Consider the following 1,102,066-nt stretch of genomic DNA (forward strand, 5'->3'; position numbering starts at 1 on the left):
AAATTTTAGAATATAAAACCTACTTTTTATATTATTTACGATTTATTTGCCTCATATTGTATATTCAGATGTACGTGCTTTTATTTCACAAAAATTACAAAACAACCAATCTCGATTAAATTTATTTTGAAAAAAGAATGCACATTTTCGTGCTCCACTTTATCCATCAGCAAAGTACGTTTGAGGTTTAAAAATTGAGTTTTAACAATATTTTTTTTATAAAACAATCGAATTACCACCAAAAAAGAATAATTTTATACAATAGGTAGTATTAAAACCGTTATAAATTAGCACGAGCCATAGAGAAGACAATCAAGCCTAATTTGCCTAATATAAAAAATATGAAAAGAAACACGTTGCATTTTCTGCAGAGTATTCCTTGTAGACAATTTATGTATAATTTTGTGATCATTAGTCATCACGGTTATCATTCGATTATTTTTACAATGCAGACACCTAAATCATTATTTGTTAATCATAAATTATGTCTAGAACTACTCCTTGAATAATTTGTGGGTATATTTTACGTAAGAAATTCATCAACAAATATTTTGGTTTTATTTTTTTAGTTTTTTATGCAGTAGCAACAAGTACCAGCAGTACATTCAACAATAGATTTTGTTTGTTTACAAGCCATTTGAAGTTGATCAATATGTGTTTGGGTGGAATAGTGAGAATTAATCAATAATTTTATTTTTTACCATCTTGTTAATGATTCCTTATTTGCCAATTGGTTTATTTGTCTTTTTTTATGTTTTTCTTAGATTTTAGTTGTTTTGAATAATATATTTGCATAGATTTCAACTCCTTTATAAAGACTGAACGGATTGGTTTTGATTAGTATTATTCCAGGTTTTATTGTAATCGTTTGCTTTTAAAAATTTTGGAAAATTATTTAATCATGAAATATTTTGTGTTCTTGTGTCTTATTAGTTTTTGTGCTGCTAGACAATTGCGTAAGTACTTTGTACCATATCATTTTCACTTGTATAATTTGTTGTATTTTGTGGCGAAGAGAACTTAATTGAAGCAAGTGTAGTTTCACATTTTTTTAATATCATCTCAACACATTCATATTAGTTGATAATTTGATTCACGATACTTAAAATTAAAACTAATCCTGATCAATTTTAAGTTTCCTCGTTCTAAAATTGCTTAATGAAATTGACGTAATTTCATATAACAATATAAATTTAATAAGCCTTTTTTCCCATTTTTTTATGACTGACATTGTCTTTTTTGTTCTATTTTAAATTTTGGCTATTATCACAGTTATTAGAATTTTTAATACAGCTGCATGAAGTAGTCGACTGCAATTGCAACCAAACTGTTCTCTTAAGTTTCCACAATAGTTTCTATTATTATAATTTACAGAATCTAATGGGTTATTGTAAGACCTAATAGTTAATAGTAATTTTCCTTCTTTATTCATTGTTCCGAGTACTTCAGCGTTTCAGTAATATTTCTCATTGTCTATGATACTTAAGTTCTATGATAGATGATACATTAGGATACAATGAACAAACATTTTATTAGTTTTACTTTGGTTTTAAATTAAGGTTCGATTTCACCATAAAGATGCTCACCATTAATTTGGTAAACTTTAGGCCATATTTTTTACTAATTAATAATATATTGTTTATTAATCTTTCTAGCCTTTGAGATTTTCTTCATATCTGATGTTGTTAATTGGTAATCCAGTTACTTTTGTGCCAATTTGTTCATTTAAAAGCTCTTTATTAATTGTGAGTTCTTAGTTCAAATTAAATAGAGCTCGTGACATTATATCGAATCGTACTGTTCATTTTTGATTATAGTAAAAGTTTCGTATCTCTGCATAACCTTAATTTTATCTTTAAGAAATTGTATAAGTTGTTCATGTATCATCTTATGAAAAACTTTAATGCTCACCAGTGCTTTAATTTCAAGACCAGATTTTCCCATTTTTTCCTTCGTCCAGTAGTATTAAGTTTTTTTAGGTTCTGCCTTGAGGATTCCAATCTAGCGCTGTCCTTGCAATTTCATCTGGGGGTCTACGGAGTGTATGGCCCAGCCATCTCCATTTTCTTCGTATTCTTAATTTTATGACATTTTTTGGTAGGTTTGGCTCCATAAATTTTCATTCGAGATTTGATGAGGCGAAAATATACGAAAGTTTTTTTGGTAACGTTCTATTTATAAAAGCTTAAAATTGGTGTACTATGGGTGCTGATATCTTCCACGTTTTACAGCCATATAGCAATACAGCTTTTACATTTGTGTCTAAGACTCTTCATTTCCTTTTAGTTGGGTTCGTGTATCCCTTTGGCTCAGATTTAGAAGGTTTACGGTTTACAGGTCGCTTAAGCGCCCCTAGCGTGACTTAACAACTACTTACGTAGTCAGGACCGATGGCTTTATGGGCTCTCCGATGCACGGTGGTAGCTCAATTACATTAGAAATTAAAAAAATTGTGGTGTCAGAACCGAGAATCAAACGCGGACCCTCCTAGTTGTTAAGCGAGTACCGTTGAGCTGCTCTCTCTCCAATTTCGTTACAGCCTAAATGAAGCCTTGGCCTCCTCCAAACTATGCCACCAACCTTGACGGTTTCGTGCCGATCTTCTCCACGTTATTACATCTAGCAAATTTTGGATTTGGTATAGATTTGTTTTTTTAAGGTTGGCTCTTCCTATTTTCAATTGTCTTTTCATATATTCGAGAGTCATGTTCAATAGTGTCACTGTCCCGTCTCCTTGCTTTAATCCTTTGACCATTGAAAAGTTCTCAGTGAGCTCATTTTATATTCTGACAGTTGCTGTATAGCTGGTCACTTTCAATGTTTTCAGTTAATTGTTGGAGTCGTTTGTTTAGAATTTGAGTAGAAACTTTGTAAGCTGTGCACAGGAGGGTTATGCGCAATAATTTTTTTCATTTCAGGTTATCCCCTTTTATATAGATTGGGTATACAATCCCAATTTTTCCATTACTAGGGATCTTTTTATCATTCCAAAACTTGTTTATAAGCATACGCATTTGTCCTACTAGGTATTCGCCACCTAATTTATATAGCTCAGATGGGACGTTGTCAATACCTGGGACCTTGTTATTCTTTTGTTCTCGTATTGCTTGTTTCACTTTTTCTTCTGAGATGCATATCCATGTGCTCTTTATTTTGTTGTCTCCCTCAAAGTGTTTGGAAATAGGTTTTCCAGACTGATTTTATTTCTTTTGGATGGCTGTTTATTTGCACTTCTTGATTTCTGCATAGATTCGTTCAGGGTTTGTATCGTTCTCCTAAATTGCATAGATATTTATAAGCTTCTCTTATATCCTTGCCTTAAAAAGTTTCGTCATGGAACCATTCCCTTGTTTATTTCTTTTCTTTTCCTATGATCTTCCTTGTTGCGTCAATTACCTTGGTTTTGATTTCTTCGAAATGTTCTTCAGTGACTAAACTGCCTGTATTTGTCAGTGTTTGTAATACTTATGTCTTAATGTTCTGTTTGATATAGTCTTGTCTCAACTTTTGTATATCTAATTGTTATGTTGTTTGTTCCAGTTTGTCCCTCCTGTTTCTCTATTTTGAATTATGCATCTATATTTTATTTGTACTAAGAGATGGTCAGATCCGCAGCATGCTCTTCTTCGGCTCTTAACATCCTGTATGCTTATTGCGGCTCTTTTATCTATTAAGACATGAACAATTTGGTTGGCGGTTGTTCCACCAGGTATATTCCATGTCGCTTTATGTATATTGCGGTGTACAAAAAAAGTCAAGCTTATGATCATTTTTTTCTACTGGCACAGTTGATTAGTAATTTTACATTTTTACTGATGTTTTGATGACATAAATGTTTACCACTGGTTCCTAAGAAAAGTTTTTCTTTGCCTATTTGAACATTCATACCTCCTAGTACGATCTTGATGTCATTTCTCAGTGAGCTATCGTATACTTTCACTAGATGTTCGTAGAACTCTTCTTTTATTTCCATACTATGTTCTTCTGTTATGCAAGGTATGTTCAATACTACAATAAATATGTTACTATATATACATAAGGTCCGGGTATATAGTGTCATGTGCCTTCCGATTCCCAGGTTCTATTCACGTCTATCGAGCCAATCTCCTGGTCGTAGATCTCTCTGACATTGCCTTTTGGACTCCATTAAGCCATGTTGTTTTTGGTCTTCCTCGTTTTTTTCGCTCAGGTGACTGTCAATCTAATATTATCTTTGGTAGACGATTGTCTGTCATTCTCTGTACATGTGCGTACCAAATACAAATTTCTTCGATTATGGTGGGTGGTTGTTCTGTCCATGATCTTACTCTTTCATTTGTTAGGTACATCAGGAGTTTTTGTTACATACTCTTAGTGAGTTTCCAGGTTTCACATCCATAAAGCACAACGCTTTTAAAAATGCTGTTATATAGCTATATTTTTTTCTTTTTAGAGATATTTTTTGAATAGAGTAGTGAGTTTAGTGCGCCTATTATTTGTTTTCCTTTGGTGATTCGTCCCTCGATTTCTGTTTGTAGTATATGTAATGTATTGTATATTAAAGGTATTTCATTTTTCTTAAGTTGACATTTAGTCCCCATCGCATCGCTCATATTTCTGTATTAATTACTTTGTCATGAATTGTATATCTTCCTAGTCTTGTACGATGACTACTTGATCGTCCGCGAAATAAGTTTCTTCAGTACCTCACTCAGGTAGATTTTGTAGAGTGTTGGCGATAGACTGCACCCTTGCCTTGGTACTTTATTTACCCTAAAATTCTCGGAGAACTGGTTGTTAATCTTTACTTTCCAGTACTTACCATAGTCTACATAGAGGTATTGTATAATAAGCTTTTTTTAAAGTCCACAAATAATAGATGAGGTGGTCTATCACTAGCCATTCTTGCTAAATATGTTCTAAATATGTTACTAACCTGGTTATAAAATAGGTTTAATCACAGACTGGTACTGGTATTGTCAGCTTTGGTCTCCCGACAGTACATTTGATATACTGTGATATTATCTTTTGAACTTATTTTGCAAATAACTTCCTTTTTTTCCGTACAAATCTTGACAGTTTCTTAGAATAATTAATCATTTATAGTCAAATCTAAATATATCACAAGTTCATTAATTAACATTTTTTTTTATTTTAGCTAAATATTTTAATGTTTGCAAACCGAAGGAAACGGATATTTCAAAATGTATTAAGGAAAATATTGAAGAAATTAGGCCCAAACTAGATGACGGCATTCCAGAGATAGGAATTCCTAGCATTAATCCCTTAAAAATTCCATTTGCAGAAGTAAGTTTTATCATTATCACATTTTTCCCTGTTTTAACCACATCTCAATCCCACACAATTTCTCAATAAAATGACACAGTTGACATAGGTGTCATCTACTCTAACGGTCATAAACGAAAAAAAAATATAATTTATTGTTTTGTGTCTTTCTGCAAAATAAATATTCTCAGACATATTATGTATGAAAAAAGTTAAATCAATTTAATGCTTTCAATAAACAATATTTTCCATTGATTCAACTTCCGAAATCAACTTCGAGGTTAATTAATGTTACGCCGCTTAGTGACAACAACTGATCCTACTTTTAATTGGAAATTGTTAGGTGAGAGTCCAGGCAATTGCAATGAATTCAAAAACTATGTGGATAGTTGACTCCATCATCCTGATTTTTGAATGTATCAACTGATTTGAAAACAACTTTCCTGGAAGAAAATTCAGAATGGTTGTATGCAGATCACCGACATCTGTATTTTTTGCTGACAATATATCTCATCCAATTATAGTTTTTAAACTGGTGAACTATGCCAGGAAAAACACGCCGAATAACCTTGGACTAGCAAATTTACCTTACAAAGATATTCAGCTCAAACAAGATGGAAGTGAAGAAAGAGTATATTTGACTTAAGTAGTGTGACTAAGTATATCATTTTCAATTTTACGTAATTGAACAGAAGTTTTAATTCAACTTACATATTCCATATATTTGCTTTTTAAATAAATAATTAAATATTAAATAATAAATATTTACATTTTGAATTTTACTTACATAGTCCTTATTTGATTGGTGTAGTGAACCTCAGATTAATTACTATGGTTTATTCTCTTAAATCCTTTGTGTTTCATGTCAGCACTAATTGTGTCCTTACTGGATGTTGTTATGCTATTATCAATATTAATGATAGAGGTGGACGAAACCTTGGAGATTTCATTGATGTAATTAGCTCACACAAATTCCCATGGAATTAAAACGTTCAGTTCTCATCATTCATGAGTTAAACTTTTGCACACTTTCATCTTTTTTGAGCTGCATATCTTTGTAAAGTAAATCTTTTTGCAATTTTCTTTATAGATGTATGCCCATTTAACTAACTTGGTGATTTTAAATCCTAATTTTTTTGCTTACTAGAATTTTTAACGTACGTGTGAGTCCGATTTTCGAGGTGATGTTTCCGGTTCTAGAATACGAACTGTTTTCTTCAGATACGAATCTTACCACACTCGTCCTTTATCCTATGAGACTGGCAACATGAACGTTGAGCTACTGAATCCATCCAACGGATTATGCAACTCAAATCAATGTTTCTTTCATTCTTATTAAGTCTAACTCGAAGGGCGTTTACATAAATACGACATTACTACCATTCATTCTTACAACTTCTACAAATCTTTCTTTTGTTTGTTTATGAGCAATTAGAACAACTCCAACAATTATAACAACTCTTAATACTTTCAGTATTAGATATTGTTTACTATATATTTTATACCACAATTTGTATACATCACTTGGTTTTTCGTCCTTTGTTAATTCCATTTCGTCTCTTAAATTTACCCAATTTAGTTCCGATATTCCAAAACCTGATCCTGTCTTAACTAATATTTAATGGTATCTCAAAGTACATGTATATGTACTTATCTATATAAAATATAGATTAATGTATCTATAAACTTTTTTAGCTGAATATTGGAAAGGAATTTAAATCATCAATGAAGGATATCAACATCTATGGTATAAATACATTCATTGTAAAAGATTTAAAAGTCGATTTGGACAGTAATTATATAGTAATCAAAGTAAATATACCCCATATTCATGCCGAAGGAGAATACAATGTTAAAGGAAAATTATTAATTTTGACTCTAGATGGAAGTGGACCTGGTCAGATCAATATCAGTAAGTTTTATTTAAAAATACTAATTATAGTAAATATGTTTATTTCGTAATATAATGATATATTTTCTTGTGTTAAAAGGTTCTAAAACTGTTTTCTTGTGGCATGTCTAAGTTAGATACTATGTTTATACTGGATTAAGCCATAATTTATTGTAATGAAAATTATCTTTTTAGCTAACTAATGTTTGACGTTTCGATTTCCACTCCAGAAAACGTTTTCAAAAACAGATTATTTTATAAAATTCTGCAAAAATGTATAAACAACAAGTTGTTGTTAGTAGGTTATGTTTTTCAAAATTGATGGTTGACTTACTTGGCGTTGATCTTGTAGGCAATAGCATGCTTATAGTTGAAAAATTGCGAGAGTAGTGTTTTTATCTTATATTATCGCAATATCAAATTCTGACTGTGTTTGTATTCTGTGTGTGTGTAAAATGTGTGTTTAAGTAAAATATATGTTTGTGTATTGTGTGTTGCATATGTATTGTGTATAAATTCTAGGTGATATGTCTCCGACTTCCTATTAATCCGCTAATGTTAGTATATTTTTGTTATTAACTTCTTTTTTTAGTATTGGTAACCAAAGCCAGCTAAATGCTGTTTTGTTGTTAAATTGTTTGTCAAGACCTTTGTTAGCAAGTTGCCTTCTTTCTTAAAGGTGTTTTGATTAGAATCTGCTTTAGTCTGTATCATATAATGATTTGATGATTCCTTTTTTTTTATGCATACGTTTTGGCTGAAGTGGTAATTTAAATACCTGTTGGTGTGGGTTGGTTTTCTGTAAACTTTGCTTGCATATCGTGTGGCTTCTTTTGTGATAAAAAAAACCTCTAACAAGACATCAAGCCAATACCATGGTCATGGTCACAAAAGGCTTTTTCTTTGGCCTATATAGAGAAAAGAAGAAGTTTTTAGTTTTTAAAGGTTATTTCCTTCAAGCGCCAATAAACTGAACGAGTGGTTAAGACTATTCATAGTCATTAAATAAAATGTTAATTCAACACAGAGGAAAATAGTCCATGCTATTAAAATAGCAATTATTTATGTTTGTTTTTGTACCATTTTTCAATGTTTTATGTTTGTTTGTAATTTTTAAAATGATGATCAGCTTTCAATATGGTATTATCCTCGTATTGGAAGTATGATCATATTAAAAGACTGTGATTTCTCGTGTAACTAAATTGTAGCATTTCCTGATGATAATGACCAACGAAATATTGGAATTAAAAAATAAAAAGTACACGTAGCCTATATTCTTTCACACGTATATAAGTTTAGCAGATGAACAACAGGGCTTTCGTAGTAGAAGATCGTGTACAGATGCAATATTCGTTACAAAGAAAATTACTGAGAAATCACTAGAGTATAGTAGACCAGCATTTCTGTGTCTGATTGGCCTAAAGAAATCGTTTGGCAGAGTAAGACTTAAAGATGTAATCCATTTTCTGTATAATAGAGAAGTTCCTCTAAATATTATAAAAACTATCGAAAACATCTACCAAAACAACAAAATGGAAGTCAGAATAGATAGACAACTTACAGAACCTATAGAAATATGCAGCGGAATAAGACAAGGGAGCTCATTGAGCGCCATCCTTTTTAATTTAACTATGGATGAAATCGTGAAAAGCGTTAACAAAGGAAGAGAATACAGAATGGGAAACAAAAAAATAAAAATACTCTGTTACGCAGACGACGCAATATTGATAGCCGAAGATGAAGATAGTCTGCAAAGACTGGTCCACAGAAAACTAAAGCAAAAGTGGTCAGTAAAGAACCAACCAGATGTAAAATAGAAATTAGTGGCATCAGTATTAAACAAGCAATGGAAATAAAATACCTGGGAATTACACTGTCCAGCTACAGAGACCTGGACAAAGAAGTGAGAAATCAAGTACAAAAGCAAATAGACTGGCAGGATGCCTTAATAACACTAGTACTGAGAAGAATTACAGGAAATACGCTGAGAGATCGAAAGAGAAGTGAAGACATTAGAAGAAAATGTAGCGTACAGTGTATAAATGAATGGGCACAAAATAGAAAAAAGAATAATCGCATAAGCAGAATGGAGGAGACTTCGTGTCGTCAAAATAGCAAGAGATAAGTCACCAATCGGCAGAAGAAGTATCGGACGATCTACGATTTTACTTTTTTCTTCATCTAGCTATTCTGCGAGTCACATTTATTTTAATTGTTTCTGGTTTTTGATATTTCTGTCTAGTTTCTGCATTTTATGTCATAAAAGATCTTTAAGCTGTCTTGTAGATTCTTGATTTGGTCTCTTCATTAATGTTGTTTACATTAAATTTGTTTTGTCATATTTTAGGTATAGTTGGAAATATTATCATTTTTGCTGCCCCAATTATTTATTATAATTATATTATTTCTATATGTTTAAATATAAATAAATGTTTAATATTAATTTCATGTTTGGCAATTACTTAATTTGAGCATAATCTTTGACGTTGTCTTTGACTTTACTCTAATCATCCTGTCGAAAGATTTGACTGTAATATTAAATGGGAGGAAAGCCGTTGGAGATCGTTTTTATCATAAGCTACGACTACTGCATCGTCTGTATAGCATAATAATGTAGATCCCGTTTCCTTCTATTTTATATCTTTGCATTTTACGTAATGTTCTTGTACCTGGAGTATCCCATTTCCAACTGATATTGGTGGAGTAAGTTCCTCGTTCCTTTAATTCGTAATATTTTATTTTAAAAAATACTAAGTATTTGAAATCGTTGGTTAATTATTTTTCTGTTTTTAGCAAACCTGGAAGTAACCCTAATTGGCCACGGAGTAAGAGAAATTAAACACGGAAAAACTTTCCTCAAAATCTCATCAATAGATATTACACCAAACATAGGAAAAGTAAATCTAAGACTCGACAATTTATTTAAAAATAATCCAGAACTTACTGAAACTTCGAACAAAGTCCTTAATGAAAATCAAGAAGTCCTGGTAGAACAATTCGCTCCTCCCATTGTACAAATTGTAGAAGTGTTCATGTCACAAACTATAAGCAACGTATTTAGAAAATATTCAAAAGATGTTTTGTTTCCAGATAACTGAATGAACTGTATAGAAAATATTGTATAGTTTTTTGTGTAAAGTATTATTATTAGTTGAATTTTATGAAATTGATATTATTTTGATTATTAATTTTTGTAAATAAAGTAATAAGTTTCATATTTTATCTGTTAGTTTTAATTACCTTTATAGGGAATCCGAAAAGGAACAGAAAACACGGTAAAAGTTTAGACCTACTACAAGTAAGATTTCCGTAATATAAACAAAGATAATACACTAAAAGCAAAATATTAATAAAATGTATAAGTGCTAAAAATCAACTGTGATCTGCCTAGCATGCCTATCATTTCGATTTATAAATTGGTAGTATATCGCTTTATTTACACAGGTCGACAAAATTTGACCAATATTCGGACTCAGAGATCAGAATATACTTTTCAGAATGTTTTTTTGTGTGCTGAAATACAAATCTAAGCTGAGAAGTAAAAGCTCTCACCAATTTGTGGTAATGGTTTTTTGTATAAGTGGAGCAAGTATACATGCCCCACATTTGTTCTAAACCTTATGTAGTTGTTTGTGACAGCCAAGTTTTAAAAGTGTCCAGGGATATTAATACAATTTGTAAAATAGCCTTAAAATAATGCAATGTAAGTCTTTAATGCGTTTTATATGTCTACAATTGTTATCTTATTGTTATTTTATTTATTTATATCTTTAAAAAGTAATAGTTGAAAGAAACTGAGAGCATCACCTTAAAATGTGTATTTTTTTTAGAATCTGACTGTTATTCGGAATATTACGATCCAGAAGGGGACAAAAACTATAGTCCAATAGAAGATAGTAGTAGCGATAGTAATCATAATCTAGAAAACATTGCAGATGTTGATTTAAACGTGTCATTAAAGAAAAAAGGGCAAAAAACGTTTGAGATAAAGCGATTTAGATACGAGGCAAGTAAGAAAACAAAAAGGGAATGCAGGTGAAGAATACGTAGGCTATAAAAACAGTGTGTCAAAAATTCACCGATGAATAAAGACAGGAAATATTTAACCAATTCTGGGGTCTAGGAAATTGGAATCTGCAGAATGTATTCATTACGTCTTGTACAGAGATCACTTTGCCCAAACGACGATGTACAGAAGCTGTTTTTAATGAAGGAAAGAGCGTTACTATCAAATTTAAAAATACGAGGGTTTGCAAAATATTTTTCTTTAACACCTTGGATATCAGTAATGGACGTTATTCGAGAATTTTAAATGGGATATCTGACGTTGGGATCACCGCTGTTGATAAAAAAGGAAGAGCCGCATGTCCTAATAAACTATCACACGAGATAATTAATAAGGTAAAACGACATATTGATATGTTTTAAAAATATACCAACCATTACACCAGATATTACAATCCCCCTAGACGGTACCTTCCTTTATTTTTGACCAAAAAAAAATGTATAAGTGTTACCTAAAGCACTTTTAAGAAAATAACGAAGCTCCTGTCAAAAATGGTGTTACAGGAGAGTGTTTAATACTTGTTTAATACTTGTCCGATACTTGTAATAGGTGGGATAAGTTTGAAAGATCAATAAAATCGTGCACAAATGAGTCAAATAAAAAGAAGATAATGTGCGAGAGAGAGCTTCATCACCGAAAAGCCAAATCGGGAATACAAGCCTAAAAAGAGGCAAAGATAGTGGCTGAAATTTCAAGGAATGAAGAAGTGGTATCAGTTTGTTTCGATCTGCAAAAAACTGTACCTACACCATTTACAACCAACAAAGAAAATAAGAAAAAAACATTGTGAAATTTTTTATGTATTTGGTTAAAGAAACTCAGCTAGAAATAATAGACCACAAATTCCCTGAACCAGGACATACCTTCATGTAATGCGATGAAGATTTCGGAGAGATTGAAAAGTACAAATAGCAAGTACCGTATATTTTTTTACCAAGTGAGTGGATGAATGCTGTGGGAAACAATTCTTAGAAGTTTAAATGTGAAGAAATGAAGATGGAGCACTTCATTTCACTCGAAAACTTCAACGAGTACGTGCAGGAAAATATTAAAAAGGATGATGAGAATAATCAGATAAAATGGAGAGAAATAAAATGTATTCGTTTAGAGAAGAACGACCCATTTATTATAAAATTTAAGTACACTCATAATGAAGAGACTAAATTTATAATTGTTAACTGTATGAAGAGGATGCGTGGAAGAACACCTTAAAATATTAGTCGTAGCCAACTGTACAGTTCACCCATGACTCTGAAGTACGAGAAATGAAAGAAGTTACAAGACTTACTATGTTTTGTGTCACCAATTTACCATCAATTTTACAACCAGCTCAATCATACTGTGAAAAAGGGAAAACAAGGTCAGAAAAAGAAGCCAATTCAACCTGAAGAAAACAAAGAGAAGGACAATGAAGATAAGTAGAGCTAGACGACAATGACAAAATACTTTTGAGTGACTATGATAATGAATATCTGAGATATATATCTAAGATATATATATGTAGCTCAGTTTCTAGGAAGTTTATATAATATCATTTCGTTGTTATTTTTTATGCATTTTTTGTTCATGTATTTTTACGCAATATAAATTTTGTTTTCGTATCTAATGTAGCTTCTTACATAAATGTTCAAAAAATTACGTGTATTTCTTTTATAAAAGATATTATTTATTTATTTACTGGTACTAATATTTACTTGTACCATTTTTCCTCTAAACAACTGAAAATATATATGATTGTAAAAGTGCTGAGAAGGCGGGCCTCTGTCATACAATCAGCTACAGCCCAACAACAACAAGAACAACCACAAGCGAGCCAAACAATACCAAGAGCTCGACTTGCTGAAAGTGCTGCGCTAAAACATCAGCCGACGCTTACCCAAGCGGGACGACCGAGGCAGCGTATGAAATGTTCTGCGTCCATAAATGAAAATATTTTGCGCTTCTATTACCAGGTGACAAACCTCGGTCAAGAAACGATCGGGTATCGACAAAATATTTATGCCGAATTTTGCAGGGAGTACCCAGAAATTCAAGTAACTGAACAACGAGTTGCTGATCAATACCGGGTAATTATAAGAAATAATGTTATCCCAGAGACTAGACGCAATACCATCAGAAGCGAAGTCGAACGAAATTAATCACCAAGAGGTAAATGTGGATCAAGTCCCTAATGAAATACATGAGCAGATTCTTGAGCTTGCCATACAAAAAACTCAACCTGATAATACACAACAGGACAACAACGAGTTACGCGATACGCTGGTAAGCGAAATAACACATGCTGTACAAGAATTTAATGAAACAAATCCACTTAGCAGACCACCGCTACCAAAAATAAACTCTTCTAATAAACTAGGTGCTCTGTTACAAATTATTAATACTGAAGTCCTACTCAATTACGTCGTAGAAGCCCATACGCTGGAATATTTGCACATACTTATTTACTGTGCAGCAACAGCAACAGCTAATGTAATGAGAATTAAGATCAGAACATGACGGGATACCAACGTCGAAAGGACAAATAACAGAATTGCACTCTGGGAAAACGGCTTTTAAACAAGATTGAATTATTGCATAGGGATATTGGTCAAATGACAGAATATGTACGAGGAACAACAAATAGAAAAGTCGTTAAAAGAGCTGATCAAATAATGCTAAGCCCTGCAAGATACTCGCAATATGATCCAGAAAAGAACACAGCCCAACAGTGCCCTGATACATTAAAATAAAAACTCTCCGTTTATTCAGGACGACTAAGGTGGTACAAAGTTAGTAACAGCCAGAAATGTGACAATGCGCTTTTTAAGCATGCCGAGAATGCGTTCTATCGGAAACTTAATTCCACCGTCGAAAGTGCCAATAAATCATACCCAAGCCAAGAAGAAATTCAGGAGTTTTGGAGAAATCAACTTTCCACAGCAGCTGATCTTATCACCAATGCTGAATGGATAGAAGATACGATACACAGCTGTCAACACTACCGTACAACTGTGTATGAACACTTCACCACAGAAGAAGTCTCTAATATCATCAAAGAGCTTCATAACTGGAAATCTACTGGACCAGACGGACTTCAAAACTGCTGGCTTAAGAAGTTTTGGAGTGCTTATGAGTGCTTGTCAACATTAATTAATCGTGTTATTTCTAATCCTCAGGAAATACCATCATTCCTAACTCAGGGAGCAACTTATTTAATACCGAAGGATGAAAATAATTCCCAAGATCCAACCAAGTACCGCCCAATTACTTGACTTCCAACTCTGTATAAATTGGTCACATCCTGTGTAGTCCAGCGTATCTACCAACACTGCGCTCTAAACAATATATAACCTCAACAGAAAGGATGCGCTAAGGGTTCCATGGGTTGCAAAGAACAACTTATTATCGACTCAGTCATTTCTAACTAGGCATACACCAAAAAAAGGAACCTCTTCACTGCTTTTATTGACTATAAGAAAGCCTTTGACTCAGTGCCTCATGAATGGCTGGTGGATATATTAGGAATATATAAAGTCGATGATAATATAGTGACCTTCTTAAGACATATAATGACAGATTGGAAGACTAAAATTCACATCTAAATACCTGGTGAAAACAATATCGAAACAGAAAATATCGCAATTAACCGAGGCTTATTCCAACGAGACTCGCTGAGTCCATTGTGGTTCTGTCTAGCGATGAATCCACTTTCCCAGCTATTGAACTCCAATGACTTAGGTTTTAGCATTAAAAACAACAACACTGTAGTGGCGAAGTTTAATCATCTGTTGTATATGGATGATTTGAAACTAGTGGCTTCCAATCGAAATCACTTAGATCAAATGCTAAAAACTGTAGAAACTTTTTCAAATGATATCAGTATGCACTTTGGGTTAGATAAGTGCCGTGTACTAAATATAGTCATAGAAAAGGTTCAGCCCGGATATGGAAATTGGCCAAAACATCAAGACTATGGTCGAAAATGACATGTATAAATATCTAGGCGTAAAGCAAGCGCGGAAAATTGACCATAAATAAATGAAAATCGAATTAACATTAGAGTTCATTAGAAGGGTAAAACAGTTATTCTGTTCACATCTTAATAGTAAAAATTTGTTTAAGGCATTAACCACCTACGCATTTTCTGCGCTTAGCTACTTATTTGGAATTATTAGGTGGACTTAAACGGATATAGAAACTCTTCAGCGAAAAGTACGAACACACCTTACAAAGGCACAAAAACACCATCCTCGAAGTGCAGTAGAAAGAATGACATTACCATGGTATTTAGGAGGACGAGGACTTACGGATATAAGCGAGCAATTAGAAACACAGATTACTAATTTAAGAACTTATTTTTAGGTGCAGGCGGAGACATCTATTCTTCATCGCGCGATTTGTGCCGTAGATGATACAACACCATTCAAACTGAGGGAATAAGAAATGCGCATAAACCATCTTAATAAGAACGAAAAAATGCGCATCTGGGTGGGTAAACCTCTGCACGGGCGACATCCGAATGAAGTCAGTCAAGACTATTGGTTGACATCAGGAAAGATGTTCCCTGAAACAGAAGGCTCATTAGTTGCCATTCAGGATCAGGTTATACCAACCAAAAATTACCTGAAATATATCGTCAAAGATCCTCAGGTTCAAAATGACAAATACCGATATGGATGTCAAGCCCACGAAACCATCCAACATCTTACTTGGGGCTGCCAGGCATTTGCTACAACTGAATATAAGGAACGGCATGACTCAGTAGGGAGGATCCTCCATCAAGAGATAGCTTTTAAAGTGGGACTTCTACAAACAAACCATCTCCCATATTATCAATACGTTCCTGAGAGTATGCTTGAGAATGACAACTACAAGCTATACTGGGATCGCCAGTGCTCACAGACCAAACTGTAGCACATAATAAGCCAGATTTCATGCTAATTAATAAAATAACGATACAAACAAGGATTTCCACAGTTTTCACTGTATTCCTTCACTCAACCGTTTTCTCCAATTTTTCCTCTTTAGCCAGTCCCCTTCCTGTAGGTTTCTTCTACTCATTGCTTCGTCCACCTCATCTCTGAAAGATCTTCGGGGTCTGCCTCTCTTTCTTCTTCCTATCGGGCTCCACTCTGTTATTCTATTTATCTACCGATTTTGGTCTGCTCTTCTGACATGTCCGTACCAGGTTAACAACAATAATCTGCGTGTTAAGTACAACGAAAAGATCGCCAAGTACAGAGATCTGGAAATACAAATAAGGAAACAATGGAACCTTTTAAAAAACATAAAAACGCTGGCTCTAAATGAACATCTATATAAAACCATGCAAAAAGCTGTGCTACTTTCGACGTCCAGATGCGTTCGAAAATTTTTGGGAGATACACCGATGTACCAAGTCACCTAGGACTCGATAACATGGAAAGAGTCCCACCAGAGCTCAATCCTTTTGATACCGTGGGTATCTGGGATGAGTGAATTTTTCCCTTAGAGGGAGTGTGAGCCGTATGGCTAAATCTGGATAACTTGATTAGATTTTAAAGTTTTGTTTGGTCTTTTTGTGCCATTACTTACACTTTAACTCTCATTTTCTTAAAACTATCTAAATATCACTTGTACCACTTTTTCTCTAAGCCCCTCAATTATAAAATTGGCAAGGAGAATGGGTTAAAATTTAATTATTATTTAATCAACTTTTAGCACTAAAGCTCTTGATATTCCATCCAATATCAGTTCCAATTTTTTCTGTTTTACAGATGATTTCTTTTTATCAAGGCAGTGGCGGCTGGTGTGGTAAAATTTTGGGTAGGCCAAGCCAGCAAATTACATATAGCTATGTGTAATCAGTGACGGATCCAGAGGGAGGGGTCACGGGGTCATGACTAACTAATTTTTTAATGATTTCTCTGTTCATTTTAACTTCTGCGTTGTATCTAATTTTTGCGATTTTTGATTTTTCATCTAGCAAATCCCGAACAGAAAACGCCCTCTTCTGTACATCCTTAAAGGACAGGAAATTACTTGAATGTTCCTTGCAACTGGAATGTTTTTTTAAGGAGGCAGACATATTTTTTAAATCAAAGTATCCTTCACAATTCCATACACATTTCTTATTAGAAAATAATAAACACGGTCAACAATATAGTCTGTTTTTCGTAATACTTCCAGACAACCATTTGTAGACATCATACCAAGAGAAATTAAAAGTATGCACCTTTTTCCCATTTTTTTGGTCAATGCGCAATGTTGGAGTAGGCCTTTCAGTCATAATAATTTTTTTTCTATCAATTTCAGTCATTTTTATGTATCAGTTATAAAATAATCTCACAATATATAAGTTGCATACAATCAGGCGATATAGAAATCACGCAAATGTGATTTTTTTTCTTCGAATTTTACGAATTTTTTTAAATTTATTTGGGCAACCGTGCATTTGTTTGCAATTGTGTTGTTTGTTTAAAAATATGTTACAATTATATATTATGTTGCATATTTTTTTATCATAATTTAAAAGAAAATTTATATTACAATTTGATAATTACGTTACAAGTGACAACGATGGTCACATAAACACGACAATAATAATCGCTGTCCGGCAAGCTGCATAACTTCACACGCTTTTTGTACGGGGATCTTACGTGAGCTGGGTTGGCCAGTTCCGATCGGGCCTATTAATGATATTTAAAATGCCTTAATACGATTCGATGCTTTCTGTGGTAATATAATAACATAATTGTTTTAACTGAAGCTAATGTATTGAGTGATTTAGTACATTTAAAAGTTATTTACATGCATTAACATAATTTTTGAATATATGTTTTTCAATTTTGAAGCTCTCAAAATTATTGGGTAGGCCCAGCCTATCCTGCCTACCCCCAAAAGCCGTCACTGTATCAAGGTAGTCTATTTTAATCGTGCTGCAGAATTTATGTCTACCTAAAGTATTTCCTTAAAAATATTAATGTTGTTCGTTATGTAACTTATTTTATTATTAAGACTGGCTTAAAAATCTTTAGAGTCGTTTTTTTTGTTCATTTTGGTTATGCTAATTAACATTTTATTATTTCTTATATACCTAAATTCATGTTTATTGTTGATTAGTGAGAAAAATAAAATCTTTACAAAAATCGGTAATTTATTTACTCACTGTAACATCGTTAATAAAATTTAAATGGTAATTTAGATCGTAATTAATTATAAACAATAATCTTACACGGTACTAAAACGATAAAAAAAGTTGTCTAGCCTTGCATATTTTATACGGGCTAACCTGGTATTTATACAAGACGAAGGTATACTGGTTATCAAGGTAGTAAATATTCTCTTTTTAGACTAAATTGAAAAAAATGTTTATTTTATGATTTTACAGGACTAAACTCGTATACCTTTTTTTAAGCAAATTGACCATTGTTGAGTAGAGCGAACCTATTTTTCCTAAACTATTATTTCAAACTATAAAAAATACTAGTTTGAGTACAAAGAGAAGAACATAAGAATGCAAAAAATAAGAAAATAAGGAAAAAATGGATGACGGAAGACATTTTGGAACTCATGAAAGAGAGAAGAAAACAGAAAAACAAGTAACATATATATATATATATATATATATATATATATATATATATATATATATATATATATATATATATATATATATATATATAAAGAAATCCGAAAAACCATGTATTTAAAAATGAAGCAAAGGAAAAGTGAATAATGAAATGTGTGTAGGAAAAAAAATTAAAAGAAACCAAAAACAAAAAGAAACATAAAAAAAGAAGCGAACAAATGCAAATATGGAAGGAATTTATAGGAAAATCCTTCGTGAATAACAGATCTGAATTGCAACAGACGTCGACGTGGGAAAGGAAGGACACATTATCCTAGATATAGAAGTAAATCATGCAATACAATGTGCAAAGAATTCAAAAGCCTTTGGACCGGATGAAATAGAAATAGATGTACCTAATCAAACTAATAGATGATAACAACACAAAACTACTATCACATCTCTTTAACAAGATCTATGCATGTGGCGTATTGCCAAAGGAATCACTTAAATCGGAATTTAGATTTAAGTGATTCGAAGTCAGGACAGAAGGACGAGGCGACGCGAAAGGTATGAAGAGCGCCATAATAAATGTCGAAGAAGACGCTGCTGAAAAAGTCCTTAATATGAAAAGGATACGAGTGGACTTTACATCTTATCGGTTCGTTGAAACAAGAGCAAAGATACCCAGATGCAGGAGATATCTAATGGTGAAAAACCTAGGATGAATCATGAAAGAAGCTATAGAAGGCAGTAGAATATGTAGGTCGTCGAAAGGTAAGTAGGATGCCGTACTGGTGGAGTGCGGACATCGAAGAGCTCAGAGATGAATGCATAGTCATGATAAAATCGAAATAGAATACCGCGTACAAAAAAAAAGAACTCTACACAAAGATTCGTACGGAACAAAGAAGGAACTGGCGAGAATTGTGTGACAAGCTCGATGAGGACATCTTTGGTCAGATATATAGAATCGCAATGAAAAAAACTTGAGATAACAAGAGAGCCTTTTCAGTCCGGCAGATAGCATGGAGTGTGGACCCTTTACCATGCGGATAATAATTAAACTATGCCAGTAATCTAAATTAAAACGATGTAATATGTGACGTCAGAGTGGGAGGAGATTGCAATGCTATTGAGATACAAAATTTTCCCATGCTCAAGTGCTCCATACTCTGCATGACAGTAATGTAGATTGCTTTGATGCAATATGTGACGTCAGAGTGGAAGGAGATTGCAATGCTATTGAGATACAAAATTTTCCCATGCTCAAGTGCTCCATACTCTGCATGACAGTAATGTAGATTGCTTTGATGCAATACGTGACGTCAGAGTGGAAGGAGCTTGCAATGCTATTGAGATACAAAATTTTCCCATGCCTAAGTGCCCCACACTCTGCTCAGACAGCACTGACATTTCCTGAGATTTGGAGAACATCAAGCTTGGTACTGCTTCCCAAAACTGGGAAGAAGTATCACCCTATATGCTTCCTCTGATGTATTGGGAGATCAGGAGACCTATCTCTGGGGCAGTTTAAATTCTGCAAGGAGACGAGCACAATTGACGCAATTCTCTCTCACAGGACTCCATGTGATTTAGGACGTATCTTCATAGGTTCAGAAAGGCAGATACAGATAAATACCTATACTGAGAATACTCAGACACTGTTACTTACAAAATGCTGGAGTGTAATAGAGGGACAGTGTAGAGAAACACAATATATAAGCAGTTATTAAGAAAAAAAAGAAGAGAAACAGCAGCAGGGCTAACGATAGAGATAAGATCTAGGTAAGTGAAGGTAGTGCTCCGAAAGTGTCATCAACCTTTAGAAGTATGGTACTGCGCACAATTAGAAGAGGGTGGTTTTAGTTGGTAGACAAAATAACAGGAAGACATCCATTTGCACTCCTTATAAGGCGAAAATAGGCTCAGATGTACTTTTCTATCCAATACACGCCAGCCATATCTAGGGATGGGTTTACCTGGTACGATTTTTAGAAAATTTCCATCCGCAGAAGAAAAAAAGGCTCATTAGCTTAATAACCCACTTACTAAAAATAATCTTAAATATCATACAGAATCGGATTATCTCAGTTTAGATTTAGAAAGGCCTTTAATTAAGAAAACATAAATTAAGAAATTACTCGATCACCAGAAAAAAAGTACAGCTCTGCTTCATTCACTAGCAGAAGATAATTAAAGTAGATTAATTAAAATTATATTTTGAAAACTTTTTTATATCTGGAACCGTCGCTTTAAATAAGGAATTTATTTAGCAATTTCAGAACTATGCAAATGACGCAGATAAACCAGTATTTCGCATCAATCTATGATGTCAAATATTCACAGTTAAGTAAATAAATTAAAATAATTTTCTTGTTTTTAAAACACATACTTGAAAATATTCAATGGCAACTTAATAGCTAAAATGTTAAAAGCAGTTTAATATAATTAATTACAAATTATTTAAGCAACAAATTGATTTTAAAAAAGTTGTTATTTCATCCAAAAGCATGAATAATAAATATCAGTCTTACGTCAATCCTGGTTATAATTTGCAAAAAAACTTAAAAATGGTCTTAAATGATATCCAAGTTAGACTGGTACTTACTCTAAAAAACTCAACAGGTGAAAATACCAGCAGATGTCGAAAAGAACACAAATCTAAGAACATATATTAATCAAATCAAAGAAGAGAAAGGCGTGGACAACAATTATAAAAGGAATACTTGCCAAGCTATACAAAAGAGAATAACACTCCACAATAAATACAATACCAATTTAAAACGAAAGTGAAGAACATAGAACTCAGAACTACAACATCTTCAATATTAATTCAGATAAAAGAATCGTAAATCAGATAGAGTTTAATTAAATAATATATTTAAACCATATTTAGGTTAGGTTAGGTTCAATATGAAGGGTCAGCCCCTCCTTCACTCGATCTAAGAGGTCTATTGTAGCTCATACCCATGTTTAAGTTGCCCTTTCAGCTCAGGTTTTTTAACAAAGTTTTTCATGGTGTTTGGTGACACATTTGAACCTTATCCTGTTCAACTCTGGGCATTTACATAGAATGTGTTTCGCCGTCTCTTCTATCATCATCATCATTCTGGCTTTACAACTCTGCATGGGTCCTAGCCTCCTCAAGAATTTCTCTCCAGTCGTCCATAGCCATCGCCTTTCTCCGCCAAGTACGTATTCCCTTATTTCTCATGTCTTCACCGATGTTATCAAGCAACCTTGTTCTTCTCTGACCAATGGGTCAATCAAGAAGCGTTTTCTAGCTAGGTCATTTTGTTTCATCCGCATTACATATTCTATCCACCTCAGACGTCCTATCTTAATATGTTTTACGATATCAGGTTCCTGGTATAATATATAAAGTTCGAAGTTATGTAGTCTTCTCCACACTCACTACTCCATAGATTCGCCTTAGTATTTTTTTTCGAAACATCCTGACATGTTTTCATTAGAGTCCAGGTATCTGAACCATATGTTAGGAATAGGCGTGTTATTGTTTTGTAGAGTTGTATTTTTGTATTTCTCGATATAATTGTAGATTTAGGGAGGAGATTGAGCTCAAAATAGCATCTTTTGGCCGTGCAAATTCTGCGGTTTATCTCTGCAGTAGTATTATTTTCAGTATTAAGGAGCGGTTCCAGGTATACAAATTCGTTCACTGCTTCGATGACGTCGTTTTCTATAACAAGTGGTCGTAGGAATTGTGCTTTCGTGCTTATTTTCATATATTTCGTTTTGTTGGTGTTTATTAATAAACCCACTTTTGTAGCTGATTCTTTTAATGCTACATACGCCTCTGGTACAGCGTTTTCTGTTCTACCAAAAATATTGATATCATCAGCATAGTCCAGGATTTGCACTGATTTATTACATATTGAACCAGTGATTGTAATTTGTGACATACGTATTACTTTTTTCAGAACCAGATTGAATAGTACACAGGAGAGATGGTCTCCTTGGCGCAGCCCGTTATTTGTTTTAAAAGGTTCAGACAGTTCCCCCTGAATTCGTATTCTACATTCAACTTTTTCAAGAGTTAGTTTTGTTAAATATACCAACATTTCTCTTCTATTCACAGAGTCGTAGGCTGCTTTGTAGTCTATAAATATGTGATGAGTATCAATACCATATTCCAGTGTTTTTTCCAAAATTTGTTTCAGGGTTTCAATCTGAATAATTGTCGATTTACCACCTCTGAAACCAGCCTGGTATTTTTCTACTATCCGTTCTGCATATGGTGCCATACGATGACATACTGACATAGCGGACGTTTTATAACTACCAAAAATTAAGAAGAATAACGTAAATGTAATGTATCTAAGTAAATAGCACAGTTATTGACATCGTAAAAATGTATTGCTAACCAGGAAGTTTTGAACTGAAAAACTGTTATTTAACCATTTCGATAAACTTAGTTGTATTATCATTAGATTATACAGAATACCTGGAGGTCATCCACTAATTTAAAAAAAAATACAAAATCTACATTAACATCGTAGTTATTAATATATTCCATAAAAAATATAACAACTATACTTTCAAGGATGCAGTCTCACCAAATTTAATATTTACAGAACTGATTCGATCCTAACACATCAAAGCATTGTTGCTGTTGTTGTAAAACCATTAAGATGAAGTGGCTTTTTATTTTATCGTGTATTGTGTTTGTTGAAAGTGCAAAAAACTTACGTAAGTGTTTTATGTATATACTTTTGTTGGCTTTGGTAGAAAAAAAAACAATGACTATTCCAAAAAGAAAAATATCGAAGAAAACATTGAGTAAAAAAATAAACAAAGGTTATTTAAATTAGCTAAGAAGATACGTGGAACAAATAGCTTTTTAATATAGTGCCATCGAAAAAAAAACGTGTTTAAGGATCCCATAAGATCGCTTATTTCTACGGGTCGTTGGTAGCATAATCAGCATGCTGAATTGCATGATATAAGTATACATCCACATTATTAGCATATCCTGAATGTCATGGTTAGCCCTTTGAACGCTTTCTTGGACTGACTATGCCGAGGCTTTCCATGAACAATTTTTAAATCCGGCCACATATTTTTCAGTTCATTTATTACCGTGTTAACGAACTCATGGCCATTATCCGATTGGATTATTGAAGGTGCTCCAAAAATGAAGAAAATGTCTACCGAATGTGCAGCTACTTCATCTGCCTTCTTTGAAGTTAAAGATCTTAATTACACGAATTTTGTAAGGAGATCCTGATATACAAAGATGAAACGAGGTCCATCAGCTTCGGATTGAATGTCGATCAAATCAACTTGACACCGACTATTCATAAAAAAAAATCATAGGTTTTACAACAAGGCCTTTTCATTTTGAACTGAGTTTTTGCTGACAGGGTATACAAAATTTAAAAAAAAGTGTTACTACTTCTTGTGTTATATTTTCGTACTTATCATTTAAAAAATTTAACATTGTTGTTCTACCTCCATGGACAATACTTATATATAAATATCAAATAATTCCTCTTTTTTACGTAATAATAAAATGTCTCCTTATCTTTTTACAAAGGAACAACAAGTTTGAAATCATTTCCCAAATTTACTACATCGTATTTGGCCACACGTCGATATGACAACGCTGTTTTCTTAGCTTGTCGTTTTGCTTCTTTCACTTGATTAGAAATTAATTTTAATTTCAATTAATTGATTACAAATAAATTAAATCATATTTTTCACGAGATAAATGAGCACTGTAAAACAATATGGACTTTAATAAGACACTTGTGTTAATGTCCAGATTAGCCGGTGAATGTCCTATTGAAGGCTGAAGATCGTTTATCTTCGGATATTAACCAACTAGACTGGTAATATTGAGATTAACCTGATTTCGAACGTGAACCGTAACATATACATAGACTTCAACAAAACGAGTTAAATCAAAATTCTCAACGAATTCTATATTATCGAACTTGACGTCAAATGTAATTAAGGACTTCTTTTATACCTTTGTAATTAAGAATTGGTGGCAGCACACATCTAACTCTGCTCAACAGCGACAAACAAAAAACTGTTTTTACTTTTAGCACTATGATGGAAAAATATCACTTCAAAGTCGTTGTCGTTTACTTCAATAATTTTTGCTACATAAAAAACTAATATTTTATGACAAAATTTCACCAGCACATAAGAATTAATCTCAAACAAATCCTATTAACGACCAAACTCCAAATCTGTGAATAATTCGGCATTTGAGGAATCAGACACAAATTAAACAGTGTCAGTGTCACTAGAGGATGATAGTGCAACAGCTGAAATACTCTCTATTAGCTTTCTCTTGAAGCTTTTAGAGAGAGCAATTGCTTCCTTTCTTTTTTTCTCACGATGTGTTTCCTAGATTTCTAACTTCTCGGGCGTATAACTTACAATTTTGCTTCATCCTGTTCTCATTTTAGGATTTTTTCGAAGGATTTGTTTCACCCTCCTCTAATATTTTATTCCTATCGGTTACGTTACTCATCAAACCGTCACTCTCATCGAAGATGTATTGATTAAAAGGCACTATTCTTAGGCACTTATACAGTCTCCACTGTATTATTCGCTATGTCCATCTGTTATCCGACATTCTAGCTATGTGCCCCGCCCAGTTCCACTTAAGGGTCATAATTCTTTCTATGGCATCTGTCATTTCTGTTCTCCGTCTTATTTCCTTGTTCGTGATCCGATCCCTACGAGAAATGCCTAAGATCGATCGTTCCATGGCTCTTTGGGTAACACAAATTTTATTTCTTACTTTTTTGGTTAGTGTTAATGTCTCTGCACCATATGTAAGTACTGGCAACACGCACTGATTAAAGACTTTTCTTTTAAGACACACAGGCAGTTCTGATTTAAGAACATAGCTTAGCTTGCCGAATGCCACCCAAGTGAGTCCTATGCGGCGGCTCAGTTCGCACGTTTGATTATCTCCTCCTATGCGTATCTCATGTCCTAAGTACTTATATGAGGTGGTTTTTTCAATATGCATGCCATTTACTGAAATCTTTTCGCTTAACACAAGATTTGTCATGATTTGTGTTTTTGTGCGGTTGATTTTTAATCCTACTTGTAGGGAGGCTAGGTATAGTTTCTCCAGTTGCGATACTGCATCATCGATTCTGTCAGCAAAAAGGACAATATCGTCAGCAAACCTCAAATGACTAAGCATTTCTCCATTGACATTAATTCCGTTTTCACTCAGATTTACGTTCTTAAACGTATGCTCTAATAATGTTGTAAACAATTTTGGCGAAATTGTGTCTCCCTGTCGCACTCCCCGTTTTATTTTAAATACGTTGGTCTTTTTATCTGCCAGTTTCACACTTGCTGTCCCATTTTGATAGATGTATTTTATCATGTTTATATAGCGATGATCTATACGGCACTCTCTTAAGGCTTTTAACATCTTTTGATGACTTATTGTGTCGAAAGCTTTTTCGTAGTCAACAAATATCATGACTAATGGCTTGTTATATTCAACACTCTTTTCTATTAAGTTCTTAATTACTTGTAAATGATCATTCGTGCCATGCCCTGCTCTAAAACCTGCTTGCTCTCTTGGCTGATAGAAATCCAACTTACTTCCTAGCCTGTTGGTAATAACTCTTGTAAATAGCTTATATACTTGTGACAACAAGCTAATGGGGCGGTAGTTTCTAAGGTCGCTGATATCTCCCTTCTTATGAAGTAAGATGATTTCCGCGTTGTTCCACTGCGTCGGTGTTATCGCTTCGCACAGACATTTATTGAACAGTTTAGCAAGTGTCAGTAAGAGCTTATTTCCTCCTAGTTTTAGGCTTTCGGTCATTACCCTGTCTTCACCTGGGGATTTATTGTTCTTCATCACCCGAAGTGCATTTTTAATTTCGTCAACAGTTATGTTCGGCATTAATTCTGAGCCTTGATTCTCTATCTTTGGTAAGGGGCGTCTTTCATCAGATTCACTTGTTTCATAGAGTTGTCTGTAGAAGTCTTCCACTGTTTTTACTATTTCTTCCTTATCAGTCACAATGTTTTTTTTTATTTCTTAACTTATGTATGTTCTTTTTTCCTGTGGACATGTTGTGTCTTAGAACTTTCAGACTTCTATTTTTCTCTATCACCCTTGACATAGATTTATCAAACGCATATCCGACACATTCGGCGATTTGAAAAATTATTATTGACTTTCCTGGATTTCTCATCATCCATGAGTCTATAGCACTGTTATATTATGTTTTAAAAGGAGCATAAATATCTACATTTAGTAGCTGCAATTTGTTGGAACAATGTGGCGGTAAAGTGAGCATGGTAACTACTTTGTGTTTTTCTAAATTTAGTGTCTCAATGGACAAGTGGCTTTTATGATTATCCAAGATCAGTAATGTTGGATTTTTTTTTAATTTAAATAATAAATAATAAGTGTTGTATAAAATGCCGCATAACAGCTACAAATAATTCAAAGTTTGTCTATTCTGAAGGATTTGTAAGTCCTAATGTAGCATTTGGTTTTCCGTTTAATATAGGATGCTTAAAATTAACACTTGGGAAGATCATGACAGAGGGTAGTGCACTTCCTGAAATGTTAGGAACAAAGTTAAGAATTGTAGCAAGTCATACTTTTGTAAAATTTACAAACCTATTGAACTTATAATACAGCACGTTGTAACCAATGTTACCTTGTTAGCCGCTTGTAATTTTATTGATTTGTTTTACTCCCCTTGGTGCAAGAATCTTTGATGACTTTTGTAGATGTATTTTGCTACTAGTACTAATTGTGTACTTGTAGTAAATGTTTCACCTAAATTAAAAATACGTATGTTTTCAGAAAATCCATCAAAACAATTAAATGATGAAGCCCTGGATAAGAGCAACCTTCCGGTTGGCAGATACTTAGTTCGGGATGTCTCGTTCTGAAACCATGAAGCCGGTTAAGTCCAGCAGACTTCATTTTTTTCCATTTCACAGGCATATGAATTTTGTTATACAGACAGAATTCGTAAGGCAATTACCTCACGTCTTTTATAGACTTTCCGTAACACATTTTGCTGCATTGTGTTACATAATTTTTAAGCAATATTTCTTACACTTCGAGCATCGTAGTGAGGTTTATACAATAATACGTCGTTGGGAGCTGCTGTAGCTGTACGTATCGCACTAATGTTTAATGTTTAATACCATTTCTCTCAGCTGCTATTCTGAGGCTAAGTTATGTTTTAATACATTATTTGCAGCAAATTTTATAGCTACTTTGCTAAACAATCCTTTGTTAGGTTTTCTTTTTCGACCGCGAAAAATCTGTAACAAAAAATCGTAATTGCAGATTAGGTTACATTATGGGCCACCTAAAGTCGTTAATATTGTAAAACATCGTGCAAAAACAAAACCTAGAATCACAGCAGAAAATTTCTCCTTGGTCAATTAAAATAATAACATTTTAAACATATCACATCTGGAATATACTAACTGCTTAAAGTATTTAGTATAAAAAACTTACCTCTTTCAAAAACAAACAACATGTGTAAAAAAACTCTCGGAATGCGTGCGAGGGTGCGTCTAAAGGTGGCCCTATCTCCCCTACAAATTTCAATAATTTTGACCCGACGCGCAGATATTTTCAAGGTCATAGCCGTTTAAAAAATTCAGAAGCTCTAAGCACATGTATATTCTCTTCGTTTAACAACTTTAATGCAGGCATGTTTATCACGCATCTCTTTGTGTTACTAATTTTGGAATCTCCCATTTTCTCCAATTCTACATTACATTTTATATTTAAAAATGTTTTCTACTGTGATTAGATTAGATTTCCAAACTGAATGATTAGAAAGTTAGAAAGTTATAACAATTTTTATCCGATAGGTGAGTAGCGCGCAACCTCATTTATTAATGTTATTTGATTATATTTAATTAATATTTTAATATTTTTGACAATTTTTCGTCAATAACATATCTGATAAGAATGTTAGTAATAAAATTTTATCTTCTGCAAAGAATACTCCAGTCGTCAGAGACAAAAATGCCACTGAACCTGTAAAAATCATACGAACAAGCTGAATTTTGTCGAAAATGTCAATTTTAGAACGCTAAAAAAGATGCGAAAAAGATTTGTCACTTTTACCCCAGGGCTTTCCCCTAAAGTCCCCCACATAGAAGGGGGAAAACGATTTACCAAGAATCTGTACGCAATAGAAAAGAATGCTTCAAACAAAAAATAGTAGCTAAGACAATGTTAAACAAAAATGTTTAATAACATTTTTGTGTAGAATAAACCGTTCTTTCAGAAACAAAAATTGAAACGATCGGCAAGTTTGAATGTCAGTTACTCGCGCGAAATCAATGTTCAATAAAATGTGTATCAGGTCAACGATAAAAATTCAATATTTTTTTATCCGAGTGTGCTATTGACAAAAATCAAGATGCATTTTAAAGGTAAAGAGTACAGTGTCGTATGTATTTTTTGTATTTTGCAGCAAATTAAATCAGTTTTAAAAGGTGTTAAATCAATAAACGTGGCGCGATTTTTGCCATTTTTTATAATTCTCATGAGATCAATACAATGTTTCCTTTCATTGACCGGCCACTATAAAGTTTCCAAAACTAGAACTTAATCTTTAAAACCTATAGCAGGAAATTTTAGTTTTGAGTTTTGGCAACAAATGTGGAACATTTGAAAGATGCTTTAAAAACGCTAAATTTAAACTTTCACATTACAAACGATCTACAACGTTTAAAACTGCACTTTGTTAATTATACTTATGTTTTTCAAAAGTACTTAACTTCTGCTATAAATTACACCCAAAATCGTCTTCTTGGTGGCATTTCCCGTGACGTGCGATTATTTGTAATGTAAAAGTATAAATTTTGAGTTTTTAGTCATATTTCAAATGCCTCATATTTCTTGAAAAAAAAAATCGAATTTTCATGTTATATGTTTTGATAACTGGTCTACACCAATGGAAATTTCACTACGACCGGTCAATAAAAGCAATAAATTTTATTAATCCCACGAGAATCGTTAAAGATGGCAAAAATCGCGCATGCAAAGTTTATTTATTGAACAGCTTTATAGAAACTGACTTGATTTGCGGCAAAATACAAAAATTGCATGCAAAATCTGCAATCTTAACCTTTAAAACGCATCTTTGATCATTGATCTTCTTCTTCTAATGGCGCTACAACCCTTTGTGAGTCTTGGCCTGCTTAACAATGTTCTTCCATTCTGTCCTATCGGATACTTTCCTTCGCCACTGCCTGATGTTCATGGCTTTAAGATCCCTCTCACGTCGTCTATCCATCTTTTACAGGACCTTTCTCTTGTTGTGTTTCCTTGGGGCTTCCATCTCTGGACTACTTTTACAGCTCGATTATCTGGTATTCTTTCTAGGTGACTAAGCCAGTCTAGTCTTTGTGCTCATGGTTCATTTTAATTCTCCACGAACCATCGCTGCATTGGGTTGGTCCAAATATCTTCCTTAGTAGTTTGCGCTCAAATATTCTCAGTTGATTACCGTCGAGTTGATACAAATTTGATTTAAAATGGATTTTGCGCGCGGAACTGACATTCAAAATTGCTGGTCCCTTCAAGCGTTGTTTCTGAGAGAACGGTTTATTCTACACAAAAAGTGCATTTTACTTGGTAAATCCATTTTTGGCGTTTTTGTTTTTCCTACGAGGGGGGTTTTAGGTTAAAGGTCGGAGGTTAAAGTGGTAAACTTTTTTACATTTTTTACAAGTGGAATGCAATTTTAGATTCCCTTGCCGAGTAATTCATCCAGCTGTTTGTTTCGCAAATTTTAGGAAACACAGTGGTTAAGATTTGAATTCGGTTTCGCTAAGTAGAAATCGTTTGATTTCTCTTTTTGTTTTTAGATGGCGTAGTTACGTCCGTATATAGTTATTTTAATAACTATTGTCTAGGACGGGAAAGATTTTTGTTTTGGTTCAGAGCAGTGACTATACCGTTCTGAAGAGACTTAAGGAGGTCGAAATACGTATCAACGGTTGTTGCTGCACTGTATCAAAACAAAAATCTAATACCGTCATTCTGTTTTGTTATTTACTTCGTTGGAAGTACGAGAAACTGAATTCACTACGAATTTTGACTAGGATGAACGGCTTGTGGAATGCAATTTTAGATTCCCTTGCCGAGTAATTCATCCAGCTGTTTGTTTCACAAATTTTAGGAAACACAGTGGTTAAGATTTGAATTCGGTTTCGCTAAGTAGAAATCGTTTGATTTCTCTCTTTGTTTTTTTTTTTTTTTTTTTTTTAGATAATAGTTTGTCTTTATTGTTAAAATAACATATTAACAATAAAACAAAATAATTAAAACAAAATACATCATAATACTTAAAAAAGCAATATTAGACTATAAAGTCATCTAAAAATTCATGCTCTGGAAAATACATTACCAATGGATATCAAAGACATGACTTTTATTGCAACATGGTTCAGAGCATGTACATATATTTTATATCGTAGGAGTCTAATTCAGAATCGATGCATAGACAAATATTACTTGTGCAGGATTTCTTTCTTTTACATGACAATGTACAAAAATACTTTTGAAAATGTACTCCATCGCCGTATTTCGTTCGAAGCAATTCGGAAATAACTTATCGTCTTATTTTAAGGGCAAATGTGTGAGAATCACAAAATTTTCTAATTAACCGTCACTCATTTTGTTTAACAATAAATATGCTTTTTCATTCCAATTAAAAAAAAATGGATATACATAGTGTCATATCTACTTACAGCGTGTAAAGACAGAAGTGAGTGAATAATACTTAAACACTTAAACTAAAGTTCATCAATAAGGGATTTCAACCCCTTATTTATTACTTTGAAGTAGCATTCATAAGTGATTAAGTTGCCGAAATTACATCATATTTAAAGTTGCTGGGAAATGCACCCTCTAACCTCACGTATCATCCTAACCTAACCTAACCTTACCTCTTGAGCTCAAAAGTTGATTTTTATGTGTAATATTAACGGTTTTAATAACAATTTTAATATGTTTTGCAAATTAATCCTTAAATTTTTTATTGTGCTTAAAAAAAATTAACCTAATTTAAATTAAAATAAGCTTAAGGTCTTTATGGAATGCCTCTATGTTTGATTTTTCTTTGTTATTGTAATCTAGTAGATAAATCTTGTAATATAATACTTCACACGTCACGATTGGCCCGATAGTAGTAAAGATATGTGTCCAAAGCACCTTTATCATGCGGTCATGTTTAATTTTTTTTTGTCATCTTGTATCATCATGTCATCATTTGTAAGGTCTTTTTTAGAATTTATCCTTTGACCTTAAGCCTTTAATATACACTTCTTGGGTTACCCTCTTTCCAATGATGCCTCATACATTACGATCCAACCAGCCGTTCTCGAGCTGAACGACGTCAGAGTGGAAGTGAAGTAGCATAGCCCAACCGCCGCAAACACTACTAAAATTAAGCTAACTGCACTTCTATTGATCGTAGAAAACTTTTTTTAATATTTGTATTAATTTCAGCTGTAAGAGGCTATAAGTTAAAAAGGTGTATAATGTATAGGGAGCGCTGCAGTTTAATTAATTTATAAAAAGTCGCCCCTATCTCAGAGCCATAAATAGGAATAGAAAAATTTTTTGAGAAAATATTTGGATTCTTATATAAAAATATAATCCCAAGAAGAAAATCCGTTTAGAATTAAATCTCTATCTTTTATTATTTTAAAAAACAGTTCAAAGTATCTCGAAAAGAAATTAACAGATCGGCTCTTACAAAGTCTCATTTGATTTGTAAGTAAAAGAGCTACAATATAATGTTTTTGCGTAAAAAGAAAGAAACTTTACAAAACTTATTTCAAAAAATACAATTATGAAAAATTAACATTTTTGGACCTTTAATCATTGATTTTGAATAAACTATTGGGTCAAATTTAATGTAGAATAGCTCAAATTTAATCTTTTTTTATATACTATACCAATTTTGTACTTATTTTACCTTAAAATATTGATTTAATGCAATAAAAATAAAAGTAATCAAAAAACACTGTTCTTTGTACCTTAAAAATGCCTTTAAAAAATTATAACCAACGGTTTGGAGTTGCACTCACTTGAAGGTTACTCCAGGCATTGTCCTTCATAACTCTGTGCTGCTTTCAAAAGTTTGCTAATAATGCACGTTTTTTTTTCACAAGTCATTTTGCAATTTAATGTTTATTATTTTTGTTTATGGCTATTCTAATATACAATGACTTTTTTAGATTATAAAGATATTGATGACGATAACTAAATACAAATTTGTAACCAAAATTTTACTAACCTTTTTTAGCTTCCTTTGTCGAAGTATGTCCCCGTGATAATAAGGAGGCAGCAGAATGCTTACAACGAAACATAAAAAGCCTAATACCAAGGCTTGCTAAGGGAATACCTGAACTATTTGTACCTCCACTAGGGCCCCTTGTCTTACCATCAGCTGAAATAGCATCGAGTAAAAGTTTTTCGTAAGTAAAATAAATTTAAGAAGTAAACATTAATTTTTAATTATTATCTTCTCTATTTGTAGACCGTATCCTTTTATGCTTAACACCATATTCTTTTTTAGTTAGAGTTTTTGAACATTTATTTTCCATTCTCTATAGTCAAAAAGCTCTAATAAATATATATCCTATGTCGACCTTATCATTAAAACTTTAAGACCTTAAAAATAATAAAGCACCTGGTAAAGACAGTATCATCCATGATCTACATAAACTAAGAGATAATGAACTATCGAAACAGCTATTGAATGGAAATTACCAAATGTTTGGGACATTGTGATTATATTCTTCCTCTATCTTTTCTCCTTCGTAAGGATGTAGTGGCGTCATGTAATTTGTTTGACTATATGTCCAAAATCTCTGAGTATATTTTGGTTGATAGTTGTGATGAGTCTAGTTTTTATGTTAAGTTCTGCTAGAATTGAGTTATTTGTGCGATGAGCGGTCCATAGTATGCGCAACATTCTACGGTAGACCCACATTTCAAATGCCATTGTACGCTTTAAATCGGCTTTTTTTATTGTCCAAGTTTCTGAAGCATAGGTGGCGATAGGAAATAACAATGCTCGAACAAGGCGTAATTTTGTATTTTTTGTGACGTCAGTGTTCTTATCAGTGTCAGTTGTCACTTATTTCTGCTTGGTTGTTGATCATCACTTTGGTTTTCTGCATATTTATTTTCAAACTATATTCCTTACTCACCCTGCCTAGCCTATTCATAATTTGTTCTTCTGGTGATGATATCAATATAACAGTGTCATCAACATAACGTAGGTTACTAATTTTTCTTCCTCCTATCGTTGCTCCACCTTGCCATTCCTCGAAAACTTGACGCATAATATGTTCAGTATATATATATTGAATAGAATAGGGGATATTATGCATTCCTGTCGAACTCCAGATTTATATTTGAAGTTTTTTGAAACCACATTATTAACTCTTACTAATATGGCAAATTTCTCTCTATTCTGAGCTTGATGAATTAATTCATTTCCTTTATTAGCAGTATTATTTACATATAGTTTTTATAACAAATAGATTAGATGTTCTGGCGTACCCATTTCTCTAAGTATATGCCACATTTTATCCCATTTTACGGTATCGAATGCCTCGGAATAGTCAACACAACATGACATGACAACAACAACATATGTTTCTATGTTAAACTCTCGAGATTTTTCGATAATTTGACGAATATTAAGAATATGTTCTCTTGTTCCTCTACCTGGGACGAATCTGCATTGTTCTTGGGGAATTTGTGGTAAGAGAATTGATTTTAGTTGTTCATTGATGATAGTTAGATTTACTTTGCTCGCGTGTGATATCAATGCTATTATACGGATTACTGCAATCTGTCGGTGAACCTTTTTTATATAACGTGAGTTTACCCCAGTCATTTGGCCACTTTTCGGTATTTCAGATCTCATTACAAGTTCTAAGCATTACTTCTGTCCCTAATTCTCCCATTTCTTTGAGTGTTTCAGCTGTTATTCCATCTTCTTCTTCTGCTTGTCTGAATTTTAGCATTTTAATTGCCGGTTCAATTTCAATATTTGTGGTTCTTTTTTATAACTTCTTTTCTTGTCTGGCTCGTTGTTAAAGAATAGTATTTCGCAATATTGTTTCCACACCTCTGCGTTACCGTCTGGGTTTGTTATGGTATTTTCACTATGATCTTTGATGATCTGTGTCTACAGTTTGAATTCCCTCGCTAGATACTCGACTTTTGAGAAAACTTATCTATAATAGATTCTTGGCGGTCAGCATGTTCCTCTAGTTGTACACATATGTTTTTAATATATTTATTTTTGTTCCTTCTGCACAAGTATTTTATAGTTGTATTTATGGTGCATATCTCTATTTTTTTTTGTTTTGAATTTGATGTGCCGTTTCTAAGTTTTCGTCTTTCTTCTACAAGATTAAGGGTGGCCGCACACAGAAAGAGCAAAACTGTTTTAGTCAAAAACGTTTTTGACTAAACGAGTCTGATACTGATGTTTCCATATAAATGAAATGAGCTGACACACACTGATTAGTAGTGTGTCTAAAGCATGTATTTTTGATGACTTCAGTGATCCATTTCTTTGTGTATTCCCACGTTTTGTCAGGGTCTCCGGTAGTCACTGGTAGTTCAGCTTCTTCTAATGCTTCTCTAAACTTTTCCGAGTGTGTTGGAATCAATTTTTGTCTTTTATTTGTTATTGTTTTACTGTGTTTAATGCGAAATTCTGCTTGTAATATTTTGTGATCGGAACCACAGTCTGCAGCTGGTTTTGTCTTCACGTTGATTATTGAGCTCCTCCATCGTTTAGTGACGAGAATATAATCAATTTGGTTCTTGTATCGTCCTCCAAGCGAAGACCATGTTGATAATCTCCGCGGATGATATACACAAGAAAAAGAAATATTAGTAATCTAAATAACTGTAAACATCGAACAACCCATCACTATGAAATCACAGTTAAATTGTTAAAGCATATTTAAATGTTTATTGATTTGTTGTAGGAGTACTTTAAAAGATGTTAAACTCTACCATTTAGACAACGTTATAATTCATGATTTGTTTCTGAATTTCGACACCAAATCATTTGGCGTAGATGCAAGTTTTCCGTCGTTAGGAGTTGAGGGTGATTACAAAATGAACGGAAAACTACTCGTACTTGAATTAAACAGCGAAGGAAAGACTCGGGGAAATATGAGTAAGTTTAAAAGTAAGAGTAAAAATAAGTTATAGTATAATAACGACTGCTTGTGCTAATCTACATTTCGTGGTATAGTCACTGTAATATATACTGTAGAACGCTTTAAATAGGCGACGTTTGTTCTCTTCTCTTTAACAACCGACCGGATACCTGTGCGAAGCGGTTTAGTTGGGAAGCAGTTCGTTAATAGAGTGTAGAGTGTTTTTGCGTCAAGCAGTTGTGGAAAGCCTAAGAATAATCAAAAGACGTAATATATACCTAGAACAAATTATTGAATAAAAGTAAGCGAATCTACTATTTAGACGAAACTTGGTATGATATTCACGATACAGTTAATAAAGAATGGACAAATAAAGAAAAAACAGTTAAGATTTGATTTCACGTACAGTGCATCTGTGTATCCGCTTATACGTATTTCACCCTAATAGTGATCATCAGAGACGGCTATTCACAGTCACTCTGAAAGTGAAAATAAATATTTTCTGTCTTAGGAAGCAACTCTAACACCTGATATTAAATCATCTGACATCTGATATTAAAATCGGTAAACTAATTTTCGAAATTAAATTCAGATTTTTGATTTAATCTGTGCATTCTAAGAATTGCAAGGCAAGACAGACGATGTTAAAAGATGTAAGGAAGATATGGATAATCTAAAAGTTGCATAAAGAAGCTCTAAACGTAAAAACAAATCTTTTCCGTCAAATACAGATAGTTCAAACATGTGCATATCAATGGGAAGTGAGGAATGGGTTTAGAATGTTTTAAAAATTATCTGGAAATAAAATAGAGGAATGTTGACTACTACAAGAGGATGTAATCTGATATTTTTGAAGATTGGTTTGAAAACTCACTGATTCCAATCTTGTAATAGTGCTTGACAACGCTCCCTATCATTCCCTACTGCTTACTAAGATACAAAGCACATCTTTAACGAAAGCTGAACCATTTTGTATTTCGAATATTTAAATACAAAAAACAGCTTATTAAAGTTCTACACACAAATCTGAGTGTTTTACTATATTTCTTACCGCAACTATACTAAAGGTGCCCATGGATGCGTCAAATGCAACAAATGTATAATTCTGATGATGGTTGAACGCATGTGTCATAAAGAAATTAAAAGTTCTTCTTCTTCTTCTTCCTTCTTGTGTGTAGGCTTTAAAGCCTGTTTTTTCTTCAATATTAGCCTCCTAAATTGTTTAAATTGTCGCACCATCTTTTTCTTGGTCTGCCAATACTTCTTCGTCCATTTGGTGACTTATCTCGTGCTATTCGTATTATCTTATCCTCTGTCATTCTACTAATGGGTTTCCGGCTACTAATGTTTCCGTTTTGTCATCCATCCATTTATGTCTTCTATATTGCATGCTCTTCTTATGTTTTCGCTTCTCTTCCTATCCAACAGACTTTTCCCTGATATTCTTCGGAGTATTTTTATCTCTGTTGTTTCTAGTAGTCGTGTTTTAGATGTGTAAGGTCTTGTCTCCGCCGTGTATGTTAATATAGGTCTAATTTCTGCTTTATAGATTGTTGTTTTTGTGTTTTATCTTAGGTGTTTGTTCATTCAGATTGTGTCATTAAGAGATCCTGTCGCTTTACTTGCTTTTAAGCTTTGTTGTCGTACTTCTTCTTCAACAACTCCGTAACTAGTTATATCTATTTCCAGATATCTAAACCTTGCTTCCTGCTTTACTATTTTACCATCAATTTCGATTTTACATCGTAGTGGGTATTTAGATGTTGTCATACATTTGGTTTTTTCTGCTAATATTATCAGATTTTATTTCTTGGCTGTTGTATTGAAGATGTGTGTTAATCCTTGGAGTTCGTCTTCTGTCTCGGCGATTCAGATAATAGAACATGTGATGGAGTTTAAAGATCTAGGCATCACATTATCTAGCTATGATGAAAAGCTCGAAAGAGAAGTGGAAGATCAAGTAAATAGAGCAAACAAAGCCGCAGGTTGCCTGAATGAAACAATATGGAGAAATAAAAATATCGGGAAAGAAATGAAAGTTAGAATTGACAAAATAGTCATCAGACCAATAATGACATACGCGGCAGAAACACGACCTGACACAGGGAGGACAAAACGGTTGTTAGAAACAGCGAGATGAAAACACATAAAAATATTGATGGTAAAACACTATGGAACAGAGCTAGAATTACAGATATACGACGTAGACTCAAGGTAAAGAACATCAAGCTCTGGGTAAGAAATAGAAAAGAAGAATGGAACGAACATATAAGCCGAATGACAACAAATAGAGTAGTAAAGACGACAAGAGACGGTTCCTTAATAGGAAGACAATCAGTAGGAAGACCACGAAAACGATGTAATGACAACTTACTGGAAGCACATTGAAAAACAGTCATGATTACATAAAAAAAAAGAAAGAGAATAAGAGGCTATTTTAATCATTGCCTAACATAACTATTAATGACAAGAACTTCGATGCTTCTAAGTAGTAAAAGAGTTTAAATATCTGGGAACGGTAGTCATAGATGACAATTACATAAAAAAAGAGGTCTTAGCAAGTATAGCTGCATGGAATAGAGCATTATACTATTTATCACTATTATTAAGATCTATGCTGCTAAAAAAACTAAATTAATGATGTACAAGTCAATTATTCATCCAGTTATTACATATGGCAGTGAAACATGGACTCTACATCAGCGGAAAATAAATAAGCTGCTGCTATTTGAAAGGAAGATTCTCAGAATGATATTTGGATCTTAAAGAGATGTAAATGGGTAAGTCATGTGGTAAGATCAGAGGAAGACAGAATTCTAAAGACAGTATTTTTGAGAGACCAGATGGTAAAAAATCAGTAGTTCGTCCCAGAAAAAGATGTAAGGATGTTATTTAAGGCGATTTATCTATGATTGGGATACAAAAATGGGAAATGAAAGTGTAAGATCGTAGAAGACGGAGGGCTATATTGCATGCGACGAAGACTCACCCCGAGGTTTAAAGCCAGTCAAGAAGAAGTTGATATTTTGAATGCGTGATTTCATCTTTGAGACGACTGAAATTGCTATCCCCACCACTGCTCCTTGTCGATTTTTTGTATTTTTAAAGTTTTAAATCAACATTTTATTCAAGTTGCACAAACGAAAAAAGATGAAAATTTATATCTACTAAGTAGTTGACACAAAAAAGGTATTTGTTTGAGAAACAGACCTCAAACGTCATACTATTGTTGCAAATACCGATTAACTTTGATTGACCATAAGTTTGGAACTAATTGACCAATTTTGTTGTAATGTTTTTTTTTATTGTATAATGGCTTTGGCATAGCGAATTAGCCATACTATTTGTGGTAATTACAATTTTTGTTTTTATTACCTAAGCCTATTTATAATATAAATTTACAAGAAGTAATATGTTGGTATACACATTCAATTTTTGACATATTTACAATTTTTGATTTGAATACCTAAAACTACTTATAATTTAAATTTACAGGATGTTATGTATTCGTAGATACATTTTAATATCTGCTTATTATTTGAAAAAATAATTGTATTTAAATTGACAGGCAATGAACAATTTAGCTCAATTAGTTTTTCATACATCATTTTGATACTTTGTTTGTACTGTCCACACTCCAATATAAAGTGCTGCAGATCTCCCACTTTATCACAGGAGAAATATGGGTTATCAGTAATACCTATGCTGTGTTTGTATGCAGGAGTGAGTGCGTGGTTTGATCTTATTCTGTTTATTGTTTTTATAAATAACCTATTTGTCTCATATTTGAACCATCTCTCATTGGGTATTAGTGGTTGGCAAGCTCTAAAGTTTATTCCAGTTGTACTTTGGTTGTATAAACGTTGCCATCTTTGTTTGCAGTTGTTTCTACTGATATTATCTATGTCTGCTACTGGAAGAAGTATGTTGTTTATATTATGTTTGGTTAAAGCTGCAGATTTAGCTAATTTGTCGACTTCTTCATTTCCTAATATTCCAGAGTGTCCTTTTACCTAACAAATAATAATCGAGATACCTGCGGAAATAATATCATAATGTAACTTCTTTATTTGTATCTCAATATGGTTTAGGTTTTTTGTGGTTTTGATAGAAGTGAGTTTGTTCATAATGCTTCTACAATCAGTCAGAATGATATAATTATTCATACCAATAGAGGCTATATATTTTAACGCAAGAAATAAAGCTGATAGTTCGGCAGTATTTATTGAAGCTTCATTGGGCAATCGACATGATTCTTTGTAATCAGAATTCCAATGATATATTGCACAACCCGTTTTATTTTGAATTTTAGAGCCGTCAGTAAAAATATATTGAAATGCAGGCCACTTATCTTTAATTATTTTGTTGATCATACTTCCTGGAAGATTTGAATCCATATAATATGTTTCTATTATCTTAGAGAAAAGAGTCTTAGGAGGTTGTGTATAAATTAGTGGTATTTTATTTTGATACAATTGTTCTTCAAATATTGTTAGTTTCCTATAACTTTCAACGTATATGGGAGTTTTTTTGTTACGCCAATATTTATGGTTTAAGTCTAATATATTCAAGTTACGAATATTTTTTAAATAGCTAGAGTTTTTTGATATAGCTCTAGCTACAAACTTATCTGTACCAAACTGTCTGCGTAGTGTAAGGGGTGGCTCTTTAGCTTCAATTTCAATAATACTAATAGGAGTAGATTTTAAGTAACCAAGACATAGCCTCAAACATTTATTCTTTTGGGTTTCAATTTTATTAAGATGTTCTGTTGACGCAGACCCATATAAATGACAACTATAATCGAAAATTGGTCGAATCATTGAGCGATAAAATAGCAATGCAATATTCGGGTCAGCTCCCCAATTGGTTTTACAACATGCTCTAAGGATATTCATGGAGTTTTCCGATTTTTTATAATAGAGTGATTTTGATCCTTCCATAACAGTTTACGATCCAAATATGGGCCTAGATATTTTACACAATTTTTGATTGGAAATTCTATTTTTCCTATTTTAAAGTTACCTTGGGGAGTTTGGCGTTTTTTGGAAAAAAAACAAATTTCAGTCTTTGTAGTTGATATTGATAAGCCTAGAGAATGGTAATAACTTTTTACACAATCTAGTGATGTTTTGTTGTACTTGTTTATTTTTTTAATTTTTTAAATACGTGTCTTTCGCTGAACTTTCGATATAAGTTTAGAACAAAAATATTAATTGAAAATTGAAACAGTTATTCTATTTGTTTATTAGATTAAAATTGTACAGTTGTTTCAAAGATTCTCTTGGCTCTTGTATTCAACGGATTTCAATGAGTCGATTTTATTTGAAAGCTTGAATGTGTAAACTTTTATATCTAAAAAAAATCAAGTATTTAAAAATTGTTTAAATTAATATTATTTAAAAAAATTTAGATTGCAAATGTATATTGCAAATACTACTTGATCGATTCTGCGGAAATTTTATGTAGTGTTTTTATGGTAAAAAGATTTTTTGGAAAAATTTTGAAGGTTCTATGTGTCTTTTAAATATCTGAAAATTATTATTGAAAAGTATTGATTTTTGACCCTTTTTTAATGGTTTTTGCTAATTTTGCAATGATACCTAATTATTATTTTTTAATTTGAAATTAATTCTATCTTATAGGAAATTTAATTGCAAAACTTTTTGTGGTATATAATATCATAAGAGAGAAAATTTTGCCGGCAATATTTTGAACTGGTATGAAAGTTTGTTGCCTAGGAATGATATTTGACAAGACTATTTCACGAGACAATTAATGCACCATATCAACGAAACATAATCTTTATTTATTTGTTAACAATATTAAAAGTACAATTATTATAAGCTATATTAGTTTGCACACTCTTTTCTACCAAAGCATGATTTTGTGTATTATTGATCTGTAGCATTTGGGAACTCGAAGGTCCAGCTTCATTTGTTTTTCTGAGATTTTCGATCAACTGGTGGTTACTGGAATCCAGCAGCAGATATGGTCATTTTTGTCCACTTAGATACGGTGTTGATTCTAGAGATCTATCCTTCCAGTTGGGGTGAACGGTAAGAAAAAGTCTGTCTGATAAAATCTTTGGTACCATTTTTTCCATTAATTTTAAAAATGATCTAACTGGGCATAAATTTTCGTTTGATTAATTTCTTACCAGCCATTTGCTGCTTGCCAAAATTTTTGGAACCGCCTTAATTTGTTTTGGAAAAACGCTGTTGTATTCAATTTGGCCTGTAAATTCTCCCATAACATCAAATTCCTTCTGTAAAAAGTGAATCTTGCAGTTTACGGCCTCATTGCCTCTCCAATCAAGTTCAAATGTGCAAAGGTGAAAAAACTTTTTTTGTGCTCCATAGGGGGTTTCCTCGTCGTAGCTTTGGATGATTTTTAATAGTTCTTCGGTGGATAATGCTTTTTAAATTGAGTTTTCTTTTTTCTTGAACACTTTGAAGCTGCCTCGGCTTGGTACCTCTGGCCAATCTTGCACATTTGAAAGATATATCTGTGAAAGGGTCGATTTTTATGCCGTACTCCGTAAAATATTTTTCTTGTACCATTTTTGCTGTAGTATTCCACATTGACTTTACTGACGACTCTTTATAGTCATCGCCATTGCATTTTTTCATGCTAAAGGCATAATCCTCGAGAATTTTTGTTAGTTCCGTTATGGTAGTACATATTCAAGCGTAAAATTTCTCATCCGTAGGAACTCCGAAAATTGGGTCCAAATAGAGCTTCTGGACCTCTGCGTGTTCAATGGGACATTTTCGGAAACCAATTTTTTAATTTCTTCACCTGACTGATATCCAACTCCTGATTTTTCGTCTGGATTCATTATATCTGTCCAAAATTGATTACGCCTCAATGACGTTTGTCAAATTCACAACGATAGAATTACCAGAACACCTTCGTGACGGATCTGGCATAATTTTGTCGCTGAGCGGGCATGAAGGAGTTTTGTCAGTAGGAAACGTTGCGTTGCTATGACGTTTTATCAGTTAAAAATAGTCTAGTGAAATAGTCTTAATAAATATTTTCTAAAGTGCATAGCTGCCGAGATATGGCAACAAAAAGGAGAAAAAAAATTGAATTTTTCTAATTTTTTTTTACAAATTACTTAAGAAAAAATTAAAATTGGAAAAAAAAGAACACATACATGTTCTATAAATATGTATAGGTAAATATATTAGCAGAAACTTAAGTTTTTTTTATTTTTAGCTAATCTCAGGGCAAATCTAACTGTTTTCTTCGACGTAGTTACATTGAACGGCAAAGAACATCTTCATATTACAGGCACAAAGGAAAAACTGGATATAGAAAAAGCTAATTTTGTATTCGATGATCTATTTAAGGGCAATGAAGAGCTTACCGAACGTGCAACTAAAATTTTAAATGAAAATTACAGAGTGCTTTTAGATGAGTTTACGCCAGTATTTGAAAAAATATTATCTGCTCTGACCGTTAATATCGTAGAACAAATTTACAAAAGATATCCTTTTGATGTAATATTTCCAAAGAAAAATTAACCAAAATAAGTTTTGAATATGTAAATAAACAAAATCAGTTTTGTACGGGCCAATCAATAAAGAGTGATATTTTTTATAAAAAAATAAATATTTCAATAATGAGTTTGTGTTTTATTCTTCCTGTTAGTAATATGTTGGTCTGTAAATTTCTAGGCTATAGCATAGGTTGAAAATTGGGCTATTTACGTAAGCTCCTTAACACGGGGAGGAAGATATCCAGAAGATATCATCTCTTCAGTCTTCACTTTGATGAGGGCTCGGTACGCTCTATGCATGATTGGCCAATTTTCGTTGTGCTCCACTAGCACCACCAGGTCATCTGCATACGCCTGTACACCAATGCCCAGGTCGGCCTCCACAATCTCGTTGTATAGAACACTCCAAAGCAATGGCCCCAGGACGAAGCCCAGCGGGTCTCTTGCCTTGGTCTTCATAGGGTTACCCCTCGCAATATTGATGCACCTATCTGTGAAGTAGTTCCTGACCAAGCTCTTTAGATAAAGAGATCCCCAAGTCGCCCTAGCTACCATCCATCTGCTCCTACATATGGATATCTCCCTCTCGATCCTGCTTATGGCGTCTACCGCAGATTTTTCTTTTCTGAACACATACTCGGATATGCCACCTTTCTCCATTATCTCCCTCTTCAGTCTTGTCTTTATAAGAATTTTAAAGACCTTGTCTAAGGTATTTAACAGGCATATAGATCTCTACTCCACAGAAAATAATACCTACTAAGGTCCATTTAGAAATAGGTATGAGATCTAGTGATAGAATACTGTGGTTTGAGCAGCTTGGACACTTTACGGCAAATATAATTAGGTTAATAATTACAAACGAGTTTATTATAAAATATAGATATTTATTTTATAAGTTTTGTTTTATTTCCGACAAAGTATTTGACAAAACCTGAAAAACCAAAAGTTACGTTTCAGGGTAATACAATTGACGTATTAACACTAACAGCCTTACCTGTGATTATGACAAATATTTATAATTAAGAGCGTTAATTAAAATAAACCAGTATTTCTGATATATTTAAAGACAACTTAATAACCAAATGTTAGATATAATGATGTATACGTCATTAATTACAAAGTATAACTCATTAAGTATTTAAACTACCAATTACGAGATTTTAAATTTACTAATTAATTCCAAATATATGAATAATTAAATATCAGTATAAGAATGGTATAAGTATAAAGAAAGTTATTCCCGCATATAATTCAAAAAAGATTATAAGAAAAAAAAATATATATATATTTTTAAAAATATATATATATATATATATATATATAAATATATATATATATATATATATAAATATATATATATATATATATATATATATATATATATATATGTGTGTGTTAAACTTAGACAGATAATATTAATATTATTACAAGAATTAATATTAAACTCAACAGTGTTCCGGGTTAAACCGCGTCGATTATCGTTGCGCCGAGCTTTCGACATCCTCTTTGATGTCTTCTTCAGAGTTTCCAAGGTTTTAGTCTGCCGAGCTCCCAGACACTACTTCACTACTACACTGATCACTAACCAATGCATTACTACAGTACTTATGTACTTGAAAAAAACATTACGCTTGTAGGCACACTAAAATTATTTCATAATAAAAGTAGACCCATAAACTCGTCTGTGTTTGGCGTTTACCAAAGAGACAATGTTAGTATCTTATTCTGTAAAAAAACAAGGCCTTATTTTTACTTTTCACTATACATTCTGACGATATTCAAGTGGAAGTGGATTAAAAAACTCAAAAGCCAGAAAGCGTGGTGTTTTACAACTCCCCCAAAAGAGGAGTCGATACTGTCGACCAGATGTGCAGTAACTACTCAGTAAAAAAAATATACCAAACGTTTGCCTTTGGTAATTTTTTACCAATTACTTAATATTGACGGCATAAAGTCAAATATGATTTTTAATGCAACCCATACAAATGGTGAGAATCGAAAATTTTTTCTTTAAAAATTATCTATGAGTCTCATGAAGCCACATCTGTGTATGAGAGCCAAAATCCCAAATTTATCTTCGGACATAGTTTGAACAGTTTCTTCGGCCATATAGACCCCATGAGCCAATAGAAATAAATTATAATAAAACGAGAGGAAAATGTATTCAGTGTGGAAGAAAAAAAATACAATCATCTGTCAAAGTTGCAATCAACCAGCATGTAAGGATCTTGTAGCGACGGCCTATTTTGTTTGTGATAAGTACATATTTATAATTTTCTAATTTTTTTGATAAACAATAGATTAATATTTTGAAATACTAAGTATTCCATATTTCTTTTAAGGGAAAAAATCAGCACCGATTATGAAGGCATTCTTATTTGAGTAGCGTACAAAATACGCCGAGCGACCAGATATGTAAAATAAAATGGTGCGACCACTTAAGGGTTAATACCCGATTTATATTTTATTTTGGCTTTATTTTTATTTAGTGTACTGCTTTTGATCAATTTTAATTTTTTGTATTATTTAAATTAACGTGAATGTACAAAATTTAATGACCAATAAAGTTGAAATACTTTTACCGCCAGCTTATGAATTAGTACATAATTGTACAAATACAGCATATACAAGAAATATATGTATATGCATTTCTTCAGTAGTTAAATGTTGCTCATTTTGCAAATGTAACAAAAAATAACATGCAAAAACATTTACAATGCAAATGATGATAATGAAGAAGAAAACTATGATGTTAATATTAAATGATAAATAAATGAAATAATAAATTATTATTCTAGAAAAAATTTAAGCGCTTTTTGGCTTTTTCCCACTTTGCCCAACTGTGTGTCGGCGCAATGCTGGAGTTGATTATTTCGGTGCAGAGAAATAAAGCGTCCATGACAGTTCATTGGACTCCCCAACTTGTTTCAGATAGTTTGGGTATTATATTATTTCTCGACTGGTACTTATGAATTTGTGTCGTGACGATGACCTTTGACCTTTGAAAGATAAGGAGTTATCCAATTTTACTCTCAGTTATTTTCAAATAAATCAGTTCAAATTAAATATCGAGGAGCTTTTCCCTCTCAAAATTATGTTGAACTTTATTTTTGTTTGCGTATTGCTAATTACTACTTATAGAGATTTACGCCATAATTTCGGTATGCTCAAGATTGTAACGCATACATACATTAATAATACAAAAGAGCGAGGAAAATGTGGTTCGCCCGAAAGTTTTTATCTTTCTAGTAACCTTATCATATAAGGCAGCTGCTTTGCCATTTTAAACTTTTCAAAACTGGATAGATGTTTGGAGATAGTTTGTTTCATATTCAATATCTGCGAATACTTTAGAATTTTTCTTCTTCCCCTGAATTTTCTCAGTGGATAAATGATGGTGAGCGATCTGATCGCGTACTTTTGTCAAATCTTGATGTTTGTATTTCTTGTTTTTGTGAACTGTTGCTTTGTCTTTATGCGTCCTCTGCTTCTATGAATTATGTTCTCATAGTAACTTTCTCATTATTTATTCTGAATGTTTCCTAGTGTAATTGTTGTAGAGTTCTCTTGTTGATTGTTCTTGACTAGCTCTATGTTGTATTATTTTTCTGTTATAGTGTTCTGTAAATTTTTGGTAGAAGTAGCTTTGTTATAATACTTTAGTTTTTCCATATATGCTGTCAATGTAAAATAGTTTAATCCATATTCTGCCCATTTTGCCCGCTTTTGATAAATAAATGATGTCTGTATACTCCGTTTGAAAATAATTAATACCACAGTCTTTATATCACAGCTGATAACCCCCAACGTAATGTCATAATTCTAAGAATTTCGAAATTGTTTGAAAATTTGTATGTTTCAAATGTTGCAGTAATTTTAATAAATGAGTACATAGTCTGTCCTGATCATCGAGCAAAAAGACAAAAGAGGGAATGTAAAGGTAGTGGGGGCAAAAATATTGTGAGACAGGAAGTGCCATCTTGAGAGGCCACATTAACAAGGAAAGAGAGACTCTTTCCTTGTTTAAGAAATCAAATTTAGTTGGGTTATGTTATTGCTGATGTTATTGTTTGTCCCAACTGCCACATGAAAGTTTATTTGTATTTGTATTGAAGTTTTTTAACAATTGTTTCCCACTTTAGACTATTATTGTTATTATTTAATTAAAACTTTATTGTGTTCTAGTGTTAAAAAAAGTATTTTAAGTGTATTATGTATTAATATTATGTAATATTAATATTATGTAATATAACAAATAAATAGATAAATTAAAACCCCTACACCACTGTATGATTATTGTGAAGTATCATGAAATTTAAATTTGGCGCATTCGCATTTCCGGATATGTCCGCCATTAGAGGCCACTTTTTTGGTCTCCTTTTCATAACGATTAGATTCCCTCTTTTGTCTTTTTGCTCGATGGTCCTGATATAAACTATTGTTACGCCAAGCCTTTGCTACACCCCTGATCGAACATACCACCCGCTCGATCGACAATTCACGCTACAGTTGTTCTAACGCCGCCGAGATAATTCCACTCGGTTCTGGAAGCGTTTCGAAGAAGGATGGGACGATATATGTAAGCGAAATTGGAATTTATAAGGTTAGTCTAAAATGTAAATTAGTACAGTTAAATCAATAAATGTGTTAGACTTAAAATAAATTAAAATTAAATTCAAAACGGTCTTCGGAACATCAAAAATAATCTTATTTTAAACTTAAATTGTGGCTTATACCTAAGAAAAATAGTAATTGCATTAAGATGCTACAAGAAAATAGCTTCAGAACACAATCAGAAAAAGCTTACAGAACAACATTTTCCTTATTCTCAATTCCTAACTTCGAAATAGACATTTTCAAGTAAGGTATCAATATTCATATTAACCTACCTTACTCCATATTATCTACACAGCAGATCTTCCCACTAGTAAAAATATAACCATCGCAATATATGCAGATGATACTGCTCCTTGCTTCTTAAATCTTACATACCCTAAAAACCTGGCGGATTAAAGCAAATGAAATTAAATATAACCATGTCACCTACACCCTATGAAGAGATACCTGTCCAACTGTGGCAATAAATGGCCAGTTCTTGCAACAAAAAGAAGATACAAAATATCTGGGAAACCATCTGGACCGACCATTAACTTGGAGATCACATTTGCTAAAAGAAAACAACTGTGCTTAAAACTTGTACTGAATATTAGGTCGTAAATCACAATTAACAGTCACCAACAAATATTTAATTTACAAAGTCGTCCTAAAACCGATATGGAGCTATGGAATTCAATTGTGGAGAACATCAACCCACTCAAATATCGAAATCCTACAAAGATTCCAAAGTCCAAAGTACTTAGGATTATCGTAAACGCTCCATGGTGCGTAACTAACAGTGTTATTGCTAATGATCTTAAAATGAAATCTGTCAAAGAAGAAATATGCTACTTCGCCCAGAAGTATGACAAACACATATAAAATCACCCGAATGCATTGGCTCAACCCCTAATGAGACGTCCTGTGCTGCGAAGAATAATCCATTCCATGTGATCTGCCTGTCAGGTTTTTCGAACCATCTTATTACTGTTCTTTAGTGTAGTGTTGTCTAGTAGTTTATTTTCCCAAACAGTTAACTAATTGTTTTGTTACTGTCATTAACATTTACCTATCGTAAAATTTTACAAATTGCAAATTTAGTGGGATGTTTATTAAAAAAAAATTAGAATTTTTTTATTTTCTTTGAGGCATGCAATTCTGGTTCCCTAAATGCTCTGCCTAGATGCTTATTTGCATTTTATGTTGTATTGTAATGAAGTTTTTCGAGATGGTAAAATATATTTTTATAAATTCTTGTACAAATTTGAGACAAAAAATACCTCATTCATCTGCCATAAACAACGTGCTAGCATTCATTTCCAAATCTAGTATAATTAAATAAACCATTTATGGTATTTTCATATAAAATATTTTTTTAAATGGAAAATGAACTGAAAAACTGTTATTAAAGTTGTTCGGTGAGTTTATTTGTGCTAATAAGGACAAAAGTCTTCATTAACATCCTGTTTATCAAAATATTCCATAAAAAACATAACTACAGTTTCAAGGACCCAGTGTCAGCAAACTTAACATTTTCAGAATTGATTCGCAACGAATCAAATCATTATTGTTGGTACTAAGATCGTCAAGATGAAGTTGCTTTTTGTTTTGTCTTGTGTTGTGTTTGTTGAAAGTGCAAGAAAATTACGTAAGTATTTTATGTATATATTTTTTATTTGTTCTGGTAATATAGCAAATAATTATTCAAAAATAAATCTATGAGTGAAGAAAACATTTATTAAGAAACAAAGAAAACAAATAAAACATAATAGAACTGTCAAAATATTTATTGGGAGAAGTTTCAATATTTTTAATTCCGAATACAAAGTGTTTTGTCACTAAAAGTGAAATTAAAATATTTTTCCAACTAGAACAGTATTTCCCACAGGTGTTATGCCCCTTAACATTTTAAAAAAAATTTTTCCATAGCTAATGTTAGTGTTGCTATAACAACTGTTTTGAGTAGATAAAGTATCACTTTAACCGCAAGGGTAGGTAAAGTGACACTTTAACAGCAAGAGTAGATAAAATGTTTTAACTTTTTTTATTCAATAAAATTTACAACTTATTTTATTAACACGTTAAGGATTAAAAACAACTGAAATTTTACAATTAACATTATTAGAAATATCTATTTTTGGAGCATCACAACTTGTACTCGTTTGCTTAAACACTTGATTCAAGGTACTGGATTGATTTTCTGGTCCGCCAAGTATACACTTGGATCAATCGTATTGCTTATTGACTCTTCAATGTAAGATTCTGCAACAGATTTGATATTCTTGATATTCTTAATGCTTTTCCACTTTTTAAAAGACTGCTATTCTGTCTCATACATCATCCTTGATTTTTGTGGCAACAATAAACTTTCTGCTTCCAACGCTGCATTTTCTACATCTGATGGCAGGTTTTCCTTTTCTTGTGTCAATTCTTTTTCGTCCATTTCGTATTTATTCATTTTGTACACAAAACGCAACAATATTCTCCGCAAAAACCAAAACGTAACATTTGTTTGACATTTGTTGACAGAGTAATTCATATCCCTAGCAACGGAGCAACACAATTGCGATTTTTGTGCTAAAAATTACAATTTTCTTTGAAATTCTATTTTTTACCTGCACTTGAAGTCTTGCTATAGAAAAAAATGTTGTATTGCACACGACGATAAAATCGCATTATCTTCTCGAGCATAATTAGCGTCTCGACTGACGTCTCGACGCTAAAAAACGCTCTCGAAGATAAAGTACAATTTTATCGTCTTGTACAATAAATAACTATTATGCCCCTCTATGTAACATGCATATTTTTTAATATTAAAAAATTGAATTGTTCACTTAAGAAACTTAAATGACTTTAGGAGATTTTAGGAGTAAATTTTCAAAACATAAAATAAAAAACTGAAATTAAAATTCCAAATAATTTTAATATAGTAATTTACGTAACAAGTTCCGAAAGTAATCACTTCCATCACTTCCAAATACACCTTCAATTTTTTTAATATACAAATAATCTAGGAAACGGTGTGTTTGCTTGACGTAATGACAAATATTTTCTGTATAAAGAAATGTTATTTTCTCCAATAACCAGAAAGATTCTTTCCATGTTCGTTTTAGAATTAGGAATTTTAATCACTAACATGGTTATCTTATCTTCTATATCATCTAAACTCATTTTACAAAGCTCCTCACGACGACAAGCTCCTGCCAAACCAATTATTTATTAATGCAACCTAAAATTTACAAAAAAAAATAATAAAAAAAGGAGAAATTAGATTTAATTATATAACCTTTGATATTAAGTAGAGCTTATCTTTAACAGCATTAGATATGCGGACGACACTGTGATCTTAGCCGAAAATATTGAAGATCTTCAGAGACTGAAAAGTTTACACTTTTGCGCAATTTTATAACAAACTAAGAATGAAGCTTCAGTTACAGCCTTAGACTCTTTATTCGGCTTACAGAACATATTTTCATGGGGAGTCAAAAGAGGTTTTAATGCTTGAAGTTTATTCTTTCTCACTTCACTGTTAGGTGGAAACTCTGATTGGTATGTACCGTGCATTGTGTTGAAGTGACGCTCTAAATTCCCTTTTTTCGGTATTGCTACTGATGTATTGCAGATTAAGCAGCAACAATTTTCTTTTACCATAGCAAAGAAATATTCCACTTCACAATTTTCTAATCAAACGAGAATTTAAAGTCCGAGTAATAATAATAGTCTCCCGTTTTATACCGCTTGCGGCTTTTGGATAAGTCTATAATAATATATATTATATAAGTCCGAGTAAATAGTATTAAATCGAGCACAAAACACCAAGTAAATGGAATTCAACAAGGATCTCTTATCAGTGCAATACTTCATCTGATTTAAATAAACAAAATAGAACATCTAACACAACTCGTGAAAACAAGACTATATGCTGATGATTTAGTCTTATATTCAAAAGGTAAAAAAATACATTTCATACAAAAAAAAACTAAAATGTGCACTAAATCATCTAGAAAATTGGTCGAAATCTATGGGAATACAATTCTCTACAATCAAGACAAAGTGTGTATTATTCTCAAAATATGAGCATGATCCAAATCCAGATCTACGAATATATGGAAGAGAATATATCCATATAAAATTGTTTGGAATGTTTTTTGATAAAAAACTATCTTGGAAAATGCACGTTATGCGCATTTAGAAATCTTACCAAACTAGACTTAATTTACTGCGAACTTTATGTAATAACAATTGTGGATTGGATTTTAAAAGCCTTATTCTCATTTACAACTCAATTATAAGATCAAGACTTAATTATGGATTAATTATTCATTATCATCATTGGGTTTATAACCTATAGTGAGTATTGGCCTGTTCTAGGATCAGCTTCTATTCCTTTCTATCCTTCGCCTTGATTTCGTAATCTTAACCCTCGTAAGTCGTCTTCCACCTGGTCTTTTTAACACTTCTTTATGAAGTACAAGTTTCACTGACACTATTATCACTCGTTCTTACTGTTTAGTTGGGTTCTTGAATAAAAACTATTACTTGAGAATAAGTTATCTTTATTCTAGCTTTTGTTTAAATTTTTATAACTACCTCGCGGTCATGCCCGGATAACACTTAACCTAACTTTCTTGACTTATATATACCTAATCTATGCCTAACTTATTCCTAACCCTCAATCTCTATCTACATGCCATCTATATAGGCAACCAAAGATACCCTAACAGAACACTTACAACTTCTACTACTTAACGGCAGTACAAGAATTATACTAACCAAATTTTTAACCTAAATATTTTGTATTTTAGCTTCTTTTGTGGAAGTATGTCCTCGAGATAATAAGGAGGCATCAGAATGTCTAACACGAAACGTGAAGAATCTAACACCGATGCTTGGTAAGGGAATACCTGAACTTTTTATACCTCCACTAGCACCACTTGTCTTACAGTCAGCTGAAATAGCAACGAGTCCAAGTTTTACGTAAGTAAAGAAGTCGAGAAATAAATTTCTTACTATTATTATTATCAAATCAGATTTATATCTGCACACAACTTAATATAATGCTTTTTCTGTTCTACACCTCTGCATCTTAACATACTTTTTACTTCATCACACCAAATATCTTTACTTCATCACTTCTCTGATTTCAGTTTCTTCTTGGTCTTGCTGCTACCAAATGTTTAGTACGTATATTTATAATCATTCTGTGATACTCAATTTTCATGTTTCTCATATTTTCATAAAAATTATTATTTTTTTATTTTGAAGTTATACTTCTATACGCGCGCTCCACGTTGGAAATTTGTATGGGAGTGAATCTGTGAAATCTTTACATATGTAAGATAATGAGTAAGAGAGAGACAGAAGATATATTTTCTCTCTCTTCCTCTCTAGAATATAAAAATGTTCCTTTTGTATATATAATTTAATATTATATATATATATATATATATATATATATATATATATATATATATATATATACACATTATATAAAGATATATATATATATATATATATATATATATATATATACATATAATTTATTAAATGTTCATAATTGTATTAGTCTTTTGTATTTCAAAATAATAATCTCAATAAATCACTGTATGATCCAGAACTGTCAATTTTGAAATACGTTTGTGTCATGTCCTCGGTAGTATAGTAGTCAGTATCCCCGCCGGTCACGCGGGAGACCGGGGTTCGATTCCCAGTCGGGGAAGGCTTTTTTATTAATATTATTACATGGTAAATTAAACATATATGCGTAAGTAGAAAAGTTATGTATATTATTGTCATTTTTTAATACTTATGAATATTGCGTTTTAATTTGTATTGTATTATTATATTGAATTATGTTGCACTGTATTGTAGTGTATTTTTTTTATGTATATTATTGTCATTTTTAAATATTTATGAATATTGCATTTTATTGCAATGTTGCAGGAGGCGTATGAGTATGGTTAAGTATTAAGTACTAACTTAATAAAAAACGGGTGTGGCAGTCCAGAGTGGGACTGCCGGTGGAAGTTACACTTCTATACACGCATTCGCCGTTACAAATTTATTTGGGAGTCATTCTGCACAATCATTACATATGTAATTCTATAGGTAAGACATAGCAGAAAGAGAAACAGAATTAATAACAACTTACTAACAATGAAGGATTGAATCAATATTTTGATGAAAATGTATATTTTTATTTTCATATATGTATGAAAGGAGTTGAATGCAAAAATTTTTTTACACATACTCTGCAGTAAAATTCATTGTTTATTTTGTTATATACATACATACATACATATATAATAATACAATACAAATTAAACTGCAATATTCATAAGTATTTAAAAATGACAATAATATACATATAAAAATACACTACAATACAGAAACAGAATTAATAACAACTTACTAACAATGAAGGATATGTTAGTTGCAATATAAGGCAACTGAGTTGCTTCCATAAAGTCCTCGTAGACACACCGTCTCAGGACTAGCAACTTCAACGTGGAGTCATATATCGCCATGTTACCTAATCCAACGGTAACTTTAACATCCTAATAATTTATAAGAAATACTGTCAAACAAATGTAACTAATTATTTGTTAACGGGTTTTTACCCATATATTTAGTGGCTACATTCATGTACTCCTAGACACTGATGATGGAATGATGGATTCCGAAAACGTTTTGTCTAACACAGCCCGCTTGGGTTTTTAAATATATACCTTTTACAAAGGGTTTTAATTGATTTTTTTAATATATGGTATGCAGCCAACTACAGGAACGTAGATTCCTTGTGGATTTTTGTATTCAGTTGGGTTTGGTTTGTGCTTTCGTCCCTCATTCATTCGGTATATAATTTATTGCGCTTGTCTTCTTTTAACTTAGTTATTTTTATTTTAAAGCATTTCTCCTTCATTTTGTAGTGGCTTCGTTAGTCTTTCTATTTCTTTTCCGATTTTGTGATTGAACTATTTCTGTCTTTCGATTTTCACAAGTCTTTTCAAATTGTGAATTGTCTGCACCGGGGTAGGTTTTTATGAATTTTATATCCTTCTTAAGTTTCATATCGAGTATAGAGACAGAATAAAGTAGTTTATCTTAGATTTAATTAACATTTTTCTTTTCAAATTTGTTAAAATTTGTATTTTTTATTTTTTTTTTTTTTAGATGTAGTATAAAGAACGCTAAGGTCTACCATTTGGATAACTGGATAATTGGTAATATCTTCATAAATTTTGACACCAAATCGTGGGGTGCAGACGTAACATTTCCAGTATTAGAAGTTGAAAGTGATTACAAAATGAACGGAAAAATCCTTGTACTTGAATTAAACAGCGAAGGAAAGAGTCGAGGAAATATGAGTAGGTCTTTTAAATATAAACCATAGTACCTATCGATATTATTAGTGTCCCACTGCGTTATTATAAATGTAACACATCTTTTATGTACCTCACCTCATATGTAGCAACCTTACCTTATAAACTATTATTACTAGACTTCAGACAACTTATTGTTTTCATTGACATTTCTACCTTTTAGTTTCCTTCGCTCTTCTATCATCTGCAATATCTTATCTGTCATCCAATCTGGCCTCTTTTGTTTTTTTTTTATTTATTTTCTTAAAAATTATTCGAGTCGTATGTTTTTTTTTCTTGAAAAATGGCTCTGGCAGAGTCGCATGTTGATATTTACAAATAACAATTATGATCCAAGAAGACATCTGCTTTTGGATATGTTTTTGCTGAGGTGACAGAATTTCGAATTGTTTATGTTGATAAAATCATTTGGGTTTCTTATGATTTTCCCTGAAGTTACACCGGTAACCCCAGGGGGGTTACCGGTGTAACATTACAGCGTAATTGACTTCAAGGATATTAATCACACATTGAAAGACGTTCTCTGAGGCACCGGACCAAGAGTACGATAAGTGTCTAAAAAATAATGTCATAATAATAGTAAGTAGGAGACTTTAATGCCAAAATTGGACGAGAGAATATCTTTTCTCCCACCATCGGTAAAGAGGGCCTATAGAAAAACTCAAGTGACAACGGAATGACACTCATAAATTTCATCCATTCTTATAGTCGTCGATGCAAGATACTGTTCCAACCTATTAGATGTTAGGTCTTTCAGAGAAGCAAACATAAATAGTGATCACTATTTGGTTAAGGCACGGTTTAAAGAAAGAATAACAAAAAAGATAAGGTCGGAAAAAGGAGAGATAAAATTAATATTTACAAATGTTATTTTGTTGCTTTATTGATGCAAATGTTGGTGCTTTATCACCCGATTTTGTTTGGGACTTCTATTTCACAAAAGATCCACCGACAAAACCTGCTTTATTCCCTGCACCCATAATGAACAAACGTAGGCCCTTGGAAACGTGTTTTTTAAGCTCACTGTTTGTTCCATCCAATACTACCGCAGAGATAAACCGAAGAATTTGCACAACCAACAGATGCTATTTTGAGCTCAATCTCCTTCTTAAATCCTCAATTATATCGAGAAATACAAAATTAAAACTCTACAAAATAATAATCCGCCCGATACTAACATATGGTTCAGTGACCTGGACTCTAACAAAAAGTAATTAAAACAGGATGTTTCGAAAGAAATTAAGGTGAATATATGGAGCGGTGAATGACAATGGAGTGTCAAGAAGACGATACAACTTTGAACTTGATAGAAGATACCACGGACCAGATATCGTAAAACATATTAAGATAGGACATCTTAGGTGGATAGGGGATGTAATGAGGATGGAACAAAATTACCCTGCTAGAAAAACGCTCCTTGATAGACCCATCGGTCAGAGAAGAATAGGAAGTCCTAGAACAAGATTCCTTGATAACATATATGAAGATATGAGAAATATGGGAATACCTATTTGGTGGAGGAAGTCGATGAATAGGAACGACTGGAGATAAATTCTTAAGGAGGATGGGACCCACACAGACTTGCAAAGCTAGAATGATGATGTTGAATGTACTTTAACAATTTTTTAATTGTAATATATATTTACAAACATATTTAAAAAAAAAACTAAAGGTATTTGTTTATTTTTAGCTGAAGTCAAAACGAATATATTTGTTTCATTTGACGTAGTTACAAGATATGGTAAAGAACATCTTCATATTACAGGCACAAAGATAAAAATGGACATAGGAAAATGCGCTTTCGAATTCGATGATCTATTTAAGGGTAACGAAGACCTTACTCAACGTGCCAATCAAATTTTAAATGAAAATTACCAAGTGCTTTTGGAAGAATTTTCACCCGTTTTTGAAAAAATAATAGCCACTCTGACCGAGAATGTCGTAGAAAGTATATATAAGAAATATCCTTTTGATATATTATATCCAAAAAAGAATTAACACAAATCAATAATTTATAATGAGAAGAATAAAGAAAATTCATTTTATGCGGGTTATCTAATGTTTAATTTTTTTATTGGGAAATAAATATTTTAACATTATGTTTTTCTTTTTTTATTCTTGTTGGCGATCTATCGTTCTGTAAACTTCAAGATTGCTGTATATTTTACGAATCTTATTATTCTTTATAGACGATGTTCATTTATAGGTCAGGGAAATAAGCAAAATAATACCCTGTTTGTGACACTGAACCGGCCAAGCAAACGACAGTTGGTTTGACCACTACAAGAACAGACATTCTGTGTAATATGAAGATTCTAGTGATGGGAAGACCTGGTTCGTTTCGTGACCCGAGTCTTTTAGGTCATTCATTAAAATGATCCGTTCATAAAGATCCGTTCATATGAACGACTAATTAAATTTGTTGTGTAAAGGTCAAGTGTGTAGCGATTAATATTGATATTTTTATGGATCTTTCTGAGAGTATATGAATTAATGATAATGCAGGACCCGTTCATAGAGATTCGTTCATTAGAACGACTTTAATTATATTGTTGTTTACGTGTAGAATTCGATATTTTTACTATAAATTTAGGAATGATATATAGTTTAAGGCTGACATTAAGATTTGTATTTCTCAAATCATCTTTAGAAATCAATTAAGTACTTGAAAAAGTTAAGTAGATAAAATTACAAATTTCTTATTGTTATGTTCATGATTGAATGATAATGCAACAATTAAAATGGATTTTATTTTCTACAAATTTCTATACAGAACAGACTACAGGACTATTGACTCGACAACTCGAATGTATATAATTTTACAGTTTTGCAGCGTAAGGGTTTCGCCGTTCTTGGAAAGGGAAACTGAAATCAGCGTTTGAACGATCCTTTGCGGTTCGCGGTTCATGCATTAATTTTACCGAGCAACGTGTCGCAATCACACAGTTCGTTTCGTAAGCACTAGACAGCGTCATTCATAAGCATGATTCATAGGGTCATTCGAACGATAGGGTCACAGAATGTGTTTGTACGGGTCTTCGAAACGATCAGATTTTTGTGAACGGACCGTTCGTGACCTTCTCATCACTAGAAGATTCTAGGTTTATTTTTATAAGTTATTAACATTTATAAAAACCAAAATTTTTTACTTATTTTGGAACTTTCTAAGCAACAAATAAGTCTAGAAACATTTAAAAAAAAAACTCCATTTTTAAAATTTTTATATGGCTTATAAGTTTATTGGTCTTTTGTTTCAAATGCTTCACTTTTTGCTGATAGACAAAAACAGTGAAAATTTACCTTTTTTGACCTTAATTTGTTAATAACTAAGTCTAAAAAATCGACTGCGGGAAACATATAGGTTCTTGTTCTGTTCTCAATGCAGAGGTCCATATTATTCAAAACAACTGTCGTTGACCTGGCCGGTTCAGTGTCACGAAAAAAAATCCATATTTCCCTGGTCTACTAATGTTCTTAAATTATATAGATAATTGAAAATGTCATTTTCTTTCCTAGCTTCTTTACGCGGCTAAGTTCTTTTATTTTAAGTTTTGCAATGATTTCTGACTCACTTACCTTTAACGAAATTAGATTTCAGCGGACCATGTTTGTAAGATGAGTTCAGGGCCGCCGCTAAGGTATTGGCCGCCCGTGTGCAACTTAATATTTGCCGCCCACCTTCCAATACTTTAGACATACATATACTATTATTTAAAGAAATGTGTAGAAGATGCATAATATAACAATAATAATTTGTAAATAGATAAATACTTACTTGAACATTTAGACTAATCTCTATGATCCAACGTCCATATATTATCCTAATATATATCCTAATATCCTAGTATCCCATCCTAATATCCTAATTTAAACGTCCATTATCCTAATTTAATAACCATGATCCAACGTCCAGAATATGTATATCCTAATATCCTAATTTAAACGTCCATTTAATTAAAATAAACCGTGAATACAAACATAAACACATAAAAAAACTAAAAACGCACTTTTCGGGCTTTCGTCTTGGAAAACTTTTTGACAATATCTTTAATGTCCAATGTCGCACACACTTCATATTCTATAGATAACATTGCAGAAAGCAGAAACACATCTTACTACAATTGTTATTTGTTCTACATGCGCCCCAATGTTTTTTCTCCATTTCATATAATTTTTGAAGAGCAGAGTCAACTGTTAATCCTTTCTTTAATGTTGTAGATAGTTTAAACAGTTTTTAAGAATATTTTATATGAGCTGCACCGGATTCATGTCTTTTTAAAATAATAGCTAAATGTTGCCAGTCACTTACCCCATTAATTCCACTAAGTAATTGTCGGCGGCTTTCATCACAACAAAACAGTTTACAAGGTGCACAAAAAACATTATTTAGTGATAATGAGTAAAGTAACCACGGGCGATGAATTTGATCTTGATTAGGTAATGTGCGATAATAATAAGTTTCTGAAAATTTCCTATTATTTGTATCTCTGGGGAAGTTAATTTTTGTAATTTGCTGAGGAAAATTTTTAACAACAAATTAAACTTCACTTGGATTCATATTTTCAGGCCATTTTCCGGGATCATCTGAAACCAAGTATATGCTGGAGCTTCCTACACTGCAATCCAGATTAACTGGTTCTGGTCTTGGTTGGTGGTTTCAGGTTCAGGCGTTTCAGCATCAGCACTCGCACTATCGCTATTATTGTCATCAAATCATCCGTCTCTATTCGCAGGAATATTCAATTGTTTGGTACATACTTTTTTCTATGATTTGGACTTCGCTTGAAGTTGAAGGTCCTAAATTTATATCCGAGTCTTCTATATTTTCATGTATGTTTTTCATCAAAAATGATTCCAGTGCACCGCTAAGTTTTTTTTCTCCTCAGTTTTTGCCTCATTTATTTTTCTATATTAGAAACCTGAAAGTCGTTTTCTTTTTCTTTCGGACATTTTGAAATTATCACTTAAGAACGAAGCCGGACGAATTTAACAAAATAAATCCAAAAACACTGTAGATAAGTTGTCCAAATAATGTTTCTCCAAATAATATGTAGCCGTAACGCGTATACGAATAAAATTGCTCTGATCCCGACGTTACTTCGAAATACAGTACCTACTGTGCAAAAGAAACGGGTACACTACTATATTTTACAAACACAATCTTTTATCAAAAGGGTGTCTAAATTCATCGAATTCTCAACTAAGACTGAACATAAGACATAATAACCCATCTATAAACATAACCATAGAAACAATATTATAACAGAAACTTTACAACCACTTGCATAAATTCTTGTAAAGTATCTACGTGTGAAATCTCAATTAACTGTAACAAGTCCGAAAGCCGCCAGCCGCTTTGAATTAAAAAGTATTCCCGAAAAATATTATCACGTACTGAAGAATTATTATTGTTTGGAATATTAGAGTTCACAGAATTATCTGAATCATGACTATTTAATTATTTTCGTTTTAAAAAAGAATTATCATCAGTGGACTGCTTTTGGCCGCCCCTATTGTTGGCCGCCCGTGTGCGATGCACACTTGGCACACATGGTAGCGGCGGCCCTGGATGAGTTTTCCTATTTATAATTTCTCGTTCATTGCTTTGTACGTTATTTCAAAATTGAATACATATCTGATTTATTTTACTTGGTTTTTTGTATGAAGATCTTTTTACCCTAGAGAGATAGCTAACGTCCTCTGCGCCCTTCTCCTTTGTTACGTAGTACATATATAAATGGTGCCATAGTTTTAAAATAAAGCCAGGACCTTTCCAAGTGTACACCCGTTGTCAGTTTATCCCATCAATTTCTTAAACATCCTCATTCACACCATCTAATTTATTATTGTTTTCTAGCTTCCTGTTTGAAGTTCCTGATATTTTAGTTATCTAGTCATCCCAAGGTAAACTTCCTTGCTAGAACTATCCTCTGTGATTTCCGTGTGATTCTTTGATTTCTTCTGTGATAGAATTCTCATTGGTTACAAAGGAGCTAAATACATAAATTGATCTACTATATCAAAGCTAGAATTGTAAACGGTGAGTTGTGAGCAATATTGTGGTCTCAGTTTTTGTGTGTTAGTAGTGTTTACAGTCGATTTTTCCTCATCCTGTCCGAAACCCGTGTAAATTCTTTTGACCCTGACTTTGGACGGTATTGTTTTATATCTGAATTATTAATGGCAGAAGCACAGTTTAATGCTAAAAGAAATACTGTGACCGAAGTAGGTATGACTATAAAAAGAGCAAAATATTTTTCTATTTCGTTTTAGAAAATTAGTTTACTGTTATTTAAAATTTAAATAATTTCTTGCTGACCATTAATGTAGTGGAACTATGAATAGGTACGTCCACTTTAGGTTTATGAAAATAAATAGTAAACTTAAAAACCTATTAAAATCTGTAAAAATACGATTCCTTTAATTTTTTACCAATGTACACCAATGCTTTTTGTTTACATCCATGATATCGCTATCGCATATTTATTCACCGCAAATATACAGGTTAAAACAGGATAGAATCACAAACAAGATATCAAAGTAAATAGAGGTTATGTTAAGTTGACCTTTTAAATTAATATAAAATTTATCTTATATTACGTTGTTATTATAGATTTTTAAGGGTTACTTTTGATTTAAAAATGTCCTACCGAGATTCTGCTTTCTCTGAAGAACATCCAAGAAATTTGATTCCTGAATTATGTCGGCAATTCTATGATTTAGGTTGGGTTACAGGAACAGGTAAGATGTAGTATTTTGGTAGTATTAAGTCTTAATATATTATTAAAGAGCCTTTCATTCCATTAATAAGAGAAGTATTTAAAAATGCAAAAGCATTCTTAAGTACTTCTTTTATTAACTTTTTATGGTAACCCTGCTACCCTCCAAAAAGATGAAGACAAGTGCTAGTTATATTTTTGCGAATAAATACCAATATATATTTAAATTTCGTGACATTGCTTTGGGTTAAAATATAGCATGCGGCATATTCAGTTTCAGGGTTTTTTAAATGATCTGAGAGCTAGTCATGTTGGAAATCTTAAGTTAAAACTGGTCACACTTCAGCCTACTGACTTACTGTGGATCTTCCACTTATTCATGATTCCCAGTTCAGAATTATGGAACCTTGAATCAGCTTGTATAGATTTAGTAGATGGGTACCATATGTTTAGATTTAGAGACACTCGGAAATCTTTGAGTTTCTCTCAGTAAATGCATTTAATAAGTATTTTAGGTGCCCATAATACAAGAAGAATGGAAGAAATTGATTCCTATTAATATAATTACTAAAGAATTATGGTATAATGCTTATAACCATAGTCAATACAAATAATGAATTCATTATAGTTGATGTCAATGAGAGAAAGCATGGTATTGGAAAAAGAAATCATTGTTCTAGTTGCATAAAATCAGAAACTGAATAGGATTGAGATTTAAAGAAGTTATCAGAACACCAGCAGACAAAAATTTGTCATTTGAATAATAGAGGCAGCACATGAAGAAGAACAGTGGATGTTGATTCAAATGGAGGAATGCTAGAAACAAAATTTTGAAAATTATTTGGGAATAATCAGTTGCAGCAGATTCCAGATTGATTGCTCTTGATACTTGATGGGCAATCACTCACCCTGTAATAATTTTGGCAATCCCCTTTTTATTCTCGTATTAAGTGAATAGAGTCATCAAAAAAACCTGATTAGAATAGATTGGCCAATAAAAAGAATAAAATAAAGTAACAGTTAACTTGTTTAAAATATCCTTAACAAAATTTTGAACAATCTATTTTTATTATGTACTCACATTTATTTAAAACTTTTGAAAGTTATAAATGTGCTGAATTACCAGTCAGCATAATTTAAATATAAATTCCACAACTTACTCCAACTAAATAGTTCTTTATAACTGGATATTAATACATTTGTGTTATAGGTGGTGGTATTAGTATAAAACATGAGGACAAAATTTATATTGCTCCATCTGCAGTGCAAAAGGAGAGAATTAAACCAGAGGATATGTTTGTTCAGACCATAGACAACAAAGATTTAGAACTCCCTCCTCCAGAGAAAAAGCTTAAAAAGAGCCAGTGCACACCTTTATTCATGTGTGCATATACAATGAGGAATGCAGGAGCTGTCATCCATACACATTCCAAAGCTGCAGTGCTAGCAACAATGCTCTTTCCAGGCAAAGAATTTAAATGCACACATTTGGAAATGATAAAGGGGATAAGAAACCAAAAAACTGGTGTTAATTTTAGGTAATTAAAATCCTTTTGATAAAACTTATGTAGAAATTGATTGGCAATTATATGAGGGCAGTTATTTAAATTTTTAATCACATAAAACCATAATTTTTTTCAAACCATTCAAACCACCGAGTACTTCATTTTTAAAGGATCCTCAGATATACTACAAAATTCTCCAACTACTGCATTTACTACATTAAATCTCTAGCCAATAATTTTTTAATCACAGGCAATAAGAAATAATCTTTTTACATTTTTGATGATGACCTTCGCAGTTTCTTCTTATTTAAAGTTATAGATAAATATTACTTCAAAATAATTGCATTTCTATTTGACCTTATATATAACTAGTAAAATATAAAATAATAATAAATAATTCATAACTTTTAAGAGAATAATGTGGTCCCGATCCAATAATGTTACATATTTAATGAATTTGTAAGCAGTGTTTAGTTTTGTTTATCAGTTTAACCTTTCCTTATTATATTTCTGTTGAATCACAGTGGATTAAGCCAAATAGTCTATATAACATTGATTCTGGCTGCATGTTCCAGCTCTAGCTATATTGTAATAACAACACATGAATGGTGTAGAACACTTGGAAAAAATCAAACACCCTGAAGGTTGTAGTATCAGGATGATGGTGATTCACAAACATGACTTCATTTCATGACTTATTATGATAATGTCCATACATTGAAATGTAATAAAATACCTTTAAATATAAATCTTACTTGTTTTAAATTTCACATATTTTTTTGTATTCCACTGATTTATGTTATATCTTCTTAGATATGATGAAGAGCTAATAGTGCCCATTATTGAAAACACTCCATTTGAAGAAGATTTGAGAGACATGTTAGCAGAGACTATAAAAAAATATCCCCATACTTGTGCAGTGCTTGTTCGCAGACATGGGGTATGTATGGCATCATATTTGATGCTGATGTGTCAGCATAACATAACAGCATTGTCGGGATGGTAGACAATAATGACTAATTATGAATGATGTATATATAAAGTTATTTACAATTTACTGAGTTGTTTAAGCATTTTATTAGTAGAAATACAATAAACAATCGATATTCACAATGTTTTAGGTTTTTTTATAGTAACCAGAACTATGTGATATTGATAAAAATACATGTATGCACCTTAAATGTAAAATTAACTGGTTTATTATTTCAATGATATTTAATGTTTTTTGTTTTGTTTAATTTATTGTTGTTTGATTACTAAACTTAAATTCTTTTCTACAGATTTTGTTGTATTGATAATATGAGGTATATAAGTTACAATAATTAAAATAAAACTATCGTTAGTTATACTGATGTAAATGGTGTATAAATATCATTCACTACAATGGAGTTCTATAAATAAATAATGTGTACTTAGTCCAGAGATTCACATTATAGTTGCAATTAATTGTGGAGTATTATTTTTAAATCATATTTATGATCATTTGATTTTTGATTTGATATTTACATCCCATAATAGGCTAATCATGGCTAAGGAAGGTTCTCTAAGTGAAACTAATAGATACTAGATATAATACAAAAGTGGTAGAAAGTATATGGCAGATTTTTAATTTCATAACAATCATTTTTTAGGTATATGTTTGGGGAGATTCATGGCAACATGCCAAAACCATGACTGAATGCTATGACTATTTATTTGATGTAGTGGTGCAGATGAAGCAACTTGGACTTGACCCTTCACTAACCCCAGAGCAGTACGAATTAAAAATTCAGAAATCTCAGAATAAGAGTTGATGGAAAATAATTACAAGTTATTAAAAATCTCAGAACAAGAGTTGATGGAAAAGAAAAGTTATTAACTAAGAATTGTAAATAAATGGAATTTCTTGTATTTTGTTATATTAAATATTTTTTGCTCATTATTTTATAGTTATAATAAAAAAACTAAAAACTCCAGTAATCAGCAACCGCCTGGAAAACAACCATTGCTTCATTACCTTTTAGGCGGAATTTCGGAACAAGGCTAATAAGCCCGAAAACACGGTATAATTACGAAACACCGGAATAACTTATCGTTAAATAAATTACCTAATTATTTTTCTAACTCTATTTTAATTCCTTGAGATACGCCCTTAAACTATAAGCAGCAATTATATTGACCAGTAACAGTTTGAATTAGTTATGTATTTATTTACATATATATATATATATATATATATATATATATATATATATATATATATATATATATATATATATTAAACTCGACAGGCTTCCGAGTTGAACTGCGTCGATTATCACTACGCCGTGCTTTCGACAATCTCTCTTATATATTCTTCAGGCCTTCTTAAATATGTCACCCAAGCCCCATACACTACTACACTTATCACCAATCAATGCACTACTGCTACTGGGAACAGCGGACGGTTCATTTATACTGTCGATGGTGACGTGGTTTGGGTGGGAGTTGGCGCGAACATTTCTGACGGCGGGATTTTGATTGGAGGGTGAAGCGAACGATATTTTTTCTATGAGAAGTCTCCATGTCGAGGTAACCGGATGTCGCATCTCTTTTATTGAGACAATTTGGCCTTTTTTCAATTTCTATGGCTTCTCGGATAATGCTTGGTTTATAGAAGCGGATGAGGGCTATGGTTCCGGATTTTTCAAAATTAATTTTGTGACCTGTATGAAGATGATGTTGACCTACAGCTGAAATTGAATCGGACTTTCGAACATAAATGATCCTATTTTCGATTTTATGATTTGTTTGGCCTATAAGATCGGGATCAGTCTACACAAGGAATTTCATAAAGTCCGTATTGTTCATCTGGAATGTTGTCTTTGATTGTCAAACAAGAGATGAAAGTTTTTATTGATGGGTAAGTATTGTCTTTATTCCTCTTGATTTAGAATTTTGTCAGTGACACCTTTGATTCACAAACCCGATATTCCTCTACGTCACATTGTCAGTGCATACAATTGTCCTACACCGTTGGCCAAAACTCTACAACCTCTCGCCTAAAATGCTTCATCTTTCGTCAAAAATTGTTTTCATTTTATTGAACTTTCTTAAACAATACCCTATCTCACCGTCAGACATTCTAGTTAGTTTCGATATCGTTTCACTCTTTAAAAACATTCCTATAGACGAAACTAAACATTCTAAAAACAAATTACAGTATTCAGCAAGACCACTTATCTCTCATTAAACATTGTATGTCCAACACTTATTTCATCTTCCAAAATCAATTCTACAGACAAATAATTGGTGCCCTAATGGGCTCCCCACTATCTCCAGCAATTGCCAATATCTTCATGGAAGAATTCGAGGTCCGAGCACTATTCACATCAATTCTCAAACCCACATGTTGGCTACGATATATTGACGATACATTCGTCATTTAGTCCCACGGCAGAGACACTTTGGTATTTTCAAACCCCTCTGAATGGTATACATCCTAGTATCCAGTTCACGGTAGAAGTGGAAACTGGATTCATCCCTACCGTTTCTCAGATTAATCATAAAGTAAAACCAATGTCAAGGTTTTCATCACTCTGTTTATCGAAAGCCCACCCATACCAATCGTTTTGCATGCCAACTCTCATCATCCACCTTCACAAATTAATTCAGCCAATAATATACTCGTCTCCAGATCAATAAGTCATCCTTTACGATGATGCAAGTAGTCCGGCTGAGCTCTTTAGTTTAAAACAAGCCCTCATCCAAAACGGTTACCGCGAAAATCACATCAATGAGCATCCGCAGACATCAATCTCAATCCAAAGACTCAGACCCTCATCACACGAAAGCTTTTCTTCCTTACATCAAAGGTGTCACTGAAAAAATCGACAAAGTTCTTAAATCAAGAGGAATAAAGCCAATATTTACCCCCCAAAAAACTTTCATCTTTTGTCCGATCAATTAAAGAAAAGATTCCAAAGGAACAACACGGAGTTCATGAAATTCCTTGTGCAGACTGTCCCTGATCTTATATAGGCCAAACAAATCGAAGAATCCAAAATAGTATTTATGAACATTCCATTTCTGTTGGCAATTCCCGTTCAATTTCAGCTCTAGGTCAACACCATCTTAATAAAAGTAACAAAGTTGATTGTGAAAACTTCAGAACCATATGGGAGAATGAGGACACCAGAAATCTCCTTGGCAGTCGATCGTGGAGGGGAATGGCTACAAACCGTAATGAATGGAGTGGCTTGATGAGGGCAGCAAGTGCTCGAATTGAGCCATAGGATGGGGTGGTAATGGATAATAAAAATGGCAATAGTAATCACAAATATTTATTAAGGTAACTTAAAATCTGCTTTAAAGTGTTCAGATCAATTCAAGTAAAAATAAAACTTCCAAATATTAAGTAATCACATTTGTTGACATACTAAGCAACATTACAAACAATATTTACTTAAACCCTATTTAAACTTTTTATATCTTAAGAAATCCTAACATTTTGAAACAAATATAATAACAGCAAATTATTTAAAAGTTATAATTAGATTTTTGGAATAAGAACGTCAATTTGAGATGTCTACAAATAATACAAAAAAAAGGAATCAACATATTTTGAATGAATATTGTATGTATACTTATAAGAAACTTCTTAAAACTAAGTAATCTTGTAACGATTTGTTTCCCAATATGAAAACCAATCGTTAAGGTAAAAAAGAATAAATTTCCATAGGAAAATGAGTTAATGGCAGAGAAAAGGATATAAAAAGAAAATTTAATAAAATTTGAAAATGTAAATGTATCTCATTCTTCATTTTAAATATGACATTATGGTCAATTACTAATTATGTAAAATAGTTGAGTTTACCGAAAGTATAAGCTGATTATAGCCGCAAATGTCAAACATGGAACAAAAAATTTCGGTTTAGCAGTGTTGGCATGTTTTTATAACGTATATATGCTGTTTGCTTCAAATATAAAGAGATAAAGCTTTAGAAAAGTTCATTTTGATTATATTATGTTATGAATTCTGCAATTTTTGATTTATATAAAACAAGAATGAGTAAATATTTGTTTCTTTGGAGATTAATCGCAGTTAATTATTAGAAATATTTTTGGCAATTGCCCTTCGATAGATTTGGCAATCGGCAAATCAGCAGTTGCCAGATTGCAACAGATGTTTGCAATTATTAATCTCAACAGAGACAAATATTTACTCGTTATTGTTTCACATAAATTAAAAATTGCAGAATTCATAAAATATGATAATCAAAATGTACTATTTAAATGCTTTCTCTCTTTATATTTGAAGCATACAACATATGCATTATAAAAACATCCCAACACTGCCAAACCGAAATATTTTATTTCATGGTTGACATTTGGGGCTATATTCAGTTTGTATTTTCGGTAAATCAACCTGTAAAATATAATTTTACAACCATCTGCTCTACTGGTATTCATTTAGTTGAATCTAGTTAAATGAAGAGAAAAGAAGACATTTAGTTAGTTAGTTACAGCCAATCTATGGCAGCAATTTTAAGAAATTAAACAGAAAGAGACGTTATGGCACGCCGAATATCTGAAATTTGTTTTGAATGTATTGAAGTTTGAAAAGCATTCCACAATTTGTTTCTGTCTTCGAATCGCCTAGCTACCGCCATTCCTTCCGAGATGAGTTTGTTATCGAGACCAGCAAGTCTAGCTGCGTTAAATCCATATGATTTAGGACACCTGCCTTTCGCCATTTTATACAAAAATGTAACGTGTTCAACAGAAATTTCCTCTTCGTTATCTTCATTCTCAATCATACAGGCCTGAAATAAAAAATTCGTTGTTATTAAAATGTTTACATTTTATTCTCAGAATTGTTAAGCTTAAAATATACTTATAATATGGCAACTATAAATATATCAACAATAGTGTTAATTGGGCAAGAAAAAAAAAGTCTAAAATGGAGAGTTCAGAAGCCAGTCAGTTTAAGTCAACAAATAATATTGTTGAGTTCAATGAGTTCAATAATGAGTTCAATAGAGCTAGAAGTACAGAGATACGATGTAGATGCAAGGTGGAGAACATCAAGAACTGGGTATGAAATAGAAGAGTAGAATGGAACGATTATATAAGCCGAATGACATCAAAGACGGTTCCCCAATAGGACGACGATCAGTAGGGAGACCATGTAAACGATGAAACGACAACTTACTGGAAGTACATTGAAAAACAGACATTCATGTCTACATAAAAAGAAAAAGAGTTCAATAGAAACTTTAGGCTTTTTGTATAAAAATATCATCAATTATAATACGAGGGCGGTCTGATAAGTACTTAGAATACAAAAGAAAAACGTAAATTTTGGAAAAGTGACGATTTATTTCTCAACATAGTTTCCTTTTAGTTCGATACACTTGATCCCGCGATGCTCCTACCTCTTTAACCAATCTGAAAAATATATTTTCCCGAGGTGTGTGAAGTAGGCATCCGTAGTGGCGATGGCCTCCTCATTCGACTCAAATTTTTGCCCGTCGAGTAACTTTTTCAAGTTTAGAAACACAAAAGTCGAAGGGGCCAAATCCAGAGAATCTGGTGGATGGGACAGCAGTAGCGGTAGCCCAATTTGGGCGTGGTGACGGCAGAGGTGTGAGCCAGTGCGTTGTCGAGGTGGAAGAGCATTTTTTCTTCGTTAAATGGGGCCGTTTTTTGGCAATTCGGCGACGAATCAATCCAATAATTCGGTATAGTAAAGCCTATGACCTTTTTGCCCTTGCTCATGGTTGCGCTTGTTGTCCGAAGTGAGCAAATGCGGCACCCATTGCATCGACAGCTTTCTCATGCCTAAGATTTCATGAAAGATATGAACATATTTTCAATCTTACTTACTGTTGACTATGTTATGGCTCTTTGTCACCACAACTAATCAACATAAGTATTTCAATTATCTGCTTTACCTTAAATTCATTTTTCTAATTAACATAAAGCGATAAAATAAATTATTCAGCGGACAATGCAAAACTATCGGTACTATTTAACTACTACTGAATTTCAAACATGACAACGACAGTTTTGTTTTGAAAATATTACTTTAGAAAATGTTGAATTCATCCCATACTTTACGGACACAGTATATATACCAAAGTAATGATGGTGTAACTTAAAAATACTTACCATATGCCCTAACTGTACTTCAGGACTATCCGTGAAATGGTCGACTAGTGAATGATAGTGAGTAGAAAACGTCGTTCGGCATTTAAACTCTGTCAACTTCTTAACATAACTGGTTGCTATAGCATTTCCATCGTGTGTTGAAGTTCCTCGACCTAACTCATCGATGATAACGAGTGAATGTTTCGTAGCATACTGAAGAATACAGGATGCTTCTGAAAGTTCTACATAAAACGTAGACTGAGCTTTAGTAAGATCATCTTGAGCACCAAGACGGGTGAAGATACGATCTAGAAGAGTAAGCTCACACTTTGATGCAGGAACGTAGCTTCCCTAAAAATAATATAAACTACAAATAACACATTTTGAAAAAAAATCTATATCTCGGGAAAATGAATCAATTCTACCTTCAAAAGGTATTGACAAATTAATGATTAATAAAAGATACAAACTATAGCGAATACTGTTTATAAACAGTATACTGAACGTCAATAATGTTAATACTCAATACAAAGATTAAAATTGAATATTATTTAAGACCAGAAATCAATCATACGAATTTTACAGGAAATGGAAAGACATTAAAATAGCTAAGTCACACAAAACTATCAACAGCAATATGATCAAAACGTTTATACACGTAGTGATTCCTATACTACTGATAAATAGAAAGACCCGAACAAGTCGATATACACAAAAATTGAAGCATTGGAAATGCGGATGTGTAAAATAATTATGCGAATCACCAGGATAAGTTTAATATAAGTTAAAATAATCTTACCATCTGGGCCATAACGCAGATTACAGCTATCTGTCGCATAAGCGTTGATTTACCACCCATATTTGGTCCAGTTATGACAATCAGGGAAGGAAATCCTTCGACACCCATCATAGTATCGTTTGGAACAAAACTGTCCAGGTTTTGAGCACACGGATGACGTCCATCTTCAATTATTAATTTAGGCTACAAATACACATATTTGTAAAATCGGTACTAAATAACAATATAAAATCATTTACCTCGTCACTAAATGGTAGTACGTTCGGTAAGCATATGTCGTAGGAATAGTTTTTTGCGTATTCAGCTAAAGAGCAAATTACATCGAGAACTGTCAAACATTGAATCACCCTATCAAATTGATCTTGTCTAAAAATATATAGTTCAGAATTATTATATTTACGAAATAAATTTTTTATTTAATTTAATAATGAAAAAGTTTCGACAGAAACATATTAAAAAAACATTCACATAACAGACTGTAACAGTAAACAAATGATTGTATGTTGTAGTATAGGTCGTAAGGCTGTGCCTCTGGCTTCATTTTCTTTCTTTGCAGAGTCACTTATTATATTCGAACCACGTACAACGATTAGCGTTGTAGTTTCCAGAGGCGGTAAAAGTGATGTAAATCCTCTTATTGGTAATTGATTGGTATGCATTATGGCTAGAGACAACTTTTGTTCAACATTTAGGGAATTGACTACATATTACAATCTTAACTACATCAGTTTATCTTCTTTTAACGTTCTGGTAACTATTAGTATTATACTGTTTCGCCAGTCATTTCTATTTATTGCCAACCTTCTTCTTCTTGCAGTACCGTTTCCTATCGGAGGTTGGCTACCATCACAGCAATCTTTACTTTGTTGGCTGCAGCTCTGAACAACTGTATTGAACTGCACCCATACCACTCCCTTACATTTCGCAACCAGGAAATCCTCCTACGTCCCACATTTCTCTTTCCCGAGATTTTTCCTTGGATTATGAGTCTAAGCAGAGAGTACTTTTCTCCTGTCATTATGTGGCCCAAATATTCCAGTTTTTTCGTTTGTATGGTTTTTATGACTTCGCATTCCTTCCCCATCTTCAGCAGAACATCTTGATTTGTTACTCTTTCTGTCCATGGTATTGTCAACCGTTGCCAATTTACTATTTCGTACTTCTATGTACCCACTTCTATTTCCCACAGATATCGATAAGAGGTTCATTTGAGAGGTAGTTTTCATTTGCTCCTGACAGGTGCCCTGTTCTTTTTCATTTACCTATTTTAATGAGGGATATTGGGGCTAAGGAATTGATTTTTAAGCATCTTATTTTAAGTCGTTCTGAATATAAACACATGAAAAGCTTCAAAGTTCATTTTCATTTACGTTTGATTTTTAAAGAAAAAAGATAAAAATCTTACTTGCTACTAAATTTCTCGAAAATTTTTCGACTTATATCGAGGATGACTTTGGCCCTAATTCCTTCTGCTTCGATCATTTCAGCTAACAACTCCTAAAAATGAAATTACAGTAGAGTTAAATGTAGAAAAATATTAAAAAGATCTTTTTACAGGTTTTAACATTAACAAGTAAAAATTTGAGTAGTGCTTAGTTTCATTAGACTTATAACTAGTGCCGTTAGGTTATACGCTCTCCCTCTCTCTCCATCCCCACTACCCCCTCCCTTCCCCACTCTCTCTCTATCTCCCTCTCTCTTAATCTCTTTCTCTCTCTCTCTCACTCTCTTGTGTTTTCTGTATCCCTATCTATCTGTATCTCTCTGTCTGTCACCCACATAAATGATTAACACCGTAAAGAACAGAAAATTGGCTTACTTTGGCCACATTATGCGACTTATACAGTTGGCAAGATTGAGGGCAAGAAAGGCCCTGGATGTAGACGTATTTCCTGGCTGGCCAATCTTAGGAATTGGACTGGTCTAACGTCAACTGATATTTCGAGAAGAAGATTTAGAAGAAGATTCCCTAATGTGTAGGCCTCTCCCAGATGCTTCCATCTTTCTCAGTTCTGCGCCAATCTTATCCACTGTTTGTCCGCCACTGCTCTAATGCCATCTACCCATCCCATTTGAGATCTCTCTGTGTTTCTTTTCGTCTCTCTTGATCCCCACTCCAGAGTTGTCCGTCTGCACCTGTTATCATCATGTCTGGGTATGTGGACGGCCCATCGCCAACCTCTTTCACGATGTCACTGACTTTTGTTCCCCCAGTCTTATTCCCCTCCAAGCATATCCATTACTCTTTGTATTGCTTTTAATTTTTTAATCGATTTCATGGTAAGAGACGTGAAGTAAGGGATAATTTACCGAAAACGGCTCATGTTAATTATATTCTGTTTATTTTAGCATTTTGTTTTGGTTTTCCTAGCTTGTTAAAATGATCCAAATATACATAATGCTCAAAGTCCCACTTTCCATGACGATTCTTCTTTTTTCAATTAAGAAAGTTTGAAACAGTAAGTTTATTTGGGCTCTTTCCGACAATAAATCTATTAAAATATTCCCAAGCTGAGCGAATGAACTACACCTTGTAATATACTACTAAATTGGCCACAATAAAAAATAGGTGTGATAAAAAAGTTTACAAATGTATTGTTTATTTATATCTGTAAATCTATAAGAAAAATCATTTTTAAATACTCAAATAATAAAGAAATAAATGAAAATATTTACCCGTGTAGTATCAGTTGTAAATTTCTTTGAAGAACCCTTCTTACTACCTTCTAGTCGATATTTTTCTGTGGCTTTGTGACTCTTGTTGTCAGGAACCTCTAACTGAAATCTTTTTCTATCCGTTCCTACATATTTTACAGAACAACCAAAGAATTTGGATTGTTCCTTCAGATAATCGTTTAGCTTCTTATTAATGGAATCTATCGTATCCTCGACTTCATCGAATTCCTCCACTACACCTTTTCTGGGAATGATTTTTCCTTCTTTTTCAGCTTCTTGTTGGTCAAAAGCATTCTAAAAGGTAAAAAAACTGATAGTTAAATGATTATAAAATAAAATATAATTTTTTATATAAAAATATCGAAACAGTCTACACTGACGTAAATCTGAGTTGTGAGTCTCCATCGGCCAACCCCTTCAGAGGGCTTGTTTTCTATAGGAAAGCTCTAGATATCTTAAAGTCAGCGAAGTATCTATGAGTAATCCCGGATTCTAAACTATCGTGGAAGGAACATCTAAACTCAAAAGGTAAAGGAGGCCGCTGCAGTTATCTGGGTAAGCTAGACTTTTAGGACCAATAAGACTAATTCAAGAGCCATGAGAACTCACCTCCCCCCATAGCGGCCCTTAAGGTCCCGTTAGGTCAAGTTTAGAATTAGAACGATTATGACCGTTATAGATGTTACGATTATACATCTTATTGTAGAGCACGAAGCCATGAAGACCGCCAATTGGCCCAACTGCTCTGGTTTACTAGGCATTGTTACATTGATAAGCAGGACAAGTAATGTCCTGTGTTTTCCACGGTTCAGGACAGCATGGTCCCTTACTTGAGTCCATACCCTCTTCATTGTGATGAATGTTTAGAAGTAGAACCAGCATTACTTCGTGAGAGTGAGCTCGTCAACGTGAGGCGCTGGTTTTCATATGCGTGGGATCGGAATAACTCGAGCAATGCTCTCAGTTTCTCTATATCAGTGTATCTAAGATATTCGCGATCTTAAATTTGTGCTCAGCATATACTTGACAGGGCTTGTCTGGACATGACCATCTCTATCTGCTCTGACATTCCGTCAGCTCGAAAGGCCTTAAGAGCACCCAGAGTAGCTCTAAGCTGAGTTTGGAATGCAAAAGGGTCCTAGCCACCGCTGAATTAACAAACAAGGTCAACTTAACATGGGTACCGGGATTTCAGATAGAGAACAGAACGAAAGGTCAAACGTGCTTGCAAGACGGGCTTTGTCCATTCTGCCTCTGGAACCCGAACCTTTAGTACTGGCCGAAATAGTGGTATGGCGCTTTTCTAGCGGACTAGAAAGACTTGGGCTAGTGGTGGATGTATGAAACTAGGCTAGGCTAGGGTAGGCTTCATGTAGCGGGGCCTTCCAAGAATCTCACATCTAAGGTCCTATTTAACCATAAATGTTTTGTAAATATTATACTTATTGGATAGTGTAGACTTAGACGGTACCTACATCTACCTGGAGTAGATAACTCAATGAAAACTTTATCATGCCATGTCCTTTATTAGTGTACAGCAGTCTATAAAAGCGAATAAAGCTTAGGAGGCTCGAAACAGCTGGATCTCCAGATGTTTCGAAGTCTGGGTCATCACAGGCCCAGTCCGGATTATGCGGAGTGATGTAATGAACCCACCCTAAGAGTTCTAAGTATCTAAAGGGCCCAGAAATGGGCCATATCCAAGTTAACTATTACTATTACCATGAGTTTATCGTTGGTCATGTGTTCTAACATTCTTCGTTATGGTTATTGTACTGTGATTTAAACTGAACCAGATTCAACCTTTTCAAAATTTATAAATAAACTAGCATTTGGTAGTAACATTACCACTACAATTTCATAGCCGCACTTAATACACGTCATAAATTAAGTTTCATCAAAAACCTGTATTTTCCATCATCTTGAGATCGCTCATGAGCATTTTCTCTGATTTTATTCATTTGGTCCTTTGAGTCAGATATAAACCAACGTTTTTATTTTCTTCCTCCATGCGTTTTTTAGTTAGTGGTATGTTCTAATACTTATATTATCTACTGTCTTGATTCAACTTACCTCAAAATATCTTAAAGTTTCAGACAAATCCTCAAATCCTCCTTTTGGTTTCACTTGTGTTAATTTTCTCAGAAGTCGGTCTTCACAACCTAAAAATATATTAATTTATATTTAAATGGGAATAAGCCACAATTAAAGGTTAAAATACGTTTATTGGCGTTTCAATTTCCACTTCGGAAATCGTTCTCCGAAGTGGAAATTGAAACGTCAATAAACGTATTTTAACCTTTAATTGTGGCTTATTCCCATTTAAATATAAATTAATTTAAAATGCCACAAGAAAATAGCTTCAGAACAATACTAAAAATATATGCTTAGTTCATCCGATTTTATAATCTAGTGGTGGTGATTTTTAAATCGCGCCGTGATCAGTGACCGTGACCTATTTAAATATAGTGTAAAACTTTCCTGACAATTCTTGACTTTCTCTTTAAATTAAACTAAAAATCAACTCTAGAATTTTCAATTAAATTGTTTTTGTAAGCTTTTAAGAAATGTTTTATGAAAAAAATAATTTATTATTTTAGGAAGAGAAATATCAATAGATAATATCATAAAATACCTATGGAAATTCGTTTAGTAAAAAACAGTTTACTTATTGTTCAACTCAGAACCTTGTAATTATCAGTTACGCAACCAGTACTACTTACTATACCGTACCTAAAATTCTCCGTTGTTAAATCACCAGATGTTAGTCACCGTTCCAGAGTCACGTTCACCGAGACACACGTTTTGTGAGACTGGCCGTAAAATTGATATCTGATAGATCTGGCCACTGGCCACGGTTATCGAAGTTAACAAGGAACGGTAGTTACCGGTGACTTCTAAATCATCGTGAATGATTCACCGGTAATGAAATCACGTCCAGTTGATTGACTGGCGCCCACGAGAAGACAAACGCAGCAGAGGACGACCACCAACACACTGGATGGACGATATTAGACGAATATCCAAGAAATGGCAACAAGAAGCACAGAACCGTGAAGAGTGGCGAAAAATGGGAGAGACCTATGTCCAGCAGTGGACAGAAGAGGTTACATGATGATGATGATGAATGAAATCACGTTCCATCACTAATCTAATATATCTAGCTGTTGATGGCTTTTCATAAAAAAGACAATAAAACGATATGTCTAGCTGTTGGTAGCTTTTGATAAAAAAAGACAATAAAACGATGATGAGTGTCTCAATAAAACCATAATTAAAAATTTGATAGAAGGATGTATTATTAAATAGTTATGCAAAGATAAATTAGAATTAATTCATAATACTTAAAGCTGCCTCTTCAAATACAATGAATGTATGTAAAAAAATATGAAGTATTATCCATTTTTAAATTACCTTTAAACAAATGAGTAATTTCACAGGCTTTTTCAAATCCCTTTAAAGTTTTCAAAAAATCTCTAATTTTGTTTTTCGAATAAGTCTTGTTATCGTATAATATTGCTTTTCCATCTGGATGCTCAGTTGTAAGTGATTTGCTACCATATGTATGTATTCTAAAACAAAACATTACATTCAAATTCAAATATCACACAATATATTTTTTTAACTTTCCTATTGTAATACAGGCAAATTTTAATACTATATTAATATAATAAGAACAATATCGTACTTCATTAACAAACGTTCTAGATCGGGTGTCTCTTTAAGAATATTTTGGACGTCCTGTAACAAACTGGTATCATTCACTAAATGCTTGATTGCATTCTGTCTCTCTTTAATTTTTACTGGATCACATAATGGTCTGCAAATCCACCTTGCCAATAACCTAAAACCGAAAACCAGAATAGTAGTAAGTAAATATTACACATAGTTTAAAAAGTTATGCATCACCCAAAATTTTCGCTATTATTAACTATTTTCAGAAACTACTATCATAATTAATTTATAAAAAATATACTGTTGACAGATATTATTGTTTTAAAAGAGATGATTTTTTTTTCGAGCTGTAATACTGCTAACAAACCAATCAATCATTTCCTGATGCAGATTCTTCTCTTTAGGCAATTGTAAGTTCATGATGGGTTCTAGGAGGATTTCTTCGTGCATGAATAGCTCTGGAGAGCTATTCATTCCATGCATTTTCAATGGGATTCATGTCTAGAGACATGAATATAAGACAACGGCGAATACCTCTGCCTCAAAAGTGTCATTAACCGGTAGAGTCCTATGTGGGCGGGTGTTATCATCCATAAATACAAAATTTTCACCCACCGCTCTTTGCAACAATCTCACAAGGTTCTAAATCCGTGTGATGTACATTTATCCTGTTAGAGTCCCGTCAATAACCACCAATTCCGTGGGTCCACCTGTCATAATACCTGCCAAAACAAAACGCTGCCACCAGCGAAAGGAAGTATGAAACAGACATTTGCTAGTTGTACAGCTCTTGTTGGCTCTCGCCAAATACGAATTCGCTGCCTATCACTATTTAAACAGATTCTGGTCTCGTCTGAAAAAAAGCACACAATTCCAAAACTGTTGGAAGGAACTGTAGGTGTTCTTGAGCTCACTGGAGGCGGCGCAAAACATATTTAAGTTGTAGCTAACTCTTATTGTAACATAATGTTGGGATTGTAATCTATGTCTGCTAGTTTTGTAAAATGTTGTGAGTTTCTTGTGTACTATAGGATGTATTATATCCTGGTTGCTGCAAGGACAACCCATGCTGCTGCAAATTTGTCTAAGAGATAAAATTTTATAGTAACTTAAAAAGTTCTAAGTAATGTAACAAATATTGACTTACCTTTTTCCAAATGATGTTTTACAATGGTCCAAAACGCTTTTCAATGTATTTGAAAAACCAAGCAACTCCAAATTATGGATAGTGGCTGAGTCAAGTACTAAATGATCTTGCTTGCGCTTATCTTTTAGGGTAAAATCTAACGGGTCATACCATTTGAATTTTTTCATGGATAATACTTGAATGTCAACTTTACAATCTTTGAGGTACCACATACAGGCACCTAAAGACCTTATCACTAACTCATATTCTGGTTTAGGCATACCTAAAATTAAAATAAATAAAATCATTAAAATTATTATAATCATTAGTAGTGATTAAAAGTATTTTAACTTAAACTTTAAAGTTGTTTGCCGATGATACTGTGATATATGCAATAGGGGATAAGGTAGATGAAATAATCGATATAATAAATGAAGAGATATGTAATATATTAAAATGGCTCGATAATAATTCCTTAAGTCTTAATGTAAATAAAACAAAAATGATGCTTATAAAGAATAAAAATTTTAAATTAAATAACATAATAAAAGATGTAAAAATTAATAATATTGCTTTGGAGAGAGTGGTTCAGTATAAGTATTTGGGATGTATTATAGATGAAAATTTAAGTTTTGTTGAACATTTTAAGTTTGTTACAAACAAAATAGCAAAAAAAATCTATGCATTGGGAAGAATGTCAAAAAATTTAAGTTGCTGGTCTAGGTTGACCATATATAAATCGATTATTGCTCCCCATCTCTATTTTTGCTCTACATTGCTGTTTTTAATGAATGCTTCTCAAATGAATGTACTGCAGAAAAAACAAAATAAAGCCTTAAGGATAATATTAGGATGTAGTGTATACACTAGTAGAACCGACATGCTAACAATGGCAAATGTTTTAAGTGTAAGACAGACAATTGTATGTAATAGTATGATTTTTGTTTATAAAATGTTAAATGGTCTGATACCTGTGCATTTGTGTAATAATTGTACCTTTGTTCGAGATGTACATGAACACAACACACGTTCTAGAAATAACTTTTATCTGAATAGGATCAACACTAATTTTGGTCAGAACAATCTTTTTTATAGGGGATTAAAGCAATACAATGAATTACCGGAAAACATTAAGGCTTCTGGAAACTTAGCTCAATTTAAAAATTTATGTAAGATATATGTTAAGCAAAGCATTGTGATTTAATTTTAAGGGTATAAATTGATGTATTTATATGTATATTTTTCTAGCCATGTGCTATTAATAAAGATTATTATTATTAAGTAATTCAACTTTATAAACTTTCCCAACATACAAGAAATTATCTAATTCTTTATTAATTTATCGTAAAATGCATACATATAATGTTTGTACAACTGATCATTGGGTGAATGTAATTAACAAAATACAACTTACAATCATCAGCTACTGTCTTGAAAAATTCAGGCCAGGCAAAATTTCCTTCACTGTCTCTGAAGTAACATGCTGAAGAAAGTTTTTCTAACGTATCATAAGCTGTATAAAACTGAGACTTCGTTACTAACGAATCTTGTTTGATATCCTTGAAATGGGTTTGTAACAATTCAGAAAGTTCTTTGCTCACCGTACCTTTTTCTGTCAGAATCTAAAACCAGTAAAAAATGCTTTACAGTAATCGGCGACGTTTTACGTGTCTAGAAAGGCATTCATATGTCCTATAAAGTAATAGCTGTTCCTCTATCAAATTTATGTACTATTATTTATTTGACAAAATAACATAAATATATAAGTTTATAGTTAAATATTATGTTCATATGGAATTAAGCGACAATTGATTAGATTTATAATTTGTATTTTGATGTTTCAATTTCCACTCCGGAAATTGTTTCTAAAAAATATTTTAAATAGTGAGCTGTTATTATAACTGATATTTGTTTGAGGGTTGCTGTTTTCCAAATTGACGGGCGACTTACTTAGCCTCGATCTTCTAGGCAAATAGCCATGCTTATAGTTGAAAATTCTGAGGGTGGTGGTGGTTGTTTTCTAATGTCCTTGTAATCCTTTTTAATATTTCTGATAACCCCTTAACATATGGTATTGTCATCTTTAAATCCTTTCTTGTGAGCGTTTCTGGATTAGTTATGGTATTCTGTAATGTTTTTCTGAAATGCATTTTCATTAGAACATGTGTTTTGAGCTCTATCATATAATAATTTGATAATTCCCTTTTTGATATTTATATTGTGGTTTAGATGGTAATTTAAATATTTATTGGTGTGGCTTGGTTTTCTGTAAACTTCGGTTGTATATCCCATATCCTCTTTTGTGATTAATACATATAGAAAAGGAAGTGAGTTGTCTTCTTTTTTTCATGGTGAATTTGATTGATTCTTCTTTACTGTTGATTGATGTACAATGTTTTGTTTGAATTCCTTCATGAAAATATCTGCTAATAATGGTTGGAAATCAATAACCGCCAAATAACTATTGGTTGTACTAACAGCTATAATAACAATAACTGAAGGAATGGAGAAAGTTCGTTAAGAGCTAGGACACCTCAGAAGACTGTAAAATATTCTAATTTAATTAATTGAATTATAAACGGCCCAACACCATTAAAGGTACAAATGGGTCTACTGATTAAGTAAAGTAAAGTATAATAACAGCTCCTATTTAAAAATCTTTTTTTTTTAACGATCTCCGGAGAGGAAATCGAAACGTCAAATATCATCATCATCATCAGTGGTGCTACATCACTAGTTGAGCCTCGACCTTCCCCAGTCTATTTTGCCATTCGTTTCTGTTCATCGCCTACCGTTGCCAATTTGTTGCGCAGATCTTTCTGGCGTCCTCATCCACACTATCCTTTCATCTCAGTCTTGGTCTACCTCTACTCCTATTCCCTACTGGTGTCGCTAATGGGGTTCGTCTGGATGGGCAATTTTTATTTGCTTTTGACACTTTTCGTCAAATAACAATAATTATAAAATGTAATTTGCATTACAATTAATTGTCGCTTATAATATTTAACTTAAACATAATATTTAACTTAAAAATACCACAAGAAAAAAGTTTCATAACCTTTTTCGAAAGTTTATAATTTTTAAATTCTATTAAAAATAGTGCAAACACTCCTGACCATGGAGCTGCGCGAAGGTGGAGTCAAAATTCACGTAAAGGCAAAAAGGTTCTATTGTAAACCAAATTTCGTCTACTGCGCCGTGGTCAGGAGTGTTTGCACCATCTCTGCATATTTCTTTTTCCTCGCAGTGGCTAAAGTAACACCGAAAATAAAAATAATGAAGTCAACTGTTTAAAATTTATCTATCTGCATCTAATAACCGTTTTAATATATTAGATTTTATAATTCATTTGCGGTACTTCAGATAACTCTGTACCTGATAATTCTATATCTAATTAATTATTTTTTGTGTAACTTGGTTCGAAAAAGAAACGAAAATATAATTGCCTTTTTAAGAATGGGAGAAGAGTTTATACAAATCGATTAGATAGCAGTGAAAATAAATTTAAATGTGTGACAGATTGTTAATAAATGGTCCAGATGCAGGTAAGTTTACTCAAACCTCTGAAATTTCAGGGGCCACAACTCATAGTTGTTCTGATTTGAACTAATTTGCATTAAAGATCAGGTACGAACAGAACTTTTATACTTTTCTCAAAAAATATTTTTGTTAGGCGTGTCCATATTCAGATTTTGGCCGTCATCATATTTACAAAACAATTTGTTGACAGTTTACAAATTCCTGAAACCTTTCTCTATTGGCAGCTGCGCGAAATAATTCTTCTAGTTTGGAACCACATCATTGCCTAATATGCAGCCATGAAAGTTTCTTTTGACCAATCCATCTCTTTCCATCCACTTTTCCTTGTATTATAAGACGAAGTGTTTAGATCCTCTAATTATATGGCTAAAATAGTCTGTTTTTCTCTTTATGATGTTTACGTGCAGACGTTCTGAATTACTATTTTAAGAGTCTTCATTGGTAGTGTACGAAACCCACAATATTTTTATGATCCATAGATATCACCACAATTCGTATGCTTCTATTTTGTTTAACATTGTAGTTTTTAATGTCGATGATTCCAACTACTCATCTGGTATTATTCCTTCGTTGTAAATTTTGTTAAAGAAGGTAGATAGTTAAGTAGGTAATGTTTTCCTCGTCCCTCATTTAAGTAGCTCAGCAGGGATTTGATCAGGTTGAGGTGCTTTATTATATTTGGCTTGCTGTATTACTTTTCTGTCTTCTGATTTTAGTATACTGGGATCTTTGTGTAACTGTTTGTCACAGATAGTATGTATATGTGTAGCATTTTCTCGAGAAGGATCGTCCAAAAGGTCACTGATGTATCTCTCTCATTGTTTGCACTATTCTTCGTGATCAGAAATTTTTTCGTCTGCGTTTTTCAGTTTCCTAAGTTTCTTGTAGAGATTGAAGGCGTGAATAAAAAAATATTTTTTAAGATCTTCTATTTCTTTACATCAGTTCTGCAGCCAAAATTCTTTGGCTTGCTTAATTTTTCTTTTTAGGAGTTTGTTGAGTTCGCGGTATTTGTTACTATTTCCATTTTTATATTTCCGTCGAACTTCAGATCTAGGATTTCCTGTGTCATTTACTTATTTCTTGTCAATATTGTAGGTGGTTTCAGAGACTCATTTATTTCCTCTAAAATCAAGTTTTGCTCCCAGCGGGTATATTCATTATTTTGTGTAATTTTCTATTCATCTGATGTGATATGTGTTTACGTGATTGCAGGGGTTTCTAAGGAGATCGACATATGTCTAAAAAAATATTACTTACCAATACAGGTGGAAATTCTGTGAAAAGTGCAAGCAGTCTAGAAAAATGTTTATCATCATCAAATTCGGACAGATGGAAAAATCCCATTGAGGTCTCAACAAGACAAACTCCAATCCTGGCAGTTCCATAAGCACCATCCTGAAAACACAATTGTTAATTAATATTAGCTATCAACTGGATAGCTAATGGTATCCTGTAGATTGCGGATTCAAATCCGGCCAGGCACAAGATTTTTTCTATTAAATATTAAAAAGGGAAATCGTGACCGAGATATATGCCACAGTAGTTCAGATGTAATAAGCAACTTTTTTTAAAAACAATGAGACCGAATTTACTTAGTATCAAATAATTTACTCTAAACACACACTACAGAAAAACAAAAGACTTATTAACAAAAGATCTCAATGGACTGTAATACAAAGAAACTTCTACATAGTCTTACGACCCTATAATAAAATCTAAAAAAGGCCAGAACATATTAAATCATTACAAGACATACCCTTTGAAGTGTATTTACACACAAAAATTTGCCTACAGACATGATGAAGTAGTTTGCAATAATATCTTTTATCCTTAACTTGTATTTTATTATTTCTTGTTGATGTTATTACATTGAAGATACTTTAAACTAAAACTTACTTTCGTGCATATAGCAATCATAAAACGAGGTTTTTCATTCTGCCAATCTTCCATCTGAGCAGTATATACACAAATGGCATCTGATGTAATTTGGCAAAGTTCTCTCTTGACGACTTTATCAAATTTAGTAGTTGATTTACCCCTGCATCTTTCAGCCATCATTTCCGGAGTTTCAGTTTGTTCAACTCTTGCCACTTTATATCCTTGTTCCAGCAATATAGGCAACATTTTTCCATATGCACTCTCCGGAAATCCTGAATGTGCAAACTCTCCCTAAAACATATGGATTTATTAATATACAGGGACTTTCGCAACAAAGGTATAAATAGTATATGGTACTAATGTACAGGATATGTTTAAAGAAAAATAGTAAGTTTAAATAATGAAATAAAGAATTTGTATTCACTTCTAAAGGTTTAATTAAAAAATAAATTATGCATATCCATATTTATGAAAATTGCAGACCTATTGCCACCCTCCGTTTCTATAAATCAAGAATTATCGGAGAAGCCATTGATATTGAAAAGCGTCCTAATTGTCTTAATATGGCAACCTGTCCTCAATAAAAAACAAAAAGGTGCGTCCATCAATCTAGCTCCTGTTGCCAAGAATCTTCACAACTACCACCAAAACGCCCGCCACGAACAGTGTACTTGTGAAGTGATCTGAGGGCTCAGGAGACTATCATTTACGGAAGGTCACAAATTTGATTGTTTCTGCCTGTTTTTATCTCATAGCCCTAGTATATGTATTTGTTTACTGTATCTATATGCGTGTTATCTAGTTTCAGTGATTCTCTCTACTAAATTTATTGTCAGTTTTTCAATCGTTTATTTCTAAGACTACTTATTCAGTTACTTGTATTCCTACAGCATTTCCAAGCTCCTTTTTGGTTGTCAGTTAATAAAATTGTCATCTGTAAATCACAGATGATTCAGCTGTTCCCCCACCAATTTTCAAACATTTAGTTTTGCATTCATACCTCAGAAATGCATTTTCTCAGTCCATTCTTTGCAATATCTTAATAAACAATATAGAAACCTTTTTGAAAGCAGACAAATATTAGGGCTAGGAGCAGGTTGTATTCAGTGAGTTTTCAATTAGTGACTTTATACATGTTAGAGGGTCAATCTCTTTGTTGGTATTATTCTATTTGATTTTCTACTCTAGCAGTGAGTATTCGAGCAAATAATTTGTATAGATGGTTTAAAAGACTGATTAACCTACTGTTTTCAAGGTAAATTTGATCTGATTGTTGCTGCATAAGGATTGTGACAGCATTATGTCTAGCTACTATAGCTTGGTGTTTTCGGAAGATATTTAAGAGATTGTGTATGGCACAGATTAGAGCAGGTCCTCTAATTTTTATCTGTCCTCACATGGGGCTCTATTTTCCATTTCCTTCAAAGTTTAATACATTTTGGTCATTTGTATATTAGGAATGTCCTCCCAGCCTTCTTCCCTGTTAATTATTGTATGATTAACAAACTTCTTTAGTTTGTTAATTTCTTTGCTGCCACTTATCAATTGCCCTCCCAATACCATAATACTACTGCTTTGTTTAACAGTCTGTGAAATTGTTTTATTGCAGTTTTTTGCTGGGGAGTAAATAAAGTAGGAAATCGTCTTAAATAGCTTCTCCTGTCCAAATGGCAACCTCACCAGCACATGCATTGATCATCTAAGAGTGGTAAGACTGACCAATAATGTTCCAGGCCGCCAAAGAAAAAACAAAATTAGCATACAAGCGATGTGTTATAACTGCAAAGGATAAAATTCAGATATAGAAAGATATTGTACAATTTTGTTGAATACACAATACTATTTCTTCAAAAGAATAGCTATATTGGAAAAAAATTACTGTAAGTAATAGCTGCAGTGAAAAATTAAAGATTCACAATTTATATACTTACTTACTTCATGCTATATAAAACAAAACCCTAAGAATATAAATTTAAAGCCTCGAAAAATGTCCTAAATATAAAATATTTACTTGTTTAAATTATTACCTTCATATATGAAAATCCAAGTTCAATGACACCCACAACTGCATCCATGTGGTAAAGTTCATAAAATTTTCCAACTTTGAAAAACAAAACTGTATCCATGTGTCGACTCTTTAACTCCCACCACTGTTTCATAACGGGTGTTAAGGTAGCTAAATACTTCTCAGGGACATACAAAGTTCTAGAATCATACTCTGGATGATCCGGTTTTCTTTTATTAATGTCTCTAATATTTTCCGGCTTCAAAAAGTCTAGAGTGTTATGTAACCAACTGGTGTGCATATCAGTAGCTTCATTATTTGTTGATGACTCTTGACTGGGAGATTCATTTGACACTGGTTTGGTAAATACAGCTTTTACAGGCTTTTTAGGACTTACACTTTCCTCATCAGAATCTTCCTTATTCTTTTTATTTTTGATGCTGACTTTCTTTGATTTATTTGGAGATGAGTTTTCTGATTCTGAGCTACTACTTGATCTGACATCTCTTTTAGAAGTTTTCTTTTTGTTCCCTTCATTATCGCTATCTGAAGAGTCATCAAGTACTTGTCTATGACGTTTCTTGGTTATAATTATTTCTTCCTCATCATCACTTTTAGCAGTTTCTGAAAAATAAAACTCATTATTTTTTATCTATTATATTTCTATAAAAAAAGTTGAAGTAAATCAGCTAGCACCCTCCTGAGTCCTAAAACAGTTTGAACACGACAACACTTTTATACCTGTTTGAATTGATGGATAGTGTAAAGTGCGGAACGTTTTACTTTATGATTATCAGTCACTGCATTTAGGTAGTAAATGTACATTTAAGGAGAATGGATCTGTCTGTTGGCTTCGTACATGTATTATCAGACTAATTACGAGACGATATTCAATAAATTCGTGGCACAGCATCCTAACAAGCATGTTCTTACAAAGTAAATAATATAGTGACAGTATCAAAACACTTGTCCACAAAAAAAACCAATGTATAAGATATTGCTGGCGACAAATGCTGCAGACCAGAAAGAATACCTTAGGGCCAGACGATAGGTAAAAAAGCAACAGATAAAGCAAAAAATCATATGTGGTAAAAGAGATACCTTAAGATAAATAACTGTAAGGAATACACTCAAGCATGTAAAGCATGAAATCTATTAAAAGACCTTGAAACAGACAATAAGGAAAATGGAAGTATTTCATTAATAGGAGGAGATAAATGGAAGAAATATTATAAGTCTTTGCTAACAGAGGACAGGGACAATTTTTTGGCAGACGACAAACCAACAATTGTAATTGATGAATTGACAGATGATGACATATCCCCTGCAGAAGTTTAAAAGGCTGCCCAAAAAATGAAAAACAGAAAGGCACCTTAGAAAAAGACTAATCTTATATTAAAAATTAATCTAAAAGAACATTAGAAAAAACTAAACATTAATATTAAATTTAGATCAGTAAATTAGGCATCAAACAAATATGTTAATTGTTATTATTAAAAGCATTTTCAGTTTTTCAGTCAAAAGTTTTCCCTATTTCTTACAACATTTAAAAGCTCAACCTAGCAACAAAATGTGTATCAGCTAACAAAGATCCAAAAATGACAAAAAAAACCAAAAATTGCTTGTGATTCGTCTAGTGAAATTGATAAAACTATCCTGAGGTTACCAAATAATGATTTTATATCTGCTGATTCTGCATTAAATGATAACCAAAATAAAGGATTCATTTTTTCTAATTGCTCAATTATTGGTTTTGTTGCTATTTTCTTACAGCTAATTACACAAAAGTGAACTGGGCTGGGATCACTTTTGTTACAAAAAGCTCATATAAAAATGATATAAACTGCTTCCCAGTAACTAGTAGTTTTGGCATTAAATACATTTAAGTAGTATATAATATAGAAAAAATAATGATTATATATAGAAATAAAGAAACCATAGTTGACTTTCATTTTTGGATGTTGTTCAATGCTATTCAAACTACTCCCGCAGATAGAGAAACGTTTGTTATTACTCTTTCGGGGGATATAAAAGAAATGATTTGCAAGCTAGGAGCTTAATAAAATATAATTATATGGTAATGCTATGGGTAAAAGGGGACGGTAAATATAAGCTGATAGTTGAAATATTTGTTATGTACGGCTTCCTACTCTCTTTTATAATTTGATACATATTAGGTTAGTGTATTGTAAAAACGAATACTGGATACCTTTCTTTGTAACTTCTTTCTTGGGAACTTTTGGACTCGAAAAATAATTAAACAATGTACTTTGTCGTTTTGCCATATTACTACAACAAGAGTATTTAATTTCTAATATTTTAACAACAACTTTACCGCCAAATCGGTAGAAAAGCTATTGTTTTGAAATAACCTTTCTTTTTCTTTTTGGACGATGGTCTCTACTATTTAAATTATCAGCCAGCATAATTAGTTTTTCATATAATCAAAGAATATAGTATTGATAGAATTTTAATTAACACTGGTTTGAAACATTGTAATAAAAGCAGATTTAAAAATGTTTCATTTCAGTTCTCATATTTATATATTGGGCTTGCTCTTTGTAGTGCCACAATGAGTTCCTTGGAGTAATAAAATATCCCATTTTTGTTTATCGCGTAGGTATATTCTATAAGCGACATAAGAACCCAAACACCCGTTATAAATTATTTTATTTTTAATAAAATTTCGTGTATTTCTTGTTTTTTAAGTCTTTTAAAATGCCTATAGTACAAAAACACGCAAATTTCCGTCAACTGTGCGAGTTTTATAGGGCGCGGTAGTTGGCCGGAAAGAAGTCGGAGTTTCTGTTAGGAAAATTGTGAGTAGGGTGGATTTATAGTCGAATTTGCAGTTTTGGCCTTTTTTCATTTTGGCTACACTGGGTGCTACCTCTTACCCCTGAACATCGACGTAATCGTTTTGAATGGTTCAGACAACTATTAAGTCGGAACCAAGAATGGGATGGGGTTGTCCATGGGCACCGGCAGCGAGGTGCAATTGCACACCCCTGTCCGGAAAGGGGACATTGACAAGGGGACAATATTTTACATTGGTTAATAGTGTGTATAGATGCAAATGCACCCCCCGAAAATAATCCTGGCGGAATCCATGGGATTGTCTTAAGTAATAAATCTGGATTGCATTTAGGGGTGCATGATGGCCGAACCAGGTCCAGAAGACGACGTGGTGAAAAGCGAAATCCACAGTTTTTTATCGAACAGCACGTGCAGCGTACCTACTGTTGAACCTCACCTCAGCAGACCTTCTTACACTCCAATATCCAATTTTTATTAAATAAATACTGTTAAAAAGCGTAGGATTATATGAATGTAAAGCAGAGGATAAAAGGGAATAACTTGTTACATAATAAAATTAAAAAGCGTTTTAAAACAATATGTGTTTCCGATTTTATTTAAATCCACAACATACAATAATAATTGTTATATCTAGTAAATTTAAACATACAAAATATATAATAGAATCGTAGTTAAGGAAAGATCACATCTAGAGAATTTGATATTATGTCCACATATAGTGTTATTATTGACTTCTATTAAGATATAAACGTACAATTGCAGCTTAATCATGACAATAAAGTTTTATAGTCGGCAAATTTTGAATAATTTGAGTATTTGATAATTTTATTATCTAACAGCGAATAATTTTGTTTCCGTACTACTGATTGCATTAAATAACATGAATAAAAAATGTTTAATTTTTGGAATATTAAAGAAATTAATGCAGAAATTATTAAATACGTAGTACTAGTTGTATGTTGAACACAATGAAAACGATACAGAGCTTATACCTCATCGAGCGCTTGGTAGTTTTCATGGAAATTTCAAACCAGAAAACCTCAATGGACTATGGCATGTTATTGAAGGGATCAAAGATTCTTACTCCATGCAACATTTAATTTTATCCTTAGAGCTCTTTGATTCGCTTATCGCAATAAATCACAACACATTCTTTTTGTTTATTATCAAAGTTTGTTGTATGACTTGGCTTTCGTTACAATTTTCTTCCTCTCATTTCGATCTGTGCATCTTCTTCTTAAAGTGCCTATCCGTTCCGGATGTTGGCGATCATCACGGCTATCTTTACTTTATTTATTGCAGCGCGGAACAGTTCAGTGGTATAGATACCCACAGATCTGTGCATAGGTCCTTCAATTTTCTCAATTTCAGGATTGTATTGCCTCTCATGACCTGGTCCTTCCATCTTTCTCTTAGTCTTTCAGTTTCTGGCTTCTATCTGGTGACCCCCTCAATCATTAAGTCGCTTGTCCTTCTATCTATGTGTCCCAGCCATATCCAGTCTGCGCTTTAATCTTAAGCCAAAAACTCACGTAATTCACCTGATATTGATATAATTTTGCCTTTTTTCCAGTCCTCGATTTCTTCTGCTTCTTATATTCTAACTATTAGCTTTTAGATGCTCGTTAATAATTTTTCCCCTCCTTTTTTAATCAGTTAGTTGAGAATTTCATCTGGGCCAGGTGTTCTTTTATGTTTCATTTTTAATGATACGTAAATATTTATCATTTGTGGGTATCCTTCTTTCATGCTTTCTGTTGCGCATTGTGCCTCTTCAGGACTTTCTTTGCATCCACATAGTTCTGTGAAATCTATTTCGCATGATTTATTATCAATTTTAACCATTGGTCTTCATTTTCTTTGTTCAGCCTTTAAGTACCTGAATAGTTTAGCGCTGTCTTTACTGTTCTCTTCTAGGTCCTTTAACAACTCTTCCATCGACAGCCTTTTCTTGTTTTTGTAACATTGGTCTGCTCCTTTATTTTTTCTTTGTACTCATTTCGATGATGTTCTTCTTTAGTCGATATTTATTTTCCATTTATTTCTTACTCCGTTTTTCTTTCTTTCGCATTCTGTATCGAACCATTCTTTCCTTCTATTCTACCACCACTTTTGAGCTCTTATCGTGACTCAGTACGTATCTGACTTACGAAATGAAAAATAAATGACAGAGATCCCAAATGTGGTGGAGCGGCGATGTCAAAAGTACTATCGGATTAATATGGAATTAACTTGCACAAGAGAGAGACTGGTGAAGAAAACTGTGAGAAGTTCACAGTTCGGCTTCGAGCCAAGGAAGAGGAAAAGTCCCCAAAAAAATGAGAATTGTAACCGTGAAGATTTTGAATTGCTAAAAGATGCCAGTAATTTCCAGGGAACTCTCGATGTCTCAGTATAGAAAACTACTATCATTATAGAAAAATATACTGTTATTAGTACCACCGATTCGTTACTGAATGTTAACGACCATCATTGTCATTCTTACTTTTATCCATTAATTCTGCAATTTCTCTAATCATCCTGTTGAAATTATAGATATTTTATTATTTCCATTTTTTTATATTAAAAATATATTTCAAAAAATTAAGTTTACTAAAATTGAAATAGAAATAACAACTAAACCGTATTGTGTCCTGAAACAGCAGTTTGTACGTTATATATTAATGCCATTTTGCAATAACTACAGTATGAGGACTCATTTAAACATGCAACAAAATACAAAAATACGTTCGAAATTTCTTGATGTAAAATATAAATTTTATTTTCTCTTAAAATTATGGAAACTATTTTAGTTCTTTCTTAATAGTATGGGAACCACAGTTTGAGTATTAATTTAGTTAGTATGTATAGTATACTCCATAAATATCAATTTCCATACTAGTAACAATTTATTACATTTAATTCATAGAAACATTCATTTATACTATATCTGATTTATGATAATTCGGCGGTAATATAATTTGTTATCAATAGAATTCACCAACAACTTTTTTAATGCACTTAATGCACAAATTATTCAATAGTATTATTAGCTTTGTTTTATTAATTAAATAGAAGTAAAAATTTGGTTTGGTGCAGTGCTTCTACCTTTCTGTCCGTCAAGGGATTAGTGAAGTAAGAAATTCAACAAAAAACTGAGGACGGATTCAGATTTAGCATTAAAAGTTATGTGGAGGGAGAGAAAAAATTACGAAGCTGGAGGATTTTACTTCCATTTCCAACGACAAAACTAGAAAAAAATAGATCTGTCTGTTAGACATATTATAGTCTAGCTTGGACTGAACTATTTAAAAAAAATTCCAAGGATTATCGCATTGAAAAAAACCAAAGGTTCTTATTTAAAGAATATATTTTTGATAAATAAGTAGATATTTAATGTAAAACATTCTCCGAAAAACCAGCGTACAAATTACTGTGGGCTGTATTAACCCGAAGAGGTCCCCTTCTGGTTTAATTTCGGAGAATGTTTCATATTAAGTCTTACTTTATTTATCAAAAATGTATTCTTTAAATCAGAACCTTTGGTTTTTATAAGTGCAATAATCCTTGGATTTTTTTAAAATAGTTCAGTCCAAGCTAGACTCTCTCATTTCTAACAGAGAATTTCTATCTAATTTGTATTGAATTTTCACCCAACGTTGAGTTAACTTCCCACCATAGAACTTTACTTTACCTGTCCAAGGTAAACTTTCTGTTTTCCATGCTTTTTATATGGGTGTCCAGGATCCTATATTATTATTTTAGTCACCGTAATAATTATAAGGGATGCGCGTATGTTTCAATCCGCGGCGGATTTTAATCGTCGTAATACCTGTATGCGCGTGCGCGTACGGTTCAAGCAGCGGAGGTCAAAAGTCAAAGTGGACCAAAGTGACTTCCTATCTACTTGTGTTTTTTAAGACAAGAAATTTAAGACTTTAATTTCATTTTCTTATTACTTAACCATAAAAATTCTTCGTGCGTATAATATTGACACCTTCGAATAAGTTCCCACCTGACGTCACGCATTTACGGCTGCATGCGCAAGAGCATACTCTTACTGCTGTTTATCGTGACCGCCGTTTTATCATAAATAAGTATTGTATTAGAAATCATACAGAGAGATATAGCTAATTCATATTTCACAGGACACAAATATGCAGAAAATCATTTCAGATTTATATAAATAGAGCTGTGTAAAATTATGATACTTCTATAACATCTTGCACCTTGCATCTTAAAGAAATAAATTTTGACATTATTTATAAATAATGCTAGATTCACAATTTATTAAGGCTTCAAATGTTTTAAATTTTTGATATATCAGGATGAACGAACACTGTGGATCGAAGTAACACAGTGTAATAAGAGAATTATTTATATATATACCCGGTATTTAGGCGGCACACGCCCTTCCGGTAGGGATCTATGGAGGAGTATCACCAAGCCGCAAGCCCTTATCTCTTGCCGTACTGCTCCACCATAGACCGATCAGATACCAGCCTATTCTAGACTAAGCCGCAGATTCATTTAGAATTTTAAACTGCTGCGTTAGCCTTTTTGTTTTCTGTACACCGAGCTGGGGATTGAACTGACATCTCTCGCAGTGAAGCGAAGGAGAAGCCAGCCGCCCAGCCCGCTTGGCTATCCGATAGAGAATTACTTAAAATTTATAATTAGGATGTATCATAATATTATATACCAAGTTTTCAAAAGATAGAAGCCGAGGCTTTCCAAGAGGAGATTATTGTTATGATTTTAAGACCGAAACAAACATTTACAGATTTTCCCTTGTCAAACAATGCAAATTCTATACTATGAAAGGATCTATAACTACTCTATATAAGAACCGTCCAGTAAATGATGTGTGTGGCTCAATCAAGCCAATCAACTATCAAAAGCAGTAGGTACTTCTCAATGCTTCGGCAGAGAACAAAATTAGCTAAAATTCTCTTAATGTTTTTCCAGGAAGAAGTCATGTAATACAGCAAATTCCACTATTTAACATGATATACAATGAACAGAAACGAAATCCGACATAAATATAGACTTCCTAGAGGTTCCTCCAAAAAACCTGTTTTTTTTTTTAAATAAATTTTATTTATAGTACAAAAGATATTTAAAAATCAAACTTCTTACAGGTGAAAGTACATATACATTACAAGGTACTTGAAAAATTTTTTTTTTCAAAATGGCCGTTCTGAAATTGGCTGCCCAAAACTCGTCCAATTTGTTGGTGAGTGTCATCATTTCTTGGAAACGAATCATCCGAAAGCAAAAAACAAAATGGTTTCATATTCTGTATCCAATTGGGTGTGGTCGGTATTACAATGAAAAAATTTCACAAAAACAAAAAAAAAATGCCGGACTTTTGAATTTTTCAACTTTTGTTAAATAACAATGAATATTTTTGGTTGTAGTACCGACCATCCACTGAGGTAGATAGGGCATGTAATGCTGATGGAACAAAATGACCCAGCTAGAAAAACGCTCCTTGATAGACCCTTTGGTCAGAGAAGAAGAAGATGACCCAGAACAAGGTTCCTTGATAACATTGATGAAGACATGAGAAATATGGGAATACGTGCTTGGCGGGGAAAGGCGATGGATAGGGACGACTGGAGAGAAATTCTTGAGGAAGCTAGGACCTGCGCAGGGTTGTTAAAGCCAGAATGATGATAATAATGAGTACCGACCTTAGAGAGACATCTAAAGAGTAAAATGCCGTTTGGTACTTAGTTGAAAAAACTTGGTTTCGAGAAAAGCCCATTTAAGTAAACAGCTCCGGTCTGTACATATATATATATATATATATATATATATATATATATATATATATATATATATATATGTTCGGAACGATTTGTAGTAGTGAACTAGTGAGTGAACTAGAAGTGACTAGTGAGTGTAGTAGTGTCTGGGGGCTCGGGAGACTGAGACCTCGGAAGCCCTGAAGAAGACATCAGAGAGGATGTCGAAAGCTCGGCAAAATGGATATCGACGCGGTTCAACCCGGAAGACTGGTGAGTTAAATATTAATTTTTATAATAATATTAATCTTAGCTCTAAGTTTATATATATATATATATATATATATATATATATATATATATATATATATATATATATATATATATATATATATATATATATATATATATATATATATATTGTGACAATTGGGGTTTATAGAAAATAATTTATAAGTTATATACTACATAATATTAGATATAAGTAAAAAGTATTTGATTATTTTAAATAAGTTATATACTAGAGAATTTAATAAAAATTATTTATGTGAGGGTATTTTTAAGAAATTATCATATAATAATTGTAAAAAGTTGTATTTTAATGTTGTAAATATATTTAAGTGAGCCATGTGCATAGGCAACCAAAAATACTCTCGAAGTGACAGATAGAAATTAAGAATTATAGGGAATATAAAGTGGGGTTATAATAATATATTGTTTGAAATGTGTATTTTATTAAATTAGAGTGTTAGTTACTAATTTGAATGTTTATTCTGATCTGAAAAGCCTAAATGTCAACAAAATTATCAATGGAACATTAACGAATTCTCCAGAGTGCAGAGTGTGACCATTGTTTACGGTCGAACATTCTGGAATAATGATTATGTCGGTGGATGGAACAGATATTTTTTCGAGAACATCCATATCGAAGAAATAGAACGAAATCGAACATGATTTCTTACCAGATGATTCTAGAATATCCAAAAAGATATAAATACCCGTGATTTGGATTCAAGATGGAGTTTTTAGTCAGAAGTCAGGCCAGTTCATTATGAAAGTTAGTAGACACATTTAGTGAAGTAAATTGTTCAGAATTTTCAAGAAGTCAGTCAGAAAAGTTTAGGAAGAAATATGAAAGTTAGTTGGAGTCAGTGAATCAAGTACAAATAGTCCAATTGTTTAATATAGTGAGTTAAATGAAGATTAAAAATTATGCATATATTTAATGCACATTTATAATTATACACAAATAATTATTGAAGATTATAAAAGTATATTAGAAGAATATTGGATGGACATTGGAAGGAATTAAAATTATATTATGATTGGAGATTAGTATAAATCAACTTATAATAATTGGATATTGGTATATTGAAAAGAAGAATAAATATAAATGGTGTTTGCTGGTGGTGTATAAATGCTGGTGAAGAAAACTATATCTTAAATTGGTAGAAGCTGATAATTGGAAAAAGTAATTTCACAAAAACAAGGATAACCGAAGTACGAAGACATTCAGTGGTGATTAGAATCTATATAGTGGAAAACAGTTCATTTAGGCATTCAGTGAAAGAAAGGTACAAAATTTTGTTAATATAATTTAGTTAATGTCATAACAATTTCAATTTTGAAAATAGTTTGTTTAAATTTTACATTGTCTATAGAATTTAATTATTTTTATAAGAGTATCAATTTAAAGATAGTTTATTTTAAATTTACATTGGCTAGGTTAGATATATATGTGTGTTCCATAATAGTTATAATAAAGATAATTTAAAAAAGTACTTACAAACTAATTCTTTGAGAACCGCGATAAAAACCCTATATTATTAAAAATACTCATTGCTCATCATTCAAACAAACAACACATCATAACAATATATATATATATATATATATATATATATATATATATATATATATATATATATATATATATTAAACCTAGAGCTAAGATTAATACTGTTACAAGAATTAATATTACACTCAATAGTTTTCCAAGTTGAACCGCGCTGATTATAATTGCGCCGAGCTTTCGACATCCTATTTGATGTCTTCTTCAGGGCCCATCAGGACTGATCACTAATCAAATGCATTACTGCTACTGGGAGTAGAGGACGGTTCATTTATGCCGTCGATGGTGACGTGGTTTGGGTGGAGGTTGGCGTGGGGGTTAGCGCATAGATTGCGCGAACATTTCTAACGAGTATAGACTTCATGTACATTACTAATTTGCCTCTAGTTACCTAATTTATTTATAATCTCTATATTATATGTTGCCTATGAATTTTTGTTTTTCTTTTGTTGTGCACATCCAGGTACAGAGTATGGAAGAAAGAAATTAGAAATATATGCGGAATAAACAGCATAGTTATATAGGGCACAAAACGATGACATTATTGTAATTGCTGCGTAAAAAGAATAGAGTGATATAGATTGGTACAACTAGTGTTCGACAACAAACGTGTTGACGTCATAGGAAGGCATGCTTATAAGAATGTGCAATAAAAAATTCGCCATCCTAAATTCAAACGATTTGATTACACTCGAAAACATCAAATATATGTATTTCAGGATATATTTGAAATAAACGCACAACTTTTTTATTAAAAATGATTATCAAGGCCTTATTTGTTTATTTCTTGACTTACTCGGTAGTAGATCTAATAATTATGCCAACAATTTGGAAGTCCACATTGTCTCAAACTATGTACAATAATACAATTCAAAGTTTTAACTCCATGTAGATCTTAATAAGCGGAAATGTTTGCAGTTTCGATATTTGATAGGTACGTATTTTCAGATAGCTTTTGCTGCTTTTCCTATGTATTTATATAAGTATCAAAAATATTCTTATAAACATTAGAAAATAAATTAGAACCGACTGATTCGTTGCTTAGTATTTTTACATCCTGTAATATCTGTCTGTTAAAAGTTGTAATAAAATTTATAATAACCCTGTATGTACAACTTGTACTTAGTGAGTCTTATGTTGCTTAGTCGATATATTGAAGGGCCGGATTAGTGAGATTCTACTGTACAGTACCTGGCCAAATTATTAGGCCAAGCATTAAAAATTTGCATTTTTTAAAATTAATAATTTTTATCAACAGGAATGTTATTATTTTTTCACATAGCAACATTTAATATAGTATGTTAACATTATTGTACTATTTTAACGTTGGCAACACCGCCCTATCCGCCATTTCTAGACAGCATTGCGTCCTGTCAACTAGTGTGCATTTTATAACATCAAATACTGTCTGTGAATATTTGAATTCTAAACGGTTTTGACCTGAAATTTTATTGCAGATGTGAGTGATTTATCCTTTTTTTATTATTTTTTAGATTATAAATATATGCAGTGAAGTTATTGGAATAATTAAGGGTATTATACATTTTTAGATGGGGAAAAACGCTGATCTGTCACCAAAACGAGTAGGCCAGAGATTTGGACTCCTAAGGCTGGACAAATGTCTCAAAATGAAATAGCAGCAATGGTAGGAGTATCAAGAAGTTCTGTAAGGAATATAAAACAGAAAATTGCGTCTGGAGTCAGTTTGGACCCAAAGCGTAAGGGTCACAGTGGAAGACATCGTAAGACTACTCCTAGGACTGATCGCAAAATAAGAGATATTTGCCTAGTAAACAGAAAGAAACCACTGCGAATGCTTACCCAGATAGGAGATTAAGATAAGAGATGAAGGAATTTGTGTTTCAGAAAGAACAGTTCATCGGAGACTTGTCGAAAACAAACTGGTAGCTAGGAGGCCAGCTCGAAAGCCAAGGCTTACTCCGGCTATGATAAAGAAACGTTTCGAATGGGCACAAAAATACAATCACTAGATAGTAGAAGACTGGAAAAAGGTATATTTGTGTTGTTTTGCTTGAATATCAATATTAAAAACTAAAAAAACATGAGCATTTCTAAAAATTTTGTTGATTTTAGATCCGATTCTCGGACGAATCCGTTTTTCAAGTTTTGACAGAAAAAACGAAGTCCACCATCACTCATGGGCTGGACTGTGGTATCCGGCAAAGGTATAGGCCTCTACGTGGTGGGAAACACGATGAGACAAGATCAGTACCGGAAAGAACTCGAGACGAGACTTTTGCTACAACTGCAGGAATGGTTTTCTGGAGAAGAGGAGCCCATATTTATGCACGATGTTGCCACAAGGCTAAGAATTTTTCAACTTATTTAAAACAAAAAAAATTACAGTTCTTGACTGGCCAGGCAACTCGCCTGATATGAACGCTGTTGAGAATGGGTAGGAACTACTGAAAAGGGAGATTGCGAAAAAAAAAAAAATTACTAATAAAAGGGAGTTACTTGAAACGGTCATATATGAGTGGAATGATAATCCTCACCTCCAGGAAACTATTCCAGCCTGTATCGAGACTATGCCTCGACGTGTTCAAGCTCTTGTAGCAGCCAAAGCGGACATACAAAATATTAAGTTTATCCCTACTTTGTAAAAATTATTCTTTTTTAATAAATAAAAGTTTTTTGTTAACTTTTTTAGTACAGTTTAACCTAAGAGTTAATATTCACAAAAAAGAACAAAACAGTAACTTTTTTCAAATATATTCATAATTAAGAGAGAAATAACTTCATATAGTAGCCTTGCTTGGCCTAATATTTTGGCCAGGTACTGTATACATTAGCGAGAAAACTCGTCAAATACCTGGCTATTGCGATGTCCTGAGAAACCTATTTCGCTTGACTTAATTATCGAAATTCTGAATATAACCGTTAAGTTCTCTATATAAAAGGAAATCAGATTTTACTGCTTCAACACAATTTTAAAATAAATAAAGTATATAATTTTATGCCGTTTATTGTGAAAAATATTTACAAGAAACTTATGATTTTAAAAAACGATTTACTCAAATGCAACATTAGGCGTTTACCTTACACAGAAGGCAACTAACACTGTCCTAGGTAACCTCGCTGAGCACGAGATTTTTATTAGAAGAAATTCTCATATCCTTTCGGTTGGTACTCGCTCGAGGAGCCACAACAGTTCGGATATAATGAGCAATTATTTGTGAAGACATAGCTGCAAACTAAGTAAACTGTATGTAACTGCAAAGCATTTATTCAAGACATATATTACAAAAATCCGATGCCCAAAAATAGAAGAGAAGAAAAAAGGAAGGGAAGAGATAAAATAGAGGAAGAGTATTTAAAATATAGTTAACGCATCATCGTAAAAATTACGTGCCTTAATAAATGTGGTGTTTAAATTCGAGTATAGTAAATTAGTTAATTCGTTTTAATGAGCGCATTATTGTACGCATTATTTAGGCAATACCTACATGTCTAGTAGCTCCACATCGATAGAATCAACAATACAAGATCTCATTCTTTAATTTTTGTGTATACAATTGTAGAAATGTACAGAATTTTAGAATTTGTTCTTGTATTAAGAGAGCTGAATGTAAATCAAAGATGGTTTCTATAAATTTTATCAAAACTTAATGATTATATCGAAATCGAAAATAACAAAAATAATAAGTCTTATCATTAACATCAACATATGAAAATTAAATCGTACGAACATAAATATTAAATGCAAAACTATCTTATGGTAGAAGGCAATGCTAAAACGTTCCAAATAAATAGCCCAGTTTTTGAAAGGTCTAAGATACAACTTTCGGCATCCCTATACCATATTAATATTCTAAAAATGCTAAACATCACATGATTTTTGGTTTAAGTTAAAACACGCTGCCCATTGTAGAGGATTTTTCATAAAAAAGCATATAAGCAGTACTCTGCAGTACTTCATCAACTGATACTTCTCTTATTTCAACATCCGATGTATAGTACCACCTGCAACAAATATGGATTGAAATAATAAAAAACAGAATGCAAAAAGAGGTTTTTTGAAATAACATTAATATTCCTTTCATGTTATCTACATTCCTGAACGTGCCTTCCCCTGTCACAGGTTGAAAATAATTATGATAATTCTTACTTTATTAGCTAATGTTCTAAAGTGATTCACTCGAGCCTATATTAAACTAATCTCGATGGTTCGACCAAAAAACACAAAATACAGTTTTAAAAAGTAAAAATGTCATATTGACGGCTTATGTGAGGAGTTTAAGAGCGTAGGCGCAAAATTTCGGGCCAATGCTTTTTAAATGCATTCATTTTTTTCGAATCCTAAAAAAACTAATAAGTATTTTTGAAAAATTTAAACGCAGAATGAAAGAATACATTATTACTGAGAGCCGAAAGTCCCTGAAAACTTCTATAATGTTTATTTTAATAAGTTACAGGGGTGAAAAAAAGAGAAAATTTATTGTGATTTTTAATTTCAAATATCTCATTCAAAAAAACTTTTTGTTTATTCTAAGGAACTTTCGGCCCTCGGTAATAATGTAATCTTTCATTCTGCGTTTAAATTTTTCAAAAATATTTGTTAGTTTTCTCAGGATTCGAAAAAAATGAATGCATTGAAAAAGCATTTTCCCGAAATTTTGCACCTACGCTCTTAATGAGTTCATGCTCATTCATTAATTATTTTCAGAAGGTGTAGTGTACCTTGACGTTACAATTCCGGAATATACATACAAAATTGTCAAAATTAGACTCCAGAATTAAAAGTTCATGAGGTATAATTTGTGTCGAATCCCGGATTTTAGAAAAATTAAAAAAGAGCAATATCGGTAGGTAACTCGACTATTGTTTTTGAAAGGGGAATCGAGCAGCGAAATAAAAGAGCGCTGTATACGGTGATTCGATGGCGACCGACAAAAACTAGTTTAACGAGTTTCAACGAGATTGAACGTCGGTTTGTGATCAGCATGCCCAGATGTGCCTAAAACGGCTACCACCAAAGATAACGTGAAAAAATCCACGATATCTCGTATTCAGTGGGCATTGACAGTGGGCATTTCAAAATTTCAAAAGACGGATTGGGTCATCTTCTGCATGAAATTTTGGAAATTAGAAAGTTTTTGGTGCGATGGTTGCCACTTGCTCTTTCCGGACAAGCGCAACCATTAGACCACTTCAGGTTGGTACTTGACGCTGTTTAAACGCAATCCGAAGAAGTTTCTTAGTCGTTTCGAAACATGGATCCACTGGTATATACCAGAGACCAACGAACAGTTGATTCACAAAGTCGACTACCTGGAGAAGGGCAAAACAATCATAGGACTTTACTATGCCGAATAATTAAGTTGATTCGGTGTCGAATTGCAAAAACCCCATTTGGCGAAGAAAAAGTGCTCGTTTACTATGACAATGCACCGGCTCACACCTCCGCTGCCGCTACTGCCAAATTGGTGGAACTGGGTTATGAACTGCTGATCCATCCATCGTATTCTCCATATTTGGCCCCGTGCGACTTCTTTTTGTTTCCAAACTTGAAAAAGTTCCTAGCCGACCAGAAATTTCAGCTGGATGTGGAGATCATCGCGGCCAAGAAGACCTACCTTGCAGAGTAAAGACTAAAGGAGGAAACTAAGTTAAGAAATAAATCAGCACTTTTCTAAAATTTTCGTTTTTTTTTGTAGGCGACTCGCCTACTAATGGACCGCCCTCGTATAGAGTCAGAATTATATTTCCAAAAAACACAAAAGTCTATTTCGATACCTATGTACGGTATCGAAATGACGGTCATTTTTAGGTTACGAGCGAAGCAGTAACATCTCCAGAAGATGCCAACCCCTAGTGTTGGCGAAACGTCGAGAACTAATCTCAGAAGACAACGGCCTAACAGCCCGAACAAACAGTTTAACAAGTTAGACGACCACCGTGAAAGCCTAACGCAGTTTATCAAAGTAGCTGAAATTAGTAAGAAATATGTCCTAAAAATTAAAACCAAAAAAAAGTTATAATTAGTAAAGCAAGAATTGGAGAAGTACAATTAAGAATGTCAACATACACATATGTGAGTACAGTATTAAATGAGCACTGCAGCCGCAAATAAAATTATCATTGCCAGAATGATTACCACCACTCAATAACTGATAGGGACTAGAAGCAGAAAAATTTTAGTAAAATAAAATATATATTAACCTGCTATTCTGATGACCCCTTCTGTATGTTATAAAATGTCCTGAATGTGCATCACCTGCGTGTACAACAACCGCGGCCAACTGATACACATTTCTAAATTCGTTGGCCATATCACTTAGAGAAGATCCAGTCCAACATATCGGGGTGCTACTAGATAGGGGACTCCCTCCTTCACTTGTGCTTGTGTATGTCTGAAAATAATAATAGTAATCACATTTAATCGATAAATACGTTTGGAATGAAAAAAAAAGTACAAGTTAGTACTTTTTATGAAGAGACGAACTATCGTTACTATTGACACAATTGTTTTCAGAAATTCCCAAGATTGATACTTTATAACTTATGTTACTGATAACTTTTCAAACAACCAAGTACTTGGTAACACAATATAGCAATATATGATTATAACATATTGTTAAGAGAGTTTCGTGGGATTTATTCCATATAGAAAAAGTCCCTTGAGGAAAAAGAAGGGGTATTAAAGAAATATAGAATGATATAGACGCTATCGGAAAATCCAGAAATGTCTAGTAAAGTCTGGAATGGGGTTCGAATAAGAGTAGTATTTGAGTTTTTGAAGTTGATAGTTGTCATGGAGTTTAAGTATTGTAATATTGTTGGTGTTTGAATAAAGTTATTTTAAAGAAAAGTAACAATATTTTCTACTTACAGAATTATCAAATTTTCGCTTATAATGAATTTGAATAAAAGTATACGCAGACATGGAAAGCCTCATTGGAAACTGTACATAATCTTGTCTCTTAGATACTCCACTACTCTGCCATGTATTTCTTGATATATGAAGACAAAGACATATTGGTAACTAAAAACGAAATAAAATAAAAATTAATTTAAAAATCAAAAACAAGAAAAATATAATTAGATTCTTTAGCATGAACTGAGTTATTTCTCAGGGATTTTTAAGGTTTGGAGATAGGTCTTCCTATCGGAGATTGGAAATCATCAAGGCTATCCTGACCTGAAGTTTTAGTAGATTTCACAGCATTACGGTACCTTTTTGTCACCATTATGTAATCTATTTGGTTTCTGATTACTTTTTTTTAAATGTGTTGAGGTGACGTCTACGTATACAGTCGCCTTGCGGGTAATTTACAGAATGTATTAGTTATTATTAAATCTTCACTTTGACAAAACTAAACTAAACGGTCACCCCTTTCATTTCTGTTACCTAAGCCATATTCTCCGACATTTTCTCCAACTTTACTCTGACCTACCTTAGCGTTCAGATCGCCCATTACTATGTTAATGTGTTGTTTTTTTTTTTGTTCTCATCACCTCGTTTAAAGTATAATAGAATTGTTCTATTTCCTCTTCGTCTTTTTCTGCTGTAGGAGCGTACACTTGTATGATGTTATTATGTTCTTCTTATCTTTCAATTGTATTAACATTACACGCTCTGAGAATGGAGTAAAGTTTACTACAGCATCTTTCCATTTTTTTGAGATGATGACTCCAACTCCGTATCGATGGGTTGTGGTGTCACTTCCGGCATAATAAAACATGCCATGATTATTTGTGGGACATTTGCCATTTCCTGGCCATTGTGTATCACTCATGCCTAATATGTCTATACCCAAACGATTCATTTCCAACACGGCGTTATCTAATTTTCCCGAAGAGAATAAGCTCCTTACATTTTTTTTTTTTTTATTAGAAAAAGATGTCGCATCCACCAAAAGGTTATTAGCGACGGAACAAAATATAAATAACAAAGTTAAACATCTACAGATTATACAAAATGTTTATGGATCTGAGATAATTCACTATATTGTCACAGGAACAGTTTTGACCTAGAGCCTCTGGTAGAGCGTTTGGGATCTTGTAGCGCTGTCTTTCTTGGTCATATTTACTACAAATTGTTAAAAAGTGTTCGACTGTTAATCGAACGTTACACTGATCACATATAGGTGGATTTTTCTTTGTGAAGAGGTAGGAGTGCGTTAATCTGATATGTCCTAGACGTAAACGCGCAACCGCAATTTGTTCTCGTCTATTGCGCGACGATGGAAACCACTGAGACACATTATTTTTTATTTTATTTAAATTGGAATTAGTTTGAGACCACTCATTTCGCCACAAACACAACACTTTATTTTTAAAATAAGCTTTTAAGTCACTGGAAATACACTTGTCTATCGGCTCCGACAAATCACTTAAAATTGCCTCTCGTGCAATCCTGTCAGCTTCTTCATTTCCTGTTATTCCGACGTGTGAGGAAACCCATAAAAACTGGACGCTTCTTCCATGTTCATGAGCTTGGGAAAGCTGGTATTTTAGCAACTTTTCAAAAGGATATTTCGGGAAAATGTGTTTTAACGAATGTAGAGAGACGTGGCAGTTGCTCTAATAACCTGCAAAGGCTATCAGAACTTACTTGTTTGTCACAAGGAAGGTAAACATTGCAAATAGATACTAAACTGGTAGATATGATTCTGATAGCAACGGCCTCCAAATCACTGACTATTGGAATTTGTATCGCCTCGATGGATTTGTTTACTAGTATTGCTACACCACCGCTTGCACGACTTGCATCTGTACGGTCTTTGCGGAAACAAGTAAAAATTTTTGAATTGTACAACTGCTCCTTACATTCCATGTAGCAATTTTTATGGTTGTCTTTTTCTTATTACAAGAGTTTCGCAGGTTTACGACCGAGAAGCCTTGTATTTATCTATTTGTCTTCCCCTGTCGGATCTTGTTATCCGATGTCCATGATCAGTACTTCTCCTTTGCATATCTGCCATGATGATTGTTACTAGGGGTACTCTATGAATCTTTAATGCAGTGGTTCCCCGTTGCCTTCTGCATCCTTATGCCGTTGACCATTCTGTAGGGTTCATCCGCCTTCGAGACCGATTTCTCAGTCTCAGGACAAAAGAGTGCCCTAAACATTTACTAACTCATCCGCCCGAAGCCGTTGGTCAGTAAGTGGGGGGACTGCCTATACCGTACTAAAAATAGCACACTTATAGTATTTCGATTAAGCGGGACGTACTGATTCCAAAAAATGTACATATACTTATGAGAAAATGCACCGTTTGGCCGCAAAATGTAAAAAGGTGGAAATTTTTCATTTCGATTTTTCATTTTTCCCGCCAAACTGTGGGTGGGGGATAGAAAAAAAAACGTTTGGAATAAGCTAGATCGAGTGCATCTACCAACGTCAAAAAAAATTGACCGTAATAAAGGAGGTATTTAATGTAAACGTTAATTAAAGTAATACTGAACCGTAGAATAATCTCTTATCTTATTCTCATATTAGATTAATAATGAATTAGATTAATGATAATAACGTAAATTAAAATTAATGAATACCTGTTTACCTACCTTACCAAAATTGAGAATCTTGACTTGTTTTGACAAAATTGCCGGCCTGGCAGGATCCCTACCCCTGTTACATCCATCACATTGTACATCATTTACAACCTCTGGAGTAACAAAATTATTCAGCAGCTGATGCAACTTATGGCGGCCCCACCCGAGATCTCCAGCACTGTTTGGCAATGCTAATGATAAACTTTCAAATTTATCATATCTAACCGCAGACTATAAACAAAATATAACCATTATGAGAAACAAAACAAAATCTGATACTTAAAAATAATGTTATTAGCATTTAATTCACAAGAAAAATGAAATTACTGTAGTTGGCTGTATACAATGAATCACAAAAATTTTGATTTAAAAAAATCCTTTATAAAAGGTATATATTAGTAAGTAATATATTAGTAAAGGTATATACGATGTAGGTAAAAGTTTATGGTCAGTATAGTAGAATTTAACAGAATATCTAACACAGATATAAAATCATATTTTCAGCGAATAGATAAAGATAACAATCATATTTCCCCTTGGTCTCCCTTCCACATTCCTCATGCACGCCCATTAGTGAACGCCAGACGATTATTTCCGATCCAGCTTATACGTAAGAAACGGCGGCAAGGTTGCCTTATTACATATTTAAATTAAAACATTGAACTGATTCAAAAAATTGGCGATCAGTGGCGCGATTATATTGCCATTTAAAACTGGATGATGATATTAAAAATGAAACACTAATTGACACAAATACTGGTACACAATTTTTTAAAACTATGAGAAATTTACAAATTCGCATTTTTATTTGACAAAATTGTAACCTAATTCCCAATAAAACAAGATAATTTTGGCAACATAAACATTCGTCCGTTCTCTTCAATGGTAAACTGTATACGAGACAGGCCGAACGCTATGCTATGTATTTCTGTGCAGACTGTTTATACAACAGAAGAACAGGTACAATTATTAAAAAGGTACCTTCTGGGCAATCCAGTACAAGAAACTATTAATTTATTTTTTATTTCTTTTGAAAATAGGCCAATACCTAAAAAAACTGTATTGGCCATTATTCATAAATTTGAAAAGTTTGGCTGTACTAATGGCAGATGTAAAAATGCTGCCCATCAGATCAACCTCGCGAAAAGAAAATTTCTCAATAACGAGAAATTAGAGAAATTCAAGTTTGTGCATTAGCTGAAGCGACGCCGTGTTCAAGTAAACAAATTGCCGATGAAGTTGATTTGAATACAAAGACAGTGAGGTATATTTTGAAAAGAAACAATTACCATTTTTATAAAGTGCAGACAACTCAAGAAATATTTCCTGATGATCAATTTAAACGGATGCAATTTTGTGAAATTATGATGCGAGAGATGCCATCCAAATAATAATTTTTTGAAAAATATTTTGTTTACAGATGAGTTCTTCTTCACAATTCACAAGAAACATAATCCATCCGTTGTAAGTTATTGGTCTCAGGAGAATAAGCAGTTGAGTGTGTCTGTGCGTACGCAGTATCCATAAAAGTTGAATGTTTGGACTGGAATTTTGGGAGACTATATTATTGGTCCTTTTTTCATTGATTTAAAATATATCCAATTACTGCAAAATCAAATTATTCCTGCACTTCAACGTCTTCAAATTAACTTCAACTAAATTTGGTTTCAACAAGACGGCTATCCTGTACATAATGCAAAAGCCGTTAGAGACTATTTAGCGTTAATTTTTGCTGAACGTGTCATTAGTACAGACGGTACAATAAAATGGCCGCCTCGGTCACCCGACACAGCTCCTCTAGATTTTTATTTTTGGGGGATGCTTAAAACGAAATTGTACAGGCATGAATTCGAGCGAGCCACCAACTTGGACGAACTAAAGGAAAAGATAATCCAGCTTGGCCAAAACATATCGGCAGATGAACTCAACGCCATGAGAAATGCGTTGTATAATAGATTTGGTTACTGTTCGTTACAATTTGGTGGTCTGTTTAAACATTTAATTACCTAAGAATTTTATTTGGTTTAGAATTTCTAATTTTTTTTTTAATTATTTTTAATTTAAACAGTAGTGTTGGAATTATTTTTTATTTGATTTCATTTTTATAGAGTAAATTTTATACTTTTACACTAATTTTATCTTTTTTGTTTCATTTTTATAGAACTAGTTTTTATTTTCACACCTACTACCTCCAAAAAATCTAAACGAAAATATGGTTTCAAAGATATTATTTGGAAAATACCAAATATCTTATTTTTAATTAAAAGACGTAATTTTTCGTCCTGTTTAAATTTAATATAATACACCTACTCCTTCCTAATGCTTTACTAGTACTGTCTTTATTTATCAGGCTTTATGAAAGACCCACCCACGAACCCATGCAATATGCATGGCATACCAAACTAATTCTGTTCTGCTCGTTACTACAGAATTAAAATCAAAGTGTCGTTACTTTGACGACGCGTTGCCAAATAATTTTGTATGAAGCTTTTTTATTGTGGAGTCATATGCAGTTTATTATTTTTATTGGGAATAAGGCACAATGTGACTTTAAAATAAGCTTATTTTAATGTTTAGATTTCCAATTAGGAAATCGTACTTAAAATAAGAAACATTAATAAATTTTATTTATATAAAACGATTTCCGAAGTGGAAATCAAAATGTTAAAGTAAAATTGTGGCATCAGTAAGCTGCCATTTAAATCAATTCGCCCAAATTTAATTATCTTAGAAAATTGTTCAAATGCTAAAAATACAACAGTTCAAATAAAACCAATAGGTTTGGCAACATTGAACTTCCCCTTTTCTGTTGAATTTATTATTTCCACTAATGCATTTTCGACGATATAAAGGTCGGACCTAATATACCTCTCTGTTTAAACAGGTGTTTCTCATTCCATCTCACGTAAGGTCCATACTGATGAGACATTATTACCCAGGTTGTATATTATAACTAGTTGCTGCCTATAGTTCATAGAGAGACATTTACGTAGGGGTCAGCAACCCCTAAGAGTCCTGCGTTGTAATGCAGTAAATATGCTTAAAACTGCAACATTTGAATTTATCAACAAATAGTATTTTATCTTTCCATTTCTTCTTTATTTTCCATCCATTTCTTTACTTCCTGCAGTTCTCTTTTGCTTTATTTTACTTTTGGTTTAAATGTTGATTATATGTTATATTCTTCTATTCCTTGTCTATCCACGACTGGATATAGGCATCTTTCTGACTTTTTTATAATTCTGTCTTTTGTGACATTGTCCAGTTTTTTCCAGCTATTTTTCAAATATCATCCACTCATCTTGCAGATGGCCTTTCGACATTTTTCTTTATCAGATGTGGCCTTCCTTTTATCACCCTGCATTACATCTGTGACTTTTATTCTACTTCTAGTACCTGAATTCTTTATTACTGCATCCATTACAATTAAATATAGTAGTAGATTCCAGCTATCGCTTTGTTTTATTCCTTTGTTCATTATAATTTCATTTAACTGCTGCCACAAATTCGTAGTCTGCCTCTTACTGTCGATCATATGTATTATACTTTCTAATAATTTTTATCTCTCTAATGAGTTATAACCTTTTTTATCTATTATTTTTTAGGCTGAATATAATATCATTTGTTTAGTTTTTTTCTAAACACAGCTTGTTCTAGTATTTATTTTGGTTTTTCCTATATTTCAGAACTTTTTCCCATTCCGTGATTCTTTAATTTAATTATTATCCAATATTTAATTAATTATATTAAATTATCAATTTCCCTGATCGATAGAAAAAAAAAATTAAAACTATAGAGTAATATCTATCAAAAAAATGTAAATAATACCTTAAATCCACACACAGTGCACCTTAACTGACTCGTAAGTGTTCCTGCAAATGGATGACTGAGAGGTTGCTGCGGAGGCCCTGTCATTTGTAGAGCTCTACAAGATCTAGATATCCACCTATTTCGTCTAATAGCACCTCCACGCCAACCTGCACTCATTGGTCTACATAATTCATTTAGAGACATGACACTACCCAATGAATCAAAATCTCTAGGTTCTTCGTGATTATCTTCAATTTGTAAGTCATTCATACCTAGTGCATCTGATAAACAACCAGCCTAAAATGTTAAATATATCCTAATTATATAATTGTCTTCTAATAAAAATATAGAGCAATCAATTATTGTTTTAATAAGAATATATGGTAGCTATAATTATGTTTTAAAATGCTATGAAAAGACAGATTATCTTATATACTAAAACGCTAAGCCCTTTTCTTCTCCACCACTTTACTCAAAAACCATATTAGATAATTAAAATATTTTTTCGGAATATTATTAGTATTACATATGAGATTGTCAAGATATACTTTTGGTACAAAAATTCACTTCCAGTTTTGAGATGACCGGAAGTTAAAATTTACTTTAAGTTTTAGACCCCACAATGTATATATGGATCGAAAGGTCTCGTCGAGACGAATCTAAATATGTACTTCCGGTTGCGATCCGACACCGGAAGTGACCCGAAACGCGCATAAAATGTCAAGATAGAGCAAATCTGACACCGGATTCGTGATCAGCATACAAAATTAACTGCTAAATGATAACAAAAAACATTGTTTTCGATGAAATATTTCGTGATATTTAATACACTTTTTACTTGCATTATTATTGATGAATGTTATGTATATTCTTGCTTATATTGTTTGTATTGATCACTTAATTTTTCTCGCAAAATAAAAATTTCATTTAAAAAACTTGATGTCGAGTTGGTCCGCTAGTATCATACTAATAAGTAAGCACAGTATATAATTCGTAACAGAAAAAACATAGTAGGCCAGTGGAAGATATGCTAAATAAATAAATTACATTAAAAAGAAAGAAAATAATGATAGAATCATCATCATACCTCTACCTATATAAAAGTCAAATTATTAAGCAGTGAGATATGATTGCAGTGTGTTGATGGTATAATTAAAATAAATTTACAAATAATCTATAGTACACAGAATGAAACATGACTGGTGGGAGATCAGCACACTGTGCCTCTGTATTTGAAGTATTTGGAAAGAGAGAGAAAGTATTTGGAAAAATGAAATGCAAACTCTTCCAGTGGGCCTGTGAGGAAAAAAGCCTACCTCACTACAAGCATGAGCAATGATGAATAGTTGATTAATATTGACTGTTTTCAGTTTAAATGTTAATATTTATATATCTACCTGGATACTAAGCTAGATATAAAAAAGTATTATCTCTTTTTGGAAAATTATCTAGATTTTGAAGTGAAATACACTTATTATTACAATGTGTTTGGGGAGCATTTTAATATCCTATATAAAATCCAAAATTAGGAAGTAGGGAGTGGTGGTATAATAGCAGCTACAATGCTGTAGGGTAGGGCTTGGATTGGCTATACTTTAAAAAAGAATGTGATACATTTTTAGTTAAAACTACCTTGATGTTGCCATCTTAAATTTAAGGAAAAACTACTATTTCTCATAAAATATATCTCAGAAGATTATTTAATAGCCACATAAATAAAAAAATTAAAACCTATAAATAAAAAATCTAAATCCAACTGCTTAGAGGATTAAGAATACATTTTGAATAAAATTTGTAGTAACTTCTAGAAATAATTTTTTGTTGCTGTGTGTATGTACATACAGTATACATATGGTACTTACCTTTCTTCCAATCTTCTGTGTTTCTTCATCTAATGTAGTCAAAATTACATTCAGTAATTCATGGGCATCCTGTTCACCTGCAGGGATAACCCATCCCAACCTTTTCAGTGCATTAATAACTGCAGCAGGTGCATATGTTTCTTGTACAGCTTTATTTGTGCCATTTACCACTAAAACATTTTTATTAATATCTCTTAAAATCACAGTTACTTTGAATAAAGTTTTTTAATAGATCCAAATTAGTCCCTCTATTTTTCACTTTTTCTTTATAATATTGTATGCAATCATGATCTATAAATATCATAACAAAATATGTACAGCTTAGAAGAATACAAGAAGGTAAGAAGATTATAACAAACAGAAAAATACCATAGGTTACACGGTAATGGAATAAATGTAACAATCATGTAAATGTAAAAGCTATCTACTAGAGTAGATATAAAAACAATAAAAACTATTAATAACTTTTTCAACTACTAATAATTTGCAACACAATAACCCATTATGACCTACTGTTACTTTTATGTAATGCTTACAGAGGTACTTAGTCAGCTTTACATGAAATTTCAGTTTGGCTACAATTACATTGATGGCAGTGTAAGGCATTCAAAACAAACATAAGGAACCCTCCCGTGCAAAGCCAGACTGATAGTTGTTTTAGTTAATGAGTAACTACAGTCTGAACTAAATGTAATTTAGCAAGTATCATAAAATAACATTCATTTTGAGTAAGTGCTGCAAAAACCTTATTTTTAGAGTAAAACACATGATAGTTTTACAACTATGCTGTTAAATAGTGCTTTTTTGTTGTTGTCTGTGAAAATAGTTAGTTACTTTGTGTATGTTTAATAAAAACAGCTTTCTTAATTGTAGATTTACATATATGTAACACTAGGCTCTTTGGAGTATGTGTCATTTTCAATGTTCAACCTTAAGAAAAGTATTAATACTCTTTATTTCTTTCTAGAGAAGGCTTAACTCTATAAGTAGCAATAGAATTGGCATATATAGATGATTTGGATGAAATCTTCATTGAGCCTCCAGGTGTCAGTGAATTAACAAATGAAGATTCTAAAAATGAGGGTGAGGGAGGCACTTTAAACAATCTAACTGAATAGACAACTACATTTTGAATTTTACCAAGGTAAACAAAAAGATACATATCTAAATATTGAATTGGAATCTGTTCAAAGAAGTGGTGGTGGTGTATCTTCACATGGCTCATTGATGAAAGTATCAGTAATAGCTGGATGCTCTACAACCACTACTACCCCAAGATTTCCCAATTAGAAGCAGAAGTTTAGCAAATGTGATGTCAGCATTAGTATTGACTGCAATTATACTTTTCATATGAAGACATTCTAGTTGTAATATAAATGTCATTGTGTTTCTTAAGAATTAATTTTATGTTAGTTACAGTACTGTAATGATCATTTATATAACACATTTTTTTGTTAGTTAATAGGTTTTTGGATTAAAAAATTGTTAATTTGTCTATTATTATACATTTTTAATAAAAATATATTATCCACAAGGAAACGTAAGTTCCTGTAGCTGGCTGTATACCATGTATCACAAAAAATTTATTTAAAAATCCTTTATAAAAGGTATATAATTAAAATACCCAATTGAGCTACATCACAAAAGGTTTTCGGAATCCATATTCCATCATCAGTGTGTCTAGGTGTACATTAGTCTAAAAACACTAATGTTTGTATTTTGAGAACGATTTCCGAAGTGGAAATTGAAACGTCAATAAACATACTTTAACCTTTAATTGTGGCTTATTCCCATTTAAATAGTAATTAGGTGTACATGTTTTGAGCCACTAAATATTTGGGTAAAAACCAGTTAAATGTTATTAATTTGAATTTAGGTTACATTATTAGATCTCATGTTATGATGTTAAAGTTACAATTGGAATTGATAACATGGCAACGTAAGACTCTACAGGAGGTTGCTGGTCCTGAGACAAAGTGTCTATGAGCACTTGTTGATAGCAACTTGCTGAATGATAAGAAATCAACAAAAAAGAAAAGACCACAAATCCATCACAAATATTAGGCAATACAGAGCTGTGTAAACAATTGTTGTTGAAAAACTTAATACACCATGATCTGAAAGTACACAATAACCTCCAAGAAAAAAAAAACAGGAAGAACAACTTTGAAAATGGATTGAAACAATGATAACATTCTTTAGTACCCCGTTTAACCTTGTGTCCAAAGGCATAGCAATAAACACAAAAGTAAATAAAAACAATCGTACAATCAAACAATCAAACAAACAAGATAGAGTACAATCTTATAACCAGATATCCACTCAGAAATTAGAAATAACACTTCTATGAGTAGATTCTATGAGATTCTATGAGTAGATTTTATCAAGTAAAAAAGCATTTAGAAAAAGTCAAAAATACTGCTTAAAAAAATGTTAAAACACTAATTAGACCAATTCATTAGACCTCATAATCAAAGTAAACAACAATACTTACTGACATAAAAGGTGAAGAAAATTTATGTAGATACAATGAAAATATCGACGAAAATTCTTAAACAAAAATGAACTAATTAAGGAGAGCAGACAAAACAAAACCAATTAAAAATTTTAAAAAATTGGGAGATTATATATAACAAACCACATCTTAGACAATTAATTTGGGTAAGATATATAATTAGAGCATCTACAGAGAAGATAAATGTCACCAAAGTGGATCAATTTTGAGACTAAAAAAACAGAGACAGTAAGAAATAAAAGAGATTGTCTTGTATTTACTATAATACAACAACATTGGACTACAATAATGTTGATAATATTTACCATTAAGTTTTCTAATATAACTACAAACTATATTTTCATACAAAATAATAGTTACCAATTGTTAACATTTAGTTGTAAAAGTATAGTTTTAATTTTGGACAAGACTTATCTCATTGATTTCCATTAGTCACTTTTTATGTATCCAAATAATTACATTTTATTTTATATCAACTAATAACTTGTTAGCATTCATTAACTACAGATTTATTCAAAAAATAGCTACCTGAAATTACTGTTGCTAATGTACTACGAAGACTAGTTTCTTTTACATATTTATCCTTTTCTAGCCAAGTAATGAAACTGGGGCAAGCAGCTAAAGCATGAAGTATGGCATTCAAAAAACAAGTCTTGCCAAGATTTACCAAGCCAGCTAGTCTACCTCGGCCGCCACCAGAAGTAGGAGAAGGGCCCCAAAAGACAAATGCTCCTACTACTGCAGCTGCTGTAAGTCCTGCAGCTACTAATATTCTATCAGATTCCATGATTGATAAAATATTACATAATCGTTCCAACGTTCATAAAAATATATACCATAATTATTTAGAACGTTGATACCATATCACATTTTGTACAATTTATTTTTAAGTAGTAGTTATAGAAATATTACAATTCAAAAGCTATCAAAATCAAATATTTGACAGGGGAAACAGTTCGGTAATATGACATTGACATTTGTCATTTACCAGATGATGTTTGAAGAAGGTTTGAAGGTCTTGACTTATATATACCCAATTTATATTTAAATGGGAGTAAGCCACAATTAAAGGTTAAAATACGTTTATTGACGTTTCAATTTCCACTTCGGAAATCAAAGAAATTGAAACGTCAACAAACGTATTTTAACCTTTAATTGTGGCTTATTCCCATTTAAATATAAATTAATTTAAAATGCCACAAGAAAATAGCTTCAGAACAATATTATATATACCTAATCTATTGTTTGAAGCGTTTGAATTTGAAACATATATAATTTGATATAATCTGTGTCAAAATCGTCATCATGTCAGAATATAAAAAAGAAAAACAATTACAGTTGTATTTTATAAAACGTATTTGGTCTAATAAATTTAAATTTAGAAACTATATAAGTTTCAAATATTATTTAAATCTGGAGGAAACTTAGACAAGGAAAGGAGGAAACATGTCTAAAAATTGTCTATTCTAAAATCACTGTCAATGTCAGATGTCATGGTCTGCCACAAAAATAATAAAAAAAAGATAAGAAATGATATGATTCATATTTTTGTTTGTTGATGCATAGTAGACTTCATACCTAAAAAGAAATTGTGTATGTCTAATCTCGATCAAAGTGAGAGTGACTTTGAAGCCGTCTCCGAAACAACAAGACTTATGGACGGTCATGTTGCTACACATAGCGGTAATTCATCGTCAGATTTAAATCATGGACAAGATGTACCAAGGAAAAGGAGTAGGCGTTCTGAAAATTTTGAACAAAGGCCTGAGAGTACTAATCGAGGCGAAGGAGGGCATGGAGATTATGTTATTCCATCTTCAGCAGGTGCCATGAGTTTAGATGATGAAGAAGAGTTAAAATATGGAGCAAAACATGTCATCAAATTATTTGCTCCAGTATCACTTTGCATGGTAGTGGTAGTAGCTACCATCAGTGCAGTGAATTTTTATTCTGTTAAGGATATGTACTTGTAAGCAGTGTTAATGCAAGTTGGTTAGCAGTAACAAAAATAAATTCATATCTTACTCCATCCAAACACTATCTTTAACTTCAGTTAGTCACACTTTTGTTACTCCTCTTTATCTTCTCATTAGCTCCCATATTATCAAGAACCTAATAAATACTGTAAATCAGAATTTAAGAGAACTCTAAACTTCTTTTAGCTATCCCTAAAAATGTTACATATTCCACAGGTTTCTCTAAGTATTGAGAAAATTAAGTTTATTTTATATCACAATTCAATTTAAAAAAAATGATATTACATTATGTGATTCCTAATAAAAGTCAAGCTTTTTTAGTGATTGGACCCATTTTTTTTTATTTTTCTTTGAATTTGAATAATTCAGTTGATTGTAGTATAAGTTAGCTGTTGTTTGTAGTTATCATAATATTTGTATTTCTATTTCTAAAATGCTGTTGTTCTTTGTAAATTTAACAGTTGTCAACATTCTCATATACTTATTTCATATAGGGGAAATAATAGTATTACATTTTTTTCTTGTATATGTTACAAAATTGTATTGTTTTACACTTTATTTACATAGGATCCATATAATAATAATTATTGTAGGAGTAAATATACTATTTCATTCTAATAAAGAATTTTTTGGATAGAGATAAACTGAAGAATTTATTTTTGTAACTCTGCAAAGGTGTAAACTTTTTTAAAAAATAAACAATTTTAGGGTGTATACTCCTTTTCATGAAGAAAGTTCAGAACTGGGTACCAAGGCTTGGAATGCTGCAGCCAATGCCATGATTTTAATGGCAGTAATAGTGCTAATGACTGTACTGCTTATAGTTTTATACAAATATAGATGCTACAAGACTATACATGCTTGGCTCATTGTATCTTCATTAATGCTCCTTTCTATTTTTTCATATTTATATTTAGAGTAAGTATATCACTTTCTTCTATATATCTTAAATGTATTTCTAAAAAGCAACTTGCTGTAACAGTATAAATGAACGTCTAAAGGCAAATAGAGAATATATATTGGTTTTTGGCCATGTAGGCCCAGATCTAGAATTATTTGTTCCTAACTTGTGAAACTTTGGAAATAAACAAGATGTAGTGCCCTTCCAAAGCTGGTTGCTACCAATAGTCTTAAACTACTATTATACCTACTTACAATATTTTTAGAAATATAGACAATTTAGAAACTGACTGAATTTTCCATTTTTATAATTTTTCATATTATTTTTAAAGTTTTCTTTTACTTTTACAATCTTTCTTTAGGTATATTAAGAGATAGTTTGTGATGTCTAATTTTCACATAGCTGCTATTTTTTTAGAAATTTTTTACATATTTTTTATTTTTATTTACTCAAATACAATATTGTAATATTTTTTAGAGAAATTTTAAGAGCTTACAATATCCCAATGGATTATCCTACTTTAGCGTTTCTAATGTGGAATTTTGGAGTGATGGGAATGATAGTGATACATTGGTTAGGTCCATTAAAATTACAACAAGCTTACCTGATATTTGTTGCTGCCCTCATGGCCTTAGTATTTATTAAGTATTTGCCAGAATGGACAACATGGACAGTTTTGGCAGTTATATCAGTATGGGGTGAGTTAAGTTTAAACAGTTTATTATTTTTTATTCTTTAAGCTTTAGAAGCCTAAGGTAATGTTTTAGCTAGGTACAGATAAAGTATTCATTTTCATTTATTAATTCATATTTATAATACAACTTTATAGAAATTTCTAAATCATAAAACAAAATGTCTCTGCTGGTAACTCTTGTTCACACATCATAGTAAACTAGACAAACTGTGTAAATATAAAGGGTGTTAGACCATGGCTTATGTGGATGGACAATGCATTGCAAGAGGCAAGGAAGAGCAATGTACTTAGTTAAAAAATTCAACACCAAACTCAAGATGCCAGAAAATTTGGAAAAGTTGAGACTCTTGTGGATGTTAACACTAAGATTATAAGATATTATTACAAATTTATGTAGATTAATTTAAGAAGTTGGAAATAATTTTCAAAATCTTAGCTTTTTGTAGGTATGTACATATAATTCTGTGATATTTCTTTAGATCTGTTACTCTTTGTACATAAGTTTTTAGTTTATAAAATGTTAAAATAAAAAAATAATAAGAGATGTTATATTTCCTTTATTTCAAACAAATTAAATCTTAAACTGTGTACATATTAGTTTAAAATCATTAAAATAATAAAAACATTAAAACAGATTACAATTTTTCAATACATTTTTAGTCCTGTTAGACCATCATCAGTGAAAACTTACCAAGTGTATTTGCTTAACAGCCCTTCACAAAACAGTATAACATTGTTGAATGAAAATATTAAGCTACACAATGTCGATATTAGATTTAACTAAAAGGGAACAAATCGCCCTTACTCGAAACACTGCCCACATATGGGTCTAACAGTACTTAGCAACCAACTGAATTGAAGAAACAGGAAGTAAAATATAACTAGATAAAAATTTATCTATCATAAGATTTAACACTTAATATTATGTCCATCAGTGTTTGAAGTATTCCTATTATATTCTTCTAATAATGCATTGAAAAAAGCTATAATAAAATTTTAATAGTTTAATTAATTAACTGTTTTTTTTTTGTTTTATATTATAAAATTACATTTTAGTGTATGTAATTAGTAGTCATCATCATCAAGGCCTTTCATTCCTGATGAAATGTTTGCTGCTCTTACTTAGGGCTCTCCGATTTGCATATTGTGGTGAATCACTCCACATTCTTATATATTGTTAAAGTTCGTTGTATGACTTTACTTGCACTTGTTTTGATATGTGCATAATTCACTCCACTTTCTCACTTTCAGGATTTTTATAGCGCTCATGACCTGGTCCTCCCACCTCTTTAGAGGTCTTCCCCTTGTCTTTCAGTTTCTGACTTCTATCTGGTGACCTTCTTAATCAGTAGGTCATTTTTCCTTCTCTATCCTTCATTGTTTTTTATTTCATGGTTCACTCTTCTTCTCATTTCTCTGGTTTCTATTCTTATCAGGTCCATAATTCTTCTGAGGATTTTCTTTTCGAATATTCTTAATCTTTCTTCATCTTTATCTGTGGCACACATTGTCTCAGATGCATGTGTAACTACTGGTCTGATTGCAACTCTATATAAATATGTTCAGTTTTGTATTTCTGGACAAGTTTGCTTGTTCTTCATTACCAAATGATATCTAGTATTCGCTCTGTTACTTCTTCACTTCTCTTATTTTTGCCATTCATAATTGCCATTCAAAATATTTAAATTTTTGAACCCTTTTAAAATTGTAGTTTTTTATCTTGATTTCTCTTGTCTTATTATCTTCTCTTCTACAGCAGATTGGATATTTTGTTTTTCCTTTGTGTTAATTTCTAGACACCTTTTCTGTACTTCATTTGCTAGGATTGTTAATGCTTCTTTTAATCTTACCTTGTGTCTTCCCTTTAGAACTGCCATATGCATATGCTACTATTTGTGTTGAGCAGTGGGCTACAGTTTCTTTAATTCCGCTGGCATTGACTCTTACTTCTACTGCTATGTTGAATAGGGTGGTAATTAGTGGTCATATTTTAGTCATATTTAAAACAAATTGTAATCATACATGAGAATCACCAGAAGCCATACAGTTGCAGACTCTGTCTCTGTATGTCTACTGTCTGTCTCTGTACTGTAAATATATAATTTAATGTTATATATTTTAAAAATGAAATGCCAACTAAATACAGTAGAATGCGGTTATAATGATGGCCAAGGGACCAGTGACTTTGCGTCATACTAACCGGAAGTCTTTCTAAAGGGAATGACAATTTTTTTTACTACATAATTTTTGCATATTAATGTTTACAAGACACATCACAGAAAAAAAGACATTCAAATCAAAATATTTATTTATTTCACATTACCTAATAGGAATGAACAGAAATGAAAAAATAGTTTCATATAAACTTTGCCAAATACAGTCTAATAGTGAAAAAAGTCTGTAATTTTTTATTGTTTTTAATTTTTATAGTAACAAGTAGGTACAGACTGCATTATGTAAACGAGACATAAGACTTTTCATATTGTCATCAATAAAATTAGAATGCACAAACACATTCACCACGTTTGCAGCTTTGAGAGCTTCATGTACACTCAGAGAGGTACAATTTTCTTCCAGGCAGTCATCTGTATTATCGTCGCTATCTTGGCTGTTGATAATATTTTGTAGAATATTTTCGTCAGTAGGCTCTTCACGTGTTGCTAGATCATTATCAATAGCAGAATATTATTCAAGTTTTTCATTTGCTATAGGTAGTCTTTTATTCAGAGCTCTCGCCCTGAGAGATAGCAGAACCTGATCATCATCATCGTTGTCGGCAGCCACTGGGACACTGGGACCATTTCGAACAAATCCAGCATGTTTATAACAGTTGGAAATCGTCGCGGCCGTAAGCTTGTTCCAGGCATCATAAATCATTAGAATGGTAACCAGTATTGTGAGCCTCGGAAACTTGGCACTTGTGTCTTCATTTGCATCAAGACTGAGGACAATCTTCAGAACCAGATTTTTACGAAAGTTTGATTTTAATGCTCGAATTATTCCTTGGTCCATAGGTTGCAACACAGATGTTGTGTTAGGAGGCAGGAAAGTGAGAATTCTGCTTTTCAAGTCATTGATTGTGGGATGAGCTGGACAATTGTCAACCAGAAGCACGATTTTTTTCTTATTTTTAGTCAGTTCACGGTCCCAATCGCATACCCATTTGATAAAAATATCAGATGTCATCCAGGCCTTGCGATTGCTCTCATGATTTACCGGCAGAGATTGTACATTTTAATAATTAACAACTTCTTTTTTATCCTACCACTCATGTTAGCTGCAACCATCACAGTTATTCTCTCTTTCGAAAGTTTTCCTCCCGAGCATTTTTCCCCTCTAAATTTTAATGTTTTATCTGGCGTTAGTTTATAGCATAATCAAGTTTCGTCTGCGTTAAATATTTCGTCGTCACTAAATTTTTCGCGCAACTTACGCCAAACAAATGTTTAGCTCTTTAGCAAAAAAAATTGCCTTTTGTTGAAGCATAGGCCCGTTTACAGGTATTCCTCCTAGAACCATTCTAAAAGTGCACAGTCCACTTGTTTTTGAGACGACTTTCTCACACGTTTCGGTTTTAAAACATTCGCATTGAATAAAGGTTCTATATTGTGTTTATTTTTCTTAATTGTCGATATTGTGAAATAATTAACACCGAATTCCTTTGCAATAGTTACGTTTGACTCACCAGCTTATAACGTTGTATTTTAACACTTTTTTCTTCAATGGAGAAACATTTTCGTTTTCTAGCCATTTTTGTATTCATAATCACTAATCGTCTGCCAATTCTGAAAAATAATAATCAGTCGGATTCCAATCAGCGACGTTGAGGAAAAGGAGGTGCGCGGGGCGGAAACAGCTTCTTATCTATGATTTTTTATGTGTCGTGTCAACGGTCATCGTCGCTGTAACCGGACTCGGAACCGGACAATATTGTTTAATTGGCAAAATTGTCAAATTGATTGTTTAGTTATGAAAAGAATTATTAGCGGAATTAATACTACCTGATGGATACTTTTGTTTTTACCTTTGTGTTCTAACTCCGTCAAATTATGCTAAATATGATTTTGATAATTGAAGGATTGTAAACATTGGATAAAATTTGTTATAACCAGGAGTCACTCAAAATGATCATTTTTTGGACTTAGACCCTGAAAAATGGAATAAAGGGAAATTTTTTTAGCTAAAAATTTTTAACAACAATTTAAAAAAGCTCATAATTTGTAGTAAATCGAAACTTAGTATCAGGAAACTATTAACAAAATACGAAATAGGTTTAGTTATATGAAATCTAATAAACCAATTGAACACTGATATTTTTTTTGCTGTTAAATCGTGCAAAATACACAGTATTGTAAAAAGCCAAAATTCATTCAACTGTATATAAGAAATCCCAACCGTATGTGCACTAAATATTCTGCACCTGTACAATATTGCCACAGGTACACTATTTTTATGGAGTAAATATGTTATTTACTGCAGGCAAATACTACTTACCCTAATATGCTGTTGGATATAATTTAGCGAGAGCAAGAAAATAATGATGCATTCGTTAGGTGTGGCTGTAAAATTTTTAAATTAAAAATCCCAAATAATGGCACTCGTTAATTAATAATATAATAAAACCCTTAACTATCCCAATCCAATCAAATCTAATATAATTTCGTGACCAATGAAATACAAAATATTTACCAGTTTGACGACAATTGCTCAGACAGGAAATTCAAATGTTAAGAGAATTCGTATTTTCACAACAAACAATATTTATTAAAACTGACAACATTAATTAAAAAAAGTATGCAATAGATATAGGCACATCCTTAACAATAGCTATCATGAAGGAAGAGGTTTAAAATTGATGTCAAAATTCAAAATATCAGTTTTTTGGATGAGAAATATAGAAAAACTAGAGTAATTCGTAGAAAAATATGCATTAAGTGAATAGTAAGTAAACCACAAACTACAATTTAAATTTCAGATTAATCCGACAATTCTTACCTGAGTTTATGAAGTTTTATCTAAAATTGTAACCTCAACAAAGAAGGTTTATTCCCAAATGTAGTACTTTATCAGGTTAGGAGCCGTCTATTTTAAATTTAGACTAAACATGGAACAGTCAACTCAAGTTACTACAAAAGTTTAATCACTTATAATGATTATAATATAATATATTAAAGTAATTTTCTACTTTAATGTTTGCTGTTGTCTTGTTTGGTATCACTCATTCCTAATCGTGTTGTTTATGCAGAGGTATATATTACCACCGTTAAATTTGATAAAGTAGTAAAGTAAATTTAATATATAAAGCATTCTATTTTCTAAGAAATTTTAACTCTGTTGTGTAATAACATAACAGCGTTAATTCCACTGCATTTCAAATGTATGAAAATTTCAGAAGTCAAAAGTTATAATAGCGCACGTGGATGTCAAAAAATTACATAACTGCATTTGATGCGTAAATAAGCTATAAATACTACAGCATAGTAAATGGCGCATTTACATAATTTGTCGAGAATTGTCTTGCAAAATTAATTAACATTAACAGAATTTAAACATATCAACTTAAAATTAAGTCTGCCGTCCAAGTAACAATAGAATGAGAGAAGAAATGTATTTGTAATTTTTTCGTGTTGTTATAGGTTCGACTGTATGTGGATATGTACAAAATGTGGAAGTATACATAAAACAAAAAGGACTCTGAATTCATGAATAAAATAAGTTCATTAGTTTGAGAAAGAACAAGAGATACTTTACTAATTTGTTTACTATTTATTACTTAAATTTACTTTCTTATTACTTGATTGAATGTTATTATTGACGTAATGAAAAATTTAATAGATTCAATTGTTAAACTCCATTCGCTTAGCTCGGGCATATTTTGACAGATTTATTGTCGGAAACCTACAACACAACAATTCCTACTTCTCAGTATTAATAGTTAAAGTATCCTACTATTGCATAATACTTTGTTTAAAAAAAGAAGAATTATTCTAAATAGTGGAAGTGTATACTAAACACATCAAATTTTGGGTAGTATATATTTAAAAAATATATTTTAGTTGTTATAATTTAACATAAATATTTATTATATGGTGCAGATAAATAAATATTTATTGTCGGTAATTCGCAAAGTTCTATTTTATTTACTATTTAGTTTGTTTACTATTAATATTGGCTATGAGTACGTGTGCTTGGTTGTATAGTAATTTCCAGCCACTTTTAGTCTGTTAAAAAGTAACTAACTTCGCAAAAAAATAATTACTAAATTCACTAGACAGTTCGGACTGGGAATAGCGAACCGAGTATATCTAATATATTACAATATTATTTCATACTTATATACTAAAATTGCAATTCTTTATTTTAGATTTAGTTGCAGTATTATTACCTAAGGGACCCTTGAGGATATTGGTAGAAACAGCGCAAGAAAGAAATGAACAAATATTTCCAGCTTTGATTTATTCGTGTAAGTCTTACCTTTTTTTAACAATCATCAACTACTTTCAGTCAAGTCAAGTCGTTAATGAAAATTTCAAATGTATGTTGTCACAGACTCATTTTCGCCTAGTTCTGCGAGAGATAACGAAATATAAATACTAAGCAATTATATTATTGTCGTTTTTCATAGTTTCACTAAAAGGTAATTTAAAAAGAATGGCCAAGTTCGAATTTACAATTAATTTTATAGAGTAGGGTTGTCCAACGCATGGATGGATACTTTGCGTTTAGAAAATATGAACGCATGAATCCGGAATATATGTAAGTCTATGTTATAAAAAAATAAACACAGTAGGCAGAAAAATATCACTCGTTAAAGAATTTTTACTTTAACTGGCAACGCTGTATATTAACTGAAGAGATTCGCTGGTTAAGCGCCGGAAACTGTTTGCAACGTTTCTACGCAAGGAAATTATCTTTTTCCTAATAAATGAAATGAAGTCCAACACTGCGGAATTCGAAAATCAAATAGAAGAAGCAAACTTCTTGTCAGACCTGGCATTTCTAACCGACATAACTTCCCATCTGAAAGAATTAAACTTGAAGCTTCAAGGAAAACAACAGAATATTACCAACTTGTATGCTCATATAATATAAGGATTTAAAAATAAAATTAGCTCTTCAAGTCTAGATAAGAGAAGCAAGATTTCACATTCTTTCTGAACTGTAAAAAGCATTTTGAAGAAATGAAGGACTTTGATGAAATTTCATTTTCAAGCCATTTGAATTGGATTGAAACACTTATAGAAGAATTTGACAATCGATTTGTTGACTTCAGGCAAATTGAAGAAGATATTTCACCAGGGAAGATTTCACTTTTTGCCACGGAAGACCTGAAAGAGGATTGGACTTTTTCAAATTACAGCTAGAGGAACGTTAATCCGATTTAAGAAAATTTGGCTTTAGAATGGGTTCCATGTTTGGAAGCACATATCTTTGTGAAAGCAGTTTTTCAAACATGAAATTTATAAAAATCCAAATACAGATGTTCGCTCTCTGATAAATCACTTTCTCATTAGTTTCGTTAGTCAACAAAAAATATTGAAATTAATATTAATACTCTTGTTGGTGAAAATCAGCATCGACAAACTTCTCACTAAATTTAGGAATATATATGTTTTTTATACACTGTGTGTCAGCCAAATGGAATAAATTAGCTAATAAATAAATGAGGGAGTAGTTCGAAAAAAACCCTCGAACACGTTGATTAGTATTTATAGTTGCGCATTTTTATCCATAATAACTTTTTAAACGGGGTGTATCAGATAACGGTGGCCAATACCAACTTGCTTATTTTAAATAGAACACCATGAAAATAAATAATTTTTAGATTCCTCATATCATTTTTAAATACAATGTCCTATACCTATCTTTGACTGTTTCGGAAATATTAAGTAAAATACAAAAATTCACATTTAGAAAAGAAAATTATTTATTTGTTAAAAGTCGCTACAACATATTCAAAAACTTCTAAATAATACAAATCTTAACAATAATGTCAATGTAGGAGATGTTCAAAATGCTCCCCACGAACGTCTTGGCAACACCCTAACCGCAAATAGAAATTTCTTCTAACGTTACTCAACATCTCAGATGTGATCGATCTAATCTCCAGCGTTATTCGTCTTTGTAAGTTAGCTAACTCGGTGGGTTTAGTTTTGTATACAATACTTTTCACATATCCCCATAAGAAAAAGTCTAATGGCGTCAAATCGGGGGATCGTGGTGGCCATTCCATCGATCCTTGCCCCCTATCCACCGATTTGGAAATATTCTGTTGAGGTACTCAACATTGCACCTCATTGCACGTACACTCTTTAAGATTTATTTGGAGGGGGTTTTGGATATTTGGAAAAGAAAATTGTGAACCTATGGGTATTAAAATTGGAGACCATACACTGTACAGATTGCATTTTGCTGATGACCAAGTAATACTTGCAGAAGATCAAGATGATATCCACTACATGTTACGAAAAATAGATGAAGAATATACTAAGTGGGGCTTATCAATTAATCCATCAAAAACAGAGTATGTAGTAGTGGGAGGTGAAGGAAAGCACTTAGAACTAGGAAGCAAACAAATTCAAAATACTGATAGCTATAAATATCTCGGTGTAAACATTACAAACAATGGTCGGAATACAAAAGAAATAGCTAATAGAATTGACCAAGGAAATTCAGCAATACGTCAACTGAATAGTATACTTTGGAACAACCACATCACCCGAAACACAAAAATTAGGATATACAAAAGTATCTTAGAAAGCATTGCTACATATGGTTCAGAGCTTTGGGTAATAAATAAAAATGACGCATCCAAAATAAAACCAATGGAAATGAATTATTGGAGAAGATGTTACCAACTCACTAGAAGAGATAGAGTAAGGAATACTGAAATCAGAGAGCGTATGGGCATAGCCATTGACGTCCTGGAAACTATAGAATGCAAAAGGCTGAAATGGTATGGCCATGTAGAAAGGATGAATGATCAACGATGGCCAAAGAGAATGTTATAGTGGATCCCCACCAATCGCAGGAAAAAGGGAAGACCAAGAAGATCGTGGAGACAAGAAGTAAAAGGTGCAATGGAAGATAGGGGTCTACAAGTAGATGACTGGAACGATCGCAAGCGTTGGAAGATAGGTTGCGAGAAACGGCAGCAGCTGTAATAAACTCGTTATATATATATATATATATATATATATATATATATATATATATATATATATATATATATATATATATATACATATAAAATATATATATACTATATACGAGTATATTATATATACTCGTTATATATATATTATTTTTAGATTCCTCAGATCATTTTAGACATTTTTTGAATACAATGTCCTATACCTATCTTATATATATATATATATATATATATATATATATATATATATATATATATATATATATATATATATATATATATATATATATATATATATATATAGATAGGTATATGACATTGTATTCAAAAAATGTCTAAAATGATCTGAGGAATCTAAAAATAATGAATATAGGGTGTTCTATTTAAAATAAGCAACTTGGTATTGGCCACCGTTATCTGATACAACCCGTATAAAAAGCTTTTATGGAAAAAATGCGCAATTATAAATATCAATCAACGTGTTCGACCATTTTTTCGAATACTCCCTCATTTATTTATTAGCTAATTTATTAAATTTGGCTGACACACAGTTTATGTGCAATTAACCTTGTAATGTAACTTAGCTTATTGGATAAAAAAGATGTATATCCAAATATACACATGTTTTATTCATTATAAATCATTTACCAAGTCGCATATGAAGCGGCCCTCACATTTTATTTTCTTATATGGAGGTGACCCCCAAACTACTTGAAGTTGGACTATTATAGAGCGTGTATTGCGTGTTTTCAATTTTATTTATTTAGTATGTACTTAGATTTTCATTAGGTTTCTCAGATACTTTCAACTAATCAAATTAACCCAATTCGACTAACCACTCCAAAGATAGAACATTTTTCATATTTTGTCGCAATTTTTGGCGGCCTTTATCTCGCGCCATAAATATTTTTGAGTAAAACATGCCTGAATTAATTACACACTACACATTTTACTAGGTATTTATTGCGAAAAAATATGAGCAGTGAATATTTACTTTAATATTACAATATTAAAAAGACATTGCTGGCACAATATCTTGTTGTAAAGTAGAGGGAGTCAAAATTTAGAGAGCTGTAAATCTGAAAGCAATTAATTTGTAAGATACTGGTGATTTTCTACTTTAATAAATACTCACTAAAGTCACTTTATTAAACAAGATTCAAATAAACCATTTTCACTTCTCAAGCAGTGCCTGCAGTTTGTAGGTACACATCATCATATATCTACACTGAAGAATTACAAAACAAATGTTACAGTAAGCAGTGAAAATATAATTTCAATAACATTATTTAAATGCTTTAAATTTTTAAATTATTTATTATTCTAAAAGTGCAATTTTTCCTGAATATTTTATTATTAATTGAGTCTGACTGTTAACTACACATTTACATTTTTTTTTATTCAATGTTATCTCAATTTCAACACGTTACAAACTACATATCACATAATGAGATTTGTTTTAATTTGAAAATTCACATCTACTTACTAACATATCCTTTTTATACAATTTATATCGAAAACTGCGTTGGTTCTGCGCAAATTGTAGAGAAGATGAATATCTAATTATTCCATATATCTTCAGTGCAAAAACATCTTTGAATTTAAAACATTCTAATGGAAATATAGGACCAAGAATATTAACAGTAAATCAGTATAAGTGACTATTATTACGAAGCTTGTTACACTAACTACACCCTTCATTTCGTGTCTATTATAAATAAAGGAAAAACCATTGCACAATATATTGAAAGTAATTATAAAATATTTAATGTTTTTTTTTATGAGCGTAAATAAGATGAATCATTAGCAACTTTCGCATGAAAATAAATAATCACTTCAAAATATATTTACGACCAGTGCGTACGAGCACTTAGCCTTAGGTTACAATAAAACTTACCTTTAAGGATTGTATATAAAATATTACTAGCTGATCCGGCGAACTTAGTACCGCTTTAGATAAATGTTCTCATAAATTATTAGTTGAGTTATATTAACTTTTTATGTTAAGATAAAATTAATTAAGCTCCATAAAGGTTTAAAAAGGAGCTAGTTCATGTGGCAACAAAGTAACCATTTGCTGAATGGCTACTTGCGAAATGAATTGACACTTGTGTCGATTATTTTCATTTATAGGCCCGTAAATTAACATGGAATACTGCGATACCCTATAATTTTCCGTGTCACGACCGAATTACATGAAAATTTGGTTTAGGTTCTACTTACGCTCCACTTCACTTTTGGACTTGTGCCATTGGTTGCTTTTTATTTTTTATGGGTGAAAACTATATTAGAAAAACATCATATGATTGTAAATTCAAGCAATTTGGAATTGTTTAATTATACTGTGAATAGAACGTACAATTTCCCAGCTCGAAAAAGGGAACAATGGGAAGTCCTGAGAGGTAACAACTAACTGACTCAGTGCATACGACTCAGACTCAGTGCATACCTGTCAGGACATACGAACTTCTCTTTCTCTTCTCATTTTACTATCTGTTTCTTTTTTGATGTTTCACCTAAATAAAAATGATAAATATGCATTCACAAGGTATTTTATAAATACAATTATTTATACTTTTTTTTTCATTGTTAGGTTTAGTTTTAGATAAAATAGATCTCGATGTGTTTGTTGTTTTGAGTTTTGTTAAAATATTGAATTTATTTCCTATCGTTTTAAATTTTCCGATAATCCTTTTTATGTATGGTATTGTTATTTTCCTCGTATTATACCTTGTGAATGCTGTAGGATCCCATTCTTAGTTGTACCATTCGGCATATTCTGGAAATTTCCTTATTTATAAACCACAAAGGATAATCATTATTTAATAAAACAGATGTTAACAAATGTTTCCTCTCTAGGAAAGAATTTTCGTTGGAACGAATAATTTTGTCTCTATCGTATAAAAATTTAATGATTCCACTTTTAATTGTACTAAGATAATTGAAAAGAGTAATTGCATTAAGATGCTACAAGAAAATAGCTTGAGAACAGTACTGGTCATAGAAGTTTCGATTGTGGTCTATTTTCGTTGGAACGAATAATTTTGTCTCTATCGTATAAAAATTTAATGATTTCACTTTTAATTGTACTAAGATAATTGAAAAGAGTAATTGCATTAAGATGCTACAAGAAAATAGCTTGAGAACAGTACTGGTCATAGAAGTTTCGATTGTGGTCTACAATCAGCTTGCGCCGCAAGTAGTTTCTGTAAGATATTTCCAGCGATTTTTTTATAAATAAGTTTCTCTTAAGTTTATAGTCAAAGCTCAGTAAGGATGTAGGTGCGAAGTTATCTGGTTTGTCAGATTTTAAAATGGCGATTATTCCGTGGAAAAATTACCACTATGAAAAAAATATGAAAACAGGTTACACAACCACTGCTTTGTTTTGCGTCCCATATTAATTAAAAAAGTATTATGTACTATTAAAAGAGTGCTGTTCCATCAGTATATCACACTTGCCACAATTCTGGCATTAGATTGGATGCGACTCGTAATTGGGCTTTGAATTAGTTTTGTCATTTGTCCTATTTTCGACATTTGACATTCAGTAATTATTATGCTTTCGTATCTAAAAAATAACTCGGCGGAAAGAGTTTTTTTTGTATAATTTCAAGGTAACAGTTACTCTAAAATATTATGTTCAACGACCAGAAGACTATAAAATGGGTTTTGTCTTAAAAATCTCTGTAAAGTCACATATGGACTTTATAGTCATTTATTGGAAATTCACATTCAGTAATGAATAATAACAAAATAATACACAACTTAGTTTTTAATTTTCACAGCATGGAGTAAGTGAAGCATGTCAAGTTTACTATGTTCTGTGGAAATTAAAACAGTTTTGTTTTGTTATATAATGAAAGTACTTTTTAGCTACATTTATGTATACCTATACAAGCATGGCTACAGGAGATGTTCCAAATGTTCCAAGGTCAGACAGCGAGGATCATGGATTTACACAAGACTGGGTAGCTAATCGCGCCAATAGAGTGGCACAAAGACGGTTAGACGTAGATAGTGAACCAAGTAGAGTGGCACAAAGACAGTTAGAAGTACATAGTGACCCAAGTGGTCAACCTCGCACACAAATTCATCAAGATCCGGAAGAACGTAAGTACCAACAAAATCAGCAACAAAAATCCCAATCTTAATTTTAACAGCCATCGAATGTCCCCAAAATTTTCTATTTCCCATAGATAATGTATGTTTACTATTTCTTCCCGCAGTTCTTTGTAGTGTCCACAAAAATTTGATTCGAGCGCCCTATTCTCAGCTTGACACTGTACCTCCCCCTTTTTTTTTATCATACTCTCAATCACACTAGAACATCTATCTCTCCATTCCCATTCACACCTACCCTTAATATCCAATTCATCTCATCTAATCTTTCCACCAACCACACCTTGTTCTCATCATTTCTTTCAAAAGAAATTTTGGCAACCTATCATTAGAATATCCTAGAATTCTTTCAAAATATTTTTTATGTAAATTCATTGTATATATAGGCTGAATCTAGCAATACATGTCTCCAAGTCTAACATAGGACAATGCCTTGGATAAGAATTTTTTTAGGCTGATTGTTTCCCCAAATCGAACACTAAACTACTCACAAGCCGTGTGGATAGCCACTTTGGCCAGACTCTGGCGCTTTTTCAGATAATACCTCGATAACTTTCTGCACTTTACATGTTTTCCATCTTATAAAAGGGAAAAATGATTCCATCCTAAAAACCCTGAGGAATGACTGGTTTGACGAAAAAAAATATTAGCAAGCCCAAGTACAAGCTCTTTTACGTTTTCTAGAAGATACTTGTAGAATTCAGCAGTAATTCTATCAACTCCTGGTGTTTTATTTGGTTTTAAACAATCCAATGTTATTTGAAATTCTTCCACACTAAATGGCCGGTCTAACTCCAAACTTCCAAACTTATACGGCCCAATAGCCTCCGAAAATTCTTTTGAATCTTTTGTATTCATAAATGACAAGGTTTTGTTAATGTCAGTTAGTTTTGAATTTTCTCTTAGTTAAATTCACCAAGTGGAATGCTGTGTTCTGAAATAGAGTGTAGGAAATATCATGTGTTTTAGCGAATCTCGCATTCTGATTATAAAAATAGATGAATGCAGCATGCCTTTGGCTGTCGGTATAAATAGAAAGAGGCAAGTTGCAAAGAACGTCCGTCCCTTGCCTCTTGAATAGCCACTTGAAGTGTTTTAAACTATTTTTGATTACTTTTTTGAAAAAGAAATACAACGTTTTGATTTTCACCAGGCCATATGATGTACACTTTACATTCCAATCAGTTTTAAATATATATTTGTTTTGCAGGTGGAGTTAAATTAGGTTTGGGCGATTTTATATTCTACAGTGTACTTGTTGGAAAAGCGTCCTCATATGGAGACTGGAATACAACATTAGCATGTTTTGTAGCCATTTTAATTGTAAGTATACAATACATATACCAGTATCTTTTAAATTCATTTTATGACTGAATAGTCGTTTTGATTTCTATAAGAATGCTCTATAGTAGAAACCACAGTGAGAATGCAGTGCAGGTAAAATAGGCAATGTATTTCTAACGGGAGAACGGCCGAAATGTGAGGTGTGAGTGTTCACAAAATTTGCACAAGAAAAACAGGAAGAAGGATAATGTAAACCTTGTTTATACTGATGAGTCTTGGACTAACGTCGGTGCATCAGTCAAAAAGGAATAGAGGGACACAACGATCAAGAATCCACAAGATGCCTTCATAAAATGGCTCTTTACTGGACTGAAAGCTCCAACTCAAAGAGGTCCTGAGTCTGTTCTTCTTCATGCTGGAAGCGAAACTGGTTTTGTGGCATGGGCCGAATTAACTTTCTTGGCCAAGAAGGGAACTATATGAAGAATGGTTTGAGAAGGCGTTAATTCCAAACTTGCTGAAAGACAAAGAAAACGTTGTCGTTTTGGATACCACTCCCGCAAATTTGATTTCCCGAAAAAATTGTGGGACAAAAGACAAATCAAGGATTGGCTAATCGAAAAGAACATTTTCTTCTAGGAAGATTACCTAAAAAGTGAATTACTGGATACTGCGGCCGCATTTAGAGACGAGTACGACAAGTACAAAATTGCAAAAATTGCGGAAAATATGGCGTTAAGATTTTGAGACTACCGCCTTACCATTGCGAGCTGAACCCGATTCAGATGGTGTGGAGTCAAGTGAAAAGGTATGTGGCTTCAAACACCGTCGATTCTAAAGAAGAAACGGTTGATAAAAGAAGCTTACCGACGCGTATCTAAAGAGCAGTGGCATAATTATGTGAACCACGTCAAGTAAGTATAAGAAAAAATGTTTTGCGGTGGACAATTTGCAGGAAGATATTGAACCGGTGATAATTAATATAGAAGATGATTCAGAGAATGAGGTCGATTTAGATATGGATTGCGATTAGTATTAATAAACGAGAAATATCTCAGATTTAATGCTCATTTGTTTTTACATTTCAGTTATGATCTTGTGTATATTTTATGTAATATATATATATATATATATATATATATATATATATATATATATATATATATATATATATATATATATTTATCGTGTCGTATTGCATTTTTTTATATATATGTATACAAGTATTTACGAGGTAGTAGATATTTTATGTATACAGGCATTTTTTATATAATGAATTTGTTTTTTTTTGTTTATTCTTTTATTTAACTCAGAGTAAAGATTTTTGAAACGGAGCGTGTACGGTCCTGATTTCTCAGTCTATCGCCAAACTACCACACACCTACCACTGTGCCGACATGAGCGGCATCGCTGCATTCTCTAACTGTAGGTTTTACTATAGTATATTTAGTTATTTATAATATGCTACACAAAAGCAGATCTCTTTGTCTCTTAAGATAATCAAAATTAAAATTATTTGATTAAAGAATCAGGTAATTTTATTTTATTTCCTCATTGATTTGACTTCATTATTGATTTTTCACTAATTAATTAGAGCTTACTGATCGATCTTCAGAGACTGTGGGATGAAGTAAGAAAAATCACTAAAAAATATTAACATTAATCTAAAAAAAAAATAGCAATATTTACACAAATAACCAACAATCAACTACACAAAAATAGAAGGTCGATTGAACAAGTTTTATAAATATCCTGGCATCCTAATGAACGGAAATCTTTAACACAAGGCAAGAAGTCATGTTTGATTTATACAACAAGTTGTATTCACAATTCAGTTTTTATAAAAATGAATAAACTGCTATTATCATCAGAAGTATACCTTGCTCTGAGATTTAGACTGGTGCATTATTCCTGTTCTCCACTACAGACTAAAAGCTTGAATCTTGAATAAAAAGCAACAAAATCGCTACCGAACTGCAAACCAAAAGGTACTAGAGTGAATGGAAGAAGAAATGGTGATTATATTTAACCTTAGACAAGGAAAGAAAGAGGACAGGTAACGCTTATTTAATAAACCTTCCAAAAGTGAAACCAGTTTTGATGTGACCGCTATGCTTTGGTGCCTGTACGTTGCCCATTACTATCTCTCGGCAGGGTTACCAGGTCTACTGATTTTTCAGTAGATCTACTGATTTCAACTTCCAATTTACTAATTTACTGAAACATTATATCGATTTACTAAAAAATATGTAATAATAAAATCATGTTCAAAAAGTGATCATTATGTCAGTGTTTAATTATAAATTTTGACAAAAATCTATTTATTGATATTATATCCATTATTCTCAATCTACTGAAGAATTAAAATATGACCTGGCAACCTTTCTGGTGCCGGTTTAGACTTCAGTCAATTCCATACGATTACGCGCCTCTCTTGTCTCAGTAAGTATTTAACCTTATAAGGGGGGTATGTTGTTATATCCTCTTTAAATACCGAACATTTGATTAAGAGTACTTAGATAAAAAAATACATGAGACGTTATCACCTCTTAAGTCAATAATAATAATCCCAGTATGCCCTTTGTCTCCAGTAGGGCGCATGGCATAATATCCGGTTTAAGCAGTGGCCTAAATATGGTTTAGGCAACATACACACAATCACATTGCAACACGGGTTGCATACACGTAGGAGATTTGTTCTCGAGAAAATAAATTTTGAAGATTTTGAGAAAAGAGATTTGCCTGTTTAAGGTAGCACTAAACTGTCTGTTGATCGGCAACCTAAAGCAGAAGTTGCGCTTAAGAATAAAAAGATAGTAAAATTAATTACCAAACAATTTTCAGAACGAAGTCCGTATCCTTTATTAATCTTAGTGTTGTGTTGTGTGACATAAAAAATATTTATTGTAGATTCTCAATATCTATTGTCTTTTTTTTTAGGGGTTATGTTTGACGCTGCTACTGCTAGCCATATTCAAGAAAGCTCTGCCGGCACTGCCAATTTCCATTACTTTTGGTCTGATTTTTTACTTCGCCACCAAAGAAATCGTTAGCCCATTTACGGATAGTTTATCTAACGAGCAGATATTTATATAAACGTTACATTCCAAAGTTCACATGTAACTTAAGCTTTAAAACTTTTCCAAATATTTTTACAATGTTTGTTCCTAGTTTTTTTAGTAATCCATAAAACTGGTTGACTTATTTTGTGATAATCATAAAACTATTAACAATCGAGATAAAAATACTTTTTTTAACAATCAAGATAAGGAATAGTATTAAGAAACCTCTATACTGATATTCACCAAATCAATTAAAAATTTTTTTAGAGAATTAATTGTTTGGTTATTGTTAATTGTATAAATAAGTAACAAATTTTTAAAATGGTAAAAATTTTAGATTACTGCCATAAAATGGGTCTCGAAAATCACAAATTTATTAATTGTAACAAAAATGTATTTTTTTTTTTATTTAACATCAAACAGTAAAAGATTTTCATAATAACCAATAATTTAAAATAACTTTCATTTTTGTATTTTTAAAGGCTTCTGAATCCATTTCTGGTGTTTCTATATTAACACCAAGAGGTTTTATTTTCAATGTGATTATTTATTATACTGGTTTGACTTGAGGTGTAATAATTCACAAGAGGACTTTTATCTTATCGTAAAGTATGATATTGTGCCGGTCAAGGTATAATGTTTTCATTGTTTTGACTTTTAAATCTAATTTTTCCAATTATAACCTTTTTGAATGGTAGGCGTTAATCTCGACACGTCTTTCCTTTGTATAAATCTTGCTGAATCAATGGGCATGTTGAGAATAAGAACGCGAAGCATTGAAGGTTGATTATAGTTTTAAAAATATATCAAAGCTCATAGAAACACTATTACCTCTACCTGGGCTGTAAATTATAAGAAAAAGTTGCATAACGTCACCAAGATGTGAAGAAATCGTTTCCTACAATTAATTAACGTGTAATTAAATTATGTAAAAGAAATCAAACTTAAATATTCAAATGAATTTAATGTGCATAATTTTCTTTAATTTTACTCTTGAGATTTGTGATTGATATTAAAATAACTTTTATATATAAAATATGTAAAATAGCTCCAACATCTTAAGGTAACATACTGTATCATTTTGTCGAAAAGTACACTCAAATTGTTGAAGTAGGAATATTCACAGTTTGTACAAAAGAAAATCTAATAAATCCCTTTTACCTTTTTTTGTTTTTTATTTCATCACTAGTTTAGAAATCAAAATAATGATGGGCGACTAGAATGCCAAAACAGTAAGTTATGAGGAGTACATTTCGAAGTTCGGATATAGAACAAAATATGGTAGTGAGTAAAATCTTATTCAAGCTGACAAATAGGAAGATTATGTACGTGGAAAGCGCCATGAGATAAGAATGATCGAATATTCCAAAATCAAATTGCATTCCATTCTTATCAGTAAGTAGTTTAGAAATGGGATAAAATCACATAAGGACTTACCCAGATGGCGATGTTGCATTCGGTCACAATCATGTGATCATGGACATGAATATACGGCTAAGAAAAAACGGTGACAACGTAATTACACCACGGTTGATATTAAAAAATTACAAGAACCAGATACTCAGACAATTAATCCTAAAAAATTTTCGTGATCTCAAAGAAGAAAATTCACAACGGATGCCAACCAAGATATATGCGCTTCATTGACTATACTGAAGTCTTTGACAATGTTACGCACGAGAAGCTACTGGAAATCTTGCAAAAACTAAACATTCATTATCAAGATATTCAAATAATATCAAGATTATACTGGGGCCAAACGACAAGAATAAAACTAGAATTCTCCCTATCGGAGAAAATAAGTATTCAGAAACGTTAAATATTCTCTCGCCAATGCTATTTCATGTATACTCTGAATAAATTTTCCGTGAAGCATTGGAAGATGAGCCAGTTGAATAGCGACAAATGGAGTTCTTGTCAACATACTGACGATACAGTTATAATATCCAACAATTTGGGATCTTTCCAGAGACTCTTTGATATGACAAAGTATCTATGGTTAATATGTCGTACGGTTTACATATGAATATCAGGAAAACCAAAATGATGGTCATTTCAAAAAGTTAACAGCTGTGGGCAATTAATTTTTAATGGACAGGTCATTGAGAGAGTTTTTCGCTACAAATATCTCCGAACTATTGTCAATGGCACACATTGAATAAGCACGAGCTGCATTCGTCAAAAGGAGAAATCTATTGGTACTACAACTATTGAGATATTAAATAAAGAACTCCTTAAAAATATATAGGCCTCTGAAATGTGGATCTACAACGTGTTCTCAGAGTGTCCTGGACGAATAGTCACAAATCATTCAGTCCTGGAAAGACTGAATCTTGAACCTGAAATTATATTTACAGTAAAGAAAAGAAAACTTAAGTTTCTTAGCCAAGTCTCTAGAGGCACAATATGAGTTCTTACAACTTATATATGGATGCCTCAGAAGCCAATCGATGTAAGTCAATAAATCTTTAAAATGAGATATTAAGATGTTTGTGAAAGTAGTTGCAGAAAAATAAGAAGTTATTAGAAATAAATAAACTGTCTTTATTTGTCATAATATATATAAGTATTATATTAATAAATACAAACAAGGAAATTAAACAATTCATTCTTTTTGAAAAATAACTTTTCACCAAAAATATTGACTTATGTCAAATGTCAACCGTAAATAAAAAACAATTAAATATTCTCATGACTTAACTTAAACAGCCACACAAAATAGAACAACATAGCTGAGTATATTCATCTTAAAACAAAGATATCTATTATATCCGTGGTTATTAACTATTTAAACATTTCTGGTAATTTGCAATAACAGTTGTATCCTGGTAACTAAAGGGATAAAATACACACAAATTTAAATTTAGTTACCACGGAAACCTAACTATTTACAATACAAACACACATAGATAAATAATATAATATTAGAAACAAACACACTTTCATTATGTCAGACGGAACATTTTTGGTTTGTTTAACAGGTCAAATCGAATGGATAGATATATTAGCAACAAGCGGTACTTCATGGCATTGTAAATATGAGTTTTCATCAGGTCCAGACTGGAAAGTATCAGGAGGATTAGAATCGGGTCTCTCGCAGGTTGCGAATATTGTGAACAATGGTGATAAAATCGTACTAAATCTACCGATAGAAATTCAGTTCAAATCTACAAACCCTTACGGCTGGCCCCAAATTGTTTTAAGTGTTTATAAAAATTCAACACTTGCCGGATATGGAAGGTGTCACATGCCCATAAAACCAGGTATTTATAAGTTAGAAGTGTTTTTGTCGAAACCTCAAGCTTCGTCGATGTTAGGATATTTAGCATCGTTTTTTGGATATCAGCCAGAATTATTACAACCAAAAATGTTAGCAACTACAGCAGGAAATAATCTGCTGCTTATGGAAACCACAGGACACGCTTTAATTTCAATTAACGTTATTACACAAGGATTCCAAAATTTGGGATATGATAGAGGAGCAGTAAAAGATTGATAAAACTATTACAATTTTAAAAAGATAAATATTTTATATTTTTGTACTCTTTACTGTAATAATTTATTATATTTGTAACAATAAAAGATAACAAATAGCTAATTAAAGCACAATAATATCCATATTTCTGAACTCCATTTATTTATTCTCAATAGGAACCTTGGAATATGGCGAAATGTTTAACTGCAACTAATATTATTAATAGATCCCTCCACTATGATTTAATGAGTATTAATGACACAACTTTTCACAAGCTCTATATTTCTCCAGTCAGAGAGTGATAAGGGAAGGAGAAAGGGAAGAAACGGAAGATACATTATACAGAGTTGGGATAAAATATGGAAGTAAATATCTTTGAAACAAAAAGACGATATTCATGAAAATTTGTATGCAGGTACAGTGGACACATAACGCATTTAATACCATATTTTTTGTTGCTACTCTACTTCAGGTTTTACCAACCAGAGATAGAAATGACAGGGACGATCGGGATGATAGGCTAGCCTGCCAGCAAAATGAAATGGAAGCCTCAAAGTGTCAAAACATACCCGGTAACTGATATAAATTCAGATCAAAATCCTGTAGTAGTCAAGGTAGGAATCAAACTAGAAGCTCAGAAGAAAATAGTCTGTAAAATAAAACCATTCATGAACAAGACCGTTTACAAGACCCACAGACGAAGGAAGTGGTAACCGAAAAAATAAACACTCAATTATTTGCTACAGAAGAACTAACTACCATTCGTAATTACTGAAAAAACATTGAAGAAATTTAGTTACAAACGAAAATATTCAACCAGCACAAAAAACAGGAAAAAAGAAATGGATTACTGATAATATATTACAAAAGATGGAGAAAAGCAGGCTACTGAAAGGTTGAAATATCAGCCAAAAGATTTACAGGGAAATAAAAAAAGCCTAAGAAAGTCTATTTAACGATAAATGCAACGAAATGGAAGAACTAGATCAAAAACATTACTCGTTTCGTGTTTCTACATCGTAAGATTAAAGAATTTACTTTTAAGAAACATATTGCACAATCCATCGTGAACTCAAAGAGTAGACTTGTTTCAGAAAAGATCAAAAGAGGTGTGTCTTATCCCCACTAGTCTTCAATATTTACTCCGAGAAAATATTTAAAAAATCCTTGAATCTTGCCAGTAGCATAGATGAATTGCAATCAATAATGAAAAGGGTTAATGCAGTCAGTGAGAAATACTGCCTGAGGCTCAACAAGAAGACAAAATGGATGCTGATAAGCAAAATGCAACAAAATGCTCGATAGTCACGGATAAACAACGTACTAATTGACCATGTATAACCTTAAGTATACCTTGGCACCAACGTAAATGGGAACAGGCCACAGAAATTAATGTGAGAATAAGACAAGCATTTAACAATATCAAAAAGATCTTCATAAGCAATTATTTGTCCCTTCTTCTAAAATTACAGCTAGTTAAATGCTATATTTTCCTGATCTTGGTAATATATCGCGGTAAATTACAAAGTAGATACGGTTGCAACGTTCATCAAAAAATATTTAAATGCAGCAGTAGATACTGGATCATTGGTGCAAACAAAAGAAAAAGGAGCCTCAGGATCTTTTAACTTATCATCTACTTCATCGTCGTCGCTTGGATATGCAAAACCTAGTTCAGGAGAAAAATGAAAGCTGGAGCAATAACTACACCGAAAAAACTGCCGCCGCTGCCAAACGTTTTACTATTGGCGAAAACGCAAAATCTGTAAAGAAAATTACTAAGGCTACAAAAGCCGCATCAAAGACAGAAAAAAAGCCGGCCAGGGTGAAGAAAGTTGAAAAGAAGTCAGCACCTAAGACTGTGTCATCTTTATCCGCAGAGGCCAAAGTAAAAACACCAACCAAAGCGAAGAAATCAAATAAAGGCAATCAGTGCTACGAAAAAACCAAAGGCACCTAAGCCAAAGACCGTCAAGCCTGTCGCAAGTTCACCAAAAAAAAAAAGAGCAGCAGCATAGAAAGCTGCTGCTCCTAAGAAGAAGAAGCAATCGGACTAATATTTTTAAAACAAGTTGGATTGGGCACGATATAAGCTCTTTTTACATTACAAATATGTTTATATATGTTAAACTGCTTAAAATATCAAGCATCAGATATGAAGATGACAGACTCAGATATAGGGCTTCAACAGAATTTAACATGAAAATAAACATTGGTAAAACCAAAGTGGTGATCTTTTTTCGATCTCAGAATGTTCCAATACCTATCACATCAAATAGTTAAATCTTGGAACAAGTAAATAAAATGAAGTGCGTAGGTTGCTAAATAATCAAACAACTGGTCCTGAATCTCGCGATTAAATGCAAAATTGATGAAGCAAAAGGGCATTATACAAATAAAAGGACTTATACTTAAATGCTATGTTTGGCTAAGTATACTATATAAAACAGAATCATGGACGCTCACAACTCCAACCATGAACAAGAGAGAGGCATTTGAGATGTGGACTTAAAGAAGAATATTGTATATTGTTGGGAGTTTGGAGGAAAATACTCTCTTGGATCCGAAATACACGACATTGGATAGGTTTCAATGAAGAACTAACAATAACAGCAATAGAGAAAAATTTGCCGAGGTATTTGTGTTGAATACGTACGTAGATTTTTCAGCTAGAAAACCCTTGGCCTTTCTGGTCTTTGCTTTCCTTCTACTTTTCTCTGTAAAATTAGTTGCAGCAATCCATAGCTTTCGCTGTTCCTCATGATGTGACCGAGGTAGTCGATTTTGGCTGTTTTATTGTGGTTAACAGCTCTTTTTCTTTTTGTATTCTTATTAAAACGTTCTGATTAGTAATGTGCTCGGTATAGGATATCTTTAGGATTCGGGGATAAAGCCAAATTTCGAAAGCTTCAATTTTCTTGTAGGTAAATCAACATTTCAAACCATTTTATTGCATGGGGCAAGAAAAAGATCTCTATCAGTACTTAAAAACAGTATGACAATAAGATAGGTATTGTTGAAAAATATTAAATTTATATCGTTATCACTTTCATAGTAGTTGTCAAACTGTTTCTCAAGAACCGATATTATGTATATAAATAATTTATTTAACAGAACTAGATGTACAATTAAGAGATTCTGTAAAATAATAGTTAATATCCAGCATCTCAAGTAACTGAAGTAAATGTGGCTGGTAACCAGATTTTGCAATTTTTCGAATAACCTTGAACATATACAATACAAACTCTTGAAAATTCTTAAATATACTTTCTAGCTTATGAAAATTCGGATGAACATAACTACCTTCTTCGCAAGTCCAACTTCTAGAACGGAGATAATCGAAGAATTTTAAAATTACCATAAATGTTTTATGGATAATGTTTTTTACGATTGTCATTTTTTGGGACAGAAGACACCTGAAAAAGTAATTTGTAAATTGAGCAAAATCAAACTATAGTGTAACTAACGAACGGTAATGTTTCTCTATGACCGTGACAAAAACGTACACTTTTTTCAGACCCATTTTCCAGACAGATTTCAGATGAACGGTACAATTTATTGTTTTGTTGATTATTTGGAGATATAAAGATAACCTCGGTTCGTTATATATCTGCCTAACAGAGACAATATCATGAAATCGAATCATAAGACGATAGCTCAGTTCGCGTACTTACTGCAAATGTACCTTTGAGTGAGACAGTAATGTTTGCTGATAATACTGTGATAAAACTATATATTTTTCTTAGTTATGACAAACACCAATTATGACCTCGAGTCACCGGAGTTTTCCCATCGACTAAACAATTGGAAGTTCGGAATTCACTCAGTATCATATCTCCGAAAGAGTTTTATTGTCTATCCAGGTAGCCTGCGACCACCACAGTTTGAGTGCCATGATTTACTTAACCTATGCTTCTAAAAGTTGTTTTTTAAAACCTGAGTGATAATCTTCACCATAATTGAGATTTTCTATATTAAATATATTAAAATGTTATTATATTAGAATAAATCAACTATGATGGTATGGTTTTTTGGCAGAGAATGAGGGAAGATCGTTTACCTAAACAGATACTACATTGGACACAACGATGTAAAAGGAAGAAACAAAGACTAAGTTGGAGAGAAGGCATTGATAGAGAGATAAAAAAGAAAGAGACGTCAACTTATGGAAAGACAAATAGGAATGGAAACTAGAAATCGGAAAGCGTCGGAGAACGTTTTAATCCGATTTATATATATATATATATATATATATATATATATATATATATATATATATATATATATATATCCTATTACAAGCAGACGATTCAAAAGTCAAAGCTGCAAAATTAATCGCTGATTTAGAAGTCTAAAATCTCTTGGACTAAAATAGATGTAGAGGGCATAGATTAAAGACCTTCCTGATCATAGTATAGAAGATATACAAAGTCAACCAACTCTTTTGAAATTTACACAAGTAAAATAAAAGATCCAATACATGGAAGTATGGATATAATTTGCATATTTACATAAATCCTGATTGATCTATAGAAACCCTTAAAAAGATTCTTAATTTTCTGATTAAGAATTTCAACAACTTCTCCCTTTAGTTAAAAATGAGGATCTCCCGTTTGACATCATAATACGGATACTCTCACAAACGTCTATCACAGGTACAGAAAAAGCAGATAGACGTAACCTGATTCTGGATCTGAATAGAACAAATCCAGTTGCATAAAAGATTGCAAAGAGTTATTGCAGTTAAACAAATGTATGCAAGAACCTCTTAATAAGTTCCCCAATCCAGTCCATTGTTTATATGCAGCACTTTACGAACACAAAAGTCATAATATTCATATTAGAGCGCTGTCGACTCACTATTTACGACCTGACACAACTTTCTGTTTTACCATTATTGTCACACTCAACATAATAAATATCACTAGTCAATGGCAGATCCACGTAATTAGTCAATATCGACATACACCTAATGAATATTTTTATGAAATGTAGAAAAAATTATACTTACATAAACAAAATATTTTTTATATACAAAGTATGTGTTTCGTATAGCTCGTCTAAATTAGTAACAACTGCCAAGTTCTTTTCAAAAACAGCAAAGTTAGATTGTAATACTTCACCGACGACGTAATTTTGCAAAGTTTGTACAAATTGCGTCATTATGTGGCGGCACTGGTGCAATTTTCTATATTGCGGTGAAGCCATAAGGTAAATTTCCTTCTTGCCTGTTTCCCTAGCAAGAACTTTCAATTCCTGGAAGAAATTTTACATTATAAATAAATATGACTTTAATTACATTAGTTTTATTCAAAGTAATCTAAATAATATGAAATGTTCAGCAGCCCCCTTCTTCTTCTTCTTAGCCTTCTGTCGTCCATGTTTGGACATAGGCCTCTTCCAACTCCTTCCATCGGTCTCTATCCTGAGCAACATATTTCCAATTTCTTCCAGAACAACCATTTCCATTTCCGTCAATTTCGAGGATATATTTCTTATCGTACTATTATTCCTATATTATACAGTCTATCCCAATTATTTTCTAAATCATAAAACTTGAATTAACACCTTCATCGTCAAGCTTATCCTTAAACACCACGAATTTTCGATGATTTTTTTAATATATTGAGTTTTTAAACTATTTTATACAAAATTTAACGATTTTCTGACTGTAAATATTTTTACATACAGGGTGGTCCTTAAGTAATTATACAAAAAGCAACAGTAGATTCTACACTTGAAAATATTACGATTTAAGCCAAATTGCTTTCATAAAATGTTGATATTAAGAAAGATACAGGGTGTTAAAGTGCAAAATTAAAATTTTATTTTTCGCTATAACTTTCATGTTTGTAAACATTTATGTATAAAAAGTTACAACTGGGTACTTTTAAATATGAGAAATTATAATTTGATGCACACTTTGATGTAACTGGTAGAGGGCGCCACTTATGCCAGATATGTGGTATAAATTTGCACTTAACTTTTTTGCTCTTTAAATTACCTATATTTGGGATAAAAAATATTAAAGATACATTATTTTAACCAAAAAAAGGTATACTTGTTAATAACTTCAAAACTTAACAGTTTTCGAGATAATCGCATTTTAAAAATCAGCTGCATAATTCTGATCTAAGACAATTACTCCAGGCAACGAAGAAAAAATAGACAAAAACATTAATACTTCTGAATTTTGGTATAAAATACCTTTAAGTAAAGTTAATAGTTAACGAAATATTAAATAAAATAAATATATCAGCAGGATAATTAATAATAGGATTTGACAAAATAACAGAATAATAGGATTTTACATCAAACATTTTACGTTTTATGTTAAATTAAAATCATAATCAAAACATTTTGTTTGCAAACCAAATTAAGAAATAGTTAAATTAAATAGCACAACTTTTTGTCAAAGTAAGTGTTGGATATGTCCACCATTTTCTTTAATTCATTTGTCAATATATTCCATAAAAGATCGTCTCATATTAAATAGCATCATTGGTTCTAAAGAAACCTTTATTTTTTCCCATAGTTGGTTGCGAATGTTTATGGGATTCTTATAGACACATTGTTTTAATGCGCTCCATATACCAAAATCAAGCGGATTAAATTCGGGGCTACGTGGTGGCTATAATGTATAATGGATGAATATATCGATGACATTACTTATTTATATGATTACGTTACAGCTTACGAGTAAATATAATTACATCTCAAACAAATGGACTATTATGATTTACTAACGAACTAATATGCTGAACTAATTTGCCTGTGTGTTGACTATATTTATAACAATATCGGTTATTAGGACAACGATGATGTTTTTGTAAAAATGCTGAGTCTTTCAGGTTAGATTTGTAGCAAAAGTATTATGAAACAGGACACATATGTGTTATTCAATACCTGTGCTCTAGTTTCTATTTGTCCTAATAAAAATGGGTAAACAATTTACCTAATGAACAATAAGTATTCTTTTCGGATTTTTTATGAATTAAATAATTATATCAATATCTCACCACATTGACAAGGAATATGACTACCACGACGAATCCAACGTTCAGAAAAGTTGAATTTAAGTATGTTCTTACTGCCTTCTCTCTAGAATGTGGTTGTGTACCATCTTGCATAAACCACATATTTTGGGTTTTTAGCATTTTACAATAGATAAAAAGTAATACAACGCCATTATAGAAACTTAAAAAGCGATAGTAAAGGGAAATTGTAAACATGATGACGGCCAACGTCTGAATACGGACACGGCACCTAAAGAAGAAGATGAAATATATTTTCTTCAATAAGACATTTAGCACATATAACAAAGCATTTTGTAATGTTACATTGTCATCTTTGAGTTATTTTAATAAGAATAAACTATGAATTATGCTTATTTACAGGTATTCAGTGCTTTACCGCACAAATATCAAACTAAGAATTATTGTGCAGCTGACTTATAAAATGCATTTATCTCGAAAACGGTTGAATTTTCAGGTTACTAACAAGTATACCTTTTCTTTGTAAAAATAATGTATCTTTAATATTTTTTAACACAAATAGAGTTAACTTAAAGAGCAAAAAAGTTAAGCGCAAATTTATGCTACGCATGTGGCATATGTGGCGCCCTCTATTAGTTACATTAAAGTAAGTATAAAATTATAATTTATCCTACTCAAAACCATCCAACGGTAAATTTTTGTCCAAAAATATTCAGAAACGTAAAAGTTATAGCGAAAAATAAAATTTAAAATTTCCACTTTAACACTCTGTACCTTTCTTAATATCAACATTTTATTAAAGCAAGTTGGCTTAAATCGTAATATTTGAAATTGCAGAATCTACGGTTTCTGTTTGTACATGTACTTAAGGACCACCCTGTATAGTATCTTTTTTGATACACGGATTTGATACGGAATAGTTTTTAAAAGTTATATATTTCGCAAGCCATTTGTTTCTAAGATGATATACGAACCCTAACAACTATAATGGAACAAATTAAAATACATGCAATTTATTGTATTGGCAACTAAATATTGAGACACAACAGATATTTATTTTTAAATCGGAGTAGCATCGTTGTAAGACCTTATGGCCGCTCGAATTTGGTTGGGCATTTACTCGACCAATAATCTGCACTGTTCAGAGGTAAATTCATTGCAAATCTGTGAAAAATATAATTCCCATCATTTAATTTCACAATACTCGGTGGTACTATTCTATTTTGAGGAATTTGTTGATATTTCGCAGTATTTACGGTATCCTCAATAAATTAAAAACATTCCAACCCTGACACCGCCGTACAACCCCAACTGATTTAGGCCCCAATTTTGCGGTCCGTTCCAAACAGTCTTTGATAGAAGCCTCATGCTTAGTGCGAATAACTTTTTTTTAGTAAAACAAAAAACATATTTTATATAATAGAAAACAACAGAGGGTTAACATAAAAGTCGTGCCGATCTTCTGTCGGTACATATCTCTTTCCTGAAATCAATCAAAAAGTCATAAATTCTAGTAACTCCTAAATTTATAAGTAGCTGCTATTATACTTACCAAAAATATTTTCTTTAGCACCCATGATACTCTATTTAATTTCATTAAAAATTTGAAAACTTCGTCATATTTTGCTATGGTATCCGTTGGTAGCAAAATATTTAATGGCCAATTGATCTGAAGAAAAAATACAAAAAATATTTTATACTCTGAATATCTGCAGAAAAATGTATAATTAACAGGCTGATCAATAAGTTTTGAGGTTAGATAGTATGAAATTTCGGTATTGAGTTTTTTAGGCATTTGAAATATGCTACATAACTTCAGCTACAAATTAAACTCAATACCGTCTTCATGGAGGCATTTCCGTGAAGTGCGATCGTTTGTAATGTGAAAGTTTAAATTCAGCGTTTTTTAGGCATATTTAAAATGCCTTATATTTGTTGAAGATTAAACTCTAACAATGGAAATTTCACTACGACCTGTCAATAGAAGTGATAAACTTTATTGATCTTATTGAACTTTATTCGTGAGAATCATAAAAAATGGCAAAATCGCGCAACGTTTATTTATTTACCAGATTTATAGAAATTGCACATACATTATACAATTTGCTGTCAAATACAAAAATTTCATACGAAAGCTGCTCTCTTCAATTTTAACATGCATTTTGATTTTTTTCGATAAAACACTCTGATCAAAAGATATCGAATTTTTACCGTCGAGTTGATACAAATTTTATTTAAATAAAATGGATTTCGCGCGCATAACTGACATTCAAAATCGCCGGTCGCTTCAAGCGTTGCTTCTGAGAAAACGGTTCATTCTACACTAAAAAGTGCTAATAATTTTTTTTCCTAATTATCTCAGCTACATGTTTTATTTGAAACATTTTTTTCTACTGTGTACAGATTCTTAGTAAATCGATTTTTTCGTTCCCTCTCCACTAAGAGCAGGGATTTTAGGGGGAAGCCGGGGTGTAGAAGTCGTAAACTTTGTTGCTTATTTTTTGGAGTCCCAAAATTGACATTCTCAGCAAAATTCAGCTTATTCTTATGATTTTTAGAGGTCAAATCTCTGATGATTTGATTATACCTAATTATTTTATTTGAAACCCCCATTTGAATTCCTTGAGATACGCTGAGGGACAGCCATTAATTTATTTTATTTCAGGCGCATGTGTTTCCCCCATTTAATGGATGAATAGCAAGTGATTTTTTTTATTTCCTTTGGTTTTTTTTTGTTAATGAATTTTTGCTTGTTTTTTTTTGTAAAAGATTCTTTCACGTTTTAATTTTCTGCTAATGAACAAAAATTTATTTTTGCTTCACGACTGTTATTTCTTGTATGCGACTTACTAAATCGACAGAAATAAGTTAGTTAAATATTTGGACTTCTTATTTTGATTTGTTGCTTAACAAATAAAAGGTTAATACTAGGTTTGTTCGCGGAGACAATCCATGACTGGTTTCTGACTGATTCTCATGTGCAGTTGCGTTTTCAGCGTTCGCTTAAAATCAGGGACTTTGACACAATGTTTGATATTCGAGGAGTTTTTCTAACTGGTTCACGATCAATCACAAACAGGTTCATTGGGTTTATGGATTACAGTGCGGATTTTTAGTGCATCTATAGAAACTGTAAATTGTCAGGTTTTTTGTTTGTCTTCGTCTCTCAGACCATAATCTTGATTTTTTGAATATTTTATATGTAGTTGCCTTTTTTTAATTTCTAATTTTTTTACCCATACAGTTACTGTGTTTTTTGAGGTTAGAAACGGTAAGAAATGACCCCGGTAATCTTTAGAAATTACTCACCTACATATCCTTTATAATCAACTCCCCTGTCTCCATCGGTTTACAAACAATTATATTTTTACAGTATATCCTACTAAGTTAGTAATTTATTGTTAAAACAGATAAATAACTAACCTTATACGTTAAAGAAAGACAATCCAATACATCGGGATTGCCCAGATCGAAACACTTTGGTAAACTATTAATCTTGAATGATATATTGCTGGCAAGTCTTTGGTTTTTATTGGACATGTCGAGAGCTCCGAAAATTAACTCCTGCAGCGTTCGGCAGTTTATAAGTTGAGCGGGAGAATCCGCTTCGTACAGTTTGGTGAATAAATTATCGGTTATATTTCTTCCAAACTCACCGTCTTGAAGAAAAAAGTAATCTCTTAAACTTGATATATGTTTTAAATATTCAAGATCTTCGATAAAATACCTAAAAATATAAAGTAGATAAGTAAATAAATTAGAATGTATAATAAACAGTAAATATTTGGAAACAGAAAAATTCAAGGTGTTAAACTTTCATATAACTAGTCTCGCTGTTGACTAAAGACTAAACAAAGTCAGCGAAGAAATTAAAAGAAAAATAGTTTTTGTCAATAGTGTTACTATGGCTTGAGAAGACAGATGGCCTCAAAACTACTCAGAAAATTAAAGTGACCGTCTATAAAACATAAATTAGACCAGTGCTAAAATATGGGACAGAAACTCTAATGTCACTTACACAGAAGGACCAAGAACTACTTAAATGCTTCGATCTAAAAATCATGAAAAGAATACGAGTATATGGAGAAACACAAGGGAAAAGTTTTTGGCGCAGGCGTTGCAAGTTTGAGTGTATGGAAGTTTTGGGAAACCTGGCGTTGTAAAATTCATTGGTAGCAAGCCTTAAATGGATAAGATATGTAATCAGGCGAGAGGAGGGTGGAACAGTCAGAAAAGTTTTTGACCGAAGAGGGCCGATGGAACAATGAGCCAGAGAAAAACCAAGACTTAGGTATCAAGATAACCTAGAGGACGACTTGAAGTCTATTTAAAGTTAGAGCATGGAGAAAAGTTGCCAGAGACAGAGGTGAATAGAAGATTGTTCTGAAGAAGGCTTTGGCTCATAACGGGCTGTGATACCACTAATGATAATGATGAAGCACAAAAATTTAGATAGTATACATTAGTTATTGGGTGATTCATGAAATGTGAGTCTCTTGATATATAATTTGAAGTGACTGGATCCTTTTGTGATTACTTTCTTTTATCGATATTTTAGCAAATAGTTCTTGAAAAGTAAATCAGAGTTTTCATGGGCTATATAAGTATGTATGTGGAACATATAAATTCTCCAGAAACTTTAGCGGTTTAAAAACAATAATTCATTTTAATTAATTGTTACCCCAAATAAGTCGTTTTGAGCTAATTGAACTGACTTTTGATTGAACTGACATTATAATTAAATTCTTTACCTTAACAATTCATCATTGATTAATTTCGTTTGGGTAACGAGAGGTATTTGAACGCTTTCGTGTAAAAATAACTTTAAAGAGTTTGTGAACACGCCTGCGGTTTGTTTTCTATTAACTCTTTTCGAAAACACATTCTTCTGTAAACTATGATCACTTCTGTTGAGGTAAATCGGCACGACGGGTTTCTCCTTATCACTTTTTTGGGAAAAGTTAAAGTCTTTGTCTAACTGTCTAACTTCCGCAGTATTAGGATGACTATCCGTGAGAAGAGTATCACAACTTAAAAATGCTGTAGTACTTGGAGTCACTAGAGGACTATGGATTAAATCACTCATAGGAGTCGAATCTACAGACATTGGAATCTGACGGTCTGATTCATATTTGCCTACTTTGGGGACTGTCTGAAAATATAGTTTGATTTTACAAAATTGTATATAAAAATAAAATAAAAATTTCTTAAATTATTATTTCCGATTGTGATTCGACCGAGTTACCGTTAACCATTTTAAATACCTAGGATGTTGGATAAACGAGACACTAAATCCGGATAAAGAAATTAAAACTCGTATAGAAATTGCAAGAGGAGAATTTATGAAACTTAGATCTATTCTGAGCAATTCTCAGCTGAACTTACACAATTAAGTTCCTAAAATTTTATGTGTATCCTGTATTACTGTATGGATGTGAAACCTGGATTATGAAGGTTAACACGATGAACAAATTAGAAGCCTTCGAGATGTGGTTATATCGTAAAATGCTCAGAATATCATGGGTTCAACACATTTCAAACAGAGAAGTCTTGAACAGAGTAGGTCAAGGCGAAGGCTCCTTAATAAAGATGATAAAAAGAGAAAACTCGAATATCTGGGGCATATAATAAGAGGAAGCAGATACAGGATAATGCAGTTGATACTCAACGGAAAGATCGACGGAAAAAGAGGAATTGGTAGGAAAAAATACTCATGGCTCCGAAACCTTCATCAATGGACTGTTATATACGCCTATAGAACGATCTCGACGGTAGCCCTACAAGTCATAGCTAGGGTAGCACCAATGCACCTGCAGGTTAAAGAGAAAGCCAAAACATACCAAAAGAGTAATCAAGAGAAGACAGAAGAAAGAACAGAAACTATCACAAAATGGCAGGAAGAGTGGGTAAACGACCGGAGGGCTGCGTGGACAAGAACTCTCAATTCCGGTAGTGGAAGAGTGAATGGAGAATATAAAAGAACGAACTACTTCTTCAGGCAATTCCTTACGGGACACGGGTTATTAAGAGCATACCTTGAGAGGATAAGCAATATGTGGACTGCGGAATAAGCGATACAGCAGAACACTGTGTGTTCGAATGTAGTAAGTTCAATGACGAAAGAGCGGGGCTATATGCAAGAGTAGGCATCTTAGCGTTTGATCGTATGATCGTAAACGATCAAACGATCAAACGCATAAAATTGCAATATCTGGGACACGTTATGAGAAATCAGCACCGTTACTCCCTGCTGCAGTCTATATTGCAAGGTAAAGTCAAAGGTAAGCGAGGACCCGGTAGAAGGAAAATATCATGGCTGCGGAATTTAAGAACATGGTTTAAGAAAACCTCAACGGAGCTGTTTCGAGCCGCAGCGAGCAAGGTCATGATTGCCAATATGATTTCCAACATCCGAAACGGATAGGAACCAGAAGAAGAAGAAGAAGGCATCTTAGCAGCACATAATTTTAAGACCGTAGTGGGAAGGGGGAAAATGAATTTAAATAAGTACTGAAGACTGTGAAAAAAATCGTTAAAAGAAAAGAGATTTTAGAAAGAGGGTGAGAACAGGGGTAAAAGGGTAGCTGGAACGTACCAAGGCTTAAACCGAAGTTGGTTTTAGTTAGTAGGCATTGTACCATGTATGCATTGAGGAGCAAGACGTTCGGAAATACGTTCGGATCTACTGCGTTTACTCTGAATCCAACACACGCCAGGGACGATTCACCTGGTAAGGTCATTAGAAAATTTCCACGGAAGACAATAACGGCCTCTAAATGCAAATACATTTTGCTGAATTTCAAATCAGTTTCAGTTTCAGCTGAGTTTCATCAGTAGGTAGTGTGCGATCCTTCGAAGTAAGCGGACGTTTCAACCAATGCACAGTGAAGAAATCCCAGGACCAACGCTGTTTGAACCTCAGGAACACACTGTGAGAATCCCAGGACCAACTCAGTGAGAGAAGGCAATTCCCTTCATTTGCGATTAAGATGCGTACGTCACGATATGGGCGCCCAATGTTCTATGGCGTGATTCTCATTAGTAATCCCGGCCCTCCCGAGGTCGGGATTACTAATGAGCGTGTGCGAATTTTAAATCAAAATTCTATTCTTTTTCTATCATACGTTGATTTATTTTTTTTCCTTCTAAGAATTTTTTCAGTTCTTTAAAGGTTTATTTATAATTAAAATGTGTGCAATGTAAATACTTTAAAAAATTGGAAATATTTTACAAACATTATAAAGTGTAAATAGTGATTATTAAAAATAATCTGTCTTAATAATAGGTTTTGTCACAAATTATTTAAAATTTAAATATAATCATATTTTATTACAAACTAGTTTTATTTAATAATACCTTCTCTAATGCAGAATTCGAACGTAAAATTTTGCAGTTGATGTGAGTTGGACTTTACACTATGTGCAGATCCGACTCTGTAGTTCAATTCGGTATGAAAATGGTCAATGTTTTTAGGATTCATTTTTCCAAGGTTCATGAGGTTTTGCACCAAGTCAACATACCATGATGAACCAACAACTACTGATAGACTCACTGATGTTAAAATTATTAACTTAGTTCATGAAAATGAAGAGAATGATGACTACCTATCAGATTCTGACTGGGTAGTATGGAATAAACAGGACAAAGAAGCTATGACTTGTTCATTCAAGCTATGAAATTCGAATTCTAGAGATTGCGTTGTATTATTAGAACATCATTAAAACTTCAAATCGATGCGACAAATCTAAAACATATTTTTGTTACCTAAATGATAAAAATACACTCACCTTACTTAAGTCTAATGATAACGACTTAGATTTTTTAATAGTACTATTGGCGTTATTATCATCTGCTTTAACATCACTTGCGTTTTTTAAGTTTCTATTTAACAAATTATTTTCATTGTCCAATTTATAATCGAAACAATCGCTAATACCCATCACCTTATTTCTATTAATAATTGCCGTTGTTAGTACTTTAGTTTTGAAAACTTCAGGAGGTACTGATATCCCGAATTCAGAAGATAGTACTCTTAGTTTGTTTCTTTGTGCTTGAGACATGTAAATGGTAGGAGGGTTGTCTACCGATTGAATTGTTTTTTGTTTTAAACCCATTCCTAGAAATAATCACATCAAATACATAATAAACGTATAATATACTAAATTATAGAAATAGCTATGCTGTTAAGATACATCTACAGAAGAGTTCTGCAGACCATGTTGCATTTTTTCATTACATTACTTTTCAGAAACTAATAAATTAAACATTAAATGAGGAATTTACGAATCAAGTGAGAAGAATTCACCACTCGCTTTAAGAATTAAGCAACTTAGATCTCCGGGTTGATGAGATCCAATGCATCCACATCTAAATTATCTTGTTCCTTAAGCTCGCTTAAGTAGGGTGTTTGCAATTCGTTGCGGCCAAAAGTCGCCCCACGTGGTCAAGTATAAAGTTATATACATTATATTGTTGCTGATGCACAAGTAAGTTTACTTGTGTAAATTTGTTATATTATTATACGATTATTCGTTGTAAGTTTACAATAATTAAAATCCGTAAACTAATTTTCGAAAACGTTGTTGTTTCAACGTCTGTTTGCCTTGCAATTCTTAGAAGGCACAGATTAAAGCAAAAATCTGAATTTGGTTTCGAAAATTAGTTTACGGATTTTAATATCACATGTTGCTATTTGCGTCTATACGAAGCCATGTTAGAGTTGCTTCCTAAGACAGAAAAGATTTATTTTCACTTTCAGAACGACTGTGAATATCCGTCTCTGATGATCCCTATTAGGGTGAAATACGTATAAGCGGATACACAGACATGAAATCAAATCTTAACTGTCTTTTCCTTTTACGGTTTTCCTTCTAAGGTTTATTCATTTAATTATAGATTGGGCTTTTATTGATAATTTACTTTATTATTATGTGTTCAGATATTTTCGCCTTAGTATCACGTTCACTAGGTTAATTACATACTGCTTATAGGACGTTTGTCTTTTTAGTTTTACATATAGCCGCTGAGAGGGCGCCACCAATAAAACCTTCCAATACAAATGTAACCTCAATCTTTTGTTGACATAAATCGAGAGTTTCATTGCGATACAACAAGGCGTGTAGACACAGTGAATTTTTGAAATTAGCAAGTCGGTCGAAAAATGGATCTTAGCCGAGAATATTTTCGAGTAATAATTTTTTACAATTTTGCGGAGAGGGTTATCCCAACAGCAATGTCTCGTTGAAATAGTTTCTGTATTTGGGAATGAAGTATCACACCAATTAACTATTTCCCGCTGGTACTGCAAATTTCCAGTCTCCGCGACGAATCCAGGCCAGGTCTACCCAAAACAGCAGTCTCACAGCAAAAAATTGATGCATTTTATCATCTAATTACGAATGACCGCCGTGTAACATACCGGGAGATATAGGCATCTTTGGGAATTTAAAAGACCTCGATCCAAAAGATCCTGCATGAAGAACTGGATGTTATAAAGTTGGTTTCCCGTTGGATCCCTCATTTGTCCACAGTAGAGCAAAAAGCGGTTCGCGTCAATTGGTGTCGAAAAACATTGGAAAGGATAAAAAAGGAATCGGAAAATACACGCCTATCTGCTGTGTGGGTGTTTCACGATGAAGAAAAACCAACAAAAGTGATTGATTTTCGAAGTGTGTCAAAGAAAATGGTTGCAACTTTTGTGCCAAAATCTGGTCATGTGGCAACATATGCTTCAGAAGACTACTTCTAACTAGAACGGTTACTTCTAATTGGTATATAACCCTTTGTTTACCAGAAGTTATCGCGAAACTCCAACAAAGCAACACACGAATCATCCTACATCAGGACATTGCAAGTGCTCACACTGCCTAAAAGATAAAAGAGTTTTTGGAGCTTAAAAACATCGAATTGTTAAACCATCCACCCTATAGCCCTGACCTAAATCCCAACGACTTCTTCACGTTCACAAAGATCAAAAATTCAATGCGTGGACAGCGATTCCAGTTGCCAGAAGAAGCCATAGATGGAATAACTGTTTTACCAATTGGTTTGAACCTATACAAAACTGTTACGATCTTGATGGGACATATTTTGAAAAGCAATAAAGTACTTTAAGTCCATACATTTTTTGTCTTTATGGCTATATACAAAACTAAAATGACAACCCTCGTATTATTGCTTTATGCCGTTAGTTTATGTAACAGTCAACTATAAAGCGCATTCTTAATTTTTATTGTCATTAATGTGTTTGTTAACTACTACAATTTCCAGATCATAGTATAAATTAGACACGAAAGAATAGGATCACGAATAAAATAATTGTGACGTTGCCAAAACGCGCTAAAAGTCTTGAAAATATTTCGAATATAAAATAAATAAATATAAAGAGATTACAAATTCTCCGAAGGCCTTCCGCGTGGCTATTACAGATAATAGAAAATGATTCCACCGATGATGGATAAAAAATTTGGAGTGAAAACAGCGAATAGAAAGAGTACAGAAAAGTAGGGAAACACAAACTCCTATCAAACAAAGGATGATAAATTAGATCACATGTTGGAATTAATAGGAAATGTGCACTTAAAATGGAAAAAATTACAATAATATATAATGAAAATAAAAGGGATCGGAAAGAGTTAAAGCAAATAAATCTTTCAAAAAACTAAAAAGTCTGAGAAAAGCAAAAGAATATGTGTATATGGAATAGCAGTAGAAACTATTTGCTTTAGTAAAAAAACAGACAGTGGTTCATAGAATGATTGAAAACATTTTGAGGAATAATCTAATCGAAGAACATTTCAATACACAAAAATATAAAGGATGAACGTGTTTTCACAAAAGCAAAAATTTAAGTATTCAGACTTACCTAGCTCTTCTGTCATGACTTTTCGTTTGTTTTCCCTTGCTTTGGCGAAATTATCTATAGCCTGCTGTATAGTTGGTGATACCGATTCCACATTTGCATTATCATCGGCAGTTTCAGAATTAGCATTAATAACATCCAAATTTTTGTCCCCAACTAAAGTATCTTTATCTTCGATATCGTTGAGATTGTCGGATGTAATAGCTTCGAGTTCATCTTTCGTTTTGTTAATATCGTCAGGTATTGAGTAAAAGCTTTCAGTGGAACTATTCGTTAAGCGCTCGGGAGATTTGTAAGTTTCTTTTTCCTTGTTTAGACTATTATCAAAACTTTCGTGGTGTGCGTTATAATCTATGTGAATATTTTTAACAGCGTTTATGTGTTTATCGATTTTCACTTTCTTTTCATCAGCTATTTCGAACAGTTTGGAATAGTAATCGATAATGTCCATTCTGAAAAGAATATTATTGTAACAAAAAAATATTAAAAAGAACGACCAATAAAAAAAGTACTTGGGCAAGTTTTAATAAAAAATTGTGCTCGATATCTGCCCTTTATTTGTAAAATTCAAACCGAATTTGTTTTGAAACAAACGTTTTTCCATAAGATAAAGTAAATAATTATTTAACAAAACAAATAATTCTACAAAGGATAGTTTGTAAACTATCTAAACAATGTAAAAGTTAGAAGCAAATAACTACCGCATCGTTCATTTTAGTGCCTTAAAAAGTTATTACTTTTTGAACTAAAATGAACAGAAAATTAAGAAAATATAAAATAATTTAAATTCAGTTGAATAATATTGATAATAATTTTGAGTGATAAAATAATTGTTTTGCTAAAGTGGCGTAAATAATACTAGGGAAAATAAAATACATATCTTATATAAATGAAGACTCTTTCCAGATCTACTACTCCAAATATTTCGTCATTTGATAGTCAAACATTGCATTTATAAAATCTTAAACATAATTTTAACAATAAAAAACTTACGCTTCTTCCTTAACCAGCTTCTGTCTTTTGAGTTCCGTCTCAATATCATCTTGGAGGTAATTAATTTCCTCTTTAATTTCTCTTGCGATCTTCAACTGCTTTTGTTCCATTGCAGCGACATATTGTTCTCGCAAAGTAGACATTTCTTCCATTTTCTTTTCATTTTGTTCCAAAATCAGCTTGTCTCGTTCTACTAAAATTGAAAACAATTTTATATACTATCGAACACACAAACAAGAAACTCGTATGAATGTTGAACGTGAACCGAAAACGTGCCTAGTGAGAGAGTTCACATTTTAACATTTTATTAAAGGAATTATTCTTTTTAAGGTGCCTTCTACATTCATGAATTTTGCGCTGTTTTTAATAACGAATGGGTATCCACGCCTATCCACTCTCGTAGATTCTTTAAACACGAACATTTTCTTCCCCCGGATAATTTCCATTATTTAAATATATTTATTTATTAAATGCAAATGCTCAAATACTATATAAGGTCCTTATTGCTATCTCCTTCTGTAAGTACAATCTCCATTGCGGAGATTGACAATCATCGTAGCCACTCTAATCTTCCAAGCAACTGCTCTAAAGAGTTGTATTGAGCTACAACCATACCATTCTCTTAGATTCTTGAGCCAAGATATTCGTCTTCTTCCGACACTACTACTGCCGTCTATTTTGTCTTGAATTATAAGCCGCAAGATACCGTATTTTTCTCCACTCATATGTTCGAAATATTGCATTTTTCTTTTTATCGCATTTTTCTTTATTTTATTGCTCTTTTAATTTATTTTTCCTTCTTCGTTCTTCTTAACACTTCAACTTTCGTAACATGATCCAACCATGAGCTTTTCAGAATTCTTCTATATGTCTCAAAGGAATCAGTCTTGTTATCACTTCAATTATCCACGATTTGACTCCCTAGTACAGGATACTGTATACATAACATTAGAGAATCATATTTTTTGAGCTAATGTCAAATCTCTACTGCAAAGAACCTTTTTTATTTTTATAATGTTGGCCCATGCTTTAGTTAATCAATTAATCATAAAGAAAATTAATGTTACTGTAGTGTAAACGTTTGAAAAGTCCTAATCATCATGGGAATCTTACAGATAATAGCACTTCTAGTATTGCTAAACAATGTAAATTAGAGTATTTTGAATACCAAAATCAATCACGCAAATGTACTTACATTCCAATCTTTTTAACGTGGCAGCTCGCTTTTTCGAAATCAAACCTAAAATCACGGTGTCTTCTTGACGTGATTTCATCAGTATTTCTTTCATACTAAATCTTGGACCACACTCTTCGTAAACATCCAAATAGTAGCTTGTCGTATTGTGTCTTAAAGCAACTAATTGATCTAGAGTTACGCAACAAGAAAAAATGGATGGTTTTGTACCCATAAGGTACAAGCGAAGCTTGCTCTGAAAATTAAAAATAATAGTATCAGATACTTTCTTAAAAAATTTGAGCATCGCATTTTTTAACTAACAACTTTACTTTTGTATTTTTTTGTAGCTAACCTAACCTAAATATTCTACTATATTTAATGTGAATAAATTTAATGTGGTATTTTTGAGCGGGGGTCGGAAATATTAGTCGACTGACGTTAATTTCTTGTGAGTAGTAGAGTTGCTAGGGAGAAGAGGAAGAGAATATGGGAAGGTGTAGGTTAATTTGTTAGCTGCTCAGAACAGGACCTTTGCAGTGTTACCAGATATACAAGATTTGGGAACGGCGCTTAGATTCAGAATTTTTGGCTTTGCAGTTCATTATCTGCGATATTTTAGAGGAACAGCTTCTAGGACGTTATAGTATTCATCAAAAAGTTGAGCTCAAAAAGCTGAGAAGCTTGGCTGGCAGGAATGGAACTTTTTGATCTTGGGAAATCTGGTGAGTACTTGAACTCGGCGGTGGGAGAGGGTTTTAATTAACTTTTTTGTTCTGGTGTTATAGTTCTCTATAGTTCTTAGCACATATCTCTTGCTGGGAGAGAGAGAGAGGGAGAGAGAGAGAGAGCTATTGGCAAGTTGATGGATATATGCTGACGGGATGTGTGAATCTTTGTTCAGGATTATCCTCAGGATTTTACTTTCAGAGCCATTAAAGTGTTCATTTGGAGTTTGTTGAGGACCGGATCTGTATTCGACTATTGGTTTTATAGATGTGCAGAAGAATGCTTGGGTGTCTGTTACCTAGTTTCCACATAGGGCCGATAGAAGATTATCCTATTTAGGGTGTTGTTAATGTCAGTGTAGCAGCTAAGCCTTTTTGTAAATTCCACGCCCAGGTAGGACACCGTCGGTATGAAGATAAGCCTTTCTCTATAGAGCAATATCTGATTCTCATTCTCTTCGTTTCCAGATGAGGCAAGGTATCTAAACAAGATTAGCTGGTTTTTTATCGGTGTTAAGTATTACTCTCCACTTGTTACACCATTTACCATTTTGTAAAATTGAGTTTGGGCCGTATCTAATACAGACCAACCTCCCACGGTACTGTGGAGGAAAGTGCAATGTCGTGAGCATATAGAAGAATGGATTCGGATCTATTGATGGGAAGGGGAAGGTCGATATTGTACATTATGTATAAAATTGGTGCTAGAATTGAGGAAATTCCACAAAAAATTGTTTCAATAACATATTAACCTAACTTAATTATTATATTGCTTATATTTTACGATTTCGGGTAGTCAAAAATTACTAGTAATTCAAAAACTAATAATATTAAAAAAACGAAACTATACTTACTGTATGTGCACAACATTTCAATAAACTCATAGATTTCCCACACAAAAGAATATCCGATCGTAGATCCACAAGAAAATCTGGTATAATATCCTCTTTAAATGAATAGCTTCGCGTCCAGTAAGTTCTACCTCTAGATGTATTGTACTTTGAGTTAACTTTTACAAAAAATTCGCCATAGGGATCATTTAATGTGCCTTCAGTAATCCACTGTTTTAGAAACCGTCTGAAAGTAAATCATACATATCATTAGGTAAATCTGTTTAAAAATAAGTATTTTAACTGTGTCTATTTCTCCTAGTCTCTTGTCTTTTTTTTTTGTCTTTCGAATATTTATTTCTAGCCCGGTCTCTTTAGCCCCTATTTTTAATTGTGATTATATTTCGAAATGTGGTGTTATAGGCGCATCTTACGTATATCCTGGGTTGACAGAGTTACTAATGTGGAGGTCCTGCGTAGAATGGGGAAAGAATGTGAAATTCTCATGACCGTCAAAACTAAAAAGTTGGAATATCTAGGACATGTAATGAGAAATCAAGAACGTTACGGCCTTCTCCAGCTGATTCTCCAAGGGAAGGTGAATGGTAAGAGAGGATCGGGAAGAAGACGCATCTCCTGGCTTCAAAATTTATGAAAGTGGTATAACACGACTACCACTGAACTGTTCCGCGCTGCAATAAACAAAGTAAAGATAGCCGTGATGATCGCCAACATCCGGAACGGATAGGCACTTTAAGAAGAAGATTATATTTCTGCCGCCTCTTTCGTTCTGCGAGACATAATGCTGATGTCATCGGCATAAGCGGCAATCCATATTGATTTATTTGTTACGATATTAGCTCTTCCTATACTCAACTGTCCCATCACATATTCAAGGGACAGGTTGAACAATATCCGATGCCAGCCTGCCTTTTTTTATATTCTGACAGTTGCTGCTGACAAGTGCATTGTTGCTTTTACTAGTCAGATGTACTTTTGGGAGATGTTAAAGCTATGCAATATTGAATGTAACTTGTGCCTATTAATTGAGTCGTAGGCTTGTTTAAAATTTATGAATATGTTGTGGAGGTCAATTTCGTATTCCCCAGATTTGTTTAGAATTTGTTTCACTGTGAATAGTTTGTCAATTGTAGATCTTCATTTTCGAAAACTGGTTTGATATTTGAACATTTATTGTGTCTTTATTATTGCCGTCTGTTCTTGTAAATGCTCCTATACACAATTTTTTTGGATTTAAAATTCGATTAGAAGCTGTATTAGAAGTAATTAAATTCATTCTCCATTCTCGGGTGATGCTTCGTCACTGAAATTCTCGATTCTCGAAGTAGTTTCTTATTTTAGTTCATTTTGCAGGATTTCCATATGCTTCAAAATATGCTTTGAAGATACTTATAAAAAAATAGAACACATTCAGTCAAAGAGGTTTGAATTTCAACGACCTCGTTTATCAATTTAACTCTACTAGTTATGATACAAAAGTAACCAAAAGAAGTTTAAACGTGTTTTAGACTATTTTGTCTTTTATAAATTTGTGTTTAACCCTGCATCACTCACATTATGAGCATTTCTTTCACGCTTCCGTTAAGTATACACATTCTACAAACGGCAGACATTTGCGCTGCTGCCCCCACTTCTAGCTGACTTTTACAGCTAAATAGATTTGGGCTACCAAAAGTCCTCACAGATAATTCGTCTAAGGATTAACAACCTCCAGTTGAGTCTTATCTTGCCATGTAATCTATTCATTTTTACCCATATATTTAGTAGCTTCAAACATGTACATCCAGATAGCACTGATGATGGAATATTAATTCCGAAAACGTTCTGTGATATAGCCCGATAGGGTTTTTATTATTATACCTTTTATAAAGGAATTTTTTTAAATAATTTTTTTTGAAAACTACATATTACACCAAACAAAAGTTTAAAGGGATCCTAGTATGAGAGAAACTCTCACACGCGAGTGCTCGCATAACTTTTTAGGGCGCGAGTGATCCAGGGTTAAAGAAATCAGGTTATTGTATATACAAGTTAGGTTATATTTATATTTGTTTTGATTTCGAAGGGTTAGTCTAATACTTGCTCTAATTATTATTCTTTTCGATGCATTTGTATTATAAATAACGTTAGATTTAAGTCAACTATCTCGGATGTCTTGTTCAAAAATTACTGTTTTTAATGAAAATAAAGTTACTTACATGAAATAGACTTGACAGCAGGGATATAAGATAGAATATAACACGTATATGACATTTTGGTCCGTTAAACTTAGCACCTTATGATATAAATAATTTAGCAACGCCACACCATTCTCCGTGTCTTCAGAAACTATATAAGGTCCAACCTTGCACACCGACGCTAATGTGTTTACCTGTAGCCGAAGTTGATAAGTTTTCTCATGGAATTGTAGAAAAGTGGTAGAATTCGGTATGTTGAATATGGCAGTTTGATAAAATTTTAAATATCTTCTAACACTTTCACAAAATTCCTAAAAAATTAAGCAATCCATACAAACATGACATATAAATGTTAATAAATTTTTTAAGTTGAAGCTACATTATGTTAAGTCTAAATAAATATAAATATACAGGGTGTTTCATTAAGAATTGTCCATACAGTAACTGGAGAAACTGTAACACATAATAGGAAGATTAACCTAAAACACTTAAATAAAATATTCCTTCTTACCGAGATACAGAGTGTTTTATTACAAATATTCTAAAATTATTTTAGCCCATTGTTTTAACACCTTCCAATATTTTTTGTTCAAACTTAACAGTTTACACATTTTAGAATGCTTTAACTATAGTAAAATTCCACTATTTGGAAGAGTGATTTCATCGTTTAAACGCCGAATGTCCTTAAATTTAAATGTACTCAGCGGCCCCCGAAAACTACCCGTTTAATTTGCGTTAATGTATAATTAGTACATTTATTTGTGCTTCTCTATAGCAGACGTAACCACAAGATGCCGTACAGTGTAGCCGATTCTTGTTCACAAGTAGCAGTTATGGTCATACAAACCTGAATTCTTCGACGCAGCGATTATTACCAACATAAAAAATCCAAAAAAGTGAGTTTTTTCAATAGTAAAAATTGAGCACAAAATTGTATTGAAATAAATTTTATTTACATGTTCAGTTTTATTACATATTTAAGTTTATAAAATAAAAATTGATATGTTACATTTTTCATTCCCATTCCGTTTCAAAAACTTGGCAACTTGGGAATTTGTAAAGCATCGTAGCGGTAATATCACCTGCCGAAGCAAGAAACGTTCATTTACATAGGCGGTGCTGGCGGGAGTGCTTCTGTTGCCTTTTGTGATTATATTTTTTGCGGTTGAAGTTTGTGGTGATAATCCTAGTGTTATTGGAGTTTGTCGTTTTATAGTAAATTTTTAATTATATTCTGTGATTATTAAAATATAATGGAAGAACAACCGAGTTGTTCCAAGAGAAGACAGCAAAATGTTAACGTCAGAAGAGAAGGTAGTGACACGATATTGTTACGTAAAAATATGAGTCATAATTTTAACCTGTAAACAAGTTTTTAATCACTAATATGTTGTAGATTATACGAGACCTTTCGACCAGCTGGTATAAACAAGTAATAAAAAACTGGTTCCATTCGAATCTTCCGGAATTAGACCTGTCCATTCGAGGCGAAACCAGGTCAATTGAGGTCAACATCCATGTGATTCTAGAGCAGCTGTTTTCGTATAAATATGAGGGAACTTTTATTTTGAAAACAGTTAGTTAATTCTCAAGACCCGCGCTCGCGAATTTGTTACGTACGGATATTAATAAATTATTGTCAGATAAGTTAATATAAATAAAGAAATAAATTAAATCCGTAAGTGTTATAAATATTGAACCCTTTTAATAATTTCACAACAAATGGTGTCAGAAGTGGGATCGAACATAAATTAGACTTATAATAATAATACAAGTGAATACGGAAAATAAATTGTGAAAATGGCTACGATTTATGAGCTCACAGTGACGAATTTAAGAAGACATCTCGAAGACAGAGAATTAGCTTCTACCGGAAAAAAGGCTGAGTTAGTCCAAAGACTAAAGAACGCTTTGCTAGAAGAAGGTCTAGATCCAGAGACTTATATATTTGAAGATGCTGTCCTCTCGTCGATTTCGAAAGTTTCTGGTGACATCGCATCATTAGAGAACAAAGTTTCTGGCGATATTTCGAAAGTTTCTGGTGACATCGCATCATTAGAGAACAAAGTTTCCGGTGACATCGCATCATTAGAGAACAAAGTTTCTGGCGATATTTCGAAAGTTTCCGGCGACATCGCCTCATTAGAAAACAAAGTTTCTAAAGAGATTTCTTCTCTGGAAAGTAAAGTTTCTGCTAACATCTCTAAAGTCACTTCTGAGATGTCTGCTCTTGACGATAGAGTGTCTTCATTAAAAAACCAAGTTGCTGCCGATATGTCGGCCTTCGAAGAAAAGATTAAAGAGATAGAAAGGAAGATGGACGAAACCGGGACAGCAGAGAGAGGAAACAATCCAATTACAGTGGAGACAAAAGAAGACGAGACGAAATGTAAGTTGGAAATACGGCCGAAATTTGAAGGAAGTGGAGGTTCTGTCCATGTGAAAGTCCCAACTTTCGACGGAAAATCGTCATGGAATAACTACATGAAACAGTTCGAATCAGCCGCAAGAGCAAATGGATGGTCTGAAAAAGAAAAGGCTGTAAACCTGACTATCGCTCTTCGAGGAGATGCCTTAGATGTGCTTCAGACCATAGCCGTAGAGGAGACCGATGATTTCGAACAACTGAAGAAGAGGTTAAATATGCGATATGGCCACGAACATTTGGAGCATGTATATCAGTCACAGCTTAAAAATCGTAGACAGAAGAAAGATGAGGCTCTTCAAGAATATGAGGTAGATATTGCCAGATTAGTACGATATGCTTATCCAACAGCTCCCGAAGACATGATGGAAAAATTGGCCGTTCAAACGTTTATTGATGGTCTTCGTGATCATGAAATGCAGAGAACACTACGATTAGCTCGTCACAAGACGCTGGTTGATGTCTTATCCGCCGCCCTCGAATACGAGTCAGCTACGCAGGCCTCTGGCGGGTACAGTAAAGTTAGGACTGTAAAAGAGGAAGGAGATGAAGATAAACTTGACCAGCTCTTTAATTTGATGAAAAGCATGACATGCAAGAAAAAGAAGACCATAAAATCAAGAAACTCACCATCAGGAAAACCAGAACGAGTCAACCTTAGGGGGGCAGCTTCGACCCGGAACTCTTCCAAAGACCCTCTTATACTAATAGCTTCTTTGAAATGTCGTGAAGATAGTGTATATGTAGATGGAGACATAAATGGTAAAAAGCATACGTTGTTGGTGGATACCGGAGCGACCAGAACCATTATACGCCCGACAGTTATAAACAGCCGAAAGAAACTGTTACCAACGAGGTTGCGACTTCGGACCGCTACAGGTGAAAATGCCAACATTCATGGAGAAATCCAGGTACAATTGGGAATTGGGGCAGAAAAGTTTGTCCATACTGTTATAGTTGCTGACATCGAAGAGGATGTTATATTAGGAATGGACGTAATGAATATGCATGGATTCCAATTGGATTTTAAGAATAAGGTAATCAAAGTTGGCAACGAGGAGGTATTTCTCCATCCACATAATGACAACACTGTGCAAGCAGCCATTACAGAAGATACAGTCGTGCCTGCGAGAAGCGAAACGATCATAGTAGCGCGGCTACAGGGATTTGTGGACGAAGGGAGACCTGTTATGATGGAGCCTTGGAACCACGACGATGAGGTTGGCCGTGGAATCATAATTGGAAAGGAATTGGTGACTTCGGCTAAGGAAATTCCTGTGAGACTTATCAATGTCAACGACTACCCAGTGACCATAAAGAAAGAGACAAAAGTAGGAACTTGTGTACCTGTGACATCCATAATCCGTCAGGTGACAACATCTGATAATTCCAACGACAAATTCGACCAAATGGTTGCAGTTGCAGGACAGTCTCTAAATCAGATGGAGAAAAGGAAATTAAGGGAATTTCTTCGGCAGTATCGTGATATTTTCGTACCGAAAGGAGGAAAGACGGGAAGAACTACCGTTGTTAAGCATAAAATTGATACTGGTAATGCTAAGCCAATTCGTCAAACAGCTCGACGATTACCACAGGCAAAAAGAGAGGAAGCTGAAACGATTGTTCAGGAAATGAAGAAAGACGGGGTGATAGAACCTTCTACGAGCCCATGGGTCTCTCCGGTGGTCCTGGTTAAGAAGAAAGACGGAACGACGAGGTTCTGTGTGGATTACCGTTTGCTGAACAACGTTACCAAGAAAGATAGTTATCCTCTGCCTCGGATCGATGACACATTGGACACATTGGCTGGAAGTAAATTGTTTTCTACTTTGGATTTGAAGTCTGGATACTGGCAGGTAGAAATGGACCCAGTCGATAAAGAAAAGACAGCCTTCACCACAGGATCTGGATTGTGGCAATTCAACGTTATGCCATTTGGACTTTGTAATGCTCCTGCGACATTTGAGAGGCTTATGGAAAATGTGTTGAGAGGGTTATCTTGGAAAACATGCCTGGTTTATTTAGATGACATAATCGTCTTGGGGGAGACATTCGAAGATCATTTGAGGAATTTAGAAAACGTTTTTAATCGACTTAAAGCTGCCCAATTGATGCTAAACCCCAAGAAGTGCCAGCTATTTCAAGGTAAAGTCAATTATCTGGGTCATATAGTCAGTAAAGAAGGAGTGGCCGTGGATAAGGGAAAAATCGATTCCATTAAGGAATGGCCAAAACCAACTGACAAACATCAAGTGAGAAGTTTTCTTGGACTATGTACTTACTACCGGAGGTTTATTAAGAAGTTTGCAGATATCGCTAAGCCATTAACGCGACTTACAGAGGAAGCAAGAGAATACCGCTGGGATATAGACTGCCAAAATGCCTTTGAAACGTTGAAAAAGCATTTAATAACAGCACCAATTTTAGGGTATCCACTGCCAGAAGGAGAGTTCATCTTAGATACGGATGCAAGTAATGTGGGAATTGGAGGAGTGCTGTCTCAGATTCAAGGAGGACAGGAACGAGTCCTCGGATATTTTAGTAAAGTTCTTTCAAAACCTGAGCGGAATTATTGCGTCACGAGAAGAGAACTTCTGGCAGTAGTGAAATCAGTAGAGCACTTCTATCAATACCTCTATGGAAGGAAGTTTTTAATCCGAACCGACCATGCCGCCCTTAAGTGGTTGATGCAGTTTAAGAATCCAGAGGGTCAGATAGCCAGGTGGATCGAACGACTCCAAGAATACGATTTTAAGATTGAGCACCGAGCCGGAGTTAGCCACAGAAACGCTGATTCTCTTTCCAGACGGCCATGCCCAGCAGAGTGTCCCCACTGCAACAAAACGGAATCCAAGGAAGCAGCAGTGCTAAGAACGACGATTGTCAACGACGACTGGACGCCTACTAAGATAAGGGAAGAACAAGAGAGAGATCCAGTTATACAGAAAATCCGAAAATGGAAAGAGGAAAACCGTCGACCACCTTGGCAGGAAATATCAAACCTATGCTCAGTAGTTAAGACGTATTGGGCCCAGTGGGACTCATTTATCATCGAAGATGGCTTGCTCAAACGAGTCCTGGAAAATGATGACGGTTCAGAGAAAAGAAGACAGTTGGCGATCCCAAAGAGCAGAATAGCCGAAGTACTTCGTCAGTTACACGACAGTCCATCGGGAGGGCATTTTGGTGTAAGGAAAACCCTTCAGCGAATTCGGGAACGGTTTTATTGGATGAACAGTTCCGACGACGTAAAAGACTGGTGTAAGAAATGTACTATTTGTGCTACGAGTAACGGGCCTCACCGGAAAAGGAGAGCTCCTATGAGACAATATAATGTTGGAAGCCCGTTTGAAAGAATAGCTTTGGACATTGCAGGGCCATTTCCAGAAAGTGAAAATGGGGGCAAGTACATGTTGGTAGTAATGGATTACTTCACTAAGTGGGTCGAGATTTACGCACTTCCAGACCAGAAGGCCGCCACCGTTGCAGATAAGTTGATCCAAGAATATATCAGCCGATTTGGAGTGCCTTTGGAGATCCATAGTGACCAAGGCAGGAACTTCGAAAGCGATCTATTCCAAGGAATATGTGATAGACTAGGCATGAAGAAAACAAGAACTACCGCGTATCATCCGCAATCGGATGGTATGGTAGAACGAATGAATAGGACAGTTGGCAAGTATTTGACAAAGATGGTGTCCGATCATCAGCGAGACTGGGACCAATACCTTCCGTTCTTCACAATGGCCTACAGATCTGCTGTTAACGAATCAACGGGCCAGACACCAGCCAGAGTCCTATTCGGACGCGAAATGCGACTACCTTGTGATCTAGAATTTGGGTGTCGACCTGGAGAAGATGTAGCAGGTGAAGATTATGTGATCGAATTACGAAGAAGAATGGACGATGTACATGAGTTGGTCCGTTCCCACCTTCAGATCGCTAGCGACCGAATGAAGAAACGGTACGATACACAAGCCGAAAAGGGTTGCTTTAAGAAGAACGACAAAGTATGGCTGTATAATCCCAAGAAGCGAAAAGGTTGTTCTCCCAAATTGCAGCAGTTTTGGGAAGGTCCATACCTCATCATGGAGAAGATCAACGATGTCATCTACCGAATAAGCAAGATTCCGAGGGGAAAGCCGATGATAGTACACCATAACCGGTTGGCATCTTTCGAAGGTGACCACGACGTAGATGAAGAAGTGGAAGTAAACCAAGTCCAAGATGTGTCTGACCTCACGTTTGAGGAATTCATGGGTGCCTATGGAGGTACCGGTAAAGCGAGACATGGTGTTACCACTGAAGAAAAGCAAGATCTACTCGCGCTCCCCGATGACTACTCGCTGGCCCTTACCATCCCGGCCAGTATCAAAGACGCACCAGGGTTGGCATCCGTCTTTCGAAGGAAGTTTGGTCGAGTTGCAGAACTTCAATGCCAAGTGCCAGCTCCCGGTAAAACCTTGAAACTCCAAGATGCATCACGTTACCTTTTCTACCTGGTAACAAAAGACACTGCCCGTGACCAACCTACCTACCGAGATGTATGGGAAGCCTTACTTCAATTGAGAGGGCACGTACTAGAGTCCGACGTGCAAAAGTTAGCCATGCCAAAGTTGGAGTGCCGCCAATTAGATTGGAGGGTTATCCGAAATATGGTGGAGGAGATCTTTAAAGACACCGAAGTCCAGGTGTTAGTCTGTTGCAATCCGCATAGTTACTGGTGCGGAGAGAAAACCGTCCCTTGTCATTTTTATACAACTGGAAGTTGTAAAAGAGGGTCCAGTTGCCGATACCAGCATACCGTTCCAGTTCTAGTCCCGACAAGGTTCCAGGAGGAACCATCTTTTGAGAGGGGGGCAATGTTACGTAAAAATATGAGTCATAATTTTAACCTGTAAACAAGTTTTTAATCACTAATATGTTGTAGATTATACGAGACCTTTCGACCAGCTGGTATAAACTCCAAGTAATAAAAAACTGGTTCCATTCGAATCTTCCGGAATTAGACCTGTCCATTCGAGGCGAAACCAGGTCAATTGAGGTCAACATCCATGTGATTCTAGAGCAGCTGTTTTCGTATAAATATGAGGGAACTTTTATTTTGAAAACAGTTAGTTAATTCTCAAGACCCGCGCTCGCGAATTTGTTACGTACGGATATTAATAAATTATTGTCAGATAAGTTAATATAAATAAAGAAATAAATTAAATCCGTAAGTGTTATAAATATTGAACCCTTTTAATAATTTCACAACAATATGAAGGAATCGAATTGCGTGATGCAGAAAAATGGCATCAAATATTAGCTAAGCGGTCGATATTTGTAGCAGTTTAACAAAAGTATCAATTAGCTGTATTTATCATGTGCCTAAAAATACATCGGAAAATAAAAAGCAAGTAAAACGTAAAACTAGAGGTAGAAAAAACATTGTTTTGGATGACGAGACAAGACATTTTATTTTCGGAGTAAAATTCCAACATAGAAAAATTTCTCAAGGGCTCGAAAACAATTACTTTTTACCCAAGATATATCGTAGAGTATTAATCAGAACTATTCGCGAAATGAACTTTCGATATGTAAAAACAGAAAAAGTGTGTTATTGTGTGGAGAAGAAAATATTTTAAAGAAATACGCACACTTTGCAGCATTGAACGGAAAACATATTATTTGGATGAAACCTGGATTAACGAAGGTCATACAGTTGGAAAAGATTGGCAAGATTTAAATGTCAAAGGTAAACGGAAAAGCATTTATAGAAGGCTGCTTTACAGGATTAAAAGCTCCATCAGGAAAGGGACGACGTTTAATCATTATCCATATAGGAAGTGATACAGGGTTCCTTGATGATGGTTTGCTTCAATATGAGTCAAGAAAAACAGAAGATTATCATGAAGAAATGACTTCCGAAGTATTTGAGCGCTGGTTTAAGAGAATCTTAACAAAATTAGAACCTGGTCAGGTCACGTCAATAGACGTTTTAGCGTAACTTCCGAGGCAGCCCGGTAGCATCAATAAGTTTTCTGCATATTTATTTGTTTTTTATAGCTTTTTGTAACAATAAAACACTGAAAACTTAGTTTTCGAAACTTCCACAAAATGTATTACAAAATCTTATCACTACAGCAGTTTCGGCAGAGTACCTTTCTCAAGTGATCTATTTTTGGTATATGCATTTACACATTATAGTTAAAGACTATAAAGTGTAAATGCATACCAAAAATAGAACACTTGAGAAAGGCACTCTGCCGAAACAGCTGTAGTGATAAGATTTTATAACAAATTTTGTGGAAGTTTCGAAAACAAAGTTTTCAGTGTTTTATTGTTACATAAAATGAATTTCCATCAAGTAACGGTCGAATCCATCAATTCTAGCTTTTCGCTTATGGCATTCTGTATTTTTAGGAGAATGTAGGGAATAAGCCACAAAATATATTCAAATGTTTAAGTTATTGACGTTTCGATCTCTATAAAGAGACCGTTTTCAAATATATAAATGATAGATATATTTATTTTTTATAGCTTTTTGCTTGTGGAATTCTATATTTTTAGGGAGAATTTTGAAAATAAGCCACAATATATCTATTTACATTGTTAATTTACTGACGTTTCGATCTCTATTCCAGAGACCGTTTTTAAAGTTAAGAAAAAAAAAAGAAAATAAATAATATAATATTATATAAATAATATTATATAAGTATATAATAATAAACAAATAAAATAAATGTAACTATCGTGTATATCTTTGAAAACGGTCTTCGGATATAGAGTTCGAAACGTCAGTAAAAACCTGTAAATAAATTTATATTGTGGCCTATGTCGAACAAATAATATTTAAAAAATATAATATAATTAACATTGAAATAAAAGTGAGTGTAAGTATGCCACTGGATTTTCATACATCTTTCCCCACTTCTCTGCCTTCAAACGATGAAATCACTCTTCCAAATAGTGGAATTGGAGTATAGTGTTAAAAGATAGTTTTCCTTTTTCCTCCTTACAATTTTTAAACCTTTGGCCTATTTGAAAGACTTTCTGTATGCGGACCATTCGTGATGAATCCATTGTTGGTTTTACTAATTGGATATATTTCGACTAGTCATTAAAACTTTTTAGGATGTTATATAATTGACTTCTCTTTATTGAGTCATAGGCCTGTTTTAAATCAATGAACATATTATTATGAACATAAATAATGTGTTCCCAAGATGTACTTAAAATATATTTGATATTCACTGATTTTTTACTTAACAGTTAAAGTCGCTTAGTGATCGAATAATCCCAATTTTCCAATCACTATGAATTTTATCTTCTTTCCACACCTTGTTGTTTCTTGTAGTAAATTAATGTCCGAAATCAAATAAACTTGTTAATAGATGTATGATACGATATATATACAGAAATTATTCATAAAGAATGGCTAAAATCAACATCTATCACAATATCAAAATGAAATGCAAAATATAATACAAAGGGATGTCATCCACTGGAAGATCAGGCTAATAATCAACATACTTAAAATAGTAATAAAAGTGATGTATTCAAGAATTCTCAAAAAAACTGGAATAAGATATTACTGAACCACACATTGGATTTATGAATGCTATGAATAGGTACATTAGATGCATTATTTGGATTTAATGTATAAAATATTCTAGATTACATTCTAAGGATTATTCTAGCTATTTTTCAATTTAAGACTCATAATATTTACTTCGAGATTTATCGATTTCATTTTTAATATCCTTTTAATATTAACTAAATGTCTTTTTTATTCTCTAAAAATTTATGTCTTCTAAAACAACCAAAAAAGCTTTAACTTACTGTAAATACATATCCTTGATACTTATATTGACCTGTTTCCAAGTCTGGAGTACTTAGTTTGTCTAAAGCTTTCGCACAAGTTCCTGTGAACATAATATCGTTGCAGTATCTTAATAGAGCATCTGGAGTTATAGCCTCAACATTTATTCCAGGAACCAAATAAAAAACACCTTGGTCATCAAAAGTAAATGAATCAGATGCCATTCCCACTAAAAAAGGAAATTAATGATAAGAAAATATTGGACAATTAGGAGAGGTAGAGCAAGGAAAAGATGGCTGCAGGATATGCAGAAGGACTTGGGAGCGATCAGTTGGTGGAGAAGAAATCAGAGGACTGAAGGTGTACATTGGAAAGGGCCAAAACCTACCATAGCACTGAGGATGAAAATAAAGGCATACTTTTTGTCATTTGTATCTTATTTATCTACTTACCATTAAGTATATTGAAATATTAATTTTTTAATTGTAATGTTTACTTAAGTGTAGTTAAAAATTACCAGATAAGCTATCTGAATTCCTACTTAGCAACCTTAAATATAGTATAACTTCGTTTACATTTAATGAATAATTCCCTAATAAAGATGATGTTAAAACCTATAGGACCCAATCAAGACAGTAGCTAATTGTAAGATATTACAAAAATTTATAAGACTCCTTTATAAAAGGTATATTTATGTAAACGAACACTTAAGGGCTAAATTACAGATTGTTTTTGGACTGATTAGTCCATCTCCAGTGCTGCTACTAGGTACACATGTTTATAGACACCACATATGAGTGAAAACCCTTTAAATGTTATTTAATTGGTAATAAAAGGATTCTTGCTAGGATCTGCACCCCTCATCGCGACTTATGTTGCCTTGAAGTGAATCTACTTAAAATTTTAACATCCTACATAAATATCAGCAAAATGTAATCTATTACCAATGAAATAACATTTAATGGGTTTTTATCCATATATTTGATGGCTATATAAACATGTATACCTACTAGCAGCACTGATGATGGACTATCAGTCCGAAAACATTATGTGATTTAGCCTGTAAGGGTTCATTTAAATAAATAAATACCTTTCATAAAGGATCAATCAATTAAAATTTTTGTGATATGTGGTATATAGATGACTACAGAAAATAAGCTTTTTCCTTTTGAATAGTAAGATATTAGGTCTTGTTTGTAACCAGCTGAATAGGACATGCAGTACTGTTTGATAAAGCTGTGATGAACCCTATAGAGCGTTTCACGTTAAGAAAATAACATTGCGGAGATAGGGCTATGTATTTCTTATGGACGATAGAAGCGCAGCGATGCCACGATTCAGGGTTGTACAATTTGTATTTTCGTTTTCACAGACATGAATTAAATTAATGTTTTTTAACGTAATTGACCAAAAATGCCCATTCGAAACAAGAGATGAAAAGTAGGGAAAATGATTTTAATTAAATAAATAGTATTTACAAAAGATAATTTTATTTTATCTTATTTTAATTATAGTAACGACATTGTTGTTTTTAGGTAAGAATATCATATACCATGAATCATAGAAATCAGTAGAAAATGTTGCTTAGTTAAATCATGCACTTTGCCGGCTATTAAAGTTTTTAAAGCAATAAACGGACCGCTTGGAATGCATATATCTAATTACTAATTGCAACTTATAATAATACGGTGTGTGTATGTCAGCGATTTTATGTCATTATCTGAGACTACATAATGATAATAAGGCTTTGGGGTTCTTCAGTTGTTATTCTGACTTTGCAGTTAAATGTTAATTGAAAATGGAAATTCGAAAAATATATCGACAATCTAGTAAACCGCATTCCTGAGAGTTTTGGCAACACTGATCTCCATAAGCCTAATGTTATTTTCTTAACGTGGAACGCTGTATAGTAGCTATATTTAAAAAAGATTTCATTGAAATGCAATGAGACAGTTGGATTTTAATATGCTAGTGCTTCCATTAAGTACTTCTAACACATAAGTAGAAAGAAAAGGAAAGTAACTTTAAGTGCCTTTAAAAGTATCAGAGCTTGTATTAAAAAATATAAAAATACCTAGTAAATATTTCAAATCTTGAATAAAATCTTTCCTGGACACCATCCTGGAGTTATACACTGTACCATCTTTAAACAACTTAAACATATATAGAGATTCTAAATTTTCAACCCACAATGAAGATAGTGGACCAAGTTCAGATAAAAATGGCAACTCTTTATCAGGTTCAGGATATCCAAAGTTCTCCCATGTTTTTCTTCTATTGTATTTTAATTTTGAAGCAAGTTCCCAAATGTTCTCTGGACTTTTAGGAGGAGAATCATAACCTTCATCTTTGAAAATCTCACTAAATTTAGTGTTTGGTATCAAGGTGTTATCTTTAGAGATTTCATTGAGGGTGATGTTTTGGTAGGACTGTATGGTTTTCAAGTTTTCCTCTGCATTAAAAACTTCTTTAAAAGAATCAGGCAACTGGAATAATTTGTTGAAATTTTCAAATTCTTTAATAGGTGGCAAGGTTGATAGATCCTAAAATACACACAAGAGTACTAGTTATATGGCCTTTACACTACATGATTTATAATGTGATTTGTCATATGATTTGGTCATAAGTGAAATTTACATGTTTATACTGTATGATTTGTCATAAGCGGTCTCATGTAGCTTGTCATAGGAGAATAGGATGGTACCTATTCCGCATGATAAAATCATATGATTTTCGGTAATAACACCAACATATTTAAATATCGCGCCTTATTTTTGTGTCAATTCAGCAACATTTCCTTACCCAGAGACAATCTTTATTTATTTATTTTTTGTTTGTTGCTTTGATATTGAACCTATTATCTAATGTATGCTATTGTGTCGTATTTTTCTTTTATTATTTATTTAGTTTATTTTATTCTATTTAGTTTATTGTTTTATAGTCTTCTTAGTCATAATTTTAGTTTAGTTTCTTTATTAATTATTTTTAATTTGGTATAACATCAACACTAAATTTGATATACACTGTCCACGATTTCTTCGTAAGAGTCACCTGCAAGCCCAAAGGCGTCTGATCGTTTTCTTCTTACTGCTGTACGCTGTACGCAGTTGTTGCCGGCGTATTATTATTAAAAGTCGGGAAGCCAATGCAATCGAAGATTTATTTTCCATTATAATAGTTTAAAAATCTAGTAGTCCATAAACAAAAAGAAAAATCAATAAGAATAAAACCTCACTCGCATTGTCACTCATATCATAAGTCATAACTTATCATGCAGTGTAAACACGATTTTTTAAAGCATCATAGAAACGAGGAATCATAACAAATCTCACATGATATTGTCATATGATAAAATCATGTAGTGTAAAGTCTACTTTATTATTTACTTTAAACATAAACAAAAACAATACATATGTACACTGTAAAATTTTTAAGTAAATCTGCCTATTTAAATACAGTGAGAAATTATAACCCTTATTAAACTAGGTAAAATGACTATAAGGCCGTCCGCACATGAAGCTACTAAAAAGAAACCAGTTGGTAACTTAAGTTACCAATCAGTTGCTTATTAGTTACTGTCCATGTATTTTAATGAGTATCCGCACACAGCGCTACTAGTTAGTAACTGGTCTCTAATGCATCAGTGATCAGTCGACAGCAGACTGGACATGCAGGTCACTTGGGGACTAGTTTCTAGTTTGTTGTGATATTTTTAAAGTTTTCATGCGAAATTGGTACAACAGTCGTTTAATATAAAATTAGTGCAAGAAGTGGAAAAACATCCCTGCCTATACAACTATACATTAAATGAATATTCGCATAAAGATATTACCGAAAAATGATATATTATATGGTATTCCTTCCTGTTTTCATACATACTTATGTAGAACACAAACAGATTGTGTTATCTTAATAATTTTTTCGAGTGAGTAACATTGTTAACGCCATAATAACACTCAATAATATAATATAAAGGTTAAAATTTAAACACCCTATAACAAAGCTACTCGTACATGCAAGAAGTGACTCGATTCTATTAATTTTCAGTAGGGTAGTGTGCGACACACAGTTAGTAAACAGTTGGTAATTCTAGTTACCAACTAGTTTAGTTTCTTTTTAGTAGCTTCATGTGCGGACGGCCTAAAAAAACTACAAATAAACTACTGAAATATAATATTACTGTTGAGATCAGTAAATTTAACCTAATGATATTGTATGCATTTACTCATTGATATTTTCCTCATAACTTTGCCAAAAATCAGTAAATTGACCTCCTGGCAACTACAAAATAGCCTTTTAAGTTTGTAAAATTACCAGTGCTAAAATTTCATTTAAATTACAGTAGTGCCAATAAAATTGCCCACACCAATATTCTTTTACAAATTTAATTTAAGTATAGTAGAGCAGTACTATGAAATTTTGTAAAGGTAATAAATTTAGCATCATTGTGAAACTAAAAGATAATTATGCAATAAATAAAACTAAGGAAAACACAAAAACAGTTGTTAATGTGTTCAATCTATAACATGTACATATATAAGTATTCATAAAAATTGAATGTCAAAAAATGTTTGTGATAGTACCTAAATTGTAGTTGAGAATCATTATGCTATGATTATGTATAAGAAATTGTAATTGAAAATTATATATTATGACTATATAATGACTGAGAAAGCATTACCTATATAATAGAATACAGTATGAAAATAATAAAAAAAACTTAAATGGTTCTATTAAAATGTATATATTCTATTTATAATATGATATTGGATGAACTCAATATATAGCCTAAATAAAGATTATTGGTATATTTACCAATATATCTTCATTCTTTGTAGGAATGTTTTTTAATTCCATAAGAAATGTAAGTATTCTATCAAAATACTCTTGATCTCCTTTTAAAGACTGATGTAAATTTTCTACACATGATTTTAATTCATGTGCATGATTTTTCATATTAAACTCATGTGTTAGCTTAAACTCCCAGGATAAGAAGTTGCAATAGGGGTCTCTTACACTGGTATCGTCACTGCAATCTAGAAAAATATATAACCATGATGCAAAAGTACTTAAATTGTTTATTTTACTACCTTTCTTACTATTTGTGATACATTTCTTCAATAAAATTTCATAGCATTTGGTTCTAGCCGATTTTATATCATTTTGATTAGTATAAAATTGTTCACAAAGATTTGTTATTAAAGTAAAAACACCCTCTTCACTTTCTTCATCAGTTTCCATTATTGTTAATTTAAAAAAATGTATATAAACAATTAAGTTAAATTTTGTTGTGACATTACGTTCGGTGACATTGTGACATTACTCACTGACTTTTTAATCATTTGACTTTGACTTTGATATTCTGTATTTGCAGTCACAGAACAAATAAAAATTGATTTATGTTCTGTGGTGCAGTTGTCATTCTCTTCTTTAAAAAAATTATTTTGATCTCAGAGATCATAGCATATAGATCGTCAAGCATATATGACATCAATATACAAGAAAGGAAATAGAAAAAACTGCGAAAACTATCGGGGAATCAGCATTATATCGTCTATAGGCAGACTGTATGGAAAGACCATAAAGGAAAAATTAGAAATATATGTACAAGATAAAATCGGAGAAGACCAGGCAGGTTTCACAGCGGGGAAAGCATGCTTAGATCACATTTACACGGTCGAACAACTAATAGAAAAAAGAATGGCCAAAAATAGATCCGTCCATCTGGCTTTTGTTGATCTTAAGAAGGCATATGATTCAATACCTAGAACCAAGCTGTGGGAAGCAATGGAAAACATCGAAGTTCCACGAAGATTAATAAACGCGGTAAAAGCACTCTACAAGAATAACGAAGTAGCTATCAAAACGGGCAATAGAATATGCAGTCCATTTAAGACGACAAAGGGACTACTACAGGGTTGCTCCACATCCCCCACCCTGTTCAAAATATTCCTGGAAAAAACCCTGAAACCATGGAAAAGAAAGTGCGAAGGAATGGGTATACCAGTAAGGAACGAATATCTATATACGCTAAGTTTTGCCGACGACCAAATAGTCATCGCACAAGACTGCAGGAATATACAAAGAATGGGATGGAAATAAACCTAAAGAAAACTGAATACCTAACAACGGAGAATACAGAAATAAAACAGCTGGAAATAGACGAAGGTAAACAAGTCAAAGGAACAGACAAGTATAAGTATTTAGGTTTCATAATATCAAACAAAGGAACAACGGAGGAAGATATAAAAAATAGACTAGGACAAACAAGAGACTGCATACGAAAATTGAACCCGGTACTATGGGATAAGAACATCAGCATGAAAACAAAGAAAAAAATATATAATACCATGACAAGAAGTATCCTCACTTATGGGTGTGAAAATTGGACAATAAATAAGAAAACCAAAAACAAAATAAGAGCAACAGAGATGAAAATTTCTAAGGAGAAGCTGCAGAGTAACAAGAAGAGATAGGATAAATAACATGGAGATTAAGAGGAGAATGGGCATGAACTCCGACATAATAGACTACATCGAACAGAAGAGGTTAACCTGGTACGGACATGTCAGAAGTGCAGACCAAAATCGGTGGATAAATAGAATAACAGAGTGGAGCCCGATAGGAAGAAGAAAGAGAGGCAGACCCCGAAGATCTTTTAGAGATGAGGTGGACGAAGCAATGAGTAGAAGAAACCTACAGGAAGGGGACTGGCTAAACAGGAAAAATTGGAGAAAACGGTTGAGTGAAGGAATACAGTGACAACTGTGGAAATCCTTGTATATATATATATAGATATGTATATTATCTCTGTTTGATCTTGACAACGACACAGAATCACAGAATAATAAACAATCAGACATGTCAAGATAAGTATACTTCATCTAATTTACTTACCGTTGTACGTCATCCGCGTCATAACCCATGAGGTCACATGATACCATCACGAAATATTTAGGCGGTGCCGGTAGGTGTGTTCTTTTTTAGAATCACTTTGCTGAGTACACTGACATTACAGCCACTAGAAATATTTTATTATATACGCGTAGAAATAATATTTAAAGATTTCTTTTAATGGTAACTTAAAGAAATACACAATAATTTGTTTCATTTAATTTGTATAAATGCATTATAAAGCGTTTTTATGAAGAAAATTTGTTCGGAACACACTGTAACACTTATTTGATAGTTGTGGTCTTGACTAACGTTAATAAGTAATGAAAATAGTGTTGTTTTTGTTTAAGTATTCCATTTTACATCTTTATACGACGCATACAAGCGGCTCAAATTATTTTTAACAAGATTATTTTTTAACTCTTGTTTTGTTTCTATTTATTTACATTAAATATTAATTTGTTTTGTTGTATAATCCACTTTTGCAATAATTATGTGGCCTATTTGATTTAAAATGGATTCAGGATTTTTTGATACTTTGGCAACTATGTCAACTTCGATCTCTGTCAATGATAATGACGTGCAACAGTAAGTAAATTAGATGGACTGTACGTGCATCTCGTTCGCGCAGACGGAATTAGCCATGTTTTAGTCGGAACCAGTGCTGTTCAATGACATTTTATCTTCTGTGCATAGAAAAATTATCCAGGTTTAATTTGTTTACGGCAACTATAGAAATAATATGCACTATTTTATTCGTACTTTGAAGTTGAAGAATAGATTAAATTATTTCAAATGTATTAAATTATAAATCTCTAAAAATTTAAATTACAGTTCTGTCGTAACTTGTCACAAATTTCTCAATTCAAGTCTTCTTCTTCTTCTTCCTTTATTGGGTAATAAACTCAATTCAAGTCTATGTTTCCGTTTAAATTATGGCGATCGCGTGCTGACAAACTTCAAAGGCGGCATCTGAGAGTGGACATTCTGATTGTTATTTATTCTGTGTTATAGTTCTGTCATAGTTTGTGTAAAATTTCTCAATTCGAGTCTATGTTTCCGTTTAAAATATGGCGAACGCGTGCTGACACACTTCAAAGGCGGTATCTGAGAGTGGGCATTCTGATCGTTATTTATTCTGTGGCGAGGGAAGAAAAGCAAAAAGGGGTAAAATTGTTTTTTATTCTGTGCCATAAGTTTCTTGTATCGTTCCTTTATCTGTCATACTTCACTGCTGTACGTGATACTTATACTTTTAATAATTGTTTTATATATCCTACGTTTGTTACTATTTAATATTGATTAGTCTTAAGGTATATTGTTTAGAAGGGACATTGCTTTTCTTCCCTCGCCACAGAATAAATAATAATCAGAATGCCTACTTTCAGATGCCGCCTTTGAAGTTTGTTAGCACGCGATCACCATATTTTAAACGGAAACATAGACTCGAATTGAGAAATTTGTGACAAGCTACGACAGAACTGTAATTTAAATTTTTAGAGATTAATAATTTAGTACATTTGAAATAATTTACTCTATTCTTCAACTAGAAGTACGAATAAAATAGCGCATATTATGTCTATAGTTGCCGTAAATAAATTAAACCGGGTTAATTTTTCTATGCACACCAAATAAAATGTCACTGAACAGCACTGGTTTCGTTTAAAACATGGCTGATTCCGTCTGCGCGAAGGAGACACGCGTACTTATTTTTTCAAGAAGAGTGGGCATTCTGCTTGTTTAATATTCTGTGCCCTCGCTTTATCCATTTTTATCTTAAAGTCGACTTTACACTACATGATTTTATCATATGAGATTTGTTATGATTCATGTAAAGTCGACTTTACACTAAAGACTGTTTCAAGTTAAGAATTCACAACTGAACAGATAGGCCAGTGCATTTCTTACGGGCGTATGTTGCCAATAGTTCACGGGACTATGCAGGGCCGGCCGAAATAACCCATTCTTTATTTATATTCAAATTTTTATTTATATTTTCCAATGTTAATCAAATTTATTTTAAAAAGATAGGTACGTATCTATTTAATAAGCTTAACGACTACAATTACTTATAAATATGGTTACATTTTCAGGGAAGTGATTTTAAAGATTATTAGAAAAATGTCTTTATTAGTGGTTAAAATATTAGGTTTTACGCAATTGGTTAATTATTATGGCACAGGTAATTCTGACAGCTTAGGTGTCAACTCTCAAAATTATTTATAAAATATTACTTTCACAATAGTTAATAAATAGAAAGCAATAATAATTAAGATATTGTGCTTAAACTTCCATTATCGGGCAAGCCGGGCTAACAGGCCCTAACAGTAAACAATATTGATTACTTTATAATTGACTATTAATAGTTTTCTAATTCTCTTTATGTACTTAGTCATTCCAAACAATAGTGTCATTTGGAAAGCACATTTGGAAAGCAGACAGATTTATGAGTTATAGATAAATGAGCGGTATGTTTTTCAAAATAGTGTAATTAGGTGAAGTGGAGATTATATGTTTGTCTGTATACATAAGCCCAAACTGCCCGATTACGTTTTTAAATTCTTCTGCCCGGACAAGGGTTAAGGCATAACCATCGCGCACTCAAATCTCAAGTGTAAAAAATTATATTGTTAAAATGGATCCAGTTTTGCCGTTTAAAAGTGGTCAAATTTTACATCTGAGTGCTAAAAAAGTGATCTTAAACGTAGTGAGATACCACATTAATTTGCTTCGAGATGAAAGTCAACGTATTGTATTCGACAAAGTATCCGCGATGACAGGAGTGTCAGTTCGTACGATTCAAAAAATCGTACAGGAAGACAAAGAAGGTGAGCTTTCTGAGGTAAAAACAAACAGAAAAAGAACCCGTTGCCGAAACAACTCCAGAGACTATACTTACGATGAAGGTGTTCGTATCGGCGTTCGTCGAACAGTGCATAGTTTTTTTTTTGAAAACATTCCTCCTACTTTGAATCGTCTTCTGCCAAAAGTGAACCAAGACGAAAACTTGCCAAATTTTACCCGCAGTACAATGTACAGGTTGTTAAAAGACATGAACTTTGTTTATGCAAAACGTGATAAAAGTGCCGTGCTAATAGAACGTCCTGATATAATTGCATGGAGGCATGGATATTTAAGGGCCATTAAACAATATCGGGCTGAGGGCTATGACATTGTGTATTTGGATGAGTCATGGGTCAATGTGGGGCACTCGGTTTCCAGAGAATGGAAAGACAAAACCGTCACCTCGGCAAGAGATGCGTTCATAAAAGGGCTAAGTACTGGACTAAAGCATCCCACTCAGCGTGGACCACGTTTCATCCTTGTCCATGCCGGAAGTGAAAATGGTTTTGTAAACGGTGCTGAAATGTTTTTCCTTGCAAAAAAAAACAGCGCTGATTATCACGACGAAATGGACGGTCCGTGTTTTGAGAACTGGTTTGAAAACAAACTGTTGCCCAACTTAGTTCGAAAAACGGTTATTGTTATGGACAATGCTCCATATCATAGTGTAAAAACCGAGTTGTTGCCTAACCAATCGTGGAATAAGAATAACATTATGGACTGGTTAAGACAAAAAGACATATTTTTTGAAGAAAATTATCTGAAGTGCGAGCTTTTGGAGGTAGTCGCGCAATTTAAACAAAATTTTGATAATTACAAAATTGAAGAACTTTGTAAACAACAAAATAATGTCAAAGTGCTTCGTTTGCCTCCATACCATTGCGAATTAAATCCAATTGAAATGGTATGGAGCCAAGTAAAAAGGCATGTGGCCGTAAATAACAGCACCTTCAAAGCGAAGGATATGGAGGACCTCATAAAAAAAGCGTTTTCAAATGTTACGTCTGATAACTGGAAAAACTATATTCAACATGTAATGACTCTGGAGAAAAAATTTTGGGAAGTGGACGGTCTAATGGAAGACGTAACTCCCATAGTTATAGATTTATATGATAGTAGTGACAATTCCGATTTGGATATGGACGAAGAATGTACATAGTTTTTGATAATTGTAATATTGTAAATATATAAATGTCAAACTAAAAAACCAAATAATTTGTTACATTTCTATGGTTCTGTTGTATTTTTTTTAAAATATACAGAAGTTTTTATTGTTTTTTTATGTTTTTTACTGACACTAATAATATCTACCACAATACTCACTCAATTTGTTCATTAAACAATTAAGAATATTTTTAAGAGTCTGATGATGACCTAAGCCGAAATTTAATAAATAACTGTTGTGAGAAAAAGACATGTCTTTAATTTTTATTTTTCAAAAAAACAAAAAAAATTTAAAGTTACCTAAGTGAAAAAACGTCTAATGTGCAATATAACATGCAGTTCGGCCCTGCTTTTTCGCTGCAACTCCACTACTCTCGCCTATCTCAGTCTATCGGTAGTTCTGGCATCACCGCTTCCCATAAGGCTCCTTTATGAATTCTTAACTTGACACAGACAGTAGATGATTTATCATGTGATTTGTCATATGATTTGTTCATGGAGTGAAATTTACATGTTTACACTATGTGATTTGTCATAAGCACTGTCATGCGGCTCGTCATAGCTTGTCATAGAAAAATAGGACGGTAATACACACTTTACACTACATGATTTATCATGTGATTTGTCATATGATTTGGTCATAAAGTGAAATTTACATGTTTACACTGTGTGATTTGTCATATGATTTTATCATAAGCACTGTCATGCGGCTCGTCATAACTTGTCACAGGAGAATAGGACGGTGCCTATTCCGCATGATAAAATCATATGATTTTCGGTAATAATACGGGTAACATCAACATATTTAAATATCGCGCCTTATTCTTATGTCAATTCAGCGACATTCCCTTACCGAGAGACAAAATCCTTTATTTATTTATTTATTTTTTGTTTGTTGGATGGATATTGAGCCTATTGTCTAATGTGTGCTATTGTGTCGTATTTTTCTTTTATTATTGATTTAGTTTATTTTATTCTTAGTTTAGTGTTTTATAATCTTCTAAGTCATAATTATAGTTTGGTTCCTTTATTAATTATTTTTAATTTGGTATAATATAAACACTAAATTTGATATGCCCCGTCCACTATTTCTTCGTAAGAGCCACCTGCGAGCCCAAAGGTGTCTGATCTTTTTCTTCTTACTATTAGCTGTACGCAGTTGTTGCCAGCGTATTATTATTAAAAGTCGGGAAGCCAATGCAAGCAAAGATTTATTTTCCAACCTAATAGTTATTACTTATACTGTGTTAGTGCCAGATTAACGGATGATAGATGGACCAAAAAGATTCTGGAATAGCGACCAAGGCAAGAGGCATATCGAAGCAGAGGACGACCACCGACTAGATGGACGGATGATATCAAGCGCATCGCCACAAACTGGATGCAAGAAGCTCAAGATAGAAATAGGTAGAAGATTTTACAAGAGGCCTACGTTCAGCAGTGGACAAATATAGACTAATTGATGATACTGTGTCACACTGTGTCTTATATCTCTATGACCATAAACAAAAAGAAAAATCAATAAAACCTCGTTGTCACTCATATCATAAGTCATAACTTATCATTCAGTATAAACACTATTGTTTAAAACATCATAGAAACGAGGAATCATAACAAATTTCATATGATATTGTCATATGATAAAATTATACACACTTTACACTACATGATTTATCATGTGATTTGTCATATGATTTGGCCATGAAGTGAAATTTACATGTTTACACTGTATGATTTGTCATATGATTTTGTCATAAGCACTGTCATGCGGCTCGTCATAGCTTGTCACAGGAGAATAGGACGGTACCTATTCCGCATGATAAAATCATATGATTTTCGGTAATAATACGAGTAACACCAACATATTTAAATATCGCGCCTTATTCTCATGTCAATTTAGCAACATTCCCTTACCAAAAGACAACATTCATTTATTTAATTGATTGTTTGTTGCATTTATATTGAACCTATTATCTAATGTATGCTATTGTGTCGTATTTTTCTTTTATTATTGATTTAGTTTGTTTTATTCTTAGTTTAGTGCTTTATAGTCTTCTTAATCATAATTTTAGTTTAGTTTCTTTATTAATTATTTTTAATTTGGTATAATATCAACACTAAATTTGATATACCCTGTCCACGATTTCTTCGTAAGAGCCACCTGTAAGCCCAAAGGCGTCTGATCTTTTTCTTCTTACTGCTGTACGCTGTTGTTGCAGGCGTATTATTATTAAAATTCGGGAAGCCAATGCAATCAAAGGTATAATATCAACACTAAATTTGATATACCCTGTCCACGATTTCTTCGTAAGAGCCACCTGTAAGCCCAAAGGCGTCTGATCTTTTTCTTCTTACTGCTGTACGCTGTTGTTGCAGGCGTATTATTATTAAAATTCGGGAAGCCAATGCAATCAAAGATTTATTTTCCATTATAATGGTCTCAAAATCTAATAGTTGTTACTTATACTGTGTCTAATATCTCTATGACCATAAACAAAAAGAAAAATCAATAAAACCTCACTCATTGTCACTCATATCATAAGTCATAACTTATCATGCAGTGTAAACACGATTTTTTAAAACATCATAGAAACGAGGAATCATAACAAATCTCGTATGATATTGTCATGTGATAAAATCATGTAGTGTAAAGTCTACATTAGAGAGTTTTTGTGCAAGCAAATACGTATACGTAACGTATCTTTTTGACATATAAGCATGCGCATTAATGGTTGAACTAACGTATCTAGATACGTATTACCTAACGTACCGGCTGGTACGTTACGTTCATACGCATCCCTATCGAGCCGAAGGTAACCGAATGCGCAAGGGAATCTTACCCGATTACCAAAATTTCAACATCCACTCCACACTCCCATGATACAAATACAAACTATCCTAGTATCATGCCACACTCCACAATTCCACATTTCATAAGCACACCACACGTGGTACGTGTATTTTTACATTTGTGGTTAGGAAATTTTGTTTTGATTATTATAAATAATGGAAAGCAGTAGAAAACGACTTCACTTCAGCAATGAAGATGATTTGTTCTTGTTGAAGGAAGTTGTAGGCAAGAACCCTTACGACCATCCAGAAAGGTGGAATTTAATTCCAAAGCGAAAAATATTTTTAATTGTATCAAAATTAAAGCGGCCGTATAGTCGTGCAAGATGTGGAGAAGAAGGGCATCTTCTATGTATTCGTCTTCTTCATCATCAATAAAGGCACCTACATTTAATATCGCGTCCATGTCAAAAATTATAAAAAATATTTATTTATTTTGTTAGTTATTTATTTTGAATATCAAAAATAGGGTTAAATGACAAGGACAAGACTGGCACTGACAATTTATTAGTTAATCACTAATTCGGTGAGGGCAACACCATCGTTACGTTACGTGCAGAACAAAAACTATCAATTTAACGTTCATCTTCTTCGATACGTTAGTTCTTTACGTATAGGGAGATACGTTACGTTAGGTACTTACAAAAACTATGTAGTATAAAGTCGACTTTAGTATTTGTCCACCCCCTGTAACGTTATACCGGACACCGTCACTGAGCTCAAGTTGTGATAGGATAGCATGCGCAGAACGCAGATTTCAATATCACAGAACAAATAATAACGTTGTTATAAATAAAATTGATTTCCGTTCTGTGTCAAAATGCTGATGGTGTAAGTAAAGGTAAAGCAAATTGTTTCTTATTCTGTGGCACAGATGTCTGTTGAAGTTGTATCATAGAAAAACCGAACACATGTGTTGGGTTGTTCTCTGGTTGTATCAAAATTAAAACAACTGACATTTGTAAATAAAGTCAAATTTAATAAATATAATATAATAAATATGGAAATAAAACAAGAAGCTAGTGAGACAACTTGTAAAATAGCTAATGAAGTGTATGTTGGTCCTTTGGATGCCTTTAAAATTGAAATTAAGGAAGAACCTAAGAGAGAAAATGCATATGACACATTTGTTTCTTCAGACTCAAATCTGTTCTCGGTAAATACTAAAGTAGAACAAGATGGATATAAATTTAAACTATTTGAAAAAAAGCGAATTACAAATGAAGAAGGTAAGTAAATAATATTGATGATAGGTAGACCCTGAAACATGTGTAAGAGAATGGTAAGGGACTGGAGTTAGTCCAAACGCAACCGTTTATATATATTTATTTCAACAAATTAATTATTATGTTGAGGATGTTCATTATCAACTGAAAAATTAGAGTGTGCATATAGTCTCTTAAGGATATATATTTTTTGATGAATTTCTGAAAGGCTATTTTCTGTCTTAAACCAATGTAATGGATGTTGCACTTGATAATTCATACATATTATATGCATACAATGTGTAGAATATTGCAAATAAACCAGTACAACTATAAGATTTTCAAAGAAGTATTGCTAAGGTCCATTCGCTCAACTCGGGCGGGGCATATTTTGACAGATTCATAGCTGGAAACCTACAACACAAAAGTTCCTAGCTCACAGTATTAACAGCTTAAATAAACTTTATTGCAGACTTCTTTCATTGAGAAAAGAAGAATTATTATAAATAGTGGAAGAAGAAGAAGTTTATTGATTCAAAAATAGGGAAAACCCTAATACATACAAAATTAATCAATTTATAACATTCATATATGATAAAAATAACAATTACACTTAGTGTGTAATGTATAGTGTGAAGTATATACTAAACCCATAAAATTTAGTGTAGTATCACAGTATAGACAACAACATACTGAACATACTGTGGTAGTATATATTTAAAAAATATATTTCAGTTGTTATAATTTAACATAACTATTTATTATATGGTGCAAATAAATAAATATTGATTGTCGGTAATTCGTAAAGTTATATTTTATTTACTATTTAGTTTGTTTACTATTAATATTGGCTATGAGTACATGGGCTTGGTTGTATAGTAATTTCCAGCCACTTCTAGTCTGTCAAAAAGTAAATAACTTCGCAAAAAAATAGTTACTAATTCACTAGACAGTTCGGACTGGGAATAGCGAACTGACTATAGAACATCAACAAGTCTATTTTCAATCCAAAGAAGTTGACAAGGCCTCCTATACCTGATATATTCAATAATTACACCTGAATTAGATTTCATCTACCAGAATGGTACTAGTGTAGGAAAACGGAATAATGTCTACAGGGATGGAATTTATAATAATGAATTTCTGCTTCACTTACTTAAAATGATTTTTATTCTCTGGAAAACATTCTCTTTTATGTCATTTCCATTTAAAATGTCCTATTCCTTTATGAAACAATTTTATTGATTTTTTGTTGTTGATATGCTTATTTTGAATGCATTGAGGTACTTATTAAAAGACAATCAAGCTGACTATGACACATATAGAATAGAGAAATACAGACTTTTATAACATATTTCGTTATGTTGAGTGCTCTAAACTAATCATTGCCCCATATGTCTATCATTTACTACACTTCTGCTGTATTAAATCTTATTATGCTTTTATTTTAGTTTGATTATTGGATTTCTTTGTTTTTACATTTAAGTAATTTCCCTATTCTTAAATATTTATTTTATAGTTGGATTGTATTTTAGGTTATCTCCAAGAGGAAAACAAAATGGGAATTATGGAGACAGTACTTGAACATTCATCTTATAAGGGAAATGATATCAGTTTACATGCTGAAGCAAAATCATTAAATAAAAATGTGAAAGTTGTGACTGAAAAAAGATCTTACAAGTGTGAAATTTGTTTTAAGCGGTGTAGTGGAGAAATTCATTTGAAAACACATTTAAAAGTGCACACTGGGGAAAAACCTTACAAGTGTGAGATTTGCTTTCAACAGTTTTCTCATAAACGTTCTATGAAAACCCATTTAAGAAGGCACACTGGAGAAACACCTTACAAGTGTGAAACTTGTTTAAAACAGTTTAATAATGCAAGTCAATTGAAAACACATTTGAGAGTACATACTGGAGAAAAGCCTTATAAGTGTGAAATTTGTTTTAAACAGTTTAGTGAAACAGGTAATTTAAAAAGACATTTGATAGTGCACACCGGAGAAAAACTTTACAAGTGTGAAATTTGTTTTAAACAGTTTAGTGAAACAGGTAATTTAAAAAGACATTTGATAGTGCACACTGGAGCAAAACTTTACAAGTGTGAAATTTGTTTAAAGCAGTTTACTACAACAAGATATTTAAAAGAACACTTGGTAACACACAGTGGAAAAAATCCTTACAAGTGCGAAATTTGTTTTAAGCAGTGTAGTGGAGAAAATCATTTCAAAGCACATTTGAAAGAGCACACTGGGGAAAAACCTTACAAGTGTGAGATTTGCTTTCAACAGTTTTCTCATAAATGTTCTATGAAAACCCATTTAAGAAGGCACACTGGAGAAACACCTTACAAGTGTGAAACTTGTTTAAAACAGTTTATTAATACAAGTGAATTGAAAAAACATTTGAGAATGCACACAGGAGAAAAACCCTACAAGTGTGAAATTTGTTCAAAGCAGTTTACTACAAAATTTCATTTGAAAATACATTTGGAAATACACAATGGAGAAAAGCCTTACAAGTGTGAAATTTGTTTTAAGCCATTCAGTCAAGCAAATGGTTTGAAAAAACACTTGAGAGTACACACTGGATTAAAACCTTACAAGTGTGAAATTTGTTTTAAACAGTTTAGTGAAGTAGGTAATTTGAAAAGACATTTGAGAGTGCACACTGGAGAAAAACCTTACAAGTGTGAAACTTGTTTGAAGCATTTTACTACTACAGGTCAATTGAAAAGACATTTGGAAATGCACAATGGAGAAAAGTCTTACAAGTGTGAAATTTGTTTTAAGCAGTTTAGTCAAGCATGTCATTGGAAAACACATTTGAGATTGCACACTGGTTAAAAATCTTACAACTGTGAAATTTGTTTTAAGCAATTTAATCAAACAAGTAATTTGAAACAACATATAAAATCGCACACTGGAGAAAAACCTTACAAGTGTGAAATTTGTTTTAAACAGTTTAGTGAAGCAGGTAATTTAAAAAGACATTTGAGAGTGCACACTGGAGGAAAATCTTAAAGGCGCAATTCCATTGAGGCAACACTGAACGACATGATAAGATATATGTATACACTCATCGCCTTCTTCAAGGTTTGAGACTTTAAACCACTAAATTTTGAAAGGTCACATGCATCTAGGTGTAATTTCATTCAGGCAACTTCAGTTTAGTATGCTATGTCTTTGCAAGCAATCGTGACAGCAGCATATTTAGTCATTGCTTTAAAAGGTTAAAAGAAAAGAAGGAAACTACAGTGGTGGAGAAGATATGTTGGTAGACCCCGAATAATTTCTATATAAAATTGATGGCAGACGATCAAGCGTTATTTAAAAATTTCACATGAATGAGTAAAGACGATTTTGAATACTTACTTGAGAAAGTGTCACCAAAAATAAAAAAAGATGATACCAACTTTTACAAATCAATACCACCGCTTGTGAGGATGTTAGATACTTGAGATATCTGGCTACAGGTGATAGCTACCAGTCACTTATGTACAATATTTGTTTAGGATATGGTGAAATAAGCATCTCTCGAATTATTCCTGAAGTACATAGAGCTTTGATCAACATTCTATGTGATTTTGTTATGGTAAGTAAAAATATGATGTTGATTTGTATATAATACTTCTATTAATTACAAAAACTTTTTTTTCAAATTACATTGCAAATTACAAAACATTTCTTGCAAATAATAACATAATTACATATGACTTGGTCTGAGAGTCAGTAGATAGGAACTCAGAAAGTACTGGAAAAGTGAAAATGTTGATTGAACTTTGATGATTTGCTTCTGCTTCCTGCAATTAACAAATAATCAAAAATATACATCATACTTACAATTACAAATCAAAATATACTAATAATTTAAAAATACATATTTATTTACGTTTTTTTTTTTGTAGATTGCACATACTGAAGATTAAGACAGATAGCATGAGATTTTGAAGTTTCTTGGAATTTTCCTCATTGCATTGGAGCTTGTGATGGAAAACATGTGGATATGCAAAACCCAAATAACAATGGCTATGTTTTTCAACTACAAAGGGAGTTTCAGCATTGTTTTGATGGCCATTGTTGATGCTAATTATAATTTCGTTTACACAAATATTGGATATCAAGGCAGGATTTCTGACGGCGGTGTGTTTGGAGAGACATCATTTTAAAGTAAATTGACTAAAGGATTGCTAAATTTACCTCACCAGAACCATTATCTGGAAGTGAGAAGTTATCACTTTATGTAATATTGACTGATGAAGCATTCCCTCTTCAGGAACACATCATGAAACCATTTCCATAAAGGCAGTACAATCAAAGACATTCATGCACTCATAGAGTAGTGGAAAATACTTTTGGGCTGCTAGCATCTGTGTTTGGTGTATTTAGAAAACTGCTAATGGTTAATGTAGAAAATGCTGAAATTGTCACAAAAACATGGATTCCCAACAGGAAAATAAAATGGATGTTTTGATAAAAAGCTAAATCAAGTATTTAATTACAAAACTTAAGTTCATAACATTTCAAAATATTAAAAAAATTTGATTTTGTGATTTTGAATTCAGTGGTAAACTAAGGTCAGTGCCCACGAAGGAACTGTTTTAAAACAACAGTTGAAAACCAGTTTGATCTACAAGTGGTGTACTACCAGTCTACAACCTAAATAAAACCTGTGTCCGCCCACGAAGCGACTGGTCTTGGATCAGTTGTGTTATAATACAATGTTATCAGCTTATAATACAATGTTAAATGGGGCAAAATGGTGGGTATAAGAAAGACCAATAAAAAAAGTAGTCTTTAAAATAGTTATTCAGTTTTTCTAAACCAAAAAGAAAAGAATGCTTTTGCTCATTAATATACTTCTCTGCTACCATAGATATTTGAACAAATGACATTATATTCAGACTTTTCATTAATTTACAAGTGAAACCTTACAAGTGTGAAATTTGTTTTAAACAGTTTAGTGAAGCAGGTAATTTGAAAAGACATTTGAGAGTGCATACTGGAGAAAAACTATAGAAATGTGAAATTTGTTTTAAGGTGTTTTCTCACAAAAATATTTTGAAAATACATTTGAGGGTGCACAAAGAAAAAGATATGTGACATTTGTTTTTAGCAGTTTTTGTAAGATTTAATATAAAACTTCATATGAGATTGCACAATGGAGAAATTTCTAAATAACTTGACAGAGCCTATAATTGAACATACAAGAAGGCAAAGCTGCCTTAAATTCTTTTTGCTCATTTCTTAATTCTTGCAGCGCACAATTTACTTAATTCATACCTTTTTCATTTTTGGCCATTGCTAGTAACCTTTCTAACTGATCCTCACTTCTTAATTTGATTGAAGTTCTAGACATCTTACTTTTCAGAAAAAAATCCACTTTAACTTTAACTCTGTTTATGCTTCTCTTACTACTGTCATCGCTGATTGCATCACTTTACATTTTACTTGTTGGCTCTACTTTTAAGTCAGCCAATATGTATCATTCTATACCTTGCCACCATGAAAAGAAGTCAACTTGTTGAAAATCTGCTTATTTCAATGCCCCAGTGTTAATTGAATCTATGTATTTCAATTTTGTTACTTCATACATGTTTCCTTAACTTTTTTTTGAGATATGACAATGTCGCAATATGACTGATCAGAATCCTTCTCTCGGTGACCTTGTTTGGATTTACTGATAATATAGCTATTATCAGTCCAATTATTATTTTTAACAGAAGCAGTGTTGGTTTTGTTCGGTGTTCATTAAGTTTAAGATATCCTCATTGAGAAATACAACAGATTCTCATTCATTGGGTGCTCTTTGAAGCTATTTCATCCAAGTGCTACAGGGAAAATCATTGATAATCAGTTCTTATTATATTTTTATTTAATAAAAGTGCAAAAAGCTTCCACCAAAAAAAGGCTGTTAATAAGCGATCATTAATAGTAAAGCCATTCAAATTTTTGTGTAAAGTGTCCACGATGTCAATTAATCAAGTATAAAAACCAAATTTGACTCAGAGTATCGGCGCCTTTTGTAAAACATAGGCGGCGCAATAGAAAATAAATATTAAACTTTTATTTATAAATTAAGGTCTAATATTTATTAAACAGTAATAAGTTGTTAATTATTCACCTTTCTTTTTGAAATTAACACCAAATGTTCCAGTTCACAATTAGATATCGAAGTTTGTAACAAAGAAAGAAAATGTGCAATGATTAAGTATATTAAAAATAAACAACAACAGTGATTAAGATGAAAGAAAATAGGTGGAAGAGACTGACATTTCTTCACAGAATATATAACATGGGTGTGTAGTGTGCATAGATAATTACATATAACCCAAATTGGTATAACAGAGATACCTAACTGCTAAAAGTTAGAGACATAAGGTAATTCCAAACTAATCAAAGAAAGATGTTAGCCCATACTAACTGAAGATGAACATTATAGCCAAAAAATTTTTATTGGTCACAGTGATGATTGCTATAACAAAATTTCATTAATTGCGATATGCAATGGTTGGACTGTGCAATCTCGCGTCAACAAATCTCGCATATACGGGACATTCTGTATAAACATACTTTATAGCTATTAAAATTTAAAATTGGTGATTAAAACTACATAATACAAATGCAATTTAATGTGCTTATAAATTTGAGAACTCAAGAAATGAGGCTACAATTTTAATATAAAAATAAAATAATTACTTACATGAAAACGACCAATTCGTCTTCCAGTCGAATTGTCTTTTAGTTCATAGACTACTTTACTACTGTACATGGGACATATTTTTGACAAGTTGACATACCACGTTTGCGGAAATATTCACACCATCACTATCCATGTGTTCAGAACTTGAGTCCTCATTTGTGTTTATAAATACTGGTGCAATTGGTGGTAAAGTAAGAAATTCTTTTACTTGAACATGAACTACACATTTTGTCCAAATGTCAGTTTGCTCAGTTTTTTGATTACTTTTCTTATATTTTGTACATCACTTACTTGGGGAGATTTATTCATTTTCCGCAATTTCTCTTTTACATCTGCCCATATCATTTCAATTGGGTTGAAAACACAATGATATGGAGGGAACCGTATGCCCGTGGCGTTTAAACAGTTTATCAATGGCATATTCTTTTTAAAAATTTCATTGCCAAAATAATTCTAACATTTTTTTTTGTAAATTTACCAAGTATTGCTTTGTTCTCCATAAATTCTATAATATCTCCCTTCTTGGAGCTAGTATTTGGAATTTTGGTGTCGAGTCCAGAATGGTATCACGGATTGTCCATTACTCTCACGGAATTTGTTTTAATATTCGGTAAAAGCTGTTCCGTTGCCCATTTTTCAAAGAGTTCAGCCGTCATATCCTCATGATAATCAGCTGAGGGCTGTTTAATGTTTTTGGACGATAACAACAAATCTTAGTTCCAGCATTCTTAGTTCTTTGATTTTCATCATAAAGATATCATGGTACACTAAAACTAAGATGAATTCATTGGTGACTAATAAGGCATTATAACGGTGTATCACTTTTTAAAATTCAATCAAAATTGATGTCTATATGAGGAAAAAAACTTTGTTTCTTATGAATGTGATGTGCGATAAAAAAAAACTTACGACATTTTTGGTGTTTATTTAGAGATAGCCATGCTTTGGGGTATATTTCCAAAGCTTGGAGAAGAGCGTGGGTGGCGTTTATTCGGCGAAATCAGGAAAAACAGAATACACCTTAGCAAAATCATAGAGGCCAATAAGACTGACTTGATTCATCTTAAAAATCATGGAAAAAATCTTGAATGAATTCACAAAGAAAAACAATCTTATTAAAATTCCACTGCACCCGCGGCAATGGACTTACCAAGTAGATACTCAGGTGAAGCCGGCTTGCACAACCAATATATACTTGAGGAATCCATCATTCAAAGGAACTCAGATATGATGGCACCAAAACTAATCTTCACTGAGAAGATTAACAGAATACATCAGAGAACAAAAAGTCCTAAACAATAATGGGGATGGAATATGGTTCATTGATGGATCTAAAAGTGTTCATGGTACTGGATCAGGACAAACATGCAATTAATATACAACTGTATTCCAGGCTAAAGTTTTTGCTTTGGTGGCCTGCATTGATGAAATCCTGAATGGAGATCCTAAAGCTAACAGAATCGACATTTATACAGATAGCCAAACGGCTATCCTGACCATAAATAATCCACTCATCAAATAAAAACTGGTGAGGAACGGTAAAGATCTCTTCAACAATCTAGTAAATGACAATAAATTGCCTTTAATATTAGTGACGGGTCATGAAGGGGTGCATGGGAATGAACAGGCAGATTTGTTAGCAAAACAAGACGAGAAAAACCTTTGTAGGCCCAGAACCGTTGTGTTGAATCATCAAAGACAATTTTATGAACCTAAGTAAAACCAAAGAATAAATCGATGAATGGACACACCTAAGGGAGGATTACGTCTGACGATGGATGGAATAGCTGTTGATGGTGAAAATAATGGTCTTATTCAATTTGATAAGAATAGTTTAAAATGTACAAAGGATTTGAGTTGGAAAATGGAGGGAGGTAAGGCGATACTGGAATTGAACGAGATTGCAAATGATAGTAAGATTGCAGAAACAATAAATAATAAACTTGTACAATATTAAATCTACGTTTATTATGTAAGTAAAAAATAAATATACATTATTTCTCTATTAATAACAATAATCGATTCCTTACTAAAGACTTTTGCCTTTTCAGGATATTTAATATACTGCAAAATTGAATTACACATAAAATATCACCACAAAATATATAAACATCCCAAAAAAGTTAAAACATTTCATTAAAATAATCAACTATAATACACATGATAATCATTGTATAAATTAATATAATCACGATACTATTTGTATTAGAAAAATTTGCTGTATGATCAGTCAAACGATTTATCTAAATATTGTTCTGAAGCTATTTTCTTGTGGCATTTTAGATTAATTACTATTTAACTGGGAATAAGCCACAATTAAAGGTTAAAATACGTTTATTGGCGTTTCAATTTCCACTTCGGAAATCGTTCTCAAAATACAAACATTAGTGAAATTGAAAATTATTAAAAATTAACTTTTTAATAATATTTTTTCAGTTTATGTACAAAATAAATGTGGTATTAAACACTAATGTTTGTATTGTGAGAACGATTTCCGAAGTGGAAATTGAAACGTCAATAAACGTATTTTAACCTTTAATTGTGGCTTATTCCCATTTAAATAGTAATTGATTTATCTAAAAACTTTAAAGCAGAAAAATTGTAAAATGTTATCAATCTTACTTTTCTACCACATATAATATTGACATTTATAACTCATAATATTGATGTTTAGCCACCTAATAACACATGCATAAATGCTTCAACTGCACAAATGCTTCTAAGAGCCATATATATGTTGGATGTGCTGTGACTTCAAATATTCGCGCTCCGTGCGTGACTGACGCGACACCTACCGCCTTCATCTGACAGTTTTGGACCTACCAATTTTCAGGTTAAACATATGACATATGTTTGACATTGTTAAATACATGCGAAATTGACAATTATTAAAAATTAACTTTTTAATTATATTTTTTCAGTTTATGTACAAAATAAACGTAGTATTAAAAACTGGGTTTTTCAAAATTCATCATAATATATCTTTTCAACCATAAACGGAAAAATCTAGTACTGGCAAATCAAGTTTTTCACGTGAAAGAGCATATATTTAAAAACAGTAATAGTAAAAGTTATGATATTTTTAAGCTAAAGTCATCGGGCACTTTGCAGTTAACCTGAAGCCTTATAAAATATCATTTAAGGTAAATTATTTAAATTTTTTCTATTTCAATTGCATAAAAATAAAGTTATGTGATATTTACTTTTTCATATTAATAGGACGGATCCATCTTTTTCTTTTCTCTAATTTATATGTAATCTTTGGGAACCTATAAAAACTACACTTACTTTTTTTGCTATTATTAGCACAATTAAATACGCAATATGTATTTGCACACATTTTTGATAAAATTTATGCGTAAAAAGGTAGGTCCAATTTTGTCATATTTCGCCGCTACGCACGCTGGCATCGTTTCAAAGTAGATAGAAGCGAATAGATCTAATCAAATTTCTTCTCTAATATATATATATATATATATATATATATATATATATATATATATATATTCTATGCTGGTGTTTTATTACTTTTTTTCCTATAGTAAAATGCTGAGGCGAACGTCACGGAACTAGAGCCACAAGATGGCGTCCTTACGGGTAGTGTCATATAATAGCGGTTCTTCACATCGATTCACTCCTCTCGATCAATTCGTTTCGAGTCATATATTTCTTCTAAACAAGTTTAAATTAAAAACTTCATGAAAAATAACAAAATACAAACATTAAATGAAAAGTAAAAAATTAAATAAATATTTGTCAATAAAAGATTCCATTCGCAACGATTGTCAAGTTAAAAGTCATAAATGTCATCCGATTAATAACAATATTGAATTATATTTAAATTTTTAACAAACTTCTAGTTTTAAAATAAAATTATTATTTTTAAACATATTTAGTTTATGTAATAATTAAATTTACTATCAAAAGATATTTATTTATATTTTATTATAATTTTATATGTCGTTTTAAATTTGACAGGGCAGTAAACAACGTATGTTTTGTTAATACGTCAACAGGTGGCGTTAGGAGCAAACATTCATTCATTGAATTATTTGAATATAATATAATTTGTTTAAAATATGTCAATTTTTTTATTTTTTGGCATTAAGAGTGGATTCATACAGCCAAGAACACTATTACCAATATTGATTAGGCTGAATATTTGTAGTGTTTAGTTAAGGCTGTTTTAGCAGTTCAAGTACACTGCGATTTGAAATGGGCGTATCACTTACTTTTCTACACTGCTTACGCGAGACCATCTTTACTCAGTGCCGCCGGCTGACGGGTAGTTTAATGACAACAAATACATTATTCTCCATTCAAATTACTTTTAACACGAACTAATTGACCGTACGTTCATGAGATTTGACGTCACGAAGGCGATAACGATGAAACTAAGCGCCGATGATGAGTAACACGTTTCACTATTAGATTTCAGTATTTTTTAGCAATTTTCTTTAAAATTGGAACACGCTTTTCTCGATTATTACTGGACACAGAAAGGTGAAACAAAAATCAACGATTACAGAAAAAAAAACTCTTTCGAGTGATGGGCGTAAAAAGTTTGGTTATAATAGAACGTTAAACAGTATATTCCAATTTTTCAACAGAAGTTTCAAAAAAATAAAACCATCAGTTTAAAGGCAACATAATTTCAAATAACGTGTCCAAATTTTGAGACATTTTGTCAGTAAATAACAGAGAAAACACTGTCCCTAGGTTTTGGTGCACCGATAAAACAGCCTTAACAATGTTCGACATAATTGTCTACTCAGGATTAATGTTTTCCGTACTAATAATTATAATGAACGATTGACTGATTCAGTCAGACTGAAGCTGGGAGCTGGGTGCCTTTCCAGACTTAATTTCTGATATTGCTGAAATAATTTCTCCTCGAGTAAACTCGTCAGAGTATTTAGATGTAGGTGGGCATGCAGACTTTAGTATTTTGACGTGACAACGTCTTAAATTAGGTTGTGGCTCGGAGTCACTCATGAAAAAGTGTAACGCCCGCTCACGTCTGTTACGATGAGTCACCGAACGAGAGAGAGGCCCGCCGGACCGGCGAATGCCTTGCGTCTCTCTCCCACTCAAACATGATCGGTCCGCTGGTGCGATGCTATTTCTCCTATCATCGTCCTATCCTCAACAAAATCACTCAAATAGAAATTAGTTAAGTTTAAGTTTACATGTACAATGTTTTAGTAAACAAAATATATTTCTATAGTTAAAATTTGTGCAATTTTTATTTTCATTCAATTCCTTGTTCCTATTGTGCAATTTAATAATATTCATATCAATAAATATTCTACCGAGAAAAAGACGTTGTCACGTAAAATCTTCGCCCGTAAAACCGACTTTACAGGCAACCGATTTTTTAGTTCTTGTTTTACTTTGGTGGTGTAGTCAGGATCTCTAGGTGCTCTTGAGGTTGCTACAATGTGGGAGGCCACTCTGTTGGGAGATATTGGTACTTTGTCTCTAGCTATTGGCTACAAATTATAAAGTATACTTCCATATGTTGGGAGAGATTGCCATATTGCAAATCCTAACCTCTTTTAAATATCATCAATATTAATGGACTTGCAAATCCATTAAAAAAGACATTGCAACCAGTTTAAGTCATCGCCCAATATAACTGTCATCTGCGTATCTGATGGTAATTCTTAGTTTTCCATTAATTTTTACAACATATTCCAAGTTGTGCAAAGTACGTTTAAAGATTCTATCTGAATATATTAAACAACAGTACAAACTCGGCCTGACTTCATTTAGAATCTTACACTCTTCTGTCGACTTCGCATTAATATGAATAGTCGCTGTTTGAAGCCAATATAATTTTTCAATGATCCTGACGTCGCTACTCAACTCCTTTATCTCTTAATATTTTATTTAACTTAACTTGCCATGGTGTGCTGTATCGAACGCCTTTTCATAATCAAAAAGAACGGCCAAGACATCTTTACGTTGATCTTGACATTTCTGTAGAAAAACATTTAGTGCAAAAAGTGCTTCTCTAGTTCCCAATTCATCTCTAAATCCGAATTGCGCTTCATCTTGATCTTCGAATTTATTCCTTATTCCAGTGTGGATGATATGTAGTAATAACTTCAAAGTGTAATTCATAAGACATGATAAGTCTGTAGTCGCTACAGTGTTTCGGACGTTGTTTTATTGGTTAAGTTATAAAGAATTCAACCAGTTCTCTGGAATTTTACCAGTTAAATTTATTTTAAGCCTAGTAAAAACAAGAAAAAGTCTTAGGAAATATGATATTTTTTCTCTCATAGATTTGCACTAAAAACTTACTGGACATTTTTGAACTGAACATAATGGGTGTTCCGTAAATCTATTTTGTTTGTATAAATTAAGAACATACCATACAGTCATGTTTATATTGTTTTCTCGCCCGTATGTATTTTAAAACTTATAGGTTAGTTTTATTATATTTTATTAATAGTAACACGGAGTTTCCTCTTTTATTATTAATTAAGTTTATAAAATAAAAACTCTTATTTTATCTCTTACATATCGTAGGTCTCAATAATTAATTATTTGCACAATTTTTAATGTGACAGCCGTTCACTATTTGGCTAGATATGCGTTTATCGAAGAATAATTTAACCAATTTAAAAAGAAAATCATCGGCAACGTTCAAAAACTTAATAACCGATTAAATCAACAAATTTTTCTAATGGAAAATTACAAAAAAGTGGCTATTAATTAAAAGAATCTCCGACTGTTATAGATATAAAGTATAAAATTGAAAGAAAAGGTTTGACAGCCTTAAAAATTAAATAACTTATTTACAAATAGTTCAGTCGGTTGGTTGATTGGTTGTACTGAGTCGGATCTTATGATTTTTGTGGATATGTCTCTGGAAAGTTGTTTATAATGATAATTTGAATATGCTCCTGCTGGAAACATTTTTGAAATTTGCTTATGGTAAATCGGAGAACTCTTTACAGTCGCTGAAGATTTGATACGTAAAATTCGGCAACCAAAGATATACACATATGTCCAAAAGTTTGGAATATTGGAATATTTCATCTTTTTATTGATTTTTATATATAAAATCATCTGAATAGTTAAACATCATTTTGTTTCAATGATCAACAATACTGAATAAATCTCAAAACCAGATAAACGATATGCAAAAAAAATATTTATTTTCTTGGAGTGAAAAACTTACAATGTACAACTTACATTTAAAAATAAATTAGTATAGAAAAAAATAATTTTTAATAAAACTAATAATAAGTATTTCCTCCATTGGCCTGTATGCAAGCCTGTAGGCGATTTGGCATGCTGCCGATTAACTGGTTGAGCTGGGCTTGCGGAATTCTCTTCCATTCTTCACGAGCAGCATCTTTAAGTTCTCAAAGTGTAATAGGGGGATTGTTTCGCTTCTTGATGCGTGTTTTGAGAATGTCCCAAGCATGTTCAATAATGTTCATGTCGGGGGAATTCGAGGGCCACTGTAATGTAGATATTCCTTCTTCTTCAAGAAAATTTTGTACTGCTGATGTTCGATGAGGAGGTGCGTTGTCATGCATAAACACAAATTCATCACCTACTGCCCCTCGGAATAGACGTACGACAGTATTTAAAACTTCCTTGATGTATACAGCACCAGTGACTCTTCTCTCCAGAACCAGCAGTGACGTCCGTGTACCACTCATAATACCACCCCAAACCATAATACTGCCACCTTCAAATGGGACACGCGGTTTAGCTGTTTCTAGCGGGGCTTGTCATCCTGGGGCCCTCCAAACCAGTGTTCTTCGCGAATCAGATACCAAGTCAATTTTTGACTCATCAGAGAACATCACGTTATTCCAGTTAGGATCATGATGCGCCATTTCTCTAGCCCATTGCAACCTTGCTATTTTGTGTTGGTAGGTTAGTTTAGGAACACGTAGCGGTCTTCTACGATACAAATTTACCGCATTTAGTCTGCGTGTTATTGTTTGTCGTGAAATATTCAGTCCTTCAAGCCTAGAAATTTCTCTGGATATACCACTTGTAGATGCCAGACGATTTCTACGAGCTATAAATGTTATTTGCCGGTCTTGTGCTGCTGTTGTACATCGATTTCTACCACTTCTGAGACGATCCTTGACTTCATTTTTATCTTGGAATTTTTATTTTTATTTTCGATACGTCACTCTGAGTAGCATCAGCAATATTCACGATATGACTTTGACTAAAGTCCTGTTGTAACAAAGCAATTATTCTGGATCTGTCAAAATGAGATATCACGTTTCTAGACATTTTTAAACGGCTCAATTAAAATTTAAACAAAGACGGAAATAATGTGTAAATACGCTAATCAGTTGAATGTGACTAAAATCATACAAAAACGATTCAAATTTTTTATCATTTTCATTTAAAACCCCTCTAGAATGAATATCAACAACAGTTTTAAAACCACCATAGGCGTAGATATATTATTTCTACATATTCCAAACTTTTGGACATGTGTGTATATTGTAAAAATGTGCTTTTTAAATAAAATTTGTAATTATTGTAATAAACGTCTTACAAAATAAATATTGTGCGGTATTTGCAACCTAAAATTTTTACCATGAAAGTTACTCAAGAAGAGTTTGTGTTATTGTGGTTAAGTTGGTCAAATATCCAGCATGAAAGTGGGGTTATGGATAAACAAAGTAAATCCAAGCATTCTAAAGAAATTTCTAGTAGCGAGATTTTTAGCATGTTCCGGTAACTCAAAACCGGTTTTATGTCTGACAAATTTGGTGAAAATCTAATGAAAAACACACAACAAAGTAAGTTTAGAAGAACGCATAAACGCAATAGAAAAAGTGAAATATCACGTTGAATTGAAATTTCAGGTGATACTATTAGTGACCCATACCACTGAAAATTAGTTTAACCGAAATCACAATTTTTGCAATATAAATTATTACTATCAATACACAATGGATTGTGTGAAGAAATATGTTTGAAAAGGAAATGTTAAAGTATATATCAAGAAAAAAGATGATCTTCCTATTTATTTATCCAGTAAAGATTCACTTTGATTTTAATGCGTACTGCTCAACTTTAAGAAAATTTCTGGCAAATATAATCGAAGGAACTTCTCTATTCTCATTGTAAATGCACAATCAATAGCTAACATGGTGGCAAGTGTAGAAATTTTGCTGAACTATGTCAAGCCTGATACCCTGGTTATAGTGGAAACATGGCTTCAATCTTATGAGGAGCAGATTTTAAATGAGAGCACAAAACCAATAATTTAAGGGAGCAGTTAATGATGTTGAAACAGAAACAAACCACTTGGCAGGCATTGGAAAATATTGTGTGTGTGGAGAGAGAGAGAGAGAGAGAGAGAGAGAGAGAGAGAGAGAGACAAAGAATCTTTTTGCCACAGAAAATTGTTGTAAGGATGTTTAAACTTTTATCTTAGAATCGTTTATAAACTTAATAAGAATATTATATATAAATTTGTCAGAATATGATAATAGATTGCTGATGCTCAGTGGTAGGTTAATGTTGAGATCGATTAAACCTAAGTATAGGCTTCAAGTCTGTTCCCTATGATTAAGACAATCGACAAATAAGTGGTTCTCCAATAGATTTATTATTACACGGAGAGAAGGGAGTTTCATATATTCCAATCCTATGCAGATGCTCTGGAAAGAGGTTATGGTTAAGTTTTAGCCGGGTTATCAACGAGGAATTTACTTTATTATAGTTAAAATTAAAATGGGAATATTTTTTGGTAAGCATTGATGAATACAAAAGTAACGGTTTCTTGAAGTCTTCTGAACCTCTTTATATTTTGACATCTATCTATTGTATTAAACGATGTATATATTATTAGACTTTTGTTGGCTAACATTTGCCTACGTATGTGTAAAGGTGGTTCTTGGGCTTCTGCTAGAACTGCTTGGTTTGGTGAAGAGATAATTTTTCCTAGACAATTTTTTATTGATTTAAATTGTATTCTGTCTAGAGTTAATAGATTTGTTTTGCATGTTGAACCGTAAAGAATACAATCATAATCCAAAATGGATCGTATGTAGGGTCTATAAAACATTAATTCCACTCAAGCACTTTTGTTTTACATACTTTATATGGCTAGATCACGAGAGTTTTTTATCTAGGTTATCTATCTGGCATTTGCCTGTGACTTTTTGTCTACGTCTACTGAAATATACAATCGAAGATTTTTCTTGTGATATACTAAAACCCATTTGTTTTACCCACTTATCTATGTTACTAAAGTAAGTTTTAGACTCGACAAACAATCTTTATAGGATTTATGGCTGGTACGCTGGTATGTATTTGTCATGCATCAAACCATGTAGATCTGCAGTATAAACATTAAATAATAAAGGACTTAGAATTGAGCCTTGTAGGAGACCGTTAAATAATATTCTTGGACCGTGTAATACATTTCTATGGTCCCGTAAGTATATTTTTCTGTTCACATACAAATTTATTATATCTACATATAATCTTTTATTAATACCACACGCCACCATTTTTGAATATAATATATCCAAATAAACCACGTCATATGCAACCTTTAAATCTAGAAACAATTTGGTACCTCGATCTCTACGAAATCCATACTGTGAGTGGGGAAAAACTGAACTACTTGCAATAAAATGTTCTAATCTAAATTTTATTAGCTTTTCAAAGGATTTTGTCACACGTGATAATAAAGAAATGGGTCTAAAAGATGATGGAAGTTCTGGGTAAGTTAAATTTGGGTAAAGGGCATATGATAATATTTTTTAAAATAGCAATATTCTTATTTCAACCACCAACTATTTGTAAGAGAACGTCTTTGGCATTTGGAAAATATTAAACCAATACTTTGAACCACCGAAAATAACAGAAAAAAACCATGGATGACCGATAATATATTACAGAATATGGACAGAAGACAAAAACGAAATACATGGTTATAAGAAAAATTAGGATAACATCGGGACAATTATTAATTAACCAAAAACTGGTATCACAAATCAATGACTTACTATTTAGGTGCGAATTTAAACCAACAGTGAGCGAGGACACTCGAAGGAAATTAAAATAAGGATCAAGAAGGCTAGATCAGCTTTTATCAAAATGAAAAAATCTTCAAGTCTCGACATTTGGAAATACAAGTTCGTTTACTCAAATGCTACGTAGTCTCGATTCTTCTATATGAAATGGAGTCATGGACCTTAACTGAAGCGTCACTTAAGAGACCCAAGCATTTGAAATGTGGGACTGTAGACGCATGTTGAGATAGAACAAAGTCATGACCATAAAACGTCGCAAACTGAAATACTTCTGTCATATAATGCGTAATGAACAACGATACGACCTACTTCGGACCACACTTCAAGGTAAGGTGCATGGAAAAAGAGGTCCAGGAAGAAGAGAATATCCTGGTTGGATAGCTACGAAAATGGTTTAACTTGACCACTACCGGACTTTTTAGGGCAGTAAAAGACTCAAAAAAGTACTTAATTCTATTATGACCACAAAACATAAAGACAACACTAAGATAACTCAACTTCAACAGGATATTGGAATCCAATTAAATAATTGCTTTACTATAAGGTAATAATATATAATAATAAATAATATAGGTCCAAACTTAACTCAACGCTGCCCACAGTAACCTTCACTGGCTACACAGTGTCAATAATTTCCAGTTTAAACCCACAACAGCTAAGGAAATAAATTATATAACCAAAATTGTGAGGACTGGTAAAAGTCGTGAAAGAGATAAAACACCCACACACATTCTAAAAGAATTCAGTCCAGATCATTTCAAATTATTAGTGTTCGTATTAATCTTGCAATAAGTTATTTCCAGCCATTTTACTTACGTCCATTTTTGTCGTAAATATATTTTCAGTGGAATACAGGATTAAAGGTTAAAAATTAGAGGACTTTAACGTTGATTTTTCTTTTTTTTTCATCTGAGGCATATTCTAGTTATAAACAACAGCCCGGAGATATTTCTATAAAAATCAAAGGTCCGGCTCACTAGTTGCAACCGTAAACAGATTCTGACTGGACTAAAACTCCCTTTCTAGAAAATATTTAGTTGCTTTTTATAGAAAGGATTAATGGGAGTGGAATTAGCCGTAGGTTTTAACAGCGGTTTGGAAGGTTTCCTAGAAGCATCATAAGGTATAGCGGGAGAGCTTTTTACATTTGCAATATGTTCATACACTTCTTGTGATTTGTTCAGGTTAGTATTAATTTTTACTTTTTTAGCACTGCCCGTTTTTGCGAACGGATTACTGACTAATCGAGAATCTAAACTTAACCTAGATTTTCCCCTAATTTTCTCTAACGTGGTGTTAATGAGTTCGTGCACGGTTTGATCCTTAAATTTCTTCTGCTTCTTCAGTTTGCCGACGTACTTTTTCGAAGGAATGCATATTTCGTATTCGCCCTCTTGTAATGGTTCGTCCCATTCGGTTTTCGGAAAAAGTTCCTTTTTTTCTGGAGTTGATTCGAAGAGTCTCACTGGAGTCAATCCTGCGGGAATATAGGAATGGGGCGGTACATTAAAAAAGTTTATAAAACCCACATGAAATAATAAAGGCATTCAAGTAATAATGCAATAATTCTTCAGATATATTATACATATGTTATGAATTAAAGTAGTGCAGATTAAGAAATCAGTACAGATTATTTTTGTAATAGTTATATTAAGCCTTGATAACTGAAGTTTTTTTTACTAAATCTGAGTTTTCGGGTTCATTTTAATCTGTTATAAAAGACATAAGATATTTATTATACTAATGCTCATTAAATAAAACTACTATGTCAACCTCGCCGTCCAGAGCATCGTGATATAATAAGAAAACGTATGCAGACAAAAAATCACAAATAAGGAAAACTACATTTTTGTCCTAAGCTATTACCACAGAATAAATAACAATCAGAATGCCCACTCTCAGATGCCGCCTTTAAAGTTTGTCAGCACGCGATCGCCATATTTTAAACGGAAACATAGACTCAAATTGAGAAATTTGTGACAAGCTACGACAGAACCGTAATTTAAATTTTTAGAGATTAATAATTTAGTACATTTGAAATAATTTAATCTATTCTTCAACTAAAAGTACGAATAAAATAGTGCATATTATGTCTATAGTTGTCGTAAATAAATTAAACCGGGTTAATTTTTCTATGCACACCAGATAAAATGTCACTGAACAGCACTGGTTCCGTTTAAAACATGGCTGATTCTCCGCCTGCGCGGAAGAGATGCGCGTACTTATTTTTTAAGCAGAGTGGGCATTCTGATTGAGGTATTTGTACGGCTAATAGATGCTACTTTGGGCTTAATCTCCTTTTGAAATCTACAGTTATATCAAGAAATACAAAAGTAAAACTCTACAAAACAATAATACGCCCAGTCCTAACATATGGTTCAGAAACCTGGACTTTAACAAAAAGCAATGAAAACATGTTAGCATGTTTTGAAAGAAAAATACTAAGGCGAATCTATGGAGCGGTAAATGAAAATGGTGTCTGGAGAAGACGATACAACTTCGAACTCTATAGAATATACCAGGAACCAGATATCGTAAAACACATTAAGATAGGACGGCTGAGGTGGGTAGGCAATGTAATGCGGATGGAGCAAACCGACCCAGCTAGAAAAACGCTCCTTGATAGACCTATTGGTCAAAGAAGAAGAGGAAGACCCAGAACAAGATTCCTAAATAACATAGATCAAGATATGAGAAATATGGAAATACGTGCTTGGCGGAGGAAGGCGATGGATAGGGACGACTGGAAAAAAATTTTTGGGGAGGCTAGGACCCACACAGGGTTGTAAAGCCAAAATGATAATGATGGTGTACATTCTGATTGTTTAATGTTCTGTGCTACTACTAACAGCGCGCGTTGTATCTGTGTGTGTCTGTCTATCTACCTGTGCGTATGTTCTGTCTGTCTGCCTGTCTGTGTATATGTCTGTATTTCTGTCCTGTCTGTTTGTGTGTCTTGTCCTGTCTGTTTGTCTCTCTTGTCCTGTCTGTCTGTCGTGTCCTGTCATGTCTGACTTGTCCTGTTTGTCTTTTCCTGTCTGTTTGTGGGTGTGGTGTGTGTGTATTTTTTTGTTTTCTGAAATAGTGATTTCTGTACTTTGTAATTTTTGTTTTGCATTTTTAATCTGGTTAATTTTAATTTCTTATCCTAATACTACTAAGTTTGTATTTTTATTACTTATGAGATAACATCAATTAATTCAATGCAATTAGCATTGAATATGGAGACAAGAATACTTAGATATTAGAAAACGAATTATGAGTCAAGTGACGTAATTGGGAACATATAAAAATATATCAAAGAACGTAACCCTTTCACGATCGGTGTTTGTATAAATCCGAAAACTCAAATTTGTTCGTTTTACCATGGTCTACAAAATTTAAATTGTCAACATATCGATTTGATAAAAACTAACATACTTAATAAAAAAAAATTGAAAACTAACCCAATTTTGATGATTCTATTATTCCTTGTTCCGGCTCTGTAGCGATGGATCCGGGCGATTTTTTAGGACTAAATTTTTCTTCGCGTGATATATTGATACTTAGTCCGTTCTTTTTGACATTTTTTGGTGAATTAGAAACTGCCAAAATTTCTGGTTTTACGGGTGACTGCCGTTTTCCTTTAAAAGACGAATTTATTATAAAACCTATCTGTTCAACTGAGTAGATTTTAATAGAAAAAGCACACACGAGTTTAACATACTCCCTTTATGAGTTTTGTATAGTCCGGATAGTGTAGAACGTTGGATTATTTATTTAGTTTGGTTAAAGAATAGAGTAAAAGAGTAAATCAGTATAAAACACTCTAAATCGATTGAAGGATAATATATTTAATAAATAGATTCAAAAGAAAAATTTTTAAACTCCGATATTTAAGTGGATAATACCATTACAATAACAAACTAATAGAAAACAAAGTTTAGCCTTATACTCTGTATAAATCTAAGAATAAACTAAACTTAAAAAAAAATATATTCTAGAAAAAAACAATCTTTATACATAATTCCTGTTACAGATATTGCGGTTCTAGATATATACAATTTATTTATTACTTTATGCCTTTTCCATTTCTAATGGAATCTATATAAATTTATTATTGCTAAACCAATTTATTCCGATTAAAAACATTAACATATGTATTTAGTAATGAAAAAAAATTCAAAACTAACCGGATTTTGATGCTTCTACTATCCCTTGTTGTTGCTCTTTAGGACTGGACGCTGGTGACTTTTTAGGACCATTTTTTTCTTTAGCTAAGTTATTAATGTGCAACTGATCCTTTTTAACATGTTTTGCTGAAGTAGAAACTGGCACACCTACTGATTTTCCTGATGACTGCTGTGCTCCTTTAAATAAAAAGTTCCTTTAGATCTATAATATATCTATATCTATCTACATATCTATATACAGTATACTCCCTCTATAACGAACACGGTTATTACGAGGTTTCGCTTATAACGACGTACATTAGATGTCCCGTGAAATTTCTATTAAACTATAGCCCTCTATAGCGAGGAAAATTTGGTTATAACGAGAGAAAATAAGATCGAAAAACGTGTTTTTTTACGTTTTTGGCACGGCCGTAGCTATAAATAAATACCCTTTTTAACTGCCGCCCGCAATAAACTTCTTCGGAAATTTACAATTTATGATTCACAAGTGTCATTGTAAGGGGTTGACCATTCGCACCTAATAATAAGAAGCTCCTAATAGACAAGATGTGGAAAGTGCTTTAAACGTTGTAAGAAACTTTATCCAAATACAAAACGCAGATGAAGAAGCATACAACTGTTTCACATCTTTAGATAATATGATAGATAGAATGTCAGACAGGGAAAAGTGAATGGATGACCCTTCCCATATTCTATGCCACTGGCGGAATTACTATTTTATCGCAATTTCTCGATTCTCCAATACTTTTTATGTAAATAACATACACTTTATTAGTAACGGTAAAGTCGATATATGAAGTTAAGTCGATATATATCTCTTTCAAGATATTAAGTTAAAAATGAAGCGGCATAGTAGATTTCGTTATAATCGCTATTAACAAAAACACAATGTTATTTATCGAAATTTCTTGAAATTCTTGATTGGTGGTGTATTGGATACATCGTTTAGGCCATGATAGTGATGAAAAATCACCCCAAAAACTTTCCTATAAAAATGAAAAGACCTTCAATGTAATTAAAATTATTCTGAAAAGATGGCATCTCTTGGGGTAAAATGTTCCAGAAGTAAACTGAGCCTCAGTTCGGATTTCTGGATGGGGACTGTTGGGAGAACACCATCACAGGTTAGAAAAATTAGCATAGGGTCTTGGAATCTTGAAAGTCGTACAGGTAAGAGTGTGGAATTATCAGATACACGATTAAAAGAAGAAGAGTACAAATTGACAGACTATTAAAAAGCTAGTATGTTTACTTACCAGGTTTTAAAGAGCTTTCAACTTCGTACACTACCCAAGTACCAGAACTTCTCTCAATTATACATTCTATATTAGAACCCAATTTTCCATTCAATTTCTTGTTTAATTTATTATTTTTCTTATTTTTCAGCTTATCCTTTGCTTTGACTATACTACTAGAACTAAGTTGTTTATTTTCAATTACATCTAATGATTTTTTATTTTTCTTTGTTTTAGGAACTGCTGTTGAAATTGATATAATTTCGGATTTATTTTTTTCCGACTTTGATTTATTCTCTTTACTATTGTGACTTTTATTCTCAACAACTTTTTTCGAAGTATTTTCATTCCCTGTTCTATTGTTCTTTGTAGATTCTTGTAAATGTTTTTCTTTATTTTTCTTCTTTAATTTCTTCGCAACTGGATTTTCCCCATTTGCGAGCTCTTGATTTTTTCCAGGTTTGGTTTTGTTCTTTTCAGGTTTGATACTTTCTTTTTGTTGATTTTCTAACTTTATCCGTTTCTTTTCGACACCATGTTTTTCATTATTTTCTTTATCACGTTTTCGCTTCCTATCTTTTCCTAATAGTTTCTGTTCAAATTTAATTAGTTTATTAGCAGATTTTCGAATGTTTATGGCTTCATTTTTATCTTTCACGTCTATTTTATGAATTCCAAGTGGATACACTCCGTTTGATAGTTTGTTGAATCTAAAAAATGTTTGTTATTTAGCATATTCTGACAAAAAATCAACATCACTCAACTGACAAAATAATTAAGTAATAAGCGCCTGATAACTTTTAAGTCAGTTGTAGATAATGACACACTGGTTTCTAGAATTATAAGACATAGCTTGGAATTATTTAGGACTATATGGCAATGGTCTAAGTTTTTTCCGGACTGCGGTTGATTGTGGATTATGCATACTGTGTAGTTTGTGGTGCGTAAATATACACCAATGACAGATTGATTAAGGTTGAAATGTCAGTTGATAGTTCAGATTTCTTTCCTAGGTGGCGCTAGGAGTTATCGTCCAGGACAAACTTGTGACGTATCGTCCTAGCCTTTTATTAGAATAGATTAGTTGCTTAAAATAACTTCCCAAAAATTTAAAAGAGCATTTGCAAAATAGATAAAAGATAATCTAATTTGTGTGAATTAAATTAAAACGACAGCGTCATTTAGTATGTACTATATGTCTGTGTTAAAAATGTTTCATTAACAATGTTGATAGTACTCATAATAAATTTATGGTTATTCATGGAGAAAATAATTGAAGATGAAGGTAGATGAACAAACTGACAATTTTCTGTAATTCTTTATTCTAGTTTTAGCATTCAAATTTATTTTTTATTACTACTTACTGTTGAATCAATGCCGATATTGCTTGTCTCGAATTCGTTGAACTCTTTTTGTCAAATTTGCATTCCGATAATGCGTTTGCCACATCTTTAGCGCGAAATCGAAGCTGAGGAATTTCAACATCTACTCGTCCAGCTCTTGGGTCCATAGGTTTTACTTTTCTATTTTTTGTCTTCTCTTTAACTTCATCATCTCCGGAACTTTCATCCTCGTCATCTTCGTCTACTTTAACTTTTTGCATTGAATTAATACTACCCGGAAAACCTTGCTGGAATATTAAAATTACGTTAAAATATACATAGCAATGAATTTATCAAGTACTGGTTAAAATGTCATCTCTTAAAACATTATGTATTAATATATAGACGAAATCAAAATGAAGGGGGGGAGAAAGGAAATGAAGAACTACGTGATGCAAGCCAGCAACAGAAAACTTTTAGAAAATCAAAAATGAATGTAATGTATTCAACACGCTAATAATGTAACACTATTCATGTTAAATGTTCAATACAATTCATTGCTTTTCCAGATTCAAATCGTTATGATTGAATTTACCTTGCAGATGTTTAGAGTGCAAGTGGCTTAAGTCAATCTAGCCAATTTTTTGTATTATATATGAAAGTTGTAGAATTCATATTTCTAGTTTAGATTTACCACATAAACATAAACATTTTTCAATTATTTGTATTTCAAAGACATGCCTTAAATTTACTTATGTCACTTTCATTTTCACCGGTTCAATTATGGAGTATTACTTAAACATTGCTCTCAATAGACTGATACATCTATAATTTTTGTAATTGTTGTGCTTTCGAAATTAATGAATGCATAGCATTTATTAACGCTATAAAAAATGTTACCTGTTTCCAAGCCTCATATTTTTCTTGATAGTCCATACCGACATCCGACTGTCTCATCAAATAATTAAAAATGAATTTTTTTATATATCCTATTTCTCTTCCATCGTCAGATTTTACCAAACGTTGAATGAACGGTTGTAAAAAGGTAACAACACTTTTGGATTGGATTTTTCCTTCTGATACCTAAACAAAAGAAACTTATACAAGCATACTATATAATTTATAAAGTATAAAACCAATGATTACTACCAAAAAAGAACAAACATCAAAATTATCACATTTATCACAGAAAACATCACAAATGTAATGATTGTCATATAGTTGAGCAATATTAAAATATTCAAGATTAGCATTTTAAAAGTTATTTCACTTTTTTTTGTACATATTGATTGTTTTATATTGTACCCATAAATTACTGTACACACAATATTTTCTGACTAAGGCTATTGCAAAAAAATCTTTAGAATAAATAAATTAATTAATTTTTAAACTAATTGATGCATCAATTTATGATTTTAAGGGTTTGTTAAGTATCACAAAACCAAGCTTTGGATGCAGTATTAAAGGTTCAGGATTTTATAAGACATAAATAATTAACAATCTTGACTTATTTTGTAGTTTTCAGATCAATAAATTAATACTACAACTTTTAGAATACCTACATAATTTTGTTTTCTAATGAAGGTTTTTTAAATGTTTTAAAAGACAAAATTTTGGAATTTTATTTCAAATACTTACCTTTTTAATGATAGATAAAAATTCAAATAAAATTTCATTTTTTACACTTAATTTTTAATAAGTAAAAAACTTGCTAGGTAACTAGATTATTTAAAAATCCCAAGAAAAACTTCGATATTGATAAAAAATATTGGGGAAAATTAGATCAGAATGCGACAGTAATTTGTTTTTTATACAGTTTTTTAATGCATTAAAAGCCTTTTGTTAAATGTATTGCTCGAAATAAACCACAATTTTCCAGATAGAAAGCTATGTTTTAAGTATAATTTTTACAATATATTAAAAAGATAAGATAATCTATAATTATGATTGCTGAGACTATTTAATGAGATTTAATAATAGAGGAAAATTACTAATACACTAAAGAGTGATGATAAAACACTATAAAAATGTTAAGAAGCTTGTGTTTTACAGCACATCTTTAAATAAATGCCAGTGAGTGCCCAAATTTGTTACAGTTAGAATTTATAAAACATATTTGGTCTAGTAGTGTTCAAAAAATTGGAAGTTGAATCATGAAAATCTAACACATAAAATACAGAATGTCCTAGTGTTTAGAAATGAAAGTCTTTTAGATTGTAATGGGAAGAAAGAATATTGTACTAATCTCATATTTATTATTATTCTTATTCATATTAAATAGCATAGCTACAGTGCTTCTGGTAGATACTATTTTTAACACCAGAACACAGTTAGTATTCTTACCTTGGCCAACTCCTCTAAAAATATTTCATTAAAATGCATAAAAAGACCTACTGGAGTTTTAATTTCTTTGTTTAATACAGTTTCTGAGATCGCTTCATTAAAACTTTTAATGTTGTTTTCTACAAAAGAATATTTCTTGAGCACTTGAAAAGCTTCTCTTAATAACCTTCTTATAAGCTGCAAAAGTCAATGTTTCATTATTATATAAATTATATATTGGTAGGTTATTAACAAAATATTGATAAAACAAAAATAACAATTAACAATAATAAGCATGAACCCCTATACTTAATACAAAAAAGGAGATATTCTCTTTCTCATAAAATGAATTCCCTTCACCTTCAGAAACATCTTGTTTAACACCAAGTCTTCTTTGGTCTGCATGTGGTACCAGATAATTTATTTTTCAGTTTCACTGAAATCTTTGTGTCATCAAATGTACCACATAGTTTCTTTCATCTCCTTCCCTCTTGCCTAACTCTATTACAGGATTTTCATCAATTTATTATACCAATCACGGAGATATAAAACAATTACTTTATACATATCGTCGCCTTAAAGTGTTAACCTGTTAAGTCCACATTTTAGGCAAAATGAGTTATTACCATCTTCATAATAGTATTAATTTAGTCTATCGATTAGTTAAACATTCTTGTCCCATTTTTATCTAAAACCTAAAATATTGTATGATGTGAATACCAGCTAACTCCGATTGCTCTGATTTTCCCGTGTAAATACAGCTAAGTCCTTGACAGCCATGTATTTGCATAGTAAAACGTACACGCTTTGCACCGGTGTTAGTTTTCCTACTGTTTATAATTATTTGAGCGATTTGAACGAATGTGAAGGGGGTCTTGGTTCTGAAGAATTTGCCAGTATTTGGATGTATTTAATAGAACAGGAGAATTTTACCCAGTGTCCCTCATTGTGTTAGAAAGGACTGATGAAAGAAGCACCATTATAATGTATTTAGATGGTTGTGGGTACTAAAATAGAAACGCTGTTATGGCCAATGTTCTGTTGAATCTAGCAATTACTCATAATGTAATAATAAAGCAAAAATATCTTGAACCTGGCCATACGCAGATGGAAGTTGATTCGGTTCATGCAACCATCGAACAAAAACTCAAAGATAAAGTCATTAACCTACCAGCGGATTACGTACCTATCTGTCTAAAAACAAAAAAAAAGCCCTACCAAGTAAAATATTTAACACATGATTTTTTCAAAAATCTTGATTTAATTCAGCGCTATAAAACAATTAGACCAGAAAGAGGTAAAGGTGATTTAAAAGTTACAGATATTCGTGCTTTGAGGTATACCAGAAGGTGAAATTTTTTGTAAAGCCAGCTTTGATGATCAATAGAAACCAATTCCTCGACGTAAGAACAACAAAATTAATTCACATTCTTGGGACCAATTGAAGTGACTATACCTAGACGTAAAATAACCGCCAAAAACTATGAAGACCTTCAGGCAATCAAGAAGACATTGTCGGTAGACTACCACAAATTTTATGAAGATCTTCCCTATGAATAGCGTTATTATATCCTTTTTGGGCTTAGAATAAAGTTTCGTTGCGTATAGAATACGCGTGTTTGATTGCATTAAACTGTCAAGTCCATTATTAGCGCAATTTGAAAAACTGGTAACCAGCTATCTCCCAAAAAATACTAAAAACGAAAATTATCAGTATAATTTTTTATAATTTCAATGACACAACAATTATTATACTAATTTTAAGCAATATTTTATTGTTTGCCATTCATTTTTATAAAAAGAAATGGTGCGAAATCGTTTTTTGCCTCTCCTGTAAAATTGGGTAAAATGGATTTAGCAGATTAACACTTTAAGGCGACGATATGTCACACTTTTCACAACTCTTATCTTATTCTTCACACTTATCAGAACTCCTCACTTATTTATTGACTGACGCAGAACCTGTCAAGATAGTATTTCTTGCATTGTATGTTACTCTAAACTAACTTGTTCCTGTTTGCCTTAAGATTTCTAAACTTCTCTAAGAATGTTATCTGATCCAACATTTTTGCATATCTTTATTTTTGTAACATTTAATCAAATTCTGTAGTGCTTCAGCAATTCTCTAATTTGTTATTTTTTCACCATGGCTATTATTATTATCTGTTGATGTTACTAGTTTTTTGCCAAACTCTATATTTAATAAACTAACAAAGTATTTATTATAGTACATTTTACATAAATTCTACATGCTACATTTTACATTCATCATGTATATTTGTATACACTTCTGCTTAGTTTTTGATATAATAATTTTGCTTCTTTTTTTCTCTTTTGCCAATTTTGAAATTTTGAACCAGTACATGTGAAAAATTGCCCAGTACATGTTTGTACTGAAAGCACTTCCTTTTTTACCTACGAAAAATTTGATATTTTGGTTTCGTTTTACATTTTACTTCAATTTCTTTAATTTTAGATTGAATTGTAGATACAACAATAAGATGGGTTATTAATTTTACACAACTGTTCATATTTATCAGTAATATCTAATTCTAATAATTGTAATTTGGTTTTGCCAGTTATTAAATAAATGCATAAATAGATTCTTATAATCTGTTTTATTATTACAACATTATTCTTCATGTGGTTGCTATTACTACTTATCTCTGGCATATTGAGATTTCAGGAAAGAAATACAACATCCTACTGGCCTAAATAAGTAGGAAATTTGATATGCTTGGATATACATTCAGTACTAAAAACCACACAGCAATTTGCAGGAATGACAGCCAACCCGCCAGTACAGGTTTACTGTCCCCAAAGTAACAGACAGGGTACCTAAAGAAGAATGGCACATATCAAATATTTACACATTACATATTGGTAGAGCTGGGGTTCTTTTTTCAGCAACTAATGAAACACAAACTTTTTAGAGATACATCTCTGTTCACTGAAAATCATGAAAGCTGATTGCACAGAGTGTGCCTGGTTGGAAGTGTGAGCTAAATTCATTCCTCGAGTCATTCCAGGTTTTGGCAGCTTTCCATGGCTTTTAAGAGCCTTATCTCCTGCATTAAGGTTGTTTCCTGCTAATATTCGAGCTAATTTTACATGTCATGCGATTATACTTTTAGGTCTTGTTGTATATCAGGTTTCATAATTATTTGTGTTTATTTTTTTATTTTTAATGTGTATCTCAAAACTTTGGATCTCAATACCTTAGGCAATTAGAGTTGAGTATCAACATTTACACAAAATGTTACAGTATAATAATGTGGTCTATTAGATATAATAAAACAAAAATTGTATACCTGTGCAGGTTAACTTAATAACTTACCATAAGAAATTTATCTAATCTCAACTGATCTATTCCAGTCCATTCTTGGCTAACTATAAAGAGTCCAGCCTTAAAGAATAAGAGAGATGTAGAAAAATCAGCAAAATGGACTAACTTTGATATTCTCTCTGCACACTCTTCCTATAACAAAATAAAAACCGTATTATGTACATTAAATTAATACTATTCAAATGTATACTCTTATTTTCTATTTATATGCATTAGTAAACCAACCTGAACCAATGGTTTGTCCGACATCCACATGCAGTAAAATAGTCCTTTCCAAATTCTTTGAAAATCTTCCTCCGTGAAGGCTAAAATCAAAACAGTTACAAATCTTGCATAACATATAATAATTGTAACATCAAAGGGCAAATAAGAAAAATGTGGTCTACTAACGCATTGTATCTGCTCTTTTTTGAAGAAGTTTACCGAGGCTTTTAAGAGCCTTATCCCTAGCCTTCGGGTCATTTCCTGCTAATATTCGAGCTAATTCTACCTCTCGTGCGATTAAAAATACTTTTGGGTCTTGTTTTCTGTCAGGTTTCATAATTTTTGTGTTCAACTTTTAACTTCTACCTAAACCATGTATATTGTTAAATTAGTTGTTTGTTCGTTAGGCTATGTCGTACGTTCTTTTGAGAGATGTTTTGACAGATTTACAAACGTTCATATGATATTTGATCACATTAAGTTGATCGGATCAAAATTGATTGGATGAGTTTTGTATAACGAACGACTAAATTATACTTCTATAAAGGTTATGTTTCCACATTTTCTTCTTTTTTCGGAGCTTTAAGGATATTTTCTTAATTATTTTCAATTTGTTAAAATTTGATTCACTGAATTTTAAATAAATTTAAAAATGGAAGTATAAAGTCAAAACTTCTATAGGCAGGAATGGGAAAAATTCAGACATTTTTAAATAAAAAAAGTAAACTTGGGCTCAATATGATATCAGGTAAAGAAATGAAAGTTGCGTACATTTGGCGCAAAGCACTGAAAATTTGATTACAAAATGAATACCTTTTTTATTTATTTATTTACCTGCTTGGTTTTCTATAAATAATTAAGTTGCATTACTAACAAATTTGAGTAACTAAATTATTAACCATTTAAAAAAATAGTTACAATTATAATTTAAGTTATCTTAAAATAAACCGAATTAAATAAATATTAATACTGAAAATAAGACATCATAAAAATAGAACTATATATTTTAAGATTCAGTGGAATTAAATATTTTTCTCAATGAAAAAGATATTGTCCAAGCCCATCTATAAAAGTTATCACTTCTATTGGTGCTCACATGTTCACATTTTGTATAAAATATTAGTTTACTTATTGTTAAATCCTATTATAATGTAATAATCTTTAATAAAAATTAACACATATGATTTAACCTTTGGATTTAAATGTTAGTCTTTAGTATTATATTTTCTATTCATTTTTAAAATGATATACTGATTAAGAGAAAAGCTGCGTTTTCCGCAGCTTATGCTGAGGAAAATATTCCCAATTATTATTGAGAAAAAATTGTGATAAGTATATGCATCTTTAAAATTTTTGTAATTATTTGATATATGCTCTATAAATACATGCTTGAAGTACTAAGCTTATTTTTGATTAGAAATATAAAATATATATAGACCTAACTACATATTATTACACTTTGAAATACGGTCACATAAGTTCCTTATATTTATAAAGAATGAGAGTGAGGAAAATTTAAATATTATATTTTACTTTTATGTGACCCTTATTTACAATATAACACGATTCATTTATAAAGTTAAAAATACAGAATAGATTCTAATCAAATTCCTAATAAAAGAGTTATGGATATTTATGACATTACTTTTTAAATAAAGACGTTATTATTTGATACATAATATAATTCCTCACAGTAATAGATATTGAACTGAAAAAATCCACACAGGTGTGTTTTATTCTAATAATTATTTAAACAAAAAATTCAATTTTAAATTTTTAATACAATCTCAATTATATCTATTGTAGAACGGAAGTCAACAAATCTACACAATTAATGAAGTTATATAATTAGACGATTTTACCTAAAGTTTATATAATTCCTAAATTTTTCAAGGTTCTTTGCATGATTTAAAAATTATGGCCCATTTTTGTGTAAAATTTTCTCAAGGTCACGCACATGATGAGTAATGTAAATATGACGTCACGGTCATTCCAAAATGGCTGAATGTTAGTATTCGAGGTTGTAGCAAGTTGTAGGATGGCATTTTTTATACTTTTTTAATAAGAATCTAAATTAAAATACTACCGTCTGGTAACAAACAAAAATTAAGAGCAGGTGAGTCACATTGATTTGTTTTCTATTAAGTGACAGTTGTCGATAATTTGTCGCAAAATTATATCAATCAAAAATTAATTGGGAGTCTATTTTTAATTTTATCCAATAAATAGTTAAGTAGGAAGTTTATTTTTTATGTGTATGATCACATTATTCTATCTAGCAACCAAAAATAACAATTGCACATAAAAAATAAGTCTGCTTCTAGACTGCTTTCTAAAAATAACACAAACTTTTCTCTTTTTACTCTGTGACATATTTCAGAAAATAAGCTATTTTTACTCTGTAGACTGTGTATTCTTCCAATAAAATTCACGTTTTTATTCCTAACAATAATATTGAATTTCACTTATGATTTAACAGCTCAAACTTTATTTTGAGACACCCTACAAGGTATATTCTTGGTCTACAGTTAATTTCTGCCTGCAATACTAACAATAGATTCTTGTTAAGTTTTGATTAATTGGTGCAACAAATAGAATAATCCTTAGAAGAAGATCAAAGTGAATAGTAATTTTTGCCTATTTGTTATGAATAGTGAGTGGTTTCTGTGACAAATTAAAAATCGGCCTCATATTTTTGGGATATCAATTTGTTGAATGGTAAGTTTTTTCAGATTTGAATTAATTTATAACCTGACACTTGGAAAGGCAAAATGAATTAAGAAAGCCAAGTAAAAGAAGATAAAATAGTTAATAATTTATTGATAATAAATAATATATAAAATCTATCCAAACCATTCTGGTTACTTGTCCAGTCAAATATTTTGAAATGGAAGAAGAAATTATAACATACAACATTTGTAACTATCTTTTAGTGACTTTTTTTTAAATTCAGGTTTATAGATTTTATTTCTCCCAATTTCATTACCTTTAATATATAGGTATGGAAAACAATTTTCAGACTATTGACATTAAGATGCAACAAACTGAGAAAAAATATTATATAGACTTGTATGTCTGAGAGAATAACATGTAACTGCTTGTCTGTGTAGACCCACTAGAAGCTAAAACACTATGGGCAGTCTTGTCTGTACATTGTTGCTGAAAGAAAGTTTATTTTTTAGACAGTATGGGGAAATATTTCAATGATGTGATTACAAGATTTAAAAGCCGGTTCATATCTTAGATTAAATTAACAATTTCTTAAATCTCAATTCATAAAAAATAACATAATAAATTTTTAACGGCATAAATTAAACCATTTTTTGACATAATTCATCTAAATTTCTGACACATTCATGCTCATGTCATTAAATTTGTTGTTTCACATAGCCCCATACGAAAAAGTCCAAAGGTGCAAGATCAGGAGAGCGAGGTAGCATTTTGATGGTACCTTTTGTACTAATAATTCTATCTGGAAACTTAATGTTTAAAAAAGTTAACACCTCCCGTGCATTGTGAGCTGGACAGCCATCTTGCTGGCAACCAAATTTTATCCATATTAATAGGTAATGCTTGAACTTCTGGAATTATGTGATTTTTCAGGAAATCTAGGTATTTACAACAACACAAAGTGTCTGCAATAAAAAAAGGGCCAATTGTGTTGTCACCTAAAATACCAGCCCAGACGTTGACTTTTTGATGGTATTGTGTTTTGTAAGGAACACTTATGTGCCTATTTTCTGTAGAGTATCTTACATTAACAGATGGATTGTGATAGTCAGTTAAAGAAAACGAAGACTCATCTGTAAACAAGATTTTTTTCATGAAATCTTTGTCACAATTAGTGTGTTCCGTCCATCCACAAAACACCATCCATAGTTCATAATCAGCAGGGAAAATTTCCTGAATTTTTTGCAATTTGTAGCTAGGGTACTCAAAATCAGAAATTTGATCAAGAACGAGCAATCAAGAGCAGTATTTTTGACAATGATTAAATGTCTGAGTAACCAAAGACTTAATCTGCAAATCCGATATCAGATGGTAAAATGTTATATCTGCTTCTTTATGGTGCTGAATCTTGACTGTTAATGTTGACTTGTTAATGTTAATGTTGACGAAATAGTTTTGCATAGAATGGGAAGAGACAGAGAAATTTTGACCACCATTAAAAGGAGAAAGACAGCATATTTGGGGCACATACTTAGAATTAAGAAGTATGGGTTGTTGCAGCTGATTATGAAGGATAAAATTAAAGGAAAAAGAGGTCCTTGTAGACGACAAATATCCTGGCTGAAAAACATTTGTGACTGGATGGGGTTGAACACAGACGCTTTAAAAAAAAGCAGCAGATAGAGACGAATTTGCAATGGTTATAGCCAACCTTCATTAGTGGAGTCGGCATTCGAAGAAAAAGAAGGTCCTTTTTTTTAATATTTCATGTAAGGAAAATTGATTTCAGCTAGACTACATACTGCAGTTTCACGCTGATTAATTACATGAGCTGGTTGATTATGATCTTCATCGCTATTCATTTTCTACAATTCTTGACACAACCAGTTTTTTCAAATTTAGAAATAATGTAAATTGTAGGTTTTGTTAGTAAAGGGTCTTCAAATGAAAACGAAAACCTACCGATTATATCTTCGGTACTACTTCCAGAATAATGCCATTTAATAATTTGAATTTCATGTTCAGTGGTTACGGTTACAATTTTCCTAATTTGAAATATCAATTTCTTTATTCTGTTTTTTTTTGCGAATAAATCCAGACTTCTGAATGAATCCAGAATAATTCAAAACTGAATGTCACTTTAACAAAATTAGAATTCAATCTAAAAATCTGTCTGGGTGTTAAAAACAAGCTCGTATGTCAGTACCTATTTTCTTACTATATTCTGTCTCTGTTACCAGAACAACCTCATACTATTCCTTTGGCACTAATTATGTGTGCTATATGCAGTTTTCAGATTGCCACAACTGTATAATGAGAGATTATAATGATATGAGTAAATGTGATGAACCCTCTTATTCTTTAATCTTAAAATATATTTAAGTAGTTTTTGGGTTGTCTTAAATACTTCATAGTATATGAACTAAAATACTTAAACCTAATTTCATAATTATTCTTAACCCTATCACCTTCAAAGTTTTCTATTCTCATGTTTAAATTTTTTATTGCTATCATAACTAATAGATAAAGCAATTAAGGGGTCCTCTCTACTAAAAAAAGAGATAATTATGATAATGATGATTTATTTCTATTCAGAACTAATTGATTAGTTTATGGGAAAATTCATTTGATGTTAATTTCTCTTTTATTAGTTATTAAATTTAAATTATTTATGTTGGTCTTTAGTTTAAAATACATACAATAGTTTGAACTTTTTTGTAATGACTCACAGAAAAACATACATAGATATGACACCTATTAGATGGGATGACACATATCAAATATTCAAAATAATTATTAAATAATTTTTAAAATATTCATATGCATGTCCATTCAAATCACTAAAAATGTACACAAATATCCTTGTGACATACTGTATTGCAGTCAGTTTGTGTATAGATTTAATGAGAAAATGATACATTTTTTTTGTTTTTGCGTTCTTTTTTACATAGTTTTAACTCTTCATTTGATCCAACAATGTTTAAGTGGCGTTGTGCCAATTTAAAAGTGATTTCGAAAAGGTGTTCATCCATTTCTTTGTAGCTATTAACTACCACATACTTTACCAAGGCGGCATATAAGAGAATGTATAGTTGGGGAATTAATCCTCTTTTAAATACTATCAAACTTACTACTTTTTTGAGGAGCTACGAATTTTAATAGACATATCGATGGTTAAAAGTCAAAACCTCATAAGTCAAAATTTTAAATTTTTTAGGAGAGCAAAAAAACTTCGATGTTTAGTACATATTATTTGTTTCTTAGTAATTATTTAGTTATTACTTGACAATATATAGTTTTCATGAATCTAGAGTTTTACCAGAACATTTGGAACAATATTTTCAATCTAAACCCTCATAAATCCAAACAAGGCCAATTTTTGGCCTATGAGGTTTCAACATTTAAACATTGATATATTATAGGTCTTGCCTTATTATGCATTAAGAAAAAATCAAGATTTTTATCATATACAACAGGCACCACATATTCTTTTAGGATGTTATCAACATAAGTTTGAGCATCTAAACTGATTTTTGTCCAAACCGTTGTAGATACTCCAACAAATACATTGACTTCTGGAGTATCATATATTCGAGAGTTATATCGACCAAATGAAAAATCTGTAAAAAAGAAATTGTAGGAAATCGCATTTACAGTAATTTCAGTCCTTACTCTTTTTAGTCGAAAAGTTGAAAATGACGGAGATATTGAGAAAAAATGGTCCCTTTTTTTCATTTTCAAGTTTAAGATGGCGGTTAACCAAAGGTTAGAATAATAAAATTTGGGGCAGTTCGCCATGCAAGGTTTGGCCTTTTTTTTCTGAATATTAACACCCCCAGAGTCATACACTCATAAATTGTGTAAAGTGGACTGTCTAGTTGTGCTTTTTATTTTTTTAAATTACAATTTATCATCATGTTTGTGTTGTTTAAATAATTTGTCATCAATGTTTTTGTAAATAAAAACCGGATTTTATTCAAATGGAATTTCACAGCTTACATAATACAGACAAAGTAGGTGTTTATTTACCATTTAAAAACAGATTTTTGTGGTACTGGGAAGACGGACCGCGATGGAATCAGAATAAACGAAAGAATAAATGAAGTCAGATTAGGTTAGAGAAGTGTGTTGGATGGTCTTATTTTAAATCACGTTTATCTTGAACTAGATATTAGTTGTGATAAAAAAATATGGTTATTTGGATCATTTTTAATCTGGAATATTCATGTCTAACCAAACTAAGCTACCCTTTCGAAGAAGGAGCACTCATTAATAAAGTAAATGTATAGATTGTCTCAATGTGACTAGTCTGTACAGGGTAAATGCACAACATCGATGCCATACTTCTTTGCAAACTTGTATTAAAATCTTAGCTTAATCCATCTTTTGTGTTGAGGGTAGCTTAAGTACTAATGCCCACTAACGACCCTGCCTGACTTCTTTCTCTCAGTGGTTCTCAAACATAAATAATATTTGCTACAACATACTTGGGTTAAATTAAAATAAAATAGAAATTAAGAAATGCCTTTTATTTATGTCACACAAGCAGTTTGTTTTTAATTCTACAGTATGTGCTAGCGATACAAACCATTTATTTATAGATTTAAATAAAATCGAATAAAATAAAACTAAAATATAAAGAAACTTTTTATTTATGTATTGTTCCGTTCAAAAGTTAAGGGGGGAAGGACTTTTAAAAACCGCACTGTATGTGTTGGCAGTAACAAAACGTAGAAATATCCGAAAATAAAACTAATAAATAAGTTGAAAATAAAAGAAGTCATTGTATTTAATTTCGTGTGTAAGTAATCGTAATTGTACACCATTATATTTAGTTCCTTTTTCTGTCAATCGCTGTCACATTTAGTTTGTGCTTTACTATCATTATCATCATTATTATCGTCACTGTCATCACTATCTCCGTTATTTATATTTTTAATAATTGGTTCGATATCATCCAACAAATTGTCAATTTCCCACATTTCTTTTCTGTTTCTATTACGTGGTTTACGTAGTTTTTCCATTTATCTGGCGTAATGACCTGGTACGTCGCTGTAATTAAATTTCGCATTTCAGCTTCTTTAAAATTCGCATTGCGTCCAGCTATATACCGTTTCACTTCACTCTAAACCATTTCGATGGGATTGAGTTTACAGTGATAGGGCGACAGAAGCCATTCTTGAATATCTTTTTTTAGCGTTGAACTGTTGGGAATTTGTTCTGACTTTCTGCTGTGATAGGAGGCATTGTCAATTACCACAACAGTTTTTTCTGGCAAATTTAGCATTAAATTATTTTTGAACCAATCTTCGAAGGTAGGTCCATCCATTTCGTCGTGGTAGTCTTGAGTATTTTTCTTTGCCAAAAACGTGAGCTCTGCTCCATCAACAAATCCACTGGTAGATCCTGCGTGCAATAAAACGAACCGTGCACCACGAGCTGTTGGAGCTTTTAATCCTGTTGTCCGACCACGAACAAAAGCATCTCGATGAGATGTAATTGTTTTATCAACCCATTCTTTTTTCACACTGTGCCCGATATTTACCCATGATTCATCTAAATACACTATGTTGTATTCTTCTACACGGTATTTACGAATTGCGCGTAAATAACGAGGACACCACAAGATGATTTCTGGTTTTTCAATCAAAATTGAATTTCTGCCACGTTTTATAAACACAAAATCCATATCACTCAGCAAGCGATGTAGCGTGGCCCGTGAAAAGTTGGGCAAAGTTTTTTCGACATTCAGAACAGTTAATATGGTGTTTATTGTTGGTGGTATGTTGTCACGAAAAAATTGATGAACTATTCTACGAATTTGGCCCCTGACACCTTCATCGTACTTTTTGTTACGAGAATTAATAACCTTTCGCTTCTTGGGCCTGCTCTTTGGAGATTGTAATCCAGGTGATGAATATTCCTGTCGTATGCGAAACAGAGTCTTTTCGCAAACACCACTCATTTCTGACACTTTCCTAATTACACTTGATACAGAATCGTTGTTATCCTCAATAAGATGATAATTAATAATATTCATTAGTATCTGCTTCTCTGAAAGTTTCAGAGCTTTTTCACGTTTCCATTGAAGAATTTCCTCCATTTTGCGGTAAAAATTCGGCGTCAAATATAACAATAGCCAACAACAGAAAATAACAATAATTGCCAACAGCAAATCACTACAATAGCCACCAACAAATAATAACAATAACAAAAGAGTAACAGTACATCCGAGATGGTACAAATAATCGTAACTCGAATATGTTTACGCGCTCCGAAGAACAAATAAAGACTAATTAAGGCCCTGGATGTATCAAGCTTTTAAACATTCTGTACAAGAATTACTCTTATTGCTTCTTAATTACTGAATAACTTAGAAAAAAGTATTTGCAGTTGATATCAACCAAAATTACAAATTCCTTGCACATTATGGCAGTAATTAGCACAGCAGGGACATAAATAACATTTTAAATTTGGCAGTTAGTAGAAATTACCGAAATTATTTTAAACTTCGAAACACATGTTTATTTAATGCACAAGATAAAAGTTGATAAGTTACTATTAGAAACAAATAATGTATAGTATTATGTAAAATTATTAGCAAACTATATTTGTAAATTACATAAAATTGTACGTGAGAACTTGTTGAGAACTTCTGGTTTATTCCGTTTATTTTGAAAGAAAATACAATAGAGAACGCCATCGCTCACTGCATAAAACTGGCAACGTCTTGGCGAAATTCCCATAAGGTTAGCATTGCATATCTTACCCTGTACAGACTAGTCACTTTGAGACGATGTATAGTAAAATAAGTTCAGAATTGTATTATTTTTGTTTCGTCTCGGAAATAGTTTCTTATTGTCTTTAACATTGTAAAAAACTTTTATTTTGCTCATCAGATTTTTAACATTTTTCGAAATACGTTTCGCAAGTTTCCAGTTGTTATGGTTATAGATGGAAGTTCATGTTTCAATTCTTTAAAGTACTTGATTTGTAATAAATATACTTTTTACGAACCAATATTGAACATCCAACAATAAGGTGAAGTTCGCGAGGAAGTTGTTCCATTTTTTGAAAGGTTGATCTTGCGTTTAATATTTACGCTCATGAAGCTCGTATTCAAGATCGAGCGTTATCCAGCAACCATTGTATTAAAACTTGGGCACTAACTACATTTGCTTGCTGTATACTGTGTATGCTGTGTGTGGTAATTGATATTAGTACTTTTGCTTCCTTTTTTATTTTTAATCGTGATATCAGTAAATATTTATTTATGACTTAATTAAAGTACGTAGCGAATGAAAAAGGGAGGACATCACAAGCAGTCGGCGATAAACGAACTTACTTCATATGACATCAAACTATGATTCCTAAAATGCCTAGTAACATGATCTCTTTTTAGAATGCATTCTAGATAGATACGTTCAACAGACGACTTTCTTGAAAATACTTTCTCTTTAAAATGAGATTTTCTAAATTAAAAAATGTTTATAAACAAAAAAGTTATCGCAAATTAAACTTGAAATTAAGCATGTGGTTCAATTGTTTATAATTATTAAAATAAACAATAAAATAATTTAAAACAATTATATTTGTTTATCAATTTTTACAAATTTTCATGTTTGTTAAAAACTATAATAATTTTTAATTGTTTATTTACAAATAATTGATGCAGAATGGAGTATTACCATTACCATTATATTGTCAATTTCCGTATCTTATGCCGCCCAATATATATTTTAATTTGTCCCATTATGTAGTTGTTAGGAAGCGTATATGAATATGTTTTTTTTAAAAATTATAACAAGTTTTAATTGTTTACATACAAAAATTTGATGCAGAATGAAGTACCATTACCATTATATTGGCAATATCCCTAACTTATACGGCGCAGTTATATTTAAATCTAGAGCTAAATATATATATATATATATATATATATATATATATATATATATATATATACTCCGCGTCATAGAAAACGGGACACCCCAGATATTTAACATATTTTCGAAATTATTATTTATTGCTACAAGATTAAGTATTTATTTTATTGTATATTTTGTATATTTTTTGTACAACTTGTTTAGCATAAAATTTCATCATTATCATAAGAAATCAATCGAAAATAATAAATTTAAGAAAAAATAAAGAATTTATTGAAAACATCAACTTACAGTTTTTAAAACAACAATGAACTGTATATTCCAAAAAAGGCTGAGATCCGTTTTCAGTAATGGATATTAAGACCTCGATTCTGGATAACACTCCTCATTCGATTTGGCATGGAATTAATAACCGTTTGGATACCTCTTTGGAAAAAAGTGGTCCATTCTTCAATGGGTGGCATCTGAAGGTCTCCAGGTGTTGTTGGAGCAGGTATACGACGCCAAAAAAGACAAAACGACTTTTTAGCAGGCTCCATACATGAGCCTTGAGCAGGCCAGTTTTGAAATACCAATCTCTTCAAGGTACTCCGTTACAATCTTTGCCGTATGTGGTCTCGCATTATCCTGCATTAGCAGGAATTCGTTGCCAATAAATGCAGTCTATGGCATCACATGATGTTCTAAGATTTCTGTTATGTACGTTACTGCTGGTAACGCACTTCTGCCGATCACCACGAGATCCTTATGCACATCAAAAGAAATCCCTGCCCAAAACATTGCGGAATCACCACAAAAAGCAACCCGTGGTACCCGAGTGCAACCAGCGAAACGTTCTCCAGCCCGTCTATACACCTTACTACGTTTGTCTTATCAATAAATGGACATTCTACCCTCCTCCGTAAACAATACTTTTTCCCAATCGTCTCCTGTCCAATTGATGTGTTCACGGGCAAACTCGAGTCTTCGTCTTTTGTAAGCTGAGGAAAGTAATGACTCCGTTGCTGGACTGCAAGCTGTCAAATTTTGTTCCCTTAATCTTCGCCGAACAGTAGAAAGGCTGATTGCTGGTCCGTGAGCTTGCTGTAAATGGTCTTGTAATATTCTAGCGGTTTGGCTCAGATTCCGTAATGCAGCAAGAATGACGATGCGATCTTCCCTAGCGGTTGTTTTCCTTTTTGGGCCCGTACCAGGTCGTCGTTGGTGAGATTGTGTCACAATAAATCGTTGCTGGGTCCTTTGTACAGTCGAACGACTAGCATTCAATTATCTTGCAACTTGTTTTTGACTTAATCTACTTCCCAGTAACGTTACAATTTCAACCGATTTTTGAAAATTCTCCATCGATATTAACTCAAAACTATTTCATACTAAGTCGGATACTGCATTACTGAGATACGTTTGAACTTGTTAGAACCCTTTACAATATCACTCATTTCTCAAAACAATCGATTTCTTGAAAATTGATCAGGTTGTAAGCAACCAATAAAAATAAAATAATATTAATTCAATATACTAAAGGGTATAATAACTTCTTATCAAAAACATAGACATTAATATTGTTTTTACCCAAAGTACACACATGTAAAGGCATGCAAGTGCATAACTTTTTAGAAAAAAAGATTTGTTTATATTTTAATTTGTTTGTACGATATTGTGATTTATTTTATTGAGAATTATTTTGATGTCCCAATGTCACGAATATTTTTAAGGGTCATCAAACAGTAATTGATAGTAGAAATTGTAATCGTTCATTAAGCAATCTATTTTTATATATTTAGTCATTTGTGGGTTGATGCTAGTAATGTCGAATTGTATTAGTTCATCGTTTATCCAAAACATAAGTTTCCTAATCGTTGTTCAAAAACAAAACAAATATAATGTGTAATCGTAAGATATGATTTACCAATAATTAGATGTATTGAAATAAAAATATGGTTATTTTCAAAAATTTGAAAACAGGTGAGTATCTCAGGCAAATACGTAAGATTAGTGTGATGTCATTCAATCACATTTTTAGTTTATCTTATTACTAAACAAACCGAAAACTAAAATATACTCTAAACGTACCGTATCTCAAATTCGTTAGTTTAAATATTACCCCAGTTTAGAAAAAAATAGGTGAAAAAAAAAATTATTACAGGTATGTGATCGTTTTAAGTCATAGAAGGGGCATAGTTAAGGAAAAATACGTTTCCAGGTACTGTAGTTTTTTACCTGTAGCATTTTTTTATTATATTCATCATCATAAGTGGCTCGACAATCCGTTGTGGATCTTGGCCTGCTCACAAAGAAGTCGCCACTTCTGTCGATTCCTAGCAACTTCCCTACATCTTCTGACCCTTAGAATCTGTAGGACTTCTTCTACATCATCAATCTATCTCCTTCATGGTCGTCCTCTACTTCTTGGGCCCTCTGGTTTTAAAAATGTTAATCTCTTCGTGTATTCGTGATCTGATATCCTAGCAATGTGCCCTATATGTATAACTGATATAGTTCAAAGTTCTTCGACGCCATAGCCCATTTTCATTTACGGCCCAAAAATCTTTCTAAGAATTTTTCTCTCAAAAACACCAAGCATTCTTTCATCATTTTGAGATAAGGTCCACGTTTCAGCCCCATATATTAATACTGGTCTTATTAAGGTCTTGTATATATGTGTTGAGCTTTACTGCACGTTTTATTTTTTTATTTTTTAAATGTTTCTGGAGACCGTGAACAATTCTGTTTGCTATTGCTATGCGTCTTTTTATTTCATCGCTTGTCGTGTTTATTGCGTTTACTAGCGATCCAGGATATGTAAATTCTTTGATTGGCTTAAAGGTATGGTTATTAATTTGAATTCTCTGTTGTATATTTCGGGGGTTTTTAGAAACCAACATATATTTGGTTTTTTCCTCGTTTACCACAAGTCCTAATTCACTTGCCGCGTAAAACTCTGCACCATGTTACTCACACTTCTGCCCACTATAACTATATCGTCAGCGAATGCGGTCTGTTAAAAATAGTTCCATTCATTCTAATATTTAATTGTCTGATTGCCTTTTTCAAGGCAGTATTAAAGAGGAGGCACGTCAGCGTGTCTTCCTGTCTTAGACCATTATTAATGTCAAAGAACGTAGAGTTTTCTCCCTCAATTCTAACGCTTGAGCTTACGTTTTGCATTGTTAGTTGTGTCAACTTAATTAACTTACGTGGAATCCCAAAGCCTACCATTGCATTATATAATGCAGTTCGTTTCACACTGTCATAGGCTGCGTTGAAGTCGACGAGGAGATGGTGTGTATCTATGTTATATTCTAGTGACTTTTCTAGAATCTGCCTATATTCTTGAATTTGATGCATAGTTGACTTTCCAGCAGTAAATCCGCATTAATATTGACCAACAATATCCTTTGTAAAATGTTTAATTCTCAAACAATACATTGCCGAAGATTTTATACGCAGTTGCTAACAGAGTAATGCCTCTATAGTTGTTACACTCCAGTTGATCACCCTTTTTATGCAATGGACATATTATTCCCTTTAGCCACTCTTCTGGTACCAATTCATTCTGCCATATAAGTACTATTAGTTTATGGATTGCTGCAACAAGTTGATCACCACCTTTTTTATACGTTTCCGAACATATTTCATGGATTCCTGGGGCTTTATTTTCTTTGAGTTTTAGGATGGCATTTGACACTTCTGCTCTTGTTGGGCCTTCACTGTATAGTTGACGTTGTAGATTTTGTTGATTGTCTATGTTGTAATCTCCTTCAATATTGTTTATATTTAGATGTTCGCTGAAATGTTGTGCCCATCTGTTAAGAACTGAGTTTTTATCATGTATAATTTGACCGTTAGTGTTTTTACAAATTTTTGATATTGGTTTAAATTCTCGACGGCTATTATTTAAGGATTTGTAGTATTTCCTCGTTTCATTTTTATCGAATAAATATTATCTCATTGAGAGAGTGTTCTGGTCGTATTCTCTCTTCTTACGCCGATGGATACGTTTTTCTTCTCTTCTAAGACGTCTATACTCTTTTTTCTCTGTGTACAACCTTTGTCGATGGTGTTTTATATGCTGCGTTTTTTCTATTTGTGGCCATTTCGCACTCATCATTAGACCAACGATTTCTTTTTTCTGACTTGGTTTTGCCCAATATTTCAACCGTTTTGTGTAACACAGTATCTCGTATATTTGGCCATAGTTGGTTAATGTCTTCTTTTAAGTTTTCTGTCCTTATTTGATCTTCTATTTGCTGACTGTATAAAGCAAATTTTTGATTATATTAGGAGTAAGTTTTGTATTGTGAAACTATTGTATTTTAAAAATACAAGTTCAACTCTATCAAAAATTTGCCGAGATAATTGCATAAATACATTATTTTTGCACTATTTTTATTTTTATGTTTAATTGTGGGGTTCTCTATCAGGTTAGACTTTCTGATGTTTGGACTCCAATTCAGTCAGTAGTGAAATTAGCCAAATTTGTTGCAGTTACAATTCTAGTAGGCGGCTAGTCGTCCTGTTTTAGGTGGAGCGATGTCGCTCAGAACTGGAAACCATTGGGTTGGTGTGGACTTTATAGTTCCCGGTATATTATATACCTCATTGTTTAATTTAATTGAATACCTATGAGTTTTGTGTGTTGACTGTTTAGCCAGATAGGGATGTAATATTCTGCAGTAGAATATACTAAGGACAACGCGCTCGTTCTGATTACCTCTGCATTAGACCCTAATGATGTCTTTAGCGTTACGCCGAGGTATTTGGAATTTGGGTAGTGCTTTAGAATAGTTCCTTCGCATTCTATATTTAGTCTGTAATTTGTCTTGCGGTTATTAAGGTGAAAAGTCGTGACTGTGTTTAGATCTGTTTCTATGTTGGTTTTGGCATTTTTATGTCTTCTTGAACTCCCAGGGCCATGTCATCGGTATAAGTAAATTTACGTGAGATAGTAGTCGGTTCATCTGATGTATAAATATTAAAAAGAAGGGTAGAGATAACTGACCTTGTGGTAGGCTGTTTTGCAGGTTTCTGAAATCACTAGTTTTCCCATTGAGGTGAATTTGGAAGTCGGTCACTTAACACTTGGTTTATCAGATTATTGAATATGACAAGACTGTTTCACTTTGCAAAGCTAAATATTTCTCAAAAACAAGCTGGATTCATGCCAGGAAGAATTTGTGTCTAACAATTCCTCTTCCTAACAACTTTTATTGAGAATGGATTTCAAAAGAAACTTATTAGTATCTTTGATAGATCTGACCTGCACCTACGACACAGTGTCTTTTCTTTGTAATATACCAGATGGTACCACGTCGTTTATTCAATAATCTAATAATGACAGTAACAGGCCGGTCTGTTAATTAATGAGTTATTGTTAAATGTTTATTCCAGATATCAAAAATTTAAACACTTTTGCTATATATTGTATGCTTCTACAGTTATTTAACAAAGAGAGATGGATTCTTGAATATTAATACTGCAAAGAAAAGTGAAAAAAACAAATTATTTTTCCAAAAAAAAATCTTTAAAAATGCTCTTATAAAACTGAGGTTTTTTTGATAATAAACAAATAGAATAACATTGTAATTTTTTATTGTATATCTTTCTAATTGGATGGACCGAAAAACTGGTTAAAGACACACACATCTAATAGAAAAAAAGAAACTTCTATGACAAATATGACTTCAATGACTACCTATATTTTGTGATGCAATTGATAAGTATGCAATTTATGTAATTTGAAATAAGTAGTAGCTCTTTAAAGTGACGGTTCTCACGAAGACTCTACCAATGGTGAGTGGTGAGGGAAGCAGTTTGGATTGGAACCAAATTGGAGGGTGCTGAAAAATTTGCAATATCTCCGGTTCTAAAAATTTCAAACATTTTTTTTAACTCGACAAAATATTAACAACAGTATAATTTTCATTTCCCTGAAAAATCAGAAAATGTAAAAAATTACAATTTCTTTTTTTTTTATTTTTGATTTAGGAATATTTTTGATGGAAAATATTTCTAAATCCTTGGTGGGCATTCCTAATGTCCTTATTCGTTATATAAATCGTTCGTCCTCGTCGAAATTTCTATCTGGCTTCTCTGACTGTGAATTTGATCTTTTGATCCCGTCTTTTTTGTGGGATATTCAAATTATTATAGTTTTTATTACATTTATTATTATTTCGGCTGTAATATTTCTAAAAAAAATTATCAAACTTCTATCAGTTTATCAAAATTATCAGCCACTTATACTCGATTATTTATGAAGTTTATCAGTCACTTATACTCGATTATACTCTCAAAATATTTTTGAAATCTATCAAACTCTTAGTTGCATATATTTAGCGAAAATTTATTGCTGGTACAATAGTTATTCTGGAACAATCTTTGTTTATTACTAGATTTACTGTACAATTTTAATTATTTTATTTATTAATAAAAGTTGTTTTTAATTTCAGTGAAATGCAATAGATAACAATACTGAAAAACGTACTAAGAAAATATAGAATAATGCCTGTCCTAAGCCCCCATCGTAGTTCATCTTCCGGTCTGAGTGGTTCATACAGATCCACTTTCAGTTCATCAGCACTAGATAGACCATTTTATTCATCGACATCCTACAGTCCAAGATTCAACACCTACAGCGAGAGATATACAAGTAGGACCTTCACAGATTCCGATGGCCGCAGAATATACACGAGGTAAGAAAACAAATATAATGGTACATAATACTGGCTATATAACATATATTGTTATTTAATTATCCCGCGGTTTTAATAATTACTCGTTTATTTTTCTTTTTCTTGTTCATATTTTTCTAGATAAATTATCGTTTTACAATAAATCTAGAATAATTTTTTAAAACAACAAAACTGTTTAAATTCAGATGATTTCCCTATAACTTGTTTCAGTATTAACTGATCTTCTATTTCATTGCTCCTTATTTTATCCATTCCAGCTTCTAAATTTCTTTCTTATTTATGGCTTTCTTTACCGTTTATAGTAACATAATAAATTAATAGACAAATAATTGTTAATTAGTAAATAATAATAATAATAATTTGGAAACATTGTTAACCACTTAATAATTTGTAAATTGAAAATAACCGTTCTACATCAACAGATGTAATTTCGGGAGTATATTTCGGGTAATGTAATTTTCAACAGGAGTATATTTCGGGACGGATAATAAATCTGGATCAATTTGTAATTCCTCGGAAGATGTCCAATTCAAAACTTTGGAAACATCAGATAAAAAGAAAAAATCTTCATTCTTGTCAAAAACATATTTAATTTTTAAAAAACTGAATTGACCATTGCTTCCAGGTGCCCCTTTAATTTTTGACTTTAAATTATCTACTAATTTTACTGACTCACATAAATTTGCCTCTTGTCTTTCTAATATGTTAATTGTGGTAACTATTCATTTATAATTCTTATTGATCTATGCGAGTTGCTGTTTAAATTTCGGGTTTTTTAATATTTTTCTTTTCTTCTCGAATGGCTTCGGAAACATCATCATCAAATTTTGACATTAATAATTCTATTTCATAGCAGTGTGTAAAGTAAAAAATGCTTCGAGACATGTTCCCCACCTTGTAATTACTGGTTTAGGTGTCAAAGGGACACCGGGAAGTCGTTCTTTATATATCTACCCTCTACGGAGCCTTTAGGAAAACTTTTTTCATAAAATTTATAAAATCATTCTTTACAACAACCAACGGAAGCAGATGTCTTATTTTTTCTGTAATTATATTTACCCCGTAGGGTACACAAATGCAATGAATTAACTTAGGAGAAAAATCTTTTGATTAACATTATATGCCGCTGCATTTAAACGAAAATAAGGTTTTTTTGCAAAGTTTTCGTTCAAAATTCCAATCATCAAATAAGCTATATACCTGCCGCATACATATATGTCGCTTCATCCACGAAAATTGATAAGAATTTGCCCTCTAACTCTAACCATCTGACCGTTATCTAAGAATAAAACACTGAAAACTATGTTTTCTATCTTCTTCTTCTTCTTAGTCGTTAACCTGATGCAGGTATCGTGATATCATGAAGCTATTAGCTAAATTTCCCAATGTTCCTCCACGTTTTTCTATCTTCTGCCATTCTAGCACATTCTGACAATGGAGCGCCAATGGTAGCAACAATATGGTTCGTGTATCGTGTGGGAGATCTACCTCTACTTCTTTTGCCTTCTACTTTTCCCTGGATGGTAAGTTTTTCAAGACCATTTCTTCGAAGGACATGTCCAAAATGTTTTCTATACTTTATTACAATTTATTTTCTTTTCTAATGAAGATACTTAAGGCCTTTATTTTGAATATGGAAAATTTGAAATTGGTCATTAAAAGAATGATTATGATCTAGAAGGTGAAGTGCGTATGTAGAATCTGTTTTTCTATTATTGAAAGCGTATTATTTTTTCGACAGCGTATGTTGTTTTTGGTCTACGACGTATTTCTTCGTTTGGGATTCGGTCTCTCAGAGAGACACCCAACATCTGGCGCTCCATAGCCATCTGAGTCACGCGAATCTTATTAACTACCTTTTTTGTGAGTGTTAATGTTTCCGCTCCAAGTGAGTACAGGTAAGACATTGGTCAAAGATCTTCCTTTTGAGGCATATGGGTGGATCCGATTTAAATACATAGTTTAATTTGCAAACGCTGCCCAGGCTAATCCTATGCGACATGGGAGCTCACATGTCTGATTATCTCTGCCCAACCGAATTCCAGCTCCTAGGTACTTATACGATGTAGTCTGCACAATATCCCTTCCATCAACAGCAATATTTCGATTTAGCACCTGATTAGTCATTGTTTGCGTCTTGTTCATATTAATCTTTAGTCCGACCTCCAAGGAAGCGTGATATAATTTTTCAAACATTATTATTGCATCATCCATACGATCGGCTATAAGAACGATGTTATCGGCAAAGTAAAGCAATTTGAAAATTCAGGATATTCTAGGCACATTTTCTTTCTTGCTTTTCTCTGAAAACAATGTTCTACATTGGTTATTGCTTGTAATTGACCTATGGCATGAACTTTCGACGTATATCTAAATTTTTGTAGAATATTTTGGATATTGACCCGTTAGCAATAAGCCAGTCTACATTTAGTGCTAACATACCGTAAATAAAACTTAAAAATACATACGCACAGCTGTGGAATAGTTCAATAACTTTTAAAAAGTTTATTTATTTTTAGTTAACTTGGACGTTTTCAATATTTGATAACAAAAGTCTAGCCAATTAAAAAAACTTGATCGATTGTTTTAAAATAATGTAAAGCCTTAATTTAAAATATAAAACAATGATTGAGGTGTTTACGTTAGCGAACCGTAAAGAAATATTTCGCTTTTGAAAACTTTCCAGTTCTATAAAAATCTGCAAAACATGACGACATAAGTGAATGAGCATTTTTCTCGGAATGTGTAAAATTCATTTGATGGCGGCATGTGTAGCAGAAATGAATACGAATATGGATCATTCGAATTATTTTACAATAATCGTTAGGAGTGTGTAATATTCTTTTAATATACCGTGACAAATTAAATGCATCCTAAAAATAATTTTGGTTACTATTATTAGATAAAAATAAACTTCATGAAACTCAATAAATTCATAAACTAGTTTACTTTGTTATCGTAGGGCTGAAAACTCAATAAATAAATAAATAGGTAGGCTTATGTATAATTATAAATTCGATAAATATACAGTTTTTGTATTTTAAACGAGTTAATCATAAATATACAACATATCCCGAAGTAAATAGCATAAAACATTCATTTTTCAATTCCTAATATCGTTGGCGTTAAACATATACACAAAATGTATCTCTCTATCTCTCTTTAATGGCGCTATAGCCCAAATGGAGTCTTGGCTCCTCCAAACTATGCCTCCGACCTTGCCGGTCCCGCGCCGATCTTCTCCAGGTTCTCGCGTCTAGCAAATTTTGCGCGTCCGTTGTCACTTCATCCTCCCATCTTTTCCGTGGCCTTCCTTTTGGTCTTACGCTCTGCATTCTACTATCTAGTGCTCTTTTTGGCAATCTTTCAGACTCCATTCTCACTACATGACCAGCCCATCGAAGTCTCTGAAGTTTAACGAGTTCTGAGATCGGTGCTTCTTTGAACAGTTGGTAAAGTTCATGGTTGTACCTGGATCTCCATACTCCGTTTTCGTTAATAGGTCCAAATATCTTTCTTAGAACTTTTCTTTCTTTTCTTTCAAAGTCTTCCAGCTTTCGTTTTGTCTCTTCTGTCATCATCCATGTCTCACATCCATAACATACTATTGGTCCGATAATAGTTTTGTAGACCCTGATTTTCGATTTCCAGTGTGTGTTTTGGAGCGGAACACATGGGCAAGTGAAAAGTAAGTTTTGTTTCCCTTTACTATATATATTTCTGCCGAAATTCTTCTGTTCTACGAGACATAATGCTAATGTCCTTGGTATAGGCGACAATCTGTATTGATTTATTTGTTTAATTACCTGTTCGTATATTCAGCTGTCTTATCACATATTCAAGAATCATATTGAATAGTGTCGGTACATAATAATCTTCACCGTGAAGAAACGGAAGCTTGAGTACTTCGGACATGTCATGAGGCATACAAGTACCGGCTGCTACAGTTAATAGTCCAAGGAAGAATCGACAGTAGGAGGGGACCGGGCAGAAGACGACACTCATGGATGCATAACCTGCGACAATGGTTCGGACTAACATCGACCGAACTGTTCAGAGGTGCCGTAAACAAAGTCAAAATAGGCTTGTTAATAGCCAACGTCCGAAACGGATAGGGCAAAGGAAGAAGAAGAAGAAGTGTCGGTACCAGCCCGTCTCCTTGTTTTAATCCTTTGACTAATCCTAATTTTTGTCTATTAATTGGGTCGTAGTCTTTTTACACTCGTCATTGAACCATTCTCTTTTTGTTTGTTTCTTTTTTTTTGCCTATAATCTTTCTTGTTGCGTCAATTACATTTCTTCCCAATTTTCTTCTGCCTGTACTTGTCAACGTTTGTGCTATTTCTGTCTTATAGTTCTGTTGTTTGTTCCTGATAGTCCCTCCTGTTTGTTTGAATTCTGCATCTGTATTTTATCTCTACTAGGAGATGGTCAGATCCGCAGCATGCTCCTTTTGCATCTTGTATGCTTGTTGCGGTCGCCGCCACAAACTGTATCTGCAAGAAGCAAAACTACACTGACCCGCAAAAGTAACCGGACATTTGAAGTAAACTACATCGTTTAAACGACACCGTTTATTTGAAGTAAACTAAAAAGTATTAGAAAAACTTCAACTTCAAGAAATTATGTTTATTGTATGTTCCATAAAAAACCATAAAATAAAAAACAAATTACAAAATATTGACTAATGTAACAAAAAATAAAAATTTACATTTTTTTTATTTCCAAGAAATTATTTCTCAAATCAAAAACATATAATTATTCTAAATTATGGGTACTAAAATCGAGTATTTCCTCCTCGAGCTCGAATAACCGCTCTCATCCTTTCTAGCATAGACTGGATCAAAACACAAATCTCGTTTTGTTCCCACTCCTTTATTAGCGCCTGTTCTAACGTTACCGCAGTTTCAAACTGGTCATAATTTTGCCTAACTACCCCTCTCAAGTTGTCCCACATATGCTCTATCGGGTTAAGGTCTGGATTTCTAGGAGGCCTTTTCCTCCTATTCAATGAATACGATGGTACTACACGTCAAGATTGGGGAGCGCAGTGATTTACTGGTATAGATGTGCATGCGTCGATGTGCATTTTGTGTTTGGGCGCACGTTTTTTTATGAGTGGTCTGTGTGACGCTTAATCAACAAATCTCCCCTTAATGGCATAGCTGTTGCTCATATGTCATGTTTTCTGTTGATCCGCGAGTGTTTATTTGGATCTACCATTTGATGCCATGCTGGCGAGCTCGAATTCACAGTCCTAAACCGTTACGAATATATATGTCTTTATGAATAAGTCTTTTACATACGAGGGAGCAATAGGACAAAATGTGACGGTCAACACCTTCAATTTTGAAAGAGTACAACGTTTTAAGTATCTGGGGGCCGTAATCACAGCTGACAACGATGTTACTAAAGAAATAAGACAGAATCCAATCTGCAAACCGTTGTCTATTCGCACTGGATAAGCTCATAACATCAAAAAATCTTACAAGAAGTTCAAAAATCAAATTCTATAAATCCATCGTCAGACCTGTAATAACATACGGATGCGAAACATGGACCATGACCAAAGCAAACGAAGAAAAGACTTCGCCATGACATCACCACAAACCAGTATAAGATCAGAACCAATATTGAATTAAAAGCGCTATACAATGACGCCGATATTGCCCAAGAAATTAAATCACAGCGACTAAGATGGGCAGGCCACGTGCACAGACTGTATAACGATAGACTTGTAAAACTGGTATGGGAAGAGATTCCCACAGGCAAAAGACCACTCGGACGTCCCAGAATGCGATGGAGAGATAACATCCAAGCAGATCTCCGGAAAATGAACATTCCATTTGACCCTAGGTTGATGGAAGACCGAACAAATTGGAAAAAAGTTGTACAGTCAGCCAAGACCCACCCAGGGTTGTAGCGCTACGTGATGATGATGATGATGATGATACCAGGGAGCAACACCACTCTTTTTTCAGTATTCTATTTGCACCCCTTTGAATCATATAGTTATTTTTCAGTTTATTATTCGACCAAGATTGTTAATAAGTAAAGTCGGCTTCATTGTCCTTACAAAGAGTACATTATTCTTTTTACAAAGCATTGTCGCTTATTTCGTTCACGCCCAAACTACTGCAGTATTATACCGCGGGAGAGTTTTAACACAAAATTACCATACCCTACTAGATTCTAAACGATCTACTACTGCGTTTTCACACTCGGTAAGTTTATACCTTGACCACTGCGTTGCCGAGACCTTATCAGCGTTGTACTAGGACCAACAAACTAAAAGACTCATTATTATTGATAGAAACAGTAAACTGATTATATATATTGCTCCTGGACATCTATAATTTCAAAAAAATTACGTATTTAGCCCAAAACAATTAAGATATCGCTACAATGAGATTTTTAACATTTCGGAAATTTTATAATATTCTAATTGACGGATAAAATTACTAATTTACACTGAGTAATTGGTAATTAACACTAATTGTCTTATCAACAATGAGCAACAATGAATCTCTTAAATGGTTAAATGTAAATACTTGTTTTCTGATCCTAATCTTGGCTCAGGATGTCAACATATGTAAGGGATTATCAACCTTTAAAATTGAAGACGTTTTAAAGTCGGAATAACGTTATTTTTTATAAGTGAGCTATGAATTTTCTGTTGAGAATCCGATTTATGGACAATCGGTAGATAATGCCATGATTAAGAGTAGGATCATCCTTTGTTCTAGACAAATGAATGGAGTTAAAAACCGTAGTGCCGAATACAACGAAGGGGACTGTAAATATAAAATTCGACGTCGTATTCAGATCGTTGTAACAGTTGTAGCCAACATACCACAATGTGGAAAAACACGAATATAAAACAAATACTAAGTATGAACCCTAATTGTCTCAATATTTATATAACAGTAGATTTTTGAGCACCCATGCTGACAATGCGGAGAGGCTAATGGTCCAGGATCACGGGAAAGAAAAGTAAACGAGGATCAGCAACAAATGGACTGTCACAGTTGTGCGGATCCTTCTTCCAATCTCACACACGTAAGATGGGTTGAAATGTTTTTCTTCGATTGGGACAACTGCTACCAAATTAATAAGCACCATAGATAAAATGCAAAATTAATTTGACTTATTAAAACAAGCGATTTACTACTACGCTATGATACAATAACAATACTAAACTCAGCTCAGCAACTCAGGAAAATAGAGACGTTTTCTTTATGTGTAAAAATGAGAGAGTAATTTTGGAAGTTATTTTGTGTGTATACTGTACGGCGGTCAGTGAGTAAATGAATTATCAAAGTATACTTCTTTCTAATTAATATGAACCTTTTACAAAGAAGGTCTGTCTTTATAATTATCGCGACGTCTAGATATCACGCCAGTTTACTATGCGCTTTTAGCACAACGGCGTTTATTGTACATTGTTCATTGTTTCAAACAAGTATATATCGTTTGATAGCGTAACGCTTTTGTCATCGAAATTTTGACTAATTACGAGCGAAAATTGACTTAGAACAAGCGTCATATATAGAGAACCGTAAAAAGTAGAAAATTAAAATTAATTACTGATATTTTTTACAGATCTGGCTCTATTACCGAAGATGGGGTAACAACAAGATTCCGGGAGGAATCTCGGGAACCTAGCCTCAAACGTGATTCCATTTCCCGGGATTCGGGAATAAGTTCGATCAGAGAAAATTCGATTTCCGATTATCCACGAAGAGAGAGTTCCTTAACTCGAAGTGACCGATTGTCGCACGTCAACGTCATCGATTCTGTGGCCGAACTAAGAAATAAGTACTCACCAGCCAATTACGTGCCTGCTTGCATGAGAAAAAATGAAAATTTATCAAGGTCTAAGTCTAACAATGATATAGGTGAGTACCATTGCGACTCGTTTAAACAAATACCGAAATTTACTATAGTACATTCAACCAATTTACCAACCTCTAAACGATTAATGGAATTCGCAGAAAACCTTTCGTTGTAGTAAAAGGCACGGTAAACTGCACTGGTGTTCTCGATAATCTTTTTAATTACTTATTTTGTTTAGAATATTTTTGCCTGTAATATCAGTTACGATTTAATTTGTATAAAATGAGCAAAAATTCAAATGGAATTTTAAATATTATTGTTTATTTGGCTAATAATGAATGTATAAATATGATGGTTAACCTGCTGTACAATTATTTTGTATATCTATGTAAATCTATAATCACTGGATTAATTTCACTAATTTTATTTTTCCGGATCTACCACTCTTCTATTAATTTTTCACATTTATTTAAAGTTTTGGTCCATATTTCTGGAGTTGCAGTTTTAAGAGCTTCTTGCCACATTTCCCTGCATCTGCATCGTCACTGTATCCACTGCGTCCAACGTGATTATCATAATACGTTTTCCATATACCCCAGATGTGTTCGATGGGACTAAACTGGCAGTGATACGGCGGTAACCGTAGTACTTGATGTCCATAACTTGATACAATTTGGTCAACCATATAAATCGTTGGTTTTTCATTACGTTTCGAAATTTCCAGTAACTCTGATTTGAAGGCGTATTCCGAAATTATTTTTAACTAACCAATTTTTTATGCTTGGTACGTTCCACGACTGTTTTGGCTGTTTCTCCAAAATTTCCGAATGGTAAGGTGCATTATCTAAAACTATAACTGATGGTTCACTCAGACTAGGTAACAGTTTCTCCTCAAGCCATTTAACAAACATATATGCATTCATGTTTTCATGGTAATCAGCAGATTTTGATTTTGAAGAAAAAATTTAATCTGCATTTTCTATAAAGGCTTCTTTCCCTCCTGCCTGAAGAATGATGTGTCTTTTGCCTTCGGTATATGTGTGTTTTATTGATTTTATGCTGTCGTCTTGTCAAATTCTTTTAATTTCACCCTTTGTAAATATCCATGTCTATCTTAGTATTGGAACGTTCCATTTTCAGATTTAAGTCTAGTATATTCTCTCATAAAGTTAATTCTTTTGTGAACCACACTACTCCTTTCACATAAAAGTAACCTATTATTTTCTTTCTTGAATTTAAAAACTAAATCTAACACTTTCCAAAGGCTAGTCCTCTTAATTTCAGAAACTTGTATTTCTCTTATTTTGGCCAGTAAAGTATCTAAACTGACATGTTGATTGTTTTCACGCATTCGATACAAAATATTGCGAATTTCAAATTTTTCTCCATCAGGTAAGTCAATGCTCATAGAATGTTTACGAGTTGTTTTCTTGTCTTCGAGATACTCACTCACAGTAAAAGCTTGTTGAGAATCTCTGACAGTTTTTATCTTATTTTCACTTATCCCGAGTGCGTCACAAACGCGTTGATTTATACATAATAATGACTTTATAGGTCCACTATTGTCTCTTTCCACGGTAAAGTATTTATGCACATTTGCAATTAATTCATCAATATCCAACTTACGTCTAGGCATGATGGTCACTTGAAGCTACACGTTTGAATTACAATATACTGAGTTTAGATCAATATGACAGAAACTTTCAAACTGTTGTGATTGAAAGGTAAAATGTAATATATCCGCTTACAAAGATCCTAAACACATTAAGCAAATTAGCTTAATGATCATTAGGAATGCCGATTGTAATTTAATTATGTTTCTAAAAAGTTTAGAAATGGTTGGAAACCGTACATAAACAAATTAAAATGTTTCCCACAATTATTTTATTTTTAGTACAAGTATTTTCATTTGAAAATAAAAACTTAAATATATTTACCAAAACCTTAACTTTAACCCGTAATCGCAGACTTCTCAAAAAAGGTACACTCTAAGAGGCATATGGTCAATCTAACCACCACTATTTAAATTGACAAAATATTGTAGTTTACTTTTTTTAACAAAAGTATTTTTTAACAGAAATTAAAAGTGATATTTTAGTACTTTTTATATCTACTTTGAATATAAATTATCCTTAGCAAGGTAGTATTTGTTTCAGTAAAAAAAATAATAAACAAGTAGGTGAAAGAAATTTACGTTAAATAACATTATGCAAGAGTACTATTTAAAAAAAAATAACAAAATATGCAAAACTGCAAACCACGGGTTAATGACACATATATTTATTTTATACCTAAAATTTAGCAAAGTATTAAACATTATGGAGAACACCAGTGCAGTTTACCGTGCCTTTTACTACAACGAACGGTTTTCTGCGAATTCCGTTAATCGTTTAGAGGTGTAAGTTGGTTGAATGTACTGTATTCATGAAACAGTTAATAATCAGTGACGATGAAACTGAACTAATTTGTAATCATTTATGTGCTTTTTTTTTTATTTTTTTTCTTGGTTTATAATTAGTTTTATCTTTATTTTGCCGGCAGTTGTTTTAAATTCATTCTGGGTACCCTTATACTCTATACTATACGAATAATTTATGGGTCTTAAAGCTATTTTAATCTCCAACAAATAACTATTGTACGCAACATTCGATAAAATAAGATATTTCCATAAAATATTTACCCACCAGCTATATTTAATAAACTACGGGCTAAATTTTCATCGATTGGAAAACAAACTTTAGATAGATTCTCGGTTCGAAACTTACAAAGCGGATCGTTACGGGAAATGTTCTGTGTAAATAAGTGAAACAATAATTACTAGGTTATTATGTCATTGGTATTCTGAAATTATAGTTCCAATAATATATCAATTTAATATAACGTTTACGACTGAAACTATGTATTCAAATGGTTTCGTTTGGTGATTTGTTCATTATCACTCTCTTTACCGTTATACCTATCAGTTTCCTTATCGCATTTCTCCATAAACTTCACAGGCATGTCTTGTGTAAGCGTCTTTCACCAAGTCTTCTTTGGTATTATTGTCCTACTATTTTACTCACTCTGCTACTATTAGAACCACACGTAGACTACTCCTATTACAATACAGTAATACCTCGACTTACGCTACCTCGACTGACGCGAACGCAGAGTTACACGATTTTAAAATCTCGTCGATTCGTCTTCTGTTTTTGAGCGTCACACAATTTGTCGATTATCGATTATAGACTTACTGCCCCCACACCATTGCACATCTAATGTACAGTTGGTTCCTAAAAAAACTGATACGACTCTTAAAGCGTATTTTGTAGAAAATTGAGCAGTGTATTTTGAAGGATAAATACTTATTATTGAAGCAACGCTTGAAGCGACCTTGTAACGAAATTATTTTGCCTACCTCAGGGTAAGAATATAGGGTAGAAATAGGGGACAGAAACTATGGGGGCGAAGATAGGGCAAGCAAAACAATCGTTACTGATGCGAACGGCACTCAGGGGGTTGTTGGAGAGCTGGGGTCGTGGATAAGTGAATGGCAAGGGGGTTAAGATTGGGGTAACTATCAAAATATGAAAACAAGGGGTTACTTGCATAAATCTCCTGGGCAAATGGGCAAAAAAAGACAAGAAGAAATACCTCTAGCTATTTAAAAGGGACGCCGCTTCGAGAAAACTTCCTGCTGGAGGAAAGAAAGTTTCTTCCTTCCTAAAAAGTAAACATACAAAAAGGTTAGGAGATTTTCTAAAATAAAAACAAAAATGGATCAGAGAAACAAATCAAAACGTTTATTTTTGTCTCATACAAACAGTTATCAACACATAAATGGCATAAAAAATATACTATATAAATAGTTGCCAAATACAGAATAAAAAAAAACTTACATGTGTCCGTCTACAAACTCCGTTTACAAAGGGGTTGGAGATACTACAAAAACTTACAAATGTTAGCGCACAGAGATTAACCTTTTTTTAAAACAAACAAAACAAATTAATATCGAAACAAATAGAGCTAGCTGTCATATGTTAACATTAAATTAAAAAAAAAACAATTAAAATGACAGCTAAGTTAAACCATAACATTTACAATTTATTAATTATTACAATTCCTTTAAATTTTAATGAAAGCAATTATTAATAATTATCAAAAAAAGTCTGTCTTTACTTTAAAATTTAAAATGTTAATTGTTACCTTAATTTCACTTGTTTCACTTAACTTTGCTACTTTCTCTGGGATTGAAGCTGCAAAGGACAAAACTCTCAACTCGAACAAAAGGAAACCATTTCCATACTTAGGCAGGAACGATTGAAACAGGAACTTGGTGGAGGAAATTAAGCTGACGACGGGGACATCCTATATACTCATTTTACAAAATTTCTTCAGTGCCGGTGCACAAATCTTATAGTGATTACTCTGTTTTAAACTGCCATATTGCAAAGAGTATTATCACCTTAACCGGTCTTAAAACATAACACAAAGAAATTGAATCGACTCGCGATTCCTAATTACTCAAACATCTTTTCTGTCTCAGATCTATCGCTTGACTCCCTTCGTTAGATTTTACAAATTCGACCAAAATAAATTTCCCTTTACGTCTCACAGCTTGTTTTTGCCGACAAACTTAAAACAAACATATACCCTCGACAATCGTTCGTCGACAACCTTGAAATATCCCAGTTTTACTACGTCTTAGAAAAAACGTAGCAATTGACTTGCAATATTATATTAGGGGACTCGAATGTAAACAAATCGTTGTTCAGCGACAAAAAAATTTGAAATATTATAGTTAGAAATAACACGTACGAAATGGGGAATTTTGTATGTAAATAAAAAAAAACACTTGAAAGCTGGATACAAAACTTGTTATATTATCGACCGTTTTTACATTCCCTTTTAGAAGACAAACGCAGATTTCCTGGTAGTTTTTATGCGTACTGACGAGATAAATGAACAGGGACGTATTATAAAATTTAAAACGCTACAACCTTCGATTTTGAATGTCAGTTATGCGCGCGAAATCAATGTTAAATAAAATTTGTATCAACTCGACGGTAAAAAATCGATATCTTGATAAGAGTGTCCTATCGACAAAAATCAAAATGCGTTTGAATGCTTGTGTATACAATTTTTGTATAATGCCGCAAATGAAGTTAGTTTCTTTAAAACTGTTCAATAAATAAACTTTATACGATTTTTTATGATTCTCATGAGATCAATAAAATTTGTTATTTTCATTAACTGGTCGTAGTGAAATTTCCATCGTTGGAGACCAGTCTTCAAAATCTTTAACAAGAAGTAATTACTATTTAAATGGGAATAAGCCACAATTAAACGTCAATAAACTTACTTTAACCTTTAATTGTGGCTTATTCCTATTTAAATAGTAATTACCGTAACATGCCACAAAAAAATAGCTTCAGAACTATAACAGGAAAATATGATTTTGATCTTTGGATTTTTTGATTACGGAAAATGTCTCCAAGAACACGGTTTTGGGTGTAGTTTATAACAGAAGTTAAGTACTTTTGAAAAACGTACGAGTGTAATTAAAAAAGAGTAGTTTTAAATGTTTTAGATCGTTAGAAATGTGAAAGTTTAAATTCAGCATATTTCCACTACCTCAAATTTGTTGCCAAAACTCAAAACTAAGATGTCATGCTATAGGTTTTTAGGATTAGGTTCTACGGTATAATTTCACTATTTGGGAGAGTGATTCATCGTTTAAATGCGCAGAAATGCGGAAAGACGTATGAAAGTCCAGTGACGTACACTCACTTTTATTTTAACGTTAATTATATTTTATTTTTCAAATATTAATGTTCGAAATAGGCCACAATATATGTATTTACAAATTTTTACTGACGTTTCGATCTCTATATCCAAGGACCGCTTTCAAAAATATAAATGATAGTTATATTTATTTTATTTGTTTGTATGTTTGAAAACGGTCTCTTTATAGAGATCGGAACGTCCGTAAATTAAACATTTGAATAAATATATTATGGCTTATTCCCAACATTATTTCTAAAAATACAGAACGACAAGCAAAAAGCCATAAAAAATAAATATTACTATTATTTGTATAATTGAAAACGGTCTCTGGATATAGAGATCGAAACGTCAGTAAATAAACATGAATAAATATTTTGTGGCTCATTCCCTACATTCCCCTAAAAATACAGAATGCCACAAACAAAAAGCTATAAAAAACAAGTAATTTTGCAGAAAGCTTATTGATACCACCCGGCTTTCGCGGAAATTACGCTAAAACGTCTTTTGACCTTAAAAAGTTACACAATGAAATTTTTTTAAAACAAATTTTAAGACAGTTTCCACACCATCCCAGAGGTATGTCTTGTGGCGCGTTACTTTTTTTAAACGGGTGTTCGCCAAGAGTATTAAATAAAATGAACAAAACACTTAAACAGTATAAAACAAAACAAAATAAAATCCTATAAAACAAAATAAAATTATATAAAAACAAAATAAAAATAATGTTTGATGTAACAAAACATTGTACTATTCTATTTAAACACAAACACTATACACACTTACTATGTTCTTCTCGTTTTTTTTGTTTCTGTTTTTTTTTGTTTTTGGTTTTTTTATGCTGATGTTCTTATTAAACTATTAGAAAATATTATTCGCTGTCTAAATCTGAAGATGCAGTGCTGCTATCCCTGTCATTATCTTCACCACCTGGTGTAATTATAATTGGCTCTAGTAAAACTTCGATTGTCAAGTTCCCACATACGATGTTCTTCTTTAATTATGTGGCCTATACATTTAGCCCATTTCTCTGGAGTTACATGGAGGATTGCTTAAATCAAAAGTTCCTTAACTTCGTTTAATTTGAACGTTTTGTTATTGCGTGCTACTTCTTCTTTCACTTGCGCCCAGATAAGTTCAATGGGATTAAGTTCGCAATGATAAGGTGGTAGACGCAGAACTTTGACACCATAATCTTTTGCAGTTTCATCTACAGCATATTTAATATATTCACTTTTCCTTAACCGTGCAATGTCCAGTAGCTAAATTTTGAGCATTGATTCTTCGTATGCAATCCCCTTTTCTGTAAGCCATTCTTGAATCCTCCCTTTCAATTTCATTCATAATCACCTGTTTTTTTCGACTCAAATTGAAGAAAACCTTCATCAAGGAACCCTGTATCACTTCCTATATGGGTGATGATTAAATGCCGTCCCTTTCCTGATGAAGCTTTTAATCCTGTAGACCAGCCTTCTATAAATGCTCCTGATGAAGCTTTTAATCCTGTAGACCAGCCTTCTATAAATGCTTCGCGTTTACTTTTGACATTTAAATCTTGCCAAACTTTTCCAACTGTATGACCTTCGTTAATCCAGGTTTCATCCAAATAACATATTTTGCGTCCAGTGCTGCGAATTTTGCGTATTTTTTCTAAATATTTTCTTCTCCACACAATAATTTTATTTTTTTCTAATAGCATACTTTTTGTGTTGAGTTTTACATATCGAAAGTTCATTTCGCGCATGGTCCTGATTAGGACTCTACGAGATATCTTGGGTAAGGAGTCATCGTTTTCGAGCTCGTGAGAAATATTTTTCAGTGTTGGAATTTCACTCTGAAAATAAAATGAATGCATTTTTCGACGTATAATATTCCTTGTCTCGTCATCCAAAACAATGCTTTTCCTATCTCTAGTTTTACCTTTTTCTTGCTTTTTATTTTCCGATGTATTTTTAAGTACACGATAAGTACAGCTAACGGATACTTTTGTTAAACTGCTACAAATGTCGACCGCTTGGCTACTATTTAATGCCATTTTTCTGCCGACAATTCCTTCATAAACGTTTCGTATCATTACCTTCTCTTCGGACGTTAACATTTTCCGTCTCTTTTGCGGCTTTTGGGAAACACCTGGAAGAATACAGGTTTTGTATGACTATAATTACTACCTGTGAACAAGAATTGGCTACACTGTACGACAACTCCTGGTCAATTTTTCTATAGAGAAGCACAAATAAATATACTACTTATGTATTGTGTAATTTCTTATGAGAAAACGCAAATTGCAATTGAGAAAATGGGTAGTTTTCGAGGGCCGCTGTGTACATTTAAATTTGAGGATATTCATAGTTATGGAAACTCCGTTGTGGCCGGTCAATGAAAGTGATACATTGTATTGATCTCATGAAAATCATAAAAAATGGCAAAAATCGCGCCACGTTTATTTATACACTTTTATAAAAACTGAATTAATTTTCAGCAAAATACAAAAAATTGCGTAGGTACGAAAGCTGCACCTTTTACGTTTAAAACGCATCTTGATTTTTGTCGATAGGACACCCGGATCAAAAGATATTTCAAATATTAATTTGGCACGCGTATGATATTCAAAATTGTCGATTACTTCAATCGTTGTTTCTAAGAGAACGGTTCATTCTACGCAAAAAATGCTTATAAACGTTTTTCTTAAAAATTATCTCAGCGACATTGAAATATTTTTTTCTACGGCCTACAGATTCTTGGTAAATCGATTTTTTTGCGTTTTCCCCTCTCTACGTGGGGGTTTTAGAGGTAAGCCCAGGGGTAAAAGTGGTAAACTTTTTTGCATATTTTTTAGCGTCCTAAAATTGACATTTTTGGCAAAATTCAGCTTGTTCGTATGATTTTTAGAGGTTCAGTGGCATTTTCGTCTCTGACCACTGGAGTATTCTAAAAATATTGGGGATCAATATTATAGTCGATGCGTATTTGATCTACTTCATGAAGTTTTAATTCTACCATTGTCTAAGATTGCGTATTAACGCGAATTTTTAATGTTTTTTATCGTTCCCTACGATAAAAAGTTTCTTCTCTAACGCTTTCTTTTCGAGATTCTTCTTTAGCGCTTTATTTCATAGTGACTTCGAATATTAGAGTAATTTTTTGTTATAATGAAGTGTAACTTGCTCATGCTTATACGCTTAATGACGCTCTACTATTTTTAAAACGGTTAAAACATTTTTTTGTAGGATATAACAACTTTTCGCCCAATTTGGTTTTATTTTTGAAGTGATAATTATTCCTTTTTTTTTTGTTTTAAGGTTTGCCTCCTCTAGAAGTGAAATCGACAAAGAAAAAGGTAAACGACAGAGTGGACAGTATTTATACTAACAGTGTGGCATACTCTAACAATACTAATACTGACAATTTGACTGATGAAGACGATAACGGCAACCGAACATCAGTCGCTGATTTGTGTAAAAGATTTGATGACAAACTCTCTAGAACAGTGAAAAACGGTACTAGCCTCACCAATAAGACATCGGAGGTCAAGTCTAAAATTTCCGAATTAACCAATGGTGTAAAACCCCTAAGCGGCAAAACAAAAACCGCCAATGTCAAAAAATCTACTAGCAATGGCTCGGTGGCCAAAAAGAATGACGCGTCATCCATTAAATGTCAAAATAACATTGATGTTTTACAGTCTAATTCAAAATTGGAAGTTAATGAAGATTCGGATTTGAAAAATGGGACAGACGTCGAGAGGGAGGAGGTGAGTGAAGAAGCACCAGGTAACCATTCCCTCTCGAAAAACGGCTCAAGAGTAAATAATTTTTCATCTTACATTTCTATTTCGACCAAGGACTTTCAGAGGGGGGATGAAAATCAATCAGATCAGAAAAATGATATGGATACTAAAGAATATATCGGAAAAGTAATACAGACTACAGTGAGTATTCAACATTTTCAGTATTTTTTGATTATGTTTCTTAATTGTAAACATGTAAATAGTTTTTTTCGTAGTAGGTGCGTTGTTTCTAATTTTTGTAGATTTGTTTTTAAAATGTTTTGACTTCTAAAATATGTACTAGTGTGAATATGTTGAGTCTCTTTAACGTTTTATTACATGTGCTTTAGTCTAATTCTTTCTGCCTTTAAACGTAAAGCTTATGAATTGAGTTGTAATTTTCGGTACCCATTGTTTCCCATTCTTTGTCATATTTCTAATTTCTGTTCAAGGTATCTGCTTATTATTTTACTTATCATTATATCTCATAAGGCTATTTTATAGCTGTAAAAAATGTCGTCAGTTTTGCTTTATTTGCAATCAACTTTTAAAAGAAGATAAAACAGTTGTGGTTGATCGTGGAATTGCCTGATCAGTTTAATAACAAATTAATTGAATATCAGAAAGTAGGGCCAACCGCACAATTATGGGTGCAATACTTTCGGATAGTCCATTGTAAAGGAGTTTATAAGAGCAGAACTGATGGTAGATTGGCAAGCACATTTGAACTGCGTAAAAGAAATACTGCCTTATTTTCATGCATCTGGACATTCACCTTATGCTAAGTCTGCGCACTTGTACTTACAAGACATGCTTCAACTGAACGAGTAATGGATCCTAGTATTTATCAAAGGTTTACAGAGGAGTTTTAAGTTCTTGCTAATGTTCAAATGCACACAACAGATTAGCATGGAGATGCACTTGATTCGCGGTGTAAAAAAGATGCTAAAGATTTTAAAAAAATTCTAGACTGGTATTCATCACATGATCCTTTTTCTAAAATTAATAAAATCGTATATATTGCTTCTGGAGTTATTGGTGACGATAAGATTAATTGCCATAAAGTTCGTGAAGTTGGGATTGCTTCCATGTCTAGAATGGCAGGTAAAACATTTAATAATATAAAATTAAAACGCTCTGAAAAAGTACTCCCTCTTTTAGCTGCGAGTAGCAGCGTGAAAGTTCATGAAGAGGAAATAGCTATAGACCTTGTATTATTATTTCAACGCATGAGTATTACTGAAGCTTTTGAAGATGAGATTGAAGAATTTTTTGACTATGAATTAACCCCTTGCCCCTTATCACTTTTCGATGCAGCTGGAATGAGTAAAACAACATTTATCAAGTTCAAACATGGCTATGCATTCAATTGAATCAAGAAGACTGTGGTTGGAAATTGATAGATAATACTCTGGAACCGATTAAAACTTTACTCTTACCTGCTCCAGAAAAACTCTTCAACACTATTTTTTGCAATTGCAAAAATGGGTGTAGTGCCAAATATGGTTGTAAAAAGTTGGGTTGCTGTGTTCTCCAGCGTGTACCAATTGCCAAGGTCAGTTTTGCTCAAATGTCCAGTTGAGTACAATAGAGGAAGATTCCTGTGATTTTAATGAAGAGACCAATGACTCAGCCACATTTGAACAATTTATGTTCATAGAGCAAGAAGAAGAAGAAATTGAAGACGACTTGACCGTTGAAGTAGGCTTTCAGGAGTATGTATCTGATTAAAATATCTAAAGAAATCAAAACAATAGTTAACCTAATAATCAATATCAATAATAAGGTAATATAGAACTTGACGGGTATTGTTCCCTTAAATTACCCTAAAATTGTCATGACAGTTAGTGGAGTATAGAGGAATCACGGTAAAAAAACGCGCCAAGTACACTACCTCACAGGTGGCGTGGAAATGTGTGCATATCATGTATAATGTGACTCTTGAATCGCGATATATCAGGAATGGTGACTCTTAGGAAAAAATCATGAGGACCATTTCTGTAGAGAATTTTAAAACCTACAACTTTGCTTTAAGGTTTTTTTATTGATAAAAAATACCGAAAACCTCAAATTTGTAGCACACATACGATCAATGGGATTTTTAAAATTTTATTTATAATGGGAAACCCCAACTCTCCACCAATATTTGGCTTTTCGGGAAGTTTTGTTATTTTAAATGTCTATATTGACCGGAGTATAAGGTATATTTTACAAACTTTAATCGAAGAGAAGGGATGTATTTTATATTTTTAGTCACAGTCGAGTCGTCGACATAATATCCATGCTTTATAGTTTTTTTTTTCTTCAGATTGATTAAGTCTTAATAAAACGTATTTCCAATAAGAAAATCGTTTTGAAAATTGTAAATAGCAACTATAGATGTTTATTAATTGGCGCTGTAGCATCCAATTTGACAGTTGACTTACTTGGCCTTGATCTTGTAGGCAAAATAGCCATGTTTTTGAGGTAATATTCTGAAGGTGATGTTGTCCCTCGAACTCCCCTCGAGTTCGATTAGGCTGAAATTTTGACGTTAGCAGTATACGAGAATTTACTATACGATAGTCAATTTCTCTTGTGATAGTGGCGCCATCGTGCGATGAGGCTTAGTACTTATTGGACTATCGTCGTTATATTACTCATTTATTTTACGAGAGGCTTTAGTAGCTGTATGCCATTTTACAGAAAAATAAACTTTAATATCGATTGAAAAAGACAGCACGAAAAATATGTGATATGGGTCGATGACTACTCGGCATGGATATTTACTCAGCGATTCGACTATGGTTTATGTAGTTCTTGTATATGTACATTATCTCGGTTTACTTTATTGAATTTAAAGGAGAAGCATAATTAAAGCACATGTTTGCTCTGTATTGACTGGGCAATAATGATTCTTTTTTGAATGTTAAAAGATTGGATGATAAATTTGTTCAAATAATTAAACACTTAATCTTAACCCAAATTGAGTCGATTATTTTAATTGTTTGATTTGTTTTTGTTTGACGACTGATTAACACCAGCAGGTGCGAGCTTGAATATATACATAATTACTAATCATGACTAACCAAACTGAAAGCAATAATTAATAGCAAATATTAAATTGGCGATTATGTAGTTTAAGTTTTTTTACATTTCTTTTTTATAACTGAATTCTTTCTTATCGAAAAAATTATTTTATAAACAATTTAATAAGAGTACTTAATTAACTTTCTACAAAATTTACCATTAAACTCATGGCAGATGTTTCTGTTTTTTCCAGAATGTAAAGGGAATGTCTTTTTCTCTTCGAATGGCGTATTTTTTAGTTTTTACTATTTTGTCCAATTTTGGACAGCACTCATGCTATGCGCTCGAGTCGAATATCGCAAGAGGCAGCAAATAAAACTACATGCTATCTCTCTCGTACCTCGCTCTTATTGATCGATCTCGAACCCTTCCACTCTCCTGTACAAAAGCCGAACTGCTGGGTGCGAGGTACGAGAGACAGCATTTAGTTTTATTTGGTCTCTCTATCTCTCGCTTCAAGGTTTCAATAGATGTAGATTTTCTTAGCCAGAGAAATACACAATACTATCCCTAAACGGATAATTAATAGAAGAAAACACTCAAAAAATCTGAGGCAAAAAAAGGAAAAAATTTCATGGCCTTGTAGTTTTATAGAACCATGCATGTATCTGGTAAAAATCTATTAATATACTATATATAGTCGGACTGTCTAACTTACGATGAACTCGCAAACGAAATAAGAATAATGATTGCGCGTGGAACGTAAGAAGCTTTTATCAGCCTGGAGCCACGGCTCTGCTCGTACAAGAAATGAATAAAGCCAAAGCAGATATCATTGCTTTACAGGAAATAAGGTGGACTAGCTCAGGCATCCTGGAAAAAAATAACTGCAATATTTACTACAGTGGACATCCTACCCGACACGAATTTTGTACCGGATTTATTGTAAGCAGCAAAGTCAAACATAGTGTAATTGATTTCAAAGCTATTGATCATAGGATATGTCGAATAAGACTTAAAGGGAAGTTCGCTAATATTAGCATTATTAGCATCCACGCTTCAACGAAAGAAAAAGAGGATGATGAAAAAGACATGTTCTATGAGGCACTAGACCGAGAGGATGAGTGCCCAAAAAATGACATCAAAATAATAGCAGGAGACTTTCAAAGTCGGAAGAGAGAATATATTTTTGCCCACCATCGGAAAAGAGAGCCTACACGTAGACTCTAATGATAACGGTCTTAGAATCCTAAACTTTGCGATGTCTAAGAACATGGTAATAGCTGGGACACGATTTCCTCATAAAGATATACATAAGTGAACTTGGAAATCTCCTGATAATGAAACGATTAAAGAAATAGATCATATAATCATCGATGCAAGACACTGCTCTAACTTATTAGATGTTAGGTCTTTTAGAGGAGCAAGTATAGATAGTGATCAATATTTAGTTAAAGCGCGATTTAAAGAGAGAATATCCAATTTAAAAAAGGAGATCGAGAAAAGGAGAGAAAAAATCGACATTAATAAACTAAAAGATCCCGACATTGCAAATGTATATCAACAGCAAATAGAAGAAGAAGAAGACATTAACCAACTATATGCAAATATACGAGATATTGTGTTACAGAAATCGGTTGAACCATTGGGCAAAACCAAGTCAGAAAAAAGAAATCATTCGTTTGATCAAAAGTGTGAAATGGCCACAAATAAAAAGAACGCCGTATATCAAAAAACCATCGACGCAGGTTGTACACGGAGAAAAAAGGAGAGTATAGACGTCTTAGAAGAGAGGAAAAACGTTTCCATCGACGTAAAAAAAGGGAATACGAACAGAACACTCTCAATGAGATACAAAGTTTACTCGATAAAAATGAAACGAGGAAATACTACAAATCCTTAAATAATAGCCGTCGAGAATTTAAACCACGATTAAAAATTTGTAAAGACACGTGAAATTCTACATGATAAAAACTCAGTCCTTAACAGATTGGCAGAACATTTCAGCGAACATTTAAATATAAACGATATTGAAGGAGGTTACAACATAGACAATCAACAAAATCTACAACATCAACTACACAGTGAAGACCCAACAAGAGAAGAAGTATCAAATACCATACTAAAACTCGAAGAAAATAAAGCTCCAGGAATCGATGAAATCTGTTCGGAAATGTATAAAAAAGTGGTGATCAACTTTTTGCAGCAATCCATAAACTAATAGTACTTATATGGCAGAATGAATTGGTACCAGAAGAGTGGCTAAAGGGAATAATAGATCCGTTGCATAAAAAGGATGATCAACTGGAGAATTGAATTGAAGGAGAAAACTCTACGTTCTTTGACATGATCAGGCCAAGATCCACAACGGATTGTCGAGCCACTTATGATGGTGATGATGATAGTTAGATAGCGTGTAGCTCACGGAGGTGGATATTAAATGGTGGATACAGATTGCATTTGATTAATATTTTATAGAAGTTTGAACGCTGATGAAATTTAGAGTATTTAAAAAAGATATGATCGAGAAGATCATCCTGGTTTCCGCACTGTTTGCAACTATAGGCCTCGATTACTTTTAAGTAAATGACATGGATAGAATGCATTTCCAAAGTGGTTATATATTTACGTGGAGTGCTAAAACTCTTAAACCAAGAGGTTTGAGGTATACCTTGTATGGTTTCTGAAACGGTAATGATTTCATTGATCTTTCCATACAGATAACTGATTTTTTCAAATAGTAATGACTTATGTATTTAAGAGATATGACAAAGAAATTGTTGTAACACTAATATTGTAACACTAATATTGAGTCTAATATAAACCTTAATCCAAATGGTCCCATTTATGATCCTTTATTGTCGAAATTTTTAATTTATTTTAACGCTTCAAATATAGCTAATGATGCTGCTGAGAATATTGAAAATTCATTGATAAGTATATACTTTGAATTCTGTACCAACTTCATGTAAAAAATAAGCACATCCAGTCCCAGTTCTGTTATTTTGATGCATCTGTATATACAGGATTGGGATAAAAGTGTAGAACCAAGTAAATATCGTTGAATCTAAAAAGGCGATATTGATAAAACGTGGCACTCAAGTTCAATGACACATAAAGCATCTGATGCTTTACTCTATTTAATACTCTATTTCCGGTTTCACTGGAAATACCCTCCACTTCTTTAATATAAGTGAGAGAGAGACACACACTCTGAGAATCGCAAATACCAAAATTACAAATTTGGTTATTAAAACACCCTGTTTCTTCCGCGAGAGTTTCTAACAGACTTCTTTGTATTTGGGACAGACATGTGAGCTAGGGGAACTGGTCATTTTTTTACAGGTTTTAATTACCGATCGTGTTTTATTGTTGTAAGGAATATTTCAGTCGTCTAGGCATACATGGTGGAGAAAATTTAATAAAAACAAAAGGAAAGATTCTATTTTACGAACACTTTGAAAATTACAGGGTTGTAACAAAATCTGTTTACAACAATTTCTTGTTTGAAACATTTTTTGTACTGCGTACAGATTCTGGGTAAATCAATGCTTTCCGTTTTCCCCCTATAAGAGGTCTTTTATGGGGAAGCCTGGGTGTAGAAGTGGCAAACTTTCTTTCATCTTTTTTGAGGTCCCAAAATTGACATTCTCGTCAAAATTCAGCTTGTTCGTATGATTTTTAGAGATTCAGTGGCATTTTCGTCTCTGACGACTGGAGTAATCAAGTTTTTAATAAATAAATACAAACTTTATATTAATCCCAACAATATTAATAATCTACATGGGTTTTGGTACTAACTTTCATTCAAAACCATGATAATCTCAAGAACACACCTATCAGTGGGTGTGTCATGTCGTTACACCTTGTCATTGGTTAGAAATTAATTTCTAACCAATGACAAGCTGCGATGTCACGACACATTCTCGATGGGTGTGAACTGGAGCTTATCTTAGTGTAGATTGAAGTAGGTATAGTATGGAAAATATTACCATGGTATGGAAAGTGACGTTTTCCTTTACTTTTTTATTTCACGTATATCAAGTTTATTTTTAAATTCTCTGTATGTTTCCAAGTAAAATACCGTATGTCATGATGTGATGTGTCAAAATCTTTTTATTTTTTTTAACAAAAATGTCAAGTAGTTATTACAAGTCACGTATTAGAAGTGAAATATCCAGAAAATATATTTTGGTATGTTTAAAATCCATTTTATTTTTAATTTAATTTAGTTTTACTTTATTTCTTTATGAAATAGAAATTTATAGTTTAATACGATATTTGCTACATTAAAATTATGGCATCGGTACTTAGGCATCAATCAAACTAAGGAAGTTCTAATTTTTTCAGATTTGTGTTTAATGTACGGTAATTGTGGTACCTGTTAAGATTAATATTAGTTGTAAGTAATTAGAAAATATTAACAATAGTATTTCTAGTAAAATTACTAGTGTCAAAATAGTAATTGCCAATGATTTCTCTTAAAAATATTTTTTATTTAGAATATTAGCCAGTTTAATCCTATTTATTTTTCTTTTTTTCCACCTGGTCTTTGGTCTATCACGTTTTTTGGTATCCGTCAGTTGCACGATAGTGATTCTTTTTATGATATTTAATTTTAGTGCCCGAACTACATGTCCTGCCGGTGTAGACAGATTTATTTGATTATGTCTTTTCCCCGAACATATGCATGTGTATGTTTTGAAGCTCAAAGTTTTATCTGCATCTTCATGTTCTCTTTTCACAAACCTCTCCAAAGATTTTGCGGAAATCAGCGTGTCGGTCTTTATTTATTATATTAGCTAGATATTTTGATACACTTTTTATATCTTACTCTGGCTTCTTCTAAGTTATTCTGACTTCTTTTAATGCCTGTCCGTTATCAAATGTTGGCAATCACAAGGTATTTAATTTCACCGATATCACCCATATCTGGGAGATATTACCCTATTCGCCATCTGCGGAGGTGCCTGATGATATATAAACGACTCCCTAAAAATGTCCCATGGGCTTGTAGTCTATAAAACTCATGAACGACAACTCTGCTACTATAGTATTTACATATATTTAACAGCTTATACAATGCTGGTATTATTCCTCAAGAATGGCTGTTATCTACATTCATAAAAATACCCAAAAAAAAAAAACAGCTAATGTAAAAGAATATTACGATCACCGTACAATCTCGTTAATGAGTCATTTTCATAAGGTGTTTCTAAAAATCATTAATAACCGTGTTTACAGAAAGCTGTAACTTGATATTAGCGAGACGGTTGGGATTCAGCAAAGGGCAAGGCACTAGAGAAACTCTGCTCTAAAAGTTCTCGCATAGGTACGCCATCGTGTACTCGAAAGACATTCTTGAGAGCAAAGGCAGAAATGATGAGGATCTGAGAATAATTCTGAATTTATATTCACATAGGGATAAAGGCGAAAAGAATAACGATAAAGTTTATTTAATAGAATAAACAATCGACTACAGCTAAGGGAAAAAAATCTGAATTTTTGGTTGGTTTTTTACAATTATAAGGTAAGAAGTGCGTGTAATGATTATTGAATTACTTACTGAAAATTAACCTGACTATTTTATTTGCGACAGTGGTTATCTATTTGCATAAAAATCTATCGTCTACTTTTTGGCAAAGTCTATTTTTGTATCGTTTAGTGAGGTTGTGTTATTTTTAGTTTTTTTCATCATGGCCGACTAACACAATTCCGTACTTGAACTTCTTATCTCAATTTTCTGTTTATTTTCTGAATAAAATACAAATATTTTTTAAATAAATGAACCGATTTAATAGATTCTTCGATATCTCCTTCAATCAAACAATAATTGATAATCTGTGATAATTTTTGTTTAGTGTATAATTGCGAATATTAATTTTAGTTTAGAAATCAATTTTTGAATGAAAATGTGTGAGAAATACTCGTGATATTTCGTAATATGGTCTTTTGTTTATATCGAAGGTGTATAAAAAAGTGGAAAAAGGTAGATTTGTTAAAATAAAAATTAGGTTAGGGAATATTTATAGAAAAAAAATGACGTTCGACTCCTTATTGATTATCATTTGGACACTCATGTTCCTAGTGATTTTATATGGATTTTTGATCGGTTTAATTGATAATTTCCACGTACAAAATGGTTTTCAACTGAAAGGTGGTAATTCTTCCTTTTATTATATGTATAGAATGGTACGTTTTTATTAAATCGTTTTTAGTTTTAACCTTTGCTCGACCCTCTGATTACTAACAAAAATATTATTAACAATATTATGTTTGGTTTTTAGTTTGTTCTATTTAGTAAACAAAAGTTTTCTAACGTACATGTGTGACACAATTTTAACCTACAAAAGGTGCCATAATTTTATAGATTATCATATTAAGTTTTGATAAGGACAATCATGAGATTAGATTATATTGTGTCGTTCGATCTATCTACATCTCTGAGTGAGATTCTAGTATATTACAGATGTAAATCCTTGTTGTAGTTCATGGTTACTCCTATTAATCTTCAGTGGATATTTCCGGGTGTTCAATGGTAGTTTTTTTTCCATTTAACAGAAAAGATTCGTATTAATTTTCTAGGATTTAGGGCATATATATGAGGTGCCGAGAATTATACGGCAGTAGCATCTAATGATTTCTTGTTGGGTGGACGTTTAGGGCATCATCTCTATCGTTGAGAATGGTCTTTATCGAGATTATGATGGCAGCGATCTATTTGCAAGAGCTAAGGTTCTCTTGATTGGTTTTTACCATTTATTTTTGGTTACGAGTTCCACAGGTTATTCTGTAAACTCCTGGATGTTGTTGCAAGTCTAACTTGTGAGAGGGTCATCCATCTATTGGAGATAAACCAAAGGGTATTACTACTTCATAGTGCTTGGCAGATGAAGGCGATGGATCGGGACGATTGGAGAGAAATTCTTGAGGAGGCTAGGACCCACGTAGGGTTGTAAAACCAGAATGATGATGATAAAAATAGTGCTAGGTGATGCTAATGAAAAAATAGGAAAAGAAGAAATATCCACCGTATCCACCATAGAAAAATAGTCTGCATTAAGCAGAAAACGAAAATGGTCACTTCCTAATAGATTTCGCAAAAGAGGAAATTTCAACACAAACTTTCAACACAAAAGAATAAATATACCAAGCAACTTAGAGATCGCCAGAGCGGAAAACCGTACATCAAATCGATCATGTACTCGTTAAAAAAGACATCGAAAAAATCATAAAGAACGTAAGAACATACAGAGGACCAGATGCAGACTCAGATTACTTTATAATCGAAATACAAATGAAACAGCTTATACCAGTTCTTAGAACCAACAGAAAAAAGTCAGCTACTAAACCTGTTAGACTAGTGTCAAAAGAAAAACAAATTAAATATGAAAGAATAGTCACCAGAGAATTAGATAATACTGGTAATGCAATTTGTAATTCATTATTTCTTCAATTGCTTCCCATTCCTCTGAAAAAGCCACTTTAAGCTGACCTAAGGTAAAAGTAGTAGGTACACGACTTCGAATACTTCTACCAAGTCAGTCCCAAACATGCTCCATGGAATTTAAATCGGAACTGTTTTCTCGAATAAATGGTGCATATGGGACAATATAGTTTTGCAGTATCTCATTTATGTACCTACCAGCGGTCCGAGATCCACTAGGGACAACGTACAATTATGTACGCGCCTCTGAAGATATACCAGTCCACACCATAATTGAACCCCCTTGAAAACTTATTCTAATCTGGACTCATCGGTAAACTTCACATTTCTCCAATCATCTGCATTCCAATTGCAATGCTCCCTAGCAAAATGTAATCTGACTACACGATGTTCCCTGGAAAGTTCGGGTCCTTTAGTGATTGTTCGAGCATTCAAATTAGCCTCACTTAACCGTCTTCTCACGGTTCGTTCACTAACATTTAAGTTTCTGACTTGTTGAAGACTATTTCTAACCTCTATAGCAGTTGAATGACGATTTCTTGGTACTGAAGACACTATAAAACGGTCGTTCCGATGAATAGTTCTTATCTGAGAACTTGTTCTAGGACGACGAGTGTAAGCTCCTGACTATAAAACGAGCAAAAACATGTTGCACTCTACTGTGTGAAACTCCATATCTGTTAGCTACGTAAACTTTACTTCTTCCATCCTGAATTAGACCAACAATTTCTACACTCAAAAATATCTTGGAATTGCCAATAATTAACACAAGCACGATATTAATAAACACTTTTGACATCAACAAACGGAAATGTTATAGTAAAAATAATTGAAAGTGCGCAGCCTTCTTGTAACACTGAAGTAAGGGTAATATGATAACGTCAATATTATTGATATTTTCTAACAATATCTGGAAAATTTCAACACATTTCTCATTAAAAACTATCTTAGGAGTTTCTGCTAAACCGTGGTCATTGTTGGCCAAATTTCTAAAAAGAACCGAAAAAAATCAAAAGATCAGAATTCGTCAGAAGTTATAAGGGTGTCTGCTTTTCGTACCCCGTGAGTTTATATTATATAGAAGAAATTGTATGCTAAAATTTTATACTATGACATGTTTCGCTCTACTTGGAGCTTCTCATGTATAGGGGTAGGATATGAACACACTACTAAAATAACAATAAAAGAGAAAACAATCCATCCAGCCACTTTTCCATTCTGGAGTGGACACAAGTAAGCTGGCGCCATCTACCTTTGATCACAAAAAATAGTAATAACTGGGTGTCTGAAGTAAATAAACTGCCAAAATTTGAAGTATATCAAATATTTCAGAAGCAATTTTTGTAATTAGATTTATTGATGCATTAGGCATTTAGAAGGCATATATGCATTATACCTGGGGTATCAAGAAACACTCTTTAGTAATTTGCTTCGTTTGTATCATGAACTTTCTGTCTTCATTTGGGCAAGTGACCAAAGACAGTAAGAAGTGACATTTCCGTAAAAAATCGTAATCAGCATTTATTCTCAGAATAGTAGGTATAGCCAATCCACGTGGCCAATATTTGCAGAATTAAACAGAAGTACTAGAGGTTAACTATAAGAATAATGTTAGAAAACGAAAGTTTCGAGCAATTCTCAGATTTAAATATTTGAAACGGATGGTCGATTTGGTTAGTAAATATTGATTTGGTAACATGGACATTCACAAAAAAGAAAGATGGGAATCAGTAAAAGTATACAGAAAAATGGAAAATAAAAGATTCGAATGAATCATAAAATTAAAAAGGTTTTGGATAAAACATTTACAAAGGATGAAAATTCTGAAGAAAAAGCCAGAGAAGACAAGTTGGAAACTGATAATCAGATGAGTTAATATCATAAACAATGTATGAAAAATTAGAAATAATAAACCGATAAAACAGGATATTGAAAGACCTCATAGCGAATTAAGCATGAACCAACTTGTTTTAACTGGCAGAATACTAGCACTTCACTCGTTTCTGGATCTGTTGCAATTAGACGACACCGAACTCTGACTCTTTGGCCCAGGATTTCAAATACACCCAGTCTAATGGAGTTATCCGCAACTTTCTTGATCTTCGACCTATTGGTCAAAAATTAAAAAGTGTTTCATTGGACCAAGAGAAACATAAGTCTTCTTCTTCTTCTAATGGCGCTACAACCCTTTGTGAGTCTTGGCCTGCTTAACAATGTTCTTCCATTCTGCCCTGTCGGATACTTTTCTTCGCCACTGCCTGATGTTCATGGTTTTAAGATCCTTCTCTACGTCGTCTATCCATCCTTTACGGGGCCTTCCTCTTGTTCTGTTTTCTTGGGGCTTCCATCTCTGGACTACTTTTACAGCTCGATTATCTGTCATTCTTTCTAGGTGACCAAGCCAGTTTAGTCTTTGTGACTTTACAAATCTTACAATATCTGCGCTCTGCATTAGTTCATCCAGCTCGTGGTTCATTTTAATTCTCCACGAACCATCGCTGCATTGGGTTGGTCCAAATATCTTCCTTAGTATTTTGCGCTAAAATATTCTCAGTTGATTTTCATCAGTGGTTGAGAGGGTCCACGTTTCACATCCATAAGTACCAAGAGAAACATAAGTACCAAGTTTCAATGCACTACGGCAATACCTTATATCGGAAATATACTTCTTAAAAAATACCTAAATTGCAATTAAACGAAATAAATATTAAAGTTATTTAAACATCTACTTGTGTGTGTTCTCATGTTTTGGTTATGCCCATAAATTAAAAAGAAGACCCATGTATATGAGGGGTCACAAAAGATGAGACATTCCTTTTTCCTTTAGATCAGATTTGTTTGACCACTTTCGTAGAGATAAAGTTTTTTCATCTATCATATGAACATTTAGTTAAGTTCCGTGGTCTCAATGTTTTTGACTGGTATAAGATATTGTCAACATATGAAAAAGACATTCTGATACTCACTCTAATAAATATTTATATAACCGTTTTCAAACGTTACATCTATCCGTTCTTTTTTTCTCCGAGTGACTTGTTTTGACTATGTTAATTTTGTAAAATGTTGTAGTCATGGCATGCATAAGATCTTTTTAATATTATAAGATGTGTGCTGTGTTATGGTGTGTTTGAATTGGTCAAATCCCAATGTTCTTTAGTTTACAGTTGGTCATTTCTTGTGCCGAAATATTCTAGTTTACAGATTGAATCTTAAAATACACGTATTATTTATTTTGTAGGATCTGTCGACATCTCCAAAAGTTACAAGAACAGCAATCTCTCCATCCAATTCCATAGCGAATAGCCTTAACTCGAATTCCTTATCACGTCGTTCAAGCGAAAGGGAGAACCACCGTATCCGAGATTATTCGGATGATGATAGTAGTGGTGAACGGGTTCTTAATAGTTACGCCACCATCAGACCTTCAGAGTGTACCTCCCAAAAATGCTTGGGCCTCAACGGTCTCAAGAACATCGGAAATACGTGTTTTATGAATAGTGTAATCCAATGTCTGTCGAACACCAGGTGGTTGTTGGAGTATTTAAAGAAAGAGGGGTACGTCAAGGACATTAACACGAGCATATCTAGCATGAAAGGAGCTCTCATAAAAGGTAGGTAATAAAATATACACCATTTAAAATGAAATTTATAGACATTTTATTCTATGTAAATGATATGGACATTTTTGTAACTTACAAGTTCTTGTTCATAGCAAGTTTAAAAACTATCAGAGATATTTACCATACCAGTAAACTTGGTCGATTTATGTAGTAGTAGTAGTTGTGGTGTATCTTGTGTCGTCAATTAAAATGCCCTGATCGACCCCTGGACGACAAGAGTATAATCCCTGTTAAATCCTTTTTTTAATAATACAGTAGACTCCCTCTATAACGAGAACTAAAATGGCAGACTAATTACCTCGTTATAAGCCGATCTCGTTATATCAGACAATCATAATACTGTGCATACATATGAATCTGTAGTTTTCTAAACCATTAACTTCCTATAGTGAAGCCATTCGGAGCAATATAAGATGCTAATAAATATTGTTTGAATGGCGTTTTTGAAAAAAAGTTATTTACTTTTATTGTCAATGAAATATATTAAAACATAAAAGAGTTGTTTACTTTTATTATCAATGATATACGTTAGAACAAAAAACCTGTACTTAAATTTTTTTCCAACTACATAATGTATAAATCGTATTTTCAATGATAACAAACTATTGCTTCTGCAATTTTAAGAACTCTGTTATTTTTAACTGCTTTAAATGGTCCAGTATCATTCTATCATATATTTTCTAAAGATGTGAAACAGTTGTATTTATTCATTGTAAAGAAGTTTATTGAGGGCTGCAGTTAAGTTTATTGAGGGGCTGTTTAAAAAGGTATTTATTTATAGCCACGACCCGACTAAAAACGTAAAAAACACTTACCAAAAAACACGTTTTTGGATCTTATTTATAATATATCTTTCGTTATAACCAAATTTGCCTCGCTACAGACGGTTATAGTTCAATAGAAATTTCACGGGACATCTAATGTATCTCGTTATAAGCGAAATCTCGTAATAACCGTGTTCGTTATAGAGGGAGTATACTGTATAAATAATGATTCTGACGTGTGGTAATCCTCAATAATAAAAAAATGGTTCATAACGTGCTGTATTTCGTACCAGTAATTCTCTACATCTATTTTAATGTTCTAACATGCCTTACATATTTAATATTTTCTTTTTTATTATTCATCATCATCAGTGGTTTTACAGCTGTAGTTGGGCCTCCCTTTCACCAGTTATTTCTGCCCATTACCAACCGTTTCCAATTTGCCACTCCAATCTTCGCGTCCTCGTCTTCACTACCTTTCCTCCTCAGTCTTGACCTGCTCACTTTTATATTACACGGTCATTGATAATAGCATTCGTCTGGAGGATAGTTTTCATTGCTTTTGAAAGTTTTTATTTAGTCCCATTTTTATGTCTGTCATATATTTCTTATAGCACTCAAAGGTAGATCACCTTCTCCAGATGTCGTTTTCGCAGATTGCACAAAATATTCTTCTAAAGATCTGTCTTTTGAGTAAATGATTTGCATCTGCTTTACAAATAGTCCATATTTGCGACCCGTAGGTCAGCACTGGTTGGATGAGTGTCTTATATACCGTTTGTTTCAATTTTTAGCTTAAATTTCTATTTTATAGGTGTTTGTTTAATCTACAGTTACATCTGTTCGCTAGTAATATCTAATAGATAGTCCTCCTATTGTATGAATCGACATGCTATGTTAAAAGAAGAAGTACCAGAACCTCCCATTGCCGCAACTTGTCTGTTTTCTGAAAAATTGTCTTATTATTTTGTCGGGTATATTAATGTCTCTAACCTATTCCTTTAACGGATTATTATTATTATTTGACGAAAGTACTGTTTGCAGCATTTGCAGAGGTGATTAAGGAATTGTGGTCAGAAGATGCATCTGATCGAGTAGTCAACACCGCTTCATTGAAGGGACAAATACAACGATTTGCTCCTCGATTTATGGGTTATGCGCAACAAGATGCGCAGGAGTTTTTACGCTACTTATTGGAGGGTCTACATGAGGATGTGAATAGAGTTCATGAGAAACCAAAGCCTATATTAACAGAAATCGATGAAAAATTAAGGTTGGTATTTTTTTATTACCGATATGATTATGGCCGCTATTTTGGTAATTTTTTTTCTAGATTTCTCTAGATTTGTGTTTAGTATTACAGTTTCCATATTTATATCTTCTATCAACCCAAAAATTAGTTAGTATTTATTAATAAGGGCGAAAAGATAAATATGATCTGTTAAGTAATATATAGAGGCGAAATCCAAAAGAGTAAGTGCAGTGCCTCGAGTACTTGAAATCAAGAAAGTGACAACAACCAATATTTCAACAATTTTTTTCTTATTTAGTAAATCAATCAGACTTTAGATATGATAATAATAGCCAATTAAGTGCCAATTCGATTGTTATGAAGTGAAGAGTTAAATTCCAGAATGGAGATAATTGTCAATTATTCCACAATTTATCAATTCACTTTATCCGCCTTCGTACAGTGCGAATGCTGCTTGGACACACTGTCTATCTACTAACACCTCATCTTGTTGCGCTGTGTAGATGTTCTGCCCTCTTGAACCACCCAACCGTGCTATAGATTGAAAATGACCACCTTTGTTTGATTTTCCATATGCACATATGGTTCACGTTCAAATCTGCAGCAACTTGTCTTAGTGACAAACCTTCGAGTTTGGCAATTGCTCTTGTTTTTTGCGCGACATACAAATGCATGCTAGGCATTTTGGACGTCTTTAATAGCTTTTTATTTTATTTTTCAATACGCACGAAATTTTTGACAAGCACTTTGACGTTTAGCAAATGAAGGTGTAAACTATTAGAAGTAATTTAAGCAAATTCATTCTCTGAGGTAGTTCTTCATCACAAACACTAATGACATCGCTGAAATTCTCGATTATAAAGTAGTTAGTTTCTTATTTTACATACAGTCAAGTGAGGTTTGATTTTAAATGACCTTGTTTATGAATTTTATTACATTACTGACAAACAAGCATCATACATATGTCAAAACGTAACATAGAGGGCGTAAACGTGTTTTAGATGATCTTATTTAGTCCAAATTTGTGTTTTAAAGAAAGCAAACAATTGTAAACTCGTTAGGTTATATTTTTAATAACTTTTGAGTGACTAACCACTCAAAAGATATTCCAATACCTGTTCTAATTAGGATTTTTTTCGATGGCTCTGTATAATTCAATATATTTACACACATTTGTCTTTTCAGTGATAATGAAAAAGCGCAAGAATCGTGGACAAGATATTTAAGAATGGATAACTCGAGAATAGTGGATCATTTTGTAGGTCAGCTTAAGTCAACACTGAAATGCACACACTGTGGACACTGTTCAGTAACTTTCGATCCATTTTGGGATCTCTCTCTTCCTATACCACAGCGAACGGGTCAGTTGCGACTATCCCAATGCCTTGATTCGTTCACTCGAGAAGAAACTTTGGATGGCGATGAAAAACCGACGTGTTCAAAATGCAAAGAAAGACGACGCTGCACTAAATCCTTCTCCATACACAAATTTCCAAAAATATTGGTCATTCACCTGAAGAGGTTCTCTCCCACAGAGAGATTTAGAGGCAAATTAAATGTAACAGTAGATTTTCCAATGGAGGGACTAGACATGAGTCAATATGCAGCAGATAACGTTTCTCCTTGTAGGTACAATTTATATGCGATATCGAATCACAGCGGCACCACGTATAGCGGGCACTACACAGCGTATTGCCGACATCCCTACACGGGACACTGGCACGAATACAATGACTCGAGGTAAGTTTTATTAACAGATTCTTTTTGCTATAAATTTCTTTAGATTTCGTTAATAACTGCTAGTAAAATCAATCTTTCCCCCCATTAAAAAAATCATTTGGACATAATGAAAACTTATGAAATATATTAGTTTCATTCGCCGTACGAATCCTGGACGCGTTCAGGATTACTTCAGATGCGCAGTGTAAAAATGAGCGTTCGCGGTGATCAAGTCCTGTACTGATAGGGACTGCTAGTCCGGAATCTTTTCGTTTGCGGTTACTTATTTCGTAGTTCAGAACCAGTTCAATCGATCCTTGTGATCTGAAGAAAAATTAGAGGGCATACATGCGCAATAGGAATTTCAAAATACTTACAAACATTTTTATATATTCTGTGCTCGGAGTTATAAACAGCTGATTCGTTCCCCTTACTTCCCCTCCATTATCTATCTACCATGCTTCATAATATATTGTCCTTTTTTATATAGGACTTTCTTTCCTTTATTTTAATGCTCATATTATTTTTTGTATCGATGATTTTGTATCCATTTATAATCATGTTCTACATCCGTCTTTAAGGAATTGCTTGGACTACCATACATGTTGTTTTCTGGATGTTCATTATATTTTCTTGTAGCTGTTTGAATATTTTTATTATAAATTTGTAAAAATTACGGTTATTACGGTTAAAATACGGCTGATTAAAATACTCCTGCTGGTAATTTATCTGTTCCTGTGGATTTATTGTTGGAACGTTTTATATCGCCTGTCGAAGTTCGTCTAAGCTTGGTAGACTTTTGTTTTGATTGTTTACATCTTATACTATCACCGATTGATGGTGTAACGAATATTTATCTTGCCTACCTCTGGGTAAGAATATGGGGTAGAAAATTGGGGACAGAAACAGAAAGGGGTTGAGAAAAGGCAAGCAAAACAAATCGATACGTATGCGAACGGCACTCAGGGGGTTGTTGGAGAGCTGGGGTCGTGGATAAGTGAACGACAAGGGGTTGAGATTGGGGTAGCTACCAAAATATGAAACAAAGGGGTTACTTACGTAAATCTCCTGGACAGCTGGATTAAGACAACAAGAAAGGGCTTCTAGCTATTTTAAAGGAAAGGACGCCGCTTCGAAGAATCCTAGACTTGCTGGATTTAGGAAAAATATCCTAAAATAAAAAATATATAAAGGGTTAGGAGATTTTCTAAAATAAATACAAACAATGGATCAGAGAAACAAATCAAACGTTTATTTTTGTCTCATACAAACAGTTATCTAACATATAAATGACACAAAAAATATACTAAATAAATAGTTGCCAAATACAGAATAAAAAAAACTTACATGTGTCCGTTTACAAACTCCGTTTACAAAGGGGTTGGAGATACTACAAAAACTTACAAATGTTACCGCACAGAGATTAACCTTTTTTTAAAACAAACAAAACAAATTAATATCGAAACAAATAAAGCTAGCTGTCATATGTTAACATTAAATTAAAAAAAAACAATTAAAATGACAGCTAAGTTAAACCATAAAATTTACAATTTATTAAATATTACAATTCCTTTAAATTTTAATGAAAGCAATTATTAATAATTATCAAAAAAAAAGTCTGTCGTTACTTTAAAATTTAAAATGTTAATTGTTACCTTAATTTCACTTGTTTCACTTAACTTCAAAGAAAAAACTTGCTACTATCTCTGGGATTGGAGCTGCAAAGGACAAAACTCTCAACTTGGGCAAAAGGAAACCATTTCCATACGCAAGGACGATTGAAACAGGAACTTGGTGGAGGAATCAAACTGTCGACGGGGACATTCTATATAATACTTTTCAAAAATTTCCAGTATCTGTTCAAATCTTCCAGTGACCACTCTGACAGAACTGCCTATGCAAAGAGTATCATCACGTCCACTGGTATGAGAATATTACAAAAAAGTTGAATCGCTTGTTCGATTCAAAAATTGCCCCAGATTTTACATTTCAAATCTTTTGTTAGACTTCCTTAGCTCAACTCACATTCTAGCACGTCTGCCCTGCTTGGAACTTAAATGTCGACTCCTATTTGCCTTACATTTTACAAATTTTAACGCAAAATAAATTTCCCTTCACGTCTCACAGCTAGTTTTTGTGGTCTATGAACCTAAACAAACAATCTACCCTTCTTGACCTCATTCTTAGCAACGAACCGATAAAAAAAACATTGAAATGCTTTTAAATAAGCAGCTATAAGCCCTGTTATAATAAATATTTGATTATTTACAATGACATTTCTCACTTATTTATTAATTGTTATACCAATATCACGTTCGGCATTGACCTAATTTCAATTCGAACGCATGTAAAACAATTTGCTTGGCGTTTATTGAGATATATGTAATTATATTTCTTAAGAGTTGTTTTCCTTATCTTACAGATTTAAAATGTCCCACCCAGGGGTTTTATAATATTTTGCTTGTTTTATTAAGAGTTTCGTTTGTCTTTGCATCGAGTTATTTTTGGTTTGTTTGTCCTTGTAATTTAGTTTTTCATACAATCTTCTGAATTCCAATTCTCAATTGAGGTCCATCAGCTGTTTTTTGCAGTTATCTTTTTGACTTGTATATTCTCTTTTCTTCTTCTTCCACGAGTTTACTCAGGTTTTTAGACTTTATCAGCTTAGAGATAGGTCTAAATTGACTAGGTGGGGCTAAGTGACACTAGCGGGACACCGTATCCGATATTGCACATCAGTACACAATTTAAACCCCATTTGCCTTACATTACATTTTAATAATTCGATTGTTATATTTATAATAATATATTTTTTTCTAATTTGCAGGGTGTCTTCAATATCTTCGAAATCACTAGTTAGTGGGGAAGCTTACGTCCTCTTCTATGAGCAGGAGGGTGCAAAATCCCACCTTTAAGTCAATAACGTTTTAGTTTTATAATGAAATATTTTTAAACCAATGCTTTTTTTGGTTTTGCAAAATTTATTTATATACACTCAAATAGATTTATTTATATTTCTCCTTGTATATTTTATGTATTTAAAATTTTGTTTTATATAAATTGTACTATGCTGTCCGAAACCTGGTGAACTTTCCTTAGGACTCTTTACAAGTCTCTCGCTACGTATGTATCTTGTATTAACGTTAACAGATGCAGGGTACTAACAATTAGATTTCAAGGATATGCTTTTCCGAGATTTACATATACAAGGTGTTGAATACGCTAGAGCGAAAAGTAATCTTGGAAAAATGAAGATTACTTTATGTAGGTCGTTTCATTTTGACTTACATCAAAATTGATTGTGTTGCTACTTTTACCGCTATTAGTCAAAACTGCCACCACATGAATAATACATTCGTGAATAATAATACCGTAGAGTCAAAATGAAACGATAGTGTTTTGTTTTTACAAAGAAAAGTCGTAATTTCTGTCCATTTTATAATCGCAATGTAATTTTATCACATATACGTTTCTACAAGATACAGGATTTTGGATTATTACAGACCAATCCATTCGTATTTTCGAATTATTTAAGCAATAAATGATTTTAATTTACAAATCAACTCTAGCGGAACAAAAAGGTATGTGAATATTTTCGTGATGTCTAAACGCTGTTATAAAATGGCCAACAGTATTCGACCTTTGTTCATAACTCCGCAATACTTTTAATTGTTGGTCATCCAGCTCGTTTTATCCTTCGAAGTAATCCTAATTCAATTTTTCAACACGCTTTCGAGTTGTTCTGAAATTAAAAACCTTGCCCCTTTAAAGGCATTTTCAGTTTTGGAAACACGTAAAAGTCGCAGAGTACCATGTCTGGACTATACGAAGACTGATGGAGTTGTATAACATTTTGTTTTCCCAAAAACTGTTGCACAAAGTTCGATGAATGCGCTGGCGTATAATCGTGATAAAGCAACTAGTCGCCACTCGTCCAAAAATGGAACAATTCTGTTGTCACTTGATCTTGAAAACTCGTTGTTGATTTTCTGAACTCTTCCAGCGTATTCATGGCGTAAAACACTTTCATAATCGAAAAAAAAAATCAAAAAGGTCGCCCAGATGGAAACTTCCGTTGTGAAGACTTATTTTTGTTAATCGTGACAGTAAATCCACGAATCGTCACTGTTAATGATCTCTTTAAGCATATTTCGTCTTTAGCATTTCTTAATTGTCTGGAGCGATTTTTTTCAACCAAAAGTTTCACAAATTCTATATCTTCCGGTGTTGTTGTACTGGAAGGTGACCAGAACATGGTCACTGTTAACAGACATTATTTTAGTCATGTTTTGCTCATACGTTCATCTCCAAATGACTTTTGCATTTTCAAGTTACTTAATGCAAATTTGCTCACATATCTTCGCCATTTTCAGCGATAAACATAAAAAAATTCAACGTAAACAAAACCTTGCTATTGCAGACCAAATATTTCCCGTTGGTAACATACACAGCAAATTCGAGTTACTGATTACGCTTATAAAGAGAGTGTTGACACGTTTTGGCCTGAAGTTATGATCGAATGTCAGATACTTTTGGGACAGACTTCGTATTAACGTAAGACCGAGAAGATTCGATTACGTACCGATTGTTTGGTGCATGATCTGACTCACCTCACAAATGTTTCACATTTATGATTACTACCCCTCGAAGAGTGGTTTCCGGTTGTTTACAATTATATGATCTTATTAGAACATCATCATTGTATAGATGCATACTCATACAGGAATGTCTCATTGTAATCTTGTTTGGTAGGACGATATTGTGTGGTCGCATCACCCTTCATTCAAGATAAATGCTTTTATTTTTGGACATTTGTAACAATTCTAAGACAACAATGTATCACATCGTTGTTTGTGATATTGTTCAAATGTCTATGCTTCTTTACAATCTCTATTTTAATAAATTTCGGAGTTCTTTGTATCCTCAGAATATTACTTTTTTTATTTTGTCACCAATCTCTGTATATTCCAATCAATTTACATAATATTCTACACTGCAAATTATTAATTGAGAATATATAGATGTATTCACGAAAAATTGAATGGATTGCTCTGTATATGTTGCCTTTTTATTTTTACTATTTATTTATATATTGTTAATAGAATTATAGGATCGGAGAAAATGTACTTATTTTGTTTTTTGTTTTATATATTTATCTAGTCTATTTTCAAGGTACAAGTTTGGCAATGCAAATTAAAATGTGAACCATCCGCATTGTTAAAAAAATAGTTATATTTTAAAAATATTCTAGAATCATAAAAAATGTTTGAAAAAAAAAAAAAAAGAATAATCTCTGTATGTTAAATTTTTTACTTTATTACGTTTATCAGAGATAAAGAACTGGTGTTTTTTACTTTCTTTTTTTTTACTATTCTCTTAATCTTAGCTCTGTGTAGCTAAACAAATACATGATGAGCAAAAAATAATGGACATAGTTCCTCAACGTCATAAAGTTTTTTGAGTAATTATTTTTTAGACTTAGGGTGTGTAACGACCAAAACTGTAGTGGTAGTGGTCCAGTTTAAAATTTTGCTCTAAAACGTCACATATTCTTAACACTGGCAAATAGTTAAGAAGGTAATATAAACTACTTCGTAAATTTTGTTATAAAAGATAAATTGTAAGTTCTATAAGTGTGTCTCATTATGCAAGTGCTACCAGTAAAACACCAAAAAAAATATTTATTCATGTTCTACGTTAGAAAAATAATATTAAAATGTGGCTTTATCTAGCCTGTATATATCCAGCAGATTGTCTACAGTCTAAAATGTATTTTTGTGGAGATAATTTTGATGTATGATTCAATATTATTTGTTTATTTTTATATTAAAAGCATTTATTTTTCAAAGATGATAATGGGAAGTTTTAGGTTAGAAATAAAGTAAACAAAATTGTTTAAACTATTTGTCTTGATAAATCTGATTTCCATGGTGCCAAAAAACTTCTTAAATTTGTTTTCAAAGATGTTTTAATCTTTAATACCCAAATTTCGAAATTACTATAAATAAACTGAACCACATACAATGTAGTCGCTGAGAGCGATGATGTTTGTGAACAAGTGACGTCATGCAATTTAGTATTCCTTATCATGTGACTTGAAATTTAATTATAATAGAATTGTTAACTAAAAATTAAATTCTTTAAACATAAAGAAAAATGTTGTGTTCATTCGTTTGCGATTATGGAAACTACCGTGGGGAAGATTACTTTTTAAAATTAATTTACAAATACTTGAATTCTTCAAGGATAATTTTTTTCCAAATGAATCTGTGATTGTTAGTTAAGATTAGGAATATCAATAGAGATGGATCATCGAACGATTTATATAAAAGTTTTACAATTAATTTTTGCAGCTTATTTACATATGAAATCAAAAAATGTATGATCACCCATTTAAGGGGAGAATGTTTTTGCATAAAAGTATTTGTATTATATATTTCGAGCAAATGTAATTGCCATTAGTTACTCAATCGTTCAGGAAGTAAAAGGGCTCATATATTTCAAAACATATACTTTTCTGCCGTTAATAAATTTCCAACGTGACAGATATACTGTTACAGTAGACTCAAAACTATATCGCACGTCGACGTTCGTATCGAAAAAATTAAACATCACTAAAATGAGATTGTTTTAACCAAATAATAGTTTAAACACATTGTGTGAAATAATTTAAAATTCGCTTATGTTAATCGATTTCTCATTTTTGTTCATAGATATAAAAGACAAAATAAAAAAAACTAGTCGCAACTTCCTTATCAAATTTGTTATAGTAAAATATTTTAAAATTATTTAATATGCACGTTTTTAGTCATTTTTATTAAACATTTCGACTTGACCAAGTGATTTATTTGAAATTGGTAGTGCTGCTAAAATAAATCGAGATATCGCACCAAAAAAAAGTAAATGTATCTTTCGACTAAGGAAAAATCAAATAAAAAAATCTTTGCAAGGCCAATAAAACCATAAACGCTTTCATGGTTTTTATTTTCTGCAGAATTTAGTATTTTTTCAAAGACTGTACTTTTTCGTGGCCGTTTTTTTGTGGTTCTTTCTCAAACCTATAAATATTACTAAGTGGCCTGTTGTCTTAACACAATCCATTTTTCCTCCTTGGATAAATTTTATATGAGACAGTCATATGTGAACTACCTATGCAAAATAAAAAATGTAAATTGATCCTTCTTGGGTAGTTAACGATTGAATAAAAAAAAGACTTATCAAGCCATGAATGCTTCTACCACTTTTTCTACTGTTGAAATGTCCAGTGTTGACCTTTATTACAGATTCACAAAGATTTCCTCTACTTTTGAACATATAATCATTTTTTTGTCTGTTAGATTTTGGAATTCTTGGTACCAAAACAAAGAAAAAAATGCAAAAATATCTCGTTTGTTTGTGAAAGACTGAATAAAAGAAATCTTTATATAACAGGGATCAAGTTATGAATGCTTTCATCACTAAACATCACTTTTTTCTAGTGTTGAAATATCGCACTGTTGATAGTTCTTACAGAACTTACTACTTTTTAAATAATTTCACAATGATAAGAAGACTCCCCTGTTTTTGAACATGTAATCCTTTTTTCTGTTTGTTAAATAAATGTCCAACGAGACTTGCTACCAAAACAAAAAAAAAAGGAACAAAATTTCTCTTCCGTCTATTCAAGACTGAATAAAAGAAGTCGCTGCAATGTTAATCACACCATCACTAAACATCATTTTATTCTCTTTTTTAAATGTTCAATATTGACTTTTACAGAACTTACGTTTTTTTATTTTACAAATGGTAAAAATACTTATAAAAATTTCAGATGAGATCTGTAAGCTTTGATTTATTAAAATCAAACAAAAAAAAAATAAATTTGCTCGGGGTTACGAAAGATTTATTAAAAGAACTTTTTACAATCTGTCTAAATAACGGATAACAGGTAGCAGTGTAACTGATATTTAGCAAACACTGAACTGTGAAGCAATACTGAGCTGTTGGTCAGAAGAGAGGGGACTGCGCACGTCATTATAACATGTGCTGTATTTCTTAAAAAACTTGCATCTATTACAACCATTACCAGGTTCTTTTGCAAACAGTAAACTTTTTTCAGTTCCATTTTATTTGCCATATAAACGATATGATGTGGTTTGTATAAGTAAACTTGTAACTAAAATTTAATTTGAATCTAGACATCGTACCACAAATAGTATAATATAAAGAGAACTTCGTTGATTTTGTGAGGAATTGTACATACAAATTGAGTAAAATTTAAATGAGATTATGACAACTACGTTAATATTTTAAAGCTTTGTATCGTTAGTTAAAGGTACGTCTGTTTAATATTCATATATCTTTAAAGGTTTTCGCTTATGCTATAGAAAGGAAATGTGTCTAGAGTATTTTTAAGGGATGTTTCGCATTATGATTTGCTTTGTGCACTTTAGCAGTTTAAAAATCGTTTAGAGCGTTGTAGGTCAAATAATATAATGTACTTATTTATTACCAAACTGTTGATATTTTAGATAAAATTGTTAATTTGGATTTAGCAACAAATAATGCTCATTTTTTAAAAGGCATTTTTGTCCAGTTTTAAACTTTTAATAAATGTTTAATTATTTTGTCTCCTACCTCGAAAAAAAATACTAAAGCTTCATAGTATACCAAGTAGATAGAGATTTATACAAATTGTTACCAAGATCTAGACAAATCAAGCACGTAATGGAAAATTATGAATCTAAATCGAACAAAATATGATGTAATATACTTTAATAAAGCTTTATATATTATGAAAAAAATGTTCAAAGCACTAACTCAAAATAAAATTTGTTTGCAAAATACTCTTATTATTTTATCTCCCGATTGTCCTTTTCGTGTATGTAAACAGTCAATATTCTGTTATAATAATATGCTACCTTTTTTTAAGGAACACACTTTGACTATTGATTATTTTTCTTATGTGTTGGAGGAACATATTCTGGGAAATGTCTATTAGGTAAACGAAGAAGCGCTAGAGTCGATCCAGGGCGACCAGTTTTTGGCACGATTATACTGGAGTGATAGGTTTCAAATATCATTTCAATCACATTTACGCAAAATTGTAATGGTGTGTATTGTACTCCATTTTCCTTGAACAAATAAGAGTTCCAAAGACATAACTCTATCGGATGGTAGAATATTTTCTTGTAGTATACCTTTCCACGTTTTCTGGTTATAGGGTAATCGCTGATATGATGGTTAACTATCAAGTCCTCCCATTGTAAAATTGTAGATATTTACTACTGTTGGTTTTACGCTTTCTTCATTTCGTTTTTTTAACTATAGTATCTGTGTTATGGACAGTGGAAAGCTAATTATATCTCTTTAATCTCGCCATCGTAATGCTAATAATTTTCGCCGTTGATAGCCAATGATATTTCTTTTTGGGACTTTTTTTGTGTGCATGAGTGGAGGCATTTTTTTTCTATTAGCTTTTGCGGTTTTATGTGTCGGTTTTTTTTGTAATCAGAAAATCAGACAGTTGAGAAGAAGAATAAAAGTTGTCAGTTATGAGGCAATGGCCTAAGTCGAATAGCGGCTCCATAAGAGATAGTACTATTTGCGATGTAAATCAGTAAGTTGCATAATTTTGGTTGATACCAGTTCTTTTGCCGGTATATATTATAAATGACCAAACATAACCGCTTTTATACTCACACAGCATATAACTTTTTATGCCAAATCGAGCTCTTGAGCGGAATGTATTGTTTCCATCCAAGTCATACTTTGTAACAAACATAATAACAAACTTTCGTCTATTGTAACATCACGATCGAGAGAATAGCACTTGTTTTTTGAAAAGTTTTCATAAATAGGACAAATTAAGATTTTGATGCTAGTTTGTTTTATATTCTTCGTTATTAGAAAAATGTAAATATTTTTTATTTGCCAATATCTCTGATGGCTTATAGCTTCTCTGAAAAATGGAGTTGATATTGTGGATTGTTTTGACCAATACAGTTGTTGGTCCGGCTTATGATGCTCTGTAGAATAACTAAACCAAGGAAAACACGTATTTCAGCATCTGTAGTTTTCCTTTAATGTAATACTTTCGAAGTAGCTGGACCATTTCTAGTTATTTGTTTTGCATACCAATTGGTTTCGGTGGTAATGTGAGCAATGATACTATCGTCAACGAATTTATTGAAGAAGTGGAAGACGTTGTTTGGCTCAGGAATTTTAAAATTTATAGAAGATTTCCCATGAAACGGAAATCTAGGTGGTGGCGATAAAATATTTATTTCACACCATTCACGTGATGCTCATACATTAATATCACTATAATCTGAATTATTAAATTCATCAAAAACACTTTCGGTATCACTTTCAGAACCTGAACGGCTTATATTAAATTCTGATCCACTAATTTTGTACTGATAATGTTCGTCTTCACTATCACCCCCCCCCCTCCCCATGAATGCCGCACAGTATTCGTAAATAAAAGAAACTGCGATAAACTGCAATACACCTTTTTCAATGGTCAGACACGTACTTTTTTTTTAAACCGTTACCGTTAGCTATCCGTACCACTGCGCTCAGCGTGGTGGATGGTGGCTTGGCACAGTAAGTTTCCCCACCATCGTGTATAATACAGCGACAACAAAATAGACGAGTTAACACGTTTTAATATATTTTATGCCACTATTGAAAACGATTTTAAACGGTTTGGTACTGTTCAGTCAACATTCAGCGAAAGATATCCCGAGTTAATATTTTTTGTTAAAAATTGTTTGGCGGAGCATACTCGGGATAAAGAGGTAAAGTCCAACTTATGAAATGAAATAACATTCGAACTTGCGGACTAAACGTATATTCATTCCTTCCATACTCAACAAAAACTTGGTCTAATATCTGTAACGAATGGTTACAAAAACCAGTGTGAAACTTTCAAATAAAGCTGACATTGTTTCTTATTGCATTTTTTATTTGGGGAATTGTGTTTCCTTCAAGGTTTGTAATAATGTTAATGTATAAAATATAAACGACTGGTCCCAGTATAATACTTTATGGTACCTACTTTGGTCAAAGCTGAGTTCGTAGTTTTAGTTGAGAATAAGCCTCTTCCACAGAGAGGAAGCCGTTTTCAAACTAAAATTTTTAAAAATTGGTTTTGAAACCTTTTATTGAAAACAGCTTACGAACAGGAGGGTAAAATGAAGTATGTACAAATTTTACATACTGCTTAATAAAGTTAATGAAACAAAAACTAACTGTGATAAGAAACCTGCTTTACAAGACTAGTTCCAAGCCAGACAAGAAATTAAGTTTATCAAATATTCTAATACCAGCAAAAAATCTTTGGTATGTATGTGTATATACTACAAACCCACAGTGATTCCTTTGATTTATAACAAATAAAGCTTTTCGGACTACATGGGGTAGAAGCGTGGACTCTGAAAGCCCAATCCGTAAAAAAATTAGAGGCATTCGAAATGTGGCCATATAGGCGTATTCTAAAAATTCCTTGGACTGCAAAAGTCTCAAACGAAGACGTATTAAGGTTAATTGGACATGGCAGAAAGCTTATGAACACAATTAAAATAAGAAAAACGTATCTGGGCCACATACTTCGAAACGATAAATACTCTCTTCTACACGTCATTACGCAAAGAAGAGTAGAGGGAAGAAAGAAGAAATCTTGGCTGAGGAATATCAGAGATTGGACTAACCTCAGTATTGAACAGATATTTCACGTTGCAAAAGAGGAAAGTGTTTAAAGAAGTGATCGCCAACCTTCATTACAAGATGGCACAATAAGAAGAAAGCCTTTCACTATTCTTGTTTATGTGTCTACTCAGTTTAACTATCATTAGAGCTATTAGAATAAAAGATACAGCATCTAAACTGAAACTGTATTAGCAAATTGAACTTACAAATAATAAATATGTACAATTTTATTGTGATTTTAAGTTTTTAAATCTTACAATGCATTTACCTATGATTAGCTATACATAATTAATAAACACTTTGTTACAACTTTCAAGAACTTCTCCCAGCTAGCTTTTAGAGCCGAATTGGTCCTAAAACAAAAAAATGTGTTGGTATAAAAATTATAACTTACGCAAATAGATAACTAATACATTTATAAAATATAGCCAGAGTGTGAGAATAATTCTTAGAATATTTCTACACTGTTAATTGTAATTTCATTGAAAAATAATTAAATATTGGAATAAAAAAAAACAATTTTGGTAAAAAATATAAGAAAACAATATGCAAAATAAATATAAACACTTCATTGCTTAAAAAGTTTTTATTCCAATTAGCCGACACTTTACCTGTATATATTAGTTAAGATAAATATCTTATTTAACCGAATATAAAACGAGATTTTTTTAAAACATCATTATCATCATCAGTCGAACGTCGGCCCTAGTTGAACCTCGATCTTCCTTAGTTTTTTTAGTGTTGTATCAATCGTGATTGATTCGTTCGTTTTGATTTAATCACTTCAAAGTATTGAACGAACGAATCCCGCTAGTTCATAAAGATCCGATCGTGCGGTCTGATTGATCGACCGCCGACGGCGCCGATCGAACCAAAACCAAATCCAACTTGAAATTTTAAATGATTGAAAAATTAAAAGGGACTTAGCTACAAACCGGGAGTATTGGAATTTCTAAAATATTCTATCGGGCCCCAGCGATTGCTTCCGAATACACATATAAAATACCATAAACAATGCTCTCGGTTTTCAGTCGATTCAGCTCAATCAATCGGTTACTCGTTATTTCTTTTAAACGGCAACGAAAAGTATTGAAACGAACAAACGATTGGATCGTATTCGGAGTCGGTCACTGATTGATTCGGTTCTCGTAAAATGAATGATTGACACACTAGTTTGTTTGTTTCGCCCGCCATTCCTGTCCCTTGTCCTGTTTCTCGTCTACACCGTTTTTCCATTTCAATCTTGATTTGCTCTATTTGTATTTCCATTTACAAAATATAATGTGATTTATGTTTTGTGCTGTTACCCCACAATAGTAAATGTTTTTAAAATTATGGTTTAACTACAGGGCAAGTTCCATCGAGGACACCTGAAGGTCCAGTCCGCTTCTAATGTAGGTATCTGAACATTGGCTTGTCTGTCTGGAGCCTTGTCCTAATTGTTGGTGCGCGTTAAAAAAATGCTGCAAAATTCCATTCCATATAAGTGTTTTGGAAAAAAAGCAATGATGTGATTGATCAAGTTGAAAAAAAAGTACTTAATGTTACAGTTAAGCAAAGCAATACGTGATAGTTATGATGCAAACTTTAAACTTAAAGCAGGAGACAGTTCTAAAATTAGCCAGAGACAAATGACCCAGATTGGAAGACTGCCCATTCAAAACAAAGAATACACCTTCAAGTGCTCTAATCACATAGACATTACGCTTCTAAGGACAGCATGTAAAATATTCACCAGCATATGACACCATATGCAGAAATAATATTTCGAAAATACCAGGCTAGTTTTATAGGTGGTAAATTGACAATTCATCCGATCTCTGCCCTGAGACAAAGTTTAAAAAAAACACTGGAATACGGCATATATACTCGTCCTAGGAATAACAAATCAGTTGGTAATTGTAACAAAATTAGTCCTTAAAAATTAAGTGTAATATGGAAAAAAGTATGCATCAAGGGGAATTGTCTGAATCTTTTAAAACAAACAGCCCGCTGTGCTAAGGATATCTTCTGTGTATGAGGGGTATATGTATCACTAGTTGATGAGCAGCCAGTTGACAATAGTGACAGAGAGTATGGCATGTAAGAAAAACAGTTCTTGATAAACCCATTGAGCAGATGAGTGATTGATTACAAAACAAGATTCCTTGATATCATCATAGAAGACATGGGAAACATAGGTATGCATGTGTGGCAAAGGAAGACAGTAGATAGGGAAGACTGGATAGGATAAATGCATTTTAAAAATAAACAACTTTTAAAATTATAAATAACACAACACTCTTACCTGAGGGGATCAATCTCTCCAGCTATTTGCCCATAAGCTATTAAAAACTGCTCAAAATCGTAAGGTGACCACAAACTCTGTTTAAAGTATTCTACAATTTGAGATAAATCTACAAAAAAGTTCTTCATATCTCTGGACCTATGGAGTGTTGTGGCTAAAGTTAAGAGAGCTCTGTTGTAGAGTTTAAAATTAGACTCTAGGTCTGCATAACTTTTTTGCAGTAATTTTGGCTTTAGGTGGACTAGTACCAAGCTAAAAATTATATGTAGCAATAATAACACTCAACAGTACAAATATATAGACAGTATTTTTAATTAAAATAATTGAGTCAATATACTACAATTTGAGTCATTCTACATTGAGGTGACAATACTGAGATAATTAAAAACCAAAAATGGCTTCATGATGTAACTTTCTTATCAGATGTGAGGAATCAGTTGAATATGTTTAACTTTAAACGAACCATAATTCATGAACAATTTAGTTTTTAAAATGGTAAGTGAACTGAGTCTTGTCAGGCATCTTTGATGAACCTGAGAAATCCATGTAATTTATAAGGATGTTTCTCTAGAATGAGGTCACTAAGTATTCTGATTGTCTGTGATATAAACTATATTGTATATAAAAGTTCACAGGGAAAAAAATTAACGATTTAGATTCAAATAAGAATTAAAATCATCATCATTATCATCAAAGCCTTCTTCAGAACAATCCTGCATTCACCCCGTCTCTGGCAATTCTTCTCCATGCTCTAACTCCAATAAATTTTAAATCATCTAAATAATTTTCTTGATTCCGAAGTTGTGAAGGGCAAAAGGTTAAAAATTTGAAAGTTAATAAAAAAGTAATGTATTAAAAAAATAATTTACATAGAATAAGCTTTAATAATTGTATTTCCCAGATCAAGTAACTGAATATATTCAGAACCGCCATCTTGCAAGCGAAAACTAACAGATCCCAGTTTTTCTCCTATGAGAGCTTTCTGTTTATCATTAAACTCATCACTGTTAACAAGTTTTTCATTAAGTTGGTCCAAAATTTGTGATGCTGCATAAGCTTCCAACATCAATTTTTGTATAAAATTTTCTACATTATTATAGTCTACCAAATTTTTGCAAACAGATAAAAATTCATCAAGCCATTTAGAGGGTACAACTCCTGTAACTTCAAGTACACTGTCAACATCTATTTTTTCTTGTGTACCCTTCAGTTTAGCACAACTCTGCAGGCATGTAATAGCTCTTCTCATATCTCCCCCACTAGCTTCTACAAGAGCATTTAAAGACTCGTCATCACATGGAACTCCCTCTTCTTTACAAATAAAAGATAATCTTTCAAATATCATGCTTTCGTTAAGTGGTTTAAACCTAAATTTTGTACATCTAGATGTTAACGGTTCTATTATTCTGGACACATAATTACAAATTAAACAAAATCTTGTGGTTTTTGTCTCTTTTTCAATAGTTCTACGTAGAGCAGCTTGAGCAGCATGTGTCATTGAATCTGCTTCATCTAATATCACTATTTTAAATGGTGGACATGGTTTACCATCTGGTCTGGTTCCACTAGCAGTTAATTGGGCAAATGTTTTTACTTTATCTCTAATAACCTGAATACCTCTTTCATCAGAAGCGTTTAGTTCGAGAATCCTTTCTTTATAGATGTCACCAAAGAGTTGTCTTGCTGCTGCCAAAATGGTACTTGTTTTACCAGTACCCGGAGGTCCATAGAAAAGTAAATTCGGTAAATCTGCACCTGATATACACTGTTCAAGAACTGCAACTGCCTCACTTTGTTCAACTACATCAGCTACTGTTTTCGGTCTATATTTTTCTACCCATGGTACAGCTTTTGGTTTTTTAACAGCCTTTGATGTTCCACTTTTGGAGGCAGGCTCTCCTAATTTTCCAGACTTTAAAAATGATTGCATAGTAACTACTTAAAAAAGATGTTTATTTTCTTAATTTACGATAAATTAACGCGGGAAATTATATATTTTAAGGCATAAAATGTCTCTTTCTTCTTCTCTTATATAACTAGACAAACAGCCACATTCGCAGAAAAGTTAATGATTTTACAATAGACCGAAATAAGTTTTAAGAATAATAGAAAACCTCCTGTGTAAGTATTATCCAAATTGTATATAAATTAGTAGTACTATAAATATTAATATTATATCAACAACCATAACAATTTATTGTAAAACTACTACCTACGCCCATGATGTTCTAACAATAACTGTCAAACATTCACCGCTAACTTCATAATATTAATTAAACAAGAAAACTGTCCTCATCTATATTAGACAAAAGCCAATGGATTAAAAAATGTTTAAATTAGTTCTTTAGATCGACTTTTGCCTTTTTGATAAACAACTTAAAAAAACTTACTGTTTATGTTCTCTTTCTTTATCCATTAAAACTTTTAAATCTCTTAACTCAAATAAAAATTCTCTATCCATTTCTAAATCATTATATTCAGTACCTACAAAAGAAATAGTACCAATATGTACAGCTGCCTCTAGACGTATTATTATTTATATTTTTATTTTAATAATTATGTAAAGTTTGTTACCAGTTAAGTGATAAGTCCAGTTTTCTATCATTGCTTCACAACATATCTTAAAATTATTAAAGGACATTTGCTGAACTTTCTTCTTTGATGTTTCAAATCGCATGCATGCTGTAAATACTATACAAGTGTACTTTTTTGATAGATCTTCGGAGAGGCAAAATGTACTTTTAATATTCTCTGTTGTTATACCAGGCTGTTCTTCAACTGCTTTGAATATTCTCTTCACATTGTCAAATTGTCTTCTAAAACAGTAGATTTAAGTATGTATATATAATTTTATTTGTTATAAGCTACCTGCAAGACTTCAAAGGTTTTCCAGTTTTTTCAGCAACTTCATCCAAATCTTTCCTATTTTTTGATGACAACTTTTTACCCAATACTTCCCGTACTACCTCATCATCAAATTCATAATACCTAAAATTAACCGTTTTGTTTAATTATATTTTAAAAATATCAATCTCTATTACTTTTCAATAAGAAAAAGTCGAGTTTGCGGGTCAATCTGAAATATAAACTGTTCTTGAAGTTTACTTGGAAAGCTTAGAAGTTTTTCTAGAAGTGAATAAGTTCTATAATGATCCAATACATCACTTGCAATCAGTTCTAGAGAAGCACCAGTTTGTTGACCTAATCCTTTAATATTTAGCATTGACACTGCTTCACTAGCTACAAAAAAATCATCAAGATCAAGAAAAATATTTACTTCAACTAACTAAATTACTAACCAGTGTGCCCATCTACCCATAATTCATAAATTTCTGGGTCAACTAAAGTATAGTTACTAATAAATACATCAACTTCACTCATATTTTGATGTTTATACAATTCATTACATTTTAATTTAACTTTAACTACTTCTAAATATATTGTCCCTTTCCTATAATAATCTCAATATTGACGTATAAAAGTAGGGTTAGGTACATTAAGTAAAAGAAGTAAAATTATCATAGAACATCTTTTATTTATTTATTTTTATTTAAAAGTTTTATTATAGCTATCTTCACTATGTACTTTAATTTTTAAAATTATTTTAAAGTATGTAAGTATGTACCCAAATAATTCTTCAATGAACAGATTTAGTTGAGAATTTGAATTTAATAAAAAGTCATGGAGCCTCCTCAAATAAGAAAGTTAAATGAAGATGTAATAAATAGAATAGCTGCAGGTGAAATAATACAACGTCCTGCAAATGCTTTGAAAGAATTAATAGAAAACAGGTATTATGTAGGTTTAATACAATAAAAGCCTTATTAACATTGAATTTGTATGTTTCCAGTATCGATGCCAAATCCACAAATATCCAAATTACAGTTAAGAATGGTGGACTTAAATTCTTACAAGTAAGGTTACACATTTTCCTAATATAATAAGCCATAGACTTATTTAATTTGTTTATAGATACAAGATAATGGCACCGGGATTAGAAAGGACGATTTTGAAATAGTTTGTGAGAGGTTCACAACTTCTAAATTAAGGGAATTTGAAGATTTACATAAGATTGCCACATATGGTTTTCGTGGAGAAGCTTTGGCAAGCATTTCCCATATTGCTCATCTTTCTATTACCTCAAAAACCAAAGATGATATGTGTGCCTACCAGTAAGTACAATTGTAGTGATGTACATTTCTTAATTGGTAATTATGTCTATTACAAGACACAAGACTTCCATTTATACTTTCATATGTTCAACATTTTAAGTTTTGAGTATATTATGCTGGATCCAGCATCTTAAAATAAAATATAATATGTGTTCCTATTTCTAAATTATGCAGATTTCACAAGTCCTTGGTTAATTCTTCATATAAAAAGGTTTTCCAAGAAAAAGTGAACAAACAACTAAGTACGTAGACTTTTTATTTAATTTATTGAGTATTTTCAGAATACTGTTAGAAGTAATCTCTTCCAGGCCAACAAGCAGCTGAAATTAATAAATTGTAGGTGTCAAAGCTTATTTTTCCCACTAGATGTTTCAATACTCCAGTTATTCTTACATCCCCCAAGTACTGAAGCAAATTATAGAAATATTTTTAAATTAATATTTTAAAACATTTATCTACATTTTATAAAAAATAAATGTTGCAAAGTATATAAAATTCAATAGACATTTTGTAAAAAGCTTAAGACCAAGTAGTAATATCATATGATATATCTACATGTTGGAATATTCCTATTTATCCAGAAAAATTAATAGTTTAGAAAAGAGTATTAATTGTTGGAAATGCAATGCAAAATTTAATTGATTTCAAATCAAATATTCTTATAATTTCGTCTTATTTCAGTTTGGTTTATCTTATAAAAACTTTTTGTCTTTACAAAATCTCTACTAGTAATTTATTATATTGTTACATGCATATTTTAGGGCCAAATATAATGATAGTAAATTACAAGGAACTCCAAAACCCTTAGCAGGAAATCAAGGCACAATAATTACTGTAGAAGATTTGTTTTATAATATGAATGTAAGAAAAAAAGCTTTGAGATCTCCTGCTGAAGAATACCAGAAGATAGCTGATGTTGTTACTAAATATGCTGTTCATAATGCTCCAATAGGTAATATATTCTTTAGTAATTTTTTTTAGAAACAAGTGTTTAGACACATACATAAAATATACTGAACTCATTATCTTCTCAGAGAATATAGAAACATTTAACTAACCATCAACTACCCATCCACCATGTCTAGCTTGATCTTGAAATGAATAGACTGCACTCAAGATATCATCCATTGTTATAGACCACCTCCTTACATCAGGAACATTTCAGTCTTACCAACACCTGGAGAAGACACTGATAGATCAACTTAACACAGGAAATACACCAAATGGCCTGTATTGATCAGAAACCACCAGACTTTGAACTGTCCTGTAATACATGAACAATACTGAACAAAATAAACTGTGGTGTGCAACAATAGACTGTTCATCACATTGTTGAAGAACGCCCCTGAAGACGGTTCCATGGAGTTTTTGATGAATTCCCAAATACAACCAAAAATTTTTACATTAAATTGATACATTAGATATTCGTTTGCAATAATCCATTTAATGCTTTCTACAATTAAGTGTTTTATTGAGTATTTTCTTATTTGTACTGTTCAATTATATTATATGTGTTCTATTATATTATTATATGTGTTCTTATAGTATGCCATGCGCTAAATAAATAAATCTTTAGATCTAACACTTCTTGTTTCCTTCTTCTGCACAGTTTTATTCATATCTTTTCTTTATGTAATTTTCCCTGTTATTCATGTTCGCACTTATGTTTTATTTGCTTTGTCCTTCTGTTTTATAGTAGATCTGTTTTCTGAGTCGAACCACTCTACATTCTACCCCAAACCACTCTGTGCAGTTGTGATGTTTTTCCTGTTCTGTCACTTTAAGTAAAGTTGTTGATTTGTTGCATCACTGTTCCGCATCTTGTAGATTCCTATCTATTTAGTTATTCTTCTACTACTAATTTTTTTATGTATCTTTTAATGCGCTTTATTTCTAAGTGTAACTACATTGCATTTCTTAGGATTATGTCCCATAATTTTTTGGGTATGTATTGCTCATTCTTTGCTTCACAAGGGAAATTACTAACAAGCTATCAGCGATGCAATTGATCTTTTGATTTTAAGTAGCCAATGGCATTTACCTGTAATTGTTTTAGGTTTTGCACTGAAGAAATCAAATGAAGGCAATGATATTCGGACACCTCAGAATTCGACTACAGTTGACAACATCAGAATTCTTTATGGAAATGGAATAGCAAAAGAATTATTAGAATTTTCTTTGGAAAATCAACAATTCCAGTTTAGTGCAAAAGGATACATTTCAAATGTAAATTATTCTCCTAAGAAGTTTCAGTTTCTGTTGTTTATCAACCATCGATTAGTAGACTGTCAAAGTAACCATAATTTTTAGACAGATACCTAAATAATTTTATTTATTAACATTATTTTAGGCTTGAAAAGGGCAATCGATCAAGTATATACCACTTATCTACCCAAGAACACTCATCCGTTTGTTTATATGAGTCTAGAATTGAATCCAACAAATATTGATGTAAATGTGCATCCTACTAAACATGAAGTTCACTTTTTAAATGAGGATCAAATAGTTGAATGTATCGCAACAGCTGTAGAAACTAAACTTTTGGGGTCTAATAATTCCAGGACTTTTTACACTCAAGTGAGTATAAATTAACTAAAATTGAATTATTTATCTGACATTTTGGTATGACATATTAACACTATAAAATGGGAAATTATTATTCATTATTTGAAATTATTCTTGGAAAAAAGACCATAAAATATACCTATAAAATTAAGACTAAGACATAATTATGCAAATGGAGTGTATAGCTATTATCAGAAAGGAAATTTATGAATAGAATATTGTTGTGTGCCCCCTAATTGCGGTTCTGTGCTTTGGCGAAGCCAAGAATACTCTTTTCACCCGAATGTTCAACATTGCCTCTTATATAATAAGAACAGATGTTCTTATTGTATAAGCCCACTGATGCAACCTTTGGTTATTAGTATTAGCAAAGTGTTTTGTAAGTGATACCTGTATTTATCATTTAGTGAGTTTATTTTTGGAGTTGAAATAAAGTTAGTTAAATCACGTAACAATATGATTTATTTATATTTTTAATTTTAGGCTAAATTACCAAACATATTTGAAATTACATCAGTGCATGAAAAAGACAAAAACGGCGGCCAACCAAAAACGATACATCCAAGTTTTATGGTTCGGACTGACGCCAACGAGCAAAAGTTGGAGAAATTTTTTGAAAAGGTTCAAAAGAAAGATGATAATGCAACTATGCAAATCCAAGTCAATGATTCGCTTGTAGACGAGGACGTCCAAATGAATAATGAATCATTTTTGAATAGAGCCGAAAATTTGGAAAATGAATTTAATTTGAATAGATCTGAAGTTCTTCCTGTTAAAGAAACAAGTAAGTTACACTGGGTAATTATTTTGTTTGTTTGCAATTTACACTCAAATCGTGTTAAGAGAATATTTCTGAAAATTCAAAAAACAGAAAAAGTTGATAATATACACTCCTATGCATAAAAAACGGCCACTCTAAAATGGCAAATTTTGATCTTAAATATATTTTTCATTTATGGTTTAACTCTAAGATTTTTCGACAAATAGAAGGAAAATCATCCCAGATTAATTAATATCATTCAAATTTCGGAACAATTGAACATTAATTAATAAAATTATAAAACAATAAAATACCGGAAGAATGGAGAATGAGCGAACTAATTATTCTATTCAAAAAGGAGATAAAAACAGCCAGAAAACTACAGAGGTATAAACTTGTTAAATACCATCCTAAAACTTATAACTAAAATTTTACAAGTGCTGAGTAAGACTCAAAGATGTAATCTATCTTCTGTATAATAGAAAAGTTCCCCTAAATATTATAAAAACTATCGAAAACATCTACCAACACAACAAAATAGAAGTCAGAATAGATGGACAACTTACAGAACCTATATTAATGGGCAGCGGAATAAGACAATGGGACTCATTGAGCTCTATGCTCTTCAATTTAATTATATATGAAATTATCAAAAGTGTTAACAAAGGAAGAGGATACAGAATGGGAAACAAAGATATAAAAATACTCTATTACACAGACGATGCAACATTGATAGCCCAAGATGAAGATAGTCTGCAAAGACTGGTCCATAGATTTAACATAAGAGCAACAGAATTTACTATGACAATCTCATCTCAGAAAACTAAAACAATAGTAGTCAGCAAAGCACCAACCAGATGTAAAATAGAAATTGATGGCATCAGCATTGAAAAAGTAATAAAAATAAAATACCTTGGAATTACACTATCCAGCTATGGAGACCTGGACAAAGAAGTGAGAGCTCAAGTACAAAAAGCGAATAGACAGGCCTTAATAACACTATATGGCGAAATAGACACATTAACACTGAGGTGAAGTCAAGAATTTATAAAGCCAGTGTAAGACCAATAATGACATATGCCTCAGAAACAAGACTCGACAACAACACAAAGGCTACTGGAAACGGTAGAGATGAGAGTACTGAGAAGACCAACGTGAAGCTGAGGTTGACATTTGACTATGACAGGTCATTTGAGACGCATCACTATTTCAGTAGAACCCCCTACCCCATTAGAACACCTTCTCGATTTCTTAAGACAGTCAAAACATTAAACTTGTTATCAGTACAAAAAGTCTTACATTTCTGAATACTTCCATGCGTTTGTTCATTGCTGTTCTCTAAATCGCTGCTAGATTCGTCATATAATAGACTGGCTGACATTTAATCATCTCGAAGTATATGATGCTGCTTTGGATCGAAAAAGGTATGTGGATGCACTCTTTTTTGACTTAACTAAGGCTTTTGACTCTATTGACATTGAAATTATACTGCATAAATGAGAAGCCCTTGGTTTTCGAGGTCATTTCTTGAACTGGTTAAGGTCATACTTACAACATCGTAAATTCCTAGTAAAAGTCGATAATAAGAAGTCATCTATTTTTAATCTTGATCAAGGTGTACCGCAAAGCTCAGTATTGGAATCCTTAATATTTCTTTTATATGTCAATGATTTGAAAAATTTTTAAACTGCAGACCATACAGTTCTTTATGAAGATGATTCAACAATTGTAGTTGACTATATAACTTGTTGATCATGTTTTATGTACTATATGACTTGTCCTATATCACAATGTGATCTGATGGGATTAATAAAGAATATTCTATTCTATTCTATTGATAATTTCATTCCGCTTCTAAAAGACAGGCTTTAGCACAGCATTTATTCAAAAGCATTTTAAAAATTTTTCCCAAACTAACTTAAAGTGAACTGAAGCAACCTTTATTGTGGAAATCTTGTTGTATAATGTTACATATGAAAAAATTAACTTTATAATTGATATGTACCATTATGCACTAGAAGTTTTTACTTCATTGTAATTTTCTTAAACTATGGTATACAGTCAATCACTGGGATTTTCCCTTTATCTATTTATTATGGATTATTATGGACTTATTTGGAAATTTGAATGATGTGATAGTCTAGTTGATAGTCTGGTAGATACTCTACGATAGTTCCTTTTACTTGTCCAAAAAAATAATGAAAATTTGAGATCAAAGTTTGTTAAAATTTTAAACCAGCAGTTTTTTTACAAACCTGAGTGTATTTTATCTCTCTTAGTTTTTTTTTTTTATAATGTTTGATTTATTTTTCAGGCGAAAGGCTTCAAAGTTCTCCTACGAAAATTAGCGAAAATGATGAAAATGAAGTAAAAAAGAAAAAAAGTTCTCCACCAACTTGTGATAAATTAAGTAATTCATTTGTGAAAAAAGTTACTAGGTTTGTTTAATTTTAAATTTTATTTTTTTTAAGATAACAAATGCCTTCTCCCTACACGATACTCCAACTTACTAAAAACTTCTTTAAGTATAAATCAGTTTTGTGTAAAAGATCTTAGTCAATGCGTATATAATAGAACCTTCTCTAACAGAGGTTATCCCTCTTTTTAACATTTGGTATTGTGTATTTACTACTTTTTTACTATATTTATTCAGTAGGTAACAATGTGTTAACCTTTTGACAACTTGGCTTGTAATTTCCAACCAAATATTTACAAGAATACAGTGCTGTTAGAGTGTCGAGTAAAATGTGTATATAGTGTGTCCCAACAACGTTGACCAGCGGCTATCTCTTGGGAACAGAGCAGACAAACGTACAGAAAACATAGTGTCGTAAAAAAATCGTAACTAAGTCAACCAAGATAAATTTATAGAAATTATTTTGGAGTTCCAAATATGACTGTTAGAGGGCGCAGCAATCAGCGAGAATGGACTGTAATATTTACTATTTCTTGTTTTATTGCTTTTTAATGCTTTTAAAGACTATTCTATATATGCTATACAAACAACATTTGTTTAGTGTTTTTTGGCCATAAATTCCAATAAAACTTATTCTTATTGCTAAGTTTAATTTACCATTTTTATTGTGAATAAGCCCCAATGGTCGAGTTTACCGTAAGTAAAAGCTGAATATAGCCGCAAATGTCAACCATGACATAAAATATTTCGGTTTGGCAGTGTTGGGATGTTTTTATAATGCATATGTTGTATGCTTCAAATATAAAGAGAGAAAGCTTTTAAAAAGTACATTTTGATTATACTATTTTATGAGTTCTGCAATTTTTAATTTATATGAAACAATAACTAGTAAACATTTGTCTCTTTCGAGATTAATTGCAAATATCTGTTGTAATTTGGCAACTGCTGATTTGACGATTACCAAATCTATCCCCTAATCTATCAAAGGGCAATTGCCAAAAAAAAAAAATTTCTAATAATTAACTGCAATTAATTTCCAAAGAAACAAATATTTACTCATTTTTTTTTTATATAGATCATTGCAGAATTCATAACATAATGTAATCAAAATGTACTTTTCTAAAGCCTTATCTCTTTATATTTGAAGCATACAGCATATACATTATAAAAACATGCCAACGTCATCATCTTCATTGAACTTTGAAGTACTTGCTAAATAACCTCATCACCAAGCAGTTGATGTGTTTAAATTACATGTCACTACTCGAAACTACACCTATATCTGGGTTGGTCTGCAGGCACCAGCCAACTGATACTACTTTTAAGTATTTAATATGCAATTAGCCATCTATACTTCTAGTATCTAATATGTAATTTAAACATATCCACTGCTTGGTGATTAGGTTATTTAGCAAGTACTTCAAAATTCACTGAAGATGGTCTGATAAGACCGAACATGTTCGTTCTGAACAATTTGAATAATTATAATCCATTTTGATTTTTAATTGAATGATATATTCAATATATACCAATTACACTAGAAGTTTTTACTTCATTGTAAAGTTTTCTATATAAATAAAAGACTAATTAAATATAATGATTTATTATCATCTATAGTTAACAATAAAAATACTAAATGCTAAATTCAGTCTTAGAAAATAAAACAAATATCACAATATGAGACAACTTATGAAGATTATTAACCAGAAAAATTATTAGTCAACTTCTTCTACTGTAGGACCATTCTGTCTTCCCCCAAATCCTCCATATTGTTGTCCACAGCCACCAGGCATTGCTCCACTATATTGGTTATTATTTTGGCTTCCTTGGTACAATTTTGTCATGATGGGACTGCATACTCTAGTCAACTCCTTCTGTTTGTCTGCGTATTCTTCTTTATCGGCCAAAGTGTTGTTATCTAACCATTTCAGACAACTCTCGCATTCTCTCTCGACAGCTGACTTGTCTTCAAGTGATAATTTGTCTCCACAATCCTGTACAGCTTGTTTTAGTTGGAATACATAACCTTCAAGTTGGTTTCTGGCTGCGATTTTCTCTTTCTGTCGTTCGTCTTCTTCCTTATATTTTTCAGCTTCTGATAACATTCTGTCAATTTCTTGTTGTGACAACCGCCCTTTGTCATTCTTGATCGTAATGTTGCGAGTGTTACCAGAACTTGTATCTTTGGCAGAAACGTTGAGAATACCATTGGCATCTAAGTCGAAAGTAACTTCAATTTTTGGAACTCCACGAGGTGCAGGAGGAATACCAGTGAGATCAAATGTTCCCAGACGATTGTTATCTTTTGTCATAGCTCTTTCACCTTCAAATACCTGAATAGTAACAGCTGGTTGATTGTCAGCATAAGTTGTAAATGTCTGGGTTTGTTTGCAGGGAATTCTTGAATTTCTTGAAATTATATTGGTCATAACTCCTCCTGCAGTTTCTATACCCAATGACAATGGTGCTACATCAACTAGTAAGACATCTTGGATCTTCGAATCAGTCTCGCCAGTTAATACTGCTGCTTGGACAGCTGCTCCATATGCTACTGCTTCATCTGGGTTAATGGAAAGATTCAATGGTTTGCCACTGAAGTAATTTTGAAGAAGTTGTTGGATCTTGGGAATACGTGTAGACCCACCAACTAGGACAATGTCATGTATTTGTCCTTTATCTAATTTAGCATCATTCAGGGCTTTTTCAACAGGATGTAGTGTCCCTCTGAAGAGATCTGAACACAGTTCTTCAAATCTTGCTCTGCTGATTTTAGTATAGAAATCAATACCTTCAAAAAGAGCATCTATTTCTATAGTGGCTTCGGAACTGGATGACAAGGTACGTTTCGCTCTTTCTGCAGCTGTTCTTAACCGGCGAAGGGCTCTTGGGTTATTTTTCAGATCTTTCTTAAATTTTCTCTTGAATTCATCAGCAAAATGATTGACTAACCTGTTGTCGAAGTCTTCACCGCCAAGGTGAGTGTCACCAGCTGTGGATTTTACTTCAAATAATGAACCCTCATCTATTGTCAAAATGGAAACATCGAAGGTACCTCCTCCCAGATCGAATATCAGGACATTCTTTTCACCTTTCAGATTCTTATCAAGACCGTAGGCCAAGGCTGCTGCTGTTGGTTCATTAATAATTCTCAAAACGTTGAGACCAGCTATGGCACCTGCATCTTTAGTGGCTTGTCTTTGTGAATCGTTAAAATAGGCTGGAACTGTGATAACGGCATCTTTAACACTGGTTCCTAGATAAGCTTCTGCAGTTTCTTTCATTTTGGTAAGGACCATTGAACTGATTTCTTCTGGAGCAAATATTTTTCGTTCACCTTTGTGTTCAACTTGAATCTTTGGTTTGCTACAATCGTTGACAACTTTAAATGGCCAGTGTTGAATGTCTTGTTGGATTTTTGGATCGTCAAACTTTCTGCCTATGAGACGTTTGGCATCGAAAACTGTGTTACTGGGATTCATTGCCACTTGATTCTTCGCAGCATCTCCCAAGAGACGCTCTGTATCTGTGAAAGCAACATAGCTGGGTGTTGTTCTGTTGCCTTGATCGTTGGCGATGATTTCCACTTTACCATGCTGCCACACACCAACACAGGAGTATGTGGTACCCAAATCAATACCAATTGCTGGAACTTTAACCATTTTCTTGATGAAATTACACACAGAAATACTTTTACTTCACTAAACTTTCAAAAACTTTGTCAAATAATTTACTTGACTGCTTTAATATCACTTGTTTACTCGTCGTAGTATTTGAATACTCTGAAATGCCGCCGAAACGATTCGCTTTTATATAAACGGTAAAATCGACCCGAATAATCTCGAATGTTCATCGAACATTCTCGCCCTCCTATTAGAAACAGCTGGATAACGGGCGAAAATCAATTGCACGAGAGCCCTAAAAGATTAAAAACATAAATTAAAAAGTAATTTTAAATACCTAAAAATTTAAATAAAAACTTTATTTTAAAGTACATTGCTTTTCAATTAATTCATATATTAATATTTATTATACTAAACAGTCATTTATAACATTATTTTTTTGCCCAACCATTTCTAGCTTTTCATTTTACAAATTGTTTTAAAGTTTTGAATATATTAAATTATAATTCTTATCGATTTAATTCAATAATTATATTGAATGATTTAACAAAAGTAGTAAAGGGAAGGGAAGGCCATTCTTTTCCATTCTCATCCTGTCCAAATTCGTTTTCTTTTTTTAGAAGACAATAAGGAATGCACTGTTTTTCCTATTCTTTTTTATTTAGCAATGGCTTCGTATATGCTTTCAATGAGATTCGTTTTTACCCATATTTTATCATTTGTTTGATAAAAGTGACAACTAAAAATATACTAAATTCTTCTTCTTTATGATACACGCTTTTTGTTTCAACATTCATGGTTCATTCTTTTCGTCCATATCTTTAATTTAGTACTGAAATTAAAGCTGCAAAAATTATTCTTCTGTTTCTTCCAACTTTAAAGTAGGCAATATTGCTTGGTTTCTTTGATTATTTGTTAATTTGTTGATATTGTCATTCCATATTTTCCACGGACCTCTAATATTTTTTCGCCCCGTGGTATATTTGTCTCCTGTTACTTTGACTACAGTTCTTTCGTCGATTCTGCCGATGTGCTTCTTCCATTCCTTTCTATTCAAGAGTAGTAGTAGGTAGTGTTTCTGCTGTGTACTGCATTATTTGTCGAATGGCTGCTTTATAAATCCTGGGTTTGTATGTGTTTGTTTTGCTATATTATACGCACGCTATCACTAATGAGGTTTTTATGGCTCCTCCGGTCTCCTGAGTAACTGGAGATTTCAACACCTATCTTACACGTAATCGATCTTTTTGATATGGTCATGCATTTTGTTTTTGAAGCGAAGCTTCTATACTGGCGTTGTATTACTTTTTCTCTTTAGTAAAGTGTTGAGACGAGCGTCACGGAAGTAGCGGTTCGTGGTTCGCAGTGGGAAGAGTCCATTTACGCAAAGAGGCGCGTCCGTTATACAACATGTAAAATTTTTCAATTTTAGTAAAATCTGTAAACAAAATAAATTAATATTTCAGTTACTTTATTTAATTTTAAAAATATTATTTAAATTCTAAAACTTAAGAAAACACTGTATGAAGCTTGGCTTGTCTATTGTACCATTTTTTGCAGATATAGCCATTTGATGTACCTTTAAACTGTTGTACTAGCTTTTACAGATCATCTTCATTATCGGTATTTTTATGGAACTAGTGACTTCTTCCTTTACTTTTGTTTTAAATTTTGCTCGTCTTTAGATTTTAAAAGCTTTCTCCGGTTCTATGAAACAGGTGAATGTTGGTTTATTGCATTCAATGAATTTTTCTGTTATTTGTCCCATTACAAAACGTATTCTATTGGCGAAACCTGAGGGAACTAGACGAAGAGGTAAGCCAAGGTTGAGATGGATGGCAGGTATCCATGCGTATGGATAAAATCATGAATGTTGAGAATTGTCTTATTAAAAAGACAGCAACTGGATAAGATCTTCCTAATGTAAATCCTTGTTGTTTGTCAGAAATAGATACTATACTGTTTATTTTGCCCGTGATAATTTTCGGTTTTAGTCTTCGCATAGTACTTGTAGGTTTATTTCCCTTTTTGAACATTATTGTGTTGTGAATTGTTGTATTACTTTCGCGCCATTTATCTGTTATTGCATATTCATGAAGAACATGGCTTAATTTATAAAGAACATAGCTTAATTTTGTTAGTCATTTTCTAAGACGTGGACATTATTCAGTTTTTTATGTGTAATCTCATCCTAGTCGAGACTGTTTTTGTTTCATAGCTTTTGAAGTGCAAATTTTATTTCTAATTCGTCTAATGTCATCGATTATTATTTCTAGTTCTGTTTTCTTTCATAAAGATTAGTAAGTTATCTTAACTCAGTTTCCATTTATATTTGATTTTATTCTCCTAATTCATTTCTTACTTTTCTTTGTTTTCTAATCATTCGCTATGACAACTTCTGACTACCATAGTCGAATATTTTGTAGTGAACTGCCTGTCTAACTCATGTCTTTATTTAGTTGCAGATCGATTTGTATTTGTTAAATGGTTTCTCTGTTTCGAAAGTTTTAAATGAAAAGGATTTTTCATTACACATTTCTTGAAGTAGATACTATTTTAATGGGAATAAGTCACAATTGAAGGTTAAAATAAGTTTATTGACGTGTCAATTTCCACTTAGGAAATCTTTCTCAAAATAAAAAAAAAAAATAAAATAAAAACAAAAAATAGGTTTGTATTTTTAGAACGATGTCCGAAGTGGAAATTGAAAGGTCAATAAACTTATTTTAATCTTCAATTGTGGCTTATTCCCATTAAAATAGTAATTATTGTTTAACTCTTCTTTTCTTGATTAGAATATATTGGACTGAATATATTGACTAAAATTGATTAGAATATATCGCTACCTTCCGGAAAGACCGACACAACTGGATTATTGCCACTTTTCAGTAGAGCTGATTAAAGAATCTAGAATTTTATTTTTTTTGTTTTTTGTATATTTTTTAACAATGGTATAAAAGTTTAATTATTATTGGAAAAGAACATATATTATGTGTATTTCACTAATTGTATCATTTTTAGTTTATAAGGATTGGCAGGATAATAGCTAAATGTGACGGTCTTTCCCAAAAAATATTATGTTCTTTTTAAGTTATACCTACTGAAGTAATAAAAATACTTAGTCTATATTTAGTAAAAAACGTTTAATATTTTAAATAAAGTACAAACATTCTGTTATCACAAAGATAGCAACTCATAGTTCAGTACCACATAAGATCTATATTACTATTACTACTTAAGAAAACTAATAAATCAACCTAAACTTAATTGTAATTCTTACTACGTGAACCAAAAAATAAAGTTAAACAATAATAAAAATCAAACTCATTTAAATGACACAAAAAAAAACTTAAACGGTAAATATATTCGAAAAAAATGTGATCTAATTAAAGGTTTAAATAGAAAGTGTGGTAGAAACTTGGGATTATATTTTTTTCCATTAGTGATATAATTCCCTGCTTCTTTTTATCAGATATTTCAAGTTTCGTTTTGTATAATTTTTTAAAGTGTAAATTCTGCAAATTCCAATTTGATCTTCTACAAAGCATATTAATGTTCAAAAAATTATCTTCTGCGTAGGATATTTTACAAAAGAAATTGGCAGGTGTGTCTTTTCTGACCTCAAATACCTTAATATCAGAGATTTTTACGTTTTCCCCATTTGAAGTCTTATAAATTTCTTTCATGCCCATGCTAGCTGTTAAATCTTTAATGTCCAGAAAATCATCATGGCTAAACTCGTGAACCTTGTAAGGTTGGCCTGTTTTTTTCGCTTGTCGGATAAGTGTAATGTACTGTTCTGGTACATAAATAGCTGCAGCCTTTTTGTATCGTGTTATTTGTCGCTCTATTACCGAATGAACGTTATCAGCATCATTTTGAGTGTGGCCTCTTATTAAATATTTATGTGTGATAACGTTTATGTTGCTCAATGTGTGTACAGCAAATGAATATAGACCGAAAAGAAATCTGTTTTTGTTCTGCCCTGTGCAATTATCAGTATAGAAAATAATATCTATCATTTTTGAGTCGTTGATACCTTTTTGATTTATTTCATTTAAAAAATGCCATATACAAGATCCAATCTCATTTGCACCTCTTTTAGCTTCCCCCTCGTGCCAAACGTAACACGACACGTCTTTGTCAGGGAAACTGGCAAAAGTTAAATTATACGTATTCAGTTTCGAAATATAGTAGAAGGAGGATGCATTGCCAGTGGGACATGGTAAGGTAGCTTGCAAATCAAAAGTTACTATGTACTTTCCAGTTTTTTTATCGTTTTCCCTTTCTATTCTTGAAAGATCTTTTTCCTGCAAGTGGGTCTCATACCTGTGTCTTATCAACTCTTTAGCTTGTTCAGAAGCGTTTCGAAACTCTAGGCATAGATCACATTGATCTTTTTTTGGAAAATAAAAATCTATATTAAACTGCTTTGTAAATACATCGTAGTATGTACGGTATGTAGCACATTGTACTTTTTTATTTTCACATAATTCTTTATAATCCCTGTACAATTCGGCTATTGTCCTCGTTCCCTCTATATATTCTTTTTGGGTCCGTGCACGGCAGTAGTGGCTCTCAACCCGGGGTATTGATTGAATGTGAACCATTATTGCTTGCAAAATATCATGGTCCCTAGTTTTGTGTTTTTTGTGTTTTCCTCTTGCTTCGTTTGCAATAATACCGTGAGTTTGTTTTTGCTTTTGTTTTTCAGATACTGTTCTTATAGTCCTTGAAGTGATTCCTAAGGTAGACATAAAAAAAGTTTTACAAACACGGTGTTTCCTTTCAAGTACATGAAAATAATACGCATTATTTAGACTGCGTTTAGCATTACTGTACTTTGATTTTGCTACGGGACTCAATGATGATGCAATAAAATCCCTTTGCCTTTGTAGATCTGCTAAGTTCCAATATTCGTTAAAAATTACTAGTCGTTGTTCTTCCATGATTTTTTCCTTACATTTTAGCCTACATTTTTCAGTACAAGGTTGTAACACTTTTTTTGCATCTCTAGTTATTTGTGTTTTTATTTTAGTTCCATCTGCCAGTTTGGAAATTTTTACTGATGTGTAACTTTTTCCACTGTTTCTTAAGCGTCGAGTCACATTTTTTTTCCAGTTGGCCTCATTAAATGTTCTCTTTCTTCCTCTTTGTTTTGTTGAATCATCCTCTTTTTGTTTCTCGAGTAATACTGTTTGATCTTCTTTCCTATTAACCACCAGTTTTGCTGTGTCGTTTTCATCACCCGAATCGGAAGAATCTGACGCGACGTCTGCGTTTACATCATATTCTGGATCAATATCTGATTTTCCTGAGCCAAATGGTTCAGAACTACTGGAGTGGCTGCTAACACTGGATGAACTTAAAACACTGGATGAACTCGAAGAACGGGAACAATCATGATTTGACGGCTGGGTAACAACAGGTACACTGGACGTTGAAGGATTTGTAACTGAAATGTACATAAAATTGAATAACACAAAAATAAACAAAAATAAAACAATATACCTTGACATTCAACCATCTGATTGTCTTCTATTTCGATGAGATTTGTTTCACATTTTGAAGCGGTTATTACATCTTTCTCATTATGGTTCGATGTCTGAGATACACTAGACGGAAATAAATCGTACTGATTTACGTTATATTCATTATCTGGAAAATATAAAAATATTCTTTAAAGTAGTATTTTAAAGGACACAGGAGTATTTTACCTTGTAATGTGGATAATTCGGTATAAGTTTTTTCTGATGTTTCTCCCATGGTTCGGTTCTCTGTTGTATTTAAAGATGATACTATACATGATTCCAAGATAGCTTGTTGTTCTGCATCAGCTTTATTAACATCTTGGATACATTCTAAAAAATATATTTTTGTGTACAAGGCACAATAGGAATAAAAAATATAAACTACAATACCTTTTAAACTAAGGTGATCTTCTGATTCCTTTAAAAATTTTTGAATTGCCCACATTGGCTTATCAATGTTATGAATTTCTACATTTTTCTTTGTAAGCTTCATTATCAGTGAATTTCTGTTTTGCTTAGTTTCCATTGTATGTCTGAAAGGAAAAAAACTTAATTTAAATTCACAAAGTATTTCCAGAAATGCACGCATTTATAACTGAATACGGCCGCCGTAACATTTATTTCTAACAAATGTTAATGTTTATTCAAGAAAGAACGTTCTAACTCGAAATCTGATATTTAGCAGACCTTACATCTAACTCTTTATTTCAGGAAAAAACGTCTCAATCATAATAATTCAAAAATTATAACACAAGAAACCTAAATAATATTTAGTTTTTACAAGCCAAACCGTAATTTTTTAAATTATGATCGTTATCTCTGAAATTACGATACATTAAAATATTCACAATTACCTTGAAGACAGGCGTAACCTAAAATGTGACGATGTTACTTGTAACTTTAAAAAACTATCTACTTACCTTTGCCCAGACAACTGGCACAAATAAAAGATATGACGATATTTCTTGAAATAGTTAATAAACACAGACGACACCTCTTATATCAAGACGTTCTTGACTGAAAAACAAACCGGATCGCTGCAATTACAACGTCGTGACTGAAGTGAGTCAGTCTTGAATGGTAATGGAGGGGAAATTCAGAACAGTGACAATTCGTAACAGTGGCGCCGTGTGATTATTTTTTGGACTATGGTTGTGACGATTTTTTTGGTAATAGATTGAGAAATTCTGTGTTCAAAACTGTAACAAAACGAAAAACAGATATTTCAGAGTTGCGACGGTCTTTCCGGAAAGTAGCGATATTGAAACAGGAAAATCTTATTTCAAAATTAAAGTAAAATAACTAGTGCAGTTGGCGTGTTCCCTTGCGAAGGTCAACACACATCGCAGATAATCGTCAACGGAAATTTCCAGAAAATTCTACCAAATTCTTCTCCTATTGATCTTACTTAAAAAATAAAAAAACGTTAAAAATCGTTCAACAAGAAATTAATACAGATAGTGCTTGAAAATAATTATAATATCATTATGTATTATACCATACGTAAAATTAATTTTCGGTGGATATATAAACAGAAATCGGGAAAGTTTGTTAATCGAAAAAGGTAATAAATATACAGTGAGCTTAAATGATGCTGTATTACGACTATTAAATAAAACTAGCTTGTATCAGTGGCTCAATATTGATTCGAAAAAATTACATACTGAAATTAAATTACTACAAGTCTTTTAAAATAGTATAAGCTATTTGGGTTTCAAATATACCATACTTAAATAATAATAAATATTTAATTATTTTAATTATATGATTTTGATATTTCAGCTAAAATTGTGCAAACTTTAAAACAAGATAATATTTTGTAGGTCCTCCTTCATTATTAATGACAGCCTGCAGTCGTCTAGGCCACTCTAGGCATTGATTCGACCAACTTTCTAGTGTACTCTGGGAAAATTGTATCCCAAGCTTCAGTAATTTTTACTTTCAATTATTACTATTTGATTTTGGCGCACTATTTACTTTATTTTTTGATTTCAACCACAAATATTCAATAACATTTAAATTTGCTGGCTGGGCTGGTGCAATTATAAAGCAACCAAGTATGAACCTGATATGACGTGTGTTTTGGATCGTTGTCCTAATAAATCCCGTAATTGTTATTAATACCTAATTTTTGAACACTAGCGGCGAGATGCTGCTTTAGTATATCCAAGTACATGTATTGGTTCATATTCCTTTCAATAAAATGCATGTTACCTACTCCTACAGATGACATACACCACCACATCATCACTCCACCTCCACTGTGCTTTACCGTAGCTTTCATATTTTTTAATTTTAGTTCTCCATTCGGCTTTCTCCACACAGATATTTTTCCATGGGACCCAAACAAGTTTATTTTGGTTTTATCAGCAAATATTACTGAATTCCGAAAGTTGAAATCTTTGTTAATATGCTCCCTAGCAAACACCAATCTAATACGCCTATTTCTTTGGCTAATAAAAGGTTTATTTCTACCAGTCCGACCATAAAGGATATTATTTCGTAGGTAATACCCCTATAATTGTTTCGGGGTTACATTGTTTTCTAAACTGTCTTTTCATCTATTCTCGCAATTTTGGTGCACTTTTAGTAGGATTATTTGCTATTTTTCTGACAAGATAATCCATCTTTTCTCACGTTCGGTAAAAATCTTATTTGGAACTAACCTTCATTTATTTTCAACTTTATTTTCATTTCGGTAACATTCAATAATGTGTTGAACTGTTGATTAACATTTATTTACCATTTTGGATATGTCTCTTTGGCTATATCCATTTCTATGGTGAGTATTTATTAAATTTCTTTCTCTAATCGTAGTCCGGCGACCGATTCTTAAATAATTTTGTTATTTGCCTATTAAATACTTTGAAATGTCAAATTAAATATAAAAATAACTACAATATGGATTAATTTAATTTAATTTAAATTCAATATTTATTGTTATTAAGTATGGTATATTTAAAACCCAAAAAATAACTTATGATATTTTAGAAGACTTATGTAATTTTTTTTTAATAGATATTGAGCCGCTGACACAAGCTGTGAGCCACTGTATATATCCCCAAGAAAAGAGCTGGGTCAAGTTCGGGGTATGTTTACAAAATACTTATGTATACCGAAAATGATACTGAACTGTTCTCAGAAATTCACGTACGTGATATATTAGGTTTGACCAGTGGTTAATTTCAGTGGGAACGCAAGGGAACGGCGTTCCCTTACCTCCCAAGAGTGCCGGAACGCAAGGGAACGCTTTTAAAACTACAAGTTTTAGTTAAAAAAAATTGTAGGTAGGATCAATATTATGCTATGCTTTGTTTGCGAGTGACTCGTACGTAAGCAGATAGTAAGCGCCCGTACAAGCAGTTGTGACTTGTGAGCTGTCCTGTGATGAGTCTTGCACGGAATCAGGCAGGAGAAGGGTGACGGGCGAGTCATCCTAGTTCGCGCCTGCGCCTCTCAATAACAAAGCAATACCCACCCCACCCCCTTCCTTTACCCCTCCATTCCTGAAATGAAATCAAACCAAATATTTCTGGGAAATTTAAAGTAGGCAACAAGGTGTTAATGGAGTAGAGTAGAGTAGAGAGTAAACTCAATAATTTAAATTCATGTTTTTATTTTCTTACATCCTAATCAAGCACCTTAAAATATCACTTGGTATTTTATAAAAATGAATGTATTATTATGTCTGGGTGGCCTAAAAACAAAGGTTTACAGTTATAATTTTCAAAAGTTTTCCTGGGTGAGGGCCCCCCTCCTTCCTGGGGTGTATTCCATACCCACCGGTCTGAGCTTCCCGCTTTAAGAGTTCCCACACCTAAAATTTTAGAAATTAAGCACTGGTTGACGAAAATCTCAAAAATTGTGTTTTCTTTGGCCAATGATTTACTAGGAAAAGGTCACAGTATCGTTACTGACAATTATTATTCCTCACCAGAGTTATTTGACATTTTGTGTGATTTCAACACCAATGCCCTAGGAACTCTACATATAAATAGAAAAAATCTTCCAGTACAAGTGACAAAAAAGAAGCTCAACAAAGGAGAAACTATCTTAAATGGAGCGATAAGAAAGCTATAACCATGCCAAGTACAACCCACAACGCTAATATGATACAAGTACAAAATAAAAGAGGGCAAGTATTGCAAAAACCAGAGGTCATAGCAGACAATACAATAAAGAAATGGGGGAAGTCGATATATCACATCAATATTTAGTCACATATAGCATGGCAAGAAAAAGGTTAAAAAAATACTATCAAAAAATATTCAGACATTTAGTAGATGTAGCAATGTTCAATTCCTTTGTTCTATACAAAAATGAGGTGGGCAATTCTCACATTTGAATTTTAGACTCGATGTTATAGAGTTTTTGAGAAATATGGTTCATCGACAGCAATTTTCACCAGCAGAAGGTTAAATCCTGACACGCCCGCTGTACTTACTGGACGACATTTTCCAGAATTCACTCCTCCAAGTGGCGCAAGACAACACGGCTCTAGAAGATGGGTAGTGTGTAACTCTCATAAAATTAGAAAGGAAACAAATGTGATGTGTCCTTGTGAAGCTCCACTTTGTGCTGTTCCGTGCTTTGGTAAATACCATACATTATTAAATTATCGGACATTAAATTTATAAACTATGTACATTTCGCGAGTGTTCCAATTCAAAAACATTTTAAATTTCCATGTCCATCAGGATTCGTCTACATTTATTGCAATTTATATTTTAGGTGAGTCTTTTCAACGTTTATTCAATGTCCAAATTAATTAGCAGTTTTAAATTCTGTTCGGAACGCCATTGGTTCTAAATTTTTTTACTATTAAATTGGTAAATCCTTTGACAACAATGAAAATTTATGTAGCCAAATATTGAAAAAACTTGCATTATGTTGTCCTATGTACCAGTAGCGCACCTAGAATTTGCCTCTGGGGGGGGTTTTGGTTGGTCACCGAAATTTTTTTTATGATGTTACCTCTATTTTGAGTCTTTAAACTGTGTTAGTAACACTGTCGGAATAGAGTTCTGGGGGGGGGGTTTAACCCCCAAAACCCCCCCTGGGTGCGCCACTGCTATGTACCTTTCTCAATGATCAATTACAAGAATTTAACCCATATACAGAAAAAAAATTTTTCCTCACCGCATGGTACATATCTATAAATATTTCTGATTTCTGCCCACTTAAGAGGTTAAGGCGGACAGAGTATTTACGGAAAATTCGTGATTTTAGACGATTTAGCGAACAATATATGCATGGATTCATGAAACGTGGTTGAATCAGGGTCACACAAAATCAAAGTTGTGGCAAGTTTTGAAAGATCTCTACAAACTTTGAATGAGTGAATATAAACCGGTTTAAAAGCACCTTCGGGTAATGAAAAACGGACGATTAAAGTTCGCGGCATATTATCGTGCACGTATAGTTTCCGGCACGTAGCGTTTCCACTCCAGCAATTGGGCTGCGCGTTCACATTTTTATACATAGAACGTTTCAGTTTGGTTCGGTGAAGATATGATCTCGCTTTTCTCGACAAAAATTATGTGCAACTGCTCTTCTTTTTAACGATTAAGAATGAAAAACTATGTTAAAAAGAAGGTTTGAAGTACATCCAATGCTAAGAGAAAGGAAGAAGGAATCTGAATACTGGACTTTATACAGAGAATTAATTGATGATGATGAAAAATATTATGGATATTTTAGAATGAATAGGATTCAGTTTAAATGTGTTTTAAATTTAATTTCACCTTCATTTAAAAAACAAAATACTACATTTAACGAAGCCATACATATCAAACCAAAAAGTATTTTTAAAAAGAAGAGGTATCATTTCCGTACAAAAGTCCTAATTGTTTATCACTTCCGTGATTAAGTGTCACAAAGCAATAAAAACACATGCATAAATGACAAAATAGCCTCGAAAATTATTTTTTTAAATACTCTGTATCAAAATCAAACAAATACCTAAATAAACAACGGGGGGAAAACGACGGACATCTAATTCACATTATCCGTACCAACCGGTTACGACTCGTTACGTAGCCGTCGGCATCAGTAAAATATTGTTTTCAAATATACTGAACGGAAACGTTAAGTGTCTGTTCTGTAAACGCTATGTTCCGGACAGTGTGCGTTGTTCATATTTAAAACCATTTAAATTATATTTTTCGGAAACTAAACGCTATGTGCTGGAAACGCAACATGCATGATAATATGCCACGACCTTAAAAGTATCATGAGGAAATGCACAATGATGTTTTTAAAAAGTTCCTCTATTCTATATTTCTTACTCTTGTAGGAACAATGCATTAAAAATATTTTAAACGTTAAAATACATATAAAGCGTACAGTATCGACAGCGTAATATAATTAAAATAATATTAAATTTGGTTATGTTGCAGCTTGGGCATTCACAGATACACCCTCGTAATATTTACCCAGTGTATAAGGTCACATGGTCACTAGGTACTCTTTAACTTGGTGTTTAAAAGCTGTAGTTGAATTAATGTTTTTAAAATTGTGAGGAAGTTTATTATACAGTAGTAAACCACAGACATTAGATGACTTCCTACTTATTTCTAAATGTCGATAGGGTACTACAAACTGTCTCTTATTTCTTGTGTTGTGTGGGTGAATATCACTGTTACATAAAAAAATTCTTTGATTCTTATGAATTAGTATCAATAATTTCAAAATGTAAATTCCATACATTGTTAATGTATTTAAATCCCTAAAGAGGATTTTACAAGACCAACCATACGGAACACCTGCAATACGCTTTTGGGCATTGAAAACTTCCTTTATACTAGGAGAGCCATCCGAAACAGTTATACCGTAACTGATTGTCGACTGTATTTCAGCAAAATATCTAAAGGCAGACATCATATATTGGTTAATATTACAAATGTGTATTTTGATTATTCTATGATAAAGATTCAATTATTTGATCAGATTCGCTTTATTAAGAACTCCGCCGTATCATTCCGAACTAAATCCGATCGAGTTGATATGGGCACTAGTAGAAAATGAGGGAGCCCGTGGGAACAAGGCATTCAAATTAAAAAATGAGAAAGTGGTGCTATTGCTAATATTTTTATTCCGTTTGGATATTCATATTGGTATTTTTAGTCTTTCTCTTTGTTTTATGAATATCCCATTTCTGATTATTTTTGAGATTTTGAATATTTTAAAACAGTTGCACCCTTTTTTTAAGTGTTCTTCTCTTCCCTGTTCTTTTTTGTTGTCTTGTGTCTATCCTTGCATTTCTCTCCTTTATAAACGATCTCGTCCATAATGTATCAGGACTGAGCAACGGGGCCTTAGATTTACATACTTTATCAGTATAATAAGTTTACTTCTTAGTAATTTAGTTCACTATGTATGGTAGTTCAGTACAACCTGACAAGTTTTTGGTATAATTCGTAAAACTTATGGATGAACAATAAATAAAATGGTTAATAACTATAGTAAACAAAATCAATACCATATCAAACTAACAATATATAGAAAATTCATCTTACCAGTGCTGGCATATGGGTTAGAAACATGGACCATCTCTAAAACAGACACAAATCATTTGCTCGTTTTCGAAAAGAAGATACTACGCAGAATAATGGGCACAATCTGTGAGAAGTATAAAGAATTGTACGAGAAGTATAAAGAAATAGTTAATGCTAGAGATGTAATATCTTTCTTAAAAATAGGTAGGCTTAGATGGGCTGGGCATGTGTCAAGATCATATAAAAATTACCAGACGAACCCTCTTAGCGGCACCAGTAGGGCATAGAAGTAGAGGTAGACGAAGACTAAGATGGAGAGATGGTGTGCACTAGGACGCGAGAATGATCGGCGCAGCAAACTGGCAACGGTTGGCGATGAACAGAAATGACTGTAACTATATATACCAAAGAAATCAAATACAAATACACAAAGGCTAGAGAATATAGTCTGATGTGCCATTTAGTTAGACCCTTTTAAAAGTGGTACACAGTAGGATATACAAAAAAATACGTTGAACAAGTATTATTTATATTCTTTCAGTTTTGTTATTTATTTTCTTTCATATCTACTCTACACTACAGGTTATCTTGATCCATAAAGCTCATTCCTTGTCTTAAAATTTAGCCGATAATTTGAATTTTCAATGATTTTATAAGAAATTGAATAGATCGCATATTCGAATACTTTTACAGGATCTTTAATTATATTTCTTTCTCTATTTACTCTATCTTATATTAAACGTTGTCGATCTTTTTAGGTATGAAACGAAGCTGACAAGTGTACTGCAACTAAGAAGAGAAATTGAAGATAGCTGTCATAGAGGTTTGAGAGAAAGTTTCGCCCAACATGTCTTCGTCGGCAGTATAGATCCTTCCCAAGCTCTCATCCAATACAGCACTAAACTCTTCCTTTGTCACACCAGGACCATACTCGAGGAGCTTTTCTATCAATTCATCATGTACAATTTTCAAAACTTCGATACTTACAAATTTTCCAATAAAATATCAATATACGACTTGTCTATGATCTGTTTAGATTTGCCAGAATCTGGATGGGAGCCAGAAGACGGCGAAAAGACAAAGCTATCAAAACAAATCACGACAATTTTTACAGAAAAAGCACCAATGCTTCAGGATTATTTTTCTATGGAGATAGATACAGATGGAAATCTGTGTAGTATTCCTATATTATTAGGTAATCTTTTTATTTTTTTACAGGCTAAACGCCAACACATACTTTCACGTCATTTATTATACAGGGTGATTCGGAGTTCCAATTGGACGTTTTAGAGAAACTTGACAATTAATATCTGAAAATTTGGGATAAAAGGTTTTTAGATAAGCCCAATTAATCTAAAATATTTAGAGTCCCCTATTACTTTAGTTTACACCAGAAGTTAACTAAAACTTCCTTATTTTAAATATAACGTCCTGTATATTATTACGCATTTCGATAGAACTGTTCTTGAGAATATCTCAACAAACTTTCTTGACTTCCATAGTTCAACGAGCTAATAAATGTTTGCATAAAAAAAATATTTTTTGAGCATTTTCTTTAATATTTTAAGTTTTATTTTATATACATATATTTTCGTACTTACAAACAATGTGTTTTTAGACGTTTTAAATATAGTAAGTAGAATTTTTTTATTGAGTTTAAAAAGGTATTTTTTCAGTTTATTTCATATATGTTGTAATTTCTCTAATTATCAGAAATCACTCATGTAAATTGGTTTTTATATTTGATTAGATTTAGAGGTAAAATGGTCCCTCCGTGTTGAGGCAAAATGACTTCGGGGACCATTTTATCTTTGCGTAGCCTACCAAATAAAGTTTTGAATTGTACCGGAATATATTTTTATAGCAAATCCTAACCTAACCTATATCAACTTTACAGAAATTATGGTTAGAACTTATGTTCGGCAGACAAGACAGCAATGGGATTCAAATTCAATGAGACTTGCCGTGGAAAATATTTCTAATGGCATGCCTTTTAAAAGAGCTGCTAGGCTTTATAGTCTGATGTCAGAAAATGATCGGTACTGTCTTTTAAGCAACAGGTTATTCGAAAAGCCCTAAGGCCGGTTTTCACGCTACGTCTTATTGTACGTTTTGTTGGATAGGACAAATCCTATACAATAAAACGTGGCATGTAAACAGCAAAACGTACGTCTTGTCGAATCGAAATGAAATCCAAGGTCAGATCGTAGAAATGATGGGAGCAGCATAGTTTTGCGAGAACTGATAGGATAAAACGTTACGTGAAAATACATGTTCAGACAAGTCGTCCGATCTTGACTTATTTGACGACTAGTTCCACTGCAGTTCGTTTCATTTTTCCCAAAAAAAGCCTAATAATGTCAGATTTGCGGCAATGCACCCACGATTTTCTCGGGAATTTATTGAATTGTATAAAAGTTTTTAAGTAGTTATGTTTTAAAACGAAGTAGATTGCATTACAGGTTTCAGGAATTATTTGGCTTAACGCTGGTTTGGATATTATGATTGTGAACTCCAAGTCCTTGACGCTGCGTCCTGTTGTAAGATATCTGAGAGTTGCTGTGAGTCTTTCATGGGGTGTAATGGCTTTTCTCATGAGGTGTCTTATTTCAATATGTGTGGTGTTACCAACTCTAGCAATTGACAATAGGCTGAGGTGTCCATTCGCAAATAATTGCGCCAGTCATCTGGTTCGCCTCTTTTAGTAACGAGACGTGGGAATACTGGCTTCTTTTTAGAAGCCCACTCTCTTGACCATCTTGTCTTTTCCCTCTTCATCCCCTTTTTCCTCAGTCGTAGTATCTTTATAGTTGAAAAAATAAAAGAAAGCAGCCGTGTTTCCTCCATAATAAAAAAAAACACTAAACACACTTCACACAACTCAATACTCTGAATTAGAAATGAGTTAGAAAACGGAAGAAAAAACGTAGTGTGTATACACTGGACAAAACGTACTTTTGTCGTACGTTTTATATGACCCACAAAACGTACAATAAGACGTAGTGTGAAAACGGGCCTTTAGAGATTTACTTACAGGAGTATATTTTAGAGATGGAAAACCAACGATTCGACATGACGAAGAAACATTTGTGAAATGGCGTACGAGAGAGCAACTGTAATAAACAGAGGTTTTCCAAAAACAAAAAGTCAGCTGGAAGGGCATAGATTGGAGATTTTCTAAAAAGACATCCAGAGATTTATAACTTTTATATTATTTTAGAACTCCTTAGGGTATCTCAGCTGCCAGAGCGAGAGAGAGTCTTGAAACCATCGTGTACAACTGGTCGATCTATAGTGGAAAATGAAACCGTTTATCGTATCCATGAACAAAGAACTCCTTTTCTACAAAGAGATACTTCTTCGTTTCCACTTAGCTATATCTTCAGATGCTATGAGCCTTTTTGGAAACAGTCCTGGGAATTATCGGAAAATGAAACTTTATTTAATTATTTATTTTATTTATTTATTTAATTTAATTTAATGAATTAAATTGAATTATCCATGTCTGTCTGCCCGTCCGTAAACACAATTCCTTCGGTATTAAAACAGATAGAATGACAGATGAGGTGTCGAAGGAGAGCTTATAACACAAAGGTGAGAAATTTGACCTGAGATGGAAGTACTGTTTTAAAGTCGCCGAAATAGTACAGCGATAAATTATTCGACGTGGCTTAGCAAGACGAGAACAAATATATACTTCTCGTTTTTATATCTCTTCCGCTTAAAAAGTTGTAACCGGAAGTGCCACATTATAGTCGCAGAAATAGTATATCTAATATTTCAATCGACGCATATTGAAGTCCAATTTCTTGATTTAAAAGTAAGCATACCTACCTTGTCGAATTTAAACCCCTAAAGAATCACCCTGTGTAACTATAAATTTACTTAATACGAGTGTACTGTTGGATAAAAACATTACCGTACCTACTTAAGTTTTTTGTGGTTAACAAAAAGTGGTTAACCTTTTATCCAGCATGTCTCGAAAAGTATCATATCTACAACAAAAATGATTTACCACCTGGGAACGCGTCTAAAATTAGTTAGACAAGTTCACGGCAAATTATTCATAATCGTTATTAGAAAAAAATATAAATTTGATTGTTTTGTTAAACTATATAATTTATTACAAAATACATTCTTACCATATTTTAACACTTTTAGATAATTATCTACCTGATCCTAAAGCTTTGCCAATGTACGTCGTGAGATTGGCCACAGAAGTAAACTGGGAATCAGAAATGGAGTGTTTCCGAACTTTCGCTAAAGAAACAGCACGATTTTATTCGTTTGTGCCAGAAGAAGTCAATCAGAACGGAAAAGAGTGGCCTTGGGTTACCGAACACGTTCTGTATCCAGCTATAAAGGAATATTTCATTCCTCCGAAGAAGTTTATAGAAGACGGTTCTGTGTTAGAAATAGCTGATTTACACAATCTGTATAAAGTTTTTGAGAGATGTTGATGACTGTGCCAAAAATATAAAGTATTGTTTTTTTTACAAATTTATGATTATATTATTTTTACTTTTATCAAACGTATTTGTATCCTTTTCTGTTGGCTTTAAAATTCTTGAAGCTAGTTTAAGAAGTTCAGTAAGCTTCTTTTAAATATTATGATGAAAAGCCTTGAGAGTGTTCAGTGGCAGTATAGTATACTGTATTTTACCTATAACAGAAGTAGTCGTAGACCAAGAATTCTGCAATATCATGAAATGTGATGCATTGTGCATCCAAGAAACTCACAGGAACCTAACTGTTAGAAGACCGAAAATCTCACTATGACACTTACTCTGGAAATACCACACAAGCGTGGAACCGTGATATTTGTCAGAATTAAAACTATACTATACTCTCATCTGTGGGAACAAAGAACTTATCGTAACCATTAAGATAAAAAAATTCGGTATATAATTCCCCTAGTTAACCCTTTTTATTCTCATTTCTCTATTTCTCACAGATTGTTAATGACACGAATATTTTTATCAAATTTATTTTATCAAAGCAAAGACATCTTTGCTTTGATCACGGCATTTTTGTAATAGGATATTTAGCGCAAAAGTGCCTCCCTAGTTTCCATAGCATTTATAAAAAACATTGGATTTCTTCGAGATCTTCTTTGCATTTGCAACTGACTCTGTTCTGAAGTATTAGGAAAATATTAAGAGTGTGACTCATTAGGCTAATTAATCGATATCCTGCACATTTCCAACGTTGTCTTTTTAAGCATTACAATAAAGATAGACTTGAGCCAATCTGTGGGCATCCTCAGCCCGAACTGGCGTGCGCGCAGATGCGCCTTTGAAGCATATATCAATAAAAAAATTAGAACCTTTACCCGAAAAAGTACAATACAAAGTTTATTCGATAAAAATGAAACAAGGAAATACTACAAATCCTTAAATAATAGCCGTCGAGAATTTAAACCACGATTAAAAATTTGTAAAGACACTCACGGTGAAATTCTACATGATAAAAACTCAGTTCTTAACAGATGGGCACACCATTTCAACGAGCATCTAAATATAAACGATATTAAAGGAGGTTATAACATACAAAATCTACAACGTCAACTACACAGTGAAGACCCAACAAGAGAAGAAGTGTCAAATGCCATCCTAAAACTCAAAGACAATAAAGCCCCAGGAATCGATGAAATCTGTTTGGAAATGTATAAAAAAGGTGGTGATCAACTTTTTGCAGCAATCCATAAACTAATAGTACTTATATGACAGAATGAATCGGTACCAGAAGAGTGGCTAAATGGAATAATATGTCCGTTGCATAAAAAGGGTGATCAACTGAAGTGTAAAAACTATAGAGGCATTACTCTGTCAGCATCTTCGTATAAAATCTTCGGCAATGTATTGTTTGTAAGACAAACATTTTACAAAGGATATTGTTGGTCAATATCAATGCGGATTTACTGCTAGAAAAGTCACTAGAATATAACATAGGTACACACCATCTCTTCTTCGACTTCAAAGCAGCCTATGATAGTGTGAAAAGAACTGCATTATATAAGGCAATCAGATATTAGAATGAATGGAACTATTTTTAATAGATCGACGCAAATTCTCGCATACGCTGACGATATAGTTATAGTAGGCAGAAGTATGAGAGACATGGTGCAGTGTTTTACAAGGCTTGCGGACGCGGCAAGTGAATTAGGACTTAGGGTAAATGAGGAAAAAACCAAATATATGTTGGTTTCTAAAAACCCCCGAAATATCCAAGAGAGAATTCAAATTAACAACCATACCTTTGAGCAATCAAATAATTCACATATCTTGGATCGCTAGTAAACGCAACAAACACGACAAATGAAATAAACAGACACATAGTAATAGCAAACAGAACTGTTCACAGTCTCCAGAAACATTTAAAAAATAAAAATATAAAACGTGCAGTAAAGCTCAATATATACAAGACCTTAATAAGACCGGTTTTGATATATGGGGCTGAAACGTGGACCTTATCTCAAAATGATGAAAGACTTTTGGGACCGTAAATGAAAATGGGCTATGGCGTCGAAGATACAACTTTGAACTATATCAGTTATACACCGATCCAGATATTGTGAAATTCGTTAAAGACTTAGATGGGCTGGACACATTGCTAGGATGTCAGATCACAAATACACGAAGAGATTAACATTTTCAAAACCAGAGGGCACAAGAAGCAGAGGACGACCCCGAAGGAGATGGATTGATGATGTGGAAGAAGACCTACAGATTCTAAGAGTCAGAAGATGGAGGGAAGTTGCCAGGAATCGACAGAAGTGACTTCTTTGTGAGTAGGCCAAGATCCACAAGGGATTGTCGAGCCACTTATGATGATGATTTTATCCCCTAAAAGAATAAAAATATTCGTTTTCTGGTAGTTTAAATAGTTAATAGTAGTTTTATTGTCATTACTGAAAAATTCAGTAATACTTAATATCTTTAACACATGTTTACTAGCCATTATATGCCCAGATCTAAAAAATAAACTCAAAAACTATTACAACTACTATTTGATAGAAAGGTTTCCACAGAATGTTATATTACAACTTAAACTACGAGAAAACGAATATATTTAGTATTGACAGGATAAAATTACTGGCAACGAAAAAAGAATAAAACAATAATTTAAATATTTTTCAACTTCGTAAATAAACTCAATGATTTATTGATTTATTAAAAAAAAAACCTGATAAAAACAACAACAAAATACCTTGAAATACAATAAAGAAATAATTAAAGTTTTAATCGTACAATAACATAACCTTAAAATATGAACATTCATAGTAAATATCTTAATACTTTGATATTCTTACCTCACAAATTCACGAACGACAAATAATAAGTACCAACCACACAGAATTAATGTTCATAACCAAAAGTTCTTATTTATTCTTCAAACAATTAAAAAAACCAATATTCCCAACTTCTTATAGGACAAATACAAATTAGAAATGTTTTTAAAATTCCCGCCCATTGTGACGTCAGAGCCTAGGTAGTCCATAATTTTATCTCACTTTTAATTCTCCGCTGTAGATATCCATATTCTGTTACATTTGATTTAATAAGTCGACGTTGTTCCATAAATTTCAAGATATCTTCTATCATTCATTTACTTTTCTTAATAAGTTTCTTCTATAACCATTCTATACCTCCTCTGGATCTTGTGGTTATTTTTTATTCTATTGTTAAATTCTTGTTTAATGCTTATATCGTCAAAGTTAAGACATTGGTTTTTGCTCGTATAGGGTATTCTAGGTCCGCTTTTCAAAGAATAAAGAAATTCGTATCATTAGATATCCGATACCGATTTGTAAAGACATTCATTTATTCCATACTGTGTTATACGGAGTAGAAATATAAACTCTTGAAATTACAAGTATGGGGCAAATAGAAGCCTTTGAGATGTGGGTTTTTCGAAAGATGCTGAAGTGCTGAGAAGGATGGAGACTGAAGAGAATATCTTAAAATTTTAAAAACAGGAAAACGAGTTATCTAGGACACATTTACAGAGGAGAAAAATATTCGTACGACTCATAATGGAAGGAAAAAAGGCCCAGGAAAAACATGCTCGTGGCTGAATAATGTAGGAGACTGAACAGGCATGGACACCCATTCATTATTAAAAACAGTTCAAGATAGATAGAAATTTGCTGTAATTACTGCCAACCTTTACCAATGGAGAACGTACCTTAAGAAGATTATTTCAATGATATCAGTCCTGTTAGTTCTTTTTCTTTTATCATCGTTTTTAATTTTGTCCCGTAGAGTTATTTCCAGCATGGATCGTTTTATTTTCCTCTGTGTCACTCTCAGTTTAGTGGTAGAAGCTTTTGTTGGGGCGAGTGTTTCTCTTCACACGTCACTACTGGTAGAACGCATTAATCATACACTTTTCTTTTCAGACATATTGGTAAATCTCGTAGTTTTCCTTATACTGCACATCCAAGACATATTCGTCTTTTTAATGCATGGTTTGGTTATCTCTGCAAATTATAATTTCATGTTCCAGATATTTATATGCGTCCACCAGTTCTATTTATTTTCCGTGGATGTTAATGGGTGGGTTGGGTACTAAATTTGTCATAATTTTAGCTTAGATATGACTATATCATCGGCGAAACGTAAGCTGTTTAGGTATTTAGGGTGTATTTTTATACCTTTTGTTTTCCAATCTAAATTCTTAAAAGCATATTTCAAGTTTAGGCGACATTGGATCTCCTTACCTGTCTTCTCGATCTAGAGTTTTTTTTCAACATAAGAAGAATGGAAAAAAAATATATGTATTAAAATAAATAGTTTATTTTTACAAAAATAATAACAAAAGTACATTAGAAAATTAAATATATAAAACCTAATACTGTACGCCTACATCTAGTGTGTTATTTGATTCACTTTATTTGATAGTAGTGCATTCACTGAAACCAAAAATTTTGATTAAAACATATTTTGTATAAAGTCAAATAGATTGTTTAAAACAGAAAAATATATACTGATATTTACACAACGTATCTCAAAGTTCGAGAATAATAACATGTGAATTTGCAATACTAAACTCACTAAGGTAATTACCTGATTTGGCCTAAATTTTTTTTATGTTACTGCCACATGAGTAACAATTCCCATTATATATTTTGACCAACCATTTCTGACCTATTGACACATGGGACAATGCTATGCTATGGTCAATTTAATATTTTTCTGTCAATTTTGAGGAAGTATTTAGTTAAAGCTACCTCTACTTTACAAGTTGTGCTATTAGAATTGGCAACGTTGTAATATCAGGTAAGGGTAGGCCGATCTGCCATACACCGTTCATATTCACTATTATGGTAACTAAATTTTACAAAAACAAAGTTGGGTTTAAGACATGCATTATTTTTGTGATTATACAGTCACACCACTTGGACAAAGTGGACTGAGGGATTAGTTCCCTTCTGCTTTTACAACTGAATCAAAGTGCCAATGAAGCAAAAACTGTGGAAAAGTATGGTTGGTCCATCTTATGGTTTGTGCGTTAGGTATAAACTTGTGTCATAAAGTAGAAAACTCTTTTGTTATTAAGTAGAAAATTGTTTTTGTGAGTTAGTTCACTATTGCTCTCGTACCTCCATTATAAATTTCTCTATCTCTTCTGTAACATCGTCAGATTCATTATTTAATGTATGCAAATAAAACTCAAAAAAAAATTAAAATTTCTTGTAGCATTTATGAAATTTACGTTTCTTAACTTCGTACTTAAAGTTAAAATATCTAGTTAATACTCAGGTTTTTAACTAATTAAATCATACTTACGCCTGTTAACTTTCCTGATGTTTTGCTCCAATTCATCTACTTTGTTTTGCGTTGTGGCTAAATTCCATTTAATTTGTTCATAACTTTCTTGATTAAAAATTGCTTTGTATTCATCAAACTCCCTTTGAAGTTCTGAATTTTTCGATAACTCTTCATGAATAATATGATTCTTACTTTTTAATTGAGATTCCAAACTCTCCAACTAAAATAAAACGTTTTGCGTTACAAATTCCTGATAAAGTGTTATTTATCTCAACTATAAATATTTTTTAATATATTCTATAGTTTAAATAAATCAAGTAGTTTGAGTATGGGATAGAACTTTTAAGAAAAATAAACTTCTATCTTTTTATAATAAAGTTAAACATACCAATTGACATTTGGCATCATATTTTTGATTAAAATTCACCAACATTTGATTGGCTTGTACTACATCTTTGGAGAGTTCTTCAATTGTAACTTTTTTCTGAGCTATTACCATACTGGCTTTTTCCATGTCTGCTAGCAACTCTCCCTAAAAACCAAATTGAATATAATCAAAAATGGAAGACAACATTCTGAATCTATCACTGAGAATAAAATAGAGAAGTAGAAGAGTGCCTTTCTCAAGTGATATATTTTTGCTATGCGTTTATAATTATAATAATAGTCTCCCGTTTTATACCGCTCGCGGCTTTGGGAGTACAGCAGGGTAGTCTGTTATATCTAGGGCCTACGGTATACAAGGAAGGTAACATGGCCAGTGCTACGCTTCAACCGCCTATTATTACCCCTGGTTTTACCCAAGGTACTCATTTTATTCAGGCTGAGTCGACCTGGGGCCTATAGACATTTTTAAAAATGTCTAGTTGTTCTTGCCGGCGGTAGGATTCGAACTCCGGACCACCGGCATGCGAGGCAAGCATCCTACCGCTTGCGCTACGCAGGCCCTAAATTTATAATTTATAGTCTTTAACTGAATCAGTTGAGGAGGGGAGAACTGTTTGTCTCAATTAATTTCCATATATTCTAATAAAGATAGCCTAAGGTCCTTATTTTGAATAAGGAGAATTTGACATTGGCCATTAAAGGAATAATTATGATCTATAAGATCTTATAGAAGGTGAAGTGTATGTAGAATCTGTTTTTCTATCATTGAAAACCATTTTGTGTTCTGCTAGATGTTTGTTAAAGGTTCCACCAGTTTGACATATGTAAGGTTATTGAGCATTCACCACATGTAAGTTTGTATACACCACTGTGTAAGTGTTTTTTATTTTGGCTCTTGTTAATATAGTGTAGTATTGCTAAGTTACTCACGTGCTTAAGCGAATTTATATGTCTTTTCAGATTACAAATGGCTCAATTTGATTAAAATTGGCGCTTTGGCCATACCTCTTTATTTTTAAAATAAGTTCTTCAATATATTGTAATCATCAGCATGAATTACTTTGTATTAAAAAAATGGCTAGGGTAAAAAGTATGGTCTATTATTGTAAACGTTTCAGTATATCCAGCAGTACATTTAATCATTGATATAACATAAATTAATTGATCACAATTAAATGTGTGATGGCTGGGGTAAAAAAGTATGGTTTATTATTGTAAATGTTTCAGTATATCCAGCAGTACATTTAATCATTGATATAACATAATTTAATTGATCACAAGTGATATTTTATTCCCTCCTAACTTTTATTTTGCGCCTCTTTATCAAACATGATTCATTTAAATTTATTGATGGTCATTTGAGTTGTTTTAGTTTCCAGATAGGTAATGATATTGAGCCATACTTAATTTTTCCTTTAAAAACATATCTTTCTTGTTGAAAGCAACTTCGACAGTTGCCCCATCACCTTTAGTGGTGATCAAGACAGGAAGAGATCATTAGATAATTACGGTTAGCTTAGAGCAATGACAGAAACACTAAAAACAGTTTATAAACAATAGACAAACACTGATAACAAAAAACCCTTATTTCATTTTGATATTAACAAAAAATTACAGAAATATAAAAATTGCTTACATTTTTAGTATGAAGTTCTTCAATCAAATTATCTTTTTCAATTAGTGCTTGCTGGAGAGTATTCAAATTTTTTTCTGAGTTCATTTTCATATTTTGTAAGCTATGATTTTCTTGTTTCAGAAGCTCTATTAGGACATCTTTTTCATTGTTGTCTATTCTCAATTGTTCCATAGTCCTTTTCAATTTCGCACTTGAATCAGATCTTAAATAACTAACAGTTTTTAAACCATTAACAGCATCTAAAGTTTTTAGAAATTTTTGACAAAGTATGTTGATTTTTCTCAATAAGAAGCACTGCACTTCGTGAGATTGTGTGTTTATTTTTTGTTCTACATCTTTAATAGCCTTAAAAGAAAAATTGTTTTAGTAAAATCATTATACGAGGTATGTCCCTAAAGTATTCAACTTTCATAACTTAGCGTGCAAAGAACTAAAAGGTTCCAGCGCCCTCTGTGGGGTACAAAAGTAATCAGTAACTATTCAAAAACTTGTCATATAGCGCAGTTACCATTATGAAATTTCTAATTCATAATAGCATGCTTTTGTTAACATTGTCTTTTCATCATATATTGTTATCACTAAAAATTATGGAGAGATGCAAACAACGAATTTGTATTAAGTTTTGCTTTAGATTTGAAAAAAGTTATGTCAAAACTAAAATGATGCAAAATTCCTTTGGAGATAAATGAGCAAAACACAGATAAAACCATTGTGAATCACATTCTGTGGTCTTTTGAGCACAAAAGTATCAGAAAATATCAGTAAGAGACTTAGCATTGAAAAAAAAAAAATAGAAAGCAATGTTGGAACTGTAAAAACAGGTGTTTCAGGAATTCTAACAGAAATGGGAATGGCTGTGTACATACCAAATTTATTCCAAAATTTTCCAATGCAAAAACATTTGCTAAAAGTCACCCTGGACAACTTGGAATTGGTTGCTAATGATGAAAATATGATTTATTTTTTTTTCTCGATAATGACAGTATTATGTATCATTAATATGTTACAAGAAGTCAGAAAATTAACAGAGAATTTAAAGTTTAAACTCTAAAAATGATTGTCTGATACAGTGAGAAGAGAACTTCAAATACGAAGAAATACAAAGGAACACAGTATACTTTAAAATACTCTTGTAGATGGAGACTGTATAAGCTTTATACTATTTGTAGATTTCTACACATTCTACACATGAGTAAGATTTCTAATTTTATGAAAATCCAAAAATTTAAGGCTAAGCATTTCCAGACCCACTCTTTTATATCTCAGAAGCAGTAGTAGTTTGAGGATGAGGGACAGTATCACATGAGGACATAGGGTGATCACATGAGTGCTCCCTGGTGTTACAGGAACAAAAGTAAATTGTTCCCATTCCTGAATCAGCGTATACCAAAAAATTAAGTTGAAGCACACTTCTATATTCGATAATAGAATCTTAGCATACACGAATATCTAAATAATACTTTTATCTAGTTTTTAACTGATCTTTATGAGAAGAAATTTTTATTCTATAATATGATTACTATTTTTATTTTGACTACAATTCATTTTACTGTGCACTATTTTATTTGTATATAGTACTTATGAATAAAGAAAAATTATTAGTATTGCAATATACAGGTTAAGACAGATGTCAACATATCAGAGAGGAGAGAACCACAGATCAAGGATCTGAAGGCTTTGGGGAGCTGTTCATAAAATGAATAAAAGTAGTCCTAACCAGATGAAACATACATATTGATATACTACTTTGAAATAAAATGTATTAGTCCATTCTATATATTACGTCCTAAGAGTACTAATTATTCCATTTCATTTATTTCAACAATTCTTAAGTATAAAATAATATTTTACTCCACAATTGGTGTCACTTTCTAATTAATAAAAATGTTCTAAATATACTTACATTGTAAAATTGCCTTTCCATTTCTGATTTTAAATAAATAAGTTCTTTTACCTCATTTTCTTTATCTATTACAGTTCTTTTCATACAATTCATCTGTATCTGGAGCCTTTCATTTAAATCCTTAAAAAGAGTACAGTACAAATATCTAAAATTTTATGGCTACAAATATATATGAACAAAATAATAATAATAAAAGGGGATACTAATAAATAGGTATCTGGAACACAGATAAAATGAGTATCAAAGAAAAAAGTTAATATAAAATGCAGATAACTAAATCAAACCAAACTTAATGCAGTTTTACTAAATATAATAGCAAGTAAAACAATAAATTTAACATGGACATGCAATATTAGCAATAAAAGCTGAAAAACTTTAGTTAAAAGTTTCAAATCTTATATCAAAAGTAAGTATTGGAATATATTGAAAACAAAATTCACAAGGCAGACAATAGATAATCCCCCAATTGGATTAAACTGCATACTCTAGGCTGTAAGAAACACTAACACAAAGCAAAACAAAAGAATTGTGGTTTATTGTCACTATACATTGACCTGCTCAGAGTCAAACACATGATCTCTCTTTCTCTAGTTATGTCTCTCCTTGTGGAATATTGGCTGTTTAGGTGTTTCTTGGACAAAAGTTTAAGATGGTAGGGTCAGTGCATCTTCTTTCTTGTTTATTATCTGGATAAACTGTGAACTAGTTTCTTCAATTCTCTTCTATTTTTTGCTCTGTTTTTGATTTCACCCCATCTTAGTCCAATTTTTTCGTGTTCTCTAATTGTAGTTCTTTTCCAGCTATTATCTGGTCTTCCTCTATTTCTTTTATCCTCTGGTTGATATTCAAGTGCTTGTCCTGTTAAGTTGCTTTCATCTTTCCTCAAAGTATGGCCAATCCATTTCTATTTTTTTCTTGACTGCAGTAGATATGTTAGTTTGCTTTGTTCTTTCCCATAGTTTAGTATTAGTTATTCTGTTGGGCCAGTATATTTTCAGGATTTCTCTTAAAGATTTGTTTACAAAAGTTTGCAGCTTTTTAGTTGCGGTTTTGTCTTGTTTCCATGTTTCTGCTCCATAAAGTAGTATACTTTTGATGCAACTACTAAAGATTTTAATTTTTGTTGTTTCTGATATTTCATTTCTTTGCCAAATTTTATTTAAAGCATTGAATGCATGTTAAGTCTTTATTGTTCTTGTTTTTATATCCTTTTTACACCCCTGTTCCTTGCCATTACATCCCAAATATGTGAACTTTTCTACTTCCTCTACTTCCTTACTGTTTATCATTATTTTATTGTTTTGGTGGTAAACTACATGCACTAGCTACAATATAAAAATAAACAAAACAGTTTAGAATAAATGAAAAAACAAAGTAATCTAACTACCTTCACACATTGTAAATTACTCATCAGTTCATTTATGATCTCTTCCTGGCTTGTTGCATGTAAGTCAAGAGTTAAGTAAATAATTGATTTGATTTTTGATTTAGTGAAAAATACTAAGGTGCATATTTGATGGCCAGACATTTCACATCTTAAAAACCTAAAATATAGAAAAAGTATCAGTAAGAGTCAAAACACTTAGTTTGAAATGATTAACTTGGTTAGTTACAAAACTGCCCGACTTTTGCAATGAACTATCCATAGAAATCTGTAATATATATCTGTAATCAGTAATATATTTGATAGAATCCAAGTAGTCAGACTTTTAAGATACAGCATTATGTAAAAGACATTTACTTGATACATACATTTCCTTATTTTGTAGTTGTGTCAACATTTCCAATAAGTTGGTTTTAAATTCATTGAAATTAATATCTAGATTTTGTCTCTCCCTTATTATTTGGTAATCTTCCAAATCGATAGTTTCACAGTAATTAAAAGCATATACCGAAGGGTCACGTAATTTTAAATCCTGTAAACTTTTTTGCATTAGTACAAAATGATAAACAGCTGCAATAAATACTTACTAAAGTCTCTTGACTTCTGCTAATAATTAAATTTAGAGTTTTTTCTTCTATTATGCCGGGAGGTCGTACTACTTGCAATAATAAATTCTTATTGTATACACATGCCATAGTTAAAAGTTGTTCATTTAAAACTGTAGAATATTGTAATTTACAAACAACATAACAATCCTCCAAATTCAAAAACTTAACCTTACATTAATTTTGAACACCTTGAATACACAGACAGCCTAGATCAAGACAATTGACATTTTGACAACAAATTAATTTTTTGCTCATGTATTAAGTTAAATTCCTATATGTTTCATTTTGAGTAACTTTTCAGTAATTAAAAAGGTTTCCACACATAAAAGAATTATTATAAATATTTTTGTAATAATTACGTAAAGTTGGTTGCATAACCAAAAGTTTCATAAAAGTTTTGTGCCCACAATGATGATCCAGCGGCCGGAAATCTAATCAGACTCATCTTAATAAATTGTCATGTATGTCATTATCTGTCAAATTCCAACATTCAGGAAAAAGATAAAAAATACAAATTTTTCTACAGTCATTTTGCACAATGCTTTAATATAAACTTTTATATTTTTATACAATATTTTGACTTAAACATGGGAATTTTAATATTAGAGGAACAAGTACGTAGTTTGAGGCTATATTTTGAATGTGTTTTATCTACTTTTTCTTTTTCAGCCTCTCATAATTCAAGCTATTTTTGCTGGTTTTATAGAGAATGTGAAGGATCTTGTTCAATATAAACAAGAAGTAAATTGTTTAGGTAAATATCCCAGTAAAATCTCTATTTTTTATTGCACCATGTCATTAAGTGTTATTTTTTTTATAATGGCCTCTGTAAAACTTTATTTTATATTACTGTCTTGATTTTAAGATAATAGGAACATCCAATACAGTTACTAATTCAGAAATTAAATATAGATTTTTAAATCGTTGAGTTTATAACACCTTTACTTCAGTATGTTTTATAGTTCAACAGTTATGCTTCTTGTGAATTTTATTCATATTTTTTTAAACAATGAGTTTATTGTTTTCAACTTTCCAAACTCTGTTCTACATTATACATCACATTTCGACTTCCTGTCTTCTGCTGTTTAAAGCCACTTTAATTTGTATTGCCAAAATAAGGTTTACATTATTATCTGTAACATGTATTAAATAATAAAGGATTTCAGAAAATTTACAAAATTGAATATAACCACCCCTGAATTTCTTAATATCTATTCATTTACATTTACAATCTACTTAAAACTATGGGACAATATTGAGTAAATATCATAAAGGAAAATGTTCGATTTTTTAAGCATTTCAGGCCTTTGGACGATTTTCACATTTGGTCCCATTGAAGATAGCTACAAAGGAGCTGTGAATTAAATTCACAAAACAAATTTTTGACGTTTGACTGTGTTGTCATGTCTTTATAATGTATATGTTGTAGGCTTCAATTACAAATAGAGAAGCTTTCAAAAATACATTTTTATTATATTATTATATGAATTATGCAATTTTTTATTTTTTTATATACAACACGAACGAATAAATACTCGTTTCTTCTCATATCAATTGCAGTTAATTATTACAACATTTTTTTGGCATTTGCCTTTGATAATAAGCTAATAGATTTGGCAATCCTCAAACCACCAGTTGCCAGATTGTTACAGATGGTCACCAAATGTCTGTGGAAAGTACCTGAATATTGTTCTTATTATTCTTTAAAAGAATTTCTTTTTTACTGTTAGTTTGTTAACATTCTATTGGATTTTTATTAATTATAAATCACATGCTATTTCCCGATTTATTAAAAAAACATGGCAACACAGTCAAGCGCCAACATTTCGTTCTATGAACTTGATTGACAGCTCAATTATAGCTATCTTCAATGGGACCAAATGTGAAAATCGTCCCAGGCCTTCTATATTACTTTTTGGACATTATTATTATCTATGTAAGTAGATAGTCGTTAAACGGAAATAAAGTTGGTTGTATATCAAGGAGCAATAAAAAGATTATGTTCTCTCTAAAGAGTCCATTTAAATGGTTCTTATTGTACTATATAGTATTTCTTTTCAACCAGTTTTTTTATTTCTATTATATATTTTTCTAAGGCTATTAATATGTATGTTTTTCTTGAACCCAATGAATAATATATTATACAATATTTTACAGATGAAGAAAAACGTACACCTCTTCATGCTGCTGCTTATAAAGGAGAAGCAGAAGTTACTGCACTTTTGTTAAAGAATGGGGCCAGGGTGAATGCCAAAGATAGCAAATGGGTTACCCCTTTACACAGAGCTTGTTCCGTAGGAGCAGATAAAGTAGTTGAACTGCTTCTTAGTTACCAAGCGGATGTATGTGCTAGAGACAGGTAAGATATGTATTGGAATTTTTTTCTAGTATATTTTAGTTTGATTTAAACATAATTCTGAATGACTAGTTATTAGAAGTGGTATATCTATGTTAAATATTTAAAATTGACCATCTAGTTTTTATCTGATTTTGTGTTAATTTTTAAATATTTCATCATCATCACTGGCTCGACAACCCTTTTTGGGTCTTGGCCTGTTCCAGGATTCTTCTCCATTCTGATCTGTTTCGTGCTTTTTTTCTCCAGTTTTTTATTTTTTAGGTTGTTATATCATTTTCTATTTGTTCTAAGTATCTCAGCTTCGGTCTTCCTCTTGTTCTTTTTCCTACTGGCATCTGTTTGAATATTTTGTTTGGTATTTCGCCTTCTTCCATTCTTTCTACATGTCCTATCCAATGCAGCCGTCCTATTTTAATGAATGTTATAATATCCGGATCCTGGTATATTTTGTATAGTTCAGAGTTGTATCTTCTTCGCCATATTCAGTTTTCTTTTGTGCCCTTATATATGTGTAGCAAGATTTTTCTTTCGAAGGTGGCTAACAATGTTTCCTCTCTTTTAGTGAATGTCCAGGTTTCTGAGCCGTATGTGAGTACGGGTCTTATTAGGGTTTTATATATTTGGCATTTTTTTTAAATATTTACTATTAATAAAAATTGTAGTTTTCCATATTATTTATTTTTTGGTTGGTGTTTAATCATTACCTAAAGCTCAACATATCAATAATGCTAGGTGAGATCTTATCAAAATGCCCATAACACTTTCCCACTAAAGGGAAACAATCATTCTGTGATAGAACTTCTGAAAATATGTCAAAATATTTTGTCCAATTCATTATCTACAGTGTAGTCCACATCAATTCAGGTAATTATCTTCATAGTCTCAGTTGTTATTGATTTTAAGGTATTAAAATTCTAGACAAAGTAAGAACCCCATATTTTGTTGTTTTGCCCAAACAAATTTTTTGGTGTGAGATACAGGCAGGAAAAAATTGCAACTTAAGCGCCATTTTCGCCTAAATATGAAAAATGCTCTATCTTTGGAACAGTTCAAGCTATTGTGATACTATTTTTATTCAACATATAATAATATTTAAGATAAAATGATATTCTTAGTTTGGCAACATGCACCTTTATTTTTTTACTGTTTAACTGGTACCATAAAGTACTACATTCCCTTTTTAGACAATTGAAATTTTGCCACACATTAAACTAGTTTTTATGGAAGCTTCTAGTTAATTCACATCCAAAAGCTCAATGATTTTATTTTGAAGATAAATAGGACTATTCCTGCCAATGTGCCAACAAAAAGACAATATTACTGTAATATGTGCAGGAGAAAAGATGGTGAAAGTGAAAAGATGTATGACCCATGGTATTAAAAAAACTTTCACCATATATAAGAAGGAAAATTCAAGACATCACATTGGAAGATCAAAAGATACTGGTTTGGATTCATAAAACTATATAGTATATTCATGCTAGTTATAACCAGATGTTGCCTGGTTTCTGAGGATCCCCATTAAAGACTGGTAACTAACCAGCCATTCAGCCCTCAGCACAGAAGATCACACATGGACTTTGAACCAATATAATTTAGTTTTTATGAGTTGGAACTTTCACCCTCTCTAGTCTGCTACATACTGCACACCCATTTTATGCCATGCACCCAACGGTTACATAGTAAAAGCTTTCTGGGACATTAGACTAGGATTTGGTAGCAGAAGCTGAGTTATATTCTTAGAACCCCCAACTATTTTGTTGGAAAAAGTGGACAATACTAGGAGTTTTAATACAGTTAGAACATCAGCAACCTCTACTTCCTCAAAATCCTTTAAAACACCTAATAACCTGTGATCTCCCAGAGACAGGACCAAAAAATTTTTTCTATGCTAATGACTGCTCTGGCCACCAGAGACAAGCATGTCTCCAAGCATGGAATAGTACAAAATTATTTCTAGAAATGGAGACTTAGGTTGAATCCCTAAAAAACTGAATCAGTGACTTTCCATCTTAATAACAAAATGGCAAATGAAAATGTAAACATACAACTTGGAACTACCAACCTGAGAGATAACAAGTATCTGAAACACCTAAACATAACATTTGATTGTAACTACTCATATCAAAAACACCAAGAAAATGCTGCTGCCAAAATCAGAACTCACAACAATATAATCCAAAAACTCACCGATCTACCTGGCACGGCACTGCAACAACATTACAAATTTCTTCTATTGCCTTAGTATTCTCTGTGGTTGAATACTGTGTTACAGTTTGGATAAATAGCTGACACACCTAACTTATTGATAGACAATTAAATAACACAATGTGGCTGGTTCCTGGTACTATTAAGTTGACACCCACACACTGGCTGCTGGTGCTATGTAATGTACTACCCCCTGATTTGCTTAAAAATATTAAAGCCAAACTAGAATTACCAATCCTAGAAGAATTCCCTCAGCTGCAGTGTACTAGACCAGAATCAAGAAAGCTACTCATACCCACAGATGAACAGCTCCAAAACAATAACTACCTATATAAAACAGTGAAGTCTCGATTGGGACCAACAGACAAATGACCCACTATAGACCTGGTTTTAAGGTTACACCAGCAATATCACTGGCATGGAATTAGATCTCGAACAATGGTCCACATTAATGTTTGCATTAACATATGTTAATATTGATACAAATGCATAAAATATGATCAGTTTTGGCATTTTTTATTCAATAGTAAGCAGTACCTCAAATCTCCAAGATATTGTTTGCCTAATTTTTATTTCACAAGGGCACTTTCACATGTGATTTGTTTTAATATTGTTACAGACTGTGGCAGACACCACTGCATGTAGCAGCTGCTAGTTCTGCTTATAGTTGTGTAGAGCAAATTTTGTACCATCTACCAAATCCAAATATACGGGATAGATCAGGCAGGTCTGCATTACACTATGCAGCCTATAATGGGCACACTTCAATTGCTGAACTGCTTATTTCTAGAGGGTGTATGGTGAATGCCTGTGATAAACGAGATTGTAGGTGAGTATTGATGTGTTTATAACTTTTAGTTATGTGTGTGTATTGTATTAATCAATATTCTATAAAAGTAAGTTATTCATTTGATTATAATCATTTCACTTCATTAAAATACACTGTAAATTTTTTTTAGCAGATTTAACCTCTTCTGGTACATAAATTGGCAGATGACATAGACATTATAGGTAGGTCCACAGAATCTCTGACTGAAGCATTTCGGTCGTTAAGAGCATCTGCACACAGAATGGGACTAAATATAAATGTTCAAAAGACCAAATATATGTGTTGCACTAGGTCAAGCAACCCGACACCTACACGAATAATAATTGATGACCTAGAACTGGAAGGTGTTGACACCTTCATATACTTAGGGTCGCTGCTAACCAAAGATAACAACGTCAGTGAAGAAATAAAAAGAAGAATAGTGCTCGCCAATAAGTGTTACTTTGGCTTAAGAAGACATATGGCCTCAAAAATGCCTAGAAAAATTAAACTGACTGTATACAAAACACTAATAAGACCAGTGCTAACATATGGTTCAGAAACTTAGACACTAACACAGAATGACCAAGAATTTCTCAAACGTTTTGAGCGAAAAATACTAAGACGAATATATGGAGGCATAAAAGAACAAGGTTTGTGGCGCAGGTGTTTTACAATTTTGAGTTGTATAGAAGATTTGGAGAACCTGACGTTGTAAAATTCATTAAAGTAGCACGCCTCAGATGGATAGGTCATGTAATCAGACGAGAGGAAGATGCCATAGTCAGAAAAGTTTTTGACCGAAGAGGGCCGATTGGACAACGAAGAAGAGGAAGACCGAGACTTAGGTACCAAGACAACCTAGAAAGTGATTTGAAGTCTATCGGAGTTAGAGCATGGAGAAGAGTTGCCAGAGACAGTGGCGAATGGAGGATTGTTCTGAAGAAAGCTTTGGCTCATAAAGAGCTGTAACGCCACTGATGATGATGGTACATAAATTACCTTTTAAATATGGTAATTTTACTGAGTTATAAGCAAAAATGCTATTGGGACTTAAATATATGTATAATTTAAGTGAATTTTTACATAGTAATTTTACCTCGTTTAATGAGGGTTACATTTTCTTACAGTATTTAAATAGGCTGATTTACTAACAATCTTTTACAGTGTATGCATAAACAAAAAATATTTTATACATCTTGTGTTTAAAGCACGATCTTTTAAATCCACTCATATAAAAACCGCGCTAGAGGATTTATAGACTTTTTGCAGAACATGTGAGATATAAAATTGGAGGAAAAGATTTTGCTATAAGTATAGGTTCAAAATTGTAGCCACTATATTCTCAGAAATGCGAATGTGTTAAAACGACGTTGTTGCCAGGTTGTTATCAATATTTTATCATCATGTATTTAAATCATTTACATGCAACCAAATCACCATAAAATAACTCACATGGAGCTATTTTTGTATCGATAGCTGCCGGCTCCTTTAGTTTTGTTGCAATGAAGAATAATTTGACGTTTGTAGGAGTATCCTTCGCCAGTCACTTTTTCGTCAATGTGCTCTTGAAAGTAAAGTAACCTCGGTTCTTGGTTTTATAATGTAAGGGGTTAATGATCGCTACATACTTGAGTAATCTTTTTTATCTTTACTTTTTCGAAGAGTACCGCATAGAGTTCTTTTCTCATAACTTGTTGGAAAGTCCTAAATTCGTGAAAAAATGGTCAGCTGTTATTCCTAACCCACCTTTCAAATTATCTATCGAGTCGAGGACAACCCTTTGACCTCGGTACTTTGTTCTCTATATCCGGGATGCCTTCGATATTAGTAACTGTTGGTTCTATTTCTTCTATGCTTTGATCAACAACCAAGTCATTTTCTCCTTCTACCTCTATCAAATTATTGTCTTCTAAATCATTTGCTGTCTCCTCGTTGATATCAATATCAAGCTCTGGATCATTACTTTCAAGCAAACGTAAAAATTAATGCTCACTCAGCCCCCGTCGGTTGTACCTAAATGAAAACTGACTCATGTTCAGAATTTTATGCAGTATTTACAATATACCACAAGAAACCAACTGATTTTGGCTAACTCAAAATATATTATTTCGCTAAATTGTATTGCAGCTCGGGGAATTCTCAATTTAAACATGTAAAACCCCTATATATAATGGGACAGGAAACTCTCACAGTCGGTACAAATCCATAAAATGTATGGGATTCCCGGATTATTAAAATTTTATTGGAATAAATATTGTAGACATTATTGTAGACATAAAAGGCTGTTGTGGGTAGTAGGAGAAGATATGAAAGTGAAGTTTAAATTTAATCTACCTACTCGTTTTCTTGTATACATAATTTTTTATCAATAAAATAGATAAAATAAAATAGATGGAACATTGGCGAATAAAAATTAGGATTTATGGAAACAGCAAAAATTGTAACTTGCCGTCCAAACGGACCTTTGTCAGTTAGATGGAGGTTAAATAAGTCATGACAATGACACGTCCGCCTGTCTGTATTAACAGGAACTAATACATTGCAGATAAGCCACTGAATGGAGATGTCAGAGAAACAATCCCTCTTTCTCTTCTTGTCGGCAACGTATTTTCGGCAACTCGGTAACATATAACAAATAGAAAATTATATAAAGACCTTAAAAATTGGAGAAAACAATGCATGAAACAGATCAGAATGGAGGCCAAGACCCAAAAAGGGATTTCGAGCCAGTGATAATGATGTTTGCAAGATCCAGAATAACGCCGAAAGTCACCATCATTTCTGAGAACTTAATGCCTATAATCTTGAAACTGAACTTTAATTATTAACATGAAGGAGGTAAACAGATCTTGGATTGTTGTCATTAAAAGAAAATGAAAGATTAGTTGGAAAATGTATTTTTTTTTGTTTCATATTCCTTTTGTAAGAACTTAAGTTTATGGGGGTTGACCATATAAATAATGTAAGCAACATTTTGCTTACATTATTAGGAGAATTCAGGAACAAAAATACGATATTAGATACTTAAAATTTATTTAAATTTGTTTACACTAGTTAATTGTTCAAGCTTGTAAGATAATTTATATCAATATTCTGTATTTATTTTGAATTATGAATACTTGTCTAGATAATATTACGTTTTTTTAGACCTTTGCATTGTGCTGTTCAAACAGGACACACTGACACAGTAGAATTGTTGATTAGATATGGAGCAGATATAAATACAAAAGATAGAAACCTCTACACTCCTCTACACGTTGTAGCTGCTAGTGGTAGATAAAACCCATTGTTTTTTATTTTCTCTGTTGTTATTGTTATATACATTTCAGGTATAGATAGTGTGTCTAAACTACTTCTTCAAGCTGGTGGCGATGTAAATGCTCAAAATGTTTATGGTAACACTCCACTACACATAGCATGTTTGAACGGGCATTTAAACGTCTGTCAAGACCTTGTTGCCTTCGGTGCTAACATTGAAGCTACCAACTTTCGAGGACAAACACCTTTACACATTGCTGCTGCCAGTACACATGGAATGGATTGTTTGACATTCTTATTGAGACACAATGTTGAGTTGGACTGTCAGAGTTTGGATGGAAGAACAGCTCTTCACATGACTGCTATCCATGGAAGGTTTACAAGGAGTAAGACACTTATAGATAAAGGTAAGTTATCACTTAACACCAACATGCTAAACAATACAAAAGATTTTTTTTAACTACAATTTCTTTCCAATCCGTTCATTGATAATTTACTTTTATAATTTCTTCTTGTTTAAGTATCTATCTGTTTAGCTTCGTAGACCTTTTCATATTGCGACACGAAAAATCTTTTGTGCTTACACTACATCTATATTTTAGCTCAAAAGCTCTGGGATTCTAGGAAAGCTTATGTTTCGGAGATACGTTTTTATCTGATCATGATCTAAAAGGATCTGTTCTAGGTATTTATGGCGTTGGCGAACAATTGCTCTGCAGTTGTAAATAATATGTCCGGCTGAATCCTCTTTATTTTCGCAGAGTCAGCGTGTTACTTTGCCCACTTTCCATCTTCAGAGATGGTAGTGTTAAGTGGTAGTAGGATATTACAAAATCCCTTAATGAGCAGTTCAGTTCATTTCCCTTTTCCATTTTCTGCTTTTCCCTTCCTTTCCTTTTCCTTTTCCCTTTTTTGTTCATTTTCCCATTTTTGGACATCTACGATTTTGATTTTTGGATATCGCACAATGATACTGGTCCCATAAAAGAAGTACTAGTTCCTTCATTGACAAGAGTATCAGCAATCTTATTATCGGCAATTGATTTACGACCTGATATTAATAATAAGGTTAATTTGTGGTGCTTCATCAATTGCTTAAGGGACTGTTTGCAGTTCCAAGCTGTTACAGACTCAAGTTCTGAGTCCTCACAACTCAGAGTTTTCATTGCAGCTTGCCTGTCAGGGTCATTCTTGCCTATATTCATGTTTTGACAATGACAATGGAAATACTATTGATACCAAAGCCAGAAAAAGATTTGAATGCCATATCATTTTTTGGTTTGTAATCAACAAGCTATTTAAGAAGTTGCAGATGTAAAATAAGCATATACTACCAGATATATCTATACCGAGGCTCTGAAACTGTTTTCTTGTAGCATATTTAAGTTAAATATTATGTTTATATGGGATTAAGCCAAAATTAATTGTAATGAAAATTACATTTTATAATTGTTGTTTGATGTTTCGATTTCTAATCCGGAAATTGTTTTCAAATAATATTAATTTAAAAATGTGCCTAAAAGCTTTAGCCTGAATATTCCAGATATCTCCGAACCTCAAACAAGAAAGTTTCGGGCATACCTACAACTAGATCCTCACTACAAGTTGTAGAACATTATAGATATCTGAAGACATTCTAGACGCAGACCTGAAAATAATGGGTAATGCTAGTTGCATTCATTTGGACAACAAACTCTCTAGAAGGGAACCCAATGTAGAGTTTGAAAATACCATGGTTGCTATTACGATACTTTTTAGCTAAACAGTTCAAATTGCTACGTTTTCTGTGGATTTACGGATTAAGTGATGCAAACGTGGTTTCTAACTTTATTTTTATTCTAAAAGACTCACTAAATTACACTTATTATAAATTCTACTTACATTAATAATTATCGCCTATTCACACGGATATCGCTTACAACAACACTTCGCTAATACTGATTATCAAAGGTCGACTCAGCGGGCTAATATCATAAGAACATCTTTTCTAGAAATAGCCAGCGGAAGGACGGTGGCCGAATCATTGCTATAACACGGAATTCCAGAAAGTTACCGCGAGATAGACATGGTGCGGGAAACATTCGGATGAAAAGAGTATTCGTTGAAGCCAGGACCGCTTTCAAGGGTGACATAAAAATATGTATAGAGGCTAGACAATCATTTGCATAGTTTTGCACAAGTGAGGCAAACAGCCGTCCTCTGAATGTGACTGTGGATAGAACTATTGATCAAGAGTGTTCTATACTAACCAGATTATACTAATATTCCTGGTGTTTGTTCGTTTCTATTAGTGTTGCTTCTTTCATGATCTTTTCTTAAAGGCACACCGTTTTACAAAATTTGGTTATAATTTCATTTTTTTCTGTCTTAGTATTACTATTAAGAATTTTATTTTCATTTTGTACAAACTGTATTTGATTTTATTTATTAGGTGCTCAGATAGATTTTGCTGATAAAAATGGATGTACGCCTCTTCACATCGCAGCGCAATACGGTCACGACATTTTAGCAAATACCCTTTTGACATTTGGCGCCAATCCATCTAAAAAGGGCTTTGAAGGACGGACTCCACTTCACATGTGTTGTTTATCAGGATATGTGGAATGCGGTAGAAAATTTGTGCAATGCGGCGTCGATCTCAACGATAAAGATGATACCGGAAAAACTCCAACACATTGTGCTGCATATAAAGGGTAAGAAACATCATACTCTTACTTATACTCATACTTGCCCAAGTACTTTCGCTTCCTAGAGCATCTTCAGGGGCATTTCGTCAATTTTGCGCTATCCAACAATCGCAGAATGTCATAAACATAAAATTATACATAAAATTGTACATAACACTACACTAAACAAGGACAAATAGTTTACAATTATTTAAAAAATAGTCGAAGCTACATTCTGATCTGAACAGTGCTGTTTTTGCTTTGTTCATTGCGTACTCTCTGTATTCCATATCTGTGTCGCTTTCTACAATTCTACGTATTCTACAATTGTATCGCTCTATCGGCAAGACTGATTACTACTGACTTTTTGTGAAATGCGATGATTCGAATTAAAATTGGTACCGAATATTGGTACGAATATAGAAAGGACTTTAAATTTAAATCTATGCAATCTATATGTTAAATAATTATTATTCCTGTTCTGTAACTATCGTTTCTAAATTATTATTCCATTCTTTTAGATCTTACGAGTGCCTAGATTTACTGGTCAGCAACGGAGCTGATTTCAAGCTGACAGATAGCTTTCTTCGTCTTCCAATCCACTATGCAGCCTCTCAGGGGCATTACCAATGCGTTTTTACGTTGGTTGGGATCGGTAGTCCAGTAAACGATGTCGATATTGAAGGATGTACACCTCTTCATCTAGCCGCCGCGTATGATCACGACAGTAAATGCGTCGATTATCTTCTCGATCACAAAGCTGATCGGAATATGAAGGATAATCGAGGTAAGTTAATATTTTTTAATGTTTGTATTTGTTTATATAATATTTAGTTTAATAATCAAACTGAATATTAATTTCTTTTTATTGAATATAATTTAATAAAATATTACAAAATTCTTTAAGATCGAAAGACAGATATTTTAATACCATCCTGAATGCGCATCGTATATTCTTAAAATTTTACAAGCCATAAAAACTTCGGACAAAGATTTCTTAAAAATCAAAGAATGGAAAAGAAAAGTATTTTTGAAGTGTGTAAAAATTTATTTCCTAGCTGAGCGCTTTCGACTTACAAAGCCATGGTCAAGTTTTAAAAAGCGCCACTACTACTCAAGAGAGATCCCATTTGGTGCAAAAATCCACAATTTTCCTTTTTCTTTAAAAGTTAACTTACAAAAACATCTTTGAAAAAAAAAACACATAAAAGACGGAACATTAGACTCCACAAAAAAAAATTAAAAAACAAAATTTTTTTTAATGTGTTTTATGTGTAGTTTAATATTCCGTCTTTTATGTTGTGTAATCAAGAAATCATTTATTTTTCAGGTTTTACTCCGTTACATTATGCCATAGCAGGTGGGAATATAAATGGCGTTAAAAGATTACTTAGAACCGATACAGGCGATCAAAAGAAACAAGACTGCGATGAAATTAAAAGAATGATGGATAAGTGTTCGGTAGACATTACACCTCTACATTTAGTGGTGAGTACTAGTTTTAAAGACCTTTATTAAACGACTCTACAGTTACTCCTTTTCAATAAAACAATACATAATCTAAAAACATTTATCTGATATGATCAGAATAGAAGCAGAACAGAGACAAGCAAACAATTACAAGTTCTTTTACTTAAGTGGAAATGTTTTTTGTAAATAAGAAAAACGTTAACACCCCAAGGCTCTGTAATCAGCCCGACGCTTTTCCTTATAGCTATCAATGATAATAATCAAATCAATGAACAAACCCATTCCAGCGAGATTGTACGCGGATAATCTTATAATATTCTTAAATGGAAACAATATACAGAGTATGGCCAAATTATTACAAGATCAACTCGATAAATTTATAGCATGGTCTAAAAGGAGTGGTTTTCAATTTGCTTCATCTAAAACTCGCTGCATCATATTCTCAAAGAGACCACTTTAAAACTTGGGGGCCAGTCACTTGAATATGTAAATACAATTAAATATCTAGGCCTAATATTTGATCAAGCTCTAACCTGGAAGGACCACATCAAATATATATCAGCTATATGTCAAACAAGACTAAACCTCTTGAAATGTCTTTCTGGTACGAACTGGGGAGCAGACGGTAGAACTCTACTCATACTATATAAAAATTTGATCCGCTCTAAGATCGATTATGGATGCCACGCTTACTCGTCTGCTTCAACAACAACTCTAAAGTTTTAGACACCATTCAAAATAACGCCCTTAGAATAATAAGCGGTGCATTTAGAACAACTCCTATCTTAAGTCTTCAGGCCGAACTCGATGAACTACCATTAGATTTAAGAAGACAGGAATTAATGCTCTCATATGTATCGAAGCGGTACTCTTTACAATATCACCAAACCATTCGCTGCTCGAATATCCAACACGCAAAAACCCACATTCCCTTTTACGAAAGATGCAGACGAATCATAAATGAATTAAACATTAAAGTCCCCTAAATCTATCCTAGCAAGATGTCAACTTCCCCTCCTTGGCTAATGTCTTCTCCTCACATAAATTTGGATCTATTATGAGAAAATAAGAAAGAAAGCAATCGTCATCTAATTAATTCTAAATATCAAACCTTAATTTCTTCTCAATTTTCTTCCTTCAAACAGTTATTCACAGATGGATCTAAAACAGAGCGTTGTGTAACATCTGCCTTTGTAACAAAGGATGAAATAAAGAAATATAAACTAGCGGAGACTAATTCTATTTTAACAGGAGAACTCTTTGCAATATACAAAGCCATATGTCATGTTACAAAATGTCCTGAAACTAACTTCTTAATAATTACTGATTCACTAAGTTCTCTAGAAATCATCTCAAACATCTATTCTTCCCATCCTGTGGCCAAACTTATTAGACAAGAATTGCATAACCTAAACCACAGAAACATTGCTTTCCTATGGGTACCATCTCATGTTGGAATCACGGGAAACGATCTGGCGGATAAATATGCACGAGAAGCCTTAGAGGACACAACTATTGAATTCTATCCAAAAACTCCAGCGACAGATCTCAAATCATATTTCCACAGCAAAATAGTCAACATATGGAATAGCAGATGGTGTAAAAAACAGACAAAATTACTTGAGATAAAACCAATATTTCAACCATGGTCTGATAGTTCCACTAATCGTTTTTCTCAGGTTATCATCACACGACTGCAGCTTGGTTATAGTCGCCTTACGCATGGACATCTGATGACAAGGGATCCCCAACCGGAGTGTTATTCTTGAGAGGCCCCGCTAACAATAAAACACCTAGTGGAGTGCCCGTTACACAGTGCGGAAAGATGTAAATTCGGAATCCCGGAGAATTTGAGAGAACTATTCTAAAAGTGCGGTGCCAAAGTGATTATGCAATATCTAAAAGCAATAAACTATTTATACAAAATTTAATTGTTACACTGTTCAATTATTGTTAATACTTTTTTTTTTTCGCTAATAGCATTACAGGCTGATGCGAGTTTGTAAATAAAAAAAAAACGTTAACAATTGCCCAATGGTTTTCTCATTGGTCATTTCTCTTTGAAACATGTTCTCTGAGAACTCAGATAGTCGGTATTTTATATTTAATATATAATTATCGTCTAAGCATATATTTGAATTTTAAAATATCCATAAAATTAACATGGTTTCTATTTGGCTCTAAATCTTTGCTATGATTAATGCATCAATCAATATAATCGCCAAACTTGGGAAATAGTATACAAATAATGTCAAGTGTGTTAAAAACCCAACACTGAAACTGTTTTCCTGTGGCCTGTTTAAGAAATTATCAGATTTAACCTGTAAATGTTTATAAATTGGCGCTAGGTGGCAAAAACCAATTTTACAGTTGACCTAATTGGCCTCGATCTTGTACAGAAATAGCCATATTCAGGGAAAATTTCGAGAGGTGTTAAATTCCGAATCTCTTGTGTTAATCACATCAATAACATGAAAGTACTTAGATGAGGAACAGAGTACGAGATTTTAAAACACACAAGCTGCAGTAAAACATATTTGAGTATAAAATGAGAATATTGGATACGATTCACCAAGGACATGGAATGTAAGGCACAAAGAAAAGTGTGAAAAATCCTTGAAAGTAGAAAAAACCCATTAATTAATTTAAATAAAATAGAAACCGAACAATGTCTTATATAAAAGAGGAAAGTGATGATAATGATAACACGAAAATCTTAAAAGAAGAAATCAGGGATCTTCTTCTTCTTAGAGTGCCATATCCCTACGGAACGTCGGCGACTACCATGCTTATAATATTGTTATACTGATCTCGGTCTTGCGCTACTTGTAGCAATTGGTCCGCTGTCAAACCTGTCCACTGCCGCAAATTCCTCAACCAAGAGAGTTCCTTCCGTCCTATCCATTTCTTTCCTTCGATTTTACCGTTGAGAATTAGCCGAAGGAACTCATATCTTGGTCCTCTGATTATATGTCCAAGATATTCTAGTTTACGCCTCTTAATATAATAAATTTACGCCTCTTAATATAAATCAGGGATATCTTATGTAAATTAGAAAAAAACGGAAAAGCTCCAGGACCAGATGACGTCCAAATGAACTCTTAAAATACGGTGGTGAAATAATGCAAGTGGATGATTAAAAACGCAGAGGTATTTTTTCAGGAAATTTTAAATTATTGCACAACTCTCCTCCTTTATCCGGGCTTGAGACTGGCAGTGACACCGTGAGCTATGTAATTCACTAACAAGTATCAGGTGGAGTTAATAATAATTCATTTTTATTTTATTCAGTATTAAATGTCAAGTTTTTTATAGGCCAAACTCGGAAACTTAGAAATCCTGAAAATGATAATGCCTTATTTTGTCGACGTTAACATTAGAACAAATCAAGGGATAACTCCATTGCTGTTAGCGGCACGAGAAGGCCATGTGCAGTGCGTACAATTTTTACTCCATTTCGGTGCCAAAGTTGCTTTAGCTGATTATATAAACAACATGACGCCTGTCCATTACAGTGCCAAAAACGGACACTCCCAGTGTTTGAGTTTATTGCTACACAACAGCGAAGATCAGAATGTTGTTAATATGCTGGACAGGTAAGATATTTCATTTCTTTATTTTTTAAATGTATGCATCACTCCATTGTGATATTTCAATATCAACGTATACCAGTATTTCGATATTTTAATACGCATTTAGTGACATATTTCATAAATTAAAAGAAAAGAAGTGTCAGTAAGCTAAATTTTAATTTTTGGTTCCTCCCTTTATCTTGAATATTTATGATAATTTTTAACTCTTTGTTGTAAAATAAATGAGTAAAATCGGTATATCGACGAATGAACCTTAAAGGGATCGTAGTCATATAACTCCAAGGAAAAAAAATCTTTGTTTATTCGTTCCCTTCACTGTTTATCATTGTTTATTTTTTGTCCATGAGATTATCTTACTTAAAACCACTCACAAAATTCCACATAATTATCACGGGAAACAAGTGAAATTTTAAACAATGTTTACATTTTTTTGTCCTTTTATTTGTGTCTCGCTAGAGGACAACAAATCGGCTTCACTTATTGTCCTCCAGTTCTACATCTGGTTTATTATTACTACAAGTATGTATCCGATAATGTTTTAGGCAACATCGGACGGCCCTGATGTTAGCTGTCTCTGGGAACAACCTAAAGTGTGTCCATACCTTGTTGAAATGTGGAGCAGATCCTAATATTGTGGATACCGACGATCATTCATGTCTTTTTAGAGCAGTACGTATTTATTTCATTTTCCTTTTATTTACTTATTTAATTTAGGAATTAACTCCAAGAAGAACCGAAAGAGAAGAAATCTTTAGAACAAAAGAAAGACACTGAAGAGGAAAAACGCTTATTAACTTCTTATTATTTCAGAACAACCTCTAGCAAGCAAACAGCGTTTTCCGTAGAAATAGTCGGAGGAAGTGGATATGGAAAGGCCCAAATGGTAGAATGCGAACTGAAATTGATTTTTTCATCACAGAAAAATAAATTTTCGATGATGTTACTCATTACCAGACAATTTAATACGGGAAGCGATCTTAGAATGGTGAGGGAGAACTAAATAATAGAGCTCAAAACAGAAAGATACAAGCTGATAAAAAATAAACGAAATACAGGGTTATAAACAAAGACAATATATATAAAGGAGTTGGAAGAATGTATAAATCTATAAAAACTGGTAGCTTTTTGTAAAAAGTAATTCAGTATAGTCTCTCAAAAATATAATAGTAAAGCTACACAGGAAGCATAAATTAAGGTATGCCTCAATAAAAAAGAGGCGAAACACTTGACCAGGAAAGAATTTAGACAGCAAGGAAATATATACTCAGATGCAAAAAAAAACGCAACGGAGACAATTTTGGTCAAATTCAAAGTATTTCAATTTTTTTTTATTTTTCGCTCTATTTTGATGCTTTTTTTAGCACACTGTGTATAAATTTATAAATTTTAATTTGCTATAGTCCGTTTTTTGATAAAATTTTATATTTGACTTATTGTACGGGTTTAATTAAAACGTGGTTTTATTATCCCAACTTTGAAACATCCTGTGGAATAATTCCGTTTGCGAATTTTCATAAAACCTTATTTTTGGTTGCAACCATGTCTCCTAAGCATTGTGCTTTTTGTGTGACTTTTTTAATTATGATTATTTTGGAGTTATTTTGTAATACGACGAGGTGGCTTTGGTGACTGTTATCATTATGTCGTATTGACAACTACATTTTGTTTACCTATGATTGATCATGATTCTTAGTGTCGAAGATTGTGCGAAAGCCGTTGCTCTGGTTGAAGATGGGCGAAATTATGAATATATGGCTAGAGTACTACACACTCATCGCTCTACCATCCAAAGGGTAGTGGAACGTTTTATACGAACTGGAACAAACAAGCGTAAAGCGGGAAGTGGCAGGAAGCGCAAAACTACCGCTTTAGATGATCTTTTTATACGAGTCAACGCTTTGCGAGATCGTCATTTAACAGCGGTGCAAACAAGAAATCAGCTTCAAGAGGTTCGAGACAATAATATAAGTGTATTTACAATTCGTCGAAGATTACATGAATTTGGTTTGCAAAGTTGCAGACCAGCAACTGGACCCAAATTACTTCCACGGCACAGAGTGGCTAGACTACAATTTTTCAGGGAATATTTACATTGACATTTAGGACAATAGAGTAATGTCCTTTTTACGGATGAGTCGAGATACTGTCTTCACTCATCAGATGGGAGAGAACGAGTATGGCTTCGAATTAAAGAGAGATTTGCGGAGTGCGCTTTCAGTCCCCGCGTTAGCTATGGAGGGGGTTCGGTGATGGTATGGGCAGGAATATCCCGAGAGGCGCACACTAGATTGGTATTTATTGAGAGTTCGTTGATTGCACACAGGTATATTGAGGAAATTTTAGCTAATCACCTAGTACCCTTTTCTCAATATATCGGCGATGATTTTCTATTAATGCAAGATAATGCGCGACCCCACTCTGCAATGTGTCACGCAATATTTAGAGAAAGTTGGTATTAATAAAATGAACTCGCCAGCGTGTTCGCCAGATCTGAACCCAATAGAGCACGTTTGGGACATGCTTGGTAGAAATATTAGAGGTCGCGAAGTCGCACGTCTCAATTAACGAACTTCGCTTGGCTCTAGAAGAGGAATGGCAAAACATCAAGCAAGATGATATTCGCAACCTCATAGACAGCATGAGCCGACGTGTACAGGCAGTTATAGAGGCTAGGGGAAGCAATACAAAGTATTAAGCTATTTTTTAGTAGTTTTTCTTTGTTATTTGCTTACTTAGGTTAAGTTACATTTAAGTTGTTTTTTTATGTTTTGTTATTGTTATCATTGTTCATTAAAACCAAGATCATGTCGTTGCTTTTAATCATTATTTAAATACAGTGCTTCTGGGATGTCGAAATGACATTCCTTCGATATCAGTCACCAAAGCCCCCATTCACCAAAACCCCCATCTTCGTATTACAAATTAATACAAAAGATAATAGTAATAATAGGAAAAGTCATAAATTGTGGGTGGCAAAGTCATTTCGCTCCTAAAACTGAACAAATCCATATTTTCACATGAAACAAAAAACATAATACTTAGAAGACATGTTTGCAACCGAAAAACAAGGTTTTACGAAAATCCGCTAACGGAATTATTCCACAACCATTCGATTAACCCCGTATAATAAGTCAAATACAAAATTTTATTAAAAACTGACTATACTAAATTAAAATTTATAAATTTTTACACAGTGTGCTAAAAAATCATCAAAATAGGGCTAAAAATAAAAAAAAACTGAAATACTTTTAATTTGACCAAAATTTTCTCCGTTGCGTGTTTTTTGCATCTGAGTGTAAATGACCGAATGGCTGGATTTCGTACAGGATATAGAACAAACGACAAGTTAAATTGACTACACAAGTCATTCTTGAAGCATGTACAGAGTAGGTAAAGATAACTGACACGAATCTTGTTAATTTACTACGTTAAAAAAATGAAGGCTAAAACGGTTGGCAGAATATCTGAAGTACAGCCTTCAAAACCTAGAGAGCATAGACTTGAGGAAATAAATATTCGAGTAATAAGTATCCCAAAGTTCGCTCTAGAAACATCTTGCAGTAAACAAAATTAGGATCTGATAAATTAACTCATCACAAACTACTTGATTGAAAATCGCATATGAATAAAAAAGAAAATTAGCAAAAAAATATCAAAACAAATATGGAAATTTGTAACCAAAACCAAAGTACAAGAGAGAAGCTATATCAGAAGTAACTGAATAGAATGGAAGCTTATAAACCTAACAGACAGAATCAAAAATATTTATGAATTCTAAACGGAACACTAAATAACATCAGATAAAGGATAATATTCTAAACAATGGAAGAGCGCGCTGTAGCGAAAACTTCACACGAACTGTAATATAACGAATATTCTAAAAACAATCAAGGCTCAGCATATACCGGAAATTACATAATTAGAAATTAAAAAGCTACTAAGGTACTGGTAGTTAATAAGATTCGCGTGACTCAGATGGCTATGGAGCGCCAGATGTTAGTTGTCTCTCTGAGAGACCGAATCCCAAACGAAAAAATACGTCGTAGAACAAAAACAACAGACGCTATCGAAAAAATCGCGTCGTTAAAATGGAATTGGGCAGGACACGTCGCCAGATTATCAGACAACCGATGGACAAAACGTATTTAAGTGTGGAGACCAAGGCAAGAAGCAATAGGGAGCAGAGGACGCCCACCAACTAGATGGACTGACGACCTGGTGCGTGTTAGCAATAACCGGATGCAAGCCGCACAAGACAGAGGCAGATGAAAAGAGCTGAAGGAGACCTATATCCAGCAGTGGACGAATACTGCTGGATAGGTTGATGATGATGAAGGTACTGGTACTTTTAAAAATTACCATCCAATTAGATAAGGAGCAGGTAGGTTTCAGACCGGGTTGTGGTACAAATGATCACGTACTAGTTGTAAAAATGTTTATAGAAAAGATGGCGAATACAACAAACCACTGGTTTAACGGGTTGTAATATTTGTTAACTACAAGAAAGTTTTCGACTCGGCACACCAAGACAAACTAATTACAGCCCTAGCTAATTGGAGAATAAACCACAGATATGCAATACGTTAAAAACATATAACAGCACAAGACGAAACGACAAGAGAGGCCTTTACCAAACAGTGTGTACTGCAGAGTGTATCTCTATATTAATCTGTTTTATAGTTTAAGTTTTAATAATAATTATACAAAATGAACTGTTATGTTTAAGGTTGTTAGCGGCCAAGACGGTGTTGTACAACTTCTTCTGTCTAGTAACGCGAAAGTTGAAACTACTGATATCAATGGCAAAACGGTGCTGCATCTAGCTGCAGCTTGTGGACATTTGAACTGTATGCATATGATTCTAGTCTACATGACCGAAGAGCAAATAATTGCAAAGGATAAACAGCAGTGTACAGCTTTGCATTGGGCTTGTTATAATGGTAAGATCAAATTGAATGTTATGTTGAATATATATATTACTAGTTGCCCGTCACCATACGACGGGGGATCTAATCAATTTCATCTACAATCTTCTTCTTCTTCTTAAAGTGCCTATCCGTTCCGGACGTTGGCGATCATCACGGCTATCTTCACTTTGCTTATTGCAGCGCGGAACAGTTCAGTGGTAGTCGTGTTATACCACTTTCGCAAATTTTGAAGCCAGGAAATGCGTCTTCTTCCCGGTCCTCTCTTACCATTTACTTTCCCTTGGAGAATCAGCTGGAGAAGGCCGTAACGTTCTTGGTTTCTCATTACATGACCTAGATATTCCAACTTTTTAGTTTTGACGGTCATGAGAATTTCACATTCTTTCCCCATTCTACGCAGGACCTCCACATTAGTAACTCTGTCAACCCAGGATATACGTAAGATGCGCCTATAACACCACATTTCGAAAGCTTCGAGCCGATTCATAGATGCAACAGTCAGTGTCCATGCTTCCATTCCGTAGAGCAGAACTGTGAATATGTAGCAGTTCAATAGACGGCATTTTGTTTTTAATGATATGTCTCGACTGTTGAAAATAGTTCTCATTCTAACGAATGCTGCTTTTGCTTTTATTATTCGCTGTTTAATTTCTGTTGAGTGGTCCCATTGGCTATTTAAATTGGTGCCTAGATATGTATATTGCTCGACTCTTTCGATATTCTGTTGGTTGATTGTAAGTTGAGCGTTTAGTATTGGTTTTTTACTAATTGTCATAAATTTGGTTTTCCTTATGTTAAGAGCTAGTCCGTATCTGTTGCTGACTTCTGTTATGCGATTTGTTAATATCTGTAAGTCATTCAGATTATCGGCAAAAACTATAGTGTCACTTCGCACTTTCTCGCATTGGGTTTTTTTGGAAGATTTATAAAAGTTGACACTAACCACTCTTGGGGAACCACGCCCGTATCATATATACTGTTAAATATATTTGTCAAGCATTTTATGCCATCATAGTCCATAAGTTTTAAGAATTCTGAGTGAAAATTATCAGGGCCTACTGCTTTACCATCTTTGGTGCTTTTGATGGCATCTACAATCACTCCACTTAATTTTTTCTGTCATCCTCCTATTTAGGGCTAGGACGACAACAGGATAATATTTTAACCTGTTGTACAACTTTCATAATAAAAAAGCCACTTTTGGAGAGTCGCTGAACTTTTTGCGTAAAGTCGTCTTATGAAATCAACCTACATATAAAACCAGCGTAATTCTAGTTTGGCTTATGTTTGGCCTATTTATTTGATAGGAAAGCTCGAGTTTTGTATTATGTTTTTTACCGATCACCAAATTCGCAGCCAATTTTTTAGGATCAACAAAATTTTCAAAAGAATTAAAAATTAAATTTTTAAAATAATAAACTTCTTGCATGAAAGGGTCGGTCTTTTCACCTCCATATAAATATTGTCCTATCTGACAGATATCTGAAGGATAGACATTTATTTATAAAATAAAATGTACCCGTCTTTTCACGTCAAATTATGTTGCGGTTACTTATCTATAAGATAAATGTAAAATTTATTTCGGAACATACCAATATTTAATTAATTGTCAAAGAAATCACAATAATGTTTTAATATCTCTTTTGATTATACAATTTGTGGTGGCAGGAATAAATTAAATTATGTAAAGAAAAGTTTAATAACGAATAAAAAAAATAATACATGTTTAATGATTCTTCTCAGGGTTTTCCATAACACTAAAATATTATACAATGTTTTCTCAAACATCTTCAACTTCAAAAAGTTCAGTAATGTCTTCATTTAGTAATTCATCTTCAAAATTGTCTTAATTTTGATCTCTCGCTAGGTTATACTCGTAGAATGTTGCTGTAGATTAGAACGGTTGAATCCTTTTGACCTTACAGCCACTTCCACTGGACGAAATAGTACCTAAACCTTCTCTTCCATACATAAAAAGTTATGTTGCATATCTCGTTCTAATATGAAATTCATTATAGAAATTGGATTGTTTAGTGGATTTCTAAAAAATGGCTTTACTTTATAATCAGGATCTCCTTGTAAGAATCCATTTCTATTATCTCCATTTAAACTTCTTATCAAGATACAGAATTATTCATTTCTACCTGGTAGGTAACTAGAAAAACATAATCAAGAAGTATAATGAAATTGTCAGAATTTAAAATCAATATTCCATATATTATATAGAAGATTTATTCAAAGTTTTGAAAATTTCCTACTACACTCTGGATATTTTGTATACTTACGCTGAGTAATATCCCTTGAAAAAGGTTAATTAATCCATTTTTTAATTATCAAGATTATAAAAATATTGAATCCCCAAACTATAAATGAAAATATGTATACACCCACTTTTATAATAATTTATTAACAACTATTTACAATATTTTCTCAGAATATAGATCACTGTCTGTTTACTTAATCTTAACCTTTTAAAAAAGTCTTTATCATTACAAAAATTAAAATGTTCAATTCTGCATCAAATATTATATTCTCGCACTAAGTTTATAAACATTAAACATCATACTGATCATACTCTCCGATTTTATAAAATCCTTTTATATTGATGTCTCTAACCTACACTAAACAACAATATTTAGGTTATATTTTTGATTTCCCGATAACCTACAATATAATAACGAACTACAATAAACAGAATCTATTTTCCAGATAACTTTTTATTCAGTACTTTATTTGACAAATAAATATTTTATATTATATGTCAGATAATTTTAATTTAGTCTATCTGTTCAGATTCAAAAACAAAATATGATTGACTCATAGGTTGAAATTTCAGTAGTTCAGATATCTTTGTTTAGATGGCGTTAGGATTTTAAATTTAAACTAACATAAAGCTTTAAATTATTTTGTATTAAATTCTACCTTAAAAGTATTATTAAAATTAATTAATAATTATATTTATATGTAATTAATACAGTATTATTAATTAAATGTATCGTTGTAAGAACAAAATATGATTGAAATGTCAAATGGTGGTAGTTCAGATTTCTTTCCTAGATGGCGTCGTTAATTTACTAGACAAATGGTGTGACCTGTTATTATAGCCTTGTATATAGAGAGATAGTAGCTGTAAGAATTTGCAAACTTTTAAAATGTTCATATGTCTTCACTGTTCATATGTGTTCACTGTCATTTTGTCATTCACTGTGCACAAATCTCTTCAAAATCTTCCTGTCATGTGACATAACCTTTGCTTCTCTCCATGTAACTTCTTTCTTGTTAAGTTGTTTTGCTGTTACGTCGTACCAAATCTCCGTAGATCTTCCTCTTTTCTGTTTCCCTTGTGCTTTAGTTTCCCATATCTTTTTGAAAGGGTATTTCATTTTTTAGTCGCTGGAGTCTCCCACCAACTTAATTGCCTTTTTTCATTTTTTCATTTCATAACATTTTTTCTTACCTGATCTCTTCTAGTTACTCCTTGCGTCCTTCGTAAATATCTCATCTCTGTCGCCTGTATCTTACTTTGCTGTTGCTTACTTCGTATCCACGACTCTCATACACTCATACGTAAGAATTGGTCCATATATAGCCTTAAAACATTTAAAAAACAAAATTTGTTTAATTTATTAATGTTTTGTATTTTCAGAACGATTTTGTGGAAATTGAAAGTTCAATAAACTTATTTTAAGCTTAAACTGTGGCTTATTCCCAATAAAAATAGTAATTGCCTTAAAACATTTGTTGTAGTTTGTTTTGTTATTTCTCTCATGTTGATTATTGTTCTTCCTATTGCCTGATATAATTTATTCACTTTATCTATCCTTTTATTTATCTTTACTTTTTGTCTGCTAGTTTTTTCAATTGTCACTTCTAGTGTTCAAACGTTTTCACCTGTTTAATTTCTATTCATTCAATCTGGATTTGAATATCCACTCTGTGAATCATTTCGGTGAATTAAACGGTATTAACAAGACTCTAATGATTTACTGCTAACATTAAAATTATTATTGTTTTGTATAAAACATTGAATTATTACTATTCTTTAATTGTAGGATATGCAAATTGTGTAGAATCTCTGCTCGACAAAAAAGTGTTTAAAGAATTGGAGGAAAATTCATTTTCACCTATTCACTGTGCCACGTAAGTATAATTTTGTTAACTTAATTGTTATAATAAATGTTTTTGCCATTACTTTACATTAATTCCTTAATGTATATAGAATTTATATTTGGTCGCATACGAAGCAGCCCAACAGCCAGAAAAAAAGTAACTAAGAAAAAGAACGAAATTTGTGAAAAGATAAATAAATACATAGGTGGTAGAAGAAGCACTGAAGACTGGAAAGTAATAAAGAACATATGGAAAGAAAAAGGGAGACATATTATATCACCAATAACAACAGAAAAATGGAAGAAACACTTCGAAAATCTACTAACTGAAACCAGAGACATATTTATAAATGCTGAAAACGTAGGCAATAATGTACGGATAGTGGGGTCAATAGAGGAATAAGAAATAACAGAAATCTGCAAGAAGTTGAAGAACGGAAAAGCCCCTGGACCTGGTGAAATACTTTTTACTCCAGTCGTCAGAGACGAAAATACCACTGAACTCGAAAAATCGTACGAACAAGCTGAATTTTTCTGAGAATATCAATTTTGGGACCTCAAACAAGATGCAAAAAAGTTTACCACCTCTACTCCTCAGCTAAACCGTATAATATTCTTCGACTAATTATGATAAGTAAAATCGAAGGACATAGAGGAATTGGTAGGAAACAAGCCTCGTGATTGAAGAATGTCAGAGAAAGAACCAAGATACGGAGAGTCAAACAACTGTTCAGAATAGCTCAAGACCGAGAGCGTCTTGATGTGCTAATCGCCAACGTTAAGGGGACTTGATAATACACGTTAAGAAGAAGAAGGTGCGTTATCAGGGTTAGTGAAGGTTTTCATCGCAAGATTTTAAGTTTTAGCAAAGGTTTTAGGCTACTCAAGGCCCACTTAAATTTACTTCGTCGAAAGCTATAATATTTTTGAGTTTTAATACACCTCTGATTTCATATGCCTACGTAAAGTTATTTAAGTTCCTTTATTTAGGTAAATTAATTTTCTTTGCAGATTTTCAGGGTCAGACAAGTGCCTAGAATTATTAGTCAATTACTTTGGAAAAGAAATAGTTAATTTGTCAGATTGTCGAAAGAGAACTCCGCTACATATTGCTGCTCTGAATGGCCATACAGAATGCGCGAAATATTTAATAGAACAGGGTGCTGACATTCAAGTATTCGATGAGGAGGGACGGACGCCATTTATAGCCGCTGCGCAGTACGGACAGACTCAGATTGTTGGTAAGTATGCATATTGTATTGTATAGTAGTATACGAGTAAAACGGTGCTGAAACTATTCCCAAACGTACAACATACCCAACGTACGGCAACACCCAAAATGTAGTAGTTCTTCGTTATTTGAAAAGACACTAACATTAGAATTAAAGCCCGCGATCACTACTGGAAATCTTTATTACACAAAAACAAACTGTAGTGGTGTTATTTACAAGTACAAGATTGATACATAAAAATTACAGATAATTATTTACGAATTGAAATCGAACACACTCCCCAGAACGTCGTTAACTTTTTCGTCTTTTAATAGGGATTAATCGGCAATATTTTCGGGCGTGACAATATTACGTACTCCTTTCAGGCCAAGCCGACAATACCGACTGACCAGAAGTCGAAGGTCCTGTTAATTATTGATATATATTACAATAATTATTGTATTAAACTTAAACTTAATAATTATTAAGTTTAAGTTACTTTATTTGCAGCTAATATAAGACTAAAATATTAATAGTGCTAACACCTTCGTTGATTTATGCCACTAGATGTCGCTCTTCGGAACTTGCACACAGCGAATAGGAAATATCAAATAGGGAAATATATGTAGCCATTCTCTCGGAGACAAAGAAAGTGAAGCGGTAGTGAAGGTGTTACAAGATTATGTACATTTCTTCCCTGGAGTAATTAAAGACCAAAGAGCTTAAGCTGGTATATCTATTTTAATTCACAAAAAGTATATGAAGTAAATAAAATCTTGAAAGCCATATAATGAACGTGTTACAAAAGTGACAATTTTGTTTTAAGAGACAAAAATATGACGATTCATGGTATATATGCCATAAATAATTTCACTATCCTCGAAAATAATTATTTTGAAGAAGCCTTGAGAAACGTGCTAGTTGAAATCTCAAATAACCATGAGCTGATAATTGGAGGAGAACTACTGGTAAATATATGCAAACAGTATAAATTATAAATAATGAAAAGCTTTTTCGAGAACAAATATACCTGGTATCAACACACTAGAGGACTAAAATATATAATAGATTATATGTTATTCTGAAACAATATAGTACATATTTGGTACGAGATGGGATCGTGAAGAGGGGAGCAGACTCTGGATCGGTTCACTGTCTGGTCTTTAACAAAATATATATACCATTTGCAGTAATGTCAATACAAAAAAGAAAGAATGCGAAGGAGATATAAATATATATGTTCTCTTTGAATGTTTTGAATTAACCCTTGAATTTATAAATAAAGTAATTAAATTTGAGTAATATTTTTTTTTGTTTCAGAACAATTATTAAGTTGTAAAGTTGATCGTACTACTTGTGATAAACTTGGCAATACTGCTTTACATTGGGCGTGCCTTAAAAAGCACAACCAAACTGCCTTATTAATTTTAGAAGGATCTCCAGGAGATGAAATTATCAATGTAGCCAATAATGACAAGAAAACGTGAGTATTTAGAACTCAGCTAGAAAATAAAAAATTTACACATTAAATACTTTTCTTCTCCATTCTTTGACTTTTTTATTTTTCGCTTTTACCTGGTGTCTTTTTCTACACGAGACCATATTTATAAGACCAGCGAATGCCAATAATGTTTTTTAATATTGATATTTGATTTTAGCCCACTACATATTTCTGCAAGAAACGGCTTAGTAGATGTAACTAGGGAATTACTGAAGAAAGGAGCCTCGATTATATCTGTGGACAATGAGGGATTAACACCTGCTTTGTGTTGCGCTCCAAATAACAGTGTTGCACAATGCTTAGCATTGATTTTGCAGTCACCGTTCCCCAAAAATTCAAAATCAGGAGAGGGTAAATATTTTCTAATTTTAATATTTACAAATTTTATTTTTTGAAATTTTCTTAAGATTTTTGTATGTTTTATCATCTAAGAACGTTCATAATTGTAGTGTTAATATTTTATCACCTGATGTTGACTCGTCTTCTGACGATTTTCCACGAAATAGTGTGAGATTCTGCAACTGTGATCGATCTGTTGTTTATTTGGTATAGTGACTGTAGTATATAATATTTTTCATTGCGAGATTCGTGGTCTAAATATATCAGGCCGGCACCTTTGTAATATTATTGTCTTGCGTAGTTTGTCAAACTGTATGATAAAAACTCAGCCAAAGTTAAAATACACGGAATATATTCAGATGCGTTCATAACAAAGAAATGAACTAGAGAGAGCTGCATACTATCACCATTATTGTACAACATATATTCTGAATATATAATGAGAAAAGTACTAGACTAATGTGATGGAGGAATCACTATAGGAGGCAGAAAAATCAGCAACCTGCGATATGTAGATCATACACTTATAGAAGCAGCGAATGAAGTCAAAATGATTACCATCATATATTCGGCTAAGCCGGATAAGCGAAGAATTCGGACTTCAGATCAACACCGAAAAAACGACAGAGCAAATAATCTACCGCACATACACCAAGTGGTGAATTTCGAAGTGTTAGACAGATTTGTATATTTGGGCTCCCTGATAACCAAAAATGCCGATTGCTCCTCAGAAATCAAGCGTAGACTAGCAATGGCTCGAACCGCAACACCTAAACTGATTTAAATATGGAAAGACCGAACAATAACAAGGAATACTAAGCTTAGGTTGGTCAATGCCCTTATTTTCCCCATTGCTACATACGCAGCTGAAACATGGACACTCAAAAAAATCGATAGGAATAAGATCGAAGCCTTCGAAATGTGGGTCTATAGAAGAATTCTACGTGTGTCCCGGACAGAACATAAAACCAACGTGTCAATTCTGGAAGAGCTTTATATAAAAGACAGGGTATTAAAAAAAGTAAAACGAGCATACCTAATTTACTTCGGCTACATAGTTAGAAGAACGGGGCCCATGGAACTATTGAGGGAAAGGTAGAAGCCCCAAGACCACGAGGAAGATCTCCAACACGATGGGCAAACCAAATGAAGAATCTGGTGGGAAAATCCCTATATGAAGCCTTCCAGATGGCACAGGATGGCAGCCAATGGAGGCAGCAAGCCAATAATATTTCGAGTGTCACCACGCCCTGCCATGGGCTCAAGGAATGAGAAAGCTCCTCTTTGTGTCTATGTCGAAAAAATTTGCAGGGCACTCTAGTAACACATGATTCACTTATTTACTAGTGGCATTAGTTTACTCCGCGATTTTTAAACTGTAAATAAAACAAATAGATTTTAAAGAATGAATTTGAAAGATGCATATTGCAGAACATAACTAAAATCAGTTCGTATGTAGATAAGTTGGTGGTGCTGATCTTTATCTTATTCATATTTTAAAATACATCTTGTGTCTACTTACATATTTTGATGAACATTAAATAAATGTCACAATATTGAATTACTGTCAGGAATAGCTGTAGTAAATAGGGAGAAAAATCTGCAGTTTAGGATATGTAGAAGATAGTTTAAGAACTAGATGCCATTAAAAACATTTGTAGAGAAAAAGAACATGGCATAGATAATATAATGGCAATAATACAATAAAATGATTTATATCTTTAGCACGAAGAACTCCCACCCTAAGAAATTCTTTAAAAATTTATAAGGATAAGGATAAGATTTAAAAATAAAATAAGGATTTAAGGAATTAGAGACTGATTATTTTGCTTAATGTAATCTGTACAGGTGTAGGACATAACAAGTTTTGTGTAAAATTAATAATAACTATATTTAACAAAATTTATATAATTATATCTTATAATAATCGTAACCAATGTCAAACGAGTATAAAAATATGCATATCTGGGAACAATGATTAACTCCACAAATAATTATTACTTCCAGAAAATTAAAATCGGGATAGAAAAAATACGGAAAACTTCAACAAAATGAGGAGAGTGCTCTGCACAAAATATTTAAAGTTGGAACTAAGAGTTAGGTTCGCAAAATGCTACGTTTTCTCGACTTTAGTTTTATGGAATAGAAGCTTGGACCATGAATGCGACATCAATGAAAAAACTGGAATCATTCGAATTGTAGGAATATATAAGAATTCTAAAAATAACGTGAACAGAACACGTAAAAAATAAGGAGGTTATGGGAAGGATGAATAAAGAAATGGAAATTTTAAACACAAAACAAGAAAATTTGAATAACTTGGACATATTACACGTGGAGAAAGAAACACTTTGTTCCAACAGAGTATGCGGGAAAGATCCAAGGAAGGAGATTCGTAGGAAGAAATAGAATGTCATGGCTCCCTGCGCAACCTGGGGGTGGTACGGATGTACATCAAATAAACTTTTCAGAGCAGTTGTCTGTAAAGTCCGAATTGCTGTGATGATTGCCCACCTCCTTCGGGGAGATGGACTTGAAGAAGGAGATATAACTATATAAATCTGTTATTGTTATTCTATTGATTGCACTGTAAGCTGGTTTCTAGAATTATTTAACACTCAAATTATAATTTGAGGGTACCTAAGCTTCATCGATACAAACAGTAAAATATGTGAAGTGAGTACAAATATCTTGGCCATAGTCATATAAGTGTTAGAAATTGTAAACAGAAAAATTGCATTCAAAACTCATAATATTGAAACATCGGTCATTTTATTCTCAATAAACTTTTTCTTCCTATCAGAAGTTGGAAATCATCATCGCTGTTTTTAACTTTATTAGCCGTACTTCTAAAGAGCTCTAGTGAGCTGCAACTCAACCATTCTTTCAAATTTCTCAGCCAGGATATTAAATGTCTTCTGTCGTCTCCGGTGGAATTAATAAACGTATGAAAACGCGCACTTGCACTGCATAAAAACACTCACAGGCGGTGGTCGGTGTTGTTGACAGCATCTTCAGGTCCATCCTCGACAACGTGCTCGTTCTACGGCGGCTTCGTCCTCTCTAGCTGTACATTTCCCATCTGAATGTCGCCGGTGAGTTTGCCTGAGCCTCCGTGGTGCTCTGGACCACATAATGGTAGGACAGGCAGTGACTGGCTACTGCGGAGACATCCATTGCATCAGGTACTTAGCATCAAGTAGGCTGGCTCGTCGGAGATGTGGCACATCGACGGTTTCAGGGCTGCAGAAGGTGGATATCGGCATGTTAGTTTGGTGTACTAACATCCGATGCTTCTCCCCGCTGTTTTCTTGAGTGGTTTTGATGCAGGCGTCGTGTTGGAACTTTTGCGATTTTCGATCGCGGAGCATGAGAACTCTGACATCTCGGAGTCGTGGTAGAGTTCGTTAAAAGGTTGGGCGCCATGTCGTCTCCGGTGTAATTAATAAACGTATGAAAATGTGTTACCAACTTGGTGCAAGTTTCCATGTTTATTAATTTGTCCAACTATTGTGCAATATGGTGTAATATTGCGTAGTTGGCCGGTACGCTCTTATTGTGGCATTATCTTGAAGAGACAATGCCATTATGGTTTTATTAGAGGTGGAAATAAAACACATTCTTTCTAAGAAGAAAAAAACTCAGCTTCAGAGTCTTAGAAAGTTTGCAGAGCCCTTCGAGCAAAGTGCTCTAGGGAGCTACCCTACACGGGTAAAACCATGTACTGACACACACTGACTTGAGATCCGAAAATGTCCCATATTTAAAGATAAATTAACTTTTATATGAAACCTTTTCATTTCTCAACCAATTAAATTTAATTATATGTTCCAGAAGGAAGGGCGATGCACGTCGAGGTGCGTGATTGGTGGCACCTGACGACACTTCCAAGGTTTTCCTCTCTTATATCTTCTTATTTTCCTGGAAGCCAACATATTTAAAAAAGATTGAGAACAAGGGAAGCGTTATATACACAAACCATATTTATGAAACGATCTTTCCTTCCAATCTGTTTATCTTTACAGATGCGTACTCATGTTTGTTAAGATTCTTCCAGGGATCGTATTAACCTTTTTTATATTGAATAAAATCCTTTATAAAAAGGTATATAAAAAACCCAGTTGGGCTATGTTGCATTGACAAAACGTTTTCGGAATAAATATTCCATCATCAGTGTCAAGTTAATACATGGATGTAGCCACTAAATATGTGGGTACAAACCCTTTAAAAATTATTAAATAAGATTTGATCTACATTATGTCTAATTTACATTTAAGATGTTAAAGTTACCGTTGGATAGGTAACAGGGCGACATATGACTCTACATTAGTTGCGAGTCCTGAGACGGTATGTCTACGAGGACTTTGTCAAAGCAACTCAAAGTCGCTTTGTTGCTTTGTTGCTTTGACAAAGTCCTCGTAGACATACCGTCTCAGGACTCGCAACTAATGTAGAGTCATATGTCGCCCTGTTACCTATCCAACGGTAACTTTAACATCTTAAATGTAAATTAGACATAATGTAGATCAAATCTTATTTAATAATTTTTAAAGGGTTTTTAACCACATATTTAGTGGCTACATCCATGTATTAACTTGACACTGATGATGGAATATTTATTCCGAAAACGTTTTGTCAATGCAACATAGCCCAACTGGGTTTTTTATATACCTTTTTATAAAGGATTTTATTCAAAATTTTTAATATATGGTATACAGCCAAATACAGGAACTTTGTTTCCTTGTGGATTTTTTATATTGTTTCTCTGTGTTTAATAACTTTTCAAGTATTGTATTAGTCCATCGGGGTAGTGATCATTGTCGATTTTTTCTTCCGGTTTTTCTTGAATCATTAGTGTACCATCACTAGAATGTTATTATCTTTGAAAGTACGTAACTAGAAAGACGTTGTAAATTATTAATCTGTACAAGAACAGATGTCGTGAGTTAATCTGATCCAGATGGGGCAGGTTACTCTGTCATAGAATAGCACAAGGTACGGGCATAAGTTCCCAAGACGGTTCATATCCCCCCTCCCAATTGCTATTGATAAGTTTTTCTGTTGTTAGTTGAGATTATATTTATCCAAAGTAATTCAATTTGTTTCCTTTTTTTTACCTTTAATCTAGTTATCATTAGACCCATGTAGTATTTTAAATAATCTCTTCTTTTTCTCTAGATTATTTGAAAGAATTCCTACGTTTACAAGTTACTCCCCAAAACAAAGAAACTGAAACGTATCAGCCGTACATTCCCAAAATTTCCAAAGTGAACCATAAATATACACCAAACAATCATAGAAAAGTACCATTTATAATATTAGACGACGATGCAAATTCTAATTATTTTATAGTGGAAACCCCAGAGTCAAAAGTTGATCTTGACACTGATCCGGAACCATTAGGTACCACGTTACACAAATCTCAAAGTTGCCTTTCCCTAACCGATTTAAGAGAGTCTAAAGATTCATTAACCTCGGTAAGTAACTGTAGAGAATGTTTTAAATTGCAACATAAATGCCATCAATGTAACTTAAAGTTCTTATTGAAAAGACACCTGACAGGAAAAACGTCTAAAGCCGATTTCAAAAGATTCCTAACAAAATGTCTTACCGAATCAACACCTGAATATAAACTACTTCTTAAAAATTCTGTAGAGACTGTTGTAAGAGATCTAGGTTTGAAGTCAAGACTTTCGAAATTTAAAAAAGGTAAAACTTTTGAATCTAATAACATTTTTGTTAGTAGTTCTGTGAACACGGTAAAGAAAAAAATCAAAATTAGTATAACAAAGGAATCAAATCATATCGTAGATACAACCAACGTAATACAGTTAAAGGAAACATGCAAGGAAGTCATTCTTGGGAAAACTGAACCAATTATTAAACTACTATTACGAAATTATATAAATGATTTTCATTTCAAATCAGATTTTTTTGTAAAATGTAGGCTAGAGAGACCGAGTGCTGGTTTACCAAACTGTTCCCTGTCCCAAATCGTTGATCAAGAAGTTCAAGTTCTAGAGTTAGTTCGTAACGAATCTGAAATTCTGTTAATGAAAGCTGATTGTAGAATTAACGAAATTAAAAAAATATCCGATCCCAATTCCCATTCCAAAGGAAAGAAAAAACTAATACCTGATCTCGTTTGCAGTATTGTATAATGTCAATTAAAAATATTTGTGAGTACTGATGTACTATTAAATGTTTTAATGTGTTTTTTTATTTGTAGTAAAATATGATTCATGAACAGCTCTATTATTCTTTATTCTGACCGACATTTGATTATTTTTAGACTGTCGTTGTCTAGTTAGTTAGTTTTTGTTTAAACTTATATTTTTTGAATCAATTGTATCTATTATCAAACTCAATGGAATAAAAGATTACTTATAATTGAATCGGTCATTTTGAAAACGGGCCACCTCCACTTTTTTAAATTTCACAGGAGTGGTAAAAAAACTTCTCATCTTCATTACTATTAAGAACTTAAGTCAGAGAATAACCGAACACACAGAGAAGCGACACAACGGTCCAAAAGCGTGTACCATTTTTGTATACGCATGCCCGATTCTAGTTGTTTAACTGTCAAAAACACGTGCTTATTATTTAATTCTGGTTGTTTTCGATAGTCCGTAGGCGCATATGGTAAATACTCGACACAACAAGTGCATTTGACCATTTATATAATTTTTTTATAGTTAAAAGTTTATAGTTATAGTTAAATATATAAGTTTATAGTTATAGTTTATAGTTAAAAGTTTAATTTATATTTAAAATGTCTGGATATATTTGTGCGATTCGCGGATGTTCATCTGTGACAGGAAAAGGAATAAGTTTATTTAGATTTCCTAAGAATAATAACAGGTAATTACTATTGCTTTAAAAAATAAACTTTGGTCTGCCAAGGTATAGTTCAAAATGAAAACATTAAATTTGGTGTCAGTGCTATTTCTTTTATTGAAAGACGCAAGTCTCCGAAGGCTCAGGTCAAAAAATCAACATATGGTGGCCGGGTGTCAGCGCGCTCGAAGACAACAATACGAATATAGTATTTTTAGGAAATAAAAATATATAGAGGGTTTTATACACGAGAATTTTGATTTAAGAGCGTAGGCGCAAAATTTCGGGCCAATGTTTTTTAAATGTATTCATTTTTTTTCGAATCCTGAAAAAACTAATAAGTATTTTTGAAAAATTTAAACGCAGAATGAAAGACTACATTATTACTGAGGGCCGAAAGTCCCCGAAAACTTCTATAATGTTTATTTTAATAAGTTACAGGGGTGAAAAAAAGAAAATTTAGTGTGATTTTTAATTTTAAATATCTCATTCAAAAAAACTTTTTGTTTATTCTAAGGGACTTTCGGCCCTCGGTAATATTGTAATCTTTCATTCTGTGTTTAAAGTTTTCAAAAATATTTGTTAGTTTTCTCAGGATTCCAAAAAAATGTTAAAAAGCATTGGCCCGAAATTTTGCTCCCACGCTCTTAAACGAAACAAAGAAATTACTAAAATGCTCAAACTAAAAATTGTTGGAAACAGCATAAAATATTGCTTTCGAAAAATATGATTTTTCAACTTAAATGTACACAAACCTAAAACGATAATCTTCTTTGGTGGTTCTTCGATATCTTCACCGTGGTCAATTGTGTTTGTCGTATTATATGAAAATATTGAAGGTACTGCGTCATGCGCCAATGTTTTTCTTCTATTTCCTTTTACAATAACATTATCTTCAAAATGCAGTTCACAAATCCTATAATTATTATAAAGTGAATCCATTTTGAATAACAAATCTTCTCGTCTGCAAGCTTCTATCCACACTTTGGCACTACAAATTTTTAACAGAACAAATTTTAAACAAAGAACTTTTTCTGTATTTATAAATAATACTTTATTACTTACAACTATAAGAGTATTAGTATATTCTAAGTATATTGTAAGTAATGAAATATTTAACTTTTGTCAATATCTAATCTTAATAAATTTACAGTTTTCTCCTAAGTCACAAAAATGTCACTAAATATTGAGATATACAACAAATAAAGTTTTAATATTTTTTATTTGTAATTCCCATTTAAAACTCCTAAATATTTTATGTACTTCGATCCACATATTTGATCTTTGTTATTTATATTTGACGAATTAAAAATTGGCCAGACAACTTTTGTATATAGCAAAAAGTAGATGAGTACCTATTTAGTTTTTTCATAATTTAATGTAAGTTTGTTTATTTGCAACCATGTTTTTGCAATTTTGAAGTCTTGTTCTGTTGTAATTTTAAGATTTTTAGTAATTTCTTTGTTTCGTTTAAGAGCGTAGGCACAAAATTTCGGGCCAATGCTTTTTAAATACAATCATTTTTTTCGAATCCTGAGAAAACGAACAAATATTTTTGAAAAATTTAAACACAGAATGAAAGATTACATTATTACCGAGGGCCGAAAGTCCCCTAGAATAAACAAAAAGCTTTTTTGAATGAGATATTTGAAATTAAAAATCACACTAATTTTTTTTTCGCCCCTGTAACTTATTAAAATAAACATTATAGAAGTTTTTAGGGACTTTCGGCCCTCAGTAATAATGTAGTCTTTCATTCTGCGTTTAAATTTTTCAAAAATACTTATTAGTTTTTTCAGGATTCGAAAAAAATGAATGCATTTAAAAAACATTGGCCCTAAATTTTGCGCCTACGCTCTTAAGAATTTATATTGTATGCATCGAGCAAAAAGACAAAAGAGGGAATCTAATCGTTATGAAAAGGCGACCAAAAAAGTGGCCTCTGATGGCGGACATATCCGGAAATGCGAATGCGCCAAATTTAAATTTTCCGACACTTATTAACAGTAGCTATAAAATAGTTTTCAGAATGTGTCTTAGACGAGAAAATTTTAATTAAATATTAACGATAACAGTCTAAAATGTGAAACAATTGTTAAAAAACTTCAATATAAATAAGATTTCATGTGACAGTTGGGACAAATAATAACATAACCCAACTAAATTTGATTTCTTAAACAAGGAAAGACTCTCTTTCCTTGTTTAATTTGGCCTCTTAAGATGGCACTTCCTGTCTAACAATATTTTTGCCCCCCTACCTTTACATTCCCTCTTTTGTCTTTTTGCTCGATGATTGTATGATATGCCCACTGACTATTAATTTTCTAGTTGTTAGCTGTCATTGGCGGCTTGGCCACGTAACTTCAAAGGAGTGTCGCTTCTCTGTGTTCGGTTATTCTCTGCTTAAGTGTTTTTATGTATTTTTGGTTTCATGATTTTTTATACAAACCGAGAAATATTATAAAAAGATATTATTTAAAAAGGAAAAGACAGTTAACATTTGATTTCACGTATAGTGTGTCTGTGTATTCGCTTATACGTATTTCGGCCTAATAGGCCTCTTCAGAACGGCTTTCACAGTCGCTCTGAACGTGAAAATAAATCTATTCTGTCTTAGGAAGCAACTCTAACATGGCTTCGAATGGACGCAAATAGCGACATCTGATATAAAATCCGTAAACTAATTTTCAAAACCAAATTCAGATTTTTGCTTTAATCTGTGCCTTCTAAGAATTGCAAGGCAAAACAGACGTTGATAAAGATGTTATTAGAGACATGGGGAATCTAAAATTTGCATTCCACAACATATCTCCTCAACTAAGCAAAAATCCTAGCGAATTGGTTTCTAGTACTCGTACAGAGTAAATCGGAATAAAAAGGAAAAGACAGTTAAGATTTGATTTCACGTATAGTGCACAAGCGACCAACCGTTATTTCCCTTATCAACTTTGCATAGGCGTATCAAAATAATATTTTAATTATTTATTATCTACTTAAACACATAAGTAATTACGTAAAAATGAACTAAGACCGATATAATTATTAAATTATCATGTGTGTTTTGATAGGTATCTTATAGTTGTATATGGAAGCAACTGATTCAGTTGCTTCCATAAAGTCCTCGTAGACACACCGTCTCAGGACTTGCAACTTCAACGTGGAGTCATATGTCGCCATGTTACCTAATCCAACGGTAACTTTAACATCATAAGTATTTATAAGATATAATGTCGAACAAATGTAACTAATTATTTGTTAACGGGTTTTTACCCATATATTTAGTAGCTACATTCATGTACTCCTAGACACCGATGATGGAATGATGTATTCCGAAAACGTTCTGTCTAACACAGCCCGTTTGGGTTTTTAAATATATACCTTTTACAAAGGATTTTAATAAATTTTTTAATATATGGTATACAGCCAAATACAAGAACGTAGATTCCTTGTGGATAATAAACTATTTCTCCCGTTCCCACTCTTTCCAAGGACGTAAATGTATAGACCAACGCAGCGTTGATAGTTTTATCGATGTTTCAAAGTATATTTGACGAACTGGTTCGACTATTGGCTCGTGAATCGCACCGGTATGCAGAAGGTATAAAGAAATGGGTGCAAATTTTATGAAACCATCTCACTTTTCACTTATCCACATTGGCGAAGCATTTACAATAAAAATGACCCAGTAAAATGGGTACACTAAAAAATACTGCTTTCAACCTGGTTCCCCATCTTATTATTACTGGCTGAGGGGGATGTGGAAAATTGGGAAGTTTTATCTTGTAATACTGAATTCTTAAAGGTACTTTGAGAAAAACTTTTTTATATTAGATATAAGTTCATTAATAAGAGGAAAATATTTTCTAATTTCTTCCGCAATTAAATCAGTGCACGATCCTCTTGCCTACGCCATCTCTAACTGTCGTCTTTTTCTCATGGAACCATCACATACAGAGTATGCTGCGTAGTATCTTTATACCAGCTTTGACCATGTACACACACGCTTCAGTCTCCTCTTTTTAATCAGGAACCCAAACAAGCATGTCCTTTAAATACTTGAGTGAGATGATAGTTTATCTCTCGTGTTCACGGTTGACCTATATATTGAGGTGAGTGATGAGACCAATAATCAGCATTCTTCAACAAATTCAACTCAAACTTCAAATTTCAACAAATTCTATCTTCCCTTTCTTCTCCAATTGTTTACTCCTCAGTCACCAGATCTGTCGGTGGCACTTTTGAAGTTATACTTCTATACGCGCGCTCAACGTTGGAAATTTGCACGGGAGTGAATCGGTGAAATCATTACATATGTAAGATAATGAGTACGAGAGAGACAGAAGATATATTTTCTCTCTCTTCCTCTCTCGAGAATAACAATGTTCCTTTTGTATATATATTTAATATATATATATATATATATATATATATATATATATTATATTTATATATTATATATATATATATATATATATATATATATATATATATATATATATATATATATAATATAATATTTATTAGTATTATTATTTATGTGATGTTTTGTATTATTTATTAAATGTTCATAATTATTCACCCAATAAGACCTATAGTTTCTTTTTATACAGCTCCGTCATATAAACTTTCAAAAAAACTGTTTTCTTCTGAAAACTAAATTTTCACCTAAATTTACCTTAAAAAATACAATAGAACTAGTTAATAAAATACAACATTTTCAATTACCTAACAACTTAAGATTAATTTCATTTGACATAAAAAATCGTTTTCCTAGTATTTCTCCTACAGAAACTTTTGTTCTAGTAAAAAACCTTTTAGACCATATTACAAATCCAATCATTACATCTGACATTTTACATCTTCTTGAAATTTCCATAAACCACGACTACTTTGAATTTAATAATCAAATATATACAAATAACAGTGCAGGACTTATAATGGGTAATCCTCTAAGCCCATTGCTATAAGATATTTTTATGGATCATCTAGAGACAAAGATTTCAAAACATCCCGTGTTCAAACAGTTTTTGTATTGGTGGAAATATGTATACAATGTACTGGCATGTTTTACAGGAACTAGACAAATTTTTATCGTATATTAATTCACTCCATAGTCATATCGAATTTACAATAGAAACAGAACAAAATCAATCCATACATTTTTTTAGATTTAAAAATTATAAGACTTAAAAACAAACATGAATTCTCCGTATTTCATAAACCTGTGCCCATACTGACACAACTATACACAATTGATCATCCCATCCTACACAACATAAACTGGCAGCCTATCATAGCATGTTACATAGAATAACAGAAATTCCGATGTCAAAATACAACTTTGAGACAGAATTAAATATCATTAAGCAAATAGCAGTAAACAATGGGTACAACCAACAAACATTCAATAAACTTTTAAATCAAAAACTACATAAGAAAGCCCTGAAATTAGTATTTCCACCACCAGAGAAAAACCCAGTACCTTCTGATCGATAACATATACAGCAAAATATCAACAAAAATAGCTAAACGCATAAAAAAGAAAGGAATAACACCAGCTTTTAGAACAAACAAACAACTTAGACAAATATGTTAAAAACAACAAGAGCCAAAATAAAAAACACTTACACAGTGGTGTATACAAACTTAAATGTGGCGACTGCACAAAAATTACATCGGTCAAACTGGTAGAACTTTTAACAAACGTATAACAGAGCATAAAAGGGCTTTCAATAATAGAAAAACAGATTCTACGTACGCACTTCACCTTCTAGATCATAATCATTCTTTTAATGACGAATTTCAAATTCTTCACATCCAAAATAAAGGCCTTAAGCTATCTTTGTTAGAATCTATGGAAATTAACAAATTAAAAAACACAGACATAATTGTGAATGACCAACTTGAGACAAACAGTTCTCTCCTCCTCAACCTATTTCATTAAAGACTATAAAGTGTGAACCCATGCCAATAATAGATCACTTGAGAAAGGCACTCTGCCGAAATAGCTGTAGTGATAAGAGTATATAATAAATTTTGTGGAAGTTTTGAAAACAACGTTTTCAGTGTTTTATTGTTATATAATTTTTTTAACATACATTCAGAACAAATTTCGTTTTTCTTAAGTTATATTTTCTAATTGTATTTTTACAGGAATGTCTTCAGAATTATCGGCGAAAAACATCAGTTTAGCTGTACAAATAACGATGTCCAACATATCTAATATAGATTTGGAAGGCGGATCTAATCATTCTAGTGATAATGAATTTTATTAAATTTCTGTACTTTGTATTTTAGACAAATTAATTTGTTGAAAACTACTCTTTTAAAAGGAAGTTGTATTGTAGATAAAAAATATTGAAACTAACATATCGTAACGTTGTAAGCATGTTGTTACAAATATATTAATTAAAGAAATTCTGCAACATTCATATATTGTAGAACAAGAGCTTTCCCTAATATACTGAATGTAAAAATATGTATCTATGTATAAATGTAAAAACTAACAGATTTTACATAAAATGATTTTTGTTAATTCAAAGGGAGATGACCTCACCCATTATAAAAACAAAAATTCAGAGATATCTGCACTACGTCAAAAGCAACATTTTAACTGTTTTTATTTCAAAAACGTCAAAATTGTTTTCAAAAGAATTCCATTATTATAGAATCGGAAAGTAAATCCATAAATAAATGTAGGTGTCTACATAGATATTATTTTTTTTTTCAGGATAGTAACTTTAGTGGTTTTTTCCGATTATCTCGGCAATTGTGTACCGGGAAAATTGGATTAGGCGCCCAAATTGGTTTTCTAATTGAGGGCTTTCATTTGATGAATATCTTGAGTGACGATTATTTTCATTTTATTTTATAAGTATAGTAATAATTTTTCTTTGCTTTTAAATATTTATACATCGTTTTTATACATTATATACATTATATATATATATATATATATATATATATATATATATATATATATATATATATATATAGTACCATTATTTTAGATAAAATAGATTAGAAATTAACTTTAAATTTTTATTTAATTAACCGAAGAGAAAAATAGGTATTTTACGTAAAAAATACTTTTTTATAAAATTTTTTCTCGAATATATTTAATAATATCTGAGTAGTAAATGATTATATTTGCTTCAGTATTCGTTTCGAATTTAAAGTTCGTTGTAATAATTATTGCGTTCAGTATGGTGGGTATATCGCTAAATATAGCAACAAAGTCAAATTCTCATCATGTATATTTCGACCATACCTACTATGTCGTCTATTGTACGAGATTAACAGTCAAAGCACTATAAGAGTATATAAAAATAATACAACTTTCTTTTATTTAGAGAATATCTTTTAAAAATAACAAAAAAATAGTTTATTGTTTATGAAACAAAAACATGTTTTACTTTTAGTTTACTGTTAAAAAATTTCCAAAAATATTAGCCAAAGTAACCAATATGGGGGTAATAATGAAAACAACTTAAAAATGTGTAGGGTTTCTATAATTATTACACAAAGTAAAAAATTGGATAAACCAAAAGGATGTTAATCGTGCAATATAACTTATAGAAGTATTTTTATTTGACAGAGTTTTTAGTAACACTTTATTGGTTTCAATTAATATTCACCAATATGAAGTGGCTGTTACAAAACGATATAACCAAATATAATGACCAAATGTTACCGACCGATCTAAGAGATTCATTAATATTCATTGCGAATAAGATAAACTATTAAATATACTCCATAGGTGTATCTCCAGACTATTTATTTCAAAGGTAAGTTCGTGTAAGGATCTTCAGACTGAATATATATATATATATATATATATATATATATATATATATATATATATATATGTAACATGCCTAAATACATTTGACTAATGTCATTTGCCTCACCTCATTTGACCTAATAGACGTTTGATCTAATGTAAATTGAATTTCTTTAGAAAAGGTGATGTTGGATGTGCTTCTGAATCTTTTTGATGTTAATATTCTCCTTCCGAGATACCGACAATGGAATTCTTTGTTTCAAATATTTCCAAAGATTTGGCTTGATGAAGAGTTTATGTAATTGAGACGTACAGCTCGGTCATAAACACAAGCCACAACCTCTCTTTATATCATGATGCTCACTGTTTGTTATCAAGCGTGATATGTTTCATAATTAAGTATATTATCATTAGATGTAGAGTCGTTAGGTCAAATGTCTTTAGACAATGTTTTCTTTAGTAGAAATATATTTTAGTTCTAAGCACGTTAGGTCAAATGACTTTTGGTGAAATGTTCATTCGTTCTAATAACTTTAGGTCAGATGTCTCTAGGCCAACTGGTCCCGTATCAATAGATAAATCAGGTATATTTGATGCTTTTGTATATTTGATGATTTTATACTTTGATGCTTTTGTATAAATTCACTCACCAGTGTCATGGTACAACTAATAAACATGAATATCTGATAAATTAATTGTGAGTCGCTAAAAATCAAGTAAGAGTAGCATAAAGATCATGGGTTCTTTTGGATCATGGGTCCTGTAACTTTTTTTAGGTTTACTAAAACTTTCATTGTCAAGATAATGGTATATTTTGCTAATATTTTTGGCTGTAAAAACGCACTTACGTATTGTATTTGTGTTTTATTCATTTTAGAAGTTTGATATTACGTCATGTACAATTTTAAATTATACTTTTAGTCTATTTAACGTTGATTCAGTTCAGGACGTTACCACTTAAGAGTTACTTCAGATTTTAATTAAAAACATAAAACAATATTATTTTTACCTTTTTAGTTAGCAATATTATTAAATTAAATAAGTTATATAAGGTACTGAAGCAATAATGGTAGATTGTTTTCGATACTTCTTCACGTACTGCTTATTGCTTTTTTATAGTAAATAAAACTTCATGTTTTTTATCCAATCTTAGAAGCACTTCTTCGTTACGCTCTCTATCCATTCCTAATATTCTGAGCATTCTACGGTAGCACCACATCTCAAAGGCTACTAGTTTTTTACACATGGCGCTAGTAAGAGTCCAAGCTCCCACGCCATAATACAAAATGCTCAATACATAGTAGCCTATATAGTATCCGAGGACGTAGCGTCGTGCTAAGATCGCGACTACACAAAACTGGGTTTATTTTGATAAATGATGTCCTGGATTGTTCGATTCGTGCACGAACCTCTTGCATATTATCCCAGTTATCATTAAACTGACAAGTTAATTTTAGGATTGAACCCGTTACACTTGTTCGCCAATCACTTCTAATATGCCCCTGATATATTTTGTTTTTGAGACCACCAATCACTTCGTTATTCCTACATTCAGGTAAGTCCGAACTCGATCGAGCAAGTCTTGTAAATCGTCCAGAGTGTCTGGCAATTACAACGGTATCGTCGGCATCCAAAAAGTGGTTTATTTTTATATCATTTCTGGCCAGGCCTCAATTATTCTTTCTATTATTTTGTTGCTGTAAACGTTGAATAACAGCGCAGATAGTGTGCAGCCCTGACGAACGACTCTTCTAATTCTGACCTCTTCAGATAACTGGTCATTAACTTTTATTTGGGCAGTACAAGTTCCAAAAGGTTGGAACAAGTTCGACACGACACGTTGAACACGATCGAAAGCCTTTTCATAATCTATAAAACGAGTGAATATTGGCACTGACACATCCCTAGGGCATTGAACTAGGAACTAGGTACTAAATAAGGCTTCCTAAACCTCTACGAGATCAAAACTGAGTGCCGCTCATAAAAGATTCACATTTTTTATAAATTCTACTATGAATTACATTTAAAAATATTTTTAAAACATGGTTCATTAGGCTAATTAAGCGATAATCCAAGCATTTCTTTGCTGAATGTTTTTTAGACAATGTAATAAATGTAGATTTCAGCCAATTAGTTGGTATTTTTCCGCTTCAGTAAATCAGATTAAAGAGTTTAACCAAGATATTCAAATAGTCTTTATTTTTTATGACTTTCAAAATTTATAGGCGGTAGTCTGAAAATTAAAAGAAAAAGGGCCCCAGGACGAAGAAGAATATCCTGAATATCAGAAAACACTGAACACAGAAGCCTAGGATCTTTTGAAAATTTAGTAGTGTTAAACAATCATTCGAGCTTATTGTTGAAGTAGATCCAACGCAACGAGTCAATATACCCTTCATGCATCTTTACATTTACATGTATACATAGTGAAGAAAATTACCAAAAAGTAAACTTAGAGCATTGCTACATTATGCGGCTCGAAGCTATCGTTGCTCAGTCCTGGTAGATTATGGGCAGGGTCGTCCATAGAGGTGAGAAACACAAGAAAGATAGACAAACAACAACAAAAAGTACAAGGAGGAGAATAAATCTCCAAATAAACCGCCACTTTTTTAAATATTTGAATCCCAAAAAACAGAAATGAGGTATTCATAAAACAAAGAGGAAAGTGCAAATATCATAAAAAATAAAAAAAAAAGGTATCACTGTCTATCTCTATCACTATCTCAAAAATATATTTAAAATATCAAATATCATAAAGTATGTTCACATAAAAAGATCTTAATTATATAAGCATAAAAACATGAAAACGGTCTTAACTAACCTAAGTTCTCTTTGCAACGGATTAACTGTATTGAAAAATATAAAAAACCATGCAATCAAATGAAAATATTTAGTTAAATACGTACAAAGAACACAACATTTAATCTATTTTGATTTAAACTTGTTTAAAATAGAGACTGCACAAAAATATTAATTAACATTAAATAAAATGAATAATGAAATATGCACTGTTTATAACAAAATATTTTTTCGTGACTTTCTTAACGTGAAAGCAACATCGCTTGACGTGGCTTAGATTAGAAAAAATATACTCACAAAAATTTAGATAATCTGTTAATTCGATTAAGACCGGATGGTGGGCTTCCACACCCGTTGAAACTTGAATAAAAGGGGTCGCCAAATTAGGGTTGGAAACTTCGGTCCGTACTGATATAAAAAGGGGGATCCTACTAGGATGAGATGGGGCTTCCGTCCAAACTGAGACAAAAAGAGTCTTCCAAACTAGGATGTAAGGGGGCTTCCAAACCATGATGCAAAGGGCCTCCATACTAGGATAAAGTTGATCTTCGAATTAGGATGAAAGTGGTCTTCGTCCTAGGATAAACTATTACCTCTTTTTAGAGGAGTCTCGTACACAAGTAGAATCGTAGTTCATATCTTGATTGCAAAACGGAAAATAAAAAAAAATTGAAAAAGTAAGCTGTTTTTATGCACAGTAAAAATTGCGTGGGCAATTCGTTTTCGAATTTTGACCTAAATATTCAGAATTCTTGGGTAATCCTTCACTATAACGGTCTATTTTGGATCCTTTACGGCGGTGCTTTCAGCGGCTTGTGTGGAAAAGTGATTATCAATTATCAGGACTGTCACGGACATCGAAACTATTAGACAAAAGAACCAAAACACCTATCTACAGAACTTTGATTAGAACCGTAGTAACTATGGTTGTGAAACCTGGGTAATGACGAAAAAAGAGGAAGCCCAACTCCGGACATTCGAGAGAAAGATACTAAAAAAAGTATATGGCCCAGTGCAAGAAGAAGACGGTACATGGAGAATCAGGACGAACGACGAGGTTAATGAACTGAATGAAGGGTATGACATTTTGTGAAAAGTCAAAGACTCATGGCTGGGACATGTTCAGCGACAAGAAGACACGAAAACGACAAAGAAGATGTTACAGTGGAAGCCGGTAGGAAGGCGGAAAAAAGGAAGGACCAGGACGAATGGTTGGATGACGTGGAAGACGACCTGAAAACTATGAATATAAGACAAAGGAGGAAAAGGGCCCAAGAGAGATCTGAATGGAAGGACATAGCCAGACAGGCAAAGACCCATCCAGGGTTATGGTGCCAATATATATATATATATATATATATATATATATATATATATATATATATATATATATATATATATATATATATATATACATCCTACTATCATTTTCGCATCGATACATTATGCTTTTACCATCAATTTAGCATCGTCTTGCAAAGTAGCATCTGTATATCGACGCTACTTTACAAGACCTTAATAACTGTTTTCCCGTACTTGTTACAAGAATTTTAACCATCTCATTGATTAGAGTCTTGATACCGTGTTGGTATTTTAAAATATCCGCTTTCTCTTTTTATCCCTTACTGAGTTATATAAGTTTATTCCAGAAAATGTTTGAGTCTAAAATGATGGTACAGTGAAAATATTATATATATTTAGTTCAGGGTTTTACCGTTTACTCGCTGCCATTATATACATGAAAATGTATATCCCACTTTCATTATCAATCATTTTAGCATCAGAAATTTGGCATCGTTGTTGAATATAATATTACCCACGACGAAATAGTAAATTTAAGAATATATATATATTTTTTTCATCTACAAATCATTCTGGCATCATGTTTGGTTAAAAGTAACGGGTTATGATATATTGCAACTACCTATTGTATCTTCACTCCAATTCGTCCAGTCGCGACGTACAGCATCTCAAATGATAGGATTTAACCAATAAAATACAATAAGACAGAAAAATCAAATATAGCAGCATGTCAAAAAGGCCTTAATTATATATCTTCGTTTCTATAAGTCCAATCGTGACGTACAGTATCTCAAATGACAGGATTTAACCAATTAAAAACAATGAAATAAAAAAATTAAATACAGCAACATGTCCAAAGGGCCGTAGTCACGTATCTTCGGTCCTATTAGTCCAATCGTGACGTATAGTACCTCTAATGATAGGATTTAACATAAATAATACAATGGGATAGAAAAATCAAATGCAGAACAATGTCAAAAGGGCCTTAGTTGTGTATCTTTAGTTCTATTAGTCCAATCATGACGTGCAGTACCTCAAATGAAAGGATTTGACAAATAAAATACAATGAGGTATAAAAATTTAATGGAGTAGCATGTCAAAATGGCCTTAGTTATGTATCTTCGGTCCTATTAGTCCAATCGTGACGTACGATACCTCAAATGATAGCACTTAACCAATAGAATACAATGACATAGAAATCAAATACAGCATCACGTCAAAAGGGCCTTAGTTACGTATCTTTGTTTTTAGTGGCCCAATCGTGACGTACAGTACCTCAAATGATAGGATTTAACCAATCGAATACAATAAAATAGAAAAATAAAATACATCAGCTTGTCAAAAGGGCCTTAGTTATGTATCTGCGGTCCTATTAGTCCAATCATGACGTTTCGTACCTTAAATGATAGAATTTAACTAATATAATACAATGAGATATAAAAATTAAATAGAGTAGCTTGGCAAAAGGGCCTTAGTTATGTATCTTCGATCCTGTTAGTCCAATCGTGACGTAAAGTACCTCAAATGGTACCATTTAACTAATAGAATACTACGACGTACAAATCAAATACATCAACACTAAAAGGACTATAGGTATATATCTTTGCTCCTATATATGTTATGTCAAAAGAGGCTTAGTTGCGTAAACGAATTAACGCACAGAAGTGTGTGGCATATTACGTGACAGGATTATTAGCGAATACCATACGATTACGTCATACATCTCTTTGCATACGTCCACTTTTAGTTAACTACTTAGTATGTATTCAGTACTTTGCTTTACGGTTGTTGAGGCATTAACTCTTAAACAGAAGAATGTTAAAAATCTTGAAAGCTTTGAGATGTGGTGCTACCGCCGTATACTAAAAATAAGTCGGGTGGATGAAATTACAAATGAAGAGGTAATACGCAGAATAAATAACGATCCAGAAGTTATACTGAATATAAAAAAGAGAAAACTTGAATAGTTTGGCCACCTGATGAGAGGACAAAAGTACACATTCCTACAAAATATAATGCATGGAAAAATCCAAGGACGCAGAAATCCAGGCCGTAGAAGAATGTCCTGGATGAGAAATTTAAGAGAGTGGTTTGGCTGTACCACTAACGAATTATTCAAAACAGCAGTAAATAAAATTAGAATCGCCCTAATGATATCCAATCTGCGATAGCAGAGGCACTCAAAGAAGAAGATATGATAAACTCGAAAAATCTCCAACGTTCACTGTTAGACATATGCCTCCCGTTCAGTATACACATTTACTGCTCCTTGACGCTGTGACGAGAATGAGATAGGATTTAACAAATAGAATGACAGAAAACTAAAAAAGACAATGTGTCAAACGTGGAATGCGTCGCAGAACGTGAAATATTAGCGTAAAATTATATGATGCCATAGACGGTTCTTTAATACCCAGCAAACTCGCTTTGTAAAGTTACATAGCAGGGATCTGTGCGAGAAAAAGTCGATCATTCGTTTTATAACCCAAAGGGGACCATAAAATATTCAACGTTAAAATTTGACATAATGTAACGGTATGACAAATCTTTTTTCTCCCGCATTGCTTGCCTGTGTACCTATACAAGGGGAGTCGTGCATAACCTTTAAGTTGATCGTAATACATGCAATAAAACATAAATGCACATAAAACTGCAACAACAAGTATGTTGACGACTTGGGTTAGTATATACAGTGCATTCCGTACGTTTTTTAAACATGGTTAGGAAATTGTTGACTGGAGGCTATTAAAGAAGTTCTTAAAATAATTGCGGGTCACCGCCTTTTCTGTAAATGGAGTGAATATTGTTATCGATTTAATTTTTTTCTTCAGTTGAATAATTCCTGCTGGTATTTGGTCTAAGCTTACTTCTTTTTCTCATTCAAACTGTTTCATAGCTAATTTTACTTCCTCTTTATAGTGCCCTGTTCACCTGTTTTGGTAATTTCGGACTATTTCATCTCTTATAACATAAAACAGTTGTTTCAGATATCTTTATCGCGTTTCCTTTTTTTTATGGATGAATATGCTGCCGTTTTCATCTCCTACTATTTCATATGGAGCTACACGATTAACAATTCCAAATCAAGAAAAGACAAATAACACTCCGAATTATATTATACAACTAATAGTCGAAAAATAAAGAGCAAGAGGTAGATAATCAGACAATTAAGATGAGCGCTACATGATGTACGCAATGCCACATTTAGTACATTGTCTAAAGAAGATCATTCACTATGGATAGCAACAAAACACTTAAAGAGACCTGATCAATACAACCCACCAATTAAGAAAGATGACGTTAGTTGAGGGAGATCAGACCAGGAAAAAATGTCAACATTTTCAGAATACCAGATAATAATAATCAAGCAATAGAACACTGAAAACTTTTGTTTTTAACTGTACGCCCGTGAATGACTTATTATTTTTTAAATAACACTTAATATTGCACTTTTTTATTGTATTTTTTTCATCTTTCAAGATAATTCTTATAGGAATATATTTATTTATAACATACGGTCTTATGGGAACAAGAGTTGCAGTAAAAGATTTTTCTAAATATAGAATGTAAACCATATTTCCAATATATTTGTGAAAAAGAACCAGTTTATAATATTCCGGACGACGTAATAAAACCTTATTTTAGACTATTGGTCGATGAATTGAAATCATTGTTCAAGAAACGAATTATTCATGTGCAGATGTTTTACTATAAAAACATGTAAAACCAAAATCTCGATTAAAAAAATTGCAACCAGTTACTCACGATGAAACTTAACCCCATTATTGATTTTACAAGTAATAAAATGGGTCGACAAAAGACCAGTTTTAATCCTTACAACATTTAAACATAATAGTTATATCTTGGTTTAATCAGATGAAAAGAAAAATTATACACAAGTACTAAAACCACAAACTATTCTCGATTATAACTTGGTGAAAAAGAGTGTTGATTTTAGTGATTAAGTGGCTTCTTACCAAAGCCCAATACGCAAAATTCTGAAGTAGTACCGGAAAGTGGCAGTGGAATTAATATTTAATACCGCATTTAATACCGCAGTAGTAAATGCTTAGTTGCTAAATAATAGAAAACGTAAAAAAGCGACAACCTATCCTTGAGTTCAGACTGGAGTTCGCGAAGGCATTTGCAAATAAAGAAATGTTGTAACCCTCACGAACAGTTACACCCAAAAATACCATCTCAGGCAAAGCGATGTAGATAATACAAAGAGAAGAAAGTGTACAAGATGTAACAAAATTTTAAGAAGAAGCATGACTAGTAGAAAGGACTATAGAAAAGTTAAAAAAGATAAAACATACTCTGAAGAATGTGATGGCAAAACTGGAATATGTCTAGTGTGCTTCAATGGAGCACATTAAAAAACAATTTTACTTATACAGGAACTATTATTGAGTAAAAACGTATTATACCTCAAGTGGCCTTATAGTATTGGAAGTCGTAAGTTGATAGTTTTAGTAGAACATTTTAATTGTTAATTACCTCCGTAAAAGTGAGTTATAGTATTTATAAAAAGATGGATGTAAATAATATGCCTTCGACATCTAAAAAAGCTAAATGTGAATATAAACGTAGATTGACCACTGCTGAATTACAATCATTGTTATAAGCATCTGGCGAGGACGATGTAGATTAAATGAATGGTGGAAGTGACTCTGATTGACTCTGACGAAATATTTGCACAAAGTCGGTCAGAAAAATCGAGGATTGCGTTTTGGAAAGAAACAACACAAACAGAATTTAAGACTTTTCTCGGACTTATGTTCCATATGGGGACAATTAAGATGAACCGTCTGAATGACTACTAAAAAAGTATGGGTAACTTCTATAATAGTGTTGACTTGACTAGATAATTGCTCATAGCCCATATTAAGAAATAAGCGAATAGATAATCCTCACTTGTCAAAGAAACTGAAAAAACATGAAGTGGTCTAAAAACTAAAAAGTCCCCTATTCAAACTGGTTTTTAATAAAAAATTTAATAATATGTTAAAGTTTTTTTAATATACCCTAAAACTAAAAGCGAAAAGAATCGATTGCAAGTTACAAAATACTTGTAGAGTCATACTGTTTGGACAAGTACAGTTGTTTAAATAATCGCTTTCTGTCATAAACAAATTGAATAAATTGTAAAATATTTTTTGATCTGCTTGATATTTAGCACACTTTAATAACTCATCAATTGCCATAATTGCCTGTCGTTAGGCCAAAAACAAAGTTATTAACATTATTTATAAATTACTACAAACATAATATCATAGAGTTTACGGTTTTTTGGAATTATATCAATTATTTATGTATTTAAATTTGGTATTTCTCTACATAAAAAACTTTTTATGGTCTACAACTATTATTTGAATTATTTTTCTTTAGAATGTATACAAAACGTTTTATAAGCAAAAAATTATTTTTTTTTGCCGTTTAAGATTGTTTAAAAAAACAAAGCAAAATCAACTGTACGTCTTTACGAATTTTTCGTCAGCTACCCCTCATACTATTTAGAATTTAAATTTCTGTATAAGATTTTTTTAAATTATTTAGTCAAATATTATTTTTTTATGTGATTAAGCCACAATTATTGGTCGTTATTGAGATGAAAATTACATTTTTAATTAACTAATATTTAACGTGTTGATTTCCACTATTATTTTACAATAGCTTTGTTTATTGTACTAATTATGTAAACATGTGTATACACATTTTGTACAGAAAAACGTTGTTTGAGAACGATTTCCGGAATGGAAATCAAAATTTCAAACATTATCACAATCACAACCAATAATAAAGGCCTTAATCCCATAAAACCATAATATTTATCTCAAACTATTCATCGATAGCTTCGACTAAACAGGTTGTAAATTAAAATTTATGTAAAATATTCCCCTACACGATTCTCTGGGCAAAAATATCTAGGTTAAATAAATATAACATCTAAACGAAGAAAAAAACCTGTTGAGACTGCAACTTGTGAGCAGGTAGTTTCAATGTCGTCATTCGAACTTGACCCAAACAACCGATCGATATTTAGGTATCTAAAATATTATTTTAAGGATTAATACCGGCAACATCTACTGGCTCTAAAATGATGCCAAATACAGTGATTTTACCGCTCGATGTTAAAACGTAGGTTTGATGTAAAAATTAAATATATAAAAAAAATCGGAATATTAAAAAACCGACAACAGTGCCAAGCCTACAAAGGTACCCTAAACGAACATACACAATTTATAAATAGAAAATGATAGCAATTCTTGGTGATGCTAAATTACTGCAACGTGAAAAGAGTTCTAAAGGATAGCGGGATGTATATATATATATATATATATATATATATATATATATATATATATATATATATCATATAGCCCACACAATATGCGTTTACTATTAATATATATTTATATTTCTGAAAGATCTGATGAAGTAACTTTTAAAGTGTTTATTTTACTGTTTTGATAAATCTGTTTTAACAACTTAAATTCCATTTTTAAATTTTTTTTATGTACGTACATGTACTAAGAGAAATAGGGGCAATATGTCTTTTAAGAACTGATTCATACTTGGGTGATCAACTTAAACTACTACATACATACTTAGCTTGAGACTTGAGGTAATGTAGTTACTTTTTTACGGTAGAATTATGATGGTATAAAAAATCAGCACGATTATATGCGCAAACTATTAGTTGTTAATTTTTATTACAAGATATATCTCACTGTACACACCAATAAATATTTATTAACGTAAAATTTTAATGAGGCTTTTGCCTGAATGTCTTTTGGGTTTAGTTTCTGCATAGTTGTGAGTTTGAGGTTATGGTAAGATGTTTTAAAATATTAGTCGTTATTTTAATTATCAATCATAAATTAATTTTGAATGCATTCGAGCTAAAAATCGTAGCTACTAAAAAGTCTAAGCATAATTCGAGAATGTTGGGATCTTTAGCTGAAACTAGCATTTTTTCACCACACGACAACCAAGCTCAGTGGCGCACCGAGGGGGGGGTCTTGGGGGTTAACCCCCCCCCCCTAGGACCCTATTTCGACGCTGTTACTTACACATTTTAAGGACTCAAAATGGAGGTAACATCATAAAAAAAATTTGGTGACCAACCAAAACCCCCCCCCCCCAGAGGCAAATTCTAGGTGCGCTACTGACCAGTAGCGCTAAAAATTTTGCCACAATAAAGATCAAAGTATCACAATTTGATAATTTTTTTTGGAGGAAAATGTATCTCACAATCATTCCGTATATGAAAAGATTTTAATAAAAATTTCTGAAAATTTTCATTATTTTCGATATAAGGTTTCGTATTTTGAAAAATTCCATGATTTATGTTTTTAGAAGCTTTAGTGGTATAAGTAAACTTGAACTCTAACACGAACTTTAATTGAAGATGACGTTTTTGAGGTATTGAATATTTTCGAAAGGAACCGTCAGATCTTGTTCCTCCGAAATGTTGACATCTGGCTTATTTTGCATTGACGAGCATATTTTCTCGCTTTCGTTAATGATAAATTTGAGCGAGTCTGTTGAAACAAATACTTTCGACAATTGCGCTAGTATAAAATTTTAAACCAACTGCAAAGCTTTCAACTCTCCAAAATATTATTTTAGATTGGTCTTTAATCAGGAAGCTTTCTGTAATTTTAACAGTTTTTGGAGTTAAAACTGGATCTAAATGTCACAAATATCTTCGTCATCGAAGTGACGTGGTCTTTTAAAGTGGTCTTTATTGCTATAAAAGGTCTTTAGGAACAAAGTAGTTCTTCTCTTCAAACTATCAAGAAGTATATCGCTGCTAATTACAAAATATATATGGTAAAGCTTTTTTTCTCTGCATCTAATTGGCTTATTGCACACCTTCCATTAACTATTATATAAGTTCTCGGGACTTAGACTTCTTCTAGAAGTTCCTTCTCCTGTAGTAGCTTGGAAATTACTATGGCTATTCTATCTTTAGTCGCAGCTGTCCTGAATAATTGAGAATAATTGAATTGAATTTTAAGCCAAAAATTCTCCTTTTTCCAATTCTGCTCTTGCCCTTTTTCTGTCCCTTTGGTTCTCCTCATTATATGACCAAAGTTTTCTCTTTTTCACTGTTCACATTATTTCCTGTTCTTGGTTCATTCTTCGCAAGACTTCTTTATTTGTAATACGGACATGGTATACGTAACACTCTACGGTAGGACTACCTTTCAACGTCCATGCTTCAACCATATCGGTAGACGACATGGAGCCACCATAGGAACCTGATTGGGGTCATTGAGGTCATCTGGGAGAGAGAGAGACAGAGTTCGCGATCTAGGCCGCATCTCTGCTCATTCCCTGTACATTTTTGTTTGGTAACTCAGAAGAAGCTTTCATTTCTCTCAAATAAACAGAGAAGGATTATCTCTGTTTGTCTAGTGTCCAGTTTATTACCACATGCTGTCATGCACTGCAGTACGTGTATGTCGTGCCAAGGCTATAATTGCACACAGTTCGCTAGTTCTCTGTGGATCACTTTTTATCATGGAATATTTGTACCATGCTGCTGCATTCTATGGCCACGATGGTGTTCTACCTCGGAATTGGTGACCGTAGTAGTTGCAGAGCAATTAGCATGGTATGATGGGTCAGTTGTGGTGCAGTGTTCTGGTGATTTACTGAATGAGCATGGTGTACCCCGTTTTCTCCACCCCGTCTGTCCTATTTAGTCTAATGGCGAGCTCAGACTCGCTCTCAGACCGGCACGGCGAAGTTAAGTCATAGTTGAGCATCGACATTCCCTAGTTTGTTCCGCCAGTTATAAACTTGTCCTTACAGCGTCAGTTTCTCTCGCGTTCTTGTCTACGCCATTCTTCTACCTCAAATTTGACCTGCCCCTACTTATATTTCCCACATGCACTAATAGTAGGATTTATCTAGGAAGATAGTTTTCATGAAAGTAGTTCTCTTCCCTCTGCTATTTACTTATATTTCTTCTAGATCTCAAAGTTATAACCACATTCCTTGTTACGTTTTCTTTGATTTTGACTCATTAAGTGTGAGTATGTCCACTAATATTTAATATTAATATTGAACGAGGTAATAAAACAAGAAAAAATAAAAAATCTGATAACGAAATAAGAAAGAAGGCAATAAATATAGTATATTCTATAAAGAATGTTATATCAGTTTAATATTAAGGTTAGAGAATTTAAGATGGAAATATCGCCACATGGAAAATAGAAAAACAAAAAGTCTAGATGTATAAAAAAATCCAGTAAGGTAAAAACAAAATTGGAAACTAAAAAGTCATAGAATAAGTAGTAACATTGAAGCACTTTGGAATCAAGTTATCAAGTGATCAGTATTGATGAAAAAGTAAGGAGACAAGTGACAAAAGCAGGCAAAGCAAAGGGAGGGTCAACGACACAATATGGAGAAACAAACACCTGCTAATGTACAGCATAAACAAACAAAAACATGTATATACAAACTTGTAGTCGAATTTTTCATAATGTATATCGCACTAACTAGGCCTGAAACTAATATAACAGGAAAATCATTGACGAACAAAACAAGGACTAATCAGATCAGAAATATTATGCCGTATGCTGATTATAATAAACGTTCTCGAGACAACTTTCTGTGGCAAATGGACTTGATTTCGTGCTCTGTCTTTTTCGTACACAAAAGTGGCTACAAGAATAAAAAGAAGAACGAAATAGATATATTAATAGATGACAGAACACAGAATAGCTATAATAGTCCTAAATCAGGGGTCGGCAACCTTTTGATGGAAGTGTCAAAAATAACAATTTACAAAATTTCAAAGTTTTTAAAGAGCCACTCAATTCGCCAATTTTTTTGCGTTACGTACATAGATTTCTTCACATCCAACTCTTCCAACTTGATTTTCAACTTTGTAAATTTTCCACTCCACAAAGCTTCACTTTTTAAATCGATCAATTGCATTTCTAGAGATCCAGTATCAATTCCCAATAGCTCAATGTGGATTTCTTTACTATTTATGTTGAGAAGATTTACTATGAATGCTAGTGGTTTTTTGGTTTTGAATTGCTCAAATCTGTCAGCAAATTCATCTTTAATTTTTTATATAACTGTACTGAAGTAATTCGTGTCAACAGTTACACTGGTTTTATAGCGATATTGCTGAAAATGAGGTAATTTACTGTACTGGATATTTTCTGCAAAAATAATTAATTTTTCTTCAAAACAAACCAAAATAAATATTGTTCTGAAGCTATTTTCTTGTGGCATTTTAAATTAATTACTATTTAACTGGGAATAAGCCACAATTAAAGGTTAAAATACGTTTATTGACGTTTCAATTTCCACTTCGGAAATCGTTCTCAAAATACAAACATTAGTAAATTAAACAAATTTTGTTTTTGTTACTTAGTGAAAAATTCTTCTAATAATTTAATTTTATCTGACTCATCTATATTGACAATTCAGACATACAGTATACATTTTAAAGTAGACGACTTTAAAATGATATTGCCAATATTGTTGAGTTGCGTTCCTGGGACGACTTTACTTATAAGATAGTTCATTCGATTACATGAAATCAACTTTAACTTGAGAATATCCGTCAGAAAAGATCATAACATGTAATTCGTCTTTAAAAAGACAAATACATGCCATGATGACAGTAAAATTCTCCTGTTAGTGATTCCATAGTAAATTATGAGCAAAAAAACATTTGTTTTTTGGTATTTATTGAAGGTAAACTAAATGCAAGATCAAATACTTACCATGTCGGGATAGTATTATGAGGTTTTTTTTCCTGGTTTTTCCCTCATAATTTACTATGGAATCACTAACAGGAGAATTTTACTGTCATCATGGCATGTATTTGTCTTTTTAAAGACGAATTACATGTTATGATCTTTTCTGACGGATATTCTCAAGTTAAAGTTGATTTCATGTAATCGAATGAACTATCTTATAAGTAAAGTCGTCCCAGGAACGCAACTCAACAATATTGGCAATATCATTTTAAAGTCGTCTACTTTAAAATGTATACTGTATGTCTGAATTGTCAATATAGATGAGTCAGATAAAATTAAATTATTAGAAGAATTTTTCACTAAGTAACAAAAACAAAATTTGTTTAATTTACTAATGTTTGTATTTTGAGAACGATTTCCGAAGTGGAAATTGAAACGTCAATAAACGTATTTTAACCTTTAATTGTGGCTTATTCCCAGTTAAATAGTAATTAAACCAAAATAAAGGCTGGGCTTCCCTTTCCTTGCAGTTTTAAATTCAGCTCATTTATCTTTGCTGTGATGTGTGTTTCCACCATAAAGTAAAATTTTTGCAACCATTTGTCGTTCTCTAATTCAGGGTGATTAATGCCTTTTTCATTTACATAGGAATGTATTTATTTCATTTAAGCACAAAGCATAACGTTTCAACACCTTACCTTTGAAAAGTCATCGCAATTATTTGCGAAGAAAAAGCAAGTACAAGTGGCCGACAGATAGAATCGGTGATTAATTCTCGTTAATCGATTCAGTACGATTTTTAAATTTTTTTTTTGATAAAATAAATAATATTTGCGTATGAAACTAAAAAGCCGCAGCTTCACATCCAAAGAGCCGCGTGTGGTTCGCGAGAGGCAGGTTGCTGACCCTTGTCCTAGGTAAATCTTCGAACAGATCTTTAAAAATAAGGACATAGAAAGAGAACGAATTATTATATTCTCTGAAGAAAATCAACAATATGCTTATTTTTCTGTTTGTATACAAAGTAAAAAGACATAACTCTTTTTTAGATTGTGCTATCTAATATCAGATAAAATTAAAAACTAAGAAAAACGTAATTTATCACTTTTTTTGTCTACACCGAATTCTATTAAACTGTTCTAAATTCATATTTTAATACATGGCATAAAACTCATTTAAATTTTACGTTCATAGAATAGCACTGACCATCTATTTCTTCTAGTCATTATATAACCGAAATGTGCAACGTTTTTAGGTTCTTAAATTAGAAGGCCTACGATAATCATGAAGATAGTTATAACACTTAAGTTTAATTAAAACAGGGTGTTTGTAGTGTTTCTGTCCCCCCCCAGACTGCTTTTATATTCTTATGTAAGACGAAATTTTACAAAATTATTTGTCAGATTTTACAGTACAGCTAGGTATCCAATCAAAATATCTTAATTGAGACTTTTTTCCATTTATAATACACAGTTTAAACATTATTTTATTAAAAGAGTGATGAAAATTACTGGACGAATAAAATATCTTGATAAATGAACAATGCTACTTTCAGTAAGGGTTTGCCGTGAAGCAGATCGTGAGGGCTGTCGAACCGAAGTCGATCAATATAAGCAAAGATAGTCAAGTAGCTGAGGGGCTCTTAGAAACCTTAAGGAAGACTCTACACTATTCTGGAAAAATCAAGAAGAACTCTACATACTAGCGGAACATAAGTGGCATACTGGTATAGGTACCAGGCTTCGGGGAATACACTGCAATGAAAGACCCGATGGACTTGTTAGCGATCCCAATCCTCATTTAAGTTGCACACCAGATATTTGAAGACTTTTTCTAGTATAATATAAACATTTTCCTACGTCTTCCGATACCCAATCGCCATTTTTCTCAGTCCGTCCATAGGTTTTCCTCCATTTCTCTGTGTCTCATTTCCCTATTTATGCCTTCTCTCCAACTGAGACGAGGTCTTCCTCTTTTCCTTCTACCATGAAGTTACCATGTTAGTATTTATTACTTGTTGGATACAAATATCTTCTACTATTGTATGGTTTACTTTCATGATTTCTCTTATTTTACTGTTAGTAACTCTCTCCAATCTCGATTTCCCTGCCGAACGTCTCCAGGAATCCATTTCCGTTGCCTCGAGTTTTCTCTTGTATCGTTCCTTTATATGCCATACTTCACTGCTGTAGGTGATACTTTTAATAATTGTTTTATATATTCTACATTTGTTACTATTTGTTATTGATTGGTTTTAAAGTATCTTATTTCGAAGGAACATTGCTTTTCTTCCCTGGTTATTTCTTTCTTCTATCATATCGTCTACATTCTATTATGTCCCTTCTTTTGTGATAATCATACCCAGGTAGTTATATGTGTCGCAATGTCTGATAGTTTTTCTATCTTCCGATGTGAGGTCCTGCTGTATCTCACCAAAATACATATATTCTCTTTTTTATATTTATTTCAAGTTTTATCGTTAATAAGACTCATTTCGATTTGGTTAATTAGTTTTTGAAGGCCTTCTGCACTATCAGAAGAACAGTATCGTCACCGTATCGGAAATTATTCATAAATTTCCCATTTACCAAAAGTCCGTCTTCAGTATTTGCCATCGCCTCTCTAAATAGGCATTCAGAGTAAATATTGAACAAGAAGGGTGACAAAACACAACCTTGTCTAACTTCTGAATATTAAAGGTTTCGGAATAATTATTGTATAAGTTTAACGATGCCTTTTTGTTGTGAATATAAATTTCCTATGATCCTCAGATCATTATCTTGCATAACTGTTTTTCTGAGAATATTGAGTTTACTGTGGCTTACTTTATATTATGTGGAAAGTTTTTTCGAAATGTAGAAAGCAGACAAATTTATCATCATTTACGTTCTTAGCTCTTTTAATTAACACTTGGATACTGAATAATGCTTTCCTTGTCCCAATTTCATAGCTACATCCAAACTGCATCCAGCTACTGTTCGAGGATTAGATATATTGGATGTATAATTGATAGACAGATCTTCAACATATGGCTCATCAAACTTATGGTTTTGTATCTTCACACTTTTTGGTAGATCTTTTCTTTGATTTTTTACCTTTAGTAATTTAAAATGATGGTCCTCTGAGTAAAAAGGGGGCAAAATAAACAATATTATAGATATATGTATTACACAAATATGTTAAAAATAACTAATAAGGCAAAACGTATTTGCTGTACTGTAAAATCTTATATATTTACCATGAATTCCTAAGAGTGATACATGTTCAGGTGTGAAAAATAATGAATTTGTTTAAAACTATTTTTTAATCTATTGTTTAAATTATGGAGTTGATTTGTTTACGAACTATAATATGGGCTATATAAGCGTCTGGGGAAGTTTTTTCAGAACAAAAAAATTCTATTTATAATTTTATGTTATAAAGAAGTTAAAAATGCTTTAAATATGTTCTGGAGAGGATAATACTGGAGCTAAAGCATTATTGAAGATGATCAGAAGATTCAGGGTCTTTTCAATGTTAAGTAATTGAGATGAAATGTGAGATAAACTGGTGGTTCTGATGTTCAAATTGGATGTAAAAATATTAGTCTAAATAGACGTTTTGCAATTATTGCTTACCCAGCAAGAACGAATCTTTGGCCTTGACTTGACTTTGCCGCGACTTGACCCTACACTCAAAGTAACAAAAAAAAACTGTATTACAATTGCTTTCCTACTGTCATCATGGCATGTGGTTGTCTTTTTAAAGACGAATCACATGCTATGATTTTTCTGATGGATTTTCTCAAGTTAAAATTGAATTCATGTAATCGAATGAACTATCTAAGAATAAAGTCGTCCCAGGAACGCAACTCAGCAATATTGGCAATATCATTTTAAAGTCGTCTACTTTAAAATGTATAATATATCTCTGAATTGTCAATATGAATGAGACAGATTAAATTACATTATTAGAAGAATTTTTCACCAAGTAACAAAAAACAAAATTTGTTTAATTTATTAATGTTTTGCATTGTGAAAACGATTTCCGAAGTGGAAATTGAAACGTCAATAAACTTATTTTTAACTTAAATTGTGGCTTATTCCCAATTAAAATAGTAATTACTTTAAAGAATGTTTTATGTTTTATTATATACAGTTTTGTAATTTTACCTCAAATATTAAACTTTCTAATGGTAAGCAAAAAAATCGAAAAAATGGCATTATTTACACTTAATTGTTATAAATAAAAAAAAGACGCAGAAATATCTACATCAAAAGTATAGGTTTTCTGTGTATATGCCTATAATAACTAAAAAAAATTAGATATCCGGATTTGCCACGGTCCCTAATAGGGTCTTTTTTGCTTGTTTCCCTATACTATATACCTATACTATCACTCTTAGGACTATTACACTAAATTTTGTCTAGTCTACTTCAGTGGTTGTACATATTTATAATGAAATATTTATTTTGTACATGTTTAGATTTTTGTCACTTTTGTATAACTAAAATAATCTAATTTGGTGCTTAGGGAATTAAGTTTTTTCATTACATTAACAAACATTTGTTATAAGACAAACCAAAAAGATAATGTATAAGAGATTATAAGTGTACTTTATACAAATATTTGATTTTTTACAAAATTTATTAAACGCATTATCTTTCTAATGTAATAATTATTTAAATATTCAAATGGTATATTACTTTGTAACAAAACAGATGATTTATGTATCAGAGTTATAAAATTATTTATTGTTTGATAGTTTGGTAACATGGAATTATTGATGATAAATATTGTTCTGAGACTATTATTTGTATCATCTTTTTTTTTTTAATATCTTTGGAGATAAATAACAAATTGTAACCTGTTATTTAATTTGTGAATGGTGAGAAAACTTCTAGGATGTTATACATCATCATCAGTGGCATTACAGCTCGTTATGAGCCAAAGCCTTCTTCAGAACAATCTTCCATTCGCCCCTGTCTCTGGCAACTCTTCTCCATGCTTTAATTCCGATGTATTTTAGATCATCCTTTATGCCATCTTGATACCTAAGTTTTAGTCTTCCTCTGGTTCGTCTTCCCACTGGTCCCCTTCGGTCGAAAATTTTTCTCATCTTTGCATCTTCATCTCGCCTAATTACATGTCCTACCCATCGAAGTCGTGCTAATTTAATATATTTTACAACGTTAGGTTCCCCAAAACTTCTATATAACTCAAAGTTGTAGCGCCTACGCCACAAACCCTGTTCTTGGATTCCTCCATATATTTTTCTTAGAATTTTTTTCTCGAAACGTCTAAGCAATTCTTGGTCGTTCTGTGTAAGTGACCACGTTTCAGACCCGTATGTTAACCCTGGCCTTATTAGTGTTTTGTATATGGTAACTTTAATTTTTCTGGGTAGTTTTGGGGCCATATGTTTCCTCAAGCCATAATAGCACTTATTGGCAAGCACTATTCTTCTTTTAATTTCTTCGCTGACATTGTTGTCTTTGGTCAGCTGCGAGCCCAGGTAAACGAAGGTGTCCACACCTTCCAGTTCCAGATCATCAATTGGAATAACATTCCAGGATGTTAAACAGCGATGATGATTACTAGTATTCACCTTGATATATGTTTTAATCTAAATATTCAATCTTGTCTCTAAAACCCACATTCTGTCTACTTTTTTATGGTTTAACTAACATAATATTTGCCTGACTCAGACGTGATACCTGAGAGCAATACTCTGATATATAAGCCCTGGTAACTATGAAGCTAGTTACCTTTATTCAACCTATAGAGTTGTTCAATGCTGTAAGCCTTCCTTGAATGCTGCCATAACTCTTCATCTGGTGTATTATTTGTCCAGTTTATATGAATACGTCGCAAATCGTCGATCTTGTTTGTGGACGTCGTCTATTACTAAAGTCATTTTGTCCGGGTCTCCACTCGATAATTCTTTTAATCACCTATTATGGTTTACACAGCATCTTGTACTTTCTTTTTTCCTCGGGGATCTATATTTGGAATGCCATCTCTTAGTTATAGGCAGAATATTTAACGTTTTATTTCATACTGTGTGGTTCGTATCTTATTAAGTGTCCCTTTTTTCAAGGTAAAGGTTTCTGCACCGTCTCTGAGGACAGACTGGACATATTGATTTAAAATTTTCGTTTAAGACATGCCAAACTCTGATTTCAGTATTCTTTGCAGTTACCAAAGATGGCCCATATCAGACCTCTTTTGCGATAGAGTTTCCATGTTTTATGATCTCTATAATATGTATTTTGTGGCCTAGATATACGAAGCAATCTCTTCTGTTTGGGAGGCAGCGATATCGAAACTCAGTTTGTTATTAGCTGTATTTTTGAGACATGTATAAAGGTTGTCACGACAAAGAAGTAGCACGAGTATGCCAAGCATTAAAGAATAGAAAATCATCAGGCTCTGGCAATATCCCACCTGAGCTACTCAAGTACAGTACAAGCAAATTATATAAGCAGCTAGTCAGCCTTTACCAAAAATGTATTAACGGAGAGAGTATACCGGACGAGTGGAGGACATCGTATATAACGAAAATACATAAGAAGGGAAGTAAAGATGTATGTGACAATTATCGAGGAATCGCAGTCCTTAGCGCCATCTCGAGAGTTTATGGAAAACTCATCAAAAAGAGAATGCAAGATGAATTCTGTGATATGGAGGCCGAAGAACAGGACGGCATTAGAGCAGGTAGATCAACTATTGACCATCTGTTTACTGTTACCCAGCTAATCGAAAAAAAGTAGCACGAAATCAACCAATACATCTCATAAAAGCTTATGATAGTGTGCCACAACAAAAACTCTGGGAAGCTCTCGAGAAAACAAATATTAGTGTAACCTTAAACAAGGCTGTTCAAGGTCTCTACAAGAACATAAAGTTAGTAAAATAAAGAAAGCTCAGGAGGTATGCAAGGGTTTCACTATCAACAAAGGACTCGAACAAGGATACTGCGTGTCTCCTACTTTGTTTAAGATCTACTTGGAGCAAGCAATGAAGACGTGGAAAAGAAAATGCAGAAACATGGGAATTCCTCTAAAAGACGCAATATTGTACACATTGAGTTTTGCAGACGACCAGATAGTGATGCCCCAAGACTATGAAGACCTCGAATATATCACCCGTAAACTTATCGAAGAATACGAACTATGGGGGCTAGAAGTAAATATCATGAAAACTGAATACATGTGTATTGTGGGAATTCAACAAAATCTAATCTTGGAAGAAATACGGCGAGAAATAAATCACTGTCAAAAATACAAATATTTAGGCATGCAAATAACCAACGATGGCAAATTAGACGAAGAAATTAAACATAGAACTAACCAGGGAAGACAAGCCATTAGGTTTATATTATACACTGTACTGTGGGACAAAACAATATCCAAAGAAAACAAACACATAATCTATAACAGCATTATAAAAAGCATTGTTACATATGGAAGTGAGGCATGGCCACTGAAAGGAAAAAACTTAAAAGCATTAGAAGCAGCAGAAATGGACTTCTGGAGAAGAGCGGCTGGAAAATCAAGATTAGACAGAGTTAGAAACGAAAGAATACGAGAAATTATGGGTGTTAAGCACAATATAACATAGGACATCAGAATAAATAAACTAAGATGGTATGGACACGTCTAAAGAATGGATGAACACAGAATACCAAAGAAAGTATTAAACGGATACCGCATGGAAGAAGAAAGCAAGGTAGACCGAGATTAAGTTGGAGAGAAGGAATCGATAAAGACTTAAGGGAGAGGGGTGTTGAAGAAAACCTTTGGAACGACCGAGATAAATGGAGACTGGAAATCAAAAGACGACATAGAACGAGACGCTTCCAAAACGCTTGGAACATACCGACTAATTTTTTTTTTTTTTCATTTCTACAGCATCAAACCTTTATTTATTCGATTCTATATATTTTTTCAAGTTCACGTATCACGCAATATTCATGTATTTTTTTTTTTAATTTGTTTAAATGGACCGGAAATAGTTATTTACTAATAACTTATAACAAAAAAACAATTCCCGAATCGCTTTGACTAAAATTTTTTAGACGTATCTCATCAAAGTACTTTTTCTCTCCTGGTAATTTTTCGAAAAATGCTCCCTTTTCGAGTTATTTGCAATTTTTATGATTTTTTTGCCCCATAATTGCTGTTTAAACTTCACTTTTGATTACGTCAGGTTCTGTCTCAAAACTCCTATCGTCTTGTTGTGGTGAGGCACCTGTGCTTTCCACCATCATCAATCTTCCACAATATTATTATGTAAAGGTAAAACAGTTTTCAGTTTATTTAATGAACCGATATTATATATAAGAAAAATAAATTAAAAATGAGGTTCTGCAGATGAATAGCTTCTGAATAATCTTAATAAATTAAGAAGTATTAGAACATATTTAAGATCCAAATATTCTACTTTACCAATCCCTAAACATTAATACCAGTGATCAAATATGTAATATAAAAAAATTATAACAAATTAGGAAAATAACAATTTTTACAGTGTCTATGCAATTCTTGCGATTCATCTATGTCTGCTTTTAGGCTTTTAACAATCGATTACGTATTTTATTTCATTATATTATTACATCAGTAGGCAATAGTTTATAACTACTATAACGAAATAAATGATCTTTAATCTTTATAATTTTAATTTCTACATAATTTTTCTAAATTTTCTGTTGTATTAACAAATATAAATATATACGTACTACGTAAATCAAGTAATTTAACAATTCAACTGTTGCATAGACACATCATTTGTTTTATTAGTTGTTACGTTAAAATTTTGATAGAGTTATTTTTACTATCAAAACGTAGAAAGTATTGTGATGATATTAAAATTTTTATTTGTCTTTGTCATTGAATAAATTTGACATTTGAAATGGCTTTTTTTTGTGTGGCGTAAATATTACGAAGTTGATGAAGGCAGCTTTTTAATACTTTGAACCGACTCCGCGTCAACCATCTATACACCAACGGCGTAGTGGCTACATCTCCTGCACAACCCCCCTCAATGTTCCTTCCGTAACAATCCCTCTGGTTAACCCTAGATGACCGTCTATGTACTAGATTTGATGAAAGAGGCCAGTCTCATAGTCAAGCAATTAAAAAAGCAAATAGAACAACGAATTAAAGAGGTTACGGGAAAGATGTAAGGAAGTAGAAGATCTCCAGGCTCGACGTAAAGACAGAGAATTATTCCAAGAAAATTAAAGAGGTCTCAGGTCTGTGGAAATCAAACACTTGTCAATAATAACTGATGAAAACAATGAAATAGAGTAAGATGCTGACAAATAAAAACAAATGTGGGAAAGATATCTTTGGAATTATTTAGGGATGACATAATCTGCAACTTAGACTATAATACGCTGCTGTCTGATCTATGGTGGAGCAGTACGGTAAGAAACAAGGGCTTGCGGATACTCCTCCATAGATCCTTACCATAAAGGCGTGACGCCTAATATACCGGTGTATATCTATATTTATTATTCTGGTGTGAATTTCTTGGTCATCTGTTCTTATCTGTGTCAAGTTAACGTATGGTGTTGAGTTTTAAATTTTGTATTACTAAATGGGGTGTGTCATGCGGAGGAGGATCCTGGATAATCAGAGGCGAAAGGGTTGTTGAGCTAAAACGGTCCTTTTCAGAATTTTATTAGTGAAAATTGTGTGGTTATAAATTGACTGAATTTAATTAATAAGTAAGTATATAAATTGTAAATCGCGTGAGGGCTGCTGTGACTGTATCCTCTGCAATAGACAGGTATCATTGTGCAATGGGATCGGGAAACCACAGAAAACCGATCCCTCCCTGTCTAGCAAGCTCAAAGTGAGCATTTACTGATTATTACGGCGATAAAATAGTGGAGTTGCCTCCAGGGTGTCAATGTATTTATCAGGGAGTTCGTTGCTGGCAAGGGCCAGTAATTTAGTAGGTAGGAAAGGGAGTTTGGGTTTAGGGCGTCTTTTGAATACATTGCCGATTGATGGGCAGGTAGTTTTCAAAATGTTTTGGGCTCTGAAGTTTTGGCCACGGATGGTTTTGATTGTGTAACTCCTGCTCAGAAAGGAGAGCCTCTCATTAATGGGCTGGATGTTCGACAGTTCATGAATAAGGGCGGAGGGGTAGTCACGCCGTTTGTTGTTTACTCTACGCAGGATTTCCCGTTACAATCCCAGCAGTCTTTGTGTGAGGTGGCGGTTGAACGAGATATAAAGATTAAATCTATATTCGATCACCGGCCTGATAAATGTTTTGTATGTATGTATGAGTGTACGTGTGCGTGTCCGCCCGAACTTACCATAGAGGGCATTGAGTAGACCGACTCTGCTCCTAACCCTGTTACAGGCTACTGCCAGATCGATCTCCAGTTTAGTGTTTCAGTGAACACCACACCGAGGTACTCAATCTGGTTATGGAGTTGGAGTCGGTCGCCCCAGAGTCTAAGGTTGTTTCTTCCGGGTATATTGTATGAAGTGAATCTGCTGAAACTGGGGTGTCTAAAGAGAATCATCTGAGTTTTATTAGGGTTATGTGTTACTCTCCATCTTCCGCACCACCTGTCGACCAGGTCAAGGCGATTTTGAGCAAACCTAAGTAGTGCATTTATGTCTCGTAATGCTACGAGAGTGGTGTCGTCTGCGTAGAGCAAAGGGGGGTGTGAGTGTAACGTGGGTTTGGAAAGTCGCTGTTGTATTATGGTGTATAGTCTAGGTGCCAACACTGAACCTTGTGGAACTCCTGCTGTACGAGTAAAAGAATCTGAGAGACGACCTCGTATTTTTACCGTGATTTTACTTTGAGTGACATATGAATGGATAAGTCTAACGAATGGGAAAGGTAGTTTCTTGACCAGTCCAGCATACCAGACTGGGTCAAAGTCTTTTTAAATATCGAGAAAAATGCCTAGAGAGAGCTTGCTGTCGTTTAGACTTTGAATGAGGTGAGTGACGATCTCTGTCAATGCCGTTGTGGTGGAGTGACCTTCTCTAAAGTCGAATTATCGTCTTTATCGTCTAGAACATCGATCAAATCGTAAGTACATACGACATGATCGATGGATGGCATACCATTGGGACCGAAAAAAGTCGGTTCACGGTTACCTATTCGGTGTAGGGGAAGGTTAAGGAGCAGGTCTGAGAGGAGAATGCCTGCACGGTTAGTTGCCGTGTCGCCAAATTGTGTGTGCCGTGAAGTTAAATGACTTGCAACGGATTTATAATATTAAGGAAATAACTAAATAACCAATATACAAATCAAGTATTTTATTTTGTGAGGGAAGATGGAAATATATATTGTATGTGGCATAATTCCATCTCTTTCATTTGGTAGCATTAATTGGCATAAAACACGTTTATAATGTTATGTCGCAGAACACCAACAATTTCTTTTAGTTAGGTTATGTTATGTTTACTTTTATGAAATTTTTGTTTCCAAATCAAAACAAGTGGGATATCAAATGTGATTGTATTACGTTTACGATGTTTGCATCATTAATTAAGTTCAAAGCCAATGTAAAATACATATCTACGTGTGCAAAAGTTTCTTTTGCAATATTTGTATTTGCATATGTTTAATTCATAGATAATATGTTTTAAAATGGAAAACATAAGTGAGGTGTTCCTAACAAAATATATTCCTACGATTTATACGTTTCCTAGAACAATACAGTATTTACAAAAAGGAAAAGAAAAAAGTTGTGATGTTCTTGCTGAAAGAGATGGAGTAATAATTATTGTATATAATAGCACAAGGGATGTTTTGGTGCTTGTTAAACAGTTCAGAGCTTCAGCTTATATTCAAAGGGTAGGTTTTAATTCATTACACAAATATACATAATTAATAAATTATAGAGAAGTAGTACAATTTTATCTCCCATTAAATAATAAAGTAAACAACTTATCACAATGATCTTCAAATATTTTTCCTTTATAATTATTTAATCAAATACACAGTTTTTGGTGTTATCTCTCGTCAACCAAGGGGTAGGTATATACTATCTACTGTGGGTGGCCAAGTTATGGATAGTACACAAATTGATGTATTTTCTGATTTAACTAATATTTTTGGCCAATAGTTGGTTTTGGTAGTTATTTTTTTTATCTATAAGAGTATGTTATTATTATTATAAAAACAAGTTTTGTAGGCAAAGGTATTTAATCCTACCATGAAATTGAACAGAATTAATTCAGTAACAAATAACACTTACTTGTTGTTTATATCCAACAGAAAAAATATTAAAAAAAACAATTTTTACAATTATCTAAAATCAGGATGTCATGATATCCCAGCTATGTTACCACATTTGAAAAAGTAACTAATACAAAAAGTAATATAAAATAAAAAAAAGTATGACCACCTATTCTTTTAGTCAAAAAACAATTTAAACTAGAAACCTAGAAAGTATGGAAATGTATGAAGTGTCCCTAATAATTTGACCATCTACTGCACATCAAACAGTGATTGGCTTTGTCAATTAACACTATAACAAAACTGTGTACAGAACATAATATTATCTTTAATCTAGTAACTGTGTATATTTGACATTTGAATAATATTATCAAAGAATATAGACGCTTAATATTATGTTATATTTTAAACTATTTGCAGGTGTCTGACGAAGACAGAAATAAGTTAGTAGACACTCAAAAATATCCAGCTGAATTAGGCATAACCTTAGAATTCTGTGCAGGGTTAGAAGACAAGAGCATTCCTTCTGAAGAAATAGCCAAAGAAGAAATTTTCGAAGAATGTGGTTATGAAGTTAGTATAGATCAACTTGAAAAAATTGGCGTCATCAGAAACTTATCTGTGACAACGGGAGCAAATTTAACATTTTATTATTGTGAAGTTACTGATGATATGAGACTAGGACAAGGAGGGGGTGTTGAAGGGGAGAATGTAGAAGTTATTGAAATGCCTGTCGAGGATGTTATCAAATATGCCAATAATCCTGATTATGTGAATTCTCCTATTAATTTTATGTATGGATTGTACTGGTTTTTGTATAATAAGTATAGTAAGAAAAATGAATGCTGATGCAGTAAAAATTTAAAGTATTTATTATCTAAAAATCACTTTAAATGTAAATATGTATTATTAGAATATTTTATGTTTTTTTATTGTGGCAATGTATTGTAAGAATTCTTAATATTGTTAATAGATAGCAAATTTTTAATATTATTTAAAATGTTACTTATTAGGACTGAATAATTACAAAATAAACTAATATGTGAGTCATTAGTCATACCATTATCTACGGTTAAATAAATATTATTTAAAATCCGCAATTCAAAACAAATTGACGTCTATGCATTTTGTGCAATTTTTTGTATAAATATGCAAAATCCCCAGATATTTGCATAGAATATGCAATATATGCATTTTACATATTTGCCTAAGTCTACGGATAAGTCTAGTTTTCGCATTTGTTTGAGTTTTGTTTCTCATAGATTCTCATAGTGTTGCATCCCTTCTTGGTTTTGTTCTGTTAATTTGTTTTATTATTTCATGAGCGAAAGTTTGTTTTCAATGTAAATCGTTTTCAATTTGACTAATAAACTTCTCCCGTGCTTGCCTTGAAATCCTATTTGCTTCGTTATGAACTTTTCTGCATTTTATTGCAAAAATAAAAATAAAATAAGCAAAATAGTAATTCACAAGATTTATTGTTAAATACATAAAACAAAAACTATGTCTTATATACCTATTCTTTGTTGTTTTTATATAATATTCTTCTACTACTATACATACAAGTGTGGAAGGTTGACAATTTTAGTAAAACTTGAAGGTTGATTAGAAACATGAATCTTCCAAACCTCTATTTTCTGACAAACTTTAAATAATTTAGTTGATTTTATTCTCCTATTAATACAGTTTTGGTTCATCTCTTCCTCAACTTTGTCCCTGTTAACATAGTTATTTCACAATGCCACCACACCCTCATTACTTAAAATGAACAAAACCTTAACAGCGACATATGATCAGGTACATACAGTTTACAAAAAATCTTTCAACATACTTTACACTCTTGAATCTTTTATGTTTTCTCTAAGATTTTCTAATGAGTCTTTTATTCCACCAATACGAATGTTTTCCAAAGAGTCTTTTATACCAACACTTTTAACGTTCTCTAAAGATTCTCTAATTCCACCATTGCTGATTTTTTCACTACTAACATTTCTCGCACTTTCTTCTTGTGATAAAGGGTTATTTCCACTGTTAGCATCCTCAATGGCCTTTCTAAGTTCATTTAATCCAACAACTCCAACCAGTTTACCGATGGCCGTCACGTAAGCGTGATTAACGCCTACTAAAGAAAACAATGAGTGCACCTTGAGAAGCGAAGTTCTTTCTACCAATTGGAATGGCGCTGGATCTACTTGACATAAACCGAAGTCTACTGGTAATTGCATTTGTTCTTCTTCCCATTTGATTTGTTCTTCTGGGCTCATATCACAGACTCTTTCGATAGGCTAAAACAAAGATCATGTTATATGTTTTGTACAACATGGCTTTACTTATATTTAAGAATTAAATTCTTTAATATACGGACATAACTAAATTAAGCACTGCAATGCTTCTTAGAAGTAATAAGCTAAATAACTAGGAAGGAACACAAAATGAAAACAATACTTCTGATATAGTTGATTAGCTTTATAATTGACTTATTTCCTATATCACAGGGCGCTAGACTGACCTCTCCTAGGAATTTTAGTCGTTTGCAGAACAATGCTACGCAAATGCATAGTATATGTTCTCCCGTTTATTTCTCTTTGTCACAGAAACGACAGTTCTCACTGTCTGAGTTGCCCATTTTTTTGAGATGATATCTCAGAGAGCAGTAAACATTTTGATATCTTTTTTACTCAGTTCGAGAAGGCGGTTTGTTGCAGTAGGTGACACTTTTATGAACCTTTTTGCTTGCCTTTGTTCTGGTGTGTTAAACCAGTGTAATCTTAGTTGATTGAGTTTCCAGGTTCGGAGTTCCTCTCTGAGCTTTTTGATAGTCCACAGAAGGGTTCTGTGCCCTGGAATGGAGTATTAGCCCCTTCTTTTGCGAGGCTGTCAGCTTCCTTATTTCCTGTAATTCCCTTGTGACCTGGCACTCACAACAAGGGTACTTTATTGCGTTCCACCTCTTGAGGGATTGTTTACAGTCCCAAACCAACACTGACTCACAAGTAGATGACTTTAGAGCCTTTAAATCGGCTTGACTGTCTGATAAAATAAAGACTTTTGCCCTACAAGTGTCTCGATTAAGACATTCTTGGGCACTTATGTCTATAGCATGTATTTATGCCTAAAATATAACTCACACTCCTGCCCTTTCATTTATCTTAGATCCATCCATATACCATACAAGTAAACCTTCTTCCAGTTTCAGTTCAACTTCTTCACCCATTTGGTGGCTTTTTATGACCACTTCAGGGGGTTTCGAAATCGAATTTGACTGCCATGGCATCTGTCCTTAAAATCCAATGGAATTTCTTGGGTGGTCAACTAGATCTCCAGATTTCATTATTTGTATCTTTCGCACTTTAAAGGTGGTGGTTACTGCCTCGCTCCTTACGCAGGACTGCAGGGGCGGAAGGTTCAGCATTGCCTCTAGAGCTGCAGTGGGGCAGTGGTTGATATTGTGATTCACAGGCAAGCTAGTCGCTACATTTTTTGCAGCTTGGCGTTAGCTGTTGTTTGTTGTGTTGTTTGGCACTTGAATTTTAGAGAAAACTTTTTTGTAATATAAAATTTCAAGAATAAGAGCAATAAAAAAGTATTTAAAATTTCGAACCTATTTCTACAACCTATTTTCTTGCAATTACATAAATAAAATACTTACCAACTGAACTTTTTTGGACGCAGCTGGACTTGGAGGAACTGTTTGTACATCTCCATTTGTATCATTATCTACATCTTGAAGTTGGGTCGATTTTCTATAATAAAATAAGAATATATATACACACATTTATATATAACAGGTTAGAATATATTACATTGCTGTCAAGTGTTGTTGTTGCACAGAAATAAGTGACTATTAGATATTACATGGCGCAGTCAGTATATATATATATATATATATATATATATATATATATATATATATATATATATATATATATATATATATATATATATATATATATGTTTTATTTAGGCTTTTACACGCCTACCTGGTAGGGATCTATGGAGGAGTATTACCAAGCTGTGAGTCCTTATTTCCTCCGTAGGTTGAACAGACGAACAGTGTATTTAAATCTAATAAGTAGCCTTTTTGTTTTTCTGTACCGGGCTAAGGATTGATCCAATGCCACTAAACAATTTTCGTTATTATTGGTAAGCAAAATTTCTTCTTTTATTAAGTAATCGTGGAAAAAAATGTTATAGTAAAATGTGTATGAATTACATAAAATTATTTAGTAAATTACTTATGTTTTAAATCTAATTTACCTGAAAATTGCCTCAAATGCAGATCTTATTCGGCTTTCAGCCCCAGTGACGGTAGTATATGGAGTACTACCAGGACTAGTCGACATAAAAGGTGTAAATCCTTTCAGAGTAAAGGAGTTGGTTTTCTTTAAAATAGATTTCTTCGGTTGAGAACCGAATACAGGATTGTACGTCGGTTGATCCAATTGGCTTTCAGATGTGTGTTTGTGAAGGAGGTCAGGAGCAGGAACTACTTGAAATCTGGAAGGTCTACGCCTATTCCTCTCGTCAGTCAGTTTTTGAGTTTCTTCGATGGCTTTTTCTTTCGCTTCTCTTTGTCTAATAGCTGCTATCTATAACACATTTATTATCATTGTGTCAGTGAGTTTTCTGTAATAAGTACTTAATATTTATTTTATTATGCACTATATTTGAATTGTCAAATAACTGTCATAGTTAAACTTGATAATTAAAAGTTCTTCTATCTATTACATTACAATTAAGCAGTAGGTATTTGAATATGGTCTTTCAAGAGATACAGTTGAATTCGTATATCGAACAAGCTTAATTAAGGTATCTAAAAAAAATCTTTTGGTGATCGGCATTTTTCTAAGAAAAATGCCTAAAAGTATTACAAGTGATCCACTAGATAACAGATCAGAACAGTACAGGAATTATGGTTACAAACGAGGAAACTATTAACAAAAGACCACGTTTAATTGATCAGACAGACACAGATAATTTACAAAAATCAATTAATAATCAAACAGAGGTAAGTACAAATATTCTTTCTTTCACAAGGCCGATTAATAGATATTTATTCTTCATCGGATGCTGGTCCATATTACGTCTTCGTACAGAATACTCAATATGGGTAGTATTGAGAAACTTCATAGAATTGGAACCGCAAGGTTGATATTAAATGCTGTCCCAGGAATTAAAAAAAATATTGTAAATATGGATGATGTAGGTATAAATAAAATCAAAATTGAATTAAATTCTTACAGTAGCGCTAATTTACTAATAAAATCAGAAAAATTAAAAGAAAAATTATGCGACGTATACGTACCCACATTCTTTACCCAAAAAGGGGTTATTAAACAAGTTGATATTGAATTATCAGAATTGAAATTAAGTCAGATAATAAAACCTAAGTTAGGATATAATTTTGAAATTATAAATGTTAGAAGAATGAAAAGAAAAAAGAGGAAAAAGAAATCCCTACATCGACAGTTATTGTTACATTTAAAGGACAAATGATTCCTTCTCAAATAATTATAAAAAAACTTACTTATGATGTAGAAATATATATTACACAGGTCGTCCAATGCAATAAATCTCTGAGATATGGTCATATAAGTAACCACTGTAGAGAAAAAATCAGATGCCCATATTGTGGCGGGGAACATGAAGCCAATAATTGTCAACAAAGAGAGGAACCAACATGTATCTTATGCGTTGGAATTCACATAGCAAAAAGAAATAGATAAAAAAAACTGCAGTGAATTTTCAAAGCAAAAAGAAAATAATGGTAACTTAAAAGATTTCATACACAAAAGCTAAAGAAAAATACGAAAACAGCTACGGAACCGTAGCCAAAAATAAACGAGATAGTCCATACTACACAGCAGTCATAAATAAAAAACGGCGTATTGAAAATAGTAACAAAAGATCAGGATCTCCGTAATTGTTAACGTGTAATACAATCTCTTTAGATCCAATGTTAACAAATATCGAGAATCAGTTCTCAAAATTGTTGTCCAAAAACTGACGTAAACCGCAGAAAAAATTAGTAATCAAATTGTAGTAACTCAAAATATTTTGTAAATAATGTAAATAATGTCCTAACTAAAAATAATATTTCATTTCGAACATTTTGCTTAGAGCAATACAGTTTTAACTGAAAATTCTTAAATAACTTCACTGTCAGTATTTTTATTTAACTAAGAGTACAAAGAAATTTCCTTTAACATTAATTAGATACACATTATGCATTATTTTTTTTACCTGCAATAGGAAAGTTTTTCGTTAAGTCTGAAAAATCACCCTTTTTGAGTTGACACTTTCGGATTATTATATTGCACACGATATATTGACAACGAAAAATTTACTATGATACTGCATATTTCCATATGGTATATTAAAACCAAATATTTAGGATTATTTTAACCTTCCTTACTCTTGTATAAAAGCTATCGCAATGTATGAAAATGATACATCTACTACTAGTCACTAGTCCAGCTTCTTAATCGGGCTCTTCCGTTGGTCTAAATCTGCTGAGCGCTTCAGAAAGAGAACGTGGTATACTTTGTGTCATAAGACTTCTTTTTTGTAGTTGTGGTAAGGCTAACTCATGGCCTAGTTTCCGAAGAAGAAAAAAGGTGACGCCGTATATTCTCCTGTCCATTTCCGATTGAAATCACTTGGGCATTAATTGGGAACGGCAACGTTCAGCATGGAAAAAAGACGACCATGGGCCAACGACGTGTGTTTCTAGCAACGTTGTAGGAAGCGCAAAGCTTATCGACAACGTCGATACTTGACTTGGTTTTATTATAATATGTGATCATGTCTGGTTTCGTAGTTTGTCCTGACGTCTGATCTATGGAATCATCGTAATGCTGAGAAGGTATAACAAGAACATTTCGAATCTTTTTTGGTACGTAGGAAACAATAGTGGAGTGTTCTCCAAAACCAAAGATAGTTGACTGTGGTGGTCGCCCTTTTACATTTAGCAGATCTACTTGCAGTTCCCTTTTATTTTTTTATTGTGCCAACATACGACAGTCTATTACTTTGTAATTAGGTAACAAGTTGCACATCTGCAAACCAATTATCTGCCGTTATATTGCGCCCCGTTCCGTAAATAGGTTGTGCCAATCTTCTAACGACATCAGATGGTTTATTACTTTGTCCATAGGGTCCCTGGTGTTGCTTTCCAATATATATTTTCAGGATATAACTATAAAAAGTAACTGCATCACACATAGCATAAATTTTTACTCCATATTTGGATGGATTTGAAGGGATATATTGTTTGAATCTGCAACCTCCCCTAAAAGCCGCCCGTTTTTCGTCACTAATCACACCCTGTCCTAGTGAATAGCTATGTTTACACTTATGAACAAAATCGTCGAAGAGTTCATAAATCTGCGCAATATTGTCAACAGTTTTCCTTTCAGATTTAGTGAAGCGGTCATCGAAACGCAGGCATCTCATAAGAAACTTGAACCTTCTGAGACTCATAACCATTCGAAATATTTTCACGCCGTGTCCATCTGGATTATTTAGGTTGTAAATCCGCTTTGCAGCCATTATACTGAAAATAAAAATATAAAATAACACTCACCTATAATAGGTAGGCCAAAAATAGCTTAAAATACGACCGAAGTAAAACAACACTTACACGTTATGTCGCAATGTAACAATATGACACAATACGCTTGTATGTAAACACTCAATCACTAGGACGTTACGAATACGACTGAGCGGTAAACTAAACCGGTCTAGGAAGGTACTATGAAGGTGGGTTCTCCTTACTTTAGGGTTCAATAATAGCATTGAAAATTGGCGAGCTTGTATCATTTTGAACCGAAGGAGGGTTAAACAATAAAATCTATATCACTTCATACCTGTAATCGCCGCTCTTTTCCGATATGTTTTTCGATAATTTGTATCAGAGGCATTCGCTGTATTGATCCTAGGAGAACCATATTTTCAGGGTTGTCAACTAAAGGAAAACTCTTTCGCTGTCTGTTTTCTTTTAATACTACCTTCAGTTGTTGGTACGACATTCCATAAAATATGTATTTGACGTCTCGCACCATAAAATTTTCAACGTATACATTATACATACCTAAAATAATAATGTGGAATTAAGTAAAAATCGCAAATCAGCAATGATTTGGTTGTTGGTAATAAAATATTTTGAAGTATAATCTATTCGACATAATAAAAAGACGAATATAGAGGTTTGAGCGTTTCCCCAAATTGGTCGTTTGCTCAAATTGGTAAACATGTATCAAAGAATATAGACGCTTATAAGCTATTAAGCGTCTATATTGTTTGCATTAATTGCTATAGTTGCTATAATTGTTTGCATGTATAGAGTGGTTGCCAATGACGTATAATAAATAAACTCAATGAATGCTGTAAAAAGTGTCCTAAACATGAATACCTCCGTTTATGATATTGTTATGACACGAAGTTGCTCGAAGCTCACGATTTTTTACGAAGTGGCATTGTTTTTGCATATTTAAGGTGACAATAAAATTTTATTTTAAATTTTTTGAGGGTCATTTACTTAGTATTTTAATAAAATGCCATTTAAGTGTCTTGCTTGTGGTCGCGGAAGATCGAAAAGCTAAACATCACTTTTCAGGTAAGTAATTTTTGAAATGTATAGGTATTTAGAAACATTAGGTTATATGTTAATAGTCAGTGAAGGCGTTTAGTTTATTTAATAAATAAATTATTATACAATATACTGAATACGTAACAATTTTAATTAAATATTTTGTTTTTTGTTATTAAATTCTAACTAGATTTTTGTTTCATAGATTTTCTTTTGACAATGAAAAATAAACAATATAAAATAAACGAGCACGCTAGTGTCGTGACCTGGTAGTGCTTCTACCAGGTCTTTACGACACCCGATTATATATCAAGTATACAAGGATGCGAGGTCTATTTATTATACGTCATTGGTTGCTACAAACCAGAACAAACTACATATTCTGCTTTGGCATATACTATTTTCTACAGGGTATATTCGTTACTACTGTAAAGTCACTACTACTGTAAAGTCACAAAGACTAAACTGGCTTGGTCACCTAGAAAGAATGCCAGATAATCGAGCTGTAAAAGTAGTCCAGAGATGGACGCTCCAAGGAAACAGAACAAGAGGAAGGCCCCGTAAAAGATCGATAGACGACGCGACGTGAAGAGAGATTTTAAAACCATGAACATCAGGCAGTGGCGAAGGAAAGTATCCGACAGTGCAGAATGGAAAAAAATTGTTAAATAGGCCAAGACTGACAAAGGGTTGTTGCGCCATTAGAAGAAGAAGAAGATATTCGTTACTAAAGAAGAGTTACAACATGCATTTTTAATTCAGAAATACGGCAAAACTGTAGGTTCCAATGAAGTGCATGTCGAAACCATAAAACTCATGGGTGAAGACGGTTTAGGGTTAAGCGTTTTGATAGATCAGATCTGTTCAACACCATCTACAGAACTGAGAAAATACTATTAAACTAGCTGAAGTCAACTTTCATCATCTTAACAAAAAAGCTAAGGAGTCTACATAACCGTATCATAATCTTGGTGTCTTAAGGATTAAAAACATTTGAAATATACTCTTATGAGTCAAACATAGCTGCATATACAAGAAATGTGAACATCAAGTCAAAAACACTCAATTATTCGGCTACATAAACGAATTGCTACCTATTAAGACCTAGAGAGGCTTCTCGCTTAATGTACTTATACATAGAGCTTGGGACATAAACGTGGTAATATACATGAACTGCTTCATAGACTATTGCAAAGCTTTTGATTACGTTTAACACCAAAAACTATCAGACATACTCAGAGCAACTGTTGTAGAAGAACGTGACTTACAAACCATTACGGAACTCTACTGGCATCAAATAGAACAAGTAAGGGTAGAAAGTCACATATCGCATCCATAATAAAGAGGTAAAAACATGTACCAAAGGTTGCTTTCGAAATGCATCTTTATAGGAGAATACTATGCATTTGAGAATTACGAATTATTATTGAGAATAATACGCAATGAAGAGCGTAAAGTAGGTAATGTACATCGGAAATTTAATGGAAGGAGGGAATTAAATGAATTACTTCGGTTGATCATCAAAGAAAAAATTCAGGGCAAATGGCTCGACAATACGTCTTTCGACATATTCAGAGTAGCTATTATACGTTTAGCCATAGCCAATTGGATCGCCAACCTTCGAAGGAGAACGACACAATAAGAAGAAGGTGAACAGTATATTCGAGAATGTTGAAATCTTCATTACGATAGATAAAAAATAAAACATCTTTTGGAAACGGCAGAATTATAACTCGTATACCGACAGAAAATCACTTCGACATAATTAGGTAATTGTTTCAACATGATAGCGACACGAGCATCCCATAGAATTGCTTCGTAAACATGTGGATACTATTTTCTAAAAAGTTAAAAAATATAAATCGATAACTATTTTATGAATATGGAATACAAACGAAAAAATAAGTATTGAAGAGAAATCCAGAGGGAAAAGAGTAAAATTCAGATTATAACAAAAACTATACTTGGCAACCCTGCCACTCATTTTGACGTAGGATGCTGTCAACGGCTGTCATATCGACATCCACCATTATAATTGTCTCTTCAGCAATCAACGTGTGTGTACCTCCATATTGGACTGCATAATGTAGTTTTTAATAATGTAGTCTATTGTTCTATTTTAATCGGATTACCTACACCGCATCAAGTAATGTATTTTATCATTATTTACCTCAACCTGTGCGTTGCAACCTATTTACAGTGAAGTAATTACGAAATGAAACCTTATTTTCGAGATTCCTATTTCCCACCTAACATCCCCTTATAAGATTACAATACCAATAAGAGGAGAACAAAAAACTAAATTTAACTAAAAAAATTAACTATTAATAAATTATAGATTATGCAAGCTTACCACTGCTGCTGGGTAGAAGATCGGGTAAGTAAGGAAGCTTTTTGATCAAAATAATACTGTCATAAATACTAGGAAACAAAAGACTTGCTATGGCATTTGAGATAAGCACTGCAATCATTATAGGTATAATATGAGTGATCTGCCCGGTCATCTCAAATACTATAACCGATACTGAAATGGTATGTGTCACAGCACCGCTAAAAGCTGCAGCACCAACGGTGGCATAGCCTCCTGGAACTATTTCTGCAATTTTTCCTCCATATCGCATACCTACAATAATAAATTTTATTAAATCTGAATATTGTCATTACTACCGTCAATGTATATCAATTTTTGGCTACATTACCTGTGGGAAACCACATGTGCATTAGTTCTCCAACTATTCTGCCTAGAGCTGCACCAATTTTAAATACAGGTATGAAACTACCACTGGGAACGGGCACCGTAGAACAGATAATTGAAAAGAAAAACTGAAACAAATAAAAAACTACTTAATGATTACGAGCAAAACTTTATGGTTTTATGACGTTACGATTTACATATTTTTCGATTTTCTAATTTAAACGTCTTACTAAAAGTCCTTGTAAAGTAAGAGTTTATTAAAATATATGTTGACATATACGTTTTAGTCTAGTCGTCAGAGATCTGATCTCTAAATACGCGTTTTTTTATTTAACATAAAAGAATTTTTCCTAAACCGGTCCCTAAAGTCTGATCATAAAAAACCTAAAAAGTTTCGATTTTGAGTTTTGGTAACAAATCTGAGTCATTTGAAGTACAGTAGGCCCTCGCTAATCAGGACACCTTCTTGTTCGGTGATCGCTGTAATCCGGCCTGGTAATGGGGTTGGCACGCAGGTGTAGGTGCGGAGGCTGCCGTGGTGCCATGACAACCTGTCGTAGTGCCGTCAGTCTTTTGTTTATCGCCTTTCGTGTTGGTACAGTGTCAATTTAGCGCGCTCGCTAACATCATGGCGCCGCCATGTAAACATTCAACATTCAACGACAGCTAACCTATCATTGCTAGGAGGTTTGATATAGGCAGGTCAACTGTGGACGGCATAAAGAAAAACAAAGACAAAATCATAAAGTTTGTAAGCCTAACCAAACGTGGTCCCGGTGTACGAAAAACACCGAAGAAATCGGAAATTCGCGTTTTAGAAGATGATTTGTTTACGTGGTTTTTGCAACAAAGACTACATGTTCAATAAAAATAAACTTTAATTGCTTATTGTCGAAAAATCAAAAAACACGCGAGTATTTAAATCAACTCGTCTTCCTGTTTGTTATCGTGCACAAAAAATGCTTGGGTTACGAAAGACTTGTTTCTTGAGTGGTTTAAAATGTCTCTTAACTTGCCTCGTCGGACACTTTTATTGTTAGATAACTGTCCTGGGCATCCATCAGCAGATAAACTTATCTCTGAAGATGGCAACATTTTTGCAATGTTCCTGCCTAACACCACGGCCTGTATACAACCAATGGATCAGAACGTTATACAAAATGTGAAGTTAAATTACCGCAAATCACTTTTGGTTGACTGTCTTGCATTATATTCTGACAACCTCATCGACACATTAAAATCGATATAAATCCGGAAACTAATTGTCGAAACCAAATTCAGATATCTGCTTTAATCTGTGCCTTCTAAGAATTGCAAGGCAAAACAGTCGTTGATAAAGATGTAATTAGAGACATGGGGAATCTAAAATTGTATTCCACAACATATCTCCTCAACTAAGCAAAAATCCTTAGCGAATTGGTTTCTAGTACTCATAAAGAGTATACCGAAATAAAAGGAAAGACAGTTAAGATTTGGTTTTGAAATGAAATGAAATGAAACACAAAAACAAGAGTCAACTGTGAAACACATATACAGAACATTTGCAGAGGAGTACAACTACTCAGGTTCCATAGAAAGCCTACGAACAGTAATTAGAAAAATGGGATTTCGTTGGCGAAAAACCAGAACTAATAGAAAATTATTAATGTGAAAGCCCAATATTCAACATCTTAGACTGAATTTCTTACGTAGTATGAAACATTACAGGAAAGCAAATCGCCCAATTATATACATGGATGAAACATACGTCCATTCATCTCATACCTACCAAAAGAGCTGGTCTGATAGTTCAAACAAGGGCCTACAAAAACCAGTATTTAAAGAACAGATGCTTGTGATAGTGCATGCTGGAAGTGAAAGTGGTTTTGTTAAAAACGCTTATCTGCACTAAAAACCTACTATAAAAACAGGAGATTATCATGATGCAATGAACTACGACAATTACAAAAAGTGGCTTCAGAGTAAGCTAATACCAAATTTGCCCCCGAACAGCGTTTTAGTGATTGATAATACACCGTATCACAACGTACAAACCGAGAAATGTCCAACTATGTCTTCCAGAAAAGCAGAAATACAGCAGTGGCTGACAACTCGAAATATTTCGTTTACAGATGACATGTTGAAATTTGAACTATACTACATTATGAAATTACACAAACCTCGCTTTAAAACGTATGAAATTGACAAAATACTCGAGGATAAAAGACATTCAGTTTTACGGTTACCCCCGTATCATCCGGATTTGAATCCTATAGAGTTAGTATGGGCTTCTATGAAGCAATATGTCGCTAAAAAAATGTCAGTTTTAATTTTAAATTAGTGGAAAGTTTGTGTGATGAATTTTTTAATTCGTTTTCAGTCGAAAAATGGAAAAAGAGGTGTGAACATGTTAAAAAAAATAGAACAAAGTTATATGACACAACAGCCAGTTTTGACACCATGGTGGATCAAATAATCATAAATGTAGGTGTCGATAGTGACAGTGATTCTGAAAATGACGAGATGCCTCGGAACTGGACTGAATAAAACGATGACGACAAATGCTATGGAAATGGATACGAGAAAGGTTATATTATAAATATCTCATATTTTACCATTCTATTTTCGTATTTTTAAATATGTACACAGTTCTCTGTAAATTGACCTGTTCTCAGAGTTTACACTTTTTTCATACTTTGGGTAAATATTCAAAGATAAAGGCCGCTTTTAACAAAAGGTACTGGTACAAAGACACCATATTTATGCTTCACCGGAACCGAACATCTTATTTCTATTAGTATTGCATTACACGATTTTATTACTACGTTATTACCCTACTGCTTAAGCCCTTTTTCTCCGAAACCTTTTGGTCAATATAACGGTAATATAAAGTATAAATGATCAATATAAAAATATAATTTTGGTTTATAATGCCATAATTTATTTGAAAAAGTTAACATGTTGTATACCGGACTCTCCTCGTCGAGTAAATGGACCCTTCCAACTATTTACAGCGCCTTACATAACCTAAAACGTGTGGAGAAAAAGTAATATAACGCCAGTATAGAAGCTTCGTTTTAATAGTATATAATAATACTACTGTTCTTATTTTAAATGTTTTACTCACCGTAAACAGTACATAACAAGTTAAACTGACATAAACTCCGGTCCACGGAGTTCTCCAGTGTCCTATTACTTCGTCTTGATCCACAGTTACGTTGTGATTAGTCCACGTAAAGTTGCTGAATAGAGATGCTACTTGTCCGTGTGTGTTTAAGTCTCCGGCCATGAATTGTCCAGTACCCAAAGGAAATGTAGCCGTTGACACTAATAACGACACGATAGCTGGATATAAAAACCGACTAAAAAATTTGATATATGAGTGATATATAATAAAAAAATTTACAATTAAGAAGCTGTAAAATTTAATAATGCTTTTTAGGTCTATTTATGAAAAATATATACTCAATAATTCTGCTTTCAGGGCGTAATCATCAAAACAACCTTGGTGCAAAATAACTATTAAACCATTGTTTTTTAATTGATAATGAAGCATGTATGACAGGGCGGGCGATCATTTTTACAATGAGAATTTAAACCAGCAGAAATGTGTCCTATATCTTGTTTCTCTTTCTTATACACGCCCCAGCCCGAGCACCCGTCCTGTCATAAGCACTTAATGATTAAAAAATAATGTTTTAAAATGGTATAGGCCCAAAATACTTATCGGGAAATAAAATAGAACAAGGTTTGAACTTTAATTAAGATCCTTGCTGAATTCAAAAATAATGTTTTTACTTGTTTATTTAACCCTAAAAATTGTAATTTTGCGCTTTTCTCAGTTTTAAATTAGTTATACCTCGAAAACAATCAAGTTTACAGAATAACCACAAGTGGCTTATTTTGTTTAGATTAACCAAAAAAATTTGTTTGAGCCAAAAAAATTCATTGTTACAATTTGTTAAAAAAAATTGTTTAAACAAATTTAAACAACTTTTTGTCTATTGAACCTTATTTTAGGGTTTCTCATGAAAGCTATTATACAAAAAAATCTAATGAGAATATTTTTCCGAACGAACCCGAGCTTTTCGCCTGGTCTATATCGTGATAACATTAAGGTTGGATACAAAAAATTTTTTTTATGTCAAACTTACCTTCTTTTTAAAAAGTTGTTAATAATTTTACTATTTCTCATAAATAAAACATACTGACGATGCATCCACACATAAAATGCTCCTCCTAAACCGCATATTGCACTGTAAGGAAAGAAATTCATATTTAAAAAAATATTAAAGCATGCGTATGTAGAATCTGTTTTTCTATTATTGAAAGCCCTTTTATGTTCCGCTATATGTTTCTTAAAAGTTCTATTAGTTTGGCCGGTGTAAGTTTTTGCAAGTCATTGCAAAATTCATTTATAAGTCATTGCAAAATCTATTACCGATGTGTATAGTAAAACTAAAAAGTCCTGTTACAAAGACAATCAAACAGCCATTTCAATTAAAAATAAATCAATCAAACAACATAGTGTTTACAAAAGCAGATAAAGGTAACACTACTATTGCTATAGATAAAATAGAATATAATAACAAAACAGAATTTTTAAATAATCAAAATATTCAAACGGTAAACAAAGATCCGACGGAAAAGTGTCAAAAACAAATTAAACTAGTGTTAGAAAATTCAAAATCAATAGTAAATTCAATAGAACAAAAATACCTCAATATCATGAACCCGCACTCCTAAATTATACTCTTTTATGAAACTACACAAACCTGATCACCCAATAAGACCTGTAGTTTCTTTTTATACAGCTCCGTCATATAAACTTTCAAAAAAACTGTTACAGATTATTTTAGAAGACACAAAAGTTTCACCTAGATATACCGTAAAAAATACAATAGAACTAGTTAATAAAATACAACATTTTCAATTACCTAACAACTCCAGAATAATTTCATTAATAGTACTATTAAACAACGTTTTCGTAGCGTAGCGTCTATCGTCGAGTTTCCAAATCTGTCCATATCATCCTATTCTAACCCATTTCTTTGTTCAAGTTGCTTGTGTTGATTACTCTTATAATGTAAGTTCCTTAGTTCTTCTTTTTCTTTATGAGAATTTCCAATTTTAGACTGCTTTCATTAGTCGGTTTTCCTCTATTCAATCAGCGCGTCCGAATGGATAATATGTGGATTACTTTACGTTCTCTGCAATGGTATTTTGGTCTCATTCCATCCTTTTTTATGGTATTATTTAATGGCCTTATTTAAGTTTCAGTAATATGAATTGCAGTACTCTTTACAATTGGGTTGCAATTGTTTATTTTATTTCCTTTGTTTATTTCCTTGGGCTTGAATATACTGTTAACTCAGTTTATTTCCTTTCCCCATAGTGATATTCGTTGCTTCACTTCGTTTGTATTTTTTTCTTCTTTCTCACATCCCTCTATTTTGACATTTCGTCTCTTAAAGATCCTTGTTTCTTCATCTATGCATAAATATTTATATTTTATTTTTGTATAAGTTTTTTTGTCATTCCTACCTATTGGTTAATCAATAATAAATATATTTCAAATTATTGTTTAAATTTTAAAGATTTAATAAAACCAAATTTCTGAAATAATTTTACCTGAGTATAAAAAGAAGTTATTTTAATTTGTTTATAAAAATTGGTGTGATCAAAGATGTATTAATTGATTCAGAAGTTATCTTAGGTATAGAGATAACTTCTGAAAACCATAATAAAATTATAAGACCTTAAACATTGTTACCATTATTATCAATATATCTTACCCCATTAAGGCAAATACAAAAAGTTCTTGAGGATCAAATGGAAAATCCATATAAAAGTTCGTTTTGAAAACGGCACTAACGGTATCGGCTCTTTGGAACCACACTGCCAGTAGACGAAATGTTGTGGCTCCACAAACTGCAGCAAAAAATCCTCTCCAATAATTTCGAACCGCAAAATATGTTGTGGTTACTTCGATACTGAATAAGACTCCTATTAAAAGGGGGAATTTGTATTAAATATAATATATATTATTTCTAAAATATATTAATAATACAGAAATAGGTATACAACCCAATTCAAAATATTTTTAGATTCATCAAGACTATTTTTATATTGTAGATTGTAAAACGATATTGTCAAGGTAAAACATCCTATCATATTATTTTTAATGACGATTAATTCTTTTCAATGGTTTAAAAGTGAAGCTGCAACATATTGCAAAGTTTTGAAGGCATAATAGATGTTCATCACAGCGATTTTTTTTTAAAGATATTTAAACCTTTGGAGTAACAAAACAGTAACAAAAAGTGTATAAATTTTGAAAGCAGGAAAATCAGCTGAGAATATTTTAAGAGAATAATGCACATTGCAAGTAGACTGTTTTTTTAATTTTGATTTAAGAATTTTTTTGTTTACATTATTAAATTTGATTTATTACAATCAATTTTTTTTCGAATACAGCTTTATTTAATTTCTGCGCAGAATTACCCCGCACTTGGGGAAATACCGTGCAATGACATTTTTTCAAAGTAATTTTTTTTCTTCAAAATCCTTAAAGCTTCAAACTTTTTTTATGAGAATAACGTTTTTTAATAGATAAAAGTTTCAGTAATTAAATTATGGAAGTTTGTGGGCACATAGGAAACTTTTTGTAAGTATTTTCCCTTAGGTGCGCAGAATAGCTGATGGGATAGACGAGGCCAAAGAACTTTTAAATCAGCTCTACTTTTCCTCGCTAGAAGGGGGATTGAAAATAAATATATCTAAAACCCAGATGATGACAAATCTTGTAGTCAGCGAAGATATATGCATAGGAACAAGATCCATAGACCAGGTAATGGCCTATAAATACCTAGGTCATGAGATTCGCATAGGAAAAGATAACCAAACCGTTGAGCTTCTCCGTCGTATAAGACTGACTTGGGCAGCCTTCGGCAAGCTGAACCATATTTTCAAATCGTCCAATACCAATATGCCTTAAAAGAAAAACGTTTAATCAGTGTGTTTTGCCAGTGTTAACTTACGGTGCGGAAACGTTGACTATGACAAGGAGAACAGTTCAAAAAATCCGTGTGTGTCAAAGGGCGATGGAGCGTGCTATGTTGGGCGTTTTACTACGAGACAAGATCCCAAATCGCCAGCTACGACAAATAACAGGAGTAGCTGATGCAGTAGAGAGAGTAGCAACACTGAAATGGAACTGGGCAGGTCACGTGGCTCGAATGACAGATAATAGATGGACAAAGCGGATACTGGAATGGAGACCAAGAGATGATGCCTACCGAAGCAGAGGTCGTCCACCAACACGTTGGACTGACCATCTAAAACGTTGCCATAGGAATTGGATGCAAGAGGCACAAGATCGAAATAGATGGAAAATTATGAGGGAGATCTATGTCCAGCAGTGGATAAGCGAAGATTGAATGATGATGATGATGATGATGCGCAGAATTACCCATAAATTAAGGATCTGGAGTACTTTTCTTTTGAATCTCATAATTCAGGGAAAGTTCCAAGGTAAACGTGGTATAGATAGAAGAAAAACATCATAGCTAAAACGTCTAATACAAGGGTACGGAGGATTAAGTACATCATTATTTAGAGCTGCCGTCAATAAAGTCACGAAAGCGAATATGATATCCAATCATCGATAACGGTAATGGAACAAGAAGAAAACAAAATATTCAAACGTTCAATATTTTAGTACTTTGTAGCCCAACCACATAATGTCTTTCATAAGAAAAAATCAAAGTTACAGTTTTTGTAGCACTTGATTTTAAGTAATATAATTGTGATCATTGTCCATAATTTTCTAATTATAAATATGTAAGTTACACGCCTTGAAGGCACGTTCCTTTTTTATTGGTTTATTGTTTTATCAAATAATATTTTAGCTTTGCTCACACACCTTCAAAAAAACAATACAGTCAGCAGTTATTCGTTAGTTGTTAGATTATACACACCCAAAATTATGGATTCACCAATCTTAAAATTAGTTTTACTGATAAGACGAGTAAAAAACCTGTCCCAAATGTATTTGACTAATAGCAACTTTTGGGTGTTATCGATTTATAACTGGTTTTAATTTGGACGAATCACATTGTCAGTTATCTACTTTGCAATAATTTCATTTTAAATAGGAAATACATTTTTGTCAGTTTGGAGTGCTTTTATTAAGAAACAGTTATATTAAAATAAAATAAAACAATATTATGTTTGTTAAAGTAGTTTTTCTTTAGATGCCGTCTCTAAAGGGGATTGGCGATGACTGCAAATTTGTCTATATCTTGTGCTTTTCTTATTAGGGTTTGAAGGTATAGTCCTGTCCAATACTTGATGTTACGTTTACGTACCCATTTGTCGTCTGCCATAACCACGTTTTATTTCTATTTTTTTTTGTCCATTATTAGTTAAAATATTACGGTACGTCTTAAAATTTCTTCATTTCTTACATGGCCAGTCCATGGAATTTTTAGAATGCGGAGGAATACTTATACACGACGGCAACGTGAATTATGAGCGTCCATGCTTCTATGCCATGTAGTAGGATACTCTGTATCTAGCATTTTATCATGCGATATCGTAGAGTTAGATTAAGATCTCGGTGGGTGAAAAAAAAATAGTTACGTTAATAAAATCTTTAGATTTAATTTTTTTTTATAAATGCGTCACTAGTAATTACATAAACAAATACAGTAGACTCGCGATTATCCAAGTCTAGGTTATCTGAGGCCCGAGACAAAAGTCGTAGCTGGTGAGTCACAATTGCAAACAGTTATGCGCTGTTAGGTCGAGCTGGAACTTTCAGAAATTGGTCATTGCCTTATTTCCAAAAATTTCTGTGTCGCGTTTTGTCTACAATTATTTTTCCTATGTTAATCAGAGTAAGTTGGACAAGATCAATAAAGAAGGTTGCTTCAAATTTTACTTGTTGGAGAAGTAACTGTTGGAGATTGGAAGCGTAAACGGAATGAACTCGAACAGTGGGTTAACCGAAGTGTGAGAGGTGAGAGAGACCATGAAAAAACTCCTAAGACGTTGTTCTTGTGGTTTTCACAAATGAGAGGATTGGGCAGCCCGATAAGTGGTCCAATACTCCAAGCAAAAGCTATTGCATGCCACAAGAAGTTTATGGATGGAGGACAAAACTTTTGTGCTAGTGAGGGATGGATTGATTCATGGAAGAAGAAATATGGTATCCGACAACTGAATCTTTGTGGCGAAAAACTTTCTGCTAACTCAACTGAAATTGGAATATTTTATTTAAAATTACAAGACATTATCCTTAAATATCGATTGATTAAAATGCTTTTTTCGAAAATACTAGCCGCTAAAAATGAAGGAATTGCATCAGGTTATAAGAAAAGAGAGAGTCACAATCATGATCTACAACAATGCTTCTGATCCATTAAATGACTGTACCATTTTTAAGAACGTTTTTTAATGACTTTATACCAGTTATTGATGCCTACCTAAAAAACAAAAATCTGCCTCCGAAAGCTTTGTTGTTGCTGCACAACGCACGATTTCATCCACACCCGAGTAAATTGATTAGTGATGACGTAAGAGTTGTGTTCCTTCCACTCAATGTGACGACTTTCATCCAACTCATAGACCAACGCGTTATAGACGTAATGAAGAGGAATTATATGCGGAAGTTTCTTCAGGTACCTACTGCTAAACAGACTGAATGAACTGACTGTAATTGACGCATTGAAGAGTATCAAAGTTAAAGATGTTTGCTATTGGATTGCATCCATATGGAACCACGTAAAAGTGTCCTTCTTCTTCTTCTTCTTGTAATGCCTATCCGTTTCGGATGTTGGCGATCATCATGGCAATTTGTATTTTGTAAACTGCGGCTCCAAAAAGATTTGTGTCCACTAAGTGTCCACTATTGAAAATTGTCCACCATTCGAAAATCATTGAAAAAATTATTTCAGATAAAAAACAAAACACTGAATCTTCAAAAAGAAACTAATGACTGTGAAGTTGATACTATAACTAGTCTAGCTAATCGGACATTAAAAAAACCAAAACGTACCTCAACCTTGCACAATAAATGGGCACATTTTAGAACAAGTCAATAGATTTAAGTACCTGGGATGTTGGATCGATAGCAGCCTAAATCCTGATCTAGTAATAAGATCGAGAATAGAACAGGCCAGAAAATCTTTCGAAAAAATAAAAAAACTGCTTTGTGATTCTCGAATAAAACTCGAAATTCGACTACGTTTATCAAAATGCTACGTCTGGTCGACTCTTCTATATGCAGTTGAAACGTGGACCCTTAAAACATCAACCGTAAATAAATTGGAGGCCTTTGAAATGTGGATCTACCGGAGAATACTCAAAATTTCATGGACTTCGCATACCTCAAACGAAGAAGTGCTGCATAGAATAGGCAAGGAAAGAGAACTTTTTAACACAGTAAAAGTTAGAAAAACATCATACCTAGGCCGCATACTGAGAAATAATAAGTACCAATATGCCCAACTTATAGTGAAAGGAAAAATCGAGGGAAAGAGAGGCCTAGGAAGGAAAAGACTATCGTGGCTCCGACAATGGACAGGGCTAAATTTTGAACAGCTAATAAGAACAGCTGAAGATAGAGAAAAGTTTAAAATTGTAGTAGCCAACCTCCATTGAGGAGAGGGCACTTTAAGAAGAAGAAGCTAATCGGAAACCAAGGTGTCATCGATTGGATGCATAAATTGAACTGACAGATGATGCAATTGTTGATCAGTTCTAAACATCATCCATAAAGAAGAAGAAGAAGATACAGATGAGATAACTTAAAAGATTTTTCATTCCGACGGATTAAAGGCACTTGAAGCAGCTCTCGAATACATCGAGCAGCAAGAGGAATAGACGCCAGTAGACGTCCTTCATTTTCAACGTTGGCGCAACATCGTCGCCTCAGAAAGAGGTATATATAAGTGATACTAAATAGCGATATTAATAAGGTAAATGTTTTTATCTACAGTACTGTATTAGTTTTTAGTCATTAAAATAACCACAGTTATCGTTATTTACGTATTTTTCTATCAGTACAACCAGAGTTTTTTCCGTATCAGAGGTGGACAGGGTCCCAATTACCTCAGATAACCGCGAGTCTACTATTATATCATTATGGTCCGTGCTTATTATGAAGTTCGTTGCATCTACTGTTGAACATATGCTTCCCTGAAACGTATTTTGAAATTTTAATCTTTAATTAAGTTTGTTCTTGCTTTTTTCAAATCATCTGTACAGCGTTTAGATGTTTTCTTCTTCTCTAATTCCCCGGTCTCCCCTACGTCATCTTCCGGTCCTGTTTTTCCTTCCACATTTCCTCTATAACCAATCGCATCAACTCATATTTTTTATTTTTGGAAGTGTGGACGTGAAGTGAAGCAATGCCTAAAAACGCTTCGAAGAGTTTGATCGTACTTTAGTAGACGACTACTAAGGATGAGCTGGGTCGACAGAGTTAGAAATGAGAAGGTCGACAGACGGTTGAACCAAACAACACAACTGGTCAATACAATAAAAAGGTACAAGTTGGAATACGTCGGTTACATTATGAGACACATTTGGAACGTGCAATGCTGGGCGTACGTCTTCGAAACCACATATCAAACCAACATATCAGGCCTAGATCAGGCGTTCAAGACGTCATCGCAAGAATCAAGACGCTGAAGTGCAGGTCGTTAGACGGCTTAATCAAACAACACAACTGTTCAATACAATAAAGAGATGTAGGTTGGAATACGTCGGTCTGATACATTATGAGACACATGCAGAACGTGCAATACTGGGCGTGCGCCTTCGAGACTACATAAAAAACCAACAAATAGATCATGCGTTTAAGATGACATAAAAAGAATCAAGACACTGAAGTGGAACTGGGCCGGGCACTTGACGAGAACACAAGATAGATGGTGGACAAGACGGAGGTCCAGAATCTATAAAAAAAGGTGAGTAAGGGGAAACCGGCTACAAGCAGGCCAGTGTAGAGAACATTGGAAGAAACTGAGGAAGAACTATATCCAGCAAGTAAACGCGATTGGCTGAATGATGATGATGATGACAGCTTAATCCTCATAGGTCTGCAAAACTAAACTAACTATGCACATAATCGTATAGGAACGACAAAGAAAATTTTGATAGTAAATGTGTTTTTACACGCAAAGGTAATAATTATGTTCTTTCAGATTTACTTTATTTATTAATTTCTTTTCACTAAATCTATTATTTCTTTGTAATGGTGATTTACCTAAGAATATTAACATTGAACTTGTTCTGTGTTATTGTGTTCCTACTATTGAGTATTCTTTAAATATTTTTGGATCCGATTTAAGCGATTTCACATTTAAGCAGTTTTAGGTTTTGTAATAAAAAAAGGAAACTTATAGCAGCAAGTACCTGCATACCTCCAACTGGTGCAGCAAAACAACTCGCTACTCCTACAGCGCAAGCAGCCGCCAACATTTCGGTGGTTCTGTTTTCATTTTCGTAGATTCCTTGAAATCCCGTTACTAACTTACTGAGCAACGTTGCGGTTATGCTAGCAATATGTACGAAGGGACCTTCTTTTCCTAAGGGCATCCCACTACCAAGGGTTGCTGTAAGACCTATTGCTTTTGCTACGAGAGTTCTAAACGTTAGGTACTCCTTCAAAGTTACACCTCGGAGTATGGTTTTCATTTCGGGAATTCCAGAACCTAAAAAATATTAAAAAATACTGGAATTGACGGAATAACATGGAAAAAAATGCAACTTGCGACTTGTCATGCAACTTTAAATATTATTTTGTAGGTTTGAAATATTTTCCTCATTGTCTGTGATCTATACACATCTCTAAGTAATGCTTAACGAATTTTTATAGGCAATCATAAAAGGGTAGAGAAAAAAAAGGCAAATAAATTTTATGGCAAACTTGGTCCTAAGAGGAATATAGAAACAAGAAAACAACACCAACGAATAAATTACACATTGTATAAATGCATACATTGATTCAATAATCATTACCTAAAAATTATTTGAGATATATTGAATACGACAATCTAAAGGACATAGTACAATTTCTACTAGCAATGCGTGTTTTCAGTTACAACATATGTGTCTGAATCACCAAAAACATAGTGTACGGTTCATGTAAAAACAAATATTCGCAGAACTAAATACTCCAGTCGTCACAGACGAAAATAGGAACAAGCTAAATTTTACTAAAAATGTCAATTTTGGGACCCAAAAAAATTTGCACAAAAGATTACCACTTTTACCCCCCGGCTTTTCCCCTGGAAATTGATCTACCACGAATCTGTGCGCCGTAGCAAAACATGTTTCAAATAAAAAATAGAGAGATAATTCTAAACGTTTTTAAAGTGTTTATTAGCATTTTTTGCTGTGGAATCAATCGTTCTCTTAGAAACAATGCTTGAAGTGACCAGTGATTTTCAATGTCATAGGGTAAAAGGAGGAGAGATGGACCACCTTTTAGAAAACTAAAGCCTGTTTCTTTATTAAATAAACACCAGAATAGAAAAAAATTGTATACCATAACTTAACATTGATATTTGTTTTGGTATAAGTCAAAAATTAGAAATTATAATTCTTAACTTTACTTTACTTTTCCCTATTAGTTGCTTTGTTCCCCCACGATGGATCCTTTTCCATTCAGGATATTCATCACTTCTTTTAGATTCCTCTGTATTCTTTCACATTGTGTCTCCTCTTGGTATCTCTCGCTTTATCTTTCTTCTTTATTTTCTTAATCTCAAAACTGTCCCTTTTCCTCTTTTTAATTTCTTTCATCTCTTCTTGGTCGTCATCGTCGAGCAGCAAGGCTGTCAGAACACTTTCCTCCATGTTCTGAAAGTTTGTGGTTCCTTGCTCTTCATTTTTCTCTTCCTCCTTTATGTCCACTACGTTTGTGGTCAATTCTTTATGAATTTTCACTTATATTTAAGTCTCCCCATATCCACTCTTTAAGATATTATCCGTCTTCTTTTTGTATTAGACCTTAGGCATCTTATTTCTTTTATATACAATCAATTTTAATTTAATTTGTGTATTGTAATCTCATAAATGTGTCGAAATACCAGAGAGGAATGCTTAAGATTTCGTTTTAGGTGTAGATATTTTCATTTTGTATATCTCAGTCGGTGTTGTTAATATTTGTATCACTCATATTCAATGGTGTTCTTGAAAGGATATTTACTACTTTCTTTTTGGTGTATTGTATAGTATGGTAATGCTAGTCCCCACTAGTCTGACTTTCCTGAAAAAATAGTTAATTCTATGTTTTTAGTTATGCTTTCTCCACCGTCTTTTAGGAGTCGATTTGGTATGTCATCGGGTCCTGGAGCATTTTTGTTTCTTAATTTGCATAGACTATCCTTAGAACAAGGGAAAGAAGAAGAAGAGTAGGGGAAAATAAAGTCTTGAGAAGAAAGAAGAAATTTTGGCTGGGGAATATCAGAGATTGGACTAACCTCAGTGTTGAACAGATATTTCACGTTCGAAAAATTCGAAAAAAGATAGGAAAGCGTTTAAAGAAGTCATCGCCAACTTTCGTTAGAAGAAGGCACAATACGACGAAGACTATCCTTGATTTCTTCTTTTGTGATATCTGTGTTTTCATCCTTATCACTTTCTTATTTTGCTTCTGTTGGTCAAATACTCTTCATTGTAAAATTCTTTTATATAGGCATCGTTTTGTTTTATTTTGTTTGGATTTTTATAATCATTAACAGGTTTTTTCTATCTTTTTTCTCCATGTAGATCGTATTTCATGTATATTGTAAATCGTGTTCAACAAGCTTAACACACATCTTTAATACAAAAGCCAAGAAACACAATATGATACTATCAGCAGAAAAAAACAAATGTATGACAACATCTAAATACCAACTACGATGTAAAATCGAAATTGATGGGAAAATAATAAAGCAGAAAGCAAGATTTAGATATCTGGGAATAGATAAAACTACTTACAGAGATGTTAAAGAAGAAGTAGGATAACAAAGCTTAAAAGCAAGTAAAGCTGCGGGATCTCTTAATGACACAATCTGGAAGAACGAACACCTAAGACAAGACACAAAAACAAAAATGCATAAAGCAGCAATTAAACCTATATTAACTTACACGGCGGAGACAAGACCTGACACGTCTAAGACTTGACGATTACTAGAAACAACAGAGATAAAAATACTCCGACGAATATCAGAGAAAAGTCTGTTGAATAGGGAGAGAAGCAAAAACATAAGAAGATCATGCAATATAGAAGACATAATGGGTGGGTGACAAAACGGAAACAGGAGTGGAACGAACAAATTAGTAGAATGACAGAGGATAGGATAGTACGAATAGCACGAGATAAGTCATCAAATGGACGAAAAAGTGTTGGCAAACCAAGAAAAAGATGGTGCGATAATTTAAACAATTTAGGAGGCTACGTACAAAAAGAAAGAAGAAAAAGAAGTGTCCAACAGTCTCTTCCTATGATTCTTACCGTACAATTGATATTGTTTCTTGTATGTTTGCATTTCTAGTAGGTGTTATTTATTTTTTTTTCTACAGTGTTCAAAAATTACCTATTCTCGTTTACCAAATAGTTGATTTCGGCGTTAAACCATGGCTTAATTTTTTTTGCAGCTTGTAGTAGAAGTACTAATCTAACATGTTAGGTGTACTCATAATTCTCTATTTTTGCGACCTATTTTAGTCTAACCAAGAGCTCTAGATTAAGCATATTTATGTATAAGTTGGAAAAACTTACCTATCGACTGTGGTGCTACTAATTGCACAAATCCTGTACTAAACAAAATTAGACAGACTGGAAGCGATATCCAAGCTGCATATTGGGCTGCTGGATGCATTGTGAGATCGCGAAATAACCACAGTCTTGCTAAAACATAAAGTTTATATATTGCTATATAATTTAAAATGATTCAGTTCAATATTTCTCAGGCAGTTCTTTTAATATCAATATTAAAAGGACATTTCTGTATAAATGAATCCTTTATAATTATAACTTGGATGATTATTTATGTTTTAGTAGATGCTCGCTTACCATTATTACATATAGCAATGCCTCTATCCATCAGGAAACTTAAAAGCGCCATAATAAAACCAAGAAGGGCCAAGAAAACCCAATCTTCCCCCAATTTAGCAAAAGTATGTTTCCATAAAAATGAAATACATTTTGCTACTTTTCCTAAAAAAAAGATAATTTTCATAATAGGTAGATGAAATAGTAAATACCTCATTGTATTTCCTTCTTGCATTGACTATATTAACACATAACTAACTAGCATTGACTTAAATTTTATCACATATTACACAATTTCAGAGCAATATTACAATTATTTTTCCATAAATTGATTCTGATGTTACAACTACTTTAATAATGCTAAATTAAACACGCGGTTCGTTTTTAATCGTGTGTTTAATCTTAAATTTTAAATTAACTTTGATTTGTTTGTATAATTGCTTATTAAACTCCCTTAAGAGACTAGCTTTCTAATAACAAAATGCGAGTTTATATAAATATACTCTATTCACCGAACCCAGTTCATGTATGTAATAAAGCGAACGCTAAGGATTTCGAAAAGGGAGAGGATAATAAATGAAGAAATAAATAAATACTTTATTTCCTTTTAGACAAACATAGTGTGTGTAGAATTAGTCAGTTAATTAAATTGAAAAAACAAGTAAACACTACACAAACTAACAACAAAATGAGTAACATTTAAAATTTAAAAAAATCTTAAATTCAGAGTGGCATATATAGACAATAGAAAATGTGTGCAGTCAAAAATTCCTTTAAATTCAGTTTAAAGCTTGTCACGCTCTTACACAATTTTATATGCATTGTCTTTTTCTAGTAGTTCCTTCCCTTATCGGAGGTTGGCTATCATCAGCGCTATCCGTATGCGTACGCATGAATCTTCTACCCTTGATTTTACCTTGCATATACACAAGAAGTATTGAAGCAAAGCAAAAAGGTCGTGAAGAAAGACGTAACTAAAGCTAAAGAAGTAAAAGAAGACGTGACTACACAATTAGTCGAATTATACAATAAATTTATCAATTTAATAAGGAACAATTGGGAGACATTAACGGACAAACAAAGAGAGACGTGTAACAAATATTTTGGCAAAATGAGGGATAGAGTTTTGTGCTCATTTCAAGCAGTTAATACAAGAGTAGTAGTTCCCAGCTCGATACATCAGCTAACCAACAAGGAAATAGAAGAGGAACAAAGTGACAAGGATTTAGAAGACGAAACAAGCGACACAGAGCAAGAAATAAGTATGGCTCTTACAATCAATGAATTTTTAAATATCGCAAGCAAGGTGTTGCCCAGTGAGTGTGATGGAAGCGCAGGTAAACTGCAGTCATTTTTAGATGCATTAAAACTCCTTCAGAAAATAGCGGTAGGGCACGAGGAAACAGCGATAACATTAATCAAAACAAGATTAACCAATAAGGCAAGAAACCTTATAACTACAAAGGATACAATCCCAAGAATAGCAGCGGTACTGCTATTGACAATCCGAAGACGGTAATAGCTAACTTGGCGAAGAAAAGACAATGACATAAAGATGCAGCGGTCTATGCATCTGAAGTTGAGGAATTAGCAGAACAGCTTAAAGTTGCATACATAGAGGAAGGAATGCCATTGGAACTTCTTCTATATGTGCCGTCTTCTGCTGAAGGTTGGCGACCATCAAAAGATAGGTTTCTCTGTTTTAGGCCGCATGTATTATGTTAGCAGCTTCTGGTATTTGAAACCATTCTCTCAAGTTTCTCAGCCAGGATTTCCTCTTTCTGCTCAAACCTCTTCTACCTTCAATCTTGCTTTCACGATAAGCTGTAGCAGAAGGTACTTATCATTACGGAACACATGGCACAGGTATGACGCTTTCCTCCTTTTAACAGTTGTTAACAATTCCACCTCTTTACTCATTCGTCTTAACACCTCTGTGTTGGCCACTCTGTCTGTCCAAGGTATTCTCAGTATGCGTCGATACAGCCACATTTCTAGAGGCGCTAACTTCTTTATAGTTGCTGCTGTTAACGTCCACCTTCCAAATCCGTAAAGTAGCGTAGAGAGTTAGAGACAAAAAGATTCGTAGCGTTTTGTAACTACTATAGACGTTTTATTAAAAATTATCAATATTACAATACAGTAATACTTACAATAAGCTCAAATCATCTCTGATGAAACCACCAATCTTAAAATATCCGGATTTCAGTAAACAATTCATTTTGACAACAGACGCATCCAACGAGAGTTGTTCAGCAATTTTAAGTCAAAACTATAATGTAATAGACCTACCGATAGCATACGCATCAAGAAGTTTTAGTAAAGGAGAATGTAATAAATCTATAATCATCAAAGAATTACTAGCAATTCATTGGGGAATTAACCATTTCAAACGTTATTTATATGGAGCACGATCATTTTTGGTAAAAACGGATCATAAACCCTTAACACACCTATTTTTAATGAAGGAATCTACCTCAAAACTTCGAGAATCAGACTAGATCTAGAGGAATATGACTTTGAAATAGAATATATAACAGGGAAAAATAATAACGCGGACAGTCTTTCGAGAATAACATTGCATCAACTAAAGGTCTTATACATAGATAACACGCATATACTAGCTATAATACGAGCTCAATCAAGAACAAAAATGGAAGAAACAAGACACTAGGATACAGAAAGTAAAGATACATTACAGCCGGAAGTTCACAAGCAACCACTAGGAAGGGTACTAAATAATTTAGAGGCGCATAGATTACCAATTTTGTCTTTTAGAGTAGACCAAATCTCACCAAGACTGAGCATTCGGATCAAAAACGAAATCAAGTGCAGCAAGAGCATGGCCACAGGATCCAATCACTTTGATTTAAGTCAAATGGTGGGACAGCTTGATTGGCTAGCGGTAGAGAATGCAGTACGTAAAGTAAAGATATACGTAAATTATATTATTTTTAAATTGTGCACAATTGATGAATTTATAAAAGAAAGAAACAAATTATTGAACAATATGGAAATATACATATACGAAGTACCAGAAACAATAGAGGACGACAAAGAAAAACGTAGGATAATGAAGGAATATCATAACCACCCGATGTTGGGGGGTCATATAGGAAATAATGGGCTAATAAACTAAAAGCAAGATTCAAATAGAGAAACATGGAAAAAGACATAAGAAAATACATTAAACAATGTCATAAATGTCAAATTAACAAACCGAAAAGACTACATGTCTAGGAATTCGTGATATCGGACACTTCTTCAAAACCATGGGACATAGTGTACATAGACACGATAGGTCCATTCCTTAGAAGTAATGAAGGAAATAGATACTGTATCACAATGCTGTGTGAACTGACGAAATACGCAGTGAGTATACCAGTGTGCAACAAAGAAGCCGAGACAATAGCTCGCGGAATTTTAGATCAATTTATACCAACATACGGACTCATGACACAAATCAGAACAGATCAAGGCACAGAGTATAAAAATAAAGTAATGCACGAACTAAAAAAAAAATGCTAAAGTTAGATCACAACTTCTCAATGGCGTACCACCCACAATCGATTGGAAGTTGTGAGAAACTACATAGAACATTAAACGAGTACGTGAGATCATTCTAAGATGAAGACAGAGAAAATTGGGACGTGTGTTGCAGAATGTTCACATAATGCTACAACACAACCCCTAACGCGTATCATGGATATACACCGTTCGAATTGCTGTATGGCAGGAAAGCAAACTTACCTGAAAACCTTACACGAGACGTTCAACCATCTTATAACATAGATGCCTACTACAATGAGTTACGCTATAAAGTACAATTCGCACACCAGAGAGCTAAAAACTTCTATTTAAGCACAAAAAGGAACAACAGGAAAGACATAAATAAAAAACGAGGCCACAAAACTTCGAAATAGGAGATCTAGTCCTGGTCAAAAGAGAAGCGAATTGTAAGTTTGATAGTCTTTATGCAGGTCCTTTCATAATTACAGAGGTAAATAACGTTAACTGTAAAATTAAGATAGATAACAGTAAGATCAAGGAGGTGCATAAAAATAGGCTATACGCTTACAGTTCAGAAACAGAGTGAATTAGTGATATGTGAAAACGGGAACAATTATATTGATATTGAACATTTTGTTTATTACTAAATATAAGGAAATATGTACCAAAACTTTGTATATAATTCTATAAATATGTATATGTAAATAGTGAATGTAAATAATGTATGTATGTACAGTAATCAGTTCATGATGACACGAAAAATTTTCTTTTTTCGGCAGATAAGACTAAAAACAGTTTATGTAATTGATTGAAAACGAACAGCACTCAGAAAATTTTTCTTCTGAGGGATAGGGATGTAACGGGATTTAATTAAGCATCCAGAAATCAGATCTAAGTAACCCAATTCAGTTTAAAAATTTAAAATCCTTTTAATAATATTTTTCATTGCTCATTGCTCAATGCGATTGTTTGTTTATGACATTGAAAATATCGGTGTAACTAGAACACGCGCTGACCTAGTGAAATTTGCAATGTAACCAAAAGCTTATTTAATAATGTGTAGAAATTATATTAGAAAAACATAAATGCCTAAAAAAACGCACGTAAGTTAAATACCTGGAAAATAACGGGAATAGATTATTAAGAATTAAGAATTAAGAGTTAAAAGTCGAAACTAGTGTTGTTATCCGTCAACTGAAGACTGAAGTTATTGAGAACCAATAAAGTAATTATGAGTATCCAGTGAGTTCGAGTTAATCAACCCCATTCAGGGGGTAAAATACCCCTAGAGTTTCACTATATGGAACTCTTGATCATTATATGATTATCCAACATTATTATAGACGCATGGGAATATAAGGTGCAATAATGGATGACATACAACGAATGCAGCTCATTTATGGTACTGTCATGAACAGCGAATGGAAAACAATAGACTCCCGAAACAAGTACTCTCATGGTCATCTACAGTACGAAACAGAAGAAAGAGAGACCAAAGAAAAAATGGATGGAATAAGTAAGAAAATACAATGAGCTCCAAAGAACTACAAAAAGGATAATGGTACAATTGACGTGACTGGAAATTGGGCACCGAACAACGTGGAAAGATCTAAACCGATTGTATAAATATATGTTACATAAGTAGAACTTTTTCTTACGAAAGAGAAATTTTTCTTTTATTTATAAGAAGTATTACCTACTCTAGTCAGAGTAGAGGGAACCTATAAGATGATCAATAGAGAAACACATGATATGTGGTTATTTGGCATTGGATAAAATTGTAGAATACTTAAGGATATATTATAAATATAAGATCAACAAATATGACAAATAAAAGAAGTTGCATATAAAATTATACAACACCTAGGAGTTCATTACTAAAGATAATATGAATATATACAGAGCAGGGGTAAAAGTCAAGTGTACAAGGGAAAGAAAAATATCAGAACATACATCAGATACAGAAAAACAATGAAGATTAAGGAATTTAGCTAGACATATTGGAGAAAACGATCCACACAATGATCCGTGACTTTAAACCAATTTTTTATTAGCGTTAGAATATTTTGGCACATGATACACCATGATATGGAGATAACATAGAGTAACAAACATTTTACCTTGATTAGATTGTAGATCTAGATCGATACTATTACGACGATCAGTGGTATTACTAAATATACTTGATATCACCATATTATAATCACTAACTACTTCTTTGTGATGCCAAGAAACGACTTGTTATCTGAGTATAGGTACAAGGTAATACATATTAATAGCTGATATTTTAAATAACACTGCATCATCCATATACAATACGTAAATTCTTTATCTTATTGCACCCATTTATTTTATGCATGTTAAACGTTTACTTAGTTTTGTTGATTTTTAGGGGCCGCATTATTTTCTAATTGCTGCTTTTATTTATTTAATTCCGTCACTAGTTTTGCATATCAGAAATAAAAATAAAGTTTGGACATTTCCACACTCCATCAGTTCTTATAATTTAGTATGTTACTATTTTATTTTCTAATTTTCCAAAGTTTATGACAATCTAATTTTTGACATCTTTGTTTTATTTTTAAATATATTCTGGTTACATTTTAGTTTTATTTTTATTTATTATCCGGGAACTGTATGTCCCTAACTGTATCAGCCAACAGATTTCCAGTCCATCAGCTGGATCTTTGCACAAGTATGACGTTATTTACGAATTATTTTTTATATTTCGTTACGTCCCTTTCCTTTTCACAGAAACTAAATCGATGAACTTAAGGCGTCTGTCAATAAAAAACAGCATACGTTGAACTAAGACAGCCATAAGATGATGGTTGGCGATTGATTCACATACTGGCAATTGTAAGTTTTGTTTTGACTGCGTTTGTAGTGTGTATGTGTAAATGTTAAAACATGTACATCCTTCTTCTCTTCTTAAAGTGCCTATCCGTTCCGGATGTTGGCGATCGTCACGGCTATCTTTACTTTGTTTATTGCAGCGCGGAACAGTTCAGTGGTAGTCGTGTTATACCACTTTCGTAAATTTTGAAGCCAGGAAATGCGTCTTCTTCCCGGTCCTCTCTTACCATTTACCTTCCCCTGGAGAATCAGCTGGAGAAGGCCGTAACGTTCTTGATTTCTCATTACGTGTCCTAGATATTCCAACTTTTTAGTTTTGACGGTCATGAGAATTTCACATTCTTTCCCCATTCTACGCAGGACCTCTACATTAGTAACTCTGTCAACCCAGGATATACATAAGATGCGCCTATAACACCACATTTCGAAAGCTTCGAGCCGATTCATAGATGCAACAGTCAGTGTCCACGCTTCCATTCCATAGAGCAGAATTGTGAATATGTAGCAGTTCAATTGACGGCATTTTCTTTTTAATGATATGTCTCGATTGTTGAAAATGGTTCTCATTCTAACGAATGCTGCTTTTGCTTTTATTGCTTTTATGTACATCCAGTAAGTATTAACCAAATTTTTGTATTAACCTCAGTCAAAATTTTAAATTTCATGTTTTCTTTAATTAAAGTGGTTATACTTTTAGGATAGTACTGATGATGGAATATTAATTCCGATAATAATAAGAAATTTTTAAATAAATTTTTTGTTATACATGGTATACAGCCAGCTATAGGAACTTAGTGTCCTTGTGGATTTATATTTCGCTGTGGTATCATCGTGTGCAACAATTGTGTTCATTTTCTGCAGTAGAAAAGTATTCATGTCTTCATATAATAAACAAAAAAGAATTATCAGAAGATGAACTTCGTCGAATACTAGAAGAATCTGATTTCAGTGATTATAATATATCAGATTATGACTCTGATGCCGATCGTGCTTATCGAGAGAATGACAGTGATCAACTTTATTCCAGTAGTAATGAAGAAACTGGACCCAGTAATTCTAATGATAAAGTGGTAATAGGTAACTGATTTCGCTCACAGTACAGATTGGTGGCTTGATTGTTTTCTTACTTTATAGAAAGGGTTGAAGATATTAGTAGACCAAGAAAGAAACAAAAGTTGTATAACGAAGCGTGTCCTTCTAATTTAGTTAATGATTTAGTAAATGGTAATATGTCTTATTTGCATTTTATTTTGTATTGATTTGTTGATTATTTAGAACCCAGAGAAACTGAAGGAATCGTCAACATAGACGATGTTAATTTAGGAGCAGCCTGGAAGAACTACATAAATTTGAATTTACTGATAGTCCAGGATTCAACACTGACGAAGAGCAACATGAACTGATTGATTTTTACTTAGTATTTGTTGATAATGAAATTCAAGATGTGTTAATAATAGAAACACATAGATATGCTCAACAGAAAGTAGTTGAAGGGTGCAAATGAAACCATCAAAAATTATTCTCTTTTGCGCAAATGTCAAGACACAGATAGATGATTTACTTCGTTTTTTAGCAGCTATAATGTAGATGGGATTAGACAAGAAACTAGAGTTGAGAGACTATTGGAATAACAATCCATTTTATAAAATTGCGATTTTTAAAGTTGTGGTTTTAGCAGGAACCGATTCGAGGTTCTTTTACATTGTTTTCACATTTTCGATAATGAAAATATTCCAATAAATAACAGACTATACAAAATCTCACCTCTTATAACAATCTTAAATTGTACATTTCAGAAAATTTGTACTCCTAACAATTCTCTGCGTATTGATGAGACAATGGTGCCTTTTCGTGAAAGGTTAAGTTTTCTTCAATATATGGCTGGAAAAGGGCATAAATATGGGATCAAGCTATTTAAAATTTGTGTATGTGAAGGTTATACATATGCGGTGAAACTTTACGGGGAAAAAAATACCATCAGAGCAATCCTTAGCTTCTAGGATAGTTATGGAACTCATGCAACCTCTTTTATGTACCGGAAGAACATTATTTACAGATAATTTGTATACAAGCGTTGAACTAGCACACGAGTTAAACAGAAAAAGCACACACATATTTGGTACATTACTCGCCAACAGGAAACGCAATCCAAAAGCTGTCGTAAATGTTAAGCTCAAACGAGGAGAAATCAAATCTTTACAGAGAAAGTCATCTTAACATCATAACACAAAAGTTATTACCAGAAAGTGGAAAGCTAAAAGAGACGTTCTCTTTCTAACCAATAAGGATCCTCCTTCAATGATTGAAGTAGAGACTAAACGTAAAACTGTTACTAAGCCATCGACTGTTGTTAAATACAATGCAGCAAAAGCCTTTATTTATGTTTCGGACCTAAAAGCTTCATACAATTCTCCCATTCGTAGAAGTATCAAGTGGTGTAGATATCGAACTTTTGATTATTAGGGCAGTTGTCAATGCGCATGTGCTTTACAAATATGTTACGGGTAACACAATACCTATTACTTCTTCCCGAGAAAAAATAGTTTTATCATTGCTACACACAAGGTGTGCTTCCGAACCACAATAAGAACAATCCGTCCCACATTGCACTATAGAAAAAGAGAATAGAGAAAGATGCACACTTTGTTATAAATATTTTTCAGAACGCGATGGAAGGCAATCCGCAATGAAAAATGCCAAAAAAGGACATACATATTGTCCAGGCTGCCCCTTAACTACTTTTATGTGCATTAAGTATTTTTTTGATACCCATGCAAGTACTGTTAATAAGTTAATGTAAGATAATATCATAATATGTGTGGGTCAATCTGGTGCACATGGTCTGGACTTATACCAAGAACAAAAAATGTTATTCATAGACCGTGTGCACCAAAAGTGTCCATACTGTTTTTTCCTTGATTTAATTGTCAGAACGTCAAATTGTCATGCACACACAAAAACTAATATAATTTTGATATTGGAAGTACAAAAAAATCCTTTGGTCCGAGACAAAAGGAGCGCGTTTATGCTTTGGGGCTTAACGTTTTAATATGTAATTTAAAAACATCTACTGCTTGTATAGTACTGTCAGTAAGTACGCCAATTGGATTTCATCATCCAGGTGTTACGAGTTTTGTAGTCGAAGAGCCAGATTATTTTTTTTCTAGATTTAATTTGAACCTTTCCTGATCTGTCTTTTTATTAGCTAGGGTAAAATAAATTCCTTTTCAAATGACTGTTAAAACTATAGTCTAGTGATCAGAGTTTATATCTAGTAAGATAGTTTGCTGAGATATTTTGGAAGATAAAAATGTCCAGGCCAAAAAAGGCCTGGAATTTTATTGTTATTAGTAGGTCAGTATGTTAATCTACCAGTAGATAGGACGATGAATAAAAATGCAGATATGTTTGCTATAAACCTGAAAGGATAGTAAACTAAATTGTCAGAATGGAAAGTTATCACCGAAAAATTTGTTGGACGGTAAAGAAAATTCACGGTAGGAACGCGAATTATATCCCCATAGGAATAAAATATTACATAGAATATCTTAAAAAACATACCTTGATATCCCCTTAGCTCACTTTTTCGTGCCTTTTCTTCTTTTAATCGTTTTCTCTCAGCAGCTTTTAAACCTTCTAGTTTCGCCAATTCTCCCAATTGTTTACTATAGCGGCCATACATCTAAAAAATAATTCTTTTATAAAAATGGTTCATTTTATTTTATGTTTTATGTATTTCATACTTTTATTAATAAAAACAAATGATTTTTTAATAACATGTTTTTAAATGGGAAAGAACGTTATTTGATCTTTCGGTTTTCGCGTAATTTGTATTTTATTACTTCAGATTGATTTATTTACAAATCGTTTTTATTGAAAATAATTTTTTGGTAAACATTGATAAAATAGTTTACTGAGTCGAACAGTTTCATATGTAATTAATATAATTTTGTGATACTTTCATAAAATATATTCCCTACAATTGACACCAATTATAAAAAATTAAATTTTATTCGCAGATAAAACAAGCAGCTTAATTGAGAATAAATTGCATCATACTACATTTGTACATTTATTTTTTTTTCATGGGCTTTTCTGAACTCAACAGAAATGTGATATTGGAACTTCGTTTTCTTTTTTATTTTCCTTTATTTCTCACGGAGACAGATTAAGCACATTTTTGACGAAACTCTTAACTGGTCTTGCCTTACCTCTCAGTCTACGCTTCATAAATAAATTATATTTTTCGGACAACAAAAGTTCTCTCCGATTTCTATTTCTACCTATTCCTGCTTCTAGTGAATCATGCTACTACTAGATAACTCATAAATTGAACAAATATCTTCGTACAAATACCTTGGAGAATGTATGATAGAAGATGCTGATAAGACAAGAAATGCGTGCCGCATTGAAACTGCACGTTCAAATTTTAACAGAATGAGAAAACTTTTCTGTAATCAGAATATCAATTTAACACTCCGGATAAGATTGCTTAGAAGATAAAATCAATAAGATTATAAGATTGCTTATAAGATTGCTAAGAAAACCAAAATTCTTGTAGTAAGTAAAAACAACGTAATACAGCACCAATTCACAGCTTATAATGAACCCTTGAAAATAATCGACAAAATTAGATACCTTGGATGCAGCCTAAATAAGGAATGGGACCACTCACAGGAAATAAGATGTCGTATAGAAAAGGCGAGAGCTGTCTTCAATCGCCTCAGGAAGATTTTATGTAATATGCACCTGAACATTGATATAAGAACACGAGTCTTGAGATGCTATGTATTTTCTACCCTTTTATATGGAGTCGAAGCCTGGACCTTGACGGAGGCAACATCCAAACGATTAGAAGCCTATATCCATCATGTTACAAACAACACCGTGATCCAACGTATGAATAAAGATCTGGAAATTATGCGTATCGTGAAAATCAGAAAGATGAAATACTTAGGGCATGTGATGCGCAATGAGAAGTATCAACTAATTCAACTAATTTTACAAGGAAAGATAGAAGGCAAAAGATCTCAAGCGCGCAGAAGGACATCGTGGTTGAAGAACAACAGACAGTGGGCAGGAATGACTACCATACATCTATTTAGAGCAGCTGTCAACAAAGTTGTATGGACCAACGTGATTGCCAACATCCACAGAGGATAGGCACCAAAAGAAGAAGAAGAAGATAAGATTGCTTCGATGATATATTTTCCCTACCATTTTTTATGGGATTGAGACCTGGTCACTGCAACAATCCAACATTAAAAACTTAGAAGCATTCGAAATGTGGTGTTAGCGACGTATTCTGAAAATATCATGGATGGATAGCAAAACAAATAAAAAAGTTCTCGATCAACCAGAAAAACAATGCGAAGGTTTCTCTGAACACACGTCAGCGGCGACGGACAACGGCAAAATCAGGAAGTTGGAACGCTTGAGGCACATCATGAGATGTGAAAAATAGGAACTATCCAGGAATATAATGCATGTCAAAATCAAATGCAGAAGAAGCGTAGAAAGACGTAAAATCTCGTGGCTACCCAATCTCCGTTAATGGTTTGGATGCAGTTCAATTGAACTATTCAAGCGCGTAACCCACAAAATTATAATTACCAGAATGATTTCCAATATCCGATAGGAGCGGAACTTGAAGAAGAAGAAGTGTCAATCAGAAACGATTCGTAAAAAATATTCTGTTGTATCCCAAAACCACGTTACAGAAACTGACATGGTAGAACCAAAAGCATTCTTTTAAAGTTTAGTTTATACAGCGATATTCAATTCCAGCCACGAAATATAGATCACATATTTGCTACATGTGAAACAGGCACAGTATTTATTGCGTTTCTGAGTGAAAAAGTTTGCAGTTCTAGTAAGAGCTTTACGATTCAATAATTGTGTGGACAGGGAGGAGCGTAAAAAAGATGATCCAGCTGCAGCAATTTAATTTTTAATAGTTTTATAGCAAATTGTCAAAGTGGTGATGATGATTTTCTAGAATCTACTATTCTGGATTAAATCCTTGTGAGCGTCTGTGGAAGGCGCCAATTTAAAATAAACATCTCAATTAAATCGACAAAATATGAACTGAAAAGTCAGTGCTTCATAGATGCACAAAACGGTTGTCTATATAATGGGTTATATTTACACCGAAAAAGATGGATTTGGGCTAAAAATTGATGACAAAAAGTTTCTAAAGCTCACGCAAGCTGTTTTACGTCTTCCTGAAGCAATTTTTAATATTAATCGTAATATTACTACTGATAGCTGGTATTTTTCGATAGAGCTAATCGATATTTTAAGAAAATATATGCCTTAACGTATGTGGGTACCATGACAAAATTAGAACAAAATACCACCGTCTTTTCAACATAATAAAAAAGAGCTGAAGGATTCACATTTTACGATTTTAGGGAAGAATGTATAATGATTTCCGACGTTGGGAAATTGACAAAGCTATCTATCGTATGAGTTTCTTCCATGCGTGACCTAAAATAACGAAAAACAAAGAAGGAAAAGAAGGAAACAAAGGAGTGGCTTGTTTGGACAAAGAATATTTTAAAAACAAGTCGCAGAACCCGAAGGTTACCTGTTGATCTTTTGATCTTTTGATTGATCTTTTTTCGCCTTCTGAATGGGATCGTAATGAACATCCTATACCCATGTTACAAATATAATAAAAAATAAGAGAAAAATTGTATTTGAATTAAAACTAGTAAAATAATTACATTGCTGCAGGATCAAATGAAAGATAACTAAGAGGTTGCTTGGCGCACAGGAAGAAGAAGCTACAGCTCCCAAAATCTACTCTCTGATTGTGGAAAAACAATGTTACTTGTCCGCGAAAAAAATGAAGGAATACAAAATACCTCTACCTAAATTACAAAAAAATTGTAGGTATGTATTCAATACATATAAACGTGAAAAATTGATCCATGCCAGATATAAATATGTAAATCATTTTACTTAGACACTTTCTTATTTTAATATTGTTCTATATTACCAATGTAAACTTAAACATTTTTCGAAGTAAAATAGTTAAGTTTTATGTATATTTCCGTGTCTATAAATAATACTCTAGTCATATTTTTATAGTGTTGCTTAATAGTTATACGACCCTGCAATTCGTAACTAAACAATAGCTATTAGCTAACGTGTTTCTTTTAACACTTTTCCATACTCCTTCGGAGATAATTACTATTTAATTGGGAATAAGCCGCAATTAAAGGTTAAAGTACGTTTATTGACGTTTCAATTTTCACTTCGGAAATCGTTCTCAAAATACAAACATTATCCTTCGGAGATATTATCTGGTTCTTTTCCTGTACGTTCTGACAGATTTCTCGTTTCTTATTTTGGTCACCATTGCTGTAAATATTTGAAAGACCTCTACCAATTTTCTGTCAAAAGCTTCTTTAAATAAGCTTAAAATATCACAATGTTTCTTTCAACAAATTTCGTTTTCTCATAATTTAATCACTTTGTATTTATTTTAAGGAAACTCGTCTTCTCTAATTACAGTTCTCTATAAGTATTTACCTTGGATCATACCAACATCAGTTCTTTTGATAGATTTGTTCTGTTAAACCTCACCAATTAGGTCTTTGTTCTCCTACCCCTTCCAAGTCATTGCAGCTCTGAATTCTTTGTATTGAGTGATTATTATTTCGAATCGACTTTGAACAGACCCATTCATTCTTAATTAAATCCTTCATCCATCTAAACATTCTCATTTTCTTTACATGCATTCGTTTATCTTCTTTTTCCGCACCCAAAATCCGAATAAACGATGCTTTTGGCCCCTCCATAAGGTACTATAGTTTGAAAAGGTACTATAGTTTGAAAATATTTTTCAGACCATAGTTTTATCCTCCAGTTAGTAATATTCTCTTCTTTTTGGTCTTAATTTTGGTATTCTTCTCGTTGGTGCCTGCCTCATGTTTTTCTTTGGACTAGGTCTTTCTGCATCTGCTCTACGTGACCCATCCAGCGCATCAAATTTTTACAAACGTGGTGATGTCTGCTTTTTTATATGCATGGTACAATGAAAAGTTGTATCGTCTTCTCCGTACTTTGTTTTGTGTCTTGTCAATTTTACATTTGTTCTTCTTATTATGTAATCAGATCTTAAGTATTGGACAAGTCGGTTATAAGTTTCAGTTGCGATGTATATTCTCCTGTCGTTTGACGGCTTTACGAATTGATGAATTTATAATACCTTTTCATTCTGCTTACAACTGTAAAATATCGTATGTATATGAAAATGTCTTATTTGGGTAACGCTGTAAAACAGATGCTTTGTATATAATCGGGCGACATGGCGTCAGATGTCAAGATAAGCAGTGTCCTCGGTATCGTGTTTACTCTAAAATCCCAGTTTCTTGGACTCGTAGATTGTTTAGAAAAATATTTATTTACAATGCAATAACTATCAACAAAATTTGTAATAATAAACTGTTACACATTTTACAATATTAATATTTTTTACAGTGAAAATGTGATTAACAATTTAATTGATATGCAGTTTATGCCGCTTTGATATGTAGTTTATAATATATGTTAGGGATTCGTTTTTACTGTATACATATATATTCTTCATTTTCTTTAAATCTGATTTTGCGTAAATGTTTTAAAAAGTTACATTATTTATTTAAATATAATACAATTTTTATGTACATATGTATTATCTTTTTGCTCTTGTTCTTGTTCCCTGCACTTGTTCTCATTTTGTGTTATACTGGTTTGTATTCTGGCAATGCCAGATGTTTAAATTTTTTAATTTAAAACGAATTTAAAATTAAACTAATTTTTCAATTCAATCTTCACACTTTAAATCTGACCAACATATATTGAAACATGTATTGATATGAAAAAAGAAATCTCCCCACCTTTATGTGGATCGTTGAAATTTATAAGCCATCTGGACTAATTCATTGTAACCAACCAAAACATATGAAACTACTATTACAAAAATAATTACGAAACGACTAGAAAAAAAATTGGAATTTTATCAGCCATAGAACAGGCGGGTTTTAGAAAAGGCTATGGAACAAACGATCACGTACTGGTAATAAAAAATCTTATATAAAAATACACTGAATATAATAAACCACTAGCTTTAATATTTGTCGACTATGAAAAGGCATTCGACACCGTAAAACAACAAAAAATGTTGGAAGCCTTGACAGAATGCCGAATTGACTATAGGTATATAAATATAATTAAACACATATACCAAAATGCAACAGCCAGTCTTAGAGTGGGTGATCGTCAAACCCAGAAATTCCCGATACAATGTAGAGTACGCCAGGGGGACACCATATCGCCGAAACTGTTCACTACGCTTTTGGAATATATATGTAAAAGGGCAAAACTGACCGACAAGGGCATAAACATAAACGGAGTAAAGCTTAGCCATCTAAGGTTTGCAGATGATATTGTACTAATAGCTTATAGGATAAATGAGGCCAAAGAACTTTTAAATCAGCTCTACCTTTCCTCGCTAGAAGAGGGATGAAAATAAATATATCTAAAACCCAGATGATGACAAATCTTGTAGTCAGCGAAGATATATGCGTAGGAACAAGATTCATAGACCAGGTAATGGCCTATAAATACCTAGGTCATGAGATCCGCATAGGAAAAGATAACCAAACCGTTGAGCTTCTCCGTCGTACAAGACTGACTTGGGCAGTCTTCGGCAAGCTGAACCATATTTTCAAATCGTCTGATATACCAATATGCCTTAAAAGAAAAACGTTTAATCAGTGTATTTTGCCAGTGTTAACTTACGGTGCGGAAACGTTGACCATGACAAGGAGAACAGTTCAAAAGATCCGTGTGTGTCAAAGGGCGATGGAGCGTGCTATGTTGGGCGTTTTACTACGACACAAGATCCCAAATCGCCAGCTACGACAAAGAACAGGAGTGGCTGATGCAGTAGAGAGAGTAGCAACACTGAAATGGAACTGGGCAGGTCACGTGGCTCGAATGACAGATAATAGATGGACAAAGCGGATACTGGAATGGAGACCAAGAGATGATGCCTACCGAAGCAGAGGTCGTCCACCAACACGTTGGACTGAGGATCTAAAACGTTGTCATAGGAATTGGATGCAAGAGGCACAAGATCGAAATAGATGGAAAATTATGAGAGAGATCTATGTCCAGCAGTGGATAAGCGAAGATTGAATAATGAATTCCCACTAAGCTATTAAATATTACCAGGTTATTTAATTTTTAACCATCAACAAAAATGTAATATATGATGGCAACTATAAATTTGATGGTAATACGATCTGTACAGATATCGCCGACGTAGTACATATTTCTTTGTCAACAATAGTTTTTAGATAACATGAATAATTTTTTAATGGTATTGATGTGGATGAAACCTTATTTTTTTAAGAATAATATGTTCTTGTAATGGCATAACTTTGAATATTTGGTAAAGATGTTGTAATAGATATCTTCGCTTACTTGGTGCACTAGTAATAAAGTTATCAAAATTAAATGAGAAATCGGTCTTTATACATGGTTTTTACTTTACTATAGAATACGCCTGTATCGAAAGGGGTCGCCTGACCAACTTTGCATAGTTGACGTGGAATTAGCCAAATATGAGTTTAGTAACCTAAGCAAAGCATAGCAATTTAAACAATGGTTTAAACTTTTTTAAAACACAAACTTATACAATTTTGTGTAAAAATGTAAATTGTATTAGTGTCAATAGTCATTAGTAGTCGAGACACATTTTGAAATAACAAAATATAAACTTATAATTATTTGACCAGGTGAATCTATTTCTGAGTCTGAAGTATCCAACAGTTTCATTGTTTTCTTAATCATTTAGTTTTTACTATTCGACAAATATTTCAAAATTTATGTACATCTTTGATAAATACACGTTTTGAGAATTTTTAATATGTTTTCCAAATAATCAGCATACATAATGGTGTGAGTATTTAGTAGAAGGGGTTAATAAGATAATTAATTCGTATATTAAAATGCAAAAGTCCCTTTAAAGTCATTGAAACAAATAAAATTATTCTGTAACCACTTTAATTAACTATTTTAAAACACATTTTAATATCCCTGAAAACATTTTTGTTGTTTTTTTATTCTTTGTAGGTATTATATTACATACATTATAATAAATTACCTCTTAAACAAACAAATATTTTGTAAACCTGTCTAAATAATTTTAAAAATGTACCTACATTTAGCCAATCTCGATATGGTTCACTTATTAAATCATAACTCTATACACTGCAACACCCACCTATTACATTTATTTTGTTTATTAGGTTTTTATTTCTTTAAAAATAGAGTAATGAAAACGATGCTAACTATCTGTTGACCTGCTGGTAATTTTTATTAAATAATATTTATATTCGTCATCAAAAATTATTTATCTTACGATTGCTATAATATGTTACAACCACAATGTGTTATTGTTATGGTAAATAAGAAATGTAGATTTATTGGGTTTTCTACTTTCTTCAATTATTCAATTTTGATATTGATTGTGATATTGTATAATATCATAAAGTAACAAATCTGAGTTAGTGGAATGACAGAAAAGTCGATTTAGTGTTTTCCAATGCATTTCTACTTAATAATTTTATTTTCATTTATTTTTATTACCTTTGGCGATAATAGTAAAATGAGTAGATTGAGAATGGCAAAAGTCAATAATTAATTTATTTTTTATTTACACATCATACGTAAATATATAGAAATACTCACTAGAGTTTGTACGTAATCTTCTACATCTTCTGGTGGAGGACATGGATAAAATCCTTGCGAACTGTTTCGTTTTTTCTTTTCCAATAATTTTGTGAAGTCCTCCCATTCTTTATCAAGGTCTTCCGCGTTATCTTCACCGTAATATGAGTCCATTTTGCTTTGAATTTTAGTTTCAAGTAAATGTCTATAAAAACAATAGTTTGTTTTAAGATAGCTTAGAGATAGATATAAATATTCAACACATTTAAATTTATTTATTATATTTATTACTTATAAAAGGGAAATACATATATACATACATACATATATATATATATATATATATATATATATATATATATATATATATATATATATATATATATATATATATACAATTAATACGTAATTTAAATGTAGATTTCTAATTTTAAAATGTATACTAGAAAAGCAGGTATCTCCCTTGTCAAAAAATTATGTTTGTAAAACCCGCAACTCCGCGCATTTTCTGTTAAGTCAGTTAAGTGATTATTGCCGTTGATTTGATTTGTTTTTTTGGAAGCGTGAAATAGAGGTTTTTAAGTTCCAATTTTACATCTTTTGTAAAAGGGTACGCAAAAAAATGTTTTTGTCAACTCTGGACCTTAAGGATTGGTTTGTAATAAATCGCAAACAAGATGATTCTGCTGATATAGAAAATTTGGATAATGAACCACAATAAGCGCCTAAAGGACTTCACAAGAAGGAGTTGGACAATCTTTATAGTTTTTTAGATAGCCTGCCGAAAATGGAATCGCATTATTGCAGGCAATAAACTAGTAAATTTATCTTATCTAGAACCATTATGGCAAAGCAAATGTCAACTTTACCATGTTTACAAAAACGAATGGTGCCCAGAAAAAGGAATCAACAGTCTGTCTTTATCTTCTTTTAAAAACGGTTTTCTGGAAAAGAGGTTGGCTTTGTATAGACGCAAAAAAGATTTGTGTGAAATATGTGTCTCTTTTAAAACAAGAAATCTTGACCAAGAAACATTTAGTGAACATCAGTTGAAAAAACAAGAAGCGAGACTTGAGAAAATTAAAGATAAAAACAGTGAAAGCATTGTATTGACAATGGATTTACAGACAGTCCTTTTATGTCCTAAGTCCAATGTTTCTTCCCTATATTATAGAAAAAAGTTGACAATCCACAATTTCACATTCTATAACTTACACACAAAACAAGGACATTGTTTTCTTTGGGATGAGTCGGAGGGGAATCTTACCAGTGCCGAATTTGCTAGTGTAATCGTAAGTAGATATTTTAGAAAAATATACTGAAGGGAGTTGTCTTGAGGAAAATGTACGTAAAATAATTATTTTTAGCGATGGATGTACAAAATCGTAATGTTACTTTAGCTAATGCAATTTTAAATTTTTGTTTAAAGCAGAAGGTAACAGTTATACAAAAAGACCTTGAGAAAGGGCACACCCAGAGAGCAGTAAACTATGTAAGCAGTATCCTACCGGGTAAAAAAAAGGGTGATGCAGTTGTGACAGATATTAGAGCTATAAAATATTCACCATAAGGTATTCATTACAAGTTGAGATTTGATGAAAATTGGATTGAACTGCCCTGTCGAATAAATCAGAATGTGATACCCAAGAATTTCGCAGATCTGCCGAAGCTTTACACAAATAAAATACCATTAAGAGCGTAGGCGCAAAATTCCGGGCCAATGCTTTTTAAATGCAATCATTTTTTTCGAATCCTGAGAAAATTAACAAATATTTTTGAAAAATTTAAACGCAGAATGAAAGATTACATTATTACCGAGGGCCGAAAGTCCCTTAGAATAAACAAAAAGTTTTTTTGAATGAGATATTTGAAATTAAAAATCACACTAAACTTTCTCTTTTTTTTTTCACCCCTGTAACTTATTAAAATAAACATTACAGAAGTTTTCAGGGACTTTCGGCCCTCAGTAATAATGTATTCTTTCATTCTGCGTTTAAATTTTTCAAAAATACTTATTAGATTTTTAGGATTCGAAAATTATGAATGCATTTAAAAAGCATTGGCCCGAAATTTTGCGCCTACACTCTTAAAAAAAGACAAATTCGAACATTTGCAGTATTTAAAAAATACCCTTGATTTCGATTACCACTCATTTTATGACAATCTCCCACACTAACTATGTTATTTTAAGTCCTACTATATCCCTGTTTTTAAACTTGTTTTTGTACATAATATATTTATGCGATTTTATTTTAGATTTATTTTAGATTAAAATTGTATTTATTGTTGTTGAAAAGAGAGGCTATTTTTCATTTCTAACGTAGGTAATAAAATAACACTAAATTTTATGTTAAACGTTTTTCAAAAGTATTGGTCTGTATTTCATTATTAGGATATTTTTTATGTGTGTCAGATAATATTGAAAAAGTTGTATTTTATTAATTTTATTTTTATTTATAATAAATGTTGTAATTTTTAAAATATGTGGTTCGTTGTTTAATTTAATATATACCTCAGCTAGCTCAATTATGTGTTCTAAGCAATCTGTCACTGTGTGACGTCGACTCTGTAGTCTCCTGGTAGAGTTCAAAAAGAGATTAAACCAAAATTTACTTTAGACTTTTGATAAATTAACCCAAATGAAGCACGTTGTTTATTAATTTTGAACAAATTTAATATAAACAATAAAATTCGTCTGCAACTTGGGTTGCCTTTAAAAATTTACAAAAATAGGAATCGTATAAATCTTAATGTGGTTTAGTGTCGTGACAATAAAAATTTATTACAAAATGTGGAGACTCTCTACAAGTACCTAAAAACTAAATAAATATTGCAACTTTATAAAGTGTTTAAATGAACTATAAAGAAAAAGAAAATGAACACTTTATTCCGCTGACTTTTAACTTGCATTCAAATATAATCAAAATTTCAAATGATCCCCAAAATTATTATCCAACCTCACTTTAAAACAGTTCTGATTTATTTAAAGAAAACTAACTACTCGCAAAATAATCGGTGAAACTGGAATATCAATCCTCTCTTCGGAAGTTAAGGTACGTACTATTATATTTTTAATTTAATGATCATTAATATTTTCAATTTTTTAAGGCCTATCGCAATTATGTTAATTCATGAATTTTAATTTTCTCAATTTAAATGACATTTCTGTACTCCAATAATAATTTATAAGTCAAATTGTTGAAACTGTGGAAAAACTAAAATTCTAATTAGACGAGTTAAAAAACACTCCCGACCTATTCCACAGTTTCAGGGCTCCCCTTCGTCGAAAAATCCTCGTCGGCCTCCCCAAAAAACCTATTATCCGTTGCTAACAGCAACCAACATTCTTTTCTTTTCGTCTTCTATTTTTTTTTCAACCATAAAACTGTCCTGTTCTGACACATTTGTCAATCCACATTAATTTCTCATAATCACTTTAATCACATCTAATTTGGGAATTTATAAAAAAAAAAGTTCAGATATAAAACTTATTCTATTACAATGCTAATACAATTTATTCTTTTCATCTCCACATCATTGTAATTTCTTATTTAACAAAACCGCTATTAATTTAGCTCCCACAGACTTGCTTGACAGTTTATTTTCTGACGTTTTTTTTTTAAATTTCTATGTTTAAATATTTTTTAAGAATTCTTCTTTTTTTGTTCTTTTTAAGGTTTAGACGATTTACCTATACACTAGGCAACTATACTATTCAGAAATTATTAACACTATACCAGGTAAGTCAAAATTAATTTATTTAACAATTTACTAATCTTTTTCTCTCTTTTATTTCAGAGTCGAACCCACATTGTGATGGCTTCATGAAATTCATGAACAACAAACTCATATAAAAATCCATTTAAGTTGTATCCTTTTTAACATATTGAAATCATTTCAATATATTTTTATAAATCGATAACTAATGCTTTTTATTAATTTTTTCCAATCCAGCGTTACAAAGAAAGCCACGTTACTCCATAGGGACGTCTCATTCCAAAAGAAGAAAAACTTGTAACTCCAAATTTTCTGTATTTTTACCTATATCCGCTAGTTTTTGAAATTAAAATTGATATAATTCAGCTTAATATGACTTAAAAACTCAAAATATAGTTGTTTAATCGTTCTTCTTTATCAAATAAAAGATATCCGTGAAAATATTACTGTTTTTAGGCTCTCCTAAAAAATTAAGAGAAATGTAGTTACGAGTTTTTCTTGTGTTGACGACGATATATAGGTATATATGTTATGTGGGTTAATGCAACAGAAATTCGTATGCCGGTTTCTCGGAAGATCACTTCAAGCATGCTTCTGACAATCTTCCAATCCAGATTTTCTAGTGCATGGTCTATCTTTGGCAAGGCCAAATTTTTGATGTCATAATTGCACACGATTTCCTTCAAATTAGTTAAAGCACATCATATGTCCTCTTAGCTTGCTCTGTCTGTATTAGATTTGTTCAAAGCGACCGAACTTCTTATTGAATACGGAGGAGATTCCTTTGTCTTTGGCAACACAGTGGGCTAGAGAGACATTAGTGCAAGTCGACTAGTGTCAGCTAGTTAAAAAAACTGGTGGAAGAAAAATGTGGACGCAACGGAAAATGGAAAAAGCACAGAATAAGGACATAAGAAAATATAAAGATGATAACACAGACAGAAAGAAACCACATTTAAAAGCCAACATAATGACAAATAAGGAGAAGGCTATTTTAAAAATGGCAATATGGAATGTAAGAGACATAAACGGAAAAAATTATAATGTTGTGGTTGTGTTACGTAAATTGAGCAATTTATTTATTAATGTGTGTATTGTGTGTTGCATATCTGTTGTGTTCACAACATTTTTACACAAACAGATAACATGAAACACACCAAAGCAGTCAGAATTTGATATTCCTAGGGTAATAACACCACTCCCAAAATGTGTTTTAGCCACTAGAGGGGCTATTGGCCTAAAAGATCTAATCAATCTACAACTTTGAAATGACATAGCCAATAACAAAATTGTTGGTTATACACATTTCTAAATAATTTGTCCAAAAAAACTTTTTTTTTGACAACGATTTCCGGAGTGGAAATTGAAACGTCAAATATTAGTTAATTAAAAATGTGATTTTCATCACAATCACAACCAATAATTGTGGCGTAATCCCATAAAAAACATAATATTGAACTCATACAGAGGGTCAGTTTTTGTGGTGACGGCATAATGCTTTGTGAGGCGGTATTGCTTAGGAAGGACATATCAAACTTATGGAGGTGACTGGGCTAATGATAGCTGACATGTACATTGAAAACATTTTAAAAGATTATGTTTTGCCCTTTGCCGGCCACATCGGATATGATAGATTCGTGCTAATGCACGATAACACACGTAATTATGTCGCTAGAATAGTAAATGCCTTGGTAAGGTTTAATTTGAACGATTATATTGACCACCATATAGCCCGGATTTAAATCCGACCAAGCATTTGTAGGACAGTTTAAATCGTAGCATTCGGAAAAGAAATCCTGTTCCTATTACAATGACAGAGCTAAGTATTCAAGCATAAGAAGAATGGAATGCAATTCCTCAAGCATATATTCAAAATTTAATTCAGAACATGTCAAGACGGATACAAGCATTAGTTGACCTTCAAGGAGAGAATACTCGCTATTCATTTTATATATATTTTTTTAAACAAAACATTAAAATTATATGTTATGAATAATACTTAGTTTCAAGCTATTTTTTGTTTGGATTACAAAAATTTTAATGCTAAAATTTTTTTAAACGATTACTTAAAATGCGCTTAACTGTTTTAAATAATTTACTTAATATATATAGATATATATATATATATATATATATATATATATATATATATATATATATATATATATATATATATATATACACTTCTCCAAGAAATTAACGCACCACTTTGAAATATTAAAATATTTTATTAGCGTTAATAAAAATTTCCATTGTAGTGTTATATTTTGCAAGCCCCTTGTATATGCTATTCGTACACTCTATATTTATTGACTGTGTTTTATCGCTATAGTTTTTTTTGCAACAAAACAAAAAGCAGCAAAAAATGTACTTATTCTATAAATATACTAATTTCCAAGTGTTCACGAATTATATTCGGCTACTGTTTAATTGTTGATTATTGTTAATTGTGTTTATTAGGGAGCGTCAATTACGTAATTAACCCGAGATGAATGTGCCCAAGCTACCCCTACTCAAGATCGATTTTTAAGAATTTCTGCTCTTCGACAACGTTTTGTAACACATCGAAGTCTACAAATTCAGCTTCGAGACGTGCATGCTATACAAATTAGCACTGAAACTGTTCGACAGCGACTTAACACCTAGGATTGCCGTCCGGGGTCCTCTATTAACTGCAGAGCATCGAAGGGGGAGACTACATTTTGCAAGAGAACACGTTAATTGGTTAGAAGCTGACTGGGAACGAGTGCTATTTACTGATGAATTCCGATTTTGTTTGTACAATAACGAAAGACGTGTTCGTGTGTTGCGACGACCCATCGAACGATATGCTCAGTGTAACTTCTCACACACCACATTTTTTGATGGAGGATCCGTTATGGTGTGGGGTGGTATTTTTTTGACCGCACGTAAGGACCTAGTGGTCATAGAAAATGAAACTGTTACAGCTGAAACGTACATATTGGAGATCCTGTAGCAACATGTATTACCATTCGCTCTTTATATTGGTGAAAATTTCTTACTAATGCAAGATAATGCCAGACCTCACGCTGCACAGATCGTCAGAAATTATCTAGAAGAGGTAGAAATTAACACTATGGAATGGCCAGCACATAGTCCGGATTTAAATCCGATTGAAAATCTCTGGGATATCCTTGGTAGGCGATTAAGAGCGACACCGATCCAACCAAACAACTTACAGGAAGTGGGAGAGAGGCTGATCCAGATTTGGAGAGAACTAGACCAAAATGAAATACGGCAATTAATTTTAAGTATGGGCCAACGATGTGAGCCTGTTATTATACGTAGTAGAGGTGGAAACACTCGTTATTAAGATTTTTTCAGATTTTAGTTTACTTTTGTTATCATTATTTTTTTAGAATTTTCCTTTTTATTTTTTTTTCTCCTTTACTTCAACATGTTCTGATGATTAGACAAATTGTTATAATTACTAATAAAATGTAGAGTAAATCTGGTGAAGTTTTATTTTTTATTCTTTGCCTGTTTACCAATAAAATTGAATTATTGAAGTGGTGCGTTAATTTCTTGGAGAAGTGTATATATATATATATATATATATATATATATATATATATATATATATATATACAGTCCCTGCTTAAATTATTAAACTCGATCTAAAAATTTTCAGTCAGTTTGAATCAGTTTTTTGAATTTCAAACACCCTAAAAGTATCTTCACAGTGTTGCAGAGCTACTGAATGGGGTATATAATAAAATTAGTGAATATTCCTTCTACATAATTAAATTAAAAATGGTGGAATTTTTTATTAAATTGACAAAACTTGATAGATAGCGATAGAATGTGCTAAAATTGCGCAGTAACTCGACTTTTCCCAACTTTTCTAAAATTTGCAGTTATGAGTCAGTCTCCGATTGAAATTTTTTCAGATAGCTAAATGTTAAGATCTTCCTGTTGAGCAAATCTCTTCTCTTACAGCTCTATCAGAAAATACCACATAAAGTCAAAGAGAAATAGCAAAAAAATGTGTCGACAGTTCCAAGGTTGAGTCAAAAACTTGATTCAGAAGAGTCGATGTGACAGAAATCTTTCAGTCACCCCCCAGAAGACAACTAACATTCAAGAATTTGGTTGTAAAACACAGAAGAGCCACTCATAGAGATATAAGGAATAAATTAGAAGAAGCAGTTTGTTCAGTATCACTGGCCACTAGTCGAAATTTGTACAGCATGGAATTCAGATATCGCAGGCCTGTTAAGAAGCCAAAACTAACACCACAAATGCTCAAGAATGATTAGCTTGGGCCAATTTGCAATAAAAACTGAACTATTGATGATTGACAAGAGTAAGTTAATAGAAATAATTTTTTTTATATACTTTATAATTTTTATTCACATTTGCAGGTTTGCGTTAGTGATCAAGCAATATTTCAAATTATGGATGATAAGGCCCAATTTGTCCAAAGACTTCTCGTGGAACAATATGATAAGGGATGTGTAATAAATATATATATATATATATATATATATATATATATATATATATATATGTATATATATATATATATGTATATATATATATATATGTATATATATAGATATATATATATATATATATATATATATATATATATATATATATATATATATGTATATATGTATATATATATGTATATATATATATATATAGATATATATATATATATATATATATATATATATATATATATATATATAGATATATATATATATATATATATATATATATATATATAGATATATATATATATATATATATATATATATATATATATATATATATATATATATATATATATATATATATATACAGTGGTACCTCGACATATGAGGTGTAATTCGTTCCGTAATCTATCTTGCTCGTATGTGTCAAAGCAATTTTCCCCATTGAAATTAACTGAAATGTCATTAATTCGCTCCAGTCCCCAAAAATACACGTGTTGTTTTTGTTTTTAAATAAGAAAAATGAATTCAAAGGAAGAAACATTTATTTATAAGTAACAAAAAATACGAGTATATACATATTCTGTAAAAACATAAGAAAAAGTAAAGTGTTTACGGAAGCTCTTAATTCTCGTCAGTGGTCTTTGCTTTTTTCGGCACACTTTACTCATTTTCATCTGCAGATCATTTAAAAAAACTGTTCAAGGAGATTTGTTTCTTCCTCCCTTTCAGAATATTGCGGAAATGTGTTAGGCAAGTTTCGTTAAACAACACCGATGCACGATCAGTTGTAACTTTTTCGGGATGATTTTTATCCACGAACTCTGCAACTTTCTCCCACATTCCCAGGATCTCCTTTATATTTCTTGTAGAGACAACGTCTTCCAATTCTGACTCCTCTTCAAAACTAATTTTTCGTTGAACCACCGTATGTTGCTGCGAATGTAGTTCGTCTAACTCCTGTTATCAGCTCCTTAAACTGTTCCTCGACAAGTTCGTTCATATCTCTTTCATCCACCTCCACACCCATGGATTTTCTAAGAGAAACAATCTCATCTGCCACTGACACTTCGGGTTCCAGTCCTTCGCAGGCCCTTTCACCTATAGCCTCAGGCCACAGCTTCTTCCATGCAGAGGTTAAGGTCCTTATTGTAACACCTAGCCAGGCCTGCTCAACAATTCTTAGGCATATTACTATGTTAAAGTGGTCCTTCCAGAACTCTCAAAGGGTAAGGTTTGTGCTCTCCGTCACCTCAAAGCAGCGCCGAAAAATGTGCTTGGTATACAACTTCTTAAAATTAGAAATCACTTGCTGATCCATGGGCTGCAAGATAGGAGTGGTGTTGGCTGGTAGGTAGAGAATCTTTATAAACTTGAACTCTTGGAGTAAATCGTCTTCGAGATTTGGTGGGTGAGAAGGGGTATTATCGAGGACAAGAAGGATTTGCATGGGTAGGTTCTTTTGCTGTAGATATTTTTAACAGAAGGGGAAAACACCAGGTTTATCCACTCTGGAAAAAATTTCCTGGTGACCCACGCCTTTGGATTTGCTCTCCGCATAACTGGCAGTTTTTCTTTCAAAATCTTATTTGACCTAAAGGCTCTGGGATTTTCTAAATGGTATACTAGAAGAGGTTTGATTTTACAGTCGCCATAGGTTTACATAGGTTTGTGACCTGGCATCGTCTCCTCCTCTGTCATTATATAAGTCCTATTTGGCACCTATTGTCAGAATAGCCCTGGCTCGTTACAGTTGAAGACTTGTTGGATCTTTCCTTTCGCTTTTATCAGTTCGGAAAACGTTTTGATCTAAACCTCAGCTGCTTTCACATCCAAACTTGCTGCCTCACCATGCCTGACAACGGTGTGAATGCCAGTCCTTTTTCTAAAGTTGTCAAACCAGCACCGACTGGCTTTAAACGAGTCTTCTGATTTATCATTTGTGGAAGTGTGTGGGATCTGCTTCAGCAAATCTTCTTAAAAAGCTCGTGCCTTCTCACATATGATGCTTTGTGTTAAGGTTCCTCCTTGAAGCTGCTTCTCTGTCACCCACACCTTTAGTAGTTTCTCCATCTTTTCATGGAGAGAAATTCGGAGCTTAGAAATTATTGTAATGTCTTTAGCAGGCATTATACCATTTATCACCTCCTTTCGTTTAAGTACAGTACATATCATTGATGTGGTCCGGCCGTAAATCCTCGCTAAGTCAGTTACTCGTACACCTTGCTCATATTTTTCAATGATTTCACGTTTTAGTTCAATAGGTATAATCTTCTTCCCCATGGTTGTAAAAATAAATGTAATATTGTAATGTACAAAAATCACAAAACGCGAACCCAAATTATTAACAATACTTCGAAAATGAGAAAAACAAGCAAAGCAGACAGACTGAGGTCCATAGTAAAAATTTACACAGTGGAAATTACACCTACATGGAGAGTGCAATATGGTTAGTATTAGAATCCGAATTTGTGTCGGATTTAACTTCCAATGACCATTTAATTTGTCGGTCCAAGTAATAGTCACGTACATACCCGTAAAATGATCTTTATGGCGAGGCCGTAACGATGTATTACCAGTAAAACTACCTTTTATTTACAAAGCAAATTAGAATGTCAAATAAGGGGTATGAATTGGAATAAAAACCGATTCCTCGTGTCTCAAATCTTACTCTCATCTCAAAGCAAAATGTCGCTCGATCCGCGGCTCGTATCTCAAAATACTCGTATATCGAGGTACCACTATATATATATATTGTTGTGGTATGCAAAATTGAAGAATAAAAATATTAAATGTACGATGAAATCAATATTTCAGAGATTATAGAAAATAAAAATACTCCGAGCTGCCTGGAATTAACCAAAGGTAATCTTAGTCATAAATAATCTTTTCTATAAGTATAACAAGTGAATAGTGCGGGTACAATGAATAGAAGTATGCAAAATTGAAGAATAAAAATATTAAATGTACGATGAAATCAATATTTCAGAGATTATAGAAAATAAAAATACTCCGAGCTGCCTGGAATTAACCAAAGGTAATCTTAGTCATAAATAATCTTTTCTATAAGTATAACAAGTGAATAGTGCGGGTACAATGAATAGAAGTTAACGATGGTTTTTTCCCATAAGCCATAAAGTGTTCCGTAATCCGGGTTTGCGCCATGAACAGGACAATAAAAATAGTTAATAAGTAAATGATTTCTCGGAATCTGTAAATACCCAGTAGAAATTAAGTGTCCTTGTAGAAATAATATGAATTAGGAAAGTTGGTAGGTATTTCTGATTTTATGTGGGGAGTGGTATGCAAATTTCTGATTGGCCGAGAATTTGGAAAGTGGTGATGGGTGTGTATAATGAGAGGTTGGATGGATGGATAGATGAGATGAGAGAGGTAGTTAGTTTCAGTTTCTTAAAGTGAATGGTTGGTTTTCGAGGTGGTATCCAGGGGTAGTAAGTGATAAAGAATAAGTTGTGAGTTGGTGAAGTAAGTGTGTCCGACGGTAGCTGATCTGGTACAAATTTGTAAGTTAACTTTTCCTACTTGTATTCTACCTATCGCTGTTTATTTCGGAACGAGAGATTAAGTTTGGCGAGAGCAAAAGAGGCTGGCATCATTGGAAAGGCACGTGCATTCGAAGAAGAGCACTGAAGACACTTAATTGCAATATCTTGTTTAATATTGCCAATTACATAGGAGGCTGCTGAGAACTGATAGTTCATTTTGCATAGAACGAGGAATTGGACAACTCAAGGCAGAGGAAGCGTTTCAACGGGAGAAACCTTCATAATATATTCAATTTGAGACTTTTGGGTAAAATAATATTATATCATATTAGTAACGTGTGAATAAGTTGTCAATAGTCGAAGGAGATCAAATTTGTTCTGAGAGGGGACACGGAGCCGTGGAGAGAATTGGATAATTCATACAAATTTTTCTTGGTACAATCGATATATCAAAATTGCATTAGGAAGCTAGATTTTAGATTGTAATCGTATTATATTATCCATGCATTATTGAAGGTTCACGTACGTAGAACGAATTTTGTTTGATAAACATTGTATGCTAATAATTTTTGGAGGTATTTTAATCAGTTTATTACATTATTTTCATACCATATTATGTTGTTTTATTCCGTTATTCTTCGGACCTAACCCATCAGCTGTAAAGTATAGATATGGAAGCACGAGTAAAACCTGAGATAACAAAAATTGAAAGGTGTGATATAAATCATAAATCAAAAATTTTAATAATGTAATTTTATATATATTTTTTGTAGTTTTAAAATTAAAATTCTTATTATCACATTAATATATATATATATATATATATATATATATATATATATATATATATATATATATATATATATAATGTATAAAATACGAATGAAGTAGGAGATATTAAGTGAGTTTGTTACCAAGCAAAATATCGTGTGATAATCTATACGCGAGATAAGTTGTCCATCTAAAGAAATCACAGACTCTAGTCTATTAGAGATCTTCCTTCTCCATTCAATTTTTGCTGATCTTACTCTAATATGCTTAACAATTCGTATCCACGAATATTTTTTCAATCGCATTTTATAACATTAATAACGTATGAAAATAAAATTTAAACTATATTACAATAAATAATAATATTAAATTAAGAAATCTGATTACATTACCTTAGATTACTGACACAAATCGATAAAACTCATCACCAATTGTAAGCAACTAAACTGAGAAAGATTTTTAGCAACTGAATAGAGATTTGCAATGCCGCCGAGCGAAGTTTTTAATCAGAGACATAGGTCAATGCACATTTCATTTATTTCCCTCCTGTTATGGAATATAGTGGTTTGTCCTGAGGATGTCTCGGATAAGATGACTGTTGCCGTAATTTTTCAATTGTCTTAGAATTATCCAATTAATTCTCACGCTTATACTTGAAAGTGTTGGTAAGAGTCACTTTGAAGTTGTAAGTGGTTGTTTATTGTAACATTGTGTACATAAAATCTATTTTTTTTAATGTAGCAATATTATTTCAGTACACATAGGTACTCGTCTGACAAAAGCGAAAAGTAAAATTTTATTAAGTATCTATAAATAAACCTAAATAAAACATTAGAATGAAAATGTAGATTTTTTATTGTATTAAAGATTGTATTAGGGAACGAAACAGAAAAAAATAATTATTGAGGTTAAAATTAAATAACGATGCCAAAAGACAACGTTGCAACTTATAGACGCTAAACAAAAAGTAAAAAAAAGTATCAAACAAATTGACAGGATATAAATATGTAACATAGATAGTAGATAATACTGTCTATTAGTGAGTTATCAGACATGTTAGCTTTCAACCATCATTCTTTGTCTTCTTATTTCATTGCACTCTCCTACTGGAGGTTAACGATCAGTCTGGCGAATTTCTCGCGGTTTTCCGCTGCACTTAATAAAGTAAAAGTGTTTAATCTGGTCCACTGTCAGATAATAACTAAGTTACATACTATGTATTTTGAAAAATTCAAATTATCATATGATAAGTTTCGCGAAATTTTTGAAACAAATTTTAATATTGCATTCGGTTTTCCTAGGAAAGACTGTGACACTTTTAAAGCGGAAATAGCTGCCTTTTCGCAGAAAATAGATGCAAGCAGTGATGAATATAAAACCCAAATCTTGGAGAAATTACAAGAAAAAAACAACGAGCAATAACTTCATCTTGCGAGAAGTGAAACATTTTGTTCTGTTAAAAGAAAATATCGAAAATTGTCGTTAAAAGAAACCGATACCGAAGCCATAACCATAGATTTCCAAAAAAATTTACCAATCCCTAATGTGACCTAAAACGATGTCTACAATAAACGGCAACTTAATTTTATAAGCTTTAATGTACATGTATTGGACTATTCTACCTCTGTTTTTTTATACTTATGACGAATCGGTAGCAAAAAAGGGGGCTGACGATGTGTATTCGATGATTCATCACTTTATGTATAACGTACTGTCATCTCAGATTCAAAATTTGATATTTCGTGACTCATGTGGCGGGCAAAATAAAAATTACACAGTTTTTCGGTTTCTTCATTATCTAGTTCAGACAGAAGGACTATTTGAGTTTGTGAAAATAATTTTTCCCATCAGAGGACATTCCTATCTAGAGTGTGATCGGAATATGAGTTTAATTAATGACAAAGCTTATACGGAAACTCCGGATGATTGGAGAGAAGTCCTCCGCAACAGCAGAGTGAAACCGAAACCGTTCCAAGTGGTGGACTGAGGGAAAGATATAAAATTTATGAGTTGGACTAAGTATTTCTCCAATAAGTATCCCAAGAAATGCCCAATACCTACGAGACCTATTCGAGTGTTGGAAATCAGGAAAAATAGCCCTCAATTTATCTTTCACAACAATGCCTATTCTGGTTTATTTGTATGCTCGCTGTTTGAATGCAAATTTAAGGAAAGCTCATAATATTACAACTCGCGAAGTTACTAGCCACAATCATCCCGAAGCTTTGTAGAACGGCTCACTTCTGGTCAAAGCTGCTACGTTACAAGATGTTCTTCACTTGACCATATATTTGGAAAACGTAACCTCTAGAAAGCTCTACACTGATTTACAAGGTACTGGATAGGAGGGAAGTTCGGAGGAAGAAACTCATTTTGTGACGCAGAAGCTTGAAGGTATTGGGGAAGAACGTTTATGGTCCATGCCGGCACATGTCAATTTGCTCTGGGATGATTCTTTTAATTAAGAATTCGGGATGAATATTGTCAAAACCTGGGGCTTTACATCCTTGAGAGCTATAATGACTTCTTCGCAAGTGAAAGGGCGGGAGTATTTCGTTTTTGTAGACTGGAATTTTAAAGTTTAGAGCTCTCGTTTTACCTTGATTGTGTGTGGCTTGTCTTTCGGGACCCTAGATGTCGATACTTGATGTGAGGCAATAGTCTTTGGGTTAATTGTTGTTTTTTTCCTTGTTATGGGAGTTCCGCTTCCTAATTTTCTTAGTAGTGTCCCTGCTTGCCTACTTGATGTTTGAAAATTAAGACTTTCTACAGTTTCCGTCCATTTTTGTTGTCTCGCTGCATCTAGGCTATGGCGCAGTTCATCGGCTAATTCTCGATCGCCGCTTTCAAAGAAATTTTGGTACAGTTCTTCGCTATTATGGGACCAACCAGAAATGTCTTTTTTTCGGCAGCCTCTTGGTATATGATTTTTGGCCGTGCTTATTACGGCTCCGGCAATTCCGCAGAAAAGCTACCCCACACGACTTTCTTTAGATTCCTCCGTGGACGAGGATTGTGATTATAGGAATCTGGGTTCCTGCCTCTATGATCACTGGGCGGTGTTAGCTGTGTGGGAAGTCGTCCATTACTTTTCGAGAGACTGCTAGAGGTTGCCGGTTTTTATTAGTAGAGACAAAACATAGATCGGGATTGTACTTCTTCTTCCATGCAGCTGACATGAATGTAGGTCGGTGTTTAACATCAAACTTAAGTGATATATGTTCGTCCTCCGCCCATTTCACTAGTGCATTCCCACTGCTGTTGCATTGTTTATATTTCCACTGCTCATGGTGACTGTTGTAGTCCCCGACGTATATTGACGGGTGCGAATGTGTATGGATGACTTGGGCTGGCCAGGATATAGCTTGTGGTTTGTAGGTGTAAGTAATGGTGATGCTTCCAATTTTTACAACAACATTGTGAATTTCATCATTAGTACACGTGAAAACAAGGACGGCGTTTTATATGTTTTGTTTAACGTACGTTGCTGTGCCGTATGATCGATGGTACGTGGCACTCAGTAGTTAGAAGCCAGGTATTTTCCCCCCTTTTCGCATTTGTTCTTCCGTTTCGCAGTGTGTTTCCTGTAGAGCGACCAGGTCGATGTCGTTATCTTTTAGAAATGTTGATAAGTACTGGCTCTTTATCTTTGAATAGCATATGCTTTCTTCATTAAAGGGACAAATTCGAATCATAGGTCGGAGTTTTCTACTCGTTGGGTATTGAGAAGGGCCAATTGTATTATTGTTAATTTGCCTTCTGATAACGTTTAATGGCATTGTTTGCAATGTGTCTCTGGTCAGGAGATCCTGAGATTATCTGGCCGCCAGTATTTGCTACTTTATTTACCCAGGGTGCATATGTAGTATTCTACTACGACGCGAACTAGCTCTACACCCTAATGTAGTAATACAAAATACCGAAAGAAAGTCTCTGACGCTCTCGTCTATTTTGACATAATTCACGCCAAAAAAACTTTTCAAGCTATAATGCTTTCATGCTTTCACTTATAGTTAAAAAATCTAAGATTATAAGTTTATTTATTAACTTACGTGTCGATCAAAAATTTGTTCTGTTCTTATCGTGATATGTAGTTGTAACGTCATCACCATCAACTCGTTTTAGGTCTTCTGCAGGACATAGCCCTTCCCGTTGTATTCAGAGTAGGTGTAACTATGTAGGTGTAAGAAAAACAATAAACAAAAGTTTTGAGCATAATTTATTCGAACCTAAATATATATCAATACATAAAATTGATCACAACTCAAAAATATCACTTATATTTATATTTTGTTCGTAGTAACAAAAAAAAAATTAACAATATCATAATAACAAATAACATAGTATCTTAGAAAAATCTATCACTGTCGGTAGCGGCCTACTTATGTACAAAATCTAACTAGTTAATTCTAGTTCCTTAATTAAATTAATTTAAACTTGAAAATTTTGTTGTCTGAGTGCCAGTCAAATATTTTTGTTTTTAAGTGAATAATTGTTGTTTGTTTAAATAAATATCTTATACAGCAGGATATTTTGAGTAAGGTATTTTGTTATGCAACATGTGTTAGTGGGGGGCAAATATTTTCATATTATATTATGAACTAAACTTTCAAATAAATATTTTGTGTAAAATTGTAACTATTAACTCAATAAAAATAATTATGGCAAGCGTACTATATCTTTTATTTCCCCAAGCGTATTTGGAAGTGTGCTCTGTATTTTTATGTAAAATTCACTGGAATACCTTATCTCATACCAGCAGAGTATAAAATTACAGTAGTTGATACAAAAAGTTATTAACGATAAGTCAGCGCATGAGTAAACAAGAAAAAACTGCTAAGCATGATCAAAGAAAGAAAAATACAATACTTGAGTCGAACATAACGAACCTTTCCGAACCGAACTGAATAAATTACATTTAGTTATTTCGTCTTTTGTACTGCAAGAATTCATTTCTGAATTGTTCTACCAGATAACTATGACCAGGAAATCTATGAAATGCTTGAAAACTATTTTAATATTATTTTGACAATTTGATCCACAACTACCATAAGGAATGCGAGAAGAAGAAAAAGATATTGGGTTTTATCATCTCTAAATAAATAATGTTTATCCGTTATTACCATTTAACAAGGTATATATAGGGGTGTAAAGCTAGTTCGCGTCCTTAGTAGAATACTACACGTGCACCCTAGGTAATGCTAAATGAACTAGTACAGTAGGCAGCCAGACAATCTAAAATCTCTAGATCTCCTGGCAAGAATACATCACTAATATAAGATATGCCTCCAACCAAGAATTTAAATGGACCTTCTCAGGACCAAGCAACAAAAGAACTCGGACCAAGCATCCGAATCTTCCATTTAAATATAGAAGGTATTAGTAGAAGTAAATGTGAGTACCTTCAAAAGATACTCATTGAAAATAATATCGACGTGGTGGCAATTCAGGAAACCCATGTAGAAAATGAAGAACAAATTCTCGCTAGAGGAAGAATTCATGGCTATGATTTATTGGGTGCAACTTACCATCCAGCTTATGGAGTGGCAACCTTTGTTCAAAACTAAATACAAAATGCACACATATGTTTTACATCAGACATAAATATCATTCATACGGTTATTATACAAATTGGCGAAATTACTGTCAGCAATATTTATAAACCCCAGGAACTCCTGTGGCCTCCGCATGTTATTCACACCCACCCACACCTCTTAGGTTACCTTGGAGACTTCAATAGTCATCATGAATTCTGGAAGTATGGGCACAGTGATCAAAACGGCGAGGCTCTGCTAAACTGGAGCGAAGAAGCTCACACTTATTTAGTCTTTGACGCTAAAGATCGGGAAACTTTTGATCGATCGATCAGCAGCCCGGAGGCGACAATACATCCCAGACCTAGGTTTTGTTTCCACAAATGAAAACAATCAACCACTGGCAGCTTCACGTACAGTACTCCCAGATTTTCTACATAACTAACATAGACTAGTTGTAGTAGAAGTTGGCATCAAAATACCAATAATATCATTTTTTACTCGATCCAGGTGGAACTTTTAAAAAGCAGACTGGGCGACTTTTACTGGGATATTGGACAAATGCCTGGCATGGATAAGCCAAATACGTGCAAAATACATAAGATTGTTGGCGCGGTTATCTCTACAGGAAAAAAAACTATACGCAGAGGAAATCGTAAAGCGTATGTCCCAGAATGGAATGAAAAATGTGAGAAATTGTATCAAGAATACAACGAAAGCCAAGACCGAGAAATTACGGACGAACTACTGCACAGTGTGGATGCAACAAGACGACAAAAATGGATGGTAAGACTTTAGCAAATTAAGCAGAAAAGCATGGTCTTTACTTAGAAAACTTGGTAGTAGCAGACACAACTAGAGACAAAGTACCAATAGCTCCCAACAGAGTGGCCTCCCATATTGTAGCAACCTCAGGGATACCTAGAGATCGTTACCACATCACCAAAGTAAAACAAGAACTAAAAATACTAAAGTCTGCATGCCCGCCTACATCTTAATACTCTGGCGAGTTTACCCCAGAAGAAATAATTTCAGCAATATCAAAAATTAAGTCTGGAAAGGCACCCGGTTCCGATAAAATCCATCCAGAATTGTTACTCCACTGTAGCAAATATGCTAAGAAATGGCTGGCTGATTTCTATACAGATATGTTAAAATCAGGAAAAATCCTCCATTCACTAAAAAAGGCCTACATTGTAGCCATATTAAAACCAGGAAAGGCAAATAATCAGCCCCAAAAGTACCGACCGATTGCACTGCTTAGCTGTGTTTATAAACTGTTGGAACGCTTAATCTAAAACAGGATTAGTAGAAACATATTTGAATTAATATCTACTGAGCAAGCAGGGTTCAGACCTAACCGCAGCTGCACAGATCAGATTCTATTCCTAACAACACATATTGAAGCTGGTTTTCAAAGAAAACAAAAAACATCAGTTGCATACGATACTGTCTATGGACAAGGACCAATCTCAAAACTAATCTGTGCCATCCTGTGTCAAAAGATAACTAAACTTATTGATAGCATGCTCACCGACAGACCTTTTAAAGTTTGCCTGTGCCTGTTTTGGCACCCTTACTGTTTAATTTATACATTGCGGACCTTTAACCAGACGACTGGGCATTGCAGCAAGACATAATAATACTTTAGCAAATGGAGGCTACGGTCCAATGTAAAGAAAACCGAATTATGCTGTTTACATCTAAATAAGACCCAAGCCGATAAAAAAACTTTCCGTTAACTTTGAAAACAGACTGCTTACTCATAACACAACACCAAAATATTTTGAAGTGACTCTGGATAGAACATTACGTTTTAAAGAACACCTACAAAGAACGGCAGCAAAACTGAAAACGCGAAATAATATAGTCCAAAAGCTATGTGGCACCACATGAGGGTCCTCAGCCTCCGTACTCAGAGCATCCGCTCTCGGACTTGTATACTCAACGTCTGAATATGCTTCCCCGGTATGCCTCAATAGCAAACACACGAAGATTATTGACATCCAATTAAACCAGACAATGCGAATGATCTCAGGTACAATTAGACCCACACCGAACTATTGGCTTCTCATTCTGAGTCACATTCCACCACCGAAACTGCGAAGAAGTCATTCTCTTCTCAGAGAATATCGAAAAATCGAGGCTAACTATCAACTACCCATCCGCCATGATAAGCTTGATATCAAAATAAATAGAAATATAAGACGTAATTTAAATATATACAAACAAGAATACATACATTAAACAGAAAAAGATTTATGGCAAAGTTACGGTAAGCAGTTCAGTGGATGTTCTGCATTGAGTCATATATTCTTCTGATCAGGAAAAACAATGTTTTAGAATATATTTTTTTATAACTTTATCGAAATTATTGCAGCTTAGCTGTTTAATACTTTTTGGTAACATATTGTAATATTTATAATTAAGACAATTTTTTTCAGAAACTTAATCTACAGCGATCTGTATGTGGAATATTATTCGACATGAAAATTCTTTATCCCGATCAATAATTTCATGATGAAATGCTTATTAAAATAGTTTTTTTAACACTAACCTTACATGTGTATATATAAAATGTAGTAATCACAGTTACGCAAGAATCTACAGCAAGAGCCTCTGAGTTTTTGGCTATAACCTTTATACACAGGCTCACGGGAAATATGTAACAAAAAATACAAATCGGATGCTGATAGTTTTAATTTAATTTCTGTTAAAATCCTTACTTGAAGTGTTATATTTCAATGTGTATAATTTTAATAGATGTGATCGACATAGTCGTTAGGTCGTCATTTTAATTTAATTCGTATTTGACTGGCTTTATAAAAGATTTATAGTTTATAAATACAACGTATAAAAATTTTCAAATTTATTGTAAAATATTTTTCTACTTAAAAATAGTGTCTTTAGTCCAAAGAGCGAGTATACGTTTTTAGCCTAATCTTATAAAAACCTTAACGAATAAATTAAAATATTTTAAAATAGACGTTAGTATTCACTTTTCTAATTTATGGTTAAATAAAATAGGTACAAATGGATGTCTTTATATATAAAGTCGTTTTAAAGATTTAAATCTACGTAATATTGTTAAAATCAAAATTTTAAGTCGATTATTTTATAATCTTTGAAGTTAATCTGGTTGTGTATCAACTTAAGTATTATAAACTGGTAGTGAGTTAATTGTATGACTAACATAACCACTATTCCAAATTAATGACAGCTTTTTAAGACAACCCACAATTATACAAATAGTATACCTTTCCTACTATAGTGCGCGATGACAGTAATACGCCACATATACTGGCGATCAAAATATCGCCACTGGACCATTTGTATGATTTTATGTAATTTAAGGTGTACACGCATTTATTCGAACCGGCCGGCAACGGAACACACCGCTATACCATAGAATTAAATGCCGTAACGCGTATTTTATTCAGAAAATAAATTGTAAAGACTGCAATGCAACATATATTGGGCGAAGACACCAATATCTATATAGAATGGTTGTTGCACACTAACATAATGTACAGACCCACAAATTAAACACTACAGCCTTAGCCAAGCATTCTCCAGAAAATAGCCATTCCTTTGATTTTGAAAATGTAAAGATTTTGGAAAAAGAACAAAACTACAACAAAATATGCGCATTAAAGATGATTCACAAAAAAGATTCAAATTGTATCAATAATAAGACTGAATTTAATAAATTGAGTTGTTTTTTACATGCACCATTGGCAGATATTTAAGATACGACCCCTGAAAAGTACCTACCATATCGATGGTTAAAAACGCAGATATTGTATGTACAAATATCTTAATTGTGGAGAAAAACATTTTGAAGTTTTCGTGTTACTTTTTGTTTCATACTGGTGATATATTGGAGTAATATTTGTGTAATAAGTTCAGTTGTCATCTACATAACTTGTATTATAAGGCTAATATAAAAATGTATTATACACTCATGGACAAAAATATCGAATATTTTGGAATTTTCCAATTTTTTTTGTAGTCACTATTATTTTAAAATAATTTTAGATTACTGATAATACTCATATAGTAGACTGATATACTCAACTGGTTTGAAATATTTTGATGTTTATTTTGACGTTTATTCAGTGGTTAGTGTCATTCGTACATTTTATCGTAAAAATCCTTCTTCACGCAAAGGAAAAATCATACTAATTCGGTTATTTTTAGTTTAATTTATTGTTTTATTAAATATTGTTTTGATTTAACTAAGTTTAAAACAAGTATCCCACCAATTCGGCACTGCGATGAAGTCCAAGTACCACATATTGTAATTTTGTACGAGGAAGGATATGCACAAAAAGGTATCGCACGACGTCTCACCAGAACTGAATCTATAGTTTCAAATACTCTAAAAAGGTACCGCGAAACAGGAAATTTTGTACGAAGGCCTGGTCAAGGACGCCCAAGGTGCATAACCGCAATTGATGAACGTTTTTTGGTTCTTAATTCTACACGAAATCGTTCATTGACATCGATGCACCTCAGAAATGAGCTATTAAATGTTAGACAAGTTAATATGAGTTCACAAACAGTTAGACGAAGATCAAATAAAGCAAACCTAAAGCCCAGACGCCCCGCCAAAGTTCCACGTCTTCTCCAAAATCATAAAATTCGTTGTTTGGAATTTGCAAGAACACATATTTAGTGGAATATAGACAACTGGAAAAACGTTCTTTTCACTGATGAGACCAGAATCCCATTATGGAAGCCAGATGGTCAAAACTATGTCTACAGAAGAGTTGGAGAATGATTCGCCAGCTGCAGTCTCGCCCAGACCGTTAGTTTTGGAGTTGATGGCATAATTCTTTGGGAAGGTATTAGTTGGGAGGTACGTACCGCACTTGTGGAAGTGATTGGACGGATGACTGGTACTTCTTACGTTTAAAACATCCTGCAAGATCATGTTTTGTCATATGTTGGTTACATTGGATATGAAAGATTTACGTTAATGCACGATAATGCTTGACCACATGCCGCTGCCGTAGTAAGTAATTATCTTGATGAAGTTGTAACGATGCTCTGATCGTTTAACAGTTCGAACCGTGGGAGTGTCAATATTTGCGCATCCACTTCTACAACGTGACGGCGTAGTGGGATTCAGAACGGCTATTTAAGGCGTGTGAATAGCGGAATAAGATAGTCTTGTAGCTAGCGCCCTAGGCTCCCTGACTCGCCGGTGTAGTGAACCTGCGAGCCATTCCGGACAGAGAGATTTCCGTATTGAGGATCATACTCTGTCCCTAACCAAGCGGAACCCATCGGTATTGCGTATTGAGCATTACCGTGGATCTGCACAGAACCAACCGGGACAGAGAGATTTCCGTATTGAGGATCATACTCTGTCCTTAGCCAAGCGGAACCCGTCGGTATTGTGTATTGAACATTGCCATGGGTCTGCACAGCTAAATATTTTGTTTGCGAGCGTATTCGGAGCTTTCGCTGAATTGAAGCGAAAGCGAGTATAAATCTGCGCGCGATCGATTTCCCCCATTTCGTTTCTTATTAGTACTAATTAATTTCTTTTCTTTTATAGACGTTCGCCGAGGACTTCGTTCATCGCGGGATCCAGACGGGGACGTAGAATTCGTTTCAGTTTTATTCATTGTATAAGTATACAACGTAGAATTCCTTTTTATTTTTATTTATTGTAGATATACTAAATTAATAGATTTATTTTTATTTCAAACCTGTGTTTTACTGAGTCTGTCGCCCCGAAAGAGCTACCCATCACACAAAGTCCAAATTCGAAGTTTGGATTGGCCACCCTCCAGCCCGGATTTAAATCCAATAGAGCACATGTGGGATCACCTAAAATGCAGCATACGACAAAGAAATCCCGTTCCAAATACGATAGAGCAGCTTCGGCTTGCTGCACAGGATGAATGGAATGCAATTTCCCAAGAATATGTCCAAAATTTACTTGCAAGCATGCTGAGAAAGATGCAAGCATTAATAAGAGCTAGAGGGGGAATACTCGTTACTGATCATGCACTTCTTTCAGTTTAAACCAGTTGTTTAAGCAATTTAAATTATCATTTAAGTTTAGAGTAAAATACCCTTATTTACCTAATATTAAACATTTATTTTTTTCACAATTTTCTCCGCATAAAAACTTAAAATTGTTCATTAAACATTGATAAAATAAACTCAATTTTACAATAAACGACTTGCTTGACCAGAATTTAACATTTTAACATTTTACCATTTATAACATAAGGCTTCTTGCTGTTTGGACATACAACATATTATATAACCTAGATAATTAAAATAATAAATTTGTCAAAGTTCTTTATTTTATGCTTTATTTGTTAAAACAAAACAGTGGATAGACCTCAAAAGCAATATATTTTATTCATATCCATCTTCTTCATCTTCAGGGGCCCGCCAAGGTACAAGATCTTTTGTTTATTTTTTTATGTAGGAAGACTTTCTTTCCAAATACCTTTTACAAACTGCTAATATGATCTTCTAATTTAGTAAATATAATAAGTCTTTCTTTTTTTTCCTCAAATTTGAAGTCTTTTTGGATATTTGAATTTTAGCTTGACGTCCTTCTATGTAACTTGTGTAACTTGTTTAGTATGTCTTTTGTTTTGTATGACATCAAACTCTAAAAAATGTTTATTAGTCAATGAATATTTATATTAAATAACAAATGGCCTCGTTTTTTTCGAATTAGAACCACTTAACCTGAAGCCATTTTATTGGATCACCTAACGCATTAGTTTTCTTATTTTACCTTATAAGTGATGGAATATTCTGCAGGTCATAAAAATCTGAATAGTTCAGTTTATGTACTTCGTAGTGTTTTGGTTTAAGTCTTGCCATGCTAATCAACAGTTCCCATTATTCGGTCGTGAATATCTTTTCGTGCTTACGAGTATGCTCAATTGTTGCATGGATTGAGTCAGTTTCCAAATACGAACGGCCAGATTCCATCAACTTTGGGTCGATCGTTTTAAGATTGTCAATTTTTGCAGCGTATAGCATTGCTGCACAAACAAACTGGTTGCGGTTTTGTCTACCAGATGTGTCTGAGAAAGTGGCCACATGTTCAATGGTTTCTAGCAAACTATACAGATATTTTAAAAGGCATGCGCCTATCTCTGCATACATAGCAAAGACCAACTTTAATCAAATAAATCATAAATGGTAAAATTAAAAACTGAAAGTTTTTGTTTGTATTAAATCTGAGAATATGCAGAAAATGGCACTGTCAAAATTGCTTCTTAGTCGAACGTGATCGCTCTATAATTAACTTCTTTTATTTGAATAGTTTTCTTCTTGTCTGTTTTTTTTTCATTGTCATAGCTTCTTCTTTCCTTTGCTTATGGAGTTTCCAATTATTTTTCAAAGAAGTTTTGTCTAAGGCGTTATAATAAATATTGCACGTAGAACATTGATCCTTTTTGGGAATGTGGAAGGATAGCTGAGGATCATACTTCTTAAATATTGATCTATAAACGTTGATAGAAACCGGTGTAATTTCCTTAGGGCAATATTCGTCTTTTTATAATCTGTACATAATAAAAAGGCTTAAGTCAGAAGCTAAATAAAGTTTCTTTATATCGCGACGACAATAATGCGATTCCATTTTAGGAAAACTGTCTATATGAATTGTCACGTTATTTTTAACTGGGTCGGGTGTAATGTTAGCTGGAACTTTTTCTTTTCGTCCATTGCAAACTACGTAAACCCCTCTTGGACCACATTTTTTAATGCCAAATCAACTATACACGATATATTATAATGTTATTAGCTTAAATTATTTAAAGAGCATATACATTGTATGTCCGGACAAATAATATTTACAGCCATGATAAGTTTGATCGAGTGAGCACTTGTATTGTATGTCCAAAACATACTATGTTTGTGTACTTCCAACGCAAATTATATATCTGTTTATGTCGGTTTTTAATACAAATGAGAAATACTATATTTAGGCAAGGCGGTTTGACCTGTTTACAATAATTATGGACTTATGCAGAACATTCATATGATCCTACTGAATATTCCTATGATGTTATTTTAAAATCAGCAAGAAGTGGACATACTATGTTTGTGCTTTAAACCATCGATATGTATTTTGGGTTCAGATACCATTTTTGCATTCCATCATGTGAAGCTACCAAAGATTGTAGAGGGATAGAGGGGGAGAGAGATAGGGAGAGAGAGATAGGAAGAGAGAGAGAGAGAGAGAGAGAGAGAGAGAGAGAGAGAGAGGGAGAGAGAGAGATTTTTCAAAGATAGAAAGTTGATTTTTTAAAGACAGAAGAAATGATTAAACAAAGCCTAGAAAAAGAAGTAGTATATCAAAAATTTGTCAACATATAAACCATATAAAAAGCAAGAAAGGGATAAAAACACGCAATTAATTCATTTCATAAAAATATCTGGTTATTGTAAATTGCATATAATTAGTTCTACTGGGAAATAACAACATCTATGTATTTTAAAATAATTATATGAAGGATATTTTAATTTTCTCCTGCACGATTTTTGTGGTTTTGTCCACTGCTTATACCAGTACACAGGTCCAATACACAACTTGGACCTGCTTTTAGATTTTTCGTCACCCCAGTTTATAAAAACTTTGTATAGTCTGAAATTATTTGAATAGAAGTACAATTCTAATAAAATATGCAGAAAAAACCCGCACGAGTACATTCACAGCCTTATATACTTTAGACCAGTCGTTACACTATAATCATCAATTTGTACTAATACTAACGAAAAATGTTCCCTCTACGAATCTCTCAAAAATATCTTAGATATTCTTAATAACTACATAGTGACAATTGATACATTGGAGAAACTGTGAGCGATTTAAAAAATTAATTCTCTTATTTTTAAATTTTTCACATTTCCTATCTCTTTTCTCTATTTATTAATTTCGTGTTTTTCGTTAACATCGTTATCTTTTGAGTTTTACTACTGTCATCTAAATCCTTTATACCCCTTATACGGTAATGCTGTTGTTTACTATGGAAAAAGTTCAATTTTCAGTTCAATTGTTTATGTAATTTAATAACGCCGTGATTATTGATTGACTTAATTTGATTCAACACAAAAATCCTATATGTGCCGATGTCTTTAAATTATTACAAATATATATACAAAAATATACTAAAATAGAAAATATTTTCAAATAAAAAATATTTTCAAAACTTTTGTACAAAATTTCCTTTACACTCCTACACTTTCGACTCCGAATCTTTACCCATTAAATTGCTGGTAACGCTAGGTTCATTAGCTTCCACATCTCTTACATCATTCACACTAATACCGCCATTAATGTCCACCACAGTAGCTGGAAGATTTCCTGCGTTGGCGTCTTCTATAGCATGGCGGAGTTCTTTTAAGCCCACTACTCCCACTAGTTTTCCAATGGCTGTGACGTACGCGTGGTTGACTCCTACCATGGAAAATATGGAATGAACTTTCAATAAGGAAGTTCTCTCTACGAGTTGGAATGGAGCTGGATCTATATGACAAATGAATTCGACGGGAAGTGACATCTGTTCCTCCTCCCATTTCTTTTGATCTTCTGGACTCATATCACATATACGTTCTTTGGGCTAAAATTCAAAAAACGTAATGAAAAAATAGAAATACAACAAACTTTTATTATTAAAGTTAGTAATAAAGTAAATCAAACAATCAAGTAATTAGGCTAGGTTAAGACACAAAGTTTGGATTCATGGCAGGCGTAGGTACGACAGATGCACTGTTTAGTCTACAGGTATTATTCCAAAGATGCAGAGATATCTACACCTGCTTCGTGGGTTACTAAAAAGCATTTGACGCAGTTCAACACCGAAAAATGATGGATGTTCTAACAAAAGCCCAAATAGACGATAAAAACCGGCGTATAATACAAAATTTATACTGGAATCAATCAGTCACAATAAGAACAAATTTTGGAAATGAACCGACGGAAGCGATCCAGATTCTGAGAGGCGTTAGACAAGGATGTATACTTTCACCTGTATTATTCAACCTATATTCAGAGGAAATATTTAGTGAAGCCTTGGAAAATTGCGAACATGGAATCCTTTTAAATGCAGAGCGCCTAAACAACATCCGCTATACAGATGACACCGTTATTTTTGCAGACAGTTTAAACGTTTACATCAACTAATAAACAAAGTAAATAAAGTAAGTGAAAGATTTGGACTACAAGTAAACATATCAAAATCTAAATTTATGGTCATCAGCAAAAATAAAATTAGAGACGTCCAACTGCTTATCAAGAATACACCAGTGAACCGAGTAAAACAGTTTACCTATCTTGGAACAATAGTAAACGAGCAATGGGATCAGTCACAAGAAGTAAAATGTAGAATAGAGAAGGCTAGGAGTGCATTCAACAACATGGCCAAACTGTTTAAAAGCTACAACCTTAATCTGGAAATAAAAGTAAGGCTCCTACGATGTTATATCTTCTCGATATTATACTAGAGAGTTGAATCCTGGACACTCACTGAAGCGATGGAGAAAAAACTTGAAGCCTTCGAGATGTGGCTATAGAGAAGAATCCTAAGGATATCATAGTCGGACAAGATAATCAACGAGACTGTACTACGAAGAATGGGGAAAAAAGGAGAAGTGATATATTATTGTATGGTATACGACTAAAAGAAAGAAAGTTAGAATATCCCGAAAACTTAATGAGAAACGGCACTAAATACAGATTACTGAAATAATCCTTGAAGGCAAAATATCCGGAAAGCGAGAAATTGGGAGAAGAAGAACATTATGGTTATGAAACCTGAGGAAATGGTTCTCTACAACAACAACTAATCAATTTAAAGCATCAGTAAATAAAATAATTATAGAATAGACACCAAAAGAAGAAGAAGAACTTAGGTTATATTTCTGCCATAGTCTTATCGTTTTGCAAGACAACTATCACGCATATTCTTTAAACCCAATTTACCTAGAATATTACGATGCATGGGAAGTATATTTGAAGGATAAATGGGATATTTCGTTGAATTAATAAATGTTAAATTAATATTGTTCTGAAGCTATTTTCTTGTGACAACTTAATGCAATTACTATTTTTATGTGGAATAAGCCACAACCTAAGTTAAAAATATAAGTTTTTTTTTGACGTTACGATTTTCTCTTCGAAAATCTGTTAAATTAACAAAAATCAAAATATAACTGTTTTATCTAAGGAAAAAATTAAAATATGAAGGAAATACATAAAGAGCAGTAACATAATTATCACAAAAAGGAACACAAATAGAAGAGGAAAGTGGCTTGGTAAATGGAGTATAATTTCGAATACTCGCAGATCATGCAAATGTCAATTTATAAACCGTAAAACATAGCATTTTAAACATAAATTTAAACGTACAGAATAATTCACGCAAGTATAGCATAGTCCATTATCTTAATTTTTAATACAACCATCTGTATATTGTTATGTTTGTACTTTAAAAAGTTAACCCATTCGCGGACACTTGGTACATTTTTAACCTACTCAGAACATCACTAGTTTTTTGTTTTAAAATCCTTTTTTATTGCAATAATAAGTACTGATCAAGAGTTAGAAAAGCGATTTCGTCTTTTTTTCTAGAAAAAAATAGGTGTCTGCTATTACAGACGTGTCCCTATACATTGAAAATTTGAATGTACAGGGACACAGTCTGCTATTGCAGACGCGTAGTAGTAGAAACAGATATTGCCAAAATAAATAAAAAACCACGTATTTTGTTATAAAACTAGTTACTGTCGTTAATAATACTCAACGCAAGAGGAAAACATTTTCTCTAGAAAAAAATACTTGGGAAAATTTACAAGTGAAAATTTTTAAAACAATCTCCTGCACATAGCGGTGGCTTCTCATCACATCCAGAGCAGCGCCATGATGTCTGCCCTCTTTTTCCATTTCTGGAGCATTGGCGACATCTCAAAAAATAACTTTTTCTTTTGTAACTGGAAGGCAAGGGTATTTTCTCCAAAACATGTTGTAAAGCAGCTTGAGGAGGGGCTGAACTTGAACATTCCTTGGGATTATTTATCGACCCACGTTTGACAAGTTTTCTTCCGTCTTTTATATTTGGTGAAATTCCAAGTAGATCTTTTATTATAGCATCTCGAAACATAAGAAGGGTGATCTTCGATTTCGTTATATCTCGGTAAAGAAGGTAACTGTTGACAACAGTAACGTCAATCAGATGAAATATTACTTTTTTATACCATCGTATCGATTTTCGTGGACAGCTGTAATAAGATGTTAACTGGTCACTTCTGTCAATACCTGCCATATTTAGGTTATATTCTGAGACTTCTTTTGGTTTAATTTTAGTTTTGTTGTAAGAATTAGTAGTCTCGATCATTTCTGGATGGAATTTGGTGGTAATCATCAACACCTCCCGCTTATCTTTCCATTTGGAGACATACACCTTGCCCTTTCGCAGCCATTTATACTCACCCTTCTTAATTTTTTTGGTGGTGATTTCTTTAGGATTTCCTCTGCGATTCGACCTAAGGGTTCCTGTTGTATGAGTTTTACGTTGAAGTAATTTGTTTGGCAGGGGAACGCTGTTATAATAATTATCCATAACAGCATGGTGTTCCTTGTCCAAAAAAGGTGAAAGAAGCCTAAATACGAGAGATTGCAATTTTGTCATATTGCCTTCTTCTATTTCTTTGCCTTTATAAATGTCGATGTTGCAAGTATAACCTTTTGTCGTGCACAGCTCGTAGAATTTGATTCCATATTTTGCTTTCTTTCCTTTGATGTATTGTCTGAAACTCAGCCTGCCTCTATGTAATAATAGGGACTCATCCAGGGACAATGCTTCCTCGGGAGAGTAAGCGCTCTGGTAGTTCCTAATCAAAATCTTCAATAATTCACTTACTTTATTGAGCCTATCATTTTTGTCTTTTTCATTTGTGCAGTTGAAACATCTGAGCAGATGTTCGTATCGGCGTCCGGACATAACATAGGAAAATACAGGGTGGTAGTATAGTGGATCATATGAGAAAAGTTTTCGCATAATTGGAAATCGAATTTGTCCTTGCAATAAAGAAATCCCTATAAATTTGTAAAGTTCTTCTTTTGTAGTCTCAACAAAGTTAGTTGTTCTGGAATGTTTAGGTTTAGGGCGATTTGATATCTCCAGCTTGAGACCATATCCATTGGTACTATTTACAAGAAGATCCATTACTTCGTCAGTCCAAAGCAATTTGAAAATTTCTAGTGGTACTGGTTCATGGTCAAAATGTAGTTGTATCCCGGCAGCAGCATGATCGAACTGAAAGTCTGGTATGTCATCATACGTTTCTTCCCAATCATCAGACTCTTCGGAACTAGAACCATCCGCAACCTCTACAGTTTGATTTACGACAGGTGGTGGAATTGGGTTAGTTTGACCTACGACAGGTAGCGGAGATGAATTAGTTTTATCTGGTGGTGGTAGTGGAGTTGAATTGAAATTAGATTCGTCAGATGAATTAGCAGAATAACTATCATTTGTAGGTGAATACTCTAGGTATCTATCATCTGATCCAGCAAATTGGTCTGTATCGCTGCTACTCTCGTGATCATCATTTTCATCATCCGATTCAGGTTCAACTTCATCAAAAAGATCCAGTAATCTGCGTTCTTCTTTAGGGTCCATTTTTTCAGAACCTGGAACAAGTGTTTATTTGTAAAATAATTTACTTTGACCGTCAATACATTTTTATTTCAAAGATAGGCTAAGCACAAAAATATGTAAGAGTCATGTGATGGACGAAAAATAACACGTAGAACAAGGTAATAATATACCATGTATCTGTTAGCGTTAGCCGAAGGTTTGAGCGACTTTCAAACTAAACAATAAGTCCGGCTGTTCAATATCGAATCAGCAATCACGCAAAAATAATGGTTTTGTTTTAGTCTATTTTGAGAATAAATATACCAGTGAAAATAATGGTTTTGTTTTAGTCTATCGTGGGAATAAATATAGATTTTATCTGAGGCAGTTTTCAAAAATAATAATAAACTTTTAAATGTACTTACTTTTGCTATAATTGCGACAATTTGCTTGCGACACCCAAAACGCGTGTGTAGAAACGCACAATAAACGACTGCACCATGCAAAGTATATGGAGAGACTGCCTGTTTTAACAGACGTGACGCCAGGAAAATATAATGTGAGTAGATGAGCGCGAAAGAATCAAGGTCAAATAAAATGCTTTCATGGGACACTTCCCTGACAACAAACTCGATATATAGGGACACCAACCTTCATATTTAATGTATTTCTTATGGGCATTGCGGCTGCAGTAGCAGACGTGATATTTTTGATGGTACAAAAATCGTCTGCAATCGCAGACCTGTCCCTACACATGTGTCTGCAATTGCAGACACGCCCGCGAATGTGTTAAAATTCTGCGTTTTTAGACATATTTCAAATGGCTCATATTTGTTGCCAAAACTCAAAATCGACATTTTCATTTATACAGTCACCGGCACGAAACACAAAGTACATGCATTTTTAAAATAAAAACTTAAAATTTTACTTAACGTAAACACAAACGAAACAAACTGTTTTAAATAATTTCTAATAAAAATTTAACTTTTGAGCAAAAAACTCTTTCAGTAGTTAACAATTTAAAAATTAAGGAAAAAAACGTAAGTAAATGTTGTAACAAAATGATGCTCAATTAATGAAAACTTAAATCATGTGACCGAACCATTGATTTCAATAATGAATGTTTCCTCCAAATGCTCCAATTATTGCCTAAATTCTCCTTGGCATTCCCAAAATCAAATGAGAAATGTCCTGTTGAGGAATAAGTTCCCATTCCTCTAAAACGGCTTCTTGTAACTGATTTAAGGTTAAAAATATGGGAACCCGACTTCGTATCATTCGCCCAAGCATGTCCCAAACATGTTCGATTGAATTTGCGTCTAGACTCAATGCTGGCCAATCCATTACAGGATTGTTTACTTCATTTAACATGTGTTGAATGATTCTCGCACTGTGAGTCTTGGCATTATCATGCATCAGAACAAAGTCATTTCCAACAAAACCAGCATAATCTAAGACCCTACGAGAACCCTAAGACTGAAGGTACATTTTGCAAAACGCTCATGTGGTCTTCGCCATACTCTCTCACGGCCATCTGGAGACCGCAAGGTAAACCTGGATTCATCGGTAAATAAAACGTTCCTTCAATTATTTACAGTTAAATGAGCATGGTTTCTGGCAAACTGAAGCCGCGCAACTCAATGGCGCCTGAGTTGTAGGCCTGTTGCAGGTTTGCGACTTCTTAAATTTGCTTCTCCAAGCCTTCGTCTAATTGTTCGTTTACTTACGTTAGTTTTCCGGACGCACTGAAGTTGATTTCGGATTTGTACAGCCGTGGCATGACGATCTCGTAGATTTTATAAGAGGATGAAGCGATCATCACGGGCACAAGTTCCAGGTCGTCTAGTGTTACCTACGGTTGCCAAGAAACGTTTAAAATTACGGTGCATAGTACTATTGGATATTTGATACTTTTGAGCAACATATCAATCACGTCTTCCGTCTTGAAGCAACGCAACAATAGCAGCCACTGTTTCGGGATTTAAAAGCATAAATCTTAAGATTAAATCAACACAATTCAACTTTAAATTATGTTTGACACTTGACAGTTTACTCAAATTAACAAGAACAAAAGAATAACAATAGCTACAAACAGCTACCTTTGCACTTTTAAAAGTGACAAGAATAGTGTATTGTTTTGCAAGTGCTTTCTTTTTCGTGTCTGTGAGTGTAGATCCTGAAGATTGGACCTTCTAAAAACATAAAAATATACCGAGTGTTTTAATAAAAACAAAAATGAGTTACTATGCTAGACTTTTATGAATCACCCTATACATTTAAATTTATGTTTAAAAAGCGAACATCTAAATTTAAACGTTGACAGATTTCAGCGTTTTTTTTTATAATTTTCTAAAATAAGAACACAAACAATTTTCTTCCATAGGTAAGTGATTTCCACACTGTATAATTTCAAAATTTCATCCTGAACTAATCATAATAGACTCTATATGATATACTTCCTTAAGAAGAGGTTGTTCAGTAGCTTTTAAACGTATAATAAAAATATGATATATAACTTTAACCATATAAGGTGCTCCATTAAAAATAAAGATTATTGAGTAGGCTAGACTTGCGTGAATCATCCTGTACAGTTAAATTTATGTTTAAAACATATTATTTTAAATAAAATACATTTTAAACAAGGTCAGAAACAATTTTATTCCCTACTTGGTTTCCACACCGTATGGCATAATTCATAAATTATTTTTTATATTACATTTCTTTTCTAACAACAAAACATATAACTATGAAATTCAGCAGCTTGTTCGTCTTCAATACAATATATTAAACAAAAATACCAATACTATAAATAATATTATTAACTGAAATAAAATTACTTTAGCAGACTGCTTTAATTGAAGAATAATCATGAATAATGGGAGTGTACATTAATTATTTTTTATGAAAAACTTTCTATTTGTAAATACTAATCTATAAATGACTAAAGAATTGAAAAATATATATTTAAACCTTTTTTTTTAATCGATATAGTTTTATTTTGGTGATAAACTGGATATAAAATTGTTTATTTTAAGATACAGTTAATATTAGCTATGTGCAGGTGTGCTTGCTTGTATAGTACCTATCTTCCAGGTACTTCTAGTCAAAGTCAAAACGTTTCCAACATAACCAAAAAATAATAGGCAAGGCATTCTTAGACAAGGAATCCTTGTCTAAGTATCTATACTACATATATTTTTAAAAGAATTATTAAAGGACTAACCATTAGCTATTAGGTTAGACTTCGATTTAGTGGAGTAAGTACATATTTAATAGCAAATAACGAGAATATTAGATCTTAAGTTGTACTAATAATCTAAATTCTAATTAATTTAGCATATCCTAATTGCCATATCTACGACATACGTTTGACGTTTAGATTTGCACTCTCAATAAAATCTTTTACTCTTTAATTTAACTAATAAAGAAAAATGTTTTGATTTCGAAAAAGATTATGATGCAATAGAAACACTGTTTACTTTAAAACTACTGCTTTAAAAGTGAATCAGATCTCTTTTTGTTTATAAATTAGAAAAAATAATAACTGTACTTACTAATTGTACTTTTTTGAGACTGTGGGGACTCATTGGAATTATTTGTGGTCTTCGACCCCAAGATCCGGATCTTAGCAAATTATTCGAACCTCCTTCATCGCTTCCACCGAAGTGACTTCTCCTATAAAATAAAAAAAAATATATCAAATCGAGGCTTACCAGTAAGCGAAATGTACATACATTATAAACTAAAATAATTTATTTTTAATGTTGACTTTTATAGATTGGAAGATGTTAAACTATAATTTTAAAATAAATAATAAATAAAATAGAGAATTTGTTGGTTCTATAAACTATCTTGTTTGGGTACAATCCAAAAATTGATTAAACAAACACAATAACAATAAGCTTTTTATTCTGTTTCTTGATATGACAGACTATGTGGTTTTAAAGATGAATCAGATGCTTTAGAATATATAATACAATGTCCAATATGTTAATACAAAAACTGTGGCCATTGGAGGAACTGAAGCCGATGATAATCAGGGCGATTGAACAGATTGCCATTTAAATGCATGAAAGGGACTGATGCTGGTTCCACAAAACACACAGTCTGTTTGGTTGAACGGCGAAAGCTAAAATAATTCCAGATTAACATGGTGTGGGAGCAAATTGTGACGAACGAATCCTTGAGCTAAAACCTCACAGGGAAACATTAGACTGCGTAAGTTGAGAGCATTATTACGGTGATTGCTGGGTGATGTAATCCATAATCTTGTAGGGAGTGCAGGCACAAATGGAAGCTTTACGATGAATAAGAATGCTGTTAAAACAGAAGGGCTTTGGACAAATCCCTCCTCAGGGTATGTTCATCTGTCCTAGCTGATTGTGCTTTATAGAAAGACATGGTAGCAGTGTTTGACTAGAGAGTCAATCATAAAACTGAGGGTCTAGAAACTTCTGAGCTGTTGTAGTCAAAAGAAAACAGATGGGGATGTGAAAGTGAAGGAGAGGAGAAAGAGAGAGAAGTATAATTGGATCCGATCTCATCATGAAACTCACGGCCTGTTTGAGGAGGTAATGTATTATCTAACTTAGGTGTTAAAGAGAGTTGGATGTTTGAAACGAACATGAAACGGATTGGCATGAAGAAAACTTATGTATGTATACATTACATGCGGTACAATACAAAGAAGAAAAAATACAAGAAAAATACAAAGATACTGCGGAACATACTCTTGACAGAGGGAATCTAGTGTGCGAGATGAGCAAAGGTGGTAGGATTACAACGAATTGCCTAATTATATTGATCCTCCGTAGTGAGAAATAATGTCATTTCGTGCATATTGTACTAAAGGAAATGTGATAAAGAATGGATGAGGTAGTGAAAGTATTGCTCTGTTAAGTATTATCGCAAAAGTTTTACACCACGCTATTCCCAACGATTTGGTATGGGTAAAAATTACCCACTACACTGCATCATGGGTCGGATGGTGTCTTATGAAGATTTTTATCCAACAAAAGATTAAATAAAGTTTGAAGGGAATCGGTTGTTTTAAGAAACATATTTTTTATTTCAAAATTTTGTTTGGAAATTGTTTTTAACATCGAAGTCAAAACTTTACCGATAAAGATTTGATTTTATTATCCAAAAAAATTTTTCCCAGAAACTATGTTAAAACCTTGGCCAGAAAAGGAGCATATGTATAAACCTTGCATTCAACCGTTGTCAGTATTCCAATATTTCATGTTTCTTTCGTTCTTTTTACAAGTCAATACATAATGGATTATCTGTACAATTAAAGAAGATATATTTCTTGTTTAGTTACTAGTGGGCTCTAATAGTTTTATTTGCGCATAACAGTGTACTTTTTGCAAGCAAAGGTAATTTAAAAATTCCGTACTATTTTTCAAATATTTATACCAATTAAATAATGAGTCTTACCTGAATATTGCATCGAACGCTGATCTCAATCGATTTTCTGCTCCAGTGACAGTTGTATAAGGAGTCGAAGTCGGACTAGTTGACAAAAAAGGTGTGATACCTTTGAGCGTTACAGAGCTTGTCTTTTTTAGAATGGATTTCTTGGGATGTGTACCATACACTGGATGGAAGGTTGGCTGTAGGCAAAAAATAAATTAAATACTTAGTTAATAACCAAGAAAATATTTCTAAATATCATTACGTATCCTCATCATGTTGATCTCTTTTCGCATTTCTATCTCTTTCGATATTAGACAGATGTAGTTTGTCCTTTAATTGTTTCGGAATTATAAAAATGTTCAAATTTATAAACCTATTAACTATAAACTCTGACAATCGCGAAGAGGGTCATAACTAATGGATAGAGTAGCTTAGAAGTGACTTCGGATACCATTGTATGTGCAAAGCTAGGATAAAAAACTAGAGACACTTGGTAAGAATAGAATAGAATAGAAATATGCTTTATTGTCACTGAAATTTGTACAATTTTATGGACAAAAGCTTACAAAAAGTCAAAAAATAACAATAACAATTAAAATTTACTATAAGTACATAAATCGTCAATATCACAGAATAAAAGATAATAAAATATACAGCCCATTGCAAAATTTAACTAAATTGCAAATGTGATACCCAAATATATATAAAAATACTTTAGTTGCTTGTACCTAAACGTACTGTAATTTCTTAGTTAATCGTTAAGAAACTCTTCCACTGAATAATAATGGTCTTTCAGATACATAGGCTTTTATCAATTTACGGAACTTAAGGAAAGAAGCTGTAGATTTAAATTGCAAAGGGAGATGGTTGTATAATTTTTTTGCCGAATATAATATAGATTTCTTTACTAACTCGGTGGAAGAGATCGGTAAATACACATCAAAGCTTGCATTTCTGGTGGAGTAGTCATGATTAGGTCTTGCTGAAAAAACCCGTAGGTGTTTACGAATTAAGCAAATAGTTTCTAGAATATATAAAGAGGGAAGAATTAAAATCCCGTGATTTTTTAAGTAGTTTCTGCAATGTGTTATTCTACTGAGGCCAAAAAGATACCGTATTGCTCTTTTTTTTTGTAATTTAAAAATAACATCAGATTGGGCAACTGTACTAAAATTCCAAAAAGGAAGTCCATATCGAAGATGAGACTCGAACAAAGAAAAATATGTTGTTTTGGAAGATGGTAAATCGATTTCCTTCGAAACAGATCTTATTGCACAGTAGGCTGAGGCTTGTTTCTTACTTAACAAATCGATATGATTACTTAAGGCCATTTAAGGTTGCTGTCTAAAAAAATACCAAGAAATTTTACAGTATCAATGATACTGTTCTGGCTGTTATTAAAAAGCAAGGTTTGAAGAGCTCCTTTATAAGATAATGCCACTGTCTCAGCCACGTTAAACGAGAGTAAATTAGAGTCGGACCAGATTTTTATTTCAAGTAGATCAGAAGTTATAATTGCATGAAGAGTTGCAATATTAGAGTTCGCCCAGGTAATACTGATATAATTAGCAAAAAGAAAAATAAGACCAGCAACCTACCAAGAAAAGACAATTTTCTCATAGAACCAACAAAAAAAAATTGATTAGGGTAGATACTAATAAGCTAACAACAGAAGCAATAACAAAAAAAAATATTGGCAAAAAATGGCTAAGGAAAAGTCACCTACTGTTTAGCTCAGTCTCTAAGAACAACACAGCAAAAAAAGTTACGAAAAATGATCAACGAACATTGAGACTGTCGATTGGGTATCAGAAAGAATATTGATGGTAGAGATAGAATATGTAAATATTTAAATTATTATATGTATACGGACCCGCTAACTGTAAACCACAAGAAGACAGATCGAAATTTTAGGAAGATATAGGGTGTATGTAAAGAGTGTAACTTTCTAAACTTTCCCTTCACGTGTATATGAAAAGATTAATTGTCCTAGCAAGGAAATGCGCTCAGCATGATATCCCTCATGCACCAAATACATCTAATTTAAGAACTTTTTTCGTTTCTTGTGAGAATTTAGATCAGATCGGTTTTAATTCTTGTGTGGTGAACGTCTCGTTTTCGACCAAAAGGCCAAACATTTTAGACGAAGTTAAATAAAGTGCTTAAAAAGTGATAAAAAGTTTAGTATACATTTTTCCTGGCAAAGGAATATTCTAGTGAATTTTATTATAAGCACAATTCATTTTTAAAATAGAATTTTTTTCCTTGTTTCTCAAAGCCCAAATAGTAATCTTTTGTGGTTTTAATCAGATATCTAAGTGCTACTACGTTTGTATAATTAGTTCCTTTAAAATAATCAGTTTTATTATTATTTATTCAATATTTTCAGGATACACGTTAAAGACGCCATACACGCTACGATAAATCGTTACGATTTAACTGTACCGTTCAAATTACACCGATGATCGCTACGTGTATGGGGTAAAACTGCACAGTTGTCTACGATTTTTAAAAACGGTACCGTCGAACGGAACAGTAAAAAAATAACAATAGATTTATCGGAATCGGAGGAACTGCGCAGTTTTATCGATACGATGTCTGTTCGTATAATAGCATTTCTCATAACAGTATCTTTCTTTTCGAAAGTTGACGCTACCATAGACAGCAGATGTAAATAAGTATCATTCATTTTTGTAAAATTATGCCAATATTTTTGGAACATTTTTATTTCCTTCAACAAATTTACATAAGAATAAACTTTTCCTTTCATCAGCCAATCTTTACACTAGATGCTACGACTTTTCCGCTGTTTAATCTTTTTTTAATGTAATAAACGTGTATGGTAGTAGAATGACAACCATACCCACAAATGTGCCTCCACTTTTCTCTACCTAGGCTCAATAATAAATGTCAACAACATCAGTCAAGAAATACAAGCAAAGATTCTTAGCGGGAATAAGTGCTTTTATGTATACAAAGACTTAATGAAAAGTAAGTTACTGAATCGTGAGTCTAAGCTTAGAATCTACAAACCAGTAATTAGACCAGTGGTCGCATATGGATGAGAAACGTGGAGCCTCTCAACCACTGATGAAAATCAACTGAAAATATTTGAGCGCAAAATATTAAGGAAGATATTTGGACCAACCCAATGCAGCGATGGTTCGTGGAGAATTAAAATGAACCACGAGCTGGATGAACTAATGCAGAGCGCAGATATTGTCAGATTTGTAAAGTCACAAAGACTAAACTGGCTTGGTCACCTAGAAAGAAGATGAAAGCCCCAAGGAAACAAAACAAGAGGAAGGCCCCGTAAAAGATGGATAGACGACGTAGAGAGGGATCTTAAAACCATGAACATCAGGCAGTGGCGAAGGAAAGTATCCGGCAGGGCAGAATGGAAGAACATTGTTAAGCAGGCCAAGACTCACAAAGCGTTGTAGCGCCATTAGAAGAAGAAGGTAGTGGAATGAACGACGAACTGTACAGTTTTAACGGCACAGTTAAATCGTTATCGATTTATCGTTACGTGTATGGCAACCTTTAAAGTAGAATTAATATAGTAATAAAGTCATTTATATAAAAATTAATGTGTTTCCATTTTATCCTAATGCCCTTTTTGTGCCTAATTCTTACTACCACCTAATTCAACATATTATATTTCATATACTCTACTCTAAATTCTACTATCGAAGGAAAAGCTAAAATCACAGATCAAAGATTGATGAGAGAAAAATAGTTTGAGAAACGTAAGATGTTGAAGTTGCACAGTACTTACCTGTTCTAATTCTGATACAGATACTTGCTTCTTGTAAACATCAGGGGCTGGAACAACCTCGAATCTTGACGGTCGTCTTTGACGTTCTTCTTCTTTTCGCTTCTCTTCTTCTCTTGCTTTTTCCTCGGCTTCCTTTTGTCTTATTGCAGCAACCTAGTAATGAGAAGAAAACGTTTTTAATATTTTTATTAATTTTTATTAGACATTTCATTAGGAAAGTTGTTTAATTACAAGAAAATCCTGTTTTACCTGCATTCTACGTTCTCTTCCTATTTGCTTCTCTATTAACTGTATCAGATGCAATCTTCTTATCGAACCTAGTAAAACCATACTGTCGGGTTTGTCCACTAACGGAAAACTCTGAAGTCTTTTATTTCCTTTTAAAATTGCTTTTAATTGTTCGTATGTCATTCCGTAGTAAATATATTTTACATCCCTAACCATAAAGTCTTCTACGTAAATGTTATAAATACCTGAAAGCAAAAGAATGAAGGAAATAAATAAAAATTAAATATAGGGAAAACAATCATTTATAAAATCTCAGAAAATACAGTTAAATGTTAAGTAAAACATAAAGTGCCAATATAAATTTAATTAAAAGAAAACACATTTTTCAAAATCCTGTAAAGTCAATAATCCTGTACAGTAGCAAATAATACTCGACAAATAATAATACCTTAAGAAACCAAGACGATATAAAAAGATATCTAATAACGAGAACTGACGACATATATACTGAATTAAATATATATGCTATAAAGCAGCGTCCCTTAACCTTTTTCAGTCTGCGGACACCCAGAAAATCAAGTACAATTTTAAGGACCCCATTAATAAAGAGCACAGGAATAAATTTAGAATAATTTATTTAAGTAGGTACTAAAATAAAAAAAAATAATGAAAATTAAAAATATTGCAATAATCTGAAGATTGGTGCTGCTTTTTGCCAATCATAATGTGGCTTATCACATAAAGAGATTTGTACTGTGATTATTGCACACCCCAGTCCTGAGGTGTTATACCGTTTTGCACTTGGTATGCTTGGCGCAGAGCGAAAATGTTTCCTAAGCGATGGCCAAGGGAGATAGCTAACTCTGGAGAGTCTTAGCTTTGACACGGTGTAGGTACACTTGTCTTGGTACACGGTACGCCGTGTCTGACAGCATTTCGCCTCAAATGGTGGAAATAAAAGTAAAAATAGTTAGCCTAGAAGAGAAAATAAATATATAAAGGGAACAACTAGAGATGCGATGCGAACTCGATCGCTACTGTCTTTAGCCCAAATAGGTAACCCCAATCAGAGTTTTAAGTACCAAGCTTCAGAACAATAAGACAGTTTCGGCAGACTGTTACCATGAGAAGGTGTGATTTAGTGTTGACACAATAAAAGTGAAGATACGAGTGTTAAATAAAAGGTCTATCGGGTGTTAACGAAGAGCTTATATATACAATTCTCCAAGAAATTAACGCACTAATTTGAAATATTAAAATATTTCATTGGCGTTAATAAAAATTTCCATTGTAATGTTATATTTTGCAAGCCCCTTGTATATGCTATTCGTACACTCTATATTTATTGACTGTTTTATCGCTATAGTTTTTTTTGCAACAAAACCAAAAGAAGCAAAAAATGTACTAATTCTATAAATATACTAATTTCCAAGTGTTAACGAATTTTATTCGGCTACTGTTTAATTGTTGATTATTGTTAATTGTGTTTATTATGGAGCATCAATCACGTAATTTAACCCGAGATGAATGTGCCCAAGCAGTGATACTGTCGGAAGAAGGTTGGAGTTACCGAAGAATTGGTCGTCGTTTTAATGTGTCCCACACATCCGTCTCACGGGTGTTAGAAAGATTCCTCGAAACAGGGGATCATACTCGCAGACCACGGTAAGGACAAAACCGGGTAACTACCCCTATTCAAGATCGATTTTTAAGAATTTTTGCTATTCGACAACATTTTGTAACACATCGAAGTCTACAAATTCAGCTTCGAGACGTGTATGCTATACAAATTAGAACTGAAACTGTTCACCAATGAATTAGGGAATACAACCTAGGATTGCCGCCCGAGGTCCTCTATTAACTGCAGAGCATCGAAGGGGGAGACTACATTTTGCCAGAGAACACGTTAATTGGTTAGAGGCTGACTGGAAACGAGTGGTATTTACTGATGAATCCCGATTTTGTTTGTACAATAACGACAGACGTGTTCGTGTGTTGCGGCGACCCAACTAACGATATGCTCAGTGTAACTTCTCACACACCACATTTTTTGGTGGAGTATCCGTTATGGTGTGGGGTGGTATTTCTTTGACCGCACGTACGGACCTAGTGGTCATACAAAATGGGACTGTTACAGCTGAAAGGTACATATTGGAGATCCTGGAGCAACACGTAGTACCATTCGCTCCTTATATCGGTGAAAATTTCCTTACTAATGCAAGATAATTCCAGACCTCACGCTGCACAGATCGTCAGAAATTATTTAGAAGAGGTAAAAATTAACACTATGGAATGGCCAGCACATAGTCCGGATTTAAATCTGATTGAAAATCTGTGGGATATTCTTGGTAGGCGATTAAGAGCGACACCGATCCAACCAAACAACTTACAGGAAGTGGAAGAGAGGCTGATCCAGATTTGGAGAGAACTAGACCAAAATGAAATACGGCAATTAATTTTAAGTATGGGCCAACGATATGAGGCTGTTATACGTAGTAGAGGTGGAAACACTCGTTATTAAGACTTTTTTCATATTTTAGTTTACTGTTCTTATCATTATTTTGTTAGGATTTTCCGTTTTATTACTTTTTTCTCCTGTACTTCAACATTTTCTGATGATTGGACAAATTGTCATAATTACTAATAAAATGTATAATAAATTTGGTAAAGTTTTATTTTTTATTCTTTGCCTGTTTACAAATAAAATTGATTTATTGAAGTGGTAATTTCTTGGAGAAGTGTATATATATATATATATATATATATGTATATATATATATATATATATATATATATATATATATATATATGTATATATATATATATATATATATATATATATATATATATATATATATATATATATATATCTTCTTCTTAAGGTGCCCTCTCCTCAATGGAGGTTGGCTACTACAATTTTAAAATCTTCTCTATCTTCAGCTGTTCTTATTAGCTGTTCAAAATTTAGCCCTGTCCATTGTCGGATGTTTCTGAGCCACGATAGTCTTTTCCTTCCTAGGCCTCTCTTTCCCTCGATTTTTCCTTTCACTATAAGTTGGGCATAATGGTACTTATTATTTCTCAGTATGTGGCCTAGGTATGATGTTTTTCTAACTTTTACTGTGTTAAAAAGTTCTCTTTCCTTGCCTATTCTATGCAGCACTTCTTCGTTTGAGGTATGCGATGTCCATGAAATTATATATATAAATATATATATATATATATATATATATATATATATATATATATATATATATATATATATATATATCTATATATATATATATATCAGATCCGACAGTCTATCGAGTAGTTGTATAATATTTCATTAAACATATGTAATGAACCAATTGACTGTAGTACGATCGGTGTAAACAGGCAGTGTCAGAAGGCAAAACCCAGGATGCCCAATACCGTTCCTGTTCTCGTAACAACTTGTTTAAACATTCTGAGGTCTCACTGAAGGTCAAGCCAAATTAACACAAAAACTCATTCGTCACATACTACTGATCCTCCACTATAATCTCCAAATCTCCCAGTTTTCGCAACTCCATTAATAAAACTGTTGCTGTACTGCTGTTACTAGTCCTTCTCATTCATTCAGAGTGCAATCTGCTCAGTAGCTCGATTTTGTCATAAAGGTCCTAATATTACAATTCAACACTTTTAAAGATTTAATTACGAGAAAAACTGGTATTACTGACTCAGTTCAAAGGATTACAATATTGAAATGGAACTGGACGGGGCATGTTGCCAGATTAAAAGATGAAAGGTGGACCAAGAAAATTCTGAATGGAGACCTAGACACGATACTTATCGTAATAGAGGACGTCCTCCGATCGAGTAATCGAGAACAAGGTGGTCAGATGACATCAAACGCATTCAGCACAACTGGATTCAGGGTGCTCAAGATAGAATGCATTGGAATTATTTACGGGAGGCCTATGTCCAGCAGTGGACTTAAAACGGCTGATGATGACGACATTTTTAAGAAAATTATGGATTTTTTGTCGATTACCAAAAATTATGCGAACATTTATCTAACATTGAAGTATATAATATTATATAGTGAAAGATACACTTACCGCTACTGCTTGGTAGTAAATCTGGCAAATACGGTAATTTCTTAATGAGTATGATACTGTCATAAATACTTGGCGCTAAAAGACTAGCAATTGCGTTAGATATCAACACTGATATCATTATTGGTATAATATGAGTAATTTGTCCAGTCATTTCAAAAACTATCACAGATACAGAAATGGTGTGCGTTACAGCGCCACTGAAGGCTGCTGCACCTACAGTAGCGTATCCACCAGGGATTATTTTAGCTACTTTGCCACCGTACCGCATACCTATAAACAAAAAGCAAATATTAATTTTATTTAGTTTAACTTATTTACCAGAATGTTATAATTTACATATTATATTGAGTTAAATAAAATCGTATGGTTTTATGGTTAGACCAGTTCTATAAACTCACTGTCAACCAGCTACTAAATATGTTATTGTGTAGTTAAAAAATAATATCTTATAGTAATGAGATTGTTTTGAACGTGGAATAAGGAGGTAACTAAATAGGCCAGTGAAATAAGCAAAAAGAGTAACTTGTTTGTGACACTAAACCGGCCAGGCAAACGACAGTTGTTTCGAGTAGTATGGACCTCTGTAGCAAAAGCCTATATGTATAATACTGTCGATTTTCTGGACTTAATTAATAATTAACAAATTAAGGTCAAAAAAATAGTAAATTTTTTGCTTTTTTCGTCTATCAGTAAAAACTGAAGCATTTGAAGCAATTGCAAGTCTGTATATTCCGAAACGCAATGGTATATCAATTTGTTTATGTAAATTTTAAACTGACTTTTGCAATAAAAAATCAAAATGAAATTGAGTATTTTTAAACGACTTGACTTAAGCTATCATCTTATATTTTTTGTTATTTTACATCTAATGTTCAACCTATTAAAAAATGGCCCCTAAAAATGCTAAAATTGGCTTTTTTGCTATTTTAGTTGTTTATTTGCAATTTACGTTTGAAGCAAGCGTTTTACCTAATAGTCATAAGAATAACTTTTTTTTCTTGAAATAACTCTCAAATTATTAAAAAAGTGGCTTTGAAGTGAAAGCCTTTGAAAAAAGTAATTTTTTATAATTTGTTTAAAAATTGTTATACAATAATAGGTTGCCATGGAAAATTTTCGGTAAACTATTCAGCGTAGCATATTGGCCTCATATTAATATCGATTAAACCAAGTTTCCGCATGTGGGTATAAACATGCCTAACATTTTTAGCAAGAAATAAATCCTAGTTTATTGGAATTATTTATTTCCAAAATATTAGATACACCAATATTATTTTTAGAACTATTTGAATAAAATATTTCGTTTTTTTTATAAAATCTATTATAAATAAATTATTGACGAAGTTTATTAAACAATTATATATAAATAATAAATATTTATATTTTACAATAAAATTTACCTTAAATATTACTAAAAAAAAAACATAAATTAAAAAAAGAAACGCCGAAATCCATAAACAAGAAACAGAGATACAGTTAACAACTTTTGCCCCCTACGTCACTATCACTAGTTTCAAGGCTGGCTGCTTTTGAGGACCACATTTTTGAAGCTTTGTGAACGAAGTTATTCGAATTTTGCACGTTAAAACTTTAAAGCATGTTCTTTCAGATGACCATAATAATATCTCTTCATTGTCATAAGCAAAGCTACTATAAAATTTTAAAAAATTCTCTAACTTCGTCCCAAAGTGTCTTGGGTCAACTTTTTTCTTTTAAATTTGTAAACATGCTTTATTCTTTCTAAACCTGAAAGTACAATTTTCTTGCGGGCAATGGTTAAAAAGTTATTCTAATTGTTTTTAAGCAAAAAATCGGCATGTTTTTGCACCATTATTTTGCAAGATTTAAAATTATTTTTCATAATTTTTTTTAAATAGCATCTTCTTCTTCAGAAGCTACCCGTATAATTACTATAACTACATAATTTTCTGACTTATGTTGTTGCAAATAAAATTAATTTGGCAAAAACAAATTAAATAACTTTTAAAATAATTGACCTGATCAAGAAATTGGTTTGTTTTTCCAAAATAAATACCTTTTAAAATAATTGACCGATCAACATGAAATTTTGGTCATATTTTAAACAACACAAGACCCAGCAATAAAAGTAATATAAGGGTTATAAGTTTATTTTTAAAAAAGTTATTAACATTTATAAAAAACCGAAATTTTTGACTTATTTTGCAACATTCTAAACAACAAAGAAGGATGGAAACATTTAAAAAACGCCATTTTGAAGGTTTTTATATGACTTACCCTTAAGTTTCTTACCCTCAAATGTGTTATATAGAGGTTATTATAGAGGTTCATACTACTCAAAACAACTTTACTGTCGTTTGCCTAGTCGGACGACTGTCACGAAAAAAAGCATATTTTCCTGGGCTAAAAATATTACAGAGTGTGAGGCCCTATAGATATATTTAGCTTCTTTGCACCTATCTATCTAATAAAATATTTTCTGCATGACTAAAAAGGATAACAAACTATATACACTCAGGTGCAAAAAAATCGATCCATTCCTTATTTCTTATTTATTTGAAGTTGTATAATTTTAGAGACATTAAATTACGTATGTAAATTTAGATGTACCCTCGTATACGCGAAATAAAATAATATTTTTAATATTGCTTTTTATATTTCTTAAAACAAATTGGTATTTCAGGTTTTTGTCAAAAAGGGTCTGAAGCAAGTAGATACTTATTGAATGTTGTTTTTAATTCAACAACCATACTAGTGTAGTGATTTTATTTTCAAAACGTGTTATATTTTTATTTAATTATCCTTCCTAAATGTCTCTAACTCCGACAGATGCTGCAAGGGCGGTGACTTTAGTTCAAGATGGTCGTAGCTAATATTATGCAGCTGAAATGTTGGCTATTAGTCGATCTTCGGTTCAAAGAGCAGTTCGGCGTTTTAGCGACACCGGTAACTTCACAAGAAGACCAGGATCAGGTCGTAGAAGGGTAACATCCGAAAGAGATGATCGATTTCTGGTCTCATCATGTTTGAGAAATCGGCATCTAACTTCAGTTGAACTGGCAAATCGTCTTAGCGAAGTGAGAAATGTGAATGTAAGCAGATGGACTGTTCGTCGACGACTTGTAGAAGGTAATTTATTATCCAGAAGGCCAGCCCTATCTCCAATACTATCCACAGAACATCGCAAAGCTCGCCTTGCTTTTGCAAGAGAACATGAAAACTGGAGTGATGCAGATTAGAGCAATGTATTGTTCTCAGATAAGTCCAGATTTTGTCTAAGGTCACCAGGCGGCCGAGAAAGGGTTTGGAGAAGACACGGGGAGCGATATTTTCAATGTAATATTGCGGAAAGAATAAGTTATCGGGGGGGCTGCGTTATGGTTTGGGCTGGTATCAGTTCAGAAGCCCATACTGATTTAGTTATTGTAGATAGAGGTTCTATGACTGCTACAAGATACATAACAAGTATTTTAGATTAGCATGTGGTACCTTTTGCTCCTTTCATTGGACCTAATTTTATTTTTATGGACGACAACGCGCGTCCTCACCGTGCTAGAATCGTCAACCAATATATAGAGGAGGTGAGAATTGTCCGTATGAACTGGCCAGCTTGCAGTCCCGATCTCAATCCCATAGAACATCTATGGAATATGATGGGAAGACGTCTTAGAGCACGACTACCCCGTCCAAACAACTTGGCTGAACTTACAGCGGCTCTTCAAGAAATATGGGACCAATTGGATCAATTTGATATCCAGAGGTTAATTACCTCAATGCCTAGACGTGTACAGGCTGTTATAAGGGCCCGAGGGGGAAACACTAGATATTGATTTATTATCAATGTTTTTCTTAATTTCAGAAAGTTTTGAATATTCTTGTATTTTTGAGTTTTGGCGTATGTCTCTATAAATATATCCAAATTTTTTGGATAATCTGTAAAAATTATTTGAATCTAACATATACTTTTACATATACCTATACCATACCATATACCTGATTTAAAACTAATATCTTCAAAGGTTTTCTTTTTCCAGCAAATAATACCCATGGATCGATTTTTTTGCACCTGAGTGTATATTAGTTAAAATCTATTGGAACATCTGAGAGAGCACTGGTTTAAAATGCTAACAAATGAATATTACATGTAAAATATTAACTAATCCTTAAAAAAAATTACTGATGAGTTCGTGAAAAATTAACACAAAATATGAGAAAAGCTACGAGAGTACCAGACATGTTTGTAAAGCACTATATTTATGTACAATTCTACTTATACAAATGATACTTTTTGTGTATATTTACCTGAAGGAAACCACAGGTGCATCAATTCGCCTATTATTCTACCAGTTGCTGCTCCAATCTTAAACACTGGTATGAATATACCACTTGGTACTGGTAATGTCGAACAAATAATAGACGTAACAAACTGTAAATGAGAGTAGTGTTAATTAAAAAAAATAACAAATATAAAGATTAAACATATATAATAAAACAAATATATAATAATACAACATTGTTTTTTTTTAATTTCCACAGAATTCCAAATACTGCTTTCATTTTGAAGAATGTACTCCTAACTATTTTGATTATAATTTTTACTTATTCAGGATCCCATTTATCGTTTAGTCAGCATTCCAAGTACTTAAATATCTTTACTCTATCCTGATTTAGGATAGATGCCTTTGAGATGTATATATACAGACGAATGTTGAGAATTCCATGGGTACAAAGAGTTACTAATGTTGAGGTACTTCGTCGCATGTGTAAACAAAAAGAATTACTAAGAATAATCAAAGAAAGGAAAATGCAATACTTGGGTCATGCGTTGAGAGGCGAAACATACGAATTACTTCAAGTTATACTGGAAGGAAAAGTACAGGGCAAAAGATCAGTAGGAAGACGCCAGAACTCGTGGCTGAAAGACCTGAGAAGATGGTTCGACCGTGCATCCGCAGAAATCTTTCGCGCAGCAGTTTCCAAAACTACAATTGCCATTTGGATCGCCAACCTTCGAAAGGAGGCGGCGCCACGAGAAGAAGATCCTGATTTACAAGCCGCACTCTGACATTGTCTGTATCATGTTTTTTGATGACCCTGAATTGTTTTCTTTATATTTATTTTAAACCCATAATTCTAATTTATGTTATTGTCTTCATTTATTAGGAATTGTAACATCATTTGCAGGTAGGACAGTATCGTCAGCATATGTGATGATAATATAATGTTTACCATTCACCTTTATTCCTATTGCTACATATTGTAAGGCCTCCTGGAAGATGATTCAGAATATAAATTGAAAAAGAATGGCCACAGTATATACCCCTGTCTGACTCCATTGAGAATTTAAATGTCCGATGCTGTCATATTTCCGACTTTTATGTGAGCTTCCAATTCAAGGCCATGATAATCTTCATGTCTTTACCATTTACACCAATTTATTTGAGCAGATTCAAAGTTTTATTGTGCTTCATGATGTCGAATGGTTCCTTATAAACTATGAAATATGCGAAGATATTACTCGAGACTTTTGGATTAATATTTGCATTAAAAATAAAGAATATAGATGCTCATATCATTTTTGAAACCAATTTGGCTTTCACTTATGCTTTCATCCATCTTTCTCCATAGTCTAGAGTGTAGGATTCGTAGAAATGCTTTTAGTAAATGACACGTAAGACTTATCAAACGGCACTTGTTATATCTTTTTGAGTTGGATTTTTTGGGTAGTGTAGAAATGTAGATAAGAGCCATTGCTTATTAAGTATAGGATTAATATTTTCCTCGTTCAGTAGTTTTAGAACTTCAACACTTAAATCATCTAAACCAGCAGCTTTTCCATGTTTGGTTTCTTCCAAAGCTTTAGTTAATTTTTCTTTAGGTATGCCCGTCTAACTCCCCATTTAATTGTTCTATTGATCATTAACAAAACATTCGGATATGTAGTTTTTCTATATTTCTGCTTCCTCTTGTTTGACTATTAACAATTTGTTATTTTCGTCTATAAGTTTTACAGGTTTTTATCAGTATGTGTTATTTCTTTGATCTTGTAATGTAGATTAAAAGTATCATGTCTTCTTTCGAATATTTCTACGTTCTTGCACTCTTCCTTAATCAATTTTTCTTTGGCTTCTTTGATTTATCTTTAGATGATTCTGTTGATACTATTATATTTTTCTTTGTCATCTTTTTGTAGTTTTCTCTTTTCCATCTGCTGTAGAATTTCATTGACCATTCAATCTTTTTTTTTGTTAACTTGCTTTTACTAGGATTTCTAATGCAGTTTCTTTTGCTGTGTCTCTGATATTTGTCCATATTTCATATATACCTGCAATGTCTATTTGTTCTGTTAACCTTTGTATTATTTGGTTAAGTTGTGTATATAGCTGAAAACTTTTGTTGTTGTCCTTCAGGACGTCAAGTTTATTTAGTTAATCTCAATGTATTCTTTGATTTTTTTTTCAGTCTGGTTCTTACTTAAGCTACCATCAGTGGGTTGTGATCAGACCCGATAACTGGTTCCGGGTAAATTTTACTATTTTGGAATCTACCTATACATATTAAAATAAATTTAAACGTAGTGTTTCATAAATAAAGAATGCATTCCGCATACATTCCGAAGCAATTGTACAATACTTGCTTCAATAATTTAACTTAAACGGATGGGCAAGATTTTCGGCGTTACGATTTTTTGTGTTAAATTCAGCAAAATTACCTTAGCTATATTTTTTGTTTAAAACATTTTTTCTATGGCGTAAAGATTCATTGTAAATCGATTTTTTCAGTCTCCTTCCTTCCAGGGGGGTTTTGGGGAGAAGCCTAGGGGTAGGAGTGGTAAAATTTGTTGTTTTTTTTGGGGTCCCAAAATTTACATTCTAAGTAAAATTCAGCTTCTTAGTATGATCTTAAGAGGATAGGGAGAGCCGTCATGCTGGAGACGGACTCGTAGGGGCACTGGCTCTGCCAGAATAGAACAGACTTTCCTCAGAAGTTGGCTATACACTTTATGAACCACTCAAATGGTAGCGTATTGGATCTCCGGTCTTTGCCCACTGGAGAGGGAATCTTTATTATTCAACTTTGTTCAAATAGATTCCTTGATGGGTGTGGGGTCCCAGTTTTATTGGGTTCCCTGAGCATCGAATCCGGATTGCTGCGCAGATCTGTCTTGTCATCAGGACAAGAAGGCGAAATGGCGGTTTTGCTGGCAACCTTAAAGTACTGGAGAGTTGACCACTTCGTTTCGTAAAATAGAACAGTCAAACTTTGTGGACTGGGGTGCTCACTAAGACTCCCCTGATGCGGTCGTAGCTATGTCTCTCCAGTGGCATTTTCGTTTTTAACGACTTAAGTACACAGTAAAGTTAAGTATGTGTATTACTATTTAAATGGGAATAAGCCACAATTAAAGGTTAAAGTACGTTTATTTTTTATATTATTATTCATTTTTTAATTTACTGATGTTTGTATTTTGAGAACGATTTCCGAAGTGAAAATTGAAACGCCAATAAAAATACTTTAACCTTTAATTGTGGCTTATTCCCATTTAAATAGTAATTACTTTAAAATGTCACAAGAAATTAGCTTGAGACAATATTAAGTATGTGTATATTGTAAAGTTTTCTAAAAATTTTTTATTTCTCTGTTTTATCTATTTTTTTATCACTCAAGAAATGATATAAATTACGTTTATGTTAAATAATATTCAATAGATATATTACAAGTGTGATGACATAATTATTATGTGATAATAAAAATTGTGCATACTGCGAATATTTTTGAGATAAAGATCTACTAATGTTCTTACAATTATTTGCACAGCTTGTTATTGTACCCGTCTTTAAATGCATTATTATAATATAGGACTTTAAAAATATGTTGAAATATTTGTTTCTACAATTTTAAAATTATTAATTAAATTAAAAAAATTAAACTTACATTAAAAACTATCGTACAAACTAAATTGACTAGTACTCCAGACCATGGAGTTTTCCAATTGTTTACAACATGCTGTTCGGATACAGTCAAGTTGTCATCAGTCCAAGTGATGTTGCTGAAGAGTGCGACCACTTGGTCGTGCGTAGTTAGTTCTCCTGCTGCGAACTGACCCACGCCCAACGGGAAGGACAGACTCGCAACCAATAGGGAAACTATTCCCGGATACAAGAAACGACTGCAAGGTCAAAACTATTTAGATTGATTACCAGAAATTAGACGTGGTTATTGTAAACTTACTTTTTGCTGAGAAATTTGTTTAAAGTTTTGCTATTACGCATGAAGATTACGTACTGGCGATGCACCCATACGTAGAAAGCTCCACCGAGTCCAGCAAAAGCCCTAAAAGAAAATAAGCATAAGTAAGACAAGCGTAAGAAAAGTATCACAAAATTAGTTTAAAAGTGTCTAAGCCCACGTCCCAGATCTTCTTCTTATTTAAGTGTCTTGTCCTCCAAGAACATTGACGACCCGTCACATGATCTTTACTTTGTTCACAGTGGTCCTAGATAGTGACATGGTCATGCCATACCACTGGCAGACGTTCCTGAGCCAGGATATTCTTCGTCGTTTAGGAGCATGTTTCCCTGGCTCCTGTGAATAAGCACATGAGTCAACAAATTATCAGATCTGAGATATTTACGTACTTGATTATAAAATGTAATTTTCCTGCCTCTACATAAGCAAATAAGTCAAATATGTTTAAATTTAGCAAATGATGAGCATGTGGATATTCAAACATCTCGAACATTATGAGATGTAACAGAATAAGTAGTTTTTTACTGTTTCAATCAATTTTTGTGATTTGTAAGTAAAAAAGTCATCGGGAAGTATGCCTAAAACACATAAACATTTAAGATATATTGGGTTATGTCAAATTCACAGCTAAAGTACAACCGTGAATATCCAAATAATATCTTCTAAAATTTAATTTAAGGTAACTAATTATATTTCTGTTATAATAATCTCCCGTTATCATCAAAAAGGTACTTTTAAATGTTTCAACGTTATTTTGCGTTGCGCGATCCTGTGAACTTTGTTTCAACGATCCTGAAAAAATTACTATTGTTGACCTATGTGCTTATTCACAAGATCCAGAGATATATTATGACCTCTTTAAAAGAAAATAGTATAAATATCTGCATTTTAGTTAAATCACAAACACTTACCCAAGCAGTGCAAACACAAACAATTCTTGAGGGTCAAATGGAAAGTCCATAAAAAAATTGGTTCTAAACACCGCAGTTACTGTTTCCGCTTTCTGGAACCAAACGGCTAAAAGTCGAAATGTCGATGCTCCACAGACAGCGGCGAAGAAACCCCTCCAATAGTTTCTTACAGCGAAATATACTGAGGTTACTTCTATACTAAATAGTACACCTAAAAATAAAGAAAAAAGATTTTTATTTTATTCTATAATAAAGATCATAGTCATTATCGTAGTCATAATCATAGTCATAATACTTTTTTTAATGCTTTAATAAGAGTAAAGTGAAACAAGTCAATAACAGCCACCAAAATTGAAAGAAATATCGAACGTTACTTAAAATTGTCTGGTTTTTGATTTTTTAAATTTTATTAATTAAAGTATTTCCTACACCCATTAAGTAAAGGGGAATTAGATTATATATAATTAAACTCTGATAATATATTCATAATGAAAAAATTACATTTTTACGCTTTTTTAGTATCTCAATTTTTGTTTCTTTAATTTTTTTAACTTTGATTTAAAACACTAGAGCTATAAAATTCGCGAAACATTAATAAATATTTCATCATTGTTGCTACAAAATAAATGTTTTATGGCTCTAATTTTTGACACACTTCGCTCATATTAGATAAAGTGAATTTTGGAGATTTCCATTTGTCCACATCACTATCGTCCGAATTATGTTTTTCATATTTATAACACAACTCGTTAGGTGTATTACTGAAAATAAAAGCAAATTCATATAAATTCATGGCAAATTCTCTGTAAGCTGATCACTGGAAATGGAAGGAAATTCATCTAAATCCACAATTTCGTTACAAACTGTAGGAAAGAGATGGATAAGATCAGAAACAGGTATTAGAAAAATATTTCGTAACTGTTGCAGGAGATACTTTTTTCCATGGAAGTAATCCATATAAGTTGACTATATTTATATTTTTTCGCAAATTCTCAAAACCATATGCACCTTCATAAACGCTTGAACTCTTTTGATAAAGAAATTTCAGCAAATCAATTTGAAATTCTAAAATATTCTTTGATCTAGGGTCTAACAGTGTAAAATTTTCTTGTATGGTACCGCCTCACTTCTACAAAGTAGAGTATTACCTTGGAAATTCTCGTTAGGAATAACTATCTCGACGACTTCCACCGGGTAAAACCTTTGTAATGATCTCAGTAGTTGGCCTTAACTAACTAAATCTGGTAATGTTTACCAGGTATAAGTTCAATATATTTTCCTAAAAGGCCACTGAAGACGCGTTTAGACATCTTCGTCTTCTTCGTTCCTGATTTGAGTTGAGCCAGATATTCAGCACGAAATTTTTTTTGCAAATGATTTCTCAACTCTTATACATGTGAAAAGTTAAACATAACGTTTCTGTTCTAGCAAATCACAATCCGGCACTCGTAATTGACTTGTTCCTGTAAAAACATACTTGGGTTAACGCAGTTAACTAATTAAGTCTTCATAATTGAGACGCTTGACCTAAAGTTTTTCGCAATAGTTCTTTCACAATACCTACTAATCGCTCCCAAAATCTACCCCACCATGCAACTGTAGAGGGTGTTGAAATGCCACTTAATACGTTGTGTAGAACTATATTCCGCGATAGTATTTCAGTCCAATTGCTTAAGCGTGTTCTTGAATCCTGTAAAATGTGTTCCATTGTCACTATAAATCATTCTAGGGCATCCTCGCCTTACAAAAAAGTGACGAAAAGCTTGAATAAGGGCATTCGTTGACAACGATGTAACGAGTTCCAGATTAACTGCACGATAAACGGCACAAGTTAATAAAAAACCCATGCTTTCTCACCTAATTTCAAGTAAATAGGTCCAGCGAAGTTAACTTCGGAAATTTCAAAGACTGTATTATCTCTAACTCTATCTGCTGGCAACAAAGACGTTTGTACTTCGAACGATTTCCCTTCTTGTCTCTTAGACACACCACATTCTTTTAAAATGGACCGCACAATCCGTGTACTCCCTAAGGTCCAATATTTGTCGCAGAGCAAACTAAGTAGTCATTATGGGCCTATATGATAAAAGCTCTTGTGTACCACTTTACCTGTACGATTTTCGTTTGAATTTCTTGTATTACAACAAAATCACAGCGCCCAAGCTAGCATTCTTAAAAGTTTTATGTACTGAGAAAAGTAATGGTGATGCCTGCCAATAATCGGACGTTATATTCAATACTGACGAACTAGCTTTTTTCTTTTTCTTGGTACAGATTTTGTCTTCATTAACCTCTACTTTTTGTTAAGGCCCAATATTCGTTTCTATACAACCATTCCGGGACCCGCTCATCATTGAGATTCGAACAATTGCTGAACACCACAACCTCTTGATGAAGAATCGACAGGATTTAGAGAACCAGATATATACTTCCAACACTACAGGATTGACTACAGAACAATTATTAACAAACAACGAAAATGAAATCATAGTTTTAATGAAATTAGAAGAAACTACTGGCACCTTGACTATAAGAGTCCAACCTAAAAATGTTTCCACTGCTACAAGCCTGTAAATCTCAATCGATGCTGTCTGTCCGGCATCGCTGAGCGAAAAATTCATGTTACTGAGTTTCTCAATCCAAGGGCCGTCATAAACAGGAAAGACATCTGCACACATTTTTGGGTGACTTAAGGCATAAAATAAACAAGTGTAAGCTTCTTCACTTGTTGATATTTCGTACAATTTATGTCGTTGTTTAGAAGTACTTTTACCGCCAAATATTGAATGTACAATATTTTCCATCCTCTTAGCAGGAAAACCCATTTCTTCCTCGGTAAGTTGTAAAATAGAAATATGTTTTGTGCGATCTAGTGTCAATAAGTGTCCTTACTTGTTTAGTGCCATGTGCACTTTTTATATTTATTCGCAGAGTTTGTAAACAAACCTGTAATACCTGAGGTCGATGTATCAATTTTATTAATCGGCAAATCAGACCACATCAAAACAGTAAGGGTTTTACAACATAATATACAGTTCAAACGTCCTCTACATTTTTTAGAAGAATGTCCTACTTTCAGATATCGAAAACAGGCTTTCTTTTCAAACGATGTTCGTCGTTTCTGTTTCATAGTAAATTTCTGTGCTTTGAAACAATTTGTATTGTCATGCTGCCTTCACAAAAAATATGTTACAAGGACTACTAGAAACTTGACTCAAAATTAGCTTTAAGAGCTCCCTAATGTAAATTTCAATCTGACGATCCTCTCTGCCATCCGTGGCTTTAAGTTTTATTTCGATACGTTTGGTTGGTGGTACAAATTCGACTGACTTATAACTATGAAATCCTAATATGAATATTATAATACTCCCTACATTTCCAAACGAAAAAGTCGTAAAATTTAATTACTTTAGAACAGCCCTCTCTCGCGCTGATAAATTAACTCTAAAGTATACATAGTAAACCGTGAATGACTCGACAAGTTGTATACCTGTACAATCAATGCTCTTATTTCTAGAATACATTTTGTTTTCTAGTGCAAACTTCATCAAAATTGTTCGTAAATCTGTTTCTAATATATTTTTTTTGAGTTTCTAATCGTTACCTTATCCATAGCTATACCGGTAATAACAACAATAACAAACTAACCGCGTTTGAACGTTTAATATGTTCGATTAAGAAATATATTAAAATATCCATTAAATAATAATTATACATAACTGACAGAAAACAGAATAAAGTATGTAAATAAGTAAAGAAAATAACTGATTTACTTACCTCCAACGGGAGCTGCAAAACAACTGGCAACCCCTGCTGCACAGGCAGCTGCCAACATTTCTGTCGTTCGACTCTCGTTCTCATATATACCTTGAAATCCGGTAACTAGCTTACTGAGTAATGTTGCTGAGATACTAGCTATATGGACGAAAGGTCCTTCTTTACCTACATCAAATATTTACATTAATTTATAAATATCATATTTTTAGTTATTGGTTTCATTAAGTGTAAATAAAACTTAACTTAAAACCTTGTTAAATAAACTAAAATTAAATATTTCGAGAAATATATTTTTTAACTATTCTTCATTTTTATAGTTTAATAAGATGTGAATAATTTTACCATTTTGATTTGCGATTGGAACTCATTGTGTGATGTACTCAAAAAGACAAAAAGAAAAAATTCGAAGATTTCTACTACCCGTTCGACACCAACATTCAGATTCTCACCCAAATCTGTACTTTTTACGATTTTCAAAGCAAATAGTCGATGAATAAAGCGACATGGGCAATCTAAAATTGCATTCCACGTCTTGTCGATCCATCTAAGTAAGAACCTTTCATGAACTGGCTTATAATACTCAAAATACGAGTAAATAAAGATACTCGTATATAAAAGACAGTTAAGATTTGTTTACAGCGTCCTTATAGATGTCGCTGTATGTGTCTTTAGGAAGTTATTTCATTATTACTTCCTTTGACGGAAAATATTTGATTTAACGTTTACTGCTTTCTACTGAGTTACTTTAGTGAGTCCTAAAAAGGACGAAATAGGTATAAACGAATTGTAGAAGCATTCAAAAAGACAAAAAGTAAAAATTCGAAGATTTCTACTACCTGTACGACACCAAAATTCAGATTCTCACCCACTTGTGTGCTTTTTACGATTATCAAAGAAAACAGTCGATGAATAAAGCGACATGGGCAATCTAAAATTGCATTCCACGTCATATCGGTCCATCTAAGTAAGAACCTTTCATGGACTGACTTCTAATACTCAAAATACGAGTAAATAAAGATATATAAAAGACAGTTAAGATTTGTTTACAGCGTCCTCTTAGATGTCACTGTATGTGTCTTTAGGAAATTATTTCGTTATTACTTCCTTTGACGGAAAATATTTGATTTAACGTTTGGGGCTTTCTACTGAGGTGCTTTGATGAGTTCTAAAAAGGACGAAATAGGTATAAACGAATTGTAGAAGCACTATACGTAAAATAAAATAGTTGTCTTTTTTACAGTATATTATGTATTTATCTGAAAGTCGTATCTTAATTAAGGATACGCTTATAACAAGAATAAAATACTTTTTTTTAAAGCTTTTTCTAAAAAATAAATCTTTTTATCTTAAAAATTTAAAGCATTCAGTGATATTGTTAACTTGTGTATTATACATACAATACGTGAAGTTTTGGATTAGATATTGCAAACTACATAAAGAGCTAAAATCGACAACATTGCCTCGTACGAGGTAAATTCTCCGATCTCCTCTGACCTCTGACACCTAGACCTAGACTCCTAGACACAAAACGAGAAAACCATTTAGTAACACAAAACAACGCATGGGATACACATCTCCGTCCGTCGATTTTTGTTTTCCTTACGTATACCAGGTTCATTTTTTATAATATAAACTCGATAAAAATACACTGACCTTTATAAGGCGGTGCATTTGTATCGGTTTTTAATAATGTGAACAATGTTTTACTGTATATCAATAGAGCTGTTCTTACCTAACGGCATACTACTTCCTAACACGGCAGTTAAACCAACAATTTTGGCAACAAGTGTTCGGAATGTTAGATATTCCTTTAAAGCTACTCCCCTGAGTATAGTTTTCATTTCTGGTATACCGGAACCTGCAACCAATATTTAAAAAAACTTAAATTAAATTTTTTGTAATGTAACACCTAATATGACGTTAAAAATAGTATAAAACCTCCGAATTTTTATATATGCATCCATTTTCTTAAAATTATAACAGTACAGTATACCCTTGATACTCTGACGTTTTGCAATCCGACACGCTCGGTAGTCCGACGCACCTCACGTCGGACCTCACGGCACCCCACGTCGGAAACCTGTCGCGACATGAATCTCATTCTTAATTCTTATGCGCATGCGTTAGCACCATCTTCAAGTTTTTTCAGCGCAAACCTTTTTAAAACGAAGATCTTGAAAAAATTTTAATATACATCATTTTGTAGTTTATTAAAAAAAAAGAATAAAGAATATATTTCGTTATAATAAAAAAGAAAACTGTATGTTTTGTTTTTAAGGAGTGAAAAATATTTAATACCTGTATGCAGCAAATATTTTTATGTAAAAGGAAAATTAATTTTTTTGTATAATTTTAATTGATTGTTGATGGATTCGACCGTTACTTGATAAAAATTCATTTTATGTAACAATAAAACACTGAAAACTTTGTTTTCAAAACTTTCACAAAATTTATTTTAAATTCTTATCACTACAGCTGTTTCGGCTGATTGCCTTTCTCAAGTGATCTATTTTTGGTATGGGTTTAAACTTTATAGTCTCTAATGAAAAAGATTGAGGAGGGGAGAACTGTTTGTCTCATGCTGGTCATTCAGAATTATATCTGTGTTTTTTAATTTGTTGATTTCCATAGATTCTAACAGAGATAGCTTAAGGCCTTTATTTTGAATGTGGAGAATTTTAAATTCATCATTAAAAGAATGATTATGATCTAGAAGTGCGTATGTAGAATCTGTTTTTCTATTATTGAAAGCCCTTTTATGTTCTGCTATTCGTTTATTAAAATTTCTACCCATTTGACCAATGTAAGTTTTTGGGCAGTCGCCACATTTAAGTTTGTACACACCACTGTGTACGTGTTTTTTATGTTGGCTCTTGTTGTTTTTAATATATTTGCCTAGGTTGTTATTTGTTCTGAAAGCTGGTGTTATTCCTTTCTTTTTTACGTGTTTGGCTATTTTTGTTGATATTTTGCCTGTATATGTAATCGAGCAGAAGGTACTGGGTTTTTTCTCTGGTGATGGAAATACTAAGTTCAGGGCTTTCTTGTGTAGTTTTTGATTTAAAATTTTATTAATTGTTTGTTCGTTGTATCCATTGTTTACTGCTATTTGCTTATTGATATTTAATTCTGTCTCAAAATTGTATTTTGACATCGGAATTTCTGTTAATCTATGTAACATACTATGATACGCTGCCAGTTTATGTTGTGTGGGATGGGATGATGAATTGTGAATAGTCGTATCAGTATGGGTAGGTTTATGAAATATGGAGAAGTCATGTTTGATTTTAAGTCTGATAATTTTTAAATCTAAAAAATTTATGGATTGATTTTGTTCTGTTTCTATTGTAAATTCAATATGATTATGAAGAGAATTAATATATGATAAAAATTGGTCGAGTTGCCTGTTAGTTCCTGTGAAACATACCAGTACGTCGTCTACGTATCTCCACCAATATAAAAACTGTTTGAATATGGGATGTTTTGAAATCTTTGTCTCTAGATGATCCATAAAAATATCTGATAGCAATGTCATTGAATCATTAGAAATTTCATTAGAAACTATAAAGTGTAAACCCATGCCAAAAATAGATCACTTGAGGAAGGCAATCAGCCAAAACAGCTGTAGTGATAAGAATTTAAAATAAATTTTGTGGAAGTTTTGAAAACAAAGTTTTCAGTGTTTTATTGTTACATTAATTGATATTTTTGAAATATAAAATTCGGAGAAACATTATAGGTAATTTTTTTAAAGTTTATATTAAAAACTATTTAACGAATTATCTCTGATATTGTCTTCTTTCTATATTTGTTTTATGCAACTTACCAATAGCCTGTGGTGCCACAAGTTGTACAAACCCAGCACTAAACAAAACTAATGTAGTGGGAAGAATAACCCAAGCCGCATACTGCGCTGCAGGATGTGAAGTTAGGTCTTTATACAACCATAATCTGGCTAAAAATAATAATAAAATTTAAAAATGAGTTCCATAAGATGCATAATAATGTTAAATATTAGAGTGCCATACTTATAATATTAACCTAATATAAAAATCAATAACATACTTTGGTATGATCTGACAAGGATATTATCTTACACACAAGTATTAATTGAGATTCTTATTTAACTAAGAAACATTTTTAAACACTTGATTAAAACTAGTATTTCGATATGCTCTAGCTGAACGCTTTATGGAATAATCCAAACAAATATAAGAACAAACAATTGGCGGTATAGTCAAAAAATATTTAAAAATGATACTTTCGGGCCACATCACAGAACATTTTCGGACTAACAAGTCCATCATCAGTGCAGTTACCTTAAATAGGTATAACCACTTTGGTGAAAGCACACCTAAAGGTTAAATTTTGACTAAGGTTAAAGCAAATTTGGTTGAATGCTTACCACGTATACATGAGTAAAGCCACTAACTATGTAGGTAAAAACCCTTTAAATGATATTAAATTTGTTATTTATCACATCTTTGCTGATAACTTTGTATGATAAAAAAACTAAACAGATTTACTGCATGGCAACGCAAAACTCCAAATTAGAACATAAACTATCTTAACCCATTAGTGATTCCTGTGTTTCAACTAAATAAAAAATCATTTTCAATAATATATTACAATGGAATTTAAATGGGTATTATACCCATTTAACCATGCTACAGCTTCTCTCAGAGTATTCACCAGATTTTATTTCTATACGAAAGAGCCGCTTTAAAAATAGCCTAACGCACAACCTAAAAGGTTGCACCAACCGACCCAATCAGAACTATGAAAGTGGAGGAGTAGCTCTATATATAAGTCAAATATGTCTGTCCAAAATGTAAACCCCATATCTAATATCGGAGCAGTCGCCGTAACAGTAGTGGCCTATCTAAACTTTAATATTTGTAGCATTAATGTTTCATCAGACGAAACTGTTTAATAAACCCGAATTACTCAATCTTTTCCAACAAATTCCCTCAACTCGAATAATCACGGGAGATTTTAATGGCTATAACATTACATAGGGATCAAATAAAATAATACCGATGGGAAATATGTTAGAAAACCTATGCCTACTCAACGACGGGTCTTTAACAAGATTTATTATGGCTACATGAACATCTTGCTCCATTGATCTGTCAATATGTGAACTACCAAGTCAGTTACTAACTGACCCACAGGATATAGTAAATGAACTAGCTGATACCTATCAAAAATTCCCATTCAGTCAAAATTACACTAACGCGAGTTCATGAGCTACATACTACATGCAGAGGCAGTACTTTTACAATTTCCGACGAATTTAACCCTATCGATACACCCGTATTTTGGTCAGTTTTAAGAAGCACTTAATAGCATAAAAGACACTTCACCAGGTCCAGACAACATACCAATCTTCCTCCTCAGTCCTAATCTCTTTTGGGATGTGGTGACACCATCAGGCCTTTACAGTTTTTTCACGATTTCCCTTCACCCTTCCCTATCCTGGGCTAGTTGTTCGGCTTCATGTCTTCTTCTTCAAGTGCCATCTTCGTTCCGAAGGTTGGCGATCATCAGGGCTATACGTATTTTCGAAACTGCTGACCGAAACAATTCGTTGCTGCTACAGCTATACCATTCCCGTAGATTCTTTAGCCAGGAGTTTCGTCTTCTTCCTATGGACCTTTTTCCTGCTATTTTCCCTTGCATAATTATTCGAAGCAGTTCATATCTTTCGCCTCTTGTAATGTGTCCCAAGTATTGCAGTTTTCGTTTTTTGATCGTAAATATGACTTCCTTTTCTTTATTCATTCTTCTCAAGACCTCGACATTTGTGACTCTCTCGGTCCATAATATTCTCCGGCTTCATGTAACCCTTGGTTAATCAATATTTTTGTTTGATCTACCCAACGGTTTGGAGATCTTTCCCTAGGTCTCTTTCCTTCAACTCTACCCTCGACTATCACTATCAGTTTTTCCATCGTACCTGTTCTTCTAGGAATGTATCCAAAATACTGCAAATATCTCTGTTGTATTTGTTTAAGCAATCTATCCTTTACTTTAAGTTGTTCTAATATCGATACGTTAGTGTGATGATCAATCCAGGATATTCTTAACATGCGGCGGTATACCCACATTTCAAAAGCGTCTAGTTTATTTCTATCCGCTTTCTTTAAGGTCCACGTTTCGGATGCATATGTGGCTATGGGAAGAATGAGTGCCCTTAGCAGTCTTAGTTTTGTGTGTATTGTTATGCTAGAATTTTTCCAAATTGCTACCAGTTTCATCATAGCTGTTCTAGCAATAGTCAACCTTCTACGTTTCTCTCTGTCACATCCTCAGTGATTTGTTATTAGGGATCCCAGGTATATGAAACTATTTACTACTTCAAAGCCCCCAATTTCTTTAATGTGTTGAAGGTTATTCCGAGCTCTGTCTACTATCATGATCTTTTCTTAATCTTATTTAGCTTTAGTCCATAGGTTTTGCTTTTCTCCTCCAGACATCTCATTATGTCTTCCATTTCTTCTTGATTTGCCGCGATTAATAAAGTGTCATCAACATATCTCAAGTTACTGATTTTTTGACCTCCTACTGATATTCCACCCTTCCATCTGTCTAGTACCTTTCGCATAATGTGTTCGCTGTAGATATTAAACAGAGTTGGCGAGATTATGCATCCCTGCCTGACACCTGCCTCTATTCTGAAATTATTGGAATGAGTGTTGTTTATTTTTACTGTGCACTTATTATTTTCATATAGACTTCTAATTAGTGGAATTAAGTGGTGGGGTGTTCCCATTTTTGCTAGTATGGACCATAGCACAAAGCAATTAGCATATGAGTATTGAATTCACGAGTTTTTTCGATTAGCTATCTGACATTAAGGATGTGCTCTTGTGCCTTTTCCTGGGACAAATCCCGCTTGTTCTTCTGATATCTGAGGCAATAGAAAAGCAAATTTCTGTGATATTTTCTCATTCAATATTAAACCAAATAAAACGTATAAAATTGTATTATATTATTGTAATAAATAAATACCTTTGTTTATGTATTTTCATTAATAATATTTGAGTTACTGATCTATTTATTATGTAATGTAATAAAAACAATATTTATATTCCTTGTGACTACATGTTTTATTAAATATGTAGGCACAAACTAAATTTTATTAAACAATAATAAATAAATAAACAAATATGCATTCACAAGTAGCATAGATTAGACAATTGGACTTTTAGGAAGTATGCACATTGAAAGGAAGTTCTAATAATTTTTTTTATTAAGCTGCAAGTATTTTATTACTGAAAGAAACTAAACGATATATGATACATGCAATTTAGAATTGTTTGAATATTTATTTTACGATTATTAGTACATAAACTACATTTAGATTTTTAAGTAGTAATGTTTTTTGACTACAGCTAGAATAATCTAAGGTAATTTACAGCTATTCATAAACCAGAAATATATTTAACAACTTTAGCTTATTATAACATTGTTTGCGATGTAATTCCAAAACTTTAACTGTAACTATTTTCATGCATTATGTTTGGAGTATTTTTTTTACAGGTAAGCTCTATTTTGTAAAACACGATTTATTTAATGTGTTTTTATTTTTCTTTCTATGTGTATTCTGTTTAGATATACATTTTAAAGGATTTTTATTAGCGTTTTTGACAAGAAGACTCTTTTGCGAAGGTTTCACGTTTTTCAATTTTTAATCCCTTCACAGAAAAACATTACTTGGAGCTAAAGCGACACAACAATACGACTACTGAATTATTTTGTTTGATATATCGATCAATATTAAAGAAAATATCATAAAGGGAGAAAACGCTGATTTAGATCACATATTAGTACAGTAAAACTTCTGTTAACGGACACCTCTTTACAATGGAAACCTCTGATGAACGGACAGTTTTTAGGTCACCGAACATTTCATATTTGGGTAAATAGGAAGACATCTTCGAACAACGGACTCTCTTCACAACGACTCCTGACAAAATTTGTCTTCAGTTTTTCTAAGAAATTGTTGTAATTTTATCTACCAACCATGGGCAATCAGATAAAGGCGATTAAAAGAGTTGGTACTTATGGTCATAAGGTACTTTAGGTAAATCGAGTTTGATTTGGAAAAACTTATTTTAGAATTAGGAAAAGTTTCAAATAGGAAAAACTCAAGTTAGTGACATTTTAAAGACAAAGGCCGATTTAAAAAGTGGTATAGTGAAAGAGTAAATGTTAAACAAAAAAAGGGGATTAAAACTGAAGATGTTGCCATCGATACTATAGTATACGATTGGTTTTGTAAAGTGAGAAGTAATAACATTCCATTATCTGAACCGATAATAAAAGAAAGAGTTTTAGAGGCGGTGAAAGAACCCAATTTAAATTTTAAAGCTTCCAATGGTTGGCTTTACAAGTTTTGCTTAAGACATACCATTAAATTTAGAGCAATTTCTGGAGAAGCTGCAAATGTTAACATTGACGACGTTTTAGAGTGGCAAAGAAAACTGCCAAATTTATTAAGAGGCTATTTACCTGAAGATATTTATAACGCTGATGAGACTGGTCTGTATTATCGAGCCTTATCAAGTAAAACTTTTATATTTCGTTATGAAAATTACACTGGGGGAAGATTTACCCTATTATTGTGTGCAAATTTAAATGGAGAAAAAGGAAAACCTTTGGTGATTGGTAAAAGTAAAAATCCTCGATATTTTAAAATTTTTCATGTTGATAAACTCGAAGTCGACTAGTACTTCAACAAGAAGGCCTGGATGACCCGAGATATCATGACAGATTGGCTGCACAAATTTGACAGAAAAATGTAACGTCAAAATAGAATAATTCTCTTATTTCTAGAGCAACACCCCATCTGGATATTCAGTTATCTAACATATCGATAATATTTTTGCCACCTAATATTACAGCACATTGTCAACCGTTAGACCAAGAAATAATTAAAAACTTTAAATCCCTGTATAAAAAGTTTTTAATGAGAAGAATGTTATCGTCTATAGAATGTTCTTTATCAACGGCTGAACTGGAGAAGTCCATAACGATGCTAACGCCTTAATTTGGATTATTTATTTGGCAGCATTATTAATTATTTGGCAGCATGGAGAGACGTTTCAACCAAAACAATTAAAAAGTGTTTTATTAGGTGCGGTTTTTTAAAAAACGATAGTAATGGAGAAGAAATTATGAAAAATCTGGAGCTACAAGATCTAGAAGATGAATTGTCATTGTCAACCGTTTGCGAAAGTCATGGAGTTGAACATTTTTTGGACTTCCTAGAGATTGATGCAGCCCTATTGACGGAAAATTCTAAAGTAAATTAGCTAGTTGTTTTAGTGAATTTAAAAAAAACGAACAGGTGTCTAATATTTCCGAGAATGAGAGTGACGATGAACTAGAACTTACTAATTTAAATGATGCTTATCTAAAATTAAGAAACTTAGAATTGTTATTCTACTCGCATTATTATAATTATTTTTTATAATAAAGGTGATCCAAAAGTAAGTCAAAAAATATCTGATGTTATTCTAAATATTGAGTAAGAAATTGTGAAAAATAATGTTCAAAACAAAAAAAAACCAAAATTGATGATTTTTTAAGAAGTAATACCTACCTTTTTTACATTAGTTTTTGTTGTTTTATTTGTGTATATGCTTATGCAAATATGTACGAAAATGTTTAATTAAAGATCAAGAAAATCGAATTTTTTTTTTATTTTAATAGATTAATCGATAACTCTACATAGCGAACAACTCTACACAACGAACAATTATTTCCCCATTGGTGTCCGTTATGGGGAAGTTTCACTGTAATAGCAAAATTAAAAATTAAAATAATTAAGAACGCAAGCTCAACGAAATAAAAAAAAATCTGGAATCTTGGGAAGCTAAAAACGGAAGCAGTAAATAATAAATATACAGGAGACAAAAACAAACTACAAACAGTCGAAATCGATGATACAGAAATTGACTGGAACAACATAAGAACAAGCGTAATAGAGGCAGCAGACGAAACAAAAGGACAAAGCCAAAAGAGTGGTTTGATGAAGAATGCAAAGCCATATATATAGAGCAGAAACAAGTATGGATGACATGGATAAAAATCGGAACAAATAAAAAACTAAACAAACAAACAAACAAAAGAAAAACACAGGATGAGGCAAAACGATATAAGAAGTAAAAATCAGAAAGGATTAAAGAGCAGATGAAAGCAAATTAACAGCAAATAACAAAAGTTACAAGTAGCTATACGAATATGTTAAATAACAATGTAACAGCAATAAAATAACAGCAAGAGCTAAAAATCGGCAAAGAAAACTGGAACAAGTATTTCTCTAACTTGTACATAATCAAACAAAGCAGGAATATTGTGAAAGTAGAGATAAGGGATGAAAAATATAAATAAGAAAACGCTCCCACATATAACGAACGTATTAAAACAGTGAAAAGGTTAACATCAGGAAAAGCAGCAGGACCGGATGAAATCATGATGAGAAGATCTGCGGAACCGGATTCATAAACTAATAAAAAATATATGAAACTCGGTAAAAATGTCTATGGAATAGAGAAAGTGTCATATAATAACATAAAAAAGAAGACCGCAGGGATACCAGTAATTATAGAGGAATAATGCTACTGAACAGATCATACAAAATATCGACCAGCATCTTGAGAAACAGAATAGATAAATACACCAAAAATACACGAGGGCAATACCTAGAAGGTTTCAGAAAAAAAAATACTTTGACCATAGTACCCATTCAGCTACTAATACAATTGATTTAAAAATGCTACGAACATTACATAAATTTTCACCTACTTTATAGACTTCAAGCAAAAACTTCTGCCCTCAAAAAATCGTGATTTCGGCCATAAACGATAAAACTAGAAAAGTGAACCGCAAGGAATTATTTTGTAATTTATTGCTGAAGCTTTATGCCAAGAAATAATTTATTGCTGTCACTGTTTCGAGAAACAATGTTTACAAAGATACATAACCCATCTTAGCGGCATATTTTATTGTTAATTAATTACTGTTAATTGGTACATTGACCAATCCCCAAAAACTACCCTATCATCACCTAGAGCAAAGGCCACTTACGGGAAAATCAAGATATCGGACATAAATGCTGAACCTGGATAAGTACACAAGTTTATCAAAAGTTAGTCCCTAATATCAAATCTGCAAGAAACCATGGACCACCTTGGTTAGGATTTTGTTTCAAAAGTTAACTTTTTCTCCGGCGACAAAGTTTTTTGAGTCATTTTAAACAAAAAAGGTCCTCAGTAACTTTTCTTAAAGTTACTAATAATTTGTCCATTTTTCTTTAATAATCATATCTAACATATTTGGGAGTAAATATGAGTTTAAGTAACATGTTTTAACCTTTCTGGAAAATAGTGCTTTTGTCACTTTACCGTAGTAAGGCGGAATTCGGCTTTTATAAAGAATATTTTATTATACTTTACCATGCTTTTATAGCTTTCTACCAAAGGTATAGATTTTTTTAGTTCTCCAGTATCTATGAGTGCGGTAAATTTTTGAAATATGTTAAAACACTTATTTAAACAAAATCTTAATTAAGCTGGCCCGTGGTTTCTTGCGGATTTGATATTAGGGATTCATTTTTGATAAGCTTTGTGCACTTATCTATTTTCATCGTTTTTGACCAATATCTCGATTTTTCCGGGGTTGGGTTTTGCTGAATGGGATAATTTGGTAGTTTTGGGAATTAATCAATCTATTAATCAATAGCATTAATTAATTACCAATAAAATATGCCGTCAGGATGACCCCTGTAGCCTGTAGTTGTCACTGCCGAGACATAGTTATGGCTACGTAGTTTTAAAGTTAGCATAACAATTATTTCTCGGAAACGGGTTTCTTGGTTCGGAAATAGAAAGATCACCTTTCTAGTTTCTTCGTTTTTGGCCGATATTTTACTTTTTACGAGGGTGAGTTTCGCGCTACTGGATGATGGGGTAGTTTTTGGGGTTGATCAATGTACCAATCAACATCAATTAATTAACAATAAAATATGCTACCAAGATAGGCTTTGTATCCTTTTTGCATGCCGAGATATAGCTATGGCTGTTCTAACTTTTTCTAGTTATCAAAACCATTTTTTTTGGAAACGGCTACAGCGATAAATGTTTTCTTTTAGTAACAAATTAGCAATACATTATAATCTTGGTTTGAATTTGGCCTTATAAAATGATAACTTTAACGACATCTGAAAATAACATGAGTTTTAAGATAATTTTTGAATTACAGCTGCATGGGCTGCAGTCAAGTGATATGCGTTAAGAAAATGAGAAAGTCGATTAGGGCATATGAGTTGCAGTTTTGTTTTTTTTGTACTGATATGCGTGACATTATTATTTATAAACCTTTTAAACTGTCTACAAAAATTACTGCTACGTCAGTATATTTAATTATATTTAGTTACTTACACAGTTCGTTTGTTCGTTATTTTAGGATCCTCGTATTTTTTGCAGGTGTTCGATTGTTGTTCTTGTTTGATTTCTTTCTTTTAATTTGATTATATCTTAATCAGCGTCAGTCTCTCGATAGCCTTTGACATTTGATATTTTTTGATGATCGATTACGTTTCTTATTTTTGTAGATTGTATATTTCAAAGGGATTAATAATTGTCCTTGTAGATACAGGAAATATTTTACATAAATATAATTTTTACATAATTTTTTCTGAAAAGAATTTCCGGATTGGAAATCGAAAGTACAAAACAAAGGTAAAATGTAATTCTCATTACAATCAATTTCTTTTTTTTGTGTATAATTTGTTGCCCTTACTTGACCTTAGATGAACAATCGAAATGCAAATTGTGTTCACTCTAACTAGGATTATTAAATGTGCTTAGAAATTGATTAATTCAAAACAAAATACTGAATTTAATCAAATAATTAGTAATATTTGAAAACAAATTTTTATGATATATCGAGTAATAATTTGAATTTGTTTATATTGTTCTAAAGTTATTCTCTTGTGGCATTTTAGTATGATAGTTTTTATTTATTAGTGTGATATTAGGAAAGATGTTTCCCGAGACAGAGAAATTCCGCGACTTAGGATCACGGTATTTCAACCAAAAATTATCTGAAATGTATCGTAAAAAATCTCCAGGTGCAAAACGACAAATACCAACTGTGTTTGAGCAAGAGTTGCCATCTAGAGCCCATCCAGAGACATTGTCTTAGGGTCTGCAGCAACCTCAATTGGGAGTCTTACGTTGTCATGCAGAATATCTGTTAACAATCTTAACATCATACCATATATTTAACAAAAATGTCAACCTATATACATAGGGTCAAAGGGTCTTTTAATTATATACCTTTTATCAAGGATTTTTGAACAAAACTTTTGTGATGGTCTACAGCCAACTACAGTGACTTCATTTTTTTCGTGGACACTTATCATCGAGTCATTCTATAAAAAGTACTTTTCCATTTATATCAAATCGACACTTATCATCGAGTCATTCTATAAAAAGTATTTTTCTATTTATATCAAATCGAAAATCATATGATCCACGAGCTTCTTTACCAAGAATGTTTGTATCTTGTACAGGACACCATTATTAAAAAATTTCCAGTGGTTTATAGGTTTAGAAATGCAATATAACAGTGGAGGCAAACCCGTCGATCGCGATCGACCAGTCGATCGAGGCCCCTAGGTCAGTGGATCGCGGGCGAGGAAAAAATTATCGGTATAATATATCTATCTATTCCCGTCCTAAATATTACGAAAATAGTTTGCCAAAAAAGGAGCAATAGCTAGTTGAAGTGCTAGCAATCTTGCATCGATCACCGCGAGCGACTCCCATTAATTTTTTTTCCAATCTAATATAGTTGGAAAAATATATAAATAAGAATTAATACTTTTGTTTTATTAAGGTATTTCTAATACAAGCCATCCTACAAGGAAACATATTTGGAAAACGATGTCCAGGAAGAAGAAAAACATCTTGGTCAAAGAACCTCAGAATCTGGTTCAATAAAACATCTGTACAGCTTTTCCGCGCTGCTGCAGATAAGATAAAGACTGCCATGATGATCGCCAACATTCGTAACGGATAGGTACATCAAGAAGAAGAAGAATACAGGCTGGCGAGCAATAAAGCTAATTAATCTAGAATTTTAGCGCTCAGAGCCGAATCGGTTTTAGACTAAAAATTCTTTCAGATCTCGAAAGCCGATAAAATATTCTTTCAGAATCAGATAGAATAGAATAAACAACACATTTTTTTACCACAGAGACCAACACAAATATACATTTATTAACACCCGTGGACAAAGGACTATGACAGATTATGTTATAACGCAGCAACAGAATCACTTGGAGAGAGGAAAGTAACGAACACTAACATATTAAAAAAGAAAACACCGTGGTTTAGAGAGGAAGTGAAGACAAAATGTGAAAAAAAGAAGAAAGCCTTTTTACAATACAGAACACAACAAACACAACAGGCATATAACCACTATAAACGAATCAGAAATGAAACGAATACTTTAGTTAGACAAATAATAAGGGAACACTGGCAGAACTTCTCAAAACAGATGAAACACAAAAAGAAATATGGAGAATGATCAGAGGACAAAGAAAAGAGATGAACGAACTAATAAAAACATTCTAAAGAAAACATGGGTAGACTACTTTCGATCCCTATTTGCTAAAGGTGGCGATAATGATCCACCAACACCAGATGTGACGACAAACAAAGAAATATTTATTGAGGAGGAAGATGTGAATGAAGCATTAAGAAAATTAAAAAATCGAAAATCACCAGGAGACGATAGAATACCGAACGAACTCCTAAAGTACCGAGGACCAGATCTAATCAAACTACTATTAAAACTAATCCAAAAAATAAAAAAACAAAACAGAATTACTCAAGAATGGAGATCAAGCATCTTATAGCTTAGGGAGACAAATCGAACCCGGAAAATTACAGAGGAATTAATTTATTAAACACAACACTAAAATTAACAATCAAAGTGATAACAAATAAACTGAATGAAATTATAACACTAGCAGAAGAACAACAAGGTTTTAGGTCATGCACCGACGCAATATTTATAATGAGGCAACTGCAGATTCATTAGAATACAACAAACCGGCATATCTATGTTTCGTGGACCTTAAGAGGGCATTTGAAGTGGTCAAATTAAAGGACGTTATTCACTTATTTTACGCAAGAGAGATACCTCTAGGAATAATCAAAACGATCGAAAATATTTACCAAAACAACACAATAAAGTAAAAATGGAAGAAGACCTAACCGATCCTATTGAAGTTGGTAATGGGATAAGACAGGGAGATTTCGTGAGTCCGCTATTGTTTAACCTGATTATGGATGAAATAATAAAAAAAGTAAGAACTAAAAATGGATACCAAATGGGAGAAAAACAAAGTGAAGACGATTTACAACGTATGCTGCATCAATTAATATCATTATCATCATCATCATCATCATGCAACCTCTTCTGTCCACTGCTGGACATAGGTCTCTCCCATTTTTCGACACTCTTCACGGTTCTATGCTTCTTGTTGACATTTCTTGGATATTTGTCCAATGTCGTCCATCCAGCGTATTGGTGGTTGATCAATTAATATAACCGCCCGAAAATTTAACAAGTTAATTTCCCCAAAAAAGAAAAAATGCATGGTTACAACAGCAAATTTACTAAGATGTAAATTGGAGCTGGAAGGTCAGATAATAGAACACGTGATGGAGTTTAAATATCTAGGCATCACATTATATAGCTACGGAAAGTTTGAAACTGAAGTGGAAGATCAAGTGAATAGATCAAATAGATGAAACAATATGGAGAATAAAAGTATCGGGAAAGAAATGAAAGGCAGAATTTCCAAAACAGTCATCAGACAAGTCAAAGACAGGCAGAAACACGACCTGACACAGAGAGGAAAAAAAGGATGTTATAAACAGCAGGGATGAAAACACTTGAAAAATTGATGGCAAGATACTATGGGACAGAGCTAGAGGTACAGATATATGACGTAGATGCAACGTGGAGAACATCAAGAACTGGGTAAAAAATAAAAGAGTAGAATGGAACGATCATATAAGCTGAATGAAAACAAGTAGAGCAGTCTAGATGGCAAGAGACGATTTCCCAATAGGAAGTCCACGAAAACGATGAAACGACAACTTACTGGAGGCACATTGAAAAACAAACAAACAGAGTTATGTCTACATAAAAAGAAGAAGAAGAGAATCAGTGATTGATTTTATAGGATATACTGAGCGACTCTGAGATATTCATCTCACTTTTAACGTTAAAATTCTTTATTAAAAGTTTTATTGTTCGCCAGTATCGTTAAAAACTTCCTAGTGGGTAGATCGCAAATAATTAGAAAGACAGACAGTAGATCTCGAGTCCGATTAAGTTGGCCACCCCTGCAATATAACATGTCAAGTACTGCTCTTGATCTTAAGGTCAAATATTCACCCCATTTTTAGCGATTTTTTGCCAGTACAAAACTCAAAATTTTAACAGTACTCTTTCCACAAAAGTAAAGTACAGTAAAGGATAAAAAATGGCCGATATGAAACTTTTATTATTAAATGTGTAAATTAAACGTAAAATCTAAACGAATAAGCAAATTTGTCCAATGTTTATATTTTTTTTTATTGAAAGGATATTAGAAATATAATACAAAAGAAATTATAATTCAGTGTACTACAGCCTAATATATCTATTATCGCAAATTTTTCTTTAAACTTAAAACAAATTTGAAAGGGTTTAAACAAAAAAATTTCAGTGATCTTTAAATAAGACGCTCACTTATAATGGGTTTATTTCCACTTTTAGACATAATGTCGTTGATAAATACCTCCGATCTAAAAATTAATTTTTAGTTTATTTACATTGTATCATTTTAATTAAAACTAAAAATAAATACTAAATTTAATTGGTAGCAAAAGTCAAGTAACAAAATACAAAGTAATTTGGATTTATAATGATGGTATTTGTATACATGGCGAAAAATCGAAAAGTAAATTTAATTCATAGTGATATAAGGCAATTAGTAGGATTTAATTACGAATGCAGTTGTAACTGCAAATATAGCGAACAACCAATCTGTGGTTTATCGCATGGGATGGTTAAGGACTGATTAAACGAAACAGAAAAAAATAATTTGATTGATCTATTTGCCTTATTTGAATTTGTTTTTCGGCAACTAGTATCTTCCTAGATCCGGTAATTGGTATCTTCGTAGATTTCATATAGTTTCTTTTATAATCACAACGCATAAAATATGGAGAATGTTTTCACAAGTCGCAAAAACAACAATATTTGCAAACTGTTTTGATTTAAACTGTTAAACTATGTATGTTATGAAACTCTATTACCCACCTACATCAGGAACACGAAACTACAATCTACAATTTTGCATGGTCTTAACGCCTTATAAACCATCCATTAATCTATTTCAGCTACTCTCACAAAGTCCAGCACTTATCGCTACTTTTATATAACTAATCCACTATACGTCCCTTTGTTAACTCGTCATTATCAAAACCATCTATTCCGGATAGAATGTTTGCCGCTCTTACTTAGAGCACGCAGATTCGCTTATTGCAGTAAATCACTCTGCATTTTTCTTGTGCATTGTTAGAGTTTGTTGTATGACTTGGCTTTAGTTACAATTTTCTTCCATTTATTTGTTGACTAGGTTATTCTAATTAGTTTTTTTGTGGACCCACATATTGAAAAAGAAAAATCTAGACGTAGACCTATATTGTTATGTAAGAAGTATTGAAAATATATGGTTAATTAACTGAAGCAATAAATAATGAAATAAAATATTTATGACTGAAAATAATAAAAACATTTAGCATAACTCATAAATTGTTATCAGTTTGTAAGAGACACTAGTTATACTAACCACTTGTTGAAATGTGTTAATTGGCATGTAGTGAGGATAGAATCTAAGCACGGCGCTATTGCGATGCAAAAGGAATGGGCGACTGCATCACCGAGGGGAAGTGACATCTTCGATGCTAGACCATAGATGTGATTACCTCGAGTTATTATTACCTACTGCCCGGTTCTTTCGGTATGCACAAACCCTATTATGTAGGTGGTTCAGGCATATTTTCTGAACGTATGTAGAGTACATCGTAATAAATTAAAAATCTAATTTCTAGCTTTTGTTACAAAGTTACGTATACATTCCCATTTTAAGATATGCAATAATTTAGATAAGGTTTCAAGAAATTTAAACTTTTAAAAGCGCTTTGTACTTTCGGGTTTAAAATTAATAGTTTTACAAAAACGTGTGGTGATTTATACAAGTGGCGTTCTTTGATTTTAAAAAACATATGAGTTAGCAAGTTTTTCAGAGGAATTTAAAGAGCTTTTAAATAAGTTCATATATATATATATATATATATATATATATGCATTATATTTATTTAAGAAATACTAAACACTTTTTAAAACACTATACATATTATGTATTATGCATCTTTACTTACCGCTATTACACATTGCTACACCTCTATCCATAAGGAAACTCAAAAAAGCCATAATGACGCCCAAAAGGGCCAAGAACACCCAGTCTTCTCCCAATCTCGCGAATGTGTGCCTCCATAAGAATGCAATAAATTTGACTAGTTTTCCTATGGGAAAAATAAAATTAAAACGATTGTACTGATTTCATTTTCAATTTTAATAACATAAATTTTTATTGATTTTTTATATATTAAACAAATCGTGTCCACTCTGTAGTCTTTTCTTTAAGAGTCTAACTTTGTGTAGGGGACCCATATTGGGGTAATATGAATTAGCGAATCTAGTCATTTTTAGTAGTCAACCCTCTCTTGATTATTAGTTCTATCTGCCGGTTTCAAGTAAGCTTTAACTCTAATATTACAACAAGGTACGTTTTTATTACCGCAAGGTACTTACTAGAGTTAGAATGGTACCATTTAGGTTTAGAGGGTCTAATCCCTCTAAATTCCCCCTTCTGGTAAATTTCATAACTTATGTTAAGTCCTACATTTAAGTTTATTCTGCAACAACAGTCAGAACCGGATTTTCAACATGCAGACTACCGCTTTGTTTTCTATAACGTAGTCTACCTTTTGTATGAAATGATTCAGTACCGTTTCCGTAGGGAATTATTCTCTGTATGCTTATCGGACTAAACCAATACATCATTCCTAATGTGCGTATCGAACAGTTTTTTTAGATACTTCAGTACAAATGATATCGGATTTATGGGTCTTAGGGGCTTCTGTCCTAAACCAACCTGTAGTTTTATACATAATATTTTTACAGCAGGTCATTCCCTTTTTGTAAAAGTATTGAATAAATCCCGTCCAGATTTAGTAATTTATATGGCTCAAATATTGCTAATTTGGCTTTGTCATGATCTAACATTTCTTTTGCGTCCGTTTTTCTTAGAAATATAAGTTAGAAGCTTTTTTAAAATATATTCGGCTTCAGGAAAGTAATCTTAAAAGTTATCTCAGCGTCTCTTTACCATTCCGAGTGTATGTAACTCATTTTTGAGTAAAGGAATATTTAGATGAGAGTCCTTAGACAGAATTTTATACTTACAATGACTTACAATGACAACCATCGGCACATATAAACATTACCTACAATTGTTACGACATAAAAATTAATTTTAAGAAAACCAAATAAATGGTCTTTGGCCTTTGGGAAATATGGATATTTGGAAACGATAGTAAACGAAACATGGGACCGAATCAATGAAATAAAAATTCTATTATATCACGTAGAGGACCAAATAGAATACCATAAAGTTTTGAAATGTGTTGTTACCGTCAGTTGTAAAAGTAAAGATGGATCGATAAACTCACAAATATGAAAATAAATCTACTATAAAAGAAGAAAGCTCAAATATTTAATATGTCTTATAAGAGGTCGATCGAAGGAGGAATGACTCCAGTTCATAGAAAAATGTCATGGATGCGAAACGATAGTTTTATAGAAAGAAAATTACTACATCACCTTTTATAGAAAATTGATATCATTTATATAAAAATAGTGTCGCAATAGACACGAAAATAAATGAAATACGAATGACTAAGAAATGAGATTACATTCATTAATATTGAGAAACTTAGGTAAAAGTTCTGCACATTAAAACATACCTTGATATCCCCTAAGCTCTCGTTTTCTTGCTTTTTCTTCTTTTATTCGTCTTTTCTCTTGTGCTTTTAGTGCTTCAAACTTTGCATATTCTCCTAATTGCCGGCTATACCGGCCATACATCTGCAAGAAAGAAACGAAAATTAGATTATACAAAAATGCCACACACCAGGTATATAATGATCCCAGAACCCAAAAAAGATAACCAAAAATAGGATAAATATTTTTTTTCGTCTTAACAAAAAATTTAGGTGGAATTAGAAATACTTTATTTGATATTTACATTTTCAAGCTTAGAAATCTTTTTCAAAATATAAATGTTACTACTACTCGTAACACTACTCGTCAAACATAGCTTGAGACCTAATATTTTGATATTAGGCTCCACCTCCCATAAGCAATGGACAGCAACAAAATTCATCATTATTATTTCGTGATCCCTGATAGCGAGGTGCTTGTACATTGTACAATTTGCGACAAAAAAAGTTCAGAATATCTGCAAGCAGCAAGTGTTAACATCACACGACTTCTAACATACCAGAGGGCGTGGGTTATTAAGGCAATTCTTTTGGATATGGCCGATAATTTTTAAATTGTTGAAGGTACCATACGAATGTTACCCGTATGTTTGTATGCATTTATTATACCTGACTCTAGTTATTTTAATGACTTGTACATAAAATGTGTCTAGTGATAGAGTTTCTTTTCACCCTCTAGCAAAGTTTGGTAAATTGTAATCTCTGTTACTTTTTTCTGAAGAATAATATCTTTTCCCCACTTCCTGTCAAGATGTATTTCTAGATATCTGACGATTTTTTCAGATTTAAGCTCCTGACCAGGAAGTGTAACTGTGGGTGTCTCTTTACTAGCTTTGCTGGTTAAAGGTAATGAATTCCATCTTCTCTAAGTTGACTTTTATCTTCCTTTTTTCGCTATGTTTCGAGAGGTGTTAGGTAGTTTGCCTTTGGTTATAGTGCTATTATCTGTTAGAATATCCAACATAAAAAGTGGATGTTGTTCTATATGAAGTGACATTGTTGACAGTGCAATGAGTAATGTCATAAATAGGTAATAAACTACTGTCAGTCAAGTTTTGTATTGTTCTGTATGTAAGAAGGAATAAAGTATAATTGTTGATGGCCAGACGTTTATTAGTGCATATTTCCTAAAGTAGGTATTTCCTTGTCTCTTGATGTCTTCAAACTAGAAGGAGGACTTCACCTAACTTAAATTATAACAGGTTTTGGGCCCAATCCACGTGTGAACTGTGAACAAGTTAGGTTCGTACTTCATTCAGTTTTGTTTGTTGTTATTGTCGGTGAATAAAATATGGCGACCAGCAATAACGATTATAAAATTCAAGTTGACAAACTCGAGGGTCCTGAAGACTGGGCAAAGTGGAAATGGCACGTTTCGATGTTATTACGTTCGTATGCACTTGAAGACATTGTAAAAGGTATGTGTAAGTGTCCTGAGGTTAGTGGAGATTCAACTTCAGCGGAAATACAGAAGCATCAGCAATGGTTAAAAGACGATGCGAAAGCGGCAAGTTTGTTAGCAGGTACGCTAGGAAAAACTGTTGCCGAGCTCGTGTTGACGTGTACTCACGCTAGTGAAATATGGGACAAATTGCGTGCGAGATTTGAACGTAGCAGTACGCAACGGTTAAACATGTTTATTGAAGCCTTTTTTAGAGTCCAACGTGATGAAAAAGAAGATATTAGTACACATGTTGCGAAGTTGCAGAAACTGTTTGTAGATTTAAATGATGAACTGCAGAAGCATGATGAAAATGTTTTATCCGAAAGAATGTTAAATGGTCGGATCTTATCAACTTTGGGTAAGGACTTTGATAATTTCAAAGATTTGTGGGACACGATACCATCAAAGAATCAAACTTTGAATTTACTGATTGAGAAATTGTGTACCATTGAATTACGTGACCAAAGTACTGTAGAATCTTTTGCGTTCGTTGCACGCAATAGCCCGACAGAAAAATACAATCAGAACCAAAGTATGAAGTCAAAGAAAAATGTACATCGTGCAAAAGAAAAATTTCCATGTCATAAATGCAAGAAATTAGGCCATTGGGCGAAAGAGTGTCCGTTGAAAAAATCAGTTGAGAATTTAGGTAAGAATAAAAGTAATGATACTGTTTTTTTGTCTGTTGTTTTAAGTGCCTCATCTAACAATTGTATTGAAGCTGGAAAATGGTATTGTGACAGTGGAGCCACAAATCATATCACTACAGATAAGCAATATTTCTCATCTTATACAGAATTTGCTGAACCAGAAAGTATATCACTTGGTAAGAAAGATGTATGTATGTTAGCCCATGGACAAGGAACAGTGAAAATTCAAATGCATCTGAATAATAAATGGAAAGGTGCTGACTTGAAGAATGTTTTTTATGTTCCTGAAGCAAGTGCTCATTTGTTTTCTGTGAAAGCTGCTGCACAAAGGGGTTTTATTACAGTACTTGATAAAAAAGGTGTAAATATATATGACAAAAACACTTGTGAATCTGTAATGACTGGGTACTTCAAAAATGGCCTGTATGTACTTGATATACGTGTTATGAAACCGACAAATCCCGTTCAAGTAAACTTAGCAGAGTCAACAGATATGTTGCAAGTGTACCATGAAAGATTTGGTCATCAGCATAAGCAACACGTAAAGAAGGTATTGAAGAAAATGAATATAGACATTGATGGGTGCAAAGAAAGCTTTTGCGATGGATGTGCAATTGGAAAAATGCATAGATTGCCATTCAAATCTAGGATCAATCGACCACAAGTCATTGGTGAGCAGATCCATGCAGATGTGAATGGGCCCATGTCTATAGAATCACTGGGAAAAGCACGTTATTACGTATGTTTTAAAGATGACTTTAGTAAGTTTCGGAAAGTTTTCTTTATGAAACACAAAAGTGAGGTATGTACTTTCTTAGAACAATTTTTAAATGAAGCTAGTACAAATGGCCATGTAGTAAAGCAACTGAGATGCGATGGAGGGAGAGAGTTTGACAATAGAAAGGTATCTGAACTTCTTGCGAAGAGAGGTATAGAGCATTGTATCACTCCACCCTATACACCTCAGCAGAATGGTGTTGCTGAAAGGGAAAACCGCACCATTGTAGAGTGTGCACGTTCCATGTTAAACACATGTAAGTTGTCCACACAATTGTGGGCAGAAGCATGCAATACTGCAGTGTACATTCTGAATCGCACAGGAAAGTCATCAATTGAAAGTAAATGTCCCTATGAATTGTGGTATGGAAAGCCAATTGGAAGTTTGACACATTTACGAATATTTGGCACTGAATGTTATGTTCACATTAACAAGAATCTTCGCAGTAAATTTGATGACAAGGCGATACATGGTTATTTAGTTGGTTATGTGAATGACAGGGATGGTTTTAGGATATGGATTCCATCTGAAAGAAGAATCGTATCGAGCCACGACGTACGATTTAAACCTGAGGTTATATGCAATTTGCGAATTGTTGAAGCCAAATCAGTGAACCAACATCAGTCGGAATGTTTTAGTGTAAATGAAAACTCCGAAGAAGTAAAAAGTGGTATCGGTGAAATTGTGGAATCTGAGAATATAAAAAGTGTAGAAGAAAGTGCGAGTGAAAATCAAGAAGTGAATAGAGAAGAAAGAAATAGTGATAGTGTTCAAGAATCTAAGCGTTACCCTACACGTGTTAGAAATAAACCAAAATTGTATAATGATTTTTTGTTAGATAAAGATCTGGAAAATGTACCTGATCTTGCCATGTTTACTATGTCAAATGAATTTGAGCCCACAAGTCTTTCTGAGGCACTGTCAAGTAGTCACAGCCATGAATGGAAATTAGCCATTCAGAATGAATTGACAGCTCTCAGAATGAATAATACTTGGGAATTGGTTGATAAACCTGCAAATACAAATATTGTTCAGAATAAATGGGTGTTTAAAATAAAGAAAAATGAAAAGGGTGAAATAGTAAGGTACAAGGCAAGATTGGTGGCAAAGGGTTTTACACAGAAATATGGGGTTGACTATTCAGAAACGTATTCTCCAGTCATTCGTTTTAGTAATTTTAGGCTTTTGTTAGCGATGATGGCTGTTGAATTAAATCTAGATACAGTTCATTTAGATGTGGAGACTGCATTCCTGAATGGTGAGATTGATGAAACCATATATATGGCTCAACCTGAAGGTTTTGATGAACCAGACTTGGAAAATAAAGTCTGTCTGCTCAGGAAAGCTATATATGGTCTCAAACAGTCATCGAGACTGTGGTATAAAAAGGCATACCAAATTTTGTTAAAGTTGAATTTTAAACAATGTGAAATTGAACCATGTATTTTTGTTAAAAATAATGAGAATTCAATCCTTATTGTAGCACTCTATGTAGATGATTTTTTTGTTTTTTACAATAATCATGATGAGGTTAAAGTTTTGAAAAACGAATTAGATAAAAACTTTCATATTAAGGATTTGGGTCCAATTACACATTGTTTGGGTATGAAGATAGAGAGAAGTAAGTCAGAGTTTGAATTGAAATTAAGTCAAGAACAGTATATTGATAAAATACTTGAACGATTTGAAATGACGAATTGTAGCATTGTAAATACTCCTTTAGAACCGAATGTTAAACTTTCTAATGAAGGAATTTTGTATGAATGCCCTTATCAAGAATTGATTGGTTCGATGATGTATTTAGCGGTTTGTTCAAGGCCTGACATAGCTTTCTCTGTCACTTATCTTAGCCAGTTTAATAAGACTCATACGAAAGAACATTGGTTAGCAGCCAAACGTGTTTTGAGATACCTAAAAGGTACAAGAACTGTAGGAATTAATTACAGAAAGTCAAATGTTAGTTTAAGTGGCTTTGTTGACTCAGATTGGGCCAATAACAGTTCAGATAGAAAGTCATTTTATGGATTTATTTTTTCGTTGGCTGGTGGTCCTATCTCATGGGAATGTCAAAAGCAAAGAACTTTGGCTTTAAATTCAACTGAAGCTGAATATATTGGCATAACTGAGGCAGCAAAAGAATCGTTATACTTAACATATTTATGTAAAGAAATATTTGAAAACAATGTGAATTGTAAGTTTTTGTTTGAAGGTTTTCCGATGGTTATATTTAATGATAATCAAAGTGCCATAAAGTTATCGGAAAATCAAGTATACCATAAGAGAACGAAACATATTCATGTAAAGTATCATTTTATTCGTGAAAAAGTAGCTAACAATGATATTCAATTAAAATATATGTCGACGAATGAAATGGTGGCTGATATGTTGACCAAGTCGTTAAATTCAAAGAAATTGCAGTTAATCTGTCAGAATTTGAATTTAAAATAATTTTGTTAAGGTCTATTATTTAGCTTATCTACTTTTCATGTTGAGGGAGAGTGTTAGAATATCCAACATAAAAAGTGGATGTTGTTCTATATGAAGTGACATTGTTGACAGTGCAATGAGTAATGTCATAAATAGGTAATAAACTACTGTCAGTCAAGTTTTGTATTGTTCTGTATGTAAGAAGGAATAAAGTATAATTGTTGATGACCAGACGTTTATTAGTGCATATTTCCTAAAGTAGGTATTTCCTTGTCTCTTGATGTCTTCAAACTAGAAGGAGGACTTCACCTAACTTAAATTATAACATTATCTACCGGGTTTATGCATAGGCATAGCTATGATAAACGGTATTGAAGATAAGGGATGACAAGTAACTGCCTTGTAGAATATTTTTTTTTGACAGTTCATTGTATTTGTCCGATATCATTTTTTGTAGATTATTTGGAAATTATTGTACATTTAAAAACCAATTTAACTTCATAACATGTAATAAATTTCGATTAGTGTAAACAGGAAATCATATTATGTAAACAGATATTAAGTGTTACATGTAATCATAATATTTTTAATCAAATATTAACCTCTATGGATTTATCCGTATAATAAATGCATTTCCCGAAACCTTTGTATAATCTTGACTTCTAGTGCGATAATCTCTAATCGGCCAAAGACCATAAAATATCGACAGCCGTCCGCGTGACCAACAAAAAAATAAAATTAGCCGGTCTAGAAACAAAAGCGACGTGAATGAGTGGGACTGTCTAGCATTTAAATGTGTTTGTAAATATTGGTTTTGGCAATCTGCTCTGCGATTACTGAATAGGTAATTGAATAGCACTCAAAATGATTTATGCTTTGAACTTAAAATCGAACATAGCTAAAATAAAATAAATCTGGTGATTTTAACACAACATGTAAAAAATAGATAATAAATTATACAGAATAGTTAGTTATTACATTGCCCAACAGCCATTTTGGTGTCGGAGAAGTAAGATCTGAAATTTAATTTTTTTTTTGCTTTGAATTCAATTTTTTTTTTCGTAGCAGTTCTTGTTTTTTAAGTTTTGATAGTTTTGGATACAAGTAATATTGACCTTTTACACAATAAAACAAGTAATTTTTTAAATTAAATATATTATTTATATGGGATTAATTATTACACACCTTATGCCCACAATTAATTGTAATAAACATTACATTTTACATTTGCCTTTGACGTTTCGATTTCGAATTCAGAAATCGTTTTCAAAAGATATTATGATTAAATACGAAATTATTTTAACCTGTAATAGTTTATTAATTGGCGCTTCGTTTCAGCTAATTTGACAGGTCATCCTTAGGAAGGGCTTACTTGGCCTCGATATTGTGGGTAAATAGTCACATTTTGAGTTGAAATTCTGAGGTTGATGTACCCTTGGATTGATATCAAATACTCTGATGATTTCTTATTTTTGTTGTATAATTATATTGGTTCTTTGACTTATATCTCCACTAGCCGTTTTCTTATCAATACTCGAAGAGTTCTTTGGATGGATTTTTTTTTAAATATTTTTTTGATAAGAGGGTTATGGAAGCACCTTGGACAATGTGATACTGATATGGGCCATTGGAATGAATAGATAGAAATTACTTATATAAGCTCTTTATTAAATAAACAAAATTGAAAAACTTCTAATGTCATTATATCTGTAACATTCTATATCTGTAAAACATTCCGATACTACTTCAGCCCTAGCCCAACATGCTTCAGTGACCCCCCGCCCCAATTGATCCCGCTTAGACCGTTTCCGCGCATACCGTTCCCGCGCATACTGAGAGTATAAAAGCAGCTACACAGGGTAAGACCGGTCGTCACTTGATACTGAGGAGTAGGCAGATTGAGACTTCTCTACCGTTTGACGGTTCTTGTATTTATACACAACAAAATACAAGATAAGTACCTTAAGAGTAAGGGGAGTCGGCAGATTGAGAACCCCGAACTCGAACGGAACCATATCCCATTTGATAATGGGTCCAAAATGGGTGTCGAAGCATCGAGTTTTAAATTCTCAACGCAATTATTCAATAGGGATTGGCGAAATATCATAAGGCGTCAGAAATTTTCTTTGCATTCCAGTAGATGGTCCTGGTTGAACATCTATAATTGGTGGTCCTATATTTAATTGAAATGTGGTTGATCTTTTTCTTGGAATTAAACTAGCCAAATTATTCCCGGTTTTCATTTTCTTTCTATTTGTTCTGTTTTACTGGTATCTGGTGTATAGCCTAATATGATTAAATAATATTTACTTTCTTGAACAAAAGATCATATTTTGTTTCTTATTGCATTTCCTAGCATGTCGATTAATTCATTTTGTGTCTCTTTACTTAAATAATGGGTTTGGGGGTTTAAGTACTCTCTCAATATGTCTCTAAATAATTGGGTCAAATTTCTCAAAAATTCGGCTTGTTTTAAACAATTGCCATTGTTTTATCCTCCCAAGAATTTTATACTTTGTATTAATTTTGTTAAAACATTTATTTCATATTTCCTCCACATATCTGCTATAACTTGTTCTTCACAATCAATAGTAGTTTTATTTTTTAACTTTTTTTCTAATTCTGTCCATTCTAAAAAGTTTTTCATGTGGTTTCTACTTGTTTCGTGCCGATGTAAAGTTTTCAATACGTTTCCACCATCTTTAAATCCTTCGGTAAAACTAGTAAATTCTGCAGTCCTAAAAATCTTAAAACACAATAAGAAAGTAGAATTTAAGATTTAGAATGTTAACTTCAAGTTATACTAGAAGGAAAAGTACAGGGTAAAAGATCAGTAGGAAGACGCTAGAACTCGTGGCTGAAAGACCTGAGGAGATGGTTCGACCGCTCATCCGCAGAAATCTTTCGCGAAGCAGTTTCCAAAACTACAATTGCCATTTGGATCGCCAACCTTCGAAAGGAGACGGCGCCATGAGAAGAAGAATTCTTCGATCTCCCCATTTTCCGGTTGAAATATGTATTGCTAAATTTTCGTCCTATTCATCCTTTTGATATTTAATTAGTTTAGTTTGAAGAGCTCCTTTTTAGATTCAAACTACTCTGATTATTTCGGTAACTTTTGACCATTTCATTATATCTTTCAGATTTTCCATTTTCTGGGGATATTTTATGGTTTGCAAAAATTACATCAAAGTGAGTAAATGTGTATGCCTCCGGTTACACCGATACATAGGTTTTTGTTAAAATTTTATTGGACTTACCGGAATAATCAGAAACAAATAGTGTGGATGTGGATGTCCCCTGTAAATTAGCTTTTGTTACAGTTTTGTTGGACTCATCAGACAAAATAACATCACTTTTATCTTTTTTTAAAAAATGGGCTAAAAGTGCCAGATTGTTTTTTTGCCATCTCTTCTTTTTCGATTTTGCGCCCCGGATAACTGAATAAAATTAATTTCTCTATTTTAGTACATATTTTGTATAACCCCGGCAGAAAAAAGCTATTTTTGACGCCCCATAACCAGCGGCGCCCGTATTCGGTGCATCCCTTGCAGGTCCGTAATCGCCGGCATTGGAACAGCTGATATTATCTTGTACTTAGTTGTATTTATAGAATTCACGAAATATAATATATTAAGCATCTTAACACTTAATAAATTAAAGTGTAAGATTGTATTTTATCCTTGTTTGTGGTTTAAACCAGTATGTGTTATGAAAATAAATAGCTTCCGCGTATATTGTAATGAATGTCGATCAAAGTTTAGGGCAATTCGCGTCAATAGATCAATATTACAAGCGGTAAAGTCAATAATCTGTGACGTAAACCGACTGCTATATTCCACAAAATAAATAGTAATTCAGAAGCTATCAACGAATAAGGTGATAATTCGTTGCTTCATTTTTAAACCGCACTCCTTTAATTTGTATTATTAGGTGTGTTTGTTGTAGTTATATAGAATTCAAATCACGTCATACTGCCTTGAAGATTATAAATAAATGTATATGTGCATGGAGACAAAAATTAGGTTCTGTATTATAAAGGGGAATTAAGCATAAACGTTTATAATAACTTATATTCTACACGGCCATTAGTAAATGTAACAATTCCGAAATTCCGAAAATGTCAGTATCAGATGCAAAATTGGCGTCGTAGTTACGTTGAGATAGGTTGTTTTGTTCAATTAAAAAAACTCAATTGATTGACTCAAAAACAGTTAAAAGACAATTGATTTAAATTCGGAATTTGATAATACTTAATCTGACATTACAAATTATACACATAATATTGTAAATATGCAGGCAAAAATGCCTGCCGTAAAAAATGAAAAAATAGATATAAAAAGTTTTATCAACAAATATGGGCGTCTGTACTCGTACCAAGAAAAAAAAGCTAGCTAGCTAAAAAAAATGAAAATCATCGACTCTATGAAAAATACATTCAATCCTATGAATGTGAAACACGATTATATAACGATATGTCAAGGTTTAAAAAATTAAAGTTTGAAACGCTCCTGATAAACAGTTTTTAACTGTAATTCCATAACTTTTCTCATCCGCTGCAAAGCAACCACTAATACCAAGCTTTTAAAGGCTTTATTAATTATTTAACTTTCAAATGTTAAGTAGTTCTTAGAAAATGCTCTGGATAGATATTTAGCCACAAATGTAATAAGAATTATAATTTATGTAAAAATTACAAAACAAAAATCAATGCAACTACTTAATATATAGATGGAATACTAAGCAAGATACATAAACACAATTGCTCTGCTTTAAAGAGTAAAGAGGTTTTATTGGAGTAGTGATGTATCTCAAAAAGTCAACCGTACCTTCACGTTGGTGAACACTGTTATCACAAACGAGCCTCTGATGACTAGGTGCCAGCAGAATAACTGTAACACCTCCATTATGAAAGAATAATTTCATTAAGAGTAAGTGATGTCGCTTAGTAGGTGAGCCGCTTAATCTTGGTTGCAACGGTCGACATTACACATCCTTCTACACCACCAACTTGCCTGGTCAGCGTGATGGGGTATGGCTAAAACCTTTAAAAAAATGTCGATTTTAACAGAGACACGAAAGGTATCCCAGGGAGTAAGTTGAACTTGAATGATAAGAAGAACAAAAAAAAAAAACTCCATATAGCAACATACAACATACGTTCCATGGCAAAAGATGAAACATTCTACGAACTAGAAAAGGAATTGGGGAACATGAATTGGGACATAATGGGGACTATCGGAAGTTAAAAGAAAAGGAGGGTATGTGGACTTACATTCAGTCAACAGGCTCTACTACAAAGGCAAGGAAGATTATATATACGGCGGAGTAGGTTTCTTAATCAACAGGAAGAGAAAATCACAAATTCAAATAATCCATACCATTTCGGTCAAGGCTCGGACAAGGACATAAGTCGGGCTTTTATAAATTGTAAATCTCTCAATAACTTTGGACAGGACCGGTAGTAAGGCAATAGTTCTATAGTTGCAGACATTTGATTTTTCACCCTTATGAAAAGGAATAATAATGGCTGTCTTTAGGCACTCTGGAAATATACCTTTATCAAAGGAATCATTAAACATAATAGTGCCCATCCACAAAAAAAGGTGACAAAACAAAATGCGCGAATTATAGAGGAATTTTACTCCTAAACACGGCATATAAAACCCTCTTAAACATCATTCTTAGTAGACTAATCCCTTATGCTGAAAATGTCCTAGGCGAATATCAAGCCGGTTTTGGGGCAAACAGATCAACAATAGATCAACTATTCACGCTGAGACAAACTTCTAGAAAAGGGATGGGAGTATAACAGACCCATACACAATCTTTTCATAGATTTTCGACAGGCGTATTATAGCGTAGAAAGAAGCCAAGTATGGAATGCCATGGCGGAGTTCTCAATACCAAAGAAACTCATTCGGATGACCAAAGTCTGTAAGGAAGGTGGAATATCGAAAGTACGTGTAAATAATAAACTGTCTGGCAGCTTTGAAATCAACAGTGGACTCAAACAGGGTGTTGCGTTATATCCACTACTTTTTAACCTTGTATTAGAGAAAGCCATGAGGTCGGCCGAAATAAAAACACAATTGCTATCGGTTCAAGGTCCCAAGCTATTACTCGCATATGCAGATGACATAGATCTCGTTTTAGACTCCATCCTATTCACGAAAGACATCTTTAACAAGGTGGAAGGAGCAACAAGTGAAGTAGGGTTGAAGATTAATGAAGAGAAGACGAAATATATGTGTGTAAATAGAACGACACGAAGAGCCAGAATAAAACAAAATGTGACGGTCAACACCTTCAATTTCGAAATAAAAGACAGAATCCAATCTGCAAACCGCTGTCTATTCGCACTGGATACGCTCATAAAATCAAAAAATCTTACAAGAAATTAAAAAATAAAAATCTATAAATCCATCGTCAGACCTGTAATAACATACGGATGCGAAACGTGGACCATGACCAAAGCAAACGAAAAAAAGCTCAGACGATTTGAACGAAAAATACTTAGATAAATTTTCGGACATCACCATGACATCACCACAAACCAGTATAAGATCAGGATGCGATGGAGAGATAACATCCAAGCAGATCTCCAGAAAATGAACATTCCATTTGACCCTAGGTGAATGGAAGACCGAACAAATTGGAAAAAAGTTGTACAGTCAGCCAAGACCCACCCAGGGTTGTAGCGCTACGTAATGATGATGAAAGGAATCATTAATTAGTAAGACCAGGACTTCCAACACATTTTTTTTGGGAGATTTAAGAATATTTTTATGGATAGTCCATCAGTAATATAGGAAGATTTACTTTTGATTCTATTGATTGTTTGGATCTGTTCAGATTTATCAACTGTGGAGATAGAAAATAGGATCTTTTTGTGGCAAAATAGTTGATATTATATTTTTACTTACATTAACGAAGTATTCATTTAGATTTTTAAAAATTGAAAGAGAAAATGTTTGAGCTGTGTAAGTTTTATTACGAAGATCGTTTATTATGGACCAAGTTTTTTTGCAACATTTTTAGATCTTCCCAGACGATATTGATATATTCATCCCAGTACATTTTTTTAGCTGTTTTGATGTTTTAGATAGGTTTCTCTGTACTTTGTGATATATTCAGTGACAAAGACGTTGGTAGTAAATTTCTTTATGTACACTAGTGAACTAGTGAACGCATATTCTTAGCTGATATGTAGATACCATTGATAGTCCAGGGTTTGTGATGTTTTGACTTAATTGTAATTAAAGGAAATGCCTTACTGAAAATACAGACAAGCCTCTTTAGATCAATTAACTTAAGAGTGAATCGGAAACTGGCTTTATCATGAAAGCCCAGTTTCATCCTCTTCGGTTCGTTAATCATATTCACATTACGATTACATGATAATTAATAATAGTTAATCCTGTGAGTAATCGTTGGAATTAATAGGTTTATAATATAATAATTGATAGATTATATTTTTAAAATGTATTTTGTACGCTAAAAGTGATGATTGATGTATAAACAATTGTCAGATGAATTATAATTGTGTTTTAATTCTTGCAGAATGATAACATCCCAAAATTATATGTCCAACCCAATTATTTTAATAAAGGATTTAAAATACAATTAGCTGCCTGATTATGGTTAGTTTTATATAAAAAACCGTAATCCTTGTGTATATAAGAAGTTTATGTGTTCTTCCGTATATTTTATATGTAAAGAAAAAAGTAAGGTGTGTGGTAATAATTATGTAAATCCAATTCAATTAATTTAGAATCAGCAGCACACTGTCAAATTCTTTATTAGTCTTTGTATGTATTACTGGTGTTTGAACTCATAAATTGATTAATTTAAATAAATCAACAACTTTGTCTGTATTTTGTTTTCCGTTTGATTAGCAGAGTATATATAATTATTTTGATTATGGGTACATTGTTTACAAGTTGGTGTATTTTTCAATAGGTTATGTGAACATGTTAATTATCTTAAAAAAAATTGCGTCATTAACTGTTTATTTAGGGTAACCACAAATCATTATAATCTTAATTCAGCTAGATTTCTTTATCATCGTCTTTTATATTTAACTTTTGTTAATACGAATCAGTACTGTATTAGTACTGTATTATCAGTAACTATATTAATTAAACATTATGCTTATATGAACTGAAGCCACAATTGATTGAAATATTAATCCCATAAAAACATTGCCACAAGCTTTTCTTTCTAAAACAGTTTTAGAACATTTTTGAATATATTAGTTATTAGAAAGAATATGAAACTAAATTTAAAATTGTCCTTTTTACATTTCAAGTCCCTATTTAAGATTTCAAAGTTGCACCAGCCACACCTCTAGGGGTGCGGGTGCGGGGTGGTGTTTGGTGCCATTTGATAGATTTTTAAAAAAATATTAAAAACATGTTTTGTGATTTTTCATTTTTAAGTGTATTTCTTAAGATATTAAACCGTTTTCATAATTTTCTGTCGAAAAAATATCTCAAATAAAAGTTAGGTACATATTTTTATGAGGAATCCAAATCTGCAAAAAAATATAAGGAGTTTCCATTTAAGATTTGAAATTTGTTCCCCTTCGAGCTCTAGAGGGTGTGGCTGGGGTTCATCTTCTTCTTCAAGTGCCATCTCCGCGGCGGAGGTCGGCAATCATCATAGCTATTCGAACTTTTGAGACGGCTGCTCTGAAAAGTTCATTTGATGTACATCCGTACCACTCTCTCAGGTTGCGCAGCCATGACATTCTACGCCTCCCTATGCTTCTCTTTCCTTGGATCTTTCCCTGCATGATCAGTTGGAGCAAGGTGTATTTCTCTCCACGTGTAATATGTCCGAGATATTCCAATTTTTTTGTTTTTATTGAATTTAAAATTTCCATTTCTTTGTTCATCCTTCTCAGAACCTCTTTGTTTGTGACGTGTTCTGTCCATGATATTTTCAGAATTCTTCTGTACACCCACAGCTCAAATGATTCGAGTTTTTTCATTGATGTAGCATTCAAGGTCCAAGATTCCATTCCATAAAATAAGGTCGAAAAAACATAGCACCTCGCCAACCTAACTCTTAGTTTCAGTTTTAAATCCCTGGTACATAGAACTCTTCTCATTTTGTTGAAATTTGCTCTAGCCTTGTCTATTCTTATTTTTATCTCCTGATTGTAATCATTTGTGGAGTTAATCATTGTTCCCAGGTATGCATATTTGTCCACTTGTTCGACGTTGGTTTCGTTTATTAGAAGACTATCGTTATTTCTTTGAGTTTTCGATATTCTCATAAATTTCGTCTTCTTGACATTCATTGTTAGACCATACTCTTTTGCATACTCTGCTACTGGGGTTCATGTTTGGTGCCAATTGATAGATCTTTGAAAAATATTGAACACGTGTTATTCAGTTTTTCGATCCAATGTTTAATTCGCGAAATATTCGACCATCCCGCTTCTTTTAACGTACCCTAAATAATGATTCCAGGCTTTCAAAGATTTTTCTTGAGCTCTGCTTTGTAAGTTTGTCTGTTAGTTTGTCTAAATTCGTCTCAGTGTTTACATTTTTTTTTATTTGAGAAAAAATATTTGTCGTATATTTGTTGATTTTTCCCAACAGATACACAAATATTTTTTGAATAAACCTTTGGTACATTATTCAATATCTTTTCCCACTAATTCAAAATAGATGCTATTTCTCCTAGCTTCATTTTCCGGTTTATTTTTTACATATTTAACCTTAAAACATTATACATTCTAAAAATATTGTGATATTTTTTGTAACAATTGTTTTTAACAATCCAAACCATTGTAATTGACATTGTTTTTACATCTATATGTTCAGTAGAACTGAAGAAATACTGCACGATACATTTTCTATTAAAATATTAAAATAGTATTTTCACTTTTCTTATTTTTACTGGACTCTTAGCATAATACATAATTTGTACAATAAGAATTCAAACTATATAAATTCAAACTCTCTTTATAGACGCGGCAACTCAAACGGTCGTGCACCGTTATAACCGCTTCAATAACATTTAAAAAACAATAAATATGTAAAAATAAAACAAGCCCAACATTTTTATCGGAAACTGATAAAAGAAGGTTTGAGCTTTTGAGGTACTTGGTGCTTTCAAAAATAATATTTTTTACTTGTGTTTTTGAGCCCTGAAAATCGTCATTTTTGTTTTTTTTTCTTCAGTTTTAAATAATTGTTTATACTCATAAAGGATTAACTTTAGAAAAATGATCCAAAGAAGTTGATTTTTACAAGTTTTTTAAAAAACATTTTGTTTAAACAAATTAGGACCACTTTTCGCGTGATCGACTTCCTGGGTTTCTGAGGTGAATATATAAACATATTTCATGGAAATATTTTTCTCCCATTGCTAGTCGCTACTAAAAATTCCTCTTTTTCTTTTTCGACAAAATGATAATTAAAAAAAAAAAATAAAACAATTTGGCAACAATCTTGTTTTGTTCCTTCTCAATTTGTTTCTTGTTTTGATTTTTTTTTGGAAACTTGGCGAAGTCACAATTATTTTGTTATTACAAAGAACTCAATCATCACGCTTATTAAGATGTTTGTAACCTTGATAATATAATAGGTTCTTAATATGAGATTTCAATAGACATTATAAAAAATTGATGCCGAAAAAATATCAGACTCAATTACTGACTAGTGTTAATAGACCCTGCTAATGATAAATATGTTGTTGTTTATTTTTATGAATTTGTTGTTTAAAGAAAATGTGTAACGTGATAAATCACGTGTTATTTTTTTATTTCAATTCCTTTCGACTTTATTAATCTATTAACTTTATATTTTATTTACTATTTTAATTCTAAAAATAGTTGGCGCTCAACTCTTCGTCCAACTAAATATCCTATTTAATCTTAATTTTTCATTTTGAATGTTTATTTATTTCAGTTATATTTCCTGTATTCGATTACACTCTGTTCTATGTCGTAGGTAAACGAATCGAGCCTGCAATAATTGTTTGTCAATAATTATGGTGTGATTAAAATACAAGATAAATTCAGATAAATAATACTTAATTTTGATGCTTGCATATTGCACCTTGCCAGCGAGAATTACAGCAGCATTACTCCAGAACGTTCTATATAGGTAATATTTGGAGCAATGCTTACTTGGATGTGTCCTGCGACTTAAACGCCAACAATGATTATGGATGAGTACTGGTTGAGGGCTCGTACGTGTTCAGATCGTATGAGGGCCATGAAATCCCTGAACACGTGGGGAGATGTACACATTTAAGATATAAATGACATTGAAGGTGGGTACATTAATAAAAAAAATCCCTAAACTAATTTTCGAAACCAAATCAAATCTAATCAAATCAAATCTTAACTGTCTTTTTCCTAATAAAATAAGTTTATTTTCGAAAAAAAAATTATAAATGCGTATTGAACGCAGTGTGCACAGCAATAAATTTTTCCTTTTTTTAAACGACATACAATCTACTAGTAACAACTCGGATGATAGTGCCGATAAGGACGACGATGAGGATGACGTTAGTTATAATGGTGTGACATCTGAATCGGAAAATGACGATAGAGAGAGTGACAGTGATTAATAATTATGTATTTTAATTTCTTCCACTGTCACTACCTAAAATTATTATCATTAAATTAATACACAAAACTTATAGATGTAATTTTTTATCATAGGTAACTTCGAAAATACAAAATAATATTTCATGATTAAAAAATAGAACACATGAGTTAAAAAATTCACCGTATTGCTCATTTTCGTATGAAAATTGGGCAATCTTTATGTTTTCACCTACAGAATAGGTGTATAAATTTTGGATTTCGGAGTAAATATGATATGGAATGTCTGAGACCCGGCACATGATTCTACAAACAACTTACATACAAGTATAAATGTAATAAAAAATATTCAATAACAATAATAATTAATATTGCGAAAGATAATTAGATACGATGCGTTCCTTCGATGGAAGCACAAACCTCCAAAGCAACAAATCCTGGGAAATATATAAATACTAAATAAGTTCAAAGCTCTCTCAACGAAGATACTTATGGCACTGTGTAATGTCCACTAACCTTAAAAAAAACACAAAAAACGACTTCGGTCACCAAAAAAATTACAAAACACAATTAACAAAAGGCGAGAGCCATCCAAAAAATTAACGGACCCCCAAAAACTTAGGCACGAAGAGCTCACATCCTTGAGTGCCTTGATCCGAATCGCCTAACTGGGCGTAGTCCATACCAAAGACTCGAGGCCTGAGCAGCAATTTCAGTTCGAAGATACGTCAATATAGACAGCAGCAAAAAAGGGCCTCACGCTAGCCTGAATTGATCGGGTTAGGATATCGAGTTGGAGTTCTTATAACGCGACAAGCAGTAGGCTGATAAGAGAGTCCCTATCGCGCATTGGAGTGCTATAGGGGGAAAGGAATGGTCTGGAGTATTAGAACGTGGTGGAGTGGTTCCTGGTTTCACGAATTAATACACCTCGCTCCAATGAATTCTAACACCTGAATGTTATTCACAGGCGTGTGCAAGTTTCTCAGGCTGGGTTTAATTAAATTGCTGCTGCTGATGTGTCAGCCTGCAGAACTTCCCTAACTTAAAAAATTATTTTTCAGACTTTTGGAATCCTCACGTATTCGTCTATAGATTACTCTCGCTCATATTTTCAGAGTCTGGCTACAAATCATACTAGACTAGATCATGATATATCCTACAGATGATTTATAAAGCAACTGCTATAAATAAAAATTTATAAATAAAGTGAGAAAGGAAAATACAAGAGATGTGCACATGGGAATATATAAAACAGTGACTAACTAAACATAAAAATCTGTAAACTGACTGGAACAGAGCACAAGTAGAAATATAACAGCTAAAGAGAAATATATAAAGCAAATGTATAAAGCAAATAGCAAAGAAATTTTGGCAGACCAAAAACGGAATTTCAAAATAATCTAAAGAAAGAGCGAAGAAAAAAAATAAGATGAACTAGCAAAATATAATAATAAAATACAGTGTTTAAGTAAATAAGTGGTATTCACATTTACAAAACCCTCATTTTCAGTAATTTACATTATATCATTTTTTTTTAAAGCGTTACCTGTTATCCAATAGCAAGAAATGAAATGAACACCAATTACACTAAAGGTCAAGTTGAAGATCATTTTCAGTTTCTTATTACACGGTTATGCAAGATCATTTTACGGTGAATAACGTATTTGCATGTTTGTCTGTAATTTGATTTTATTATGTAAATTGAACGCATTTTCAAACTTACTGCAAACATTTTATACCAAATTGAAATAATATTGTTTTTAATAATAATAAGAAACAATAAAAATAACATCGGTAGTTTTAACTGCGTTTAATTGGAGCTTCTTTTTGTTTGTCATTCTTCTTAATGGACTAAGTGCGTCTTCAATCTTTGGTATATTCCAGTCACACTAGCATTTCTTAGATCGCCAGATACTTCTTCGCTCTATTAGTGATTTGACTCAAGGTATTTTTACTTTTCGGAATAATATCTGTAATTATATTCGTATGTATAATTATTTCGTACTATTATTATTATCTTCATATTACACTTCAGTTTTCCTGTCTATATAAAGGCGTTTATTTTTCCTTATGATGTCGTTTAGGTAGCCTGCTAATTTGCCAGATTTGTAGCCTGGTCTCTTTATTTTTTCCCTTGCTTGTTTGGATATTATTTACAAAATTTGTATTTTCATAACGATTTCCCAAGTGGAGAATTAAACGTCAAAAATAAACCCATTTTAAACTAAAATTATGTTTATACCCAATAAAAATAATAAATTGACGATTGAGTGCACAAATTGGCCTGTAATTCTCCAAGTTCATGTTGTCACCATTTTTTTTTGCAGAAGTAATGGAGTCATTCCAATTTATAGAGATTTTTTCACTATGCATTTTGAGTTTTCTTCTTCTTAACGTGCCTTATCAAGTCCCCTTGATGTTGGCGATTAACACGATAAGACACTCTTTGGATTAAGTTATTCTAAACAGTTGTTAGACTCTCCATATCCTGGTCCAATATCTGATATTCTTCAACCGTAAGGCTTGTTTTCTACCAATTCCTATGGGATCTTCCATTTTACTCATCGTAACTAGTCGAAGAATATTATACTATTTTCGCCGAACTATATGTACAAGATAAAGATATGCTACTTTCTTGGATCTGACGCTATCAGTCAGCTGACGAGTAGCTTTTGCTCTGTTGTGAACTGCTCAACTTCGAAAATTGTTTTTAATAAATAATGTTTTTGATCAGATAAAAGGCATATATCGAGCACAGTTTAATTAAATCTTGCCCTCTAAAGGGCAAGATTTAATTAAACTGTGCTCGATATATGCCTTTTATCTGATCAAAGTTCATTGATTCGAGCATTCAACCTTATATTTAAATAATGTTTTGTATTTTGAGAACGATTTCCGAACTGGAAATTAAAACATCAAAAATAAACTGATTTAAGGGGTTCTGGTTTTTTCTTTAGCGTATCCGCTTGTCTTCTCTTCTCTTCGTCAGGTAATTATCTACAGTTGTTCTAGAATAGAATAGAATATTTTTGATATCTCTAATATTTTTGGATCACTGTATCTATCTCAATATTTTTAAGATACGTCTTTTATTCTACTTTAATACTGCAATATGTTTCATGTTCTGTATGGCGCCACATTCGCATTTTTTATAAGGAGTTTGTTAGTCTGCACGTTTCATTTAGGTTTAGGATGATGTAAACTTTACTGGCGTGAATCAAGCTGGACGAAACGGGACAGGCATACTCTGCCGCAGAATATTAGAGCGCGTGTAGGATAGTTCTCAAAACAGTCAAGCTGTCCTTCACCTGTTATTGGAGAGTTTTCTGAGGATGTTGCTTTTGGCTACCACTTTATGTTGTGTTTTTTCGCATTACTGTCTAGATGTTAGCGATCTGTCTAGCGTGACACCCAAGTATATTGCTTTCTCCTCTAATTGATTTTCGAAGTGTAAATCAAAATGTAAAAATAAACTTATTTTAAAGTAAAATTGTGGCTTATTCCCAGTAATAATAGTCAATCCCTTTTTGATATTTTATGTTGTGGTTTAAGTGATACCTCATTTAAATATCTATAGGTGTGGGTTGGTTTTCTATAGACTTAGGTTACATATCCTGTATCCTCCTTTGTGGTTAACACATCCAGAAAAGGTAGTGAGTTGTGATAAATTTGATTGATTCTTTTATGAAAACAGGTGTTGTTTGCGCATAATTTTAATAGATCCATTATAACTGATACATTTAATTTAGTTTTTGTGGTCAATGTATTACCCCTCTTTAGTTTTGTTTTTATTATTTTTAAAGCTTTTTCTAAAGGAGCATTTTGTAAAAAGGCTGGTAATATCAAAACTGATTAGCATATTGTTTAAATTGTAATGGATTTCTGATAGTTTTTGCAGAAAATACTTGTATTATGTGCTAATGGTTGCATACATAGCACATAGTTGCATAGGTTACAGCATAATTTAACCTTTTGAGAGAATCCGGTTCTCTGTTGCATTCTGTGGTTTTGATAAATTGACAACTGTTATGTTAACACTAAAACATGCTACAAGAAAACAGTTTCAGAAGCTCTTTATACAATAATACTGGTATAACATTTCATACCTTTTTACTTTTAATAATAATTAATCTTGAATAATCTTCAATCGATTTTCACAACTTGTAATAATAATTTAAAAAAAAAACAGTAGTATTTTCACGGTACATCGACAACAGTAAAGCAAAACATGTTTCAAGCAATTATTTTTAATATATGCATTCCAAGTTAATAACAGTAACTCTGCATCTTAATATATGCGATAAAGAACTTACTGAATTTATAGATACAAGTCATCATCCAAATTGTTTTTTTACGATTTTTTTTACGATTGCTTAGTAAAATTTGTCAGTTGTAAGCTATTTATATCATTTCTCAAAATTTACACAAGTTTTAAAGTAATTCTTCTTTGCAGTTTAGCAGTTTGGTTGTCCTTTATTAATTTGGATTTCATGACCTTAGACTTTATATTTATGAACTAATATTATTTCGTTGCAGCCGACTTTTGGATTTTCGCTTGGTACCAGGGTACCTTCTTTTTCTTCTTCAGGTGCCATCTCCGCTACGGAAGTTGGCAATCATCATAGCTATTTGAATTTTTGAGGCAGTAGCTCTAAATAGTTGTTTTGAGCTGCATCCAAACCATTCTCTCAGGTTCTTAAACCATGAAATTCGTCTTCTTCCGATGCTTCTTCTGCCATCTATCTTTCCTTGTATTATGAGTCGCAGGATGACATACTTCTCGCCCCGCATCACATGTCCGAGATACTGTAGCTTTCTTTCTTTAATTGTAAGTTCAACTTCCTTCTCTTTACCTATTATTCTCAGTACTTCATTGTTCGTAACTCTATCTGCCCAGGAAACCCTCATAATTCTCCTATAGGTCCACATTTCAAAGGCGTTTACCAAAGACCAGGGTACCAGGTTTACTTAATTTGACGTACAAGGTTCCAAGTAGGAAAACGATTTCTGCGAAGAAAGTTAGTCATATTTAGTATATCTTATATATTCGTAGTATATTATAAATTATATGTCAGTATATTATATGTCATAAATATATATTAGTATATCTTATATATCGTATATTCATCTGACCATCCTATCTGCACTTCCGTCTTCCTCTAGGTCTTGTAGTCATTGATTTTCATATTAACATTTTCCTTATTAATTCTTATTTTCATCTTCTTTACCCATACCCAAACCATTTCAGTTTTTGGGCCTTTATGTGTTGAATGATGGCTTTCTTGTTCATCTGACTTCTAATTTCACTATTGAACAGCCATCTATATTCTCCGTCTTCTGTTTTCTTTGGTCCCAGGATACGTCTTAGAATCTTCCTTTATACGATTCTTAACTTTTCTTTATCTCTGCTAGTTATGCACATTGTTTCTGCTGCATAAGTCCTGACTGGTCTAATTGGAGCTTTGTATATCTGTATAATTTTGATTTTTTTACCATGTTTCGTTAGTTATTTTTGTACAGTATAGTGTTGTTTTGTTGCCTGCACTTATTTTTTTTTATTTGTGTGGTTCCATTATTTAAGTTGTATTACTCCGAAATATTTAAATCTTTCTACTTTCTGAAGGGGCTATCAAAGCTTGTCCTAAACTTTTTTAATTCTTGTAGCCAAAACGAGATCTTTTGCATAGCCTATATTTTATGTGAAAATCTGAGAGATTAATTTGTCTATTATCTTAGTTTCTTCATCTAATACCATGTTAAAAAGTGTCGTAAACAGGCTATCTTCTTGTGTTATACCTAGTTGTATGTTGATATTATCTTCGGTTGTATTATCATCTGCTTTTATCTTCGCTTCCGAGTTTTTCATTCCTTTTTTTGTTAGTCCAATTATTTTTCTTGGTATATCTATTTCATTTCTACTAACAATTGACGCGTGTTTAAGTCAAAGGCCTGTTGGAAATGTAAAAACAGTAGATGTAGATATACGTCATGTTCCTAGAATTTTTCAATTGAGTGAGTTAATAGGTGTATGGCATCCATGGTTGACCTTTCCTTTCTAAAGTCTTGCTGGTATTTACCTAATCTTTTTTTAAGTGTAGTTGTCAAGCCTGTTTTTTAAGATCGTCAACAATATTTTATATGTGGTACTCAGTATTAATTTACTCATTATTGATTTCGTCTGGTCCTGCTGCTTTCCCTGTTTTCAATCGTTCCACTACCTCAGTAAATTCATTGTAATCAGGAGTACCTTTTGTTACCTTTCTTTCATTCGGTATATTTAAGTTGCTGTTAATTTTGCGGTTTTTATGTAAGTTGGTGCAATAATGAATCTAATAGTTATCTTTATGCCGTTACAGTAGTTTTTACGGTAGTTAGGTACATGTGGTCTTTCATCCTGGACTCCATTTAATGTTTTTCCGGTCTCAATTCTATCCATGTAAGTCTTGATTGCTTCTTCTTTATATTTTTTCCATATATCCATGGTCAAATAATTTTTTTGGCAAATGTGAATGTCCCGTATAAGATGAACATACAATAAAAATAGATAATAATTTATTTTCTAAAGAACTGTATTCTAAAGATTTGTTTGTCTAGCAATTAGTTATCCTGTTGTTACGGATGTTAAGGGTTGTTATTTTAATCTAAAATCCAAAAATTTAATAAAAATTTGTATTATTTTATTAGCAAATATAATTTATTTCGAATATAAATATACGAAATTGGAGAACAGAATAGACAACTCATAATTTAAAAAAATTCAGTTTGAAGCCTGTCTTAAAAGTCCACAACTACGCTCTCACATATAATAATTATGAAATAGAGAATGATAAAATCTATTTGACTTTTTATAGTTGAAAATTTGACATGATTATTAGCCGCAAATAAGATCAATTAGGATTTTTTTAAGTGGCACCGTTATTACAATGGCAATGACTTCTTCCGGGCCTTTACCTATCAATTATTTCGTGGATAATGATTAAATATATTAATCATTTACAGTAAGTGAAAAATACTCCAAATCTTTATTAGTTAAATAATTATGATACGTGAATAGCAACAACAGCGAGTTTCACTAACTTTAATCAAACTTGTCAACTTTAATCAAACAATTCTATTTTAATGTAAATTAGATTTTTTCTTTTTCTCGTGTCTTATCTATTACATACGTTGTTTATTAACATGACAATTCGTTAGAATATTAGTTAAATTAGATTTACATCTTACAAAATAAAAGTTAATTGAATTGAACTGCAAAATGTTTTTGTTCTTCTTCTTGTTATTCACGTGCCATATCAGAATTATCCGATGTTGGCGATCACCATTGCGAAGGCTTCTCGGTCTTCTGTCACATGGAATAATTGTCCTGCATTTAATATTCATAAATGTGTTTTAACCAAGACACCTTTCTTCCTTCCTATACCTTTACGGCCTTCTTTTTTGCCTTTAAAGATTAGTTGTAGTATTCTATATCGATTTTCCATTACTATATGTCCCAAATAAGACATTTTCCGGTGTTTCACAGTCTTTAGGCAATTCTCTATCTTTGTTGATCCCCTTTAGTACTACTTCATTAGTTTTTGGTACTGTCCAAAGTATCTTTAGTATCCATCAATGAATCCACATTTCCAATGCTTCAATTCTGTTCATACTGAATACTTTTAGTGTCCACACTTCCGGTCCATACCAAGGTACAGACCAAACATAGCACTTAATTATTTCTTGTCTTAGTTCTAAACTAAGGCGATTATTGCAAAGAAATATTTTCATTTTCATAAAAGTAGTTTTAGTCATTGCTATTCTTTGTTTATATCTTGATCTAGTTGGTCCGTTATGACAGTTCCCAAATATGTAATTTTGTGAACTTTTACACCTGGACTGCATTTAATTGAAGCTCTGCATCTGGATGTGGGTTACGACTAAACACTAACAATTTGGTTTTGTTTGAGTTTATTTTAATATCCATTTCCTCGTCTATTTCGTAAATACGATCAAGCAGAATTTGAAAAACTTTAATATTTTCTGACAGAAGTACTGTATTGCCCGCGTATCTAATTACATTAAGTAGTTTCCCGTTGATTTTTATTTCATATGGCTGTCTCTTAAGTGTCTTTTTAAACAGCTGGTCCGAATATGTTTGAACCATGTTGGGAACAAAAGGCAACCTTGTCTGACTTCTCGTTATATGGAGATTTCTCCAGTGTAATTGTCCTATTGTTATACTTATAATAGTGAAATTTTTGGGGAGGAAACACACTGACGTTTACTTCTGAACTTGTCATAACAGGTGACATAATAGTGATAGATGGCGTTACAGAACCACTATGACAAATAATTTCAAATGAGACCTTATAGCAATTTTGATAAATAAATTAAATAAATACTTTAATTATAGTTTCGAATTTAATTAATAAAGATTCTTAAGTCCGCCTCTGGTTATTTGTCAAAAAAGTTGACTTTTTCAATTCTCTAGTTGTTTTTACTATGCTTAGTTTATGCAAAAGTATCTATACCTTGACTATTTTGTTTAATTACTGTTTAACACGTTCAAATGTTTACATATTCAGAATGGTACGTACTATAGCCGACAAAGTAGCAGCTGTCTTAATAATTAATGAATGTAAAAACAATTTTTATGCAGTGAAACGTCTTTTTAATGAGAGGGACCCCGATCGCCCTATATCAAGGACTTATTTGAGGAAGCTTCTTTGGAAATTTGAAAAAACAGATAGTGTTTAAGATGCCAAACGATCCGGTCGACCAACAATTAGTGATGAGAAAAAAATTGATATAATTGCAGAAATGGTAGTGAACCCTACTTCTCCTACAGCCCAAGTTGCATCTATCTTTGGAATCAGTCAAAGGACAGTTACACCGAGTGTTGGTTAAAAACAAATTTCATTCATACAAATTAAAAATTGTGAACCAACTTTCAAATGATGACCCCGATCGAAGACTAGAATTCTGTGAAAATATGTTCAATCAAATTAACCAACCGCTATATTACATAAAAACAATTTGTTTTAGTGACTAAAGTACTTTTTCCCTTAATGGAAATGTTAAAAAATACAATGTAAGATATTTTAGTGACACAAATCTTCACATCTTTTTTGAAAAACATACTCAATTTCCAGAAAAAGTAAATGTTTGGGCAGGTATTTTGGGAAACCCTATGTGGTTTCCCAAAATGGGTTGGGTCTGTTTTTCCAATGCTAACTTAACCAGTAAATATATCTGGAGATGTTACAAAACGCAATTGAGCCGTCAATTCTTAAAAGTCTGGACGATAATTCAGATATATTCGGTAACTTGGAAATAACGTTTCAACAAGATGGTGCTCCTGCACACTATTATGATGCAGTAAAGCGTTACCTAGATGAGGAATATCGTGGTAGATAGATTGGATGAAGAGGTTTAATAGAATGGCGCCAGCTCGGTCATTGGACCTCATACCATTAAATTTTTTTTTGGGGTACTTGAAATCTAAGGTTTACGCTACAGCACCTGACAGTGTTGACATTTTGAAACGACGAATTTTTGAAGAATGAAAGGCTTTTCTTCCGACACGTTTGAACGAGTACGATAAGAGTTTAGCACTAGGATGCCTTACTGTCAGAAAGTAGATGGAGCAGATTTTGAATACCTAATAAAACAACTGGTTCTTAAATCTTTATTAATTAAATGCGAAACTAAAATTTTAGTATTTATTAAACTTATTCATTAAAATTAGCTTAAACCCAAACAAAATTAGTATGATTGAATAGGTATTTTCGATACCTTTTAAACGAGGATATCACTTGCCATAATGTTCCAGTTAAAATTATCGCCCACAGTGGCTCTATAACATCATCTATCACTATTAAGTTACCTGTTATGACTAGTTGAGAAGCCTACGCTCATTTATTTCCTCCGTGCATTATTATAAGTATGTATAACCATTAAAAAGATACGAGGGGGTAAAGGGACTTTCGGTTAGCACTGGAATATACTGGAATTGTTAACTTGCAAAGAAGAAATTTAACTTATTTTGATTACTTGAATCTTTTACAATTTTCATTTCAAAACCGATTTAACCATCTGTTTTGTATGTTATCATTATCAATTTATTATTATCTCGTTTCATATTTGTATGTTTCTGATCATAACAAGTTTCGATCTACCTTACCTTACCTGAGTGTCTATGTTACTCTTTTGTGCTTTTTATTCCGGCTCTGACTGCATCTTCACCATTGTCCTTCCTATTGAAATTCATCCTCAAAAATTTGAAGGTTCCTATACATTGATTCTGCCATTTTTTAAGTTTAATAAGCATGTTTTTTTTTTATTTTATTTTTAGGCTTGCGTCTTCACAATCCTCTTGCATTTTCTATATTTTCTACATCTTCTTTATCCTTTCCAATTACTATTTGGTCAGCTACGAAGAATCATATTCAAAACAAGTATTTGACCACCTTTGTTACCATGCTTCAACATTTGCTCATAAATTTCTTGAGGGATCTGTCCAGATAAATTAATCAAATAGGGTGGGTTATAATATCATTTTTTATTATAAATATCTGAATTATTATATAATTGTCGTTTGTGGGTGTATATCCTTGATCTTGCACTTGGAATTTTAATTTGTTCATTAATAAACCATGAAATTACTACCTTGAACCAGTTATTATATGCAATTTATGTTGTTCAGACTTGTTCATATAGAATTAATGATTTTATAAGCAATAAAAAGGTTATAAATGTGGAACGTGTCATCAAGATAATAAGTTATTGCTTTGTACTAAATTATGTAAATGTACAACATCTCAAGGAATGTTTATCTGGGTCTCAATTTTATTAAATTCAATTTTTTTTTTGTAAAAGATAAAATTTTCTTTCTCTTTTAATAGATTCTTTTGTTATGGATAATCATTTAAAGCACACTACGAAGTTTTTTGAGTTTTATTTAATGTAGTTCCGTATTCGCTCACACAGACTTTTTAAAAAGAAATTCCAACTTAGTAATGCGAATAATTGCAGGTCGATGAATAAAGTCCTCCAAACAGCTATTTATAGCAGCCGCTATTTTTTACCGCCTACAATTTTTTTCAGGTTTGGAAACAAATGATATTGCTGGTGGTTAAATTTGAGGAATTTAAAAAACAGTTTATGAATTTTATCGAAAGAGTCCAGATTTTCCTTAAGGAGTTTAAGGACAATTTATTAATCCCGTCCTTTACCAGCGCTTGCATCCGGCAACAGTACTACATATAGTCTTACTATGTTCACCATTATTTTGGATCCAATTATATTCTTTATTGTTCCAACAGGCAAAATGCCTGTTCAATCTTTGGTATCTTCTAAACAGTCATTCCAGCACTTTTACGTCGTCCAATAGTTCATCGACCTACTAGCGATTTGCCCCAAGATATTTTTACTATTCTGTAATATCTCAAGGTAAAGTTAATTTCACGTCATCGAATAAATCAGCTTCTAATAAAGTGATTGCAGGAACACACTTTAAAAATATTAAAAATATTATTTTAAAGTCATTTACTTTAAAATGTAGAATGAATGTTTAAATTGTCAATATGAAGGAGGCAGATAAAATAAATTATTATAAGAATTTTTTTATGACCAAGTAACAAAACAAAATATATTCTTTTAATTTATATTTAGAGAACGATTTTCGAAGTGTAAATCAAAACCGCAAAATAAATTACAAGCAGAAGGAAGAGGCGGTATAATACCTATTACAATTTCCGACGAATGCAACGTTATCAATACACTCTTAGTTATGGTGAGTTTCAAAAAACAATTAATAGCATAAAAGACGCTTCACCTGGCTCAGATGGCATACCAATACAATTTAGTAAAAAATTTCCCATAGAAGTAAAATAATTTCTACTGCAAACTTTTAATATTATTTGGTCACAAAAATCTGGAAAAATGCCATAGTTACCCCTATTACTAAACCAAATTAAAATAAATTACAATCATATCGTTTCATATCAATTAACATGTTTCTCATGTAAACTTATGGAAAAATAGTTAACAAAAGGTTAATGTGGAACCTAGAACACAATGATTAACTTACCATCGAACAAGCTGGCTTTAGTTCAGGCAGATCTACTAACGGCAACATGAGAGATCTGGAAAACGCTATTCACGAAGCTTTTAAAAATATTCAAAAATGTATGGCAATTTATTTTGACATAACTAAAGCATTTGATACTGTGTGGAAACACCGTATATTAAACATTCTAAGAAAATTGGGACACCAAGGAAATATTCTGGCAAAAAATTTCTTAATTCAAAGAACATTCCGAGCTAAGGTGCTACATCCTATCTTAGAAAACAACCAAACGGAATCCCACAAGGATCGATTATCAGTCCTACTCTATTTTTAATAACAATAAACGATATAATAAAAATCATTGAAAAACCTGTTCAGGCATCAAAAGCAAGAAAGTTAATTGTTGGCGTCAATATTACAAGGACACTTAAATATACTAGTAAATTGGTCCCTAAGTACCGATTTTAGTTTTAGCTCTAATAAAACAAAATGTATAATATTTTCAAAAAGACATATCGAGGATAAACCAAATCTAACACTTGAAAACCAAAATCTTTCCTATACAAACCAAATAAAATTTCTAGGAATGATATTTAATCAACAGTTAAATTGGAAACGCTATATCCAGCAATTAGTTCTCTCACTCCGATAAATAGCATATATATACAAGGATTTCCACAGTTTTCACTGTATTCCTTCACTCAACCGTTTTCTCCAATTTTTCCTGTTTAGCCAGTCCCCTTCCTGTAGGTTTCTTCTACTCATTGCTTCGTCCACCTCATCTCTGAAAGATCTTCGGGGTCTGCCTCTCTTTCTTCTTCCTATCGGGCTCCACTCTGTTATTCTATTTATCCACCGATTTTGGTCTGCTCTTCTGACATGTCCGTACCATGTTAATCTCTTCTGTTCGATGTAGTCTATTATGTCGGAGTTCATTCCCATTCTCCTCTTAATCTCCATGTTATTTATTCTGTCTCTTCTTGTTACTCTGCAGCTTCTCCTTAGGAATTCCATCTCTGTTGCTCTTATTTTGTTTTTGGTTTTCTTATTTATTGTCCAATTTTCACACCCATAAGTGAGGATACTTCTTGTCATGGTATTATATATTTTTTTCTTTGTTTTTATGCTGATGTTCTTATCCCATAGTACCGGGTTCAATTTTCGTATGCAGTCTCTTGTTTGTCCTAGTCTATTTTTTATCTCTTCCTCCGTTGTTCCTTTGTTTGATATTATGAAACCTAAATACTTATACTTGTCTGTTCCTTTGATTTGTTTACCTTCGTTTATTTCCAGCTGTTTTATTTCTGTATTCTCCGTTGTTAGGTATTCAGTTTTCAGTAAATGAACGTTCATTTAAACGTCTTTCTCTACGTAAAGAGCGAAAAAGATAGTAATTTTCAAAGGTGAATCGTAGATGCATGTTGAAGTAAAAATGTACTTCTAGCGTCGTTAAAAGTCTCTAGTAAGAGGCTTTGAATTTGCGGTTCACCTAATTTACTATCAGAGAGAGGTCTCTGGACTTCTTGTTACTTCGTATATATATATATATATATATATATATATATATATATATATATATATATATATATATATATATATATATATATATATATATATATAATAATAGTCTCCCGTTTTATACCGCTGCGCGGCTTTGGGAGTATAGCAGGGTAGTCTGCTATATCTAGGGCCTACGGTATACAAGGAAGGTAACATGGCCAGTGCTACGCTTCAACCGCCTATTATTACCCCTGGTTTTACCCAAGGTACTCATTTTATTCAGGCTGAGTCGACCTGGGGCCTATAGACATTTTTAAAAATGTCTAGTTGTTCTTGCCGGCGGTAGGATTCGAACTTCGGACCACCGGCGTGCGAGGCAAGCATCCTACCGCTTGCGCTACGCAAGCGGTATATATATATATATATATATATATATACAAGACCTTAATAAGACCGGTTTTAATATATGGGGCTGAAACGTGGATCTTATCTCAAAATGATAATAGTCAAAGATACAACTTTAAACTATATCAGTTATACACCGATCTAGATATTGTGAAATTCGTTAAAGTGCAGAGACTTAGATGGGCTGGACACATTGCTAGGATGTCAGATCACGAATACACGAAGAGATTTACATTTTCAAAACTAGAGGGCACAAGAAGTAGAGGACGACCACGAAGGAGATGGATTAATGATGTGGAATAAGACCTACAGATTCTAAGAGTCAGAAGATGGAGGGAAGTTGCCAGGAATCGACAGGAGTGGCGACTTCTTTCTGAGCAGGACAAGATCTACAACAAATTGTCGAGCAACTTACGATGATACTGCATGCAAATGCAAATAACAAAATATTAATCGTGGCATATTCTATATCATCACTACACATAATCAGGAAAATATACATGCAACATCCATTAGCTTTACTAATAAAGAAAGAACTACATAAATTGCATACTAAAGATACAAGCATCAAGTTTCTCTGTCAGAAATGCCAAAGAAGCTATAAACAGTATTCCCATATTATCCCAATCTGTAAGTATGGATCTAAAAAGCTACTTCATAAAGCACACTTTCGAGAACTGGAACAATAAATAGAAATCCACAACATCAAAGCTTTAGGAGATAAAAAATAAGATTGGTTCATGACAACCACCCGAGGTATACAGTCGAAAGAAATAATTATTTCCCGTTTAATACTTGGACATACCAAGTTTTCTCATGAATATTTGTTTAAAAAAGAAGAACGACCAATTTGTGACGAACGCGGTTCACCCCTTACAGTAAAACATGCGCTAGTGGAAAAGTGCGAAAAGTTCAAACATCAAAGAATTAAATATCATTGACAGTCTTAAACACATTTCAAATTTCAAAAACACTATAGATAACCCACTTTTGTTTTTAAAAGACTTTAATTTATTAAGCAAATTGTAATTAACTGTTACCATTCCGCTTATAACCTTATTATGTTAAAGCAGGTTATTTGTAAAAAAAAAACCTTACAACAAATCGGCAATTAACATATAACAAGATTAATATTCTTCACTGACTTCTTGAGTTCAATTGCAATCAGTCTAAGAATATACCCAAGTCATCCCGTATTGAAACACTAATCTAGGTTTGTACAAAATATAAACAATAAATAAGTATATATTATCCGGATAGCATCACATGTTGGCCTATGTGGTAATTAAAGAGTTGATTGCATGACTAAAGAAGGTTGTAGATTAGAAATACCAGCCTGTTTTAAATTTTTTCACCAAAAAATGGATAAAAATGTGACAAAACCAAATAACCGACCATACTCTATTTTATAAAACACCGACATAAGACTAATTCATCATAACTGTACAACGTATTGTTGTAGATTGCCGATCTATTATTCAAAATTGAGGGACAAAAAAAAATAAATCTTCTAAACTAAAATGAGTGTTAATTCGAAAAGCATTCGATCTGTACAAATTAATATAAATGTATATGTATTTCTAGATTTAGTCACAAATAAACACATTTTATCAAATAAAATCATTTCCCGAAATGAGATAACTTGCTGTTTTGGTGTGTTGAAGGAATTATATATTATTAAACTATTGATGACAGCTGTATTTAATAAAACTTCAATTGCAGCTTTATGGTACCAGCGAACAGTTTTTCTCAGAGGTGAGAAATAGCTTGCGAGTTGATCTGAGACGTCAACACCATTTTTTCCTTTGTTGTAGTCTACAAACTATTCAGGTTTAATTATAGCTACACCATCTTTCATATGTTTACCCGTCTCTTTCATGTCGATTCCATGTCTGGTTGTCAAGAAGATGACATCACGTTTATCGGGCCATTTGCCTATTGTAATGCCATCACGATATTCCTTTCCAATTACTTATTTGTTTTTTAATTTTGCAGAAAGTATATCTATATTACTATTAGCATCTAATAATTGTTTTGATAAAGGTACAGACGTGTAGTAATTATCAGTTATTACAAGTCTTCCTTTTTGTAGATAATCTCTTGCTAAATCTAGTACAATTTTTCCCGATACATCCTGCCCTTTATTAGCCATTTTGCAGGTGTACATAATCATTTTTAGAGTATAACCTACAGGATTATATAATTTATACAGTTTCAAGCCATAACGGTGACGCTTTGAAGGTAAATGTTGTTTGAAAAGTAGTCTTCGTCGAAATGAAATCATACTTTCATCAACAACTAATACTGGACCAGGATTACATTGTTTGGCATACCGTAATTGTGTCATTTCAAATAATTTTCTAATTTTATACCAACGATCGTTTGGTAAAGCAGCCGTGTTATCAGCAAAATAAGAATCTCAAAAGAAGTTGAAATCTGTTTCTTTCACAACCCAAAAATTTTAAACGAGAAATCCACTAAATAAAACGTACCTTAACAGGATAAGTCATAGACTAAATAGCTCATCATATATTCAATAGATCATGAAGAAAAAAACGACTCTTTCCAGTTTTATGTTTCGAACTTCTCATAGTTTGTTCTAATTTGTACGGTAAACTTGATGTTTTCGCATATATAAGCTGCAGAATGTCCTTCATTACATTTCCATGCATCAGTGAAGATTTGATGGATTGTTGGGCATTTGGATATTGAATTTTTAAAAGCGGATAAGAAAAGGATGTCTGGAATCTTTAAGGAGCTCTTTTAGAGACGTATCTGTTTTTTGTTTTTTGAAGGGAAATTTACACGAAGTATAGTAAGACTGAATTGTTCTAAATTAAGTCCAATACGTTTTATTCGCTCAGCAAATGGTAGCATCTTTCTTTCAATGCTCTTGTAATGATCGGAAGATACATTTGTTCCATAAAACATTGTTAAATAAGCTACGTTGCCTTTTTTTGCTGAAATTTTGGCAACGTAATATAGTAACAGGAGTTGCCTTCGTTTTTGTGACACCTAAAACTAATCTTAAGCACGTATTTTGAATGTAGTCAAGTTTTTTAAAGATATTTTATTAGCAGTATTGTAGCAAATCAGCTGTAGTCTAATTTATTTTGTATTAATGATCTGTATAGAATAAGTAAGGTTGTTGGATCAGCCCTCCCAAAAGGTATTTGGCAGCATTTTTAGTAAGTTAATTCCGGATTGGCAAGAATGGTTGCAGAGTGGTTCTCCCATAACCAATCTGCAACATATTGACTGTCAGAGGATGAAGGAAAGTTGCCAGGAATCGAGAGGTGTGGCGATTTCTTTCTGAGCAGGCCAAGATCTACAACTTATTATCGAGCAACTTATGATAATACTGCACGTAAATGCAAATAAGATGAACAAAATATTAATCGTGATATATTCTATGCTCAACATCCATTAGCTTTACTAATAAAGAAAGAACTAAATAAATTGCATACTGAAGATACAAGCATCAAGTTTCTCTGTCAAAAATGCCAAAGAACCTATAAACGACAACATTATTCTCATATTATCCCAATGTAAGTATGACTAAAAAGTACTTTCTAAAGCACATTTTCGAGAACTGGAACAATAAATAGAAATCCACAACATCAAAGCTATAGGAGATAAAAAATATGATTGTTTCATGACAACCACCAGAGACGAAAGAAATAATTATTTCCCGTTTAAAACTTGGACATACCCAGTTTTCTCATGAACATTTGTTTAAAAAAGAAGAACAACCAATTTGTGACGAACGCGGTTCACCCCTTACAGTAAAACATGCGCTAGTGGAAAAGTGCGAAAAGTTCAAATGTCAAAGAATTAAATACCATTGACTTAACAGTCTTAAACACATTTCAAATTTCAAAAACACTATAGATAACCCACTTTTGTTTTAAAAGACTTTAATTTATTAAGCAAATTGTAATTAACTGTTACCATTCCGCTAATAACCTTATTATGTTAAAGCAGGTTATTTGTAAATAAAAAAACCTTACAACAAATCGGCAATTAACATATAACAAGATTAATATTCTTCACTGACTTCTTGAGTTCAATTGCAATCAGTCTAAGAATATACCCAAGTCATCCCGTATTGAAACACTAATCTAGGTTTGTACAAAATATAAACAAATAAGTATATATTATCCGGATAGCATCACATGTTGGCCTATGTGGTAATTAAAGAGTTGATTGCATGACTAAAGAAGGTTGTAGATTAGAAATACCAGCCTGTTTTAAATTTTTTCACCAAAAAATGGATAAAAATGTGACAAAACCAAATAACCGACCATACTCTATTTTATAAAACACCGACATAAGACTACATCATCATAACTGTATAAAGTATTATTGTAGATTGCCGATCTATTATTCCAAATTGAGGGACAAAAAAAACAATTTATCTTCTAAACTAAAATGAGTGTTAATTTGAAAAGCAATCGATCTGTACAAATTAATATAAATGTAGATTGTCAAAAAACTGTCAAAGTGTTTAGACGCATTTCAAAGTTTCTCTTAAAAATTTAAATATTTAAACTATTATTTCTTTAGAAATATAAGAAATAAAAGAAATTTTAAACTTTATATATTCCCAAATACAAAATAAAACTTTAAAAAACAATATCACCAGATTGAAGAAGAAACTGCTTTTCAACAGTCCTTCTTCTACTGACGAAACTGACCAAGAATCAAGTTCTCAACAATAAATAGTTAACACATAAAGAGTTAATGGCCAGCACATTCATATTACAGTGGAACCCCAACGGTTATTTTACACATATAGAATCCATTAAGCTTCTTATACACGAATATCTTCCTTTAGTCATATGCCTAGAAGAGACCCATTTCAAGCACCAAAGTGTGACATTAAAAAATTATGTTCCTTTTCTAAGAAACCGAGTTGCAGATCACTCAAGCGGCGGAACAGCAATTTTTGTAAGGGATGACATAGAGTCAACTGAAATACAACTACAAACAAATCTCGAAATAGTTGCAGTGTCAGTCACCCACAAAATGAAAATCAATATTTGCAATGTATACTTACCTCATCCTACTGATTTAGACATAACTGAACTAAGCAATGTTTTAAACCAAATTCCACACCCAAAAATAATATTAGGCGATTTTAACTGTCACAACAGTACTTGGGGAAGTAACAAAACCGACAAATGTGGCAATCTCCTAAATAATCTCATTGATAATTTAAATTTAGTCTTACTAAACACTGGCAAATCTACTAGGTTCAATTCATACAATGGTACATTTTCTGCCATAGATCTCTCTTTATGCAGTCCGTCGCTAGCTCCTTTATTATATTGGGACACATTGGGGTATTTATGTGATAGTGATCACTTCCCTATCACGATAACCATAAACACTAATGATAAATCAACTTTTCCAATTCACCAGACATGGAAAATAAAGTCAGCTGACTGGAATTTATATCGAACACTGATAGAAGAACAAACAAACAAATATAATTTAACCAATAACGCAAACCAAAACCTGGAAATATTTAATAACATTATTATTTCTGCAGCAACAATCGCAGTGGGAAAAACAAAATCGAGTCAAAGGCAGCCAGTTCCTTGGTGGAATAACGAAATTGCACAAGCACTCACTTTGTCTAAACACGCTTTTAACGTTTACAAGAAACATAAAACTATCGAAAACCTTTTAAGGTTTAAAAATCTCAGAGCTCAAAGCAGACAATTAATCAAAAAAGCAAAACGAGAAAGTTGGAAAAAGTACGTTTCTTCAATAAATCCTTCCACTCCCTTAGGCAACATATGGAACAAAGTCCGTAGAATAAAAGGTACAAAATACTTTCGAGGTATAGATACTCTATCATATAATAACCAAATGCATTCAAACAAAGAAGATATTCCAGAAATACTAGCAGATATATACGAACGTAATTCTAGTGATTCTAATTACAGCCTATCCTTTCTAGAGCACAAAAAACTAACGGAGTCTTCAAATATACAAATCACAGAGAGTGGCAATCCAATAAACAAACCAGTAAGTCTTCAAGAATTAGAATTTTGTTTAAGTGCTAAAAATTCGAGTCCAGGACCTGATGATATCCACCCTCTTTTCTTACGAAATCTTCCTCTGAATGCAAAGCTAATATTAGTTGATATTTTTAATAATATTTTTATTCATCATGACTTTCCTGATCTATGGTCGCAAGCAACTATAATTCCAATCCTTAAATATAATAAACCAAAAGACGATCCAAATTCCTATCGTCCAATATCACTTACGTGTTGTACCTGCAAACTTTTAGAAAAAATCCTTAATTATCGTCTTAAATGGTACCTCGAAAACAATAACCTAATAAGTATCAGACAAAGTGGATTTCGTACGGGTAGATCCACAACAGACAATCTAATAACACTTGAATCAAGTATACATGAATCCTTTTTGCACAACCAAAAACTTATTGCCGTGTTTTTTGACATAAGAAAAGCGTTTGACACAACATGGAGACATCTTATACTAAAAACACTTCAAGAATGGGATGTTCAAGGGCACATGTTGTCCTTTATTAAGAATTTTCTAGAAACACGAACTTTTCGAGTCAGAACCAATGGATTTACATCCTCCAGACGAGTACTTCAAAACGGCACTCCACAAGGATCTACTCTAAGTCCTACTCTTTTTCTAGTTGCAATAAATAGTATTATACATCAAATAAAACTACCTGTATTTACTAGCCTATATGCAGATGACTTAGTCATTTATCTAAGAACAAACAATGTAACTCTGGGAACACATATACTGCAAACTACCTTACACACAATTGAAAGCTGGTCGCAAAACACGGGTTTTATATTCTCTAGTGAAAAGACACGGTATTTAATTTTTAGCAAAAGAAAAAATTATCCTAATGTTCAATTAACACTAAATGGAGTTGTTTTGAAACAAGCAGAAGAAATAAATTTCTTAGGACTTTCTTTTGAACGTAACTTAAACTGGGAAACCCACATCACCAATCTGCAACGTTCTTGCCAATCCAGAATTAATCTACTAAAGATGCTGTCAAATACCTCTTGGGGGGCAGATACAACAACCTTACTTACTCTATATAGATCACTAATACGAAGTAAACTAGACTACGGCTGTTTATGCTACGATACTGCTAACAAAACATCTTTAAAAAAACTTGACTACATTCAAAATATGTGCTTGAGATTAGTTTTAGGTGCCACAAGAACTAGTCCAGTAAGTAGCTTACAAGTTTTGGCTAATGAACTGTCCTTAAGCCAACGAAGGCAACTTCTATCACTAAATTACGTTGCCAGAATTTCAGCAAACAACAGCAACGTAACCTACTCAACAATACTTTGCAGAACAAATATAACGTCCGATCTTTACAGAAACATTGCAATAAAAAAACTACCATTTCCCGAACGAATAAAACGTATTGGTCTTAATTTAGAACAGTTCAGTCTTACTATGCCTATTCATGTAAATGTTCCTCCTTGGATGATTAAACATCCAAAAATAGACACGTCTTTAAAAGAACTCCCGAAACATTCCACACATCCTTTCCTTATACAGCAGGCTTATAAAAATGTAATATCCAAATACCCAACAACCCATCAAATCTTCACTGATGCTTCCAAATGTCATGAAGGACATGCTGCAGCCTACATCTACGAAAACGTCAAGTCTACCATACGAATCCCAACAAATTGTTGTATATATACCGGAGAACTTACGGCAATTCATCAGGCCGTGAAAAAATGTTGTTCTATCAATGAAAGCAAATTTGTTATCATCACCGATTCAATGAGCGCATTACTTGGAATAAAACAGCTATATACAACTCACGCCATACTTCTCAAGATCAAAGAAGAGTTATCTTATCTACAGACTCAACAAAAAGATATTTCCTTTATCTGGGTACCTTCCCATATGGGAATAAGTGGTAATGAGGAAGTGGACTCTCTGACAAGCAATGCAACCACCGACCAAAGTATTGCTATCATAAATCAAATGCCTTGGACTGATCACAAAGTAAATATCAAAGCCCACGTATACAGAGCGTGGCAAACTACTTGGGATCACACTGCTAATAAACTCAAAGAATGTCTAAGTCAAGTAGGAACCAAACTCATCTTACCAAATAATAGAAAAGACCAAGTCATCATTAACCGACTCCGAATAGGACATACTTTCCTTACACACAAGCATATCTTCAACCAGGAGGCTGCTCCGTTGTGTACCAAGTGCAATACTCAGTTGTCAGTGAAACATATAATTGTTGAGTGTCCAGTGTACCAGAACGAAAGAATCGCGTGTGCCCTTAGTGATAATTTAAAAAGTATACTAACGTCAAATTTACAGTCTTTATTAAGTTATCTTAAAATGACTAAACTATATACCAAATTGTAAAAAATATTTTTTTTTATGCAACAATATGTATCTTACTGTTTGTGTATGTCCCCCCGCTAATAACCCTTAGTGGTTGATGCGGGTATATTTGTTTAAATAAAAAAAAAAAAAAATATATAAATGTATATGTATTTCTAGATTTAGTCACAAATAAACACATTTTATTTTTTAAAGTGTATTAGGTATATATTGTATATTATTGTCTATTGTACTTTGAATAACTTCTAACCGCCAGTAATAACCTTTTATGGTGGATGTGGTATTTTTAATATTAAAAAATGAGTCTGGTACATTGCTTACCTTTATAACTTTCTAATTGTAAATTATAAGATATGATTTTAACACTTATCACTCGTATTTTACAAAAACCCATTTACTCCGAATTTGTTGATGACTTTACTACAATTGAAAAGATCAAATCCTTAAATGCTTTATGTAGCTGGTTTTTTATTTAAAAAAATGTTGTTTCATGTGTTAATAAACAACACTTTAACAACAACATCTATAGAACGTTTATTAACCGTATTATTGGGAGTTCGATTTATTAATGAATGCATCTTTTGAAAACAGTAAAAATAAAAATAATGAAAGCATGTCTAAAAATATTTTATTTTTGCTTATGACGTCTTTAAAAAAGAACTATTAAAAATCTATTCGTTATTACAAATTATGTTCTGTTTTATTTTGAATTAGAATATGTTATGAGGTAACAGTAACGAATATAAAAATAATGTTAGAGTGATTATGGCGACGGAGCGGCGTCCGCATTGAGGGTGAAAATAGTTTCATAGCTTTTAATAGAAAGAACTTTAACATATTGGCTGCCACCATAAGAGAGGTAAGTTCCCCAGGTGACAAAGTGAAAAATGCTTACAAAACAATATTTATTCGTACAAATGGTTAATAATACAAAGTAAGTTTACATTCTTACAAATTTTTTTGAAAAAAATAGCAAGATCACGGGTGATCCTAATGGCACTGCAATAACATATTAACATACGTATGTGCCACTACTATCACCGGTGATCGTGCTTTTTAGTGAAACATATCACACAGTAAAATTTTTTGCAAACATTACAAAATGTAGGCCTTTTGAGCTTCTTTAGTGCCTTTTGTTGCAGCTGTTTCAGTGTAACATTGGTTACAACGTTTTCTTTTCTTCCTACTGTTTGTTCAGGCAATGAACTGTAATTGGCTAAACTGAATATAACCATTTCCCGAAATGAGATATCTTGCTGTTTTGGTGTGTTAAAGGAATTATATATTATTAAACTATTGATGACAGCCGTATTTAATAAAACTTCAATTGCAGCTTTATGGTACCAGCGAACAGTTTATCTCAGAGGTGATAAATAGCTTGCGAGTTGATCTGAGATGTCAACACCATCTTTTCCTTTGTTGTAGTCTATAATTGCTTCAGGTTTAATTATAGCTACACCATCTTTCTTATGTTTACCTGTCTCTTTCATGTCGATTCCATGTCTAGTTGTCAAGAAGAGGACGGCACGTTTATCGTGCCATTTGCCTATTGCAATGCCATCACGATATTCCTTTCCAATTACCTATTTGTTTTTTAATTTTGAAGAAAGTATATCTATATTACTATTAGCATCTAATAATTGTTTTGATAAAGGCACAGACGTGTAGTAATTATCAGTTATTACAAGTCTTCCTTTTTGTAGATAATTTCTTGCTAAATCTAGTACAATTTTTCCCGATACATCCTGCCCTTTATTAGCCATTTTGCAGGTGTACATAATCATTTTTAGAGTATAACCTGCAGGATTACATAATTTATACAGTTTCAAGCCATAGCGGTGACGCTTTGAAGGTAAATGTTGTTTGAAAAGTAGTCTTCGTCGAAAGGAAATCATACTTTCATCAACAACTAATACTGGACCAGGATTACATTGTTGGGCATACCGTAATTGTGTCATTTCAAATAATTTTCTAATTTTATACCAACGATCGTTTGGTAAAGCAGCCGTGTTATCAGCAAAATATAAGAATCCCAAAAGAAGCTAAAATCTGTTTCTTTCACAACCCAAAAATTTTAAACGAGAAATCCACTAAATAAAACGTACCTTAACAGGATAAGTCATAGACTAAATAGCTCATTATATATTCAATAACAAATTTACCTTTAAGAAAAACATATGACCTGAGCTCGCACAAACGCAGAAAAAACAACAGTATTTGCAGAGCATCTTGCAACTGTATTCGCAGCACCAGATACTAATAACGATGAAGATGATGAAATAAGAACGTACTTCGAAACTTCATGTTGACTATCTCTTCCTCTGACAACATTTACTCCGACAGAGGTTCGACAACAAATACATCTTCGATACTTCCCAATATAATGGAAATTTTCCAATATAAAGATAATATATAAGATAAGATATAAAGATAAAGATATTTGCAATACTTAATAATTATTTTCCAAAATTTTACTTTTCTCTTATTATTATTGGCAGAAAAGGTTATAAAATAATAAACAACTTAAATATTTATGTATTATAGTTGTAAATATTATCTTTTACCAATAAAAGTTACAAAAAAACAATATTGGAAGATCTTTTCTTGAACTATGCTTATAATTTAAACCATTAATTTTTCTCAAAAATATTTCAAATATATTTTACACAAAATAATTGTGATAATTTTTAACTTTTAACTTTTATATTATAACTATTTATAATTATAAATATAAATTATGAAAATAATCTCTATATATAATTAACAACACATTACAATTGACATAATTAATTTTATTATTTTTATTCATAATTATACAATTATTTCAATCAATCAATTTCAAAATTTACAAAATGTTTACTATTTTGAGAACGATTTCCGAAGTGCAAATCGAAAAGTTAAAAATAAACTTATTTTAAACTTAAAATTGCGGCTTATTCCCAACTAAAATAGTAAACCATACACGTTCACAAAATTTCATTGGAGTTGGTCCAGTAGTCTGGTAAAGATAAGTCTGTATACATAGGTTTTTAACTGAAGCATTGCCAGAGATATCATGATTAAATTTATGTATTTTTTAAAAATTTTACAATGATATACCAGAAAAAATGGGAAAAAGAGTTTTCTGACATCATTTTGTGTGAGTGATTCCGATGAGTAAAATTGCCAAGGAAAACAAAAACAAAAAAGAATAATATATTTCTTTTATATTAAACTGTATATACTCGTAATTAGAATCAGGGTCAAATTGTTCTAATAAATGTAGAAAATGTAAATAAAAGTAGAGTAAAACAAAAAAAGTATAATTTCTAATTTAGAAGGCAAAAGTTGCAAAAAAATAATTTTGAAAATTTGTTTTTGCTCTATTCAAGGTCGGATCGATATTTTTTTTTGAAGAATTGCTGTCTACAAAAATTTCTGTTTAACTATACGGCAACAGTACCTTTATAAGTAGCGAACAATTAATTTAAATATTACATACTAAAATAGAGTAGATCTGATATGGATAGAATACAGAATGAAGGAAGAGAAAAAAAAGATATCCCAGAATAAGTTTTGGATTGCTTTCAGTCCAAACAAAAAATTTTGGAATCTCTAATAAAAATGGTTTAATATAAAAAAAGTGTGACCAAATCCATCAGAATAAAGAGGCAACACAATGTAAAAGATTAGGGTGTACAGATAATACAAAGTGAAGTACATGATTATTGATTATGAATGGACATCGCTCATATTTTTTAATATCCTTGTTACAGAAAAATTGTAGATATATAGAAAAGTTGTAGGGTTTAACCAATTTTTTGAAGTTAGTTAGTTTGAACAGTTTTTTAGTTAAATAATTATCCAAATTTTGTCTTGACGAAAATAAAATGATAGTATATCCACGTTATATGCATTTTACCCCTTATTTTTATGAAGACAAAAATAACAGGAATAGCAAAAAAACTACAAAATTTTTAATAATTCCAAACTATATCTATAAATTTTGAAAACGTCTCTACTAAATAAATTTAAAAAGCTGTCTTTTTAGACTTACCACTTGAACTGTTGAAATTTTCGAATATCTATATGGGTACATATTATTTGCGAGATCGTATGGAATCATATTTGTTTTCACAATTTAGTTTTCACAGTTTACAATTTAGAGGACATATCACTGGTAGTTTGCAGTAGTTTAAATCAGTATGCAGTAAATATCAAGCACAAAACACTTTGGTTAAATATTTATTTACAGTATCATTTAACACATCTATGTTTTCAAAAATATATTATTTGTATAATTTGCATATATTTTCTACTCAAATTACATGATGAAAAAATATTAGTTTTTCTATTTTTTTTATATTGAGCAAATACTGCTTATAAGAAAATCTTAAAAATAAGTAGGCTTAAAGCATTAAAAAGTTAACACCTAAATCGGTTTAAAGTTTTCATTGGTTACATATTGTCACGTGCCTTAATCTTAATATATAACTGGCAAAATCCCCCATCCATGAAAAGTAGGAATATTATTACTTGAAAAATTAATATTTCCTTATTAAGTTACAGTATAAATATAGACATTAAGGAATATATTTTGTTAAGTTACACAATTTATTATTATTTTATGCAGTTTAAGCTAGCTTACAAAAGGAATAGAAAAATCTATAATGTGGGGATAATGAAAAAATTTTGAGGTAGCTTAAAAAATAATATAAAGCATCTGCAGTATATCAGTCTAGTCAGAAACTTTACAGGGGTAATGTCTTAGCTGTTGAAGGCAAGCAAGACAAGATTGCATTTTTTTAATTAAAACATTGTATAACAAAATTCTTACATGGTTCTGAAGCCATTGTATTGTAGCATTTTACTTTTTAGTTTTGATATTATAAATATATTGGGAATATACAGTTTGAAGAAACATGGCCAGTATTATTAGAGATACTCCAAAAAAGAGAAAGCTCTACAACGAGTGGCAAAAAAGTTTCTCCAATCGTCAGAGACGAAAATACCACTGGACCTCTAAAAATGATACAAACAAGCTGAATTTTGCCGAGAATGTCAATTTTGGGACCCCAAAAAAGATGCAAAAACGTTAACCAGTCATACTCTTCGCATGTTTTTGCATTTAATTTTTTTGATAGTTACGAAGGTGGACTTTAACCAGCTTTGGGGAATATTTCCAGTTATATATATTTTGTTAAATATTATAGTCGTTATCCATTGTATTCCTTGTTGGTCCATAAGTTACAGGAATTCTGTATAAAATTTGTCAGGCCCTACAGCTTTATCATCTTTAGTTTTTCTAATATATGCCGTGACTTCTTCAATGGTAATCGGGGGTCCTGTTTTGCATTCTATGTCTTCAATGAAAATTTGCCTTTCATCTGCAAATGTTACTTCCGCATATTTCTTTCAAGTGTCTAGTCTCTCTTCCACGCTTAGTAGTGGATTATCTTGGTTGTCTGCCAAACATCCAACTCTTCTAGGTCTGTATAAGTCTGCAGCTTCTTAAACTTTTTTGTGCATATTTAATGAATTCTGTTTCTCTTGTAATAGCTGTATTTCCGCACATTATCCTCTCAGCTGTGTGTCCTTAGCCATTCTGACTGCTTTTTTGATCTCTTTGTCTATTCTTTTGTATAATGTCTTGTCCTGATCCTTAACGTTTCGCCTCTTTTCCATCATATCTAAAATCTCATTTGTCATCTACGATTTTTTCTTAATTTTTGGTGGTTTGAGGAATTTTCTTGTATGTCTTGTGAAACTCTATGCAGTTTTTCAAGCTCCTGTTCCTGTCCTGCTTCTGTCCAATTACAAACTCTTGTTCTGATACAAATTCACCCAATCGGTCTTCTCGCTCATTACTTTCTCCAAGCCCAAACTGTCCTATGAATTCTCCCGATTGTCCCCTACCAATCTTGGCATTTAAATCACCTATAATCAAGGTTAGATCCTTTTTGGGAAGGTGTTTCAAGGTGTTGGATAATTCATCATAGAATGCTTTACTTATATCGTCTAGTTTCTCAGCAGTAGGGGCATATACCTGAATAATGTTAGTTGTTATTGTGTAGGTATCATGTTGAAGGAGGAGCATTCTTTTCGATATGGGTACAAAATGTTTAAGATATCTGACAGTTTCTTGATTTAAAATTATACCTACTCCAGTTTCGTGACTTTCGTTGGGGTTACTTGAATAATGTATGTGATGATTGTTAATTTAACATTGCCCAGAGTTCGTCCATCTCATTTCGCTTATTCCCATGATGTCTATCCATCTCCTTGATTGGGACGCATTTTGTCTGTTGGAGGACCGAGAAGTCATTGCCATCTTTTGTGATTGTCCTTCCCTGCCGGATCTTGGTATCCGAATCCCATGATCAGTAATATTTTTTCTTTGACTAGTTATCCAATTGCTGATTATACTTTGGGTACTCTCCGAGTCTTTAATATAGTGATTTCTCGTTGCCTTCTGCATCTTTATGTCGTTAACCATTGTTAATAGGTTCCTCCGCCTTCAAGACCGATTTACCAATCTTAGGACAAAAAGGTGACCCTCCACTTATCAGCTCATCCGCCCGGAGCCATTGGTCAGTAAGTGGGCATTGCATATACCGGCATGAGGCAAATGCATCATATTTGTTGCAAAACTCAATATCGAAATTTTATGTTATAGGTTTTGAAAATTATGCTCTAACAATGAAAATTCCACTACGAACGGTCAATAAAAGTCATAAATTTTATTGATCTTATGAGAATCGTAAAAAGGGGCAAATATCAACGTTTATTTATTTAAAAGTTTTATAAAAACTGACTTCAATTTAGGCAGAATACAAAAATTGCATACGAAAATTGCACTCTTTACCTCTAAAACGCCTTTTGGTTTTTGTCGACAAGACACTCTGATCAAAAGATATAAAATTTTTACCGTTGAGTTGATACAAATTTTATTTAAAATGGATTTCGCGCGGATAACTGAATACAGGGGGGGATATCTAGATATTAAAATAGCCAAAAATAGAACAAATGCAGCAAGAGATTTTAATCAGATTAGATGTATCCGAGACAAAAATAATTGTATATTAAGCTCTATTCTCTATACGTTTGAATTATATTATTGTACATATTTATAGATTTAGAAATATTGTATTTGCATTACTACCACCTGTTTAACTTCACCCCTTCTTATCATGTGAATTATAAACGACCAATAATATGAATCCGTGACGAATTTTTCTAGCAACTGTATTTTTTGTATATTAAATATTCAAGTTGAATAAAAAATAGTATTATACTCACCAAGGTATTTTGGTATCCCAGCCCATGGTTCTCGTGATGAAGGTCATCTACTATGTCACTGTGTCCACTATCACTTGTGTCCATTTTACACTAATATGTTTTTTTGTAAATTACACTTATTCGGCACTATAATACTATATTCTTATTCATTAAAGAAAAACATATTTCTTCCTGAAACAAAGAAAAACAAGCAGTTAGGTATTGTTTACATTATATTTTATTATGTACGCTGGGGTGCAAAATTAACCGGACACTCAGATTTTTCCTAAACACTGGCGTTTTAAAATGTTTAAGATGTTCCCAATTTGAGTATTTAATAATAAACAAAATTTAAATCTCAAATTTATTACAACTTCATTATACAGAAAAAAATAGTAAACAAAACATTTTTTATGAAAAACGATATTTAGTAGAGTATATTACCTCCACGAGCTCCAATTACGGCTCTAATTCGATCAGGCACACTTGGTATTATGGCAGTAAAGTCTGCTTGAAGGATTTGCTAGCATTCGTCGCGAACTGCTTGCTCCAAATTATTCATGGTTTTAAACTCACCATGTTTACGTCCAATACGTCGTACCAGAATATCCCATGCATGCTCTATTGGATTTAAGTCTGTACTCTTTTTATTCTTCTTCTTTAAGTGCCATCTCCGCGACAAAGGTTGGCAATCATCATGGCTATTCTGACCTTCGAGGCAGCTGCTCTGAACAGTTGCCTTGAGCTGCAACCAAACCACTCTCTCAGGTTCTTCAAAAAGGAAACGCGTCTTCTTCCTACGCTTCTCCTACCCTCTACTTTTCCTTGAATTATGAGTCTCAAGATGTTGTATCTTTCGCCTCTCATCACATGTCCGAGATATTGAAGTTTCCTTTCTTTTATTGCATTTTCTATTTCCCTCTCTCTGCCTATTCTCCTTAACACTTCTGTATTCGTGACTCTGTCTACCCATGGAATCCTTAACAATCTTCTAAATGTCCAAATGTCAAACGCGTTAAGTCGATTTATTGTATTTCGGTTTAATGTCTATGATTCAGCTCCATAGTAGAGTACACTGTGTACGTAGCATTTAATTAGCCTTATTCTGATGGTCAATGTCAGATCTTTGCTGCATAAAATCTTTTTCATTTTTACGAAGTTGACACGTGCTTTTTCAATTCTAACTCTTATTTCTGCAGTATATTTGTTATTTCCTGTCATTATCGTTCCCAAGTAAGTATATCTTTTTACTCTCTTAATCTGCTTGCCGCCTACCGTTAATATTTCGTTTGTATTGTTGTTCTTGATAATTTTCTTGAATTTGGTTTTTTTGATGTTTAGATATATTCTCCACTATATCTTAATATTTTGTTCATTATTCTTTCTAAGTCTTCGAAGTTGTCGGTTATTATGACTGTATCATCGGCATCCCTAATGTTGGTAATTAAACTTCCGTTCACTTTTATGCTGACTGTCTCGTTTACCAAAGCTTCTTGTATGATTTCTTCAGAATAAGCATTAAACAATAACGGCGACAGTATGCAACCTTGCCTGACCCCTCTCCTTATCTCCACTTCTTCTGACACTTCTCTTCCAATTTTCACATTTGATCGTTGGCTGTAGTATAAATTTGATATCAATGTTACATCCCTCACATCCAGATTCTTGTTTTTAAGTACTTCTATAAGTCGGTCATGTTTTAGCTTATCGAATGCCTTGTTGTAGTCTATAAAGCATACATAAAGATCTTGATTAACATCCAAACATCTTTGGGTCAGACCGTTAAAAGAAAATAGTGCTTCTCTTGTGCCCATTCCATTCCGAAATCCAAATTGGGAATCACTAATATCCAGCTTAGCGTGGATTCTATTATGGATGATTTTTAGCAGGGTTTTTAAGGTATATGACATTAGACTGATCATTCGATAATCACTACATTCTTTGGCATTTACTTTCTTTGGTAGACAAACAAATGTTGATGTCATCATTTCACGTGGAATGATTTCTGTGGAATAGATTGTGTTCAGTAGTTGGACTAAAAGATCTATGTTTTTTTCATTGACCAGTTTTAGCAATTCACTTGGTATTTCATCTGGACCGACAGCTTCATTATTTTTTATGGACTTTACTGCATGCATAACTTCTGACTTTGTTATTTCAGGTCCCTCGTTTTTACTCTGATTATCTTCATATATATTTTCCTGTCTCTTCTTTCCATCTTCCTAATTTTTGTTCTGTCTCCACTAAAATGTTTCCTTGTTTGTCCAATAGTATGCTTGAAGTTTTTTATTTTGCTACCCCAGCTAATTTTTTAACTTTCTTATGGAGATTAAAGTTATCATATTTGTTTTGTAAGTCTTCTATTTCTTGGCATTTTTCAGCGAAATAAGTCTCTTTAGCTTCTCTTATTTTCCTTCTTATTTGATTATGCAGCTGTTCGTATTGAGTTATGTTGATATTGTTTTGCCTTCTTCTGTCCTCCATCACTTCCAAGATTTCTTCTGTCATTCAATCTCCTTTCAGCAACCTACTTTAGATTTATATTAAATTTAAAATTATATTTTAAAGTTTGCATATCATTTTTTATTTCTAGCCATGCTATGTATGCCGATAAAAATGTTTGATATTGTTAAATTGCCAAAACAAAATTATTGTGTCTGATAAATACAACAATTTATATCCTTTGTCATCAAAACAATTTTGTAATAGATTTCTCGTCAATAAGGATAGATTTCGCAATTGCTAAAATAACATATTTTCATAACAATTGTTTGTGAATCTCAGGTATAATTGAGTTTTGATTTTAGATATCGATTACAGATAATAAAAAATGTTTTCAAACCCATTATATTCAAATTAAAGTTACATTACATTCTTGAATTTTTATTCGCATACCAATTCACCCAATATAAAAAAATTTATTCAAAAAAAGTATAAAGGATATACCTAGTATGAAGATATAGTTGAACATTTTCATAGCGAATTGACGTTACAATTAATATGAATTATTTTTTTTTGTATTTCTCCTTCTATACGTTACGAATGTTGAATATGAACCAGATTGTGTCATTTTATAGGTATGATTATTTCTTGATACTTTGTATTTTTGCTTTGCTACTCTTTTCTTCTAAATTTGGGTAAAATCTGGTCAGGGTAACCTTGTTTATCTTCTGCGAAAGAGTAATTGTGCGTTTTATTGCACCCAGGTCCCAGGTTCAGTATTTCTAGCTTTTCTACACTTGACAATTGACACTTTAGATGACGTACGTTCAAATATCTTAAAGCCAATAGAGCAGTATTACTTACTCAGCAGACTCCAAGCTGAAATAGTGAGACTAGACATAATACCCGAAGCCCAATTCGGTTTTAGATTAGAATACTCCAGTGAGCTACAAGTACTCAGATTAACAGAGTACATAGCAGCTGGATTCAATGAAAAACAATTCACAGGAGCTGCCTTTCTAGATGTAAGCAAGCTTTCGACAGGGTCTGGCATAAAGGACTGATTTACAAAATGAGAAGATACGGTTACAGCGGAGCAATGACAAGACTAATCTTTTCGTACTTGAGCAATCGTAGTTCCAGAGTTCCGATGGGACAAGTCCTATCCGAACTCGGGAACCCGGAGGCTGGAGTGCCACAGGGAGCGGTACTGTCACCTCTACTGTACACGAAATACACAGTAGACATACCTAGAACACCAGGTACACTACTAAGCCTCTATGCCGAGGACACAGCGATAGCGGCCAGACAGAAATGTAGACATAGCGGTAAACAAACTACAAACAGTGCTAGACGACATAGAAGAATGGAGTTTAAAATGGAAAATCTCCTTAAACTCCGAAAAGACACAGGCTATACTTGTGAAAAAGAGGCACCAACAACCAGAAGAACAGGTGACTGTGCAAGATAATCCCATAGAATGGAAAAGCGAGGCAAAATACCTCGGAGTAATCATGGACAAAGACTTAACGTTTAATCGGTAAGATAGTTTCGAAACAAATTCAGATTTCTGCTTTAATCTGAACCTTCTATAAATGCAAGGTATAACAGACGTTGATAAAGATGTTAATAGAGAGACATGGGGAATCTAAAATTTGCATTTCACGACATGTCTATTCATCTAAGCAGAAATCCTTAACGAATTTGTGCCTTGTACTCATACAGAGTAGATCCGAATAAAATGAAAAATACAGCAAAGATTTGATTTCACGTACAAAGCGTCTATGTATCTATTGATACGTATTTCGATTTAATAAGTCTCATCAGAACAGTTATTCATAGCCGTTCTTAACGTGAAAAATAATCTTTTCTGTCTTTTGAGAAGCTACAATAAAATGGCTTCGTTATGGACGCAATAGCGACATCTGATAGAAAAATCGGTAAGATAGTTTCGAAACAAATTCAGATTTCTACTTTAATCTGAACCTTCTATAAATGCAAGGTATAACAGACGGTCTCCCTCAGCTCTTTTCATCTGTCTCTGTCTTGTGCCGCTTGCATCCAGTTATTTCTAACATGCTTCAGGTCGTCAGTCCATTTAGTTGGTGGGCGTCCTCTGCTGGTCGCGTCTGGCGTCTGTTGTTTTTGTTTTACGACGTATTTCTCCCTTTGGAATTCGGTCTCTCAGAGAGACACCCAACATCTGGAGCTCCATAGCCCTCTGAGTTACGAGAATCTTATTCACTACCTTTTTTGGGAGTAATAATGTTTCCGTTCCATTAGTGAGTACAGGTAACACACATGGGTCAAAGATTTTCCTTTTGGAGCATATGGGTAGATCCGATTTAAATACATAGTTTAATTTACCAAACGCTGCCCAGGCTAATCCTATGCGACGTGGAAACTCACATATTTGGTTATCTCTGCGCAACCGAATTTCATGTCCTAAGTACTTATACGATGTAGTCTGCACAATATCCCTTTCATCAACAACAATATTTCGATTTAGCACCAGATTTGTCATGTCATTATTTGCGTCTTGTTCATATTATTCATTAGTCTGACCTCCAAGGAAGCGTGATATAAGTTTTCAAAGATTATTATTGCATTGGAGAGACGGTGTCTCCTTGGCGTACTCCTCGCTGTATACAGAATTTATTTGTTTCTTGTTCAGATAGTCGTACGCTAGATGTGGCATTTTTATAGATATGTTTGATTATGTTAGTGTAGCGATGGTCTATTCGGCATTCTGTCAATGCTTTTAACATTTTATGATGGCTTATGGTATCGACAAATATAAGTGCCTATGGTTTGCTGTATTCTGCAGACTTCCCTATTAGGTTCTTTATCACTAGTAAGTAGTCGGTAATGCTGTATCCCGATTTAAATCCAGCTTGTTCTTTAGGCTGATAGAAGTCTAATTTAGCGTCCAGTCTTTTTTTGATAATTTTTGTGAAAAATTTATATACGTGTGAAAGCATACTGATAGGACGGTAGTTTTTTTACATCTGTTATGTCTCCTTGCTTGTGTAATAAAATAATAACTGCATTGTTCCATTGAGAAGGAGTCGTAGAACGTAGTCGTAGAAACGTAGAACTACAACCAACTAAAACAAACCTATTTAAACAGTTTCAGGTCACACTATTCCAATTTATGAAGAGATGACAACAAGTTATCCAAATTTTTACAGGTGGAATATTTTCAATGGAAAATTTCTAATTTGAGTCATTACTAGTCCGATAATATTTATAAAAAAGTGAATAAATTGAAAAAATCAGATGATAAAGTTTAATCAGTCGTCTTTATCAACCGCAGAATTTTTAAATTTATATAATATGTTTGATATATTAGAAGATAACTATTGATTACATAACACATAAATACATATCTAATCATTAAACCATAATATACCTAATAAAAATGTAAAATAATGAAAAATAATTTTCTAATGACTATTAAATATAAACAATTTCATTATTTCATTCAATTATACCCAACCAATTTATTCTAAGTCAGTTTTAAACTTCCAATGAACAATTTTCCAATTTTTACACGAATATTTATAGTGTCTTTATTGTGTTTATCCGCAAAAATCAATTTCTAGGAAACACTTCGATGATAAGTAGACGGTAGTTTATTTTTCTCCGCTGAGCAATTTTTGAGTTTATCTCGTTAAGTTATTTCAGGCAACTCGCTAAAACATTTGGAACAATAAAATCAAAAATAAATTTATTCACCTCAGACAGATTGCCTACATATAATTATGTAAGATAAGTCGTAAATATTTTTGAATTTATGAAAATGAATTCAGGTGAGGAATATGTTTCCTCGTTCAACACTTTTTTCTTTTAGATTTCTATTTATGTCTCAACTTTATGGTTAGTTCAAGGATATAGTTTAAAAATGAGATGATAACAAAATTTCTTTAATGCTTCGAACACGTGAACATCGATTAAAGATTTATTAATACAATAAAAACAATGTGAGTTTAAAAAACTTTACAGTGAAATAAAAGTTAAGGGAATAAACCCTTACAGAAAATTCTGGCCCTCCAGGTTAGGGGTTGGTCAATGGGCCGTTACCATAAAAAGCACAAAATCACAAAACTTTCAAATAAGCCTCGGATAAATCGGCCGTATCGACGATAAATAAGTCGGTCTTATCGACGACGAATTAAGTAAAGAAATATGGACTACACAAGCTACTTAACGAGCTCCGAAAATATAAAATAAAACTAGCGGCAATATAAAAAACTAAATGGCTGGGGCACGGAATAAAACACACAAAAACGCATGTAATACTACACAGTGGAAAAGATAGCGGAAAAAATGAATTTGGAGTAGTCTTTAAAGTTGACAGTAAGAATAAAAACAAAATTGTTTAACCTCTCAATCATTAACATACATTGCCCAACAGAATAGCATAGCGTGGAAACAAAAGAAGATTTTTAAAAACAGCTAGAGGAAGTATACGACAGCTCACCGAGAAATGATATTAATATCGTAATAGGAAATATGAATGCTTAAATAGCTAAAAAAGAGCTTTTCTTAGGAACCATTGGTAAAAATTCACTCTATCAAATTACCAATGAAAATAGAGAATTATTTATCAACTTTGCCAGTAGACAAAACATTATCATCAACTTAACTTTTTGCTGCTTATGAAAGCAGCTTTTGTTATGTTATTTTCGAAGCCTTCTTTAACGTCTCCTGTTGGTATGAGGACTAGATTGGTACAAGATTTGCTGGGTCAGAATCTTCCTTGTTGTGGAATGAGGTGCTTGTCAACATTTTTTCTAATCTGGCCAGCATGAGTTTCTTGTTTAGTTTGAAAAAGCGACAATAGGGAAACAGGCGTGTAGTTACTAGAATTTTCTGGGTACTTCCTTGGTTTTAACAAGGTTAATATTTTAGATTTTCTCCATGATTTTGGAATGGGGCTTTACAGCACGCAGGCTTTATAGCAAAAGAACTTAAAGTAATATTGCCGATCAGTTCCGTAACTTTTATCACATCTTTACGCAATTTTAAACCTTCTTTTCATCCAACGAGGTATGTTGTTATAATTATTAATTATTATATCTCTATAGGTTAGGCCCAACCTCTGGCTTTCTTTAATTACGGCTAAATTATGGAGTATATAACAAAATATTATTCTGAAGCTATTTTCTTGTGGCATTTTAAATTAATTACTATTTAAATGGGAATAAACCACAATTAAAGGTTAAAATACGTTTATTGACGTTTTAATTTTTATTTTCCACTTCGGAAATCGTTCTCAAAATACAAACATTAGTATTAATTACAATAAACGTATTTTAACCTTTAATTGTGGCTTATTCCCATTTAAATAGTAATTATATAACAAAATGTTTAAGCAAAAAATGATGTACAAACTGTAAATATTTTAAAAATTAACAACTTTAGGTCAATAAATCTTATATAAGATCTTCACATTTTAAAAATTACATTTAAAAATTTTTAAATATACAGAATGTTCCACTTAAAAAACAGAACAACTTTGGTTTATTCCATTATTCTGACTAACCCTGTATAATCGAAAATCGAAGTATAGACGTATTTGATATACATCAGTTTTGTTTGAAATAATTTGTTATGTACTCCACAGTTTAGCCGCAATCAAAGAAATCCAGAGGTTCGGCGCACTGTGTATACTAATATAGGATGTTTTTAGCGACTGTCAACTGACGAAGTTTTTCTGAGAAATTTTTGTCAGTTATTTAAAGACACTCGGAATCCAGTGTATAATTTAAGAATTCAGATAAATAAGGCATATATATATATATATATATATATATATATATATATATATATATATATATATATATATATATTAGGTACTTTGACTCGGTCAGGTATGTAACAAGGTAACAAGGTTTTTTAAGTTTTATGTCCATAACTTAATAACTAAAACCTCTGTTTTCAGCAATGGATTCGGTGAATTTTTTAAATATGGCATTTTTTCATAAATTCAAAAAAAAGTTGCCTTACGATAATTAGAAACGAAGTTAGTCTCTTTTTTTTAAATTCATAATTGTTTTGTCTATACCGAGTAAGAAACCTAATTAGCGGCATTTGTATGGTAAGGATTGAAGTTTTAATACAATAGTTTGAAAAAAAAATGGACCTTAAATGTAGTCGTTTACAAAGTTTCCAAATTTTTAGCCCCAATTAAGCCAGCTTGGAGTAGTTAAGGTGAAAAGTAGAGCTGAAAACTATATCTTTGGTTCTTGTTAATGTATTTTGACGTTTCTTTTTTTAATTTGCATGCATTTCTTGCTTAAATTACGATTATAGCTCGTAATAGTTATTTAACCAACAAGTGTATTAATAAGGGCGATTAACAATTGAGATATATTAACGCACGAGCGAAGCGAGTGCGTTAATGTTCGAGATTGTTAATCGCCATTTTAATTCACGAGTTCATTACAAAACTTTTCCGTCGACCGTACTTTTCAGAAATAAAAATATCTTAGTTTAAATTTTTATTTACTTAACGATAAATAATGACATACAATGACAGACAGTACTTACAGCGGCTAATTCATTTTAAATAATTTTTTAGTGGGAATATAAATAGGTATGTTTGGTTGCCTACACCACAGGTAACTGCTAATCACAGAGCGTTAAATCTGGTTAAATTAATTTATATAAGCAATGTATGTTGTGTTGCCTATAATGAAATCGTTATAGAAAATCATTCATTAATAGGGCAATGATTTTGAGGGTGTTAAAATTAATCATAAATGGACGGTCGACGGAAAATTAATTTAACGTTATATGAACCATCTAAATTGTTTAAATCATTTTTGGAATTACGGTATTTTTAGGACGATTTTTGTTGTCAAAATTAAAAATAGATTTATAGTTGAATTTAAAATAACTCCAAATTTTACAGAATGTTTCCAATTTTAACGTGTCGCACTGTATATAGATGCATATAAAAATGTATGCATTCGACTGATTTATTTACTAAAGGTAATAAAAAACAGCATAAGAGTAGTCTTTATACCACAGAGTTGAAATAAATCAAAGTTTAATGCTTCTTTTGTTTTAAGAGTACTCTGTTGTGCAAAGTGCGTTTTGGAACCGTGGATTTCATTTTCCTGTTGTTTTTCTTTTAATATTGTTATGAGTTTGAGTTATATTTAACTATATTTAAAAGCATGACGCACGTCAATATTGTATCTTTGTACTAGCACCTGCTTTTGTAAAATTTGAAACAATTGTAGATATTTTATGATGCAGCTCCGTTTTTGTCGCATTATTTCAGGATCTGGACAATTTAATTTTCTATTATAATAAACTAGCATCATGCAATCATAGTACAATTCTTTTTGTGGTTTGACGTCATAAACATAATTTATAGTTTGGCTATTTCTATAAGTCGTAAAATAGGTACTTGGATAATATTATATAATATAGGGAAAATATTAGGCACAGGTATTATGAAGTGTCACGTGCAAACAAAATTGCTGGAAAAAATTAAATTCAGTTTTTTACGGCTATGCTAATTAGATTTTATCAAGTCAATAGTTAATAACTTGAGCTTTAGTTTCCTAAAAATTTCTCGAAAAATGCAAGAAAATGTGATAATACAGTAATAATTACAAAAAAATTTGTGAATATTAATAATTTCCTGTTTTGTGACAATAATAACTTAATGAAAACAAAATACAAGAAAATTAAAGAGTATGACATTTACTATATTGTGGCTGGGGACTAAGTTCGTCATATACTGAGTTTGTGTAAGATTAATTTGTAAGCCTGCAGTTTGATCAAATTGCAGAAAAATAACCATGCCCTTGAATGTTATGGAATACCCGAAGAATTGTTCAAGTCAAAAGACAAATTTAGATTTATTGGTTTGAAACAGGCCTCTGGCCCAACACAAAATAAATGACCAATCGAATCCTAACATGCGACGTGGCAAATGAAAGCAGAGGATATAGCGAATATACCAAGATGGAAAAAATAAACAAGGCGACTACCAAAAGGGCACTACACAGCAGCTTCGTTATTAATGAATGTAGAGCGACATACGAGATATCACATGACACTATGGACGATAATAGATACACTATAAGGTAAAATTTGCTTTAGTGACCTAAAGAAGGCCTATGACTAAGTGCAAAATAAAAACTAGCTGAATCCTAGCATATGGCACATCAAATCAAATGACATGAGATGTATAGTACATATAATGTATAATAGCGTGCCATCATATATATATATATATATATATATATATATATATATATATATATATATATATATATATATATATATATTTATAGAAGATATAGTAAAAACCTGATGTCAGATCAGAAATGCACCAGATCATACTTTATATTTACTTGGTTTACATGCAGGAAGTATATTATTTTAAAAATTTAATGAGTGACTGTAGATATTAATTGATTAAATCCTTTGTTGCATGCGAGGGGTCAAATCACTAGTAAAAATAAAGAACAAAAAATGGGCTAACTAAGTAATTACAATTTAATTACAAACCGAAAGTAGGAAGAAAATGTATTGAAGTTTGATGCCTAATCAGGCTCTACACTTTGAAATGAAAAAGAAAAAAAGAAATAAACTTATAAATAATAACAATATTAAAAGCTTGAAGGAAGTTGTGAATAAGAAGTTGGAAACAATTGTAAATTGGAAGCTTGAGGAAAAATTATAAAATCGGCGGTAATTTTTCTTTAAAAATATGGAAAATATTATTATTATGTATATACAAAGTCCATTGCCATGGGTCAGTACTTTTGCATAGCACTTGTTGCTGCGATCAATTTTGTTGTTGTTTTTTTTTCTGCTAGTAAATTTAGTTCCGTAGCTTAATTTCCGTGTTACGGTTTAATAATTCTTTATCACAAATACAGTCATTACCTTTTTTAATTATCCCCTTATCGTTTATTTGGTTACTATAAAATATAATTTATCTACATTTTATGTTAAATGTGTTATTCTGAGAACACAATTAGTTGTCGCATATTCAGTTAAGAAAAGCCCAACTGATAAGAAGGTCAAACCAATACTATTTATTAATTGGCCGATGATAATAAAGTAGCTGATGGTTATTCAGGTTTGCCTACGCGTTAAATAACTTTGGTTTTTAGAAAAACCATTATTTTGACGACGTTTCGGCAAGGTCACACTTGCAATTGCCAAGTCAGATTAGTTCTGCTTTTTCTATATGTTCAAAGAAAACAGATATCTAGGCCGCTTTGTGTTGTACATAAATATATTGATGTAGTTCTTTTGATTGTAAAACCAATACATACTAACCACCATTCTGCGCAATGACATTAGGTTATCAAAACTTTAATCACAAGATCAAAAAAACTGACAGACGAGTACCATAAAAAAGAGTAACTACAAAAAGTTAAAACAGCGTTAACGAAAAATGGTTTCTCCACGTTTGCAATTGAAAAGGAACATAAATTCCAAAACTAAACCAGAGACTCAGTAGAAGAAGAAAAACCAATTGGTAAAACTATCCTGCCCTATATAAAGAGCACAGCAAATAAAATCAGCAGAATTCTCAGGACAAACAAAATGGGGACTATATTTAACACCGACAAAAATATTTCAAGCATATTAGAACCAGCAAGATCAAAAATCTAGAGTCTACAAGATCCCTTGTGAGACCTGCGACAAATCGTATATTGGACAGACCAATCGAAGAATACAAGTAAGTTAAGAAGAGCACTGAAAAAATAATAAAATAGCACATACTATAAGCACAGGGCACAAATCGCACAAATCGGGTGAACGAGGAGGCCATTCAATACTACCTAATCTACGCCTCAATCTTGTTTTCTCCGAGATATGTCTTATCTAAATAATGCCGAACATTTACACCAAAATGTGCTAGAGCTCTGTCTTGCTGAAACCATGTCCCATTAAAATTGCGTCAATACTTGTGTTTCTGGTTAGGTACAATTTCATTTTTAAGTAGCATTTCATAATTATCGCTTTTTAAAGTTCTTTCTATAAAAAGCAGCTCAATTAACTTAGTAACCAATATACCCGACCACAAATTTAGCTTTTTATTCTTTAAGTATTTTTTAAGAAAAGTTAAAAGAAAAGTTTTCAAGCCACATGCAAACCAAGTCAAGGTTCATAATGGAATTCTTCTGAACGACAAATCAGAAGTACTGAAAAGGTGACAGAAACACTTTAGTATGCCACTTAATGGAGAAAGTAGAGCTGAAGGTGGAGATAATATAGAACTAGAACAGGAAGAAATTGAACGATCAACGTTATGAACTTTAGAAGAAATATTTAAATGTGGCAGTCAAACATTTGTAACCCTTTCACAAACTATTAATACAGGTATGGCAAGAACGAGCTTTACCAGAAGATTGGAGTATTCGAATCATATGCCGTTGACTGTTCCAACTTTAGAGGGATTTCACTTCTTAATGCGACATACAAAATTTTGTCCCTGGATTGGAATCGGATTACGTTCGTTGTCATTTATTCGGTCTAGTATTTTCCTGAGAACTTTTCTCTCAAATATGTATATACTCCAGTCGTCAGAGACGAAAATGCTACTGAACCTCTAAAAATCATACGAACAAGCTGAATTTTGCAGAGAATATTAATTTTGGGACCCCAAAAAGATAGAAAAAAGTATACCACTTTTACCCCCGGGCTTAACCCAAAAACCCTCCCCGCAAGGGGGTAAAAACGCAAAAAATCGATTTGCCAAGAATCTGTACACCGTATAAAAAAATATTTCAAATAAAAAATGTAACTGAGGTAATTTTAAATAAACGTGGCGCGATTTTTGCCAATTTTTATAATTCTCACGAGATCAATACAATCTATCCGTTTCATTGACTAGCCACTATGAAGTTATAGCTATGAAGTTATGCTCTATTCTTCTTCTTCTTCTTGTGCCACTCCTATCGGAGATTGGAAATCATTAAGGCTATCCTGACCTTGTTTACAGTTGACCTAAAGAGTTCATTAGTGGTACAGCCAAACCACTCTCTCAAATTACGCAACCATAACATTCTTCTATGGCCTGGATTCCGTTTTTCCTCTATTTTTCCTTGCATTATATTTTAAAGTAATGCGTATTTATGTCCTCTCATCAGGTGACCCAAATATTCGAGTTTTCTTCGTTTGATCGTTGACAAAATTTCTGGGTCTTTTCCTATCCTTCGCATTACTTCAAAGTTTGTGACTCTTTCAACCCAACTTATCTTCAGCATTCGACGGTAGCACCGCATTGAAGTCCCCAAGTATTTGTAACTTGATACTTTTTCAATTTGAATGCCGTTTATACTAATATGTGGAAAATTAACGGCACTGACAAATTCAAATATTTAGGATTCATACTCTCAAAAAATGGAACCACCGAGCAAGAGATAACCAGCAGATTAGCACAGACAAGAACATGTATTAAACAAATGAACGGGGTACTGTGAGATAGACAGATTACCAGAAATACAAAGAAGAGAATTTATAACACCTTGGTACGCAGTATAAGTATATATACATCAGAAATGAGAAGATAAAACGAAGAATGGCAGTAGAACAAGACATACTCAACTACATCGAAGAAAAACGTTTAATTTGGTATGGACATGTGAGAAGAACAGATCATACAAGGTGAATAGAAAAGATTTCGAATTGGAGCCCAATAGGAAGGAGAAAAAGAGGTAGACCCCGAAGATCATGAGGGATGAAGTGGACGAGGCCATACAAAGACGAGACCGTAGAGATGGAGAATGGCAGAACAGAAAGGACTGGAGACGTTGGTTGAAAGAAGGAAGGCGGCGACAGCTGTAAAAATCCTTATATAGATAGATAGACTAATATGTGCTGGTTGTGTCATGTTCTTACTGGAGACCATATATTTGGTTTTTTTGATATTGATACTTATGCCATAATTGTTGCAGGCATTATTTATATTTGTAAATAATCGTTGTATTTCTTCTACTGTTCTTGCAACTAGTAGAGTGTCGTCTGCGTATCGAATATTATTTACAACCTCTCCATTAATTACGATTCCTTCGTTTGCTTGCAAAAGGGCTTCCTGGCAGATGCTTTCACTATAAACATTAAATAGCAGCGGTGACAAAATGCATCCCTGTCGTACTTCTCTACGTATTTCTATTGCTTGTAATATCTCATTTTCTATATTGGTGTTAGCTTTCTGATTCCAATATAGATTGAGAATTATTCGCAGATCTTTATTATCTATGTCCTTTCTTTCAAGAATGTCTCTTAGCTTATCATGGCGTACTCTGTCAAACGCTTTTTCAAAATCGATAAAACATGCATGTACTTCCTGATTAACGTCTAGGCCTATTACTAGTCTATTACTAGATCCTAACCTTAAACACCTATAACAAGAAATTTTAGTTTTAAGGTTTGGCAACAAATGTGAGGCATTTGAAATATGCTTAAAAACGCTGGATTTAAACTTTCACACAACGAACAATCTAAAACATTTTAAACTTTTTTTTATTACACTAGTACGTCTTTCAAAAGAACAAAACTTTTGCACCCAAAAGCAAAAATAAACTATGATAAAAAAGCATTTCCCGTGACGTGTGATAGTTTGTAATGTAAAACATTAAGTTCTACGTTTTTTATTCATATTTCAAATGCTTCATATTTGTTACCACCACTTAAAATTAAACTTTCATATCAGAGGTTTTAAAGACTATTCCTTAAAAATGGAAATTTTACTACAACTGGTCAATGAAAGTAATCAAATTTATTGATCTCACGATAATCATAAAAAATGACAAAAATTGGGCCACGTTAATTTACTTAACACCTGTATAAAATATGAGTGTATTTGCGGCAAAATACAAAAACTGCACACGAAACCTGGACTCTTCACCTTTAAAACGCATCTTGATTTTTGTCGATAGGTCACGTAAATCAAAAGATATCGAATTTTTACCGTCGAGCTAAAACAAATTTTATTGAACATTGATTTCGCGCGCGTAAGTAACATGCAAAATCGACGGCCGCTTCAAGCGTTGTTTCTAAGAGAACGGTTTATTCTACACAAAAATTCTTATAAACATTTTTGTTTAAAATTATCTCAGCTACATTTTTTCTACGGTGTACAGATTATTGGTAAATCGATTTTTTTGCGTTTTTGCCCCCCTGCGAGGGGGATTTTAGGGGGAAGCCCGGGGGTAAAAGTGGTAAATAGTAAAGCTCTGTAAAATTCAGCTTGTTCGTATAATTTTTAGGGGTCAACTCTCTGACGACTGGACTAATAGTCAAACAATTAACAACCCACAGGCTGAAATTTCTCGATTTGCATAAAAATGTTTACGGCAAAAGGGAAGCAAAAATAAAACGAATTTATTGACTCCAAAAAGTATTAACGTGTTTATTATGACAACTATAGAATTATTCTCTACATACATCGATAAACTGAAACTTTCTTTGAAACTGAGATACCCTAAGAAGGTTTATTTTATATTATCGCGTATTGATTTAAGCAAACATTATTTAAATTTACTTGCGAGCAATGTCGGATAGCGCCTGTTAATTAGGAATCACTCTGTATAATTCAGTTAATATTAATATACTGTTTTGATGACACTGTGGTATGTTTATAAACTCATATTACAAAATATTTAAGGTTTGCGCAGGTCAATTTTTTTTTTAAAAATATGCAGAAAACAGAGTTATGACATGTTTCGTCCTTGAGCATATTCGAATATTTTTATGCCCTCATATATTAGTAGATAGTAGCAACTTACGGTAGGCCATGGCTAAAGTCGTCATAGTCTGGTTTTTTCATAGGTATACATATTTTAAAAAACACTTTCAGTTAGCGGACCAATACACTACATCATTTTTTTTTTGATCCGGCACAGGTATAAGGACTACAGTATCGATCTACATTTTGTACTACACATTTTGCAAATCAATAAATACAATTTTGGTTTTGACACATACACATAAATATATATTTTCTATTAAATTGCATCTCTTTCACTACAAATATTTAACTACACACAGACTCAGACAAGCCTTGGGACAAAAATAATAAAAACTAAAAATAAAAAAGATAAACTTACGCAACAAAGCCTGCGACAAAATTCTCGAGCACTTGATTTTCTTTCAAACTAACAACACTTTATTGTTTCAGAATAATTTTCACTGACTCGGGAAGCGATTTATTAACAAAATACACATTTACACTTTTATTAATCTGGGGACACCATAAAAATAGGACAGAGGCAATTGTTTTTCTTTGGATACTATCCAACTCTCGAGTAGATAGTAAATACAATAACAAAACACTTTTAATATACTATCAGCAACTTTGAAGATTTTAAACAATTGATTGGAGCTTATTAAGATGTGATAAGAAATTAGCTATAGATAAATCAGTGTTATATAATTCATTAAGTACATAATCAATGAACTAACGTGTAAAAAACGACATGTTACAGTAATATTCTTTTAGATGTTTAAAATACACAATAGCGATTAATACACGTGTCAATTCAGTATGCATACCTCATCAATGCATTGTTTGGTACCACTAAATAACTTTGAATGCGACGTTTATTTATTTTCAAGGTATCAACCCATGCAGTAAGTATTAACACCACTCACACATTACAGAACTACATACCTATAACCCTTCTAAATGTTATGTATAAGTTACCAACTAAAATAGTAATAATATATTATTATTAAAACCCAAAAAAGATCTAAATACCAAGGGCTCAAAATACCTCAAGCAAGCTCAAAATACTTTACAGCTTAGTAAAGAAATAATGCCGCTATGTAAAGACGTAGGCAACGAAATCGAACAGTATATACATAAAAACGAAGCACGAGATATGTTAAAAAAATTAAACCTAATTACTCGAACCTTTTTTCAAGATGCAACAAGATGTCCGGATCAAGTCAAAGTTCAAGATGGTTCAAAAGATGGTCAGATGGTCAGAAAGATGTCACTCTGGTAACTGATACAATACAAATCAAAGTTCGTTTGAAAGAATACTGTGGACACAGTTGCAGGAAATCATTTGCAACTTAAATGTCCCAAAACAGAATAATCAATATTGAGAGAGTAAGTGGCTACTGCACCGAGAAAGCTGAAAACTCACAAATCACCTGGAGCAGACAACATTATCACAGGAATGGTTTTGGCGATCCTAGATGCAGGCATTGATAATTCTCATAAAATGTGTCACCTAATATGGAGCAATGGAATCTGCTCTAAGGACTAGACTAAATCAATATACATCCCTATCTAGAAAAAAGTCCGAAAGAGATAGAGCTCATTTCACATACCAGAAAAGTGATTCTGCAGAATATATTAGAGCTTTTCAAATATTACATCTTACCACAATTGCTGCGAAACCAAACGGGCTTTGTGCCTGGCAGAGGCACTAGTACACAGATTTTAATCATAAATCAAGTAGAAGAAAACTCCAGCGAATTCAACATAATAACCTATTTGTGCTATACTGACTGCACCAAAGCATCTGACTACATGCGTTGGTAAAAACTATGGAGCATTCTCGAAGAAATGGTATACCCCATAATTTAATCCAGTTAATTAAAAATCTGTATGACAATAACCGTGGCTAAGTCAAGGTCAGCGATGTCGGCATGTAAACGTTGATCTACAGTTGTGCTTTGTTGACTACGAAAAAGCTTTCGATAAATTAAGACATGAAAAACTAATATCAATACTTATGAACAAGCGCATTGGCACTAAAATCATAAATATAGTACAAAGATTATATTGAAACCAAAGTGCCATAGTTCAAATTGAATTGCAACACTCAGAAGACATGAAGATCTGTAGAGGAGTTAGACAGGGATGTGTTTTATCGCCACTTTTGTTTAACCAAAACACGCTCAATAATATCAAAGCGGGAGTTACCGTTAACGGAAAATTAATTAACAACTTACGATATGCAGACGACACTGTGATCATAGCAACGAGTCTAGAAGATCTACACCATCTTATCGAAAGCTTAAGTATGAATAGTGCTGAGATGGGAATTACTATAAACGCTAAAAAAACGAAGTACATGCTAATTACAAAAAGGTCACAAAATATACATAACCTATTGACAATCAATGCTAACGTGATAGAACAAGTAGAAAAATATCAGTACTTGGGAAACTTGATCAATGAATCCAATGATCATACTGCAGAAATAAACAGGCGAATAGAGATTGCCAGATCAGCATTTATACGAATGAAGCCATTCCTAACGTGCAAAAATCTAAATTTGGAGATCAGACTACGTACCATTCGCTGTTATATGTTTTCAATATTATTATATGGAGCTGAGACTTGAAAATTAAAAAAATGCAATTTAAAAAGAATCGAGGCTTTCGAACTCTGGTTATACCGCAGAGTATTAAAAATATCATGGACTGATAGAATTACAAATAAAGAAGTACTGGAGAGGTTTGGAAAAGAAACAGTACTAATCACCACTATACAAACCAGAAAACTGGAACAACTAGGCCACGTGATGAGGGAATCAAAACATGAAATTTTGAGACTCATAATACAGGGAAAGATTTAAGGAAGAAGATCTGTTGGTCGAAGGCAGAACTCATGGATGAAGAATCTACGTGATTGGTATCAATGCAGATCGATTGATTTGCTTAGAGCAGCAAGTTCAAAAATAAAAATAGCAATTATGATTGCCAACCTCCGTAGGGAGAAGACACTCTAAGACGAAGAAGTCAGGGTAGAAAATGAATTTCCTAAGTGTTTTTCTATCAACAAGATTATGTGAAAGAGGCGCTTACTAAGTCCCATGCTCTTCAATATATACGGTGAGTGGATTATGAGACATATTTTAAAGAACTGAGAAACAGAAATGAAGCATCAATAGCACCAAAATTAATAACATTTGGTACGCTGATGATACCAGCCGCATGCTGTAACTAAAGAAGAATTAGAAGAACTCATACAAAGAGTTGAGGAAAAAAGTTTGGAAGTCGGTCTTCAAATTCACAGACAAAATTAAAATATTGATAGTAGATCGAAAGAACCCAAATAATTTAAATATAAAGAAAATCTATAACATCGAAGCGGTTAACACTTTTACTTATCTCGGCTCCTTTATAACAAACCATGATGGACAACAAACCAAGGGGACAGTGAAGTAGGTAGAAGAGATAAGTCCTTAGGCCACGTTATAAAAAAAATGGTTTGGAAAGGTTTACAGTGGAACATGGTCCACGGGAAAAGAAGTCCAAGAAGATCGCCAACCAAATATACAGATCTTATGATCTTATTACGAAACTTAAAGGCAAGACTCTACAACAATTAATAAAAATAGTGAAAGATTATTATCAAAATTAATAACTACATACCAAGCAAAGAAACAAGCTGGATTCAGAAAAGGATTCAGCAAAGGTGATCTTCTGTTAACTAAATGGATATCAGTTGCTTTTTTATTTAATACGGTGTGTCAAAAGAAGCGAGACGGTTGAATTTTTTGCACAATGAACGTCTGATCACAATACTGAAAAACACGTGTTTAATAGTTTGAAGTTAATACTTCTTAACGTTTGGTATTATGTTTTGCACGGGTCCCAAATCCTATTTAGCGTGACTCAAAAATCGAGACGGCTGTACTAACCTTGCGGTATACCGTAATATATATAATAAATAAATATAAGGTTGAATGCTCGAATAAATGAACTTTGATCAGATAAAAGGCATATATCGAGCACAGTTTAATTTAATCTTGCCCAAGTACTTTCGATCCCTAGATCATCTTCAGGGGCATTTCGTCAATTGCGGCCTATCCGGCAAGAACAAAATGTCATAAACATATAAATGTACATCACACTACACTACAAAAGGACAAACAAACACTTTAAAATTATTTAAGAAAGGCTACATTACTTGCAGAAGCCGGAGACAGAATGACATTTTGTTCTTGCCGGATAAGCCGCAATTGACGAAATGCCCCTGAAGATGATCTAGGGATCGAAAGTACTTGGGCAAGATTAAATTAAACTGTGCTCGATATATGCCTTTTATCTGATCAAAGTTCATATATATATAATATACGTACATATACATTTATTATAATTTTATATAATTTATTTTTTTATAACAACTCGAGAATGACGGGATCGATTTGACCAATTTTTATTTTAAAATATTTGTATGAAATAAAATAAATTAAATTAAATAAAATTAAATAATATTTAATAAAATTAAATAAAATTAAATAAAATTAAATAAAATTAAATAAAATTAAATAAAATTAAATAAAATTAAATAAAATTAAATAAAATTAAATAAAATTAAATAAAATTAAATAAAATTAAATAAAATTAAATAAAATTAAATAAAATTAAATAAAATTAAATAAAATTAAATAAAATTTAATAAAATTATTAAATAAAATTAAATAAAATTAAATAAAATTAAATAAAATTAAATAAAATTAAATAAAATTTAATAAAATTAAATAAAATTAAATAAAATTAAATAAAATTAAATAAAATTAAATAAAATTAAATAAAATTAAATAAAATTAAATAAAATTAAATAAAATTAAATAAAATTAAATAAAATTAAATAAAATTAAATAAAATTAAATAAAATTAAATAAAATTAAATAAAATTAAATAAAATTAAATAAAATTAAATAAAATTAAATAAAATTAAATAAAATTAAATAAAATTAAATAAAATTAAATAAAATTAAATAAAATTAAATAAAATTAAATAAAATTAAATAAAATTAAATAAAATTAAATAAAATTTAATAAAATTAAATAAAATTAAATAAAATTAAATAAAATTAAATAAAATTAAATAAAATTAAATAAAATTAAATAAAATTAAATAAAATTAAATAAAATTAAATAAAATTAAATAAAATTAAATAAAATTAAATAAAATTAAATAAAATTAAATAAAATTAAATAAAATTCAATAAAATTTAATAAAATTAAATAAAATTAAATAAAATTAAATAAAATTAAATAAAATTAAATAAAATGAAATAAAATTAAATGAAATTAAATTAAATTAAATAAAATTAAATAAAATTAAATAAAATTAAATAAAATTAAATAAAATTAAATAAAATTAAATAAAATTAAATAAAATTAAATAAAATTAAATAAAATTAAATAAAATTAAATAAAATTAAATAAAATTAAATAAAATTATAATTAAATAAAATTATTAATTCATAATTAACCATATTCATGAACAACATTTTTAAAGAAAAAAGTAAGATTTTTCTAAATTTTAAAGAATTTAAATGTGTATTGTTATTATAAAAAATATTAACAATACAGTAACAAGCAAACACAAAATTTTATTAACCTCCATATAGTGATTACACGCTATAAGAAGTATTCACTTCTATCGAATGACGTTTTTTAAATCTATCGAATGACGTTCAACACGACTCCCTAGATACACCCCCTAGAGCGGGGAGCGGGGAGGGTGCAATTTGTTTGAATTTTTGATAGATGGCGTTCTAATTGGAAAAAACGATTTGTCGTGATACCCTAGGAAAATTATGGAAACGGTCTAATATTTCAAGAAATATACTTCCAAATGAAAAGCCAAAAAACACGTTTTCATATTTTCCAGAAATCTATCGATTGGTACTAAACTACTAAACACTACCCCGCACTCCTACCCTTGGTGTTGGGCGGGGATCCACTAGGGAATCTTAAATGGAAAATCACATTTTTTATTGCAAATTAGGATTCTACGTAAAAAAGTAATCAAGTTTTATCTAATTTTTTTGACATAATATACAGATCAGAAGTCTGTAAACTAATTTTATAGTACTGAATTTAGTTTTTTTAAGAATGTTATGTAGAATCAGAATCTGCAATAAAAAATAGGAGTTGCTATTTAAGATTTCAAAGTTTCACCACCAGGGATGGAAACGGAAGGAAAAGGAAGCTAGTTTGATGCGGTTGCCAACAATGCGAAACCATTTTATTTAAACAATATGTATGATTCTTTCTTGTAAGGTGTGGATTTTTAGTTGTCCACAAATGATTATTGCACCAGTTGTAAACCCTCGGCAAGTGAACGTAATCTAGACACCGAATAAAATTTTACTTAAAAGTAATACGACTGTCAATAAGTCCCGGGTCGAACCATGAGATGGCGACTCTAATGAATTTTTAGAGAAGGCCTTCCAAAGCGACGAAAGACGCTACAAACTGCCGGAAAGGTTATGACTTCTATATTTTGAAACATGAAAAACAATTAACAGGGACTGCTGGTTGGTTTATTGTCACAGGTCGATGAAAACGATGGCAAAAATGCACGAACTGGGCTTTGAATTACTTCCGCATCCACCGTGTAGTCCAGATCTGGCGCACAACGATGACTACCTGATTTCCGATCTAAAAATGCTGCGTGGTAAGAGATATGGCTCCGAAATCGCCGAAACTAAAGCCTATTTTGAAGGCAAAGAAAAATCGTTTTTCAAGGGCGACATCGAAATATCAGAAAAGTGTTGAAATGATTGGATCCCCGCTAAAAGATGAATGAAAGATCAAGATTTTGATGAATAAAGAATATTTTTTTGTAAAAAACTGTAATTTTACTAGTCACGTCTGTGATTTGACCAAGATATTGACCAATAAGTTATGTGATAATTATTATGCAAAGCCTAATAATGATCATATTACTATAATAATTGAAGAGTCCTCTATAAAGACCGTTGTAATCATCTGCTACAAAAACTAGGTTATTATGCATTTTCAAATCGTGTATAAAAGTCGTTAAGCTCTATCTTAAAATAAAATAGTTCGAATTTATCAATTGTGGTTTATCCTTACTAATAATAGTTAATAAAGAATATTAAAAGAGCTGTCCGTATCACACATTAAGAAATTAAAATTCATGAAATTATTCGATCTTAATATGTTGCTTTGATCAATTCACAGGAATTTGAAATCAGCAACGGGAAATTCATCCAGAGGCATAGAAAAGAAGATAGATTGCTATGCGTTGAAATAAGAAATGTAGACAAATTCTTTTGTTATACCAACAATCTGCGTGATTTATGTGGATTACAAGTTTATATTGATACTGATAGCCAAATTGTTTGTTGACATTTTATACTTAGAGGTTAATAAATCATCAAGAACAGATTTTTATTGTATTTTCAGACGATTAAAGTAATAAAAAGTAAATCTTGTGGGAATATTTAACAAAACTTTGATAAATAAGTATTTTCTAAACAAATATTTGTGGTTAAAGGCAGGTATTTATAACCAGATTATGCTGGTTCGATGTAGCAAACATTGTGAAAGTTAACCAATCTATTTTATGGCAACAAACGTATTTTACATTATGGGAAAAATTAAAAATACTTTATAGATGTCGGTTTGGATTATGTACCACCTCGGAAAGTGTTCTCAAAATATGAGGTGGAAAACGAAACGTCAAAAATAAAGTATTTGTAATTAAAATTGCGGTTTACATCCATAAAATAGAGTTAATTGAAAATGCAACAATAAAATATTTTCAGAACTGTGAAGATCGTAATAATAGTTTGCATTATTTATGTTTCAATTCTGGATATGTTAAGTAACTTATTTTGAATGAATCACTGCTTGTACTTAGCCGGGCACGTAGACATCGATGTACCTTTTTGTTCCAGGTGGAACTGCTTAAATAGTTATCTAAAATAGACTACCAAAAATAATACAAAAATCCATTTATTAAAGATATCTGTGCTTTAATTGCATGATCGGATTATAAAGAGTAGCAGTTTTAAGTACTTACGTTCGATGTTAAATAGTAAAGAAATACCTCCAAAATATCAATCTAGAGAGTAGATGGAGATGCATGCAGTATAGGATGGGATAAATGAAGTGGAAGAATGCGAATAGCATGTTGTGTGACAGAATTGTTCTAATAAAACTGAAAGGAAAATTTTATAAAACTGCCATAAGACTGCTATAATAAGAATGATTGGATGGATGGGGTCACAAGGAAGGTTAACATTAAAGAAATGAAAGAACATAGTTTAAAATGGTTCAGAAATGTTTCAAATCTAGACACTAATCACCTGATAAAAAGACTTGCTGAAAATTCCTGGAAGGAATAGAAGAGGAGGACCAAAGAAAAACTGAGGGGAGACTGTGGCGTTGAGCTTTTTCCCCACTAGCCCAACTTGGGTTTACATTAACATTTTTCCCAAAAGAAATTCACTTTATTGTAAACTTCAACGTGCTTACAATTGAGATGGTTCGCGGTTGCGACTTAAATACGTATAGTCAGCAAATATACTCTCTCGATTGAAATATGAACGCTCTTAATTACACTTATTATTAATTACTCTTTTGATTATGTTCACTATAAGAACAGAGACCACAAGGCAAGCATCAAAAGCGGCAAGAGTAAGTGGTTGCCTCCAAAAAACCATATGGAGAAACAAATATCTGACCATGGAAAGCAAAATGAAAGTATACAAGACAACAGTAAGACCAATGCTAACATATGCAGCGGAGACAAGGACAGATACAAGAAAGACGAAACAACAAATCAACAATATCGAAATGAAAGTATTAAGATCAATAGCGGGCATATCATTAAGAGACAGACAAACTAACAGAAGTATACGCGGACAATGCAAAATTCAAAATATTAACAGGTAGATAAAAACAAGAAAAAAACTGGAACGAACATGTAAACCGAATGGGACCAGATAGATTAGCGAACATCTGTAAAAACAACAAGCCGTATAGCAGAAGACCCGTTGGAAGGCCGCCAAAAAGGTGGAAAGATAATGTACAGTCAACAACGACTGAAACAGAATAAGAGGCAGACAAGACTGGAGAGACTACGTAAAAAGAATTGCTGGAAACTTGATTAGGACACACCAGAATCGAGAGATATGGGGGAGCTTGAAATGTCTTGAACTAGAAGAACTGCAGAAAAAGGATGACATGTACAAAAATGTGTAAGAAGTAACTGGATTGTATATGTAAATTGCAAGTAGTCTACTTGACAAACAAAGAAATAATATAGCCAAAGAACAAGCCAAACTGAAGAAGTGGATGGGATATATTGAGGAACTTCTTTGCCGAGGAAAGAGCAGAAATTGCAATGAAAAATATATCGACTGGTTCAAATATAACCTTCGATGAAATGTAAAGAGCTATAAATCTATCAAAGAATAGGAAAGCAACCGGGCCAGATGAAACTGCCAGCAAAGTAATTAAAGTACTCGACGATAAATCTAAATATTTTTTTCTAAACCTCTTCAATAAAATATACGAAAAAGGGCATCTACCAACACAGTGGCTACTGTCAACATTTGTAAAGATACCGGAAAAAAATTAACGCTAGACAATATAGCGACATCGCACCATCAGTATGATTAGTCATGTACTAAAATTTTTCTTAAGAACACTGCACTCGAGAATTTAGAACAAAGTAAAAAAACAGAGAAGCATTATTCATTTTTGACTGGTATCTTCTGATCAACCCAGATATGGGTGTAGTTTCGACTCCGAACCATAGTGTTCCTGGAAAGTTAATTCTTTAATTTATCGACAATATGTCGTTTCAATCTATAATTTTAAGCATTTAATATGTAATCTAAACACATTGACTGTTTCGTGATGAGGTTATTTAGGAAGTACTTCCAAGTTCACTAAACATGGTGTGATAAGATGTAAAACGTTCGTTTTCAACAATTTGAATAGTTGTAACCCATTTGGTTTTTTGATTGAATATTTTATTACACATATCAATTACACAACAAGTTTTTACTTCATTGTAAAGTTTACTCCATATATAGTTTACTTCATATCAGATATAGACTCCAGATATAGACGATATGCATAGAAAACTGAAAGAGGAGTACACCAAGTGGGGCCTTACAATTAATATACAAAAAACTGAAACTTTCAAATACTTGGGAGTCAAAATAATATCAAAAGCAGGAAATACATTCTAGGATTGGCCAAGCAAGATCAGCCATTAGATAGCTACACGGACTATTGTATAATAATAAAATAGGAGAAGAAATTATAAAACAATAATAGAAACCATTGGGTTTTATGGCGCCAAACCTTGGGAAATCAATAAAAGAAATAAATCAAAAATTAACACCATGGAAATGTACTTAAGACTTGGGGGCGAGGTTGCCGGCATACTAGACTTAATAGGGTGAGGAACGTAGACATTAGGAGAGAAATGGAAATTGACCTAGACATATTAGATACTGTCGAAGCCAAAAGACTAAACTGGTATGGACACCTGCAGAGAATGCCTGAAAATAAATGGCCTAAAAAGATAAAAAATGGACTCCGTTTACTAGAAGAAAAGAGTTAGACCAACACGGTCATGCCGAGAAGATGTCGAAGATGCAATGACAGTCAGAGATTTAAAAACTGAAGAATGCTTCGACAAAAAACGCTGAAAATTAAACCTTAAAATCAGATTAATACCCTGCTATATATTTTACATATTGCTGTATGGCAAGGTGGGCTGGACCCTTACAGAGACACTAATAAAAAAAATTGAGGCATTTAAGGTGTGGATCTACTGAATAATATTACGGATAAGTGGGGTTGATAGAATAACAAATAAAATAGTTTTACATCGAATGAAAAAGAAATAACAAAAACAATAAAAATTCGAAAGTTAAAATATTTTAGCCATGTAATGAGACATCCAGAGGTGTATAATCTTCTAAATCTCATAATACATGGAACGTTCGCAAGAAGAAGAGTCCCATATTGGCCCCGAAAATCTCCGAGAGTATCAAGATAGATCCGCCAATCTGTTTCATTCTGCCGTAAACAAAGTTATGATTGCCAATATTATCGTCAACGTTCGATAATCTGACAGAAGGGTACTGAAAGAAGATGAAGATTGAATATGAGTCTGTCTAGATTTTCCTTTCCGAAAAGAGTGTCTAATTCGTTGTTCTATTTTCGCCTAAATTACAATGGAATTTGTAGGAAAAAATTAACTAATAATTTTTAGTAGCTGCATAAATTTCAGCTCTAAAGTAAAAAAAATGCCAGAAAGATTCTGCATTAACGATAGTGTTATTTTATATCATACTCTAATATATCACCTCAAAAATGTTAAATTAGTTTAAGGTAAATATTAGATGAAAGAGAATAATGTTTGTTTTACATCAAATTAGATAAGATAATTTAGACAAAAAGTAAATTAATTATCGTTATCTTATCTGTTAATAAGTGAGAACAATCAAAAATTTCGAGTTAATGTCAAATAAGAGGGTTCTTAATTATGTTTAATTGTTTTTTGACAAAATGCTATAAAAATCGTATAAAATAAAAACACTACAGAATTCAACCTACACATAAATATTAAGATATATCACTTCACTTAGAAAATTCACATTTTAGAAAAAGAAAATTCACTGAGTACAAAAATACAACACAAATTTAGTTAAGATATGTTATAGTTACGACAATTGGAGTATTTTTCGGGAAAGACATTTCAGAATAAAAATACCTGGTTGTGCTGTAGGGGAGACTTGCCAGTACCGGTGACTGCCCAGTACCGGACAGAGTGTGTTTCCGATAAAGTCTGCTAGATAGCAGTCTTATAGTAACCAGTGAGTGAGGAATATATATTTTTGTCGCTTTGACGGCTTACTGACCTAAGTTTTAAGTTTCTAAACTGTGATGCCTGGTAAGTAGATTTTATTTTCTTATAGTTTGTGTTAATTGATATAGCCAATGGATAAAAGTAATTGATATTTAATTTCTGACGAGAACTGAAGAGGTTGGATTACGTATAAGCGGCTTGCGGGTGCCCTGCATCGAAACAAAAATCTAATACAGTCATTATCTTTTAATTCTTTACTCTGTTTGGAGTACCAGAAACTGAATTCACTACGAATTTTGACCATGATGAACGGCATGTGGAATGCAAATTATAGATTCCCTTGCCGACTAATTCATCAATCAGTCTGCTTTGCAAGTTTTAGAAAGCACAGTGGTAAAGATATGAATTTAGTTTCGCCAAGTAGGAAATCTTAGGATTCCTAGTGTTGATATTTAATTATACACATTAGTTTGTAAGGAAAACGTTAAATCATCTCTTCACAACGTTTTTTCAGTATCGGACAGTCATGAATTGCCCAATATCGGACACCAAATATTTTGTGCTTGCTCACCAATTTTTTTTTCTTTCCAGGTACATTGAACACAATGCGTAAAGAGAAAAAAAGGGTGTTTGGTCAGAAGACTCCATGAAAATAGCAATCAAACAAGTATTGAAAAACAAAATGACTATAAGGCAAGCTATTCTTTTAATTTTTCTGTCACAAAGAGCACGCTGGCAGACACAATCAAACAGCTAAGAGGAGGTGGGGACATTATGAGTGGTTATGAACCCACTTATGGATCATTTTAAGAAGACATTTTCTGAAGAGCTACATATCAAATTAGTTGAGCATTTAATAGATATAGACAACAAGATAATGCCTATGAACAAAAAAGTGTTTTTTAAGATTTGCTTTTAAGTTAGCTGAGCACTTAGAACTTCCGCACCAATTTAATAAAGAAAAAAAGATTGCAGGAGACAAGTTTTATTATGAATTTTTAAGCCACTATCCCCAACTTTCGTTGCGAAAACCACAGTCAACAAGTATTCAAAGAGCATGGCGTTTTCAACAAACCACAAGTGGACTTCTTCTTCAACAAATATGAATTACTGCTATCAAAAGTTACCTCAACTCCCTCAAAGGTGTTTAATTGCAATGAGACGAAAGTTTCTGTGGTACGTGATAATGCCTCAATGGTTCTATCACAAAAAGGAAAAAGGAGGTTAGTAAAATCTTGTTGGATTTTAGGGAAGAGAGAGGCAGAAATGTAACTGTGCTTCCATTTTTCAACGCGACAGGTGATGTATTTGTACCCTATTATTTGTATTTGGTAGGGTTAAAATGGCAGAAGAGTTAAAGAAGGATGCTCCGGAGGGGAGTATTTTTGCTTCTGAATAAAATGAGTGAATCATTGGCAGTTTCTATTTTGTGTCCATTCATTTATACACTATACGTTGCATTTTCTTCTAATGTTTTTACTTCTCTTGCGATATCTCAGCATATTTCGTGTAATTCTTCTCAGTATCCTTATCTCTGCCGTTTTCAGTAGCCTTTGTGTTGTGGCTGTGTTGTTTATATATTACTTATGTAAATTATTATTTTCGCATTATTTAACACTTGAAAAAACATCAATGTTTCTATATCATCGATTTTCGATATATCGTTACTATCGATGTCCAGGTTCGATGTTACCATCGACGCTTAACATCGATGTTTTTTTACCGATGTCGCATCCTTAATCACTGCAATTCATTACTACTTTGGCTAAAAATGTTTGTTGCTTGAGTGAATCACACTAAAGAAAGTCCGGCTCTTTTGATACTTGATGGTCACAGTTCTCACAAGTAACTACAAGTAATTATATATGCGAGATACCACAATATTCACAAGATAAGTCTACCCCCTCACACCCCCCACAAACTTCAGCCACTTGACAGAGCAATAATGAGACCCTTTAAGGCCGCGTACAATAACGCTTGTGCAAAGTGAATTAACCAATACTTTAGTCTCAGCGATACAGTCCCTTGCACTCTAATTCCTACATCTCGACCACTATTGGCTGCAACAAACAGGTTTAATTGTCTACTTCTTCTGAAAAACCACTAAAATCGTGTTCCGCAGTTGAAGTTTTTCTGTCCTGCACATCTTCGGCAACAAGTAGCTATACCTTTAGCTACTGAGTCTACTACTGGGCTACTGAGGCTACTGAATCCTGCTGATTCAGGAAGAAAATTATTCAAAGAAAGAGACAAAGTGAAAAGAGTGAGATTTTGACTGGATCTCCATATAAAACTATATTTGAGATAGGGTTTAAGCAATCACGAGAGAAGATCACAAACGCAGCAGAAAAAAAAGAAAAGAAATTGCAACAAGCGAGAAAAAAACAAACCAAACAGCTTGAACAAAGAAAAAACAAAAGAAGAGTCTTTTCACGTCAACGATACCAACTAGTGGAAGTTTAGAAATTAACACTAAAGAAGAAGAAACTACCGAGTCTCTTATCTGCGAAGGAACTACAAATGAAGATTGGATACAGTGCACCACATGTAAGGGGTGGGCGCACGTGGTGAGTACGGATTAAGAAAATCTACTTTCTTATAAGTGTGAAAATTGCGCAACATGAACATTTGTCAACAAATAAAATTCAACAATATTTACATAACTCACAAAATATTTAAAATCATGGATTTTATTATGCTACCCTTGCGATTAACGTATTTAAATGATTCTGTTACTGGGCAAGTGTTTCTGTGGCACAATAAAAAATAAACTATTTTTATTTTCTTTATCTGTTTCCAAAAACATTATTTTCAAAAAGCTTTAGGTATCCGGTACAGTGCAAGTCTCCCCTAATCCAATTCCAAAAAAGAATACAAAAAAAAAGAAAAATTTGTAAAGACTGACAGGAAAATATATATGACACAGATTTTCAAAACAACTACGTTTTCAAAGATGCATATTTTATATTATAGTTATAGATGTAGGTCAAAATTGTCATAATTTTTTATAAAATTTATTTAAAATGTTAGAAGTAAATGTTCTCTCAATAATATTACCGATTACAATTGGTGAGGATAATTTTATTGAAAGTCAGTTATGTAAAGGCTTAATATCTCAATCACAACTTGGTTTTCATAGCAAAAAAATTACTGCAACAAACTTGGTTTGCTATCAATCTGATATATGATCTTATATGGAACATCGTAAACAGGTAGATGCAATATACACAGATGTTTCCAAAGCATTTGATCGTGGTGTAGATCACTTACAGTTTGATGACACAAGATGACTTAAAATTTTGGAAAGTTATAGATAGCTTAAAAGATCAAGCCTTGCTATAATATGATTTATACCGACAACAAAATTGGTGCAATCAGAACAAACTAATCTTGAATGTAAAAAAAAAAGTTTTTCTCGTAAAGTCAATAGAATTGGAGCAAGCTATACTCTTAATAATCAGCCACTGAATTATGTTTCTTCTATTCGGGATTTGAAACCTACGTTGAGTTGAAACAGAGTGCAGAAGCAGTAGGGCTAGCAATAAATACAAATAAAACAAAACTACTCATACAAACCAGATCAAATAGACCGGTGCAACAACACTTTATTGACGATATAGAACATGTAAATAGATTCACATACCTAGGAATGGATCTGGTCGCAAGCAATGAAGAAGAACCGGAAATAAATAGAAGGCTTGTGCTGGCAAATAAAGCCTATTTCGCGATGGGCCACATATTCAAATCGCGAGACGTACACCGGAAAACAAAACTCCGGGTCTATAAAACAATAATCAGGCCCATAGTAAGTTATGGTTGCGAAACATGGGTGGGGACACAGAAATCTGCCAATGCATTAGATGTGTTTGAAAGAAAAATATTACGTAGGATCCTGGGCCCAATAAGTGAAAACAACAACTGGCGAATTAGGTACAATAGAGAAATATACGAGCAATATAGCGAACCAACTCTAGCACAACATACTAAACTGCAGAGATTACGATGGGCAGGGCACGTGGTCCGCATGCATGAGAATAGAATCCCCAGAAAATTATTAAATGCAAGAATGCAGGGAAAAAGACCTGTTGGAAGACCTAAAAAGAGATGGGAAGATGAAGTCGATGAGGATGCCAGGAACTGCCTAGGAACGCGTTCATGGAAAAGAACAGCGGTAAATAGAGATGGTTGATGAAGCCTGTTGAAGGAGGCCAAGGCCCGATTTGGGCTGTAGCGCCATTGGATGGATGGATGGATTCGGGATTTGGGTGTTATTTTCGATGAGAAGCTTACTTTCTGTGACCACAAAAACTCTATTTCAATAAAGGCATCTAAACTTCTTGGTTTCGTTACTAGGAATTGCAAGTATTTCTCCATTGATTCAACAAGATTAGTGTTTTGTTGCTTAGTTAGAACTATTTTGGAATACTGTTCAGTTATTTGGTCACCCTATGTTATACTTTGTTTGTTTTTTTAATATGTAAGATTTTTATTCTCATTTTTTAAACCTTTTAATAATGATTTTATATTATACGTAATTTTAAGTTTTGAATGCTAACTTTGATATTGTATATTGTAATTTAAATTGTTATAATAATCGGGTTATACTGTGTATTAAATAAATAAAATAAAATCAATTATTATTATCCAATAAGGAAGATTTCCGTTGGAACTGCAACAATTTAGATTAATGTAAACAACTATTTTAATTAAAAATAAATTTATAATTTCGTTTTGTAAATATTTTGATAATACCGATTCCAATTCGTAAATCCCATGATTCAGTGAACTACACTGGTGATTAGCATTTCCTTGCAGTATCTTATGCAATATGATTTTCAGCGGGTTATTTAATAGTGGTAGGTAATTCTGTTAGTTTTACCGTGAAAAAGGTTTAAATATATGATTATTAGTTTTATGATTTTTTCGGAAAAACTAATAACTCACTAGAAGATATAAAAAGGTAAATTTTATTGTACATATGGCTCAGTAAATTATAAAAAAATAAAGTATCTAATTAAGATAGCTTTTAGATAGATCCAAAAACGGATTCGCTTCTAAATTTACTGCAAATAAAAATTATTGCACCAGTATGAATCGGTCATTTCAGAAACAACATGAGTCAGAAGTTATAGTTTTGAGTAAATCGCAAAAAAAATGGTAGTAGTTTAAAATGTGGAAAGTGATTTTTTTATACTTTTCTTTTCTGCTCATTGAGTCAGTAGACAAATACGTATTAATTTTTGTAATGGTTATGCCACCACTTTTTAAATTCAGAAATATTCGATGTTTCCATTATTTTAACAAGAAACTTTTTGTGTCGTGTAGAATTTACTATCATTTCTGTATATTCTTTTGGGTGGTAAACACGGTCAGAGAACTTCCTTGTGACCCATTCTGGCTTGACCCTCGTGGTAGGTGTAAAACATCCCTTGTTGAAGTTATACTTCTATATGCACGGTCGGCGTTGGAAATTTGCATGAGAGTGAATCTGTGAAACCATTACATATGTAAGAAAATGAGTAAGAGAGAGACAGAAGATATATTTTCTCTCTCTTCCTCTCTCGAGAATAAAAATGTTCCTTTTGTATATATATTTAACATTATATATATTATGTATAATATTGTATATACATATAAATATATATAATATTATATATAATATAATATGTATTAATATTATTATTTATGTGATATGTTTTGTATTATTTAAAATTAAACGTTTATAATTATTTTAGGCTTTTGTATTTAAAATAATCACTGATTTACCGAGAACTGTCAATTTTGAAATCCGTTATTGTCATGTCTAATTGGCAAATCCTTTACGTGTTTGGTTCGTACGCTGGTGGATGTGAGTTCGAATCCCAATTATGAATATCCTTTTTTATTTTTGAAATATTTAAAAACCTCACGTTAATCTTATTAAATATATGTAATATACGCAAAAAACAAATTTTAAAATAAAATGAAAATTTACAAAATAATCCGAGTTGTTGGTTTTTTATTTTTATCTTCGTAAAGTAAGTTATGTATATCGGCAGTTTTAAATACTTATGAATATTACATTTTAATTTATATTGTATTATTATATTGAATTATGTTGCAGTGAATTTATTGTATTGTAATTTTTATATTAATATATAACAAAATAACAAAATAAACAATGAATTTTACTGCAGAGTATGTGTAAAATTTTTTGCATTCAACTCCTTTTATACATATATAAAAATAAAAATATATATTTTCATTGAAATATTGATACAATCCTTCATTTACTATACTCCTATTACAGGTCAAATGTTTATATACAGCAAACGATGCACCATATACCTATATAACTAATTCTTTTTCTCTTTCTGCTCTCTCTTACCTATAGCATTACATATGTAATGATTGTGCAGATTGACTCCCGTATAAATTTTTAACGGCGAACGCTTGTATAGAAGTATAACTTCTACCGGCAGTTCCACTGGACTGCCAAACCCGTTTTTTTTGCATATTGAGACATGGAGATGCTGATTGACAAAATGTCAGAATGTAGTGGGGGTAGAGATCTTGAAAATAATGGACAAGAAACTCGAAGCGAAAAAATGTGACAGAGTTACCAAAAATGAGGGTTGGAGTAAAGGTAAAATTAAAAGAAGTATAAATAACTATAAAAGAATAACAGCTGTATTAGCTACATGAGTAAAAGAAATATTGGTAGACAACGTATATCTTGGCTTAAAAGTTTGATAGAATGGTTTGGATATGTTTAAGGCATTTCTTAAGAGTAGCCGTTCCAAAGTTAAAACAGCTGTGATGAGAGTCAACTTTCGTATCTAAGACAGTACCCAAAGAATAAGTGACAATGTATTATCCTAGTGTAGCGTTATCATAAAAATTACTAGAATAGTAGAAAAGAATTTCTAGAATAGTTAAAACATTAAGATTTTTTAAAATACTATTAGAAATAATGGTTTTCTTATAGTTCCCAGATATAATTACAAAATATAGCCTTAATATAATTTACCAATAAACCGATTCAATTGGTTTTAATTTAAAACATTTTAGGCGATTCTGTGTTGTAGTTAAATTATTCGTTTTTATCCAGTTACTATTAGCATATGTTTTCAAGGTCAAAAATGCATGACTATAATTTTTATATCTTGTATCAGTTTTATTAACTATTATGTCATAAATATATTTCACACACAATAAGTACACAATACAGTCAACATTTACGTTCAATTACTTTTATAACCAAACAAAATTTAACGAATATTGTTTATAGTTATTTAATTTATAACCATATTTAGTATATAAATCAGCGGGAACTTTTAAGGTTACAGGGAGCAGAAAGAAAGAAGAATAACGTAATAAAGATTACCGAAAAACAGAGATAATTGAAATATTCTGGAAAAAAGTAGACCCCATTGAATATGAGTTACAGAAAATGGAACGACAGCGAGAGATAATAGAAATTGAGTGACAAAAGGCGTGAAAACTGTAATGAATATCCATAAATATACATTATAAAGCAATATTGGTATTCAGGGTAGGGTCAGGAATGACGAGAAAGGGAGCTTACTGGTCAACGTCTTCGGGCGGATGAGCTGGTAAGTGGAAGGGCACTCTTTTGTCCTGAGATTGCAAGGCGGTGTCAAAGGCGGATGAAACATGAATGGTCAACGGCATAAAGATGCAGAAGACAAGGAGAAACCACTGCATTAAAGATCCCCAAGGATATTTTAAGAAAAATCACTAATGGAGAGTCAAAACAAAACGGTCCTGAGTGGCGTCTCTTAAATGGGGTAGGAACCGTTCCAGAACCAAAAAAAAAGTCGCAGAGGGAAATTATGTCAGACTCGGTTATAAACTTTATTACCATATCTATTATAAAATTTTTGCTGGCAGACACTCCATATGGACTTACCATAAAATCAATACTTTAAACATCAAATTCAGATATTCATAATTATCATAGTAGAAAGAGAAATTTAACTAGGGTTCCCTGTGTTTGAAAGAAATCCCGATTATGCTGGCATAAAGTTTTCCAATCAACTTCTATCCAGTGAACAAAGTGACACAAATCATAATATTCAAGCAGAAATTAAAAACTTTTTTCATTGAATTATGGTTTTATAGAGTTTTTATACAGATCACGACATTGTTTTATTGGCCATGCAACACAATGGCAATCGCTGTGACATGTTACACGTTTCCACCTCTATATTCATTTCACAGTAGGTACGAATTGTCGTAATTGCCACATTTACATTAAAAATTTCAAACGAAGTTTTGAAAGAATAAAACAATGATTAATAAAATGCCTATTACGTTGTATACAGTCCAAGAAAAAGTGCAACTTTCGTAACATGGTACTTTCAGGGTCATTCGATACGCGAAGTAATTGATTTATTTATTGTTGTCTTCGAAAATAGACCCTCACCAAGTGTTACAACAGTTAAAAATACCATTAAACATTTTCAAACTTCGTGATGTGTAAACAGTTGTAAAAAGTGTCATGAAGGTAACAAACCACGTGTTAGACCTGTCGATAAGAAGCGTCAAAAGAGGGATATTGATATTTGTGCTTTTGTGGAAGCTAGTCAACCCTGCAATAGTGTACAAATTGCTAGGGAAGTTAACGTGAATGCTCGAATTGTCCAGCGAGTTCTCAAAAGGAATGGGTATCACTGTTTTAAGATACAACCAACACAAGAACTGTTTCCGGAAGATAACTTTAGGCAGATGAAGTTTTGTGAATTTATGTTAGATAAACAGAATGAAAATGTACACTTTTTAAAAAATATTTTATTTTCTGACGAATCTTCATTTTCATTACATAAAAAACACAATCCATCCGTTGCAAGGTTGTATTCTCAGAAAAATAAGCACCTCAGTGTTGCAGTGCGAAAGCAGCATCCGCAAAAGTTAAATGTTTGGACTGGAATATTAGGCGACCATATTGTCGGTCCATTTTTTATCGATGGAAACCTAAACGGGCATAAATATTTACAACTTTTACAGAATGAGATCATTCCGGCAGTTCGACGCCATCCCGTTAATTTTCAGGAGGTTTATTTTCAACAGGATGGGTGTTCAGCTCACAACTCTAAAGCAACTATTGACTTCTACAATCAAACGTTTCCTGATCGACTAATAAGTACACGTGGTACAATTAAATGGCCCGCTAGATCCTGTGACTTAGCGCCCAACGAATTCTTTTTTGGGGTTTTCTCAAAGAAAACATTTATGGGCATCAGTTTGAAAGGCCCACAAAACTAGTCAAATTAAGGGCAAAAATACTCCATTTCTCTGCAAGCATTGCACCAGCCCTACTCCAAAATATGAGGAGAAATCTGTATGACGGATTTGGTTACTGTTTAGCACAAGGAGGTGGAATATTTGAGCCCTTAATTCATTAATCTGCTTTCCTAATTTTTATTTTTTGTTAGGTACATTTTACGAAGTTTGTAGGTTCTTAATTAGGTAGTATTTTTTATGTTTAAGTTTGAAATAATTTTATTGTTTTTTTTTTTATTTAAAAGTACAAACGATTCTTATTCTGATTTTTTTCTTCTTTCTTGTCTTATTGTTATAAGCTTTGTCCATAAAATTTGTACAATTTTCAGTGACAATAAAGCATATTATTATTTACTTACTTATTTAATTGTATTGCTATTAAGGCTGAAGAATAACCAAAAAATTAGTTTTAGAGCTAATTATAGGATAAGATATTATAATAAGTATACCCTAGAGATGGGATTGCAATAAATCTTAATTCCTATGTTCAACAAAATAATGTCGTTATCTGTATTGTTAAAGGTTATATTGTATACAACATGTTCTCTATTATGTAAATAATCTATAAGGATGGACAAAGTATTATTATTACTGTTTATATTTAATTCTTTAATTAAGTTTTTTAATGAAGTATTTATATTTTTCGATATATTTTACATTTTTTGTGCACAAAAGAGTTATTTAAAATACTCGATTTGTTAAATTTATTGCAAATCATCACATTTATTTTCTGTAATATTACGATACAATTTATTTTATGAAACCTTGAAAACATGTAGGTACCTAGTAAATATAAATTGCAAAAAATATAGAAAGGTATAGTACGGAAATAGATTGTTGAATTTATAACAATCATTGGGTACATCTATGACGGTAGCACGAAAAAATTATAGTATATCGGTTAAAAAGAGAATATTAAATATTAAACTATACCTTAGGAACAAATACATTTCAAATTACAAGGAAAAGATGGGTGGGTATCTTTCTAAGTTTTTTGTTAAATATTATTCTAAATTTATTTTCTTGCCTATCAACACAATTTTTTATCATTAAAAATGAATCACAATTTCAAAATAAATTATTTATTTAACGTTTCGGCCTTAACCCTTAACTACCATGGCCAAAAATAGTAACATTTGTACCATGGCAGGGTCAAATTTGACCCCCCATTGTTTTTTGTATCAAAAAATATTCTTTTTTTAACTTGTTTTATTTTAAATTATTTTGTTTACAGCTACTTTTAAATTTATATAAAAATAAACTAATTTGGTTAATTAGATATAACTTTATTTAAAAAAAAACTTTTGTATTCAATCAAATTAACATAACTATGCACTTTCTCGAATTATAAGAAAAATAATAACAATGTGCAGTTTTTTTATATCCAATGGTGAAATCTAGGTATCATAGCTCCTACCTAAAATAAAAAAAATCGATTTAGATTTCGTATCTCAAAAATGACAAGCATGATTTTACCTTAATTTTCAACACAGCTTATGCATAACGTCTGTATGCGGGAATGATTTTTGCAAATAAAATCTCGACATTTATCGCACGATGAGCTTTCTTTCTTTTGGTTTTTGGAATATGGACATATTTTACACCTTCACCTCATTTTTCGTCGTTGTGGCTCTGGATTTGCGGCAGGCATTGGTTCCTGAAGTCCGGAAACTTTAAAAATGGCACTACGAATTTCTCTCGGTAAACAAGTTTGCTGAGCTCTACGAGTTAAATGGGCCTAAATAAGTTCTTGACCTAAAGTGGTTAGAAACAATCTTCTTTCCATTATTTGATTTTGCTGAACTCCATTAAAAATTACATTAGCATTTAATCCTGCAATGTCCAAAATGCTAAACCATATTACTTGAGGCCATCTACGAGTTCTTCTGCCAGTTTTATAGCATGCACATTTCTTATCCAATGAGTCCACCCCACCTTTTGCCTCGTTGTAAAAATTTATAATCTCTGGCTTTCCATTAACCATTGTATTGGAATGATGCATAGTTGACACTAATAACACTGCACAATTTTTCTTAGGAACAAAAGATACAAGGCTCTCGCTTCCTGTAAAACCAAATAAGGCAGAATTAGGTGGCCTGTTTTTTTGGGGTTGAAATTCAGCAGGAACCTCTCTTTTATTTCTTTTTAGTGTTCCAACATATGAAATTTTATGGCTTCTCAGTTCATTTATGAGCTCAATGGACGAAAACCAATTATCTGCTGTTATGTTTCTATTTTTACCAGAAATTGGTGGAATAAATGTCAAATCATCTAGAGTGGGGATGGATAACTTTTTTGGATTTTCTCTGCGTGTATCTTTTCCAGTATATATAAAACCATTTAGCAAATAATGTGTCTTAGAGTCTACTAAACACTGCATTTTCAGACCTATTTGTCTGGCTTATTTTTGAGATACATCCTGAATTGGCACCTTCCTCTAAATGCAATAAGCATTTCATCTATTGTGAGATATTCACCATAGATATAATTGGACTGACAATTAATTATAAACATATTAAAAATATTGGATATAGCTGCCAGTTTATCTCCGTGCGCAATACGTTCTTGTCTAGTAGCTGGGTCGTCAAAACAAAGGCTTCCAAGCAAAAAATAAAATCGGTTTAGTGACATGGTTGCTCGAAATATATCACGGCCAGTACCATTCGTAGCAAATAAAGACCTTAAATCTTCATTATTGGATTAAAATACCCCAGCTAAATATAATAAGCCTAAGAAGGCCTTTAATTCAATTATGTCAAGATGATTGGTATATTGACACGATAAATTGTGTAAATTATATTTAGAAGCCATATTAGTTATTTGTTCATTGGTTTTCTCAAGAATTTCTTGCAATATATCGTGGCTAATAATACATTCCCAAGCATCAACTGGTTTCTCTGGCATACTAGCTCGAGCTTTTCCAATAACACCAGGTAAATGACTAATTAAATGATGCTTACGTGTACGAGAAAAGGTGGGAGAAGTTTTAGACCACTTGTACCTATTTTTGCCATAAAACACATCCCTTGAGTCAGCTATATCACTTTCTTCACCCGAATATTCACTACCAGTTTCGGAATTATTAATTTGCCAATTTTTTTCGTCATCATCGTCCCATTCCTCTTCACTGTCTGTTTCGTGATCACTGTGTTCACTAGCCTGGTCTAAAAACTCACTGTCACTATCTAGTCCATTGTCCATAATTTTTTGTCCCTTCTCTTCAAGTTCTTTCTGTGTCAGAGGACGTTTATTTCGACTACACCCCGCCATTTCAAATTACTAGTTAATTGCACTAGAAACACTTATACCATAAGCGGGTCAAAATTGACCCTATGCGTGCATAACTCTGCAGTAGTAACAGATAAACTAACGGAATTTTTGTAGATCAATAAATCACTACCTGTCGAAGATTAGCAGAAATCGCGCAATGCTCAATCTATGTTTCGGTAGCGAAACTTGGCATTAAAAACGCGGGGGGTCAATTTTGACCCCGCCATGGTACTTAAGGGTTAAGACCGAAACATTATTCTTCCTGAATGTTAGGGAAATAAGTTTTATTTCCATAACATTCATGAATATGTGCTCACACCAGCAATATTTTCATCATTTTCTTCTTCCTCTTGATGACCATTCCATAATCTGTATATGGCCGTGCCAAATTAGTTGTTTAGTTTTATATCGTCTAATAATGAGTTTTTAAAATCCATTAACTCTCTCATTTCTTCGTTTGTCACTTTTTCTTTTCTCGTTCCTCCTGCTGTTTTTCTCCAAAAATCCATCTTCATAGCTGTAACTATCTTTTTTCTTTTACCTTTGATTTGCTATACCTCACTTCTATATGTTATTATACTCTTGATGATGAAGTTATAGATCCTTTTTTAATTTTCATTTAAAATGTTTTGATCTCAAAGTATAATAAGCGTAAGATGGTTTGTCTGCCCTGCGTAATACTTTACTGTGTGGTCTTGTCAAGTGTTCTGCCTTGTAGAACTTGATTATAAGGTTTCATGGGTTCTTCAGTTTTGTTTATATTAGCGCACCATGGAAGCCACAGTTTAAAGGTAATATCTTTCTAATATTTTAAAAGTTTAGAAATAATAGAATTAACAATCACAACTTAACTCAATTCAGTGCAGGCTAGTTATCACATTTAAATAAATGCCGTTTTAGTCCTAAAGTATTCTCTCAAAACCTGCTTTAATCAGATGATAGGCATAAACTACCTAATTCATATAAATATTCCTATGTACGTATCTTAGAAAATGACTTAATGCAAAATCACTGACGTAACGTTGGTCATATCAGCTTAATGTATTTGCACTAATTAAAAGTATTAGCACTAATACATTTTTACGATTATTTTTTCACAAGCAAATACTCGAAGATATTCACGTTTACTAGTACTCAACTGATAAACATGAACTCGTACATTTTGTTCATAAAAGACCTCTAGATTTATTTAGCGTATGGCTACATCACAGGTTCATATATATACATATATATAAATTATATAAATTACAAACAACAGTAAATACAAAAATATTATTCTACAAACAAACATCTAGATTATACATATATTAGATTGACTCTTTTGTAGCAGCCAGGAAATCCGAAGGGTTGCAGTCGCAATTTGGTGATTGTATTTTTTCCCATCTAAAAAGTGAGTCGGAACATCTGCCACAGTTCGTCCTTATTCTATTGAGTGTGGTCCAAATTCGTCTCGGTTGGTTGAAGCCCTCAGGTTTGCTTGTAATACATGGCATGTTCCAGTTAGCCGGTGCAGCGTTATTCTCCCATTGTTCTCTCCACCGTTCAGTTACATTAAAGTTTTGATCTACTAGCCTTTTTGCTGTTTTTAGAGGCGGGTGTCTTGAACGGAGCCTATTTATGTCTCTGGCGGAAGTTCCGACATGGGAGCGGAGCTCAGGATCAGTATTGATTTTTGTAAATTCTTTGACAAGGGCATGTTCCCGGCGGATGGGTGGTGGAGCTATATGACTCAAAGCTGTTAACCAGTAAGTGGGCGTGGCCTTGATTGTGCCCGATATAGTTCGCATGGCTTGGTTGAGTTGGACATCAACACGGTGAGTATGTGGACTGTTTATCCATACTGGTGCACAGTATTCCGCTACGGGGTATACCAGTCCTAATGCTGTCGATCTAAGTGTGGGTACTGAGGAGCCCCATGTAGTGCCGCAGAGCTTTTGCAGGATGTTGCTACGAGTTCGGAGTTTTGCAGCAGTCTTAGTAAGATGCTCTTTAAAGTTTAGCGTTCTGTCAATTGTAACACCTAAGTATTTTGGGTGTTTATTATAGTTAAGGAGTCTATCCTCAAAATGGATTTGAGGTTGATAGTTGGCCATCTTGTTGTTCAAATGGAAGCAGGACACTTCTGTCTTAGTTGGATTGGGTTGCAATCTTCATTTGCGGAAATAATTCCCTAGGGCATTTAAATCGTTTGTTAGAATGCGTTTAGTGACCTCGAATTCTTTATGACTTGCGGCAAGCGTCCAGTCGTCTGCGTATCCAAACTTTTTTGATGTGGTTTCTGGCATGTCTGCTATGTAGAGGCTGAAAAGCATGGGAGCCAGCACGGATCCTTGAGGAAGTCCAATATTCAGTTTTCTTTGGGTACTAGTCTTGTCTCCCAATATAACTTTAAAACATCTGTTGGATAGCATGGCGTTAATAACCTCAGTGGTCTTTCTGCATGGGATTATTCGCATTAATTTATATATTGCCCCTTGTCGCCACACAGTGTCGTAAGCAGCAGATAGATCGATGAAGACAGCGGTTGTTTTTAATTGCTTTTGAAAGTTTGATTCCAAATAATTGGTCAGGGCGAGTACCTGGTCTGTGCAGCTGCGGCTTGGCCGAAATCCTGCCTGTTCCACTGGTAAGTGTTGGAATATGGTTTTGCTGATTCTATTATACAACAGTCTTTCGAACAATTTGTACACCATACTTAAGAGTACGATGGGGCGGTAGTTTTTCGGTGAATTATTACTTTTCCCTGGTTTTAAAATGGCGACGATTTTTGCATTTTTGAGTTGGTGGGGGACGTTTCCCGTTTGAAGGATGTCAGAAAAGAATTCTGCGAGCCATTGCCTAGTGAATCTGCCGCTATGTTCGAGGAACTCAGCGTGAATGGCGTCGAAACCCGGCGCTTTTCCTGTTTTCATTTCATTTAGGGCTTGAAATATTTCTTCATGGGTAAATGGGTTGGTATATTCTGTTGAGTGTGCAAGACTAGATTTTATGGTTTTGAGGTCTTTTTTAACTTTAATTGTATGTAAACGATTTTGAGGTGCCCTAGAGGTCGACACTATGTACGTAGCTATTTGGTCTGGAGTTACTAGGTTGGTTTGGCGAACGGGTGGGTTGCTACTTCTGAGTTTCCGCAGTAGAGACCAAGCTTGTCGACTTGACTTCTGAAAGTCTAGGTTTTCTACTGTCTGGCTCCATTTTTCACGCCTGGCAGCATCAATGCTGTGGAGTAGTTCGTCTGCAATCTCCTGCTTTCCATCTTCGCAATATTCTTCATACAGTTTTTCGCTCTGTTCTGTCCAACCAGGGATAAATTTTTTTCGGTATCCTCTAGGGATTGTCGCTTTTGCTGAGGTGATTATTGCTCCTGTTAGTCTCCCGTAGTTCTGGCTCTTTGGTGAAATCCATCCTAGGCATTTGTCAAGGTTACTGGTGGAAGCAGACCAGTTAGATAATCCTCGCTCTAGATAATCGCTGCCTACACAAATTCTTATTACAGTCAAGCTCCAATTATACCAAGCTTGTTCTTGAAAGAAATGCAATTGATAACATCCATAACGTAACGTATTTTATTCGATTATTACTTAGCACTCCATTGCTTCCGGTAAATTTTAATTTTTAGGTTTTATTTATTTTTTATTTGTGTAGCATTCAACTAAAAGTAAATAATTTTTTTCGCATGCTGACCAAAATACGTGCCAACTATAAGTGTAATTCAAAATAAATTTATATTTAACAGAGATAAGTTTTAGATAAATGTATTCATTTTAAACAAGATTGCACGCACGGATGATAAACAACTTACATCAAATTTATTAACACGTTATCAGCAGCCGTAGTTACTTCCTTATATTTTTATGATATTTCCAGATGTGGCTACTAATTTCCTTTAAAAATGATAAACAAACGGTAATAAAATTGCAAATTACTCATTTGCCCAAACCATAAATCAAATTATGATATTTATATTCTAAAGTAATTTTAATAAATTATTATCAATGCAAATCAAAGTTAACGTTATTTGTTTAACATTTATTTACTGACTCACAGCAGATGCTTCGACAGCACAGAATGGTTTTGAATAAAAAAGCCATACTTAATTTACGGTTAATTAAAGTATCTATTGTAAACATTCTCATGTAACAATTTTTTTTCTATATTTTTTGACGGATTTTGACGGTTGACAACAGAATAATTGAGGATACGAGTGCAACAACGCAGTAGCGCACCTAGAATTTGCCTCTGGGGGGAGGTTTTGGTTGGTCACCGAAATTTTTTTTATGATGTTACCTCCATTTTGAGTCCTTAAAATGTGTGAGTAACAGTGTCGGAATAGGGTCCTAAGGAGGGGGTTTAACCTCCAAAACCTCCCCTGGGTGCGCTACTGCAACAACGCACTAACCCACAAAAGATCAAAACGAGCTTCATTGTAGAATATTTACGTAGAAAATATTTATGTAGAAAGTTTTGAAAATTCATTTTTGATAGAAGTTAAGTCCACTGTGCTGTAAAAAGTTAGTTCTTTATGTATTATTCGTGATCAACAGTTGGACCTTTTTGGGAATTATTATTTCGAGTTTTATTAATTATAAAGTTAAAATCATGCAATTTTTATTCTTAAAAATGGGATTAGTAAAAACGGTGTCATGGCTACATGTTGTGTTTTTTTTTTTCAGATTATCAGTCTCAGAATCGGATACTTTTATATCGGATACACAGAGAGAAAACCATGTTTATTATTTACGTACATAGTCAGAGAGGTGTAGAGCATTAGGTGTGAAACCATTTTTCAAGCGGTATTTTTTTTAAGTTAAGGTAAGTTTTTGCTGGTAAATTGAATATACTGCTGAAATGTAAGTTAATAGAAATATTATTTTATAAACGCAGGAAACTTCCACCACATAAAAAATAATTGACGCAAAGAAAAATGAACTAAAGGAATTAATTAAAATATTTCTCTTCTATAAACCTTTATTGCAGTGAAAGGGGCAACCATAGAAAATATCTGTCTCCAGATTTAAGTCTCAGTAAAATGTACCAGTTACAGAAAAATGTAATAACGTCCATTACAAGAACATTAATTTCTTCTATATCAAGTAAATTATGTCATCGAAATTGCAAGAGAACAATTGAAAATTGACAAATTTCGAGTTATCCTAGAAATAGATATCGAAATGTAAACGAATAGTACCACCGGAATTTGTTACCACAGAAGGAAATGATGGACATACTGTTTCAATATTCATGAAATGATAACTGATAACTCATTCATGTTAATGTGACATTAAGCCATTGCCTCTATGGTTCCTCAAGAGGTGGGATCTTACATTTTACTGCTCATTAAAAATTTAGTTAAATCCAAACGACTTACGTATTTCGATCAAAGTAGAAATCAGAATCTTAATATTAAAATGTCATTGTTATATCATGTACCAGCTTTAGAGGAACTTTTAGCTATAATTTTAGTATTTAAGTAAATTTGAACGGGATTTGATTTATGTCTACAATTTTTTTTTGAGAAATTGATAAGTGGGTACTACCGAGCTAAGGTAACAACGTCGTGGAGGTATTGGAGCTGTCTAAAGAACCACAGACTACGAGAAACACCTATTCAGTGTAAATTTCATTATAAATCCATTTTTTTTCTATATTTTACTGACAAAAAAATGGCTTAATGGTACAGGACAGTGACTTTCTAAAATTTGTATCGCAAGATTTTAGTTTATCGTTTATAGGATCAGGTATTTTGGTCTGCAGTCTTCCTTAACTGTCTGTATACTTTTCTTTACACATTTAAAAGAAGAAGGAAAATCTGCATACAGACACCTGTGACTCACTCAGGTAGTGTTGGGTTCCTAATTCCCTAACGAGGTTGTGCCACGAAGAGATGCCTGAGCGAGTTATACCTTTGATACTTCTTCCAACTAAAAACCTCTTCTCTATCACTCCAGACCTTAGGATGGAAGGGCTGGTTAAGGCAAAACATCTCCCTTTATGCCCTGCTATTACGCGATTCTCATTCTTGCTTCTACAGATTCATCGAGAAAACCACATCCATACGAACCACCAAAGAATTTCAACTGTCATTTTTTTTCACCATTTCTTTTACGGAATTAAACATTCTGCAGTTACGCTCGTTTTTAAACTTTTCTCTTTCATTCGCCCAACGCTAACTCTCCAACATCGTGTATGTTACAGTATCCGAAAGACCACAGTAAAGGCACTAATCGGATTGTGCACTCCTAAAACTGAAAAGGTAGCTACGGAAGCAGCCATGGCCTGTGAGCATTTGCGTCAGATAATAATCCAACTGCCTATGCCCACAGTCCACCCAGATTCGAAGGTTCGGAATTCGTGACTTCGTCCACTCCACCACATCAGTTGTTGCCTCACACTCTTGCTGCCGCTGACTGATTGAAACTAATCTCTCGGCCAGCTTTATCTCAGTCACCTCTCGCTCTTCAATATTCCGCCCCCTACGACTATACATCCTGGCCCTTTCACCTGCCAGCACATGTAAAGGAACACAGCCGGTGATCACTCTCAGAGTCCTTTAGGCACATGCTACTCGCAGTAGACTAGTTCTGTCGACGCATACCATGATCCTCTTGTAAGTTGGTATTTCTACCACCTCACTCCAGACTAGGCAGACTTCACCGTGAAGCACCCTCATCCTTTCGAATTTGGGTCCACCGATATTGGGCATTATTCTCTTCAGTGCAGTCATTCTCTGAATAACTGCGGGCTGCGGGTCACCCCCCTCAAATGTTTCAACTTCCACTCTGGTGGGGAGTAACTCCCAGATACTTAACATGCTTTGTGGGCGTCACTTTTGCTCCTACGCTCTTAAATACAACTGTCTCTCTTTCTGTATCCTCTGAGTACTACAGCGTACATCCTTCGCGAGAGAAATATCATGCTCGCTCATCCAATCCTCAACAAATACACACGCACGCGTAATGCGAAGCAAGAGTTCCTCCCTGTCACGTGCCGCCACCAGCATAGCGAGGTCGTCCGTGTTCGGTAAGAAAATAAAATTTCCCAACAGGATAAAGTCAGATCTCATACAGGCACTACCAGGCTTGATCTCGACTCATGCATGATCGTTGGTTCCTGGTCAGGTAGGTTTCCTGATCTTTTACCCGTTAAACACAAAAGATAGGTAATGGGTACAAGAGTTGAGCAATATACTTAGCAACTTGAGGTGCAAATTTATTTATTATTAAAATTTTTAGGTAGAAGGCAAGAAAATTGTTTTGAAAATTTGATGATTTTTGTTTAATGTGTGGTTGTATTTTCAATGCCACAGACTCGTGAAAAAAGATCTACGAATCCAATTTACTTAATCTAATTTAACTTTTATGTGTATAAATACTATAATTGTTATATAATAGTATCAAATATGTATAGATAGTTTCAGATATTCATTTAACTTTGTACAATTGTTTTTTTTAATTTATTCGACACCCTGATAGGGTAAGAGGAAGTGGAGAAAGAAAAAAAGTGTTTGTTACTAAGAATCTTATTTGCTAGAATATGTTTTATTAGATTAATTTGTAAAATAACAAAATTACCAATGTTTTGTAACTTTCTTACTAATTGTGTCACCACTATTGTAAGAATACATAGTTTCGATATAATTTTAATTCATAAATATTTACATTTGATTCACATTATTTGTTTTAGTTTTTTTATAGGTACAATAACAGCGAAACATTAACCTCGACCTGAAGAAACTGGATATGGTAATTACATTTCTGATAAATTGAAAAGAATTATATAGTAGAACATTAGGTTTTCCAGGAATCCCAACTGACGCTCGAGAAGATAAAATGTGGTAGTAGTCTCTAATGAACCGCGAACGGTTATTTACAAGGTGAAAGTGTGATGTGTGATATTTCAAGAGTGCCAAATCTTTATGCCAAATATTTGTTTTATAAGAGCATATACGAAAGGATGTTCATCACGTTGAGTTGTTAGGAAGGTCACGGCCATCTTCTAGTATATATTATAATTTGAGATATTTTAGTTTTCTTTAAAATTGGAATACCAACATATATACATATGTTTTACTTAAAAAAAAAGAAATCGTTCATTGACAAAATATTTTGCATTAGGCAAATATTAAAAAGTGTTTCTAGTACATACATTCTCTGTCTTCGCCAAGTTAAAATATTCGACATCTTTTGAAGAAAAGAATAAAAATATTTAGAAATAAAGATTAAGAGCGTAGACGCAAAGTTTCGGGCCAATGCTTTTTAAATGCTTTCATTTTTTCGAATCCTGAGAAAACTAATAAGTATTTATTTAATAATAAGACAAATTTAAACGCAGAATGAAAGATTATATTATTATTGAGGGCCAAAAGTCCCTGAAAACTTCTATAATGTTTATTTTAGTAAGTTACATGGGTGAAAGAGAGGACCAGGGAGAAGAAGAATATCTTGGCTTCAAAACCTGAGAAAGTGGTTTATTACATCGACAACCGGACTATTCAGAATAGCAGCAAGCAAAGTTAGGATAGCCATGTTGATCGCCAACATCCGGAACGGATAGGCATCGTAAGAAGAAGAAGATGGGTGAAAAAAAAGAAAATTAAAAGAGAAATTCAAATATCTCATTTAAAAGAAACTTTTTGTTTATTCTAAGGGACTTTCGGCCCTCGGTAATAATGTAAATAATCTTCCATTCAGTGTTTAAATTTTTCAAACATATTCATTAGTTTTCTTAGGATTTGAAAAAAATTAATGCATTTAAAAAGCATTGGCCCGAAATTTTGCGCCTACGCTCTTAAACCTGGAAACAAAGTATGCAAATTGGGGTATTATACCACTGGTTCAGTAAAACTTAAAGTCAATGAACAAACTACAAAATTTAAGAAATGTTAAAGCGGTATTCGAGACCAACTAACCTTTGTTAGTTAGTTAGTTGGTCTTGAGTAATGCTTCGACTTTTGTAGTTTGTTCATTGCCTTTAATTTTGACTAATAGTGGTTTAGTTTAGTGGTTTAGTAGTGGTAGTAAACTCCAGTTTGCATACTTTGTTTTCAGGTTTAATCTTTATTTTTAAATATTTCAGTTTCTTCTTTTTCTATAGTATTGGTAGTGCTTGGTAGACCCTTTTTAGTGTAGACAACCAACCCCTCTGTAGTAGATTATTTTAAGTCGACTTTACATTAAGCAATTTTCATGGTATGCAAGAACTATGCACGACAGATTATAAGAGTGCGCATGCCCACTAAGGATGGTCACAAGCTTGAGCTTAACTCGATTTGGCTCGAGGCTTAGCTCGTTTGACGAGCCGAACTTCGAGCTCAAGCCGGTTTGTTTTTTTCGAGCTGAGCCGAGTTGAATTCGAAACAAGCAGAGCTTTCCTTAACGAGCTTCTCAATATTTTAGCTAATACTAAATAATTTTTCTAATTCATTTATTTCTGCTAGGGCTGATACTTTTGTTTGCAAATAACTAATTCAGATTACAAATATGGATTTTCAATATACAGTGTGTCCGTAAAGTATGGAATAAATTGGATATTTCCTAAATTAAAAGCTTTTTGAAAAAAATCTAAAACACGTCGATTTTTAATTTTAATGACCTACATTTTACAACTAAATTTAATCATACACAGGGATACACATTAAAGTGATGGCGCCTTGGGATTTTTTGTAAATGTAACACTCTGTATCTTGTGACATTTTTAGATCAATAAAAATGAGCTGATTCCGGGTTGGCATCTAGCTGACAGAATTTAAAATAAATGCGCTTAGAAATTAAATGATTATTATAACATATTTATTAATAATAAAAAATAATACAATAACTGTTGCATTAATTTTATTTAAGTGTAAAACAAAGAATTGAAATACACTTGATGATTCAGTATGGAGACATATCAGGAACTTAGATGGTAGTGTGTAATTTATTTCATGATATATAACCAAAAAGACCCATAACGCAGTTAAAAGTAAGTAAGATTGAAACGAAAGAAAGACAATTGGATGACCGACGAGATACTCGGCATGATGGAACAACGAAGACAAGCCAAGAACAAAGACAGTCACAATTACAAAATCATTAACAACGAAATCAGAAAAAAGATAAGAGAGACAAAACAAACTTACTATGAGCAAAAATGTAAAGAGATAGAGGATCTTCAGAACAAATACGACCTATTCAACATACATAAAAAGGTTAAAGAAATGGCAGGACTGCAAAAAAGAAACGACAACACAACTTTTTTTGATAAAAATGGACATACTATGATAACGACTAACGAAAAACTAAAACGATGGGAAGAGTATATGGAAGACTCTTCGACGACGAAAGAGGAAACCCACAATACTTGTCTTTTGAGGACAGAGAAACAAGTGTAGAAATTACAAAGGAAGAAATACTGTATGCACTAAAGAACACCAGAAACGGAAAAAGCCCGGGGCGATATCAACTGCCTATTGATATCCTTAAAATAATAGAAAATGAATACATTGATGTCCTCTTAAAGCTTTTTAATACAATTTATCAATCGGGAGACATACCCAACGAATGGTTGACCTCAACATTCATTTATCTCCCAAAAAAGAAAAATGCTAGAGAATGCACCGACCACCGTACCATAAGCCTGATGTTTCACACACTTAAATTGTTTTTAAAGATCATTCATAAACGCATTTACAAAACACTTGATATGGATATTGAAGAAACTCAATTTGGATTCCGTAATGGCGTAGGTACCGGTGAAGCTCTATTTGCATTCAACGTACTAATCCAGAGATGCTTGGATGTGAACCAAGATATGTACGTCTGTTTCATAGACTACAACAAAGCTTTCGACAAAGTCCGCCACAAAGAGCTAATGGACATCCTCAAAGCAAAACAACTACAACACAATGACCTTCGAATTATAACAAATCTATATTATAAACAGCAGGCACACGTACGCATTAATTAACACACATCAGAAGAGTTCGAAGTTAAAAGAAGAGTGCGACAGGGGTGTGTATTGTCACCACTACTATTCAATGCATACTCTGAAGAAATTATGAAAAGAGCTCTTGAGAAAGAAACAGCAGGAATCAAGGTCAATGGAACACCAATTAACAACATTAGATATGCGGACGATACTATCATAATAACAGACAACCTCCGAGACCTCCAAAAGCTAATGAACAAGATAGTTGAGTATGGAGAGGAATATGGATTATCAATAAACACCAAGAAAACCAAATTTATGAGGATATCAAAAACCCAAAATATGTAATGGTGAAAGCCTGACAATTAACGGTAGTGCTTTAGAATAAGTTGAAAACTACCACTATCTTGGCACAATAATTAATCACACAAACGATTACTCCAAAGAAATCAAAGTTCGAATAGAGAAAGCACGTACAAACTTCAATAAAATGAGAAAGGTACTTTGTGCAAGAGAACTAAAATTGGACTTGAGAGTTAGGCTGGCAAGGTGCTATATTTTCTCGACTCTGCTTTATGGGATAGAAGCATGGACACTTAACGCGTCGACTGCTAAAAAGTTGGAAGCATTTGAAATGTGGGTGTATTGAAGAATCCTGAAGATATCATGGACCGAGCATGTAACAAACAACGAAGTCATGAGAAGAATCAACAAAAGAATGGAAGTATTGGAAACCATCAAGACACGAAAGCTGCAATACCTGGGGCATGTTATGCGTAATGAGAGATACAACCTACTTCAATTGATTATACAAGGGAAAATCCAGGGCAAGAGAAGTGTAGGAAGAAGAAGAATCTCATGGTTGCGTAACTTAAGGGAATGGTACGGATGCACATCAATTGAACTATTCAGAGCAGCAGCATCTAAGATCAGAATAGCCATGATGATTGCCAACCTCCGTCGCGGAGATGGCACGTGAAGAAGAAGATTGAAAAGAAATTTCGAGAAAGTGGAAAAAATTACTACGAATGTTACATTTTATATTTATTATATTTTCGAGCTCGGCTCGGCTCGGCTAGAACTATTCTTGGCTCGAGCCACGAACTCAACCTGCAGCTCAAAGTTTAAGCTGAACTTTTATCTCAAGCTCCGACAAGTTGAACAAGTCACTAGTCTCAACGGCAAAAAAAATTGAACAAAATATTTGTTATATTAAGTCAACTGTACTATACTATGTATATCTTACTCGAAAAATATACAAAAAATAAATAAGAAGAAGCCGTATCTTTACGTTTAATATATAATAAACAAGCAACTAAATATGCAGAGCGACTTTTAAGTATGTAATGCCCCAGAGACCAGTTCGCTCCAGCTTGCTTGAAGAAGGAGTTCTGAATTGAGTATTGGCTTCTCTGTACGTCGCGAAAGATGGACTGTAGGAGAGTCCTCAACCCCGACGCAGTTCGGACAGAAATGTCCTACATATATGAAGGATAGGTGTGAATAAGGTCTTACCAAATAAGTACCCGTGGACCAACTGTGGTCATGGCATAGGGCAGCCGCTATGTCATTACTGTATCGAGGCTGTAATGGTATGAGTTCTCCAAACACAGAACCTTCAAAGTAGAAAATCGATGAATAAAGGTACATGAAACATTAGAGGTCTTCTCCAAACTGGAAAACTTCGCGTAGTAGAGAACGAACTAATAAGACAAAATATAGGCATACGTGGTCGAGCAGAAACACTGATTACGTATCAGGATCCGAAAACACAGGATATAATGGTGTAGCCATACTAATAAATAATAGAATATCAAAATATATCAGGCAATATGAAACAATAAACAACAGAGTCATAAAAATAACATTAGAAGCAAAACCAGAAAATTTCCATGTCATTCAGGTATATATGCCCACAAAAGATACCCTAAATAAAGACATATGACGACATATACAACATAGAAAACATCTTAAAGAAAATCCCACCAAAAGAGCCAATATATATTATTGGAGACTTTAATACGAAGGTAGGAAAAACTGAAAATGAAACACAATTGAGAAATATTGACGGGTCATTTGGCTTGGGCATTAGAAACAACAGAGGAGAACGTCTTCTACAATTTGCAGTGAAAATAATCTAGAGATAACAAATACACTTTAAAAAAACCACCCATGAAGGCTCTTAACATGGACTAGTCCAAATAGAAAACTCCACGCATAAAAGCTATGCGTGGAGAATACTGTGGATCAGTCATAAACCGTTAAAAATTAATTGCAGGCTCAAATTACAAACAACTAGAAACATACATCAGACAAAAAAGCTAAGAGTAAATAATGCAGAAGAACTCCAGATGAAACTGATAAACAAAGAAAAACTACAAATATCAGAAGACATCAATAAAACGTGAAATGGAATAAAAAGCTGGATACACTCAGTGTAAAAGAGTCCACTTTTCCCATTGCAGCATACGCAGTTGATACATGGACTCTTAAAAAAATCGATAGGAGTAAGATCGACTCTTTCGAAATGTGGGTCTATAGAAGAATTCTGCGCTTGTACAAGACAAAAATAGAGTCAACTTGTTAATTCTGGAAGCGCTTCATATAAAAGACAGGCTATGACAAGAAGTAAACCGAGCATACCTAAAATACTTCGGCCACATAGCTAGAAGAACGGAGATCATGGAACTATTAATAGTAGAAGGAAAGGTAAAAGGGCGAAGACCAAGAGGAAGATCTTTAACACGATCAAATGAAGACTCTGGTGAGAAAGACCCCACATACCTTAAAACTTAATCTCTATAATCAAATAATTGGTTTTCATAAAAATACAAATAAGGCACACGCAGTATACTCACTCACATTACATGGAAGTTATAGCGCAAAACACTTATATTTCGTAATAAAACAGATAAACTGAAGTAACTGCCTTTTGCTAAATATAAACGAAATAAAACACAACATATTACAATATACTTAGTTAATTTTTACTTGACTTTACGGGCTACACATTAGAAGCAACCTACAAAATACAATACAACTAAAAGCAAAGCATACGCAAATATTGCGAAAAATATATACGAAAAATAACAACTATTCTAACTAGGAAGAAAATTTTCAGGAATAAAAATAGCACTAAGAAAAAGAATGCAATAGCAAGAATTAAGAATTATTTGAGCTCGAGTTCGATACTCGAGATGGTGTAATTAACCTGCCACGAAGATATTAAAATCTAAAGATATTGGGCTTTTTGGTTTTTTTAAATATTTGCTTAAATGGTTTTTAAATACAGGAAAACCTTCTAAGTAAACATAACCTTATAAACTTGAAATTGACGGTCAAGAATTTTATCACAGAAAAACAAATTTGTAACAAGTTTGTGTAAGAGATAAAAATATTAAAATGTATACTGAGCTGTTAGAAACATTTGAGGAATGCAGTTTTAAATATCTTGACAAAATACTATCAATGTGTGACGAAATAGTTGTTATGTCCACTAAAGCATGTTAAAATAATTAATTTAAATTATAGAATTAAATCAAAAGCATCAACTTACCTATTCGAATGCACTTTAATTCATAACAACGGCAAAACAACTGCAGAACAACAGCTATTGTATTTTACACGAAGCTATTAAAAAACTATTTTCAATCTTTGCCTTTGCGATAACAGTTATCTGGAAGTAGCTGCTTCAGATTTGTGTTGATTGTTTGAAATGTCGAGATATAATACTTAATTTCACCGGATTATCACTGTAATAAATCAGGCTCAGCGCCGGTAAAACACAGTAAGGTGTTAATTAACTCATGGTTTTCAAATTTGTTCACGTGCTTTTGTTTTGAAATACGGCAAAATACTATTTGGGTTTTAATTTGAATTTGTCAAAGTCCGTCTATATGAGCAAAAAGTTCCCGCACTGTTATATTTTATCGGAGGTTTGTATAGGTGTAACGTTTTACAGCAATGTGTTGAACGTGTTGCCTCTGTTTAATATTATTTTTCACATTAACGTAATTGATAGGAACCTGATAGGAACTTACATTCATATAAACAATTGGGTAGTTGCCAGTATGCAATAACCCTGCTTTAATCGTTTATTTTTGCGAACAGTGATAAATTTTACATGCATATTTTAATGTTGTTAAAATTGTTCTTGTATAAATTCTGTAGGTAATGCTTTTATTAGGTTGACGCTGATGTTCGACACTCACCCAAAGTATGGGATAGTATCCTGTACCTTCTTCTGTAATTTCCTACTTTTCTTTTTTATGTTTTTTTCTACCGAAGTTTAGCTACCGCCATATATTATGTTTCTCTGTTTTCTGCCGCTTGTATTATGTTTGCAGTTTCTGGTATTTAGAGCCATTCTCGTAAGATTCTCAGACAGGATTTTTTCTTTTAATCATGCCTTCTCTCCTGCTTTTAATCATGCCTTCTGATATAAGTTGTATTATAGCCTCCAGATATTTAACAAACCGAGATTACATCGACATTGTCAGTATCTTTTAATAGTGGAAGATAGTACAAATGTTACATCTCAGATAACGCGTTCGCCAGCAAAGGATTGGAGATCAGATGAACAAAATCGTTGGACCTCCCAAAAACACAACACAGACCAATAACTTGCCTTTATAACACGCAAATCAAATACAACACTGATCTTTTTAAGATAAGGTTAAAAAAAGCAAAATGGGCAAATTTCTTTGAAGCCTTGAATCAAGAGGTTTTCTACCTGAAATCATGTCCTGAGTCATATGATAAGTTTGTAAAAATAGTAAAACAAATATCACTAAAGTATAAAGTCTAGAGGGAGCTACATGAGGATGATCTTTTTTCGGAAGCAATAATGCGATATCCGCCAACAGAACAGACAGGTAGTGCAAACTAATGACGAGTCTGGACATAAAACAAAACAGCATACGTCCTTAGAGGTTGATTCGGAATCTTAAAAAAAAAATCTCGCTGCCCCAGCATCCAACCTGACAGAAGTCACACGCGATCAGATAGCCCATTGCCGAACAGTCGGCCGATATCAAGGATGATCAAGGTGAGAGTCCAACGAGATATCGATAAAAAAGGAATGTTCTAGGTACCTTCTTTTGTCTGGAGGAAATGAGAGACGAGTTACTAAATGAAAGATAATAAAACGCTTTCCTGGACGAAATACGAACAGAACAAATAAAGAACTTTGAACCAATAACCGTCGATTGGCTCGTACCCATGATAAATTGCTGCATCCGTATACTACAAATCCCCAAGATCTAGAGGAAAGCTGGAGTGGTGGCCCCCTTAAAATCAGAGGATAAGTTTAGCAGATGAACAATAGGGTTTTCGTACTGAAAGATCGTGTACACATGCAATATTTGTCTTAAAGCCAATTACTGAGAAATCACTAGAGTATAATAGACCAGCGTTTCTGTGTCTGATTGACTTAAAGGAAGTATTAGACAGAATAAGACTCAAAGATGTAATTCATCTTCTGTATAATAGTTAAGTTCACCTAAATATCATAAAAACTATTAAAAACATCTACCAAAACAAAAAAATGGAAATCATAATAGATGGACAACTTACAGAACCTATAGAAATAGGCAGCATAATAAGACAGACAGACTCATTAAGCCCTATGCTCTTTAATTTAATCATAAATGACGTCAACAAAAGTATCAACAAAGAAAGAGGATACAGAATAGAAAAAAAAGAAGTAAAATACTCTGTTACGCAGACGATGCAACATTAATAATAAGAGCAAAACAATTTAATAGGACAATCTCATCTCAGAAAACTAAAAAAATAGTAATTAGCAAAGAACTAATCACAAAATAGAAATTGATGGCATCAGCATTGAACAAGTAGTGGAAATAAAATACCTTGGATTTACATTGTCCAGCTATGGAAACCTAAACAAAGAAGTGAGAGATCAAGTACAAAAAGCAAATAGACTGGCAGTATGCCTTAATAACACTATATGACGAAACAGACATTTATACTAAGATGAAGTCAAGAAATTATAAAGCCATGTAAGACCAATAATTACACATACCTTAGAAAGAATATCCGACGTAGCCATGACACAAAAGCCACTAGAAATGTCAGATATGAGAGTACTGAGAAGAATTACAGGAAATACGCTGAGAGATCGAAAGAGAAGTAAAGATATTAGAAGAATATGTAACGCACAGCATATGAATGGACACTAAACAAAAAAGGATGGAATAACCACATAAGCAAAGCCCTGTGGTCAAAATAGTAAGAGATAAATCACCCATCGGCAGAAGAAGTATAGGACGACCGCGCAAAAGATGGAGTAACATCTTTTCATAGAGGTATTAATCCGTCAATGGACAAGCAAAATTGCTTATAAACAGCAAGAAAAAGAAGAAGAAAAATAATAAAAAGAGTTTTTTTCCTGGCAAAATTATACTAGTCGATTAACTTTTTTATTTTATGTTCCCAAGCTATACGTGCGAACTATGCCATTCACTTCGCCTCTTCGTATTTTGGTGATGTCTTGATTATTTTTAGGTTTTTTGTGATGTCGTCTAATTGTAACTTTTTATTTACATGCCGTCTCCTCTCAAAACAGTTGTAGCGATTCGAATCTTTGATGCCACTGCTGTAAACAGTTCTGTAGAACTACAGTTGAACCACTTTCTTAGATTGTTTCGCTAAGCGTCTTCTACCTCGACTTCTTTGTCTTTCTATTTTCCTCTCCATAATCACCTGCAGCAGTTCGTAGCGCTCACCTCTTACAATATGGCGCAAATATTGCAGCTTTCCAATTTTGATAGTATTTAGGACTTCTTTTTGTTCTTATTCTTTCCTATACTACGTCGCCGTCGTTTGTACCTTTGTCCACCCAGCTTATTCTAGCACATTTTGAAAGCCTCTAATCTATCGCGATCTATTGTTTTAGTGTCCATGCCTTCATTCCATACAACAGCACAGAGATCACAGGAGATTGCAGGGGAGCATGGATCTCACAGGAGGTTAAAAAATGTAATTAGATGATATTTACACGAAAACACGAAATATCTTATGATTCGAATACGAATCGTCAGCTTGAAAAGAGGTTGTCTGCCACACTGAATTGTTAAAATCAATCATTTTGATGTCCTTCAAAAAAATAAGCAAATATCATTAGTCTGATATTGGATCTTAAAAATTGCTTTAGTGATAAAGGTCAGGTAAGTGAGTACAATATTTCAAATATGTTCCAAAGCCTGGCAAACAAATATTTTTATTTTTAATACAGTCATTACTTTATTTCACAACAAACGATTTAGGTCTGTATATACATATTCGTAATATACTGTATTGTCTATGTACTATTTTAAGTATCTACATATTATAGGTAGGAAGCTGCTTTCATACAGATTTTTCGAAACGGATTCTGATTTAAGAAACACAATCGAAACATCTACAAATAGTTGCTATCCTACAAGAATTATTAATTTACATTACAATATTAACTATAAGTACAATTTCAAAAGAAAATACATTCATACAACAGAAAAATAAATAAATAACACTTTTAAAAATAAAATAGAACACAATATTTTGCATTATCCAGGGCTGCAAATTATATAGACACCAATAATAAGCAAACAAATCTGGACCATATCAAAATATTTATTCTTTTGTTTAAATTGTGTTTGTTTAAATCGATTTTAAAAAACAAAAGGAGGTTATATTGAATAGCTTATTAAAAACAAATATTTATTCTGAATTGTTTTCCGTATGTGCTAGATATTTTGCTTTCTAATTTTTCTTATTTCTGTCATTAGCACGAACTTTAGAATGGTTTATATAAAAAATATTAAAGGCTATAGCAGGATAATGTGGTAAATCTGCACTCGGATAGATTCTTATTTGGGATTATTCACTTGAAAGTATATATTTAAAAACCCCTTTAGCAAAATTTTTAGCTACCTACGTGGCCCCAGTATTCCCCTATAGTAAAAAATGTGTTTCTTGCCTAAATTTTTTCCCAAGTGATTCTTTGCATTAAAAATCTAAAAAAAAATAATGTATATATGTACATTTAAATGCCCAAAAATACTCTGATTTTTTTCAGATTTTTTGGATCAAAATTGAGCTCGGGAAAATTTTTCAAAACACCTCCTGTAATGTTAAAACACCTATCTTTAACACTCCATCTAGCACAACAGCTATTATAAATAACTCAATTCATAATGATAATAGAGCAAACAATGATAATGGTGACATTCCGGAGGTAATTGCATTCATCTCTTGACTATTTATTAGACCGATTAAGCCAAAGCTCACACGAATTGTAAACAACCAGTTAAACCTCAAAATAGCTAGTAGAACAGTGTTAACTGTTAATAACCTATTTTCAAGGATGAAAGATAGATCACCAATATTGTTCTAAAGCTATTTTCTTGTGGCATTTTAAATTAATTACTATTTAAATGGGAATAAGCCACAATTAAAGGTTAAAGTACGTTTATTGACGTTTCAATTTCCACTTCGGAAATCGTTCTCTATTCTGGAGGTGGCTTATTCCCATTTAAATAGTAAATAGATCACCAAAGGAGCTGCTGTATGAAGTAATTTACAGTATGCCATGTATTTATTGTGGCAAGTAATACATACAATAATATGTCCAGGCAAGTACTCTTTAGCTACACACGTGTTGTTAATGAAGGGCATAATATGGATTTTGCGTCTGTAAAGGTTTTAGCAAATAAAAAGAACTATCACAAAAGGACTTTTCTGGAAATGACATTTATATCTCAGATTAAACAGACAATTAATAAAAGAACAGATATTAAGCAATTAACAGAAATCTATTCGTTTCTTCTAAGAAACTGACAAAAACTTGGTTTAGATACTATGGTAATGAAGATTTTGGTTTAGATACTACCTTCTAGTAATGTCCGTAGGTTGGTTGATTAATAACATCCATTTAAAACAAGAACATGTGTAGTCTGTCTCTTTTCGTTTAATAATTTTACTGCTTGGATCCCTTGTTTTTGTTCCAACCAAGAGAAGAGATTAAAAAATTTATTCTTTTGATAATCAGATTATTATAGTCACAGACTGTGAAGACGACATGGGTTACATGCTACGAAAGTTTAAAGAGTATGAACTTTGGGATTTGAATGAAGGATGCAGAAAACAGAGTATCTGGGAATAGGGAAAGAAAAGGACATAGATATACAATTAAGACATCTAAAAATGTGGGAAGAATATAAACATTTACGCAGCATCTAACTCAGGGAATATCATAAAGAGGCGTAGAATAAAGAATACAGCAATGGTGGAAATGCACAACAATTCTTAATTCATTTCTTTGGTCAAATCGCATCACAACTAAAATAAAATTCTCAATATCTAGACCAGTAGTAGAACCAATACTTATTTGTGGAACCGAATGTTGGAAATAATTACTATTTTAATGGGAATAACCCACAATTGAAGGTTAAAGTAAGTTTATTTTTCAATTTACACTTCGGAAATCGTTCTCAAAATACAAACATTAGTAAATTTACAAATGTAAAAATAGTAATTACTTTAAAATGCTACAAGAAAATAGCTTCAGAACAATACGAATGTTGGAAAATTTCAATTAAAAACAAAAGAAAAGTCGATACTATAGTAAAGTGGATTTTATCGGAAGAGCTTGCCGAGTGTCTAGAATAGAATATGTACCTAATAAAGAAATTAACAGACGCATCAACAGAATTTATTAAAGAAAGAAGAATTAAAGGCAATTAATATAATATGGACAGTAAAGACTATACGGTATAAAAGATGGTCTAAAAAAGCTATTAATTATGAATCTGCACAAAAATCAGACGAGAAATGCCAGCATTAACTTCTTCTTCTTCTAATGGCGCTACAACCCTTTGTGAGTCTTGGCCTGCTTAACAATGTTCTTCCATTCTGCCCTGTCGGATACTTTCCTTCGCCACTGCCTGATGTTCATGGTTTTAAGATCCCTCTCTACGTCGTCTATCCATCTTTTACGGGGCCTTCCTCTTGTTCTGTTTCCTTGGGGCTTCCATCTCTGGACTACTTTTACAGCTCGATTATCTGGCGTTCTTTCTAGGTGACCAAGCCAGTTTAGTCTTTGTGATTTTACAAATCTGACAATATCTGCGCTCTGCATTAGTTCATCCAGCTCGTGGTTCATTTTAATTCTCCACGAACTATCGCTGCATTGGGTTGGTCCAAATATCTTTCTTAGTATTTTGCTCTCAAATATTCTCAGTTGATTTTCATCAGTGGTTGAGAGGGTCCACGTTTCACATCCATATGTGACCACTGGTCTAATTACTGTTTTGTAGATTCTCAGCTTAGTCTCACGATTCAGTAACTTACTTTTCATTAAGTCTTTGTATGCATAAAAGCACTTATTACCGCTAAGAATTCGTGCTTGTATTTCTTGACTGATGTTGTTGTTGTCATTTATTATTGAGCCTAGGTAGGGAAAAGTGGAGGCATATTTGTAGGTATGGTCTACCTTCAGATTCTCATGTTCATTCGATTTTGTGCACTCCATATATTTAGTTTTGCTTTCATTTATATATAGACCAAACGTAGCAGTTTCTCGTTTCAGTTCTATAACTTTTTCGCTTAATACCCTTTTGTTGCGGCTTATTATGGCAACATCATCCGCATATGCGCATATTTGCATAGATCTTGTATTAATACAGCCGTTTATATCCAGTATGCAAGACTTGCAACTTCAACGAGGAGTCATATGTCGCCATGTTACCTAATCCAACGGTAACTTTAACATCATAAGTATTTATAAGATATAATGTCGAACAAATGTAACTAATTATTTGTTAACGGATTTTTACCCATATATTTAGTGGCTACATTCATGTACTCCTAGACACCGATGATGGAATTATGTATTCCGAAAACGTTCTGTCTAACACAGCCCGTTTGGGTTTTTAAATATATACCTTTTACAAAGGATTTTAATAAATTTTTTAAAAAAGATTAAAAAGTGTTGTTGATAAGGCATCCCCTTGTCTAACTCCATTTTTAATATCAACGGCCTGCGTCATATCTCCATCTATTCTCACAATAGCTTTGGAACCCTCCAGAGTCATTCGTATAAGTTTAACCAACTTTTGGCCAGCATTAACATCAGCGGAATAAAGGCAACAAAGGAGGATAGAGCTATCCAAGAGGAAGAATGTGGAAATGAAACAAACTGGCCATCGACATGCGAGATGTGGTAGAAACTGAAGGTCCTATATGATTGTATTTATAATTGTATTATTCTTTAATAAACTGTGTTCAAAAAGTGGGACATTCCGTATAATCTACATAACTTAGCAATTGTTTTAAAAGCAAACATTAATTATATACATAGTGGCTTTAATTAGTATGTTTATCGACTTTACACGTATATAAAGTGACGTATAGGACATGTAAATTTAACATCGGTAAATACATTTGAATTAAGAATGGTTAGGGATTTGTAGAAGACTAGAGCTATAGATAGTAAGCATAAGCAATTTTTCTAATTACTCAACGATATTCTGAAACTATAACCATTAATAAATTTACATTAACAGTATTATCTTCTTCTGATGATTCATTCAAATTAATGTTTCGCATTTTGCATTTATTTCGATTAGTTCGTCTACTGCCTCAAATTTCCTGGAGTTCTGCCGTCAGTATTTTTAATGTTTAAGTTAATATTATCATTAAAAAATGTATGCTTAACTTCTTCGGAAGCGATTACACAACAGTACCATGGAGTTGATTTCAACAGTATCAATCAACAATTATATAGAGTCCAGTTTATCATCAAGTTGAATGTTGATGATGATGAATGCGTAGGCATGAGTACACATCTGAATTTTTTTACGATATATTTTTCGAAACGTATGTGTTGCTTTTTTACTTTTCTTAATCATTTGTAATATAACAGTGTATTGTTACATGAAGCGTTACTGACGATACTCGAATCATTTGAAATGTGGTGCTATAGGTGCATTTCGAGCATTTCCTGGATAGACAAAGATACCTTACAGAATGGGTAAAGAGCACGAACTAGTTATAACCATAAAACGTAGCAGATTGGAATACTTGGCCATATAATGCGTAGTGAACAATGATACGACCTACTTCGGACTATACTTCAATATAAGAATAACGGAAATGAGGTCCAGGAAGAAGAAGAATATCCTGATTGCGTTATCTACGAAAATGGTTTCATTTTATGGCCGCAGTCAATAAAAAAATAGTCATTAGTGAAATTGGAAGTGAAGTGGAAGTGAACAGAAATGTACAAAAATTTGAAAACCCAGATATTGAGACTGAAGTGACAGCGCTTCTTCAAAATGTCCCGTCCTCTACCATCTGTATTGCAGACAAAAAAAGAAGCAATGGATCTGGCATTCCATATAATTGAACTTATGGTTATCAATTAGAACTGATAACCAAACATTTAAAAGTGGCCGCTTCTGTGGGTCTTTGAGCTGTGCAAAGCCGTCAGCTAAGGAATTTACTATCAAATTGGAGAAATATAAATTAATACCTTCAAACAAGAAAATTGAAAAGAACCATTCTTCTCAACAAGGAAGAAAATAAACGCTAAGACAATACGTATGAAAAAACCGGATGCTGTTGAAAAACGTGTAATAGATGACATTTCATTTTAAATTGTATTATATCAGGCGATCGTCGTTCATTGTCTCGATGGTCTTTGCTTTTGGTTGGATTTTCTCTTTGTTTGGTGTTTTGTTGTCCTGTTTAGGGTTTTCACCGCTTCAGGACGTGGTTTGTTTTATTGTTGGGTTAGCTTTTGTCTTTGGTTGTCATTGGTTCTACCGGTGGTTTGCTTCGTTGGGTGTCTCCGGAGGAGAAGGATCCTGGACAATCAGAGGTGAAAGGGTTGTTGAGCTAAAACCGTCCTTTTCAGAATTTTAGTAGTGAAAAATATGGTTATAAATTTAATAAGTATATAAATTTAATTTAATTAATAAGTATATAAATTGTGAATCACATGAGGGCAACTGTGGCTGTATCCTTGTGCAGGTATCATTGTGCAATGGGATCGGGAAACCACAGAAAACCGATCCCTTCCTGTCTAGCAAGCTCTAAGTGAGCATTTACTGATTATTACGGCGATAAAAGAGTGGAGTTGCCTCCAGGGAGTCAATTTATTCATCAGGAAGTTCGTTGCTGGCAAGAACCAGTAATTTAGTGGGTAGGAAAGGGAGTTTGGGTTTAGGTAGTCTTTTAAATACATTGCCGATGGATGAACATTTAGGTTTCAAGGTGTTTTGGGCTCTGAATTTTTGGCCACGGATTGTTTTGATTGTGTAACTCCTGCTCAGAGAGGAGAGCCTCTCATTGATGAGCTGGATGTTCGACAGTTGATGAATGAGGGCGGAGGGATAGTCACGTCGTTTGTTGTTTATTCTACGCAGGATTTCCCGTTCCAATCCCAGCAGTCTTTGTGTCAGGTGGCGGTTGAACAAGATATAAAGATTAAATCTATATTCAATCACCGGCCTGATAAATGTTTTGTATGTATGTATGAAATGAGTGTACGTGTGTGTGTCCGCCCGAACTTACCATAGAGGGCATTGAGTAGACCGACTCTGCTCCTAACCCTGTTACAGGCTACTTCCAGATCGGCCCTCTAATTCAGTGTTTGAGTAAACACCACACCGAGGTACTCAATCCGGTCACGGGGTTGGAGTCGGTCGCCCCAAAGTCTAAGGTTGTTTCTTCCGGCTATATTGTATAAAGTGAATCTGCTGTTAGTGTCACGTGGATTTGGAAAGTCGCTTTTGTATATGGTGTATATCAGACGATCTTTTTAATGATCATATTTGTACAAAAATTTGAAACCATGTAGATATTATTTGATATGCAAACTATTTTTTATTTTAGTTATAATTATTTTTACACAGGTAATATAAAAAATAGGTATACAAATGTTGTACTCCATAGCTATGTTAAAAAACGATAAATTTATTTTATTCATTCTGCTACCATAAGCTTTTTGAGGTTTGTCATATCAAAACTAACAAACTTCAGTTTTTATTAAAATTGAGAGTTTCTTTAAATGATAAAGCTGAGAAGCGATTGAGCGGTGTTCAATTTTAAGAAAGCTGCAGACACAGTTATAAAATCTATAAGTTCGTTACATTTTAAAATCAGTGAGTGCAAAAGGTTGTATATACGGAAGAGTTCCAGATCTAACAAGATGCTAGTAAAAGGGGAACCTGTTTATCGATACGATATGATTGAATATAAATCAGTTACAAAAAAGAATAGAACTATGGACCAGTTTTGTCCTGGTATAATATCAAAATATAGTTTACAAGTAAAACAAGGAAAAGCAGATGTTAAAAAATTATTAGAACAATATTACGGCTTAAATTGGAATAGTATTAAAGAATTAAGCTATTTTAAACACGATTTAGAACGAGACAACTTTCATCTGAATATAACGATTTATGCCAACCTATACCATAGACATATAACGAGATTTACCAGAATATGTCGTTTAAATTTAGTTCATAAATAATTTGTTTACTTTCAACAACAATAAATCAATTTAAGTTTATAATAATATATTTGATTATATTTTATTGTAAAAACTAGCAAATTTGTAGCCCAGCTTTTCGCTGAAGTATTTATATATTCAAAAGAAGATACAAATGTCGGAAATATAAATAATTTTAATTTAATATGACGTTCAATTTCTCCGCTACATAATAGTAACTATAATATATGATAAATCTCCCAAGTAGTTCTGAAAGTGTCAATATATATGTACAGGAACAAAACAATAACAAACGAATAAGGTAGCGTTGTCCAACGTTTCGATAATTTTCATACAAATTGCCGATTAAACTTAAACAATAATCAATTGATCAAGAAATTAAAATGGTAACTTACAAATGGATCTAAGCAGTGTGTTAACGATATTAGAACACGAACTGAGTTTTTCGAGTAAGTATTTAGTTTTTAGTGGCTAAAAATATGATGAAGCACTCTGATATAATAAAATATGGTAAGTTTTTGTAAACTTTAGAAATAATTGCAAGTTTAGTGTGACTTTGTTGTTAATATATAAATATATATACATATATTTTCTACTCGTACATTAAAAAAGCCTTTAAATCATGTTATGCTTCCTCTTTATATTAACTATTATGTACATAATCACCAAAACTATCTTTTAGATACTTCACTACGCAATAATTTGCGTAGTAAGATTTTTAAGACCTTTTCACATTGCTACTTATCCAATCTTTTATTTATATACTACATCTATGTTTGTGGTTACAGAATAAGTTTTGACACCTGCTGTCGAGTCTCCTTTTTGTCGAAGCCTTGCTTTAACCTTTTTTGGTACATGATTAACTTCATCGCGGCTTCGCTAACTTCATTTCAGTAGTACATCTTTATTATCTTAAGTAAGATCTGGAACGGGATTATATATATATATATATATATATATATATATATATATATGTATATATATTCAGTTTTCCTACAGTATTCACTGTCTTCCCTCGCTCAACCGTTTCCATCCCTCTCTGTTGTCCCATTCTCCATCGTTTAGGCCTCTCTTACTTATGGCGTCGTCTACTTTGTTCCTCCAGGATCTTCGGGATCGTCCTCTTTTCCTCCTTCCTGTGGGACTCCATTCTGTTATTCTCTTTATCCATCTGCTGTCGCTAGTTATTCTTACATGTCCCTACGACTTTAGTCTTTTTTGTTCTATATATGTTAGTATGTCTGTTTCTATTGATGTTCTTTGATTTATTTCGTCATTACTTCTCCTATCCGTTCTTGTTCCTCTGCAGCATCTTCGCAGGCATTCCATCTCTGTTGTTACTATCTTACTGCTGTTTTTCTTGTTTATAATCCAATTTTCAGCCCCATATGTCATAATACTTCGCACTAATGTTTTATAAATCTGTGTTTTTGTCTTCACATTTAGGTGTCTATCCCACCATACTAAGTTAAGTTGTCGAATTGTTGGTCTTGTTTGTCCTAATCTTTGCTTAATTTCTCCCTCTGTTGTTGCCTTTTTCGTGATTATAAACCCCAAGTATTTGAATTTATCCTTTCCTTTGATTGTTAAGTTGTCGTCAATCTGTAAATCTTCTATGTCTTCTATAAAAGATGTGAGAGTCAGAAGAGGAGCAGAATGTGGAGTTGACCATAAACTACTGACAGCAAAAATGGGCATTAATTGGAAACATTACAAGACTCCCTCTACATAAGAACCGTTGAACACTATAAGAGAAAAACAATAAAATATAGAACTACTCCAAGAACAATCAATAAGAGAACTATACAAACAACGTCTATACTAAAAATTAATAGAATTCAGATACGGCAACATCGAAGAAATATACAAGCATATAAAGACGAGTATAAAACAAGCAGCCTTCGAAGCCCTTGGAGAGAAAAAACATATAACAAATAAATAGCCCTAGTATGAAAGAAATAAAACAACAAAAATAATAATTGAAGAAAAAAGCAACTATACAGAAAATAGCTAACTACAAACAACTATGAAGTTTATAAAGAGTATAGAGAAAAAGATAGAGAAGTGAAAAAACAAATAACAAAACAAAAGTGTGAAGAATGGGAAAGAACCTGCTTAAATATTGAAACATACATAGGAGGTACAAGAACTTCGGAGTCATGGAAAGTACTGGAACGGGATTCAGTTCCATATTTTGCAAATGACTGTGGCAGCTTTGTTTTTTGATCCTGGTCCATTCTTGTTCCACAAGAAGCTAGAAAATTAAAGTGGACTCTTTCTTTTGGTGCCTATCCGTTGCGAAAATTAGCAATTACCATGGCTATTCGTACCTTGTTCACCGCTGCTGGAAACAGTCCAGAAGTTTACATAGAAAACAATATGCGAACAATTTTAAGCCATTTTTAATCTGCGTTCGGGACCTCTTCACTCCATAGCGTTCAATATTTCGAATAATAAGTCCCAAATACTCCAATTTTCGTGCGTTTATACTATTTAATATTTCAGGTTGTGTATTTATTCTAAGCAGTACTAACCCATTTGAAATGTAGGAATTTTTGAGACATCCAGTGCATGCGTATTTAGCTTTCGTGTACATATTAGTACACAAGTAATGTAGAAAATAATAATAATATTAACAAGTACAGAGATCTAATGGAGAATGAAAAGTACACAGAAAGTACCTATTATTCTATCTACTACTGGTGTTATTCCCAAAAGCCTCCTAGAGAACATAAAACAACTGGGTCTAAATGAACATACAATGAACATCTCTATAACGCCATACAGAAAGCTGTACTCCTTGCGACGTACAGAAGTGTACGAAAATTTTTGGGAGACACTCCAGCATACAAAGTCACCTAGGGCTTGGTAGCTTGGTTTGTGGCTACAGAAAGTGTAGCTTTAAATATAAATATCTCGAAAACAAAAATCATGACCAATTTGGTACCCAACCAGAACATCAGTATTGGTGGGAAAGAAATAGAACTTGTAGATAGATATAAATACCTGGGACATAAAATTATGATTGGCAGGGATAACCAGACTCATGAACTGAAGAGAAGAATCGGCCTTGGGTGGGCAGCATTTGGAAAACTAAGAGAAACTTTTAAAAGTGAGCTGCCCACATGCCTAAAGAGAAAGGTATTTGATCAGTGCGTCCTCCCAGTCTTGACGTACGGAGCAGAAACACTTACCTTAACAAAAGCAGCAGCTACCAAACTGAGAGTCACGCAGAGAAGAATAGAGCGGTCCATGTCAGGAATAACTCTGCGAGACAGAATAACCAACGAAGACATCAGGAGAAGAACCGGAGTGACTGACATCATCGAGAAGATAGCCAGACTAAAATGGAGATGGGCAGGACACATAGCCAGAATGACAGATGGGAGATGGACAAAGAGGTTATTGGAATGGACGCCAAGGGAAGACAAGAGAAGCGTCGGTCGACCACCTACAAGATGGACTGACGATTTAAGAAGACTCAATAAAAACTGGATGAGAGCGGCGCAAGATAGATGGGGTTGGAAACATGAGAAAGAGGCCTATGTTCAGCAATGGACTCTTGAGGCTGGATGATGAGGGCTTGGTAACACGAAAAGAGTCCCACCAAAACTCAATCCTTTTGATACCGTAGGTATCTGGGATAAGTGAATTTTCCCCTTAGAGGAAGTGTGAGCCGTATAGCTAATCCTGGATAATAATAAATAAGATCCAGATGTGTTCGAAAATTTTTGGGAGATACTTAAGGTTATAAGTTATGTAGTGCTCGATAACACGGAAATAGCCCTACAAGAGCTCAATGCTTTTGATACCGTAGTTATCTGGGATGAGTGAATTTTTTCCTAAGAGGAAGTGTGAGCCGTATGGCTAAATCTTGATAAAAATAATAGTATAATTTAATAATAATAATAATAATATAATAATAAAAAATAAAACTTTCTCAAATATTATCAGTATGCTCTTTGGACTAGAATCAGTATACAAAATATAGTCAGAGGAAAGGTTCAGCCCGGAGGTTTCGATATGCAAGATTGCCAAAACATCGAGGCAATTGGTGAAAATTAAATGTACAAATATCTCGGAGTAGGTACAGCAAGCGCGGAAAATTGACCATAAACTAATGAAAACCCAACTAACTTCTGAGTTTATGCGAAGAGTAAGACAGCAAATCGGTCATATCTTAATATCAAAAATTTGTTTAAGGCATTAAATGCGTATGCCTGTTCTGCGCTTAGCTACTCATTTGGTATTGTAAAGTAGTCAAAAACGGGTATGGAAGTCTTTAGCGGAAAGCAAGAACATTTCTCACAAAGGCACGAAAACATCATCCACGCAATGCAGTAGAGAGAACAACATTACCGCGGTATCTAGGGAGAAGAGGACTTATGGACATAGGTGAGCAACTGGATAAACAGGTGGCTATCAGAGTGGAGCCATAACCTCTTTTAGTTTGCAGGCCGGGCGATGCCGGCTGGGTGGCTACGTTTATCATGCAACCAAACCCTCGCCATCCGAAAACCGACCTGATCCTGTTCGTCTGTTGCTCTCGGTTCCGATCCGGAAAGCAACAGACCAGCAGCGTAAGGCCCTTTATGGCCCGATGTTTGGCCAGATTTATATCGCTTGAGAAATGTCCCACCCCCTCTGCATTTACTATCTTCACAAAGCCAAATCGCAGGTCTTGCAAAAATTAGCAAATAACTATATGAAAGTTATTAAAAAAGAATAAAAGTTTAAAAATAGTTAATAAAATAAGTATAATGGGACATTCACATGACATAAAGGACGACACAAACATCTACGTAAGCCAGTCAATAAAATAAAATCCTAACTAGACGAACGTAGACCCCACGATAAGAAAGAAGCCGGTATATATACTCAAAGTGAAATTCTCATAAGTTATTTATGTTAGGACCTCATAAAATGACTATGAATATGGACACTACCTTGAAAGGTTTAAAATAATACGAGAATTCGATTGACACCATGTTCCTCGAGCTCCCACGATTAGAGGTGCCATGCAAATCTGTTTCCCTGAATATTGGGTCTGCATGGTCTGAAGGAATCGAGGCTCTGTGTACAGCGCCGTTTTATTGGCGGCGGCTGTACTTAGGGGTTCAGGACCCTCCCAGCTGACGGCAACGTCCACGACAATTACCTGCTCATCCTGCTGCGCGACAAGGTCAGGTATCTTCAGAGTCCCGTCGGCGCATCTAATTCGCGGCTCAACCTCGCAAGTCCACCCTTTCTTTTCCACCGCTTTTCGTAGGTACGTAACGAGCTGATCATGTCTCTTGATGCGGTGCCAGTGTGATGCAGGACACTTTTGCAAAACGTGACTAAGGCTCTCGTTACGTTCGCATCCCTTTCGGCACCTCCTTTCATCTGGTGGATTTGAAGGGATGCCTCTCGTCGGTAGGAGATTTCCTCGCAGTTGGATTGCCTTGATAAAATCTCTCCCCGACCAGTAGGGCGGTGAATTGCTTATCCAGGCTGAGCTTTCTGAATGTGAAGAGACCTGGCGAAGTCCGTTTCCGCTATAGCCGTCCTTAAGCCTCTGGTGGTCCGAAGATGTTCTGGTCCATTTTAAGATTTTCTTCCAGAGACGTGACATATATGGTAAACTGAGGGTTAACGACGTCGTATCAGTAGCTGAGCTGATAAGTTTAGTCAGTCTCCTTCTTATGATTGCCGGGACCTGCATGGCCATGGCCATGACGCTCACGCCTCCCTCTTTTGTGGGAGCGTGGATATAAGCATCGTGCGGTTGAGGGACAGAAACTTCCGAACGGCTATGCGCACGGACCTGTCAAAGCCCTTCAGCGTTTTCATACTGATGGTTGGACTCTGCAACATGTCGATGTACTTCGGTAACAAGTATGTTTTGAGTACCAGCAGCTTTTGTGCTGGTTTAAGCCCCGCTCGTTGAATACGATTGAGCTGTGTCTGCAGCTCGTTGAAGGCTACCCTGGTCTGCCCTAGAGCATTATACCTTCGGCCTAGGTATCCAACCAGCTCGCTCGGTTGCAGCTGCCGAATCCTGTCATTGCCGACAGAAAAGAGAGAGCACGTCACTCAGTAAGAGTGCTTATTACCACGGTTGACGTTAACCGTAATAGCTGCACTCTTACCGGCGTTTATCGACATCCCTCTCTTCTCAAAGAATTCGACGGCTGTCCGGAGCTGTTTGGTACTATCCTTGGCCGATTCGGTCAGCAGGATTAAATCATCAGCGTAACCCAGCACTGAGATTTTTCTGCCATCTGCAATTGGAAGGCCAGGCCTGTCTCCCTCAAGCTTGCATATCAGCTCATCGACCACCACATTGAAGAGGTGGGATTAAGAACCTATTTTCAAACGCAGGCTTAGACATCTACTTTACATCGCGCAATTTGCGCAGTAGATAACACAACGACGCTTAAACTGAGGGAACAAGAAATCTCTCTAAGCTATTAGCTCTGTAAGCGAATGCTCGCTGAAAGGATGTTTCCCGAGATACACGGTTTCCTGTTTGCCATTCAGGATCAGGTTAGTCCAATTAAAAATTACCTAAAATATATTGTCAAAGACCGTCAAGTACAAAACGGCAAATGCAGATATAGATGGCAAGTCCAAGAAACTATCCAATATCTTACTGGAGGCCGCCAGGCGTTTGCTGGTACTGATTATAAAGAACATCATAACTCAGTAGGAAAGATTATTTACCAGGAATTAGCCAATAAACTGAAACTTCCTCAAACCGACCATCTCCCTTATTATCAATAAGTCCCTGATAGAATTCTTGAAAACGACAACTAGAAGCTATGATGGGACCGCACTGTGCTCACAGACCAACCAGTGGCGCGTAATAGACCGGCTCTTATACTAGTTAATACACTTACTAGGCAAACAACACTAATAGATGTGGTGATACCTAACAACAATAATAAAACAGCTGGATCTAAGTAAACAACCATATAAGACCATGGAGAAAGCTGTGCTACACTCGACGTCCAGATGCGTATGAAAATTTTTGGCAGATATTTGGCACGTATGTAAGAGACCTAGGGCTCGATAACATGGAAAAAGTCCCACCAGAGCTCAATCCTTCTGATATCATAGGTATCTGGGAAAACTGGTGAATTTTCCCCTTAGAGGCAGTGTTAGCTGTATGGCTTTGAAATAAAAAATAAAAAACTTATGATTTTATAGAAAAAACTAACACTGTAGTTGCACCATAATTATCAATTGCAGGTTTTTCATTTCAAGATATTGAAATATTGACATATTATCTGAAGCTCTATATTTAACGTGTATTTCTATAAATGTTTCATCTTCTTCTCAAGCGCTAGCATTTATATAAAATATTCTTAGACGTGTTCTGATAATTTTCTTTGGAACTTCTTTGGTGACTCGTAGCTTCTTTCTTTAGTGAGCTTTAAAAGTTGCCATAACTTCGTTATTAATAAATATATTTTATTAACATTTTTGTCATGGTTATTTGAGGCTACTCTGAATACAATGGTTATAGGAAAAAGTATCTTAGTATGCCCTGAAAATTTGAATAAACATTATGCCCCGAAATAGACATTTTATTATATAACACATGGAAAAAAATTTGATAAAATCGGTAAACAGCTTCATATTTTATAGAGATATTTCCAATCTAAATAGGTCACACTATTTATATGTATATATATATATATATATATATATATATATATATATATATATATATATATATATATATATAGGTATATATATATATATATATATATATATATATATATATATATATAATTACATATTATCAATATGCTTTTGCACTTATTTTTTTAAGTGTAGGTAATTGTGAGAATTTTTTTCAGGAGCTTGCCAAACGAAAAATAGTTAAGGTAAGGAAAAACAGAATCGATTAGACTATAAAACTAAAAGAATGTGGAATAAACCACAATTAATTGTATTAAAAATTAAATTTTCTGTTTTATTTTTTCGTTTTGATTTGCAATGCGGAAATCTGGTGGTTTATTGTCCTGTAGAAAATATTCAAAAATAGCAAAGATTACGATGAGAGAATACCAAGAAGTCCAAATGGTTGGGCACATCAGAAGCTATTGAACTTTAATATACTTTATATGTAACTCAAAAGCTATAGTAACATAAGCTTGCATGTCATATATATTTTTTTGCAGAATAAATTGGTACATCAAATAATAACATTTAAATGATTATTGTTAATCAATTCTTTTAGTTACCAATGGCGGTTATGAGTTGACTAATTAATTATATCATTTTTTAATTAACTTTACCTTTACACACAATTTTATATAAATTCTTCATAGAATTAATCCTTAAGTAAACTAGTTTGATAAGTTAGACCAAACTTGAGACTTTAACTAACCGTTTAGACAATAATTTAACGAAACAAGGTCGGGTTATTGCACAGACCATTTATTGGCACCTAAATTTTTTTGCAACAATCGAACGTGATATAATTATCAAATTTGCAAAGGTCTTGATGCGTTCTTATGTTTCCAAATGTAGTAATCATTATAATTTTCACTTTGTCATATTTAATACTTAAATCAAAAATTTTCACGTCAAAATAATACATATTCAGGGAGTATCCTATGATATATTGTCAAATTGAGGCTGAAAAAAAATTCATATATAGTTCGTCCCAAACCCTTCTTTCAGTGCGTCATAGTTGATCGAATTCTCTCTAACGCATTAAGCTAGAAGTGACTTGTGACGTGAGTCTGTGATTATTATACATAGAACTTAGAAAATTATGTATCGTTTACGGGTATTTGTATATTAAAGCGAATTCTACTTAAGGATGTATAATTGGTTGGAGTTTATAAGACGCTAAATAGATATCCAATCAATGATGTGCATAAATAAAATTTGACGCAGAAGGTCTCGATCTTGACAGTACTTTTACAATGTCAACAACTGATAAAATGATAATTGTCATTCCAGGTTAGTATTTTCAGATATTTTATAGTGAAAATTTAATTTTGTATTTATTGTCATAAAAATATTTTAAATATAATGAGATATACCGAGAAGGAACAAAGACTAATATTAAAATTATTAAATTATTTTCAATTAGAAAAAGAAGCTGGGACAACTTTATTACCATTTTCTGCCGTTCATTAACCAATAACTATGATCATGTTATTAGAACTCCTGTATACAGAATGTTTAGTGAAGGTTTGTATCAAAATATAGTTTGCCATAACCTACTGAAATATCACTAGCATCTTTAAATGTTTTCTTGTTAATTTTAGGCCAACATGTTACCCTTCATACCAAAAATACCAAATTCAAGTTGAGACTAAACACTCTTTAGTAGAATGTTTAAAAGGGAGACATATATGTGTTTCAACAACCATGATGAAACTTGAATTATTGGAGATGGTAAATCTTAGCTAATTAAGCACTTTCCTTGGAATGTATAGAATAGGAATTATGACAAACTGCTGTTCCAATATAATGCGCAATAAAAATTTATATACAGAACGAAACCTTTAATATGTAAATTAAAAATTTTACTTTTAATATTAAAATACAATTTTGAATTGCTAAAAGTTTTTATTTTATATTTAAAAAAAAACCTTTTCACATTTAACTAATTACGATCCTGCAACTGTCAGATTTAACTAAAATGTCATGCAATAATTCTCGACAATTCTTAAAATTCTTCTTGTTCTTCTCGTGCCACTCCTAGCGGAGATTGGAAATCATCATGGCCACTGCGACTTTGTTAGCAGCGCGCCTAAAAAGTTCAATCGAACTACACCCGAACCATTCACGTAGATTACGAAGCCACGATATTTTTTCTCTATTTTTTTTTTCTTAAAATCCTACATGACGTCAAAATTAGTGACGCACTGAAAGAAGGGTTTGAGACAGACTGTATCTAGCATGTCTCATGATATATGTACGGAACAACGTTAGCTACATTGGCCTTACAGAGGGGAAGTTGCCAACCTTCATCGGGAGAAATACTTAAAAAACATTTGGGACTTTTGATGAAGAGGTCTTTTGATGAAAGAAGAAAAATGTCTAAGGAACTTATTTAATGAACTAAATAAACGATATTCATATAACAACTTCAACTTCGAAAGCGCATGGTTAAATGCTACATGTGGTCAGTCCTCTTATACGGTGTCGAAGCATGGACATTAAAAATATCCACCATTAATCGTCTGGAGGCCTTTGAAATGTGGCTGCACAGATGTATACTAAAAATTCCATGGACGGCTATGCTGACAAATGTGGCAGTCCTTGAGAGAGCAAATGCTGCTCGCGAGCATCATTTGCTCTCATCAAATGTAGAAAGATGGCCTATTTTGGACACGTAGTAAGGGGAGACCGATATAATATTCTTCAACTTATTATGATGGGTAAAATCGAAGGACGCAGAGGAATTGGTAGAAAGCAGGCCTCTTGGTTGAAGAATATCAGAGAGTGGACAGGAATGAGGAGAGCTGAGCATCTCTTTAGAATAGCTCAAGACAGAGACAGTTTCACCATGTTGATCGCCAACGTCAAGGGGACTTGATAGGGCACGTTAAGAAGAAGAAATAACGATAAACTATTGAATACTAGTTAATACTTTTATTTGATAATAAGCAATTGATGTCAGCCAAATTTTTTGACAATAAGCAAACTAATTTACAAAAATTATAGTGGATCATGATACTTAATATTACATAATATTTAATAATATACTTAATATGGAATTGCATAATTGTTGAATTTGGTTCCCAATCTATTGTACGATTTCTAAAAGAATAGTAACAACCAATATTTAACCGGTCGGATCAATGGGAGATTTAGGGGGTTTATATATATATATATATATATATATATATATATATATATATATATATATATATATATATATATATATAAAGTATTTAGAATGAGTGAATTTTGCTTTTTGAAGAAGTGACAACTTTGGGGTATTTATATTAATTTATTTTACAATTTGTGTACTTATTTAAAAATATTACAAACTACATAGAAATAATTTGGGAAAAATATATAGGAGCTGAGGCACAAATCAAAAATTGGAAACGAAGAAAATATTATATTAAGACGCAAAATATTACATTAAGTCTTATCTGATCATACGTCATTGCCGAACCTAATGTATCTTTATTTTAATACATTAATCTGTCTTGTAAATACATATTTTGTACTTAAATTTTCTCAATGCAATATAATAATTAATCATATTCAGACTGACATTTTTGTATTCGACAGTAATGTCACAGACTGTGTTAATACTTTTATTCAGTCAACGTAACTACGTATTTTACTTATTGTGATTGATGTGGTAATAAACCTAATTTTGTAATTATATAACAATAATACAAAATTTCGAAATATTCCTATATATATATATATATATATATATATATATATATATATATATATATATATATAAATATATGAATATGGAATAAGAATGGAGAAGGAAGACCTGAACATAATCGGAGTATATGGCACAAAAAATAACAAGCCTCAAACAACAAGGGAAACCTTTAATTAACCAATTGCAACAAGTAGTAGCTCAAGTTAGAGGGAATATGATAATAATGGATTTTAACGCTCGAATAAGCAATCAAGTAATAAGGGGAGTTAAGCAAAAACATAACGAGAATGTTACAAACGAAAATAGAGAACTGATGATAAACTTCTGCACGAATAACGAACTTAGAATAAACAACACATTTTTGACCACAAAGACCAACATTAATATACATTTAATAACACCCGTGGACAAAATAATCGACACTTAAGATGCCTCAACTCAGCAGATGTAGGTAGCGCCCATAGTCTAGTATTATGTAAAATAAGAATCATTATGAAATACCTCACACCTAAGAGAGTGGAGCCAACACAAACAAATATCAGGGTAGAAGGACTAAATACGGAATCCTCATCATCATCAGTTGGCATAACAGCCCTTAACATTCTTCCATCCTTCTCTGTCGAGTGTCTGTCTTCTCCCTCACCTTACTGCAATCTCTCTTACATCTTCCTGCACATCGTCCAGATACCTGAGTTTAGGTCGCCCTCTTCTTCATCTGAGAGGCCTTTTTAGCATGGTTATTTTAGAAGGATCACTTTCATCCATCCGCATAACGTGGCCCACCCATCTTAGGCGGTTTATTTTGATGGTTTTTACGATATTTGCATCATCAAAAAGTCTATAGAGTTCAAAATTATATCGCCTTCTTCACAGACCCTGTTCATTAACTCCGCTATATATGGTCCTCAATACTTTTCTTTCAAAGATTCGTAGTAACTCTTTATCTCGGGTCGTCAATGCCCATGTTTTCGACTCCTAGGTGAGCACTGGGCGTATTATTCTTTTATAAAGTTTGCACTTTGATGGTCTTGACATATTTTTTTTCTTATTTCTTTGGATATGTTGATTTTGCACTCAACCAGTCACCCTAAGTAGCAGAATTTTCCACCGTTTCTATAGTTTCGTATTGCACCTCTAAGTTATTTTGTTGCATTCTTGATATAGCCGACATATATTTAGTTTTATGGGGATTAAACAGAAGTCCGATGTTTTCTACGGCGTTTTTAATACGTGTAAATTTCAACTGCTTCATTTCGGTTTCTTCCAATGATCACGATATCATCAGCATATGCCATTATTTGTATACTACTAGTATATCGTGCCCGTAAAGTTTATTCCCGACTCTCTCTCTCTCTCTCTCTCTCTCTCTCTCCCTCATAACTTTTTAAAAAAATAAGGAATCCACGGGATACTTATACAAAAAAAGAAGATTGCTGGGAATGAAATATTAGAAAACGATAACATCAAGGAAAGCTGGGAAAAACTAAAAAATAACATAATTAACGCAGCAACAGAATTACTTGGAAAGAGGAAAGTAATAAAGAAAAAAGGAAACATCATGGTTTAGAGAGGAAGTGAAGACAAAATGTGAAGAAAAGAAGAAAGCCTTTTTACAATACAGAACACAACAAACACAACAGGCATACAACCACTATAAATGAATTAGAAATGAATCGAATACTTTGGTTAGACAAATAAAAAGGGAACACTGACAGAGCTTCACAAAACAGATTGAACACGGCTACTACGGAACATAGAAAGAAATATGGAGAATAATTAGAGGACAAAGTAAAGAGAAGAAGGTATAATTGAAAACGAAACACATTCAGAAGGAAACATGGGCATTGGGCAAACTACTTTCAATCCCTGTTTGCTAAAGATGACGATAATGAACCACCAACACCAGAAGTGACGGCAAACGAAGAAATAGGTATTGAGGAGGAAGAGATAAAGGCAGCATTAAGGAAAGTAAAAAACAGAAAATCACCAGGAGATGACAGAATACCGAATGAACTCCAAAAGTTTGGATGACCAGACCTGACCAAACAACTACAAAAAATAATACAAAAAATAATAGAACAAAACAGAATTCCTCAAGAATTGAGATCAAGCGATAATATCTCTCTTCAAAATGGGAGACAAATCGGACCCTGAAAATTACAGAGGAATTAATTTATTTAACACAACACCAAAATTAACAACCAAAGTGATAACAAATAAACAGAATGAAATTATAACACTTGCAGAACGGCCAACATTTATAATAAGGCGATTAGAATACAATAAACTGGCATATCTATGGTTCATGAACCTTCAGAAGGCATTTGACCAGGTCAAATTAAAGGACGTTATCCACGTATTGTACGCAAGGGAGATACCTTTAGGAATAATCAGAAAGATTGAAAATATGTGCCAAATCAACACAATAAAATTAAAAATAGAAGAAAATCTATTGAAGCTGGCAATATAATAAGACAGGAGATTCCCCGGATCCTCTACTGTTCCACCTAATTATGGATAAAATAGTAAAATAAGTAAGAACTAAAAAAGGATAGCAAATAAGAGAAAAACAACTTAAAATAATCTGCAATGCGGACGACGCCATACTTCTCTCTTAAAGACTTTTGGCTATTTGTCAAAAAAGACAAAATGCATGGTTATAACAACAAATTTACTAAGATGTAAATTGGAAGTGGAAGGTCAGATAATAGAACAAGTGATCGAGTTTAAATATCTAGTCATCACATTATCTAGCTACGGAAAGCTCGAAACTGAAGTGGAAGATAAAGTGAATAGAGCAAACAGAGCTGCAGGTTGCCTGAATGAAACAATATCATCATCATCATCATAAGTGGCTCGACAATCCGTTGTGGATCTTGCTGGCCTGCTCACAAAGAAGTCGCCACTCCTGTCGATTCCTGGCAACTTCCCTCCATCTTCTAACCCCTAGAATCTATAGGTCTTCTTCCACATCATCAATCCATCTCATTCGTAGTCGTCCTCTGCTTCTTGTGCCCTCTGGTTTTGAAAATGTTAATCTCTTCGTGTTAATGAAACAATATGGAGAAATAAAAATATCGGGAAAGAAACGAAAGGCAGAATTTACAAACTAGTCATCAGACCATCAGACATACGCGGCAGAAACAAGACGTGACACAGAGAGGACAAAAAGGATGTTAGAAACAACAGCGATGGAAACACTTAGAAAAATTAATGGTAAGACACTAGAGGACAGAGGTAGAAGTATAGATATACGACGTAGATGCAAGGTGGAGAACATCAAGGACTGGGTAAGAAATAAAAAAGTTGAATGGAATGTTTATATAAGCTGAGTGATAATGACAAATAGACTAGTAAAGACAGAGAGAGACAGTTCCCAATAGGAAGAGGATCAGTAGGAAGACCAAGAAAACAACGGAACGCCAACCTACTGGATGCACATTGAACAACAGAGTCATGTCTACATAAAAAAGAAGAAGTATATATACAGGAAGTTTTACAAAGCAAGCGACACACACAATGGTTCATACCAAGATCAAAAATTTGAAAAGGACAAACAAACAAAAGGAAGGGAACAATCATTAGTGAGACATAGAAAATCCTGAAAAGGGAGAACGCGTCAACATGTAGGAAGTTAATTTTTTTTATTTGAAATGTTGGAATTTTTACACGAGTTAAAAAACCCTAAGAACCCGAGTTAGCCCATTTTTTGAAATTTAACGGAGCTTTGTTTATAAAGATTAAGCAATTTAAAAAGCACCATTTGAACGAAAATATTAAGTTTTACAATAAAAATCAAGTGGATTCCTTTAAAAATGTGCCGTCCATGATGCACTAAAGATGAACTTTGCACCTTCTCGATTTTAATAAGTATTTCAAAAACTGAATTCCTAACATCAAATTTATAAAAGTAGCAATGTCTCCGGTTCTGATCAACAAAAATATTTTAAATTTGGAATACCTGTTGCATAGATTATAAAAATGCAAATAGTTAATTTGTGAATTGTTTATTAAACTCAGCAATTTGTTTAAACAATTTAAAATAATTATTTATTTTGCAAAATTTTAGTTTTCTCTAATTGTTATTAGTAGGAAAGTTTATAAAATAATGGGTAACTTAAATATTGATGTATTATAGTTATAAATAATATCTTTTAACAATAAATTTTACAAAAAAATTAATTTTTTTTTTGGAAATCAAATCTATACGTGTTAATTTTTCTTGAATTGTCCTTATTATTTTTACAATTACTTTTTTTGGCTTAAAAACATTACATTTTATTTAAAAATCCTTTACGTGTTCGGATTATAAGGCTATCATCAGTGTAGTTACCGGGCATTCATGAGTGGCTTCACTAAGAATCTTTGAACAAGAAAATTAAAAATTACTTTAGTAAGAATTTAAGACAATACATGGAAATAACTAAAGTAATGGAAGAAAACAAAAACTTAAAAGCACTCAGACAGAATATGTCCTTTTGAAGAACAAATATGCACAAATTAATAAATGAATGAGAGATTTTTTTAGCCAACTATACAAAGAACAGCAACACATTATTACCAAAGATAATTAATCAGGAATCTAAAATTAACCGAACATAACACACTCAAAGAAGTTCGAAGGTCAGTCCAAGAAATGAAAAACAAAGTCCTCCGGGGGCAATAAAATAGTGAAAGATGCCTTGAAAATGGCTGAAACAAGATTATGACAGGTCCTTGTCAAACTATTCACTAAAAGTCTGAAGGAAGCAATAAAACCAACTCAGTGGCATAACGCAAAAATTGTCCTACTTCATAAAAAAGGCGATACTACAGACCTCAGAAACTACAGACCCATAAGTCTACTTTTCCATATTTATAAACTATTTACAAAAATAATTACGAAATAAATTGGAATTTTATTAGCCCATAGAACAGGTCGGTTTTAGAAAAGGCTTGGGAACACACAATCACCTATTGGTAATAAAAAATCTTACAGAAAAATGTACTGGATATAATAAACCACTAGCTTTATTTAATATTTGTGCATTATTGTTCGCATCTCTAGGGATCAGCTAGCAAAGCTAATGTTATGAAAATACAAAGATTTTAATTTAGAAGTCTAATAACAATCGCTAATGCCCCTTGGTATATCCAGAATGACGCCTTACATAGAGATCTGCAGGTACTAACAGTCTCTGAAGAGTGCAAAAGAATTTTAGAACAATATCAAAACAGGTTGCTCGTGCATCCTAACACCCTGACATACAATCTTCTCCACAATCAACAAGCGAAGAGATTGAAGCGGTATGATTCCTTAGACCTACCAAACCGTTCCTGACAGTGCCTACAGTAGTGGAAGCTACGCCTTCAACAGCGCCCAGCCATTGTGATTTGTGCCGCTTTTAGTATTCATGTTCGCATATCTGTGTATGTACGCATCCCACTTGTAAGCAAGCCAATATGTGTGTTCTGATGCTTTGGTCACTAGACCTTACCTCTCTCTGACATTGTAAAGACAGACAATTTTATTTATTGTTTTTATTGTGAAACAGATTGTAAAAATCTTAGATCTTAAAAAAAATTGTTAATTTTTTTGAAAAGTTCTCTAACATCATAAATCATAATAAAATTTTGAAAGCCTTAACAGAATACCGAATTGACTATCAGTATATAAATATAATTAAACATATATACCAGAACGCAACTTGATACATTTTGGTGTACGTCAGGGGGCCACCATATCACCGAATGTATATGTAAAAAAACAAAACTGACGGACAAGGGTATAAACATAAACAGAGAAACGCTTAGTTACCTGAGATTTGCAGATAATACTGTGCTAACAGCTGATGAGATAGATGAAGCCAAAGAACTTTTACATTAGCTATACCTTTCCTCGCTAGAAGGAAGATTAATAATTAATATATCTAAAACCCAGATCATGACAAATCTTGTAGTCAGCGAAGATATATGCCTAGGAACAAGATCCATAGACGACCAAGTAATGGCGTATAAATCCCTAGGTCACGAAATTCGCATGAGAAAAGATAATCAAACCGTTTAGCTTCTCCTTTTTATAAGACTAACTTGGGCAGCCTTCGGCAAGATGAACCACATTTTCAAATCGTCCGACATACTAATATGTTCTAAAAGAAAAACCTTTAATCAGTGTGTTTTACCAGTGTTGATTTTGGAGCGGAAACGTTGACCAAGATAAAGAGAACAGTGCAAAAGATCCGTGTGGCTCAAAGGGCGACGGAGCGTGGTATGTTAAGCATTTCACTGCCAGACAAGATCCCAAACCACCCGCTACGGTGAAGATCAGGAGTGGCTGATGCTGTCCAGCAGTGAAGAAACGAATATTGTAACAACAATTGAAGCAAAAACATCTTTAGCTTTAATGAATTATTTGTTTTATACTCATTTTCATGTAAAAGTTGTAATTTCTAGCATTTTTTTTAATTTGTGCAATATTCAAATAAATAATAAAAGCTTTTATCCCCTTCGTACTTTCAAAGTTTTAATCTGCTGCAATGTTTTTTCTGCATCTTTATATCTATTTAGCTTTTATTAAATTTATAGTTTGGTATTTTCTTGTTTTTTTTCCAGAAACGTAAAGGTTTTTTCCAGCTGGTTTTTTTAACTTCTGACCAAGACCACATTGAATGCATAAATAATCTAGCATTGCCCGTGATTAAGTAGGGTTTGATTGGTTCGAATACTAGTTGTATAATAAAAATTTAAATAGACGATATGCAAATTTTGAGGACGCCTATGTTTTAGTACATGTCTTTTTTATTCCTAAAATGTATAATTAAAAATAATCGTATCTATTTTTACAAAAAGATTTGTTTAGTATTTGTTTTGTTGTATTTGATAACCGTTCTATTAAATATTTACCAACATTAAAAACGGGAGCACTTTCAAGACCTAAAATTGTTTTCACGAGTACCTGAAACGGAAGACCTTCTGTGTACTATTTACGCATTTGTGTTTTGTTTAGTTTTTCGAATGCGCAATCGAAATTGTTTACTTCTGTTGTTAGACCATAATAAAAATTAGGAAACGCCGCACGATCAGCGTAAGCCTTTATTATTATCAAATATTTGTACTAATACCCAATATTATTAGTCTTAAGATATGTTAATTAGCAGAGAAAAGTCTACCTATAGGCAGGAATTGGTGCAAGCTCAGTCAGTTATAATGTTGCTTAGGTGATAGTGTTTCGTGTATCCAGTTTTCGTGTTAAGATGAGTTTTAGACAAAATAATCTGCCCGTGGGGCAGCTGTACGACTCCCGGTACTCGCCAGTTCAGGTACATTTTGCAAAATAGTAGTATTTTTTGACAATTTTTACTTGACAACATGAAAGGCGACTCATATTTTAACTATTATTTAAATAATAAATTGTGGTGAAATAGGTTTATATAATCAAGTTTTTCTTTACAACTAAAACCTCTCACAAAGGGTCCACTATATTAAGTATAAAATTAAAAATAAATTTTTTAATAGCAATTTGAATATTACTGTAGGCTTTATATAGTTTCCCGAAAACACAAAATTAATTTTAAATGGCTAAACAACAAAAATGAACATGAATTTAAAAGTGCTATTAAATAAATGTTAGAAAAATAATTAATATTGAATAAAACCCTAAACATTAAATATTTTACATAATTTTTGACAAAGCATTTCGGATTCAATTATATTAACAACTAAAAACATGCAAATCAAAAAGTGACAAGTACGAAAAAACTTATTTATCCAGAAATATTCATTTAGTATAGAAAATATGCATACAATCATAAAAAATAATTTTATTTTTAAATAATAGCAGTTTTATAGAAAATAGCATATTGTTAAGAAAATATCTGCTGATAATACATTAATCGCCATTTAGTTCATTAATAAATAAAGAATGTAACTAGATTATTAAAAAATCGAGGTAATTTTAATTCTCTATATATCTATTTAATTAGCCTCCTCGGTCCTTTTCCATTCTTCTCTTTCTGTCTCTACAGTCATCCACCTAGAGCCCACGTGTTTCTTGATATCATCTGCCCATCTCATTTGGGGCCTTCCTCTGTTTCGTTTATATTACCACGGTCTCCAACTTATAAGAATTTTGATCCATCGGTCTTCTTTTTCGAATACTAGTTGTGTCCGGCAAATCTCCATTTCAATTTCTTGTCTAACATCCCTTACTTTTGTTTTCTCTCTTATCCACTCGTTTCTCTTTTTATCCATTAGTCTTATGTGCAACATTTCTCTTTCCATTGCTCTTTGGGTTTTTATGATTTTTTCCATATTTGCTTTTGTAAATGTCCACGTTTGGGAACCATAAGTGAGAACAGGGAGTAAGCATTGATTGTATACTTTGGTCTTAAGATGCTAAGGATATCTTTTGTTTTTAAGAATGTAGCTTTGTATGTTTGCCAAATGTCGCCTATGCCAGTCTAACTCGTCTTTTTATCTCTGCTGTTTGGTTTTCTTTATTAAGTTTTATAGTTTGACCCAGATATATATAATCCTGAACTTGTTCTATTTTATCTTGCTGTAATTCATATTAAGGCCTATCTTTCCAGCTTCTACGTCCAGTTCTTTCATCATTTCAAATAATTCTTCTTTCGGTTATCAATGCGATGTCATCAGCGTACCTTAGATGGTTCAAGCGTTGTCCACAAATTTTTATACCTTTTTCTTCCCATTCTAATCTTTTAAAAATATCTTCCAGAGCCTGATTGAAAAGTTTCAGTGATATTGTGTTACCCTGTCTCACGCCTCTATTTATTTGTATTGATTTTGTTCCCTCATATACTTCAATTGTTGTTTGGGCTTCCTTATGTATATTGGCTATTAGTTCCGTATATATGTGGTCAATTCTTGTGTTAATCAAAGAACATTTCACTGCCCAATGTTCGACATTGTCGAAAGCCTTTTCGAAATCTATGAACGCTATATATAGGGGAATGTGGTATTCATTTGCTCGTTCTATAAGTATTTTCATACTTAGTAAATGGTCACTTGTGCTGAATCCCTTTCTAAAACTAGCTTGTTCCTTCGACTGGTATTCGTCGAATACGCTTCGAGAACTAATGAGTAAAGCTAAAGAATATGAAATACCGCTAGCATTAACCTTCATATATTTCTTCTTTCGATGCTATATATCCCAAGGCAGTAATTGAAGCTTTGATCAACCAAAACATTGACAAACCGTACATAGAGACTTAAGCAAATATATACAGATAAGCAAAATCTAAGGTAAAAATGTATTACAAACACTCCAGAACTGGCGGAGTAAAATAAACTGGCGAAACAAAGGCCTATCCATGGATGGAGAATACCTTAGACATCTAAGATTTGCAGACGACATCGTTCTGATTACTAATAATCCTGCCGAACTACAAGAACTTATAAGCGACCTAAATGCAGCTAGCAATGAAGTTGGCGTATAAAATGAAATTGACAAAAACAAAAACCATGTACAACGAGATATTAGATATTCAAGATGTAATAATAAACAACACTGCACTTGAGGCAGTAGGCGAGCATCTTTCTTTCCGAGAACTCTACTTTCTTTTCGTCATGTTGGTTCATAATCCACGTTTCAACGTATATCTTCATTTATACTCACTCCTCGTAATAATAAATTAATACAAATGTTAATAAAAATAAAGTTCAAACGTTACGTCTTCTTTCTTCTTCTTCTTCTTCTTCTTTTGGCATCATAACCCTGGATGGGTCTTTGCCTGTCTGGCTATGTCCTTCCATTCAGATCTCTCTTGTGCCCTTCTTCTCCATTGTCTTATGTTCATTGTTTTCAGGTCGTCTTCCACGTCATCCAACCATCTCGTTCTGGGCCTTCCTTTTTTTCGCCTTCCTATGGGCTTCCATTGTAACATTTTCTTTGTTGTTTTTGCATCGTTTTGTCTCTGCACATGTCCCAGCCATGACAGTCTTTGACTTTTCACAAATCTTACAACGTTACGTCATAAGTCTTATATAAGTCCACGCCTTTACAGCAGACAAAAACGAAAACAACATTTACAAATTTAAGAATAATTTAAAGATGTACAGTAAACAAATAAAACTCAACAAATTACTATCGCAATGGGAAATTTCAAAGCTAAGGTGGGGTAAGGCAAAGTTGGAGAATGTGGATAAGACTGTGGCCAATGAGATCCAGATATGCGATTAATTAATTTAGTTTTGTAGAGCCAAAATTTAGTAATGATAAATACATTTCTTAAAATACCCCTGCGTACCTACACTATAAAGTGAACCTTTTCGTAGTAGACCTTTTCCTTCAAGATCTTATCCTCATTTTCACAGTTTTTGTTCTAAATCTTTTTCAGTATTTTTTACTAACACTACACAAATACAAAAGCAAATGGGAGTATTTAAAAAATAAATTTCTACCCCATATTAGACACATCTATCCATTGACAATGTAAAATTTCAAAATAAATTCAATTATTTTTGGTTTTTTGTATTAAAACTATTTATTAATGAAAATGACATAAAAATACATCTAACAAAAAGGTATTTGTTCTTAAATAAATTAAAAATCTGTTTATTTAAGAATAGCACACAATAAATCTATTTATCAGAGCAAAACTCACAAATATACCGGTCTCTTTCAAAGCCTGAACATTCAACGTTAACTCATTTAAAACAGCCCTGACACATCACCCATTGTTCGCATCTGATATCTTCAGAATATGGAGTTTCGCAAAAAATCTTGATAGTTACTCTACTGCAGGGGCTGAATCTAAAGATGAAGAACTGCTTGATCCTCTTTTAGGTTTATTTGGTTTTTCTTTGGCCACTGATATTTTTTTTGTTGCGTAGGTTTATTTTTTTGTTTATTTATTTTTAAATTATGTACCTTTCTTTTAACGCCAGAAGTTGAAGGTAATTTCCTTTTTTCAATACTGCTTTCTAATTCATCTTTGTATGGAATGCTTGTTACAATGGCAGCTCTGCCACTCCTTATACTCTTTTTTAAGATATTTTTAGAAGCTGTTAGAACAAGCATTAAATCTGCAGGAATAACCTGTTTTTAAGGGGTTTTTTTCTTTTGGTATATTCTTATAAAATTACTTTTCCTCTACTGCTTCTCCTTCTATTATTTCTTTATTGACGGTTTCCTCTTCCACTGCTTCTACATTAACTGTTTCTTTTCTACACTTTCTTTAACTGTTTCTTACATTACTGCAACAAAATCACATTATTTAAATATGTGTCTTTTGGGGGGAAACATACTAGTTTTCTTAAACTCAATAATTGCTGTATCCATGGTCGCTGCTTTTATATAAATGTTTCCAAAAAGTTTCCCTACTTAATAGCCTGTTACAACATGTCCTGGATTAAGCTTAAGCCAATTTGTGAACTCCTATGTATAATAAGTTTTGAACGGTGACATAAATGCCACATCTAATGGTTGCTTTTCTGCTCTCTACACAGAGAGGACAAAAAGGATGTTAGAAACAATGGAGATGAAAACACTTAAAAAAATTAATGGTAAAACACTTTGGGACAGAGCTAGAAGCACAAATATACGACGTAGATGCAAGGTGGAGAACATCAAGGACTGGGTAAGAAATAGAAAAGTAGAATGGAATGATCATAAAAGGCGAATGGCAACAAAAAGAGTAGTAAAGACGACAAGAGACGGTTCCTCAATAGGAAGACAATCAGTAGAAAGACCACGAAAACGATGGAAAGACAAGTTACTGAAGGCACATTGAAAAACAGACATGACTACATAAAAGAAGAAAAAGAAGTTTTCACAATTTTTAGTACGTTATCTTTCATTTCTATACCAGCAATTCCAACTCTACACCTAGTATTACTTTTCCATACATACCACCATTTTTAGCATTTACCTAGTTATTTCCTCCTTTGTCCTTTCTACCTCACCATATGAATGCAATTCATATGCAACGAAAAGGCTAGGTCTGGAAATTAACACAGAAAAAACAAAAATAATGGTACAGACGAGAAGAAATATAATCCCACAAAACATTATGCATGAAGATGACATTGAAACGGTTGGAAAGTTTACATACCTGGGAGTAGAAATATATGCCGATGGAGCAGAGGATGGAGAAATACGAAAAAGGATAACGCAGGCAAACAAAGCTTATTTTGCCCTCTCCCATATATTTCGGTCTAAAAGTGTTCACCGAAATACAAAGATGAGAATCTATAAAACTTTAATTCGGCCAATAGCATGTTATGGCAGCGAAGCATGGGTCCTGAAAGAAACATCCAAAAACAAACTCGACACATTCGAAAGAAAAGTACTGAGGAGAATACTAGGACCTGTGAGGGAAAACGGAATCTTCAGAATTCGATATAACAACGAGCTCTATCAACTGTATAAGGAAACACCCCTGTCAGACTTCATTAGAATACAAAGATTGCAATGGGCCGGACATGTGATACGAATGGGAGAGGATAGGCTACCAAAACGAGCACTGAACGCCAGAATGCAGGGAAAGAGACCAGTTGGAAAGCCAAGAAAGCGCTGGGAAGACACAGTAAGTAGCGACGCACAAGCACTTTTAGGAGTCCGTGTATGGAGAAGAGCAGCCACAGACAGACAAGGGTGGAGGCAAAAAATAAAGGAGGCCAAGGCTCATTTTGGGCTGTAGTGCCGTAGAAGAAGAAGAATATGAATGCAATTAATTTGTATTCTTCTTTTTTAAGCGCATCAACAAACTCCACCTGAAAGACTTTCAAGATATCGAGAATCTATCCGGATTTTTCTAACCTGTAATTTAGTACTTCAGTATAATTTTCGTTATATTGGAGATATTTTCATTATTATGGCTTGAAAAGATTTTCGGACATAATTTGATGCCTAAATGCCATTTTTATCGCCATAACGTTCTGCACGATTTGGCGAACACACCGTCAATGCAACTAAAGTGAAATTATTAAGCCACATCCGCTTACATTTTTCTGTACAGACCTGTATCTCAACGGTAGGGACTGCTCTGTAAATCAATGTATTATTGTCCGTACTCCGCCACTGGATGACTTAAATCACCAAAAGGCATCATTTTTGAAAATTCTGCTTCTCGGTTTGACTTTAGATAAGAATGGAATCTAAAATATCTATGTATCATCAAGAATGTTTTTGAATTCCTTAGGAAGACCATTAATATTTATCTGTCCAATATTTTCCGAGGGCATTAGAAGGGGAGTCTCAAACCATTAGAAAATCACATTTTTTTAAATGAGAAATATATTAAATTGCCTACAGCAGATAATGTTATAATCCCACAAAAAATTATAATTATAATTATACACAAAATAAATTAAAATCTATTATATTCTAAGAATGAACTAGTACTGTTTTATAATCTTAAAAAAAAAACAAACTTCGTTGGCTATATTGTTATTTTTAAGATTATAAAGGATCCAGAAATAATTAATTAGTGTGTAAAATAGAAAAAAAATGTAGATTTGAACTATTAATAATAAAGTTTAATATCATGTCAATATTATTTAAAAATAAAAGAAATATCAAGAGGAATTTGGCGTAATTTTACTTAAATTTTATCAAACCATAACAAAACCTTTCTTTATACTCTTAACTGCCATTAATTATTCCATATTATTCTCATATAATGTAAGCTGATTGAATTGTGATTCTGGAAGTCGTTAAAACTGTCATAGGAATTTTCTTGAGCACTTATCCAAAAAAGTAGTGCATAGCAAAGCACCCAGTTTATCTGAAAATATGTTGCAGATTAAATCACATTATACTAAGCTTTAGTACTAAAATTATTAATGATATTGTTGATTTCTTTAAAGGTTCTAAAATATATGTTTAAAACTTTTTAAACGCCAAAATTCCCATTTTGGGAACACAAAAAAATATGTTGCATTCTTACTTTTTGTTAACTTAGATGTTTTTTTTACTTACGGGATTCATCTAAAAACCGCGTAAAATAACGTCCAAATTTGTGTCACTTGTGCTATAGTTGTTGTTGGAAGTCAATATCTGCCGCGGTATGGATTATTTTTGAAAAGAAATACAGAATGTAAATTATATGTATAAAAAAATATATAAAAAAAACACCTTTAGATAACTTATTTCTAAAGATATTACGTTCAGAATTCATTGTTCCCATAATGGGAACGTTGGCAGCAGCGACACACTGGAAGGTTCCCTAGAAAGTGTGATTTGTTCACGAGCTTACTACAAGAAAACTCTGTTTTTTACACTGATTATAAATGCATACATTAATCTTAAATGCATTAATAATGCAATTTATATTCTCAAACTATCATATTTTGTCAGCCAAAATAATAATTTGTGTGTTTAAAAAAAACAATTTTTAAAAACGATCTCCGTACCTAATCTACTTTAACAACACAATACATATTAAACTGTATAAACCATTGCAAAAATAAAAAAATCTTATCAAAAACGATTCACTCTTAAATATCTATACTTTAATTATTAGTGTATAACTACAAAAATTACGTACTCTGTGGATATGAACAATCTAAAAATCTCTGCTAGTTATATTTTGTCTGTCGAATACATAAGTGATACCAATGAAGCATCAATATACAATTTGGCAAAACAAAAAAATAAAAATAAAACACGTATTGCTCATGTAAAATGTATATTGTTCATGTTGTTTTCCTTAATCGATTGGTTATAAATCGATTTCCATTTAAAGTCGCATTGTCCTGTTGTTGGCGAGGTTATGTCTGATCAATGAGTCTTCTTATGGCCTGGAGATATAATTTTTTGCCCACCTCTCTCAGTGGTGCGTACTGGAACCTTTCTTAGATAGTTGCATTTGTTTTGCTATCATGTCATTAAAATCCACCGATGGGCCTGCAGCACGTATTTATATTTTCTACATTCTTTCAGTTGGTCTGTGCTGTGGAAGGTCATACTGAGACAACATGTAACATCGACCTTATGTAGATATGTTACAATTGGATCTTCTTAGGTAGTCTTGAATATATATGGCTGGATCATCTTCTTCGCCGCTGATCGCTTCCTCTTGATTTCTTACGTATTTGAAGTTAAGTTCTATTTTCGGTCGACGGTAATTTCCAGGTACTTGACAACGTCTTCTCCTTGGATTATAAACTTCTTAAACTGATTTCTCCTTTGAAGCAAAAATCTGCTGATTGAAAATGATAAATTGTGTTGATCTTCCATTTATTTGTGTATTCTGATATTATTTCAAGGTAGTTTTTAAGTCTCTTAATGACTCTTCTGTTAGCATTTGCCAATATTTAGATTATTTGCAGTATCCTCTACGTATAGGGCCATGGTGTTTATTCTGACATCGGCAGTCAGATCTAAAAAAAAATATTGTGTAATTATAAAATATTGTAAATATCTTTTCATCTGCTGTTACAGTCGACTTTTGCTTTGTGATGCGACATGATTCTTACCCGTTGCAACTTACAATTTTCTCCTCTTCTGAATCTGAATTAGGAATTAAATAAGGAATACCAATCTATTTAATATTTATTCCAATGATTCTAATAGGTATAGTGATTAGTAGCTTTTTTGTATTATTTAATTTTTTTTGGCTTCGGGAGAAAGAGAAAGATATCATCTTTTCGATAGCTCTTTTACATCCTTGTTTGTACATTTTTACATTACATATAACATACATATTTTTACAATACATATCTTACATTCATCGAGCATTTCCTGTCTCAAGTTTCCTTATAATGTTTGTTACTTATACTGGGCTTATACTGTCTGATTCTGCAATTCTAAATTCTTCTTTGCTCCTAATTATTCTTATTCTTTGATAGATTCTTCTTGTCCCGTTTCTTTGATTTATTATATGTTTCAGTTTCTCTCTTTAACTCTTTAATTATTTATATCTTTTTATAATACCGATTATATTTTTGGTAAGTCTTGTCTTGATGTTAGAACGTCAGTCACTGTCAGTGAAATCTCCAGCAAGAATCATAGTTTCTGCTGAGCATATCATCTCTTTAATTTTCTCGAGGTCTAATCAGTTTATTTTTCTCCTGTAAATAGAAAAAAAAAATGATCTGTGTTGACAAAATTGTCAAAAAGCTGCTTGTTTCAGTTCAGTTACCTGAGTTTTAACGTTGATATGTACAATTTTTAATCAACCTATTTCTTACTATGGGCATAAAATGGGTAGTAGAGTATTGAGATTTGTTTTCCCTAGGACTTCAGGTCTATTAGTGCATCTTCTTTCAATGTACATTTTGTTATATGCTTAAGTGATTATATTTCCCAGTGAGAGTTATTTGCGTTTAGATTCAAGGTTCTTTCCGATCGTGAAATGTGCTTTAACAGATCTACGATCGGCTCTGCACGAAAATATTTTGTAGCCAACTCTGTTCTGGCACGTTCATCAGCTCTTTAATTGCCTTTATTCTCGAATGACCAGTAAACCATCCCAGTGTGACTGAGTAATATTATGCTGGTCTGTTTACTTCTTTTAGGCATTCCTTAACTGGAGTCCACTTTAAGGCTTCTAAGAGTCCCCATGGTCGGTTGACTATTTGTATAGTTTTGCATCTGCTTTAGTTCAGATGATCTGAAACCCATACCAGTGTGACAATGTAATTTTACGCTAGTCTGTGTACTTCTTTTAGGCGTTCCTTATTTAATCTGGAGTCTACCTTAAAGCTTCTGAGTCATCACAATCGGTTGACTATTTGTGCATGTAGTTTGTGCATCTGTTTTCGATCGAAAGCTCTCAAATTTTTCTTTCATAAGCCAGATTGTATAAATTTTTGCCTGGATACAAAGGTCTATTTTCCTAGAGGAACAGAAATGTTCCTCTTGAAAACCTGCTGTTTTCTGTTCCTCCAGCCGTCTACAGTGTGAGACACATCTTGGTACAAAGTATAACCAGGCAGCGTAGGTTTTAAGTTTATTTTACCTCATCCCTCTTATGGGCAGATGTCTTTTGGGTAGCTAGTTTAGGCCTATAACTGGGTATCATACAGTCATAAATCAGCATCCATTCGGTATCTCTGATTTTATTTATGCTGATATTATGTCCAATCCATTACGTTCTTTAGATTTTCTTGCAATCTGTATTTTCTCATTCTCCTCTATCATTCCTCTAAAGGAGGAACATCTAATAGGTCCTCCATAGGGGCTGTTGTTGTATCCCTAAGAGTCTCTGTGACAACAACGTAAGCAAGTCTTTACACATTGCTTAGTTTGTGGATGAAAGATGCACTTTTTTTGTTGCATTTTTGGCCACCATACCATTTATGCATATCGTCACCCAAATTAGCAAAACTCTTAACTCCAAAACGACAAATTGTTCAGGAGTGCAAAAATTTTAATTTTTGAATAAATTTTGGGATTCTGTCAAAATGAATCGAACATTTTACAATAAAATAATATACCTGGTGTTGTGGAGAATCATTTTTAAAATTTTAGTTTATTAGAATTTTTAGTCCAGGCCTTATGGTTAATAAGTATTGACTGCTAAAATTTCGAAAAAATGTATGAGTTAGGTATTTTGTTTTATATGACTCTGGTTTTTATGTGTATGGACACTCTCCATACACGAGTGTATAGCATCAGCTTCTATTTATGTCAATAATACCATATGTAAAGCGCTTATCAGAAAAAGTAAAGAGGATAGGAAATAAGTACAATATCACAACAACATTCAAAACAACCAACACACTGAGGTCCATCATGTACAAAACCAAACCCAACAAAACACAAGAAAGACCAAAAAACAGTATTTATTAAATACCCTGTGAATGCAACAATTGAAGATTACAAACAGTGTTTCTTTTATATTAACGTACTTAGCAATTTTCATTAAATAACTACCGATTCCATAAGCAGTTAGATGTATCATGGACTGAAAAGAACAATGTTAAAAAATGTTGTTTATGATGAATAAGACTGCTAATTTAGGTTATTGGTGGAACTATATTAACAACTATTTAAATGGGAATAAGCCACAATTAAAGGTTAAAATACGTTTATTGACGTTTCAATTTCCACTTCGGAAATCGTTCTCAAAATACAAACATTAGTAAATTAATAAACAATAGTAATTAATTTAAAATGCCACAAGAAAATAGCTTCAGAACAATACTATATTAACAATTTAAAAGGCGGTATAAAAGGTACGTTTTTGAAAGATAACCGCAGACTGTGATCAATAGATACCCCACATAGGTTTGTGCCAGCCTTACAATCGCACATACACGTCAAACAACAATTTTATATTTGTCTTTATTTGTTATCTTTAAAAATTAATATCTATTTTAGAATCAAGCTAATATTTGCTAAATGTTGGTACATATATTGATAAAACTAATTTGTAAATATATTTATCATGGCATTGTTTCAAGCGTAATTTTTCTGGTTTCCTGACGTCACAATGTGTCAATGTTCTTGAAGATTGTGTAGAAAATGTTTTACATTACGTTGTATATTTATAGATTTTAAAGGAATTTTTAGAATGCTATTTATATTATTTGATGTAGGTAATCCTTATACGCAGAATACAACTAAAGCAAAGATGAAATAAACCGCAAAAAAGTGGTACGCGAAGTTTCATAATTAGTCAAGTCGTCAGAGATTTGACCCCTAAAAATCATACGAAAAAGCTGAATTTTGCCAAGAATATCAATTTTGGGATCCTAAAAAAGTTGCAAAAAAGTTTACCACTTTAACCCCCGGGCTGCTTCCCCCTAAAATCCTCCTCGTAATAGGGTAAAAACGCAAAAAGTCGATTTACCAAGAATCTGTACGCCGTAGAAAAAAAAATGTTTCAAATACAAAATGTAGCTGAGATAATTTTGAACAAAAATGTTTATTAGCCCTTTTTGCGAAGAACGAACTGTTCTCTCAAAAACAACGCTCGAAGCGACCGGCGATTTTGAATGTCAGTTCCGTGCGCGAAATCGATGTTAAATAAAATTTGTATCAACTCGACGGTAAAAAATCTATATCTTTTAATCAGAGTGTCCTATCGATAAAAATCAAATTGCGTTTCAAAGGCGAAGAGTGTAGCGTTTGTATGCAATTTTTGTATTTTACTGCAAATAAAGTCAGTTTATATAGATGTTCAATAAATAAACTCTGCGCGATTGTTGCCATTTTTTACGAATTTCGTGAGATCAATAATATTTATTACTTTCATTGACCGGCCGTGGTGAGATTTATATTGTTGAAGACCAGTCTTCAAAACCTATAACAAGAAAATATGACTTTGATTTTTGGCAACAAATATGAGGCATTTGAAATATGACTAAAAACGCAGAATTTATACTGTTACATTACAAATGATCACACGCCACGGAAAATGCCTCCAAGAAGACGGTTTTGGGTATAATTTATAGCAGAAGTTAGGTATTTTTAAAAAACATACTAGTATAGTTATAAAAGAGTAATTTTAAACGTTTTAGATCGGTTGTAATGTAAAAGTTTAACATCAGCGTTTTTTAAACATATTTCATCTGCCTCACATTTGTTGTCAAAACTCAAAACTAAAATTGTATGCCATAGGTTTTGAAGATTAGATTCTAGTTATGGAAAATCAATAGTGGATGATCAATAATGACAAGGATACATTGTATGGATTTCATGAGAATCATAAAACATGGCAAAAATCGCGCCACGTTTATTTATTTAAACACCTTTATAAAAACTAAGTTCATTTGCAGCAAAATACAAAAATTGCATAGGAAAGCTGTAGTCTGTACCTATAAAATGCATCTTGATTTTTGTCGATAGGACACTCGGATCAAAATAAGATTGAATTTTTACCGTCAAGCTGATACAAATTTTATTGGGCATTGATTACGCGCGTGTAATTGACATTCAAAGTCACCGATGGATTTAATCGTTGTTCCTGAGAAATCAATTCATTCTACACAAGAAATGGTTACAAACAATTTTGTTAAAAATTATCTTAGCTTATTTTTTTTAAATATTGTTTTCTATGGCGAACAGATTCTTGGTAAATCGATTTTTTTTCTGTTTTCCCCCTCTACGTGGGAGGTTTTAGGAAAAAGCCCGGGGTAAAAGTCGTAAACTTTTTTGCATCTTTTTTAGCGTTCTTAAATTGACATTTTCGGCAAAATTCTGCTTGTTCGAACGATTTTTAGAGATTCAGTGGCATTTTCGTCTCTAACGACTAGAGTAAAAATGTTTCTGTATGTTTAAAATTTAAATAATATTTTTAAATTTGAATAAAGTAATTTTATTATTTATTTAAGTACTATTTTTTTATATATTTTTATAAAATTGGAAAAGTTAAGATGCTGTAGGAGAGGTTTTTTGCATATTTTTATTATATGTGACATTAATTACACAAAACTAGTTATAATATATTTTATTAAAATAAATAAAAAAAAAGATTTGACTCCCAATACTCCACCATACCGGTAATTAGAGCCACCAGTTATTCTAATATGAGTGTTATGAGTGGGGATTGTTTATATCTGCGTAACTAGTTGCTGAACCTATTATTTTTTGTCATTTTTTTGCTAAAATAGTTTTTGGTTCTTGAACTGTTGTTACGCCGGTCTTATTCATACTATATTTACTTCGATTTTTAAAATTTATATCTAGAGATCACAGCTTCAAGATTTTCAAAGAACCGTGTGACTTCTGATTTGCTGAAACCTTTAATACGATTAATACTCGTGACTTCGGACTAACGGACGCAAATGGTAGGATTTCGTTTCAAGAAACCTTTCAGTCAAACTCTTCCCGCCAGCTGTTTCTAGCCTTGCTCTTTTTTAATCTTCTCCGAAATGTTTGGTAGGGGTTATTATATTGAAGGGCTGCTTTTCTTATACTCATTCTATTAGCCACCAACCCACCACAAACCCTTATCGGTTTTTCTTTTTCATGTCCTGGGCATCTGAAATAATTTTAAAAGGGGCCACTGAGTAATGGGGATTACATTGGGGTAATGAGGGCCACAGTGACTCTCATTACCCTAATGTGCATTTTTTATTTAAAATGTTTAAAATAGAAAACAGCATAATTTAACAGAAAATCAGAGGTGATGCAGTGAAACTACATACTTTTACGAACCTATAGTGATAAAATAATTTGGATCTGACAAAAACCAGCAATACTTACGTCGTTAATAGTTAGCACGTATCGCTAGAACAATAATGCACAATTTCTCCTAACTTCGGTCAACGGTTTAAAATGAACTGATATATAATTGCTGTACCTATGAGTCATGACAGCTCGTCGCTTAGAGTGCATTCAGCAGTTATATTAAGTCGTTCCAAACCGCAATAATAAGATTTTCCCATTACTTACTGGCTCCCATTCCGCCAATCTTCATTATAACGGACCCCTCTCGTTGCTTAAATGAACTCTTACATCTATTTACTGTGACTGCGAACCACGAACCGCTATTTCGTTTCATGGCACTACTTCTGTAACGCTAGCCTCATCATTTTGCTATAAACAAAAAGTATAGAAGTATCGTTTCAAAACGTAAAAATAAGGTTTTATTTAGAATGGCTCATAATGGCTATATATTTAGCTCAATAATCTGGTTTTTCTCGCACTACTTTCCGCTGAGTACTAAAACATTACAAATTTTATGCCGACAAAATACACTTGGTACAAGAAATAAATAAAGATCGTACAGGCGACTACAGTTTTGTGAGCTTATTACTGAGAAAATAAATAGTAATCCAAAATTGTTGTCCACGAAGCACATACCCAACAGCCATTGAAATTATTCGTATGGGCTGGAATTCATGTGAATTGTATTATTGGGCCATTTTTTGCAACGAAATTTGAACGGACAAGCATATCTAGAATTATTAAATGGCACATTTGATCCCATTTTGACAGATATAATTGAAAATGATAACAGATACTTAGAAGATGATTTGTTTTTCCAACAAACAGAAAAAGAGGTTTTATTGAATGACCAGCAAGATCCCCTGATTTAACTAGCCTGAATTTCTTCCTATAAGGTTATTTAAAAAGCAAGATTTATAATATAATTACAGCTTTACAGGAAGAATTAAGGCGACGAATAGTGCATGAATGTAGTCTAGTAAACCCCGGTAGGCTTCAAACTGCCGTACGTAACTGTTGGTGGATATTATTTTGAACATCTAAATAAACTAATTACAGCTGATTAGTAAACTGTTTTAAATTTTGAATTAATTAATTTAAAATTTAGTTTATTTTATTTTCATTACATTTAATAAAGTTTCCTATTAATATTGCAAATTTCGTTTTTATGTAGTTTTTGACGTGACGAAAAAATTTTAAATTGACATTAGCAAAACATAGGCGTTAGCATTTTCACAAAATCCAAAGAATATTGCCAAATATCAAGGTGGACTCTTTTGAGTGGAAAACGCTGTATGTAACCTTGGACCTTTATAAAATAAAAAAAAATTAAACCAGTATAAATCGCATTTTGAATATTAAGCAGTTAGTTATGATAGGCTGGTACATTAAGGAAACAATTATTTGACTATATTATAAACTATTAACAATTAAAAGTTGGTTTTAAACAAACCACTGTGTAATTCTTGACTCTTGTCCTAATTATTAAATTTTCTCACATAACGACGTGTTTTTTAGTGTCAATATATCAACAAAGATAATGATTCTAAACGCTTATCAAAACAAGAATCATTGTATTGTGAATATTATCAAAATTAACGATAATCGGTTGTATTGTTAAATCTTTGTTTATTTAACGGTAGCTTGACATTTGATTTTGCCGATAAATTGTTTTATATAATATTCATATTGATTTTATGCCCACTTAGAATATTTTTTCGTATATACAAAACTAAAGGTAATTTATAAGAAAGGGATTAGTAATATTACTCTTTCTATTTACATGTATGTACATTTACCATGGTCTTTCACTTTAGATTCAAAAGCACAATGACTGTTAATTAGAGAAACTTATATTTTCGGTTTCTCGTAACATATCACTTGTCCAAAATATTGAAATTTTCTGTTTTTTTTGTTTGTTTAAAATTTAAATTTCATTTCCTATATATTTGAGCACTGTTGATTTCGTAAGAGCCCATACCTACGCCCATTGTCCACGGCCCATGGCTACTTGTTTCCGCCTAATCATCTTCGTCCATCTATTTTGTGCTTTTTTATTTATTGCAAGATATGATTATAGTTACCTAGAAGAATGTGGTCTAGATAGAAAATCTTTTATACTTCTTAAGAGTTCCCGAGTTGGAAATTTCGGAACGGTACAAGAAACACAAAGAGAAGAAAACTTAACAGAAAGAGAACATAGATCGCACCTAACGACTACCAAAAAATGAAATAGACTATTTTTTCTTAAACAACAAAAGATGCCTTCAAAGTAAGAAGAAATATAGAGGAATTCCGAAAGGTAGTGGACAAAGAAGACAATTACTGGCGGAAAACAAGCGCCATACTCAGTACGTAGAACTTAATAAAACAATTAGAAAAGAACTAGAACGTGACATAAAAAAATGAAACAAAAGCTTTATAGAGTCAGTCATTGAAAAAAACACAGGTATAAAATATACAAAATGTCTACCACTGGGTTTTTAACCCAGTGGTAGAGTTTAACCAGGTTTAACCACTGGGTTTTTTAAAAATCATCATAATTAAAGGTGCCAATAATAAGGAAGAGAAGGACAAATATAAAATAACAGAGATAGTCAAAGACTTCTACAAAACCTTGTAGAGCTTGCAAAGCCAGCCTAATGAATCAACAAAAGAGAAAGTCAAACGAAAAATAAAAACGTGGATTCAAAGGTACTACTAAATATAGATGGATTTAAAATAAAAAGAGCTTTAAAAGAGCTAAACAGTATAAGCTGAGCTCTTGAAAACAAGCAAGACAGTAACAATCCATATACTAACAGAACCAATAAATAGATGTTTCCATAATAGTAAAATCCCTAAAGACTATAATAAGAGTCTAGTAATGGTCTGACACAAAAAAGGGGACAGGTGTGACCTAAAGAATTATAGACCTACATCGTTTCTCAGTCATGTATATAAACTGTATATGAGAGTTATTAACAATCAAACAAATGTTGACTTACAAAATGGATAATGATCAACCGTTTGAACAGGATGCCTTTCGCAAAGAATATAGTATCTGCTAATAATAGAGAAGGCAAATAAGTACCAACTATCCGTTTTTCTTTTGCAAGTTTGCAATAAAATCGATGATCACCTATCACCAGTTTACCGTAACAGTTTTTTAACTATGTTTTCTCAAACATTTAATAATAATCCTTGTATCGGAATGTAAGTAATATTTATTTATTTAATTTCAATTATAATGCATTGTTTTTTCACTTAAGTTTTCTTTTGTTTTCTTTAATCAATTTTAAAGTCATTTAATGATCACACACATATAATATTGGCATAATTGCTGTATATTCTGTACCAGACAGCACCCTAATACGGGTTATTATATTTTCAGCATTTAGTTTACCATGTACTGTTGACCTGAAAATTATTATAGACAACATTATTAGAACAAGTATTATAGAAAACAAATTATAGAATGCGACACCGGTCGTTGGTGGTAGAATAAATTGATTGTGAGTAAGTTTTATTCTTATTTCTTTTTACCCATTTGAAATGGACTCATAGAGGCAACATATTCAACATTTTATAATATTTAATATATTATTATTTATAATTAAATAAAGTTTGTGTATTTGTGTATTTTTTTGGGATGAATTATGGAAATAATGAATAGAAAATATAGAATGGATATTTAACCAAGTGGAGAAAATAATATATATTCGTAGCTTTGAAGATAATTCATGGATATTACATAGTTTATTAAAAATTTTCTTGGTGGAATTAGTTTGATAAGTTTACAAGCATATTGGTGGAAATGGCTGCACGAATAGAGTTTTTAGAAAATAATGAGTAGTGCAATTAATACCAAAAAAACTTTTGATAAAAACACCAGTTTTAATGTTACTTATCGTGTGAAGGAATAGACAAGTCGAATGAAATACTACACAGTTGTAAAAGTTAATAGGCCAATTGGTGATTTTGTCTTTATTAATTAAGCTCAATCTTCTCTTTGTAAAAACCAAATTTCTCTATTCTTGATCAATTTTTGTAACCTTTTTGTACACTATATGTTCTACTAGATATTGTTTGCATCTGCTATCGAGGCAGTAGTTTTATGCCTCGTGTAAAAGTACGTTTACCTAGAAAATTTAGTAGAAGAAATGGACATTACACAGTAACATCGAAGTCTAATTGGGAAAATTATCAGGTAAGTATATACGATATAATCTACTTCAAAAATTTAAAGGCTATATTGTAATTAGATATTTTAAAAATGAAGATTTCGTTCGATAACATGTAAACAATGTCAAACAGTGACGTAGAAAAAATTTAAATAATCCCCTAAAAATTCACTAAATCATAAAGAAATATCAGATGGTAACTTTTATACGAAACAAAGTAATTGCTTGGTATAAAAAAGATACCAAACAGTTGTGTTATTCATTTTTTTTAAGAATAATAAATAAAATATTTAAATTTCAAAAATAATGCCGATTTTTTCTTGAAATTATAAACCATTAGATTGCCAATTACTTTCGTATATATCTAGTTCAAAGACAAAGTTTTCTGATCTTTTGAATTGTATTTCAAAATTAAGCACTCGAAGACATCATTCAAACGCTAAGCTGGAACAACATAGGTATTAACGTAATAGCTAATACCTAAACCATCATAAATGATATGCGAAATTGATTTTACTTATATCTGAAATATTAGCGAAGAAATATAAAAATATTTTTCTTATAAAAATATTCTTCTTTATAAAAAAAATTCTTTATAAAGAATATAGAGAAAAAGATAGAGAAGTGAAAAAACAAATAACACAGCAAAAGAATGAAGAATGGGAAAGAATCTGCTTAAATATTGAAACATATATAGGAGGTACAAGAACTTCGGAGTCATGGAAAGTACTTAGAGGATTGAAACAAAACTCAAAAGAAAAAATTAAATTTGGGAAATATACAGGACAAAGAATGGAAGGACTACTACAAGGAACTATTAACAGAACAAAGACCACAATTCATTGGAAAAGAAAACAGGCGAAGACGAAGCAGATTCCCACAACACGAAATAGAAATAACAGATAGGGAAATGAGAACGGCCATAAAAGCAATCAAAAATAAGAAAGCACCGGGACCTGGAGGCATCTCACCTGAGCTTCTAAAATACGGATCAAAAAAATTACACCGGATGATACAATGTATATTTCAGAAAGCCATAAATGGAGAACAGCTCCCAAAGGAATGGACGGAGGCATATATGACATCTTATTTAAGAAAGGAGATAGAAAACGATGCGAAAACTACAGAGGAATAAGCGTAATATTATCAATAGGAAGATTATATGGGAAGATACTGCGAGAAAAGATAGAGCAAGCGATAAAAGGCAAAATCGGGAAGGATCAGGCAGGCTTCACGGCAGGAAGATCATGCATAGACCACATATACACACTGGAACAACTGTTGGAAAAGAAAAAAGGAAAAAATAGAGATATACACTTGGCATTTGTGGACCTGAGAAAGGCGTATGACTCTGTACCAAGGTCAGAACTATGGGAGGCAATGTACTAATTAGAAATACAGACGGAGCTTATAGAACCTACAAAAGCTCTGTATAAAGAAAATAAAGTGTCCATTAAAATGGGAACAAGAATCATAGGAGACTTCACCACAACAAAAGGGCTCCTGCAGGGTTGTTCCACATCTCCAACCCTATTCAAAATATACTTAGAAAAAGCCTTGACTACATGGAAAAGAAAATGCGAAGGCATGGGAGTACCGGTACGGAACGAATACCTATATACGTTAAGCTTTGCAGACGATCAGGTAGTGATTGCACAAGACCAAGACGACCTCAGCTATATGATGAAGAAACTACAAGAAGAATATACCAAGGCTGGCCTAGATATTAACCTCGCGAAAACAGAGTACCTATCTACAAGTGAAGAAGACATAGAAGATATACAGATTGATGACAACGTAACAATCAAAGGAAAGGATAAATTCAAATACCTGGGGTTTATAATCACGAAAAAGGCAACAACACAGGAAGAAATTACACAAAGATTAGGACAAACAAGAACAGCAATCTGACAACTTAACTCAGTATGGTGGGATAGACACCTAAATATGAAGACAAAAACGCAGATTTATAAAACATTAGTGCGAATTATTATGACATATGGGGCTGAAAATTGGATCACAAACAAGAAAAACAGCAGTAAGATAGTAGCAACAGAGATGGAATGCCTGCGAAGATGCTGCAGAGTAACAAGAATGGATAGGAGAAGTAATGACGAAATAAAGCAAAGAACATCAATAGAAACAGACATACTAACATATATAGAACAAAAAAGATTAAAGTGGTATGGACATGTAAGAAGAACTAGCGACAGAAGATGGATAAAGAGAATAACCGAATGGAGCCCCACAGGAAGGAGGAAAAGAGGACGACCCCGAAAATCCTGGAGGAACGAAGTAGACGACGCCATGAGTAAGAGAGGCCTAAACGATGGAGAATGGAACAACAGAGAGAGATGGTTGAGCGAGGGAAGGCAGTGAATACTGTAGAATCCCTAAATATATATATAAATATAAAAATAAGAAAAAGACCTATATTTAAGCACTCTTTTTTGGTATTTGTGCAGTTATTTTATATGTTCTGCTTATATATGATCCTCCAATAGGGACTTTTGAACAGTTGGAAGCTGCCATATTGTTGAAACTATAGTTGTCAAATTGGCTTTCATTTATTTAATGACATAGATGGATCTTCATACGTGCAATGTAACACTGATTGCGATGCACTGATTCATTAAAAAATCAATCAACATCCGACACGACGAATCGCAAGATCTACTAAAAACATCACCACTGTCCGTAAGAATGTACACGAGAATCAGGCAGTCAATTTCCCGTAGCTTACAAGAACTGACCCTTTCACAAAAATCAACTTGGCAAATTTTGCGTCGTAACTTAGGTCTATACCCGTACAAAATTCAACTGATTTAGAAGCTGAAGCTAAATGACAAAAGACAACGACGTTTGTTCGCCGAATGAGCTATGGAGTAGTTAGAAACTGGACATAATTTTCATCGAAAAATAATCTTTAAAGATTAGGCCCAATTTTGGATGAACATGTACGCCAACGGACGATACCAATTTATATGAGATCAAAGAGCGCTCAATGCATCCCGAAAAAGTAACTGTTTGGTGGGGATGTTGGACTGTTGGCGTCATCGGTCCATATTTATTTGTAAACCTTATTTATTTATAGTATTGTGCGAATTAATGGAATCATTGTGACATTTTTCAATATTTACAGTTGGCAACACTGTCTACATATTTACAACTGATCAATCATTGAAAACATAACCTTAATTTTCTCCGCCTTTTATTTAAGGGTATATTAGGACATTTACCACTAAGTTTGTGTTGTACTAGTTTGTGTTGTTTTCGGTAATTAGTGAGTTTGTTTCGTTTAATTCCATCACCGATATTACTCCTAGAAATCGTAAAAAGATTATCACGTTAAATGAACACACTTCCATGTCACAAAGAGAAATCGCAAGAATGTGTGAAGTGTAAGTCAGGGGGTAGTAAGCAATATTTTGAAGCGTAAACGAGAAACGGGATCAATGGATGTGAAAAGGTTAGGAAAATGCGGAAGAAAGAGAAAAACAACACCAGCAGATGAACAATTTTTACTTCGAAAGAGCAAATTGGACCCAAGAAAAACAAGAAAAGAGCTCGAACAAGATCTAGCAGCTTCAAGTGTAGTGATTCATGAATCAGCTGGAAAAAACTTGTGGAGAATGGTAGAAGGACAATGCGTCCACAGAAAAAACGCTTCTAAGTGAACGATGAAGAAACAAAGGCTACTGTGGACCAAAAAATATTCTAATTGGACTGTAGATGACTGGAGCAAAGTCCTATTTACAGATAAAACTCACTTTAGAGTTCAGGGATAGCGGTTGAAATTCGTCAAGAAGGCTGACAGTGAAAACCTTACACCATCTCTCATGTTGATCAAACTGTAAAACATCCAGTCAAAAAAATGTTTTGGAGATGGTTTTCATACATGGGGATTGGATCTTTGGTACCAATCGAAGGCATTATGAACAGCCAAAAATACAAATCCATGTTGAAGCAGCGTTTGAACACAGAACTATAAAAATGTCAGCCTCAATGAGGAGCGATTTTCAAAGCCTCAAGTTCTCCTTGAGGCTTGAGAGCTTGAGGCTCCTCTTGAGCCTCAAGCCTGAGGCTCAAGAGGAGCCTCAAGTCAAAGCAAATGATGGAATTTTTCAAAAATTAGAAGTATAATGTTTAAGATTGGCTTAATAATTCACCAGACCTCAACTCCGTTGAAAATTGATAGGCAATTTGCAAAGCTGGACTTAGTTAAATCGACTGTACTACAAAAATAAAAATGATAAAAGCGGTCATTCAGGTTTGGTTTCGAGATAAAAGGATATTTGGGAACTGTCAGAAGCTTGTAGAATCTATGCCAAAACGGGTAAAAGCACTAATTGCAGCCAAAGGGGGACATATTTTCTACTAAATGATGTCAGTTTATCTTTATACTTTTGTTAAAATATATTTGTTTTTCTAAATAAACTGTTTTTTCATTAAAACAGCCTATGATTCTATTAATTTGCACAGTACTGTATATACAAAAAGTAATCAAGGCTTTTCTGTGTTATAGAAAAAAAAAACAAAATAAAGAGATAAATTCTGGATAAATAATAAATTATTTAAATAAACACTGCTTCTTGTGGTGTTTTATGTATCTTCATTAAGCTCCCAGTAAAGAAAGCTGTCTGCTTGACTCTTATATGCATTGATGTTGAACGACAAGAATTTATCTCACATGTTGAATGGATTAGTGTAAATTCTTGTACATTTTGGTCAAAATTTTGGCCTAACAATGGGCTCTAGTTTATCTACCTATATTTGTCGATATATTTATGAAAGATTTTAAAACAAAATTTAAAACCCACAATATGGTGAAGATATGTAGATGATGTATTTTCAATATGGTCTCATTGATCAGAGTTGTTTACATTCCTGAATGATATAAACGATAAAGAAGAGACAATAACATTTACCATGGAAAAGGAATAGAATAACACACTACCTTTCCTCGACGTTTTAATCTGTAAGAACAGTACAGGATATGAGACTCAGGTGTATAGAAAACCAACACACAACAACAGATATCTACATAACAAATAAAATCACAATATCGGTAATAAAAAGGGAATCATTAAATCCTTATACGATAGAGCCAAAATTGCTTGTTCTAACAAAAATTCGTTCTTAGAGGAGAAACATTTGTTAACATCTGTTTTATTAAAAAATGATTATTCTTTATCGTTTATAAATAAAGAATTTTGAACAATCGACCGAATAGAACAAAACAATTTAGAACGAGGTCCTACAGCATACAGAAGAAATAATACGAGAAAAATAACAATACCATACATAAAAGGATTATCAGAAAAACTTAAAAAGATAGGAAATGAATTCAACATTTCTACAACATCCAAAACAACAAACACATTGAGATATATTTTATTTAAAACTAAACCTAACAATGAACAAGAAAGAACAAATAATTGTATTTATAAAATACCTTGTGACTGCGATTAATTTTATTTAGGTAAAACATCAAGGCCATTAAATGTTAGAATAAGTGAACATCAATCTTATATTAAAAATAGAGAATTTGACTATTTGCAATTTACTGATATTTAGCTCTTATTTTTAAGGCAGTACTGCTTCTACCCTAGTGATAAATAATTATTATATTATATAAGCTTATATAATAAGTTTAGACAGTTTTCGTTGACATCTTTGTCTTTAACTGGAATCTTGGGAAATATATGGATTTTATTGTTTATTTTAGTTCACTGATGATTTAAGATATTTATTTTTATTTTGGTTTAAATTAAACAATTAAAAATCATTTATATTCTGTTAACCCAAACAAATATTTCTTAATGTAAACTTCTGAATAATGAAAGCATCTCATTACCAAAGGTAGTTGATAACGAAATAACAGTGTGTACATGTATGTATGTGTTATTAGAACAATTAAAGAAAAGTGATGTTTTTTTTATAAAAATTAATACCTAGTGTAATGTAGAGTACTGATAGTCAAATATAGATCCATTTGCATAATTCGAAGTGGGGCACGGTTTAATCACTTATAATTAGTAATTGAGTTAGAATTTGATTGATAAGATGGTGAAAGTGGTAAATGATTCAGTGTTTAAAAAGTATCATTGGAAGGTAGTGAATCGTGCTCGCAAGGCGAGTATTGTGTTTAGTAATGACAAAAAAATTGATATAAGCGGTGTTTTCACTGTCGTGGAAACAGATCGTGTTCAAAGGAAAAATAATCTATTCGCCAGGGACTTCCAAAATTACGAAGTAAGATTTTTACTTTTTATTATACCGTCTTTTGTTGTATCATTTTACTTTTAGTGGCTATTATAAAAAGAACTATAAGGGGTAACCTTATAAATAAATCTAATAGAATTAAGTTTTTAAATTTAATTATCATCAAACTTATAGACAATATTTGCAACTTCTCTGAAATATGAAAATATATACTAAATCTGGCTTTATTGACTTTTACCAATCATATTCGTACATCTATAGATTTTATAAAGTTTAATTTTGGGATTGTCCATTATATAAGAACTAAAAGTACCCTTCCCGCTATTACTAAGTTCATGTTTTCATTAAAGTTATTTTATTGTATATATATTTGCATATGCCTTTGTCTCTGTCTCCAGCAGTAACCTTATTATCAATCTTGTTAGGATCATTATGCACGTTATCCTACTAGCATACTACTACCATAATAAAATAAGCAATTAGACTTCGTAAGTTCGAAGTTTTCACCCACGTGACCGGAAGTAGAACCGGAAGTCGATATTTGAACTGTTCGTGTAACTTTGCTTAAATTAATATACGATTTTACTAATTTTTAGTCATTTTTTCCAAACTTTCATTATAATTTTTTAACCGGAAGGCAAGACATGCCAAGACATGCGAAGACTACAGAACAATTAGCCTAATGAGCTACTTACTTAAAACGTTCTTGAAAGTGATACACGGCAGAATATATAAAAAATGCGAAGAACAAGTATCATGGACGCAGTTTGGATTCCGCGATTCCTTAGGCACCTGAGAGGCTCTATTCGCTGTCCAAGTGCTTATGCAAAGATGCAGGGATGTTAACTGTGATGTGTATAGTTGTTTTATCGACTACAAAAAGGTATTTGATAGAGCATAGCATAATAAACTTATAAACATCTTGAAAGAAGTGGGGTTAGATGATAGGGACTTAAGAATCATCTATAATTTATATTACAACCAAACAGCCAATATTAAAGTGGATGACCAATTGACAGAGGCAGTCTCCATAGATAGAGGAGTAAGGCAAGGATGCATTCTGTGCCCGGTGTTATTTAATATATACTCTGAATAATCTTCGAGCAAGCGCTAGGCGAACTACAAGAAGGCGTATTAGTCAACGGAATACGTCTAAACAACATTAGATATGCCGACGACGAAGTAGTTTTTGCAGATAGTCTGGACGGTTTGCAAAGAATAACGTCGCGTATATCAGATATAAGTAGAGAACACGGACTTGATCTTAATACGAAGAAAACAAAGTACATGGTAGTCAGTAAGCGCGAAATATTAAATACACAGCTTTTGGTTAACCAACATCCAATTGACAGAGTGGACAGCTACACATACCTTGGTACAAACATTAACAGCCAATGGGATCACTCCAGTGAAATAAAACAACGCATAGGAAAAGCGAGATCGGCGTTCATAATGATGAAGTCTCTTTTCAGAAGTCACGATTTACCACTTGCTACCAAAATCTCTCTCGTTAGATGCTATGTATTTTCTACGTTATTATACGGAGTAGAGGCCTGGACACTTTCCGAAGCTTCTTTAAGAAAACTCGAGGCATTCGAGATGTGGTGTTACAGACGTATTTTAAGAATTTCATGGGTGGATCGTGTGACTAATGTTGAGATCCTACGTAGAATAGGCAAGGAATGCGAGATTATTAACACCATCAAAGAGCGCAAACTAGAATATCTTGGCCATGTTATGAGGAATGAACAGAGATACGGCTTGTTGCAACTCATTCTTCAGGGCAAGGTATTTGGAAATAGAGGACCAGGGAGAAGAAGAATATCTGGGCTTCAAAACCTGAGAAAGTGGTTTAATATATCGACAACCGGACTATTCAGAATAGCAGCAAGCAAAGTTAGGATAGCCATGTTGATCGCCAACATCCGGAACGGATAGACATCGTAAGAAGAAGAACCGGAATAACATTGAAACTAGAACTAAATAATCGAGCTCTACTTTTCAATACTATTCAGTTAAGAGGAATAATACATAAAAGTGGAGAAACTCACCCTTTTTCAGAAGTAAGGAAAAAGTACTAATAAGTAATAAAGCCAAAAAATTAAAAATTGATGATGTACTAATACATTCACAATTTACAATCTTCTTCTTCTTCTAGTGCCGTGTACCTATAGTGCGTTGGCGAATTATCTTAAGGCCAGACGTCTGTCTTTTGCGGCATGCAAAAGATCGCCAATGGTATTTATGCCTGTCCAGTTCTTTATGTTTCGAAGCCACGACATTTGTTTGCGACCTACCCCTCTTTTCCCTTCAATCTTTCCCTGGATGATTAGTTGAGGGATTGCCTATTTTTTTTTCTCCCAGAATATAACCGAGGTATCCAATTTTTCGTACCTTGATCAAATTGAGTAGTTTTCTCTCAGTATTTGCCTTTCTTAACACATCCTCGTTTCTCACCTTATCTGTCCATGGTATGCGGAAAATTATTTGCAACGTCCACATTTCGAAGGCCTCCAACTTATTAATGGAAGGTAATCTTAACGTCCATGTTTCCATGCCGTATAACAATATGGACCACATATAGCATTTAACCATCCTGTAGCGGATATTAAAGGAAAGATTGCGGTTACATAGTAGCGGCGGTTTAAATTTGATAAAAGCTTGTCTTGCTTGTTCGGTACGGCATTTTATTTCTTGTTGAGGATCCCATTGGTCATTCGTCATCATTCCCAAGTATTTAAATGTTTTCACTTGATCGATTGGAGCATTATCTACTTGCGGTTATATTCTTAAAAGTGCGTTTTTTCTTATTGCCATGCATTTAGTTTTTCCAGCATTTATCTTCAAGCCATATATTTTTTTCTACGGTGTTTATTTTATTTAACATCAACTGCATATTATCATGTTCGTTGTCTGTTATTATCGCGGTGTCGTCGGCGTAACGAATGTTATTTATCGGGAACACGTTTACATTTATTCCACACTCGGAGCCTTCCAGTGTCTCTGCAAAAATGTTCTCCACGTAGAAATTGAAGAGCATAGGAGACAAAATACACCCCTGTTGCACCCCTCTTAAAATTTTAAATTCTATTTACAATATATCAAGAACAAAAATTGAAATATTAATACGCAGGCGCAATCCAAGCATAAGATTGATGAAATACTAATTGAAAAACCATTAAGTCGAGAAATAGAAGAATTAATAAAAAAGTTACAAGAATTACAAATCTGGAGAAAATGACATCGCAGCAGAACTCAGTAACAATAAGAAATATGGAGAAAAAACGCCATCCTAATAGAAAAATTCGGTGACATGCACTTTCCACAAAAATAAACGATACTAGTTTGTGCTAAAAACTCCGCCTCTGGTAGTTGCTGGGTGAATTGAGTACCTCTATAACTATTAGTGCTGGTCCCAAGCCCGGATAAAGGAAGAGGGTTTGCATCAGGAAGGGTATCCGGCAATAAAAACCAAGCTAAAACCACGGAAAGAAGGAATATGGGAAATAGTTTAGTTGCTATGGCATATCCCTACAAAAAGTAAGCTAGGGCGACCCATTCGAGGATGGAAGGGGCCAAAGAAACTATTCCTGAGAGTTCCACCTCTCAACGTCGAAACATAACAGGTTAAGGAAAAGAGCTGTCCAATATCATGCAGAGGAGAAGGATTGGTGTACTATGTTTGCAGGAAACTCGTTGGAAAGGTAATAAGTCGAAAGATCTTGGAGATGGATGCAAGTTATTAGTAGTTCAAATATTCACGGCAGAAATGGAGTAGGCATTATGAATATAAGCGACATCTTGTAAGGGTAACCAGAAGAAGTGATAGAATAATGAGTGCCCAACTGAATACAGGTAATACCAATGTCAATAATCATATGTGCCTACGACTCACATCTAGGATGTAAAGAACAGAAAAGGGAAGAATTTTAAAGGGCCGTTGATTGCAAGATGCTTGAGATTCCTGTATACGAAACGTATTTTATTGGAGGTGATTTGAATGAAGATACTAGTAGAGAAAGAGCGGGAATAGAAAGAGTTCTTGGAGGTTTGAGGATATGAATAAGAAATGATGAAGGAAATAGTATAATTGACTTTGCAGTGGCATGGGATTTGGCTGTCATTAATACGATGAAACCAACATTAGTGATGCGAGTGGAAGAGGAAGTGCTAGAAAAAGCATGTGGTAAAGGACCTCCTAGACACAAAGCAACTTGGTGGTGGAACGATTAACTGCAACAGAAGATAAGAAAGAAGAAAGAGGCTAAAAAGAGGTATAACAGGTCTAAAAGAGAGAAAGGTAAGGATATATACAAGACGGCAAAGAAGGAAACAAAGCGCGCTGTAAGGAAAGATCGTCTGCACAGCTGTATAAAGAGTTCAAAATACCCTAGATAAAAAACTTATACAGCACTGCGCTAAAGCAAGGGATAAGTCATAAAGGACTTGACCCACGTGCGGCAGATTAAGAGTGCGAATGGAAGAGTGATAAGAACCGATGTTGAAATAAAGCAAAGATGGTATGAGTACTTTAGTAAGTTGCTAAATGAAAAACACCAGAGGAGAGATAGATGATGTGGGATCCCAAATAAGAATGTTATACCGGGGATAGTGAGAAATGAAGGTGTCAAGCATTAAATAGAACGAAAAACGGTAGGCAGTATTACCTGATAGAATATCTGTGGAAGGTCTAGGAGAGGAACGGGTTTATATTTTGTGCCAAATGATGAGTAGGATATATGAGGAAGAAAGAACGCTTAATGCATGGAGGGAGAGTGTGATGGTATCATTATATAAAGATAAAAGGGGTTATTCAGGACTGTAAAAACTATAGAGGGATCAAGCTAATGTCGCACACAATGAAAATTTGGGACAGAACTGTAGAACAAAGGTTAAGGAGAGAGACATCGATCAGATAAGAACAGTTTGGGTTTATGCCAGGAGGAAAGACAACGGATATATTGTTTATGATAAAACATTTAATACAATAATACAGCGAGAAAAAAAGAGAGCTATATTTGATATTTATAGAGCTTGAAAAGGCGTACGTGACAGTTCCTAGACAAGAGCTATGGATATGTATGAGAGAGTAATGGATTCCTGAGTAGTAAGTAAGGCTCGTAAAGTATATGTATGAAGGAGCGTATACTAAAGTAAGGACTATTGTCGGATTGACACTGAGTCCTTTCTTCTTCTTATGGTGCCTATCCGTTACGGATGTTGGACACTAACATGGCTATTCTGACTTTGTTGACTGCTGCTCTACTGACTACTGCTGAATCCTTACCTGTTTAATAAAATAATGGATATACTGACAGAAAAAGTAAGGGAGAGGGCTCCTTGGTCAATGCTCTTTGCTGATGATGGTGTTAGTAGAGGAGAACAAATAAATGGAGGAGAAGTTGGAGTGTCAAAAAAGAATATTGCAGAGGGTGAACTTAAGGTTAGCAGGTCGACAACGGAGTATATGTGCTTGGGACAAAGAGGAATGGTTGGAAATGTAGAATTGCTTGGAAGAAAGCTAGGATGAGTAGGAGAATTTAATTACGTTGGCTCCTACATAACGTAAAATGGTACTCTAGATCGAGAAATTGCCCACAGGATAAAAGCTGGTTGGTGTAACTAAAAGCGAATGAAAGAACTACTTTGTGACCAAAAAATCGGGAAAGGGCTAAAAGAAAAGATAGACAAGAGTGTGGTGAGACCTACGTTGGTGTAAGGCGGTGAAGTGTGGCCTGTAAAGAAGAAGGAGGTAGCTGAAATAAAAATGTTACAGTGGATGTTGGATAAGACTATCAGGGACATGATCAGAAACGACTTGATTAGGAAAAGAGTTGAGGTGACTGTAGTCTCAAAAAAGATTCAAAAACAAAGACTGAAGGAAAGAGCTGTTAAAAATTGATGGAAGAAGACGTAGAGAAAAATCTAGGAGAAGATGAAAGGACTGTATGGCAGAGGACTTAAGAGAGAAAGGCTTTGGTGAAGAAGATCCGATGGACAGAAATGAGTAGCGACGAAGAGTAAGGAACAGCGACCCCTAAAAAGATAAAGCACGACAATAATACAGCCCTGCATAAAATCTTTGAAGGTATTAGAAAGAATCAGCGAAGATGTAGAAGGAAAACAAATAACGAAGTCATATGTAGATCAATCAAATGTAGATTAAACTAAATGTATGATCAAACCAGAAAATTCGAGCGCAAAGAACAAGTTGGTTGGAGGCTTAGTTAGAAGATGTAAGAGGATTAGAAGCAGTTAGTTAGAGAAAAAATTCGATTATTAGGTATCGGACTCAAAAAAAAAACAAAACAAGGACCAGAGAAAAATTAAAATTATTTGTAAATAATCGTTTGAAAGATATATCGCTAGTATATCAAGGAATCTTTTCTCCTTTAAAATATAAAAACATGTCCTGTTTCTAGGGGATTAAGTACATTAAAAATTACTATAGTATTATCTGACACCTTTTTAAACCATTTCAATAAATAATTTAATTCAATCAAAATATCAATCATTTAAAAGACAATCAATCAATATATTTCAACGGTACTAATTTAAAAATTATTTTTGTATCACATTTGTATACATATGCATATATACTAACGACCTTTGTACCACCTTAGGAATAAATATTGTGTCTAAAAAATTAGCAGAAAAAAATTTAAAAAAATACTCAAAAATATTATGTATGAAAAAGTTTAATCAATTTTATGATAAACAATAAAATAAACAATATCATTTCATCTTTTTTGCGTTGTATAAATATACAACGATGACGGCTTTCTGACGCGCGAATAATTGTTCCTGTGAAACATGAAAACTTACAACGGTTGGCTTTGTGATTTCTTTAATATCATTACAAAAGCCAAACGCACGGGAAATTGTAAATGTTTAAAATCAAATGGTATGTTCGTTGTAACCATCGGTACAACGGGATCAAGATATCATCTACTTTGAGGGTTGAGGAGGGTGATAAGGTTGATTATTGTTACATAGCATAATGACAACTAATCGTACTTTGAATTGTAAATTGTTAGGTTAGATTAGGTTAGGTTAGGTCCATTTAACTCCAGTGAATTCAAATACTCGATTTGATATGAAAGATAGTTTATTAACTCATCCTGATTTATAACTTTATCAACTGATTTGAACGAAAACAACTTTCCTGGAAGAAAATTTAGAATGGTCAACAATGAGAGATATCAAGTGTTTTCATGATGCGTTTTATGCAGCTAAGGACAAGATTGCTTTATTCTATAATTTTGTACAGTTCAACTACCTAAATGTCGCCCTAAAAAAAACTCTCAACTCAAAACAACGTCTGAGAAAAACTTTGTAAAAAATAGTGTAATGGAGTAAAATATTCCAGTTTGCCAAAAAGCCGTTTTAAACATATTACATATTACCAAACATTGTCTCACATTATGAAATCATTTGTAAAAGTAGGAGAAGCACCTATGGGAAAAAGGGGGGGTCACAAAAAAACTGTAAAATTTAAAGGAAAACAAGAATCAGTTCAAAAATTTATTAATACTTTTAAAAGTATTGAATCGGATTGAACCTGGATAGACAGATTACCAGAAATACAAAAAATATAATTTATAACTCCTTGGAGTTGGGAGCAGAGAATTGGGTAATAAATAAACGAAACAGGTCCAAAATCACAGCAACTGAAATGGAGTTCATGAGAAGAAGCTGCAGCTTCTTCTCATGAGTGACAAAAATGGATCGCATCAGAAATGAGGAGATAAAACAAAGAATGGCAGTAGAACAAGATATACTCAGCTACATCGAAGAAAAACATTTAATTTAGTATGGACATGTGAGAAGAACAGATACATACAGAACAAGGTGGATAGCAAAGATTTTGGATTGGAGTCCACCAGGAGGGATGAAAAGAGGTAGATCCCGAAGATCATGGAGAGATGAAGTGGACGAGGCCATGGAAAGACGAGACCTTATAGATGGAGAATAGCAGAACAGAAAGGACTGGAGACGTTGGCTGAAAGAAGAAAGGCGGCGACAGCTGTAAAAATTCTTATATAGATAGATAGAAAAGTATTGAATCGCATTACTGTCGCTCTTCTACACGTACGCGCTACCTTTCTTCCGATTTGTCAATAGAAAAGATGTTCCAAATGTATATTAATCAGTGTTCTCCAGAGGAGAGAGTAAAACCATCATACTTTAGAATGATTTTTAAATAATCTTAGCTTTACTACTCCCCATAGATATGTGTTCCCTATGCATTGAGTTTGCAGAAAAAATTAAAAGATCCATAGATGAAGAAGAGAAGACAAAATTGATAACGATTGACAACGAAATTTCTTTTACCGTTTTCGACAGGCTTAGCAAAATTGATTTTCACTCTGAAGTAACCACCATTAGGCTAATGGCAGACAGCTGCAGTGGGCAAAATAAGAACACTACGCTAACTGGAATGTGCTGCAAATGGCTTTCATCAAGAGCACCAAAATATGTACAAAACATCGAGGTAATTTTTCTGGTGGTAGGCCATTCTTTCTTGCCAGCTAATAGGGTCTTTGGTAATATTGAAAAATAATATTAAAAAACTGAAAGTTATATGGCACATAAAAACGTATTTGGAATTGTTTTTAAAAATAGCTACAGTTACTTACTTAGGGCAAAATTGCAAAGTGTTTAATTGGAAAGAAACAATCTCAAGTGTTGTTAGACCCACTGGTACATGGCATTAGTAGTTCTCCTCTAATAGCAAAATATTACCATTAGAGGAGAAATTAATTACAGAAATGATTTGCAAAAATTTAAAAGTGTTTTAAAGAAAGATTGTAGATCTATATGATTGACCCCGTTATTATAGAAAGTGGTCTGCAAAAAGCAAATTCACTTAAACTTAAAGATCTTGATAAACTCTCACCAAGTACTTTGGAAACACTTGGAGAATCATGGATGAACTCAAGTTTTTTGATATTACTTTCAAATAATAATTAACTAGAGCAGCTAGCAGTTCAGGAAGGAAGTGATGATGTAGTACCAGATATTGAAGAAATAATAGAGGAAGCAACTTGTGAGTTTTTTGAAAAACTTCGTTCTATTTTAGTGTAATATATTTTATATAATACATATTTTGTTTCTTAAAAGTTTTGTTAAAACAAAATGTTGCTGTTTTATTTTTATGAGCTATCATAAATAAAATTATATGTAATACTCTCCAAGGTAAAATAAAAACCTTTTATTATTTTCTTGCCGAATTTTAGTATCAAAACCGGCAATATACACGTTTTAGTATCAAAACCGGAATTCCGCATTATTTTTTTTTAATTAAAAAAAAACTGTTAATAATTTAGGTAAAGTTTCTTCACTATTTGCTGTCATTAGCCATTGTCTTATAAATTAAACTATATTTGTTTCGATATCACCTAAAATAAAGGCATCTTATATATATATATATATATATATATATATATATATATATATATATATAAACGTTATTACGAAACCATAGTTTACCATAAATCAAATATATAAATACTTAAGTATTATGTAATAGTTTTCATTGATTTCAGGCTAGATATAATTATACGAAATCAATTGAGAAAATCCATTCGGAGCTTAAAAAGAAAAAATTAGAGGAAATAAAAAAACTAAAGGAGGAGGAGAAAAAAAGACAAAAAGAATTAGAAATATATCAAGGTAAAGTAATTTATTTTAATGCATTAATTTAATAACAAATACAAAAAAACTTACGGTATCTGATTATTTTGCGACGATCTAACTTTATCATCACTTCAGTTTTTGTTTGCAAGTCATTACCATAAAATATATACATATGTATATATATATATATATATATATATATATATATATATATATATATATATATATATATATATATATGTATATATTAAATATTTTACGCTATATGTGATTTCTGTGGTTTTCCGGGTTTGATTCCGCGTTGAATAATTGCCTACGTTTCGACAAGGTCGCACTTGTCATTGTCAAGTAAGGTAGTAGCGCTTCTTGCTGGTGCTTGAAGTGAACCGACTCTCCTGGTCGATGCGTTTAAGGCTTCTTGCGATTGGTCCTGTCCGTGTGTAGGTAGGCAGGGTCCTACTAGTTGGTCTTGTGGTCTGATGTATTTTTGACTTTTTCTGTAATACCGTTTTCCATGTTATTGAAAGTCTTCGAGCGTCATCTCTTTGGTTTAGACTGTTGTTTTTTTTTCTATTTTTATTGATTCTCTGAGTTCGCGTTTTCTTTTAATTTCAATGTTAGCTAGCAACGCAGTTTGGTTCAGTTTTATTGTATGTCCTGTGTTGGAGACATGTTGGGCAAGGGACAACGGTTTTTTCCTCCTTTCGATAGCATTTTAATGTTCTTCTCGTCTAACATTGATTCTTCGATTGGTCTGTCCGATGTACGATTTGTCACAGTTCCCACATGGAATCTTGTATACTCCTTGATTTTCTAACGATATTTTTGTTTTGGCGGAAGGTAAAATGGTTGAGATTTTTCTGTCGGTTTTAAATATCATTTCTATTTGGTGTTTTCATAGCACTCTCCCTATTTTCTATATTGTACCCTTTACACGTGGTAGAATGGCTTTTGCAATCAATTTTTCCTCTTCTGTTGGATTCTTAATTTTCATCGCTTTTTCTTAGCGCTGTTTTCACACTATGCATTTCTTTGTTTTTATGTTCTTCATCTGTCATCTTTCGGATCGTGTCATCAGAAGTTTATTGACTAAATGTAATTGTGCAGGATAAGGATGTGAATCGATATCTAAGTATCTGTCGGTATGTGTGGGTTTTCGGTATACGGTGTGTCCTATGTGCCTTCTTAATAAAGAAGGAAGGCGCTGTTCAACCCGGAAGACTGTTGAGTGTAATATTAATTTTTGTAATAGTATTAATCTTAGCTCTAGGTTATATATATACATATATATATGTTAGTTTTGATATTTCCGCGGGCGCTGTATGTTATAATAAAGAAAGAAAACGGCAACATTGGATATACAGTGTATCGAAAACCAACTCACACTGACAGATACCTACATGCAGATTCACACCACCATCCTGCACAATTGAATTCAGTCATAAAAACTCTGACTATAAGATCTGAACGACTAACAGACGAAGAACACAAGAAAGAAGAAATGCAGAAAGTTACAAAAGCGTTAAAAAACAACGGCTTTTCCACACACAGAATCGAAAAGGCACGAAGACCACAAAAAACAACAAAATAAATAAAAGAAGACGAAAAACCGATTGCCAAAACCACTCTACCGTATATTAAAGGCACAACAGAGAAGATAAGCAGGGTCCTGAGAAAACACAAAATAGAGACTGTCTTCAACACCGACAGAAAAATCGCAAACATATTACCATCTGCCAAGACAAAGATTCCCCTAGAAAACCAAGGAGTATACAAAATTCCCTGTGGAGAATGCGATAGAGCCTATATTGGACAGACAAATAGAAGGATCCAAGTAAGACAAGAAGAACATCGCAATGCCATCGAACGAAAAGAAACGACGTCATCCCTAGCCCAGCATTCTTTAGCTACAGGACACAAAATTGACCTCCAACATACGGTAATGTTAGCGAATGTCGAAAACAAGAGAAAACGAATTATCAGAGAAGCAATAGAAATAGAAAAACAAGAAAATAATTTAAATTCTCGAGACGATGCCCAAAGATTGCCAAAAACATGGAAAACAATTATCCCGAAGAATAACGCAAGAACGGAATCGACCAAGACCCCGCCCACTGACCTGCGCACCGGACCTATTACAAGAGCGCGCGCAACACGCAGTAACTACAAAAGCCAGCTGCCTAACACCCGTAGTGTCACTTCCACTCGAACATCGACAAGAAGCAGACCATCCAGAGAGACTTGAAAATGGCAAGTGAGATCTTGCCGAAACGTCGTCAAAATGGTTTTTATCAAAACCAACAACATTTAACGCGGAGTCAAACCCGGAATACCATTGATATAACATATATATATATATATATATATATATATATATATATATATATATATATATATATATATATATATATATATATATATATATATATATATATATATATATATATATATATATTATATATATATATATATATATGTATATATATATATTATATATATATATATATATATATATATATATATATATATATATATGTATATATATATATTATATATATATATACATCAAGTACATTAATATATTTTTCAGGAAAGTATACACGATTATTCTGGAAAATATGGCACAATACATTTGGTCATTTAGGAGAAGACTGGGTCTTCTTAGCATTTCTAGGAATTATTGTAGCTGTTATAAGTTACACAGTAGATAAGGCAGTATGGTTATGTAATAACGGTATGTAAAAATAATATTGTTTATTATAGTTATTAAAATATAATTATATTTTTAATGATTTAAAATTGATTTCGATGCGTTTTATAAAAAAAAATTAGAGAATAGTTCTCAATTCATTGTCAACTGTAATATTCCTCTCCGGTCTTTTATAGAAGCTTTGTTGGCTCTTGTTATTAGCATATTCTTATTTTTCGTTTTCTGATTGCCTATTGTAAGGTAAGAAAAACCTTTTGTTTCAAATTGAAACTAGGTCAGTGCCAAAATGTGATATAGGTAAAATAATTATTAAGCAACTAAGCGGGAAATGTTACTCCTATGTTATTATTGTAACCATGCCTTAGAGGCTGCATATTTAAAACCTTTCTTTCTGCTGACTGTCGTTGTGTGAGTCGCAACGACGACTTATCTCAATTGTAACCACGTGAAAGTTTGCAGTAAAGTGAAAAAGTACCATGTGTCTTTCTTTTCGGGGAAAATGTTAATCTGAAACCCCGTTGGGCTAGAGCAGTGGATGCCCAACAGCACATTATTTATGGATCTGTAACCTAGGCATCTCACAGAACGTGGAAATGCCCCTTCGCTGGTTCACGTCGGCAAAGAGAAACAGAAAATACATATTACTGAAAGGAAAATAGAACACGGTTGGCACCCCATGTTAGTGTGAAATTAATAAATATTTACTTTTCGATCACTATCAAAAAGAAACGTGTCCCCTCGAGATCGAGTGTTTGGTACCACTAGTGTTACCGGTAAAAATTTTAGTGAGTTGGGTAATTTGTACAGTGATAAAAATTCCAACACAACTTCGTTAGAATACTCCATGGTAAAATTGCCACGACACTGGCCTTACCTGTCCCTAGTCTGTCTGAAGGGTTATAGTAAAAGTAAAATCGACAAACCACGGGACTGGATGCTCTGGCCATAAATAGACCGTTTTGCCCTATCCTAGAGATCGTAAACCACAAATATTAAAGGTAAAAACGATATTTCACGTTGGGTTGGTTCACACTTTTATACTTTTGCTTTTTTTGCTATATTAGGGAGTTTTTGTAACTACCTAACGTAACGTATCTTCCTATACGTAAAGAACTAACGTATCGAATAAGATGAACATTAAATTGAGAGTTAAAGTTCTACACGCAACGTAACGATGGTGTTGGCCTTATCGGAATAGTGATTAACTAATAAATTGTCAGTGCCAGTCTTGTCCTTGTCATTTAACCCTATTTTTGATATTCAAAATAAAAAATAAATATTTTTTTGAACAGTTTTTAATTTTTGAGATGGACGCGATATTAAATGTAGATGCCTTTATTGATGATGAAGAAGACGAAGACATAGAAGATGCCCTTCTTCTCCACATCTTGCACGACTATACGGCCGTTTTAATTTTGATACTATTAAAAATATTTTTCGCTTTTGAATTAAATTCCATCTTTCTGGATGGTCGTAAGGGTTCTTGCCTACGACTTCCTTCAACAAGAACAAATCATCTCCATTGCTGAAGTGAAGTCGTTTTCTACTGCTTTCCATTATTTATAAAAATCTAAACAAATATACTTAACCACAAATGTAAAAATACACGTACCACGTGTGCTTATGAAATGTGGATGTTGAAATTTTGGTAATCGGGTAAGACTCCCTTGCGCATTCGGTTACCTTCGGCTCGATAGGGATGCGTATGAACGTAACGTACCAGCCCGTTACGTTAGGTAATCCGTATCTAGATACGTTAGTTCAACCATTAATGCGCATGCTTATATGTCAAAAAGATACGTTACGTATACGTATTTACTTACACAAAAACTCTCTATTATATATTTTCTATTTCTCTTCGCCGATGAAGAACGCTGTTCCACATTCTGTCAGATCGCACTTTGACAGGTACGGCCAGTATCATGGTCCTTTTACTATGGAGTGGACTAACGAAGTTGTGTTGAAATTTTTATCATTCTGCCACATGCCACATTTTTTATTTGAAAGATTTTTTCTTTGGCGTACAGATTCTTGGTAAATCGATGTTTTTCCGTTTCCCCTTTACCTAAGAGGTTTTAGAGGAAAGCCCGGGGGTAAAAGGGGTAAACTTTTTTCATATTTTTTAACAGCCTAAAATTGACATTTTCGGCAAAATTCAGCTTGTTCATATGATTTTTCTTTAACGAGTGGAGTAATATTACAAAAAGAACAAATAATAATTTGTTGCCGTCCATGTAAATCAATCGTTTTTCTTAAACCTGTTATGATTTTAAAATGATTCAGAATTCACACTAAATTAGTGCTTTGTTTTTAGCAGTCTAAACAAATATTTCTTAAACAATATCTGTGTTTACATAAAATATTCACGGTAGCGTCAGGTAATACTAATTATATCGTCAAATATACATTTCGCATACGTAATAAGCAACGTTTCTACGAATTGCGTGCAATTAAGAGATTATCGGCCAATAATAATAAATAGTATAATAAATATACCGGTCCAGTATCCGTCATAATTTTTGATTGTAGTAATTACTATGCGTAATCATTTAGACCATATAAATAATAAACCAGTGACGTAGCTAGAATTATCTTAGGATAAACTCGGTTCGCTATTCCCAGTCCGAACTGTCTAGTGAATTTAGTAATTATTTTTTTGCGAAGTTAGTTACTTTTTGACAGACTAAAAGTGGCTGGAAATTACTATACAACCAAACACACGTACTTATAGCCAATATTAATAGTAAACAAACTAAATGGTAAATAAAATAGAACTTTGCGAATTACCGACAATCAATATTTATTTATCTGCACCATATAATAAATAGTTATGTTAAATTATAACAACTGAAATATATTTTTTAAATATATACTACCCAAAATTTGATGGGTTTAGTATACACTTCCACTATTTAGAATAATTCTTCTTTTTTTAAAGAAAGAAGTCTGTAATAGTAGGATGCTATTAATACTGAGAAGTAGAAATTGTTGTGTTGTAGGTTTCCGACAATGAATCTGTCAAAATGTGCCCTAACTAAGCGAATGGAGTATACCTCCAAAACTTATGGTTATGTTAAAAGAGTTTCAGTTATTAAATTTTGGTTTTTTAGGCCTACACGCCTATCCAGTAGTATGTAGTAGTAGTATGAAGTGAGTAGCGCCGAGCCACTAACCTCTATCTCTTGTCGTATTGCTCATCCATAAGTATATCCGATACACCAGCATATTCTAGTCTAAGTAGCAGATCCATTTTAGATTTGAACTAGTACATTAACCTTTTTGTTTTCCAGCCAGCGTTTAAACTATCGATCCAATAGATCATTCACAGTGAAGTAAATGCGATTCATCCGCCCGGTCCACTTGGTTATCTGACCGACAAGGATCCAATTATAATGATGAAAAACTGAAAACTGTTTCTTCTTCTTCCTCTTTATAAGCAATTCTGCTTGTTCATTGGCGAATTAATACTCTATGGTAGGTTGTCACTTCATTTTTGCGCGGTCCTCCGATATTTCTTCTGCCGATTGGTGACTTATCTCTTCCTATTTTCACGATACGGGTCTCCTCCATTCTGCTTATGTGATTATTCCATTCTTTTTTCTATTTTGTGTCCATTCATTTATACACTGTAAGTTACATTTTCTTTTAATAGCCTCAGCGTATTTCCTATAATTCTTCTCAGTACTCTCATCTCTGCCGTTTCCAGTAGCCTTTGAGTTGCGGCTGTGTCGGGTCTTGTTTCTAAAACATATGTCATTATTGGTCTTAAACTAACTTTATAAATTCTTGACTTCACCTCAGTGTTAATGAGTCTATTTCGCCATACAGTGTTATTAATGTATCCTGTCAATCTATTTGCATTTTGTACTTGATCTCTCACTTCTTTGTCCAGGTCTTCATAGCTAGACAGTATAATTTCCAGATATTTTATTTCCATTACTTGTTCAATACTGATGTCATCGATTTTTATTTTACATCTGATAGGTTCTTTGCTGACTACTATTGTTTTAGTTTTCTGAGATGAGAATGTCATATTAAATTGTTTTGCTCTCATGTTAAATCTGTGGACTAGTCTTTGCAGAGTATCTTCATCTTGGGCTATCAATATTGCGTCGTATATGTAACAGAGTATTTTTATTTCTTTGTTTCCCATTTTGTAGCATCTTCCTTTGTAAACGCTTTTGATGATTTCATCTCTGATCAAGTTGAAGAGCTTGAAGCTCAATGAATCCCCTTGTCTTATTCCGCTCCTTATTTCTATAGGTTATCTAAGTTGTCCATCTATTCTGACTTCTATTTTGTTGTTTTGGTAGATGTTTTTGATAGTCTTTATAATATTTAGGGGAACTTCTCTATTATATTCAATCTATATTCAGAGGAAATATTTAGTGAAGCCTTGGAAAATAGCAAACATGGAATCCTTTTAAATGGAGAACGCCCAAACAACATCCGCTATGCAGATGACACCGTTATTTTTGCAGACAGTTTAAACAGTTTACAGCAACTAAAAAACAAAGTAAATGAAGTAAGTAAAAGATTTAGACTACAAGTAAACATATCAAGAACTAAATTTATGGTCTTTAGTAAAAATAAAATCAGAGGCGTCCAACTGCTTATCAAGAATACACCAGTAAACGGAGTAAAACAGTTTACCTATCTTGGAACAATAATAAACGAACAATGGGATCACTTACAAGAAGTAAAATGTAGAGTAAAGAAGGCTAGGAGTGCATTCAACAACATGGCCACACACTTTAAAAGCCACAACCTTAATCTGGAGATAAAAGTAAGGCTCCTACGATGTTATATCTTCTCGATATTATACTACGAAGTTGAATCCTGGACACTCACTAAAGCGATGGAGAAAAAACTTGAAGCCTTCGAGATGTGGCTAAACAGAAGAATGCTAAGAATATCATGGACGGACAAGATCACCAACGAGACTGTACTACGAAAAATGGGAAAATAAAGAGAAGTGACGTATACGATTAAAAGGAGAAAGTTGGAATATTTGGGACACATGATGAGAAACTGCACTAAATACAGATTACTGAAAATAATCCTTCAAGGCAAACTTTTCGGAGAGCGAGAAAATATCACGGTTAAAAAACCTGAGAAAATGGTTCTCCACAACAACTGATCTATTTAAAGCATCAGTTAATAAAATAATTATAGCCAGAATGATCGCCAATATTCGAAACCAATAATCACCACAAGCAGAAGCGATTATTTTTAAGTACCTAATTTTGATTAATGCATGTAGTGCATTATTGTAAAAGATTACTTAATGCGGAAAAAGATAACTTAAGATTTATATATCAGAATAAGTAGTTTTTTTTTTCACTTAAGTTCAACATATTTAAAAACATCTGATTACATTTCTTCTTCTTCTTAGCCTTCTGTCGTCCATGTTTGGATATAGGCCTCTTCCAACTCCTTCCATCGGTATCTATCCTGAGCAACATATTTCCAATTTCTTCCGGCTATTCTTTTAATATCATCAACCCATCTCATCTGTGGTCTTCCTCTTGGTCGTTTACTTTCGTAAGGTCTCCAATGTTGTATTGTAGTATTCCAACGTTGGTCTTTTTGTCAAGCAGTGTGGCCCGCGAAGCTCCATTTAATTTTGGCAATTTTTGTTGCTATATCCTCGACTTTTGTTTTAGATCTTACTCTTTTGGGTGAGATCCTGATTACTTTACTGGATTATATATTAAAATTATATTAATATTTTATAGAATTAAGTATTAATAATCATCATTCTTTACAACCTTGCGTAAGTCCTAGCCTCCTCAAGAATTTCTCCCCAGTCGTCCCTATCCATCGCCTTTCTCCACCAAGCACGTATTCCCATATTTCTCATGTCTTCATCGATGTTATCAAGCAATCTTGTCCTTGGTCTTCCTCTTCTTCTTTGACCAATGGGTCTATCAAGGAGCGTTTTTCTAGCTGGATCATTTTGTTCCATCCGCATTACATGTCCTATCCAACTCAGATGTCCTATTTTAATTAAGTATTAATGCATGGCTCAAAATTTATCTAAAAAGGGTGTAACAAAAAAAAAACAACCATCTGCCAATAATTAGTTTTATATGTATATCCTTAGATAAGTAATCATATTTACCTGTAACTAACTATCGGTAATTGTAAAAGCATCTTATGAAACGTCAACATAATTTTATTAATTAAATTGGAATTAAATGATAAGGAACAGAATTGGAATAAAATAAATATTTTTAAATACTACTTTGTATTTTAGGTCAAAAATGGCTTTACGCAGACGTAGCAACAGGAATGTTTGCAAAATGGGTTGCATGGGTAGCTTTACCGTTCTGTTTAATTATATGGAATGTAGGATTAACCCATTTAGTTGCTCCTCAAGCTGCAGGTACGTTCGGTTTAAAAAACTAAAAGAAGTAACTTTATTTAATTTTTATTTATTAAGATATTATTAATATATAAAAGGCATTCTTCGTAGCTCATATGTGCGTATATCTCTGTGGTCAAAGATGTGGATTCGATTCCACTACAAAAAGAAAAACAAAAGGATTGATTGAGGTCTCCACTCGGAAGACAAAAGGCAAACCTTAGAGTAGTAAATCTTTTAGTACAAATGCAGGAACTGAATCGTTTGGAATCGACAATAACACTTAATTATACATGACGCAGATATGTAGAGGAACAGCCTATACCCAAAATGGAGTTTGTCGCATGTGCTCTGCGATCTATAACATGGACAATATTGTGATGGGTAGCTCTTTTATACAGCAGACTCATACTCATACACTAGATAATTGTATTCTCGATAATATTTAAAAAATTTAAATGTTATCCTAGCGATGGTATCGAGCGGTAAGTGACTAATTAACACTTAGGTACGGAACAGGTCTCTCTCAGATCAATACTCTGGTAAGGAGCTACCACTAGATCATCACTCTAGAGAATCTGTTGGCCTTCAGTCAATACCCTATGGCCAGTGGAGTTGTTTCCAGATTGACACTCTAATAGAACTCCGAACGTTTGGTCTTCAGTCAATGCCCAAAAGCCCGGTGGAGTTTCCCCCAGATTAGCACTCTAGCGGAACTCGATTCTCCCTTGTGGCGAACGCTGATTTATACCATTGTCGGCCTTCCATCTCATTTAGCGCGTATCAATGGAAATTCTGCTATGGGAGTGTGTGTAAACGAAGCGTTGGCAGGACGGTGGCGATAGCTGGCGATGCACATCGCTACTATACGGACACAGTAAACAAATTAATGTAGATCTATTAAGTGTTCACTATGATCAGAAAGAAAGATCCACTTGCCAGAAAAAGCTACGGACATAAAAGAAGACTCTATCAGAATTAATTGAAGACCACAAGTTTGTTAGAAGAATTTGGAAATACACATTACTGAATGACAAAATAATTTTAATTTTAAACTTTCTATTTAAGGTTCTGGTATACCACAAATCAAAACCAGTCTTCGAGGTGTATTCATGAAAGAAGTTTTAACCTTCAGGACACTACTCGTAAAATGGTTAGGGACAATGGCTTCGATAGGTAGTGGTCTACCGCTGGGAAAGGAAGGACCTCTTATTCATATGTCAAGCATCATTGTAACGAAACTCAGCAAAGTGATGTCTAATTTTAATTCAATATATATCAACGAAAGTAAGAAAATTGAAATGTTGGGAGCCGCTTGGGCTGTAGGAGTGGCATGTACATTTAATGCACCCATCGGGGGTAAGTATTATGTAGTTTAACTGTCAATTCGAGTCGAAACAACAATAAATATTTTATTTTGCGAATACAGTGATACCTGATTAAGTGCAATATCAATAGGCCTAGAATTGTTAATCACTTAAAAAGGTTTTCATTTACCCATTTTAGTTTGAATTTAAGTGATATTGGCTTAAAAATGCTTTTCTATAATATAAATATATATATATATATATATATATATATATATATATATATATATATATATATATATATATATATATATATATATATATATATATGCAACGGTATTTAGGCGCCACGCCCTTCCGTTAGGGATCTATGGAGGAGTATCACCGACCCGCAAGCCCTTATCTCTTGCCGTACTGCTCCACCATAGGCCGATCAGATACCAGCATATTCTACTCTAAGCAGCAGATTCTTTTTAGAATTTTAAACTGCTGCGTTAGCCTTTTTATTTTTCTGTACAACAAGCCGGGACTTGAACCCACATCCACTTAACCATTCGACAGTGAAGCGAATGAGAATTGGCCGCCTGGCCTGCTTGGCTATCTTACCGACATATATTTTCTATAATATAATGTTCTAATTAATTATGTGCGAATTAGCGGTATTTATCATTTCAAAATTCGCAAAACGAACTTTAAAAAAATATTTCTTGGCATTAGATATTGATACTTTCTAAACATTACTCACAGCTCTTCTGTGCGAAGAACAAACACCAAAAATTGCATCGTCGATAAGCTCCTCTTTTAAATCTAGTAAAAAACTAATAAAATCTAGTAAAAGAAAAGTCAGTACCTGGTCCGTTTGTCCTGGTTTATTAGTCTAAGTAACTCACTGTGATACTACAAAGAGTAGAGCTAAGATAAAAAATATCAAAACTAGAATAGAATAGAATAGAAATATGCAAATGGAAATAGAAAAATCTTACAAAAAGTCAGAAATATAACAATAACAATTTAAAATTTACTGAAATTACATAAATCGTCAATATCACAAAATAAAAGATAATAAAATACACAAGTCATTGCAAAATTTAAATAGATTGCAAATTGCATAATAATACTTTACGAACTAATTAGTTTAAGTTGCTGCATGTGATACCCAAATATAATATATATAAATACTTTAGTTACTTGTATATAAACGTACTGTAATTTCTTAGTAATTCGTTAAGAAACTTTTCCACTGAATAATATGGTCTTTTAGATAGATAGGCTTTTGTCATTTTACGGAACTTAAGGAAAGAAGTTGCAGATTAAAGTTGCAAAGGGAGATGATTGTATAATTTTTTTGCCGAATATAATATAAATTTTTTTACTAACTCAGTGGTCGGGATCGGTAAATACGCATCAAAGGTTAAATTTCTGGTGGAGTAGTTATGATTAGGTCTTGCTGGAGAAACACGAAGGTGTTTACGAATTAAGCAAACAGTTTCTAAGATATATAAAGAGGGAAGAGTTAAAATCCCGTGATTTTGAAGTAGCTTCTGCAATGTGTTATTCTACTGAGGCTTCTAATGAGGCCAAAAAGATACCGTATTCCTTTTTGTAATTTAAAAACATTAGATTGGGCAGCCTCCAAAAAGGAAGACCATATCGAAGATGAGACTCGAACAAAGAAACATATGCCATTTTGGAAGATGCTTAATTGCATAGCAGGATGAGGCTAGTTTCATATTTAACAAATCGATATGAGGGGACCATTTAAGGTTGCTGTCTATAGAAATACCAAGAAATTAGAATTAATCAATTAATTAATATTATTATTACTCTAACATGCCGTGAAAAAATAGCTTCAAAACAATATTAAGAAATTAAGAGTCGGACCAGATTGTTATTTTAAGTAGATCAGAAGTTATAGTTGCCTGAAGAGTTACAATAATAGAGTTCCTCCAGGTGATACTACATAGTATCATCAGCGAAAAGAAAAATGTTTCCATCAATTTTTAAGTTAGTGATGCTATTTATAAAGATAAGGAAAAGTAGAGGACCCAATACTGAACCTTGTGGTACTCCACATACAATGCTTTTGTGACTAGAGTCAGTATCATTTGCTGTAACTAGTTGTTTCCTATTCCTCAAAAAAGTTTGGAACCAGTTCAAAGAAATACCTCGAATTCCGTAGAAATTTAGTTTTTTTATCAAAATGTGATTTATAAAATCAAAAGTTTTGGCATAGTCACAAAAAACAGTGGCAGTGTCAAGCAGGGATGGCGGTTTTTGACAAAACACCGGTTTTCGGATATACCGATTTTTTTTGCTTACGGTTTAACCTGGCGGTTATAACCGGCCAAAAAAACCGGTTTTCGGTTTTTTTAATCCAATAGGTTACAAGTTTGCACTTTCAGTTTGCTTCTGTATTTATAAAATAAAATAAAATTTGAATTATGGTTTTGTTTGGAATAATTACTTGAGAATAATAATTATGATTGGGATCAAAAATAATACCTAACCTAATCCTAATCACCGTAAAAACCTAATTACCCGTTTTTACTTTAAAAATAAAAAACGGTTATAACCGGAACAAAAAAACAACCGATAAAACCGGTTATTCCGAAGTAAAAAAACCGGTTTTCGGTTAAAACCGGTAGGTTTTTCCCATCCTTAGTGTAAAGATTATTGTTTAGTGCTTGATAGACCTCATGTAGTACAGAAAACATAGCATCACTGGTACATTTATTAGATAAAAAGCCGAACTGACTTTTGTTAAATGTTGTTTTCAACGAGAAAGGATATAAGTCGGGCTTTTATAAGTCTTTTAATAATTTTGGATAGGTCCGGTAGTAAGGCAATAGATCTATAGCTGCAGTCATTCGATTCTTTACCATTCTTATGAAGAGAAATGATAATCGCTGTCTTTAGGCACTCTGATAATATACCTTTTTTAAAGAAATCATTATAATTAGTAAGGCCAGGACTTCCAACACATTTTTTGGAAGATTTAAGAAAATTTTTATGGATAGTCCATCAGTACTACAGGAAGATTTGCTTTTGATACTACTCACTGTTTGGATCAGTTCAGATTTATCAACTGGTCTTATAAAGAATGAATTCTAGACCTTTTTTTAAATTGGGGAGTGAATTCTAGACCTTTTTTGAGGAGATAGGAAATAGGATCTTGTTGTGGCAAAATAGTTTATGTTATATTTTTACTCACAATAACGAAGTATTCATTTAGGTTTTCAAGGTTTGGAAGAGAAAATGGTTGAGCTGTGTTCGTTTTATTTAGAAAATCATTTATTATGGACCAAATTTCTTTTGCAACATTTTTAAATAGTCAAGGGTTTGTGATATTTTACTTCTTCTTCTTTAGATGCAAATCCACTAATGGATATTAGCGATCACATTTTCCATTAATTCTCTATTTCTTGCAATATGTATCAGAGATTGTATGTCGTTAATCCCTGTCCATTGCCTTATGTTTCGGAGCCAGGACATTTTCTTGCGTCCCATTCCTCTCTTGCCTTCAATTTTACCCTCGATTATAAGTTGGAGGAACTGGTATTTTTCATTTCGCATGATGTGACCTAGATACGCCGTTTTCCTTTTCTGGATGGTTTCGAAAAGTTGGCGTTCTTGGTTTATTCTTTTAAGGACATCTATATTTGTGATTTTCGCTGTCCATGGTATTTTTAGGATACGGCGATAGAGCCACATTTCGAAAGCTTCTAATCTGTTTATATCCCTCGTTTTGAGTGTCCAGCCCTCTACGCCATATAGCAGCACTGACCACACGTAGCACTTAGTAAACCTTAGTCTCAGTTGAAGATCGAACTCTGAACAAGTCAGTACCTTCTTGAATTTTACGAAAGCTTGTCGAGCTTGCTCAATGCGACATTTTACTTCCCTGTCATTAAAAGAAATGCGATATTTTACTTAATTGTAATTAAAAGAAATAACTTATTGAAAATACAGACAAGCCTATCTAAAAAATCACTTAAATATTCACATATCCACATCTATATCCACAGAGGGAAAGTGCCACTTGAAGAACTGATCCTGAAAGACGTCATTTTCAATATGGAACTGTAATTTTTATTAGGCAAGAAACAGACATCACATTATCACATAAATACCTACTGCTTTTACTTGCAAAAAATAATGTTGAAATTTTCACTGTTATGATTACACAATATCAAGTTTGTGTTTAAATTCAATAACAAAAAATATAGTATTACAGCAGGAGATTTTGTCACATCCCTACGTATAGTTATACCGAGACGGACCAGAATGGGACGATCTGAAGAAATGGGCAAAACAAAAATACTTTTAATTAAGACCCAAGATTACCACATTTTTTCAATAGAGAAAGATGAAAACGCGTATATAACCCTGGCAATACTAAATATTTTGTTGAATTTTCTAATATAGTATCCACGAAACATTTGCCAAGAAGTTGTCGAAGAGAATATATAGCAAGTCTTGACGGCAAATCAAAAGCCTTGCCCCAGAAATATTAGGAAACGTATAATAGAGATAGAGATCCATTCTCCGATGAAACCATTAAGCTTGGCGAAAGACATGTATAAGTTACAAAGGAAAAATATAAAAAAATAATCAAAACTAATTATTAAAAAAAAGGCTAAATTTTCAGTAAGGGTGGCCGCACACAGAAAGAGCAAAACTGTTTTAGTCAAAAACGTTTTTGACTAAACGAGTCTGATGCTGATGTTTCCATATAAATGAAATGAGCTGACGCACACTGATTAGTCGTGTGTCTAAAGCATGTTTAGGCTCATTTAGTTTCAGTCAGTCTGTTTGATGTTGATTACCGGATCGTCGTTTTGTGTCGAAACATTTCAATGTACGCAGGCGCAACGTGTTTTTGGAATTCCTTTCTTGAAACCGCTCGAGTAGTCAACAAGAAGCACATGTGGAAACAGCGATATTCTGCTTGTTCATATTGTGTGTATCATGGAAGTGGACGCAGAAAAATTAATTGTACTGATTGAGGTCAGATTCTTTTCTCATTTATAGGATGCACCCAAAATTGTCTTTTATTTTGCGTTTTTTCGTCCTGTAGGAGGAACCACTGCCAGAAAACTAGTGCAATTTCGTCGTTATCTGTCGACATCTTTAATAAAACTGATTGCAGTATGGTTTGTGCAAACATTTTGTTTCTCTTGAAAACAAAATGTTTCTTGTGGAAACAAAAACGTTTTCGTTTCAAACAAAAACGTTTTTGACTAAAACAGTTTTGCTCTTTCTGTGTGCGGCCACCCTAATATGGACATTTCATTGCAAATAGTTCGGTCCTCATTTTCAATACCGACAATAAAAGTCTGGCATCTCTAGGTTCCACTCTAACAGGTTTCACTGTATTTTATTAACATGAAAATATTATATAAATACAAATATATTATAAATACTAATATAAGAATTAAATTTCTAGGAGTACTCTTCAGTGTCGAAATTACCACGGCCTATTATGCAGTCAGAAATTATTGGCGAGGATTTTTCGCAGCTGTTTGGGGCGCAACAACATATAGGCTCTTACTTGTTTGGATTGATGGTGCAAAAACGATTACTGCCGTATTTCCTACAAATTATTATTTCGAAACTCCTTACGACTCTTTGGAGCTATTACCATTTGCCATTGTGGGGTAATACATACAAAATCAGAGTTGGTGTGAAAACTAAAAGATCTCTGTTTTAGCTTAATTTGTGGATTTTCGGGTGCTTTATACATTTGGTGCAAACAACACTTTGATACCTTCGTAAATTCTAATAAAATTATTATGAAAATGAAAGGCTTTAAGTAAGTAAATACATATAAATTATTTAAATGTCTTAACTAAAAAACATGTAATTTGTGACTATTGTAGCTTTATCTAGTCAGATCTTGTCATTAAAAAAAATGTGAGGTTTTGCGGGACACCTCACGCCCATTTTCGCAGACATTGAATTTTCCATCAAAAATTGAGACTTTAATATGAACAGAACTTCCACTTCCTTCAAATGTCGGCAGTAGATTCAACTTACAATTCGTCTCGTCGTCTTTTATCTCTAGTGTAATTGATCGAATTCGTCTGTCTGCTATCTCTGCTTCCTCTATCTTCTTTTCAATCTCTTTTATCTTTTATACAAAAGAAGAAATATCGGCATCACTTTTCACTGAAAATATTTTATCGTCAAGAGAAGAAATCTTAGAGATGACTTTAATTTCTAAAGAAACAATATCCGTAGAAACTTTGAAGATATCAGAAGAGACTTTGCTTCGCAGAGTAGAAATATCGTTACAAGCTTTATTTTCCAAACAATCAATTTCCACAGAAACTTGTAAATATCACCAGAAACTTTATTTTCCAGCGATGTAATAGACAAAATCACAGCAGCATGCTTGTCCTTAAACACATACATTTCTGGATCAAGACCCTCTTCTCCCAGGGCGTCCTTTAGCCTCTGTACTAATTTAGCCTTTTTCTCGACAAAATTTATTTCTCTATCTTCCAATTCTCGTCGCAAATCTGTCAAATTTAAATCACTAAGTCTCGTAGCTTTTTCACAGAATTTATTTAAATATCCCGCTTCTGACACCAGTGTAAGGTTTATTTTTATTTATTTAAAGGCTTCTAACGATAACACTAAAAACGCAATTAATTTATGACGTTTATTTTCTTAACCCTACAAATTTACATTTTAGACTAACTTCTTTAAATTGTAATCCCTCTTATATATAGTTTGCCTGTGTTTTTCAAAGCTCTTCCAGACCCCAGTCGAATTCTCTTGACCGAATGCCCAACTGATCGATCAGGAGCATAGCAAGGAATAATATAACAATATATTAGATTCGACAAACTAAACACAAGCAAACTTGTATTTTTCACAAATCCTTTCAAGGTTTTGGTAAAAATCATTAACTACTATTTTGCTGAAACCGACTGTACTTTGGCTTATGCAAACTCAAGTTTTTTATTGCGTTATCGGAGGTATTGCAACCTGCACTTGTATGTTCGTACCGACTAGTTGGATACTTAAGGTTGTTTGTTTTTGCATATCAAACTTGTATACTAATTAATCCATGATTGTTATTTGATACGTCTCTAAGAGTCCATGGCGACTAACACAAACACAAGAGCTGGAAATGTTGACACAAATTTAATCATCAATGACCATAACTTCGAAGCAGTCAAAGAGTTCATATATCTAGGGACATCGGTTAACCCCAATAATAACACATCTGAGGAAATAAAAAGGCGAATAATAATTGCAAACAGGTGTTATCATGGTCTATCAAAGTACTTAACAAACGTCTGTCTCAAAAAACTCGTATAAGGCTGTATAGAACACCGATAGTCCCCGTTCTCACATATGGATCAGAGGCATGGACGCTAACGAAAACAGATGAATCCGCTGTATCCATTTTTGAAAGAAAGGTGCTACGCAAGATATTCGGAGCGGTCTATGAGAACGGAATATGGAGGCGTAGATATAACTTTGAACTGCAGAATATCTACAAGCATACGTTTGGTGGTAAAGATATTACCACTATAATTAAGCGAAACCGCCTGCAGTGGGCAGGACATGTAGCCCGGGCCCCTGAGTCAAACATGATAAAAAAGATTCTAACAGCGCAATCCGTGGGAATGAGAAGACGGGGTAGACCAAAGCTGAGGTGGATGGACGGGGTAACACAAGATGCCGAGAAGATCGGAGTCGGCAACTGGAAAATGCAAGCGAGGGACAGAATAGAATGGCGTAGAAAGCTTGAGAAGGTCGAGGCCCTCTAAGGGCTGTAGCACCATGATGATGATGATGACCATGATGAAAATAATTATAAAAAGGATATTACATATATTGTAAACCTAACATTACACAAGCATACATTTTTTGCCAAACAAAAATGATTATTTTTGCTTACACATCTCATATACCTTTAATTGTCTGCTATTTAACTCTGCGATAGAATAGTGGTACATAATAATTCAGACAGACTCAAACATCAGCAAATTTATATACATGGTAACATAAATATTGCCACTATCTAAATGTGTCAACCTTAAGAAACCTCCCCACCTTTCCCATTGATTTGGTTATCTAATATATATTTTTAAGAGTTAAGTCATCATATTCTACTAACAAACTCATAAATATAACTAATTGATTATGGATCATGGACAATGTTATCGGATCTCCCTAATATGACGATTTCTCTCTTTTCGTACTGTCGTAATTTTTTCTCCTAGTACTATCCTAGGTAGTTAGAATATAAATTTAATACTAAGTATGCATTTTAATTTTTAGCCGGTTCATATACCCGGCCATAGTGGTACTTTTCATTTCCTCCTTGACGTTTCCACCAGGACTAGGTCAGTTTATGGCTGCAGATTTAGGAGGAGGACCACAAGTCATCTCTCTGTTTAGTAATTTTTCTTGGACTAAGGAAAATTTAACTTTACCTCAGCAGGACGTAGTAGCACACTGGACAACAGATTGGACTAGCGTATATGAAAATTTGGTCATATATATGTTCTATGAAATAATAGGTTCGATTATAGCCAATTCGCTACCTATACCTACTGGAGCGTTTATTCCAAACTTTAGAGCCGGTGCTGCTCTAGGCAGAATCTTGGGAGAATTAATGCATAGCTGGTTTCCTACAGGTAGGTGCATGTTGATTTTTGCATTTAAAATGAAACTACTCAGTGTCAAATAGCTTTGAAATATTTCAGTAAATATAGAATGCTGTGATTTTGACATTAATTTATAAAACTAACAATGGCTTGACGTTTATTGAAATGTTTTGTAAAATTAATTGTATTAATAACTAAAGCTGACAATTGTTTTATGTGTTTTTAAAAGCTCTACAATAGAGATAGTTTTTAATAAAAAATAGCGAAATACTGTTTTAATGATGAGGGGCTACGGCAATAGAAAAAGGTCTTATAGTGAAGAAGCCAACTACTTCAACGAAACTCTTTTCCAAATAATTCTATAAATTACAATAAAACTTTAGATTAAATACAGAGTTTCGTTAAAGATCCACATAATATCTCACGCAAACCTGCACAAATACATGATAAAGGTCATTCTTCAGTCTTGCGTGTATTTCTAAAGAAACATGAAGATGCATGTAATAGACCCATTCTACGATCGTTTAGGATACTGTCAAATTAACAACGGACGACATTTTGAATACTTAATTAGGTAGACAATAATTTAGCAATGTAGTAAACTTTTAATTCTGTTTAAATTTAGTTTCACATAATTTGAATCAAAAAATGTATCGAAACAATTAGACGTTTCCACGCTTTTGAAATTCCTGACTACATAAAATCTAAATTATTGTATACAGTTGAACTTTCTTTAATCGCAGTGTATTTCGTTTCTCCATTTATACCCCTCATTGGTCATAATACCACTTCTTACACTCATTACTTGTCTTTCGATTACTATTTATCTAGTAGCTAATTTATTTTTTTATAGCAGCTTTTTTTCTAGCTTAATTATTTATTCTTTTGTTGACTTGGCAGTACCATAAAACAGATTTATAAAACGCATTCTGTCTTGAAAGAATAATTATATAAACGCTTATATTATTCGTTTTTAGTTGAACTAAAGAACTTGTTAATTTTAGTAGATAGACTAATATGTTTTTTCTTTCGCAGGTATTGGTTATAGAGCTAAAATCGTACCAGGAGCATATGCAGCAGTTGGCGCAGCAGCATTTTCTGGAGCTGTTACTCATACAATGTCTGTATGTGTAATCCTGTTTGAAATGACATCTTCTATCACATATCTTATCCCCACCCTAATCGCCGTTCTTATAGCAAACGGGGTAGCCAGGTTATTAGCTCCAAGTATATACGATTTAGTTATTAGATCCAAGAAACTGCCTTACCTTCCCGATCTGTTACCAAATACTAGCAGTAAGTATTCAGTATCCATGAGTTAAAACTTTGTATTTGCGTTCCAAAAATTGTTTATTTTGTTCTTTATATTATGTTTTTTACAAAAATCCCTGTGTTGAATATTTCCGAAATAGTGAAGAACATAATATTCTTCCAGTTCATTCGTCGCGCTATGTAATTATAAATAAGAAAATTGTAGCAGTGAATTTGTGCAATTTTTTTACTAATAACAGATAATCTCTCTCTCTCTCCTCTCTCTCTGTCTCTCTCTCTCTCTCTCTCTCTCTCTATTTCTCTCTCTCTCTCTCTCTAGTCATTCCCTCATTAGTCAATATCCTGATTTCCTAGCATACGAGCATCTATCTCTTTTTCTAGCCTTCTATCGTGGCCTAGGCTGCTCTCATGGACTCAGAGAATGTCTTGACACTCGCTGTCTGCACTTGATCTGTCCATCGAGTAGGTGAGCGACATCTTCTCTGCGACCTACAATGTTTCCCAAAATATAAGTCTCTTAAGATAAGATTATAATGATTTGTTTTTGCAGTATGTTCGAATAACTTTAAGACTCCCGCGAGACAAACAGAGAAAAGCCTAGTCTGAATGCTCTTGGAAGATTGTGAGATTTGTTCAGTGCTTTGTGCATAAGATCCGAAACATTCTTCTCCAGCACATCTTGAAGTGTTTTTCTCATTATATATTCCCCATATCAGTTAAAGAGACTTGGAGGTAGAATACATCCTTAGTGGACTCCTCTATTGACTTTACAAAAATTTTATTAGGGTTTCAATTCTTATTCTGGTTTCATTATTCACTTATACGCTCTTAAACACTACTGACAGATAATCATAGGCTTCCATCTCACGTAGAATTTTCCACAATACTTTACATTTACCAGTTTGCATAGTTAAATATAACCCTTAATAACCGCGATGTCAGATTTTAAAACAAATACAGTTAAATGAGATGTCATAGGTAATTAGGTATCAGCGAAGTTAGAAAGAGAGGTGAAACTTTAAAAACATTGAAATCAGGGCATATATTCTATCAGATTGGCCCTGAAACTACATCAGTTGGAGGCATCAGTTTTTTGTCCATAAAAACCACGCGAACAAGATAATAAACATCCAAAGTATATCATCTAATATTAGTTAATACAGGTCGTCGAAGAGTTTTACGAGAAAATATATGGAAGTAGACGAGGAGATCAAACAGGAGTATAAACATCCATTTCAAAGACCATCATGAATCAAGGTTCCGAATTAATGCCAGAGATAAAGATAGATGAGATTCGACAAGCATTAAGAAAAATGAAAAATAACAAAGCGCCAGGAGAGGATGGAATTATAATAGAAGGTATCGTAAATGAAGGAGATATGTTATTAAATAAATTAAAGAAACTGTTTAATCTATGGTTGTCAGCAGAACAGAGAGTTGCCCAAAGAATGGAACAGTGCTATAACTATCCTTTTGCATAAAAAGGAGATAGAACGGACCTAGAAAATTATGGACCTATTAGCCTGTTGAACCACATATACAAGCTCTTCACTAGGTTAATAACATTTCAAAATTGGAGAAAAAATTATGGAAAATTTTGAATTCTCGAGCTTTTTTAATGAGCTATCGCATATTGAGAACTTGCTCCCTTGTACCCTTACCCTTAATAAAGACTGCTTATTTTGTATATTTAATGGTTCTCAATAAAATTTTACTTAGATATAAAATAAGTGAGATGGTTCAGGAGTTACTTCATACTTCAGTTCAACTTCAGTTTATATTTGCTTTTTTTATGAGTTGGAGTAAATAGTAATAGTATACCAAGCACTAAGCCATTTGCCGATGCTCCATACTTAATTGCAGTTTCCGCATTCATTGGGGACCAGGTTCAACCATGTTCAACCAGGATATCTGGTTTGTTGGTATGATTTCTAGTCTCTAAAAACATTAACTATTTTAATTTTGAACTGAATTCAATATATTATTAAAAACGACTATTAGCAGAAAACCAATAAATGCAACTATTTTACTAACGCAATAACTAGTTGATACTATCTTGCTACGAGAACGCACTGCAGATAATTAAATTATTTCAGCCATCTCGGATTTCATAGTTTCGTTTGTATATTAACGTTACCAAAAGAGTAAGTCAGGTTCATGAAATTTTATAAGAGATTTATGAGAATTTCTATTTTCTGGAAAATGTAAGAAATATATTCATCTTTTTCTTTGCGGCATCTTCGTTGAATTTCTCTGGACAAGATTTTATAATCATTTAAATCATAACTGCCAATTTTAAGTTGCCTTATTTGTTTTATAATTTCTCTTGTTTGGTTATGATCCATGGTTCATGACTACTGTGCTTCTTGCAGATTAACATTGATTCATCAACATAATCATTAGCCGTTTTGAGTCCACTGCTAAACATGTGCCAACGTGTGCCATTGCGATAAGCATTGTGTCTAGGTCTCTATTCTAAAATTTTCTTGGTCCATCTTTCATCTCTTACTTTGGCCCAGTTCCATTTCAGGGTTGTAATTATTTTTGGTACTGATTAGCTGTATGTAATATGTTTCGTTTAAAGTCCTACAAAAGACATACAAAATATTTAGTTACTTAAAATTTAATTCCTCTTACAGGTATTTACGAGGTGTATGTTGAAGACTTTATGAAAACAGAAATCAAATACTTAAGCCTCTCTATGAACTATGGCCAGATGAAAGAACTACTAGTAGCGAATAAAAAAATTGAGGTTTTTCCCTTGGTAGATCATCCACAAACAATGACTTTACTCGGATCTATTACCAGGCAAGAGCTAATCGTGCTTCTCGATCAACGAGTTGGTACCGTACAAAGAAGACAGTACTTGCCTACTCCTATGATCGACAGACACGAATCACCATTCGATAACGTCGAATTTATCCAGTCCATGCGGAAGCGTTCTGTACCTCATATCGATGATTCGAGCGATTCAGAAAAGGAAGATGATATAAGAGTTGAAGATAACATTACAACACATCCGGGAATGACCGAATTGAAGGAAATTAAAGTAAATAGTCTTGAGGTAAGGTAAAAATTACAAAAAATTTATTTTTATGGCTAATTTACTTCTTCTTCGATTGTTATCTTCATTATTAATAGCGATTACTTTGACAAAACGTCTTTATAATTAATTGATGGATCTAGTATTTTTTCGTGTTAAATGACAGATATCCTAGATAACCGAGGGAGAACTCTGATATGAGTTCTTTCTCGTTATTTATTCATTGTAGCACTTCTTCATTCGACATTCTTGATATTAAAACGACCCATAGACGATGCAATTTGTTGTACTACCGATCGTATGATAAGTTGAACGATAAATCGTTAAGACATATCCTAGGACGCTTTGCCCAAAGGCGTGAAAAAGTTTCAAGCGATCGGTTGTACAACTAGTTTATTTTAAATTATTTATTATAGCACCAACCGTTGCAAAAAAAGAAATAGCTGGTTATTTTTGGATAATATAAATAACAAAGGGAAAAAAGCTGTGGTGTTACAAATGACATATTTATTCACATATGAATCTACTTAATGAACTAAATATCAGAGAATCCACAGATTTTTAGAATTACTAACTAATGGACAACCTACCTAATGGACAAGTGTTGAGATAGTAGATCATATTGTTCTTTCGTGCTGTGTACTTCATAACTTTATAAGAACAGTATCAAAAGCGAAGTTAACAGAGACATCTATAGATTTGGAAAATACAAACAATTGCATTGTTGTAGTGACTGAATGAAAGCAGGCTATAAATTTACTAAATCTCCAGCAACAAATTTAAGTAAAAGCGCAAAAACAGTAAGAGATACCTTCTTTCAACTTATTTAAAAGAATTTTGTTTACTTTCTTTTTGTTTAAGTTTTTAAGTTAAGAAAAAACAAGTTTTTTGGAATTAAATCGATTTATTTCTCAACATAGTCCCCTTTTAGCTCGATACACTTAGTAAGACGATGTTCCAATTTTTTTATCCCATCCGAATAGTACTTTTGCTCGAGCTTTTCAAAATAGGCCGAAGTTTCAGCGACGACTTCATCATTGTCGGGGCATTGTTTTGGTGAAAGAGCACTTTTTTGCGTTCCAAACCGGGGCATTTTCGACGCAATTCGGCGTCGAATCGATCCAATAATGCTGCGTAGTACTCACCATTGATTGTTTTTTCTTTTTCCAAGTAGTCGATGTGGATGATGCCCTTCGCATCGCAGAACACTCGCCATCACTTTGCCGGCCTAATGTGCACTCTTTGCCTTCTTCGGTGACCCTTCGCCGCATTTGCGTCACTGTTCCGACTGTTCTTTTGTTTCCGGTGGGTAATAATGCACCCAGGTTTCATTAACAGTGATAAATCGGTGAAAAAAAGCGCCTCCGAAGTGGTCACACATTTTTGCATTCGATCGATTGTCAGCAAACGCGGCAAGAAAACTAAATTAATGAAGATTTTAAAAACCCATAATAATTGTGAAAGCCGGATAATTAACGCTAATACTTTATAACAAGTAGAAAACTATAACTGTCTTGGCACAATAATTAATTACACGAACGATTACTGCAAGGAAATAAAAGTTCGAATAGAAAAAGCACAAGTAAACTTTATTAAAATGAGATAGTAAGTACTTTAAATAAGAGAACTGAAATTAGACTTACAAGTTAGGTTAACAAGGTGCTATATTTTCTCGACTCTGTTCCATGGAATGGAAGCGTAAATCCTTAATGTGGCGACTACTAAGAAGCTAGAACCATTCGAAATGTGGATATATAAAAGGATCCTGAAGATATCAAGGACCAAGCATGTAATAAACAACGAAGCCTTGAGAAGAGTTAACAAAAGAATGAAATTAATGGAAACCATCAAAACACGAAAGCTGCAATACATTTGACTTGCCGTGCATGTTGAGAGATACGACGTATTTCAATTGAGTATATAAGGGAAGATCCAGGGCAGGAAAAGCATAGAAAGAAGAAGAATCTCATGACTGCATACCTTGATAAAATGTGCGGTGACATCTAATGCCACCACGGCCCCTAGTTACCTTTTATATGTGGCCTTTTTTATATTTAAATTTTTTCTATTGTAATTTTTCGTGTCCTTTTGCTGATCCTTTAGTTCCAATATTAGCTATTATATTACTTGTTGTGGCATTTTTAATACATTCCCTCAATTTTATAGACATTTTGCACGCATATGTTATTAATGTTACTATAACCAATTTGTGTACGTTGTTCTCCTTTATAGTTGTATTTGGTATATTAGTACATTTTAAGCAGTAAGAAATGTATTCTTGCATCGTTTGTTACAATAGAAATATTTGTTATAAAAACTTAATTATGTTCAAAATGTTTGAAAAAAAAAACGTTTTCTTTTAGGATACAAGAGACCAAATAATGAAAAAATGGGCACCAGTTAAGAAAACGATGACATTACCTCCCCTTGCTCCAAAATCACCTGTTCCTGAAAGACGGACACCATTGCCATTAAGACGGGGAGCTACATCATTACTAAATTTAGAAGTGGTAGGTAAAGTAAAGACTACGTTAAATATTTTTATGTAACTATTTAACTACTGGGGTTTTCCCCTTTTACCTTTAAATATTTTTGTTTAGGAATAGTGGAAGTAGCACAGTGTAAGATTGTCGAATCCATCCATATATGCCATGTGACATCATACTGTCATTTTATGTTATTTTCATTCTAAACTAAACCAATTGAGATATTTCTACAGCAGTTGGTTTTAAACTCTTTAGAATTTCATTTTCATTATTGGTTTTTGCTTTTTTAAATACTATAATTACAGTATTGTGCGAATTAATGGAATCATTGTGACATTTTTCAATATTCACAGTTGGCAACACTGCCCCACATTTACAACTGACCAAGCATTGAAAACATAACCTTACTTTTCTCTGCCTTTTAATTGAGGCTGTTTTAGGACATTTCCCACCAAGTTTGTGTTTTATATTATTTTGTGTTGTTTTCGGTAATTAGTGATTAATTCATGTATTGCACGTCAAGGCTTTATATTGTCAACAGGCTTTTTAATATATATGTGGAAAATATATTGTTCCAGTCTGCGACTATAATATGGCGCATTGTCCATAACCACAGACCCAGGTTCTAATTTCGTTAAGATTCTCTTAAATCAGCGCTCAGATACTTCGCAAGTCATTTCTTCATGATAATTTCCTGTTTTTCTTGACTCAAATTGAAGCAAACCATCATCAAATAACCCTGTATCACTTCCTATATCGGCAATGATTAAACGCAGTCCCTTTTCTGATAGAGCTTTTAATCCTGTAGACCAGTCTTTATAAATGCTTCGCGTTTACTTTGGACATTTAAATCTTGCCCAACTTTTCCAACTGTATGACCTTCGTTAGTCCAGGTTTCATCCGAATAATATATTTTTCATCCAATGCTGCGAATTTTGCGTGTTTCTTTTAAATATTGTCTTCTCCACACAATAATTTAATTTTTTTATTCTAATAACATACTTTCTCTATTGCGAATTTTGCGTATTTCTTCTAAATATTTTCTTCTTCATACAATAATTTCATTATTTTTTTTTCTAATAACATACTTTCTCTGTTGCGTTTTACATATCGAAATTTCATTTCGCGTATAGTCCTGATTATTACTCTACGAGATATTTTGGCTAAGAAGTCATCGTTTTCGAGCTCTTGAGAAATTTTTTTCAGTGTTAGAATTCTACTCCGAAAATAAAACGAATTAATTTTTCGACGTATAACATTTCTTATCTCGTCATTAAAAACAATGTTTTTTTTTAACTCTAGTTTCACCTTTTTCTTTCTTTTTATGTTCCGATCTATTTTTAAGCACACGATAAATACAGCTAACGGATACTTTTGTTAAGCTGCACCAAATGTCGACCGCTTGGCTAACATTTGATGCCATTTTCTGCCGACAATTCCTTCATAAACATTTCGTATTATTTTCTTCTCTTCTGACGTTAACATTTTCCGTCTCTTTTGCGGCTTTTCATTTTTGGAATCAACATCAGAATTTTGCTGTCTTCCCTTGGAACAATTCGGTTGTTCGTCCATGGTATTTTAATAATCACAGAATACAACTAAAAATTCACTGTAAAACGACAAACTAATAACACTTGATTTATGACCACAAACTTCAACCGCACAAAATAGAATCACAAAATGCAACACATACATTCCCTTCAGCACCGCCTATGTAAATGAACGTTTCTTGCTTCTCCACGTCCGGTTCTGTTACCGCTGCCATGCTTTACAAATACCCAGGTTGCCAAGTGTTTGAAAGGGAATGGTAACGAAATTTAAAATATGGATTTTTATTTTATAAACTTAAATATGTAATGAAAAGGAACATGTAAACAAAATTTATTTCATGAAAATTGTGTGCTCGATTTTTAATATTGAAAAAAAATATTTTTTTTTTGGTCGAAGAACTCAGGTTTGTATGGCCATAACTGCTATCTGTGAACAAGAATCGGCTACACTGTATGGCAGCTCGTGGTCGAGTCTGCTATAGGGAAGTACAAATAAATGTACTAATTATAGATTCTGTGATTTCTTATGAGAAAACGCAAATTGAACGGGTAGTTTTAGAGGGCCGCTGTGTTACATTTAAATTTAAGGATATTTGACTTTAAACGATGAAATCACTCTCCCAAATAGTGAAATTTCACTTTAGTCTGAAAGACGTACTTTATTGACGAAACCCGTGGAAACTCAACAAAGATATAGATCACGGTTGAGTTGGATGGATGGTGTGGATAGGAATGCCAGGAGAATCTGAGTAGACCGAGCTGCAAAGAATAGTACCGAATAGAGAGATAAGCTTATGATTATGATGAAGAAGTAACTAAGCAAACCAAAACCAATTTAACGTTCTTTAAAGTGGAATTTTTAAAATTTTCCAAAAAATTTCACAGAAAAATAGTATAATAAATCCAATCAAAGAAAATGTGTTTTCTTTTAAATTGAAATAGCTCGATTTTCTCAATAAAACACGTCTATGAAATCACTTAGTGCCTCTGAAGGAAGACTTTTTCGTATTGATTGGTCATACCGTCATCACCGTAATAGTTAAATATAATTTGTTAACAGAAATAATTCAAATTTAGTCTGAGAAGTTTCTTTGTTGACCTCTTAATTTTTTAAATAGTTTTGATAATTAATCAGTTCATATTCCAAATCAATTTTAAAATAAGAAACTTTTAAAGTGTTTTAATATATTTCTTATTTTTAGCCCGGTTTAAGGGTTTGTGACCTACCCGATCATGAACAGCAAGCCTGGGAAGTTGATCAACTCAAACAACAAGTAGACTTCACAAATTGTCGCATTGATCCAGCTCCTTTCCAACTGGTCGAAAGGACCTCTTTGTTGAAGGTCCATTCTCTCTTCTCCCTCTTAGCGATCAACTTCGCTTACGTAACGTCGATTGGAAAATTGGTAGGTGTGGTAGGTCTAAAGGAACTTAGATGCGCTATCGAAGATGCTAATAGTGGAAATCCGCCCAAGAAATCAGAAAAGTCGTTCAAATTTGATGTATCTGTACCTCCTACTCCAACGCCTGCAACACCTGTTATCTCAGTTGTGCCTCCGATGGATGGAGACAACGATGGAAGAAATATGGATAGAATCGATTATATCGACGCATAAACTATTATTAATCTTTAAAAGATATAATGGCTCACGCTGCAGCATGTTATGAAATTCTCGATCAAGATAAAAGTAGTGCTATATAATAGGCTGTCCTTAATTTTTTACTATTTTTTATTTTTCTACCACAGATAGACAATGAATGTGACTGAATGGTTTTGTAGATATATAAAGAAGAATGAATGATCTTCTTTGATCTTATTATTAATCGGAGAAATTTATGTATATAATCCTAATGAAAACTTTTATTCTTTGTACTTAAAATTTCGCCTTATTAAAAATATTTGTTTTTATTAGTAGACATTTTTTTACATACCGCGTCGATAATTTTAGTATTATGTGAACTTTGGTGGTAGAATAATAATTTGAGAAGCTGAATGTTGAATAATTTTTTAAAAGCAAGATAAAAGGAAAACTCAAAGGAAAAGAAATGAAGATTCTTAATATGCATATACGAGTGTGTACCCTTTTTACAAAGAAAAGGGAGGTTTACACAAAGAACGATATTAAAGTACAGGTTTTAGTCTTGTAAAGGTATCTTGGTAGGAGTTCGGCAAGGTTAGTTTACAAAAGAAACACCAAAGAGAGGAGAATTTTGGGCATTAACCTAATTTGAAAGGAATGGGGAAACCTAGTAAATTGGAGAATAGGCAGGAAATAAGATAAGAACGATAACGGGAAAGATACGAAGTAACGAGAACGGAAAGAAAATAAGACGAAAACAATATGAGAAAGATACAGATGGTTACTAGACGGGAACAAAATAGTAATGAGGAGTTTAAATATATCACGCGGTAAGCATTAATAAGACATAATATGCAATACACATATGAAAATAAATTAATAAAGTTACACAATAAATCATATTTGAAAGAGATAATATCAATTATACTTGTAACGTAATATTTTGCCTACCACATAGGGTAATAGGGGGTTTGAAAACTGGGGACAGAAGTTACTGGGGTGGAGATAGGACAAGCAAAATAAACGAAACTGTGCAAACGGCACTCAGGGTTTGTTTGGAGAGCTGGGTCGTGGATAAGTTGAATGGCAAGCAGGTTGGATTGGAGCAACTACAAAAATGATGAAACAAAGGGGATTCTTACATAAGTCTCTTGGAACAAACGGACAAAAAAACAACACGGAGGACCTCTAGCAATTTAAAATGGATGCCGGTTTAAGGTGCCAAATTATAACGATTACAACAACTAGTTGTAACTATTGAAATAATTATTAAAAATACAAAAATGGTTAGGAGACTTTAAAAAAAAACAAAATGGTTCAGAGAAATAAATTAAACATTTATTGTGTCTCACCATAGTTAGAAATACAGATAATACATAAAGACTATATTAATAGTCACAAAAGTAAATATAAAAATAACAAAGAAAATCTTACATGTGTCCTATTCGTTTACAAGTGGGAATTACTACATAACTTACAAATGCTACTGCTTAATCACCTCGCTCATAACATTAAATACAAAACAGGGATAAATTTGTTGTTTAGTAACCTTTTTAATCACTTTACCAAAAGTAAAAATAATACTTATGGGTCTGTAATTGTCAGTTTTTGAGGAATCACCTTTTTTGTAGATAGGTAGTACTTTTCAGTATTTTAGTACTTCTGGAAAGGAGAATGAGATGCCAAATGAAACACTTCTTTTTTTACTGGTGATATTTTTGCGTTTAGTCTCAAAAGACTATCAATCACCTGCACCTGATATCGTATAATTTTGTTGGTCATATACCTTATTTTCACCCTTAAAACTCAAATTTTGGCCAGCTAAAAATTTAACAACATAAATTATAATTTTTAAAACGGAAACCCATCTATCTTTTTCCATATTTGTTAATTTCTCATATAATGAATCAATTGTTGTTTTAGAAGAAATCAATTTTTTTTTAATAATCTAAGATTTTGTATTACAAATGTGACCTTTCCGTAGCTATTTCGTTTAGTCTCGGTCTTTTGATATATTTGAGCCCATTGATTATACTTTTAATCTCTCATTCACTAGGCAGTTCTATTATTATACTATCATCCTCTATAAGGAAATTTTCATTCTGATCTGTATTTTGTCCATTCAGTAGTTCACTAAAATGTCTCTCACATATACCCATTACTGATTTGTTTTCAGTCGTGAGTGTTCCGTCTTATTTTTTCATGTATGAATTGTAATTCTAATATCCCCATTTCTATTTTTTTTTTAACTAAAACGACAGTATTTCTTTTTTTTTAATCTTTCCTCTATTTCTTGTATTATTTTTTCGTTATAATCTCTTTTCCTTCGTGTACATACCCTTCTCAGTTTTCATCTTTGATCTTTGTAACTCTGGTTCATACCATCATTATTATTTGTTAATATCAATTGTCTTAATCTTTTCTTTTCCTCTGCTATATTAAGTCATTCTTTATTAAACCAATTCTTCGCTGCCTTTATTTTTCTCTTTTGTGGAATAATTTTTATCATTTGCTATAGTTATCGCTTCTCTTGTAGTTTGCCATAGTTGCTCTATTCCTAGTTTCTCTTCGTCTTTCTGGGATAATTGCCGTTTATATATTTCATTGATATACTTTCTCTTTTTGACCTTCCCGTTGGTAATTTAGGTCACGTGGTCAATAAACCGGCCCGTTAAAAAGAGATGAAAGTACTGCTTTGCGACAGTTCTCTGTCGTACTGGGGGAACGCGTCTGTATTGCAGCGCTCAGTCTATTTGTATTATATGTCTATAGTTATGCCATTTCAAAATTGACATGTTTGACCTAGATCTTGTAGGCAAACAGTACATAGTGGCTGTAAGACATTTTGAGGGTGCTGTTTTTTATAATCCAATAATTGTGGCTTAATTCGACAAAAACATAATATTTACCTTAGATATGACACAAGAAAGTAGTTTCAGAACCTTGCTACTTTCTTTTTATTTCCACTTCGCTTAGCTTTTCTATATCATATCTCTTTTTCTTATTTGAATTGTTTTTTTTTTATTTGTTTATCTTTTTGCACAATTCCACATAGCTCTAACTATATAACTTTATTTTTTGGTTTCCAATGACTAAAAATGGGTCTAGCTCTATGATTCGATGGACCCTTGGAGCACCATATATTTGTATTGGTGCTGCGTGTGTTTTTAAAGGTGTTCAAAGGATTTTAAGAAATATACAATAATTATTTTAAATAGGTATTTTATTCTAATAACAAAAAAGCATTCGTAATTATAAAATCTTCCTACACATAAACCAAATTTAAATTAAACTAACTATATTAGGTCTGTATAGTACATATATACATAGTAACGATATCTCAGTTCACTTTATAATTTTTATCAATTAATATATAGCATAATACGAAGAATTTTAAATCAATTTTTATTTTAATAATCATATTTATTATGCAATAAAATTAAAATTTTCTTATTAGTAGTACCAGTTTTACAAACATATTTTTAAAAAGATATTTTTCTTTTTACGATTTTATGATCCTTAAAGATCATCTAATATAAATATGATAATAGTGTTAAGTATCATCTTAGATAACCATCAGAATATTGCACTGTAAATGGTGTTTAAATATTTCTTAGCTGTATGGGTTTGTATGATAGCAAATTAGTGAAGATTAAAGAGTAGCAACATCCAAAGTTCGTTGGGATATCACTTTACATGTAAACGATTTTGAGCTTATTAGTTACATTTTTTATTATAAAAATAATAAAGGTAAAAGGTTGTAAACTGACATATTACTGACATTATTCAACATCTCAACCAACACATAAGAGATGGGCCAGTAATTTGTCCTTAGTAATAACATTTCAATTGCTATGTCCTTATAGTTAACAAATACCAAACGTATTTAGGACCAGTTTCGCTCGAATCTTATGATGTCAGAATAAAAGCCTTAAGTTAGAGAGCCCAATTTTGTCAAATATGAAAAAAATTATACCAATCCTATAAAATATACACATAATTTACAACGTTATAGTCAGTGTTTTAGGTGACGCATTAATTCGGACGAAAGAAATAAGAATATGATTAGAATGGTACGGTGTTTGCGGAAGTTGTATTTACAAATACTACTGACAGCGTTAAAGCACATTTGCCAATAGAAAGGTTCTTCTCAGAACAAATACTAAGGATGTCTTATCAGAGTTTTGTAAGATCTCGGAGAGTGATTTATTGTGTATTTAAGAAACTTACAGAACTGCTGAAAACTAAAAATCTTATGTATGTCATATGCGGAGATATCACACGAGCATAGAAGCGCCGTGTTTTCATTCAAAATACATTCTCGTCCATGCTAACAACCTCAACCCTAAACTCTGCGCTTTTTAATTTCGAACAAAAGAAGCTAAGCGAAAGCTTCAAATTACGTGGAATGGAAATAACTTAGAAAATCCAGACCAACTATTTCGGAGTGATTTTGGACCGGTACCGAATTTGCATTGCATCAAAACTAAACCGAATGAAACAACTAGAAAACTAATCACTGAATATGCTGTCTGTTCGATATAATAGATATGCTCATATAGTGACAGGATGCAAGAAACCAATACTATTCACTGATCTATATAAAGCAGAAGATTTTGCAGATCCCATAAATCGCAGATATGTAGCAAAACACCTTCTCACTTGTCAAAACTCTCCTCATCTGTGTACTCACGAAGATTTCTAACTAGCAAATAACAAATGGAATCGACGTAGAGCGGTACCGAGCAGAAATCCTATAAATAATTTGATACTACAATTTTATAAATAATAAAGCAAAATAGGTGTATATAAATTGTAATAAAGTGTATACAAGAAAGGTATATAAATTGAGAACGACTTTACCGATTTCATTCATATTTTTTATACTTTGTAGAAGGTTCTTATAAAAAGAAAATTTAAGAAAACTTCACGATTATTTAAATTTAGTGATAACAATTTTCCATTTGATAATTGGCATGATTTATTGAGTTCTTAGTCCATTCAGCGAATGTTTTTTCAAAAGTACATTATAAACAAGAGTTAACAAAGGTTGCAGTTAATTTAATATCGATTTTTGGTAAGTGTTGATAGACTAACACGTGGTCATGGTTATACAGAAACACTAAGGATCTCAATTTTTTATTTTCATTTTGATTCTTACAAATGTCAAAAATTAGACGTAGCAACTGAGGTCGTAGAACTCGTAATTATGCAGGTCAAAAAACATATACGAGCAAGTCAAACTGACGAGCAACGCGAAGCACGAAATGAAGTTGAACGGAATCAATGGAATCAAACGTAGAAATATCGCATTTAATCTGCATCGAGCATCATTCAGTCATAACGTGGTAGTCGATTACAGTTTATAGAAAATCGTTGCTAGTGGACAAGTGAATATTATGAATTCACATTGCAAAGCATTTAAGTTTAAAAGTGAAACCTTTGGATTGTGTTGCACTAGTGACAAGTCAAATTGACGCCATACATAGATTTGCGGAAATATCCGGCCATACATAAGTTTTATTCATTTTTTGACACATATAAAATAAGACAACGTCTGTCGAGTCAGTTAATAATAAATAATTCTCGATCACGGCCTATAAACCCTGAAAACAATACATTACAAAGACAACGAACTAATAACTACGTAGGTTCTCATAATTCTTTAAAATTAGTAACATAAATAAAAGCATTTATTAATTAGGAAAAATAATTGAGATTTTTGTGTTAACTAAATATAAATAATTTGTTAAAATTTTGACTTCACCATAATGTATTTATAAAATTTAACAAATTGTATGCCTTGTCTGCACGCACATACACTAGTGACCAAAATTCTGGAAACTTTACAAAAATTATCGTTTTTCCAGCAACATTCATGATCGTGATTTATATAGTTTATCAGTACAATTACATTTTTATTTTGTTTTATATTTCTGCTAAGTATTTTATGTATTTCTCACTCTATATATATTAACATAATTATTTAATAATATATGAAAACAGATTCAAGCGAAAAGCCAAAAATTCGAGATTTGTGAATGGTAACATTGGCAATACTGTATTTCCTCAGGGTTTTGCTAGTCAGTCAACGACCCAATTGGAAGCTTTTAGTACAGTTTCGTGTGATTTCCAGTGTCTATCCAGTGACTTCAGGTAGTTGTTCCTAAGGTAATATTGTTTAATTGTCGGAGAGGAATGCATCAGTCTCGAATCAACGAAAATGGCACCAAGAAACCCAAAACTTGTTGACTGGTCGCCAGGAAAGAGAGCAAAGCAATTATCCTTCGAGAAGAAGGTTACATATACTAAGAAATAGCAAACAAATTGGGTGATGGCGCCACAAAATCAGACGTAATGAAAGTTTGTAAACGTTATCATAACACTGGAACGACAAAATCAGCAAAAACAACAGGCAGAAAACCGAAAGTTAGTCAATGCGATGAGCGCAGAATATGCCGACTTTCTTTACAAGGTCGTCACAGATCCGCAAACGAAATTAATGCTATTGTCAAATCAACTGGTTTACAAATATCGAACCGCACTATCAGAAGAAAGTTGTGTGAAAATGGATTGAGAGCACGAACTCCTAGAAAAAAGCCGTCCCTGAACAAAAGACAGAGACAAAAACGCATTGATTGGGCTTTGGCACACAGAGGGTGGACAGAAAAACAGTGGAATCAGGTAATTTGGAGTGAAGTAATCAGAATCTCTATCTTTGGGAGTGACGGAGTGAAGTTTGTTCGCCGCAGACCGAGGGAAGACCGCAGTAATAGAGGGCAATATTAATGCAAAAAAATATCAGGAAGAGATACTGCAAACCAAACTGCTGCCGACTATCAGAGTCAGACATCTTCCAGCAGGATGGAGGGCCTTGTCATACGGCTAAAACTTCCATGGACTGGTTGAGAAACTCCATGCCTTGCAGAATCGAGTCTGTCCTAAAAAACAAAGGTTATCCCACCAAATACTAATTTTCTTGATAATAACCATTGTACCATTTTTTTAAAATATATCTACTAATAGCTAACGGCTGATGTTTTATTTATTTTTAAATTTTTAGAGCGATTTTCATCTTAAAATAGATGTTAAATATTAAGTAGAAGCCGAGTAAAACGAGGCAATAAAATTATAGATAAACTTATAAATAACATAAGTCTTGTGAAAAAGAGGAGTGCTGATAACAAAACTAAAATTTTTGTAAAGTTTCCAGAATTTTGGCCACTAGTGTACGCTGATAGATCTACGGAAAAATCACATAAGAGATGTACCGCTAACTCAGGGTTATTTTTATAACAAAAATTTAAGTAAAGTAATATCAAACAATAATTTAGCAAGCACAAAATTATATCACAGAAGAAATTAACAACATACAAGAGACATAAGTTTTAGTTTAAATTATCAATAAATTAATACGCAAGCTTATGTTTATCCATGCATGAAACAAAAAATTATATAACTCTAAGATGTGTGTACAGTTAAATATCATAGCTGAAATACCCTCGAACAAGGTGAAATCCTGGTGGTGTACTCCTCGAAGAAGGTGTAATGTGAATTCCTAATAACGCGCTCTCAGGTAACACATGCAATAATTTATTTAGAGGCTATTTTAATAACCAATTTCAAATTCTTCACATTCAAAATACAGGTCTTAAGCTATCATTATTAGAATCTATAGAAATTAACAAATTAAAGACAGACAGGTCTCCCCTCCTTAACTTATTCAGTTAAAAACTATAAAGTGTTAAGCGCTTAACAAAAATAGCTCATAATAAAGTAAATAATAATAAAGTAAAGGATAATAAAGTAAAACAAATTTTGTGGAAGCAACCTTCCACAAATATACCAATCCGCCAATGAACCAGTAGAATTGCTTTTAGCTACGAAGAACAAGAAAAAAAAGAAACAAAAAAATACGTAACTGACGTCATCCCATATGAAGGAAGGTTTAAAATATTTTTGAACAAACACTACAATGACAGAACAAATCCAGAAATATGGGGCTTTCACTTAATGACTGCACCCTATTTAATCTTAGTTTTACAAAGGACTAGGACAATATTCTGATGACTTGGAGAGACATATTCAAGGAAGAAAAGAAATAGCACTATTATAAGGAGTATTATGGGACAAAAATATAATCAAAGACACGAAAAGAATATATAGCACCATTGTAAAAACAATAATCAAACATAGCTCAGAAGTATGGTCGCTTGAAAAAAATATAAAAATGCTACAAGCAACAGAAAAATACTTCTATAGAAAAGGATTAGAAGTTAAATTTTAATAAAAATATGTATTTTCATATATGTGTATTAGAAAATTGGTCGTATGAAAATACGAGTAATTACTATATCAGAAAGAGTAGAAGTTTGAAAAAAAGACATACCTAAATACAAATACCTAAACAAAGTAGTTAAAATCAACTTTCACGACATGTACAATACCTCATTCAAATATAATCTTAGCCGTCGAATAAAAAAAATCTACTGCAAGAAAATCAATCAGACATTAGACTGAAATCTACCAATTTTGAAATGTTTGCAGAAATCAGGTCAAGAAAAATCATGAATATCTGAATGTATTCAATAAATTTCAATATAACAACAGTACAAACTTAATACAGATCCTATGTCCCACGTTTTTTTTTCTGAGATCTAATTCTTCTTATTGTGACACACCCAACTTCAGACAGCTAATTAGTTTAGATATAAACAATATGTATAATGTAAAAACAAGCCTGCATATTATTTTATACTCATTCTACTTTTATGGAAATAATCAAACAATTGTCTTCTAAGACCTACATAAAAACTGATCGTATGTAATATAAATATCTTAACCTAACATAATTATTGAAAGTATAGATCACTGGTTTTAAAAGCGTAGCAAAATATATTTGACTGATTTGACGGATGTTTAAGGTCCTGCGGTAGCATTAAGTAGGTGACAACGATAGAGTAGCATGATCGTGGTATTATCGCCAGGTGGCTGTGGATTATCATTGATGTGGCTTGACTAAACACATAAAATTAAACCAGAATCATGAAGTTAGCTGCAGTTGATTATTAATATGACACCAATATATTGAAGATTTAAAACTCGGTTAACTTAAATTATTTATTCCTGTATCATTAGATGGAGAAAACAATGAGAGATATAAAAAACTTTCAAATATTGAATTATAGAAGAAAATTATATGATTCTTTCATGAAGACATAAACATAGGAGTGATTGTCAATGAAGTTACAATTAATGACATAAGATATGCGGACGCAGTCTGGAAAATATACAGATATTATTAGGCATGGTGGCCATCAAAAGCACAGAATTTGAACTAAAACTTAATGTTAAAAAGACAAAATGGATGGTAGTGAGCAAGGATCACGAGTCTAATAGCAATCAAGATAGAATCTCAGTAAAGAATAGTACTACTGAGAAAGTTACAACTACAAATACCTTGGTTACTTTTTAAATGACAGTAGGACATTTCTGAAGTTTCTTTCTTTTATATAGTACTGAAGCGTGGACCTTGACTCATGTTATGTATAAAATATTGAAGGCGTTCGAAATGTGAGCATACAGAAGAATGCTAAAAATTCTGTGGACTGCCAAAAAAAAAACGAACAAGTAGTGAGATAAATGCATAAACCAACCAAAATTGTTAACACCATCAAGAAAAGAAAACTATAATATTTTGGACACGTTATGGGAAAAGACAGAGACAGATGGAAAGAGCTGAGAGAGACCTACGTCCAGCAGTGGACGCATACAGGTTGATGATGATAATGGAAAATGCCAAATATAACCTGCTGCAATTGATAATCAAAGAAGGACCTCATGGGTCCAGATAATGGGAGTTCGCACCAGATCACTTTTCCGGGCAGCTGTGGGCAAAATGAAGATCATACAATTGGTTGTCAATGTTCTAGCAGAACATGACGCTTTAAGACGAAGAATACTAAGAAATTAAAACGAAAGAACAGGTTACAAAAGAAAAATGTTACAACAAATATCTTGAAATACAGAAACTGCAGAAAAAGAGGAACGCGTTTAATATGTTAAAAAAAAGCTGAAAGAAATAATTGGAGCCTTCAAGTACTTTGCAAATAGTCTAATTTACAATAAAGGACATATAATTGTCAATAAACAAGACAATGTTCGAACAATAATCTCGAGAAAATATATATTAAGGAGCCGCGTGATGACAAAAGAACAGAAACTCAAAGGAAAATATGTCGACTGGATGAAAGAGAACCTTAGATGAGATGGAAACAGCTATAAATATAGCCAAGAATAGGAATGTAAACTAACCAGATGAAATACCCCGTGAGTTAACTAAATTATTCATTTTGTACTGAACATTCTCGAGTACGGGAGTATTTATTTGTGCTACATGCCCAAAAGTATACATAGGTCAGACAGAAAAAGTTTCAAAAAACGAATAACTAAACATATCGCTATTTTTGTCATGTGAAAAACCCGTCCCATATAATCACAGAAAATCGTAAATCTCAACTTTAAAATGTTATATAAACAAGAAAAAGTGCATTTACTCGAAATATCAGTAATTAAACTGTCTGGTTACTGTCTTCAACTGGTTTTTAGTTAGGTAAAAAGAGTAATGAAACTTTGTTTAGCAAATGCAAAAAGTTTCACCGAAATATGTCAAGTTGGCTATATTCTGTAGAAATTAAAATCAGTGTTTTATTTTATAATTATGTGATATTGTTATAAGAAGGTTTAACCACTTTTAAAATCAGCTTTCCATACTTTGTATACGTACACAAATATCAAAGAAACTTATTAATAATACAATCAAATCACCCTATTTAGCTGTCCTCGATCACTTCTGGAGCTTCTATTTCCTCGGCTATTGGTATCAGATAATTATCTACGCTATTGATCAATGTTCGAATTTCCTCAACGAGTTCTACTATCGCCATATCACTCTTAACGTCCACTTTATCCATACCGACACCTTCGTGGTGTTTTTTGAGATGATTCCTGAGTTGATACGGCGATACGTGATTGTACGCACAAAACGAACACGGTAACAATTTGGGACTATGAGTGAACAGATGTTTACGAAAGTTACTTTTATCTTTGCAATTATATGAGCAAAATTCACAGTCGTAGGATATAGCTTCATCGTGTTTTAATAAGTGCCTTCTGAAGTTGTATTTATTAGTAATAACCATATCGCATATATGACAAGGATATTGTTTAATAGGATCAGGATTTTCGTGATTTTTCCTAACATGCCGTCTTAAGCACGATTTGTCGGTACTTTTGTAGTTACACGTCTCACACATAAACCAAACAGACTTTGTGTGCATGGTATTAATGTGTTTGTTAATAGCATAAGGCCGATTTGTGACGTGAGTACAATGTGGGCATTTAAACATTTGCTTAGAACCGATCTTGGACATTTGACATTTAGTCTTATGCTCATTAAACAACGATTGGGATGTTGTTAGATACATACAGGCACAATTGTAAATTTTAGTAATGTTGTGCTCAGGCATAACGTTGCCATTTTCTGATTTAATAACGGAATCTTCGTCTTCTTGTCTAAAATAAAGTACAAATATTAAGTTAATTCATTATATTTTTACGTCTACAAAATGAACAATTATATAATCTTAAACACAATTAATTAGAGGTTTTTTCTTATCATATAATTCACATTTACACTTTATGATTTTATTACTTTCTGATTCCTAATTTTTATTACTTGATTAATTTAATTACAGGACAGCCTATGCTACAATATAAGTCCAATTTACACTTAGAATTATAATGCACAGAACAAAACAAAATAGAATAAAAGGGTTTTATAAATATATTATATAATTTATATATATATATATATATATATATATATATATATATATATATATATATATATATATATATATATATATATATATATATATATAGTTGATTTTCTGTTTTCTGTATCTTATCGACCGTCTAATAAGTAAACTAGTGAGAGGCATATCAGGTTTTTCAGGCAAAAAATAAAACGATTCTATTATCTCGCCAAACTCGATATTTCGCTAATGTTTATTAGCTTCATCAGGAGAGCAATTATTAAAAACAATTAATACATAAAACATACTTACAAATAAATAAAAACTCAAAAAGTAGAATCATTAAAATGCAAACTAAATAAAATTATATAGAGAGGTAACCTTATGTTATTTTTGAAGTTCCTATAAAGTGTTTAAATAGTTACAATATATGTATATTACTAAAATTACTAGTGTCTGTTTCGTTATTAATTGCATTTTTAGTTCGGAACTAAAAATGAAATCTCTTTGATGTTCGGATACAACTTTGGACAGGTGTTTACCCATCATTCGATTCATCCTCTAGACCATTCCATCTGATTGAGGATGCAGGGGTGTCCTTCTGGTCCTATTGACACCAATCAATTTACAAACGTTTTGGAAGAGAGTTGACCCGAAGCAATTGGTCGGAGTGGATCTCCAAAGGAACTCCAAATCGGCTAAAGAGTTCTTTAATAAGTACCTCTGCAGCTGTAGCAGCTTCTTGGTGTGGTATTGCATAGGCCTCGGCCCATTTCGTAAAATAATCCATGGCTACTAGGATATATTTATTTCCATCATCTGTTTCTGGAAATGGACCTGCAATGTCGATTGCTGCTCTTTCCATAGGACTACTAACATTGTACTGTTTCATGGGTGCCCTCTTTTTACCAACTGGACTATTACTGGTTGCACATAGTTCACATTTCCGGCACCATCTTCTTACATCATCTTTACAGTTCACCCAATAGAACCGTGCTCGAACCTTTTGCAGTCTTCGTAATACCAAAGTGTCCACCTGATGCACCGTCATGCAACTGACGCAATACTTCTGACACTTTACTTTTAGGTATATTCAACTGAAGCTTAGATTCTGTACCATCATCGTTCTCAAAGGTTCTATACAGAAGATCATCTTTTAGTACTAGGCAACTCTATAGGCTCCAGTAAGACTTGATTTCTGGATTACATGCACTAATATGCCTTGCCAAGTAGGTCTTTCACTTCGATGTATCCAATACAATACTCTTTTTATACATGGATCATCTACTTGGGCATCTTGTCGCTGTTGAGGCTGCCATTGATCATTAATGAGGGTGGTTCGTCTAATGGTGCAAAGTTTCTTCTCTAATTTAAGACGGTGATTACAATTTGCACATCATGACCGTCTTAACAGAGCATTAGCATTTGAATGACTTTTCCAGCCCAGTGTTCGATCTATTCTAGCTTTCTGACTGTTGTATTATTTTCTTGCAATTTACGGCGAATGTGACCTACGTCGCCACTTTTCCAACATCTGGGATCGCGCCTCTTCGGTATCGTGTCACAAACTAATTTCCGTACAATTTCCTCCAGAAGTTTATCATTTTGTTCGTCCCCTTCTTCAGAGGTTCGGACTCGATAGCTTCGTGAAGCTTGAATGGCTGTTTCGTGTTCCAAGGCAATGGCGCGCACTTCATCTAAAACTTTCGGACTTGCTAGTCGTAAAGCTTTCTGTAGTTCACTGTCTCTCAAGGTATCTACAGCAATTTCTTCGAATATATTGTCTGGTGCCGCCGGATAAGCCAAGCGCGCTATACGAGCAACATCTACTTCAAAATCTCACTTGCTCGTTGAATTCTATTTCATGAGTGAACAATGTCTGGTAACATTTTTCTTGACCCTTAAGAATAGATCTTAGGATATCCGCAGCATCACCTCGTAAAGCAGCAGTCAAGGAAACAGCCTTTTCTTGTTCTGTCCAATGATTGGCTGTCGCAATAGCATCAAATTGTCTAAGGTATATGGACAAAGAAAACTTCCAATCAAATGGCGGCAATTTGAATCTCATATCATGTGTCGTTTCGTCTCTTGGTGACTCTTCTTTCACTACAGGATCTAAAACTACTGCATTAATTGGTGGTAGCACTTTCATATTGGTTATCATGCCCTCTAATTGTTTGATCTTTTCTTCAACGTCGCTTACATTTTTCTCTATCTTATCGAATGTTCTAGAAACTTCAAATTTCTCGGTGTTCTGTTAACATACTTCTTTAATTATTTAAGAAGTTTCATCGAATCTTTTGGAAACATTTTCAGAAGTTTCCTCAATCATTTGAGAAACATTTTCAAATTTCTCGTCGAATCTTCTAGAAACCTTTTCGAATTTATCATCATTCTTTCTAGAAGTTTCTTCAATCATTAAAGAAACATATTCGAATTTATCGCCAAATATTTTAGAAAGATTTTTGAATTTTCCATTAATTATTTTACTTCTATCTAGTATACTTCTTCTTTGGTATATATTCATAAGAGTTTAGATGGTAAACACCTGGGTAATTTTCATGTTCTACATATTGGATAACGCTGATTCTAGTGATGATAGATCTCAATAAGTAGTTTTTTAAATAAGATGCTAAGATTTTCTTTGCAGTTTTTATCTCTTTGTTTTTTTGCATTTGTCTGTTTATAATAAATATGTATTTGTTTTATTTTTTTACAGTAATTTACTATTTACCTTTAGCGGGATCTTTAGTGATTTTGTTATCTCACTTTGAGTGATGGTTCTAATTTTGATATAACTAGAAGCTGTTAAATAAAGGATGTTAAAAATCAATAAAAAAATACTTACACAATTAGAACTTGGCAGAAAACCACTTTATTAAGTCTGGTTGAGATCAGGATATGTTTTCTTTTTTAATCGGGAAAACCTTACCTGATTTAATTTTATTTCATACTGTATATTACTTTAAATTTTAAATAACTATCGGTTAAGTAATGCAAGTGTTCAACAATTTAACAATTGATTTAACACGAATCTAGGATAGTACCTCGTAATCACAATATTATTTAATATTCAAGGTCAATTTGCAAAACTTCAGTATCAGAATGTTTTTGTCTTCTTTATAAGCAGCGCAAATGTTAAATCATTTATAATTGTGTTCTTTTATCAAAAATTTGCCATAAAATAGTAAAATCGTAAAGCAAATTGCCTAAAGATCTAAAAATGTATGGATAGAATTTTTAAAGTATATAAATTGGACACTTTTTATAAAATATCTTATTTTTTGGTTTATATATGCAAAAGGAGATACAAATACTTATTTGTTTCAAAAACATATTACTTAAAAAAATATGACTCCAATATCAACTCAAATTTCTGAAGGGGCAATTTATACTTTTATTATTCGTTGTGGATATTTCTTAGCTACATTTTTATTATGAGATTTAAGCAAAGGAGCTCTCACTCCAGCTAAGAGAAAAATTAACTCATCGAAAAAAGAAATAAGTTATGTAATAAAAATGATAAAAATGAGATATCCATTTGGTATTTGACTATGTAGCTACAAAAGCTCTGTATAAAGAAAATAAAGTGTCCATTAAAATGAAAACAATAATCATAGGAGACTTCACCACAACAAAAGGACTCCTGTAGGGTTGTTCTACATCTCAGCCCTATCAAAATATACTTAGAGAAAGCCTTGACTACTTGGAAAAGAAAATGCGAAGGCATGGGAGTACCGGTACGAAACAAATATCTATATATGTTATGCTTTGCAGACGATCAAGTAGTGATTGCACAAGACCAAAAAGACCTCAGTTACATGATGAAGAAACTACAAGAAGAATATACCAAGGCTGGCCTAGATATTAACCTCGCGAAAATAGAGTACCTATCTACAAGTGAAGAAGACATAGAAGATCTACAGATTGACGAGAACGTAACAATCAAAGGAAAGGATAAATTCAAATACTTGGGGTTTATAATCACGAAAACGGCAACAACAGAGGAAGAAATTAAGCAAAGATTAGGACAAACAAGAACAGCAATCCGACAACTTAACTCAGTATGGTGGGATAGACACCTAAATATGAAGACAAAAACACCTATTTATAAAACATTAGTGCTAAGTATTATGACATATGGCGCTGAAAATTGGATTATAAACAAGAAAAACGGCAGTAAGAGAGTAGCAACAGAGATGGAATGCTTGCGAAGATGCTACAGAGTAACAAAAATGGATAGGAGAAGTAATGACGAAATAAAGCAAAGAGCATCAATAGAGGGAAAGAAGTGAATACTGTAGAATCCCTGAATATATATATATATATATATATATATATATATATATATATATATATATATATATATATATATATATATATATATATATATATATATATATATATATATATATATATATATATAAATGATAAATCTGTGAGTGAGAGTGTCGACTACATATTATAGACCAACTAAAGTTTCGGTAATCACGTGCATGAAAGTTAAGACAGTGACAACAGACAATTGGAAATAAAAAAATATTGAAGTAGGATTAGTCAAACAAACACATATTTTTCTACCTTTTGAATTTGAGTATGGATACGAAGTTTAAAGACAAAATTTCAGTATTAAATTCAAATAAGAGCATATTAGTACAAAATGTACTAAAATAATAGATCAGTTTCTCTCTGATAGTATATGATCACATCGTTATTTATAATTGTGGTCTTAATTTAAAGTGGAAATTTTAATATCAATGAGGTGTTAACGTAAATTGAATGTGAGCGGTAATAAGCGAGTGGTCAGAAAGACCCACAGGAGAGGACACTTCAAGTGTAGAAATTAATTGATCGTCATTTGTAAAAAATAAATCTAAAATTGAAGGACTACTGTTGGCTCTAAACCTTGTAGGTTCAATTATGGGTTGTATTAAATTTGAGGTTATGATAAGTATTTAAACAAATTTTGGGAATTGAATAATTTTTTGGTATTTGGGCACACTCATTGGCCTTTGATAGACTTTGCTTTGAAAAAACATAAAAAATATATTAAGCAAGTGTTTTCTCCAGAAGAATGGTTTGAAATTGTGGGAAAATTAAAAAGGAAAAATCCATATGCAGTGGTTCAAATGTGCCAAGAAAATTTTTATAGTTTTGATGAAATAGTTATAACAAAAAAGATATTTACCACCGAGAAACAACCACTAACTTTACAAATGTGCGCTGCTTTCTGTTCGATAGCGAACACCCAAATTCCATGTTCATTAAACATACCCTGAATGGAACGTTTGATGAAATAATTGTTGGTAGGGGTGTAAAGTAGTTTGACAACATATTAAGTAACAACAAAAAACTTGAACTAAAAAAATCTGAAGGACCAATAGTACTTAACATAAAAAAAATGAGGTATAAAGAAACTGTTACAATACATTTTTTACAATACATTCCTCCCATAAACCATCAGTTTTATCTCAGTATTATTGAAAAAACTACCAGTAATATTCAACCAGACTATAACCAAGTTGCTGAAACAGAGGAAGTAGATGGGGATGACGAAACTGATTTTTTTTTTAATAATATTGTAGGTATATTCTTGCCTTTAGAATTTATATTCGTTTTATTATTGTCAAAAAGGTCAGAATCCACATTTATTTGTTAAATAATTTTTTTCTTAAAAAATGCAGTTTTCTTTTGTATCCTTTTTTGAAAAAATATAATTAATAATTTATTAAGTATGTATGTAAGGGATTAAACGTTATAAAATATAAAAATACGATCTCAGGATATTGTCAAAAACTTTAAACTAACTTACTAAAAACTTCTCAAATAAGGCTTACTTATTGCCACGAATTCTTGAATTAATATCTAGTCAGAGATGGGATTTAAGAGCTCCTGCTTTTATTCTGCCATAAAAAATCAAAGATATTGAATTGTTTCTCTTTTTATGTGTCGTTTTTTTTTGTCGTTAGCTTGTGTTAGTTTTGTTCTTTTGTTTGTTTTTTTTTATCAACTCCATTCTGTTTTGCAACTAACTGTTTACTTTTATATCTACCGATATAGAAGTAATATTCGTTAATAATTACTCTGTTGAATACCATTTTAACTTAATTTTCTCAAAAACATTTGTTCAAAACAAAACCTAACCTAACCAAACTTTACGTTGATAATGTCAAAAAAAAATTGTCACGTCATTCAGCATGATGACTATGCTACTTAACTACCGACGTAGAAATAAACGAAATCATGGTCTCCTTAAATTATGTTTTTTAAGATGGCTCTATATAACTAAATCAACATAATTTATAATAGAAATGAATCAGAACTATTGCGTTTACTTACATTATATCAGTTTCAAAGTTTGCTATTTCCTGATCTTCTGGTACAACCTCATGCACATCCTGTTGTTCTTCAGTGCTAGCTCCATAACTGCTTGAACTTTCAGTCTGATTAAAAGATACAGCATCTGGATTGGAAGGTATTACAAATTTCATTCTTGGCAATCGTATGACCAGTCTTCGTTTCTTTTCTATAGGATGATATTCCGGTTCACTTTTATAGTACGTATTTGTAATTGATTCTTGGCGCTGAACTAGGTTGTTACTTCCAGATTCTACAGCGGGTCTTTTTTGTTGCGATGGAATGGCGACAAGTGGAGGTATATCTGAACTAACTCCAATACCATTTACAAGTCTATTAGGATTAAGTTTATTAGCTAATGCAGAACGCATAGTCCCCACAGAAAGGCTTGTGGGTACAGATGTAGATGGTGGTAGGCTTATAAAACTCATTGATGATACTTGTGGACCACCAGTTGAAGAAATATATCGAGGATCCATTGAAGATACGAACCTTGGATGTAACGGTGGACCATGTGAGGAACTCATAGACATTATATTTTGAGGGCTCATTAAAGGCACATTTTGAGGTTGCACTAATGAAATAGCAGGTGTATATGCTTGTCCATATCCAGTTGCCTGCAACTGTTGAGGAACAATGGATTGTGTTAGTTGGGGGTTAAATGATTTAACATGAATATTATCCATTGGTTGTAAATGGCCAGTTGTAATTGGCTGCGTCTGTTCATGGTCAATTGGCAGAGTTTTTCCAAAATTAACTGGCAGTATCTGACCGGAAGCAGATGGTTGGTAATGTGCGGAAGGGGATTGTGTTTGTTCACAACCAGTTGTAAGTGATCGTAATTGGTCAGTATCTATTATCAACGGTAGTACAGGTCGTGTCTGCTCATATGTCGTGGGAATCTGTAATTACATATAAAATTTTATTAAACACAAAATAAATAAAGGCAAATACTTATTTTTTTTCTGAGTAAATAAAATCAGCTCAACAAAACTCACCTAAGTAAAAGTATATTTATGTATGTATAAAGAGACATATATGGTTTATAAGAGGTAAAGTCAATAGAGGATTTAAAATGATTAATGTAACAGAAAAAACCATATCACTAATAAGAATCAAAACGGATGAAAATATATTGTTAATATAAGGATACCTACGGACATATTGTGTTGATTACACATTCAGTATCTTGATTTATAGTTAAATAAAATATATGATAGAAAGTTATAATAAAGTATATGATGAAGTCAAACATGAAACTCAAGTTAAAAACAACTGCCAAAATACCGAGAATCAATCTGAGAAAACTAAAAGAAACTGATATATACCAACAAATCAAAGAACAAGTGCACAAAGAAGTTCAGGAAGTAGAAAGGCAAAAGCAATTGACAACAACAGATAAATGGAGGAAAGCAGAAGAGATCTTGAGAAATATCACAAAACAAAAACTTCAAGAAGAAACATCATCCAAAAATAAACAATGGATCACACAAGAGATAAAAGAACTGATAACGGAAATAAGGGCACACAAGAATAAAAACGAACAACAGTACAAAAAAATTAATAAAACAATCAAACAGAAAATCAAAGAAGCTAAATAACTCTGGCTATCAGAAAAGTGTGAAGAAATAGAAAGGTTAGATAAACAACATGACAGTTTTAACATACACGGGAAAATCAAAGAGACAGCTGGCATATACAAGAAGAAGGGTATCGGAAATATCATGGATAAAAATAACAAGATAATAACGGAATGTACAGATAAAATAAATAGATGGGAAGAATACATAAAAGAGCTATTCGAAGACGACGAGAAAATTTAGGTCATTGAACCAAGAGGAAGAAACAGGCCACCAATCACCAAAGACGAAATTGAAAAAGCCCTAAAACATATAAACAATGAGAAGGCCATGGGACCAGATGAAATACCTACAGAAATCTTATGAATATTAACAAAAAATCATATGGGCGCACTAATAGAATTATTTAAGGACATTTATCATAAGGGAGAGATTCCGAAAGAATGATTAATATCAATATTTATTCCAATACCCAAAAAATCAAACGCAATGAAGTGTGAAGAGCACAGGACAATTAGCTTGATGAACCATATTCTAAAAGTGTTCTTACGAGTGATACACGAACGTATCTATAAAAAGCTAGATGATAGAATAGCTGAAAACCAATTGGGATTCAGAACAGGCTTTGGCACCAGAGAAGCATTATTTACTGTACAAACACTAATCGAACGATGTCGAAATGTCAATTGCGACGTATTCATATGTCTCGATTTCGTATCGATATCGTATTCATATCGATTTCGAAAAAGCTTTCGACAAAGTACAACACCGAAGAATGGCAAAAAAAATTGCAGAACACAGAATTAGATGACGAAGACGTGAGAATCATTGCCAATCTCTACCGATATCAGAAAGCCATAATACTAATAGACCAACAAAAATCGAAAGAAATACCTATAAATCGTGGAGTAAGACAAGGATGTGTGCTTTCCCCTTTACTTTAACTTTCCCTCTTTACTTAAAGATGCATTAGAAGACGTAAATGGAGGCATATTTATTAACGGAGCACTTCTAAATAATCTTAGATACGCATATGACACAATACTCCTTGCGGACAGCAGAGAAAGACTACAGATCTTGGTTGATCGCATTACCCAATACTGCGAAAGGTATGGAATGGTACTGAATACAAATAAAACAAAAATCATGGTGGTAAGCAAGAACAAGATTGAGGAAAACAGTGTTTATGGTACAGGAAAAATTTTAGGCAGGATGCACAGATATCAGTACTATGGTTGCGAACTAAATGAAGAATGGGATAGAAGTACGGAAATAAAACGGCGTATTGAGATTTTAGAAGTGCTCTTAATAAGATGAAACCAATATTATACAATGCAAAACTCAACATAGAAATTAGAACTAGAGTATTGAGATGCTATGTCTTGCCTGTCCTGTTGTATGGAGTTGAGGCGTGGACAATTACAGAGACGACAGAGAAAAAACTCATTAACTTTGAAATGTGGTGTTATCAAAGAATGTGGAAAATATCTTGGACACAACACATAACAAATGCGGAAACGCTACGAAGAATGAAAAAAGATAAAGAAATACTCAACACTATAAAGAAAAGAAAAATTAGCTACTTTGGTCACATACTAAGAAATGAGAAATACGAATTGATGCGGCTGGTCATACAAGGGAAGGTGGAAGGCAAAAGAGGACCGGGAAGAAGACGCACATCCTGGCTGAAGAATCTGAGACAATGGAGTGGGAAAACATCAATAGAACTTTTCAGAACGGCTGCAGATAGAGTCAAATGGGGCATGATGATCGCCAATGTCCTTAGGGATGGGGCACGTTAAGAAGAAGAAGGGAGTTGCCATTATAGTATAGAGTATAGAGTGTCATTATATATCAAAAATAATGATTTTAATAAAGAATAAAAAGAAGATTTAAGTGTTATCGGAATATACGCCCAGAAAACTGCAAAACACAATATATATAAAAGGGTATAAACACAATCTACAACAGGCTATTAACCTGGTCAGAATGAAAGATAGGTACGCTATAAAAAACAAAAGGATAGACGCATCAAAAGTAATGATATAAAACGAACCAATTCAGCAGACGTAGAAAGTGACCACAGTCTCCCCTTGTGTAAACTGAGAATGAACATAAAATAACACAAATTCAAGACTTCAACCCTACACAGACAAAATCAAAGTAGAAGGACTGTGGTGAGATATTAAGATAGTAAAAATTCATAAAAAAAAACCCGAAAGAATATTTATTATAAATTACGTAAATTGTTTACCCACTTTAATTAGTACAATTAGAAACTAAAGCATACATATTTGTTATCAACATGTGTGTCTTGTTTTGCTATACTTCAAGTTAGCCTTGCATACTCAGCACATATGTATAAACATTATTTGACCTAATCAGGTCGGAGAAGTCGGTTATTCATTCATTACTCGTATTTCAGTGTAGTTGGTATTCGTAATGTGAACACAAACTTATATAAATAAGTAATGCCATCGATACGTTATTCCGTTGTAATTAAATAAACAATATATGCGATACATCACAATTCAATATATTAATCAACCTCTCCAAGTTAAGATGTGGTTGCTTTAAGAAATATCGCCAAACCATTAGGCATTAATATGGTGGCGATACGAGAAATGTATGAATAATTAAAATAACAAGAAAATATCTTCATCTTTAGATTACTTTATAACATAGGACTAATTTGGTACATATTTTAGTGCCACAAAAGTATAACTGAAAACAAAATACTAGAAGCCGATAACATAGAGGAACGCTGGAAGGTGCTCAGAAAAGCAAAAGAAGCAGCGACTTACAGTCTTGGGAAAAGAAAGACCATAAACACGAACTTATTCAGAAAAAAACTTCTTGATTTAAAGAAAAAGTGAAGATAAAATGCGAAGAAAAAAAGATAGAATTTTGACAATATTGAATACAACAAGCACAACAGGTATACAACCATTACAGAACCATTCTTGCTTTAATTCCAAACACATGGAACACCCACAAGCATGCACTTTCATAGGCACACTAACAATGACGACCACACAGCATTGACTGCGACATATTCTCTAAAGAGTATATTGGTATTCAAACTGGTATAAACAATATCTTAACAGTGTTAGCTTAGTGCTAGCCAATATAAGTATGATGATTGATACAAATTATAAGAAAAAATTGAAGTAACATAAATAAAAATATATTTTTGTTCATTTCTTACCTTTTCAAATTCCTGTACTGGCGCTGGTATAATTGATTGTGATGGTCCATCATGATATATCAAAGGTGGAGGACAACTTGAATTTAATGGATTCCCTATTATCCGTTTTTCCATCAAAAACTGTCGTCTTAGATCTTCTTGTTGCTTATGAAACTTGTTTACTTCAACTACATCTTTAACTACAGAGCCTAAGTTTATTAACTGCTCCTCAGGGACTTTGTATTTGTGCATGTATGTGCGTATAATGTTTTCTGTATTTATACATTTTGATTTAAAATTGTGAACTTGGATTAGTCCCTGTATACATCCAAAACATATAATGGGATTGGATGATACATATATATCCTGAAAAATAAACATATGTTCTAGAAACCTGTTTGGGCTTTGAAATTTACTAGCTACCATCAAACATGTAAGCAAATTAATTGATATTAATAAAATTGATAACAAGGAGGCACCATTCTTCTGCAATCCCGATAGATTTAGACAGGTTTAGAGATTTAGGATTAATTCTGCTTATGCCAACTCCTGCGCTGTTCCTCCAATTAATACCTATGGGAAAGAAGTACCAACTACCAGTACCATCCTCAATCTCAAACTCCTTCCGATAGGTTAGAATAAAATATCAAACTCCTGCTAGTGTCATCAGGTGCCACCAATCACGCACCTCGATGTGCATCGCCCTTCCTTCTGGAACTTATAATTAAATTTAATTGGTTGAGAAATGAAAAAGTTTCATATAAAAGTTAATTTATCTTTAAATATGGGACATTTTCGGATCTCAAGTCAGTATAGTACAGTGTATGGTGTGGTTTTACCCGTCTAGGGTAGCTCCCTAGAGCACTTTGCTTGAAGGGCTCTGCAAATTTTCTAAGACTCTGAAGCTGAGTTTTTTTCTTCTTAGAAAACCTGTGTTTCATTTCTACAAAAGTAAATAAACCATAAAGGCATTGTCTTTTTCAAGACAATGCCACAATAAGAGCATACCGACTAACTACGCAATATTGCAACATATTGCGCAATAGTTAGAGACATTAATAAACATGGAAACTTGCACCAAGTCATTATTTCATACGTTTATTAATTACACCGGAGACGACACTAGATCAGCATGGTATGTAATTGGACAATTTTCCCACATACGTTTTTTAACTAGAGAATTAAGACCCTCAGTTTTCGGCAGGTTGTAAACCAGTGGCTATTTTGGTAGCAGCCAAAAAATGCTAAGAACAGAGGGTGTCAATAATCCCCGGAAAAATGGGGCTACTAAAGACTAATTAATAGAATCATATCAGGTCTTAACATCATCAAAAGAAAAAAATAAAGAACTCTGCTAAAGAAGAAATTCACTACATAAAATAGGATATCACTGATATTAATGAAATAAAAAGAAAAAAAAATTGGATAGGGTACTTCGAAGTGGGTGGATTACAGAGTTTATGGTTTGCGCAGGTTTATGGTTTATTGGTTTGCAGGATCCAGTCAGAAATTTTTATTTCAAACGAAACTCGTAAAAATTTTAAGTGGATCAGTGACTTTGAATTGATATTGATGAATGTAAGCACATATTAAGATGATAGAAAAACTGGAATATATAGGAGTTGAAATTAATCCAAAAAAGGTGAAAAAGTTCCAGAAAGAAGACATCTCCTGAATACATAAAAAAGGCACAAAAACTGATCCAGCAAATTATAATGAAATAGCACTAATATAACCAGATTTTACTCCAAAATATTACAAAACCTAATAGAAATTAAAGACAAACAACTTGAAGAACAAGTAGGAAAAAAGATTACAGAGAAATAAAGAGACTTGGAAAAGCACGATATCTTGCCGATTTCACAGTTGTGAAAGGAAATGATGAATTTAAAAGTAAATCCCGTTCCTATTAAGGCTATTGAAAAATATTATCAGAAGAACTAACTATTCAAGAATTAAAAACAGAAATTGCATCTCCATTTAAAACAACAGTTTTGAGACAAGGACATAGTTAATCATCCACTGTATTTAAGATTTGTCTAAACAGATTCCTACAGAAATGGACTAGAAAATGCCAAACCATGGGAGTAATGATGGAAGAACAGAAGCTTTTTACATTTTCCTTTGCTGATGACCAAATAGTGACTGCAGAAAATAAAATCTATCTTAGTTACATGATAAACAAATTAAAAGAAGAATATACGGCGACAGGCCTAAAGATTACAATTATTTGGAGATAATTTTCAAGAAGGAAGGGAATGGTAAAGATGAAATCAGAGCGAGTGTAAATAACGGTAGAGCAATTACATAAGCGTTAAACTCTTTTTTATAGTAAAAGTTATGACAACAGAGATGGACTATTTAAGACTAAGTTATGGTGATAAATATGAGACTGATAAAAGACAATTGACATGGTTCAAACACATACAGAAAATGCCAAAAGACAGATGACCCAAAGAACATTAGAATGGAACAATGTAAAAGATGGAAGGTAACTGTAAATATACATATTTCTGACTTATTGGCACAGACAAGTTAAACACAGTTTGATTAACCTGGCAAATAATCTGCATCATCTGCAGACCAGTCTAGAATCTATTCATTTTATAGAATAAAAGTTACTGTTTAGCACCAGACTAATTTTATTAACAATCTTAAGTTGGTCTTTATCAACTTGTCACAAAATGAATGTATGTAGTGAATTGAGTTGAGACCAATGTATTCAACATCAGCATTAGTTGTTCAAACTAAAGCTAATTTTAGGAACTACTAAAACACTTTAAATTTTTGAGACAGAAGGCTCAGTAGGGCAACAAAACTAAAAAATAATATGCCTCTGCCCATTTTTACAAATAGCAACAATAACAATAACATTTGCTTGAAAGTGTTAAAAAAATGAAAACATCCAAGTTCAGTACCTACTGGTTAAAAGCAAAATACTGAAATAAGAAAAATGAAAATTAAATCACATATCTAAGTTGTCTTTATACTACAGGTGTAATAAATACACACTACATCCAAAAACTTTCTACAAAACCTTAAGTATCTTAATGAGTGTCTTTTTAGATATGTGTGTAGCTTAATCTTATGACATAACAAAGTAAAAAATGAATTTATCCACAGTTTGCTTAAAATCGGACTTATCCAAATGTTGCAAATTCCATTCCTAGAAACAAAAATTTGCCAATAATCCAAACTTTTCTAATATCAACGTTGCCAGTTTTACAGGTAACAATTCAAATCATAAATTAATTTTTTTAATATCTAAGTAGGTTTATATTGCATTGGCATAAGTTTTGTGTCCATAATGTTCATTTTTAAATATTTACCAGTTCGGGGACACAACACATCAGCAAATCCCTCAGGTTTCCAGTAGCATCATCCACATATCCAAAGCTTTGTGTAGTACGTTCAACAATTTTCAAACATGCCCTACATACGAATTGATCTTCAAAACCCTTTTCTTCCATGTCAGAAATCAAAATTTAACCAAACAGTAATATAAATTTTGTTTTGAGGGTGTTGTCAAACTGATTTTTTGATGTTTTCTTTTAGTTAACCTATAAGTTTGACAGTGACACAAGTGGTAATGACCTTTAAATTTTACGCTGGGTTAAAAGGGTTAGTTCCTTGAAGCTTTGTCTATGTAAGACTGCAGCTACTAATTGAAGATATATGTGTTGCCTAAATTAAAGGCGGGCCTAAGCTCGAAATGATACATTTGAGTCATTTTTTTCTACTTAAACGTCAACAACTAATTGCATGAACTTCATTTTATCTACTGTTATTCTAAATAGCAACCCTGTATTACTCCCTGTAATTCGTTTATTTTTTTTTAATAATGATGTATGGTATAGATACAATAGTTCAGATAGATATTTTATTCCTTAACATGACCAAAATATTCTGAAGTTCTCTTCAAAATTTATTTGTTAGGCTTCATACATATTTATTAATTTTTCTGACAGTCCATCAAATGTTTAACATTCTTACATATGAAAGGTAGGTCCATATGAAAACTTACAATCCCATAAAGCAGCTTTGGAACTTTACATCTAGGCCTTGTAAGTCTCATGGTCATGCTATACAAGTCCGTCTTGCATGACATATCTCTTGCATCGCCTGATCTGCTTACATCAAAACTATTTTTGTACAATTTTGAGACACCATTCGCTATTGCCAATAAAAGAAATATATCAAAACATTAACTTTAGATATCCACTTAAAAATATCAGTCCAGCATTAAATATATTAAAATATAAATCATAAATGATTACATCCAATAATAATAACAATAAGGTTATGTTATATTCTAAACTATAACTTTTGTTATATTGGCAACATGAATTTTGACGATAAATTGCATCAAAATAGAATGAAAAAAAAATAGAACACGTTCTAATTTTTCGTCTAGTGCAGATATTGCATAGAAATATCACGTGGGCATGCGCAGTTTCATAATCCGTCTTGGATAGCATGAAAATTGCATAATGTAAAGTCAACTATACATCTACTGCAATTTCAAGATTTCAATGTCATGTTGATGTGATTTTTTGTTAGTATTATAAAAAAACTATCATTATAGGGTAAGGGGGGGGGGGGGAATAGTAGCCGCCTAAGCATTTTGTTTTATTTATACTGCTACATAGCTTTAAAAATTATACTGTTAACGTAAATAAAACTTCAAACTTCATTATTAATCGTTTAAGAATTGGCCATACTGCCTTAACACACAAATACCTAATAACAAAAGAACCACTACCTATCTGCTCCAGCTGCTCTAACCCACTGACTGTGAAACACATCCTGCTTGATTGTCCTCAATTCAAGGAAAAAAGAAGATCCCACGGATTCACAGATGTTCTCAAGACAGTTCTCAAAAAAAAATTTCGACAGTGTTAAGCTATTTAAAAGACATCAAGTTATTCAATTTTATTTAATGTAATATTTCATGTATTTGTTATATCCACTAATAACCCTGCGCGGTTGATGTGGTTTTGTGTTTAAATAAAAAAAAAACTTCAAACCTTAGTACTTCAAACTTTATTTACGAAAAATTTTTCAGACTTCTGCTGGTGATCATATTTACCCGCTGCCGAGGAGTAAAAGTGGCCTACTTACTAAGTAACCTAAATTACCCCCATTTAAAAAATAATTAAATTCAGAAATCGCAAATGTAAATTTTGATTTCGAAAATGGTACAGTCTTTGTGTGCCCATTGACCGCAAATGCTGCATTAGATCCAGAGTTCTCTGTTTTTACCGAATTCGCCACAAATTGTGCAAATATCTTCGTTAACGTCCCTATCACGGTCATCGTCATCATCCTCATCTTCAGATGATATATCTTCTGTGATCTTCTGTGTTCTTATACAATTTCTTTTTGGAACTATTCGCAGAGGACTGGACTCTTCGATGCCTATTTTTCGTTTGGTTCCTTTGCTGGCTTTATTTCTCATTTGCTCTTCCTTCTTCCGCTGTTTTTCTTCTAGAAGTAACTTCATTGGTGTTGATGTCATTATTTCGGAATGTTGCTTCCTGTTGCTTTTGTGTTTGGATTTTTTATTTCCAACTGAGTCATCTTTTGAGCATCCTGGTAGTGGAATTATGTCAACAAAAGATACTTCAAACTTTTTGTCATGTGTCGAACTTTCTTTATTCCCCTTAACTTCCTTATTATTCTTCCTCTTTTCTAATCCACTTTTTTTCTCTTGGTCTAGTGTCTTTTTATTTTTTTCTTGTATGAATGATTCACCTGGAGCAAAGTCTTCATCGGTAAAATTTTCAGTATATTGAAATATGTCTGTATTCTCAAAAAGTTAAATGGCGTTGACTGGTGTGGCTACGCGACCGTATGAATTTTTAAATATTTCAGCTATTTCAAATGTCGTGATACGCTCATGAGGATAACTTCGAAGATAATTGCCACATTCAATGTTATACGCTGATTTTAACGATGAGTAAAAAGCTACATCCAGCGGTTGGGTCGATGCGATGTGTGCGGGGGTATGGTTAACATAATAATTCCTCGTTCTTTACATGTCTCTATGTAATGTCTCTATATGAAATTATATGTCTCTAATGTACAGTGGCTACTGTGATTGTCGATGATTAACAAAACTGGATCCTCCTTTGAAGGATTTACAACACTGTAAAAATGCTGGAGCCAGTAAACTACACCAGGTGGTCCATTTTTCTTTAACTCTAGTTTCATCCTTTTGAAGTCATAAATAAACAACGCTGGAATATATGTTAATGAGGCACTTATGCAGCACATAATGGTTGCTGCTTGACTTCTTTCTGCGCTTGTAATAAAGCCGACTCTCTTTTGTTCCTTTTCAGCAAGTATTTTTCCGGGGTTTTGGACGGTTGTTATGCCTGTCTCGTCTGTATTATATATTTTGAATGCCGAAAATTTATATTTATCCAATATGGATTTTAAATTAGAGAAAAATAGGTTTACTTCAGTTTTGTTAAAAGCACATATGCGGTTAATATCTGTCGCCTCCGGTTTTCTAAATCGAATAGTTGGATTTCTTTTAAGGAAGTCGTCAAGCCAGTCTCTTCCAGCAATTTATTTTTCTTTGGAAAATGGATGATGTAAATTTTTTTCTTCAGCGTATTGACAATCACATTTTTTTATTTCTGTGGGAGTTATCCCATAAAAATATTTTGATAACTTTATGACTTGCTTTGTCAAAACTTCTTCTTCTTCTTTGGTAAATACAGAATTACGACCTAAAGAAGCAGCTGTTGTATCATTTCGCTTTAGTAGTAATTGAATTGTAGATCTGGGAATTGCAAAACTTCTTGCAACTTCACGGACGCTTCTGCCATTATTTACTGCATTTATTGCTGCACTAAGTTGCTCAGCATTCCATCGTGCTTTGTCACTTTTTCTCTTATAAACTCTTGTATTTGAGACGCCAATTTGAATAATATTCTGTTATTATTTGTCAAGGCTAGGAATGACTTTCGAAATTTTGTCCATCTGCGAAGAGAGCAGACAGAGAAAGTAGTTGGGAGAAATAAATGGATGTTAGGCCAGGACTCATCTACCTAATTTTTAAACGTAATTTACAGCTCAAGTTTACCTCTCTACATCTACTAAGATATAATTTTACTCCGCATCAAGTGAGCGTGCCGATTGTAGGATTCTCAAAGTCTTTCGTAGTTTTTACAAATCTTTTTTGTATCTCCATTCTCCATAGCTGTGCATCGGTATTGCTAAGTAGTGAAAATCCCTTTCTTGCTAAATTATTTTGCCATTTATTCACTTTAAGAATTGCCATACTTTTTACAGTAAACCTAATCCGGCGCCTCCTATAATCCGATATGCATATCACTGCTGATTCTACATAAAAAGTTCAATAGATCAGCATATAATAGCCATGTCAAAAGACCAGCCTATAGAAAAAACGTTAAAAGAACTCAACATGAAATATTTGGTCTTTACTCGTCGTCAATATTGGAATGCATTGCCCCTATCAACTATCACAGCGTCATTGAAAAAATATATCTAGATAACTAGATTTTGTCACTAGTCATAACAATGATCTACAACTCACCGTTACTTCGGAAGTAATCGAGCAAGTTGCTGCCGAAACACAAATAGCTTCGGGTTATTTGGATATCTGGTACCATTAAATGGAAAAACAGGAAAATGTCTTATGAAAAGTCTGACGAAGAGATTAAAAACCACATTTTTCTTCATTAAGTAAGATGAGAGCTGCTTCTTTGATGTTTCTCTTTTTTATGTCTGTTTCTTTCGTGACTATTAATGCATCTTCCTATTGCACTCTGTGCTCATTGTCCCAGGCATGTTTGCATATCTGTGATTTGTCTAAATATCTGGTTTTGATGTATGTTTCATACTCGTATATCCTGACACATAGTGGTCTTGCGGTTTTAAAAATTGTTACATTCACATGGTATTTTATAAATGCAGTTCTTTGGCCTCTATTGTGTGTTGTTAGGTTTGGTTTTGGATACTGTTTGCCTTCAAATGCTATATATGCTCTATTTCACTCCGATAATCTCGAAGATTATGAGCCCGACTTGCGTACACGTAGGTCGACCGATATTTTGACATTTCGACGAAACCGAAAACACAAGAAAGAACAGGACGAAGCACAGAAACAAAATTTTGTTTTTGTAATACAAAAAAAACCGTAATTGAACATAAATGAATGTCAATCTATCAATACTTACGGACATTTATTTTGTTAATCAAAATTTCTTTTATTTGTTTATCAAGGCGTCATCTACTTATTAGTTATATTACGATTTAAAATGTCAGAAAAGACAAAAATTATGTTTTGCGTATTACTTACCGTACATTTTTTTTTTGAAATTTGTCCTGATAAAAACAATCACAACAAAAAGGATTATCTAATTTGATGTATTTGTTTTGAAGGTATAGGCGTATACACATTTCAGTGATTCTTTTTTTTATATATATAAATTTTGTAAAATTTTATTATATAACTATTTCAGCATGAAATAAGTAACTTAATTGATAAATATCTTGATTCATTTAGTCATAAAATGGCACGTTTAAAAAGACTACAATTCGTACATACGTAATTACGTAGGATAATATATTTTATTTTTGTTTGTTGGAAAAGACAATAAATTAATATACAATAAGAATTATATCACATCACAAATTATTGCGGAAAACTCTTGTCATCGTTCTCTTCATCGGTTGACGTTTGATCATCTATGTTCAATATATCAGTTTGAGCTTCATTTTCGTTTTGGTCTTGCTCTCTTAAAACACTCATCATTTGAGGAGAATACTGTTCTACCTAAAAAATAAGAAAATTTTAAACCATGAACTGAACTATGGTAAAAGCTTCTATTTATACATAATACATAGCTGTTGATAAAGCTAAGCTGAATACATGAAGCATAAAAATGAAAAGCGATTAAGCGTGTCTACATTAATAAGTAAAGACAAATATTAAAGACAAAGATATAAGGAAGAAAGTTTATAATAAAAGAATAAAAGATAATTGAGACTTTGAGACAACACTAACCCGATGATGGAAAATGTTATTGTTAAAAAACATAGATATAAATGGAGATATAGCTTAGATAGGTATATAGCTCTTAAAGAGAGTTTACAATTTTTGCCTATATCATTAATGTAATCATAATTTGATTTGAAGAGTATCTTAAAATTCATAAGTACGAGTGAATGTATTCCTTAAGGAGGAAGGTGATTCTCAGAAGTACCTTAGTTTATAAAGCTTTCCTGTATCTGACATGTAAGTAGTATTTTTTTGTCGTAGATAAAATTTAAATTAAATTCAATTCAACTAACTAACTTTATAAACCCTATACTAACAGCTGACTGACTATTTAGTGCAGCTTTCATCAGGTTAGTGAAGCCCAATGGCACTAATGTCCCAATACAATACTTAATTTGTCAATCTCACTCTCAATTATTGTTATAGTTGCTTACTCAATTTGTTATTATTTAGTGTTATTTATTGTGTTTCAGTTGTTTATTATTGCTTGTTTTATGTTGTTTTAGCTTTTAGTTTTTAATACAAATAAAAACAACCTACTGGGACCTGATGATGCAAATTGTAAGGCCTGAAACCGGTAGCCCAAAATTTACCAACTTTATTAAATAAAAACTACTTAAGATTGTGAGTATTGACTCATTTCCCATATACAAGTAAGAAAATGGGCCTTATTTTACCTCTTACAGTACACTTGCAAAGATGTGATTGCACAGTTCATCAAGCATCAGGTAACGCTGACTTATTAATAGTTTTAACAGGTATTGATGAAGTTGCTATCATCAAGTCCTCGTAGACACTTCGTCCCATGACCAGCAACTTCATGTTGCCATACATACGTTGCCATGTTATCATATTCACTGGTAACTTTAACATCCTAATATATAAGACTAAGTAATGTAAACCAAATTGTAACATATAACTTTTAACGGGTTTTTACCCAGATATTTAGTGGCTCAAAACATGTACACCTAGACACTGATGATGGAATATGGATCCCGAAAACGTTTTGTCTTCATGACATAGCTCGTTTGGGTTTTTTATTTTTATATACCTTTTATAAAGGATTTTAACAAAAATTTTTTGTGATACATGGTATACAGCCAGCTATAGGAACTTAGTTTCCTTGTGGATTGATGAAGCTACGAACGACGTTGAATCTTGTGTTATTGGTGATGATAAGGGCCTACTAGCTTTGATGACTGTCCACGTACCATCAGAGAAGAAATTAAAAATGGTGGTATTAGAGAAAGGCAATCAGCAGAAAAAAGTCTGCACTATTGCTGACTGTCAGCGAAGCACTGGGAATATGAAAGATGTGCATCTTGCAAGATACGCCTTTACATGATGTGACACGTTATCAGCTATCCACAAGAAGGGGAAAATTACACCGTATAAGAAAATACAAGCCCACGACGCTCTTCGCAGAAAACTTCTAGTCTTCAATGACCTTAAAGCTGACCCCTGTGCAGTAGCTGACGCAGGAAAGCATTTCCTTCTTGCGATGTTTGATGCCAATAACATGAAAGATCTAGATCGTTTTTGCCATCAGTCTTACTTGAAGGCTATTGCAAAGCAGCCTATACATTCTTTGCTCAAGTTAGCTGCACTACCCGTCAGTTCAGGAGCTTCCAGCCAGAATTCGTTGAGAACCTACTACCAGGTACAGCAGTGGCTAAATAAGAAGAAGAATCCGCTTGAGTGGGGTTGAAAATGAACACCTGACACCAATTACAACAGTACGTGCTACAGCTCCCGAGGAATCACGTCCTCATAGGAAGACGAATGCATCCGTAACTGTGGGTATAGAAAGAGTGGCTTAAAATACTCAAGCATATGCAGCAATTAATCAGGCCTAGGATGTGATAATAGAGACACAACCAGCATAGACGAAGATGTAGACGAGGAGGATGTTGTATTTAAAGAGGACTGAAACTGATGAATAAGTTTACTTGAACTGATAAATCAGTTTACTTGAAAGTCATTGCATTATAATCATCATTTTAATGCAAGAAACATTTTAATAATTTAAAATTATTTTGTTGGAATTTACTATTGGAAAGATATTCACGCGATATTGTCCATAGAACGTTTAGAGTAGGTTTCTCCATACCACAGGTTTATATGATCTAGCCCTGTGGAAGCCTTTTTTTACTTAAAAAATAGGGCCCCTTGAGAAGGTAGTGAGGTTGACGTTCCTTCAAAGGCTTATCGCTAACATACGACTGGCCAGTGAAATAGTAAATTACATTTACAAAACACAATCTTGTTAACAAAAATTAGTTTCCTCAGTAATAATATGATTTGCCCAAAACATAAAAAACATGGAAAACATCCACTTTTATTGTGTTCTAAGAGGCTACTGAATTTAATTATATGATTAATTTTTTGTTTTTGATTATGTATTTGTATATGAACTGTATGAATGCTGTTGTATCCATATGATTCTATTCAAATCAGTATTTAATATTGTGTAGTGTATTGTCTGTGTAATACAGTCTTCAATAGTTTTTCAATATTTCTTAAAATGTTTGTGGTTTATCAAAATAAAATAATATTAGTAAATAACCTGCCACAAGAAAATAGTTTTAGAACCATTTATAAAGTTCGTATTCAATATTTCTGATTTTTTAAGATTTTGAAGGATATTTTAAACCTAAATTTACTAACATCAAAATAAAATATATTAAATAAAATATCGAACAGTTATTTTCACTTACTTTATCTAATAGAGTTTCTGGATATCCTGGAGAATAATATCTAACAATCTCATCCGGGAAGCAGGCATTAATTACCGAGATATACTCAAATAGGGTTGTACCAGGTTTAGCTTCTATCATTTGAACTTTCTTCAGTCCACCTGTCGTAACGAAGAGTCGTCTGGCTTTAGAATCTTGTGGTAAGAGCTAAAAGAGAAAAAGGAGGCATTTTAGGATTAACATTGTTTACACTTTTACAAATTGACCATCATCTATTGACCATTAATTGTCAGTTCTTCTCGCTAAATGTCCCGCCCACGGATTGGGCTCCACGGACTCCAATGATTGGAATATTGGAATACTTTGCGTATAAAATATTCTCCACAGTACTATGTCACCGTATGGCACCATATGCAGAACGGATAGTAGGAAAATACCAGGCTAGTTTCAGAGGTGGTAAATCTACAATTCATCAGATTGCAACCCTGAAACAAATTTTGGAAAAAACACTGGAATATGACATTGATACTCATCACATATTTATAGACTATAAAGCAGCTAGGAATACCAAATCAGTTGGTAAATTTAACAAAACTAACTCTCGAAAAAGTTGAGTGTAGAGTACGAATTCGGGGGGACTGTCTGAACCTTTTAAAATAAATAACAGATTGCGCCAGGCAGACCCTCTCTCCTGTACACTGTTCAATCTGGCTCTGGAAAAAGTAATACGTATGTCTCAAATCACAACCACTGATTCAATATTATTAACAGATCACGACATTGTTTTATTGACCATACAACACAATGGCAATCGCTGTGACATGTTACACGTTTCCACCTCTATACTCATTTCACAGTAGGTATGAATTGTCGTAATTGTCACATTGGCATTAAAAATTTCAAACGAAGTTCTGAAAGAATAAACAAATAATTAATAAAATGCCTATTACGTTGTATACCGTCCAAGAAAAAGTGCAACTTGTAACATGGTACTTTCAGGCTCATTCGATACGCGAAGTAATTGATTTATTTATTATTGCCTTCGAAAATAGACCTCCACCAAGTGTTACAACAGTAAAAAATACCATTAAACATTTTTAAACTTCGGGATGTGTAAACAGTTGTAAAAAGTGTCATGAAGATAATGAACCACGTGTTAGACCTGTCGATGAGGAGCGTCAAAACAGGGATATTGATATTTGTGTTTTTGTGGAAGCTAGTGAACCCTGCAGTGGTGTACAAATTGCTAGGGAAGTTAACGTGAATGCTCGAACTGTCCAGCGAGTTCTCAAAAGGAATGGGTATCACTGTTTTAAGATACAACCAACACAAGAACTGTTTTCGGAAGATAACTTTAGGCGGATGGAGTTTTGTGAAATTATGTTAGATAAACAGAATAAAAATGTACACTTTTTAAAAAATATTTTATTTTCTGACGAATAATCATGAATGTGTTGCTTGTGTGAGTCCATTTCAAAAGGTAAAAGAAATATTAAATTAGACTTACTCACAATCAATTTAATTTAACTATCAGACGACCGCTTTCGCTTTCTACAATATGCAAAGCATCTTCAGGTCACGATACAAAGTTAAATAAATGGTGAAAATAATAAACCCATATTAGGGTGTTGTCTAATAAAGGTAAAACAAAGATAGGTGATATAAATTATATAAATTACAGTAATTATGCCAATATTACATGTCTGTGGTTTTTAAAAATGAATAAAATGTTTAAGCAGACAAGGTAAGACCCACAAATTGGTAAAATAGTCTATTAAACTGTAATGAATTAATAAATAAACAAATAAATAAAACATTACTTACATGCCGGTACTCTATTAATTGATGGTTGAAAGAACATGGTTCAAACTATCTTGTATTGTTGATTGGAGAACTCAAGTCAACTATTGTAATTGTTTAACAGTAAACGGGGAAGTTGCATATTGTAGAAAGCGAAACCGGTCGTCTGATAGTTAAATTAAATTGATTGTGAGTAAGTCTAATTTATTATTTCTTTTACCTTTTCTGACGAATCTTCATTTTGATTACATAAAAACAATCCATCCGTTGGAATCCAACAAGGTATTACTCTCGGAAAAATAAGCACCTCAGTGTTGCAGTGCGAACGCAGCATCCGCAAAAGTTAAATGTTTGGACTGGGATGTTAGGAGACCATATTATCGGTCCATTTTTTTTCGATGGAAACCTAAACGGGCCCAAATATTTACAACTTTTACAGAATGAGATCATTCCGGCAGTTCGACGCCTTGTCGTTAATTTTCAGGAGGTTTATTTCCAACAGGATGGGTGTCCGGCTCACAACTCTAGAGCAACTATTGACTTCCTCAATCAAACGTTTCCTGATCGACTGAAGTACACGTGGTACAATTAAATAGCCCGCAAAGTCCTGTGACTTAGCGCCTAACGATTTCTTTTTTTTTTGGGTTTTCTCAAAGAAAACATTTATAGGCTAGGCATCAGTTTGAAAAGGCCACAAACCTAGTCGAATTAAGGACAAAAATACTTCATTTCTCTGCAAGCATTACTCCAGCCTCACTCCAAAATATGAGGAGAAATCTGTATGACAGATTTGGTTACTGTTTAACACAACGAGGTGAAATATTCTTAATTCATTAATCTGCTTTCCTTATTTTTATTTTTTGTTAGGTACAATATACGAAGTTTGCAGGTTCTTAATTAGATAGTATTTTTTATGTTTAAGTTTGGAAGAATTTTATTGTTTTTTTTTTATTTAAAAGTACAAACGATTCTTATTCTGATTTTTTTTCTTTTTTCTTGTCTTATTGTTATAAGCTTTGTCCATAAAATTTGTGCAATTTTCAGTGACAATAAAGCATATTACTTATTTACTTACTTATTTATTTGTATTGCTATTAAGGCTAAAAAATAACCAAAAAATTAGTTTTAGAGCAATAAATCTTAATTCCTATGGTCCACAAAACAATCTCGTTATCTGTATAATAAATCAGTGCAAATCCTGGCCTATGCTGATGATATCAATATTGTTGGGAGAATGGAAAACGTTGTACGAGAGGTGTATGTAGCATTAAAAGAATCAGCTGCAAAAATGGGTTTAATAATAATCACCAACAAAACGAAGTATATGAAAATAAGCACGGAACCACAAATCCTACGACCACTTGTTATAGAAAACGACGTCATCGAAGCAGTGAACGAATTTGTATACCTGTATATGAGCGCTCCTTAACACTGAAAATAATACTACCGTAGAGATACACCGCAGAATCTGCACGGATAACAGATGCTATTTTGGGCTCAATCTCCTCCTTAAATCCACAATTATATCGAGAACTACAAAAATAAAACTCTAAAAAACAATAACACGACCAGTCCTAACATGATTCAGAGACATGGACTCGACAAGGCAAATCTATGGAGCAGTGAATGACAATGGAGTGTGGAGAAGACGATACAACTTCGAACTTTATAGAATATACCAGAAACCTGATATCGTAAAACACATTAAGATAGGACGTCTGAGGTGGATAGGACATGTAATGCGGATGGAACAAAATGACCCAGCTAGAAAAACGCTCTTTGATAGACCCATTGGTCAGAGAAGAAGAGGAAGACCCAGAACAAGGTTCCTTGATAACATCGATGAAGACATGAGAAATATAGGAATACGTGCTTGGCGGAAAAAGGCGACGGATATGAACGACTGGAGAGAAATTCTTGAAGAGGCTAGGATCCACGCAGGGTTGTAAAGCCAGAATTAGGATGATGATGATGTCCCGCCCACTGCTATTTTAAAAATTTAATTCTGTGGATTACATCAGTGACATTGGTTTTCTGCCTGATCCATTCTATTATTTTTCGATCTATCTTTGTTGTACCTAGCACGCATTGCTCCATTGACCTTTGAGTGACCTTCGAGTTTCGCTCGAAGGTCATTTCATTATATTATTATATTATATTATCATTTCATTCATATTATCTCTTTCTTAAGTGTCCAAGTTTCGCAGCCGTATATCATGATTGGTAGTATACACTGATCGAATGCTTTTTTCTTCAGGTAGAGTGACATCTTCGATTTAAATATAACTGCATTTCTACCAAAAGATGCCCAAGCCAGTTTCACTCTTCTGTTGATTTCTGGGAGTAAGGATCTAGATTTATGTATTAATTGTCCCAGGTATGCATACGCGTCTACTGTCTTAAGTGTAGTGATGTTTATTATTAGATCTTGGAAATCCACTAGCTTGTTTTACATGGTTTTTGTTGAGTTCATTTTTAGGTTAACTTCATTGCTAGCTGCATTTAGTTCGCTGATAAGTTCTAAACTTGTAGTTCTGCAAGATTATTAGCAATCAGAACGATGTCGTCTGAAAATCTTAGATGGCTGAGGTATTCTTCATCAATCGATAGGCCTTTGTTCTATTAGTTCATTTTGCTTAATATATTTTCTAGAGCTGCAGTGAAGAGCTTTGGTGAAATTGCGTCTCCTTGTCGGACGCCTCGGTAGTGGGAAATTCTGAACTGTTTTCATAAATTTTTACCTTAGCTTTTGCTTGTCTGTACATATTTGCTAAAAAATATTATTAAAAATCCTTTATAAAAGGTAAATAATTTAAAAAACCCAATCGGGCTATATCACAAAACGTTTTCGGAATCCATATTCCATCATACGTTTTGTGATATAGCCCGATTGGGTTTTTTAAATTATATACCTTTTATAAAGGATTTTTAATAAAATTTTGACGTGACAACGTCTTAAATTAGGTTGTGGTTAGGAGTCACTCATGAAAAAGTGTAACGCCCGCTCACGTCTGTTACGATGAGTCACCGAACGAGAGAGAGGCCCGCCGGACCGGCGAATGCCTTGCGTCTCTCTCCCACTCAAACATGATCGGTCCGCTGGTGCGATGCTATTTCTCCTATCATCGTCCTATCCTCAACAAAATCACTCAAATAGAAATTAGTTAAGTTTAAGTTTACATGTACAATGTTTTAGTAAACAAAATATATTTCTATAGTTAAAATTTGTGCAATTCTTATTTTCATTCAATTCCTTGTTTATTGTGCAATTTAATAATATTCATATCAATAAATATTCTACCGAGAAAAAGACGTTGTCACGTAAAATCTTCGCCCGTAAAACCGACTTTACAGGCAACCGATTTTTTTTTTGTTATATGGTATACAGCCAACTACAGAAACTTAGATTCCTTGTGAATATTTGCTAAAGTCTCTGTGTACGATTTATCAATACCTTGGTTGGTCAAAGCTTTAATTACTGCCTTGGGATATATAAAACCGAAAGACTTCTAGAAATCTATGAAGGTTAATGCTAGTGATATTTCATTTTATTTAGCTCTACTCATTAGTTCTCGAAGCGTATGGATGTGATCTAGGGTACTGAATCTATTTCTGAAGCCAGTAGTAGGCCTTCTTGCTCCCTTGGCTGTGCAGCATTTAATGCACTTGTTAATCTGTTGTTGATGATCTTTGTTAATATCTTGTATATGATTGGTAGTAGACTTATAGATCTGTAGTTTTTGATATCCCATTTACTACCTTTCTTATGAATACGAGTTAGGTTTGCTATATTCCAGTGGTCTAGTATGCATCTTGATCTTAGGCAGTTCGTAAATATGCCTTCTCAGATTTTCCAGGTTTTTACTAGCGTAGAGAAATAGAAGAAATTTAGAGAAAGACGAAGACGAAAAGGGAAAATCATTTCAATCAATCAAAGGAACACGGGCAGAGCTTCTGAAAACAGATGGAACACGACTTTTACGAAACACAAAAATAAATATGGAGAATGATCAGAGAACAAAGAAAAGAGATGAACGAACTAATAAAAACGAAAGACATTCAGAAGAAAACATGGGCAGACTACTTTCGATGCCTCTTGGCTAAAGCTGACGTTTTTGAACCACCAACTGAGAGATTAAAATACTTTAATTGTAAATATAATTTTGATATATGAAATATTCCATTATCTTTTATATAAAGCTACTACATATAATAAAATAAAAATGGTCGATATATGTATAAAAGCATTAAAAAGTACATCATAATTAAAATTTTATTTTTAATAAAAATTTTACACCATTTTTATAGCAGATAAAAGTCGAGTGCCACAATTAAATGAATTTATATAAAAAATACGATATGAAAAGTAAAATAGCGAACTAATTAAAAGTTGGTATAAACTTTTTGATTGTGAGAAATATTTTCCATAACCTTTTTTAAACTCGCTTTATAACGTGTAATAAATGAATATGCTTTATATATATGTTTTCTAATGAGTATTTTTTTGAATTTTTAATATGAGTTGTTGTGTTGTTATTGGTGGCGGGATACGGGCAAAATTACGTCGGCTTATAGGGCTGTCCTTACAGTAGTGATCTTGGCTTATGCAGAAAAATGCAAGCGGGTATGGGTAATACTGCACTTTAGTTATAGTGGTGGTGTGTTGGCTAAATCGTACAGGCATGTACTGATAGTACATGCCTGTGATCAGGCAGGCACTGATAAAAAAAGGCATTCGGGCATCAAATATCCGAAACTATTTTCAGGCCATAAAAATTAAAAGACCTGCAACGTAATAAAAATTATACTGAAATGATGGCATCTCTCAAGATAAAATGTTTCTTCTAATTTGTTCATCATATTAACCTTCATGATCCATATAGTAATACGGGATACACATAATATTTTAGGAACTTAATTCTTAGTTGTAAGTTTAGCTAAGAATTGGAAAGTATAGATTTAAGTGTCTTAATGCTCCTCTTTCAATTTCTATACAAGTTTTAATTTCTTCATCAGGATTTAGTGTCTCGTTTACCCAACATGCTAGATATTTAAAATGAGCCGATGGCTTTTGTATTCGGCTCATTGTTGACAATTAGTTGCATATGACCAACGTCTTGTTTACTAACGACAAGTAAAGATAGTTCAAACACTCCTGACCATGGAGCTGCGCGAAGGTGGAGTCAAAATTCACGTAAAGGCAGAAAGCTATTGTAAACCAAATTTCGTCTACTGCGCAGTGGTCAGAAGTGTTTGCACTATCTCTAACTTTGTCTTTGATGTATTTATGCCAAGTACATTATTGAAGCATTCTAGTGACTTGATCTATAAGTATTTGAAGGTTTTCAATAATTTCAGCCATGATCGTTTTGTCATCTGCATACCTGATGTTAATAGTTTCTCTCCCCATTCGAAAACCACATTGCCCTTCCAAGACTTCGTTAAATATGATTTCCGAGTACCCGTTAAACAAAGTTGGGGATAACATACAACCTTGTCTGATACCTTTTTGAATAAAAAATTTGTATGTTTCTTTGTCGTCTAACAGAATAAAAGCTTCTTGATTCCAATATAGATGTACAACTCTCAGATTTCTATCATATTATGTTTCAATCATTTCTAGATACTTAAACAGCCTATGATGTTGGACCCTATCAAACGTCTATTTAAAATCTATAAAGCAGGCGTAAATTGATTTCTGTACTTTCCATGATCTTTGGAGTAATGTTAGTATTGAGAAAAAATCTTTTCTTGTTCCCAATCTTTCTCTGAAACAAAATTGTGTGTTTCTCTTTGTTTCATCCTTTGACGACTAGTGGTTATCGCTACTAATCAGAGATTAAAATGAGCCGATGGCTTTTGTATTCGGCTCATTGTTGACAATTAGTTGCATATGACCAACGTCTTGTTTACTAACGACAAGTAAAGATAGTTCAAACACTCCTGACCATGGAGCTGCGCGAAGGTGGAGTCAAAATTCACGTAAAGGCAGAAAGCTATTGTAAACCAAATTTCGTCTACTGCGCAGTGGTCAGAAGTGTTTGCACTATCTCTAACTTTGTCTTTGATGTATTTATGCCAAGTACATTATTGAAGCATTCTAGTGACTTGATCTATAAGTATTTGAAGGTTTTCAATAATTTCAGCCATGATCGTTTTGTCATCTGCATACCTGATGTTAATAGTTTCTCTCCCCATTCGAAAACCACATTGCCCTTCCAAGACTTCGTTAAATATGATTTCCGAGTACCCGTTAAACAAAGTTGGGGATAACATACAACCTTGTCTGATACCTTTTTGAATAAAAAATTTGTATGTTTCTTTGTCGTCTAACAGAATAAAAGCTTCTTGATTCCAATATAGATGTACAACTCTCAGATTTCTATCATATTATGTTTCAATCATTTCTAGATACTTAAACAGCCTATGATGTTGGACCCTATCAAACGTCTATTTAAAATCTATAAAGCAGGCGTAAATTGATTTCTGTACTTTCCATGATCTTTGGAGTAATGTTAGTATTGAGAAAAAATCTTTTCTTGTTCCCAATCTTTCTCTGAAACAAAATTGTGTGTTTCTCTTTGTTTCATCCTTTGACGACTAGTGGTTATCGCTACTAATCAGAGATTGAATAATTTTTCTTTATGTGTCTGTTAGTTTCTCACTAAATCCGTTCTGTATAATTGGTTGCCTATGTACCTCAAAATTGTATTTCAGTAGCGATTTATACATATCCCGGGTAAAAAAGTTATTATCGTCATATTTACATGAATGGTACATTGACAATGACATATTCGGTGTCTTGCTTTGTGTATTAATTTATTTCCAGTGGTTTTTCTTATAAAAACTGTCTCAAAAATGTCAGGTGGGTAGTATATTGTTTAGATAATCTAATAATAACATAAAAAGAATAAAAAGTGTATCTGATATGACTTTTACCGGTACGTTTTATTGCCGGTTTTGGTTGGTAACCACTAGACACTTAGAGTTATTTTTTTTTTCAAGAATCAAAGACACACTGGTCCGTAAGCGACTTAGAAAATATGAATCCACTTCACTTTGAGACATTATTGGATAAAATAAAAAGTGATGCTGAATCAGTGACTTCAGATTTGAAGAATGCAATGAACGATGAGCTGGAAGTTTTATAAAACAGTATGTAATCCGGAAACAGAAAATATTGTTCCTCAGCAAAACAAAGATGGAGAAAGTCATGACGACTTGAATCTGACTCAAAGTCAAAGTAGACTTCAAAAATGTGAATTAAATCAACGAGTTTAGTGCCTAGTGGTTCTCATCATTAAATCATTAAACCTTTGTTTTTCTTAAAAAAATTATTTCCGGCCTCAAAGGGTCATTGGATAGATGCAACAAAGCTAGTAATTTCCTTAGTATGACAACTTGAGTGTGTTGGGATTACGATGTTCTGCGTCCAGATTTCTTCTGAGAAAAATTCACATTTTTATCATTAGTAGCACAAACATAGTTGATACGTTTGTAAGTATCCAAGTACCCTGACCAGAGTTGACGATGTGTAACACCATTACAGGTTAGAAAAATTAGGATAGGGTATTGGAATTTCGGAAGCCTTACAGGTAAGAGTGTGGAGTTAGTAGATGCGCTTAATGGAGGAGAGTTGATTATAATGCTCTATACATGTACAGAGGTCGTCCGCATACTGTGTAGATTAACAACATAAAGGTTCATGAGATTTAAACAGAACCCTGCTGAATACTGGTATTTTAATACCGGAGTCCATTAGTACAATATTACGTGTTTTACATATACTTTTCTACTCCTCTATAAACCGACTCAACCTTCTGTAAATTGAACAGAAATATTAAATACTGTTATCGTCTTATCTCTTGGCAATATTAAAAATAAGTATTTTTAAAAATATACAATAATTGTTGTTGCTATAGAGTATCTTTTAATCTGATTTACCTAGACCAATGTTGAGCGAATTCAATTTACGTATTAAATGAAGTGCTCATAAAGTTTTCCAATACAAGCGATTGCATATACACAAATTAAATTTTTTTGTTAACTTGCTTTGTTCTTTATTGCAAATTACTATTGCGCTGTAAGTAAATGTTATATATATACATAAATAAAATTTAATTTTAAAACGCGTCATCCCCATTTCTCTATTTCTGTACGGCGTCGTCACAATTAATAATGTGTTTTTCGAAGTATTGCGTAGAATTTTCGTTCATTTTTGTCTCAATAGTTATAGAATTGAATAAGATTTTTATTTAATTAAGATCAAGATAAGGATGCGTTTTTTCTTTAATAATTATGTTTAAATTATAATTAAATCAGGGGTATTTAAAGAAGCTGAATTAATCTTAAAAATCTAGCAATAATACCTGAAAACTAGGTTTAAATGTAATTATTGTTTACCAAAATAGTAGATATGAATATTTGATACTCTTTAATAATGAGTATTAGAAATAAATCAGGAACCCAGACCTGTATCTCTCCAACAACTACCCGGAAGATAGCAAATCCATGGACCAGAAATTTTACAAATACAGAAAACAGATTCTATGACGATCTTCAATCAAAAATAACGATTAACAGGCCAGGCGTTTTGAAAGAATTTTATGGAAAATAGGGAACTAAGGCAAGGTTGCAGTCTCATCTCCAACATATACCTTAAATGGGGCACTAAAGAAGTGGAGATCATATTCTGGAATATGTACACTATTAAATAATGAAATAGCCTGATATACTTTTGATTTCGTGGACAATCAAGCAGTCTTATTATAAGACCAGGAAGATCTGCTAAAACAAAACAACAAAATGAAACAATACCAAGGTTTTCTCAGGTCGTTAGGTAATAGATATATAGCTCGTGAAAACTGAAACGAAAAATCATACACAACCGAGTTCTAGGGTCATAACACTAAGGTCAAGGAATTACTAGCAGCAATATCAAATAACAAGTTAACATACTTAAGTGCTGGCCAACCAACCTATGTATTTACCCAGCGATCCAAGAAAACCTTCCGATATACTAGACTTTTAGATCATAAAGGAATCAGTAAAAATTATTTTCAGGTTGAGACATCCCTACATTTATCCTCGGATCACTCGCCAATCATAACCTTACTGTCCAATAAAATAATTGAAAAACCAAAGCGAGCAATTATATATACCTATCCGTAAAACAAACTTTATACAATTTAGGGAACACTTAAATGCACAAATAAATCTGCAAATTCCATTAAAAACGCCACAAGAAATAGAAGATGCACCCAAAGAATTCACAATAGCTATACAGAAAGCAGCGTGGGCAGCAACCCCGACTATTGACTACATTAAATCCGAAAAAAATCTTGGCTTCACAGTTAAACAAAAAATACTAGAGAAAAGGCAGCTACAAAAAAATGGCAGATATCGAGATGAGCAAGCGATAAAGCAAAACTAAATAGAGCTACCAAAGATCTAACAAAGTTACTAAATAATATCAAAAACGAAGGTATCCAGGATTACTTAGGTTCTACTGCAGCCTCTGAAGATACAGACTACTCACTTTGGGAGGCAACAAAAACGCTAAAACAACCACAACAATATTTTCCTCCAATAAGAGACATGCAGGGTAAATTAGCCAGAGATAGCACAGAAAAGGCCGCAGCCTATGCTGAACACCAAGTGAGCGTTTTTGAACCAAACGAACTAGATCCCAATGACAATTATAGCGAGATTCATAACTTCTTAAAAGCTCCACTTACTAATTAAAAACTTCACGCTTACCCAATTGAGAAATACAATTATGAAAAATTGAAAACCCAAAAAAAGCTTCAGGACTTGATCTGATAACAGCCAAGTTAGTACAAGAATGTACAATAAAAGGGTACAAATATCTGTAGGGCATTTTCAACGCCATCATCAGAACAGGCTAGTTTCCGATCAATGGAACATTTCACGGACTGTCTTGACACCAAAACCTGAAAAAAAAAACAGAAAACCTAAAACCCTATAGACCTATAAATTTGCAGCCGCTTATATCAAAGGTACTCGAAAAGCTTCTATTGATAAGATTGAAACTAAACTTATTCCGGGCCACCAATTCGGCTTCAGGTAAAAGCATGAGACAATTGAACAGGTTTACAGAATAGTAAAAAATCTCCTACGGACTGGAAAGTAAATCCTAACTATCCACTCTATCAAAGAAGGTATTCCGCAAGGAAATGTGCTATAACCATATGTACACTGCAAGCCTTCCATCCAGCAGCAACACAGAAGTTGCTTCTTTTGTAGACGACACCGCAATACTGGACATGGACTATAATCCCACAAAAGCATCAGAAAATTTACAAAGAACCCTAAATAAAATCAAAAAAGTCAACACATGTAACCTTCACAATGAAACGAGGTAAATACCCACCAGTTACACTCAATGGAAAGCAATTAAGTAAGACAAACGACACAAAATACTTGTGTGTTCATCTTGACTTGACAAACGGCTAGCCTAGCTGAAGAGAAGGCTAGCCAAAAAAAAAACAACTGGGCATTAAATTTAGATATATGTACTAGTTCATTTGTTTAAAAACTCCACTGGATAACAAACTGCTTGTATACAAGGCGATCCTCAAGCCCATCTGGACATATGATATTCAACTATAGGACACTGTTAGCAACTCTAATCTTGTAATCCTATACCGCGTTGAGAATAAAATATTAAGTAATAAATGTTAGTAAATGCCCCCATGGTGTTACATCCTCCTCTATAGAAAAAGATCTGGAAGTACCTTCGGTAAAAGAAGTTATAACAAGTTACAGTGTCGTAATTGACGAAACGTTTTAACCCAAATGATCTACCGATGATAAAAAGATTAAATGTTCAAGCAAAACCAACTATATTTTAAATTCTACCTTAATCATGTGGTTTTATTTTATTATTTTTAATGCTTTTAGCTTACATACTTTTTAATTAAACTACTCATGATAAATTAGTAACTTTTATAGTTGCTAAATAAAGAAAAGGAACTATCCCCTGGAAGAGACTTTTACACGCTATGTAAACAAACAAATTACTTATTATTCTTTATTTTTCGATGGATTTTAATTTTAATTGGAGTTAATAAAAAAATATATTTATTTTTAATATTATTTTCATATTAAGTTCATTAAACTGTTGACTTTATATTCATATTAATATAATACAGTAATATGTTGAACTTGGTTTTCGATATTGTGCACTTTATTTTTCGATCTTTGTATACATCTGGTAAAGAGCATAAATAGCGTTACAAGGTTTATTAAAACCATGAACCTTGTAACCAGGTACGTGTAATTTTTGATTTCTATTTAGAATGAACTTGTTTTTCTTGATCTGTTTACTATAGTTTGCAATTCATGTTTATGCAGATACTTCGTTTTAATTTCTTATAGGTAATAAAGTTTTACTTGTTTATGTTATTAATAATTTGCTAGCTGGATGCTAGCTAACTTAACCAGAAAAATTATATTATTCTATTACATCATTTATAAATAAATTCGTTATGGTGATATAGGATATATATATATATATATATATATATACATATATATATATACATATATATATATATATATATATATATATATATATATATATATATATATATATATATATATATAAGAAAAAGGTTAAGTCGAGTTGAGTAAAATAAAGGTAAAAGGTATCGGCATTGCTCGCAACAAAGGAAAAAATATAATAAAATATGTATATAAGATGGAAGGCAACCGTATATACGTATTTCTGACTATTGGTCGTGTTCAGTACGGTGCAGCCAAGTTAGAAAAGGAGCATATTAACTTGGAAAAGGATCACTACAGGAGCAATGCGACCAATTTGTGGCAATAACGTTAGAAGACTCTGAGGTTTATAGAGCAACAAATAACACATCCACGGAGGAAGCTAAGCTACCGGAGGAAAGGAATGCCAAACGTTTAAAACGCTTCAAACAATAAGAAAAAGTTTAATGCGAGTTGATAAAGGTACAAGGTATCGTTATAGCTCGCAACAAAGGAAAAAAATATAATAAAATATGTGTATAAGATGGAAGGCAACCGTATATACATATTTCTGACTCTTGGTCGTCTTCAGTACGGTGCGGTCGTCGTCAATCCAGTATGTAGTCAATAGTCAATAGTCAATAGTCAGTAGTATAGTCAATACGAGTTTTCAATGAAGAAGACCTGCAACGACTTATATACAGGGTAAACGAAGCATGTGATGAATATGGACTACAACTTAATACTTCTAAGACAAAACTTATGGTTGTCAGCAAAACTGAGTTACAACCAACGAACATCAGAGCGTATGGAATAGAGTTAGAAAGAGTCCACAATATTACCTACTTGGGAGCAAACGTTAACGATAACTGGAATAATAATAAAGAAATAAGAATAAAAGAAAAGAGGTTAGTCTTTGTATGTGGGTATATTTTATTTTATAAAAACCCTTAAAAGGGCAACATTACAAGCACGAACGTTTTCGGAACAACTGTTCCATCATCAGGTTAAAATGCAGGTTAACATGCCTGAGCCACCAAAATATTTGGGTAAAAACCCTTTAAATTGAAAAATGTTACCGAAGAATGTACATGATGTTTATAATATTAGATGATGTCTAATTAAAATATTAAACATCATATAATATTATAAACATCATGTACATTCTTCGGTAACATTTTTCAATTTAAAGGGTTTTTACCCAAATATTTTGGTGGCTCAGGCATGTTAACCTGCATTTTAACCTGATGATGGAACAGTTGTTCCGAAAACGTTCGTGCTTGTAATGTTGCCCTTTTAAGGGTTTTTATAAAATAAAATATACCCACATACAAAGACTAACCTCTTTTGTTATACGTGGTATACAGCCAGCTACAGGAATTATTTTCCTTGTGGATTTTAAATAAGAATACGCTGAAAAAACCACACCCGCCTTCTAAAGAAAATTCTAATTAATAGAGATATTACGTTAAACCTTAAAGTCAGATTAATACGCTGCTACATATTCTCCACATTGCTGTATGGTATGGAGAGCTGGACCCTTACAGAGACATTAATGAAAAAATTAGAGGTCTTTGAGATGTGGATTTATCGACGAGTATTGCGGATAAGTTGGGTTGATCGAATAAGAAATGAAATAGTTTTACATCGAATGAAAAAGAGCACAGAAATAACAAAAACGATAAAAATTCGAAAGTTACAATATTTCGGTCATGTAGTGAGACATCCTGAGAGATATAACCTTCTATACCTCATAATACAGTGTAAGATCGCCAAAAGGAGAGACCCAGGCAGACGAAGAACATCCTGGCTCAGAAATCTCCGAGAATGGTTGTCAATATGATAGCCAACGTTCGATAATCGGACAGGGTACTGAAAGAAGAAGAAGGAGAGAATGAAAACTCCCAGACAGTTGGAATGTAGGTATTATAATACCTATTCACAAGAAAGGGGATCCACTAATATGTGACAACTATCGAGGCATTACCCTCTTAAATACGGCTTACAAAGTACTGGATTATATACTTTATGATCGTTTATTAGTATATACTGAGGAAAAAATAGGGAAAAACCGATGTGGATTCCGAAAATAAAGGTCAACAATTGATCAAATTTTCCTTCTCAGACAAACCTTTTAGAAAAGATATATGAATATGGAATCGATACCCATCACCTCTTCATAGATTTTAAAAGCGCTTATGACAGTTGGTAAGGGCAACTCTTTCGAAAGTTGAGTGCAAAGTCAAGGTACAAAACAGAGTGTCAAGGTCTTTTCAAACACATACTGGATTACGTCAGGGAGACATTCTATCGTGCCTATTGTTTAACATCGCGCTTTAGAGCCATAGAGAAATCGGGCATAACAGCCAGAGGTACGATCATCAATAGAAGTGTACAGATATTGGCCTACGCAGATGACATTGGCATAGTAACACGGACAAAAAGAGACCTGATACAGGCTGTTGAAACATTAGAAAAAACCGCCAAGACAATGGGACTGCAGGTCAACGTATCCAAAACAAAATACATGAAGGTCACGAACAGCACACAAATAGCGGCACCACACGATCTGGTGACAGAAGCACACACATTCGAAGTGGTCTCGGAGTTTATATATCTTGGAATACAACTAAATAAAGCAACCTACTAAGCGTAGAAATTAAGAGAAGAAGATACCTGGCAACAGAGCTTACTTTGGACTAAAGCAGCTCTTAACATCACACATAATTAGCAGAAAAACCAAGATACTAATATATGAAACTCTTATTAAACCTGTCCTGACATACGTGTCAGAGACATGGACTATGGTAAAAAGCGACGAAGAACAGTTAGGCCGCTTTGAAAAAAGAATACTTAAGCACGTATACGGAGGAGTACAAGAAAGCAGAATATGGCGCAGCCGCTACAATTTTGAGTTGTATCAATGCTATGAAAAATCCAACATCGTCCGGTCTATTAAAATTAATAGACAAGGTGGCTAGGACACCTTGAAAGAATGGACACTGGAGACCCCAAAGACAGATATTATATCAACAGCCAGTAGGAACCAGGAAGAGAGGCAGGTCAAGATCTAGATTTAACTTAAGTCGAAGATGACTTAAGGAATCTAGGGGTCAGAAATTGGAAAGCCAGGCCAAAAGATAGGTGGGAATGGAGACTAATTCTTGAACAGGCCAAGACCCACACAGGATTCTAGAGCCAAAGATGATGGCTTGAAAATAACAGATATTACTTTTTGCTCCAAGTAAACTCTTTTAAATAAAGTAGTCACTGTTCTTTTATTCAATTACTATTAGGTAAATACTTAAATACGAGGAAGTAAAAGCAAATTTCTTTTTATTCAATAGACTCATTTTTCACCAGCCTAACTTTTATCATTATATCTGCATCATTTTCGTTTATCAGAAAATAAATCAAACAAACGTGTCTAATTTGAGTGTCATTAACATTTCCACCAATCATTAAATTGATTGTTTTTTCCTTCTCGGCTCGTTAATGTTGCGTGATATATATTTCTGTTAGATCAAAAACTAAATTCCTTAAATCAACAAGTTGTATATAGTCGCATATGTATTTACACAAGTTATGAGTTTTATTTTTTGTATCACGAACAGTTTACATGGTTAGAATTGTGGTTAATTAGTTAGCAGCTCTGCAGCTGTAAATATTAATTATGGAATAAACATGAATCCTTTTATATCGATTCAATTATATTAAGTTTAGAAAAAATTATACACGAAAATAATATAAATGAAATAATATTATATATTGCATTATTACGATTAGTAATAGTACTATTCATCTTGGTTTTATTATCAGTGGGTAATTTTTATTATTTAATGTGGGTTTAATCTTTTTGGGAAATCGTAAATTATAATAAAGTGCTTTACAGAAAAACCTGGACATTTTCGTATTTGTCACTTTAATAATAATATAATTTGAATAAAACCTCAGCTAATAACCAATATGGTTGATGCGGCTGCCTTTAAATAAAAAAAATAATAAAACCTTAAAAGCAATGTAGGTAATTACTAAACGTTTATTAGTAATTTCTATAAGTTTTTTAGTATTACCCAATATTTGTAATTACTATTACTTTATTATCATAATTTTTTGTTGCACCTGGGTTTGATTTAATTACCGGGGAAATATTAAAACCAACTCTCTAGAAAAAACATAGCAAATATAGCATATCTTGTGAGATTCTTTTTTCAGATTAAGATATATTTCCAAGTTATGGAAAGTAGGGGCAGTCCTAATAACAACGGACGAAAACAAAAAATATTCAAATTTTTTTTACAAATATTGTAAATGGTGGTAAAAACACATGTGGTGTTTTTTTGGGCCAAAAAAGAGAATCTGCTATCAGACTGTATGAATCACCCACAGCTCTTTTACAATATGGACACATAAGCTAGAATTAGAACTTGAAATAAACACGAAGGAGGCAAAAGAAACAAAAAAAAAGGAAAAAGCTAAGAAAAAATAAATGATAATAAATACGAAGAAAGTGAAGGAAGTAACAAAAAAATAAAAGTTTGTCCTTCCAAAGATGGTAAGGGATAGACAAAAAAATAAATGTAACCATCAAGTACATGATAAAAACAATGATGAAGATGCTGAATGTTTCTATTGTAACGAGTGGTTCTCCTTATCAGCCGACGAAGAAGGATGGGTACGTTGCTCGGTCTATCTGCAATGGGCTTTTGGAGCATGTGCGGGAATAGATCCATAAGATGATAAAGAATTTAAGTGTCAATTATGTATTTCTGAGTAAGTATAATATTGTATCTATTTTTACTAATATTCCATTACCGGTTTTTTAAGTTTTTTTAATAATAAATTACTTTTTCCTTGATTTTATTTACAAAATATTTGGTTTAATTTTCCTCAGCGGTTCACATTGGCTTACCCTATGGGGCAATTTTACCCTATGGGCTTTTGCCATATAGTCAGTTTTCATTTTTTGCTGCAAATACGTTAAATAAATTCAATTTTAATTGCAACTAAATGACGGTTAAATGTTCAGTAAACGTTCCTAATTAATTAATCAAAAAAAATTATTTGTGGTTTAACTATACATATTTGCATATATATTTAACTATATGTACATAAGCTCTTCCTCAGATGGTTCACAATGCACCATTATCCCTTTATAAATAATCAAGTGTAATCACCCAACCTGCTGGTGTTCCATATTCCGTCCCTAGTATCGTTTCTGCATCACCTTGATGTCTGTCTGGAATCGTTCGCATTTTTCTTCACTAAAATCACCCAGATTTCTAGGGAAAAATTCAAGATGGTTGTACAGCAAAAATTTGATTTTAAGCCTCATTCTTCTTCTTTTTCATCTCATTTAAGGTAAGCTCATTGTATAATGATCTGCAGCAAAGCATATCTTTCACCTCTCATGACATGACCCAGATACTTCAATTTTTTTATTTTAATTGGGTTTAATATCTCTTTCTCCTTATTCATTCTTTTTAAAACATCGTTGTTCGTAACCTTATAGAACCAACTGTTCTATAAACATATATCTCAAAGGCTTCTATTATGTTACTTATATAACTTTTTATCGTCCAAGCCTCCACTGCATATAATAACGCAGAAGATACCTAACACCTCAGTATTCGTACTTTGAGTTACAGACCCAGATTCTTCCTGCAAAGTACTTTTTTCATATTATTGAATGTTGATCGAGCTTTTCCTATACGTGATTTGATCTCCTGTGTATAATAGTTGTTTTCGGTTATGATTGTTCCCAAGTATGTATCTCTATCTACCTTTTGAACGACTCTTGTTGTTGAGTCTTTTCAATGGTCATGAGTTTCGTCTTTTTGATATTTAAAGTAAGTCCGGCCTCTTCGCTACTATCTACAATCTTATTCATCAGAACCTGCAATTCTTCAACCGACTCTGCGATTACTAACGTATCATCGGCGTATCTGAATTTATTTATAGATTCTCCGTTCACTTTAATTCCACTTGTTCTGAATATAGGTTAAAGAGCAGCGTAGAAAGTAGGTATGCATCCTTTCCTTACTCCTCGTTATTTTTCTATTTCTTCTGATAGTTCGTTGCCAACCTTTACAGATGCAACTTGATTAAAGCAAAGGTTTGGTATGATTGTAATACTTTCATTTGCAGATTTTTATCTTAAAGTAGCTGTACGCTGTGGGAGGCAATGATGTAGGAGTTTGTCAAATGCCTTGTTGAAATCAAAGAAACAGATATAAAGAAGTTGGTTAACATCCATACATATTTGCGCCAATACATTAAGGACAAACAAGGCCTCTATTGTGCTCATTGCGTTTTTGAAGCCAAACTGAGTGTCACTAATATATTGCTCCAGTTTTCTGAAAATCCTTTGATGTATAATTTTCAAGAATATCTAGAGTGTGGCTCATTAAACTGATGGTTCGGTGGTCACATCATTCTCTAGCGTTAGCTTTTTTCGGTAAAGTTAAAAACGTCGACTTAAGCCATTCTTTTGCAATGACGCCTGAATCATATTATGGTATTGTACAAGTCTTTTAGTATATCTACTTGATCTTCTGTGATTAAGTTAATAGTTTCTGCTGGTATCTCGTCAGAACATATAGCTTAATTATCTTTTGCCAATTTTACTGCATGCATCATTTCTTCGTTTGTTATATTGGGCCTAGTTTCTTTACTTTTGCATAGTTCTATGTTTCCTGTTTGTTTTCATAATAGGGTACTACTGTGGTTTCTTTTTCGCATGCCGGCCAGTTCTTCCTTTGTAGATTGTAGTCATCATGCCTTTCCAAAAGTACTTCTATTTTCTCACACTTTCCTCACCTTTATAATTTTCAAAGTCTACGTTCTTGTACAATCTTCTCTTTTCCATCAATTGCAGTATCTCATCATTCATCCATGATTTTGTTGTGTTACTATTTTTCTTTCCCTTTAGGATCTCATTCGTTCGATTCAGCATTATATTTTAAATATTTCCCATTTTCTGTTCGAATCTTATTTTGGATCAATAACATTTATATTTATTTACTCGTTATTTTTTTTTGGATAACTGATCTCTTACAGCTGAATCTTTTAAAAATCAACGTTCTTGATTCTTATTGCAACGAGCAGCTAGTTTTTTGAATCGAAGATCGAATGTTACAACAACCGGATTAGGGCTCATTAGACATCCTAAATTTTTAAACTTATCAACTAAATTAGCTGCTATAAGCTCATTGTAAGGGGTCTTTCACATTACTTAAACTATTGGTTTCAATTTGTTTGAATACAATTTAAGCATCGGTTTCGAAGGTGGAAACCGAACACCGTTTTACGAATATCTGGCTCAACAAAAACAGATGGTCAAATTTTTTACTCAAATGTAACAAAGCACTATTTTTTTATTTTTTATAAAAACAAAATAAAAAACTTGTTCTTGAAAATTACAACTAAGATTTTAATTTTTCAGTCATTTTTGAATAAGATTTTAATTCAGTCATTTTTGTATTCAACGCCACAACATTTACAAAACAATACACTTTTCATACAAAAGATACCAAATAAATTAAATTTTTTATCAGTGATAATGGGAACTACTATATACATATACCTACGTAGGTATTAAAATATATTATTGTCATTTTATGCTCTATATCTCGGTATTTTTATATTCAGTCATAACGTTCGAAACGTCCGTATCTGTATTTTTAAACTTATTAGCATAACTATTATCATATTTAAAAGTATGAATGAACGAAAGGTGACGCAAAGCTTAAATATAGGATTAGTATCGCATTTGTAGGTTTCTGCTTCCGTTACATCACAAAAAAATCTTTTGAGGTTACACTCAAATTTTGCTCGCAAAAGAAAAAATCCAGATTTATGATATTACTCATATTCATTATTTTGATTATAATTTGTTAGATTGACTAAAGAAACTATGTATATTAGTTATATACATAGTTAAAAGCCTTTTTCGTCTATATAGATGAGTGTGATAGTTGAAATGTGTACTATGAGATACTACAAAAATACTCTCATCTAGGGATTTATCAATTTTTTATAGTGGAATTATTTTTAAATAAACAATCGAAACATCAAACTCATTATTTTGTAGTCATAAAATAGTTTATTTTACTTATTACTTAAATAAAATATTTTATTTTACTTATTACGCGGGAGGCATCGTTAGGGAACTAGCGCCACAAGATGGCGTCGTCACGGGTAGCTTCATAGAATAGCGGGTTCTTCACATTGATATACTACTCTCTATCAATTCGTTTTTAGTCATCATATATTTATTCTAAGCAGATTTAAATTAGAAACTGCGTGAAAAATAATTAACAAAATGCAGACTTTAAATGAGAAGTAAAAAATTAAAAGAATATTTCCCAATAAAAGATGGTTAACACACTTCTGGTTTTAAAATAATACAATTATTATTTTTAAATATATTATTTATTTATATAATAATTAAATTTACTATCAAATAATATTTATTAATATTTTATTATAATTTAATATTTCGTATGAATTTGACAGGTCTCTCAGAAGTAAACAACGTATGGTTTGTTAATACGTCAACAGGGAGGAGCAAACATAATAACTCATAGAATTATTTGATAATAATTTGTTTTGTTTAAAATATAAACAATAAATAAATAATAATATTACTTTATTCAATTCTAAAAATATTATTTAAATTTTAGAAATTTAGAAAAAATAGTATAAAGTGTTATGTTTTGTTAAGTTGTAAATCTACCTTAATATTTGTAAACCTATCTTAACATTAGTGACATGTCAAATAGAAGAAGAAGCCCGGGAGTGCAAGAGAAGGACAGACATTGACAGTCGACAGACTGATCTTATGGCTTTTTAAAGATAATTATGTATTAGTATTAGTTTGTCATGTAATAAATAAAATATACAGAAATGAGTCGTCTTTTATAACAAAAAGCCCACAGAGTAGAACAAACATTAAGCTTCGCGCTAGTCTTCTGTACCGCCTACTCTAACACCTTTTTTACTTCTCATTGAATGTATGTATTTTGTTATTTATTTTTCATGCAATTTTTAATTTAAACCTGTTTAGAAGAACCTCTATTTCGTGACGCTATCCGTGACACCTTCTCGTGGCGTTAGTTAGAGAGAAAACAGTAATACAATATTTTTCACCTAAGAAGACCGCTTTGCAATTAAATGCTGGTAACTTTATTACTAGCGGACCAGATAAGCGGCGATATATTTTACACTACCTTTATGAATAACATTTTACTGCTCTGTTGTTTCAATCAGCACTGCTTAACAATAGTTTATTAGTTTTAATATTTTATTGCAATAGTACGAGTACGGAATATTTATTTAAACAGTGAATTTATTACATGTTTATTTTTTTAAATTTCTTCTGACGTATCGCATAATGTAGATTTACCCAATAATCAAAGTTATGTTTTTACAAGAATATATTATTTGAAAAATAAGGAGTAAATACCATGTGTAATAATAATTATTGTAATCTGCTTTATACACACTTTAAAAATTTGTTTAGTAATGTATTTCTTAAATCCACACAATAATTGAAAAATGATTCATGCTGTTTTATTTATATATTTCATGCAATATCTTTCTGTTAACGACACTGTCATCGACAAAGTAGATCAAATTCAAACGTCATCATATTTCTCTTCTGTTTATCGTTAAAAATTAATTGATGGTCGTGGGTTGTATTGGTGTTATTTAATAATTTAACAAAATACATAATCAGTAAAAATGTTATTTAAAACATGCATTGCAATCACAATCAATGCGTGTTCGATTGTTTCGTCTGTTGTACAACCCTCGTCCTTTATAGGGCGTAGTAGTTGTATATAAGTACTTATTTTTTATAGTAGTGTAGTGAAGCGGTCCTTTAAAGCAAAATGAGTAATTTGGAAGAAAATAAAATACAGTCGAAACGTAGAGTGTTATCTCCAGAAGATCGGCGTTCAGTTCTAAAAGTCGAAAGTGATTTCAATTTGGAAAAAAATAATATGGGCCCATTGACATCTATTATGGCAGTTCAGAAACGCACATGCAATGCTTGCGGTATCTCAGAGAAGACTTACCGACGAATTAATAACATGAGTGAGGATGAAATAAATAAAGTAAGCAAGAGAAATCGTCGACATCCAAAAACTTTAGATTTGCACCAATCAGTTAAACTTGCAATTAAAAATATTATATATAGTATGTGTAAAGCCAAAGAACATGTAACAGTTAATGCTGTGATACAAAAAATAAAAGACAAGAAACTGTGTGATATTAGTTTAACAAGTTTGTAGAGAGTGCTGAAACATTTAGGTTTTTGATATAAAAAGACAAATAATAGACAAGTATTGTGTGAACTCTCTAATGTTTCAGTACGGTGGCATGTTTTAAGAAAATACATGAACAATAAAACGTCTGATAGTCCAAAGCAAGTTGTATTTTTAGATGAAACTTGGATTTTCGCTAAAGGAAATATGTCGAAATCATCCTGGCAAGATGGCACCACGAAATGTTATTCTTCTAGTCGTTCCGGTAATGGTAAACGCTACATTAAGATTCATGCTGGAAATGATGAGGGTTTTATTCCTGACGCTAGTTTAATTTTTTCGTCCACAAAGAATATAGGTGATTATCATGGAAATATGGATGCAAATATTTTTGAAGAATGGTTTGAAGAAAATTTCTTAAAAAAATTGGAGCGACCATCCATAATAGTGTTGGATAATGCATCCTACCACTCAAGAGTAGAAGCTAGATTTCCGTCAAGCAGCTGGACAAAAGAAGAAATAAAGTATTGGTTGACAGAAAAGAAAATTTATCACAGTGACATATTTTTAAAAGTCGATTTACTTCAAAGGTGTGGAGAGCACAAAATTCAAAAGAAATTTGTTACTGACCAAAGGGCTCTTAAATATGGCCATGAAGTTCTTCGACTTCCGCCATAGCATTGCCACTATAATGCAATTGAGTTAGTTTGGGGTATAGCCAAAAATTTTTATGATATACATGCATCCAAAACAACAGATGACGCTAGCGTTCTTAGTTTATGGAAAGAATCGCTAGAACAAATAAAGGCAGAACAATGGCAAAATTGTATTAGACATACGGAAGACATAATCGTTCAGTCTTTTCAAACCGAGCGGGTTATAGATGAGGTTCGGCCTCTAATTGTTCGGATAGATAATTCAGATAGTGAATAGGACAAATCATTTGCTAAAAAGAAGTAACGAAAAAGTGTTTCGAGAATTCAATTCGGACTTTGTGGTGTGTTTTAGTTAAACGATAAAGTACCTTCGGCCTAATTACTGGACTGCATACTCTCAATAGCTTTGGTATTAATTACTGGAATACACGTGTTTTTAACATTTTGTTTTAAGGTTATATTTAATACAGTGTCTGCAGAAAGTAAAGTCTTAGATGTATTTTATTCAAATTTGGACATACCAGTAACTTGGTAAGTATTTTACAATTTAACTGCATGCAAAACCATTCGTATAATTTTCACTCTACGCAAAATAGAGACTTATAGAGACTTTGATAAACATTTGATGTCGCCAAATAATTTCGAGTATTCGAAATATTCCGTCCCACTTCTTTTTACACGCCCTGTATATAAATATTATATTCATTTTATTTGCCTTTGATACAGTAAAATCCAATATTATTACTGAACATAAAATACAGGAAATTAAATATTTTTACTTTTCAAGCGATCGGAATTAAATATTAACGCCCCACTGTTTGAGGCCCACTGATCATATCTTAATTACATATCGGCCGTCATAAGGTAAAAGGAGTTATGCAACGCCAGTGTAGAATCTTTGCTTCAAAAAATATTGTCTGATTTATACTCGTTGTTTATGAATAAAATCAAAGTTGTTCTATTTCGTGCGAAACATATTCTTTTAATTAACTTAGTAGTATAATAATCGTCTGTTTTTCGTTTCAATGATAGCAGGATAATAAATAGGAATGATGTTTTGATGTCCATTATCACTTACTTAATTTCGGATCTTAATAGAAGGTCAACAAAATTAAAAAGGACGGATACACTTTGAGTGAAATATTTTTTCACGGTATAAATAAATTTAGACTGTTTATAAGCGGAATTTTGAGTACTGGATTTTTTTATTAATATAAATTGTTGATACGAAAAATTTTAAAATACGTGTAGGTCGAATGAAAGTAATAGATACATATTTTTAAAATCTATAATAGTCCATGTTGTGAGACCACTCCCGTAGAAAAAATGTTTTTGGTTCGGTTACTTTGCGGATTTTTGTTCAAAAATGTCCCCTTGAAACAAATCAGAAGAATCCCTGACAAAATTTTTGGGCAAATATTGTTCAAAATTCCAAAAATCAACTATTTTGCCCCGGAAAATACTGTTTTATATTTTTTTGTGTCATTATAAATAAAAAAGATCTTTTGTCATTTTTCTCTAAAGTTAACAGTTTTCAAGATATAAGCGATTAAAAATCTGAAAAATGCAAAAATTCGCATTTTCGAGGCTTTAATAGTAATAGTTATATTTTTGAGGTTGACAAGTGCTTAAATTGAAGTTTAAACATTCAGTTTCAAGATTCTGAAGATAAATCAGAGCTTGTTTTAATTTAGACCCTTGTTTTTAATTGTTAATTATAAAAAGGCACTTAATAGATATCGCAAAACTCGTAGCATCGAAGATCTTAATCATTTTAAGAAAATGTGTGCAAAATCAAAACGAATTCTGAAGGAAAGCAAAAAAGAATCCTGGAAAAAATTCGTTAACAGCATAACTTCAGATACCCCTCCCGCCCAAGTGTGGACAAAAATTAAACAAATGAGAGGTTTAAAAACATATCGCAAAATATCCGCAATAAGAAATGGAGATAATGTCATTACAAATGATAACCAAATAAGCGAAACGCTAGCCAAATACTTTCAAAACAAAACTAAGTCTGAACTCTCCATTTCGTACCCCACAAACCACTCACCACCTAACCCTATCCAAACCAATCCAATAAACCTCGCCTTCACAGAAGTTAGAGTTAAATTTGACAATCTCATCAATAGAAAACTTATCTGCAGGTCCTGATGACATCCCGTCTATCTTTCCCAAACATCTACAGGCAGGAACCCTCTTGAAGCTACTTGCGCTCTACAATAAGATATGGTTCAGCCAAAGCTTTCCGAGTCTTTGGCAACAGTCGCTCATCATACCGATCAGGAAAAATGACTCAACTTCTAACGCTGCCAGTGCCTACAGGCCAATCTCACTAACATGCACAATGTGCAAACTACTAGAAAAGATGATAAATAAACGTTTACTTTGGTTTCTTAAGAAAATAATCTTATAGATGCAGCACAGTCGGGATTCAGACCCAATCGAAGTACGATGGATAACCTGGTACTTAACAGAAATAACCCAAGCTATATCAAATAAGAATGAAGTCATCACAGTTGCCTTAGACTTAGAAAGTGCCTTCGACACAATAGACAGAGCTGTTATTATTAGAAAACTTGAGCAACTCAATTTAACGGGTACTATTATCACCTTTATAAACAATTTCCTACAAGAGAGATCATTCAAAGTAGTTGCAAACGGGAAAACATCTACATCACATATCTCACAAAATGGAGTCCCCCAAGGCTCAGTTCTCAGCCCCACACTATCCCTTCTTAGCATCAACGATATAAACTCTCTTGTTCTCCCTCCAATAAAATACTCAATATACGCAGATGATCTTGTTCTCTATTACCAAGGTAAAGTTACAATGAGCACATGCTCTTTACTCCAAAACACTCTTAACAATCTTCATAACTGGTCCACTAAAATTAGAGTCAAATTTTCATCTGGAAAATCTAAAGTCATAAACTTCTCTAGAAGACATCACACTCACCCTCCCCTACTTCACCTAAATGGCTCTCCTCTTCAAGTAAACACAAATTATTAGGAGTAATATTCGATAAAAGACTTACATGGAGAGATCAGATACAGAATACAAAAACAAACTGCCTAAATAGAATCAACATCTTAAAAACTCTAGCTCATCATCAATGGTGGGCAGAAAAGAAAGTCCTCTTAAGAATTTACAGAACATTGATCCGCTCTCTTGGTACAAGCATTTGAGGAACTCGCGCTATTTCATAATACGGAATAAGTAACAGGTATGTCTTTTTGAAGCCAGATTTGTTAATATCCATTTCTAAACTGCACCTTTAAGTTCTTTGTTAGTTCTTATACCAATAAATTTTTCTTGTAATGTAACATCCGTTTCTTCAACGTCACCAAATAAACTGATAATCAGTGCGGTATTACCAGCTTCAAAATATCCTCAAATCTAGTTTCAAAATCTAAATAGACGGCATTCAAATGTTGGACATAGATTGAAACATCGTCTTCCTGGTAAGAACTGGGAAAATTTGTACCGTCCAATGTTTTGCTTTATAAGTTTAATTCTGGCAAGAAACGCTGAAATGATCAACTTTAAACTGTCACCTTGCTACTGCAAGTTCGCCATATTAAATTTAGCAAATAAATCTGTCATATAAGCAATGTCTGTTTCTCTCTTTAATAAATTTTCTTTCAAATTTTTATCTTTACTATCGAGAAACTCTAAAACAGTTTCAAATAGTATAAAAATCTTGTCAGGCATAAGCCTTTACAGCCAGCGTACACTAGTGTAAAGAAGTAATTGGTGAAAGTTGTCGCCATTTTCTTCACAAAATTGCGCAAATAACCGCGCGCATTGTTTCGGATTTGGTTTACTGCATCAATGACAAATTGGAGAGATTCATGCAATCTTAAATTCAAATTCTTAGCAACTAAATGTTGTATCTGAACGACACAGTGCAAAAAAAACTATCATAAGCCAATAATACTGCTTCATTACTAGGTAAAATTGAGTCATCCAGCTGTATAGAGAAATGGGTCGTGTAAATAATTATACAAGCTCTTAACATCATAACTTATTTCATCAATACATCTTTAAACTGTGTTGTTACTTAAAGAAATTATGTATTTTAATGATATTACAGCGAGGTGCCGCCCGCCGAACCTCGCTCCGGCCATAGGATCGTAGCATATTAATATCGATCACCAGGTGAAATAAATGCATTTTATTTTAAATGCGAGGGTTCACTGTCAGTGCTATGATCTATGTTATAGGCGAGGATACGATGCGATGGTCTCCGTTATGAAGCTATCCTATGGTCGGAGCGAGGGTCGGCGCCTCGTTATAAGCGCACACTTAGAATTACGGATTCGGGTATCATGGACTGAAAACTTTTAATGTTTGTTTTGTTCATAATATTACTTAAGATTATAATATTTCTACTTTCTTCTATGTTGAATACCGTGTCCGAATTTTCGCAAAGTATGATCTGTGGTAAAAGACCAACTATAGAAAGACGAAGAACAATGAACAATTAACTAATCAAATAACGCTGTCCAAGATGACGATTATTTCTAGTTGTGATAAAGTACAAATTACTATATTATTGACTATCAGAAGAAAAAAATATACACTGGACTACTATAACACTACTTTGTGTTTTATGATAGAAAAAACATCATCATAGAAACTATGACAAAATCAAAAATACCTAGTCCTTAATTTAGGAAAACTATTTCTTTCTTTACGTCTTACCGCCACGCCATAAAAACTTACAATACCTTACCTTCCTTTTGCAGGGTGACGTTCCCGCATTTACTGAACTAACTACGAACAATATGAACAAAAGACCTTGACAAGGTTCGTATATACATACAAACTTATATACAGTAAATAGTTTACCTAGAGACAGAAACGTTAGTTGTTGTCTCCAAAGATATTTTTGGATAAAATCGATAAGTACATCTTTCGTGAAAGTCAAACAAATAATTAGAGTTAGCGGTAGATCGTGTACTCGTTGGGTCAGTAAACAATGTAATTTGAATCAGCTAATTTATTAAAGGAAGATGCCGCTTCGTACACGTTTATCAACCATGTACCTACCTATTACACAATATTTTCTAGGCAGCGTCGTAGCAAAAGTTGTATTTTAACTGGAATATAATATTTACATATATTCGTATGTTCACATTTCAAAATTAAAATTAAAAAAATACTTTTATTGGCATTCAATAATCAAAATTCGGTTTCATGTCTTTGTTTTAATAGAGAAATATACCTAAATCCAAATAGTATGATAGACCTCATGACCAAATATATGTATATCTATAAAAATATAAGTACCTATCAATGAATATAAACATGCTAATAATTATAAAATAACTACAAAGTCTATCACAATATGAAGGTACAAAAGAGTCTAAGTAAGCAGAGCTATATAGGTAGCCGAGTACCTATAAAAGAAAACTGTATCTCTAGGTGGAACAATTGCCCAATATGAGACACCCGTACGGCTTGGCGTGTTAAGATTCAAAAAATACAAAGAAATATTAACAAGAACCAAAAAAAACCCTCCTCAAGGTAATAAGTCCATACTATAGTACCACACATGATTGTGGGTATAATACGCTCACCATTCACCTCCTAGCGAAAAAACGTAAGATCTTATATGACAATGAGAACGGGTAAAAGCCGAGGTAAGAGAACAAATATGTCAAAAGAATGGCAACAAGAATGGGAGACACATACAGAAAAAGCACAATGGACAGACACTAATTCCAGATGTGAAAAAGTGGTACAAATGTAGGTGGAAAAGAACAAATTACTTTTTTAAACAATTTCTGATCACGTCTTTTACATATCGCATAAGGAAAACTTAAGACGATTTACCTATATACATACACGCTTCACGGGTGTCTGGATCGGGCGAGCCAACTGAATCCCACATACCGGGGGAAATTTCAGTACCCAGGTTTCTTGGGGTGCTGCAGTCTGCCCTGACGGTCTTATGAAGATTTCCTCCTTCCAAAAAAAAGTAATCAGAGCTAAACAATCGGTCTGCTTTATTCGTATGTGATAAGTAAATGATTGTGATACATTAAACGAATGGAATTAGTTTACTATAGTTGCATATAGACTGTAATGCTGTTTATTTAGGATTATTGTCAATGAAGAAAAACAAGAAGAAAATAAGTTAGTAAGAAACAGTAAAGTGTATGTCATATTCCCGTGTTTTGAATATTTTTTAACTGTAAAGAGTTGGTCGACGGTAGATCTATTTCCTTAAAACCTGCTTGATATTCCCGGATTATTTTTTCAGCAAGAGGTTGAAGTCTTTGATTAAAATTATATGTGAGTATTTTATATCCCGAACACTTCGAGCATGGTGTAAATGTTCCGAACAAAAACGGGATAACAAACAGCTCAATGCACTGTAAGTGTTATAGATGGATCTTGTTCTTGACTATAAGTCCAGCTCATCAGACTGTACGAGTGAAACGTAAGTAAGAGTCTACTTACTCTACTTATTACGCTATGTACTATTGCTGCTACTAATACACAAAGCTTTTTTATCGACTTTCGTAGAGAATGTTGGTCTATCTGAAGGTGTCCGATGCGCTGGTATTGGTACAGCAATAAGGTGTTTTTGTTGAACACTGCTCACAATGGTACTATTTAAGTTGAATGGGCAAAGCAACAAGAACAATATTTTGATTTTATGAAAAAAGAAGGAAACTGCCGAAGATATATGTCTGCAACTACATGGTACTTGTCAAACTCATAAACGTAAGAAACAGATCTTTTTAGAACACGATTAGATAACAAACGTAGCTGCGAAACAAAATATCTTATGGTGTAAAAAAGTCTACACTGAGGTTAAATAACTCCCCTCAGATCTACAATCTACAACTTTCAATCTCTACAGTGTGCAAAACTCTCGAAAAATAGGGCGAAGTATTGTAAATCTTGTATGGATATTGTAAAAGAATAGAAAAATATAACAGGAGATATAATATATATGTTCATAAGGGCAATAATTGTGGAGGCTAACACTTAGTTAAATAAATATATATATATATATATATATATATATATATATATATATATATATATATATATATAGGTATGGTATACAAGAGGTCCATCAATACCGAATAAAATTAAAACCATATTGTATTCAGTAGTGGAAAAAAAGCTAAGTCGAAAGTTTTTTTTTTCCTTATATGACGCATCAACCACGCAGGGTTATTAGCGTGTATGGATTGTGATACGGAGTTAGAACTTAACAATAGAATATTAACTATAGCAATACATAAATAGAAATAAACCTAGATCTATACACAGTGAAATATTAGATTTTTGATATCAGCTTGCAGTCTTTGAGAAAGGCGAAAATATTTTTAGTATTACTGTCTTTTCCAAGAGCACTTTAATGTTGATGGTATGTTATACATTTTGCGTTGCACATCGTACTTGGGGCACTGCAATAAACAATGTTTTACCGTTAAGACACTTTTATACATATCACACACAGGTTTATCAGTACGTTTTAGTAGGTAGTCGTGTGTTAACTGAGTATGGCCAATCCGGAGGCGAGTGAAGGTTACTTGTTGTCTTCTATTGTTAAGTTTTGGGAATTTTTTATGATTCTTATCAACTTCGTACAGCTTGGTTGGGGAGTTCTTCCATGTATCCTGCCATATTGAATTAATCCTTTCTTTAAAGAATGCTTTCAGATCGGTGTGAAAAACTTTCGTATTCTCTTCTGCGTTTGGGTTAGTAGGTGCATTTTTTGCTATTTTATCTACAACCTCGTTTCCTTCGATTCCAGTATGTGACGGTACCCATATAAAATTAACTTTAATGTTTATATTTTCTGCATGTTTTAGTTCCTTTTTAATGAAAAGGAATAGTAGATGATTACAGTAGACTTGGTTTAATGCCGTTATTGAGCTGAGAGAATCTGTAATAATGATATTTCTCTTTTTATTTTTGTTAACTATCAGAACTAGTGCTTTTAGTATCGCATACAGTTCAGCTGAGAACGTTGTTGTATATGAAGGTAATTTGTAAGCTTCTGTATAATCTGATGAGTAGATTGGTGCCCCAGTTTCGTCTTCGTTTTTGGAGGCATCGGTGTAAACTTTGAAACAGCTACCATATTTGCTTAATATTTTTAGAAATTCTTGATTAATTTGACTTGCTGGCGTTTCTGTTTTGTTTAGGCGCAATAAGCTGGTGTCAGTAGAGGGAAGTCGAATTGTCCAAGGAGGAGGGGTTTGAATTGAGGAGATATCGTAGGTGTCTGGGAAATGGATACACATTGTTAACAAGTAGGTATGTAGGCGGTAAACAACTTTTGAAGCGGTCAGCGAATACGTTGTGTATAACAGGATTATCTTGATTAGACGATACTGCTGCGGCATAAGAAAGAAAGAGAGTGGAGTCTCTCCAGTTTCCCAGTATAGAGTTAGTATTGGACTTGTGTAGTGTGTATTTCCTAAGGAAATTCGTAGGCCTGTATTTTGAATAAAATCTATTGGAGATGTTATTCAAAACATCGAACGATTTTTTGGAGGAGTTGTAAACAATTGAGCCGTAGTCCAGTTTGGAGCGTACTAAAGCCTTGTAGATATGTAGTAATGTAGAAGAGTCGGCTCCCCATTTTTTGTTTGCGAGTGATCGTAACAAATTTATTCCAGGCTGACATGTTTTTTTTCAAATATTCTAAATGTTTCTTCCAAGTTAGTTTTTGGTCAAAGATCATACCAAGAAATCTAACTTCGTCTACATATTTAAGCTGTTCTCCATTTAAATATAAGTTCTTAGGTTGTATTTGGTGACTTTTCGTAAAACATACTGCTTTGGCTTTGAGGGTATTGAACTGAAGACCACTTGTGAATGACCATTCTTCAATTTGATTTATGGCTTTTTGGACATGGTTATGGATGGTTGTTAGGTTCTTTCCTCTACAAAGTATAACTAAATCATCTGCATATAGCCTAGCTTTTACAGGATGTTTAATTCTTGCGGTAATAGAATTCATAGCTACAAGAAACAGAGTAGTGCTAAGGTTCGAGCCCTGTGGTATACCATTTTCTTGATTTTTTGTTGAGGAATATACGCCGTCTACTCTGACCTGAAATTGTCTATTTTTTAATAAGTTTGATATTTATTTGTGTATATTGCCTCTTATTTTCCATTCGCCGAGCGTTTTCAAAATTAAATATTTCCATACTGAATCGTAGGCTTTACTAATGTCGAAAAATATTCCAATACAGTGTTGTTTGATTGCAAAAGCCTCATGTATTTCCGATTCTACATCAATAAGGTTGTATGGAAAGTTTTTAAAAATCTAAAATCATCAATACGCGAACAAAGTTTAAACAAACACTAGTATCATGTTATGGGTAATTGTTTTTATAATCAATTTTGCATTAAATTTTGTAATTGTTTATTCTAACAATAATTGTTACTAAAAGTTTTTTCTAGTAGAACGAGTGGAAAATATTGCAACGAAAATTACAACGTCAGTATAATTTTCGCGTAGCTTGCATTTTACGACAATGTGAATGTAAAATTAATTACAACTATATAAAAATGCGCAATAGATTTATGTGTATATTATAAACCATATGCAAATATAAGAAATACATAAATTTATCTTACACATTGTATGAAGTATTGAGAAACTATATAAGTTTTAAAATCCAATTTTTATAAGATATTTATACCATACTGAGATGTCTATCAGCCAAAAAACGGTTCATTGCTCTCGTTAATTTGCAGTGTTTGGCTTATTAACTTAAAAATGTACATGCATAGTACTTTCAAGAATATTTTAGTCTTACTTGATCATATTTTTTTCAATATAGATTAAAATTTTGAGCCATGATCATTTATACGCCTAGAACTTACTGGAAAGAGCGAAACGTTAGCGTTTTCATCCCGAAAACCATTACTATTCTGTCAAGGTTCCCACCTACTATATTATATTTAATTATTTTGATACTGATTTTTCAATAACATAAATTAAGTTCATAGCATATAACCGGAAATCCAAGATTATCATGTATTCTGTGAAACACCAATATCAAGTTTAGAGGGGATTTTTTCATTTAGCTGACAAGAAATGTTTAATTTTATTTATAAAACCGGTTCATAATAAGTTTAAAAATATAACTAGTTTTCATTCATTTGCAAAAAATTTAATTTTAGAGTAAATAAAAAACTTTTATCAGACTTTGACTAAACTTTTTACGATTCCTTGTAAACCGTAAATTTGCAAATTAATGTATTAGTGATAAAAAACATTACTTCAACCTGTTAAATTAAAGCAGATCACCGGAAACAAATAGACAAGGCGAAAAGCTCGGGTTCGTTCAGAAAAATATTACTATGAGATTTTTTTGCATAATAGTTTTGATCCTCGATGCGCAAACGCAAATCCCCATGTCAGCATGATATTTTATTAATTGCATATTCTAAGACCAAATCGAAAATTGGCTTCTTTTTATCGAATTATATGCTTGCTGGAAATCTACAAAAACTTGGTGTATTATACATTTCGGTTAAATTCAAAAGGTAATAAAAAAAAGTATCTAATATTACCAAAGAAGACTGACAGAAAAGAATCTCCAAAGTAATCACAGTGGAAGGATACTGTAAGAAGACTTACAGATTAATGGTGGAAATAAATTTATTATTGAATTGATTGGTAATAGTGATGCAAAAAATATGAAAGTAGGAGAAAATGAATTAAGTATATAAGTATTTTTAGTGATTACTTGTTAATTGTTATTTTATCATTCTGGCTTTACAACTCTACGTGGGTCCTAGCCTCTTCAAGAATTTCCTTTCTCCGCCAAGCACGTATTCCCATATTTGTCATGTCTTCATCGATGTTATCAAGGAACCTTGTTCTGGGTCATCCTCTTCTTCTCTGACCAAAGGGTCTATCAAGGAGCGTTTTTCTAGCTGGGTCATTTTGTTCCTTCCCAATTAAATGCCCTATCCATCTTAGATGTTCTATCTTAATATGTCTTAATTGTTGTTTCGTCCAATTAATATTCCGACAAGTGTAATAATAAAAAACTTTCGTTTTAAAAAATTAATTATATTTTTAGGTTTTGTGTTTTTGAAATAAATAAAGAAAGAGGGGGGACATGCTTGCATTTTTTGCTTAATTATTTTAAAAATTTTGAACCGTATACTTACGTTAATTTTAGATTTAAATCTGTTTTTATAAAATTCTTTTAGTATCAATAATTCTAACAATATCTAGAGTAATTACAAAAGCTATTCTACATCAGCTATCGAGGGAGAGTCCCTGTAAGGTGAAATGTAAATAAAAAATAGTCAAGATTAATTTTAGAACATACGATATGTCCTGCTTTACTGGTATATACCTGAGTAAATAATAAATGTTTTTAATTACATATTTAAATACCAGAACAACCTATAGCCGCACTACATCTTAAAGCAGAACTATTAAAACCTACAAATCTGAGCGATCTACTATATTTTTTACCGTATCTATATAACAATGGTGTTCAAGATAAAATTAGATACATTAGAAACGAAATACATTGTATTGAGAATCTAGAATTAATCTAGAATGTCAATTCCAATAAGAAGGGTGTTATTTTTTGGAAATAACACAAGAAATGTTTTATGAAGGAAATGCAATTCCAATTCTGCGTTTAATAATTGTATAATGATAAATTTTCTTTTCCTTTTATACAATTCCGTTCTATTTATTTCTTAAATTTGGCCTTTTCTTAAGAAATTAAAAATATAGTAGTTATGCTTTTGATCTTAGCGCAAGTGAATTAAAATATTTCATATTAAGTTTGTAATTAGTTTTCTTCGTAATTCAGTACATAAAATTTAACTGTTTTTGAGTGAGTTCCAGAAATAATTAAATATTTTTGACTCGTTACAATATAATTATAAATAAAACAGTTCATGATTTGAATTTAACTACTAAGCATAAAATTCTTTTTAAATAAGTGTTTTCCATTTATTTTTAATTTAGAAATTGTTGACAAATATTAAAAGAATGTTAACCTTAGCCACAGGGGACAATACACTTTTGATTAATGTTTTTTGGAATTTTGTCAAAACCTCTGGGAAATTTTAATGTGCCAAGATGCGTTTGGCGGTATGCACATTTTTTGTTTGTATCTTTCTGTAAATATAATTTTTATAGATTTTAAACAAGCTTATGATAATGTCCTTGAAAACAAAATATAGAGGTTAATAATATTATTGTCTATAAGTAAACTACAACTTGTATAACTTCAATTGACGAGAAGAGCTAAAAGAGGCCAACTGTTTGTATAAAAGTACAAATAAAAAACAAGATTCAGTAAGCTAGATAAAGAAAGATCAAGTTAAAATACATTGGAATATTTACTCCATTCTATTATCATGTATTTGTATATATAAAATTTGAAGACAATAAACCGACGAAATCTCCATGCAATGAGGAGTCAGACAAGGTTGCATTTTATCCCCAACATTGTTCAATGTTTACTCGGACCAGTTATTTAAAAAGGAACTTGAGAGACAACATTATGGAATCAAAATCAACGGGAATCTACTTAATGTAATTAGATACACGGACGATATAGTAATTCTACCAGAAAATATGAAAGTCTCCAAATTTTGCTTAATCGTATTCATGAAGTAGGAAAGCAAATGTGCATTAAAATTAAGTTGAAAAAGTTCCCAAAATTACATATTTGGGAACTGTCATAACGGAACAACTAGATCCAGACATAGAAATAAAACGCAGAATCGCAGTGGCTAAAACTATTATGAAAATGAAGACAATTTTTTTGTCTTCATTTTCTAAAGACTAAATGTCATTTTGAAGAGGAAAAATAAATTTCTTTTTCTGTAAAATAATGCCGATACCTATACCCTCGTGGAAAAAGGTTATGAGGCATAAAAGAAAAGTCGCATATGTTCCTGTTTTTTGCTTCGTTTTTTCAATATCTTTGAAAGAGCTACCTTGATTATTACATGCTTATTTAACACAATCTGAATAAAACCCTTTATTTTGACAAGCATAAACTTTATTGGTAACTAAAACAAATTTTGTTGAGAATTTAAACAGTTAATCTTTAAAACCACAAAATGAAAGCATATTCTTATAAAAAAAAGATAATAGTAATTCTAAAAAGTCATATTTGTTAAGAAATGACACTAGATTTATTGGACCAAATTTATTGTTTACAACAATCCTTACAATTTTTTCTGTACTTTCCGCATATATTGGTGTATAACAAAATTTGCAAGAGGATCTAGTTTTCTTATCTTTGAACCCAGGACACTTTCCACAGCGCTTTCTTTTGTTTAAATTGTTTTCATCCATAGCAATGGGCAACGGAATTTGCAAGTTTTTCCAATGGAAATTCGGAGTTCTCGTGACACCCGTGTGTTCTCGATTATTCTATAAAGTTCAGGTTTTACGAGAGAAAAAGCAAGCTCTTTGATAAACTGATATCTAGATTTGTCTTCACTATTGTTTGTGCATGTATATAAAACATAAAAATTTACAGAAGAAATGTTCAGGAGCTGAAAAAAAATCGCCATGGGCCACCTTCGAGTTCGTCTGCTTGTCGGAAAAGTAGCACATTTTTGGTCTAGACTATCGACCCCATGTTTACTCATGTTATAAAAGAAAATTATTTCTTTCTTTCCAGCCTCAGCATCAGTAGCATTGTTTATATGCATGGAAAAATCTTTAAAACTGCCTTATTCTTTTTTGGAACAAAAGAAAAAAGTGCTTTATTAGATGTAAATCCATATAAGGATAAGTTTTCAGCTCTATTTTTTGATGGTAGGAATTCGATAAGTATCCCTTTTTTATTTTTTTTAGCATTCCAACGTAATTTAACTTTTTCTCTAATAATTTATCAACCAATTGAATGGAGCTGAATCAGTTACCTGCAGTTATATTCTGACTAAAACCATAGATGGGTTTACCTAACTTCAAAACAGCTTGAGTTGGAATTGATAATTGCTTCTCATCTGCTGTTAGTACTTGACCATCACTACCTTGACCAATAAGCAGTTCGTCAGTTCATGCCAAATCATTCAAGCAGTAGTTTCCTTGCGAGTTTTCAACAATTATATTGAAAATCCATGATATTGCTGCTGTCCTATCTGTCTTCTCTCTTTCTTTTCGACTATCAGCACAGTCGAATCTCAAACATGCCAAAAAAACTTGAACCCTTTTTAGCGCAATTGGACACCGAAAAATGTCCCTCTCAGTTCCGTCTGTGGCATAAAGGCTATCAAGATCTTCGTTGTTCGGTTTAAAAATAAATGAAAAAAACAAAATGCCAAAGAACGCTTTTAGTTCTACCAGGTCAACATCAACTAATTCAATCTTTTATTGGTGCTTGTATTTTATTCTTGCTTTAACAGGTTGAAGTAAATGTTTTTTATCTCTAATAGATTAATTTGCAAACGTCTCGTCTACGGTTTAGGAGAAATCGTAAAAAATTTGACTAAAAAGTCTGACAAAAAGTTTGTCATTTACTCTAAAATTTAATTTTTATTACAAATGAATGCAAACTAGTTATATTTTACTAAACTTATCATAAACCAGTTTTATAAATAAAATTAAACATTTCTTGCCAGTTACATGAAAAAATTCCCTGAAAACTAGATATTGGTATTTCACAGAATACGTGATATTATCTTGGATTTCCGGTTTGAAAAATCGGTATCAAAATAACTTAATAATATAATATATAATAGTAGGTGGGGACCTTGATAGATTATTAATGTTTTTTGGGATGACAAATTTTTGTTTTGATAGTAATAACGAACAAGGAGACTTGAGAATATTTTAGTATTTCTATTTCAAATTGACATAGAAGGCTCGCCGCTTGCAATAAGAGTCCATGAGGGCACACCAAAGGTTTCATATAAAATTCATATAAATTCATAAATCGCAGCTTATTATCAACTATGCGGCGTGATACCAAAGAGACCAACAAAATGATGAACATACGCACTCAAATTTTATGTTGGGTTATTCCGAATGTATTGTTGCAGTTTTGCAACCATATATAAATATTGTTGCTAGTCATCAACCATATATAAATCTTAACATACTTTTTGCTAGTTTTGTTTCCCCTCCTAACATCATCATCAGCATCAACAACATTTATTCCATCATTCCTCCCTCCTCCAGTTATATTCATTCATTTCTGTTAGTTGTTTTTTGCATCCATTCGTGACCAGCCATTCGCTTAATATCATCAGTCCATCTGGTTTGAGGGTCTGCCTCTGCTTCTCTTGTTCGCTCTTGGTCTTCATTCAATAGTAGACTGTTGGTGATACAATGTTGTGAACAATGACAATAGAAAAATAAATGCCTCAACCATAGCTAGCATGACTGTGAGGTACGAAATCTGGTACCCATACCTTCGTCTGTACAAGCTTGTACAGGATTCCAGAATTTTAGAATAGGCAACATGAATGAATGGAGGATGTACAATAAACGAATTTGCTTTAGTATTACAAGTTTATAGCAAACGGTTTAAAAAAATGTACAATTACGCCCTTCCCATTAAATTCTAGGCTTATAAATAATCATGGGTTAAAATGTTAATCTCTTAAAAGGTAATAAATTTATATTTAAAAAAATATGATCAAGTACGACTAAAATATTGTTGAAAGTACTATCTATATATGTACATTTTTAAGTTAATAGAGTCAATCAAAGAGAAAAAATTGGCATGGTTCGGACATCTAACCCGGATGGACAATAATAGACAAGTAAAAAGGGCGTGGGACGCCAAACCGATAGGGAAGAACAGAAGAGGAAGACCGATTGAAGAATGGAACAGTGACACAGAACAGATACTGCAGAGTAAGGGTAAGACTTGGCAGGAAGCAACACAGATGGCATCCAAAAGGAAAGAATGGAGAAAGTTTGTTAAGAGCTAGGACACCTCAGAAGACTGTCAAATATTGTAATTTAATTGAATTGTATTTTAAACGGCCCAACACCGAAAGGTACAAATGGGTCTACTGATTAAGTAAGTAAGTAAGTTTAAGTTAATAATCGAAACAATGTGACTTAAATTAACGAGAACAATGAACCCTTTTTTATCTGATAGATATCAATATGGTAAAGAAATCTTATAAAAATTGAATTTTAAAACTTATAAGTATTCCATTCATTGTGTAAGATAATTTTATGTATTTCTTATATTTGCATATGGTTTATATAATTTACATTACGTAGTTTTCTGTTTTCTATTATTAAAATGTATACTATGTACTTAGGTACTTGATTAAAATAGTCTAATTCACTATGCTTTTATCAAGACGTCATTTTGTTTAAAACGTTTTGCTCGACGTATACATACTATCTAGATTTACCTACTGCCCTAGCTTTTGTTTCTTTTAAGTTTTAATTGTACTCTCAGAATATATATATATATATATATATATATATATATATATATATATATATATATATATATATATATATATATATATATATAAGATTAAAGAAAAAGATAAAAAATAAGTGATAATAATTTAAACAAAAGATCAGAAATTCAAAATCTAAGCAAAATTTATAATTATATTATTTCTTTATAATTTATGTATAAAACTTTAATTTTTTATATATCTGTTACATTTTTTCAGACATCTATCAATGGTGAATAAATCTTCTTCTTTTTTGTTACTAAACAAAAAAGAATTTTTAAACAAAATTTTATTTTTGGCAATATAATTGTCAAAAATAAAAATTTTAAGTTGGCATTTATGACATTGAGGCTTATTTGTAATTGGTCGCTATTTTAACTTATTTATAAATTCAATTTTTTTTCGTGTTAAGAAAATGTTTTCAAAATTATACTAAAATTTCAGAGAAGCATTTATTAGATTAAGACATTTTTGTATTATTTATTTTTGAGATGTATTAGCAGCAATTTTATTTGCCAATCTAATTTTATTTGGTGAGTTAACATAAATTTTTTTCTTTCTAGTTCAACTTTGTAAGATGTATTGTCTTTTTTAGCAGCTCTTGATAATAATTGTAAACACAATTGAAAGCTCGAGATAATAAATAGTTAACCAATAGCCCCTTTTATTGACTCCAACTCATCCAAAACATTTATATGTTTCGGCCCCTTGCTTTATCTCTCACGCCTAAGTCTTGCCTTACTGCTTCCAACCATTTCTTCTTTGGAAGTCCTCTTCTTTTTTCCCAATTTATCCCTACTTCAGTAATGTTTTAGCATTTGAGTTCTCTGGCATTGGTATAATGAGGCCAAGCCATCTAGCTCTTTGGGCTCGTATTTTTGCCGCAATTATTGGTTTCCCATACATCCTTATTATTTGTTTATTTGTTCGCCTTAACCAAATATTCTCTGCCGTCTGTATTTCTCCCAAGATTTATTTGAGCATCTTTCTTTCCTAAATCTCTACTTTCTTTTCCTGCTGGTTCATATTCCACGTTTCGCTGGCATACATCACCGTATGTCTGGTTTCTGTCTCGTAGAATCATAGTTTATCTGTTTTTAAGACATTATTTGCTTTCAGTAATTTATTTTCAATTATTAATAATAAATCACTATTTTTGTTGGGAATCAGCCACAATTTAAGTTTAAAATAAGACTCAGGTGTATAGAAAACCAACACACACCAACAGATATCTAAATTACTTGTTGTAACGAAAATTCGTTGTTAAAGGAAAAACATTTGTTAACATCAGTTTTATTAAAAAATGATTATCCTTTGTCGATTATACGTAAGGAATTTTCAAGAATCGATCGAATGGAACATAACGACTTAGAACGGGATCCTGCATCATCCACACGGAATAATACGAGAAAAATAACAATACTATACATAAAAGGATTATCAGAAAAACTGAAAAAGATAGGAAATCGATTCAACATTTTAACAACATTCAAAACAACAAACATATTGAGATCTCTTTTATCTAAAACTAAACCTAACAATGAACAAGACAGCATAATAAATTGTATGTATAAAATACCTTCTGTATGCGATCATTTTTAGTTAGGTGATTCAAGTGTAGTCATAAAAGAAAAAGATGGTAAAAAGACAGAAATCAAAGAGCTATATACTAAATGAGACCAATTGCGTGGCAAATTCTTCGGCAAAATGCTGGATCTGGTTACCCATATTAAAAGAGGACATCAATAAAAAGAAAATACCACTATTATTAACTCAATAAAATATCGCGGGTACATCATTTATGTTTTTAAATAACATGACATATGTATACAATCCGAGTTTGGTGTTTATTAAGAGTAAACTAAATGTAAAACCAAATACTTACCAGGTTTTTTCTCATGATTTACTATGGAATAACCAACAGGAGCATTTTACTGTGATCATTGCATGTGGTTGTCTTTTTAAAGACGAATCACATATTATTATTTTTTTCTGGCGGGTATTCTCAAGTTAAATTAATTTCATGTAATCGAATGAACTATCTTACAATAAAGTCGTCCCAGGAACGCAACTCAACAATCTTGGCAATATTAGTTTAAAGTCGTCTACTCCAAAATGTATAATATATGTTTGAATTGTCGATATGAATAAGGTAGATATAATTAAATTATTAGAAGAATTTTTCACCAAGTAACAAAAAACAAAATTTGTTTTCTGTATTAATGTTTGTATTTTGAGAACGATTTTCGAAGTGGAAATCGAAATTGGCAAAAACTACTTAAATTGATTTTGAAATAAATTAAAATAAAATTGTGCTTCATTCCCAACAAAAATAGTAATTATATTTCCTGTGATTAGATATAATAAAGACATTATTTATTTATTTATTGGATATCGAGCTCAATATATTTATGATAAGAAAATTCATCGGGAAAAACATTGAAACACACATGACCTTCATATATTTAGAAAAAGCGTATGGCGGTGTACCAAGAAACAACTATGAGAAGGATGGACGTCAGGGAAATATTGATAAATATGACACAAGGATTGTATAGTGCGAAAAAAGAACGAATAAAAATAGGTAATAAATTAATTAATGCAAAATAGGTAATAAATGATTTAATGCAAAACGATGGGCATAACGATACAAATCCATATTCTGGAAAAATAATAGAATCTTGAAACTGAACGTTTAAACTTCAATTTAGGCACTTTTAAGCCTCAAAAATGCATATTTTCGCATTTTTCAGATTTTAAATCATTCACAACTCTAAAACTTTTAACTTTGGAGAAAAATGACACGAGACCATTGTTGTTTAGACGCACACAAAAAATTTAAAAAAAATGTTTTCGGGGCAAAATAAGATGATTTTTGGAATTTGTTAAAAAAAATTGTTTAAACAAATTCTGTTTTTTATACGGGAAAGCTCTCACAATAGGGACTAATAGTACTATTAGCTATAAAATATTCATCCACAGAATAAACGTGTTTTGTGATAAAAAATCTTTTAAAATCAATTTAAATGTTCTCACATTCTTTATTGACAGGATCAAAATAAAACGCTTAGAAAAAATAACATATCTCGGGTTATACTGGACCAAATTTGCTTCGTAAACTGGGGTACAACGTTAAAATAATAACATTTATATTATTTTCATTACAAAATTATCCAAAACAAAGCAGCTTATATCTACAGGATGTACAAATCTTTTTAAGTCTCGTTTTTATCGTTATTTTTTATTTATTTATTTAAAATATAATTATACTAAATTAATGTTATTTATAAACATTATTAAATTGTTATTTATAAACAATTTTTCTATATACCTACTCTTAAAAAATTTGAACAAATCAGGTTTTTAGTATTAAAGAAATATTTTTGGAAAAAAAATCGTATATGTAATGTTGTATTATGAGACATTATAACTTTATAACGAAAGCATGAAATGAGATAACATATCTCATTTTGTGTATCTTTTTTTTTTAAGTTATCTCTTGACATCAAATCTCTAGAGAAAGTCTACGAGAGGATCCTTAAGGACAGACTTGTAGAATTCCTAGACGCTTACCTTGCCATTACAGACTACCAATTCGGATTCAGGGCTGAACACTCCACGCAAAATGCATTGGTTGAAGTAACAACTTTCATTTCATAGGCATATTCCTCGTCGTCCAGAAGGCATTTTATCAGGTCTGGCATACAGGCCTGGTTGAAAAACTCCACCTTGCTGGATTGCCCACACCTTTCGTTAAACTAATCAATTCCTATCTCTCTCATCGGACGATCAGGATCAAAGTAGGCGATATCTTATCCACACCCTTCACTCCACAAGCTGGAGTGCCCCAGGGCCCAATTCCTGCTCCAATATTATACACAGTCTACAATAGTGACATCCCCCGCCCACAGCATAGACCGGAGACCCTCGGTTATTCGAGCCTGTGTGGTTCGAAGGACATATCTGCTACTGAGGGATAGGATTCTGTCCTTAATGGGTGTTATGTTTGCCAGTGTGTGTATGTGTGCTGATGGGTATAGCCTGCTCCACCTCATGCAGAATCTGAGGATTTTTCTTTGGGTAGCCATGATGGCATTGATTTCGTAGGTCTTAAGAGAGGCGTAGATGCATGCCTTGTATTCGATGATAGGTCTAATGAAAGTTTTATAGGTGTGCAATAAAGTTTTAGATGACGTCTTGCCCAATTTGCCAGCTAGCACTGCCAGGAGTTTAAACCTCCTTCTCACCCTGTCAAGGGTATCTTGAATGTTGGTTTTCCAGTTGAGAGTCCTTATAAAATCGGCCCGGACATCGCGATAATTTAAAGATTTAAATAAAATTAGTTGTGTTTTGGAGGGGTTTATGGTCACCCTCCATTTATTGCACCACCTAATGACTCTGTCTAGATAGTTTTGCGCTCTTTCCAATACAGACAATTGTCCACGCTCTCTGTGTAATCGCGAAGTGAGGAGAGCAATGCCATCAGCATACAAGACGTCATCTAAAACTTTATTGCACACCTATAAAACTTTCATTAGACCTATCATCGAATACAAGGCATGCATCTACGCCTCTCTTAAGACCTACGAAATCAATGCCATCATGGCTACCCAAAGAAAAATCCTCAGATTCTGCATGAGGTGGAGCAGGCTATACCCATCAGCACACATACACACACTGGCAAACATAACACCCATTAAGGACAGAATCCTATCCCTCGGCAGGAGATATGTCCTTCGAACCACACAGGCTCGAATAACCGAGCAAAGCAAATATTAAAGAAACCTTGCAATCGCCGAGGGCAAATGCTCACCAGGCTTCCTCAAAGAAACGGAACTTTTCCCTTCAGCTAAACTTCTCCACAACACTGGACCTAAACATGAACTCCGTGATGAGTATTTTGAAATCTTAGAATCAACCCCCATCAAATATCGCAGCTAACTACTGCACGCCAAAAATGCTGATTAAGAGCCGTTTCCATTGTATGGCTGGTAACTCCTGAAGTACCTTCTTCAACATGTTTGGGGAAAATCACTTAAATTACTCTTGTGCGCTTCTTAACACATCGTCCACACAAACACGCCACCTTCTGAACCCCAGCGTCTTAGTAGTCCACTACTTCTCCACACTTAACATCATTCATCACGTTTTATTATACCTCCATTACATCATCATCATTTTGGCTTTACAACCCTGTGTGGGTCCTAGCCTCCCCAAGAATTTTTCTCCAGTCGTCCCTATCCATCGCCTTCCTCCGCCAAGCACGTATTTCCATATTTCTCATATCTTGATCTATGTTATCTAGGAATCTTGTTCTGGGTCTTCCTCTTCTTCTTTGACCAATAGGTCTATCAAGGAGCGTTTTTCTAGCTGGGTCGGTTTGCTCCATCCGCATTACATGGCCTACCCACCTCACACGTGGACTCCGTGTGGATGTTGTCTGTCGCCCATCGGACGCGTCCCCAGGTGGTGGATAGGGGAACGCCCTAACCAGTCCTAGGACTGGCGGGTAGGTGGGAAATAAAATACCACCCGTGAACCAAAACAGACTGGCATGGCAACCCAACAGAGTCCCTGACCCTCCAGGTTGGGGGTTAGGCTAGAGGCTAACAACCTCTTCCTGTAAAAATCATATGTTACGGAACCTCAAGGACTATTAGCCGGACGGAACTTACCTCCATTACTCCGGAAAAAAAAAGGAGGAGTACCCCTTCCTTGAAAAAGCGAAGGTTTAAAACTCTGGAACCAATCAAATCTCTAAAAAGACAATTTTTTAAGTTATGAGCAAAATAATGGGTTTGGCGTTTTGAGTGTATATTTAAAAATAGTTTCACTAAAAATTGATCAATCCCTAGATGAGAGTCTTTTTGTAATATCTAATATCTCATACTACACATTTCAACTGTCAAACTCGTCTATACAGTTGTGGTCGAGTAAAAAATCAACTTAATTCGACCGCAAAGCAGACTCCACCTGAACATAATACAGCATGATGTGTTCTTCAATCAGTATGTCTTTTGGGTTTCGAAGTAGGTGGCATGCTGAGTTTATTTTGAAAATAATGCCATCGCATTGTCTTTTCCAATTAAAACATTCATCAAGGTACAAACCCAAAAACTTCAGGCATTACAATTTTTCAATTTGTATAGAATACCTATATAAATAATTCGACATCTATCATATGTTTTTGCGTCGTGTGAAAACGAATAGCATGCGTTTTATCAGCATTAAGATGTAAGTAATTTAAGGAAAAGCAATAACTGGGATTACACAAGAGCTCGCACAAACGGTATGTGTGATTTATATGATATAAATAAGTATTACAATAACATAAAGTGTAACCTGTACATCGGAATTTATTAAGACAATGAATTTTAGTAAATAAAAAATAATATTGAAAGAGAAAGAAATAAATAAAGAAAATCAGAGAAGGTGATTGGGAAATTAGAAAGCTATGGGGGGTTAAAATATTGTGGAGGTGAACTCATAATGAGAAACTGGCAAAGTAGAAAAAGATGGATATCGAAGATATCTCTAAATATTCTTATAAACAAAACTTGCTAAATATTCATTAGATATTTAATAATGAATAACATATAATTATTATAAGATTATGACATAGGTACAGAGTTAGATAAGGGAATATAATAAATCACTATAACTACCTACTACATTTTCCGAGATCGAACCTCAAATATATTTAATCTATTTTCCAACTTGTTTACGAGTTGGACACCAAAACGTCAAAAATAAAATATTTTTAGTCATAATTATTGTAAAAAATATTTATTTTTCCGACAATTGATAAACCAATTATTATTGTTAAGGTAGTTACACAATTTTAAAATAATATATTTTTTATTTTATACATAAAAACATGTTTTTCAATGATAATTTTTCGACTGTTCTAACAACCATTCAAATTTCGTCATTTTGTGTCATGTGGAACAATTTCACCCAATCATGTCAACATTAGACTGATAATTGCATTCAGTGCAATTTTCAATCCCTATGACAACACGATCGAGTTTGACAACTTCATCCAAATAAATTTCAAAATGTCAACGAATCTAATGTTAACTTAAATTTTAATAATTGTACTTTCACTAACTGTACTTTTAATAAATAAATGTTTCGTTATGTTGAGTTATGAATTTTGTTTTCGAAAAATTATCCGCCGAATATCCCTCGGACATTGATGAATGCCTCATAATTTCATGACAAATTTCTCAAGCTCGTTGCTTGGTAACAGCACTCAGCCTTCAGCTTCGTGCTGTTACCAAGGAACGAGCTTTCGATTGTCAAGAAATTATCTCGTCTGTTATCAATGTCCTAGGGATATTACTACTGATAATGAACTCGACGTATATATATATATATATATATATATATATATATATATATATATATATATATATATATATATATATATATATATATATATCTACAGTAAGGATCTCTTATGCTGATTATTTTTATGAGAATTTAAAGTTGTGAGGTTTGTATTTCATCCAAAAATTTCTATTATTAACTATTATAATTAAATATTAACTATTCACATCCAGATGACAGTAAACTGACCTGATGTCCCTATTACATAATTGCAAGTTTCGCATTGAAAGGTATAACCTGTTATTGTTTTAAAATAATTTTTCTCTTAGCAGTGCTTCGTTTTTTAATAGGTTGTTTAAAATTTTGCTTATTCCAAGTTGCAGTATAATCAGCAACACGGTTTTCGGATTGAAAGCTTTCAAGTGAGTGTCGTAAAGTTGTATTTTTCATTAGAGGAAGTTTTTGCTATCTCAATATCGTAAGTCGAATTTTTTTATTCTTTTTTTAAGATTTTATTTGGACCAATGGGAAAAAAACATCAAAGACAATCAATTTCGTTGGAAACCAAAATTGCAATTTTAGATTGCTTAGGAAAAGGAGAAGTAAGAGCAATTAAGAAGAATGAAGTTGCTATAAGAAAAACTATAATTTTTGGTACAAAAATAAGCGACAAATTTTCATCTTACTCAAGGGATGTATTATTAGAAAGAACAGAAAGAGCCATCGCAATTTGGATTGAGGAACTAATTCAAAGAAGAATTCCTGTAAGTGGTTAGTTAATCCAGGAAAAAGCTCTTCAGTTTTATGCGTTAATGAAACAGTCAGAGCCACCAACTTCCTCTTTCCAAAAAGAATTTCAGACGGCTAATGGGGTTTATAAAAAGAAATGCAATTCATAATATCAAGTTCGCAGGAGAGATACCACAGCAGATAAAGTAGCAGCAAAAATTTTTCCACAGGAGCTAGCGAAAATTATTGAAGATGGGTACTATTGTGCTGATAAAACGGGACTGTATTGGAAAAAAATGCCTAACCGTATTTACATCGCAAAGGATGAAAAAACTGCAAGTTGACATAAAGCAAGTAGAGATCGAGTAACATTATTACACACTTTGTAGCAATACATCAGGAGATAGGATGTCGAAACCGCACTTAATAAATAAATCTCTTAGACCACGTTCTTTAAAAGGCAAAGATTTACTTTACAAGTAAAACAAGAAAAAACAGTTGATGTTATAAAATTGATAGAAAAACATTATGATTTAAACTGGAAGAATATTGAAGAATTAAACTATTTTAAACAAGTTTTAGAACGAGACAACTTAGGAAAACATCCACCTGCAGACGAAGTTCATAAATAATTAGTTTACTTTCAAAAACAATACTTTAGTAAAATAAACAGCGTCCCCTATTTATCGACACGATATGAATAAATGTAAATAGTCCGAAAACCGAATAGAAACATGGACCAGTTTTGTCCTAGAATAATAGCAAAATATACTTTACAAGTAAAAGCAGATGATGTTAGAAAATTAATAGAAAAACATTATGACTGAACCTAAAAGAATATTGAAGAATTAAGCTATTTTAAACAGGATTTAGAACGAGGCCAATTTGAAAAATATCCACCTGCAGACCAAGTTCATAAATAATTAGTTTACTTTCAACACTAATAGTAAAATAAACAGGTTCCACTGTTTTCATGTTTATCGACACACGATATGAATAAAAATAAATACTCACAAAAACGAATAGAAATATGGACCAGTTTTGTCCTAAAACAATACCAAAATATACTTTACAGGTAAAACAAGAATGTTAGAAGCCTATATAATATATATATATATATATATATATATATATATATATATATATATATATATATATATATATATATATATATATATATATATATATATATATATATATATATATATATATATATATATAATGTGTGTGTATTAATAAAATAATAAAAATAAACTGGGATTTAGAAAAAATAAAAATAGCCACGAACATTTTAAATACTTTATTTTATACTTTTGCCCAACAATAACTCCATTTTAAATCTTTGAATCAGCACAATAATTATATAATATCAGTCGTTGCGCCAATTATATTATAAGTGATCCAATATTGGCAAATATTTACTAACAACACATCTCTTTAATAATACAAATTTCATTTTTATCCCTCTGTGTATATTCATCAAGCAAAAGGAGGTATAAGGTGTACAAAAACTACACAATAATTTATAAATAAATACGTAAAAAAGTCCATTACGCATCGGATTCCATCTAAAGATCTACAGTATCTTTTTTATACAATGATTACAGTGAAAAAAGTTCTTAAAAACTAATAATCACATAGTAAAAAACTCGAGTAACCGACGAAAGAAGAACCTGATTGCTATTCAGACTCACCGTCTTGTTTGATCACGTTATAGTTGGATTTTTTCGTCTTCAACATCCGGAGGAAAGAGCCCAAAGCGAAAATGGACCTTCTGTGTTTTTGGAAAATTTCGGAGTAGAGCGTCTCCCGAAGAAGTTTTCTGTCTAACTCCCTGCTGGACATCTGTGGGCTAACATTTGGCATATTTTTACAATCCATCGTTATAATAAACACCCTGTATTGTATCACAGTAAAACGACTTTTGCAAGCATGAAGGGTGGTGTTTTGCGAATAATTTAAGGCAAGAAGCTGCAAGGCATATTCTCGATACGTACGTAGATTTGTTACGACACTGAAAACAACAAACAGTCTACAGCTAGTACGGCACTTTACAAACAACGAACTAACAACTACCGTCCTTTTAATAAAGCGTAATAAACCAAATTGCAAATAAGAGCCTTGTTTATTTATTAACAAATTATCGTAGTAATTTGTTTATAAAAACCATGACGCAGGTTTAACTCGTTTCTATCAAGTCGTATAAATGATTGTAATACTGACCGAAATACTCTTCGTAAATATCATCAGCATCTATTTTCTTTAGAATTTTATCCACTTTATTAGTCACTAAGTTTTGAGAGGCATTACTTCTCTGCAAGTTGTTTAGAATCCTTTCAAAATCCTGTATTTCTACGGTTTCGTAGATTTGTCTAAGTTGTTTACTGCACACTTTCGAATTTTTGTAGTCGGTTACGTTGAGATTTAAAGGTTGTCTCCGCACTTTGTCACTTTTTTTAAAATCCACAATTTTATTTTTACTATCCGCAATCGCTTCCTGTTCCTCGACGTCGGCATCCAACGTTATCTTGATCGTTTTGTTGATGTAACACTTGTTTGTTGGGTTCAAAAGTTTTATACTGCTTCCACTAACACACAAACTGTTTATGTACAACTTTTCCTCCCCACTGCTGTATTTTCGCATATTTCACCGAAATATTGCTTCACCTTATTTCGACGATTGTTGTGGGAGCAGCTTCGACCGATTGTTGTTCATGTTGTCAATTGTTTCTCAAACATCGTATACTCTGCCGCTGTTAAAAGGTTACCTACTCACTAATCAATATCGTGGTTATTTCCTTATTCCTCTTTCTGGTTATATGTACGCACAGGGACGGAGTCTCGCTTTTCGTGGCCTTTATCGATTCAAAACTGACGGCGTTACAGATTCGGTCGCTATTTTTATTTTAATTTGGTACAGATTCTCTCCACGAAACAAACAACGTGATTCTTATTATAACCTAATAAAGAAAATAGTATACGCGTATTTATTTTTAATATCCAACAATAGATAACATTATTCAGTACTTAATTTAATTTAAACTAATCTATTTTATTTAATTCGATATAAAGTTTTCTAGTTTACATAAATCTGGAACATATTATATATATAATCTAATATAGCATGCCTATTATTTTATATTCTTGAAATGTCGAAAAAGTCATAAGGTTGTGAAGTTTACATTTATTGGCAGTTTATTCGAAGGACATTCTTGTCATAATATTGGAAATATTATTGAAGTTATGAGTTAAAACAGGGTTGAAGTATTTTTTGTGCTGTGATTTGTAGATAACGCTACTTAAAGGTATTTAACCTATAACCGGTGAGGTGCAATTTCAGTTACATTGAGCATGATGTGGAGTCCCACGGACTCCTTTTTAAAAAATAAAAAAAAATTAGGTATTTGAAAAAATTTCACTGAAATAAGTTTCAAGTAAAATAAGTGAAAATTTTATTGGTTCTTCGAGTGCAAGTATTCTTCTTATCGATTTTCTTATATTGAAGCTAATTCTAGGATTTTCAAATCGTTTCCTCATGAAAGGTTCTGTCAGGCTTTTCGCTAGTGACTTCATGAATTTGATTTGGGATATATTTTCATTATTTTTGAAACAATTAGACATGGCAAATGCATTGGCACAACAATAACTAATATTTAATAAAAAATAGCCATTGGCCAACGTTCTCCTTGATGAGCTGTAAATAGTGCATTTTTCATCTAGTGCATCAACGCCTTCTTTTGTTGAATTACAGAATGATATTATTTCAGGTTTGTTACTCTCTACATCCGTAGCACAACTGTGATGCATAGAGCAAATGAGGATTACAGCCTTGTTTCTCTTAGGAATATATGAAAATAGTGTTTCATGTTTTGAAAATCCATAATACAGAACCAACTTCTGGAGGTATTTTCCTTTTTGATTTTCTCATGGTTCCAGCATAGGTAAGGCCCCTGGACTGTAACTCTTTCACTAGCTGAAGAGAAGAAAACCAATTATCTGCAGTAATGTTCCTATAACTGCCAAATAGAGGGTTGGATAGACGAATTACCGATTATGTGGGTTTGGTTAATTTTTTTTCTGAATTTGAAAGACCAATTGCATCAGAACCTTTTCAAGGGGACAAATTGGGTCTTAGCATCAGTTATCAACATCAACAATGGTAAATACATCTTGACAATTTTTAAAAAACATTTTAAAAATGTCATTAATATGAGCCGCTGGTGATTCTTTCAGTCTTTCTTTGCTAGATGTGGCATCATCAAACCTTAAGTAATTTATCAAAACAGTAAATCGTTTTCCACTCATACCAGTCCTAAAATCAAGAGACGTACATCAAAGAACTAAGATATGAATCTACAAGACCATAATCTGACCGATAGTGAACTGTGGATGTGAAACTTGAGTAAAAGTCTGTAAAACGAATAGATATCTTTGAAAGAAAGGTACTAAGAGGAATAATAGGCCCTATAAATGAGAACAACAGGTGGAGAATTAGAAACAATTATGAAATATATAATATACATAAAGAACCACCTTTATCTCGGTATGTCCGCCTACAGAGTCTTCAATGGGCAGACCATGTATATACGATGGAAGTATACAAGCTTCCCAAAAAACTGTTGACGCGAGGAATGCGAGACTGCAGAGGAAGAGACCTATTGAAAGACGAGAAAGCGATGGAAGGATGATGTAGATAAAAACGACAGAAATCTTCTTGGTAGTCGATCGTGGAGGAGAATGGCTAGAGACTGTAACGAATGGAAAGTTTTGATGAAGGAGGCCAGGGCTCGAATTAGACAGATTGGCCAGACAGACAGACAGCCATTGGACAGATGAGGCCCATATTTAATAGTGTTCGTATATTACAAGGAAATAGTATCGACACATACAAATAAATGAAAATATGAGAATAACTTAACAGCTCGTAGAGGACAAAAGATAAACATCTGGCAGAAACTGATATTATATCGAATTTCTATTCATTTTTTGGTGTAGTTTTGATGATCTTTCATTTCTTCTTACTGCTCCGTCTCCCTTCAAAAATTGGCGATCCAATCGGCTACAGCTACGTGCGGAACAGCGACTCTGAATTTTGTCGTCTTTCTATTAAGCTATTCTCCTGAATTTTTCCTTCAATAATCAACCAAAGTATTTCGTTTCTGTCTCCCCTCATTGCATGCCCAATTTACATTAGTTTACGCTCTTTGATTGTTGACATTCAAAAATTTTGGTGTTTTATGTTTTTTTGGTCCAGGAAATACGTTGTATTCTCCTATATTAGTAGAATTTTAAAAGCTTCGATGCGGTTTTCTAGTGAGGGTTTAGAGTCCAGCTCTGACAGCCGTACAAAAGAAGACATAACACTGCAGGATTCGGATTCGAAGTCTCATTTCTAGATCCCGCCTGATGAAGTTTTTTATTTTGATAAACGTTTTCCTAGTCTGTTCAATTCTTGACAGGACCTCTTTCGTCGAATCGCCAGTTCTATTCACTTGGCAACCAGGTGTCTGATGAATAACTGATGGTCACCACTGAAGTATATGATGCACCTGTTTAACGATTCTATTATATATTTGCAGTACAGCTTGTGTTTCTAATTTGAAGAAAGTTTCGTTTTGGAAATGTTTATATTTAGACCATAACGCTGGCTATATTTATTATAATGTCGTTTATACGTTTCTGTAGTTCGTGCAAGCTGCTGACAAGAACGACTGTTTCATCGGCATATCGTATCGTAAGTTATCGCAAAGACGGATAAGTCAATGGAAGACGACTCGATTTCAAAGAGGACCTGAATCGAGTCTTTGATAAAATAAATTAAAAGGAAAGCAAAATTAACTAAAATAAATCAAATATAATAGAAACAATGGACCTAATAGTCAATAAATACCAAAATAACTTTTAAGGTTATAAGGAAAATCATGATGAAAGAAGCAGAATACTCATTTTATTTCTGGGTGTTTTATTTTTTTAATTATCGGTAAAGTACGTTTATGCTTCCTGTCATAAATGTTTATTACGATTTCGATGTTAACCCAATAATAAAACTGTGGTTTTCTTAGTATATTCGTTGTCAAATAATTACTTTGGGCTAATTAGTCTGTAATTACTTTTTTAAATTTAATCTTTTAATTAAAGACAAAATGTCGGTTAATGCGAGTGTAATGTTGTGTCATTAACAATTCATTTTATATTTGGTTTTTCCATATATTATTTTTAGATCAAAAAAAATCTTTAAGTATTTTTCAATTAGAAATGCAAGTAAGTATTTTATTAGGTTTCATACTAAACTATTTTATTATGTTAACATTTATAAGGTGGGTGAGTTCTTTGGTCATAGCATAAAACAATAAAAACAATAGTATAGGACCCAGGAAGGTTGGGTATACACTTTTATGTCCCCTTAACTTCGAAGATAATATAAAAAATAGATTTTTTATTTTAAATAGGTATTAAGTCAAAATTTATAAATCTTAATTTTGAATATTAAGTAATTTATATTAATAAATAATCTATTATTGTACATTTGAACAGGGTAGGCGGCGCCTACCTTGCCTGCTTAGAGGGGCCGCCCCTGAGTTCAATTAACATATTTCTGGCATTGTTTAAATCATCAGAAATAAGTACTTCGTCGTCTGCGATTCCGTAGATTTTTGTGCTTTTATTTTACATTTCAATGATTAAAGGTGTTTTCAAGTGCACTAATGAACAACTTTGGTGACATCCCTTAGCGAAACCCTCACGATCAATATTTTATTTTAGACCAACAGTCATGCAGATTTTTCGAGTTGTAGCATTCATGCAGTTCTCGTAGCATGTTATAGACATTTTTTATAACATTGATGTACCTAATTCAGTATTCTATAGCCAATGCACGCACTTCTAGTGGTTAGTGCGTGCATACACTAGCACCATGTTCTTTTATAAAGATATAAACAGATCCTACAGCATACACAAGGAATAATATGAGGAAAATATTATATACATAAAAGGATTATCAGAAAACTTAAAAGGATAGGAAATAAATTCAATATTTCAAATGCATTCAAAACAACCAAGAATTGTATTTATAAAATACGTTGTGACTGCGATAAGTTTTATTTAGGTGATACATCAAGGCTATTAAATGTTAGAATAATAGAGAATTTGATAGATCTCAAATATGTAAACAATATTCACAAAGAGGTTTAAACATTGGCAAATCTACAAAGACAGTATCAACGATACACCGTACGACACACACGGAAAAATAATCATAGATATGTGGAAAACATATTATATTGAAGAGCTTTTTTCGACTATAAATAAAAAACTACCTTAAACTCAAGATAAAGGTCATGATATAACAAAGGAAGAAATTCTATATGCGATAAGTTCGATAAAAACAGAAAAACACCAGGCCCAGACGAACCAACTACCAGACGAAATCCTTAGAGCATATTCATGTACAGTCCATCTAATTTACCAACCGTTGCACGTCATTGGCGTCACAGCCCGTGAGGTGACATGATACCAACACGAAATATTTAGGCGGTAGGTGTGTTCTTTTTTAGAATCACTTTGCCGAGTATAGTCGCCTCGTATTTCGGTGAGACTGTGTAAAAATATATTTATCTGTAATAAAAGCAGACAATAAAAAATAAAATAAAAGTACTCTACCAGGAGTAGTTATTAACTGCAAAATTATCAATGACTAAGATGTATAATAATACAAAGTTTTAATATTCTCATCGATATTTACATTTAGATGAGCCTGGTAAAATATGTACAGTCGCTCAGATAAAGTTATCATCGATGCATTCTTTGCGTAAGATAACAATTTTTGCCTGAGCAACCGAAACCATAAAGTAGTTTATCCCAATAAATTTCGTTTCGACCGTCCAGTGGTTTACAATTGGGTAGGCAGGTATAATATTTTATATTATTTTAAACTTTATTTTTAAACGAAATATTGTTTATTTGGATGAAACCTGGTATGGTATTCATGACACCGTGAAAAAAGTTGGACGAATAATAACAAAAAGTGTTCTAATTCATTACCGCCCAATAAAGGACAGAATTATAATTTTACACTGCGGTGTAGAAAATGGATGCATCGACGATTTATTATTAATATCTGTAAAAAAAATAAAGACGTGAATCTAGATTATCATCAGGATAGGAGGGTTCAATTTGTGAATCATGGTTTGAAAAATCTATATATATATATATATATATATATATATATATATATATATATATATATATATATATATATATATACATATATATCGCACAAGAAGTTCGAGCGTCAATTATAATGCTTTCAGCTATCAATATGATGGAAATGAAGTATAAAAAAAGTTCAACTCAGGAACCATAGATGTAAACGTTTAATGTTTTTTTTGAAGAAAAAAACAGAAGTTAGTTTTTATAAAACTAACTTCTGCAGCTGAAGAGCCAGCAGAACCCTCTAATCAATTGGAATATCTTTACAAAGCCGTGTAGTAAAATGTAAGCGACATTTTCAATACCTCTCTGATGATACCATCCAAACATATGCTGAAACATGTTTATGAAGAATTGTGTTCTAAATTGTCTAAATCAGAAGCAATTGTAGAAACATATTTATCAGAGTGTCCAAAGCAATCTGCTACAAGACTATAGGAGAAACATCTTACCTACATGTCAGGACAGAGAATTATAATTTTACACTGCGGTGGAGAAAAGAGATGGATCGATGATGTATTATTAATACCTACAAAAAAATATTAAAGGAACCTCTTCTTCCGAGATTACCTAAATATAGTGTGATTATCATGGACAACGTATCATATTATTCAAGATTAATGAGAAAATTCCAAATATTACTTGAAACAAATTACAAATTCAAGAATTTGTTTGAGAAAGATTTGTACTTTGAAGCATCATATAGTAAAAAGGAATTGTTGGAAGTTGTTGACAGTAGACAGTACCAGAAGGAATATGTTGTTGATAACTGTACTCGCAGTAATGGGCATACCGTGCTTGGTATGCCCAGTATTACAATTACTTCCTCCTTACTATTGTAAATTGAACCCAATAGAGTTAATATGGACACAACTTAAAGATAATAGAAGAAGAAGAAACGTGGCTCCTAAATTTTTGTCTACTGCTCTCCAGTTAATTAGAAGAGAAGTCACAAAGATCACAGCAACCAACTGGAAAAGTGTAATCAAACATGTAATCGCAGTGGAAAATGACTATGTTAAATATTTACCAGCATTAACCAAATGAACTATAAATATAGAAGATACAACTGATACTAGTGATAACAGTGATTATGAGTAGATTATTAAGTTCTTATTTCCAACTAAGTGTTAGTTGAAACCTTTATTTTTATTGTAATTGTACAAATTCTCGTTTTGCTTATATATCTTTGAAAATAGAGTACAAATACACTTCATGATAGAACAAAAACATACAACATAATTTAATTTAAAATAATCAAAGTACAGGTTAAGTTATTATAAAATACCTGCTAGATATATAAAAAAGATGTTCATAAAAGTTTTAGACCTATTACCCATTTTTAAATTATTGAGATACTAAGTCTTCTCTCACACGGTGTCAAACCAAAGTTGTTAATAGCATACGCTGTATATAATTTAAAAAATTAATTCTTTATTTTTTTATTACAATAACTAAGTTATCAGGGATAAAATGTGATCATAAGTTTTAAAACTTATGAGCAGTTGTGTTATTAAAACGTTTGTATACTAAAATACTTGTACATAAAAAATTTATTTAATTGTATGTGATAATTACTTTTATTGACAATTTTTTATAGGTATTGTTATTTTACAATAAGTTCTATTTAGCCGAGTCGATTAGTGTTATCACTTCCTAGATATATCACAGAAGTTAACAACACCAATATTTTTTATTTAAACTTTATAGAAAATGAAACTTTTTCTTAAATAAAAATAAAAACTTTTATTTAATTAAAAATTAGATATCTACGCTACTGTTCAATAAAGTAGTGGTAACTCTAACAGTGTTGCCATTTTAGTAGTATTTTACTCCTCTGGTTCCTATAAATTTTCTCACGAAATTACGTGTCGACTATACACTGGCATTACAGCCACTAGACATATTTTATTATATACGCGTAGAACTAATATTTAAAGATTTCTATTAATGTTAACTTAAAGAAATAGACAACACTATGTTTCATTTAATTTGTATAAATGCATTATAAAGTGTTTTTATGAAGAACATTTGTTCAGAACACACTGTAACTGTAATCGAAGGTGAATTTTAAAGTGAATACCTCTTGTTTTATATTTTTACCTATTTAATAAAATCTGTTCTTTTTAGAACAAAATTAGTGTGTTTTCTTTCAAAAATGTCACGCAAGAATTTAAATAGTCGTTGTAAAGAGTACAATAATAATTATGTGACCTATTTGATTTAAAATGGATTCAGGATTTTTTTATACTTTGGCAACTATGTCAACTTCGATCTCTGACGTAGATAATGACGTGCAACGGTTTGTAAATTAGATAGACTGTACATATAAACAAATTTAGTTAACAGCTAATGAATTGGTTGCATATGAGTCCATTTCACAAGGTTGTAGAAATAAATTACAGACTTACTCACAATCTATATATTTATTTTGCGACGACCGGTTTCGACCACTACAGTTTTATGGTCATCATCATCAGATCACAGGTAAAGTACAATTTTAAAATGCTGAAACAATTACATATTGTAATTCGAACGTAAATTAAAATAATGTAAATAGTACTTATAAGGTCAATTAAGATGGCTTGTATGGAACGCTCATTTATGCTAATGTTTTGTATATGGGTGTTCAGATTATTATAAATCGACATATAAGGGATGTATCTTGAAGAGATAGTCTAGAAGATACCTTTTGTTGTGTTCGACTAAATAATAAATAAATGTTATTGTTTGTAATAGTAGTGTGTGGTATTTATGAAGCTTCTTCTTCTTCACGTGCCATATAAGAATTATCCGACGTTGGGATCACCAAGATGCGACATGGAATAATTCTCCTGCATTTAATATGTGTCCATTCACGAATTTTTTCTTCCTACACCTCTTCGGCCATATATTGTGCCTTTAAGGATCACTTGTAGTATTCTGTATCGACTTTCACTCACTATATGTTCCAGATAAGACTTTTCCGGTATTTAAGGTGGTTTCTCTACCTTTACTGACCCTCCTTAGTACTTCCCAATCAGTTTTTCTTGCTGTTCAAGGTATCTTTAACATCTCTCTATGAATCCACATTTCTAGTGCTTCTGTTCTGTTCATACTAGATACTTTTAGTGTCCACACTTCTACTCCATATAAAAGTACAGACCAAATATAGCACTTAACTATTCATTGTCTTAGTTCTAAACTAAGATGATTATTGCAAACAAATGTCTCCATTTTCTTTCAACTTGGATTTCATTTAATTAAAGCTCTGCATCTGGATTTTGGTTACAACTAAAGATTAAAAATTTGATTTTGTTTTGAGTTTATTTTAATGCCCATGTCCTTTCCTACTTCGTTAATACGATTAAGCAGAATTTGGAGACCTTCAATATTTTGTGACAGCATTACTATATCGTGCGCGTATCTAATTACATTAAGAAGTTCATCATTGATTTTTATTCCATATGGCTATTTTTTGAGTGCCTTTTTAAATAACTAATCCGACAAAACATTGAACAATGTTGGGGATAAAATGCAACCTTGTCTGACTCCTCGTTGTATGGAGATTTTTTCGGTGTATTTTCTCCAATTTTTACGATAGCAGTTGGATTCCAGTACAGATTTAATGACACAAATATTTTTATCATCTATTCCTATATTTTTTAGCATCTGCAATAATTATACATGCTGTACTTTATCGAATGCGTTTTCGAAGTCCACAAAACACGCAAATACATATTTTCTTTGATCAGGGCATTTTTGTAATAAAATATTTAGCACAAAAAGTGCCTCCCTAGTTCTCACAGCATTTCTAAAACCAAATTATGTCTCTTCGAGATCTACTTGGCATTTGGGTTTAATTCTATTGTGGAGTATTCTTAGGAGTATGACTCATTAAGCTAATTAATCGATATTCTGAGCATTTTCTAAGTATTGTGACAAAGTGGGACTTCAGACAGTGTAGAAATCACTCCAGTGTTATATATGGCATTAAAAAGTTTTTATTTATTATTCATGAAGCTATTTACACTTATTATAGATATATTTTTAAAATTATGTGTTCTTTATTTATATATTGATATATCATGTATGTAGACTGTCAAAAAAAGCTAAATACTGTCAAAATTATAAGCTTGATGGGGCACACGCTCAAAGCATTCCTAAAAGTGATACACTCTACAACATACAGAAGACTAAAACAAGATATTAGTGATACCTACTCAGTTGGGGTTTCGAAATGGTCTAGGCACTCGTGAAGCGGTGTTCGCATCTAATATAATGTCCTAGTGATCCTTAGATATGAATCAAGATAAATATTTATTGACTGTAATAAAGCCGTTGATGGAGTTCGCCATGATCATCTAATACAATTGTTAATTGAATAAAATAAAAAGAAGTTGTAATACCTATAAAAAAAGAAAACTAATACCTTGAACACATTATGAGAGGTGACAAATACCAATTGCTTAGACTTATAATAATGTAGGGAATATTAAGCGGAAGAAGATCCATAGGAAAGAGAAAATATTCCTGGCTAAAAAATCTGCATAAATGGCTCATCACCACGAATAACTATCCATTTACAACCTCGGTTTCAGTCTCGGTGCTTCAAGAAGTAGAAGAAGTTTGTGACCATGTCTAAGTGAAAGGGATCTTTATACTCAATAGTGATCGTTAATTCTGTAAGCGAGCAGGAAGACTCATCTCTGAGTATCAGACAAAGCTCTGGTTTAATCAGCCTTCTCCCTTTCTAGCTTTCAGTGGGAAACTATAGAACAGGCTCGTTAATGGTGTTATTTTAATATAAAATGAAGCATTTGATTACTATCACTAAATGAGTCTATTGATATGTGGGGTTTAAACCTCTCCAAAGATTATTCTAGGTGAATAAGTTGTTTTCAATTTACTATATTACAGTAGACTCCCTCTATAACGAGAACTGAAATGGCAGACTTATTACCTCGTTATAAGCGAATCTCGTTATATCCAACAACAATAATACTGTGCATACATATGAATATGTAGTTTTCTAAAACATTAACTTTCTATAGTGAAGCCATTCGGAGCAATATAAGATGCTAATAAATATTGTTTGAATGGCGTTTTTAAAACTAAGTTGTTTACTTTTATTGTCAATGAAATGCATTAAAACAAAAAAGAGTTGTTTACTTTTACTGTCAATGATATACGTTAAAACAAAAAATCTGTATTCTGTAAATATGTACCTATAAAGCGTATAAAGTTATTTTGTCATTTTTGACTGCTTTAAATTGTCCAGTATTCTATCTATCATATTTTCTAAAGATGTGAAACAGTTTTATGCTTCTTCATTTGCGTTTTGTCCTTGGATAAAGTTTCTGACAACCTTTAAAACACGTGTGAATGGTCAACCAAATACAATGACACTTGTGAATCATAAATTTTACATTTCCGACTAAGAATCATAAATTGTAAGAAGTTTATTGCGGGCGGCCCGCAGTTAAAAAGGGTATTTATTTATAGATACTATAGATATTTTTTCTCGTTATAAGCAAATTTACTTCGCTATAAAGGGTTATAGTTCAATAGAAATTTCACGGGACATCTAATGTACCTCGTTATAAGCGAAACCTCGTAATAACCGTGTTCGTTATAAAGGGAGTATACGGTATATACTTTTATTTACTTTTTTTTCTTTTAAAAGAAAAACGTTTAATCAGTGTGTTTTGCCAGTGTTAACTTACGGTGCGGAAACGTTGACCATGACAAGGAGAACAGTTCAAAAGATCTGTGTGTGTCAAAGGGCGATGGAGCGTGCTATGTTGGGCGTTTCACTACGAGACAAGATCCCAAATCGCCAGCTACGACAAAGAACAGAAGTGGCTGATGCAGTAGAGAAAGTAGCAACACTGAAATGGAACTGGGCAGGTCACGTGGCTCGGATGACAGATAATAGATGGACAAAGCGGATACTGGAATGGAGACCAAGAGATGATGCCTACCGAAGCAGAGGTCGTCCACCAACACGTTGGAGTGACGATCTAAAACGTTGTCATAGGAATTGGATGCAAGAGGCACAAGATCGAAATAGATGGAAAATTATGAGGGAGATCTATGTCCAGCAGTGGATAAGCGAAGATTGAATGATGATGATGTTGATTAGAAATATAATATACATACTATCAATACAACTTATGTCACAGTTAACTAAATGTTTTATCATACTGGTACTAGTCATGACATACCTGTTACGTTACCTGAACATACAAAGGATTAAACACTTTTTTTCTAATTGTTGTTATCAGAAGACGTGATTAGGTCTCTTTGTATTTTTTTGTTCTAATTAATTTATTTAAAAGTCTATTATTTATTTTAAAATTTGCCTTATCACACTTATGCCTTATCCTTTAGATAATGAATTTTTGACATTGGAATTTTTATGTAATATATGAAATTTTTTTCGTAATTTATGAAAACTATCGTTTGTATATATAACTAATATGTTTTGAATGTGTATGTTAATGAATTATGGTCTGTTATCAATTTTTATACTTGTTTTTAAGTTCTTGTTGAAAATAAATACGTGTATGCTAGTACTATTTCGACGAATTAAATAAAATAACTAAAAACTGGAACTATGAAACCGCTATTCAAATCTGGCGAAGAAATAAATTGTCACAATTATAGACCTATCACCCTAATCTAAAACATAGGCAAAATGTTAGAAAAAATATTTAAAGTAAGTTTAACAATTTAAAAAAAAATCAATATTTTGTCTGAATATCAGTATGAGTTTCAAGAAGGAAAATCTACTAAAAATGCAATCTGTGCTCTAACAGTCAAAACATTTACAAAGTTCTTGATAATGCAAGACCAGCTTTTTTATATATTTGTAGATTTATTAAAGGCATGTTTCACAAAATATCGCTAAATAAACTTAAAGGGCTTGCATATAATATACTAGGAAGTTATCTTCTAAACAGGCAACAATATGTTGCCTGTTTATAATAAATGGAGAAATTTGTAAGGGAAGAATTATTCTATGGAGTCCTACAAGGAATAGTCTTAGGACCAATTCTCTTCAATATCTACATCAATGATCTTTTCATACTGAATATTACAGGTAAGATCATAAGCTTTACAGATGACACAGGTATTTTTTCTATAATGCAAATACGTGGAGAAATTTAAAACAAAAAGCCTAAACAGACTGTGCTTTAATTCAGAAATGGTTTTAGTTTAATAAGCTCACTTTAAATGTAGATAAAACAAAAATATGTAAGTAAAAGTTTATGCAAAAAATGAAATTCCGTGTATACACGAAATAAAATATCTAGGTATAATAATTAATAAACATTTACGATAGAATAGTCAAGCAAATAATATAGTAGTTAAATTAAGAAAGCTCCTATCAAGATTCAAAATGTTAAAACAATTTTTAGGAATAACTTTATTAAGAATAATTTACGAATTTTTTATTATGTACTTATACAATCAACTTACCTATGTCTTTTTAGGATGGGGTGGAATACGGAATAATTACTTGTATTGTGGAAACATTATTCAAAAGTGGCTAATAGGAAATTTTTATGGGAAAAATTTAAAATATTCTAACGAGCTGTTATACAAAAAAAGCCAATTTTTAACTGTACGTAAATTATTCTGTTACAAAGCCCTTATACACATACCTACATGAAAAAAAAAAAGATATTAAATATTAACAATCATGTCAACCAAAATGCAAGTGAAGTGTAAAAACCATTAACTAGTATATGCAATGTAAACAACTGCAAAAAACGTTTTTTTAGACACGTAAATACGACAATTTTGTTAAGATCGTCGGCAATGAATACAAAGTTTCTTTCTCTTATTGTCAAAATAGTCGTTTTTCTTATAAACCCAATAACTTCTGCTCTATTTTTTGGTAAAGATGGCAGCATCTATTGTTATATAGATTATTACGAATATAATAAATGTCTTTGACAGTGATAATATTTAATTGGGTAGTATTTTTCAAAATTTTTTTCCAATTTTTTAAAATTATTCACAATTTTTTTAAGTTTTTAAAGTTTTTTATAATTTTTTATAATTTTTTATAATTTTTTATAATTTTTTATAATTTTTTATAATTTTTTATAATTTTTTATAATTTTTTATAATTTTTTATAATTTTTTATAATTTTTTATAATTTTTTATAATTTTTTATTTTTTATAATTTTTTATAATTATTTATAATTTTTTATAATTTTTTTATAATCTTGTTCAATTTTACATAATTTTATTTAATTTTATTTAATTTTATTTATTTGTATTTAATTTTATTTAATTTTATTTAATTATATTTAATTTTATTTAATTTTATTTAATTTTATTTAATTTTATTTAATTTTATTTAATTTTATTTAATTGTATTTAATTTTATTTAATTTTATTTAATTTTATTTAATTTTATTTAATTTCATTCCTTTTATTTAATTTTATTTATTATTATTTAATTTTATTTAATTTTATTTAAATTTATTTAATTTTATTTAATTTTATTTAATTTTAATTTAATTTTATTTAATTTGATTTATTTGCAGGTGATATTACCTATATAAAAAAGTACAAACAACACTAGTTTTTTGATTTTTTTTATTCAAAGAAATAAATAATTAAATTAAATTAAATTAAATTTTTTAGCTGTTTCTAGTTTACTACCCCATGAAACGAAGCCGAAAAATCACTTGAAAAATCGAAAAATCGAAACTTTTACTGCGCCATGACATTTAAGCAAAATAAGTGTCTTCTTTAATTCATTTTAAGATTGTTAAAAAACTATGAATTCTAAGAGAAAAATTTTCAACAGATTTCTATCTTGAAAATACTCTTTAAAAACTATAATAATTTTTAATTGTTTACTTACAAATAATAGATGCAGAATGAAGTACCATTACCATTATATTGGTAATATCCCTAACTTATGCCGCGCTATATATATATATATATATATATATATATATATATATATATATATATATATATTATTCGGGTCAGTTTCTTATTGGTTTCTCCTTGAATATTTTTTGGGATCTAATGTTTACGAAATCTGTTCATGATGGATAAATAAAATACACAATATTTCCTATAACAAAACATGTTAGCTAAATGATTTAGTTTTTGCTGTAAAGACTTGTTGATTCTACGATTTTTGCATTTGTTACCCGTCATTTATATATATTTTATGAAAAAGTGGGTGCGTACGTCTCTTGACATTCCACAAATCTAAAAATACAGATGCAAAATATTTTGAAGATGTGTCTGTTTTACGAGGAAGCCAAATATAAAAAAGTTAATTCGATTTATATTTAATTTTACGGCCCAGTAATAAAACGACGCATATGGTCAAACAAATCTCTGTTTTCTCTGGCATGTATTAAGAATCAATAATAACTTAATTGCAAGTTAAATATTGAACCAAATAAGCGAGACGAATATTTGAAAACGTTCGTCATAAGAAGTCAAATATTAGTTGTTTGTTGTTTGCGTTAATAAATATTTAACTATAACATTAAAATAATTACAGATATTTACCAACTAACACCACAAGTACCTAGCTGATAAAATATTAGCATAAATATTACCATATATGGTCATAACACGTCATTACTACTAAATGTACAGAGATTATGAACGGAACAAGAAATTTTACACTTATTTATGAGCTTTACCAAAAAATTTTATAAAGTACAGTGATGATAGTGATACTTGTAAATTCAGCAATACAAGCACTGTTTTAAGCATGGATTTACAGAAGTGTCTTCCAACACCCTTACTATCATGCGGTTGGCGTCTGCGCTTGTTAAGTCGATTTGCAATAATATTGGCAATACTTAAGAAATCATTATATGGTCTGATAACTGTTACGGTTAGAACAAGAACATGGCGCTTAGCACGGATTTCTACTGGATACTACGGAAATGTCAGCAGCAATTCCAGCATCAGAGTAATAAATCAAAAGTTCTTATCAAAGGGTCATACTCACATGGAAGTAGACAACTGTCATGCTGTAACTGAACGAAAACGTAAACATCTGGGTTGTTTGGAAATTATGACACCTTGGGACTGGCAACATTAGACTTGGCTTCATTAGACAGTGCTCAAATAAATATCAGGTACGTAACATGGAGGTTTCAGATATATTATGTGGAATTTTGAAATTCTCTACGATAACACGTCTGCAGCATTTGTTACACCGAAACTTACTTTAAACAAAGAATCGTTTCTAATTTCGTCAGCAGTTCATTTTCAAGTCAGGCAAGGCGAAGTTGGTACATTATATTACAAAAAAAACTGAGGAAGATTTTCGAGTTGTTGATCATAAAAAAAAGAAAAGAGGTACATTAAAATTGCCTTATTCCTTACCAGCTATACGTAGTACACAATAACGTATTACCGAAAATAACTATAAAGATAATTTAGCACTGATACTTTTCCTTTCGTCATATTGCCATGATTTTTACAAAAATTTGAGTTATGGTGATAACAATCATTACGATTATATACCCCTGTCAGACGCAGATGTTGAGGTCGACGTTATGAAACCAAATTAACAGTTCTCAGCTTCATTGCTCGTATTTCAGTGTACAAGTAAATGCAGTTGATTATATAAATGTTTATAATACTTTATATTCTTATAAATAACAATAAAAATTGGACATAACGTTTTTTAATTTTTTCAACAAAAATATTTTTTTTTGAATTACAAAACACCATGTCCTTTTAAAGGTCTACAAAAAAAAATTAAATTGAAACTACTGTCAGGTATAGTACAACTATTTAGTACAACATTAACTACCTTACTAATAAAATACAAAATAATTCGTAAAACTTGGAAAATATAAAAACAAGCATGACGAAATCATTTTTTGCCCTTTACCAACGTTTTCATTTATGTGACATGGTGTCTTATGGTTCCAATGTACAGAGTTTAATCCCTATTTAATGAACACTTCCTGTGTACAGTTTTTCAATCTCTAAACAAAGAATATGACCATTAACTTAACGTCGAGAAGCGATAGTAAGTAACAATTTCGCAACAATGTTAGAAACATATAAGTTGAATTATTAGTGGCGTATCTTGAACAATGGCGTTAATACTAAGCAGGTGATGTTAAATCTAGAATAGCACCTTTTAAATATTAACAAATTTGGGCTTATGTAATCTAAATTAAATGTCGAAATAAAATATATTAAAGTAAAAAATATATGTACGAGTTTTCAAATTCTGCGACAAAGTTTTCAGTATAAAAGTTATTACAAAATAGGTTGATAAAATATGTTATTAATATATTAGTGCGATCAAATCATATATAATTGCTCTAACTGTTGAAACACCCGGTGAAACTCACAGCACGTTTTATATTGGTACAATCAGAGAAAGCTAGAGAATTCAAATTTCAAATAAAATACAGGAAAAAAGCAAAAGACAGTTAAGATTTGATTTGACATACAGTGTGTCTGTGTATCCGCTTATACGTATTTCACCCTAATGGGATTCATCAGAGACGGCTATTCACAGTCGCTCTGAAAATGAAAATAAATCTTTTCTGTCTTAGGAAGCAACTATAACATGGCTTCGTATAGACGCAAATATCGACATCTGATATTAAAATCCGTAAACTAATTTTCAAAGCCAAATTCAGATTTTTGCTAGAATCTGTGCCTTCTAAGAATTGCAAGGCAAACAGACGTTGATAAAGATGTTAATAATATAAAATAATGTTATAAATGTTAATAAAATACAAAATGTTCCATTAAAATATCAATTTTGGTTTGACACTGTGTTGTGGAATATATAGGTACCTTAAATGTACCTACAACTTTTATGACCAACTATTTTCTGTATTATGTACATACATAAGTAAAATACTGACTAAGAAAACTAAAATAAACATATATAACACAATCATTCCGCAGCAACATTCTGAGGTTGGAACAAAGACGGTCGCAACAATGTTTTCAGTCTATCTCAGAAGTAAACTACTTTGCCTTATTTTCGTGTAATGTCTTGCAGTTGATCCAGAAAATATTCCAGATATAACATAAAATAATTCTTCTCACAATTTATATCATTCATTGTCTTTGTAGTCAGAGAATAGCGGTTACATGATAACCCATACCATAGCCATAATAAATAACCCGGTATGTCATAATACGAGGCATGTTTTTTAAGTAAGTACCGTTTTGCGATTCCACCGCCGCAGCGCTACGGACGGCGTTCCGCGCATCAGCGCTGGTTACCTACATCTCTTGTCTACGCACTGACGCCATTACAGTCTGATTCTTCATTGTATACTTGTTTACTCCAGTGTTTAAGATGCCTCCAACAATCGTGAGTCACGCTGATTGTGAAGTACGGGCTCTTATACGATTTCTTAGTGCTAAAGGCGTAAAACCGATCGATATTCATCGTGAGATCGTTGAAGTTTACGGACAAAACATTCTGAGTGATGGAATGGTAAGGAAATGGGTAAGAGCATTTAAAGATGGCCACACAAATGTGCATGATGAAGAACGGAGTGGGCGTCCTTCGGTGGTTAATGAAAATTTGGTGCAGAAAGTGGACGAAAAGGTGAGAGAAAACAGACGCTTTACAATTTCATCATTGTCCGACTGCTTTCCTCAGTATTCTCGTAGTGTTTTGTATCGCATTGTTACCGAGAACTTGAATTACCGGAAATTGTGTTCACGTTGGGTTCCAAAAATGTTGACGGATTTGCACAAAATCCAACGTTTAGGCAGTGCATTGACTTTCCTTGAGCGGTACCACAGTGAAATTGAAGATTTTTTAGACCAAATTGTTACTGGTAACAAAACGTGGGTGGCCTACGTCACACCAGAAGCGAAACAACAATCCATGGAATGGCGACATTCATCATCACCCAAAAGAGTGAAGTTTAAGCAAACAATTTCTGCCCGGAAAATCATGTGCACAGTTTTTTGGGACAGAAAAGGAGTATTGCTAGTGGAGTTTCTGCCTCGTAATGAGACAATCAATGCAGCGTCTTATTGTGGGACATTGAAAAATCTGCGTCATGCAATCCAGAACAAAAGACGTGGCAAGTTGAGTAAGGGTATCGTTTTGCTGCATGACAATACCCGTCCACATGTGGCTAATCAGAACAAGATCTCATCAAATCATTTAAATGGGAAACTCTCATTTGGGAAAAAGATCATCCTCCACACAGCCCCGATCTGGCGCCCAGCGACTACCATTTGTTCCAGCACTTGAAGAAACACCTGGGCGGTCAGCCCAGGACGACCGAAGATAGATCAAGACGATAACGAAGTCAAAACATTTGTGATGCAATGTTTAACAAGTCAGGCGGCAAAATTTTATCAGGAGGGCATTCAAAAACTGGTACCACGTTATTACATGTGCCTCAATATTCACGGAAATTATGTAGAAAAGCAGATTAAGGTACAGGCTTTCATGTAAAAATAAAATTATTGCCATATTTTTGCACGTCATTTTTTAATTCCAAAACGGTACTTACTTAAAAAACACGCAATAAATGTTTAAGATTCGTTAATATTTAACGCCTAAATCAGGTGTATGGGTATTTTATGTGTGTAAAATATACAAAACAAAATACTAAGTATTACCTCCCTGTCCTTGCTATAATCAATAGTCTAAAATAGTAGTGTCATCTGGATAATTTTCCTTGAAAATAACATATAATTTTCTAATAAAATCCACACGACGTATCCCGACAACGAAACTTAAAATTCGCAGGACACATCGACGACACTTTAATCAATTGTTCCGGAAAAGTAGTAAATACGCGCTTAAAGCAATTAATCTTGATTATTTAAATGATACCGAGGGTCAGAATACAAGCTCGTAAAATTAGTAGGCTTGATTTAATCCCAGAGCAGTTTTAGGAGGTTCGATTTTGTTCTAGTGTGGGTAAAAAATCAACAATAAACTAAAAGAAAAACGAAAGAAACGAAAGGAAAAGTAAGTGGAATTAAAAGACTGACAACAAATTCCAAATCTACTACAGATTGTGTACTCGATACCTGGAGATATTCTTATAATCTGAATTTTCAGGAAGCAAATTCAGACTACATACTATACCTGATTTACAGAGTTCATTTGTTACGGTTAAAACGCGAATATTGGATAATACTAGAATCCCATGGATAGAGTTAGAATTATCCAAGCACAATAGATAAAGTTACATCCTCCTCCTAAGTGCCTTCTCTGTTGAGGTTGGCGATCAATATGGCAAATATCTCTCTGTTCTGGGCTTGATGAATTAATTCATTTCCTTTTGTATGGGTCCAATCTCTGATGTTTCATAGCCAAGATTTTTCTTTCGTCGTATACCCCTTTTACCTTCAATCTTGCCTTCTAATATTACCTGGAGCTGCTCAAATTCCCTATGGCGCATTATGTGTCCTAGATATGACGTCTTTCTAATTTTGATAGTATTGACCAGTTGAGGGCGTGTGTTCATTACTCTAAGTAGTTCTTCATTCGTAGTTCTGCTGGTTCAGCTTATTCTTAGCATTCGGCGGTACATCCACATTTCAAATGAATTTAATTTGTTGACGTCATACTGTTTTAATGTCCAGGTCTCACAGCCATAATATAGTAATAGAGACCACACATAAGACTTTAGTGTTCTCAATCTTATTGAGACTGATAGCTTGGGGTTACAGAGCATTTTACGCATATTCATGAAACCAGATCTTGCTATTTCAATGCGTCTTCTAATTTCTTTTGAGTGATCTAGTTGACTATTTAGTTCTCTGCCCAGGTATATGAAGCTTTGGGAACTCTGAAGGGTGATACCATTTATTTGTGTGTTAGGTGTAACTTGTTCATGGGGTTCTTTGTGGAATACCAGAATTTTGGTTTTGGAAAAGTTAATGTCCAAGTCCAGCCTGTGACTTTCTTCTGATAATATGGTCATCAATATTTTTAATTGGTCTTCTGTTTATGCTAATACTACGATGTCAGCGGCATATCTTATATTGTTAATGATGATTCCATTGGCTCTGGCAGCTTCAGGGCGATCTTCAAGAGAAGCTCTAATTATATGTTCGGCATATACATTAAATAATAGGGGGATAAAATGCACCCTTGACGCACTCCTCGTTCTATGTTGATGTACTTGGTGTTTCCGTTCTCTGTTCGAATGTATCCTGTGTGGTTCCAGTATGTATTACTTATGATAGCTATGTCGTGTGCGTCCAACCCTGCTTCTTTTGGCACCTCGATCAATTTTCCGTGTTTGATGCGGTCAAAGGCCTTTCTATAATCGACAAAGCACACATATAGCCGTTTTTGTACCTTAAGATACCTTTCTGCCATCAGTGTCAATCCCATAATTGCTTCTCTAGTGCCTCTACTCTTTCTAAAGCCATATTGAGAACGACTCAGTTATTCTTCACACTTATTTTGAATTCGGTTATAAATTATTCGCATAAAAATCTTAGCAGTATGACTCTTTAGGGATACAGTTCGATGGTCTTCACATTTACTTGCTTTTTGTTTTTTAGGAAGAGCTATATATGTGGATGTTAGCAAGTCATGCGGTATTATGTCATGTTCATATATAATGTTGTAGAGGGATGTTAATTTCCTGACAGCATTATCACTTGTGTTTGGGTTTCCATATTCCAGCTACTTCTTTAACCTTTCTGTGTAGTTCTCTATCTTTATACTTCATATGTAGATCTTCTACCTCATTTCATTTTTGTTTCATTCACTCTTCCTTAGCTACATTTATTTTTTTCTCAATTTCCCTGTTGAGTTCTTTGTATCTTGTTAGGTTTTTGTTTAGTTACATATTTATGAATATTTCGTTGTTTATATTTATAATTATAATATTTCTTTATCCATAGGTACATTTAGATAATATGCAAAGTCAATCAATCAATCAGTTTATAACTTTCTACGTCGTTTTCTGATTTCCAGTCTCTATTTATCTCGGTCGTTCCAAAGGTTTTCTTCAACTCCCTCTCTTTCTTAAGACTTTATCGATTCCTTCTCTCCAACTTAATCTCTGTCTACCTTGTTTACTTCTTCCATGCGGTGTCCAGTTTAATACTTTCTTTGGTATTCTGTGTTCATCCATTCTTTGGACGTGCCCATACCATCTTAGTTGATTTATTCTGACATCTGTTATATTGTGCTTAACACCCATAATTTCTCATATTCTTTAGTTTCTAACTTTGTCTAATTTTGATTTTCCAGCCGCTCTTCTCCAGAAGTCCATTTCTGTTGCTTCGAATGTTTTTAAGTTTTTTCATTTCAGTTGCCATACCTCACTTCCATATCTAACAATGCTTTTTATAATGATGTTGTAGATTTTGTGTTTGTTTTCTTTGGAGATTGTTTTGTCCCACAGTACACTGTTTAATTGAATAATAGCTTGTCTTCCCTGGATATTTCTATGTTTAATTTCTTCGTCTAATTTGCCATCGTTGGTTATTTGCATGCCTAAATATTTGTATTTTTGACAGTGATTTATTTCTCGCTGTATTTCTTCTAAGATTAGATTTTGTTGAATTCCCCCAATACACATGTATTCAGTTTTCTTGATATTTACTTCTAGCCCCCATAGTTCGTATTCTTCGATAATTTTACGGGTCATATATTCGAGGTCTTCATAGTCTTGGGTCATCACTATCTGGTCGTCTGCAAAACTCAATGTGTAGAATATTGCGTCGTTTAGAGGAATTCCCATGTTTCTGCCTTTTCTTTTTCACGTCTTCATCGCTTGCTCCGAGTACATCTTAAAGTAGGAGACACGCAGCATCCGTGTTGGAGTCCTTTGCTGATAGTGAAACCCTTGGATACCTCCTGACATTTCTTTATATTAATTGTGTTGTTCTTGTAGAGGTCTTGAACAGCCTTGATTAAGGTTACACTAATATTTGTTTTCTTCCCAGGAGGGCTTCCCCGAGTTTTTGTTGTGGCACACTATCATAAGCTTTTTTAAAGTCTACGTAGAGAAGATGTATTGGTTGATTTCGTGCTACTTCTTTCGATTAGCTGGGTAACAGTAAACAGATGGTCAATAGTTGATCTACCTGCTCTAAAGTCGGCCTGTTCTTCGGCCTCCATATCACAGAATTCATCTACCATTCTCTCTTTGATGAGTTTCCCGTAAACTCTCGAGATGGTGCTAAGGACTGCGATTCCTCGATAATTGTCACATACATCTTTACTTCCCTTCTTATGTTTTGTGATAAACGATGTCCTTCACTCCTCTGGTATAGTCTTTCTGTTAATACATTTTTGGTAAAGGCTGGCAGCTGCTTATATAATTTGCTTGTACTGTACTTGAGTAGCTCAGGTGGGATATTGCCAGGGCCTGGTGATTGTCTATTTTTTAATGCTTGGCATACTTGTGCTACTTCTTTGCCGTCAATCCTAATTGGGGAAGCTATTGTATGTTTTTGCACCTATGATTGTGTTTGAGGTGTTTGCAAATATTCTGCCCTTCTTCCGCCAGTAGATTTGCGAAGTATTCGTCCCATTTATCTAGGCTGATCGGTGAGATGATGTCTTTAGTTTTTTATTGTCGAAGACATCGAAGTATTTTCCAGCTTTCGGTGCTTCTGCTACCCCCCAAGTAAGTGTTTATTCTGAAGCAGTTTCTTTCCCAGCTTTCGTTTTTCTTCTTAGTTATTGCACCTCGTACGTTTCTTTGGGCTGTTCAATATTTGTTTTTACTTTGATCAGTATTTATATTAGTTTGTGGTTTAATCTTTATTTTTTTTTCTCGATTTTTTCATTTCACCAATATGGCTTCTTTCGTTCGGTTTTTTCATATTTACACAGGGCTTCTTCTGCTGCACTTTTGAGACATTGTTTTATGTAATTGTAATGGTGCTTAACACTATCAACATTTTCTTGTAAGAGCTTTTCATCGAGTCCCTTTTTGTACAGTGCCTTTGTGCTTTCATAGTTGAGGCTATGCAAGTTGTATTTGGTTTCTATTGTTTTTTGCTCTTGTTCCTCGTTGTGTTCTTTTTTCTTGGTTTGTCGTAAAGGCATTATTTTAGCCTTTACTAGGTAGTGATCGCTTCCACATGTGCTTCCTCTAAACGCTCTTACGTCTTGTATATTGAGTTGCTTATTTTGTCGGGCGATCACATAGTCTATAATGGATTTCAAGTTTCTTGATTGTTGGACCCAAGTGGTCAATTCTAGTATCTTCTCCGAATTGAGCAACTATTTCGTAAGATAGTTGCTCAAAGAACAACTCTTTTTTATCTTTGAATAAAGCGTCAGGTTAAGTTTGATGATGCGCTGATTCACTGCTTCCCAGGATGTATGGCGACTCCTTGCTGGGCGCTTTTTTCTCTCTGTATTCCTGAGAAAAAGTGGTCGTATTCTCCTAGGTTTTCTGCACGTTTTTTCTCTAAGCTTTTTTTGTAAAACTTCCTAAAACTAAGATTTCAGCTGTAATTTTGGTGAAAATTTTGATTTTATATTGATGTTTCCAGTAGTCATATTCCTCTATAGTTTGCTCGGTTGTTTTTTTTAATACTTATGTAGTTAGATGTTTGTTTTCTATTATCTCGGCATCACCTCTTTTTTAAATACCTACTTTGTTTATATTCTTTGCAATTTGCCGTTTCAATATTCTTTTATACTTCTTATTTTTGAATTTACCCTGTTCCTTATCTGGACAGATACTGTGTGTTTTTCTAGTGTTTTTATTGTGTAAATTAAGTTTTCCTCTCGTTTGCAACATCAAAATAAAATGTTGCAATAAATTATTTTTCGACCAAAACATTAGTAAACGATTTCACTCAACTAGTAAATGAAAATATAAATCTATTGACGTAATGAATAAACTTTGTGGTTTGTTATTAACTCTTGATAAGAAGTTTAAAAAATTAAGTAGTCTTATTTAGAAAACAATTTTTATTAAGGTTAAGTGAAGAATTGATCTCATTTTTGCATCATACGCACATGACCGAATTTAACAATTTAGTAACATGCTACCCCATTATCCATTAAGTAGAAAAACAGTTTTGTTGTCCAATTTTCTAAGATTGGTTAATTTTACTGCGAATAACGCAAAAGTTTCATTTAACTGTACTGCCGCCTTTTTTGTTCTATATAAATATTTAAGATATCTTAAGCGAACACACAACAAAGACTAGTAATAGCGAAAATAATAGAAACACAGATATCGAATTAGAGAATATATAGTATTTTAACATAAACATAAGAAAATTAAATATAAATAAAATAAATAAGACACTACAGAAATACAAAAAGATTCACCCTTTCATGAGCGTGAGCAAATTAAATAGTTTTAAAAAATTTTCTTTGACTGGTTAACAATTATATAACTACCCCTAATGATTCATACTATTATGCCGTTATATACCGAGTTCTTTTCTCATTTTGCTTAGTAGGTACTGCACATCCTACATTGCCTGTAATTTTTCTCCTTGTTTGGCATATCTCTAGCAACTTTCGCTAATCTCACCTTATTTGGAACTAAACGTTTATTTGCTAAAAATATTACGAATTTATTTCTACGTTTTTGTGAAGTAAAGCCCGAAATCAAATGTCTTGCTAAATTTACGCAAAATGATAGTTTTTCGAGTTCTTATCTTCATTAGTATAAACGAATTGACTATCAACATAATAGTAGATCGACTAAATAGTAGAAAATTTTGAACCACCATTTGGCAGATCTTCAGGCAGATTTGGCCCATTATTTGGTTATAAACGCGTACAGCTTTAGGGCTTGACACATTTATTTTTACGACTGACACAATCTGTATCTCGTGGGGAGAAACAGTTGCTCAAGATGTTAACTGGTTTATTATCCATCCACTTTATTGCAGCTACCTTTTGTTTTGTACTAAACATAAATTCTTCACGGCATTTTCGTTTTACTTTTATACATATCTGGTAATCCCTTTCTGTGTTCTCACCGTACCAACAGCATAAATCTTATCACTTAATAACTTTTTCATAAGAGGAAAGGATGTAAAGAAATTATCAAAGGCTATCAAAGATTCCTTGTTTTTTAGACAGTTCGCAAGGTTTATAATAACCTTTTTACCTAAGTTTTTTTTTTCGTCAACGTCTGCCGACTTTTCAGTGTAAATATGAAATTTGTATATATAACCTGTAATTGAGTCTGTCAAACACTATACTTTATAGCCCCGTTTGACAGGCTTCATGGGCATGTATTGTTTGAGTGATGATCTGCTTTTAAACGCTATCATTGATTCAACAGAGCTAAGTAAGATGAGTGGTTATACATAGATTGGATTGTACTGTTTAGTTTTTCCACAAGTGGTCTAACCTTATGCAGTTTGTCACATCCAGGTTTTTTCTTGAGGGCCTGCATTTTCATTATTGGTTAGGTGTAAATTTTCAATTATTTTTTTATATCTCTTAAATCCAAATACTTGTGAAACTGCTGATACACCTAAATATGGATCAGTGGACCAGTAATTGGAAAGCTGAGGAAGTGTATGCATTCCCATTATAATTTATCATTACTTCAATTAGGGCCTTCACTTTCTCTAGATTTGTATCTTGCCAATTATTAGATGAACCGGATTAAATTGTTGTATTAACCTTTCTAGGCCAATTCTGCTTTGCATATAGATTAGTCTGATAAACTATCATATCAAGAATATATAAATCAAAAATTTTGGTGAAATAATCTATTTCTTTGTCTTTAATATTAAAATCGTGTGCATAATTGGCATCTTTGAAAAAATTAAATGCAAGATTGTCAAAGAAATCTGTGTTGTGATTCCATTCCTCATCATTTTCTTCATCTTCACTATCTTCCGATAAAGATGGTTGAAAATATAACGGATATGTAGGGAGAGAAAAATTACTTGAATATTGAGCATGTGAAGATTTCAAACGGAGTATTCACACCAAAAGAATGTGAACAGTTGTTTTCCAAATTTTCAAGTTCTTCGAAAGCACCTTTATCTGCCTTTTCTTCTGAATGTTCCTCGTTGTCAGGTAAAGAATATAGATACGCTAATGCAGCCTCAGCATCTCTAGGGTTATCTAGATCCCACATTTCTAAAATAAAATATTAAAAATGAACAACGAGGATGAGCGGTGGAAAGCGTATAACCCACTTACAAATATAGATTTAGCATATTTCAAATACGTTCTATTAACATTGTTTTTATATGAATGTCTGTATAAAAGTCAAAAGAATAGCAAAATAATTTTTAAATCTTTAGCACTCACCTTAATTTTCGTACAAACAATTATTTATTCACAACTAGAATATATCCGCACAAAAAAACCGTCAAAACAGCGTATATTCAAACATAGGTATGAATAAATATGTAAACATCTGTACCTCAGCTTCAAAGTAATTTTTATAGGTTTACTGATATCACTACTAGGTGGCAGTAGCCTCAAACAGGGGAAAAATCGATGTAAACTGCCTGCAGACGTGATATTATATGATGGGAATTATACTTCCCACTGCATATGAAATGGTTAAAAAAGAGGACTTACTGGATGAAAAATGGAAAAAATTAAAGGAAGTAATATACGAATCAGCAAAAGAATGCTGTGGAAGAAAATAATGAAAAATTAAAAACGAACCAGATGATGGACAAATCGAGTAAAACCGGCTATCACTGATAAAAAAAAAAGTATGGAAAGTACGCGTACAAATAAATGATCCAAGGGACAAAGAACTACATAATAGTAAAAACAAAATTGCCAAAAAGGCAGTAAGAAATGCAAAACAAAATTCTGGGAAGAATTTGGTAACAGCTAAAATGAAGGTTATAAAATGACAGTAGATCCTTTTGGAATAACATCAAAGCATTAAGAGGGCAAAAGGGAACAGAAATATACGGCATAAAAGATGGAAATAACAAGATACAATCTACACTACACCAAATGGTAAAAGTCTGGAAAGAGTATTACATATGTACATTTATATTAGAAGAAGATACAAACACAAAACTGAACTCAAATGACACATCAAACTTAAAGGAAGAAAAGAACAGGACATGGAGCATAGAGAAATAAGAAGTCACCGAAGCAACAAAAAGAATAAATGTCGGTAAACCTGAATAAATAGATGGAATAGAACTAGAAATTGTAAAATGGATGGGCGAGGAAGACATAGACTTGTTCTGCATCATATGTAATGAGGAATTAAAGCAAAATAAAATGCCAAAAGATTAAAAAAATAAACTTCGATATATTTATAAGAAATGGGACAGACCCAACTGGGAGAAGTATAGAACGATATCTCTAGCGCAAGTGGCATTTAAAGTATATTGTTATGAGTCACAACACTCCAATTGCGGCCCTGGCGTACCAGTACTTATAGAAGCCGATTGAACCACTACTTTTTCAGCAAAGTTCAGCATTGATTTTAATAGTTGCTTTATATCTGAGACTGGAATTGATTGTTCTGCCAATGAAGATATTAACTTTGCCTTCATTATACATTTTTAAAATGGGTGTCTATGTATAAGAATAGGAGTGAATTGATACCAGTAGAGCATTTAGACAAAAAAAGTTCTAGACAAAAAATAATGGTTATATTTATTTTGTTTAAAGGTCTTCTAGCATATAAGGTTCCCAAATGTATGGGAATTGAATGATTCTATAAGTTACCAGCTATATAAAGTAGAGGTCATTATCAACGCAGCAAACTAAAAGGAACGTAGTATATGAACGATTCTAGAACAATAGCGTCTAAATTTAGATATGAATTTTTTAATTCAATAAGAGAAATTATAATACGACTGTTTTCCATCGTTTGACAGGCTTTTAATCAACACTTAAATACATAGTTCTATTTCTGATTCATCAATCGTATATGTAGACACTGAACATTCCAAATAATCGAAGAAATAACAGGTTGAGACATTGATATGTATATATTCATTTCGAGTTTTTTATATGTGATGTAACAGATTATTTTTGACTATAATACAGCTTCATAATTATTTAAGATTATGACAAATAATAAAAAGTTACAACATTCTGAACTTATATACTTTATTTTTGGTGTATATTATAGATTTACGAAAATCAAATGGAAAAAAAAATCTCTTATTGAAAACCATAAGACAACCGACATTATTTCATTTTAGAGATTTACCTAATCTTCTACTTAAGGCGTGTTAATAACAGAAATAGCATATTATATGGAAAGATGCTTAAAAATCGGATTGAAGGGGAGTATAATGATATGAAAACCGAAGAACACACTGGCTTTATATAGTATTCTATAGGACCAAACGATATCTAAAGACTGAATACTCAAGAATACTTAAAAATATTTTATACGAAAAAAATTGAACCAATTTAATATATATGTATATATAATCCTAAACACATTTACCCTAAGGTGTCGGGTGTAATGTCTTTAGTTAGTTGCATGTACAATTTTTCTCCATTGCTTCTTATTCTTTGCTTGGTTTTTTGCTTGTTCTTTGCTGGTTCCTCGTGTCTCTAGGATTGAGGTTACATTATCATCCCATGTCTTCATTGGCCTGCCCCTTGGTCTATTGGTTTGTCTTCTGGCTTCCCATACTTTTTTAACTGGTCTTTCTTGATTCATTCTAACCATGTGTCCATACCATCTCAGTTGGGCCTCTTCAATTTTCTTAATAATTGGTTGGACCTTAAGATGTTCTCTGACTGCCTTATTTCTAATCCTGCCTAACCTGGTTATACCCATTATTCTTCTAAGAAACTTCATTTCTATGCTCTGTATTTTTGATTTTAATTTATCAGTAAGCATTTAACTTTCACTACCAAAAGTTAAAATTGGTACAAACACCGTCTTGTATATGGTCACTTTGGCTTTTTGGGATACTTCTTTTTTCGACAAAAACGTACTTTTTATTGCGTGGTACATCCGAGCAGCACTTTCTATTCTGGAACTTATTTCAGTTTCTTTAGTTCCTCTGTTCTCTATTTGTACTTAAAAGTATTTGTAAGTATCGACTTGTTTAAGTGTATTTCCGTTAAGTTTTATCTTTGTTTGTTTTCTATTTTTGCCACAGACCATTACTTTCGTCTTCTCATTATTGATCCTCAAATTTCGTTTAATTAGTGCAGCATTCCATACTTAAAGTAAATTTCGATTGAGTGCTTCTTCATTTATCCCAAATATCACTAGATCGGCTGCGTATGCACGCTCTGAGATCCACACTGCTTCTAGATTTCTATGTCCGGCATATAATTTCAATGTTTCGGCTCTAGTTTCTTTAATTATGTCATCCAAGATAATGTTAAACAGTATGGGGCCTAGAACTCCTCCTTGACGTAGACCCTCATTTACTATGAACTCTTCGGATTCCATATTATCGGTTCTGATTATGTTCCTTGTATATCTATATATACTCATAATGGCTTGCCTGAGTTTGATTTTTACACCATTCTTTTTTAAACATATGCCAATCACCTTCCTTGGAGTACAACCAAATGCATTTTCTAAGTCTATAAAGGCTTGGTATAACTCAGTGCTTGAGTTCCGTGCGTTTTGTATTAGTTTCTTTATAGTAAAAATGTGATCTTGGATGCTTCTATCTTTTCTAAATCCACTCTGTGATTGTTCCATTTTAGAATCAATTTCTTGTAAAAGACGTTTTTCTAGTATTCTCTTATATACTTTGGATGGGATGCTCAGTAGTGTTATTCCTCTGTAGTTACTACATTCGCGTCTGTCTTCCTTTTTTGAAAATGGGTAGAATAACTCCCACTTCCCAATATTTTGGTATTTGGCTCTCATTCCATGCCCTATTACATACTTTTGTTAGCAGTTCAATGCCTTTGTCACCCATGTTTTTAAGCATTTCTGCTGTGATTTTATCAAATCCAGCCGCCTTACCTTTCTTAAGCTTTTGTATGATTTCTTTTGTTTCTGCTATAGTTATTTCGTCTTGAATTTGGTCTTCTTGCTCTACCTCTTCTGGTTCTTCTGTGATAATGTCTACATCGTTTTGGATATTCAGTAGATCCTCGAAATATTGCTTCCATCTATCTAGGATGTGGTCATTGTCATGCAGTAAGTGTCCTTCTTTGTCCCTTATTTGCTTAGATGTTTGTGGAGCCTTTTCGGATCTTAAATTCTTCAGGGTTTTAAAGAATAACTTTTCGTTAGAGTGGTAGTCTTCTTCTATCTTGTTTCAGAATTCTTCCCAACTTTTCCGTTTCGCTGCTATACTTTATACTTTATACTTTAATACCATATCTTTGACTTTAATTCTTTGCAGTTTATGAACCAATTTAATACTTTCTGATAAGCAATTTTTGTTTTTTTATGGTGCGTAAATATACAATCAACGATGTTCTATAATGTTCTATGATAATTCTCCCAATTTCCAACTGTCGGCTTTGTGATTTATTTACTTGCTGAACTTTGCTAGTAGTATAGTGGCCGTTTTAAGGCGAGTTTGTACACGCATGGATTTGCTAGCGCCGGTAGTTGTTGGCGCACCAATAAAATAAAATGGTATGTGTAAACAGTTACTGGCGAGTAGTGGCGAGAAAGTTCAAAAAGTGCATGCATTGTGCCAGTAAAGTTAGAATCTTCCAACTTTTCATGCGCTAGTAACCATTTTATCGGCATTTTAAATTGAATTTCTACGTGTAGACCTTTGTGTTTTGGGGTTATATTAAATTATAATGTTATAATATTTTTAAATTTCTGGTTAAGCAATCACTTGGAATGAGCAGTTTACGAGGTAAAAAATGGAGTGAGTTCCCAGGACATTGTAGCAATACAGTTTCTAATACAGATTCGGCCTCTCCACTTTTCATTTCTTTTCTTTTCCCACTGCTAATCATCTCTTCATACTATATTATAACATATTATCATACTACTTCAATACTTTTTAGAAATTAACGACACCTACACGGACTTCAAATTTTATTTCTTCGATTGAGATATTACTATTGTGTAAACGACCAGGACAAGTCGGAATTGAAAAGAATATTCCACTGTGCAAACTTAAAAATTAAACTGTTCTGTTAAATCTAGTATAAACCTTCACTGGCGTGCAAATTGAACTGGCGTCTCTACTGGCGCCAGAAAATCCATGCGTGTATAAACTGTCGTACGATCGGTTCATTCTCCACAGTATATGGAGTTACTGGATGGTTACCAGCCGCCGCTCGAGAAGAGGAACGAAGACTATGCTTTCGTTGATATAGGCTATTCAGCTAAAATAGGTCTTGCTCGTTGAAATTAAGAACTAGCCTCTAACTAGCCGAAGGATCCACTCTTTTTAGGCATTAAGTAATTGCAAAAATAGCAAATAATAGCATGAGGAGAACTGAATGGTGGACGGACGAAATACGAAGGAAAGTAAAGAACAAAAAAGAAAAATGGAAGAGATATCTAAGTACAAAGCGCCCTGAAGATTATGAGGCATATAAAGAAAAAAGAAAAGAGGTTAAAATAGCTGTAAAAGCATAAAAAGAAAGGTCATGGGAAAAGTTTGGACTAAAAATGACAAATAATTATAGAGAAAACCAAAAACTCTTCTATGGCGCATTAAAACAGCTCAGACAAAAGAAAGAACACATGATGCCGAATATAAAAGACAAGAATGGAAAGGTAATAACAGAAGAAAACCAAATAATGGAAAGATGGAGAGAACATTTCAAAGAGCTAACTCATACAGACGTAGACAACATAGTGGAGATACAAGAAATTAATGAAGAACAAAAAGTAGAACCCATAACAACAGAGGAACTAGAAAAGGCAATTGAAAGAGTTAAATTAGGCAAAGCACCAGGCAAGGATGATATCACCCCGGAAATGATAAAATTCATGGGAATAGAGGGAGTGGACAGCATGAAAGAACAATGAATGATATCATAAAAAGAGCAGAAATACCACAGGACTGGAAGAAAGACATTATACTACCAATACACAAAAAGGGCGACAAGAGAAACTGTAATAATTACCGAGGTATTACTATATCAAGTATTCCTGGGAAGGTATTCGCAAGAATAATAGAAACAAGAATAAAAACCCAAATAGAACCAACTATGGAAGATACACAATGTGGATTCAGGAAGGACAGAAGCACGCAAGACCACATATTCACAATAAGACAAATAAGTGAGAAAGTAATCAATAAAAATAGAGAAATACATATATGCTTTATTGATCTGGAAAAGGCGTTTGACAGAATACAAAGAGAGGACGTATGGAGGACATTAAAGGAAAGAGGAGTTGACAGGATAACAATTGATGTAATAAAGGATATGTACAATAATAATACAAATACGGTGAGAACCAACAACGAGGAATCCGAAGAATTTACTACAAGTCAAGGCCTCAAACAGGGATGCGTGTTGAGCCCACTGCTGTTCTCAGTGGTACTGGATACAGCAATAAAGAAAGCCAAGAGAAGAATGAGAAAACTAATATTAGGATACTGGCAAATGAAACAGACTCAACTATCAGAGCTTCTATTCGCAGACGACATGGTTTTGATAGCAGAAAACAGAGAAGACCTTCAGAACAACCTTGAAATCCTAGAAGAAGAACTGTCAAACATAAATATGAAAATAAATACAGAGAAAACAAAAACAATGATAATTTCAAATAAGAGAAAGACACACGCAATACAATTAAACGGAAAACAACTAGAACAAGTGGAACATTTTAAATACCTAGGAGCAATAATTGAATCAAACGGTAAACAAGACATGGAAATAAATGAGAGAATGGGACGAACAGGAAGCTTATTTAACACTATGAAAACAACATTTTTGGGAAAAAAAGAAATACCGAAGAAGGTAAAAACGGCAGTCGTTAAATCAGTAGTTAGACCTACAATCATGTATAATAGCGAGTCATGGACATTGACTGGGAGACAAAAATCTCGAGGCAATGCTATGGAAATGAGGTTCCTGAGGAAAATAGCAAACAGAAAGAGGACAGACAAAATACGAAACGAAACAATCAGACAAAACCTAAAACTAGAACCAATAAACGAAAAAATAGTAGAGGGGCAACTAAGATGGTTCGGACACGTGTGTAGAATGTCGAATGAAAGATTAACAAAACGAGTGTTTGAAACGAGAATGCAAGGGAAAAACAAACGAGGAAGACCAAGAGTTAGGTGGGTAGACGAAATCAGAAAAGAAGTTGAGAAGAAAGGATTGACATGGGAAAGTGCACGAAATCTAACACAAGACCGGATAGCATGGAGACAACAGTGCAAATCTTAACCCCACCAGCCTTACACCTAACGGTAGAAAGGCTTAGGACTAAGTAAGTAAGTAAGTAATTGCATGTGCGTAGTGATCTTTCTGTCTTAGGACCAATGAAATAAAAGATAATAATCTTTGTTTTAATTGGCCAGAGTGAGAATCTGTGCTCTGATTGGCCCAATCTGGCGGCAAAACTCGCCTATATGCAAACTCAAACGTACGGGAAATTGTAGATGCTTAAAATCAAATGGTGAGTCCGTTGGAATCATCGGTATACGCGGAATCAAGGTATCCTCTTCTTTGTATTTTTTCTTGATGCTCGTTGCCTCAATGAGATTATCCAATAGCCTTTTCAAAATCAGTCTCGTTCCATTGCACGGTCGAGGTTGATTAATGTTATGCCCCATAATAATAACTGATTCATTCTACATTTAATTGTAAATTATGTGGTCGAAGTTCAGGCAATTCAAATTAATTCAAAAGCTCTGTAGAATATTTAATTACTGTGTCAACTGATTTGAATGAAAACAACTTTTCTGGAAGAAAATTCTATATAGTCTGATTAAGATCATCGACATCTGTATTTTTTTCTGCCAGTATTGCTCGTTCACTCAGCCAATTATGGTTATTGAACTGTTGTGCTATGTCTGGAAAAACAAGCAGAATAAGCTCCTCTTCTGAGTCTGTAAATTAACAGAAATCTGTAGGTAATATGATCAATCCAGCCTAGCTGTCAATAGCGACTTTACCATTTCTAGTGTCTAACAACTGCCTCGAAAACAATTGCACTTTGATCTTATTGCAAAAATACTCGCCTGTTAGTAAAAACACTCTAATAGCAAGAACTCCAAAACATGGGAATAGCACGACGAATGAACAAGCTATCGAAAACAGTGAGACCAAGAAGAAGATATTATAAATAAAGAGTACCTATAAAACCAAAAAAAGGAAAATTTCAACAAAGATAGAAAGGTATATTTAATTTGTTAAATTCATTATTCGGCAAATCAGAAACACTACAAGCTCAAAATACGAGTAAAATAAAGTATGTGGTTACGTGTTCACGTTTAGCCGGTCCTGAAAATTGGACGATACAAAACATTTTCGTTTATAAATTAAGCGAATTAAGATTATCTTTTATGAAATAAATATTGTGTCCATGTGCAAGGCCAGAGAAAATTATCTGAATTCCACTTTACGACACTGGTTTTTATAATTTCAATACAAAACAATGAACCGTACAAAATATATGAATTTGCATTATGTTTTTAAACAACGATCTTGGAAAATGCTAATGTTTTTAATTAAGATATCTAGATTAGAGATCATTGACACATGTACAATAAATATTATACCTAAAAATAATTAACAGCACAGAATGGGATTAAAAATAAATGAATATTTAAATTATATATTAGTAAATTTGTCCAATTACGGACCTATTTTAAAAGTATGTTTTTTCACCCAAACCTCCCAAGTAAACTGAACCGTTTAAGTTCAATTCCATTCCATAAGGAGCTTTAAATGTACTTAAGTTTGGTTGGATTTGTTTTAATATGAATGGCAGCTTATTAGTTAGCCAGTTGGCGTATATAAGCCTATAATTCAGTAAATTTGTACTGTAAAGTGATACTAGTAGGAAAGTTTTGGGGAAGTTCTGATTTTTTCATTCCATATGTGTTTTGGGGTGCTAAATCTGAATCTGAGGTTTGCGGACAAAATTTCGTGACGCAACATTTAAAAAACCAGAAGAAATCGGTTTTTTTTTTGCTTTTTTCCGGTTTTTTGCTTAAAACTCGAAAACTGTTAACTTTTAGTAAATGGTCTGTTTACAGAAATTAAAGTACTTAAAGTTCTGTACAAATGTCACTATTTTGGTTATTGTACAGACGAACCGTTCGGTCTCAAGTGCAAGTTGAAAATTGGCAATTTGTACCGGTGTGACTGCAAAACCCACTTTTTAGATTTGTATTGAAAGGTTTTTAGTTAATTTCCCCTAGTATTTAAGTCAATTAAAATAAAGACCGAGTCCCACGGATAATTCATGTTTTGACTCAAATATTATAGCTAGATTGCAAAAAATCAAAATAACTCAGTTAAAAAGCAGTTAAAGCCGCTTTACATTCCAAACGGCAACAATGTGCTAAACTGTTGTAGACGTTGTAGTATGTGTGTAAATGTAGCGTAGACAAAAGAGACAAAACTAAACGATTTAACATATAAACAATACGTATCTTCATCATTCACAAATAAGACCAACATTTCCTCATTGCCCCCAACTGAAGCTGCTGCACGAGAACATTCACTGAGAGTTTACTCTCAGGTGCAGCAGTGGTTATCCGGTCAAGCCACACCTAACGAGCAACAAAAAGACCCAAGTGAGTGGGGATGGCAAAAAACTAGTAGTGGTCTTGTGCCAGTACCAACTACTTTGGACCCTGCACCAAACTCAATACTCCGGTACATTTCATGTAAATGTAAAAAGGGTTGTCAACGCAATTGTGGATGCAGGAAGGCGGGACTCCATTGTTCCCCAATATGCGCATCATGCGAAGGACTGTGTAACAATGTTGAGCCCCCAGAAGACAGCTCTGACATAGACGTAGAAGAAACTGAAGAAAGAGAGAGAGGTATGTTGGATCTGACAAGTTATTTTGTAGTCATTCATCTCTCCTTGATATATGATATGTGTCTCTCCTCTTTTTATTTTCCAGGAGAACGACTCCCGACGCTGACGATGTAGCAATCAGACCCTGAGCCAGGACCCGATGCCATCGAAGAACCTCAGTACGATGCGGAAGGTATGTTTAATCTCACAATCTATTTTGCAATATTCATCTCTTCTTGATAAATGACTTAACTTTAAACTTTTATTTTCCAGAACAAGCAGAACCAGGACTCATCGTTATCGAAGAACCTCAGCCAGGGCCTTCCAAAAAACAACGGCTCATATAAATTTTGCATATTATAATTTATAATCATAATAATATATGATCATAAGTAACGAGATTTTAAGTTTTATTTTGTTACGAGTTCTACCTACCTACTGAATATGCAAAATTTTTGCCTTTTTTCTTTTTAATTACTTGTGTGGAAAACCAGGTGACATTTATCCAATGACAGCATCCATAAAAATTAAATATTGAAATGTAAAAAGTGGGTTTTGCATAAACTGCTAAAAATTTAGAATTTTCAACTCGCACTAGAAACCGAACGATTCGTCTGAAAAAAAAACTAAATACTGGTAAGTATTTGTAGAAAATTTCAAGTACTTTAATTTCTGTAAACAGACCATTTACCAAAAGTTGATTGTTTTCGAGTTTTAAGCAAAAAACCCGAAAAAAGAAAAAAAAACGGTTTATTCTGTTTTTTTTTTAATGTTGCGTCACGAAATTTTGTCCTCAAACCCCAGATTCGGATTAAGCACCCCAAAAAATATATGGAATGAAAAAATCAGAACTACCCCAAAACTCTCCTAGCAAAAATACAATTTAACTGAACTACTAAGATTTTGTCTGAGAGCCCTGTAACATGAATCTTTTTCTTGAATTGTTCCTGAGTATACTTCAAACACTTCAGTATTTCTTTTTAAAAATTCAAATCACTTTCGACTAAAAATGTTTACACGTATTTATAAGATTTAACTCAGAGGCAAAGCATACGGAACAAATATTTGGCTAAGAGTCTAATTTGTTTGTGAGTGCTTGTAATTTTTGGGTAATGCGTACAAGCAGAATATTCGGTTTTTCTGTTTTTGGCAAATGCATGCAAGGTACAGTTTTTTCGTAATTTGGTTTTGTCGTATAAATATTTCAAAGTTTAGTTGACAATTTATCTAAGCTGCATATTGTGGCAAATGATAAGTTTATATATTTTGAACTTATAAACCTAACATCTAACTTTTCTTCTAATCTTATATCTAATATATTTACACGTAGAGTGTAATATGTACACAATATCTAAAAGTAACTACTAGCTTCTATTTTCCTTGCTTGACGTCATAAAGTTATTTCATATCTATGATGGCTTCTGATCTCACAAATGACGGTGAAAATACCATCGTTATAACGCATCTAATATTGATGGCTAGACGATAATTTGTTTACACTTTTCATAATTTGTCCAGTAGAAACGTATAAAACAAAACGGTATTACGGAGGTGGAGGATGTTCAAGAGAAACCTTTTTGTTTATATTTTCACGTAATGAAGAAAATTTCTAGTGTAATCGTAGGCGCACCTAAACTCGTCATGGTAACACAATAATAAATCATCGCAATTTATTGATATAAGAATTTAACACGAATTTAATTGTATATAAAGAATACTAGTCATATATTTTCATTCAAATTATTTTTATATGAGAGTTTATATTTACTTCAATTAGAATCAGAGATAAATCAAGCCCAATTATATGCCAAAAACATTTATCTCCATATTTCTTTTATCTTCTTCTAGCTGTTCACAAGATGAAGGAACAAAAAAACATAGGTGAAGCAATTTGTAGCTAATTTTTTTCAAAAATATTTTTCATATAGACCTGCCTATTCGGACATAGTAATACCATTACTGATGTGTTTTTTTTTTCTTTATATTCTTTGCCTTTCGCTACCTATTACATATTTTTATATTTTCCACAGACTCTGGCACAGTTAATACATGAAGTTCAAGTTGCTTGGAACGAGAAGCCACAGGCAGACATCGATCATCTCATTTTGTCAATGCCTAGACGTATACACGTGTGTATTCAGCTACGGGGTCGCCAAACACATTATTATTATTATTATTATTATTTTTTTGATTACTTGTTATTAAAAATTCTTGACAACGTTATCTTTTCGTTCTTAAATCTAGCATATTGCCAAAAAATTAAGTTCAAGAAATTATTCCTTCTGGGTGTAACACTTCTAATGTCACTGAGTATATTTATATATATATATATATATATATATATATATATATATATATATATATATATATATATATATATATGTATTATATTAGTTATAATTAATAAAAAATATTATACCCGCACGGTAGTAGCAATCGTGGTAATAGTAATACCGCTCCAATCCAGATGTTGACACCGATCAAGGCACGATACTTTATTATAATATTATACATCAACAGCTTTTCGCCAAAATTCGAAAATACTTAAGATATGTGGGGTTAATTATTTATATTTGGCCATTACTATAGCTGTTTTCTTAATGAATATGCGTTTTGCCACTCAAGCAATCACATATATAGTGTAACGACGTCCACGTTAGCTGACTACCGAATAAAAACCGAATAAGAATCGAATTGGAACCGAATCCGAATAGAAACCGTATAAGTACTGAATAAGAACCAAATAGGAACCGAGCCCGAATAGAAACCAAATAAGAACCGAAAATGAACCGAACCTAAATAGAAACCGAATAGTAACCAAATTCCAAAAAAATATTACTGGCCCAAGATATTTAAACAAATAGCACACTATGTTAGAAACTGTAGGAAATGCCTTCAGTATAACCGTCGCAGATGCAACCTGCAGAATAATAAAACCATCCACTTTAGAAAAGCCTTCGCATATTGTTTGAATTGATTTAATGGGACCATTCTCAAGATCTACAAAGGGGGACGTTTTCTTGATAGACATTAAAGAGCGGTTTACGAAAGGTGTTACCGCCCAATGGATAAAGATCACACGGTTGAAATCTTTACAGCACAAAAAATTATCCTACATTTTTTCCCTCTCTACGCATGCCAGCACTCCCACCAGCGGTCCACCACTACCATCGATGTGTAGGAGATAGAACATCGCCAAAAATATAAAACAACGTAAACCAAGACAAGGAACCAAGTTCAATCCGGAGTACTAGCTGGTAAGAGCTTCCACCCCGGGTCTTTGATTAATAATTAAAGAACAACCGTTCTTTCCGTTTCCTGTTTGGGATGGGGTATTAATCAATCGAGTCCGTTTCTTGTCCGTGTCGAGTAGTGATCGATTGGGCACCTTTCGCCTAGAGTAAGTATTGATTAGTCTTCCTCAGTTTTTAGGTATTGACCAAGGATCGTCCTTTTCCTCACCAATCCAAGTCTCGGCAATATTTATTTTTCGCAGATATTAACAGCGAACCGCAGCTCCGTTGATTTTATTTTCTGGGATTCGTATTTTTATTTTATTGTACATGTTATATAGAAGTTAACTTTATATTTGTTATGTATTTGAATACATTTTATTTAGATTAAACTTGCGTTTTACTGAGTCCGGTGTCTAGTAGAGGTATCCGTCGCGCTAGTATTTATTTAAATTCTAAAAATTTTATTTGAATTGAAGGAGATCTAAGTTGGAATCCCACTGGTGTAAAAAAAGTTTGTTATTTCTAAAAGTTTTAATAAAGTTACCGCTAGGTATTCGAGTTAATGGCATTTTGTCGTATTCTTAAAATACAAAACTCATTACATTTATCAGAGGTAATAAAATTTTATTATCGACTATAAGTAAAAAAAGTTAAACCAATAAAAATGGAAACAAGTTTTCCAATCTCTCTCTAAAAATAACCACCATTTTTATATTGGCAAACCAAATATTTGTGCTGAATATCGAAACCCATATCCAGATTAATCTGCAAAGTTTTAAAAAATTAACAATGATCTTGGGATTGGCAGAGGAAAGGTAAACTAGTTGTTGCTGGCAGAAACAGGAAATTAAATGTGTATAATTCATTATTACTGTTATTATGTTTCGCTTTTGTTCATCTAGAAGCGCAGAGACGGCCTTTAAACGTAATAAAACCCACGGTTAAGTGGTAGACGAGGTCAGATTCCCGATACAATATTTAAAAAATATATCTACTCCACAAAAATGAAAATATACCCTATTAAAATATGTAACACATATTTGGGCATAAAATGGCTTTTTAGATTTGGAATGAAAAAAAGTAAAAAGCCTTAAAATAACTTTATTTCATAAGTTTTATAGCATTATGCGGATAATCTTATCTTAATCGCAAAAAGACACGCTAAAACGTAGGTTATCATTTTATTTTAAAAAGTTGATATCCCCAGTAATTTAATAAAAGCTCTCTCGTTATCATATATAGTGATAAATCAATTGTAAACAATAGATATATTTCCTTAAGCAAATATAATAAATCCTTACCTTACTATATTGTCCTAAAACATACTTTAAAATCTGGAAAGGTGCAGAATAAAGCAGCGGTTCCAAAGCGTCGACCAGCAAACATTTCTGCAGACACAACTTCAACGTATTTTTACACTTATACTTAAGGTCTTGTGAAGATTTGTCGCTTTCGTAGAGGACAATCAATCTGGGAAAAATATTTGCCGCAGCAACTGCTTGCGAATGGTCGGCGCTATGTTTGCCGATCTGGCCAATTGCCCAAACAGTTATAGCTAATAGAGGATCATCTGTTGACGTTTCTAGAAGCTCAGCAAGTAAGACGATAACTTTGCAGCCTATGACGGACATTGCTAGGTGTTCAGAATGAGCTAAAATCATTAAAGGTATAAAATATATTTATTTCTTCAAAACTTTGCAACATATATATTCTCGTGACATCATGATGACGACGTCCATTTGATTTGTAAATGGAAACCTATACTTTTTTGTCAAAGTTAAATAGACAATGGAATTATAAAACCGGCTATTGCTCTAAACTTCGTAGTTTTTTATAGATAAGGTGTTAAAATTCAAAAAATTAGTGGGGCAGTTTCAAGAAACCATATTTAATTTTTAAGAGCAGAAGCAAAGCATTGGTTATTTAAATGAAAGATAGTTTAAATAAGATGCTTAAATTGAGAACACACTCACAAGCAATAAACCAAGCTTAAGTGTTTCAGTTCGAATGGTCTTTTCTGGGAATAATTCTTTCCTTTAGTTTGTCGACATTGTTGAGTCTAGTGACATATACTTTTGAATTAATATATATTCGCAAAAAAATTCAGCGGAGTAAGGTCTGGCGACCTAGCTGGCCATTTTATGAAGCCCCTACTCCCAATTATCAACGAGTCTAAATATTTTGCACCAGTGAGATTTCCTTCTACGAACATTGGGCCAGTAATTTTTATGCCAATAATTGCTGCCCACACGTTAACCTTTTAAGAGAATTGAGTATGGGCTTCTGTCATCCAGTGAGATTTGTTCGTGCCCAGTATCGATAGTTTTGTTTATTATTTATAAAAAAGTATACGAGCAGCACGTTCCTGTACTGTTTTAATCTTTAACAGGCTGATTTCGTACCACTTCTCGCTGCATAAAAACAGTTACATTTGCTTGAAAATCCATGTTAATAATTTAAAAACTAAATCAACTACAATAACAGTTCTTTCAACACAGGCAATAGAAAAAATAATATTTTTTGTCGCATACTATACAAGCACCTCGCTGGATAGAAGGAAATGACAGAAATAGGATAATCAGCCAAAATAAATGTAAGTAAAGATTTAGAAATGAAATAATTTGTAATTTTTTAAATTATACGATTATATTGTTATGTTTTCGGTGAGTTTAGATATTGAGTAAAGCACATCGTGGTAAAATAATCTCAGTTAACTCCAAAACTCACTTAATTAAAAATAACACAATTTCTAATTACATTAATAATTATCGCTTCTTCTTCTTCTCTGAGTGTCTCTCCAATCGGAGATTGGATATCATTAGGACGATTCTAATTTTATTTGCTGCTGTTTTGAATAAATCGTTAGTGGTACAGCCAAACCATTCTCTTAAATTTCTCATCCAGGACATTCTTCTACGGCCTGGATTTCTGCATCCTTGGATTTTTCCTTGCATTATATTTTGTAGAAATGTGTACTTTTGTTCTCTCATCAGGTAGCTTAAGTATTCAAGTTTTCTCTTTTTTATATTCAGTATAACTTCTGGATCGTTATTTATTCTGCGTATTACCTCTTCATTTGTAATTTTATCAACCCAACTTATTTTTAGTATACGGCGGTAACACAACATCTCAAAGCTTTCAAGATTTTTAACATTTCTCTGTTTAAGAGTCCATGCCTCAACACCGTAAAGCAAAGTACTGAATACATAGCATTTTAACATTCTAGTTTGTAGCTGAATACTAATATCACGATTACAAAATAATTTTTTCATTTTTATAAAGGTAGACCTGGCAATTTCAATACGTCTTTATATCTCGTGATTTTGGTCGCCTGTTTCATTGATGAGGGTTCCCAAGTATTTGTATTCACTTACTTTTTCGAGTTGGGTACCGTTTATTGAGATACTAGTGTCATGTATTGGATTCTTACTGAAGGTCATATATTTGGTAACTTCTCCATTGACCATTATCCCTTCGTTTGCATGTGAGAGAGCTTCTTGGCATATTTGTTCGCTGTAGATATTAAATAAGAGCGGTGACAATATACAACCTTGTATACCTGTACTTTTAATATTATTTGTATGTCTCTGGTGTCGATGTTCTTACCCTCCAGGATTTCTTTGAGTTTATTGTGGCGTACTTTGTCAAAGGCCTTTTCAAAGTCTATAAAGCAGGCGTGTACCTCTTGGTTAATATCTAGACATCTGTGTTAGGACGTTTAAGGCAAAGAGAGCTTCTCTTGTACCTAGTCCTTTTCCGAATCCCATCTGTGTATCATTAATATCGATATCTAACTTTTGATAAATTCGATTGTGGAAGACTCTAAGAAATATTTTAAGCAGATGACTCGTCAAGGAGATTGTTCGATATTCTGAACATTGCATTGCCTTAGTTTTCTTCGGTGTGGTGACAAACTTAGACAGCAACCATTCTTGAGGTATTATACCAGTACTGTATATTGTACTGAATAGATATAATATTATGGTTACGGATTTATCATTCAAAAGCTTCAACAGTTCTGTAGGAATTTCATTAGGTTTATTTGCTTTTCCATTTTTAGCGTTTCTTATTGCGTATTCTACTTCTTCTTTCAATATGTCTGCCCCAGTTGCATTGATTATCTAAAGTTAAGTTGTTTATTAATTGTAATTATCGCTTAGAATTCGCCAAACTAATGCCGCCTCGGCAGGCTTATATAAAGAGAATGTAATTTCTGGTACTGCTTATCTGCGACGAGAAATTCGTGAAGACTCTCCGTCGCGATAAAAAGGTTATCTTCGACAATATGGATTTCTCTAAAGCACAGGGCTGCAATCAAGGTATGTAGTAGACCAATATTTTGTACTGAGAATTTTATAATAATTGTGTTCTATGTTAATTTAAAACTTACATAGGCTTACAAGTTATATAAATTTTAAAAAAATAAAATACTCAATGACATTTAATGTTATTAGCTTAAAGATTATTTTAGTAAAGAATATCTGACTGATTAATAATACCTGATATATATCCTATAGCTGTGATAGTTGGCAATATAGCACCTCCGCTGTCATTCTGGTATAAGACTTCCATCAGCGCACCAATTCCACCTGTATTTACCACCAACTGGGTCAATTCTAAGGAGTGTTTCACGATATCTCTGACTAAACATGCAGCATTCCGTCGTACTCCGGGACACGGATGGGCGAGATGAAGCAGAACCGTTGGAAATATTTCTGCTTCAACAACTACTTCCGCTAAATCGATAGAATGTTTAGCACAAGAGCCTGAAATAATAAATTTGCTAATTTATTTGTGCCAAATTGACGATAATACAATTATATTATAAATGAAAATTTTTTTTCACACGCTTTCCGACGAAGTTCAACACGCTTTTATCTCTTATGACCGGATGTCTTTGAGAGCTTCCTAAATTTACAAAACTTATTTTTATATAAAATCAAAGGTAATTTAAGAGTATTTAATCATACATACGCTAAATGTTTAAAAACGACGAACGCAAAGGAAAATGGTTATGACAATGGTGACATGGAACATTTAATTCCTGAGGACCAAAGAAATAGAAGTATTTGAAGAACTAAAGAACAATAAAGTAGATATATCTGTCCCTACATCAAGAAAGAAAAAATAAAAAGTGTATAAGAGAAAAGGAGAATATATCCATTTCTATTATGGGTTAAGTATGTAAAATTTCTAGATCAAAGAGAGAAGTTTCTATAACTAGAGCTTGGAAGAGATAGGCGAACAAATATTTTACTAGAAATAGAAAAAAAATTTTACGAAATAGTGATAGTATGAGTTTATGCCCTAAGTGACAAGGTTGACCCAAGCATAAAAGAAATTCTTTTTAATAAATAAACAATTGCTATAAGTAGTATTATTATTACTACAGTTCGTAAAAAGGAGAAGGACCCAGTAATAGGAAAATATATAGAGGAAAAAGTGAACAACAAAAGCAGGCATTGAGGCGGTTGGGCTTGGGAAAATTTTGCCGACCGTGGGAAAAAGAGGCATTATTTGATATGCCGACAGGTGTGACCGGTAGGCGGGGCATATTTCGGATCGTGACGTAGGAGTGTTCTTTGGAAAAAGGGGGAGGAGATGGCAAATACGGTTTTCATAGAAAAATCACAGAGAGTAGCATTAGCAAAAAGGGCACTATATCATATTTATCTCCGTTGATATTGGTCCGATTGGGGTGTGTGAAGTATTAAATAAAAGAACAGGGGATAAAGATTATGTTAAGATAAAAAAAACAAACAAGGCGACTAACAAAAGGGCACTACATAGCATCTTCATTATTAATGAACGTATAGCAACAAATGAGATATTATATGGCAGTATTCATGATAATAGATACTCTATAAGGTAAATTTGCTTTATTGACCTCAAGAAGGCCATTGACTGAGTACAAAATAAACAAGTAGCCCAATTCTAACATGCGATATAAACAATGAAAGATAAAAAACAAACAAAGCGACTGCCAAAAGGGCACTGAATAGCATCTTTATTATTGATAAACGTATAGCGACATACGAGATATCATAGGGCACTATGGACAAAAATATATTAACAATGAGATAAATTTTAATTTATTGACTTAAAGAAGGCCTCTGGTCAAGTACAAAATAAACAAACGTGACCTGACGTACACCTAACGTAATCTGACGTACACCTTACGTGATCTGACGTACACTTAACGTCATCAGAAGCAGAACGTGACATTTAACATAAAACGTGACATTTGACATATTAAGTAACACATTTAATTAATACATGACATTTGATATAAAACGTAACATAAAAGGTGATATTGGACATAAAACGTGACATACTATGTGATATTTGACATAAAACGTGACATATGACATAAACTATGTCAAACACGTGACATCTGACATAAAATGTGATGTAATACGTGACGTGTGACATAAAACGTGACATTTGACACAAAACGTGACCAACCTTACTTCAGGAAATTGAATTAATTTATATTAAATTGGTTGCATTATGTGTACTAATTGTCTTGTTACTAAATAAAGTGACTTCATTACCTGACAAAAAATCCAATTAAATCCATCATACTCACTTAATCCAGCAAGGATCTGCTTCTTTAATTTCTCATCAGTATTGCTTAAATTCTTCACCAGATACGGTACAACTCCTGCATCTACGACGCTCTGCGCCAGTTCCATTCCATGTTTAGCAATATCTGAAAGGGCGCTGGTAGTAATTTGCTTGAGAGAAATTTCCGGCTCTTGTAAGCAAAGCAAAAGCAAAGGTACAGCCCCAGCATCCACGCAAGTTTGAGCTAATGATTTGGAATGTCTCGAAATGTAACCAATGCCCCACGCTGCAGCTTCTTTAACCTATATTTAAATTTATGTAAGTAAATTTAAGAAATAAAACCAAATAATAAAAATATATAAATAAAATATAAAAATAAAATGAATAGAAGACAAAATTAGTTGGGATAGAGTGAAGCTCATTAAGTTCCAATGCTTTTTATTGCATTGGTACAGAAGAAATGTGTCGTTTTTCTTGTATTTTCCCACTTGCAGTGCTTGAAAACTTTTCAATGTTTGCTCTTTTTTCTTCGTCACTTATATTGGCTTTACCTACTCCAAAGCTATCTTTGCCGCACTTTCTCCGTTGTCCAATCTCTTTAAAACTTCCAAGTTTTCAGTTAAAGAGGTATGTTTATATTTAGCGGTGATCATTGTTCAGTTTTTACGGCTTAATAAACACTTTTCAGTTAAAGTAGCTTTTGTCTCGGTGCACTAAAAAATCAGTAATAGTGAGATAACAATTTTACGTAAGATACAATGTGAAAAAACACACTAACGACAGTATTAAAAACTGTAACACCAATCAGTGAATGAAAACGTAATGAACTGTTCACTGCAAACAAAAACTTATAAAAGCAATAGAACGATCAAGAAAATAAGCACAAAAGATGGGTCTAGAAATAAATTAAGAGAAAACAACATATGACGAAGAGACATCTGAAGAAATGGAAATAAAGAGAGGAGTCAGGCAAGGCTGCATACTATCACCTCTATTATTTAACGCTTATTCTGAAGAGGTAATTCGAGAAACTCTGGAAGATGAAACAGTCGGCATAAGAGTAAATGGAGTCTTAGTTAACAACATCAGATATGCAGATGATACAGTAATAATAGCCGATAGTTTACAAGACCTTGAAAGACTCATCAGTAAAATAGTAATGTGTAGTAGGGAGTAGAGACGCTCGCTTAATATCAAAAAGACGAAGTATATGAAAATTTGTAAAAATAACCATAATACTAACGAAATCTTGATAGTAGAGGGTCAGCAGATCGAAACAGTAAAAAAGTACACTTACCTAGGAACACTTATAACAGAAAATAATGACTACACTGCAGAAATCAAAGTCAGAATCGAAAAAGCACGTTCTAATTTTATTAAAATGAAAAAGGTCCTATGTGGCAAAGATTTGGTCTTAAAGTACGCCTAACAAAATGCTACGTATACAGTGTATATGGAGTGGAATCATGCTAGTTAAATCTAGACACAATGAGATGACTTAACGCCTTTGAAATGTGGACCTATAGAAGAATTATGAGGGTTTCCTGGGTAGATAGAGTTACGAACAATGAAGTACTGAGAAGAATGCGTAAAGAGAAGGAAGTTGAACTTACAATTAAAGAAAGAAAGCTACAGTATCTCGGACATGTGATGCGAGGCGAGAAGTATGCCATCCTGCGACTCATAACGCAAGGAAAGGTAGATGGCAGAAGAAGCATCGGAAGAAGACGAATTTCATGGCTTAAGAACCTGAGAGAATGATTTGGAGCTACTGCCTCAAAAATTAAAATAGCTATGATGATTGCCAACCTCCGTAGCGAAGATGGCACCTGAAGAAGAAGAAAAACATATGACGAAAGGTAAAGAAAGAGATAGACTAGATAATTATTGGCAAAAAATGTATATAATCTGAACTTTTTGAACATTATGGTAATTGCTTACACCAGACTCAAAATCTTCTAAGCATCCTATTAAAGCCTGCAAACCTCCAGCATTTATAACTTGTAATGCACAATGGGGACTATGTCTGCAAATGGATCGCAATACAAACAGTCCGGCTCTTTTCTGATATTTCTAAAAAAATGCATACTGTGTTATTTTATTTTTAAATGCTACTTACAACGTTATTACATTTCCAGTATAAATCGAAGAGAGCAATATTGAAATAAAGCCTTGGTTAATACAACTCTCAGCGATTGTACTGCTATAATGAACCAACCTTCCTACAGCTATAGCGGCACACTGTTGGATTTGAATACATGGATCCGCAAGGAGAGGCTTCAGTAGGTCTAAAAATATAAGTAATTCGTTGGTAGGTTTACTGAAATATTAATAAAACAACATTATATAACAATAACAGACAATGATAGGTGGAATATAAATTGGCTTAGAACACAATACACTAATACGGATCACCATCATCAACCTGTATGCGTCAACTGCTGGACATAGGTCTCCCTCAGCTCTTTTCATCTGTCTCTGTCTTGTACGAATTGGATCCAGTTATTGCTAACACGATTCAGGTCCTCATAATCAGGCTTAACCATATGGTAAAGAGATTAACATTCAAGATATTTTTATAGAGCCTTTAGAATCAAATATTCTCACGGATGAAGACTCGGGTGAAGAAGATAATGGAGGTATTGTTGACAATCTTAACAGATAACAGCTAACAGCTCCTGTTGAAGTATGATTTCATACAGAACAAAAGCAGTTTGAAGAGAATGAAAGGTACGAAATACCAGAACGACCAGGCAAAACCAAAGTAACTTGGATAAATGGAGATTTAGTTCCTCGTGGAAGACAATTTCCAAAACAAAATGATGCACGATTCAAAAGCTTATTACCTGTTGAAGTCTTTGAAAAATTTTTAGATGATGATATAATTCAGTTCATTGTTGATGAATCAAATACCTAAATATGCAATGTTCTTGAATGGCCCAAATCCTACCATCACGCAGGATGAAATGAAATGTTGTTTTGCTATTCTCTTTTTATCGGGATACGTCGAATTACCTGGTTGAGACTTTTACTGGGACTCTCAAGATGACATGCGAAATCAAATGGTAACTCAAGCTATGTGACGAGATAGATTTCGTCAAATTCTAAGATACCTGCACTGTGGAGATAATAACAAACCAGAAAAATCTGATAAAATGTGGAAACTCAGACCGTTGATGGATAAATTGAAAAAATTTTTTAGATAACTGGATTCCAGAACAAAATTTGGGCGACATCATTGTAAACAGTTTATTCGGGGAAAACCAATTAGGTTCGGCTACAAGATGTGGTGTCTGAATACTCCATCAGGGTATCTAGTAAATTTTGATCTATACCAACGAAAAAACCCTAAAGGAAACACCACATTCCAAACAGGATTTGGAAAAAATAGCTCCAATGGTGATTATATCTCAACTAGATTTTAGGAAACAAGTACTACAAGCATATCTTACTAAATATGGGACTCCCCCAAAAGCCGTTGGAAAACCAGCAATATCACGTTCCAGTGTGACATTTAACAGAGTGTCAGATGATCTACGATATGATGGTCGTAGACATTTACTTGTGCCTAATGAAAATAAGAAAAGAAGAAGATGTGCCGGGGAAGGGTGTTCATCTAATGTACGTACAAAATGTTTGTAATGTGACGTTGGGCTGTGTATAGAATGTAATGAACTATTCCATACCAAATAATTTTGTATTACATATTAGCCTAGCGTTACCTTATGGTAACAGTCCAATTTTTGTCACTAAAGTGTGTTTCTATCATATATATTTTTTATTTTTCGAAAATATATAGTCTTAATACATCGTTGAACAATCTCCTTTCGCTAAAATAAAAGCCGTTCGCCATTAAAAGGTTAAGTAAACAAAAATATAATCTAAAGAAATTGGCAAAAATATTAAATAAATAAACTCACTGGTAAACAAACTCATTTATTATAAGAGATTATGCATGGAATTTGTCTCTTTAGCTCCATGAGAAAGCTCTATGTAAGAAATTTTGAAACTTCTAGAATGGTGATGAAGTAGAAGATTGTGAAAAATAATCAATTATATTATGCTTACCCAATGTACCGCCTTTAATTAAAAGTTCTGTATTTTGCTGCCTTGCAGCTAAATCAGAAATTGCTTGGACAAATGCCAGTCGTGCACGTTGGTACTGATCAAATATTAGAACAAGGTTCCGATTTGACATGGTTTCAAACTTTCATTATATAAATTCAGATTGCAGTAATAAATTTAAATAAAACCTTCGTATTGACATTTATTAAAATGACATAAAAACAAACAATGAATATTAAGAGAACGAAAGTATTTTATAGTCTATTTCCTCCTTTATTTGTCTCACATCAATTTGTCTCAATATCTCAAAGTTCACTAAAGTTACACAAGTGATGGCTTTTCCCATTTATTTGTTAAGGGGTATCAATCCGATCTCATCTTCTTGGGTTCTATAGTTGTTTCACTTGGTGTTTTCCACAATCTTCCCCATTCTTTTCTGTCTCTTCATATGGCTCTCCAGCTTTTGAGTCCAAGCTTAATCTAGTCATATATCCCATTTTGAGTATTCTTCTGAGCGTACCTGCTCCATATCTCCATTTGGTGATTTTCTTTACAACTGCCTCTAGATCTCTTTTTTCTAGATGTTCTATCCATTTGATTCTTGGTGGTTTAATGAATCTGACATTACCTTTTCCTTTCAAAACTTTCGTTAATTGCTATTTACATGGGAATAAGCCACAATTAAAGGTTAAAGTGCGTTTATTGACGTTTCAATTTCCACTTCGGAAATCGTTCTCAAAATACAAACATTAGTAAATTTACTAATGTTTGTATTTTGAGAACGATTTCCGAAGTGGAAATTGAAACGTCAATAAACGTACTTTAACCTTTAATTGTGGCTTATTGCCATTTAAATAGTAATTACTTTAAAATGCCACAAGAAAATAGCTTTAGAACAATATTAAAAAACTTTCGTTAATTCGTGGTTAACCAATTTTCTTAGTTCACTATGACGTAGGTTTATTGGTAGTTTATCCATTGCTATTTTATTTTTCTCTCGTGGATCCTTAGTCTTTCTTTAAGAAGGAAATTGTTATATTGCTACATGTGATTACTGGTCTAATTGTTACTACTCGGTAAATTTTCAATTTAGTATTTTTAGTAAACCGGTTGTCTTTGAATTTGACCCGTAAAACTATAGCTATTCTTTAATATGTACATAGTTATCTGTTAATTTTATTAATGACGATGAGGAAGGCGATAACATGGATAAATTGTCAACAGAATAAAGTCCACTCAGCAAATAGAAAAAGAAGAAGAACAATGCTCAAAGTTTAGGTTATATATATTTACTAAAAAAGATACAAAAATTCTATTATTTAATTTATTTAGTTACGAAATAGATAAAACATTGTCAGGAAAAGCATAATGATACTTTCCAGAATAACCACAGCTCGATTAAATACTTTTTCCAAGGTAAGAAGTTTAGTAAACAATCGATAGTTATGTTTGAAATTAATATGTGCTTTTAGGCTTTATACTCAAGTGGAGCAGATAAAATACCCACCAATAAAGTTGAAAACGTTATTTCAGCTCATAGACAGGACACAAATGGAGTAGTTTATGATAAAAAACCTTTTAAAATACCGCTAGAAGCAGGTAAGGGTCTTTGCTCTTTTAATTTTTTTTTAGAGTTCTTGATAGATAAAGTCCTTTAACACTTTGTGATCTTGATAAACTTCAATATCTCCCAAAGCGAGTACTAAGGATCATCCTATGTCAATATTAATATTATTGTTATCTTTGGTGTTTAACCCATTAAGTAATGAAAAATAGTATTTTAAAATTATGTGTTTTTTTATTTTGGTTTCAAAGTTCCATTTTAAGAAATTCGGTTGTATTTTTTTATTGTTGTATTTAGTCCTAAATTTGTTCATTTGCAATGCTTTTACATTATGTATATTACTCATTTTTATTCTTTAAATTTAGAAAGTTGTAAATAAACATCTTTATCAGTTGGTGCATCAAACTTATAAAAATATACATATTTTCAAAAGAATATACATATACTAGATTGAACTAAAAGTTTTAGAAATTTTACATGAATTTGTTCTATTTTCAGGTAAAAGATACTCATGGTGCTTATGTGGGAGAAGTAAAAGCCAGCCATTATGTGATGGAACCCATAAAAATATCCATATGAAAATAACCCAAAAGTAAGTTTATTGATTTGCCTAATACTCCATAAAATGTGTAGATGATTCACTTGATGAATCATCTAGTGTAGGAATAATTATCTTAAAATGTGTCACTATACAATTTTCTTGTGATAGATTACTCCATATCGCATAACAAAATAAAAGTTCACGTAATATACTGATAGTAAGACCCACTAGTCTAATAGCTTTTCAATATTCTTAATGAGTAACAGCTCTATTAAGATTTTTTGGCTCATTTTGTATTTGTTCCCCACAATTTAGGGTCTGCTCAATATGAAGACCAAGAAATTTAAGTGATCTAGAAGGTTATGTGTTTTTGACAGAAAATTGACTGTAGTAGATTGTATTTCTGCCAAAATTGAACTGCTGCTTCGCTTGTAGGATTCTGATTTTAGCCATTGAGGCCTCTGGATGTCTTAAAGGATACCTTTCCAAATTTATAATATGCCTTAAAATGAGCAACCCTCAATGCGGATGAAAACCATGGGTTGGGCATATTATTGGGATCAACTATATGGGACCCACAGGCCCTAAATAGTCCTCACCGCTTCGGTAGTCCATTTTTTTGTATACTTGTTGGCACAGTACACCCACAAGGTCCTTTCGCTAAACCATGTTTTATGAAACTGCAGAAGATCATTCTGACCTCCAATAGGAGCCTCATTGCTTGCTTCCTGTTCCAGCAGCCATTTTTGCCTCTTTCCTTGTCTTTCTTTGTCTCTTTGTTGAGTTCCAGAAAGACATTTTTTGAGACTTACTTATTTATTTTTTAAATTTTAAAATCCGAAATTATATTTTATAATTTCGAGTTTTAAAATTGTAAAAAAGAATTCTTTGGTGTATGTAGTAAAAAGCAATTCTAGCGTGCTAACGAAATCAGGAATTGTTTTTTGATCAAAACACCTTAGATTTTTTTTGGGTTTTCTCTTCAAGTGATTGACTTTTAATTAATTTTATTTATATTTTATAAGAAGAGAGTTTTAATTATATTATTTGTAGATTTACTGCTTTAAATTGTCCAGTATTCTATCTAATTTTCTAAAGATGTGAAACAGTTTTATGCTTCTTTATTTGCGTTTTGTCTTTGGATAAAGTTTCTGACAATGTTTAAAACACTTTCCACATCTTGTGTATTAGGACCTATATTATTAGGTGCGAATTTTCAACCCTCTACAATGACACTTGTGAATCATAAATTGTAAATTTCCGAGTAAGAATCATAAATTGTAAGAAGTTTATTGTGGGCGGCAGTTAAAAAGGTATTTATTTATAGCCACGGTCGGGCCAAAAACGTAAAAAAACACGTTTTTCAATTTTATTTTCCCTCGGTATAACGAAATTTGCCTCGCTATAGAGGGTTATAGTTCAATCGAAATGTCACGGGACATCTAATGTACCTCGTTATAAGCGAAACCTCGCAATAACCGTGTTCGTTATAGAGGGAGTATACTGTACTAGTACCTATATTTTGTTTCAATATTTTTATTATTTCTGAAATATGATTTACTATTTTTCATGTTATTTTCTATCCTTAATATTTTTATTTATACAAAGTTTTTTATTATATTTATGAACCATATTATTCAATTAAATGTTCGTAAAGTTATTTTAACTTCACCATCTATCAGATGTTGCAATAAATAAATTATTTACTTGCATTCTCTTTAATATTATTAATTTAACCACTAACTGTTTTAGGCCAGTGAGGTTTGTAGTAGAAGAAACCAAAGAATATTGGTTATGCAACTGTAAACACACGAACCACCGCCCATTTTGTGATGGAACCCATAAAACAAAGGAAGTTCAAGATGCCACTTCAATAATTAGACAATGATATATTTTAATAATTTGTAGGTAGTGTAAAACAATGGCAATTTTAATAAACGTTATTTGTTATCAAAAATATAAAATATTAACACTTCATACAAAGAGATGAAAAAAGGGTTATAGGATAAGGTAGAATATATCTGTACCATCTGTGAATAAGTCGATAAATCAAAAATATAAACTTTTCAGTATGGTCATTTTAAACATTTTAATAGTTTTGAAGAATAAAAAATTTAGTTTAATTTCGTTTTCATAGAAATTGGTGGGTAATCATGCAACGAATGGCGTACATAATTATGAGCTGTGAGTATATCACTTACGCTTAAAAAAATCTAACTTACCCACTTATTCACGCCAAATTTCTGTGTTCCTATTGAGTTACCGACTTATTGTACTTACTGTACATAAATTCCAGGACAAAAAATTAAACAGTTTTTTATACTTTATTTCTTTATAACACGTAACATCAACTTTAATTGGAAAAGGCAACTAAAAAACTACTGATTATCTGCATCAAACTCTTCCAAATCGAGGTCCAAGTCTTGCATATCTATAATAGGTCAATTTTGGTAAAAATTATGAAAAACTTCATCAATAAGCGGCAAAAGATCAAGTAGATCTTTGTTTTTCGCCTTATTAATTGGCAGAAGCTTGTCTGTGATATGGGGCAATATGCTTGGTACAACGTGTTTTCCTCTTCTTCAGAAATTTACAGATTTATAAGGATTGAAGGATAAGGATATAAACTATGTTTATATTTCACTATTCCAATATTACTATTATATTGGAACCACTGCACTGGCTGCCACAGCAACTTTTCTCCATCGGTGTTAACTTTTTTAACGATTAATGCTCCTTTTGCTAGACTGCTGAAATTCAAGAATTCTTCTTGTTTCATTACCACTACTTTGAATGGTTTCTTCCTTTTGCAGGATCTTACCAGCTGATACGTCATTAGTTTGATTGATCTTAATGTGGGTCCTCTTCGTTTCTTTCTCTATGAGAGCATGATCCGTATCACACTCCATGTGAGTATGCTCACTGACCAAAAACTTGTGATTTATAACTTTGAGATTTGGTAGTCTTGTGAAAGCGAAAGTGAACATGCAAGCGACTTTCTGGTTCTTATTTGGCCTCCGCAAGTATCTGAGTGAAAAGTTACTTCTTGCATATCATGATGTTCTGAGAAAAGGCGGTACATACAAGAAGGTATCTGATTTTCACCTCTTCCAGCAGTTGATTCGTCCCACATAAAACATGTAACTTCATTTGTTGCTAAATCGTGAACGGTAAGGTTAAACGTCCACATTTTTCGCTTATAAAAGACAGTGTTCGCTGTTAAAAAGGGGGTTGGAAGGCACTGGTAAAGATCAAAAGTGTATGCTCTTTTTTTAGTGTCTGAAGACGCAACCTCCTTATCCACCTGTTTTGCCTTGTAAGCATCGTCTGCGAGCTGATGGTGTTTATCCCTCTCTTGTCTCAAATTCTCTTTCTCCTCTCCTTCCTCAAGAACTTTTAATTTTGTTTCGAAAATATCACATTGTTTAGGTTTTTTAAATGCAAATACCTGATACTCGTTAAAATGTTTATCAACATAAAACCTATTTATGTTGATAAACAGGTAATTGAAGATACCAAGAAAAATTAAGCAAAATGCAACGTGCCCAAGTGGCTATTTCTACATACCTAGTTATTCACTGACTGAATATTATGTACACGGATAGAAGTCAAGATACATTATTTCAAACAAATATTTAAAACTTTAATATTAGACAAGTCGATATACCGGTTCTGATACCAAATAAATCGTCAAATCCAAATATTCACGGGCTCCTATCAAGTAAACTTGCAAATTTAAATTACTCATTTATTCACCTGGCGAAATTGGAATAGAACTATTTCAAGATTGAGATATCTTGTTTTTACGAAAATTTGACTTATCCACTTATTCACGGATGGTACAGATATTATCTTTTGACTCACACCTTTCCTAAATATTCTTCAATACCTTCGATCCAGTGAAGATGTAGAAAGTAGAAAACTCTGTATCAGGCTCAAAAATAATTGCATATGATCTCGATTTTACGCTCCTGTGTTCATTATTTGAACAAGAAGGACGAATAGAACGGATTTTAAATTGCTGATCGGGAAAATTATAGTTCGTCACTTGTCTCTTCTAAAGGCGAATGGTCAGACTTAACGTGTTGTTAACTATACACTACAGAAGCTGCTACATACATCGATAGTACCGACGGGAAGGACACCGTTATGAAGAAGCTGAAGAAAAACAACAGCAATTCAAAAAAGGCCGAAATATTATTACAATTGGAAAGAAAATAGACGAAAAATCGGCTGCTACCGTAGACCTTTCAGTTTTCATTCTCCGTGCATGTTTTTTTCAATGGAAGTCAGAAAAACTTATACTTTAACAAAAAAGTATACGATTACAAATAAACAAAAAAGTAGATACGGAACAATCATATTTAATTTCGAATACTTATCATCCCCGTTCATATTCGTTTCAGTTTTTGTATTATTCTTTTATAACTGAAAATACTAACATTCTGTTGGGATAATTCTGCTACTAAGAAAAAGAATATTCGTGGTTAGCCGCTGTTATTTTGGCATAGGCCTCAACTAAAAGCGAGAAGTATGTCAAGAGAAACAAAGTGCAAACTTTATAAAACAATAATACGCCCAGCGCTCACTTACGGATCGAAAACATGGGCAATGACGACTCGAGATTCGTAGTAACTCTTTACGAAGTTACTACGAATCTTTGAAAAAAAAAAATGTATTGAGGACCATAATGGCGCAGTTAAGGAACAGAGTGTGTGAAAAAGGTGAAATAATTTCGAACTTAAGACATTTTGGTGATGCAGATATCGTGAAAACCTTTAAAATAAACCGCCTAGGATGGGTGAAAAAGATTTGCTAAAATCACCATGCTAAATAAAGCTCTCGGAAGAAGAAGAAGGGGACGACCTAAACTCAGATCTCTGGACGATTTGAGGAAGACTGGAGTGAGGGGATGGAGAAGACGGACACTCGACAGGGCAGGATGGAAAAATGTTTTGAGACAGGCCAGGACTCACGAAGGGCTGTAGCGCAAGTGTAAGAGGATAAAAGACTACAAAAATTCGGTAATCGAAAGGTAATTATATGTGACTTTCGCTGATTTTCCATTGCCAATATCTACAAATAATTCAATATCGTTTGTAGTTTGAGTGGTTATTAATGATGGAGTTGACTCTGTATTAAGATGTCATTCTGTTTGCAATAATCGTAGAAAATCTAAATTTATTAGTGTCGTTTAACTGTTTTCTACGTAACAACAAAGTGCTTTGCGTTGGCCAGAGATTTACAAGTTTTCCAAGAACATGGCCGGAAAGTTCTCTGATTAATTAATATGATAATACTATTTTGTATGTATAAGATAATTTGAAACACCAGTAAAGAAAATAAAATGGATACAAAAAAAATGGAATGTGCAAAACCTGACAGATGCGACAATTGCAGAACGGTACTCGGAAAACATCTCCAACGGGCTAAGGAACCAAAATGTAAATGAAGAAGGCCAGATATATAGACTCCTACTGGACCATAATAAAGGCAGTCATTGAAGCAGCAGCGAAAGAGGAAATAGGAACAGAAATTTGTGCCCGGAAAAATGATTGGTTTGACGATGAATACAAGAATGCCACAAAAAAAAAATGAAGCCTACAGAAAGATGCTTACCCGACGAACTAGAACAACTGTAGAGAATTGCCAGACAAAGAGAAGAAAAGGGGATACACAAAAAAAACGAAAGCACCTAAATGAGGAACTTAAATATATAAAAAACCTCAACAGAGAGAAAGAATTCGATCAATAAAAAGAAAACATCAATAGAAAAGAGTTCAAGGCAACCATAAGACAATCCAGAAGTGAGATTGAAACCTATTAACAACAAGGAAAGATGTATTGAATAGATGGGTGGAATACTTTAACCAGGCACTTAATATGGAGGAAGAAGGAGAAAACCTGATAGACGAAAGAGATGAGATACAGATACAAATCACCCGGAACAGATAATCTCCCAGCTGAACTATATAAAGGAACATGGTACCATAATGGCATTACAGCAGCTTATAAAAGTAATATGGACACAGAAATCCTTCCCCAATGATTGGAATATTGAAATACTTTGCACCATACACAAAAAAGGAGATATCTTGGAATGCTCTAACCACAGAGGAATTACGCTTCTAACTGCAGCGTACAAAATATTAACCACAGTACTATGGAGAACGGATAGTAGGAAAATACCAGGCTGGTTTCAGAGGTGGTAAATCGACAATTCATCAGATTGCAACCCTGAAACAAATTTTGAAAAACACTGGAATATGGCTTTAATACTCATCACATTTATCGACTACAAAGCAGCCTATGACTCTGTGAATAGAAGAGAAATGTTCAAAGCAATGAAAGAGCTAGGAATACCAAATTAGTTGGTAACTTTAACAAAACTAACTCTTGAAAAAGTTGAATGTAGAGTACGAATTCAGGGGGAACTGTCTGAACCTTTTAAAACAAATAACAGGGTGCGTCAGGGAGACCCACTCTCCTGTATACTGTTTAATCTTTTTTTTTTAATTGCCGTATTGCCAGATTCCAGTAAGAGCCTAAGAAGGTATCCATTGAATTCTGATAGACAACGGTGGGGGAAATCTTTTTTGGACATCTACGTCACGGAACAAGACATCTTGGCATCTTTCGGCCGAGTAGGATACTAGGCCAGAAGATCCTATGGTAGTGCCGGATTAACCGTGTTCCGGCTAAAACCTTCACCACCGTTCCAGAGAGGTGGTCTTGCCACTTAATTACAACTAAAATAAAAAACTAAAAATTTATAAATAACCATACCTATTACCGTAAATCAAAAAATGTTTCAGACGTTAGGCCATAAACTAATAAATAATATTAACCATAAATTTCAGATCCCTGGCTCAATTTCCTCCTCTGTCCTCCTGCTCCTTTTTCTTCATCGCCCCAAAAATCAGACAGTGTACTTCTCTCCTCTCAACATTATGTTTACAACGTTTCTTTCATCCAGCCCCAAACCCATTCGCCTCTTGAAATCTCCCCTCTCATTTGCCAATCTCTGGCAGTTAAAAATGTGAGCGGAAGCGTCCGGTACCCCACAAACAGTACAGTCTGCCGAGGCAGATTTGCCTATTCTATTTGTGAAGGTACTAAAACTACCATGCCCGGTCAGAAACTGCGTCAGGAAGTAATCGAGTTTCCTGAACTTACATTCCCACCACGCCTCAGATCGGGAATAAGCTCCTTCGTCCACCTTGTTTAATCCGGCTCTGGAAAAAGTAATACGTATGTCACAAATCACAACTAATGTAATATATGATAGATCAGTGCAAATCCTGGCTTATGCTGATGATATCAATATTGTTTTGAGAACGGAAAACGCTGTACGAGAGAGGTATGTAGCATTAAAAGAATAAGCTACAAAAATTAGTTTAATAATAAACACCAACAAAACGAAGTATATGAAAATAAGCACGCAATCACAAATCCTACGCCCACTTGTTGTAGAATACGACGTCATCGAAGCAGTGAACGAATTTGTATACCTGGGAGCGCTGAAAACTCGCTTAACACTGAAAATATTACTACCGCAGAATTTGCACTGCCAACAGATGCTATTTTGAGCTCAATCTCCTTAAATCGAGAAATACAAAAAGAAAACTCTACAAAACAATAATACGCCCAGTCCTAACATATGGTTCATGGACTGGAAAAATAATGAAAACATGTTAGGATGTTTCGAAAGAAAATTACTAAGGCGAATCTATCGAGCAGTGAATGACAATGGAGTGTGGAGAAGACGATAAAACTTCGAACTTTATAGAATATACCAGGAACCCGATATCGTAAAACATATTAAGATTAAGGACGTCTGAGGTGGATAGGGCATATAATGCGGATGGAACAAAATCACAGCTAGAAAAACGCTCCTTGATAGATCCATTGCTCAGAGAAGAAGAGCAAGACCTAGGACAAGGCTCTTTGATAACATTGATAGAGACATGAGAAATATGGGAATACATGCTTGGCGGAGAAAGGCGATGGATAGGGACGACTGGAGTGAAATTCTTGATGAGGCTAGGATCAACGCAGGGTTGTAAAGCCAGAGTGATGATGATGATACTATGTTGAACTTTTATAACCTGAAATAACCTTGCTGTGGCACAAAAGAAATTAACCCTCCAAGGTTATAACAACGACAGTAGACGTTGTTCCCTGTCTAGTTAAATTCCCAAAGCTATATAGTTTAAAAATGGTTTTGTTAGTTTTCAAACAAACTTACAGGGATATATTGATATGCACGTGAACACTGCCTGGCGGTCCATTTAGCAGTAAGTAGGTACATAATATATCTATTTTTGATATAAATATGTATTACTAGTTTTAGAAAAATAAATAAAATACGATAATTTTTAGCATTATAATTGATGATCGTCTACAGAAGTCATAACAGTTTATTTCACCTTTATTGCGAAGGTATTTTTTTAGTTTAGTTTTTGAAGATAAATATTGTCTGAATTATTTTGCAGTAATATGGATCTTCAATATATAAAATAAAAAAAATTAAATACTTTGTAGTGGACAAATGAAGAAATATGAAAAATATTAGACTCACTAAAAAATGCTTATTCGTCTGACACTGATAATTCTGACACAGATAGTGTTGAACAAAAATGCAACTCCATTTATGCTAATACATGCCTATAAAACCCCATTAATCGGGAATAAAAATATTTGTCCTATGCGATTTGTATTGAACTAAATATTGTGCATTAAAAAGATACAAAAACCGTCTAGCTTCCACTTTTGTAAGATAACAGCCATTGAAACTATCACTTTATCAACAACAAACAAACAAACAAAGCAGTTTGTTATGACAGAAAAAAAGTGGTACATTGACATGGACTATCCACAGATCATCAAAGAATACAACAGTCATAAGAGTGGTGTTGATTTTATGGATGGTCTAAGGGACAGATATGTATGGCATATAAACATAAGACATATAATATAAAATAGACTAACTGCTGCAATACACTTGTGTTCCACCAGTTTGACAGAGAAAACTGACACAAAGCAGTCCCTGCATCTCTGTCTAATAGGCTGGATTTATCGACCACATGACCTTCTCATTGGTCATTTAGGTTGATAAACCTGGAAATTAGAAAAAGATGCATGGAGTACTTTGTGTCAGTTTTGTCTATCACACTGTGGGAACGGGCTGGTATTGTAACAATCAGTCTACCTGTGTTTATAATGAATTTGACTACTGTTCTAAATTGCTCCAAACTAATCCAAAATATTCAAGTTCAGACGTTTCATGTCTTTTATCAATATGCAAGAACAAACTGATGTTTTAATATATTTATTTTACTTTTTGGAATATTTATTAAACAGGTGTACATACTGATAAAATAATAGAATCCTCATTCTTTAACTTTTACTTCGTAAATATATGTACAACAAAACTAAACAATAAATTCACCCTAGAATAAAATTATTACTAATTTTATGTTTTCGAATCAGTTTCTTCCGGTCGTTTCTTTTCACTTGGCTCTTCGGAAGAGGTTAATTCGTGGTCTAATCTTTCCTTGGCCCTAACAATTTTAGATTGGAGGTACAGAGAAGTTTTTTCATTTGCTTTAAATAAACTTTGGTATTTCTCTTCTATTTCTTCCTTCGTTAAGTTCCTTATATTCAATATTTGTTTAGCTTCATCAAGAGATAATCCTAGTTTTTGATTTGCTACCCTTTCAGTTCTAGTTTTAGCATTTCCTAACCTTTGAGCAGCTTGCTGAGAAGCTTCTATTTCTTGTTTAATGGCTCTTGCAAAAGCTCTGCCTATAACTTGTGAACCTGCAATAATTAGTTGTGCTATATATCTGGCCATAATTATAAGGATTTGTTATTTTTTATAAAAATAGAACTTTACCACATAACCTCTAAATACTGACAAACTAATGCGGCTAACCTTGCACGTGAATTGCGTCTTCTTTTTTGTATAGTGTCAAAAAAGTGTTGTATAGTTACGTGAGTAATTGTTTTACAACCACTTAATTTTGGTATTGACTGATAAGTATAAATTTTTACAATTATACTGTTTATTTCAAGTAAATATTGTTATATACTCGTTTTGCTGATTCCAATCCCTAGAAAATTTCGTTTTTTTTTGCAACGTGAGTTAAATTGTGACCGATTGGTAGTGGCTGGAAATTACTATACAACCAAGTATACATGCTCAAATATTTAAACAAAAAACATTCACATGCAGTTATTAACAAAATAAAATTGCATTGTTAACACAAAAGTTTAAAATTTTATAGTCATTTATAGATTAGTATTTACAAATGTAAAGTTTTTATTGAAAATTAATGAATAGGTATACACTCCCATTATTTATGATTTTTATCCTTTTTTTTTTCAATGAAAGAAGTCTACAACGTACAACAGTAAGTATTTCCGTTGATAATACTGAAAAGTAGTAATTTTTTTGTTCAGTATCTGACAATGAATCTGCCAAAATATTCCCGAGCTGGGGAATAATAATAAAATATTATAGCTGCTTAACAATGTTATTTATATCAACGATAATAATCAATTAAGACAGATAATGAGTACATAATTTGATCAAAAAGTTATAACAGATCCTTGTTATACAATCTAAAAGCTATTTAATATACCTAAATAAGAATATTAATTGACATAGTATGCCCATTTAAAACACCAGTGTGTAACATTTATGTCATTATCATGTTCAGTATAAAGGTGGTTTGTAAACAGATTATGTAGACATAGACACACAATTTTATTAAGAAAATTACAAACACTAAGTTAGGTCCGGTACTATGGTCGGGTACAAGTATGTGCCATTCTGTACCAGTGGTTAAACTCCGAAACCAAGTCATTTTCATTGCACATTACTCTGATTGTTTTTTTGATGGTTCTATAAAAAAGATGAACATTGACTAGCAGTGTTTGTTATAAATAATTCAAAACAACATTTGGTATACCATCAAAACAAAGAGAGCAAAGTCTCCACGTATCAATCAATTCAGCAAAATCCAAGATGTTTTAAAATATTTATTTGTTAACTAAAATACCTGGCCATAACGTTGTATATTAGGTATTATCATTCGCTGTAAACTGTAAATAATACATGTAAAGTATCAAAAATATCTACCCTAAACTTTAATAGTTTCAAAAGGACTTTGCGGTATCATTATCGGAAATCTTACTTAGATTTATATTTTCCCTAAACTACGCCTATGCCTTGATCCTTTTTAAAAACAATAACGACATAACCACAGCAATTTATAAGGCAATTATTTTCATTTATCTATTGCAATGGAATTTGTTTTGTACATATATGATGTTAAGGATTATATTCGGTATTGTTAACCAACCCAAGAAGTTGCATTATTGAACTACATATTAGATTTCATAGACAAAGCATTTTTTTCACTTCATTTTTTTATTGAGTTATAGATTTGTCGGCTGACCTTGCATATCGCGGTGATACTTATTGGTTAAATGTCGTGTAGGTCTTTATCATATAGATAATGAACACGAATAGTAGCTAGAAAATATTATCAATGTTATTTGTTACTGTTATTTGATAGTGTATTTCTTTTAAAATCGACCGTTGACTGATAAACAGCGGCTTTAAGGTTAAAGATGGATCAAGTTAAAAATGGTTGGTTTAGCGAAATATCCGATCTGTGGCCTGGTCAGTGCTTTTCCTTAAAGGTAAAAGAAGTTCTATATAAGGATAAGTCGGATTACCAGGATATCTTAATATTCGAATCGTAAGTACTGTTTAAAATAATCTTGTAACAGTAGTTGTTAATTAAACGGACTAATATGGCAATAAAAAACATTAGATACATAAAACATTAATTAATTTATGATTTGATGCCATTACTACTTTATTTTTATTCCTTTTAAAATTTTAGTTAACCATAAATAATAATTGATCCCAATTTAACAATCCACATCTGAATGAGGAAGTTACTAGTCAACCGTTCTGAATGGGAGTTTATACTTTTGTCTATTAATTTTACTGATTTTACACTTACACACGCACATATTATTTTGATATGACGAAATAAACATAGTTATAAACATTTGTATCAATTTTAAAAACAGACCAACATTGGTCAATAATGTAAATATATTTATTATTGTATAAGAAAAACAGGAAGTGGTTAACTAAATAATGTAAGTTGTAAGTAGTTCGTCCTTAGCATTTTAGTCGGGATTCACAAAAGTCTGAAACTGTTTCTTCTTTCTTTTATAAAAGACAAGTGGTATAATAGTAATAGACTATTGGTATAACCAAAGAATAAAGACGCATATGCCTCCATACCGTTGATATAACATTGGGCGGAAATTTTATATTTGCATATTGTTTATCTTTTAAATTAAGTATCTGATTACTATTTTTCTCAAATGGTATCTATTTTTACTGTTTCATTTTTTTTTACATTTCACGTTCTTTATGGAACATACATAAATCAAAATATTTAATAAAGCTGTGGAAAAATCCGTTGTGATAATGGTTTTAATATGATATAACTATTCGAGTAATAATATGTTATTCAATTATGTATGAATAAGTATTAGGCTTTGTTTTGTAGGGAAAATACAGATTTACATGTTACTTGAATACCAATGGCATTCATAAATGTGAAATGTGACCAGTTAAATTCATCAAACGATCGGTTGGGTAGTCATCTCTTTGTCTCTAGACGCTTGTCAATGTCAAGCACAAAACACGATGTGAAACGATCATCATCCAGTAGCGGAACTACATATTATTAAATGGGGTGATTAATATTTTTATTGTAAACATTGTTACTTTATGCCTTGTTTAAAAATAGTAAAAGGGTTTTAAAAACCTTGATTTATCTAAAAAAAAAATACTAAAAACCTTACCAGTATCATCTTTTTTATATAGACATTTACTTCGCTATTCAATAGATACATTCAATAGACCTTGGCAGTCTTACATTAGGAAATTTTTGTATTTAATTTTTGACGGACAATAAAAGACAAGGCTAAAAAACGAGTTGTGCAGTGTGACCTAGCGAATATCCCAACTGTAATCTTCAGCATAAAATTCTTAGGCAAGGGATATGTTTTGAGAACGTATTATCCAGAATCTCCAAGACGAACGATATATTTTGTCGTGAATCTTTGCTGAAAAATATCGGCAACTAACTCCCTGACAAGTACTTTGTTGTTTTAGAATATATTACACCTATTACAACACCTTGAAAATAAAACGTTCAAAATATTCTGAAAAGATTATTGAACAATATAACTTGGCTATTGCAGCCGTACCTACATAAAATCAACATCCTCAGCTTCATCGAACGAGTACATCCTATCAGTTAAGAAATAAATATTAATCCAATCAAATCTATAATTGAAAAAAGTTATTCCCATTCCCTAAAAAGGATAAAACAGCTAATATTTATTCAGCTTTATTACTTTTTGTAATGTATATTATTATTCGAAATTTTAGTTCAAATGGTTATTCTTTCAATGATGGTTCATCATAGAAAGATATTGTAAAATGTTATGTCATAATTAAAATACATATACTTATGTAATATAGTATATTTAAGTATTAAATTCTTTTGTTGTACAATTACTTTGCGCTATTTGTATTAAATTATTTTATCTTCCTCGTTTTGTAATACAAAACTAAAACAGTGTTCATTTTTAGAACAAACAATGGAACTGCTTTGGTACTGGATGGAATTATACAATGTACCCAAAAGGATGAATTTTCATACCAAGAAATGCTAACATTCCTAGCTTTGTGCTGCCATGATAATCCCCAAAGGGTTCTTATTGTTGGTGGTGGAGATGGTGGGGTGGCCAGAGAAGTTCAGAAACATCCACTTGTAAAAGAAATTGTTCAGGTAACTTGGAATTGATTGCTATGGTGTTAACGATTATTTAAATTTAAAAAAAAATTCTAGGTCGAGATCGACGAGAAAGTGGTAAATGCAAGCAAAAAACATCTTCCTTTCATGGCTAAAGGTTTCGATTCTCCCAAATTAACATTAAAGATCTGTGATGGATTCGAATATATGAAGAACCACAAAAATGAATTCGATGTTATTATAACTGACTCTTCCGATCCGATTGGACCAGCTGTGAATCTCTTTACTGAATCGTATTATAAACTTGCCAAAGAAGCACTTAAAACAAATGGTAAGTATTTGCTAGCGATGTTGTTGAGCCCTTGATATATTTAAAAAAAAAGATATCAGGTACCTATTAGATAGGTAAAAATATGTATGTCATTTCTTGTATTTATTTTGTTAGTTGTGGAGATTTCTATAATAAACCTTTCCCTTTTAGTATTTATTACTATTTTATTATTGTTCAAATACCAGCCATTCGGCACTTACTCACTGTAACTGTAAAATTCACTCGTCCGTGACACCTAGGGGCTCTTTAAGTGTTATCGATCGCTAGGTGCCTGATATTCTGAAGTAACTTGGGGTCAAGCAGTACTGTTTTTTAAATAGTCTAATAAAGATATTCGCCAAATCTATAATTAGTTTAATATTCTCTAGGAGATTTTTCAGAATACCACCAATAGTTGTTAGAATTATAGGTATCGTCTTGGTACTGTCCCTTGTACTTTGTCTCCTTATTTTGTCTATCGAGATTTCTATACTTGCCATTTTTTTATATTTAACACTCAGTTTTTTTTTGGTATCGCCACATCAATAAGCATTGTGCATTGTTTGTCTAGTTAGTTTGTGATCTAGTAAAAGATCCGCTCTATTATGTGCAACTTGTTGGTCTGTGAGCACTACATGGTCTCGGTATAACTTGTAATTGCTCCAGGATACTATCTAGCTAGGGAAATAGCTAGTTGGAGAAGTTTATTATATTTTACTCAGCGTGGCTAGAGCAGAGAGGTCTTTCTCTACGTTAATAAGAGTGAAGTTAGGGCAAGGATGGGGAAACCCGACTCACGGGTCTTAGCAGGATCTTTAGTGTTGTTTTTTCCCTTCGGTATTAAGTAAGTCGTTCTTTGAATAAGGAATGACGGTTTTTATGATGGAAGTACTCATGAACACTCGTCGCACACAAGTCGCTTTGACAGGTGCGCCTCGTATCTTCTTTTTGTAAAAAAAAAAGAGGTTAGTCTTTGTATGTGGGTATATTTTATTTTATAAAAACCCTTAAAAGGGCAACATTACAAGCACGAACGTTTTCGGAACAACTGTTCCATCATCAGGTTAAAAATGCCTAAAATAAGTACAAACCATTTAATTACAGCAAACGTGGTTTAAAATTTTGACTAAGGTTAAAAACAATAAAATGGTTATACTTACAGGTTAACATGCCTGAGCCACCAAAATATTTGGGTAAAAACCCTTTAAAATGAAAAATGTTACCAAAGATTGTACATGATGTTTATAATATTATATGATGTTTAATATTTTAATTAGATTTTACTTCAGGTAACATACACCCATGCTTAAGTGAGTTCCAGTGTCCGGAGAGTAAACCTCTTCAAACGGACTACGGTTGGCAACTGATTGATGAAATACTCACGAACGGTGTCAAAAACAAAATGTCAATGAACCATGAAACAGTGTTAGTTAAACATTATATTACTACAGCCAAAAGATTAAAAAACTTTGATGATGTTAAAATGATAACAATAATCCAGGTGTTGGGATTTAAAAATTTTTCTATTATTATTTAATATTGGATGTAAAAGATGTAAATTACTGGTGTTGTTGAAGGTCATGTTTAAGAGGATGACGTATGCATTAGGCAGCTTATGTTACTCTTTATCGTATGGAGTGTGGTCTAAAAGGTGTAATTTGTGAAGAATTAGCTGAAATATATGGAAATGTCCTTTTATGTTGCTAACATCTAGGACAAGGAAAAATAAATAGTATATATTTGTAGCTAATGTAAGACTTTTTAAGTAGATGAAATTGTTTAATACTGCTAGTATCGTAAAAATTTTTTTAATTTAAGTGAGTCCGATAGATTGAGAAAAAGTGATTGAAAATCTTCCGGCTGAAGGAATTAAAGTTATAATATATGTGATTAAATTTAAAAATTTTTTGGAAAGACTGAGATCCTCAGAGACCTGGCAGGAATAAAAGTAAATGGAATGACTAAAGAATAAAGGAGAGTGGGTTAAAGGGAAATGAATGAGTTAATCAACAAAATTAGAGATGATAGAGGTCCTTCATGCTTAAAGCATCTAGCACCCTGAACAAAATATATTTTGGTTATATTAAAATCTGATACATAAAAGCCTGAAATTTTATTTGTGAGTATGGTGTACTAAGTTGTTGACTAAGAGAGGGGGGAGCAATGGTTGATTAAAGGTTTAGGTAAAGTGGGAGAAAGTGAATTCTGATGAATTGCTGGATTGTGTTTAAATGTTTACTGAGTTTAGAACTAATGGGTGGATGGTAGATATATGAAAAGACAGAGAACTAGCAAAAGAAAAAAGAATGGACAGGAATATGGTGAAAACGTGAAGATTGTGAATTGTTTCATTATTTCACAATCTTCACGTTTTCACCATATTCCTGTCCATTCTTTTTTCTTTTGCTAGTTCTCTGTCTTTTCATATATCTACCATCCACCCATTAGTTCTAAACTCAGTAAACATTTAAACACAATCCAGCAATTCATCAGAATTCACTTTCTCCCACTTTACCTAAACCTTTAATCAACCATTGCTCCCCCCTCTCTTAGTCAACAACTTAGTACACCATACTCACAAATAAAATTTCAGGCTTTTATGTATCAGATTTTAATATAACCAAAATATATTTTGTTCAGGGTGCTAGATGCTTTAAGCATGAAGGACCTCTATCATCTCTAATTTTGTTGATTAACTCATTCATTTCTCTTTAACCCACTCTCCTTTATTCTTTAGTCATTCCATTTACTTTTATTCCTGCCAGGTCTCTGAGGATCTCAGTCTTTCCAAAAAAATTTTTAAATTTAATCACATATATTATAACTTTAATTCCTTCAGCCGGAAGATTTTCAATCACTTTTTCTCAATCTATCGGACTCACTTATATTAAAAAAATTTTTACGATACTAGCAGTATTAAACAATTTCATCTACTTAAAAAGTCTTACATTAGCTACAAATATATACTATTTATTTTTCCTTGTCCTAGATGTTAGCAACATAAAAGGACATTTCCATATATTTCAGCTAATTCTTCACAAATTACACCTTTTAGACCACACTCCATACGATAAAGAGTAACATAAGCTGCCTAATGCATACGTCATCCTCTTAAACATGACCTTCAACAACACCAGTAATTTACATCTTTTACATCCAATATTAAATAATTATAGAAAAATTTTTAAATCCCAACACCTGGATTACTGTTATCATTTTAACATCATCAACGTTTTTTAATCTTTTGGCTGTAGTAATATAATGTTTAACTAACACTGTTTCATGGTTCATTGACATTTTGTTTTTGACACCGTTCGTGAGTATTTCATCAATCAGTTGCCAACCGTAGTCCGTTTGAAGAGGTTTACTCTCCGGACACTGGAACTCACTTAAGCATGGGTGTATGTTACCTGAAGTAAAATCTAATTAAAATATTAAACATCATATAATATTATAAACATCATGTACAATCTTTGGTAACATTTTTCATTTTAAAGGGTTTTTACCCAAATATTTTGGTGGCTCAGGCATGTTAACCTGTAAGTATAACCATTTTATTGTTTTTAACCTTAGTCAAAATTTTAAACCACGTTTGCTGTAATTAAATGGTTTGTACTTATTTTAGGCATTTTTAACCTGATGATGGAACAGTTGTTCCGAAAACGTTCGTGCTTGTAATGTTGCCCTTTTAAGGGTTTTTATAAAATAAAATATACCCACATACAAAGACTAACCTCTTTTGTTATACGTGGTATACAGCCAGCTACAGGAATTATTTTCCTTGTGGATTTTCTTTTTGTAGCTTGTTTGAAAATCAAAGTTGATTTTTTCAAACTCATGAATTTCTTTCCTATTTGTGTTTGATTTATTGCCATTTCTACACTAAAATTGATTTTCCTATAGAACATCTCTAACCACTTAAAAGTATATTATCACATTTCCGGTTTTTACTGATTTTGAATCTCATTGAGTGTTCTGAGTAAATGGAGAATTCTTGTTTTAGTGTGACCAGGCACATGTTATCAATATCCCTACCCAGTAATTCATACTACCATTTACTTTTAAAACCGTTAAATTTGTATACAGTACGTTCTATTTCGGTTACCAGGTCATCATGTGACTACAGCACCATCAGCGGGTGGAGCCCTTGGTGTTGTTTTGCTCGCTTATGGTTATTGTCTTCAACACCCTGTTCTCGACAACCCGTATGTTGTCACCTTTAGTACCGGCTCCAGACGTGGTCTGACAATCGCCTGGTAGCGACCCTCTACGTATACTTGTTTCCACGATCGGATATATTCAGAGAACATCCCTCCTTTGCAGGAGACTGCACCTAATAGGAGAACTAACAAAACGTCCCATAATATTCTTGAATTATTACAATTATTTGCAAAAGGTACTCTCTTGTATTTGAATCATATAATTAGCTTTACATGGTCCTATTATAAAGGCTTTTAATTTCTTGGAAATAGTACAAAGTAGAGGGAGGCTTTCAGATAACTAACATTTGTTAGAAATGAAATATTTAAGAAGGTAACTACTAACTGAAAGTTGACTGATAGCTCAGTAGATTAATAGTTACCTTTTTAACATATGTACTGTATTTTGATATTTAAGTAAATTGATATTTTTTTCATTAATCAATGGTTCTAATGTTAAAACAATATTTTACAGGTATCCTCAGTTGCCAAGCTGGAACTGTCTGGTCGGATTTACCACACGTCAAGAAAACTCTCACTAATTGCCGTAAACATTTTAAAGCAGTAAGATATGGCTTTTCAACCATTCCGAGCTACCCCGACGGGCAAATTGGTTACCTCGTGGCATCCAAAGATGGAAGTAATGATCTAAGAACTCCAAGATTCAAGTTTACACAAGAGCAACTTGATAATCTTAACTTGAGATTCTACAATGATGAAATGCATTCAGCTGCTTTTGTTTTACCAAATTTTGTAAAGAGGGAACTGAGAGAATTAGTTGAATAAATAAATCGTTGTTTTTTCTTTATATTGCTTTTTATTTATAATTGTTAAGACATGAAATCTGTTCTTTTGACCATTATCGTTGCGTTTTTCTGGCATGTGTTGACAGGTTTTGTCCATCCTTTTCGAGGCAATTCATTGGCTATGTGAGCAGTTTTTTGACGCGTTGCAGTCTATCTTTAACATTAGTAACTCTCCTCTTTTGTCCTGGCTAGGGCTAGGAAATAATGTCGGAAGTGACTTACGCCTTCCACAGTTAGCAGAGTTTGAGCAGAAGTTTTTGAATTTATTACTCGATATCTTCTTGAAATCATGTTTTCTCTTGTCTGGGTGATATCTTTTTTTGCAAATTCGCAATTGCAAAAATTGTAAACATTATTTTAAAATTGGAGCCTTTGATCCGCAAACTATTTAAAGATCGATTAGCAACTTATAAAGAATCGAGATTTGTGTTTTTTAATGACCGGGTACTTCTTGTTTTATCTATTAAACGCAGATGTAATTTATGTCTGTCTTAAGTATAGGATTATTTTAGCGCCTGGTCTCCTTTAAGTATCCCTAGTAGGCTGCAAATGACAAAATTTTTGAAGAAATTCAGAAAATGGTTGTAAAAAAACGATAATTGTACCTCTGCAAAAGAATGAACTAGTTAGGGTACCTGTTTTAGGCCACATTGCATGCCAATACGAGTAGCGGGTAGATACTCTTTTTACGTTCCCGGTAGAAGATATACCTACTTCAGGAATGCGACCCTGACAAAAATTATCTTCCAATCTTCTGGTACCTGGGAGGAATTATGTCCTAGAACCATTATCCCACCTAACTACCAAAGTTTCCCTTCCCATACCAAGATAGAGCGTAAGTGAAATGCCTCTGTATCATAGTATAATTAAAGATAATCCTCGGGAAGAATTTAAAAATTGCAACTTGGGTCATAAAAAGTCTTTTTCAAGTTGATAAATTACATAATTTGGAAATAGACATCGATATTCTCGGACTAAGTGGGGTCAGTTGGTCGTGTAATGGTAAATAGCTCACAAGCAATGGGATGCTATACTATTTAGGAAGTGACAATCAGTAGACTCATCCAAACGGAGCCGGAATTTTGGTGAATAAAATTACCAATAGATCAATTATTGGCTTTATTTCTTTATCAGAAAGAGCAATGATGTTACAACTTCATATCACAAAAGTTAAAATGAATGTAGTTCTAGAAAGACTATGCACCTACAGTTCATAGCAAAGCCAGGGATATCGAAGAATTTTACGGTTTTATAGAACAAGTATTAAAAACATGAAATACTTAGTAGATAGAATGATTTCAATGCCAAAGTAGCTAAAGGAAATGCTAAGATTTTGTTGGAAAAATGGACTTGGTGAGCGCAATGAAAGAGGAGAAAGGTTGGTCGAATTTATGCAAGAAAAAGAAGTGGTAATAATAAACACATTTTACAGCAAGATTATGTTCCTGGAAGTCGCCTCAGGATACAGAGGGTAATATCGTAAAAAGTTCGCAGAGATGCATGCCAGAAGCTTCTGATCACATCCCAGTTGTTGCTGAATTCAGGTTCTAGAGACAATCCAGAAATAAATAGAGCCAAAATAGATACAACACAACATCGATTTCTCCGCACTGAGAAACGGGAAAGCAAAATTTAACGTTGAAAAAAAGATAAATGAAGAACTGCTGCCATTTACAATTGATAACAGAAAAGGTCTAGATGCAAACACCAAATTGAAGAACTTAAAAGAGTATATTACAAATAAGTAAAGATGAATTCAATAAAAAGTGCCAGAAAATTAAAAAGACTGGATGACCGATGAGCTGTAGACGAAACAAGATATGCCAAGATACAGAGAGAAATACAAAAGAAAATAAGGCAAGCAAAGAAGAATTGGTTGAATGAGAAATACTGTGAAATAAAAATCTACAAGAAATACATTTATTAAGTTGAGATCCTTGCTGTGCTGCAGTGATCTCAGTTTGGGAACCAAGATGCGAATAGTGAGGTGCTACGTTCTTCCAGTGTTACTGTATGGAGTTGAAGCCTGGACACTGACGCAAACCACTGAAAAACCAATCGAAGCCTTCGAGATGTGGATATACAGAAGGATACTAAAAATATCTTATGTGGACCATGTCACCAACGTTGAGGTCCTACAGCGCATGACAAAAGAAAAAGAAGTGCTTAATTTAATTAAACAACGCAAGCTTGAGTACCTCGGCCACGTGATGCGGAACGAAGAAAAATATCGAATTCTTCAACTTGTTATGCAGGGTAAAGTATTTGGCAGAAGAGGACCGGGACGCCGTCGTATCTCGTGGTTGAAAAATCTCCGACAATGGTTTGGGATGACCTCAGCGGAGCTGTTTCGCAGAGCAGTCAACAAAACCATGATAGCCTTGATGATCGCCAACATCCGGACCGGATAAGGCACTGAAGAAGAAGAAATACATGACGCGTTTAATATAATTAATATGTACATAAAAAGATTAGAAAATTCATCGGAAGTTACAATCGCAGATACGGAAATAAATTAAATGACGGCAACGGCCAGATAGTAACAGAAAAAGAAATTAAAATACGATCATGGAAAGAATATATGAGTCTACTAGATGAAAAACTCTGTATTTGTCTCTGTATAAAAATTGTAATAATTGAGTTTCAGCTGACAGTTATTTGTTACATGTTAGGTATAGCTATCTGCTTATAGCTTATAGTATAGCTATTTACTAAGAAATAGGCATCAGCAAAACTCTGTATTTGTGAGCCTATGTCAGTTGTATAACTATGTAATTGCAATTGGCCAACCGCCTACGATTGTTTGAGTCACATGACACGTCACATGTGCACATGTCAATTACGTCATCATACGCCATTATGAAGGCGCACATCCGACTGGGTGCACTGTTTGTTGTTTGTGTGCTAGAGACCAAGGTCCATGCAAGGTTAGTAGATATTTAAGTAGGTTGTCTCGTAACTATAGACCAATCAAATGCTCGCTTTTTAAAGGCGAGAATACGTCACCCATACGACACTTTTAAAATTGCCATAAGCTTCAATGCTAATATAAGGTTCAAAAACTTAGGTTTTGCAATATATTTTGGGATTTTCTTGGGTATAGGGATGTTAAGTGGTTCTTATATTAGTAATTATATCAATTTTTTTTCTAAAATCAATAGTCTGATGACAAAAAATAGAATTGATTATAGTGATAATATTGTGTGTTTTAAATGGAGATAACAGTTTATTTCGCACAAAAACCCAAAAAAACAGTAGAAAAAGTTCAAAAGCAAAAATACTAAATATGTAGGAACTTACTTATTATGTTTTTCCTGGAATTTGCAGCATTTTATCATATCTAGTGGTAGGCAAAAAAAACCAATAGGTAATATAAATAATTTATTATCAGATTAAAATACAAAAAATGATTAGTCCTTCAAGCACAAATCTTCAAGCTATATATACTTATCTCATCTAAAAAATATATCATTATTATAACGTACAAAACTACATATAATTGTTATGATAAACCTTGATATCACGGCTACGAAAACACACTTCACAAGTGTTTATGTACACAAATAACTAAATAAGTCTCTATAAATAATATTGTCCTTATACCTATACTTAAAAATAAAAACTAAACAATAACTAAACAAATAAACGAACTAATGATACTATAGAATAGAGACAACAACAAACGTGAACTTAAACTCAGACGTGCAGACAACTGTCAAATTTGACTTTGTCGTATGAGTGACGTAAGCATCCTGCCTTCCCCTCGCTTCGCCCACATAGTTACGAGACAACCTACTTAAATATCTACTAACCTTGGCTAGAGACACCAAGTTTATTGCAAATAATTGACATTCTGGATCTTCATGTGCATATTAGACCTTGTGAAAAAGAAAAAGGAATAAAACGAGTTGTCTACAATTGTCTAGAATTGTCTACACTTAACTAAATAGGTTCCGGACTTATTGTCAATATTTTAAGACATGAACTTAAGGATTTACCCGGGTTTCCTATCTGTAATCATACACGTATTGTTGTAATGATTTAAAAATTTTAAAAATGTGAGACATTCAACGGTTCCATAACAATATGTATTCAACCACTGACCAAATAAAACAAGATAATATTTTGCTGAAATTTTGTGAAGGTCAAAAGTCCAAGAGATCAAGTACAAACCTACATTGAATTTCAATTAAATATATTGTTTCTACTGTAGAGGGTGGACTTTTAAGAGTATGTAAGAGAGCATTTCTTGGAATAACTCAATTAAGTTCTGAAAGGGTAGAGCGTGTTGTAAGAAGGTTTATTATGAGTGAAATACCAAAAGATAGAAGGGGGGGTGGGAGATACAATAAAAGTAGATTTGATCCAATGAAATTATCTATCCAAACATTTATGGGGCGTTTGAACGGTACAGAGAGTCATTTTAATAGAAGACGATCAACTAGACAACTAGATTGTATTTATCATGCGATCTAAATTTTACAAAGCCTTACAGAATATACTGTCAACGTTATTCACATCATTCCGTAAAGTTATCATATTTCGGAACATACGTTAATAAACACTACAACATATCATTTGGCACTCATAAAAGATGCTTGTTCTGCGTATCTCAGAACGAAAGAACTTTTGAGAAAAGAAAATTTAGAAGAAGAAAAGGTAAGTAAAGGTTATAACAGAGCAGGAGTTAAAAACGAATCAAAACATAATAAATATTTTCTTCTGATTGTCAAAAAAACCTTCCCTTACCAAATCTTTTCGACCAGGCGGCTTATTTCTCACAGCAATTAAATTTTTATAATTTCACAATAGTGGCTGGAATTTCGAAATCTCATCTTTCTTTTGCAAATGTGACTTTCGTTTGTCATATTATGTGTGGCTGGAGTAGGTATAAACATCCAAAATCCAAATGCTGTACTTGATACTCTCATAAACTTTAACTTTAAAAATGAAATTGAAAAAGTTCACCTATTTGCAGATGGATGTGGTGGACAGAACAAAAATAAAACAATGATGTCTATGATAATTTACTGGTTGGTTTGTGAAGAACTTGATTACATCAAGGAAGTGGAGTTTACGTTTCCTTTTGTTGATCATTTTTTTTGCCACCAGATAGGATTTTCGGTATGATAGAAAATGAGATAAAACAGAAAAACGTTGTAATAAACAGAAAAGAATATGAAGACATAATTGGAAAATACTTGAGTGTTGAGACTTGGTAAAGTCTGGCAGATATCCGACTGCAGAACGACGAGTGACTTTGTTGTTAAAAACCTTCCGAGTGGCATTTTAAATGTAATGCATTACAAGATTTATATTTTCTAAGGAAAAAGATCATATATGGCCACGGTAAGTGGAGAAATATTTGATCGTTCTGACATAGAGTTCAGCAAGTTTATAATACGAAAAGCGAAAAAGATTTCTTTATTGAAACCAAAGTTACTGGCGTACAGACAAATAATAACGAGAGTGCTGCAGAAAATGATTATATTGATGATGAGGACCCAGAGGAACTTAGAGTTCAGGTATTAATATAAATATAAACACATAATTTGTAAGACCTTTTGTACTTTGGATAAAAATAAACGGTTGACTAAAAGTTTACTTCCACATGCTTTCTTCCTTATTCGTAACACACTTAAATGGTCGACTATTAACACGCATTTGCAAATGTTAGTTGTATAAATCTGTATTCACTTAGCTCACTTGCAAAACTCCATATTTTCAAATTGTTCTTCCTTTCCTAGCAAATACAGTAACTTTCTAAGAAAAAAATCATAATATTTTACCTAATAAAGCAGTTATCTAAAAAAAGTAAAATCCCAGGTCGTCCAAAAATAGTTTCTGATAGAAATAATAGAGTTTTAGTATAAGTTTGCAGAAAAAGTTCGACGAAATACTCTAATGAAATACGCTATGAGGACGTGTGCATGGTTGTATAGTAATTTCCAGCCACTTCTAGTCTGTCAAAAAGTAACTAACTTTTAGCCAAATAGTAATTACTAAATCTAGACAGTTCTGACTGGGCTTAGCGAACCGACTATAATAAATAATACGTAGGCTACTGTGGGAAAAACCATGATTTGTATTAACTTAATCTACATGCACGTTGTTTATTTGATTTTGTGTGCAAATTGCGTTGCCAATAAAATGTTCTCAAGAGATTATCTTTGATTACATTGCTTTAAGTAATTATGCAACCGCATATATTTTGTTTATTGTTTTTGTGCGAAAATTGCGTTTGTTTACACTTAAAGGGTTCGGTGCAAAAACTAATCAACTCCATTTTTTACAATTTGTGGAAAATAATTATAAACTTTCGACGTTTTTGTCGAACAAAATACCAATTAAGTATTGGTATTGAAAAATAATTTAATATGAAACTGATAACAAAATATTGTTATATTTAATAATATTTTGTTATCAGTTTCATATTAAAAATGTTTCGACAAAAATAACTAAAGTCTTGAAGTTGACTGTTTTTTGCACCGAACCTAACAACTACTATACAGGGTGATTGATTAGGTGAGGAAGCTCAGTAGATCTGTTATAGTAAAAATTACAAAAAAAAATTGACAAAAATTGTAGGCAGCTTTAAACTCCACATTTTAAAATTAATTACAATCTTACAGGGTGTTCCATAAGATGGTGGCAGACCAAACTTATGTTTTTTTTTAAATGGAGCACCCTGTATTTTATTTTAAATTTGAAATCTGCTTCACTTCCACATCACAACAATATAAAGTTTTATTATGTTATACCGGGTATTTAAAAAGTTATAACCAATATTACCTGAAAATCGTATCAAGTTTAACTCCCTGTATAATTAAAAAGGAGTATAGGAACATTGATCTATTGCAACCATAGTTTTTTAATAATTGTTAAAAATTATAAAACATATTCGTTTTGATAATATTCGTTAAATCCAATACAGGGTAAGTCAAAATGCAAGTACCTACATTATTTTCTTGGTAATTTTAAATGGAACACCCTGTATTTTATATCACTATCGAAAAGTTCTAATATCGTAAAGTATACCAATATCTATAAAGTACTCCCTATACCTAAAGTTATCAGTTTTGTAGATATTTTTATTTTTCCATCAAATTATTAATTTGGTAGATATTTTAACGGTTACCAATAATTATTGTGAGTTGGCCATTATTGATTTGTCAGAAACTGACAGTCATACACTAATCAATCACCCTGTATATTTCTATATGTATAAAATAAAAAAAACTTTATTTTTTAACTTAAAGCAACTCTAAAAAACAAGACAAATAATACCTAGAGACCACAGAAAAAATAACAAATAATGTGGTAAATAGAAAAAAAAACCAACTTTTAAGCAAAGAACAACATAACATAGAAATCAGAAATGTTCAGTTTCGACTTCACCACTGTCACTGTACAGTTCATCTTCTTGTTGTTCATCTTGATTGCTGACTTGTATTTGCTCGTAGTACCAGTAATTTATTGGTGGTACGTATTTATCTGCCAATTACATCAGATTAGTATTTGGCCAAATTAAAACTGCGTTAGGTTTTTTGATGAGAAGTGGTGAATACAGCCTGAGACATGCTGTAACACTACACTGTATTATGTTTCATATTTAAAAAGACGATGCTAGATTTTTTAAAAATAGGTTTAAAAGTATTCGAAAAATCTCTGATCATATCCTTTATAACATCTATTACGCGAAACTGTTTTGATGTTTTCTTGACTAATTTTCTCCATTGAGAATGTGAGTATACTTTTGCGTTTTTTCGCTTTTCTTTTTCAATCAGACCAAAGCAACGGTCGCACGGTAGAAAGCTGTGACCGGGTTCTGGAAACTGATGTAAAATTTGCTAAATATTACTATTGAAAGCATTCATGGATGTATGAAAGAACTGCACTAATCTTAAACTTAATTTCTGGAAAACTGACCATCCAAGATAAAAAATATCGGATGCCATTGAAAAGATAAATAAATATCCTTTACAATGATATATCATGCGATATCCCTTTCTATTTAAGATTTGAGAATGATTATATTTACAAAATATGTCCCCTAAAAATAAAAATTGACGGTTTTAATGTTTTTTTTTACTTTTTACATCAATGAGAACAAAACTTAGGTGGAAGTTAACGTTATATAGGGACTACTATTAGAGAAGCATGTACATAATATGCAAAAAAATTTAATGTGTTCCTATTACCATATTTCTTCATTTCCATATATATTATACATCCATACTCTCTCTTAACACAGATATAGGTACCAGTTTGTTCGCGAATATTGTCAGTTTATATCTAATGTTGAGGTTGTTCAGCGGTGCCGCAGTTTAGTTTACTTTTAACGAACAGTCGCACGCATTTCGTTAGTATCTTTAACCATGTTGTGTATCTAATTTAAATTTATACAGTTTTGCTTTGAGTGTTGGTTATTTAATAGAAACAAAATTAATGTAAGTATGTAATTAAATTAAGAATGTTGAATGTAAATTTGAACTAGGCATACGAGCTCCTTCCAATATCAGTTGGTCCAACGTTAGATTGATAAGAAAATTAAATATTAGAGAACAAAAATAAAAGCTCAGCGTAAATTTTAAAAGTAATGAATCGAACAAAATTTTTGTATTTTCTAATTATAGAAAATATTTTATAACGTAATGAAAACTATTGATTAAACAGAATAATAATAAATTTAAAAAAACGTCTAGAATATGTAATGTAGAAATGTGAAAGCTTTACCACTGAGTTACATCCCCTTTATTTTTAATGACATCCACAATTCTTCGAGGCATAGTTTTTACCAAGTTCTGACACAATTCTAATGTAAACGAATCCCATACTTCTTGCAATTTTTCTTTCAATTCGTTGACGGGCCTGGCAGGATGTTTTCTCAAAGCTTTTTTCATTTCGCGCCACAAAGTCTCTATCGGAGACAAGTCGAGACTGTTAGAAACCCATTCTAGAAGTGGCATGCCATGGTCTTCAATCCATTTTAAACTCTTTTTTGAGGTATGGCAACCTGCGCCGTCCTGTTGGAAGACAAAATCTTCCGCTGATGTTAAACGGTGTTCCATAATCGTTAGAAGAGATTCTTCTAAAATATTCAAATAATTGTCAGTGTTTACAATCACATCGATAAAATGTAACTTTCCCGCACCTTTAGACGGGATGCTGCCCCAACTGCAGGAAATTTGACTTTTCTCTTCAACAGTCGGGATGGAAAGTTTCAATAGTCTCAATAATACTGAGAACACTAAAGTGTTACGTGGGATCTCTATTGCTATATGACTGTGAGACCTGGACATTAAAACAGTATGTCAACAAATTAAATTTATTTGAAACGTGGATGTATCGCCAAATGCCAAGAATAAGCTGGACCAGCAGAACTACGAATGAAGAAGTACTGAGTGCAATGAACACACGCCTTCATCTGGTCAATACTATCAAAATTAGAAAGACGTTATATCTAGGACACATAATGCGCCATAGGGAATTTGAGCAGCTCCAGGTAATATTAGAAGGCAAGATTAAAGGTAAAAGGGGCATAGGACGAAAGAAAAAATCTTGGTTACGAAACATCAGAGATTGGACCCACACAAGAGAAAATTAATTAATTCATCAAGCCCAGAACAGAGAGAAATTTGCCATATTGATCGCCAACCTCAACAGATAAGGCACTTAGGAGGAGGAATCAGCGGTTCCCTTCTTGGCCAAAAAAGTTAATTCGGCCCATGCCACAAAACCAGTTTCGCTTCCAGCATGAAGAAGAACAAACCGAGAACCTTTTTGGGTTGGAACTTTCAGTCCAGTAGATAGCCCTTTTATGAAGGCGTCTCGTGGATTCTTAATCGTTGTGTCCCTCCATTCCTTTTTGACTGAAGCACCAACGTTAGTCCAAGACATCGGTATAAACAAGGCTTACATTATTCTCCTTTCTCAATGTTTTTATTTGTCTGAGGTACGTGTATCTACAGGATATAGAGGCACATCCATATATCTTTTCTTTCCATCATTATCGAATCTGGACCTCTTTTACCATATTCAAAACCCATGTCATTTAGTAGCCTACGAAATATGCCGTATATACGTATTTTTGCCTATTGGTCGTCTTCAGTACGGTGCAGTCAAGTTAGAAAAGGAGCATGTTAACTTGAGAAAGGATCACTACAGGAGCAATGCGACCTATTTGTGGCAATAATGTTAGAACAATAATGTTACACCGTACTACCTACCTACTACGACTACCAATAGCCAGAAATACGTGTAACATACAGTTATCTTATCATTGAAATTTCATTACTATTCTGCTTCTACTCTTTCGAACTTTACGTTATGTATACTATTTTTTTATTTACATTCTTCCAATTGTTGTACTGGTTTTTCCTGAATTTTAATTTACATAATCATCTATCTAATCTTTAACTAGTTTTATCATAGTGTCTGGTTCTTATATTTTTAACAAAAATATAGATTACAATAGTGTACAAATATCTCTTCGTTTGATTAAGAATCATTGTGCAAACAACTTCCATATCTAAAACTATTATCAAAACACAATTATTTAACTAAATACACTATTAAAAGATTCTATTTTCCTATTATTCGTATATTAACTTTTGAACTTGTAAATTTATGGATGTATTTTGTATTCTAGTTCGTTAGTAGAAAATTTCCCAAAACATTGTTATTTTACATATGCGTAGTAGTCCAAGCTGTACAGCCAAAAATGACTGATTTTGAGCATTAATTAGTGGATTTTTAAAACCAGCGCCGCATTAAAAATGGAATTCCTGGAGTAAACTTTAAGTGTTTTGAACTTCCAAATTGTTGGTTATAATTTTTTATGGCATGTTTAAGGTTCAAAAATTAGTGTTTTTGATTATTGAAGTTATACTTCTATACGCGCGCTCCACGTTGGAAATTTGTATGGGAGTGAATCTGTGAAACCATTACATATGTAAGATAATGAGTAAGAGAGAGACAGAAGATATATTTTCTCTCTCTTCCTCTATGTTCCTTTTGTATATATAATTTAATATTATATATATTATATAAAGATATATATATATATATATATATATATATATATATATATATATATACATATAATATTATACATATAATAAAATATTTATTAATATTATTATTTATGTGATATATTTTGTATTATTTATTAAATGTTCATAATTATATTATTCTTTTGTATTTCAAAATAATAATCTCAATAAATCACTGTATGATCCAGAACTGTCAATTTTGAAATACATTTGTGTTATGTCCTCGGTGGTGTAGTAGTCAGTTTCCCCGCATGTCACGCGGGAGACCGGGTTTCGATTCCCAGTCGGGGAGGACTTTTTTATTAATATTATTACATTATTGTCATTTTTAAATACTTATGGATATTGCATTTTAATTTGTATTGTATTATTATATATGGAATTATGTTGCACTGTATTGTAGTGTATTTTTTTGTGTATATTATTGTCATTTTTAAATACTTATGAATATTGTAGTTTAATTTGTATTGTATTATTATATTAATAACAAAATAAACAATGGATTTTACTGCAGAGTATGTGTAAAAAAATTTTGCATTCAACTCCTTTCATACATATATGAAAATAAAAATATACATTTTCATCAAAATATTGATTCAATCCTTCATTGTTAGTAAGTTGTTATTAATTCTGTTTCTCTTTCTGCTATGTCTTACCTATAGAATTACATATGTATTGATATCATTTTTATTTTATTTTTGCAATAAATTTAGAATTTTGTATAGAATTTTGTTGTTTTCTTTTCAATCCATTTGGCATGATAAACCTGGATGGGTCTTTGCCTGGGCCTTCCTACCGGCTTCCACTGTAACATCTTCTTTGTCGTTTTAATTTCTTCTTGTCGCTGAACATGTCCTAGCCATGAAAGCCTTTGACTTTTCACAAATCTTACAATGTCATACCCTTCATTCAGTTCATTCACCTCGTCGTTTCTCCTGATTCCCATTTGCCGCCTTCCTCTTGCACCGAGCCATATACTTTTCTCAGTATTTTTCTCTCGACTGTCCTGATTTGGGCCTCCTTTTTTTTTCGTCATTACCCAGGTTTCACAACCTTATGTTACTACGGGTCTAATCAAAGTTCTGTAGATAGTCATTTTGGTTCTTTTGTTTAATAATTTCGATGCCATCAATATTTTAGTAGCATAGTGTAATTTTGGCTCTATGTAACCAAAATATCGCTGGAGTATGAATTAATTACATTTAGGTAAAATTGCATTATTCCTTGTATATCTACTTTAATGGGTATGATTGTTAAAGTTTAATATTATCTGTTTTTCATGTATATGTATGAGGGATGTATATGTATAACAAAATAATTTACGTACAGTTAAAACTGACTCATTATATAACAGCTCGCTAGAATATTTTAATTGTTTTCCATAAATAATTCTAATTAGCCACTTCTGAATAATGTTTATAGAATGTAAGTAATTATTCCGTATTCCACCCCATCCTAAAAGGCCATAGGTAAATTGAGATTGTATAAATGCGTAATAACGAATTCTAAAAATTTGAATCTTGATAGTAGGCCTCTTAATTTAACTACTATATTATTTGCTTGAGTATTCAATCGTAAATGTTTTTTAATTATTATACCTAGATATTTATTCTCGTATGTAGATGGAATTAAATTTTTTGCATCAGCTTTTAATGAGCCAAGATGTGTACGATGTAAATGGCATATATTTTGTTTTATCTTCATTTAAAGTAAGCTTATTAAACTGAAAAAAATTTCTGAATTGTAGTAAAGTTTTTTCCGCTTTTTGTTTTAAATTATCCCACGTATCTGCATCTTAGAAAATAGCTGTGTCATCTGCAAAGCTTATTTTCTAACCTGTAATATTCAGTCTGAATTTGGAACCTGGAACGTGCGAACCTTCTATGATAAGTATGGCAGAAGAACTTGAAAAATACGGAGTTAAAATATTGGCACTGCAGGAAATCAGATGGAAGAGCCAGGGAGAAATTCATAAGAATAAATTCTCACTATACTACTCCGGAAATGAAATGAGACAAGGTGAAAGAGGAGTAGGGTTTATGGTAACCAAAAAACTGCGGAAAGCCATTATCGCATTTACACCAATATCAGATAGAATTTGCACCATAAGATTTAAAGGTAAATTTCATAACGTGACAATGGTTAATGTATATGCACCGACGGAAGAGGCTGATGAAGAAGACGTTGAAAGATTCTACGGAGAACTACAGGATGTATGTGATAAAATCCAAAGACACGATGCTGTTATAACGTTAGGCGATTTTAATGCTAAACTGGGGAAAGAAGAAACGTTTGCAAATATATTTGGGAAACACAGTTTGCACACTGAAACCAGTCAAAATGGACTCAGGGTGGCACAGTTCGCAGCAGCAAATAATTACGTAGTTGTCAGTACTAACTTTCAGAGAAAAGATATCCATAAAGGAACATGGAAAATACCAGGAACTAACGAAGCCAATCAAATTGACCATATACTCATCTCAAAAAGATGGGCAACAGACATAACTAATGTCAGAACGTATCGCGGGGCGAACTCTGACTCAGATCACTATCTTGTAGGGGCAAAATTACGGCAGAAAATAGCGACAGTAGCAAAAGGGAAAAATATTCAAATCAAAAAATGGAATGTCGAAGAATTCAAAAGCGCAACAAAAAGACAAGATTACAGAAATGCTCTCCAAATAAAACTCAACCGAACTAGAGAGGAAGATACTGCAGAGGAGGAATGGAGACAATTAAAAACAATTATAACGGAGTCAGCAGAGGAAACTGTCGGAAAAGCCAAAAGGCAAAGAAATGCGGATTGGTATGATGATGAATGCAGAACTGCAGTAGAGGAAAAAAGGCAAGCTAGGCTTAACCAACTTCAAAGAAATACAAGAAATAGCAGTGAGATTTATAACGAAAAAAGAATACAAGCGACTAGAATATGCAGAAGAAAGAAAAGAGAGGCTATGAAAAAACAAGTACAAGAAATCGTAAAGCATAACAACAGACGCGAAAGCAGAAAATTCTATAAATGCATAAAAGAAAGCACACAGTCATTTAGACAAAAACTAACGATATGCAAAGACAAGGACGGAGAACTACTAACAGAGAAGCAAAAAATTATAATGAGATGGAAACAATATTTCGAAGAAAATCTAAATTCAGACAACGAAAATGATCAGAACGAGACAATATATTATACGGCGGAGCTGCACATCGAAAATCCAAGTTATGAAGAAGTAGTTCAGATAATAAATAAACTAAAAAATAATAAAGCACCAGGAACGGACGGAATTTCGGCAGAATTATTAAAGCATGGAGGATCCGAACTCTGGGAAAGAATCCATTACCTAATAACATTAATATGGATGAAGGAGTAAATACCAGAGGAATGGGCAGTTGGCCTCATACAACCAATATATAAAAAAGGAGATAAGAGGGAATGCCAGAATTATAGGCCAATTACATTGCTAAATGTTATATACAAAATTCTTTCTGGTATAATCTACAATAGATTATTAGAATACTCCGAAAATGTAATTGGTGATTATCAAAATGGATTCAGTCCAAATAGAGCCACTACAGATAACATATTCATACTAAGAACGATACAAGAAAAGGCTTATGAATACGACATAGACCTATATAATATGTATATAGACTTTAAACAAGCTTTTGATAGTGTGAAAAGAGACAAAATGCTGGAAGACCTTTGTAATCTAGGTATACCTAAGAAATACATCAGTCTCATAAAAATGACATTGCAGGGTTCAAAAGCCGCAGTCAGAGTAGATGGAGAACTGACTCCCTTGTTTAACATCAACATGGGAGTAAGACAGGGAGATGCCCTAATAACCATGCTATTCAACCTAGTTCTTGAGGCAGTCATCAGAAAAACCAATATAACCGGCCATATAAACACCAAATCAGTACAAATTACTGCATATGCAGACGATGTAGCCATTATTAGTAGGAATAAGCCACGACTAATGGAAGTGTTCAAACAAATTGATCCTGAACCAAGAAAAAGAGGTCTTAAAATAAACGAAGCAAAAACGAAGTATATGACAGTCAAAAGAATAACTGACAATGAAAATAATATCACAATAGACAACTATACTATCGAACGAGTGGATGCCTTTACATATCTCGGCACAGAAATCAATCAGAATAACTCCGTAAGTAGCGAAATTAATGCACGTATTTCCAGCGGGAATCGTACATACTATGCTAATAAAAGATTGATGACATCGAAATTATTAGACAAAAGAACCAAAATGACTATCTACAGAACACTGATTAGACCCGTAGTAACCTATGGATGTGAAACTTGGGTAATGACGAAAAAAGATGAAGCCCAACTCAGGACATTCGAGAGAAAAATACTGAGGAAAGTATATGGCCTGGTACAAGAGGAAGATGGCACATGGAGAATCAGGAGAAACAACGAGGTTAATGAGTTAAATGAAGGTTATGACATTGTAAGATTTGTGAAAAGTCAAATACTATCATGGCTGGGACATGTGCAGAGACAAAACGATGCAAAAACAACAAAGAAAATGTTACAATGGAAGCCCATAGGAAGGCGAAAAAAAGGAAGGCCCAGAACGAGATGGTTGGATGACGTGGAAGACGACCTGAAAACAATGAACATAAGACAATGGAGAAGAAGGGCACAAGAGAGATCTGAATGGAAGGACATAGCCAGACAGGCAAAGACCCATCCAGGGTTATGATGCCAAAAGAAGAAGAAGAAGAATATTCAGTCTGAATAGATATATATATATATATATATATATATATATATATATATATATATATATATATATATATATATATATTATATCTATGTTTTATATCACTATATTAGATCACTATGTTTTTCTATCAAAGTACTCGTATTAATTAGGTAGGTATTTAAACTGTTACCAATATTATTGTGAGTTGGCCATGATTGATTTGTCAAATTTTTTTAATTTTATTAATTTAATCGCTTCAATTAAAGATAAACTTCCATCCTGTAGCTAAAGGATACAACTTTGCAGAAAATTATAATTTGATTTGATGTATGAAAGTGGTTGTAATATTTGATTTTTAAACACTTTATTTGAATGTGAAAGCAGTTGTAAAGAATCGTTAACTCATTCCTTATATTAACCCTAACCCTAAATTACTCCAGACGGCCGACGGTACACTTAAACAAACACACAAACGAAGAAAGTTACTATTTTATTGATCTAGTATCTTATTAAAAAAGACCCCGTTTATTCGACTGCAAAAATAGGACTTATAAAAAATAACATCTCAAATAAATATTTGGAAGGAGATCTACCAAAAAGTAAATAAAATCTTTTGATCAATGTTTCATAAAAACGTTCTTCCAGTTTAGTACAATAGCTGAGTAGGATTCTTCATAAAGCAATAATACAATAACAAATCATCGTCATCTTCTTCTTGCAGTAAAACTTGAAGCATTTCGTCATCTATATTTAATACCCAATCTCGCTATTTTATGCCGCCACGTAACTTAAGTACCTGCTGCTGACTTCGGAATCAATACGATAGAAACTGCTGCCCGACGGCAAAGGCAACTGCCATTTGCAGTTGCTGTATGCCGTTTGCAGTCGTCGGAATCGTACCTTTTAGTAATGTCTTCTGAAAATCAATCTGTTTGGCTTTATTTATGAATGCAAATATCCAGGAAATCTGGATCGTTTTAATTACTACTAAATTGCTAATTATCTTAAGATATTGAAGATAGTTACGTTCATCGTTAATACTTTTTCGTCCGAATAGTTTTGGACGCAAAATCTCTGGTTAATTACTAAAAGTTGACTACTACCTTTGTTTTAAAGCCTGAATTTCTTATCTGATGAAAATCAGAGGTAGTTTTGTTATTCCACGTATATATAATAAAATATCGATACCACACAAAGGCTTGTTTTATTTTTTAAATTTTATGTATGCCGTCATAAAGATTTATGGACTGAAATTTAATAAAATCATAACTTCATAAAACTATAAAACTGCTATTTACTAATACGTCATTCAAGGCAAATTGCAAAATGATAAAACATTTAACAGGTTTAATAGTCTACTATTTTATACCAGTGTATTAATTAATATCTTATTTGTAATTATTTTCATTTGTTATAGAACCTGTGAGTGCAGTTGCAAGTGTGATACTAGATTATTATTTATTAAATGGATCCAATAAGGTAAGTTTGTAGGTTTGTAGTTTGATCCTACATTCAAATTTATATAAAGAAGATTAGTATTTATTTCGGTCGCATTCTTTTATCTTAATTGTTGCAAGCTCCGAAACATACTAATAGAATTTTGTTTCACCTTTGTCATTTATTTTTTACACGTTGAAATTGTGCATGTAGCTGTGCAATATCCATTTCCTAAGGAAAACTGAGTTTTTTGGCCATCAAGTTTAGATTAACAGTTTTCTCTTTTATATTTGTTTTCTTCTCTAAGTTCCATCTTCTATCGAAAGTTGTAAATATAATAGAATAGAAATATGCTTTATTGTCATAATAAATAAAATAAAAATAAAAATAAAAATAAAAACGTTTATTGCCATACTAAAAATATATACATGTCAAAAACTTAAAAATGTTTGCCTTCTTTCTTCTTCGGCGTCCCGCTCTTGCACCGCCAGAGCTTGTAGATTTTTCCTTTCGGCTTCTGGATTTTCCTGGATGGTGTCCTCGTCTGCTTCTGTAGGTACTTGAATCGGCAAACGTACCTACTTCCCTGCACGCCTGGTTAGACCCTGATCAGGTGGTCGATCAGTCGGTGGGTGGATCTAAATATCCTCTGGATCCTGTTCTTCTCGAGGATATCCCTGGTCTTTCGTAGTCTTCGTGTGGCCTGGTTGAAGAACCACCTGGTTCTGTTCTCGGCCACTTCCCTTAGTGGCGTGTATCCTAACCTGTTCTTGATCGTCGCGTTTGTAACTCTATCCTTCCATGCTGCTCCGTCGATGATTCGGTAGCATGAGTTCTCAGTTGCTTCCAACTTTTTCCAGTGTGATTCCGCAATGGAGCTCCACACTGGTATAGCATACATAATCACCGACCTAACATATGCTTGGTAGAGTTGAATTTTCTTCGCCTTCGAGAGTGGACTGGACCTAAAAATGAAAGGAAGTATTAGTTTTTTAGCTGCATTAGCTTTTACCTTAGTTTTTTGTGTATGCACCCGGAAGTTGAGTCTTCTGTCGAGGTGGACTCCTAGGTATTTGACCGTCTCTGTTTCCTGAATTCTGTTGTCTCCTACTGTGATCTGGTTCCGTAGTGGTCGTTTGTCCTGGCCGAATATGATGAACTGCGTCTTTTTGGCGTTGATCTTGATTTTCCATTTTTCGGTGTAGTCCGTGATTTTTTCCAGGTGGTACTCCATGTCATCTATGATTCTTCCTTCGTCTTTTCCGGATGCATACACTGCTGTGTCGTCTGCATACAGGGCTGTAGAAGTCCTTGGATCTGTTGGGAGGTCTGAAACAAAAATGTTATATAAAATGGGTGATAAGATGCTGTCCTGAGGCATTCCTTCCTGGATTTCTTGGATCGTCGACATCTTTTGGTCAGCTGAAACTTGGAATGTTCTATTGGATAGATACATGTCGCAGATGTTGATGAGGTAGTGTGGAAGTCTAGCCTTGTCCATCTTGTAGATTAGTGCCTTCTTCCAAACCGTGTCATATGCTTTCTCTATGTCCAGTATGGCTAATCCTGTCTTCTGTTTCCTGTTGAATTTTATCTTCGTGTCGCTGATGATCCTTGCTAGTTGAAGTTCGCAGTTTCTTCCTTTTCTGAAACCAGACTGGTCTTCTTGGATGACTCCTCTTCTTTCTGTATGCTTCACCAGTCTCTTGTAGATGATTTTTTCTAAGATTTTTCCCATCGTTTCCAGGAGTGATATGGGCCTGTAGCTTTCCGGTCTTCTTCCATCTTTCCTTGGTTTCAGAAGAGGTATAATCTTGGCGTGTTTCCAGTTGTTTGGAAAATGTCCTTTTTCCAGGCAGTATTTGAAGATATAGTACAGCTGTACTATGATCTTCTTCGGAAGTTCCTTGAGGGTGATGTTGTGGATTCCTTCTTGTCCTGGTACTCTGCTTCCTTTCAGTTTCCTGATGATTTTCGCAACTTCGCTTGGGCTGGTATGGTCTTCCTCGTCTATTTGTAACTCGTTCCTTCTTCTGATCCTGTTGTATTCTTGTTCGACTTGCCTCCTTGTTCTTGCATCCGACATATCCTGGTTTTGTCTGTGTGTGGCTGCCATCTTCCTTGATATTGCATCTACTTTTCCTTGGGTGTCGTAGTGTGTTCCCTCGTTGTCTATGATGTGTGGCATCTTTTGTTTTCCTCTTCTTCTTGCCTTCAGCATTTTCCAAACATTTCCATGGTTTTCTTCCGCTCTTCTGATGTTGTTGTGCCACTGGTTTTCAGTGAGACTTCTCAGTCTTACTCTTATTTCTTCGGATAGGATGTCTCCGTAATCTTTGAATTCCTGTCTTCTAGTCCTTTGGAATGCTCTTCTGGACTTGTTTCTGTCCTTGATGATGTCCTGCAGTTCTGTTGGGATGATCAGTCCTCTGTTGTTCGTCATTGATTTTGGGATGTTGGCTTCCATGGCTCGTTGGATTCTTCTTGTGATTTCTTCGATCTTTTCCTCTACCTCTTCTGTTGATTGGAACTCTCTCTTCATTTCCATTTGGTTTAGCTGTCTTCTGTAGTTAGGCCAGTTAGCATCTTTCCATCTCCATCTTTCTACTGGTTCTATCCTTGGCAAGTCGACTCTCGATGTCATCCTTCCTATTACTGGTTTGTGGTCCGAACTGCATTCGAAGTAGGTTCTGACGTCTTCCATTATTACATCTTTGATGATGAAAAGATCCAGTGTTGAGTTATTGTGTCCTCTTATTGGGTTGATCCTTGTTGGTTCGTCTGGAGCGAATAACATTTATTGTCACTCAAAATTGTACAATTTTATGGACAAAGCTTACAAAAGTCAGAAAAATAACAATAACAATTTAAAATGTACTAAAATTACATAAATCAATATCACAAAATAAAAAAATAATAAAAACTAATAAGTTTAAGTTGCTGCATGTGATACCCAAATATATATAAAAATACTTTAGTTACTTGTACATAAAGCTATTCGTTAAGAAACTCTTCTACTGAATAATATGGACTTTCAGGTAGATAGGCTTTTGTCATTTTACGGAACTTAAGGAAAGAAGTTGCAGATTTATGTTGCAAAGGGAGATGGTTGTATAATTTTTTTGCCGAATATAATATAGATTTCTTTCCCGTGGACAGGATCGGTAAATTCACATCGAAGGTTGAATTTCTGCTCACGCGAGCTCATGGATTTCTCCAGCCTACCATCCCTGCCCCGGAGAAACCATGTCCAAACCCAAAGCATTCCCATCTCCACCCTTTCCTCCCCCCACTTTCAAACCAACTCGATAACACACACTAGCCTCGCGTGGCGTTTTAATGGTTTAAAACCCCAAAAGTTATTTTCCATGAAAGACGAAACTACTGAACGGCTCTCAGTCTTCGGCGGTTCCAACACCCCCAGAGAAGGTGGTGGTTGGAACAGGTTTGGAGCAGAAGGTGCTAAGAATCCCCGGAAAAAATCAAGCTACTACAAAGACCGACAAATGCATATTACTTTATATAATGTTAGAACCCCTCTATCAGACCAGAAGATGATGGAACTGGAGTAAGAACTGAAAAACATAAAATGGGACATCATCGGCCTCGGTGAAATAAGACGAAGAGGAGAAGCCCAAATTACTCTTAAATAAGAATACGTAATTTATTTTAAAGGTAAAGAAGACACTTCAAATGGTGGAGTAGGATTTATTTTACATAGAAAGCACACACAAAATATAGTTGAAATTATCAGCATAAGCCCCAGGATTGTATATGTCATCTTCAAACTTTAAGGTAATCCTGACAAATGGCTCCAACGACTACCCACTCAGATGAAGAAATTGAAAAATTTTATGCATATTACATAATAATTGTGGGCGACTTTAAAGCGAAAATGGGGTTTAAACAAGATGATGCCGAAGTAGCAATGGGTAAATATGGCTATGGCGAAAGAAATGTACGAGGGCAAAGATTGCTGAACTTCTTACACCAGGAAAATTTATTCATGATGAACTCTTTTTTCGATAAAAAGCCTCAGCGTAAATGGACATGGATAAGACAGTCATTTAAACGAGGATAATAAACGAGGATTTAATATAATTATTTTTAATTACTGTTTATTGTTTTTTATTAGATTCATCATCAATTAGCCTATATTTGTCAACTGCTGAACGTAGGCCTCCGGTAAAATTTTCCACCTATTTCTATCTTGAGCTTCTTGCATCCAGTTTATGGCGATGCGCTTGATATCATCCGTCCATCTAGTCGGTGGTCGTCCTCTGCTTCGATATGCCTCTTGCCTTGGTCGCCATTCCAGAATCTTTCTGGTCCATCGGGTCCATCTATCATCCATTAATCTGGCAACATGTCCGGCCCAAGCCCATTTAGTCATGGCTATTTTTTCAACTGCATCTGTGACTCCTGTTCTTCTTCTTATTTCTAGGTTTGGTACTTTTATTAGATTAGTGAATATTATTTGTTACTATTTTCAGTTAAAATATTTGTATTGACGGTAATTTATTGATTAAATAACTTTTGATTAATTAATCTTAATTTAATTTAAGTTAATCTTAAGTTAATTTGAATATTTTTTTTAAATATTTCTTGACGTTCCCGTCGGGTCATTATTGAACATTTTGATATCTTTTCACTAGACTATAATTAGGTATCTTGGACGATTATAGTATATAATATAACCGATTGATGAGATAATTTGTATTTACTTTTCATAATAGCAGGTTTAGAATTCACAGATCAATGATTTGAGTTTTTTGCGTTAACCGCAAAACCACATTTTTTTATTATTAGTGGAACTATTAATCAAATAATGCCTACTAAATTGACTATAAAAAGATAAAACTAATTATTGTGGTAATTCCTGCAGAATTGGAAAAAGTAAAAGTTGTTTTTTAAACCTACTTACATGTTTTATAACGTATTTAGTTTAACGGATTATTATTAATTTGAAGTTATTTTCTTGTGACTCTTTAGATTTTTATTAATGTACAGAGTGTACCATTTAAAGCAGTCCGTCCTAATATAATTGAATAACAATATTCATTAGATTATATGAAAATATTAAAAATATTATTTTTTATTCCAAAGAAGACGACATCAATTTAACGATACAGACATTTGTCTTTTGTTAATCGCGTCCTTTCCAGTTTCACGATTCTTAATTTTAAATGGGGAATATATCATTGGTGAGACACTTTGATGAATTTATGATTTTTCTTGCCATACTAACTTTATTTTTGTGAAAAGTATGAATTTATTTAATTTTTACATCCCTTAAAAATAAACCGCAGCGCTTCTATTTTGATAATGTGTTCAATTTTATTCATAAAACACAACATTAAAATTAATTTTGTGACAGCAATACAAAACGCCCCTTAAGAATGGGGGATGCACCTATTCTAGGTATTCGTCGCACCGATACCCAGACGGAAGTAGGGGCACCCGCTGTGGAACAAAAACTCATACATGAGAGTAGGCATAAAATACACAACCGTGAAAATGTTATTAAATAGAATCACTGAATAGTCATTCAAGTACTTTTACATTCCAGTGATGTACTTACTACAGATGATTCCAGATTCCCCTATTTCAAATTACTTAACGCTTTGTCGGAGTGACACATGCCTGTGCCTGTATCGTTAAAATATAACCCATTTGGGATAAAAATCGATCAGTTTCAGAATTTTCACAAAATCTAATGAATATTGCCAAATATCAGTCATCATCATCATACTCTTTGACTTTATTCCTATACGGGGTGGGCTTCCCAATTACATTTCTCCATAATTATCTATCTTGGGTCATACCACTATCATCCTTGTTTGCCGACATGTCCTGTCTAAGCATATCACTCACATCTTCGGTCTTCCTCCCTTACTTCTCCCAGGAACTCCCAGATCAGCAATTTTTCGTATTGGGTGAATAATTTCTCGACGTTGAACATGACCAAACAATATTAACCTATGCTCTTCCATTTTAGCATTAATTGGTGCCACCCCTAGATTTTCCCTTATATACTCGTTCTTAATTTGATCCTTTTTTGTCACTCCAGTCATCTATCTAAGCATTCTCGTTTCCGCCACATGCATTTTTTGTTTCTCTTTTTATCTGTCCAACATTCCGTTCCGTACATTATAGCTGGTCTTATGGCTGTTTTATAGAATTCAGCCTTCAGCCTAATTGGAATTTTTCTGTAACACAACACACCATTCGCTTCCTTCCACTTTATCCATTCAACCCTAATTCTACTGCATACTCTTCATCTTTCCCCATTACTCTGTAATACCGATCCTAGGTACTTAAAACTATTACTTTTCGCAATCATTTCGCCATTCAAAGATATCATCTTGTTTGCAGTAACTCCATCCTTAAACGAACATTTCAAATACTCTGTTTTTGTCCTACTAAGTTTAAAACCTTTGTTGTAGAGAGCTTGTCTCTACTGTTTCAGTTTCTATTCTAAATCGCTTTCACTATTTCCTACTAAAAATACATCATCAGTATACATTCAGCACCAGGGAATGCAGTATACATTAACTTGTTGTTTCGCAGTTTTCTGGTCCAACACTAATGAGAATAAATAAGGACTAAGCACTAATATAATTATTTCAACCATAATATAGGTAATATTAAAAATAAGTTAACTTCAATTTGTTGTAATTTAAACTAAAGAATTATTTTTTTTGTTTTAGTGCCAGCGGTCTTGCATTAAAGTAAGTATTACTAACATTTTAGATACTTTTTTAAAACTGTCGGTCATATCACTGATGTGTATAATCAACAGATTACCTTTAGTTTCAACCCCCAGGCTTTACCTACAACTCGTCTGCAGTTCCAGAAGAGTTGCTTAGTCCTGTTGGTTATATTATTAATTTGAGTACTTGAATTAAGTTTGGAATCCAGGGTTACACCTTGATACTTGACCTTATTGGTTCTTTATAGTTCTTCCTCTAATAATTTCAGGTCACTCAGTGTGGTAAGCTTCCTCTTATTCATGAACGCGACTAATTTAGTTTTGGAAGAGTTCACAGAGATGTTCTTCGGACACCAATTCTACATGTAATGAAGAGCATAATATTGCATCTGATATACAACAGTACTGGGAAATTTTCCCCCAGTCACTAGTACAGTGACGTCTGCACAATCCCGGATCCAGATTCCTTGGCTGCTAAGTTCATGTACCAGGTTATCAATGACTATATTTCATAATGTTGGTGATAATAACCTCTCTTGAGGACACCCATTAGTTGCCCTCGGGTTTATGGCACCATTATACATATCTGTGTATATTATTCTACTCTGAAACTTCTGAATAATCCACTTTCATATTGTGTTGTTAATTTTCTTCCTTAATAATGTACTATGTATTGACCCAATGGAGATATTATCAAATGCACTTTAAATGTCTAAAAATGCAACAAGTGCGACTTCTTTCTGGAGTAAACTCCTTTCGACACCAGATTGTGTAGGGCGGCTAAAACTGTCATTTACGTGAAACTTCAAAACCATTCAATATTCGAATAAATGAACATCAATTTTATATTCAAAATAGAGAATATAAAAGATATTAGACGAATAAACACGCGTGCAAAGAATTCTATCTATTGTCCTAAAGGAAACAGATGGTTAGAAGTGAAAAATTATCGTAAAAAATCGGTTGCCTGTAAAGTCGGTTTTACGGGCGAAGATTTTACGTGACAACGTCTTTTTCTCGGTAGAATATTTATTGATATGAATATTATTAAATTGCACAATAGTTGTTTGCAGTTGAAACGCGCTGTTTCTTCTCAATCTACTGAATTACGATTGATTGCAGAGTGATTTAAACTAATAATTTACTTAACACTATCAACATTTGTCAATAGTATGACATAACCTATAAACTCAGTTTCTCAACTTTTGTGTCAATCTAACAATTAATCAATCAATCATAGTTTACGAAAAATCATAGTTTAATGAAATATTAGTGTACAATTATTTACCTTTATTGTTGTAGTTGTTGTAAATGACGAATCTAAGCACTCCACATTTTCACTACAGACACAGCTGACGATACTTTAACCACACGTGTGAACTTGTATTATGACGCTTTCTCGGTTTTCCAACGCCAAGAACGCTCGAGAAAGACAGAGACACAAGCACGCATCGATTCAACGCGCCTAATTCTCTAGTGCTGCGCGCGCAGCGGACCGATCATGTTTGAGTGGGAGAGAGACGCAAGGCATTCGCCGGTCCGGCGGGCCTCTCTCTCCTTCGGTGACTCATCGTAACAGACGTGAGCGGGCGTTACACTTTTTCATGGGTGACTCCGAGCCACAACCTAATTTAAGATGTTGTCACGTCAAAAAATGTTGTAGGATTTGGTTATCTAAAACAAGAGAAAAACAAAGACATTAAAAAAGAAAATATTACTAAAACTAGGTCAAGAATGTCTCGAACACATAATTTATAGTTTATATAAATGATGTCTCATCATCATCATCATCATCATTCAATCTTCGCTTATCCACTGCTGGACATAAATCTCCCTCATAATTTTCCATCTATTTCGATCTTGTGCCTCTTGCATCCAATTCCTATGACAACGTTTTAGATCGTTAGTCCAACGTGTTGGTGGACGATCTCTGCTTCGGTAGGCATCATCTCTTGGTCTCCATTCCAGTATCCGTTTTGTCCATCTATTATCTGTCATTCGAGCCACGTGACCTGCCCAGTTCCATTTCAGTGTTGCTACTCTCTCTACTGCATCAGCCACTCCTGTTCTTTGTCGTAGCTGGCGATTTGGGATCTTGTCTCGTAGTGAAACGCCTAACATAGCACGCTCCATCGCCCTTTGACACACACGGATCTTTTGAACTGTTCTCCTTGTCATGGTCAACATTTCCGCACCGTAAGTTAACACTGGCAAAACACACTGATTAAACGTTTTTCTTTTAAGGCATATTGGTATATCAGACGATTTGAAAATATGGTTCAGCTTGCCGAAGGCTGCCCAAGTCACTCTTATACGACGGAGAAGCTCAACGGTTTGGTTATCTTTTCCTATGCGAATCTCATGACCTAGGTATTTATAGGCCATTACCTGGTCTATGATGTGTACATATAGTTAATAATATATGTATTTGGGCGTAAACTAAATGTAAAACGGAATACTTACGGGATCGTTCTTCTTCTTCATGTGCCATCTCCTCTAAGAAGGTTGGCAAGCATCATGGCAATTCGCACTTTCGATACCGCTGCTCTAAAGAGGTCACCAGAAGTGCAGTTAAACCAAGCTCTCAAATTGTACTGTACTGTATATTGTATTGAATAAGTCGACCAATATTCCAATTTGCTTTTCTTCTATTAACCGTATTATGTCTACAGGTATTTCGTCAGGACCTGCTGCCTTGTTGTTCTTTGTTCGCTTTATCGCCTCCAATACTGTTATATCTGGGCTGTTGTCGAACTTTTCCTGCTCTAGTACTCAGTCCGTTCGTCTTTAAATAGCTCTTGAATATATTCCTGCCATCTTTTAAGCCTTTCACCGACGTCTATAATTATTTTGCCGTTTTTATCCAGCAGTATGTTTGATTTTTTCTTAATATTATTGCCTGTTATTTATCTAATTTTTTTATGAAGGTTTAAGTTATCATATTTCTCTACCAACTGTTCAATCTCTTCGCATCTGTCACTATACCATCTTTCCTTTGCATCTCTGATCTTTCTCCTTATTTCTGTGTGTATAATATTATACATGTTTTTGTCTTTGGTTTTATAAGATCTCCTTGCTTCCATGAGATCCAGAATCTCATCGGTCCTCCATTCATTTTTATTCTTGATCAGCTTAGGTGTTAGTGTTGTCTCACATGTGCGTATAAGAGCATCTTTTAACATATGCCATTTCCTGTTCGAATCTTCAGTAGGAATAATTTCTATTTTGGTGAGCTTTTCTTTAATTTTTAGTGTGACTTGTTCTTTTGTTGATGGATCTCTCAAACGGGATACTTGTAGCCTCTCTACTTTAGTTTTAGCCACAAGCTTTTTTAGATTAATTCTAAACTTTCCTACAACTGGATTGTGATCTGATCAGCTCCGGGGTATGATTTTACTGCTTTTATGGAATTTCGGTATCGTTTGCAGATGAGAAGGTAGTCAATTTGGTTTCTGATGACTTGATGTTGGTTGACTGCTGGAGATTTCCATGTATAGAGTCTCCTGGGCAGATCGTACAATAGGTATTTCCTAGTTTTTTCTCATGATTTAAAATGGGATTACAAACAAGAAAATTTTACTAAAGTAAAAGCCATGTATGAAGACCGATAACTAATTAAGCGATGATCAGTGGGCCTCAAACAGTGGTTTTAAAATTTAGTAATTCCAATCACTTCAAAAATGTAATAATATGATGATAAATATGAATTCGATGAACCGCACAGATATCACCGACGCAGTACATATTTCTTTATCGATAACAGTTTTTAGATAACTTAAATCATTTTTCAATGATATTTATGTGGATTGAACCTTATTTTTTGAATAATAATATTTTCTTGTAATGGCATAACTTTGAATATTTGGTAAACCTACATTATACGTCACACGTTAAATGGGATGGCATGTAATGGCCTTTACTTTTATCAATCATATGGTATTAATATTTTTTCTGGCAGATATTTTTACGTTAATTTTATATAATTGAATAAAATGTTAAAAGAACGCACTTTAAAAATACTAAAATCAGTTTAAAGTAGTAAACATTTGTTTTATTTCCAACAAACAAAACAAAAAATTTGTTTAATTTGTAGAATACCAGCCGGCTTTAACACTGCTTTAGAGATTGAACCCTGTACTAATAAAGAATACTAATGGAAATATAAAAATAAAAAATATTTTGCATCACTTAAATTTTGCAAACCTATAAGGATGACATGAGTACTAACCAATCAAGTTAGCATCGATTACGGTCTTCCGGCATTCGATATTTTAATAATGTACTGATCTTATGATATAAAAAACAACTGATAATCTAGCAATTAACAACTTTCAAACCTCATTTGAATTTTTTGAAGGTTTTATTAAATATTCATTATTAACAAAGTCAATGCCAGTACTAAATGATTTCTTGTTTTTCTTTATTTACTAAATAAAGTTAAAGAATATATTTTAAACGTGTGAACATTTGATGAACCATAGGCGATTCTGAGATAAATGATAATGGCATTTGAGATAGTGTATGTAATCTATAGTAATTCTCAGGTGCACAGTTAATGCCATTATTCAAAAAAATAACCGAAACGGAAAAAATGAAATAATACATAAAAAGGATGACAAAATCCATAAAAAACTACTTTGACAGTTTACTAATCAAAGAATTTGACAAAAAACCAGCAGCACTAACGCGGACAGTTATAACCACGGTGAAAGGACAATTTGACTAAAACTCGTTTGAACTGATTTGCTTATGAAAGTGAAATACATAACCGATAAGTGGAGCAGTAGTATATTAGTCTCTGTATACAAAAATTAAGGAAAACGCTTGTATAATATTAATTAATCTTGATTTTATTTTATTAGCGTACGGCTACATTACAGTTAAGTTTCGTGTATAAAGATTATTAGCAGGAAATATCAATTATTCATTTCTAATAATAAACATTCAGTTGAAAATTATGTTTATTTGACTCTTTGGTCGCAACTAAGGGATCGGATGGATTGCCACTGTAGAATCTAATCTGACATTCCTTCACCAGATGTTTAACCATTTGCCTTGCAGCACCACAAACGCAATTGGGGGAGGGTATCTTTTCCATCTTGAAAGTGAATCGAAGCACCTGCCACAGTTCGTTGTTTTTCTGTTCAGTGTGGCCTATATTTATTTTGGTTGGTCGAAACCATCTCGCTTGCTTGTAATACATGGTATGTATATTCCGGCTGCGAGGTTTCAATTCTTGGCTTGAAGTTTTTTTAATTAGAATTCTTGAGTCTAGAGGCTTGTTTCTTGGGAGACGCCTTCTTATGTCTCTACCGATGATGCTAACGAAGACCAGTGCACAAGAGCGGAGTTAATTTTTCTATACTCACTGACAAGAGCATGTTCTCGGTAGACATGAGAGTGCTATGTGGTCCAGTGCTGGTAGGCAATATGTTGGAGTAGCCTTGATTGTACCTGATATAATACGCAAAGCCTGGTTAAATTGAACGTCAATACGTTTTATGTGCAGTACCGATGCACAGTACTCCGCATTGGGATATACCCGTTTGTATCCCAGTGCTGTCGATCTTAGTGTAGTCACTGAAGAACCTCATGTGGTACCTCATAACTTTTGCAGAATATTTTGCAGTCGTCTTCATTAGATATTCTTTAAGGCTTAGAGAAGAGATGTGAAGAAATCATGAAATGACTGGATGTTTTCGCTGCTTTGAACTTCTTGTTGAATAAAATATCTTAAAACTTTTGAAGAAAATGAAAAACGTGTTGACCACATGAAATAATTTACAAAGTTGCAGTTCGGTACCGTTGCGCTAATTGGCGCGTAATTTAAAATGTGTGCACTTCAGACACTTATCCTTCTATCGAGTGCCAAAGCTAAGTATTTTGAGTGTTTAGTAGTGTGGCTGAGGAGTCTATCTTTAAAGTGAATTTTTAGTTGGTAGTTGGCTTGTCTGTTATTGAAATAAAAGCATGATACTTCCGTCGTGGCGGCAATCGCCAGCGTCTAAAATATATTCCTAAGGTAACTAGATCGTTAAAATTTGCTCTGTAGTCTTCAATTCTTTACGCATCGGAGCAAGCGTCCAGTCGTCCACATATCCGAACTTCTTTGATGTGGTTTCGGGCATGACTGCTATATAAAGACTAAAGAGTAGGGAGGGCAGCATCGATTCTTGCGTCTTGCGGAACGCCGTTGTTCAGTTTTAACCAAGCCATAATAGGAAGTCAGAGATATACCATCTGCAATCTATATATAATATATATATATGCAACACACAATACACAAACATATAGTCGACGCAAATATACTTTACGCAAACATATAATACAAAAAAACACACAAAACAGTCATAATTTGATATTCCGAGGGTAAAAACATCACCCTTAGATCTTTTTCAATCACAAGCATGCTCTTATGTACAAGATAGAGCAAAAAAAACCTACAAATAACAACTTGTTGGTTATACATTTTTTCAGAATTTTTAAAATAATCTTTTTTAAAAACGATTACGGGAGAGGAAATCGAAACGTCAAACATTAGTTAGTTCAAAATATAATTTTCATTAGAATCAATTGTGGCCTATTTAATTAGACATGCCACAAGAAATCAGTTTCAGAATTTTTTTAAACAATCGTTGAACGAGTAACGTGCTTTAGATACCTGGTTTCGCTATTGAACAGCAGTTGTGCATCAACGAAAGAAATTCTGTCGAGAATTGAATATGCTGGACAGACGTTTATTGGCCTGAAGGACATCTTTATCAGACGTGATCTAGACGTAGATCTGAGAATTCGTATGCTACGTTGCTATTTGTTTCCAATCCTTCTCTATGGTTGCGAGAGCTGGACCGTTAATCCTTGCAGAACAACGCAGAAGAACAATGAGCTAATGTCAACGATCACAGTGCGTAAGCTAATGTACATCGGACACCTCATGCGATGGGAGAGATAAAAATACTTCGGTTAATCACCGAAGGTAAAATTGGGGGGAAGATGTTAATAGGAAGAAGATAGAATTCCTGCCTTAAAGATCTACGCCGATGGCTCGACAAAACATCATCCGAAATCTTCCGAGCCGACAGTTCACGTTTAACTATTGCCAAATGGATTGACAACCTTCGAAGGGAGGTAGCGCAATGAGAACAAGAAGATATACACAATTTTTTTGTTATATTTTTCGATGATATAAAATAAATTCTAGATTAATGTTATCACTGGTATCTGATTTATGAACAATACTACCTTTAATTTAGTTAATTTGCATTTTAAATAAAGATAACGAATAATATAGTTTATTGTATTTTTAGCATACAAGAAAATGCAAAAGCCATATATGAAGAAAAAAAGCGAGATGCACAATTTGAAGAGATAATTGTAAGTTGTAAGTCCCTCAGTAGGTATGATGCCAAAACCTTTAGAACATTGTTACCACAGGTAAGAAAATTATATTTATCCAACAATATTTGTAACATTTTATGTACTACCAAGTACTATGTTTTTAATAAAGTTATTGTATTTTACAGTAAATTTAGATGGACGTAATTCATTTTTAGATTTCTGCTACATTTATGGCAGTATCGTTACACATATCAGTAGGGCTTTCAATGGCATTTTCTGGCATTTTAATACCAGCATTAGATAAAACTCGCCAAAATGGTACAGATTACGATGGAGAATTGTATGCAACAAAACCAGAATCAGCATGGGTAGGTAAGTTCTTCTTCTTATTATTCGCGACAAATTCGTATGAACAGCATTTGTTTATCCATAAAAGTTAAAATTTTCTCAGCCTTCCAAGCCATCCTTATTCGGTCCGGTTTGAGGAGTGTATGTGGGCGGACTCTATATTTGTTTTTAATCGTTTCCAGATTTTTCTACGTGTTTACACTAAGTGTAAATACGTATAGTTTATAATTTATAAAGGTATTTTGGTGTTCTTGTTCATTATAGAATTTAATTAGCTATCCCCACGAATTCATTATGATCGTCTACCCAGAAAGATCTTGACACACTTGGAACAGCTTCTCCTAACTTTGGAATTGAACTATTTCATTCGTTTTAAGTAACCTGAAGATTTGATGAAGAAGTAATGCATCGTTTATAAAAACAATCCGAAGTAGTGAAAATCGTAAAAGTACAAAAATTGGAGTACTTTGCCTGTCATGTGACACCATTAACTACATGGAGTCTTCCATCTTATTATTTCGGTATCCGGTATCCCTCTGTGGTTTCTAATGACAGTAATGCCAGTAGTGTAATTAATCCAGTGACACAATCTTTCCTTCACATCATTAATAATATCTCCTTTATCATTTTTAAGGATATTCGTTATTGTAATTTTTCTAGAACCTGTCATTTCTTTGATTTTTTGTGTAAATTAAAGCTATCATATTCTTTATCCAGATCTTCTATTTCTTTGTATCTTTCGGAGAGCCACCTCTCTTTTGCCTTTCGGATTTTCTTTCTGATGTTTTTCTGAATTTCTTTGTAGTTATTTAGGTCTTTTGCTTTATGCTTTTTCGATCTTCAAAGTCAACCAGATCAGGATTTTGTTCCTGTCTGTTGGCCAACAGATTAGTTCACCTCTTGATATAAAACTAAGGTCTTTTATGATGCAGGTGAAAAAATGATGTCCTGGAATTTATACACCAAGAAATATAAATCAGTTCTAAATTTAGTTTCCCATAGGTGGTCATCAGTTGTAACAAAAAAAAATACTTCAGATATCGTACTGAACCTCATTACTGTTTTTGTTATCTTAGAGAGTTAAATATCTCATAATATTCAGCCATTATATATTGATTTCTAATTCTGGAATTATTCATTCTTAATCTTCTTAAAAAATTATTATGGGTGTGAACATAACTATCCTTTAAGACTTTCAACTTGGATCGTGTTGATATGAAATTTGATCCATTTTATTTTGCGTACCTGATTCTTGAAGAGATATGTTCGATCAAAAGAATTAACTGATTAACTCAACAGACACTTCCGTGTTCCAACAACGAAAAGATTAAAATATCCATCAAGACTATACTACCACAAGATCTGGTCTGCTTGCATGTATTGATCCCACCGTAAACCGATAATCTCAACGGAAATAAGGGCTCGTGGGACAATCGTAGTGAACTACGATTACTTAATAAAGTCACATTGTTTTGAGCCTTTCGGCTCTCGTAAATCCAAGAGATATCGTTGCCACCTTTGACTAGAAAGGATATGGCCTTAGAGGTATTCAGGCAAAATCCCACGGCTGGTAGCTTCATAACATTACCCGCTCGAATACGTACGTAAACCAAACATCCAAACCTGCGGTTCCTTTCGTACTAAGCGGGATTACTATCGCAAAGACGAGTCATCAGTAGGGTAAAATTAACCTGTCTCACGACGGTCTAAACACATCTCACGTTCCCTGTCTATGGGTAAACAATCCAACGTTTGGCGAATTCTGCTTCGCAATGATAGGAAGAGTCGAATCGAAGGACCAAGACGCTACGTCGCTATGAACGCTTGGCTGCCACAAGCCAGTTATCCCTGTGGGACATTTTCGACACATCTTGCTAAAAACTCTTCAAGCCAACAGGATCGATAGGCCGTACTTTCACAGTCTCTATGGATACTGAACATCAGGATCAAGCCAGCTTTTGCCCTTTTGATCTACGCGAGGTTTCTGTTCTCTCTGAGCTGGACTGAAGACACCTGCGTTATTGTTTGACAGCTGTACCACCCCAGGCAAACTCTTCGCCTGGCAGTGTCCTCGAATTGAATCAGGCTGAAGGTAAGTTGACGCTCAAAACGAAGTACACGAACACTAGCCGGATGTCCAAAATTTCGCCTTAGCGAAACCGACGAACGGCACAACGCAACGAAAGTCGCTCCGTGCCCTTGACTCAAGAATGCCGTAACAGTCACCGCCTCGTAAGCGAACGACGCGCGCGTTTTGCCTTACGAGTACGTAAAGAAATGATGAAAGAATAATTAACTCATTGTCTTCTGGGTTTAGAGCGTATCTTTTTGGACCACGTGTTGATAGGTTCCTTTTATTCATCCGCCAAAAGACCGAGACAAACCAACAAACTAGACTCCAACATCAGACAAAAGTTGTCCAACAGAAACATGGTCCAAACCTGTTAACCCGAAATAATAAAGTTTATACTTATTAACTGAAATAGATCAATGTAGGTAGTTTTTATATAGATAGTATATAAGATTTCTTATAATACAACTTTTGTTAAAGCCATTTCTAATTTCTATATATTTTAGCTAGTATTGCGGTTATTGCTGTACCATTCGGTTCTATAACTTGTGGATTTGCTGCTGATATATGGGGAAGATTGTGGGCGCTTAAATTGTCCATTTTACCGGCCATTTTAGGATGGTGTTTAATAGCAAGTGCACAAAGCATACCTCAGATATTAGTTGGTAGATTTTTAACTGGATTTGGAACACGTAAGTATATAATTTTATTGCTATGAGTCCGCTTATGTGGTATTCATTGATCTTGAGAAAGCATACGATATAGTTTCTCGAAAGTTTCTGTACTAAATAAGAAAGGAGCTCCCGATGAGTTTTTGTAGATTGTGTGAAACTATATAAGGAAGTAATAACTAGTGTTGGATAATTTAATAAATTTCATGTTAAAGTATAATGGCATCAAGGCTCAGTGCTTAGTCCTTATTCATTCTCATTAGTGTTGGATCAGATAACAATACAGGGTTACATTCCCCCGTATGGATCTGGCATTTAACGTCCATTCCGTAAAATAAAACAGATTAAAAGTAACAACAAGCATATTGCGTAAAATTACAAATTTTATTTCATCTCAGGTTGACTGCTTGACTTGCTCTCTGCTGCTGTGTTCTCACGTTACCTAACGTTGTTGTTAAACGTGTCATTTACTTTAATTCCTTTATTAAAGCCACTGCCTCTACGTATAAGTTAAACAAAATTTGAGAAAATAGGCTCCTTTGACATACTTTCCTTTTATTGACAAATTTTCAGTTGCGTTGTAGTTTTTTAGTCTATTATCCGTGATTGGTTCTAATGTAGATTTGAAAATTATTATCTTTAATGCAAATATGGATGGAGGTTTTTAAATTTGAAAACGCTCCAAAATCAGAGGGATGCGGAAAAAGATACTTCTCACGGTATATAGTGGTTACCATACTTTGTTTGCAGATATAGTAGCAGTGTTGATTAAGGTGCCATCGACATATGGCTGATATATATTTTATAGCTGAGGGACACACAAATAGTTAAAGGCCAAAAGAAATAAGGGAAACCAAAAATAGGACCAACACTGGAAGGCTGGTTGGACCTGGTGACTGACTACTAATTAAAGACATGGCTTGGTAGTAACATGATTTAACAAGGACGAATACTGATGTGTATATACGAGCATACTTGTACGTTTTTGTATGCGACGATTAGATGAGGGAAAACGTGAGTATGAGATGACCCTAACAAGAGCATCGTAAAGAGAGAGTGAAGAAAAAGCGGGCAATGTAGCAAAAATGTTATATTAATAGAGTAATGGAGTGGATGCGAATAAGGGAACAAAGGGGACTTAGTAGCAAAATTACTATCTCTCAAGTTTTACACTGCGCACTCACGATGCTTTTCTTATATGGGAAGAAATTATGTATTGTACTTGTTGAAAATAGCACTGGTAGTATAAATATGTAACAAAATATTATTGTCATTACCTCATCATGCTGGTGAAGACTAAAACAGTTATAAAATTACGATATAATCCATGCATTTTATTAGGATTACACTATAAAAAAGTACATCTTAATTAATTTTACTTTACACTTTTAGCTTGGTCAAGTATTCCTGCTATAGTGTATATATCCGAAATTGCTAGAGTAGATATTAGAGGATCTTTAGTGGTAACGGCTCCCACTCTAGCTTCAGCAGGTAAGTAAAAGCCTTGAAAAATATTCTTAAGTTTTAAGTCCTAAAAATTATTAAACAGTATATAACTAATTGAAGAATATATACGCAATCAGTAGGTACATATACATATGGATATTAGATCGTTCAAGGAGCCCTCTATAAACTGGTTGAAGATCCGGATGGAGTGTAGCGTGATTTCAGCTGGACAGAGAGCTGGAAAAGAATCTTTCGAAGAGGAGGTGCCGAAGAGGTGGCCTCCAGGGGAGAGCTCTTTGCCTAGGAGGGAAGGACGAGAATGCGTAGACCCTTATGGGGGAAACATCTAACTCTGATAGTATAGTGGAATCAGCACCAACAACATATTTCCTCATGACCAGCACTACGATGGTACAGTGGATGTAAAAAGGGGGAATCCACCCTAGAAGCCTTCTGCTGGTAAAGTTGTGGTGGATCCCTTGGGGAGCCACTTACCTGAAAAAAAAGTTTTAGTTTTTGATGGTTCTCTATCATTTTAGGTCCCTTAAGTAGCTAGGGATATAACAAGTTCACTTGACCAGAGCCCCGCATGACCAAATAAGGCTACTTACAAGGAGGCGTTGCCCCAGGGGAACGAAAAAGCTACTACTTCACTTGGCATGACCTTCACTTGGAATTGGAGGAGGTGGTTCACGGCGGGGTTTTAGTGGAGGCTTAAGAGATTTTACCCCCCCTCTATAGAAAAGTTTTCGATATCAATCAAAAATCAATAAAAAGAAAATATCTATTGTATAAATAGGTATTAACAATGGCATATTGTGAATGGTATATTCGTTCTGAATATTGATGGTTTAAAATTGTAATTTACCTCAAATTGTATTTTAGCCGAAAGGATTTACTAAAATAAGTTAAGATACAAAAAGTTATAAAACAAGCATTGTTACTAAAAATACCAAATTAAAAACAAAAAAAAGTAAAAAATCAAAAAGCTTATAAGCTGTAGAGTGCAATATGTAGTGCATATAATAATTACTCAACTTCGCGACTTACTGTTTTAGGTATGCTTCTTAGTTACTTAAAAGGATGGTTTTTGCACTGGAGGACAGCTGCTTGGTTATGTAATATATACTGTATTTTACCAGTGTTTCTATTATTTTTTATTCCCGAAAGTCCTCCTTGGTTAGTATCAAAAGGAAAATTTCCAGAAGCAGCAAAAAGTTTACAGTGGTTGAATAGGAATCAGCCTCAACCTGACAACAGGGTACGTTAAACAAATCAACTTAAAAATCTAAAACAGATAAAAATAATAAGATTTGTTCATTACTTTTAGTTTAATTTAAATACATGCTCTCTAACCTCTTGTAACAAATACTATCTTTTTATTTGCTGTATTGGAAATCCCCAAAAAGCGTTAAAAATTGATAAGAGATTTTAAAAACGACATATTAATAACAGAATGGGTTGTCTGCAACATATATATATATATATATATATATATATATATATATATATATATATATATATATATATATATATATATATTGTATAAATTTGATTTAAACATATCAAAAAGTTTAAATTACTAGATGATTGCTTCTTCTTCTTCGCGTGCCATATCAGAATTATCCGACGTTGGCGATCACCATTGTGGCTTCTCGATCTCTGCAATATGGAGTAATAATTGTCCTGCATTTGATATCTGTATCCATTCACGAATGTTTTTTAACCAAGAAACTTGTTTTCTTCCTACACCTATACGGCCCTCTATTTTACCTTAAAGGATTAGTTGTAATATTTTATATCGACTTCCCCTTACTATATGTCCCAGATAAGACATTTTTCGATGTTTAACAGTCTTTAGCAGTTCTCTATCTTTGTTGACGCTCCTTAGTACTTCTTCATTAGTTTTCCTTGCTGTCCAAGGTATCTTCACACATTTCCAATGCTTCAATGTTGTTCATAATCGATACTTTTAGCGTCCACACTTCTGCAAGGAGTACGGTATCTAACTTAATTTTACAGTTAACATTATTTACTGTTATTACGAAACGGATTATTGAATTTATTATTTTCTTTCCTATATATATTGACCACTACAGTGGTTAGCGTACAGAGGTGCTACCTGCTTTGGTGGCCATAAACGAAAATAATTTATTAATATCGTTTTCTGTCCTCTGGGCTGTACGAAATGTGTAAAAGATTAAATCTCTTAGCAAAAGCTGCTATCGCTTTGTTGAATTAAAAATTCGTGAAACTTCCCGTGCTCGAATCAGTATCAATAGAGTGTTGTGACTGATACAAATTTAAACTCAGAAAGTTACTTGATAAATACTGGATAATCTGATTGCATTTGCAGAGTGAAACTTTAGCTGAACTACATCTACAGTTCCTTCAGAAAGAACATCAGAAAAAACTAGAAGCCCAAGCAAGGAGAGATAACTTGGGACCCATACGCATTCTGAAAGAATTCCTTAAACCTACAGGATACAAACCGATGTTACTGCTTACTGGCATGTATTTCTTCCAGATGTTCTCAGGCATATACATCACACTTTTTTACTCTGTAACATTTTTAGAGGTAAATTAAATTGTTCTTTTTTCTTAAATAATTTTAAAATTGCCGAGACCCGTTCTCATAGTTCAATATATTGGTGTATATTATGAGAATATTTTTGAGTTTGAGTTTTTAGTCTGTATCATATTTTACCATCTGATATTATTTATCATATTTTATAGACTACAAGCCCATGACACATTATTTGGATATCATTTGATCCAACATGAATCACATATAAATACATATTACTATATGTAAAGGAGCGATCTCACAGAACGTGGAGTGGCGTAATAGATGGAGATGGAATGGAGTACGTAATAGAAAAAACCAAAATATAAAGACGGAAACCAACACAATGGAATACCGTATTTCTTCTCAATATTTGTGGTTTACAATCCCTGTGATAGGGCAAAACTGTCTATTTATGGCCGGCGAGTGCTATTTAGTTGTTTGCCGGTAAACCGATACAGTTAAAGACAATCGGAAACTGATGTGAAACTGATGCACCACATCCACATGTGCAATCTTTCGGACGCGGCTAGGAGAGGTACGGTCAGTGTCGTGGTAATTTTACTATGGAGTGGTCTAACGAAGTTGTGTTGTAATTTTTAATATTGTATAAATTACCCAACTTAAAATTTTTTTACCGCAAACACTGATGGAGTACAAAAGAGATAAAATCGTCGATACTGACCATCGGAATGGTCCGACTACATTTTGGGATAGGTCAAGTGCATTTATCAAAAAGCAAATATTTACTAATTTCACCGTAACATGGGTTGCCAACCGTTCTCTTTTTTGATGGTTAATATCGATTTTCTGTTTCTCTTTCCTGCTTAATAAGAACTTGAAACTATGCCGGCACTTCTTATCAGTATTCAAAGCATGGAGGTTCAAATTAAGGTAGCGCCACAGTTTAATGCTAAAAAAATTCTTTAAACATATACTGTGGCATATCCGAAACTTTGTGTATGAATGATGCGGTACTGTGTCAAATTGCCAAAAATGGGGAAACAGTTTTCCGAAAATAAAAAATTAAAATTTTTCCTGCTCCTGGTAACAATATTTTTGTACGGTATTACGTAGCAGGTCATTATTTTTGTATTACCTGATTAAGTTATAAATGTTGTACAAATATATTTGGTCAAAAAGTCGCCCATCTTGCAGAAATTAGCTCAAAGTTGTAACACTGGACATGCGCCAGTCAAGGAACATCTGTAAACAATTGGACTGTTTCATGCAGACGTTGTAGCAGAGAACCTGAAACAGTCAACTATATCTTGCATAACTGCGAGGCATTAGATTTCGGACATCAAACACTTTTTAAAGACTACACCAAGTCACTTCAAAAACATATGGTACTCACTAGATCTGTACAAGCTTGGACAGGATCCCAGAATCCTGGATTAGGTATCATGAGGGAATGGAAGATATAATAAACCAACTGGCTGCAGAAGGACCAGTTTACATTTACAGCAGACGGCTTCAAGAAACAAAACAGTTGATTTGCGCTCCAAGCCTATTTCAGACCTAATCAATCTGGTTGACTGTTTTTTGTATGGGAATATCCGTGTACCTTTATGAATAACTTTTCTTCTTAATTGTGTATTTAGTAGAAACATGTCTCCTCATGTCTCCTCATGTTTAGTAGAACTTAATTGTCTCCTTATATTGTTATTTGTTACTATGATTTCTGGTATAACCCATGTACATATCCTCTCTGCCTATATTTGCACTACGATCTTCTCTAAAATAATAATAACAGTCCTGTGTCCTGTGTCCTAAATGTCCTGTATTTTAGGAAATGGGAAGTAACATCAATCCATACTTTGCTTCCACTCTACTTTGCTTTTTACGGATGGTATTGGCTTTTGTAAATTCTTGCTTACTTAAAAAATTCAATAGACGCTTCCTCCTAATGGTGAGTGGTGTTAGCATGGCCATATGTATGACGTGCTCTGGATTTTCTACCTATTGGATTAAATCTGGTAAGTTCAGTTATTATTTATATATTGTACCCAAAGTCTTACAGCTATATTAATTTACTCTTCTTTATTAACGCAATGTAGAGAGCTGTCGGCTACTTTATCAAAAGGTCTCTAATTATATTGTGTAATTATTTTACCTAACACACGGTGGGCCAAATTTATTTGGAACACGTTTTGACCGTAAATAACTTTTTTGGTTTTGTTCCTATTTTGATAAAATTTTAAAACCTATATTGACAGCGCATATTTAAATTAAAATTTACAAGACTAATGAAAAAACTTAACTGGGGTCTAAGTAAGGGTCATTTTTATAAAGGCCTACTTTCAAGGTCAACGTTTTCCAAAAGTCACCCTGTTAATAATTAAACTCAAAAATTAGTATTACTATTATTAATTATCCGGAAAGACTACCCCTAAAATCGGTTTAAAATTTTTAAGCGTTTGGAGCAAAATAAATGACATTCTGAAAGGGTGAACATAGGATTTTTATTAAATTTATTTTTTATTCAAAATTAATTACCCAAATTCATTATGGATGTGTCATTATTTACCACAGCTTGAAGTCTTCGACGCCATTGTCCAATTGATCGGTTAACAATTTCTTGGTCGAATTGGTTCCAGCAAAAAACTATTCGATGTTTTTGCTCACAGTTCACAGCTCACAGTTGTTGCTCACAACAACTGGCATTATTAAAAATGTTTTACCTATCAATTAAAGATAAATTGTTAATAAAGTCTTTAAGCCAAGAAAGTTATGGCGCCAAAAGAATTGTAAAAATGTTCCTGGAGTTTTACTGGAAAGTGAGCACCGCCAATAACTTTTTAAAGCTTTTTAGAGAAAATGATGGTTCCATTAAAATGAAATCAGTGAGGGGAAGAACAAAAACTGGCAGAAGTCATGTAAATCTTGCCATGGTAAGGGAAATTCTTGACAATGTTGGGCAAACTGATGTTATTAGTTAAAATAACAAACAATAAACGTACAACTGTGCGTAGAATAATAAGGCAGGACTTGAATAAGCAACCACTCAAAAAAATTTATTGTTAAAAAATATTTGCAAATATCAGGAATAAAAGATTTGAAAGAATCAGACAGTAATTAAAGAGGTTCAGAAACAGACAACAAATTGAAAAAATTTGGTTTTCAGATGAAAAAGTTTTTTTATTGCGTCAATCAAAAAACGCCCAAATCAATAGGGTTTACTCTAATGCTGCACAGAAATTTGACATCTGCTAGATTTACTTTTAGTTCAAAGTAGTCATTTTTCCGCCTCATTGATGGTTTCACTGGCAGTATCAATGATGGGAAAAACAGAAATTTATTTTGATAACGCTGGTGTTAAAATAAATTCTGGAATTTATGAGAGATATTTTAAGTAATATGCTTGCTGATATTGAAATATTAGTAACGACTTTACCTTTTAACAAGATGGTGCGCCATCCCATACTTCTAGAAGTACGATAACATATTTACAAGAACAAGTTGCAGATTTTGTCAAACCTAACATGTGGCCTACAAATAGCCCCGATCTTAACCCGGTTAATTACAATATTTGGAGTACATTAGAAGCCATAGCTCACAAAAACTCTTTTTTAAACACTATCTATAAGTTGAAACATTGAATAGTTCTTGTTGGAACCAATTCGACCAAGAAATTATTAACCGATCAATTAATTGGAAAGTGGCGTCGAAGACTGCAATACTATAGTAAATAACCATGGGACACACATCCATAATGAATTTAGTTAATTAATTTTAAGTTGTTTATTGTTTTACTTAGTTAAAAAATTTGTATTACCTACCTTTTGAATAAAAAAAAATCGGTTGCCTGTAAAGTCGGTTTTACGGGCGAAGATTTTACGTGACAACGTCTTTTTCTCGGTAGAATATTTATTGATATGAATTATATATTATTTATTTTATATTATATTATTGATCTTATTATTTTCTACAAAATTTATTTGAAAATTTTTTCGATATATCAATTAGTTGCGGAGATATCGATCATTGAAGTTATTGTTTGCTACCAGTATTTTATATATTTATTTTTTTCAGTTATAAAAAATTACTATTTCCAATTGTGTCTACCAAGTATGGTCACATGTATTTGCCTACATATTAAATAATAATAAGTACAGATAATGTTATGTGACGTTCACTTCTGATTATATATATTTTAATATTTTTAATTTTAAAGAATCAATTTGAAAATCAAAACACTTATTCAGATCGAAGGTTCAAATTTTTGCTAAATAAATTTGAAATTAATTAAAATTTGTAAATGTAAATGGTAAAGTTGAAAATTAAAACATTTACTAAAATTGGAATTTGAAATTCTTGCTAAACACAGTTAAATTCTAACTCCGCGCGTGGTGATTGGTCGGTTTAGTTCGTTTGTTTGGTCGCCCTGTTTTGACAGGTTAGAAGTTATAATTTGTTATTTTAAATGTTTGACTAGCAATACGCGCTGTTTCTTCTCAATCGACTGAATTACGATTGATTGCAGAGTGATTTAAACTAATAATTTACTTAACACTATCAACATTTGTCACTAGTATGACATAACCTATAAACTCAGTTTCTCAACTTTTGTGTCAATCTAACAATTAATCAATCAATCATAGTTTACGATAATGAAATATTAGTGTACAATTATTTACCTTTATTCTTGTAGTTGTTGTAAATGACGAATCTAAGCACTCCACATTTTCACTACAGACACAGCTGACGATACTTTCAACGATTTTCAACTTTAGCGATTCAACGCGCCTAATTCTCTAGTGCCGCGCGCAGCGGACCGATCATGTTTGAGTGGGAGAGAGACGCAAGGCATTCGCCGGTCCGGCGGGCCTCTCTCTCGTTCGGCGACTCACTGTAACAGACGTGAGCGGGCGTTACACTTTTTCTTAAATGACTCCGAGCCACAACCTAATTTAAGACGTTGTCACGTCAAAAATTTTAATGAAAATTTTATGTAGGCGCTTTCAGAATGTCATTTATTTTGCTCCAAACGCTAAAAAAATTTAATACAATTTTAAGGATAGTCTCTAGGGATACTTATTAATAGTAATAGTAATTTTTGAATTTAAATATTAACAGGCGTGACTTTTGCAACGACCTTGAAAGTAAGTAAGTAATATAGGTTTCAAATTTCATCAAAATCGGAACAAATTTAAAAAATTATTTAGCTATGGTCAAAATGGATTTGAAATAAATTTTTCCCACCGTGTATACTTACACAACTGACAAATCTACGAAAACTGCAATATTTGATTGGCACGGTAGAGAGTGTGATTTGGGCTGTTTAGTTTTTATTAAGAGAGCATCGACTCTACTTTATTGTATAAATTATTTAAATAGTTTTTCACTTATGTTTTAGGAGCTTCAAATCACGCCTACTTACCAGTAGCATTTATGCTCCTTTATGTTGCTACTTCCATGATCGGCATGCTAACGATACCTTGGATGATGATGAGCGAATTATTTCCTATCGAAATTCGAGGAGTCGCTAACAGTGCAGCCTATAGCGTAGCGAACCTGATGATGTTTGCTTCGATTCAGAGTTTTTATGGACTCATATCTATTTGCCGTGGATATGCTGGCATACAATGGTTTTTTGCAGTAGTATCAGTATTAGCCAGTGTCTATACATACATATTTATGCCTGAAACGCATAAAAAGAAATTAACAGAGATAACCGACTATTTTGTAGATAATAGTATATATATTTTATCAAAAAAGAAGAAGCCGAACCGAAACAAAACCATTACTAAAGCTAGTAAAAAAGGTATTATTATACCTTCAGAAAATAGTCAAGATGAAAAGTTAATGGATAATGTGTAACACGAAAAAATATTAATGTAAATTAAATTTTATTGAAATTTATAGTTCAGTCGTTAGTGATTTGACCTCTAAACGAAAAAAACGAAAAAAATCGTTTTACCATGAATCTTTATACCGTAGAAAGTGGCCGTAAAAAATGTTTTAAACAAAAAATGTAGCCGACATATTTATGAATAAAAATGTCTATTACCACTCTTTGTGTAGAATAAACTGTTCTCTCACAAACAGCGCTCTTTCTGAAGCAACCATTTATTTTGAATATCAGTTACGCGCGCGAAATCAATTCCAAATAAAATTTGTATCAACTCGACGGTAAAAATTCGATATCTTTTGATAAGAGTGTCCTATCAACAAACATCAAAATGCGTTTTAAAAGCGAAGAGTGCTGCTTTCTTATGTAATTTTTGTATTTTGGCGCAAATGAAGTCAGTTTTAATCAAGGTGTTAATTAAGGTGTCAATAATTAAACTTTGCGCGATTTTTGCTATTTTTTACGATTCTCATGAGATCAATAAAATTTATCACTTTCATTAACTGGTCGTAGTGGAATTTCCATTATTAGAGCCTAATCTTTAAAACTTGTTACAAGAAATTTGGATTCTGAGTTTTGGCAGTAAATATGAGGCATTTGAAATATGGCTAAAAAACGCAGAATTTAAACTTTTACAGTACAAAGATCGCACGTCACAGAAAATGCCTGAACGAAGATGTTATTGAGTGGAATTTGTAGCTGAAACTATGTAGTTTTGAAAAACATACTTATACAATCAAAAAGAAGCAGTTTTAAACAGTTAAGATCGTTTGGAACGTGAAAGTTTAAATTCAGCGTTTTTTAGTCCTCATTATCCTCCTCGTTTATATTTTAAATTCCTCATAGGATAAGTCCGGAAGAGATGGCCCACATTTTTGACCGCGTGAATCTTAGCACAAAAAGTTTACACTCTAAAACACTTATCTATTTATATTTATATTAAAATACCATTTAGAAGAAAGTGTACACAGTTGGTTAGGCCAAATAGACAAAAATAGTAAACATCAAAATACAAAAAACTGTAAAACTCACCTGATGTGTCAGACTCAGACAATAAATGTGGTATGGCTCGATTATAAAATTTATTTGGCACGTTTTTTTGCTAATAATTTTCTGCTTATATCACATAAATTTTGAGCAGTTTTCATGAAACCAAGAATTGAAATGCACGCACTGTACCCAGTTTTCTTGTATCTTTGTGGTTGAATATATTTCCCCACAGCCGGCACATTTACAATTTGCTTCATCTTGTAGATTATCAGTAGACTCTTTAGTAATTTCCCTATGACCGTCAGAGTCTTCGGAAGAAGATGACTCACAAAATATCTTCTTGGGGTTCTTGGGTTTCTTGACTTTTTTCCAGAGGACCTTTATTCTTTTTAGCATCCTTTTCTTTCTTTTTAATATCTAAATCTTTGCGTCTCGCCAAATTCACTGGGATAGTAAGTACCGCAGCCAATTGTCTACAGTGTTTCCTTACTTGTGAAATACCTGATGTAGAAGGTACTGGAAAGATATTATCTAAAATTTTACTAGTGAGTAAAAAGTGATTTTTTCTTTAGAGGTCGGCGTATTACGAGGTATGGATGGTAGTTTTAATGGTGACGTGTGAGATGGCGTCGACCTGCTTGTAAATGTTAGGTTTAGACGTGGGAGATCATCTATTTCAGTAATTTGTGTTGTTGAACTCTCAAGAAAGGCGTGCTCTGGTATTACATTCCGGTCGACTGGATAAATACTACATGCGCGAAAACTAGATACAGCATTTTGTACTGAGGCAGCTTTTGTCCAAGCCTCATTTAATAATTCGCTAAACTGCAATTTAATTTTCTTTGTAGGATTCATTTTAATAAATGAATTGCAAACATTGTAATAATGTGACTTCACCGACTTAAAAAATTAACTATCTAATGGTTGCAAAAACTGTGTGGTGTACACACAGTAGAATGATCTCATTTTCATCTGCATACTCTCCCAATCCATTCAAAAGTAGTATGACTTTTTCTGGGGGACTTTCTAGGGACAAAGTGGTGTATTAAACAATCAATAAATATATCTATGTTTATGTAAGCGGACTTTTCATTCATGTAAACCTTTTACCCTGGGAGCATCTTCGAATTTTTGTTTTTTTTTTTTTATTTTTGCCTTTGTATGTGCAGATCGGGGGAAGGAAGTTACCCTTAGAATTGCAACAGGTGATACACGTAATTGTTTCCCCCTTATCAGAAGAAGTTGATGCTACATTTTTAGATCTCATTTGGACTACAAAAATGCAGATTTCGTAAATTTTCCCAATCAACTTATTTTCTAGAAAATAACTTTCTCTAACAGATCAAAGTAATCGCTTACATCCTTTTTATTTATGCCTTGATTTCTTGATAAGGATGCACCTTTTGATTTTCTTATACTCAAGTCAGGGCTTCTTCTTAAGAATGATTGCAACCAGTCAAAACCTGCTAGTTTTTTTCCGTGTGAAAGTAGTTTTAATATTTAACTCTTCTGCTAATCTGACAGCCCTTTCTCTAACTCCAGCTATTGTAAGTGTAAAACCAACTTTCTGCAACTTTTGGATATGTTTTTATGCATATCCAAAATGGCATAGGATGCACTTTTTTTTAAATTAACACTTTTCATTCTTCTTCTTAATGTAGGTTCTGGCACTTCAAAATTCATGGCGGCAGCATTGACCCCATTTTTCAATTTCTTGCGGCATGTATGGCCGATTCGAATTGGTTTTTAGTCCATAAATCACGTTGGCAATTTCTTTTTATTTTATATTTCATTGGCATGGCTGAAAATAAATGTATCTACTAAAAATATCCTTATATAAGTAACTAAGGAGCTAGGCCATCTTTCCCTAACATTTTAGAACCAACTAACCCAAAATGTCAGGGTAAAATGGCCCACTTAATTTTGTGTGTTAGGAACGTTTGAAAGAAATGGCAACTATGCATACATAACCTCAACGATACACACAACATGCCATCAAAACGCGACGTTAATAAAATACTAACAAAAATAAAAGGACAATAGTTTTGACGATTACCGCAAAAAGTTTTAAGAAGTTGTAAATAAGAATTTCTAAATAACTTACCTTTCAACGTTAGGAAATTCACGGAAATAACATGAGTCTTGCTAATGCCATACGCGCGCATCAAATAACGTAATGCAACTGACGCCAAATAGGATAAAACTGGGATATATTTCACCTGACGAGCCATCTCTCCCGGACTTAGGTACTCTTTTTATAGTCAAAACTCAAAATCCAAATTTCATGTTATAGGTTGAAGATTAGGATCTAACAATGGAAATTTTTTTTATTTATAACACCCTTATAAAAACTGATTTCATTTGCGGTAATAGAACGGTTTATTCTACACAGTAATAAACATTTTTCTTTAAATTTACTCATCTACATTTATATTTAAAATATTTTTTTTACGGCATACATATTCTTGGTAAATCGATTTTTTCATTTTTTCTCTCTACAAGTGGCCGTTTAGGGGGAAGCTGGGAGGTAAAAGTGGTAAACTTTTTTGCATCTTTTTTGGGATCCCCATTTTGGGAGCAAAATTCAGCTTGTTCGTATGATTTTTAGAGGTTGAGTGGCATTTTCGTCTCTGACGACTGGAGTATTAACTGATCTGGTCTTACATGCGTGATATATTATTACTAATGATTGTTGTTTTATTACTTTTATTTTAGTTTTAAAGTATTTCCATCAAAATACTTAAACATTATTTTATACAATTTGAAAATAAAGACATTTGAGCTTTTAATATTGATTTTTTCTTTATATAAATAAAATTTTTAGCGAAATTCAAAGTCTAACAGGACTAAAATGGGAAAACTACTTAAATTCATAAGCTAATAGTAGAGATGGAATGGCTTTACGAGTTGTCAATTGAGGGGGATTGTGCAGAAGAATGTAAATCTCTACAGCCGAACTCTCGACTTTACATATGGAAGAATACTGATGCAGAAAAATAATAATATTTTTTTATATCAGTTCACGGATAGGTTTATCAAGATTTCCCGAAATATCAGATTTCTGGAGAAACCAAGATATGATGCCAAAAAATGGCTTCGAAATACTTCTGCGTCTGCTTCATTTTATCAACAATGAAGACGCGATTGCTAACGCTCGTTTGACGAAATTGAGTTCTTTTGTTGCAGCTTTTGAGAAATAAATTCAGGGATCTTGTTAAAACCTAAAAGACCTGACGACGCTCCTGTTGTATTTTGCAAAATTTGATCGAGGCAACAGTTTGTCGCGAAGATAAGATAATCGGCCACGGCTGATCGTGAAGAGATCTGGCTGAAATTAACCCTCCTGTTGGCAAAGACATTCTGTTCCAAAACGTCGGATTAACAACATGTGTTAACAAAAATATACTTGTAACATTTGTTTTTATTTCATTATTACAAACAATTAAGCTTTTTATATTTTTACATTTAAATTTACATTTGCATAGAAGTATTAAACAGTTTCATTTACGATCTTGAGTTCTTTACTTAAACCACGGTAAGTCCTAATAACCAACAAGTAACTGGAAGAATTCAAGATTCCGTTTTCCACTGAACAGGTACCAACAGATGTTTATGCTCCAGAACGTAAAACTTGTATTGACAAGACGTTAGTTTCGTTTAGAGAACTCTTGAGCTTCAAGCAGTGCACACAAAATAAAAGATTCAAGTTTGGTATAAAGTTATACAAACTTTTTTACGAAGGAGGCTACACTTATGATCAGATGTAAGAGCGTCAACAAAAATTGTACTGCAGCTGTAGGTGTCACTGTTAAATCACTGTTAGAATCACACTTAGTTCAAAGTAGAATTCTTTTAACCCAAAATTTTTATAGAATGTTCAAGAGTTTATAAAACGAGAAAAGCACTCTGTGGGCACCCTAAGAAAAAATCGTAAATTGAATCCTACTGAGGTAATAGCTAAGAAACTCAAAAAAGGGAGATTATTGCAAGAGTACATAATGGAGTGGTTGTTCTAAAGTGGCAAGTACAAAGCAAATTGCAGGATGAAGTGAGAAAACGGAAGAACCCACCCTTATTTGCGATTATAACATTGATTTGTCTGATAAACTAAAAAGTATAAACTAAAACTAAAAGTCTAAGTTTTCTTATAAAAAATGCATAAAACTTTATTTTTGACATGTTTCTATTTTTTAACATGTTAAGTTCATAAATGTGAAAAATAATGTAGATTGTTTTTAATTTATTTTGTTGATAAGAAATGTTGGAAGGACTGTTTGGGACAGCAAAGTGAAAAAGGTAGTGAAGCGCAAACATAGGCAGCTCTTTCGGTCGTGAATCGTATGTTCGTTCACGTGGGGGTTAAAATGTTAAGGCTTAAAACTTTTACAGCGTTGCTATGTCTCCAGAACAGCGAAGGAAATGAGTATAAGGTAGGCATCAGACTGATCGACCGACCACGACCAACCGTCCAACGGCGATCAACCAACTTTTGTATTTTTATTTTTAAACTCACATTACTGGTTCATGTTCCATCGACCGACCATCAAAACCACTTCAAAATGTCAGGAAGCTGTAGCAATATAACTACATTTTTGTAATATTATTTTACCAGGCTTTTTGTAGAAAATTGAATTGTGAATAGAATTAGCAGCGAGAATTCTACTGATAAATTGTTTATCACTTATTTATTTCAAGACGTCTTCGTAGGCATAGGGGACAGTTTGTGCGTGACATTTTTTTAAAAAGACACCAATAAGGAGAATTCTTTGTGTTATATCCCATTCTATTAAATTTCAAAATTATTATAGCATAACCAAATTTTATAGGTTAATTACAAATTTTTAAATGTCAATGGTCAATGTCATTGCTTAGAACAGTATAAATGAATGCGAAATGCTCCATATTCATCGACCAACTATCAAAAATTGCAAGAAGTCCGAATTTCAAAACTGGACGATCGCGGTCGGTCGCTGTAAGTGATGGACGGTCCACCAGTCTGACATTGCGCGTACATTTTCATAGACTCGTAATGTTGGTCGATCGTGGACGGTCGGTCTGTTTGAGCAGTCTGATTCCTCCCTAAGGTATTACCAAAGAATATAGACGCTTCTATAAGCTTCTATAAGCGTCTATAAGCGTCTATCTTCTTTGGTATTACCATCCAAGTCAAAAACTAAAAAAGCCTAGGCAGAGATAAAGAAAATGACTATTAAAAAGAAAATGGAAATGGATATACGATAATAAAATTATGACAGGGTGTAAATACAGATAAGTACGTGGAACGTGCTAGGAAGCTATACACACGGTATAAAAAAATATTGTTATGAGTCCTAACGCCCGTAATTCTAGCCCTGGCATAAGAGTAATTCGAGAAGCTGAATTACTTTTTATCAGTAATGTTCGAGAATGTCGAATTTTTGGCGCTTGATCACCTGCTAGATATTTCTAGAGCAGACGTTTTTATATATAAGCCACTAAGTCGGCCTTTGATGAATAAGTTTTATTAGATTAGCGAAGTGTTATAAAGCGGTATCCGTGAGAATTATAATCGAAAATCATTAATGTATTAGAATAGATTTATGATATTATTAATTTTTTTTTTAGTTTTACCACGTCTACTTCACTTAATCCTTAAATCCACAGCAAAACCTAACAATATGTTCAGAAATTACAAAGCATAATATCTTGCAAAGCATAATATAATAATATATATTTTTTATATACTTTTTGCGTGTTTCTAAAATTATTTTAGTGGCCTTTAGATAAAATTTTTGACTCTTTTACATAATTATCTTATCTATTTATACCTAAAATAGTTGGACAATCACAATAAATTACAAATATTTTATCTTCAAGCTAAGCGCATCAGTAAAAATAACAAGGTATCCGACACTTATAAAATACGTATTAATTATAATCAACAAATTTTTATTTTGGATGTTATCATAACATCATATTGCATTAGAATCATTAAAAATATCTCAAATGTTTCGATTAGAACATTGATTTGTCCTTGAAGTAACGTGTTTAAGATAAATTTCAATTATTGTGTTATTTGAGAATCGATATTAAGTAGAGCCACTATATATCCATTTTACAAAAAACTTTTGAGTTTTGATTGTGATTAGAATATTTTACATTCATTCCCTATTCTGCGCAGGACTTCCGTATTAGTAGAATAAACCAGTCAAGCCAGGGTATACGTAGAATACGATATACCTAATTAAATCACATTTTGAAATCCAGAAGATCCAAAACTATGGTTTTGCTCTGTCAGCAGAAAAATGGAGAGTAACTTAAGGATCAGTGGAACAAGCAATAATTATAAGAATAGCATAGAAATATAATATAGAATAGTACCACATCATCAGCGTACGCTAAGCATTGGTGCTCTTTGTAGAAAAGAGTGCTGGACCTATGCATCCCACTAACCCTTAAATTTTTTTCCAGAACTATATTGAATAGACAACGGTCTTCTTGGCGAACAGCTTTGTGCACTTAGAATTCTTCTGAGACTATACCATTGGATTTCACAGCAAAAATGGTTTTTCTAATTGTCATTTTTACCAATCTTACTATTTTTTTGACACTTGGGTTGCTTTTTTAGCGTTTTTATTAATTTGTTTCTGTCTATTGTATCGTAGACGTCTATTCATTATGATTTGTTTTAGCATAAAAATTTGATCAGTTGTTAATACTTTCTTGCGAAATCCTCCCTGATACTTCCCTAGATTTTTCTCCACATATATTTCTAATCGTTTTTAATTAGTATGGCAAGCACTTTGAATATTACCTCCAACAAGAATATTCCTCTATAGTTTGCGCATTCAGATCTATTTCCCTTTTTATGTATAGGCATTATAATAGACTTGTTCCAGTCTTGGAGCATTTCTTCGACATCCCACACTTCTACTATCAGCTCACGATAGCTGTAAAGTTAAGCCACTCTTCCATATTTTAAGTTCTCTGCCACAATACTGCATTCCACGCAGCTTTTTGATTTTTCAAATCTTTTATTATTTCTCCAATTTTTTCTCTTGTGAGCTTTGGTATTTCTTCTACTATTATTTGTGGTTTAGGAACATTATAATTTGCTTCAGTAGTCACTCCGCCATTTAGTAGCTCTTCCGAAATATTCTTTCCATCTTTCGCATATTTGATCTTCGTCCACTATCAGGTTTCCTTCCTTATCTTTTACATTAATCATTCGTCCCTGGTACCCAGTTTTAATGTATTTTATCATTTTGTAGAAATTTTTCTTCTTTGCATCATGCAATTTACGTCGTATCCATTTGTTGTCATTAGCAGGAATGTTTCCTAAAACGGACGGTTTCAGGAAACAACAACTCAACAAAAACTATTTAAAACATATGGTCAAAGAATCTTAAATATATAATGTCGATATGGATATCAAGACCAAGAAATCTTATGTTGGGTTAGGCAACGTTTAATCATAGACATATAATACAAGATAGACTGATCGTTGCAATAATAGCCCGTTCCCCCAGTGCGACAGAGAAAACTAACGCAAAGCATCCGTCCATCTCTTTCTAATTTGCCAGGTTTATCGACCACGTGATCTAAATGACCCATGAGAAGGTCACGTGATCGATAAACCCGGCCTATTAGACGGCCATTAGAGATGCAGAGACTGATTTGCATCAGTTTTCTCTGTCGTACGGGGGAACGCGACTGTATTGAAGCAGTCAGTCTATCTTGTATTATATGTCTATGCTTTCTATATGAGTGGGCCCTTAACCACCCATCCACTCGACCTTAGAGGTATATTGTGGCTTATCCCTAGGTTAAAATCTATTATGGTCTTCGTTGACACTTTGTCATGTTGAAACTGCTCAAAATTTATTGAGCTATATCCTATCCAACTCTGGGCATCGAAAGTCTTCCCTTATCTCGTCTTCATGTATAAAAGCCTTCGAATGTTTGAGATCCATTTGTTCGTACCATTGGTCACGTTTCATCCAGTCCGATAGTATTCTTTTGGCTGTGCTTTTTACTATACTAGCGATCCAGGCTCCTCCTCAGTCTTAATCCCTTTTGGGATGTGGTGACACCATCAGGCCTTTACAGTTTGTTCACGATTTTTCTCCATCCTTCCCTGTCCTTATTGTTAGTGGCTAGTTGTTTGGCTTCATATAACTCTTGGTTAATCAATATTTTTGTTTGATCTACCCAACGGCCCAAAACAGGACCTCTCTCGTTCCTAGTCCTCCTCTGAATCCAAACTGGGTGTCATCTATATCTATATCTTCTTCTATTTTTTTGTATAGTCAACCTTTATAATGATCCCTAAATCACAAAAAGCGGTAAAATATCAAGATCACAGACTGATCAGTTTAATGAACCACTTGCTTAAAGTATCTCTTCGCATCCTCCACACAAGAATGTTCAGAAAGCTGGAAGAGATAAACAACAAGATACAATTTGGGTTCAACAGCGGACTGGGTAGACGTGAAGCAGCTTTCTGCTTGAGTACTCTTGGACAAAACTGCATGGACCAACGAAAGGATATATTCATCACAATCCTCGATTATGAAAAAGCGTTTGCCACCGTAAAAAACGATGCAATGATAAACATGTTACACAATGCTAACATTGACGAGAAAGATATAAAAGTAATCCAGAATCTCTATTGGAATCAAAAAGCACGATTGAGGCTTTTTAATCTATATGTTTTTAATTTTTGACATGATTATTCACTCCTTTTTAATATACTTCTAATAATAAATATTTTTCGACTTAATAACAAAAAGAATATTAATTACTTACCCTGTAGAAAAATTAATCCCCCCATTTAAATTGAAAATGTAACATTTTTGGATAATATCCATTAAAATATAGTTCTAAAATGTAAAAACCAGAATTTTGTTGGACAAGTTAAAAATTGTGTAACAGTAGCGATTACCCTCTTCGTTATACCTACGTCATCTTAACCAATCAATGTATTGATGTAAACTGTCTGTGGACCCGTTTCCACTGTATTCTGTTTTCCTGATCATGATATATCAAAAATATCGGCTTTAGAACTCCAAATTTATTTATGAAATTACATGTGATAGCTATTTAAGCATAGAGAAAAATATATTTAAAACATATGAAATTTTGTTACAAAAAATGTCTCTATAATGTAAAAATAAATATTCTAGTTTGATTAAATTATAATAAACTTGTTAGTAACTTAGAAAAATAAAAAAAAAGGGAGAGTTATGTAACTTTTTTTCCTAGTAAAAGAGCACAACCTTTAATAAGATTAATAAAAATAACAATTTTAAGAGTAATACTGCTAAATCGGTTATATTTATCTTAATAGTAAACATTTAAAATTTCACCAAAAATAAAATTGATTTTGTCTTAACCAACAACACAGACATGGTCCATGATGTAACAGTTCTTAATAGCTGTTCAGTGGGAAGTGATCATAGAATGGTAAGATCGAAAATCGTGCTAAATCTCCAAAAACAAAGATACAAAATGATAACAAAAACACTCAATAGGATGGAATCCAAATGAGAACACCATGTCCTTCGAAGAGGAAATTCTGAGATGTCTAGAGACAACAAATATAGACGTTATGGATGTCGAAACCTTAAATGATAATTTAATAAAAGCTATTAAGAACGCAGAGAAAAAGTCCAATACAAATCCTAGGAGAGATAAGGAGGAAAAAATCAGTCAAGAGACAAAAAGACTTATGGAGACACGAAGAGAACTTAAGAACAAAAACCATACTAATGCACGCATACTACAACAACTTAATAAAGATATTAATGAAGCAGTGAGAAAGGACGTACGACAATATAACACAAAAAAGATTACAACAGTTGTCGAGGAAAATAAAAGTTTAAAGGTGCTGAAGAAATGTCAAGCTCTAGGTAAGAAGAATATTGTTGAGCTTGCAGATCGAAATGGAAAATTGGTAACAGATAAAGATAAGATAATTAAGGTAGTTGAAAAATTTTACATAAAATTATATAAAGAAAGGGGTAAGAAAGACGGCACCAAGTTGAGAAAAGTCCAGAATGTGGGTTCAGAGGATATCCCAGAAATAACTATCGAAGAAGTCTCAAAGTCAGTAAAATGGAATGAAAAACAATAAAGCAGCTGGTGATGACCAAATCGTTATTGAGGCAGTTAAAGCAGGAGGAAAGATAGTATTGAAAGCATTCACACAATTATATAACTTATGCCTTTCAAAAGAGGTTAGACATTCTCAGTGGAATAAAGCTGTTATAGTAGTCATGTACAAAACGGGAGATATAACAGAGCTAAAGAACTATAGACCTATTAGCTTGTTATCTCACGTTTATAAGTTGTTTATGAAGATAATAACTAATAGGTTGACATCAAAACTAGACTTCTATCAACCTTGCGAGCAAGAAGGATTTAGAGCTGGATACGGAACAAATGATCATTTGCAAACCTATGTCGTTGATTGAAAAAACCATTGAATATAATACTGACCCTATACTAATATAACCCCTGATACTTCTTTGTCGACTTTGAAAAAGCATTTGATACGGTCAATCAAAGTGAAATGCTCCAAGCTCTAACACAATGTAGAATAGATCACCAATACATATCCCTCATCAGAAACATCTATCATCATGCTACAGCCTGTGTAAGATTTAATGAAGATAATGGGACCTTTCGTATTGAAAGAGGCGTTCGGCAAGGGAACAACATGTCTCCTAAATTATTTACAACTTTGCTAGAATACGCTTGTAAAACAATAGATTGGAACGAAAAGGGCAACAATGTAGATGGAAAATTTTTAAATAACCTTAAATTTGCAGATAATATCGTTCTTATTGCAGACAGCTTTGATCAGGCACAGATAATGCTCCAAGGACTCCATACTTCCACAAAAAGAGTTGGCCTTAAAATTAATTTTTCAAAAACACAATTTTTGACAAATTTAGTCCACAACAAAATCATCTCAGTAGAAGACAAAGATATTGAGCCAGTTGACTCCTATAAATACTTGGGCCATGAGATCAGAAAAAGTCGAGACAACCACACAATCGAGCTGAAAAGAAGAATAAACCTCGCTTGGGCTGTATTTGGAAAGATGAAGAATATTTTTAGGTCTAAGATTCCAATGTGTCTGAAAAGAAAAGTATTTAATCAGTGTATTTTGCCAGTGATGACCTATGGCGCAGAAACCATAACACTCACAAGAACAACAGTGAGTAAACTACAAGTTGCGGAAAGGGCAATGGAGAGAATAATGTTAGGGATTTCTCTACGTGATTGAATACCCAATGCTACTATACGCAAAAGTCAGGAGTAGCAGACGTTATTAAAAGGATAACAACATTAAAGTGGAACTGGGTAGGTCCGGTGGACAAAAAGAATTTTGGAATGAAGACCCCGAATACAAGCTAACAGAAATAGAAGTCGACCCCCAACGAGATGGACTACAAAATGGATTCAGATGGCGCAAAATTAGACTAAGTGGAAAAGCATGCGAGAGGCCTATGTTCAGCAGTGGACGTTAGAGGCTAGTTGATGATGATGAAACATTTGTTTAAGACATTAAATACGTACGCCCGTTCCGTGCATTCATTTGGTGTTATAAAGTGAACAAAAATGAATTACCGTAGTATCTAGGGGGAAGAGAGCTTATGGGCATATATGAGAAACTAGATAAACAGGTTGCTAATTTAAGACAATTTTTTCAGACGTAGGCTGAGACATCTATTTTACATCGCTTAATTTAAGCAGTAGATGACACAACGCCGCTTAAACTGAGGGAACACGAAATGCATATAAACCACCTTTCTAAGGTTGGTAAAAAAAATTCAAGCCAAGTCTGCAAAAGATACAGATTTTAATTTTAGTAGCTTTTAAGTACCGCTTTTACAGTTTTTTAGAGAGTATTTTTGGTTTTGTCTAGAATCGTTTAACTTACACTTTAACTACACAAAATATTTCAACAAAATAGTTCAACTTTTAGTATTTCTTTTACACACACACCTTTTGTACACACCTTCCCCTGGAAACATTTCAAAGTAACTATCAAACTTCTTAGGTTAGTCTATATCCCAGGCTAGACTACACCGATGATATATCACTTGTCATTAGGCATAAACCTATAGAAACCACGTAGCAGACTTTAATGTCCGATCTACAAGTTTTAGGAGAGTATTTTAAAAAGTCGACACTTTGTACTGGTGCTATAATTATGTTGATAGTATGTAGCCCTATCTAGTTCCTTTCTTTGTTTTGAACGCATCTGTACATGTGCCAACAATAAAATGGCACACAGGAAATTAAGCGTTATATTACAAGACCAAATTCTTACAAATAAGTTTCCTAAATATCTTGGAGTTACACTAGTTCCATCCTTTCCTATACGCAACACCTTGAAAAAGTGTCTGTAAATGTATACTATAGTCACTAATAGTTTAGAAGGTCCTTTAAAAAATTAACTAGAGATATAAACAAATGAATAGTTTATATTCTAAAGTTTCTTATATTTAGATACGTTTTCCACCCTGTAGTGTTTAATTTTAAACATTTTATTTAGATAATATTTTTTCGTGGTCGTACTAGTTATTGCATATCCAGATTAAGATTGTCATTTTAAAACTTCCAGTTAGATAAGCGATGTTTTAGGTTATATCGATAAACTAACAGAGATACATAATACAAAATACATACATATTTATATAAATAAAATATTTTATAAGGTGCGAATTTACGAACCACCTTAAAGAATAAACTGGCAAAATTTTACCTGTAGCAATAGGAAATTTTTTTACCGCTTGGGGTACTCACCCTTTATTTGGCCCTGCGTTTAAACTACTAACTGTTGTAGTAGTTGGTATTTTTCCACTCTAATATCTTCCATGTCATATTAAATGTATAACATAGTATTATACCATAAAACATTATATATTCCGATATTTTGATCGTGTTATTAGGTGTACGGTTGCTAATACCTTTGATGCACACATATTTTGAAGACTTGTATCATACGCATTACACACATACACACACGTGATGAATCCTGTCCTTAGGGAATATGTGTATACCACTGTACAGTAGGAAATGTAAAACAGTACTTTGCAAATGAAAAACTAAAAAAAAATTACATTGCTGTCCAAAGAAACTAAAATTAAGTTGTACTAAACTTTGATATGATCATTTATAATCTTTGTTGCTGAAATCTGGTGCATTAAAAAGGCGCTATGTCCTCTTTTCTCGAATTTTTGAAAGAAAATACTTCGAAGGATGTATGGACCGGTGTGGTGTGGAAGTTATATCGTAGATAGTTAGAAGTTATATTAGTTAAATAATAATTAAGGTATGTAATGCTGAGAAGACTGGCATGGTTTGGACAAGTGGAAAGAATATCCCCGGAGGAAACCCATGAAAGGGAAAAGGTGTGAAGGTAAACCAAAGAAGCCATGGCTGCAGTACGTAGAGGACGATTTAAGAAGGGTGCAAATTAGTCAGCCAAAACCTACCACGGGTTACAGCGCCAAGGAACATGATGATGATATAGCAGTTCTTTAATTTCGGGTTCTTGCTTCTCTGGACATATTTTTGGTTTTTTAGGAACGCCTTTAGAGCACTCATACAAAAGCAAGTATTTAGGCCAAATAAAAATGCGAAGGTGGTAAAATTGAATGACCTGACTTCCAAGGTTTGTGAAGAGTTCTTAAAACTGGTGGATGAACAAGGCATAAACAACTGTATTTAACAAAATGTATAAAACCGGTAAAATTTCATAAATCTAGTTAAATTCTACTTTTGTAACTATACCAAAAAAAAACAAATGCAGTAATACCAACATGATGGAATAATTAGCCTGACGAGTCATTTAGTTAGGACCATACATGGGATGCTCTTTTCACTGTAGAAGTCCTTATTCAAAAATTCAGAGATATAGACTGCAACGCATATATTTGTTTTGTAGATTACAGGAACGCGTTTGATAGAAATAACTATGATATGCTCATAATAATTCTAAAAAAGAGGACTTAAATGATGAAACCCCAAGAATTATCTACAACATCTACTATAACCAAATCACCAACATTAAAGTAGAAGATAGGTTGACAAAAGCAATTTGGATAGATAGAGGAATGAGACAAGGGTGCATGATATCCCCGCTGTTAGTTAAGAATATACTCTGAACATACCTTCGCACAAGGGCTGGAAGAACAAGAGAAAGGCATATTAGTGAATCGGGTAGATATTCTGAAGACGCAGTAGTTTTTTGTAGGCAGTTTGAAAGGTTTACCAAAAATAACGTTTACGCGTTATTAGAATTCCCATTAAAATAAGTAGATACATCAAATGTCACAAGACAATCAGAACCATAATACAAAATTAATTTTCATATTTGACTAGTCAGAACCAAAGTCCTCATCCACTGATTTTGTGTGTTTTCTGCCTTATTGTACGGAGTAGAGGCTTGGACGCCTTCTGAGCTTGCTTAACAGTTCGAAGCTTCGAGAATTGCTTAACAGCTCGCTGTATTTCAGGAGCATCTTAAGAATTAAATGGATTATATTATTAGAAATTGCTTGTTTCAACTCGTTCTTCAGGGCATGGTGTATGGAAAAAGGAGCCAGGGAGAAGAATAATCTCGTATCGTAAAAACTTAAGAAAATAGTTCAACAGCCATGTCAATCGCCAAAATTAAGTGCCTGCAAACTTTTATCTTAATTAAAGTCGAATTATAATTGATACGGATACACTAAACGAGAAAAATATATTAAAGTTGTTTCTATCAATATTACGCATTGTTTTCTTTTGTATTTATTTTAATGGTAAATCGAATTTCTACGTTTCTACTTGAAAGGTGTTTACAAATTAATGAAAATATGACTGTTCTATTTTGATTCTTGTCCTCTCTCAGATCAACCTCTTTGAATATTTTTCTCAGTCTATGAGATTCTTATTAAATTTAATTAAATCAAATGTCACAGTACATTTTTTAAGGATTGCATCATCTCGACCCTAATTAAACAAAACTATTATTTACATCATCTAATCAGTTCCACTTCCCCTTTAATTTCTGGCGCCGTATCTATCCCGAAATTATCCACCTACAGCACGAAAATAAAGCCCCATTGTGCTGTCGAGGAGTGAAAGAACTTTGCCCTTTCCGAAAACATCGGACAGACCGAGCGCAAGTTGCAGTCGAGAACGTAACGGCCAAATCCCAGAAAATCCCCAGAAATGCACCGTACGGTCGAGTCAATACTGTACATTCTTCCATAAGATATTTAGGTCTCCTGTCATAAATCGATGCGATAGTCTGCGAACAGCTGATTGTCGGACCGACGTAGGGAAGTCGATAGTAAGCTGATGTTTTCATGTTACTCGCTTGGTTCATTGTTTAGAGTGCGTATGTGTGGTTAGATGTACAGTGCTCATGTTTGTGATAATATTGTTCTGATTGTGTATTAAACAGTAGGATTTGGAAGCGGTAAGTTATTAACATTATTTTTATTTTTGAATAGGCATTCTTTTTTTATGATCCTTTGAATATGGAATAATGATACCTTTCATTTTCCACGATTTAAAAAAAATATAATGTAAGTTACATTATATTTTTTTCTTATGTCTGTTATATAGATTAATATTTAGCAAATATTTCTGATTATTTAAAAAAAAACAGTCCGAATTCATAAAATAATATTAATTGGTTTTATAAAAAAAATATATTTAATTTTTAAGTAAATGTACACAAACTATTTAATATTAATATATAATATATTATAATAGAACTGATTACATCTTGTTTGTAATATTATAATTCACAATTAAAAACAGAAGAATCATTCTTCTTAATTTCATTTATAAATTTAGTCATATTTCATTTTATTTATTTTTGTTGTACTCCACCAAAAAAAAAACTCATTAAAAAAACCTAAATTGATTCAATTATTTTTATTTCATTTGTCTTAATCAAACACACGCAAGAAGCTTTAATGTTTGAATAACAATGAAAAAAACTCACAGCACAGGGTACTAATTCCGTTTTGATTCTCGTCAAAATCTAGGTGTTAGAAAATTTTGTGCTTCATAATTCTTACCTGAGATACCTTTTCGTACAGAAATTGGAGACATACGTATTTTCGATATTGTAAACTCAATTTTAAATTAATCTCTGTTTTACAATTTTACAATCATAATTTTATAAGAGACTGTCTATTAGACCTGGTTTTAATATAAATTATATGGAAAAGTGACAAAATTTTACTGAAAAAGCATTGAAAATCCTTTAAAAAGAAAGTTTGTAAAGTTATTTTTGTTAATTTGGTGCTTAAGGATTGCAAAAATAGCTTCAAAAATCGATTTTTTAAAAACCATTAATAACTTTTGTAAAAATGCACAAAAAATTTCGCGTAAAAATAGGAACAATATATCACAATTATTCAGCTATAAAAATTTCAAGAATACCTATTAGTCAATATTCATTGCAAAATTGAAATTGTTTAAGTATCCCAGAAAGCTTTTATTACAACGATTTTATGCGCAAACATTGGGCCTACAAATTGGGCTTATTCTGAAAGCACCAAATTTTGTAAAATAGCTTCTCAAAGGTACTGTGCTTTTAAGCTCATAAACATTTAAAATAACTTAGACGCATCAACATGTAGGAAGGTAATTTTTTTTATTAGAAATCATGGCCAGAACATGAGTTAGTCCATTTTTTTCAAAAATAACGCTGGGGCTTTGTTTATAGAGAACTTTAAAAAGCACCAGTGGCGCACCCAGGGGGGGGTTTGGGGGGTTAAACCCCCCCCCCCCCCAGGACCCTACTCCTACACTGTTACGCACACATTTTAAGGGCTCAAAATGGAGGTAACATCATAAAAAAAATTTCGGTGACCAACCAAACCCCCCCCAGAGGCAAATTCTAGGTGCGCTACTGAAAAGCACCATGTGAAAGAATAAAAGTTCAAAAGTTTTGACAAAAAAATTCCAAACGATTCCTTTAAAAATGAGCCTGCCATGATGCGTCAAAGATAAAGGGTTTAAAATCGAACCGGTTTTATTATTTCAAAAACTTAGTTCACAACTTATAATTTATAAAATTTATGCTTTTTTTTTAAATTTAGGGTACCCCGTGGCATACGTCATAAAAATGCATTTAGTTAATTCGTTTAAATTTTTTATTTAACAGAGAAATTTAAAATAAATATTTTGCAAAATTTTACTTTTATTATTAATAGAAAAGGTGATGAAATGATAAGCATCTTAAATACTGATGTTTTATAGTTATAAATATATCTTATTAAAAATTTTTACCACAAATAATTTTTTATTTGAGAATCAAATCTATACATGTTATTTTTTCTTGAAATATGCTTATTATTTTTACAATTACTTTTTTTCAAAAGCATTACAAATATATTTTAAACAAATTCTTCTTCTTCGTCTACTTCTTGGAGATCTTTCGATCTGTTTAATTCTGAAGCTGCCTCTGGTTAATTTCCTGGGAGGTAGATTGCCAAGTATCCCTCCATCTTTTAGGTGGTCTTCCGGGAGATCTTGAATCGGGCGGGTTGTTTTCTAGGGCAATTTTTGGGACTCTATTCTCATCCAATCGTCTTACATGATTGTACTACATCCTCTTACTCTGCCTTTCCCATTTTACAATATATTGAATTTTTAACTGCTCGCTGACGTTTGTATTTCTCACCCTGTCTCTTCTTGTTTTGCCCACTAATGTTCTTAGGGTTTTCATTTGGGCAACCCTTAGCATCTGTTTCGTTTTGTTGGTATCTTCGCGCACTTCTATGCCATATGTCATGATCGGTCGTATGCAAGTCTTGTAAATTCTAATTTTACTATCTTTGCGCATAATACGAATTTGACCAGACTATTTCCCGCAGACATCCCGACAATGCTGATGCTTTGTTGATCTGACTCCTTAGGTCCTTTACTGGGTCGTGTGTGCTTGATATATCTATGCCCAGATATCTGAATTGCATCACCTGTTCTATAGGGTTGTTCTCAACCACTAACTTACATCTGAGCGGATCTTTTGCTATTGTCATACATTTAGTTTTGTTGGTGGAAATGGTCATATTTAGTTGGCGGCTTATTTGAAAGAACTGAAAGAGCTATCTCTGAAGATCATCTTCTGATTCGGCAATAATTGCTGCATCATCTGCGTAACACACCATACCAATTCTTTTGTTGCCTATTCTGTATCCGAGATTGAGAGCTGTTACTTTGTGTATAATTTTGCCCATGAGTAGGTTAAACAAGAGGGGGCTTAAACTGTCGCCTTGTCTAATACCTTCCGGTGGTGTTGGAATATTTTCAGTGAATTGGTCTCCTGCTCTAACTTTGGTTACATTGTTGTTATTTATATATTTATTATAAACAATTTAATTATTATAAACTATGTATAATTATAAATAAAAATTATGGATTTAATCTGTATATATAATTAATGGTATATATAACAATTTACATACTTAATTTTACTATTTTTATTTATAATTATACAAAGATTATAACAATTAATTTGTTTAAAATATATTTGTTATGATTTTCAGTCAATAAATTAATTAATAAGTATAGATTTGATTTTCAACTAAGAAAATAATTTTTTTAAACTAATCAATATAATCATTTATAACTATAATAACATGAATATTTTAGGTACCTATCATAACCTTTTTTACTAATAATAATACGAGAAAAATAAAATTTTGCAAAATAAATATATTTTTTAAATTGTTTAAGCAAATTACTTGATTAAATAAACAATTTACAAATTAAATAATTGAATTTGTTTAGTATATGCAGCGAAATACCTCAAATTAAAAAAAAATCGTTCCGGCAAAACCGGAGATATTGCGACTTTTATAAATTTGAAGTTATGAATTCAGTTTTAGAAATAGTAAAATCGAGAAAAGAAAAAAACTTGGAATCTAGAGGATGTAAGACATTGTATTTTTTGGAAATTCGTATAAAAATGCAAACATTTCGAATGTTTTTTACTAATTAACTTCCTACATGTTGATGAATCCGAGTTATTTTAAATGTTTATAAGCTTAAAATCACAGTACTTGTGTATACCTATTTTACAATATTTAACATAAATCTTTTAAGCGTTAAATGATATAATGTAATAAAATAAGCCTTTCTCTCCCATTTGGTAGATTCAGAATTTATGTAGATCTAATAGTTTACGAATAATCACGTTGTAGATAAAATCCTTCGGGGATAAACAATTTCAATTTTGCAATAACTGTTTATTGAAACTTCTTGAAATTTTATCCCTATTAAAACTTAGATTTTAAAAACAATATATTTTTCTTACAAAAAAACACTAAAGTAACACATATGTATGGTTAAAAAAAAATTAAGCTCCAGCGAAAGGAATGAACTGATAACGGTATCTACTAGAAGAATACATGCACCAAATTTTAAATCCAAAACGCACAGGCTTGCTTTTGATATACATCTTACAAGAATGCCTCCCAAAATAGGGAACCATTTGCTCATCAATAGATAAGTCACATGAAAACATTCCAACCTGTAAAAATTTCTGGTTGAGTGAGTCAAAAAAGGGAGTTTTGTAAATTTGTCAGTTACATCAAGGTTGGGATTATCACTCAAATGTAGGTTCCGCTTTATTGATCTGAATTTATTCCGGTTCATACATTTTGTGACAATATCCACAGTTTTATACACATATCTGTATCATGTCTGTTATTCTTCCGTGTGTATTTTTCCGAAAACTGAATAATCAAATCCATTAGGTTCTCATCGATAAACTTGAAAATATATCAAATGGTGACAGGCCCTCTAATTCGCCTTTCAATTCTTGAATTTGTTCCTCTTCTTTGGATACAGGTAGATTTTGGTGCACGAATTATCCAGCTTTTCAAATCGGTTTGCCCCTTCGGCCGTTGCTTCTAAGACTTATTGACGTTGTGTTGCTAAATTCTTGATTATCAGATTCCTCATCTGGATCGTCATTGCTAAAGTGAATCTCGAAATTAACTGCTATGTCAATATCCTGGCCATTATTTGCAAGATCCTCTGCGAAATCTTCCTCGTCTGTTAGTTGATCTACCTCGGTTTGAATATAGACTTAGAGTTAATTTGCTCTGTAAAGAACGAAAAATTTGCTGAGTAATACTTAACAGCAAAAATAATATGTTCGAACGTGTACAAAGCTCCAAGAATGAAGATATATTTACCATTTTCATCGCTCAACTCACGTACCACTTCCTCTAAGGCTAGCTCTAAATTTCAGCATATTTTACATAAAATAAATCAGAAACACGCACTCGAATCCGATCAGATGAAGACACTAAACCGTTGTAGGGTACGTCTAGACATAATTTATGATCTAATTTATGAAAGAGGAGGTCATGCATTTAAATTTTATTATGAATTTTGAAATATATTTAATCGAAAGAAACTACCAAAATTTTAAAAATGGTAATAAGTGTATGACATTTTGATTTTTGAAAAAATCATTAAAAATTATTTATTAATTATAATTAGTAAAAAAATTCGAATTTTTTAGACATTTCCCCAAAAAGTACAAATGACGAACTTATTTTATTTATTATCTAATCACATTTGTTGAATAATTATCAATAATATATGTGCGCGTTATAGCTCATGTTCAAATTGTAAATGGGTTAAATTATTTCACTTTTCCATATAATTTACCTGTCTTCACCTTTAGTATTTAAAATCAAATAGCGATCCTACATTGTTTATAAGTTACAAACGACATTTTTATCAAAAGCAGTTGTTATGTATCTCTATCAGAGTGTCACAAAAATGCTTTTTATTTCCTAATTTCTCTGGTGCTCAAATAATTTTGTTAGATATAAACACATAAATCAATCTTTAAATTTTTACTCTATAATAGACCAAAATATTCAATTAGGATAATTGCTCTGTCCTATCTTTAAAACCATAAGTGTTTAATGGTGTTATGTCTAAGCACTTATAGTATAAATATATCGAGAAAAGAGGAATCTTTTTATCAGTCCAATTCAATAAAAATATGTCAAAAGAGTATGGTTTTTGAGATTGAATAAATCGAAAATTATGTGTAGTTACGTCATAATCCATAAACAGATTCATTTATAACTAAAATCAAAATATCAAAAATGAGACCTTTCTGGACAAAATATCCTTCTGTATTTATGTAAGACAGGCCCGTACTTGCCCGCGGGCCGGTGCGCATTAGTTGCATCTATCCGTAAAAAAAATTTACGCTGAGGAATTTATCTTTCGTAAATTTTCCTTTGTATGCGCAACAGGAAAAGCAATCCTCTATCATCAAATGCATTCATGTTGATTACAAGGAATATAATTGTACATATCGCAGATCAGTCAACCATTATTAGGGTAGCTTTCGTCAAAGTTCGCACATCACATCTACTGAGATCCATGGTGGTGAACGATTTCTTACACTTTCTTTAAGTTTAAAAGAAAAAGATTTCTTATTCGCACACGGTGTTAGAAACTCTCGAGAGTGGGATTATTGTATCAGAGCCGTAAAACTTACACGTACTAAAACGTACTCTTAGGAGCATATTGGAGTATATTACAATGTACTCGACGGTATCCACTGTCATCATTTCGGCGTCAAATGAAAAATATTTTGAAGTTAATTACGATAAATTTGTCTTTTTCGGCCTAAAAGAATTCTTCTTCTTGATGTGCCTATCCGTTACAAATGTTGGCGATCATCATGGCAATCTTTATCTTATCTGCAGCAGCGCGGAAAAGCTGCACAGATGTACTAAACTAGATTCTGAGGTTCTTTAACCAAGATGTTCTTGTTCTTCCTGGACCGCGTTTTCCAAATATTTTTCCTTGCAGGATGGCTTGAAGGAGAGCATATCTGGATTCATTTGGCATAATATGTCCGAAGAATTGTAACTTTCGAGATTTGATGGTGGTCAGTACCTCTCGGTTATTATTTATTCTTCTGAGGACCTCCTCATTTGTGACTCGGTCAGTCCACGGGATCTTAAGTATTCTCCGATATAGCCACATCTCAAATGCTTCCAGTTTTCCTGCTCATATCTTCCTTCAAGGTCCATGATTCAACACCATAAAAAAAGACAGACAAGACGTAGCATCACAGCATTCTTACTTTTGTATCAAGAGAAAGGTTGTGACTCTTAAAGAAGGCCCTCATCCGATTGAAGGTGGATCTAGCTTTTCCGATGCGTGCTCTAATCTTCTGGTTGTCGGTCCATTCGTGGTGTCGAGGTAGTTGTAGTGCGTCACTATTTGTACAGGGGATTGGTTGAAGTAGAGTTGACCTTCTGTTATCCTTTTCTTGCTAATCATCATACGCTTTGTCTTGTAACCATTTAGTAGAATACCTTTTTCAGTTTCGTGCAAAGCTTCGATAAATATTCTTTCAGAGTACAGATTGAAGATTAGATGAGACAAAATACAGCTTTGCCTCACTCCATGCATGACTTTTACATAGTCAGTGTGTTCACCTTCAACTCTGAGATTTGCTGTCTGATTCAAGTAAAGATTTTTAATTATTTTTAGATCTTGCTTGTTAATTCCTGCTTCTTTTAGTATTTGCATCATCTTGGCGTGCTCTACTCGATCAAACGCTTTCTCGTAATCAGCCAGACATGCGTATACTTCGCAGTTGACGTCTCTGCATGTCTGGAATAAGACTTGTACTGAGAACAAAGCCTCTCTAGTATAAACAGCATTTGTGAACCCGAACTGGTTGGGGGAAATTTGACTTTCACACAGCTTATAGATTCTCTTATGAATTATCTTTAAGGATAATTGTAGGCTATTATGTCTACTATAATTATAGTATGGTTGCTAACACTGTTCGCACAGCGTCATTGTTAATCGCATGTAAGGTACTTTAAAGCTAGTATGTATTAGTAAATAAGTGCTCTCACTCATTATACCAATGAGTTTATAAGACATGAAAGAGTAGACTTAAAGATTAATAAATAGCAATAAATGTGTAAGCTAAAGAATGTCTGAAAATCATCTCAGTTCGGCGTAAATATTTATTGTTTCTTACAATGCTACTCTGAACACTACGAAGCTTTGTAATAGGTAGGAACTGCAAACACCCCCTTAATCATCTAGCGAAGTACAACAAAATAACTTGTTTATAGCTGCCAGGCCATTAAGGAAATCAATAGTCTTGTTTAGAAGTTTGTACTCCTTTTATTCAAACAGAATCATTCTGTGCTATACTAGAAACCCGCATAATGGAAGATGTCCGACAATAGAAAAAGGAGCTACTATCAGGAGCCGACAGGAAAATACTTCCAGGCAAAATGTGTATAATATGCTAGATGCGCAACAAGTATCTTAGAGGGTTTTCAGAGGAGGATATTGTATGCGAGATACAGAATTTGCGATGGCTGCTGTATCGGATTCACGGGCATGCTCGTCAGCGTCAGTATGAAAATAGTAGCAGTGCAGTGCGGTTATATTTTTAAATTATGGATGTAGAAGAGTGTGTTATGCTGTGGTACATATTAAATAAAAAGAAAAAGAAACTGAAAAGACGACGTAATTTGTGGGTTCATCCTATTGTACAATTAAGAGAAACCAGGGGAACGTATAATTTGCTGTATCAAGATTTATTGCAATATCCATCGAAGTTTTTTAATTATTTTCGAATGTTTGTGAAGTCGTTTGAAGAACTTCATAAAATTTTGGAAATTCAATTGAGTAAAAAAGACACAACTATGCGTAAAAGTATTTCATCAAAAGAACGGCTTTCTATGACTTTAAGTTAAAGTTAAAGTCTATGACTTAAATTTAAAATAAATCTGTGTACTTATCTCCAATTTGTAAATTGTTTACCTCGCCCTAAATAAAAAATGACCGTATTCCTTTCACAATAATGTAGTTTTATATTCGTTAAATAATCAATATTCCAATTAGCAAACTTTTAAAACTAAACTGTATACGTATGAAACAAAATACCTATGTATTTATAATTAAAACATGTTTATTTCTTACCATATTCATTTTGCTGTACTGCAGTTATGGCCTCAAAATTGTCGCACATTTGCTTAGAAATTTCGACCCAGCACTGCTGCTTTTTATTTCTATTGCAGTAATCTGGCGATGCTGTATCCCATAGACAGGGATTTGATTGTACCAAACAAATAAATGTGTGAAATGAAACACCTTCTTTCTTTCGTTGCTCATTCACAATTATGCGACAGAAAATCGCACGTCTATGGAATGTGGTGCAAAAGTATTCGTGTCTCAAAGCGTTCATTTAACGTAATGTTTCTTCTGTATCTGGCATACTCATTCAGCCGTCGGCGACAGGAAGGTCCGAGATACTGAATTCGGTATCTCGCATACTGTATCCCTCGCGCGTCCCGTGTGAAAAGCTCCATTTGAGTGTAATATCTGCGTCTCGGATACGCGTATCTCGGATACAGTATCCTCGTCTGAAAAGGGGCTTAGTGCTTCAGAAAACTGAACTAAGGTGTGCTTACTTAGTAGATACTGCTCCTCTCTGTAAAATGGACAAAGTGGGTGACAAATGCACATTGAGATTTTGTGAAAATCCAGAGCAAACGGCCGAATATATTGGTTAAGAGGTCTTTAAGCCTGATACTGTAACAAAGATATCTACGAAACTGATAATAGATTTTGTACAAGCATAGATCTTTTACATATACTAAAAAATAGATGCAAGGCACACACAAAGATCTTTTAGATTGCAGTATGGAATACGGGGACAAAACGCAGCCCATTACATCTACAAATCGATACTCTGGTATACATAGGATGCATTGGTTAGAGGCATTTATTTTTAAAGTACTTACTGGAAATATTTTCCATTTCCTTGTCTTCTCGTTCCCTTTTTATTACACCAATAACAAAAATCTATTTAATGAATGTTTAGAGATTAAAATATACTGTTCCTTAAAAAGTAAATAAAACGTTTTGAGTAACTCGTTGCATAGTATACTGTCAAGTGAAAAATTTAATAATTTAATAATTTGAAAAAAAATTTAATATTTTTTAGATTTGTTTATCTGATTTCAATATGGACACATAATATTTAATGTTGTTTAATTTACTAGGTTTTTCCCCATCTGAACACATAGAACCATCTGTTACGTTCAATAATGCAAAATTTTAACCTTCTACATTTGTTTAACACATTTATAACCAATAATGTTTTATGTAGTTTAAAGTACATATTTATAATTTTTATTTTTATAATAATTCCGGTCTAAAGGTGGTGTTTTCATTCGTTTAACAATAATGTATTGTGTTTTTTTAATAATCTTCATTTAGCCAATATTTTTGGTATTCTTAATGCTTTCGTCTACTAGTATATTATTCGTACAATATTCACTGATATGGATTTTTATTTTGCATTGAATGAATATGGTATTTCGTATTTCATATTCATCAGGTCAAAACACCATTCGCAGGTCAATACACTTATTTTGCCTACTTAACCTCGAACGTCAATACAAATATACCTTGAAAAAAACCAAAAAACCAGACTTTTACAATTGTCTTAATCTTGACAACGTAAGTATTTTGTACGTCCCCTTTTTTGACTGGAATTTTTCAACAGAAAAATATTTGCTCTTTCTTTTGTACTACCAACGTTCACGTGAATTTCACATAATTGGCAATGCAGTAAACTGTAAGTTTTGAAAGTTTCATCGAATATGAACCAAACTTATTCAAGAAGATTAATTACCACTATCCTTTGCCAATACAAGAACTCATTATTGGATACTATCATCAAAAATAACAAATTCTTTAATAAAATTAGGAACTTGTATATCTTCTTGATTTTTTTTAACCAAGCTAATGTCTAATTGCATTATGCAGTGCTAGCCAAAAAGACTCCTTCCTCTTATAAGGAAGTTATAGGCTATTAAGTTATACTTATACTCTTAATAATAGTGAAATCTGGAGGGAGGAAATAAACGGACGTGAGCACTGTGGTATAAAGGTATTGAAGATATCTGTTCAATTATACTAATTTTGTTTGGGTTAAGTGCTAAACTTTTATTGTACTCGTTCAAATATGTCGAGGAAAATTGCCCTGCATTCTCCAACAATTCGTTGTTTTAAAATGCCAATATTTTCAGGTACTGCAGCGTAATTCTGAGATTTCAAGTACAGAAAAAATCTAATGGTGTGAGGTCCGGTGACTGAGCTGGCTGGCCATTCTATCGAACCTCGTCGTTCAATCCATCTACCACAATATTCCTCATATAGGTAACTAGGTCTTATTGCATCATAATAGTGTGCAGGAGCACCATTTTGTTAAAACGTTATTTCCAAGTTGGCGAATTCATCTGGATTATCATCCAAAATTTCAAGAATAAAATAGGCCCACCTATGTGGTTTCCAAAATACCTCCCAAACATTAACTTTTTCTGGAAATTGAGTGTTTTTTACGAAAGACATGAGGATTTGTGTAACTCCAGTACCTCACATTGTGTGTGTTAACATTTCCATTGAGGAAAAAAGGGCTTTACTTATTAAAACAAATTATCTTTGTATTGGTTGATTTGATTGGACATATTTTCACAGAATTCTAGTCTTTGGTCAGGGTCATTATCTTAAATTTGGTGCACAATATTTAATTCGTATGGACGAAATTGGTTTTTAGCTTGAAGTACTGTTCTTTGACTGATTCCACAGATAGACGCAACTTGGGCTGTAGAAGAAGCAGGGTTCACTATCATTTCTGCAATTAAGTAAATTTATTTTGTCATCACTAATTGTTGGTCGATCAGATCGTTTGGCATCTTGAACGCTATCTATTTTTATCTACCTAAACTTCCGAAAAAGCTTCCTCAAAAACGTTCTCGATATAGGGCAGATGGGCTACCTCTCATTAAAAAGACGTTCTGCTGCCTGGAAATTGTTTCTATATTCACCAATTATTTAGTAGGGTAGCTACTATTTTGTTGGCTACAGTACGTACCATTCTGTCTATGTAAACATTTAATCGTCTCTCTAAACAATAATTGAACTGGCACTTTTCACAAAATCGGTCTTGTTATCATACGGAATCTTTTCAATCACATTGTTCCACGGACATCACTGTTCAAAATAATAAATTACGCAAATAACACTCTACACTCTACTAACGAACTGCTTCCCATCTAAAACGCCATCAACTATACCTTAGTATTACTAATAAAGGAAAATCCTCAGAACAGTCTGAAGTAAAAAATCTATTTCTCTTTGAGTAATCTTTAAAATTTGAGCTCTTTAAAAAGCAAAGGACATCTTGGAAGTGTTTCAGTCTCGTCTCTAGTGTTAGATGACAATATGACTAGTTTTGCATATCCATATCTGACGCTCTTTCTAACTTTCTCTATATTCTTTAATTATTGTAATTGGTGTATTTAATTTATACTAAAAATTATCCAAAGGCATTAGTTTACATTAAGACCTTTTCGATCTTATCAGTCCATCCTGGGTGATACTTTAACACGTGCAAAAAACCACTTACTGATAAGACAGAAAATGTTTTAAATTTAATAATTAATCCTTTTGGATAATTTTTAGTATAAATTTAATATGCCATTACTCTTCCTTTGTATGTTTCCAAATATGGTGTACAACCACGGCTCAAGACGAATTTTCCGCAAGCCTCTATAAAATTTTAAACGATTTAAATTTGTCAATTTTTATTTGTTTGTTATTTATACATATTTCAGCTTCATAGTTTACTTTCGTTGTTGGTTTGGAATAATCATAGCTTTGTTTTTCTGGATTTTCACAATTACAGTACCTACATAAAAATTTAAAGCACGAAATGTGAGTTCAGACTAAAATGGTTGGATTCAAATAGGATGATCCATTCACTAAACCTCTATTTTTATAATTTATTTATTTAACCTTTATTTTCACCAAATCTATTAGGTCATTTTAGCTTGAATAATTATAAATTTCTTGTTAAAAACTAATTTGAATTTTAAATGTTTTGTAAATGAGTTTTTCACTCACTCCGAATAATCTTCTTAGGAAAAGAAAATGATAACATATGATTTATTAATTAATTTTGGTGAACGAATAATTATTAAGATATTAAATTATTTTTGTATCAGGTAAATCTAAAGAATTATCATCACGCAATTTCGGGTTAATCATTTTAAATCTGTATTAATAAATGTATTAATTATTATTTTATTCTTTCCATTTTTCTTTAATTTTCTTTAATTCGTTTTGACATAATTTGTGCATTGAGTTTTTTTTATTATTTACTTGTCAATGAGCAATTGTCCAATTTAAATACAATATTGCAATATTATAATACTAAAATATAAAATTTTAAAACTCTAATTTATTACGTCATAAAATTTAAAACTCTTAAAAAAAGAAAGAAACAAAACAAATCCAGGTCACAATATTTAAAATCAGTTAAACTAAATGATACAGCTAATAGCATCAAATAATCACTTGCAAGATATTAATTGCACTTTAAAAATACTTTGCTCTTCAAAGCAATCCAACCTATCTGTATAATATGGATTTGCAAGCTAGCAGATCTAGATAGATAAGAATTATATCAATAGTTTGTTCGATGGTGGGTAATTTAGAAAGGTTTGATAAGCCTGGTTTGTCTAAAAGGCACATGGAGTTTAATTTTTTATAACAGTTGTGGACTGAAACTGTGGGAGTGCAATAGATTGTACAGCATAGTCATATCCTTGTGCATGAGTCTGACCCGAAGAGTTGTGATAGTGGGAGAACTTTTAATGTTAGAGTAATTAATTTCGTAAGTTGTATGGTGACACTTAAATGAAATAAATCTTAGGAATTTATGGTTAACCCTCTCAATAACCTGAATATGAACATTATAGTGGGGGACCAGACACATAAGCAGTAATGCAAGTGAGATCTTACTAGTGAACACTATAATAGTTTAATGGAAGGGATATTAATAGAATCCCCAGCATTTGAAGTGATTTTGAAATAGTCATCGATATGTGCGGTATGAATAATAAAGTGGAATTAAGGAGAATACTTAAATTTTTAACTTGGGTTACAGACTCTAAAGGACAACCTTTTCTAGTATATATTTGATTGGTGGGGTTACGATTAAAGACCATTAAGGCTGTTTTAGCAGTCCAAGCACACTGCGATTTGAAATGGGCGTATCACTTACTTTTCTACACTGCTTACGCGAGACCATCTTTACTCAGTGCCGCCGGCCGACGGGTAGTTTAATGACAACAAATACATTATTCTCCATTCAAATTAGTTTTAACACGAACTAACTGACCGTACGTTCATGAGATTTGACGTCACGAAGGCGATAACGATGAAACTAAGCGCCAATGATGAGTAACACGTTTCACTATTAGATTTCAGTATTTTTTAGCAATTTTCTTTAAAGTTGGAACACGCTTTTCTCGATTATTACTGGACACAGAAAGGTGAAACAAAAATCAACGATTACAGAAAAAAAACTCTTTCGAGTGATGGGCGTAAAAAGTTTGGTTATAATAGAACGTTAAACAGTATATTCCAATTTTTCAACAGAAGTTTAAAAAAAATAAAAAAAGTAAAACCATCAGTTTAAAGGCAACATAATTTCGAATAACGTGACCAAATTTCGAGACATTTTGTCGGTAAATAACAGAGAAAACACTGTCCCTAGGTTTTGGTGCACCGATAAAACAGCCTTAACTGGCAATTTTTAACATTAAGTTCCATGCCATTTAATCACACCAGATCAAATCCGCTTGTAGGTCGTGGTAATCATAGATATTCATTACTTCTACTCATCTGGTACACCAGATGGTACCTCTACCTCATTCGATTGGAAAGCCTTGAATATGCACTATTTGTATTTTTTCTGTCAGATATGATAACCACTTTAAAAGTTGTCCCTGAATACCCAAACTATGTAACTTATTATTTAAAACTTTATGGTTCACACATCTAATGCCTTTGTAAAGTCCGTATACACAGTTTTGGCCATTTTCAAACAAATGAAGCACTAAACTATTTATCTCTTAAATTAACTTTGGTTAACTTTTTTTGATCTGATCTACCACACAATACTCTTTACTATTTAAGATTTTACGATATAGAGCACCACCCTTGTGGGGGTTAAAACATAAGAATAATTTTATTTACAAAATATGTTCTCTTATAATAAAAATAAACATTTAAATTTAGTAAGATTATAAAACAATAACTTTTATTTGTTTCTCTAAAAGATGAAAGTCACAAAATTGTACAATTTCTACTATACTAATCCAAAACGTTAATGTATCTACCATTACCAATTACCACGTCGTATGAGAGTGATTTTATCACGTTTTTAAATCATATTTTTGCAATAACAATCATCTGCAATTGTACTATTTAATAATCTCAAAGAAGGCCAACAGGACAATAGATAAGCTTTTTCCGTACACATAAGCAATAAATCGCAGATGTATATCTTTTCCATGATTAATTAAATATAAAATTACATCTAAATAGGTTTATTAGCTGCAGTAATCACGAATTTCATGACTGGATTTTATTGTTCTTTTAAAAATCTGAGGTGAATACTTTGAACTTCCTATTTGATAAGGTAAGTGTGTTATAAGCAACGTGATCGTTTTACTAATCGGGGACGATTAGTAAATAGATACGAGGGTTATTCTAAAAATTTGCTCTTGTAAATTTTATGTTGTCTTCGAAATAAAAAGATGAACATCATATTGATTTACATCTAATTCTCCTTATGTGTCAGATTAAATAACCTCATGTTCACGATTTTACTGCTAGCGATAAGTGTTCTTTGAGATGATAGAGTAATAAAAGACTACATTTTGTAATACATTAAATTTGCGAATCAGACGTCTTCGGGTAAGTAGCAATGATTTCTAAAATAATTTTACTTTTATTGGACTCAAAAAATCAGCTTTCACCCTTCATCAATTTCTAATTTGCGTCAAGAATATAGTGATTACTACAAAATATATCATCAGATTCACCTAAATCATTTACAAACTGCTATTTATGATTAAAAAGATTTTTGGAATTACTTATATAAATAATAAACAAAAATGTTTTGATGTACAAAACACAGTGAAATATGAGAATATATCTTCTGACAATTCCCAAAACAGCAAATTTGTTTAGTAAATTTTTAAGTTCAATCTATATTACTAGTAATATACATTTAAGAGCGTAGGCGCAAAATTTCCGGCCAATGTTTTTTAAATACATTAATTTTTTTCGAATCCTGAGAAAATTAATAAATATTTTTGAAAAATTTAAACGCAGAATGAAAGATTACATTATTACCGAGGGCCGAAAATCCCTTAGAATAAACAAAAAGTTTTTTTGAATGAGATATTTGAAATTAAAAATCACACTTAATTTTCTCTTTTTTTTTCACCCCTGTAACTATTAAAATATAGAAGTTTTCAGGGACTTTCGGCCCTCGGTAATAATGTAATCTTTTATAAAAACAACTTTATTAATAAACTTATAAAACCTACCATTGCATTATTTGCAGGAGGCATTTTAAAAACAATATGCAATACGAAGAGAGCTTTCTAAATGTTCATCATTGGAACGAATGCAACAAAGATGTTATAAACAGAGAAGTCATCAATTACAAAATGGATTTCTTTTTTTTTTCAGTATTTGATATTACCACCGTTATTCCTAATTACAGTTTCAAATCGATTTCGCATGGATCGGATGACTTTTTTAATAAAATTCTTAAGACATTGCTTCCATCATTAAGCGCAGCTATCAATTCCATTATGCTCTCTGGTGCATGATTTCTGTCCCGGACACTTTGTTTAAGCTCATCTCCAACAGGCTCTATTGGATTTAAGTCCGGGCTCAACGCAGGCCAATTTATTGTAGGTATACAGATCTCAGTCAGATAGGTGGTAGTGACTTGTGCGGTATGGCATCGTGCCTTATCGTGCAGTAAAATAAAGGCATCACCAATAAATCCCGCGTATGGAACCACATGTTCCTCCAAAATGTTTCTGATGTAATGATCCGTCGTTAGACCTCCTCCACATCCTCCACCAGGCACGAAAACAACTCGCTTTTTCCATCTAAAATATACTGGAACAGGAAATACCTGCCCGAAACATACAAGAACCGCCTCCATATGACACAGTTTCTCATATATAATATTGAGCAAATCGATCTCCTGACCTAGAGACTCGACGCCTCTTGTCGTTGCTGTGTAGGCAGATCCTACTTTCGTCGGAGAATAATACCTGACTCCATTGGTAGTGGTCCCAATCCAGATGTTCACATTTGCTTTGCTTCTGGGCTGCAGCTTGGGACCCTTAAGCTGCCCTTTTTGGTATCAGTTTGGCTGCCTTCAGTCTTCTTTTGACTGTGCAAACGCTGGTAACAATACCTCGGACCTCTTTAAACTCTTCTTTGAGATTAGCACCAGTCAAATGTCGATTTCTCAGTGATTTCCATACAAGAATTCGATCATCTCTCTCCGTTGTTATTCGTTTACGGCCTTCTCCTTGTCGACGGACACAATCACCAGTATCTTGGTACCGACGCGACGATACACTCGGGACACAGCTGATGGGCTTAAAATTAGTTGATTTGCCACGGCCGTCTGGCTCAGGACTTCTCTCAATAATGCTACTGTTTGAGCTGCTTTAACGGATGTGGTATTCATTTGCTATGCACTTGCGAACTTCTTATAAGTGATGTATTAGTATGTTGCTATGTGGCCGATTTTACAGCATATGAGACCTAATATCGACAATCTTGTTTGATTTGAATCCTCGTGACCAAATTGTAACATCTGCGACATATTGGTATCAATAATAAAACATGTGTTTTTGCTTAATTAACATTGTTAATTTCGATTAAATCTTAAGATTATAATATTATCATGAACCATATAGTCACAAAAATATTGAATTTCTTTTTCGTGATCTGAACACTACTGAGTATCTGCTTGTAACTGATTACTTATCGTCTTGCATATATTATATTAATTTTAATGGCTTGGTAAAAAATGATATCTCAAATAAGTAATTGTTTATCTACTTAACGGCGATAGATAAAAATATTTGACGGTTACTGATGATTTATGATGATATATGCAATTTTATCTACTCATATGCGTAGATATTCTAAATATATTGTAACATATTTGTAGGATAAATATGGTGTTTATATAGGAATTAAACCACAATATATTGTAATAAATAATTGTAATAAAAATTACATGCGATAGAAGCATTCGCGTGAAAAGTAAAAAAGTCAATAAACGTGAAGACAGCCACGGTTTTAGTGACGTCAATCCAAAGGAGTAAATTGTATGTGAAAATAAAATTGTTGTTTTTATTATCTTCCTTACAATTTTGTCATATTTTCTCACATTCTAAACCTTCCTTGGATCTCTACAAATATTTCAAAATCAAAATTAGCCAAATCGATCCAGTATTTCTCAAGTTGTTATAAAAAATATAAACAACTAACATGACGTTTGTTAAACCTCATTTTTGTAATAAGTGCATATATATATATATATATATATATATATATATATATATATATATATATGCATATTTTGTATTTTATGTATATTACTGTATACCGCAAGGTTGCTGCACGTCTCTTGATCATGCTGAATATTATTTCGGATCCGTGAAAAAACATAAAGGCATACAGAGCGATAATAAGTATTCACTTCAATAAAAAGTTACTTTATACTGTAGTTGTTTATTAATATTGGCGCTTTGTTACTAAGCGCTAAAAGAGAAAATTAAAGAAGTCACTCTTATTTTTATAAATGAAATAAATTGCCTCAAAATAAAAAGCCTCAATCAGATTGCGCTAATCACTTACAGACTGAAAGGTTTTGTACTAACCACCGATATACAAATGGATATTTTGCTTACCTCGTCCGCTCGCAAGCTGTATCAGATGAAGCCAAAAAGACTGAAATAGGTATAATACAATAGAAAGTAGACGATATGCAAATATTCCTATTCGTATATTCTTTGAAACAAACCGCGTCGCAAATTTTGCTTCTTTTCGCAGTTAACTCAACTTAATAAAAAAAAGCGAATATTTACAACGTCGGGATAGTATCATGAGCTGTCCTGTAAAAGGACATAGAGAGAAGAATTAAAGGACCACCAGTCTAGACTGAAGTTAAAAATAGTTTAAACACTAACTTAAATTTAATTCCACGCTTAAAAGCAATTTCTGATTTTAGCTAGACATTAAGTAACGTTCATGTGTACAATGGATAGCGAATGGCTGTATTGTCGGGTAACACTGTGTTATGGGATATTTCACTACACTTCATTGAGGATAATTTTACTATTATATCTAATTACAAGAATAATTACTTAGCGGAATGTCGTTTCTATGTTAAAAGCTAACTACTGGCACACTGTTGGTTTGAATGAAAGAATTTAACTTAAAATTGCGGTCTTAAGAAACACTAAAGTACTGTTGCGAACAATCGACGTAGCCCATATAACGGTTGCATCGCGAGATGACGAGAAGCTTCCAGATGAATCGAGCGCGGGAGAGATCGATCCGTCAAACAAACGAATTAGAGGTGGATTACTCCAGACTATTCTAGTACATAATAACTTTCATATATAAGCAGACCTTCTACGAGTTAAGTTAGTTGATAATGGGAATGACAATAGGAAGGTCCGTATGAAATCAAAAAGAGAATAAATGACGGAATATACCGAATTAAGAAGTTGCCGAAAGGTAAACCAAAAGTAGTTCATATAAATCGTCTTGCACCTTATGCTGGCTCAAATAAAACAGAAGAAGCACGAACCCTTCAACATAAGATCAAAGATGACCGGCGATCAAGCTTTAATGAATTTATGTCAAATTACGCAGAGAGAAAGAGTGCTAGATTCGGCGTGACGACAGAAGTTCAGCAGGATCTTTTTAGTGTTCCGCATAACGTCTCTCTAGCCCACTGTGTTGCCCAAGGTCTTGAGATGACTAAGGGAATCTCATCCGTATTTTATAAGAAGTTTGGTCGTTTGGACGAGTTAAAAAACCAGCAGCCTAAAGTTTGAAGAGTACTGAGATTAGAAGATGGTTCTCGATCTTTGCTTTATATGGTGACCAGGAAGTCGTATACAGACAGGGCAAGCTACGAGGATATATGGCGTACTCTAACTAATCTGAAGAAAATCGTGTGCAATTATGACATCAAGAATTTGGAATTACCCAAGATAGGCCATGCACTAGATAATCTGGATTGGAAGATTGTCAGAAGCATGCTTGAAGTGATCTTCCGTGAAACCGGCGTACGAATTACTGTGTGTTGCATTAAAACGATGAGATCGTGTCCTTCAAAGTCAGTAGACTGCTATTTCTTGCTGAGAGGTTCATCCAGAGCTGGAGAGTCCTGTAGATTCCGCCATCCTGGGCCTACATATAGAGTTGCTGATCGGGACGCTCAGATCTAAGAGGGGAGCAGTGGGAGGGGACGATTGCATCGCGAGATGACGAGAAGCTTCCAGATGAATCGAGCGCGCGAGAGATCGACCCGTCAAACAAACGAATTAGAGGTGGACTACTCCAGATTATTCTAGTACATAATAATTTTTATATATAAGCAGACCTTCTATGAGTTAAGTTATTTGATAAGATATTTTCGTGCTGTAAACTTATAAATAAATATATTTATATAAATTAGAACCGCTCGTTTTATTTAATTTCGCTACAGTACTATCAATTATTGATTTAATTATATTTATGAAAGAATGATGCTATGCGAACTACTTAGTTACAAATATAATATAATAATAAGCGAAGCGAATATTTTGCGAGTTAACGATTTTAGCTTGATTGAAGGGACTTGCGAGATTTTGTGATTTAGTGGTGATTGTTTAAAGTCTATACCGGTTGAAATCTATAGGTCTATAGATCTATAGACCCTATAGATCTATAGGATCTATAGATCTATAGATCCTATAGATCTATAGTGTCTATAGATCTATAGACCCGAATAAAGGAGGAGGGTTTGCGTCAGGAAGGACATCCGGTAGTAAAAACCTTGCTAAAGCCGTGGAAAGAAGGAATGTGGAAAATAGTTTAGGGGCTAGGGCGTTTCCCGTAAGCGACGCGCAGCTAATGTCTTCAGTACTAGTGCTACAGTACTAGTAGTAAACCTAACGTGTAAAAGCGCTGTTTGTTGTATCCATTGGCTTCGTTATGTAGAACGCTGCGTCGCCACATTCAGCACCTACTCTTATTTGTATAATGAAGTTGGCTAGCGCAGAAAACTGCACATGTATATTTTAGAAAAATTGTGGGATGAAGCACTCTTATGGTTTTATAAAACTGGTCTTCAAGGGCACCGCTTGTCGCATCTAAGGTATTACTATTGTTACGATAAATATACTGGCCTAACTTTTATGACTAATTATTCTGTTTTATTGTAGAAATTTCGGTGGAAGTCTAGAACCAAAATTATGGTGAATGAGCCGGCTAAGCTTCTCGATCTTTCGATGCTGTTCTAGTATATCAGGATTTCGTATATAAATACAACATTTTTTATATGGAGGGCCAGTTAATACTCAAGACCCGCGCTCGCGAATTTGTACGTACGGATATAATAAATTGTCAGATAAGTTAATATAAATAAAGAAATAAATTAAATCCGTAAGTGTTATAAATATTGAACCTTTTAATAAATTCACAACAAATGGTGTCAGAAGTGGGATCGAACATAAATTAGACTTATAATAATAATACAAGTGAATATAAAATAAATTGTGAAAATGGCTACGATTTATGAGCTGACAGTGACTAATTTAAGAAGACATCTTGAAGACAGAGAATTAGCTTCCACCGGAAAAAAGGCTGAGTTAGTCCAACGACTAAAGAACGCTTTGCTAGAAGAAGGTCTAGATCCAGAGACTTATATATTTGAAGACGCTGTCATCTCGTCGATCTCGAAATTGGAGAACAAAGTTTCTGACGATATTTCGAAAGTTTCTTCTGATGTAGCCAAAGTTTCTGGTGATGTAGCCAAAGTTTCCGGCGACATCGCATCATTGGAGAACAAAGTATCCGGCGACATCGCTTCTTTAGAAAGCAAAGTTTCTAACGAGATTTCTTCTCTGGAAAGCAAAGTTTCTGCTAACATCTCTAAAGTCACTTCAGAGATATCTGCTCTTGACGATAGAGTGTCTTCGTTAAAAAACCAAGTTGCTGCCGATATGTTGGCCTTCGAAGAAAAGATATGGAAAGAGATGGAAAGGAAGATGGAGGAAACAGGGACAGCAGAGAGAGGTAACAATCCGATTACAGTGGAGATAAAAGAAGACGAGACGAAATGTAAGTTGGAGACACGGCCGAAATTTGAAGGAAGTGGAGGTTCTATTCATGTTAAAGTCCCAACTTTCGACGGAAAATCATCATGGAACAACTACATGAAACAGTTCGAATCAGCCGCAAGAGCAAATGGATGGTCTGAAAAAGAAAAGGCTGTAAACCTGACTATCGCTCTTCGAGGAGATGCCTTAGATGTGCTTCAGACCATAGCCGTAGAGGAGACCGATGATTTCGAACAACTGAAGAAGAGGTTAAATATGCGATATGGCCACGAACATTTGGAGCATGTATATCAGTCGCAGCTCAAAAATCGTAGACAGAAGAAAGATGAGGCTCTTCAAGAATATGAGGTAGATATTGCCAGATTGGTACGATATGCTTATCCAACAGCTCCCGAAGACATGATGGAAAAATTGGCCGTTCAAACGTTTATTGATGGTCTTCGTGATCATGAAATGCAGAGAACACTACGATTAGCTCGTCACAAGACGCTGGTTGATGTCTTATCCGCCGCCCTCGAATACGAGTCAGCTACGCAGGCCTCTGGCGGGTACAGTAAAGTTAGGACTGTAAAAGAGGAAGGAGATGAAGATAAACTTGACCAGCTCGTTAATATGATGAAAAGCATGACATACAAGAAAACGAAGACCATCAGATGCTGGAATTGTGGCGAAATAGGACACGTACGAAGCTCCTGTAAGCACCCTAGGTATGACGCAAATCAAGAAACTCACCATCAGGAAAACTAGAACGGGTCAGCCTTAGGGGGGCAGCTTCGACCCAAAACTTTTCCAAAGACCCTCTCATACTAATAGCTTCTTTGAAATGTCGTGAAGATAGTGTATATGTAGATGGAGAAATAAATGGTAAAAGACATACGTTGTTGGTGGATACCGGAGCGACCAGAACCATTATACGTCCAACAGTTATAAACAGCCGTAAGAAACTGTTACCAACGAGGTTGCGACTTCGGACCGCTACAGGTGAAAATGCCAACATTCATGGAGAAATCCAGGTACAATTGGGAGTTGGAGCAGAAAAGTTCGTCCATACTGTTATAGTTGCTGACATCGAAGAGGATGTTATATTAGGAATGGACGTAATGAATATGCATGGATTCCAATTGGATTTTAAGAATAAGGTAATCAAGGTTGGCAACGAGGAGGTATTTCTTCATCCACATAATGACAACACCGTGCAAGCAGCCATTACAGAAGATACAGTCGTGCCTGCGAGAAGCGAAACGATCATAGTAGCGCGACTACAGGGAATTATAGACGAAGGGACACCTGTTATGATGGAGCCTTGGAACCACGACGATGAGGTTGGCCGTGGAATCATAATTGGAAAGGAATTGGTGACTTCGGCTAAAGAAATTCCTGTGAGACTTATCAATGTCAACGACTACCCAGTGACCATCAAGAAAGAGACAAAGGTAGGAACTTGTGTACCTGTGACATCCATAATCCGTCAGGCGACAACATCTGATAATTCCAACGACAAATTCGACCAAATGGTTGCAGTTGCAGGACAGTCTCTAAATCAGATGGAGAAAAGGAAATTAAGGGAATTTCTTCGGCAGTATCGTGATATTTTCGTACCGAAAGGAGGAAAGACGGGAAGAACTACCGTTGTCAAGCATAAAATTGATACTGGTAATGCTAAGCCAATTCGTCAAACAGCTCGACGATTACCACAGGCGAAAAGAGAGGAAGCTGAAACGATTGTTCAGGAAATGAAGAAAGACGGGGTGATAGAACCTTCTACGAGCCCATGGGTCTCTCCGGTGGTCCTGGTTAAGAAGAAAGACGGAACGACAAGGTTCTGTGTGGATTACCGTTTGCTGAACAACGTTACCAAGAAAGATAGTTATCCTCTGCCTCGGATCGATGACACATTGGACACATTGGCTGGAAGTAAATTGTTTTCTACTTTGGATTTGAAGTCTGGATACTGGCAGGTAGAAATGGACCCAGTAGATAAAGAAAAGACGGCCTTCACCACAGGATCTGGATTGTGGCAATTCAACGTTATGCCATTTGGACTCTGTAATGCTCCTGCGACATTTGAGAGGCTTATGGAAAATGTGTTGAGAGGGTTATCTTGGAAAACATGCCTGGTTTATTTAGATGACATAATCGTCTTGGGGGAGACATTCGAAGATCATTTGAGGAATTTAGAAAACGTTTTTAATCGACTTAAAGCTGCCCAATTGATGCTAAACCCCAAGAAGTGCCAGCTATTTCAAGGTAAAGTCAATTATCTGGGTCATATAGTCAGTAAAGAAGGAGTGGCCGTGGATAAGGGAAAAATCGATTCCATTAAGGAATGGCCAAAACCAACTGACAAACATCAAGTGAGAAGTTTTCTTGGACTATGTACTTACTACCGGAGGTTTATTAAGAAGTTTGCAGATATCGCTAAGCCATTAACGCGACTTACAGAGGAATCAAGAGAATACCGCTGGGATATAGACTGCCAAAATGCCTTTGAAACGTTGAAAAAGCATTTAATAACAGCACCAATTTTGGGGTATCCACTGCCAGAAGGAGAGTTCATCTTAGATACGGATGCAAGTAATGTGGGAATTGGAGGAGTGCTGTCTCAGATTCAAGGAGGACAGGAACGAGTCCTCGGATATTTTAGTAAAGTTCTTTCAAAACCAGAACGGAATTATTGCGTCACGAGAAGAGAACTTCTGGCAGTAGTGAAATCAGTAGAGCACTTCTATCAATATCTCTATGGCAGAAAGTTTCTAATCCGAACCGACCATGCCGCCCTTAAGTGGTTGATGCAGTTTAAGAATCCAGAGGGTCAGATAGCCAGGTGGATCGAACGACTTCAAGAATACGATTTTAAGATTGAGCACCGGGCCGGAGTTAGCCACAGAAACGCTGATTCTCTTTCCAGAAGGCCATGCCCAGCAGAGTGTTCCCACTGCAACAAAACGGAATCCAAGGAAGCAGCAGTGCTAAGAACGACGATTGTCAACGACGACTGGACGCCTACTAAGATAAGGGAAGAACAGGAGAGAGATCCAGTTATACAGAAAATCCGAAAATGGAAAGAGGAAAACCGTCGACCACCTTGGCAGGAAATATCAAACCTATGCTCAGTAGTTAAGACGTATTGGGCCCAGTGGGACTCATTTATCATCGAAGATGGCTTGCTCAAACGAGTCCTGGAAAATGATGACGGTTCAGAGAAGAGAAGACAGTTGGTGATCCCAAAGAGCAGAATAGCCGAAGTACTTCGTCAGTTACACGACAGTCCATCGGGAGGGCATTTTGGGGTAAAGAAAACCCTTCAGCGAATTCGGGAACGGTTTTATTGGATGAACAGTTCCGACGACGTAAAAGACTGGTGTAAGAAATGTACTATTTGTGCTACGAGTAACGGGCCTCACCGAAAAAGGAGAGCTCCTATGAGACAATATAATGTTGGAAGCCCGTTTGAAAGAATAGCTTTGGACATCGCTGGGCCATTTCCAGAAAGTGAAAATGGAGGCAAGTACATGTTGGTAGTAATGGATTACTTTACTAAGTGGGTCGAGATTTACGCACTTCCAGACCAGAAGGCCGCCACCGTTGCAGATAAGTTGATCCAAGAATATATCAGCCGATTTGGAGTGCCTTTGGAGATCCATAGTGACCAAGGCAGGAACTTCGAAAGCGATCTATTCCAAGGAATATGTGATAGACTAGGCATGAAGAAAACAAGAACTACCGCGTATCATCCGCAATCGGATGGTATGGTAGAACGAATGAATAGGACAGTTGGCAAGTATTTGACAAAGATGGTGTCCGATCATCAGCGAGACTGGGACCAATACCTTCCGTTCTTCACAATGGCCTACAGATCTGCTGTTAACGAATCAACAGGCCAGACACCAGCCAAAGTCCTATTCGGACGCGAAATGCGACTACCTTGTGATCTCGAGTTTGGATGTAAACCTGGAGAAGATGTAGCAGGTGAAGATTATGTGATCGAATTACGAAGAAGAATGGACGATGTACATGAGTTGGTCCGTTCCCACCTTCAGATCGCTAGCGACAGAATGAAGAAACGGTACGATACACAAGCCGAAAAGGGTTGCTTTAAGAAGAACGACAAAGTATGGCTGTATAATCCCAAGAAGCGAAAAGGTTGTTCTCCCAAATTGCAGCAGTTTTGGGAAGGTCCATACCTCATTATGGAGAAGATCAACGATGTCATCTACCGAATAAGCAAGATTCCGAAGGGAAAGCCGATGATAGTACACCATAACCGGCTGGCGTCTTTCGAAGGTGACCACGACGTAGATGAAGAAGTGGAAGTAAACCAAGTCCACGATGTGTCTGACCTCACGTTTGAGGAATTCATGGGTGCCTATGGAGGTACCGGTAAAGCGAGACATGGTGTTACCACTGAAGAAAAGCAAGATCTACTCGCGCTCCCCGATGACTACTCGCTGGCCCTCACCATCCCGGCCAGTATCAAAGACGCACCAGGGTTGGCATCCGTCTTTCGAAGGAAGTTTGGTCGAGTTGCAGAACTTCAATGCCAGGTGCCAGCTCCCGGTAAAACCTTGAAACTCCAAGATGCATCACGTTACCTTTTCTACCTGGTAACAAAAGACACTGCCCGTGACCAACCTACCTACCGAGATGTATGGGAAGCCTTACTTCAATTGAGAGAGCACGTACTAGAGTCCGACGTGCAAAAGTTAGCCATGCCAAAGTTGGAGTGCCGCCAATTAGATTGGAGGGTTATCCGAAATATGGTGGAGGAGATCTTCGAAGACACCGAAGTCCAGGTGTTAGTCTGTTGCAATCCGCATAGTTACTGGTGCGGAGAGAAAACCGTCCCTTGTCATTTTTATACAACTGGAAGTTGTAAAAGAGGGTCCAGTTGCCGATACCAGCATACAGTTCCGGTTCCAGTCCCGACAAGGTTCCAGGAGGGACCATCTTTTAAGAGGGGGGCAATGTTACGATAAATATACTGGCCTAACTTTTATGACTAATTATTCTGTTTTATTGTAGAAATTTCGGTGGAAGTCTAGAACCAAAATTATGGTGAATGAGCCGGCTAAGCTTCTCGATCTTTCGATGCTGTTCTAGTATATCAGGATTTCGTATATAAATACAACATTTTTTATATGGAGGGCCAGTTAATACTCAAGACCCGCGCTCGCGAATTTGTACGTACGGATATAATAAATTGTCAGATAAGTTAATATAAATAAAGAAATAAATTAAATCCGTAAGTGTTATAAATATTGAACCTTTTAATAAATTCACAACACTATTAACACAAAACCCTGGCTGTCATTTTAGAGCTATGTACGCTAGCCTTTGAGTATCTAATTCAGATTTTTGCCTCAATGAATGAATCAAACGGCGAAATCGAGAGCAAATAAAAAAATCAGGGGACTGTAGCTGTAATATTTTTGGGTTAAGTTTTAAATATTTTTTCAGCGTAAAATGTTTTATGTATAGATGCTAATAATGGCGGGCCAGTCAGGGCCTGTACGTAATAGACTTATGGATCAGAAGTGCCATACAAGCCAAATGTTAGTATGGAAAGACAATCTCAACAAATTAGCAGGCTTAATAAGGGTGTTTAATTGTTTATGTCCAATTAGGGTGTTTAATAGGTAGATAAATAGATCTATAAATAATATGACGAAAAGGCGAATATCTATGTAAGGCGGCAAAAAACCTGTAAGAACTTGACTGACAAAGTAGATAAGAACGGCGATAAAATTTTTTGTAAGTTAAGATTTCCATTGAAAAATTCTATTTCAAGGTTTTTGCAAAATCCCCGTACCATTAGCGTCTACCAATGACAATTTGAGATTGAACGGAAATTTTCGCTCATGTTTAACAAATAAAATAGTACACAGTTTAATTAACTATCTCGACAATCACGTTAAGTGATGGATGATTTGTCCAATTATTATAGATACAGTAATTAATTGCATAGGACTTGAACTTCAACTTGAAAAATATTATAACATAATCAATTATTACAGCATAAACAAGCAAACAATTATTATGAAAGCCGACGAGAATAGCATCATTACTTGGTTTTTTTATAAATTTATGACATGAGTATGTAGGTACTTCTTACTCTGTGACATGGGCAAAATTCCAAAATCTAATCATAATTAGTAAAAGTACTTCACTTGAATTGCCTACAATAAGTTAAATATTATTTTATATGTGATTAAACCACGATTATTGATAGTAATGGGAATTACATTTTATATTAATTTTGACGTTTCGATTTCCAATGCGAAAATTCGTTTTTAAAAAATTCTAAAATGAAATCATGAATGATCTTCTTCTTTACGTGCCATCTCCGTGACGAAGGTTTGCAGTTATCACTGCTATTCTAACTTTTGACACTACAGCCCGAAAGAGTTCAGTTGAGCTACATCCAAACCATTCTCTGTAGGAATCTAAAAATGAATTAATATACAGGGTGTTCTATTTAAAATAAGCAAGTTGGTATTGGCCACCGTTATTAGATACACCCCGTATAAAAAAAATTTATAGAAAAAAATGCACAACTATAAATACTAATCGACGTGTTCGACCGTTTTTTGGAATACTCCCCTATTTATTTATTAGCTAATTTATTCCAATAGCCTGACACACAGTGTATATGTACCTACATAAGGAGGTTGTTTGTATTTTATTTAGAGAATTTAGATAAGTATTGTAGGCAGACATGCAGAATATATTGAAATAAACAGAATAAAATTTTGTTCACATTATGTCATTCTTTGCGATATAATTTGATGTGTCAACTACGTGAGGCATAAAACACTCTGCTTTATCGACAAAAATAGTGTCATATATTTAATATTTAATAGTGTCATATAGAGTAGTGGCTATGCCGATCTGAGGAGACCTAAAGAGGTCGAAATACGTATAAGCGGCTGTCGCTGCCCTGTATCAAAACAAAAATCTAATACCGTCATTATGGTTTATTACTTTACTTCGGTTGGAGTACCAGAAACTGAATTCACTACGAATTTTGACCATGATGAACGGCATGTGGAATTGCAAGTTTAGATTCCCTTGTCGAGTAATTTATCAAGCTGTTTGCTTCGCAAGTTTTAGGAAGCACAGTGGTAAAAATTTGAATTCGGTTTCGCCAGGTAGAAATCGTTTGATTTCTTTTTTTGTCATATATTTCTTTACTTTTTGGTACCAATTTAGTACCTTTAATGTTACTAACACTTTATTGTAAATGGTCAGCGTCAAAAATCATCCAACTCAAAACCGCTTGCAGATCTGCATCAGTGAATACATTTTATTTCTGAATTTCATATTGTCTTCCACGATGACTTTAAAAATATATGAAACACATAAAACGGCTTAATAATAACAACTAATGAAAGTGGGGTGTCACTTTCTACAAACTGTAATTCTCCTTAGAGAACTCCTTAGCTAAGTCCAAATATTGTAAGAATAAATTAACATTAGTATCAGTAAAGGTTAAGTCTTAAATATTTTTTAAGTGTATATTCTTTATTTTAATCATAAAACCAGAAAATATTAACTTTTTACCACGCTTTAGCTTAGCTATGACAATGACGAATATGTTTTTATAGTTGGTTGTTGGACGCTACGTATAATCTTGTTATGTGATCCACCATTATTAAAAATTATCCGTATGAAAAAATATCCCAGAACGTTAAGCACTGCCAATACATATTTATTTTTTATTCATTGTTTAGCTGTCGTATATCAAATTTGTAGAGTTACGTCAGATTTTTATCACCTCGAAGCAATCTGCCTAACTATTAATTCGTTACATCATGCTATTGCTGATTAAATATTGGGAATTAATTTCAATACATTACAGTAAGGGGCGGTTGTATTTTATACACGTTGTGTATTTTTTTTCGAATCAATAAAAAAGGCCAGTCATAAACGATCAATCAAAAATTTGTATCGGTTTTTTAGATGTGTATGATAATGATGTAAGGTACAAATGAGGTAGATAGAAAAGTAGGTAGCGTATTAAGCAATTATTATTGAAAATGATTTTATATGTTAATATTTTATAATGTTAATAATTACATTCTTCTTCTTCTTCTTCTTCAAATGCCATCTCCGCGGCGGAGGTCGGCAATCATCATAGCTATTCAAACTTTTGAGACGGCTGCTCTGAAAAGTTCATTTGATGTACATCCGTACCACTCTCTCAGGTTGCGCAGCCATGACATTCTACGCCTCACTATGCTTCTCTTTCCTTGGATCTTTCCCTGCATGATCAGTTGGAGCAAGGTGTATTTCTCTCCACGTGTAATATGTCCGAGATATTCCAATTTTTTTGTTTTTATCGAATTTAAAATTTCCATTTCTTTGTTCATCCTTCTCAGAACCTCTTTGTTTGTGACGTGTTCTGTCCATGATATTTTCAGAATTCTTCTGTACACCCACAGCTCAAATGATTCCCAGTTTTTTCATTGATGTAGCATTCAAGGTCCAAGATTCCATTCCATAAAATAAGGTCGAAAAAACATAGCACCTCGCCAACCTAACTCTTAGTTTCAGTTTTAAATCCCTGGTACATAGAACTCTTCTCATTTTGTTGAAATTTGCTCTAGCCTTTTCTATTCTTACTTTTATCTCCTGATTGTAATCATTTGTGGAGTTAATCATTGTTCCCAGGTATGCATATTTGTCCACTTGTTCGACGTTGGTTTCGTTTATTAGAAGACTCTCGTTATTTCTTTGAGTTTTCGATATTCTCATACATTTTGTCTTCTTGACATTCATTGTTAGACCATACTCTTTTCCATACTTTACTTGTGGTCTATCAATTTTCGTTGATAAGTAGGTGGACTCCGTCCACCTACTTATCTACGAAACTTAATCAGCCTGATCTTTCTTCTGGTCGAAGGTGTAGTAATAATTGAAGGTAAAAAGCAAATATTCAGAGTTATTGTTATATCTGGAAATTTGTCAGGAGTCGACAAATAAAATTCATATATAAAACAAAAACAATATATTCAACAACACAATGATGTAGGCGGCTGAATGTACACTCAAGTAATAAAAATACACCATCAATTATTAAATGGTGGTATACATATAAAAAATAAACAGTATTATGATTGATAAATACCTTTACAAACACCTACAATATAATGAAATCATACACAAATTAAATTATCAACGAAGAGAGTCTGATGCTATATAAACATATTCAACTAAAGTTGATTAAAGTAAGTCTCTCTTTGCTGTTTAATGGGCATATCTCGAGATACTGGGTATAGTAAATAAAAAAATTAATAACAAAATAACACAATGAACACGATGAACGTAGATTCGCCCAGATAATTGAAGATAATATGATACCATAACCATACCATATTATTCGCCCAGATAATTGAAGATACCATGATTACTTACAGTAAATCTTCATGACTGCTACACTGCACTGAAGCTAATATTATACTTGTATCAAGTACTGAAGTTATTTAAATTAAAAGTTACTTTATACCAATATTTAATCTAATATGATATTAGATTAAAAGAACTCTACTAAGTGTATACACACTTAGAAAGAAAATGCACAGAGAACAGAGCCGGTAAGATATGGAGAACGTCCTTACTCAAAGACTGTAGCGCCAGAAGTAATGTTCCTCTCAAAATATCACAAGCTTCCCCCAAAAATAAGGTGTGATATCCCCCACTTAAAAATGACAGGCCAGCCTGGATGGATTTCTAAGAAGGTAAAAAGATTCTAACGATATCGAAAATAACGGCACTCTTCTAGCTAGGAACATGATGAAAGATAGATCCTTTCGGATTAAGTCTTTACAGAAAATTACTATAAACTTTCGACGATATTTACCAAATTTATCAAAAAGAAATCGCCTGAAACCGGAAAGAATTAACCGAGGATTAACGAGAATAATAGGTCGGACCTTCCGTCTTTTGAGATAGTCGGTAAATTCCAATAAAATTTCCTAATGGTCAACACGACCAACCGCGTATATATTATTTGCAAATACGGCCATCGGCGACTCAGCAACAGGGGTAAAAGGAATAAAAATTATTTAATATTTTAATTATAAAAAAAATGTTACAATATTTACTTTATTCATTTTTAATTTTCTTGCTCAATTCTCGTCTTTTGTTCCAAAATATAGTATTGTATGCAGATTTAAGTGGAGCAAACGTTTACGAGAAGTTTCTTTGATTTATTTCTTCTTTAATTTTGGGGATTTTCCGTCCTCGGTCAGATAACTGTTTCATACATGGAAAAAGGTAATGGTTTCTGTTTTACTATTTTAATATGAACATTTCACGATATTCATTTAAAATATCTTCTTACACTGGAGTATTTTAATTTTAATAATTAGTTGATTATGTTGCATCGCGTGTTTCGTGTCTAATAGTTATGTTTTTTGAACACTAAATAATGTGCTTTTTTAACCTGTATTCGTATTACATTAATAATCAGAACGATATTATCAATCATTTTTCTATCGTGTGTCATTAATGTTTATAGTGACATAGGTGGCAAAGAACACCTCTTCTACTACTAGATACTTCTTATATGAGGCTTCAGGCCTGTTCTTGTCAGATCTTAGGACAGTAGTTATATTTGTGAGTGGGTTGGCAGCTATTTTGCCATCTTTTAAAGGGTATTCCTGGTGGTCGGGTGCCTCTTAGCAATAAAATCTTACTATTCGGGCTAGTGTCTCACTATACATTCGTATAACTTGTTGGTTCCATTCGTGTATGTCTTCTTTATCTTGTCCATCGTACCATATCCAATATTTGCTGTTCTGCCTCTTAGTGTACGAAGTATTGTTTTTATTTCTTCTGCTTTCCTTCTTTGTTATCGCATTTGTCATTGTTTTCGTTATCTATGATCAGAATAGTTAGGTAGGTGGGCAACATATATGGTAAACATACAAAGGAAATATTCACGCATACGATCAATTTTACACTCATACCTTTAATTTAATTTTTACAAGAAATATCATAATTATTTTAAAGATTTTTATATTGTCTTCACTTAATAGAAGATTTACGTTTAATGGTGTACTTAAACCCTCTTTAATCAATTCTTTTAGCAGCCATGTACTTGTATTACGATGTAGTGGGCAGTTGAAAAATATGTGATTTAAATCAGCTATACTAGTTCCACACTCACATCGGTCTGTTGGGAGAACTCCTATTTTGTGTAGATGTTTCGGAAAACATCCATGATTTACTTTTAATCTTAAGACAGTTGACACTGTGTTTCTGCTTAGTGTGACATCTTTGTAAAATTGTTTTACATCTACTGTTGGTTGTAATTTGTATAAATTAGTGCCCCTGCTTTCACCAAACTGAATGATCAGAATAGTGTCGTCTACATAACAAAGAATTTTTATTTGTTTTCTGCCAACTGGTATCTTTATCCTTTGTTCTGCCTTTTTAATTTTGTCTAATATTTTCTCCATTATCAAGTTAAAGAGTACTGAATTCGATCTCACTGCTGGATTTCCAAGTAGATATCTACTTCAGATCTACGCCAATTCATCTTCAATTTAATTTTCGTTTTTTTTTTATGTTAATGTCTTAATTTTTTTTATTATAACTATTATTATTATAGATCGTCTTATAGCTTATTTAGTATGCTAACGGTCTAGGAGGTTTTCAGTTTTTTAAGTTCCTCGATTCTTCTTTTCTATATTGTCATTATCATCACTTATTCTTTTTCTGGCTACGTAGGTCTAAAACGGTCTCCATTGTAAAGTTTTTTTATAAGATATGAGATATCCATTGTTCCGTTTCGATTTTGTTTAGATTTTACATTCATTCATATCATTTTGCTCTTCACATCGGTCATCTTCGAGTTTGTTTAGATTTTATATTAATTCATATCATCTTGCACTCCATATAGGTAGTCTTCCATATATTAGGCGAATCGGGATATTTATTACCTTATAATTGGTTGTTCCTTGTGTATTTGTATTGCTGATAGGTGTTTTTTTGTTTTAATAACCGTAATTAATATTAATATTAATTGTAACAAAAATAATAAATTTATTGATATTACTCATTTTGGAGCTCTTCTTATGTTGCTAAGCTTCACTAATATTATTTTACTTCTAAGAAGTGATCATAAAATTGAAGTACAATTTTATCGTTCATAATAACAATAATATAGTTAATGCCATTAGCTTATGATTCATCAACATCAATCAATGTCGTAATTGTAATCAAAATCTTCAATTTGCCGTTCTCCTTGTTCAACCACGTCCAAGTTGGTTTGTTCTCCGTCTTGTTGACCATTATGTCGCAGATTTATGAAACACCCATGCTAAGTTGAAAGTACATAGTTGAGCAACTGCTAACGATTTGAATATTTAACCTGCTTAATGGCAGGTATTTTACCAGCTCGAGTGTACTTCATAGATAGTTCACTAAACTCTTCCATGATAGCTGTTTTCTTGTAAAAGATGATTTGTCTATTGAAAAAGTTTGCCCTGTTGAAAACAGATCATACTCTGTATTCCACTTACGCTCTTCTTGAAGTATGGTCCAAGTGTATGAAAGTCTAAAAACTTATCATCTATTATGTGTACTAACTGTAAAGAACTTTTTACTTCGAGAAGAAACTGTAGAAGGTACCAGCTCCATTCAATGTTGAGACACATACAGATACATTTTGGTCTTTTTTTAACTGTTTCTAACCAAACTCCGTAGTTGCCTTGGATAATATACTTTAGAAGTTGACATATTAGGAGTTGCCATAGTCTTTTCCAAGTCGAAGATGATCGCAAGTTTATTATTATCCTTTATCACAGGTTTCTGTACTTAATTAAAAATATTCCCGTAAAAAGCTGTCCTTTACAGGGTTCTTTCGGTTTTTCCTCCTTACAGAATTAAGAAAAAAATTTGTACATTATTTTCAAATTACAATCCTGAGGTAAGTTAGTTAAGTTGACCCAACTAACAATGCAAAACGTAAGCTCATTTGTTAGAATTAAAGGAGAAAAGTCTGAAACGTGGACCTTATCTCAAAATGATGAGACTTCTTGATATCTTTGGAAGATACAACTTTGAACTATATCAGTTATACACCGATCCAGATATTGTGAAATTCGTTAAAGTGCACAGACTTAGATGGGCTGGTCACATTGTTTGGATGTCAGATCACGAATACATGAAAAGATGGATTGATGATGCGAAAGAAGACCTACAGATTCTAAGGGCCAGAAGATGGAGGGAAGTTGCCAGGAATCGACAGGAGTGGTGAGCCGGCCAAGATCCACAACAGATTGTCGAGCTGATGATGATCCTTTTTGATTGGTTTCATGTTATTTTCTGTTAATTAATGTGTATACTGGTTTTCTTTTTCTTATTTTTCCTGGAGTCTTGTGCGATGCGAGTTTGTTAGCAGTAGTTTATGTTGATATATATTATATAATTTCTGTTTTTTCTCCATCAGTTGACCCCCATAGTCTTTTATCTTTTGACTGTTGAATGTATTTGGCCACACTATTTTACATATAGCACAAACTGATATTTAATATTCATAAAGATACTGTCTGAATTGAGGAACACTTATTTTTGTTAAGGATTAGCGTTCGGAACGTCTATATTCTTTGGTAGAACTCATACCAAATTTTCCTTTTTAATATTTTATTGTTTTATGTAATAGGATATAATTAAATGATATCTTTATAAAAATATACCGCGTAATAAATATTTTTATATAAACATTTGTTAAAAATATAAACATATCTTATCATACATGATTTTTAACGTGGTGCGGTATTTTATCGAATCACATCATTTGCGATAAAATCGGTGTCAGTGTTATTGAATTATGTAAATAATTGATAAAATATTGGCGGCACAATATGCAGACACTTTTAAAGCATGACATTGCGGATTTTCCGTAAAATACCAGATTTTAAATTTTTTGATATTAATCTTGAGTTGATTATTAAACCACAATTGCGCTAATATTGGAATACTGCTTTAAAATTATGATGTACTCATAATTATGGTGACATAGTTTTTAAAAAATTAATATGGAATGATAAATATCTGTTTGTATTCAAATTAATGATGTTATTCTAGTTGACATGATCGTTAATGCTGCATTCTTGGTTTATGGGATTTATTTACATTTTCCTCATCATTCACCAAAAAGTTTGATCTTGTATATGTTTAATTATGTAGGTTAATTTTTATTGTTTGACTTATAGTACTTAATTTTTAATTATATTAATTATATATTGTATTAATCACATCAGATAGTAATCTATATTATATTATTATAATTTAATTCCCTTCTACCCATATATTGTAGGGATGAAATGCACCGTCATTTTAACTGTGCACGAATCTCTTCCAGATCCTTCTATCTTATGCCATCACCTTTGCTTCTCTCCATGTTACTTCTTTTTTGTCAAGTTGTTTTACTGTTACATAGTGCCAAGTCTCCCTGGGTCTTTCTCTTATCTTTTTCCCTTGTGCTTTAGTTTCAAATATCTTTCTGATAGGTACATCATTTTTTAGTCGGCAACCAACTTAACTCTTTTTTTTTTAACATACGCTGCCATCGACTCTTACTAGATTACTACCCTACTTACTAGATTACTAGGTACTTTATCAAATGCCTTTTCTATGCCTAGAAAAGCTAGGTATGTCTTTTCTCCTCTCGGTAGCTTTTTATTGATTATCTCATTTATTGTAAAACTATACTTCTTCGTACACTTACTTGTTCTAAAACTAGTTTGGGATTCGTCTAGTGCTGGTTGTACTATGCTTCTCAGTTTATTTTCTAAGACCTATCTGTAAGATAGTTTATTCGATTACATGAAATCGACTTTAACTTGAGAATATCTGTCAGACAAAACATAGCATGTGATTAAAAGAAGCATAGCATGTGATAAAAGAAGAATAGAGAGTATTATATCAAATTGAATTTTAATATTCAATATGCCGAAGTAATGGCTTAATTCTTCTTCTTGCAGTACCGTCTCCTATCGGAGGTTGGCTACCATCACAGCAATCTTCACTTTGTTGGCTGCAGCTCTGAACAACTGTATTGAACTGCACCCATACCACTCCCTTAAATTTCGCAACCAGGAAATCCTCCTACGTCCCACATTTCTCTTTCCCGAGATTTTTCCTTGGATTATGAGTCTTAGCAGAGAGTACTTTTCTCCTCTCATTATGTGGCCCAGATATTCCAGTTTTTTCGTGTGTATGGTTTTTATGACTTCGCATTCCTTCCCCAGCTTCAGCAGAACATCTTGATTTGTTACTCTTTCTGTCCATGGTATTTTCCACATTCTCCTGTAACACCATATCTCGAATGCCTCAATGTTTTTGATGTTTATCTTTTTAAGTGTCCAGGCTTCCATGCCGTACAGCAGAACGGAGAAAACATAGCACCTTAACATTCTCGTTCTTAAGTTTATATTTATGTCCCGGCGGCATAGGAACTTTTTCATTTTGACAAACGATTGTCTCGCTATCTCTATTCGCCTCTTGATTTCTCTTGTCTGGTCATTAGTATCAGTGAAGCAAACCCCTAAATATTTGTAGGACGTAACTCTTTCAACTGGCTGATTATTTATGGTTAAATTCACATTGGTGTATAGCTTCTTTGTTACAATCATGAATTTAGTCTTTTTGATGTTCAGTTTTAGACCATATTTTTTGGTATGGGTGTTTATGTTTTCCATCAAAAACTGTAAATTTGCTAGGTTATCTGTTACTATTAGCGTGTCATCAGCGTATCGTATATTGTTAATTAACTCTCCGTTAATGTTCATACCAATGTTTTGCTCTAGGAGAGCTTCCTGACATATTGTTTCGCTATATATATATATTGAATAATAGTGGAGAAAGCACACAACCCTGACGCACACCTCGACGAATCTCAATTTCTTCGGTTAACTCATTATCAACTTTGATTTTTGCTGTTTGTCCCCAGTACAACCTGGATATGATGTTAATGTCGCGACTGTCGATGTTTTTGCTTCTTAGGATTTCATACAGCTTTTGGTGTCTGACTTTATTGAAGGCCTTCTCAAAATCTATGAAACCTGCGTAGAGGTCTTGGTTTACATCCAAACATCTTTGCATTAACACACTCAGACCAAACAAAGCTTCCCGTGTTCCCAGTCCACCTCTGAATCCAAACTGTGTGGCGCTTATGTCCTCTACTAATTTATTAAATATTCTTTTGTGAATTATTTTTAAAAATACTTTTAGTGTGTGGCTCATCAATGCTATAGCAATGGCTTAATTGCTTCGGTATATTTCTTGGCTATTACTTTATTTTTCAATCACTCACTCGCTCTTTTATCAGCTACTTTTCTCTGCTACTAGGCTCTTCTCTTGTATTTGTGCTCGTAGAAGGTATTGGTAACAATTAAGTTATGTACCCACTAGACAATAATCGACCAATCTTCTACTATTGTTATAGTAAACTAATAAATAAAGCTTTAATGATAATATTGTGTAATGTGTCCTTTTGATATTCATGGACGTCCATTCGTGCGTCATTTGTATTCTATTCAACGTAACGTATTTGCGTAGTTGTTGCATTTTTAATAAACTCGGGGAATACATTAACATCTCTATACAACTCCTTTTAAGCATGCTGGGTATTTCCAGCCTCCCGGGTTTACTTTATAAAAAAAAAGAATGTTACCAAACACATACGTATTTGCACACGGTAAAAAATTGAAAAATTACATACAAAATGAAGTATTTTTAAAACAAGTCGAAGTACATTAAAGTCAAAGATAATTTAATTTTAAATGAACAATTGATTTTATGACTGGCAACGTCACATTTGGTTTTTTACATAATGCTGTCGCTTTTAAATCGTTACTTGATCAACGAATGGTATTTGCAATGACAATTTTAACAAACCTGTAAAGATAGAATGTAATATGTAAATTAGGTATAGGTTGAATGGTCTGAGCCCATAGCCTGAAGATGTTCTGGACGAATATCAAAATGTTTGTAGATTTCAAAGTAGCATTATGATGTCATGATATGAAATAAGTTATATTGCAAGAGTTCAGAATTTCTGTTAAGCTGATATGGTTGGTAAATATTACAATGTTAAAAGTCGTATATTAGCTATTCTCATAAATTTAACAACAATATTGGACTGAGACAGGAAGATGTGTTGGTGTGCCTCTTTTTTAACATTGTGCTAGAGTTTATAAGATTTGCAGAAATGAATAACCCAGGTACAATATTTAATAAATCTACCTAGATATTGGGCCATGAAGATCATTGGACATTGTTACACGCATGGCTCATAATTCTAAGAAAATTTTTGTTGATTCACAAATGCAACAGATGATATGGGTCAAATGACCAACAAAATCAAACCAAAGCTCCTAGTACCAGCGACAGACTACAGCATTAGAAACATGGGACAAAACTTTAACATTGAAGAAACCACGAACAACATCGGAAGAAATAAACTGAAGAACAACGCAAGGAAACAGAAGCTTTTTATGAACTTATCAAACATCTTAGAAGTCATTTTCTAAAAAGAAAAATAAAGATAGTGATATAGAGAACCTTGATACTCTCAGTGCTGATATATGGATTTTAGACATTGTACTTTCTAATATAGATTTCTAATACATTAATATTCGAGAGAAAAATATTCAGAGAAGTATGAGGCCCAATAAATGATAATGGAATTTCATTGAAGTCGAGGTAGACATGACAATGTGGCAATAGTTAGATAATCTAGACGAAGGGGTAGACCAAGATTGAGATGGATGGATTGTATGGATAAGGGTGCCAGGAAAATAGGTGTGGCAATGAGCTGCAAAGAATGACTGAATGTAGAAATAGAGTTTTAAGATCGAAGCTCAACTAGGGCCGTATCATCAATAATGACACAAATTTCAAAGAAATATAAAACGGTTGATTTTTTTCATTTTTAACCTCAACATATACATATTTTTACATACTGATAACTAAAATTGTATAAAATATCGCAGGATGTGTGACATTTACTATTGTTTTGGTGATGTGGTATACCAACAGGCGCGTGACAGACTTTATGGGTGCGTTTTAATTTTAATAAATATCTTTGCAATTTTCTTGTGTACCCAACTCGAACATTAATACAGATAATTGGTTCGTCGGTATTTTGTACCAATGTTTATTTTCACGTGTTTGTTGTAAAGTGTATAATTTATTGTAATTTAGTTACATAACGTTCCTTAAAAATATATTTTAACTATTGAAGCCTTGTGCTGAATGTTTCTTTTTAAAATCTGTCTGGGTATTATATATAATTCTCATAGTTTTACTCAAAATATTTGCTTCTAAGTTGCGTGTTTGGAATTAAATTCTTGCCTTATGTAGTGACCAAGGACAGAACATCGTGTTTTTGGACCAATTAAATAGTATGATAAACATATCACGTTAGAAGGGATATATATATATATATATATATATATACATATATATATATATATATATATATATATATATATATATATATATATATATATATATATATATATAACCTAAAAATATGATTATTGTTATTTTGGGCTATGTTAAATTGACAAAACGTTTTCGGAATAAGTATTCCATCATCAGTGTCCTAAAAAGTATTTAACCACTTAATTAAGAAGAACACGAAATAATTTAAGTTTTGACTAAGGTTAATGTAAAATGTGGTTCATACTTACAGGTTGATACATGGAAATAGCCACTAAATATGGGGGTAAAAATCCTTTAAAAATTACTAAATGAAATTTAGTTTACATTATGTCTAGTTTAAAATTAAGATGGTAAGGTTACCGTTGGATTGGTAGCATGGCGACATATGACTCTACATTAAGTTGCAAGTCCTGAGACGGTATGTCTACGAGGACTTTATTAAAGCAACTGATTGAAATGACAATCTTGACAGGTTATGATGGAAGTTGTGACAGAGCAGTCAGTGTAACTATATATGTCTATTTAAGACAGAAGCCAACGTTGTTTAAAAATTGTGAAAGTTGAAATAAAAATAAAATTATAGCAGTATCAACCATCAATGTTATTGTTTTAAATTATGTATGTGAGATGAAATTGTGGTGAGAAAATTATGTGATTATAGTTAGGCAACCAACTATACAGTGTCAAGTGGTGTGATGAAAAGATTCTAATATAAGGCGTTTTGTGTTTTAATAACATTTGGTACCTGGAAAATGGAAACTAGACACAGGTGGAAAGTTGGGTTCTTGAAAAAGTATAGCCCCTATATGTCAAAAAAAAAACAACATTTGGTACCTGATATACCTAATATAATTGAGTTATAAGTCAATTTTTACATGAACTTTATATTACAATAGTTTTATTTCATTCATTGAATAACATTCTCACGTATTAAATATATTAATTCCTATACTTTTTGGTTGATCCTGATACCTATCAAGAGTTTTTCGGCGAACTTGGCTTCAGAAGACGTTGTAAAGACTGACGAAAAATGTTGGATTGCAATTGGAACGGGGGAATAATTGAAATGAATTTGGTAAAGGAAAATATAGTTTGGCATAAGTTATCCCCAATATTTTTGTGAAGGCGTTTTTTCTACACACCCACAATAACTAGTGGACATTGGTTTGAAAATGCTTGGAAGCGGGATTCGGTTTACTGGTGACATTAAGAAATTGTCTGATGTGTATGGTGATAGATATACAGTCTGATGCAGTTTTTCCTGAAAGTTGCGGTTGTCGATGGGTTGATACGTTCGAATACTGGTTGACTGCTGAGAGGGCAAAGTTTTAGGGAGTCAGTGTTATTTGCAAGAAGGTCGTTGGCTGATAATATTTGGAAGAATGTTAAGGCGGGTACACATTTGCGAGCAGAACTGTTCGCGAACCGTTTGTGAACGCTATATTCGTTAATGTGTACGGCAGAAAAAACCGCTTGCGTACTGTTTCATCGTGACTCGTCGCGAACCAAATTGTTGCGGTTTATTTCACGACTTCAAAGGAAGCTCGGCTTTCAGTTTGGACGGCGCTTACTAGACGCAGCGAACATTTTTATTGTGTCATCAAATCGACATTGTGTGAATGACGTGTTCCTTCCTAGAGAGACGTGAGAAAACAGTAAACTGATTATTGTCATGGACGTATAAATAAAGATAAAATCTTTATTTATACGTCGATGATTACTGTACATAATTTTATTTTTGTTAAACAAGCAAAAACAGGAACATAAATCAGTACCCAAATTATAAATAAAATGAATCATTTCGCACATGTGTGTTCGTTGTTGGTTTGTCGCTTTCCATGGATCGAGATAAGTATGCGATTAGTACGATGTAGAATATTTTTCAAGGATCTGTACGCGTACTGTACGTATACCGTTCGGCTCGCATATGTGTACCCACCTTTAGCTGCTGACAAATGCTTGTGGGAATTTCTTCGATTCTGTTTTGGTTCAGGATGGTTATCGTTGGTGTTTTTCTAAGGGTTTTGGTTTTTGTATAAAGAAAATTACAAATTATAAAAATTAACCACAAAATTTTGGAGTTATATAAGAACATTTTAAAGTTATTTTTTAAAAATAAATAGCAAATATAAGTATTTTATTTACAGTGCACAACAGCCTTGTAGGTCTAGGGCAAGCAAATATAAAATTACTAATAAATATGTAAAAGTAAACCTATGTTTGTAAAAGTAAACCTATGTTTATTTTAAGTGAAACAGCAGGGCTTAGTTATTTTTAGTTATTTAAAGTTTTAGGTTGTATGACTGTTTAAGTTTTATTGACATTGACATATTGTAAATTGTATGGTACAATTGTCAAATTACTTAATGGCGTAAGAAATAGCATTGTTCTTGATTCTCTTTTTAGGTTTGTATAATTTGTTAAGTTATTTTAGTTATGTTATTATTGTTAATAATTTATATTGTAGAATTTTAACGATAATAAACTCTTTTTAGACGAATTCAAACTGCTATCTCTTCACATGAATAAGGGTATGATATTACACTTATAAATCAAGAACTTAAGCTGATAAAAAAAAATATAGTGATAACTATAAATTTCCAAGCCGTTATTTGGATAAAACGATATTTAAGAATGAATTTTACATCAATGAGAATTTGCATGGCTATAGAAGCAAACAGTAGTGATAGTAAGAAAAATGTATATAAATTTAAGTGGCTGCAGCCAACAGGGTCCCGTTTTTATTATGAAATCCCCTTTGAAAAACAAAGTCAAATTGATCATTCTGAACTATTTCATCTGAAAAAAGTGAAGAATATATTAGCATCTATGAAAACAAGAGGATCCTTTAGAACATGTACTATAGCATTAGAAGACAATTTGAAGGAGATTTATTTTGATTCAGATGGTGATGTGGTTTATCAAAGTGAGTACTTACAACAGACCTTATTACCAGTGTATGAGAAGATAGAAACAGCTGAACAATTTCCATCATTTGCTGAGTTGCTCCAGAAATTTAATGACACAAATTTACCTAAAGTTGAAAAGAAAAATTTAAAAAAAATAAAAGATGATTTTGTACTTCGAAATTTTGATGGAAATAATGTTCCAATGAATTCATGGCTCAAGACCTTCGAATCAGAATGTTTGCGATGTGAGGTGGTTGCTGATGAAGACAAGATTTTGATTCTACGTTTGTTTCTTGATGGAATAGCAAAAGAATGGTTTGAATCAAAAATAATAACATTAGGCTTAGATAACAGTTTTGAGGTATGGAAAATTAATTTTTTAGATAGTTTTTGTGAAACAGGTTGGCATAATCATAGGCAAGCTTATTCTTTTAGGTATATAGGTGGTAGTATTGTTGATTATGCGTTTCGTAAAGAAAATTTATTGCTAAATATAAAGAATGATTTTCCCATTGATATACTAATTGATTTAATTGTAACAAATTTGCCAATTTATATACAAGATAATATTAATAGAGCCGACGTTACAACAATGGAAAAATTGGTAGGTGAATTACGAAAATTGGAAAGTTTAGTTATAAAAAAGAAGAATAAATTGGAGACAAAACCAAATTTTTATCAAAAATCTACTATAATACCAGAAGAACAGAAAACTACTTGTCAATATTGTGATAGAAAAGGATTCCCTGGGAGGTTTCATCCAGAGGCAATATGCCGTTTAAAGCAAAAAGATAAAAAGGTAACAAAAGAAAACAAATCAAATGATATTAAATATATTAATAATATTGCTATACAGGAGACATTAAATGAAACAGTAACTGAACAAAAAAACTAGATTTGCTGCCATTGATCAAATTAAAAGTATTCCTAAATAATAAAGAATTATGTGGAGTTTATGACCCAGGCTCAAATGTTACTCTTCTGAATTCGAAGGTGGCAAGAAAGTTAGGATTAGATATTCAAGAAGATAGGAATATGTTTAAAACGATAAATGGCAGAACAAATTTTACAGGAAAACTAATTGCAAAACTGAAAATTAATAAAATTGAGAAAAATATTAATCTTTTTGTAATTAATGATGAATATTTTGAGTACGATATTCTACTCGGATTAGATTCTATTTTAAATTTTCAAATGAAACAAGATTTTGATTTAGAGATTTATCAAAGATTATACGGAAAAATTGAAGAAAAAATCGAAAAATTTAATTATAATATTAATATTACAGAATACTCCATAAACTTTAATGAGGGAATTTCCACAGAACTTTTTGAAGCAAAATTACAACATTTATTGCCATATCAGAAAAATAAAATAGAAATATTACTAAATAAATATGACAATATTTTTGCAAAACATAAATTTGACATTGGGCAGGTTCAAAATAATGAAGCTCAAATTAAACTTTTAGAACATAAATTTGTTGCAAAAAGACCCTATAGATGCTCGATAGAAGACCAAAAAGAGATAGAATTTCAAATAGGACAATTATTAAAAGCAAATTTAATAGAAGAATCATCTTCACCTTTTGCAGCACCTGTTACATTGGCTTTTAAAAAAGATGAAGGATCTAAAACAAGATTGTGCATTGACTTTCGTGAGTTAAACAAATTAATTATTCCTGAACCCCAACCTTTTCCTTTAATTGACGAGATTTTGACCAAAACAAGGAATGCTAGGTTCTTTACTACTTTAGATATAAATTCTGCTTTTTGGTGTATTCCAGTTCGGATAAAAGATAAATACAAGACAGCCTTCGTTACCCAAAGTGGTCATTGGCAATGGAAATGCTTACCTTTTGGGCTTAAAACATCTCCCGCAATATTTCAAAGAATTTTAAGTAATATTATCAGGAAGCATAATTTAAATTCATTTTGTATAAACTACATAGATGACATTTTAATATTCTCATTATCATTTGAAGAACACTTAGACCATATAGAAAGACTTATGAAAGCAATTATTGAAGAGGGATTTAGGCTCAAACTTCTAAAATGTAATTTTGCAAGAGAAGAGGTTAAATATTTGGGACACATTGTGGGACACAATTCAGTTCGTCCGTTACATGATAATTTAATATCGATCAGAGATTTTCCAGCACCAGACACGAGAAAAAAAGTACGACAGTTTTTGGGAAAAGTAAATTTTTACCACAAATATATAAAAGATTCAGCTAGGTTATTAGAGCCACTACATAATTTACTTAGAAAAGATATCAAATTCCACTGGTCTTTAAGCTGCCAAACAGCTTTTGATAGGGCAAAGAATATCCTCTGTTCTGAACCTATACTAGCCATTTTTAACCCAAATGCTCCTACAACTATATATACAGATGCTAGTGTTCTAGGAATTGGTGCGGTTCTGAAACAAAAACAAAGAGATGGAGAAATGAAACCCGTAGCATACTTTTCAAAAAAATTGAACAAATATCAAAAAAATAAAAAGGCTATTTTTTTTAGAATGCCTGGCAATTAAAGAAGCAATAAAATTTTGGCAATACTGGCTAATGGGAAGAAAATTTCTCGTTATTACTGATCATAAACCCCTTGAGGGAAGAGAACTTCGTACAAGACCAGATGAAGAATTAGGAGATATGACACATTTTCTTTCACAATTTGACTTCGACATTAAATATGAACCTGGAAAAGAAAATGTAGAAGCAGACTGCCTTTCTAGAAACCCAGTGTTGGAAAATATGAAAAATGCAGAAACATTCATAAGAACAGTAAACCTAGTCACATTAACTGAGATAAAACAAGACCAAAATAATAATCGACAAGTTATAGATACAATGAGAGGAACAATTTTGAACCAAGATATATTTTATAAATTAAGGAAGAATGAAAAAAGAATAATTTTATCCAAAGATTTTGGAAAAGAGTTAATAACAAAAGTTCACAAATTTTATGGTCATATTTGTGCTGGTAAAGTAACAAACAAAATTAGAAATTTTTACTACATTAAGAATATAGATTCACTAGCAAAGGATATCTGTCAAAAATGCGAGATCTGCTGTAAAAATAAAACAAGAATCGGTCCAAAATATGGTCTTCTGTCACAATTGGGTCCAGCAAAAGAACCTTTTCAGATAATGTCCTTAGATACAATAGGAGGATTTGGTGGCAATCGTTCGACAAAAAAATACCTCCACTTACTTGTAGATCACTTCACCAGATATGCGTTTGCAGTTACTTCTAAAAATCAGACCACAGATGATTTCATAAAATTAATCGCCAAAATTCAAGATAAACACCCCATAAAAACATTATTAACAGATCAGTATCCAGGAATTAATTCCAAAATATTTAGAAATCATATGAAACATTTAAATATTCAATTAATTTTTACAGCAGTAGACTGTCCATTCTCGAATGGATTAAATGAAAGACTTAATCAGACATTAGTTAACAGAATAAGATGCAAACAAAATGAAACTAGAATTCGAGCATGGACAAAAATAGCTGAAGAATGTATAGAGGAATACAATAAAACAGATCATTCTGTAACCGGATATAGCCCAGAATATTTGCTTTTTGGAAAAGCAGATCCGATTGTTCCCGAGGAACTGTGTGAGACAACAAATGTATCAAAAGATAAAGAAATAGCCTATAAAAATTCGATACGACATCATGAATATAATAAAAAACTGTATGACAAAAATAGAAAATCCTATGAATTCAAAGAGGGAGATTGGGCATATGTAGAAAATAAATCAAAACTAAATAGAAAAAAACTTAACGAAGTAAGAGTAGGTCCATTTCAAATAAAAAAACAAATTTCAAATACATTATATGAAGTAGATATTGGATACAAAAAGAATGATATGAATTATTTCCATATTTCAAAATTGATGCCTTGTGATAAACCATATACTTAGATGGTTTATCATACCTTTTTGGTAGGGGGATGTAAAAGTAAACCTATGTTTGTAAAAGTAAACCTATGTTTATTTTAAGTGAAACAGCAGGGCTTAGTTATTTTTAGTTATTTAAAGTTTTAGGTTGTATGACTGTTTAAGTTTTATTGACATTGACATATTGTAAATTGTATGGTACAATTGTCAAATTACTTAATGGCGTAAGAAATAGCATTGTTCTTGATTCTCTTTTTAGGTTTGTATAATTTGTTAAGTTATTTTAGTTATGTTATTATTGTTAATAATTTATATTGTAGAATTTTAACGATAATAAACTCTTTTTAGACGAATTCAAACTGCTATCTCTTCACATGAATAAGGGTATGATATTACACTTATAAATATAATATTTAGTTCATTAAAATTTATCGTAGCAAACAAATAACAAATAATTACAATTAAGATACTTCGTTAAGTATAATACTTAATACTACTATATACTTAAAAAAGTTCTGTACATAAAAATACCTGTATTGACAAATATAGAGTAAAATAGAGAGAAGTTTAAAATGTTTCACAAGTTAATCTGTGGAGTATGTACTAAATCAATAGTCAATCATATCAAATTGGCAAGTTAATACCTCTCAAATATAGTACAGCAAATGTATAGAAATCTATCACCTGTCAAACGGTGTTTATCCTATGAGTAGGTAGTATGACTTAAGTTTGTTTTGAATCGTTAAAATCATCAACTAGTCCTAAAGTTGAACATCGAACTTCCCAAGTATTTTCTCCATCAAGTCTTATCCGTGGACAATCATTATCAGTTTGTCGCAACTATTTTAGTAGCATCTTTCGTTTCGTTTTTTCTTTAATAGTAATTTTGTGAGTTCTATTTTCTTTTTAAAAGTTTAGTCGTACCCCATGTATCTTCGTCAAACCTGTTTATCAAATCGTCCTATTTTTATCTCTTTGCATAGGTAATGATCTTACAATAACTGCTTCCTGATTTCTTTATATTTTTCGATCAACTCTTTGATGTTCTGCTATGATCTTCTCCAGGCCCTCGTGACGGTTCGTTTTTCTAAAGTACATTTTTTCCTGGCCTCATTCATTTCCTTGTTTCACAATATGGATATACATGTCTTTTGTGACATTTGGAGGGTTGTTCTGCTGTAATCGTGTTAGATGTCGTGTGCACCTTAGTTTTAATATTTTTATGAGATTCATCACATCTTTACCATCTGACATCTATAGTGTCCTACACCAGTAGGTGGAAGTATTCCCCTCCGGGTCCTTCGTTTAAATATGAGTAGAATTTTTTCATGTGATTTGGAGATAGTCCAAATTTAAATCCACAAATAACTTAACTATTTGCAAAAGTACTAAATAGTAAATCTATATATTGTGCTATGTGCTAATGAAATGAGTAGCACCGAGTTTCCAGGTTCCATCTCTTGAAATACTGTTTACCCATAGATCGATCTTTTTGTTTTCTTGCCTGAGTTTGAATTATAAATCCAAAGACCACTCTGAAGGATGGCTTGGCTTTCAGAACGACGTACCTAAGTAGCAGATACTGAATATTAAACGTTTATATAATTTGAAGTCAAAAACAATGAACAAAATAATATTTAAAATTTACACAGACTGCAGAGTTCCTTAATTAGATGGCTATTTTTGGTTTTTAAATCTCCAACAAAGATACCTATATAACGAGACGCGTGCAGCAGCTGTTGAAAAACATGTATTTCCTTGGCAGCGAAGTATTATTTTGTGCCTAATTATAGGTTAATTATGAAAAGCCAAATCTAATTTAAAATACGCGCTTTTAAATATTCTAGATCTAGTTCATATACGATATATTTTTATCAAGACCTATTTAATATATAATATATATTATGACAATTACAAGTTCTCGGGAAGAACCGCGTTGAAAATTTCGTTTCGGCACCCATTTTGGAGCACTTTGAGCATTCTGATGAGGACAGAGCTGTTTTTTCGTAATGTTCCATGTCGATATCAGCTATTACGGGAGAGAGAGGGGATCCCATTGAGGCACCTTTAATTTGACGATAAAGAAATGATTTTAGAATGAAAATTCTAGGTGAAATAGAAATGTTTTTCGGAAGATCAATGAAATGAAAAGATTTTTTGACGAAGGACCAGGCGTTTTCGGCTCATGGTTGTAAGGATAAGGTAAGATGTTTCGCCAATTTCTGAGTGGGGTAGTCGTATGCACTGACGATGAGTCGTAGGGGACATTGGGGTTATGGGTTTTTGGCAGGGCGTATATTCTTGGAATTCGGGTTGATTTTTTTCTGGGTATAAGAGATTTTTTTATGTCTGGAGGTAGAGTAGACTTATTTACCATGGATTTGGTCTTTTTTTCTACATAACTGATGAAATCGTTTGGGACGCGTTTGTATTCTGTGGAATTGAGAAGTTTGAACATTTTGTCGAAATAGTTTAAAGAGTTGATAATGACGGTGGCATAGCCTTTCTCGGCCGGAAGGATGATAGGATCGGGTTATTATGAAGTTTTTTCTGAAAGACTGATATTTGACGGTGGGGGTTTGGAAGTACAAAGAATTATTGGCAACTTCGGCTTGATAGGAAGGAAGATGAAAGCTTCTTCAGTTTGACAAATAATTTCCTCAGTTGGGATGGAATGAGGAGTGACAGAAAAATTGAAGTCAGCCACTCTCAACAATATAAAACCAACACAACCCGTACACACTCCTTAACAAATTCCAGCCTACGACCTATCCTCGGATATGAAAATCCCTCATTCACTTCACATCCATCCAACTTCGCACATAAATACACTACACACCAACAATAACACAATCCATACACATACATACTTTACCTACCCCACACAACGCTCACATAAACCAAACAACCCAAACCCACCAAACTACAATATGACCAAAAATATACAGAACTAAAAATCATATAGAAAACTGTCAAACACTAAACACATAAAAAGTAAGCACACCCGTATACTCCTTATGAGTCGCAATAATTCCACAATGATAAGGGAAGATTGATTTTCTGTCTTTCCCAATCTCATTGCACAGCTACCCGCTAAATAATAACTTACAAAAACCAATACTGGTACTAGAAATGGCGGTGGGAACGCTAATTGGCGTTTGCTCACTCCAATAAAAATATAACCCTTGAAGGAGCACAAAGCTTAAACGAGATTCATAAAATTAGTCTCCCTCTCGAAAAAATGATCACAACTACCATCTGAGACAGGTAGATCTGCAGATTATCTGCGAAACTGGATGCTTAGTCTAGGTCTTGGGCACATCATTATCATCATTCTGGCTTTTAAACCCTGTTTGGGTTCTCGCCTCCTCAAGAGTTTCTCTCCAGTCGTCCCTATCCATAGCCTTCCTCCGCCAAGCACGTATTTCCATATTTCTCATGTCTTTCTAGAGCGCATATAAGAGTAAAAAAGAGACACACTTTACAAGAGTCTCTCCAGACGGTTACTTTATAAAATCCTGATGAAAAAGCATCACTGTGTAACTATAGAAACACCGTCTAAATATGCTTGTCTGCCTTTGATCAGTTTTATTGTCTCACTGTATTTTTGTCTATGATAATATTAGTGACAACATTATTGGAGTCACACCGTACTCAATGTGATAAGTTATTTTAACCGTTTTTTAATATCTCATTACCTAAAAGCAAATCTAATAAAACATCTGCCGGTATCCGTGCAGTAAAATTGTTTATGACTGACAAGTGGAATTTTATTATTTATTGCAACTAATAAACTTTATTGCAAACTCCAATAACTAGTTTATCTCTATCAACTAATAACTAGTTTCATACGTATGGAAAATTTGAAGAACTGTATTCAATTTATCAGAATACTATTTATCAAACTTTGCATACGTAAAACGATAAGTAATTTATTATTATGTATGATACGTATCCCGGTGGTTCAAATGGTAGGATGTATGACCTTATAATTTTGACAAGAGTATAATGATTTTAAAATCGAGACGTTAATAAGATTACAGTTTCCATGGTATTATTTTTAGAGAGAGATTGACAAATGTAGTAGGTCAGTAGAACGGTTTTAATATTTATTCATGTTCTTCTTTTAGTACCATGTCCAAGTTTTGGCTATGTTATGACAATGACAATTTGCCGATATGTTTTTCGATATTATGCGGCATGTTACAAATTAATCTGCTGATAGGCCAATCTATTGACGAAGGTTTCGAAGCTGCGAGTATTTCATATTCCAAATCTGTCTCTTAAATAATTTACCGTAAAAAATACAAATAGTCTATTTAAATTGTTCAAACGCACTTTAGAAGCCGTTGAACCTTGGAAACCATATATTATGAAGAATATGTATAAAAACCCCGAAAGCTCAAAGCCCCTTTTACTGTAATCAGCAGGAAAACGTTAATGCAGAATTTGACGAAATATTTAGCAAGGGCATCTCCTCAAATAGCTGGGGATTGAAAAATCCTGGGAATAAAAGAAAAACCTTTCTTTATATTACCTCTAAATTAATTGGCAAAGAAATAATTAAACTTACTACTTACGTGGGTTTTTTACTACTGAACTGCACTCAAAAAACTTTTAAATGACGTCAGCGGCCATCGTGTTAACAAACTAAGAAATGAGATCAAATCGGGGGTTCGGTTCTTTTTATAACCGATTGCCAGACTAATTAGAATTTGAGTGGCAATATATACACCTTTAGTGGTTATTTGAACTTTTGTTTTATATTACGCGGTTAATTTCATAACAGTTTTAACATACTTATACCCAGACAAAATCATTTATAAAGACATACTTATACCCAGACAAAATCATTTATAAGGGAGAAAATAAGGCATAGTCATCGGTAATATTACGCATTTCTCTAAATACGAGGTCTGGCTATTTAATAACGAGACTGCTTATGAAAAAGAGTTTTATTTTAAAAATTATTCTTCAATCGAATGCTCTACTTCAATATATTCCCCTTCCCTCGCCACACACCGTTCCATTTGTTTTTTCCATTGGTCAAAGCAATTGAAAGTCTTCTTTTGTTAGAGCTTTTAGGAGCTCCGCCGTTTTTCGCTTCATCTCTTCCATCGACTCGAACCGGATTCCTTTTAAGACAGACTTGATCTTCGGAAACAGGAAAAAGTCACAGGGTGCTAAATCAGGCGAGTACGGCGGGTGATCGAGCACTGGACTGCTTCTAGCGGCTAATTAAGATCCACGGCTTACTTTTCCACAACTACGGCCGTTTCTTACGAACTCGCTCTCGCAGCGTTGCCAAAACTTTCAAATAGTAAGTTTGGTTTACAGTTTGACCCTCTGGAACCCATTCAGTCATCACGATGCCGTTAATATCGAAAAAAATAAACAATTAGCATGGCATTAAATTTTAATTTCGACATCCTTGCTTTTTTCATTCTTGACAATGCAGGAGTTTTTCAGTGCATGGATTGTCGCTTAGTTTCAACATCGTATTTTCAGGTTTCATCGCAAGTGATGATGTTTTCCGTTAATTCAGGCTCTTCATGTAACCTCTTAAGAAAATCTGAGCAGATCTGTTGACGGACGAGCTTTTGGTCAGGGGTCAAATTTTTTGGGACCAACTTTGCACAGACTTTCTTCATGTTCAATTAGTCATGTACAATTTTGCTCGGCGTTTACAGTCTCAGCAATCATCGGAATGCTCATACGACGATCTCCGCGCACAATTTCACTTATTTTGGTCACTGTTTGCGGAGTTGAAACAGAGACAGGTCGACCTGGACGTTGGTCATCTTCGGCGCTCTCTCGGCCTTCAGAAAACCATTTATACCATTCGAAAATACTCGCACGAGATAGAGAATTCTCACCATAGGCCTCTATCAACAAATTATAGCACTCAGTTGGAGTTTTTTTTTTAATTTAACGAGAAATTTCACATTAATCCGTTGCTCATGATTTTCGTCACACATTGTTATCGGCAATGGTAAAAAATACTACTCCAGCGACAAAAACGTGTTTTCGTACTGAAAGAGTAGACACTTCTAGCTATCCACTGCTGCATTCGTTTCCCACTCTTCCCCTCTAGGACGCCTTCTGCGCGCGCAGTCTCGTTATTTAATAGCCAGACCTCAGTCTACACACAGACAGGGTTAATGATATGGGATCTTGAAAAATGACTTGGCTTGAGATGTAAGCTTTAGGAAAATAGAATGCTATATTATGTACATGAGTGCCGAAACAGAAAGAATAATCGTTATTAGTAGTAAAACATGAACACTGCTGACTGTTGATTTGCCTTCAAAGCGAAGGAACGGATCCATTTGTTATCCATAGTCACTTATTGGAAAAGTTTCAAGCAATCTGAATCGTTGACGGTTTGTTCCTTATGACCGACAAATAGCAAATGCAACATATTTAAGCAAAGCTTTTTCGTTGCCAAATGGCGAACACTGTCTTCTAATTGATGTATTCGACACTACGGTCTTAAGTAACTTTAATTTACAACCGGTCAAAACGGATTTGTATAAGTTTTTATTTTTTACTGAACAATTGCAGAAAATGGGCAATCAAAACGATCAACAGCATTTTTCTTTACGACTGCTTATAAAATTAGCACACCACTTCTTAACTGTTGTGTCTTTTTGAGTTATTGATTTCTGTAACTAAAATTATTTCTCAAACAAACGTAAAATCTATCAATAAATGAATATTATCATTGCGCTGTGAAACATCTCTCGAATATTTTTTAGGTCAATCAATATAGGAAGTAAGTTATTTGTAATAGTGGTTATACAAGGTTTCTATTATTTCTGTTATTATACCAATATAAAACACTCTTGTTTGTTTGCTGTTGTTTTCTTTGAGAAAAAAAGTCAAAGATGTCATGTTGGTTTATTATTAGTTATTTATGGAAACTCAATAATGTTTACAAAGTTGGATGGTACGTTTGTTGACTCAATATACATTTTGGTACATAACGATAAAAACATCAGGGTATACCGGATGGCCTATAATTATTGAGAAACTTTTTTCTTGTGGCATTTCATGTTGTTGATTCATAGAGCTCAATTACATGCTTAAATTCTAACAGGTGTCCAACAAAGCTTGTTAAAGATAAAAGCTCTTTAACGCATCGTGCATCATAAAATTTTTGTTTTTTGTTTTTTTAATGAATATGTTTTATGAAAAACGTTTTAGCCGAATACCAAGTCGGATTCAGACCCGACTCTGAGCATTAAGATGCAAATTTATAATATGCACATTTGTTGATTTTAAAAAGGCTTATGACTCGATAGATCGAGAAATACTCCTGTCAATACTAGAAGAAAAAGGGGTGGATCACTAAACAATAAGTCTCGTAGAGCAAACATTAACAAATTCAGTTAAAGTTAAATTCATAAGAGCACTCTCAGAAGCGTTCGACATAAATACGGGAGTTAGACAAGGAGATGGTCTGTCACCATTGCTATTTTTAACATCGTTGGATAAAGTTGGACAATTACACTCTTAGCCACTAAAACTAACCTTCACTTACCTTATCTCGCATTTGCAAATGATTTAACAATAAGAACAGAAGTTGAAAACACAGCAATCATACAGATTTAGACATTAAAAGAATATGTAGAAAAAGTGATCCTACAAATATCTTTCGAAAAAAACTGAAGAACTTACAAAGACGATCACGAGGAAGACCACAGATGAAATAGGTAGATGACATACAAAGAGTAATCTGAACAAATTGAAAGTATGTTGCTTATGATAGAGATCGACAGAAGGTGTTGAGGCGTTGGGAGAGGCCGATGTCCAAAAATGGACGATAAAAGGCTAAGAAGAAGAAGAAGAAGAAGAAGAAGGATGGATACTAACGAATTCAAACCAAAATACGGAGAAATTAACAGATTGCTACATTTTAAATATCTTGGTGAATTTATTGAACCTACAAGGAAAGAAGGAACATCGCAAAATTACGGACTGCAGAAGACCAAAAAAGGACTAGGGATGAAACAAAACATACATAACAAGAAATGAAGATATCAGTATCAAAGAATACCAACATCCACCATGGTAATACCTTCATCAATCCGCCCTTATACGCAAACGAAACACTAATCTCCAACAAAAAATATGGACTGAAAGACTTAAAAAAAAAGAAAAAAATTATCAGCAAAATTATCAATGTTAGACAAACAGAAGATGGATATAGACTACAATGAACAAACAGTTGAAAAATCTTGAACACAGAAACTGACATCAGGAAAAAAAAAGAAAATTTTCTTGCAAGATTAATAACAATCAATTAATTCTGGATCTATCACGATGATGTAGGTGTGTACACATCAAGGTTAACAGTCGTTTAAAGAAAATTAGATGTGCTATGCGAAACTCCTATGCGAAACGGATAACCACTTCCTCAATTTTCTGACAGGCCTTTTTAACACCTTTTACGACAAAGGGGAGATTCCGGAGGAATGGCTTCGATCGACCTTTGTAGCCATACCTAAAACACCAAGTGCAAAACACTGTGATCAACACCGCTTAATAAGCTTGATAAATCACATTACCAAAGTTTTCACCAAAATCATACACAATAGAATATATAACAAACAAACGGAGAGGTAATCAATAATATTAGATATGCTGACGACACAGTTATTATCGCAAATGACTGCAACGAGCTTCAAAGACTCATGCAAAGCATACTCACAGCAAGTCAAGAATATGGTTTAGAACTCAATACAACCAAAACTAAATGCATGCTCATCAGCAGACCACAACGACCTCCGATGCAATTGACATTAAACAACCGAAAAATAGAACAAGTGGAGACATACACATACCTTGGAACCACAGTCAACACAAAATGGGACCAGTCAACAGAAATAAGATCACGAATTGAAAAAGCGCGAAACGCGTTCAACAATATGAAAAAGTGGTTCACAAGCAAAATCTCAATGGAACTAAAATTAAGACTGGTCAAGTGTTATGTCTTCCCGATCTTGTTCTATGGAGCAGAGGCATGGACCACAACGGAAGCCACCCTGAAGAAACTAGAATCCTTTGAGCTGTGGATATATCGCCGTATTCTTCGGATATCCTGGACAGACCACATCACTAACGTGGAAGTAATGCAGAGAATAGGCAAAAGCAAAGAAATAATCTTCACCGTAAAGAAACGGAAGCTTGAGTACTTCGGACATGTCATGAGGCATACTAAGTACCGGCTGCTACAGTTAATATTCCAAGGAAGAATCGACAGTAGGAGGGGACCGGGAAGAAGACGACACTCATGGATGCATAACCTGCGACAATGGTTCGGACTAACATCGACCGAACTGTTCAGAGGTGTCGTAAACAAAGTCAAAATAGCGTTGTTAATAGCCAACGTCCGAAACGGATAGGGCAAAGGAAGAAGAAGAAGAAGATGTAATCTGTAGTAAGGAAGGTCATGCTAATCCTATTTCGGGATTCTAAAGGCGTAACTGTAGTGGAGTTCCTAGAAAAAATGGTAACTACAGGTGTCTGTTAAGTCTAGATGACGCTATAATAGAAAATCCTAGGATTTCTTATACCAGTATTTGCCCAAAAATTACCGACTGTTTCTAAAACTTAGAGAACAACTTGCGTGCTTACTAATATTTCCTACAGATTCTTCTTTTTAAGCTGCTGTCTTCTTTCAAAGGTTGGTGACCATCATAATTATTTGAACTCTGCCCTACTTCTGTTCACTGCTGCCCTAAACAGCTGGTTTGACGAGAAATTAAATCACTCTCTCTGTAATTTAATCTAATCTTTATATATTAGACTATTTGTTATAATTTATTTTCTGAAAATATATCAGTTATAAAAGCCCATGAAATATAAATAGAAGCATCAATAACCTTATTTTCATTACGTTATTGCGACAGCCTACAGAAAACACACGATAATAATTGATAGTTTAAGCTGCTTCGATGTTTTTCAAAAATATTATGTAAGTCGACAAGAATATAAGGGCCAAAGTCAAAAAGAAATTTATCTCGACGATAAAACGAAATGGTTTAGGATATTTGTAGGAACCAACAAAGTAATAAAAAAGCTGTAACTTTTGCTGAAAATTTATGTCGAAATATTATCACACAATTCAGTATAAAATATTTTCACGAAATGAAGAAAAAACACGAAATAACGGTTATTGAAGTTTTCATGAGGGTAGCTTCGAATTTTCATTACGTTTTTAGATCACTCTTTTATTTTTACAAATCGTAAATGGAACTATGATAGATTCTCAGAATAGAGCGAATCTCTATTCTGGGATAGCGAATATTCGCTCCGTGCGTGACTGACGCGACACCTACCGCCTTCATCTGACAGTTTTGGACCTACCAATTTTCAGGTTAAACATATGACATTAATGACATATGTTGTTACATTGTTAAATACAGGCGAAATTGACAATTATTGATAATTAACTTTTTAATTATATTTTTTCAGTTTATGTACAAAATAAATGTAGTATTAAAAACTGGGTTTCTCAAAATTCATCATAATATATCTTTTTAAGCCCAAACGGAAACGAAAAGTTAAAAATCTAGTACTGGCAAATCAAGTTTTTCACGTGAAAGAACATATAATCAAAAACAGTAATAGTAAAAGTTATGATATAAAAACTAAAGTCATCAGGCACTCTGCAGTTAGCTTGAAGCCTTATAAAATATCATTTAAGGTAAATTATTTAAATATTTCAATTGCATAAAAATGAGGTTACGTGATATTTCCTTTTTCATATTAATAGCACGGATCCATCTTTTTCTTTTCTCTAATTTATATGTAATCTTTGGGAACCTATAAAAACTACACTTACTAGTTTTGCTATTATTAACACAACTAAATACGCAACGTGTATTTGCACACATTTTTGATAAAATTTATGCGTAAAAAGATAGTGTCCAATTTTGTCATATTTCGCCGCTATGCACGCTGGCATCGTTTCAAGAGGTACCCCTACCATGGTCACGCACGGAGCGAATACTATCTTTCAGATTTACCCAGAGGATCAAATAGGATCTATTGTGTACCGGTGTACTAAGATTAATTCTTTATAATCTAGCTAGATCACTAGGAATGTACAAGATGAGGGATACTTCTTTTATTTCCCTCTTTTTGCTCTCCATTTCTTTCATGTCTATTAATGCAACTTTTTATGGGACTCTGCGCTCATTATCCTAGGCATGTTTGCATATCTGGAATTTGAAAAAAATCTCTGTTTTTAATGTATAATAAAGTGCATTTATAAAGTGTTTTGTTGATTTTTCTTTTGTGTTGTTTGTTTTGGTTTTGGAAATAATAAAAATTTCTTCATCGTTTTTGTTGTTTTTTAGTTTCGTTCTATGATCTTGTGGAATTTCTTGAATATAAATGATAATGAATAATTATAATATTTAATAGACAGGTAATTTCAGCTCATAATTCTCTTTTTAGTATTTTTGTTGTAGTTTGGGTGATAATTTAAATATCTTATTGATGTGGATTGGTTTTCTGTAGATTGTAGTTACATATCCTTTATCCTCATTTGTAAGTAACACGTTCACAAATGGTAGTGACTTGTTGTAGTTGTTTTCCGTTTCCATGATTAATTTGGTTAATTCTTCTTTAGAGCTTATGTAACTAAAACAAATGTTTAGTGTTTCTGGTGCATGGCGCCATATGTGGAACACATTATCTACATATCCTCAGCTTATGTATCCAATTTGACTGCAAGAGACATAAATATTGGATGAGTATAAATTCTAGAATTAATGGAGAAAAGGAAAGAATTCAGAACTGTTTATTTCATGTATTAGTTTTTTTTTTATTTTAATACAAATATTACTCTTAAGCTCCATCCGAGAAGCAGCTTGAGCAAAATATTATCTACAAACTATATAAATATATCGCATACACTGAAATTTTCTTTCCTAGTTTAATATAGATCCAAGTTTCATATTCCGCTCACTTAATAGGGTTATTGAACCGAACTGCATTCGGGAAAACAAGGACAACTTTATACTTTGATTAAAACGAACCGAAAACAAGGAAGCAGAAATCTTACTCAAATAAACCGCATCACCGTAAACATCCAATTACGCAATTATGATTTTTATTTATATTACTTTAACAGAAAAAATTGGCCAGAATTAAAAATAAATGATGATCAAAAAATTTAAAATGATTTCTTAACAAATAAAAGTGCATTTTAATTGAAAAAACTTAAACTTTTTTTCACGGATATGTTAAAAAAGTTATACATTAATGATCAAAAGTTATACATTATTATTTATATTGTAGTTTTACGTAGTTTAATGAGAGGTAGCCATTTTTTGTTATTATTTTAACATAAAAATAAAATAACATGGTTGCAAAAACTTGTTTTCGTCCAATAATATTTTTGGATAATACTCTACACCAGTTTGTAACTAAATATCGTTTACTGTTTGTGTAAAATGTTATAAATTTATTTAATAATTTGGCCAAGCAATAGAAGTGGCCTTACAAGAACGTTTATAGAATTACCAAATTTTGCAACAGCTCAATATAACAGAGCTTCGGTAAGACGCATAATTCACGTTTTTCGTGATACTAGAATCTTAGCGCGAAGATTTCTCTCTGATCTGAAGATGTCCTGCAATGACATCAGCGGATGACTATCAACACATGAAAAACCGGTATTTAGATTCGTTAGATACCTGAAGAGGATTACATTGGTCAAATCTACGGACAAAGAACCTTTAAAAGATTCAAGACCTAAACTTCTACCTATATGTACATGGCACAGTAAAGGGCTGCAGTGCATTTACCAGAAATCGTTGTTTTTTGTTCTTATCTGCAGAGTCTGGTTTTGACATATAGTTGTAATCTACGGGAAAGGATCTGGATCTGTTCAAACGAAGCGGAACGACTCCATTTTCCAGACAACTTTATAATTTCATACACAACTGATTCCAGTAGCGCAAGGATATATTAGTTAATTAATTTTAAGCAGGCGAGGTCTATTCAATTTTAATTAGAATAATTTATTGTTGTCCTAAAAATACTTTTCAATGTTTGCATTGTTCTGCATTATTGAAAAAAAATTAAAATGCTTGTGTAATATATATTTTGGTAGAACAACAAAATGAAATTATGATACACAGTTTAGAAGTGAATTTTATTGTTTTAGAAAATATCTACAGAAACTGAATTAAAATTTGAACGCCATTGATATTAAATTTACATTAAATTTATATTAAATTTACAATAAATTTACATTAAATTTACATTAAATTTACATTAAATTTACATTAAATTTACATTAAATTTACATTAAATTTACATTAAATTTACATTAAATTTACATTAAATTTACATTAAATTTACATTAAATTTACATTAAATTTACATTAAATTTACATTAAATTTATATTAAATTTACATTTAATTTACATTAAGTTTACAATAAATTTACATTACATTTACATTAAATTTAAATTAAATTTACATTATATTAATACTCGTTTTTGATTTTAGTTATATTCCAACCCACGAGTTTGGTTTTGTTGCAATCTGTGATAGTATAAAAAGACTCTAGCCAGAATGGATATAAGGTAAGTTAATTAATTTTGTGGTATTTTATATTAAAATTTAGAAAATAAGCATTCTTTTAATGAGTATTTTGAAACTAAAACTTTAGTTTAAAATCGTAAATAGATAAGTTGTTAGAGTTAATTTTCATTTCGAATTTTTAAGGTTTTGGGTTTTTTTTTCTTCTTCGATGGATAGGATATTTACATTTTTCTCCTTCTTCTTCAGATGCAAATCCACTATTGTATGTTAGCGATCACATTTTCCATTAATTTTCTATTTCTTGCAATATGTATCAGAGATTGTATGTCGTTAATTCCTGTCCATTGCCTTATGTTTCGGAGACAGGACATTTTCTTGCGTCCCATTCCTCTCTTGCCTTCAATTTTACCCTCGATTATAAGTTGGAGGAACTGGTATTTTTCATTTCGCATGATGTGACCTAGATACGCCGTTTTTCTTTTCTTGATGGTTTCGAAAAGTTGGCGTTCTTGGTTTATTCTTTTAAGGGCATCTATATTTGTGATTTTCGCTGTCCATGGTATTTTTAGGATACGGCGATAGAGCCACATTTCGAAAGCTTCTAATCTGTTTATATCCCTCGTTTTGAGTGTCCAGCCCTCTACGCCATATAGCAGCACTGACCACACGTAGCACTTAGTAAACCTTAGTCTCAGTTGAAGATCGAATTCTGAACAAGTCAGTACCTTCTTGAATTTTACGAAAGCTTGTCGAGCTTGCTCAATGCAACATTTTACTTCCCTGTCCGATGCCCAGTCTTCAAAAAGCCACGATCCCAGGTATTTAAATTTACTCACTCTTTCAATGGACTTAGTATTCAGTGTTATGGTGGAGTTTTCAAGTGCATCCAAGTTTCTGGAGATGATCATAAATTTGGTTTTTTTTGGTATTAATCTCTAATCCCATTCGCTTACTGTATTCTCCGATTATAGTGACAAGTTGTTGAAGATCGACTATGTTGTCACAAATTAAGACACCATCATCAGCATATCGTATGTTGTTGATCAATACTCCATTCACTTTGATTCCCATCTTTGCATCCTCCAAATACTCTTGAATTATGGCTTCCGAATAAATGTTAAATAAAAGAGGGGAAAGCACACATCCCTGTCGAACGCCCCTTCTTATATGTATGAGTTTGGATATAGAATTGTCTATTTTTAACTGTGCCGTTTGATGCCAGTACAAGTTTTCAATGCATCTTATGTCTTTTTGGTCTATATCAACTTTCTTGAGGATCTGCATTAACTTGTGGTGTTGGACACGATCAAACGCTTTTTGGTAATCTAATTTACATTTTTGAATAAGTAAAATCCTTTGTGTTCCAAACATTGCCATTCCAAAAATTTACTCACAATTTTTTACGAAATTACATCTTGAAAGGAACGTTCCTATTTTTGGATGAGATTCGTGTTTCTACTACTAGATTATAAAAATTTAAGACATTTCAGATTCTTGTCTATTATCAACTTTTATCGTATGGAAGCTCCATTTATTATATAACGTAAACAATCAAATCGATAAGATTGTTATTGTTACCGCTAAGACATATTCGAAGCGATTTTCAAATCACTAACACAGATAAGACCGTAAGATTACAGTAAACAGGAAATCATCATTAATTGAGGGACGCTTACCACGCAATTCTTGAATTTCATAGGACAAAAATAACTTTGGAGAAATAAATAATTAAATAGCGGCACATTATTGTTTTCGACGTTTATAGGCCTTGGCATGGAATTTATTCCTTGGCTCATTATTTGACCAACAAAGTATAGTGTTAATACTTCTTTGTCTGAACATAAAAGGAACTGTCATCATGGTCGCTGCGAGAAATTAGCCGTTGTAGAGCACACTACTACGCAAGACATTTACCAAATTGTATGGTTGAGACAGCACCTAATAGCGGTTAGATCAGCTACGCCAAAAGTTAGCAAAATATCGGAATATTGTGAAGACATAACGACCGAACAATATTCCTTCTAAGGCAAGCTCTGGAAAAAACATATGAGTATGGCATTGATACTCGTCACCTATTTGTTGATTTTAGATGTGCCCATGATAGTGTTGAAAAAAACGCATACCAGTACACTTAGACAAGGACTTAGATAGGACTTAGACAAGGAGACAGCCTATCATGCCTTCTATTCAATATTGCACTAGAGAAAGCGATAAGAGAATCTGGAATAACAACCAGAGGAACTATTATTAATCGCAGCGTACAATTACTAGCGTACGTCGATGACATCGACATAATTGCAAGAAGAAAGGCGGACGTGCTCGAATCATTCAAGGCGCTTCAAGCAGCAACAAAAAGAATGGGACTAGAGGTTAACACTAGTAAGACGAAGTATATGAAAGTATCAAATTATATACAAGCAGCACAACCCGAAGATCTAACGATCGGAACATATACTTTCGAAGGAGTAAGAGAGTTTATATACCTAGGCTCATAAATTAATCAGAATAATGCAGTAAGTGCAGAAATTAACAGACGGGTATATATGGCAAATAGAGCCTATTATGGATTAAAAAAATTTTTAACAAGTCTAGTTACAAAAAGAACGAAACTAGTGATATACAGACTGGACCCTTACTGAGAAAGACAAAAAGAACATAGATGTATTTGAGATGTACTGCTGGAGACGAATGCTGAGAATACCATGGGTGGCCCGAAGAACAAATGAATCCATACTGGACCAGCTAAACATAAAGAAAAGACTAAGAACACAAATATCAGAACAAATAATAAGCTATTTTGGAATGTGCTTCGAAGAAATGGTCTTGAAAAACTTACCATCCAGGGAAAAGTAGAAGGCAGAAGAAATAGAGGTAGATCTCCCACACGATACACAGACCATATTGTTGCTACCATTGGCGCTCCATTGTCAGAATGTGCTAGAATGGCAGAAGATAGAAAAACGTGGAGGAACATTGGGAAATTTAGCTAATAGCTTCATGATATCACGATACCTGCATCAGGTTAACGACTAAGAAGAAGAAGAAGTGATATACAGAACTCATTATCAAGCCCATCCTCACCTACGCGTTAGAAACATGGACGATGATAAAGAGCGATGAAGAACGTTTAAGATGCTTTGAACGTAAAATCCTCCGGTATATCTATGGAGGAGTACAGGAGGGCGGATTATGGCGTAGACGCTATAATTTCGAACTTTACCGCCTGTATGACAAACCTGATACAGGTTAGGTTAGGTTAGGTCCATCAAAATAAACTGGCTGCGGTGGTTAGGTCACATAGAGGGAATGAATGAGATGGAGCCGCCAAAACATATTTATAAATAAGGAATAGATGGAGTGAGAAGGAGAGGCAGACCCAGAGCACGATTTAAGGATCAGGTGGAGGAAGACTTAAGAATGTTGGGAGTACGAAACTCTAAAGCCAAGGCGAAGAATAGGAGAGAATGGAGATTTATCCTTGAGCAGACCAAGACCCAAGATGGGTTCTGGAGCCAATGGTGATGATCATTATTTGACCAACACACTACTACGCAAGACATTTACCAAATTGTATGGTTGAGACGGACAAAAGTTAGCAAAATATTGTATAGACAATTTATAAAACAATAATAGAAAGTATTGGATTGTACGGCGCCGAACTCTGAAAAATAAATCAACTAAAAAAATCAAAAATTAAGGCCATAGAAATGGAACTATTGGAGACGATGTTGCCGAATCACTAGACTTGATAGGGTGAGGAACGTAGACATTAGGAGAAAAATGAAAATTAACCTAGACATAATAGATACGAGGCCAAAAAACTTAACTGGTATGGACACCTGCAGAGAATAACTGAAAATAGATGGCCAAAAAATAGAAAAATGGACTCTGCCCACTAGAAAAAAACAAGGTAGACCAAGACGGTCCTGGAAATATGTCGAAGATGCAATGAACCCCCAGAAATTTAGAAACTGAAGATTCTGGAAATTTTCTAGATAGTCCTTTTAAACTTTTGAAGTATTACCAGCCATGAGCTTAAAACAAAAATAAAAGTTCAGCTACTTAAAAGTTATGTTTTCCTAATACTTCCTTATGGTGCCGAAACATGGACGCTTACAGATGCCTCCACAAAAAATTGTACTTTAAAATGTGGCTATATCGAAAGATTTTCAGGATTCCCTGCAAGAGCCATAAATCTAATAAAATGTATTAAAAAGACTAGATAAAAACTTGAAATAAGCCCATAATACTTATCGAGAAATGAAAGAACAAAGTTTGAATTTGAATTTAGGTCGTTAGTAAATTCAAAAATAATATTTCTTACTTGTGTTTTTGAGCCTTGAAAATCCATATTTTGCACTTTTTTCAGTTTTCAATTATTTATAACTCGAAAACGATCTAGTTTACAGAAAAATTACACGAGACCTATTTTGTTCAGAATAATCCAAGAAATTAAAAAAAAAAAACAAGAACAGAATGGCTTTCGTGCAGACAGATCCTGTATGGACAGTATATTCTCTCTAAAGCAAGTTATCGAGAAAAGATTAGCCCACAACCTTTCAACTCATATAGTCTTTATAGATCTGACAAAGGCATACGATAGTGTACCACTTTCAATGCTTTGGGTAGCAATGGAAAAACAAGGAATAAGCAAAAAAAATATACAAGCAGTACAACAGCTCTACAAAAATATGACGGCAAACATTAAAACTGGAAATAGATTAACTAGAGAAATTCTCTAGAAACTAGAAAAACTCTTCAAAATATATCTAAATGGGGCACTCTCAGTGTGGAGAAGAAAGTGCTGCAATATGGGCATCCCAATCGGAGATGATAGATTGTACACGATACACTTCGCTGACGACCAAGCCATTCTAGCTGAAGACGAGAGTGATGTGGGCTACATGCTTAGAAAACTGAAAGATGAGTATACCAAATGGGGCCTCACAATTAATATACAAAAAACTGAGTACTTAGTTGTAGGAGAAAAACCAGAAAGCCTACAAATCGAAATGGGAACTATAAAACCAACAGACAATTTCAAATACTTGGGAGTCCAAATAACATCAAAAGCAGGAAGTAACGAAGAAATACACTCCAGGATTGGCCAAGCAAGATCAGCCACCAGACAGCTACACGGACTATTATGGAATAAAAAAATAACAAAAGAAAATAAAAGAAGAATCTATAAAACAATAATAGAAAGTATTGGGCTGTACGGCGCCGAACTCTGGGAAATAAACCAAAGAAACAAATCAAAAATTAAGGCCATGGAAATGAACTACTGGAGACGATGTTGCCAGCTCACTAGACTTGATAGGGTGAGAAACGAAGATATTCGGAGAGAAATGGAAATCGATCTAGATATAATAGACACAATCGAAGCCAAAAGACTTAACTGGTATGGACACCTTCAGAGAATGCCTGAAAACAGATGGCCAAAAAAAATAGAAGAATGGACTCCGCCAACTAGAAAAAAACGAGGTAGACCAAGACGATCCTGGAGATACGATGTCGACGATGCAATGACCGCCAGAGATTTAACAACTGAAGATTGCTTCGACAGAAAACGCTGGAAATTAGGATGCGAGAAGCGGCGCCAGCTGTAGAAGACTCGCTTGTTATATATATATATATATATATATATATATATATATATATATATATATATATATATATATATATATATATATTAAAAAAAAATTTTGCCTGGACAGAAAAACTTGATTGTTACAATTTGTTTAAAAAAAATTGTTTAAAAAAGTTAAACAACTTTTCGCCTGGGCTACCTCTTGATGGGGTATCTCATGAAAGTGATTATGCAAAAAAATCTCATGAGAAAGTTTTCCCGAACGAACTCGAGGTTTTCGCCTTGTCTAGTATTTAATAATAGAACGATACCGAATATATGGATCACATCAATAATAATAAAGTTAAAAAGAGCGACTGCACCTTCAAGAAGGAAGAAAAAAATGGTAGGAGTTACACTAAGAGACAGAATTAGTAGAAACATTCTAAAAAAGGAAACATTAACATGAAATTCCAGTAAAAGCTATAGAATTGAAGGTATTAAAAAAACCGATGATATTGAAATTGGAGACAAGGTTAATTCAAAAATGTCATCAAAATCGATGCGTGTTGATGGAAATCGAGGTTACATCATATTTTTATCATGGTTTACTGGACTATTATAGGTATATTATTCCTCTTAATATGGTTACATCTTGAAAATCGTATACTAAAAAAGTGGATCAACTATTATAAGCACTTAAATGGCATTTTTGGTCCAAAGCAATTATCTTAATTGAATATTTTGATCTAAGTATAAGAAGGTTTATTTAAAATAATTTAAATTGATAAACAAAGTCAATTTTTGCCTGTGTATCTCACGTGATTAAATTTAATTGTAAATAAATTATTTCTTGGTGCTCCAAATTAAAGACTGTTTTGAAAATACCTACTTTTACTTTTTAAAATTATATAGATTGGACACAAAAAATACAAAAGAAACTATTTATTGTTGAACATTTAAAACCATACAAGAGAGTTGTACATTGATACGGGTAGCTATTTCATCAGCTTGATGAGTCACACTCTAAAAATATTTTTAAGAGTTTACTTTCAACGCCCACATAATAAAATACATGCAATGCATTGAAATTGTTAAACAAAACACACCTATATCCTTGTACTTGTAGGAGTATAGATAAGTTATGTTTAAATTTATCCTAGATATTTTTGCACTTTTTGAAATCGTATAAAAAAACAACTGAATTTTACTCACTCAGTTTATTCAAACGAACGGAGAAGGCACAATGACCTAATTTAATTACGGATAGAAAACGCAATGCAATCAACACACGGATCTTAATAGCATCCTGTACCATCAAACAAAATCAATCATTAAACTCTGTGATACAGAGACCTTACTTGAGTGTTTTATTAGCCCAAAGAAATATCATATTGAGAGAAAATAAACTTGTATATAGAGGATTATAAGTATAATATTGCTACACAAAAAATCGCTTAGATTCAGCTTTGAACTTTTAGATTTAATACAAATTAAATCAATAATTAAAATGAGCGCCGACGATACGGTTTTAATAGCCAAAAATATAGATATAGACTGGTGATTAAAGTAAGAAATTAATAAGAAATATTGCTTCAAAAGAAATGTCAAGACAAAGACGGGGAAAACTCTGTAGACTGGCGATTATCCGAGCTAATTGGGACCGCGCATACCACTGATACCGAATCGCAGGGATCGGGTATTTGCTTTAAATAAACGAAAAATTCAAAAGTTGTGACGTATGTAATTAATGTATTAGGTAAAATTAAAGTATGTAAACCTGTACACAGAGTACATAGTTAAAATATATAGATAGGAAAACATTTACATACTGGATCATCTTCATGTTTTAAAAAAGTCTTTGATAGATTTCTGTGTCTTTGATAGAGTTCTTAGTGACATTGTGTGGGTTGATAACCATGTCGGCGATTGCATAATCAGTCAGTTCCATTTGCTGATCTTGCATAATTCACTTCGTCTGACGTCTTCATTATTTATCAGCAGTTCCGTTGGTAACTGATTAGCGATGTCTACTATTTCAACAATACAGTTATTGTTATCTTTTCCATCACTTTTCGCTTCAATTTGAAAAAGCTTTCGCCATGACTTTTGCAAAGTTGTTACTCTCACATCATCCCACGCTGAAGCTATCCAGTAAGACACATCCTTAACGGTGATCTTTTTAAGGGCCGCTGTCATAGTCATTCCCTCATCCAAACAGGTCAACAACACTTAGAGAACCCTTTGACGATAGTTCTGTATCATAGCCTCTAAAACTCCTTATGAGAGATGTGACGCTTGGTGGTAAGAAAGCAGCTTTAATAATTGTCTAAAAGGAGAATAGCTTTTCTTCGTAGGTTTTTCTTTTTTTATTATTGCTCAACAATGCAAACGAACTCGTTTAAAAACTAATCTTTAAAAATTTGACAATCCATCCACGCACTACGTTGATTCCTGTATATGGTGGGTAGGCAGTTTATTTAAAGAGTTTGAAAAGCCCTTGGATTCTTCGATTTACCAATAAGTAGAGGCCTTAATTTTAAGGATCCGGAAGAGTTGCTACACATCAAAAAAGTTACTCGTTCTTTGTTTTTTTGTATCCAGACGTAGTTTTTCACTTTGGGCTACCAGTGTTTTGGTTGGGAGCATTGAGGCGGCCAGTAGAAACATAGTGGCTAGAATAATAACACTAGCTAGTGACTCATCTCTTCAGCGTATCAACAGCCAGCTCACACGCTTATTTGATCTCGCTCGCCAAGCTTATTTATTACATAATTCGTTCTTTTCAATTACTACCTTGGTTAATCCAGAGGCTCAGTTGGTCGGGACTCGGATAATCGCGAGTCTACTGTATGTACAAAAGGCCAATTTAAAGAATCTGGGTTCGTCGAGTCACAAACCAACCGTTGCTATAAAGAAATTGAACTTTTCTTGAATGTCAAGAGAACAAGAGAAGCTTCGTTGTGCATATTTCCTGTCATTCAAAATTCAAAATACTGCAACCTTGCTTCAGTGTAATCTTGAATATTTGCCCGAATTGTATTTTGTAAGACATCAAATCTTAGATATAAACTAAGGAAAGAAACAACGAAAATCAGATAGAAGGACGAGTTAGAGAAGGAGAAATGTCAGAAATAATAAAATAATAATGGTGAAAATTTAGAAGATAAATACAGCAAAACTAGTATTTACTACCTCAAGAAATAACAAAAAGTTAAATAGATACCATGGTTGAATAAAGAGGTAAAGATCAAAATAAAATAATAAAAGAAATTACGGAAAGAATACATACAAAACAAAACGCAACAAAAATTGAAAGATTTAAAATGCAGAAAATAACAGTTTAAGAAAAAATAGAACAAAAAAAAGTAAAGAAAATGTTAAATTCCTAACGAAATAAAGCTAACATCAATAATGACCAAAAACAGAGTAATATTAATAGACGACAAGGATATTATGGAAAGATGAAGGAAACACTTCGAACAACTGTTGAACGGAAAGCAAGGAAAAGCAAAGGAAAATAAAAACAATGTAACTGGCGGATCAGGGGAATACACTAAGGAAACAGAAGCTACACAGAAAGAAGAACTAGCTCATAGGAGCGATGATGTTAGTCCAGAATTGTTAATATATATAGGATAATCAAACCACGATATTTCTGCAAGTTTTTTCACAGATTGGTTTGACAGAGATCCAAAATCAAGCCTGGTTTAGGATAAAATACTCATCATCATCATCAGCCCATAGTCGTTCACTGCTGAACATAGGCCTCCTCGAAAAACCTCCATTCAGATCTATTCTGCGCTGCTGCAATCCAGTTGGTACAAATCCTCTTTATGTCGTCAGTCCATCTTGTGGGTGGTCTTCTCGGGTTTCGTCTATCCGCTCTCGGTCTCCACTCCAAGATTTTTTTGGTTTACCTGTTATCCTTCATTCTAGCGACGTGTCCTGCCCACCTCCATTTAATTTTGGCTATGTGTTTTATAATGTCTTCTACACCACTTTTTCTACGGATTCCTTCGTTTCTTACCCTATCTCGCAACGTTATGTCTAACAATGATCTTTCCATTCTACGTTGCATCACTTGTAGTTTTCGTGTAGATGTCCTTGTTAGGGTAAGTGTCTCTGCGCCATATGTAAGGACAGGCAGGTCACACCGATTATATAAAATACTAAAATAAACTAAACTGTAAACTAAACAAGGGCCAAATTGTAGCTGTTAAAGGGTTTTGATTGAAAACAGTGTCAGCAACAAATAGTGTGTTCTTGTTCTTGTGTGTTACTGTTCTTTACCATTAATAACACCCGCTATAATACAAACTACTATATTTGTTAGGTTTGAGCTAGTAACATTTACTAATATTATATTTTTTGTTCTAGTGCCAGTTGCTTCAGTTTAAAGTAAGTATAATATCAAAATTTTATCATTTATCTAAATCTACAAAACATTCTAATAGATCAGGGATCTAACGACCTTATTACAACTACGCCTAGATTGTGTTATCAAAAGCTGTCGTCGTTTTTTGTTTGGTTCGGCGGTTCTTTTGAGGCAAACCGCTTTCGCCGCGGGCGTTGTTGAGCATGTAAACAAATAGAATATGTAGGTAAAATTAATTTATTACTCAAAACATAAAGTATTCAATTTTGCCAGAATTGGAAGTTCCGTCCTTTGGTAAGAGCCGCATTGCTTGTTTTATTGTTTTACTTTCCATTCCTTACAAAAATTATGATCGAGTAACACGTCTCTTCCGCTCTCTTCCTAATTTATAATGTCGACTAACAAAAACGAAAAACGAGTTATGATGCGAAAAAAAATCGGTGTTACCGCTTAAAGTGAAAATGGAAATGTTTATAAATATACGATCGAAAATTGTTCGTGATCCAGCAATAGAAACAATGGAAGTGGCATTGTCATTATGGATCGAAGACCCTAACCGAAAAAGTGTGCCTCTGAGTGGTCCAATGGTCCGGGTAAAGACAGAGCGTCTTTATGCACATTTTAAAGAACCTGGTGGTAGTGGTGGTGCTGAATATACAGATGAAGGATTTCAAACATCAGAAGGTTGGTTCAAGAAATTTAAGGTGCGACAATCATTGCATAGCACTAAAATCGTTGGGAGAAGCTGCATCTGCGGACACTGCTGCACCAGCAATATATCCAGGAGAATTTGCGGACCTGATAGCTGGTGGAAAATATACACTTGAGCAAGTATTTAATGCAGATGAAACTGCACTGTTTTGAAGGATAATGCCAAATAAAATTCATTCATTCATTTCTATAACCGAAAAGTCTGCCCCTGGATTTAATGCAGCAAAGGATAGAGATACACTGCTGCTTTGTTCTAATGCATTTGGAGATTGTGTTATTAGACCATGTTTTATAGATATTTAATTCCTTGTGCGTTAAAAAATGAAAGCAAGGATGACCTGCTAGTGTTTTGTCGTGCTAATAAGAAAACGTGGGTTACAAGGGCTATTTTTAACTCGAAACTTATTTGAAATTAAAGAATTTAGACTTTAAAGCAGTTCTAGTTTTGGACAATGTATCAGGTTATCCTCGCGAAGTTGAATCTGTGCATCCAAATATAAAAGTGACATTTTTTATAAATAATCCAGGGTTAGGCGGACCTTCAAAATGATACTGAATCATATGGAATGTGATCCTCATGTGAATGTTATGGAATCCTGGAAAAAATTTGACATAACAAAATGCATTGTGAACATAAAAGAATCATTGCAAGAACTGAAGCCATACACATTGAAATCATGCTGGAAAAAACTGTGACCTGTTCTGACTGCGAAAAATGATAAACAATCTGTACAAGTTAAAACTCTAACTGCAAACATTGCCTAAATTGCGGGTAGAATAGGACGAGATGAGTTCGAACAGATAGAATCAAGTAACGATCAGCAGTTGCTTGAATTATAAGATGAAGATTTGACGGAAACCGACTTGGAGCAAATGGTAAATTCACAACCCATTGAAGAAGAGCCTTTAACAAGCATTGGAAACAGGTCATTTAATTTGCCAAATCTTAGTGAAGGTTTAAGAATGGCAAATGAGCTTTTTGATTTCTTTATGAAAATTGATCCATCAATGGAACGAGGTCTTATTTTTAAGAGGAAAATTGCTAATGCTAAATTGAAGTTTAAAAACTGCCAAGTAACAGAAAATTCTTTAAACCATTGCCTACACCTGAAGATGATATAAAGTTAATCAATATGTATGGTCAAAAACTGATTTTTTATGTATTTGATTTTTTATTTCGCCACCTAGGAACCTCTCTCCTATAACATCATATAAATTGCCATTCCATATTTACGGTTTCTGTATTCGCGGCATATTTACGGAACATATCCCCGCGAATAAAGAGCTTCTACTGTATTTAAGTTAGTTTTTGAACGAAGCATTCTCGTATAACGAATTTTTAATTAAAATGGTGATTTATTCGGATTAAATATGTAGAATTGCCGCAAGAAAATAGTTTAAGAATCATATTAAAATAATTAACTAAACAATAAGCTTTTAGGTCATAAAACAAACTTTTAATAAGTATGTTAATGTTATTTGTATGTATATCTACTTTATTTTTTTTTGACGAACTCATCCATCTTTTTGTTTTTTAATTGCACAGTGTTATATCACGCCAAAGCTTCATTAGTAAAACATCGGGCATCCCAGTTTCCTTTTACCGCTCCGCGGATCATAAAGAGATCTACTCTAATGAAAAAAATCATATGTTTTCTGAAATGTAGATAATTGCAGATACAGGGCACGAACAGGATATAATTCAACTTCTGTAAATTGACTGCTTCTTTCATGCTTGTTTTCAACTATTACAAGGTTAACAACAGCAGTAAGCGAAATTTAGGCCCTCATTATGTGGCCGAAATATTATACTTTTCTCATTTTAATGTTGTTAATCAATTGTTGCTGTTTGTGTATGTAAACAGGAATATAAGCATGCGACCTTAACACCACAACTCGAATTTTTCAGTAATATTAATTCTACCTTCCGATTTAATCTTGGCATTAAAATAACCTAGTATAAGAGTAGGTTCCAACGTAAAGACCAACGCTGGAACACCACAATACAACATTGGATACCTTACAAAGGTAGACCACCAAGATAGCATGGCTCTTATTCTTAGAGTGCTGTCTCCCTACGCAGGTTGGCAATCATACTGGCTATTTTTATTTTTGAACTTTCTGTTTTAAACAAATCAATCAATCTGCATTGATACCAATCACGCAGATTCTTCAACCAAGAATTCTGCCTTTGTCCAACAGATCTTTTTCCTTGAATCTTTTCATGTATTATTTGATATTTTGGTGTTCTCATCACGTGGCCTAGGTATTCCAGTTTTCTTGTTTGTCTAGTGGTGATTAGTTCTGTTTTTACCCTCTCCAGTACTTCTTTATTTGTAATTATGTCAGTCCATGATATGTTTAATACTCTGCGGTATGACCAGAGTTCGAAAGCCTCGATTCTTTTATGGTTAATATATACCTCGGATGTTTATTAAACAATCCATTAGTCGCTTTTGAAAGTAACTTTTCGTATAGAGCTTTTATGGAACCAATTGCTTTTAAAGGCGACTAGATGGTTTTTTTTTAAATGAACATCGCTTATAAATTCCAATATACAAAAATGAAGTTAATAATATATTTAAATAAGATATTGTTGAATGCTCAAATAAATGAATTTTACAACAAAAAGGCGGCTATCGGGTACAGTTCTTTTATTAAATCTTGCCCAAGATTTAATAAAAAAACTGTGCTTGATATCTGCATTTCTTTTGTAAAAAACAATAATATATATATACCTAGAAATATTTTAATTTCTTTTCTGCCAGTATCTTACCACCTACAATACCCTAATACTTACACCTAATACAAATTCTTATTGAGCCTACTAAACATTCCTGGTGTTGAAGTTCTGCTGCATAAGAATTTGTTTGTTTAACTATTAGGTCAAGTATATCATCAGTTATATATAAACTAAAAATATTTTTCAGTTCCTTATCTTAAGTAATTTGAAGATCTGTTCCACCTGTTGCACTAAATAATGTGAATCTTAAAAAGTTCAGAATAGTTGTGTACCAGAAAACAGGGTTCAGGAATAATGTTCAGTTCATCTTCCGACTCTATTTAAGAATTTTTTTCTCCTCCTTAAACTTAAACTTAAACTTAAACTTAAAAATCAAATTCGTTACCCGAACTAAATTTGGATAAATTTCAATATCGATTAATTCTTTGTGAGTTAGTTTACGTTTTTGTCCGAATATTGCAATATTAAAGAAATATATTCAATAAAATAAATAAGCACCTTATTGCACATGCTGAAACCAATTACTAAGCTTTATTGGCGGCCTGAAACACTAACAAACTTATGATCAAAGAAATATATCAAACGTAAAAAATCCTAAAGGATTCCTCTTGGATGTTGCTAAGTTAAATATTTTAACTACATAGATATAATTATTGATGACCGTTAAAATTGGTCTTAAAAATAAAAGAAGTCATTTTCCAATCGTAAAGATCAAATATTGAGGAAATAAATACGTTTATAACGTGACATGAACTACGTGACATACATTGTTTCACAAAGTGAATAAAGGAAATAGCAGAGATGAAAATATTCAGAAGAAGAGCCAGAAAAAATATTGATAGAAAAAGAAATGACACGACAACAAACGACAATGCAAAATGGAACAAATTTAGAGATTGACGAAAAAAACAAAGTAGTTAGAGTATCTCGAGACAAATTGCAAAAAGAGCAAAGAAACATTGGGCACATTAAAATGCCCAGTACAACTGTTTGGAAAATAATGAAGAACGAAACGGTTGTTAAGAAAATTAAAAAGAAAAGGAAGTAGTAATATCTGCTTTAGTCACTGACGAATAAGGAATCAGAAATAAATAATATCATATTACGGCCTAAAACCATGTATCTCTATGTTGTACAATTTCGTTTGAATTCTTTTATTCGTCTATAATCTATTCAAGACATCATCGTCATTAGATGTACTATTACCATAGTTGTGTAACGTTTCAATCGATCGATTGATCGTTACACCAAGCTGTGCTTGGTATTTTTCCTCCACATTGTATTATTCGCAAGCGCCCTAACTACCATCAGTTTAATTTATTTCGTTCTTTCACACTTTTTAATAGCCGGTTCAGATATATAAGCTCATACCAGTTCGAATAAGCATTTTTCCATCTACATATATCTATCTATGAAGCAGTAAATATTATAGAGCTTAAGTTAGTGTTTTGGTTATTATCAGCTACAACATTGGGGAAGGAATCTAACCCAATATTAAGAATTGCACAACTACCTTTGATACAGAATAGTACCCACTATTTTCGAGTTGAACTACCACCTTTAGGAATGAAATGAAACCCAATGTTTGTAAATCCAAATTATACGTGTACCAGAATTAACATTAAGATGCAGAAACAGCCATCCAGCCACATAGCAACTACCGGCGACGATTAATTTTCCACAAAGACCGGAACCCTTCCTCTAGAACTGCGTGACTTTGCTGAAAAACAACTCAAGCTGAGTACTATTTTAATTATTTCATACCAGCAACCAGCAAGCTTTGAATTGCAGATTGGAATTAATTTTTTTACTCCCTGGTAATATAATGTTTTTCTTAATATTAATTTATTAAATAATTATATTATTATGACTTAAGTTTTTCTTTCGTGTACCTTTCTGGGATAAATGTGGAAAAAAAAATGAGCAGGGAACGAACCGAAGGCTGAGCAGTCGGGCAGAGCTCCATTCTGATGGTTAGAATGATAGGCGTTTTCTTTTGAATATCGTTAGACATATTCAGAGGATTTCTCCCCTCGTTCCTCCCAGTAAGGTGGTGTTGCTTAAGGCCCCTGGTCGTACAACGACATGGACATTGCAGTTGAGTCTCGACCTTTTTCGCTAATCCTTTCCGGTTATTGCCAAAATTACTTCTTTTTCTTCTTCCTCTTTATAAGCAATTATTGGCGGATTAATACCTCTGTGGAAGGTTGTCACTCCATCTTTTGCGCAGTCGTCCGATACTTCTTCTGCCGATTGGTGACTTATCTCTTGCTCTTTTGACGATATGGGTCTCCTCCATTCTGCTTATGTGGTTATTCCATTCTTTTTTTCTATTTTGTGTCCATTCATTTATACACTGTTCATTATATTTTCTTCTGTCTTCACTTCTCTTTCGATCTTTCCGCGTACTTCCTGTAATTCTTCTCAGTACTCTCATCTCTGCCGTTTCCAGTAGCCTTTGCGTTGTGGCTATGCCAAGCCTTGTTTCTGAGGCATATGTCATTATTGGTTTTACACTGGCTTTATAAATTCTTGACTTCATCTCAGTGTTTATGTGTCTGTTTTGCCATATAGTGTTATTAAGGCATCCTGCCAGTCTATTTGCTTTTTGTACTTGATCTCTCACTTCTTTGTCCAGGTCTCCATAGCTAGACAGTGTAATTCCCAGGTATTTTATTTTCATTACTTGTTTAATACTGATGCTATAAATTTCTATTTTACATACATCAGGTTGGTTCTTTGCTGACTACTATTGTCTTAGTTTTCTGAGATGAGATTGTCATATTAAATTCTTTTGCTCTTATGTTAAATCTGTGGACCAGTCTTTGCAAACTATCTTCATCTTGGGCTATCAATATTACGTCGTCTGCGTAACAGAGTATTTTTATTTCTTTGTTTCCCATTCTGTATTCTCTTCCTTTGTTAACGCTTTTGACGATTTCATCCATGATAAAATTGAAGAGCAATGAATCTCCTTGTCTTATTTCGCTGCCTATTTCTATAGGTTCTGTAAGTTGTCCATCTATTCTGACTTCCATTTTATTGTTTTGGCAGATGTTTTCGATAGTTTTTATAATATTTAGGGGAACTTCTGTATTATACAGAAGATAGATTACATCTTTGAGTCTTACTCTGTCAAACCCTTTCTTTAGGTCAATTAGAAACAGAAATGTTGGTCTACTATACTCTAGTGAACTAGTATTGCCAAAACTATTGCCAATATTTTCTTTTCAGAGTCGTTTTGATCATATTAGCCTGAGTATTTTTATAAAGTGTATTACATCGTTCTCATCTGGTATTTCTTATAGATCTAAAAGTTATATAGCCCTCCCCTATATTTTATTTTTACCTTTCATTGTAGTTAGAGTTTTCGTTTTACTGTTTTCTATTTTTAATTAACGTAACTCAACCTCCAACATATTCTGTCTATTTTACAGCAAAATTTGCACCAGGCACTACGTCGATATTCAAGGTCAAACTAATTCTCCCTCTAGAGATATTCTGCTTTTATTGATCAAACAATTTATTCCGTTTATGTTTTCTAATAGACCAAAAGTCTAGCCATAAGATATCAATTGATGTTTTACCCGCTGCGACATAATATTAAATACAATGCGGGAGATTAAGGAGAGATTAATCAAAATATGAGTAACAGTTCAAAGTTCGAACGAAAAAATTTGTATTTAAAATACCACAAACATAATCATGATTAATTTAATACCTAAAATTAAATTAATTCACTGAAACAGATAAGGAATGTTCCACCAGCTGTGCGATTAGATTGAACTCAATATGATTGTTATTCCGACAATGAAACTATTCTGAAGCTATTTTCTCGTTGCATTTTAATATTAACTATTTTTAATGAGAATTGAATATAGTAAATTTTTCACAAGTTTAGTTTAAAATACCTTTACTTTGACCTTTCGAATTTCACTTCGAAATTCGTTCTCAAAATACAATGAGTCGAAGAGAAGATCAGGTGATAATAAGCTGATCTTACAGAGGTACATTACAAAGACCTTCTTGATGGATAATAATAGATGGATAACAGAAATAAATAATAGAAGAATAATAGATAGATAACAAATAGATAAGAGTTTGACAAAAGGTAAGCAAAAAATACTGAATTCTAGGAATTGCAAAATAGAAGGCGCTGATAAATCTTTACCAGAGATTTAGAGAGGATTAAAAATCGTCGTGGCACCCTTCGCTATGCGTCATATTCGGCCGCATTAGACGAAGTGTTGGGGGTACATTCGTCAATTATTTGCTTTATTCGCAAGCATAAGCAAATATCTGAATAGCAACGTCTATTTGTCCACTTGTAGGTTTTTTGACGTACTTTAAAGGACCCGAATAAGCCTAATGAACGCCGAATGTCGACTGCCCACACTTCGCTCGCACCAGTGATTGTCTCGCTGTTTATGTTAACCACTTAACCTAACTTTATTGTAATTCTCGTTATTCTTGAACCATTAATTCGACAAATGTGTATGTTTATATACAACTATTATACCTATTACGCTTTGATTTAAATGAAAGGATAAAGAGATAGATAATGTATTTATTCAAAGTCTATATTATTGTGCCACTCAAAAAACCATCTTTTTCATCTGTCTCCCAGTCATCTTTATCACTATCACTGCTTACCGGTTTTATGAATTTTGAGACATTTATTGATCCCAGAACAGGCTGTTTTTGTATAAGTGGACTTTGTTTTGGTATGGATGGTTAAGATAGATCGTCTTGACTTTTAGTTCCGTTATATTTAGTCACAATTATGTATTATAAGTATGATTACCAGTAGTTTAAAATCATAAATTCATGCCAGTTCTATATTGCTAGCTTGTTATTAATAGACAAAATCAATAATAAAGGCGGTACTAATAATATCATCCCACCACGAGGCCTGTGCTATTAGTTTAATTCGTTACTGTAAAGACAACAGAACTGGTTTGTTACTAATTGATTTTTAAATACTTCCTTTTTATTTAGTTTTGGATTTGATTTGACACACTTTGTAAAAAAGGTACAACCTTATGAGATTTACCAAGAATTTATTGGACGTGAGAATTTTGAAGGTTTGGCCTGTACATTTTTTGTGATTTGTAGTAGTTGTATTTATAAAGTAATAAATTCTTAGACAGGAGTATAATAACACATTATTTTTAACATTTACTATATTTGCTTGTCATTTTTAGTTTTAATTTGTGAAGTATAAATAAGAATAAGTGATAAAGTATAGATATAAACAAACACATTATTACATTAAGACACTCATAATCACTCTCTAACAAAAGACTGCCTCTGATAATTTGTTAAACAACATCGCGGCACATGTTACACCTCTTTACAGAACAAGAAAGAACCACTCGACTGTAGCAACATATGCAATATAATTTGGCAAGCCCCCAGAACTTACAATGATAAACTGTACTCACGTGGTTTTATTTTTATTGGTGAAATTATCTTTCGATAATTGAAATCTTCACTTGAGCATAGAAACAAATTGAACATATTATTGACAGCATAATAGAACCTATAGTAAGGTCTCTTGCAGTTGACTGCAGTTCATCTGAGATAGAATTTGAGAAAGTATAACTATAAACTGTAGATCAGAATTTTATTTCCCTCTTTCTTTCCTTTCTTGAGCTAGCACTCCAATGGGTAGCATTTTGGCTATGACGTATATTGTGTCATCAAATAGTGTGCGGAATGCGCTGGCAATGTTTTGTGTGTTAATACTGACGTGACTACTGATAGCAATAACGTCTTTCTGCTTTTTTTAGGCCTCCTACATTCGGCATTAGCCGTGATAAGTCTGCTCTTACTACTGACGCTTTAGCAACTGACATGCTCCACCTGTTGCTTTAAGTCTGGCATCAATCATCACTCCTAAGTACCGAGAGAATGGTTGTATATAATATATTGTATGAAGAAATATGCAACGAGTCCAGCTTCCCTTAGTAATTCTAGCTTTAGCAATCAATCATACATAATAATCCACAAGAGAGGGCCTAGACCAGAGCCGTGTGGTATTCTTCCAGTGATTCTATATTCCTTCGGGCCAGACTTTGTGTCATACTTCAAAAGTTGATCAGCGAAGTAACTAGTCACCATCCTCATTTCGGAAAGAGCTCGTATAATTCAATTCCATTTGACGGAGTTAACAGCATTTTTGATGTTCAATATGGCCACCACAAATTACTTCTTCTTAACCCTCTTTTATTTGGTCCCTGTGATCGCCTCCTTAGCTGTGTTAACTAGATTAATCGCATCTCTGTTTATTGGTATATCTTTGATTTCGCTTCTATTTGTATTTTCATTGTAGTTTTCTTGTAAATATTATATATGATCATTCTGTATCGGAAGTCTATCCTGCAGATGTTCATAGCTCTCTCTATTGCCCAAAATTCTGTGGAGTCGAATGCCTTTTCATAATCAACGAAGCCAATTTATAAGTTCAAGTGATATTCATTGGCTTTCTCTATTAGCGTTCTGACTGATCCGCTGTACTGTAACCTTTTCGGAATGCTCCCTGCTCTACCGGTTGATAGCTATCGAGCTTCGACGTTAATCTGTTAGTTATTACTCTCATAAACAGTTTGTACATTTGGGACAGCAGGGAGATTTTCCTATAGTTCTTCAGATCTCCCCTGTCTTCGTTTTTGAAGAGAAGTATTTTCAAACTTTCATTCCAATCATCTGGGACTTCTCCTCTGTGAAGACATTCGTTGAAAAAATTTTTCAATTCTTCGAGAATAATTTCAATCCCCTCCTTCAACATTTCACTCATGTACTTAATGAAATAAAATCTATGTGTTTTGGGTCTTAGAGAATAGTTTTCTGAGAATTTACTCTACATATAACAAGCGAGTCTTCTACAGCTGGCGCCGCTTCTCGCATCCTAATTTCCAGCGTTTTCTGTCGAAGCAACCTTCAGTTGTTAAATCTCTGGCGGTCATTGCATCGTCGACATCGTCTCTCCAGGATCGTCTTGGCCTACCTCGTTTTCTTCTAGTTGGCGGAGTCCATTCTTCTATTTTTTTTGGCCATCTATTTTCAGGCATTCTCTGAAGGTGTCCATACCAGTTAAGTCTTTTGGCTTCGATTGTGTCTATTATGTCTAGATCGATTTCCATTTCTCTCCGAATATCTTCGTTTCTCACCCTATCAAGTCTAGTGAGCTGGCAACATCGTCTCCAGTAGTTCATTTCCATGGGCTTAATTTTTTATTTGTTTCTTTGGTTTATTTCCCAGAGTTCGGCGCCGTACAACCCAATACTTTCTATTATTGTTTTATAGATTCTTCTTTTATTTTCTTTTGTTATTTTTTTATTCCATAATAGTCCGTGTAGCTGTCTGGTGGCTGATCTTGCTTGGCCAATCCTGGAGTGTATTTCTTCGCTACTTCCTGCTTTTGAGGTTATTTGGACTCCCAAGTATTTGAAATTGTCTGTTGGTTTTATAGTTCCCATTTCGATTTGTAGGCTTTCTGGTTTTTCTCCTACAACTAAGTACTCAGTTTTTTGTATATTAATTTTGAGGCCCCATTTAGTATACTCATCTTCCAGTTTTCTAAGCATGTAGCCTACATCACTCTCGTCTTCAGCTAGAATGGCTTGGTCGTCAGCGAAGTGTATCGTGTACAATCTATCATATCCGATTGGGATGCCCATATTGCAGCACTTTCTTCTCCACACTGAGAGTGCCTCATTTAGATATATTTTGAAGAGTGTAGGTACTATGCATTTATTTGGATAATACTGACGGTTAACAGAAACAACTTACGGTTTAAAGAGTGTTGATTAATCAAAGTTCAATTGTAATTTTATTTTAAAGAAGTTTTCATTTAGATCTATTGAAAAATAATATATCTTGTAAGTCTTATAAAAATATTATACTTTTATCTTTATTTCAATTAAATTTTTCGAAAAATGACATAACCTATTCAAAAAAATTATGTGTCGTTCGTATGTTCAGTACTAAGGGGCAAACGTTCTTGTTTATCGAGAACACTTATTCTGCAAAGTTTATGCAAAAGATTACATAAAAAATTACCAATCGTTACTTTTACCGTACTCTTTGTTTAAGAAAATTAATTTATTATGTGGGTTATCCAAATTTGGTCTTTTCAAATGATACTTTCGCCGGGTTTAATTCCATTCTTGACATACATAAGTATAGAAATACGTGAGTTGGAAAATAGTTACGAGGGCAACGTGAAGAGAGTTCTCGACTTGGTAATAAAAATATAGTTTTTTTGATGAATATGCATTTATTTCTCAATATAGTCTCTTTGTGTAAAACACTGCTTGTTGAATATTTCTCCGGTGAACGTATTTCGTGTAAGGTCCAGTTTTTACAATAATTGGGACCAGGGTCCCCTTGTTATATAAAAGCTGGTGAATTATTTCTTTTAAGGTGTTTTATGGCTTCATCCACTTCAGCCCTTAGGATATCTGATTCTAGATTTGTTAATGTGATTTCTAGTGCTGAGATATGATTAATTTTAGACGATATTTCTTCATAAAGTTCTGTGCAGTTTCGTTCTTCCAAGTCTCCAGAATCGCGTCCATAGCACTTACCACATTACCTGTTTCATCATCTTTAGTTTGTGGGTTTAAATTCTCGAGCAGTACGCAGTTTCACTTTCTAAAAGAGATTTGAAAGAAATCTATTGTTTCATTTTGAAGTATATGGATTTCCATTTACTTGGAAATGTTAGAAACATGTTGATCTTAATCTTTGCCACGTCTTCGTCTTCGTTAAATTTTTCTTGAAGGTTTTATAATCATTTAATCAATAACTGCCAATTTTAAGTTTCCTTCTTTGTTCTATAATTTCCCATGTTTTGGTACTAATCCATCGTTTACAACTACTACTTGCGGATTGATGACATTGATTAGCAGTACCTAATATGGCTAGTTTAAAGCCCCTTCAGAAAGTCTTTAACATCTGTACTCATTATCCCACTTAACACTGGGTTTATTCGTTCTTTGAAGGTTACCAGTTAAGTCTAAGTTAACATATGAAGGATAGGAAAACAATTTGAGTTTGGCCATTTTTGTTGTGATATCATTGACCCTTGTTTTTGACCGTAGAATTCAATGAATCCATCTTCCCGTTCATTTCTTTCACCTAAACTGAAAGGGCCAACGGTCAACCTAATGTGATAATCAAGAAGGGTTCTTGGGGTTTCATGTTATCAATCGTATGTCTGCTTGATATTTTATTATGCATCTTCTCCAAAAGCCGTATTAAAATTTCCACACTTATATCGTCTGATTTAATGTCTTAAAAGTAAATTGTTATTGCCTCAAAAATCAGACCCTTTTCTATATATTATTTACACAATATCTGCAGCGCCAACTATATGCGTCAGTAAAACTGACGCTATATACACACACCTACATGTTTCATTGTTCTATTCTTACTAAAAGGTTTTTTAATAGCTGGTCATAAAATATTTTATTGCTTGGAATTTACAGAACTGAAATGCCATAAAAAATCGTAAAAAATCTCCCCTCAGTTAAAATTACTATAAAATGCTTGCCAGACAAAAATTATATCTTATCCTCAGTAGGACATATCTCTCTACACATATTATCTCGTCTTTGTCAGTTAAGACAATCATATCACAGTTTTCAGTTAATAGCACTATATCTCGCCTTAGTTATGGCACACACAATTAAGTATTCATCGACATAGCAAAGTATTGTTTAAACTCAGTTTTCAAGAAAAATAGTAATAAAAGTGTTGGTAGATTTAACTGTGCCTAAATAAAATAAATCACTTAACTCGCAATCTTCAACATCAAACTATAGCTTCACCTACACTCCTTCGCGTAACAGATACACAACTTTATAAAATAATTTATACTGCAGTATACAACAATAAAGTTTAGGCAATTTTCACATATTTCAACACAATATATTTGATAAAGTTCAGATTTGATGTTAACCATTTCAAATCACTGTGCCAATATAATAAAATTGCAATTTCATTTATATATAGCAGTGCTATCTATGGGCTGGGCAAAGAACATTGCACCTTGTCCTCGTATACCGTAATCTCATATTTATATTTTGTGATAATAAACTATTAAAAACTCGTTTATATTACATACACCTACTCTTTGAGGATTCCATATTATATTGTGAAATATTTGACATTATACATATACCAATAGGTTCGAGAAAGGTCACCAGTTGATATAATGCGAACGGCAGATAGATGATTGGTGGAGAGCGAGTTGTGGCTTCTAAACTAGCTTTAGCAATTGGTATTTGGTTCTACAGAAAAAATTACCACATATACGAAACAAAAGATAGGTAAAGGGCGGCACTTATTTTTTTGTAAATAATAGAAGAAAATTAAGAAAGCTTAAATCTTTACTAACGTTTCGTCCTGAAAATCAAAAATGTAAAATATCTTGAAGTAAAAATTTTTGATTAAATGTTGCCAACACTCTATACTTAAATAAATAACAAATTTGTTCAGCGAAAATAGTCCACATACCTACTTAAGGCTTGTACGGCCAGATCTTTCTTTCTCGTCGTAATAGAACTATCAAAATTTTTAAATTTAATACTCGATCAGGGGACTTATTGTTCGTAAAAGAAATAAATAAGTCAGTTCAAAACAAACACAATTTTTTTCAACAAATAGTTAAAAAGCAAACAAGAATAAAAAAGATAAACAATTTATTTCAAGAAATGGTTGATATGCAAATAAAAGTGAAACATATAGACAAATTTTTAGGTGGTAAAACAAAAAAACTTGACTTAACAATTATCCCACATAAAATGACATGCAAAATTAAATAGAATCTAGAAGAACTCGAAAACAAAATTTAAAAATAAAACACAAAACAAACCAGCACTGCGGTTATCAAATTAAATTTCGGCACTGCCGTCATCAAATTGAATTGCAGCACTGTCGTTATCAAGATTCAATGACTCTGGAAGATTAGTTCGTTTAATCTTCTTTAATTAATCTGGTAAGGTATAATCTGGTAAGGTATTAAGGTTTAATTAATCTAGGTATTAGTATGACGAGCTCTGTGGGCCGGTTGTACGGCAGAATATTAAAGAAGAGGGTTGAAAGACAGATACAAGATATTGAAGAACAAAGCGGCTTTCGTACCGGGAGATCCTGCCTTGATAATATATTTATCCTACGACAAATAATTGAAAAGCGTGTCGAAAGAAGTAGAGAGACCCATTTGGTATTTATAGACCTTGAGAAAGCATATGATAGTGTCCCGTTAAAGAAAATGTTTGAGGTCCTCAAAAGGTCCGGATTGGATTCGACGTATATCCGAGCGATATATAAATTGTACGAAAATGCAGTTAGTTATGTAAAAATTGGAACCAGAACCTCAAATGAATTTAAAGTCACTAAAGGCCTAAAGCAAGGATGCTGTTTGTCACCGACACTCTTTAAAATATACGTCCAAGAAGCATTGAGGAATTGGAGAAATAAATGTAGATTTATGGGCATCGAAGTGGGACAAGAAACTCTGTATACATTGTTGTTTGCAGATGATCAGGTGGTGGTTGCAACCGATGAGGAAGATATAAATTATATGAATCGAAAATTATTTGAGGAATATGCCAAATGGGGGCTTACTGTAAACATAAGCAAAACAGAATATTTAAAAATTGGAGGAAATACCACAGATCTGAGGCTTGAAAACGCAGTCATAAAAGGCTGCAACCAGTATAAATATCTAGGAAGCATCATATCAGCAGATGGCAGAGTTAAGATAGATGTACAAAACCGAATAACCCAAGGGAAAAAATGCATCCGAATACTGAATTCATTACTGTGGTCTAATAAAATAAAGATGCATACGAAACTTCGCGTATACAGAGCAATTGTAGAACCAATTACCACATATGGTGCCGAATGTTGGACGATGACAAAGAATGAACGAGATAAAGTAGACGTTGTGGAAATGGATTATCTTAGAAGGTCATGTCGAGTATCGAGAATGGAAAGAATCAGGAATGAGGAAATACGAAACCGTACAGGAATTAGAGATACTCTTTCAGATAGAATACAAGGAAGGCGATTACAATGGTATGGTCACGTGATGAGAATGGAGGAGGAGCGGTGGCCAAAGAAAGCCTTAATGTATGTTCCGCCAGAAAGAAGGAAAAGGGGAAGACCACCAAATTCCTGGAGAAGAGAAATTACAAAAACAATGCAATCTAGAGGCTTAGAAGAGGGAGATTGGAGAGATAGGAAAATATGGAGGCTGAAATGCGGGAAGCGGCAATCGCCGTAGGACCCCCGTTATATGATGATGAATTAATCTGGTACTCAATAGAAACTCTACTGGTGGATAAATATATGATCTTGAATTTGCCAAAGCTCCAGTAACTCTCAAGCTTTTCTAGGTTACATACAGGTGTAACATAATAAAACTTACAGTTGTTGATGGTCTCCCTCTTGAAAATTCAAACACTGACTCTACACTACAACAAATATCGGGAGACTTAAGAATAAATCGATGTTTACTTTAGAGTTTGATTTGATATTATTACGGCTATATATCTCTTAATAGAAATACTCGTTGTAGTAAGATTACATCTCTTAATAACATTAACAATAAATATTTAAAATAAATCAATAAAATCAAAAAAATCGCGTTAAGTTGACACGTCTTGTCCGCTGAACAACCCAACTAGAAGTGGTACTTTTCAGAAAGTTACCAGTTCGGACACATGATCAAACTTTTTAACCCCAACGAAACCCATCAATTTAAAAAAGGCACAAAATAAACAAAAAAATTAAAAAAGTACAAATTACAATAATGTTACAAACAGCATCTATTCCGAAGCTATTTTGTTGTGGCATTTTAATATTATTTACTATATTTAATGCGAATTAACCACAATATCAGTTTAAAATACGTTTATTTTGAGGTTTGTATGTTCACTTCGGAATCTTTCTCGAAATATATTGTCAAAGTCTAAATCAGAACGTCAAAATAAAGGTATTTTCAACTGAAATTGTGGTTAATTCCAATTAAAGATAATTAATAAACAGCATCTGGTTTAAACAGTAGATACATGTAATAAATACCAGAATGTTCGATAACTACATAGAGTAAATAACAAAGGAAACGCCTAATTTATTTTTCCACACAGTTCTTTAGAGTTGATATCCCAATAGAATGGCACTTTCTTTTTCATCAAATTCGTGTATTTTTCTTTGATTTTGTAACTTAATTGTTGCATAATACAACATTTGGCATAATAATCGTCGATTAATTTTTATTATTCTAAGTTCGATAAACAACATAAGAAGTCCTTCGGATTATAGCGAAAGGATAGCGGAAAAAACTCGAAACAACATTTTTGTTCCGGTGTGACCAATTGCTGCACCTTATACGGCGAGTTTTTTCTGATTTTTAATTCTTCAGTTAACTTATAGCACTTTATCATTTAATACACCCAGTATCTATGATATTTACGTACTTCTACTTGAAAATTATTTAATACGATCTGCGGATTTTTTAAAATTATATCCGGGGCAGTAGCTTTTTTTATGTTAACGAGGTTCTACGGGTAGAAGTAATCAGGTCGTATCTGAAAATATAGTTGAACAAAATATAGCGTATGTAGAAAAGCAACTGCTAACAATTTCTTTTAACATAGGTATAGATAAAAAAATTACAAATAATTTAAACATCAACGTATAAGTGTCTCCCACCAGGTTTTCTTTGGTCGTCATCCCAGCAACTTAAAAATCAGCAGTTCTTTAAATTTTATAATTAGAATCTCGACTCTAACGATCGTAACCTATGTTCTCTCATTTTCACATCAATGGGTGCCACCCCTAGATTTCCCTACTTTTATTCTTTTTTTCACTCCGCTCGTGCATCTAAGAACTACTCATTTCCGTCACATGTATTACATAATTGTCACACAACATACCACTCACTGTCAGCGTCAACACAATGAAACTAAATCGACATAATATAACTGGGAAGATAGATCAAAAACAGCTGACGTTGTTTGGAGAGTTGTAAAGATATCTTTGTCGAGGCATATATTCTCGATAAATATTAAAAGTGATTTTCCCGCAAAACAAAAAGAGGAGGCGTCCTCGGAAAAGTTGGAGTGATGATATCGATGAAGTAAATCGTTTAGAAGAGGTAGCACGAAGAATATTCTATTGTCCACCCGGTGTAGGCTGCAGTTCCTCTGTACGGTGTACCACATATATACAGAGGATATACTACCAACATGCAATAGCCATTATAGGCTGATAATTTTACCTTTCACACCAATTTCACACAAATTGCTTCACAGCTATTCTCGAGAACCCTGAACACTATCGAGCAATGGTTGACTAAAAGCCGCAGCAAAATAAAGGAGAAACTAAATTCATAGGTACATGTAACCGCAGTAGTGACTAGACGCAGACTGAAGCGTTTTGTTCAATACTTCAGAGCAAAAGGAATATATCAGCCGATAGCTTCTTAGATATCTTTTTTTTTTAATTATTTACTCATTTTTATATTATACATATTGCAAATTTTTTGAGATGATAAAACAAAGTTGTCATGAGGATGACTAGGTATATGGATTTCTTTAGGACCTCAAAATGTTAAAACGTCGCGTTGCAGTGTCTGCCATTATTTTTATTATGCAACAATTAGTTGAACATATTGTAGTTGTGTGGATCTAATTAATTGAGTAATTCAATTGGATTAAACTCGCAATGGTAAGAGAAGTCTCAAAATAATAATACTATGAAATAAGTCGACATAATTATAAAGAAGGCCACCATTTTGCAAAAAAACAGTATTGCTGCCAATATGGCGCGCGTGTATGTGTGTGTATGTGTGTGTGAGAGAGAGAGACAGATAGAGAGAGAGAGAGAGAATAGGGCTTGAAAGCGGGTCCGTTAGCCACAGATTTTTATTTGTTATCATGATAAACCTTCAAGAAAGGCTTTGATTCTGATTTCATAATTTGATCTCTCATCAAACTGTCATATTTTTTTCTTCTTCTAAGAAACTATCTAATGATAAATTAATATCGCAATTACAATGTTATAAGAGAGAAATTAATAAATACAACAATAATAAAATTAAGATACTAGTTAAATAATGTTGTTTTTTATTCAATGTGTAAATAACCGTAAAATCCATGCACATTTTTTTAATATAACACCACTTTTTCAACGTAGTCGTGCATGAACATATTTTTGTAAATATCAAAACCATATGAACATCACTTAATTTAAAATTTTACACACCAATGACTTGCAAACAATCAATATAAGGAAAAAATATTTATTCTGCGGATTAAGTTTCAAAGAAAAAATATATTATTGGTATTATCTGTCTAGACTTTAAAACAACAAATACGAAGACAATTCTAAAAGATGTGGGATCAGTAATTGTTGACATATAGGTTTTTTCGAAAAGTGTATTAACGAAAAAAAAAAGGAAAAGAGGCGAAGGAAAAAAGAATAATGGAAACATGCATTGAGATGGAGGAAATACATAAAAAACAGGATAATACAACTTACAAAAGATCCGAATAATTGACAAAAACAATAAACCTACATCAATGGCGTTATAACTCTTCGAGTCTTTGTCGCGTTTACTATTGCCTTCCATTCTTGTTGATCCTGTGCCAATATTTCCCGTACTCTCACTTCCATTTTCTGCAGATCCTCTGACTATATCTTTCAATCTTTTTCTGGACTGTCCTGCAGATCTTCCCCTATCTGGCCTTTCCCAAAATACATTGCTTATAAGGCGAATGTCATTACTGCGTCTGGTCAGAGTTTTTACCTCATTTGCGTTTCAACTTCTCCTTCTACTTATTAGTGTTCTGAAGCTATTTTATTGTGGCATCTTAATGAAATAAAATAAAACATTAATAAATTAAACATATGCAATGGTTATAGCCAGTCTTCATTAGTTGAGTCGGCACTAGAAGAAGAAGAAAAGTCTCTTTAGTACACAATATAGTACCGCACTGTTCATCATTGAAATCTTACTGAAATTGTTTTGCTATAGTCAATATGCTTATATTGCTTATAGTCAATATCGTATATGTCTTTCAATCTGTAAAATTTTTCAAATTCATAGTATCTAACAACAAGAGAAATCATACGATTTTCTACCTGGCGAAACTGAGTTTCTACCTACCATTCCTACCTGGCGAAACATCGTTTTTCCTTTCGCTGATACCTACAATTTGTATATTCATTCTCTTTATTTCTTTGATTACGTTTGCGCAGAAAATAATGTTCGTACTTTCCATGAGGCTATTTTATTTATTAACTTCACTGTGCCAAGACGGGGATTCTTCGCACCCTCTAATGATTTACCATCTACCCGGGACTGAGAACCATTCTTTTAGGTTTTCCTATCATAGTGAAATTGAGGTGGAGAACATGGAGAGCATATGTCCTGGGAAATTAACTATATATTGTCGTCGTTTCAAAATAAATTTTCTCTATTATTGAATTTAATTATTATATTATTATTTATCAAATGTAATACTCAACCTATTTGGTAAATTGATATATAGCGTTTGTAAGGACATTGATTTACAGTACAATGAGAGGTTTACTCTATGAATATTAATTTGAATATTTTAATATATTTGAATATAGCTAGAGATGGACGATACTGTGATTTGTACATAATTTTCTATACCCTTTAGATATTTGGAATTTACTGTTTTCTACAGAGAGGACTGAGCAAATTATTCACTGGACCAACGCTAAAATCTGTAGTTATCGGGAAAAATACAAAAGAAATAATTTAAGTGAAATTCGTGACAAGGATTGGATTGAAATGAAATCATTTTTGGGTACCCTAATTTATACTGCCGGTTTCAACTCAAATGATAAGTGTATTCGCACCATTTTTGCTACGGACGGTACCGGAAGAGACATTTTTCGGCGTGTTATGAGATGAGTAAAGATCGGTGTCTTCGTTTTGATAATCCCAACGACCGAAAACAGCGTCAACAAGCTGATCCAACTGCTCCAATATCAGAAATATTTAACAAGTTTGTATTAAATTGTCAAAACGTATATTTAGTTGGCCAGACTGTATGTGTCGATGAGATGCTAGTTAGTTTTCGGGGCAGATGTAACTTTAATATTTTCATGCCGAACAAATCCGATAAATATGGTTTCAAACTCATGCGTCTCCCAGATGCCAGGAATGGGTATTTTTTGTATAATAGCTATATATATGGCGAGAATGAGCCTGATGGTCGTGAACTATTAGAAGATGAAAAAAATCTTTTGAAGCCAACTCAATCTGTGTTACGACTTTCTCGTCCATTGTCCAAAACAAACCGAAATGTCACCTCAGATAATTGGTTTCCATCGATCGAATTAGTGCAACTTTTAAGGAACAATGGTTTGACTTATGTGGAAACCGCGAAAAAAAAAAGAAGAAATTCCTCCTTCTTTTCTATTAAATAGAAAGAGGGAGATAGGAAGCACCCTATATGGTTTTACTGTACATATGACATTGATGATACAATTCTTATATCCTCAATGCACCATAGTAAATACACTGATTCGCAAACGAACAAGCCAGAAATTGTATCATTCTACAATACGACCAAAGGAGGAGTCGACTCACTAGATTAGAAATGTTCCAAAAGTACATGCAGACGTCGTACCCAAAGATGGCCAATGGGAAAATTGTTCAGAATTGTAGATATGTCTTGCAGCAATGCATACATACATAGTTTATCAGGTATACAAAGACAATCCTACAATATCGGAAAAATATAATTTTTTAAAACAGTTGGCAAAACAGTTACTAGAATCATATATGCGAAGACGGGAAAGCATAAATCATATTCAAAGAGAAATAAAAATTTGTATGTCGGGTATTAGGTATTCAAGAGAAACATCTGCATCACACCTTGTAGATGACATCTTGGAAAAAAGAAAGATATGGTCGATTTGTCCAAGTAAACAAAGACGAATGACTAAATACATTTGCAATAGTGCCCGAAAGATGCACAAAAGATGAGTAAAGAGTATAGAAAATGATGTACTTTGACATTTGTTAACTTATGTTTAATTTACTTTTTCATGTGTATGTTTACTTCATATACATTTTGTTATATTCCATAAGAAACACTAGATCTGTATTAGTTAATAATAATTTATAATTATTTTTTTTACTATAGACTAAAGTGTTACATTTTATATATTTTTCGGTTTTCAAAGTAATAATTTTTTTTCAATTACTTTATATTGGCTTTTGATGTTTATTGAAAATATATTATTGCAAATGTAATTAAGATGTTTAAAATATATAACTGAATTTCACAAAAAAAAACATGCAAAAAATTGTTTTTATTTAGGGTAGTCTCACAGACAACACGTCACTAATTGTGTTCCAATATTCATATGTCAGTACTTAAGTGTTAAGAACGTGCTAAAATATTTTTTCCATGGCTTTTTTGAACAAGTATTTTATTAGTTTCAGATAGATCTAATATAATTAAAATCCTAATCTAATTAAAATCGTTTGCTTTCTTTGCTCTTTCTTTTTTTGATATAAATTATTATTTTAATTTTTTTTTTTAGTTTTTAAACAAGTCTTAATCGTTCTCATCAGCAAGCCAGTATCGTGAAATATTCAATTATCGCTCTCTAATTTCAAAGACTGGAAGAAGGTCTATATTATTGCGAACGTACTTTATTGTCAAAATTTCTTTTATTCCTTTTTTAATAAACGTTTAGCGGTTCAATTAATTTGGAAAATTAAGTGTACCCTCTATATGAGTCCATGTTATGTTTCCGTAATCAATCATAATAAGAATTAAAATTATTTACCTTTCAGTAAGCTTTGTTTTAATAGAAATGCTTATTAAATACAATATCTTATATTCAGATATTATTTTTTACATCATGTTTACATCATCTTATTTTTTATAAAAACTCAAATTTGTCAATTAAATGTCAATTACTGAAGTAACATTTCTAGCGACCTCCCTTTCAAAATTTGAGACTTGATACAGAACCAGAAAATAAATACTTGATGAGTAATATGTACTTTCCGATAGGGATCAACGAATGAGCATTCAGCCCCGAAATGCCTGAATTTGAATGAATGAACACGTTTTTACCTTGTTTAGGCCCTGGTGTCTATTCAAGCATGGGGTTTGTGACTTGGGAAACGTCAATCGGTGTGTTGCTCTCCTCGGGCTTATGTAGTGGCTACAAAGCAGTAGTGTCAGAAGGATTTCCTACCTTTGTGAGTGCCAGTTGGTCCAAGACCGCTACTAAGTACAAGTTCCATTGGAAAACGGTCCTTTTCAGATTATGTTTGATATAAAACGCGTGGAGGATAGCTGTGGCTATGTCTTCACCTGGATGTGAAGTGGATTAAGGATTTCATGTCCGAGGATAGGTCGTATGAGAGGATTGGCTTAGGAGTGTGTACGGGTTGTGTTTGTTTTGTGTTTTTGGTTGGATTTTTCTGTATGGGTATTTTTGTGAAAATTTTGGGTGGTTTCCATTAAGGGAACATCTGGCTTAGGACATGCAGTAGACCTGTGTTATGGACTGATCATTATGGAGCTGTCAGCAATATGGACAGATAATAGATTTTTCAAGGTATTCATTGCTGAGGTGTCCGCTTTTGCAGCATATTGAACAGTATTTTAGCTGAACCGGAACATTTGACAAATTACCTCTAATTTAAAGCAACCGACTCATTTTGGATTTGACAACGCTGCATTTGGAATATTTCTCTTTCTACTATGGATTTAATCTTTCAACTGAGTAAACTTTTCACTTCGAAGTGTGTCTGCCAGTCCACTAATCACTAATCCACCGATACGACTATTTGATGAATTGTCATCTTATAAATATGTTTGTTTTAGACTGTGAAAACTTAATGACTTACATTGATACGGTTGATAAGAAGAGATAATTGAATTTGGTTGTGATTTTAGCTACATTTTGGGTGTAAATACAAGCTTCAAAAATTATTCCTTTTGATGCCTAAATAAGTCATCGTTATAAAAAAATCTGGATCGATAAAATTTCGCGCATCTCTAATTCTAGAGGTAGTAGATGTACATCATGTACCTCATTACGCATATTTCTTTTAACCTTTATTTCTTTATACGACTACATTGTTTATAAAATATAAATGATAATTTCATGTCGTACGGATATTGCTCAAGATATTACATCTCGTCTTTGATAGTAAATGTTTGAAATTAACATTAAACCGATAATAGAATTTTAAATTAGGATGTTCTTTACAAGTGAAACGCTTCAATCTTGTTTTATCAAGACCGACCCAAGTATAAATATGTAGTTATAGTTTGATAAATTTGAGGTCAAGAGGATCTGTGCATTCACGTGTTTCTACATTGTGCAAATTAGTAAATACTCAGGTGTTACGACTCTATAGACTAATCTGCAATCTAAAAATCAGAAACTAGTCTGAAGGATGGTAATTAATGTATAGGAAAGTTTTGACAATGATATAACAATAAAGAAATACAATATGTTTTTGAAATATAACCAATTTACGAATGTAGTAAAATCACATTTTAAATCTGATCTAAGAGTTTTTACACCTTTTCTTTTTTTTATCAGGACCGTAAAGAAGCGGCATTATCCCAACTTTTTCATGAATGTGTCTTCCTACATCATGCTTTCGAACATAATTCTTAAATTACTTCTTCAATCTTTGGGATGTTCAGGTCTCAATGCAGATCGCAGATATGTATTTCAGATATGATTTAAAGGACCAACTGTATTCTAAACCATTGCGTTTAGATTAAAGCAACAATTGCAAATTTTAAGTTCATGTTGATTACAAACGTTGCTTTTATATAGTTTATTGACTGTTTACTCAAAATTTGATTCTTGCCAGATCACCAGCACGTTTCTGTTGGGACTTTAATGTTGGATTACAGAACTCTAGCCTATACGACCAGTCCTGTCGTATACCGAAACAGATTAATGGCATCTGTAAAAAAAAACAAACTAAGGTCAGATGTTGATGGAAACAATTATAAAATTAAAACCACAGAGGAACTCGAAACAACGTCACTCTGCATGAGACATACGATAATAAATTTCTAGGCAGAAGCTTGTCTTCTCAAGAATAAAGTCGTCAAAACATATGTGGCTTGGTGGAACAGAGAATTCTTCTTCTTCTTACGATGCCTATCCGTTCCGAATATTGGCGATCAACAGGGCTATCCTAACTTTGCTTGCTGCTATTCTGAATAGTCCGGTTGTCGATGTATTAAACCACTTTCTCAGGTTTTGAAGCCAAGATATTCTTCTTCTCACTGGTCCTCTCTTTCCAAATACCTTGCCCTGAAGAATAAGTTGCAACAAGCCGTATCTCTGTTCATTCCTCATAACATGGCCAAGATATTCTAGTTTGCGCTCTTTGATGGCGTTAATAATCTCGCATTCCTTGCCTATTCTACGTAGGACCTCAACATTAGTCACACGATCCACCCATGAAATTCTTAAAATACGTCTGTAACACCACATCTCGAATGCCTCGAGTTTTCTTAAAAAAGCTTCGGAAAGTGTCCAGGCCCCTACTCCGTATAATAACGTAGAAAATACATAGCATCTAATGAGAGAGATTTTGGTAGCAAGTGGAACATCGTGACTTCTGAAAAGGGACTTCATCATTATAAACGCCGATCTCGCTTTTCCAATGCGTTGTTTTATTTCACTGGAGTGATCCAATTGGCTGTTAATGCTGCTACCAAGGTATGTGTAGCTGTCCACTCTGTCAATTGGATGTTGGTTAACCAAAAGCTGTGTATTTAATATTTCGCGCTTACTAACCACCATGTACTTTGTTTTCTTCGTATTAAGATCAAGTCCGTGTTCTCTACTTATATCTGATATACGCGACATTATTCTTTGCAAACCGTCCAGACTATCTGCAAAAACTATTGCGTCGTCGGCAACAGAGAATTAGGAACACAAAATATAACACTGAATTCAGAATGTCTAGTAGAAGAACATGGAGTTAAATCTATAAGGGGTTACCAATTTAGCCCTTCAGTGTACCTTCAAAAGACCACTCTAACAGTGGATTACTTAAAAAGCCAAATGGTCAGTTTGCGGGAGCCAAAGAGGAAAGTATGCGATGCCTTTTCAAATTTTTACTTTTTTGGTACAACGTCTATCGAAAATGAACCGAAGACTGAGCTCGATGAATCTTTATACAAATCATCAAGAATCTCAAAGACTTTTTTGAAAAAATCCTCGTAAAAAATAAAATAGAATGGGCTATCAACAGTTTTAACGCCTAAGAATAGTTTATAAGTGCTCTGGGAAGTGCAACAATTTCTGTGAGTGGTATTTCTATGAGTGACAATGCCAAACGCTCTTCAGAGGACCCAAAGTCATTAACCCAAAGCTATTAGCCTAATCCCCTTTCTCCAAAAAGCCGTGAAAAAATACTAAACATGTAGGTACATAAGAAATGAATCCTTCACAACTATACCGCTGCATAAAGAATAATTTGCCAATCAACTAGACTAAGACATAATAGGTTGTTTGCATTGTCTTTTTAAAGATCTTAAAAAGGTTATCTCGTCAAACGAAGTCGTATTATGTGCATTCATAGAAATAAAAGGGGATTGGATAATACCTTATTGGAGTCTATTAATGCTGCCGTAATTGAAAAAAGTATGCCTATACCTTCCTCATGCTCATGCATACTCAGTGCAAGGAATATTATTACCTACCTAAGAGATCAGTTGTCCACTATGACAGCAATAAAAGATTGTCTCCAAGGAGAAGTCTTATCAAATCTATTGTGATCGATACTTAAACTTAAAAACTCAAGTGATTGCTTTGAAAACTCAGGGTCTTCAAATATTATTGCCACAAAAGGATCGCATTGCTCCTGTAGTTATTGTTTTCAAAGTTAATTTTCTTCTATTCTATTTTAGCTGCACCGCACTGGTGACGAAATACATATTTACAGTTTCATTCCACCTTTTTTACCTTTTTTGGTTTTTTTTATTCTTGTTGTGAGTTAATACCATCAAATAAATTTTTTCTGCCGTTTTCTTCTCGTGATGCACTCCATTACTAGTACAACTGATGTTATGTGTTGTTTCCATGATATTCTAAATATTCTACCATAGAGCAACATTTCAAAGGCATCTCATGGTATTTTAATTTTAGTGTCCACGTCTCAACTCCATACAGAAGGACACACCAAACGTAGCATTTACTAATTTGGACTTATAAGCCTAGTTTTCGTTTGAAGATGCTTTGCTTTCATCTGATGTACCTACATATTTATGGCCTGACAAATTCTTGTTTTTAATTTTATATTTAGTTTCCACTGTTCATTTAGTGATATGGGCACAAGGGATGCTGTGTTCGGCTTAAATGTGCTGGCCTAGAGATATATGGACATGAATCAGGACATGTACTTGTGTTTTGTAGACTTTGAAAAAGCAATTGATAAGATTGAACATAAAAAATTTGTAGTTATATTAAAAAGCAAAAATATTGACATTCGTGGTATGAAAATTATATCTAATCTATATTGAAATCAAACTGAGAAGGTAAGAGTTGACAACCAGAACACCCGAGATATCAAAATACAGAGAGAAGTCCGGCAGGGTTGCATGCTGTCACCACTACTCTTCAATGCCCACAGTGAAGCGGTTTTTAAAGAAGCCCTCTCAGATTCATTAGAAGCTATATCTACCAACGGAGAAGTTTTGGATAACTTGCGTTTTGCTGACAATACAATAATAATGACAAATAACAACAATGATTTACAAAACTTAATGCATCGCCTTAATGAATGCTGTCATCAAGAAGGACCAAGGATGAATTTGAAAAAAAAACTAAATGCATGATCATGACTAAATCAGCAGATGCAAACATCCAATTGATGGTTGAAGATACTATAATTGAGAGTATGGATATCTACAAATACTTAAGAACATAGATAACATCAAATGTAGACCAAATCAGAGAAATTAAGACACGTATTGGAATAGCACGTGCATCATTCGTTAAACTTAAAAAGTTTCTTTGTTTTCGGAATATAAGGTTAGAACTACGCCTAAGGATACTTCGGTGGTACGTATTCACTACTCTTCTTTATGGCTTGGAAACATGGACATTAAAACAAGTGCATCTGAATAAGTTAGCCGCCATTGAATTTTGGTGTTACAGAAGAATTGGACGAATATCATGGACTCAAAGAATATCAAACGAAGCAGTTACGAGAAGAATAGGAACTTAAGCTGCAATAATATTGACTTTCAAAATAAGAAAACTTGGGAACTTAGGTCATGTGATAAAAGGGCAAAGATACTCATTATTGCAACTTATTATGCAAGGCAAAATTCGAGGAAAGCGAAATGTGGAAAGACGAAGAATATCGTGGCTTAAGAACTTGTGAGAATGGTTTGAATGCAGTAGTGCAGAACGATTTAGAGTGGCAGTCAACAGGGTCCGCCTAACCATGATGGTTTCCAACCTTCGATAGAAGATGGAACTTAAAGAAGAAGGTCAATTTATTTCCTAAATATCTAAACGTACGAACTTGTTAAAGTTGGACGGTATTTAGATAAATGTTTAAAAAAGGATATATGAAGTTGAAAGTTTATATAGCTAATTATAAGAAATCCTATCGAAATCTTGTGGTGTTGAATTGAAAGTATAACGGATAGATCAAACATAAATATAACATACACACATTTTTTAATTAGTTTTATTCATGTCTATCTTGATACATATTTAAATTAAAGTTTTTCTTAAAGTCTTTTAACTGATAATAATAACATCGTATGGCATTTTTTCTGGGGAGATCCTTTCTGATTGCTCTGGCGTCAGTTGCATCTTTAACCCGGTTTTAGGTAACTCGAGTTGAGTCACTAACCCAGCAGGACATAAATACAAATGTTGTTGTTTGTGATGAGGGTCAAACTCGTGCGCTGTGGATTAAGCCCACATATCACAGAAGGTTCACATCGCAAAGAGTAATAGAAAATAGATAATAGTGGAAAGAAAAACAAATACGGTTGGCATTCCATGTTAGTGTGAAATTAAGCAATCTTTATTTTTTAATAACCACCTCAATGGAGCGTGTCTTCTCGAGATTAAGGGGTTAGTCCATATAACACAACTTCGTTAGACCACTCCATGGTAGAATTACCACGACACTGAGCGTACCTGTCCCTATTCACGTCGGATTAGCTTCCAACTTACTGTGAACCGAACTGTGAACTGTTAATTTACCGACAAACAACGGGACTGGATACGATGGCCATAAATAGACAGTTTTGCCCTATCACTGGGATCCTAATCCACAAATATTGAGGGTTAAAATGGTATTTTACGTTGCGTTGATTCCCGTTTTTATATTTTGTCTATTGTGTATTTTTTATTTCTCTTCGCCGATGAAGAACGCCGCGCCACGTTCTGTCAGATCTCAGTTTTAGCCGCTGAGGTACGGTCGCCATCTTAATAATTAGTTTAACTATTGATCTATTAATTGATCACTATTTGTATAATCTTTTTTTTTTTATTTTACGCTTGTGTTTTTTCATGAATCATGGCTTTTGGATAACCGTTAGTTTTCATGAATCTAGGTTTTTATATTTCTGTGATTCAGTAGCACCAAAAACAGTATAAAAGTACTATATCTATAAGTAGTAAAAATTGCGGTAATTTATTTTTCCTATATCATTGTCTCAATGCATTGAATTTTCTAATTATTCATTTTATTTTTCAGCATCCAGGAAAATAGAAAGGCTATAAAAGAAGAACAAAAACAAGATGCAAAATTTCAAGAAATCATTGTTAGTTGTAAATCTCTTAGCAGGTACGATGGAAAGACGTTAAAGACTCTATTACCACAGGTAATTATAAATTATAGAACTCAAAATTGGCTATGGCACATTTTAAGTATTCCAGACATTACTGATATTTGTGTTAAAATTCAAATATATTTACCAACGGGCCCTTTGCTTCCATCTATCCATAACAAAATTTTAAGCTGAAAAAATGTTTAAACCTTAAACATGATGCAGCTACCGTTCCCCTACAAAATTTTACTTGCTCCCGATTTCGCTGCTTAATTAATTCATTGGTGCAATGATCAATTCAATATTACACTTCCTGTAATATTTGGAATACATATATTTATTAAAGGCTTTTTTAGGTTCTGGCAGCGATATTGGCGGCCAGTCTTCACATGGCAGTAGGTCTATCGTTATCATTTTCCGGAATTTTAGTGCCAGCACTGGATAAACAATTACAAAATGGAACAGATGACGATGGACAACTGTATGCATCTAAAGATGAATCAGCCTGGATAGGTACGTAATTCATTGGGAAATAATGCACTTGTGGATATTCGAATATGTTTTGTTATTATTGTGGCTAGAAAATGATTTCAAATGATTGAATAAAGAGGGTAAGTGGTAAATATTCTATTGATTACGTAAAAAATTAGGGCTAAAAGGACATAATGGTCAATGGACTTACAAATATAAAAAAAAACTTCGGAGTGCTACCATGTAAAGGAGTGCGTTTTTAAGAAAGGAGTTAATTAGTCTCTATATACTAGGGTGCATTTGGGTGAATTATGTGCATATATAAATCTTCAGAAATTAAATTTTCAATCGAAATGTCACCTTTGAAAGTCAAAAATAATTTTTTTTGAGAAAATTTTTTTCAAAAAACCAAGCAAAACAACGTGAACACACGCAATTTTTCTTTTTTGGGCCATAAATTTTTTCCACAGGGGTATAGATATAGGCATTATTAAACAGAAAAAAACATGTCTTTTATTCTTCCTCTTTAAAATGACGTTTAGTAGAAGGCTTTATGATTTACGGTATTCCAGATACGATTTTTTACCACTCGCCACTCTGTGAGTTCGCCACTCAGACCATTTTCGGATATTTTCTCTTTTTTTCACAAAAATTGTTCTATAACTTTTTTCTACGCAGTTTTAGTTATATGCAGTTTTACATTTAATAGAAATAAAAATCAATTACTTTTAAAATGGTCGATTGTAGGTTTAGGATTAATTTTAAGCAAGATACACTTTTTCAAAGTTTTCTTCTTTTAACGGTTTGTGCAAAGTTTTAATAAATTTCTAAATATAACTGTTTTTTAGTACATTTAGGTATATGCATTACTAAATAAAAAAGGAAGCTTATTTTCTGTACTTTAAAATATTTTATTGTGAAATATTCTAGGACTAACGTTAACCAAGATATGATCCAATTGTGATTCTTACGACGATTTCCATATACTTAAATGTACAAAGAAAACAATATTGTCAGAGACGAAAATGCCACAAACCTCTATAAATCAGAAAACTTCGATTTACCAAGAATCTGTACGGCGTAGAAAAATTTTGAACAAAAATGTGTATTAGCACGTTTTTTGTAGAATTAATATTTATATTCAAATTTCAGCTAGTGTCGTAGTCATAATCGTGCCTGTCGGTTCAATCACAGCTGGACTTGCAATGGATGCATGGGGAAGATTATGGGCTGTACGTTTGGCCATCATCCCTACAGTTATTGGTTGGTGTTTAATAGCGAGTGCCAGCTCCATTTCCATGATCATTGCTGGAAGACTTTTGACTGGATTTGCTACAGGTAATATTAGTTAATTAATCAACAATCATTCATTTTATTCTACCAGGATTTATATTATTTCTCTAATATTTTTTAATATAGCCCTTTTTAGTGACTTTTAAAAAATAGTGATGAACGCTTTATCAAAAAATGCATTACTATTTTAAAAGATTGTTCCGAACACGCCGAGCAGTCAATTTATTATTATCATTTTGAGATGCACTTAGTCAAATGGAACCATAGATTTCGCAGTCAATATCCCAACCACATAACTAGCTCTGAGGTAGTTGAGAACTGGTTTGAAACCCGTTTGCAATTAGCTTGAAACTAGTTTGGAACAATTTTGGAAATTGTTTGAAAATAGTTGGTAACTAATTTAGAACTAAACGAAAACTCATTGGGAAATAGTTTGGAATTAGTTAGAAACTAGTTGGGAACTAGTTGTGAACTATTTGGGAACTAATTGGGAACTAGTTGGGAACTAGTTTGGAACTAGATTGGAACAAGTTTGGAACTAACGTGACGGAATGTGACGGAACGGAACGTGTAACGAATATATTTTGCCTACCACATAGGGTATCATTATAGGGGGTTGAAAATTGGGAACCGAAACTATTGGGGTGGAGATAGGACAAGCAAAATATACGAAACTTATGCGAACGGCACTCAGGTTTTATTTGGAGTAGCTGGGTCGTGGATAAGTGAATGGCAAGGGGGTTGGATTGGGGCAACTACAAAAATAAAACAAAGGTGTACTTACATGAATCTCTTGGAACAAATGGACAAATAAAACAACAGCAAGGACCTGTAGCTATTTAAAATAAGGACGCCGCTTCGAGGTCTCAAATTATAACGACACATGTGAGAAACAAATTGTTTTGGGGAAAAATTGTAATGAAAATAAATTAGAAATGGTTTAGAAAAAAAATTAAACATTTATTGTTGTCTCACAGAACAGAAATAAATTATTACAGATAAAAAGTTATCTGTTTAAACAATGAAAGCAAATATTAATAAAAAATTTTATTTTTTCTTTAAAATTTAAACACAAAAGTTACCTGGATTTCATTGGGGTTTTACACAAAAATGCTGGGGGTGGAAACTAGACTTCACTGGAATTTTTGGGGGTAGGACTGGGCTTAAACTCTCCCACACGAACAAAAACTGCATACCACACTGCGAATTATTGAGGTTGGAAGTTGGGGCACTGGAACACAAACTTTGAAAACTTTTTTCCTTAAAAAACTGGAACAGGTAGAACTAAACACAATGGCAAAACGTGGTTATCTTTCAAAATCTCAATTAAACTGCAACTACACATTGAACTGCTACTACTAACTGCCAAAAAACTCTTATTTTCCATAACAAAGAAACAATAAGAAAAACATTTACGAATCTAAAGAACATTGAGACTAACACGGACACCAACTGCATTTGACAGTGGCTTTAGCGAGAGTGAGTTAATTTTTAAAAATCATTCGGTTCCCAACTTAGTATAAACAAAACATATAAACGAGAATATTTCTGTTTATTTGCAATGGGCAAAATATCTAAAAAGTGGCTTCGATCGAAAGAAATACCGACGAAAAATGCATCTGTGAAATACAAACAAACTCTAAAATGGTTTATTTTAACTCGGCCACGCTAAGAGGAATTGAAAATATTTTTTGAATATTTTACCTTGTATGATAGGAAACAGAAATACATGGAAATTATTCTTTGGTGTTTTAATACATACACGAGGGGATTTCAATATATATCAAGGAATTTACAAATGCTACAAACTGTTTGGGCTAGTTTTGAAATAGTCAGGTTATGTTCCAAACTAGTTCCAATCTTGTTACAGACTAGTTCCCAACTAGTTTAAAACTCTTCTTTTTAAAGTGCCTATCCGTTCCGGATGTTGGCGATCATCACGGCTATCTTTACTTTGTTTATTGCAGCGCGGAACAGTTCAGTGGTAGTCGTGTTATACCACTTTCGTAAATTTTGAAGCCAGAAAATGCGTCTTCTTCCCGGTCCTCTCTTACCATTTACTTTACCTTGGAGAATCAGCTGGAGAAGGCCGTAACGTTCTTGATTTCTCATTACATGTCCTAGATATTCCAACTTTTTAGTTTTGACGGTCATGAGAATTTCACATTCTTTCCCCATTCTGCGCAGGACTTCCACATTAGTAACTCTGTCAACCCAGGATATACGTAAGATGCGCCTATAACACCACATTTCGAAAGCTTCGAGCCGATTCATAGATGCAACAGTCAGTGTCCATGATTCCATTCCGTAGAGTAGAACTGTGAATATGTAGCAGTTCAATAGACGGCATTTTGTTTTTAATGATATGTCTCGACTGTTGAAAATAGTTCTCATTCTAACGAATGCTGCTTTTGCTTTTATTATTCGCTGTTTAATTTCTGTTGAGTGGTCCCATTGGCTATTTAAATTGGTGCCTAGATATGTATATTGCTCGACTCTTTCGATATTCTGTTGGTTGATTGTAAGTTGAGCGTTTAGTATTGGTTTTTTTACTAATTGTCATAAATTTGGTTTTCTTTATGTTAAGAGCTAGTCCGTATCTGTTGCTGACATCTGTTATGCGATTTGTTAATATCTGTAAGTCATCCAGATTATTGGCAAAAACTATAGTGTCATCTGCATATCTAATGTTATTCAACCATTCACCGTTTATTAGTATTCCTTTCGCACAACCGTCTAAAGCTTCCTTAAATACCCATTCAGAATAAATATTGAACAACAATGGAGACAAAATACAGCCCTGTCGTACTCCACGTTCTATTGCAATTTTATCAGTTAACTGGTCTTCTATTTTGATTTTGGCCGTTTGATTGTAGTAAATGTTTCTGATAATTCTAGGATCTTTGTTGTCAATTCCAATTTCTTGCATTAGAGTCATTAATTTGTCATGTTTTACTCTGTCAAATGCCTTCTGGTAATCTATAAAGCATACGTATATGTCACAATTCATATCCCTGCATTTCTGAAATAGCACCTGTACAGCAAAAAGGGCCTCCCGTGTTCCCAGAGCATCACGAAATCCGAATTATGTTTTTGTTAGTTGTTCCTCACATTTTGTATATATTCTTTTGTGGATGACCTTTAGAAATGTTTTAAGTAAATGGCTCATAAGGCTTATAATTCTATAGTCTTCGCACTTTCTCGCATTGGGTTTTTTTGGAAGATTTATAAAAGTTGACACTAACCACTCTTGGGGAACCACACTAGTTTAAAACTAGTCGGGAATAATTTTTGAACCATATATACTAGTACAGAAATGTATACTTTTGAAGTACATACTACCATGTTCCACTATCGAACATGGACATGTACCAAAGACAATACAGATAAAATAAGCGAAATCACAAAGATATATGGAAATGCATGGATAGAAAAATAAATACTTTGTTTTATAATAAACCAAACTGAAAGATGTTTTAACTAAAATAGTAAAGTCTAATGAATAGTGAATAATGAATTTTTAATAAATTAAAAAAATGTCATCCACTTCATTGTGTTTTTTGTTTTTAGCATGGGCCAGTATTCCTGCAACTGTATACATCACCGAAATCGCTAGAGCAGATATGAGAGGATCACTAGTTGTGACAGCCCCATCATTTGCCTCTTTGGGTAAGTATGATAATCCAAAATATTTCTATATCACTTTTTTAATTTTCATCGTGTAGAGAATTTTCTTTAGAGGCTATATAATTGACGAAGCTATTTAGATTTTTTGCTCATTATCAAAATACGATGCTCTAGTGTTTTTCAGACTGGATGTGTATAATGAGTTACACTTTTATACGAAACCTTAATTTTAACGGCGATTCCGAAGGGCCAAGTGTACATAAGCAATTATGTGCAAAAACACTTTGGTCTACTTACTAAAAATGACTGTCCTTTTAAACGTATCCTGGTATTATTCTTATAAAGTCTTGCAAAGATACAAGATCTTACTCTTTTTCTCACTACCACAATCTTAAAGAATAAACTGTCTGCAAATATCGATAGAAGGTACTCTTGTATTGGTAGTCGCAATGTCTTGCTTCTCAAGACAGGAACGATTTATTTTCACGTTCAGAGCGTCTGTGAATAGCCGTTCTGAGGATCCCTTTTAAGGTGAAATACGTATAAGCGGATATACAGACTCTCTATACGTGAAATCAAATCTTAACTGTCTTTTTCCTTTTATTTCGGTATACTCTTTATGTTTGTTTATGTTTGTTTCATCGACTTCGAGAAGGCGTTCGACAGAGTACAACACGATACACTTTTCGATTGCCTACGGGCAGCAAGACTTGACCATTAGGACATAAGACTGCTGAAATACTTATATTACAATCAAGTAGCCTATATCCAAATTGAAGACAGTCCGACTGAAAAAATATCCATCAAACGTGGAGTACGGCAGGGTTGTGTTTTGTCACCTACTCTTTTTAATCTGTACTCTGAAGAAATCTTTAGGGAGGCTTTGGATGATAGACAAGAGGGAGTAAGACTAGGTGGAGAAGTAATCAACAATATTAGATACGCTGACGATACAGCCATTCTTGCAGAAAATTTGCAAGATCTCCAAACATTACTAAATCTAGTCAGTGAAGCAAGTAATCGGAGAGGCCTAAAAATCAACATTTCAAAGACAAAGTGGATGGCAGTTGGAAAGGTCAATATAGATCAAGGTCTGATTTCTCTTAATGGAGAGGAGATCGAAAGGGTAAATCATTTCAAATACCTTGGCAGGTGGTTAAATGTAAATTGTGACTTAGATGAAGAGATAATAACCAGGATTGAAATATCACGTAAGGCTTTTATGACCTGGAAACCAGTTTTATGCAACAGAAACCTATCGATGAATATTCGTAAGAAGGTCCTGAAATGTTATGTGTGGTCCATCCTATTGTATGGTTGTGAGACATGGAGGTTAAAAACCACAATTCTAAACAAGTTAGAAGCATTTGAATTGTGGTGCTATAGACGAATCCTAAAGATATCGTGGGTTTCGCACACTTCCAATGAAGATGTTCTTCAAATGATCAATTCAGAACGTCTGCTCATAAACACCTTAAAGAGGAGAAGAACAGAATACTTCGGGCATATAATTAGAGGACCTAAATACCATCTACTTCGCCTTATAATACAAGGAAAAGTGGAAGGAAAGAGATGGATTGGTCGAAACAAACTTTCATGGCTACGTAATATTAGACAATGGTGTGGTTCCACAGTAGAAGAATTATTTCGCGCAGCAGCCGACAGAGAAAGGTTTCAGGAAATTGTAAACATGATAACGGATAACGTCTGAATGCGGACACGGCACCCAAAGAAGATACTCTTTATGAGTACTAGAAACCAATTCGCTAAGGATTTTTGCTTAATTGAGGAGATATCTTGTGGAATGCAATTTTAGATTCCCCGTGTCTCTAATAACATCTTTATCAACGTCTGTTTTGCCTTGCAATTCTTAGAAGGCACAGATTAAAGCAGAAATCTGAATTTGGTTTCGAAAAATGAGTTTACGGATTTATGATCATATATGCTTTAAACGTGCTGAGTTGAGTAGGTACACATCGACTCACTGATATTAAACTTGTATTGTCGGTATTCTAATCTAAACCATATTCATTTTACAAATTCCCAATTGTCGATAGAAGCACGTGAAAGCCAAACAGGGTCGTACTGATGTGTATCATATGATTTTTAAAAATATTTACTTTTGAAACTATTAGTGTAAGAATTTCTTGAAATTTAATCATTAAATCACAATTAAACTAAACTCTAAAAAATAACACGACCAGTTAATAACTTAACAATAACTATAACATAAATATAACACAGAATTTAAACATGCTGGCAAGTTTGGATCTGTAACATAAGAATCTATCTGGCTTAAGGCAATAAATTATATTTAATAGCCTCTTGACGAATGAGACTGCGTATATCAACACGTGCTTGTGTTGACAGATGGGAATTTGCTAAACGAATGAACTTTAGTCCCACAACGTGTTTATCCGGAACCATCTTATTTTTAATCCAAACCGGGCTTCATAGTCTTAACACATTGAACTGAGCTATCAGTTTAGTACTTTGTATAATTTGTATACAGCGTGGTGAGCTCGACTTGAAGCCGAGGGCACCGGTTTCTGTTTTCATTTATAACACTTACACCATGTTTAGTTGAGTGTTATCATGGTCCTGTCTAGAACATTTACAGCCTGTTGAGTTGAGTATTCTCCTTTTACTATCCGCAACGCCCACCGGAGTATATTCCGATCCCTTGTGATGTTCCGCCGGTTTGGATATATTGTAAAGAGAAATGGTTGGAATCATGGTTTGAATATTATAGTACAGGAAACAAAACCTGCTTTAATAACAACTGCTCAGTTTTTTATTGTTACTCTCTTGAACAGAAAATAAAACTCCTATACATTAACAGTAAAGAACCGAAAAAAAATACGTTACCAAAACGCGACAAAGTGTAATTAAGCTTTATGTGTTACTTAGATTTACCTAAGTTCTATTTGAATACATATATCTTCTATGTCTTCTTATAACCTTGTAATAATATATATTTCTTTTAGGTATGTTAATATGCTTCTTAAAAGGTTGGTTTTTACACTGGAGAACCGTAGCATGGCTCTGCAATATCTACGCTATAATTCCAATCCTATTTCTTTTCCTTATTCCCGAAAGCCCTGCATGGTTAGTCTCAAAAGGAAAAATCGAAGAAGCAGCTAGAAGTTTGAATTGGTTAAACAAATATCAGCCACAACCAGAAAACCGGGTGAGTTGTACTATCAGACAGACCTCAATATTTTTTATTTTAAATTATTAATTCTTTTCCCTTTTGATTATGCAACTCTATTTTCTTATTTCAACAAATAGATATAGTCCGTTCGCTCAACTTGGGAATATTTTGACAGATTCATTATCGGAAATGTATAACACAAAATTCCTATCTCTCAGTATTAATAGCTCAAATAAACTTATTTTTATAGACTCCTTTCATTGAAAAAAGAAGGATAATTATCAATAATGGGAGAGAATATTCATTAATTTTCATTAATAGCTTTCTATTTGTAATCTGTAAGTATATAATCTACAAACGACTAAAAAATTTAAAAAATAAACTGTTTTAATTAATGTAATTTTATTTTGGTAATATACTGCATGTATATTACGAAAATAAATTTTTTTAATCATTTTTTGTTTAAATATTGGTTATGAGCAGGTATGCTTGGTTGCATAGTAATTTCCAGCCACTTCCAGTCCCTCAATATTTAACCAATGCAATGTAGCAAAACTAGTTACTAATATACTAGACCGTTGTATCAGGTATCAGTGGACTGAGTATGTCAGTTTATTTTTTCCTAAGTGTATCTCGCTTTTCGCTCTTAACCAGGCTGAGGTGGGCTCCGCCTAGTATGCCGAATTTTTCAAGTAGGTATATCCATTAACTCATCTTTTGCGTGTTGTTGCCTTTTGCATGTGATTTTTGCGTTAAGTCAAATTCTTCGGTTCCACCTTAAATTTGAAGGAAATTATCGTACAGATTATAATTCGAGGACTAATTTTTGAAATTTTGGTGAGATCGGAATAGCTACACCATTAAAATCCTGGGTTCCACTGCTAGATAAGTAGTGACACTGCTACTACATAACTGTGTAAATGATTGTATGAGCGGCTGCTTTTAGAAAACTTCGTGGGGACTCCTGCATATTTTTTAATCAATCTGCTTCTTTTGATTGAGTGGTATTACAGCTGCTGTCGGCGATAAAGGGGGGAGTTGGCCTCTATTTAAACAATATGATTCGCCACTTATTTATGGTTTTATTCTAGATAGAACTAATTAATTGTAATACACTGTAATGAATGACCATCGGTTATCTAGGCAAGGAACTATTTATGCTACTGTGAAGTAAAAATTGATCCCAGATTGATATCAAACGATGTGTTTAACACGTATAATGTAAAACCATAGAAAAGAGCTTAAAATAAGTGGTTGTACTTGGTTTTTTATAACGAATAATTAAAGTCCTAGTCAATGAAAAGAGAGGAAAACGTGCAAAAGAAAAGAAAAACGAACTTACCTCATATCAAATTAAACTATGAATCATAAAAAGCCGTTTTCGTATGATTTTATATTCTTAATGATAATAGCACCTCCGGGTTAATAGGATAATAGGCCTCCGCCCACCTAAATTGTGGAATACATTCGCATAGAAGCAGTTGTGTTGGATTTGGGTATATTAGTAGTACCTTCATTTTTTCTAGTTTCCATAGTACAACAGAAAAAATTACATTGTCTGTCTCAAATTATTACTGTCTCAAATTATTATATATTTATATTTGATGTGCTATTAAGGTTAAATGAAAGTACTGGCAAATGCTCACAAGAGTCATAAGTAGACTTCGGCAAATATGCAAATAAAAATGTAGAAAATATGCGCATAAATATGCACGTGTTTACCCGAAAATATGCAAATATTTTACAAAATATGCATACAAATAAATAAAAAAATCGTAAAATAGTAACAATTTTATTTAAAAAAAAAAAAGTGTACATAACTAAATATTTCCTACTATTCATTAAGATTTACATTTATTTTAAGTAACTACATCATTTTTAAGTATGAATAAACTTATTTAGAATTATGGTAACAATAAATGACCAAGTGGTGTTCAAAATTTTCTAACAAAAACTTGTGGCTTCTGTCTGAGTACATATATTTATATATGGAAAAACTTCGTTCAACATCAACTGATATAACGGGAGCATTTTTCAAACTAACCAAAACATTTGGTTCTAAATTAATTGTTTCCGAAATATTTCCAGCTAGAACACTGACTACTTCAGAAAGAATATGGTAACCTTTATTTTTTTCCATAGTAGCTTCAAATTTTTTAAAAATATCTTTTCCAATATTACCTCTAACGTTCCGACAACATGACGCAAATTCTTTTATTAATGCTGTACTTTCGAACAATGACAGTTTTGGTGATTCTAACTGAGTAATTGTTTTTTGAACAAAACTAAAATTTGATTTTATAAATGAAAGTTCTTGTTGAAGCAAGTTACTCTGAAAAGTTTGTTTAGAATCCAAAAGAGATTGGGAACTTTCATCTGTTAACGTATCAATTATGTTCTTTATTTTAACAAAATGATCTGCATAAAAATTAGCTGCTTCTAACCATGTTCCCCATCTCGTTAAAATAGGTTGTGGTGGAAGAGGAATGTTAGGTAGCATTTCTTTATAAAGTTGAATTCTTATAGGAGATTTAAGAAATACTTTTTTGACACTGGATATCATGGTATTTACAAGAGGAAACTTTTTTCGTATTTCCTCTGCAACTCTGTTTAATCCATGCGCTACACAAGTAACATGTATTAAATCTGGGAAAAATATTTTTAAATTTTGTCCTGCTTTCACCATATAAGGAGCAGCATCCGATAAAATAAGCAGTAATTTATTAGAAGGAATAGTTGTCGGAAGAAAAAAAGTTGCTAATGTTTCTTGTATAAAACGTGAAATTGTTAAGCATTTGTTTTCTCAAGTTGCTGGCATGAAATAAGATGAGATTTTGGTAAGGTATCTTCTTTAAGAACACCAATCAATAAATGGACAATATACTTTCCTGAGGAATCAGTGGTTTCGTCTACAGATATGTAAAAATAATTATCTGCAATGTCTTCCTTAATATTAATTAACACCGACGAGTATAGCCCGTTCACATTATTTCTTCTTAGAGACCGATCACTTGGAACATTAAGTTTGCAATATTTTTTTAGAAACGAACTAAAATTTACATTTGCTAATTTTGGAAGCGGTATGTTTGCAGACACTAATGCGCGACACAAGTCTTCATTAAAAGTTTCTTGCTCATCTAATTTTTTTGAAGTAGATTGGAAACATTTAGCCATTGAAGTTTGATGTTTTCCTCTTATTTTTCCTTTTTTGCAATGTGTGAAGCAGTTCTCACATGTTGGTCTATCTGAAATTTCTTCTCACATGCTATCTATAAATAAAAATAAAAACCTTTATTTTAACCCAACCTTTAAAATATAAAAATATACAAGGTGTTTTTGGTTAATCAAATAACTGGTTTGGAAAAAAAAACACTCGCTAAGTGTTTTAAATGCAGTATTAATCCACAAATTAGTTTTTGTTACTAACCATTAGTACATCATATAACTTATTTTAAAATTCAACAAAAGTTTTTTTTTTGTTAATTCAATTACAATAAAAATAATTGTGTTTTAGAATAGCTGACTTCATAAAAAAAAGTAAAGGTGAAAAATTTTTCTAAATACACACCATTGTATTGTACCATGGACAATTTTTTCTCACTAAAGGAAGCTATTTTTCATTTAAAAACAACCTACGAGTACTAAATTTCAAGTAAATACGTTTATTGGTTTTAAAGTTATTGTTGTTATTAACTAAAAGAATTTAATTTTTTTTAATTTTAACACCCTGTATCTCGAAAAGTAAATAAGTTTGACCCCTCATTAACTATATCGTTTTGTTCAATTTTTCGAGAAGTATCTACAGTCAAACGTTGTAAGTGTCATTTGGAAACACCCTGTATGTATGAAATATTAGATATTTAATAGAAAATATTAGATACTTACAATTTTGCCACAGACTGAACAGTAGATTTTTCCCATATCCATAGACAGCTCTTTATAAGGTTTAATCCAAGTTGAAGCACTGGTTGTTTTAGGCATTATAAAATCACAATCTTCCTTTTTGTTACGCACAACGAGTGTTTACGCTTTGAATATCAAAACAAAAATGATTTACAAATCTGAGCATCAAATTAGAAATGTTTAGGTACCTAATTCAATAAACTGGGAGATTTTGGAAAATCCCTAAATTAGGAACAAAACTATTAGCCGTTTACCTGCTGTTAAGATACATAAATTGTAGATAGATTTGGGGATTAGATCATAAAATGCAAATGAGCGAACCCTTAGCGATTATCCAATAACTGAATGCCTCAGTGACCGAGACTTTCGAAGAATGTTGAGGGCTACTTAAATTGATCTTCTTTGAAATTGTAAATGTTTTGTACCTGTAGAGATTACGTACTTAGATCATTTCTTGATTAAAATGACTACAAAATTTTATACAAGAATTGAAATAAATTGGTATGTTTAAAAATTTTCAAATACAGTATAAAAATCTGAACTTTTATGCACTTTATGCAAACTTTTATACAAATATGCCAAAATATGAAATATTTGCATAAAATATGCACAATATGCAAAATATGCAATATGCATATTTGCCGAAGTCTAGTCATAAGGCAATAGACAAGATAAGCTATACCTCCTAATGTCAGCCCTTGCTTTGACTGATATGATTCATTTAAACTAACAGACAGGCAGTAGGCTTGAAAAGTGGCATTGTTGGTGATTTCATAAATAAGGTAGATAGGTAAAAATGTCATCATTATTAAAAGATATTCCATTCATCCTCGGATATAAGCCTCCCTCAGGCCTCTCCATTCATTTCTATTCGTTGTTTTTTGCGTCCATTTGTGACCAGCCGTTCGATTGATGTCATCAGTCCATCTGGTTGCTCGCTTCGTCCAACGATTATCTTTCATTCTTCGTATCTGTCCTTCCCATTTCCATCTAAACGTAGCAATATTTTGGTTATATCTGTTACTTTTGATCGTCTTCTTATTTCTTCATTGGATATGCGATTGCTGACCTTAGTGTTAAACATTCTCCATTCCATAACTCTTTAAGTCACTTAAAATTTGTGAACTACGTTGCTGTTAAAAGCCAATGTTTTTTTCCATAATATGGAAAAAAACATTGACTTTTAACCGGCACCGACAATACATACTTTTCTAAAATTTTTAAGTATTTGGTAAGATTGATTAAAAACTGTTTGCAATCTTCCAAATGCTGCCCATTTTGTATTTAATATTTTGTATTTAAATCAGTCTTTAGTTTAAACTTTGACAGTACAATCTTTTGTCCTAAGTATGTATACGACTCAACCTTTTCTATATTATTATTATTATTCATAGTTATATCTTTAGGTTCGTTTCTTAGATATTTAGTTTTTGGACATTGAAGAATGCCCAAATTTCTATGGAGTCAAATGACTTCTGGTAATCTACCATAGCTACCCAGAGTGTTATACTATATTCGTTTGATTTTTGGATAAGTGTTTTTATTAAAAAAAAAAAGAGGTTAAATCTTTGTACATGGGTATATTTTATAAAAAACCCTTAAAATGTCACCTCGGGGGAACAAATAAGGGTCTAACCACCTTCTGATATCCCCGGGTGCTCTGTAGAGGGCTTCGAATATATTGTCGAGAGCTCCTCTACTTAAGTCCATTTTCGGGTTATGGACTTGGAAAATATTTATCTTCGGTGTCTTGCCTTGAAAAATGCAAGATATTTCTTACATGACAATTTCTTCGTCGAAATAAAAATACCAAGTTAAGTTGAAACAATTCTCAGCCACAGAGTATGGAAAATAAATGCAGGAAGCAGAGCCCCGAGAGCACTAAGCTCTCAGAGGGCCCGTGAGGAACTGACCTGGCTGACCTTAAAATCGCCAATATTTATATGCGCTGTTCGAGCGATAAATAGGGATTTCCAGGTCAAGAGCCAATGGGATAATTCAAGGCGGGGCGATTCGCATCGAAATGCGTACTAGTCCACAGACTATGACATTCGATGACAAAAAGGGCTGCATCAAAAACACGAATAAATTGAGAAAAGGGTTAGAAATCTTCCGGCTGAAGGAATTAAAGATATAACATATGGAATTAATTTAAAATTGAACGCTGGAACTCACTTAAAGCATGGGTGTATGTTACCTGAAGTAAAATTTAATTAAAATATTAAACATCAAATAATAATAATAACATTATGTACATTCTTTGGTAACTTTATATATTTTAAAGGGTTTTTACCCCAATATTTTGGTGGCTCAGGCATGGTAACCTGTAAGTATAACCATTTTGCTTTTTTAACCTTAGTCAAAATTTTAAACCACGTTTGCTTTAATTAAATGGTTTATACTTATTTTAGGTATTTTTAACCTGATGATGGAACTGTTGTTCCGAAAACGTCCATGTTTTTGATGTAGCCCTTTTAAGGTTTTTTTATAAAATATACCCATTTACAAAGATTTAACCTCTTTTTTGTGATACGTGGTATACAGCCAGCTGCAGGAATTATTTTCCTTGTGGATTTTGTAACCTTCACAAACAGCTTATATTGAACTGATAACAGGCTAAAGGGTCTACAGTTTTCTAACTTATATTTACTTTCCTTTTAAAATACCAGTATTATAAGAGTGTGTAACCAAGTTATAGATAGTTCTACGGGACCTGTTAGTTACTACTTATTCGTCTTCATTCGCTCCATCATTCTTAAGTATCTTTGTCCTCTCATGACATGTCCTAAGTACTCATGGCCTAGTTACCACTACAGTAATACTATTTAGATATGAGCCGCTATTTAAGTTAATAATGTATTTTTTTTTTATTTCAGACTCAATATATTCTCATCCATTTTTTCCTATTAACATTTATGAGACACCTTATAAGGCGTTTCATCAGGTTTTTGTTTGTCATTTAAATGTATATTACTCAATTATATTGTTATCTAATACAAACTTTTTTATTTTTTTAGCACGAATCGTTAGCTGAACTTCAGTTGCATGCTCTTCAAAAAGAACATCAAGCTAAGCTTGAAGAACAGGCAAGAATAGGAGATTCTGGAGCGATGAGCAAAGTTAAGGAGTTCTTTAAACCCACTGGATATAAGCCATTGCTAATTTTAACCGGACTATTTTTCTTTCAACAATTTGCCGGAATTTATATTACTCTTTTTTATTCCGTCAATTTCTTTAACGTAAGTAACTGATAATGTTTTTTTTATGTATCTTTGACTATAATTTTATTTTTATTGCAAATAAGCATACTACTAGCATATTTCTTTTACATCATTTAACTTATTTGTTTAAATAATTTAGATACGTAAAACTACGTAAATTTCTCCTCTATAATTCCGTAAATTAGAAGTATGCGAGTACCACAATAAAGGAAAGTAATAAGTACAACTTATTCCACCAGATCTTTATCTCCTTTGTATGGATAATTCTCTGTTAGTCTAAAACATATTATAAAAACTATCCTGCAAACATTTCAACTGCATTACTCTCCATAAACAATGATCCAAATATCTCAGATCATCGGCAAACTTGCATATTGACAAATAATCATCAAATTCAACAGCAATTTTAAATTATATTTGGATTTACTTTTACTATTTACTTTATGTAAACTTATAAATCATTATAATTTGGTTGACAAATTTCCCCATAATCCTAATTTTATTAATATCATAATAATACCTATTTAGGTAAATGCACTAATAGTTAACACTGTACCCGTAGTTGACATTTTCCATTTTAAGCATAAATAATACACTTTTTAAATTACTTTTAATATAATTGATACAGTCATAGTCAACTACAACATATACATCTCTGAAACCATAGACATATAGGTAATTCAAATAGACTGAGCGTTGCAATACAGCGTAGTTCCCCTAGTGCTACAGGGAACACTGACGCAAACCAGTTCCTGCATCTGTTTCTAATGGGCCGGTTTTTTGACCATGTAATCTATATTACCAATGGTAAGGTCACGTGGTCGATAAACCCGACCCATTAGAAAAATATGCAGGGACTACTTTGAGTCAGTTTTCTCTGTCGCGCTGGGGGAATGGTAATGCATTGCAGCAACCAGTATATTTGTTAAATATGTCTATATCTGAAACTATAGAATCTTTTAACCTTAAAACTGAAAATTCCCGCCAAATTGATGTCAAAGATATAAGTTGCACAAAGTTTTCTAAATACCTATAAGCATTAAGAAGATATGTTTCAAAAAAACCTATTTATTGATTAAATTGTGATTGTAGTTATACCACTATATTAAAATTAAAAATATTTTATAATACAATTTTCCGATATTTTGTTTGTTGATATTCAGAAAAGATAAAATTACCTGAATATACATATTTTTAAATACATTGTTGATAATGTAACCCACCATTGCGGATTATTTCCATTAGATAGTAGAAAATATTTATTACTATTTTACTACCAAATGTTTTTTAGGAGGTGGGCAGTACCATTAATCCCTACCTTGCATCCGTTATGTTGTGCTTGATAAGAATGGTCATGGCACTATCCAACTCTTACTTCCTGAAGACATTTAATAGACGGTCCCTGCTAATAACAAGCGGTTTCGGTATGGCTTTTTGCACCGGATTGTCAGGATTGTTCACTTACTTAATTAAAGAAGGTAAAGTATTATATGATATATTATATATAAGTACAATAATGAGGGTGGTGTGAAATCATAATATGTAGCCAGTAATATAAATAACTTTAAATATTTCGATGAAATATATCAATAGAATCGAATATACCTAAAGACTTATATACCTGCGTCATCTCCTGCCGCAGGTATTTATGTTATATATTCAGCAATATTGACATAAAATTGACTTTATTCTTTTGGTAATGAAAGGGCATGAAAGGTAATCGTTTAGCTTTGTTTTGTGTAAAACTTACGAGGTCGCTGGTTAAATGAAATTAGAATAATATTCGAAGAAAAAATGCATTATTTTGACTGTAAACAAATTAGTGAAAAATAGCAACTATTAATTGTGAACAAATTACGAGAATTAACTGGCTTTACTCATTACTGTTTCTATACAAAGAATAGGCATACCTTTTGAAATATTGGTGTATTCATTATTGTAGCAGATAGTACAAGTACAACGGTACCACGCCACGACGTTAAGCGACGCCCGGCGCCGAGGCTCAAAAGAGGACTTAACCGATAAGTTTTCGAATTTGTAAGGATAAAAAATCTGCACCTACAACTTGTAAGGGGTGGTCGACGGTTCGTCGGGCAAGTGCATCCCATAAATCAACTCTATTGTAGGACGCCTTTAAGTGGCGACAATCTACCTTAATGGTCACAGTAATATGATACTTTCCAAAAATAACAAAAGAAGTCAAATTCTTTGAACTTAAAAACAGACTAAATGTGCTTACCAGTTTAACAATGGGATTTTACTGAATGAACAGAAAACAATATATTTTAAAGCAAATAAGTTAGAATATAGACCATTTAGAGACCATAAAATTAGAATATCTCGGACATATTGCACGTGGAGAGAAATACACCTTGCTCCAACTGATTATGCAGGGAAAGATCCAAGGAAAGAGAAGCATAGGGAGGCGTAGAATGTCATGGCTATCTTTAATTATACATTTTCGTACATATTTGCATAAGCATATACACAAATAAAACGAATAAAATACTAATGTAAAAAAGGTAGGTATTACTTCTTAAAAAAATTATCAATTTTGGTTTGTTTTTTGTCTTGAACATTATTTTTCACAATTTCTAACTCAACATTTAGAATTACATCAAATATTTTTTTACTTACTCTTGCATCACCTTTATATATAAAAAATAATTTTAAGTCCCTTAGTTTTAGGTAAGCATCATTTAAATTACTTACAGTTGTGGTAAGTTCTAGTTTATCGTCACTCCATTGTCAGAAAAATTGAACACCTCTTCGTTTTCTTTAAAATCACCAACACAATTAGCTAAGTTTACTTCAGGATTTTCCGTCAATAGGTCTGCACTAATGTCTAGGTAGTTCAAAAAATGTTCAACTCCATGACTTTCGCAATAGGTTGACAAAAAATTACCAAAGGTTTTATTTTGCACCCATTTAAATTTGCACTCAATAATACATTCAGCCTTTGCTTAGAAGATTTAGGCCAAGTGCATTTTTCATTACTTGGTAAGGATGGATAATACAGACCAGTCTCGTCAGCGTTATAAATATCTACAGGTAAATAGCCTGGCAGTTTTCTCTGCCACTCTGAAACGTCGTCAAGGTTAACATTTGCAGCTTTTCCAGAAATTGCTCTAGATTTAATGGTTTGTCAAGCCAACCATTGGAAGCCTTAAAATTCAAATTGAGTTCTTTCTCTGCCTCTAACGCTCTTTCTTTTATTATCGGTCCAGATAGTGGAATATTTTTACTTCTCACTTTACAAAACCAATCGTACACTATAGCGTCGATTGCAACACCTTTAGTTTTAATTCTCTTGTTGAACATTTCCACTTTTACTGTACAACCTCTTTTAAATCGACCTTTTTCTTTAAAATGTCACTAACTTGAGTTATTCCTATTTGAAACTTTTCGGCTAAAAATCGAACACTATAATTATTTTTTTCAGATGCTTTTATCACCGATATGTTTTCTTCCAAACTTAAAAGCTTTGTTTTAGTCGAAGACATTTAGCCGAATAGCTATGATGATTGCCGACCTCCGCCGCAGAGATGGCACTTGAAGAAGATAGACCATTTAATAAGATCACATTATAGTACAGTAAAAGAAAAATATTAAACGTAAAATATGAAAACAAATACTACATACTTTCCCAAACAAGCATTATAATTTAATAATGAATTCTGGCATATGACTGTCACGGCTCGCACTGACGTAGTCTAATCTGGAGGTTCAATTTTCGATCACTTTTTACAATATTTGTGGCAATAATACGGCGAATATTGCCCTCCAAGTGGTCAATCGTTTTATGCTTATCGGCGTATACTAGCACCTTTACATATCCCCAGATAAAATGTTCTAGCAGTGTTAAATACAATGTGCAGTGGAGGCCAATTCACGGTCCAAAACGTGAAACTATGCGGTTATCAAACATTTCCTTCAATAAATCAATTGTGACACGAGCTGTGTGACATGTTGCGTCATCTTATTGAAACGACAGCTCCTGTACATCATGATTGTTCAATTGGGGAATGAAAAAGACAGTAATCATGGCTCTATAGCGGTCACCATGGACTGTAACATTCCAAACAATTGTTAGTTTATATCAAACAATAGTTATCACTGGAAGGTGAAGTAGAGCTAAATGACAGTGAGCTTTCTAGTCCTAGCCCTTGCTGTTATATCTTGCTGTTACCAACATTCCGGTTTATACATAACATAACTCTCGCTGTGGCATTTTTAGCGAACTTAAGTTTAAAAGACACTTTGAGTTTCGGCCCAGATGAAACCCCTTTCATTTTCTCATTAAGTATGTTTATACTTTAAGTAAATCCATTTGTTTGCTCTTTAATTATTCACTATTCAACGAGTTTGCAGACAAACCATATTGTCATCCCAATACATAAATCTGGTGATAATCTGGTCTAATGTAAAAAACTACCGCCCGATCAGTCAGCAAGCTAAGTGTGATAGAATCACTTTCATGGCACTGTAAAATGTATATCCATTTATATTAGCATCGATTATCACTGCGCTGAGCTTTTGACATCCTCTCTGACGTCTTCTTCAGGGCTTTCGGAATCTCAGTCTCCTGGCCTCCCAGACACTACACTGTTCACCCATCACTGCGCTACAGTCACAATATATCAATACAAGAAGTTACAAAAAAGTAGGTAAACAAAATGACCGAATTATATTAAAATTGTTGCAATACCAATAAAATAAAACCGTTAACAGTAAAAATATTGGCAATAACCGGTCGAAAGCTACTGGCTAAAGGCCCCGATGAATACTCTTCAGGCCAGTTTTTCGTTTACACCATCACAATTGGAAAAGTTTACGCTATTATTTATTGTAAAAATTTAATTTACTTTTCAATTTTCAGCAATAATTTATATATAATATCTCTATTTAATTTTAGGTTCTTTACATGCAACCTGGCTGCCGATAGCTTCCCTTCTTCTCTTCGTCGTTGCATCCATGATTGGCTTCCTTCCAATTCCTTGGACAATGATGGCTGAATTGTTCCCACTGGAAATTAGAGGAGTTGCTAATAGCATCGCATACAGTATCGGTAACTTATTGATGTTTGCTGCCATTCAAAGTTTCTGGGGATTGGTAGATGTTTTCCACGGTTTCGCTGGCGTACAGTGGTTCTTCGCTGTGGTGGCTTTGTTTGCTTCAGTTTACACCTACATATTCGTACCAGAAACTCATAGAAAGAAGCTTAGCGAGATCACTTCCTATTTTCAAACAAGTACAGGAATATATATTTTGTCACAGAAAAAGAGTCCTCGAAAATCAGCGACTCCCAGCAACGGAAGTAGAGTTGCGAAAAAAGATATTGTCCTGTCTGCTAATGGACAGAACGAGAAACTCATACAGAACGTTTGAGGAATATTCTGCGAATATGATACCAAGTTTACAGCTTTACGGGTATAGTGTTAGCTTGTAAGTATTTTGGATTGTGAACAAATGATTTATGACATTCCATGTTAATATTTAATAATGTAAATTGGCTATACCTAGGTCAAAAGTTTTACTGACAATGACCAAAAATTTGTCTTTATGTTCAGAAGACATAGTTGGCATAAAAAATTTACTCTCTTGCCATAATTTATTTTTTTCTATTTAATATTCGTTTAAGCTAAATAGTTTGTTAAATTATAGAAAAAGTATGAATGATTTTGTATTGTATTAGTATGGTTTTATATTGTAAAAGTTGTCCGTTAACCTTTAGTTCGTAATGTAATTTAAGTCCTGTTGAAAAATTCGCTTTATAGTATAAATATACAGGGCTCCTTAAAATATTTTGACCTGAGGTAATATTTTTAGTGCAGCAGTTACTCTCTTAAACCAATAATTGGTGAATGAAGAATTGCCAAGACCAAACATTAACTTAATAGCGTTGCCCCTTGAACACAGTCAGGAAAAATATGAGTCCTCCATTTCTCAGTTCCAATTCAATTTTTTCACAGAAATGCATCACAAGTTGTTATGCTAGAGAATTTAATGGTTCTCCAGAAATATTTTAAAAATAAAAGCTGTTGACAATATATTCCACCAAATTGTGTAAATCTTTCGAATATTTCTGTACTTGTCACAGCATTTCATACGATTTCGTTGGATAGTCACACTCAAAAAATGTGGTGTCAATTTAAAGAATAAACAATATTCCTTAAACGTATCACGTTATTGGTTTATAAATATTTACTTACTACGAGAAAGCTAATGGTAGTGGTTAGTGGTTATAAATGAAACGCACCAGTTGAGTATACAGTTAAGACTAACGTTATTTTGTTCCAGAAGTGAATACAATTGACAGTTTACATTGTACCAATCTTAACTTCCTGTAAATAACATATGCAGCTAATATTTAAATTTTGTTTAGTTGATATTTTATCAATCAATATTTTAACCGTAAATTTTAACAGATAGTCAATATTTTAACAGTAACAACAAACTCTTTTGAAAACAATTAAAATTGCAAGGCATGAAAGTGAATTCAAAATTTAAACAACACGAAAATAATTTGTAATCAAACACGTTCTCAAAAAGTTGTCAAAATTTGAAATTTTGGAATACATTAAGAGCGTTGGCGCAAAATTTCGGGCCAATGCTTTTTAAATGAATTCATTTTTTTCGAATTCTGAGAAAACTAATAAATATTTTTGAAAAATTTAGACGCAGAATGAAAGACTACATTATTACCGAGGGCCGAAAGTCCCTTAGAATAAACAAAAAGTTTCTTTTGAATGAGATATTTGAAATTAAAAATCACACTTAATTTTCTCTTTTTTTTTCACCCATGTAACTTACTAAAATAAACATTATAGAAGTTTTTAGGGACTTTTTGTCCTCGGTAATAATGTAATCTTTCATTCTCCGTTTAAATTTTTCAAAAATACTTATTAGTTTTCTCAGAATTCTAAAAAAATGAATGCATTTAAAAAGCATTGGCCTGAAATTTTGTGCCTACACTCTTAAACAAAAACCAATATTCGAGGGTGGATTGATATAAAACTAGCTTTTGATAAAAAAAAACAAGTTTTTTGGAATTAAATCGATTTATTTCTCAACATAGTCCCCTTTTAGCTAGATACACTTAGTAAGACGATGTTCCAATTTTTTTATCCCATCCAAATAGTACTTTTGCTCGAGCTCTTTAACATAGGCTGAAGTTTCAGCGAGGACTTCATCATTTGTTGCAAAACGGCGTCCTCCGTGCCAATTTTTTAGGTTTGGAAACTGGCGGCAAGATCTGGGGTATAGTATATGCTAGGTAGTACTCACCATTGATAGTTTTTCCTTTTTCCAAGTAAGCGACGTGGAGATCCTTTCGCATCCCAGAAAACAGTCGCCATGACTTTGCCGGCCGAATGTGCACTCTTTGCCTTCTTCGGCAGCCCTTTGCTGCGTTTGCGCTACTGTTTCGACTGTATCATCGCCAAAAGCGTCTCCGAAGTGGTCACACGTTTTTGCATTTGATCGATTGCCAGCAAACGCGGCACCCATCGTGCGGATAGCTTTTTCATGTCCAAATGATGGTGAATGATGTTGTGTACGCGTTCGTAGGAAATGTTTACGACCTTTATTAACTCGTGGAGCTTAATTCGACGATCTGCCATAATCATGTCATGGACTTTGTTGATCATTTCCGGCGTGATGACTTCATTTGGCCTCCCGGGACGCTCATCATTAAAAACACTAATACGACCACGAATAAATTCAGCTTTCCAAAATTTTACTGTTGCTAACGAAGGTGCAACCTCACCATAAATTTCATCCCGGTCGGCTTTGATTTGCACATTCGTTTTACCCTTTTTGTGGAGGATCTTAATCACCGAACAATACTCAACTTTTTCCATTTCTCCGAAAACACAAAATTTGCTTGCTTTTGACGGCTGTAAAAACCAAACTAATTGTTTTTAAAACTTAAAATTTTGACAGACGTTATCTCATGAATGGCAAATGTCAATACCGAAACCAATTCGGTATCAAGTAGCGCCATCTACCAAAGGCTAGTTTTATATCAATCTATTCTCGTAGCTAGTATTCTCGCTTTTATCATGTACGTATTCCATTGTATAGAGACAAGAGCTTGTATTTAGACAAGAGCTTGTAATATAAAAATAATTTGTGTATGTCATGTATATACCTTTTATCATTTTTTTGTGCGCAAGTGTCAGTATCCGCGCTATTTGTTCCGTAATGTTGTAATAGAGCATATTAAAGTACCTGTGAACACATAATTAAGATAAAAAATACTAAAGAAAGTATATTTTTTGAAAAAAAAAAAAAAAAAAATACGAAGCAAATAATTTTTTTAAATCGATTAATAATATATATGTAAAAAAATGATTAATGAAGCGGTGTCGTTATTATTTTATAAATTTTACAAAGCTTTTATTTCCTTATAAATAGTCTCTTGCTGCTATCTACGATATTTTATTTGTATTAAAAACTATTCAGTATTATGCATTTGTCATTTTTAACATTAAAATATTAAATGGTCTATTTTGTTAAGTTATGAAAATCGATTGACATCATTAACTAGAATAAAAAAAAATTATATTATTTTTGTAATAAACAAGTAGCAGTGTCTAACCTCTCAATCAGCCCACTTTTTTTCCTTTTTGTGGACATCCATGACATTTAAGCTATCCTTTTAATCGCGTACAATTGGCGACTTCAATGGAAATATAAACAAATGAAGCACTATCAATGATTTTTTTCTAATTATGTAGGTATCGAATTATGGAGATACTTTACTTTACTTTATGTTTATCCAGGCTCTTATCCTATTCATAGTTTTCAACGTTTTAGTCTAGGAACTGGCCGATCCATTCAACCTGGGGAAGAGGAAAATACTTAGGTGGTTCATCCTGCACTGTTCCAAGGAAGCTTTTTCTGGATTTTGGCCGCTATCGTGGTGTTCGAGCTTTGTATAGAGCATGCCGCTCGTCCGCGACCTGTTTAATTTTCTCTATGTGCTCTGCAACACCTCTGCCTGTTGAAGGTTCTGCAAAACCCGCTGCTTTATATTAATATTTGAGAGTGGCGTTGGTTTCATGCACCCCGTTACTATCCTGCATGTCTCATTTAGTGCAGTATCAACTTGTTTGATGTGGGCCGATCTGCCACAAACGGGGCACGCATATTCAGCAGTTAATAAACACAGTGCCTGTGCCGTTGTTCTTAAAACGACAGGACGTGCACCCCATTTACTTCCCGTTAGCTTTCTGAGTATGCTGTTCCTAGTTGTTACTTTCCCTCTCGTTTTTATGCAATGTTGTCTGTAGGTGAGGGACCGGTCCAGAGTTACTTCAAGATATATATGTTGGTTTGTGTGTTCTAATGTATACTCCACGCAATTTGGAGTTTTCGCTTGGCTTCCTTTGCGCGAAGGTGGAAAGCGCAGACTAGGGATTTAGAGGGATTGGGTCTTAGGGTCTGCAGGTAGTACTCTGTCATTGTTTTTAAGGTAGTTTCGAGTTTCTCCTCCACTTCTTCAAAACTATTACCTTAAGCACATATTGCAAGATCGTCAGCATAGAGGAAGAGCTTGGTTTCGGTAGGCGTAGGTTGGTTGTTTGTGTATATATTGAGGAGCATTAGTGCTAAAACACTTCCCTGTGGGAAGCCGTTTTTTTGAACTCTCCACCTACTTACTTTACCCTCCAGTATACCGAAAAAACGTCTGTTTTGCAGTAAGGAATATACGATCTTACCCAGATGGTGGTCATTGAGAGTGTCGTATAATTTGTGGAGAAATGTTTTGTGCCTTACTGCGTCATAGGCTGTTGTTAAATCTATAAATTAAGCCATTGTTGATCAAGACAGTACGAAACTATTAAATTATTGCTTTTCCCACAATGCGGCTGCGCTTGCGTTCATCACATGATGAAAAGGCCTCGTTTTACAAATAACCAACGTGGACACTATCAACAGTACTATTAGCATACATTAATTTATTTATTGTTTACATAATCCTTTTTATCAATTATATTCAAAAGAATTATATACATATTTTGAATTTTTCCTATTTTCAATACATAGTTTTGTATTGAAGCTTATTTAAATAACAAAGTAACTGAAAGTTGTAACCTACAGTATTTAACAAATTATTTAGCTTGAAAGAAAACAATGATTATGAAGTTTTTTCTTTTTAAAATACTGTATATTTAAAAAGTTATTATATAAAAAGTCTAAAATATTTTTTATATTTAAACACACTACTTAAATTTCTCTGTCTGGCTTATTTGTGTATTTCGCAAAAATAAATTCATGTAACGTTTGCCTTTAACATCAGAACATTTTGAAACATTCTCTTGTAAATCTTGTGTTAATTTTGTATTACCTTTCATTAAGGAAACTGTTTCTGGTGTTTATGGTAAGTACATATTGATAATAATTAATATTATAGGAAGGTTAAACACACACACACACACACAAAATTGCAGAGAGATATTGATCAACAACAATTTTAGTGTTTAAAATCTCTACAAAAAATTATAACCTACCGTATATTTTGGACAATAAGATGTACGGGACAATAAGACGCGCTTCAAATTTATAAAATGATTACTTAGGGATCATAATTTTGATTTGTTGTTAACATTACTCGTACCAGCAATATTCAGGTACTATCAATGCATTGTTATAACAGCAAATTTCATCATCATCATCACTGGCTCGACAACCCTTTTTGGGTCTTGGCCTGTTCTAGGATTCTTCTCCATTCCGATCTGTTTCGTGCTTTTTTTCTCCAGTTTTTTATTTTTAAGGTTGTTATATCATTTTCTATTTGTTCTAAGTATCTCAGTTTCGGTCTTCCTCTTGTTCTTTTTCCTACTGGCATCTGTTTGAATATTTTGTTTGGTATTTCGCCTTCTTCCATTCTTTCTACATGTCCTATCCAACGCAGCCGTCCTATTTTGATGAATGTTATAATATCCGGATCCTGGTATATTTTGTATAGTTCAGAGTTGTATCGTCTTCGCCATATTCCGTTTTCTTTTGTGCCCTTATATATGTGTCGCAAGATTTTTCTTTCGAAGGTGGCTAACAACGTTTCCTCTCTTTTAGTAATTGTCCAGGTTTCTGAGCCATATGTGAGTACTGGTCTTATTAGGGTTTTATATATTTGGCATTTTGTCTTTCTTGCGACGTTCTCTGATCTTAGGTGTCTAATTAAGCCATGGTAACATTTATTTGCAATAAATATTCGCCTCTTCACTTCCTCCAAGTATATAAAGTTTTTTACCTCCTCTATGTTGTATTCTCCTATTGTTATATTTTGTGGCTGCCTTATTTCTGCGTTTTTTCTTACCTGCATATATTTTGTTTTGGTCTGATTGATTTTAAGACCACTATTTTGTGCAGCTCGTTCTATTTGGTTGTATGCCTCTATCATTTCTCTTCTTGATCTTGCGATTATGTCAACATCATCTGCAAATGCTAGTATTTGCACGCTTTTATTAATGATTGTTCCTCGTGTATTGACTGTTGTGTCCCTCAGTATTTTCTCGAGCACGATGTTGAACAAGATGCATGATAGAGCGTCTCCCTGGCGTAGTCCCTTTTCACATCTATTGTTTCTGTTAATTCATTTTGTATCCGGATTCTACTTTCTACTTTTAGAGATTCTTTTATCAGTTCTATTAGTTGTATTGGTATATTAAATTCTTTCATTGCTTTTATTAAGAATTCTCGGTTTATATTGTCATATGCGCTTTCAAAGTCTATGAAGAGATGATGGGTGTCGATGTTATATTCACTTGTTTTTTCGAGGATCTGTCGCAGATTAAATATCTGGTCTATTGTTGACTTCTGTTTACAGAAGCCACTTTGGTATTTGCCAACTATTTTTTCAGCGTGTGGTCTAAGTCTTTCATAAATGACATTGGACATTATTTTGTATGCTGCATTCAGCAGCGTGATTCCACGGTAGTTTCCACATTCTAACTGATTTGATGGAAGAGTAGAAGGGAACGATCATACAAGCCGAATGACAACAAATAGAGTACTAAAGACGGCAAGAGACGGTTCCCCAATAGGAAGACGATCAGTAGTAAAACCACGAAAACAGTGGAACGACAACTTAATGGAAACACATTAAAAAACAGACAGAGTCATGTCTACATAAAAAAGAACAAGTCTTTTTCTTGAACATAAATAATTATAGCAATATGAATTTCATCTTTTGGAAATGTGTTTCTCTTGAAGAATACCATGCGCGGAAGTTTTGTTCCATCCACTCAGGAAGCTAAAACTATAGTGTCGTGAGTTTTTTCGTGACTTGTTGATTTGCTATCTTTTGAACCTACAATACAATTTATTAAAAAAACACCAAAAGTCAAATAATTAAGTATATTTCCTTCTCACTAATTTTGCACATCTATTGAATTCCTTTTGTATACAAACACACCTCGTGTATTTTTATAAATCTAAAGTACCAATTGTGATCATTTTTGTGCAAACAGATAATTCTATGCTTTGATTGTTTGTTATCCAATTTTTTACTTTTACTTCTAGTTTTGGTCATTTTTCTGACTGTAAGCGGAATATTTTGTTATCCTGGTTTAGCAATTTCAATTGTTAGTCTTATTTTATCGATTCTTAAACGAGTTTTTCTGTTGGTAATGGACCAAAAGGACTTTCTGTGTATACCATACGTGAAAGTCCAATTTTTTATGCTCACTTTTTCTAATTTTAAAATAAACATTTTAAGGATTTAGGAAAGTAATTCAAATGAATCGTAACAAAGGGCACGCGATTACTGGCTAAGCCTAATACCAGCCATCAACAATCATTCACCAAGAGTGTAAGTAAATCAATGATTCCTCCACTTGTCTTGTGATAACTTGCGTCATAGCTACATAAGTGCTGTACCATATTTTTCTGATTGTAAAACGTACCTAAAATTTAGAGACGATTTATTAAAAAACTTGTATCATAAGATGCATAAAAAATTGGAGTCTATTTTTCTATGTAAAAAGGGTTCGTCTTCTAGTCCGAAAAATACGATAGTGCGTAGTAATTGAGGTTATTTGCAAATTTTTGATATATTAGAAAAGTAATAAAATAAATTCTAAACAGTAAATATCATGTTGATTTGGATATCTCTCCAATTTATGGCTAAATAATATTTCTATGCCAGACAAATTAATTTAAGTACCTCTTATTTACACAACATAATAGGTTATCCTTATAATATATTTAATGTTTTTTATATGTGCCTAATGACCAGTGAAATGTTTTTTTATAACTACTTCTAGAGCTTGAGTATTTAACAACGAAGATTGTAGCAAAACTAATTTAAACGAGTATTATATAGCTAATCACAATTAAATAATATAATGTCATCTGTGTAGCTAGGAATTTGTTGAATTTAAAAACGACAATAATGAAAATGTAGATTACCGTTTTCCTGCAATTGAAAGAACATATTTGATGACTATAAAGGCAACCGAATGTATGAACTGTAATTTTGACTTAAATGCAACTAAGTCCATCCAGCTACGTATGCTTTACTAAGCTATACAAACTTTTGCCAGTTACAAATTTTAAAAAACTTTTTTAATATAAGTAAACACATTGAACCTGTTTTATAGGTAAATTTTATAATTTTTAACTCTGGTAGACTGATTTCTTACGTATGAAACATATGTTTTGAGAACATTATGAAGACTTAATTAGAGAAATAACGCAATTTTATTTAAATTTATAGATTAATGTTTATTCTCAAATTTTTTAACAATACGAAAACTAATCTACAAAACTAATAACGGATTATGGTTCTAAATCAAACTCATTTTGGGCAAACCTTGTCTTATATGCGGTTGGACTATGTTCAGGTTCAGATCTCTAAGTTTACTAAAATTCAATGTCCTAAGTTATTGTTCGTTCCGAACTCACATTGGTTTTCATAAAGATATATAATAATTACCAAAATTCTTTTACTGGAGGAGTACGAATCACATTCTTGTGGTCATAATTGAGTTTATTCAGCTCCAGTCATTCACAAATACTCCTGACATAATGACACGTAGCTAGATCAGGTTAAAATATTATTTCGTCGTTTTGATGATGAAAATTAAACATATACAATAAATATTTTCGGGTATAAAGCTCAGTTTTGTATACATAAAGTTTTGTCCCGAACTTGACCAACATAGTATGGTAGATATTGAAAGTCCACCCTCAGTAATTGAGCACTAGACTAAAATTTTGTCAGAAAATTTCGCTTTTACTTTAGGTTGAATTTTATTTAGAGTTTGTAATATTAGCGGTGCCAAATCTTTCGGTGCTTCATATTTCAGATTATGATATATCATACAATTTTTCCATACAATGATAAATCTCATAACATGTTTTCTTGTTAAAGCTCAGCAAACCTTTAGAGCTGAGACTGAGTGTATTTTGGACACTTCCTTCTTATTCCACTCTAATTCTATTTTGTGTAATAAGGTTTTTCAGGTTTCGGCAAATTATAAATCTTTACTTAGGCAACATTTTCATTTTGAACAAGTTGAATAAAATTAGACGTTTAGGCAACTGCTCAACAAAAACTAAACAGAATTTGCTTGTTGTTCTTATTGCTACTAGATTAAATATCAAGAACTAATCGGAATTTTAAACCTCATAATACCAGATTTTTTTGTGACACGTAATACCAATGGGATTAACAATGACACCAAAGCTTTCCACCAAACAATCTAATAATATTTGTAAAAAAATAGTTATTTATATGAAATACACACAAAATTTATTAAATCAATTTAAAAGTTTTAGAATACTTAAAACTTTTAGTAAATTATAATAAAGAATTAATTGTTTTACAAATTGTTTGTTGTACATTCAAGGCAAGTAGTTATGTGATCTGCTTGAGAAATTCGCGTCTTTTGTAATCTTTTTTATTTTCCACTCTTCGTTTAGATGACCCCGTATATTATAAGAGTTCAATGTGCTAATATAAACCATATTATAAAAAACTGTCACAGGCCTTTTTTTTGTTTGCGTTTTGATTGTGTATATTCGGACAAGCTTGTCCATGGTATCTACATACTTAACTTTTTTATTGTACTCAAGAATTATTTGCGGCTTTTGTTTTTTATCTTCAGAAATTTTACCACTATTATGCATAATTGTTATCAAAGTAACAATTTTCCCTTTTTTCATACAGTAGGACACTACCATAGGGTAACCAAATTTTGTTGAATATATACATCTCTACTACGTACAATTACTAATTCCTGAGGAAGTTCTGGTTTATTTTTTCGAATTCTTTCAAGCAATGTTAAATTTTGCTTGTCTAGTTCTCTTGCAAGATCAAAACTTTTAGTCACATTTCTTCCTGATCTTTCCAGTTTATTTGCCATCTATACGACAACTCGCTTGCCTTGGTTGCGATGATTATCGGTTGACAATTGACTGACTTGATGTGCAAAGTGTACTCTTCTCTTCTAAATACATTCTTTGATAACTCTCTTCTTCTTCTTCAAGTGCCATCTTCGTTCCGAAGGTTGGCGATCATCAGGGCTATACGTATTTTCGAAACTGCTGACCGAAACAATTCGTTGCTGCTACAGCTATACCATTCCCGTAGATTCTTTAGCCAGGAGTTTCGTCTTCTTCCTATGGACCTTTTTCCTGCTATTTTCCCTTGCATAATTATTCGAAGCAGTTCATATCTTTCGCCTCTTGTAATGTGTCCCAAGTATTGCAGTTTTCGTTTTTTGATCGTAAATATGACTTCCTTTTCTTTATTCATTCTTCTCAAGACCTCGACATTTGTGACTCTCTCGGTCCATGATATTCTCAGGATTCTGCGATACATCCACAGTTCAAATGCCTCTAATTTTTTGGTATCAATCTTTTTCAACGTCCATGACTCCATTCCGTAGAACAGCACAGAAAGTACGTAACATCTCATCAGGCGAAGTTTCATTTCAAGGCTCAAATCTCTTCCGCAGAACACTCTCTTCATTTTAGTGAATATGGATCTGGCTTTTTCTATTCTTATTTTGATTTCTGCTGAGCTATCGTTGTCTTCATTTATAAAAGTGCCTAAATATTTGTATTTGCTAACTCGATCGATAATTTCATTGTGTAAATATAAATTTTGGACATTTTGTGTTGATTTCGATATTACCATAAATTTAGTTTTCCTTATGTTCAAAGATAGTCCATATTCTTCGCTGCAGTCTGCTATCTTATTCATCAATGTCTGTAGCTCTTCAAGTGTTTCTGCGATCAGAACGGTGTCGTCGGCAAATCTCAGATTGTTTAATCTAACACCATTTATTTTAATACCTACGGATTGCTCAGAGAGTGTTCTATTCATTACGTCTTCGGAATAGAGATTAAACAGGGTTGGTGACAGTATACACCCTTGTCTCACACCTCGCTTTATTTCGATTTCTTCAGTGGTATTATTCTCTACTCTCACTACTGCTTTCTGATTGTAGTACATATTTGCTATTAGTCGGATGTCTCGTTTATCTAAATTCTTTTCTGTCAGGAGTCTGATTAGGTGATCATGCCGCACTTTATCAAAGGCCTTGTTGTAATCTATGAAACACATGAATACATCTTGATTTATGTCAAGACATCTTTGAGACATAACGTTCAGTGCAAACAACGCCTCTCTTGTTCCAAGTCCATTTCGGAATCCAAACTGGGTATTATTGATGTCCATTTCCAGTTTTCTGTGTACTCTAGAGTGTATAATTTTCAGAAATATTTTCAGTACATGGCTCATCAGACTGATTGTACGGTAATCACTGCATTGTTTGGCATTTATCTTTTTTGGTATAGTAACAAAGGTGGATAAAAGCCATTCTTGTGGTATTTTTCCTGATGTATAAATGCTATTGAAAAGTTTAACCAAAATGTGAATCGAGTCTTTTTCTATTAGTTTAAGGATTTCCGTTGGTATTTCATCTGGACCTGGGGCTTTACCATTTTTCATTCTTTTTAGTGCGTACATTACTTCTTCTTCCGTTATTTCTGGACCTTCGTCTCCTTGTATGTTACTTAGCTCAGATTGTTGTCTATCATCTGCAAAGAGTTCTTCAATATAGTTTTTCCATGTCTTCAACTGTTCTTCTAGTTCTGTTATTATGTTTCCGTTGACATTATACAGGGTATTTGGCTGCTTACGTTTTAACTCTCTCTATGACTCTCACTATGACTCTTTTATATCTCTCAAATTTATTTTTTTTACTATATAACAACATCATTTTACAATTAATACGTGATACTTGAGAAAATATAGTAGATTTTTGCTTAAACAATTCGACACCATCAAGTCAACTATTTTTAACAGCAGTATTAATGCTAGAATATTGCTCATGTAATAAAATGTAACATTTTAAATCTAATCTACATGTAGTATGAAAAAAGGTTTTTGATTGATTATAAGGAATATTTGTATTTTTAACTATTTTAAGTTAAACACAGAAAAAAATTGTGGAGAAATTAAAAAAAATATATTGAGTACTTAGACAAAGTTGAAAACTAATATAACAAACGTTACAGAGGGCGATATTACAAAAAAGAAGTGAACAAAATAAAAATTTTAAACAGTTACAAGCGAAAATTAGTATAAATAAATTAGAAAATTGGTCTAATATGTTCACAGAACACGCCCACTTTAGTTGAAGCTTTGTACAATTTTATTGAACATTCAAATGGATATATTAACTTACATATACTTTTTTTGGCAGTCAAACTAAAATTTCCTTTAAATTATAATAAATAGTATGTGTCAACTTTAAAAGAAATATTTGGATCCCAAGACAGATACGATCAGATATAATACTCTACAAATCTGTACGTTATATCAAAAGTAAGTTTAAGAAAATTCATGATGGATAGATATTAGATAAACCGAAAATAACACACACAACGCAAACGGATAACTTAAAAAGAACGCCTTTGTAGTTTGGCACACTGCTCTACATTAGAGAATACACCACTTTAATAGGAAAATATAACAACAGATAAAAATCTGAAGGCCGTACTCATATAATTCTGAGGATTCACAAAGACCCTATACATAAACTTGAAGGTGATCGAGAATCTAATAAAGGTTCCTTTTCGTCTTTGTATAAAATTAGGTATTCAGTGGAAAGATTATCATTTATTCCATTCATCTCTATGGGATTTGTTTTTAAAGCTATACAGAATAGTTCAAATATAGTGACTAAAGTCAAGTAATTTCTCTACAATTTTTGAACATTTGTTGAACAATATATGCCGCATTGCTATCCTAATATTGGGTATTGCTTTGTGCCTTACTTCAACAATATTTCTTCTAAGGCCTAAAAATTTAATATTTAAACTATTGTTAAATACATGTTATAAATGTTTGTATTTATAATATTTATAGAAATAAGTAGTATTTGCAAATATTTCATCTACCTGTTATATGTGTCTTTCTCTTGTAATGTGTGGAATTACAATAAGAATAATATATATTTGTCTTCATAACAACCATAAAAATTTACCATAAGTTTGTTCTTTACAGTTGTTATTGATAGTTCTATAAAATTTATTTATAATAAGTCAAAAACCATCTATCATCATAATACTTATCGTTGTGTTGGCAGATTTATGTGTTTTGGTTATTACTTCTCATGTTGTGATAGTATGATAATGTATTGTAATTTGCTTACTGACGCTGGTAATCATCATCAGAATGTGATGAGTTAGGTATAAAAATGACTTGTTGCAAATCCATACATAAAACTATCACATTAGAATTCAACTTGCTGCTTCTTCATCAGCATTCAAAGATGAATACGCATTTTCTGCTTTTCGGTGATGTAGCTCGGATTCAGTTTAAATCTTCTTTAGTTCTTTCTCGTTCTCTGCAGCACTTCAGTTTTATAAAAATTTTATCACATACTTTGCAAGTATCGGAGCGAGTAACTCCAAAACCCAAATTAAACTCTTCTTTGAATATTTCTCTGTAAGTATGGAATTTTACTTCAACTTTTGGATACAATAATTTAAACAGCTCAAACATTTTGTTAATGTTTAGGTCAGGGTTAAAGCACTGTTTTTTGTTGGAGCTTCTAGAATAGTGGCTTTCTTGATATGGAAAAGACGAAACTTGTTGTCTGATTAGGTCTTTTACAGACTCTCATCTAAAATTGCGTCTTATTTCAAGGGTAATTAACTGACATGCGTTGAACGAACATGCACAAGATCTATAGAAAATGTCACACCGAGAGTGCAGTACGGCTAATATAGGAATGCACAATTGCCGGATTTCACGCCTTGTGCTTGGCGATACAAACAGGTCCAAGTGGTAGTCACAGAACCGTACCCAGATCTCTTTGCCGGGCTCTGTTATTTATTATAAAATAATATATTGATAAAATAATTGCCTTCAAGTAGCCAAATAAGAGGCATGAATTTGAATAAAAAGACCTTAAGTTTTTAGCGAGAATTTTATTATAAAACTGTATACTTTATTAAACTAACAAATGTATTTTAAATTACATTTCATGATAGCTATAAATATACCGGGTGGAAACTCCGGTAACTCGATTTCCTTGCACTCAGCCCAATATCCAAGAAAAACTTTTTCTTTTGTAAATATGTGAAAAATTATCAGGAACGGGAATATCGAAAAAAAAGCTTTGCACATTTTTTAATCCTGGCGATGTTAATTAAAAAACAAGTTGCGCACTCGTCGTTTTTAAAAGTGGTATTATGGGTACCTACATATCGCTTAACTTGGTTCCACACCATTTCTATAGGATTCAATTCGCAATGATATGGAGGAAGCCTTAAAATATAAACATTATGTTGTGAAGCATACTCATCAAGATGATACTTATCGTATTGATCTTTACAAGCACGCGCTGCTTCTAATAGCTCGGATTTCAAATAACACTCCTCGAAAAAATGTCTTTTTCCACTAGCCATTCCTTGATTGCAGCTTTATTCCAGGAATTGTTAGGGAATTTCTCTTTACGGGAGTGGTACGATGCATTAATGACATTCTGTACATTACAATTACTGTACTTATCATTACGGAACACATGGCTCAGGTATGACGCTTTCCTCCTTTTAACAGTTGTTAACAATTTCACCTCTTCACCTCACCATCATTTTTCTTTGCCAGAAAAACACGCTCTGTGCCAGGAAGGAAACCTCCTAAAAAACCTGCATGCAATAAAACATATCGTGGACCTCGTTTAGTAGGTGCTTTTAAGCCAGTACTTAAACCTTTGAGAAAAGCATCACGACTGTTTTGTATCGTAGTATCGCACCATTCGTAATTTATAGATTGGCCAACATTAACCCACGATTCGTCCAAATATATGATATTGCAATGGTCTTTTCGCAAACGTCGTATAGTTCTCAAATAACTATGGCGCCAATGAATAATATCCTCTCGCTTCACCATGATCCTTCTTTGGCCACGTTTCTTATAAACAAATCCAATATCTTTCAGAAGTCTGTATAAAGTAGAAAGAGACAACGGCTGTATATTCTCATTACCTTGTATAAAGTTATGTATATGCTTTAAGAATGGCTGCAAATTTTTCATGAAAAATTCACAATGAACAATTCTCCGTAGAATACTTCTTACACCCTCGTCATATGTGAATATTCTAGAATTTGATTGACACACTCGTTTTTTACGTTTTTTGGCGATTTCAACGTTCCACTCTGTTCTTTTTCTTTTTTGAAATTGTAAATGCTTCTTTCGCTAACACCTGTCATCAACGACGTACATCTTACAGCAGCACTTACAAGTTATTCCGTATTTTGTAAAAAACACAACACGTTTAACACTACGAGTTTAGCGCAACCGTTAAATAATTCACCGGATTTAAACTTATGGGACTCCATGCTCTCTGTTGAAACTCGGACTAAATTTTGAGGTGTAGTTTCGTTTTCCAAAAGCACTTTCACCCTAAGGATGGGTAGGGGGTGAAATAGGGAAAGCTTGGACTTTATCAAATACTAATTATGACAAACAAGTTTATGGCCATATTTAGGTGATTATGTTAATGATGGTAATTTGTAGCAGAAGTTTTACAAAAGAAATGAAGACCTATTTATAGAAACAACATAACTGTATTTTTAATATTTTACATACAATAGAAAAAATCTAATTTGTATGAAAGAATTGGAAATTTGAATATTATATATAATATCTATAAATAATATCATTTCCAAGTTTCCAAATTCTTTCCTAGAAATTATGTAGGTTTTTTCTATTTTATGTAAAACATTAAAACTACAGTTATTGTATGTTGTTCTTGTAAAGAGGTGTTCAAATGTTACTCTTATGAATATGATTCAATTGTATATCTCATGTTGACGTTTTATATGCAAAATTCATAGTTTTCGTTGTCAATAACTCATCAATGCCTTTTTATTCTACTGTATACGTATACATGATATAACATATTTTACTCGTACTGCCAGCAGATGCATTTTATCCAAGCCGATAGACAATGGGAGACAATGAGCAATCAACAGCTGGAGAAAACCGAAAACCCTGCGCGTTTATTCTCCATAAGAAAAGCATTGCCGTATCTTACCCGTACTGCACTCTCAGTGTGACATTTTCTATAGCCTAAAACGAAAATATGAGTTCTCAGATTTTAAACATATGTAACGTTTATCCACTTACCACATTAGGGGGCGATTTTTTTGGAACAAGAACATTTTTCTAATTTTTGTAAGGTTGTCCATTGTTTTTAAAATTTATTTGTTGTTGTTGTTTGTTGTCTTTTTTACCTTTATTTAGATGATTTAAGACACGAGCTGTAGACGATAACTCTCCACACACTGCCATGTTTAACGCACAAGTAACGTTTTTCCCGTCGCGACATATTTTCAAGTATTTTGTAGTTCTGTAAGAAGGGCATTGAATTGAAATTAATTCTAATAGATGGTGCCACTAGTTTGCTTAACGCATAAAGAACGTTATTCCACTGTAACATCACTTTATCAAAATTTGTCGCTCACAACGTTTTTCCGTACAGGTTTTCAACTTTTAAGTGAAACTTATTGAAACTTTTATAGCTGAATACATGTGATTTTGTCCCCATTTTCACGCCAAATTAAAGTTTTTTGTGTATTTTTAGAAAATTTATTAATAATTTTCAAAAAGTCGACCTTTGAAACTAATTTTGCAATTATTAAGCAAGAAATTAACAAAAATAACTTTACAAACTCTCATTTTAAAGGATTTTCACTGCCTTTTCAATACAATTGTCACTTTTCCATTTATTTATCGGCTTTTAGAAGTTTATCAAAAGCAGTTGTTAGATAGCCGTATCAAAGAGTTCGAGAAAGGCTTTTCATTTGCTAATTTGAAACGGCCGAAATAAAAACAGAATTACTAGCGGTTCAAGATCCCAAGCTATTACTCACATATGCAGATGATATAGATCTCGTTGGAGACTCCATCCTCCACGAAAGACATCTTCAACAAGGTGTAAGGAGCAACAAGTGAAGTAGGGCTGAAGATTAATGAAGAGAAGACGAAATATATGTGTATAAATAGAACGACACGAAGAGACAGAATAGGACAAAATATGAGAGTCAACACCTACAATTTCGAAAGAGTACAACGTTTTAAGTATCTGGGGGCCGTAATCACAGCTGACAACGATGTTACTGAAGAAATAAACGACAGAATCCAATATGCAAACAGCTGTCTATTCGCGCTGGATAAGCTTATAAAATCATAACATACGGATGTGAAACGTGGACCATGACCAAAGCAAAAAAACTCAGACGCTTTGAACGATACATACTTAGAAAAATTTTTGGACCTCACCATGACATCACCACAAACCAGTATAAGATCAGAACCAATATCGAATTAAAAGCGCTATACAATGACGCCGATATTGCCCAAGAAATTAAATCGCAGCGACTAAGATGGGCAGGCCACGTGCACAGACTGCATAACGAGAGACTTGTAAAACTGGTATGGGAGGAGATTCCCACAGACAAAAGACCACTCGGAATGCAATGGAGAGATAATATTCAAGCAGGTCTCCGGAAAATGAACATTCCATTTGACCCTAGGTTGATGGAAGACCGAACAAATTGGAAAAAAGTTGTACAGTCAGCCAAGACCTACCCAGGGTTGTAGCGCTACGTGATGATGATGATGATGATTTGCTAATTTCTCTGGTCTATTGGTTGTCATTCAGCTCCGCACGCGCTTCAATTACACGTTCAAAAAACAGGACCGCACTGGCTCTCTTTTATATAAATTCAATTCTGTATTCAAAAAGTCGAACATTATTAAATAGTACACAAAGAGGAATAAAATCACAATTAATATTTACAAAGAAATTATTTATTTAAGTTATCATACCATTTTTGCTTTTTAACTCCTAACCAAGACATATAATCCAAAATTCATTAGCCAACACGAATATACATTGTGTAATGACTTTTGATAACAACTGTTATAAAATTCGCGTTCTCAAACGACTACAGGTGGCAGCACTTGTTCGGAAAGATGGTGGACAAAATAATTATACCGTTTGCTGACATTGTAAATTTGATAGGGAATTACTTATCTTCTGATTACTTTTCTTCTTATAGCTCATTATATTTAAAATTTTATGAAATTTATACCAGTTTTAAACTCTAATTTATTCAAATTTTTGACATGGTCGTTTGCGAACGCGAATACTAGAAACAAACTTGTCGGTTATTTTTTAACCCTTTAATAATACTCAAAGAACAACATTGTATCTGTATGATTATTAAATGACTGCTTAAAACATACAAATATACTGACCCAAGAAGTGTACTTAAAAGTATGTAGGGTAACGTATTTTTTATAAAGATTTTAGCAGAAATAATTATGAATTCTTTATTCATAATATTATATAATGATACTTTTAAATGTTTTTAAACTATGTAATTTATATAATACGGTGTATTTAAAATAGGGTGTATTTTGATGTTATTTGTGAGGTTGTCAATTTTTGTTTATTGTCATATTGCACAATTGAAGAAAACGTTTAGCCGAATGGGGATACTCAATCTTAATTGAGCAACAATAAGCATTTGTCTTAGTTCTTTTTTACTTTATTTAAAATAATATTTTTTTTTGTAACCAGTGATTTATATTGGGTGATTTAGTTCTGTTAAATAATCGTTAGACAATTTTAGTCTATTGGATTTTTAGTAGAGTTAGTTGTATAAATAAAACGAATACAACAAAACTTAACTTAATATTCATTTTTAATTGTACTTTTTTCGACATCACATTATATACAATAAAAAGTCGACAAATTAGATATCCTAGTTTTCCCTGCATTGTCCGCTGTGGTATCGAAATGTTAAGGGAGCATACGAATTGAGAGCATCATCTGCATTGCAGCATGTTCGCGGTAGCGTTGAAATACTTAGAGCCCTGAATATTACGACGACATAAGCAAAAACCACGTGTCTTCATATCATATTTTGTCGTTTACATAAGTTACCAATCAGTTTATATATGCCTATACTTAGACAGTTTCCATTTGACACAGGCAGCTCTTATTTATACACATTCATTGAAGGTTTTTATTTTATATTGTCATCAAGGCTTACTTATATGGAAAACTATGGAAAGAATTTATTAAGACTCGCACAGTCTGACAAAACAGTGTATTAGATATTTTAGGAATATAGTTTTTAGAACAAACTTAAGTTACTTTTAAAGATAATATTAGGAAAAATATGTTAAAATACGAAACCTTGTCCCAGATGCCGAGTGTACTACCTTTTTTTTTAACGAAGTAAGAAACGACAATACTTATTTTTTTACTTAATGTATATAGCAAAATGCATAAATAAACAACTATATTATTTTTACTTTATGTTGTTCTATCTATTGTAGTTTTAATTTATTGATGTGTGACTTTTGTAATAATGTTTTCTATTAAAATGTCAGATGTATTGCATTTTTGTATAACCAGTATTTTACAGCATAGTAAATTTTGTATTATGACGAGAAATACTAATGTATGTGATAAATTCTTACAAAATATATTTTTAAAAATGCATATAATGTTTTACTGACTCCTTTATTGATCTATTCTCCTCTGTTCTACATAGTAATGACCACTTACCAATCACATCAGATGAAGTGGAAAAAGCAATATCACTACTAAAAGATGGCAATTCTCCGGGACCTGACAATGCATAATTACGCTGAACTCTTAAATCCATTTACGGTTGATCTGCACCCCCCAAAAGACAAACTACACATTCAAAAAATTTGAGAAGGTATATGTGACAACTAGAAGTATTTTGACAGATTTTGAGCAAACTTCATGTTTTCGTTTTCGAAAAAACTCTAAAAAACTACTTTTTTCGAAGTATAAAGCGGGAAAACCAGACATACAATTTTGTTAATTTTCCTACAGCATAAAGATATAACCCTAAGAAATACTTATATATTTTTTGAAAATTTTTGAATGTACAGTTTTGTCACAATGGGAAAAAATAATATGTTCCGGCTTATAATAAAATTTGAAAATAGAAAAAAATTTAATAACAACATACATAAAACTGAACGATTATTTTACCTACCACGTAGGGTATTATTATAGGGGGTGAAAATATGGGGACAGAAATTATTGGGGTTAAGATAGGGCAAGATAGGGCCACTCAGGGTTTATTTGGAGAACTGGGTCGTGGATAAGTGAACGACAAGAGGACTGAAATGGGGTAACTACCAAAATAAAACAAAGGGGTACTTATATAAGTCTCATGGACAAACAAAACACAAGAAGGTTCTCAAGCTATTTAAATTAAGGACGCCGCTTTGAAGAATCTTCCTGCTGGGTGAAAGAAAAGGTTATTTCTTCCTAAAAATACAAAAGAGGTTAGCAACTTTTTTTAAAGTAAATAAAAAAAATGGTTTCAGGAAAAAAAATCAACATTTATTACTGTCTCATCACAAACAGTTACAAAAGTAAATAGTAAAAAAAAATACTATAATATAAATAGTTACAAAAATAAATACAAAATAACAGAGAAAGACACTTACTATGGGTTTACAAATTCTAGAAGTTGGAGATACTACAAAACTTACAATTGTTAATGGGCGACAATTTGTAGCAGAAATAAATTATTACAAATAAAAAAATATATTTTTAATTGAAACTATGCATAGAGGTTAACTTTGTTTTAAACAAAAACAAAATCTCAAATATGATTAGGTATTTACCAAAAGTCAAAAATAGTGCTAATTGTCATACGTCAATACTAAATCTTAAAACTGAAAACAAATAATATGGCAGCAAACTAGGCCACACACTAATATATATAATTTTAATTATTACAATTTCTTAAACTGTTTGAAAGCAATTATTAATGAAACTGTTTCTTTTTCTTTTAAAACTCAACACAAAAGAGTTACCTGGATTTCACTAAAATTTTTTTACTTTAAATTTCTGAGGTTGGAACTGGACTTCACTGGAGATTTACTACGACGCCAAAAACTGCATCTATAGTCTGAAACGACCACCAGGGACAAACAAAATTAAGGCTAAAAGTTGGCACCGGACACAAACTTCGAAAATCTGCTTCTTTTAAAAAACTGGAACCCTGTGGGTATTTTTTTGTGAAACGCCACAAATCTCTTAGGTGAGGGACGACATAAAATAAAAACACAGTGAGTACTCGTTCAAAATTGACACATTAGAATGAGTTTAATTCACTTTTCTCAACAAATTTGCCGGCTTCTTCAAACTACACACCGACGTCTGCTCTCAATGACCAATCTTTTAAACCTCATTTTAACTTCACATAAAACTGCTACTATACTACACATTTTCCCATGAAAAAATGCGAAAAACACAAAACACTACGAATTGGAAGGAAAATTCGGATTCATATAAAACTAAACACGCCTTTAATAGCGGCCGGCCTTACAGAGAATGATGTAATTATCTTTAAAATTAATTCTGCCAACTTTGTATAAACAAAACATATAAACGGGAATATTTATTTAACGCGCAATATCCTAAAGTGGTTCTCGATCAAAGAATACAGAGGAAATACCCATCTGTAATATATAAACAAACTTTGAAATTGTTTATTATCAACTTGTCGACGCAAAAGGGATTGAAATACTTTTTCGGTGTTTTAACATATACGGGGTGATTTCAATATATACCAAAGAATTTAAAAATGCTACAAGAGGCATATGTAGCATTAAAAGAATCCGCTACAAAAATGGGTTTAATAATAAACACCAACAAAACGAAGCATGCTGCGTTCAGCATACAATAAGAGATCGCATCCGTTATTAATGGTGGAGGTTTGGCGTAATGTATACACTGCATAAGGCGTTTATTGGAGACCAAAGCCATACTCACTAGCAGTTTTTTTTATATGAGAATGCTCATAACAAAACCTCTCTAATTTTGTTAAAAAATGTCTTCTACTTTATTAACACATTTTTTGCTAAGGAAGGCCTTAGGTAGAAGCCTTATAATGAAAACTGCATTGGTTATTGATTTGCATTGCTTACTCGTAAATTTAAAACTAAGATTTGAACATCTCTGTTTCTTCGTGTGTTCACCTATCACTTTCTCCGATATTTTCATGATGTAGCTGTAGTATTATGGCCCTAGAATGTGAACATCTTTGTTTTACTGATTTTACATTTATTTATTTGTATCCTTCTCCTCCTAAGTGCCTTCTCTGTTGAGGTTTGCGATCAACATGGCAAATTTTTCTCTGTTCTGGGCTTGATGAATTAATTCATTTCCTTTTGTGTGGGTCCAATCTCTGATGTTTCGTAGCCAAGATTTTTTCTTTCGTCCTATGCCCCTTTTACCTTCAATTTTGCCTTCTAATATTACCTCGAGCTGCTTAAATTCCCTATGGCGCATTATGTGTCCTAGATATGACGTCTTTCTAATTTTGATAGTATTGACCAGATAAGGGCGTGTGTTCAGTGCTCTCAGTACTTCTTCATTCGTAGTTCTGCTGGTCCAGCTTATTCTTAGCATTCGGCGGTACATCCAAATTTCAAATAAATTTAATTTGTTGACGTCATACTGTTTTAATGTCTAGGTCTCACAGCCATATAGTAATAGAGACCACACATAACACTTTAGTGTTCTCAATCTTATTGAGACTGATAGCTTGGGGTTGCAGAGCATTTTACGCATATTCATGAAACCAGATCTTGCTATTTCATCTGATATAGAATGATTTGTATCCTCAGATATAGAATTTTATTTTTAACGCAATCTATTTTCTGTGTTTATTGTGTAGTGAATATTTTATCCATTGTATAAAACGTTTAAAAATTATAGAATATTTTGAAGAAATATAAAACTTTAATCAATACTTTCGTTGTTTTATCAATAATTGTAAGATACAGAACGTTATTTTCCAAAACATATTTTGGCGGTCATCGTTAAATACGTCTCATTAGATATTGCAAAAACTCAACTCTTTTAATTAGTGTAGGTCAGTAATATGCACCGTCACCTTTGACATTATTTTAAAAATGTCTAGACAATCAATGTTCGATCTCCTAATTTTTAATGCAGCACTAATACCATGTAGGCCAGTTCACAAAACAATTATGTATAAATTAAAATTGTTTTTCGGAAAAATTTCATAAAGTGATATTATCTTACAAATCCTCGTTAAAAAAATATAGAAGACGAAACTCAGTAGTTAGAAATGATGAACAAAGACTAGTGTAACAACAAAATCATTCAAATAAAAATTCTCTCACCCTCTCTCTCTCTCTCCCCCTCTCTCTCTCTCTTTCTCTCTCTCTCTCTCTCTCTCTCTCTCTATATATATATATATATATATATATATATATATATATATATATATATATTCTCGGATAAATTTCTGTAGTCAGGTAAATAAAAATTACTAAGTTCTCGAGAAGAACCGCGTTGAGAATTTAAAACTCGACGTTTCGGCTGCCATTTTTTAGCTATCAAGAGGGATAATAGCTTATCTCGTTCAAGTTTGGGGTTTCAATCTGCCTACTCTCCTCAGTCGTGCGTACCTGTATCTTTTTTTTGTAGAAATACGAAAACAGTCAAACGGCACTGAGGTCTCAATCTGCCTACTCCTCAGTGTCCAGTGACACTCGACAGTAACAGTAAGCAGTAGTATTATACAGAATAAGATGCTGGTACATCACGAGTGAAGGGAGTAGGCAGATTAAGACTCCGAACTCGAACAGAACAAAAACGATTTTTCTGTCCTCTGGGCTATATGAAATGTGTAAAAGATTAAATCTTTCAGTAAAAGTTGCTATCGCTTTGTTGATTTAAATGGCCAAATGTATGGCTTAGGAGGACAAATTTGTTAAACTTCCCGTGCTCGAATCGATATCAATAGAGTGTTATGACTCATTTCAGCATCCCTGCGTCATCAGACACCCAGGCTGATACAACTAAAGTTTTATCTTGAAGTTGCAGTCATTAATAGGTTTAATATATTAAACTTAAGTTAATATAACGTGTCAGTCAATAATACTTAACTAGTTTCTACCTTTATTTTACTATTATGTCAGTTGAATTAACCTTTTCTTGTTGTTTGAAACGATAATTACTAAATTAAATGAACTGGCACTGAAACTCGTACTATAGAAGAAGTACATTTGATTAGAAAAATATTTATAATGGCAGAAAACAAGTTCAAAACAAAATTACGAAGTGCGTACAGGAACTACATGACTTATTGAACTCCGTGAAAGTGACAAATAACCAAAAAGAACAATATCAATTAAAAAATGACATTTGTTGATTTTGCTTTTGTATCCAACTTAAGATTTTTAAGTAAATTAGATTAAATACTGCATAGAATTTTTTGCTCACTTATTGACAGTTGGCAGTACGTGCCATTGACAGTCTTTTGGTTTTTAAATAGACTACAAAAAAAGCTTTCGACAAAGTCCGCCACAAAGAGCTAATGGACATCCTCAAAGCAAAACAAATACAACTCAATGACCTTCGCATTATAACAAATCTATATTATAAACAGCAGGCACACGTACGCATTAATGAACACACATCAGAAGAGTTCGAAGTTAAAAGAAGAGTGCGACAGGGGTGTGTATTGTCACCACTACTATTCAATGCATACTCTGAAGAAATTATGAAAAGAGCTCTTGAGGGAGAAACAGCAGGAATCAAGGTCAATGGAACACCAATAACAACATTAGATATGCGGACGATACTATCATAATAACAGACAACCTCTGAGACCTCCAAAAGCTAATGAACAAGATAGTTGAGTATGGAGAGGAATATGGATTATCAATAAACACCAAGAAAACCAAATTTATGAGGATATCAAAAACCCAAAATAATGGTGAAAGCCTGACAATTAACGGTAGTGCTTTAGAACAAGTTGAAAACTACCACTATCTTGGCACAATAATTAATCACACAAACGATTACTCCAAAGAAATCAAAGTTCGAATAGAGAAAGCACGTACAAACTTCAATAAAATGAGAAAGGTACTTTGTGCAAGAGAACTAAAATTGGACTTAAGAGTTAGGCTGGCAAGGTGCTGTATTTTCTCGACTCTGCTTTATGGGATAAACGCATGGACACTTAACGCGTCGATTGCTAAAAAGTTGGAAGCCTTTGAAATGTGGGTGTATAGAAGAATCCTGAAGATATCATGGACTGAGCATGTAACAAACAACGAAGTCATGAGAAGAATCAACAAAAGAATGAAAGTATTGGAAACCATCAAGACACGAAAGCTGCAATACCTGGGGCATGTTATGCGTAATGTAAGATACAACCTACTTCAATTGATTATACAAGGGAAAATCCAGGGCAAGAGAAGTGTAGGAAGAAGAAGAATCTCATGGTTGCGTAACTTTAGGGAATGGTACGGATGCACATCAATTGAACTATTCAGAGCAACAGCATCTAAGATCAGAATAGCCATGATGATTGCCAACCTCCGTCGCGGAGATGGCACGTGAAGAAGAAGATAATCTAAATAATTTAATTCCACTGTCTTAAATATAAATGTGTAACAACCAATATTTTATATAATTTCTATATAAAATCCAAAAGTTACAGTACCAATTTTACTGATATTAAGTTTCTTAGAACTTAGATAAATACTTTCCGCTTAATACTAAAATCCGCTTAATCTTCCACGGCTGGCGCGCGAAGTATTTGTCCGCATATATTTTTGTCAAACCTTTTGGCGTAAATTTATTCTACTATCTTCGGAAATGATTTAAGTGGATTTTCATCAACTATTTAGCTTGAGCATTTTGCAAATGCATTGAGCAAAATATGTAATATTGGAAATACATTCTAAAAAAAATTATTAAAAATTAAAACAACGAATCTCGTTATTACAACAGAAAAGGACCATAGATTTTATACCAGCTACATTTAGCACGGAATAAAAATTACCATTGTCAATCGTCGAGTATTCCTAGTGCAGTCATAGGCAGCACATAACTTGTATACTGTGTCAACTCTTCCCTTTGTAGAATTGTAGTCAAGAATTATTTCGGGTTTTATGGAATCCTCATCAATTGTGTCGTCTGATATAAACTAGACAGGAGGAGTACGTTTTTCTTTCTTCTTGGTATATAGGACACCAAAGACATATCATCATAAAAAGCAAACATGCTGGATCGAATAGGTCTGCTTATGGGTTTAGAAAATTCATGAGGTAATTCCTTCTTATTCTTGCGACACATTCCTAGAAATGTAAGTTTATCATCACGAAGCAAGGTTTGGATTATTGGTATGCTTGAAAACCAATTGTCCGCAGTAATGTTCCGTTTTGTTCATCTTAGAGGCTCACATAATCTGTTTACTAGTTCCGATAGAGAATTACTTACAACAAAAGAACCTGGTGGTTGTTGCCCCAAATATGGCTCCAAATTGCAGGTATAAAAGGTCTTGGAATCTGCTAGTGCAAAAATTTTTAATCCAATATTTGGTTTATTAGGTATATACTGTTTAAAACTACACCGACCTCTAAATGCCTCCAATTTTTCATCTATTGTGACGTATTCAAATGGCGTACACCCGTTTTTGCAAATAAAAGTAAACATTTCAAAAATCTCTCGTATTGGACAAAATTTATCTAATAGTTTTCTTTCCTCACGTAAATCTGTATCATCAATCCTTAGGTGTTGTAGTAAAAATTTAAATCGGTACCTGGACATTGTTAGTTGAAACATCTCACTTCCTGAACCGTCTTTATTCCAAAGTTCGTCTGTGCTTAATCTGCCACTTTTCAAAACACCTGCCAAATAGAGTAAACCAATAAAAGCACGAATTTTTAAAGCACCTATTTCCTTTGCGTTATTCTCTCGATTATAGTTTTCTTGGGAGTGTTTAATATGTATGTTTGTAAATTCAACAATAATGTTTATCACGGTGTCGTTAAAAAAATATTTACAAATACCTAGTTCACCTTTTAAATTCTTGGTAACTTCTTTAGCACCTGGCAAATGCGTAATTAAGTTTTCTGAATGTGTTCTAACATTTCTTGGAGGAATATGTTTAGTAGTTGTGTTTTTACCAAGAAAGAAAGGTCCAGCAGAAACCATCAATATAGCACCTTCCGTATCAGAAATTTCTTGTTCTGTATTACTATTTTCATCCATTTGTTCTATGTTATTTTCTTCGTCATCGTCGCCGACTCAAAGGTATTCGTTCATTAGATGTTGCGAACGTTCTTGTTTTGCCTCATACGCATAAATTTTAAAATGCACAATAACTAACAAACGTTCAAAATTTCAAAACAACACGGTTGGCGCGCGGAGAATTTGTCCTCAATCAGTAATACCTTTACATCAACGAACAGGATGCGACTGACGCTTGGTATGAATACTATGAATAGATCAATTAACATTTGTGGGAGGTACATGAGCGAACCAGAAAAAAGGGTGGGTAGTTTTTGAAAAATTGAGAAGTTTAGATCGGCGCGGTTTTGTCCGCGCGAAACCGTGGAAGGTTAACCATGGGAGCGAACTAGTATGTGGTCTTCAGAGCGAACTAGTATATAATTAAAAAGGTTTTTTGACCTCGGGAGAGGACTAGTGTGCTCTGGTTAACACTTATATACTAGATTAGTTATCATAATCTGTAATTACTAAACTCATTGTTATAAAACTGTAGTTTTTAATAACAATAAACGTCTATCTATCTAACTATCCGAATAATCTAATTTTGCATTACCGTAGTGAAGTTTAGCGCTACATTGAGTAAGTATGATATTTTGAAAAACTTCCTAAATGTTCCTATAAACTACTGATTCTTCTATTGTAATCTTGTATAGAAGTATATAAAAACTCTACAAATGGCCTAAAATACACATAAATCAGTGACTTTGTTTTTGACTTGCCAATACCTGATTAGCTTTTAGAAAACAAATTAAAAATATAAATTGTTTTGTTTTGGCTAGGATAAGGTAAGAACAGTGAACCGATAAATGCAACCAGAATCTGGACCGTCGTTTAATAATAAAATATCAATGAACTTTTACTACCACGTTGCCATGCAATAAAAAACGAATAGTAATAAATAATGTGGCAATATTGATAAAGGTTCTACAAAGTCTTAATATTTATATTTACAACAGTAATAAAAGAGCTGATTTTTACGATAGAAAGATACAACTAAAGTTTTTTGCATAATAGTAGAAAAATTAGTTTTTTATTTAAATAAGGCATTAATATATATATATATATATATATATATATATATATATATATATATATATATATATATATATATATATATATATATATACAAGAATTACTGGATATTAGTGACTGTCAATATAAACAAACAACACAGTTTATTAGGTTGCAGCAACCCTAGTTTTCAGTTTGTTGATGATTTGATTTTATCGGTCCCTGAAAACAAAGTAACTGATGTGTTAAACACCTTTAACGCCCAATGTGAACACCTAAAGTTTACGGTTGAGAGAGAGGCTGATAATATGATTCCTTTTTTAGACATGCTAATCCATCGTGGCAATGATGGCATGCTAAGGACGGAGTGGTATTGTAAACCTTGTTTTAGTAACCGTTTTATAAACTTTCATTCTCAACATCCATCCAAGATGAAAACAAACTTGGTTTTGGCCCTGAAAACTAGGGTTATCAACTTGTCACAAATGGAGTTCAGAGACAAGGGACTAAAAAAGCTGAGATCTATATTACAAGAGAACTCCTATCCAAAGGGCTGTTAAATAAACTCATTTTCGGTTCTCCTTTTCCTTCGAATTTTTCTGACAACCAAAATTTTCATAACAATGAGGTCCGACAATTGACATTGACACAGAACATATCAGTGATACCATCTAAAATAACTTATGGTTGCCTACCCTACATTCCAGTTTTGACACCGAAGCTAATGAACATCTTCAAAAATGTTAGTGATTTAAAAATTACAACCAAAAATGTGAAAACGGTATCGAAGTTATACACAAAAACAAAAGATCCTGTCACAATACAGGAGTCATCGAATGTTGTTTATTCTATACCGTGTAATAATTGTAACAAAATATATATAGGAGAATCATCTCGTAATTTTCACAGTAGGGTGATCTCACATCGTAGCGATATAAAAACCAAAAAAATAAATGCATGTGCATTGACAGAACATGCATTAACGTTGAAACATGAATTTAATTTCGAGGATTCCTGTATTTTGGCAATAGAAAATGTGTTTTCACCATTCAAAACGTGTTTTCTTGGGAATGTGTTCCATAAAATCGAGTACATCTTACATCAATAAAAAGTCTAACATAGATAAACTGAGCAACATTTATTGTTACTTACTGGAAAAACATCCAAAATAAAATTAATATCTACCTGCACGCGTACCCACACAAATTACAGTTATATGCATAACATGTTGCATACCATTAAGACAGGTTTAAAAATTAAAATCACCTAAGATGGGCCTCTAGTATTTCTTAAAAAGAAATATGATATTAAGTACACCTAATTACTTTTTAATAATAGGATTTTTTCTTTTTGTTCTCTATGTGCCAGAGTTAAAACACACCAGTAAAAGATGACAACAAAATTTTTACTATTTTTACCTAAATTTTAAAGAATTTTAAAATGTATTTTGTTCACTATTTTATATTTTATGTGTGTATTATTAATGTTGAGTGTCTATGCTTTTATAAATAATCTCAATGTTGGGATAAATTTCCGCGGTCAGATGAATGAAAATTGAAAAAGAAACAACTGCTTTCATATGTATCATTAAAAATAATATGATTGTGTTTTTCCTTTTGTCGATAATTCAATATATTTCAGGTTTTAACTTTTTCTTCCTGCGGATTTACTGTGACTACCTAAAGTAACGTTGTCCTTGTCGAAGGACATTCAATAAATCAAAAGCCAAAATTGTTCTAGCCAAATTATATGTATAATAATTAAAAAAAAAAATACTAGAAAAAGCTGTCAAGTTTTAGGTTTTTATTCGTATTATTTCTTGTAGCGTGACTGAAAGCGTTAAAGAAATAAAACAATTAGGTGATTGGATTGATTGTTTAAATTATTCAATATTTATTCAGTTTGGCTTAGTCTAAGACTCGCTCTAATTTTTTCGATGGCTCGATATTATAAAAACTCCTTAAATGTACAAAAACAGAAAAACAAAGTTGAGGTAAAACTACACTATTGATAACAGGTATAGCTTAAATTATGAGAGATCGAAAGATTAGAGATAAAAATATATATGATCGTGTTTCATTCTAAACTTTAAAACGCAAGAAATACGGAAAGAAAATTATATAGATGAAAATGAGATAAAAACATATTTTAATAATGAAATTGCGCTAATAATCAAGACTAATTGTTCTTTATATTCTACAAACCTCTCTTTTCAAACGTTATCAGATAATTCCTAGAAAAACGCTTAGTGCACAATCTGTTAGGGTAATTAATCCTCTTAGCATTTTCTCACGCACCGCCTGTGCTATTTATATTCAGAAATAATACTTAATCGAGCTGGGACTGTTACTTTCGCAAGAAAATAGCGATTGAGTGTTTTTTCAGATTTTAACAAATATATTTTTATGAATATGTATAGAAAAAATAAAATCATTGATGATTTGTAAAACTAATAGATTTTTGAAGAGCATTTATGAGAAAAATTGTATATGCCATCACCATTTTTCTGTGTATCTAATAAAAATAAAAATTTACATGATTACTGTACATAAACTTGTCGTTCTGCGAATATTATTTTCTTGTGGCAGTTTTAATTAATATATTTTTTATATATTTTCACTTAAAAATATTTTAGTTGACACTTCGACTTCCAACTTGGTTTTCAAAATACATTTAAAACACAAAACCCATTTCCGAACGGGAAGTCCTAAAGTGAAATGGAATATTTCGTTGGATTTGTGGTTAATTTCAAAAATATATTAAATAAAAAATTTACTTTTTTAAGAAGATCGTGTACAGATGCGATATTCGCAAAGCAAATTACTGAGAAAGTATAATAAACCGCTAAGAGTTTAATAACCGATTACGCTAGAGTATAATAAACCAGCATTTCTGTGTCTGATTGACCTAAAGAAAGCGTTTGACAGAGTAAGAGTCAAAGATGTAATCCATCTTATGTATAATAGAGAAGTTCTCCTAAATATTATAAAAACTATCGAAAACGTCTACCAAAACAACAAAATGGAAGTCAGAATGGATGGATAACTTACAGAACCTATAGAAATAGGCAGCGGAATAAGACAAGGGGATTCATTAAGCCCCATGCTCTTCAATTTGATGATGGATGAAATCATCAAAAGCGTTAACAACGGAGGAGGATACAGAATGGAACACAAAGAAAAAAAAATACTCTGTTACGCAGACGACGCAATATTGATAGCCCAAGATAAAGATGGTCTGCAAAGATTGGTCCACAGATTTAACATAAGAGCAAAATAATTTAATATGACAATCTTATCTCAGAAAACTAAAACAATAGTAGTCAGCAAAGAGCCAACCAGATGTAAAATAGAAATTGATGGCATCAGTATTGAACAAGTAATGGAAATAAAATAGCTGGGAATTACACTGTCTAGCTATGGAGACCTGGACAAAGAAGTGAGAGATCAAGTACAAAAAGCACATAGATTTGAAGGATGCCTTAATAAAACTATATGGCGAAACAGACACAATAATACTGAGATGAAGTCAAGAATTTATAAAGCCAGTGAAAGACCAATAATGACATATGCCTTAGAAACAAGACCCGACACAGTCACAACGCAAAGGTTACTGGAAACTAAATAGATGAGAGAACTGAGAAAAATTAAAGGAAATACGCTGAGAGATCGAACGAGAAGTGAAGACATTAGAAGAAAATGTAACGTAAGGTGTATAAATGAATGGACACAGAAAATAGAAAAAAAGAATGGAATAACCACATAAGCAGAATGGAGGAGAACCATGTCGTCAAAATAGCAAAAGATAAGTTACTAATTGACAGAAGAAGTATCGGACGACAATGCAAAAAATGGAATGACAACCTTCCATAGAGGTATTAATTGCTTATTTGCTTATAAAGAGGAAGAAAAAGTAGAAGAAGAAAAAAAAGACGAAAATTTACTTACTTATACGTTCTGACAATATTTACCAATGCGAACTTTTATATTTTTTTCCGTCGACCATCCATTTATGATCAATTTTAACACCCTCAAAATCATTGATTAATGACCCCTATTAATGAATGATTTTCTATTAATGAACGATTTTATTATAGGCAACACAACATACATTGCTTGCATAAATTAATTTAACCACATTTAACGCTCTGTGATTGGCAGTTACCTGTGGTGTAGGCAACCAAACATACCTATTTATATTCCCACTAACAAATTATTTAAAATGAAGTAGCCGCTGTAAGTACTGTCTGTCATTGTATGTCATTATTTATCGTTAAGTAAATAAAAATTTAAACTAAGATATTTTTATTTCTGAAAAGTATGGTCGACGGAAAAGTTTTGTAACTAACTCCTAAATTAAAATGGCGATTAACAATCTCGAACATTAACGCACTCGCTTCGCTCGCGCGTTAATATATCTCAATTGTTAATCGCCCTTATTAATACACTTGGTTAAATAACTATCAGAAATCACTCGCTTATATTTATGTCCAAGCTAGTAATTTTTTTCAGTTTTCATTATAGTCTAAGATCATACTACAGGATCACTACGTTCATAACACGTAGTTAATCAAACTTATATTTTCATACATTTGAAATTAGGATGTTATATTGATATTAGGTTGCTAGTCAAAAATTGGTCTCATATATTTTTAATTAAATTCATAGAAGGTAGTTAATTTTTGAACATAAATGTTTTTTAGTTCATTTATTTTTTAAATAAAATACGCTAAAAGCTAAAATTAAAGCTAATTTTTTCTTAAAATGAATATATAAGGTTGCCTGAGAAAAAATGGTCACAAATTTGGGTAACCAGTGGTTAAAAACGCGAAGTATCAAAGATAAAGTAAAAGACAGCTACTGGTTTGAAGTGTATGTTGTGTGAGTTTTTAAATCATGTGCCGATAGATATATCTCACTTATCAAACCAGTGTCGTTGCACGTTAAATTTATTTTTTTATTTACTTTTTCTTTGATACCTCGTGACCTTTCTTTTGACAGCTGGCAGCCATAATTTGCGACCATTTTTTTTCAGGCAAGCTTATTTCATCATATTAAGAAAAAAATTAGCTTTAATTTGATATAAAAAAAACATGCATATCCATCATGAGCAGCGTGATTTATTTAAAAACTAAATAAACGAAATAAAATCGTTGTTTAAAACTTAATTACTATTACTTAAATTAAATAAAATGTACATATTATGATTAACTACGTTATGAATGTAGTGATCCTGCAGTGGGACCTTGATCTATTATTATTTCATTTTCATTAATTTACTATATTGACATCAGACCAATAATAACACAAGCTACAGAAATACTATCTAACACAGAGAAACAAAAAGAATGCTAGAAATAGCAGAGATGAACACCCTTAGAAAAATGGATGGTAGCACACCATCCATTTTTCCACCACACCTATGGGAGAGAGCTAGAAGTACAGATATACGAGAGAGATACAAGGTGGAGAACGTTAAGGACTGGAAAAGAAAGGGAAGAGTCAAATGCAACGATCATATATAAGCCTAATGATAACAAATAGAGCAGTAAAGACGACAAAAGATGGTTTCTCAGTACGAAGAAGATCAGTAAGAGGACTACGAAAACGATGGAATGACAATTCACTGGAGGCATATTAAAAAAAAAAGTGTCATGTCCACACAAAAAGAAAAAGAAAGAAAAAAGAAGAAGAAAATATGTGGATTTACCAATCACTGTTTTTGGACCCCAAAACTTTTACCCAAAGGGTATGTGAATTTACAATTATTTTAAGTAAGATGAAAATTGATTCTGGGTCAGACTTGCACCATACCTCATTTCACCGCCCCTTCTAAATTGCGTGAAGGTGCTATGGCACCCACGGTAAACTGCTGTTATCGTAGTCTTTAGCTTTAGTCCAGGGGCCAGCTAAGGGTCACCGTGGCCTTTTTAGCTCTGATGGGTTCACAAAAGTTTTTTTTTATATTTTTTGACCAATTTTAAGGAACAAACTTAATTTGATAAAATTTTCTAGCACTTTCAGTTTACGAGTTAGAGCATTATAAACGACTAAATTGTTTATAACAATTTTTTGACCACTCGTATCGAAATCCACCGACCCGAAATTCGTCATCAGCAGCCAAAAATACATAAAAAACTTGGGTGGAGAAATGAAAAGGCCATGGTGACCTAACTCTCTCCTAAACTACTTGTAAAAAATAAAATGTACAAGTGAGTTTCTTAACTAGGTTGCTCTGTACCATTAGAAGTTGGGTTTTATCAAAAAATGTACGTGATCGTCATATAGAGGTCACTCTTGAAAATTTTTGCAGTGTGTAGATGTCAGAAAACGTCAGGAAGAAGTAATTTCAGTTATTGGCGAATACATTCGTAAAATAATGAATCAATACAACACTTCTAAGAAATTCTGAGTTTAGAAGAAGTTCTGTTTACAGGGTACAGAATAGAATAGAAATATTCTTTATTGTCACTGAAAATTGTACAATTTTATAACAATAACAATTAAAATTTACTAAAATCACATAAATCGTCAATATCACAAAATAAAAGATAAAAAAATATACAATCTATTGCAACATTTAAATAAATTGCAAATTGCGTAATAAAACTTTACAAACTAATAAGTTTAAGTAGCTGCATGTGATATTCAAATATATATAAAAAAACTTTAGTTACTTGTACATAAAGCTATTCATCAAGAAACTCTTCTACTGCATAATATGGACTTTCAGGTAGATAGGCTTTTGTCATTTTACGGAACTTAAACAAAGAAGTTGCAAAGGGAGATGGTTGTAAATTTTTTTGCCGAATATAATATTGATTTCTTTACTAACTCATTAGACGGGATCGGTAAATACACATCCAAGGTTGAATTCCTGGTGGAGTAGTCATGGCTCTAGGTCTTGTTGGAAAAACACGTACGTGTTTACAAATTAAGCAAACACTTTCTAAAATATATAAAGATGGAAGAGTTAAAATCCCGTGATTTTTGAAGTAGCTTCTGCAATCTGTTATTCTTATTATTAACATCAGATTGAGTAGATGTACTAGAATCCTAAAAAGGAAGACCTTATTGAAAATGAGACTCGAACAAAAAAAATATGTTATTTTGTCAGATGCTAAATTGATTTCCTTAGAAAGAGACCTTATTGCATAGTAGGCTGAGGGTAGTTTCTTACTTAACAAATCGAATTAATGCGACCATTTAAGGTTGATGTCTGTAAAAATACCAAGAAATTTTATAGAATCAACGATACTAATCTGGCTGTTATTAAGAAGCAAGGGTTTCGAAAGCTGTTTATAGAATAATACTAATGTCTTATTCACGTTGAAAGAGAGTAAATTAGAGTTGGACCAGGTTTTTATTTTAAGGAGATCAAAAATTATAGTTGCATGAAGAGTTGCAATATTAGAGTTTCTCCAACTGATACTGGTATCATCAGCAAAAGAAAAATTTTTCCATCGATTTTTAAGTTAGTGATGTCATTTGTAAAGATAAGGAAAGTGAGGACCCAATACTGAGCCTTGTGGTACTCTACATACAATACTTTTGTGACTAGAGTCAGTATCATTTGCTCTAACTAGTTGTTTCCTATTCCTCAAGTAAGATATTTAAAGAAATACCTCGAATTCTATAGAAATTGATTGTGATAAAAAGTCGGGGTTTTATAAGTCTCTCAATAATTTTGGATACTATCGGTAGTAAGGCAATAGATCTATAATTGCAGACATTAGATTTTTCACTACCCTTATAAAGAGGAATAATAATGGCTGTCTTTAGGCACTCTGGAAATATACCTTTTTTAAAGGAATCATTAATTATTGAGACCAGGACATTCAACACATTTTTTGGGAGATTTAAGAAAATTTTTGTAACAAGTCCATCAGTACTACCTGAAGATTTGCTTTTGATTTATTGTGTGGATACTACTGACTGTGTGGATCAGTTCAGATTTATCGACTGGTCATAAATAATGAATTGCTGATATGCCTTATAGTTGTAATTAAAGGAACTGCCTTATTGAAAATACAGACAAGCCTATCTAAGAAATTACTGAAATTATAGTCCATGTCCACAGACAGAAAGTGCCACCCAGAACTCAAGCACAAATTTTGGAATTTACGAAAGTTCTGAGCGGCAAAAATCCTACCCAAGTTGGGTTTTCGAAGATGGTTTGTTGAGAGTTTCAAGTTTGGTATATACCGCCTCATGATCATATTGTTCTGCGTTAATAAGAGCGTACATCAAGTGGTGAGAAATCTCATGTAGTATAATCAATTATGGTAGATGTTGTTTTAGTAATTCTTGTAGGAGACTTAAGGTGCATACGATGCAAATATATTAATTAGTAATTGGGTAGCACAAGCAACAGCGTAATTAATATTCAAGTCAACGCATAGAATTTTTCTGCTTTTATTGAACAGGTTGTCTAATAAATATAGCAGGTTATAAAAAAATAGTTTCATGGAAGAATCAGGTAATCTATAAATGCAAAGAATGTATAGATTAAGATTCTTGTTATTAACCAATGAAAACTCTTCAAAAAAAGGCTTCATTCAACAAAAAGTCATATTTTGTTATAAGATAGAAATCATTATTTGTAAATGGTGATTTATTTAGAGGTACTTTTTTATGGGGATTTAATTGGAGATCGTGCATGAATACTGTCAAACTAACATTTCGCTTTTGTTCAGAATTGTTTGACATTTCATGATGGAAAGACCGGCACAGCGTCTAGAAATTATTAAGTCGTATTTTGAAAATGGGAGTTCTGTGAGGAATGTGTTCCGTGTGCTTAGAGCAATTTATGGTCCACATAATCGGCCTACCAAACCTACAATTCGCTTTAAGAGTAGTAAGTTTGAAACCCAGTTTTCATTATTGGATAACACGCTACTAAATAGATCATATTCAGCACGTACTGAAGAAAATATAGCGGCGGTAACAGATAGTGTACTCTGTTAGTGAAAATAATGAAGAATCGATTCGTCGCCGTTCTCAACAACTCTTGGCTTGTCATATGCAACAACTTGGCGTATTTTACGAAAGGATCTTGGTTTAAAAGCATACAAAATTTAATTAGCGCAAGAGCTGAAGCCGACCTACCTTCCGAGTCGTCACCGTTTCAGTCGATGGGCTCTTGATAAGCTTTCAGAAGGTCCACTGTTTTCGAGAAAAATTTTGTTTTCAGATGAGGCAAATTTTTGGCTACGTTACTGGTACGTTAATAAACAAAATGTCAGTATTTGGGATGATGAACAACCCAAAGAGGTTCAAGAGTTGCCATTACACACTGAAAAAAACAACTGTTTGGTGTGGTTTATGGGCTGATGGAATCGTTGGTCCATATTTCTTTAAAACAGATACCGGCCAGAATGTTACCGTGAATGGAGACCGTTATCGTGCCATGATAACGGACTATTTGGTACCTAAAATTGAAGATGGTGGTCTCGGCAACATTTTGTTCCAACAAGATGGCGTCACTTGCCATACAACCCATGAAAGCATGGCTTTATTGTGAGAACAATTCGGTGAACAAATTATTTCACGCTTTGGACTAGTGCATTGGCCCTAGATCCTGTGACATCTCACCTCTAGACTCTTTATTTTGGGGCTACTTAAAGTTTAAAGTCTACATGAATAAACCAGATACAATTGAGGCATTGGAGGCCGATATTACTCGAGCCATTGGTGAAATACCAATCGAAATGCTGGAACGAGTCATCGAGAATTGGTACTTCAGAATAAACCAACTTAAACGTAGTCATCGCCAATATTCAAAAGAAATTATCTTTAAGAAGTAATTGTAAAGAATGGTTCTTTTGTATGATAATAAATATTTTTAAATAAAATTTATTTTTTTCATTGTTTTTTCTTGTTGAAAAAGTATCTCTAAATGAATCACCCTTTAGAAAGAATTAAGGTATCTAATTTATAGACTTTTAAAAAACAATTTCTAGAACGCATTAGAAAAAAAAGCGTATTTATTTGAAGTTATTACATTGTGTTTTCATAATAAATTTTCTGATCATTTCCACAAACATAGTTATAGCTTTTTCAATTATTTTGTTGGTACAATCAAGAAGTAACTTAGTTACTAAAAGTAACTAATTAGGAAAATCTAACTTCCCAGCTCTGATGTCGTTAACTCTAAAAATGGCAATAACGCGTAAGAGTCATATCACTTTTTTCATTTGTAAAATGGATATTGTTCTGTTAGAGGATTAGGTGCAGTTGGCCATGTCATAACGGGAAGTCGATTGGCACTTGTTCCACTTTACTATGTGCAAAAAAGTGCATCAGAAGCAACTATTTTTAGTCGATCGGCTATCGGACGACTTTTATAAACGCTATTTTTCATGTAAATAGTCTACAATGTTGCATTTTGAGTTATTATATGAGAAACTGAAATATGAAGCGTGACAGGAATAGAGGTGAGGTACTTATGTATAAAACATTCCGCTTTAAACATTATCAATTATTAGTCGAGTATAACAACCAATACCTAAAACGTAAAAAATATGTTTTTTGTTTTTTTGTTGTTTTCTTTCTAATATTTTTAATTATTAACAAGAAATGTGCAAGAATATTCCGCGAGATTTTTAATACATACAGTGTTTGTTGAGTAAATGCCTTAAACTAAGTAAAGTCGAGTTAAAAGTATTGCTAATCGTTTATATTAAGTTTTAATTGTTTTTAATAAAACAATTCTTATTACTCCACTCACTAGGGCTATTCACCTTCCAATTTTGTCGGACTACATCGATTCACTTGCACAAATGACAAAAGTTGTATAACGCCAATTTGTGCTTCCTCCCCAGGGGTGATTGCCACCCCTTCTTGGTGGTGCAAATTCTTTTGCACAAAATAATCACGGCAATCGATAGAGGATTCAATTCTAAGCAACTTTTGTTTTACAGACTTTTTTCAGAAAGTCAATACTGTTTGGGCTATTTATCGTTAAAAACCGCGATATTTACAATACAAAGTAAGATATGGTCGGGGAAAGTGTAGCATTTTCTTTACATCCCATATACATTATATAATAAAACACCGAAAAAGATTCTTAATCTTTTTGCTTCTCTGAGATTGGTAATGTAAGCATTTTCGAGTCTGTTTATATTAGTTATAATTGCTCTTTCGATTGATATTGGTTCCGCCTAGATATTTGCGCAGAAAATAAACTGGAATCTTTCCGTTTATGTTTATACCGATTTTTGGGGATGAAGTCACTCCTTAATGGACCGGCCGCGAAAGCAGACGATTTTCTTGTTGAAGTCATGAAGAATTTTGTCTTCTGTTTTGCGAGATATGCCATTACTTTTTACTTTTAATATTTACTCGCATGTAGCTTCCTCCGTGGTTGGTGTTAGTTATTGCAATGGAAACCATCAGAGTCTTCTAACTCTAATGCCACAAATTGGTTGCATTTCTCCTGTAGTGATCCTTTCCCAAGTTAATATGCTCCTTTTCTAACTTGGGTGCAATGTACTGAAGACGACCAATAGTCAGAAATACTTATATAAGGTTGCCTTCCATCGATATACCATTTTTGGTTTTCTGTTTTGCGAGACATGCCATTACTTTTATATATACAGTATACTCCCTCTATAACGAACACGGTTATTACGAGTTTTCGCTTATAACGAGGTAGATTAGATGTAACTTGAAATTTCTATTGAACTATAACCCTCTATAGCGAGGTAAATTTGCTTATAACGAGAGAATATAAGATTGAAAAACGTGTTTCTTGTTTTACTACTTCTAACTACTTCTTATTTTTATATAGACATGACCCTGTTTTAAAAAGAACAGGCTCTTTCCGTCGTCAACCATCACCCCAGAAACAAAGACTTTGGATCTAAGTTTTTCACCGAATCTTGAGTCTAATCCTGTAAAGAAAATCCATGGACTGGTAATTAATCCACCACCAGGCTTCATTCTACATCCAACGGACTATAAAAACAATGGTACAGTCACTAGGCTCCACCATCTAATAAATAACTAAGAGATCTGATATCGCAATGACGCCAACAAGATCGTCAACTTTTCATCCAGCAACCCTATCTCGAAAACAGCATGGAAACATAAGTGTTTAATGAAAACATTTTTCTGTAATATAAAAACCTTCAGCCAGTTTTTTACCTTTAGGCCTTCAGCCAAATAACTTTTATTTGGACCTTCAGTCATTTTTTAAGCATCAGCTATCTTGTACCAGACTTGCTGTAACGTAAAAACAAGTCTGTTAATTTATTCAATAAAATATGTTTGTTTAAATTTTTGTGTTATGCTTTGGTGTCTTTTCCGATCATTTTTGCTACCATTGTTTGTCTTAGGAATTCTCCGAACTACCTATGAGAAGAGGTAGTTAGTGTAGGAATGTTTTTGTGGTGGTGAAGGGGAGATATTTTAGCTAAAGTTGACCTCCTCACGACCCTAAGTCAATCGTAGATTTTAAAATGTTACAACCCACGTGGTGAGTATCTTATAATCTGTTGATTTGTTGACCTTTTAGCAGGTCTACATTGAAATGGCTATTCAATATAGTTCTAGAACAAATTGTAAGGTTTAGTTGGATAAATAGGTCCGGAACTATTTTATACAAGGAGCACCAATGCTTAGCATACGCTGATGATGTGGTTCTCATTGCAAGAAATGGAAAAGAACTATCAAATATAACAAAAAGACTGATTTGGGAAAGCTCTAAAATGGGACTGAAAGTTAATATTAATAAATCGAAGTACATGGAGATCTCGAGCAAAAAAGGAATAAGCACCAGGGGATCCTTTAAATTGGAGGTGGAGAATGGATCAGTTGTAGAATTCGAGAAGGTGGATGAATATATGTACTTAGGTACTCTTATTGATCAGACATGTAAGGAAGAAACTGAAATCAACCTGAGACTGACCAAGAGCAACAGGTGTGCTGGAGCCATGAGCAAAATAATTAAGGCCAAAGATATATCTCGTAATACAAAAATAAGAGTATACAAAACTATAATTAGACCCACAATGCTATACGCTGCCGAGACATGGACTATGAACAAAACCGTACAGAACACACTGGAAGCATGGGAAAGAAAGATACTTCGCAGAATATTTGGTGGAAAAGTAGTAGAGGGAGAATGGAGAAGACGAACTAATGCAGAAGTGTATCAGTTGTATGCTAACCCTACAATAACAAAAGTGGTGAAAAAATGTAGACTAGAATGGCTTGGCCATCTAGAAAGAATGCAAGGTAATAGACTAGTCAAAAATATTGCTTGGAGAGTACCTGAGGGCAAAAAAAAAGAGGAAGACCAAGAAATAAATGGAGAGATGTAGTGATGGAAGATGTCAGAGAGATGGGAATCAGAGATTGGAAGCTGTTAGCTAAGAATAGAAATCGATGGAAATTATCCATCCAGCAATGGGCCTAAAAGGCCTGTTAACGCTGTACATACATACATTGAATGGTTTAATAATTTTTTTAGTTTTTTATTTTTATTATCTTTTTGATGCATTTCGTTGCATTTTACTTGTATCAAAAACCTCCTTATCTACGAAACAAGAAAAATTATTACCTAGAAGTTACAAAAACATGACGATTTTTGAGTTAAGTTTATTGCTATTCGATCCGTGCGTGACTGACGCACTAGTTTTGGACCTACCAATTTTCAGGTTAAACATATGACATATGTTTGACATTGTTAAATACATGCGAAATTGACAATTATTAATAATTAACTTTTTAATTATATTTTTTCAGTTTATGTACAAAATAAATGTCGTATTAAAAACTGGGTTTCTCAAAATTCATCATATATCTTTTTAACCCCAAACGGAAAAGAAAGGGAAAAATCTAGTACTGGCAAATCAAGTTTTTCACGTGAAAGAGCATATATTTAAAAACAGTAATAGTAAAAGTTATGATATAAAAGCTAAAGTCATCAGGCACTCTGCAGTTAGCTTGAAGCCTTATAAAATATCATTTAAGGTAAATTATTTAAATTTTTCCTATTTCAATTGCATAAAAATGAAGTTATGTGATATTTACTTTTTCATATTCTTCATATTTATAGCACGGATGCATCTTTTTCTTTTCTCTAATTTATATGTAATATTGGGAACCTATAAAAACTACACTTAGTATTTTTGCTATTATTAGCACAATTAAATACGCAATATGTATTTGCACACATTTTTGATAAAATTTATGCGTAAAAAGGGAGGTCCAATTTTGTCACATTTCGCCGCTACGCACGCTGGCATCGTTTTAAAGTACCCCTACCATGGTCACGCACGGAGCGAATAGTAAAAGAGTAGTGATATTAAATCGTGAGTTTTCATTGTATAAATTTCTAATAGTTGAATTTTTTAGGTAAAGAACATGAAAAATTTTTTTAGTTAAAAATTGCAAACTCTACTGGGGTTTGACCTGCAATTCTCAGATCTCCTTTTTAATTTTCCTCCTCTAAACCCAGCTATACTCGCTATATTGGAGCATACATCCAGAAAAAGGTATCTTTCATCGAAATATCTGTCATGATTTCAGTTTTTTTAATGAATTCCAAGAGTATGAATAGTCGGTGTATTCTACACTTAGGAAAAGAGGAAGTGTTTAAATAATTAGTTTTCTTTCGTTAAGAAGTCATGTTGTATGTGTACCAACTTAATCATTTTTTATTGGACTAAAACGTGTGAAGAGTTTGAAGAGTACTTTCTTGTAGCGCGGTGCAAGTAAGAAGTGCATTTTTATTATCCAATTGCGAAAGTGTGATTATTTAATTCGAAATATAGGGCATTCGTCTGGAGCTTAAATAAAAAAATCGGTTGAGAAATTAACACGTCCAAATTCGCACTGCATCCATCAGAGGCGGCATCGTTGCCTTTGAGCTGCAGTAAGGTGGCTACTTGCTAATTTTCTCGTGGGTGCGTATTAGAGGGGATCAGCTTAGCGTCAGATCAAGGTCTTTGTCACGCACTAAATATGCTACTACGTACACTTAGTTAAATGAAATGGAACGCATTTAAATTTGCATTTAGTTGTTAGAAACTAAAAATTAAATTTTTTGAGTTTTTTTTTATTCAACATCCCGATTCTATTCAAAACCTTCTTTTATTAAAAAAAGCGAGTAAGCATTACATTACACACTGATGTACTGGTTTTTACAGTAGTCTATTTGACTGCTTTCATAATTGACAAATGACAGAACGACCGGCGATTGTTTTTTATTTTTGACCACTAAGTGCATATGTAAGGCCATGGTTATCCCCTAAGGTGATCACAATGTGCCAAAGGAAGCGATTCCAGCATTGTTGTTATATATTTTTTGTGTTTTCACTACAGTCGTACATGTTTGTTTACCCTTTGGTTGATTTGTTTAACCACTTATTTCTAGCTCTTTTAAAGCTTAGTTAAAGCTGCTCAACCATCTCTTTCTTGGTCTTTACTTTACCCTTTTTCCATCTAGCTGTTTCTTCAGTACTTGTTGCATTTTTATTGTTATATCGTATTTATTTCTTCTATCATAGCTGATCTAACACATTATGCTCTTAAAAATATGGAAAATAGCAAAGCGACGGAAGATGATCAAGTGACAAAAGAAGCAAAAAATAATGAAGGGAAAGAACTACGAAATAAAACAAGAAATCCTTGAAAAATGAAATAACGCGTCCTTCACAAAAAGGGATATTCAACTAACCATGAGAACTATCGAGCGTTAGCCCACTAATTCCTAGTTATAAATTATATATACATATACTCAACAGGATGAAAAGAAAACTCGCTTAGGGTATAGCAAAAATGATCACTTGCATTGTCACATTATCTCCAAAAATCAAGCGTAGACTAGCAATGGCCCGAACCATCATTATCATCATTATCCAGCCTCAAAAGTCCACTGCTGAACATAGGCCTCCTTCTCGTGTTTCCAACCTCGTCTATCTTGCGCCATTCTTATCCAGTTTTTAGCCCGAACCGCAACATCTAAATTAATTAAAAAATATGGAAAGACCAAACAATAATAACGAATACTAAGATCAGCTTGGCCTTGCTCAGCTTGGCATTGCTACATACGCAGCTGAAATCCTCCTGCCAGGAGAAGAAATGGGTATTGTGATTTGAAGACCAGGAAATGACAATGCAGTTTTTGTTGATACGACGGTGCTAATTAGCAGAGTTTCCAAAAAGTAAATTTTGTGAAAAGTTGTGTTTTGTGTTTCTGGAAAGAGGTCCAACTGTAATAGCAGACAAAAGAAGTTGAAAAAATAGATGACATACTGTAAGTAAAAAACAGATGTATAGTTTATATTTGACCAAGTCAATCAGTTGAGATATCCTTGTGTCTGAAGAGGAGTTGTTTCTAGAGTTAGGAGTTTGAGTGAGGAGTTAGGCAAAGAGAAATGTTGTAGAATTGTTTTATCGAAAACGACAGGCAGAAGAGAGAGCAGGCGTATTTGGGAAACTGGGATGTACGAGCGAGGTGGATAGGTCACAATCGAAGGAGAATAAGGTGGAGTTAGCCGTTTTAAACACAAAAGGTTTATTTTCTTTTAGTAGCCTTTTAACATTTAGTTAACAGAGACTATCAACCACGGCCATCTATTTAGTTTATAGTTATTTGTTGTTAAGTGTTTGTTTTTTCTTAATTGAAAATTAAAGTAAAATATAAAATTTTTGAGTCAGTGTTAGTAAAACAGTTAATGCAAGGATAAAATAAGAGGTCTTTGATTTGGATATAAGTTTATTTAATTTTATATTGATAATTTTGGGTGTATGATTTTTGATGCTTGATTTTTCATTATTCTGATTATCGTGTATGGTATATTTTTTTATTTGATATTCTAAAATTATAATGTTTTATAGTTTTTTTTGTAAATTTACTACTTTTTCCTCAAGATCAACTATAAAGAATACTTTGAAGTCACGTTTTTTGTTAAATAGTAAAAGAGCCCTGAGATATCGTATTAAAATATATTTGTTTTGTAAAGGTAAACTCAAGTAGAGATATAACACTATGTTCATGATCTTGATTTTTTTATATTTCTTTTAATTGGTATTCACTGTCAACAATAAGTAAATAACTTCAATACAAATGATGTTAAGTAAATGTAGCAAGTAGATATTAATAAAATTTCACTCAATGATTGGACCTATTTTTTAAGTCGACTCTATTTTCAAAGTGTAAATTTATTCATACGTTTACATCGTTAATTGTTTTAAATCCTTGAGGGAAAACCCAAAATACTTTTGACTTGACTTCTTTTTATTGCAAATAGAATAATAATGTTATATTTGCATGTTCGAATTGTATCTACGTCAGAAACAAATTTATATTTCAAAACGTTACTTATAGTTATCTAAAAATCTTTACGGATGTTGATTGCCAAATCATCGAACAATAGTTACTACTGAATTGACGCAAGTTTAAATTTCCAGTAAGCTTTCTTTATTACAATGTACTTTGTATATTAGCGCAATAAACTATGTTGACGTTAAAAATATTTTATTAATCAGCTTTTTAGTTAAAAAAACTGACTACTTAGCTAAGTGATGCTTCTTAGACTAATGAAATTCAATGTTTCTGCCCCTCTTTTCTACAAAGCTGAAAAATTCAATAGACAATTTTCGAACGTTTTAGTCTATAAAGCTACGATTTTTTAGACTAGTGTCATATAATTGACCCGCCTTTTTTCTCTCAAGCTAAAACCGAAGCAGTTTTATAGAAGTTTTGGGCAACATTTGTTTAAAAATCCGAAATTGTCGGTCTCTTAGATCTAACTTTGAAAAATTAAAGGCAAATATCGAGCACAATTTTAATAATCAAATCTTGCCTAAGTACTTTCGCTTTCTACAGCATCATCAGGGGTATTTCGTCAAATTTGGGCTATCCAGCAAGCGCAGAATGTAATAAACATGAAATTGAAACATAAATTGTACATAACACTACACTAAAACAAGGACAAACAGTTTAAAATTATTTAAAAATTATTCTACGCTACATTCTTGTCGGCAACCGGAGAGAGAAGAATCATTCTCTAGACTAGTAGACTAATTTAATCATAAGGGAGATGTTAGAAAATAATCGGTACTTTCTTTTAGGCAACAGGTTATTCGAAAAGCCTTAGTGGATTCACTACAAGATTGCCCAAAGAATTGGAGACTTACTTAAAGAAGTATGTTTTAGAGATGGAAAACTGATTATTTGATATAACGAAAAAAAACATTTGTGAAATCGCCTACGACCTGGCAGAAATGGTATTAAACACAAGTTTTCTAAAAACAAAAAGTCCGCTGGAACGGCTTGATTTAGAGACTTTCTAAAGAGATATCCAGATATTTCTTTTCGAACTCCCTAAGTGACCTCAGCTGCCAGAGCGAGAGGCTTTAATTTAGAGTTTTTTTCTTTTAGATAAAATACAAAATAAAAATAACATAACCCCTACGAGAAGTAGGTTTACTTGATTTTTTTCTTTTCACTTTATACTTAGATTTTATTTTTTTAAAGAAATATGTTATTCTATACCCCACTTATTATATCTTTAAAATAGATTTTAGCAGCTCTAAAATTCTTCGTTTAAGTGTGTTAAATCTGATCAAGCAGTTTTTAACCGTGGAGTGCCGTAGAAACATTATTGGTTATAATACGACTACAAATTCGTATACTCAATAAAAATACTTCACTGTGAACAACAATAAAAATAACTTGACAGTGCAAAGTTATTATCTTAATAAAATTAAACAATATTCATGATACATTTTTTAGTTTATGCATTTATGTAAATACACGTGAACTTGATAAATGACACACTACCAAATATATTGATAACCCATCGTTTTGATTTGTAACGTGTTCTCTTCGTGCATTGTCATTTTTTAAATATTCTGTTTACAGCAGATGATAAAAAATGATATAATAATTTCAAAGACCTTGACATTGGTACCATGACCGTCTTAACAATGCCTGAATAAAAAAGCAAATTGGTCGTTAGATAGAGATGGTTATTTACTAAATTAATATTATTTTAAATTTTTTTTTGTTACTATTTGTTACAAAATTCTGTGGGATCTATCTACTTTGGCAACTGTAAAAACTGTATTTGGATATGCGCTGTTTCACTTCAGATCTGTACTATGGTGGATATTTTGTACCGAAAGATGCAATTACCGAATTTTTGCGAAAAAATAATGATGGATGAAACCAGAAATAAATATTTCTGGTTTTATTGTATGGGAGACGACATAATAACTACATACAAAAAGTGATCTTCCTTTAAAATGTAATTATATCTAAGAATTCTCCAAATATTCTGGATATATCACATTACGAAGAACCAGCCAAGAAATTACGTTTACAGCGAAAAAGAGAAAGTTGAAAACTATAGTTTGGTTGACTAAGTTTGACCTTATGTTATCATTTTTGCCACTTGTGATGAGCTTTGTGTTCTTTACGTTTATATTGAGTTCATATTGTTCACTGTGGTACGTGAATTTGTTCATAAGGACTTGTAGATCTTCTAGATTGTCCATAAATAAAACGTGTCATCTCATTATCTGATAATGCTCGACCGGTACAGCGTACCTATTTTTAATATATTCAGAGCAATTTCCAGAATATATAAATACATGTTTGAAGAATTAATTCTTATAGTAAATGGCAAAAACGTTAT

The 1,102,066-nt window shown here is 32.9% G+C and overlaps 32 protein-coding genes across 53 annotated transcripts; 17 read left to right on the top strand and 15 right to left on the bottom strand.

The window, feature by feature from the left end:
- Positions 1-636: 636 nt before the first annotated feature.
- LOC140436219 (putative beta-carotene-binding protein) lies at positions 637-10,378 on the top strand. The gene is made up of 4 exons (XM_072524916.1): positions 637-956; positions 5,138-5,286; positions 6,961-7,177; positions 9,950-10,378. The coding sequence occupies exons 1-4, from the start codon at positions 902-904 to the stop codon at positions 10,252-10,254; spliced, it is 726 nt and encodes a 241-aa protein (XP_072381017.1). The 5' UTR covers positions 637-901; the 3' UTR covers positions 10,255-10,378.
- Positions 10,379-23,309: 12,931 nt separating this feature from the next.
- Positions 23,310-43,595, top strand: LOC140437535 (circadian clock-controlled protein daywake-like). The gene is made up of 4 exons (XM_072527115.1): positions 23,310-23,463; positions 33,072-33,243; positions 35,785-35,978; positions 43,186-43,595. Exons 1-4 carry the CDS (start codon positions 23,406-23,408, stop codon positions 43,491-43,493), a joined length of 732 nt encoding a protein of 243 aa, XP_072383216.1. The 5' UTR covers positions 23,310-23,405; the 3' UTR covers positions 43,494-43,595.
- Positions 43,596-49,567: 5,972 nt separating this feature from the next.
- Positions 49,568-57,548, top strand: LOC140436220 (circadian clock-controlled protein daywake-like). The gene is made up of 4 exons (XM_072524918.1): positions 49,568-49,715; positions 52,873-53,044; positions 55,241-55,434; positions 57,140-57,548. The coding sequence occupies exons 1-4, from the start codon at positions 49,658-49,660 to the stop codon at positions 57,445-57,447; spliced, it is 732 nt and encodes a 243-aa protein (XP_072381019.1). The 5' UTR covers positions 49,568-49,657; the 3' UTR covers positions 57,448-57,548.
- Positions 57,549-61,976: 4,428 nt separating this feature from the next.
- Positions 61,977-65,594, top strand: LOC140436221 (methylthioribulose-1-phosphate dehydratase). The gene is made up of 4 exons (XM_072524919.1): positions 61,977-62,190; positions 63,379-63,706; positions 64,487-64,613; positions 65,305-65,594. Exons 1-4 carry the CDS (start codon positions 62,091-62,093, stop codon positions 65,464-65,466), a joined length of 717 nt encoding a protein of 238 aa, XP_072381020.1. The 5' UTR covers positions 61,977-62,090; the 3' UTR covers positions 65,467-65,594.
- A 2,364-nt stretch (positions 65,595-67,958) lies between these two features.
- Msh6 (DNA mismatch repair protein Msh6) lies at positions 67,959-88,870 on the bottom strand. Its single transcript, XM_072527116.1, has 15 exons — positions 88,695-88,870; positions 86,508-87,109; positions 84,499-84,771; positions 83,860-83,997; positions 80,474-80,681; positions 79,081-79,342; positions 77,947-78,102; positions 77,673-77,830; positions 76,332-76,420; positions 74,259-74,552; positions 72,988-73,079; positions 71,822-71,948; positions 71,583-71,765; positions 70,805-71,134; positions 67,959-69,456 (listed from the first exon to the last, which is right to left on the bottom strand). The coding sequence occupies exons 1-15, from the start codon at positions 88,768-88,770 to the stop codon at positions 69,187-69,189; spliced, it is 3,258 nt and encodes a 1,085-aa protein (XP_072383217.1). The 5' UTR covers positions 88,771-88,870; the 3' UTR covers positions 67,959-69,186.
- Positions 88,871-99,653: 10,783 nt separating this feature from the next.
- Positions 99,654-115,561, bottom strand: Usp30 (ubiquitin specific protease 30). The gene is made up of 7 exons (XM_072527117.1): positions 115,118-115,561; positions 112,075-112,244; positions 110,231-110,509; positions 106,415-106,633; positions 103,737-103,889; positions 103,067-103,257; positions 99,654-100,867 (listed from the first exon to the last, which is right to left on the bottom strand). The coding sequence occupies exons 1-7, from the start codon at positions 115,374-115,376 to the stop codon at positions 100,753-100,755; spliced, it is 1,386 nt and encodes a 461-aa protein (XP_072383218.1). The 5' UTR covers positions 115,377-115,561; the 3' UTR covers positions 99,654-100,752.
- Positions 115,562-116,076: 515 nt separating this feature from the next.
- Positions 116,077-136,946, top strand: Psn (presenilin). Its single transcript, XM_072527118.1, has 7 exons — positions 116,077-116,558; positions 117,274-117,483; positions 117,944-118,164; positions 124,525-124,623; positions 131,191-131,427; positions 132,647-132,759; positions 135,661-136,946. Exons 1-7 carry the CDS (start codon positions 116,185-116,187, stop codon positions 135,814-135,816), a joined length of 1,410 nt encoding a protein of 469 aa, XP_072383219.1. The 5' UTR covers positions 116,077-116,184; the 3' UTR covers positions 135,817-136,946.
- A 1,517-nt stretch (positions 136,947-138,463) lies between these two features.
- On the top strand, positions 138,464-139,383 carry B9d1 (B9 domain-containing protein 1). Its single transcript, XM_072524920.1, has one exon. The coding sequence runs from the start codon at positions 138,730-138,732 to the stop codon at positions 139,276-139,278; it is 549 nt and encodes a 182-aa protein (XP_072381021.1). The 5' UTR covers positions 138,464-138,729; the 3' UTR covers positions 139,279-139,383.
- A 2,960-nt stretch (positions 139,384-142,343) lies between these two features.
- Grip163 (gamma-tubulin complex component 6) lies at positions 142,344-178,599 on the bottom strand. The gene is made up of 15 exons (XM_072527119.1): positions 178,356-178,599; positions 178,081-178,301; positions 175,340-175,808; positions 173,286-173,494; positions 163,058-163,347; positions 160,863-161,085; positions 159,302-159,536; positions 158,107-158,299; positions 157,117-157,565; positions 154,040-154,368; positions 151,004-151,404; positions 149,676-149,979; positions 147,805-147,921; positions 144,269-144,513; positions 142,344-142,673 (listed from the first exon to the last, which is right to left on the bottom strand). Exons 1-15 carry the CDS (start codon positions 178,504-178,506, stop codon positions 142,361-142,363), a joined length of 4,149 nt encoding a protein of 1,382 aa, XP_072383220.1. The 5' UTR covers positions 178,507-178,599; the 3' UTR covers positions 142,344-142,360.
- Positions 178,600-187,894: 9,295 nt separating this feature from the next.
- Positions 187,895-201,272, top strand: LOC140437543 (uncharacterized). Its single transcript, XM_072527123.1, has 4 exons — positions 187,895-188,246; positions 189,758-191,815; positions 192,129-199,876; positions 200,305-201,272. The coding sequence occupies exons 1-2, from the start codon at positions 188,018-188,020 to the stop codon at positions 191,065-191,067; spliced, it is 1,539 nt and encodes a 512-aa protein (XP_072383224.1). The 5' UTR covers positions 187,895-188,017; the 3' UTR covers positions 191,068-191,815; positions 192,129-199,876; positions 200,305-201,272.
- Positions 201,273-201,411: 139 nt separating this feature from the next.
- LOC140437542 (uncharacterized) lies at positions 201,412-219,088 on the bottom strand. Of its 2 annotated transcripts, XM_072527121.1 has the most exons (10): positions 218,756-219,088; positions 218,591-218,670; positions 218,357-218,497; positions 215,041-215,217; positions 213,598-213,780; positions 212,740-213,005; positions 211,397-212,085; positions 210,138-210,314; positions 209,412-209,588; positions 201,412-207,442 (listed from the first exon to the last, which is right to left on the bottom strand). In XM_072527121.1, the coding sequence occupies exons 1-10, from the start codon at positions 218,904-218,906 to the stop codon at positions 206,988-206,990; spliced, it is 2,496 nt and encodes an 831-aa protein (XP_072383222.1). In that variant the 5' UTR covers positions 218,907-219,088; the 3' UTR covers positions 201,412-206,987. The 2 variants fall into 2 exon arrangements, with proteins under 2 accessions (XP_072383222.1, XP_072383223.1); XM_072527122.1 differs by lacking the exon at positions 209,412-209,588.
- Positions 219,089-220,544: 1,456 nt separating this feature from the next.
- Positions 220,545-279,816, top strand: LOC140437544 (ubiquitin carboxyl-terminal hydrolase 2-like). 5 transcript variants are annotated; one of them, XM_072527127.1, is made up of 9 exons: positions 220,545-220,685; positions 235,575-235,817; positions 243,420-243,715; positions 252,716-252,753; positions 253,099-253,344; positions 266,877-267,249; positions 269,067-269,295; positions 270,460-271,014; positions 273,821-279,816. In XM_072527127.1, the coding sequence occupies exons 2-9, from the start codon at positions 235,627-235,629 to the stop codon at positions 273,906-273,908; spliced, it is 2,016 nt and encodes a 671-aa protein (XP_072383228.1). In that variant the 5' UTR covers positions 220,545-220,685; positions 235,575-235,626; the 3' UTR covers positions 273,909-279,816. The 5 variants fall into 5 exon arrangements, with proteins under 5 accessions (XP_072383228.1, XP_072383225.1, XP_072383229.1 ...); XM_072527124.1 differs by having other exon boundaries at positions 252,716-253,344; XM_072527128.1 differs by lacking the exon at positions 253,099-253,344.
- A 3,039-nt stretch (positions 279,817-282,855) lies between these two features.
- Positions 282,856-288,442, bottom strand: Fibp (acidic fibroblast growth factor intracellular-binding protein). Of its 2 annotated transcripts, none has more exons than XM_072527133.1 (7): positions 288,271-288,442; positions 288,013-288,211; positions 287,840-287,959; positions 287,546-287,784; positions 287,362-287,455; positions 284,972-285,223; positions 282,856-283,037 (listed from the first exon to the last, which is right to left on the bottom strand). In XM_072527133.1, exons 1-7 carry the CDS (start codon positions 288,350-288,352, stop codon positions 282,959-282,961), a joined length of 1,065 nt encoding a protein of 354 aa, XP_072383234.1. In that variant the 5' UTR covers positions 288,353-288,442; the 3' UTR covers positions 282,856-282,958. The 2 variants fall into 2 exon arrangements, with proteins under 2 accessions (XP_072383234.1, XP_072383233.1); XM_072527132.1 differs by having other exon boundaries at positions 287,546-287,787; positions 288,271-288,441.
- LOC140437550 (replication factor C subunit 4) lies at positions 285,805-287,003 on the bottom strand. Its single transcript, XM_072527134.1, has one exon. The coding sequence runs from the start codon at positions 286,899-286,901 to the stop codon at positions 285,837-285,839; it is 1,065 nt and encodes a 354-aa protein (XP_072383235.1). The 5' UTR covers positions 286,902-287,003; the 3' UTR covers positions 285,805-285,836.
- Positions 288,443-288,537: 95 nt separating the features above from the next.
- Positions 288,538-316,063, top strand: Mlh1 (DNA mismatch repair ATPase Mlh1). Its single transcript, XM_072527129.1, has 10 exons — positions 288,538-288,762; positions 288,822-288,885; positions 288,944-289,143; positions 289,905-290,095; positions 291,200-291,436; positions 291,494-291,720; positions 292,192-292,492; positions 294,783-294,906; positions 312,290-312,726; positions 315,693-316,063. Exons 1-10 carry the CDS (start codon positions 288,653-288,655, stop codon positions 315,989-315,991), a joined length of 2,190 nt encoding a protein of 729 aa, XP_072383230.1. The 5' UTR covers positions 288,538-288,652; the 3' UTR covers positions 315,992-316,063.
- On the bottom strand, positions 296,472-298,659 carry LOC140437548 (heat shock protein 70 A1-like). The gene has a single exon (XM_072527131.1). The coding sequence runs from the start codon at positions 298,541-298,543 to the stop codon at positions 296,600-296,602; it is 1,944 nt and encodes a 647-aa protein (XP_072383232.1). The 5' UTR covers positions 298,544-298,659; the 3' UTR covers positions 296,472-296,599.
- Positions 301,345-305,195, bottom strand: LOC140437547 (uncharacterized). Its single transcript, XM_072527130.1, has 3 exons — positions 304,956-305,195; positions 304,426-304,568; positions 301,345-304,365 (listed from the first exon to the last, which is right to left on the bottom strand). The coding sequence occupies exon 3, from the start codon at positions 304,021-304,023 to the stop codon at positions 301,891-301,893; it is 2,133 nt and encodes a 710-aa protein (XP_072383231.1). The 5' UTR covers positions 304,024-304,365; positions 304,426-304,568; positions 304,956-305,195; the 3' UTR covers positions 301,345-301,890.
- A 4,250-nt stretch (positions 316,064-320,313) lies between the features above and the next one.
- On the bottom strand, positions 320,314-327,422 carry LOC140437552 (uncharacterized). Of its 2 annotated transcripts, none has more exons than XM_072527140.1 (8): positions 327,202-327,422; positions 326,983-327,146; positions 326,618-326,774; positions 325,231-325,350; positions 323,328-323,672; positions 321,693-321,836; positions 321,323-321,524; positions 320,314-320,445 (listed from the first exon to the last, which is right to left on the bottom strand). In XM_072527140.1, exons 1-8 carry the CDS (start codon positions 327,307-327,309, stop codon positions 320,402-320,404), a joined length of 1,284 nt encoding a protein of 427 aa, XP_072383241.1. In that variant the 5' UTR covers positions 327,310-327,422; the 3' UTR covers positions 320,314-320,401. The 2 variants fall into 2 exon arrangements, with proteins under 2 accessions (XP_072383241.1, XP_072383242.1); XM_072527141.1 differs by having other exon boundaries at positions 326,983-327,153; positions 327,202-327,319.
- Positions 327,423-327,656: 234 nt separating this feature from the next.
- LOC140437551 (uncharacterized) lies at positions 327,657-369,455 on the top strand. 5 transcript variants are annotated; one of them, XM_072527136.1, is made up of 18 exons: positions 327,659-327,836; positions 327,892-327,976; positions 329,380-329,581; positions 332,409-332,618; positions 335,748-335,872; positions 335,930-336,265; positions 338,290-338,551; positions 339,046-339,311; positions 339,855-340,012; positions 343,310-343,590; positions 344,130-344,256; positions 348,314-348,527; positions 352,568-352,655; positions 353,636-353,865; positions 355,156-355,318; positions 355,494-355,687; positions 360,854-361,384; positions 361,623-361,713. In XM_072527136.1, the coding sequence occupies exons 1-18, from the start codon at positions 327,810-327,812 to the stop codon at positions 361,625-361,627; spliced, it is 3,504 nt and encodes a 1,167-aa protein (XP_072383237.1). In that variant the 5' UTR covers positions 327,659-327,809; the 3' UTR covers positions 361,628-361,713. The 5 variants fall into 5 exon arrangements, with proteins under 5 accessions (XP_072383236.1, XP_072383237.1, XP_072383239.1 ...); XM_072527138.1 differs by lacking the exon at positions 361,623-361,713 and adding an exon at positions 368,666-369,455 and having other exon boundaries at positions 327,660-327,836; positions 360,854-361,152; XM_072527137.1 differs by having other exon boundaries at positions 327,660-327,836; positions 360,854-361,152; positions 361,623-361,811.
- A 27,031-nt stretch (positions 369,456-396,486) lies between these two features.
- LOC140437555 (uridine diphosphate glucose pyrophosphatase NUDT14-like) lies at positions 396,487-398,401 on the top strand. Its single transcript, XM_072527146.1, has 2 exons — positions 396,487-396,955; positions 397,760-398,401. The coding sequence occupies exons 1-2, from the start codon at positions 396,749-396,751 to the stop codon at positions 398,186-398,188; spliced, it is 636 nt and encodes a 211-aa protein (XP_072383247.1). The 5' UTR covers positions 396,487-396,748; the 3' UTR covers positions 398,189-398,401.
- A 397-nt stretch (positions 398,402-398,798) lies between these two features.
- Positions 398,799-455,705, bottom strand: LOC140437554 (chloride channel protein 2-like). Of its 3 annotated transcripts, XM_072527142.1 has the most exons (15): positions 455,600-455,705; positions 442,772-442,955; positions 434,585-434,705; positions 424,679-424,822; positions 424,385-424,513; positions 421,035-421,325; positions 414,399-414,609; positions 412,758-412,859; positions 411,731-411,965; positions 408,629-408,752; positions 408,283-408,552; positions 405,208-405,431; positions 401,597-401,928; positions 400,989-401,082; positions 398,799-399,624 (listed from the first exon to the last, which is right to left on the bottom strand). In XM_072527142.1, exons 2-15 carry the CDS (start codon positions 442,922-442,924, stop codon positions 399,172-399,174), a joined length of 2,883 nt encoding a protein of 960 aa, XP_072383243.1. In that variant the 5' UTR covers positions 442,925-442,955; positions 455,600-455,705; the 3' UTR covers positions 398,799-399,171. The 3 variants fall into 3 exon arrangements, with proteins under 3 accessions (XP_072383243.1, XP_072383244.1, XP_072383245.1); XM_072527143.1 differs by lacking the exons at positions 442,772-442,955; positions 455,600-455,705 and adding an exon at positions 442,243-442,366; XM_072527144.1 differs by lacking the exons at positions 434,585-434,705; positions 442,772-442,955; positions 455,600-455,705 and adding an exon at positions 430,288-430,408.
- A 3,704-nt stretch (positions 455,706-459,409) lies between these two features.
- Positions 459,410-752,468, bottom strand: LOC140437561 (chloride channel protein 2-like). 4 transcript variants are annotated; one of them, XM_072527159.1, is made up of 17 exons: positions 752,451-752,468; positions 567,500-567,670; positions 520,964-521,084; positions 519,317-519,460; positions 504,622-504,750; positions 502,528-502,653; positions 500,796-500,960; positions 497,019-497,229; positions 496,090-496,191; positions 495,793-496,027; positions 492,160-492,283; positions 487,879-488,148; positions 483,815-484,038; positions 483,566-483,718; positions 479,809-479,984; positions 477,924-478,044; positions 459,410-470,352 (listed from the first exon to the last, which is right to left on the bottom strand). In XM_072527159.1, the coding sequence occupies exons 2-17, from the start codon at positions 567,581-567,583 to the stop codon at positions 469,969-469,971; spliced, it is 2,769 nt and encodes a 922-aa protein (XP_072383260.1). In that variant the 5' UTR covers positions 567,584-567,670; positions 752,451-752,468; the 3' UTR covers positions 459,410-469,968. The 4 variants fall into 4 exon arrangements, with proteins under 4 accessions (XP_072383260.1, XP_072383256.1, XP_072383257.1 ...); XM_072527155.1 differs by lacking the exon at positions 752,451-752,468 and adding an exon at positions 622,549-622,848; XM_072527156.1 differs by lacking the exon at positions 752,451-752,468 and adding an exon at positions 584,017-584,207.
- On the bottom strand, positions 609,395-610,180 carry LOC140436085 (uncharacterized). The gene has a single exon (XM_072524793.1). The coding sequence runs from the start codon at positions 610,178-610,180 to the stop codon at positions 609,395-609,397; it is 786 nt and encodes a 261-aa protein (XP_072380894.1).
- LOC140437559 (chloride channel protein 2-like) lies at positions 633,938-715,234 on the top strand. 3 transcript variants are annotated; one of them, XM_072527154.1, is made up of 13 exons: positions 633,938-634,017; positions 641,355-641,381; positions 685,873-685,999; positions 688,554-688,697; positions 694,933-695,061; positions 696,109-696,399; positions 701,794-702,004; positions 702,058-702,159; positions 704,646-705,004; positions 706,010-706,270; positions 708,886-709,310; positions 711,653-711,799; positions 714,528-715,234. In XM_072527154.1, the coding sequence occupies exons 1-13, from the start codon at positions 634,015-634,017 to the stop codon at positions 714,939-714,941; spliced, it is 2,640 nt and encodes an 879-aa protein (XP_072383255.1). In that variant the 5' UTR covers positions 633,938-634,014; the 3' UTR covers positions 714,942-715,234. The 3 variants fall into 3 exon arrangements, with proteins under 3 accessions (XP_072383255.1, XP_072383254.1, XP_072383253.1); XM_072527153.1 differs by lacking the exons at positions 633,938-634,017; positions 641,355-641,381 and adding an exon at positions 651,998-652,173; XM_072527152.1 differs by lacking the exons at positions 633,938-634,017; positions 641,355-641,381 and adding an exon at positions 676,151-676,354.
- On the bottom strand, positions 718,014-741,418 carry LOC140437556 (uncharacterized). The gene is made up of 4 exons (XM_072527147.1): positions 741,175-741,418; positions 737,867-738,211; positions 733,061-733,980; positions 718,014-726,479 (listed from the first exon to the last, which is right to left on the bottom strand). The coding sequence occupies exons 1-4, from the start codon at positions 741,313-741,315 to the stop codon at positions 725,738-725,740; spliced, it is 2,148 nt and encodes a 715-aa protein (XP_072383248.1). The 5' UTR covers positions 741,316-741,418; the 3' UTR covers positions 718,014-725,737.
- LOC140437563 (uncharacterized) lies at positions 746,429-851,380 on the bottom strand. Of its 2 annotated transcripts, none has more exons than XM_072527161.1 (8): positions 851,154-851,380; positions 849,216-849,373; positions 849,027-849,158; positions 847,108-847,387; positions 845,018-845,284; positions 841,820-842,169; positions 749,597-749,782; positions 746,429-746,654 (listed from the first exon to the last, which is right to left on the bottom strand). In XM_072527161.1, the coding sequence occupies exons 1-8, from the start codon at positions 851,281-851,283 to the stop codon at positions 746,514-746,516; spliced, it is 1,644 nt and encodes a 547-aa protein (XP_072383262.1). In that variant the 5' UTR covers positions 851,284-851,380; the 3' UTR covers positions 746,429-746,513. The 2 variants fall into 2 exon arrangements, with proteins under 2 accessions (XP_072383262.1, XP_072383263.1); XM_072527162.1 differs by having other exon boundaries at positions 849,304-849,373; positions 851,154-851,293.
- Positions 851,381-852,393: 1,013 nt separating this feature from the next.
- Positions 852,394-855,219, top strand: LOC140436223 (uncharacterized). Its single transcript, XM_072524921.1, has 4 exons — positions 852,394-852,566; positions 852,623-852,749; positions 853,213-853,306; positions 855,008-855,219. Exons 1-4 carry the CDS (start codon positions 852,519-852,521, stop codon positions 855,141-855,143), a joined length of 405 nt encoding a protein of 134 aa, XP_072381022.1. The 5' UTR covers positions 852,394-852,518; the 3' UTR covers positions 855,144-855,219.
- Positions 855,220-864,580: 9,361 nt separating this feature from the next.
- On the top strand, positions 864,581-872,431 carry SpdS (Spermidine Synthase). Its single transcript, XM_072527151.1, has 4 exons — positions 864,581-865,026; positions 866,952-867,150; positions 867,211-867,445; positions 872,099-872,431. The coding sequence occupies exons 1-4, from the start codon at positions 864,896-864,898 to the stop codon at positions 872,407-872,409; spliced, it is 876 nt and encodes a 291-aa protein (XP_072383252.1). The 5' UTR covers positions 864,581-864,895; the 3' UTR covers positions 872,410-872,431.
- Positions 872,432-880,705: 8,274 nt separating this feature from the next.
- LOC140437557 (facilitated trehalose transporter Tret1-like) lies at positions 880,706-920,432 on the top strand. 3 transcript variants are annotated; one of them, XM_072527148.1, is made up of 11 exons: positions 880,706-880,879; positions 889,628-889,689; positions 896,358-896,378; positions 903,667-903,793; positions 903,913-904,069; positions 906,623-906,808; positions 908,180-908,278; positions 909,292-909,494; positions 910,590-910,811; positions 912,592-912,778; positions 916,159-920,432. In XM_072527148.1, the coding sequence occupies exons 2-11, from the start codon at positions 889,676-889,678 to the stop codon at positions 916,620-916,622; spliced, it is 1,680 nt and encodes a 559-aa protein (XP_072383249.1). In that variant the 5' UTR covers positions 880,706-880,879; positions 889,628-889,675; the 3' UTR covers positions 916,623-920,432. The 3 variants fall into 3 exon arrangements, with proteins under 3 accessions (XP_072383249.1, XP_072383250.1, XP_072383251.1); XM_072527149.1 differs by lacking the exons at positions 880,706-880,879; positions 889,628-889,689; positions 896,358-896,378 and having other exon boundaries at positions 903,662-903,793; positions 903,883-904,069; XM_072527150.1 differs by lacking the exons at positions 880,706-880,879; positions 889,628-889,689; positions 896,358-896,378 and having other exon boundaries at positions 903,662-903,793; positions 903,883-904,065.
- A 12,464-nt stretch (positions 920,433-932,896) lies between these two features.
- Positions 932,897-1,057,047, top strand: LOC140437562 (facilitated trehalose transporter Tret1-like). Its single transcript, XM_072527160.1, has 11 exons — positions 932,897-933,106; positions 993,780-993,856; positions 1,003,765-1,003,785; positions 1,033,003-1,033,129; positions 1,033,432-1,033,588; positions 1,034,699-1,034,884; positions 1,038,410-1,038,508; positions 1,041,454-1,041,656; positions 1,048,541-1,048,762; positions 1,050,036-1,050,222; positions 1,053,660-1,057,047. Exons 2-11 carry the CDS (start codon positions 993,846-993,848, stop codon positions 1,054,130-1,054,132), a joined length of 1,686 nt encoding a protein of 561 aa, XP_072383261.1. The 5' UTR covers positions 932,897-933,106; positions 993,780-993,845; the 3' UTR covers positions 1,054,133-1,057,047.
- On the top strand, positions 975,652-977,531 carry LOC140436224 (uncharacterized). Its single transcript, XM_072524922.1, has 2 exons — positions 975,652-975,833; positions 975,923-977,531. The coding sequence occupies exon 2, from the start codon at positions 976,062-976,064 to the stop codon at positions 977,229-977,231; it is 1,170 nt and encodes a 389-aa protein (XP_072381023.1). The 5' UTR covers positions 975,652-975,833; positions 975,923-976,061; the 3' UTR covers positions 977,232-977,531.
- Positions 1,057,048-1,080,555: 23,508 nt separating the features above from the next.
- LOC140436086 (uncharacterized) lies at positions 1,080,556-1,081,383 on the bottom strand. Its single transcript, XM_072524794.1, has one exon. It carries the CDS (start codon positions 1,081,381-1,081,383, stop codon positions 1,080,556-1,080,558), a length of 828 nt encoding a protein of 275 aa, XP_072380895.1.
- Positions 1,081,384-1,102,066: the final 20,683 nt, after the last annotated feature.

Source organism: Diabrotica undecimpunctata, chromosome 3 (genome assembly GCF_040954645.1).
Source record: "Diabrotica undecimpunctata isolate CICGRU chromosome 3, icDiaUnde3, whole genome shotgun sequence".
NCBI classification, from domain to species: domain Eukaryota; kingdom Metazoa; phylum Arthropoda; class Insecta; order Coleoptera; family Chrysomelidae; genus Diabrotica; species Diabrotica undecimpunctata.

Coding starts and splice junctions, on each gene's coding strand:
- LOC140436219 (XM_072524916.1), top strand. CDS start 902: ATGAAATATTTTGTGTTCTTGTGTCTTATTAGTTTTTGTGCTGCTAGA. Junction 957..5,137: donor TTGTGCTGCTAGACAATTGC/GTAAGTACTTTG, acceptor TTTTTATTTTAG/CTAAATATTTTAATGTTTGC. Junction 7,178..9,949: donor ACCTGGTCAGATCAATATCA/GTAAGTTTTATT, acceptor TTCTGTTTTTAG/CAAACCTGGAAGTAACCCTA.
- LOC140437535 (XM_072527115.1), top strand. CDS start 23,406: ATGAAGTGGCTTTTTATTTTATCGTGTATTGTGTTTGTTGAAAGTGCA. Junction 23,464..33,071: donor TGAAAGTGCAAAAAACTTAC/GTAAGTGTTTTA, acceptor AACCTTTTTTAG/CTTCCTTTGTCGAAGTATGT. Junction 35,979..43,185: donor AAAGACTCGGGGAAATATGA/GTAAGTTTAAAA, acceptor TTTTATTTTTAG/CTAATCTCAGGGCAAATCTA.
- LOC140436220 (XM_072524918.1), top strand. CDS start 49,658: ATGAAGTTGCTTTTTGTTTTGTCTTGTGTTGTGTTTGTTGAAAGTGCA. Junction 49,716..52,872: donor TGAAAGTGCAAGAAAATTAC/GTAAGTATTTTA, acceptor TTTGTATTTTAG/CTTCTTTTGTGGAAGTATGT. Junction 55,435..57,139: donor AAAGAGTCGAGGAAATATGA/GTAGGTCTTTTA, acceptor GTTTATTTTTAG/CTGAAGTCAAAACGAATATA.
- LOC140436221 (XM_072524919.1), top strand. CDS start 62,091: ATGTCCTACCGAGATTCTGCTTTCTCTGAAGAACATCCAAGAAATTTG. Junction 62,191..63,378: donor AGGTTGGGTTACAGGAACAG/GTAAGATGTAGT, acceptor TTTGTGTTATAG/GTGGTGGTATTAGTATAAAA. Junction 64,614..65,304: donor TGCTTGTTCGCAGACATGGG/GTATGTATGGCA, acceptor ATCATTTTTTAG/GTATATGTTTGGGGAGATTC.
- Msh6 (XM_072527116.1), bottom strand. CDS start 88,770: ATGGCAAAACGACAAAGTACATTGTTTAATTATTTTTCGAGTCCAAAA. Junction 87,110..88,694: donor GAAAGAAGTTACAAAGAAAG/GTATCCAGTATT, acceptor TTTATTTTTCAG/AAACTGCTAAAAGTGATGAT. Junction 71,135..71,582: donor TCTGCGTTATGGCCCAGATG/GTAAGATTATTT, acceptor TATTATTTTTAG/GGAAGCTACGTTCCTGCATC.
- Usp30 (XM_072527117.1), bottom strand. CDS start 115,376: ATGGAATCTGATAGAATATTAGTAGCTGCAGGACTTACAGCAGCTGCA. Junction 106,634..110,230: donor GCACTGTGTGTGGATTTAAG/GTATTATTTACA, acceptor TTTTGTTTATAG/TCTGCGGTTAGATATGATAA. Junction 103,258..103,736: donor AGCGAAAATTTGATAATTCT/GTAAGTAGAAAA, acceptor TATTATTTTCAG/ACATACACAAGCACAAGTGA.
- Psn (XM_072527118.1), top strand. CDS start 116,185: ATGTCTAATCTCGATCAAAGTGAGAGTGACTTTGAAGCCGTCTCCGAA. Junction 117,484..117,943: donor TTTTCATATTTATATTTAGA/GTAAGTATATCA, acceptor AATATTTTTTAG/AGAAATTTTAAGAGCTTACA. Junction 132,760..135,660: donor GTTTTGTAGCCATTTTAATT/GTAAGTATACAA, acceptor CTTTTTTTTTAG/GGGTTATGTTTGACGCTGCT.
- B9d1 (XM_072524920.1), top strand. CDS start 138,730: ATGTCAGACGGAACATTTTTGGTTTGTTTAACAGGTCAAATCGAATGG.
- Grip163 (XM_072527119.1), bottom strand. CDS start 178,506: ATGGAAACTGATGAAGAAAGTGAAGAGGGTGTTTTTACTTTAATAACA. Junction 178,302..178,355: donor TATCACAAATAGTAAGAAAG/GTAGTAAAATAA, acceptor ATATTTTTCTAG/ATTGCAGTGACGATACCAGT. Junction 142,674..144,268: donor ATAAAAAATATTTTGTTTAT/GTAAGTATAATT, acceptor TTACTTTTTCAG/GTGTCTTCTGTCCCAAAAAA.
- LOC140437543 (XM_072527123.1), top strand. CDS start 188,018: ATGGAAATAAAACAAGAAGCTAGTGAGACAACTTGTAAAATAGCTAAT. Junction 188,247..189,757: donor GCGAATTACAAATGAAGAAG/GTAAGTAAATAA, acceptor ATTGTATTTTAG/GTTATCTCCAAGAGGAAAAC.
- LOC140437542 (XM_072527121.1), bottom strand. CDS start 218,906: ATGAAACCTGACAGAAAACAAGACCCAAAAGTATTTTTAATCGCACGA. Junction 218,498..218,590: donor CGGACAAACCATTGGTTCAG/GTTGGTTTACTA, acceptor ATTTTGTTATAG/GAAGAGTGTGCAGAGAGAAT. Junction 213,781..215,040: donor TTTTAGAGGAGTTGGCCAAG/GTAAGAATACTA, acceptor TCTTTTGTTTAG/GTATCAGAAGGAAAAATCCA.
- LOC140437544 (XM_072527124.1), top strand. CDS start 235,627: ATGCCTGTCCTAAGCCCCCATCGTAGTTCATCTTCCGGTCTGAGTGGT. Junction 253,345..266,876: donor GAAAAGTAATACAGACTACA/GTGAGTATTCAA, acceptor TTTATTTTGTAG/GATCTGTCGACATCTCCAAA. Junction 269,296..270,459: donor GAAATCGATGAAAAATTAAG/GTTGGTATTTTT, acceptor TTGTCTTTTCAG/TGATAATGAAAAAGCGCAAG.
- LOC140437550 (XM_072527134.1), bottom strand. CDS start 286,901: ATGCAATCATTTTTAAAGTCTGGAAAATTAGGAGAGCCTGCCTCCAAA.
- Fibp (XM_072527132.1), bottom strand. CDS start 288,352: ATGAGTGAAGTTGATGTATTTATTAGTAACTATACTTTAGTTGACCCA. Junction 287,788..287,839: donor AAACCTTTGAAGTCTTGCAG/GTAGCTTATAAC, acceptor CTACTGTTTTAG/AAGACAATTTGACAATGTGA. Junction 283,038..284,971: donor GGAGAGATTGATCCCCTCAG/GTAAGAGTGTTG, acceptor TTTTTGTTTTAG/GACCAATTCGGCTCTAAAAG.
- Mlh1 (XM_072527129.1), top strand. CDS start 288,653: ATGGAGCCTCCTCAAATAAGAAAGTTAAATGAAGATGTAATAAATAGA. Junction 289,144..289,904: donor GATGATATGTGTGCCTACCA/GTAAGTACAATT, acceptor TGCATATTTTAG/GGCCAAATATAATGATAGTA. Junction 291,721..292,191: donor CCAGGACTTTTTACACTCAA/GTGAGTATAAAT, acceptor TTTTAATTTTAG/GCTAAATTACCAAACATATT.
- LOC140437548 (XM_072527131.1), bottom strand. CDS start 298,543: ATGGTTAAAGTTCCAGCAATTGGTATTGATTTGGGTACCACATACTCC.
- LOC140437547 (XM_072527130.1), bottom strand. CDS start 304,023: ATGTCAAGGTATATTGTTTTATTTTTGTTTATTTTTGTGTTATTCAAT.
- LOC140437552 (XM_072527140.1), bottom strand. CDS start 327,309: ATGGCATGTGTATACAATAAGAATTTATTATTGCAAGTAGTACGACCT. Junction 327,147..327,201: donor GCAGAAGTCAAGAGACTTTA/GTAAGTATTTAT, acceptor AAAAGTTTACAG/GATTTAAAATTACGTGACCC. Junction 321,837..323,327: donor AAGAACTTCATACTAAAAAT/GTAAGCAATTTT, acceptor TTTGGTTTTTAG/GGAGAGTTGCTAGCAGACAT.
- LOC140437551 (XM_072527135.1), top strand. CDS start 327,810: ATGGGAATTTTAATATTAGAGGAACAA. Junction 336,266..338,289: donor TAAGACACTTATAGATAAAG/GTAAGTTATCAC, acceptor TTTATTTATTAG/GTGCTCAGATAGATTTTGCT. Junction 355,319..355,493: donor GCCAATAATGACAAGAAAAC/GTGAGTATTTAG, acceptor ATTTGATTTTAG/CCCACTACATATTTCTGCAA.
- LOC140437555 (XM_072527146.1), top strand. CDS start 396,749: ATGGAAAACATAAGTGAGGTGTTCCTAACAAAATATATTCCTACGATT. Junction 396,956..397,759: donor CTTCAGCTTATATTCAAAGG/GTAGGTTTTAAT, acceptor AACTATTTGCAG/GTGTCTGACGAAGACAGAAA.
- LOC140437554 (XM_072527142.1), bottom strand. CDS start 442,924: ATGGACTCATATTACGGTGAAGATAACGCGGAAGACCTTGATAAAGAA. Junction 421,326..424,384: donor AGTAGCACCACAGTCGATAG/GTAAGTTTTTCC, acceptor AATATTTTTTAG/GTTCTGGAATTCCCGAAATG. Junction 411,966..412,757: donor AACAACTTTTTAAAAAGAAG/GTAAGTTTGACA, acceptor CAAATTTTTTAG/TCGGTTTTTATATCCAGCTA.
- LOC140437561 (XM_072527159.1), bottom strand. CDS start 567,583: ATGGACACAAGTGATAGTGGACACAGTGACATAGTAGATGACCTTCAT. Junction 492,284..495,792: donor TTTGTACGATAGTTTTTAAT/GTAAGTTTAATT, acceptor TCTCATTTACAG/TTTGTTACGTCTATTATTTG. Junction 488,149..492,159: donor GCACCTGTGGTTTCCTTCAG/GTAAATATACAC, acceptor TTTTGTTTATAG/GTATGCGGTACGGTGGCAAA.
- LOC140436085 (XM_072524793.1), bottom strand. CDS start 610,180: ATGGCCAACTATCAACCTCAAATCCATTTTGAGGATAGACTCCTTAAC.
- LOC140437559 (XM_072527152.1), top strand. CDS start 676,166: ATGGTGAAAGTGGTAAATGATTCAGTGTTTAAAAAGTATCATTGGAAG. Junction 676,355..685,872: donor GGGACTTCCAAAATTACGAA/GTAAGATTTTTA, acceptor CATTGATTTCAG/GCTAGATATAATTATACGAA. Junction 696,400..701,793: donor ATTTAATGCACCCATCGGGG/GTAAGTATTATG, acceptor TTAAATTTCTAG/GAGTACTCTTCAGTGTCGAA.
- LOC140437556 (XM_072527147.1), bottom strand. CDS start 741,315: ATGGAAGAAAAGGGTTTTGAAGATCAATTCGTATGTAGGGCATGTTTG. Junction 738,212..741,174: donor TGTGTTGTGTCCCCGAACTG/GTAAATATTTAA, acceptor TTTATTTTTCAG/GATATATATGTATCATCCAA. Junction 726,480..733,060: donor AACTTTGAAACTGATATAAT/GTAAGTAAACGC, acceptor ACTTTATTTTAG/ACAAGAAGACGAAGATTCCG.
- LOC140437563 (XM_072527161.1), bottom strand. CDS start 851,283: ATGTCAAATCGGAACCTTGTTCTAATATTTGATCAGTACCAACGTGCA. Junction 849,159..849,215: donor CTTCGATTTATACTGGAAAT/GTAATAACGTTG, acceptor GCATTTTTTTAG/AAATATCAGAAAAGAGCCGG. Junction 749,783..841,819: donor TTTTAGGACAATATAGTAAG/GTAAGGATTTAT, acceptor TTTCTCTTTTAG/CTCTTACCACAAGATTCTAA.
- LOC140436223 (XM_072524921.1), top strand. CDS start 852,519: ATGATACTTTCCAGAATAACCACAGCTCGATTAAATACTTTTTCCAAG. Junction 852,750..853,212: donor TAAAATACCGCTAGAAGCAG/GTAAGGGTCTTT, acceptor TTCTATTTTCAG/GTAAAAGATACTCATGGTGC. Junction 853,307..855,007: donor CATATGAAAATAACCCAAAA/GTAAGTTTATTG, acceptor TAACTGTTTTAG/GCCAGTGAGGTTTGTAGTAG.
- SpdS (XM_072527151.1), top strand. CDS start 864,896: ATGGATCAAGTTAAAAATGGTTGGTTTAGCGAAATATCCGATCTGTGG. Junction 865,027..866,951: donor GATATCTTAATATTCGAATC/GTAAGTACTGTT, acceptor GTTCATTTTTAG/AACAAACAATGGAACTGCTT. Junction 867,151..867,210: donor TTGTAAAAGAAATTGTTCAG/GTAACTTGGAAT, acceptor AAAAAATTCTAG/GTCGAGATCGACGAGAAAGT.
- LOC140437557 (XM_072527148.1), top strand. Junction 908,279..909,291: donor TCCCACTCTAGCTTCAGCAG/GTAAGTAAAAGC, acceptor TTACTGTTTTAG/GTATGCTTCTTAGTTACTTA. Junction 910,812..912,591: donor ACTCTGTAACATTTTTAGAG/GTAAATTAAATT, acceptor CCTGTATTTTAG/GAAATGGGAAGTAACATCAA.
- LOC140436224 (XM_072524922.1), top strand. CDS start 976,062: ATGAATTTTACATCAATGAGAATTTGCATGGCTATAGAAGCAAACAGT.
- LOC140437562 (XM_072527160.1), top strand. Junction 1,033,130..1,033,431: donor TAAAGACTCTATTACCACAG/GTAATTATAAAT, acceptor AGGCTTTTTTAG/GTTCTGGCAGCGATATTGGC. Junction 1,048,763..1,050,035: donor ATTCCGTCAATTTCTTTAAC/GTAAGTAACTGA, acceptor AATGTTTTTTAG/GAGGTGGGCAGTACCATTAA.
- LOC140436086 (XM_072524794.1), bottom strand. CDS start 1,081,383: ATGGATGAAAATAGTAATACAGAACAAGAAATTTCTGATACGGAAGGT.